Below are 1,126,775 nucleotides of genomic sequence, written 5' to 3' on the forward strand. Positions count from 1 at the left end.
ACCCCTTGTGAGGGCCATGATAGGAGGGGAAGTCAATGGTGGATGAACCAGCTCCTCCCCTTTGGGTCACTTCTGCCCCAAGGATGGGACCCAGAAGCAGAGGCAGAAGGGACAAAGGTCACCTAGGCAGGTGATGTGCCCCACCAGGAGGCGCCATGGTCTCAAAAGTGAACCAGCTGACCATGACCCCAAAGGGAAGCTGCTTTAAGTGTGGGAAGGAAGGGCATTTTAGGCCGGAGTGTCTCTTCATGTACTGTGGCTACAGGCAGGCATGGATAGCAGGTACCAGAGACTGTAAGAGGTACCTGGCCTAGATGCTGCTGCTGGTATGAGTCAATGGAGCTGAAGTGATTGGCCTGGTAGACTATGGGTGTAACCAAGCCTTTGTATGAGCAAGCTTGGTAAAATCCCCCACCATGTCAGGTGCTCTGATCTACCTCCAGTGCATCCACAGGGATGTGTGATTCTGCCCCACAACAAAAATGCAGCTGAGGGTAGGAGGCTAAATGGAGACTTGTCAAGTCAGCCTAGCAGCCATCCTGGCCTACCCAGTTATATTAGAGCAGGACTGGAAGTGATGTGTGGAGCTCCTAAAGCAGTAGAGCGGGACCCTCACAAAAACCAACCCAGATCCAAAAACAAGCGGGCTTATGGGCCAAGACACAGTGGAAGACCCTGCCAGCCAGGGACACCAATCCAGCAGGCACCCAAGGAAGTAAGCCACGATTGGCTACCAGAACATGAAGACTTCATACGGGGCAATAGGAGAGCCCGATGCTGAGCCATGCCTGGGCGCAGGTAACCTGTCTCCAATGGGGAGTTGGGTGAAACCCAATGGGTGAAGTAGTGGCCCCACTTTGCACTTCAGAATGAGAGGCTCCAGACTCAAGAAATATGGCAACAACTGCTGGCAGCCAGGAAGTTCTGCCAAAGCCTGCTACACCTAGCCCAGCTGGTGCCAGGGGCTGGGCACTTAGGGAGAGAAAAGACACTAGAAAGAGTGGCCCTTAGATTCTTCTGGATGGGCATCTGCAAAGAGATGAGCGACTTCTGTGCTTCATGTTCCAAAGGGATGCCAAAGGCCCCTCTGATTCTGCTCCCAGTGATGGGCATGCCCTTTGAATGGGTAGGAATGGATTTAGTGGTTCCACCTGAGAAGAGCACATCGGGGTACATTGTATACTAATGCTAGCAGATTATGCAGTGCAGTCCCTTGAAGCCACCCCTCTATGCAGGATGAAGGCACTCATCATAGGAAAGGTACTTATGAAGGTCATTACGAGGATCGGAATACTGAGGGAAATATTGACTGATAGGGATCCAATGTCTCATCCAAACTCAGGCAGGAACTGTGCAAACTGCTGAGGATCAAATCCCTAAAGACTTCTATTTATCATGCACTGATGGATGATGTCATAAACAGATAGTAGGAGTTAATAGAACAGAAGTACTTTATATCTCTTTTGCCTGAAAAGGGTTAACAAGATCAGTGAGCCTGGCTGTCACCTGACCAGAGGACCAATCAGGGGACAGGATACTTTCAAATCTTGAGGGAGTGAAGGCTTTGTGTGTGCTGTTAGTTTTTGGTGGTTGTTCTCTCTGGGTTCTGAGAGTGACCAGACGTGCAACCAGGTTTCTCTCCAATCTCTCTGACACAGGCTCTTATATGTCCAGAATAGTAAGTACTAGGTAGATAAAGCTGGGAGGAGTTCAAATGTGTATTTGGCTGGAAGGAGTTCAAATTTGTATTTTGCTGAAAGGATTTTAATTTGTACTTGTATACTTAGGCTGGGAGGGTATTCCCAGTGTCTATAGCTGAAAGACCCTGTAAAATATTCCATCTTAAATTTACAAAGATAATTTTTACTGTTTTTCCTTCTTTAATTAAAAGCTTTTCTTGTTTAAGAACCTGATTGTTTTTTTATTCTGGTGAGACCCCAGGGAACTGGGTCCTGATCCACCAGGGAATTGGTGGGGAGAAAGGAGGGAAGGGGGAGAGAGAGGTTAATTTTCTCTGTGTGTGTTAGGATTACTTTCTCTCTCAAGGAGAGTCTGGGAGGGGGAGAGAGAAGGAGGGGGGAAGGTGCATTTTCCTCTCTGTTTCAAGATTCAAGGAGTTTGAATCACAGTGATCTTCCAGGGTAATCCAGGGAGGGGAAGCCTGGGAGAAGCAACGGTGATGGAAAGGGTTTACTTTCCTTGTGTTAAGATCCAGAGGGTCTGGGTCTTGGGGGTCCCTGGGCAAGGTTTTGGGGGGACCAGAGTGTACCAGGCACTGGAATTCCTGGTTGGTGGCAGTGCTACATGTATTAGAGCTTAGAGGAATTCATGCTGGTACCCCATCTTTTGGACGCTAAGGTTCAGAGTGGGGAATTATACCATAACAGATGGGCTGGTGGATTGGTTCAATGGGACCCTGAAAATCATGCTGAGGAAATTTGTCAACACAGACCCTCAGCACTGGGACTGACTGCTGCCATCATTGCTATTTGCAATATGGGAGATCCTCCCAGTCCAGGGAACAGGTGTAAGGGCAGCTGCCTCTAGGTCACATATTTGAACTATTATTAGCAGAGCTCTGGATTTGAACCCACTGGAGTAGGGAGGGCCCAGGTTCCCCAATCCCCAGCCAATAGACTATGGCCTCTGAGCTACACAGCCAACGGCCCGCCACTGGGCTAAATTTCCCAGGTCACCAACACTAGGTGATACTGCTGGGTTGGGACCTCTACTCCTGAGGTCGTGTCAAAGGCACAGACACCTTCAGTGGGAGGAAAAGAGCAAATGAGGCCCCTTGCCAGCAACACTCCTCTGTAGAAGGCAGCTGAAATAGCGTGTGCTCTGGGCACAGTGAGGAAGCTGCTAAGAATGGCAGTGGAACTGAACATACAGAAAGGAATTATGTCTGTGCAGTTCTGAAGCATGGCTTTGGCCCAGTCCATCACATTACCCAGCAATTACTAGGAGGATCTGCCAGTCACAACTGTCCTAAAGGTCAGTGTGATTGTCCAGTGCACAGAGAGGCATTATTCTGAGCCCTGCTTCTTGCGGACACACTTTTTCCAGTCACTACAGCTCAGGCAGTGCACCCTCTTAACCCATACTATATGTCTCTGTCACGAGGTCTGTTAGGGTATGTCTACACTACCCGCTGGATTGGCGGACAGCGATTGATCCGGTGGGGATCGATTTATTGCGTCTAGTCTATACAAGATAAATCGACCCCTGAGCCCTCTCCTGTCAACTCCTGTACTCCAGCGCCGCGAGAGGCGCAGGCAGAGTCAATGGGAGAGCGGCAGCAGTCAACTCACTGTGGTGAAGACACCACGGTAAGTCGATCTAAGTCAGTCGACTTCAGCTATGTTATTCACGTAGTGAAGTTGCATAACTTAGATCAATCCCCTGCCCACCCCCAGTGTAGACCAGGGTTTAGTTAATTCCTAAGCTTTCAGCTGTGCCAGGCAGTGCCTGTATCACTCATTCAGCTGCGTGTGCTCTAACCTGCAAGGATGCTTGATCTGCTCCAATTGTGTGTGTGGGAGGCAAATGGTGGTGAACAGGGGTCCAATGGAGGATTATAATTAGTGTAAGGAGAGAGGTGCATAGCTGTGGCTGGGAACCCCTGGGCTTAGTATGTATCAGGGTCCTGCAGTTGAAACAGTGCTCAGCCAGTGCACGTATAACAATTCCGCAGAAATTAACTAGAGTAAATGCTACATTATCTCCTGAATATAGAATTGGGTTTCTGTATATTTTATACCTCTAAAGAGGAAGAGACTTTATCCCTCACCCACAAAACTGTTTTAATATATTATTGTTAAATAAATCTGTGTTCTACAGTTCAGGAGGAAATTTAAGTGGGGGAGGGGAGAGGAGGGAAAGGAAGATGATAAATGGAAAAACTACTTGTCACAACTATAACTCTGAGTGGTTTTGTTGTTGGTTGTTTGGGTTTTTGTTTTTTACATGTAACGCCATCTGGTTGAATGTCTCAGAGTAGTCCTAGTTGGGATTTAAAAATCTGACAGTAGAAAGAATTTTAAACACCAGATCCTTCCTATATGACTTTAAGAATGTGTCAGAGAGCAAAGCATAGCTGGCATTTACAATAAAAAATGTGCCTTCCATAATTCTATTAACATGAAAGAAGATTTTCTTTGCATTTCTCTAATCGAGTTTGAAAAACATATTATTCCAAGAGTGGAGGGGGAGAGAGAGCAGCTAGCACACAGCTTCAGCGACAACCCAAAGTTAAACAAATGAACCAGAAATAATGGGAAGTTCACATGTGAATTGAATTACTACCTGGACCTGTAAGAAAGAATTGTTCTGCAGAAATTATTTGAATTGCATTTTATATTAAATATATGTAGCGGGTCCATTATAAATATTGTTGGTTATCAAATATGAAATTTACAAGAGCAGTTATTTGGTGAAAATGTATAAAATTACATTTAACACCGATACAACATTAAGCAACAGAAGTCTAAATGCACAAAGGTGAAACATGCAGGTGAGTAGTTACATAGATGCTTCAGCGGCTAAGGGGAAGCTAAGGATGACAATAGTTTAGGGACTAAACAGAGGGAGGGTCAAGCAGCAGAATGTACAAAAGACTCTGGAGAAAGAATTTGAGAAGGTGGATCAGAAATGTGGCATTTGCAGACTCAGTTAATGGGGGGGAAGGAGAATATCAGGTTTGCTCTTATTCTTACAGGAAAAGAGAAAGAGAAGCAAAAATGAGTAGAGGGGTTGGGGCACAGGAGGAGGAGGAAAACATTCTGCTTTGAGACTGGTTACTTTCCAGGCAAAATACAGTCTATGTATAGGTCATTATATTTTACTCTGTCACACAGTGTCTTTTCAGGAGAATAAACAGTTTATTTTCAGTTGTACAACACACATTAATATTCAGTCATGGCTGTGAGTTAATATATAGAATCCTTCAAATAAATATTGATTTTTTCCCTCTAATTTATGTGAACTTAACAATTAATACATAACTACGAGAGTTTTAAAATGGCAAAAGTATATGTGAGGATTTTTTGACAGTTTTCACCCACTTCCTTGAATAACAACTGCATGTGTCCAGATGCATTGATTCAGAGTCAGTTCTTATTCTGCCCCAGAACAGAATGCATGCCCATGGTCATTTTAAGGAAGAAGCCTATTTAAGTAGTGGTCTTATTTAAATTATAAAATAACCCAAAGAGGGCTGAATAGAAGCATGAGTGTGCATGGTTGTGAAGCTTTTTCTTACATAATAGCTGTTTGCTGGAGAGTGAGAATGAATAATGGCATCCTCACATTCAATAAATTGGCTCGTTCAATGTAATCAGAGCAAGATCAGTTGACTTCAATGACAAAAAATAAGTCTCTGTTAGTTTTTATTAGCTGAGCAGCTCCAGCACAGCTAAGGGTATGTTTACACAGAAAATGAGTGTGATTGTAATGCAGGTAGGCATACCCACACTAGCTTTAATCTAGCTATCGGAGGTAACACTAGTAGTGAAGACATGGTGGAATGGACTTCAGTATGGGCTAGTAACCTGAGTAATAGCTAGAGTCCCCAGTGGGCTTGTACTGGGGCAACTAGCTTGCACTGAAGCCCATGTCATCATGTCTTCACTACTATTATTATCCACTCTAGCTAGATTAAAGCTAGATACCTATCCACACTATAATCACACCTTCTTTTGCTGTGTACAGATACCCTAAGACGTTAAATGGAAGCAGTTAGTCAACATGGCAGAAGTGAATCAATGCAACACAAAATTCAGAGCCCAGGAGGAGGTGGGAATGAAGGTGGGTTTAAGTCATCTTTGTACCCTCCAAATCATGGGCTGTTCTGGGTGGTGGAGAGGGTCCTGATGTAACATTGGAGAAAGTCCAGAGACAAGCAATGAAACTCATGAAAGGTCTAGAAAAGATGAGCTCTAAAGAAAGATAGAAAAAATTGGGTTTGTTTAGGCTGGAGGAGAGAAGACTGAGGGGGGACATGATACGTCTTCAAGTACATGAAAGGTTGTTATGAAGAGGAGGGTGATAAATTGTTCTCCTTAACAACTGAGGACAGGATGAGAAGTAATGGATTTAAATTGAAGCAAGGGTGGTTTAAGGCAGACATTAGGCAAATCTACCTGTCAAGGTAGTTAAGCACTGGAACAAATTGCCTAGGGAGGTTGTGGAATCTCCATCATTGAAGGTTTGCTGCTCCAGGCCAATGGGAGCTGCAGGTAGTGGTGTGGACCGAGGGACGTACTGGCCACTGCTTCCAGCAGCTCCCATTGGCCTGGAGCAGCAAACCGCGGCCAGTGGAAGGCGCAGTAGGCCGGACCTGTGGACACGGCAGGTAGACAAACCGGCCCGGCCCTTCTGGGGCTTTCCCTACACAAGCGGCATCCCAAGTTTGGGAAATACTTGTCTAGATAATACTTAGTCCTGCCGGGAACTGGATTAGATGACCTAGTTATATCCCTTCCAGTTTTACATTTCTATGGTTCTGTGATTCCCAGGAATCCCTGTCTAGCTTACAGCAGGCTCCCTGGGCTGCTATGTGGGCCACATCAGTGCCTGGAATCTCCCCAGTGCTGTTTGCTGTGGCCCTACCCTTAGCATGTCCCTCCAGACCCCTACACCAGACTTTGTGAGGTGGTCCTCAGAGGGCACCCTTATGTCTGTCTCTACTGTACCTGTGCTGTGGGAATCCTCCTCTGGCCAGGTATAAAAGGGCACAAAAGAGGATGTCATCCATTATGCCTTTCAGATGGATAACTCCTCCATACACCACGGCTAAGGTGATGGATTTTCTTCCCTACCCAACATATCATAGTTTCCTAGGAACCATAATTGAGTAGTTATTGTTTAAGTGACTTGCCCAAGGTCACAAAGCAAGTCAATGGCACAAGCTGGACTTGAACTCAGCTCTGACTTCTAGTGCTTTGTTCTAAATACTAGACCACATCACAGCATGATATTGAAGATTAACTTGGAAGATAACTAAATACTTTGTTTTTCCCCGTTGAAGTTTTTGTTTACTCACAAGTGTATAGGCCATTGTCAGCTGTAATGAGGCCCCATCACAGTATATTTCTGTTCAAAGCGAATCACTATACTACAGAGCCATAATATAATGTTTTTTCTGTAATTGATAACTCCTGCATAGGAATGGAAGTGTTACATCTACAGTCACCCCAGTGCACACTATATGAATCAGATCCTGCAGTCCCATTGATTTCCATGGCAAAATTCCCATGCACTTCAAAGAGAGTGGGATTTGGCCCCTATGTGTCTTTAATTTTTTTCTCCCAGAACTTTTAAATAATTAATCAGGTGTGCAGAGTTCAAATGCTAGCAAGGTGCATACTGACCACAGATAAGATACAACCTGCATTTGCAAGAGAACTTTCTTCCTGCATGATGCAAATAATAAAGGCTCAGCTTCTCAGTTCTGCTCAGCCAAGACCCATTGGCTTGACAGGGAGTTTGTAAAGACTTTTTAAAAGCTGAATGAGGAACTCAGGAGTTGGCCCAGTGATCCAAGTTTATGAATGAGCCAGCAAATCGGATTCACATAGAATCAGTTTTATTGCCAGGTAAGAAATTCATATTAATATAGTGAATACATATGTTTACAAATAAACATTCTTAAAAAACAAACAAACATTTTATAATAGGAAGTATTATTGGTATCATAAACTCTGTAGTTGTTAACAAGTATTAACACGAGTTTACTTACAGAACATACAGTTACTAAAATATTTCCACATAAAATATGCTCAAGTTACACAAAAATCTGTGTGGATAAGAGTGCAGCTGAAGTGTGTATCTAAAGCATATGGATTAACAGCAACATTCCATAAAGGTTCAAATTAAGATAGCCAGTTGTGAAGGCAATAAAGGTTAAAGGAATGAAGTGATATACTGGAGAACTTGGAGTGTGTGCAAAGTATTAGTCCATGGGCTTTGTCTACTTCTCATAGGCTTAAAATATATGATCATACAATTTAGAAGCACACTTATAGAGTGATGCCTGTATTGTCAGGATGCAAATCCATCTTGAGATGGCTGGATAAGTGTTCTGTCCTGTTAACCTCTTTTAAACTTCTCTGCTCTTGCATCCTTGCAAAAATCTAAGAAGAAATACTGCCCGAAACAGCTGACTACAGTTAAGAAATCCCACCTTTGATTCACTTTACAGCATACAGTTCTCAGACTCATGGAGCCAGTCATGTCCTGATACATTATGAAACTAAACTTAAGGAGAATGTAAATTTTATTGGGATGGTTAGTTTATGACTTGTCCAAATGACTTCTTTTTTGGGAGGACAGGGATTTTAGTGCATGATGAAAGTGAAATGCAAATTGCATTGCCTGGTGTCAGGCTGTTGCCACACAGTCTTAGTCTCACAATTATTCACTTCACCGCTTATGTACACACATTTTAGCATTCCAGGACTGCCAGGTTGCTAACTATGCCAAATTCTGGAGTGGTTTTATTGATATGAAAAATGTATCCAAGTCATCAGAACCATGGTAAGGCGAGACCATGAGTCTGATTTTAAACCCAGACCCTTGTGAGGTCTGAGGCTAGTACAGTAGTCCCCTTTATCAAATAGCCCACCAAGAGTGGGGACACCACTAACAAAAAGCAAACAAGAGAAAAGACAATATGCCATGTAACGTTTAATTGAACTTCGAAGGAGAACTACTGTGCCTACAAGCAAATACAGAATGAAAGACTATAGGGGATTTTAGGTAGGAAAATTATGGTTTACCATAGGGGGTGAGGGGCTAACTAAATATTCTTGACCTTGCAACCACTACATGGAGATGAAACATGAATTTTCATTCTTGACAACAAAAAAGGGCAGAGAGGCTGATGAGGATGGAACCCTTCTAATACTTTAATAAAACATGAGGAAATAAGCTTAAAATAACACGGGTTTCACTTTGAGAAACAAGACTGTCATTGAACAATAGCAATACAGTAAAGGCACCACCCACGCTTATTTATTTTCAGTCCGAAGCAGTTGAATATAGGCAAAACATTTAGGTGAAGAAAAAGTCTTGACAGTCCGCAAGGTGAGAGTTGTTACCTTCTGCCTGGAAAACAGGACTGAGGGGGAGTGGTTTTTTGCCCATTGCCCCTGCCTTCCCGCACCCCCCCACCCCACATTCTGTCATATGATATGTCTCTTATTTTGGAGATTAAAAAACTTTAAAACTAAACCAAAAAAAAAAACTAAAATAAAAGCTTCTTGGGTTTGTTGTTGTCCTTCTGGACTCTTTGCCAGCCAGAAAGTTCCTATATGTTTTTAATTGTAACAGTCTTCGTTGGATTCACATGAAAGAGTCTTTTGTCTATTTTATTTTATTGGGGGGGTTTTTTGCGCTTCATATAGTGATGGCATGAAAGTACAATAATGTTAGGGCTGGTACCAAGTTATTTGCACTTGGGTTTTCACAGGTCTAGTGATTATTATTATTATTAGAATTTATACAAAATTCCTGACCAAAACAATGTATTACAGTATATTGTTCTCTCTCACTGGCTCTCTGTCTCAAGGCAGGAACATAGTGTAAATGGTTTAAGCAGACATAAAGTTTCTCTAGATTGTGCTACTTCTCATCATGGATTTCAGTTTCAAGTAAAAAAAAAATTAGTCACAAGGGTTTGTTTTCCAGTGTGAAATACAAATGGTGTTTCTAATTCAACCTTCAGTGTATTGCTGAATGGTATTAGCCCACTCTTTGCCTTACAATTGGCTTCATAGCAGGAATGTCCAAGTGAAAGTTCCTTTCTTTCTTGATATCATTTTTTTTTGCCTCTTTCAGTTATTTATGTGTGTGTGTTTTGTTTTTAAGGGATCTTTTTTTCTCAAAAGCAATCTCAAACAGTCACTTCTGTCTTGCTGTTAGTTATGAAATATGGCTGTGGGGGGAGATAGTGCTGGCTCCGAGTTGTCAGTGGGTCACTTGCTGCTGGTTCTCCTGTGCCGTGCTTTCCCTTGTTTGCATATGTCTGCCGTCGGAGGGACTGGACACTGGGGTCCCAGGTTTTGAAGTTGGAGTTGTAAGCTAAGGGGTGTGTGTGCATCTTTGAGACTTTGGATTTTTGCCCATTCTGTCTGGTCGTGCCATTGTCAGGTGGGTACGTTCTGTCTTCCTCTCTGCGCACTGGGTGCAGTGGCAGGCTCCCCTTGGCAGCCAGTTCTGCAAGATGTCGGCGTTTGGAATAGAAGTCGTCATTGACCTTGTCAGCTGTTTGATTTCAAAAAGAGGAGGGGGGAAAAAAAGAAAAGGTCAGTTGAGTGCAGGAAAATATTAAACATCAATGCAGAGTTTATAGTCCATCATGTACCATTACATCTAGATCAGCTAGAAAAACAAATCTTTCTAGATGGGAATAAAAATCCCTTCTTAAAATGGTTTTAGTAGGAAGATTCAATCTTTTCCTTAGAACTTTATGGATAGCAACAGCCCAGGTATTAGTGGCCTCAGTATAATATTTCAACGGATTTAAACTGGCCATGCAAATGTCCACCTCTACCATTCATTTCTGAAAACCAAAAGACCCCAATTTTAATTCTCACAAAGGGGATCTAGCAGGAATCTATATTGATTAAAACTACAGTACATGAATTTCCACTTGAATAAGGGGTCACAAGGATGATACTGTTGATAGTAGTGGGTAAGTCCCTGGCTCAATCTCAGCCATGCCCTCAAAGTACCATGGAAGTACATCCCCTCAGAGCTAGAGAGAAGGATCTTTTATGGGATCCCAGGAGCAGAGAGATACTATGGCAGACGTGGCATTTCCATTCTGTTCTCCCCCTCCCTAACCTCCCAGATTTACCAGTTTTTCCCCTCCTCCATTTGCAGAGGATCCTCTACCTGTTGTTTTTTAAATGGTGAATTCAGTCAGGAGCAGAATGACTCTGGAGGGTTAGCTGTAGTGTTTGTTGTTTGTGCACATAGCAAAAATACAAAACCATTTGTTGCAATTCAACACAAATGGCGCACACTGCTCAAGAGAGGCTGCTGCAGGCAGAGATGAGATGAATTTGGTACAGCTGTACTAGAAAACAATGGAACCAAACACTTTGGGTTCCTCACCTTCAGGAGCACTAAATTAACTCAAATCCTGATAAATTTTTTAGCATCATTCCTAAAAACTGCCTATGGCATACCATTTCATTATAGAGGAATATCAGCAAAATACCAGTATTTAGACATGGTGCTGGTGACAAACTAAGCAAAGGGACTATAGAAAAACTGTGGTTACAATGAGTAGTATGGATGGCACAATGTAATGGATACTATCTTTTTATTTCAATATGGAGTTAGAGGCACTTGCCCCATCATCTTTGAAAAATATCTTCATTTAATGGAGGTTGTTTGGATTCTGTAGAATGCGCTTGCTGCCATGAATGGGTATTTGCTGCGCCTTACGTTCCCCTAAGAGAGCAGATTTGACTTTGCCAAACCATTCTTTGCACCAGCTCTGGGTGTGCCTTAACAAATTATATCCCCTTTCCTTGAAGCTAAAACTATTCAGCCTCTGCAAGTCCTTTAGATACCACTCTTGCTGTAGAGCCTGACATCAGTTTCCATTATGTTGCATGCTTCCTCAGCTGCCATTCCATTTTTTTGCACTTTTGCTATTGGTACAGATTCTGTTGTGCTCTAGTCCTAAACATCAGTAATCCTGAATTTAGCCTTACAATATGGAAATTTAATTCAGAAGGTGAAATTTACCCCTGTGCAGAGGGCCAGCATGAAGGCAACGCACCACATCCATCCTCAAAATAGAGCTTCATTAGGACATAAATGCATCCTGCTTGTGCAGGCCCTCTGCACAGGGATAGATTTACTCACAATGGTTGCTGCTCGTCATCTCAGGACATTATCTGTGTAATGGCCATACAACTGGGTTTTCTTTTTAGATTGTAGATTTAATCACTGAAGATGTATTTTCTCTTAGATGAAGTGGAATTGCTTAGGAAGGAGACTATGCTGTAAAATTAAGCTTTACATGGCTTACCTATCTCCATCTGTCTCTCTTTTAATTGGTAATTGACTGCTTTCTATAATGTACAGGTGCAGTAAAGAATTTGTCTTCCCATTTAATTAAAACACAGAATGTAGATAATAGCCTGTTCTAATTTCAGTACATGATGTGCCAATGCAATTACTGATAAAGCTGTAATATATTACAAAGAAGACTTGCTAGAGTTTTCTTCCTTTCACAAATCTGTGATCTAAACAGCCAGGAAATTACATCTACTTTGTTTCTGAATGACTTTTGTCAGTCTAAATATGGACAGTCCTATTTATTGCAAAATAGTGTTCATCAGTATTTGTTTGGGGGGGAGAACCCCTGCAGTTTCACACTGTTGGATACACAGCCCCTCTTATTAGCTTCTCATGAGCATTTGTGCTAGCAAGGATCTATTTGCAATTATGTATTTGTATGAGTATTCACACCAGATACTTTTATGGGGCCACACTGGTAGATTTGAGTTAGCCAGTCAGGGAGCAGGAATCACTACCATATGACTTAGTCCTTGTCCCACCAGTTTAAACAATTTTAAATTAATCTAAACAAACAGGTTCAAACTCCCAATGTAGACACACAACAGTTTGTTCCTTGTTTAAATTGATTTAATTTTCATTGGAAAATTACCAGATTAAGATAAACTGATTTAAATAGGGGTTAAAGTATGGGTTTGGATCCATTTAGCTAGATCTGTGTATTTAAACTGGGGCAACTTCTGTCATGTAGGCAATGTCTAAGGTGATCAATCACAACATACGAAATGAATTAGGAATAGTAAATGATCAAAGTAATAATCACGACATAATTTATGAGCAATCTGTTGGATGAAAATGTTTGCAAAGGCCATTCACTAAATAATATTTATCAAATTAATGAAATCTGTATCTATTTGTAAATAATGAATAAACTAGGAAAAAAAGATGTTAACATCATAGAGGACTAGATTGCAATAGACTATTCACAATGAATAGTACCTTAACTTCATTGGTACTTCCACTTACGTCCATTGTAGAACTTGTGAAGGAAAGGGCTTCTAAACTGGAGCCATGGTTATCAGAAATCTGGCCCTGAATAAATATGTTCTCTGTGAATAGTTTTCTGAGCTCTAGTTTTAGGTATAATTCTAGTGGAGTATTCCAAGGTTAATACTACCCACTTCCAGATCTTCCCTTGGCTAAGTAAGCAACACCCCAAAGAGACAACCTTAATTCCTTGATTTCTTTTTCTTCATACTGTTTTTGTTGGCTATATCTTTCATGCTGGAGCAGTGCCTGCATTCAGTCTTCTGTCAGATACAAGATGTATTACTCAGATCTCTAGATATATTAAGATAAATGTTCTCACATAACAGTAAATTGTGTTACCATTGTATCTCTAAGAATTCAATTGTTTAAAACAGGCTCCCATTGCAAAAACTAGAGGTGGGGAGAGCAAAGCCTAGAAAGTGCTGTGAATATGAGGTACCTGGTGGTTTTATTTTGCCCTCATACAAGTATTCTGTGTAAAATTTGCAGCTATTTGATTGGTTGAGCTCAAAGGCCAAATAAATAGATTCTGAAAATACAGTTCCATTTTGTTAAGTATTTCAGCTAACTAAATCCAGTGAGACTTTCTAGAATTTTACAAAACTAATGGCTGGAAATCTGAGATTCAAGGTAACAGCAAAGTTCAATTTGCAAAAGTTAGCCAGTGAGAAGTAAATGGGCGAAATTGGCAGCACTGGGGAATGACTGCATTTGATTTGCTTTAGGCTGCTGTGATAGCATGGGAATGTTGGCATTTGAACCTGTACTAATCAAATCACTCATGGCTGTCCGCTGAGAGATTCCCACATTTGCCTAACACTTTTATTTTGTAAAGAAGCCTTAGGAAGCTGCCTAGGATTCTCGCTTCTTTCTGGGTTTTCTTTCATCATGGCCCACAGTGCATGCATCTGAAGATAGCTTCTGCTATTCAGTATGAGAAATTCAAAGGCAGCTGAAAATTATTCTTGGTTCAGCTTTTGATACAATTTAGAGTTGTCATGGATGTTCTTTATGCTGGGTGGTCTGCAAAGCTGTAGGACTCTCCCAGTTTATGCTACAGCTACGATTCTATTCCTATACTATTTTGAAAGCTTAAATTCTTTGTCTCATTTCTCAGTTCATTCTGTCATTTAACCCATTTTGAAAGCTGTCTAGAATGTCTTTGAAGGAAGAGACGTGATTGCACTTTCATTCTTCCCTGCTATGTTAAATACTATGCGGTCTATATTCATTCTTCTAGTTCACCCTCTCACTATCAATATGATCAGTGTTGATAGCATCTTTTGATAGTGAAGAAATGCTGAAATGAGAGTGGCCTATGGATATGGGAAAAATGTGTATTATACCCTGTTCCTCCCACTCACACTTGAATAACTCAAAAAAACAGCTGAATAACTTTGGAAAAGTTTGAGCAAAAGCCTATTCACCTTCAGGCTGAAACCAAACACACACAATTTCACCCCAAATAATTTATCTGAGAAAGTTGTGAGCAACTAGAAAGAAGAAATTAGAATTAAAGTAGTGTAGGTTGCAAATTGTATGACAGAACAATTTACCATCAGAAAATGTTGATTCAACATAATCAAAACATTTTTTCAGGAATGGCTTAATGTTGAAATTTTCACATTTGTTGAGACTTTTGTTATAATAAAATGTAAAAGTAAAAACAATGAAGTTGCGATTAAACATTTTGATAAATAGTCCCAGATTTCAACTTTCTGCCCCATCCAGGGTGAAACCAAATTTTTAAATTATAGAATTTCCTGTGGGATGGAAACCAACTTTTGACCAGCTCTAGTTACAGAGAAAACTGGACTTCTCTTTACCTGTCAGATGTAGGTATTATTGAACCCATCTTACAGGTAGAAAAATGGAGGCATGGAGGGATTACATAACATGCCCAAGGTAAAGCAGAATCTAGAAACAAGTTAGGGAAACACATTTTCTTATTACCTCTGTGGCTAATACTGAAATATTGTGTTTCTATAATATTTGTAGAACAACATTATTTCTTAAAAGGTAATTTAACATCTATAAATTCTCAGATCTTTTTTAATTGTTGACTTTCCACCCTAATACATAAAATGTCTGTCTTTATAAATTTCAAAATATATTGCGTTCAAATCATATTGGGTTTGCATTTTTTATTAAAAATCCTTCATATTTATTTCCACTGTGTGTCAAAGTGGATCACATTTTCATTACTTAATTATCATCTGATAAACCTTTGTCACTATTAACAAACAAACTGCATGTCAGCTTCATTTTGAAAAAGCAAAAATACCAAAACTGATTTTTATTAAATTAGACCTAAGGCTTTTTTTTTGTACGGAAACTTATCAACCTATGCAGCCTCACACATACAGTAGGAGTTTATTTGAATTTTGTAGCCAATTTTAACAAAAGAGGTTGTCAGTATGTGTGTATGAATATGCCTGTTGGTGATGGATTTTAGCCCTGTCGCTAAGCATTAATTTTTGTTGGTGTTGTGTGGTCACTAAAATCCCCCTTACATTTTTATCATCTTTGCAACTACAGTTTGACTTCTTGCTCCTCCTCTAAGGCAGGGGGAAGAGAAGTTGGACGGAAATGGTACTTGATCAGAGCTGTTTCATGTCAATGGGCCAGACTGTGACTGTTCTATTGGTGTGCATGAAAGTGGAGGACAGAACTAGTCCAAAACGTAGTTTTTTTTGTGCGTGTGTGTGTGTGTGTGTGTGTGTGTACGTACGTACTATATCTAGAGGCCCCCTGCTGGAGGCCTCATGGCCCTGCATCACCCTGCCACAGAGAAGAGCAGCAAGAATTCCTCCAGGAAGCCTAGAGTGGCTGCAGAGGAGCGGCCAATCAGGGGGGCTGATAGAGCAGCCAATCCAGGGCCAGAAGGGCCCTATACAAGACAAGCAGCAGAGCGCAGAAGTTAAGTTGCTGGGTGGAGCTGGAAGAGTGAAGACTGGGTGACTGGCTGAAAATGCAGCAGTACCATGGACAGCTCACTGTGGAAAGCTCACTGCAGACAGGACTGAAGCCCAGGGAAGGCTGCTAAAGGCGGGGTGCCTGGCTGGATGGATAGAGTAGCAGCAGGACCATGAAAAGGTCAGTGTGGGCAGACTGAGCCCAGGACCTGGCCAGACCAGGCAAGGATTCCAAGATGGGCCCCACTGGTCTGGCTGAAGACTGAACCCAGGGAGGCCTGCTGAAATACCACCAGCTGCGGGTACCGAGATGGGCCCCAGCTGGGTGGTTGAAGAAGGCAGTGCCTCTGGGAAGAAGCCTAAGAGCTGTGGTCCCATACCAGGTCTTTGATAAGAACTTGCGACTATATACCCTGGAAGGTAGACAGCTTGGTCGGAGGGCTGAGTCGCTGAAGACCCACCAAGAGAACCATCAGACGGGCAGTGCTTGCGAGTGGTGGGTGCCACCCAGGGCTGGCTCCAGGCACCAGCCGAGCAAGCTTGTGCTTGGGGCAGATTCTATGGGGTGGCATTGTGCCCAATCCTAGGGCGGCATGGCTGCTTTTTTTTTTTTTTTTTTTTTTTTTTTCACCGATCTGGCTGCCCTGTAGGGGGCGGCAACATGGAGGAGGGGAGTGCCCTACTGGGAGCAGGCTGCACGCTCCATCTGCCCCAGCCGGTGCCAGGTCTGCAGCAAGCCCGACAGGGCAGCCTGCGTCCTTCCCTCCCCACCGACCAGAGCAGCGCGGAGCCCTCCTGGCAGGCTGCGCGGCAGTTGGGGCCACATGGCGAGCGCCCCACTGAAGCCCTGGCCACCCCCGTTCTTTCTCTCCCCCTGCTCCCTCCCCCACCCCCTACTAGCCAGGGCACATCTGCAGCGCAGGGAGTCCCCCTTCACCTGCACTCCAGCTGCCCCGTAGGGAGCGGCCAATCAGGGGGGCTGATAGAGCAGCCAATCCAGGGCCAGAAGGGCCCTATACAAGACAAGCAGCAGAGCGCAGAAGTTAAGTTGCTGGGTGGAGCTGGAAGAGTGAAGACTGGGTGACTGGCTGGCTGGCTGAAAATGCAGCAGTACCATGGACAGCTCACTGTGGAAAGCTCACTGCAGACAGGACTGAAGCCCAGGGAAGGCTGCTAAAGGCGGGGTGCCTGGCTGGATGGATAGAGTAGCAGCAGGACCATGAAAAGGTCAGTGTGGGCAGACTGAGCCCAGGACCTGGCCAGGTAGGGGTTTTTTTTTCCTGCTTTGCTGTTCTGGCCACACTGCGGGTGTTGCGGTGTTTTTTTTTTTCTTTTTTTGCTTGGGGTGGCAAAAAAGCCAGAGCCAGCCCTGGTGCCACCCCATGGAAAGAACTAAAAACAAAAGCAGGTTCACACCCAACCAACCAAAGGGGGGGCCGCCTGCAAGAGGTGAGTTCCACCCCGTGAAAAAGACTGATTGCAGGCATATCAGCCTGAGAGGCGGGTGCCGACCCCGTTACAGTATGCATGACAGCCAGACACAATTGTAATCCCTGCACGAGAGAAGTACAGGGGCTTCTCCTGTCCATACACCACTAGCTGCAAGGCACCCAAAGAGGACAAGGAGAGAGAGGTCCTTGGCTCCATCCCTTAACACATGTGCTGGCCTTCAGAACCTGCTGAGTGGAGATGGGAGGGTATGCTGCACTCTCTGAAGTAGTGCAGCAGTGGTCATGCTGTACCTGGGATGGTATGGTTCCTACATGGCACAATCAAGCCCCAAATTGGGTAAGAATATGAGGCCTATATGAATAATGTTCCTGTTAGGTTAAATGGTTAACTCTCTTTGGTTTACTTAAGATGCAGTTATGGTGTAAACGTGTCCCTCTTTCTCATTTATTTGTCCCAGGTGTGGATTTATGGTGCTTAGGAGTTCATGGACCTTCTGCTATGAGGTGTAAAGGGGACCAAAACAGAGTAAAAATTAATCTCCTAAACCTGTGGAAGGGGGACTGCTCCTCCTATTTCCCAGAGCCTGTCAAAACCCCATCTGGATACCTCTTTGCAGTTGTGGCTTCATAGGTCAGAGATATCACTTAGAAGTCACTCTGTGAAGCCTAGTCCCCAGGTACTTCTGCTAGTTTATCTGTGTGTGTGGAACAATGGGATGTTGATGTGCTGCTAAGGGTGGGAAAGTCAATGAACTTGCAGCTAATCTTAGATCTGTAGGTTGGAACCTCCTTTACCTTCACATACTTAGAGGTACAACCACCAAAAATTGAAGAATCTTTCTTTATCTGCATTCCCAATCCCTTCTGTCTAAAACTCCCGTAGATTATTACCCTTCTGTTCATTTACCATGGGAGGGTTTGACACTTGGTGGGGTGGGGTTGGAGGGGTAGGCATTTAAATGGTTAACACTTTTCTGTTGTGACCCTTTGAACATTAGACATCACAGCTTAGTATGGCTGAACTGTTCTTTTTCCAATTTGATTGTTGTACATCTAAATCAGCTTTAAAAATACCTAAATATAGTAGATGCATGAGTGCACCTTGGGATAAATATATTATGGATACAGAGCCATCCCTGCATCCCTCGGAATCCCATTTTCAGCTGTTAATGCTGTGTATAACTGTGATATGTCAGCAGTGTGTTTGATTGCACAGTGAAAGACACTGACATTCAAAGCTAGTCTTGTAAATCCCATTTTCCATCTGTTTAAAGTAGGCTTCTTTAAAAAACAACATCACCAAAGAAACCTGCCTCAATAAACACAGACAAAAAAAGAAAGATAAATAGTGTAAAATATCTTTTGGCAACTCTTAAAAGAGGCCAATATTCCTGCATGTTATAGCTCTCCACCTCAAAATGTGCACATCAACGGGGCAGAAACTTGAAACTGAGAGCCACTAAATATTTCCAAATACATTATAACTGCAACATGCTACCCCTAACATACCAACACCTGATGCTAATCTATTGCAGAAACATATCCACTGTTCAGAGCTTTCTAGCCCTCCCCTTTCTGATTGGAGGGGAGGGGGAAGGATGAGAGGTGATTTCCTGTCAAGCCAAAAATAAAGCATGTACACAGTAAATGGATACTTGTGAAGTCATCTTTGAAAACTGCCTGTTGAGTATACCTGGATGGGTTCTTCTTTATTTTAACCTATCACTGTAAATGTGTTGTTTACCTTTGTGCACACAGTCAGGTTCCAGGAGATCTGGGATTTTGCTCCAGATTCTGCCACTGACTTGCTACATGATCTTGGGAAATCACTTAACCTTTGCATGCCTGCGTTTCCCTTGCTCTAAAATGGGCTGTTAATCCTTAACTACCTCCTCAGAGGTGTTACTAGGATTCATTGCTATTTGTAGAGTACATTGAGCTCTCAGATGAAAGGTCCTATAAATTCATTTGTATTGAGTATCTTTTGTATGCAAGTCAGTAAAATAGGATTTAAAAATATCACTGTCATATGAGCACAGAGAGAGAGAAAAAAGAATTGGAATCTCAGAATTGCGTAATGACTATGTACAATAAGAGCTTTAATTCTGAGAGTCACCCCTTTGCTTTTCCTGTCTCCAGTATTAATGGTTAATTAGATGCATTTTGACAGTTCAACATTTTTGTAAGGTTCCTACCTTTTAACTTAGGGTAGTGTATGGTACTTCTGTTGCCCCCACCACTGTAGTATTTGAATGTATTATCGTCTATAATGTATTTATCCTCACATTGCCCCGTGTAGCAGGGAAATGCTGCTATCTCCTTTACAGAGCAGGAACTGAGCTACAGACAGGCTATGTGACTTGCCCAAGGTCACACAGGGAGACTGTGTAAGAGCAGGGAATTGAATCTCTGTCTCCTGGGTCCTCAGGTAGTGCCCTAACCACTTCACCATTCTTCCTCTCTTAGTGTATCCATAAACTTCATGATACAATTTCCCTTAAAAAGCTGGGTTTTTTGTTTTCAGAAATCTGAGTGTTTGAGAACTAGGGGTTTTAATGAGAAACATTTTACATCCTTACCTGGAGTGGCTATTCTTGGTGACCACTGTTACTTTTAAAGATAGTTTGTCTTTTTATTAAGGAAGGAGGAGGGTTTATTTGCCTGTGCCTATGAAAGGGAGTAGAACTGGGCAAGCTATTTACCAAGTGTATCCTCTTTTTGTTTGTGAATTGTCCGTGAACAAACTTCAATTTTTGCATATTTGTTCTTAATCCAAAATTATGTGATTATGTATTTTAGACAATATGTTGCTTATGAGCTAAATAGTATGAGTGAAATCCTAGATCCTTGAAGACAATGGGAGTTTTGCCAGGAGAATACCCTATTTGTTTTTTTCAGTATTTTCTATCCATGCTGTATGACATGCCACCAAAGCTACGTAGTATTGTTTCTGTTCCTTAAATAGTCTTCAAAATGGCCATTCAAATGCTTCTGGCACAAATATTCACGTGAACACATTTCCATTGATATTTGTGATATGTTTTTTTCTGCACATCTACTTCTTAGCAAACTTTTGCCTCTGCAAATGCTGCAATTGCAAATATTGCATGGTGGAAAGTAAAAAATGAGGTTATGAATAAGCAAATTTGTGGGGGGTTTCTTATCTGACTGGGCTTTAAGGCCCCATTGTATGAGGCATGGAAGAAAACAGTTCCAGCTCCCAAGAACTTGCACTTTGAATTTAAGACTAGCGATAACAGTTAGGGAAACAGCAACAAATGAGAGTGAGAACAGGAAGTGATTCAGTTTGGTATAATGAGTAGCAGATACTATGCACCTTCCTATAAGTAAGTCTTAGCCTATGAACACTGGCAAAACTGTTTTGGGACTTGCTTTCTTCTACCTGTGGTCTTTGAGCTATTGTGTAGTTACAGCCATCGAATGTTAAGATGGGAAACCTTGCATACCTCTCCAAGTAAAGAAGTTGGAAAGTCCCCATGAGATGTCTCAAGGGAAGACTTCATAGTGAGGAGCCTAAGGAGATATTAGAATCCTGCCTTGGCTTATATGTTACTGTGAGTTACTGTACCACAGTCAAATTGATTTAGTGTTAAATATTGTGACTGCCTCTGTTTATTTGTCTGAGCTGAAGCTAAAACAATGTGTTTAGAAGCTGCCAAACTACTTGAGTCCTGTTCGTTTTAGGGGCTTTTACCAGAGTTCATGTGAAAACTGATGCAGAATTAATTCTGCAAAGAATCAACCCTATAGTAACTTAATGTTTCCTATGCTGGGGCAAAAGACAAAATTACAGTTTGGTTCAGTTTCACTGAGTTCAGTGGGATGAACTTTAAAAATAACTTAAAAAATAGGGCTCAATTCATTTTTACGTCCAGGCAGATAGAACTAATACCCAGAGAACGGTGCTAGGCATGCAGGGGTTCCCCAGACAGCATAAAGCCAGTATAACAGCTCTGGTTGCCCACCTTTGTAATTGTCTGGCATAGAGAAACCTGGAAACCAGAATGCAGTCTCATCTCTGGAAGTAGACAAGCTCCTTCCGAACAATGGTTGTAGAGATAAAGGAAGATAGGATATGTCTTTACGCGCACAGTGTTGCCAAAGGGAGGAGGTATGGCTGTGGCAGCTCACGGCTCACCAGCTGTTGTCACCTGTGGTATGTCTTGTGTTGGCTTTGTTGCAGCTGAGCACAAGTTAGAGCAGTCGTGAGCTAGACTAAGAATACAGAAAGTGAAAAGTGGCTTCAAGTCACCTTTGCCTCCCTCCATTTCCATTATTGTACTGAGCACAGCTTGGCTAGAACTGAGAATTTACGAGCATTTTCTACTCCACCTTTTCTCTCCCACCAGTTTATTTGTAACAGTCTGCAAAGAAAGATAGCATATTATGACCGCAGATTATTTTCTGTGATCCATATTAGTGATAAGGATGTTTGGTAAGCAACTAAAATAAATTATATATAATGCTCAGACTTGGATGTAAATGAGTCTCACGGGGCTGGTAATCCTACTTATGTGGCTCTGTTACTCCTTTTCTAACATACTGCACCACTTTATCAGTTTACTCATTTCTCATACTGATCTGGAGAGAGACCAAGCATAAAAAGACATATCAAATCATTCTTCTCCTCCACAGATGCTGTTTGAAAGGCGCTTGTCCACCTCCAGACACAAGACTGCATTCTGTTTTCCAATAAAATAAAATGCTACTTTCATGTGATGAAAAATGATTAAACATAAATATGTAGGCCCAAGATCTTCTCCTGTTCTATTGATTACTTTTATGACAGCTTTTGAAATAGTCAGGAGGCCAGAGAATGTTTGGTTTTGAAATACAGTAGGAATATTTTAGAATATGAATGTAATTAGACTTGGTAACTAGAGCCTGCAGTCTCCGCAATGTTCTCTGCACCCACTGCAGACAGTGAAGTCTGCTGCTTGGCTGGTAATTCTGAGACAGAATTTGATTAACTCCTCAGGCACTAGACATAATGCATGAGATTTTCCATGGCACCTTGCTTGGTAGGTAGCAAATCACTGGAGCTTGAAACTATCCACATGTCCAGAAGCAGAAGTCCCCCTCTTCTGAACATGTGCCAAGAACTATAAACACAAAGGAGCTAATTATTTTTGGTATTTTTTTTCTTATTCTTTTCCAAATACTTTGTAAGATCAAGCAGGTTTCTCTCTATGGACATATAAAACAACTTCTTTTGAAAAGGTATTTTTATAATAGGCCATACAGGTTTGCATCATTTTAAATTACAGGGTTAATTTTATTTTACAAACTAATGCAGTGGTGTCATCCTTATTTACCAATCAAAGTATACGGGCTACATACATTGTATACTATTATGAGATTAATAAATTACAAATATATATCAGTTGTAACCAATATTAGGAAAGCAGTGCATTGAATATAGATTTTTCATAATAAAGAGACTCTGACTTCCTGGAAGCAAATTATGCTGCACTGTGTTAAACTAATAAAATAGTAGCTTTTGTCACAGGATTTGAAATCTGTTGATGGACAGCAATGCATTAAGCCTGAAACGAGCCTTGTACTATTCACATTTTATAAAAGGCAAAATTTAAGCACAGCGAGGTTGTTACTCACTCAATGTCAAATAGTGAGTGAAAATCTGAGAACAAAATAAAAAGATTTCCACTTCTCTGTTCTAAGCACATGGCGATGGGTTAGGTTTTCCAAGGTACATAAGGGAATTAGGCACCCAGTTCCCTTAGGCTCCTTTGAAAATTCCAGCCAATGGGTATACTGTAATTTAAAATCTGTTTCATAATGATCTCTCTCTCTCTCTCTCTCTCTCTCTCTCTCCTTTCACAATGAATATTAACACTTATCCTTGCATGGCATCTACAACTGGGAAGTAAATTACCTGCCAAATCATGGGATGGGTTTAACTAAAAAAAAGCCAATGTCTATTACAAAATATTTATTTCATAAATTAATACTTTGAACATATTTTTCCCAGTTTTCTGACAACCTTCCCTGCATATTAGGGTATAGGCAAAAAAATTACCATTTGAAATACAAATTAACAATCCAATCCTGTTGTCCTGCCTGAAATAAACTCCCACTGACATCAATGGGAACTAAACGGACTGCAGAGTAAGTTTACAACAGTTAACATAAGAGAGATTTCCAGGTTTCTGTTAAAAAGTGCTTGTTCCTTCCCTCCTTCAGCAATCTAGATCTGAAAAGTTTGTAGCAATCCTTTTATGCATGAACAAATCTTATAAATGTTAAGTTCTGTGTTTCAAATAATAATAACACAGTGTTCCAGAACGTGTTTCAATGACTAAAAATGTATTTTTGTTTCCACAAACGTGTATTTATGTTATCTAACTATGGACTGAAAAAGCTAACAACAAATTTGTTCTTCAACTCACAGGACAAGGACAATTCCTTACCATGCAATTTTGTCACATCAGTCCTAAAATTTGACTAAGTATTAAACTTCAGTTTAACTTCTGAAAACAAAAAGGCCCTTGAAATCATGATACCTGTTGTGCATTTTTGTTAAAAGTCTGAACGTCTGACTGCCATAGTTCATTGATTCCAAAACTTTTTATTAAGGTGACCCACCAGCTATCTGTTCTTCTTTTGTGACCTACCATTACATATATTCATCTGCTCTGGCACAACAACCCTATTCCCAGCCCATTGCGGAGGGGAGGCTTTGGGAAGAGAAGGGTTGGAGACCAAACTCACCTCACAGTGGTGGCTTCTGTCCCACAGGGCTGGGCCTGGCTCTTCACTGTGGGCATTGCAACCAGGTGCACAGGGTCACTGTCATTTAGTGTGGCCAGGAGAGGGAGCCAGGCCCAGCCCCATCAGACAAGAGCTGCTGCTGCAGGGTGAGTGCGGGGTGGGCTTGCTCTCCATCCCACCACACCCTACTTCCAGGGCTTCCCCTCCACCCTAGGCCAGGAGAAGTATATGTTTGTCTAGGGACCAGAGATGGGTTAATCTGGCCTGGAATGTGGCAACCCATCTAATATCTTCCCTCAACCCACTAGTGGGTTGGGACCCACCATTTGGGAAACACTGCCTAGTCAGTGACAAATGTTACTCATTGTCCTGCTGTGGGGAGCCACACAAGAAGCCTCAGTTCAGATCTCTCAGAACAGTTTATGTAACTTAGACACAATTTTTTACGCTGAAATAGGGTTGATTTTGCTCTGTTCCATCAATGGAGTCACTCCAGATTTACCCCATTGCTTCTGAGAGAAGAATTTTACCCTCAGGCCTTTAATTTGAATGGTATTGATTAAAATGAGAGCTAAACTCACAGCAGTACTATTATAGTTGTTTTTGCAATAATAGTTTTCCTTTGATCTTTTTATTAACAGCTACAATTTCAAAGAACCTTTTAGTCACCACTGCTCTGAACTGAAGTCAGCTGGCTTCTTAAATCTTAACTGTTATAAAATTAGTTCCAATAGTTGTTACTTTAAAAAAATGAGAGCGATGTTAAGCAATAACAAGGAAAATATAAATTTTAAGCCTTAGCTTCATCCCACACATTTCTTTCTTTCTGCCTGTCAGTTTTACACTAGAGCCATATGAAACTTTCATGATGAAACCTCTACCTAGGCAGAGTTCTGCAACATTTCTGAACCTTTCAGCAAAGCAGGGATGTGTTTTTAAGCAATCTTGATTGATTTACAGTTTTAGGAATAAACCATATTGAATTCTGAGGTTACTGATTTTATGTGACCTTTTCACCCCAAGTCAGGCAACACGTGAAGCTTCATCTGAATTTTCATTTTGTTTTGGGGGTTGTTCCCAATGCAAAGCAAAATTCTCCAATGCCTGGGAATTGAATCCTTTCAATAGCTTTAATATATATAGAGAGAGAAAATAGGGCAGAAACTGAAAAGGAGCCACTTTGGCTGAAGAGTTAGTTTCCTTGGCTGAAGCTCCATTTAATCACAAGAGAGGAGCTTGTTGTTAGAGCTGGGGAGAGGGGGGAATTTTTTTGTTGAAGCTGTCAAAACTGTCATTTTGTCAAAACGAAATGTGTCACTTTCAACTAAATGTTGTTTCTGGGGGAAAAAATGAAACAAAGCATTTTGATAATGTCCAAACGTCCCATTTTAACATTTTCAGAGTGAAACATTTTGATTTTTCATAGTGAAAATATTTTTTGAAACCAAATTAATTGCTTTATATAAAAATATTTGTAAAACATGAAAAAAATCAAAATCAGAACAAAATGTTCTGATTTTTTTTTATCAAAACGTTTTGACCTGAAATGATTTTTTAAATTTCATCTCATGGAAAATTTTGAAATATATTGTTTTCATTCCATTTTGGAATGGAAAACATATATTGTGGAATTTCCTGTGAAATGGTTCCCAGCTAGCTGCTCTTGTCATTTAAAAGTCTCTCCCTTCATAAGAGCTCATTCTTCCACACTCACCAGTCATACACTAGGAAAGCCCATGATATAGGATTATAGTTTTGAAATAGGCAACAGCATCGCAAACCAGTCTGTCTTCCCTGTGGTTTACAGGAGGAAACACACTTTTTTTTCCATAATAGTGGCTTACCTGGCTTTCTGGGGCACATAAACTTTCTCCTCCATAAAGGCCAGAAATCTTATCTAAAGTGTTACCATGATGATGTGATGTGACTTTCTGGTTTATGCCACAGATATTGTAGTGAGGATTTTAGTTGTTGTAGTCACATAGCTAATATTTCAGAAAAATTCAATTTTTAGGCCAAAAAAAAAAAGTGGGAAAATTCATTGGGTGCCTTGCAAATCATGTTACTGCACTTCCCCCCCCCCCCGAGCCTTTTATTATTACCACCATATAGGAGTGTAGGAGTAAAGCAGTAATGTCTGTGATTTCTTACCTGTGAGATTTCTTTCTTATACTCATTTGCTCCAGTTAGAACAGCTTTTGCAATACCAAAATGGCAGACTGTTAACAGCTGCTATTTATATAATATTTACAATAAAGGGTCCATTCCCATCATTTGCCTAATTGCTCTATCTGGCATTATTGAAAAAAAAACCACACAGCTGATGTCAATGTGCATCATTGTACAAAGGTGAAGACTGCTAACATTTATCTGCATTTGGGTTTTGATTTTGGTTAGAACAAAAGAGCAGAAGATCCTACAGTACCTTTTGACTTAAGTGTCATCACAGGAAAATCACCATCATACCCTCCTAAAAAATAATCAAGACATGCTAGTATGTTTGTTCAGTTTCATATCACAAACATCAGAAGCACAGTACACTGAATACAAATAGTTTAAAGATATATATTTAAAGATATTATACTCTGCTTAGGACCTGATTCTCATACCCTTGCTCATATTCAAAAGTATCTTAATCCACAAATAACCCCTCTGAACTCAGTGGAGCTACTTTGATAAATAAGGTGAGTACGGGAATTGGAATCTGTCCCTTAACGAGTTTGCCTCCCTAAGCCAGAACTCTCCATTTCACTTCTTGCAGTACACACCTGATTTTAAATGCTAATCCCTCTCATACACTTTCATTGTCCTTCTCTGTCTTAACCCCAGCACTGTGTAAGATTTAAATTAGCACCCTTCTTTAAAAGGTTGCTTTAATTTTCACTTTTGGGGACTTAAAAAGAAAGCATAACTTCTAGATCGACGTTAGGCACAAAATATCATACGGTTATCATGACTTTTACACAGTGTCAAAATGAAATAAAGCATATAAAAGCAGTGTACCGAGATCCCCTAGTCATGAGAAACTATTCAGCTATTGATTAAGTTCTCTTCTGCATCTTTCCCTATTTATCCAAAGTCGACTATTTCAAATTACTTCAGCACTTATGTAGAAATTTTCATCTGAAAATCTCAAAGTACTTTATAAACAGTCTGAGTCTCACAAAAGCTTTGTGAGGTCTGTTTTATACCCATTTCAAAAATGGATGGGCTGGAGAGACTAAGATTTTTCTCCATAATTTGAGGCCCTACCTGAGACAGTCTGGCCCAATTTTCAGAGGTGCTGAGCACTCACAATGGGTCACTGAGGTCAGTGGGAGCAGTGGATGCTCAGCAGCTATGCAAATCAATTCCTAAATGTCTCAGGGGTGGGTTCTTTTGGAAATGTTGCTGTAACTGACTTGACCAGACCCTGTGAAATCCCGCAGGGCTGGCAATTGGAGTGGGAGGGGGGAAGCCATGTTTTTATTTGTAAATGGAGCATATACAAAAGGCACTGAATTCTGTTCAGCTGTAACCATTTTTGTTCTGTAGCACAGACAAGGCCTAGACATCATCCCACACATTTCCTGTTATATCACTTACCGTAAAGTCCAATGTGTAATTCATAAAGTTTTCATTAAAATAGGCTTTTCTATAGGCACCCTGAATTTAGATTTACTGGCTTCTTACCGATCACTGATCACTAAATGGATGGAAATAAACCCGTTTTGATTGTTAGCCTGTTGCCACCAAATCATGCATCCACTAGCAATAGAGGGAAAAACCCTTCTAATCAGGTAATGTATTTCATTAGGCCAATTGGATAAATGCTGCTGCTGTTACAGGTCTACACATTGTACACTATGGAAGACAGGTATGTGGGAAATTAGTTTTTATTATGAACACTGTCAAATAATATGGGTTTGGAAATTCAATTCACTTTCAAAGAACCAGCCTAGCTTTTGGTGGGGGAGGGATGTCTTTAACATAAAACATAATGCAAGCTTTCCTTTAATTGATTAAAACTGAAATCCTTTTTGGAGCAGGAGGGACATAGATTTGAATCACTGCAATTAAAGAGATTCACAAATTTAAACTAGACATGTAAGAATGAAAAATAGGCTGAGAATCTGACAGATTCTGAAAACTTCATGAGGTTCACGCTCACCAATGAAAATAGACCCTGGGTCAAATTCATTCCTTAAGATAAAACACATGCAGTGTTCAGCTTAGTAAATCCTAAATCTGTTTATCAAAAATAAGTAGACATCGAGTGGTCCAGGTATTCTCTCTCTTAAGATGAGATCTGAATAATAGTTTCTAAATCTTTTCTATACTTTACTACTTTAGTGACTATTTACAAATAAGAAAATGCCTTTGTGCTGCTGATAACCATCCTTACCTCCTGCAAAATTCTTTAAAGCTGGATACACTACTTGACAAGTAAAGGTGAGATGACACAAATGAAAGAGTTTGTGTGAGTCCTACTTTGGTGTTAAAGCTGCCTCTACTAGACCTAGTGCTGTTTGCAGTCTCTCCTCCCACCTCTCCGCAGTCTAGGTGTCACTTCTACTAAAACCAGTCTTATCCCTAAAGAGCTACCTTTTCACAGCTCTGTTCAGTTGCTGAGGGATGGATGTGTCTGTAACATGAACGTTGCCTTTTGTGATGGCTGATTACTAATCCTCCTATTCCCCAGACCCCAGAAAGAGAAAATCACCAGGTAGCAAAGGAGTCTACTATAAAATGTAATTTCTTAAAGGCTGCAATAAGACACCAGCCAAACTACTTATATTGTATGGTATCTGGGATACCAAGGCATTTCACAAGCAGTGCTCATAGCAAAATTCAAATGCACCCATCTCTGAGGTAGAAAGTGACAATTAGTTCATTACATTATAGGAAAGGGGGAAATGTTGATTAAGGACATTAGGATAGGTTTTTTTTTCCCCTCTGACAACATCTAAGGGATATACAAGAACTAATCCAGCTGTCACTGAAGTCAGAAAAAGTCTGCATGATTTCACAGGGAGCAGGAATGGGCCCTGAAAGTCTGTACAAAATGGACAGCAATTTTCAAGTTCTCAGCAGAAACACCCACACACAGAGTAACCAAATAGGACAAAATTTGTCTATATGAGAAGAGAGAAGGGCTCCTTGGACAGCACTGAGCTTCAAAACTGTGGTCCCAAGGTATTTCTGATTTCATGCTTTGCCCACAAATGCCAAGATGCTTAGAACTACATCTCCTGTACCTTGGGGGAAAAGCAGGGATTACCTAACATAATACTTAGCAAATGAACACCCCAAAGGTCCAAAGCTCCAGCCCTGCTAGATTTTATATCAGGCTTTTATGTCACACTTAGTTCTGATAGATCCATGGCCCCAATGTTGAATCAGGCAAATTGCCTCATCTAGCATTATATATGACACTGCACATACCTCTAAATATATGAAATTATTAACTGAATCACCCTCTGGATATGACAAATGATGTCTTAATCTGTACTTCCCTGCCTGTTTCCTAGGCATTAAACTCAGTGAGCTATTCCTGTGTCTAAGATTCTTTTAATCCATTTTTGTGCCACGATTTAAAGAAATGGTAGCTGATAGGTCTTTGCTGTTGGAAATGAAAAAGTCCCAGTGTGGTATTTATTTTGCAATCCCTCCTTGAACCTTTGCAAAGAAATGTGGTTCTTTACTTCTCAGTCTAACAGTGTGGTAGGTGGCAGTTGGTAGTATAGTGTAATTACATTATGCCTAATAATTTTAATTTAATTTTAATTTTTCTAAAGGATCATCCCCCATAAAGCCATAAACACATCTTCTGTGTTGTGTGCAAGGAGGGGATAGTGCTTCCATAGTATTGTTTTCCTACTTATTTCTCCCCAGCTCCACCTCTTGCTTTGTGTAGATGCCCCTTAACTGGAGCTCCATGTAATCTAGTGGGTAGCATTGCGGAGGTGCCACTGTCTGCCATGCAGAAATCCCTTCCCTCTAGAACAATCTGCGTGGGAGGTAATACAATTCAGGTTTATATTACAGTACTTTTCTTTAGGTCTCATGTGTGGCAGAAGAGAAGAATGAGCGGGGATTTGATAGCTGCTTTCAACTACTTGAAAGGGAGTTCCAAAGAGGATGGATCTAGACTGTTCTCAGTGGTACCAGATGACAGAACAAGGAGCAATGGTCTCAAGTTGCATTGAGGGAGGTTTAAGTTGGATATTAGGAAAACCTTTTTCACTAGGAGGGTGGTCAAGCACTGGAATGGGTTACCTAGGGATGTGGAGGAATCTCCTTCCTTAGAGGTTTTTAAGGCCAGGCTTGACAAAGCCCTGGCTGGGATGATTTAGTTGGGAATTGGTCCTGCTTTGAGCAGAGGGTTGGATAGCTGACCTCCTGAAGTCCCTTCCAACCCTGATATTCTATGATTCACTGAGCAGCTGCAGGGGTCCCAGCTAAGAGTGGTAGCTTCTTCAGAGGCTGTGCTACTTGGGGAAGACGAAACAGTGGAGCAACAATCATTCCTGCAAGATAGTCCCTGTCTCAGCACAGAATGGGGAATCCCTTCTTTGTAAATCCCCAGGATCTGCAGGGTTAGGAGGGGGCATGGTTCCACCCTACCAAATCCTTCCCACTGGAGGGTATGGTTCAAGGAGAAATCCTTGAGGACAACCTCACAATAATCTCATTGTCCCTTAGTCTCCGCCCACATGTTCATAGATTTCCAGGGTAGCCAGAACTGGAAAGATGGCTTCACTTGCATGCTTCACCTCTGCCAATGAGATTTCTGAACTGCAGATAGCAGCCACAATGTGTCATATATAGCTAAAACGACCAAAAACCCCACCTCTTAGGCAAAAGTGAAAAAACAGGAGATATTTGGGGGGCTGGGGGTTCAGCATTATATTTGTAGTTTCTCACTTTGGCCATGAATAGGACAAGTATGCTGTTTAACTTTATCCCTTGTGGGATCAAAGAACTGCTAAACCTCAAAGGATGCTGGGAGCTGTGAACGATGAGGTGGTCATTCAGCTGCATGCAGATAGTATTGTTTGTTTATGCAAGTAGTTCCACTGAGAACAGGTGCTTTGGCCACTTGCCACTCCTTGAAAATCCTGGAAAGAAATGAACTATTTGTGTGAGTCAGGAGTGCAGAATTGGGACTTAAAAATGCTAACTGTTTGCCTATATATTAATGCATGAAGACAACTAATACCTTCCATGAATCTCTGACTGAGGGAAAATTAGCTTTCAGCTACAGTATGGCAGTCAACTCTTATAGCTCAGGAGAAGAAGTTCAGGTTGGACTAATCATGCCTTCTGAATGTCCAAAGGCTCAAAAATGGATTGCAAAGTCTTATGAGGAAGTGACTCTGTGTTTAGTAAATCCCAGCACTCCGATTTAGTGAATGTGTTCAGGTACACTACCCTCGTCCTTTTCAAGAGCTTTCTATGTCAGCAGTGCATAAATGAACAATGACCATTTAAGCATGGAGTACAAACAAGGTTGATGAATTGAAAGTAAGAATAATTTATGCAGAAAACCACTTTCTGCACTTTTCTACATAAATAATGAAATATTGTAAAAGTACCAAAGGAGACCAGGATCTTGCCATTGCAGATGATAAAAAAATTAAGATGGCTGAACACTGAGTGCTCTATGCCACCCAGCATTCAGTGCAATTTTTTGAAAGAAGTGGCTTTGGGGAAAAGCTTGTAGAACCTTTAGTATATTGTATTTGTATATTACCTAGCACAAGGAGGTCCTGGTCCACAACTAGAGCTCCTAGATACTAATGTAATACTAATAATAGTGTGTGTTTAATCTTTGGGAATGATTCCAACATTCTAACTCATTAAAAACAAGTCAAATGACATGGACTAGGTTGAGAACTATTGCTCTCAATTCCATGGGAGCAGGCAGTAGGAGAACGTATATCATCAGATGTCATCCCTGATATCCATCCTGGGCAGTGGCAGGAGTTTAATGCTGTTGGGGAAAAAAAATTCTGGCTGGATAGAGAGAGAGCATGGAAAGGGGGCAGCAGATGGCAATAAACACTCAAGTTTATTAGTGATTCATGAAGTTGGATCTGCTCCCACTATTGCAGGGAAGTGCAAATTGTAGTCTTTTGTTCCAGAAAGGCCCAATAAGACTCCAGTGGGGAAAGTGAGTGTTGTTTCTGGGGAAGAGGGGACGGGGGAGGGACAGCTATTTGGCTCAATTTGCCATTATCCTGCACCTTTAGTAGCCCTACACATGAGTGCAAAGTGGGTGTAAAATGTTATCCCATCAGAATAGTACTGTTTTACACAGACATAAATAAATACACAAGTTGATGGGCAAAGGCAAATTTGACCCTTAGTTCCTGGCCTACACTCAATAGAATCCCAGCACTGGAGGCTGCATCAAATAGCTACCCTACAAAACAGCTAAAAATGAAGAAAAAATCCCCTCTTCCATGGAACTTGTAGGAGGAATTTAGATAGGAGTAGCATGACCATCTTTTCCCAAAGGGAAAACAAGACATCCCGTGAGCCAGCCCGAGGCCCCCTTCTTCCTCCCTCATGCAGGGCTGGCCAAGCCCTCCTTGCCTCCTGTCTACACGGGGCTGGCCAGAGGTCCCCATTCCTTTGACAAGTGGAGCTGGACCAAGCCCTCCCTCCCGCAACCCACTTCCTGTGTGCAAGGCCAGTCCAAGCTCCCCTATGTATGGGGCCAGTCGGCCCAAGCCGCTCTCCCAGCCCTCCCTCCAGCGTGGTGCTGGTCTTGCCAGTTGCTCCCGCCACCCGCATGTTCCTCCGCACCTCACTAGGGGTCCCACACCATTTTTTTGACAAAACTCTGCATTTGTCCAGTTTGCTCTTGCCAACTGATCACCAGTTGGCAAGAGCAAACTGGATGAATGCTCAGTTTTGACAAAAAAGTTGGGACAGCCGGGACAGGGCCTATAAAAGGGACTGTCCTGATTAAAATGAGATGTATGGTCACCCTAGATCAGACAGACTTATTGAATTTAAATTTCCTTATGTAAAATCCTTTCCAATTTAAATAAAATATATAATGTCAATGATGGCCATTTCAACTCTGTTCCTTCCCCCTCTTTGTGCTGAATCAGGTGCCTTTAACACCACATTAATTAATAACAATGGCACTGTTCTTGTTTAGCAGTTCTTGTGCTCAGGAGTCTTGAGTTTGTCTGAAGTGCTAAACATTATGCAGGTGCAGCACTGTGTGCTCTGAATTACTATGGACCACTAGGTTTTTAAGAACAGAGCTCGTATAGTATCTTACATAAAGTTCTCTGCAGGCTGAATAGTTGTCTGCTAGAAATAAGCAGCCAAATTATTAGGACATCTATATTACAGGAGGAAGCAGCTGCCTTACCTCTGTTAACTTTAATACTGCAGCTGGTAATGCATCACTTTTTCAATTGCCTAAACATCTTATCAATTGGATTTTAATACCATGTTATGATTGGTGATATTTACATACTGTAATACCGACTGCTAATAGTTGACAATAATGTTTCTCTGCAAGTAAAGGGAATTAAGCATAGTCAACTAATTCCTAACATAAAGATCATGTAGCGTGAGTTGCCCTTAAATGGCTATGGTTCATTTCCATGTACCACAGAGAGAGGAAAACCTATTCATTATTACATTTCTGCTGTAGGCAATTGGATCAATGCTTAAATCACTTGTCATCAAATGCAAAGGGAAAACTTAAGTGATGGAACTAAAGTGATTAGAATCGGAGTGAACTTTACGATTTACATGTGGGTGTATACAGCCAGATGAAAGGGCAAAACTGGTGTAAATGTAGAACAGCATCAAAGTCTTTGTTGTTTGCCAGTGGCATCTCTGCTCAAGAGAAGACTTTGGGTAACAACTGAAATTGGCAGGTTTTGTATCACTCTACTAAAAACCCACCTGAATGTAAAACATGATTAACATGGTCTCAGACTAGCAGATCTTGTGAGTGTGCATGGACAAATAATTTGCCAACAAGCTCGGATTTCAGCTTGCAATGACTAATTGTTCTGATGTGATGATCTGAGTTTTCTCAGCTGTACAACTATTTGTCTGAGCCAAAGAGCCATTTCTGAAAACAGAAGGTCTGATGCTGTTCTAAATGTAGGGGGCAATGATGTTAACTTCCATATATAGGAACTGGGAAAGGATTGTTGGGAAGCTAAGAATGGACAGAATCCCTAATTTTTGCTTTCTTATTGACTAGAAGGGGACAGAAGTGATAAGGTAACAAACAGTTCATATCCCTAAGTGTTGTGCTAGGGGATGTTACATCTCTCAAAATGTATGAGAAAAATAATTTCCATAAACGAAGGGTACGTTGCATTCCCCCTCTGTCTCCTGCTGCCCCCATCCATATAAAGTGCCTTTTCAAGAGCTTTACAAACAAATATATATTAAATTAATGAGCCTTGCTCTGACAGCAATAAGCCACAACCGTGTATATATAGGTGGTTAAAGGCATGAGGCCTCACAACACACCTAGATTATACACCAATAGCCTGCTAATTGCTCCAAATAAAGGTCATTCTTACTGAAGGTATATAGTTGTGCTTTCTGTATGGAAACACAAACCAGGTGCCTAAATTGTATTCTCTAAATTTGCACATTCATCTATTCTTGCATATCCCTTATCTGAGTGCACAGACTGGGTAACTATTTACTTAAGAACCTGCTCAGTACACGATTGATTTGTATGTGGAAATGCAGTATTTGGTATAAACTTAAAATAGTGTTTGTGTGTCTGTCCGTGTACAAAATCCTTAGTTTTAATTTCCTTATGGGTAATTGTACAGTAACCTCAGTGTTAATTTATGGAGTACTTTCTAACTGAAACAGTATTAGAATGGCTCAAATTCTATAATTAAGTGGTCAGAACAGTAAGGATTTCTTTTTAACTTAGAGGCTGATTGTTAGCTGACACCAGATTATGCAACATATTGAATTAAATGAGGAGCCAAGCGTTATTTTTCTTACTTACCGACTGCCTTTAGGGAGGCATACTTGTTAAGCTCCTTGCCCGGGGGCTGTTGTTCATAAGGATTTGTGATCTGTCCGATGCTGGGGTATGAATGTGGATGTGCCATCTGAGGGAGGAGCGGAGAAGTTGGTACCACATTATTCATCTGTGGGCCATCTGTATTAAAAAATAAAAATGAAAAAGATAGTCTCATTTTAAAAAAATAAATCTTTAGGTTTGATCATCATTGTCCATTACAAACTAGACAGAGTGAATGTATCATGGTGTTACCAGAAAACAAATTAGTGTTAGAATACAGCCAATCTAACCTGTCCCAGTAAATATATTCATAGGCTGTGGTATGGTTAAAGCAGCATATATAAACAGAACAAAGACTTGGACTAGTAAATATTATTTTGAAGCTATTGATTATTAATACACTACAGCTGAGTTCATTGCAGCACTAACTGCATGGTTTTGGAGTGTTTATTTATTTATGTGTATATATATGAATATGAGAGAGAGAAAATGAACACATATTGTGTATATATATAGTGTATATATATTATATGGACCAAAACTTGCATTTAGTTCCATATTCCAACCTGAACCCTAAAGTTCAGGTGTATTTGACTTTAGGGTTTTGGTTCAGGTCCATCATTAACATTTGAGGTCATTCTAAAAATTGATACATCTCTAAAGGCAGGAGGTCATTTGTATTTTTCTTCCTCCCCTTCCTCTCCACCACCCTTGATAATAGGTATCATAGCTGCAGAACAAGATAACATTTACTGTAGCAGCTGCCTCAAGTCTAGAAACAGAAGCTGGTGAGTGCTTCTGGACTGTCGTTATCAGTACAAATTTTATATCCATTATCAGGCTAGTTTGTCCCTTTATATAAGTGAATACCGCATGACTACTCCCCCTCCCCCTAAAATGTACGTGCTTGAACAATGAGCTTCTCCACCACTATTTTAGCTTCTGTCTACCTAGATGAATCAGACTTGTATGCTTCTCCCAGTAAGCTAGATTTCTACATGGTCAGCATTCCCTTTTGGTGAGTCTGCTACCAAGCTGTGTGCTTTACAGTATTTTGAACTGTATGCCAATCAAATAACAATGCTGTTGTCAAGTATATAGAGTTTCAGAGCTCTTAACATTAACAGAATAGCTCATTTTTGTTACCTATTCCCGCAGTGAAACCATCATGCTGACTTTGTGACAATACGGTAACTCTCATAGCATCAGACATAGGATTATGACAAAGTAGAAGGAAAAGCTCGGTTGCAATGGAGAAAAAGCTTATGATGGAGTGAAAGGACCTTCCCCCACAGGATCTGGCAGAAGCCAGATACCCCTACAGAAGCTGCCAGGATTGCAAGGGAATGAAGCCACCTGACTGCCTACAGTGCTCTAATAAAGCTGAATGGATCAGCAGGAGCTCCACGGAGAAATGCAATCAAGTCCCTCCTCCTAGCATTTGTATAAACCAGTTGAGAGAGGACATCCATGTGAATGAAGGATGGGGTTGGGCAAATCTATGATCTAATAACCAGGGGTGGCTCCAGGCACCAGCACGCCAAGCGCATGCCTGGGGTGGCAAGCCACGGGAGGCACTCTGCCGGTTGCCGTGAGGGCGGCAGGCAGGTTGCCTTCAGCGGCATGCCTGCAGAGGGTCCGCAGGTTCCGTGGCTTTGACGGACCTCCTGCAGGCGTGCCACCGAATCCGCGGGACTGGGGACCTCCTGCAGGCAAGCTGCTAAGGACAGCCTGCCTGCCGTACTTGGGTCAGCAAAATACCTAGAGCCACCCCTGCTAATAACTGAATGTTCCTTCTTGCTATCACTGAATATAATAAGGGGTAATAGCGGGAGTGTAATCGGTGGATACTGACTAAAGTTGGGTGGAAAACAGTATTCCCATTTCGTGAGGATTTTTGAACATTTTTTCTGTCCCAAGTTGGGACAAAAAGTTAACATCTCAAAAAAATTGTGAATCAAAAAGCTGAAAAAAAATTGATTCAGTCAATTCAAATGTTTAATTCCAATAATTTCAAAAATTTTTGTTTCCATTGCAATTTTTTTTACATTTTTTCTGTAAAGTAACTTACATTTCAAAATGAAAAGTAGTTTCAAAATAAAAAATGGAACTTTTTCATTTTGAAAAGTCAAAATGTGGTATTCTGACAACTTTTAAATGTTTTTCCAAACACTTTCTAAACTGTAAATTCATTGAAACCAACCTGTTCCTGCAAACATTTTTGGTTTTGACAGATCAGCATTTTCCAGCCCCCACCCCACCCCCCAAAAGGAAGTTTGATTGGAAAATTCCCAACCAACTGTAATAATGACCCCTAGCGACTGAATTACCGTAAAAGCAGCAAAGAGTCCTGTGGCACCTTATAGACTAACAGACGTAAGTTAGTCTATAAGGTGCCACAGGACTCTTTGCTGCTTTTACAGATCCAGACTAACACGGCTACCTCTCTGATACCTGAATTACTGTAGTGACTACTATCACACAAGGAGCTAGAGCTAAAGAAAATCCATTCCCTTTCTGCTGAGTCTGGGCTCAGCTGAGGAAAGCCTTTTACTCTGATGACTTGTACTAAATGGCTTTGAAAGTAGCAGGGCTCCCTTTGCAAACCAGCTGTATCACCCAAGTATTTGGCTTGTACCTTTATGGCTGAGTCTTCACTAGACTTTTTGGGGGAAGTCACATGCCTTTGCATTAACAGCACTGTAGCTCACTGGTGGGAGCATTGCTATTAATAGGGCATCAGCATTTTTACTAACATGTCCTTTAGTCTTGTTCAGAGTGGAGTGTAGATAATGCAGTGGTAAAAATAGTGGTGGGCATGGCTACACTAGCAATTTCATTGTTGCTACCACTGATGGACACGCAATGATGGAAATCTTGTCTAGTTTAGGTAAAGTATAGGTGGCCACAGTTCTTTATCTAGCTTCCACTTCTCTGTCAGGCCTGTCATGCTTATTCAGAAACATTTTTAATAGCAACAAGGGAAATATAGAAAAACACTGACAAAGAAAATGGATTTAAGTATAAAAATGTTCTTTCTTCCAAGTGCATCCAAGTGTTGAAGTCCCGCTTTAATACCAAGCTATTATCAGAGTTAATGTTGCTGCTTTTCAGCTCTTCAACAATTTATGAAGATTTAATAATTAAATATATTAGCTATTTTTTGTATGTCTGTGGAATCTGATTTCTACTTTGCTGGCTTTGTCTGAGGCCATGAAGTATTCTAAATGGTGACTTTCAATTTGATTAATGAGAAAACCTCTTTCATTGCATTCACTTTCTGCTACAGTAGCCTTCGTTCACACAGAAGTACAGATGCAAGGCTAGATCATTGGATGGAAAAGATTATTCAAGTTCCACATTCAGTTGGCCATTAACACAAAGGCTAATTAAGCAAAAGGCCAAACCGAGACACAGTACATTGCATAAGCAAGGAAAAGATGCATGTTTATAAAAGCCTCTACATTAGACTGGATTTCCAAGACTTAAAGGGAAATCTGAGCTGTCTATGATCACACACTTTATTCTGCATTCTTGTATTTTCTTTGAGTGAATTTGATAATCAAATGCCACTGTGGAGCCAATTTATCTTTTTCCCACCAAACATAAGTAATTTAACAGAGATGGGTTACCCCAATATTTGAATGATATTCAGAAAAATCTTATTATGGAATTAAGAAGGATATAATGTGAACTATCATGCTGGTGATGTGACTGTCTAAATCTACAAAAAAAACAGGAGTACTTGTGGCACCTTAGAGACTTACTCTAAGGTGCCACAAGTATTCCTGTTTTTTTTGCAGATTTAGACAGTCACGTCACCACCATGATAGTTCACATTAAATCCTTCTTAATTCCATAATAAGATTTTTCTAATACTGTTCTTTTTGCAGATACAGACTAACACGGCTGCTACTCTGAAACCTGTCTAAATCTAGCCACTAGGGGGAGCCCAGGTTTAACTCCAACCAAGTAATGTTCTTCAACATGACCTTGTGCTGCCTACACTAAGGGCAAAGTCTTGTTTAAAATTGTGTTAGGTAAAATGTGTTAGCTACATGTTTTAAAATGAAACCTATTTTCCAAGTCTAGATGAGGCTTCAGTGGCAGGGGGTAGTCCCAGGAGACACAGAAATCTAACTCTAATCCCCTGATTAGAACTGGGCAGGAAACAATTGTTCTGTCCAATGAGACTTTGAGATTTTATTTTAAAAAAAATCCTATCTTGAAGTGGGATGACAAGTCAAAATCCCCCCAGAAAGTTGTGAATTGATAATCCATAATAATTTTCTGGTTGGGTCAACCAAAATGTTTTCATTTTGATTTGACCTTTTTAAAATTTTAAACTTTTTGGTAAAAATTAACCAAAATTTCAAAATAAGAAGCCATTTAGAATTAAAAACTAAAAAATTTCATTTAAAAAATGTCAAAGTAGGATGTTTTTGAGGAAAAAATTCCCAACTAGTTCTACCCATTAACTCTAATGGCATGTTGAATCCTGACTGTCCATCAGCCATGTATTTTCTGATTGATATTTGGAAATAGCTGGCTTACCAAACAGGACAGTTTCAAGCTCAAAGCTCCGACTGTGTTGATACATTACGTTTGGCATTCCAACACTGCTATGTTGCCCAGCATGATACTCCATGTAACTGGCTGGCACTGTGCAGCTGCCAGTATTTATTTATTTATTTATTTATTTAAAAAAGCCAAAAACAAGAGCACTATAGAGTCAAAGTATTTGCACCATGACCAAAACCTCCAGCATGCATAGTCAGACTTAGCCTAGTGGTAACTGGTGACGTTGTAAGAACTTACCCATGGGTTTCATTGGCTGCTGGAACTACAATAATTGACATCATGCTGCCAGCTGACCTGAGTTGACTCTGCAACCCCTGGACTGTCTGGTCCACAAGGGCATGTGAGAATTTAGTGTGTTTGGCTAGCCCTCTGTCTCCCTACTGCCAAAACAAGAAGGAAGAATAGGAAAGGAGTGTGCTGCAGTTCACCAAAACAGAAGCTAGACACCTGCTGGCACAGCAAATGAGGCAGACAAGAAGACAGATGGTTCTTCAGATGCAGAAGCCTGCTGTGCCTGCTACCTTCCTTCCTTAAAAGCACTAGACATGGAAGCAGCCAGCGGGAGGGAGAGCAGTGCTCTAGGCAGCCTATGTCTCTGGAGAAAATCTAGATAAGAGCTGGACAGGAAGGAAGCAGCACTTGAGCCACCTGATAGTTCGGGAGAGAGAAGAAATACAAGTAAATACTGACACTCTCTCTCAGCAGAGGAAGGGGGAGAGCAAAGAACCTTAGAAGCTAAGATGCCAGCATCTCATCACCATCCCAACAGGTGAAGGGGTTTTTTTGTGGTTTAATAAACTGGGTATAGTGATTGTGCACCACAGCTTTCTATTGGATAATATCAGACTACTCTGCTGTGTGTCTCAGACACTATACAACTAATGGAGATTTTGAAAGTGGAAGTACTTTTGGAGCTAATACATCTGTTTTCTAATAGCTGCACTTGTTGGGAATTTTCACATGGCATATGGACAACAGTGGAAATACATGGCTACAGTTTATTACAATATAAGCTGCATTCATTCAGATATGGTAGTGTCATGTCTAATTTCAGCCTTTTGCTGAGATGCAGTGATGGGCATATCAAGCAATCATTAAACACAAAATAGATACCCAATACGTGAGGGGCTGATAAATTCCCCCCACATCACTCTTATTTGAGAAATGTATTGTGCAGCTTACCCTGCTTATGTACTGGTGTTAAGCTGTCCTTATTTTAGGGTTAGGGAGAGGGAGAGATATGCCAGTACCCTGATAGCAATAATAAGTCTGTTCAACATGTGGTCTGCCTTGAATCTTCCTAAAGCTCAGGAATAAATCATTATTAAAATCTTCCTTCTCTTCAACTCTCTGAGAGTGAAAGCTATTCTATAGAGTGGCCTGAGGATTCACTTCCTTCTGTAGCAGAAAAGTCAATTATTCTGTGCTTGGAGACAAGGAAAATGAAGAAAAAAATACATAGGCATAAAATAGAATTTATTAGTAAATGAGCAGTTGAAGACATGAGAAAAAGAGCAAATGAGACAGGCAATATGATAACAAAACAAAATGGAGGGGGCGGAAGGGCAGAAAAGCAGAGCAATATTTTGCTATGAAAACCACCTGCAGGCACATACAAAAAGGAAATGAGGACAGACTGACAAAAAGAGATCAGGAAGTCAGGTGAAAAAGAGACAAAAGAGCAAATTCAGAGCAAAATTTAAGATTAGTTGGACGTTTTCAGAGACTCAGGCTGAGTGATTGAAGAGTGTTTGTAGATAACACCTCCCCCCCCATGTGCATTTATCTCCTTTTCCCTCTTTGTCCTTTTCTGTACTGTACATTTAGCTTTGCCTTATTTGCAGGACCAGTTCCGCCAGGGCTGCCAAACCTGCAAGCCACGGGGTCATGAGACTCCACCACACCAGGGATAGGTTGAACTGCTAGTGTGATATTAGATGCAGTACTGAAGAACCACTTCAAGGCTGACTGTGAACTCCCTGGTTATAACACCATAAGCTTCCTGTAAACTCTCTCTTGTTGCAGTGCAGTTTAGGATATTCTGTAAGGAACATTCTGCATACTAATTACACACACATATACACACACACACACACACACACACACTTATTATCTGTTGCCCTCAACTTATCTGTGAGACTAAACCCTCCGCGCCCAAATTGGCATTGCAAAGTGGTTTGCGGTGGGGGCGCATGCCACCTACTCAATCACAAGCCTTGCAGCCTCAGTACTTAATCTTATGGCTTTGCAAGTGGCCCCAATTTTAGCTGAACTGACCCTGTTTGGTTCCCCCCCCCCTTATTTGTGCATCCTTTCCTATGGCTAGATCTTATTTGCTTTTCCTCTCTCTTTTCTTGAAGGTATGCTTTTGCATTGTTAGTTGTTTTTTACTTAGGTGCCATCTTACATTCTCTACCACCTGTACAGTGGATGGCCTATTTGTAAAGGATATTCCAGTTCAGAAGTGGATTCTCAGACTCCTCGTGTTTCACTCTAGAGCTGCAGTATCCTCTATCAAGAACATGTGTGTGTGACTGTGACAGGAGAGGCCACAAAAGCAGGAGTCTTTGGTTATCTAGTTGCTTAACATAGGAATTTGCCATACTGGGTCAAACACATAGTCTGTTTAGTCCAGTATCTTGTTTCTGGCACTGACCAGTACCAATCAGAGGAAATTGCAAAAATCCCACAGTACACAGATGTCGGATAAACTGCCTCATATGATGGCCTCCTAACCTCTAATAGTTGGAGATTAATTTAAGACCTGAAGTGTGTGAAGTTTTTAATCCTTTTAAAAAACTTTGTTTGCAGTAACTGTTACAACTCTGAAAGTTCTTGTAATCCATGTAATCCTTCAGTATGACTTTTCATCTTACCAAGTTCTTGGCCTCAAGATCCTGTAGCAATGTGTTTCACAGTGTAACTGTTTAGTGCAAAAGTATTTCTTTTTATCAGTTTTGAATTGTCTGCCTTTCTATTTTATTGCTCTTGTGTTACGAGACAGGGAGCTTCTGCTCTTCCTATCTACCTTCTGCATACCATTATTTTATACACTTTTTTCATTTCCTCTTTTGTCTCCGTTCTAAAGTAAACAATCTCAGTCTTTTCTGTATCTCTTCATATGAAAGGTTTTCTATGCTCCTGAGCATTTTGATTACCTTTTTCTGAACCCTCTCTAAATCTGCAGCATTCTTCTTGCGGTGGGGTGACCAAAGCTGCGCACATTGCTCCAGACGAGGCTGCACGATTGCATTATAATATCGTCCATATAATTTGCCATCCAATTCCTTATGCAGTAAAATGTCTTGTATGCTCCTTTTTTTCCCCTAACCATAACTGCACACTGAGCAGAAGCTGTTTTTCTCCCAAATATGGGATAGCTGGGGGCAGGGAGCTTACTACACGCCAGTTTCACATTTCAGACGCTGTGTCCTGTCACAAACACAGTTAATGCAAAGAACTCACTGTTTAGTCATGTCCACGCTAATGGAATGACACAGGCTCCCAGATGAGTTATGGTGCCACTTTTCCTAGCAGGAGTGGGCTCCCATTTGACTGACATGGCAGACTAGGGTGTTTGGGTCTGTCACCAAGCACATTTCCTCAGATAGAAAGAAACGGAATTCCACTGGCAGAAGGGGCAAATTGCAGTCTACTCTCTAATAGCTCCCATGTGCCTGAATGGAAACACAGGATTTGACATGGTGGAACAGACCATTTGTCCAGTATGCTTTTGCCACTCAAAAGAAACATGGGCCTCCATCTCCACCTGAGCTCAATGAGGGGTGAGCAGAGAATGTTCCTGTGTTGATGTACAGTTTTCTCAGTAAGCATGCAGTTAAGGCTCTCCATTTAAATCCATGGGAAAGGATTTTTTTTAAAGTATATAGAATTCTCTTGCATGGGAGACCTAAACTGTGTGACAGGGGGGCAGTGGGATAAAAGACAAAATCTATCATCTATCTATCTATAAAATTGTATCTGTGTATGTTGATTAAGCTAGATTACTGGAGAAAACAGCTTCCCTTCCCTTTCCAGTGAACTAGGGACTGACTGATCCTGTTATGTACTGAATACCTTCAGCACTCATTAACTTAGGAATTGAGGGCCCTTGGTGGTTTTTATGATGGGCTCTTAGTATCTGATTAGGCTCCAAATGTGTAGGAGTCAAATCGAGTTCTGTGATATCAGTTGTTTGTTTTGCTACCATCCAGGGAGGTGTGGGAGTGGGACAGCATCGGTCTTGTGACTAAATTGGCTAGGAGCCTATGTCTTCTACATAGTTGCTAATTTCATACTCCCTGTGCACTGTATTATACCATTGGACTTGCCTTTTATTTTCTCTGCTCTGTTGTATGTAAATACACTTTATTTTGGACTTGGTTTTACAGATAACTTTTCATATGGACTTCTTGTCATGTGACACCATGTTCCCTTTTGTGATGGACATTTACCTGTATGAAAACAGGATCTTTGTCACTGAGGATTTTGCAGCCTCCTCTTATTTGTTCCCCACCTGAAGTAGCTGTAATCCTCTGATCAGATTTGTGACATTGTAATCTTCTCCCAAGCACCTATTGTGACTTCGCAAACAGAGGATTACAACATTTTAAGAGAGCACTAAAGTCTTCAGATAAAAAGTCTCTGCTTTCATACCAATCTCCAGTGCTTGAATTGTGATGGGAATGGTTGTGGGGGACAAGAAATGATGCTGTGCTCTTACTCTACCCACGTTTTTGTCTGTCTTCATCTTCCTTTTTCTCCAGCAGCTACACACACTTTGAGCACTGCGAACATCCTTAGCTATGCAAATTAAGAAAAGACAGATTCAGCAAATTTGACTTATAAAGCTGAATTGTTGCTAAGCAAAATGTTCTACACATTTTTCCCATGAGGTGTCAGCTGTTCTTTAAATCAAACAGTTTTGTCCATTCCTAGAAATACTAGCAGAGTGGTTGAAATGTGCCACCTAGTTCTATGCTTCATTATCCTACTGTATTTTGTCTCTTATTGCAAACGTTTTCCTGCCAGTAATACTATAACTTCTGCTTTAGAATGGCATTGTGGTGGTCTTACTATAACTTTGGCATTTTTCTGTGTTTCTTTGCCTTACTTGCATTTGAATTTGAATGTGGAAAGAGTGTGTATGGAGGGGGTGGTTTTATTTTTTTATTTTTCAATAGTGGTTATTGGCCACCAACTGATGCAGAAGCGATTTTCTTACAGTTTGAATACATTAAAATATTTTACTTGGGACACCTCAGTGGGCAGCCTGTCATCTGAATTGGGCAGCTGGCCTGATTAATTTGAGACCATTTGAGAGATTTTAAATGAAATAGCATGCTATATGGAATAAAAATTACAAGAATAAAAATGATTCTCACTGCATCTTAAAATTTCTGATCCAATTCAGCATCACTTAACTTCTTAACATGGGCCAAATGCATCCCCATTAAGCAGAATGAATGCCGATTACTACCCTGATTAAGCAGTAGTCATTACCATTCGCTAGCATCATAGCTAAATTGGCTAATTGGGAGGTGTCTTATTAAAACATCTACCCAAATTTAACCACATCCTACATAAGTGGAATATACTGTAAGAGACATATTCTGTCTTCAGTTACATTTGGGCATTGATAATGGAGCTGCCTGAACCATATACCTTCCTGGTGTAACTCAGTTCATGTCAGTGAAAATTTGTGCTTGTGTTCTAATATGATGCTTTAATGTCCAGATCTGGGCATATTCTCTCCTGTTCCACATACATACAAAAACTCAGAGAACACTCTTAAAAGCAGTAGAGAATCACTGCTCAACCTTGAAAGAAATAGCCACAATTTGTCACCCTTTAGATACAGATTCCTGATGCTTGGGTGATGCATCTTACTATTTGGATTCATGTTTTTCTATGCCTTTTTTAAAGGGACATCCTGACTTCTTGACTCTTCAGCTAAGTAAATTTTTTTTAAGAAAATAACCTTTAAAGCTGAATTATGCTAGAATCGTTTGCTTTCTGTCCTTTTCTGTGATCAACCCCAAACTTAACATAAATGTATCCCTTTTACTTAAAGCAATTGCTGAGCATTTAACTAGTTAGTTATGATCTGAATCACTCATTTGAAGAGTTGCTTTTTCAATTTGTTTCCCATATAGCTAATGTTATTTTATCTGAGCGTATGCATGGAAATTGCACAAAACAGTCAGAATTATGGGCGAAGGAGGAAGACAGGTGCATTTTAAAACAAAAATTGCCAATGGAAGAACATTTTCCTTTCCTCCTATTTTTGGTGTCTTTATTTGCTTTAGGCCTTTAAAGCAACAGTTGAGGTAGCATGAAAGCAGATATACAGGACAAAGTGTAAATATAACACAAATATGTGGCCAAATTAATTTTTTTTCCAGAGAGCCATTTATAAACATCCTGCCTAGGAAATAAGTTATTATGGTACCTCACAGACAGTCTGACTTTATATTCATAATATTTGCAGTTCCTATCAGACAGTAGAAAAGCTGTCTGGGAGTGAAAGAAAACATACTTGAAACCATTGTTTGAAAAGAGGCACATATGAACTTCCTAAGGTTCCTTGGTCCTTTCAGTTGCTGCATTGCTATTAATTTGTTTCAGTCTGAGTTTGTTTTGCTAGCTGTATATGTGGCCAGTAGCTGAAGATTAGTTACATTTCTGTCATAAGGTATGCTTATGCACCAACAGTTCTTGGAATATCTGTTGATTACATTTTCAGTCAAAGGTAAGACACCTTATTTGCCTTTTGTGTGGCCATTAAGTACAGGATCTGGAAAATTTAAAAAAAAAAAGTGGGGGGGTCTTTGTTTTTTTTTTTAATATTTCCTTTTTAAAAAAAAAAATTGAATATCCTTCCATTTTTAAAAGTGGGACAAAATTAACCAGTTCTGTAGTTGGATGAAAAAGAAGGACAAAATTTCATAGAAATGTCATCAAAGTTTTCACCACTTTAAAAATAAAAAGTCTTACTGACAGGTGCTATTTTACATTAGTATTTTAAGATGATTCTCAAGTTACACATTATTTGACCCTCTCTTCTAATCATGCATATAAAACAATAAGTAGGAAGGTACAAAATATAATTAGTGGGGATGGGGACAAAGGCCTGCCCTTAATTGGTCCATATCCACTAGAATGTTATTTTCCCTTTTGCTAAACCTCTGCTAGCATGTGTGAGGAATTTTACCATTTCAATCACGTCCTCATTTTTTTCAGCTTTCAGGTTTAAAAGGCAATGCTGGTAGTTGGTGTCTCAACTCCCATGTTATTTTAAGACTCTTTTTTTGTGGAATTTTTCTGTGATCAATAAGGTCCATACACATACATTGATGTCTAGCATAGAGATGACCTGGTTCTATTTTGGGATGCTGTAAAGGTCTTTCTTAGAGGGACAGCATACCTGGTAAAGGGACAACCATGAACATATATTTCAATAAATGAGAGAGAGAGAAAAAAAAACTACTGCTTTAGAGATTCAAGTTTCAATGGTTTTTTTAAATGTCTTCTGTCACTTGAATGGAGATTGAGATTATATATTTTCTTACAAGCTCCTTACCAAAAAAGAGAAAATTCACTAAAGATAGGCTTTACACAGAGTGACTAAGGCCTGGTCTACACTACGCGTTTAAACCGATTTTAGCAGCGTTAAACCGATTTAACCCTGCACCCATCCACACGATGAGGCCCTTAATATCGATATAAAGGGCTCTTTAAACCAGTTTCTGTACTCCTCCCTGACGAGAGGAGTAGCGCTGAAATCGGTATTGCCATGTCGGATTAGGGTTAGTGTGGCCGCAAATCAACGGTATTGGCCTCCAGGCGGTATTCCACAGTGCACCATTGTGACCGCTCTGGAAAGCAATCTGAACTCGGATGCACTGGGCAGGTACACAGGAAAAGCCCCGTGAACTTTTGAATTGCGTTTCCTGTTTGCCCAGCGTGGAGCTCTGATCAGCACGGGTGGCGATGCAGTCCCAAATCCAAAAAGAGCTCCAGCATGGACCGTATGGGAGATACTGGATCTGATTGCTGTATGGGGAGACAAATCTGTTCTATCTGAGCTCCATTACAGAAGATGAAATGCCAAAGCATTTGAAAAAATCTCCAGGCTATGATACAGAGTCCACAGCACAGTGCTGTGTGACAAGCGTAACAGAAAGCCAAAGAATCAAATGGATGCTCATAGAGGGAGGGGGGGGGACTGAGGACTCCAGCTATCCCACAGTCCCCGCAGTCTCTGAAAAGTATTTGCATTCTTGGCTGAGCTCCCAATGCCTGTAGGGTCAAACACATTGTCCGGGGTGGTTCAGGGTATATCTCGTCAATTTACACCCCCCCCCCCCCGTGAAAGAAAAGGGAAAAAAATTGTTTCTTGACTTTTTTCAGTGTCATCCTATGTCTACTGCATGCTGCTGGTAGACGCGGTGCTGCGGCGCTGAACAGCAGCAACCTCTCCCCTCCCCTCCCCAGTGGCAGACAGTACAGTACAAAAGGACTGATAGCCGTCCTTGTCATCAACCCGTGAGTGCTCCTGACTGTCCTCAGGTGAGGTCGGCCGGGGGCGCCTGGGTAAAAATAGGAATGACTCCTGGTCATTCCCAGCAGATGGTACAGAACGGCTGGTAACCGTCCTCATCATAACAACTGGGGGCTGAGTTCCATCAGTCCCCCCCTTTCATGTCTAAAGAAAAGATTTTGTACTGCCTGGACTATCATAGCAGCGGGAGGCTGGGTTCCTCTCCCCCCCACCGTTTAATGTCTGGCCTGGACTATCATAGTAGCTGGAGGCTGCCTCCCCCTCATTTTATCTCACTAAAAACTCGGTGTTTCTTATTCCTGCATTCTTTATTACTTCATCACACAAATGGGGGGACACTGCCATGGTAGCCCAGGAAGGTTGGGGGAGGAGGGAAGCAATGGGTGGGGTTGTTGCAGGGGCACCCCCCATGAATGGCATGCAGCTCATCATTTCTGCGGGATCTGACACGGAGCGGCTGTGCTTTCTGGTTCTCTGATACACTGGTTCTCTAGTACACTTCCCCCATATTCTAGGCAGGACTGACTCTATTTTTAGATAAAACATAAAGGAGGGAATGACCTGGGGAGTCATTCCCATTTTGTCTTTGCGCCCCCGGCCAACCTCAGCGAAGGCCAGCCAGGAGCACCCATGACAGCAGCAGATGGTACAGAACGACTGATAACTGTCATCTTATCGCCAATTTACAATGGCACAGCAGACAGTACAGAACAACAAGTAACCATCTCTGCTACCTTGCAAAGGCAAATGCTGCTGTGTAGCACTGCAGTACCGCCTCTGTCAGCGCCATCCAGTACACATACGGTGACAGTGACAAATGGCAAAATGGGCTTCATGGTTGCCATGCTATGGCATCTGCCAGGGCAATCCAGGGAAAAAGGGCGCAAAATGATTGTCTGCTGTTGCTTTCACGGAGGAAGGAATGAGTGACGACATTTACCCAGAGTCACCCGCGACACTATTTTTGCACCATTATGCATTGGGATCTCAACCCAGAATTCCAATGGGCGGGAGAGACTGCGGGAACTATGGGATAGCTATGGGATAGCTACCCACAGTGCAATGCTCCAGAAATTGACGCTAGCCTCGGTACATGGACACACACCGCCGAATTATTGTGCTTTGTGTGGCTGCGTGCACTCGACTTTATACAATCTGTTTTACAAAACCAGTTTATGTAAAATCAGAATAATCCTTTAGTTTAGACATACCCTAACGCTGACAAAATAACTACAGTCGGTTAATTAAAGGACACTGCGAATCCAGAGTAAAACCAAAGATTTTATTCATATGAGAGAGTAAGGCATATTGACTGGATAATAAAAAGATTGTAAACAAGTCATTTAATCTACTTACATTTAGCCAAAAATACCTTTCAATGTATGCAGGTGAAAGGACCACTGTGAAAAATAGTTCAGTCACTGTCCATCCATTCATTTTGGCCTCTCTGCAGAGAGGATGGTGCTAATTTATGTTTCCCTTTAGAAGGTGCTTTTTGTAATATGGTCATTGAAAAGTAGTTGAGATCACCAACTCCTTTCACAAAGGCCACCGAATAGTCATTAGCTGCTAATAACTTTCAATCACTGCCAAATACGAGCTGTGTTTGAATTGGTTACATGGAGGTAAAAGGCCTCTTTATCCCACTGCCAGTCTCTGAAGCTCCAGTTCCACCTTTCATTAATTTACACCACCATTCTTTACATTCAGTATACAGCACTGACCGTCTCTCCCAGATTCCTATACTGCATGCATGGTTTTCCTGAATGTTTACCAGGTTGTAATATTATCTTTTCTAAATTGGGCAGTGTACTATTGTCTGGTATCTGTGACCTAGATGCCTTAATTTCTTTAGCGAATTACAGTCCAAATAAGAGATCCCCATCGCTCAGTCCTTTGCTAGTCTGCAGGATGAGATCAGCTAGTTCACTATATCTAAAAAGCTTTCAAAATTGGATCTTTGCCCTCTTGATAAATGGATGCTCAACAGAAATGGTTGTTTCAGCGTTTTGTAACATTTTAACTAAATCAAATGCTCATTATTTTGAGGCCACAAAGACCTGGTACAAAATGATGAATGGAGAGCTACCACACTCTACTTAGCACTTGATACTGATTAACAATGATGTTGCACTGCAGTATACTGATCTGCCAGCTTCCAGTTTGTGCTTACATCTCCACAGGATGGTAGTGAATGCCCTTAGGGACCACAACAAGATTTGGGAGCCAATCCTACATCACCTCCAAAAAGTAAATTGGGTTGGCAGAAGGGGAAATGATAAAATTCCATTCATGCCCCAGACTTCGTTTACTCTCCCTAGTTATTGCTGTCCCCCTTCCCAGGTGGTTACTACTCCTTTCCTGGTTGCTCATTTAGGGTGAACTCCACCTCTGTGTAGAGGGTCAGTACAAGGCCATGATGAATATGGCATACATGACGAACAGATGAATAAGCTCTGTGCTGGGGTGACTTTCTCCCTAGATGCAGTTTTACACTATAAGTGCATGTTCTTTGTGCATTTGAACAATTGCATAAAATTGTTCAGCATCCATTGCTAACATGTGAAAACAAAATATCAGCGTTGGCACTTCATTTCTCAATTGTTTCTGGTAATCATATATTATGTCATCACTTTGAATACAATATTTTTAATGAAATGCAGAGTGTGTCTGACTTTCTCTGAATTCCTTCAGAGAACACTCCTTTTTTGGAGCCTTAACAGACACATGCACCCACATGGTTTGCACAATGTTCTTTTCTCCTCTTCCTGGTAGGGAAAGGATTTTGGCAACAGCATTCCTATACTTCCTTCCATTACACCCTGGCCCCAAATGCACTGAAGTCAATGGAAAAATTCCTTTGTGCCTTAATGCCTAATCCTCCAACATGCTGAATGCCCTCAGCTCCCATTAACTTCTATTTATTCACTTAAATGCTCAGCATCTTGAAGAGGTGACATCCCTGGGCCCATTGAAGTCAATGAGACTTTAGCCAGTGATTTCAGTGGAGTCATGATTTCACTTGAGGACTCAGTGGCTATCAGCTTCCTGGAGTGTGTTGGTCCTTAAAATAGAACTCCCTGCACAGCTGACTGAGACAATGGACTCTCTTAGTGACACATAGACTCAGTTATGAAAAACTTAACTTCCAACTCTATATGATTATTTATTTATTGCTGGTAGCATCCACAGTGTGGTAGGTATTTTCCAAACACAGAAAAAGGCACAGTCCCTTCCCCAAGGAGAATGAGCTAGAAGCTTTGCTATTTGGATGCATATAAACTAGCTTTGTAACCAAAGGCCATGTCCTTGAATTAATTCTGTCAAAACTCTGTTGTTTCTCACATGTTGTTACTCTGTATAATCTCTGTTTAGGTTTAAAGACTCTACTGTAACTTCCCATAGAAACTCCATACTCGGTAAATGTGTTTGTTTCTCTTTAATACATTTTACTTCCAACTTTAATTAATAGTATATTTAAAAAATATGACCTCATTTTATATATTTACAACCACAAATACTACAGCTAACAGTCCCTTTTCAGGATTACTAAAGATTGCAGTAGTTCAACAGGATAAGATTGCAATAGTTTAATAGTAAATATTAAAGGCGCAATCTGACATAACATTTTGGGCAATTATATTAATGCTTCTATATGTTAATTCCCTCTCTGGTTTCTTCAAATCCTGCCCTAAACCTTTGTGAACTATTTTTGTGAGCTATTAAACAGCTTCCACATAGAATAGGCTGATTTTTTTCATGAGTGAAGTGATCCCTTTGTTCAATTTTAATTTGTAAGTTAGCTGCTGCTTTTTTTCTTCCTTCTCCTACAAACACAGAGAGAGAGAGAGAGAGAGAGAGAGAGGAGAGAGAGAGAGAGAGAGAATGGATTTGTGATGAAGGCATGAAACTATGACTTGAGAGATTTGGATTCATTTCCTGGCTGTGCCGTAGACGAACCCTGTCTTGTTGGCAAGACACTTCAGAGGATGTTTTTAATGGGAACTGTGCTCCTAAATTCTTTAGATGCTTTTGAAAATTGCAACTTTAATCTCTCTCCTCATTAGTTCCCTATCTGCAAGTCAATATAATAATACTGCCTTTTTGTCTGTCTTGTATGATTTAAACTAATTTCTTTGGGGAAGAGACTGTCTTTTAATGTTTGTTTGTAAAGTGCATGGCACAAGGGGCCCTGATACCAGCTGGGGCCTCTGGTGCTACTGTGTTACAAGTTAATACTAAAAATGTTTTTGGTTCCATTAGAATGAAATGTACTATATAAACATATGCAGTTATTTTGTCAAATGAAGAAGAAAACCAAATTAAATAATACTGTAAAAGAGAGGAATGTAGCGGTAATGTCTACCAGCAACTACGATTTCTTTTGTCAGTACAGTATATGCAGTATTTATTCATATTACATACTGTACAGTCCATGCTGAATACTGCTTTACAGCCAGGAAGTCAGATGCCTATATCAGAGTATGGCCACTTACTGTGGGGAAAAAAATCAGTAAAAGAACCCCTGATTTTGTAGCAGCAGCATGCTTTTTTAGATTAAATTCAGTATGTGGCAGAGTCACTTGTATCTACAGAGAGCCTCTAATTATCTGTTATGTTCTTTTGTACATAGGTCACTGCATGCGAGAAGAAATACATTTTGCACTTATGGAGTTTGCCTTTTTTAAATATAAGTTGCTGTTGTTGTTTTGAGTGAGTCACTGCATGTAAAAGGTAAAGAAAAGTGTATACACAAAAGCAAGGGTAGAAATCAAAACAGCATTTTTCCTGAGGGCTGGTATGGTTTATGATAGGGCTACCAATTTTAATCCTAAATCTTGCAGAAAATAATAAGAAATATGTATGACCTATTTGTAGGACTGGACAAAGTTGGTGTGAATGGGCATCATGTGAGTTCCTGTAACTACAGCCATGGAAATGTGACAGTTTCCATTCCCATTGGTTTGTGGGAACCTCTTTTCCAGTTTTAATTCAGGTGGATTCACTCTCTTGTGACTTCTGCATTGTAATTAAAACTCAGAATGAAACATTTAAAAATGCTAGATTTTGTTCACTGGAAATGACAGCCAAGGTTGTCTTGAAACTCTGTTCAGGTTCTTTCCAAGTTTCACAAAGGCCAGTACATGTCTGGATAGTAGCAAAATCAGGTGAGTCTTGCCTAGTTTCAGATTATCATACAGAAAACCTCCACAGCTCCATCTGAGACATCTTTCTTTTGCATAAATACAGTCAGAATGTATTCTATTCCCTGCATACCTCCAGACCCAGAAGGCAGATAAATCTGAACCTAATTGCTAATTAGAAAACAATCTGGCCTTGGCAGTGTTCAGTGATCATAGGATTTTTCCATATCTTGCTGATTCAACTAGAGGGAACTAAAGATTTTTCTGCATATGTTTTGTATTATTTGTTCTTCACATGGGTGGATGAATGCCCTTTGCTTAACCATTTCTGTTCATAGCAAAATAGAGAACATTTTTGTAATTATTACACATGCATGTGTCCACTTGAGAGTGATTGGTGAAAGGACTTGAACTTTTATTATGAGAAAAGGAAAACACAAGAGATTTATTTTATTTATTTATTTTATTATAGCCGGATTGGCTTGGAGTCCTAAACACACATCTTTTTGAAATGTTAAACACAGCCACTTTTCGAGGTTGGAAGTAGTACTCACTCGCATTATTACAGTAAAAGGGCCTGATCTGCATTCTTTATTGAGACAAAGCTGCTACAGACTTCAACTGTGCATCCAACACACATGATCATGAGTTTTCACCTCAGTAAGGATAGCAGGATTTTCCCCTGAACCAATAGAATTCAGCAAGGGAGACTCAAATACATACCTGTTTCCTGAACTTTTTGGAAGTAATTTCATAATACTAAGCTTCATAAATCCCTCAGATATTATCAGTTGAATTTGAAATGAGGTCAGAGGAGAAGATGGTGATGCTGTGGTGCAGGAGCTGTTGTGTGCGAATGAGTTATACTGCTGGGAGCAAGATCTCCGACTCTTTTCATAGATTCCTAGGCCAGAAGGAATGATTGTATAACCTCTGGCTCTTTGAGTCTATCACTACAAGGCATATTTTCTAATCCTTTAATCATTCTTGTGGCTCTTCTATTTATATTCATCTGCTAGTGAATGTCTGGAGCTGTAATGCTTGATACTTGTTGCTATCCAAAGAATACCACACACTGGAGAAGATAAACAACTTTTTCAGAAAATCAGTATTTCTACATTTTGAGCCAAACCCTACAAGCCCTTCCACTTACACTTAGTCTGAAATCCTGGCCTTAATGAAGTCAATTGGTGTTTTGCCACTGAAGTCAGTAGGGCCGGGATTTCTCTCTTAGGGTATGTCTACTCTGCAGTTAAACACCTGTGACTGGCCTGTGTCATCTAACTTGGGCCTGTGGGTCTTGGGCAGTGGGGGCTATAAAACTGCAGTATATATGTACAGGCTTGGGCTAGAGTCCAATCTATCAGACCCCACAAATTGGGAGAACCTCACGGCCTGGGCTCCAGTCCAAGCCCAGACATCTACTCTGTAGTTTTATAGCCGCATGAGCCCAAGTCAGCTGACATGGGCCAGTCACAGGTGTTTAATTGCAGCGTAGACATACCCTTAGTTCTTCTCCATGTAGGCCCTAATCCAGGAAAGCACTTAAGCGCAAATTTATTTAACATTAAGCACCATTAGACTCAATGGGACTACTCAGGTGTTTAAGTGCTTTGCTGGATAGGGGCCATAGGAGCCTTATCCAAAGCCTATTGAGGTCAGTGGCGGCTTTCCATTATCTGCAACTGAAGCTGGTTCATAATTCCAGCAGTGCTATCAACAAGTGTAAGCATTTTCAAGATTGGCCTCTTTATACTTCAACCACATGTGCTGAAATATGCAGTGAAATATCCAAGCTTTGTGTGAGCCTTTGAAAAATGTTCACACTATACAAATTACTCACATCTTAGTCAAGGTTCTACCCAGTCCAGGAATATAAAGTAAACCCACAATTATATTTTGTTTAAAAAGTGTTGAAATGTGGCACTAGTAACTGTGTATGTGCTTGTTATTTTGGCTTATAAAATCAATATTTTGAATATAATATATTTTTATATTATGAGTGTAAAATTAACAGAGGATAGGGCCAGGGACCTGAGTTTGTTTCCTGATTCTGCCACTGAGTCACAGTGGATATGTCTACATGGTAAAAAAACCCGCAAAAATACAAAACCATGGCAGCGAGTCTTGGAGCCCACATCTATAGACTCATGCTCATGCTCTGGTGCTAAAAATAGCAGTGTAGATGTTCCCGCTTAGGCTCCGAGACCCTCCCCTTCCCCAGGTTTCAGAGCCCAAGCAGGAATGTCTACAGTGCTATTTTTAGTGTCACAGTGCAGCCTGGTGAGCCCAAATATGTCGACCCCAGTTCTAATACTTGCAGCTGCAGGGCTTTTGTTTGTTTGCAGTGTAGACTTACCCTGTGTTATCCTGAACATGTATTTCCTCTCTCTGTTGTTGTCCTCAATTGTAAAATGAGGAGAATGATACTTTCTAAAGTGCTTTGTGAGCAATGGATGGACTATGGGCTGTTATTTTAGGATAGAAACCTGTCTTAATAACCTAAGGGAAAGTCCATGGGAGGCATGTCTGAATAAAAAAATCAGGCTTTGACTCATAGTAAGCTGTAAAGTAAGTATAACCAAAGCTGGCTGGGCCTAGTAGCTTATCAAATACCCCACAATGTTATCCTGTTATGGTCAGGTATGGGAACATCCTGAAAATTCTCATTTTGGTTGAAAGGACTATAATTACCATATAATTTTCTTGTTGGAATGACTACTCTAGAAAGGAGATATAGGGATATTATTGTAGAATTATAACCTGGAAAGATTCACTGCCTGATTAAGAATTGCTTGGTAGGCTAAGCACCCTGCCAAGACCAGTCCAACTGAATCATGGTTTGAGTGACTGATTTTGAATAAACCTCGTTGGCAAATGCCCCAAAAGCTAAGATGAATGGAAAGAGAGCAATCAAAGCTAATAATGTCTAATATACCATAATAAAGAGAAATAATAGAGGAATACATTTCAAGACTAGCTAAATTCTGTACATATTTTTGTCCTTCAGAACAACTCCATAAGCAATATGCTAAACCTGGCACAGAAAACATTAACCACGAGGCTAGCTTTGATTGATTTCAAGTGAAATGTCCTGATTTCAAAACAAAGAATAATTAAAATATCCTACTGAACATCAACTAAACTTGAACCTCACATTTCTGTTCTTTTTAAAATATTGAGTCTAAATTTCATCCCATTTTTAAGTAATTTCAGCTTCATCCTAATTCAAATTTCCTTATATTACAATAATAAAGTCTTTGGGGGAAAAATTCTATGCACAATTCCCTTCCTTGCTGCTGGCACTAGTGACATGTACTAGGCTGCCTACTATTCATGGGGTTGTTTAAGATATAAACATCATAATTCATTAGGGCTTTTTTCTTTTCATTCTCTGAAAAGGACTGCATGAAAAATAAATATATCCAACTAATTTGTAAGTATCGTCTCACTTTTTGTCCTGTGTCTTTGAAAATAGAATATTTGATACAAATCATAAAGGTTACATTTGTTTTTCATTTGGCTCTTCTAAATATTAAAACTACACTGAAGTCAATGGCAGCAAGATTGGGCCCCAAGACTATCATCATTTAAGGCTTGGATTTTCAAAGCAGTCTAAGGGAGTTAGTGTCCAGCTCTCATTGAATTTCTATAGGATTTGGGCACTTAACTGGGGGAGGTCAGAAATTCTCTGATGAACATTTCTGAGTTGGAGATGCCAAATCATCAGACTTGAAATATTCTGTGGAGACTGTTGATTTCAGTACAGGTCTGCCGAAAAGCAGACAGGTTTCTGTTCGCCCACCCAGCTCCAGGGCAGTCCACCTGGGAGCCTTAGAAGCTCTGGGAGCCCCAGCTCCTAATTTTCCAGGCTCCTGGGCTCCTCCACAGATTGCCTAGTAGGCTCCCAGAGCTTCCATTCTCCCAGCAACTTTGAGGCCTACCTGGTAATCTGACAGAGTGCCTGGGAGCACTAGCTTCCAGGCTTATGGCTCTTTGGGAGTCCAGGATACCAGGGCTTCCAGAGTCCGCAGCGCTGGGGCAACCCACGAGATAGACTGCCTCAAAGTCATGGGCCCCTGTGCTTTCCCTTTCATGTAGAATTTTAAAATCAAAACAAAATTAAATTTCAAAATATAAAAAATCTTCTGTGAAATGGAATTGCCTTTCTCTGCACAGCTCAAACCTTAGGCTAAAAATCCCTGGCATAATTGCTAAAAAAAAAAAAAAAGTCTAGTGCAGCATGCAGTCACCTGGGCACAGAGATACATAGCCAGGTTGCACAGATGTTTCTGCTCCCAAAAATACCCAAGAGTTAGGAAGAAAGGGGAAATTTCCTGACAAATAAGCAAGCTGCACAAATTCATATAAGCAGAATTTCAAAGCCTTTTGCAAAAGTTAGATGGACTGGTGAAGATTCCTTGGGCAGCCAGAGCTTAAATGGTAAATAATTCAATATCCCACTGCTCTCTACAAGTTCAACCTTTATGTAAGAATGAAAAGTTCTTAGAAAAAATATCTCTAATTTATTAATCACAAGCAGACCTCAGATCTGGGTGCTGTTCTGTTTTGATGTTCAGGGTGTGGGGGAGGCTTATTTTTGTGTCAAGTATCAGAGGGGTAGCCGTGTTAGTCTGGATCTGTAAAAGCAGCAAAGAATCCTGTGGCACCTTAGAGACTAACAGACGTTTTGGAGCATGAGCGTTTGTGGGTGAATACCCACTTCGTCGGATGCATGTAGTGGAAATTTCCAGGGGCAGGTGTATATATATGCAAGCAAGCTAGAGATAACGAGGTTAGTTCAATCAGGGAGGATGAGGCCCTGTTCTAGCAGTTGAGGTGTGAAAACCAAGGGAGGAGAAACTGGTTTTGTAGTTGGCGAGCCATTCAGTCTTTGTTTAATCCTGAGCTGATGGTGTCAAATTTGCAGATGAACTGAAGCTCAGCAGTTTCTCTTTGAAGTCTGGTCCTGAAGTTTTTTTGCTGCAGGATGGCCACCTTAAGGTCTGCTATAGTATGGCCAGGGAGGTTGAAGTGTTCTCCGACAGGTTTTTGTATATTGCCATTTCTAATATCTGATTTGTGTCCATTTATCCTTTTCGGTAGAGACTGTCCAGTTTGGCCGATGTACATAGCAGATGGGCATTGCTGGCATATGATGGCATATATTACATTAGTGGACATGCAGGTGAATGAACCGGTGATGGTGTGGCTGATCTGATTAGGTCCCGCATGGCCCCACAATATGCCAATATTTTTATGGTCGACCTGGAACAATGCTTCCTCAGCTCTCGTCCACTCATGCCCCTTCTCTACCTACGCTACATTGAGGACATCTTCATCATCTGGAGCCATGGGAAGGAGACTCTGGAAAAATTCCACCACGATTTCAACAGCTTCCACCCCACCATCAACCTCAGCCTGGACCAATCTACACGGGAGGTCCACTTCCTAGACACCACGGTACAAATAAGTGATGGTCACATTAACACCACCCTATACCAAAAACCCACCGACCACTATGCCTACCTTCATGCCTCCAGCTTCCATCTCGGGCACATCACACGATCCATTGTCTACAGCCAAGCACTGAGGTACAACCGCATCTGCTCTAACCCCTCAGACAGAGACCAACACCTACAAAATCTCCACCAAGCATTCTCAAAACTACAATACCCACATGAGGAAATAAGGAAACAGATCAACAGAGCCAGACGTGTACCCAGAAGCCTCGTACTGCAAGACAAACCCAAGAAAGAAACCAACAGGGCTCCACTGGCCATCACATACTGTCCCCAGCTAAACTATCTCCAATGCATCATCAGGGATCTACAATCCATCCTGGACAATGATCCCACACTTTCACCGGCCCTGGGTGGCAGGCCAGTCCTCACCCACAGACAACCTGCCAACCTGAAACATATTCTCACCAGTAACTGCACACCGCACCATAGTAACTCTAGCTCAGGAACCAATCCATGCAACAAACCTCGATTCCAACTCTGCCCACATATCTACACCAGCAACACCATCACAGGACCTGATCAGATCAGCCACACCATCACCGGTTCATTCACCTGCATGTCCACCAATGTAATATACATCATCATATGCCAGCAATGCCCCTCTGCTATGTATATCAGCCAAACTGGACAGTGTCTACCGAAAAGGATAAATGGACACAAATCAGATATTAGAAATGGCAATATACAAAAACCTGTAGGAGAACACTTCAGCCTCCCTGGCAGATCTTAAGGTGGCCATCCTGCAGCAAAAAAACTTCAGGACCAGACTTCAAAGAGAAACTGCTGAGCTTCAGTTCATCTGCAAATTTGACACCATCAGCTCAGGATTAAACAAAGACTGTGAATGGCTCGCCAACTACAAAACCAGTTTCTCCTCCCTTGGTTTTCACACCTCAACTGCTAGAACAGGGCCTCATCCTCCCTGATTGAACTAACCTCGTTATCTCTAGCTTGCCTGCATATATATACCTGACCCTGGAAATTTCTACTACATGCATCCCACGAATTGGGTATTCACCCATGAAAGCTCATGCTCCAAAACATCTGTTAGTCTCTAAAGTGCCACAGGGGGATTCTTTGTTATTTTTGTGTGTGTTTTTTGTTCGTTTGTTTTACAAACATAAGGTTTGAGCCTACACCTGTAGAAGTCAATGGGAGTACTGCTATTGTCTTCGGTGGGTACAGGATCAATACCATATTTAAGGCTGATTTTTCAACCTGTCCAAAGCCAAGTGACCAGATTTTGAATGGGGCTTCTCTGCAACAGTCATAAAGGACAAAAACACTCTAAGTTCCCCACTAACTTCCTGCCATTTCTCTGCTATTAATGCATCCTTCACTGCTGTTACTTCAGCCATACCCTGTATTGCTCCATTAGCTGGGGCTTTGGCCATGGATCTGCATGGCTGTGGACCCACTGGTCACATCCTCTCTACCCCATCCTACCCCTGCCTCAGTGTAACCTTCCTCTACATTCATGTTTCTGCACAGCAGTTCTCCAAAGCACACACTATTGTTAAAATCCTCCTGTATTTCCTTTCACTGTGTTTAGCATCCCTGTATTGTCAGCCCCAAACATTCAAAAATCATGAGATTTCCTTAAAGATCATGAGATATTTTAAAGTGCATCCAAGTAACTGTACACACTTGATCAGTGCATCTAGGACATTTTCCACTGCATGTGTTCAGCGTACAATTTTCAAATGCATGCCTGCAGCCTCAAAAATGGGGAGTTTTTGGATGAATCACCAGGGAGAAAAGGGCCGGGGCCCCTTTAAAGGGTTCCCCCCTCCCTTTATCTCCCTTGCAGTTTTTTGAGGGGGAGCACTGGCCAAGCTGATAGGATGGCCTTAGGGGCTCAGAAGTCCATTAGTTCCACACACCCTTTCCCTACAGTAGAATGCCATTACATGCCCAGATCAACTTTGTTAAATCAAAGTAAACTCCTTCAATTGTGTTTATACACACCCGTATATGTATATTCAGTGAGAACAATAGCTTTGACCTATATGCCTATAGGACTCAAGAGACATCGATCTCTCCAGCTCTTTTTTCATTAAAGCTAACCCAGGATTCCTGCCATAAGGACTAGGGTTCTTTCTAAAGGAAGATGCCTAGATAGCTATAGAGCCCAGCTCTGCTGTGTAACTTGCACAGCCCCATCTATGGGAGTTCTTTTTGCAGTATATGGACTGTTCTCCACTCTGAAGTTCTTATACAGCCAAACTCAGCTCCTGATGCATAGTCAGACAGAAAAACAAACCAGTTTAAATAGAATAAGAGTAAAAATAAAAGAATGGTAGGAAAGAAGGCAAATGGCACAAATAAACCCTTACTGCATAGCAGCTCTGGGGCACCAAGGGCATTTCAAGCCCCTACTAGACAAACAAATAATGAACATGATCAACAAGAAAAAAGAGACAATACTGAAGACTGGAAACTTCCATTGTTTTAATCTATTTTTCTATTTTGACTTCAGTTCCCTTTCAAACAATGATAACAGAGTGAAGAAAATGTATTGTCCACGCAATGTGTAAACCATTTTGTCTCATTAAAATAAAAAAGGCATTATTGCATCTTTAAACTTCATTAGTTCTTTAGAGGCTAATGCAGCACTCTTTATTTTTGAACACCCAGTAATGGGAACAGAGGATGTTTACCGTTAACTTACTGCATGATCCTTTAGTCTATTATGAAATGTGTTATTAAGCTGGAGATAATTAATTATATGACAAAGAAAAGGCATTATTGAGCAGTTCAGGATATTTCCACTTCAAATCTAGTTCACTAAAAGGTCAGTCTCTCCCTTCTCCTTCAGTTACTTGGTATAATAGTGTGACCAAAGATTATGCACCACGGGCAAGATTCACTCTTGTGAAAGAAGGAGCACAAGGCCTGGGTAGCAGTTAAAGCCTATTTAAGCCTTATACTGAAGCCTTCAGTAGGTTGTGAATGGTACGTAGGCCTTATATTGATCCTCTGAACACTGGTTTCAGTGGTAGCCATATTAGTCTGTATCTGCAAAAAACAAACAAACCCTGAGGAGTCCTTGTGGTACCTTAGAGACTAACAAATTTATTTGGGCTAGAACCCACTTCATCAGATGTATGAAGTAAAAAATACAGGAGCAGGTATAAATACATGAAAGGATGGGGGTTGCTTTACCAAGTGTTAGGTCAGTCTAACGAGATAAATCAAGTAACAACAGGATACCCAGGGAGGAAAAAATAACTTTTGAAATGGTAAGAGTGTGGCCCATTACGATAGTTGACAAGAAGGCCACTGTGCCAGCAAGGGGCCTCTCCAATTGGAAAGTTAGTATAAGGGCTTGATGTTGGACCTGATCTCCATCCCTGGGTTAGAGGGCAGGCTGGGGTGAAGTCTGGGACAGAGGGAGTGTTGCTGCGAGTGCATTGCACTACACCTAGTCTCCACTTCCCAGGTCCAGAGGATACGCTGTTGGCCTAGCAGGCCCATGGCTGCCCCAGGGCACACGGGGTACAAAGGAAGCTTAAAGCCACTTCCTGCTTCCTGCCTCAAGCACAGGAATGGAAGAAACATGAATGAGAGCCTATGTTGCTTTAGGACACTGGTCTCAAACACTTTTGGTTATTTGCTGTTGCTTGCCAAGCTCTCAGCTGTTTGGAGGCACTTAGCGCTTTCCAGGAAGGACAGGAGAGAAGCAGGGAGCCACGTGCTGAGGGGAGGAGGAAGAGAAGAAGCAGGGCGGGGCTGGGATTTGGGGAAGGGGTTGCAATGGGACTGGACTTGGGGTAGGGACTTTGAGGAAGGGGTGGAGTGGGGACATGACCCGGAGGGGAGGGGGACTTTTGTACCTTTATATGAAAAGGTGTCAGTGATGAGGCCCTCGGGCCAATGTACTAGTCCTCAAGTGGCCTTCGTGGTGATTTGAGTTTGAGATCCCTGCTTTAGGATTCCTTAAATGAAGTTGCTGCAGAGCAATGCACCATAATGGTGACTTCAGCGTGTTGAGGCAAATCCCCCATGTGAAATGAATATCTGAGTGGGCACTGATCTGCTATCTTTCATTTCCTCTCTCCTCCTCTGCCTCTTCTCTTTCTCTTGCTATTATTTAAACTGGATGATTACTCTGTTTCTTTCACTAGTGTATGCAAGAACATGAGTGTAAGAGTTTTATTGGTATTGGGGTCGGATAATAGTAACATACTAAGGAAACCTGTTGTGCTGATGCGATTTGATATTTTTCTGATTTCTGCCCCACTCCTCCCTTGTAAAAACAAACCAAAAAAAAAAAAGGAGCAAGTGAAAGGAAAAAGGAAAAGCCCCTGCATTGAGGGACTGTGTGATGGAGCATTGCCCCAGAGAGAGTACAGGAGCTTCCTAGTAAGGAGCGGGAACATAGATGCTTCTAAGCTCTTGGCACACCATATTCTTTATCCTCCACTCCTCCACACTCAGCTGGCCTGGTTTAGAGGTTTGTGTGAGGACAGAAGTCATGGCTTCGCCTTCTCTCTAACCCAGTGGTGCCCAAACTTTTCCTGTCGTGTCCCCCCTTACTAGTAGTGGAATTTGTTGGTGAACAGTTTGCTCAGCAGCAGAGCTTGGGCTGAAGGCAGAGCTGGAGGCAGAACTGGGGATGGGGGAGGATCTGGGGCTAGAGCTTGCGGAACTGGTCTGGGGGTGGAGAGGGAATGAGCGCAGAGCTGTGCTGGGGCCGGAGCCGGAGGCGGAGTGGAGCTGTGGCTGGAGCAGGGGGCGGAGTGGAGCTGTGGCTAGGGACGGAGCAGGGGGCGGAGTGGAGCTGTGGCTGGGGCCAGAGCAGGGGGCGGAGTGGAGCTGTGGCTGGGGACGGAGCAGGGGGCGGAGTGGAGCTGTGGCTGGGGATGGAGCAGGGGGCGGAGTGGAGCTGTGGCTGGGGACGGAGCAGTGGGCGGAGTGGAGCTGTGACTGGGGCCGGAGCAGGGAGCGGAGTGGAGCTGTGGCTAGGAACAGAGCAGCAAGCGAAGTGGAGCTGTAGGTGGGGCTGGAGTAGGGGGCGGAGTGGAGCTGTGGCTGGGACCCCAGAGCAGGGGGTGGAGTGGAACTGTGGCTGCAGCTGGGCTGGGAGCAGAGCAGAGCTGAGTCTGGGTGGTACTCCCTCCCCATGTGGAGGCCGGCCTGGGCCTGCCACACACCCCCGCACGAATGTTCCTCTGCATCCCCCTAGTGGAGTGAACCCAAAATTTGGGGACCACTGCTCCAACCAGTTTGGAATAGTAGGGGGAGTAGTTAGGGAGCATCTCCCGTGCTTCCCTAAATATATTTACTACCCTCACAAGGCTGTTAGGAGGAGGAGCGATAACAGGGAGAAGACTCTATTTGTCCACACACACTGTGCACTTGCATAAGGACTAAGCAGAATCTGGCCCTAAATACTGTTTTACTCTCTTGTTGTCGGTAAATTCTTTAGCCGCAGTTCCTCACAATCAGCATTGCAAACATTTAGAATTACTTATGAAAATGACCTCCTTATGCAACAGAAGGCAAAGGGTTTATGAGCATAAACCAAAGTTTCCCTAATTAATGCCCCTGAGAAATTTTTTTTATTTAATGGTTTTTTAATGCTAAAATGTCTTAATATCATGGTAAAATATGTTAACTTCCTTGCTTCTCTGACTTGACTGATGAAAATAATGGAAAAGTAATCTGTTACCTACCGTACTCATGTCACCTTGGATGGTGGTGGTTTCTGTATTTACATAATGTGCTGATCATCTGCTTATTCACTAATTGCATCTACATTTAAAGTGTATTAATCCTGCACTAGTTTATCATCATTGGCCTTTTATCTCATGTATCCACCTTCAAATCCACAACTCCCCTAGATTTCAACTGATTGAAAATGTAAGTAATGTTATGTTGGAAGAAAGGTGGCTCCTAGTAAGTGTATCTTTGATCTATGGTCCATCACAAAGCTCACTGAAATTGATGGACATGCTAACCATCTTCCATTCAGGCTAAATAAGGGAATAATTAAATGCCCTTTGTGTAGTGATAGCTGAAACAATGGAAGTCACTACCCAAAGACTAGATTGAATGAAGGTGCTGGGGCTGGGGATTGATCTGATTGCAGCTGTGTGTCAGAAATCCTGAAGAGCAGGAAGAAAACAACAGAAAGCCCAGAAGAAGCACTTTTAGGGTGGCCCTAAAAGGAAGGCAAGAAAAAGAACTGGCTGGAAAAAGGCTTGGAAATGGTGAGCAAGGAAATGACCTCCTGTTATTTGTTCCTACTGTGTTCAGGAAAACAGGACTTATTTTGTAACAGGATTGCATGAAGTAATATCTGACTCTATCGTTCATTTCTCCTTCTATGGCCTTAAATATTGCCTAATTGCTTGGGCCAAAAAGTGTAACAGTAATAAAAACAAGCTGTTCCAAAATTTTAAAATCATTCTGGCTGCTGTTGATATTCCCAAATCCTCAGGGCATTTGTGTCTTAAACCATGTGAATTGTCATGTAAATTATTTTAAAAACAGATTTTGGACAGGGAGGAGCTGGATTTGATTCCCCAAAAGCCCTAGTTAACATTCTGCCATCCAAATGAGTAGAAGATTGGGATGATTTCCTTGCCCAAACTTTTCTGGGTACCTGATAAGTCATCTCTACCTGAGAATGAAAATATTTGTGAAACCCACCTTTTTTCACTTTTAGAGTGGGTCAGATAGCACTAAATGATAGGTATTTTCAAAACAGTCCATTTGGAAGGATGCACTTACAACTTTCGCAATCCATATGAAGCAGAACCGGGTGCTATACTCAGAAAAATAATTGAGAACCAGGTATAACTATTTCCATCAAAGGGCAGCTAAAATGTGAATTTGTGAACAGAATGGTTTCACCTCCTTCCTTGGTAATGATCACGAGACGGCATTTCAGATTACATGAGAAAACAAATGCATCAACTCCCTAGTCCCTCTCCCTCTCTACTCTGCCAGGGTACATGTACTTGCTACATTAAGTTTATCACAGTTTAAACATGGGAATTTTGTGTTAGTTCACTGTTAAAATATGGTAGTGCATCAATGTTTTGAGGTGTATATGTATGGAATACAGTTCCCTCAACAATCTTTGACAGTCCCTTAAAATACAGTAGGTTTTCTGAGATAGAAAAAAGGTATAGTCAGTTTGCCAAAAAAAGAAAAGGGCATGAACTGCTTTAGCAGTTACACAATAAGCACAGTCCTGCATTCCCTCTGCACCGGACCTCTGGTTGTTTCAGTGTGAGGTCTGGGTGCCCAAAGAATGCAGGAATTGGCCCCATCTAATAAATTATATCAGGGGTTGCCAAACTGCTGTCCAGGGACCTTTAGTTATTTGCAGAGATGTGAGTGCTTACACGGTGCTAACTCCTCCTTTTCTGGAACAAAGAATCTGGAAGCCTGTGAAAGCAACTGGAAAAAAGGAGAAGGAATCAGAATTACATAAGAGATGGAAACAAGAGTTGCCCTAGTGGGACAGCTAGAGCTGCCAGATACCAGCAATGCAGGAATCCCCAAGGCAGAAGAGACTAGGCAGCCAAGTATTATGCCCAAGGGATTAGGGGGAAAAGATGAACAGGTGACTAGCTAAGTGGCCAGCATTTCTAGGGGGTCAGTGTAGTAGGGAACCAGTTGGTAGGGAAATGTGTCCTGGAGGAAAGGGGACCCAGGGAACAACTTGGAAAGGGAGAAGAGGATGAAGCAACCAAAAAGTATTTGCAGAGGAGTGGGAAAAAGAGAAGAACAGAGAAGGTGCGGAGAGGAACAAAGAACAAAACTAGAGTCAGTGTGATTCATTTTTTTAAAAAGGGCAAAATACTTGTAAAATTTTAGGATGAAACAACTTAAGTTTTCTTATATAACTTCCCTAGATAAGCAATCGCTGTAGGCATCAGGTGGTGTTATTCACTTGCGAGTGGAAGCTGGAGGTTATCTGCATAATAATGAAAATGAGGAGGGTTTGGTCCCTCAGTGTCAAGACTTGATATCGTCCACAGTGTAAATAAAATCAGAGAATCTGCTTTCTGATTTAATGGTGATAAATATATTACAGACTAACTAAACTCCCAGGCCAAAGGTGGATGTAGTGGTTATTATTTACTGTGTTCTATTATGCTGAAATTTCTAAATATTTTTGCAAAATATTTGGGTTAAGGGTTTGTTTTTTTAAAACTTTGAAAGACAGATGAAAGTCTGGAACAGCAGAAGTTGGCAGCTGGAGGAAACAAGAAGTTGAGGGAAGCAGCGGGAGAGGCAGGGAAGCTTTAGCTGACTATTTTTGGAGTCATATCTAGTGTGATCTAGTGGCATGTTTACATGTCAGTTCTGCCAACTCACTTTCACAGGTTGCCAGACTGCTGCCAACCCGTGATGGTTGTCCCCAGTTGTTACAGGGATGTAAATGATGAGTTCTGAAGTCAACAGGAAGTCAGAGGGTCAGGAACGCATGAGAGCCAGTCAGGATGGAGGGACTGTGGTATGTTATGGATACTGGAATCTACCACAGTGGCACTGTACAGCATCACTGTGCTCAGACTGGCTGAGGGCATTCCATATTAGTGTAATAGTGTAAAAAGGCTAAGAGTGTGCCTAACAGAACATTCATAGCTTCATTTTAATGATTTAATGAGCTTCAGAAGGATCTTATGAAAGCACATGAGGATTTTTTTTGTCAGAATGATTTATTTGTAACTGTATCCATTAACATTTTAAAAATGCTCAATAGCTCCTTCGATACACCTCATAAATTAATCTAAATAAATATGCAATAGGAAGCAGTTTACCCCAGTAATTGACATTTAATACCATACAATAGCTACAATTTCTCAAATAATTCCTACAAGAAGTTTAACTCTTAAATAGCCCAATGTCAAGACGTGGAAGAGGGAATAAAACCACTGGATGTCTTTGAAAGATGCTAACTGAGGTAAATTGCATGTTGCATTATTGTTAGTGAATGATTTAATGTAAACTGTTGAGAGAATGGAGAACAGGATAGAACAAATACTTTTTGAATCTAATAAAGGCATTATTCACACTAAACATAACAAAAGATCTTTTTCCTATTGGCGCATTTTTTAAATTTATTTTCGTTTGTTTTTCTTGTGTGGAAAGTTTAGGTCAAAGAAATACATTCCAAAGGCAATGAGATTTTTGGTGGTTCTTATATCTTCTGGGAGTGAGTTCCACTATCATAGGCCAGTTGTCTAGGAAGCTCTGTCTCCTTCAGACATCAGTGTACTAATGTTCCAGTGAAAGCCATAATCTTGGACTCCGAGGCAGTCCTTCAGGTGGCTTGGGCTAATCCCAGAGAGAGCTTTAAAGTTAAAAACCAAAACCTTGACTTTGGCTCTCTATTCAATGGGGAGACATTGTAGGCAGTGGAACAATGGGTGATGTGTTCTTGGCAGCCTGTGTTACGCAGTAAACAACCAAATCTGAATCATTTTAAGCTTTTTTTAAAGTCAGAGGTTTGATTCCTACGTGTTGTGCATTGCAATAAGTGAAGCTGAAGGTCACAAATACATGGATAAGTGTGCCAAGTCTGAGTCCAATAGGACTGGGTGCAATCTCATAGTCACCAGATATGGAACAGTGTGTTTTTCACAGAAGTGGATATTTCAGCAAATCATAGATATTGTAGTAATATGGAGTGCACAGAAACCCATAGAATGAGGCCTATATTGATGACCTAACAGTAGATGCCCTCAATGGAGGGCAACACCTACTATAATGGCATTTCCCCTTTCCCCACCAGTACCACCTTTAATCTTGCCTCTGTTTAGCTTTGTCCAGGGCTGGATTAACCTTTTGTGGCCCAACACCAAACATATTTGTGGGGCCCCATGGGGGCAATGGAACATGGTGCGGGGAAGAGGGGTGTTGGTCCCCAGAGCGAGGGGCCAGCCAGGGGCATGGCATGGCATGGCTGCTCTACCCAGCCAAGTGCAAGGGCACTACAAACTGGCAGTTGCCAGATGCACAATACCCCACCTGGTCATGTGCTGTTAGCATGCCCCTTCCCCTCGGGGGTGGGCCCATGCCACACCAAACATCCCCCCCCCGCCTAACACCCCCCTCCCAATTCCCTATGGCCAGAGCCCCCATGGACCCGCTATGCCCAGACCCCATCAGATCCTGCCACAAATGCACAGTGTCCTGCACACCACTACCCCTGCCCAGCGCCCACACAGCCCCCCCAACTGCCCAGCACCCAACACAGAACTCGCACTGAAGAACCCCCCACTAAAGAACATATCTGAGTGCCCCAACACACAGAGATTTTCCCTAGCTCCTCATAGCCCAGCACCATTCCCAGGCTCTCCAGAAACCCCCCTCCCCCAGGCCCTGCCCCCATCCGCATTCACCAGCCCTCTGGGAGACGACTCTGTCTGCCAGGCTGAGCCACCAGTGCAACCAGGACTAGTTCCGGGGCAGGGGATCACTCCAGCCCCTCGGGAGTGACACAGTCAGCCAGGCCAGGGCCTGTCCTGGTCAGGCTCCCTCAGGACCCACTTGTTTGGAGGGGCCCAGCCAAGCCCCCCAACTGGCCGAGACTGACCAGGCTTCTGCACCAGTCCCAGGCGACTCAGCTCTGGGGAGACAGGTGGGGCCTCACAGGTGGTGGGAAGCATAGACTGCCGGGAGCCAGAGGTGCACTGGTGTCCGGCTGGGAGGCAGAGAGAAGCTAGCAGGTGGGGCCAGGGGGTGGAGAGGAGACCTCAGCCAGCAAGCGGGTAAGCCGAGAGGAACAAGTGGTGAGCAGGGAGGAGCCAGTGAGCTCGGGGGGGTTGGGTGTCTCAGGGCCCAGTGCAAGCGGAGCAGACCAGGGCTCCTTCTGAGCATGGGCTTGGCTCCATGGTGCCACCGGTGCCATTTTAAACCCGCGAGACTTCAGAGATGGTGCTGTTTGCTTGAGATGTAAAAGAAGCATATAACTGAATCTGATCTGCGTGCTCCTGGCATCTGAACCTCTGTGGTCTCATAAGGTGGTTCCCAGGCTGGGAATATTAAAGCTGGAGAGCAGATGCTTAAGAGAGAGAAAATTTCCTCATCTCCTTAAAATGTCCACCTCTGAAAAAATCAGTGAATGATCCTGCAGACCTTATTCAGACTGTCCTCGCCCTGGCTTCAAGGGGACCTTAATCTAAGGACTGCAGAATGGACTCCATATTCAAAAACATTGCAGTCATTTTGGATAATGCTGAATAAAGAACATGAAGGATTTGTTGTAGCCATATATGATATAATCACCCAATAATACATATCCTTAACAGCGCTGTTCCTAATGACAAAGCACACTGTCTTATTTAAGCTTATTATAGAATCAATTTGTGGCAAAGACAGTCTACTGCCAAACCTTTGCTCTTAGTTACATTTAGTGCTTACTAAAATCAGCACAACTCATAATATAATTATATCGCTGATATTAACTATTGCAACTATCACTTTGCCTTCAGTAACTAACTTTTATGGGGAAATTCTTTTAAAGACAATAGCATGTCAAGAGAGGCAGCAGTTTCAGCTAAAATGCACTGCGGCCAAATTCAGCATTCAGATGTTGTTATATTCGTCTGATGATACTATCATGCCAAAGTGTTTCAATTTATTGTATTTCTAAAACTATATTTACTATGAAAGTGTATTTAACCAATAAGCAAAGTAATCATTACTGTCAGATTGCTTAATAATATGATTTTATTTTTGTTTGATTCTCTTTCTGGTTTTCTTTTGTTATCTTTTCCAGGATCCCATTTAGCTGTTTCCTGGACTCAAATGCCTGTATATTTAGTGTGCATTTCAATGCAATGATTTTACTTCTCTTGGGTCAGTGAATTCTTTGTCACTAAATTTTTCACATCTCATTTCTCTGTTTCTTTTGTTTAATTACCCTGACCTTGTCTTCTGGTCACTACTGAACCAATGATTCAACTGCTGAATTGCCAATTCTATTTTAAAACAAAAAAGTGACAACACATCTGCTGTTACCACCTCTCAGCCCCATATTGTTTTTTTTTCTTGTGACACGAGTCTAAAAAGTTTTCAGCTCACACCAGTATAATAATTTCATACCCTAAATCAGCTGCTACTTTGTTATAACATAACTATAATTCCATATGACAGACTTTCTTTAAAGATGCACAAAAACACAGATTCTTTCCATCAACCTGTCTCAAGATTCAGGGAGATTATCTCATCCTTAGAGAACAGGATGGCACTTTTCAGATATTGTGGTGTATATTTTCAAAATGGTGCTCATGAATGACGCATCTCTGATTAGCAAATAATTGGGATTTGTGAGCCCAACTCTCTCATGCCAATTTGAAAATGTACCCCCATGTAACCGTCTAATTTGCAAAAGTTAAAAGGAGAACTCAGGCCAACCTCGTTAGAGTTCGTCTTGGTTTTTAAATGAAAGTAGGCCCATGGAACAGAAAATTCTGAACTGACTTTAATCCTGGATAAAGAATGTTTGAGTCTCTTCTTTTGTAACTTTTAATAGTTCCAAGGGACTGGCTCTGCAGATGGCACTGTTCCCTTCAATGTACAGCAAGGGTCCTGTCTTCAGGAAAAAAAGTATAACTTTGTTTTCCCCATGTCATTTCATTTGCAGCTGGAATCACCGTGGGAGGGATTCTTTCCACTTGTATACCTTTTGCCATCTTGTTTCTCTTGCTGAAACCTTAGAAAAAGAAGCTAGTAGGTTTTCTTTGCTTGCAGTTGAGTAATTCCAGTGAACATGGCTGAGAGGTGATAGAGGGAAAGAAGCATTCTGATACAGTATGAAGTTTCCAGAGAGGACTGATGCATCCCCATCTGTGGATCCTGTACTGTTGTCATTTTCTTCTGAAATCAGTTCCCCTTCTCTTCATTTCCCCTTGCCCAGGTCAGTAGGCAAGTAGGAAACCATGATGAGGTAGATGACTGATCATCTGCCAATATGGCTATTGATTATGAACATATTATACCAAATTCCTCTCTTAGTTACACCTGCATCAATCTACTTGTAACTCCACTGACTTCCACAGAGTTACTCCAAACTTACACCAGGGTGAGAGAGCAAAACTTGGCAAAATATAGTTTAAAAATAATCAGATTCTGTTCTGTTTACATGTTCAGTTTGAGAGCCATGAGCTCTCAAACTGACTCTCCTACCCAAATCTGTCTAGGGTAAATGCTGATGGGCAGTGGCCTAATTCATTTTGGGAGGCATATGGGAAGATAACTTTGTGCTTACACTCACACCTTCAACTTGGTCCAGAGTGCTCTCTTCTACTTATCACTCAATGCCCACTGCCACATAACAGCTTGCATATGTTCCTTGTAAACCCCGTATTTGTTGTGGCGCTGATTCAGGAAAGCACTTAAGCACGTCTTTAGTGTTTTTCATGAACTGTGATGCATTCCTGAACTGGGGAAGAGGGGAAGCATCTGTAATTGATGCTACAGAGCCAGTGCAAAGTGGCCAGAAAGACATGCCAAACAGGGATGTATTTTTGGCCAGATGAGCATATGAAGAAAGAGTCCAATAATTCTTTGTATTGGGAAGGCTCCCATGCTTATATAATGCTACTAGCTGAGCCACTAATTTTGTTTATAAAATCTCGTTTATTCGCAGCTAAACTGTATACATTTCTAGCATTACTCAGACTAAGATCAGAGATTGTCATGGTGTGAATCCCAATGTAGGAGTGTGTGACCAGGTGGCACTCCCACCTGCTTCCAAAAAGTCTGTACAGACTAGGGTGACCAGATGTCCCGATTTTATAGGGACAGTCCTGATTTTTGGGTCTTCTTCTTATATAGGCGCCTATTATCCCCCACCCCGTCTCCATTTTTCACACTTGCTGTCTGGTCAACCTAATACAGGCTGAGTAAGGCCATATTTACTAATAAAGCCAAATCTCAGGAAAGAGTAATTGATGTAATAACAACAGAACATAAGCCTCAGCCTAAATTTTCTCCCTAATCATGGCTGTCCCTGGGGTCTTCTTCAGGATCTCCCTGTCTGCATCCCTAGTTCTCTCTGATCACAGGGTCATATCCACCTCTTGTATCAGTAATAACCAAAGTGCGCCAATCAGTGGGCAGAACTAAGTCAGCAGCTTTATGCAGGGCTGTAAATCATCCTCACAGGGCAGCTCAACAGAAGAGCCCAGCATCCCTATGCAAGGTCACAGATCCTGCCATCCTGTTACAGAGCACATTTCTTGTTAGGAAAAGACCTTAATTTTCCACTGTTGCCTGGGGCTTTTTAGCTGATGCTGCTCCAAACAGAATAACAAAATGAAGAAGGTATTTTACATTTAGATATACATTTTTAAATGGTTAATCCATATTTCATAGTGGAGGAGAGAAATTATTTTAGCATAACCCAGTGCTGTATTTGACTAGAAATGTACCATATTGTATTAAACCTTTCCCCAGGTACACACAAAAAGCCCCACACTGTCTGGAAGCTGCAACATCATATATAGAGTTGGATGGTGCTGCAAGCTGAGAAAAGTATCATAAAAATGAAATTATTCCTCCTGTGAAGGGAAATGCAGAACTACAATTGACTTCACATCAGCATATAAATTGACACAGTGCAGAGATGCATTCCATGGAAGCTGGCGTGTATCGAAATAGCTAGGACTGCCATCTCAGAGTACAGATAAAGACAAAAGATGATATTGTAGGGAATTATGCATTTAAAAACACTGATACTTTGCCCTATAACTGCTCATCTTAAGGCAATGTTTGAAGTTATTCAGCAAAGTGAGGTGGGTCTTAAGATTCCTTAGAACCTCCAGCACTGAATATCTTAGTAGAGGCAGGCCACTGGAGTAAGAAAGCATATCTGATCATTAATAAACCTATCCATGGCTTCTTTATCCTTCGTGCAGACCTGAGAAGGAAGGAGGTGGATAGTTTTGTGGATAAAGCACAAAATTGGGAGTCATGTGTTTTGAAATCTCTTCATGGTTCTGCCACAGACTGTCTGTGACCCTGAGAAACTATCTTCACCTCTCAGCACATACATTTCCTTATCTATGAAATAGGGAAGATACTAGTTATGTACACAGATGCTGCGAGAGTAAATTCAGTTACATTTGTCAAGTGCTTTGTGAACCTTGGATGGAGGGTACTATAGATGTGAAAATATGTCATATCTCTGTGTTGTGAAAAATGTAGGCATCTGGGCAGTGTAAGCAGGCAGAAACTGATTCATATTTAAGGAGATGGAAATAAATAGTGAGTTTTGTGGTAGAAAGGTTTGCCCAAAGCACGCTTGCACATATGAGTTCCCCTGCTATCTCAATCCACACACACACAGGCTTCTTTCCAGGGGCTCCAAGGCCTTTCCTGGGAATATCTCCTTTGTATGCTCTTTGGAATAAAATGTCCACGTTTTATACAATTTGCGGCATGTGTTGTTTAAATTGGTTACTGAATTGGTATTTCTTTTCACTGCTAGCATACTTTGCTTCTTGAATGGCCTTGAGTCAGATCAGGTTGTCTTACAGAATATGACTTAATTTTACAAACACCATTATGTGGCATGACATTCCTGAAGAAAGACTTAAAAGTGTCTAAGCCACAATAACACATTTCCAGTTATAAAGTAGTTTCTTCTCTTCTTTACTGAGCTAAGGGAGAAGGCATGGCAAGCTATGGTATGTTAAACTGAGGGTTATTGGTTGTTGTTTTTGCTGAATGTCCATTATAGTCACATGTTTGAAATAGTGGTTGTAATTTGTAAAATCACCTCTTTTTGTGTTGGTTGAAGAAGAGGCGGAAGGCTGAATATTACACCTATTATTTAAAAGATGTTTCTTAGCAGCCTGTTCTTCTGTCACTATCCCTGTCATCTCCCCTTATACCAAAATTGCTAAATGACTAGAGTCCAAGGCTCATCTCAGAGCGAATGACCACATCAGCTGTTGATCAGTAGTGGGGCAACTAGTAGGTGCATAATGTAATTGCAGTGAGTAATATGCAATTACATGAAAGGTACAGTACATTTTCAAAATGAAAAATACTTTGTAAATGATTGAAAACTTTTCTTTTGGAACCACTTCCATTCAAGATTCATCCCAAATTAGACCCAGACCTGGACTGAAGACAGTGTTAAATGTCAGGTCCAGTACAATCTACAGTGGGTAGTGGGGATTCTTGTACCCAATGACATGCAGTACCCTCCTGCTGTACAGAGGATAGGTAGCAGTCTCACACTGTCTGTCTATGATATTTATAGGCTGCCCATCACTGTTGTACCCCGGATAATCAGATGTATAGACATAGGAAAAGTCTCGATTGGCACTTCACAATGTTCTGCTCCTAGGCAAATCCACAAACTAGCTGTGAAGCCTCTTTCTAAACACTCATATAACTATGGTGGAAATGTCTTTCTAAACACTCATATAACTATGGTGGAAATGTCTTCCCTCACTCCCCCCAACTTTTTGTCTCTTTCACCATCACCACCACCCAAATCCTGGATCTGGGGAACACGTGTACATATCAGTCACCTCTTTAGTTATGTTGTTGCCCTAACGGGTAGTCAATAAGACTCCCCCTGTGATTTTGATTCCTCACATATGTGTTTGCATGACCAGTCTTTAATCAAGAGTTAAAACAGTCTCTCTGACATTTATAGATTTCTTTCAAAACCCAGAGAAGAAGCTGAACAAAGGAGACCAGAAAGTGCATTTTAAAGACACAGAACTACTGGTTTTTACCTTGAAGGTTTAGTTTGGTTTGATACCACCACTCAGGAAGAGCAAAAAACTTCAATAAATCTTCTTTTCCTCATAGTTGTATTTTGTTTTATGATGCCTGAGACTTGGCAGGGGAAGAGGGACGCGTGCTGAAGTAGCAAAACTGGGACAAATCTCAGTGTCTCAAAAATCAAACATATTTTTTCTTTTTTTTAAAAAAAGATATATTCCTGAGGGTAATTCTCCTCTTATGCTCATAGTCACATGAAAGCAGAGTGGTTCATAGGCTGTGTGGAGCCTGTGAGATTAAACAGGCTGCAGTGAAAAGGTTTGATATACGTAGATGCTAGGCTAAAAAACTTGGCATTGATACAGCTGATCCACTGCCTTTTTCTCCACCAAAAAGAGCAAGTATCTAATCCTGCAAACTTTTGTCCATCAAAGTATTTCCATTGCATGGGTGTTGGTTGCAAGACCAATCACTAGAAGTAAGGGTTGGTTATAATTCAAGTGCACTGAATGACTTAAAACAATGCACTGCATGTGCCTCTGCAGTTCCAGTTCAACCAAGTCAAAGGGCCAAATTCAGTCCCCTGGGGCACAGGAGAGGAAGTGGTACCTCCCTGAACCAGCCTACCCTGCTGCACACCAGAGGGGATTCACCAAAGGCAAAACAGTTTATGGCACTGCTGCCTGTCCTCTCTGTCTTTGGGTTTTCTCTAGAGAAAGGCAGCTACAATCTCCACCACTGGCTCTATAGCAGCCATCCTCCATGAGGAACACTACCCATTTCTGTGGCTGCAGCCATGGTTGCTGACTCCCTCAAAAAGAAGGGAGGTTATGGCTGCTGCCTTGCATCTCCCTGCTGCATGGGCAGACGCTTGGATACTAGGAACCCTGTGCCAGAAGCCAGCACAAACCCTGGGTTAATCTGGTTAAACCCAGAGTCATTAGCAATGGGGAGAATAAAGCAATTAAAAACTCAAAAGCAAGACAGTGTTTAGGGAGAAGAGTAGCAGCTCAGGCTTGATCCAAGTACTGCTTGTGGAAGGAGATGGTTAGTGCTGCTGAGATGTTCTTTCTCATTTCCTGCTATAATTGTGGGTAATCAACCATAAATCTTGCTAGGCAGTATGGCAGAGTCAAATATGATGGTATGTGCCAATTATGCACCACTGGAGATATGCCTGCCATCACCATCTGCAGAGCCCTCCACCTGCCAGTTGGTTTCCTTGGAGTCCGGCAGAGCGGGCTGTGCTGGAGTGAACACATCTCCCTACTGCCTTAATCTTTTCTCTCCGCTAACTATAATTAGCCTCAGCTAAGGCTTGCAAGGCATCGGAATAGTGGCATTTTAAAGTCAGTTTGCTCATATGATGGGTTTTCCTAGGAACACCCAGTTCTTAAGGGGAGGAAAAAATAGCTAACATAGTAAACCTATAGTTACTCTATTGAGAAATAATAACCAACATTTTTTAACGTAACTCCTCTGGCACAACTCTAGTGGCTAATTATACAATTAGAAATTTAGTTACCACAATTAGATTAGGAAAATTTCGCTTAATAGAATAACAATCTCCCTGGTGACAGAGGCTGTGGTAGTTAGGCCTGTAGTGAAGTGCACTGTTCATGGCTCTTCATTTTTTGAGAGATTGCTGGTTGCCAGGAAAGAACCCAAAGGTCAATCCTGAGGTTACATCACCAGACACATCATACTGCATTATTTCTAGGGCATAAATTGCATTCACTAGCCTGGGAGTCTTGTGCAGAGTAGCACACAGGAACTCCAGGAATCTGTACAATCAATTGTTCTCTATATTTAGTTGGTTAATTATAGGAGTAAAGTCAAGCAGAGGAGCATAAGCACCACTTTCTGGAACTGAGCAAATTAACAATTTGAACTGTACATTTGTAACATTTAAAATGGACATGCACTCGTTCAACAGGCCTTGTCTTCTGCTGATGTAAACTGGCATAGAGATATTGACTTCAGTGAAGCGACCCTGATTTCCATCAGCTGTGGATCTGGCCCACTTTGGTTTTATTATTTAAAAGGTGCCTGACAGACAGACTGAGAAACCAACAGTCTCTGTCCATAGAACAATTACAGCATGGGCAGTGACTAAGCAATCTCTACAGTCTCTCTACCCATGTGCCTCAGCTATATCTGGGAGCTGATACCCATTGTGTGGGGATTAGGGTTGCCAACTTGGTAATATTTAAAAACCAAACACTCCAGCAGGAGTGCTGGAACCTCCCCTGCCCCACCTCTTCCCCACAAGACTCCATCCCTGCCCACCTCTTCCCCTTAGGTTCCGCCTCATCCACTCCTCTTCCCCCCGCACGCTCCCATCGCTTGTTGTTTTTCCCCTCCAGTCTCCCCACCTGGGTTAGGAGGGACTTGCCTGCTTTTCTGAGACTGGGAGATGCAGCCACCTGACACAGGTAGGAGGTGGCCCCAGCTGAGTAGGGGCTGGTACAGGTGATGACCCAATGCCTCCCTTTCTCCCGCCCACAGTAATGACTGTGGGTATCAGGTCAGTAGATCTGACAGGACACTATTAGGTCCTCTTTTTGACTGAACTTCTGGTAAAAAATTGGGCACTTGCCTACCCTAGAGGGGGTGGGAAGGAGGTTCAGTCTCCAGAGCTCCATGCTATCTTTAATTTCTCTGAGGCTGCCAGCAAGGGTGTTTATGCGAGGAGGAGATTTGTCCAATAAGAACAGCAGTGCATTTAAAGCTACAATATCAGAATCCATCTGCCTTACAAATGTCATAACATTGATACGGAATGTGCATACACTGCTAACCAAAGATTATTCATTCCCAAACATTGCCTAGTTATCATAAAGCATGGCAACAGATATGTCATCAAGATGAAATACCAAGTCTCATATCTATTTGCATAATCCAGAAAAGATTGGCAAATATTTTAGAGCTTAGTCTTGATTCCAAATTGAAGATAAAGTTTTCTGGTAGCTTGCATCCAGTTACATCTGGGATCCAGTCCTGTGCTGAAAGGAGAGGCTCTATCAATTTCGACATGACTATAGTTTTACTGTAAGCCATTATCAAAGTTACATTATGTAATCTATTCATCCTATCAAAGTGTCCAGTGCTGCTTTACAATTCAGAAGCTACAAAGCATGTGATAACTCTGTTTGTCTTCAGCCTTATTCAGAAAAGTTTGTTCATCTTACCTGCACAGAATTTTGTAAAGAAAATAATTCAGCTCCACATTAGCTGCAGAAAAACAAGTCTCTGCTTCTTTTTGTACCAAATTATACCTCTTCTAATTGGGATAAATTTGGTATTGAAAGTATTTTGTCTTGGAGGGAAATAAATGTGTCCTAAATGGATAAATAGCGCAATTGGATTAACTGATGTAAAAGGAATTTGCACATCTAGGTTCTTAGCACTAGTTCCTCCTGTTTGTTTATCCCGAATAGCAAAAGTTGTGTAATAAGATTAACAGCATTGCGGCAGCTACTGCAGATTACTGGTTTTCCTCTGGTTATTTTTTAAGATATTTTGGTTGGTCAGAGACAGATTATGATTTTGTGGAGCCTTGAGCCAGAGCAAGCGGGGACCATCCCCACCTCTTCCACCTGCAGTCCCCTCCCGCCCCCTGCCAGGCACTCCTTCTGGGAAGCAGGGTTGGGGAGTGGGGGAAGCCCCAGTGCCCCAACCCTGCTACCCAGCAGGAGCGCTGAGTGGGTCGGGGCACCCGTTTTGGGGGGGATCCCAAATGGCTGGGGCCCCTGGGCATAGGCCCCGTTGGCCCAGTGGCTAATGTGCCACTGGGTTGGTGCATGGCTGCAGGTTTATACCTCTTTATCTCCCCATTTTTATTATATGTTATCTTAGTAAAATATGTAGGGCAAAATTGTGCACTCAGAGCATAATAATACATTTATAAATATATGTTCTTGCAACTCCCATTGCCATCAGTGAGATTTGCATATGAGTATAAGTGGGCAGAATTTGGCCTATCATGTTTTTAGTTCATACAAAACTGTAGAATTTAGTACAATACAATTCAACAGTCACACTGGACTCAAATATTTGTATGCCATATTAAAGCTAAAGAGACATTCTCTTTTTAATGTTTCCCGGGTAATCACTCTAAACGTAAATGCATGTTCATTGCCTAAGTATTCAGAGTTTAGATGCACAATGGACTTCTTTACTTTCTTTCCACTCCAGCAGTGTTGGATGGGGTACTTGATTACACTGCAGGGCCAATTTAAAGCAAATCAGGACCATAAACACATCCCAGTTTAGGGTGAGCAGAGCAAGGTAAATATATCTCCACCTAATAGAGCTACTCTGGTTTGCTGGACAAATATGTATATTGGTGGGTTTTTTAAATGTTTAACAGTCTGTGTCTGGCTGCAACACCGTTGATTAAATACATATTGGAACATGGTTTTGTTTTCCAAAGTATCCAAAACACTGCTTCTAGATACCACTTGATTTTTTTTAGCCTGGCATGAACAATGGTTATGTTGTAATAATCTCATGAGAAATTGAGCTCAGAGTAGAAACTGAATCTCAACCCTTACTGGAGTAACACACCACTGTGAACAACAGATACAGAAAAATTAAGATTACAAATGACATGCTGATAGTGGGCTCTTCCTTAAGTACTTGGGAAAACAGAACGTGATATTCCACAGTCAGAGGAAGTCCACAGGGACAGAATAATCAACTCCAGTCTTGCCTTCTGCCTTTTGCTTCTGTCATCTTGTCACTTGCCTTAGCATTTTCCAGCACATGCAGATATTGGGCTCCATTCTGCAGATGCTCTCTGCACTGAATCAGTGGAGGTCTATATGAAAAGAGCCTGCAGGATTGGGCCTATTATGCAGTCACATTTTTATTTTGCTATGTTGATTTTCTATTCTTTTTTCAATTTTTGCCCAGAAATAACATTTTCATTCCCTTGCTGGATTTAATATTTTTCCTTTCAAAGGGATCCAACTGCTGTTTCTCTCACAATGGAAATCATGGTATGATGAACAAGATAACAGGAAAACAAAAGCTAAGCCCAGTGAACCCTATTTATCCTTGTGTGACGGTGAGCAATATCTAATTTCACTTAACCTCCTCGGTTCACAGATCTCTCTCTAGAAATCCTGTTAAGCCTTAATTCACCAGTCCACGAGTTTTGATTGTTTCTAGAGGGTTTGGAGGCTAACAGACTGGTTATTTTATTTGCATAGTTCAAGAAACACTGACATTGGTCTGAGTGATTATAATTTTGTCCTCTGCTTGCTGAATCACACTTTTCAGAGAAGTTACATTGGTACTCCCAAGAAACAGCATTCTTTCCCAGGTTTTCGTGGGCCTGCACTAAATGTAGTAAGTGCCCCCAATGGCTATGATAAACTGGTAATTGTCTGGATGAGTGCGAAGATTGTAATTCAAGGAGCTCTGCTGCAAAATATTTTTTAAGCTCACAGGGACTCGTTAATACCCCCCATTACCTCACTGGTTCCAATATAACGTGCCAAATTTACTGCACCTGAACAATCAGGAGTGATTTACTGCTCCTGCTCTTCATCAGCAAGAAGGAAGAATCAACCCATCCTATTAGGCAGGAAAATGAGGAGGCTGTTAAACTGAACAGAATAGATATTTATATTTCCCTGTTTTTCATGCAGCTAGGCTACATCTTGTGAAGGTGAACAATGAGTGTCGGTAAAATGGCATTCTGGCAGTAATGAAAAGGATCTCTCAGTTGGATGGTCAATAAGTGCATTGGAATCATGACACTAACTGAGAAAGATGCTTCCATCTATGCTAATGCCTTTTTTTCTCTTTAGAGCAATAAACCAACTTTAGTTGTTTTGTTTTGGACTGTGCAACTTTGCCTTGGGCTGTGGGCTCCTCTCTTGTGCGTAATTTGCAAAATGAGTGAGCATCTTTATTTCACTATTGGAAAGTTATCAGCCTGGTTGAAAACAGATTAATTTACAGGACAAGCTGGCCCCAGTAACTTGTTTGAATGCTGGGGAATTATATGTGCAAAAAGAAGGGAGGAATACAGCAGAAGTGGAGCTGCTCTTGGCTTCCACTCCAGCCTATTGATGGAGGTGACCCAGGCACCCTCCCCACCTACATAGAGATGAAGGAATTCAGGAGCTGTATAACAGATTCTCTAGCATTCTTTAGCCTTGACACTCTCCAGGCTAGTCCCTTTTCCTGACTCCAGATCAGCCATATGTAACAATGCTCAGGGACTTTCTGCAGAGCTATATTCTCTGCTGCAAGTTGGTGCACTGCCTCTCAGATCCTGTCGCATGTCCATTGTACGCTGATTCCACTGCAAGAGGGCCCTTTGTGTCCATAGAGGAGAGATCAGGATTTGCCCGGTAGAGGAGATGATGTTGATGGTATGGTTCATTTATATATAAAACTAAGATTTAAACACTCAAAAAAGAAAATAGCATTAAAACTGAGCAGTAATTATATGTGTAGTTTTTGGAAAACTTAAAAAAATTATTTAGCTATTGCACTAACTATAATATCAGTTATAAGTCCCTGTGTCTAGGGTAATAATCTTTCTTCCTCGTCTCACTGGATAGCATACTTGTTGTTCTAAGTTCACTACCAGATGAATAGAGAGTATGAAAATGTTCTACAAATGAGTTGCAGTTGGAAAGGTGACTTCTTATCTTCTGTAGGCTTAACTTATTGTACACACCAGGCTTCCTTGGAGTCCTCTGTTCCACCCCTGGAGCTCCCTTCCATGCCCCTATTTCAGGAACTCCCTGTGACTCGTCTCTGTCTCTCCAGATGGCAGCAGTTCTCATTCCCTCTTCTGTCCCTATGATTTCCATTCCCCACTTCTGCTCCATGATAGGGACTCTGTGTCCCCCTATAGCAGGGTCCCCAAATCTCTCCCTAGTGACAGGGTCTCTGTGTGTGCCATCTTCCCCCAGTCTTCCCTCAATATCAGGGGTTTTGTATGCTCTCCATTTTTCCCTTCCATGCCAGGGGACACCTAGCAACCCTTCCCCCCACTCCTTCTTGCCTAGGGCTCTGTCTGCCTCACATTCCCCCCTTCCCCAAAGGGCTGTGTGCTCCCTCCCCTGACACCAAAATCCTCCAACTTTCTCCCATCCTCCATATCAGGGTCCCCCATTCCTCTCCCAGGCCAGGGGCTGTGTGTATGCCCTCATTCCCTGTCATAAACAGATAGCTAAGGGTTAATGTCTCTTTCACCTGAAGCACCTGACCAGAGGACCAATCAGGAAACCGGATTTTTTCAACTCTGGGTGGAGGGAAGAGTGTGTCTGAGTCTTTTGTCTGTCTGCCTGCTTTCTCTGAGCTTTGGAGAAGTAGTTTCTGCTTTCTAATCTTCTGTTTCTAAGTGTAAGGACAAAGAGATCAGATAGTAAGTTATATGGTTTCTTTTTTTTTGGTATTTGCATGAATATAAGTGCTGGAGTGCTTTGATTTGTATTCTTTTTGAATAAGGCTGTTTATTCATATTTCTTTTAAGCAATTAACCCTGTATTTGTCACCTTAATACAGAGAGACCATTTGTATGTATTTTTCTTTCTTTTTTATATAAAGCTTTCTTTTTAAAACCTGTTGAAGTTTTTTTTTTTTTTACTGGGAAATTTCAGGGAAATTGAGTCTGTACTCACCAGGGAATTGGTGGGAGGAAGAAATCAGGGGGAGATCTGTGTGTGTTGGATTTGCTAGCCTGATTTTGCATTCCCTCTGGGTGAAGAGGAAAGTGCTTTTGTTTCCAGGACTGGGAACGGAGAGGGGGAGTCACTCTGTTTGGATTCACAGAGCTTGTGTCTGTGTATCTCTCCAGGAGCACCTGGAGGGGGGGGGAAGGGAAAAAGGATTATTTCCCTTTGTTGTGAGACTCAAGGGATTTGGGTCTTGGGGTCCCCAGGGAAGGTTTTTCAGGGGGACCAGAGTGCCCCAAAACACTCTAATTTTTTGGGTGGTGGCAGCAAGTACCAGGTCCAAGCTGGTAACTAAGCTTGGAGGTTTTCATGCTAACCCCCATATTTTGGACGCTAAGGTCCAAATCTGGGACTAGAGTTATGACATGCTGTGCAGTGGTAAGATAGAATCCAGAAGCCAGTAGGAATATTATATTTTTCTTTTCTCTGCTAGGGACTTTTTAGCAGAGAGGGTTTGGTTTTCAAAGAAACCAGAGAGAATTTTTTTTTCTGCTCTCTCTGGCAATTTGTGGCTTGCATATTAAGCAAGAAGCCATTAAGGAGCTGTTACAGGTCTTTTGTCATGCAATAGCACTCCCATTAGGAGTCAAATACCAGCACTATATACATGCAAATAAAGTGGTTTTTCTAGTTTACACTAGAGGAAGAAAAGGAAATAAGCACTGTTGCTAGGCAGACTTCAGGAGGCAACAGAGAACCTGCAGTTCTGAAGATAAACACCGGAGGGCACCCCAACACAAGAAAACAGAAACCATGTCTACCAAGACAAAAATGGAGTCCGAAGACCAATTCAAAGAAGCTGAACACAGGCGACAACTGGAAAAAAGACAAAAAGAGGTGGAGCTGAAAGAAAAGGAAGAAAGCATCAAACTGGCAGCCTACCAAAGAGAACAGGCAGCCAAAGAGGCAGCACACAAAAGAAAACTAGAAGAAGAAGAGGTGGCCCACCGAAGGAAACAAGAAGAAGACGAGGTGGCCCACAGAAGGAAACAAGAAGAAGAAGAGGCAGCCCACAAAAGACAGATAGAACTCCAGAGGGAAGCCCACCAACAGGCCATGGAATTAGAAAAGGCTAAGCAACAGACTCCAGCCAATCCTAACAACCCATCGCCAATTATGGTTCCACCTCCCAAGAAATTTCCCACCTACAAGGCAGGTGATGACACCGAGGCCTTCTTGGAAAATTTTGAAAGAGCCTGTCTTGGGTACAGCATCCCTGAAGACCAGTACATGGTAGAATTGAGGCCACAGCTCAGTGGACCTTTAGCAGAGGTGGCAGCTGAAATGCCTAAGGAGAACATGAACGACTATAAACTTTTTCAAACCAAGGCCAAATACAGAATGGAGATAACCCCAGATCATGCCTGTCGGCGTTTCAGAACCCAAAAGTGGAAACCAGATGTGTCATTTCCCAAACACGCCTACTACGCTGGGAAAAATTATGAGGCCTGGATATCAGGACACAATGTTAAAACCTTGGAAGAACTGCACCTCCTCATACAAATGGAGCAGTTCTTGGATGGTGTTCCTGAGGATATAACACAGCACATACAAGATGGAAAACCCAAAAATCTCGCTGAGGCGGGGGAGATTGGAGCCAGATGGATGGAAGTGGCAGAAAGCAAGAAAGCTACGGTCAAGGGGAACGAATACCCCAAGGGGCACATCGACCATAAACCCTACAGCCGAGGACAGCCGAAGACCCCACATACAACCCAAGTAAAGCCGCAGACGCCCTATTCTTCCACCTCACCAGTCTCCAGTAACTCACCTCGGCCCAGTGACCCATCAGATGGAAGATGCTTTAAGTGTAATGAACTGGGACATATCAAGGCCAACTGTCCGAAGAACACCATGCGAGTGCAATTCATTACACCACCATCACACCAAAGATCCCCAGGCCCGGATGCCTCTCAAATACCCTTGGAGCGAAGGGAAAATTTGAGAGTGGGCGGAAAGAAGGTTACTGCGTGGAGAGACACGGGGGCACAAGTGTCAGCTATCCACCAATCCTTCGTTGACCCCAAATTCATCAACCCAAAGGTCAAAGTTACAATTTACCCCTTCATGTCACAAGCTGTAGACTTGCCTACAGCTGAACTGCCTGTCCAGTACAAAGGCTGGTCAGGAATGTGGACTTTTGCAGTCTATGACAATTATCCTATCCCCTTGGCCCTCCTCACCCCATTATTATTTGTCTGGGAGATAAATCATGTTAAACTCTGTATTGAGAGGATGAGCAGAGATGAGATGGGGTATTGTTGTGCTGGAAGGTGCTAATAGGTGCCACCAACCAGTTGTTTGATCTATAGACAATTGCAGAGGTGCTTGAAGCTGTGGCTGTGCTGAGCTAGGGTTGCCAGGTGTCCAGTTTTCAACCAGAATACCCAGTCAAAAAGGGACCTGGTGTCTCTGTGGTCATTAAAAGTCCTGTTGGTGTGGGGCTGGCACACTCTCTACCCGGATACGTGTGGCTCCCAGGAAGTGGCCAGCACATCCCTCTAGTTCCTAGGCACAGGGGCAACCATGGGGGTTCTGAAAGCTGTCCCTGCCCCGAGTACCAGCTCCGCAGCGCCCATTGGTGGGAACTGTGGCCAGTGGGAGCTGCGGGGGTGGCGCCTGCGGGCAGAGCAGTGCACAGAGCCCCCATGACTCCCCGTACACCTAGGAGCCAAAGGGACATGCTAGTCGCTTCCCGGGAATCACCTGAGGTAAGCGCCACCTGGAGCCTGTACCCCTCACCGCCTCCCCAACCCCTGGCCCTAGTCTTGAGCCCCTTCCTGCACACAAACTCCCTCCCAGAGTTTGCTCCCGCACATCAACCCACTGCCGGAGCCCTCACCCCCCCTGCACTCCTACCCCCTGCCCAAGCCCACTCCTACATCCTAAATCCCTCATCCACAGCCCCACCCCGGAGCCTGCATCCCCAGCCAGAACCCTCACCCCCTCTTGTACCCCAACCCCCTGCCCCAGCTCAGAGTCCCCCCCACACTCTGAATCTCTCTGCCCCAACCCGGAGCCTCCTCCTGAACCCCAAACCCCTCATCCCCAGCCCTACCTCAGAGCTCGCATCGCAAGCCGGAGCCCTCACCCCTCCCACACCCCAACCCCCTGTCCCAACCTAGAGCCCCCTCCCACCCCCTGAACCCTTCATTTCTGGCCCCACCCCGGAGTCCACACTCCTAGCCAGAACCCTCATGCCCTCCCACACCGCAACCCCCTGCCCCAGTCCAGTGAGGATGGGGGAGAGCAAGCAACAGAGAGGATGGAGTGAGCAAGGCCTTGGAGAAGGGGCAGGGCCTCAGGGAAGGGGTGGGACATGGGTGTTTGGTTTTCTGCAATTAGAAAGTTGGCACGTTGGCTAAGCAGATGGCAGGAGTTCCACGTTTTGCCCCATTTCCCCCACACCTTTTTGGTTTTCTGATGTTCCCCAACATCAATAGGATTCTGGCCATTGATTCTTAGAACAGTCCCTGACATTTTGGAATTGATTGGATGCAGTGTTTAAAGTACCTGTATGTAATGCAATCAGACAGATGGACCAAAAAAAAAAAACCATCCCATTATGTTGAGTGTAAGGCCTTTGCCAGGTTGGCCAACCAGTGCAAAGTGGGTGTAAAATGTTGCCATTCTGATCTGGTAGCACCTAGAGCTTGTTACTCGATCACACATTATCGTTATATACGCACACTCAAGTTATATTTAAAGGACCTCCCCAAACTTAAATATTTTAAAATCAGTTGTCTAGAACATTACTTTTTTTCACTTATATGAACAACCAAAACTTGTAAATGGTTCTCATGTTTGACCTTATGAAGTGGTTAGAGTATATGTACTGTGATTCATTGCATCTCAAATGTCATGGATTTTTAAGATCTACACACAGGGTTTGTTTATCCAATTTTAAGTCAGTCTCTGCACTAAAGGCTAAATTCACAAAGGAATTCAGACACCTAACTGCCAATTTAGGATCCTAAGTCTGACATTTAAGCACCACTGACATTCACAAAACCCCTCTTTAGCTGCTCTCTAACCCTGGAGGTGCCTAAAGTCCCTAAGTGCCTATGTTGAATCACTGTTAAAATCCTCAAGGGCCTTACATTTCAGTAGTAGAGCATGTTCACAGCAGTCTGTCCTGACCCCATGCAGCAGCTCAGTGCCTGAGCCTCAGTGGAATTCACAAAATAGATGCTTCCCCACCTTTCTTGCTTTTGGGGCCTGATCCAATAGGTGTGCTCTGAGCAGGTGTAAACCTATACAAAATAGTCAGTGGTTAGCGCACTCACCCAGGCTTTAGGTGGTTTAAGTCCCACCTCTGCATGATGTGGAAAAGGGAGTTGAACTTCGGTTTCCCATCTCTGAGGTAAGTGCCCTAACCACTGGACTATAGAGTCATTCTCATTCTTTTTCCAATCCAGTGCATATTAAATTATCTACACACAGTGGATCAGCTTCAGCAGGAGAGACTGACAGAGCCCTGCATATTAGCCCAGAGCCTAGTGATTAGGGCACTTTCCTGAGAAGGGGAGACCTAGATTAAAATCCCTGATCCATATCAGGTAGAAAAGGGAACTGAATCCATATCTCCCATAGCATGTTTCAGTGCTCTGACCACTGGGGTAAAGATGATCAGAGTGGTGGTGGCATTTCTTGCAAATATTAGCTTAGGTGCCTAAATCCAGAAGAGGTCATGGCTGTGAATCCCAAGCAGAGATAGGCACCTCACCTGGGCCCAGAGTTAGCCACCTAACTCTCTTTGAGGGGCCTTGGGCTCCACCCCTCTCATCAGCCTTTCCTACTAGCTAGCTCAGGTGGCTCCCCACCCAGTGTGTTGGCTCTTGTGAATCTCATTCTTAGGTGTCTAACTCTCCCATGCATAGGGAGTCTGGGATGCCTGTCTCAGGGTTGTGAATTCCATGAGGCAGCAGGACCCCTAAAAGTTAGGTGTGGCACAGCTGAGTATTGCAGTGTCTAAGTCTCCACCTTACAGTTAACTCCATGAATACTACACTTAGAGCAGTATTTTCTGTTGCTATTCCAAACAGCTTCCATGAATGTCAGAAGGCCAGATAGTGCTTTCGTTTACCTAGCGCGAACCCACTGACGCTGCTGCTGTGTAAATGAGGGCACAATTTGGCCCAGATAATTATACAAATGGAATAAGCTAACCGTATGGGTGCCCCTTGTTCTGAAATGTGACTATGTGAATGGGAAGCAAACCATTTTTAAAATCTCCTTTGAGTCTACATAGTAATTACGACAATCTCTGCCTCACTCCGTCCCACAAAAATAACCTCAGTGGAAGTCACACGAGAAAACTACGTTCAAGCATTTTAACTTGTTACTGAGAGTCAGAAAAATTCCAGGTAATTCTGTGTGAAAAGCACCACAGAGAATCATCAATTAGAAAAATTAGAGCACGTACACCCTACCTTAATGCATCCCTTTGTGCCTGGGTACAGTGCAGATTCAGGTATGCCTCCTCCATTAATGTATTGGTTTTCTTTAATTATGCACAACCTTTGATATTTTTTAATAAGTAATACACTCCATACAGGATGAACACAACAAAGTACTTCTCAACTCTGACATTTTACCTCCAGATATTCAAAAATAACCCTGCCCTGTATCACTTCCATTAATTTTATGGGCATTTTTAAAGCCACCTCAAATGGTCTTATTAATACTCTCCAGATTATCATGGAATCATAGAATATTAAGGTTAGAAGAGACCTCTGGAGGCAATCTAGTCCAACCCCCTGCTCAAAGCAGGACCAACACCAGCTAAATTATGCCGGCCAGGGCTTTATCAAGCTGGGCCTTAAAAACATCTAAGGATGGAGATTCCACCACCTCCCTAGGTAACCCATTCCAGTGCTTCACCACCATCCTAGTGAAATAGTGTTTCCTAATATCCAACCTAGACCTCCCCCACTGCAACTTGAGACCATTGCTTCTTGTTCTGTCATCTGCCACCACTGAGAACAGCTGAGCTCCATCCTCTTTGGAACCCCCGTTCAGGTAGTTGAACGCTGTTATCAAATCCCCCCTCACTCTTCTCTTCTGCAGACTAAACAATCCCATTTCCCTCAGCCTCTCCTCATAAGTCATGTGCCCCAGCCCCCTGATCATTTTTGTTGCCCTCCACTGGACTCTTTCCAATTTGTCCACATCCATTCTGTAGTGGGGGACTCAAGACTGGATGCAGTTCTCCAGATGTGGCCTCACCAGTGCGGAATAGAGGGGAATAATCACTTCTCTCGATCTGCTGGCAATGCTCCTATTAATTCAGTCCAATATGCCGTTAGCCTTCTTGGCAACAAGGGCACACTGCTGACTCATATCCAGCTTCTCATCCACTGTAATCCCCAGGTTCTTTTCTGCAGAACTGCTGCTTAGCCAGGCAGTCCCCAGCCTGTGGCAGTGCACGGGATTCTTCCATCCTAAGTGCAGGATTTCTTTTGGCCCAGTCCTCTAATTTGTTTAGATCACTCGGAATCCTATCCCTACCCCCCAGTGTATCTACCTCTCCCGCCAGCTTAGTGCCATCTGAGAACTTGCTGAGGGTGCAATCCATCCCATCATCCAGAACATTAATAAAGATGTTGAACAAAACCGGCCCCAGGACCGACCCCTGCGGCACTCCAATAGATACCGGCTGCCAGCTAGACATCGAGCCATTGATCACTACCCGTTCAGCCCGACAATCTAGCCAGCCTTCTGTCCACTTTATAGTCCATTCATCTAATCCATACTTTTTTAACTTGCTTGCAAGAATACTGTGGGAGACAGTATCAAAAGCTTTGCTAAAGTCAAGATATATCACGTCCACTGCTTTCCACATATCCACAGAGCCAGTTATCTCATCATAGAAGGCAATCAGGTTAGTCAGGCATGACTTGCCCTTGATGAATCCATGTTGACTGTTCCTGATCACCTTCCTCTCCTCCAAGTGCTTCAAAATGGTTTCCTTGAGGACCTGCTCCGTGATTTTTCCAGGGACTGAGGTGAGGCTGATCGGTCTGTAGTTCCCCAGATTCTCCTCCTTTCCTTTTTTACCAATAGGCAATATATTTGCCTTTTTTCAGTCATCCAGGACCTCCCCCAATCGCCATGAGTTTTCAAAGATAATGGCCAATGGCTCTACAAACACATCAGCCAATTCCTTCAGCACCCTCAGATATATTACATCTGGATCCATGGATTTGTTCATGTCCAGCTTTTCTAAATAGTCCTTAATCTGTTCTTTCACCACTGAGGGCTGCTCACCTCCTCCCCATACTGTATTGCCCAAACATCAGCATGGGAGCTGAGCTTCTCTGCTGCTTTAAACTGCAAAATATGAACAGTTACACTGCACTCCTATAGCACCTGGCAAGCTGCAGGAATGGGGCATGTATGAACAGTACCAAGCTCCCGTGAGCAAGTATGTAACTGCCTATCCATGTAGGCTAAGTGCTTTGCTTACATAGGGCCTGATTATGCAACTCTTACTCCTGTGCGTATAGTCTCATTGTGCGACTACAGTTCACACTTAATAAGTACTATATCCCAGTAAGGGTTGCAAAACTGGAGACCGGCTTTTCATTCAGCAAGGTACTTGAAGTTTCAATGAGACTACTTCTGTTCTTACGTTAAGCATGTGCTTAAGTATGTCACTAAACAGAAGCTATGGATGACAGCTCTCCTGGTATTAAAAGATGATCTCCTCTTGGCAATAGGTAGAATCCATATATCACTGCATTCTATTCAGCCCCTCTGCTATTTTTTATATAGGAGCTGCAACAAGGAGCTGCAGACTTGCTTGCTTGAGATAACTGTAGTAGCACTACAATGGCTCAAATTACTCCTTCTTAATAAGGCCCATAAAATAGTGCTGGGCAGCTGTTCCTCTTCCCCAAAAGCCCTTTCCTGCAAAGTCCCACAGAAATCTATCCTATGCCTTATTTACAGGATGCTACATGGACAGTTGGAGAGGACCTCTCCTGCCAGCAACATACCAATGGCATTCAGGAATGTTTCACATTTTCCACACATGCAATTTATGCCATCACCAGGATGTCACAAAGTCTTCAAGAGATCAGATCCTGGATTAAGAGCATCTGGGATGGAAATGCTGGTCAGAAAGGGGAAATGCTGGTCAGAAAGGGGAACTAACTAAATTGCTGCCTTATGTTCACCAAGATGGGGTACTGCCAATCATTAGGAGGGCCAGATAATCAGTTAAAATCAGATGCCACTTTCTACCTCTGTTAGGAAGGTTTTGTGCTAGAAAATGTCCACTTCCTCCCAGAAGAGGATTTGACCACTGTTCCATATACACAAGACCTTCCTCTGGATTACTACATCTTGCACTCTAGTTGGTGCTGAAAGTGTCAGCAATGCAGAAGATTCAGCTTATTCAGAATGTGGACTCTTCCAAGAACATAGCACCATGTGCTCTGATTCCTCCACTGTCTCCCAGTCTGCTTTCTTTGCCAGTTCAAGGCTGTGATCTTCAAAGCCATCAGTGGGTCAGGATCTGGCTAAATCAGCAACTACATCTCCATGCATGACCTTGCCAAGACAGCAGTGCTCTTGTGGGGCAATGTAGTTGACAAAATGCAAGTTGAAATGTGTGAGATCTAGAGATCAGGTTTAGCTACAGAATGAGCTTCCAGAGACCCACCTGCTGAAGTGAAGAAAGAGATTGACAGAGCCAGAAGAGTACCCAGAAGTCATGTATTACAGGACAGACCCAACAAAGAAAGTAACAGAATGCCACTAGCTGTCACTTTCAGCCCCCAACTAAAACCTCTCCAGCGCATCATCAAGGATCTACAACCTATCCTGAAGGACAATCCCTCACTCTCACAGATCTTGGGAGACAGGTCAGTCCTTGCTTACAGACAGCCCCCCCCCCCAACCTGAAGCAAATACTCACCAGCAACCACAGACCACACAACAAAAACACTAACCCAGGAACCTATCCTTGCAACAAAGCCCGTTGCCAACTCTGTCCACATATCTATTCAGGGAACATCATCATAGGACCCAATCACATCAGCCACACTATCAGGAGTTCGTTCACTTGCACATCTACCAATGTGATATATGCCATCATGTGCCAGCAGTGTCCCTCTGCCATGCACATTGGCCAAACCGGACAGTCTCTATGTAAAAGAATAAATGGACACAAATCAGATGTCAAGAATTATAACATTCAAAAACCAATTGGAGAACACTTCAATCTCCCTGGTCACTCGATTACAGACATAAAAGTTGCAATATTACAACAAAAAAACTTAAAGAACAGACTCCAACGAGAGACTGCTGAATTGGAATTAATTTGCAAAATGGACACCATTAAATTAGGCTTGAATAAAGACTGGGAGTGGATGGGTCATTACACAAAGTAAAACTATTTCCCCATGTTTATTTCTGCTCTCCCCCCACACACACACTGTTACTCACAACTTCTTGTCAGCTGGTGCAAATGGACCATTCTGATTACCACTACAAAAAGTTTTTTTCTCTCCTGCTGGTAATAGCTCACCTTAACAGATCACTCTTGTTAGACTGTGTATGGTAACACCCATTGTTTCATGTTCTCTGTGTATATATGTATATCTTCCTACTGTATTTTCCACTGCATGCATCCGATGAAGTGAGCTGTAGCCCATGAAAGCTTATGCTCAAATAAATTTGTTAGTCTCTAAGGTGCCGCAAGTACTCCTGTTCTTTTTGCGGATACAGACTAATATGGCTGCTACTCTGAAACCTTCCAGAGTCTGAGCACCTTTAAAGCACACAGTAAGACCCTTCTCATTGATAAGGCTTTCTCAACATAATGGGAATTATAGTGAACTTTGCTTGGGGTATTATATATAACTAGGGAGAGGAAACAAGTCTCAGTTACTATGGTGATGGGTGCCAGTACAAAACTCTGAGATAGATGGATAGAAGAACAAAAGACTCCAGGAAGTCAGGGTCACTATGTAGATATAATTGAACTGTGGAATGCTGAAACACTACAACGATGGGTTCTGTAGAAAACAGTGAAATACAGAGATATAATTAGCAAAGTACCAGACCCAATGCTGGCATACTTGGGTGCTGTATTGTCCTTCTCTGTATTAATTCTCTTGGTAGTGTTAGAAAAGGCTGCATAGGCTCAGTGAAGCATCAGAGAAGGTTCCGGAGAACTGGAGAGTCATTGAAGAAGGATCACAAAGGTCAGGGGTTTATTGTTAAGGGCTACAGGAAAATTTCATATTCATAAAAATGTCTGTAGGAGCATCAGAGATGCTCATGAAGAACAAGATGGCATCAGAAAGGGCATGAGGGGGCAGGCAGCAGCAGAGCAGGTCAGCTACTGCCAAAAGGAGCAATGAAGAGAGCCATTAGGGTGGACCAGCCATAGGAATAATAGAGGGGTAGAGGTCCAAAGGGTATTGACCACTAGTTGGCAGGGGCGGCTCCAGGCACCAGCATGCCAAGCGCATGCCTGGGGCAGCAAGCCACGAGGGGTGCTCTGCCGGTCGCTGCGAGGGTGGCATGCAGGTTGCCTTCAGCGGCATGCCTGCGGAGGGTCTGCTGGTCCCGTGGCTTTGGTGGACCTCCCGCAGGCATGCCACCGAATCCACGGGACTGGGGACCTCCCACAGGCAAGCCGCCGAAGGCAGCCTGCCTGCCGTGCTTGAGGCAGCAAAATACCTAGAGCCATCCCTGCTAGTTGGTGACTGAATACTGATGAGGTTACAAAAGTGGGGGGGAAGGTAATGATAGGGCTGGGAGACTCTGTGTTTATTAAGAAAATTAAACCAAAGATTTCATGAATGGCTAAAAAGGGGCTAATTCTAACCATCAGGGTCTACACATCCTCATACCCTATACTTGTGATTTAGTGCATAAATTATCCTCCATATAGATGCAGTGAAGCTGCCTTACTGTCAGCTACATTTCTAACATTTTTTTCATGTAATGTTTCAAGCTACTTATTTATTTCACTTCCCCTGGCTCAAATAGCCTTGTATTTCCTGTAGCACAACTACTGTGACAGTGACCACATACTCTGGGTAGCATTATATGCTTGACTAGCTTCCTACCATTCAAGTCCCACCAAATGTATTTTCTTCAGACTACACACAGCAAGATTCATAGCTGCTATAACAAAGCAAGGGAGGATGGGCTCGAGCTCACTGAACACAGTGCTACAGCTTGACATTCTGCTATAGTTACTGGCAAACCTCCAGGAGGCAAATTGTAGCTTTATTGTGCCCACAAGCACAGGAAACATTAAATGCTGGTCCAGAGAAAACCATTCTTCTATCAAGGGGATAGTGAGTCTGTAAGAGAGCTGCTTCTGATTATACTGTATGGTCCAAATTTATCCCCTGAGGCAACTCACTTATTGTCAGTGGAGTTAGTTATACCTGGGACTTAGCCCTCTGTGTTATGTGGAAGGAGGAGATGAGAGGGCTGGCTTTTGGAATAAGGCACTGGACTTGGAGTCTGAAATTCTGTGTCCTATTCCTAATTCTGCTGTTGGTTTCCTACATAATATGGATTTGTAAAGTTGATCAGAAAGATTTTGATTGCCTGGTGCCTCTTTCCCATCTGCTCTGGAGAGTCTAGTGCTAAGGCTAACCATATTTAAACCTTGCATTCAGGGGAACACCAGGACCATATTGTAGCTGGCCCTGAACTGGGCTAAGGAGGGCGCAGAGGACAGAGAAAAGAAGACACCCCCTTCCCCCACACACAATTACACACCAGTGCAAGGGGGAAGCACAATATGAAAGGGTTAATTTAATTTAGTGCTGGTTCTAGCCTCTCCATTGAGTGGGGAGAGCTTGGCATTATTGCTTTGCCCATTCTGCTGTCTTTGGTGACTATGTTCCATCAGCACTACCCAGAGCTCCTGTAAGCATTGTGGCTGCTGCAGAAAAGCAGGTAGTACTACCCAGAGAGGCAGCATAGCCAAGTGAATCCCCTTGAGCTTGGCGATAGCTAAGGGTCTGGCCCCATGGACTCAGTTTTCTCTCTTTTCCATTTTCATGCCTGCCAGCTAACAACATCATCCACTTACTGTGATGAACTTAACATATACATTAAATACAACATACCATGCTTTTTTATTTCCATTCCACCATGTTACAAAATATGGAGAACGGCGGGAGTAGAAAATACCTTATCCCCCTGACCTACCACAGTTCAGGAGCTCTCAACTATTCACTTAAGGTATTGCCAGCCCCTTAACACTTCTGAACAATGCCAAGGTTGGGGCCAAGAGAATAATGAAGATTTAAAACCTCTTCCTAAGCAGTTTGTAATCTCTAATATAATGGAGTTCAGTACTTATTGGAAACCTCAGAGAGATGACTCCTCACATGGAAGAGTTTTTAATAAAACCATTAACTTTGCAAGTAAAGTGAGGGCCCCTCATGAGTGTCCTTACTCCCAATTAACTTCTTTGTTCAAACAGTATCTAAAGATATTTTTAAAAATATGCTGAGTCTCGATGTGTAACTGACTAGGAAAGCGAGACATAGAAATGTGTTGAAATGAACAGCCACTTGCATTTCAAAAGTGTTTAACCTTAGCCTGAAATTATACTTTATTAAATAATCCGTTCCTCATGGAGACATCAACATGTAATAGGCAGCTGCTGTGAGAATTCCTGCAGCCCTATGAAATAAGAACAAAAATCTACCACACTTCTATAATTAATTTATTACCTTTCAGTTTTAAACACCTTTAAAATTCAGCATGGATCTCTTTCCAAGGGTGATGATGTACAGTAGTTGCATAATATCCATTGAATGCTGCATTGCTAACAGTAGAAAGTTGTAGTTTAGAAGTATACGTTTACTGCCCCTTTTGCAGTGTGCTGCATCTAACAATAAGAACTTAAGAATGGTCATACTGGTCAGACCAGTGGTCCATCTAGCTCAGTATCCTGTCTTCTGACAGGAGCCAGCGCCAGTCGCTTCAGAGGGAATGAACAGAATATGGCAATTTATCCAGTGATCCATCCCGTCTTCCAGTTCCAGCTTCTGGCAGGCAGAGGTTCTGGTAGTTTTTAACTTCTCTAAAACTACATTCAGCAAATGTCTTCTCTTGAACTAAAATCTTTTTTCAAGCTGATTGAAAATGAAATTCAGAGTGATCAATTATTTTTCATGTAAAAATGAACTTCAGTTTAGGAATTGTACAAAAGAGACTGAAAAGACCTAAAACAAAATATAAGTGTCTTACTTTGGATTTGTTTATGAAAATTTTATGCACATAATACTGAAAATGCATTTAATATGATTTTTACTCATCTATATTAAAGGGCCAATTTTCTCTGTTTAATTTTCTGCACTAGTTCTATACCTGTTATTGTTTTATTCTCAGGTAATTAACTATCTCCCTGTTCGGAGTTGGCTATATATATAAATATATATATTTTTAACATAAATCTTTTGTGGAAGAGAATGCGTTGTTCAGGAGAGCGTATTCATTGTTTGCAGGGGTTTTTAAGGTTTGGGGTTTTACTCAGGACAGTGAAGCCTAGAAGCATCATAATGTCAGAGAGATACCAGTATTTTAATAACTTATAGAGATGGCTATAAAATTGAGCATAGCATAAATAATAATTACCTTGACAGTAAATTGCACTGAGTGAATAAAACTATTGGTATTCCTTCTGCCAATGAATTATTTGCATTTTCTTCGGCAAAAAGGAGAAAAATCACTTTTCAGCTTCTCTATCCCATACTATGAAAGTAAATTGTCAAGTTGCTATGTGTAGTGACATGTACAGGTCCTGATCCAAAGTAATCCAGGAAGTTTCATTCTTGGGTGTCTGCTATTCTTTATAACAGGAACATAAGAACGGCCGGTCAGACCGAAGGTCCATCTAGCCCAGTATCTGACCACCGACAGTGGCCAATGCCAGGTGCCCCAGAGGGAGTGAACCTAACAGGCAATGATCAAGTGATCTCTCTCCTGCCATCCATCTCCATCCTCTGACAGACAGAGGCTAGAGACACCATTCCTTACCCATCCTGGCTAATAGCCATTTATGGACTTCACCACCATGAATTTATCCAGTTCTCTTTTAAACGCTGTTATAGTCCTAGGAGTCGGCAACCTTTCAGAAGTAGAGTGCCGAGTCTTCATTTATTCACTCTAATTTAAGGTTTCGCATGCCAGTAACACATTTTAACATTTTTAGAAGGTCTCTTTCTATAAGTCTATAATATATAACTAAACTATTGTTGTATGTAAAGTAAATAAGGCTTTTAAAACGTTTAAGAAGCTTAATTTAAAAATAAATTAAAATGCAGAGCCCCCCAGACTGGTGGCCAGGACCTGGGCAGTGTGAGTGCCACTAAAAATCAGCTCGCGTGCTGCCTTCGGCACCTGTGCCATAGGTTGCCTACCCCTGTTTTATAAGAAGAACATCTGAAGTATGGGAAGGTCTGATGTCTAGTAGTTAGAATGGAGGAATGGGAGTTGGACTCCTGAGTTCTTGTCCTAGCCCTGATACTCACCAACTTGGGTAAATCATTTAGGATAGAATCCTGACTCAACTGAAGTCAATGGGAATTTTGCCATGATTTCACCCAAAATCTCTGTCCCTCAATATGCTAACCTGTAAAATTGATACCTGTTTCACAGGTGTGTTGGGATGATTAATATGTTAATATTTGTACAGTGGTTTGAAGATGCGTATTAACTGTTACACATTATGAAGGAATAGAGGAAGGGAAAACGTAAAACTGTAGGACTTCATATGCAACAGATCTAAGGGTCTGAAAAATTCAGACTACTGATCAGAAATTGTCTCACCTGTACTGAACTAAGCTACTGTGAAGCCTTTCAGGGAAGATATACAAAAAAAGACAGAATATAATCCTGTGCTCCTTCACTGCTGGAAAAAGTGACCTGGCACACAAATAATTATCTGCATCTGCTTGTGATACCAACAATTCATTGTCTGTAAAGGGAAAAAGAAAGAATTGGTAACATTGTAGGCTAGATATAGCTTTCCTAAGAATGTATAAATTGTAACACAAACACAATTATTACCTGTTTTATTAAGGAGGTGCCAACCATTTGGTATTGCTGCAATAACTTTTTTAATAAATACTTTCTGGGGCCCACTTTCTGATACCCCCCACCATTTACACCAGATCAGGAGCAGCTCCACTGAAGTAAATGGAGATACACTAATGTGAAACCAGTGTAAGTGAAAAGATATTTGAGGCCAGCATTTTTGTGATGTATTTCTGGAGAAATGAAGTGACTTGTGCCAAAGACAATGGACCAGGTTCTCAGATCATGTGAATTAGTGTAGAGAAACCAATGGAACTACACTGATTTGTGCCATGCAAAGATTGGCCTGCAGTTTTCAATAAAATGCTAATCGTTTAAGTGTAATATGAAAGAAGCCCAGAACTGGAATGGGGCCAAGAAGGTTTCCCCCTTACTGTCTTCTAAGAAGCAGAAATGACAAATTCTGATATTTACAGTAGCCAAGACGTTGGGAGGTTTGTTTCTCATGATATTCAGACAGCTGACAACTTGCTTCACGTCTTCACTTTGAATTAACTTAACATGTCCACATGCAACATCAAATTCATGCAGTGTGAATATGCAGAAGTCCAACAGCCTCCTAGAACAACTGCTTCAGTTGTTTATGCTGTACATATCAGGCCAGATCTTCAACTGGCATGAATCTGCATAACTCTGTTACTATGCTAATTCACAACAGCCGAGTGTCACAGTTCAAGGCTAGCTGCACATCTGACCCCTTCAGTAGGCTCTCCCTGGGTGCACCTCACCGAGGTTTTAGGCCGCAAGCCTTTACTTCCTTGGGGTGGAATCTCGCAGTTCTTCCACTTGTAGACTGGCTTCCTAGGCATGGGCGGCGGGTATAATAGGCCAAAGGAGGCTAAACCTCCCCTGGCGCAGCCACCGCCAACCTGCCGCAGGATGCCTGGGCTGTGTTGGCCCCACCTGTCCTTTGCCTCTTCCAGTCCCTGCTCTGCCCCTTCCCCATGGCCCCCGCCACTGCCTGGTGTGCCCCACCTCTCTTCCACTCTGTCCTCCCTCCGGAGATCCCTGCCACCCACCATGTCCCTTCTCTCCTCCACTACCCGCCGCTCCCTGAGTCTCACCTCCCACCCCGTCCCGTACCAGACACTCCTTCTCTCCCCCTCCACCTGCTGCAACCCTCCTCAATTCCCTCTCCTTGGAAGCTGGTGGGGGCTCAGCTTTGGCCAGTGACCTGAGTCTCAGGGCTTGGGCTGGCTGATGGCTCAGGGTGGCACTTGAGCTAGGGGTTGGGTTCAATCTGCTCCCCCCCACCTTGCATGTACTTCAGGGGCACAGGCTTCTATTAATTCCAGGGGTTGGGGTGACTTGGCCAGAGGTCCTCTGGTCATGGGGGAGAGGCCCTCAGGGCTCTGGTGGGGGGAGCAGAAGGGGCGGGGGAGTGGCAGGGCCTTGAGTGGAAGGGGCAGGGGTGGGGGTTTGCCTCCCCACAGGGTGGTTTCACCTGCCGCCCATTTTCCCAGGATACAGCATCCTGTGTACCAACTATGATTGCTCAGTAGTCCTGACTGGATCCAGCTGCTTGCAAGTCTTCCCTTAATGAGTTGTGAGCAATGTGAATACAGAAACTCAGCACAGCCTTTTCAAAACAAGTATTGTTTAATCTGAATAGCAGTTTTAACATAAACTATTGACACACATAACTGTTTTACCCAAAGTTTAGGAACCTCTGGGAATTTGGGTTCAATCTGCTCCCCCCCACCTTGCATGTACTTCAGGGGCACAGGCTTTTATTAATTCCAGCTTTCTTTCTTTCAGTCTCCCAGCTGATAGCCTTCCCTCCTGGGGTCACCAGCCAGATAGCTGACCTTGGTTTGGTGGAGGTAAAACTTAAAAGGAATTAACACCTGCATTGTCCCTAAGTACTGTTAATGGAGGACTGTCAGAATGTGTCTGTCTATGTGTAAACCATCTCATGCCTGAATTAACCCCTAATAATCATATAACAAAAAGACACCAACAATTAACAAACAGATGGGAATATAATATTCATCACATCCTTCACACTGAGTAACTGGCTCTTTGTCCTTTCTCTTCCAACATAGTCTGCCACTTTTTGAAACTAACAGTACCTCCCTATGATAATAATACTGTCAATTACAACCACAAAGTGTCAGGTGTATTTTTGTAGACACTGGAAAATAATTTCAGATTACATATTCTTTCATTACCACATTAATTGAAATGGCATTTAATGGATACAAGAGAGCAGAATGAAACTAGCAGTTTTCTAACAAAATTCAGGTGTATTGAATAAGAAGAGTCACTAGAATTTCCATTTAACATTTAGGATAATAATAGAACTTTTGTCTTGGACTGACAGTGATTAACAAGAAAAATGAAACAAGATAATATGTGTGGGAAGCCTCTGTGAAAAATTTTTCAAGAACAGTTGATCCTTACCTAAAGATAACCCTCATAATTCCAGAAAGGTCAGTGTTTCAATGGATTATCTGATGCACACAGTAAATGTTGGCCATGACTTTTCCCCACTATGACCCAAGTGGTGCAGTTATTGCATATGGGATTTGTGTTTTTGTTTTGTTTTTCTTCTGTCTTCAATACTCCTTTATTTCCCTTCTGTTTCCATTTAAAGTTATCCTGCACCCAACACATACACATGCACACATGTACTGGTGTGTGAACGCTGCTAGAGTACCTTTGTCTGTGTCAGAAATCCATGTGTATGAGATTTGCTTTTGTTAAGTTACATAGGAAGGGTCATGGTGTCTGAGTTTCTTTGAAAACTCCAAGGAGCAAACCATTTGAAAATAGGGTACTTGCTATTAGACGTGAGGCTGAGTCAAAACACCTACATTTGGTCAACTCTGAACTGTATGTGAAGCAAAAAAATAAAAAGACAAACTTGCAACTTTATAAAAACACATTGCAAAAGGTAAACAAGCAAGGCTTAGGTAAAGCATTAAGTAAGAAAGCTATGAACTGGCAGCAGCCAAACAAACAGATGAAGTAGAAAACGGTTAGGATTTTCTCTGCCCATAAGCACTGTAAATGGCTAGACTAATTTATTTATTTGAAATTTGTTGCTACTCCTTGCAAGCTGCAGAGAAAAGATGGACCTTGCAGTGTGCCCTGCGTTTAACAAACTTGGCCTGTCGTAGAGCAAGGCCCTGCTTCAAGAAAGCATCCCTGTTTAGGACAGCACTTAAGCACATACTTGAGTCCCATTGGGTTCAACTGGGCTTACATACATGCTTAAATGCTGTCCTGAATAGGGATGGCGCAAGCACATGATTTAGGATATGTCTGCACTATGAAGCTGCATCTGTAGCGCCATGGTATAGATACTTCCTGCATCAATGGATGGGGTTCTTCCCTTGATGTAGTTACTCACCTCTTCGAAAGGTAGTATCTAGGATGACAGAAGAATTCCTCCATTGAACTAATTGCATCTCCAGTGAGGATTAGGTTGACCTAACAATATTGCACAGGATGCAAAATTGTTCACAGCCCTGATCTATATAACGAGGATGATCTAATTTTTAGATGTATACCAGGCCTAAATTCTTTACTGAAACTGGGCCCAATGTGAGGCACAGTATAATCTCAATGAATACTCTGTCAAAGCAAGTTAATGTTTGTAATATTCCTTTGAGCATATATTTCAACCTTCCTCTTCTTCGTTTCATATCTTAGCTAGCCAGGGAGCTCCAGGAGCACTAAGCTTTTAATAACACAAAATTGTCCATAAGAATGTTTTGCTAGAACCCACACTGGAAATTAAGTAAGTGTAATTGTGACGTGTGTACTGGTATTGTATATCAGGTGTAATGGTGTCAGACACACTCAGAGGGACATTAGCAAATAGCAATGTGAAGCATGTACTCCTTATACACAGTTTTCTGTGTGAAACAGTAATGAAATATTCAGGATTTTGCATTTGGTGGACTTCAGTTTTATTGTGACTATTACAACATCTCCATATCTGTTTGCAATGTCTTTATGAAGTTGTAATGAGTGTTCTTGTTTCAAGGGCAATGCTGTGTTGTTTTGTGATGCAACTCAACAAAGAAATGTCTTTTTTAAATACAAACAAATCCTTAAGAACTAGTAAAAATATTTTGTAATTGGAGAACTGTCCATGATTTAATGGAGCCCTCATTATACCCTCCATGCCTCTTCCTAGTATAATACTGTAGGATAGAATCTAATAATTGTTTCATGAACTGGTCATTAGTTTTCAGTTTGCTTACTGGATGCCATAAAGGAAAATTTTCTTCTTGTCACCTCATACCACTGCTCCTGACCAGTGATCCCACTTCAGCAGTCTGTCTCTATTCTACAAAACACTTAAGCACATGCTTAACTTTAGGCAGATACTTAAGTCCTTTTGACTTCAGTGAGACTTAAGCACATGCTTAAGTGTTTGCTGAATCGGGATCTGTATGCACAATGCTGTTAGCGATTTGCTGCTCCCCGCTTCCATCGTAGGTACTGTGGATGAGGAATGGTGTGAAGTTGGCAGGTGGTCTGGAAGCCAGAAATAGCTTGACATTAATATCCATATTTTTAAGAGCAATGGAAGGACAATTTAAACAAAAAGTTTTACTACTTTTATTGGTAATGTTAAGTGAAACTGAAACCTGAAATTCTTATTAACATATAGGAATGCATTCTGGAGTCATTCTGGATTTCTATACCAGAATGCAGTCATTGGCTCGTTGTGTGACCTTGGCCATGTCATTTCACCCCAACTGATCTCTATTCAGGACACCACATAAGTCCCATTGATTTCAAAGTTTAGCATGTGTTTAAGCACCTGCTTAAATTCTTTCCTGAACTGGAGCTTGTATTTCTATGTCCTCGTTTGTAAAATGAGGATGATAATGCATGTCTTTGCATGTGAAGGTCTAAAATTGTTTTATGAAGTATTACTATTTATTTTCTTTTTTTAAGTAACACTCATTGTTAACTCAAGTTAACATTTGATTGGAAACATTTTGATTGTAGTTTTTACTAGTTTTTTGCTTTTACAGACAACCAACAGACTCCCACTACTCTTGCCTCTTAAAAACTATTTTGTTATATTTTAGCCCAGAATTCTGAAAACAATTGTGATAGTGTTAGTCACAATATTGCAATGCATTGGATGCGTTGGCCACATTAGTCATATCATGTTGTATTGTATCTGATAATGTTCCATAATGTGACTTCCTGTGTGCCTGACTGAATGTATCATCCAGGGAATCTGAACATAAAAATCTTTTTCTATAAATGAGGATTTAAAAAAATCTTATTTTGAAAAATACAAAAGAGGCTTTATATTTTTTTCATAGATTTTCAATTATTATTTGAGTGTACTGTTACCAGCAATAGTTTTTTTTCTTCTTCCAGAGAAAAGGGCTGTAGGTAGCTAAGATCCAGCAAATTCTTCTGCATCCTTCATTAACTTCATTGCCTCCACGTCTTTAAGTATTTAAGTGCTGTCATTCATTCAGATTTTGACAAATACAGTTTTGAGACATCGTCTGATTTGGATTCTTATTTTAAAATGTATTCACTTACTAAGAACAGCCAGGATTGAGTTTTCTGATCAGCTGGGGTTCTTCAGAGATATTTTGCCAATAACTCATTTGCCTTGGGTTGGACAAATACTAGAATTCCGCTCCCTGGGGAAAAAAACCATCAGTTCCGCTTTTCATCACTCCTCCAGAAAACAACAACAACATTCCTATCTCCTCCAGAAAACACTTTCCTTTTGGGTAGGACCTATTGTTCAAAATGGCTGCAAGCACTAGTTTGGAAGATATACATGACTTGTCAGTTGGCCAGCTGCATTCAGAAGTATCCAGAATGTACCCAGACTGTTTCTGCTAAACTCTAGGCGTTACTGTATCAATGTATAATCACAACCAGTTATTGTTTTCACCTGTGGTTCTTCAGTGAATTCAATAGCATAGATAAACTATATAAGTTGCAAGCAGCTGGCCATTATTAACATTCACAAAATGCAGAGCAATATTTTAAAATAGAGCTAGTGTTGGCAGCAGGCTTATTTATAAGTAATGAAATATTAAAATCCATATAAATCCTATGGTGAGTGGCTAGTAACAATCAATCCATTATATCATTGATTGGTCTTGCATTTACCACTAGTGCCTTAATGGCCATTCCCACTGTAGCCTTTGTCTCTACATTAGTTATGAATGGGCAGCCTGCTCCCTTTCTCCCATTCATGTGTGTGCATGCTCACTAGAGTGGAAGCTGAGAATTTTAGGATTAGCAGCTCCCCAACTTCTTTTATGGGTAAGAACATGCTTAACTGAATGGGAGGCAGGCAACAATGAAGCACACAGATCTGACCATTAGTTCATCAAGCTGAGGGACAGGACAAAAAGCTTATACATTCTGGTGATTTGTTAGTTGCTTGAAAATATCGAGGAGCGCTATACTATGTGAACAATATGTGCTGCTAGTTTCTTCTACCTAGTCTTCAATACATCTGTTCTCAAATATCTGCTTATACCTTGTAACATCTCTGACATACAGAGAATAATGGATTGCTGCTGGGGGGGCATTCTAGGAAATAACCGGTCCCTCGGCCCTACCCCAGGACCTTATAGATTTTTTTGTGGAAAATAGACTATGGCCAATCTATCCAACACCCGAAGAAGGGGCTGTCAGGGTATCGACGCTTCCCTCTAGCCAGTCTCCAAACAGGGAAGTGGAGGAATAACCAAATTCTTCCAAGACTTCCAAGTCCCAGACCCTATCATCCCTGTCAACTGTTTCGGGTGTAATAACCTCCACTAAAACTTCCCCTTCCCATTCGGAATCCTCCCCGGTGGAGGAAATTAAAACATATTTGAATTTCTCCCCAGAAATTCAACAGCAAGTCCTATCTAACCTGAAATGACACACAGCGGGATTATTAAAAAGACTAAAATTAGAAGGAAACTCTGAAACTAACGCTACTCGGCGACTATCCAACCGAGTGGCTATAATAAAAATGCTGTTCGTTTCCCCCAAACTGGGCGTGACCATTCGTGCTAAAGTTCACAAGGCCCAGAAAGAATTAAAGGGGGCAAGACAAAAAGAATGTGAAGCGGTCAAAAATATCCCCTTGCGTAAACTTCCCGGGATAAATCATCATGGCCATGGAACTATGGTAACTGTTCATGCTCCCTGGACCCCCGCTGACTTATTTCACTTAATTGACACATTCCCCAAAATTAGGGAAGATCCTGTCAAATTTCAAGAACAATTGGCACAAGTTTTCCGTTGTTATAATCCTCCTTGGGCAGAGTCCAAAAGTTTGTTGGTAGGTGATTTTGTAGCAAGAGGGGAGGGACTTACCGGAGGAGTGCCGTTGGTTCTTTTGGTTTAGAAAAATATGAGCGTGTTATGGAAGTTTAGTATTAATAGCAGGAGCATTGTTACGCATGTGAACCAGATGGAGGGTATGACCCATTTCCGCACCATGGCCAACTCTTTTATTTTTGCAGCTGGGTTGGTCATGGTGGTAGAGAGCCAGTGGGCACTAGGCTCTCCACTGGACTTTGGAGAGGCATTATTATGGCCTTGTGTATGCTAAATTTGCACCCATAGCCCAAAACACACAAAACATGGGTTCCCGGTATTTGGTGTTCCCCACAATAACTCCAAAACTCTTTAAAAAAGTAAAACGTCTCTGTCCACCCTTGGTACTTCTTACCGTAACTCCTCACTAAACACCAAAGGTTACCAAAGGTGTACCCCCCCACCTTTGTCTGGTATATTAACCCCCCCAAAAAAAAATTACTTTATGTGTTAAAGTCAGTCAAACATTAAAAACCACCCCAGTAAAAACTACCCAAAATTACCAGTATATATTAAATTATTTAAAAAAAAACAAAAAAACCTGTAAGTTGTTTGGTTCCCCTGCAAACAAAACCTGATGTAAAAACTTTCATTGCCATTCCTACTTAATCCAATTAAGTGGCACCACCATCCACTTATTTAATAATAAATAAATTCTTAAGCCAAATTCTTCCCTTTGCAGCAATAACACCAACCTCCTGTTAAATAACACCCCGGCTTCCACCCTATGGGCCAGTTTGGTATGCAAAAATACCTCCAATAATAAATCTGGTATTTAAAAGGGCACTTGTAAGGCACTTGCATAATAACAATGGACACACCCGATGTGTCCCTCTATAGTTATGGCCAGATTTTCCAAAAAGGTCAACTGCCAGTACTCCCCATTTAGACACCTAAATAAGATGGTGAGATTTTCAGAAGCGTTAAGCCGCCTTCAGCTTCCATTGTCCTCAGTGACAGCTGAAAATCTGGCCACTTTATTTAAGTGCCTAAATGGGAGCTGAGCTGTTTGGAATATCTGGATCTTTACTTAGCAGAGATGCATCCCAAGAAATTTCTTTTTTTTACCCAAAATAGAAGGTTAAAGGTGAGTCTTATACGGGTAAATGAGCACTTGAAGTTAATACTTCAGTGCTTGAAATTGCTGCAGCCAGCTGCAAGATATGTAACAGTTCTTTTAAATCATCACCGCTGTCAGTTAGCAAATGCCATGGTGTAAAGTTTACATGCTCTTTCTGTTAGAAAGTCAAGCACTAGAGCTACTCTACTTAAGGAACTGTCAGCGCTCTGTTCCATTATCAGACTTTTCCTGTAGCATTAGAAGGATATTAATATCCTAGCTGTTTTGAATCTTATTGCATTGAAATTGCTACACAGATTGTCAGCAGAGATGGAGTTGGTTTATGTTTTACAAAACGAAGTCCAAGCTCTTTTGATCTAGTGCTTGATTTTAAAATATAAAATTCTCAGAGTAGCAGGTGCTTTCCTGCCTTCTAGATTAAAAATAGTTAGATCAGTTATGTCAGATGACACACTGCAATCAGCTGGAAAATGAAATGTAGTCATAGATTTGGTGCTTGGAAATCATCCAGATATTCAGATTTGAAAACACTCTCAGTAGAAACCTTGTAAATGCATTGTGAACCTTGATAGATACAGTACTTCTTGTTTTTCATGGTAGCATATCCTGGATATTTCAGACTGCATCATGGAACATCTTGATGCTGCTATCATCTGAGATGATCTATTTATTCATTTGATGAACTTGGCTTTACCCGTAACATTATTATGTAATTACCAGCCCTGTATGACTATGTAAGACTGTGCTTTCTGTGTAATAAGCCTTGGCATATTTACTTTCACAATGATCAGGAATAAGTAGTAATGTTTTATTGAAATGACTGGAATGGTTGATTTCAATGGAACTTTGGATAACAGTACATAATACAGAGTGCTAGCATGCTAGTCATGCTGCTACCGAAAAAAACATCCATTGTAGGAGTACTTAGTCAAGGGCCTGGAAATAATAACAATTCTAGACTGAGATAACAGGACGATCAGCGAGTTATCTTAAGTGCCTGTACACAAATGCAAGAAGCCTGGGAAACAAGCAGGGAGAACTGGAAGTCCTGGCACAGTCAAGGAATTATGATGTGACTGGAATAACAGAGACTTGGTGGTGCTCAGAACTCCAGTATGAAACTGCAGAAAAACCTGAGAGTCTCTGGATTAAGTTTAAAAGTATGAGCAACAAGGGTGATGTCGTGGTGGGAGTCTGCTATAGACCATCAGACCAGGGGGATGAGGTGGATGAGGCTTTCTTCCGGCAACTAACAGAAGTTACTAAATCACAGGCCCTGGTTCTCCTGGGAGACTTCAATCACCCTGATATCTGCTGGGAGAGCAATACAGCGGTGCACAGACAATCCAGGAAGTTTTTGGAAAGTATAGGGGACAATTTCCTGGTGCAAGTACTGGAGGAACCAACTAGGGGCAGAGCTCTTCTTGATCTGCTGCTTACAAACCAGGAAGAATTAGTAGGGGAAGCAAAAGTGTATGGGAACCTGAGAGGCAGTGACCATGAGATGGTCGAGTTCAGGATCCTGACACAAGGAAGAAAGGAGAGCAGCAGAATATGGACCCTGGACTTCAGAAAAGCAGACTTTGACTCCCTCAGGGAACTGATGGGCAGGATCCCCCGGGAGAATAACATGAGGGCGAAAGGAGTCCAGGAGAGCTGGCTGTATTTTAGAGAATCCTTATTGAGGTTGCAGGAACAGACCATCCCAATGTGTAGAAAGAATAGTAAATATGGCAGGCAACCAGTTTGGCTTAACAGTGACATCCTTGCTGATCTTAAACACAAAAAAGAAGCTTTCAAGAAGTCGAAGATTGGACAAATGACCAGGGAGGAGTATAAAAATATTGCTCAGGCATGCAGGAGTGAAATCATGCTTTGAGTTGCAGCTATCAAGAAATGTTAAGAGTAACAAGAAGGGTTTCTTCAGGAATGTTAGCAACACGAGGAAGGTCAAGGAAAGTGTGGGCCCCTTACTGAATGAGGGAGGCAACCTAGTGACAGAGGATTTGGAAAAAGCTAATGGACTCAGTGCTTTTTTTGCCTCTGTCTTCACAAACAAGGTCAGCTCCCAGACTGCTGCACTGAGCAGCACAGCATGGGGAGGCGGTGACCAGCCCTCTGTGGAGAAAGAAGTGGTTCAGGACTGTTCAGAAAAGTTGGACGAGCACAGTCCATGGGGCTGGATGTGCTGCATCCTAGGGTGCTAAAGGAGTTGGCAGATGTGATTGCAGAGCCATTGGCCATTATCTTTGAAAACTCATGGTGATCAGGGAAGGTCCTAGATGACTGGAAAAAGGCTAATGTAGTGCCCATCTTTAAAAAAGGGAGGGAGGAGGATCCAGGGAACTACAGGCCAGTCAGCCTCACCTCAGTCCCTGGAAAAATCATGGAGCAAGTCCTCAAGGAATCAATTCTGAAGCACTTAGAGGAGAGGAAAGTGATCAAGAACAGTCAGCATGGATTCACCAAGGTCAAGTCATGCCTGACTAACCTAATTGCCGTCTATGAGGAGATAACTGGGCCTGTGGATGAGGGGAAAGCACTGGATGTGTTATTCCTTGACTTTAGCAAAGGTTTTGATATGGTCTCCCACAGTATTCTTGCTGGCAAGTTAAAGAAGTATGGGCTGGATGAATGGACTATAAGATGAATAGAAAGCTGGCTAGATCGTCGGGCTCAATGGGTAGTGATCAATGGCTCCATGTCTAGTTGGCAGCCAGTATCAAGCGGTGGTGAAACACTGGAATGGGTTACCTAGGGAGATGGTGGAATCTCCTTCCTTAGAGGTTTTTAAGGTCAGGCTTGACAAAGCCCTGGCTGGGATGATTTAATTGAGGATTGGTCCTGCTTGGTCCTGTTTTGAGCAGGAGGTTGGACTAGATGACTTCCTGAGATCCCTTACAACCCTGATATTCTATGATTCTTTGATAACAGACAACAACCCACCTGTCTCTTCCATCCTATTGCCATCTCCTGACTCACACCTGCACAGGCAGCCCCAAATCTATGTGGATGACCATTTGTGCCCATGCAGAGCTTCATGGAATTGGACAATATGGAACAGTCCTAGGACTGTATATCCTCTTGTCCGATTTGGTTTGCACAGACAAACTGTCTTCTGTATTTATGTTGCATTTGCTGATGGGAATGGAGAAAGAAATTTTTTAAGGGATCAAATTTGTGAATTTTGGTAAAGATCTCAAGCTTCATGTGCAAATCTAAATTAAAAAACCTATGGTTTTGCCATTCCAGAAATTCACCTAGTGAGAATATTATACAGTTAAAACAAAAAACTGCATAAAAGGACAGTGGACTACAAGAATAATTGAGTTGCTGGTGCATCTTATGGGATAATAATCTTCTTTCAGCAGCTTGGGCAGGTGTCTCTCTACATGTTATTTTACTCAGTCCCAGTGAAATGAATAGAGTACTGCACCATTGATTTCAATGACATTTTATGTATCAAGAAGAATATGCAATAATATTACAAAGACACTGTCTACTAAAGAAAAGGAGAGTTATTTGTGTGTTACACATGACTCAGCAAAACTCAGATTTCAAAACTCGTTCAGACAGCTGCTCATTTGGGGATTCTTCCTGCTCCCATTAAAGTCAGGTCTTTAGTAAGACAGCTTGCTATACATTTGGGGTTAGGAATGTTTACTTCCCTTCAATGGTTGATATGCAACAGAAACTGCAACTCTTCTGTGGTGAAAGGAGCCCTTTAATAATTAATTTTAAATAAGTAATTAATTTTAATTGGTGTTTAAATTAATGTAATATTACATAATTTGAAATAATTTCTGAAGTCCTAGCTCAAACACATTAATCAATTTAACCAATTCAAATTTAAAACACCATCATTCTCTTTCCATCCCATAATTATTCTTGGGACAGAGAAGCAGCAAGGTTATTGCTGGGCAGAGAAGACACACCCTCTCTGCCTCTCCTTACTACAAAATCTCTCAATTTTGCCTGTATTCCCTATTTCCTTCCCTCCCATCCCTTGGTTGAGATGAGGAGATTATTTCTCTTTTCCCACACTCCCCCAGCTCGCATGCCCTCCCTTATCTGGTAGTCTGCCCTTTTCCCACAGCAGACCAGTGGCGAGTACTCTGCTCGTCATAAGAAATCCCTTTCCAAATCATAGAAACCTTTGAATCTAGAAACTTAGGCTGATGATCTCTTGACAGCAGCCTTTCTCGTGAGCTTCCTTCCAGTTTCTGGCTGAGCCAGAAATAACATGAAAACAGCTTTACTCCTGGTATTTTGGCCTTTCCATTAAATTAACCAAGAGTTAGTTCAGGTTCTGTTCATATTTTCATGTGAATATTTATTTTACCTGACCTGATCTGCCCTTTCCTAGTTAAATCACCTTGTATGTGATAACAGTGACATTTCATGGGACAAACTTTTAAAGTTATTTGGGTACCTAAATATGCAGATAGGGAGATGCCTAACTCCCTTAGGCACTTTTGGAAATCTCACTATGTGCCCATCTGCCTCTTTAGTTCCTAAGTACCATTACAAATCAGGCTCAAATACAAAAAGGAGACTGCATTTAAAACAGCAGGATATAACTTAGAACAAGTAATAACTGACATTCTTTCCTTAACTCTTAAATATAACCATTTGTATCTTCTCCTGTTTTTGCAGGTCAAATATTAAATACTACCACTCCATCTCCCTCTTGCATACACAGCACTGCCAACTCTAGTCTTAACACAAGTCTCACTATATTTGGTGGGTTTCTTAAAGCTACAGCTCCTGATTCATGTGATTACATGAGATTCTCAGCTTTCATTTCAAAACAATCAAAATATTTCCAGTCCTCATGGTTTTGAAGAAAAGCTGGAAAATGTGATCCAAGTGCTGTCCTAAAGGCTCAGAAATCAAATAAAAAAGAACCCTAAATTTCTTTTTTAAAAACCTCATGATTTTGTAAGCCATGTCTGATTCATGATTTTTGAGCACTTGGTGTTGGTATAGGACATCTTCCGAGATTAGTGCATGGACTAAAAAGTATATGCTGCTGCTGAAATGCACAGTCACACTGGGCAAGTTCAGGGCAAAATAGCATCTTTAACTCTGAATGTCATTGTATTTGGCCTTTTACGTTTCATTCTGTCATTTGAACATAAGGAAAATGGGCCATGAGTAGGTTTGAGGATTTTTTTGGGCTGTTTGTTTAATAGTTTTAATAGTATAGAACTCAAAATAGCACAGGCCTGATTTACTTTAGAATAACATTAAGGGGCTTATTCACAGAATTACAAGCCATAAGCGTGAGAAAATTGCATAATTTAAGAACATAATAACTGTAATCATTAGAACATCAAAGGTCACTGGGTCCATCAATACTGTTTCTTCATTTCCCTCACTTCCATTCCTCTGCATGAACAGTATGACTTTATCCGTTCCATTCCCTCATTAAAGCATCTGCCCCCTCTCAAACATAAGTTAATGCATTGTTCCCTTTTCTTAATTGCATAACACAATCAGTTTACCTAAAGTTCTCCATTTTTAATACCAGTGTTGTAATGTATCAATCCTTGCTTCTGTGTTCACTTTTTTAATCTGAAAATTTTTACAAGTATGGAGTTGCGCCTTGAGTTCAAAACTGATTTTTTTTAACTTTCTCTAACAAATTATTGCTTAGTGAGCTATGAAGCCCTATCATAATAGAAAGAAGTTTAATTTTCTCTTTCTTTCTTCACAGCTCAACTATACTAAGCATGTCAAATAAATTTCTGTGTTTTATGTGCACGTGCACACACACACACCCACCTTACTCTTGTACAGCTGAGGCCAGGGAGTGTCACTTGCCCAGGTTACACTTGATTCATGTCAACACGAAACGAGGCTAGTCTGAATGTGGGCCATGGGTCTTTCATCTAATTCTTGGTGCAGGTTGCCATTTTTCTGTGAAAAATCTTTCTCCATAACATGATATTCCATTGTAATAGCAAGCCATGTTCAGTTTCCTCTGAGTCAGCAGTGCCTCTAATACACACTGGGAGGTTATGCAAGTGAGGTATTGGATGCTCTCTCACAGCATTGCACCAGCAGCTGAGAGCTTCTCCTCCTGTACTACATAGGATTCTGCAAAGTTTGCATACTTTCTAAGACCTACAAGATCAGTGAAAATCTATGAAACTAGGTACTTATGGCCTTAGGCCTTCATCACTTCAGTATTTGAGTATCATACCTGTCTTGTATGGAAGTATTATTACCCGAGTTGCTCCCAGGAAGTGTATTATACAGGAAGTTTGTGGCCAAGCCATGGATCAAACATGGATCTCCAGAGTCTCAAGTCAGCCTCATATCCACTAACCCATCCTTCTTACCTAGAACTGGTTGTTGTCTGGAACCCAGACTGTCTATTAACTTGAAACATACTACTTTGTTTTTCATTATTCTGAAAACCCATACCTTCTCAAAATAGTTTAACAGAGAATGTTATGAAAGCACCAACCAATCTTGATTAGCTGATGTAGTGATGTTGTTCAAGGACAATATCACTCTGTGAGTGGCATTTCTGCATCTGATGTCAAACCATGCACTTCTTCCAAGTTCCAAATGGAACTGAGTGGGTATAGCTGGTGTTTCGGAGGAACTCACTAGACACATTGTTTTTCTGCAGACTCTAACTCTAATAATAATTGTAATGCAATATCCATTGCTTTATACTATAAACCTTTTTCAGTTCAACTCAGCACACTATTTGTCTTTTTTACTGCATCTGCACCTGAACATTTTACCCAAGGCTTTAGGGATTTTCTGAAAACTTTCTCACATATTCTAAACAGTCAGCATCAGATCCCCGCTTTTAGTTCTTTGCTCTAAGATTCATTCTATATGCACAAACTGAATTTCTTTTTGTGAGTCCTAAGTTCTTCTGTATTTGGTTGCATTGTTCACTATGTGCAAGACATCTTAATTTAGCATCATTCTACCATTTAGAAACACAAATATACAGGTTTATCAGGGAGAAGCAGTTTGTAGCTAGGATGTATCTGTGCCTTGGAATCGCTAACTCCTTGGTGCCATAACCAGATGGGCATAAATTAGAGCAGTTCTCAAATGGTCTCATTCTCATGATCAGCACAGTCCTCGGCTGGCTCCAAGCCAGAGTATATGCATGCATGCGTGTGTGTAAATCTAGCATAAAGCTGCCTTTGCCTCACTCCCAATCTCTCCTGAGCTGCTCATACTCACCCGGATCGGGAGCTCAGTTAGTATATATTATTTGTATTCAGGAAGTGCCAAAAGGCCCCAACCAGGATCAGGGTGTTAGGTATTGGACAACCAGCTTGGAAGAACTTGCCCTGAAGAACTTATAGTACAGTCTAATTTAAGACCAAATATAAAAAACATGAGTATGATAAACAATAGGGAAGAAGGGGAGAGAGGAGAAGGCAACAGTAATAAATTCATGCAGTTGCATAGTCTAATTATGTTCATAAGGCCAAGAGGGGGATAAGCAAGGAGGCAGGGTGGGAGGATGTTTTCCATATGCATTTGATACCCAGCTGTATGTCTCTGTCTTGTCCAATGCTCATTATGCTATTCTGTGCCTCAGTCACTGTCTAGTTCAGACTAGGGCATACATGAGAATAAGCTGACTAAAATGCAACCCAGGCAAGACTGAGGTCACAATGGCAGGTTGGAGAAAGCAGCTGGAGGAGGTAATATCAGCCCATTGACTAAATGCTATGTCTGCCATTAGTTACTAGGGTTTGCAACTTAACAGTGATTTTAGATGCCCAACTGCAGTTTGACAATCACACTGTAACAGTAACCTAGTCCATTTTTTACCATTTGAATATGACTAGTAAGCTGCAATCTTTTCTTTTGGCTGTAAACCTTGCCACTGTTAGCCAGGCATTTGTTACCTCAAAACTAGGCTATGCAATGTGCTCTGCATGGGGCTAAACCTTAAAACCATTCAGAGACTGAAGCTAATGCAGAATGCAGCGGCTCACTCACTGAGAGAGGTATTTCTCTGGAAGCACATGATAACAGCGCTCTGGGATCTGCACTGGCTGACCATTGTTTTCCAGCTGGAGTTTAAAGTGTTGGTTATGACCTATGAGCAGCTAAAAGGCCTGAGACCAGCCTCCGTGAAGGATCACCTCTCTTCTCTTGGCAGACTGCCACAGCTGCATAGGCACCTTTTCAATTACTTTAAATCTAAATAAAATTTAATGAGTAACTATGCACAGAGGTGATTGGTTCCAAATCACTTACAAGTTTGTGTGTGTTGTTCAATATAAATAAATATAAGCTATCACAAGCTGCACTTCAGCCTACCTGTCATTAGTTGGCTAGGTTACAGAATAAAGTCATGAAGAAGGATTGAAAATAAGAGAGGGTAGAGGCTTTACAGTCTAGACCTGGGAATCACCAACATCACAAGGATGACACATAATCAGAAAGAAGAGATAAAGTAGAAAATGTACCTGAGGACTATTCTTGCTGTAAGCGAATTTGGGGGATTTGATGTAGATAAAGTGATGTGTGTGAGTGGTGCATGTCACAGATCAATCTTGTTAATAATTGAATCTTCAGCAGCCATTGTCTGAATATTCAGTCATTCTCCTCGTTTAAGTTATCTTCTGTTGGAAAGTGAAGTGGATTGGACACACAGATGGCAAGCAATCGGTAAACTTGGGGGTTGTGCCGTATGATTGGAGGATTGCTAATGTAGTTCCTATTTTTAAGAAAGGGAATAAAAGTGATCCGGGTAATTATAGGCCTGTTAGCTTGACGTCTGTAGTATGCAAGGTCTTGGAAAAAATTTTAAGGGAAAAAGTAGTCAAGGACATAGAGGTCAATGGTAATTGGGACGAATTGCAACACGGATTTACTAAAGGTAGATCGTGCCAAACCAATCTGATCTCCTTCTTTGAGAAGGTGACGGATTACTTAGATAAAGGAAATGCGGTAGATATAATTTACCTAGATTTCAGTAAGGCGTTCGACACGGTTCCACACGGGGAACTGTTAGTCAAATTGGAAAAGATGGGAATGAATATGAAAGTTGTAAGTTGGATAAGGAACTGGTTAAAGGGGAGACTCCAGAGGGTCGTATTGAAAGGTGAATTGTCAGGCTGGAAGGAGGTCACTAGTGGAGTCCCTCAAGGATCGGTTTTGGGACCGATCTTATTTAACCTTTTTATTACTGACCTTGGCACAAAGAGCGGGAATGTGCTAATAAAGTTTGCGGATGACACGAAGCTGGGGGGTATTGCTAACACGGAGAAGGACAGGGATACTGTTCAGGAAGATCTGAACCACCTTGTAAACTGGAGTAATAGAAACAGGATGAAATACAATAGTGAAAAGTGCAAGGTTATGCATTTAGGAACTAATAATAAGAATTTTGGATATACGTTGGGGCGCATCAGTTGGAAGCGACGGAGGAGGAGAAGGACCTTGGGGTTGCTGGTTGATAGCAGGATGACTATGAGTCGCCAATGTGATACGGCTGTTAAAAAAGCAAATGCGATTTTGGGATGCATCAGGCGGGGTATTTCCTGCAAGGATAAGGAGGTGTTAGTACCGTTATACAAGGCGTTGGTGAGACCCCATCTGGAATACTGTGTGCAGTTCTGGTGTCCCATGTCAAGAAGGATGAATTCAAACTGGAACAGGTTCAGAGACGGGCTACAAGGATGATCCGAGGAATGGAAAAACTGCCTTATGAAAGGAGACTCAAAGAGCTTGGCTTGTTTAGCCTGGCCAAAAGAAGGCTGCGGGGGGATATGCTTGCTCTATATAAATATATCAGGGGGGTTAACGTTAGGGAGGGAGAGGAATTATTTAAGTTTAGTACTAATGTAGGCACGAGGACGAATGGGTATAAACTGGATATTAGGAAGTTTAGACTTGAAATTAGACGAAGGTTTCTAACCATTAGGGGAGTGAAGTTCTGGAACAGCCTTCCGAAGGAAGTAGTCGGGGCAAAGACTTTCCTGGCTTTAAGACAAAGCTTGATAAGTATATGGAGGGGATGTTATGATAGGATTGTTAATTTGGGCAATTGATCTTGGATTACCACCAGATAGGTCTGCTCAATGATCTGCGGGGAGATGTTGGATGGCATGGGAACTGAGTTACTGCAGAGAATTCCTTCTTGGGTGCTGGCTGGTGAGTCTTGCCCACATGCTCAGGGTTTAGCTGATCGCCATATTTGGGGTCGGGAAGGAATTTTCCTCCAGGGCGGATTGGCAGGGGCCCTGGAGGTTTTTCGCCTTCCCCTGCAGCGTGGGGCACGGGTCGCTTGCTGGTGGTTTCTCTGCAGTTTGAGGTCTTCAAACCAGTTTTGAAGATTTCAATAACTCGATCCTGGGATAGGGGTTGTTATAAAATTGGATGGGTGGGGTTCTGTGGCCTGCCTTGTGCAGGAGGTCAGACTAGATGATCAGATTGGTCCCTTCTGACCTATGAGTCTATGAGTCTATGAGTCTAAGATATTTGCCTTTTAACTACAGCCATAGTGAACGTCTCACCTTGATTGTGCATTCTGTCAGACAAGAACTAGAAGGCTCTCTTTCTGCTGCAAATACACTCCATGTGATGAAAAATCTAAGACCTTAAACTGGAGTTTTTTGCACTGGAATAAATATGGTGATATAACTAAAGCAGTGCAAACCTCTAGTGAAAATAGCAAAGAGTCCTGTGGCACCTTATAGAATAACAGACATATAGGAGCATGAGCTTTCGTGGGTGAATACCCACTTCGACTCTTTGCTGCTTTTACAGATCCAGACTAACACGGCTACCCCTCGGACATTCTAGTGAAAATGTGCTGCAGCCATATAAAAAGTGACTTCCGTGAGTGGAGTCTATCTTGGTGTCAAACCCTTATCCAAGGAACTTTTTACCTCAGTGCAGTGTTTTCGTTAGGGGTTTGCAGGGGTATAGCTACATCAGTGTAGCTATGAAGGTGTCAAAATCTCCAGTGTAAAGAAGGCCTTCAAAGACCCTGCTTTCTGCCACAAAGGAAGCAGATTCCTTTTGAAAGGTATGGTGGTGTTAATTGGTTTATATCCAACTGATGCATGTATTCACTTTAAAAGGATAACCTCCTTACATAAATTTAAAGAGGTTGTTTGAAATAGGAGAACACTATTTGAAATGGCATCTTTGCAAATTAGGAGGAAATTGAAAAGGGTTAATGTATTTGATCAAATACATTGTGTCCTAGAAATATAATTGAAAAATGTTGTCTCTTTGAACTGTCAGATGAGGTGATCCTCAATAAGCAACATGCTAATAAAGACTTTTAACTCCTAGTCTGATAAAGCCATCAGACATGCTTAAACAGAAGATCTTCAGTTACACATAGAGCTGAAAGCTATGAATCAGATAGTGAACCCATTACTTGTACTGGTGAGCAATTACTCATTTAAGGAGTTCTAGTGAAGTCCCAACATTAGTAAAGGGTTCACATATCTAGCACTGTGGAGGTACACCTTTCTGAAACATTGGCTATGGCAAAGGAAGAAGCAGATACAATGCTTTTGGAGTGAGGGAGAGAAGCCAACCTTAATATACAATTGGTCCTCAAAGGGCAGTATCATAGCTAGTGATGCTTATCAGCTGGTTGAAAAATCCAATTTTATTTCTGTGAAAAAATTCAGATGAAGCAAATTCATTCAAAATGTTTTCTGGAAAATATAATTTTTATGAAAAAATTCAAAACAAAATACAAATGTGTGTTTCATATTGAAGTGACATTTTTGCTTCATTCAAGTGCTCAAAAACCCAAATGAAATAAAAATGTCAATTTGAATACAAAATATTTGTTTTTATTTTGAATTGACGTTTTGTTTCACAATTAAACAATGTTCATTTTTACAAAATTCTTCATTCAAAAATCAAAACAATTGAAATCTTTTAATGAAAATGAATTTTTCAATAAAAAATTGTTGAATTTTTTAATCAGCTTTAATGCTCATCACAATGGTTTTAGTCTACTGTAATTATTATACTCAGCTTTATTTTATTTTCTGTGATTATTCTCTTCATTTTCAATCCCATGCCAAATCTATTTATCTTTATTCAGGATAACTAGAGTTAGTAACAGAAAATATTTGTTTGGAGATGATGAATATTCTCAGATGCTCATGAGGGAAGGAACCTGAGATCTGACATTCAGGAAGATGGAAGCAGAGCAGAAGAACTCTGAGCAGACAAGCAAAGTAAATGGACTGCAAGACCCCGCCTCAAAAGTTGGTGGGCATGTAGAAAACAGGAAGACCTGCTAGTTGTGGTTACATTCCCCATTCCATCGAAGAAATCAGAATTTTTCAAATGCTTGACCTTTAGCAAGAAATCACATTCAAAACAAGCTCAATTGTAAAGATTGCATTCTGAACATAAGCCACTTAACTGCAGTTGAACAGGAAACTGTCTCCCCGTCCTATGAGAATTTTCAAGATTTCAAAACTTTTCCTGGACAAATTGGGGCAAAACTGCAAAATCTTGAAACATTTCACAAAATGATAATCCAAAAAAAAATTGGATTGGATCACTCAAAATATTTTGTTTCAATAACTTCAAAATATTTAATTTCAATGTTGGCCTTTTAAAATTCTTTTAACTTCATTTATGGTAAACTAATGAAAATTTCAAAACAAAAATAATAGTGTATAACTGGAAAACTAGTTTGTTTTGACAATTTTAAACCAAATGGGGAGATTCATCTAAATAACTCTTTCCTGCAAACAGTTTTGATTGTTGAGAAATCAACACTTTCGGTTTAAAAATGTTACATTGGAAAATTCCAGTTCAGCTCTACACTTAACCTCCCTCTGGCACAATTTACCGTTCTGTAAAGACACAAGTGTTACCAAGTTTAATTAATGTTTGTAAAGCACTTTAAGAGCCTTTGATAAAATGTTCTTATACAACAGCAAAATATATTTTTCTGTTGTGTAGTAACATGAACTTTGCAGGTTCATGAATGTATCAGAGGCACGTATTGTAGAGAGCATCTAAATTTCCCTTTATTGCATTTGTTGTTTTCAAAATGTAGCAGAGGGAAGAAGGAAATAGGGCCAAAAAGAGAGGATATCTGAAACATTAAAATAGCAATTTTATTTTGGCTTATTGAAAAGAAATATATTCTGGGGGCAATGAATGAGAGGCATTTTCAGACCCAAAACAGCAAGTATACGTTTTCATAGGAACATAGGCCCTATATGACTAGAAGGGACCTCTTGAATCTTGTCTAGTACCCTGCTATCACAGCAAAGAGTCCTGTGGCACCTTATAGACTAACAGAAGTATTGGAGCATGAGCTTTCATGGGTGAATACCCACTTCATCAGATGCATGTAGTGGAAATTTCCAGAGGCAGGTATATATATGCAAGCAAGAATCAGGCTGAAGATAATGAGGTTAGTTCAATTAGGGAGGATGAGGCCCTCTTCTAGCAGTTGGGGTGTGAACACCAAGGGAGGAGAAACTGTCTTTACTGGAATTTAGGCTTAAATTTATTCATTCATTTCATTGCTTTGCTTTGTCTTTTTCATAAAATGTCTGAAAGGTTGAGAAAGGAAGAGAGAGGGGTAAAGCCAAGGACATAGCTTGAGGAATGAATGTTCATGTCTCAAATAAATAACAGTCATATTTTGAACTTTTTCTGCTTTTTTTCAGCCCAATAATAGTATAGCATTTTAAAATGCTTAATTGATTTGTGTCCTATAGTACTAATTGAGGTTGCTGTACTGTACATTATTTAGATTTGTGACTATCAAGCAGGGAAAGTGAATTTGTTCCTTAAGTAATTCGTTCTCTGATATTCCTCCAACTCTGGTAAATCCATCATCCAAACCTATTATTTACTCCATGATGACAACAATGGCATATGGAGTCTGAGGGCCCAATCTAATTTAAATAAAACAAAACAGAGTTGACTGCAGTCACCTTTATCTCTGTGCTGACAGTGCAACCCATGAAAACTACTGGCTCTAGCCTGTCTCTCTCCATCTCGACGAAGCTGCTCCAATCAAGCTGAAGCACTGCATGCAGAAACCTACAATATATAGGCCCCATAAAGATAAATCATGAAAAGCTATACTTGAGCTATCAGAGTTACTGTCTATGTCTAATGATAGAAAACAGATTGCTTGTATTAATATTAATATTGTTAAGGTTTCCGTTTGTTTGAAAAGCGTCAGTGATTATTCATTATTTCATGTAAGGAATGTTCAACACATGGAGCCAACCTTTAAGCAGTGAGTAAACTGTTGTCTGCCTTTCTTCTATCCTATAAATTTAGATAAATTTCTTGTATGGCATGAGAAGAAGTAAGTGTACAATTTCTAGCCAACAGAAGTAGCAAAAATTATCTTTATACACTGCACTGAAAGTGTACACCTAATCTGCAATGCAGTGTGTTGGTACCTCAAACTGTTTATTAAAAAAACCAAGTCTGTGACAATCTCTTCATTCTCCTTTAATTATAATTCTACCTTCAAAAAGTGAAGCAACTTTTAGAATTAACACCTTTCTTTCATATGTCCATAGCAATTATTCTTACTCAGTTTGTGCTGATTCTGGTCACATACTCCACCATTTGATTACCTTTGATGGGTTACTTTGTAAAATATACCACACAACAGCTGACATGACACAGTAGTAAATCATAACTTTATGATAACCATTCACAACTCAAAGAGCTCTCCTAAACTGCAGAGAAAAACTTGTGAAAATGTCTGCTAGAGCCTTGTCAATGTCCGTGCCTTTTTCTCTGCTCATCATTGAGAAATCTTGTAGGATTTGGTTTGCAGCCTTTACATTTTGAACAGTCTTTAACCTTATTTATAATTGTTCAGGTACTCTACTTTCTGCTTATCTCATAATTCCCCATTTCCAGCTCTCAATCACAGATGGATTTGTTGTTGTTTTATCCTGTCTCTTATTCTCATTATTATTTTTTCATGAATTAACCATTTCATCATTTTTCTCATGAAAAAATATTTGTAAAAAGTTCAGCTGTTCTGTTATGTTTCATGTGCATGATTATTAACCTCTTTTGTTAAGCTTGTTTTACATATTATTTGATATATAAAATATGTCCTTATACTTTTCATGTTGTGCAATACATCACTATGATTTGAAAGGGCATTCTGCTTATTGACATTTGTGTCCCCAATAATCAAATTTTATAAAATATATACTTATAAATGTTTTTGTGGTGCATGTGTTATATAAACACATTGTGTATATACACACAAATATATTTTATTTGTATATATATGTGTGTATATGCACACATACACATACCCCCCTCAAAAACCCATTTCAATTATATAAGTCATATATACAGAATTTACAGACATGGTTTCACTTGTATGTAATACTGTATATAAAAGGCCAATTCTTCTGTTGATCTCAAGCCAGTCTTCAGTTTTACATGCCCACCTTTTCCTTGTGATTGCACCACTAAATGTAAATAACTCATGCAAAGCAGGCTGCTGAGCACAAATACCTGTTTCCACATGCAAAATGGATGCCTGTTCACTTTTGCAAGCTTGCTACATATGAGAACAGGACTCAATTTAGACTCTGAATTTAGCCCCCAAAGTGTACTCTGGTTTACTTTTAACTATTTCTGAGTGTATCTTTTACTAAACTTTCTTGCTCAGTTTCAAATATAGATAGAATCCCTTGTGTGTATCTCCCTCTCTCAGCTGCACAAACTGAGCAGTCAGCAGCAGTGCCACCATTAGTCAAAGTCAGAGAAGCTTGCTCATGCTAGTATTTCTGTCACAGCTGTTACTATGGGTCGCAACACACTGATATGACTAAATGCCTTTCTTGGAAATGCTTTTTAGCTGTGCAAGGCTTGCTACTTTTTTCCTTCTCAGAAACAGCCTTATAAGTCTGCTGGTGAAAAGGAAAGAACAAGAAAAATATACAATAAATATCAAACTTGTTATACTCTCCTATGCAATCCTACAGTAAAGATCTGTTAACTATGCTCTATAAATACAGTATATGTTAGTTTTATATTATAACAATGTTTATAATATTTATTGTAACCCTTAAAACTTTACAGTTTTGCTTTAGATGGTGATTACATACCAAAAAAACCCCAAAATGATAGTAAAAGAATGTTAAGGTTGCAAAATCAAACAGCCGAAAGTTAGGAAAGGCTGGAATTAATTGCAACAGGAAACATTAACTCTGTCCTCTTGGGCATATGCATTATGATACAATTTTTAATTTTTCACAAGACCGCTGCCTTATTTAGTGTGCAGGAAGAATTGTGTTTACCTAATGGGTAGCTATAAAATATTTATTTTTATCTTAATTATTCAGTATGCAACCCCAGGTCTTATTTATTGCACATGACTTGAACTCCGCTCTGAACAGAGTATTATTAATTTCCTCATAGGCTTTTCTATGAAGCTCATCACCAAAGTATCTGACTAGTTCACAAATATTACTGTATTTATCTCTACAACACCTTTGTGAAGTGAAATGGTATTATTATCCCACTGAGAGACTAAGGCCAGAATCAAGTATCAGAGGGTAGCCGTGTTAGTCTGGATCTGTAAAAGCAGCAAAGAATCCTGTGGCACCTTATAGACTAACAGACGTTTTGGAGCATGAGCTTTCGTGGGTGAATACCCACTTCCTCAGATGCATGTAATGGAAAAATCCAGGGGCAGGTATATATATGTGTGCTAGCAAGCAAGCTAGAGATAACGAGGTCAGTTCAATCAGGGAGGATGAGGCCCTGTTCTAGCAGTTGAGGTGTGAAAACCAAGAGAGGAGAAACTGGTTCTGTAATTGGCAAGCCATTCACAGTCTTTGTTCAATCCTGAGCTGATGGTGTCAAATTTGCAGATGAACTGAAGCTCAGCAGTTCTCTTTGAAGTCTGGTCCTGAAGTTTTTTGCTGCAGGATGGCCACCTTAAGGTCTGCTATAGTGTGGCCAGGGAGGTTGAAGTGCTCTCCTACAGGTTTTGTATATTGCCATTCCTAATGTCTGATTTGTGTCCATTTATCCTTTTCCATAGAGACTGTCCAGTTTGGCCGATGTACATAGCAGAGGGGCATTGCTGGCATATGATGGCGTATATTACATTGGTGGATGTGCAGGTGAATGAACCAGTGATGGTGTGGCTGATCTGGTTAGGTCCTGTGATGGTGTCGCTGGTGTAGATATGTGGGCAGAGTTGGCATCGAGGTTTGTTGCATGGATTGGTTCCTGAGCTAGAGTTATTATGGTGTGGTGTGCAGTTACTGGTGAGAATATGTTTCAGGTTGGCAGGCTGTCTGTGGGCAAGGATTGGCCTGCCACCCAAGGCCTGTGAAAGTGTGGGATCATTGTCCAGGATGGGTTGTAGATCCTTGATGATGCGTTGGAGGGGTTTTAGCTGGGGGCTGTATGTGATGGCCAGTGGAGTCCTGTTGGTTTCTCTCTTGGGTTTGTCTTGCAGTAGGAGGCTTCTGGGTACACGTCTGGCTCTGTTGATCTGTTTCCTTATTTCCTCATGCGGGTATTGTAGTTTTGAGAATGTTCAAGTGTGTGCTAATTTTCGGTGTCCAATCTGAGAATCTAATTTCAACCTGAGGTACCTAAAGCTTGATTTTTCTGAGTACTTTGTTTTTCTATAGCACTATATATACTTAAGCACAGATCCCACTGAATTCAGCTACAGTTGTGAGCATTCCGAATCTTTGCAAATCAGGTCTCAGGTACCTCAAGATGGGCACCTAGAAAATGACAGAACACACCGTGCCCGCCTGTGAAAAATGTGCTGTAAGTCACCACATACAAATTCTGTATCACATATGAAATTGAGGGCAGACGCAATGAAAGAATTCAGTTCTCCAGGGTGAGACCATCCTTTCTCATCCTACAATCCCATCTCATTCACTGCACATCTTTCAGCTTCTGCATCAAATGAGATAGGGTCCTACAAACAGCAGCCTCCTGTCCAACATACTGGTACCTACTGCCCATCTACTACCGACATACCCTGATCGTTGTCCATCCTGTACACTGAATAAAGGCAGGGGTCTTTGGGGGTAAAAAATTATGTGACTATGTAATGTAATCATGTGCAGACATGACAGGGGCAAATAAAGGTTACACAGGAAGCCTTGATTCCGGCATGCCTAACTTTTGAGTGCTTGGCTTTTCAACCTTAATATTCTTTTAATGAAGGGATTTTTTACACTATAATCTCCTACATGTTTAAAAAAGGAAACTGAAAAAACATAAATTCCATCATGTGAATCATAATGATCTCACATGGGTCATCAGCAGGGTTGGAACTTTTAGATCCACAGCACAGACGTGTACCACTTAAATTAACCAGAGAACTGGTAGCAGTGGTAGTTTATCTTATACAGTGGTATGAAACACATTTTGCCAATGTGTTTCAGATCTATTTGCTGACAGCAGAGGAATTTTGGAACTCAAGATCCCTGAGTTCTGTTCCAGGTTCTGGAGTGGAGTCTGCTCTGCTTGTTACAGATCAATCTGCCATTTCTCCTGCAGCCTGCTCCCCTTCCCTTCCTGTCCTTCCAGTTCTGCTTGAATTCCACCACCCCTGCCCCCACTCCAGCCTGCTTCCGTCCATCCTAGTATGTCTTGTCATCCTTCTCTCTTTTCATACCTCTGCATTCAGGGAAGTCAGACTGTTTCCTCCTTTTCCATGCTGTCTGGGTACCAGCAGCGGAAATCTTCAACAGAGACGGTATTCTTGCTCTCAGTTCTGTGCCTGGCACCACAGCACCCTCTCCCCCCCACCCCGCCCCAGTAGCTAGGAGGAACAACTGCAGGAGGAGTGCTGCTTAGCCCCTGAATACTGTACAGCCATGCTCAGTTACTTGGAGGGGGAAAATCTGTGGGCAGTCCAGTGGACATGTAGCAGCTGTAAGGGGGAAGAGTTTTGGCTAAGGACAGGTCAAAAGCTTACTTTCACACAAAATGCCATGGAATCTTAATGTAAATAGAGGAGATCTCAAGTTTTCAGGTTTTAGTCACTGGAAAGATGAATGGCAAGTCAACTCTTCTACCAGAGTTTGAGTGTAAACTTTTTTTTTATGAATTTTTTTGCTGTATAGCAGAATTGTTGAGAATAAATAATCATTAGTTGTATATGATACATTTTTAAACTTTTGTTTATGATAAATGGTGTTATTTTTCTTTTCTCATATCTGACACAATATAATACAATAATACTAAGCATGATTCATACATTCCAATGATTCAGCAAGCCTGGAAAGTCAAAAAGTAGATCTATGTAGTTGGAAAGTTTTAAAAAAGAAAGAGATCTCAGGGATGTTTAACTTGGTTTTGTGCAGGGTAATGCAATGTGTTTCAAACTATTAGGGACTGTGTCTACATATACAAAAGATACACATGGGTTGACCAGAAATATTATACTAATACTGTATTTATTGAAGTCAAAGTCAAAACTCTCCTGTTGTTTTCAACAGGTGCAGGATAGGACCTTACTTGTAACGTTTTGTACAAACCAAGCAGTAGAAACCGAGATACTAGAATTATTCAGAATCCAGTCGACATAACAGTGGGAGAAAATGAAAATTTGCAATAATGACAGCAAAAATGGGGATAAACAAAAGACCTCTAATCTTGCCACAAAAATTCAGATTTTGTGGAGTACATGCTAGCAGAAAATGGCTACTTTTTAGGCAGCCAGCCTATTATCTGTCACAACATAAGACATTTTCACCTTCCCCATATTAGTTCCTGTCAAACTATTTTCAAATTTCAGCTACAGGAATTTCAGTCAATTTTGGAAAGTGGATGTTCCAGGGCACAGCAGACTTCTTAAAAGAGTCATAAAATAACAAGGTATAGCCGTATTAAAGGGGATCGGACAAAAAGAGAAATATAAATATCCTTGAAGATCTAGCCTTGTAACTCTTAATTTAAACATCATACATAACTAAATTCATATCCAAAACCCTTGATCCTTTGCTTGGCTATCAGCACTTTCTGTAACAAGTATCCATACCAATATGTCATCCACAATTAAATATGTATTATTCAATGCAAATATGAAACATGAGAAGCTGTCTGGTATAACCCATATGACTGCTTCCTTTTATTAACTTCTTTAATTAACTTCTAATCTTTATTAGGCTCAGTTACTATGTATGGATCATGATAAATATTTTTGTGATAGATAATTGGTCTACGAAGCATGTGTAGGTCTATAATGTAATAGATTAATGCTTTAATGGTTTCTTTCTTTTCATTTTTAACAAGCTATGGACCAAGTTCTGCTTTTGGATGAAGATTTCTCTTTGATGACAAGGGTCTCTAGTGTCTTATTTTATGACCATTTAAAACACATAACCTTTATCTTTGTTTGGCTTCTGATTACTGACTGCTGAATCTTCAACGGTTTGGTTCAAATACACACTCAATATCTAATTTGAACTATCAGTATCTTTGTATCTGTAAAATTGTTTTGGAAACATCTTGGTGTCGTGTTTTTTGTGTGAGCTGTCAGGTGCTTCTTGCTTCTGTCTGGGCTGCAAATGCCATAAGAATAGGGTTTTTTGTTTTGTTTCAGCACTTCCACTCCCTATCCCAGCCATGATCAAAATGTGTGAAAGCACTGCATAGAGAGAAAAAAAAAAGTTGAATGTGTATTTTCGAACTTCGAGAAACGTTTGGTTTGTATTTTGGCCAAAGGTTCAAATCAGTTTTTATTTTAATTGTGTCACTGCCTGCATTTCTGTGCTAGAGCATCAACTGTGGGTCATTATTGCCCTCTGTTATATTTAAATAAATGGGCTAAAGGCATTATCATTATCCAGTCACTATACAACATTAAACAATGTTAAACAAGATCTGGAGCTTGGAAAACAGAGACCTCAGCTTGCTTTGCATCATGCCAAACACACCATTTAAAAATCCTTTAAACTTTTTATTAACAATATGGAAAAGAAGGAAAAACAGGTGAAATGTAAAGTATTAAATAAGGCTATGTCTACACTGCACTTTTGTCATTAAAACTTTTGTCAGTGTGAAAAAACACCCCACTGGACAGCGTTTTGTCAGTGAGAGACGCTCTCCTGCTGACAAAGCTACCAGGCCTAGTAGAGGGTGGTTTTATTTTGCCAGCAGGAGAGCTCTTTGCTATTTGCTTATGCCTCTTGTCTTGTACTTAGGTTGTAAGCTCTTCTAGGTAGTACCTGTCTTTTTGTTATATTATACTATATAGTATCTAACATAATGAGGTCCTGGTCCATGATAATCTAGACGTTACCACGTGCAAATATATAATAATAATTAATAAATTCTCATATACACACCACTTTTGATCACCATCAAAGGTAGTTTTGTTTTAAAAGGGTTGTAGTCCTTACTAACCCTTTTCGACTTTATGTGATAGTGAAGTTAGAATGTTGAAGCTGTGATATCACAATCCTTTCTTGACAGCAGATCAAAATGGCACAAACATATAACTTCATTGCTTGGATCAGACCGAGGTTAAGAGAAAGAACTTCCCACATATCCACTGGCTACCGAGAGTCATATAGACAGTTACTGTCAAAGTAAACTGTATTTTCATACACTCTGTTTTTCAGAATCTTGCTTTAAATCGTATAAGTTACCATGACTGTGTAGGTGCTGGTAGAGAATCAAGGTTCTCTGTGTGGTATTCTCATCTTGAATCACTTGCTGTCCTTTGCAAAACACGTGTCATTTACTAGATGTTTATTTTTTAGGGTTTGCCCTTGAACTATCCATAGAGTGTTTAATTTAAAGGCAAGTAACCATCTAGCAGTACACCGAAGAACTCAGGGCTAACTGTTACCATAACCACTTCTACAGCATCTTTGTACACAGGCACTGTAACCCCTTCCAGCTGCCTTCTTATGACCTTTGGTACCTCTTGAGTAGTTAACCCCATCTGCTTTTCCTCTCTCCTTCTAAAAGTAGAGCTTGTCATCTCTCAGACAGTCAGCACTTCTTCACTAGTGTTATCAATTTAAATCTAAATTATAGACACATTTAAACACCATCCTGTTTGTTTCAGATACAGAGAAAAGAAATGCACAAAATAAAGCAGGGAGGGGGGAAGCGAAGGGGCTATGAAAAGCCTCCATAGTACAAGTTGCTGTAGCCAAGTTGGTCCCAGAATATTAGAGAGACAAAGTGGGAGAGGTAATATTTTTTTACTGGACCAACTTCTGTTGATGAGATAGACAAGCTTTTGAGACACATAGAGCTTTTCTTCAGATCTAGCTGAGATGATTAGGAGATAGAAGGCTGGACTCTCCTCTGAAAAGCATCTGGGCACACACACTTTGGCTATGAATTGTATGTAGGGAAACATTCTGGTAAGTTTTCCCAGACCTAAAGAAGAGCTTTATGTAAGCTCAAAAGCATGTACCAACAAGTAGTTGGACCAGTAAAAGATATTACCTTACCCACTTTGTCTCTCTAATGCAGGGGTCAGCAACCTCTGGCACGTGGCTCACCAGGGTAAGCACCCTGGCGGGCCGGGCCAGTTTGTTAACCTGCTGCATCAGCAGGTTTGGCGGACCACAGCTCCCACTGGCTGCGGTTCACTGTCCCAGGCCAATGGGAGCGGCAGGAAGCCGCGCGGGTGAGGATGTGCTGGCCGCGGCTTCCTGCCACCCCCATTGGCCTGGGACAGCGAACCGTGGCCATTGGGAGCTGCAATCGACTGAATCTGCTGATGCAGCAGATAAACAAACTAGCCTGGTCTGCCAGGGTGCTTACCTTGGCGAGCCACGTGCCAGAGGTTGCCGACCCCTGCTCTAATGGGTCAGTCAGTCAGTCTTGTGTAGCCCTTATTCATACTACTTCTGAGGCTCGGTGTGGAAATGTACAAAGTCCTAATTAACATGTTACCGTAGTATTTTCCAGTTTACAAAAACATGTCATGAAAGTCTGTATCTTGTGCTATACACTCTAATTTCCTTTTTGCATATTCAGGCACTTCAAAGGTCTTTCCTAAACTTCAAAGGATACCTTTGGATCCACTAAAGTCCAGTCAAGTTTTGCCAACCTGATGGTTGCTCTAATTTGGATCAGCTGCCCACAGCCCATTAGGCCACATACAGTAGCCACGGTTCACTGGGGCAAAGGGATGCTTTGGCCATGCTTCCTTTCTGCCAGCCCTGCTCCTATGCCAACCACAGAAAGAGGAGGATAGTGTAAAAATCACTATACCAGCATTACATCGCCACAGTGTCCCCCTTATATAGAGATGATCGGATCTGGGTCTGTGTTTTCCAGTTAGTTAAACTCAGATGAATTATAACAGAGGTTCGAGAATAATTCTACAGCAGCCACTTTAGAGGACTTTAAGGTAGTCTCCCGCTGTCAGGTTCTTTTTTCCTACCTGTAGAAATTGCCCTAGTGAAACACGCTGCCACTGCCTGGCATCTTGTAAAAATTATTGGTCCCCTTAACTTGTGCAGATGTATATTTTTTTTATCACTCTGGCACATCATACTCATCCAAACACCTCTCTGTTCTTGACTTCATATTACGGAGAACTTCAGATGTCCCTTGCGTATTCACTATTCATTCATCTCTCAAAATAGACCAATTTGCTCTGCTGAGCTTCTTTCAGAAGGACCAGTATTGCCCACTCTCCTTAAAGCCTTTATGCGTTGCCGCTGGCTATCCACTGGCTGCTCTCTTTTTAAATATTAAGTGTTTTTATCATGCCTTGTTCCAAGTTGTGTTTCAGCTAGTCTGTTGGAAAAAACTGGGAAGATGTGCATTTTGGTTTTCACTTAACTTTATAAATCCATCTGAAACCTCATCTGTTTATGTGCTTGAAAGAGAATTAGCCCTAAAAGTGGTTTTCCTGAAACATCTTTAACCTCCATGCCACAAAAGAGTTTATATTGTAGGGAAAAAGGAAAGTGTGTCTTTCCAAACCCGTACCAAAGGTCAGCTGGGATCTGATTGAACTGTTAAAGTGTACTCAAAATCCAACTACTGAAGTCTCCTTTCCAGTTTTCAACAGGTCTCCTAAATACAAATTGTCTAATTTTCAAAGGTGCAACTCCCATTTAATTTGAGTGAGATTTGTGGGTGCTCAACACTTCTGAAAATTAGACCTCTTACACTCAGGTACTTAAATATAGATTTAGGAGCCTAACTTTAGCCTCCTAGGTTTGAAAATGTTGACCTAAATTTCTCCCAATTGATTATAATTTTATTTTTTCTCAGAAGTTTGATTCCTGGGGCTGATCAACTTCTGCACCCAAAAGAAATTTAATGTAATCTTCCTCAATACAATAATCACTTTCCCTCTCTGTTCAAATGTATGGTTCCATGAATATTGACAATATTAAATCTCAGCAGTAAATAATACGTCATTTTCTGGTAGATCATACTTAATTCACAAAATTCCTTTTAATTGTCATGCACACACTATTTCTTTCTACTGAGTTATTCAAAGCCCTTCCTATACAAAATGTATTATTCAAAACACAATCTGTGCTCTTGATTTGCAGGCTTCACATACATTTCAGAAGCTCTTTTGTGTAGTGTTTTACTTTTTTTTTCTTCAATGCCATTTATTCCAGCACATACTTGTCATAATTTTTATTCTTTTCTAAAACCTCTTCCTTCCCTTTAGAGCAAGCTAATCTAAGGAACACATCAGGGAGAAGAGTAGAGACAGGATGAATATATTTTAAAGATGATCAAACTCCCTCTGCTGTCCTTTCCAAGTCATTGAACTATAATGGCATTAACATGAGCGCCCCTCATCTACCTGGCTTCTTTGAGTTGTTTAGCAATTAAAAATCCCTCTTCAAGGAAACACCAGAGGCAAAGCTCCATATGCTGTGCCCTCCTTTACATAATATATAGTTAGGGTACAAAATTACAACAAAACAAGGATATAAAAACTCCACTCAAAGAGGCAAAACCATGTGGTGTCACTCCCTGAGTACTTGTGCCATCCATTAGACATCCAGCAGTGCACAGCATCTGTGACTGTCATGCGCTGGTTAGAAAAATGTGCTCTGTTGTTGTAGCTTGAAGGTGGGAAGGGTAAAGACGGCAGGCATTCATGCTATATGCTCTCCCACACAAAAGCCTGGAGATACTAATGATAAGAGAATCACAAGTTACTTCTGTTCCAATCTGTCAGCAAGCAACACAAGGTTCTATCAGTCGAGCTAGAAAATAGAGATAATAACCCTCACTGCTTAACTCACTTGACGTATCCCTTGTTCTGGTGATGTCTGCCTTACACAGCCATACTCCTCTCCTGCTGCATACTAGTCAGGGTCATCTTGCTGCGATTGGCTCTGGCTGTTTGAAAGTTCTCTGTCAGTTTGGTTCCTTGGTAATAATGTCCTTTATTCTCTCTCAACCTGCAGTTTGATCCCTTGCATGTTTCTCTTACTTTTGCTGCTGCTTCTTAATGTTTATTGTATATCACCCTTTATGTTATGCTACATGACCACACCAGTGCTCCATCAGAGTTTCCTTCTCAGTGGCTTCCTTTAGGGTATGCTATATAGCACAAGTGTCTGTGGCTTTAACCTTTACACATTTTTGTGCTTCTCTCCCCATCATTTATTTATGTGGATGGCTAGTATGTGGGCCCAGGAGCAAACGTCACAAACCAACATTCTCCTGTTGCCAAAATTATGCTCCAGCAGCATGATCAGAGTCCATGGGGAAATCTAAAATTCTTTTGAGATTTTTATTCCAAAATCCTGGTCAGGAATCTGGAGGTGGGAGAGTATGGTTTCCTATGGCATACTAGAGGACTGCTGCAGGAGAAAAGAGGGAGTATTCTTATTTCAACTAATTTGAAGCTGTGAAAAGGTTTGGTTTCGGTTTGAGGTCTAGGCTGAGATTTAGGTTAGTGTTTGTTTATTTCCAGTTGATCTGCCTGTCTCGATGTGGATTATCTTTCCCTGACTATCTGTCCATCAGAACCTTAAACCTGTCATTTATATTTTTACAGATACTTAAGATATTATGTATCAAACAGTGCTATAATTCACCCTCAGCCTCAGTTGCAGTCATTTTCTGTTCACTTAACAAGAGTCTCATAAATCATTCATAACAAAGGAACATAAATCTCTCAGCTCACACCATGCACCGCTACCATTATTAAATTTCAGTCCACCCTTCCTTAAAAAATAAAGATGAATGCATTTAGTAACAATAAATAACTAGGACTGCCAGCCTTAATAATGTACTGAAAAAACTGTTTACATGTGTAAGGAATTTGAACTAGAGCAATGCATCTGAGCACTAATTCATTAGGAAAATTAACTTTCATGTATATTATTTGCTAATTGTGGAATGGAGTTGTACTTGACACCCCCAGGGAACATCAACAATGGTCTAGCTAAAGAATAAAGAATATGATAAAGTTTCAGTGAATATACTCATGATCTATACACTCCTGACAAACCATGATATGCCCTTGAGAATCCTGCAGGAGTGAACCATTGAATTTGTTGTATTAGTTCAGCAGTTAACACTCATGCAACTTTCTCAGAACCCATGTGTATGCATTTAAGATTAGGCCATCTTAATTTGCTTTTCGACTTTTTGTCAATTTTCTTATTCAGAGAGGGATCTAATCTAGAAAGAAAGTGGTGAATACCACAGAGAGGTGTTTAGGTTTTGTTTTAGGTGCTGGGGGCATTGTGTTTTTTCTCTTCTTTGGAAGATTAACTTGTTTAGTGTAACTTGTTTCAGCAGAAGTTTGGTCTGTGAAACAAATAATTCATTGTATTATTTTGATATTTAGAATGTATTAAACATATTGAGCGGGTTTGAAAGCTAGGCTTGAACAAAAATCTAGTTAATTTGAAAAAGATAAACCTTTTATTTGAAGAATAAATGGGTCACCATTTTGGGGGGTGGGTCTCACACTATGATCTTTCATAATTTGTTCAAATAAAGCTTTCATAAATTAAAAGAAAATAGTGTGGTATAAAAGGAGATTTTAAGTGACATAGGCCAGAAAGTCCTGGCATTGGGATACACTTCATCCTTACTACAGTCCATAGCTTTGACACTTTGTGTGTAATACGGTGACAGGTAGTAACTACTGAATTTATAGAATTCGGAAGTGTATTTACAATAAAATAAAATCAATCTTTCTGTATTTAAGGTATATTTTTAGTAGACCAAAAGTGTGCTTGCAGCTGTAATTCTGTGAAGCAACGATGTTCCCATGGAAATTAAGTAAGTCTGTATATGACCCTTCTAGATATGGTAAAGAAAGGCTGACCTTGGTCAAAGTGACATTTTTTCACATTTGTATTTGAATTTTGGACCAAAAATGCACAAGCAAGTATAGTGTATGAACAGTGTATATAATATACAGTGAAACCTGCAATCAGGATACCTTCAGCAAATAGCATCCTGTCATAAGTGACTGCTTTAATGTAACCACAAGTTTTCATGTGCAATTTGGGTTGACCTTTAGTTAAGACCTACCTTTAGATGAGTAAGCCCTCAACTCTGCTAAAGCTTGCACATGAGTGAGTAATCCCACTGATCTCAAACTTCTATACACTGAACTCAGTGAAATTTATTCACGTGCATATATATGCTCCTGAGTAGAACTGTGGCTCAAGTTTGTGCTGGTTTGTTGGATGATTTCTTAAAACAGAGTTTCACTGTACTGTCTATAAAAATATATTTAACCTGTTAGATCAATTGATATTTAACAGACCCATAAATTAAAAATACATTTGTTTATACACACACAATTTCTAACAGTATCTTATCTGTTGGGTATTATTTCAAATTGGTTTCTATATTTTCTTTTTGCATTTTAACCACCCTATAAGGAGTACCTGATGCTGACCTGAGTTTGTTAGATTGGTGTAAACCTAGAGGAAAAATCCACTTAATTCAATGGCATTTTTTCCAAGATTAACACCAGTGTAACTGAAGCAGAATCAGGCTGTATGCATGTGTGATGCAGAGGGTGGTCTATGTTTTCCTCATTCCAGTCATAAAACAGAGAAAATAATCTGGGTTGGTTTTATTTCACTCTTTTTTTTCTTTTTCTCTCTCTCTCTCATTTAGAACATAACAAAGAGCTGAGGGGCTTGCTAGAACAAGATTCAATGGTACCTAACTGGTACATTACAAATAGTGATCCACACTGTGAATTAAATTCTAGCTGTCTGTAAATATTGTGGCTATACCTCTATGAAGCTGAAAATGGAAAGGCCGCCTTTGTCACAGCCTAACTGGATAGGAAAAGCTTTCCACTGAAAATGCACAGCATACAATTGCTACTTACATGTATTTTTATTTGTATGATGCAGCTGTATATGGTACATGGTGTTATCATCCACTACACAGATAACATTATGAAAAGACCTGGAAGTATGACAAGAAAAGCTTTTCTTGTACTTAGTTAAGCTTGCCAGAAATCACTATGCTGCAAGTCTTCTCTTTCTTTTGCTGATGAAAAACAAAACTCATAGTGCTACAATTGTGCTAAGTGACAAATAGCATAAAGGTAAATAAATACATAGAAGAAAAATTGTTCTGTCTTCAGAGTTTTCACAAAGTGGAAGCAGCATGGCTCCCTGGTAGTTCAGTTCAATAGCACATCAACACTTCATCATTCAATAATTTAAGAATCGGTAGTGGCAGCTGATGGAGATTTGTGCCGCTCCCTCCCCCGAAGCTTTTGCTGGTTTAATCATTTTCAGTGATTAATTAAAAGAGACCTACATATAAATAATGTCCATTACCACCTGGTGATATTAGTGAAGCAAATTTGTGTCCATTTACCACCTTAAATTCTCCATCACAGCATGCACACTCCTGACATCCATTTAAGCACTTAACAAAATGTTCATGTATTGATTTTAGTGTCTTTTGATCCACTCAAATGAATTACATATGAGTATTTAAGTATTTGTGAGTGGTCCAAATGGGCACTGATCCTAAATAATTACCTCAGCTTCCCCAAGAGATCACCTTCTTTTTCCTGTTCCCCTTGCTTGTTTGTGAAGTACCTGGCCGGCATATTGCATAAGAAGTTCAGAAGTAAAAGAAAAAGAGGGCAATTGATTCTCAACTCTCACCATTTTTTACATTAATGCAACATCACTGCATTCATTGCAGTTACTCCTGATTTAACCCAGTATAAATGGGAAGAGAACCAGCCACAGAGTTTTCATTTATTTGGAACATTTCATGAGGAAGGAAAGATACTATTCATTTTAATGGATTTTTGGATAAAGGGCCCAATACAATGCCCACAGAAGTCACTGGGAATCTTTCTATTAACTTCACTATACATTAGATCAGGCCCCTAGAGAAAGAAGTGAAAGATGCTTTCCTCATCTTTTGCAAGGGTCTCAGTCCATACAGGTACCTCCTGGGAAGTTTTACTTTTACTTGTGAGTAAAAGCTCAATTCTTTATAAAGCCTCTTGTAAATTTTCTGAGTTGTGAAATATATTCTTGTGAAAGCTATGCTGTAACATAACTACAGGAAGTATTCTCTGTACCGTCGAATTTGCACAGAGGTACATCAAGGATAATCCCTTTCTTTGTTTTCCATTTTGATTCTCAAAGGCACTGGTTTCTGGGAGGTTCTCACAAACTTTTCTGCCTCCTAGCAGATTTTTACTCATGGTTTTTTTAAATTGCTTGACATATTAGAGCAGTGGTTTTCAACCTTTTTTTCATTTGCGGGCTCCTAAAAAATTTTGAATGGAAGTGTGGACCCCTTCGGAAATCTTAGACACAGTCTGTGGATCCCCAGGGGTCTGCAGTCCACAGGCTGAAAACCACTGGGTTAGAGTACAATAAAAGCAGCTAAAAAAGTGTACTGGCTTTTTCAAACTACTGTACAGCATTAACTAGCTCTCTCAAGACTCCTGTGAGATAGGAAAGTACATAGCATTCTGCCCATTTTAGAGAATGGAAAAATGAAATGCAGAGAATGACTAGCCCCAGGGCACACAGTGATCTAGTGCAGTGGTTCTTAGCCTATTTACCACTGTGGCCTGCATAAGTGGCCCACAGTGTCTTATGTAGGCTGCATCCAATCCTACCTGTATGACTCTGAGAATGTTACGTGTGCCACAGCTCTGTGATGATTGGGCCACAGGTTGAGAAACACTGATCTAGTGGTAGAGCTGGGATTAGAAATTAAGACCCTGATTTTCAACTATAACTGACCTGCATTTGGACACTGTGAAAAGGGGTGGCTGCAGGGAGCCAATTGCAACTCCCTGATTTGAAGCCATATGGTCCTGACACAAGTTAAAGCAGAAGAGGTCCTCCTCTAAGTTATCCTGCTGGCACTGCAGTCATAAAGTTCCTTACACCAGCAGAGGATCAAATATAGCAGAGCTCATATCTGCTACATTCCCTTCTCATTAATCATTCAGAAGTAAAGTGGCTTCACTTCATCAGAGTGAAGTGAATTAAGCTAAAGTAAGCTGAGGCCACTTTGTTTCAGAATGAGACCATCCATGCCCACGCTTCTGTAACAGACTGGAATTACAGAATATCTTCTTTAACTGGCTGGTTGGTATTTCTACATGTTAGAGCTTCTACTGAGGCTTGGTCTGCATTTTGAAAGTTATATTAGTAGAGCTATGTCATCAGGGGCGTGAAAAAAACATCCCTGACGGACATAGTTATGCTGACATAACCTCCAGGGTTGACACAGCTATACCAATGGAAAAGACCTTCCAGTGCCATAGCTAACGTCATTCAGGACGTGGTGTTCCTATATCTTTAGAAAAACCCTTCTGTCAATGTAGGCTGCATCTATGTTATGAGGTTTTGCAGCTGTAGCATAGTTGTGCCAGCAGTCTCTGTACTGTAGGCATACCTAAGAGAAGACAGAAAGAGAGAGACATAGACAGTCATGTTCAATGACTACTGAACTTTGTGGGTTTAACTAACATGCTAGAAATTCATACATTCAGTTACTTAGGCTTAACTTTCCTGAGTGTCTCCAGGCAGACATGCCCTAACTGTTGGTACAAGAAAGCCCAGGAATGTTGATTTTCAAAGCATGGTGTGAAGCCCATCTGTTTACTTAGACTTTTGCCTGGCAGAATGTGTTTGTTTCTTCTTAGCATAATCTCATGTTTCTTTGTGATAGTCATGTTTCTTTGTGATACTAGCTGATAGCAGGTTTTTTTCTGTGCCTGGGTCCAAAGACAGCATTGTTACCTGCCTATATTTAGGGCACCCCATTTCACTCAAGGCTGGCTTAATATGGGGCAGGGAGTAGATCAGGTCTCAGGCAAACAGCATGATGGGAACATTTGTAGGAATAGGTTAGACCAGGGGTGAGCAAACTTTTTGGCCCAAGGGCCACATTGGGGTTGCGAAACAGTATGGAGGGCCAGGTAGAGAAGGCTATCTCCCCCTAAACAGCCTGGCCCCCGCCTCCTATCTGCCCCCTCCCACTTCCTGCCCCCTGACTGCCCCCCTCAGAACCTCCCACCCATCCAACAACCCCCCTGCTCCTTGTCCCCTGACCACTCCCTCCCAGGACCCCGTGCCCCTAACCGTCCCCCCTCAGGACCCCACTCCCTATCCAACCCCCCCCCGCTCCTTGTCCCCTGACTACCCCCTCCCGGGACCTCCCACCCCAACCACCCCCCTGAGACCCCACCCCCTATCCAGCCTCCCCTGCTTCTTGTCCCCAAACCTCCCCCTCCCAAGACCCCACCTCTATCCAACCCCCCTTGCTCACAGTCTCCTGACCGCCCCTCCCCCCACCCCGCATCTCTGAACCTCCGCCCATCCAACCACTCCCTGTCCCGACTGCCTCTCGGGACTGCCTGCTCCTTACCAACCCCCTGCTCCCTGTTCCCTTACCATGCTGCTCAGAGCAACAGGACAGGCTTATTGGAAAGCCTGAGAGGTGGGCGGGTGCCAGCTATGCTGCCCAAGCAGCAGCATGGCTGCAGGGGAGGGGAGACAGCGGGGGAGAGACCAGGAGCTCAAGGGCCAGGCAGGACGGTCCCGCAGGCTAGATGTGGCCCACGGGCCGTAGTTTGCCCACCTCTTGTCTAGGTATACTTGGTCCTGCCTCAATGCACGAGACTGGACTAGCTGACCTCTCGAAGTCCTTTCCATCCCTACATTTCTATTATTCTATTTATTAAAAATCACAAAACAAAATATTTTCTTACCCTGACTTTATTGAGCTGTATTTTTATGTCTACAGTTATATATTTCTCTGTTTGTTGTTTGTTTCTTGGTTTCTTCAGTCACATTTAGCATTTAAGAATGTGCTAAACACAATGTAAGGATGCCACATATGAGAGAGAAAGGTCATACAAATGAATATCTATCAAGGTTGCAAAAACAACTCTGGCAACACCAAGGCCTGGTCTACACTTGGTGGGGGATCGATCTAAGATATGCAACTTCAGCTACGAGAGTAGTGTAGCTGAAGTCAATGTATCTTAGATTGACTTAGAATCACTTACTTCACATCCTCGCGGTGCGGGATTGACGGCCGCCGCTCCCCCGTCAACTTTGCTTCCGCCTCCTGCTGAGCTGGAGTTCAGCAGTTGACGGAAGAGCGATCGGGGATCAATTTATCACATCTACACTACATGCAATAAATCAATCCCTGATAGATCGATCGCTACCTGCCGATCTGGCGGGTAGTGTAGACGTACCCCCATAGAACAAGATCAAACGCTACCCTGAGAACAGGAGTTTCTTTCATTGTTGTTCAAGTGCATTGCACGTTCTCTCAGCAAAAATTCCATTTAAGGGACTGGAATTCTCTCCTCTTTTCAGCTCAATTAAAGTATCAAATATTTGAACTGGTATTTTTAGTCTTGTAATGATAAGCATGGCACAAAAGCAAATACCCTCCCATTCCATAGATAGGTGCCCCAATGTCTAGAGATACTAATTTCTGTATGCAGGATTTCCAGTATTCAATAGTTTTTTATTCTGCTTCAAGATTGTAAAGTCCTATCACCACAGAAGCAACATCTGACTTCTGCAGTATAGCTAAGTAACTGGAGAGTATACAGGGAAGCAGGAGAGGGGAAAAAATGGAATTAGTGAGTGAAAATGCCTATCGGTATACTATGCTTGTTCTTTGCCTTATTTTGGTTTATAAAATACTTTGAGTACTTTGTACTTCTGTGATGTCTTTCATCTATGGGATCTCAGAGCATTTTATACACATTATTAATTAGGCCCCACAACAACGCAGGAGGTAATTAAGTATTTATTATTGTAAAGATGGATAAGCTGAAACAGAGTCTGAGCCACAGGACTTGATTCTTATTGACACTTAAAGTGGGTGTAAATTATATAGATGTTCATGTTGAGGCTCCTTCCCACAGCCAGAACAGTAGTTTTGGTGTGAATGAGAATCATGTCCATAGAGGTTATGTCAAACAGGGAGCCAATGGTAAAGCAGGGACTAGAACCCACTTTTTTCTGGTTCATAGTCCCCTACTAGACAACACTCCCTCCCCCCCACCAAAAAAAAATAGAAAAGGAAACACAAATACAAAAGAAAGGATACCCAACAAGGTAATATAATTAAAGCCCAAAGAAGTTTCATAAGCGCAATATTAAACAATAGTTTGTATAATATATGTTCAACTCACTAGCAGGCCTAGTTCACCCTGCTGTAGAAATCCAGCACAAAACAGAAAAAGAAATGAAGACTCCGAAAAGATCCCCTCAGAGATATTTTTGCACCATTCCATTGGGAGGAGGGACTATCAGTTCCCGTGGGATAGGCCATGTTTCCACACCAGGAATTCGAAGGGACCACACAGCACTCTCCATTAAGAACTAAATGTAAAACTCATCCCTTTGATTTGGTGAGCTCTCTCTCTCTCTCTCACACACACACACACCCCCCACACTCTCTCACACACAGCTCTCTCTTTCTCTCTCTCACACACACACATTTGCACAAATGGCCCTCTCACTCTCTCTCTTACACACACACGTGTCTCTTTCTCTCTCTCACACACGGCCCTCTCTCTCTCTCTCTCTCTCTCTCTCTCTCTCTCTCTCTCATACATGGCCCTCTGTCTCTCTCTCACACACACACACGCACACACAAATGGCCCTCTCACTCTCTCTCTTACACACGAGTCTCTTTCTCTCTCACACACACGGCCCTCTTTCTCTCTCTCTCTCTCTCTCACACACACACAGTTTGCTCTTGCTCTCACACACACACTTTCTCTTACAGGCTTAGAAGGAAGATATAGAGACTAGTGCTGCTCTCTCTAAATCCTTCAGATATGCCCAGATATGAAAATGATGAGTGCCATTATAAACAGATGTCAAAGGGACCCCAGGACTTTTCCTCTACTTCCTGGTGGTACAGCTTCGCTGGAGCTTATTTATCCGGGCCTCCCCTGACCATAGCTGCCCAGGGAAACCCCATTAAAGAGATTTACTTCACATAGATGAGGTGTGGACAAGGTAGTACAATAGTATTACCTTGCTTGAAAAATCTCTACAGTGCTAAAAGAGGAATGATGTGGCCCACTGGCCCTAACCATAGCTTATCCAAGCTCACTACTTCCTGCCTGTGTGGATGCAAAATCTACAAGGAGCAATCAGCAATGTCCTATGTGTATTGTCTCTTTACTTTCCTGTTTGTGTTGATATGTCAAGAAAGTTTTGTTAGCTAAGCTGGGCTCCCTCTACTGCCTCTGCAGCAGCGGAGTAAAGGAGATGGGCAGTGACTATTGGCATTTGGTTTTGAACCTGAGCAAGAAAACAGTGACTTTAAAACATATGCATCTCAAATCTGGAGGACATTTTGTACAAACTTCAAGGTTGATTTAAATTTTGGGCATAAGCTACCTGACAGTGTCCCTTTAATATTGTACTATTTCAGCTTTTATTAAGTATAACAACAGTGAAAAAAGGTACACAAACTGGTGCAAAACCTAGTAGATCTTTGCATTTACTTAATTTGTCCTGACAAAAAGCCATAGTTATTCAAGTTTAAGTCTGGAGTGCAATAACCTTCTATTTGTCCAAGGTGTGCTCATAAAAGCAACACAGCATTTAAACAAGAGGCAGTCCTCCCACCCTCGTGATTTTATACATGAATGTGAACTACTTACATTTCTAATATGTACTATGACACTTAAAGCAAGATCTTCTCTAGAGTGCTGGAAGAATGCCCATCCAGGCTGTCATCACCAGCATATGGTAATAAGGCTGACCCACATAGACCTGGAAAGTTTTTGCATCAGTTTTGAGAAGTGCTTTTGTTATCCAATTATTTTCTAACAAAACTTTGCTTTACCAAAAGGACAGCATAAGGTGAAGAAAAGTCTTTGTGGTTTAGAAAGGGTCCAGGCTTCTATGTATCAGTTCTTCCCTACCCTGCTCTGCCTCAGAGTAGAAGTCCATCTGAGGTAGCACCCTATATTCTCCCTACATACAAGAGATGTGATTCCCAGCTCACATAGACATATTCATGCTGGCTCTCATTGAGCTAGCATGCTAAAAATAGCAGTGTCGCTGGGATAGCAGGGGCAGCGGTGAATGGCAACACAGGGCTAGTTGTGCTGCGTATAGCCATGGGGCTCAGGTGGTGTGTAATTGGCACAACTAGCACATGCCACCACTGCCCATGCCACCCTGGCTACACTGCTATTTTAAGCATGTTAGCTCAATGACAGTTAGTGTGAGTTTGTCTATGTGAGCTGGGAATCACACCCCAGCTCCAAGTGCAGACGTAGCCTAACACACACAACCAGCCATCTGCATGACAAGTGCTGCATTCACTCTGCTGCTGGGAGGGAAGGAATTACCTTCTATGAATAAAATGCCAATTCATGTCCCCAACTCTATAGAGTGAAAAGGGTAATAGTGCTAGTGGGCACTCATCCACCACCTGTGACTTATATAGTGGCTGTGACTGCATCACTTCTCTGATACTCCCAGACTCAGCTAGAATGAGACACAAAAAACTTGAGGCCACTCTGGATTACAGGACTAAACGAAAACCTGTGCCTCAATGATGATTAATGGGCTAGGGGTCAGGTCTCATTACAGTTTTAAGGTCTTGAACGATGCATCTAGATAGAATATAATCCTTTTAGGAGCAAGTTGTTTCCTGCTTGTCCATTGCTGGCTAAGGACTTTCCACTGGGAAAATCTAACAATCTTCTCTAAGGAATAAAATATGCTCTGAGGTTCTAGAAGGACAACAGTGTTATAACAAACTCATTTAAATCAGGGCAAAAACACCTTATCTTGTAAATTAGTATTTTAGATCCTGGTGCACTGAAATCCTGTAACTTTTTATTTCAATTAGAAATAATAAGGTTGAAAAGAACATCTCTTTCTTAAATATACAGATGCGGAATGAGTTTCCTTTCATCTGAGCAAGATTGAAATGTCTAAATGTTGCATTTCTACTTCAAATTGTAGATTGAGAATCCCAATACACATTTTAATTTACATGTAGTACCATAGCAACTGTATACAAAACACCATTTTTGCTTATGGAAAACTCAGATTTAACAACTGTCTAGTAGTCAGAGTCTTAAGGCAGAAGTCGGGGAGCATATTACACATACACATAGACATGCACACAGAATAATTAAGGATCTGATTCTCTTCTCAGACAGTGCAATTTGATGCAGCTCTGTTGAAATCAATGAAGCTGTGCTGATTTACATTAACTGAGGATCCGGTCCTCGGTTGTTGTTCTTTTAAATGAATGAAATGTATCCCTGCCCCATTAAAATTAGTAATGTATTGTTTTCTAAGAGTTATATCATCTTCTTATGACATATTCCCCATATTAGGAAAATCCTATAGGAAGGGGATAGACAGTAAATGCAACTGCAAGAGATGAGTCTCCTGAAGTTTGCTACAAGGCAACAGAGGTTTGGGAGTACATTGGGGAAACAGAGGGCATGGATCTGCAAAACCACATAATCAGAGATCTGCAGTGAGCACCTTCTGTGGAGATGTATATAATGTGCTGTGTAACATACGCTGGTGTATATAGAAGTGCTTCTCGCTCTGCAGCCGAACATTATGTAAATGCTGTGCTGCTCATTACATTGTTCTGAGACATTTTATAGTTTTGTAGTAAATGCAGATAAGTGCATATACCATTTCTCCAAAACACATGAGCTTTTAATGTGACGTATACGATCAGATATTTATGTGCAAAGACGTTATGCTTCGTGATTCTAAAGACCATAATACTTAAAATCCTGCTAATTGAAAAAACACTTAATTTTAATAAATCTATCAACAAGTAGTGACTATATGAGATGCCTGAATCAAAAAGAACAAAGGAATAACTCATGCAGATATAAACAGATATTGTGAAAAGAGCCTAAAGAAAGATTGTTGAGTTGTCCCAGTAGCAATGTTCTGTGCTGCCATATGGGGGGATTGTCTCTTCGGTCAGAAAATCCCATGAGGAAGTGTCTCATGTTCCTTAATGGTGACACCTCTGTCCTGCTAAGACTTGCATCTGAGGAAGTGGGTATTCACCCACGAAAGCTCATGCTCCAAAACGTCTGTTAGTCTGTAAGGTGCCACAGGATTCTTTGCTGCTAATCACTCATTGACTCTAAATGGAATGCCAAACTGTCCTCCTCAGCTAGAAGGCTAGTATTTTATCAGCCATGAAGAAAGAAAATCTGTGGTTAATGCATCAGGCCAGATCTCCGAGATCTGAGTCTTGTTTCCATCTCTGCCACAGACTTCATGTGTGACCTAGTGCAAGTAACTTAACTGTCCTTTGCCAAAGTTTCCCATCTGTAAATTTGGAATAATATTTCCCTTCTTCCCTCAGGTGTTAAGAGGGTTATTTCATTGATGTATTCATGATGTTCAAACACTATGAAGATGAGTATTGTAGATAAGTCTGTATATGAAATAACTACATGAAAGTTTAAAGTGCAGTTAAGGATATCAAAGTAACCATGTGAAAATGAGACCTTTTAATTTCACAGATCTGTTCCTGTATTTTACTCCTGTGACCATATGCAGGAAAAGTTATAAGAGAATGAGCTGCATTTTATTCTGGCTTGTGCTTCAAATCATGTCTAGAATTCTTAACTAACTTATATTTGCAGAAATTTCATTGCTATTAATTTGTGTTTTTTCTGGTTCACACTTGAACTGCCAGATCCCAGATTGAGTTTGCAGCACAGACAGTTAGAAATAATTTGTAACCTGACCAGATTTGATAGAGGAATATTAGAGAAACATCCACATGGAAATCCATATTGCTATTTTCAGAATAAAATGGTGCTTCCATGTGAAGGAAAAAGAAAGATTATTTTATTTACACAAGAGATGTGGCAGATGCTTGAAGGAGAGAAAATAAGAACCTATGTTTAACAGAAATTACAAAAATTCCTTTGGAACATCTTCAGAATGTATTTGTTCATGCTGTTGCCTAGGGAGGTTGTGGAATCTCCATCTCTGGAGATATTTAAGAGCAGGTTAGATAAATGTCTATCAGGGATGGTCTAGGCAGTATTTGGTCCTGCCATGAGGGCAGGGGGCTGGACTCGATGACCTCTCGAGGTCCCTTCCAGTCCTAGAATCTATGAATCTATGTGTTAGGTCATCTTGGTCTGATTGTGCCAGTTTGGAACCTGCACTGTCACATGCTGAATGACATAAATTTAGGCCATGTCTTCAGAATGTTTATAGTGGAAGTTCAGTAATTCTCAGTGTCCCTCATGATGCATATATTGTGTATTACTAGTTTCACAGTATTTTTAGAAACGAAAAGGGAGAGGCTGCACGTGTGGTGTGTGTTTTTTACGTTATCAGATGGCAATAAAATAATCTGATCTCACTAAAACACAAGCAGTGCCCTAACACACAAATAGGTTAGTCTTCAAAAAGAGCTTCTATTAGTGTTGAAACATTGAATTGGGCAGTCATAAATATCCATTTTAACAAGCCTCGGTTGAGATCTTCTCTTCTTGACAAAATTAGCTATTTTTTTAACTATATATGCATCTTTCTTTCCAGTTTTTGTATGTCAGAGCAAGAGAGAGACAGAGGCAGGGCTACTATATATTGGTCTAAATATACTTAATCTTGTCTCAGTGTGGGAGATGGACTAGATGACCACTTGAGGTTCCTTCCAGCCCTACATTTCTATATGGAGTTGCAGCCCAGTTCCCTCCCTCTTTGTGCCATTCATCCTCCAACCCTTGTGTCACTACAGTGGTATCTACAGTGGTACCTAGCTGTATCTTATGCCCCACAAATCATCACTCTAATACATACAATTCCCTTCCTAAGCTTTGGCAAATGCCTTTCAGCTCTTACTGAGTTTCTGCAGATACTTACAGGAACCAAGAGCTATTCCATCAAATTCAACCTGCAATGCAGCAACCCCCTTCAGGACAGAAGGATTTTATCCTTTGAAAATTATTTTTATTGGATAAATACATCTTGAAAAAGCCATCTGCACAGATTGAGCAGGCATCCAGAAATACAGTCAGCATTATGTAGACTGCGCACACTAAAATTAGAGATCATGGTTATTAGTAATATCCAAAGCTTTTTAACAATCTCTTTTTATAAGGAAGTCAAACAAAGCCAGTATAATCCAAGAAGAGAAGAAAAATGTATTATTCTAAAGGTTTACAGCCTATCATTAAAATTAATCAGGACTTTTTAGTTAATCAGAACCATCATGCAAGAAACTAATTATTATGTGTCAGGATCTCTTGTATTTTGGTGAGGGCAGGGAGAGGAGAAAATACCTGAGCAATGAATAAACAGATGCTCCTGCAAAAGATAGTGTTCTAATTTCCTACTACAATAACTTACTAGCTTCTACCTGACATAATAGAAAGCACTGCTACCAAGGATGCCAGGGACTTGCTAAGTACATGCCTGATACAGTGTTGTGCTACGGAAGGAAAAAGGGGAGAGGTTAAATATCATACTTTGTGATTCCTGCTTGCAATCCTCATAAGTTTCTGCTGTGTCACAGCTTTTGTTTCAAGCAGCTGTCTTTGACAGTGTCAAGCAGTCTGGTTGCTGATGTCCCAGAATACATATCTGATTTCCCATCAATGGCGATTCCATTTTTTGCCAGATAGAAAACAGAGCTTCAGTTCCTCTGTTCAATTTTTGTTTTTCAAAATAGCACACTCTCTTCTCCTTAGCTTGTATGGCTGCATACAGAGCTGGGGAACTGAGAAATTTTAAATACCAATTTCTTTTATAGCTTGTGCGGGAGCAGCATTTTCTGTCCTCCTCTGATCAGATAGAGATGTGATAAGAGTGCTTTCCTATTGGGAGTTTTTGTAGGCTTTCTTCTTAGAGGGCAGTTAGTTTTTTCTAAATAGATAAGATCTTCTTTTACATCAAGATTCAAAACTTTTGGCATAAGATTTTCCATACAAGAAAGCAGCTCTGAATTATCCTTTCCCTGGAGGGATATCTACCACTTTTAGGTCTTGTGAATGCTAGGATTTCTTAGACCTGTCGTTCCCATTTAAGACAGTAAGAGCACCAGTGAAACTGGAGTGTAGACAAGGATCAGACCAGCTCAGGTAATTTTGCTGTCATGCCACCTACCCAGCTCTGAAGCTTGTTTACACTACTACCGGGGAGGTTGCAGGGGATGGGAGGGGGAGGTTGCTCTGGTTAGGAACTATGGATCTGAAATGTCCAAGTGTAGACACAGCCTCTAATTTCTATATAGTATTTCATTTTCTGTAATTCCGGTCAATGTTCTCTAGTCACACTGCCCATGATAAGATTTGTAATTTGCTCCTGATGTTATTGAGATGTAGGGTTTTCAGCCAAAGCTTGCACTTTTTTGTCATTATTTCCCATCATTGCTTCCATTAGTAAATTAACCAGCAATTTCTGCAACTTTTATTTTCCACAAGGGAGAGAGCAGCACAGAGATCTTGTTTAGAGTTAATCCACTGCAGTGTTCCTTGGATAGAAAACAATTCTGGCAGAGTTTCTGTGGGTACAGCTGATGACTACGTGGTGTTGGAAAGGGTCCTGGGTTTTTAAAAGTCCTTATGTTCACTTTTACTAACAAGTGTGGTATCTCCTTCAGAGTCAGTGTTTCTTGAAGGTTTTGATTGTGCTCTCTCCTGTCCTATGAAAGAAACTTTTAAAAAAAGGCTTAAACTGATTAAGCAGTAGCTTCCATTTCATGGTTCCTGCTCCCCTCCACAATCCCACCCCATCCTGGGAGGAGTTATAGCCAGGAATTCTAGCCCCAATCCAAGGCCCTTTGAAGTCAGTGGAAAGACTCCCACTGACTTCACCAGGCATTGAATTGGGCTCTTTGAATGCAGGAAATAATAGTTCTGATCCAGCTAAGCTTATGATCACATGCTTAATTTTTAACATGTGAGTCATCCCAATTAGGGTCAGGATTAGTTGTCCCAAGAGGATGATTCACGTGCTTAAAGTTAAGCATTTGATCAAGCTGGATTGCTGCTAACATGCTTTAAATTTTCTCTATAGCTGGATATTTTTCAAAAATTCATCAGCATTTATTTATTCTCAGTGATTACATGCATGCATTATTTTAACTAGATGTCATTTCTTCTTTCTCTCTCCACTTTATTTGAATGCAAATCCAGTCTCTCACTGGTGAACAATGAAAAGGTCCACAACCTTCTGTTCTACAGAACACAGTTCAGACTTCAGGAGTCAAAGGAAGAAGAACTGTGCCAATCCTTAAGAAAATTAGAAAGCTTTGGATCGTTTTGGATTTAAATTACTGCATGTACAATGTAGCACTAATAATAATATGTAGTAATTAAGGAAATAAATTTATTGTACTTTCTAAAGCATAGCGTGCGTGCGCACACACACACACCTTAATTGACACTGCTTCCAGGTTCATAAGAAAATCTATCGTACTGCACTTTGAAATAATCTCAGAAAAATCTGAAGGAAACAAATTGCATTCATTACTGTTTTTATTAAACAGTGGTTGTTGTGACATATCACAACCTATGGCAGTAGGGTTCACATCAGGTAGAACTAGGACATTAAGCAAATAAGAAATCAAGAGCAGTAACTGAAAGATTCTGTCTTCTGAATGTATGCACTGTGATCTGTAAGAGTGTATATGTGACTCTAAAATGACTAAGACTATTACTCTTGAGGTCTTCCTTCCTGTATGAAGTGAGCAAGCACAAAGTGTTAGTACCAGAAAAGAGACAGCTTGAGTTGGAAACTGTTCCTTTAATGCAGTGGTTCTCAACTTTTGTACTGGTGACCCCTTTCACATAGCAACGCTCTGAGTGCAACCCCCCCTTATAAATTAAAAACATGTTTTTATATATTTAACACCATTATAAATGTTGAAGGAAAAGAAGGGTTTCAGGTGGAGGCTGACTGCTCATGACCCCCCATGTAATAACCTCGTGACCCCCTGAGGGGTCCCAACCCCCAGTTTGAGAACCCCTGCTTTAATGAATATTGAAGTAAATAGATAAGTAAGCTTCCTGTTCTTGGACAGATCTAATTGATACTAGAGGTTTATGTTACACTGATTTTTAATGGATAGATAGAGTTTATTCATTTGAGCAGGACATGCCTATTTTCCAGATAACTGCTCCTAGTTTTTGGACTTCTATAATCTCTAGGGTTCTCTGGTAGGTTATCAATTTGTTCATCAAGAATGAAGTTGTGATTAATAGAACCCCAAAAGAATTTGTTTTTTCTTGCTTTGTTCTCCACATGTCTTGAATATACTCATTAGAAGGTCTGGATAACTGTTGATTTGAGCCTGAAACATTTTTTTTTTCTTGTTTGTATATTAATTCATATACTTGTGTCATGTACAACATTATGTAGCTACATTGCGTTACAAGGATGAAATATTATAAAGTTCAAGTTGAAAATAAGATAGTCTTTGTAGTTTATAATGAGAATATAAATAATATAAATAAACTAATGCTTGTCATGGGAGGACACATTGAAAAGAAAGGGTTAAATAGTTGCTCTGGGGCCAGGTGGCCCTGCCCCACCAGACCTTCAAAGCCTGCACAGGCTGGAGGAAGAGCTTCAAAAGAGGGGGGTGCAGAGTAGCCAATGGGAAGCAGAAAGTAGGGGTAAACTGATGTATACTCTGAGCTCCTAAGAAGGAGAACTACAGGAGCTCTGACCTGGCCATGTCTACATAGAAAGGACTTGTGACTCTCTAAAGGTCAGAGACTTTGGCCTGGTCTACTAGGAATTTACATTGGTATAACTGTGTCTTTCAGGTGTGCAGGAAATCCACACCCCTGAGAGACACAGCTATGCCAACCGAACCCCTCCTGTAGACAGAGCTGGGTCAACAGAAGAATTCTTCCATTGACCTCTCAGGGAAGGTGGATTACCTATGCCACCAAAAAATGTGGAATTTTGTAGCTTTCCTCTTGTACCATGATCATGGGTGGAACTAAAGAATGGGACACATGGAATTCTCTGCCTCCTAAGTATCTCTACAACTTGTGGCCATGTGTTTTGTTTCTTCTAGGTTACAGTGGTATTTTTGCCTTTCTGCTGAATTAGAACCACAAGACTTTAGTCTACCATGGGTTTGTGGTGCCCAGGAGGGTACCAGTGTTTGCAGATGCATCGGGCCAAAGTGTATATTGTAAAATTTTAGTATTTTGATTACTTGCCATTAGTGAATGATTATAACGGATGAACTTGCATGCTACCTGTCCTGGATACCAACAGCATAGGAATGATAAGGGTGTTTAAAACACAAATCATCTAAGCATTAAAATATGCCAAAGATATTATACTATTGTTTTCCACAATAAAGGTAACAACAAATCTTTCCAGTATAAAGAATTCATTTCTCCAAACTTAAAAATATCATATTGTAATAATGGAAAAATAGCATGTACTGCTTATTATGATTATGTTCCATTAATTTTTTCCCCTTACTTTCCAGACCATAATAAGAATATACTAATTCTATTTGTGTCTGTGCCGCAGACAGAGTAGTCGAAGTGAATTAGTTTTCACTGATTTTTGCCTAGTCATCTGTAAACAAGATCTATTAAAATAATTAAATGCAGATTTTGTAATTTGTACAGTGTTTAACCGAAAAATAGGAAATGTTGTAAGGATGAGTATATTTAGCACCAATTTGCCTCTAAGCTATGCAAGTGTTGTGGACGCCATTATTTCTTGGTGAATTAAAAGCTAATCTCTTTTCGATTATAGGGTTGATGTTGATTTTTGTAAAATACATACAAAAAACCCCATACTACTGTGAGAAAAATTATAAATAAAGTCAATAAGGTACACGCGAGCACACCGGAGTCCACCCATACAGAGCTCACTGAAGAACTGGAGCCTTAGTCTTTCCTCGGGCAAAACCTCCATTGGTTTCAATGGAGCTTTAGCTGAGCTAAGAAAACACTGCAGAATTTGTCTCTTTTTGTCCACTGTGATTTTTAATTTAACTTCCTTCTCACTGTTTTTCCCTCCCTTCAAAAAAGTTTCCTTTCTCAGTAACCAGATTACATTTATGCTAATTGTCCTAAAGGCTTAGCCCTTAGTTTTCAAATCCATTCCCTCACTTGGCTATTCCCTATGGAGCCTACCACATGCTCAAAAAGTGGTCAGAATAGATATCCAAGGATAAGCAACTGCTGCTTTGCCAGCTTTAGACTAGCCTGATTGTTGGCTGCTGTCCTATCAATCCTCCTAGGATCTGAGAGACCTGGTTTGCCTTTCATGTCTGCTCTGGTTTTAAATAGTGATACATCAGCAGTATGATGTTGTTGCATCTCAACAAAGGTGAAGTTCAAGCAGCCTCTCTGTGTCTGTCAATTTCCCATCTATTTTCAATTAACTGTCTAGATACTAATGCTCCCATCGCCCTGGTACCTGAGCATTATACTCTTGCTAGCTAATTCTAAGAAGAAAACTGTTGATTTTTTCAGATAGAGGCAATAGTTTTTCCTCTTGAAATGTGTTTCAGCTGTTTTCTGTTTTCCTTTTCCCTGGTCTTGAGAGATATCCATTTATCTTTGGCTTTCCTTTGTCAACAAACAGGAGTTTTTTTTTATTTTTTGAAGGAGAAGTGAGTTTAATTATGTTTCTTAGTTACTCCTCTTCTCCATCTCCTGTACTGCAGCTGCAGCATGAGCTAGAAAAGTTGTGGGGAGCTGTATATACTGACTGCTGAAGGAACTGGAACTAATTATATTTCCCCATCATCTTATTCTAGTTGTTATGTCAATACAAGTTCAGAATATCTAAAATATGCATGTAGATTCAATCATAGGAACATGGCTACACTGTTCAGTTGTCCAGAGTTGGAGAACTATCTAGTGGAGCAAGTCAAGTTATTTCTCCAGCCCTGAAAGAGGAAGAATGACAAAGAGGATAACAGCACCTCTGAGGGGCTCTAAAGGGACAAATAGTGTTTGAGGAGCTTTAGGATGGAAGATTGCCTACTAATGGTCCTGTGGCAGTTGGGAATTTTTGGGAAAGTGTCACATGAAATGCTGGGGCTGGGAATTCTGTGGAATTTAGGAGTTTTTAGGGAGTGGTGAGATAGAATGTTTGGGCTCAAAGATTCTATTATATTTGAGGGTAGTTGAGCTGTTGGATGGAATATGCCATGGTATCCAAACACTCTCAACACTTCCAACTGCTACAAAGCCCAAATATTCGCAGACCTCCTTGTGAGCCAGAAAAATCCTCTCAGTTTCATGAGAAGGGCACATCCACTCCATTCGTACAATCCCGATTTTCCTATAGGTGTCACATAGCAGTTGCACAGCTCGTGTTTTAGAATTTTCTGGAGGTAGAGCCCCACTACGATAGATCAGGAGAGGAGCCACAGAGCAGAATCATCAGCACTTGTAATCCAGCACACTGTTGAAGAAGATGAAAATACAAGGTGCTGCTATCACAAACTGGCCTCTGCCTGTGTTGGGGACAACTGAGGGTTACACATGCATGCTGAAAATTACTATTCATGTTTTCTTGTCTAAGTTGTGGCAGCCTCCCAGGGCTGCACTATGCGCCACAACACTGCCCAGAATCTCAAAAGTATTTCACAGCTCCACCCCTGACATGTTTACAAGGGGGTCCTTCAAAGGCAGTTTTATGGCCATGTCCAACACTACCTGCCCAGGAGGAATCCTGCCCCAGCCACAACGGGCTTTTAGGGCTCCTTTATGCCACTCCACCCCTTTTATCAGGCATAAGATGCTGGAGTGGAGGTGAGGATCTCATCCTCAATGTACATAGTACTCAATTCGTAGGTAAATATGCAGCCCCTTCTACCTAGCAGCAGAGCTCCTCAGTAGCAGTTTGCATAGGGTTACAGGGGATGGGAAGTGGGAATGTCTGGATACAGTAGTAGCTTAGCCTGTGCATTTATGCACAGCCCAGAAATAGATTAGAGTTGTGACTCGGGTCCACTACTCCACACCAGACCCTCTAATAGCTACCATCTATTGATACAGGTGTTCCATGCTCTAGTTCTATGTTGCAAAGTGGGGAGAGGACAGTCAAGGATATTCTTTGGGCTTTGCTTGCGGAAGTTGGATTTGGCCCAAAGTAATTAAAATTTTTCTGATGTTGACCTATGGCCTCATTCATCTTAAGCAAATCAACCTAATGGTCATCTAGAATAAATGTTGACAGGAGACAGTGGATCTTGTGCAAGAACTGTATTGTTTATAGTGTGATATGACTGACATAAAAGCATTGTTCCTCTAAAGTTATTTTTGTAATGAATTAAGTTGAGTGCTATTACTTGTACCCTTTAAATCATTTAACTTGAGGCTTTTTAGTTTTTTCTTTAAAAAATAATAACATTATCTTCCTTTTCTCCATACTTTGACCACTTTGCCATTTTATTTGACTGTCTCCTGGACTTCCAGTCTCTTACTGTAACAAATCCAAGCTCCTCTGTACTTATGAAGTCTGCAGTGTTTATAATGAGCTTAAATGAATTGAAAAACAACATTTAAAAAGAGAAAGAAAATCCAAAGATTTTCTGCTTTATTTTCCTTTAATGGGCTGACGTTTGAATTTATGAAATGATAGCTCAGTGTAAATATGGGTTAAATCCATCAACAAGTGCCCATTACATATGATTGTACTCATACAGTGTCCATTATAGAAGACTATAGCAATTGGCACACTTTTTAATAAAGTGCCCTACACTTTAAGGTTTCAGGATATAGAATTTTAAGGTGCTTATAGATACTATTGTTGAGAACAAAATGGGGCAGTCAGTGCCCTGTTGAAGAAAGTGTTGATTCACTTTATTAGGTAGTATTTCAACAAAGACTAAAAGATCGGAAGTGGTGAATAATGTATATTTTTAAAGAGTGTAGTTCTTTCAGATTGATTTTCATTATGCTGGCCAAGCAGGCTATTGGGAAATGGAATATTTTCATGACCGTTTCTATCTGAACAGTGGATTTGCCTTGCAGTGTGGGTTGGACAGTCTAGTGTAATGTAACTCAGCTGTTCATATTCTAGAGGCCTGGATGGAGTTCACTCTGACATGTAGCAGAAGTTTAAGATTTTTCCTCCTATCCTTAAATTTTTTGTTTGTTTTTTTTAACCACCAACCCAGGTAAAAGAAAAAGTACGTGAACATTTGATTAAAACAATTTTTTTTAAGTGTGAGGATTAGTTGAAATGGATCAAACATTTATTTAGCAATATCTCTGTGTTTACATTTGCTTTCCATATTATTTGGTATAATGGTGAAATATGTTTATATTACCTTGATAAAAACATATTAAGTGCTGAAGCCTTTACAAAAATAAGTAATTTCAGTATATTTGAGTACCATAAATATCAATGTGGGTGACATTTAAAATGAGGGCATTATACTTTTTAAATTTCCTTTCCTCATCTATCAAAGTTGAGTGTTACCAGCTGGCATATTCTATGGAATATTCTTTCAAGGACAAGTCATGACAGATAATCATGCTAGACATTTTCTGCCTTGGTTGTACTTCCTGCCTGACAACTTTTCTAGTTTTAATTACTCATTTTTATTTCAAAAGATATGCTCTGAAAATTATTTTAGCACTTCAAAATTATATGGGGTCTTATGGCTAGTTCCTGCACACACCTGAAAGCAGTAGCCCAAAGAGAGAAAGGTTGGAATTTTTCTGCCCTATTTCTGGTTTCACTTCAAGAGGCTAATAGAAAGTCTACTTAAATCAATGGAATAAATCCCATTGAATTTAATGGGTTTTGGACCAGGCCCCAAACTTGGGAACAGGCCATTTCAGGAGATGCTTAGGGCAGAAAGGCCTTGTTCCATTGTATTTCAGTAGATACATCACAAGTAGTCTGTGCACCTTATCTTGTGCAGATGATAATGCATAGTAGTTATACTAATACAGCATTCATGTTTACCCATTTTGAGTAAAACCAAACAGTGCTGAAACAGGGACCATTAGCAGGAAATGTATTTTGACACTCTGGGAAAAAAATGGATTTTTCTTCTTTTTCTGTATATATCTTTGCAATAATGCCAACCTTGACAATTTTATTTAGGTTACACAAAGATAGTTATATGCATATTTTTAATACAAAAATCCTGACACTCACTAACCAAGAAAAGGTCATATTTCACAGCATTGTAACTACGAAGCAATTATGAGGGACCAAGAGATCTATTTGTCACTGCCATATAGTTATAGCAATGTAATCTGAATTTCATACGGTGTAAATAAAACAAAACATTGCCGGAAATAAAACTAACAATAAACCCACTAACTCTTCTTAGAGATTGACTTTGAAAATACATCTTTATTTTCAAAATGTTCACTATATATCTAGTAATGACTGCACATTTAAAGGTCACATTAGACACATAACTTCTCAGTTGTGTGCCCAAATACCAACCTTAGAGTTTATTGGATGTGCAGATGAGGACAACACTGATTTTTTTTGTGAGTGACCTATCTCTGGCTTTGTTTTCACTGCTAAAAAGACTGTGTTTTTACACAGGATAACTAAAGCATGTTTGCTATCCCACTGTAAAATCCTAGGGGAGACAAGCACTGTAGTCTTACCATGAGGTAAACTAGGAAGATCAAACACAGGCTGGGGGCATAATGCTGACCTCGCCTTGCTATCTTGTGGCGAGACCTACAGGTGCCTTGTCTCCACTAGGATATTTATACCAAGATAACTATTGTGCACTATCTTACGGTAAAAAAGACCTGATGTTTTTTGCAGTGAAGACAGCCTCTAACATCTGAGTGTTCCTACTATCAAGTGCGCAAGATATACATACGTGTTCTGAAAGCAAGCTAGAATTATAGAAAGCATGCAGGAAACTTTTGTCCATTTTTTCTATTTATGTACAACTTATATGCAAAATGAGCACACTGGATGTTGGAGAGATATTTCATATAAAAATTTAATTTGAAATATGATTCCTGTGTTTGATATACTTGAAGGTTAAGAACATGGTTTAAGGTTCTGAGGACATCATAAATTAGAATCTCTTTATACTGACCATGTTATTAGAACTGGAGAATCTCCTGAGGTTAGATTTGGATAAGCATCCAAATGAGTGGATCATTATCTAAACCTTTTGGGTGTGAAAAACTGTATAGCTTAATTGATTTCCAGTGCTTGTTGCATCTGGTTGTGGCCAGCAGAGCCATCCTTAGGGGGTGGTGAATCAGGGCAACCGCTCCAGGCCCCATGCTTTGGGGGGCCCACAGGCCAGGCCAGGGTGGTGGGGCTTGGGCAGGCTCAGGCTTCAGTCCCCTCTCCTGGGGTCATGTAGTAATTTTTGTTGTTAGAAGGGGGTTGCAGTGCAATGAAGTTTCAGTACCCTTGCTCTAGCACTTAATTTATACTAACAATAATAATAATTGGATGTTGGCAGAAGATCCCAGGAGTAATAAGACCAAGGAAGGATATTGCAGTGCAATATGTCTGTCATGCAGGGTACAGGTGAACTAGAGGAGCACAGTAAACTGAGTGGCATTTACTGGGGAGAAGCTATATCATGGTGGCTAGGGGAACCAAGTTTCTTTGTAGCTCCTGGCAAGAGTTAAATTTTCTCCCCATTTCAACCCAGCACGAGCTTTTAAGTACGGTGATGGTGGTAACATTGCTTGTTTTCCACCAGTGTGGATTCTCCCCCATGTGTAATGGGATTAGTTGGTGCAGGAAGTTGAAATACGCCTCTACCCCGATATAATGCGACCCGATATAATGCAAATTCTGATATAACGCGGTAAAGCAGTGCTTGGGGGGGCGGGGTTGCACACTCTGGCGGATCAAAGCAAGTTCGATATAACACGGTTTCACCTATAACATGGTAAGATTTTTTGGCTCCCAAGGACAGCGTTATATCGGGGTAGAGGTGTATATGCTTCTCTAAACCACTACTGTTTTATCAAAATTAGCAATTGAGAAACATGCCCACTGGTCAAAACATTTTAGAACCTACCTTTTCTTTTGCAGTGGATTCTCCAGTTTCTTCTGAGCTCTGGAAACCAGAGCTTTGAGCATGCTATTGTTCTTTGTTGTTAGTATTAGTAATAGAAGTATAGAAGTAACAGAAGTGGTAGCATCCAGGGGTCACAGTCAATAATAGAGCACTAGGTTCTGTAAAACACATAGTAAGGGACAGTTCCTTCCCAAAATCTTTACGGTCTACTCTGAGAAAAGATGCAACATGTGGGAGTGAGAAACAAAAGGAGGGATGGAGAGAGGGAGTGTGAATGGAACAGAAAAAGAAAACATGTATAGGTAGCTATTGCGTAACCTGAAGGTTTTTGAAGGTACCAAATGTTTAATAAATAGCTCAAATCAGCTATCCCTGCCAAATCATCATTGGGTGGCATGTTTATTGTAGGCATCCAGGAAGAGAGAGTAACAGCCTTACAGATTAATTCAGAGATGGTGTTCCATGAATAAGGAAGAGAAGCACTCCCCAGAATCCTCCCTGCCAGTTCAGTCTATGTTAAAAGTGCCGTGTGCTCTGATGCAACCCAGCTCTTAATGTGTTCTGAAGTTCTGATGTCTTTCAATAAGCTCGTTCCTGATTGCCACAGTTCTGCCTTATCACCCATAGGGCAGGAGTATTGCACTGTAGCCCGCATCTTCAGTTAATACTATAGAAATGGGAAATGATTTTAGCACTAAAACCCAACTTTGGTACAAAATAGAATCATGACAGCACTTCCATTCAACTCACCTCTTCATACCTCCTCACTGGGATATAACTCATTTCAAAAGAAGAACCCACCTAATTTTCAATGAAGTTTTGTATATTAGAAATACTGTAAAACACTTAGATGATCAGGCATTAGGTTATTGTGTGCATCACCTGCACACATCTACCACTCAAAACTCTGCCCACAATTCTGACAATCAATCTGACAACACAGCCAATCAAATTCCATCCTACAGCTGCTTCCTAGGAAACCAACACATACTGTATCTATGGAAACTAACTGCAACACACTGGATGAAACATGAAGAAAAAATCATGCAGTTTTTTTCCCATTTTAAAAAAAAAGTACTTGAAAATTGTTTAATACAGAGGGGAAAAGATAGCAGTATTGAAAAACACAACAATATTGTGTTCAAACAGTGTACAAAATAGATTACTCTGTGTGTGTGTGTGTGTGTGTGTGTGTGTGTGTGTGTGTGTGTGTGTGTGTGTGTGTGTGTGTGTGTGTAAATATACATATACCAACACATATGTATATGTAATATATCCATACATTTGAGTTTCAGTGTTCCATAGACAGTGAATAAGAAATGACACAACAGATGTGAAAGTTACATTTCTCATTAACAGATGTTTGTTTCTCTGTATGCAGCATGTTTGCCTATTGTATCTCTGTGTGTGTGCATGCATGCACACACACACATTTAAAACTACCTTCTGTGGTTATATATTTTATATATATTATATATAGTCAGATTATTAGAGTATGCAAAGTGGGAAAAATCTGATTTTCATTTTGCAATGCAAAGATACATTTTATTTTATAATTGTAAATTTCACTACATTTCGTCTGATCCCTTTGTGAGTGGTACCCTTGTAGAACAGAGTGTGTGAGAAGAAAGGAAGAAGAAACATTAACGATCATGCCATACAAAGTAACAGGAAGGAATTTGATATGCAGCACCTTATAAAGAACCCTGAATATTATAAATAGTACCTTAAAAAGAAGGCTCCAAAGACAAATAGTGCACATCAATTATAACAAGACAGAACAGCCCCTTTCACCTTTTGTCTATCGTATACCACAGTACATTACATTGTACACAGTAAAGGTGTCCAGGGAGTGTGCAAATGTGTGTCAGAGGGAGTATTTATGAATTTGGAATGAATGAAAATGTTTTAAATTATAGACTTTTAAAAAATCTTCCAGAATAATTTAGTTTCATTACATTGTAGTTATTTCAGTTCCCAATACTCAGAACCACTAGCATAATTTGAAGGTGAAAGGCTGTTTTCCACTAAGACAGACTGTAAATCTGCATGCTGATTGCTGAGGCCCCTGATAGTTAGAACAGATGGGGCTTCTGTGTCTCTGCAATGCCCCCTGCTCAAAGCACTACTTACAATGGAATAATCTAGCCTACTAGGGTTGCCAACTTTCTGATTGCAGAAAACAGAACACCCTTGCCCCGCCCTCTGCCCCAAGGCCCTGCTCCTTCTCAGAGGCCCTGCCACCCCTCACTCACTCACTGTCTCCCACCGTCGCTGACTCACTCGTTTTCACTGAGCTGAGGCAGTGAAAAACAAAAGGAGGGATGGAGAAAGGGAGTATGAATGGAACAGAAAAAGAAAACATGTATAGGTAGCTATTGCGTAACCTGAAGGTTTTTGAAGGTACCAAATGTTTAATAAATAGTTTAATAAATAGGGTTGGGGTGTGGAAGGGAGTGAGGGCTCCACCTGGGGGTGTGGGCTCTGGGTTGGGGCCGGGCGTGAGTGGTTTGGGGCATAGGAGGGGACTCCAGCTGGGGCTGAGTGGTTCGAAAAGCGGGAGGGGGCTCAGAGCTGGGATAGTGAGTTGAGGTGTGGGAGGAGGTGACAGGTGCAGGCTCTGGGTGCTGCTTAGCTCTGTCCTGGGAAGTGGTGACCTAGGAGCACCTAGGAGCAGGAGGGACATGCCAGCCAGCCCCTTCTGGGAGCCGCATGGAGCCAGCCACTGTGGCCAACCAGACTTTTAGCGGTCCGGTCAGCTGTGCTGACAGGAGCCACCAGGGTCCCTTTTTGACCAGGTGTTCCAGTCGAAAACTGGATGCCTGGCAACCCTATATCCTACTGACACTCAGGGAGAGATGGCTATTCTATTCTGTTAACCCATTCACCAAAATTCTTGGACTGCACTCTCTGCTGTGTCTGTTCAAAGGTGATTTATTTTTAAAGTTTGAAGAAAGGCCATGTAGCCACTTTTTTTATTCCCATTTAAAACTATTTCAACTTTTTTGTGCTCTGATAAATCCAAAGTGTCTTTGTTTTAAAACTTCAAAACCGACAAAGAGGTAGCTGGGAATGAGCTGTACTCACTTTGCCTTGATTGAAAATATTTCATTAGGAAACACAAAATTTGGACTTTGAAGTTCTACTCTGCTGAGCATGGTTTCTGTTCTGATCCTGGAAGTACTGCTGTCTCTCCTTTTCTCCTATCCATCTCCCTTTTTTCATCTCTTCATTGGTTTTTGAGTGTTGAGAGGATTTTTAAAACTATATTTCTGTTGTAATCAAAGCATATAATAGTGTCTTGCATGCGTTGGCAGCTACACTTTATAACTAGATTGTTTACTATTATTGTCACACCAAATAGTCATACTACAGACACTCAACAAGATTCTGGATGAATTCATATTCACCGGGGGAGGGTGTTTGGACCTGGAAGTCTGGCAGAACAATTTCCTGTTACTCAGCAAGTTTATAAACATCTAAAGAGGTCATGGTGAGAACTGAACAAGACACTTCTCCTGCCCCATTAACCTTCCTTAACATTACAACCTGACACCTATGCAGCTGTTCATTACATTTTAACTCCAACAGTATAGCAAACTTAAAAAATAAAAATAAATTATTATCTGACAACTTTTCAGTGACTTACAGGAAATTAGCTGGTGGTTCAGTCCAGTTCTTGGAATACTAGGTGGCCATATTCCCCAAATGACTGCCATATGTGGCATCAGCTGAAACCCTTGTTGGCAGTCTCAGCAGAGGCGAACAACTGAATGGGTCTGGAACTGACCTTCTTTCTAATGATCCCTCAAAAGCAAGGCTGAAAGATTTTGAATGGACAGAATGGGAGGCTTCCATGTCACTGCCTACGTGTGATGTACATTTTGGCACAACTTCTCCAGAAGTGCATGCTTGGGAGTAGAGGTAGGGGGCCTGATTATCCATTGCTGTGCACTTTCTGTAGTCATTTACATCAGTGCCAAGTAGGTGAGACTGTAACCCACAGCTGTGTGTGCTACTGGGCTCCCACTGTGCCTATCGATAAAGGATAGGAGTTCTGATCTGGTGGCATTTTACACCCACTTTGTACTGGTGCTAATGACTAAACAAGGTGAAGGGCAATGGAACATCAGGCCTTGGATTTTTTCATTTTCTTTCTCAATCTGCTACAGCCTGAGATTACTGATGCGGTAAGGCATCTCCTTTTTGCCATGAATTTGTCTGTGGGTTGAAGCGAGGAAGATTTTTCTGTTGCAGCAAAGGGCGGGAAAGCTATTTGTGCTGTCTTTGTGACCAGTTTAATTAGATATGTTGCCTGTTTATATGCTGCTTGCTTATATATATATGTAATGCCAGATGCCCCAGCCACAGGTCCAATAAAAAGCATTAAAATAAACTGATGACTTCAATTGCTGGTGGTATAAAACTGGACCTTTTATGAATGAAAATCTAATAGGCAATTAACCATAATAGAGCTTAGAAAAATATCAGAAAAGCCCTGGGGAATTTGTTAAAAATCTATAAATATGTTTTGTTAAATCCCCAGTTAAAATTTTATCTTTGCATGTTCATTTTCCTCTGCATGTTAGATCATTAGTGTTCTCATTTTTTGACATCCTTATTTGGCTCCTAGGGAAGTTCAAACTGCTAAGTTTTCACATTGAACATCCAAAGCACTATTTAGGAAGCATGTGCAGAAGTGTGAAATAATTGGTGATATGCGTTTACTTGCCAGTACAATTATGAAAATGAACTCTGTTTCATTTTCACCAGCCAATTTAAATCAGTCTACAAAAAAAGTAAGAAGCTGCGTCTCCAAACTTGTATGTTCTGACCAAATTTCAAAATGTATGTGGGGCGGTTTAAGAGTGTACTATGACTACAGGCAGTAGATTTCAAAGAAGTTTAAAGGAATTAGGTGCTCCCATCTCATTAAAATCCAGTGGGATTTGGATGCCTGATTGATTTAGGTTACTTTGACTAGCCCACATTCAGTAGTTAAAGATTAACAACTGGATATTTGCACCGTTTGCAAGTACCTAACACTATGTTTAACATTGATGCTTATTTGTTTACATTGATTTTATAAAGAAAGTGGCAACAATGTTAACAGTCCCAAGCTCCAAAGAGTTATACCACCTTCCACATGAGTCTCACAACACCTCTGAGATAGGTAAGTATTAACCTCCCCATTTTAAAAGATGGCGGGAAATGAGGTTATGTTTTACCCAGAAAGTCAGCAAATAGCACTCAGATTTTCTGGTTTCTCGTCATGTGCGGTAACTTTGAGGCCATCCTGCTTCTTGAGCCAAAACTGCCTTCATATGGCAACATGCCTTTAGGTAAATGACAGAATGACACCATGGCTTTGAAAAATACTTTGGCAACCCACCAAGTGTGGCAAGATCCAAATTCAAGGGTCTCCTAAATACTGGTAGTTCTATAGAATTCAAATCTAGGGTCTAGCAGCACAACTGCCTCACTTACTATAGGCTCCAATCCACTTCTACAAATACCAATGGAAGATTTTCCATTGACTTTATTAGGAGCTGGATTGATTTGACAGGGCTTGATCCTGAGCCATTGAAGTAAATGGAGTTAGTCATTGACTCCAGGGGGGCAAGATCAGACCCACAGTGAATAGTTAGAGAAGTGTTCTTTCAAATAGCTAGAAGCCAGATTACATAGGATAGTTAGCATCAGCTAGAATTCATGTACTTGAGATAAAAGCAACAAACAAATATTTGGTGTTTTGCAACTATACAAGGCTGAAGCCCTGAAGTACTCATCTTTTTAAAAGGTAGTTCTGTTCTGAAAAGCAGCTATACCACTTTATTCACTCAGATCTGTCCCATTTGTATTCTCTATTTATTTTAATACATTTTTATTACTTTTTATAAATCTCAGCAGAACCAATACAGCTATGGAAGAGTTAGCTGGATTGTGTTCTTGCTCATGCTTGATCAACAGAATTATTAATTTTTGAATGCAGAATATTTGTTAGCAGCCTGGCATGGATTTCAGTTTCCAGGTCACATAAGAGGTTTAGCAGTTAGGGAAGAAAAACACACACACACACACCCATTTTTCTTAAAAACTGAGCAAATTTGATCTGAGTCCCTGAGAGAATATAAATGTGCAATACTATCATTCCAGACTAGAACCACATTTGATGATCTGGCCATAACAATTAAAGAATGTATTTACTAGTTTCTAATCTTGTCACTATATGTAAGATTTTGAAATACATTTTGCTTTATAAAATAGCGTTTATTCTTTACACACCAAAACTAGGTATGTCCCATAAAGTCATGCTAAATTGCACTGAAAGATTAAGCATTGAAAAAGTTTGTAGTCACTGATTAGAGTTTCTCTACTTTTTAATTCAGAGACATTTTAAAATTCTCAGACACCAGGGTTTAGTGACTAGACAAATATTTTATAAACAAATTAGCAATATTTTACATTAAATAGGCAACTATGCCAGCACACCCAGAAATCTAACCAAAGGGCAAGTGCTCTCCAATTCAGAGAAGAGTGTTAGTGGCATGTTGCTAGATAATGGGAGTCTGGTTATCGTCTCTTCTACCAATTTAAAGAGGCAGAGTGGTGTTTTGCTTTTATGGAAATGTAAATGTGATGGGTGACACTCATCTTGAGTGCCTCCTCGTAACTGGGTGTGGAACTGCAATCTTTGCTTTTCTTGGCACCCCTTGTAGATTGTCCGCCTTGCCTGTTAGGTCTTCAGTGGCTCAGCCTTCCAGCCAAGTCATGCAGTGAAATGAATAAACCCCTTCCAGGGTAGCAAAGCATTCAACACACTGTCTGCCCTCACTAGGGTCTTCAGCCCATCTCTGGGCCCCTTTAAATGCTGCCTTTCCCTTGGGCTTCCCAATGGAGCCTTTTCCCCTTATCGGGGCTTAGGACGCTATGCTGATGGGGGAACATGGGCCTGCCCACTTCTCTGGGTCCCAACACAGGGACTCTATAAACAGCAACCATGTACCACTGCCACAATTCCCTGGGCTTTTTCACATGTAGTCCTTAAGTTCTCAAATCCTCTTCCTCCTTGCTGAATTCAAAAACTACCAGCACCCGCCTTCTGGTTCTCTCTTGCGCTTCCATGACCACATAGGAGCACGCTTCCTTACTCCTCTGGTCTCGGCCAAGAACTGACCTGCTAAGGGCCTGCAGCTCCTTTTATATGAGCCTGCTGGGCTCTGACTAGAAGCCTTTCTAGGAAAGACTGGAGGACCCACCTGCACTGCTTCTTCCCGGGGCATGGTATAGGACTCCAGCACCTCCAGCAAGCACCCACAAAGGGCCAAGGACACCTCACCATAGCAAGTTATTTTAAAATTTGCGTAAAGTCATTCTTGAAGTCAAGACTATGTAAACCAGATACATTATTTTGCTAGAGTCAATGCATGTGGAACTGAAACATACATTACTTCCAGTACATTGTGCTAGACTGTACATTAGCTGGAGGCTCCTATACTCCAATGATGGAATATTTTTTTCTTCAGTTTTCAGGGAAGCTAGATGGCAAGTTAGCTAGATTGTGACAACTTTCATCAGGAAATCAAAGCCTTTTTTAGTTGTTTTGTTATTCCAACAATATTCTCAGGAAGGTAATCCAAAGAAATTATTGTAAATCTCTGTAAAGGTCTGTAACCTTTTACTTTTCATTTGGTTTCCCTTTCATTACCATTTCCTTTAGTCTTTAGTACTGATATAGCCCTGTAGCCTTGTATACGGTAATAATTAACTCTATGCAATGTTATATTATATATGCAAGATAATAATTACATAATCATCAGCTCAGCAAATATAGTGTTAAATATCTTTTTGCTTTCTAGGTCACTGCTGAGACTCAAACATGAAAATATGGGATGAAATCCTGACCCCATTGAAGTCAATGGGAGTATTGCCATTCACTTCAGTGGGTCTAGGATTTCATTCCTAAAGTTCATGTTTAATAAGGGAAAATTTAGAGGTGAGGTGTTTTAACTAATTTTGTAACTAAAGGTATTGTCTAATTATGAGAATTCTGAACATAGTGCAGCTTTGTTGGAAGTACAGCAACTATGTCAGACACTTATGAAACAGATATTGAAAGCTGGGCCTGTTCAACTGCATGCCTAATGTGTGTGGAAGTAGCCAACGTAAATTCACTAATCAGGCATGTGTACATGGCCAGTTAGGTACTGTAAGATGCTAGCTTGTCCCCAGCCCATGAAAGACCCACTGCCACACCCAGAGTCTCATTTCCAGGCATAGGTTTATATTCCAAACATAAGCAAACAAAAACAGTTCCTCAGCCCACCCTGGGCCATAGCTCCCAGGGGAATTTCCCCTTTGCCTCTTCAAATTCTCCCTGCTTCAGGGCCTAATAAAGCATTCTCCCATGCTCTGTTAATTGAGCACTGCCTCCCAGGATTCTTTCCTTGGAGACTATTTTCCTCCTGGTATATTCCTGCAGTCTCCTCTCCCAGGGTACTCTGGAAGCCTCTCCCAAGGAAGTTCTGCTACCCAGGTCTCCTGGCTTCTGGCCTATCTCCTTTTTGCCCAGAGATCATGTCCCATTTTCCCATGTCTGCTCTTTCCCTTTCTTGAATAAGTTTCAGGTCTTACTAACCCAGTTTCCTCCCTTTCTGGACCCAAGTGCCTTCTCTTATAGTCTGACTGGGGATCAGCTGTTCAGTCACAGGTACTCTGGCCTCTTCCCTCTTTAAGGACAGTGCCACCCAGTGACAGTATCCAGCTGGCCATGTGCAAATAACTAATTTGAAAGCACACATTCCGCATGGCTTAGGCAGACATAAATGTATGCAAACAATTGCATATACCTAACTCTGAAAACCTGGCCCTTTGTCCAGGTATGTATTCAAAACAAATTTTAGCCTGTATGCAGTTACTTTCTCATTTGACAGTATCATAATTTTAAAGAAAGCAGGGCAAAATCCTACCATTCCCAGAGCAAAAATAATTTAAAAAATTGTCCCTAGCCAATCTTGCCATCTTGTAGAACCTATGTCATCAGAGGAGCTGCTGTCCAGTCCCAGTGTACTGGCGGTACTCCCTACCTTAACTTACTATTGCTAAAATAAATAGCATCAATAGTATTAACATAGTGTTTGCATACATAATTGCTTTCCCCAATGTATTTTAGTTTTCCCTTAACTATTTCTGAAATCTAGGGCCTGATCCCCCTCCCACTGAAGTTAATTGAAAGACTTCCATTGATTTCATGGGAGTACGATCTGGCCCCTAATCTCAGTTTTCAGTTAACTGTTATGGTATTCTAGCTTTGTCTAGAGCATGAGTCAGCAACCTTTCAGAAGTGCTGTGCCGAGTCTTCATTTACTCACTCTAATTTAAGGTTTCGCGTGCCAGTAATACATTTTAACGTTTTTAGAAGGTCTCTTTCTATAAGTCTATAATATATAACTAAACTATTGTATGTAAAGTAAATAAGGTTTTTTAAATGTTTAAGAAGCTTGATTTAAAATTAAATTAAAATGCAGAGCCCTCCGGACCGGTGGCCAGGACCCGCGCAGTGTGAGTGCCACTGAAAATCAGCTTGCGTGCTGCCTTCGGCACATGTGCCATAGGTTGCCTACGCCGGACTAGAGATATAGGACTGAATAGAACCTCATCAAGTCCAGTCCTCTGCCATTGCCGGCAACCCACTCAGATAATCCCATTTGTAAAGTTAGCAAACACCCTTTTAAAACTAGGTAGGCCATTTGCCTGCACTGCTTGTATTGTTCCAGAGCCTCTTTTCTCTGAAGGCTAAAAACTTTCTGATTTCCATTCATGACCACTTTACACCCATTTGTTCCTGTGCCAGTATTGTCCTTTAGCTTAAATAGATCTTTTTCCTCCTCATGTTTACCCCCAATGTATTTACAAAGAGCAATCATGTGGCTTTTCGACCTTTGTTCTGCTAAACTCTACAAGCCAAGCTTGTTTAGTCATCTCTGGTAAGATACACTGTACATTCTCCTCTTTATCCTAGTCGCTCTTCTCTGCATCTGTGCTTTACCTTTCTATTATTTTCCTTACAATTCAGACTTGAATCACTTCGTTGCAACTCTAGACCCTCAGCTTCCCTTACTAAGCTACAGCTATTCTTTCAATCTCACACTGAACTGAATCAAACTGTCATTCCATTTCTAACTGAAGGATGACTTCACACCAAAATTCCAGGCGCTTGCTTGGACCATCCCCCCTGCCAGTCAGCTTTGCTCATGGAGTGGGGTTTTGTCTCAGGCTCCTCTGACCCTAGTTACATTTTTTTAATATCATTTTACTTACATATAGTGGGCCAGATCCTCAGATAGTATAAATTGTCACAGCTCCATTGCAGCCAATGGAGTCCCAGTGCCTGCTATAGAGTCCCCATACCCAGTACAGATTACTGTCCATGGTACTTTGAATCAGCTGTGCTGGCTGGCATACTGTGGGGGGGTCAAGCCAAGAGTTAGTCCATGTGCAAAGGAGGGGCTGTAGCAGCTTTCTAGAGGCTGCTCCACGCCAGTATACACACTCATTATTACTCATGATGCAGGTAGCCTGTGCAAGGGAGTAAGGAGGCTCACAATCTACCAATAATCTTCTGGAGGTATCCTACTTTGATTCTTGATGCCCAACTCCCCAGTGGACTTAGCAGGTTGCTCTGAAGTTTTCTTCTTGGTGGCAGGGCATCCCAGAGGATTCAGGGGGCCTGGGGTAAAGCGGGGAAGCTGCAGTGCTTGTACTCATCCCGTGGCGGTCCGGGTCTTTGGCGGCATTTCGGTGGGGGGGGCCCTTCAGTCGCTCTGCATCTTTGGCAGCTCTGAAGGGTCCCGGACCGCTGAAGACCCAGAGTCACTGAAGGGCCCCCTGCCACCGAAATGCCGCCGAAGACCCGAACCTCTGCTGGGCCAGGGCTTGCGGGGCCCCTGCGGGGCCTGGGGCAAATTGCTCCACTTGCTCCCCTTTCCCCCTCTCTAGGGCAGCCCTGCTTGGTGCTGATCAGCTCAGGGTGGATTTGAATTATATCTCCCACTTCCAGCAGCCACTGGGACTGCTGACAGTCTCACTAAATGTTCTCTTTAAACATTTGTTAGTTAACTAAAACTAACAGCAGCACTGGTGGCTGTAGTTCAGCTCCATCCCAGGCACACTGGCAGCTAGGAGAATGCTGCTGCACACTCCACAAGTCTCCCAGAGAATCAGAGCCCCAAAAGTAGCAGGGAGAATCAAGGTGCCTTGCCAGCCTCCAAATTAATCTTATGTATTTTACTCTCTTTGAGATTGAAACTATGGTGCCTGCACATAATTACCCTCTGGCCCAGTACGCCAGATCTGCAAATGTTTGTGAAAACCTCTAATTTTGCGTGGGGTAGGGGAGAAGAGAGAGAAAAGTAAAACTATGGAATTTCACATAGTTCTTCAGCCAAGGAACCTCCAAACATTAAGCTTAACTGTGGATAAATCAGTGGATTTCAGTGACTAATGTTTTTCATGGTTCTATCAGATTTATCTTTTCTGCAAAGCAGGACCTCAGATAAAGATGCCAGGCAAAATAGCCAAGGAACAGCAAGTAAGCAAATATACCTGAGCCTCAGGTTAGAAGTACATTGATTTTGGCAAACAAATTTGGCTCCATTCAGCTATTAAATGTATTAAGTTAAGAGGAAATGAAGTCAGCAGCTAGGATGTTTGGCTGATGTATCCTGTGCACCAACTGAATACTCCAAATCTTTGTAATGAAATTAATAAATTATCTACTTTTTGGCTGTGCTATTTTCTCTACATCCTTAGCACTCACATAAATGGAGATGGTACTGTGGTACATCACTGTAATAAGTGACTTTAAGTACATTATAATATCTCACCATGGCAACATCTTTCTGCTGATGTTATTTATAGTAAAAGAAAGAAAACAAAAACAAATCACCAGAACCCTGAAAAGTAGAGATGAAAGGCTAACCCGGGTCAAGGATTTTATCTTCATAACTGTCTGTAAAGTGCTTTGCACACTTTTGGCACCATATAAACAATAAATAATAATTTAAAGAAGAAACAATACTTTTCTGCTTTTAATTCTCACTTTTTCAACTTTACAAAGAAATACTAAACACAAGTGAATTTACCTAGTTAAATGGCTTTTGCTTGGGTAGCTCTGGCCAAATATAACTTGATTATAATAGAAAATGCTAGAAAAATACACTATAATTTGCTATTATACCTTGGAGTTTGGCACACGGCCCAAGTGTGTGTGGGGGGGAGGCCTGGTATAATTCCAACTTTGCGCTTTCCTGAGACTTCCTAGTGTCTGTCCACCCCCAGGCATAAATTAGAGAAGCTTCAGGATAACTAACTAATTTATGCTGACTGGTAAGGCCCCCTTAGGGGCTGTTATGTCATTTGGGGTTGCCAGAATGTAATCACTCCAACAATGCTCTGACATGCCTCCTCCACCAAAGGGTTGGGAGGAGGATCTGGCCCTATGTTTTGAATCCATTACCATGTCTCTGTTTGATTCGTGCATATACAAATCAGTGCTGTGGAGCAGGCATGTGTTAGGGAGGTCCTGGTGAAGAATGGGGGTGTGTTGGATCAGAGGGTAACAGGACTGGTGGAGAGACATGGGGGAGCTATGGTGGTTATCTGTTACACAAAGGATGAATATGGCTTTGGGATGATGGGGGAGAAACAGAGCTTGAGTTCTGGGAGGGAGCAAGCAGAATAGAGAGGAGCTCTGCCCTGCTGAGCCATCTATGTTTCATCAGAATGTGCCTGCCTTCTAATGAATCACCCCAAGGGTCTCTATCATGGAGCAAGAGGGGGTGAGAACAGGGAAGTGGTAGCCATCCATCTAGAAATGTTGTGGTTGTATGGGGGTCAGTGGTGATGTTTGGTGGGATGCTGAAATGGAAGGGATGGGGCTGTGAAGTAAGGTTGGTGGGGGGGCATCCTCAGCACTGAGGCAATGACATTTGTAGGGTTTCTCTCTGTGTTGCCTAGTGTGCCAGGGAACCAAAACAACAGTGCTGGAGGAACCCTTCAAGTAACATTGCTTCAGGACAAACTCCATCCCAGGCCCCTGGAACAGCTGTAGTTCCCCTCCACTCCTGACTTTAACATCCACTTGCCCTGTTTGTATATTATGATCAGTCATTAATGTGTAAAAGAGAAAGATTGCAGTCCCAGCTAAAGTACAAATCTGAAGGTAACTTTAATGTCTTTGGCCAAAATGTTCAAAAGTAGGTGGCTGAAATTAGGCACCTAAAGAAGTAGCTTGGTTTCCAGTCACTGAGCAGCCACAATTCCTGGTGACTTTGAATGGAGTTGTAGGTGCTCATCACTCAAAAAAGTCATGTCACTCATTTAGGTGACTATGGATGCAGATATCTAATTTAAAGCACCCACTTTGGAAAACATTGGTATTATCGCTTGTTTCACTCCCACACACTCTTCATTCATCCAACTTTTTTTAGAAGAAGAAGCCCTATGTTTATATTTGGTGTAAATAGGGAAGGAAGTGAAGGGGAAATATGAAGAGATTCTGAATTAAACGCAGACCCCCCCACCCGCAACTATTTTTAATCCTTCATGAATCTTTCATTATTACTTCCCACAAAACACCTCCTGCCTTCTCCAAATGTTCTATCAAATAAATAAATAAATGCTTCCAGGCTTGGTAGATAAACGCAGCACAAAAAATAATTGTATTTAAGCAACAAATGTTTTTTCAAGCTACAGGCATAGTGACTTCCCACCCCAACATCTTTTGCAATAGGAGTAAGATCTTTAAATGTCAGGAGAGTAAGTGCTGTTAGCTGTGCAAACAAATCTGTAATATGCATATGAGGGAGGGCAGGGAATGTTCAGAATATGGAAAACTTTCTTAGCCAGAGCATGGCTCTTTCTGCTCACTTGTACATAGGGATGCCAGGCATTCAGTTTTCGACCAGAATGCCCAGTCGAAAAGGGATCCTGGTGGCTCTCGTCAGCACGGCTGACTGGGCCATTAAAAGTCTGGCTGGCGGTGCAGCGGAGATAAGGCAGGTTCCCTGCTTGCCCTGGCTCCACACAATTCCCAGAAGCAGCTGGCATTTCCCTCTGGCTCCTAGGCAGAGGCATGGCAATGGGGCTCTGCATGCTGCACCTGCCTCAACAGCTTGCTCCGCAGCGCCCATTGGTCGGGAACCACGACCAATGAGAGTTGCAGGGGCAGCACCTGTGGATGGGGGGCAACATGCAGGTCCACCTGGCTGCGCCTCTGCCTAGAAGATGGACATGCTGGCCACTTCTGGGAGCCACCTGAGGAAAGCACCACCCGGAGATGGCACTTTGAACCACCTCCTGCACCCCAACCTTTTGCCCCAGGTTGGAAACCCCCCCCAGAGCCTTCACCCTTCACCCCCTCCATAACCCCCTGCCCCAGCCCTGAGCCCCTTCCCGCACCCAAACTCCCTCCCAGAGCCTGCACCCCTTCCCATACTCTGAACTCATCAACCCCAGTCCCACATCAGAGCCCGCGCCCCATCAGGAGCCCTCATCTCCCCCTGCACTCCAACTCCCTGCCCCAGCTCGAAGGCCCCCCCTGCAGCCTGAACCCCTCATTTCTGGCCCCACCCCAGAACCCATACCCCCTCCCACACCCTATCGCTGTGCCTTAGCCCGGAACCCCTTCGCACACTCCAAACCACTCATTTCTGGTCCCACCATGAAGCCCTCACCTCCTCCCGCATCCTAACCCTGCCCAGTCCAGTGAAAATGAGTGGAGGTGGGGGAGAGTGAGCAATGAAGGGAGGGGGATGGAGTGATGGGGGTGGGGCCTCAGAGAAGGGGTAGGGCAGGAGTGGGGACTTGGGAAGGGATGGGTCAGCAGTGGGGCAGAGGCATTTGGTTTTCTGCAATCGGAAAGTTGGCAACCCTACTTGTACAGGGGAGTAAAGGAGTGTAAGGATCCCCTTACTCCCTGCACTTGTTACCTGTGTTGCGAAGGACAGAGCAACTACTAGTGGGTCCCAACTCTCCTGCCATGGGACAGCAAAGAGTAGGTGGAGCCTTGTCTCCACTTTTCCACCTCCATGTGCCAGCTGTAGGAACCTGCATGGTACTTAGAGAGTGAAACACAGATTTCAGGAAGGGAGAATTTGGAGGAGGCACCAGGAGATCAGTGTATGTGTATACGTTTGGAATGCGTTTCTGTAAGAAAGTTCTTTTAATGAAGAGTCTGTTTAGTTTTCAAAACATGGATTCTTCTCCTGTTATTGCCCAGCACACAGTACATGAAACATGAGACAGCACAGCTGAGCTGGCACAGAAGGAGAAATAAGTTGTACCAGGCAAAGGGCTGGCGCAAATTACTTTCTTCCATGGAACGAGGGAAAGCAGAGACTGAACTGTCATTCTCTGAGCCAAAATGGGTTCAAAACTAGATTCAAAAGTGGCAGGTGAAAAACGCCCACAGATAAGCATAAAAAAGGCCATCTTAACAGAGCTAGAGATTCTATAAATATATTAGGAGCAAGAGAAAGACACTGGATAGTGTAGGTCCTCTGCTTACTGGGGAAAGAGAGCTAATAACTATTGACATCAAGATGACTGAGGTGTGTTCAATGCTTATTTTACTTCAGTCTTAACTAAAAAGGTTAATGGTGACCAGATACTCACCACAACGATTATTAACTACAAGGGGAAAGGAATGCAAGCCAAAATAGGGAAAGAACAAGTAAAAGATTATTTAGATAAGTTAGATCTATTCAGATTCATCGTAGGATACTTAAGGGACTGAAACAATCTCTGAACTGTTGGCAGATATCTTCAAGAACTCCTGGAGGACAGGTGAGGTTCCAGAGGACTGCAGAAGAGCAAACATAGTACCTATCTTTACAAAGGGGAACAAAGAGAATTTAGGGAATTATAGACCAGGATAGATACCTCAAAAGATTCTGGGACAAGTTATTAAACAATCAATTTGTATCCTAGAGGAGAATAGAGTTTTAAGGAATAGTCAGCATGGATTTGTCAAGAACAAATCATGTCAATCCAACCTAACTTTTCTTTGATAGAGTTATTGGCCTAGTGGATTGGGGGAAGCAGTAGATATGATAGATCTTGATTTTAGTAAGGCTTTTGACACAGTAACACATGACATTCTCATAAGCAAACTAGGGAAATGTGGTCTAGATGATATAAGGTGGTTGCACAACTGGTTGAAAGACTATACTCAAAGGCCACGTCCAGACTAGGTATTAAAATTGATTTTAGATACGCAACTTCAGCTACGGGAATAACGTAGCTGAAGTCAAATTTCTAAAATCGAGGTACTCACCCGTCTGGACGGCGCGGCATCGATGTCCGCGGCTCTCCGTGTCGATTCCGGAACTCTGTTCGGGTTGATGGAATTCCGGAATCGATGTAAGCGCGCTCGGGGATCGATACATCGCGTCCAGACTAGACGCGATATATCGATCCCCGAGCAATCGATTTTAACCCGCCAATGCCGCGGGTTAGTCTGGACGTGGGCAAAGAGTAGTTATCAGTGGTTCACTGTCAAACTTGGAGGGCATATCTAGTTAGGTCCCAGAGGGTCTGTCCTGGGTCTGGTGCTACTCAATATTCCCATTAACAACATGGATAATGGAATAGATAATACATTTATAAAATTTGCATATGACATTAAGCTGGTGGAGGGGGGAAGTGTGAGTTACAAGCGTTTTGGAGGACAGGATTAGAATTCTAAACAACCTGGACAAATTGGAGACAAATTCAACTAAATGAAATTCAGTAAAGATAAGTGCAAAAAGTACGTCACTTAGGAAGGAAAACTCAAATATGCAGCTACAGAATGGGAAATAGCTGGCTAGATGGTAGTACTGCTGAAAGGGATCTGAGGATTATAGTGAGTTACAAATTGAATATGAGTCAACAGTGTGATTCAGTTGCAAAAAAAAGCTAAGATCATTCAGGGATCTATTAACAGGAGTGTCGTATGTAAGACATAGGAGTAATTGTCTCCCAGTACTCAGCACTTGTAGGGCCTCATCTGGATTTTTGTGTCCAATTCTGGGAATCATACTTTAGGAAATAGGTGGACAAATTAGAGAGTCCAGAGGAGAGCAACCAAAAAACCTGGGCATGTTTAGTATTGAAAAGAATACGGAGGGGGGACCTGATAACAGTGATCAGATATGTTAAGGGCTGTTATAAAGAAGATTGTGATAAATTTTCTCCATCTCCACCGAAGACAGGACAAGAAGTAATGGGCTTAATTTGCAGTAAGGGAGGTTGAGCTTAGATATTAGGAAACACTTTTAACTGTAAAAGTAATTATGTTCTGCAGTAGGTTTCCAAGAGAGGTTCTGCAATCCCCATCATTGGGGGTTTTTAAGAACAGATTAGACAAACACCTGTCAGGAGTGGTCTAGGTTTACTTGGTCCTAGCTCCATGCAGGAGGCTGGACTTCATGACTTCTTCTTCGAGTGACTGCTCATATCCATTCCAGTTAGGTGTGCGCGCGCTGCGTGCACGTTCGTCGGAGAAACTTTTACCCTAGCAACCCTTGGCGGGTCGGCAGGGCGCCCCCTGGAGTGGCGCCACTATGGCGCCTAATATATACCCCAGCCGACCCAGCCACCCTTCAGTTCCTTCTTACCGCCTGTGTTGGTCGTTGGAACAGTGGAGCGCGGCTTAGCTGACCTCCACATTCCCTAGCAGCTCATAGTTTTTCTTATCGTTGTTATATCCATAGTTGTAGTTAGTCTTAGTTAGTGTTAATAGTATAGCTGTTAGTACTTGTTTGAGGGGATCGGGGGTCAACCCCTTCCCCGCAGCCGGAGCCGGAGCTCATGCCCGGCTCACCGGGTTTCAAACAGTGCTCGGCCTGTCACAAGCCTATGCCGGTAGGAGATCCCCATGACTCCTGTCTAAAGTGCCTCGGGGAGTCACACTTATTGGCTAAGTGCTCAATTTGTAAGTCATTCAAGCCAAGAACTAAGAAGGAGCGGGACATCAGGTTAAAGCAGCTCCTCATGGAAGCGGCCCTGACACCTCCGTCCTCGGCACCGAGCACAAGCCAGCCAGTAAGCAAAGGCACCCCCACGGCACTGAGCGCTGCCACCAAGGACTCCCGGCACCGGCCCTCACCGGCACCGAAACCTACTCCAAGCCACTCCCTCTCCCCGAGGTTGAAGACGGCGAAGACCCAAGTGAACCCGCCAACACCTGCCTCGCAGCCAGAGCCTGCACCGAAGCCGGACCACCCGGCACCGATATCTGCCGTGGCACCGCCTAAGCCGGCACCGTCGACTCCAGCCCCATGAGGGCCGTTGAGTCCGGCGCCTGGCGGCTCCCCGGTACCCACCATGGTAGAGCTTACTTCGCCGTCTACCCCGGAGACGTTTTCTGCGGCAAGAGATCTGATCGCGATCACTGCTGCGGCACCGCCCTTACACCCGGCACCGCCGGTACGGGTACTGCAATCAATGGGCAAGCCGACCCTGACCAGACCATCATCAGTCAGCGTGGCAGACCGGCACCGCTCCAAATCGCGATCCCGCAGACGCTCCAGATCGAGACGTCGTTCCCACTCTCGACGGCGATCCCAGTCTCGGCACCGTTCCCCGACTCGGCACCGTTCGGACTCCCGGCACCGGCCTTCACCTCGGTACCGGTCAGGCTCCCGGCACCGGTCAGGCTCCCAACACCAGTCAACATCTCAAGCGTCAACCCAATACTCGCGGTACCGCTCCAGCTCCCGGCACTGTACCAGGCACCACACCTCCAGGAGCAGGTCGAGGCAGAGAGACTCGAGATCTCGGTCGACCTCCCGGCACCGAGCCGGTCGCATGTCCCGGTCTCGCTCTCGGTACCGATACGAGTACCGGCACCGGTCGCCACAACCAAGGGGTGTGAAGTCCGTTGGGACTTCGGCTCCAACCTTCGCTGCTCCACCATGGCCGTCCAGAGACACGTCTGCATCCTCCCAGGCGGGCAGCTACTACGATCGGGACCAGGATCCGGAAGTACTGGTGGGTGTGTTCCAAGACTCCCGTCCGCAGGATGTGGGATCCCAACAGTGGGCCTTCTGGACACCCTGGGCATACCATCAGGCCCAGGGTGCTCCCGTGGTCCAGACCCGTTCTGCTACCTCGGAACATCAGGTACCAGAGGCCACCGTTTCCCGCCCCCCCGGCGTTGAGTCGGAAGAACAGTTACCACCAGACTCCCCGGGGCAGCTGGAGCAGGAACCGACCCAGGAGCAGGAGGCCATCCAGGACACACTCATCCCCAGAATATCCTCCTCCTCCTCGCCGGATGAAGCCGTGGCAGGGATCTCATCTTCAGGACCCCCGCCGATAGACCTCAGGGCCCATCAGGACCTCCTGCGCAGAGTGGACCTTAACATCAATCTGCCTGTGGAGGAGGTCCCAGAAGTTGAAGACCCAGTAGTGAGCATCCTCACTGCGGATGCTCCTACCCGGGTAGCACTACCATTTATCAAGACCATCCACGCCACTGCCGATACCCTTTGGCAGTCTCCAGCCTCCATTCCACCGACGGCTAAGGGAGTCGAAAGAAAGTACATGGTACCCTCTCGGGGGTACGAATACCTGTATGTCCACCCTCCTCCCTCTTCCCTAGTTGTCCAGTCGGTCAACGAAAGGGAACAACATGGCCAGCAGGCACCGGCCCCTAAATCCAAAGAGGCTAGACGGATGGATCTCCTGGGTCGCAAGGTGTACTCAGCAGGGGCCTTGCAACTCCGTGTGGCCAACCAGCAGGCCCTATTGAGTCGGTACAGTTATAACACCTGGGCGGAGGTGGTTAGGTTCTCCGAGCTACTACCCCCGGACTCACGACAGGAGTTCAATGCCTTCCTGGAGGAGGGTAAGAAAGTGGCCAGGACGTCTCTCCAGGCCTCCCTGAACGCGGCCGACTCAGCAGCCAGAACCCTGGCCTCGGGGATTACCATGAGGCGCATTTCCTGGCTTCAGGTCTCCAACCTACCCCTGGAACTGCAGCACACCATCCAGGACTTACCCTTTGATGGCAATGGTTTGTTCTCAGACAAAACGGATCCCAGGCTGCAAAGCCTGAAGGACAATCGAGTGATCATACGCTCGCTGGAGATGCATATCCCTGCGACCCAGCGTAGACCCTTCAGGCCCCAAGCACGCCGCCCATATTTCCCACCCCGCCAGAGGCAGGACCTCAGCAGAAGGCGCGGACGGGGGGGCCGCAGACGCCAGTCCAGCTCCCGGGGGGCCAAAACCAAGGGCCCTCTAAGGCACTACCGGGCCCCAAGTCCGGCTTTTGAAGGTGCACCTGGGGACGGCGTACCAGCCTCAGGACAGGATCCTTCCCCTAGCTTCTCCAACCGCCTCTCCCACTTCCTCCCGGCGTGGTCCCAATTAACATCAGACCTTTGGGTTCTGCGCACGGTGAAGCAAGGATACCATCTACAATTTGCTTCTTCACCACCCTCCCGCCCCACTTCCCGGTCCCTCTTCAGGGACCCTTCTCACGAGCAAACCCTCCTGCAGGAGGTCCGAGCTCTCCTCGCAGCAGGAGCTATAGAGGAGGTACCTCTAGACGAGAGAGAAAAGGGGTTTTACTCCCGATATTTTCTGATTCTCAAGTCAAAGGGAGGTCTCAGACCTATCCTAGACCTGCAGGGCCTCAACAAATGGATGCTCAAGTTGAAGTTCCGCATGGTCTCCCTGGGAACGATTATCCCATCCCTGGATCCTGGAGACTGGTATGCCGCCCTCGACATGAAGGACGCGTACTTCCATATTGCCATTTTTCCACCCCACAGGAAGTACCTTCGCTTTACGGTCAGACACCAGCACTTCCAATTTGCAGTCCTCCCCTTCGGCCTCTCCACGGCCCCGAGGGTGTTTACAAAGTGTATGGCCGTCGTGGCCGCCCACCTCCGTCGGCAGCAAATTCATGTGTTCCCGTACCTGGACGACTGGCTCCTCAAGGGGTCCTCCCAGTCGCAGGTACGGCAGCATGTCGAGGTGGTTACGGATCTTTTCTCCCAGTTAGGCCTTCTCCTCAACGCCGAGAAATCCACCCTGGTCCCCACGCAGAGGCTGGACTTCATAGGCGCAACCCTGGACTCTACTCAAGCCAGGGCCTACTTACTTCAGCCCCGCTTCCAGACAATCGTCTCGATCATACGGAGCTTGCAGGCCTCCACGATCACCTCAGCTCGCACCTGTCTTGCACTACTGGGACATATGGCCGCATGTACTTATGTGACAAAGTATGCCAGACTCCGCATGAGACCCTTCCAAACGTGGCTTCATTCAGTATTCCGCCCGGGCAGGGACCACCTAGACGTCCTGGTGACAGCCCCCCCCGGCCCCCTCCGCTCCCTCGACTGGTGGCTGACTCCATCCCTCGTATGCGCGGGGATGCCGTTCCATCCATAGCCATCGTCGATGACTTTGACAACGGATGCATCATCCCTGGGTTGGGGGGCCCACTTAGGGCACCTGCGTATCCAGGGTCTCTGGTCGTCCCAGGAGTTGACACTTCACACAAACGTCCGGGAGTTGAGGGCAGTCCACCTCGCCTGCCAGGCATTCGAACAACACCTACACGGCTGTTGTGTTTCGGTATTCACGGACAACACAACGGCCATGTACTACATCAACAAACAGGGGGGGGACCCGTTCGTCTCCCCTATGTCAGGAAGCCGTTCGACTCTGGGACTTCTTATTAGCCCAGTCGATAGATCTTGTGGCGTCCTTTCTTCCAGGGGTCCGGAACGCACTGGCGGACAGGCTCAGCCGGTCCTTTCTCTGCCACGAATGGTTGATCAGACCGGACGTCATACATTCCCTCTTCCAGAGGTGGGGATTTCCCCGCATAGACCTGCTCGCTTCCCGCTCGAACAGGAAGTGCCAGGAGTTTTGCTCCTTTCAGGGTCTCTCTCCCGGGTCGATCACGGACGCATTCCTCCTGTCATGGAGGCACCACCTATTGTATGCCTTCCCTCCGTTTCCCCTAGTGCACAAAGTCCTGTTGAAACTCCGCAGGGACAAAGCGCATCTAATCCTGATCGCACCTGCGTGGCCCAGACAGCACTGGTTCACCACACTGCTAGATCTGTCTGTGGACTCTCCAGTCCCCCTCCCTCTCCATCCAGACCTGATCACACAGGACCACGGCAGGCTCCGTCACCCGGACCTACGAGCCCTCCACCTCACGGCGTGGCTCCTACATGGCTGAACGCAGCGGAGTTGAGCTGCTCCGCGCCGGTTCAGCATGTTCTCCTTAGCAGCAGGAAGCCTTCCACCTGCTTAATGTACTCGGTGAAGTGGAAACGCTTCTCTTGCTGGTGTGCAACTCAGGGCATTACCCCTTTGGAGGCTCCGATCCCCACGGCCCTAGACTACCTCTGGTACCTTGAGCAGCAGGGCCTAGCGACATCCTCCCTGAAGGTACACTTAGCGGCCATATCCACTTTCCGAACAGAAGGTGGCCACTCCGTATTCTCCCGCTCATTGGTCACTCGGTTCATTAAAGGCCTAGAGCATCTCTATCCCCCTGTACGTCGCCCTGCCCCACCTGGGACCTTAACTTGGTCCTAAACAGGCTCATGCTCCCACCATTTGAGCCACTAGCGACTTGCTCACTCCTGTACCTATCATGGAAGACAGTCTTCCTGGTGGCCATTACATCGGCCAGGCGGGTCTCTGAGCTCAGAGCTCTTACAGTGGACCCCACCCTACACTGTTTTCCATAAAGACAAGGTACAGCTGCGACCCCACCTGGCGTTCCTCCCTAAGGTTGTGTCTGCCTTCCATACCAACCAGGACATCTTCCTCCCGGTCTTCTTCCCGAAGCCCCACTCTTCTCGCAGGGAGCAGCAGCTACACTCCTTAGAAGTACGCAGAGCACTCGCTTTCTACATTGAGTGAACAAAGCTGTTCCGAAAGTCTCCCCAACTGTTTGTGGCGGTCGCGGAGCGGATGAAAGGCCTGCCAATCTCCTCTCAGAGGATTTCCTCCTGGGTGACTGCATGCATTCGCGCATGCTACGATCTAGCTCATGTCCCTTCTGGCCACCTCACAGCGCATTCCACTAGAGCTCAAGCATCATCAGCCGCCTTCCTGGCGCATGTACCTATCCAGGAGATATGCCGTGCAGCGACCTGGTGGTCCACACATTCACCTCGCACTACGCACTGGTCCAGCAATCAAGAGATGATGCAGCCTTTGGCGCAGCAGTTCTAAATACCGCCACATCTCACTCCGACCCCACTGCCTAGGTAAGGCGTGGGAATCACCTAACTGGAATGGATATGAGCAATCACTCGAAGAAGAAAAGACGGTTACTCACCTTTGTAACTGTTGTTCTTTGAGATGTGTTGCTCATATCCATTCCAAACCCACCCTCCTTCCCCTCTGTCAGAGTAGCCGGCAAGAAGGAACTGAAGGGTGGCCGGGTCGGCTGGGGTATATATTAGGCGCCATAGCGGCGCCACGCCCAGCCGACCCGCCAAGGGTTGCTAGGGTAAAAGTTTCTCCGACGAACGTGCACGCGGCACGCGCACACCTAACTGGAATGGATATGAGCAACACATCTCGAAGAACAACAGTTACAAAGGTGAGTAACCATCTTTTCTCAAGGTCCCTTCCAGCCCTACATTTCTATGACTCTGTGATTCTAAAATGGATACATTTTCAATTTCTTGCAACATTTTCACAATATCTTTATATCCGTATGTCTCCTGGGTGCTGCTGCCAGGTACTGCAGTGCTACACAGCAGCATCTCCTTGCCTTGCCTTGTGGATGGCAGATGGTACAATACAATTGCTAGATGTCATCGTCATCCCGTGGGTGCTCCTGGCTGACCTCGGTTAGGTCATTCTCTTTAAGTTTTGTTTAATAAAGATTCAGTCCTGCTTGGAATATCATGCCAGCTGGAGGCTTCTGCCTCAGGCTGGTCTCCTAGCGGGCAGCACCGCGCAGTCGCACCTACCCCAGCCTACCTCTTGCTCCCAGGGCTCATGAAGCCTGGACAGTAGTAAAGAGCAGTTCAACTATAGGCTGAGCAAGTGCAGAATGGTGGTAGAATGTGCCTTTGGACGTTTAAAAGGTCACTGGTGCAGTTTACTGACTTGATTAGACCTCAGCGAAACCAATATTCCCATCGTTATTACTGCTTGCTGTGTGCGCCACAATATCTGTGAGAGTAAGGGGGAGACATTTATGGTGGGGTGGGAGGTTGAAGCAAATCACCTGGCCACCGATTACAGACAGCCAGACACCAGGGCGCTTAGAAGAGCACAGCAGGGTGCACTGTGCATCAGAGAAACTTTGAAAACCAGTTTCATGACTGGCCAGGCTATGGTGTGAAAGTTCTGTTTGTTTCTCCTTGATGAAAACCCGCCCCCTTGGTTCACTCTACTTCCTTGTAAGCCAACCGCCCTCCCCTCTCCCCTTTGATCTCTGCTTGCAGAGGCAATAAAGTCATTGCTGTTTCAAATTCATGCATTCTTTATTAATTCATCATACAAATAGGGGGATAACTGCCAAGGTAGCCCAGCAGGGTTGGGGAGGAAGGAAGCACAGGGTGGGGTAGTTGTAGGGGCACCCCCTAAAATGGCATGCAGCTCATCACAGAAGCAGCATGTTCTGGGGCTCTGACCCGGAGCGGCCGTTTGCCTCTTTGGTAGGCTTCACGCAGCACTGCTGCGGGTCCCTGTTATAACCTCTGTCCTTCATGCCCTTGGAGATTTTTTTAAATATTCTGGCATTTTGCCTTTTGGAATGGAGTTTGGATAGCATGGATTCGTCTCCCCATACAGTGATCAGATGCAGTACCTCCCATTCACTTTTGCGATTCTGGGATTCCATGGTCACATGTGCTGATCAACTTGCTACGCTGGCCAAACAAGAAATGAAATTCAAAAGTTCGCGGGGCTTTTCCTGTCTACCTGGCCAGTGCATCTGAGTTGAGAGTGCTGTCCAGAGTGGTCATAATGGAGCACTCTGGGATAGCTCCCGGAGGCCAATACTGTCAAATTGCATCCACACTACCCCAAATTCTACCCAGCAGGGTCAATTTCAGCACTAATCCCCTCGTCTGGGAGAAGTACAGAAATCGATTTAAGAGCTCTTTAAGTCGACAAAAATGGCTTCATTGTGTAGACGGTGCAGGGTTAAATCGATCTAACGCTGCTAAATTCAACCTAAAGTTGTAGTGTAGACCAGGGCTAAGATTGATGAACTTCAAATTGACAGCACACTAATCTTTCCAGGGACTGTCTTTTTGTTCTGTGTTTGTACAGCACCTAGCACAATGGAGTCCTGGTCCATGACTGCGGTTCCTAGATGCTATCTCTATACAAATAATAAATAACAGTAACAGAAAGCATGGTTCTAATTCATGATTGCCATATGTCTTGTGTAGTTATTTACACTGAGTGCAGAGTTCTTATTTATTATTTTGCATGTTGGTGACTCCTAAAGGGCTCAGTAAGGAATTGGGACCCCACTGTTTTAAGCACTGTACACACATAACAAAAAGATGATCTCTACCTCAACGCGTTTTGGATGTAAAATGCTCTCATTCTGGTTTCATAGTATTTTACGCTGACTTTACACTGATGTAAATGACTACACAAAGTGCAGGACAACAATGAATCTGTCCCCATGAAATGAATCTCAGATAACTACTGACTTAACTTGAATAAGAAACTGGAAGGTGTAAGTGGGAAGACCAGATACATAATGATCAAATTGCCTAACTCAATGATACAAGGAAAGGTGAATGGAAATGTTTTGTTTGTTTTGATCTTAATATATTCTTGAGGAAAGAGAAAGTTTTCATGTTTTGCACTTCAGCCTGCAACATCAATAGCAAACCTTAATTGTCTGTTTAAGCAACCTTCTAAACTGACAGGGTTGGCCAATGCAGTCACACAACAAAAGACTTTCAAAGAGACAGCTTTGCTCCCAGGTGTTTATTGTCAGGCATTTGAGTTAAACTGATTTTAACAACCCAAACAAGAACTCCACAGGGGAGTTTTTCACAAACAGAAAACTGAAGCTCAGGTTTGGCTATTTAAAAACCCCAATCCCTTATACCTGATGTGGCAGTCTGCCTCCTCCAAAGCCCTTACATTAGCCTGTTCCTTGCTAACATAAGTTTTTCTGCCTACCAGCGAGCATTTATTATAGGGGTCTCCGATATAACTCTTGACTGACCTCAATTAGGAATAGCGATTGCTCTATACAAACTGACAAATGTCTTTCCCTACCACCCCACAGTCATCACATGAACAAGTTACTGAACATTTTGCTGCCTGTAAAATTTTGAAACCTTAGGTGACTGCCTGCTCTACTTACATTGTAGAGCCCGTCTTGCTCAGGAGCCATACCTCATTACACCAACCCTTTCCTGTGCAGCCATAGACTATGGCACTGGAGACTTGAGGCAAGGATTCTGGCCAGAGTCTCTGCAGCCTGTCAAAAGTGGAGAGATTGGCCAAAAATAGAATCCAAAGATAAGAAGATAAATTGTATCTTGTTCTTTTCTGCCTTTGTGTGTACCCTCTGACACAATATAAATAATAAACAGTAATATGAAAAGTTTATATTACTGGAAGTCCTAGAGTACTTTCGGGTGAACTTGGGAAAGAAGACAGAGCGGGTCTGTGAGTTGGGATTTATTTTTAAGTTCAGTTCTGCGCTGAAAATGATTGTATTATTTGAAAAATTGCACCCACAAGGAGACCATAAATTACACATTAAGGAAAACAGAACAAGACCAGGAGGACAAAACAAATATATAAATAACTGTGCTAGACTATTAGAAACTGCTTATAAAATACATGAGACTCTACAACAGCCATATTCCAATCAAATTAAAATTGATTTAAATTTCTAATTTCAAAGTTTGACTTGCATTCAAAAATCTCAGAGAAATTATCATGATTTCTAAATCATTCATCGTTCAAGCTCTGGTCAAGGTTTGAGGGGGAAACTCTGAAAACAGGAAAGTTATGAGCCTCATCACTGTACCCTCTGTAACAGGGTGAAATGCACTACAAACACCACTCTGATTATTTTATTTGAAATGTTACAGTCACTTAGGTAGAATCCTGCTCGGCTTAATCGTTCAAGTAGTCCCACAGACACAAACTGGAAGTCACAGGCACTTTGTGCTGCACCTCTGTCCCCTGCAGGTAGACTCTCCTCTGCTGAGGTGTTGCATTTGGGATGATGGAGATAGAAGTTGGCATACACCTGGGAATGACTCTAACCTAGCATCTACAGTAATATTAATGGACAAATTATTTAAACAGTGTGCTGCTCTCTGCTTTGGAACCATACTCTTGCAAGAACACACTTGAATATGTCTGATATTTTACTGTTTGTTTTTAAAATCTAAATAATGATCAAGATTTTTGAAAGTGCCCAGTGATTTTGGATACCTCAATTTTTGGGTGTCCAACTTGATGTACCAGCAAAAGCTGAGTGATGACCCTCTGCAAATAAGTGTTTCAAGTTGAGAACCCAAAAATTGGTGCACTCCAAATCACTAGGTATCTTGAAAATTTTGGTCAATACTATCTCCCCCATATTATCCATGTAAAACAACTATTCCCTGAATATAAATTATAAAGGTATCTAGAAGTTTTATAGCAAATAGTTCTTTACTCGATATTAGAGGTTAGTAGTACCAGCTCTGAAAATATCAGAACTATTGTAACAAGAACCAATCCCAAAACTACCTTTAGGTGTGAAAAAAAGTTTAGATAGGTGCTTCCCTGGGCTGATATGGTGGGTAGAAAGAGGGAAGGAGGCAAAGCATTCTGGGATACTCCTAATCCAGGCATGTGATGTAATTGGAGAAGAAGTTGTAAGGTTAGGGAGCTTGTTGATGCGACAGAAGGAGTGATCTGAGGGTGAAGAAAAATTATAAGGAGCTTTCTGAACTGGGTGAAAGATACAAAAACGTATTCTTTCAGGCAACAAAACAAAATCACCATCTTGTTGTCTTTTGCTATGGCAAAAATTTTATTGCAAAAGTGCTTTCTGCTTGGAACAAATATATTAAAATTTACAATTTTGTTCTAAGGCTAGAATTTTTCATTATTGTTCTGAAAGGTGTATTTGCTGGCAGAGTTAGCAAGAACGGTAAATACCTTTTTTTTATTTTGTAAAAACTCAAAGATTTTTCTTAAGTGACTACTTGCAAAATGAAAACAATTTTTCACAGCTGTAGTAAGGAAACCTGCAGGGCTTCAATAAGCATCCATACTTCTAAGGATTCAGTCAGATCTACTAATCAGTAGAAATCATATTTATACAGACTAAGCATCCAGTTCTTCAAGGATGATATGTTAATCGAGGGCTATTAGCCAAGAGAGTTGGGACACCCCATGACCTGAGTGACCCTAAATCTCCAATTGCCAGAAGCATGTGGCACTGGCCACTGTCAGACAGACTAATGGACTAGATAGCCCATTAGTTTCATTCAGTGTGGCTGTTCTTATGTTCTCAATATTTGGGTGCAATCAAAAAATTGAAAAGTTCTGAGGATATTTTGCAGCTTCTTTGCCTCCCTCCCCCCGCACTTTAGTTTTCTTAATTCAAACAAGTTATTGTGTAATTCTAATAATGATGTAGGCATGACAATATCTCCTTACCTAACATCAGTGTGTTTCTATTATGATATTTGTAGGTTGCAGAATTCTGCTTTCAGTGTTGTGTGTGACATATATGTCTATTTCCGACAGCAGCTTGAAGCATATGTAGATCTTTCTTGAAATTTACTATAGCGGGTTACATTTATATCTTACAGGATGTGAAATTCAGCCAGATGTTTACTGTGTTTATTAGAGATTTATAATATGGCAGGGTTAAAACTTCAAGGCACAGAATCGGGATACTGCTGATAGCAACTAACTTTCTAATCTGATTTCACAAAAGCCACTTTGATATTATAGGGAAATAAAATGTTTATTCTCTTTTATTGCGTGTCCATTGTTTCAGATATATTGATTCTTTCCTAATTATGAAGAGTGAAAGCTGAATAGTTAACTTTCTGTACAAAGGTACTTTAAGATAAATGACTATAAGGAAGATATGACCCAATACATTAAAACAGAGAGTGCAATATACATACTGTGAATGAGTAACAATGTAAATCCGATATGATGATGAGTTCAGGATCAGGGTGAAAGGATGCAGTTATGCATGCAACCTCTAATACAAGATAGCTACTTCACACAAGCATCTACCCAGGATTGCTGTCAGAAGGACAGGTGGTAATTTTGTCCTGGTCCTAGTCTTAGCAGGGGTGCTAAACTACTGCTGAGCTGCTTGATGAATGTTTTAAGCATCTTGCTACACTGTAATGAAACAGCAGCAGGGGGTGCTTGACTTTTCCTTCCTCACTGTTCCTCCTCCCCCACCTCTGTCTGGGAGGAGTAAATGTGTTCGTTTCTACTCTTTGGTTCCTATTTGACTATGATTTAATAAAGCTAAATTTTAGAAATCATGTAAACAATTACTAAGGAATTGTAATAGACTTAATATTTTTCTGCTATTTTCTTACTTATTTTGCTAAAGGAATGGGCTGCACTGGATCTGAAAATATAGTCAAAGACAGTGTGAAATTTTCCTAACTTTACAGGCAGGGATCTTTGGTCATGTTCCATTAAAGTTCTGCTGTGTGATCTTGGCCCAGTTTAATGTTCTGTGTTGAAACCAAGTGGAGCTCTCTGATTTCACATGGATTTCAACCACAGCCATTGGGTTTGGATGAATTTCACGTAATTTGAATCTGAATCAGTGTGAAACAAAAGAGGAGAAAAGATTCACACTCCCTAATGAATTAAAACTAGTGAGTTTCAAACATCAGTTCTGCAGAAATCTGTGTACCTGCATAAGGAAAGGAAATTTCACTACCCATCTGATGCCAACATGTCATGCATACAGTGTGCATATCAAAACTATCCCTTAGGAAAGTTGCATGTGGAAGGGTGGTAGACTCTTTAAAGGGAATGTATGTAAGTCTGACCCAAAAACCAAATGCAGCCTCTGGCCACCATCTCCCTGTAACTCTAGGGTAAAGAGGTAACTGTGTATTGCTAGTTAGCTCAAACTACAATAAATATCCTATGCAGCTATTAAGAAACATATCAATTAAAGTAAATATTAGTGGTCATTTGCATCTGTTATTGGAAAAAGCAAAACAGACATAGCTCTCACGACCAGAGGGAAAAAAATTCAGGTGCTCCGCATGTCTCCACAGGCAGTTGTATTTTTTTCTAATTAACCCAATCCTGCTGTCACTGAGATCAGAGAGTTTTGCTGTTGACTTCAGTGGGGGTAGGAGCTGATCAAAACACAACTTTTCAATCAGAGCTTTTCAAATGACATCAATAAAGCTAGACTAATTCCTACCTGCTGAAGAGCTGGCCCAATAATAAAAAGTACAAGTTACAAGTAAGAGGGGACTGTTCTAGTGTTCCCAGATCGTTTAGCACCAGGGTTATTAGTTTCTATTTCTGTTTCACATTCTATATATTTCTCCAGCTGTTGAATCAACAGCTATTTCATCTGTCCTGTTTTCTGAAATGCCACCCTTCTTTCTTCACAGAATTTCTTTAGCCTAGATAGACATTAGCAAATGTCTATTGTAAATGCCTCCTGATATGTGTCTGTGAACAAATCCTGCATAATTATGCTTAAGCATAGTTATGCTTAAATAGCTTTAAATAACATACACTAGTTTTTAATAGTTAATAAGTAATAGTGTGTAAGAAATACAGGATCAGTGGTGCAAAGGGACCAGGAAGCTGCTTTTAGTGTGTATCTGAAGATTTCTCGTGCACAAGAGAATCTTTGGCTGACATTACTAGCTCTATAGCAACGCCTATCTGCATTCACCTCCAATCGATAGGGGATGTCATTAGTAAAAGGGCATCCAGAGATCTTGCCAGAATTAAAAGCATCTTGGGGGCCATTATGATTGAGGAAACAGCATAAGATTGTCCTCAGAGTCAGGGATAAATTGTGCCTTTACAGCCTGCCACCTCAACTGTTTCTATCACTTATTGAGTATAGCTGGGAATTCAAACCATTATATTTAAATGTACTTAACATATCCTACAAAGCTGTCTACTGAAAGGCTACTCAAGGCCATAAGTTTTCTCCATTTTGGCTAACCTGCAACACACAACAGTCTGTAGATTTTCAGGTTGTGAGAAATACTCCTACATTAATGCAACTGTGCATGGAATTTATACAATAATAATATACTACTAGCAATAGATGACTAGTAATGAATTATATCATTTAGTTTTACAATATAGAAACTGTCAAAATATGAATATGACTCCAGTGGAGTTACTGTCAAAATATGGACTCTGGATTTAAACTGGTGTACCTGAGATCAGAATCTGCTCCATATACTGTATTATTATTTTATTAATAAGCATAAATGTATGCTGTAAATGCACACAATTAAATGATTACAAACAGGTTTTCAAATCTGAATGTTCTTTTGATTATTATTTGTGTTACAGTAGCACATAGGAGCTACAGTTATGGACCAGGACCCCATTGTGCCAGATGCTGTACAAAACTAGAGCCAATGGCGGTCCCTGCCCCAAAGCATTTACAGTCTAAGTAATCTAAATATCAACAGTACATTAGTGCTTCTCAACCTTTCCAGGCTACTGTACCCCTTGTAGGAGACTGATTTCTCTTGCATATCCCCAAGTTTCACCTCACTTAAAAACTACTTGCTTACAAAATCAGGCATAAACATACAAAAGTGTCACAGCACACATAGTGAAAAATTGCTTATGTTCTCATTTTTACTATATAATTATAAAATAAATCAATTGGGATATAAATATCGTACTTACATTTCAGTGTATAGTATATAAAGCAGTATAAACAGGTCATTGTATGAAATTTTAGTTTGTACTGACTTCACTAGTGCTTTTTATGTAGCCTGTTGTAAAATTAGGCAAATATCTAGATGAGTTGATGTACCCCCTGGAGATCTCTGCGTACCCCCAGGATACATGTACCCATGGTTGAGAACCACTGATCTACATTCCAGACAGAGGACCTACACACAAAAAGGCAACAGTAAAGAGCTGATTTTGGAGGGATGTGGGGGAAGGTATAGTCAGGGGTGAAAGTGGGCCGATACAGCATACTAGTAAGAAGCTGGTACCAGCCCACACGCAGCTGATGTTAAAGTGCTGCTGTGCAAAGGACCCTCCTTAAATGTCACTGCCTCTTTTGCCCCCCGCGTCAGTGGCCAGTGACCCTACTGGCAGGGCCTCCGCACGGGGGGCAAAAGGGACAGCTGCTCCAGGACTGGCCAGAGTCCCGGGCCCTTTTAAATTGCCACTGGAGCCCCAGGCAGCATGGGCTGGGCAGCGCGGATGGGCTGACTGAGGGAGGCTGACTCCCCTAGCCTCACTCCTTCTACCTGAGGCCTCGCCCCTTCCAAGGGCCCAGAGCTGGGCCCCCATACCGGTAAGAGTTTAATACTACTTTCACCCTGGGTATAGTGTCCATTGTCAGAAACATTGTGCCAAGTTTCTGTTCTCACAGAAATAGCTAAATTATAAACCTCTAAAAATTAGTGTTTATGATAAAAACTCTGACAAAACCTGAAGTATTGCAGTTGAAATGGTGTTATTGTAATATAAGAGTGATGAATATATATTTTCCTGGTAATATAGAATATATTTTTTCTATGCATTTATCTCAGTGAATACACAGTAGGGCTCAAAGTGTAATGAACTCAATGTGAAGTGCAAAATTAGAGACTAATTTGATTATATACTTGTGTGGAGAAAAAGGTAGATAGACCATTAAATATATGCTGAATGCAGTATTGTACCTGAGATTAATGTAATGTTACTAATGAGACTAATGCTTATGCAAGCACAAGCAGCAGCACTGGCAGTTTCATTAATCTTTAAAACTTTTTTTGGTTTGAATATTTTCATGCCGTAATACAAATATCAATCATAGCACAATAGCCAAGCAATAATCAAACAAAACACTGAAATACCATGACAAGGAATGGTGCTGCTGACAATACTGGGCTATGTAAATATGAATATGAATTAAACATAAAATAGAAGAAACCTCTGCTGACCATGTGCAAACTCTGATTTTTTTTTTCCAAAGACTTATAACTTGACTGCATTTGGTTAAGTTATTTCACAGGAACAAGAAAAGGCACATCACTGATACATAGGCCAATCTCCTACCAAATTTCAATCCCCTGCTCCAAAGTGTAGGGGTGCTGTAGTACTTCAAAGACGAGGTCTCAAGAATTTTTTAATATGGGCAAAACAAATTATTTAACTAGCCCTTTTTCTTGCAAATGCTAAATTGTTTTGGCTGAAAATTTCCAAAAACATTTAGCCTGAGGCAATTACTCAGCATGGAAAAATTCAGTCCAAATGGTTAGTTTCATAAAGTTATAAACAGCTGAAAACAGAGTCTTATAACTGGAAGCATAAACCAACTTTACAAGGCAGTACTACCAGCTCAACCTATAAAATTTGGTGTGGGAGAGAGAGGAAGTTATCAAGAATCCTAAATACTCCCCGAAATGATAGCATATGTGGGTGCACCCACAGATAACAGTAATAACATAAGAGTTATATGAAATATATCCATATAATAACCAACCCATAACCAATGTCTGATAGAAATAAACATGCAAGTTTTCAGACTTAAACTCACACACACATCATTAACCTTCTCTATTTGTAGCAATCAAAATACTGAAGACCAAAACATATTAGTAAATAATGTCCAAATATTAACACTATAAGGTGACGTACCACCTGCAGAAAAGCACACAATTCTCACTGATGTCACTTAAGTTGCATTAGTGAGCTGATAGCTAAATTTGCTTCATAGATCCTTGGGGATGGATTCTGGAAATCTTTACTATGGAGTTTGTTCCTGCAAGCACTTAAGACATGTTAGTAATCTCCACTGAAGTCAATAAAGATGCTCACAAGCATAAGAGCTTGCAGGATTGAACCTTTTTTGAATCGTATATACTCATACAGGTTGTCCCATTGAAATCTAGCAGAAATATTCATGGATATAGGAATGTAAAAGTAAATTTTAGACTATTTACATCAGAAACCTCACTTTAAGAGTTATGTTCCTCCAATCAGGGAACAGAAATAGTATCATGTGATCTATCTCACTAGTCAAAACTAACCAACTCAGCTCAAATTCCACATTTTGAATAACCCACCCCTGCAATGTACTGATCATGAGTAATCTGCAGACCAAGAATTATTTACAGAAGTTATTCACTGAATTTCAAATAGCAAATAAATTCAAGAAAATCATGAACTCTGATCATTTTGTAAAGAGAAAAGGATGATAATGCCATTTTATATAAACTACTTGCTCAGCTTGAATGTAAATAAAATATATAAATAATAACTGCTGAAATAGCATCAAAATATGATTGTAGGATATTGCTTGTAGCTAAAGGCTGAGGGCACTGTGCCCATTTGAAATAATTTTTCTTTTAACACTTTTGCCTCTGTAGCCCATTACTATTTGTATTGTGAGTATTTGGACTTTGTTTTATGCACTTAACTTATATGTTTAGATTCTGCTCCCTGTAAAACTGATGTAAATCTGGAGTAATTCCTTTGAAATCATTGGTATCATTCCAGATTTATGCTGGTGTGACTGAGAGCAGAAATTGTTCCAAATACTAGAATACATGAAGCCAGCTTCACTGAGCAAGAGACATTTGGTCTGCCTATAGGGAGGAGAAGTCAGGGCAACTGGCCAGCCTTTCGCTCCAAGAGTTGATGCCGGGTTAGTCAGCAAGCTCCCTTTGGCCATCAGATGTCATAAAAGGTAGCCATTCCCTTCCCCTAGTGGGAAGTGTTAGGAGAGCCAGCTGACTTCTCTTTCAGGAGATTCAAGAGCCCCCACCCTCTCTCTCTCACTCTGTGTGTATGTGTGTGTATATATATATATATATATATATATATATATATATATATATAGTTGCTATAGCCCCTGGCTAGCTTCTTACTCCATAGCTGAGGTTACTTGCAGTGTGTGTATATGTGTATATATAAATCAGTTATACATCAATTTATATAGCCCTTACTTTATTTATATTAGGATATAATGTAATATATTACTCAGAAAAGTGGAACAAGAAAGGAAGACATCAAAAATATTCTGCGAAGTACAAATAGCTGTATAGTGCAAAATGTGAACATCAGACTATTCCCCAAATGTTCAATTACAGGCAGCTTCAAAGAGGGGAGAAACGCATTTTTAGCAAATATATCACACTAGATTTATATTGTCTTTGCTTAGAGGCAGTATGCTTTTCCACAGACATCAAATTCCTGTTGAAGGGACCATCAACCAGCAAAATGGAGCAAAAAAAAAGAAGTACAAAAGTGTAAGGTGGAATGTCTCCAGCATGCACCTCTCTCCTTCTGGGAGATTGAGGGAGTGTCTTCACAGCAACTCCTCATGGTCTAGGCCAGGGATGGGCAAACCTTTTAGCCCAAGGGCCACATCTGGGAATAGAAACTGTATGGTGGGCCACGAATGCTCAGAAAATTGGGGTTGGGATTTGGGAGGGGGTGCGGGCTCTGGCTGGGGGTGCAGGCTTTGGGGTGGGGCTGGGGATGAGGACTTTGGGGTGTAAGAGGGTGCTCTGGGCTGGGACCAATAGGTTTGGAGGGCAGGAGGGGGATCAGGAGTGGGTCAAGAGGTTGGAGCCTGGGCAGAGGCTCAGGGGTACAGGCTCCGGGCAGCGCTTACCTCAAGCAGCTTCGGGAAGCAGGGGCATGTCTCTTCTCTGGCTCCTGTGTAGAGGCACGGCCAGGTGGCTCTCCACGCTGCCCCATCCACAGGCACTGCCTCTGCAGCTCCCACTGGAGTGCCAGAAGGGGGCCATGCCACTGCTTCTGGGAGCCGCATGGAGTGGCCCCTGACCCTGCTCCCCAGCTCAAGAGCTGGAGAGGAGGCTTGCTGCGGCTTCCAGGAGCCACGTGGAGCAGCCCCCAACCCTACTCCCTGGCTGGAGTGCAAGTCGGGCAAGTCCCAGACCCTGCTCCCTAGCGGGAGCTCGAGGACCAGTTCAATATGGCTGGTGGGCCAAATCCGGCCCGTGGGCCATAGTTTGCCCACCCCTGGTCTAGGCTCTACAGTTCAGGGGATATGTGAGTCAAGCCAAGAGGTGGGTAACAGGGGTAGCTACTTTATTCACCATTCTCCCTGCTGAACTCAATGAATTTGCTAGGAAAACATCAGAAGTAATGCTTCTACTTCCATTCCATCCTGTCTATACCCTTCAGGTGCACAGTGTAGGTTTAGCTGAGGTGAAATATAGTGAGCAGTGTGAAGAGACAGTCCTACATCATATATGTTGACCAACAGCGAATTTTTCAATTCCACTACCCTGCTTAAAACACTGAGATTTTGATGCTGAGGACCTTAAACTTTTTATTCTATTTTGTAGAGAATCTCAGGTGCTTACTGACTTTTTTGTTTCAACTACTTGGCCCTTGTTCGACATTTATTGAAATAATCACCAGATAAACCAGAAACAAGCACTGATGTTAAAGGCAGTATTAGGAATGGACCTTATTGGTTGCTTATGGATGGGGGAAAATCACTTTAGAGTCCCAGGTTTCAGAGTGGTAGCCGTGTTAGTCTGTATCAGCAGAAAGAACGAGGAGTACATGTGGCATCTTAGAAACTAACAAATTTATTTGGGCATAAGCTTTCGTGGGCTAAAGCCCACTTCATCAAACAGTTGACAAGAAGGTGTGAGTAACAGTAGAGGGAAATAGTTTTTACTTTGTGTAGTTCTGCAGTACTCACCAGCAACCACACACCACACAACAAAAACACTATCCTTGCAAAGCCCATTGCCAACTCTGTCCACATATCTATTCAAGGGACACCATCATAGGACCTAATCACATCAGCCGCACCATGAGAAGCTCATTCACCTCCACATCTACCAATGTGATATATGCCATCATGTGCCAGCAATGCCCCTCTGCCATGTACATTGGCCAAACCAGACAGTCTCTATGCAAAAGAATAAACAGACACAAATCAGATGTCAAGAATTATAACAGTCGGAGAACACCTCAACCTCCCTGCTCACTCAATTACAGATCTAAAAGTTGCAATTCTTCAACAACAAAAACTTCAGAAACAGACTCCAACAAGAAACTACAGAACTGGAATTAATTTGCAAACTGGACACCATTAAATTAGGCTTGAATAAGGACTGGGAGTGCATGGGTCATTACACAAAGTAAAAACTATTTCCCCATGCTAATATTCCCCCTACTGTTACACCTTTTTGTCAACTGTTTGAAATGAGCCATCCTGCTTATCACTACAAAAGTTTTTCTTCTCCTGCTGATAATGGCCCACCTTAATTGATTAGCCTTATTAGAGTTGGTATGGCAACACCTATTTTTTCATGTTCTTTATGTATATCTTGCTACTGTATTTTCTATTGCATGCATCTGATGAAGTGGGCTCTAGCCCATGAAAGCTTATGCCCAAATAAATGTGTTAGTCTCTAAGGTGCCACAAGAACTCCTCGTTCTTTTAGAGTCCCCGAATCTTTCTCAATGAACATATCAAATTTCTTTCTTATTTGTATCAATGGAAAAAATGCCAAAACAATACTAGTAAGGACATAAAAAAAATCTCATTTGGTGGGTGGATGGAGGATCAGGAAACTAAGAGTGATTTGCCAGAAATAACATGATACATATAGGCCTGGCTATCATTTACATTAAGGTCCCTGTGCACCACACTGGCACTATAAAGAGGCCTTAAAAGGGGCCTTAAAGTAGCTGCTAATGTAATTTACACCCATTTTAAGACCACTCAGTGGTGCAATACTGGTATAAACAGGGCTTAGTGTAAATGAGATTCAGGCCCCTATCTGTCTATTTACCTCTCACGAATTGCTCCTGGCTTCCTAATTCTGATTATTTGTGTACCATATTCATTATAGCTGTACTTGTCAAGTGAAGTTTGCTTCAGAATTTCTGTGGGTTTTTATTCTGGCTATATTTTCTCTGGACTGATCCTTGCAAGAAAAGTCTTAACTAGGGAATAACTTAACTTAAAAAAATCAATATAGCTATTTTCTTGGATCTAGCAAGAAAAACTCACATCAAAGTTCAGGATTTGTATGTCATGGAGACTTCCTCAATCATTTAACTTTAAAAGATTTTAATTTAACAAATGTAGATTAACAAGAAATAAGACCTCAACATAAGCTAATACCCTTTTTCCCCTACTAAATATTGGTTTCTATTAACGAACCAATTCAGTGAAAATATTTTAGATTTTCTTCCACTCTAAATAGACAAGACCTCAGAAGCACAAAATTTGACTTCTATACCCATCAAAAATGAAATCAGGACATTCTCTTTTTGAACTGAGCCTTCAGATGATATCACAAACCTAGGGCCAATTTCTGATCAACACACAAAAGTGGTAACTGCAAACGCACACATGATATTGCAGAGCTGATGGGGAAAAAGCTGCAGAGCAGGAGTTGCTGGATGGATGGGTATATATGTAATATGAAAGAATTCAGTACCTACTAGCCAACTAGTAACCTTACCCTTATAGATGCATAGGGGTTTTTTATATTGTTATATTAATGTAATTACATATTAATATGAATTTAACAGGTGGTTAAAATCTCTGTTTCTTTTTACATTTTAAGACCTTGTTGTCACTTGAAAGGCACAACATATGGATAAAGAAATTTAACTTCATCTAGTAAAAGAAGACTCCTAAGGCAATGCAGAAACATATGGATTTCTTGGTTCAACATGCTTATCCTTAATGTGAGTTTTACATAATATTTGCTATTCAGTGGTATCTTTTATTGATTGAGGGCTGAGTTGATTATTTCCCAGCAGTTGATTAAGCTAACATATTCAGCACTGGAGCAATTACTCATCAGTTTGGAAATGTATTCTCCCTCTTTCTCTCACACACACTGTTTTAATAACTAGAGTCTCTGTGGTGACTTTCACCAAGAATTATTTCAAGGCAATTGTTCTGTTTTCAGGCTTTCATTATATTAAAGAGTAGAGGTTGAATTATGACTCAAGGCTGGATTCAGTGCCCACTGCAATGGAAAGACTCACATTGACTTCAATGGACTTTAGACCAGGCTCCAAGTGTATAGTTCTCATGTGGAAGAGGGGATGCAGAAGCATATCGCTCCAACAGGCATTCAGGAGACACTATGCCAATCAGGCACACAATGTTATGAAGCTCCTGGAGACCGAATTCACTTTTACAGGTGTGCAATATGCACCTCTGTGCCCAAATGGCATGCATATCCCCAAGTTCTCCCCTCCTGTATCATCTTTGTACAGGTGGTAGTGATGGGGAGAGTAATTCTGCAAGTAAGTGGGAAAAGAAGCTGCACAGCAGAGAGACACAAAAATTGCAAGTGTGCCTTGCCCTCGCTTAGCGAACCAAGGCAGGTAAGGAGATATTCCTTGCACCCTCCCATTTTTATGCACCCATTCAGGCAACAAGCACATTCTTGCCCCCAAATTATAAATTAGCAATTCAATAGTAAGTAACCAAGGTTCTTGGTTATAATTCATATAACTATTAAATTTGTTGCCTTCTGCGTATTTCTTGCCCTCATGGATCATATTACAGTTATTGTATCTTCCTTTAAACCAGCCTTAGTACTTAAAGCTACTAGTGGGGATGAGATGCAATAATAGCTTTGTATGCTTAAAAAGTGAAGCAATGTATGAGTGAAGAGAAAAAGAGCTTCTGTTGTTTGCTGTCAATACTGCCACTCTGAAAACAAGCATCTAAGTTAGCGTGACACCTTCTCCGCCTTTTAGAACAGATAGCTTCTAAGTCTGCTGGTCGACTAATTCTCCTTTTGTGACAGAGTGGATTTAAGATACAGTGCAAGAAACAACTGCTGTCAGACAGGGTTATTATTTCAGTTAGATTAACATGGAAAAGCATCTAATTATTCCTATCATCCAACACTCCTCACAAGGCAGTAAGTCTCATAGCTCCAATTGTAAGTTTTCTCCAGCACTAAATCTATTTCCTCACTATGCCTGTTCTACAAAAAACAAATGTAAAGCATTTAAATATGACAGGATCCTCCAAAGAGCAAACTGTAGATTCCAGAAAAGAGTGTGGATAAATTTCAGTAGTTAAAAATCTACAACTAGATTATTTTATTTTATTGTTAAGCCCAAGCTGTCTTAAAGTGGCCTTTTCCAAATATTCACGACCATCTATCGTGGGGATGCGAAATCTGGATTAATGAAGGAATGCTTCTTGAAAAAATATCCCAGCACTTCCAAAGGCCTCCTACAACAATCCAAGTGCCTAGAGGTTGCACTGCCTCTATCTCATTGGTCTACTTCCTCCAACCCACAGGAACCATATATATTTTGTAATTTTGGAAAGAATTCTTCCTCCTTTTGCTCCTTCCCTTCCTCAGACTTCCATTCACGTCCAGGATCCTCACAACTCTTTCTGAATTTTAGGGATCCTAATGTTACTTTGATATAATTAACTCTCACAGACTGCACTGAGGCCCTCTTTATCTTCTGACTCAAAGAGTACTGGATGGGACTCACTGAAGATCATTGCTCCTTCCTATATATCTGAAGGGTCACAACTGAAGAATGTAAGGGACTCCCCATCCGATGGATCCTGGGGAGCGAGACCTCTGGGAAGCAGGAATCAGACGTTGATCTCTGGTGTGCCAATGCATGTTCGTGTTTTAGTCAGATTCTCATATTTATACTTTGACTCCAGAACTTTTATTAGATCAGAGGACTGCAGCACCAAGCCACAACCCTTTTGTCAGGCAAAACCTCTATCCCCATTCAGCTATGTAGCTTCTGTTTCTAATGGCCTGCCTTTTCACTATCCCCATTGTGCCAGTTGTAGGAACTGCAGCCCCTCTCTGCAGTTATGGCGCCTAACACTATTCCAAGCCATCCTGGACCTTACACCCTTTATTCTGGCTCACTCTGCTGCTTTGTCCCATCTTCCCCTGCTGCCCAAGTAAAAACAATTTGCCATTACCCACTTCCTTCCTTTGCCACTACATTTTACTAACTCATACACTTGAATATTCTGACAATAGTCCAGGAAATAATGGATTAACTAATTTTTAGCTATTGAAAATTTGTCATAAGCATACAGAAAATCTCTTCTTGAAAGTTATGCAGTGGAAAGCTTAATGCCCAGAACTTTCTTCAGGCATTCAGTTAAATCTCTTAGAAAGGAGACATAATTTAACATCAAGTGAACATATGTTGCAAGTTAAAATTACACAAAAAAGAAAAAAGTTTAAACCAAGTAAATACTGTGAATTAGACACAGTCTGGAATACAGTATTGCAAAAAAATCTTTGATTTCTTTACAATATAGTCCCAAAATAGTCTCTGTTAACAATCAGTTATTTAAGTATTTCAAAAGTATTTGCTCTAAATGAGCATTTCAAAGCCTAGTATATTGCTCGAAGCTTCATGGAAACATATTTTAGATTTGCTGAATATACAGTTTCTGTTTGAAATTGTAGCAGCAGGAAAGTATTGTTCATATGAATGAAATGCACAGAACTATTACAAATTAGAACTGCATTTAAAAGAATTCAGACCTCAGAGGAAATTTTCCACTGTTAACCAAACATAAAGAACAAAACAATTATGAAACGACTGTTGATACACAGCTCTGGTAGTTTAACTCCATAAGACAGAAAAACTCATAAAAACGAATATATGAAGGGACAATGGAATTAGTGTCTGTTGCAGTTATGGCCATCAATAAACATGCTTAAAGCCTAGCAGTGAAAGACCTGTTCTCATTATACTGCTCAAGCCTATATGCAGCAGTTATTCTTACTTGGTTAACCCTGAGGTAGCTTCCAATGTCACTTTTAATATGCAGTGCATACTATTCAAATGTCAATCACTATCATGATTTGCAAATGCCAGTCTGAGCAAATAGCATTATTTTCTGGTGCTTGCTTCCTTTTTATTTACTTTTTCTATCATGGAAAGGGACACGCCCTCACTCTAGTAGAGAGGAGAGTATTGAGCTCTTCTGGGTCTGGTCAATGCTAACAAGGCGCACCTGTAAGGCCTGCTCAGCCTCAAGCTGGGGAGCTTAAAAAGGGAATCCTTGCCACAGGAGAGGGTGGTGAACAGGAAGAAGACTGTTATAGTTCTGTGACTGCTGAAACAGATCAGCCAAGAGGGAGAGAGCTGTAGGCCTTGCTGCCCCTGAAACTGCATGGCCCAGCTATAAGACAGGGTGCCCTAAGAAGACGGGCTAGAGGTAGATCCCAATTAAAGACACTTTAGCAACTGATAAGCCAAGCCCTAAAGGGGTGACCCCAGAAGATTGCCTAAGAGAAAGATCACCTTTGCCTTTTGTTCCTTTTACTCTGATTCCCCTCTCCCCACAAGGGGAAGAGATAGAAAAGTACCTTTTTTTTGTTTTTGTTTGGAGAACCCCGTGTATGCTACAAACAGGGGAAGGAGATTATAAACAACTGGAACTGGGGTCTGGTGGGGACTCAGGGGAGCCCAACTCAAACCCTTCCTTGCCCATCCTTCCCTGTTGCAAGGTCTCCAACTGGCAGATTGATGCAGTTCATCCTATTCCCACATCTACCTTAGGTTATACATTGGATGTCAAAGGAAACAGAAATGCTGCATATAAAAAGAATTTTCCAAACTTTAGGTTTCATAGCAAAGAGGCTCCAGTAGATAAAACCAAGGAGTTTTAAGGAATTTTCAACAGAAACAAGTTAGTCCCATATTCATTCAGTTATGTTCTTGCTAACTGCTTCAATTTGGAATCAAAACCTCTAATGACTGTATGGTCTCTTAGAAGAGCACACTTTCCCGAAGAAAGGGAATGAGTTGTCTTTTGTGTACTGCAGTCAGCTGTGGACAATATTTCTTTCACTAGTTTTGATTAATATGCCATTGCATTCAGCTAAAATTAATGGACTGTGAAGGATATTTGGATGTCTCTCCTATTTCAAAGCAAGAGTGTTAAGAATTTAAATAAACATAACTGTGATAGAGCATGGCCAGAGGGTTAGAAGGGAGTCTTATTCCCTGTAAGGGAAAGAAGAGGGTTAGAAGGGAGCCTTATTCCCTGTAAGGGGAAGAAAGTTTGCTATAGATTATTTAGAGCACCTGAAGCCAGTTAGAGCACCTGAAGCCAGTCATATGATAAAAAAACCCTGCTTCAATCAGATAGTGTGGGAGTTGGAGCAGAGAGGAATTAGTGTTGGAGCAGAGAACAGTTTGAAGGGAAGCAGAGGACAGTTTCGAGAAGTGCTGCGGTGAGCTAAGAAGTCCAAGACCCTAGGTAAAGGGGCCACCTGGCTTGTGCAGAGGGAGAGCAGGAAGCCCCCCACAAGCTGAGGGGCAGGAAAGGGAAGTAGCCCAGGGGAAGGAAGTGTCAGTTCAAGTGGTTTACCACTATCCTCAGGGCCCCTAGGCTGGGACCTGAAGTAGAGAGCGGGCCCAGGTCCCTCCCTCTTCACTCCCCCTCCTCTAGGACACTAGTGAGGCAGTTAACATTCCACTGCAGGGGCAAGAAATGGTGCCCTGAACCCGTCCCAAAGAAGAGAAAGTGCGAGACCCATCAAAATAGTGCCGGCAATTTGCCACAATAACATAGACTGTCTATTTTATCAGGGTCTAATTACCTATTTCTTCCATTTTTAAATCTGATTTTAATTTCATTCTAGTGGACTGGCTTACAGCTTTTGGACTCGAGTCATGTTAACCCACTGCAACTACATTATTTCAACAAGTAATGAAAACTTAGGCTAGTTTAGGTGATTACATTTGTATTAACTGCCAGATGACACAAGAGATAAGCATGACCACTGTAAGATGCTTTATAGATGGTGTTAAAAAAGGCACGTTTACTGTAATGATATCATTGAGGCAGTCATAAGAAACTAAAAGAAATCCACAAAAGCAAAGATCAGATATTAAAAAGCACTTGAAAAACTGAAATGAAGTAAGAAAATCTTTAGATTCTTGAAGAAAGTTATAGTTTTTGTCAGTCGTGTTAAATTAGAAGGAAACTCCTAATGGCAAATAAGAAAACATAAAGCTGAGACTATTTTAGGCTTTACTTTGTGTTTCCTGTGCGTATTTTAGCTAAAATATCTATCTTTGAAATCATCTACAATGTAATCCCCATTAATTACAGGCAAAACTACGCTGCCAGGCAGAGAGAGATAAATTCAGTCAATGAGTAGGAAGTAATTCCAGCAATTGTTTCTAACTTTCTTGAGCTACAGAAATGTTGTGCCCCTACTGATTTTAAGTGGCAAATCCTAACATACTATTAATTAGAAACAACTGGATACAATTCCTTTTGTAGCCCCAATTAACAGAAAAATGTGATATACATAATCTCCCAACACCTTTATCCCCCTGTTCAGACTTACATTAGCTCACAGAACCATTTTAGTCATAGGTGACTGGATGACTGAAGGGATTGGTAATGAGATATGAATCTTTTTGTTTCTTGCTCAGTGGTATGAAGCTGACCCATGCAGACAGTGAGCAAAAGTCATTCCCATCTGATGGTTATTCACTGGTATATATGACTTGAATAGGCAGTCTCAGATCAGTTCTTGTTAGCCAAACTTTGACATTGAAAAAAGAAAAAAAAACCACGTGGGGCATGAAATGTCATCCTTTTTGGAAGTATCAGCCGAGATTTATAGACTAAGGGCTCGTCTTCACTACCAGAGTGAGTCAACCTAAATTATGCTACTCCAGCTACATGAACAATGTAGTTGGAGTTGACGTAGCTTAGGTTGACTTACCCCCGTGTCTTCAGTGTGCTGCGTCGATAGGAGATGCTCTCCAGTCAACTTAGCTTACTCTTCTCAGGGACCTGGAGTACTGGAGTTGATCAGAGAGTTTTCTGCCATCAATTTAGTGGGTCTTCACTAGACCGCTGCACCTGGCTGAGGCAATCAGATAACCGCAGCACAAAGAAACAGTGAGGAGCTCAATGCTAACAAAGAGGAAAGCCAATTTTTTTTTCACTTGAGGCTACAAGGGTTTATTCATCAGGACTTTAGTCTCTGATAACTCATTATAGCTGAAATGACTTATTTCACCAAGGCATTGTGATTGCCACAACCAGAGGTGACAAAGCACATAATGCAGCCAGGAAAATATGTAAGCTCACCAAACAAAGTAACAATGGCAAAAGGCCTTACTTAGGCCTGAAGTAAAAAATGACGTAGAAAAAATCAGTAGGCATCAGCAATACCCAGCCTGAGCCTGATAAATGAAGACTTGAAAGTTTGTGAAAGTGCTAGAATTTATCCCAGATTATCTTGCACATTTTTAATAATGAATAATTTCCAGTTTAGGATTTTACATAGTAATATCAAGGCCTTCTAAGTGGACACTTTAACAGATCAAAGAATTCTGATAAGCAGCTCTGTCTGATAACTGGGCTTTATGATGCTTTAAATAACTCATTGGTTTACTTTCAGGGATATTCTGACAGACGCTTGATTTTTTTGCCTCTAACTTTTTTGCTAACTTCGTAAAACCACTGGTGGTAAAGTAACCACAGCTGTCAAATTAGAAATATGCAAGCTTTGCATAGCTTTAGGCAAGTTTCAGAAACAGGTTTGAGACTGAAGTTTTCCTCAGGCTGATGGAGCCCTTGAACCAGCTTCTTCTTTCTTCTACAACACACATAACAAAATAGCACATTATATCAGTTACTTATATAATGTATACAATATAGGTCACATGTTCTGCTGGTACCTCATGTCAACCAGATAAATAGTCCTTCTGCTGGCTTTGGTTTGTAGGAATCTTGCTATAACCAGAATTTTCTCTAAACCCGTATATGCAGATTCAATACCATTAGTCACAAAACTCCAGAGGTGAAATTCTGGTTCCATTAGCATCAATGACAGAATTCCCATTGACTTCCACTGAGCCAGGATTTCATTAACATGACTAAGTGTCTAACTCAATGGGACATCTTGTGAGTGATAGCTACACTGAGGAATGGAATGAAGATCCCTTGCATGAGATCCTATTTAAAAGAATTGTTTTCCCTGACACATCTATACATATTGATTTCATGCTATTTTGCTCCATTATTATCTATGAATCATCAAATATCTCTTCTGACATCTTCACCACAGATATTTATAACTTGCCTGTTAAACAGAAGGTAGTTTACAGAGTGTTATTCAGTTCCACAGCTGTTACTACAGTGTAGCCAGAATAAGTTACTTGCAAGTGTGTATATATATATATATTAAATTACAGATGGGCCTGCACTGAAATACCATGACCATCTGGTTGTTGCAGGGACTACCAAAATACTGACAGACATTCAACAAGTCTTATCCATCTTTTTCCCTTTAAGAAAACTTAGGGTGGGTGTTTACCCAGGTGTCTTGTTTTGAAATAACTGGTTTCACTTTGCAGTTTGTGGTCTAGTGAATCTGCTTTTGGAACCAGTTCAATTCAAAATAGATAGCATAGCTAAAAGATCCAAAGAAAAATAAATGAAAGATAAATTTGACCCTCCTAGATAACAAAGTCAAGGCTAGATGACCATGGCCAGTGGCTGTAACTGACACAAGTACCTGGTCCAGCAGAGTAGAGGAGGGGTAATCTGATACTTACAGAAAAAGTCCCTTTATTAACAGCTAGTGAAAATTCCATGTATTTCCTTCAAATGCTTCTGTGGTCAATGAGAATATAAATTTGCAGTATGTTGGGAAGCCAACAGTCACAGAATTAGGCATCAAAAGGACTGCCAGTGCCTTGTACCTCAATCAGTTATCTAATTCAGCATTTCACTACCTGAGTTCTATAAGCAAGGACCTATTCCCAGAGATTGTTCTCTGGACCTCTTAGACCCTGGAAGGTCTATAGGAGTAAAGCTGCTCTCCTGTGGACTTCCTGAGATGTACACGAGAAAAGTTCCACTACTGTGCTCCTCCTAAAATATTCAGCATGGGAGCTAATCTCCTGCAGACATTGTAAAGACTATTGCACCATCTTAAGTATCTGATACCAATCATATCAGACACAGGATAAAAAGAACAGGAGTACTTGTGGCACCTTAGAGACTAACAAATTTATTTGAGCATAAGCTTTCGTGGGCTACAGCCCACTTCATCGGATGATGGACTATATGGAGCACTGCTTTGATCTGGTATGGCAATTCCTATGTTGTGTTCCATGGGCTAGAATCAGTGGGAATCATGAGACTTAAATTTTTCATATTACCTCTGAAATTTTACCCCAAAGAGATCCTTCCATAAGTTCTTTGGTGTGAAAATTTGAAGAAATCACTTGGAAACTTACTTCCATAGTAGATTCGGGGAAGGGGGGAATCTGATCTTTCATAAACGTGCAATGGCAACTACATACAACAGTGATGGGTGCTCTTGATATAGTAATGATGAGAGACTGATACAGCGTATCAGCAAATATGTCAAAACACAGTGTGGCTAATCTTAATTGGTATTTAACCTTTGTGTAACAAGAGTTTTAGTGCTACTAAAAGCGTGTTCTTTATTTTATATATGTGAAGGGGAGGGACAGTTGCAGAAGAACCATGATTTGAATGAAGGTAGGCAGTGAATTCATGTCAGGAAGCCAAAGATATGATTTCTGTATTTCTCTGTAATTAGGTTAAATATTTTGCACTCTTTCAATTTCTTAAAGTAGGTCATTGGCAGGAAATCTTTGGTCCAGTTCAAAATAATAGAAAGGACTTTACTTATCTGACCAGATGTGACCTTTTAACTAAAAATTAGTCAATGATGATTGCATATGGCAAAATTCAAAAGAAATGCAAAAAACCTCAAAAATTGTAAAGCTAAGACAGTTATCTTTTCTTTCAGAAGTAATGCCAGACTTAAAAGATGCTGCTAATCAGCTGTTAATTAACCTTTGATCTTACAGAAGAGCATCTAAGTGAAAACCACTAGGTGGGCCTGGAAACACTGAGAAAACCCTTGTGGCCATATGACAATATATTTATTTGTATTAAAACAAGGATGTAAGTAGTTTGGAATTTAATACTAAATGTCTAGTTAATATTTTAAAATAAATGTTATGATTAAAACCTGCTTGTCCTAGAAAACCATTTCAGTCAGAACCTGGAGGACTGACTTGTTCTATATCAGTAATGAGCACATATTTCCAACTTGCAAGACAAAATAAATGGCTCTAGGTGCTGTCATACACCTCTCGGCATAAATCCCATTAGTGCCAATGCAAATTACATATGCATATTAAGAGAAGCATAGATTTATTAGCTTGTGTTTTGAAACTATTGTCCATGGCTAGAAGAATTGTGATGGACTTCCAATCCCTATCTAAAAGCAAAAACAACGAGGAGTCCTTCTGGCACATTAGAGATTAACAAATTTATTTGGGCATAAGCTTTCGTGGGCTAGAGCCCACTTCATCAGATTCATGAAGTGAAAACTACAGAAGCAGGTATAAATACATGAAAGGATGGGGGTTGCTTTACCAACTGTGAGGTGAGTCTAACGAGATAAATCAATTAACAGCAGGATACCAAGGGAGGAAAAATCTCTTTTGAAGTGGTAAAAGAGTGGCCCATTACAGACAATTGAGAAGAAGGTGTGAGTAGGGAGAAATTAGTACTGGGGAATTAAGTTTAGGTTTTGTAATGACCCAACCACTCCCAGTCTTTATTCAGGCCTAATCTGATGGTATCCAGTTTGCCAATTTATTCAAGTTTTGCAGCTTCATGTTGGAGTCTGTTTCTGAAGTTTTTTTTGTTGAAGAATTGCCACTTTTAGGTCTGTTACTGAGTGACCAGAGAGACTGAAGTGTTCTCCTACTGGGTTTTGAATGTTATGATTCCTGATGTCAGATTTGTGTCCATTTATTCTTTTGCGTAGAGACTGTCTGGTTTGGCCAATGTACATGGCAGAGGGGCATTGCTGGCACATGATGGCATATATCACATTGGTGGGTGTGTAGGTGAACAAGCCCCGGATGGTGTGGCTGATGTGGTTAGGTCCTATGATGGTATCCCTTGAATAGATATGTGGACAGACTTGGCCCCGGGGTTTGTAGCAGGGTTTGGTTCCTGGGTCGGTGTTTTTGTTGTGTGGTGTAGTTGCTGGTGATTATTTGTTTCAGGTTGGGGGCTGTCTGTAGGTGAGGACTGGCCTGTGTCCCAAGGTCTGAGAAAGTGAGGGATCATCCTTCAGGATAGGTTGTAGATCCTTGATGATGTGCTGGAGAGGTTTTAGTTGGGGGCAGTAGGTGATGGCTAGTGGCATTCTGTTACTTTTTTTGTTGGGCCTGTCTTCTAGTAGGTGACTTCTTGGTCATCATGAATAGGTCGGAATATGAACAAGAGGCTGCTAGACAACTCTCTGACAACACATTCTACAGGCCATTATCCTCTGACCCCACTGAGGATTACCAAAAGAAACTACATCATCTGCTCAAGCTTATCCCCAAATATATTTGTTAGTCTCTAAGGTGCTGCAAGGACTCCCCATTGTTTTTGCTGATACAGACTAACACGGCTACTACTCTGAAACCTATCTAAAAGCAGATGCTTATAAGGCTTTCTGATACTGAAATTCTGAGAATCATAATTTTTTCTCTTAAAATTGTAATTGTTTGCAATAAGGCACCATAATGAGCTCTTCAGTAAGAATCAGTATCTTTGCAGATGTTATGATCATTATTATTCAAACTGCGATAACTGGGTCTGATCCAATGTCCACTGAAGTAAATGGAAAAATTCCCACTGACTTCAGTGGGCTTTCTTTCAGATTTACAGAGAGATGATTTTTTCCATCATACACCACCTTCTGAGGGTAGAGGAAAAAGATTGCAAAGATAGATAAATCCTCATTTGATGGATTATTTGCTCAATATTGGAAATATGGTACTGGCTTTTTAAAAAGGCAGTGTTTTTCACTATAATTCTCAAGTATTGAAAACATTTCTGCACATCACTACCTTTATGCATAAAAGTAATGCCATTGAGTTAAATGAGAATACTGACATGAGTAAATGTATTCATACCAATATTTCTTTGCAGAACCAGGCCCTCAATCCCTAACCTCATTTTTGGTACCATGAGATTTGTTGTGCTCTGAAAAGTTTGATAGAAGAGAAAAGGAAACTGAAGCTTCCTGTTGACAATTGAATTTGACCTTTGAAGGAATAAGGGCTTGTCTACATGGTGGGAAAAGCCTGGAATAGTTAGTTCAAAATAGCTACTACAGAACAGCTATTTTGCTGAAGCTCACTGTGTGGATGCCCATATTCTTCGCTGAGTGCTTTTAGGCAGACTAGTTTCAAGAACTCAGCTGCCTCCTGGGTCAGTCACCTAGCAACCCGATGAGGTTGATAGGGCCAAATAAAACCTCACTAAGTGACTGTGCTCCCAGGTCACCATTTAGACTTTGTAGCAATAGCAGCACAGTGGCTGTTCAATGCATTCTACAAACACTGCTGCACCAGACCTGCTTCCAGTCTGGCTCCTGCTTCAACTCTTGCTGCTCCGGTTCAGCTCTAATCCCTGCCTACCTCTAAACTCCTGATTCCTGGCTCTGGCTACTGGCTTGTCTCATGACCACGACTCCAGCTCTGACTTTCAGTTCTGGTCTGGCTCCTAACTCTGAACATTGGCTTGCCTCCTGACCATGCCTCCAGTTTTGCCCTCTGATTCTGCTCCAACCACTAGGTCTCATACCTACATCCCAGTGTATCACAATTAGACTAAAGTGGATTAGACTAAAGAGTACAAAGGCATTCTTAGTGTGGAATAACATCCACACGAGAAGCTAATGCAGAATAGCTATTGCTCTTTAAATGCACAGCCTATCAATTTCACACTAACTTCCCTCTGAATTCCCCAGATAGACAAGCATAAGATTCATTACATCTCATCCTTGTTTTTGAGTCTCTGACACCAATCTCTATACAAGTAGAACCAGGGATTTTGTATCTCTCAGAAGAGAGAGGGCTGGGATAAAAATCTGACAACTGGTACCTATATGTGGAAAATGGCTGTTTTTCCCTTTTGATGCTGGCACAAAACCTTCAAACCTTTGTTTATAGCAACTGAACAAAGGGAGAAGATGTCTGGTGCTCTAGTCTCTTTTTATTTACAGTATCACTGGTAGAAATGAAATGCCTCTCCAGACAAGATTGGGAATGATTAAATGTCGAGTTTTCTGTTGTTCTTCATAGCTGAGGAGATCTAAAGACTGAACTTCTTGATATCCTCATCATAAGTTCCCTTTAATATTTACTAATATTAAATACAGGATTAGCATTAGTGATTGCCCTTAGCTGCAAAGGTCAGTTCCAAACTTTCCCATAGTTTGAGACTGTAAAGCTCCAGGCTTTTGATTTAATAAAGATGAGAGCTTCTTAACCAAAGAGTTGTAGTTTAGGCCTAAAACGATCAAAATACTTAAACATGTACCTAACATTAAGTGCTTGGTTGTGTTGTTGAAGTCAATGAGACTACATCTATGCTTCACATTAGGCACGTGTACCTTGAACTAGGAAAAAAATACTGCAAAGATTGTAAAGAAGAGAGGAAGAATTTAATGTAAGGATGTGACTTAGCCTCTTCAGCACTACTCATTGCTACATTACCATATGCCCTGCCATCCTCTTCAGACCTGCATGAAAGTATTACAGGCATGAGGTCAATTCACTACATTAATTTAAATGGTGTGATTCCAATGATGAATTTGGCCCTGCCCTGACCTTGTGTATTGGGCATTGAAACGAGTTAAAGGATGCTCATTATATCTCAGGCCCCGTGTTTTCCCTTAAGCAATTTCTCCCTCCTTTGAACACTGCTTGTCTATACAGGCATGATTAATCGGCACCGTTGCAATCGATGCAGCGGCGTCGATTTAGTGGGTCTGGTGAAGATGCAGTATGTCAATGACAGAGCACTCTCCTGTTGACTTCAGTACTCCACCTCCCTGAGAGCGGAAGGGGCGGAAGGCACGTCGGCAGGCAAGCGTCTCCCGCTGACATGGTGTAGAAACCGTGTCAGGTCAACGTAAGTTACTTAAGCAGCAGTGAAGACCAGGCCTGTCTCTGAGATTCTTTCTCTCTTCACTGAACTATTGCATTTTAAAAACAAAATTTGTAAAATTGCATCTGTTGTATGTGGTTGCTTGGTTGGTAATAGCAACTATATATTTTTGTGTGTCACTATACTAACACCTATCTTGGCCAAAATCTCGTAAGTAGGAAATGTATTGGCATCCTTTCTGATAGCAAACATTGGAGCCAGAATTTGGAAATGCTACAGTGGTACTTGATGTTTCCAAGTAATATGTAGATAAACTGGAACCAAAGTTCTGCTTCTTGGTGAATGGTGGGGAATGTAGAGGCAATTAACTTTTTAAGAAAGACAAGGACTTTTTGGTAATTATACAGTCAAGTTCATTGTTGTCTGATTTCAAGTACTTCTACTGCTACAACTATTATGATGTTCATGATGTTCTATGTATTTCTTTGAGAATCCTCTGCTTCTCTTATCCACGTTTTATGTATTTCTTTGAGAATCCTATGTTTCTCTCAGCCAAGCAGAATTTTAATTCAGATAAGACCTTGAACTCCTTGCAAATCAAATACATTATCTGAATATTGTTTTTGTTTTCTGTTCTTCTAATCACAGCAATCATCTCTTTGCTGGCTGGGAAGAATACTATGTCCCTCTGGTAACACGGGCAGTTCTGATCAAATTGTTTAAACAACTGAACCATAAACCCCACCCTGTTTGTTTATCCCCAGGATAAAAGAAACAAGATTAGGGAAAAAAATTATTTGTGGATTTTTTTTAATATGCTATTTTGAATAGAAATAGTTCCTGCTGTCTTTGGATCAATGTGTTTCCATACCCAAAGGGCAAAAGCATGCTTTCAGTTTATTTTAAATTAGGGGAAATAACACAAGAGACCAAAATTAAAATCTGTGCAAGGAAGACAGTGTATGTATCTGCTCTGTAACAAGCTACAGGAACTCTGACAACAAAATGGCTGCTGCCTCTGCTTAGAGTTCTTACAAATTTCAGGGAGCAGTATACAGAAAATAAGACCATTGCTAAAGTTTTCAAAAACACTTAGGTTCACAGAGTCAATGAAATTTAGGAGCCTACATTACTTAGGCACTTTTGAAAATTTTGCCCCATGAGTTACTTGAATAAATATTCCACAGAATGCTAAATGCAACTGAGACTAGTGATGTTTTATTTTCAAGGCAATACTTCGGTTGAAAAATGGATGTCTAATGGCCAAATTCTGGTGACAGCTGTGGAGCCACTATGGCCCACCACTGCAGAAGCCAGGGTGCCAGGAGTGGGCCAGAGGAGGAAGGAGGCTACAGCAGATGGTAGGAGGTATCGTCAGGCTGTACTTGCACCCCTGTGATTCCCCATTGCCACATCCTTCATAGGAATATGGCACTAAAAGGCACAAATTGAGCTGCTCTAGCCTGTGTCTTGACCCCCAACTTCAGCAGCAAAACCGGGGAAGTGTAAGAAGCCTCCTCGCTTTCCCTGCTCTGTCCCTAGAACTGGTATATGGATGAATTTGGCCCAATAAGTTTACATGACCTGAGGCTTTTCCATCTCAGAAAGCCACAAAGCTGGTGTACAGAACTGGTATCTAAATGAGGAAAATTAAATACAGATTTCTAATTTTCAATTACTGCGGCAGTACCCTTGCAAATTGGAATTGTGGAGAACAGAAGGTTAATGTATTGCAATCTTATGAATGTGACCTACCTATTAAGATAGTAAATGCATAGCCTTATTGGTTTATTTGAATGTGTAAATGAACTGGTTCAGTTTAACAGTGAACTGCTGGAAAACAAGCAGGATATTAAACAATGACTAGAGGTAAGATATTTCTGGAGAAAATACTTTCAAGGTCCTTAAGCGAACAAACGGTTATTAATAGGGAAGTGCCTACCTGCCTGACTCCAGCTAGTTATCAGGATTATTTTTTCCAGAGCTGTGGCCTAAAATCAAAAGGACACTAAGCTGTTTAAAATCCCTGTTTACAGAGAAAGGGGAGGAGGCGAGTGAGCAGCAGCAGCTATTTGGGGGGGGAGATTCTAAAAGAGAAGCTTAAACAGGACAGTCTGCCTCTCCCAGCTCAGAATCAGGTGTACCTGGGCTAAGTGGAACTTACCAGAGATTGAAAGGAAAGGATATAGTTTAGGAAAGACCTATGCATGTAGGACTTTTGTTGTTTTAATTCTTGGCTTTGGGCAAATAAACAATACATTGGTTTTGAAAAAGCTTTTTCAGCTACTTTAATAACTGCTGGGCACGTCTCTTAAAAGGAAGTCTCCTGTAGTGACCAAGCCCAATTGGACCTGCTAGGAGCCACTATTGGAAAATGGGGGCTGCAGCCTAAAGACTCAGTCTAAGACTGGTTGAATTGTGGGGTTCTCACCTAGAAAGAGATGGAGGAAGCCAAGTCTGTCGCCTGAGGGGTTCACTCAAGCGTGACTGCAAAGGGGTCTAAAACCTGCAGTTTGCCCTGTAACCATGATAGAAATCCACTCAAACATCCATTGACATTATTGACTCCATTGGTGGGAGTTCTACAGGCAGACCAATGACAAGACCAGGCCCTAAGGGAGGCATATTTGCTCCTAAACTTGGCTGTCATCATTGGCAGCTGCCCTACTGTAACCCATCTCATTTTAAATCCTGACAATGTATCTATTGTATTAGTGTGTATCACTATAGAGTCTTGGTTCTGAATGATCACTTCATGCAATATTTTTAGAAACTTGAGTTTAAACGTTTTGGACGTAACAGTTAGAAATTCTGTACTATGCTGAGATTATTCACCTTATGCTATGGGCCAGATGAGGCCCTGTTGCTCCATAAGTGTGCAGAGATGGCAGGGTACAAGAAACACTACCCCTCTTACAGGGTACAACTGCAATCCTGGAATGCAGGGATTGCGGCTTCTATGCAGACCCTGGAAGCACAAGGGGGCAGGAAAGATGCAGGTCCTGAGGTTCGAGGGGGGATATGCTGCAAACCCTAGAGAGCTACTGGGGATTGGTCCTGCTTTGAGTAGGGAGTTGGACTAGATGACCTCCTGAGGTCCCTTCCAACCCTGATATTCTATGAAGTTATTAAGTTCTGTGTGCCTCAAATAACTTCCTAAAGTCTCTTATAATCAAGAATGATTTCTGTTTACTTTTTCCTTCTCCATACAGATTTTTCATTAATTGCAACAAATTCATCTAAACTTATGAAACAGTCAGTAATGGATCTGAATCCAAAACACACCATGTGAGAACTGATAGTATAAAAGAACAGAAAATCTATAAGTAAGGGCTGTAGTTTCTTTAATTGTATCAAATAAGTGGGTTTTTTTCTCCCAGACATTTGCACAATGTAAATCCAATGTTTAAATCTGCACAAGAGTTAACTACAATTTGGCCTTTTACCAGTAGCTCCATGTGTAAAGACAAAAATAGATTATCCTTATCTTGGCTTTGAAAAGCTACAGTTTGTCACTTATCTCATCTCCCAGAAGTGAGCGATAACACATAATGCCGCACCCATTGTTGATTTAGGTAATGGATTGTAGCTCTAGCATCAGGTATATGCTAATAAGAGTACACTGTAGCACCAGTTCTCCAACTCTAGATGGTACTGCACATTTTGCACTTGGTTTGGAGTGAGTTATTATGTTTGTTTGAATTGAATACCAGTAAGTATATTAATTACCACTGTCCCCTAATATGGATGGCATAAGGAGACTGTGAAACTCACACTAAAATCTGTAGTTGACTAAACCATATTATGACTATGCTTATCACTATCACATTTTCACTGTTATATAAGAGCTGAGAATCTTGTAACCAATATTCCCATCCTTCCCACGCAAACAAGCTACAGGACAAAAAGTTATGCAGCTGTAACTACTAAAGAAGAAACATAAGGGATAAATATTCTAAGAGTTATATAATACTTTAGCCAATGAAGTCAATCGGAATCATGTAGCCAAAGTACCTTGTGAATTTTTTTAAACACTTACCTCAGAATGTTCTAATCAGATAGGACTTTGAGTAAAAACTGCAGAGAACTCACTAGAAATCATTGAATGTATTTTATCAATGGACTGATTCGATACTGGGGAATTTTAAAGTATGTCAGATATATGCATTTACATTTCCAGTTTTGTTATTAAAACTATCATTCAAATCAGTAGGGTTTTCATCTGATATGATGGATTCTGTGCTTCTAACAGACACCCAAGACCAGCCCAGAAAAACTGTGAAATAGTGGTCCAAAGCAGTCCTTTCCCTACTGACTTCCCGCTCCCTACAAAATCTCTCTACTGCAGAGTTCCTCTTACAGAAAATTTTCCCCTAGCATGCCTTTCTGGGCAAGGCCTTCTCAATTTGGTGGAGTGAAAGAGCTCATGACCTAAAGTGGCCATTTTACAAATGACAGCTTCTAGCTGCATCTTTCTATCTTCCAGCTGGTAAATGCATGTTATGTTTTCCCTTTCCTCTTGCTAAGGAGATGGCAGTTCCCACATACACAATGTGGGCTAGATTCATCATTGCAATATTCTGTTTTATGCCAATGACACTCCCTTTAAATCAATAGAGTAAAACTGGAGTAGCACAATGATGAAATAGCACTGATGCCTTTAATTAGTCTGCCATTAGACCATATTTTTCATCCTGACTCTCACTGCATGATTATACTTGTAAGAAAGAGGACAATGCAGTCTGCAGATTTAAATTTACGTGTATTTAAATTGAAATATGTACTGTACTGAATATACGTTTTTTGTACATCCTAACACCTAAGATACAGATCTTAATTTGAAAAAAAAAAATCATCCTTTCAACTATTTACACCCAGAGTATTTCAGGAAAATGTTATCAGATATTGACAGGGAAAGAGAAAAAATAAAGCTATCTAAATCATAGTATTAGATTTGGTTATGTTGCCTAACCATGCAGCTAGAGAGTCAATGGCATGCAGTTTTCTAGTGGAATACACAGGACAATTGTGTGGAAAGAAACCTAATTATGAAGACCCTCTGAAGTGCTACAAGGCAAAAATGATACATCTGTAACAACAGACACATCTGAAACTAAATGTACTTACTCTCTGCCTGTGTAAAGATTCTTGCAGTTACACCCCTTTGAGATCTCTCTCTATATTGATATCCATATATTTAATGATTTCATGAAATAACAAACTCTGATCACAAGTAAGTTACTCTTAAATTATGCACCAAATTAGGCCTTGGCTCCCACAAGTTGGCAGATGCATTCGGTCTTCTCTATAAGACCTTTTACCATCTAAAACTGGGCTGCCAGCCAAAAGTCAGTGAGTCACAGCTTTTGCAATATAGCGCTGCTGCAGATCTGCCATGCTGTTCCATTCACATTAGTGGAGAGACAATGCAAGCTACCACCCCTTTATGAGTATTGACAGGAAGCATCAGAGTTTGTTAGTGAAACCTGCATAACAAGTAAGGAGAAGACACTAATTGTTTTCTCTATTTTTAAAAAAATCAGAATTTAAGGGACTGCCTTGTTGAGAAGCTTCAGTGTCTGCCTTGGGCTTTATTATTTGTGATGGTAACGACCATCATCATTACACATTGCTAGGCTGAGAATTCCAAATGAGGCTAAACCAAAATCCCACTATGAACACTCCTGACTTCCGGGGAAATTCAGATGCAAATCCGATCCAAGTCTTGGAGGTTAGGCTCATCTCTACTGACAGTTAATTTTGGGATGGACTTAAAGTGAAACTTTTTTCATATTCAAAGTCAATTGTAATATACTGAAACACAAACGCAATTCTGACGCTGAATTTCTGGATATCCAAATATCGATACTAGTCTGGAGTGGTTGACAGAAATATTGTATTAATTACTGAGCACCAGTGGTTAGCTCAGCACAGTGCAGAGGGAAAAATTTCTGCCCCAAGTATCTTGCTATCTAAATCTGACAGACAGATTAGCTCACACACACATAATAGACTGGTTGACAAGGTAAAGGTCCAGCCTCCATGCTCAGGAGATTTTTTTTAGAAAGGTGGTGTGCATAGATCAGCAATTTGCTTGCCCTCCACTTAAGAATTACTTTCATGGCACTGAGCAAGTAGCACATTTCAATCTGAGAAATGGGTGATTAATTTTACGAAATAAAATTAGTGGACAGCAGACACATGATTAATCATGATTATCTGTCTGCTTTAAATTGAAAATGTAAATTCCTGAAATAGGCTTTGAGCAAAATTGATTTTTAATAGCAAAGCAGCATATTCCAAGTTCTCAAACAGATTTGCACAAATGTTTCTCTTCCCGTGTACTTCTTGACAGTCCCCATTGTTTACTACTCTTGTCCTTGTCTTGATGTAACTGTAGCTGGGTGAATATTTCAAAATTGTTACCATGAATATTCACTTCAATATTTTAAAAAATTGCATCATCCATGTTCACGTCCTATTGTATTTGCTTTCTGCAAACTTGTTAGTGGACAAGATTAGTCTAGAATGTTCATGGGAAAAGTGAATTTTAAGAGAATATTAAAGAACAGCAGCTATTAAGATAATGAATTTTGAATTTGTATATGCAAGCATTCATGTATTTCCCATCAAAATAACTCAAACTTCAAATTTCAGATATCAAATATGAGCAGCAAATTGTTCACAATTGAGCACAGACCAAGGATTATTCATAATTTTGTTTAAATTGATTTAATTGTTTAAAAAATACCTGTCCTCAATTCATTCAGAAACAGAATGAGGTGAAATCCATTGAATAAACAGAGGCCTTACAGCTAATGGTCAACTCCCAGCCCAAAATATTAGTTATTTTTGGCACCACCCAAAACACAACAAAGTTCTCTGACCAATGTTTGGTAATGGGACTTGAGGTGGATTGAAACTGCTTCAGGGGGTGGGAATTTCCTGAGTTATTCAATAGGAGAGATCTATGTTAGAGTTAGACTCATAGTCATTGTGTCTCTTTGCTCACACACTAGGGAAGCCCATTAGATAACAACCCACTCATGATTTATTTGGTGCCGCCCATCTCTTCTACATCTATGATTTGATTGTTCTTATTGAACTGAAAAGTGAGTTCCTTCTCTTAAAGACAATCACACTTATTACTTCCAGGTCACTCTGGTTCCTATTGTTTTTTAGATTTTTTTCAATCCTTTCCAATGGAAAATGGCCAAAGAATGTCTTCCACCTTCTAGAAAAATTACTTCTGACATGAATAGAGCTTCCTAGGTCAGATTCTTCCCTGTGCTGTTGGCATAAGAGGTATAGCTGGGGCAAGTTGGATGTTGACAGCTGCCACAAACTAGAGCATCCCAGAGACTGCTCTAACTTCCAACATAGTACACAACCAATCCAGAATGGAAGGTGTCTTAAAGCCAGATTTACTCCCTTTACAATTATATTGTGTGCTCTCTGGCCACAGGAAAGAATCTGGACTATATTCTTTAATAAATGCTTTGCCAGTGTTGCCTTGCCATGTTTTGTTTATGGAAAGAGTTCGCTTCTGATTAGAATCTATAGATTGTGACATTATATTTTAAAAGGAGTTTGCCAAGTATTAAGATTAATAGACTTATTAATAGCAAGCATAATATAATGCAAATACAATTTAGTTTGAGCCCAATTTATATTTAATGACATGACAGTTATCAAAGTTTAGTTAGAACAATTAGAATTTCACTCAATAAGACAATTAATTACTTTGCTGAGCACCTTACAGGATGAGGCCCTAAGACAGGGGTGAAAGAGAGCTGGTACAGGCCGGTACAGCGTACTGGTAAAAATCCACACCGGCCTGTACGCAGCCCACATTAAAGTGTTGCCCCCACAGTCCCACCCCTTCTGCCTGAGGCCCCAGCCCCATACCGGTAAGTGTCTGTAGTTACTTTCACCCCTGCCCTAAGACAAATGGTTGCTTAAACTGAGTATTTGCATGTCTGAGTTCCTTATTCACATATCCTCAGGGGAAGTAACTGGATACTACTGATCTGCCTTTTAATAAATTATCTCAATATTTTGTGTAGTAGTAGCATTTTTGTGGAGTAGTAGCAAATCCCTCTATTAATGTAGTTTGTAAATTTAACAAAATCATTATTATCCCATATATCTGGTGCATGTTTTTCTTTTCTTCTTCATCAAGTTGTCTCTTGCTACATAGAGTTTAAGGGTATGTCTACACTACCTGCCGGATTGGCAGGCAGCAATCGATCCAGCGAGGATAGACACGATAAATCGATCCCTGAGTGCTCTCCCATCGACTCCTGTACTTCACCACTGCGAGAGGCACAGGTGGACTCGATAGGGGAGCGGCAGCAGTCGACTCACCAAAGTGAAGTCGATCTAAGTACGTCCACTTCAGCTAGGTTATTCACGTAGCTGAAGTTGTGTAACTTAGATCGATTTCCCCTTTTGTCCCCCAGTGTAGACCAGGCCTAATATTTTCCCTCATATTCAAAGCCACTGGCCTGTGGTATGGAAATTATAAACTGTTTATATTATGATTTGCTTTGTGTGATACTTTTCCAATAAATGTAAGCCGGGCTTCAGCAATGTAATTTATTCAAATGAAAATACATGATTATATAGTTCTTATTAATTTGCATGCATGGACACTTTGAAAAGCATCACATTTTAAGAGTGGTATTAATTTAGCTAATTGTTATGCACAGATCTAGAAGAGTTTTAATGGGTACCACAATAGGATTTTATTTTATTGTAATGGCTTAGTTTTTGTGAAGTCTGAAGTATGAAATGAAAAAGGAAGGAATATTTTATTGCTTTCTGCTCCAGGCTACCAACATGCACCTGTTACAACTTCTCTAATATTTTGTTAAAACATTGATGGTTTGTTTCTTTCCCACTTCCAGAAGATGGTCCTTATCTTAAATAACTGGTGTGACAGGAATGTTTTACTAATTTATCAGAAACCTACCAGCTTGGTTAATCCACTGGCATATCTTTCAGGTTTGTTATTTTAGGATGTCATCATATATGTACAGTTCAAGGAAGGGCTCTGTTTCATTACTCTGCAATTAACTACAGTATTGAGGGCTCATTGTAGCTAATAATATCCCCCAGCCCTCTGGTGCATAGCAGAACCCTCCTACCTACAGAAAAGACCACTTTGCCTTAAAAGAACAAAAAAAGAAACCTAAATTTGTGCAGATCTTTGCCAGTTAGTGGCAGAGCTACTCAATGCATAGAGAGTTATATTTTATTCTCTCTCTCAGAGATTTGTAAAGTTGGGCTCATAACACTAAGGGAGCTTGGCTGTGCAAGTGGGGAGATACAAAATACAAGTCCAGTTTAAAAAAAATAATGAAATAACTAATGTATTTCTGAAATAATTGTTCTAAATATGCCATATGTAGAATATATGTTGCTCTGGCTTAAAAGTTTTATTGGCAATCCTTTGTAATCACTGTTAAAACTCAGGACTGGCTTCACCACTCATGAATAATTAGGCCGCCCTAAACTCATGCTGATAAAAGCTAACACACCAACATGTATTTTTTGTTCTTAGGATACATAAACTATATATATAGGGATATAGCCTCAGCTATAGCTGAGATAATTCCACAGAGTAATGGAATCAGTGCTGTTTGTACTACATCTACATATGTATGGATAGCTTATCTATATTATGAGGGAGGGAAAAGGGGGTGATCCTGAGGGCAGTCTGGTCCCATCATAATTCAAAGCAACCTTATGGCTGCACTGAGTTATACCTGACTGCCCACAGCCAGGGATTACTGAGATATAGGGATGCCCTGGCTGCATACTTGTTTTCCCAGAAATGCCATTCCCTGCACTGGCAATGTGGGAAGGAGAGGTGACATAGTAGAGCCTCTACATCATAGGAACAGAACAAAACGGCACTGCGTACACATTTCATACTAAATGGGATGCTGAAAGCCAGCCCAAGATTCTCCTGGATAAATGCAGACTGCCACAACATCATAGGGAAACCCTCAGTCAGTTAAACTGGCTTTCTGGCTTCTTTGCTTTGCTATAGCAGAATAAAGCACTTGGAGAGCTCCTGAGAATTGGGCCCATAGAATATGCAAGTTCCAGAAAAAAATAATAAAGATAACTTCGATATCAAATTAGTGGGCCATGAAGAAGGAAGCTGCCTAATGGTACTAAAAACCAAACACGGCTTGAAATCAGAAAGTTATTTATTAAAACTTTAGGTATGAAAGCAAAACCATCTAACTTCTTTTTACCTTCTGCAACACTGTTTTTGTAGCATCTTCTGTGCAAATTTTTCAAATAATTAATAGTCACAAACTGTATATGTAAATCTGGCTAATACACCTAGATTACAAAACAGTGTAATATACAGGTAATGTAGCTTTTCTCCATGAAGTAGGACAAGGATGCAGAAAAGTGAAAAAACTAATATTTTGGCAGAATTATTGAGCTCAAGAAAAATGGATTTGATTGTTTTTATTGAAGAGAAGCTTTGGAATGCAATAAGATTCTGTGCTGCATCTCTAAGAAGTGTATTTCGGGGGTGGGGAAGCTAGGAAGACTTTAAACCCTCCAGATTCTGGGCTGGAGTGATCCCCAGCATAAATTATGGCCTTCCTATGGGCAGCAGCACTGCCCAGTATCTCTCTAGCACCATATTCTGTGGCATTCCCCCTTCCTGTTCCAACCCTGCCTTCACATGTCCCATAAACCATGGTTTGTGACCATCTTCCCCGATTCCTGTGTTGGTGGAATTCTTCCCCACTGGATCTGGGGCATAAGAGCCCCTTTGCACTAGGGTTGACAACACTGTATTTCAAAAATACGAGATAGACCTCAGATATCCCCAGTCTTGATTTGAGCCTCTGATGGGCAAGTCCCTTTTCCTCCCCCATCCTTCCTAGACTCTCTCCAGCTCTGGGTGTCATGAAGACCCCAAAGCCTCAGGCACTGGGCTGGGGAGCTGCTGCATCTCCTGTTCAGGTTCCACGTGTGTGCTCAGATCTGAATCAGAGTTGCTGATCAATGCCTGCTGCAGTGTTGTGTGCCACTAGCAGTTGAGGCTGAAAGAAGGGGGTACCAGGAGGGTGCCATTTGGAACAGGCAACTTTCAGTGGGGGACCAGGGGCAGAGGGTTAGCAAGGCCAAATTTGAGTGGCATTACAACTCCATGCATCAGGTTGCAAATTTTGCCTGGCTGTTTCTCTGTTATGCCAGATGGGGGAGAGGGGCAGCTGGGCCAAATTTGAGTGATGTTGCAACCTTGTGTGCCAAGTCAAGTTGCAAACTAGCAGTGTTTTGCAATGTGAAGTGTTGGTTTGAAATACAGAATAAAAGACATCTCATACTAGTTTAGTACAGGACAGACAATTTTTTGATAAGAGATATCGCTTATAATATGGGACTGTTGGTTCAAAGTAGGGTTGTCAATTTGCAGAGTTAAGAATCTCACATATGTCAGTGCAAAAAGACTGTTCTTCAAAGTGAATTTGAAAAGTCAAGGAAACTGTTTTAGATAGTGACATTAGAGAATAATGAGGAGAGATGGTTAGAAGTGAACATAAAGAAGTATCACATTTTAGACAATATTTGTTTTTAATTTCTCCGGGTGCTGTGTCCTCCACTTACTGCACTCTATAGCTTGAAAAATTTGCCTGCAAAATCACTTTGTTTAACATAGGACAGGTATCTTCAGGAAAGTCTAGCTAATTTAGTCTAAAAAACATGTTTATATGGTTATCAAGGAGCTGCAGAAAAAATAATGTTCATATTCCATACATAAATCTGCCCCACTGCATTATTTGTTAGGAAAACCTATTGCAAACAAGATTTTCTGTCACCAGCAGTTTGAAGAGTGGCAATGGGAATGCATTGAATGATTTTGGAAATGTGGGGTCACAAATTCAAAAGAGAGAGAGAGATTTAGAGTTGTTTGGCTGCAAAAAAGAATGAAAATGTGCTTATTTTTATTTGGAAAACAGTATTATAGAAAAGCTAAACATCAGGTTATCCCACAAAGGTCATTGAAGATCATTTCATTGAGCTCCTTTGAAGACTGTCTCATTGCCTGCATTTTGTGAATGCAATAATCTAAAATACTAAATTTGCCTCTGAAAAAATTAAAGGAAGTCGGGCAGATGAGTCTTTTGTTCATGGGCTTTATAGTGAGTGGACTTTTCCTATTTGCAACATGGGTTGTGAAAGCTACCGAAAGGAAAAGGGTAGTTGCACTGGAGAATAAATTCCTGGAAATTATTTATAACTCTTGGATTAGTGCCTTGCTGTCACCTGCACTATGTCTCAGTTGGCTATAAAAGAGAAATGAGTTTGCTTCTCATTCACTCTTCAACATCTCTTTGCACTGAAGTCTGATTTTATTGACCAATGTTTTGATCATTTTAAACTGTTTTCACTTAAACAAACGTGGGTAATTTTAGCTGTGTTTGTTGTTGCCTTTCATACTCCAGCCTTACTAAACAAAATACAAAAAAATCCACAAGAAATTCTCAAGGGAATGCCACGGTATAGTAAACCATCTGCATATCTATTGGGAATATTTTATATTGAATGACTTCTGATTTGGTGTCAGTAAATTGGTGCAAGAGTGATACATGACACAAATCTCTATTTTTACTATCGTGTTGGGGACATGCTCTGATTTAAAAAATGAAATACAGACAACTGCCTATTTAGAATGCTAGTGATGGCAGCAAAAACATGTATTTCATTACTATTATGCCATCAACCAAATACATACTACAGAAGTGTGATTTGCATGAATAAAAATTAAGAGAAATATAAAGACTTACTCCCTATATTAAGTTAGCTAACAAACAATATTTCAGGGAAGACTAGAGAAAGTGGGATGAATTGATTAACACCAAACCTGTGATATAGCTCTTATAATAACACTATTAATACAATTAGGCCTGTTATTTATTTATATATCTATACTAGATATCTATATATATTTGTAATCTCAAAATACTATATATTCCTACTCTCAAACTTCCACCGTTTCTATTATGACAACCCTGAAGTAGTTACAGTAAACCCATATCAACATCACAGCCCCCAAATTGTCTGTAATTCAAAATATACCCAGGATATTTCCTCATAAAATAGATTTGATTTAGACTAGTTGAACAATTGCATTTCATGAGTGCTAAATATACCCTGAAATATTTATTTCTAAGGCAGTAATTTTGGTATGGCAATTCCACTGAATATCAAAATATATTCAGAAATATTAATTAAACCGTTCCAAGAGCATGTGCCATAATTTTAAAACAAAATATTTATGGCTCTAGTTTAGTCTGAGACTAGTGTCTAATCTATATCTCAATACACCTGTATTCTCTTGTATACAGAGGTGGAAAGCACGGGATTAAGCTGTAATAATTTTATGAATATGTGACCTAGCTACTAATATAGTACCTGCATAGCCTCTTTGGAATGTGAGAATTGATTGACTAAGTTTAATAGTGGGCTGTGGGCAAACAAGCAGGACATGATACAATGACTAAAACATCAGAAGTCTTGGGGGGAAATGCTTCAAGGGTTCTTAAGAGAACAGTGGGTTAGCTATTAATTGGGAAGTGGCTACCTGCCTGGATCCAGCCAGATTAACAAACTTATTTTTCCAGAATGGGATCTAAGATCAAGAGGATGCTAAATTGTTAAAAATTTCTGCCTAGAGAAAGGGTGGTGTGAGGCGAGTTGCCAGCAACTGCTGAAAGGGAGATGCTGAGAGAAGCAGAAAATGCAGGAGGGCAGTTGGTCTGAGACACAGGCTCTGTGGGATGCGTCTGGGGCAGCAAGACTTGCCTAGGCTTTGAGAGAAATGATAAGCTTTAGGTAAGCGCCAGGCATGCAGACCTCTTGTGGTTTTAACTCTTTTCTGTGCATGCTGTTTACCTTTAAGTGAATAGACAATAATGTTTGTTTGGAAGGAGCTGTTTTGGGTCACTTTAATCAGCCACTGGTCAGAGGCTCCCAGAGGGAAGTGTCTTGCAGCTGCTAAATACAGCTGGGGCTATCATATTATCATGGCTTGGAACAGGGGAGGGGGTCTCCTATCCTGGGGTCCAGTATGAGTGGTAGAGCTATGAGATTCCACCCAGAGAGAGGTGACAGTAGTGGCACTTGATACCTGAGGGCTGTACTCATGAGGGACTGCAGAGAAGTCTAATAAGGCACCACTCACTCTGTAACCATGACGGGGGGAGAGGGATGATAAATAGGTGTGTTGTACCCTGGTGAACAATAGTGTTCCACTTTGGGAGAAGTGCAGGTAGAGAAGCCTGTCACTTTAAAGTTGTGCACAAAGAGACTGTGGGAGAGATCACAGGTGCAGCTCTCCTCTGAACTCTCACGATACCTCCTTCTTATGTAAGAAAATAATTTGTACTGCTAAGGCTTCTATTTATCACTTCTTTAATAAAAGAACAAACAAAAATATTGGTGGTGATATTATAAATGGAACCTACTGTACCTATTCGTGTTCTTGCATGAAATCTATACAAAGAGCAAAGATCTTTATAGATTTACAAGAGGAGCTGCAATAGAGGCTTCAGTAAGTTTCCCCATATAGACAGCATAGCATTTGCCAGTTTAACAGAGTTTAATCTCAAAGTTTCTTATCTCTATTCCCTCCATAGCAGTACCCCTGCTTTTAGTTTGAATCATTTTGTACTGAACTGGTTTTGTTATGTGCCTCACTGCCCTCTACTGGATGGGATGTCAGACCTGCTCATTCACATGTATAGTTTCCCTCTGACTGAGCATGTATAGATCATTAAGAGGCCTGTAGTAATATACTGGCTTATGCATATGTTTACCATAGCCCAATATAATATAGAATCAGACATGCTCAAGTATTTCCACTTGTCTTGCCCTCTAATTGCTAACTTACACAAAGTGTATACACCCAAATGCTACTGATAGTCAATGGAGCTTTTTCTTTAGCTCAGGTGGAGAAGGATTGTGGCTTTAAAATAGAGGAAATGAATTGGAATTCTGCATGTGTGCAATTCAGTTGACTGGTGTCTTTGTAAGTAAGGTGCCATGGTTTGTTACAGACTGGTTCTCTGTAATGAATTGTGATTTACCCATACCTAGTTTGTATGTGAAAAATCCTCCCATTCCTACTCAGAGTCTAATTGTGACTTTTCACCTTTTACTCTTGTAATTCTACCAATATTTTCATGTTGAAAACACTGCCATGAAACTGCTGCAGTTGGAAACACTAAGTTTATAGTGATATTAATGTAGTCTCAGAATAAACTAGAGCCATAAATATTTTGTTTTAAAATGCATGGCACATGCTCTTGGAACTGTTTGTTTAATAGTTCTGAATACATCTTAATATTCAGTGGAATTGCCATACCAAAATTACTATATCAGAAATATTTCAGGGTATACTTAGCACTCATGAAATGAAATTGTTCAACTAATCTAAATCAAATCTATTTTATGAGGAAATATTCTGAGTATATTTTGGAATTACAGACAATTTGGGGGTCGTGATGTTGATATGGGTTTACTGTAACTACTTCACGGTTGTCATAATAGAAACAGTAGAATTTTGAGATTAGGAATATATAGAATTTTGAGAATACGAATATATATAGATATCTAGTAGAGATATATAAATAAATATATAATAGGCCTAACTGTATTAATGAGTCTGTAAGTAAAGATGTTGGCTTTCTAGCAATAAGATTTAGTATCTATGTAAAACTAGATTAGAATTTCAGAGAGAAATTTAATACTGGATCAATAGTTTGAATAAAAATCCATTGTATATTTAGATTTATAAATCCCTTCGGCAATGTAGGCAAATGCTTACTTGGCTCTTGCAGGCGGAAAATAGTAAATACACACTTCCTGAAATTCACCAGTGAAATTGAAAGCTATAAGGATCAGACACTATATGTAATCTTAAACCACACTTGCACTCTACATTTACAAACAATAAAAAGCATGATGTACAGTGGGATTATTGCCACAGCATTTAACAGACAGAGGATTAAACACTGTTCATGTTTTGAATCAGAGTAATTAGCACATTTTCTAGATGAGAACAACTCAAAGAAGGTTAACATTACTCAGGGGCACGTATGCGCGCACACACATGCACACACAACCCAAACAGCAGCTCAATGATAAAAGATAATGAAAATTACTTTACATCATTTAGGTGGTGCATCTTTCTGGATTATTGCTTAGCATAGGAACTGGCAGAAGTCCATTTAAAAAATACTTGTAGCAGCACCACAGGTTTGCAAAGTTATTTGATATTGAAGTCAGATAGCAAGAGGGGAGAAACAGAAAAACTGGAAATAAAAAAATTAATTCCAGGTACCAAAGTCATTTCAAGAATTCTACCCTCACTTTTTGTCTCTGAATTCAGTGCAAGCTTCTTTCTCTCAATGGCAACTGGACAGTCAGAAACCCATTTAACAAGTTATTTAGGAAAATATTTGTTCTATTAACTGTATTTTTAACATGGTACGTTACACTGACTATAGCCAATGTTTCTGAATAAAACAAAATATAGGAGTCTGAGGACAGGAAACATTTTTATACTATAGTTAGTGCTCAGTGTAGTGTTTATATTTTTCGGGTTCTGTTAGGGCTGTAGTAGCTTCAAAGAGGGAAGAATTGGCACTGTCTTTGCAGGAGTCCCTGCTGTATTGTGTTTGTACACAGAGTACTCCTCATGCTGCCAGTGAGCACAAGCAAGCCCTGTGTAGTTGCAGTGAAGAAGAATCTTCTCCCTGTTCCTTCTTCTTATGTTTAGAAAACTCACAAGAAGGCCATTATATAGCCATACTCTTCAGTGCATCAAAAATATTTCCATTTCAAAATAACAGAATTTCCATTTGCAAAATATATGGAATGTATTTCAGAAGAATCTCACCATGTGGCTAAGGTAAGCAATGAAAAGCATCACAGTGGCAATGTGTGGTGAAGTTTATGATTTTTGCACAAGAATTGATGTATTTCAGGGTGAAATATCTTGATATGGAATTCAGTAACACTAACTGATTTGTACTTTTCATTTGTTAAAATTCAAGTGCATGGTGCAATGTTCCTTATGCATATTTGATTTTTATTAACAAAGACCGTGTGTGGTACCAGAAAATTAGGAGAAAGAGGTCACAACTTGGGGACTGTTTATGGTATACTTGTGTGTAGTTACTGTTCTCAACAATATAAAAGTAAACTTCATCTAATGCCTTGCAGAAACAAACAGAAGTAAGCCTATGTATCCATGCATTCCTGATCTTCAACTTGTCCTTTGTAAATGACCATATTACTCCACTTCCATTAATCTTCATTTATCTTGACACAAATGCTAATGTCATGGTCAGCTATTTTGAAATGTCATACACTATATAGTTTGTTATCCATTTCCTGTACTAAGAATGACCATAAAGACTTGAATCTCTGAAAATAATTAAATTATCTGACTCCACTTCTCAGTGGAACCAAGTCTATTTCATACTTGTATACCAATATCTTAAACAAACAGTGAACTATCTTGCTATCTCCTTTACATAACTGATGAGATTTAAATTGATCATATGATAGATGAGTATTCTAAAGACACTGAACCTTTTAAAACTAAATTTTCTATGAGAAGTATAGATCATGCATTACAAGGTATTTTCAATATCAGTCAACATTCCTTGGTGCTCATCCTATTTGAAGAAACCCTGCACACAGTCTTTATCTTCAGTGTCTTCCAGTTAACTGTATAAGATTTGTAAGCAAAACAACTGTTAAATTTTAGTTTTTCTCTTTGACGAATGAAAAGAACTGCTTGCTAACAGTGAAAAAAACTGTGTAGTAATGCAATCATTCATTATAACAAGGACTGTACACCTTTGAAATGTCAAGACTTTCTCAATAAAGCATTTATTTTAAATAAATATAAATTCAAGTGGATTATAGTGCTCAGAAAAGATGCCAGACTGACACCCAGAGAGACTTGTCTATTCATAATGAGATGTGGTACAGCACACACAGCAGCTCCCTCCTCGGCTCACAGACTACATGTCCAACCCTGTGCAGAAGAAGGAACTTTTAAGAATCACAACGTTTACCTTGTAAAATAAATCAGTACCAATAAATTATGTGAAAGGATGTGGAAATGCATGGTCTTTTGTATAAGAGGGAGACTACCGCAGAAACCACAAAGGGTTAAAATTAGATAGATTCCCTCCAGGGGTTATATCTGCAGAAGCCTCCTCTACCTGCATTCTGGCCCCCTCACCTGTAGAAACCCTCTGCACATCCAGCACAGTCCCAAATGAATTGTGCTGGAAGCAGTGGGGATGGTACATAGGTTTTATTGGTACTTGTGGCTTAGGAAAGTGGGAAATAATCTATTTCATGACATTTACATTGCAGCCTTGTCCATCAGGGTTCCAACCAGTTGACACACACAGCAGTTCTTCCCCATATCAAGCCCCAAGGGAATAAAATGGTGGAAATGCAGCATGGCCTCCATCAGAAGTGATATCCCCAGGTCACAGCATCTCTCACTGGTGCAAGAATCTGCAAATTGCATGTATGACATGTATGCAGGAAATGATTTCGTAATACTTGACTATTTTGTGCTTGATCCAAAAGCCACTGAAGTCAGTAGGAACCTTTCCCTTTTCTGCAGTGACTTTTAGATCAACAAATGTACACTAGCGAACAAATATAAACTAGAAATATTCATTGTGCTGACACTGTATACAATCAGTAGTGAAAGATTCAGACTCATACAAGACTCTAGGGTAACCACATAGCAAGTGTGAAAAATCAGGCTGGAGGTGGGGGGTAATAGGCACCTATATAAGACTGTCCCTATAAAACTGGGACATCTGGTCACTCTACAAGACTCAGCAGTTTCTAAACTCATTAATATTGGTGCAAGGAACAAGATGCTATACCTGAGACATACATATTTGGAAACACTCAGGAGAATTACATTACACCTCCTGGAAATGTTGATAGCAAAGATCTTTTGGTGAAAGTATCATGACCCCAAGTGATATAGTTTAATTGAAGCTACTCTACTGATAAAGCTTCATAAGATGCAAATTACAAGCCGCTATATTTCCAAACAATTAATAAGTAATACTGGACGCTGCAGAGATTGCGCAGAATTGGGTCATGGGTTAGTGAACATGTGTAGGGAAGTGCTTTAGGGAATTGGTTGGGTTGTTAAGACATATTGCCCAAATACTAAAACATATTGGCATAAAATTAGGGACTATTTACAATAAAAACTAAACAAATTATACTAATAGATCCAAGTCCATTTACTAATGTTCTTTCAACTAATGTTCTTTCAACTGAAATGGCTGCAAAAACATTATATATTCTGGATGAGATCAGTGAGGAAAAGGGTAATGTATAGACTGAAAAGAATAAGAAAGATCAAACAAGACATAGCAAGTCCGTAAGAATTTAGATACTGGATATTGGATGGACAACAGTGAGTCACCAATAGTATTAGAGTGGGTTAGAGAGTTAGCAGATGATGTCTCATACGCAAGATCAATATATAAAATATAAAGTAATTTGTCATGTTATCAGTGTGTGAACAAACACCTTCTTGGACATTTTTATTGATATGTGAGCTTGTGTTGATCCAATACTAAACTAAATAATATAAGAAAAATGACGAACCACTGTTAGTATATTGGTTTAGCCTGACAAATCTATAATACCAAATATATATATATATATATAGGGCTCAATCCTCTGTTGTACTGAATAAGCATTGAACTGAACTGAAAAAGGAGCCATTTGTGACTCCATGATCATGAGGCTAGTTCTATGCCATTCTCAGCCCCAATGTACTTTACAGCAGCCTCAGGGCTGCATACACTGCACCAGGTATCTATGGCCCCAAGGAGCCAATACCCTAGCTGGGAATTGCTAGAGTGTAATGGTGCTCCAGCCATGCTCCTGTACTCCCCAGCCCCCTAACACCAGGGACATCCATGTTGGCTGTATGCTACCAAGTGATTTCTCTAGGCCAGGTGAATCCCTAGCTGGCCAGTAACACCAGCTTTCTGGCCTCTTTTCACCACCAAAATGGTGCAATAGGACTGAAGAGGCTCTGAGAATCTGCCCCAGAGTTTGTATGCGGAGTGTTATAAAATACTGGAAAGTTTCATATTCAAGACAAAAATCAAAATATTGTGGGCTGAAGTAAAGAGGATGGTGTGTGTGTGTGAGAGAGAGAGTTTTGGGGATGGGTGAATTATTCATGACTGTTAAAGCCAAAAGTGTCGTACCAAACATCCCAAATGAATGTCAATAAAACTTTGTACACTATCATGTATTCTGTATTTGCTACAGAAAAACTATTTTAGGAATGTTTTTAAGAGTTTTAACAATTTTATTAGAAATATAATTTGTATCTACCAACTTGTAAAACCAGGTGTTTAATTACCATAAGTCTAAATATATGGTGATCAGAGGAGCCATGGAAACTGTTGCAATAGTCTTCTACACATAAAAATCCCAATTTTAAAGTGTGATAGCTTGTGGGCTTGTTGGGCTAAAAGTAAACGCTGCCTGAAGCAGCTCTAGCATTTGGAATGTTGGAATAAATCCCAGGGAATTGGATTAGTGAGCAAAAGGCAGGTGAGGCTGTCAGTGGTGCATAAATGTATTCATGAAATGAATTTGCCACATGGATATTACTCTCATGTATGTTATATCTGTATATGTTTGCATATAAAAAAGCAGTTGAAAGGACCCCTAACTCTTCTAATTAATTCTTTGGCCTGCCTACTGAAACTTCCAAATGAGCATCTGGGCGGGGAGGGAGGAGGACAGAGAAGAATTAGTGAGGTAAACATTTGTCCAGTAGGTTCTGGATGGATTCTACCAACTTCTTACACTTAGGCCATTGAACAGCGAGCAAATGCTACTATCTCTCTCTCTCCTGCACATGTGCAGAGTCTGTTTGTTCCTCTGAAATAGTTGCTTGTCCTACTAGCTTAAGGAGAAAATTATAATTAATATGAAAACAATATCTTAAAATAAATCATCATCTCTAGTACTATTTCTTTTCTCTTTTTGCTTGATATCAATTAGAGGTTAACAGAACACCTACATAATGGAACACATAAGCACATTTACACTGCTGAATTACATTAAGACATGGTACCAAAACAAATTCCAGATAAAATAACAATTATAGATTGTCATTAATATTCCATAATTTGCACCTTAAACACAACCCTGGCTGCAGTAGAAGATGAACTGTTTGACTTCTCAGTTCATTAGTTTAATACAGGAACTACTGGGTGAAATTATGTGGCCTGTGCTGTTCAGGAGGTCATGCTAGATAATCACAGCAGCCCCTTTTTGGCCTCTCTGAAATCTAAGCACAGGGTCTGTGCTCCTTCTCTGCAAAGCTCAGGGGTTTGGGAGGGATGGGAGCTGACCAATGTGTGTATATTGCTTGTGATCCACAACCACATACACTCATTGTTTTATGCCCCACAGTGAGAGCATGGACATATGCCACAAGCTATCATAGGATTCGGTCCCTGATAATCATCCGGTTAATAAAATGATGTCACCTAAAATTAATCCAATCGGCAAACAGAATCTTCTCAATGCTAATATGCTCCAAAATATTCCCTTCATGATAATGTTGCAAGTTAGCAAAACACTTATTTTCATGCCCTAGAACCTATCCATATTCATAAATTGAAAGTTGGGACTCCAGATCTGCTGATAAACACTCCCCATTTTTGTTTTAGCAAATCTAGCTAGTTAAAAAACATCAGGGCTCTCATAATCTATATGGACAAACATCCCTGATATCATTAAAACCCTGAGATGGCCAGCTTCTCTCTGGATTATTTAATACTTTAACCAAAGAACTGGCAGCTGGTAACAGACATGTTAACACTGGTTACTAACTGGTAATTACTTTGTTATTCACTACAAACCATTGCTAGATTTAAACCAGAGACCTACATGTTAAAAGTTCTGTATGCCATTACCAATCTCCTGAGCTATCCAGTCCCTCAGGACTTCTTTTCTTAAGGAATTACAATTTCTTTGTTTCACTTTCCTCTGTCCATGTCAATAAAAGATTTTTTTTTTCATTCTTCTCCTCCTATGTTGTGTGCATGCTGAGTTTACAAAATGTCATTGCTAACCTAAGCTATTTTCTTTAGTGAATAGCATAAAATTGAATTAATTAGCCTGGATGCTCATTTTATACACTTTAATATTTTATTACTCTAGTTCGAATAATTTTGCCATTAGAAATTCCCAACTTACTTGTCTCCCTCTCCCCCAGAAATGAACTTCTAATTAGTACCAATTTCTTAACAATTTTTCAAGTGTTTATTTTAATAACTATGTTACCTTGAACTGCATGGAAATTGGAAACTACCCTCCATCCAGAGTCTATATTCCAGGCAGGCTGCCACTATTTGTAAGACTTCTAGAAATCTCTGAGGTTTTGCTCTGCATTTCCCAATCTCCAGTATTTTATATTCTCATGTTTTTTGTTCTTAAAAATCATGTTACTTAGATGTCAAAGTACCTGAGGTTTGTAATAATGTTTATATAAGTAATATAGTAGATTTTTAGAAACATCTTTGGCTAATGAAAAGGGAAGTGTTACTCATCTGTAAAACAATGATATCATTGGTGATAATATGCATAATGTGATATTATTCTGTGACATCTCAAGCATCTTTATTTAATATATAATGGGGTTGATCGAAAACCTACTAAAATCCATGGAAGTCTATCTTTTAACGTATATGCTTTGGATCAGGCCCAATATGGTGACCATAAGAACAGCCATCCTGGGTCAGACCAAAGGTCCATCTAATCCAGTATCCTGTCTTCTGACAGTGACCAATGCCAAGTGCCCCAGAGGGAATGAATAGAACAGGCAATCATCAAGTGATCCATCTCCTGTTGCCCACTCCCAGCTTCTGGCAAACAGAGACTAGGGACACCATCCCTGCCCATCCTGGCTAACAGCCATTGAGGGACCTATCCTCCATGAATTTATCTAGTTCTCTTTTGAACCCTGTTCTACTCTTGGCCTTCACAACATCCTCTGGCAAAGAGTTCCATAGGTTGACTGTGTTGTGTGAAGAAATACTTCCTTTTGATTGTTTTAAAGCTGCTGATGGTGTGAATTTTTTTCACAGCAATATTTTGCTTGTAAGTCTACTAATTCCACTGATTTAGGCATGAACTGTTTATCCATTCTAAATGGCAGGATTTTGCCCAGTACAGTTCAACAGCTATTGCAACTGAAAAAGATTTTAAATAATGAGCAGAAAAGTAACTCTGCTGGTAGAAATACATCAGTTAGTTCTCTATCTAAAGCCTATATTTCCAAAGCACGGTGTAGTGAGTTCTCTGTATGACTCCCAGTGAACCATGTGACTATAGTCATGCATAATATTTTGAAAATATTCTTCTAAGATGGCATGTTTGTTCCCATATTAATCAAAACGAATTCATTAATTAGCAGTCTCTTGCTCCCTGAAGGCCCAGAGGGGCTAGGAGAGCTGTAGAGGCAATGTATACAGCCTCCCAAGGGAAAATGACGTAAGTTGCTCTACAGTCACTCCTCTGACCCAGAGTCATTGCTGAAGGGATCAAGAGAACATTATATCCACTCCTAGAAGGGACTGAGATATGAGACCTTGGGGTGGTGAGGAAGTTAAAGAAGGTTAAAAAAATGTTTACTACAAAAATTATATCTGTTACTCTTAGCCATGTAGTATCAACATCAAGCCATTAGAAAGCCATAATGCACAGCACTGACAATGATAAGTCATGAGCATGATTTCTTCTTCAGCTCCAGCTGATGAAGAATCAGAAAGAAACATATTACCATTTCCTGTGTTACCTTTATAGACCGTTATGATCAAGTGTCTCTTTAGTAGTTGGTTATGTTTTCCATGTCTCTACATGCATTTCTACGTTTTCACTCACATCATTTTTTAAAAACTACTGAGGCATTGGGAGGTTTAAGAAAATTTGACTTCTGCTCTATGCCACAGAGCCTTAGAGAAATTTACATTTCAGTGATCACTTTCAGAAATTAATGTCAGGGCAAGTTTCATTTCATCTCTTTTGGCACAGTTTTCCTGGAATTCTTGTTCTTGTCACTGTCTATGGCATATCTTCATTAAAACTGTCACACACAGAATACCAGAATCACAAATATAAAGGAAACAAAAGGTTTTGAAAGAGAGAGACAAATGATCGTGTTCATCTGGTTGAGGCTCCTCATGATGGGAAGAGATGATCTTGCCTGTGCAATTTTGAGTCACGTCCTGGCACAGTATGATCTTTAACCATTGCTGTAACTTGGCTCTGACTTCACATGCCAATTTTTGCCTATCTTCTTTTAGATATTATTGAGTCTTTTTTTATATTATTGATTATTGATCTTTGGCTGTTTGGGGCCAAAAAGTAAAAAATGGAAGGTGGAATATGAATATTATGGGTCAGATATTGATTCATGTGAATCAATTTGGCCTGCAGAAACATGCTTGCCAAATGGTCAGTTTAAGTAATTGTATGCTTAAGTCTTATGGCAGTTTTGCAGGCAAAAAGACATCTGCATGGATCTTTTGGGATTCCCATACTGTACCCACGTTTGAAAATTTGATCCTATAGCTGAAAAAGAGTCTTTCGAGCCCTTTGATATTACATCCATCTCAGCTCCCCATGTGCTTTTTTTGACTGATCCTCATTTGTGGGCTAGATTCTGCCACCCTTACTCTATTGTGTAGTTTCTAACTATGTCTTGACTTTAGGGGGACTATTCAGGGAATGAGGTACACCTGGCGGAATCTGACCCCAGCTTTTCTCAGAAAGCTGCTTGTTTTTGGAATGCTGCATTGGCAGGTTCTGATTTTATCTTGTTCAGATAATATTTAGGATCAAATCATGCCCTCCCAGATTGTATCCGATCCAAGCAGAAAAGAAAGCTCAGGAACACTGAGAACATCACAGAGTGACTACTGCATGTTCACTTTCGTCATTGAAGATGCAGGGTGTACAGACTTCTAACCTTCGAGCCTAAGGATCTATGGGGAAAGTAAACTTCAACTCTAAATGCAGAGGCTTAGAATCTGGGAATATTCACTGAAGTCTTTCCCCTCCATGCTGCCGTTCACCCTCCCACTGGCAGCTGCGATTGGCTTTCTGTTCTGCAGCTGTACAATACTACTTTTCCAGAAGGGCTAGAAGCCATAGAGGAGGAATAATGCTGCTTTTGAACAGCCTTTAAATACTGTGCAGATTTCCACTGGGAAAGCACCCAGAATGATGTTGGCATTGTGCACACCAGAAATAATAATAATTAACAATTAATAACAAATCTGCCAATGTTCGAGGGAAGCATGCTGTACAGAGTTGTTGCTCCCCTGACATACCGTTCCCCACCATCACCACACACATATGCAATGTGCAGACTACAAGTCAAGCACTGTATTCATGGAAAAACTTTGAGGATGGGGAGCATGCTGGAAAGCCACCCCACACACACATCTCACTTTCCTGTGATGACTAGATGTCTATTGCAGATGGTTAGGACCTCTGAGTGCACTATATCAATATCCATTTATGTGCTATGCCAAATTCTGTGCTAACTATACCCTGTACTATTTTACTGCACTCGGTGGTGCTGCATGGAGAAATTTGTGTAGAATCTCTCCTTAGAGGTGAAATGTCCAAAAAATAGTCATATTTTGGTGGTTACAGTTTTTAACAGTTTCAAAACAAAGCTTGGCCCTGTTTTATCTTTCATTCTAAAAATGTGATTTTAATGTCGACTGAAGCAAGTCACTAATAGCTCTGGCTGTATCGAAGCACAGAGCAGGCAGGTGATATGCAAGCTTCCCAACACAACTCTAGAAATACACCCCTTTGATTCCAGTCCAAGGCTTTGCCTGAGTAGAGCTTGCCAGTCCAAAAATTGGCACAATTCAGCATGTTGTGGATGAATGCCCTAGGAATTAGGATGAAGTTGCCAAAATAATTTTTATTTCAACTGAGATCTGCAGGGGTGAATACCAACTGCACTAAGCTGCCAATGACAAAACAATACCAGCATATTTAAAAGGTGCCTCTCAGAGTGAGTATTGTTTTCCTATTTTATTTTAATTTGCATTGATCAATAAATCTGCCAAGAAAAAACCTAGATCTAATTCTTCCCTGCCTTTATCTTATATGATCTTTTATACCTGTTCACAGCAGGTATAAAACAATATTGGATCAGAATCGTAATGCTGAACCCCTTCTTCATACTCGGGTTACACAGGTGTCAATGACTACACAAGGTACAAGCCAGAGAAGGATCAGATCTTCTGTGGCCTTTTATCAATCCCTGCATGCATGAAATTCTTAATAATGTTAACAGTTCAGGGAAACAGATTTCCTAAAATGGATTGAGACCGTGTTTTCAAAGAAATGTTAAAGGATTTTTATCAGAAATGTCTCAAAGGTCAGAAGTTGCCGGTAATTGCCACTGGTTTTGTTATAAACATTTTTACCCATGCTTAGTCTCTGAAGAAATCCATCATTCACAATGACACCTCTGGATAATTAAGGAGTACCATGCTGGGCTCCAAGGGGACATCGTTAGCCAGGAGTTTGTTGGCTTTCATGCAAGACTCTGTAGACACAGAGGACATGACAGACACCCACTGCAAATTAAGGAAATGTTCATTTTAACTTTGGTAGTTATATATGTTGCTTAAAGAGATCATTGTTCTAAGTTACACTTCTGCAGAAAACCTCCTTATAATCTCTTATGCCATTAAATGTGTTCTGATATTCCTGCTTTTCTGTGGTCGCTAGAAAACCTTTGCTTGGGGCCAACTGATTCAGTTCCAAGAAAATCTGTTCCTTTTTGCAGAGATCTTTTGTAGAATGCTTTGGAACAGCAAGAAAGAAAACAAGAAACGTGAAAAATAAAGTGTTAAGATGATGCCAAATAAGAAATAATCAGTTGTGTATTTAAATGATTTTGCTAAAAAAATCTTTCTTAGAGCTTATTTAATTAAGCAAAGCTTTTAACGTTAATTTAGTTAGGGTGTGACGGCTGGAATCTTAAAAGCCTTCTAATTGAAATGGTGGTCAGGTCTTGTTGTTGACAATAGATAATGAATATTTCCCCGTAGTCCCACTTGCTATTCAGAAATTAATTTGAAACTTTAAAAGGAAACTGGATTATTCCTGCAGAAACTTAGTTTTCTGTCATTGTAGCTTGGAAGAACATTTCAATTCATTATATAATGCAGAAATTATCCTTAGAAATTAATCATTTGCTGAGGTGCAGCAGACTGGGGCTGTTAGAAAGAGAGTTACAGTTCCCTGATTCTCTGCCCAGCCCCAGCCTAGGGAACGCCAGCATACGGCAGCTGGGAATTGCCAGAGCACTTTGCACACTGGCCAAACCTCCTGCTCACTTGTCCCCAACATACCATCCCCTTCTAAACCTGTGACACAGACTCTGCACCAAGGACAACAGAGAGGATAGAATCCAACTCCTCAAAAAGAAAATTACCAGTAGCCTCATCTCCCTTGACACTACCTAGTGGCACTAAGGGATTGGAGTGAAGCTGAGAATATGGCCCATAATATTTAGAAATGCTTTATGAAGTTGTAGTCACAGGGGCCAATTTAAAAATAATTCATTCTTACAGTAGAGCACAACTCAATATTTATCTTGAAATTGATCTAGATGCATTTTGACATGGGTCAAATCCTGCTGGCCTTATACAAATAGTCCCACTGCAGTCATTGTGAGCAATTAAAGCAGTGAACTCAAACCTTGTGATATGTCAGAATAGGTGAAAAGGGGATTGCTTCCTTGTATCATCCTCCCTCCCTCCTCCTGCCCTTGTAAATATCCTCACACATGTGCTCCATGAAACCGGGGGGTGGGTCAGGAGGAGGAGCTGCTTTTTCTGCATTCACCTAAGAAGAAACAGCTCTACTTAGATGTCAGTGCCTGTATTAATGTTGCTTGCATTAACTTTATACTCCATTGACCAGATTCCATAGTACACCAAGTTTGTGCCATTTACAGCCTAAAGCTGGTGGAAGCCAGCGTCTCTGCCAGCTCTTCTGCTGGCTCTAGCACCTCTTGCACTGGAACCCTCCACCCCTGGTGGTAAGAGAAGGGAAGGGATATGAGAGAGGGGCATGGCAGGGCAAATTCCAGTATATCCACTTCTCCACTAGTATAACGTCCCAAAGAGACTTTATGCCAATGGCATAAGTTAAAGCTTCAGGCTGAAGCTATAACTTGAGCCAGAGAGGAGTGGCTGAGAACTGTGGAACTGTAACCAGCTTGTGACAGCTTTCCTGAGACCTTGGAAGTAGTAAAGAATCAAGCCTGATGCCTGCAAAGCTGTCAGAGGGGATCATTTTGCATGTTATCTGACTAATGGAACTACTGCTCCTACAGCAGCCATGCTGCCAAAGAGGAGGGGCCTAGAGTAGTAGCATGGAGGGGCCAACCCGTACAGGACTGGGGTTGCCTTTTCCCATGGGTGGCAAAGATCTGGACAAGATCTGGAAGTTGCACCTTTTGCCTCCTTTGTAGATTTCCAAATCTATCACCACTCATTGGACAATTAGAAGAAAACTCTGAACTTAAATGGAATTTCCTGGATTTTATAATATCCTTCTCAGGAGGGTATAATTTGCTCTTTATCTGGTAATTTGCACTCTACTTTCACTGGCTATTTTATATTATTCTTTGGAATAAACATTCTTTGTTCCTTTTTTTGCTTTGAATTAGGGATATTAACTGTTAACCAATTAACCGATAAGCATCAGTTTTATCAGTAAGGTATTCTGGTTAACATTTAAACTCTGCTGCCACCCCGCCCCTGCAATCCTGGCTGCCCCCATCCCAAGTGCTGCACCATGTTCCGGGGTCTCTACTGCCACGCTCTCTCCCCGCGCCAAGGGTCCCCCGGGGTCCTGGCTGCTGCCACACTCCCAGGATCCCAGCTGTCTGCCCCACACCCAGGACTCCATGGCGCAGGACAGCATGAGAGCCCCAAGCATGCAGGGTGGCAGCCAGGATCCCGGGCGTGGGGCAGCAGCAGTGCCCTGGCCACAAAAGGCAGCAGCCAGGATCCTGGGCTCATGGGGAGGCAGTGGATCATAATGTTTAACTGTCAAAAAATTTTAATAGTTAAATGTTTACTTTTTTAAAACATTATTTACATCCCTACTTTGAATTCCTCACATAAACTGTGATGGATAATTCAAAATTGTCCTGTTCTTTTAATTCCCTCTGAAGCATCTGACATTGGCCACTGTCGGAAGACAGGATACTGGGCTAATTGGATCATTGATCTGACCTAGTATGGCCATTCTTATGTGTGGTGTATTAAAACTAAATTACAAGCTATCACTTGCAGGCTAGAAGGCTCTCTATGGAAGCATGTGATCTGGACCTTGTGCACGCAGTTTGCAAAGAGCCTAAAGCAAGGTGGGTCGAATTGTGTCTCTCTGCCTTAGGAAGCGACCTGCTTTATCTCCCTCTGGGTCTTTGGATCTTGTACTAGGGTTCTGGATTGTAAGACATAAAGCAGCATTATTGTGCCACCTTCCAATAAGGGTACTCTATGTTTTGTTTCCAACTCTCTCTGTATATGCCATGAGGCTCTTCATGAGAAGGGGGGGGCAGAGGAGTGAATGTTCTGCATAGCTCCTTATCTTTGTCCCACTGAAGACAATAACAAAACACCCATTGGCTTCTATGAGAGATGGATCGGGCCTATATGAGTTGTATTTTAATGCATTCCTTTATAAGTCAGACTTTATGGGTGAAATCCTTCCCTCATCAAAATCAATGAGATTTTTGCAATTAACTTCCAACAAGGCCAGAATTTTACCTTTTTGGCTTAACCTAGCTACTGTTGAAGTCATTGGCAAAACTCTTCAATTGTAGCAAACGTCAAACAACATATCTACCCCTCTATGGTTATTCCTTCAAGTGTACCTGTTATCAGCTCTCTGTAATTTAAGCATTTGGGGAGGAAGGTGAGGATCAGGAAATTAATTCTGAATGCCCTGAAGTCAGTAACATGACATGATGCTGGAGCCAGCGAAAGAGCTTTCTGACATATTGCCTTGCGCGCTGTCCAGGGTGGACAATCATAGAATATTTCAGATTATCTTTTGAGATCCTGAACTTTCTAGAAAAAGACATATGTGTTTCAGAAAATACTGTTTCTAATCACTGAAAGGGACAAGGTTGTTACAGGCAGCAGAAATGACAGCATTACAGTGTTAATATGTAATGGGAAACACAAGGTTTATTATGCATTGGAAACACATTGAGAAAACAATTGAGGAATAAAAATCAAAAATCACTGATCAGATTAGGCCTGGAAGAGCAACTGCATTTAAGGAAAAAGCCTCTCATAGCTACAGTTGTAGAAACCAAAATACGAACTAATGCAGCCAGGATAAACTCTTCAGAGCAAGAACCATGTCTTCTTTTGTGTTTGGTAATCACTTAGCAGATCTTGGGCACTATCCTAAACTAAATATTATATAATTACTAATAACAATAATACAACCAAACTTCTGATCCACTAGATTTGTCATCTGTTTACTCTTTTTCAAGTGTCAAGGATTTGATGCTGAAACAAAAGGACATTATCTTGATACATGTTTTAGAAATTAAGAAGTCAGTATCAGAAGCACATATACAGGCTCCAATTTTTCCTTCTTGTTGCCAATAATAAAAGTGCAAGGCAAATACATTTCTTAGAGTTGGATGATTGCTCAGTTATGAACTATATGTGAAGTATGAATAATGTTCCCCTTTTTACAAAGTTTTAAGAATACTGTTTTAATATAGTAGCAAAAAATAAAATTTCAAGTTTTAAGGTTTAATGATATTTAACAATACATTAGAATCAATATTGTAATTATCTGTGAATGATTATTAATGTAGCTTTGCATCAGCTGTAGAGATTTGCTCTCATTATATTTTATATTATCCATATCAACAATATAGCCATTTCATAAATATTAAACATACTCAATTCCCTTCTTGGCTTTATTTTATAATAATGAAACTGGAGTCGGCACTGACATGTACATTTCAAAGCAAGTTATGATATAAAGCAGCAAATATAAATTAAATGGAACAAAGCTACTGAATACCTATTTGTGATTGAATTTGGTGGACTGAATTTTTTGAAAATATTACTTTACACTGAATAGCATTTCATAATTGCCTACTAATGCTGCAAAGTGTATTTATAAGCTTTTTAATGTATGCAGCCAACGTCCACCACTTTTATCTTGTAACCACTGATTTCTGATGCAGGCTAGTGAAGTTAGTATCTATGGATTAAAATATAAAGTAATAAAAGAGAGGTGATCTTACAGGATGTAACAATAGTTTAAACCATAAATTTAGCATCAAAGTTTCACTCAACCAGAATGGAAAAAGATATAGGTGCATCTTCAGCTTGCAACAGTTTATATATGGTCTTGTATCCTTAGCTGAAACCAGCATATGAATGTATCCATGTTCTTTACCATTGCTGTGATTTTTTGAGACAACTAACATGGGGGTGGAGATGGGAACAGACTTAGAAAGATGATTAAGCTTTAAGCTAGCAATTAAGAAATCTATTTTGGCATACAAATGCAATTTCTACATATGACATTGTTGGCAAACCAACACTAGAAACGAAAGGTACCTTTTGCCTGCCTTTTAACCAGGTGACTCATGCCACAATACCTTGGGCTTTATAAAGTTGTACATTCCATTTTAAGAAAACAAAAGAGTCCAAACTTTTTTCCAAGCAGAGTTACACCATGGGTGGACTCAGACTTTTCCATCAAAAATCAAGATGTTACAGATTTTAATATCAGTGAAACAGTGATGCCTGATGCTGCTGACAATTATTATTAATAGAAGTATGTATTACTAAATGTTGGTCAACCCCAAGCAAATTATAATGATTGTATCTGTCAAAGAGCTGTACATGATTTTAAGACCATGAAAAGGGGTAAATTGTTAGAACTTGCCACATTAAGAAGATGTAACAAATAAAAATGTAGCTTGTAAAGTGCCAAGCTAGTCCCAAGTGGTTATTATTGTGAGCATTCCTTTTTTTCTCAGAGGAACAGTGGACAGCAGTAAGCATTAACATTTAGTAGCAAGTATCTGCAGGAATGGACCCTTAGTAAACAATTCTCTTGATGATGCAAAAGAAGAAACTAAATCACCCAAGAAGTGAAGAAGTTCTTCTCAGAGTCAAATCAGATTTTAATATTAGACCTCATCTTCCCATGTATAATATGACAATATATCAGAAGTGCCGTGAACCACAGCAAAATGAGTTTTGTTTTTCACTATGTACTTTCCAATTTTGTTGTTGTGTGGACTGAAACTGCCCATATAATACAATATTATTGCAATCTTCTCTTCAATTGTGAGAACAATTTTTGTTTTATTAATGAGACATTCATTTAATTAAACTGTATTATAAACTGTAAAATTTATGCTAAATAGATTTTTAAGAACAGAATTTTAATACTATAATTTTAATTACCACAAAATTAAACAAATCTGTGATAATTAACTATGGCTGTATTTCTCTCAAATACCTTTTTACGTTGTTAAATATTTTATTAAAATATGCCAAATTAAAAGCATGCTAAAATGATTATATATCAAATGGAGAAAAGTATGTTCATATTGCACAATAAAGAAGGCAATAACCAAAAAAGGACCTTTCTTGCACATTCTGAAGTTTTTAATGGTAGTGATCACATAGGGGCATTGTGATGGGGTCTCTACCACACAAAGCCTGACTGGGTAAAAAGGACCAAATAAGCCTGTGACAGGCTGTGCCTGGAGGAGCGTCAGGACTGATAATGCTTAAGGCTCCATCTTTGTCACAGAGGTCATGGATTCCGTGACTTTCAGTGACCTCGGTGACTTTTGCAGTGGCCGGTGTGCCCAGCCCGGGGGCCACCTGAGCAGCTCAGGCAGCCCCTGGGCCAGGTGCAACGGCTGCTACTCTGACAGTCTTGGGCCCCCCTCACCCTCCAGCAGCAAGAGTTGGAGGGGGCTCAGTGCTGGGAGTTGGAGTGCAGGGTGGTGCTTACCAGGGTGGGCTCCCCAGAATGGCAGCAACTTCCCTCCCTCAGCTTCTAGCTCTGCATGCTGCCTGTCGCCCCTTCACCTCCCATTGGCCACGGTTCCCAGCCAATGGGAGCTGCAGAACCAGGGTTTGGGGTGAAGCGGAGGCAGCACATGGAGCTAGGAGCTGGGGTCACTGCTTCCCAGGAATCAGCTAGGGCGCCTGACCCAGTCCCACCAACCACCCCCCCAGCACCCGAAGCACCTCCTGGGGCTTCAGCTCCCCCCCTGCCCCTGCCTAGCACCCATGGTGCACACCCAGGGCTGCCCTCTTGAGCCTCCCCCCCCTCAAGTTTTAGTTAGGGGTATATAGTAAAAGTCATGGACAGGTCACAGGCCATGAATTTTTTTACTGCCAGTGACCTGTCCATGACTTTTACTAAAAATACCTCAGAATAAAATGTAGCCTTAATAATTCTCAATGGCTGATGAAGCCCGGCTGTGAGAGGAACTGGGACAGGCATAAAGAGAAGAAGCCATTGTAGTCACTCCCCAGAGAGGATGGGAGTTGGCAAAAGACAAGCAGGTCTAACAGGAGAGTAAGCCCTGGGATTTTGACTTAGACTATAGACTGGTCAGAACCCAAGAGTGGGTGAAGTAGATGCAGGGTGCAGGGGAAGCTCAAGTGGTAACCTGGGGTGGGTTAGAAGATAAGGTAAAGTAGGGAAGAGACTAAGAAAGCAGCCACAGGATCTGGGATTATGTAGACTGTGGTTGCTAGTCATAGGGTCTCTGGGCTGGAACCCAGACCACTGGGCAGGCCTGGGTTCCCCTACCAGCCACTGGGGACGTGGCATAGATCAGCAGAGAAACTGAAGACTGCCTGAGACAGTTTGTCCAGAGGTATTTTGATATCCCAGAAGGAGAAAGCTATAGTGACCTGGCCAGAGGGCCAAACCATGATGAGGGAGCACCCCAACTCATGAAGAATTAGTAACCTGACTCCAGAGAGGGATCACAGGGTGAGCAACCAAAGGAGGGTGAACCAGACTGGCTGAGAGCTAATTTCCAGACGAGCCAGAAGGAGGTGATCTAGCAGTGAGTAACAAACCTTGTCACAGGCAGACCCACAGCTGGTATAAATTGTCATAGCTCCATTTAAGTCAATAGAAACCCATATGGTTTCAATCCAAATTTCATTGACTTCAGTGAGATTTGAAGCCAGCCCTAAATGAATGTGATAGGCCCTGCACAAAACAGCATCCATAATATCGTTCTCACTGATTTCCCAAGGAAATCATAGCTGACAAGAATCATTTTAAAATCAAGAAGTAACTTTTGGTGCACAGTGCTGACTTCATACCAAGGACACACTCCTGTAGTCCTCACTCCACCAAAATTAGGTCCCAGTCCTACAAAGATTTACATGTGTGTTTAACTGTATGTACTGTGATTCATTCCATTAAAGTCAACAGGATTCACTGTGTATAGAGTTAATCACATGGGTAAGTCTTTGCAATATTGGTGGCCTTACCGTCGGATTGGGGGCAGATCCTCAGCTGGTATAAATTGTCATAGCTCCACTAAAATCAATGGAATGGTGATAACTTACACCAGCTGAGGCTCTTTCGCCTCCACAGCCTCGAAGGGTCACTATAGTGCACTGAGCACCAATATTTTATAAACCACCAATAGAGACGGTACTTCTGCTTTTAACATAATTTAAGTTAATGAACGTAGTCACTGCTTAATGACGAATTTATCCTACTTCCCCCACTCCTCCAATAAACTGATAAGATATTCTTTTCAGATTCTAAGTGACAATATCTTACACTATACCAGGCAAACTATTGAATTGTTATTCCTTACTGAATGAAGCATTTTAGGAATTCACTGTATTAAAAATGCAAATGTTTATGTAATATTGAGGGGACTGTATGTAATTCCATGGTGGGAAGGGGACCACAGTCCTCCAGGAACTAAGAATGGTGTGGGGTAGTTAGATAAATTCACTCAGGTTATAGAATTTCCAAGACAGGCTGGCATATACTGGTTCAAACTCAATTTTCCAGGGAAAAACAAAGGATTTTTTGATAAATAGCATGAGTTAAAACTGACTCAGGCCCTTCATTCTGATCCAGCAAAGAGGGAAGACCTTCCATCCAAGGAAAGGGCATTAATCCTTAGGGAAGAGTAGGAAGGATTGACATGTGCCAGAGCTCCTACTGGAGTTGTGGGGGGAACTCTGGTAAGCTTAATAGCATGTGTGTAGGTTCTTTTATGGTTTTTAATGCATTTTGTCTGTAATGCTTTTACCTTAAGAATAAGTGTGGTTGCTTAGAAATAGCTCTGTGGTAACTTAACAGTGGGTAATTACACTGTGGATACCCTTTGAAGAATAAGCAAAGCACAGAGGCAGTCCTGTTTGTGCAGTCTGCCTTGATGGGAAAGAATAAAGTAGGCAAGGTACTGTACAGCTTGGAAAAACCCTGGTAAGCAGGGAGAGGTCTCTGACCAAGAAAGGTGACAGCTAGGGTGCTGGAAACCTGAGAATGGTTGCCCTTGCTGTATCACAGAGGGGGTATACAAGTGCAGTTGCCCTGAACTGTGACAATAATGAACTTCCTTGAAAATACTCACTGTTTTTCAGGAAGGTTCATAACTCTTATTATAAATCAGTATAATGTATCTGTATTAAAATATGAAATGTAAACTAGTTACATCTTATATTAATGATTAACAGAAAATGGTTAACACAAATTCAGAAATAATTAAACAGTGAGTTATAATGACTGATTGAATCCATGCAGGAGATCAATGAAGTGCGCATTCACTTACTGTAATTTTAGATTGGAAATCTGTGCTTCCAACATGGGAAGCTTGGAGTTCTCATATTTATCTCTGTAACCATAATTATATTAACAAAAATCCCTTCAGCAACCTGCAAATGCTATGAACCCCACTGTATGTGCATAATTTAAACTGAAGTCAGGAGCTGGAAATGATGCTGTCTAGGTGGTTGTGACAATGCAGATTTTGGTTTTAACCTCAGTCAGAAATTACAATACATAAAAAAAATATTGTGCTTCTTTGGTGGTGGTAGTTGTAGATTTCTCTTGGAAGAAAATGAATTGTTTTGCTGGGTGAATGATATAAAATGAGCGTTGATCCACTCATTGTAGATAACAGGCAAAATGCAGTAAATAGCCGTGTCCCATATACCAGGGCTACCTTAACCATCCAAGTTTTTTTACATAGGATTCTTGATGCATCAATTAGTCTATAGTATTTGAAGTATCTGATCTTTAGAAATAGTTTTAAACTAGGTTGTATAAGGCCTAGTAAAACAATTTTTACATAATGACACTAATGACTAAGGCCTCAATTTAAATTCAGTGCCAGTATTGCAAAAATATATTCACATGCTTAACTTTAAGCACATGAGCAGTTTCACTGAAGTCAAGGAGACTACTCACGTGATTAAGAGTTAAGCACAGGCATAACTGGTTGCAGCATGGAAAGCCCTGCAGATCATTATTGTTGCAACATTTTCCCTTCCAGTTAATTGTTCCTCTTAGCTGAAGCATTTGGGATTTTTCTTTGTTTGTTTAAAATTAATTTGTTTGTTTAAAAAAAATTTGACTTTTTTGTATGGACTTAAGTTTTACAACAGTAGGGTCTTACAGCTGAGTGTCAGAAACAGCTGGTACTATCAATGGCTTTAGTACTATCAATGGCTTCTGTGCATGCTAAAGGGGGGAAAGAGAGCAGATTATAAAAAATGGACTAGAAGGATGATGACAAATGAGAAATCACCCAAATCTATGGAGACCTTTGAGGGCCAATGAAACCCTTCATCTGTATTTAGCAAATCAGCAGATTACCAGCTATATACAGCAATGCAGCATAAAATCTCCTTGGTAGAGTATTTCATTCCTTCTCTGATGAATTTTCATTTACTTCATTATTTAAATGGATAGATAAGTGTGTCCTCTCTTTATACTCTCCTGTCTTCCCTTTTAGTTCATACATTTGGCATTATCTGAAGGCTTATTTGTTTTACTATTTATCAGCAGTTAGTGAAAACTTTTAATTTGTGATGAGATATAAGCAAAATAGGGAAATAAAACGCTAATACAGCCCCAGCTCCATGTCTGTTCCATCCATTACAACAGCAGTGTCTGCCCTGTTCTTGTTCCTTCCTAAGTCATCACTTCCCCACTCCCAACCACGTTGTAGAACCTCTTCCAAGTCAGCAGTCCACAACCCATTCCCCCGAACTAACTACACAGTCCCCTATCCCATCCACAGCACTCTTGCTTCTCACAAACATGTCAGTCCTGCACCTTGAATCTATGCTAGCAGTTTCACGTGCCCTCATTCTTCTCTAACTCTGGCCCCCTCATCAACAGTTTGAGTGCACTTTCACAGGAACTGGCTAACCTCGGATACCCCTTTGGTGGCTCAACACCTCCTGTTATCCTCCATCTTCTTGCTCAGCAGATGTGGGTGGAATCTTTCCAGTAAAAGCTACGTTCTTGGACTCCACTTGCATCTTCTGTCTGGAAGAAGCTGAGCAACCAACCAAGAAGAACATATGGAGAATACACTCTAATTCCTCTGGGCAACAGCCCGTACATAATCAGGCCCAGAAGGACATTTTACTGTAACTATGTAGCCTAAATGCTGAGTAGAGGATGCAAATAATCATATACTCAGTCCTTTGTATATTTTCATATATCTGCATATTAATGACAGTGTAAGTTTAAGGCCCAGATCAAGGACAGTATTTTACCCAGAATAATAACTTTGCAAATTCTCAATAATGGCAAGTTAATTAACTGTGAAATTACATGATCAACAGATATCATGTCAGTAAACTTACTATATAGTATTGCGGCTCCAAGGACCTTCCATTTACAGGAGTAGGAACCTTTAGCCCTGCTCTAAAATGTAACCTCTTCATGATGCCTCCATACTTATTTCCTATTAGCAACAATAAGATTTATGTATAGGCAAAAATATTCTAGAAACACGTCAGAATTTAATGAATCATCTGAAGTAAACATTTTTGTTGCAAATGTATTTTTTTAAACATAAAAATAACTCATTTGCCAAAGGAGTCTTTTATTTATTGCTTAGGCATTCTAAATAAATATAGGCAACTGCGGAAATTCTTGCAAATCCTAACTTTCTTTCTGCCAGTATCAAGCAATGGATATAAGTGCCAATCCTGCTGTCACTAGTGGCCACAGTAATACTTTCTGTGGGAGCAAGATCAGGGCGATTATAAATGTTGCTTCAATATACTCTAAAATAAATTGTATTTGTATAAAATATAGTTCACTCTATTTATATGCCTGGATATTGCATAAATGTATTTTACAGTCAACTTCCTACTTCTTCTTATCAGACCCAATTCAGTATAACACAAACTTAACTTTAACTACCAGCCTTAAAACAAAACAAAGTTTCTTCATTTTTTTGTTTGCATCAAAAATGTTCAAGAAAAAAGAAAAAACATATGCCATCAGCTGGCAGAACAGTCCATTGAAAATATTTTCACACTAAATGAAACAGTAATATTATAGAACCATCTGTGGCAGAACTGGAGATAGACCCCAAATCTCCTGACACCATACAATGCTCTTTACCTACTAGGCCATGTTTCCTCTCCACTGTCAATTTCTGATACACCTTTTACTTGTTCAAAAGCAAGTTGCATTTGATATTACTTGGTTGTTTTTAAAATGTCAATGTGTCACTATTTTATATTTGTAGATGGGATTTTGTCATGTGATGACACTGAAAACTTAATTTTCAAAATGGCATAATCTCAGGATGGACAGTTGTCTACTAACTTGTCATTTGTGTGCACAAATACTGCTTTGTGTATGCAGTCACAGTAATTGCACTTCTGCATGAGCCATACAGTTTTTCACAGGACCTCAGATTTTGCTTGTTTGAAAAGAGGTCCTGAAAGTTATTGCCAACTTTGTTATATTCTGCTAGTTTACTACTAGAGCTGGGAGTTTCTGTCTTCACAAAAATCTCACTTTTCATTGAAAAAAAAAGTTCTCAGTTTCCATGTTCTTGGGGTTTTTAAAAAAAAATCACATTTTTCCACAGAAAAAGGCTTTCTGCAAAAATTTTCATTTTGTTGAAAAAAACAATTTTCATCCAAAAAATCAGTTTTTGAAAGAGACTTTTTGACCAGCCCTATATTAGGAGGCCTTAACATAATGATTATCCAGAATGTCAACATCCTTTGATTACTGCTTGACTTCTTCTTTTGTATATCCCAAGTCAATACGTACATTTTTCAGTCATCTAACTGCTGCATCATCAAGGGTAGCAAGGTATTGCAGTCCACCTTCCAATCTTGTGATTATGCACTCCTGCACCACGTTTCATCATCTGCATTGCTGCCTCACAGTCCCACTGAAGAGTGGGCTAAGCCAAATTTCTGCACTAGGCAGTCACTCTGGCTGTTCCAGTATGCAATATGGGATGGAGATCCTGGACTATGTTTAACAGGCTGCTTACGGGTAGGTGTAAGTTAGGGCTTCTGAAATTCATCTGCATGCCTATCTCTCTATGCCCGAATTGCTGCCACTCTGCAAGGCCCTAGCCCATGACCCTGATATGACATTGTTCATCCTAGGTTGGCACTAGACTGGCAGTACTGGACATGAATGTGTGAATGGCTACCATGAAAGGATGTTGCAAAGTCAATCATAGCAAGTCAGCAGGAACTGCAGGTGTGGGTGTTTTCTTCCAGGCAGATCTCCTTGTAGGAAGTGTGAATTGTTTATTTACACCTATTGGAATGATTGTTAGCCTGGAGTACAGCAGGTTGCATTCATCCATCATAGCCCTCCCTGCAGTTTTAAGGGTAATGGCATCATGTCAAAATTTTGAGGGAGCTATATGAGCCAACACATATAAATTAGATGTTAATGTGTGGCTAATGCAGCCACTAAAAATATGGGTAGCTGTGTTCAGCTCCAAATCAATGAGATGCATAAGCAAGCTTTCCCCATTCCCTCTCCCCGATCCCAGCTCCACAATATTCCACTCTAGCACATACCAGCAACAAGTCTGAAGTTTGTCAAACATTTGCCTCTACTCCCCAGCGTCTCTCCTGCTCACTTCTAGTGTGGCAGGTGATCTTTAGGGGACATTTCTTCTGCCTTCTTGTGGCCCCAGGAGTAGCATAAAGCAGAACGAACGCAGATAAGATACAGTGTACAGGTTTGCATTCTAAGCCTACTGTTTTGACAAACTAACCATACACAACAGTGTGGAACATGTTATTTTAACACACAATAGCTTCAGAAGAATCATCCTCTTTCTAAATATCCAGTGTCCCAAATGGAAACAGTGGCTAAACACACACATAATTCTTTTCAATACATTGAAACTCCTTTATAAGCACCACTCTGTGGAGTCCAAAACTTTGGCCTTTATAACATTGGCCACTTACTGCAGTATAACAAAATATATCCTTCACATAAGCGCTGCCAATTCACTTGCACTTACACATTTCTGTAGTTTTATAATAAAAAATTATAATAAAAATTATAATAAAAAAATTAAAATTGGAAAATAACCCATAACTCCCCCAACTCAATTACAATTTAGACAATTTATACAAACAATTTTCACCTTAGAAAAAAATCCATAATGTAGAAGTGGCTTCCCTTTTTAGTCACCTACAGCTGGGGGAATCTGCAGGTTCCCATCAATGCACTATGAAGGTGGCTGACTACTTTAGGATGAGTTATTACTGTGGACATAGGAACTGAGATTTTGCTGATTATAGGTCAGTGGGTAATATTAACATAACCATTTGTTTCACTATGCTGTAGGATCGACTTAAGAATAATAATGGGAAGTATATTCCAGAAATGTGGACCATAGCTTCAAAGACTTTGCATCAACGTTATGATCCTGACAAGTTAAATAAATTACCAACTCCTAACGTAGTAATCAATGGGGAAAATATGGCAAAAGAAGATTGATCCATTATGCTGTTCTCTTACAAATTATAAAAGTTTAAAAGAAATTAACAAAAACATGTAACACAAGATTTTGCAACAAGGTTTAATATTTTCCTGACTTCCAAATATCTACATTTTTAAAATATTTAGAATTGTCCACTAATGAATTTTCTTTAATATTTCCTGTTAAGCCCCTTAAATGCTATATTATTTGGTGAACATTTGCTGTTCACTGTCAATTAGGGTCACCAGATAGCAACTGTGAAAAAATGGGACGGGGGTGGGGGACAGTAGGCACCTATATAAGAAAAAGTTCCCCAAAACTGGACTGTCCCTTTAAAATTGGGACATCTGGTCATTCTACTGTCAATGCACTATTCAATGGTAATGCAAGTTGATGAAGGAAAATGTAGGAAGCTGTTTTGGCTTTAATCCAAAATAAAGCACATTACTAGAAGAGAGATATGGACAGTAACAACCAGTAATGGTCCAAGAAGACTTAAGCAGTGAGTATTTAGCCTCTCTGGATTCAGATACGCGCAGGACAAAAGTCTGTCCTTCTCCAGATCCACCAAGATTGATATTCAGAAAAGAAAGAATGGCAAACCAAGTAAGTTACAATCCACTGGGCTGCAGAGACATGGAAATATTTTGCACTTATTCTGAAGGATTTTAGCTTTTTGTTGGATTCCTAATCTTGGCAAGTAGCAAAGCTAACTGAAGGCTGCTTAGAAAATCCCTTTTCTTTAGTAAAAAGTAGTCTAGAGACTTAAGCACAGTCTTTTTCAATGTCAGAGTTCATGCAAGGTATTTCATTTTGATAGAGTTCTTTCTGAAACAGCTTCAGTATGGTTTGGCAGCATCAGCAAAGAAGCATTTCAAGAGATCAGAAAGAGCAAATGAATAATCACTCAAATTAGAACATGCTTGAATAATACTTTGCTTTTAAAAATTAATCTTTAATACATTTGACAAAATATTCAATGAAAAGTACATAGTGGCTATGTAACTACTCCCTGCTTTCTTGCATCATGGAACAATACAAGAGGGATGATTTCAAGGAACTTCTGACAGAAATTTTCAATCTCCATTTGAGGTGTTCCTGAAGGTTGTAATTTGAAAGAACTACTATTATAGTAGCCATCAGCTGATGCAGTAATTTTGTACCACTTCATCTGCTCTGCATGTGTAGTAACTTGTGATAGACCTATGAACCATACCCAAGGTTCAGATTTATTTGCTTGCAAAAACAAATTTTAAAAGGTTGCTCATTTCTTTAACATTAGCACTGGGTAATGCCATACTGTTACAGGTTAGTGATTGTGCTGCCAAATTTTCTAGTTTTTCATAACTCCACCATCAACATTTCAAATTGCTAAAATATTTGACGTAGAAAACTGACTTCTGCTAATTTCACATAAATATTTTTCATAAAGGATTTCACTCTGTACCCTACATATGCACTTGACAGAATGTAATAGCTTCTAAAGCACCAGTTAATTCTGTTGAGTGGCTTAATCCCATTTTGTCTAAGTATGTATTTTCATGACTGATTATAATGGCACAAAAGCAATGATGATTTATCAGTTATATAATAAACATGTTTAAAATTGTTTATGTAACTCTATGATAAACCTGACAGGAATACCATGCCAATGTCTGCACACATTCCAGATTTTATTTCCATTTCCTTATTAACATGAAAAGCAAAGAAAATGAAATACAAAGGGGCAGATCCTCAGCTTGTGTAAATTGTCAGATGGGCCTATGGTATCTTAAATCAGTTGACGATTTGCACTAAAAAGTCTAAGGTACCTTTACAAAACTAACTCAGACCCTGGTTCTGTCAACATACTCTCATTGAGTTAAACCTGGTACCTAAAATTGATACATCTAAGAAATACAATGAGGTTAATAAAGATCTGCTGTGTTGTGCTTATATAGTGCAGTATATAAGGTACTGTCTGTTAAATGCCCAATGTGAAGATTTCTGAAATACCCAGAAATGAGCAATGAAATAAGAAGTTGTGCATTTCCTTGCTTTAATCTGTAACCTAGATCCTTAACATTATTTTAACATATGGGGATTAATGGGGTTGCACCTAATTGCTTTACCACTATGCACCTTCCCTGCTTGAAAACCTGATCATAGGAAGGATTTGCCTCTCTTTTTATTCAGAGAAGACCAAACAGCATATACTCCTGGGGGAATTCTGTGCCACTGTGCAAAGCAGAATTTTGCAGAAATTAATGTTGTGCATGCAGAATTCCCTTTTTCCCCCACAGAAATGGGCTACAAAGATGTTGGCTGCCACTAGGGGCCGCTGGACCCACCAGAGCCCAGCTCGCAAAGAGAAGACAAGACTCAGGGAGAGAACTAAAGGCTGCAGTTCCCAGCAGCTGCAGTTCCCAGCATGCCCTGAAGGAAGGAGGCAGTGGCATGCAGGAAACTCCATGCAAGCCCAGGACCCAGCATCCCTCTGGACCCCTGGCCTCTGGAGACTAGGGGATGTGAGTGTCTGGGCTGAGGGGGCTGTGGCTGGGCTCTGGGGAGTTGGGGGTGTGAGTGTCTGGCCTCCTGGCTGGGCTCTGGGGGGGAGAAGTGTGAGTGTCTGTCCCCCAGCCTGGTCTCAAGGTGGGGAGGGGGAAGAGAAACAGGAACTGGGTTGTCACAGGGTTTTCTTTAACTCTCTACCCCTCGGGAAATTTTGTGTGACTTGCTGACAAGTATTTTTAAATAAATTACCAAAATAATTGAAACTGGTTTGATTATATAGTGGTATTTTGACAAATAACATTTGCAGAATTTTAAAATCTTGTGCACAGAATTTTTTATTTTTGGGCACAGAATTCCCTCAGACGTAAGCATAGAATTGGTATATGGGAGTACAGGGATAGATGCAGTGGCTACACCACACACTCCCATCTTTACATCAAACCTTTGAAAGTTCATATGTGCTCCATGCAGTTAAGGCTCTTTTGATTGGGACCGGAGTGTAAATTCCCTTTGGGAGCAGGTGTATTTTTGAGTGGATGTCAATGGGGGAAAGGGGGAAATTAGGTGCTTTTGTAAAGCTCTGTGCTTTGCCTTCTCAATGGGGCATCCAGATTACAATAGGAGGCCAGGCTTCACTGTACATAATAGCTTCACTATAAGTTGGAGTTTTTGCTCTCTCTTAATACCTGGTATCCACAGAAGGGGGAAATCAAATCTAGCCTTCACCACCACCCCAAAGAGTGGTATTTATGAGAAATGCCGTTATTTATCTGGGTTCTCTGACCCTCCACCCCTCGCTGGTTTTACCAGCAGATGGTATGATATAGCTTCAACACAATTGTACAATATGAGCCTAGCAAAACCTATTTTCATGGTCAAAGATGTTGAAACTGTCAGCTCTATATAGTTGTAGAAAGACATATGAAAGAAAAATTGGCTGGCGATTTAAATATACTTAAAACACATCAAGAAATAAATCCATAATAGTTTTGCAGTAGAATGCACATTGCAGATAGACAACACAGAAAGAAATTTTCCATTGTAGCCCGCTATTCTGAATTATGCTATTTTCTTTCACAAACACCTTGAATTTGAATATATAAACAGAAACCCGCCCAGCAGAAAGGGAAAGTTAATCTGTGCAGGAGAAAGAGCTTTCTTAGGGGTTTGTCCAAGACTGTGGAACAAGCTTGCACAGGATCTAAGAGCCGCCTGAAGCCTTGCCACATTCCATACCAAGTGTGAGGTGCACTTTTTTGACATTGCTTTCAATAATACAAGCACATAGCACAGCTGATATAAAATAAATGAATACATAATATATATTAAAAATAAAATAGAATAGAATAAAACAATCCTCCCCTAATTATCTCTTTGGAGACAGAAAAAGGGAGGAAGGGAGAGAAAGAGAACGTGACAAATGCCTGTCACTGTTTATTGCATTTCTGGAAGGTGTTTAGATGTTATGGTTGTATGAGTGGTATAAATACCTACACAGAACATTTTCTTTTTGGACTTTACAGCCTTATTAAACATCCTGTAAGTCTTACTGTAAACTTGGCTACTTTTGTATTCTCTATCAAGTATACTGAAAGAGTGAATAGGTCATAATCTGAGAACTGAATGAAAATGCCTTCTTAAATAAGAGACAGAGATATGAAATAAATGGCAGCCAACCACCAAAACTAATCCCAAATAAATGCAATAATTTAACTTATTTCAGTTGAAAATGCCATTCTGACAATGTAAAGTACTTGATGTAATCTAATTCAATAATAAGGCATTATAAGGAATAATTTCTGAGTTACAGAACCCATGTCCTATCTCCTTTGATCATAATCATCTCATTCACTCACATAGCAGAACAGTGATAAAATATAATGCAACTTACGCAAATTATTTGCAGGTGGCCTTGTCTCCATGTTTTCATAATGTTGCACGTGAACTACAATGTTTAGGTCTCTTTCCATGTGATCTGTTGTGCAAGGACCCTGAGGTCGCATAACATCAGCAAGAGCCCTGAAGAACAAAAATTAAACTCAATTAGAATAAATCTGTTGCAAAATCTATAATGCAGTTGCAATGTACTCTGTTCCTTTTAGTTCTCGATATTGTACATTACAACATATGTACTGCAGAGTCACAGTTTAATAGGGGCCTGCTCCTGCTCCCATTGACATCAAAGAGAGTTTTGACACTGACTTCAGTAGGAGCAGGACTGACACTACGTGTATACTATATAAGTAGCTGATCCATTACTGTGCCATAGAAAATAATTGGCCCCCTGCAAAAGCCCTGGCCTTAGGCAAAGGAATGATATGGTATGTGTTATTAATGTCTTCAGGGTTCAGTGCAAGTGTTTTCAGTTCTGTACCTCACTGACCGTTGTTTGCCTCCTTTTCCACCAGATTTGGACCGTTTAATCCATTTTTAGAGAATGGCTGTTCTTACTAGGCACTATGCCCAGTTTAGTTTAATTTTGTGTAAAATTACATACAGTATCCTAGATACTGCATCTAGTTTATAAATTAATAAATAAATACATTCACTAATGAAAGTCGAGGCAAATACAGTACAGCTCTTCCACTGAACCAGTGTGACAGCAGTTATTTTCCTAGTTGTTATGTGCTATATTGAAATATTGAACAGTAACTCCATATAAATGTGTGGGTTACAGATAGAGAAATCTTGACCTGGATCTTGCTCTCAAAATGCAGATACAAACTTGGTGCACATAAAATATACAATATGTTCCCTCATGTTTGTGGAAATGTTTATGCTATTAGAATGTGAGGTACAATTCTGATTGTGTTACACCTGATGATACTGTAAAAAGTTAGAAGGTAACCAAAATTATTTAAAGAACTGAGGCAACATTTCAATATGAAGCAATGCTTATACAGCAGGAGTAGCAGAGCTGGCTTATATAGCTGAGAAAAAGGCCATTAGCAGAGATCTCATAGGGGTATGTACAGTATGATCCTAAAAGGAAAGGATTATATCACAAACCACAGTTTGAAAACAAGTAATGAACTGAAGCCGGGAGAGCACTCCTATCTAATGAATGTATGCAGAATTTGTTTATACAAAACAAATTGTTTATGTCAGCATTATAGATTTAATTCAAGAGGCAGCTGGACACATTTTTGGAAAAGGAAGAAATGCAAATGACAGATCTCACCTTCATTCTGGGAGTTAAAATGGTGTAATCTCATAATGCAGAGATTAGTATTTCCCAAGTCTAGGAGACCAGGCTTTTAGAGATGGCTTTTTCGTTGTCTTTAATGTTACTGTAAATATTATTAATTATATACTCTAAATAACATCCCACATGCTACCAGATTAACTGTTTCCTGTGTTTGAAAATACCAATGACGTCTTCACCATTTCAAAGGGGGTTCAGGGAGTTAGGTATCCGACTCCTATTATTTTAAATTGCTTTTAAAATCCAAACCTTAGAAAACCTGGGCACATTTTGATTGTCTAATACTAATTCAAAAATATGTGCTTGTTTGCTAATTACTGAATATTCAACTAGGCATTAAGAATGCCAAAAACCAGGATAAAAGAAAGAAACCTCTTTATCTGCAGAGTGTCTTTTGTTGTTTTTTCAACTAAACATTACCTCAATTTGTATTGTAGTATACAAGTAAAGGGCTTAATCCTTCAAGGAGCTGAACATCTCATGCAAGATGCTGCACACTCTTATCTGTCATTTATATCAATGAAAAATAAGAATGCTCAGCACTTCATAGAACCCAAGAAAAAATATAGAGAGAGAGAGTGACCAGATGTCCTGATTTTATTGAGACAGTCCTGATTTTGGGGTCTTTTTCTTATATAGACTCCTATTACCTACCCCCGTCCCGATTTTTCACATTTGGTGTCTGGTCACCCTATATATATAGGAGATCAAACATAAATGATATATTATTGTCTTAATTAATATTATAATTTACGAGTCACATTCTACCCTTTTGAGGATTTGCTCATAATTTTAAAAGTTAGTGTATGTTTATGTACCACACTGACAACATAAAGTACTTGGTATAGGGTGCTTGTTTTTCTGAAACTGTATGTAGATACAACAGGTTGTTGGGTAGGGCTTCTCCCTCCATGCATTTGGCTAACCTGAGTAAATATGACCATATCTTTACTCTTTACCCATATATAGTTTTTCACTTGCTGACTTTGCTTCTGTATTGTAACTCTATTGAGGTACAATACAGAATGGCAGAATGATATTATTTTATAAATATCTGAAGAAGATGTCATTAAAGTTCTCACTGGGAAATTAAATAAGAGACTTATATTGGCACTATACATATGACTCACATTTAATGAATTTAAGAAAATACATATTACAGGATGAGATGATAATCTTCAAATCAGAGATGTTGTTTGTCCCCTACACTGATAATGATGGAAATCATACATATATGGAACAATGTCTTCGACCTATCAGATCAGCCCAAAGCTATTAAAGAGTGTCACAAATCTTCAGGATATCTCTTATTGTAAGATTTTGCTCTCTGGATCTATAATGCTGTTTTAAGAAGTTATAAAGCATATCTAGCCAGGCAATTCCCTTATGGCTACAAGCTTGAAGAGGTGCATACAGATGTGATTTCATGAACGGTTAGTTGTCGTTTTTTTGCTTCCAAAAGTGGCTCAAAGCCAATCTTGGAAATAATTTCACACAAAGGATTTCAGCATTTTGGCAGTCTAGACTATTTTTGTCCCCAAGCACACTCCTTTTGGAAAATCAGCACATTCTGGAGGGTGGGAAAATTCAGGTGGTTCATAAGATATTCAGGAGGCAGCTTTCAAACTATCAAAAACATACAAGTTATAAGAAAAACATGAGCTATAACGTTGCAGATCTGATTGCAGACTTTGGCCTTTAGGCCCTTTACTGCTCTTGATTTATGTGCACATCTCCGATGTGAAGTGGGGCAGTATATGATGCTGCGTTTTTATTTACAAAAACAATCCCTTCTGTGGAGGAGAGGTAAAGTCTACTGAAAACAATGCAAGGATCACTTTTTGGGGTTCCTTTCCTATTCACCCCTCAAGGGAAATGTTTCTCTACTTGAAGTGTCAGTAAAAGGATGCGGCTTTACAGCCTAGAAATCCTGTCGAGCCTAGTGCTCTGATGAACACCAACTGCATCCTAGGGCAACAACAGACCCCCTCTCCACTGCTACCCAGTTTCCCCATCTCACCTGGCAACAAAGCTCCCTCAGAAGGGAGGATACCCTACCATAAGTCCTCCCACCACCACGACATCTACCTCTACCTTACTACTTCTCATAGGAGATAGAAGATTCAGAGGGAGAATTAATGCTCTCTTGGACACATCCCTTTCTTGGACACTAGTTCTCTTTCTTTGCCTATGGATAAAGAAAACACTTTAATTCTCTTAACTTTGAACAAATTTACCTAAAGAAGACCAAGAGGTAGCATTAGGAATTAGGAATACATGATACTTTAGAATCCTATGGAAAGCATATCATGAGGCATCCTTCTCCCACTCTTATCTTCTTCCTCCTTCACCCAACACCACAATCTAAAGAGAATAATATATTAAAATGTAACAAGGGTCACACTTTGCCTTGTTTGTCTAAACTACAGGAAATACCCAGCATCCCTAAAAAGGTATAAATTAGTTTGGTGAATAAATTTGTTTTCCTTGTCAATGTTTTGTATGCATTTTAACTGACAAATAATTTATAAAATTTCAAAATGGCCATTTAGTGTCAAAACAAATGTCTTCACATAGCATCAAGCAGAGTGCAGTGTATGGTAAAAGAAACCATATCTGATCATTCTAATTCCCAGGTTGTGACACTCTTAAGTACATTACTTGGCTAGCAGATCTATGGACTGTCTGCATAAAAAAGTACTCCACAAGATGAGTAAGAATGACACAGTCTAGCCCTAAATTAGACAACATTCTTATTCCCTACATGCATATACAAAATTCCAGATTAAAAATAGCTTTCAGCAATGTAATATGACTAAAAATAAAGCTTTGCATGTTTTGGTCATTAGTAATAAAATAGGTGCACCAGTATATTGTGTGTTATAGTTCCGGTAAGTAATGCCTCTTTCTTTAAGTGAATCTGTTTGTAAAGTTAAAGGATTCAAGAGTTTCAGGTATCCATTAGCTAGTTAAGGAAGCTAAAGCAGTAGTGTCCCTCCTTGTTAGCTATATTCTCAGCCTGACCTGGGAGATGAGACACTGTCAAATGAGGGAATAAAAAAGCAAGTCAGCTTCTGTGTGCTTCTCACTACCAGCCAAAATGGACAGCACAGAAAACCAAGCAAACTACTGTAATGAAAAATAGCGGGGTAAAATCTTTAACCAGGATTTCTAACATCAAGCCCATCATTTCAACATGGCCTAACTAACTCACTCATGACCAGGGTTTTATAATTTACATGATTTAAAAAATGAGATTGCATGTAGGCAGAGCATAGGAAGCCATGTTCATTTCTTACAGACTTCATGGGGATTGGTGCCATATAAGAAGGTAGGGTGTCTAGATAGGATATATAATGTCTTTCTTACTGTTACTATGAAATGTTTTTTAGCAAGTACTTATGTTTACATCGTAAAACTTTGTGCAGAGCTCTGCCCCCTTTCTTTCTCCCCCAGAATTCTGAAACAAGTCAGGCTATAGTGCTTTGGTTAAACTGCTTGAGGACAGGGAGAATGCCATTCATTTTAAAGGGAACTGGGATTCTAGTTCTCTTAGGTAGCCTCTGAAAATCTCAGCTACTGAGTGAAAAATTAAATTAGGCATCCAGATTCCCTAGATGGTTTCAAAAATCCCACTGTGTATGTTTGTCATGAGAACTTTTGAAAAAGTTGTAGCAATTCCCTAACAGCTGTGGAATATCCATTGTGTGTACTGAGTGGGCGTCTGTTTACCATCCTGACTCTTGTAGGTTCCTACAACCTCTGAAATAATCCTACCTTAAGAGATCTATGAATAAAAAAATACATGAGTTTGAACAATATTAACTTATCAGGGCAACAGCTGTCCTTTCTGAGCCCCAATTCAGCAAGCTAATCTATATACATGTCTGAAGGGGCTTAGAATGATATTCCATCCCCTATAATTCTGTATCCATAGGCTTAGCGATAGAAATATCATTTCAGAACCTTTCATACCTGTATCTGATAGAGAGAAAATAGATGTATCCTTTTAGAGGTTTTTTTAAACCAAATATTTCTACTACTGGAAATATGACTGACTGATCTAACCAGAGCTGAACAGAGATGGATGCACTGTTTTCACCTTCTCTCTGTCATGTGTTTGGTTGTTTGGGTGGTTTTTTTTGCAAATGAAGTGTCTAAACTCGCCTGCTGTTTTACCTGCATGTAGACACTACAGAAATGGTATGAGGCAGATGGGAATAAAGCTATTTTACCAAAGCTTTGGCTAACAGATTCAGGCTACAGTGTACAATTTTTTTCAGGATTCATGTATTCTTTTTATCAATTTAGTGGGTCAGGATTCTCAAAATGTCTTACTATTTATACCCTGCTTAAGAAATCCAGTCTCCCCAGAATTACCACAGACTCTTAGTGTTGAGTTGACTAAAAATTCTATAGTCTGCTTTGTTCCTCAGTAGTAAAGATGAATCCATATCAGCCAGTATATAAATAGCAAATAATTGCTAGTGAACTGGTGATGCATTCGCAGCACTATTTTTGGTGGCTTCTCTGTTCATTTCAGGGGAGGCTGTTAATCACAAAGCAATACAGAAACTTGGACAAGAAATAAGGCTCCAGGTGTTGTCGATCTCTTGAACTATCTTTCCGAGGGTGACTCCTGAGCCAAGCTTTAAAGCTCTGACTGTGAATTACTCCATTTCTATTGACCACCAGTCAGGGAGATAGAAAACCTTCTGCCACACTGCATGTCCGCTAGAAGGTGTCCTTGCAATTGTATTTCATTTCCAAAGTTGACCAAGATGTTGGAATCAATTTAGACTTTTTAATGGCGCTATTTGCCTTTAAAAAAAATCTGCAAATGTCTTTCCCCATCTGTTTTACTTTCCTGTGTCTGGGATTAGCATAATGAATCAGACAGACTGAAAACTGGACATATATGTTATCCCTTGATTCTAAAGTGCTGTGACAATCTGGATGCTGGAGTATGATGTTAAAGCAATTGGGCTGTGTCCTGAGCTGCCCACCTGCCTTACCCACCAGCAGGCAGCCAGTCCCTGGAGCAGGCAAGTACACAGCATGTCTCACTCTAGGAAGGGAAGGTTCTCTTTGATGTAATCCAACCATTGCATTGTGGACACACAGAGTGTAACAGACACAGGACAAAGACTTTTATGTTCCATATTTGGTTACATTTTGCCTCTGTAGCAACTAGGGGGGAAGGCTTGATACGCAGGCAGCTTGGTTACATTAAACGTTAGAATCCTTCTACAATAGGTCCCTTTTAGTCTCTCCCTCTCTACCCCCCATCCTCATTTTCAGGACAAAGAGCTCTCACACTTTCAGGAGCTGGGGGAGGGAAAGTCCTGTCAACACCATTTTGCAGTGGGAGAGGGAGGGAGGGATGGGATTTGTTTACATCCTTCTGTTGCGAGATAAAAACCTTGTCGGGGCTTGGCAGGGGGAACCCAGCAGCCCCCCTGGAGGCTGATTCAAGCCCCGCATTTGCGGCTAGACTTGGGCTTTTTTGTTTTGAGACAATATTTCCAAAAACAGTTACTGGCTCTTGCAGGGGAGGGGGGCGAACACTGCAGGTTAAAAACGGGTTAGTAATGCTGTCTGGTGCTCCCGGCCCTGTGAGGCAGAAGCCGGGGCTGGGGTGCAGCCCTGCTCTCCAAAGTTGGTGTGTCTAGTCTCTCCCTGCAGCGGAGCCTGGCTGGCGGGAGTTGTTTGCTTAGCAGGAACACATGGGCTCCGGTACAGTCTCCGGGTGGGGGGAGGGGTCCCCGCTGCCCGGCGCGGCGCCTTACCTGGACATGTGCTCCCGCTGCGGTCTGTGCGCCTTCTCCAGCCCCAGCTTGGTGAAGATCCCCACCAGCACCATGACCGCCACCACCCCGCAGATGATGTAGACGATGAGGTTGGTTTTATCCCTGGTGGGGTCGTGCAGGGGGTCGTCGATGCGGGCAGGAGGCTTCCCCGTGTTCATCCACACCGGCGTCTCGTAGTTCGTGCAGGTGTTTTGATCCAGCCGGGTCTTCTTGAACTTGCAGCAGAACCTGAAGCCACAAGTGCCGCAGCAGAAGACGAACTCCCCCGAGCTGCAGTTGAACGGCGGGTCCCACTGGCCCATCACGTCGAAGTAGCCCCGGCAGAAGTCCGGGGTCGGAGGCGGCTCCGAGGCGTCTCCGTGCTCCCCAAAGCTGGAGTGGTTCCCCCCGGAGAGCACCACGATGCTGCCCAGGTGCTGCCCGGCTTTCTCCTGCGCCCGGCACACCAGCGTGAGCAGGTCCGCCACCAAGCACCCGAGGGCCAGCCGGAGGAAGCCCTTCATCCTGCCTCCCAGCCCGGCCGCTGCAATGCCGCCGCCGCCGCCGCTCGAGCTGCTGGCTGCTGCGCTGCGCCAGGAGCCGAACATCCAGGGGCTCGGGCGGGCGGGGGGCCACGCGCTCGCTCAGCCCGCTGGCGCCTGCAGCAGCCTGCTCCGCGCGGGCAGGGGCAGGGGAAGGAGCTGGGCGCCGAGCCGCCCCCTGCCTGGCGGGCTCCCCAGCCCCGGCAGCTCCCCGCGAGCCGAGCGAAGTGAGCGGCACTTGTGGAGCGTGCGGGAGAAGGGGCGCGAGGCGGAGGAGGGGGAGGAGTGGAGCGGGGTGGAGGGGGCAGGGGGAGCGAGGGGGCAGAGATGAGAGGAGGGCTGGGGGGAAGGAGCGGTGGGGCTGGGGAGAGCGGGCAGGGTGAGGTGCGGGCTCCGCAGAGAAGCTCCTCGCGCAGCCTTGTGAAATCTGCAGGCACCGGGGAACCCCCCTTCCCGCGCCCCGGGAGAAAGCCCGGCCCGTCCTAGGAGAAAACTCTCGCCCTCAGCAGAGGAGCCCATGGAGCCCCACCTGAGACGGGGGGCTGGTGCATCCTGACAGCGTCCGCGAGAGAGCGCGGCGGGGTGCACGGGCTCCCTGCAGCATCCGGCTGACGGGCAAGCGCTGTCACCGAGGGGAAAATCCGATTTGGTGGGCAGCGTGGCTATGAGCGAGGGAGATGCGGATTTGGAAAGCTAAATCCGTCTAGCGAGGCGCCTGCAGGAGCCCCAGCGACGCTGCCTAGGTTGACAGTGCCGAAAAGCACAGCCAGAGCAGCCCCCTTCAGCTGTAGCTGCCCCCTGCTCCCACTCCTTCGGTTACATAACACGGTCCTCGGCGAGGAGGGTGTTTCACACGCCAGCCAAGGTGCGATGGCTGTTCCTCCCCGTCCCTTCCGAAGCCCTGACCTGTACATTGCGGCCTCTTTCTCCCTGGCCCATTCCCACCCCCAGCTGCAGCCACTGGCCCCTGGTGAGAGAGGAGCTGCCTGCCACCTGGGGAGAGAGGGTCCCAGTGGGGATTAAAGGGACAATCAGACACACGGCTCAGCCCTTCTGAAAACAAGAGATCAGAGGGACTGAGAAATGCCAAAGGCAGATGTCTGGGAAGAGGCTGGAAGCCTCGCTGAGGTGATCCCCCCCCATGCCTTTCTTCAGGAGAACCCAGAGAGTCAGGTGGGAGACGAACAAGGACCTTTGCACCAGTTTGCAGTGACTTGCCATGTGGACTCTCTCCTCAGGCCCTATGCTATCAGCACTCCCAGCTATCTTCGAGACACCATTGACTTCCTGAGGAAACTACAATCCATCGGTGATCTTCCAGAAAACACCATCCTGGCCACTATGGATGTGGAAGCCCTCTACACCAACATTCCACACAAAGATGGACTACAAGCCATCAGGAATAGTATCCCCGATAATGTCATGGCTAACCTGGTGGCTGAACTTTGTGACTTTGTCCTCACCCACAACTATTTCACATTTGGGGACAATATATACCTTCAAGTCAGTGGCAATGCTATGGGTACCCGCATGGCCCCACAGTATGCCAACATCTTTATGGCTGACTTAGAACAACGCTTCCTTATCTCTCGTTCCCTAACGCCCCTAATCTACTTGCACTACATTCAGGGCCGGTGCAAGAAAGTTTAGCGCCCTAGGCGAAACTTACACCTTGCACCCCCCTAGCTAACCTCACCCCCCCCATGGCAGCTAACTCAGCCCCCCATTCAGGGAGCCCCCCCCCACAGCAGCTACCTCCCCCACCGCGACAGCTAACCGCTCTCTCCCCCGTCCTCCCATGGCAACTAACCCTGCCTGGAGAGACTTCCCCCATTCCACTGGCAGCTAACCCTGCCTGGGGAGACCTCCTGCGGAAACTAAGCCTGCCTGAGTAGCCCGCCCCAGCTCACCTCGGCTCCGCCTCCTCCACTGAGCACGTAGTCGCTGCTCTAATTCTCCTGCCCACCCAGGCTTGCAGCGCTGATTGGAGGAGACTTAGAGCTGGGCTGCGTGCTCAGCGGAGGAGGCAGAGCGGAGGTAAGCTGGGTCAGGGACCCGTTCCCCTGTGCACCCCCCCTCACCGGTTATTGCAGGCAACCCTCTCTGCGCGCCCCCCCACCCAGCTCACCTCCACCTCCTCGCCTGAGGGGGCTTTTAGGCACCACCAACCACTAGGCGCCCTAGGCGGCCGCCTAGTTTGCCCAAATGGTTGCACCAGCCCTGGCTACATTGATGACATCTTCATCACCTGTACTCATGGAAAAGAAGCCCTTGAGGATTTTAACAATTTCCATCTCACCATCAACCTCAGCCTAGACCAATCCACACCAGTGGTCCATTTCCTAGACACTACTGTGCTAATAAGCAATGGTCACATAAACACCCTATACCGGAAACCCACTGACCGCTATACTTACCTACATGCCTCCAGCTTCCATCCAGCACACACCACACAACCCATTATCTACAGCCAAGCTCTAAGATACAACCGTATTTGCTCCAATCCCTCAGACAGAGATAAACACCTACAAGATCTCTATCAAGCATTCTTAAAACTACAATACCCACCCGCTGAAGTGAAAAAACAGATTGACAGAGCCAGAAGAGTACCCAGAAGCCACCTACTACAAGACAGGCCCAACAAAGAAAATAACAGAACACCACTAGCCATCACCTACAGCCCCCAACTAAAACCTCTCCAGCGCATCATCAAAGATCTACAACCTATCCTTAGAGATGATCCCTCACTCTCACAGGTCTTGAGAGACAGGCCAGTCCTCGCTTATAGACAGCCTCCCAACCTGAAGCAAATACTCACCAGCAACCGCACACCATACAACATAAACACTAACCCAGGAACCTATCCTTGCAACAAAGCCCAATGCCAGCTCTGTCCACATATCTATTCAAGTGACACCATCATAGGACCTAATCACATCAGCCACGCCATCGGGCTCATTCACCTGCACATCTACCAATGTTATATATGTCATCATGTGCCAGAAATGCCCCTCTGCCATGTACATTGGCCAAACCGGACAGTCTCTACGCAAAAGAATAAATGGACACAAATCTGACATCAGGAATCATAACATTCAAAAACCAGTGGGAGAACACTTCAACCTCTCTAACCACTCAGTGACAGACTTGAAGGTGGCAATTTTGCAACAAAAAAACTTCAAAAACAGACTCCAAAGAAAGACTGCTGAACTCAAACTAATATGCAAATTAGATACAATTAACTCAGGCTTAAACAGAGACTGAGAATGTTTGGGTCATTACACTAATTGAATCTATTTCCCTATGTTAAGTTCTCCTCACACCTTCTTTGGGTCATCTTAATTATCACTTCAAAAGGTTTTTTTTCTCCTGCTGATGATAGCTCATCTCAATTGATTAGACTCTTCCAGTTGGTATGCGTACTTCCACCTTTTCATGTTCTCTGTATGTATAAATATCTCCTGTCTGTGTGTTCCATTCTATGCATCCGAAGAAGTGAGCTGTAGCTCGCAAAAGCTTGTGCTGAAATAAATTTGTTAGTCCCTAAGGTGCCACAAGTACTCCTGTTCTTTTTGCGTATACAGACTAACACGGCTGCTGCTCTGAAATTTGCCTTTACTGCGCACCTTTCGATTCTGACCTCACCTCCCTCAAAATGGGGGCAGGATTTGAACATATACGGGAATTATATGGTACTTGGCGGGCGGGGAGAAAGGCTGCCACTTTCCTGATACTTCTTACTCCATAATCCTCTTATCTGTCTCTTAAGATTCACTTACCTATATAAAAAATGCAATATAGGCCAGAACAATTCTAAATGTGTGTGTATGAGACTATGGCTATTACATGGCAGGGAGTGTAAACATAGTGCACTAGTTCTAGCCAATGCTATGGAATGAACCTACATTCTTGTCTTTCATACCTGAACTCCCTTGTATCATCTATTTAAGAAAGCACTTTATCAGCCAGTAAGGCTGGCTCCAGAGGACATCCTTACACCTCCGGCTATCAGATGCACAATTAAAATAACTTCACTCCCAATGCATCTTTGATCCTAGGAAAGACTTCTCAATGATTCACTCCATCCTGGTTACTCTACTTTCTCATCTCCACCACTTGGTTGGAAATCACCCACAGAAATAGAACATTTCCCTAAACACTGTGCTGCCACCAAATGCTAGGAGAAGTCCATTAAAGTATGTCTTAGCAGACTGTGGTCTGTGTTTTAAAGCAGCTTCCCATCTCCTCTTTGTATATCTCAGATTGCCTCACCAGGGCCTCTTTGCTGTTATCTCTAAGGAAGAGAGGTTTGCTGATGGGCTCTGAAGCTGCGTGTGCAGGGTGGCAGGTCACAATTCGGTGGTGGTTCTTCCCCACCTTTGCGAGAGGGCTGGATTGCCGATGCATTTCCAGCGCTTCAGGCAACTTCCTATGGGAATTAAGAGTCAGTAAATAAGCAGAAAGGTGAATCAGAGGACAAAGCAGACGTTTGGAATCGGAGAGGGCTGTAGTTAGCTAATTGCGATCCTTTGCCGTCTCTTAAAAATAGACTCTAAGTACAGTGAGTCTACTGAGCATTTTGACAGGAAGCCTGGCATCCCTGGTCAATGGGTAGGAAATAAAGCCATGAAATTCCACAGCAGAGGAAAACAATCAGTTCCATTCAAAGCCAGCTTTCTTTGGTGTTAATATTTAATTCCTAAAACCTCCATCTTCATCTCCCTCTCTTTTCAGATCTCATCAGCAATCATCTCTCTCCTTCCTTGCCTATATTTCTCTCTGCTATTATTTATTATTTAACTCCGTAAAGCACTTTGTGGTACAGTTTGTACTGAGGATGCTGCACAAAATGAAGCTGTACCATATTTATAATCACATACAGAGATATAGGTCCCAGGCCTGCCAAGCACTTGAGAAGGTGTGTCACTTTGCATACCTGAGTGGTCCCATGGATTTCACTTGTTAGGCAGGTGCTAAACTGCGCGGCAGGATTAGGGCCATAAATATATAGATATAATGAAATTATAAATTAAACACAAATCTGGGCTGTTAGCACTAATTTAATTGAACCAGAGATAACAATGGAAAGATTTCTTAAATTCTAATAAAGGCAAAACCTGATGGATTAAGGCCAGATTCTAATCTCAGTTACACCAGGAACTCCACTTACTTCACTGAAATGAGATCAGAATCGGTTCCTAAGTGATTTGCCCAGGAGAGTAGCACTGGGAAACACAAGGCATAATTCAAAGTCCATTGAAACCAACAGAAACACTCTCACTGACTTAAGCAGGGGTTTGGACCAGGCCTATAACTCTTTAATTTGAAGTCCCTACTCCAATTACACTCTTCGCCTTATTTTATTTTATTTTATTTTTGTATTGCCATAGCACTTAGGAGCCCTAGTCATGGACCAGGACCCTATGGTACTAGGCCCTCTACATTTATTTTTAAATGGCTTCAATTACAAAATATAGTTGTTAGAAAGAATTGTAAATCATCAAAATGTGAAATCATAAAGTGTAATAAATATTACAAAAGAAACAAGAAGTGGCTGTAGTTTACCCTTATTTCAGACACAGATATCTCATTGAAAGCGATTAAAGTTTGCAGAATTATGGGGTAAAATATGGGCCATTATGTGACAAAGGAAGTATTGCTCAACATTTAGGGCTTAATGCAAAACCCACTGAAGGCAGGGAATAGATTTCCATTTACTTCAATGGACTTTGGATCAGATTGTTAGACTTTTACAGTTTTAAGCTATGGTCTATCACTTTTACTTGCTTCCAAAACAGTTGAAAACTTGCAGCTTTTCATGATAATTATTTTCCCAGCTCATACCTATGGGGTCAGTCTGCTGCCCTTATTCAGGCAAATAGTCCTTAGCCATATGAGTAGTCCATTGCAGGACCAGGCTTTACATAGGGTCAGATCCTACTATGACTTAGTCTCCTCTTCCCTCCCCCCTCACCCCACCACCAAGTACTCCCATTGATTTTACTGAGATTTTCAGGTGTGAATCAATGACAGGATGTAGCCCAAAATTGTTAAAATAATAGGCTTCTTGCTGGGAAGTCCTGTAGCAGTAAAAAGCCAGTTCTCAATGAGAGTTAACTAAACAATTCAAACACCATTAGTAGCAGTAGCATTTCAGTAGCACCTAGCTCCAGAGTCCTGTTGTTCTAGACACTGTACAAACAATTAATAAATGGTGTAGATGTTAAAACCGTGATCACAATCTATAAAAATGTTATGACGTTTGTTAGTAGAGTCATGTTCTTTACAACAGCAACACATGGTTTCCACCAAGATACTATCAGACACGTAGTGGTGGACACTCCATATATTTATCTAATAAAAATATTACTATAATTGTTCCTGGCAGGCATCCTTATCAGTCCCAGGAGTCAAACTAAGGATTACATGGTCATGGAAACGGGATGACTTTCTCACCATTAAACATGGTCTGTCTGCATCAAGGCTGAGCCAAGTTGGGGAGGCATTGAGGAAGTTTGCCATACCAGTGCCCTTGCTGTGCTTGTTTTATGGCTAAACAGCATTTGGTCTCTAAGTGCACCAGGCAGCACCATTCGTTAAACATGAAAATAATTTAGTTTGTAACACTATGTGTATAATATGTTGTTTTAGTATTGTATTTAGCTATCTAAGGTATTAGAGCTAATCACTACAGCATCTCTTTATTGACAATGGGGAAGTAAGGTTAACAACCTTCACTCAAGATTGAAAATCAAGCAAGAAATAATAATTTTGAATTAAACTGAATGTTGAGAGCATTTTGATGGGCAAGTACTCTAGCGATGCTGTGTACAAACCAATTGCAATTGCTGTGTTTAATAAATCCATAGTTCATATTTTTCATTTTATAATAACAATATTGCCTTCAAGGCATTTCCCTGGGATTAATGACTGACTAGGGTGAAAGGCTCAGTAGAGGGCCATAAGCCATCAATTCCTTCTAACCAGTCATTAATGCCCTGCACCTCAATCATTATTATTAAATAGACATTCCAGAGTCATGAAAATTACAACAGTAGCCAGACAGTACTCAATCCCTAGACAGTACTGATGCGAGGGGCATTCTCTCTTCTAAGAAGAAGTGTCGTGGCAAACAAAGGAGATGATTCCTCTATACAAGTCCTTTGTCATGCTGTTTTTGGAGTAATGAGTACAGTTTTGGTCATTGATCTTTAAAAAGGACATTTAAATGTTAGGAAGTGTCCAGAGGGTAGCTTGAGACATGGGGGAAAGGGTTCAAGAACTAAATGTGTTCAGCAAGGAGGCTGCAGGAGAGCTGTGGTTTACAAATTCTCAAGGTGGGTCCTATGATTTACTATATTTTTTTGAACCTGGTTTGTTTCTTTAGAATACTTCAATGTTCTCCTTGCATGGTGATGCAGCATGCCACCCTGAGCCCTGACTGAGGTCAAGTTCCTCCATTAAGAGAAGGCTGAACAAGTGCAATGGCCCAATTACCATCATACCAGTACATCACTGTCTGAAAATCTGGCTATTGTGTTTTGATACTAAATCTACCTTTGCTGTTTCATTTTTTCTTTGGCATGTGTCTCAGTCTACTCTTGAACTCTTTTGGACCTTTCAGTTAAAAAACGCACGTAATGAGATCGAAACAGAATGAACTAGGGCTGAGAAAATGCTAATCTAGAAGTGCAATTTTTAATATTTTATTTAAATTGGCTTCGTATGACAAGCATGTAACAGTGGGCTCACCAATGATATTGCCAGGCCGGTGGCAAGCACTTCATGAGCTAAAGCTACTTAGCATGCAAGGCATGTTTTCCTGACTCTCGTGGGGAAAACAGTTCACTGCAGTTCTACAATATTGAAACTACGTTTAACACCTGATATTGTCCTTTTCAATCCTAGTATAAAACTGTAAGTTTAGTAGTTGCTTAAGTTTGGGTATTTTCTCTTTTTGAATGGAGATAAAGAACCCTTAACAGTTCTAGTTGTTTAAGGTTAGATTATTCAATTCTACAAATTCAGTTTAATTTAAAATGTAATCGGAGTACTTGTAAATATATGAGGGAATCCATTTACAATGCATAGGTTATCTGTATATACAGAAAAAGGAAACATGCCAAGAAGTCTACAAAACTTTAAGCAGAATAGTTGATAAACTAGGTGTGCCCTAATTTGTCTGTTGCATGGCTATTACTTTGTCTCTGGAGCACAGCTAATTGTCAGTTAATTTCTATCTCCTGCAGCGTTGATACAGCTTGAGAATTATAATAGTATTTGCAAGTACGTGAAAATAACTTATGTTTCTTCTCATTAAAAATCAGGACTGTCTGCAGAAGTCAGAACTATGGGTAACTTGCCCTGGGGTTTGTGGACTACTGCAATTAACAGAGTGATCACTGCAGATCATTCCAAAGTCATGACACTAGAACCTTTATAGCACACCACACTATAGTGTATTCTGGACATGCCACTTTTACTGAAAAAAATTGTTTTAGGAATGTTTTAGAAACTCATCAAAAAGAAATTAGGACTGGATTTTGTCTCCTCTACCTGTAAAGCCAGATGCCTTTGTTCTCATGAGTTCAAGTGTGAAGTGCTCAGAGGGAGCCATAAAACCCTTTTAAAGTTGACTAAAATAGCATTAATATGTCATACATTTAAAGGCAATGGGAGAAATTCTGTACCATGTGTGAGCTCAGCTCAGGCACAGTGGATGGTGCACTGCAGGGAGAAATCCATGATCCTGTGCTGCCTGGCCCTGACATGTTGGAGTAGCTGACCTACACTACTGCTTAAGGTCTATAAGTATCAGAGGGTAGCCGTGTTAGTCTGGATCTGTAAAAGCAGCAAAGAATCCTGTGGCACCTTATAGACTAACAGACGTTTTGGAGCATGAGCTTTCGTGGGTGAATACCCACTTCCTCAGATGCATGTCCATGTCCATGCATCTGAGGAAGTGGGTATTCACCCACGAAAGCTCATGCTCCAAAACGTCTGTTAGTCTATAAGGTGCCACAGGATTCTTTAAGGTCTATAAGTGACCCTGTGCTAGTGGAGGATCACATGTAGCCAAGCTTTACTTTAGCATGCCTTTTCTTCACCCCAGAATATCCTGGACACATTACTTCACTCCCCATATGCCAGAGGAGGGACAGCTGGTGCAGTATGCAGCTCTCTCACCTCTGCCAGCTTTGTGCCAGTGACTTTTCTAGAGCTAGAAGTTAGTAGTGGGTCTCGGTGAAAGCTGGGTATCTTTTCTTTCCAGTGTTATAAAGCTGCTGACCTACATTTTCAAAACTGCCCAGTGATATTGGGTGTACCAATTTTAGACACATTTCAGGAGCCTAATTTTCTGAGCGTAGGTGCTCAGCACTTCTGAAATGCTGTCTCAAGTCAGGCACCCAAAATCATGAGTCACTATTTTGAAAAATTATACCACCATTTTTAGTGGTGCATGCCCACAAGATAGTGAACTTTAAAGCCATGATATTTTCATATATAGAAAAGTTGCCACTTGCTCATCCTGGTCATGGGTTTTTTTGGTCTTGTTTTTTTTGAGGGGAGAAAATTTCACATTTGAAAAAAGAAAAGACAACATTTTGCTGTCAGGATGATATTTTTAAACATGTCGCAGTCTAAAGTTACTCAGGGGTTTAGAATGGTAAATTAAGTCACAGGAGAGATGGAATAGTAGGCATACAGCGAGTAAGCTGTCGGAGCTATGATAAACTAATTTAGTCCGTGGATCTGCACTTTTTCACATGGAAATCAGCTGCAAATATGTGGTACATTATTGTGGCCAACAATTTCAAATCTGTTTGCCAAAATGTACACACTCAAGGTCTGATTCAATGTCCACTGAAGTCAACAATTGTCTTTCCATTGACTTAAATGGTACTTGGTTTGGACCTCTCTCATTCAGAGGGCTGAGACTCACAAACACTGAACTCAATAGAAATTCTGAGTGCTCCATGCTTCTGAAAGTCATGTCACCAAGAGCCTAATAATGGATTTAAACATCTAAATTTAGACACTCAACTTTGAAAATGAGAAGGGTATGCGCACAAATGCAGATGCATGTATATCACTAGGTTTCCAGGCAGATCATAAAAACAGCGTTTTCTAAACTTTACTCAACAGTCAATCTATGGAGTAGTATTGGTATTGATCCCAGAGGGATCTTCTTTTCTGCCTTCCAAAATTATGATCCATACATAATAATAGCTTGGCCAAAAAAGTATGAAGAAATCAAGATGCAAATACAGCTTCATATATTTTCTTTCTAAAAAGGCATTGTGATACGGATAATATGAGTTATCATTTGGTATTTTTCAACATAGTACCGTCCTCTGTAGCTTGAACAAAAATAACTCCTTCCAGTCTCTCTACTCTTTGCATCATGATACTAGTACATTGAAGAATAAATGTCTTAAGTAAATAAAGTGCTCTGTGGAAAAGCATGTTTGTTATTAATACTTTGTACTCTTTTTTTCTTCTGGTTTTGCATACTGGGTTTGCTTGAGGTATTTTATTTTGAAAGGGCAGTGATTCCCACAGCTGATAAATAATAGGATAGATAAAAAAGGTTTTAACAGTAACGTAAAATGCACATCAGAGAGCAGGGAGAAGTAATGCGACAAAGTGCTGAAAGCAGATCCTGAGATGACTTTTGTTGCCACATTTTCTTAAATCAGCATATTATCTCTAACCTGCTAAATATCATCCAATTTGAATAACATGTTTAGGGTAGTAGCAGCTAGTACATGTATAGGACATTCCTGCAGCCTACGCTAAGGTTAGGCTTAATACAACATGCTGGCAAATAAGATCTACAATTTTTAGAATATTTTATATGAGCATGTGAATAGTCTCAAAATAGTGGTACTGGCTTACATGTAATGGAGATGTTCTAACTGTACCTGAGATTGAAATGGAAATCATATGTCTATCGGGGCAGCTGTAATTTAATTTTTTTTAAAGGGCAACTCCCAATCTTGTTGGGTGAATGTGGGAGTTAATCTGTCATTCACACCCACACTCCTGACAAAAAGCTGGCCACTAAAGAGGCAATTTTGTAATTTATGTACACCTTGTACAGCCTTTAAATATGATTTTCCAGGTTTAAAAATCAATGGGAGTTTTTCCATTGACTTCAATAGGGCCAAGATTTCACCTTCAGGGTCACACTGTGATACCCATTCTCACACTGAGTAGTCCTTTACTCCACATGGAGTTTCATTAGTTTCAATGGGGCTACTTTAGAAGAAAGGTGCTATTCATTGTGAGCAAGAATATCAGAATCTGGTACTAAAGATGGCTCCCTATAAACACAAAAGGATACAGGCTAGAGTCAGAAAAGGTTAAATAAAAGATCAAAACCAAAATGTGGCTGAAGTTAAATCTAAGGGCCACTTTCTGACCTGTGCTGGATGGATGCCTTTGGGGCAGGAGGTGGTGGAAGGAGCCTTTTATTACCCAGACACCTTACAGTCCAGTGCAAGATAGCTAGTGCTCAACTGCATACTAACAGAGAGGCCAGGGTACCATGCCCGTCAGCATACCCAAAGAGGCATTTTCTACCAGCCTGGTGATTTGACCTCACACACAGCTCACTAGCTCATATGCTCAGGTGTGCACCATGCATTAGCAATGAAACCAATATAAAAAAATCAGTAGTGTGTTCCACAACACTTGTTAGCACCCTGCAACCTTTCAGCCATCCTGAGCCATTTTTCTGCACCCTAAGTGGTTCTGAGAGCAGAGAGACTCTCATTCTCCAAGATCAGGGCCTACCACTACAGTTACATTACACAGGAACAATGGGACAGTCACCTTCATTTCAGTGGCAGAGAGAGTATTCTCAGCAACTGGCCCATGGCTAGGTAATTCACTCCCTTAAGATATTAGAAAAAGCATAAATCCCCCTTTGGACTGAAAGGTAAAACCCAGTACTCTAATCTGTGCTTTCCATAATAATACTATCAAAAATAATGAAGCCATCTCCCCTGGGAGTTGGACAGAAAGCTAGAGATCCTTTATTGTATTTACTCTGAGAATTTGTAAGGTGCTCTGATACCATGGTGATGAGCATTGTATAAATGCCTAGCTAGATGGACGGATCCAGCTGGCACCTCTCAATTCTTCCCACACACACCATGGTGCTCACCAAAGCAAGCATAGCAGTACTTTTTTTATTAAGTATCTGGGCACATATTTTGCAGAAATGACACCCATAGCAAACAAACAATACTTTACACACTTGATTAACATATAAAAATGAATATATAAATAAATATACAGTGTTCTTCCAATGAAAAAACCCTTCATAGCTCTATCTGTCTGTGTCATCTTAAAGAGGATATACACAAAATGGTATTACCCTGCTTGTCCAGATAGTGTTTATTATTCAAAGGTTTAGAAAGACTCATCCAAGTTGAGTCCTAACTTGCCTTGCTATTTACATAGGATTTGTAGAGAGATACCAGTTTTTCTTATCTCAAGGATAAATATTTACTATATCAGTCTTTGCATTATAGGCTGTGTCAGAAGTATCCTAGAGATAAGACAAATCTCTTAAGGAAACCAAGATTCTGAAAAGTAATGGAAACTTCTATAGTTTCACAAACTATTTCAAGGTTGGAAAGAATTTACTTTGCCTGTCAGACTTTTCCTAGTTTTGAATATTAAGCACTTTACTATTTTTGCATAATTCAAATTTTCACAACTTTAAAAAAAAAAAGATTCCCCTTTCAGTATCCTTGTTGGTAGTGTCAGCAGAGGGCAAAGACTGAATAAGTATAGAAAAGGAGCTAAACTTCATCTCTAAAAGTAGTTATTCCCAGGTCTGACTGAGGGCACTTTAATGGGGCAATGTGGGAACAACTTGCACCGTTGCTTCAGAAAGACTTCTTAGGTCCAAAGCCTTACAACTCTCCTGTACAATTATCCAGCAGTTGTAACTAATACTAAAATATTTGTTTTCTAAAGAAACACTTTTCAAATGGTGTAATTAGTTACTAAGGCATTGTATTGGGCAAATTGCTGGATGCTTCCAAAACAATTATATTCATAAGATAAGAAAAAGACAAACAGTGGGGCAAATAAAAATGGGTGCAATTTTAACTGATTTAAATTGGATTAGCATGCCCTTTCACCAGGAGTGAATTTGGTCCTGTATCTGCATGAATTGCAAAATTCTGATTAACTGGTTTTTATCCAGAGTTCAGTTAATATTAAAATATGGAAATCAAATCTTTGGTACTGATACCATAACTTTTTTTTTAAACCAAAGACTCTAATGACCAAGACCTAATAGAAGTTAGAATAATCTCTTTCTATCTCCCACCTTTCTCTTTCCATTAAAAATAATCAGTTTCTTGCTTTATATTAAATAAGGTGGTCCTTATTTCCCTATTGAGGAATGAGAAGGGAGAAAACAACTCAGTTGCCCAAATTGAAGCTGCACTTCAGTAATACTGGAACCACACAGACCTATTTTTGCCTTTGAAACACATACTGAAAGTTCTGCTACCAGTTTGTTTATTATATCATTATTTTTAGCCAACAGATGCTTCTCCAGGTCAGGGCTTCCCAACCTTTCACAGCACAAGTGTCTTGTCTTTATTTACAATTTTATGTGGATTTCAAATATCATATCACATATCAAGCCTGCTTGTCATGGGCTAGGCCCAGAGGCCCTGTGCTGGAGACCTCAGGATCCTGCCACACCAATCCCTGGAAAGAAGCAATGGTGCTAAGTCCTTCAGTGGCCTAGAGAGGCTGCAAAGGGCTAGCCAATCAGAGAGGTTACAAGGAGTAGCCAATCAGGGCCCAGGAGAGCCATATAAAAAAAAGGTGCAGAGCCAGAGCCAGATCCAGTCAGTTCCTTGCTGGAGTTAGAGGAGTATGGTGGGTGCTTCTGGAAGGAAGCTGCAGCACCATGGACAGCTCAATGCTGGCAGGGACTAGGGAAGAAAGAATGAGCTCCTGGCTGGCTGATAGGCCTGAATGAAGAAGAGCCCTAGGGTAAGGGTGCAGCATCAGTGAAAGCTGAACCTGAGGGGAAGTAGCCTAGGGAACTGAAAGCAATTTTGCTAAAGGGACACTGGCATGTGCCTGCTATTTTTAGGGTCCCTGGGTGGGGTCTTGAAGTAGTGGGTGGGCATGGGTCTCCCTTCCTGCATAGGCTCCTGGGTAAAGTGGCCTACAGTCACAGTGATAAACATTCAGAAGGGGATTTGAACTATGCAGTGGCCAAGCTAGGGCCAGAACATACCAAGAGGGTAAAACCATTGCCTCTAGGGAGGAAGCCCTGGGGGTATGGCCTGATACCAGGGCAGGGACTGTAGACCACAGACACACCTGACCAGAAGGGGTGCTCATGAGAGGTGAGTGCCACCCTGTTAGCCTGCTGTATAGGATTCAGTGGTTAATGCCTTAAAGTAGAAGGGCCCTCTCAGTACATGTTCAGCAAAAGCAGCTTGCAATATCCTGTTCTAGGATCAGATTTCACCCTGTGTAGAGAGACAGCAATATTTAAGGCCCATAAAACCCTTGAAATGATGGAGTCTCATGTTGCTGTTGACATATGATTCAACAAACACTGTAGTTGAACACATGTATGTGAAGTCAAACTAATGTGACAACTGCAAACCCAGTTATATGTGGGACAGACAAGACTGTCCATGCCCACTAAAGATTATCTGAGCTATATATTCAGTTTATATACTACATTATTAAACTATATAAACATCCAGTTTATACTACATTATTTACCACCTGTGTACTGTACTAATATTTAGACTGTTTGACTCCAGCTTATCTGAAAATATTTCTAAATGAATCTGACTTCCAGTTTAATTTGACCATCTCACTAGCAAATTAGCTTCAAAGTTTTCTGAGGGAACTAACACAATACCTGCTTCCCCATCCTTATGTTCCTGCAGAGAATATGATGATTCCCATCTTGGACATAATCTAGGTGTAATTATGCATGCTACATAGGGTGACCAGATAACAAGTGTGAAAACTTGGAACAGAAGTTTGAGGGGAAGGGGGTTATAAGCGCCTGTATAAGACAAACCCCTGAATAGTGAGACTGTTGCTATAAAATTGGGACTTCAGGTCACCCTAATGCTATATTGCCAGTGGGTCAGCAGAGGTATTCCAAAGAATGGATTCAAATGAGAATTCCTTGACATTTTTACCAGAAATAATCGAGCACTATGGTGTCATGTTAGATTAAGTTTAAAAGTGCTTGAGTACTGGTGAAGACAACAAGGTGCTGTGCAGTTTGAGATTCAGAAATGAAGTGAATACATTATAAACATGACTGTATGTATGTTACACACTGGAACAAAAAACTATATAGTAAATTTCATATATTCTGACTCCTGCTGAAAGAGAAACATTAACTGTTAAATCCAAATCAAGTACATATACTATAGCAAAACCTCTACCTATTGCATCACATTTATCCCAGAGAAAATAGCTATTTTACATGTTGACTAATATCACCTCCAGGAAGTAAAAACAATAGAGAATGATTAAGACTATAACACCTCCAGAGAGGTACTACTTCTTGGGAAGGCTCACATATTCTAGTTGACACTGGATTCTCCAGAGACCAACAGACAAAGAAAAGACTTTTGGATAAATAGGCTGATCTTCAGCTGAGTCAGGGCTTGCAATCTGGTTCAGGATATAAGATGGAAGAACTTGTAAACACAGGGAAAATCCAGTTGTGGGTTGGAAGGACTGAACATTACAAGATCCCCTAGGTTGGAGTTGGGGGTTACATCTAGCAAACTTTTTAGCATGCATGTAGGTTCTCTTATTGTTATGTTTTCTCTGTAATGCTTTTACCTAAAGAATAAATGTGCTTGCTTAGAAGGAGCTATGCAGTAAATTATAACTGTAGGCCTCAGAGAGAAAGCAAAAAAAAAGGCTAGCACCTGTGCAAACAGTCTGGCTTTCTGTGGATATCACAGAGAGGCAGGGAGTGGTGCAGCCTTAAAATTTCCTGTTAGGAGGAAATGAGATGTGGGTCTCTGCCTAAGAGAGGTGACTGCTAGGAGCCAGAAACCTGAAGTGGGTGCCCTTGCTGGACTCTGGTAGGGGAACACAAGCGTAGTTGCCTTGAAACTGACCTGCATCATACCAATTTTCTGTGCACCCCCGCTCTCCACTCAGTATCAGGTCATATTCAAGAAGATCTTCCCCTTTAAGGCCTTCAGTGGGTTACAAATCTAACTCCCTCATCGTCTGCAACTCACAAGACAGCTGCATTCTATGGAAACACTGTGACTATCTCAGCCCAGGGAGATAGTTCTTTGTCAAGGCCTAAAAAAACTCAACATTTTTAGGGTCTAAGTGTCACGATGCAGTATCAGTGGCTGAACCTCAGGCATAAGTTATCCTAAAAAAATACACTTTAACTGTAAATGCCATGAAGTGAATACAAAAAATGATCGATTGGAAATGGACCTCTACAGAACTAACCATTTTACGTACAACTTCTGTCTTTTCCACAGACTTAATTAATTGTTATGCTTCCTTGATGTTAGGGTCAGCAGATAAATGATTTGGTTTTGCTACCTTCACAAAAGCTCTGATAAGGGAGATTAATGCCCGAATGCTACCAACCTACACTCTAAGAAAAACATGGACTTTTCTGGCTCTTTTTTCCACAGCCTTAAATGCTTAGGGATATATCATGCTTCATGAACTTGTAGTTTCTAATGACATCGTGTGCACCATAATGTAAGTCATTAAGAATTTTCTCCTGCTGTAAATTTCCTTTTTCATGACTTCCTCCTATATACTTATACCAATCTAAGCATTTCTTAAGTTTGGAAACACTGATAGAACTGCAAGAGAAGCACAGTCAATTAGTTCCTTCATTTGAATAATTAAACATTTTAAATATTCCCTCCATACCTTCTGTTCCACTATAAATATATTATTAATAGTCAGCCTGTACTCTGTACTGCAATAGTGTATAGGCATATAATTCCTAGCACCTGGTGTGGAAATATTTCCTGACACTCTGAATTTACTTGCCCATTGACAAAAAGTATCTTGTTATAATTAATCCTGTTTCGCACTGTAATAGGTATACTGTATGACTGTTTTACTTCTCTCTTTATGAAATTTCAACACCAAGTTAATCAAATAAATTGTTGTGGCTGATGAATCCATCCTACTGTGTTCAGCAAAAATGTTGATCATGCTGTTCACTATTTTTAGGATATTACTTCGTTGTTCATCTCAATAGTTTAACCTGTAAATGACTGTACTGTCCAAATGCCTAGGTTTAGTTGCTACAGCTTCTATTCTGAATGATCTTAATCAGTCTGTCACAATTCTAAGGACAGCTGCACCTCTGAACCCTCTCTGATTTTTTCAAAGTGTAACCTCACAGGTGTCAGGCCTCATGTCTTAACCTCTACTGGGTTGGATTCACATACTGTTGTTCCCACTCTTAGACTGGGTTCTGGGCTACCATGCTTACCCAACATATCCAGCTATGCTGCGTACCTGCAAGTCTCCCCTTCAGGATCTTGTGTCCAGTGGTAAATACAATGATCAGATAACTTTCTCTAACCAAAATACCAGTTAATTTAACTGTAGGAACAAAGTATAACATACGAGAGAGGATTTTAAAACAACAAAAGATCTATTTACATGTCTATCTTGCCTAAAGCCCTAGTATCCTATGAAGGTGGTGTGGTAGGCCTAACTGCTTGTGTGTCAGTCTCTTCTGTTCCACAACAGTAACTGTCCCTCCCTAAAGAGACAGTCACTTTTATCCCCCCAGAAATCCTTTGTCCTAGTTTCTTGGGATTTTGGTTCTTCTGTCTCCATAAACTCAGACTCCACCCATTGAAACTAGCCCAGTGACCTCAGCAGAGTGTTGGAGGTAACACAGCAAAGTGAATAGCCCTAGCAATGTCTAGCTTTAGTGTTTGCTTGTATGGTGTACTTCAGGATCTATCACCACCCTTTCTGACAATCCTGGTACTGAATTAACTCAATATATGCCTACAGTAAACATCACAATAACCAGATCAGCACATAATACTGATAAATTATTACAGGCAACTCCAAATTTGTGTGATAATGTGTTGAGTTTATTAGTTTTTAGCTTTAGGGAGTGTATGAAAACTTCAGAGGAATATCTTCTGAGACAGATACCACTTTTATGGAAGAGCTATGCTTCCCCTCCTCCTCCTCTCTCTTATCAAGGTAACACATTATCAAGTGGCCACAATCCAGGAACCAGAAGCAGAATGCACTGCACATATTTGCAATTCATTTAACAAGGATTATTGTTAATATTTAGAGTCACATACTTCCCCCAACTCCATCCCTGCAAATTCCATTGTCATCAACAGGAGTTCTGCTGTGGCTAATGGGCGTTTTAGTCCCTGAATTATGACATGAGGCCCTGACATATTTTAGAATTGTATTTTAGTAACAGCTCCTCATCTCTAGAGCAGAACTCCCATTCTATAGGAAAAATTGTTACTATTCCATCTTCCACTCCAAATGTTAAATCCTAGAAATGTCACTCAGAAGCAGAATTGTTGTGTGTCTACATTGCAGTGAAAGAACCATGGCCAGATGACTCTGGTTTGCAAGGATCAGGCTGCGGGGCTATTAAAGTGCAGTGTAGCTGTTTTGGGCTCCTTAGCCCAAAGAGCTACACTTCAATTTTATAGCCTCGCAGCCTGAGCCAGAGTCAGCTAACCTGGGCTTTTTAATTGCATTGGAAACACACCCTGTCAGCCCCCGCCCCCGTTTGCACATCTCAGCTCTGATAGGAGACTGGGAACATAAGATTTGAGGGCGCATTGCACAGGGATTCTAATACATCATTCTCATTAATGGGAATGGTTGATGGGAATCAAAGAACCAAACCCCTTCATAGTTAAAGATCTATTCTTCAAATGCAGGCACCCCAGAAAAAGCAGGGGAGGAGACATTTCTTCCACCTAGCAGGCCACTTAAATGCTGACATTAGACAAACCCCTGACAATTAAAGAGCTCTATTACATCCAGTAGCTCTGCAGGCTGTGGGCAGGTGGGGTGGGGATGTGATCAGGGCTCTCCAAATACTGAGATGTACAAAAGGTCAGAAAACAGATGCTGGGAGAAGCAAATGTTTCACCTTTCAGCAGCAGGTGTATGGAGCTCTCAGTAGTGTCTTCTCCCCAGGGTAATCTTAGTCACTCTCTGCATTTGCCCTGTGCCAATGCCTGAGAGGCCCTCGTCATGTTTGCCAACACTCCACACATCCCACTTGCATTGCTCATAACAGAGAGGCCAGAATATACCTTTAAAATATCTCTTTGTGTATTGATGGTATTCTAAAGTAAAACAAAGAGAATGGAGTTTGATTTACAGAGACAGCATAGCCTGTCATTCTGGGCAATCCTAAATTATTTGGATGTCTTCCTCTAATACAGTCTGCTGGGGAGAAATTGAGAGATCCACAATTCATACCCCTGATTTGTCATTATTAACAGTGACCTTTTTTGGCTGCAATGAATCTTAAGTATAATACATTGTCTTGGTCCTGCAGTCCATCTAGGAGTTATTATCCCATTGTGGTAAATATGAGGTCTGCATCAGAATGGACTGTAGAATTGTTGTTTTTTGTTGTCTTTTTCTCAATAATCATATTAGACCATGAATTTCAAGAACGAATTTGGCATCTCATCCAGGTTTTTTTTAAGGGTTTGATCCAAGGTGTCCAATCCAAAAGGTTTTACTTTCCTTACAGTATGACACTTAAAATGTGGACAAGTTTTTAAGCCTACACCTGACACATCTTGCAGAGTGGTTTATAGCTTGGTTCCATCTGTTGATTTTCATTCCTACAGTGAGTCCCATCTGCAGTCTCATGATAGTGGATGCTATTTTCTGAGATGTTTTGATAGGAGATGATCTTTTGACCATTTATTCCAGCTAATGTTTCCCTTGTTAGAAGATAGATCATTTGATGATTACCTGTTTTGTTCATTCCCTTTGAAGCACCTAGCATAGGCCACTGTTGGAAGACAGGATACTGGGTTAGATGGACCATTGGTCTGACCCAGTATCGCCATTCTTATGTTGTTATGATTTTAACTTTCTTCCCAAGGAGCTTTATCACATGGCTATAGAGGTGATCCAGCCCAGGTGACTTGTGTGGTTTGAGCTTCCATATTGCAACTCGTGTACAACCGATCTTTCTAAAGCCATGGTACTCAGATATGTGTGCACGTTTAATTCTCCATCTTTCCTCCTGAATAATCCATCTGGCATATTTTGCAACAGCCCTATTCTTATCATTATATATGAGCCTACTAGTCTTGGTGTAATGTTTGACCAGCATATTCAGATGTTTTTTGTCATCTAATTCCACAACACCTCCAATTTTGGGGATTTTGGTGGTTTTTTAAATTGCAACCCTTTGTTTGTTCTCAGTTCACTTCAGTATCATCCACAAATATTTTAATCTGAGGATCCTGCTGTTTACGAATCTCTTCCTACTGCCTTCATCTATTTTCACAGTGACCTCTTTTGAGGCTTCATTTCATTTCAACTGTCCTCTTCATCTCCAGGGCCTGTTCATCTTTAAATCAAACTTGATTCCTTTCTTAAAGATTCTTTTCATGCCAGTATCATTCCAATGTGGGCCCCTTTTATTCCTCCTGGTATGCTCTTTTTACTGTTTTTCTGCACAGCAGATTAAAAAGAATGAGGTCTTTTTCAAGGTTGTTTCATAGGTGTTTGAGAAATAATATTCTCAACTTTAAAATAGGACTAGTCACTTTATGAAAGCTCTACCTCCTGTTTATGAACTGAAAGCTGACTATCTTCCTATTCCAACAAGTGAGTACAGGTCAGTGATCACTTCCAACATCCTCTAAAACATTCCATGTGCAGCTCGTGGACATGCTGCTGGTCACCAGAGTTGTATCTGATGCTGACTGTGTGCCATGTGATCTTGACATATAAGTCATAGTGCCATCATTCAAGACAACTAAATCATTGTCACCAATAATGCCAACCAGCGAAATTCCATTCAATTAATTCGTTCTGTTCTCCTTCCCCTTCCCTCTTCCCCCCGCCCCAACTTCACTTTTGGCATTGAAATCTCCACAGATGAGTTTCCCAATGCTATCACAAGATTGTTCTTATCAGTTGGGCTGACATCAGGATGGTAGACATTGACAACTCTTAACACCTTACCCCCAAACTTGAACATGCATACTGAGTTGGCTTGTATCACTGTCATCTCATACATTTCCATATCTTTCATGTTTGTCTCCCTAACAATAAACATCAGACCTCCACCAGCTCATCCCCTGCATTCCTTTCTCAAGCAGTCAAAACCCATAATAGATACACTTCGTTTATTAGAAAGCTTTGTTTCTGGTATAGCAGCAGCAAAGATATTTTCCTCATAAATAACTTTTTCAATTTCTGATACAGTTCTGGATCCCCGTTGCACTCAAATGCATGATGCTAAAGGTGGCAGTAGCATTTTTGTTGACCCCTCCCTTGGAAACCACAAGAGGTGATGTTTGGTTTCCCCATGTAGTTGCATTGTATTTCTGAACTCTCTTCTAAAACTTCATGGTGGGAATATGCTTGTCAGAGCCCCATTAGCCAGAGATTCCCTCTGGAAACACTCCACTATCACAATGAGGTGGGGATGCTCTTTACTTGCAACTGCAGTGTTGGAATAGACTTGTACCATTCTAAACAGAATATTTCATATTAGAACTAATGGAAGACTGTGACCTCTCAGCAACAACAGGATAATACTTTTAAATCCCATGGTTGTCTAACATTTATCCAGTGAAAGAGAAATTATAAAAATAAGGTCCAGTCCCATAAGGTGCTGAGCACATCCTGCTAGGTGCTAAATGTTAAGTTCAATGGGAGTTTAGGATACTTAGTACCCTACAGCAGTAGTTCTCAACCAGGGGTCTGATGGACCCCTAGGGGGCCTCAAGCAGGTTTCAGGGGGGCCTCCAAGCAGGGCCAGCATTACTCGCTGGGACGCACAGCAGAAAGCTGAAGCCCCACCTCATGGGGCTGAAGTACAGGTCCCTGAGCCTCCCACCTAGGGCTAGGGCTGAAGCCGAAGCCTGATCAATGTAGGTTCATGAGGGCCCTTGTGGCCTGGGGCCCCACGCAATTGCCCTGCTTGCTACCCCTAATGTCGGCCCTGGCTTTTCTATGCAGAAAACCAGCTATTGTGGCACAGGTGGGCCATGGAATTTTAAGGCGAATTGGGGCGGGGGGGGGAGACAAAGAAAAAGGTTGAGATGCCCTGCCCTACAGGGCATGTGTTTTAATCGGTTGGTCTCACACACACAACCTCAAATAATTTTGGCTTTTAGTGGGATCCTATCAGGTTTTACAGCTGGCATGACTGAGGAACAAGCAGATAAAGTTGGGGTTTGGGGGTGGAGGGGGTTGAGGGTTTTTTTTTTTCTCTTTTCCTCAGGGTCCCACAGTGAACTTGCAGTTCAGGCAAGTTTTACATCTAGAGTTTTTTCTCCTGCTGAGTCCTTTGCTTTAAGACAACACCACTTCTATACACTGCCTGCTACATGTACTTGCAACCAAATGACAACAGTGAAAAATACTTTTAATGCTGTTAGCCCATCTGGAGCATTGGTGAGTGAGTTTAATTTGTTGATTCTTGCCTGCTGCATAGTGAAGGTATTGCGAATGTGATCATCTCCCAGCAATGGTAGGAATGTACTAATAAGGGGACAAGTAACATCCACTGATAAAATCCCATTACCCTCATTATATTCAGCAGCAGAAGACATTCAAAGGGAGTTGAAGCCTATTTTTCCTCATGTACGTTAATGTCTGTTTCCTTCAGAACAACTACATTTAACACCTGGGTATGTTATATTTACACTATAGATTTTCAGAAATGTTGTGTGAAAGACATCATTAATCCCCAGGGTAATACAGACACCAGCAGATTTTGTGTGCTGCTATCATTTGGGGACTTGTAATAGTGTAAATGCAATGGTGAGAGACACTGAGAAATGTCAGTATAAACCAGGTGCCTAAGAATTCTTTCACAGGATTCTAGACCTTACACTGAGGTGGGAAGACATCATAGCCCATCTTTGCCTACAGCTCCTGGGATCAGGCCTGGTTGTTGGTGCTCTCCTATCTTGTCAGGCTGTCCAACTATTTTAAGTATTTCCAAAGTATGCATCCCTGTAATATCTGAACAGTTTTGTCCTGTAGAGGCCTCTCTGCCTAGCGTTCCTGTGGACATAGAGGAAACTATGGTTTGTACACAAGCAGTGTAACAGCTCAACAAATTAACAGAAAAAAAAATATTTCTAGCTAACTAATACGCAGCCAGTACCTTAATGCTGCCAGTACCTTAAAGCTGAGATAAACCCCTGTGTAAAGGTTGTATGTGTTTTAGAGGGTAGGGTAAGAGACTGGAGAATCTGGTCATTTGTTTTCCCATTTAAAGAAAAATGATTTCTCATAACTAAAACCAAGAAAGGACCACATGGCAAGCAAGCTTATATTAAGGGCGCTTTGCAGGAAATGGTTATACTTTATTCCTGAAATATGTTCCATTGACTTGTGTGCTCAGAACCATGTTCCATAGAATTGTGTGTGCTCAGAACTTCTGACAAGCAGGCCCACTGAATATATTGGCATAATAGAATATAGAACTTGTGTTGCTTGAATGGATGGGGGAGACATTACAGGGAAGCCAGCAGATTTCCAACCAGAGTGGATTTTGAAAACACTTACCATTTGGTGCAATCTGGTGCCTTCCAAAGACCAAACGAGTTTTTAATGCTCTCCAGGGTTGCATAATTTCTGGCAGAGATGACTGAGTAGTGTCCAGTGAGAGGTGACTCCATCAGAGACAGTGGATTACCTGACCTCTCCCTTAAATTGGCAGTGGCTCAATTTTCAGGCTAAGGGATGCAAGCATTTCACTGCTAGACTGAAAAAACAAATAAGATGCTGTTTAAAGAAAAAATCTATAGCATGTTTCTATTGTCAGACGCCCTTTCAAAGAACTAGTTTTAAATTCAAGTGTGGTCCAGATGAGCATTATATGCAAACTTCTGGAATAAGAGACAAGATGGGTGAAGTAATATCTTTTGTTGGACCAATGTATGTTGGTGAGGGAGACAAACTTTTGAGCTACACAGAGCTCTGCTTCATGTCTGAGAAAGGTACTTAGTGTCTCAACTAAATACAAGGTGGGACATCAGGAGGTTTAGCATGTCTAAATCAGTGGTGCAAAAATGTGCATATTTTTGCATGCTTCTATTTTTAGAATTGCCCTTGCTATCTCAGGCCAGCAAGGAGGAAGTTACCCTCTCAAGTGCTAGTTCAGTCTGACAGGGAAATGGTAAGGTTGGGAGTCTTGCCCCCTCTTTCCCCCAATCCTCCTGCTTCATTCTAATACAAGGTTGGGAGAATTGACAGTTGGACTGTTCCTGGTGTAAACCCAAGTGTGGCACACAGGAAGGAGGCATCTGGAAAATATGGGATGAGGGGAAGTTTAGCACAGATCAGGGCACCCCTCATCTCTACCCTCATTCCCTTGTATGAAGAAGGGTGGTAGAAGATAGAAATATCTGTCTGAATCTCAGATGGATTAAGGAATTAGGCCAAGGGTGCCTTACCTCTATTGAGGTTATGACATACAGCAGGGGTAGGCAACCTATGGCACGGGTGCCGAAGGCAGCACGCGAGCTGATTTTCAGTGGCACTCGCACTGCCTGGGTTCTGGCCACTGGTCCGGGGGGCTCTGCATTTTATTTAATTTTAAATGAAGATTCTTAAACATTTTAAAAACCTTATTTACTTTACATACAACAATAGTTTAGTTATATATTAGGCTTATAGAAAGAGACCTTCTAAGAATGTTAAAATATATTACCAGCACCCGAAACCTTAAATTAGAATAAATTAATGAAGACTCAGCACACCACTTCTGAAAGGTTGCCGACCCCTGGCATAGAGCCATGCCCTCCTGCGTTTAACTGTTGTTTCTGCCTGGTAGTACTGTTCACCCCTGTTATTAAAGAATTAATAAATCAGCCTGCTGTGTAAAACTCATCCTCTGTGTGTTGTCGTCTTTCGCCTGCATGTCTGCATCAATATGGGATTCCATGTATTTTAAGGATCTCCTTCTCTCCTCTCTTCTCCCTTTATTCAAGGTTTGTAACACAGTTTCAGATATTTGGATGAAGGAACCTAGAGAAGTGCAAAATACTATTTATCACTAAGATAATATTGAAAATGGAAGCTTTAGATTTGTTAAAAATGATCCTTAATGGAATAGAAAGGGTGCTTGAAATTCTCTGCAACAGAAGCTCTGAGCAAAGCTGGAAGATAGTCCACACTATAACACAGAAAGTATCAAGTAATATTTAATTCTGCAATCATATTTTTTGCAAATTAAACTAAAATGTTTATAATATCAATTATCCATTCTGAGTCCATCAGTCTCAACTCATTTTCTTCAGTCATTACTTGAGTTGTAAAGACCTCAGGTGGGTCATTTGTGTTTAATTTAATCTGTGATTTTTCCCAGAACAGTGGCTTTGTTCATTTCCAGTTTTAATTACAGAGAAGTATTTTGTTATGCAACATATCCAGCACATCCAATATATGAAAGGATAGAAAATCCATAGCAAAATATATGTATGTTTCAATAGATGGTCATCGTTTCAGGAGGTTCAGTGATTAAAATATCAGTTCTCTTCATTAGCATAGGTTATACTGATGATAAAACCGTTGGTAAAGTAAGTACATAGCATGTTAATAGCTGTTACACCTTGAGAACACTGCACACTGCCTGAGTAAATGGGTAGTGCAGAGGGGAATGCTATAAGTGTTTGGAGGGACAGAATCCTTTCCCTCCCTGGACCTGAAGTAACAGCATAGCTTCTCTTTAGCTGCTGCTGCAGCAATCTACGGGTGAGGCTACAGCCTAAAGGGAGACTAAGCAGCCTTGGCAGCTCTTATGACCAACTCCTATAAAAAGGGTATATGGCTGGTTGAACAATAGCATCCAAGTTTCCCTGCCACACTCTCAGGGCCGGCTCCAGGCACCAGCCCAGCAAGCAGTGCTTGGGGCGGCACGTCTGGCTCTTCGACGGTGGGTCCCTCACTTCCTCTCAGAGCGAATGACCAGCTGCCAAATTCTGAAGCGGCGGCGGTAGAGCTGATCGCAACTTTTTTTTTTTTTTTTTTTTGCGCTGCTTAGAGTGGTAAAAACCCTGGAGTCGGCCCTGTCACACCCTGGCTGTAATTGCACCCAGTCACTGAAAGGACTGTCCTTTAGGGGCTCAGCCTTATCTGCATGGGCTCTCCACATCCTGTCCTCTTTGTACAGTGGAAAGGAAATGAATCCTCTATCATTTCTTCTATCCTCACTAAGGCAAGAATTCCTCCTCAGTGAATGTGATTTAATGCTTCTGTTCTTTACTTAATTTGGTATAGCCAATGTGAATGATACATTTGCTTCTCAAACACAATTATTTGACTAAATAGGTGACCAGCAACGTGTTCTCCAAAGAAGACTAGAATTAACATTCATGATATTTCTAAGGTAAAACCAAGCCAATGAAAATAGAAACCCTCCTTTTGAAGACACAAGGAGAAAGAAAAGTCTCAGCCCTCTTTGCGGGTCACCTGTAATAAAACAATGTATCCTATCCAATCTGAGAGGATTTCTCTCTACATGTCTAGTTCAAAAAACAATCTGAGGGCTGTGATTGTTTGAATCTTTTTCTTTTGCCATTTCAGAAATAGCAACTGCACTTTAATAATCTTTTTCCCCAATAAAATGTCTCTTATCAACAAAAGAGAAAAAAATCTGAAAAAGCAAGATAGACCATGCATACAAAAGCCAAAACTAAATCCAGCTTCTTTTGCCAGACTAACCTAGCACATTAATGGGAAAGTTCACTGTATTTAAAAATTAGACAGGTCAAGCTGTAAACCTCAGATCTAGATATGATCTTTCCCAAAGTTAAGGATACTTGAATCTGGGGTTTTGATCCAGGGCCACCTAGTAGTAGCCCTTAGGGGCCTGATTTTTAAAAAGGTATTTAGGCACCTAAAGGTACAGATAGGTACCTAGTGAGATTTTTCAAAAGCAGCTAGGCACTTAACTGATTTTTTTTTCTGGTACTTTGCGTTATCCTTCAATTATACTTATGACATCAGGTTTGAACCATGGCTAATTAATGCTGAGTAACAATGGTTAGTATAGTCAATGTGTTCCTTGCCACATCCTACATAGGCCAGGAAAGGATTTAGGGCAGGGATGGGCAAACTTTTTGGCCTGAGGGCCGCATTGGGTTTCGTAAATTGTATGGAGGACCGGTTAGGGGAGGAGGTCGTGGCCTGACTCCTGCTGCCTCATCCAACCCCTCCTCTCATTCCTGATGGCACCCCAGGACCCCTGTCCCCTGCCCCTGAATCCCCCGCCCCTGACTGCCCCCTGCAGCCCCATCCAACCCTTTCTCCTTTCTGACTGCCCCGACCCCTGCCCCCATTCAACCCCCTGACCTTTATCCACACCCCCACCCCCTGACCACAACCCCGAACTCCCCTGCCTTCTATCCAACCCTCCCTGCCCCCTTACCACACTGCCTAGAGCACTGGTGGCTGGTGGGCCTGGAGCCTGGCCATGCCACCGCCACCACCACGCAACACAGAGGCTAGGTCAGGCTGGGCTCTGCAGCTGCGCTGCCCCAGGCGCTCACAGCCCCACCGCCCGGTGCATTGCGCCGGTGGGAGAGTGAGCGAGCTGAGGCTGCAGGAGGGGAGGGGAAACAGAAGGGGAGGGGCTGGGCGCGAGCCTCCTGAGCCAGGAGCTCAGGGGCCAGGCAGGATGGTCCCACTGGCTGGATGTGGCCTGCAGGCCATAGTTTGCCCACCTCTGATTTAGGGAGAAGCCTGTGATAATACTGTCAACAAAGGCTCTCTTTAGGAGGGAGCAAAAGAGTCAGGATATCCAGCAATTCAGCAAAGAATCTCCTTTGTATTTATTAGCAGTGAGTCCTTTCTCTTCTTTGTTATAATGGATTCTATAAATGAGCCCAATCCTGTGATGTGCTGAACACTACCTGTAACCTGGTCAGCACCCTTCTCTGGAATCAAGGTTGCAGGAAGTGCTCAGACTTGCAGGACTGGGCCCCAAGTTTACATATATAAGCAGCAGGAAGGTCAGGAACTTATGAATGTAAAAATATGATGACCAACATTTTTGGAAGTAGCCTCTAACCTGAAATGCCTCCATTTTTTGGGTGGCCAACTTCAGACACCTTGAGCTTTGTTTGCTAAACATTCAAAAAACTCCAGTTACAATATTGCAAACATGGACATATCTAGATGGAATCTGTATCCGTGTCAAGAATGGGAATTCAATGTGCAAAACAAATTGAGTTAAATAACGTATTTAACACATTACATCAACTTTTATATCTCTCATAGTTACAATGATTCAAGGAATATATTATAGGTTTCTTGAACAAATGGAGCCTGCCCACACTAAATGAGTCAGATAAAAATCAATTACATTGTAGATTCTTAACTGTGGAAACAATCAATGTCACTTTAGTCCTCTCCTTAGCAACAGCAGATCAGTTCTGGTCAACAGATTTTCAAGTTTGTGCAAAATATTTTTAATTTTCTTCATATTTTAAGAAAAAAAGTAATATTTATTTGAGTCCCTTTGAGCATTTGCTATTGAAGGACAGAAATTAGTAAAGATTTATTTCTTGCCTTTGTCGTCTTTGAACAGGATAAGCATCATTGTAATGACTCACTTGCACTTATTTAGTATGTCCAAAGTTACTTTCCCTTCCCATAATCAGATGGAAGGCCCCTGCTCAACCTATTTAACAAATGCCAAACTGCTGCCTTTGGAATTGACATTGCAGGAGGCTTTCATAATATAGAATTTTGAATACTTTGGGCTAAATTTTACAATCAGACACATGCACTCAGAGCCCACTGAAGTCAATGGGAATTTTGCATGAGTAAGGACTTGGTAGAAACTGAATGGAGACCTCAAGATTTGGCACATCCCATTTTTCTTCAGGCACATCCTGTTCTAATCATCCATGAACCTTGTGCACGCATCATTCTTCTGAATCACGCGGTTTACTTTCCTCCTAACGTTAGGGTGGTCTGCTGGCATGCATCTCTTAGGACCTGACTAGTATTTCTTGTGGTTGGATTGGTTCTTTCCTGGATAATGTAGGATTGTGATAGGAGTGGGTGGCTGCAATATGGTACCAGTTTTCAAGCATTACTAACTTTGTCCGTGTGTGTGTGTGTGAGAAAGAGAGAGAGTAAATACCACTTCTTCACAAGTGTTATAACTACAGGTGTACTTAAATACTGGAGAAATCACACATTTTTCACAGCAAAAAGCAAATTTTGCAGATGTGTTCATACAGTATATACGCAAGTATTGTACTGTACTACTGTTACGTTTGTAACTTGCCCTGGATAAGGAAATCTGCTAAATTTTTAATAAAAAGTAATAATGCTCAAAGTTGTACGTAAAGCTTAGAAATACATTTATGTTTACTTAAATAAAATAGTCTGTTTTATTTGTAAATGGAAGCATATAGCATCCACCAGCAGTTGCAATTGATATATTCTGTCTCTGTGGGATTACTACTGGGGGAATTCTGCACCACTGCATGCATGCATAATTAATGAGCCATGCATATTTTTAACTTTTTTGCGCAGAAAAAAGCTTCTGCTGAAAAGTTGCTGCAGTTCTGCATTTTTCCCACCAGAGGGCACTGTGGCGATAGACCACAGCAGCAGCTCCCAGCCAGCTAGAGAAGAGAGCTTTCTTCAGACCAGGTCAGCTATGGGGAGACAGTCAGTGTGAGTTGCTGTGGGGGGGTGGTCAGAAAAGGGCTTCTAAGGGCTAGTGGGGGAGGACAGATAGGGCAAGGAACTGAACGGGATTGGAGGCATAGGGCCATGAGGGAGGGGAGTGAAGGGCCACATGATGGTGCGGATGGGGTGTAGAGCTACATAGGGACAGAGGGTGTCTGAATGGCGGCCCGGAGATGCATGGGGAGGGGGTGTAGGGCCACATGGGTTTCTGAGTGGATGTGAAGGGACACCTGTGCCTGACTGAATGGAAGAGGCTAGGGGTCAGCCAGGGTCTGCATGGGGGAAGCTTACGAATGGTCCCTCCCCACCCCCCCAAAAAACTATTCCGTACTTTCCCACTCATACCCAACAACCCTCCAAGTTCACATCCAGGCTCCTTCCCAGCCATTATTTCCCTCTCCCTCAGCCCCTCCATTACCCCTGACTCCCCCAAACCTTTGAACTGCTTCTAGGTGGTTGGGGAAATACAGCTGTATTGTAGTTTAAATTAATTATTACTAGAGTTCTGTATTAATATCCCTAGTAAAGAATCTATTTGTCAAAAAACAATTTCTGAATTTTGTTTGTTACAGACATACTTGCTGACAGGTATTTTGAAATAAATGACCAAAAATAATTGAAACTGGTGTGATTATATTGTGTTATTTTGACAAAATATGCAGAATTTGAAATTTTTGTTGCAGAATTTTGAATATTTTGGTGCAGAATTTTCCCCAGGAGTGTGAGGTGAATACCTGGCCATATGTTGAAAATGCATGTTCTGCATCCACAGAATTGGTAGGAACTGTAAGGCAGCATTTTGCCAACTTGTAGCGATTTGGAAACCAATCACAGACAGAGTCCCAAAACTCAGTTACTTTTACTGGCATTCTTTGACAAAGGCCAAGTAAGCAGCACATTCATTGTCATGATCTTTCTCCCACCCAGAAATCACTTGAGTTAGCTCAGGGTCAAAACACAGAAAAGGCACCTGATTTAGGTAAAAAATGTGAATAGCACTCAAAAAGTAGGTATCTGGTTGTTTAAACCGAGATGGTAGTACCTGAAGTACTGGTTTAACTTCTGCTATTGACTAGAACATTTCTTGTCTGAGGCTATTTTCAGCTTGGCAGTCTGAAAGTTGTTGCGATGCCATATCTTCAGTCTATATGATCAAATCTATCAGTTTGTTGTACACTTTGAATCAAAACTGGCCGACTTTCAAACCATGTTAGAAGTTGCATGAACTGGATTTTATTCTCAACCACAACCTTCACTTGGTCTTCAATGTTGCTCTCTTTTAACAGATTAGAGATTTTAAGCACAGACTGTGTGATTTCAAGCTCCACAACCACAAATTGATGGTGGTATTTAATATTCCTTGCACGGTAAGTGTAACAAGGTGCTGGCCAGGAGGGCCTGAGCCAGGCCCCTGTTGGCCCAGCTCTAATTATGAGGAATTAATTGGCGCTGACTGGGTGTGGCTCACCTAGGAGCTTGAGGAGAAACACCTGCAGGCCTTATTAGCAAAAGGGCTATATTAAAGCTTGCAGAAAAGAAGCCAAAGGGGGTGGGTGGGAAGGAAAGAGAAGGCAGCAGCAGCTGCTGCCGCCACCGCCGCCGCCGCCAGAGCCCTGCTGGCCGAGGAAGCTAGCTGACCCCCCTGGGTCCTGGTGAACAGACTGTATATAGATGGTGGTGGGAAGTGACACTGCAAATAAAAAGGCACTGGTGCTTGCACTCTAAGTGATCTCTGGCTGATTTTTGGCACAAGCAGCCCAAGGCTCTGTTACAGTAAGCAACTGCATTAAACTATGAATTCCGCCTTGTAATCACTGGTTCAGGTGGAAGCGAAGCTGCTTGGTTACCACTTTGGTTAGCTCCATGGACTCCTTGAGTTGTAGTTTATGGCTTGGACAATGCTTGAATATTCTTTTTAAAAGAAGAAACCACTATACCCAGAACAGGAAAATGTGTATGCCAGATATCACCAGCCATTGAAAGAATGTGTGCATTACAGGTAACGTGAACTGCATTGGGCATCATTCCTTGTAGTACACCAGAGAGAGCTTTGCGCGTGTACATTACATTGTCAGAGAAATGCTGAAACCTTGTTGAAATCTAACCCTTAGTTTACACCAGCCTTTACTACAGCTTGTGATACAGCTGAAAAAATTACTGACTTGAGCTGAATAGTCTGTTAGGAAAACAGCATAGTTGTCTTTCCAGCTGCAGGTATGAATAAAATGTGGAGTATGTACTTATCCTATGCATCTGTTGCTTTGTCAGCAACAATTGAAATGGAATCATATTCTGCCAGCACAGATTTTGTAAACTGAAGGTGCTTCGCAATTACTTCTGTTAGATAATCTTGGTGACATTTGTTTGCACACTTGAAACTGCCAGCATTTGTTACATGCTTTCTGAAGTATTCCCTTAGTTTTGGATTATCCCTTTTTCCCCCCCTAAAGGTACGTTAGCAGCCTTGAAAGCCTCCACTAGCTCCATTGTATCATCATTTTTTCCCCCCAGACTACTTTCAATCATTCTTGTAAACATCATGGACACTGTCGCTTGTTTTTTGTTCTGACCTGTAGCCTCTGAACGTGCTTTTTGTTTAATATGCAATTCAGACTCAAAATGGCAACCAATTATGTTTTTTCTGAACAATTCCAGAGTCACATTGTAAGATGAACAAAACAATTTTCACCTGAACCTTACTACATATAAGGTTCTCCATGGGTACTGCTTCACACTAACCAAAGCTGAAATGTTCCTCGCTTTTTTTGATTTGTCAGCCATCTTTATATACAACAACAATCCTTTCACTCAACCTGTTTGTGCTCACTTATCGTCATAAATGTTGACACACTCTCAATCAACAATCTACTGTAATGACTGCTGTGCTAACTTTAGTCTACGTTGTGCAACTATCCACTATGATGATTGGAATGATATTGCATGATATCAACAATTGTTTTTGCATTGTGGCCATCACAAGTTTTGCAGCATATTTTATGACTAATAAATATTTTTATTTTGAAGGTTAATTTTGTTGTTGATCCCATAGATCACAATTTCACAGGAATGTGAAATAAGTAGGCTTCTAGTTATAACTGTTAGGGCTGTAATCCATTCTCTTATTGTAGGGTTGCTGCAAGTTTATGGTGTTTTGAATAGTATCGTTTTAAAATCAGATTTTATTAATTATATTCCTTATTTAGCTAATCCTTCTCAATCCATATTGTCCCTTAACAAACACAAAGATGTGGCCCTTTGTATATCAAGTTTTATTTCCCTTATTTTGTCTAACTCTTCCCTCAAGGACTTGTATATATATCAGGACACATCAGAAACAGATGTTGATAATCCTGTGTGTGTTGTTTACACCCCCAGCATTCACTGGATTCTCTGAATTCCAGATGGCACATAGTCATTCTAGTCTATGTATAAGATTAGAATGGGTTTAACTTCAAATGTGCATCTGTCTGTTTTGTAACTTTAATTCCTCAGTCTAGACCTCTCTGTTCTTTTCACCTTTAATATTCCTCCATTCTTGCAATATGATTTCTTCCTTCACTGAGAGTAGACAAGTAGCTTTTTTCAATACATTTTTGAACTACTCCTCATCAGAAGTTAGTGAATTTAAAAATTACTTGTTATATTAGTGCTTTATTTAAATTTCTCAGGAGTGCATAGAATTATACCTTGAATTGCAGCAATTGATATTGGAAAGATTAGAAACTGAATTTTCCACAACTTTCTAAGGGTTAAGAATTCATACTGTAGAGCAGGGGTTCTCAACCTGGAGGTCATGTATCCTTGGGGATATGCAGAGGTCTTCCGGGCGTGCTTCAACTTCTCTACATATTTGTCTAGTTTTACAGCTGGTTACATAAAAAGCACTAGGGAAGTGAGTAAAAACTAAAATATCATACAAATGTTGACTTGTTACACAGAAATGTAAGTACAATATTTATGTTCCAGATGATTTATAATTATATGGTAAAAATGAAAAAGTAAGCAATTTTTCAGTATTCGTGTGCTGTGACACTTTTGTATTTGTCTGATTTTATAAGCAAGTAGTTTTTAAGTGAGGTGAAACTTGGGGAGGCAGGTACGCAAGACAAATAAGACTCCAGAAAGGTTGAGAGCCACTGCTGTAGAGAGTGTAGTCTACTGTATATTGCACTGGACCAAGTCTTAGCAGACCTGGATTCTATTCCCATCTTTACTGCAGTCCTGCTGGATGACCTTGAACAAGTCACTTCCCCTTTCTGTACCTCTATTTCCCTTCCCAACTTTTGTCTGTCTTGTCTATTTAGGTTCTAAAGCTCTTCAGGGCAGGGAATGTCTTACTGGGTGTTTATACACCACCAGTTTGGACACAGCACATACAAAAAGAACTCCCTCTCCCTCTCAGTCTTTGTGTGACTACTCAATCTGCTGTTGAGTTCAAAGAAAAATGTGGGGTTGCTGGCTGGGGCTGCTCTCCACTGTGCTGTACAATTCCTAAGGCTTCCAGGAAAGCACAATGGAGCCATTACAAGCATACTTATCAGAGGACTTGGATCCTGGAATGGGGTGAGGAAGAGCAGAAGGTGAACATGGGGGTCAGAGTGAGAGAGGTTGTGCCTTTGGTTTTAAAAACAAAAAATTTAAATCCTTTGTAGAGCATCTTGAATAAAAAAAATGTTAAGAGAAAAGGAAACCAGGAACTGACCTAAAAAACAGTCTTTAAAGACAGCATGAGCCTGAGGCTATTGTTACTTTGCCCGCCAGTGCTGTTAGGGAGAAACAGATTCACGGTGTTTCACAAGTAAGGAGACAGTTGAACCACAGAAACTCCCAGATGCTTTTATATTTTAATTTAAAAGACAGACTATAGTGGGGGCAGATTCAGTTCCTGTCTCACAGGCCCACATTTTGGCTTTCACACGAGAGCCATCTAGCTGGGCCCAGGCACGGCAGCCCAGCACTCTGGCTCTCTCCCTGCAAAAGTTTGCAGCTTTGATGTCAGCTCACGGCGCATGTGTTTTCACTCTGTGCCCTGACATGGTGCTGAAAACGGCTGAGCAAAGTGCAAAATTGCCTGCCCCAGTGGTGCAGGGTGACCAGACAGCAAGTGTGAAAAATCAGGAAGGGGGGGTAATAGGAGCCTATATAAGAAAAAGACCCAAAAATCAGGACTGTCCCTATAAAGTTGGGACAGCTGGTCACCCTGGCTGCCTCGCCTGCCCTCAGGGGCTGGATTCCACCCTTTACCCTCCTGGCCAGGAGCCCTCTCCCGTCATCCCGTCCCGCGCTCCCCTCGGGCACCTCCCCTCCCAGTCGGCCCGGCCCAGCGCTGGATCCCGGGTTTCCCTAGTCTGCTGCGGAGCAGCCACCTGGGGTTTCGGGACTTGGCTGCGCTTAGGCGGACGCTATGGCCGAGGAGCGGGACGTGTTTCTGAGAGCCCGGGGCAGGACGCTGAGCGCCTTTCGCGAAGGTACGCGGCCGCCAGGCCCAGCACGGGGAAGGGAGGCGGCTGGAACTCGGCACCCGGCGGAACGTTTGTGCGGGGGGTGCAAGTTTCAGCCGGGCTCTTGTCACCGGGCGCTACCAGGCTTTGGGGGGACGGAGCAGGAGATGCGCGGGCCCGTCTGGCGGGAGGCTGGGGGAGCGAGAGGCGGGGGTGAGGGTCTAGGGGGGCGTGCAAGTGCGTTGGCTGCGGGGTCACGGCTCTAGCAGGGACTGTGGGACCGCGGGGCTCCGGTCGCGCCGTTGCTGTGGGGCATGGTGGGAAGGGTCACGGTCCTCGCAAGCCGCGGTGGAGGGGTCCCTGGCAGCCCCCGCCCGCCACAGCCAGCGCGCAGCAGGAGGGAGCGGTGGGCAGCTGTGGCTGAGGGCGCTCCACGTACACTCCCGCCCCCGCGGAGACTCCGCAGTCTGTGGTGTCCTGCAACTGTGAACTTCCAGCGATGACTCCGGTTCCCATGGCCCTGCTCCCCTTACTGCAGTGCCCAGTGATTTACTCTGTAGAACACAAACACCAGTTCCATAATAGCAAATGCCAGATATGAAACAGAGTTAGGCTGCCTCCCACGGGTAGTTCATGGCTGGTGTGTTTGAGGCCATTGAGGGCCCCGGCCCATTCATACCACCTCCTAGTAACGCTTAATTCTTTCAGAGTAGCAGCCGTGTTAGTCTGTAGCCACAAAAAGAACAGGAGTACTTGTGGCACCTTAGAGCCTAACACATTTATTTGAGCAGAAGCTTTAGGGAGGTGTGTGTATATAAATACATGTACGCAGGCACACAAAGAACATGAAACAATGGGTGTTACCGTACATGCTCTAAGAAGAGTGATCAGTTAAGGTGAGCTATTACCAGCAGGAGAGAGAGAAACTTTTTGTAGTGGTAATCAAAATGGTCCATTTGCAGCAGTTGACAGGAAGTGAGGAAGGGGCGGGGGGGGGGGGATAAAATGATGAAATAATTTCTCTTTGTGTAATGACCCATCCACTCACATTCTTTATTTAAGCCTAATTTAATGGTGTTCATTTTGCAAATTAACTCCAATTCAGCAGTCTCTCGTTGGAGTCTGTTTTTGAAGTTGTTTTTTTTTGTAATATTGTGACTTTTAGGTCTGCAATCGAGTGACCAGGGAGATTGAAGTGTTCTCCGACTGGTTTTTGAATGTTATAATTCTTGACATCTGATTTGTGTCTGTTTTATTCTTTTACGTAAAGACTGTCTGGTTTGGCCAATGTACATGGCAGAGGGGCATTGCTTGCAAATGATGGCATATATCACATGGGTAGATATGCAGGTGAACGAGCCTCTGATGGTGTGGCTGATGTGATTACGTCCTGTGATGGCGTCTGCTGAATAGATATGTGGACAGAGTTGGCAACGGGCTTTGTTGCAAGGATAGGTTCCTGGGTTAGTGTTTTTGTTGTGTGGTCTGTGGTTGCTGGTGAGAATTTGCTTCAGGTTGGGGAGGCTGTAAGCAAGGGCTGGCCTGTCTCCCAAGATCTGTGAGAGTGATTGATCATCCTTCAGGATAGGTTATAGATCCTTGATGCGCTGGAGAGGTTTTAGTTGGGGGCTGAAGGTGTCCAGCGCACCATCAAGGATCTACAACCTATCCTGAAGGACGATCCATCACTCTTACAGATCTTAGGAGACAGGCCAGTCCTTGCTTACAGACAGCTTATGCTCAAATAAATTTGTTAGTCTCTAAGGTGCCACAGTACTCCTGTTCTCTTTTGCTTAATTCTTTGTAAGTGGTCTGGGTGATGATCAGTTTATGTCTTGATGTATGAGTTTAAGATTACCATTATGTCAGCTTTCATAATTAGATCTAGTCCCAGGTTGTTAACCTAGCCATAAACTAAGATTGATTTAATATATCTTGAAAGTCAGATGTAGAAAAGGTGTAGATTTTATCTCTCTATTTGTTCTTGAATTGGTTTGCTGAGATGGCTAGAGGAATAAGGGCACAAAGCACCAGGCAACATTTGTCATATTTTCTTGCCTTCTTGGTGTTCGGTGGAAATATTTGGTCTGGCTTGCTGCCAAATTTAAAAAAATCACCAATTTTAAGCCTGTGAAATACATGTTAACTCATTCTGGTAGCTTATTAGTTACGGATGGTCTTGTTAGTTTGGAACAAAGCACTTAGGGTTCTTGGAACAGGTAATAGACCAGCCCCCTGGTTACATCAGCTGTATAGTGAAATCTCAAGGAAGGAATAGCGAGTAATAGCGAAAACAATGCTGAACAAAACTAGATCCAAAAACTTAATGAAATATGGTTGTATGAGAAGAGCAACAAGCAAAATTGTCCCAAACCACATTCTTTACAAGTGTTTTCTTTTTGCCTCATATCATCTGGGAACTTGATATTCTTCAAATACCTCCAATAAAATCATCTTTTTGCAAACCAGTGTTGGTTTGGACTTAAAACTTGTGGTCAGTGTTCATCTGCCACCTCTAGCTGTGATGTTTTCTTGTACTAGATTTAGGCTGTTCTTTTGAAAAAGGCTAAAGTTCAGTGGAAGAAATGTTTAAACAATAAATAAAGCGCTGGAAAATGCAGATCCCAGGCTCCATAGGCCCAAGATTTTTTCATTTGAAAATGAAAACTATTTGTTCACATTTTGGGCTGGGGTTCCCAAATGTCTTTGTTGTTAATCTGTTCCACAGACATCATTCTGTTCACGAATCTCTCAACTACTTTGAGATGCCTCTCACCTGTAATACTATTCTGGCACAATATTTCTTCAAAAAACACGAATACACTACCCATGGGCCTCATTTCCTTTTCTTATTGTTTCTTTTGCTAATCCACTGCTTCTGCATTCTATACTAGAATGTTTTGTATACTGAGCTTTCACACTTTTAGTTGTAAATGGATCTGTATTGAATTTAGGCTTGGGTTTTTTTACACATTTTCCTCCAAATTCCCTCTACCCCCTTGAAATTATGCCCCAAATTTCTCATTGTTTAGAACAGTTGTAGTGTTTCAGTTAAGATGCTTGGCCCTCTATAGTTTAGACAACTAATTTTGCTAAATAAATCACACATTTTTAAATACTTGGTTTGTCCAATACAGTGTATTGTAAACAATTATTTTGGAATTGTATAGTGCCATTTGAAAATGTAATTGTACTTATCTAATGCCATAGCTAGGGCCCTACCAAATTCACCATTCACTTTGGTCAATTTCATGGTCATCGGATTTTAAAAATTGTAAATGTCATGATTTCAGCTACTTAAATCTGGCGCTGCTGCCTTCTAAGCTAGAGAGCAGTGGCTCCTGGCAGGGAGCCCAGCTCTGAAGGCAGAGCTGCTGTCAGCAGCAGCACAAAAGTTGATGGCATGGTATGGTTGTCATGGGTTCCCCCCTGGGGTGCCATGTGGAGCTGGGTTACCTCTGAGCCCCCTCACCTGCCAGCCTGGGCTCCCTCTCGCACTACTGTTGTGACAAGCTGCAAAGCCTTCCAACCTGCATATTCACATGTAGGGGCATACTCAGCTGCAGTTATACATAGGCTCTCTAACCACCAGCTTCCCAGCCTGGGACCCCAAAGCAGTACTGTCCTGTCCTGCCCTCATCAAATCTGGGCAGTATATGGGTTTAATACCTAGTCTGCCCATCTCTCAGTGTGAAGAAAACAATGCACAGTTATAACCCAGGAAAGATTTTTCCCAACCACTGCAGTCAAAGCCCACTGGTTTAGATTAAAACAAAAATAAGTTTATTAACTACAAAAGATAAAGTGATAGCAAACAGATTAAGGCAGATAAATTACCTAGGAAATAAAAAAAATTGAAACTAAGATTAATGTACTTGATTGCATACAAATTAGCAGAGTCTCACCCTAAGAGAGGATACAAGCAGGCTGTAGATTCTTAAGGCACAAGCTGCATTAGCTTTACAGCTTGGGTTTCTCAGGTCTTTATACCCAGGCCAAAAATCCCTTTAGCCTGGGTCCAGCACTCCTTCCAGTTCAGTCTTTGTTCCTCAGCTGTTTCCAGGGGTTGTTTTGTGTGGAGAACGAAGAATCACAGATGATGTCACTCCCTGCCTTATATAACTTTTGCGAATGGCATGAACCCTTTGTTCCAAAGCTTGGTTCCCAGACCAGTTTGTGGAAAAATACTGACATCCCAAGATGGAGTCCAGCATCATGTGGCCTGGTCACATGTCCTTGTAGAGTCATACCAGCCATCACTCTCAGGCTGTCTATAGGGTTCTCAGGAAGGCTCACCAGGTGAAAGATAAGCTTCTCCTGAGGCCTATTGTTCTCCCTAATGACTCATTGCCCTGAATAGACCCTTCCCAACCATCTATCTAGACTGAAAGCATCTTGTCTAGTGGGCATTACCTAGCTATAACTACATTTGAAATACAGATATACAGTCAATGTTCATAACTTCAGATACAAAAATGATACATGTATACAAATAGGATAATCATATTCAACAAATTTTAAATTTTCCAATGACCCCTCACAGACTTACCTGTATAAAATGCATCATAATTATGCTACAACCATATCATCATAATATCACTATGAAGAGTGGGGTGCAGTGTCACAATGGTATATAGTCACCTTTACTTCTGCACTGCTGCCTGCAAAGCTGGGCCTTCAGTCAGCAGATGCCACTCTCCAGCTGCCCAGCTCTGAAAGCAGCAGCACAGACATAAGCAGGAGCGGCACCAGAGTTTCTGACGCCCTAGGCGGACGGCCATTTCGCCGCCCCCCCCCCCCCCCGTGGCCCCAGTGGACTTATTGCAGTGATGCCGGCGGGCGGTCCGCTGGTCTAAAGGCTCCGGTGGACCTGCCGCAGGCACCGGAGCCTTTAGACCAGCGCACCGTCCGCCAAAATGACTGCGGCAGCTCCACCCAAGCCTTTCCAGCAGCGGACCGTCTGCCGGCATCACTGCGGTAAGTCCACCGGACCCGTGTGCCGACTCCCCCAGCAAAATAGCACCTCCCAAAAATTCTGGCACCCTAGGCCATTGCCTAAATGGTAGCACCGGCCCTGGACGTAAGGGTAACATGGTATGGTATGGCCATCGTTACTTCTGTGCTGCTGCTCGTGGGGCGCTGCCTTCAGAGCTAGGTGTCTAGCCAACAGCTGCTTCTTTTCTGTGCTGCCTTCAGAGCTGGGTGGCTGAAGTAAGGGTGGCAATACCGCAGCCCTCCTAAAATAACGTTGCGACACTTCCTCCTCCCCTGCCCCCCGCAACTCCCTTTTGGATCAGGACCCCTAGTTTGAGAAACACTGGTCTCCCCCATGAAATCTGTATAATATAGGGTAAAAGCGCACAAAAGACGAGATTTCATGATCTGACGTGTTTTTCACAGCTGTGAATTTGGTAGAGCCCTAGCCTTAGCTCCGTAGAAGCGCAGCAGAACTTCTAAGGGCAAAGGATTTGGAGGAATAGGAAAGATAGTTTTCAACTGTATAGGAAGCAGGCAAAATAGAGAAAAGTGATTGTACAAGTGGCAGTACTGGCAAGCAGACACTTATTTGTGGAGTAGAAAGAAGCATGTTAAGGGAAAGGAATTTTTTGTTACTACCTTGAAACTCTTTACTGCAAGTGAGTTTTGCGGAAAGTTCTGCCAGATGCGCCTGTTTATGCTTGTGTAATAAAATCTATATATTCTAGATAATCATTTGAGAAAAGCCATATATATAAAAATAAAACCTCTCCCCGATATAATGCGACCTGATATAACAGGAATTTGGATATAACACGGTAAAGCAGTGCTCCAGGGAGGCGGGGCTGCACACTCTGGCGGATCAAAGCAAGTTCGATATAACGTGGTTTCACCAATAATGCAGTAAGATTTTTTGGCTCCCGAGGACAGCGTTATATCGAGGTAGAGGTGTATTAACTGAGGCTTTAAAAAGTCCTCAACACACTTTACATTTAGAATAAACTATTTTACAATTGCCAGTTAAATAAGAAACGCTTAATTTTAACAACATTAAGGCCACCCCAATTTATTTAAAGATTATTTAAGAACTAGCTTTTTTTTCCTACCTCTTCCCAAAGGCGATGAATATCACAGTTGTTAGAGTCCCAGCCACTATTTCCATTTTGCTAGCAAGTTTTGTGATGCTTTGGATGATGGATGCTATATAAAAATTATTTGTATGTCTCATCTAGGGAAATACACACTTCTCCGAGCCAGCTCTGATTTTCACAACAATTAGGCAAACTTATAGCCGGTTTTGACTAATGCACCATGATTTCACTTTGCCATAACATATTGCACGCCCCTCCAAGCCTTTTAAAAAACTTTTTTCTAAAAAGTCGATATTTTATATAATGGGCTTAAATGTTAAAATTTGGGGGTGAAGATGAAAAGGAATGGAAAATCCAGTGGAAAGAGGTCAGCCTTTCACAGTACTCAGTGCAAGCAAAGCTATTTTTCTTAAAATAATCAGGTTAACAGATACCACTTAGATACTTATTGTCTAAGTATCTTTTAAATCTTTGTATTTTGCTAATGCATATTGTAAACATACATATAAGAAACTTTTTTTTCAGCAGAAGGTCATGGAATAGTTTACCTTGGCCAAGAAGCAAAAGCCTCTTATGTACATTCTATGGTGGTTGCTGAGGCAAGACTTTGTTAAATAACCATCTGTCTTCTGGTGGTTTGCTTGATGGATGAAATCAGTCTTTGTACCTGCTCATAGAAGCAATAATGGCAGCATTTTTTAAAGTCACAATTAGTGAGAAGTTTGTAGAATTGAACAGGAAATTATAAATGATATACTACAGTGTTCAACCTTTTTACACCCAAGATCACTTTTTGAATTTAAGGGCAACCCAGGATCTATCCTGCCCCGCTCACTCTTCCCCCCCCCCCTCGTTTGCTCTCCTCCAACCTCACTCACTATCACCAGGCTGGAGTCGGGGTTTGGGAGGGGGAGAGGGCTCACGGCTTGGGCCGAGGGGGTTGCAGTGTGGGAGGGGGCTCTGGGCTGAGACTGGGGTGCAGGAGGAGTTACAGGGTGCTGACTGGAAGGTGGGGCAGGGGTTTGGGGTGCAGCCTCCTGCTGGACAGCACTTACCGCCAGTGGCTCCCGGTTGGTGGTGCAGCATGGCTGCCACTAAGGCAGGCTCTCTACTTACCCTGGCCCCATGCCATGCCTGGAACGGGCCAACGTGCTCCTGCCGTCCCTGGGCGGGGAGCCCAGAGGGCACATGGCTCCATGCACTGCCCCTCTCTGAAAGCACTGCCCCGGCAGCTCCCATTGGCCACAGCTTCCATGTCTCAGCCAATGGGAACTGCGGTGGTGGTGCTTGCAGGCAGGAGCAGTGCGCAGAAGGAGACTCCTGGACGTGGAGCTGCAATGGCCGCCTCTGGGCGCGGCGTGGGGCCAGGGCAGGCAGGGAGCTTGTTTTGTGTATGCTCTCATAATTTTCTTCCAAGTATCCTCACTTATGTTAAGCCTCTTGCTGTCTTGGAAGTAGTCCAACTTTGAAAAGGTGCTCTCTGTATTAATAGATCCAAGGGTACACTCAAAGTTTGCCATGCCACTTTGCTGAAGTTGGGAAGTGTGTCTTGATGATTGTTCCAAAAAGCCAGCACATCCAGTTTTGCATTATCAGGGTTAGGCAAGTTCATGAAAGTAGTAAATTCCCATTCCCCTTCCCCTTCCAGATTTGAAATTTCATTGTCCATGGCAAATGATTGAAACATTCTGGCTGCAGAATTCATCTTGAGAAAGGGGTGAAACACCTAAATGACATTCCAGAAAGAATCTTTGTCACCAAATGCTTCAGGGTTCAGATTACAGATCATAGTCATCTCCCAGGTCTTGCTAAGCATTGTGTTGAAGGTTTTGAATGCTTTTTTGGTAAACATCAGTATTTGCAAACGTGGTGGCAGTAGTTGGAGAAAATGCCAGTGTTTTCTGTGTGTTACACAGTGATTCCAAGTTTTCAGTGATGAATATTATTACTTTGGTGCACAGAATCTGGAGGTCGTTCTGGTTATTTGCTATTCTCGTCATTTCTTCTGCTTTAGAAACAGCAAACTCAGGATAATCTAGGTCAGAGCTTCATTAGCACAGTCCACACATTATTTACATGACAGTAAAGTAAAAGCTCATCAGCCAATGTGGCGCAACAGGAGTAGGTAATCAGCAGTCAGCTCTGCACTTGTCTCGCACTGTGTAAAACAAAGCCTTCAACTTGTTTGCATGCTTGAAAATGGCTGAAAACCTAATGATGCAAGATTTCGCATCTTTCATTTCTTCTGTACCAGTAGCTGCTGACAGCACAATGTTAATCAGATGAGCAGAACAGGTAATGTGTAGCAACTCTGGATTCTGATTGAGTTTAATCTCCTGTGGAAATTTAGCCATGAAAGAAGCCAAATCTGTGTTAATTGTGGCCACATTGTACCAAGTTAGTTGGTACATCTCAAACAGATCAGTTACTACTGTGCCACATCAGCACAATAAAAATAAAATAAAAATAAATAAAAAATAAGAAATAAAAAAACTAAAACAAAAGGCCAAGAATTGGATAGTCCAGAGCATCAGGAGACTCATCAAAAATCAGACTGGACGTCACATTTCCATCAGTTCATTCTGTCATTTTAAATACTAAAGTATCATTTTCTTTCAGATGTTTATGAGTGAGGTTGTCTGCATTCAGAAGGGTTTTTGTTGGTGGACAGTATTGTTGCACAAAGTCACCAATAGATTCCTCTGCAATTAACAGTGGTTGTCTGGCGAAACAAAGAGTGCACACACATTCATTGACACAATTATGCTCTGTCCTCTTTCATTAAAACCCTGGTGAAGGTCCTGATATTGAGTGCCAAAGCTCACTTCCTTCTTTAAGCTGCTTGTGTTGCTTGCTTTCAACATGCTCCTTTATTCTGTCTGCATGAGCACTCACCTCAGTGGTGCAGTAATTTGCAGCGCAATGCATCCTCTTCACTCTGGTCTTCACTTGTCTTGAAAATTTTTAAGTACTGATTTTCTTGTTGGTTTTCAGGCACAAGTTTGCATTTTTGTCCTACATTTACCTTCTCTTTATCTGTGGAGGATTGATTGATTACATTCAGCGCTGCATTAAACAGATGCCAGAAAATAGATTGGTAGTGTCTCCCTGTGAGCTAGTCATATTGCGATATTAACATTGTTTTATTTTTTTTTCCCCTGACTTCCGTCGTGTGCTCTGTGTTTTACATTGAGAAACTGTTTCAATCTCAGAGCTGCAGGAAACAGCAGTCATGTAAAGCATTAGTGTTTAACAAAAATAAATATCTGAAAAAAATTGAGTGGATTGATTTAAACTGGTGTAAATCAGTTAAAACTGAACTCCTTTAATTTAAAAAAAAAAAAAACTCCTAGTAATTTATTGGTGAAAATTGGTAAAAACTGAAAACATGGAACACTAAGAATAATCTAGCTTCTGGAAACAGAAGTGTATCCTCCTCCTCCTTATTGATTAAAACTCAGTTCAAAACTTTTTTTTTTTTTTTTTGCCTCACCTGACACGTTTGTGGAGAAGCTATTATATCTGTTTCTCATGACTACATGTCAGAATTAGGAATTAGTGATGTTGTAGTACATTGTTCAGACATTGGCCTTATTTGAGACTGTAGCATTACAGCCACCATGGAGCTGGCAAGCCAGTTTTTAATTCTCTGGACTCTGCTAAATTATATGATTTTTCAACTAAGATGGAAAGGATGCTCACTGATGTGGAACCTCTAGTCATTTGCTCGCCCTTTGAATAACCCTTGTGTTTGTGATTATATAACCTACCCAAAGGGGTATGAAGAATGTACCTGACCTCCACTAGCATTGAGGACTGAAACACCTGGCTAGAGTGATACCTGCACACTCTCAAAAAAGCCATTGCCCATTGCAGTTTTGAAGCACAAAACTGCTGTGCAGTGTCTAATTGTAATTTTGTCTATGAACATTTTATTTATGAATAACCTTTCTTCACACAGGGTTTTGCAGAGGTTTACACTAAACTGGTGCAAACTGTGTGTAAAGAGTGCTTTATCTTGGATTATCTTAAATCTGTTCCTAATCAATTTAAGATACAGTATAATAAGGCTGGTTTAAACCAATATACAGCCTTTTGCATTAGTGTAACCAAATGGGTTTAAAATTGCACCAAGTATTAATTAAGGATTAGTAAACTGGTGGAGCTCTGTGTAAATAAGCCCTATTTTTCTGAAAAAGGAACTTACTACTTGGACTGATCAAATAGCAGAAAAGTGTTGAATATATTATGTATTGATCTTCATTGTTGTTGTTTACTGTGTAGCTGAGCTAATAACACAAAAATATAGCTGACTGTTTTCCGTGGCATTGTTGAATAATTTTAATCAAACAGTATATTAACCAAATACTCTTTGCCCATCCCTGCTTAGTGCAGCTCTCAGTTCTGATGTATCTTCTTCCCCTTCCTGGCATCACTCAATTTCTTCTTTTTTCTTTCTTATGATAGGTAATGGTGTAACTTTTCCTGCATCATTTCAGTTTCTCTTTCCTCTGTTTATTCTCAATCCTTCGATTCCCGTGTCTCTTTCCCTTTCTTTATTGTAAGTTCTTCTGCCACTTCTCCTCATAGAATCTCTCTGTATACTGAACTTCTCTTTTCTAATGTATCCCCACATCACTCATACCAATGCATGTACATTTAAATAATGGGAATTTCATACACATATAAGGTAGAGGACTAAATTTACTAGCCAGTAACCAATTAGTATGAAAAAAGTAGATGTCCTTGTTGTCAGGGACAGTAATCAGGTGATGAGCCAACTGCGTAGCTCAAGTTGTTTGACGCTGTTCGGGTAGTTCATTTTTGTGTAAAACTCTGTTTAGTATGTGTTTGATAAAATTGAAGCCCTCTGCCTTCTCTAGCTTCTGGAAGAGAGAAGTACTTTCTCCTTGTTCCTCCGTGCTGCTGCATGAGTGTTTCTGATGGGGTGCCTTATACTCTACTTTTCCCAGAGACTCCACTTTTGTATTCTCCTGTAGTGCGTCTCCTGTGTTGTGTGGAGCTTTCCAGGGCAGCAGTGAAACTGATTTGGTTCTTATCAGTTTCACAGCTGGCTACAGAGTTCTCACCAGCAGCAATGAAACCTGAGAGGAATCTGGTCTGTTTTCATTGCGTAGCAGAATGGAGAAACTTTGAGCAGGAGCAAGCAGCACCAGACAGCCTGACCTTGGAAAGCTAATTACTCCTCCAAACTGAATAGCTTTTCCAAACCCTCCTTTTCCTTACTAAGTCACAGAACATGTCTGCTGAGTTAGAACCCTCAGAGATGCAGGCTTCCTTAACTCATCTTTATAGCTTTTCTCTTAGATTTTTTTAAGTTGATTTCTCTGCCTAAACAATGTCTTCGATGCAGCACATAAACTGATTTTTATGACAGTCGTATTTCTCATTTTCCATGCAAGACACATGAAATAAAAACCTAAATTATGTTGTGTCATTCAGCCAGTTCCAAAAGGATTCTATAGAAAACAGATGGATTGATGGATCATTTCACTGCTCTGAATAAAAACCTGTCTGAATGAGTTTTCTAATTTGCAAATGTTAAAAGTTGTATTTCAGATTTAAAAACTAATGGATAAAGGTTTTCAGTCTGTAAAACGTGAGATTTAGAGGTATTATTAATATACAAGAGGATGATGACTGTATGAATTGATAGATGTTAGCTGACTATAAATTGTTTTATTTAACAATTACATTTTAAATTAAGTGAAATGTAGGAACCTACATTTGGCAAAGAGATGTGGCGCTAACGGCAGCAGCTAATAACTCAGAACTGATCCTGATATCTCTTGCTTTTGCTGTTGAAGGAGGGGAAAGTGGAATGGCGTGCATTAAGGAGAGCAGTTACTTTTGCCAGTCTGTGTTTGAGTTTTAATGTTGTTAAACAATTTTTTTAAAGTGTTTCCTCTTAAAGGATCCCCAAATCAGGCCATTTATTTAGTTGGCTAACTTTGGGTTTAGGAGCCTAATTTTTTGAAAATTGTTTTTGATTTTTAAGAGCTTATCTGAAAAACCTGACTTGCTGTAGGTTGCCTAGAAATCAGTGTAGCTACCTTGGAAGGATGAAGTTCTGAGCTCACCTTGATAACATTTGAATCTGTAGTTCCAGGGGCACTGAGCATGTTTCTAAGCTAGCTTTTTATTATATTTTAATTCCAGTATTGCAGTTACCACAATTCCAACTATTATGTTGTGTAACCCTAGTCAGAGAGAATTCTGGTGGAAATGGAATTCTCCTTATTCTGAAGCACTATAGTGGTAGAATGTGGGTTTTTCATCATGAATTTAATAAAAACAAACCTATCCACTTATATAATAAACAAGCTCCAGGACTCCAGACAGCTACTAGTGAATGTTTTAATTGCAGATATTAAAGCAAGGATAAAACTAAAAGGGGTAAGACAAAGGGCTTGTCTACACCACAGGTTATGTCAGTACAACTTATGTCACTCAGGGATGTAAATAAGTTCCACTGACCTAAACACCGGGTGCGTACAGCGCTATGTCAGCAGGAGAACTTCGATGCAGCTGTGCCATGGTAGTGTTTCTAGTGTAGACTAGCCCAAAGTGAGAGTCACATACCTTAAAGGAGAGCATAAAAGGAAGAAACCCAGCTGCAGTAGTCCAAAACCAAACACTTGGAATGCAAGGAAATGCCTTTAGACAATCAGGGCAGCAACAGTATACTTTTGAAAAGTTTGTACTGTAGTTTAGAGAAAAGTTGGGACACCCACGTTCTCTCATCTCTAACAGAATATGGTCTTAGCTATTCATGGACGAGTAATGAGAAATTTTTCCTTAGCCTGCTTTGCTATCTACATTATCTAAGCTATTTTTGTGATACTCGTTACTGAGATATCTGAGGCACAAAAGTACAAAAAATTAACTGAAACTACAAAAATCCCATTCTTTCTTCTCTAAGTTTCTGGTCTTAAGCGGAATGTGGGGGAAGCCCTAAACATTTTAGTTTGCCTTCAGGCTTATATATTTTTATTCTAGGTTTCAGTCAGGAGCCATTAAGAGCATCCTAAATTAAGGCTTCCATTTGACCGTTCCAGTTGTCACTAATGACTTTGAGACCCAATGTAAATGACCGAAGCTAGCAAATAAAAAACAAGCAATGAAATAAATTCTTTATAATATTTCAAAGTATAGTAGTAAATGTTGTGTAGCATTTTGAGTCATGGTAATGTTATGGGAGTGGGGAGAGCCTTTTGTAAGTCTAAATAGTACAACTGAAATGTATGAAAGCAGACTTGAAAAATTTGCCAGAGAATTAAAATTACCAGCTCAAAGTTCAAGTCAAGGAGAAAGGTGGTGTGCCTGGACCTCACTGCCAGTTGACCTTATGGGTATATTTATACCACAGTTAGGCTCCTGCAGCTGGCCTGTGCCAGCTGACTTGGCCTTATGGGGGTTGGGCTACAGGGCTGTTTGTTTATAGTGTCACTTCCAGGCTCAGGCTAGAAGCCTGGGCTCTAGGACCCAGTGAGGAGAGAGTGTACCAGCCCGAGCCTAGGAAGGTTCCTGCCCAAGTCTCATAAGAGCAATTCAGCTGGCGTGGGCCAGCCCTGAGCTGCGGGGAATGAGGAAAGAATGCTGCAATTCCTACTGGGTTGCTGTCCTGCATCCTGTACAGGGGATGTCTCTGTAGCTAGCAAGAGCTTTGCACTAGTGAGTGAATTTTTCAAGCTTTCTCTAGTAGGGTAAGAGCAAAAAGCATTTAACATAGTAATAATTTAAGTGTGTTCCTTCTGACACCATAAAATGTAGTGTGCATTTTTAATTTAATTAAAAAGGCAATAACTGAAAATGAATCTCATATGTCCCACGCTATTGAGCTATGTTGTAGTCCTGACATTTTAAGCAGCATTTGCTTTGTTGTTGGTATTCTTTTTCTTTAGTCATCATGTAGCCACATGTCAGCATTGCATAAATACAATAAATACAAATGCTCTAATCTGTTATAGGGAAATATTATGCTTGTGCTTACTCTATTAAAGTACTGTGCCTACTGTATCAAAATGACCTTCATTTAAAGAAAGTTACTCTTCACCTTGATAATACAGGGAAAATTTCCTTTCTCTTTAAGACTTTACTATTTTATTTATTTTTTAAGATGATGAATGTCAATGGAAAGCCCCATTCTACTTCATCCAAGGAGCAGATCCTCAGTTTGGACTGATGAAAGCCTGGGCAATTGGTGACTGTGACAATGGAGGTGATGAATGGGAAGAGGAGATCAAATTAACAGAGCAAGCTGTGCAAGCCATTAACCAGTTAAACCCCAAGCCAAAATTCTTTGTACTGTGTGGTGACCTCATACATGGTATGCCAGGTAAGACTGTTAAAAATGTACACTGGTAATCATATTCCCATTTTCTTTTTAAATTTTAGATGTGATCTACAATTACCTTAGCTTTACAGTCGGGCATAGTATTAGGTACTGTATAGTATCATGTTCTCATTGATGTGTGCTTCTAAGCCCATGCTTGAAGTAGTATTCTGACCTCTCCAGTTGACTCCCTGTGCCATTCATGCATGCTAGCTCTGCCTCTCTGTTAGTAACTTCTTCCTGTGGCTTAGAGAAATTTGCTGTTAGAATGAAATAAAATTTTTAAGAGGACATGCAAAAGTATTTTCACCAAAAGTATTACTTTCATAAACAGTATAGGGACTCCAGCCAGGAGAGAACCAAAGAATAGCCATGCATTTGAGTACCTAAAGGGAGTTTAGTTTCGGGCCTAATAGAAAATCTTCAGCGAGATCTTTCTAATGCTTAATAGAACCTTCTTCTTAAAAGTAATATACTCTATCTTAAAATGCCCTAATACAATTCAGAGAGTAGAATTCTAACCCATTGTTGCAGGACCATGGGATCAGACTAGTGTTATATACTGAAGCAGGCTACAGCTGAATATATACAAATATGGATTACAAGATTTAGCTGTTCCTTACTTTTGCAACTAGACCAGTAAATTTTCTTTACCGTAACTACTGTTTTTGTTTAAAAAGATAAATAATTTTATTGGAAGGGTATAAATAGTTTCATAGACTTTATGGGGTTTTCTTATTTAAAAGCCTCAACATCTTGGCAATTTTAATTAGAAGCCCTAATTGATGTTAGGGGGTTATAGGCCACAGAACTTTTTTTTTTTTAAATCTGTACATGGCGTTGATAATAGAAAAGCATAAACAACCACTAAATTTAAACTTCCTAAGGAAATAATCTGTTAAACTAAGCAAAATAACATAAGGGTATTGGATAGTTCAATCATTTGATCATAAGATATGGTGTTTCATCTCTAGGTCACTTCACTGGTTTATTTAAATTCAGCCATCAAATTCAGCAGCTGCTGTTGTTTACAATTTGATGTCTCATCCATTTTCTTGTATTTTGCTCTCACTCAGGATCACTGGTTGTTAACATTTTATGAATTGTTGATTGTGTGTTTTATTGTCATCTTTCTGCAATGCTTTGGATTAAAGGTTCTCCATAAATAGAATATGATGTAATCATAAAATACTTAATTTCAAACAAAATTATCCTTACACAGTGGTAAAAATATACAGTATGTTTGGTACTTAGGTTGTCATATATGATTTTCCTTCAATTTGGGAGTTCAGTTTAAAAAGTGAACATTATAAAATCAATATAAAATTGTAAAACTTACTCTCCCTCAGAAGGGAGAAAAGACTAAAGGGTCATGATCCTACACCAATGGAGGCAAAACTTTCATGAATTTCAGTACTGCAGCAGTGGACCCTATCACTTGCTAATCTCTCCATTGCATAAAGGTTTGCCACATCTTTTAAAGAGTCTGACTTTCCCAGTAAAAAATTGTAGTGAGATTTTCAACAAATATCCCCAGTTTGTTTGTTTGTACTAATATTCCAATTTTGTTGCTTCCAGTATCCCCTGGGGGGGGGGGAAGGGGAGAGAGCGTACAGGAGAAACTCCAGAAACCAGCTATAATATGTCTGTTGCATCTGTTGGAGGACTTCCAGTCACCAAATTAAATAATGCAGTAACCTAAGATAAAACTGTTATGTTGGATTTCACCTTGCATGGGTATTTCCTGAAAGTCATTAACATAAAATGGCTCTTAAGCCTCTGAAAAGAGTTTTTTGTCTACTCAGGACTCATGTCCATATAACAAGCGCCATCATAAGTATTTCTCTTGTTACAAATTTCAGAGGGACTAAGGACCGAATGGGTGTAGAGCCTGATCTATCCTCTCATCTCTATATGGTGTCTGTACCAATCAGGTTCTGGCAGGACAGAATGCAGAAATTTGTATGCTGTTACCCTTCTACATTTTTTTTTTTTTTTTGGGTGAGGTGGGAGTTGGATAGTGGACTTTTCCAATCAGTGTTGTCTGTCTAGCACAGTGATACTCAGACTGACTCTTGCGAACTGCAAGTGGCTCTTTAATGTGTCTCCTGTAGCATGCGATATTAAAACACTGTGATTTTTATTATTAACCAGTCTGTTATTAACCAATTGAGATATTTTTACTATTACTTTCTTTATTTACCCAATGGCAGTTGATAAATAATAATACTTGTTCAGTCATTTTTGCTGTGAGAAGGGCTCTAGAGGTGATCCCGGCAATTACAGACCGGTAAGTCTAACGTCGGTACCGGACAAATTAGTCAAAACAATAATTAAGAATAAAATTGTCAGACACATAGAAAAACATAAACTGTTAAGCAATAGTCAACACGGTTTCTGTAAAGGGAAATTGTGTCTTACTACTCTATTAGAGTTCTTTGAAGGGCTCGACAAACATGTGGACAAGGGAGATCCAGTGGACATATTGTCCTTTGATTTCCAGAAAGCCTTTGACAAGGTCCCTCACTGAAGGCTCTTACGTAAATTAAGCTGTCATGGGATAAAAGGGAAGGTCCTTTCATGGATTGAGAACTGGTTAAAAGACAGGGAACAAAGGGTAGGAATTAATGGTAAATTCTCAGAATGGAGAAGGGTAACTAGTGCTGTTCCCCAAGGGTCAGTCCTAGGACCAATCCTATTCAATGTATTCATAAATGATCTGGAGAAAGGGGTAAACAATGAGGTAGCAAAGTTTGCAGATGATACTAAACTGTCTTGAGTAGTTTAGTAAGACCAAAGCAGATTGTGAAGAACTTCACAAAGATCTCACAAAACTAAGTGATTGGGCAACAAAATGGCAAATGAAATTTAATGTGGATAAATGTAAAGTAATGCACATTGGAAAAAATAACCCCAACTATACATACAATATGATGGGGGGCTAATTTCGCTACAATGAGTCAGGAAAAAGATCTTGGCGTCATTGTGGATAGTTCTCTGAAGATGTCCACGCAGTGCGCAGAGGCGGTCAAAAAAGCAAACAGGATGTTAGGAATCATTAAAAAGGGGATAGAGAATAAGACTTAGAATATATTATTGCCTTTATATAAATCCATGGTACGCCCACATCTTGCATACTGTGCACAGATGTGGTCTCCTCACCTCAAAAAAGATATTCTAGCACTAGAAAAGGTTCAGAAAAGGGCAACTAAAATGATTAGGGGTTTGGAGAGGGTCCAGTACGAGGAAAGATTAGAGGCTAGGCCTCTTCAGCTTGGAAAAGAGGAGACTAAGGGGGGATATGATAGAGGTATATAAAATCATGAGTGATGTGGAGAAAGTGGATAAATAAAAATTATTTACTTATTCCCATAATACAGGAAGTAGGGGTCACCAAATGAAATTAATAGGTAGCAGGTTTAAAACAAATAAAAGGAAGTTCTTCACACAGCGCACAGTCAACTTGTGGAACTCCTTGCCTGAGGAGGTTGTGAAGGCTGGGACTATAACAGTGTTTAAAAGGGAACTGGATAAATTCATGGTGGCTAAGTCCATAAATGGCTATTAGCCAGGAAAGGTAAAGAATGGTGTCCTTAGCCTCTGTTCATCAGAGGATGGAGATGGATGGCAGGAGAGAGATCACTTGACCATTGCCTGTTAACTTCACTCCCTCTAGGGCACCTGGCATTGGCCACTGTCGGTAGACAGATACTGGGCTAGATAGACCTTTGGTCTGAGCCGGTACGGCCGTTCTTATATGAGAATATATACAGATACAAAAAACTAAATATTTCCCCTGTCACATTGTTTAAATATGAATATATAATAGTAAATGAAACAATGAATTCACACTACTGTGGCTCTTTTGGGTAATGTTGATCGTTAATTTGACTCCTGAACCACTGAGGTCTAAGTATCACTGGTCTGGCATCTTTCATGAACATAGGGCCCTGATTTATCATAAAACGTAAGAAACAAATTTGTCAGAGTATGGCAAATTGTTATCAAATAGTCATCTTAGTTACAAAATATATGAATGTTAAACTGAACAGACTGTAGACCTAAGACTACTTATGTTCTGTATAGTGTATTTGCTATGCATTGTACAAATATTTGCAGCAGCCTATTGCAATTTCCAAGTAGTAGCAGGAGAGAGCAGTTTCATTTGGCGTTTCACCTTTGTCTCATCTCTTCTTTCTGGTGTAAAGATAGCTAGTAACTATAGGTAGTACAGGTATATCTTGCTTTGATCCTATGTAAATGTAAACATGTAATCTTAAATCAATGAAGCAATATTCTATACATCTGCTTTATGCTTATTAGACACTTTATGGAGACCTAAGGAAATAGTTTATTAAAGGAAAGCGTAGCTCCTGCTAGAACAGCTCATCTATTGCTTTACATTCTGTTTACATGTGTTTAAGTTTATATGAATGATTTACTGATGCCTTTTATAAATACATTTTATAGCCAGTAATTTGTCTTTCTGTCTAAACTGGAAAGAGACAAAGACGCTAAAGTAAATGATTCTTTGGCTAAGAGACTGTGTGTGCAATCTCATCATGGGCATAAACTCCGTCACTGTCCTTTGGATGTGTGCCAAAAAGGTCATTGTCACTTGAGTGCTTGTAACACACTGTTCTTTGTTTCCTTTCCGCAGTCACATGGTTGGGGTCAAGATTACAAAAAAAAAAAAAAAAAAACCTTGTCACATGTCCATTGACTCCAGTGGCTATTGTGATGCTTGGATTTAATATTTTTTTAACCACAGTTAAAAATCAGAGTGACATTCTTTTGTCATTCTGAGATACCATAATTAGACTGAAGCAAAGCTAAATCATCAACTGATTACAGTGGAAAAAATGACCTGATTATGGAAATCCTCATAGGACTACTTAAATTGGTCTATAAGTGTTTTCACTTTGTTATGCCAAGAACTTGAAGTTGCAGAAAAACCTTCTGCAGCATTAAGGAGCAAAAGGCAAACTGCTTGAGAATTTAAGTATTTTTTGTTATGAATAATTAATTGATTTTTGATGTTTAAAAAATTACCTCATTTCTGCAATGTATAACCATCAATAATCAGAGGTCTTAAACGTAACTTTTAAAATTCAGTCCAACAGACACTTCCACAGTAGCTCTAATGTAAAAAATGGGGATATATCTAAACAGGGAGTATACCCGCATAGCTATGGCACTAGTTATGCTGACATAGCTGTGTCTAGACTGTGGGGTTGACATCAACTTGAAGGGCTTTTTCCAGCAGTGAGGAACACCACCTCCACAAGCAACTGTAGTGCTGTCAGTGGAAATGTCAGGGTGTGGATTTTTCATAGCCCTAAGCAACTTAGCTACGTCGACCTAAACTTTAAGTGTAGACCAGGCCCGAGACTGCTCATGTTTGTGAAGTTACTCACATGCATCACATGTTTGGAATATTGGTGTCTAATACTATTTTTGTCAGGTTTTTTTGTTTTCCTTTTAATTCTTTCTGCTTTCACTGTTTTTATCACCATTCAACGCAAGATCATTTGGATCTACACTAATACATCTGTAGTGAAGAGGTACTGACTTCATTTCATGCTTTTCCACAGTGGAGTTCTTCTAGTGATCTTTATGTCAATTTGTTTAATCATTTTAGCTCCATAATATATTAGGAGGAAAGGCTAAAATATGTTTTCTCAATGGACATAAATCACCAAAGACATAAGAAGAAGTCTGACAGTTGTGAATTTGGCCCATTAATATTTCTAATTGATATATCAAATTTGATACGAGCCCTCTAGTTCAGTTGTGGTTTTAAACAGGGCCAACGAGATGGGGAGAAGCCGGTACAAATTACCAGGGCCCAACAGTCTGATAGGAGGCCCGGCTTCGTTGGGCCACTTTAGCTGGTCCGCCCTTGCTGTGGGGGAGGCCTGAAAAAAATTTTCACTGGGGCCCAAGCCTGCTCTCAGCGGCCACTTAAGCTGACAAAAAATAATGTTAATCGAAGAATACTGCAGTTGTTTTCCCAGTATGGTTTTTGCTTAAGAATGACAGATTAAAGTTTGAATATATTTTAGCATCCATTGACTTCATATAATTATCTATGCTCTCTTGGATTGTATTTAAATTTTTCTATGCTCAACTTCCATCTCAATCAGTTTAAAAAAAACAAACAAAAAATCCTACCCATCTTAAATACATTTTTAACTAGGAGGAACACATGAAGTAAGTAGAGCTTTGACGATGACTGAATTCTAAAGCACCACAGATTTTTGGTCGAAATGATGTCAAGACCTTTGAACAGGGACTCCAAGAAGTCTCAGGATTCCAACAGCTAGGAGTGATTGAATAGAATCCTGATCAGCTAAGCTAGGAAGCAATCAAGCAAAACACTTGTTATCCATTACACATGCCATTAAAGGAGCTAAATAATCAGTGCCAATGTCTCAGTATGTAGATGCTGATTAAAAGTGATTTATACTCAGAACATTATTTTGAAAAGTTTTTCTTGATTACGTAATCAGAAATAGTGTTACCAAGAATAGTTAACCTAGTATTGTGGCACTAAATCAAGAATTTTACAAATTACAGTTGCAGTATAGATACTACTAAAAATAACTTTTTCTGCAAGCTCCTTAGATATTTATAACTAGATGTATTGTGATCCTTGAAAACTTTCTCCCTGAAGACTTCCATGTGCATATTATGTCAGCATAATTTGGTATAGCAAAAATGTTAACCTGCAAAGCACAAAAATGCTATTGATTGGATCATTTGCTTGTTTCACTGCTTTGCTGCAACTTTCCAATTATCATATATTGAGTTCTCTAAATCTTCCTCTTTAAATTATAATTTTAATCTTTTTTAACCCTTAGTGCAGGTCTGCACTACAGCCAGGGTTGACACTCTGAGATCGATCCACTGGCAGTCAATTTAGCGGATCTGGTGAAGACGTGTCAGATCTCTCTCCAGTCAACCCCAGTACTCAACCACTGATGAGAAGAGTAATTGTAGACCACATAGTAACTCGACCTATGTTATTCAGATAGCTGGAGTTACATAGCATAGATCGACTTACAACGGTAGTGTAGACATAGTCTTAGAAAGTTGTTTCTGCCAAATAGCATTTCCATTATTTTTATGAACTAATTTTCTAATGTCCTAAAATGTGATATTTTATCTACCGCAAAAGAGATCTCAATAGATAAATTGAAGGAAGATTCACTGTTTTATAACTGACCAAAATAAAACAGATTACCATGAACTGGAAATTCAACCTGTTGCCAGCTTGCAATAAATGGTGTAATAGAGCATACAGAAAAAGGGTTTCCACAAAACAAGTGGGTTGCAGATGGGTCCTGTAGTCCAGCATTCAGGGAATGCAAAAATGTAAGTTGAGACTCTTCTTTTGGGTGAATCCCAACCCACTTCAGTTTCTCACCGCCAGAACCATCTTTAATTCTTGCCATGTACTTGTCAGGCAAGCATCAGGAGACATCAGTGGAGAATTAAGACAATATTTACTTATTTGCAGGAGTCAGAACTGGTGTGGGCAGTGAAAGCAAAGGAATTAGAAATGAGGCATGTGTGGTTTGAATTGGGGCATTTTATCAGAGGAGGAAATGTTGGGAGTGGAATAGAGCTAGAAGTGACTCAGGCCCCCTCTCTAGGGGAGGAGGAGGAGGGATCAGTAGGATGGTGTAGGTCTGGAATGCTTTTGGTGGAAGAGTGCAATTACTCAGGCAGAACACACTCCATCAATCCATGGAAGACCTCTTCCAAATCACTAGTTGCTAATCAAACATCCATTCACGTAGTTTAGTGCTTCTTGGCAAACCTCTCAGTTTCTGAACATTTAAGGCAGCATTGTTCAACCTCTTCAGCCTAAAAAACCTCACAAAGGGCTAAGGGACTACAGTCAATACTTGCACTGCTTAGTAAAGGAAGCAGAAACCAAATGCAAGTCTCCTAATGAGAATTCTCCCAATGCAGAGGAGTCTCTAGAGCAGTGGTACTCAAACTGAGTCTCCTGAGCCACAAATGGCTAGTTACTGTGTCTCGTGAGGCACTTTGCAACACATGGTATTAAAACACTGTGTGATTTAATTAACAATCAGTCAGGATGCTTTTATTATGTTATTAACCAATTGTAGTTCATAAAATAATACTTGGTCAGTCATTTTGCTATGAGAATTATATATATGTGTGTGTAAAATAATAGTAAATAGTGAATTCACACTACTGTGACTCTTTTGGGCAATGTTGATCACTAATTTGGCTCCTGTACCACTGAGGTCTGAGTCTCATTTCCCCAGAGGATGTAGAGCCAGCATAGCTGGTTCCTTCACCTTTATCTCTCCCCCCGACCCTGGTTCAGGGGCTGGAGTGCACTGTACTTTGCTAGCCTCAGATGACATATGGTCCCTAGTGGACTTTTGTGCATTAGCACAAGTTAATGTCTCCTCTGGCTGCTTTAATCTGGGCTGGGGAAGAAAGTCGGGAAGTCATAACTGGAGGTTGTTTTTCAGCTTCTCATCTCTCCTCATATGGCAGCCGTTCCATACCCCTAATCATTTTTGTTGCCCTCTTCTGAACCTTTTCCAATTCCAATATATCTTTTTTGAAATGGTGCGACCATATCTGCATGCAGTATTTGAGATGTGAGTGTACCATGGATTTATATAGAGGCAATATATTTTCTGTCTTATTATCTATCCCTAATGATTCCCAACATTCTGTTCAGTTTTTTGATTGCCGCTGCACATTGAGTGGATGTTTTCAGAGAACTATACACAATGATGCCAAGATCTTTCTTGAGTGGTAACAGATAATTTAGACCCCATCATTTTATATGTATAGTTGGGATTAAGTTTTTCAATGTGCATTACTTTGCATTTATCAACATTGAATTTCATCTGCCATTTTGTTACCCAGTCACCCTGTTTTGAGAGATCCTTTTGTAGCTCTTAGCAGTTGCTGTGGACTTAACTATCTTGAGTAGTTTTTGTATCATCTGCAAATTTTGCCACCTCACTGTTCACCCCTTTTTCCAGATCATTTATGAATATGTTGAATAGGACTGGGCCCAGAACAGAGCCCTGGGGGACACCACTATTTACCTCTCTCCATTCTGAAAGCTGACCATTTATTCCTACCCTTTGTTTCTTTTTAGCCAGTTATCAGTCCATCAGAGGACCTTCCCTCTTATCCCATGGCAACTTATTTAGTAGCCTTTGGTGAGGGACCTTGTCGAAGGCTTTCTGAAAATTTAAGTGCACTATATCCATTGGATGCCCCTTGTCCACATGCTTGTCAACCCCCTCAAAGAATGTTAGTGGATGGGTGAGGCATGATTTTCAAATCTGTGTGCCTCTGTTGGAAAATCCCACTAAACCTGCATCTTTAAGTGCCTAAGTACCTTTGACTATCTGGCCCATAGTATCCAGTGCAAAGTGAATTTTGAATTTGATGGCTTTAGGTTTAATTTCTATTATAAAAGTAATAAATGTTAATATATAATGGGCAGTCTTGTCAGGGGCTGACTTTTTTTGTCCACTAATGCACTTGCAGCATACATTGTTAGCTTCAGAATATCAATGATGTTGCCATTTTCCAGTTACGTGGACATGGTATGTCTGTCTTAGTCTGCACTCAAACCTACATCCTTCACTAAGGTGGTTTGGTTGAATCGCTAAACTGGAAAAACCCCAGTTCTGAAATATAATTTTTTTGCATGGATCAGCTAGCAAAGTTGTCTTTTCTGGAACCCTGCTGCTGGACACCTAGTACCTTCTCCTCTTCAATGTGTCTAGTTCACATTATTAAATGGCCCAAAGAGGACTAGAATTGCCATCTAAGGTGAGACGGAGGATGAACTAAGTAAATTAATAAATAAATTGGGGATGATCTGAAAATCAGGACTGCTTAAAAGCTGAAACCGCTGAAAGGACACATTTCCATTTAGCTCGCTGATCCCCTTTGCCATTCTGTGGGAGATGACTGATGGACAGGCTGTGATGATTCTATGTGCTGCATTTTGATTTAACATACGATACAGTGCTTCCCTCTTCATTTCATAATAGTAGTTTTATTTTGCCAACTGAAAATGGCTACAACAGACTAATATGTCAAATACAAGGGGCTGGATTCTTTGCTGGGGTAAATCAGCATAATTCCATTGAAGCTGAGAGATTTACACTAGCTGAGAATCTGACCTCAAATCTTTCGTGCAGCTGAGTTTCCTTGAGAAAACTTGCTTACATTCTGTAACTTCCTTGTGACACTACTGCTTGTTATTAACTTGATATGCACTTTGTAATATAAATTGAATCTTTTAAAGTCCACTATATGATAGACTATTAGGGCAGGTGTTTAATTGTGCTTCATGAATTGTATGCTGAGTGTAAGTACATGCTGTGACCTCTTACATGCTTCAGTTATCTCCAACTGTAAATTGGATATAGCTGTTAGAGAGTAAATGAAACAAGTCTTGTCTAATAATGTTTATAATCGAAAAACAAGTAGAACCTGATTAACTTGATCAGTTAGCAATGTGATAATGGACCAATGAACAAATGTTTATGCTTTCACTGTTTTAGATCAATGCATTTGTGTTCATATGTTAATTAGAAAAAATTAAAATCACTAGAACAGGAAAGTATTATGGCACTTCAGCTTCATTGTGATTACATATGCTAATTGATCTGGTTAAGTGAAGGAATAAATCCTTAATCTTTAATGTCTGCTGAAGTGCTGCTCAGGTCATAATGTGCCAAGTAATTTGACACTAGCATCTTGTTAGGCAAGCCCTAGAAGTAGGACTCTTCATTCTCTGCATATTCTCATTTTTAGTCTTGTATCTCTAAGTTGCTGAATTCAGCCTTTTCTAATGATCATGCTTCTTATTATAACATGTTTGAAAAAAAATGGCTCTGGCTGAGGTGAATTGATCGTAAGGAGTATAACTCCCTATTGGATGGCATGGATGGTCCTGTGGTTAGGGCACAGGAGTGGTGATGGGGCAGTCCTACCATATATTTCCTGTGTGGTCTGCGGTTAGAGCATGAGTCTGGGAACTGGGAGATTGGGATTCCAGTCCTGGCTCTGCTAATGATTTTAGATCAGGGGTGGGCAATCTTTTTGGCCCGAGGGCCACAATGGGGTTGTGGAACTGTATGAAGGGCTGGATAGGGAAGGCTGTGCCTCCTCAAATAGCCTGCCCCCCTGCCCCTTGACCCATCCAACCTCACCATCCCTTGTCCCCTCATTGCCCCCTCCCGAGACCCCCGCCCTCTATTCAACCCCTCTGCTCCCTGTCCCCTGACTGTCCCAAACCCTATCCACACCCCCCCATCTCTGACAGCCCCCCCCCCGGATTCCCACCCCCTATCCAACTGCCCTCTGCTCCTCATCCCTTGACCACTTCCTCCCAGGAACACCCACCCCTAACTGCCCCCCAGGATCCCACCCCCTTATTCACACACACCCCGCTCCCTGTCCCCCGACTGCCCTCCCAACCCCTATCACATCCCTGACACACCCTCTGGGACTCCCACTCCCAACCCTCCCTGTCCCCATCTCCTGACCGCTCTCCGAACCTCTGCCCCATCCAACTACCCCCTCCTCCCTGACTGCTCCCTCCAGGACCTCCCTCCTCCTTTACCTGACCCTCCCCCGCTCTCCGCCCCCTTACTAGCAGCAGGAGCTTGCAGCCACAGCACCCGACCAGAGCCACTGCGTTCTACATGCTGCCCAGCGGGAGCGGCAGGCCAGAGTGCAGCCTGCGCGGTGGTGTGGCTGCGGGGGAGAGGGGAACAGCGGGGGAGGGGACAGGGACTAGGTTCCCTTTTCGGGAGTTCAGGGGCCGTGCAGGACAGTCCCACAGGCCGGATATGGCCCGCGGGCTGTAGTTTGCCCATGTCTGCTTTAGATGATCCCTTTTAATGTTTCCTCTTAGTTTAGGAGACTAAACTAATTATTTGACACAGGCAGAAAATTTGACACAGGCAGTGAGGTGCACTGTGCCAAAGGCCCCCGTTATTGTGAGATATACCCAGATAATCCTGGCAAGTGACCTGCACCCACCTGCTGCAGAGGAAGGTGAAAAAACCCTAAGCTACTCCTAGCTATAGTTTCTTCCCAGGAGTTCACATCACTGGGGGGGAGGGGGCTAACTTCAAAGAAGTTTTCTTTGATGGAGACACAGGTTTCACTTTTTAAATCTACCTTCATAGGCTAATTCAATCCAGCCACATGTTTTCTTTTAAGTTACTATATTAGAAATAAATTGAAGTCTGTTACAGTCCCATGCCTTACTCTCTTGGCATATCTGGTGGATACATTCTGGGTGCATTATTTTTTCTGTTAATAACACAGTCAAAGATTAAACTATAGGCACCAGCATCAGAGGGCACTACTGGAATGGTTAGCCAACATCTGGATGAGTGAGTTTGATCAAGAAAACATTAATCAGAATTCTTTAGCTTGCTTTCTCAGAACTAGACAAAATTGTCAGTTGTGTGTGGGCATTAGTGGTGAGGTGTATTTAACATAAACCTCCACTGCTGTCAAAATCCACTAATTTCCCTGAGTTATAGCATAGTATCAAATTATATATTATTATTTTGACTTTATATTTAGGTTATCGTCTTATCTTTGTGTACGTGTGAAACGATAGTGACTTTATTTCCTTAGAAAGCAAGCTGTAATCGAAGCGGGAAGGTGGGTTGCTTACAGGGAATGAGTCAGTCAAGGGGGGTGTTCATCAAGGGGAAACAAACACAGCAGACCGCCCATACCCTGACCCATGATGAAACTCGTTTTCAAAGCTTCTCTGATGCGTGCCGCTTCCTGGTGTGCTCTTCTAATCGCCCTTGTGCCTGACTGCGCATAATCAGCGGCCAGGTGATTTGCCTCAGCCTCCCACCCCGCCATAAAGATCTCCCCCTTACTGTCTCAGAGATTGTGGAGCACACAGCAAGCAGCAATAACAATGGGGACATTGGCTTGGCTGAGGTCAGAGCAAGTCAGTAATGTGTGCCAGTGCGCCTTTAAATGGCCAAATGCACATTCTACCACCATTCTGCACTTGCTCAGCCTGTAGTTGAACAGCTCCTGACCACTGTCCAGGCTGCCTGTGTATGGCTTCATGAGCCATGGCATCAAGGGGTAGGCTGGGTCCCCCAGGATAACTACAGGCATTTCAACATCCCCAGCTGTTACTTTCTGGTCTGGGAAGTAATTCCCTTGCTGGAGCCGTTTAAACAGAGTAGTGCTCCTGAAGACGCGAGCGTCATGAACCTTTCCTGGCCATCCCTTGTAGATGTTGGTGAAACGTCCCGTGTGATCCACCAGTGCTTGCAGCACCACTGAAAAGTACCCCTTGCGGTTTATGTACTGGGTGCCCTGGTGCTCTGGTGCCAAGATAGGGATATGGTTTCCATCTGTTGCCCCACCACAGTTAGGGAATCCCATTGCAGCAAAGCCATCCACTATGACCTGCACATTTCCTAGAGTCACTACCTTTCGTAGCGGCAGCTTAATGATTGCTTTGGCTACTTGCATCACAGCAGCCCCCACAGTAGATTTTCCCACTCCAAATTGATTCCCGACTGACCAGTAGCTGTCTGGCGTTGCAAGCTTCCAGAGGGCTATTGCCACTCGCTTCTCAACTGTGAGGGCTGCTCTCATCTTGGTATTCTGGCGTTTCAGGGCAGGGAAAAGCAAGTCACAAAGTTCCATGAAAGTGTCCTTACACATGCGAAATTTTCGCAGCCACTGCGAATCGTCCCAAACCTGCAAAACTATGCCGTCCCACCAGTCTGTGCTTGTTTCCTGGGCCCAAAATCGGCGTTCTATGGCTAGAACCTGCCCCATTACCAGCAGGATCTCCAAAGTGCAGGGGCCCGTGGTTTGGGAGAATTCTGAGTCCATGTCCACATCACTCTCATCGCCGCGCTGCCGTAGCTGCCGCCTCCTCGCCTGGTTTTGCAGGTCCCGCTTCAGCATAGACCGCATGAGAATGCGTGAAGTGTTTACAACGTCCACGATTGCAGTCTTGAGCTGAGCAGGGTCCATGCTTGCTGTGCTGTGGTGTTTGCACAGTTCACCCAGGAAAAAAGGCACGAAACGGTTGTCTGCTGCTTTCACGGAGGAAGGGGTGAGGCTGTACCCAGAACCACCCCCGACAATGTTTTTTGCCCCATCAGGCACTGGGATCTCAATCCAGAATTCCAAGGGGCGGGGGAGACTGCGGGAACTATGGGATAGCTACCCACAGTGTAACACTGTGGAAATCGACACTAACGTCGGTACATGGACACGCACTGCCGAATTAATGTGCTTAGTGTGGCCGCGTGCACTCAACTTTATACAATCTGTTTTAAAAAACTGGTTTCTGTAAAATCGGAATAATCCCGTAGTGGAGACGTACCCCTAGATTGGTACTCTAGAGAGGCTAACATCTTCTGTTTATCCACAGAAGAGACACAGCCTAAGTAACTGCTGTTCATGCTTTACCAGGCTTTTCCCGCCAGCATGCCTCTACTGTGACCTGGAAGGCAACATCTCTAGTAGTGAGAGTAGCTCATTCTCCACAGTCAATTCAGTTCTCTTCTGAGATTGATGATAAGGTGAATCACTGTCCACTGGAAATGTGACTAACCCCAAAGATTTAATGGACATTGGGTGATTTTTGAGCTGAGAGCAATAAATTGTGGCACAGAAGGGCAATTCTTCATTTTCAAACTTTAAAAAATACTAAATGTGTAAACAGAGTCGGAGGTTGTGCTTAGAAAAATAATAGGCTTGGGTAACTTAAAATTGGAAAGGAGAGAAAAGCCTGCACAAGCTGCTTAGTAGAGAGGCAGTTAGAGGTAGTTTATGTGTGTCATTTATATATTTGTGCATGTGTTTATAGGACTGCATATACAATTTTTTAAAAAATGATACCTTAGTCACTTTGCCTTTGTTTAATTCCTTTCACAAAGCTTTGTCTATGCTTTGTTTGGTTTTTTTTAAATAAAAATGTGTTTAATGAAAGATTGTAAGCTCTTCGAGGCAGTTCCTGTGTCATGGTCTTTGTACAGCATTTAGCATGATGGGGAGGGTCTCCAGTCCTTTGGGCATAGGTGTAATACAGATAATAATAGTAATCACATGTTGATAAACTAATATCTCTAGCATCACCTCTGCCCACACTAATCTGAACTGACTTTGAACTGGCAACTATTAAGTGAAAGACTCTCTGTATGTAACTGTTACTGCATTTCTTTTTATAGCTGATAAATTATTAAAATGTTCTTACTCCTCTCAGACACATTTAATCAACTTCTGTTAAAAAAAATTAATTAACTTCTAGTTTCTTTTTTAGGTCTTTTCACTTGTATTTTATAATTGCCAGAAGAGGAAACTCTCGAGAGCTGGCTATGTTTCCCTTCTAGGATAGGGCTGCTTTGTGCTATTCCAGGCCTCTTAGGCAGGTCTGTTTACTGGAGAATTTCTCCCAGCTAGGGGATACTCAGGCACCATAGAGCTGATTCTACACCATTCTCCCTGTGACCCTAAGAGCCCTTCAGTGCTGACTGGCAAAAAGGGCTCACTGTCATGTAGCAGCGACTTCTGTCAGGCCTGAGAAACACACTACAGCTAACACATAGTTGTCATGGTATTTATCTATAAAGAATTCAGTGTATGGTATCAAATGAGAACATATCACGTTGGTCATCATCGTTGTGTGATGTATGTAGGGGTAATAATGAAAAAGTTGTACGTATGTACTAAAAATATGCTCAAGCCATATAACCAGGGAGAGTTGGTAAATAAGTTTGTACCAGAGAAAGAAATGTTGATATGCCCATCTGCCTAGGTCTCAAATGTAAATGGAGTAGGGTAAGCCAAAGTCTGTGGGAATTATATTTGCATCTGAAGTCAACAGGAAAAGCAAATCATGTAGGGGATGGGAAAAGGGGCCATGGTGCCAGCGTTCTGGGGAACAACCAACAATACTTTTCAGAGGAGAAAACCAAAAAGTCTTTTTCCCCTATCCATCACTGAGGGAACAATGAGATCAGTCTCTCTTGTATCTCTCTGAAGGGTGGATCCCCAGCCATGGGAGTTGGTGGTAGAGATGGCTTTAGGTGAGAAACTGCCTTAGACAGGACTGTAGCCGGATAAGTTGAATTTTAATTACTAGAAATAGTTATACTTTTGTTTTATTGTTACCATTTTCGGTGTCTATTATCTTTTGCTTATCACTTTTCACTTTTAATAAAATTATTCTTGGTTTTACTATAAATTCATCTTGGGCTGTAATATTATAGGAAAGTATAAATCTTCAGCTGATAGTATTCACACCAGCCTATCTCTTTAGTGGCAGCGTACTTGATACGTTCTGATGTTGTCCAGTGATGGGATGATGCTGCAGAAGAATCCTCTTCCGGAGTCTCAGGGTATTGGGGTGCAATGCAAAGTAAGGGCTGGTTTGGTTAATAAACTGGGGTGTCAGGGAGTTGTCACTCAGTTTAGCACCAGCAAATCTCTCTCACTAAGGCAGTGGCATAACAAGGTGACTTACAGCTCTGAATGCCCAGAGAAAGTGTCACACTCCCTCCTTCCCAGGTGGTGGTGGTGTGGCCAGAGTGTCCCTGTATCCTACCAACCCCTGACGTCTGAAATTGCTCTTGCAGTGGTCAGGTGTTAGCGCTAACACAGATTGGATAGGCTGCTGTTGGTAAACCTGATGCCCAAATGACCCCAGAATAGGAAGTGATAAGGTAACTTAAAGCAACCTTTGTGCCCTGCTGCCTCAGCTATAGCTGTGGATCCAGGGCCCATGTGGTTTTATGTATTGCTATCTCCTTTTGAAGTATTATTCATTAAGGGCCTGATGCTGCTCATCTTTAAAGGAAAGATTCCCTTCCTCCTACCAAAGGATATTGGGACTTTTTGTGTCATGTGCAAGATTTCAGTGTTTGAGATAGTGTAGCAGGAGAGAACCATAAGGAAAGACCACAGCTTTGCAGAGCAAAGAGCATTGCAGTAGGATTTTTAACATTTCAAAGGAAATGAAGGGTATGGGGTTAACTACACTTAAATATGTTAGGGTCACGTAATTACTGTATGATTTCCTTTATTCAAGTCTAAAAGTTAGGAAAAAATGTTTGATAATTGCTATATGTATTAAGTAAATTGACTTTCTGGTGGAATATACATTTTGCTTGCTTTCATTTGCTATTCACATGCTTTCTCTATGTGTTCTTCTGTTTCCATACCATCCAAGATATCTTTCAGATCCTTAACATGCTAAATGCAATGAGTATGATCAGCCCAGTAAAAATGACAGAAGTTGATATTTCTTCAGACATAAAAACCAGTTGTAGTTTTAGAGAACAGAGGGGCAGCTGGGGAGAATTAATCTGAAATTGTCAAGTTTAAATAAGCTGCCAAATTCTGGCCAGGATAGTAATAGAAAACATGAGGGATTGTTATCAACCATGACATCTTATTAAAACGTGTGCAGTGGGATGTTCTGCACTAATCAGATATCAAGTTAGAATTTGAGTTATGAAAGGATGTTTTTCAACAAAGCAAAGCAAAATCTACATTTTAAAATACTTTTCTGAATAGTTATCAGTGTTGTCACTTATAAAATATCACCATTCTTCTGCTTAACCTGTCAGTATCTTATTCTTAATTCATTTTTGCCCTGTTTGGTCCCAGACAACTCCGCATGGAATCTGTTCAATCCACTGATGCCATCCAAAGCCTATACCATGGAGACTTGCTCTATTTTGGGATAAGGACATAGGGTTGGTTGTGAGTGGGTTACTCTAGTTTTCAACCTTATATTCTTTCTATGCTGAGGTTCTCTTTTATCCATTTGTTTATTTAATGATGATCCAACTCAGCAAGGTTCTTAAGCAAGTGTCACTTTTTACATATGTGAATACTTCGATTGAAGTCAATGGAACTACTTACATGCTTAAAGTTAAGCCTGTGCTGAAGTCCCTTGCTGATTACAGAATCTAAGCAAGGAAAAAAAAATTCTCTGGTTGTAGTTTAAAAAAATTAACCCCTTCCCTCTGCTTATAACCAACTAGCAGAGAAGCAAATTAATAATCTTACTGGCTTTTGGATTCTTATCTTTCCCACACGCTGCCACCATGCCAAGTATAATTCCCAAATCTGGATCTTAGCGTCCAGGATATGGGTACTAGCATAAAGTCCTCTAAGCTTAATTACCAGCTTAGATTCTGTAGTGCTGCCACCAATCAGGAATTTTTAGGGCCTGATACCCTCTGGTCCCCCCAAAACCTTCCCAGGGAACCCCAAGACCCCAGATTCCTTGAGTCTCACAACAAAGGGAAACCATTCCCTCCCACCTCTTTACCTCCTCCCAGATCTTTCCTGCCTGGGTACACTAGGAGATACCGTGAATCAATTCCTTGAAACACAACACAGAGAGATCAAGTTTCTCTCTCCCCCTCACCCAGAGGCAATACAAATTAAGCTTTCCCTCCTTGCTTCCCACCAATTCCCTGGTATATACAGACTCAATTTCTTTGAGCCTTAATTAGGAGAGAAAAATCAACAGGTCTTAAAAGCAAAACTTTTAATAAAAAAAGAAAAAAAGTAAAAGGTTTATCTCTGCACTTTAGATGGTAAACAGTTACAGGGTCTTTCAACTTATAAACAATAGAAAGAAACTGTCTCCAGCAAGTACACATATGCAAATAAGAAAACAAATTAAAAGACTATAACCGCCTTTTTTCTTACTCACAATTCTGAATAGATAAGAGACTGTAGCAGGAAGATTGGCAGAAACCTATTTGCACCTCTAGTCCCGTCCAGGACCCAGAGAGAACAAAGCCAAACCCCAAACCCACAAACAAAGGCTTCCCTCCACGAGATGTGAAAGTATCTTGACTCCTGATTGGTCCTCTGGTCAGGTGTTTGCAGGTCACTGTTTGTTAACCCTTTATAGGTGAAAGAGCCATTAACCCTTAGCTATCTGTTTATGACACAGGGGAATGATCCTAGTCTGTGTCTGGAGCACCAAGATGCTAGCACAATATAAATCATTAATAATTTTGAAAATGTGTATCATAGCAATTGTAGTTTAATATTTCAACTGCACTAAATTATAAGCTGCCCACTATAATGGAATGAAAACTCTATATTAAATTGAATGTGTTGAATTGCTAGTCTTTCCTCAAACTGAAACCTTAACTGCTCAGCAGGATTGTCTGGTTATGTGGACTATCTCCTCAGGCCCTACGCTACCAGCACTCTCAGCTATCTTTGAGACACCACTGACTTCCTGAGGGAACTACAGTCCATTAGTGATCTTCCAGAAAACACCATCCTAGCCACTATGGATGTAGAAGGTCTCTACGCCAACATTCCACACAAAGATGGACTACAAGCTGTCAGGAACTGTATCCACGACAATGTCATGGCAAACCTGGGGGCTGAACTTCGTGACTCTGTCCTTATCCACAACTATTTCAGATTTGGGGACAATTGATACCTTCAAGTTAGCGGGACTGCTATGAGTACTTGCATGGCCCCACAATATGCCAACATTTTTATGGCTGACTTAGAACAACGCCTCCTCAGCTCTCGTCCCTGTCATAAACAGATAGCTAAGGGTTAATGTCTCTTTCACCTGAAACACCTGACCAGAGAACCAATCAGGAAACCGGATTTTTTCAACTTTGGGTGGAGGGAAGTGTGTGTCTGAGTCTTTTGTGTCTGTCTGCCTGCTGTCTCTAAGCTTTGGAGAAGTAGTTCTATTTTCTAATCTTCTGTTTCTAAGTGTAAGGACAAAGAGATCAGATAGTAAGTTATATGGTTTCTTTTTTTTGGTATTTGCATGAATATAAGTGCTGGAGTGCTTTAATTTGTATTCTTTTTGAATAAGGCTGTTTATTCAATATTCTTTTAAGAAATTGCCCTGTATTGTGTCATCTTAATACAGAGAGAACATTTGTATTTTTTCTTTCTTTTTTATATAAAGCTTTCTTTTAAGACCTGTTGGAGTTTTTCTTTACTTCAGGGAAATTGAGTCTGTACTCACCAGGGAATTGGTGGGAGGAAGAAATCAGGGGAGGTCTGTGTGTGTTGAATTGGCTAGCCTGATTTTGCATTCCCTCTGGGGAATAGGAAAGTCCTTTTTGTTCCAGGATTGGGAACGGAGAGGGGGAATCACTCTGCGTAGTTTCACAGAACTTGTGTCTGTGTATCTCTCCAGGAGCACCTGGAGGGGGGAAGGGAAACAGGATTATTTCCCTTTGTTGTGAGACTCAAGGGATTTGGGTCTTGGGGTCCCCAGGGAAGGTTTTTCAGGGGGACCAGAGTGCCCCAAAACACTCTAATTTTTTGGGTGGTGGCAGCAAGTACCAGGTCCAAGCTGGTAACTAAGCTTGGAGGCTTTCATGCTAACCCCCATATTTTGGACGCTAAGGTCCAAATCTGGGAATAAGGTTATAACAGTCCCCTAGCGTCCCTACTCTACTGGCACTACAAGGAGGGGGAGGGATAGCTCAGTGGTTTGAGCATTGGCCTGCTAAACCCAATCCTTGAAGGGGCCCCTTAGGGATCTGGGGCAAAATCAGTACTCGGTCCTGCTAGTGAGGCAGGTGACTGAACTCAGTGACCTTTCAGGGTCTCTTCCAGTTCTATGAGATAGGTATCTGGACCCATGGGAAGGAGGCCCTTGAGGAATTCCACCAGGATTTCAACAATTTCCGCTCCACCATTAACCTCAGCTTGGACCAGTCCACACAAGCGATCCACTTCCAGGATGCTACAGTGCAAATAAGCTATGGTCGCATATACACCACCCTATACCGGAAACCTTCTGACCCCTATACTTACCTACATGCCTCCAGCTTTCGTCCAGACCACATCACACAATCCATTGTCTACAACCAAGCTCTAAGATACAACTGCATTTGCTCCAATCCCTCAGACAGAGACAAACACTTACAGGATCTCTATCAAGCATTCTTAAAACTATAATACCCACCTGGTGAAATGAAGAGACAGATTAACAGAGCCAGAAGTCACCCACTACAGGACTTGCCTAACAAAAAAAAGTAACAGAACACCACTAATCGTCACCTATAGCCCCCAACTAAAAACTCTCCAGCGCATCATCAAGGATCTACAACCTATCCTGAAGGACTAAACCTCACTCTCACAGACCTTGGGAGGCAGGCCAATCCTCGCTTACAGACAGCCCCCAACCTGAAGCAAAAACTCACCAGCAACTACACACCACACCACAGAAACACTAATCCAGAACCAATCCCTGCAACAAACCTCGTTGCCAAATCTATTCAGTGGACACCATCATAGGACCTAACCACATCAGCCACACCATCAGGGGCTCATTCACCTGCACATCTACCAATGTGATATATGCCATTATGTCCCAGCAACCCTCTGTGCCATGTCCATTGGCGAAACTGGATAGTCTCCACGAAAAAGAATAAATGAACACAAATCTCAGACATCAAGAATTGCAATATTCAAAAACTAGTAGGAGAACACTTCAGTCTCCGTGGACACTCAATAGCAGATTTTAAAGTGGTAATTCTTTAACAAAAAAACTTCAAAAATAGACTGCAATGAGAAACTGCAGAACTGGAATTAATTTGGAAACTGGGCTGAATAAAGACTGGGAGTGGATGGGTCACTACAAAAAGTAATTTTCCCCTCTGCTAATATTCACACCTTCTTGTCAGCTGTTGGAAATGGGCCACCTTGATTTCATTGGCCTCATTAGCACCACAAAAGTAATTTTCCCTCCCTTGGCATTCACCCCTTCTCAACAGCTGACAAGAATAGGCCACTGCCACCCTAATTGAATTGGCTCATTAGCACTGACCCCCTGTCAATAACCTAGTCCCAGATTTGGATCTTAGCGTCCAAAATATGGGGGTTAGCATGAAAACCTCCAAGCTTAGTTACCAGCTTGGACCTGGTACTGCTGCCACCACCCAAAAAATTAGTGTTTTGGGGCACTCTGGTCCCCACAAAAACCTTCCCTGGGGACCCCAAGACCCAAACCCTTGAGTCTCACAACAAAGGGAAATAAATCTTTTCCCTTCCCCCCTCCAGGTACTCCTGGAGAGATACACAGAAGCAACCTCCGTGAATCTAAGCAGAGGGAGTCCACCCTCTCTAATTCCAGTCCTGGAAACAAAAGCACTTCCCTCTTCACCCAGAGGGAATGCAAAGTCAGGCTAGTAAATCTAACACACACAGACCTCCCCCTGACTTCTTCCTCCCACCAGTTCCCTGGTGAGCTGCAGACCCAATTCCCTGAAGTTCCCCACTAAAGAAAACTCCAACAGGTCTTAAAAGAAAGCTTTATATAAAAAGAAAGAGAGAAAAATACATACAAATGGTCTCTCTGTATTAAGGTGACAAATACAGGGTCAATTGCTTAAAAGAAATATGAATAAACAGCCTTATTCAAAAAGAATACAATTCAAAGCACTCGAGCAACTATAGACATGTAAATACAAAAACAACAAACCCTTTTTGTACTCACAACTTGGAAACAGAAGATTAGAAAGCAGGAAATAGAAATCACTCCTCATCCGAGAGAGCATACAGGCAGACAGCAGAACCAAGAACAAAGGACACACACACAACAAACCCTCCACCCAGATTTGAAAAAGTCTTGTTTCCTGAGTGGTCCTCTGGTCAGGTGGTTCAGATTACTTCTTTCCAGGTGAAAGAGACGTTAACCCTTAGCTATCTGTTTATGACACCCCCTTCTTGGTAAAGCAACTCCCATCTTTTCATGTGCTATAATATATATTCTGGTTACTGTTTTTTTCACTCCATACATCTGATTAAGTGGCTTTTAGCCCATGAAAGCTTATGCCCAAATAAATTTTGTTAGTCTCTAAGATGCCACAAGAACTCCTTATTGCCTTAACTGCTCAGACGATCTCTAGTTGGCTTGATTGACTGCTGTCGTTTTGCCATAATAGTTCTGATACCACATTGTTGCATCAAGCAGCTTGACTTGTTTGGAAATGGGTAAAACATCCAGCATACTGCTGTATCTCTGAAATCCATTAACTAAATGAGGCATTGGATATGGAACATATATGTGAAGACGTCCCAGCCTTATCTGTGTGATCAGGATTAATGATGATATAATGAATGGCGGCATCCATATATAGTAGCTTTCCTCTAGAAGGAATTTCTAAGTTCTTAAAAGTCTAGGTCATATTTAGGCCTGGTGTAATTAGGGACAAATTCCATTGGGGGTAAAGCCAAACTTGGCCCTCTATCTTTTATAATACTTTATTTTACCTATCGCTGAAATGCAGTCATCTCTGGGATGGAGTATCATTCTGTACCATCAATGCAAGGCAACACATTTTAAGAGGTGCAGCGAAGAAAAATGTCCTGTTGAAATTTACAGATGGAACATAATCACCAATGCTGGAATTTGGCAAGGGCATCAAGGTTAGTAAAGAGCAGAAAATATCAGTAGTTGTCCTAATGCACTGAATATGAAATAGGTCACTGAAGTTTAGATGCAATGATTCTAGTATTTTGGTATGTGATTAGGGTTCAGTAAAAAAATTTGCGTACCCCTGCCTACCACTAACCAAGTACTATACAAATATGCATTTTTTCATAGAAGGAAAAAATATAGTTAAAATATTATGGGGATCCCCTAGTATCTCTTAGTGATTTGCTTATGTCACTGGTGCTTTACTTGTATTTACCACCTCTCACCCATGGTTCCTAAACTCTTATGGAAGACACTAGTATACTTAGCAATTGGTACAGAATAGGAGACCCTAATAAATAATGTTTGACTGTCATATTCAAAGCCTTTTGATTTTATTTTTCAAGTGCTATGTTAAATAATTCATTTAATTAGTGTAATGAATAAGCTCCAGTGAGCCCTCTAAATGTGCATTGAATATGAGAGATTCTGAAATACAATGTATCATTTTGATTTATAGTACTGGGGCCAGAGAGACTGCACCTGAGCAGCACTTGATGAAGCTGAGGAGGGGGGAGTGGTTAAAGGTGGTTTCAGACCTCCTTTATTCTTCCCCTTCCTGGGACCTAGCCCTAGATCTCTCTTATTTTGTTTGAAGTGTTTGATTTTTGTCCATAGATTGTATTGAAAGATGTTAACAGCTCAGGGCATATGTGGTCCTCCATCCTTTGTGTTTAGCAGACTTCCAGTTCAATTTGCTCGCACTCTCTAGAGAAGGTACAAAGTTTATTTATTTAGGAGCAGTGTATTCAAATTAATCAGGCATTTTTGGCCTGATGGATAAGATCAAGCAGAATTAAATCTAATAAATCTTCAATCCACGATTAATGATGGTATAATGAATGACGGCATCCATATATAGCAGCTTTCCTCTAGAAGAAATTTCTAAGTTCCTCAATGATCTACTAATAGTTAATTATTTTCAATCTCTTAAGTACTACAGTCTTCAAAAACACAGGGTCCAAATTCTGTACAAGCCCGATGAACTGTGTCTGCACAAAAGATCATGGGATCTAGAAATTGCAGAACATTATCAGATTGAAATTCTGCATATAGTAAAGTTAATATATCTTCTCTCAAGAAACTTGTCAAGTAATTCATCTAGTCTCAGAAAAAATAGAGTACAAGTGAAGTTTGTGATTTTACGCAGAGTAGTGTGCAGAAAGTGTTCTTTTTTTGCACATTTGGATTTCGTTGTAGCAGTGACTGAACTTTAATCCAGGAGAGAGAAGATTTGCTGAGGTAGTACAGGAGATGGACAGTTTTAAGCTAACTGAATTTTAGTCATTTTGTCCACAAGAAGGAAAAACTGCTGATCTTGATGGGAGCAGAGAACTGTGTTATTTGACTAGTCCATGTCAAGACAAGATATCCATGCTGTAGTGTATAGGAATTTGGGTAGTATTGCTTTTAATAGTCTGGCATCCCACTAGTGGACCTCTGCTGTTTTCTATTGCAGAAGAGCTCCCAAACTATTTAAAGCAGTACTACCCAATTCCTTAACACTACACATTTGCACAGCAAATAACATTTCTGTGAAATTCCCAAATTTGGCAAAGTTTTCAGTAATTTCAGGTATGTGGATGTTCTCCATGTGAGGAAAGTAATGGTAATATTTGCCAGGATTTTCAAAAATTGGTGCCTAATATTAGGCTTCTAAGTTCATATTTAGGCACCTAGAGAAGTGGCCTGATTTCCAAATCATTGCTGCTCCCACTAGATTCACTACTTAGCAACTTTTGAAAATCAGGTCACAAGATGTATTAGACACATTGATTTTTTTTTAACTATATAATACTTGTATAAAGGTGCCTTTACAAACCATGATTAGTGCACTGTAGAGGGTGAAGTTATTTCTGTTCAGAAGAGAGATCTTTAGAATTAAAGAACATCAAAGTTGATAGTGCTATTGTCTAGTTAGAGCTAAGGTCTCATTTCAATTTATAATCACTAACATTTTAAAACCATTATTTTTCAATCCATTCTGAGAAACCTTCTAAAGGGATTATTTTGGGGGGCATTTATAGGGTTGGTCTGAGAAGCATATTTTATTCAGTGTGGAACAGACAGAAGAAAAAAATACACCACTCAAAATTCTCCCAATGAAAGGGCTATATTGTAAAATCCGATGTTTTCTCTAGCCTTTTACTTATGAGGCATTTCTGAGCCTGAAAAGGCACTGAACACTTGATTGCAGTGGGGTCAAGGTCACATAGCACATCCCAAGAGGCTTTAAGTATCATTCAGTGTTTTTCTCAACAGGGAGACTGAGATAATATTAGGCGGAAGCTCTAACTTGCTGTTGCCATTTGATCAAAAGAAGTCAGCAACACTTATATTGTGAAGATATACAAAGTGGTAAACTTTAGCATAGTTTCACAATTGATTTAGTCTAACTTGACATGCTTTCCAGACAAGAGCCTACAGTACTTGTACTTTATTACATAAGGATACTGAATTATCCTGTTCACATTTTAGCAGATGTAGTAGCTGAATAAGGTTTGAAGCCCTTTGATTCTGCTAGTGGAATTTGGCACCCGATATGTGCTATGGATGTAATGCTGACAATCTGTATTCAGGCGCAGAAGCAGAATTTATGCACTTGTGAACTGAACAATTCACAGAAAAATGACGGCTCCCATACAGAGTTTTAAGGTTGTATGCATTGAATTATCAGCAAAATCTACAAAGAAAAGAAATACTTGAAACTTTTAAATATTTTTTTTCAAAGTGCTTTCCCCATAGTATATACATCTCTACCCTGATATAACACGACCTGATATAACACAAATTCGGATATAACGCAGTAAAGCAGCGCTCCAGGGCGGCAGGGCTGCGCACTCCAGCGGATCAAAGCAAGTTCGATATAACGCAGTTTCACCTATAACACGGTAAGATTTTTTTGCTCCCGAGGACAGCGTGTTATTGGGGTAGAGGTGTAATAAGTTATTGAGCACTCATCTTTGGTCAGCAGTCACTTTTGTTATTGCTGTTATACCGTCATTAATCTTGTGATAAGTCTCCTTTGTCTTTGTAACTATAAATAAAAGCTTGCCATATAAAATTGAAGCCATACAGCTTGCCCAGAAGGACCGGGGACACCTTTTATAAGGTCTGCTTTAATAAATAGGGATTTTATTTTAATTAACAATACTGCAGTTTATTAAAAAAAAAAAAATTCCCTTCCCCATCCAAAAGTTGACAGCATAAATTCTAATGTGTTTGTTTTGTCTGCTTATATGGCCCATGTTACTGTGGTTACTGGTTTAAAAAAAATCGTACTTCCAATGATGATATTTAAAATATGGTGATGACTTTAAAAAGTGACTGTAAACATGTCACCTTATTAGAACACACATTTACTCCTTTTTGTCTTCTCGGAGCTGATCTGCTTAGTTTACTGACAGAAACAAGTTTGTTTAGTTTTGTTAACTACCATCACCATTGCACAACTGTGCAGGAGCCAGCTGTATTCTATTTCATCTCATGCATTTTCAGCAAAATCAGTAGCTAAATCCTGATTCCAGGATCTTTGTTGGGTGGTGTGGAAGAAACCCTTCCCCTTCCACAGTGGTGATTCATGATGGAGTGCGAAGTAGGAAGAGTACAGCATGATTTTTCAGATACCAGGCTGAGAATTCAGAGATGATATTTAGAAAAATGTCTGCTCTGGTGTTTAAACTGCTCAAGTTCTACATGAGTCGTGGGAGAATAACTGTGGGATATTAACATGTCTGACGTTGCCTCAAGGAACATGAACTGATTTACTGCTGATCGACTGTGCACATGTGTTCTGGATTTGATCTAGTCTCCTGCCAATAAGTTAACTTAAATGACCTAATTGAACAAATTTTTCATGTGACTGTGTGTGTGCTATTTTTAAATTTGTTGCTAATTAGGAAGAAGCCAAAACTATCACAAACTTTGATGGTTTAGATCAGGGGTAGGCAACCTATGGCACGCATGCCGATTTTCAGTGGCACTCACACTGCCCAAGTCCTGGCCACCGGTCCAGGGGGCTCTACATTTTAATTTAATTTTAAAAGATGCTTCTTAAACATTTAAAAAACCTTATTTACTTTACATACAACAATAGCTGATTATATATTGTAGACTTATATAGAGAGACCTTCTAAAAATGTTAAAATGTATGACTGGCACGCAAAACATTGAATTCGAGTGAATAAATGAATACTTGGCACACTGCTTCTGAAAGGTTCCCAACCCCTGGTTTAGATATAATGGAATCCACATCCAAAGAACACTTGACTATTTTTTCCCCAGACCCTCAGCCCATTAGTAATTTTTCATGTCCAAAGACTTTCTAGATGGAGCAAACACTGTCAAAGGGGTTTTATATTCCGTATAAAAATTCATTATATTTGTACATTACTATGAAAATATTTATTTGTGCAATTATCTGATTTCAATAAAAGCTAATGGAGCACTCACGACCTCCAGACAGCTTAGTATGAAATTGTATTTGCTATAATCATCCCATGAGCAGGGAAGTGTGAAATATACTCAATGCATGGTTTACCTCTTTGACAATATATTTTTGGCTTATGGGAACAAGGAAGCCTAGTGTAGTGGAAAATTATTGCATCTGTTGAGCAAGCATGCTTGAATTTTATTCATGTGCTGTGTCCCAATCCTGCAATGAGATCTGCTGTAGTGGATCTTGTGCCCCTGATGAATCTTGTTAACTTTAACATAATCTTACCACTCTTCCTATGCTCAGCCATTGTGATAATCTTTAACTACGTGAACATATAACACAATATAACACTATCAACTTTCTTCTAAAACCTTAGCTATATATTTATTTGCAGAGTCTGCTAATTTAACAGGGTAGTCTTACCAATAATTTATTTAATATTTTGTTTTGCTGTATTCAGAGATTAGGTGTTGAAGATGCTAGTTTGATTTCCTCCCCCCATATCCTAGCAAAAATTTCATCCATCAAAATAAAATTAATTTTTTTACCACATCTTTATTTTTTCTTCTGTGTAGGTGAAGATAGATTAGCTACAAATATTTATTGAGCCAGTGGCAATGATTCCCAGCCCAAAGAGGTTTGATTCCATATATTATTCTCTCAGGTTTTTAGGCTGCACACTCACTGTGGTATCTAAGAACCGACAAATATATTTATACATAATTGGCAGCCATGTTTTTAATGGTAACAATCCCATTTGTTTGTGGTATGAATGGTTGTAATATTTGCTAAAAAATGAGATGTGAATGTAAGGGTTGATATTTCTATGTCATTTGAGGAAAGCTCAGTTAGTAGAAGACTAATTTCTATGAGCATGTTTCAACTACAACTCTTAGAAAGTGTGTCTTGATGTTAACTTTGCAGGTATAGAAGGCCATATTATTCCAAAGTATAATGTTGAACAGTGAGTAGATAGAATTTCACTTAATGACCTTTCCTTAAAACAAAGGACAGTTTCAAGAAGACAAATGAGGAAGCAAACACTATACAACAGAGTTTCTGTACTGTATAATGTGCCAGACAAATGGTTTGTTATGCAGAATGCACACAGTATATATAAGCTAAACCTCATTACTCACCCAGAAAAGTCTATGTGCTATATCAAAGTTTTCTATGTCCTATGTCATTTAGGCAGTCAGACTAGATTATCATAATGGTTCCAGTCTCTTTTTAAATTCAGTGAATTTTGAAAAGGGCTTTTTCAGGCCTTTTTTCTGACCATCTGAACTGAAATTGTTTTCTTCTACTTCCTCCTTGGATGATGATGATCCATGTCCAACCAGCGGCAAGTTTGATTCTGAGTTAATCAAGCTGGAGTGAGATAGGGAGACCTCAATGTGCTAGTTTTCATGGAGTTAATAGGAGACAACATGATCTATCGGGTACTGAACTGAGAGTCCTGAGATTGTATTCCAGAGTCTGCTACTTACCATGGATGAGCTGCTTCACCATTCTGTCCCATCAGTCTGTTTTGCCTGTTTCAATTGTAAACTCTTTGGTGCAGGAACTGTTTGCTACATTATTCTGTTCAGAGAACTGGTTTAAGAGTTCTTTTGCAGGTATATTCCTCTAGGATGGATTGCCAGTATATTCTACCAGTATATCTATACTGGCAAACCACAGTAAATATAGACAAGACCTCAGACAGCAAAGTAGGGAAATTTCCCTTTCAGTCTTTGCACTTTCATCAAAAAACTTTTTTTAGTTTTCTGGTTGAATATAGTTGTTGGTTTGTTTTTTAAAAAAATCTTGTAATGGGACTAGATCCACAGTTTGATGAAAATATTTGTGGTAGATATTAGACATGTTGATAATGCCTTAGTAGGAGATGAAAAATATTATGAAGACCTCAGAGCTGGTGAGCTTCTTCTCAAAAAAGCAGTAACCGACTCTCAGAATATATTTAAAGTTTGCATAGCTAAACTTCATCTCCTTGCCTCTTGAATAAAAATAGCAATTGGAAGCTAGTAGTTTGTGTCTTCAGTGACACTCTGTTAACTTTTTTGTAAATTTTGTGTAATTATGCTAGTCTTGTCATGGTAACAATCGGAAACAAAGCATTGGCAGTGATGGGCTGCACTTGATATGCAAGGACTAAATTGCTAAGGTATGTGTGTGGATAAAAGAGCTGAGTATGCTTAAATGAAGCATAGTGATTATTTTCACAGCAGAAGGTGGAACAATAATCTGAAGGAATAGGTAGTTAAGTGGACACCTGTGCAGCTGAAAACTAGGAAAGAAGCCTGAATTCTCCATTTGTTTTTTATTTCACTGTCATTTCAGAAATATTATAATCCATTATGAGCTCATACTGTAGTAAAATTTTTGTATTGCTTACTTCAATATAGAATGTCCCAATATACTGTTAAATGAGTCTCTCATATCTTAGCTGTGGTAAAATGGCTATTTCAATTCCCAATGAAAAGATTCTTTTAGGTTTCTTTATAAGACAGGAAGCAATGAGTAATTTGTACCAGTGCTGTATTCATAGAATCATAGGACTGGAAGAGATCTCAAGAAGTCATCTAGTCCAGTTCCCTGCACTCAAGGCAGCACTAAGTATTTTCTAGACCATTCCTGACAGGTATTTGTCTAACCGCTCTTAAAAATCTCCAATGATGGAGATTCCACAACCTCTCTAAGCAATTTATTCCAGTGTTTAACCACCCTGATGGGAAGTTTTTCCTAATGTCCACCTAAACCTCACTTGCTGCAATTTAAGTCCATTGCTTCTTGTCTGATCCTTAGAGGTTAAGAGGAAACAATTTTTCTTCCTCCTCCTTGTAACCTTTAATGTACTATAAAGCTGTTATCTCCCCTCTCAGTCTTCTCTTTTCCAGACTAGACAAACCCAGTTTTTTCAATCTTCCCTCATAGATCATGTTTTCTAGACCTTTAATCATTTTTGTTGTTCTTCTCTGGACTTTCTCCAATTTGTCCACATCTTTCCTGAAATGTGGCACCCAGAACTGGACACAATACTCCAGTTAAGGCTAATCAGTGAAGAGGAGAGTGGAAAAATGACTTCTTGTGTCTTGCTTACAACACTCTTGCTAATACATCCCAGAAGGATGTTCGCTTTTTTTGCAACAGTGTTACACTGTTGACTCATATTTAGCTTGTGGTCCACTATGACCCCCAGATCCCTTTCCTCAGTACTCCTTCCCAGGTAGTTATTTCCTGTTTTTGTATTGTCTTATTAAATATGATTTCAGTCACTCAATGAATAGATATATATGTCTTTGCGCGGAGTAAAAATGAGAGACATTTTCAGGGTGATATTTGGACTTCAGTCTTCAGTTTTATCAATAACACATATACTATCATGTTTACTAAAAAGATGACATGAAACATTTTGCCTATCACAGCACAGACTTTAACCCAGAAGGAGTATATTTTAAGAACATGACCACATGGAGATTATAAAATGTGACGTATCCGATGTGTTCTTCTTGCATATATTAGTTGGAATCATTAACCCACATGCATTTGCAATATGTTGTATTGCTGTAGCAACTTGGGAGCCCTAATCAAAAACCAGGACCCCATTGTTCTAGGCACTGTATAAACACAACAAAAAGATGAACCCTGAGCTAAAGATCTTACAACCTAAGTATAAAACGAGGTCCAACAGATGGATGCAGACAGATGGGGGAGTATAAGGAAACAGACAGAATTGGTCAGCATGATAGACAGTGGTCTCAGCACACCAATGATTGTCAAGTTCTTTGTACATATCACAGAAAATGAGAGTTCTAAGGAGAGTTTGAAGGAGGAAAGTGAGGTAGCTTTGTGGATATTAACTGGACCTGCTCTCAAGTGTGAGAGGCATCATGGGAGAAAGCACAAAGGTGCTTGTTCAAAAATTTAACAAGTGGAAGTTGGAGGCTGGCATTGTGGACTAAAGGGAGGTGGGAGTTGACACCTCAATAGCAGATGAGTGTGTAGAGTTCCGATGTGAAGGGCCTTGAAATGAAGAAAAATAGCTTATGTTCATGATAAAGAAGGGGGACCCAGAGGAGGGATGCAAAGAGAGGGTTGACATGGTCAAAGAAACTGGTTAGGAAAATGATATTTGTAGCGCATTCTGAATGGCTGAGAGTGGGACAAGACTGCTTTTCTCAAGGCCAGAGAGAGAGATGTTGCAGTAAATGAGACATGAGTTGATAAGACCATGGATGAGAGTTTCAGCTGTGTGGATGGATAAGTAAGGATGTAGAGATGTTATGCAGAAACAATTGGTAAGATTTAGACATAGCCTAGATGTAAGGATACAGAGAGAAGTCTGAGTCAAAAATGCCACTCAGATCATGGGCCTCAGTGGCAAGCAGGATGATCACAGTAGTTGGAGGAAACAGGAAGTTTTAAGAGCTGTTTTAACCATGCTGAGCTTGAGCTGACGGCTGGATCCACAAGAAGACATCAGAGAGACAGGCCCTGATTTTAGTTTAGGGTACGTCTATACTACCTGCTGGATCGGCAGGCAATGTTCGATGTATTGGGGATCGATTTATCACATCTCGTCTGGATGTGAAAAATCGATCCCTGAATCGACACCTGTACACCACCTCAGCAGGAGGAGTAAGCAGATTCGACGGGAGAGCCGCGGCGGTCGACTCACCACCGTGAGGACAGCCAGGTCAGTTGAACTAAGATACTTCGACTTCATCTGCATGAATAGCATAGGTGAAGTTGCGTATCTTAGTTTGAAACACACACACACACGCCAATGTAGCCCAGGCCCAAATCAGAAAGAGAAAGTTGGGAGAAAAAAGTACGTCTGGGAATCATCTACATAGAGATAGTAATTGAATTTGCGTTTGCAGATGAGATTACCCACAGATAAGGTGTTGAGGGAGAAGAGAAGAGAACCAATGGCAAAATCCTCAAGAATCCACAGAAAGAGGTAGGGGGCTTGAGGAAGATTCTCCAAAGGACACACTGAATGAGTAATTAGAGAGATACGGGGGAAATCAGGAGAGGACAGAGGCACATAAGAGAAAAGAGGCCAAGATTTCAAGAAGAACATGGTAGGTGGTGGCAAGACCAGCTGATGGGCCAAGGAGGATGAGGATGGAGTACTGCTTCTGAGCTTTGGTAAGGAAGGGTTCTTTAGAGACTTTAGTGAAAGCAGTTTCAGTGGAGTGCAAGGGGTGAAAGCCAGATGGAAGAGGTTCTAGGATGGAATACTGTATATGTACCTTTGTCTTAGAGTGCTGTTTGTAGTCATCATGTGTATTTCTCTGAATGGGCCTAATTGTCTTTTTTACAGTGATGTATCTCCAATGACATAATTGTAAATGAAAGAAGAAACAGCCCATTATTCATTCCTCCATCAGTGGTGCTGTGCCATCTTTTAACTTTTTTAGACTTGGTACTATTTCTGCCTGAGAATTCCATTTTTGTATTATTCTTACATAAAATGCAGTTCTTCCCAGTCTTCAGTTTATCCCTGTTGACATAACCTTATTCCCAGATTTGGACCTTAGCGTCCAAAATATGGGGGTTAGCATGGAAGCCTCCAAGCTTAGTTACCAGCTTGGACCTGGTACTTGCTGCCACCACCCAAAAAATTAGAGTGTTTTGGGGCACTCTGGTCCCCCTGAAAAACCTTCCCTGGGGACCCCAAGACTCAAATCCCTTGAGTCTCACAACAAAGGGAAATAATCCTGTTTCCCTTCCCCCCTCCAGGTGCTCCTGGAGAGATACACAGACACAAGCTCTGTGAAACTACGCAGAGTGATTCCCCCTCTCCGTTCCCAATCCTGGAACAAAAGCACTTTCCTCTTTACCCAGAGGAAATGCCAAATCAGGCTAGCAATCCAACACACAGCTCTCCCCTGATTTCTTCCTCCCACCAATTCCCTGGTGAGTACAGACTCAATTTCCCTGAAGTAAAGAAAAACTCCAACAGGTCTTAAAAGAAAGCTTTATATAAAAAGAAAGAAAAAATACAAATGTTCTCTCTGTATTAAGATGATACAACACAGGGTCAATTGCTTAAAAGAATATTGAATAAACAGCCTTATTCAAAAAGAATACAAATTAAAGCACTCCAGCACTTACATTCATGCAAATACCAAAGAAAAGAAACCATAGAACTTACTATCTGATCTCTTTGTCCTTACACTTAGAAACAGAAGACTAGAAAATAAAAAGTACTTCTCCAAAGCTCAGAGAAGCCGGCAGACAGACAAAAGACCCAGAGACACACTTCCCTCCACCCAAAGTTGAAAAAATCCAGTTTCCTGATTGGTTCTCTGGTCAGGTGTTTCAGGTGAAAGAGACATTAACCCTTAGCTATCTGTTTATGACACGCCCCCCAAATTGCAGACAGTGGGGAAGCTCACTGGCGGCAATTTCCTTCTAGAACTTGAAAATAAACAGATTAATACAACACATGCACCTTTACATATACTACTAAGTATATAACTAACAGACTTTTACATGTTAAGAACACTTTTTAACTACTGGATTCTGGGAAACTGTCACGGGAGAGTGCATCAGCAACTTTGTTAGAAGCTCCTGTGATGTGTTGAATTTCAAAATCAAAATCTTGGAGAGCTAAACTCCAACGAAGAAGTTTCTTGTTGTTCCCCTTGGCAGTATGAAGCCACTTTAGTGCAGCATGGTCAGTTTGTAGTTGGAACCGCCGTCCCCAAACATATGGGCGTAGCTTCTCCAGGGCGTACACAATGGCATAGCATTCCTTTTCACTGACTGACCAGTGACTTTCCCTCTCAGACAGTTTTTTGCTGAGAAACACGACAGGATGGAAGTTGTGATCTGTTGCTTCCTGCATGAGCACTGCTCCTATACCACGCTCAGATGCATCTGTGGTTACTAGGAATGGCTTGTTAAAGTCCGGGGCCCTGAGCACAGGGTCAGACATGAGCATCGCCTTAAGCTGGGTAAAGGCCTCTTGACACTCATTAGTCCACTTAACGGCATTTGGCTGGGTCTTTTTGGTTAGGTCGGTTAATGGGGCAGCGATTTGGCTGTAGTGTGGTACAAATCGCCTGTAGTATCCGGCCAAGCCTAAGAAGGATTGGACCTGTTTCTTTGACCTTGGGACAGGCCACTTTTGGATAGCATCCACCTTGGCCTGTAGGGGGTTTATGGTTCCTCGACCCACCTGGTGCCCCAGGTAAGTCACTCTGTTTTGGCCTATTTGACACTTTTTGGCCTTAACAGTTAGTCCTGCCTGCCTGATGCGCTCAAAGACCTTTTCCAGGTGTAGTAGGTGTTCGGGCCAGGAGTCTGAAAAAATGGCCACATCATCGAGGTAGGCAACTGCGAATTCTCCCAGTCCAGCTAGTAGACCATCTACCAGCCTCTGGAAGGTGGCGGGTGCATTTTGAAGGCCGAAAGGAAGGACATTGAATTCATACACCCCCGCATGGGTGACGAATGCTGACCTCTCCTTGGCAGGTTCATCTAGCGGTACTTGCCAGTACCCCTTGGTTAAGTCTATTGTAGAGATGAACTGGGCATTTCAGCTGCCACCTCTGCTAAAGGTCCACTGAGGTGTGGCCTTAATTCTACCATGTACTGGTCTTCGGGGATGCTGTACCCAAGACAGGCTCTTTCAAAATTTTCCAAGAAGGCCTCGGTGTCATCACCTGCCTTGTAGGTGGGAAATTTCCTGTGCTGTGGAGCAATAATGGGCGATGGGTTGTTAGGATTGGCTGGAGTCTGTTGCTTAGCCTTTTCTAATTCCATGGCCTGTTGGTGGGCTTCCCTCTGGAGTTCTATCTGTCTTCTGTGGGCTGCCTCATCTTCTTCTAGTTTTCTTTTGTGTGCTGCCTCTTGGGCTGCCTGTTTGATGCTTTCTTCCTTTTCTTTTATCTCCATCTCTTTTTGTTTCATTTCCAGTTGTCGCCTGTGTTCAGCTTCTTTGATGTGTTCTTCGGCGTTTCTTTTTGCCTTAGAAGTCATGGTTCCTGTTTTCTTGTGTTGGGGTGCCCTCCGGTGTTTATCTTCTGAACTGCAGGTTCTCTGTTGCCTCCTGAAGTCTGCCTAGCAACAGTGCCTTTTCCCTTTTCTCTCTCTAGCTAATGTTCAATTAAGGGAAACCAGAAAAACCACTTTATCTGCATGCATATAAGTGCTGGTATTTTGCCTCCTAATGGGAGGGCTATTGCATGACAAAAGACCCTAAACAGTCTTCTCGCTTAACATGCAAACCACAAACTGCTAGAGAGAGCAGAAAAAAAAAAAATTCTCTCTGGTTCCCTTTTAAAACCAAACTGTTTCTCTCTGCTAAAAAGCCCTTAGCAGAGAAAAGAAAAATATAATATTCCTACTGGCTTCTGGATTCTGTCTAGATCCCACCGCTGCCACCATGACATAACCTTATTCCCAGATTTGGACCTTAGCGTCCAAAATATGGGGGTTAGCATGGAAGCCTCCAAGCTTAGTTACCAGCTTGGACCTGGTACTTGCTGCCACCACCCAAAAAATTAGAGTGTTTTGGGGCACTCTGGTCCCCCTGAAAAACCTTCCCTGGGGACCCCAAGACTCAAATCCCTTGAGTCTCACAACAAAGGGAAATAATCCTGTTTCCCTTCCCCCCTCCAGGTGCTCCTGGAGAGATACACAGACACAAGCTCTGTGAAACTACGCAGAGTGATTCCCCCTCTCCGTTCCCAATCCTGGAACAAAAGCACTTTCCTCTTTACCCAGAGGAAATGCCAAATCAGGCTAGCAATCCAACACACAGCTCTCCCCTGATTTCTTCCTCCCACCAATTCCCTGGTGAGTACAGACTCAATTTCCCTGAAGTAAAGAAAAACTCCAACAGGTCTTAAAAGAAAGCTTTATATAAAAAGAAAGAAAAAATACAAATGTTCTCTCTGTATTAAGATGATACAACACAGGGTCAATTGCTTAAAAGAATATTGAATAAACAGCCTTATTCAAAAAGAATACAAATTAAAGCACTCCAGCACTTACATTCATGCAAATACCAAAGAAAAGAAACCATAGAACTTACTATCTGATCTCTTTGTCCTTACACTTAGAAACAGAAGACTAGAAAATAAAAAGTACTTCTCCAAAGCTCAGAGAAGCCGGCAGACAGACAAAAGACCCAGAGACACACTTCCCTCCACCCAAAGTTGAAAAAATCCAGTTTCCTGATTGGTTCTCTGGTCAGGTGTTTCAGGTGAAAGAGACATTAACCCTTAGCTATCTGTTTATGACACCTGTAAAACCAAATTTGAATAGTACAAAGCTAATTAGAAAGCCCTTTCTGACCTGGAGAGGTCAGGTAGAGAAATCATGCAGAATAGAGAGCCTATATGTTGTGCTGTGTCAACTCTATAGCCAGTAGAGTTGTATGAGTCCACATCCATTCTTGACTAGTCTGATTATTTGGCACCCAAATTATAGGATGCAGGGACAACTGGGAACTGCAACCCCCACTGACCTGGATAATAGGACCCCTCCAATGATTAACTCTCCTGTTATATGGTGCCTTGCTAGACAGCCACCAGAACCCAAAGGGAACCACATCTTACCGCCCTTGCTGCATATCAGTAGGAGATATCCAGCTGCCACACACCTAGACTGAGCGCACAAGTTTGCAGTCGGTAGTGCTGGCTGCCCTAGAAAGGTCTACCCACCACACAGATTATGTACAAAACAGCAGGTGGTAGTATCTTGGTAGTGAGGGCTTATAAAAATAGCATCAGTTTGAAAGAAGATCTGTATTGCACAATTTCTCTGTAATAACTGCAAAGGAGGGTGAACTCTAACATAAATGAAGAGTTGTCTTTTTGATGCAAAATTCACAATAAAACATGTTTACAAAACCACAAATCTGTAGCCCCAGTTATGTGGTGTGTTAAATCATATTTGTAGCTAATGCATTTGAAAAACATCTTTTTTTTTAAAAAAAATATGTAGGTTTCTTCTGCATTGCTACCAAGGTAAATTGTAGCATGGATTATTAGCAGAAGGATTATTACCTTTGCAGAATAAACTGCAAATACTACTCCTGCTGACTGCAGCAAGTTTTGGCAAAGACATTTGCAAAATAGACTTCTTCATTTCTTGAAATCTGCTCTAAGTGAGAGAAGAAAGGTTGTCTTTACTTTTTTGAGCAATACACTATTGGAAATGTTTAGAGAAATAGAGACTTACAAATAACTTACAATAGAAAGATGTTCCGCAACAGAGATGTTGTCATTTCCCCTTTATACTTTTGCTCATGTCACTCAACTTTCAAAAAATGATAGAACAGAAACCTGAAAGGAAAATTGCAGACTACTGTACTCTAGTGACAGTTTTAGCTTCTTTATATTCCTTTAAAAGCAAAATTATCATTCATGGACTATTAATTTTTAAAGTCATTTATCTTAGAGCAAAGCTGTATGTACAGAACATAATATATAACATCAACATAGTATGGTGTGGCTAGTGACTGAAGGCATTTTGACATTACAACTCCAGGATAAACTGAACAAAAATGAACTGTTCATTACTGTAGTTATATCCACCCTGACACTTCCCAAGTCAAGTTTCCCTGTCATGCCTCCAAGCAGTCCTCCTTCTCTCTCTGCCATTTTCACACTTCAAGAAACAGCTACAATAAAATACAAGACTAATAAATATCTCTTCACTTTTATTTAACCTTCCCCACAGTGAACACTATGTTGATATGTGTATTAAACTACATACAGAATACTCCTGTTCATCCAAGTAGGATGGGGGACATGGATTTTATTGAGATAATTGGGAGTCTGGATAATTGAGAGGCCATCGAATAAGCAGTGAGGGAAACAAAAGTGCTATCACTTTCTGTATTTAGAAAAAGAGTGCACATTTATTGAAAAGTAAATAAGCACAAACAAATCAGGTTGCCAGGAAATATTAGCTCACACAAAGCACGCTGAATACAGAAGCATAAGCAGTCACAATAATCAGCTACAATACGCCGAAGAATTCTGTTATAGCAACCTGCTTTTTAGTACTCTGTAATTTTTCTATTGTCTGCATGCATAACTTTTGGAGTAGCAAGATGTGCAGGTAGTTAACGTTCTTCTGACGTCATCCAGTGTAAACATTTGTTCGATGCAGCAACTGCTGTCCAGTAGCTGATCCAAAGGTGCTGCTATCTTTGACTCTTCCTTGTTATCCTCTTCTGCTGTGTCCATGAACTATATAGTGAATAGGATACTGAACAGGGACTCGGGAGACCTGGGTTGTATTCTCTGCTATGCCAATGCCCTATTATATGACTTGGACTCTAAACAAGTTATTTCTGTTTCTCAATGTGTGCCTGGGGTCCCCTCTCACTCTTTATCCACCTTGTTTAGTTAAATTGTAAGCACTTAGCTAAGGGACTCTCTCTATTTGTTCTGGGCATCGTGCCTTGATGCTCAACCTCAGTGAAGCCTCCAGGTGCCAACTGTAATATAAATAACATCTAGGTCCTTAGCTCTCCATTTCTGTTGCATACACAGACATTGCTACCTTGATGCTTTCTTGTTCTCATTTTTTAAATATAAATATATTGTCTGGACCTTTACTAAAAATGCGAAACCAGCTATTTAATTCTCCTAAAATTATTCTTTTGACCACTTATTACAACTACCGAGGCTCTTGGGAGCAGAGATCTTGTTCTTTGTTTTGATGGCTGATTTTTATTGTTGTAAGGCACTCTGTACACCTGTGTTGCTATATAAATAAAACTGTACTAATTGAGGAAACCACTGCATTGCTATCAATAAAGTGTCAGGGTTTTTTCCTTCACGTATCCATTTGCATTTTTCAAGCTCTTTTCCACTCCTATACAGAATCCTAGTAGTAGTAGTAAAACACTAGAGTAAACTTCTATCATTTGTTAAATATTCAAAATGAAGGTGGTAAGGTGATTATTTTAAGCTTGTGTTTTTGTTAAATTTTCAATTCCTTTTCAAAAGTCACTAGTAAAATTTATTTCAGGTCAAGGCTATATCAGCATTCAGACTCTAGAAACTTTGAAGAAGCATGAAAAAGAAATTGTATAAACCTTATAGTGATAGATGCAATTAAAATAAACTTTGTAATAGATTTTATGTAAAATCTATGTAGTTGAGAATTCTAAATGTGTTTAAGTGAACATGTTTTTTCATCGTTGTTACATGTATAGTCACCACTGCAATGTGAGCCTCAATTCAGACCTTCTGGTAAATAAAGACTTTTTTTTTTTTTTAAATTCCAAACCCAGTTTTATAAAAATGGCTTCATGGATTCTAAAATCCAGCTATGTGAAATTTACCTTTGTAACATTGTTCCTTTAAGTAAAATACATACATACTTTTTTAGAAATGTAATACTTTAATTCATTTATAATAAACACATAGCAACTCTCTCTATATTTTAGAAGTGTTCTGTTCTCAAATGTAGAACAAACTTTTTTATTTTTATTTAATGTAAAATAAATAAACACTCTCCAAAAACACATTTTTCTAACTTTTCATGACATCGTGTACATTTCTCCAGTGATTAAATATACATGTCCCAAGAGTAATAGGACTTCCTGTCAGCAGAATGATAAATATTTTAGACAGGGGTATTATAAATCAGCCATGGGGGTAGGAAAACAAATTGGTAAAGTGCACAATTACGCCCCCCCTTAAAATTAATCCCGTGTTCTATTAATTGTTAAAACAATTTTGTACTATCTAAATGAGTTTCTACAGGACACTAATTATGTTTTTGCTGAAGCCGTTCTAGTAATGAACGAAAACTCCATTCTTTTATGTAGCCGTAAAATATAAACCAGATGTTTCATCGGTTGCTACCTTGTACACAAACTTGAATTAAACCTTCCAATGATTCTGCATTTTTCTCAATGGATCATCAGTCTGTATGATGTATCTAGCCTCTGTTTGCCAGAAGCTGGGAATGGGTGACAGAGGATGGATCACTTGATGATTGCCTGTTCTGTTCATTCCCTTTGGGGCATCAGGCATTGGCCACTGTCAGAAGACAGGATACTGGGCTAGATGGACCTTTGGTCTGACCCAGTATAGCTGTTCTTATGATGGGGGAAAAAAGGAGAGAGAGCTGTTTGATGCAAAATACTGACCATGCATCCTTATGGCATCTACTGTTGGACAATCTGTAAATTGTCTTCGGCAGTCTTGTGCATTGAAAGGTGTAGAGAATTGCAGAATACTAGCCATGGAAGGAAGGAAGGAGGGAAGCATGAAGGAAACAGACAGCAGAGAAGGCATCAAGCTTAGATGACTACTGGATACATTAAAAATATAATTAAAGAATAACATTGTACATTTTGTCTGCTGCATATTTGTTTTATCTGCGTAGCAATATCATTTGGTTTTACTGTCAATGCTGTCTGTATAAACAAAATGTGGTGGTGGTGGTGGAAGAGTGTAGTATAAACATAAAAGGTAGAATCCTGGTAAAATAACTCAACAATTCTTTTTATAGGAACTCCGTGGCGAAAGGACCAAGAACAAGATTTGAAAAATGTCCTGAAGAACATTGACGAAGACATTCCATTGGTATTTGTCAGCGGAAATCATGATATCGGCAATGTTCCAACACCTGAAACAATAGATGATTATTGCAAGCACTGGGGAGATGATTACTTCAGTTTTTGGGTTGGAGGAGTTTTCTTTCTTGTGCTTAACTCTCAGTTATACTTTGATTCCTCTAAGTGTTCCGAGTTAAAGCAGGCCCAAGATGAGTGGCTTAATGCACAACTGGCTGTAGCTGAGAAACAGAAGTGTAAACATGTAATAGTATTTCAGCATATTCCTCTATTTCTACAAAACCCGGATGAAGACCATGACTATTTTAACTTGGAGAAGTCTGTTCGGCACGAGCTGATGGAAAAGTTTCATAAAGCAGGTATCATTACTTTTTGCATTTGACTGATTTTTCTTTTCAGCACTGTGATGTGAACAGCTCAGATCCTGGGATACTATAAGTGGACATTGGGTGGAGTTTGGGTTAAGAGCTTTGTTTTGGGTTTGGCATAGGAAGGGAAATTTTTATTTTTAGCCTTTTTAAAAAGAAAAACAGTTAGAGGTAAATGTGTAGTAGTTGGGCAGTATGTTATGTTTTTATAAGTAGAATAGAAATTAAGTAGAAGTAACAATTAAAATTGAAAAGGAAAAGATCTGAGCAGCTAGGGATACTCTGTGTGTGTGTGTGTGTGTGTGTGTGTGTGTATAAAATGTAGTAAGATGTGTGACTAATATCACCATGTGTGCATTTTTTATCTCTCTTCCCTCTACCTTTTTACATGTTCTGTCTTTTAAACTATAAACTCTTCAGGGCAGAAGCCCCTAATGTGTTTGTATAGCATTTAAAACAATGAGGTTGACTGGGGTAATACAAATTAATTACATACAGTGGGTATACTCCACTCTCCACCCCCACCCCCCGAAACAAATAATCCTTCATGGACAGCCATTAATTTGGACTGCCTATTTGACAAGGGTGTAAGAGAGAGATGAGCCCCAAGATGCTCAATTGTGTGAATGGACAGTATCCCACAGGTTGAAGCCTCCCACTGCTCTGTGTGTGTATATAATATTTTTAAAAATTACATCCAGAGAATAGGCTGTATCCCATACAAGTGAAGCACCAGATAATACTGATTCAAGTCTCATTTAGAATCTTGTGATTGACAAATCTGTTTCATCTGACAGGTGTAAAAGTTTACCTATGGTAAAGAGTAGTTTCAGAGCTATCAACCTCAGCAGGACATCTCCCATTTTACATCTCCCCATAAAAAGAAGAGCTGCAGTCTCAATAAAATGTCACTGCTGCATATCACCATGTATTTTACCGTGATCACCTTAGCTTGGTTGTCCATTTTAAAAATGTTCTCTGCATTAACCAGTAGCAAAAAAGAACAGGTATGGTTGTTCTAAAACAATGGCCTAGAATTTCACATACATAATTTTGGGGGGTATTTAAGTCTGTGCCTGTGTGTGTCTGTTTCCTCAAAAAATAATTGTCAGTATTTTATTTCCCAAGCCCAGAAACTATCACAGTAGTCAAGCAAGCATCTTTGAATGTTAACATTTTAAAATGTTTATTGTTTTAAAAAAAGAAAAAACAAAGCTATCCCCTTGGTACTGTTAAAATTTAAACCTTTTCTGTCACAGCTTTTCTGACACTGCAGTATACCTCACAGATGCATTATTACAAAACCATATTCTGCCACATTTTATTTTCGTTATTAGATCCCCGCTGCCAATAATATGAAACTAAATGGCCCTGGGGGATGGGAAATAATATAAGAGTATAAGGAAAAGTATCTTTCAGGACTGTCCTGGAGGATCATAGTGGAGGTTCTTGTGCAAAATATAATCCTTCCATTTTGTCTTTTTAATCTTTGTGAATAAAATTGTTTAGCATTTTTTAAGAAAAATACAATAGGCATATCTGTTTATGGAGTTTTCAAAGAGCTGTTCATCTCAGTACTAGTTTAATAGGAAATATCTTGAATAGGATAAATACTTACACATTGTTTTAAAGTGTTCAAAAATGTATGTGTGAGATATTCGTACTTAGGCGTTGTCTACACTGCAGAGTTTTATTGCCAAAAGGCAGCTTTTGGCGACGAAACAGTGGAGGTGTTCACGCTGCAATGCCACTTTTGGTAACAAAACTCTTCAGTTTCAGTGAATAAAACCACCTTGATGAGAGGCACAGAGCCTGTTGCAACAAAGCATTAGTGTAGATGCTGCCATTCATTATATCACTATAACTGGCTTCCCCCAGTATCCCACAATGCCTGCCGTGACTGCTCTGCTCACTGTTTTGAATTGGGCTGCCCTGCATTCCTGCTACATGGGAATGCACCCCTCCCCTTTCAAAGCTCCGCTCAGCTCCGGCAGCAAAGAGGAAATCATTAACGGGGAACGCTGCTCTCTCCCACACTATGGAACGCAAAGACAGGCCGGCAGAGGCATAGAGTGAGTGTATGAGAGAGAGAAAGAGAGACTGCTGTGCTGTGCAGGGAGGCAGGGACTGATGTTGAGAATGTCCCCCTCCTCCGTCTCAGGGCTGGTTGCTTCTGATGGTTGGCTGAACTTAGAGACAGCATGCCAACACATTCCCTCTCCCCTGACACACACCCTGTCTCTCTCTCATTTGCACTTCCCCTCCCTCTCTCTTTTACTCCCCCAACACACACTCTGTCTCTGTCTCTCGCGCACACACACACTCTCCCCATCACATGCTGCCCCACTCCCCCACAAACTTCAGTTGAAAAGTGGCTGGCAATCTAGCACGATGCCCTTGAAACAATGGGATTGTGCAACCTACATCATGTGATGCTGTACCTGTCCCATGAGGCATTGCAAACCCTTCCCAAAGAACCCTGCAGCCAGTTACCCAGTGGAATAGCTACCCACAGTGCACTGCTCTCTATGCCAATGCGAGAGCTGCTAGTGTGGATTTACTCTGCTGATATAAGGAGCATAGTACGGACGTGCAATAGCAGTTTAAAGCGCTTTAATTAAAGTGACAAAACTCTGCAGTGTAGACAAGGCCTAAAATGAAATGGGTGTCATAAGTCTCCTGTAGGTAAATAAGCATTAATGTAGAGTCAAAACATTGTTGTCTTCCAAGTTTATTTTCATTCAGTTGACTTACTAATATTTGGTACCATTTTATAATTGTGACATTATTCCTTTGATATCAGAATTAATTCTATGTAAAATGCCTCATTGTAACTGATACATAATACTGCATTAAGGCTCTAGTGCATTATATACACCCGGGGGAATTCTGTACCAAAAAATTAAAAATTCTGCACAATATTTTCAAATTCTGCAAAATTCTGCATATTTTATTTGTCAAAAAATATATATAATCACACCAGTTTCAATTATTTTTGGTCATTTATTTCAAAATACCTGTCAGCAAGAATGTCTGTAACAATATAAACAACAAAAAAAAATGTTTTTTGACAAACAGATTCCTTATTAGGCATATTAATACAGAACTCTGAGTAATAATTAATTTAAACTACAATACAGAACTGTATTTCCCGCACCTCTCAGAAGCAGTGAAAAGGCTTTAGGGAAACAGGGTTAATGAAGGAGCTGAAGGAGAGAGAAGTAATTTCTGGGAAGGAGCCTGGATGTGAACTTGGAGGCTTGTTGGGTATGAGTGGGAAAAGTATGGATGAGGTTGGGGGGAGGGGGTGGACAGGGACTTTTAGGGAGCTTGCCACAGGTAGACCCTGGCTGACCCCTAGTCTCTCCCATTCAGTCAGGCACATCTTCCCCTGTGTCCTTGCACCTCCTGTCCACGTGTCCTTCCATCCCCATTCAGACACACACTCACCCATCCCCATGTGGCCCTACACCCCCTGTCCCATGTGACTCTGTGTCCCCACTCAGCCACTCCCCCTCCTCCTGTAGCTCTGCACCTCCCTCTTTCTCTGCCTGTGTGGCTCTGCACCTCTGCTCCCATTCAGACCCTACCCCCGTCTGTCCTCCCCCACTACCCTTTATCACCCCCATCTGACCCCAGTAGTAGCCAACGCAGTCTGTCTCCCCATAACCCTGTTTCCTGACCTGGTCCATCAGGTGCTGTGAAGAAGACAGGCTCTTTCTCTTCCCCAGCTGACTTGGAGCAGCTGCTGTGTTCTAACACCACAATGCCCTCTGATGGACAAAAGGCAGAACTACAGCAATATTCCCGCAGAAGCTTTTTTCTGTGCATATTATTAAAAATAGGCAGTGCTCATTAATTATGCACACACGCAGTGGTGCAGAATTCCCCCAGGAGTAATAGTGTTACTGAAAACTAGCATTCCACTTGCCTTTTAAAATTTACATTGTACAGTGCTTCTCCCTATCAGAATATTTCACAGAACTACATCTTACATAGTCTTGTCCTGCCATTAGACTGAAACTTGATTGACTGAAACTTTTATCAGTATATAAAGGTCAATCATTCCTATTTCCTGATTGGTCACAATCATGTTAACACTTCAAAGTGCTATCTGCTCAGATAATGTTTTACAGAGTTAATTAATTTAAAGATAACATAAAATAGTACATAGCTGTTGTATTTAACTTGGTGCACCCTGGCTGTTTCATAGTCTCTCTTCTCACGGTGATATTTCATATTCATTTGTCTAAGACATATTGGTAGCTGTAATAAAAAGTCAATACTTAAATATGTTAAAACTTTATCAGTGCACCAAGATAGCTTTAATTCATGGCGAAAAGAGACTGTAATAAAAGACCGCTCTAATGAACAGATCACCCACCCTCACATAATAAGAGATACAGTCTGTTTGGTTCACTTACAAATACTTTAATGGATAATTCTGGCTTATTCTACAGAATAAGTAAATGATTTAATAACTAATAACAATCAGTCAAACATTCGTATTAATTAAACAAATGAAATTAGGATAAAGCGCTGGAAAGCTAGCAATACAACAGCCTAACTAAATAAGCTGTGAAAAATTCTCTGAATCAAAAACTGAGAGCTCTCTGTGACTCTGAGTTTCCTTAGTAACAGATGCATTCTGCTTCCATTTTTTTTATTCTCTTGAAGAATCTTCTTTGTATGAGTATAAAAAACAGTTATCATGGTAGCACAGATGTGTAGTGACACCAGTTATTTTCTCTCTTTATGCTTTTCCCCAGAATTAATCAATTTCAGCATGTCTTTGGTTAGGAAATTGGTTTTCCCCATAATTCACCTCATATATACAAGGAAGAAAGAGATAGACAATAGATAACAAAGTCCCGGTGTACTCTGTTTGCTTATTTTCTGGGGGGAAAGGGAAAAAAAAAAAGACAGACACTCTGGCTCTTGCAGGTTAAGTAGGTTAACCTTTTGAGCCCTTAATATTTATTCTAATTTTCTGACTCTAATCTGAGAAAATTATTCTGGCTTTTTAATGAAAGGTTTTTTAACACCCCTCCACGTCCTTCGCCACCAGTGTTCTAGTACTTTTCTCTGCCTCAGTGGGAATGACTTGAAATGCTATACAAAATGGTTTGTAATAATGAAAAATTCTAGTAAAGAATTCTCTTCTGTAAACGTTAACAAGATATTTTTGTCTGAAATTAGAATATTTTTCCTGCTTTTAAAGTCTCTCTCTCTCTATCTATCTATAATACCAAAAAGCAATTTTAATGTTGGAGAAGGGCAGAGAAGAAATTGCCAGGGAAAGTGAGATAGGAAAAACATTTGCACTTAATAAAGGGCTATATAGCAATAGGTAAACTTGGTTGTACTATACATGAAGAAAAAACACATGCAGATTTTTAGGAAGTAAACGGGGTGTTTTAGCATTCAAATATTGCATAAAGTTTCTTCAGATTAATTAACTTGATTTAGAAACTTCAGTATCCTTTTCAAGTTTAGAGCTCAGATTTGGTGCGGTTACTCCAATAATCAGTTGCATGTTAACATAATGTTTTTAATTTGATTTCAATATCTCATTCATTACAAGCAAAGATAAAAGACTAACTGGCAGAAGCTACATCTGGTGCGAAATGCTGAATTACATTTCTCACGTTAGAAGTGTCCTTAACAGTTGGGCTAATTAAAGATAAAATCATGTCCTTATGATAAATATTTATAAATTGAAAATCTGGCACTTGTAAATGAGTATTATTACTTTATGAAGTTAAACCGTACAGATAAGTATATATCTAACAAATTATCCATTTTCCTGCATATAGTCAAAGAGATTTTTGGTTTGGAGTGTAATAGTAGATCAGCTCAATCCAAAGCAGTTTTTATCAGCAAACAGGAATTTGTTTCTGAAACCATAATGCTATAACTTCTGAGTTTTAGGCCTCTGTTTGAAACGGCTGGTCTCCCTTATGTGCACACACATTCTTTCTCTTGCTAAGTGAAGGTGAAGAAAACCAATGTGAAACCTATGGAGTGAAAACATATTTGACCTACCCTAACGCTTATGCATGTTAGGATTTGCACCTGCAACATCAGTTGGAGCCCGTGGATTCTAAAGGAGTTGTATGCATGCTTAGCTGTTCAAATTTTAATAGTGTGTACACAGGTGTGTGCACCTGAAAAGCGCAGGCTCAAGCTACGTGTACACAATTTTGTACGTGAAAGGCTGGGTGCAGGTTGAGCTGAAAACTTGGCTCTTAGTTCATATTACTTGAACAAATATGTATTGTTTCTTAAAACTGAACCTTTGTTTATTTCATGCAAAGCATAATTAATTGTGACTATTTTATTTAAATAAGCGTAGTTTTGTCAGTAAATTACATATATTTCTGTGACTTGAAAATGTAACTACAGTTCAATTTTAAGTATCCAATCCTGCAAACACTTAGTACGCTGAGTACACGAGTGACATCTGTGGGGCTGCTTAGATTAGTAAGTGCTTCACCCAGTAAAGTGATTGCCGATAGCCCTAGTTCACTAATGTGACGTTTGAGTTTTGTTGAATTGGGGACTAGTTTAGTGGGCAGATTTATAGACCAAAGAGATTAGGGAAGAGGAGTGTTTGGTCAGGGATGACACCAAGATTACAGAGAGTGTTATGTGAGAGATTTTGAAAAGATGATTTTTGTGTCCAGGAGAGTACTACACCTCTACCCCAATATAACGCTGTCCTCAGGAGCCAAAAAATCTTACTGCGTTATAGGTGAAACTGTGTTATATCGAACTTGCTTTGATCCATCGGAGTGTGCAGCCTCGCCCCCCCCCCGGAGCACTGCTTTACCGCGTTGTATCCGGATTCGTGTTATATCAGGTCGCATTATATCAGGGTAGAGGTGTACTTAGAAATGCGGAGTTGAAGAACACCTTTTGGTAAAACAGCAAGCAAGGAAGGTCTGCCGGTGGTGGTAATGTTTTTTGTATTAACCAGATTTTAGAATTCACTCAAATAAGTGTCTCCACAACATTTTTTTTCAGCCCTGGTAAAATATGAAACATTTTATGTATAGAAAAATAACTCTGCCTGCTAACATTTCTTTTTTTTTTAAAAGTAGTAGTAATTATTACACTTGTGTTTTTATACTCCAGAACTTTCAACAAACTTTAGTAATTAGTTATAATCCAAAAAAGTTAGAGAACGTACTGTAGGTGCTTCTCCCTCAAGATTGTATGATAGAAGAATAGAGTTAGAGGATGAAGATTTCAGAATATTTATTTGTATACAAGAAACTTTCTAAACATTTGGGGCTGGCATATTTTTGGTTAGAAAATTAAAGTATAGTAGCCCTTACATTGTTCTTCGAAATTTTACCAGACAACATATGGCGCATTTCATTAGTTATAGTAGAATACTATTTGTTGTGTAATCAAAGTTGACAAGGGAATAATGTGGTTTTTTTATGCTTGCCACTAAGCCCCTGATTTTTGGCAAAGCCCGCTAACATGTGAGTAATCCCATCTCTCTCCAGTAAAGCAGTCGAGCATGTGCTTATTTAGCATGTGTTTAAGAACTTTGCTGCATCAGAGCCCAATCTAGTATGTGTATAAGTACCCCCCCACACACACACTTTTCCATAGTGATCAGACCAAAATCTTTCTGACTTTGGTATTGTTTGTGCTAAGTGTGCATAAGTTGATGTAACTTGAAATTTTATGTATAACTTTATAAGTATAATATCTTACGGCTTATCCCTTGTTTCTGGTAATGGAATGTAAGAAACAGGTATAAGTCTTATTGCCTAATTAGAGAACATGTTGATATATTTTTTTCTTTGCATAAATTCTACAGGAGTCCTGCATCAGTGCATTTATTAAGTAATATATTTCAGTAAATTCTGATCAAAACTTTAAAGGCATTTGTTACTAATCTTTACCCATTTTATCTTTTTAACACTGCTCCAAATTACACTATACTTTTTTTTTAAAGCCTAATGTAAAACACACTAAAAGAACTAAGTACATAAAATCTATTGAGAGTTGAACTCAATATTTGTTCTCTAGCTAAATTTGCAATATTTTCTGTTTTATAAAAAACACGTCAGGTTAGTAACAAGTTCTCACTGAACTGTAGTTTTGGATGATCAGGACTTTATTTTTATAACAGAGCATAATTTAAACCATGGCACTTTTTGGTTGCTTTGCTTTCAAATAATGCCAAGCAGTTAACCTAAATCAGGGAAAACTTGCCTTCAAAATTTTATTGTGAACACTTTTAATGGATATTCTTCAATTTAAAAAAAAAACCTGAGACAAAGGCCTTGTAAGCGAAATATTTCTACTGAGTTTTTATTTTGGAGATAAGTTATAAGTTTTTAATGAGGCAAAGGCAGACCCTTACATGGTACCCCATTTAGATGCTGGTCTTGGAGCTTGATCTCTTACCCACTGAAGACAATAGAAGGACTCCATTGACTTCTGTGTGTTGGATCAGGCCTTTGATCCTTCTGTTATTTAAAGCAGTCTCCACTTGCTGAACTAAGGGAGAGTTTTCTTAAGTAAGGCCTGTAGGAACAGGCTTACTGACAACAGGGAATGGTTTCTAAATCTATTCTCTTATACTTAGAATTCAGTATTTGTACATCTAGCTCAACCTGCATTTTCATGATTAATGTTAGCATGAAGTAGTATATGGCTTACAAAAAAGAATACACAAAATGAACATATGATATTGGCACTTAGATTGGATTTTATCGATTATGAAATTGATGGTGGCATTCACACACAGACACGATTTTAATTCCTTGACAGTTTTATCAGCGTACACGTCCTTCTGTCAAACCACAGTGAACAGGAAGTGATTGCTTTTTAGAGAATAACGTGAAAATGGTCTCAGCATTGTGCAGTCTTGCTAATATTATCCCTACTACTGTATTCACATCTGTGCTTAGTGCTATAGCACATGGTTGGCAGATGGCATGAGGTGAATACTCTGGCTCTTTGAGTTGTAATGAGAGAGAAATCAATTTCATTCCACAAGAGATGGATATGATGGTGTGGAAGATTACTAAATACTGTCATTTGCTTGTAACACTGGAGTCTTGAAAATGATGTGGAGCACCTGACTAGGAAAAAATGCAGTGATGTGAAAGATCCTGAGTTGTGTCTGTGCTGTATGAGGAACACTCTGAAGTGCAAAGTCATTTTGAGATTTTCCGGTACTGGCCACAATGCGTGCTTGGAATTTTAGAAAAATTACTGCATGCCTGTAGTGAAAGGAAAATCTGTTTGGGCCTAATGCTTATGGGGAAATGCTTTGTCACAATGTCAACAATTCCAGAAGAACAGAAGAAACCGCTTTGGACTGGGGGAGGGATCCTGACTGAAAGATTCAGCCAGTATGACTGCTAAAACATTTGCTTTGAATTTACTCAACTTGTTAAGTTAGGCATTAGTTGCGATTTACTTTTTTCTTGTAACCAATTCTGACTTCCTTGCCTCATTACTTGTAATCCCTTAAAATCAATCTTTCTGTAGTTAATATACTTATTTTATTGTTTTATCTAGACCAGCGTGTTTGGACTGAAGTGTTTGGGAAGCTCCATTTGGGATAACAGGATTTGTGTCTATCATTTTCTATTAATAAAATGACAGAATTTATATGAGCTTGTGTTGTCCAGGAGAGGCTGGGCAGTACAAGACACACATTTCTGCAGGAAAGTCTGGGACTGGAAGTTTGCTGGTGTTGCTCTGCGGTGTAATTCAAAGGTGGCTGGCTGTAACACTCTTGCAGTACAACAGAGTAATTTATATGCTGGAACTTTGTGTTTGAGCAGACTAGCAGTGTAAAAGGCACTCCAGGCTGGAGAAACGAGAGGACACAGCTGTTCATTGGTCCAGATTGTACCCTGGGGAATGTCACAGGGACATTTTATGTATTTATTGACAGGAGCCTCCAGTAACTTAGTGTTCAGGACTGCTGCTGAGCAGGTTGACTGGTGTTCCAGTAGCTCTGCTGGAGTGGCCAGAGCTAATGGAGTGCTGGTCAGGATGCTCTCTGCTTTGCCAAAAGACCAGTGATAGTTGACCCCCTACTTATTCCTGATATCATGGGGAAATGGGGAGAAGAGCCTCTGGCTCACTCTCTCACAGAGAAATTCCCTTGGGTTGTGAGAGGGAATTGTTATTGCCATTTTCTCCTCTGGCCTATATGGAGAGGAGAATACCCATTCCCAGGACCTTTGCCTATCCAAAATATTTACATGTATGTGCTTGGGTAACTCATAGTGGAACAGATGAAAAACATTAATAAGATGCAAATATTTTAAATAGGTCCCATAGAAATGTAAATGCAAATTTCACAATGAAATATAGCACTGGCTGCACAAAATGTACAGTACCGGACAGTTTTCTTTTTAATTAAAAAAGGGGGAAAGTCTGACATTTATTTTGTAAAAAATAGACATTTTAAGGTGAAATAGACAAACAGTCTTTATATTAGGCTACAGTGTGTATAAAGATAAAGAGAATCAGTCTGAGGTTAAGAGTTGGATTGTCTCTTATAGACTTACCCACGTTAGGGGTGGGAGCGATTCCAGACTCTTTGTGCTCTTTGGCATGCACTCTTCCCTTCTCCCCCCCCCACCTTAAAAGGGTATAGTGAATGCTTCACTTAATGGCCAGCCAGTTCAGTTGGTCCATGTGGAGACATAGCCCTTCTTTCTTCCAGGCTGTTAAGGCTGGCTAAAGGCACTAGCATCACACAGTTGTTGCACTCATTCCATTCCTAAGGGAAAATGAGAGTAGAGCAGTACTGACTGGGGGTGAGGGGTGGGGGAGGGCTTGGAATCACAGAAGTGCAATTAAACAATAAAGCAGCACTGGGGTGTAATTATTGTGATAGAATTACCCTTCCAGGGCTTATGATGTATTACACACAACTAACTTCTTGTGTTCCGCTACAGTGCAATTATATCATAATCATGCTGACCCCTTTTCCCTGGTGCTGCAAAACTGATATTCTAATGGGTTTATTTGTAAGTAAGAATATATTTCATTAGAAAAAGATGGTGCTGCAATTTTAATGTTCTAAATAACTTCACACTCTTGCTGACAAAGGAATATACTTCTTTAGGATGTTCAGCATGTGGCTTCTACTCAAAGATGAAACCTTTCCTCGTCTGTCATATGTTTCAGGATACTGAAGATTTAATTTCTAACAATTTTAGCTACCTAGATGTTCTGTAATTTTTTCTAATCCTTTAAAATTCTGGTGTGGCCGCTCCTACATTCCTCAGTGTTGTAGTTAGTAGTTGTGAAATTAAACATGACTGCTAGGCCCTGAAGGAGGGGGACCTCAGGATCAGAAAGCCCAGGCTTGTATATAATTTCTTGTCAGAACAGTGCACTGCAGGTTGCTTCTGATTGTACTGGGATTACCCAATGCCATAAACTTTTGTTTTTTCATATCCACGAAGGATACATGATTTTCCCCATCCGAAATCCTGCAGCATACTTGGACATGTCAATTGTATTTATAATAGAACAAACAAAACCTGCAAAATAATTCGTGTATTTACTCATTTTAAAAACCGTTTCAGCAAAGTTCCACCATTGAAAAGAGGTCAAAATGTAACCTGGACTCTGGAATCTAGACCAGTGGTTTTCAACCTTTTTTTCACTTGCGAACTCCTACAAAATTTCAAATGGAGGTGTGGACCACCTTGGAAATGCTAGTCATAGTCTGCAGCACCCCAGGGATCCGCAGAGCACAGGCTGAAAACCACTGATCTAGACCATATGTAATGCTTTTGACAATGCATCAAAATTTAATTTATATTGTGATTATGGGTGTGGTATTAGAACCATTGAATAGCATAGATGGAATGAAGGCATTTGCTTCCAAATAAGTCATAGGAAGCTCAATAAACCTCTGATAAAAACTGTTAACTTTATAATTTTCCTGTTTAATTTCTGCATCCAACAGACAGGTTCTGATTGGCCTCAGCTCCCATTGATGTCAGTGAGAGTTGAGGACACTGAACATCACAGGATCAGACCTTGACTCTTCACATTTGTACATATTTCTGAATCTTGTATAGTAGGAACTCCCTGGACCCCACACTTGCAGCACGTACTGTGCATCTATCCTTTCCCAGGAAGTTATGCACATAGTTTAGCAGGGTCTACTGGACCTTCTCTTTCAGAAAGGCCCCTTTAATTTAGCCTGCTGTTTTGGGTTATAGATAGAGAGTTAAGAAAAAAAGAAGCTCTGGGGAATGCTGATAAATATTGTTCTTCTCACAAAAAGCTACTGCAGCTCAAAACCATCCAAACCAAAGAGAGCTTGTCACTCCCCATAATCACTTCTTCTTTGGTATGTTGCTCAATAACTTTTGATTTTTAGAAACTAGGCTCTCATACATTGGTATTCATGGGGGAGGCAAAAATATTTGAAAGCATTATTTTTAATTCCCCTTGAAAATATGTACCATACAAGAAACTGTTATGAATTCTAACAGAAGTTAAAAATGAATAGGGTATTCATGTGCCCTTGAATATTTCCCCAAAATGTGATACTTTTTTTTTTTTGCTTGGTCAAGCTTCCATATAAAGTGTGTTTAAAAGGTAGTATTTTGAATTACATAAACTACACGCTACTTTCTGAAGGAATTTTATTCTTCCTTTGCCTGTCCCACTGGATAATACATATAGTCTGAAAGTATGAGCCAGAACAACATAATCTAATGTTTATATTGGTTAGAATAAAAACAGGGACCTTTTAAAACATATTTCATGGTCAAGATTTCAATAAATGCAGAGTTATCAAAATTTTGCAACAACTGTTAAGTATCATTTGAAGATAAAACTACACATTGTCCATTGATCAAGTGTGTCATGAAGCAGATGCTGCTAATGGGCTGCTGTGCTCACAGAACTGATACGCAGAAACTCATTTAAAGTCCATTACTAGTACAGCATGTTTAGGGGAAAAAAAACACACTCAGTTATTTGGAACTACCATATCTTGTTGCCTTGTCAAAATGAAGTCAATGAGAACAGTTTTGTTGACTGGAACCATTAAAAATAGTCTCCATTCTCCTCTTACTGGCATGGTTTTATACTAGGATAACTATTAACTTCAGCAGAGTTACTCTCGATTTACCTACTGTTAGTGGGATCAGAATCAAACCCTGTATTTAGGCAGTGTTTTAAAGGAAGTTCAGGAATTTTTGAACTGTTTATTTGTGTTCAGGTGGTTGTTAAAGTTAGTCTTCGATCTACAAACGAGAATGTCAATGTTCTTAGGCATTCGTACACAATCTGAGTGTAGTTTCAGTTCAGATTGCTAGAGGCATGGTGATGTAGCTGATTGATTCATGTCTTGAAGACCTGATATAAAATCACATTTCAATCAAAAGTGAGTTTGGTGCTAGCAGACACTTTGTCAGCATCATAAATCTTGACAGATCTCTGCATGATCATTAGTCTCTGAGAGATTGTCATGACTTGGATCAGCAGGAGTTACAGAAAACAGGCAGCTATGATTCTCTATGATGATGAAACACTCATTGGTCATAAAATACTAGTTCAAGCAGATGACAGAACCTTTTCAACAGCCAGCTCACAGCTTTGGAGCTTCCTATAGCACCAGCTGCACTTCATGTACAGTACCTTCCTAGCTGAGGGTAATAATGAATCCAACCACCTTCAGTACAAAGCCATATGTAGCTAGATTTAACATTCAGTATGCATTTGCAAGCGTGCTCTCTGTGAGAGAGAACTGACCAAACAGTAAAACCTGCTAATTCTGTTTCTTCTCACGGTGGGGAAAGAAGAACATGGGATGACAAGTTTGTTTTTTGTTAGAACATCTACCATTTCACTCCATCATACTCTCTGGAGTGAAAGAGTATCGTGTCTTTGTAGGGTGTTTTTGTAGACCACTCACAGTTCATTTAAATTTTGCAAGACATTCTGGTATCATAATGATAGGTATAATATAAAATCTAGATACAGTCATTTTGCAGGTCAGGACTAGGGGAGCATCAGCAGAGATAAGTGTATTAAAATTTTAATACACAGTACCTATCTGCACTGTTCCTGGCTCTGTCCAGTATATTTAATTTCTTGCTTTCCTGAGCACTTCATATACTTGCTTTTTTTTTTTTTAAATGAGTAGTCTGTTATGCATGAATAGTAATTGATGTAACAGGTCCTAGTTTTTGTGAACGGTTCTGTAAAACATTCTGTTACATAATTTTGGTTTAATGTATATTTCATAAAACTTATCTAATGTATACTTGTGAAGGTGCTAATGCTTGGACATTTCTTGGCACAGTGGTTTATGATTGCTTTGTAGTTCCTGTCTTGGTACCAGAGGTTTTACTAACATCTAGTTGAGAAATCAACACCATGCCTGCAACATGAAGAATTAGCAGCCATCTGCTGCTTTAATCACAATACTTTCTCTAAAATAGTGGGCAGCACCATGCTGTTTGAACATAACAAGTTATACAGAATTGTAGTTAACTTATCCAACATATTCTGAAGCAGGACATGAAATGATGCCTGCCCGGACAAAATGCAGCATTCTTTCTAATAGAATGTATTTCTGAAATAATAATTTGACAGTACTACTTGAGCAAAACATTCTAAGTGAATAAATTTGAGTGTGTTACACATTTTATAAGACTCTTTTTATGTTCAAGATCAAAAGTAAGAGAAAAGTAAATTGCCTGCTTGTCATCTTAGTAGTATTGCATTGAGAGGTTCACCCTGGCTTCTTATGGTGATAAGTTGAGTGAATAAAAATAAAAACCCAAACTGTGCATTAGTGAAGAAAGAGGTTTCATCAAATAGACTTCTGTTAAAATACAGCAGAGACCTGTTTCTGTTTCTTTGTTCAAGATGTAACATGCATTTTTGGCCAACATTTTCAACTGAAGGTGCCTGAAGGTAGACACCAAGGGCCAGATCCACAAAAGAGCTTTAGGCACCTAAGTCCAGCATGTGATTCTGAAAATGCCCACTGAGCTGCCATGTAACCCCTAAATCCCAGGCACTTAAGTTTCCTCCAGTGGGCATGTGCAAAACTTCCTATCTCTTGCCACTGCCAAGCTGTTCAGCACCCTAGCTAATAACTAATCTCTGATGGGATTCTCAAGCAAGTTGTTCTCCTGCCAATCTTGCAGGTGGAGCCCAGTCTTTCTCTGAGCCATAGAAGACAGTGAAGGTAAGCAGGGTGGGATTTTTTGGCACTTACTGTATGCATCCAGTTGTTAGAGCATTTAGCTGGGATGTGGAAGAATCAGGTTTGAATCTCCACTCTGCCTGAATTGGAACTGGGACTGAACCGAGGTCCCACGCTCCAGGAGAGTGCCCAAGCAACCAGGCTATTAGGTTTTATAGGGTGGGGCTTTCTCAGTGTCTCCTGTTGGAGCTGTTCTACTTCGTATAATAAATAAATATTTCTCGGAGCCAGGACTTGCAGAAGGCTTGTGTACATCTGTAGCCATTGGCTATAGAGTCAGTCTGTCTTGTGAATATTTAAATGATTTATACAAAGTGACACCGCTTCAATGGGACAGTTTGAGACCCACCCCGTTTTGGAAGGTGGAATACCCTGGGTTCAAGCCCCTGCTCCAGATGAGGCAGAATAGGGATCTGATAACAAGTCTCCCACCTTCAAGGAGAGTGTCCTGGCATCTGGGCCATTGGCTATAAAGGGGGTGTGTCTAGTGGTAGTGGCATTGATGCTATTTCAATGCTGTATTAAAGGATTGCCTTGATAAATGTAGCTAAATCAGATTAGCATCAATAAACATTAAATATGCTGGGGAGGGGGAACAGACCCATTAAATTGCAAAGCTGAAAGTGCTTCATATGATACCTTTTCTTCATGTGTATCTAACCACATTTTAATTTCCCATAGGGTGTATGAACTTGTTGCAGTATGGTAACAGGCCCTCTAAACAAGTTTTGAGATTGACAAGGTGGGTGGGGTAATTTTTTTTTTTTTAATTGGACCAACTTTGGTTGGTGGAAGTAGGGTGACCAGATTGCCCGATTTTATAGGGACAGTCCTGGCATTTGGGGCTTTTTCTTGTATAGATTTCTATCCTCTCTCTCTCTCCCCCTCTCTCACATACACACCCACACACCTACCTGACCTGACCTGATTTTTCACACTTGCTATCTGGTCACCCTAGGTGGAAGAGACAAGCTTTTGAGCTTCACGGAGCTCTTACTCAGGTCTTGAGAAGGTAACCAGCATGTCCTAGGCAAATATAAGGTGGGACAGCTTGTTACACATAAGGGTTTAACACATATTGCAAGAAACCACTTAAAAGGAAGTGGGCACTGAACAACCCTGCAGTCATAGGACAAAGAAGCCTTACTAGGTTACAGAATGTTGTAATGAGCAATAAAACAACAGTGTCTGACCTTGATTTTAGTGTCTAGCAGCATTATAACGTTAAGTTACAACACTCATCTTTTGAAAGTGTGCAGGTTTCCTTGACACTGACCCCCCTGCTTGCAGGGCGATTTGGTTGGTCTGGCTGAGTGAAGGGAACAGTGCTTTATGGCTGGGAGGAGGAGAAGGAGGAGATGAAAACTGCTGCAAAAGGGGGAAAGTGGTTGCTGACTCCTCCCCTGGGAATGCAGGTTTGAAAGGGAGCCTGGACCCTTCCTTTTCACAGGGTAGAACAAATGCCACCTCCAGGTAGGCTCTGTTTGAACAGGGCATGGGTGACAGAATGCAGGCTGGTGCAAGGGGCCAGCTTCAAGCAGTGGAATGGGCTAAGGCCTCCTGTGGGACAACCCAGAAAAGCCAATAGGTCACAGTTGTGGGCTGGGTTTTTAATGGAGGTTCTTATGCCCTCTGTGCAAAATAATAATTAAAGTCGGGGTGAGGTTTGGCCATCTTGTTAAGGCAGTAATTCCACAAGAATGAATTCTGAGCCATAGTGGCAGGACCATCCAACCAATTGCCCGTAGACAACTCCTGTGGAACTACCACAGCAAGGCTGTTGTGTCAAATTTGTGGGGTGGGTTTAATGGGGGTTCTTATCCCCTTTATATACAATAATAATGAAAGGGGCGGTGAGGTTTGGCCATGCTGTTAAGACAGTAGTTCCACAAATATGAATTCAGGAGTACAGTGGCAGGGCCATCCAACCAACTGCCTGTGCACAACTCGTGTACTTTGCCTCGGCTCCCGGAAAGGCTCCAGGGAATTACATTGCTTCATAACCTCTGTGGGTTTAACAATGGTATAGCACACGCCTTGTCTCATTTTCAGGTCCACTGCTTTCTGGAGTTGGCACCAGGAGCCAGCTGGGAACCCAGACAGATGCCACTAGTGCTATGGAAGCTTGGGGCAGAATGGTTGTCAGTGTGGTGCAGAGATCAGTTACTCCACGCATGTGGCAGAGCTACGAGAGAAGTTTTAATGATTTTATGCAATTTCAGGATCAGGAAGGCCGGTCAGTAATATGGCCCATTATAGAGGAACAGGTACTGAGATACATGCTGTCGTTGGCAATCTGTCAACTGGCATCCTCCACAATCTCAAATCGCCTTTCTGCTATTACATTCGTTAGTAGGCTAAATGGTTATCCTGATCCTTGCAGTGCTTTCTTTTTTTTTTTTTTTTAAGTAGTTCAAAGGTTTTTGGCTGGGTGGTCACGTTCCGGTGGCCCCAGGGTGGATTTCCATCATCCCATCACGGTTTACATACTCAGGGATCTCGTGCAGATCCTTGGCAATGTAGGTCATTGTTAAACTTGTGACAGTCAAAGACAGGTCATATCAGCCAGGGTAAATCATCCTCTGGAAGGGTGGCGAGTCTGGGGTTCGAGCTTTAAAGGTCTATAGAGTTATACTGCTGAAGAGGAAAGGGCTCCTTTTTATGTATGGTGACAGGAATCCCCTCACAGCATAATAATTTGTTACCATGTTGAGATGGGGGCTACTGAGTTTTGGGGTTGTCAGCCCATGAATTTGGTTCCCACTCATTCAGAATCGGAGTGCCAACAGCAGCAGCACTGTCTCTGCTTCCATACCTAGCTATCGGGCTTTGGCATTCGGATGCGTACCAAACATATGCAAAACCTCAGATGTTAATTCAGTATTATACTGGACGACCAGCCATGCAGACGTTGGTGTGGATCTGCGGGCACAGTATTGTCTTTTAGGCCCACAGGTACTTGTCCAGGTTTGCCCGAGGATTCACAGCTGGGCTTCAGTCATGAAGTGATGCGATAGTTGGCATACAAGGGAGGGCATGTTCTGGGATCAACTAATACCGATGCTATATGCTGTGCGGTCCCATCAGCGGCCCCCAGATATAATTGTGGTGCATCTTGGGGAAAACGATTTGGGAATGCTTGAAGGAGTGGAACTAATGCTCAGAGCAAGGAGGGACTTGTGGCTGATCCTTGAACTTTTTCCAGGAGTTAGCATTATTTGGTCAGACATGCTGCAGCGCAGAGTCTGGCAAGGAGCCATGAGTCCCCCGCAGGGTGGACAAGACAAGGAGGTATGTGAACAGGGAGGTGGCCAAATTCCTTTGGACCACAGGAGGGACAGTAATTTCACAACCTGGCATAGTATATGGGGAGCAGAGTTGTTTCGGGAGGATGGGGTTCACCTGTCCGACTTAGCTGCTGTCATGTTTTAACTGATATAGAAGATGGCATTAGGAGATGTCTGGAAACCTGACTGGGTTTGGGGAGGAGGCAGCCAAGCTGATATGCCTCCTTGTGGCAGATGTCCCGTGCAGGAACCCCATAGGAAAGTGACTGTATAAATGGCTTATAAAAGGACCTGAAAAAAGGTGTTCATTAAAGGAATGAACTTGGGGGGGGGGGACTCCTATGATTGGTACGGCAGGGAGCCAAGCCCCCATTCTTATAAGCCACCGTAACCCTCCTACAAGTGGGGGCATGGATGGTAAGGTCCTGACAATGGATTTGCGGGAGGGTCCTGGATGGAAAAAGAGGGGGAAGCTGGTAAAAGCCCCCTGGGTAATTAGGGAATAAACTGCACACTGTTATCTGCCGTGTAGTCCCAGACATCTAATAATGAAGTTGCGGCCTGATTAAACCCATGTCAACTGTCTCCCGTCCTCCTTTCGGCATAGCCAGACAGTGAAGAGTGAGAGGTCACATGAAGGTGAACGCTTTTCACAGAGCTGTCATTCTGTTGAGTGATAGGGTGTTTTTGTCTCATCGTTTTTCTGTGCGAGTTGAGTGTAGTATCATCTGGTTTCACCCACATAGTTGTTGGGGCATTTAGTGTACTGGATGAGGTACGCCACATGTTGTGCTAGGCATATGTAGGACCCATGGCTCTCAAAAACTGTGTTGTGGGTATTTATCATTGTAGCAGTGGCAGGACATCTGAAAGTTTTGCATCTGTTGTTAGGACAGAGTCTGTTGCCGCTTTGAATTGGTGGGTCCTGGTCTGTAGGAAGCTTGCTTCTGATGTTGAGGTTGCGGGCGGGAGGAGTGAGTGTTGTATGAAGGCCAGAAGAGGGGTAGTTGTTTGATACCCCATATGGTTTCCAACTCTGCACACTCATAGTTGTCATCTACTTCCCTAGTCAGTGCGGGGGTTCTTTTTCTCTATTATCTCTCTTTCACGCACAGAAGTTGGTCCAATTACCTTACCAACGTTGTCCCTCGTAGCCCTGAGACCAACATGGCTACTACAGCATTGCAAACAAGTTTTGAGTTGTCATAGAAGGAGGTACAGCACTTAGATCAGAGCAAAACATAAGACTAAAGTTACCTATCAGACTGCATCTTGCTGTGTTATTTATTGTGCTTTTATATCCTCTGTTACTGCTTTTCCAATGATAAAGAAAATACAACAGTAAGGGGTTTGGTTGGGGGTGGGAGGGGCAGTTTGTCACTGCTGGTCGTTTTCTTTCAGACCAGTAGGATTCTGGGGAAGGCAATAGGATGTCACTTTAGGAGCACCCCAAACAACTTCCAGCTGAAGAGAGATTATTTTCCTTTCTAAGTTTAAAAAAACCTCTGTGACAATTTTTTTTAACATCTCCTTACAGCTTTATCACTGTAACTTTTTCATAAAAGACCAGGAGAGGAAACTGAGTTCTCAAATGACATTTTCTGCCTTCTGTGTAATTGTAGAGAAGAGCCAAGAAAAGTGACAGTAACAGGAGGAGAAGGGGGAGAAATAGGCTGCAGTGGAACTTAAATTCTAAGCAGTTTTTCTTCATCTGTAAAAGTGACAATATTTTCTTGAAAAAACTTAGAATTTCCCCTCACACTGACAGCACTAACTCTCTTCCCATTTCACCTAGAAAATTATTTTACACAGCCAATTGGTAGACCCATCACACAGGGGTTTCATGAAAGGTATGGGACATGAATTTATTCTTGCAGCTTTAAGCCAGAGGTAGCCATATTGTATTTGCAATATTGCAATGTTTTGATGGAGCTAAGCAGGCCTTTCATTCTACTATAGGAGAAAGTCTTACAACATAGTACTCTACAAGCAGATCCGTGTCAGGACAGAAGGGAACATGCCAGAGATAAAGGTTGGTGGGTTTATTGGGGTGGAGTAGGTTGGAAGAAGTAGGTAGGAAAGGATTTAAAGGAAAAGAGAGGGTGAGATTGGTGGATGAGAGGTGGGGAGCTGGAGCATTCTGTCTCTAGACCTGGAACAGTTATATGTCCATGCTACATGAATGACTGCTGTAAGTGATGAATCATGGTGAGGGAAAGGCCAGTCAAGTTATCTAGAAGGCAAGAAGGGTGGAGGTAATGCGAAAGGAATAAATTGTATAAAAATATGCTTGGGTTTCTGTTACCTTGTTATCCCCATCCATTAGTTTGTTTCATACAACTGTTGTGTGTTTCATAAAGAGATTGTAAGCTTTTGGGGCATTGGCTGTCGTCTTATTGCATGCTTATGCAGCACCTAGCGCAATGAGAGCTCGAGCACTGATCGTACACCTAAAGGCACTAGCAATAATAAAGGGAAATGCGAGCAGCACGTAAAAGAAAAATGAGTCTGCATTTGATTTAGTGAATATTCAGTTGTAAGTGTATGAGTGGGGAGACATGAAAGGAGAAACAGGTGCATGTTATACTTTTTACAGAAGCATATTTTATATCTCTTTTTTAGAACCATATTCCCTTTTACAAAAAAAATTCCTCCACTAGTATCATGACGACATAGCCTTCACAATGCAATGCTTTTCACTGAGGCTGGATAAAGGAACAGGAAACTCCAGAAATCATATCGTACATATAAATATTGAGACACCTTGTTTAAAGTAAAAACAATACTGCTCCTGCATATAATGTGATTAATAAATATAAAAATTCAGGGGCAAGTAGTTTTTCTGCTTCATCCTGTTTATGAAGTTCCTTAACCTCTGCGTGATGAGGAAATTCGAGTTTCTATATCTAAATTAACTGTCACCACTCAAGAAAGAGATCTTAGAATTATTGCGGATAGTGCTCTGAAAACATCCACTCAATGTGCAGCGGCAGTCAAAAAAAGCGAACAGAATGTTGGGACTTATTAAGAAAGGGATAGATGATAAGACAGAAAATATCATATTGCTGCTATTTAATCCTTGGTACACCCACATTCTTGAATACTAGGAGTTTTCAGCTTGGAAAAGAGACAATGAAAGGGGGATATGATAGAGGTCTATACAATCATGACTGGTGTGGAGAAAGTAAATAAGGAAGTGTTATTTACTCCTCATACCACAAGAAATCAGGGTCACCAAATGAAATTAATAGACAGCAGGTTTAAAACAAACAAACAAAAGGAAGTATTTTTTCACACAAAGCCCAATCAAGCTGTGTAACTCCTTGCCTGAGGATGTTGTGACGGCGAAAACTATAACAGGGTTAAAAAAAGAACTAGATAAATTCATGGAGGATAGGTCCGTCACTGGCTGTTAGCCAGGATGAGCAGGGATGGTGTCCCTAGCCTTTTTGCCAGAAGCTGGGAATGGGCAACAGAGGATGGATCACTTGATAATTACTTATTCTGTTCATTCCCTCTGGGGCACCTGGCATTGGTCACTAAAGCTGTTTTAACATTTTCACAAACAATGGTTACAGATGCTTAGAGTGACTTTAAAAGTTGGTCAAACTTGTTCTGCTTAACTATTTTAATAGATTGTACTAAATTTAGGCCTTAATTAAATTTGAAATTATTACAGAGGCTCTATTTTTTTTAATAAACTTGTATTTGATTTGAATTTTTAAAAAAAATTCTGTTTTTACCTGTCCTGGTTTTAATATTAGATGCCTTATGTTGTGAACTGCTTAGAGAGCACACAGTAGGCGCTAGTTTAACAAAAAAATTCCTGCTCTTGGACCAAGAGAATTTCCCTTGCTTCATTCAAGATTTAATTTGTACTTTCTTGTTCCACTCCTAAAGTACCAGTAAGTCATGCAGGTCCTATTGTTGCTTGTTACATGAATGCTCAACAAATCCAAAGGAAATCCTAAGAATAGGGGAAATGCTACCCTTTTGAAATGATGGTGACTCTAGCAAATTGTTCTGCTGAGCTTCCTGAGACAATAATTTGCCTTGAATTAAAGGGGGCCTCTGAACTCCCTCCATAGTGCTGAAAAGGAATCTAGTTGCTGATTCTGGAAATACTCTTAACATGAAAGTAGCTCTGTCAGTACTGTTTTGCTTAGGCTGTGGTTTAGCTGTAATGTACACACAGATGGCTATTTCAGTATTCCACTCAAACTGCAGCTTTAATGATACACTGCTGTATCTGATCAAACAACTTTGTTGGTGTTGTCACTGACACTGAAAGCAGCTAACCATATATTTTTAAATCTACATCTATATCTTTTAAAAAAAGGAACCAAACTAGGTTGCTTTGTTATTTCCAATACCTCACAGAAATGAATAAAGTTAAATACTGCATTATTCCTCATGGTGGGGGGGGGAAGTCACTTTGCCTACACATTAAAGAACTTACATTCAGCCTTACAGTGAATTTCTGTGCTAACATTTCTTAGCTTTAAGATGCTTGATTAGAGCTTGTTTTGTTTTATATTTTGGCCTTTTTTAAACACAATGTTAATTTATTAGAAAATGGCTAGTCTAGGAATTATAAGCTGTATGTCTTGCTACCAAGGTAAGTAGTATGCGAAGTTTTTAATATAGCACAACTGTATCTCAACCTGTGTAGTGAGCTATATGCACCTAAATGTTGCACTTACATCCCTAAAGAGTGCTTACATACCTTAGTAAATTTGGCTGCAAGCGATTTAATAGCACAAGTTCTATTGACTTTCAGTGGAAGGTATGCTCCTAAGTAATTTAGGTGCTTTTGAAAATCTTATTTTCCATTCACTTTTTAAATTACCATGAATAATATTCTTAACTAACATCAGATATAAAAGTCCTTCTCTAGTGATACTAACCTAAAGTATACAATTAAATCGTATGCATTGTATGTGATAAATTATAAAACAATTTTCAGATTTTTCTGCCATCTGGTCCAGTAGTGTTTTCAAGCAGAATGGAATGGAGTAGGACTAGATTAGATGCAGCCTTAGGGAGTTTGTAACCGCCTGACATGCAAAGCATTTTGCTGGTTTGGTGGTCTTGTTTGTTCGTTTTGAGGTGCTAAATCTGTTTGTCAAATTTGCTATTTATGCTTAATTCATATGTCTGAGTTGTACTGTATCTGAAGTGATTTGCATTAAGTGTGAAAGCAATGCACAGTAGTAGTAAATAGCTGTAAGAATACATTTTTGTTTAAATTACATGCTACATCTATTGGCATTCACCGGGGGGAGGGGGGGGAAGACGAAAATGCCAATTTAGGTATGTATGATGGTCAATATTTCATATTTGAGTTACCATGCTCCTTTAATTAGTCCCTGCAGATGGAATTATGTGACCATTTTTATTCTTGCAGTATTTTTTAAAAGTACCAGAAATGGCATGGAGCTCCTGCTTCAGGCAGCATGCATGGTGGACTGTCCAACAGCCCTAGGGTCCTTGGCTCTAGAACCAGGTGGATGAGCTATCAAGAAATCAGGCCAGCTTCCATCAGAACGTCATCAAAATTGGACTGTCTACATGAAGCAGTTTGATTCTGATGAAGCGGCAAAGTTTGAAAACTAGGGCTGTCGATTAATCCCAGTTAACTCAGGCGATTAATTCAAGAAAAATTAGCTGCAATTAAAAAAAATTAATAGAGTTTAATCGCACTGTTAAACAATAGAATACCAATTGAAATTTATTAAATATTTTTGGATGTTTTTCTACATTTTCAAATATTGATTTCTATTATAACACAGAATACAGAGTGTACAGTACACACATATTTTTATTGCAAATATTTGCATTGTAAAAATGATAAAGAAATAATATTTTTCAATTCACCTCATACAATTACTGTAGTGCAATCTCTATTGTGAAAGTGTAACTTACAAATGTAGCTTTTGTTGTTGTTGTTCGTTACATAACTGGACTCAAAAACAAAACTGTGTAGAACTTTAGAGTCTACAAGTCCACTCAGTCCTACTTCTTGTTAAGCCAATCACTATGATAAATATGTTTGTTTACATTTATGGGAGATACTGCAGCCTGCTTCTTATGTCACCTAAAAGTGAGAGGAGGCATTCACATGGCACTTTTGTAGCCAGCATTGCAAAGTATTTACGTGCCAGATATGCTAAACATTCGTACGCCCCTTCATGCTTCAGCCACTATTCCGGAGGGCATGCTTCCATGCTGATGATGTTCATTTAAAAAAATAGTGCATTAATTAAATTTGTAACTGAACTCCTTGGGGGAGAATTGTCTGTCTCCTGTTCTGTTTTACCCGCATTCTGCCATATATTTCATGTTATAGCAGTCTTGGATGCTGACACAGCACCTTTGATTTACAAATACTAGCTCTGCAGATATGACAAAATGCAAAGAAGGTACCAATGTGAGATTTCTAAAAATAGCTACAGCACTCGACCCAAGGTTTAAGAATCTGAAATGCCTTCCAAAATCTGAAAGGACGAGGTGTGGAGCATGCTTCCAGAAGTCTTAGAAGATCAACATTTCACAGCAGAAACTACAGAACCCAAATCACTAAAGAAAATCAACCTTCTGCTGGTGGCATCTGACTCAGATGATGAAAATGAACATGTGTCAGTCTGCTCTGCTTTGGATCATTATCGAGCAGAACCCGTAATCAGCATGGAGGCATGTCCTCTGGAATGGTGGTTGAAGCATGAAGGAACATTGAATGTTTAGCACATCTGGCATGTAAATATCTTGTGACGCTGGTTACAAGAGTGGCACACGAACACCTGTTATCACTTTCAGGTGATATTGTAAACAAGAAGCAGGCACCATGGATTACATTTGCAGGGGATAAACTGATTTGTCTGAGTGATTGGCTGAAGTAGGTCCGAATGGACTTGTAGGCTCTAAAGTTTTACATGGTTTTATTTTTTAATGAAGTTATTTTTTGTATGTAACTCTACATTTGTAAGTTCAACTTTCATGATAAAGAGATTGCACTACAGTACTTATATTAGGTGAATTGAAATATACTATTTCTTTTGTTTTTACAGTGCAAATATTTGTAATAAAAAATAAAGTGAGCACACTGCACACTGTATTGTGTTGTAATTTAAATCAATATATTTGAAAATGTAGAAAACCTCCAAAAATATTTAAATAAATGGCATTCTATTATTAAACAATTAATTTTTTTAATCCCTTATTAGAATTTTTCTGATCAGCTCTACTAATGTTAAAGCATTTTTCATCCCAAAAATCTCAAAGCACATAATTCTTATGAAGTATAAAATATTTGTTTGCTTCCTCTTCCTGCCACCATTTATGTCAGTGAGCTTTCCCCAAATCCCTGCTGTCTAGAGCTATTATTTGGGTCACACATTAAGGCAGAGATTGGCAACCTTTGGCATGCGGCCCGCCAGGGTAAGCCCCCTGGTGGGTCCAGCTGCTTTGTTTACCTGCTGTATTCACAGGTTCGGCCAATCGAGGCTCCCACTGGCCACGGTTCACCACTCCAGGCCAGTGGGGGCTGTGGGAAGCGACGTGGGCTGAGGGATATGCTGGCCCTCTCCATTGGCCTAGAACGGCGAACTGCGGCCAGTGGTAGCTGCAGTCGGCTGAACCTGCAGACACAGCAGATAAATAAACCAGCCCACCAGGGGGCTTACCCTGGCGTGCTGCATGTCAGGGGTTGCCAGTCTCTGCATTAGGGGATTACCTGAACAGAGTTCTTGAGGATAAGGCACAACTTTTCTCCCCAGCTGTCTCTAGCAAGAGACAAGTATTTCTTTTTTCAAGGCCATAGTTATGTTACCTCAATATGGTTTAAAATACAAATGGTGTAATTAAAAACAAGATTGATTAAGTATACAGAGAAAAATTAGATTAAAAACAAAATGATTGTGTAACATACTCTGCAAGAGTTAATTCACATCATTATAGTAACTCTTTCTCTTTGCAGTCTGTCAGCCTCCCCACTCCAGGTAGTTTTCATCTTCCTTCCCCTCTCATCTAACTTAGAGGCCTCTTACATGTTTCAGGTTTCTTTGATGTGCCTGCCTTATTTATATTCCAGACATCCTTCATAAAGGGGTGTATCTCGCAGTACCTCTGGACAGGAGGTCTGTCTTCGGGAGCTACCTACGCAGACCCATCACATCTGACCAGAGCAGTGTTACTGAAGGAATATTGAGACTTGGAAAAATCATCCTCAAACCATTCACCACACAAAGGGCCAGCTTCCTCCTGAAATTCCACAAAATTATCAGGTTCCCTCAGAACACCATCCTTGCCACCATGGATGTCAGCTGCCTATACACCAACATACCTCACAATGATGGCATTGCTGCCTGCCTCAGACATTTACAAGATAATGTACAACGCTCAGATATCCACCCCAAAACTTGTCCATTTCATCCTCACTCGTAACAATTTTACATTAAACATACACACCATAGGAACAGCCATGGTTACTAAGATAACTCCCCAGTATGCCAACCTCTTCATGGAGCACTTTGAGGAAGAATTTCTGGATAAATGCACCATGAAACTAGTCATATACCTGAGCTACACTGATGATATTTTTATCCTCTGGCAGCTAACCTACAGACCCTCAAAGATTTCCACCACAGTTTCAATTACCACTCCTCCATTATACTCTTGCTAGAACACACTCACACTAGTATCAACTTCCAGGACACCACGATTAGCTTCAACAATAGAACCTGACAGACAGCAAACCCATGGATCGCCACACCTACCTTCACAGAACCAGTAATCATCCTAAACGCACCAAGAAATCTTATCTACAGCCAGGCACCCAGATACCACAGAATATGCTCCGAGAACGTCTGGGATATACATCTTAACACACTTAAAACCACCTTCACCAAACAAGGGCAGTCCACAAGAGAAGTAGATCGCATCACAGAGCAGGCCACCAAAATACTGTCAGGAGAACCTGCTTCAATACAAAAATGAAACCCACACCCCTAAGTTGTCACCTACCAACTATATGGGATATCAAACCATGATAACCCATACTCAGTGCAGACCACAGCCTAAAAGAAATCTTTCCTGAATCTCCCTCCCCTTTCTGGCTTTTAAACAACCCCCCAACCTCATCATCAGCAAGGACTCAAAGCAGCACAAGACCCTGCCAGAATAACAGATGCAAAAATCTGTAGACATCTCTCCAATGCTCTGATTTGCAACACCCCACATAACACACTTCCCAATATCCATGGGTCCTATACATGCCTATCACAACATGTGGTACACCTCATTGAATGCATTAAGGGCCACAACAACAATGTGGATGAAACCCAGCAATCACTACACTCTTGAATGAATTCACACAGAAAATACCATATCACTTGTGGGTGAATACTTGTCACAAACTGATCATTCTTAGATGACCTCAGTGCTCATCCTCAAAGGAAATGTGCACAACACCTTCAAAAAGACAAGAGCTTAAAGTCATAACTTTGCTAGACATTAAAAATCATGGACTGAATAGTGACACTATTGTGATACGCCATAAATCCAATTTAGAACCCACTTAAATACCTCCCTCCCAACCCTATTACTGGAGAAGTTAGCGGGCCACTTTCACTTGAATAGTCCCTTGCAATATGTAAACTAGTATACTATACAATTCTTTCCCACCTTGTATTTAGCTGAGACATTTTCCAGATCTGAAGAACTCTGTGTAGGCTCAAAAACTTGTCTCTCACCACACAGGTTGGCCCAATAAAAGATATTACCTCCCCCATTTGTTTCCCTTCTCATCCTGTGTCTGTCCTACGTTTTAAAGTCATTCACTCTTATAATCATTATCCTTTTGAGTAAACAGGTTGGAGGATCCTGTTACCTTTTAGTTCTCCAAATGTTAATTGGAAGATAATGTGTGGATCCAACAATTGACTTTCTGCTCCTATCTACATGCACCATCCTCTGGTTAATTACTTGATTTAGAATTACAAAAGGACTTTCAACAACACCATGCTCTCACATTTTTACTGTTTCTGATCAAAAGAGTGTTGGGAAAATAGCTGGCTTGAATCTGGTTTAAAGATATAGGGCTCCAATATTTCTAAAGGGATTGGGAGGTTAGTTGGTCTGCACATCAGTATGTTGCTAATATTTATTTTCTTCTTAAATATAATATCATGTAACCGATTCCCTACTAATTTTACAATTTCTAAATCCATTAGATTACAAATGTCCATTAAGAAAATAAGGGTAAGCACGACAAGTTGTAGCTGATCTTAGTCATAAATATCTCTTCAATTATAGTGGCTGCATAAGCCTAAAAAAGGAGATCAGACTATTTTTAAGCTCATTTTCTTTGTAGGCTGTAAGTGTTAACTAAATATATATCCTGAATATAATAATATATATTATTTTTAAACAGGCATTAAAGCTGTATTTTCTGGACACTACCATAGGAATGCCGGAGGGTCCTACAAGGATCTACAGATGGTGGTTTCATCAGCAATCGGATGTCAACTGGGAGAAGATACCCATGGGCTTAGAGTGGTCATTGTCACAGCTGAGAAGATTGTTCACAGATACTGCAGTTTAAATGATCTGAGTAGCCGAGGAATAGAAAAAGAGCTGATGGATTTGATTAAGCAAAATTAATTTTCTAACTATGACAAGTCTCCAGTTTATTTTTAATTCACGTTTTATTTCACAGATAGAAACACCAGCTTAGCAAAAACAAAAAAGCCTACCACAAGCTGAAGATGATTCCTAGTTGTGTATTATGCACCAAAATAGTTGTCTTAACTCATTACCATCCTAAATAACAAAGCAGAAAGGTGTGCAGAGATATTTATACCTTTGAGGGGAAATGAAACCAATTATAATATGAAAAATAATAGAAGTAATGCTATCGCTATTGATTTTGTAATGGGAAAGAACTATTCTGAGGATTAGCTGCTCTATTCCTGGATCAGACTTTTATAGCTAAGTAAGCGTACCCATGAGTAGAAGCAGTGGCTTCTGGATGACAAACCCAACTCTAGTCCACCCTTCTGTTCTAGTGAGGCCTGCAAGATGCATCTCAAAATCATTATACTTAATGTTCTCTATTACTTTCTTGGTAATCCTCCAGAAAGTGACAAACTACATGTGGCATGTTCGTATTCAGTATGGGCTAATCCAAACTCTTTGAAGTCAACGAAGATCTTCTCTCTGACTCCAATGAGTTATGGATCTCACTCTATTTCTGCTTCCTTCCAGTTGATGTCATCTCCCATCCCTAGCCTTTACTTCTGTAATCTCTTCAGAACCACTACAGCAATCAGAGCAAGCTGGATTCTTCTCTGCCTAGCAAATCACCATTGTGGGTGCTGTAGGAGAGACAAGACTTACAATTTGGGTCTGCAGGAGTGGAGGTTAGAAAAGACTGTAAATTAAGAAAATATAACAAGAAAGCCGTAAAGAGAAACAAAATGTAGAAAATCATTTTACCGTTACCTTTTGGCATTTAACCGCAATTAAACTTGCTGTTGAGTTCCCTGTAAGAGCATATCCTCTTTAGAAAATAGCTGACTCCTAGACAAATAGAGATTTATGGATGTCCATAAAGAACACACAATATTGTAGAGACAGAATACATCATCTCTCTTGTACATATGTCATTTCTATAAGAGGATAGTAAAAAGATTTAGATATGTGAGAGACATGCCCCTCTGTACCCCAAGTTAGTTTTGCTGAAGTCTTCGAAAGCCTGTCAGGTAGTTTATTACTTAATTTTAACTGTGTCAGCTTTTCCATGGAGATGCTCCACACTACATGTTAGGGAGGCTGAGGAGATTCTGATATTGGTCAGGGCTATTCTGGCTTCTGACAACAGAAATTGAATAATTAATTAGGGTAAAATTTCAAAGTTGTGCTTAATACAGGGAAATATTTTTATAAATAGGCAGACAGGAAAACCAAGGTATAGGCGGCCTCCTACACATCCATAGATGCCTCCGCAGGAATCAGTTTACGCACACAACCCATGAAATAGCTTTCCTGGTTTAAGAAAGGTTTAGAGCAGAAATAGGCAAACTACAGCCTGTCCTGCCTGGCCCCTGAGCTCCCGGCTCCTACTGGGCGGTGGGGCTGCGAGCGCCTGCTGCTCTGAGCAGTGTGGTAAGGGGGTGGAGGGGGTTGGATAAGGGGCAGGTGGTCCCAGGGGACACTCAGGGAGCAGGGCGGGGGTTGGATAAGGGGCAGGGTCCCAGGGGGGATGGTTAGGGATGGGACTGTGAATAGGGATTGGGTTGGGTCAGTCAGAGGCTGGGAGCTGGGGGAAGTTGGATGGGGCAGAGGTTCGGGGAGAGGTCAGGAGATGGGGAACAAAGGGTTGGCATGGGAGTCCTGAGGGGCCCATCAGGGAGGGAGGTGTGGATAGGACTCAGGGCAGTCAGGGGACAGGGAGCAGGGGAGGTTGGATAGGTCAGAGGTGTAGGGGGGGCAGTCAAGGGGGTCCAGGCTGTTTGGGGAGGTACAGCTTTCCTTACCCGGTCCTCCATAGAGTTTTGCAACCCCTATGTGGCCCTCGGGCCAAAAAGCGTGTCCACTCCTGGTGTAGAGCCTCCAAGTGGCCTTACGTAGTTGGATATTGTTTTAGTAGTCTGGTTTTCAAGATGCCACCTCAGATTTAGCAGTTTATGTCCTTCACTAAGGCTAAGGACCAGATTTATAAAGATATTTAGGCTTGATTTTTAAAAGCATCTAGGTGCCTACCTTCCACTGATTTCAATAGTAGTTAGGCACCTAGTAGAATTTTCAAAAGTGCCTATCTGTAGCTTTAGCCATTTAAAAATCTGGCCCCGAATGTGTTGAGATGTCTTTGTCCTTACTGCTAGTTAATTCTTTAGAGTGGTGCTCCCCTTACAGTTTGTTGCAGAAGGAAGGGTATTCCAATGTTACTTACATCATTTAAGTATGGCAGTTCAGGTTATAGTAGCTCATCAGAAAGAACGGGGAGTATGACAGGCACTGGGTGGTTCTGTTGGTTTTGCCCCATACAGTAGAGTGAGCAGAAAAAAAAATAAGGTGGTTCATTTAATTGGGACGGTGATATTTGGGGGAACTGAGATAGATTTGAAAAGAATGGTTTTCCATAAACATGAGACATTAATAGAATGGGTATGAATGAGTGGTTCTAAAATATTTAGAATTTATGATTTTATAGATGATATATAAACAAGTGGAATTATAAAGCACGAACGTGTTTATGCAGAACCATTTTAACTATACAAACTCATAACTCAAATTTCAACATTAATTCACATTGTATAAATAGTTCCAAGTTTGCTTTTTATAAGAGATTTTTTTACCATAAATTGTTCGTCTTCTCACTAAAAAGTGTTACTACACTGTGAAATCCAATTAAAAATATATATATTCCAAATAGTGTGTACCCTGTGATTTCTAAGAATATTTTAACTGTTACAAACCCTTGTCAAAACAAAAAGATACTAGCTTTATAAAATACAGATGCTTCTGGTGTCACATTGTTGAATTCAGATATTAGATTTACTGAATCTTATACTTTATTTGAATGGAATTAATGTTCCAGAAGTTTTGGTTTCGTTTTATATATATTAGTTTTCATGATTGAGTGAAGTATAAGAAGCTTCAGGAATTATACATTAATCATACGGTCTACCATGAGAAAGAAATATACTGTATAAATCAGGGCTTTCAAGTCTTATTAATAGCGAATCTTTCAGATCCATTCATGACACTATGCTGGAATAAAATAAATACAAGGTTCACTGAGCCAGTGATGCCAGCTTTATTGTCACAGGTCCACTTCTGTCATGGGTTTGCTTTTTTCCTAGGCGACTTCCTATTCTTGGGAAGTCCTCCTGAGACTGAAACCCAGCGTACTACCCTGTCCTCCTTCAGATCCCTCCCTAAAGGCCCACACTTCTACCTATAAAAATATAAGCTGCAAGGCAGCTGTATGTTTTTAAAAAATGGAACTAACATGATGTGCTTAGTATCACCTCACACATTTAATGACGTTTAGGGATAGAACTTGGATCAGCTAAAAGTGTGGGATACTCTGATTGCAGGCTATCTACAGCAGATGGCTGTTTGTCTGTCCTGCTTACCAGCAGCTGGCTCAGCAGCAGATCTCCAGTTAGCCCTCCAGCTAAGGAGAAGTAAAAAAAAAATCCCAAAATGTCTGATGTGTGGTCAAGTTTGGCAGACATGATGGGCAACAGGAGGTTTACCCTGGCATCCCCACCCACCCTCCACTTCACATAGCACAGCATTTGAACAGTCTCTGCAGTGTGTACATGCACATGCTTCCTGCTGTCTTGCAGGGTCAGCCCCTTATTGTCTGTATAATTAGAAGACCAGTACATTTTAATTGGGAATTAGAATCTTAGCTACGGTGACAGAAACAATACCATTCAGCAGGAGCTAGTGCTAGTGACGTGTGAATTAACTGTGTGTGCCTGTTTTTCCAGAGGAAGAATGCACCACGTGTTCATACTTTATTTTAAAACAGGTGTCGCTTCCCTAATTTAGTCATGTTATACCTTTTTTTATTGCTCAACAAAGTACAGTAGTGTCCCAGCTGGCCATTGCAAGAATATAAAAGCAAATGTCTAAAACATTTCTTAACCTGCCAGTTAAGAGATTTGAAGCAAGTCTTCAAACTCATCTGAATAGTTTAAACTGATCACATGAAGTAGTACGTAGGAGAATCAACAAGAAGGTTTTACTTAGGATATTGAAATGTACTAAATATAATGTATATTTTAATAAGAAATCAAGGGGAATTTAACTCTAAAATACAATTGAATCAACACTTTTCCAAAGTAGTAAAAAGTTATTTAAAATAGGGGGAGAGGGGGAAGGGTATCTCACATATTAAAATACATCTTAAAAAAAAAAGTTTGTAACCTGGAACTTTACTGTGGCTAATCAACAGAAAAGGTAGGTTGAGCAGTCGTGCTGCAAGATAAAGAATACTTTACAATGTGCTACAAACCTGGACAGCAGATCTTTTGGGGAGTCTTACCAGTTTCTCATTCACTGATCAGATGAGTTTTTAATTCTAGATCAATTCACATTTTATTAAAGCAATGATTAATACATATGTCTGGTTTTTAAAAAATAAGGCCCAATTCTGAAGATCTTGGGGAGAACGGGGGCAGGAAAGGGTGGTGGAAATCAAATTAATGGAAGTTCTACCCAGGTAATGACTACAGGCTTGGATCTGTAGTAATTATATTTACTCTAGTCACTTTGGAAAAAAATAAGTTAAAAGCGATTTCATATGCCCAAGGCCCCAGTCTGGATTTTCTTTTACAATCACATTTTCCTTTAAGATGTTTCTCTCTCTCTCTCTCTCCCTCCTGTTATATTGGAGACCATTTCCCCCATATAGTTAATGAAACTGACTACGTACAAAATACTGTCAGATGCACTAAGCAAGCAAACAGAAAGAGAAAAAAATCTAGTCTCTTAGACTTTATAGTTGCTGCTTGTAACAATGGCAAGTAAGAGAAATGTCAGGCAAACGTGTGATTTAAAAGTTGACAGTGCCCCTTCAATATTGTTTGATTCAAACCTAATCAGCCTGAATGAACCACAGTTCTAGAACGGGGGCACTGATATACATTATCAAGTCATCTACTTTCCATTATTTTCTCCTGAATATGAAAGTAAAGCAGGAATATATACATACGCACAGATCTTGGTGAGGATCTGATGACAGAAGTGACTCATGTATAGTCTTATCTCTAATAGTAGGGGAAAAGTTAGATACACAAGCAAGGTCTAATATTTTTCAAACCAAACACGTTTATTCTAATTTTTCAGGAGTTTTAAATGAAATGCCAGAATGTTGGAGGTGATCAGGCTGATTACATAATTTGCCATCAGTTCAAACTTGGTTCTTCTTCTAGGTTCTAAAGTAGAGCAACACTAGCTACGTTGGGAAGTGCTCAGAGGAAACATTCTTAGTAAAAACAACGAGGAGTCCTTGTGGCACCTTAAAGACTAAAGTTACTCCTCATTGCTGATACAGACTAACACGGCTACCCCTCTAATTCTTGTTAGTGTGTGTCTAGGCATATCTAACATAAACCCCCTGTATAAGGTGCGAGGTTTTAAAGCTGGATTTATTGCCTTTTTGTTGAGGAGGGAGAAAACTTTAATGACCCATTTTGAACAGAAGGTAATCACTAGAACTGAGCAAATAATTGACTTCCCAAAAAATAAAATAAAAAATGGTTCGGTCAGACAAAAACTGTCCTTTTTAACCTAGCAAACAGTTTGAACTAAATGTTTTGTTTGATTCAATTTTTTCTAGGTTATCATTATGTTCCCATGTACTTAAATCCATAAGTACTTTGAAGCACTCTACTTATTACGTTGTACTTAGTACCCATATTTAAGTACATTTTAAATTTATTTTATATAGCTGCTTTTTAATTTGAATCACGTCCCTCCCAACTGTCGCAGATTCTGGGGGCCCCCAGAACCCACTATTCCAGCTTAGGCGCTTCAAGCCCTGAGCTCCAGCTTCCAGGCTATTTACCCTGCTGTTGCACCATGCCAGGAGGGTGGGGGCTTTGCCCCCTTCACATCTGATTGGTCATTCAAACAGGTGGGTGGGAGACTCACTCCCCAGCCCAGCAGCAGTGGGGAATGGGAGACTGCCAAGAAAAAACCATCTTCAAGATAGTTTGTTCAAGATTATTGAAGAGAAGTGCCCATTTCATGGAATTGATGCTGTCTGTACATATTTTATACATATACAAAAATAAAATGGAAGTAAATTTATAAAATTGTTTGAGATTTTTTTCGTGGTTATTCCATGCTTGTCTATGAATAAAATTTTATTGTTGCACTTCTCTCTTCCGCAATGTGCTTATATTATTTATATTATTTCGGTAGTTGTCCATATATTGACTAAACAATTGCAGGGAATAGGGGAGCTAAAAGTATTTGCACTTATGCTTATAAATACATAGTCCTTCTGTAACAGTGGAATTGGCACTTATATTTAGTCCATTTTATCAATACTTAACAGCAACACCGTCATTTCAAAATGAACTGTTTTGACTTAAAATTCCAATGTTTTTGCAAAAACTATTTGCCAGATTTGACAAAAATTAGTGAAAAGGTTTCAGTGCCCTGAAAAATATATCTTGCAGTGCATTTGCTATTTGCTGAACAACAAATGCATCCGGCTCTAGTCAATACCCCTAAAACAATGAGGAGCCAGCTTCTGCTTCAGGTCCATTGGCCTAAATGGACTTGTATCAGTGCAAGCGAGAGCAGAATGTGACCTCATTTTCAATCCAAGTGTTGGCAGATTCTTAACCACAGTGGAATTGCTTGGCAAATACCACCAGTGTTTTTTAAAAAATCAATTTCTACCAGCAAAAAATGTCAAGTTTGTTGGATTAATTTACTTTGTCAGGCATAATTAGCTAATTTAGTATTTATACTGATGTCTTAACTAATTAGAAATGGCAGAGGTCCTTATGGTCACAGTGTCTCATCTGTTTATGTACAGAAAAATAATTCATACTGCGGTAATTTATGAAAGAGTCCATCCATGGAGCCACTCTAATTATCATTCAAGAAAACAAGCTTTTGATGATGGGGAGATATTTCTCTCTCTCCAACAGAGCTGATAATTGTAACTCCTGTCAGTGTATGAGTGACTTTGGAGTGGGATACCATGAAAACCTCAAACTGCTGATGAAACAGAATAATTGAGTTCTCGTGCATTTCTGTGGCTCCTGGACTCGCTCTAGGTGGAAAAATGTTTAATCAAATGACCACAATACATCTTAATTTCCTGAAAGCAGCTAAAAGTCTACAGTTCACTCTGAAGAATTTAATCATGTTTAGAAATTTCAGTTTAAAAACAGCAGAACAATCTGTGAAAGAAATCTAATTCTTCATAATTCAGTTCAATCTGAAGAAGAAACCTGTGCTCAGGGTGCTCACAGGACGCTCAGAATAGCTTTGGCAAAGCAGAGTGTTCTGACCTGCCAATTTCTGTTTTTCATTTTAGTTTCAGAAGTAAACGCCTTTCTTTATCCTTGAACCCCCACCAAGCTTACCCCTTGAAATTGTGTATTTCTAGTTTGAATGCAGACACTCTTCCCTCCTCCCCTTTTACCTCTCTTGCTCCAACACTGTCTGATCTTGTGTGGTTTTTGTAACTGATGATAGGGTGTTAGTAATGCAAGATGTCACTAGTGGTTTTTTTTGTTTTTTTACAGTATATAGTGTCACTGGTATGCATGTTTATAAGTAAGGCAAAGTCCCTGTCCAGGAAACCATGGATTGAAGAGCATTATTTGAGGAGTTCTCGTTATTTAATTACGTAGTTTTGTGGTGGTTCTTAATTACTTTTAGGTGTTTCCATTTTAATATAATCAGAACATGAGGGGAAGGAGCACAGAGCTGAGAATGCCAAGAGAAAAGCTAATTGCGAGAAGTAGATTTTGAAGAAGGGCGTGATGGAAGGTGGTTGGGTACAGAAAGGCTGTAGCATTTAAAAGTGCACAAAGGCAGGTGTGGGAGGAGAAGACACATGCAGAGGAGGATTCTAAACTGAAAGTGACTACTAATGAAAAAAATGGCAAAGTAGTTTGACTTTCCAACCCTGCATGAGAGTCCAATCATAGTCCCTCATACAAGAATGGGTCCTCCTCCGCAATTTCTATGCCGAAATTGAGGAAGATGGTGCTGTACTCGCCTACTGTGCAAGGGACACTTAAAGTCATGCAAGTATGGGATGATTCCCAGTGGCTGCAAAACGTTCGGATGCATAAGGCCATTTTCGTGGAACTCTGTGAGTTGCTTTCCCCCACTCTGAAGCGCAGGAATACCAAGATGAGCACTGCACTGACTGTTGAGAAGAGAGTGGTGCTAGCCCTGTGGAGCTTGCAACGCCTGACTGCTACTGGTCAGTCAGGAATCAATTTGGAGTGAGCAAATCTACAGTGGGGACTGCTGTAATTCAAGTAGGCAGTGCAATCACTGACGTTCTGCTATCAAGGGTAGTGACTCTGGGAAATGTGCAGGTCATCGTGGATGGCTTTGATGCAATGGATTTCCCTAACTGTGGTGGGGTGATAGACGGAACACATATCCACATCTTGGCACTGGACCACCTTGCCAACCAGTACATAAACCGCAAGGGGTACTTCTCAATGGTGCTGCAAGCACTGGTGGATCACAAGGGACGTTTCACCAACATCAGTGTGGGATGGCCGGGAAAGGTGCATGACGCTCACATCTTTAGGAACTCCAGGCTATTTGAGCAGTTGCAGGAAGGGACTTACTTCTCAGACCAGAAAATTTACTGTTGGGGATGTTGAAATGCCAATCATTATCCATACACAGGCAGCATGCACAGTAGTAAGGAGCAGTTCAACTATAGGCTGAGTAAGTGCAGAATGGTGATAGAATGTGCCTTTGGAGGGTTAAAAGCTTGCTGGAGCTGTTTGCTGCCTGGGTTAGACCTCAGTGCAACCAATATTCCCATTGTTATTGCTGCTTGCTGTGTGCTCCATAATATCTGTGAGAGTAAGGGGGAGGTATTTATGGTGGGGTGGGAAGCTGAGGCAAATCGCCTGGCTGGCAATTTTGAACAGCCAGACACCAGGGCGATTATAAGAGCACAGCAAGGCACACTGCGCATCAGAGAGGCTTTGAAAACCAGTTTCATGACTGGCCAGGCTACGGTGTAACAGTTGTGTGTGTTTCTCCTTGATGCAAACCCGCCCCCTTTGTTGATTTTAACTCCCTCTAAGCCAACCAATCTCCCCACTTCAATCACAGCTGGCAAAGGAAATAAAGTCACTATTGTTTTGAAACCATGCATTCTTTCTTAATTAAAAAAAAAAGGAGATAACTGTAAGGTATCCTGGGTGGGGTAGGGGAGGAGGAGAGGAGGGAAGGACAAGGCTACTTTGCTTATTGTAGCCACACTACAAATCAAAGCTGTTTAAATGACAGCCTTCTGTTGCCTGGGCCATCCTCTGGAGTGCAGTGGCTCGGTGCCCGGAGCCTTCCCTCCCGCCCCCGCCCCGTGTTCTTGGGCATCTGAGTGAGGCGGACATGGAACTTGGGGAGGAGAGCAGGCAGTTGTGCAGTAGATGCAGCGGTGGTCTGTGCTCTTGTTGGCTTTCCTGCAGCTCCACCAGATGCCTGAGCATGTCCATTTGCTCCCCCACTAGCTCAGTATTGCATCCTGCCTCTTCTCATCATGCTCACTTAATGCTTTCCTGGACTCTGCCACTGAATGCCCCATGCATTCAGCTGTGCCCTATCAGTGCAGGAGGACTGCATGAGCCTGGAAAATGTCATCAAGAGTGCGTTTTTTTTTAACCTTCTAATCTGCGATAACCTCAGGGACAGAGATGATAGGGGGAGCATAGAAACACTTGCTGTTCCCTTACAAAAATTCCCCTATTTCAACCAGGTTACCATGAATGCTATCACTCTCCTGAGGATAACACGGAAAGATATAGACCGAATATTGCTTGAATACAATCAAAACCCAGGACTATTCGCTGCCATGCTTTGTGCTGCAATGATTCCAGACTACTTGCTACTGGCTTGGTGTGGTAAAGTGTCCTACCGTGGATGACGAAATAAGACAGCCCTCCCCAGAAACCTTCTGCAAAGGCTTTCAGAGTACCTCCAGAAGAGCTTCATGGAGATGTCCCTGGAAGATTCCCGCTCCATCCCCAGACATGTTAACAGACTTTTCCAGTAGCTTTCCTGACTGTGAATGCATCCCAAGTCTTCAGGGCAAATCAAACATTAAACACTATTGCTTTTAAACCCTGTATTGTAGTTATAAATGTGCACTCACCAGATGGGCCTTCTCTGCCTTCAGGGTCAGGGATCCTGCCTTGGAGGGTATTGGCTCCAGGGTGATGAAAAGGTCCTGGCTTCCGGGGAGAACAAATTCACTGCTTGCCTGCTGTGCATTCTCCTCATCATCATCATCCACAAATTCCTCCTCTGTGTTGCATGAGATTCCCTCCTTGCAGGTGTCCATAGACAGTGGTGGGGTAGTGTTAGGGTCCCCCTCTAGAATGCCATGCAACTGATCATAGAAGCAGCATGTCTGGGGCTCTGACGAAGAACGACCATTTGACTCCTTTGTCTTTTGGTAGGCTTGCCTGAGCTCCTTGACTTTCATGCAGCACTGCTGTGTGTCCCTGTTGTAGCCTCTGTCCATCATGCCCTGTGCGATTTTGGCATATATATTAGCATTTCTTCTTTTTGATCAGAGTTCTGCCTGCACAGATTCCTCTCCCCATACAGCAATCAGATCCAGTGTCTCCCATTCGGTCCATGCTGGAGCTCGTTTGCAATTCTGAGGGGACTGCATGGTCATCTATGCTGCTGAGCTCACCACGCTGACCAAACAGGAAATGAAATTCAAAAGTTCCCAGGGCTTTTGCTGTGTACCTGGCTGAGGCATCAGAGTCGAAAGTGCTGTCCAGAGCCATCACATTGGAGCACTCCAGGATAGCTCCCGAAGGATGATAACGTTGATTTGCATCCGCACTACCCCAAATTCAACCGAGGAAGATTGATTTTCATGCTACTCCCCTCGCCGGCGACAAATACAGAAATCGATTTTAAGAGCCCTTTAGATCGACGGAACAGGGTTGCTTGTGTAGACGCAGTCATTATAAAATCGATCTAACGTGGCTAAATTCGACCTAACCCTGTAGTGTAGACCAGGGCTTTGACTGATCAATGGTATTTCACTCAAATCCTCTCAGGTTTATTTTTAAGTCTTCAGCATTTTAATTACACGGCCTTGTTTTGGGTTCCTAGAAATCCAGTTTAAGTAGAGAACATTCAACTGGTGCTTGTATTAACTTAGTGTTGAAGATAAGTATAACCATGAAGTGTCTAGTATCAGAGGGGGTAGCCGTGTTGTTCTGGATCTGTAAAAAGCAACAATGAGTCCTGTGGCACCTTTAAGACTAAGAGATGTATTGGAGCATAAGCTTTTGAAAGTGTAGATATTGCCAAATCCAACAATCCCAGTCTAATATATAGCTCACTCAGAGCAGGATTAGGTTCCTCTGAGCTCCAAATCCTAGGCTGTTATTCAGCAACGTATTTAAGCATATCAGCAAAAATGCTTAAATTTTGGGAATGCTTAAAAGTACCTTGCTAAATTCACGGCCCGTCTCATCACCATTTAAACTTGCACTCACACATGTAGAACTCCACACCTCTGCTCTGTAGGATCAAACTCCATGTCTACTTTTTTCAAAAGAAGAAAGGACTTTTCATGTAGTTCGGGGACACACACACACACACACACACACACACACACACACACACACACACACACACACACACACACACCTACATCTCCAAGTTATTCAGAGGTCTCAGGAGTAACCTGAGTCTACTGGGAGTGTCAACAACAAAGAAAGCTAGCGTACTAGGTTTGCAGGCCTGGAGTGTACACTTCAAAGGCTCCCATAATCTTAGAGCTAGGTCAGCTATCTAGTTTTGGTGCAGACACTGCAATCTGGGATGGAGGGAACTCACAGTTTAATGAAGACAAGCTGATTAACTTTCCCAGTGCTAGTTGTACCTACTTCAGACACTGCACTTTGGGGGTTTGAGTGTAGTGAAAACCTTTTCCAACATTAAGCAGCTCTGGAATAGAGGTGGTGTTTTGAAGACCCTTAGACTCTGAAGATATGTTGGTTAGCCAGCAGAGGCTATGCCCCATAATTAGGGGATTGGGAGCACAATCAACACAGTAGCACATGGTGCCATGCTCTGGCAAGTGCCAGATTAGGGATTTATCAGAAAGACACACTAAAGCCCTGGGGTCATAATCAAATCTCAGTTAAATGAGAATATAGTCAGGATTGTGCAGTACACAGCACATATATAAATTGCCCCTTTTTTTTGTCTAAGTGGCTAGCCACTATTTGGGGCATTTCCAGGATGTTTCCACAGGGGGAAGAAATTGATGATAAGACTCAGGGATTTCCTTGTGTACCTTCTTTGTATATAAACAGAATTGCACCTAAGTCCTATTTCCCTTTTCATAGTAGAAACAGACAGGAGGCAGGCAGTTTCCATACTAAGAAATCCAAGCCTGCCCTTCCAGCAAGTACAGTGCCTCTACTCCCTCTTGTGTCACACTCACAACTGCATCGCTTGTTTTCTGCCCTGCATACACATCTGCAACCAATCAAATCAAAGTCCCTGCCTTTACAATCAACCCCAGGGAAAGCCTCAGGCCTCTATGGTTTCGCTTCTGGACAAGAGAAGACTGAGAGGGGACATAACATTTTTCAAGTACATAAAAGCTTTTTACAAGGAGGAGAGAGAAAAATTGTTCTTCTTAACCGCTGAGGATAGGACAACAAGCAATAGGTTTAAATTGCAGAAAAGGGAGGTTTAGGTTGGACATTAGGAAAAACTTCCTAACTCTCAGGACGGTTAAGCACTGGTATAAACTGCCTAGGGAGGTTGTGGAATCTCCATCACTGGAGATTTTTAAGAGCAGGTTAGACAAAACACTTGTCAGGGATGGTCTAGATAATACTTAGTTCTTCCATGAGTGCAGGGGACTGGACTAGATGATCTCTCAAGGCTCTTTCCAGTCCTATGATTCTAAATCAGCATTGCTCTGAGGCTGACGGACATTGGTAGTGGCTTTCTGCTCTCACTGCACAGATTAATTGCTCCTTCTGTTTATCCTGAATTAAAAGTGGCTAGCACATCAACACCTGCCAACATAATATTTTAAATGAAATAAATTATTCAATCACAAGAGAAAATATGTATGTGTACCCTGCTATGTGCTTCAAAAACACTATGGACTAGGTGGTGAATATTATTTTTTTATTGCCTGGTGGTGAAGTAAAATTTTGTAATAACCTTGGATTTAAAGCGACATTAATGAAAGAGTATCAGAGGGTAGCCGTGTTAGTCTGGATCTGTAAAATGCATCTGAGGAAGTGGGTATTCACCCACGAAAGCTCATGCTCCAAAACCTCTGTTAGTCTATAAGGTGCCACAGGATTCTTTGCTGCTTTTATTAATGAAAGACACTGTGCTGCATATTTAAAAGGTAGATGTTGGTAAACTTGGTGAAATTTAATTTTAATGATCAAGGTCTCATGTTCTATATGATCTATTATAATATGCAGATAAATTATGTACCCTTGAAAAAAAATATATGAACAAGTCCCAATCAGGAGAATAACATTTTTTTTTTAAATTCAGCCAATGTTATTAAGCACCTTATTTTTGAAATATAATTAACAGTTGATTCATAATGAGAATAGCTTCTTACCTTTTGAACATGCAGTCTGGTGGGCTGAGCGGAAAAAGATTGAGTTTTTCTTTTGAGACTCAGCATGGTGGTTTAAAGTGTACAAGATGAATTGTTGCAATTTACTTTGATCTGACATAACTTTGTTTCTAGGATGCCTCAGTGCACTATTTGATAGTTTTTTCTAAGGAGGATTATATCTTTTCCCTCTGCACTTCAAGATTAATGGCTGGCTGTAAAAATAAATAAATAAAATGGAAAAATTCCATCGGAAAAAGTTTCCATACTGGCAACGAGCATATGTATTTGTGGGAAGCACTATAAAACAGTTATAGATAGACAGATAGATAAAACACAGTTTATTAAATTGTGCATTCTTGTCAGTTTGCATTGACTGATCAGTCCAGTTATTTCTTTACATAAGAACAGTCTTCTCTACATGCATCTGATGAAGTGGGTATTCACTCACGAAAGCTCATGCTCCAAAATGTCTGTTAGTCTATAAGGTGCCACAGGATTCTTTGCTGCTTTTACAGATCCAGACTAACATGGCTACCCCCTCTGATACTTCTCTACATAGCAATTCTGGAGCAGTTCAGGCTTACCCATTACATTTCCAAAGGAATCTTACAAAAGGAAGGAAGGAAGGAGGGAAATAACTCTGTATCACAGCTAAGCAGATTTGTATTTCTCTATAAATACAATCTCTTGTGATGCAGCACCATTCTACAGCTAATTCTTTGCTGCACTGCAATGGAATCGTGGTGCAACATGAATGGTACTGGCCTTCAGCTCTAAGTCACTTTTTTAAATCTAGCATTAGTAGTGACAGAACATAATACAAGGGTTGATTTCTAACCTATGTAAAGTGAATGGATGGTCTCAAACCAATTTCTAATAGAGAAGTATTCCTATCACTTATCATCACCACTCCATTTGGCGCCTTCATTGTCAGTTGCAGAGAGACCAGGCACGGAAAAGGAGACTCAATTAACACAGCATAACTGACTCCATTGCAGGGTGTGTCACTCCCGATGTTGTGATATACCAGTTCCCCAAAAGTGGTAGCATGCTGGTTTTAGCACAACCTCAGAGAGACAACCATTGTAGGCACTCCAGACTGTAGGCTTTAAGCTCTTGGTGTGCTCCCAAGAACACTTGCAAGTTTCAAATAAGACAGAGGATTTCTTGATTACTGGAGGTTAACATGGAGCCCAGTAACAACCCAACAGATTCACTGCAGTATGTTCCTTAGTCCTAATTCCTCCAAGGCCAGGTTGAAAAGGAAAGATTAGAGGAAGTTTACACTGCCAAGCTGACAACTTTCATCTTTGTTTTTAAACCAGCTAAAATGTTGGTTCAGAGCTGGAGCCTGTAAAGTGCTGCACATTCTGGCCCTGAGCTAGCAAAGCACTTGGCTTAATTTTCAGCACATAAGCAGTCCCACTGAAGCCAGAATCCTTAGGAAGAAGTTGCAATGCATCAATATTGTTTAGGTGAAAATGTTACAAAATACTATTTTCGCTCATTATTGTGCCCAAAGCATAAAAGCCCCAAAAGTGCCAATGTGACTTAGGAGCCTAAGGCCCATAGAAAGCCAATGGAATGTAGGTTACAACATGATTTAGGTGCTTTTGACAGTTTTACCCACTTTCAAGTAGGTTGGGCCCTAAATTAATATTGTGTAAAATAACAAGTTTTCTAAAACCCAATGTGTTTTCACAGATTAAATGAGAGGCAGAGACACACACATAATATCCTTTAGGGGGTCCGCTTTTGATTTAAAATGTGATTGTTAAATAATAAAGGCCTGAGCCGAAGCCCAGGGAAGTCAGTGTAAAGTCTCCCACGCATTTCAATGGGCTTTGGATGAAGCTAGAAGTGTTTGAATACTAAGGACTTGTCTACATTTTAAAACGCTGCAGCAGCGCACATATACTGCTGTAGCACCTCAGTAAAGGCACTACCTATGCTAACATGAGGGCTTCTGCCATTGGCATAGTAATCCACCTCCCCAAGAGGCAGAAGCTGGGTCAACAGGAGAATTCTCCCATCAGCCTGATGCTGTCTACACTGGGGGTTGGGTCATTTAACTGCATCATTCAAGGGTGTGGATTTTTCACACTCTGAGCAACATAGTTATAGCAACCTAATTTCCTGATGAAGACCAGGCCTATGAGAACAAGTCTCTAAGTACCTTAGTCTCATAGCTATTTCCTTTCTTCACTTCACAATGTGCCGGAGGTAGAAAAAACTAAGTAACATTTTAAAAGCAACCTCATTGTGAAGTCTCAGTTAGTGAAGACATCTAATGTACAGTCTCAAATGTGTTTTTCCCCTTACTATTTCTGTAATAAAGAGCCTAAAATGGTATCAAGTGCATCTTGTGCTATCATTTGTTTCTCAGTAGGGGAAGTTAGAGGACCTCTTCTCTGACTCTGACATTGATTCCACACTCATTACTTTAATTCTCTCACTGAACTATCTTGTTCCCAGTGTTTCCACAAGAGGTACTTAAAAGCTGTCCCCAACCGTGCACACACTTCTTTATAGTGAGACAGAATGTGTTAAAAAGCTACAATGAGACTCCTGTGGGTTCTCATTTGATAAGCCAGACAGAGTTGTGTCAACTTAAATTTGACAAAATGGTTGGAAGTTTGTATTTGTGGCAAGAAGCTACTAATGGAATTGTTCATTTAGTTCTATATTTTCAGAATGTTTAAGGGGAAGGGGTAAAAGGGAAAGAGGAATTCAAAAGATGGGTGGTTTTTCTTGTTCAGTTTCACTTTCCTTGCTAACTGGCATCATAACTGCAAATAATGCATCACTGACTGTTCAAATGCATTGCACCTTTTTATCACCTCAGCCCTGAGCACGCATTGTTACAGTGATGGGCACATGTGACTAATGCATTTTAATGCACTTAGAAGTCTTGGTAAAAAAACATTTATCAGACAGAGCATTTTAATAAAAAAATCATGTTAAGAGTTTGCATATTCTTACAGTTTTTGCAAAGCAGAACTGAAATTAAGATTTTAAAAGGCTTCAGAAACATAGTTCAAAAACATTTGATATGCTGGAATTGTTTGCCACTTTATGAGAAACATCAAAGGTGAAAAAGTAAAATCTTAATAATCCTCCAAAATATCCTGATTTGATGACTTGACCCTGGTATCAAACTATTTTGGAATGGCTGCATTCAGCAATACTAATGTGTCATTAGTATTTTGTTCCTGGATATCAGAATTTACTAATCATAGTGGAAAACTACCAAAGATACCAGGACATTTTAGTACATGGTATCTAACAGCAACCCAAAAAATCAATGGACATGGTGTTGCTGCTTTGCCCTACTTATAATTTATTATTCCATATTATTATTCAGAGCTAGATCAGGTCAAACATATTTGCTGAATAATTCATTCAATTAATTTCATAATATATTTTCAATAAATTATTCAATAATTTTTGTATTATTCATGCAGTTTTAGCATGACACAATATAGTTTTCAAGCATTTATTCAGTGAATTTTGAGATAATTTTTTTGAATAACTATTAAATGTTAAGCAATTATTCACCCAGGCCTGGTCAAAAACTCAAAACTTGCTCTTTTTACAAAATAATATATTGTTACTGGCAACATGTCACCAGGTGGCACTGCACAGTCTATCTAGTTTTTTCTTGGCATGTGAGCAAATGTTCAGCTGTGGGAAGAAATCTTGTGGTGAGGGTCAGGGCCATAGCAACAAAGAACGTGGCCCCCTCCGAACATATGTCCGGGGCCCCTTACAATGCAGAAACTGGAATGCGGTATTTATTTTATATAATATACAGGGTTCATATTATGTATACATAGGCTACAGTGTACATGTATTCCGTATTTACGCAAAGCGCTTCTTTCGAGACTTGTTCTCTGCAAATTGGTTAATCAATGCGTCATAGTCCAGAGATCTGGCAATCTTGTTTTCGATTGAGATAACTGCAAGCACAGAAAGCCTGTCATCTGTCATGGTTGAGCGCAGGATATTCTTGATCAGTTTCATTCTGCTGAAGCTCCTTTCAGCACCAGCGACAGTAACTGGTGTGGTCAGAAGAATTCTGATGCAAATGCAAAGATTCAGATGTATCTCCTGAAGGCTGTTCTTGTATATGTACGTTAAAAAATTGTTTGCCGTGACAAGTCCTCTCTCTTTCTCGATGACATAAAATGATTCAATTCCATTATGAGTTCATTGGCATCAACGTCTCCCATTTTTCTTTCAAACTTTTTGCTGTGATTCTCCAGTTCATTTTCTCTGTGACACTGCGTCAGGCTGTTCACGTTGTACAGAAATCCAAACAACTTATACCATTCCACGAGTTGGTCAAATCGCGACGAAACAGAAGATATGGCCTGATCAGTGAGAACAAGAAAGAACTGCGATTTGAATTTTTCTTCGGCAGAAAGACGACTCGAATCATCAGCACATTCGTAATCAAACATTCTCTTCTTACGTCGCACCCTGGTTTCTGGAAACACCTGCTCAATACCCATATGCTCTGCTATTTCACGTGCATTTGTGACCACAGAGTTATATCCTGTATTTCGATAGTCTTCCAAAAACTTCATTGTAGCACCGACTTCTGCCTGCAGTACGTCAATTGACACATCTGGTGACTGAATTAATTTGCTGGTCTTATTGACGTGAAATAGTATATCATACCACGTGTACACAGTCAGAACAAAAGGCCACGTAGTAACATGGTTTAAAAGCGCACCAGCTTCTGTTGCTGTATTGCCATCTTTCTTTTCGAGCGCATATTCTCGCAAAGATGACAAAGCATTGCACAATTCTTCAAGGTGATAACGCAGTGGCTTCACAGCATCAATTCTCGACTCCCAACGAGTATCCGATAACCCTTTAACAGATATTGGCATATGTTCTTGAAGAATATCCCAACGTGAAGATGAAGAAGAAAAGATAACGTATATTCTGTTAATCAGACCGAAAAAGTCAACGGCATATTTTGATGACTTTGCCGCGTCTGAGATCACAAGATTCCAAGTGTGACCTCCACATGGTACATACAAGGCACGGTCATTTATTTCTAGCATGCGGGCTTGAACTCCTTTATTCTTTCCTCTCATATTTGCGCCGTTATCATAAGCTTGGCCTGTCATGTCAGCAACGTCTATTCCTAAGTTGTTTGCCTTTTCAAGAAACGCTTCCAATAAGCCCTCGCCAGTTGTATCATGAACATTAAGAAAACCAACAAATGCTTCACGAATATTGACACCATCTTCACCGTTGCATTCAACAAAGCGTAACACCACAGACAATTGTTCTTCATGTGACACGTCGGGAGTACAGTCCAAAATAACTGAATAATATTTGTAAAAGCAGCAAAGAATCCTGTGGCACCTTATAGACTAACAGACGTTTTGGAGCATGAACTTTCGTGGGTGAATACCCACTTCCTTAGATGCATGTAATGGAAATATCCAGGGGCAGGTATATATATGTGTGCTAGCAAGCAAGCTAGAGATAACGAGGTCAGTTCAATCAGGGAGGATGAGGCCCTGTTCTAGCAGTTGAGGTGTGAAAACCAAGAGAGGAGAAACTGGTTCTGTAATTGGCAAGCCATTCACAGTCTTTGTTCAATCCTGAGCTGATGGTGTCAAATTTGCAGATGAACTGAAGCTCAGCAGTTTCTCTTTGAAGTCTGGTCCTGAAGTTTTTTTGCTGCAGGATGGCCACCTTAAGGTCTGCTATAGTGTGGCCAGGGAGGTTGAAGTGCTCTCCTACAGGTTTTTGTATATTGCCATTCCTAATGTCTGATTTGTGTCCATTTATCCTTTTCCGTAGAGACTGTCCAGTTTGGCCGATGTACATAGCAGAAGGGCATTGCTGGCATATGATGGCGTATATTACATTGGTGGATGGTAGTTTTTGTTATGCAAGGTTCCCAGCAGAGGGAGCTGAGCAAGTAGCAAGAGAGTGTGCTCTCTACCTTGGTCTCTGATTGGAGTTAATTCTTGAAGTACCTGGGAACTGGGCATTTGGTGTCAGGCTGAAAGGAAGAACTGTACTGCATGCTGTTTGACCATCTCATTTCAGGACTTATGTATGTATGTAAATAAAATAAGTTCCACTTAGACACGGGTGGTGCGTAATGGAGGCTAGGGGAGGCTGAGCCTCCCCAACCCTCATGCCACTGAGTGGCGGGCTGTGGCAGATTTGGGGGCCCCTGAAATATCCCCCCACCATGGCCCCAGGGCTGGAGGAATTCTTGCTCCCTGCCGTGGCCCTGGAGCCTTTTCCGATCTCAGGAACACATCGGGGGAGGGAGCAAGTGGGGAGTGGGGCCTCGGGGGAAATGAGGTGGAGTCAGGGCAGAACAGGGGTGGGGGAAGGGGCAGAACAGGGACAGGGCCTTGTGCAGAATAGGGCGAGGCCACAGAGAAAGGGATGGAATGGGGTGGGGGGCACAGGGGAAAGAGGCAGAACATGGGAGGGGCTCTAGTCTCAGAGCTCCAGCCAGGGCAGAGAGCTCTCAGCCCACCTCCTCCCTCGCCCCAGCTGGGGCCACAGCAGAGAGAGGCCGAGCTCTCAGCCAACCCCTCACCCCACCCCAGCTGGGGCCATGGGAGAAAGGGGCTGAGAGCATCAAGCAGGGGCAGGGCCTTGCCCAGAAGAGGCAGGGCCTTGACTGGAAGACAGGGCTAGGGGGCTAGCCTCCTCAAAGGGAAAGCGTCACCCACCACTCAGGCACTTTAGAATATACCTGTACACAGTGTCACTGACTTCTTCTTCAGTGGGAAGCCAGCCTGCAAGGCCCTGGACATCTCCCACCGCATAATCTTTTAAAATCTTAAACAGCCTCCAATTCCCGCCCTCCTCCCTCTCTGCCACATATATAGAGGTATTCTGTTTGGGTATTTAAGAGATCTCTTTTCCCTAAAGTGAAATTTTTGCACATGTAAGCAGAGTCAGGATAAGCTCTACACTGACATCTGGTGGAAAGAATTTCAGAGAGTGTATTTGCATAGGCACGCCTACCCTATCCCAGACTGCTGAGCTGTGGGACTGCTTGGTGACAAATTGCTCACCCTCAGTTGGGTGGTACTGGCTAGACATGGGACCTGGGTTCCAAAACCCAGAGAATTGAGAGAGGCTGGGGACAGGTATTTGTGCCTGGTGGTGCAGTCTCCTTATGGAGCCAGAAGCACCAATTGCACCCCTTCCTCTCTCCACTGTGGAATGTCAGAGTTGATTTTTTTTATTCCCTTAAGAATTTAAATACAGGTTACTGAGCTGAAATCACTCTGGGCTAATGGTGCACTAGCACTGGGGCTCCCCTACTATGAGCTGAAATCACTAAGAGCTGAGAATCACTGAGCTGAGAGCACTGAGTACGGTGCTAACTAGTGGGGAGCCCAAAGCTATACTGTGGAACAGAGCTGCTGGCGGAGTGGAGCAGTTTGTGGGGACGGCTGGAGCGGATCACGGGACAGCTGGCGGCAGCAGAGCGGCTGACAGAGCGGAGTAGCTGTGGGACGGGTGGAGCGGCTGACAGAGTGGAGTATCTGTGGGACGGGTGGAGCGGCCCACAGAGCGAGCAGAGCCGAGCAGTTTGCAGAGAGAACTGGAGCAGCTCATGGAGCAGAGCAGTTGGTGGAGCGGAGCAGTTTCTGAGGACAGCTGGAGGAGCAGCGTGGAGCGGCTGGTAAAGCGGAGCAGTTCGTGGAGAAGGCGGAAGCAGAACCCACGGAGAGGCAGGGCAGTTGGCCCCAGACCACGTAAGGTGCCCCTTTCTATCCAGGCTGGGGGGAGGGACCTCTACAGATAAACTCTCGGGCTCTGGGGTAGCATTGACCAGAGACTTTTGGGTTGTTGGACTTTGGGGTGATTGGACTTAAAACCCTAAGGGGAAAAAGGACAGTGCCAAACGTACTTGGAGGTGGGTTTTTATAACCCTGTTTGTGGTGTTTCTCCAATGGGATACCGCATTAATTCCTTCCTTTATTAAAAAGATTTTGCTACACTCAGACTCCGTGCTTGCGAGAGGGGAAGTATTGCCTCCTAGAGGCACCCAGGGGGGTGTGGTATGTGAGTGTCCCAGGTCACTGGGTGGGGACTCGAGCCGGTTATGCATTGTGTTACTGAAACGGAACCCCTGGATACTGAACCCGGCCCTTGTTGCTGCCAACTCAGAGGGGCAGAAGGGTTACACACATATGCAAAGTCCCAAACTGAGCTCTCCAGAGGCTGAAATTTTGTCTGGAACAACACAGGCAGAGGAAGAGCAGGATTCCCTTTATCCCTCAACTGGATGAAAGAATCACCAAGGAGTGAGAAATTACTTCAACCTCTATGGCCTCTCTCTAAGGCTGCCAACAAAGGTGCAAATTGTGATAGCAACTCATTACACACAGTCATGGGGGGCAGTGGTTTCACTTTGGTAGTTAAGTAGTAGTAGTACCCTGCTCACTAGCAAGCTGTAGATTGCGTGGCGAGTTACACATGCTGAGTCAGGATAGGGAAGCTGATTCTGCTTTTACTTACAGCAGAGGAAAATAAGGAGCAATTGCACTGAAACCAATAGAATTACACCAGTGTAAATGAGAGGAGAATCAGGCCAGTGAATAATGGTGTTGAGGTAGAATCCCCACCTTGCAGTGCCAGCAACAAAGGAGATTTTGGCTGTTGTTAATGTTTGTATAAATTAATTTATTGCTCCAGAAAGGTACCACATTGACGACTCTTAACGCTAACTATCTGCTATCCAGAAGACTGGCACAGCTAAGCTGCAGCACTGTTATATTAAATCAAAAACCTCTCCTGTAAATATGAATTAATAATCAAAGATTCCAACTCCAAGTTGGAGGTACTGCCACTGGGGCCAAGATGACTGGTCTCTCTATTCAGTTCTTTGTATCTATTCTGAAAACACCACCACCTAGGTTCCAAAGGCTAAAAAGCAACAATAGCAAGAGGCCAACGTGTCTCCATCAGGAGCTCTTTAATGACCTGAACATTTTTAAAAAAGGAACCTTATAAAAAGCGGAACATGGAAAAATTGCTAAGGAGGAGTACAAAAAAGCTCAAGCATGTAGGGACAAAATCAGAAAGGCTAAGGCACAGAATGAATTACACCTAGCAGGAGACATAAAAAGAAATGAAAAGAGATTCTATAAATACATTAGGAGCAAGAGAAAGATGGGAAAAAGAGAGAACTGTTGACACTAAGAAAGCTGAGGTGTCTAATCCCTATTTTGCTTCAGTCTTCACTAAAAGATTAACAGTGACCAGATACTCAACACAATTAATATTAACAAGGGAGGAGAAATGCACATCACAATAGGGAAAGAACAGGTTAAAGAATATTTAGGTAAGTTAGATGTGGCAGGACCTGATCAAGCACCCCTAGGGTACAAACTGAAGCAATCTCAGAACTCTTAGCAATTATTTTCAAGAATTCATGGAGGACAGGTGAGATCCAAAAGAACAGGAAAGGGGCAAACACAGTAACTATCTTTAAAAAGGGGAACAAAAAAGGAGAATTATAGACCAGTCAGCCTAACTGCAATGCCTGGAAAGATTCTGGCACAAATTATTAATCCATCAATTTACAAGCACCTAAAGGATAATAGGGTCATAAGGAAGAGCCAGATGGATTTGACAAGAGAAATTAGGCTAGTTTGGCATGATTTGTTTTCTTTGACAGGGTCACTGGCCTAGTGGATGGGGGAAAGCAATAGACACGGTATATTTTAATTTTAGTACAGTAATTTTGATTTTAGTTTAGTAAAACATTTGACACCGAACCATATAACATTTTCATGAGCAAACTAGGAAAATGTGGTCTAGAGGAAATTACTATAAGGTGGGTGAAAAACTGGTTGAAAGACTGCACTCAAAAAGTAGTTATCAATGGTTCCCTGTCAAACTGGACATATCTGGGGTCCTACAAGGATTTGTCCTGGGCTTGGTACTAGTTAATAATTTCATTAATGACTTGACTAATAGAATGGACAATATATTTATAAAATTTGCACGCCACCAATCATTTGAAAGACAGGATTAGAATTCAAAATGACCTTGACAAATTGGAAGATTGATCTGAAATTAACAAGATACACTTCAAGAAGAACAAATGTAAAGTTCTACACTTCTGAAGGAAAAAGGTCAAATACACAAGTACAGAATGGGGAATAACTGGCTAGGCAGTAGTACTGCAGACAAGGATCTGGGGGGGGTTAATGGATCAGAAATTGAATACAAGCCTACAATGTGATATAGGTGCAAAAAAGGCAAATATTCTGGGGTGTATTAACAGGAGAGTCCTATGTACAGGAAGTCATTGCTCCTCTCTACATGGCACTGGGGAGGTCTCAGTGAGAATACTGTATCCAGTTTTGGGTGCCACACTGGACAAATTGGAGAGAGTCCAGAAGAGAGCAACCAAAATTATCAAAGGTTTGGAAAACCTTGTCTATGGGGAAAGGTTAAAAAACCCTGGGCATGTTTAATCTTGAGAAAAGAAAACTTAAGGCTGTTGTAAAGAGGACAGTTATCAATTGTTCTTCATGTTCACTGAAGGTAGGACAAAAAAGAAAGGACTTAAACTAGAGCAGTGGTTCCCAAACTTTAACAACCTATGAGCCCCTTTCACTAAAATGTCAAACCCCCGCCTAAAAATGAATATTTCCCAGGATTTTCTCCTATACCTGAGTATACATTAAAAAAGCAGTGATCTTGGAAATACAAAATTTGTTTTCATGACATGCTTATTACACACTCTTTATCATTACAGTATTTTTATTACATTATGAAAATGGCAACACTCTTCCAAGATCTCACTTTCGTAGTTTGTATCATTTTGAATAAGCCTGTTAGAAAACAAGGCTCCTAGGTTTCATCCAGGAGTATCAGATATGAAACAGCATGAAGGCATTTAAGAAGCCAACTCAAAGAGTTCCTCCTATGCAAGCATTCAGGGTCTTGAGCAGTCCATGCAAACAACACACATTACAACAAAGCTTAAACTTGTTCTTCACAATAATTTTAAAAACAATACTAGCTGCCTATTTAATTTTAAAAGCATCAAAAAATATCCACCTCCCTTTCTGTTTCTTATAAGGAGTCTTGAAGTTTAAATCTCCTCAGTGTGATAGATATGCTTGCCTTGATCTGCTTAGCTCTTGGAAGTCCAGGGGCTCTGGGCTGCTGGCCACGAGTTGTCCCGGTCCCTACGGACAGCTCTGTCTCCCATTAGGGATTTTTTTCCCCCGAGAGCCCCCTGTAACATTTTGCAAACCCCCAGGGGTTCACAAATCCCAGTTTGGGAACCACTGATCTGGAGCAAGGGAAATTTAGGTTAGATATAGTTGGAAAGTTTTTTCCTAATAAGGATAGTTAAGTACTGTAATTAGTAACCAAGAGAAACTGTGGAATCCCTACCATTGGCGGTTTTAAAGAACAAGTTAGAGAAACACCTGTAAGAGATGATCTAGGTATACTTGGTCCTGTTCTAAGGGGCAGGGAAGGGGGTGAGGACTAGATGACCTCGAGAGGTCCTTTCCGACCTACATTTCTATGACTGATTTACATTTGATTATGAAAGGTCTTTGTTTGCTGGACAAACATGGAGGTTTCTAATGGTCTGTCAATGATCTCGTTAGCATACATAGCACACTCAGTGAATGCATGATCAGAACTCATGCCTCCCAAATTACACTTCATATTGACAATAAAAGTTATCCAGGCAGATGCACTTCAGAAAGATTATTACACTTTCTGTATGCTTTGGCCTTAATCCACCAGAGGCATGTTTTCCATTTTTGTCACAGAACACTACAGTAGGTTTTAAAAATGCATTTTTTCCAGACTGGAAAAGATTTCGTAAATACCAAATTTAAATGAAACTCTTTCAATACATAGCTTTGTATGGGAAAAAATTCTTAGTGACCTGCCCTTCAAGAAGAGTGATCCAGATGAATCCTGCATCTGGCTAAAAGTCCCTTGATGCAGCTTAGTAGTCCAATCAGAAAATCACAAGCTAGCGTTATAGTCCTAAATAGGTAAGTCTTTTACCACTACTGCTTAAGAGAAATGACAATCTAGTCCAGGGGTCGGCAACCTTTCAGAATTGGTGTGCCGAGTCTTCATTTATTTGCTCTAACTTAAGGTTTCACATGCTGGTAATACATTTTAACATTTTTAGAAGATCTCTTTGTAAAGTCTATAATATATAATTAAACTATTGTTGTATGTAAAGTAAATAAGATTTTTAAAATGTTTAAGAAGCTTAATTTAAAATTAAATTAAAATGCAGAGCCTCCCGGACCGGTGGCCAGGACCCAGGCAGTGTGAGTGCCACTGAAAATCAGCTCGTGTGCTGCCTTCGGTGCCCTTGCCGTAGGTTGCCTACCCTGATCTATACAAGGGAAAGCTTGAGTTTTAACTGAGATTTATACGGACGAAGTAGGTAGTGGATATGTGAAAAGTTGTTTTCACACCCGTCTTCAGCACTGTGTGCTATTTTAATTTAACAACTTTTTACTTAGTAATATCAGCTCTCAAGATACCTTTGGCCAGTCCAACTTGTTCCCATGATAGATCTTACACAAAAACAACAGGCAACTACAGCTACATAAGCATAACTGGGGGTGGGAGGGGATTGTACCTTCAAAAGAAAAAATGGGTCCCAGTTTTCAGAAACAACTGTTAAATGTGCCTGCACTAAACTTACCACATTTGTCAATGATCTGGAACTTGACAATTCTTTATGAAACTCTTTTGCCATACTACTGAATTTCTGTCTGTCACAAGAAAAGCAGACATGAAAACTCATCTTTCAGCTGACAGCTATTTCAGTTACTGTCTTCTTTACTCTTCCATCTAGACATAGCAGTACAAGAGAGCCAGTCCAGATGATCTAATGATTTCCTCAGCTAAAGCATTTATTAAAAAGATTGAAACCCATAGTCAATAAAGCATAGAGTCTAAAAGCAAAAGGAAGATTCTATAGTTTTTGCTTGCAGAGCACATCCTGGCAGTACTCAGGAATTGGATGACCCTATCTCTAATTTAAAAAGCTATTTCTCATGGCAGTAGTGGATGGGGGAATTCTGCAGCACAAAGTGTCTATTTTCATGTCAACAGCCAAGACACCCTTATAGCTCTTACCTTTTCCATAAGGGTGCTAGTCCCTGAATATAGAGAACAAAGCAGCATATTTGGAGGAGACTGTGTGAACACACTGGAGCGGACAAGGAGAGCAGCACATTTTGGGCATGCTATAAATAGTGCAGCTGGGTCACAATCATTCCAGAAAATCACTACCCCAAAAAATCCCCACACAAAATACTTTGGTTTTCTAAAACCAAAAGAACAACACTTCTCAGCTTTCTGAAAAAAAAAGGTTTTCTTAAAAAAAATGAAAAGTAGTTGTTTTTCATGAAAAGTCATTTTTAAAAATCCTTAAAATCATGTGAAAAGCTCACATTTTTTAGCCAGTCTCATACATAATTGGCCAGTTTTCAAAAAGAGCTCAGTTCTCAGCAGCCCCTACTGATTTCTATGGGAGCTGGGCAATTCTTGTGAATCTGGCCACTTCATTTAGGTGCCTAAGTGGAAGCAGAGTTCTTCTGAAACCCTGAGTCAACAAGAGGTTATATGACACAGAAAACTAGCCCCATTTATATCAGCCCTCAACACACTTGAAAAAAACTTTTGCAAGCTCAACACACTTACTGTAAATCCCATCAGCACTTACTGCTGCCAAAGCAACTCCCTGTAAAATGGCCAAGGAGCCCTAGAACCAATTTGTGCTACTGTCCACGGAGGTAACAATAAGACTGATTAACTCCAGGTTATTTTATCTGCTGATTAAAGTCCATTTAAGTCCTAAATTCTAACGCCTTGAAAAATTTGGTAAAAGTTGTTCTCTACATTTGTACATGGAAAATGCTCGATCTGTTTATGACAGTGACATTTATTCAAACAAATATGGGGTCTAAGGCTTAAATGTTCAAAAAGCGTTTACTGTTTGTGTGCATGTCTCCATTTGGGACCCTTTGGCTTTGATTTTCAGAGATGCTGCACAGCTGCAGCTCCCACTGGCTTCAATTGGAGCTGCCCGTGGTGAGCACCCCTGAAAAAAAGCAACTCATAGAATATTCAAGTTGTGCATCCAAAAGCTTAGGCCCTTGTAATCAGGGTCAACTGTTAAACATATTGACACAAATCTCTCTCATTTGCATCTGTAAGTGCTGTCAGCATGTATGAAAAGTCAGGAGGCTGAACATGAAAACAAGGGTCCCAGTTCAGAGGCTGCACTAAAGCTTCCTTGAAATCATGTTGCTATATATCCATAATTTCAAAGGCCACCTCAGTTTGCTTTCAGTGTTCAATAATAATGTCCAGATATTTTAAAACAGAATTCACGGCTAATTCAGCTAGAATTTCAACTATGAAAATCAACTCTAAAAATAATATTGTGGGGTATCTTCTTGATACCGTCTTACTGATTCTATACCCAAGTTGCCCAATTTCAAAATAAAAATAATCCTCCCCACCCCAACCAGTGTCCTGCAAATTCTGCTAGAGCTATGAGAATCAAGGCAGCTTCTTCCCTTCTTGATGATTGTGACAGGGTGTACCAGCCCTGCACTGGGCTGCCAGGGGTGGACCAATCATTGTGGGCCCAGAAGGCCACACCTCCTCTTCTCTGCTGCACATGCTCCAAGTGGAGAACTCAGATAAAAGGAGGCAGCCCAGGCCAGTTGGAGGTGTGGGTGGTTGGGAGGATGCTGTTGGGTCTTGCAGGGGTACCTGTAGTGTTCCTGGTGGTAAAGCTCAGTGACCTGGACTTCCCATCAGCCTCAGAGACTGCCCTACGTCGAGCTGCTGCTAGTTGAGGAAGCTGCCTAAACTATACCCCAGTTCTAAGAGATGTGAGGTCTACAGACTGATTGTTTGCTTACCTTGCCCTGCCCTGGGGTTGCAGCCTGCTTGCTGCTTTGCCCTTGCCAGGGGGCTAATTCCCTGGAGGATTTGATTGTTTTGTTGCTCAGGATCCACTGACTCTCCCATCCTTTCTCTAACTCATTAAATAACTTCAGCAGGCTGTAGTGCCAAGAAGGTGATGATGTAAAAGGGTGTAAAGGCAAAGCTCAGGTTTTAACATAAAATCTCCATCTCAGAGTAGAGTTTTATTTGCAAGCATTAAACTCTAATGCAAATTGACAAGTCTCTGTCTATATTCCTTCCATGCAGATTATAAATAATAAACTCAATATGCAAACCTTACACGTTTCTTTCTTGTTTCCTCAAAGCTCCTTGCAGTAGCTTCTGATTGCCTCCAACACTCTTGTTTCTTTGCTCTCAGTGTACAGTGGGCTCAGCTGCATTTAATTAGCTCTCATCTGATAGTGCTTCTCTGAGCTGTCTCTGAACCCTGACTGGCAATTAACCCCTGAAACTCAAGGTTACTGGCTTGGCAGGGCTTCCTCCTAGGGACACCACCAGGCAGGCAGACATTTGTCAATGGTCTGGAACTTGACAATTCTTTATGAAACCCTTTTGCCATGCTATTGAATTTCTGTCTGTCACAAGAAAAGCAGACATGAAAACTCATCTTTCAGCAGACAGCTATTTCAGTTACTATCTCCTTTACTCTTCCATCTAGACATAGCAGCATGAGAGCCTCTTATGCTGGGGGCACCAAAATACCCATACACCCCTTTACACACAGTTACTGTGAATACACCTAAGCAAAAATGGAAGCAAAAAGAGGCTTCACTGTACCTGTGAGGCAGAGGATTCCAGAGTGACAAGCCCTCAGCGAAAAGCTCCTGATTCCAAATGTGTCAACTTTTATACTTTGAGATTAATCAGTTCCACTGCTATTGATAAAACACCATCTTGTCCATACTGCAGCTTTTGTTCAGAAGGCACATAATGTCACAGTAAAAACAACATAGGATTTTTTTAGCCTTCTGTAAGAAGCAACACTTTCCTGACCACCAACCCTCCACTTCTCTGTCCAAGACTAGAGAGCACTTCCCCCCACCACTGTCCTGCCTCCCCCTTTGCCAAATCCCCCCCTCTCTATCCCCACTCCTTCACCCTGTCTTGCCTCCCCTTGCTACAGACCCCCTCCTCCACTCCCCACCCCTGTCCTGCCTTCCCTGGCCCAGACACCCTCCCTCCTCTTCACTCCCAAGCCCCATCCTGTCTCCCCCTGCTTCAGATGCCCCCACTCTCTTTCCCTCCCACTCCTCCTTACCTCAAGATGCTCTCCCCTCACTCCTCCCTCCCACATCCTCTTGCACTCCCTTCCTCTGCATCTTCTAAATCTGCCTCTTGCTCCCCATTCACCTTTCATAGTATCTCTGCTGTCCCTGACTATCTCCATCTGATCACAGAGTGGGAGCCATTTTGCCTGTGAGCATTGCTTCAATCTCATTGAAAACATCCAGTTAGACTCACCTCCACATGCAGATGGCCTGTAGGGAAAGGGCAGCAAAGCTTGCTGAGTTCAGTCCCGCCGACTGTAGTAGTAAATGGTAATATTTTGAATAAAGGGGAAATTAGTAAATTGGCAGTTTTCCATCATGTTTTCACAAGACAGGAAAAACATACCCCAAAATTACTAGAGTTGTGATCAAATTGTGGGAGTTGGCAATACTGGCTTTTGGAACTGTGGTCAGTCCTGGATCCAGTGGTATTCAATAGTTTCATTAATGCTCTGGATATCGGAATGGAAAGTAGGCTTCTTTTTTAAAATTTGCAGATTACACCAAGATGGTGGGGGGTGTGGTGCAAGCACTTTGGAGGACAGGACTGGAGAATTGGTCTGAATTTAACAAGATGAAATTTAATAAAGACAAGTGAAGTAGTTTGCACTTAGGGAGAAAAAAGCAAATGCACAACTACAAAATGGGGAATAACTGGCTAAGTGGTGGCACTGCTGAAAAGGATTTGGGAATTATAGTGGATCACAAATTGAATATGTGTCAACAGCATGAGTCAGCTGTGAAAAAGGGTAATATCATTCTGGGGTGTATTAACAGGAGTGTTGTGTATAACACACAGGAGGTAATTATCCCACTCTACTCAGCACTGGTAAGGTCTCAGCTGGCGTACTCTATCCAGTTCTGGGTATCACACTTAAAAAAAGATATGGACAAATTGGACGGAGTCCAGAGGAGAGCAACCAAAATGATCAAAGGTTTAGAAAACATGATCTATAAGAAAAGGTAAAAAAACTGGGCATATTTAGTCTTGAGAAAGGAAGAATGAGGTGGGACCTATTAACAGTCTTCAAATATGTAAAGGACTGTTAGAAAAAGAGCGCTGATCAATTGCTCTCCATCTCCACTGAAAGTAGCACAAAAAAGTAATGGGCTTGATCTGCAGCAAGGAAATTTAGGTTAGCTATTAGGAAAAACACTTTCTAACAATAAGGGCAGTTAATCTCTAGCATAGGATTCCAAGGGAGGTTGTAGAATCCCCCTCATTAGAGGTTTTTAAAAGCAGGTTTGACAAATACCTCCCAGGGATGGTCTAGGTTTATTTGGCCCTGCCATAGCACAGAGAGCTGGACTTGATGACTTTTCAAGCTCCCTTCCAGCCCCACATTTCTATGATGCCATATAAGGCATTTGTCTTGATACTGCATGCCATTTAGATAAAGCAATTAGAATGATACAAAATCAACATGGTACACGCTAACTGGATTAAAAACTGGTTCTCAAAATGTAATTGTAAACAGGGAATTGTCATTGAACAGGTAAGTTTCAAGTGGGTCCCGCAGGGATCGGTTTTTGGCCCTACACTATTTAAGCTTGCTATTGATGACCTGGAAGAAAACACAAAATCATTACTGATAAAGTTTGCAAATGACAAAGATTGGGGGAGAGGTAAATAATAAAGAGGATACATCACTAATATAGAGCAATCTGGATCTTTTGGTAAGCTGGGCACAAGCAAACCATGTGTTCAGTACAACTAAATGTAAGTTCATACATCTAGGTAAAAAGAATTTAGGACACACTTACAAGATGGGGTATTCTATCCTGGAAAGCAGTGACTCTGCATGGACTCCCAGTGCAACGCAGTGGCAAAAAGGGCTAATGTGATCCCGGGATGTATAAACAGAGGACTATCAAATAGGAAGGTTATAGTACCTCTGTATTGGGCACTGGTGCAGTTGCTATTGGAATAGTTACTGGAATCCAGTTCTGGTCTCCACACTTCAAGAAGAAAAAGTGTTGAAAAATTGTAGGGGGTTCAGAGAAGTGCCACAAGAATGATTAAAGATTGGAAAACATGCTTTATAAACTTAGAGTGAAAGACTCAAGAAGGTCAATCTATTCAGCTTATCAAACAGAAGATTAAGGTTTGACTTTAATCATAGTCTATAACTACCTACATGGGGAACAGAAATTCAATAAAACAGGGTTCTTCAATCTAGTAAAGATATACTAAGATCCCAACGACTGGAAGTTGAAACTAGATATAGTCACACTAGAAATAAGGTGGACATGTTTATCAGTGAGGGTAACTAACCACTGGATCAACTTACCAAAGCCTGTGGTGGATTCGCTATCACTCAAAACTTTTATAACAAGATTTGATGTTTTTCTAAAAGATATGTTCTAGTTCAACCATTGCTATTGGACATGAAACAGTAATACATTTAGGTCAGACTAGGTGTTCACAGTCATTCCTTCTGGATTTAAAATCTATTAATTTGGCCAGACACTGATGTTAGTATAACATCTACAGACCTGGGTTGTCAGCAGGCAGGATTGAACCGGGGATCTCTGGAGCTTAATGCATGAGTCTGTACCGCATAAGCTAAAAATCAATTGGCAGATTTATTAATCTCTCTCTAAGTGGTCTCAATGCCACTAGATGGGACGGAACACCACACCCAGAAGGTGTGTGGGTTACATTAGCACTCCCACTGTTAGGGATTGCTAATGCCACAGAACTCAAAAGGCAGAAAGGAATCAGGACACTGGCTTTAGGTCATAACTGAAAGTCAATAATAAAAGTTAGAAATACCACACAGAAGACTCATAGCCTCTTACATGACCAGTGGTAAGGTCTCAGGTAAGCAAGTAACTATATTACCAACTAGTAAGATAAGACTTTAATCAAGCCTTTCAGCTTGATAGGGAGCGGTGCAGTGGTCTGGGCCGTCCAGTGGCCTGGGAATAGCTGATATTGAAATTAATAAATGTCAGTAGTCTTCTTTGCAGGCTAGAAAGACAGAAAGTGGAGAACGAAGCAACTGAATCGGAGCCATCATGATCAAATGCAATCCTTGGACATGATTACCAAACATTTAGAGTGGTCTTTATGTGCACTCTATTGGAGCTCTGCACACAAGAGTTGTGTAATGTTAATAAAGAATGTGTAGTGATTTTTCTGAAGGTAATTGTAACATCACCCTACTCCCCTAGTATTATATTGCTAAAGGCTGATTCTTTGCCCTTTTGTACAAGGTTGTGGAAACAAGTAGCATTATTTTCCATTTCATGCAAGTTTTAAAACTTGACGGGTCAAAAGAGCACCCATGATGAAATAGTTTTATAATCTCATTTGGTATTAAGCACAAAATATTTATGAAATAGGCACAAATATCTTGATGTCACATGTTCACAGTTCTGACGTGTCCCACAATTTTGTTATGGGATAGAAAATGCAGTGTTACTGAAGGACTCAAAAACAACTCGGATTGACTTTGTATTCAGGGTTGTTGTTTTTCTCTCTCTCTCTCTTCTGTCAGCAAATTGGAACTCAAAGTGCATGAAGTCTTGGGGTATGTTTATCAGCGGGCAGTGATCAATCCAGCGGGGGTTGATTTATTGTGTATAGTCTACTCCTGTATTCCGTCGACTCCTGTACTCAAGCGCCACGAGAAGCGCAGACAGAGTCGACGGGGGAGCAGCAGCAGTCGACTCACCGCAGTGAAGACACCGCAGTGAGTAGATCTAAGTACGTCGACTTCAGCTATGTTATTCACATAGCTGAAGTTGTGTAACTTAGATCAATTCTCCCCGCCTCCCAGTGCAGACCAGGGCTTGGTGTTTACAATGATGTGAAGTGTCTATGATACTTATAACACAATATAATCCCATTACATGATAAAGAAAACCATAACTCCTTTGTAGCAATGGGACAAGATTATTTTGCATGAATACACTGAATGGAAGTTGATTTTTTTAAAAATCCATAGTGTGAAAACTTGTCATTTTTATTTCCTGGCACAGAGTGCCAGTCTGATCACTTGATGACTGTAGCTAGCTTTTGTGTATTCATTTTTCTCTTGTTTCCTATGGAATACAAATCTAGGCATTAAAAAAAAGAGAAAAGTGTTTTTTTATTGCTTCATAGTACTTGAGCCTAATATTGCTGACACACAGAATTCCTGATGCTAAATCATTTACAGAGATGGGTCTCTTTCTCTAGACAACTTTCATGGCTCAGCAAGATTTTTGCCAAGATGGTATGTAGCATTATAGCTGAGGGTCAGATCCTGAAGAATGCTGAGTATCTCTTAGGAAATGCTGAGTTGTCCTCTGCTCCCATCAATTTTTTAAATTGTTATTTAGGGTGTGTTTTTTTAAATAAATATACTCAGGTACATATTGCATATGAAATGAGAAGAATGTGGAAGCACAGAAGTCAGCCATAGCAGAATAGCTCTCTCCTTTACCAGGAGATTGCCAACCACATCTTCTAGCAAGTTTCACAAATCTAATATATCACAAGCTCACTGCTATAAAACTAAGTATCCGTGCTCAGATTCCTCCTGTATACAGTATATACCCTATACTCCTTATGAGCTCTATACACTGTTTTGGAAGTAAAGAAGGGGACAGATGAGTGCACTTCATTGTTACTATCAGTCTGGGGAATGAAAAAATATAAAGGTAAAATGGACACCAAAATCTTTGGAAATATCTGCATTAACACTAGTGCTGCTACTTAGGAATTCTTAATATAGTTGCTTCTTTAGTTCAACTGGGAAGGGCCTGTGCTTTTGATGCAGGTTCAGTCCCCACAGATGACTGTGGTGCCAGGACTTATGCTGTCATGGTTACTTATTTCAATATTTTTACTACAGCATTATTAAATTATTCTTGCCAAAAGAGGACATATTTCCATAAGCTAACTCACAATATTTACAAGAGAAAATGGAAAAGAAGCACCAGTTTGCTGAAATAGTTGGTGTTGCTAACTCTTGTGATATTTGGTGTTTTTCTGAAAGTATCAGCTGCTGAAGACAAATAATTAGGTAAAAAACCTCAGCTTTCATTTAAAGAAAAGGTAAGTGCCTATGGTTGCTGAGAAGACTTGAAAGCAATCCAAATGCATCCTAGAGGCCCATGAAAAAGAATGGAAAAATATATGTTGAAAATCTCATTATTTTTAAGTCAATCTCATGATTTTTCTCATTTTCTGAACATTTAGGGTTGAAAACACTGAATACTCCGTTTAAAACAGGGCCCTGCCTTAGGCTTGGCTGAAGCAATGAAGATCTTTCTGAATACCTCTTTATTGCCAAACATTGCTGGTTTATTGGCTCTCAAGACATATGACGTTTAATTTGTTTGGATATTGAATACAGTAACTGCATGTCTTTACTTCTCCTGTTTGCCTTTCACTTGTCATCTCTGACATGCGATACGGGCGGTACACCGAATGCATCTAGCTTACCAAATTATAAACACAAGAAAGATGTCATCACTGTACTAATAAGTTTTCTTTGGACAGCACAACAGGTGAATATTGTAGGCCAGAGATAATGGGGATGGATGATCTCTCAAAAATATCAAATCTCAGAAGGTGAGGAGTATTGGTTCGTATCATTCAGCTTATGCTATAGTGTACAGAGGTGAAAAATTGCTCTTGGCCCTGTAAATCCTCTCTAAATCATCCAGTTTCCAATATAGTTCTGTGTTCCTTCTCAAAAACACTGTGCTTGGGAACCAGTTATTAACTAAGCTAAGGTAGAAAAAGAATGCAAAAATCCCATGAGGGCTGCTCAACAAAAATACACACAGTCAAGAAATTCAAAAGTGAAGGTTCCAGCAGCATCAACTCAGCTGCAAGGCACATCCTGTATGTTTATTGCACAAAGAGTAATACCTCCATGCAAGCAGACTCTACCCCACTGAAGTCAGATGTGATCTCATGACGTTATAATATAAAATTTTCAAAAATGATTGTGGGTTTTTTGATCAGCTCATTAACAACATATATATGTAGCCATTAAAAATGGTGAGATTATCTCTGCTAGCATCAAAGAATTCTGATCTTTTCCCATTTTTATCCATCATATTTTCTTCTCTGTTTCAATTAGAGATTACTTTAAAATTCATGTTGTCTATATTATTCAGATGTATTTCTCCTTGCTGCCAAGACTGGAAAATTAAAACTAAGACGCTTAGGCATAATCTCTATATATAGTCACCCTACTGCCCTCCCACCATCCCCCATTAAACTTTGCCTAGTAATAATAAATTACATATTGTTAGAAAGTAATATACTTCTTAGTGTTCTCTCAGCTACATTTCTTGCCCTATCCTGTGATGAAAATAAAGAGAGATGAGTTGCAATATTTTCAACATAATCAATAATAATGTTCAGCCTGCTTCATAGTGCCTACCTGCATGCTCCTACACTGTCGAACCACATTCCCAGCTGCTGTAAATCTGTGTAATTCAATTGACTTCATTTTACATCATCTCAGGATTGGGCCCATCTTCTGTACATTAAAATCTACATTTGTCTTCTTATACTTATTAGAAGTTTTAGTCACAGGTATTTTTAGTAAAAGTCGTTGACAGGTCATGGGCAGTAAACAAAAATTCACGGCCTGTGACCTGTCTATGACTTTTATTATATATCCCTGACTAAAACTTGGGGTGGGCAGTTCAGCTGGGTGGCCCTGGGGATGCTGCGAATGCTGGGGGCGGTGGCCTGGGGTGTGCATGGGCACTGGGAGGGGGCGCCGTGGGTGCTCATGGGGGGGGCAAGGAAGCGCCATAGGTGCTGGGGAGGTGGGCATGGCCTGAGAAGCACCGTGGGTGCTGGGTGGCGCGGGGGGCAGTGAATGCTGCAGATTCTACATGCCTGAAGTGCACTTTTATTCTCTCTCTCTCTCACACACACACACACACACACACACACACACACACACACACACACTACATTTCCCAAGTTTTATCTTATTAGAGGAGAAAAAATAAAATGGCTCTGAATGGTTTTAATTAGTAGAACATTACGAACTGTATGGTCTGCCTTTCTTCAGTTAAAGGCTTTTTTTATTTTCTATACTGTTGTACAGTTTGTTTCTCAATTAGTAAATGAAATATTGTTACATTACATTATTTTGTGGCACTTTTCAATATAAACAAATGTTTCGTTGCCTGGGAACTGCACACAGATACCAAGCCATGAAACCGTTTGTGCATTTGGGAACATTTTCCACTGATTTCTGGTGGGCCTAAAGCGAGTCAGAAAGCAGTATGGTGTTCCAGTAGATTTGTACACAGCAGAAAGCTGGCTTATTTGTCTCAGAGGCATTTACAGACCTCCAATATCTACCTGTGAAACTATTTAGACAATAACTTGAGTGATTCCTGTTACTGAGGTAACAGTGGTAACATGGGCTAAATAAAGTCCAAAATGGAGATGCATTAGCCTGGGATACAGCTATTACTGAAATATTTAATGAACAGTATTTCTGACAGGCAACTGATTTAAATAGATTGGAGGGTTTTTTTGGTTTGTTTCACGAGGTCTGGATGACATGACAAGTTTAAGTGAACATGTTTCTTGGGGACATGTGGACGGGAAGTTCTGAAAGCAAAGTGCTGTCATCTGCATACTGTAGTAACCGACAAACTATCTGTACAATGGTTACCACAGAGCAGTAACCACAGAGCATCCATACCCTTTGACAGCCTGAGACCAATCTATTTCCAGAATAATTTTTAGTAAGGAAAATATTAGAAATTTAGAACCCATCTATCTTTGTGACACCTGCACCCAAAATAAACGGCTCTTCCTGACATAAGCTGTTTTTTCTTGCAAATCCAAGTCTCAATTAAGATGTATTGGTTATAATGTTTTCCTATCTGTCCTTTATTTTCCCTCATCCTAAGCTATGTCTGTGAATGCCATTGCACTCGCCTGTAACGGACCAACTGCTTCTGCCAGCTATCAGTAGGGCAAAACCACAGGACAGAAAGAGACAGGATCTTTAAGGCCCTGATTCTGCAAGCTTCTTCACACAAGAAAAAGCAGTCCCTACATGGGGAGTAACATTTTATCATACATAGGACTCCGATGAACATACAGAATTGGTGATACGCCTGCTTTTGTTTTTAATTCCAGTAGTATGGTTTCTATATAAACTGTCTACCGTTCCCTTTACTTGAGATGGGAGATAACTCAGTTGTTTAAAAATGGAAGCTATGTGGGCAAATAAGGAAATCATTGTCAATACAAAATCTTCTAATAAAAGGAGTAATTAGCTGAAAAATACGAAGTGCAGCACTACTTGTAAGTTTGTAGCATGGTTTTCCTGCCATTGTTCATTAAAATATCTATTTTATGCACACTAAAGTACATATTCCCACATTTCACCAACTCACGCTGAATTTGAATAAGCTACTGTAATTATTACTCCTCTTGTACTCATGGGGAAAGGTAGCTGATCTTTGCTCACGTCTGTGCTTAGCACTCTGTGATGTTGAAAGAGCATGCGGGTCATGGGGGAAATTCTCTCACTAAGGATATTTCCCTGAAAGAAGCCATTTGAATGTCCAGTGTTTGGGTGGGTCTCAAAAAAATTTGCATATAGCAGTAACATCCCAAGTGGTGTATCAGCAAGAAAACTTCCCTTGCCAGCTTTAAAGTTAGTTTGCTTGCAGTACTGTACTTGTCCTCATTAGAACCGTTTTTAATTTGCAGATTTGTTTAAACAAACACCAGCACTTACAGTAGCTGTTATCTGCTATTGTGTTAAAACACGATGGGAAAGATAGTACAGTATTACACATTTTATAGCTGAAAGAACACCAGAAAAGACAATGACCTTTTCTGTAACTGGTGTTCTTCGAGATGTGTTGTTCATGTCTATTCCACAATAGGTGTGGCTGCTCACCATGTGCACTGGTTCCGGAAGTTTTTCCCCTAGCAGTGCCCATAGAGGAGTGCCCCCGAGACCCCTGGAGTGGCACGTGCCTGCCATGGTATAAGGGGAGCTGCGCGCTCCCCCCATTTTCAGTTCCTTCTTGCCAGACAACTCCGGCAGAGGGGCAGGAGGGAAGGATGGGGAATAGACATGAGCAACACATCTCGAAGAACACTATTTATGGAAAAGGTAACTGTCTTTTCTGCTTCAAGTGATTGCTCATGTGTATTCAGCAATAGGTGATTCCAAGAGATATCTGTTGGAGGTGGGTAGGAGTTCACAAATTCTTGGGACGGAGCACAGCTCTGCCGAACCAGGCATCATCCCTGGCCTGGGAGACAATCACATAATGCGAGGTGAACGTGTGAACTGAAGACCACTTGGTGGCCCTACAAATGTCCTGAAAGGGGACGTGGGCCAAAAAGGCAGCCAAGGCCTGCGCCTGAGTGGAGTGCACCTTGACCATTGGTGGCGGAGGGATTCCCACCAGGTCATAACAGGTACAGATGCATGAAGTGATCTAGTTGGAGAGCCGCTGAGTGGAGACTGGCCAACCTTTCATGCACTCAGTCGAGGCAATGAACAGTTTCTGAATGGCTTAGTCCGCTCCAGGTAAAAAGCCTGAGCCCATCTCACATCCAGCATGTGGAGGCAGCTCTCCTCACTGGATGCATAGGGCTTGGGGCAGAGGCCTGGCAGAAAAATGTCCTGACCCATGTGACAAGCAGAGACCACCTTCAGGAGGAACAAGGGGTGTAGGCAGAGCTGGACCTTATCCTTATGAAACACCATGTACGGGTGCTCGGAGGTCAGGGCCCTGAGTTCCGAGACCTGCCTAGCCAACGTGATCGCAACCAGGAAGGCCACCTTCCACGAGAAGTGTGACCAGGAGCACGTGGCTAGCGTCTCAAACAGGGGCCCCGTGAGATGAGCCAACACCAGGTTTAGGTCCCACTGCGGGGACCTAACATATGGGAAGAGACCATTCAAATCCTTAAGGAATCAGCCAGTCATAACATGGGAGAATACCGTGTGGCCCTGCACCAGCAGATGGAAAGCTGATATGGCAGCCAGGTGCACCTTGACTGATGATGGTGCCAGACCCTGGGCTCTAAAGTGACGGAGGTAGTCCAGAATAAGCTGGATCGCGGCGGCCTCTGGGGAAACACCCGGCTCATCCACCCATCTGGAAAACTGAGACCACTTTGTCAAGTAGCTTCGGCGCGTGGAGGGCCACCTGCTTTCTAGGAGGATGCGCTGAACCCCTTCTGAGCATGTCCTTTCCTCCCTACCTAAACACTGACCAGCCATGCCGCTAAGCTGGGGTGCAGGAAGTGGCCCTGGTCCTGGGACAGCAGGTCGGGCAGGACAGACAGCCACGGTGGGGCAACCTCCAGGCCCATGAGATTCCCGTACCAATGCTGTCTGGACCATGCCAGGGCAATCAGAAGGACCCAGACCTTGTCTGTCTTTATCTTTCCCAGGACTTTACCAACCAGCAGGAACAGGGGAAAGGCATAGAGAAACTGGCCTGACCAGGACAGGAGGAAGGCATCGGAGATAGCGCCTCGTCCCAGCCTCCCCGAGAGCAGAACTAGGGACAGCGACACTTCTGCCGAATTGCAAACAGGTCCACCTGGGGAGTTCCCCACACACTCTGGGTGGAGAGACCACTTGTGCTCAGAGGAGAAGTCCCTGCTCAAGTGATCTGCCCATGCATTCCAGGCGCCTGTTGGATGGAAGACCTGTAGGCGGATGTTGTGGGCTATACAAAAGTCCCACAGCCTGAAGGCTTCGTGGCAGAGGGCAGAGGATCGGGCCCCACCTTGCCTGTGGATGTAGAACATGGATGCCATGTTGTCCATGAGGTGCGAGCGGAGTAGGGGCTGTCTAGCCCTGCCGCTCCCTGTGGTTGACCGACTCGACCATGAGGGAGTTAGGAGCAGAGTGGATGTATACTTATTTATGCCCCTTGGCGAGTACAACATATTTGCGTTCCGCTCTGGAGATGGGGGCCAATGAGGCCGATGTTTGCCACAGGGCATTTGAAATGTTTGACACCCCTTCATGGAGAGGCAAGGCCACCCTGCCCGGTGCCGAGGAGGACAGCACATTAAACAAGGAGTTCAAGGGCTCCTCTATCTCTTCTGCTTGGGGGTGGAGGCTTGATGCCACCCTTTATAAGAGTTCTTGGTGGGCCCTAAAGTCCTTCTGCAGAACAGAGGGAGGCTGGGCCATAATCACCTCATCTGAGGAGGGCGAGGAGGCTGGCGTGGTACTTTGGATGTTCACTGGCACTGGAGGGTCCACCATCTGGTTGGTCTCCAGGCACAGTGCTGAGGATGTACGTCCCACCGACTCCTTCGTTAGAGGTCTGGAGAGGGAGGTCAATGATCCTTCTGAGGCTCCAGCCACTGAGAGAGCCCCCACCGGGGGCTGCGTCGGAGGCCACGATGCCCACTGGTACCGTTCAGCTGACCATGGGGCCCAGTGCCACTGCACCTGCTGTGGCACTGGCGGGGCCGGCTATTCAGCCTGGCCCATCGATGGACGACTGTGAAGGGAGGCCGGGCTGACATACGACCTGCCACTGTCCCAGGACCAGGAGGAGTGGTGGTGACAGAAGTGGTGTCGACCACGGGACCACGATCCCAACGTGGAGGTCTGGTACTGTCAGTAACAGCTGCTCTGCGATCGACTCCAGCAGGTGGACCCACAACGGCGAGATGCCGGTGACTGATGTCCTAGGCTGCAGAGGCAGTGCCATGATGGGGTCCTGGAGCAAGGCCGAACGGGAATGACCTCGACGTCCGTGCTGTGACCAGCTACGATAACCCCTCCAAAATGAGAACCTTTTGCAACCTCTATCTCGGTCCTGTCGGTGTTCGCTCTTCAAGGTGGAGCAGTGCCAAGAGTCTCAGTCAGATGGAACCCAACCAGACAGCCCGGTGGGCATTGAGGGTGATCCACGTGGACTTTGCTTTGAATGGATGTTAGGTGGAGAACAGCGTCAGGAAAGTTCCCTCAACCAGTACCAAGCCGGGGGCAACTGCAGAGATCCCAGTGGCAGCTTGCCTCTGGAGCACGGGCCAACATCGGCGGTGTTCCTGGTACCAGCATGGACATACCATCCTGGGCCACCTGCAGGGAAGCCAGATATCCAGGGAGGCCTGCTCCGAATGGGCCGGGCTACTCCGCTCAACTTGAGTCGGAGGCCTAGTGGCCGGTGGGGATTGAGGACTGCCCAATATGGGTCTAGCCTCTGTCCTGGGTTTACTCCAGTGCCATGGCAAAGAAGGCCTCTTTCTAGCATTCTTGGCATGCCCTATGGATGGGGAGCGGTGTCGACTAGTTGATGGTGCCGAAGGGTCGCCGTGCACCAACACCAAGGTGCCCAGTGCTGACTTGGAGTGGCGCACTGGAGCTGAGGTCAACACCAACTCCATCAGAATAGCCCGGAGCCTAATATCTCTTTCTCTCTTGGTCCGAGGCTTAAACAACTTGCAAATCTTCCAGTGATCACTGAGATGGGTTTCCCACAAACAGTGCAGCCAGTCCACATGCGGATCACTCAGTGACATAGATCACCTACAAGTGTCACACAACTTAAAACCTGGGGCCTGGGGCATGCCCCAGTTCAGGCGCTCTAGCTAAATTAAACTAAACTAACTACAGATACCATACACTGAACGAACAGTCAGTTTGGGGGACGAGCTACAGCAAAGCTGGAGCAGAGCAGTTCCAAAACACCTTCACTGGCGGCAAGAAGGAACTGAGGGTGGGGGAATGCGCAGTGCCCCTTATACCACACCATGGAGGCACCACTCCAGGGGCCTCTGGGGTGCTCCCCTACGGATACTGCTAGCAGGAAAACTGCTGGCACCAGTGCACATGGCAAGCGCACACACCTACTTTGGAATACTCATGAGCAATCATTCGAAGAATTTATATTTACCCTGGACATCTGACGTAAAAACCATAATAAAATGGTAATCTCAGTAACACCCAAGGAGCAGAAAAACATGCTTCCAAAGATGTTTCTGATTATGATGTGAAAATTATCAGGCTATTTCTCACTGCTTCCCTATCAAAATGTCAAGCCCTGTCCTCTGTTGAAAACCAGAGATAAGAGTCAGGATATTTTCAACATAATCAATAGTAATATACTGCCTACTGCCTTCCTGAATTCCCTTGATAGGTTCTGAACTTGAAGATCTATATATTTGTCTCCTGATATGTATTAGTGATGGTAGCAGACTGCAATTGTTTAGCTAGATCAGAATACTCATCAGAGGACTCCAGATATTGTATTTCCCCTGACCTGCTTAATCTGTTAATGCATTTTCCCCCTATAAATGGTGCCATATAGATATAAGAGAATTTTAAGAGAGAAATTTAAGAGCAGAAATAAATTGCTAAAACCAAAATCTCTGGCTTCTCTTCTGGAATGCACCCAGCCTTACTACCTGTTTATGTTGTATGCACGCAGGATCTATGGGAAAAGATAAAGGCTTCACCTTGTGGGGAGGAGGGAAATGAAAGAATGACTGATCAAAGCAATTGTTTCTGCCTGTTTGATTACAAAGAGGAATGACAACAACAGAGAGGCTCCTTCAATACCTTCAGCAAAAGTGACTGTCTGAATGTTAATCACGTGGGGAACTAGATGGCTCAGAAGACTTATAATGGGACATGAAACCTTTCATCTTGTCTGCAGCGATCAAAAAATGTTATCATCAGGTCACCCTCGCTGATCGTCTCTGTCCAATGCATAGTAAACAGGTGTCAGTGTGAAGCCTCAACAGACAGATAAAGAACTGGAATGCAATGACCATCCTCAGGCAGTCCCTGCTTGCTATTGAGACAGGGCATTGTGGGGAAGCATGTGCTGTCATCAGCTGGTCTGTAAATAGAGAACTTCAATACCCCAGGCCAGATTATACAAACACTAAATTTACTTTAAAAAAGAAAAAGGGTGACTAGAGAATTATTTTGGTGTAGCTAGTCAATCCTGCTACAATCAAATGCGGTTAATGTACTCACAAATATGGAGGGCTTCTAAACTAAATCTCTTTTAAAGCAAGATTTTTCAAATACATTTTACCTTAGAAATGTTATCTGCTGAACAATTCGCAAGGTCCGCTAGAGACTCTGCACAGCTTGCAAGATCCAAAGAGCACACACAGCTTGGGGCCCTGTGGGATTTATGGATCTGCTGGGGTTGCTGCAATCTCTACAGGGATTCTGTCCAAAAATCATTATTAATTTTTTTTAAAACTTAAGGAAATTTCCAAGCAAAAAAACTTGGTTACCTCAGCTTAAAAAAAGCCCATAAGAGAATGTGGATTGTCTCAAAGGTCATAAATGTTTGAAAGCCTGGACTTTCCAAGTTAACTTTAACCTGTAAAACATTTGCGTGTTCGGTTATGTACACATGAGGACACCAAACCAGATGCCTCAACGCTACCCTGTATCACTATGCTGAGAACAGAAACTGTACACAACCTTACCCATTTATCACACTTTTGTGGTCACTAATGAACCTGTGCAGTGGAAATGACTTTATTTGAAATGTTAACCGCTGCACAGGCAAATAAGCAGACTGCATGCAATGTGATATGGTGGCATTTCATGCAAGGGTGACTCCAGGCCCCAGCACGCCAAGCACGTGCTTGGGGTGGCATGCCGCGGGACCAATGGCCCCTCCGCAGGCATGCCTGTGGGAGGTCGACTGGAGCGGCAGGACTGGCGACCAGCAGAGCGCCCCTCGTGGCATGCCGCTGTGCTTGGGGCGGCGAAACGTCTAGAGCCGCCGCTGACTTCATAGATTTAAATACAGAGTAACACAGCATGAAACAACTACCCTGAATATCAGGGAAATATTTTGCTCTAAGAATGGACAGCCATGATCTGTATAATGACTCCTTTGATCTCTGCACTATCATTCTGTCTGTCCATTTCATTTTTACCTCTCTTTCTTTTCTTTGTAACTGTAATATGCAAACTACAAAATCCATGGAACTAGATACATCCTTGAACTTATACTATATCAATATGAATGTTGTTGAATATTTAGTAGTAGTTTGAATAATATTTGTTATATGTTAAACTGCAAATCTGTTTCTCTTTTCTCCTAAGTAGTTTGATCCTGATAATTACACACAGGCGTGTGTTTGTATGCGTAAATCTTGGATCTCAATTCTTACTTTTTCTACACAAATCTTTAAAATGACACTAAAAGCAAAGATTAGAGGAGGCACATAGACTAGCCCTAATTTGAATTCATTTTGTGTCATAAAAAAGCAACACAGTTGGAAAGGAGCAGGAGCAGGAGCAAAGAGAAATTTGCATTCTGTAACTGAGTAGGACAGACCAGAAGGTGAGTAAATGTCAGTGCAGGGAACCTGAATCATTCTTTTTACAACTGACCCAAAGCCAGAGCTTGCATAGCTTATTTACATACCTCCACTTCTTCTCTTATTTGCACTCACTAAAAACAAGCAGACATGGAGGATCCTAATTATCCTGAATAGTGTTGCTAACTTGGGAAAGAGTTTCTGAGCAGCAGCGCAGGGCCATAGTGCCTGCATTAAATGGCTATGGAGCACTGAGCAGTTTGCTCTCCTCCTTCTCTCCCCAGCTAGAAGACCAGGTAGCACAAGTCTCCATGCCCTATTCCTCCACCACACAACAAAGAAAAGAGAACAGCTCACTAAGCCTCTCCTTTGGGGAATCTAGCAGAACCTGTGAGGAGGAAAGCGAAGTCCCATTACCCTTCTGTCAGTGTGGAGATGGAGGACAAGGAAAGGTATCTCTCACACACCCCCACCCCACCCCTAGTGCCACTTTCCTCTGACTCTGCATGGGAATAGATAGGGAAGAGAAGAGATCTGAGGGAGGATGGGAGGAAAAGATTGCACCTTGCATGGTTTCTGTGAGCAGGGAGAAGGAAAAAGGACCTCCTCCCATTATTTAGGAGGAGGAGGAGAAGGAAACAACATACAGCCCTGTGTCACTGTAGGGGAAGGGGAAGAGATGGACCCAACACTCAGAATTCAAGCAACGAGGTGGTCAGTAACGCCCAATGCCAAATGTGCACCAAGCCCTAAGAGTTGAATCCATGCACTTCCCTACAGTTGATTCTTAATTAAGAAATGCTTGTGGCTTTACTTAAGCATGGTCGAGGTGTAAGCAGGGGTCCTAAAAAGGTAAAGACCACAATAGGTTTTTCTCTCTTTTTCCTTCTCTAGTGTCTTGGACTCCTCTCTTCTCTCCCCCGCCCCCTAATCCTATTTATTTTACTTTAAATTTCACCACTGGCTCTCTGCCTGGGAGCTTAGCAAGGTTTGCCTGTTTAGAAAAATAAAACATACCCCACTACACAAGCTTGCTGAGAGACAGCTTTTCCCAAACCCTCACAGCTCTGCATAACATTCAAGAATGCAAACACCTACACTTTTACTAGAGATGGAGCTATAATGATCCAAAATATTCACAAGCAATGTGTACAATCAATACTCACTGGGAAAACATGGCCTGTGACTGCCTCTGCTCCCTGATTCATAATGAATGAATTATACACCCACACTTCAAGCACAACAGTGAAAAATATTGTGCTAGATGTATTTTTTTTAAATAAAATATTTAGTTTGGGGGTTTTATTCCCCACGTGGATTTTCCCCATGCCCGCTGTGTTATCTTCTTAACTCTTTGCCACAAAGAATTGTCAGAATGCTCTCAACTGTGCAACTGACTCAGTAACACAGAAAAATTTAATTTATTTTTTGAACCACTGTATTAAAGTCTAGAGGATAATAGGAATCTGCATCATACTATAATGCCCTTGCTCCTTGAATTTTTATACTGCAGTTAGCCACCACTGAGCAGATAAGACATGGAAGATGTTCTAATCCATTTTACTCCACAGACATTTGTGAGTTTTTGATCATTGACATGTGTAGGCTACTAATAAGCTATTATGCCACCTTCTTGGCCTAAGCAGCGATTCCTTGTCATTTACCTCTCATTCAGAGAAATTGTGAATCTGTTCCTGTTTCAGAGATGAAAGTTGTCCAAAGTTCTGAGCTTAGATTCTTGTTAAGTAATGAGGGAGAGAAAGGATCAACACCCTGTTCCAAGGCGTTTCTACTACAGAAATGTGCAGATTAGGCTTAAAGCCACCCATAGTCAATGCATATTTTATTTATCCTGTGAAAGACTTGGGTATACAAAGGAAATGGTAAAAGGGGGTCCCTGAGGCAAAGCCATTCCCAGTGCTGTGTAAAATATGATGCAGAACTGTAATTATATATAACAAAGAAATGTAGTATCTGCAAATAGGAAGTTACATAACTGGAAACTAGGGACCTAGGTTTATTTGTAGCCTTTTCCACTTATAACTTCAAGAAGTGACATGACTCCACTGAGTCAGGGAGTGTAAGGTAAAACACATCTCATATGCCAGGCTGTGAGTAATTTAAGAAAGCTTGTATAATTCTTCGTCAACCTATTTCTTAATTTACTACAAACTATTCTGTTAGTCTCATATGAAAATGCACTGCAGCAATTTAAGAATAACGATACATAGAACTGTATACAGCTTTAATGAACCACATGGGCTCTAATGGTTAGAACAAGGGATTAGGCATTCACATTCCTGAGTTCCATTCCTTGCTGTCTCACTGACTCGCTGGGTAACTCAGTTATTTCAGAGTACCTTTTGTAGTCCTGACCCATGTCATGTGATACAAGCCAAGAAATAAAAGCCAAACTTTTATCAGCACTCCTATGTGTCACACCTTTATTGCACTGGGCAAGTTATTAGCCTCTCTACTTCCCTCTGTTTCCCCATTTATAAAATGAGGACAACTACATTTACTGACCTATGGGACGCTGAGGGGGCTAGATTAATTAACATTGGTGGCACAGTTTGGAGACAGTTGGATATATGATGCTGTAGAACTTCAACGAATTCTTACATTAGTAGTAGCACATAAAGATGTCTGATGAATGTGATGAATAATATCTACAGGAATATATGCCCAGAAAACAAACCAAAACAGTTTCTGAGACTTGGAAAGGTTGGATTTATATGGTTGACTGGTTGCATTGTTGGATCCAGATGGTATTGTCATGGGAGGTGCCAAAATACCAGGAGAGAGTCTGTCCTCACATGCTGAGCCAGAGTCTCAGCTGACCCAAAACTACTAAATACCTGGTCCAGTATTTCAGGCCTGGCTGGAAACAGGAAGGGACAAATATCTCAAGGAAACCTGTTCTCAGGAGATTCCAGCTCCATTTTGCAAAGCCAAGAAATTTGGATGGTTACTAAGCTTTCTGAGGGTTGGCCATGAATAATAATATGAATTTAGCAATGAGAGCTGATTAGGAATATAAAATACTCTAATTTGGTTAATTCAGGCAATTTGCTATGGATTTTTTTTTTTAAACAAAGTCATCCTCGATCAGTTGGTGACCATTTAGGACAGTGAGAAGGGAGTGATGACCATGATCTCTTTGAAAGTCTCTGGACTAAATTAGAAGTATAGAATCTATCGATTTATTTTGATTCAATCTTTCCCTTTTCAGCTGAGCCTCAACCTTAGCCTCCATTTTTGGAGGTAGAATTTTGTTGGTTCAGATGAGTACTTAGACATCTATCTGTCTTTGCACTCACGTGAATTACAAGCAAACAAGATAGTGAAATTATGTACAGGCACAAAGTATGTTTTTATTTCTCTCTCGCTCTCTCATATACACACAAAAACCACACAACATTGACAATAGCAGCAGGTGGAGAAACATTATCCAATTCATTGCTCCTTTTTCTGTGAGTTTTTCAAGTAATGACTAGTAAAACTTTTAAATATTTTGTGTCATTGTGGCTCATATGGAATATTTATTTTAGCCTAGAGCTTATCCTGAACCAAGCCTGGAGAACCACACACCACTGAAAGGTTATGGAATGTCAGATCAAGAACCAGGATGGTCTTTAGATTTTTCCTGTAGGTTTCACAGGAAGAGGCACCGTTGAAGTTTGGATTCTGCTGGTGAGAGAATTATAAATATTCTATAAATTAAGTAAATGTTAGCAAAAGTTGTGTTACTTTGACACTTGCTTCTCTATTAATTGGTGAGCCATTCCATCCCATTATTGATTTATAATCTTGTTTAATTTGTGAAGAAAGAACAGAATGAGCAAGGTAATCAGCAGAGAAAATATTATAAAGGTTACTGCATTTAAGAACCCCACAGTATTTCTTGCTGAATGTATTGGGCATTAAATGTCTAATGCCTAATTCTGAATCCAAACAAAAAAACAGCACTCCATTCTGTCCAGATTCATAGTAATAAGAACAGGAAATGATAAACTGTAACCAATTCAGTCATTGGATAAGTACAGTCCCAAATGCCTTTTCAGATACTACTGTATATCAAGCAGTACTGGGAGACTAATGCCCACTCTAAGACAGCACAACAGTAAGGGCTAAAACCATTTTTTAAAATCTACTTTACTTCATCTTTCCTCCAGGCTAGAGCAGGGACTTGGGAGGAGGGAGAAGGAGAATGGCAGTGCATACAGAGGCTTGTAGTTTAGCAGTCAAATACATTCCTGCAGTGTGCAGAGAAAAAGCAGATTTTGTTACCTCCTATGGGCCCAGTTCTGCAGACTAACTTCTGTGGGAGTTGAGGGCGGGTTCCAAGGGGCTGCACAGACCCTGTGGTGAAATGTGGCCTGGAGCTGGGAAAGGCCCCCAAAGGGAGGCTTCAGTGGGTATTGGTACTGCTCTTCGCTCTTCCCTCCCTCACCCTGCTCAGAGAGTGGGAGCAGAGCATCCCTCACTACCTCAGAACAAAGGCCACCAACAGATCCCTGCAACAACAGCAGGGGGATCCTGAGTCCTCTCCCCCTTCTTGGCACCGTCCTGGCTGGCTGGGAGGCACTGGGGCCCAGGCTGATGGAGCAAGAGAGTGTGGTGGGCCTGCACTGCATGCTACCGCCCTGGCGGTTGCCCACAGATCCAGGCTCATTGTCCCCTTACTCAGGTAAGAAGCATCCCTGGCTTCCATGAGCAGGAGAGGTACAGGAAAAAGATCTCTCCCTTTCTGTCCTCCCCCTCCTCCACCCCCAACCTGGCCTGAAGAAAGAGGGAAAGAAGATCCCTGCCCCTCTGTGGAGGAGACTCCTCAAAGCAAAGAGATGCTGAGGGGGAAAGAGTCTGGTGGAGAGGTGTGAGACAAGGTATAGTGTGAGGACGTATCATCGCCATAGCAATGAAGTGGAGAGACAAGATAAGACCTGACCCGCTGGAAGAGAGGGAGATGTGACCTTTGTCAAATGGCTACTTTAGGACTGGAACTGCTTGGCTGTGGCAAATGTAAAGGGCCAGCAGTGTCTATCCTTGCTATATCACATACTGCCTGTGCAGGTGCAGGGAGGGCTGTACGTGTGTGTTGGTGTTGCACAAGACAAGACTGGGGCTGAGATATGTATCTGGGACAGACTGATGCTGGGAGTGTGAGAAGTGGTTTTTAAGTTAGAGGCAGTTCCCACCATTCCCCAAGCAAGTTTCAGCAAGCAGACCTCAAAGTCTCCCAAGTCTGAGCAGAGCCAATTTCCCTCCAAAATTCAACATAATCTCAATTGTAAGGCTTATTTACACTGTTCATGCTGTAAGCAGTCACATCTAAGTTCAAAGTGACACACATTTGTGTGTGTGAGGGGGGCGGGGGAGAGATATGTGTGGCATATGTGCTTGCGCTGGCCCTGGAGCAAAGCAACTTAACGAGGCATTCAGCACCTTGCAGTATCAGGCCAACTATCTCTCCTAAACCTCCACTCTTATTTATAGACTTGGACCACTGTAAAGTCCTGAGGAATAGCTTGCCAACTAGTAATGCAATGTTGAGAATTCTAATTCAAGGTTAATCACCAGCCCTAAAGAAAACAACATTAAAATAAATATTAAAAGGAAAAATATCATTAAACTTTTGATTCCTAGCAAGGAGTGGGAAGAGGGCAGTCTCTTTGCAGGAAAAAAATATGAAATACTCATTAACAAACTGGAATGGCTAGTAATTGGAAACATCTTTCATTTGTGAAAATTCCTCAGAGCTGTCAGGTCTCATTGCAAAGGCGAATGTGGCAGATGCTTTGTCCAGAGGGAAAAACTTGTTGGAGAAAATGTAGTTACCTTGGTAGCTTTGAGATGGGCTGTAAGAGAGAAGCATATTTACAACTCTTCAAAACACCCTGATAGAGGGGTTTATGTCCTGCTGGAATCAGGGATGCCCTAATAATGAGCTGGAAGGAGACAAGATTCTTAAGATACTCCCCATTTCAAAAACAAAATCTAGTTCTAGTCAGGATCTGGACTGAAAAATTCCTAGATCTAGGTGTCAGAGCTGGTCAGAAAATTACCTTCAACATGGAATTTTGAAAACGCCTGCCAGCACCTTGTCCAGTCACCTGTGTTGCTTTCATACTCTGAGGAGGGTGACAGGTTTCTAAAAATGGACAAGATTGGAAAGGATGACAGAAAATGCGTCTCAGAAGCTGGTAGTACTGATTCACCTCTTATCAGGACCTACTCTTCAGAGAGACAAGAGTCTACTCACAAGGTTTATATAGTACATGAGTACTTTCTCTCTTGGCTGAACTCAGAAAATAAAGATTCTTTTTAGAGAATTGATACCATCCTTGATTTTGGATTTCTGTCTGGCAAGGTAAATAACATGAAGGATGTTGCAGTGAATAAGGCTTTTTCCTCAACTTTATGTGTCTTTGGTCCTTCTGCAATATGAAGAAAAGAATATATACACACTGCTTCTAAGGGCATCTAATCTGAGCAGACAAATTTGCATCATTAGTTTTAATGATGTTCTCGAGAACAATTCAATGACTCTTGACCATTAGCAACTCTGATCTTTCAATTTCTTTCATAAGGGCAACCAACTGATGGTTGAAATATGAGCCGTGGTTGTCTGGAATTCCTGTTTTATCTGGTGAGATATGAACTCAGCTTTTTCTTGTTTTTAAGAGAGAAAAAGAGAGAGAGAGAGTAAGTGTATTTTCATCCTTTTATGCTGGAGTCTTATACCATTTAGTTGGGTTGACTAGGCAAGTACATTACTATTTCTCGCTCCCAATTTTGCCTTAGAAGTTATGTGCACATGTCTTTGTTAGACCTTTCTAGATGTTTATTCAGTTTCAAATATGAGGCTGCAGAGGAGCTTCTTCATAGAAGACAGACACTAAATGAAATTCTACCTTTTACTCTTCTTTGTAAGTCCTGATCTCAGCCGTACTCCCTTATACGGTGTATATAGTTATGAAATTGTTAATATTCTTTTCTCTTTACTTTACCTTTAAATGTGAGAAGTCTTTGCTGCAGAGGAGTGCAGCAGTGTTATGAGGCAGTTCAGGATGGCTTCTATTAGAGAATGAGATACACACTGTGCGCTCTCACTTATGTTCCTTTTTGTTTTGTTTTCCTTAATCTACAATAAATTGTTCAAAATAGCAAGTACCTCTTGCAAATTTTACACAGGAAACAACAGTCTATATCAACCATCATAAAGAATGTTATTCCACCTTTCCTATGTTTGTGATCTTTCCAGAGATAATGAAGTTACTGGCACTACAAGTGTACGTAATGCCACACTGGACATGACAGGCAATGACTGGGTTTTTACTTCTCCAAAATAGAAGGGCTGATATGCTATCATCACAGGGCAGTTCATGCTCCATGTACAAGTCAAAATCATGCTTTAACTCCTCGGCCTTGCAAGGTGTTGTATCAACCAGGCAAGGTACTAATAAGCTTCAACAGGACTTCATTTTTACCGTGAAAACCTCTTTACCAAGCTGCTGCTGCACCCTCTGTACCTCTCACTCAGCCTCCTCAACTCTTCCCCCCTCCTTCCAGTTTCCTGTCCTTTCAGACTCCCTACAGCCAGTGCTCCCAGTTCTAATAATATAAGCAGCATCTAAACACCACACAAGGGAAAATACAATAGTTTCATAATCACTAAAACTGTGTGCCATCTGAGCCTTGACAAATAAATCAAACATTTTACAGTTGGCAGAAAGAGATCCTGATGCATACGGTCTGTTGGGTTCACTGTGGGATATGGTTGCCTTCAGTATGCTTTGAAATTCTGGTGCAAAAACATGCACTGCAGTTTAAAGGAATTGCCTTTCGGAGTCCATTGAGTTGAGTTCCACTTCTTTTAAGGTATTAGGTAAATCATCAGCAACTTGTAAATTGCAGTTAAGCAGTGCATCAATGCACTGTGTCGGGGTGTGTTTCCATTTGCAAATGAACCTGATGGATTTTTCCCAAAACTACAAAGATAACTTGCAATAAAGTTTTCGCTGGTTTCCAAAATACAAATTATCCAGCATAGTTTCATTGCCTGCTTTGAGTGGACTGCATCTTCTTCCTTAAAGTCGGTCACATTGTCTCCATATACATGAATGAATTTTACTGCCTCAAACCAGGAATACCAGCATGATGGAACAACATGAGGTGGCATATGCAAACTCATTGGCTCACATTTTTACAGACTTAATAAATTGTTCAGCTTTGCCTGTTGGCATATATAAAAATATCACTAGAATATGTACCACAAAGGTGTTGACATCATGGAACACATCTGTTTTGATTGCATGCCCAATGGCTACATGTAAAAGATAAGCAATATATGGAATGTGCAGTAGATGTGGATACTTTTCTGCAAAGTTCTTTACTAAACATTACTGTAGACTGCAGAGTCATTTCTTGATTGACACAAAGTTTTCCCAAGTTTGGCCAAACTCTCACAACACTCCTTGAATCCAAACTGAAGTGACCCCCTCATTGCACTGCAGAACAGAGAATTTGAATAGAATAGAATATAATTTATTGATTTATTTTTGTCACTGTAGAATACTGCAAGGATGTTAATTGCTGGCTTTTTAGAAAGCTCTATGGTAAGTGAATAAGCAGGGCTCAGGCACAGCGAGGCTGCAGTGGGCTCATTGTGCAACTGAGGGGGCCCAAAATATCGGATCCCCACAGGCACTAAATGTGAGGGAGGTTGCACTCCTGGCCTGCAAAGCAGAGACTCCTGCCCAAAGCATGACTCACTCCCCTCCCCTCCCTTCTAGATAGTGAATGGGGTCATGACAGCAAGGATGCACAGGTCTCCCTGACCAGCCAAGGGCCCAGGATACTGGATCCTTTTAGGCAGTAAGTGCAGAGGAAGCTGTACTCACTGATTACTGTCCACAGATTTTTTTAAATGTTGATTTCTGTGCATCAAGTACAATTGACACTTACTGCTAGCTAATGATTTAAATCAAATCCTTCTTCAAGCCTAATTATGGACATTCCTCAGAGAGACCATTGGATTCTATTTGTCAGAATTTTCCTGTCACATGTATGTTTTACTGTCTGTCTGCACCTTGACTACTTGTGGTTTTCATAGGCTATTTTTTTTTTGTAGGCAGCATTTCAGGGTCTCCCAGATCTCAGTCTTTGGTCTTTCACAACTGTGATTTAACTATTGCCTTTGGCTGATCTAATTTATCAGCATAATATTAACTTTCATAAGTCTGATGTTGATTAATCTTGAGTTTTCTCAATGCTGATTCTAGTATTTTATAAGGACTGAAAGTTTTAGGAATTTAAACTTTGTTCAGTTGAAGATCTCCAAATGCAGACGCTATTCTAGTGGTTTTGCTTAAGGCAATTTGCAGATTGGACAACAGACTGATTGAATCAAATCAGTCCACTGTTTTCCTCATTTCAGGAATTCTGCATACATAGGCCAAGCACTCTGCTGTGATGTTTAGCTTTATCTTGGGTTTGTCTAGAATGCCTTTTCAATCATCTACACATAACTTTTTCTAGATTAGTTGATCCAAACAGGTGGTTTGTAGAATGCCAGGGATGAGGATATTTACTCCTGTTTCAATCTAATCATAGTGGCTGCTAGTCTTGGGTAAAAATACCCAAAGGGTTTCTTTTATTCCTTTGCAGGAGTAGGCACTCCCATCTCTTTTCTCCATCAGAGCAGCAAAGTCCTTTTGGTCTACCCTGGTTCTTAAGAATGGCGGGTGAAATTTTCAGCCAAATTTACCAAGCTCTACTCAGTAAAAATGGGAATGGGAGAGAATAAATGGTTTTATATCACCATTTAACCAGCCACGCACCTGCCTCCTCCTCCTACACATATGCACTGATTATGGGGCTGGCCAAAGCAAGGGTAGCCCTAGCACATATTAGAGCAGCCTCAGTGCTGCTCTAACTCACACAGACAGGTAACAACTCTCAATGGACACTCTACCAGCCAGAGGCTTCTGGAATAGAATTGCCAACCCTCCAGGGTTGTCTTGGAGTCTCCAGGAATTAAAAATTAACCCTTAATAAAAGATTATGTCCTGTGCTGAAACCTCCAGGAATATGTCCAACCAAAACTGGCAACCCTCTTCTGGAACAAAATCACATTGGCATGCTTCTTGAAAGATTCCTTATTCAGAAAAGCACTTATGCATATGCTTAAAGATCAGCTTGTGTTTAAGCACTTTCCTCAATAGGGATAAATTTAGGGATGTGTTTAGGTTCTTTCCTGAACTGGGGCCTTAATAGGAGGTCAGGATCTAGCCCAGTATGTTAATGGTCTCCATATTTTTCCCTGTCAACACTACCTCCTCTTTGTCCTCACTCAGGTTTTTAGTTAATATTATTTTGTTTTAATAAATTGACTTAGTTCAGGCTGAGTCTTAGCAGGTTTGTATTACTTTAAAGGTAGAGCTCTCAATAATCTAATCATAGAGCTAACACTGAGAACTCTGTGTAACAACACGTGTTCTTCACAACACATTTATATTTGTATAAAACTTTGGCTAGTATATTTTTTCTTTGCACATTGCATGGCATTTTCACCATGTGGTCTTTAATTTTGCAAGATGTTTGAATTTTGTAATTTTTTATTCAGTGCAGCCACTTTTGCTACTGGAAAACAGCTTTTCATGGTGATGGAAATGGAAGTGGGTCACTTGCTAAAATGAAAAGCAAGTTTATTCCTGCAAAAACTGCCATTTCACAAAAATGAAAATGCAAGGATTTCCAGGGGAAACCACTAAATCATGTGCTTTTCATTAATCCAGTGAAAAATCAATTTGTGCTGGCATCATGAACAATAGGAATACATTTTCACATAGCTCCATTAGTAAATACTGTTGTATTAGAGGTATATGATAAACACCCTGGAATTCAGTAAGGAGAACATTTAGGAATGCAAGTATAAATGGTAGGTGAAAAGTACTTTCTACTGGCTATAATAAATATAGCTCTTCAGGGAGAAAAGCAGTAGGAATATAAAGATATGTATGCCTGATCTGAAGAAAAGTCTGCTTTGCTTCATGCAATGTAGAAAATTATTCAAGTACAGTTCACCTTCTACATACAATTATATCAAGGTTTCTTAATGCCGCTGAAATAAAAAAATTACTTGTTTGGCACACAGTGAAATTACAGTTTTAGCCACTTCAATATATGCTACAACTCTGTTTAGAGCATGAGCCCTTTTGTAAACACTAGGCTAACTACACAATAAACTTTTTTCTACTGTGCTACTCTAGTATTTTTTATAATACCATTTACTGTAGTCTCATTTTCTCACGTGGCTCCTTTCGGGGTAGCATTATACACAATCAGTCAGCTTTATGTGCTTCAAAATTGCCTCTGATGCTTTTCTTTCATACTAAAAAGCCTCTGTAGTACATTATACCACTTTACAAATAAGTCTTTTATGTACATATGTAAATTGGTTTCGTTTATTTATGCCAGTGGCCTGTATGCTCTAATTGTGTAACTGGTGAGTAAACAACTTTTTTCTGCCTGAATTATTTCTTTTACAAGTTATATTGATATGTTTCATGCCACTCACTCCAAAAAAGCCATTTATTCATTAGTTTTTAACATTGTGTGGATCCTCTGCCAAAGCAGTAACACAGTTTTGGCAGCTTTGCAGCAGGTCAGTTTCTTGTTGGAGAAGAAGTTAATAACAGAGACACAGGGTTTCCTAGTCTCATTTATTTATTTATGATATTTACACAAGTCCAGTGGTGAGCTGGAGCCAATTCCCACCGGTTCGCGGGAACCGGTTGTTAAATTTAGAAGCCATTTTAGAACTGGTTGTCCCGCCAGGGACAACAGGTTCGAAAAGGGCTTTTAAATTTAACAAAAGCCCCAGCAGCTCCCTGCCCTTCCCCCCGGCCCCAGCTCATGTCACTCCGCCTCTGCCTCCCCCGGCTTCTCCTACCCCTCCCCGGCTTCCCGCGAATCAGCTGTTTGCATGGGAAGCCTGCGAGGGCTGAGAAGGAAGTGGCTCCGGCCTGGCCCCCGACCCCGTCCCTGGGCGCCGCATGTCCGGACCGACCCCAACCTCGGCCAGGCAGGCGGCGCAGCTCCGGCCCGGTCCCAATCTCGGCCAGCCGGGAGGCACGGCTCCGGCATGGCCCCGGTCCTGGACAGGTGGGCGCCCTGACTCTGGCCCCAACCCCGGCTGAGCAGCCCAGCCCCGGCCCCGGCCCGGTCCCCACCTCCAGGCAGTGCAATAAGGGGGCAGGGAGCAGGGAGCGGGTGTTGGATAGAGGGCAGGGGAGTTGAGGAGGTAGATTAGTGTCGGGGCGGTCAGAGGGCAGGGAACACGGGGATTGAAGGGGGGCAAGAGTCCGGGGGGGGCAGTCAGGAAGGAACGGGTTGGATGGGGCAGTGGGGGGCAGGCAGGAGCAGGGGTTCCAGGGGCAGTCAGGGGACAGAGAGAAGAAGTGGTAGGTTGGGGCAGGGGTCACAGGGGGACCATTAGGAATGAGAGGAGGGGTTGGATGGGGAAGCAAGGGGCAGTCAGGGGACAGGGAAGGGGGGTGAATGGGGCAGGGGTCCCAGGGAGTGGGGGCTGTCAAGGAACATGGGGGGTTGAATGGGGCAGGAGTCCTGGGGAAGTTGAGGGGCATGATCCCCTCATGGGGTGAGGAGGAGGGAACCGGTTGTTAATATTTTGGCAGCTCATCACTGCACAAGTCCTGTTCATCTTGAACAGAGATGTCCAAAACAGCAGCATGGTTTCACAGCTCCCAGCTGCAGAAACCCCAGCCAAGAAGCTAGTGCAGAGGTCCCCAAACTGAGGGGAACATTCGGGGGGCGAGGTGGGGCCTGGGCCAGCCTCCACTGGGGTGGGGAGGCGGGGAGGGAGCACCACCCAGTTCCGCTCCACAAACAGTTCTGATCTGGCCCTGGCCCCAGCTTCACTCCCAGCCTCAGCCCTCACTGCAGCTCGGCAGTGGCTCCGCACCCGGTCCTGGCCATGCCTCCAGCCTGGGCTCTTGCCTGCAGTTCTATTCTGGGCCCTGGCCCTGCTCCCAGCCCTCTGATTCCTATCTGCCTCCATTCCCCCCCCCCACTTGGGATCCGCGGCCCTGCTCCCAGCCCTATTATCGCTGTCTGCCTCCCCGTCCCCGCTTGGGATTCGCTGCCCTGCTTCCAGCCCCAGATATAGGGGCGGGGGTTGGCAGGCGGACAGAAGTAAGCAGGTGGGTGCGACCCTGAAAAGTTTGGGGACCACTGAGCAAGTGTGTGCAGCCTGGTACTGGAAAAATGGCTCACTCTGACTTTTGTCTCCTTTCAGCACACTCTTTGTTATTGTCTCCTGCCTGCCTTCTGTAACCACAGCTGCCAAAGCCCTCAGCCTTACACCACATGGTATAACCACTTGGAGACTAGTGGTCTCTACCCTGATCATAGGCTAGTTCAGTGATACTCAGACTGAGGCTCCCAAGATGCAAGTGGCTCTTGAACATGTCTCCTGCTGCTCTTTGCAGCACATGATAGTAAAACACTGTGTGATTTAATTATTAACCAGTCAGGATGCTTTTACTTTGCTATTAACCAATTGTAGTTGATAAAATAATAGTACTTGGTCAGTCATTTTGCTGTGAGAATAACATATATATGTATAAACTAAATATTTCCCATCATACTGTTTAAATATGAATATATAGTACTATAGTAAATGAACCAATAAATTCACACTACTGTGGCACTTTGGGGTAATGCTGATCACTAATTTGGCTCCTGAACCTCTGAGGTCTGAGAATCACTGAGCTAGTTCATCTTGTCCCTGGGATTTAACCCTCCTTTTGTCCAGCTGTTTTGCAACATGAAGGAACTCTTCACATTTTCAGCTATAATCAATGCCCACTGGAGCTGAGTTCTCTGAGCTTCTCCGTTTACACAAGAGAGTACTTAACACAACTCCATTTAACAACCATCAGGGTGTGGCTGCTGCTGCCAGCCCATGTGGGGTCCTTTGAGCAAGCCTCTCTATCTTAACCTTTTCTGTGGAAAGTTTTATATCAAGCACTCATGAATAAAACATAAAACACTTACCCCGGTAGCCAATAATTTCTCTGATATGGTCAAAAAAGCAATTTGCTTCCATGAGAATGTAGCTCAGAAAAACAATGAAAGAGAAAAATAGAAAACACAACCATGATATGAGCCTAACCTCAGAAACTGCCTGGAGAAGGCTGGCTCCGCAGAGAAAAATTAATGGAAAAACAAATCCCCTGGAATGAAAAAACTGACATTGCTTATCAGCTCTCTGACACTTAAACTGTGGTCCTGACCCTGCTCCCTGTGAAGTCACTGGCAAAACTCTCAGTGGTGTCCTTAAGAGCAGGATCAAGCCCATTAATATCTGCCACATTGTATATTTTTCACATATGCCAGAGAAATCTCCTTACTATTCATGAAGGACATTTTACATTACCAGCTAGCACTTTTACCTTTATTAAAGCATCTGTTATTAGAGCCACTCAATATTTTTTTCCAAAAGAAAGTCTATAAAATGTTCACTTCTTTAAAAATAGAACAGAAATAAACAGGCTTGCCCATTTGTGAAGCCAGCTAACAACCATGACAACGAGCCAATTAGCAATAGATGCTCAGAAAAGAATGGGTGGAAAATGCTTGTGTGACCCCCTGCCAATTCCCCTGTGAGGGTTGGTGTTATGCTTGCAAGGATTTTAAACACTTCAATGAAAGCTCTTCAAAGATGTTTGTTAATTTTGTTTTTATTTCCATCCTTCTACTAAACCCCATTATTAGATCTCTGACCTGCAATAAAAGGAACATGACATGAGCCATATGCTCACCATTTCCCATTAATTATATGCTATCTGTAAGTAACAGATAATAAAGCATGGTTTGATTCAGAAAAGCATCCAGAAATATCTTATCTGGAGATTCCTGGTCTAGAATCTCAAGCTTTCCATTATTCTTCAGGTTCCATTTAGATCAGAAATACGCTACTCTCTCAGTGTATAAGAATGTCATCCTCTCCAGAATGAGAAAGGGAAAAGTAGAGAAAAATATGGCAGAAGTTGAGAGCAGTCGGCAGAGGCAGATGCAATAAACAGTTTCCAGTTCCAAGATGACCACTGTACGGCTGCAGTTTCCCATCTGCCAATTCTAGAGGGCTGGCCCACAGAAAGGAATGTTGGTAAAAAGTTCCTATAAGAGGGCAACTTTTCATCTGGGAAGATCAATATGGAGATTGTCACAAAGGTAGTTCTGGGTTAAAACAGCTTGTATGTGTTATATATTACCGCTCTGTCTGATAACACTTCCACTTCAGATCTTAGGCAAAAAGGGAGCATGGAGAAGGGTAGGAAAATGAAGGAAAATTAAACAGTAATTTTCTGAGGCGTAAAAGCTTTGGTTTAAGCTTTTTAGACAACTATTCAGGCTAGGCCATTTTTTCCCTGAAACCAAACCAACACTGTCATCACATAACTGCTGGGTTTGAAATGAATTATTATTAGTGGTAGAAGTCATAGTATTGTAGTAGTGCAAAAGCTCCTGTTAGGATCAGGTTCATTGTGCTAGGTACTGTGCAAACACATATGAAGATGCAGTCTCTGTCCCTGAAATGATTACAACAAACTAGTCCTCTTTGTAGGGAAAAAGAATTGTGTGATTCAGGTACACAGATCTTTTGGTGTTTTGATTAAAATTTTAATTCACTGTGACTTACATATTATTTTCATAAGTAGGAATATTTATTGAGTATGTTTCTGTTTAGTATAATCAGTATAATAATACTAATACCCCTCTACTTCAACATAACACTGTCCTCAGGAGCCAAAAAATCTTACCATGTTGTAGGTGAAACTGCGTTATATCGAACTTGCTTTGATCCACCAGAGTGCGCAGTCCCACTCCCCCGGAGCACTGCTTTACCATGTTATATCCAAATTCATGTTATATGGGGTGGTATCATATCACGATAGAGGTGTAATTAGTATAGTATTATAACTAAGACAAAATAACGTGGTTCATGAAAGGTAGAGCTATACTTAGCTGCTTCTCAAAGATTTCTCCTCTGAAATTGAGAGGCAGTGTGGTCCAGTGAATAGGATACCACCAGAGAGCTGGAGGACCTGGGTACTATACTTGTCTCTGCCACTGAGCTATTTATATGAAGTTGGGCAAATAGCTTAACTTTTCTGTGCCTCCATTTCCGCATCTGAAAATGGGCAAATGATATTTACCCTGTTCTTCTGCTGAAAGCGACTATAAAGTGCTGAATATTCATTATTATTGCAGATGTGCTTTGTAGATTTCAGGTCTATACATCCTTCCTCTGAACTAATCACTTTGCCAAAGCAAACCTTGTGTTCTACTAAAAAAGTAATGAGACATTATGACAAACTATAACCTAAAACTTCAGAAAGCTCATAATTAATGAACAGCCAGGCAACACTGAATATTTTGAAGATACTGTGATCCAATTTTAAACAATCATGATATGGAAAAATATGGTAATGGTATACCAGTGGAAGTATATTTTCACAGATATATTGCCAGCTGAATTGTTCATGTGGTATCATGACATTTTAAATCAATAATGAAAACTTGGTCATACCTCTCCTTTCCCCTCCTGTGTGCAGAAATCCCTCTCTCTGTTCTACATCTTGTCCTCCTTTACCTAGGCCCTCTGTTCCTCCAGTTTTATTCCACTGCAGAGTTAACTTGAGTTAACCTAGCCTGGCTAGGACCATGTTGCATCATTGCATTTTAAGACCAATAGAAAGAATGGAGGTATGCCAACACTCGCTGCTGATAAATCAAAGAAGAATACAACCTGAAGCACTAAACATAGTTTGTAGATGAATATACTGTAAAAGCAGCAATGAAGACGTAATGACGATGGCTTTGTATTTAGTTTTGATTGTTTCTGACAATATGGGAAAACCAGTCATCAGCACAAGATAAAGAGAGATTCTTATCCTCTGTGCTGAGGTCACCAGATGTATTAAAAGGGCTGTAATTTTCTCAGCAAATATTAAATACAGTGAATAAACACACAATGTAAGAACAAAATCCTATATTAGATATTCACAGTCACTGGATGAATTCATAGTATTTTTTAAAGTCCCGTTTGTTTAGAATTTCTTTCCCCTAGGTGTTTATACTGGATAGGTTTCAAGTCAAGCTTTCAAACTTTGTGGTTAATGTTTTCTTTTGTTAAGTGCTACAAAACATTCCTTGGAAAGTTGAAAATATTACAGCTATGTACTGGTATTAAATATAATTAAATATAATATACTGTGTATATATCATGAATCATGATCCAACGTCCCTGAATGTATTTGATTGATATTTAAAAAGAGGTTTTGACACTTTCTGACCAAATCCTCATCTGGTGTAAATCATTGTAGCTCCGTGGCAGTCAACAGAGCTATGCCAATTTACACCAGCTGACTCTCTGGTCTTCCGTTTAATTTTTAATTTAACTACTTTTAATGAGTAAAAAATGAGGAATACATAGATGAGGGTAGAGCACTGGTAACAAATTTTACATAACATAAAGGGTTAATAACTATACAGAGATTTTAACATATACTTTATTGACAGGTTTTGAAAAATTTGCCTGGCGCCTACTCACATAAGGACTAAGCCAAATAGACCAGGCGAAATACACCTACGCTAGCCTTCCATACACAATGCCAAACTTATTCATGTTACATTGCTAGATTGTCTCTCCTGCAAAATACACAGTTGTTTCCCCAAGTCAATCCTGCATTCCCAAATTAATGCTGCTGCCACCTCATTAACTCAGTTAAAGCTCATTCTCTCCTCCCCACCCTTGATAAATCAATAATGAAAACTTGGTAATACCTCTCCATTCCCTTCCTGTGTGGAGAAATCCCGCTCTCTGTTCTTCATCTCGTCCTTCTTTACCTAGGCTCTCTGTGCCCTCCAGTTTGAAGGTGTGTCTTCACTGCAGAGTTAACTTGAGTTAACCTAGCCTGGCTATGACCAGCCATACTGCAAAGCAGTAGCTGCACTCCTGTGTGTAAGTCACCAGGCCTTCTGAGGCTGCTCTGATTCTGTCCCAATGAACAATGGGAGAACTTGTCTGTCCTTCTGGGCACCTCGGGTGAGGGATATGGGCAGCCATTAGAGGACTATCAGCATTTGAGTAGTTCTTGAGGGTCCTTGCTGTAAAGCTGACGGGTTACCAGCCTGAGCTCTAACCCATCTCCACTCCCAAAGAGGGCCAGTTGCCAGGTTAAAGCACCACCAAACTCAGATGAGATGGTTTTGTGTGCAGACAGGCTGGGTTAAAGGCAACACCCAAGTAAGAGTGTGAGTTAACCCTGCAGTGACGACATAGACAGGCCTAGATTAAGCAATGTGCAGACTGTGCACTTGCAAAGGGCCCCCGATTTCAGAGGGGACCCTGACAACTGGAGATGGGGGGGAAATGAATGGTGTCACACCAGGCTGAAATGCCACTCGCTCAAGTTTGGCCTGGCTGTCCCTCCATGATGGTGGACAGGCAGTTGCACCAAGCCTGAGCAGTGCAGGGTTGTGTGAGTATGGAGTGAACACAGCCAGACAGCTGGGATGGGAGCAGAATGTTAAACTATAGATGGGGGGCACGCCAATGAGTGGCTAGAAAAGTCCTGGGGGTGGTGGGTGAGCGACAAGGGATGGGTGAGGTGTGAGTTGTTGGTGGAGAAGTGAGGAGTGATGGGGGACAGTGGGATGAGTTGCGGGGGAAGCTGAGAGCAGTGGGATTGGGGACTCAGATGGTGGGGTGTGCAGGAGGATGTTGGGGGCTGTGGCTGGTGGGCTGAGGGATTGGGGACTGTGGTGAGCAGCATGTATGGCATGTTGCTAGGATCTGTGGGATGGCTGTCAGGATAAGTGCGGGCTGGTGCAGAGTTGTTCTGGTATATGTGGGGCAGGAGGGGCTTTCATGGGCCTGTGTGTGAGGTGGAGTATGTATGGGTAAAGGGTGCTCTGCTGTCTCATTTATGTAAGGTGAGGAGGGACTCAATTTCCATAGTGCACAGGGCCCCAGAATTCTTTAATCCGGGCCTGAATATATCCTTAAAGTAGCAGGGGCTCTGCTTTCCCTTCCTGTGAAAACACATAGTGGCTCAAACTGCCCTGACCCTGCCTTGCCCTCTGTCTGTACTAGACCTGCTCCCCTCCCAGCCTCAGAAAGATCTAGTAATTCAGGCACCACTTTGCTCCATCTTTACCCTGTGAAAAGGAACCAGCAGTTTGGAACCCATTCTGCTGCCTTCCTCATTCCCTCCTATCCTGTTAAAGGAACACAATGGTTACTCTACTCCTTTCCTTCCCTTCAGAGAAAAGACCCAATTCAGCCCAGCCCCCAAAGGGGAAATGTCTGCTCTCCCTGAGGTGGTTCAAGCCCTCATGTCAGTTCACAGGCAATTAAATGTTAACATTTTCCAACATTAGTATCCCTCCTTGGCAAGGGATGATCCCACTCTTAACCTACTGACTTGGGAACGTTTGCACATTAATTTAAATGTAAATGAAAACATAAACTATGCATATTAAAAGACTGCCGTAGGCTTAAGCTGTTTTTTTAACCAAATTAATTATCTTTAGAGATTAAAGAGGTTTCTTATATAAAAGAGTGATTTGACTCTGGGAAGTCGCTCTGTTATAACGTTGTTTTGCAGAACCATGTTTATTGTTCCTCAGTGGCTCCAGAACGAAGATCCTCAAGCTTACAAATTAAGAAGCTCTTTCTAGCTGGAGTCCTTGTAGCCCACTAGACATAGAGGCAAAGGGGAGAAATGAACCTTCCACAAAGGCGTGCTGGAGAGAAACAACCCCTCCAAGTGCTAGCATCCCTGATTAGACTAGGAAGCCAATGAGAGTGGCAGCCAAACTAGCCACCGGGGGCTATTATTTAGGCAAAGGTGCTCTAGTTTCCTTGCAATGTGACAGCCACTGAAGTATCATAAGGAGAGGAGCTGTAAACTTCATCTACCAAGGAATCCCCTGTGTACTTCTTGTCATTTGGACATACCAGTCTAAGGCAAACTTGGAGAAAACATACTTAGCTCATAGTAATTTGAGTTCTTCAAGATGTGTTGTTCCTGGGTGTAGTGCACTTCAAGTTGCATATGCGCCCAGGACCAGGGATTTTTCCTTAGCAGCATCAGTCTGATCTGTGCATAAGCCACTGCTCTACTCATGTACTGGACTGAGGAGATAAAAAGGACTGCAAGACCACCATGACACCATCTTAGTTCCTCCTCTACTGCCAGTTCCTAGCAGGATAAACCAGCTAGCGGAAAAGGCTGGCAGGTACTGCATTACACAGAGGTACAACATCTCGCAAAGAATTCAAGGAACCCATCCTTCACTGACTGATTGTCTTTATATGTAGGGTACTTCAGGTAATTCGCAAGCAGTGTCTCTTTAAAGAAGTGTCCAGGATTCATATGACACAACAGATTGCAGAATTGCTCTGTCTAGAAAAAGCATCAGAAGCAGCTCAAGGAGAAACTTCACCTCCTGCTGAAGAATGTTCTTGTGAGGACAAGGACAGGAGTGGGGGGTGGGTGTTAGAGAGAAAGAGAGAACCGGATATTGTGCACTGAGAAGACAACGTCTAGAACCCATCTGACCATCGTGATTTCTGTCCAGGGAGATAGGTTGTGAGAAAGTCAGTCTCCAAAAGGAGGGGAAACCAGAAGGGTTGTGCAGATCCAGAGGGACAGTTGGTGCATGGCTTGCTTTCAGAGATCCTGTCAAAACATCAGTTTCAAAGGTGGTGGTGGATGGGAAGCAAAAAAACAAAAAGGTTGAGCTTGGGCACCCTTTCTATGCATCCTTTGATGCTTGTGTGGTGATTTGTAGTGCCACTGGTGGATAGTGCTGGTTGTCTGAATTGGGACTTACTGGGTTTTCTGTTGATTGCAGGTGTGTAAATACCCAGTGATCAAAGTGTGGCTTAAGAGTCTTTCAACAAGTGAAGAGACTCATCCATCTTTGCACTGAACAGAGCATCACACTCTAATGAAAATTCTGCCACCATGATTTGAATCTCCTTTGGGATTCCTGAGGAGATTCATAATAGGAGTCTCTCACCATAGCAGTCACCATGGACCTCGCCACTCGGTCTGCCATGTCTAAGGCAGTCTGAAGTGCTGATCTCATTATCAGCTTTCCTTTGTCATTCGGGGCCTGGAACTGATATCGCCTGTCCTGAGGCACCTTATCGACAAAGCTTGTCAACTTACTGTACCTAGTAAAATCATACTTGGCCATCAGAGATGGCCAGCTTGAGACTCAAAACTGAGAGAACCTGAGGAATACATCTTTTGTCCAAGGAAGTTAAAGGTCTTTGCTTCTCTGTCAGATGGTGTACATCTGGCTTGTCTCTTTCTGCTTGGTGGACACTGACACTACTAATGAGTTGGGAGATGAGTGAGAGAATAAACATTCTGACTCTTTTGCAAGTATGAAACACCTCTTCTCTGCCTGCTTGGATACTGGTGAGATCATGTTGAGTGTCCGCCAAAGAACACTGGCAAAGTCGAAGATATCCTCATCAAGAGGAAATTGCTTGAACCCAAGTGTAGTGAGGCTGAGTGGCCTCCCTCTGAGCAGGAGAGCACGGGACCATTACACTCCCCTTGGAGGGCAGAACCTATATTGCCCCAACCCCCTCGCCGGAAGTATCAGGCTGTGGCCAGAAGTATAAAAGGCCAGCCCTGCAGCACAGCTAGGGGAGAGCCTGCGGAGGGGAAGGACGCTCTGCTGGTTCGGCCACGTCCCAGAATGGAACTCGACCTGTTTCATCTGTGGCTGCCTCAGACACCTCTGTCACAAGTGCCCGATGATAAACTGCAGTTTTGGGCAGGTCTGCTATGGGGATGCCCGGGCCCGTAAGCAACCCTTGGGTAAACTGACTATCCCCATTTTGGTGAATGGAGCCACCGTCTCTGCGCTCATCGATTCGGAGTGTGGGCAGACACTTGTCCACCAGGGTCTTGCCCCTTTGCCCGAACCATCACTAGGGGATCATTCAGCTCCAGTATATATACGGGGATATGTGACATTACCCCAAGACCCTGGTGACCCTGACTGTAAAGGGGGAAACCTGGACCCTGATGGTTGGGCTAGCCCTGAAGTTGGCGTACTCAGTCATCCTGGGCTGAGACTGGAAGGGCTTCACGGGGCTCCTGCGAACAATGGCTGATAGGACCTCACCTGCAGGGACCGCCCTTGGAGGTGCTTGCGCCCGCCCACCTCCCAGGATTTCCAATAAGACCCTTGGAGGTGAACCTATAGAAGAAGCAGACCATGCCCCCAGGAGGACCCCAAAGGGAAGGATTAGTCTTCTGGCCCCCCGAACCCAGACAGCCTGGAAGGAGGGGAACCTGGTCAGAAAGAGGCCCCAACCTTGGGCGCAGATGTCAGTTGTGACCAACGGGAGGACCCCTCCCTTAGGTGTGCATACGAACAATTGGTGAGGGTTATTGGAACCCTGAACCTGCCCCACCAGTCCACCACATATCCCCATTTTGAGTTTGGGGGGGGGATCGCCTGTACAGGATCACATGCGAGACCCAAACCAATGAAACTCGGGCGTAACTCGTGGTTCCTCGATGCCACCGACGGGTGGTTCTGCACCTGACCCATGATGTCCCCACTGCTGGCCACCTGGACTATGAGAAAACTCTGGCCCAGATCCTGGCCTGATTCTATGGCTGCATCCGGAGGTCAGAGACTTTTGCGATTCTTGCCCAGAGTGTCGACAAGCCATTCCAAAGGGAGTACCGAAAGCCCCTCTCATTCTGTTGCCTGTCATAGGCACTCCTTTTGAGAGGCTAGCCATGGATTTTGTGGAGGTCCTGCCCAAGAGTGTTGCGGGGTTCCGGTATATCCTAGTGGTCCTGGACTATGCCACTCGGTTCCTGGAAGCCATCCCACTTCAAAGCATCACACCCTGGGCGATTGCCATCAAGCTCCTGAAAATCTTTGCCTAGATAGGTCTTCCCTGGGAAATTCTGACCAACCAAGGCACCAATTTTACATCCAAGTTTCTGTGCCAAGTCTGTGACCTCCTGGGGATAAAAAAATTGCAAACCTCCGTCTACCACTCCCAGACAGACAGACTAGTGGAACGCTTCAATCACACATTGAAGCATATGTTACAGAAGCTCTTCCTGAAATATATGTGCCAGTGGGACCAACTGATCCCCCGCCTGTTACTGGCCCCCTGGGAAGTGCCTCAATCTTCAACCAAGTTCTCCCCTGTTGAGTTGTTATATGGCTGACAGCCCAAGGGGCTACTCGATCTCATGTTGGAAACTGGTAGCAGGCACCATCCCCCTCACACAATCTTCTCCAGTACATCCTACAGCTCCAGGAATGACTGACTCTGGTGGGGGACTCAGCAAGGGAAAACCTACAGAGTGCCTGTAGAGGGGTGGTCGCCTGCTCCAGCCCTGGAAGGGTTAAAGCCAGCCCTGGGATAGGGCTGAGGCTATGAAGGAAAGCCTAGGTTGTTTGGGGAAGGCAGTAACAGTTGGGGCCATGTCTCAATCAGGCCCAGCTGGTCCCCATAAGAGGTGTGAGCCAGCAACCCAAACAGTCTCTCTGCTTGTAGAGAGAGAAGGGCCTGTCTGCTAGGGAGCAGACTGGGAGTGGAGCAGGGCGTGGGGAAGACTAGAGGAGCTGGGGAGCTCCAGCCTGGAAACCCCCAGGCTGCGGCCTAGCTGAGGGCCTAAGACAAGTACTGGGGTTGCAAAGCGGCAGCTCAGCAATAGGTAGAGGCAGCAGGTCCAAACCCAACCTTGCCTATGATGAGTGGCTGACCCTACAGTCTGCCCCAGGGCACGGGGGCGAGTTGGTGCCTGGCAGTAGCCTACGACTGAGGCGAGGTGGGGGTAGTGGGTGGGGGTTCCCCTGAGTGGGGAGACCTGGAGAAAAAGTGGGGGTACTGCTAGGGGGCCAGGGCTCTCCAGGGCAGAAGTGATGAATCCGTAACTTCTGGGACAGCCCACGCTGGCCCTGGGGGCCCCCCAAGCTCAGGACCCAGAGCAGTCTCGCACACCTAGGCACCTTGCAGCCCGCTCAGGTGATTTAAAAGGGTCCAGGGCTCCTGGTCATCGCTGCTACCCCATTCCCGCCTCCCCTTCCCCCCGTCAGCAGGCCTGCCGGGAGGCTTGGAGGGAAAAGTGGGAAAGAGAGATCTTAGAGCCACCGTGGGACTGAAGAAGATGGGCCACACTTTCCTTCTTCAGGCCAACATATAGAGTCAGACATTGCTCCCACCTTCACAGCTTCCTCCATGAGTAATCTGAAGGCCAAAACTTCCTAGTCTGTTTAGTTCTGCCCACAAACGATCTAAAGATAGTTCACCTGGAGGGGGACATGGGTTTTCCCCGGGCGGTATGGACGGGTGTTGTGCAAGTCCATGACTAGGAAGTGTTTGTGTCACTTTATGCAGTTTTTTGAAGCCAGGGATCCTTGGCATACTCCCCAACAATGGTTGAAAGACAGAGGGTGTGTGTGTTGGGGGGAGGAGTGTCAGAAACAGCTCCCCACCCTGGACTGGGATTCCAAAAATTGGAAACCAAACCCTGAAGATATCGCCACCTGGCTATACTATGAAACAAACAAACAATGAAAATTTAAAATCTTGTAAAACTATTTGAGAAGCTGAAGTGGTCAGCACAGACACTGAAACTCTGTCCTGGACTGCAAGTGGTTAAGAAAGAACCACGTGGTGGAAGTCCTGCAGCCCCCTTTGTCCCCCTGGTGCAGTGCACAAGGAGAGTGGGGGTGCACGCATGGAACAGGAGGACACTGCTAGGGAAAAATCTCCAGTCCTGGGAGCATAAAGCATATGTGCAAACTGAAGTGTACTACACAGAGGGACAATCACTCAAAAAAAATCTTCTCCATGCCCTTATGAAGTATGTAAATGCTAAGGTAAATCTACTCTGACAATGCTCTTAAATTAATTCACAGTGTAGCATGACAAGAAATAATCCATGTGTAGTGGGAGAATAATCACCATTCAGATACAGCCTTTGTTTATAGTTAGTGGAATACAATGATCACTCCTCAGTCCATTCAGAGGGATACCATTTATTTTAATGGAAAACAGCACCATTTGCTTCACAAAAACCAAAACAGCTCTTTAAGGATGTAAAGAAGGAATCTTTTTCACATTACCTGATGATCCTAAATATTGCAATGATTAAACTAGATAAATGTTAGATTTATTAAAAATTCACTACTCTCTCGTAGGGGCTTTGAAAATATACAGCATGATATAATGATTACTGCAAGACAAAAGGTGTTATCAAAGAGTAAGAGAGATCAATATTGTTTGTTGGATAATACTTGTCAATATAAAGTGAGACTTTTATGGCTATATTAAACAATGTTGGGAGAGACTTCTTTTTAGATTGTAAAATCATTGGGCAGAGAACTGGTTTTATTGATTTAGTACAGTATCTAGCGCAAAGTTGGTGCTTCGTAAATAATAATAATGCCAGCTAAAGAAAGAAATCTTGCTGAAGAAGCAGTGAACTGGGACAACGTCAAATCTTTATTTTTCACCATTGCAGTATAAGATTTCTTGAAGTCAGCATCCAAACAAAGATTTGTATCCAATCATACTTAACAGCACTAGAAGCTGTATAGATGAAACTCAAAGATTTTAAAACAATTTCTATTGCAATCAAACCTTTGAGATTTGTCTTTTGAGAATAAAAAAACCAGATATGAAAATGCTTTAAAAAAAAAACGAAAAAATCCCTCAAAACCAGCTATTTCTGGACTAAGTATTTATGAGAAACTTTTTGGCAACTCCACTTTTCCTAAGTGTTTCATCCGTACGTTGGCAGGGTACATGATATGTATTTGTTGTATAGATAAAATTACCAGTTTTCCTAGAACACTTAATTAAATCCTTCCTTGGGAAGCAAGAAAGGAGTGGGGGAACATGTGGAATGTGCACCTTCTCTTTCCATTTAACAGTGAATCAGCTGCAAGTTTGACAGAGAGGGGAGAATGCCCTCTGGAATTATTTTCTCCCACAGTTGCTTCTGTGCATCACCTATACTGGCAGTTTTATAGAGCTCAGGGGAAAGATCAGTCTTTCTGGCAATTGCTCATACTGATTTGTTTGATCTTGCCTTTAATCACTAGATATTCCTCCGAGAGGAGGATGAACTTGTGGTTAAGGTACTTGATTGGGAGCTAGAAAATATGAGTTCAGTGCCTGACTGTACAACACACTTCCTTTGTGACCTTGGACAACTCACTTCTCTCACTGTGGCTCATTCCCCAACTCTGAAATAATAATAATTCTTCCTCCTCTTGTTTGTCTTGTCTACAGAGACTATACGCTCACTGCGGCAAAGACCATCCCTTGCTATGTGTATGTATGGTGCTTTGCACTGAAGTCTGTTAATTTATGAGTACACATATGAAAATGTGTGCATGTGTACATTTCAATAATATTTGTATGCAACTGGATTAGTAGCATGTCTTGTGTGGCTGATTTATCTGAAAGCGGACATTGTGTAAAGGTTAGAAATGTTCATTATATATTCTCTATCTTTGCCTGTTGTCTGGTGTGGGAGATGCAAAGACTGTCATTTAAGACTACTGTAATTGATTATTAAATAATATAGCATTGAGATGTCAGAGTTAAAATTGTATTACAATTAATTTTTCAGTTCCCTGATGTGAAGAGAACTAAAAATGGGTGTTAGGAAGTGCGTTGATGTGGTGGAACGTATGACGGCTATGTGCCAGTACCTGGATATGGGTATTACATGGCATGTGGATGTTACCTTAATTTATCATTTCCTTATTTTCCAGTGTATGCTTTATTGTAAGGAAATAACTTTGACCATCCTTAACTCTTTTTGTAAGATAACACTTGCATTAATGATCCCTTCCAATTCCCATTGAATTCAATGAAAAGATTGGCACTGACTTCACAGCATCCCTAACCTTTCCCTCTTCCTTAAAATAAATAAATTAGATAAATAATAATTAATAGAGAAGTTCCAGAACCGGGGAAAGATCACAGTCATATGGATTGTTCATTCTTGATCACATCTCTACTCTGACAAGATACAATTTAACCTCAAGTTGAACCTGATTTGCATAGACCACAGGGAACAGTTATATAACAGAGAACAATTAAAATTAGCCAAAACACAAAAAAGCAGGCAAAGGTTTTATAAGCCAAAGCCTAGAAGATTTATTAATGATTTCTGTCCAAAGTCCCTTTCACACGAGCATCATTTAAACTAAATACGCAGTATCTGCTTCAGAATCAGAATTCCAAAACTGTGCTTACACGTAATTTACGATTACTTGCATTTCACATTTGTCTTATAAACCACCACCTTACAAACCACTTTCATTGCAGCTTACCCATTACCTTTCCCTTAGATAATTTGGTTTCTTTATGGGTGTTTCATTGGCAGTCTCCAGGTTCTAAATCATATATAATGAACTAATCTTAAGTATGTCTCTGTAATAAGGCTCTATAGTACTTGTGAACTGGATCAGCATGTGGTAGGCCCCTGCACAGTAAAAGTCTTGTCATGGATGACACCTCTCAGTGGGACATTTGCAATTTTATTTCTGAGTGTCAGAATTAGGGATTCTTCATACTTTCCTAATGACAGTTATAGTCAAACATACCTCACATTTTTACCTCTGAGGATGAAAGACCTCTCTGTGCTAACTGCAGGAGGCTATTCGTTAAGGATCAATCCAGGTAACAACATTAGAGTGTTCCACCTTTGACATGTTTTTTTCTTTCCTATTTTAAGATGAACGAGTGCAAACATAAAAAGGAATATTTAATTTGTGGTCAGCAATTGTATAGAGAAAAAGGTCCAAATGTGGCCCAAACCCCACCCTCAAATTTGAGTGTTGATAACGGAAAATTCTCTCTACTCCATTTACTGCAGATCTTGCTATATACTTCATTGCAGTGCTGTGAGTGGTGCTGGGTTTTTTTTCCCTTCTACAGTGAAATCCAAATTCAGTAAATAATTGTGTAATCATAGAGTAAAGAAAGCAGTTGGGGAGCATGTCTGTTGTATTTGTTGACCTTCACTATTTATGATGTCTTATAAAGTGCTTTCCTGTAGGCAGTAGGAGCCTAATTTAATAACAGTAAAGGGCATGAAGAAGTTGGATAGTCATTTATGGAAAAAGATATTTTACCCATCTAGCAGGGATAATGGAAGTTGTGAATTCTGTAGGCTTTTTTGAAAATTTTAATTCCAAGATTCGACACACTTACTCATATTTTTGCTATTTTAATAAACTAGGAGATGAATCACAGAGTGTCAGAATCCAGGCACAACACGTAGTATTACATAACGAGTCATTTGTTTCATACTGGAAATGTTGGCAAACTTACGTGTGTACAAGCTGACTGCTCTGCCTAGTGCTCACTTCAGCTTTTCACTTCCAGGCAAGCTCTTTATACACTAGTCAAGTGCACTGTGACTACAGAGTTTAATATGTTCTGTTCTGCTTCTAGTAATAAAGATGTACAGCTGCCTCAGGAAAAATCATTAAGGCTAAAATTGACATTTAAGACCCACACCAGGTGCCCGATTTATTAGGGCTTATACAAATCCAAATTAAAATCTATTAATTATTAACTGAGGAAAAACTTTCAAACTGCAATTAGAGTAAAAAGAACAATGTTTTTCTCTATCTCAGGCATAGTCAACCTAAACGTCAGTTTTTGTACGGATCTGGGGCCTGATCATATAAGGCCCTAAGGAATTGATTTCAATAGGCATTGAGAGGGCGCAGCTAGCCCCTGCAGAAGGCACTCAGCATCTCACAAAACTGATGTCCCCCTAGCTACAGAAAACTGGCTACAAAGTTGAATTGTGCATATTTTTGAAACACCACTCATGTAATAATGGCATTTTTAAGTGTGTCCAACCATGCATATTAATCAAGAATCTGCGACAGAATACAATGTACTGTATGGTGACAGACAGAGCTGCTCTTTCCACTGGAACAACATCACATTAATGTACCAGCTACCTAGCATATAGTGATACCTGTTCCAAATTACATTTTCCTTTAATTCGGCCAGTGATTCTACCATAAATACTATAACTAGCCTTTGTCAATACATGCTGTGAAACACTAATTTTTGTGGGAGCCAGCAGACAGCATTATTTTTTGGTTAAATGCTTGTTCTTATTTTTTATTTTTTGTTTCTGTCACCCATGAAATCAAATAAGCTTTGCACTGAAAAATACTTTTGAGTGCAATCAAGAAGCCCCTATAATCCAATACAAACTGGAGTAAAGACTGCAGGATTGAGTTTATGAGTAATTGCTCAACACGGGGCCAAACATTCAAAAGCATCCTTTCAGAGCCCTGTAACATTCCATTCTTAGTCTGCCCTCATTACCATAATGTCAGAGTACCTTTTAGCAGTGTATTCAGCAACATGACTAACATCGGTCATGTGTTGTTTGTTCTCTCTCATCCTCATCATTCTCATTCACAACACAGAATTGTTCATGCAGCATAGTGTTTGGTATTGGTAGGGTTTGGTTTGGTTTGGTTTGGTTTAAAAGAAAAGAAATGTACACACTTTCTGTGTTTATGTTGGAGAAGGCAGATTGAGGAAATGTTTCTTCCACTTGGAGCAGATGCTGGTGAGGTCCTGGCTCGTTCCACAGCCTTGAACCAGCCCCCGAGAACCCTCTGTCTCAGCTGCTATTGAATGCACCCGCAGCTCCCACTGAAACTAATGGCAGGGAGAGCACTCAGCACCTCAAATGATTAGGCCGTCAATTCGCACCCTCAATTTTGAGCACATGCAAATCAAGTAGCACATTTGAAGGCCTGGCCGATGTGAAGCCCAGCATTTTTATGAGCCAGGATCTTAGTTTTAGAATTGTCTTCAGACAAATCATCTGCACTTTCCCAACATGTTTTTCAGTTCTCTTTCCAGTATCCCACCTTTCATCAAAAACATCCTAAACAAACAGCCATCTGGACAGAGTTGGCTGACTTCAGGCTTTAGTGGGGATTTTAAGCATAAGCAGAGACTGCAATTCCCTTCCCTTTGAACACAGAATAGAACAGCTTCAGCCTTCTTGCAGGCTGAACATGTCACAAAGAAGTATCCATCTGTGTGTATTGCACAGGAGCAGATTAGTTTCACAGAACACTGCTGGAGAGCTGCCTCCACAGATTGATCATGCTGATTGTACACATATTAACACTTTTAACACCCTAAACATTGCTGTCTCTATACTCTCTGGTGGTGGTACCATTTCTCACACACACACTCTGAAAATAGGTCAAGGGGCACACTTCGGATTGTCATGAACCCACAGACTCAAAAGACAGAATTACTATTGCAAAGCGAAATCACTTGACAAAGTAAGGAATTGTGAATAAATCTCATCCAATACATAAATAAATGAATATAGTACCTAAGTGTCTAACGGAATTCCATGCTACAGTACTAGCTTGGGCCATGAGCAGGTGAGTTTCTAAGAGAGGATTACTATGGAAACAAAAGGGGTCACACGTAATTAAATATGAAACTACATGAGATGTCTGCATAGATTATCTAGCACATATTCTGTTTGTTAAATGAAATTGTATTGTCAGGTTAGATCATTAATGTTTTCCTCAGTTTCTATGCCTCATTTTAGTTTGGACAGAATGCATCTCTGTGGACTTAACTGGAGTTCCACGCCTTTTACGATCAAGACAGCAGATGAGGGCTGGATGTTCTCTCCTCTTGCCAATCAATGGCAGCCTTCAGTCAGCCAGTGAGATTTCTGGGCAGCCTAAGTGAGAATTACCATTATGATATAATATATATGAAAATCTGTCTAGCAAGGGCATAAATTCTTTGGGCTACACCTGGCCCAGTCTACACACCTGTGCAGAGGTTTAAGGCTCATTAAGGACCCCCAACACCACCACCACAGGGCCTCCCTGAACCTTGAAACCAGGTACATAGAGCAAAGTAGGTGCAGCGTGCCCACTATTCCCATGCCAAGCATGCTGAGAGGGTGCTGGGGTGACGGAGTAGAAGCCTACAAGTTACCACATCCCTGAAGCAAAAGGGGAATAAGGCAGCACAGCTACATGTGGCCCCTTACACAAGAATTTGTACATGTACAGTCTAGATCCTTGCATGCACTGGGTAACTGCAAACAGAATCATTTTAATGGTTCCCAATGAAATCATAAATTTGTACAGCCTTCTTAGGCTAGCCAGGGCTATTGATCAAACAATGTGCCAGGTGTTCAGCTGGTGTAAACCGGTGTAACTCCATGCCAATTTACACCAACTGATCTGGCCCTTTATTTTTAAATGAATTATCACTGCTTGTGGAAGGCAGTAGATTGGCAGTCATGGAGACTGAAATACTCTGTGTACCTACACGAGAGTCCAGCATGGGCAGAGACATCCATTCTAGTTAATGACTGTGATGCAACAATGACTTCTAAGGATCCTCCTTTTAGGATGAGAAGGGTGTTCATTGTCCAGGGCCAATTCAATCTTTGATTCCCTATTGTGGCTCCTCAGCTAATTTTCAAAGAAGTTAATAAAATTTACTTGAACCAACATTATTTACTAATTTAAGTAATTCCTACTAGACATTTTAGAGTATTAACCTTAACTAGCTAATTAGCTCATGCATTATCTGAATAATGAATCACATACTATCAGTGCAATGAATCCTAATGAGTATGGAAAACATTCATTAGAAGGAAATCTGATTAATTTAAATTGCTGTTATTATTCTAGCACGAGCTCTTTATATCAACACTCTGTGCAATAAAATAAATACTTTCATGAGAACATGGATACAAATAAGGGCCAGATCTTTGACCCTATGTAAGTCCCATTTACACTAGGCCGGCGCACAAAGGAAACTTAGTGAAGCAACTGTATTACATTAGCATGAGGGAGTCTTCAGCTGGTGCATTCTGTTGCTCCACATAGCAGGATTATTCAGGAGTGGGCCAGGGGAAAGATCAAAGCACAATGCACTCCATTACGCCTGGCCTCTTGGGGGCCATTATCCACAATTGCAAGTGAGCGTAGCCCTGAGGTTCAGTTCTACTGGAGCTGACTCTGGATCTTCCATTGCATTTTTAATACTATGAAGAGCTTAATTTGTCTTCTGTATTGGAGGTGAGGGTTTAGAGTTGTAGTACACGAGATTAGATGGCTACGGTACAGGAAAATGAGTCCACAGAGAAATTGACACGAAACTTTCAGCCAGCTTTAAGTTATCCGGTTTTGGCACACCCTGCGCAAGAATGAGCACACAGCAGTTCTTGCACAAGCTGCAGCTGAGGGAGATAGTTTTCATTATCCTACTTGTGCATACAAAATGGCTGCTTATCTACTTTTGAAGGTGCAATCATTTGTCTGTGCACATGGTGAGTGGCAAACAGAAACAGAGGCCCAGGTTGAAAGAGCGATGAAGTCAGGTCAAATTTGTTCTCTCAGATCTGCATTGTCAATCTGAAGTCAGTATTCTGCTGTTTCTGCATGTCCAGATTTCCCATTAATCACATCTCAACGGGAGTTCTGCATAATATAGTGTTGTCAAAGGGAATTCCAGTCATGCAGGGAGAGCAGAATATCATAGTCTAGCTCTGTCATGCAGAGAGGAGAACTTTATCTGCACTGATTAAGTACAGCAGACAACAGAGTATTTGTTAATTATTGACTTATCCAAAAGGATCCCGTGGCTTGACAGAATCCTTAACACATTTGTTATCTACTAGAATGCATCTCATCATGGAACATATGGTGGCACTGTGCTGCAATGCAGAAATTTTTGTTTTCTTCTCTATATACATGCATCCATTTATATATATTGTTACTATCACCTCATTTTGCTGTGTGGGAAGAAGCTCTCTCATGTTTACTCTTTCATATTGTTTGTTTAATTATCCTCCGGTTTTGTTACTTGCAATCAATGTACGTACTGGTGTATCTGTCTCCAGATCACTTATTTTTATAAGACAGTTCATCAATCCTATTCTGTTTTTAATAATGTTAATCATTTAAAAAATCAGCCAGATGGATTACAAACATGCAAATAATGTCTTAACGTACTGCAAAATGCCTCATCATATTAACTGCTTGCAGTAAAAACTGTAACTCTGGATACACAATTAATTTTGTATTCCAGTACTGTGTCAAGCAAAGCCTATTGAGGGTTTGAGTTGCTTCATGATAAATCTAAGAGTTAACAGTTAAATTGTACAAAGTATTAGTTTGTATCTCATGTTCAGATCAGAAAAGCAGATCCTTCAAACAGCCCAACAGTTTAAAGAGTTCAGTGCCGAGGTCATCATCGATTTTTCTTTAGTCTTCCACTTAAGAAATAGACTGGTTTGGTAGATCAGTGAAGTCAAACCACACATTTCTGATTCCAAATTATTTTGTGGTGTTACCTTTTATAATTTGTGTCAATTAATGCACACACAATTTGCACCAGATGAAAATAAAATAGTGTGATACCCCCTTGTACTATTGGGTGTCTGGGAAGTGCTAAAGGATCCCCCTCCAGCCTAAGGGGAGGACCCACAGGACCACAGAACTCACTGATTATGGGGGACAACTAATAAAAGAACAGGGACAGGAGTGCGGTCAGAGGGTCATAAGAAGGGAACCTGACGGGGACACTGAGCAGAGAACCCCGGACAGCGCCCACTGCTCCTCGAAGGCGTCAAGGGAGCCAGTGGACGCCGCCCAGAGGAACTCCGCCCGGATGCGTGATCGGACCATGGAGCGGAAGCAAGCCCCACAGTCACCGGAGTCTCCGTCGGCCAACCTCCCCTCCCTGGTCGCGTGGATGGCCTTTTTCGCCAGGGCGAGGAGGAGGTTGACCAGGAGGTCCCGGGACTTCGTGGGGCCACGGATAGGGAGTGCATACAGAAGGAGGTGAGGGGAAAAGTGTAACCAAAAACGCAAGAGGATGGCTGTGAGGAGCCGGTGTAGGGGCTGCAACCTGGCGCACTCTAAGTACACGTGCGCCAGGGTCTCCCTCACGCCGCAGAAGGGGCAGGTGTCCGGGACAGGGGTAAACCGCGCCAAGTACACGCCCGTGCTCACGGCCCCATGGAGGAGCCGCCAACTGATATCCCCAGTGGGCCGTGGGACCAGGGTGGAGTAGAGGCTGGCCCACCGGGGCTCCTCACCCTCCAGAGGTGGCAGGAGGTCCCGCCACTTCGTATCAGGGCGGGACACGAGGGTGAGGAGGTGAAGGGTGTGGAGCACGAGCGTGTAGAGCTGTTTCCTCGGCGCGGTTTGGAAACGTACCGGCTGCAGGTCGTGCAGCCGGCTTGCGGAGAAGGGAAGGGGGGGGCGGTCGGGCCTACGGGGCAGGGGCCCGATGAAAAGGTCCGGAGGGCTTGGGGTGGGGGGTGGGCGGGGCGTGCCCTCCCGCAGGACCCGGTCGAGATAGGCCCGAGCAGCGGGCGGCAAAGCGGCCTCCACCTCCTGGAGTACGCGCCGGGGAGTGCAAGGTCTGGAGAGCCCCATGCGGTGAGCGAGCGTCAGGGGATCCAGCCAGCCTCCCCGGTCGTAGTCCAGGAGGTCTCCGACCCTGGTGGCTCCCGCCAGGACCAGCCTCCGGCGCACCGCGGGGGACTCCGCCACCTGCACACGAAGCTGGGGATTGTGTAGCAGGGGCTCCGCGAGGAGGTCGGCCCCCACGGTGGCCGCCACGGACCTGGTCGCAGAGAACAGCTTCCAGGTCCGGAGGAGGTCCTGGTAGAAGACCGGCAGCCCGGAGAGGTCTCGCGGAAGACCTCTCGGATGGAGGTAAAAGAGCTGCCGGTCGTATCGGAGCCCTCGAAAGCGGCGGAGGAAGGCGTGCGCCAATACGCTCCACGCCGGACTACCCGCACCAAACAGGAGCCTCTGCAGGGCCTGGAGGCGGAAGACGTGGACCTGAGTGCGCAGGCACTTCAGGCCCTGCCCCCCTCCTCCAGGGGCAGGTGGAGGACCCCTGCAGGGACCCAGTGCAGTCCTGGCCAAAAGAACTCCAGAATCACAGTCCGGAGGTTGGCCAGGAAACCCGGGGCCGGGACCAGGGTGTTGAGGCGGTACCAGAGCATGGACAGGACCAGTTGGTTGAGCACCAGTGCCCTCCCTCGAAGGGAAAGGCACCGGAGGAGTCCTGTCCATTTCCGGAGCCGCTCCGTCACCCTGACCTGCAAACCTAGCCAGTTCTCCGGCGGAGACGGGTGCGTGGCGGAAAGGTAAACGCCGAGATAGAGCAGCGGACCCGCGCTCCACCGGATGGCCTGGAGCGCGGGTGGGAGGGAGCCTGCCTGCCACCCGTCCCCGACCACCAGGCCAGAGCTCTTGACCCAGTTGACCCGGGCGGAGGAGGCCGCCGAGTACACCGCCTGGCAGGCCTCCACCCGCGCCAAGTCGCCCGGGTCCTGGACCACGAGGAGCACATCGTCGGCGTACGCCGACAGGACCAGCCGCAGCTCCGGCTCCTGAAGCACCAACCCCGTCAACCTCCTGCGGAGGAGACAGAGGAAGGGCTCGATGGCCAGAGCGTACAGCTGGCCCGAGAGGGGGCACCCCTGCCGCACTCCCCGCCCGAAGCTGACCGGTTCGGTCAGGGTCCAGTTGAGCCTGACCAGACACTCTGCGGAAGCGTACAGCACCTGGAGAAAACCCACAAACTGGGACCCGAAGCCCAACGCTCGCAGAGTGCCCTGGAGGTACCCGTGGTCCACCCTGTCGAACGCCTTCTCCTGATCCAGGGACAGGAGGGCGAACGACAGACCATCCCTGCACCCAAGCTCTAAGAGATCCCGGACCAAATAGAGGTTATCGAAGATGCTACGGCCCGGGACGGTGCAGGTCTGGTCCGGGTGGATCACGTCCGCCAGCACGGACCCCAGCCGCAGCGAGATGGCCTTGGCGATGATCTTGTAGTCCGTGCTGAGGAGCGAGACGGGACGCCAATTCCGTAAATCGCGGAGGTCCCCCTTCTTCGGCAATAAGGCGAGCACAGCTCGCCTGCACGAGAGAGGGAGGACCCCGCCCTGCAAGGACTCGGCCCAGACGCTGGCCAGGTCTGGGCCGAGGACGTCCCAGAACACGCGGTAGAACTCCACGGTCAGCCCGTCCATGCCCGGAGACTTGTTGGTGGGCATGCGACGGAGGGCGTCCGAGAACTCGGCCAGAGAGAGAGGCAGCTCTAGCCGGTCCCGGGCGCCCGCGCTGAGCGTAGGGAGCTCGTCCCAAAGCACTCTGCGAGCGGCAGGATCGGTCGGATCCGGGGAGAAAAGGCGCGCGTAGAAGGTCCGGGCCCTCTGGCACATCTCCGCCGGATCCGTGAGGGGGGTGCCGTCCTCCGCCAGGAGGCAGGTGACGTGCTTCTGGGCCCCCCTCCGTTTCTCCAGGGCGTAGAAGAAGCGGGAGCCGCGATCCATCTCCCGAAGGAGGCGGATGCGGGAGCGAACAAAGGCGCCCCGAGCCCGATGGTCCTCGAGGACCCGGAGCTCCTCCCGCTTCTCCTGGCACGCTCCGCACAGGGATGGATCCTCGGGGCTGGCGGCCAGACGCCTCTCCAGCTCTAAGACCTCCCGTTCCAACTGCACTATCGCCGCATCCCTCCGTCGGCTGACGCCCCGGGTGTAGTCGCGGCAGAAGAGCCGGGCGCGCACCTTCCCCACATCCCACCAGCGCCGTGCCGAGGGAAAGGCACGCCGCTGCCCTCGCCAGGCCAGCCAGAACTCCCGGAAGGACGCCACGAAGCCCGCATCCTCCAGTAAGCTGTTGTTGAAGTGCCAGTAGGCCGGCCCCGGCCTCTCCGCACTGAGAGAGGCCGTCACGGTGACGAGGTGGTGGTCAGAAAAAGGGGCCGGCCGGACGCTGGAGGACAGGGCCCGTGAAAGGTGGAATCGTGACATGTAGATGCGGTCCAACCGGGAGTGGCACGACCGATGGGCTCCTACCCGGACATAGGTGAACGTGGTGACATCGTCCGGGTGGTGGTCGCGCCAGACGTCCACCAGGGAGTGATGGTTGACGATCTCCCGGAGGACGTCCGCGGCGGCCTGGCTCTGCTCGGTCCCCGAGCGGTCCCGCTCCTCCAGGATGATGTTGAAGTCCCCGCCCAGGACCAGGCACTCACGAGGATCCAGGGAGCCGAGGAAGGCGGACGCCTGCTGATAGAACGGCAACCGCTCCGGGGCCGATGTCGGGGCATAGACGTTCACGAGGTTCACCACGAGCCCCTCCAAGCGGACCCGGAGGTGCAGCAGGCGGCCCGGCACAGCCTCGGCAACCCCCAGCACCTCCGGCCGTAGGTCGGGGGAGAACAGGGTAGCCACTCCAGCACTACGGGTGGAAAGGTGGCTGAAGTAGACCCCGTCCCCCCACTCCAGCCGCCAGCTGGCTTCGGCGGCCGGATCCGTGTGGGTCTCCTGCAGGAAAATCACAGAGTACCCCCCCTCCCGAAGGAAGGAGAGCACCTGGCTCCTGCGGAAACCCACCCTACAGCTCCGGGTGTTCAATGAGGCAAAGATGATGGGCGCCATGAGGAGGGCTGGGGGGGATCCTCGCCGGCAGGGACGCCCACGGCCCCCAGCGGGCCGCGCAGCAAACCGTGACCCACCCCGAAGGTGAGCAAGGAGTCACGGAAGCCGCGGACCCGCTGGTAAGTCGCGGCACCCTGCTTCCCGGTCCTCTTGCCCTCCCCCATGAGGGCCCTCGCGGCCCGGAGGATCTGATGGAAATCCCCCCAGCGCTGGAGAGCAAGCGCCACCTTGTTGCGGGAGCCCCTGACGTCTTCCAGGAACTCCCGCAGCTCCTCTCGCAGCGCGTGGGGGGGTGGGGCCCCTGGCCCCTGGTGACCCACTAGTGGGGCTTCTGGGACAACCTCGTGGCCCATGGGGACGGGAAGGCAAGGGGCGGACCCCCGACGTGGCGCCCGATGGGCCGGCGCCACAAGGTCCGCCACAGAGCCCGGCTCGACGGGGGGCGGCGGAGGGAAGAGTGCAGCCCCGAGGGGGTCGGGACAGCAAAACGTAAAGCCCGCCCTCTGGGGGTCACCCTCCGGAAAAGGGAAGGGGACAGCCCCAGGGGCGGCAATAACAGCAGGGGCAGTGGAGGGGACAGGGACGGGGTCAAGGCCAAGGGCGGGGCCGAGGTCAGGGATAGGGACAGAGGTGGGATCCGGGACCGCAGGAGCTGAACCGTCAGGAGCGTGCTCCTCACGGCCAGGCGCGGAGATCAGAGGGGCAGGGAGGGGGTCCCCAGCGATGCCGGGCTCAGGCTCGGTGGTAGGCGCGCTAGCCACGGCATCGGGAGATGGAACACCGTCGGTGGGGCCCCCGCCCGGGAAGGGATGTGGGTGCTCCGCACCACCGAGGGATATCCCCGTGAGCCCGTCTCCCGGCCGTGGGGCACCGGCCGTCGCCTCAACGGGCTTGGCGGCCGTCAGCGGGGCGCCAACCACGGCCAGGCAGGGCGGGGAGTCCAGGGGTCCCCCGGAGGCGGGAGCGGATGCAGCGGCCAGGAGGAGGGAACACGGGGAGAGGGGAGCTGGGGTGAGGACGGCTAGGTCGAGGCCCGCTGGCGGAGGGTCATCCTCCCCCTGGGTAACCGGGGTCAGACCCAGGGCCTCGATATCCTCAAATATGGAGGGGTGCTCACCTCCCACCACCCCGGGGTCCTCCCCGCTGGAGCCGGAGGCAATAAGCGCCCCGACTGGTGCAGGGGGCGCAGGCGGCAATGGAGCAGGGGGGACCAAATCCGAGGCCGCCACAGAGGGGGGTTGCAGAGGAGGGACGGTGGAACCCTCTGGTGCCGCCACGGACTTCCCTGGCCGGAACTGGCGGACGGGCCGACCCCGAGGGCACGGCGGAAGGCTCGGCATCCGTGGCCCCCTTTCTGGTCTTACAGGGGGCTCCCGCATCAGGTGGTAAGAGCGGAGCTCGAGCCTTCCGCTTGCCCCGCCTACCCTGGACCAGGGTCCAGCCCTCCATGGCGTCGCTCACGGGCTGGGTGTCAGGGGTCGGGTCAGAGGGCAGGGTTGGTGGGTCGCGGACCTGGAGGGGCACTGGTGGGACAGCGGGAGGAAGGGAAGATACCCCTTGGGGAGGGCCCTCTCCCACGCCCGGCAATACCCCTGCCACACCCTCCTCCACAGGCCCCGCCAGAGTGCAGGCAGCGGAGGCAGGGCCCACCCGCTCGTCTGGGCATGCCGAGGGAGGTACCCCTGCAGCCCGAGCGGGAGCAGTGATGGATGGAGGAGGAGGAGGGGCGGCCCTGGGCACCGGGCGGTCAGGGGTGCCGGCGATGACGGGGCCGGCACCCTGCCGGGGCTCGGGGGTCCCGGGCGCTCCTCCGAGCCGAGCCAAGGGGCAGTCCCTCCGGACGTGCCCCGTCGCCCGGCAGAGGTAGCACCGGGCCTCCCCCGTGGAATAGTGCACCCGGTAATGGGCCCCCTGATAGGGGACCAGGAAGGACCCCTCGAGCGCCTCTCCGCCACGTGCCGCCGGCGGCAGTTGAAGCTGCACCTGCCGGCGGAACGAGAGGACGTGACGGAGGGCGGGGTCCTTGCAGCCCAAGGGGAGAGGGCTCACCACTGAAATGGGCTTCCCCAGGGTAGAGAGGACAGGCAATAGGGCGGCATTGGGGAGGAAGGGGGGGACAGAGGTCAGGGTGATACGGACCCCCAGGTCCTCCAGCGGCTCCAGGGGGACGAACACACCCCCCACCGCCAGGCCCTTCTCCACCGCCTCCTGGGCGGCGGCCTCCGAGGCAAGGAAGAAGACGACCTTGCCATACATCTTGGAGGCCGCCACGATGGCCGTGGGCCCCACCACCCTCGCCAACGCCCGCACGTAGGTCTCCACGTGGGGCGAGGCGGGCACCAGGAGGCAACGGACGCCGTGCTTCCTGGTCAAGGTGGGGAAGGGGCCCCGGCCGCTATAGATGGTAGCGGAGGCGGCGGCCTGGGGAGATGACGAAGCGGCAGGCGGGGGGGCCGCCGCCACCTGGGCGTATGCCCTGGGGGCCGGGGGAGGGGCACCCGCAGAGCTGGTGGAGGGAACAGCGGGGAGGGGCGCCGCGGCCGGTGGTGGGGCCGCGGCAGAGGCGACAGGCTCCGCCATGGAGGGCTTAGGTTTCCTAGCGGGGCCCTTTCCCTTCTTCTTGCCCTGGCCCTTCCCGCCAGCCGGAGGGGGTCCCCCGGAAGCAGAGGGGGCGAGGGACGTGGCGGCAGCAGAGGTCACCCCTGCACCCGCCGCTGCCGGCGCCGCAGCGAGAGTGGTGGCAGGCGGTCCGGCAGCAGTGGCAGCGGTAGAGAGTGGGGGGGTCGTTGAGGGAGCAGGGTGGGCGGGGGGGACAGGGGTCGTCCCAGGGGTCCCATCCGCTGCGTCCCCCGCCATGGCAAGTGGGGAGGGAGGGGAAACACCGGAGAAAGGGAGGGGAGGGGAAGAAGGGCAACCACTCCTCTCCGCTAGGCTGCAGGCAGGGGAGGAGGGTGCCAAAATGGGGGGGGGGCAGATAAGGGCCAAGCAAGGACTCGGGGGCGGGGATCAGTCACCGGACACGGGAGGGAAAACCGGCTCCTCTAGCCGCACTAGGGGAGGGAAGGGATACAAAAGCAATTGGGGGGTGCAGTGCCAGAGGGGAAAACTCAAATGGGGGGCACAAGCGCACGAGAAGGGTACAGGCGCACGAGGGAGGGGGGTCGAACAGGGCGAAGGGGCAGTAGGGAAGGGGCTCAACAAGGCTGGGAGTGGGGCAGAGGGACCAAGGGGCCGGTTGCGGGGCTGAGGCAGGACAAACAAGGCTACAAAGGGGGACGGGCGGGGCAGGCAAACAAACTGAAGCTGGGAGTGGATGGGCAAAAGGCTACAAGGGGCAATGGGGCAGGCAACAAGGGGAAAGGCTGGGGGGCCTGTCACAGGAGGGGGAGGGGTCAGTTTGGGGAGGGGGCTGGGGGGGTGCGTGCACCCACGAGCACTTGTGCAAGGGCTAAAGGTTTGGCTGGCTGCTGCTGGAGGCCCAAACGGTGGAAAAAGGGCGTGGCTGGCCAGGCAAGCAGCTGAGTCCCAGAGGTGGGGACCGAGGCAGATGGTAAGCAGTCCGTGGGGGTGGTGGAGGGGGCAACGGTGGTGGTGGGGGTTGGGGGGCACAGATGGACCAGGGGGCAGGCTCCACGCCACACCCCCTGTGCCCCCACAAACACAGTCTACACCCCCACCACTAGAGCACAGTCAAAGAGTCACTCAGTTTCTGAGGGCCCCCTCCACAGTGGTCTTCAGGGTCTACCTGTGCGCTCCCCCAGCAGCCGGTGGTCCTCTCAGGCCTCAGGCGCCTCCAGGCTCCAGCAGCTCCCCAGGCAAACACAGCTCCAGCAGCAGCGGCTCCTCCTCCAACAACCCAGGTGGCCAGGCAGGAAGGACCCCACGCAGGTGGTAGCAGCGGTGGTGGTGGCGGTGGTGGGGTCCTGGCTTCTCCCTCCGGAGGTGGAGGAGTGGGGGCTGGCCCACAGGGCCCCCCCACCCCTCGCTCAGCAGCAGTAGCAGCAGTCCAGGAGGGGAGCACTCCAGCCAACAGCAACAGCAGCAGCAGCCCAGGAAGGGAGAAGGAGCTCCAGCCATCTATTGGGTGTCTGGGAAGTGGGCAGGCAAGGCCCGCCCACTGCTAAAGGATCCTCCCCCAGCCTAAGGGGAGGAACCACAGGGCCACAGAACCCACTGAGTGCGGGGGACAACTAATAAAAGAACAGGGACAGGAGTGAGGTCAAAGGGTCAGAAGGAGGGAACCTAACGGGGACACCGAGCAGAGAACCCCGGACAGCGCCCACTGCTCCTCGAAGGCGTCAAGGGAGCCAGTGGACGCCGCCCAGAGGAACTCCGCCCGGATGCGTGATCGGACCATGGAGCGGAAGCAAGCCCCACAGTCACCGGAGTCTCCGTCGGCCAACCTCCCCTCCCTGGTCGCGTGGATGGCCTTTTTCGCCAGGGCGAGGAGGAGGTTGACCAGGAGGTCCCGGGACTTCGTGGGGCCACGGATAGGGAGTGCATACAGAAGGAGGTGAGGGGAAAAGTGTAACCAAAAACGCAAGAGGATGGCTGTGAGGAGCCGGTGTAGGGGCTGCAACCTGGCGCACTCTAAGTACACGTGCGCCAGGGTCTCCCTCACGCCGCAGAAGGGGCAGGTGTCCGGGACAGGGGTAAACCGCGCCAAGTACACGCCCGTGCTCACGGCCCCATGGAGGAGCCGCCAACTGATATCCCCAGTGGGCCGTGGGACCAGGGTGGAGTAGAGGCTGGCCCACCGGGGCTCCTCACCCTCCAGAGGTGGCAGGAGGTCCCGCCACTTCGTATCAGGGCGGGACACGAGGGTGAGGAGGTGAAGGGTGTGGAGCACGAGCGTGTAGAGCTGTTTCCTCGGCGCGGTTTGGAAACGTACCGGCTGCAGGTCGTGCAGCCGGCTTGCGGAGAAGGGACGGGGGGGGCGGTCGGGCCTACGGGGCAGGGGCCCGATGAAAAGGTCCGGAGGGCTTGGGGTGGGGGGTGGGCGGGGCGTGCCCTCCCGCAGGACCCGGTCGAGATAGGCCCGAGCAGCGGGCGGCAAAGCGGCCTCCACCTCCTGGAGTACGCGCCGGGGAGTGCAAGGTCTGGAGAGCCCCATGCGGTGAGCGAGCGTCAGGGGATCCAGCCAGCCTCCCCGGTCGTAGTCCAGGAGGTCTCCGACCCTGGTGGCTCCCGCCAGGACCAGCCTCCGGCGCACCGCGGGGGACTCCGCCACCTGCACACGAAGCTGGGGATTGTGTAGCAGGGGCTCCGCGAGGAGGTCGGCCCCCACGGTGGCCGCCACGGACCTGGTCGCAGAGAATAGCTTCCAGGTCCGGAGGAGGTCCTGGTAGAAGACCGGCAGCCCGGAGAGGTCTCGCGGAAGACCTCTCGGATGGAGGTAAAAGAGCTGCCGGTCGTATCGGAGCCCTCGAAAGCGGCGGAGGAAGGCGTGCGCCAATACGCTCCACGCCGGACTACCCGCACCAAACAGGAGCCTCTGCAGGGCCTGGAGGCGGAAGACGTGGACCTGAGTGCGCAGGCACTTCAGGCCCTGCCCCCCCTCCTCCAGGGGCAGGTGGAGGACCCCTGCAGGGACCCAGTGCAGTCCTGGCCAAAAGAACTCCAGAATCACAGTCCGGAGGTTGGCCAGGAAACCCGGGGCCGGGACCAGGGTGTTGAGGCGGTACCAGAGCATGGACAGGACCAGTTGGTTGAGCACCAGTGCCCTCCCTCGAAGGGAAAGGCACCGGAGGAGTCCTGTCCATTTCCGGAGCCGCTCCGTCACCCTGACCTGCAAACCTAGCCAGTTCTCCGGCGGAGACGGATGCGTGGCGGAAAGGTAAACGCCGAGATAGAGCAGCGGACCCGCGCTCCACCGGATGGCCTGGAGCGCGGGTGGGAGGGAGCCTGCCTGCCACCCGTCCCCGACCACCAGGCCAGAGCTCTTGACCCAGTTGACCCGGGCGGAGGAGGCCGCCGAGTACACCGCCTGGCAGGCCTCCACCCGCGCCAAGTCGCCCGGGTCCTGGACCACGAGGAGCACATCGTCGGCGTACGCCGACAGGACCAGCCGCAGCTCCGGCTCCTGAAGCACCAACCCCGTCAACCTCCTGCGGAGGAGACAGAGGAAGGGCTCGATGGCCAGAGCGTACAGCTGGCCCGAGAGGGGGCACCCCTGCCGCACTCCCCGCCCGAAGCTGACCGGTTCGGTCAGGGTCCAGTTGAGCCTGACCAGACACTCTGCGGAAGCGTACAGCACCTGGAGAAAACCCACAAACTGGGACCCGAAGCCCAACGCTCGCAGAGTGCCCAGGAGGTACCCGTGGTCCACCCTGTCGAACGCCTTCTCCTGATCCAGGGACAGGAGGGCGAACGACAGACCATCCCTGCACCCAAGCTCTAAGAGATCCCGGACCAAATAGAGGTTATCGAAGATGCTACGGCCCGGGACGGTGCAGGTCTGGTCCGGGTGGATCACGTCCGCCAGCACGGACCCCAGCCGCAGCGAGATGGCCTTGGCGATGATCTTGTAGTCCGTGCTGAGGAGCGAGACGGGACGCCAATTCCGTAAATCGCGGAGGTCCCCCTTCTTCGGCAATAAGGCGAGCACAGCTCGCCTGCACGAGAGAGGGAGGACCCCGCCCTGCAAGGACTCGGCCCAGACGCTGGCCAGGTCTGGGCCGAGGACGTCCCAGAACACGCGGTAGAACTCCACGGTCAGCCCGTCCATGCCCGGAGACTTGTTGGTGGGCATGCGACGGAGGGCGTCCGAGAACTCGGCCAGAGAGAGAGGCAGCTCTAGCCGGTCCCGGGCGCCCGCGCTGAGCGTAGGGAGCTCGTCCCAAAGCACTCTGCGAGCGGCGGGATCGGTCGGATCCGGGGAGAAAAGGCGCGCGTAGAAGGTCCGGGCCCTCTGGCACAGCTCCGCCGGATCCGTGAGGGGGGTGCCGTCCTCCGCCAGGAGGCAGGTGACGTGCTTCTGGGCCCCCCTCCGTTTCTCCAGGGCGTAGAAGAAGCGGGAGCCGCGATCCATCTCCCGAAGGAGGCGGATGCGGGAGCGAACAAAGGCGCCCCGAGCCCGATGGTCCTCGAGGACCCGGAGCTCCTCCCGCTTCTCCTGGCACGCTCCGCACAGGGATGGATCCTCGGGGCTGGCGGCCAGACGCCTCTCCAGCTCTAAGACCTCCCGTTCCAACTGCTCTATCGCCGCATCCCTCCGTCGGCTGACGCCCCGGGTGTAGTCGCGGCAGAAGAGCCGGGCGCGCACCTTCCCCACATCCCACCAGCGCCGTGCCGAGGGAAAGGCACGCCGCTGCCCTCGCCAGGCCAGCCAGAACTCCCGGAAGGACGCCACGAAGCCCGCATCCTCCAGTAAGCTGTTGTTGAAGTGCCAGTAGGCCGGCCCCGGCCTCTCCGCACTGAGAGAGGCCGTCACGGTGACGAGGTGGTGGTCAGAAAAAGGGGCCGGCCGGACGCTGGAGGACAGGGCCCGTGAAAGGTGGAATCGTGACATGTAGATGCGGTCCAACCGGGAGTGGCACGACCGATGGGCTCCTACCCGGACATAGGTGAACGTGGTGACATCGTCCGGGTGGTGGTCGCGCCAGACGTCCACCAGGGAGTGATGGTTGACGATCTCCCGGAGGACGTCCGCGGCGGCCTGGCTCTGCTCGGTCCCCGAGCGGTCCCGCTCCTCCAGGATGATGTTGAAGTCCCCACCCAGGACCAGGCACTCACGAGGATCCAGGGAGCCGAGGAAGGCGGACGCCTGCTGATAGAACGGCAACCGCTCCGGGGCCGATGTCGGGGCATAGACGTTCACGAGGTTCACCACGAGCCCCTCCAAGCGGACCCGGAGGTGCAGCAGGCGGCCCGGCACAGCCTCGGCAACCCCCAGCACCTCCGGCCGTAGGTCGGGGGAGAACAGGGTAGCCACTCCAGCACTACGGGTGGAAAGGTGGCTGAAGTAGACCCCGTCCCCCCACTCCAGCCGCCAGCTGGCTTCGGCGGCCGGATCCGTGTGGGTCTCCTGCAGGAAAATCACAGAGTACCCCCCCTCCCGAAGGAAGGAGAGCACCTGGCTCCTGCGGAAACCCACCCTACAGCTCCGGGTGTTCAATGAGGCAAAGATGATGGGCGCCATGAGGAGGGCTGGGGGGGATCCTCGCCGGCAGGGACGCCCACGGCCCCCAGCGGGCCGCGCAGCAAACCGTGACCCACCCCGAAGGTGAGCAAGGAGTCACGGAAGCCGCGGACCCGCTGGTAAGTCGCGGCACCCTGCTTCCCGGTCCTCTTGCCCTCCCCCATGAGGGCCCTCGCGGCCCGGAGGATCTGATGGAAATCCCCCCAGCGCTGGAGAGCAAGCGCCACCTTGTTGCGGGAGCCCCTGACGTCTTCCAGGAACTCCCGCAGCTCCTCTCGCAGCGCGTGGGGGGGTGGGGCCCCTGGCCCCTGGTGACCCACTAGCGGGGCTTCTGGGACAACCTCGTGGCCCATGGGGACGGGAAGGCAAGGGGCGGACCCCCGACGTGGCGCCCGATGGGCCGGCGCCACAAGGTCCGCCACAGAGCCCGGCTCGACGGGGGGCGGCGGAGGGAAGAGTGCAGCCCCGAGGGGGTTGGGACAGCAAAACGTAAAGCCCGCCCTCTGGGGGTCACCCTCCGGAAAAGGGAAGGGGACAGCCCCAGGGGCGGCAATAACAACAGGGGCAGTGGAGGGGACAGGGACGGGGTCAAGGCCAAGGGCGGGGCCGAGGTCAGGGATAGGGACAGAGGTGGGATCCGGGACCGCAGGAGCTGAACCGTCAGGAGCGTGCTCCTCACGGCCAGGCGCGGAGATCAGAGGGGCAGGGAGGGGGTCCCCAGCGATGCCGGGCTCAGGCTCGGTGGTAGGCGCGCTAGCCACGGCATCGGGAGATGGAACACCGTCGGTGGGGCCCCCGCCCGGGAAGGGATGTGGGTGCTCCGCACCACCGAGGGATATCCCCGTGAGCCCGTCTCCCGGCCGTGGGGCACCGGCCGTCGCCTCAACGGGCTTGGCGGCCATCAGCGGGGCGCCAACCACGGCCAGGCAGGGCGGGGAGTCCAGGGGTCCCCCGGAGGCGGGAGCGGATGCAGCGGCCAGGAGGAGGGAACACGGGGAGAGGGGAGCTGGGGTGAGGACGGCTAGGTCGAGGCCCGCTGGCGGAGGGTCATCCTCCCCCTGGGTAACCGGGGTCAGACCCAGGGCCTCGATATCCTCAAATATGGAGGGGTGCTCACCTCCCACCACCCCGGGGTCCTCCCCGCTGGAGCCGGAGGCAATAAGCGCCCCGACTGGTGCAGGGGGCGCAGGCGGCAATGGAGCAGGGGGGACCAAATCCGAGGCCGCCACAGAGGGGGGTTGCAGAGGAGGGACGGTGGAACCCTCTGGTGCCGCCACGGCTTCCCTGGCCGGAACTGGCGGACGGGCCGACCCCGAGGGCACGGCGGAAGGCTCGGCATCCGTGGCCCCCTTTCTGGTCTTACAGGGGGCTCCCGCATCAGGTGGTAAGAGCGGAGCTCGAGCCTTCCGCTTGCCCCGCCTACCCTGGACCAGGGTCCAGCCCTCCATGGCGTCGCTCACGGGCTGGGTGTCAGAGGTCGGGTCAGAGGGCAGGGTTGGTGGGTCGTGGACCTGGAGGGGCACTGGTGAGACAGCGGGAGGAAGGGAAGATACCCCTTGGGGAGGGCCCTCTCCCACGCCCGGCAATACCCCCGCCACACCCTCCTCCACAGGCCCCGCCAGAGTGCAGGCAGCGGAGGCAGGGCCCACCCGCTCGTCTGGGCATGCCGAGGGAGGTACCCCTGCAGCCCGAGCGGGAGCAGTGATGGATGGAGGAGGAGGAGGGGCGGCCCTGGGCACCGGGCGGTCAGGGGTGCCGGCGATGACGGGGCCGGCACCCTGCCGGGGCTCGGGGGTCCCGGGCGCTCCTCCGAGCCGAGCCAAGGGGCAGTCCCTCCGGACGTGCCCCGTCGCCCGGCAGAGGTAGCACCGGGCCTCCCCCGTGGAATAGTGCACCCGGTAATGGGCCCCCTGATAGGGGACCAGGAAGGACCCCTCGAGCGCCTCTCCGCCACGTGCCGCCGGCGGCAGTTGAAGCTGCACCTGCCGGCGGAACGAGAGGACGTGACGGAGGGCGGGGTCCTTGCAGCCCAAGGGGAGAGGGCTCACCACTGAAATGGGCTTCCCTAGAGGTAGAGAGGACAGGCAATAGGGCGGCATTGGGGAGGAAGGGGGGGACAGAGGTCAGGGTGAGACGGACCCCCAGGTCCTCCAGCGGCTCCAGGGGGACGAACACACCCCCCACCGCCAGGCCCTTCTCCACCGCCTCCTGGGCGGCGGCCTCCGAGGCAAGGAAGAAGACGACCTTGCCATACATCTTGGAGGCCGCCACGATGGCCGTGGGCCCCACCACCCTCGCCAACGCCCGCACGTAGGTCTCCACGTGGGGCGAGGCGGGCACCAGGAGGCAACGGACGCCGTGCTTCCTGGTCAAGGTGGGGAAGGGGCCCCGGCCGCTATAGATGGTAGCGGAGGCGGCGGCCTGGGGAGATGACGAAGCGGCAGGCGGGGGGGCCGCCGCCACCTGGGCGTATGCCCTGGGGGCCGGGGGAGGGGCACCCGCAGAGCTGGTGGAGGGAACAGCGGGGAGGGGCGCCGCGGCCGGTGGTGGGGCCGCGGCAGAGGCGACAGGCTCCGCCATGGAGGGCTTAGGTTTCCTAGCGGGGCCCTTTCCCTTCTTCTTGCCCTGGCCCTTCCCGCCAGCCGGAGGGGGTCCCCCGGAAGCAGAGGGGGCGAGGGACGTGGCGGCAGCAGAGGTCACCCCTGCACCCGCCGCTGCCGGCGCCGCAGCGAGAGTGGTGGCAGGCGGTCCGGCAGCAGTGGCAGCGGTAGAGAGTGGGGGGGTCGTTGAGGGAGCAGGGTGGGCGGGGGGGACAGGGGTCGTCCCAGGGGTCCCATCCGCTGCGTCCCCCGCCATGGCAAGTGGGGAGGGAGGGGAAACACCGGAGAAAGGGAGGGGAGGGGAAGAAGGGCAACCACTCCTCTCCGCTAGGCTGCAGGCAGGGGAGGAGGGTGCCAAAATGGGTGGGGGGCAGATAAGGGGCCAAGCAAGGACTCGGGGGCGGGGATCAGTCACCGGACACGGGAGGGAAAACCGGCTCCTCTAGCCGCACTAGGGGAGGGAAGGGATACAAAAGCAATTGGGGGGTGCAGTGCCAGAGGGGAAAACTCAAATGGGGGGGCACAAGCGCACGAGAAGGGTACAGGCGCACGAGGGGGGGGGCGAACAGGGCGAAGGGGCAGTAGGGAAGGGGCTCAACAAGGCTGGGAGTGGGGCTGAGGGACCAAGGGGCCGGTTGCGGGGCTGAGGCAGGACAAACAAGGCTACAAAGGGGGACGGGCGGGGCAGGCAAACAAACTGAAGCTGGGAGTGGATGGGCAAAAGGCTACAAGGGGCAATGGGGCAGGCAACAAGGGGAAAGGCTGGGGGGCCTGTCACGGAGGGGGAGGGGTCAGTTTGGGGAGGGGGCTGGGGGGGTGCGTGCACCCACGAGCACTTGTGCAAGGGCTAAAGGTTTGGCTGGCTGCTGCTGGAGGCCCAAACGGTGGAAAAAGGGCGTGGCTGGCCAGGCAAGCAGCTGAGTCCCAGAGGTGGGGACCGAGGCAGATGGTAAGCAGTCCGTGGGGGTGGTGGAGGGGGCAACGGTGGTGGTGGGGGTTGGGGGGGCACAGATGGACCAGGGGGCAGGCTCCACGCCACACCCCCTGTGCCCCCACAAACACAGTCTACACCCCCACCACTAGAGCACAGTCAAAAAGTCACTCAGTTTCTGAGGGCCCCCTCCACAGTGGTCTTCAGGGTCTACCTGTGCGCTCCCCCAGCAGCCGGTGGTCCTCTCAGGCCTCAGGCGCCTCCAGGCTCCAGCAGCTCCCCAGGCAAACACAGCTCCAGCAGCAGCGGCTCCTCCTCCAACAACCCAGGTGGCCAGGCAGGAAGGACCCCACGCAGGTGGTAGCAGCGGTGGTGGTGGCGGTGGTGGGGTCCTGGCTTCTCCCTCCGGAGGTGGAGGAGTGGGGGCTGGCCCACAGGGCCCCCCCACCCCTCGCTCAGCAGCAGTAGCAGCAGTCCAGGAGGGGAGCACTCCAGCTAGCAGCACCAGCAGCAGCAGCCCAGGAAGGGAGAAGGAGCTCCAGCCATCTATTGGGTGTCTGGGAAGTGGGCAGGCAAAGCCCGCCCACTGCTAAAGGATCCTCCCCCAGCCTAAGGGGAGGAACCACAGGGCCACAGAACCCACTGAGTGCGGGGGACAACTAATAAAAGAACAGGGACAGGAGTGAGGTCAAAGGGTCAGAAGGAGGGAACCTAACGGGGACACCGAGCAGAGAACCCCGGACAGCGCCCACTGCTCCTCGAAGGCGTCAAGGGAGCCAGTGGACGCCGCCCAGAGGAACTCCGCCCGGATGCGTGATCGGACCATGGAGCGGAAGCAAGCCCCACAGTCACCGGAGTCTCCGTCGGCCAACCTCCCCTCCCTGGTCGCGTGGATGGCCTTTTTCGCCAGGGCGAGGAGGAGGTTGACCAGGAGGTCCCGGGACTTCGTGGGGCCACGGATAGGGAGTGCATACAGAAGGAGGTGAGGGGAAAAGTGTAACCAAAAACGCAAGAGGATGGCTGTGAGGAGCCGGTGTAGGGGCTGCAACCTGGCGCACTCTAAGTACACGTGCGCCAGGGTCTCCCTCACGCCGCAGAAGGGGCAGGTGTCCGGGACAGGGGTAAACCGCGCCAAGTACACGCCCGTGCTCACGGCCCCATGGAGGAGCCGCCAACTGATATCCCCAGTGGGCCGTGGGACCAGGGTGGAGTAGAGGCTGGCCCACCGGGGCTCCTCACCCTCCAGAGGTGGCAGGAGGTCCCGCCACTTCGTATCAGGGCGGGACACGAGGGTGAGGAGGTGAAGGGTGTGGAGCACGAGCGTGTAGAGCTGTTTCCTCGGCGCGGTTTGGAAACGTACCGGCTGCAGGTCGTGCAGCCGGCTTGCGGAGAAGGGACGGGGGGGGCGGTCGGGCCTACGGGGCAGGGGCCCGATGAAAAGGTCCGGAGGGCTTGGGGTGGGGGGTGGGCGGGGCGTGCCCTCCCGCAGGACCCGGTCGAGATAGGCCCGAGCAGCGGGCGGCAAAGCGGCCTCCACCTCCTGGAGTACGCGCCGGGGAGTGCAAGGTCTGGAGAGCCCCATGCGGTGAGCGAGCGTCAGGGGATCCAGCCAGCCTCCCCGGTCGTAGTCCAGGAGGTCTCCGACCCTGGTGGCTCCCGCCAGGACCAGCCTCCGGCGCACCGCGGGGGACTCCGCCACCTGCACACGAAGCTGGGGATTGTGTAGCAGGGGCTCCGCGAGGAGGTCGGCCCCCACGGTGGCCGCCACGGACCTGGTCGCAGAGAACAGCTTCCAGGTCCGGAGGAGGTCCTGGTAGAAGACCGGCAGCCCGGAGAGGTCTCGCGGAAGACCTCTCGGATGGAGGTAAAAGAGCTGCCGGTCGTATCGGAGCCCTCGAAAGCGGCGGAGGAAGGCGTGCGCCAATACGCTCCACGCCGGACTACCCGCACCAAACAGGAGCCTCTGCAGGGCCTGGAGGCGGAAGACGTGGACCTGAGTGCGCAGGCACTTCAGGCCCTGCCCCCCCTCCTCCAGGGGCAGGTGGAGGACCCCTGCAGGGACCCAGTGCAGTCCTGGCCAAAAGAACTCCAGAATCACAGTCCGGAGGTTGGCCAGGAAACCCGGGGCCGGGACCAGGGTGTTGAGGCGGTACCAGAGCATGGACAGGACCAGTTGGTTGAGCACCAGTGCCCTCCCTCGAAGGGAAAGGCACCGGAGGAGTCCTGTCCATTTCCGGAGCCGCTCCGTCACCCTGTCCTGCAAACCGAGCCAGTTCTCCGGCGGAGACGGGTGCGTGGCGGAAAGGTAAACGCCGAGATAGAGCAGCGGACCCGCGCTCCACCGGATGGCCTGGAGCGCGGGTGGGAGGGAGCCTGCCTGCCACCCGTCCCCGACCACCAGGCCAGAGCTCTTGACCCAGTTGACCCGGGCGGAGGAGGCCGCCGAGTACACCGCCTGGCAGGCCTCCACCCGCGCCAAGTCGCCCGGGTCCTGGACCACGAGGAGCACATCGTCGGCGTACGCCGACAGGACCAGCCGCAGCTCCGGCTCCTGAAGCACCAACCCCGTCAACCTCCTGCGGAGGAGACAGAGGAAGGGCTCGATGGCCAGAGCGTACAGCTGGCCCGAGAGGGGGCACCCCTGCCGCACTCCCCGCCCGAAGCTGACCGGTTCGGTCAGGGTCCAGTTGAGCCTGACCAGACACTCTGCGGAAGCGTACAGCACCTGGAGAAAACCCACAAACTGGGACCCGAAGCCCAACGCTCGCAGAGTGCCCAGGAGGTACCCGTGGTCCACCCTGTCGAACGCCTTCTCCTGATCCAGGGACAGGAGGGCGAACGACAGACCATCCCTGCACCCAAGCTCTAAGAGATCCCGGACCAAATAGAGGTTATCGAAGATGCTACGGCCCGGGACGGTGCAGGTCTGGTCCGGGTGGATCACGTCCGCCAGCACGGACCCCAGCCGCAGCGAGATGGCCTTGGCGATGATCTTGTAGTCCGTGCTGAGGAGCGAGACGGGACGCCAATTCCGTAAATCGCGGAGGTCCCCCTTCTTCGGCAATAAGGCGAGCACAGCTCGCCTGCACGAGAGAGGGAGGACCCCGCCCTGCAAGGACTCGGCCCAGACGCTGGCCAGGTCTGGGCCGAGGACGTCCCAGAACACGCGGTAGAACTCCACGGTCAGCCCGTCCATGCCCGGAGACTTGTTGGTGGGCATGCGACGGAGGGCGTCCGAGAACTCGGCCAGAGAGAGAGGCAGCTCTAGCCGGTCCCGGGCGCCCGCGCTGAGCGTAGGGAGCTCGTCCCAAAGCACTCTGCGAGCGGCGGGATCGGTCGGATCCGGGGAGAAAAGGCGCGCGTAGAAGGTCCGGGCCCTCTGGCACAGCTCCGCCGGATCCGTGAGGGGGGTGCCGTCCTCCGCCAGGAGGCAGGTGACGTGCTTCCGGGCCCCCCCTCCGTTTCTCCAGGGCGTAGAAGAAGCGGGAGCCGCGATCCATCTCCCGAAGGAGGCGGATGCGGGAGCGAACAAAGGCGCCCCGAGCCCGATGGTCCTCGAGGACCCGGAGCTCCTCCCGCTTCTCCTGGCACGCTCCGCACAGGGATGGATCCTCGGGGCTGGCGGCCAGACGCCTCTCCAGCTCTAAGACCTCCCGTTCCAACTGCTCTATCGCCGCATCCCTCCGTCGGCTGACGCCCCGGGTGTAGTCGCGGCAGAAGAGCCGGGCGCGCACCTTCCCCACATCCCACCAGCGCCGTGCCGAGGGAAAGGCACGCCGCTGCCCTCGCCAGGCCAGCCAGAACTCCCGGAAGGACGCCACGAAGCCCGCATCCTCCAGTAAGCTGTTGTTGAAGTGCCAGTAGGCCGGCCCCGGCCTCTCCGCACTGAGAGAGGCCGTCACGGTGACGAGGTGGTGGTCAGAAAAAGGGGCCGGCCGGACGCTGGAGGACAGGGCCCGTGAAAGGTGGAATCGTGACATGTAGATGCGGTCCAACCGGGAGTGGCACGACCGATGGGCTCCTACCCGGACATAGGTGAACGTGGTGACATCGTCCGGGTGGTGGTCGCGCCAGACGTCCACCAGGGAGTGATGGTTGACGATCTCCCGGAGGACGTCCGCGGCGGCCTGGCTCTGCTCGGTCCCCGAGCGGTCCCGCTCCTCCAGGATGATGTTGAAGTCCCCACCCAGGACCAGGCACTCACGAGGATCCAGGGAGCCGAGGAAGGCGGACGCCTGCTGATAGAACGGCAACCGCTCCGGGGCCGATGTCGGGGCATAGACGTTCACGAGGTTCACCACGAGCCCCTCCAAGCGGACCCGGAGGTGCAGCAGGCGGCCCGGCACAGCCTCGGCAACCCCCAGCACCTCCGGCCGTAGGTCGGGGGAGAACAGGGTAGCCACTCCAGCACTACGGGTGGAAAGGTGGCTGAAGTAGACCCCGTCCCCCCACTCCAGCCGCCAGCTGGCTTCGGCGGCCGGATCCGTGTGGGTCTCCTGCAGGAAAATCACAGAGTACCCCCCCTCCCGAAGGAAGGAGAGCACCTGGCTCCTGCGGAAACCCACCCTACAGCTCCGGGTGTTCAATGAGGCAAAGATGATGGGCGCCATGAGGAGGGCTGGGGGGGATCCTCGCCGGCAGGGACGCCCACGGCCCCCAGCGGGCCGCGCAGCAAACCGTGACCCACCCCGAAGGTGAGCAAGGAGTCACGGAAGCCGCGGACCCGCTGGTAAGTCGCGGCACCCTGCTTCCCGGTCCTCTTGCCCTCCCCCATGAGGGCCCTCGCGGCCCGGAGGATCTGATGGAAATCCCCCCAGCGCTGGAGAGCAAGCGCCACCTTGTTGCGGGAGCCCCTGACGTCTTCCAGGAACTCCCGCAGCTCCTCTCGCAGCGCGTGGGGGGGTGGGGCCCCTGGCCCCTGGTGACCCACTAGTGGGGCTTCTGGGACAACCTCGTGGCCCATGGGGACGGGAAGGCAAGGGGCGGACCCCCGACGTGGCGCCCGATGGGCCGGCGCCACAAGGTCCGCCACAGAGCCCGGCTCGACGGGGGGCGGCGGAGGGAAGAGTGCAGCCCCGAGGGGGTTGGGACAGCAAAACGTAAAGCCCGCCCTCTGGGGGTCACCCTCCGGAAAAGGGAAGGGGACAGCCCCAGGGGCGGCAATAACAACAGGGGCAGTGGAGGGGACAGGGACGGGGTCAAGGCCAAGGGCGGGGCCGAGGTCAGGGATAGGGACAGAGGTGGGATCCGGGACCGCAGGAGCTGAACCGTCAGGAGCAGTGCTCCTCACGGCCAGGCGCGGAGATCAGAGGGGCAGGGAGGGGGTCCCCAGCGATGCCGGGCTCAGGCTCGGTGGTAGGCGCGCTAGCCACGGCATCGGGAGATGGAACACCGTCGGTGGGGCCCCCGCCCGGGAAGGGATGTGGGTGCTCCGCACCACCGAGGGATATCCCCGTGAGCCCGTCTCCCGGCCGTGGGGCACCGGCCGTCGCCTCAACGGGCTTGGCGGCCGTCAGCGGGGCGCCAACCACGGCCAGGCAGGGCGGGGAGTCCAGGGGTCCCCCGGAGGCGGGAGCGGATGCAGCGGCCAGGAGGAGGGAACACGGGGAGAGGGGAGCTGGGGTGAGGACGGCTAGGTCGAGGCCCGCTGGCGGAGGGTCATCCTCCCCCTGGGTAACCGGGGTCAGACCCAGGGCCTCGATATCCTCAAATATGGAGGGGTGCTCACCTCCCACCACCCCGGGGTCCTCCCCGCTGGAGCCGGAGGCAATAAGCGCCCCGACTGGTGCAGGGGGCGCAGGCGGCAATGGAGCAGGGGGGACCAAATCCGAGGCCGCCACAGAGGGGGGTTGCAGAGGAGGGACGGTGGAACCCTCTGGTGCCGCCACGACTTCCCTGGCCGGAACTGGCGGACGGGCCGACCCCGAGGGCACGGCGGAAGGCTCGGCATCCGTGGCCCCCTTTCTGGTCTTACAGGGGGCTCCCGCATCAGGTGGTAAGAGCGGAGCTCGAGCCTTCCGCTTGCCCCGCCTACCCTGGACCAGGGTCCAGCCCTCCATGGCGTCGCTCACGGGCTGGGTGTCAGGGGTCGGGTCAGAGGGCAGGGTTGGTGGGTCGTGGACCTGGAGGGGCACTGGTGGGACAGCGGGAGGAAGGGAAGATACCCCTTGGGGAGGGCCCTCTCCCACGCCCGGCAATACCCCTGCCACACCCTCCTCCACAGGCCCCGCCAGAGTGCAGGCAGCGGAGGCAGGGCCCACCCGCTCGTCTGGGCATGCCGAGGGAGGTACCCCTGCAGCCCGAGCGGGAGCAGTGATGGATGGAGGAGGAGGAGGGGCGGCCCTGGGCACCGGGCGGTCAGGGGTGCCGGCGATGACGGGGCCGGCACCCTGCCGGGGCTCGGGGGTCCCGGGCGCTCCTCCGAGCCGAGCCAAGGGGCAGTCCCTCCGGACGTGCCCCGTCGCCCGGCAGAGGTAGCACCGGGCCTCCCCCGTGGAATAGTGCACCCGGTAATGGGCCCCCTGATAGGGGACCAGGAAGGACCCCTCGAGCGCCTCTCCGCCACGTGCCGCCGGCGGCAGTTGAAGCTGCACCTGCCGGCGGAACGAGAGGACGTGACGGAGGGCGGGGTCCTTGCAGCCCAAGGGGAGAGGGCTCACCACTGAAATGGGCTTCCCCAGGGTAGAGAGGACAGGCAACAGGGCGGCATTGGGGAGGAAGGGGGGGACAGAGGTCAGGGTGAGACGGACCCCCAGGTCCTCCAGCGGCTCCAGGGGGACGAACACACCCCCCACCGCCAGGCCCTTCTCCACCGCCTCCTGGGCGGCGGCCTCCGAGGCAAGGAAGAAGACGACCTTGCCATACATCTTGGAGGCCGCCACGATGGCCGTGGGCCCCACCACCCGCGCCAACGCCCGCACGTAGGTCTCCACATGGGGCGAGGCGGGCACCAGGAGGCAACGGACGCCGTGCTTCCTGGTCAAGGTGGGGAAGGGGCCCCGGCCGCTATAGATGGTAGTGGGGGCGGCAGCCTGGGGAGATGACAAAGCGGTAGGCGGGGGGGCCGCCGCCACCTGGGCGTATGCCCTGGGGGCGGGGCACCCGCAGAGCTGGTGGAGGGAACAGCGGGGAGGGGCGCCGCGGCCGGTGGTGGGGCCGCGGCAGAGGCGACAGGCTCCGCCATGGAGGGCTTAGGTTTCCTAGCGGGGCCCTTTCCCTTCTTCTTGCCCTGGCCCTTCCCGCCAGCCGGAGGGGGTCCCTCGGAAGCAGAGGGGGCGAGGGACGTGGCGGCAGCAGAGGTCACCCCTGCACCCGCCGCTGCCGGCGCCGCAGCGAGAGTGGTGGCAGGCGGTCCGGCAGCAGTGGCAGCGGTAGAGAGTGGGGGGGTCGTTGAGGGAGCAGGGTGGGCGGGGGGGACAGGGGTCGTCCCAGGGGTCCCAGCCGCTGCGTCCCTCGCCATGGCAAGTGGGGAGGGAGGGGAAACACCGGAGAAAGGGAGGGGAGGGGAAGAAGGGCAACCACTCCTCTCCGCTAGGCTGCAGGCAGGGGAGGAGGGTGCCAAAATGGGGGGGGCAGATAAGGGGCCAATCAAGGACTCGGGGGCGGGGATCAGTCACCGGACACGGGAGGGGAAAACCGGCTCCTCTAGCCACACTAGGGGAGGGAAGGGATACAAAAGCAACTAGGGGGTGCAGTGCCAGAGGGGAAAACTCAAATGGGGGGGCACAAGCGCACGAGAGGGGTACAGGCGCACGAGGGAGGGGCCGAACAGGGCGAAGGGGCAGTAGGGAAGGGGCTCAACAAGGCTGGGAGTGGGGCGGAGGGACCAAGGGGCCGGTTGCGGGGCTGAGGCAGGACAAACAAGGCTGCAAAGGGGGACGGGCGGGGCAGGCAAACAAACTGAAGCTGGGGGTGGGTGGGCAAAAGGCTACAAGGGGCAATGGGGCAGGCAACAAGGGGAAAGGCTAGGGGGCCTGTCACGGAGGGGGAGGGGGAGGGGTCAGGTTGGGGAGGGGGCTGGGGGGTGCGTGCACCCACGAGCACTTGTGCAAGGGCTAAAGGTTTGGCTGGCTGCTGCTGGAGGCCCAAACGGTGGAAAAAGGGCGTGGCTGGCCAGGCAAGCAGCTGAGTCCCAGAGGTGGGGAGCGAGGCAGATGGTAAGCAGTCCGTGGGGGTGGTGGAGGGGGCAACGGTGGTGGTAGGGGTGGGGGGGCACAGATGGACCAGGGGGCAGGCTCCACGCCACACCCCCTGTGCCCCCACAAACAGTCTACACCCCCACCACTAGAGCACAGTCAAAAAGTCACTCAGTTTCTGAGGGCCCCCTCCACAGTGGTCTTCAGGGTCTACCTGTGCGCTCCCCCAGCAGCCGGTGGCCTCTCGGGCCTCACGTGCCTCCAGGCTCCAGCAGCTCCCCCGGCAAACACAGCTCCAGCAGCAGCGGCTCCTCCTCCAACAACCCAGGTGGCCAGGCAGGAAGGACCCCACGCAGGTGGTAGCAGCGGTGGTGGTGGCGGTGGTGGGGTCCTGGCTTCTCCCTCTGGAGGTGGAGGAGTGGGGGCTGGCCCACAGGGCCCCCCCACCCCTCGCTCAGCAGCAGTAGCAGCAGTCCAGGAGGGGAGCACGCCAGCTAGCAGCACCAGCAGCAGCAGCCCAGGAAGGGAGAAGGAGCTCCAGCCAGCAGGGCAGCCAGGAAAGGGTGGGGGGAACGCTCCAGCCAGCAGAGCACCCAAGCAGACACAGAGCGCTCCCGGTATCAGGGTGTTTACCCTGCTCCTGCCCTGAAGGGGTGAAAACAGCCCAGGAGAGGGTTGTGGCAGGGGAAAAGCTGGACTGATTGGGGGAAAATAGCCTCAGCTGAGGTCATGCCCCAAACAGACTCAGCTGGCCCTATAAAGGCAGGGAAGCCAGGGGCAGACACACAGAGAGTCTCTCTCTGCCTATAGAGGGAGAAGGGCTTGGCTGCTAGGGAGCATACCTGGATACCTAAGGTGGAGCAGGGCTGGGGGAAGGCAAGGGGAGCTCTGGCCTGGAAATCCCCCCAGGCTGCAGGCCTAGGGTAAGGCCAACTGGGTACGCGGGTTGCAAAGGGGAAGTCCATGGGTAGGCAGAGGCAGCAGGTCCAAACCCCTTTGCCTGTGATGAGTGGCTGATAAACTGCAGTCTGCCCCAGTGAATGGGAGCTAAGTGATGACTGGCAGTAGCCAAGACTGAGGCGAAGTGGGGATGGTGGTTGGGGGTTCCTCTGGGAGGGGGAGACCCAGAACTGGGGGGTTACTACCAGGGGGCAGCACCCCAGATAATGGGGCACCAGGTCTTGGGACGGACATGGGGGCCAGAGAGAGGACAGGCAGATCACTGGCCTGCAGAGGGTGTTCCGGAGCTGGACCGAGCTAATTCCCAGAAGTCACCAGCTGGAGGTGCCGCAGGGGTGAGTCCACACCTCTAGACCCCTGTGATTATAACACAGTTGTTGATGTTTGTAATAATGTATGTCATTATTTAAGACTTAGTTATTAAATTGGATTTTGCAAAGTAACCAGGAAAGACTTAGTAAGAACTTTAAGGAAGGTTTGAGTAGGGTAAAAAAATCATTTATTTTTATTTCATAAAAACCCAGAATGACCCAATACAGACATTCAGTACTGAACAGAAATGTAAAAGCAAAAGCAAAAACATTAAATGGTAGCTCACACAAAATACTCACTTTCAGATCTGATGGCTATTTCACTAATCCAAAATCATCTTGGTCTAGGATTAGAATGCGGCACGAGGCACTGTTCTATTCTATTTGGCTAGCATCTTTGTGATGTCACACCAGCATCCTATAGCATATATCTGCACCCTTCTCACCAGACCACAGCTGGGCATGGAAGTGGGGCAAAGGGAAAGAAACAAAACAATTGTTTTAAGAGGCCTCTCGTTCCCCCTTCCTCCATGAATCCAGATTCTTTTTGAAGGCATTTGAGGTCCTTTGGTCATTTAAACTTCATTCTCATATAATACATGAAATTGGGAGCTTTAATTTTTATAATTGAAAATGGGATTTGAAAGCAGACACTGGAACCTCAAACTGTTGTGAAAGGCACTTGAACTCATGGAGGAATTTTAAGAAGAAGGGTCCAAACAGATGGGAACTTGGTGGGAAATAAAGTTAAGAAATATAAATTTAATAATAAATATATTCAAAATGGTACAAAAGGTGCTTAATTTTTTCACTGCTATTATCTCTTAACCAATAACTATTTTTCACAGAAAATATATGTAGCAAGCCTCTCAATCATTTTTATCATATTTTTTCTTAATGAAACATAAAATTAAGGATCCATCCATGCCAAAGTGAGTATTAGCAGGCTGTTACTGCACTCCTCAGGCACTGGGAGGGACTCTGCTTTTGGCATTGTGCCTCCCAATACATGCAATAGCCTACACACATATCAGAGCCTTATAGTTTAAAGTATTATACATTTTCCCCAATGAACTTGACTCCTAATATATTAAAGAAAAATATATTAAATTCACATGAAAAGTCTGACACATCCACAAAAGCAGAGTTGAAGGAGTCCTCCAAATTCTAACCTTGTTCTAACCTAGAACTTAATTTATCTAATTCATTCCCAGGCTCTGTAGTTAATTTGGGGGCAGGTCTTAATCAAGCATGATTTCCACTTAAGTCAATGGGTCTGCATGACCAAGTGTAACAAAATCAGGATTTTTCTATACTATGTCCTGTATGAGTCATTGTTCCACGTTCTCTTTGACAGGGAATCATACAGTCCCAATCACACACCCAATATTAAGCACGAGTAGTACAAATTCACATTAACAGCCCCATTGATTTTGCATGTGTGAAAATTATTTGTCTGAGTATGAGTAAGAGTGGCCAGAACTGGCCACACAGTTAATTTAATGGAAGTTATCAAGGCTGGTATTTTCAAAGGAATTCGTGGGAGTTAAGTGCCCAACTTCAAGTGACTTTCAAGTCCCCTTTGAAAATCCCAGGCCAAGTTAGTTATAGGATATTCCAACAGAGACAACAGGACTCTGATCTTAAAAGATGAAGCAGCAACTACATTATTGTTAATATAATTATGTTTAATATGCTGAATATTTTTCTTACTGGAACCAGTGGTAGAAAAGTTCAAGTCATTGCTGTTGGAGTTTGCATAATAAAAATAAACAGAAGCAGCCCTGCTAGAAAATTGGTGACAAAACAATATTTTTATCACATAATACATACCAGTTTTGATTCTGCTTTTTCTACACAGCATTATGTAATGTTCCTATGTACAATATCATGCTGAATTCACAAATCCTTTTTGAAATGGATGCAAGTATTTTATTTCAGCTGGTCATTGCATGGCATAAGTACCATGCCACAATATTGCATAAAAAGATATTGCATGGTAAGAATAAAATCATTTGATGCGTCATTTAAAAAATAGTTTTTTTAAGAAACAAAAAGGCTTTAGCCTACATTAAGGATTAACTGCTCAGTTCTGTTCTTAAACAAGACAAAATAAAGCGTATGAAATCCTGAAAAACATTTTTTCCTGTTCTGTAAATTATAACCATATATATGGAATGAAACTTTTCTGTTCAAAACTTAGGGTCCAGACCGACAAGTTGTATGGGCACATTTTTTCTAAACAAGATTTAAAATTACTAAAATGTGAAAGGTTCAGCATTTGCAGTTGATTAGTAAACAGTACTGTTAATGATAGCTGTATCCTTCAGCACTGCTGTGTAAACTGCACTGTAACTGTCATGCCTAATTGATCATAAGTTTGCTTGTTTAAAAAAAAACAACACCTTATAAAGGACAAAGCACCTGAGCCTACAAACCCCCTTTTATTTGATAGTTCCACTGCTTTTAATGGATCTTACACAAGCGTAATCTCTATTTACACAAGGTGTTTCACCAGTTTTAATGGAATTACTCACCTGACTATGTTGTAAACAAGCAGACCCTTCCTGCCTGTATAATTATTTTAAATTACAACTTCTTTTGGTACCCAACACTTGACTAAGTATACACAAAAGGTCCAATTTAAGCTTTCCAGTCATATTAGGCACCCAAATTTAGCAGCTGCGTTTTTGCATAAGTACTTAGGTAACCAAGTATGCATTTTAGGTATGCAAATACCAATCTGGATGTCCAAATATATGATTTCTCTGAGATCCAAATACAAATACTTGGACGCTGAACATAAGAAAGTAACCAAATGAAATAAAATAATGACCTAACCAAGTAAGCCTAATTCCTGTTAAGAAAATGCATTTTTGGATAACGATTTTGTATATCACACTGGCTAAATGAGATTTAATACTTTTGGCATTTATTTAGTGCCTTTCATCTAAGATTCCAATGCACAGCACACAATTACAACTATGTAAGCTTCCACAAGAAATTCAAGAAAATACAGCTCATTTTTACAAAAAGCTAATTAGCTAAAAACGAAATCCAACCTGGCGGATTATAGGAAAGAGGAGTTCCAATTTCTCTGTCTCAGTAGTAAAAAGAAATTGAGGGAGAATAAAGGACGGAGGTCCCCTTATAGCCTCATTTACTAACATGTGGCACATGCATGCAAAGCCCATGAAAACTGCTGCCTTCCCAAAAGGTTCTAAGCTTTCACACACATCCCAAATCTGTAGATATGGCCAGGTAATCTGTGAAGCAGCTTTATTGTTCGTGTTTTATGGAGGAAGAAAATGGAGGCAGAGGGAGATTATAATGGGTCTAATTTTCAAAACAGCTTGATGCCACATGGCACGTCATTGGCAGACAGAAGAAAAGAACTCAGATCCTTGTGATTCAGTCCCCTGCTCTAACTCCTAGGCAACACTGAGTCTAACAAAACAATGGAGTTATATGAAAACTATGATTTCAGAACAGAATGCAGCTAGTGATCTTTAACTATTCCACTGTATTTGAAATAATTATAAGAAAATATAAAGAAGTCCAAGGTGACTTGCTCTTTGTCAAATAGGTCAGTTTGTCTTATATAAAACAAAAAGTTTGCTTTTAATGTTTGAAATATTCCCACTAATAATAATGTTTTCATTAAACTCTTCTCTCCCTAATACTTCTGTGATTCCAAGACCCCATTTAATTGTATTGGTTTTTGCTTGGAACATATTTTCAATGGCAAATGTGTCTTTCTAACAGCAATATGGAAGACAAGATGAGAATATAATTGAAAGATGTTTACTGTTTTGTTTTCTTATTTGTTTGGTTGACTGTACATCTGATATCCATGTCTCCTAGATTTCACACATCAAATAAGCTTCATCAGACACAATGAATGAGAATTTTAATCTAATTAAAACCAGATGCCTAGTACATTGTTTTGGAAATTTAGCCCAAAGTATATTTGTATTAACTTTGCACATTTAAAAGGTGAAAATAAATCACAGATCGCTGTTTTTAAACAGCCGAGTACCACAAATAGGCTGCAAACATGCTATCTTTTACCATACAAAATGCCAATTTTTTTATTTTCTTGTTAGTATAGTGGCATATTTAAACCAAATTATAACAAAATTACCACAGGATATTTCAAAAGAAATATTTAATACAACAAAGTATTTAGAAAATTATATATACATTTGTTTAAAAATTCTATTATGTAAACATTAACATAACATGGCTTACAAATAATATAAAGAGTTTATAGATGCTTATCTGAATACTATATATACATTAAAATTAAAATAATCTTGCCTATTTTCTACAGTTGTGTAACAAAAACAAAAAGGAAATCCGGTTTCCAGCAGGTTTGGTCCCAGATAAAAGGGTATTTTTAATCTATTTTGCTCAGGGCTTCTTAGAAAGTGCAGACCTTCTGAATTATGATTTCTTTTCAAAAGGTTTTATTTTCCTTTAAATTCATTATATGTAAAGCTGTAGACTCTTAACATTTCAAATTATCCATGTGAAAAAATCAACTACCGGTTTAACTTTTCTCAGCGACATGGGCACTGCTACTGAAATATTGGTAAACATATTCCCATATGAATGTATTTGATCTATTCCACCTTAAATATTTCAGTGAATTACTTGTGTGTAAATTCATGTCAATATAAACAGAAAAAACAAGAGTTCTTATTAATAGAGTGATGTATTGATAGATTTCCAGATGCGATTTCATAAATAATACAATTTATATGTAATAGGACCATAAAGAGAACTTTTTGGGGGACGTGGGGGGGCACAGAACATGTAACAACATTTACTGGGCCACACCATTGTTCGGCAGCAGAGCAGAACAAAGGGTACAAAGCAAACATTTAATATTTTCTTGAAAGTGTAATAAAACATAATGCACATCAACTTATAGTTTTAAACATAATAGCACTAGTTTAATATATTAAAATGATTTTTAAGACATTGCACATATCTAATGCTACAAAACCATGCATTCAAAATGGCTGAATGCTCAGCAGATTAATATTTCATGTTGTGGTATATGAGATAGGCCAAAAAATAATGAGGAAATGGTAAGGAGACAACTAAGTTAATTAGTCTCATGATCCAAGATGATGGAGCTTGAATGCATCTGCAGGAGTGGCTTATTCAAGCACCAGCAGGAGGGTGCTGCTCCTATTGATCTTAAGGACTCAATTCTGCTGTCAGCTGGGCTCTGATAATCTAGTTTTCCTATATGCCTGAAGCTCCCATTGTAGAACAGAACACTAGAGTCAAGTTAACTCTGTGACAACATACCCTATATGCCTTTGTGCCATTTGGTGACCCTCCTATCTCAGGAGATAGCACCTGATCTCAGAGCAGAATTTTGGCCATGACCTCACTTGCTTCCAAAATATCTGTTCCACAGGATTCCCATGGAATTTGGGTAAATCTAAGAACATTCACACATAGTATTTGGAATTATGGGATGAAGGACAACAAAGTGGGTATTTTTCTGAAACCTCTGAAACACAAAAACTGTGTAGAATCGGAGAGGTCCCAGTGGCATTTTGAAGCAACATAAAGAGAATGGCTACCACAATGCAAACAGAAAGTGAAATCCTTGAAAAGAGTAATCTCATTGGTCAATAGGTGCCTTTATAAAGCAAATAGAATTTATTTTGCTTGCTTATACACTCTACTATGAGGGAAGGGTTAAAAGCTTCAAATCAGTTTAAAAAACGTATGTGGCCATAGTTTGCAAATAGCTAATTTTATAAGATCTTTCCTCTCCCAACAGGAATGTAACACATTTGAGGTTCACTTGGCTAATAATTATTAATTGGTCTGGAAATGTCCTATGGGATAATTCACTTTCCCACAGTCTTGGCAGCCCTATGCACAATAGCTAAGTGTAGGGAAGAGGAGCAAATCTGAGACTAAGAAAAAAAGGAGGTGTGTGGGTGTGTGTGGGAGAGTCCCATGAAACATACTCCTGTAAGTATGACACTAGTTAGGAAGAGAATCTGTCCTTTCTCCAACTTAAACCTTGGATTATTAGTATATACTCCTGTTCAGCTTGTCCAGTTTACTTCCCTGCCTACTTCTTAGCTGATGTAACACCTTTTCCATTTCCTTACTCTTGTCAAGTGCTGGAAGATAGCTCCTCCCTCCAACACATTCAGGTGAGAGCCTCCTGTTGCAACATGTCTTTCACTGACACTGGTCTCCACTCCCTTCTGCCAGCTTCCATGCTAGTTCCTCCCCAACTCCTGCATGACCTTGAGTAAAATCCATTTTCCCCTACTGGCGCCCAATCTGAGTGGAAGTCACGTTGAGAAGTGAGCCACAAGAGGAGAGGCAATTTGGATTAACTATGAAATTCTGAAAGCCTGAAGCATTTATTTTACAGTTTGCCCCAACAGCAACAGAGGAAACTTTCAATCTGTAACAAAACTAGGAATTAGTCAGTTTCCCAAGTATTAAGCGTTTAATATTTTCCCTATTGAAGCTGGATTGATTCAGATGCTATATTTGGGCAGGCAAGATTTATACATCTGCTAGAGTCTGGACCAGCCTGCAAAATTCTGGGTTTCTGGATTGAGGCCCATTTCTAAAACAACAAAACTCAGCTCTTCACTTCTGACGTATTGATAAGAAAAGATCACCATATTAGGTCATTAATATGAACTGACAGACAGCATCACTAGATCACTCAATGCTCATTTCAGGTCCCATTTATTACTAGCTAGCTGTTCTGAACCATCAATCCTATACATTAATAGGTTCCTAGCAGGTTCAGTGATTTGATAGCTTGTAAAGACATTGTTCTGTACAATAAAACATTCACTTCACAACAACAAAATGCACCTTAACATCTTGGTCTTATTTACTGCCATTATGCAGTATCTGCAAATATTTATCATATTAATCCCATCACAGTGGTTTACAAGTTGCAGTAAATTTTATAAAATTATACAATTTGTTTACAACTAACCATGTGACAATGTTTTTTAAACAGGACTGGTTTAGAAATTATGAATCCTTCCACCAACGTGTGATTTAATAGACAGGTCAAGTTAAGCCTTTGCTATTGTGTCATTATCCTTTCTCCAGTTAATCTTGGGATTTTTTTTTTGTTTTGATTTAAATGGGAAATTTGATTTAAGACATGATTTAAGTCAGTGCATTAAAATCTGTGTATAGAATGCCAGAGTCTCTAAATAGACAAGATTCTGAATAACTGTAGTCAATATTTAACAAATTAATACTGACAGACAATCCCATCTGTAATAAAACTGAAACTGTATGCTGTCTACTTTGTTTCTTAGGAAGTTATTTATTTTGAATGTAATAGGAAAACAGCATTAAAAATCTTTTCTACAATTTCTTTTAAGCATTCACAAAAGATTCCAGATTAAGACCCTGGAGATTTAAACTGTATATATACATAGAGTTCTATGAAATCCTTTTTATTATTGTGTATTTTCAGATTTATTATTTTCTGATTTCTTTTTTTTTCCATTTAAAAAAATAATTAATTAAATCTTCTCCAGTGCAGGGGTCATGGTGGGGACACAAAGCTCCTCTGGCCCTGGGTCCACAGAGAGGAGACAATTTTATTTTTTGGTATTGTGCTGGATTTTTTAGTGCTGGATTCCATGTTTTTGTTTTTATTCTGCAATTCCATCCATGTTCTCGTTAATGTGGATTTCATAGTGCCCTAATATACAGCACAGGCACTGAATAGGAGGTAACACTGTAAGTTTCTCTATATTGTCCTGACACTGTGCTACAATCCTAAACTTAAAAGGCAACTCTATAAAAGACAGGACTATTTGATTGTTAACCTAACTGCTCTGATCACCACAAAATGACTGGTGTTCAGTGATGTACATGCTTATCTACCAAGAATTGGATTGAACCCACCAACTCATTTTGCATAGGCCACTGATCAGCTATCAGAAAGTCACAGCTAGATTTGCGAAAGCAGTGTTTAATAATCAGAACTGCATGCATTTAATTAAATGATATATGGGAGAAATTGAAATTATTCTTATACACTTAATAGAACCATTGTTATGATTACAGTATTTTTATGCATACATGATATAAACCTACTAGATTCTTTAAACTAGATGGTCAAGATTTTCAGTGCCAAAACATTTTAAAGGGTCTGATCATCAGAGGATGAGTTCTTAGCACTGACTAACTAGGCCCCATTTGGCTCAGGTGCCAAAAATTAGGGCATCCAAAATCAGTAGGCATTTCTGAAAATCTTGGCCAGAATCCTTAGAACACTAAATTCTATTCACCTAACTCACGTGAGTAGTCTCATGGTACTCGTGAGTAAAGCAAGCAGGATCTGGCTCATATCATATAATCTGTTATTGAATGTTTCTACTGAGATTGCAGGCTCAGATACTGTATAACCTTTTATAATGTGTTAATTCTGGAGAGGAGATCCCACTGAATTATTTTCTAAAAGAGACAACAGAAGAGTATTTAAGTGGATTAATAACTGCAGTACGTAACACAAGCTCATATCACAAAGTGAAGGTTCTCTGCAGTCACTAATCTTAGTAGCATATATATATTTTATTTACTTGTGAGGGCATTCTGTGCCAAAAAATTAAAAATTCTGTGCACCATATTTTAAAATTCTGTGTGGAGGAGCTCAGTGTGGGGGGATCCAGGTGTGGGGTGAGAGAATTCTGTGTGGGACAATCTGGAAGGAGGCAGCTCAGTGGGGGGTCTCGGCGTGGGAGATCTGAATGCCCAGAGGCCCCCCCCCCCATTGAGGGGGTTCCAGGTGCAGGGGCAATTGGACTCTGCAGGGGTTTCCAAGTGAAAGTGACTGGGACTCAGCAGAGGGACCTGGGAGTGGGGGTCTTGGTGGCGTGGGAGTCTGGGTGCAGCTAGTTGGGGGTCAGTGGTGTAGGGGTCTGGATGTGGAGGTACAGGGGGTGGGGCTTGTGGGGGTGTTGAGTGCAGGGAGGTCAGTGGGAGGTGGTCCGGGTGCAGGGGCGGGGGTCTGGAGGCAGGGGATCTGGGTGCAGGGAGGATACAGCTGCAGGGGTTGAGGTTCAGTGGGATGGGGTTCAGCTATGGAGGGCTAGGGGGGTTCTGGGTGTAAGGGGGAGGTTTGGTGGAGGTGTCTGGGTATGGGAGGTCCAGCTGCACGGTGGTTGGGCGGATGGGACAGCAGCTCCCCATACAGAGACATCTACCCCTGCAGCTGTGAAGCAATAAGGGGAGGATGCAGAGCTTCCTGCAGCTGTGGGAGTGTGTGTGAGGGTTCTGGGTGTGAATCTGACACAGCCCCAGCCACTCCTTGCAGGGGAAGAGGAAGTCCCATCTTCACCTGCCTCCAGCCCACCTGGGACTAGCAGCTGAACCCAGCTCAGGGTAGGAGTCACTAGCTGGGTGTCTCTGTGGTGATTTACCTCTCCATTGGCTGCTCCGGGTGCCTGAAACAATGTACCTGCACAGCTAGGGAGCGGTGCCTGACTGCTCTTGCAGCTTCCCTTTGCTTCCCTGTCAAAGTCATTTTTCTGCGGGGAAGCAAAAAAAATCTGCAGGGACATGAATTCTGCACAAGTGCAGTGGCGCAAAATTTCCCCATGAGTAATTTTATGCTAAAATTAGCAGAGAACAACTTGTTCACTGTAAACAAGTCCAGTATTTTTGCATATTTATTCATATACTAAAAATTAGGCAAGGCAAATTAATCAGGAGAGAGAGATAATTTAAAGAGCCAATAAGGACAGTTTTAAAAATATGGATAGTACACGTCATTCTATGTTTAGCACATGTGTGTCTACTAAATTAGTTTCCTTACCATTTGCAGCTTTTCAAAGAAGGGAGGAAAAGCTGTACATTGAACTATTTTTTGAAGACGAAAACAGATTCATGTGATAAACACATCTACATCCAATTCTCCCCAAAGGAATTTATGCAAGGTAGGCTTTCAATTCAATCTGTAATTCAATATTAGTAGGCAAAAGTTGGCACATGAATTACAGATTACACTCCTGTCAATCTTGTAAAGACTTTAGACCTTTTAAAGATATGAATTTTTAGTCTTTCAAAGTGGAACTCACATTCAATCTATGAATTTTTCAACAAAGACAAACTTCAATATACAAGTTATGCATCAAATTAATTGGTTCGGAGAGGCTTTAGCTGCAGTCTGCTTACAGATTTTCTTATTTTTTATTTTTAAACAGATTCAAACACCAATATTAACTCATTTTCTGATTCAACCAAGACATCTAGCTTTTATGATAAGCTGCTTGTTGGGATTCATTTGTAAAGGAGCTCTATTATCGATGTGCAGAAGATACTGCAGTAGCAGATAAGACTGCAAGTAACAGAACAATTTTTGATTTCTGGGACATGATTTTTCTTTTGGGGTCTCGCATGTTAATACCTAGTTGCCACTGGTTGCCTTTTCCCATCACTCAGTGCAATCTGACAGTTCTTCACACTCAGTTCTGCAACCATTATTCACTTTGAGCAAACCTTATTCATATGAGTCGTCTGACTGAAGTCAATAGGGCTACTCGTGAATAAGTGCCACAAAATGGGACATAGGCTTGAAGAATATGGGTCTCAGTTCATTAGATTTTTTTAAAATAGCTCTACATTCAAAAAAGTGCATTAATAAGAAGTCACTTCTTTTTCTGAAAAAAACCCAACCCCTTGGGTTTCTATAACTACTGTCAGGTTTTAACATAATAAACTGACAGTCAATAACAAAAATGACCCACACAGCACCTTTAAGTGGGGGGCCGTTGTCTGGCTTGCTGAGGGAAAGGAATCAGTGTTTTGAGGATGAGGGAGAGAGGTCAGAAGCTGCTGCAAAAGGGGGTGGAGTGAGTGTGGTGACTCTGACTCATCCTCTGGGACTGGAAGGGCGAGGGAGTTGAAGAGCAAGCTTAGGCATGAGGAGCTCTTTTTCCACAGAGCGGGCAAGGCAGCACCTACCTTTCCCTCCCCTTCAGGTGGCAAAATACCAGGTTTGGTCAGGACCTGCTGTGGGCATCATGCTAGCCATTACTTTTAGGGCACTTGGGAAGGACTTTCCCCTCATCAGCAGATTGGCCTAGGTGGGGTAGGTTTTTTTGTCTTCCACAGCAGGTTCTGGGATGATTTTGTTATGGTTAACAGCGAAAGGAGTTAGGCTATATGTCGCAACTCATTATGTAAGTGTGGGGCGGTTGTCCAGGTACTCCACAGGGAATGTGTACAGTGACTGGATAAATGGCTTGGTAAAGGACTTAAAAAGGAAGTGTGGGTTAAAGTAATGGAACAGGGTGGGAGAGGGGCTTCAGGGCTCCTATACATGGTATGGCAGGGAGACAACCCCCTTTTCTTACAGCCCACCTTAACCCTCCTACAAGGGTGGTGGTGGATGGCAAAGTCCCAGCAATGGGCGGCTGGGGGACCTGCATGGAAAAAGATGGGGGCTGGCAGAAGCCTTCCAGGTATTAACTGAATGATCATGCAGTTACCTGCACGATACACTTTTATCTGCTGGGAAGTCATAGACATCTAATAATAAAGTTGCAGTCTGATTAAAACCATATCAGGTGTCTCCTGGCCTTCTTTCAGTATAGCCAGACAATTCAGCAGCCTACGGGAACACAGATTATCCAAACAACTCGTGAGAAGAGAGTTGTTCTGGTGCACAGGTAATCCAGAATATATTATTTAGTAAACATGAATGAATATTGGTTAAGACTCTATACCGGAGGAAAAAAAAGATGGCTAAAGCACAGTTTACCGCCTGTGGCAGTATAGCTAACAGATGTTGAGAACTGGATTCCAGTTGATCCATTTCAGGATTTACAGCACTTGTAACAATTATTCTCCCAGTTTTCTTTAGTTGTTCTCACAACATCGTTACAAGTCACTTTCCAGTAAAAAGGTGACAGGCACTTTCAACTTAAGCAATCTTTTAGCAACAGCATTTCATGTGTCTTACAAAGTAGTTGTAAGAATGCCCAAATGTCCCCTTTCCTTATGCTGAGAGACTGTTTTTATAATAACATCAGCAAGAAATCAATAACAGAACAAAGCCAAATGCTGGAATACTCTATTCTGTAACATGTTAACTTTGTGTTTCCTTTTTTGCTAAACTCCTTGAGCTGACTTGTACTGCACCTTGTCTTTAAGCAAAAACAAAAATTTCAATAGAAAATTATTAATCTCCATTTTGGTAGAATAACTCTTCACAAGTGAGAGCTTCTGGGAATATCTGACTAGAAACACACAGGCTATTTTTGCCCTCTACTGTTTTTCCTTCTGTCATTTACTTTGTAACGTTTATAAAAGACTCTTGAGTGCACCAGAAGATCATAATGAAAAAGCAACAATCATTCCATTTCCAAAAGGCAATGGGTTAGGAAAGTTTTTTAAGTACAACTTTGTGACAAATATTGATTAGTGATAGTTACAGTTGTACTTCTAAGAAAAAAATAATATTCTCCAAACATGATGCACACAGATCTCAGGAAAAGAAATAGATGGTATGGGTGTACGAGACACTACAGCACAAACAAGGGACTCAAAGTAGTGGAGTAAGTTTAGAAGAAAAGAGAATGCTTTACAAAACAAAGTGTGTACAATTTGCTGAGTGCCCTGTGAAGAGCCCTCATATTCCATTGGGAAAATGCTTGCTGCTTTTGAAAGTGACCTGTTAAATCAGAATGATGAACCTTAGTATTGAGTCTCCTTTCAGGAATTAACTCAATACAGCTATATTCTCCCCAGGGCCTTTCATAATCAACAGTATAGGATAGGTCAGAATCACAGGGCAGTTTAAAGTACATGGTGCTGATGTTCACAATTATACAAAGGGTCAGAGATCACCACTTTGAGGCTCCAGGTTCCGTGGCTCCCTTTGATGGTGCCGAGATAACTTTGGAAAGCGGGTAGCCACTCTTGAGCGATTGCTTTTGCTTACTGGTTCTCCCACAGGTTGGATATCACTAGGAAAAAAGAAAAAGAAACACCAGAATAAGTTAATATTGTGTGTAAATTCTCCTGTAGTTATTCTAAATGCAGAAAAAGGAGATGTTATGAGACTCCAGCACATGATGGCAAAGTACCGTATATATCTTTAACTACATGGACTTGCATTATTTATACTGCTAACTGGAGTATGAATTACAAATGCACTCTAGCAAAAATGAGAACAAGTAGTACTTTATGGAAGACTGTAATTTCTAAGACAAAAACATAACTCAATGGGCTGAAGTTCAGAGATGGCATTAAAAGCATTTGAAAGTGATATATGTAAAGGCAAACTAGACAAAAGCTTGGATGATGCCCTAGTTAACATTCTTCTCATTATGGATGGATGTATCCTTATGTGATGAAATAAGTTAGTAACACACTGCTGCTGGGAATTCTTCATTCTACTCTGGCCCACAACAGACTATGATCTTACATGAATGAGTCTTCTGAAAATAACTTGGAAAGCAAATACTCTAAGAACAAAAAGCAGTAACGGAAATTTCTGGTTACACAGGTGTCATTCAGAGGTTATAGACACCTCCAGAAACCACAGCAGAAAGGAATAATGTTGTACTTTTGCCATACTTTTAGAAGACTCTACAGGGCTTCAAATTATACAGTTTACACACGTCTCAATCAACATCACTGATTAGCATTTCACAAACCAGCCAAATGATAACAAGGTTATGCAACATGCAAAGTCAAAGTTATTTTGACATGTAAAAATCAGCTATTTATACCAATATTCAATCTGAGTTGATGAATTAAGAAGAGAGATGCTCTTCTGCAGTCTTTACTATTTTGGCTGAAAGCTGATGTATTTTAAAGCAAACAATGCATTAACTCCACGTAGATCTCTTCTCCCTGCAGGATGGCATTTACCACTGTGCAGAGAGCCTGCCTAAGGCTTATTTCCTTCATAAAGCACTTGGAGAGCTACTGATGAAAAGCCCTGTATAAGAGGTGGTTATTATTATTATAGGCACACTTAGATTCCATTTAAGATGCATTTTGAGGGCTTAAATGGGATGGACCTAAGTGGAACATAGGCCTTGTAAAGGCTCTGTTCAAGTGTGCAGAATTCACCCTCAGGGAGCAGAGTATTTTAGTAAGGTAAGTCAATCAACAGTACTTCATTTTGTCAGTGGTAACCATTAGTTTTGTAAGGCTAATGAGCAGTTGCCAATATTCCCCAACATAATGGACAGTGGTTCCAGAAAATACCCTGCCAAAGTCAGTTGCTAAATTGAAAATGTTAGCAGAAAATAAAAATGCTTTTCAAATAGCAGTGTGACATTTCATTGTTGTGCATTTCCCTAGTAGAATAGTTTGAAGTAGCCTCGGTTTCGGTTTCGACACACTAAAGTTTCTAACACAATACTTTTTCTTCCGCTGTGATCAGAAAGTCCACAACATGAAAATAATTGCATAAAATTCTCATCAATCTCAAAACTTCTTAGCAACACACTTGTTGTTCTTGTGTAATAGCAAGGCTTACAAACTACCACTTTAGTGCTTTGCTTGCTTGTCAATAAAATCAAAACACTAAAATTTAGCTGGGTTCATAATCTTACTCTGTGATAGCCACAGATAATTAGATATCCATTTCAACATTTCCAACATTTTATGATTTTTCCTTTTGTGACATCACAGCCCTGAAGAATCCAAATTAACAAAAGCTATATGCAGTACCTAGAAGATCCTGCTTTCTGAATCGATTTCAATTGTGCATATTAATATTACTTCTATTCTATTTTTATTAATATAGGTGCTGAAGGAGAGAATTAATTACTACTTACGATTATACTATTCTTACCATATTAATATACCAATTATCTAAGGTAGCAAAGAGCATCATCATTAACTCAGATGTGTCTGCCAGTTGTATGATGTCATCTGCCCAAATTAAGGAGTTTAACTGTAGATCATCCAATGTCACATCCTCTAACTCATCTAACATTCTTAATGTTTAAGAACATGAAGAAAAGTGATAGCGATTCCATATCACCTTGTCTTACATAAAACTGACTTGAATAAGTTGCTTAATTCTCTACCAATTCTTACAGCACAGTAATAATTTTTATACATAGCTTTTATAATTGCAATCATCTTATCTGAAACTCCATATGATTTTGCTACTTTCCATAATGCTTTCCTATAAACCAAATCAAATGCCTTTGTGAAGTTCATGAAAACACCAAACATCTTTAACCCCATTCTCATTTTTTGTTCCATCAACTGTCAGAGCGTGAATAATTAATAAATGCAACTTGGACTTGGTCTGAAGTTGCACTGTTCCTCGCCTAATAATTTTTCTAAAACTGGCCTTAATCTGTTGATAATTACTTTCATCATAATTTTTCCCAGTACTGATGATATGCTTATTCCTCTATAATTATCTGAATTTGCAGGATCTCCTTTCTTCAAGATTGGCCCAGCTATTGCCTTTAGCCAGTCATCTGGTGACTCCTCTTGTTCCAATACCTTTTTCTATATTTTTCTAATGCATCAATAGCACTTGTCCCATTGACTTTTAAGCAACTGAGCTGTTCAGTTGTCTTTTTTTCAAACAGCTCCACTTGCTCTTTCTATTTCTTCTTCTGATGGTAGTTCAGATGTCCATTCTCTTTGAAAGCTAATCTATTCACCTAGCATGACTAGAATGCTTGCATCTGGATGAACTACAAGGTTCAGACCCATGAGTCTGATGAAGTGAGTATTCACCCATGAAAGCTTATGCTCCAATACATTTATTAGTCTATAAGGTGCCACAGGACTCTTTGTTGCTTTTTACAGGGTTCAGACTTTGTCAACACCTTCCAGCACCAGCAGACTTCCAGCACCTCTTTGGCATTTGCTGTCAGTTCACTGGTAGCCTTTTTTGCTGCTTGCATTGTTGGCCTGATTGTGTTTCCTTGTAACTTAATCGGTTTGTGTATTATTTTCATAGCTTGATTTCTGGAGGTCTACTCTAGTTGCTGAGCCTCTTCTTTCCAAAACTGTTGCTTGTCCAATCTTTGTAATTTCTTCACCACTTTGCATAATGCTTTTACTCCTTCCACTTTCCCAGCAGACTTGTTTGACTTGTTTACACTTTTATGGTGATATTCTTGTTTTGTTGCTTGTCCAGCTTTTCCTTGTTTGCTTATGCCTTCCAATAACTTCCTCCACTGTGTTTTATATTGTTTCCTTGAATATTTCTCAGCCAGACTATAGGGAGATTTCTTCATCATCACAAATTAATATCTTGAAAGGCCTTCCAAGCATCACCTTTTATGCCTCCTTCAGAGTTATCTTTTATCTTATCAAGAGAAAATTTAGTTCCAGCTGCACCCATCGTTTTTTCCTGGACTTTAACTTAATTGTTCCCATTCATGATCACTGCCACACTCAGCATTTCTGTAGACTAATATCCAACAGTGACAGTCTATGCCTTTTACTGATAATAATGTGGTCAGTCTGGTTTCTGGTTTGACCATCTGATGAATTCTATGTAACCTTGTCTGTGTCTTTGTGAAGAAACCAAATCCCACCAATATTAGATCATGCATCTCACAGTAAGTTTTTAACTTTTTCCAATTATTGTTTGCCATCATGATGTTGTGTGGTCCAACACTATTCATTTGCTTACCATGTCCACTACTAATGTTTGCATTCATATATTCCATTATCAGGATCCTACCATGATGAGGAATCTCATCTACAGTATTATCCAGCTGCTGATAAAATCCATCCCTCTCTTCTGCTGGTGTGTAACAGATCACCGTTATGCATAGTTTATCGTAAGCAGTAGTAAACTCTGCTATGACAATCCACTCAGACACCAGTTTCCAGCTGTTCACTGAAGTAACCATTTTCTTGTTCACAATCTCTATGCTTTGTGTGTCCATTTGAATGACCAGAGTAAAAGAAAGTGTAACTTCTACCTGTCAACTCTCCTATATTCAGCCAATGTGTCTCTTGTAGGGTAGCAAAGGGAACCTGTAATTTCCTTAACTCCTTTGCTACTAGCTCAGTTTGGCCTGGAGCAAATAGAGTTCTAACATTCCAGCTTGTCATCCATGTAATATGTTCAGCAGTTATCTGAAATCCATGACCATTTCCATTTGTTAGGCCTAACAGGCTGGGTTGAAATGTGCATAAATCCATTTGGTTTGCTATCCTATTTCTATAACAAGTAAGTTTTGGATACAATGACTTTTTAGGCCAATTCACCCTATTAAGCTCATGGGAATGCTATGTTATAGCCCGCTGGTCTCCTGGAACAGGGATCAGCAGTTCCACCCTAGTCACCTGACTTCCAAGGCTAAACTGGAAGCAATAAAAAAAAATACTGTGACAGACCCAGACCAGGGGGGTACAGGAGTCTGGTAGAAGGCAAATATACTGGTCACTGGATGAATAGTTTTCTGTTCCCTGAGTGACCAGAGCAGGGGCTGCATTAGAGAAATCAGGGACCTGCTAGAACTAGTTAAGACAAGCAGGCTAATTAAGACACCTGGAGCCAATTAAGGACATACTAGAATCAATTATGGCAGGCAGACTTATCAGGACACCTGGTTTGAAAAGGATCTCCCATCAGTTGGTGGAGGGCGAGCAAGGAGCGAGAAGGTGTGCTGCGGGAGGACTGACGAGTACAAGCGTGATCAGGCTTCAGGGAGAAGATCCTGTGGTGAGGATAAAGAAGGTGCTGGGAGAGCCCAGGGAGTTGTAGCTGTAGCTGTGACGCAGATGATACAGGACACATAGACAGCTGCTATCCACAGGGCCCTGGGCTGGAACTCGATGCAGAGGGCGGGCCCAGGTTACCCCTATCCTCCCAACTCCTGATTGGACACAGGAGTTGACCTGGTCTGTGAGCAACACAAGAGAAGGTTTAATTTGGAAAGAGATCTGGCCTGTCCCCGACCCACTAGATGGAACACAGAGACTGTGGGGATTGCTCTCCAGGTCCCCCATGCTGGCCAGTGATGCGATTAACTGAGTGAACAGTAGGTTTGAGCCTCCAGCAGAGGTGGACAAACTGAAGGCTTCTATGAACCTCTGAGGTGAGCAAATCTGCCAAAAAACAGAGGACTCACCAAGGCAGAGGAGGAGTTTTGTCACAAAACATATAATTTGCAGCATATATAGGCATCAGATTTACAAAAGGGAAGAAATAAACAAATTTTGCCTTGACTGGCATTTCTCATATTAAACAAGATTACTTTTAATGCTAGGATTCAATTTGCCAGAAAGATGGCCACTGCTGACAACTGGTAGGTTCATGCAGCAAAACAGACAGTTATTGACTATTCAGTAGTTCATGCTGTATGTGAAAACAGTGTTATATACATCTAGTGTAACTCAGGGCTTGTTTTATTAGAAGTATCTTTTAATACACAAGCTCCTCCTGCTGGCATGTTCATGAATTATCAGTAACAGCCCAACAGGAAGCCACTCACCTTTGCTTTTGACTGAAAGAAGAGAATCCATCAAAAGAAAGGAGATAGAGTTAAAAGGGTACAAAATGGATTTTCTCCCAATAAGGAGCTATGGATCAATAGGACAAAATCTTAGCTAAGAAGGGTGGACTGCTTGGAGTATATCTGATTGGATGGAAAAAACCCAACCGGTGTGAATTTAGGATAAAAATACCAAATTCTGTTATCAGTTCCACTGGTGTAAATCCAAAGTAACTCCATTGACTTAAATGGAGCCATTTCAGCTCTACAACAGTGTAACTGAAAACAGAATCCTAGAGCATTTGACTTAATAATGAATTTTTAAACCTATTTTTAACATCACGATCTAAATTGTATTTAAATATAGAATTATTTTGCTTAGTTTATTAAAAACATTTATGTAGAATTTAAAAATGCAATATGATAATACAGAAATTGGCTTTTTACCCATATACCATTCTTTTCTATGGAAACAGCCACCAGCAGCTGAAATTCAATTTCACCTGCTAGTGCTCAGATCCGCTTCCATGGAAACAGATGTTGCTTGGGCAAAAATAAGTTAGGAGCTTTCAAGATTTTTTTTTTTTTAATCTTCCCCTTATCTTAAGTCCATCCAACTTCCATTTCTGTAGAAACAGGATGGACAAGGCTGCCAGCATCTGAGAGTGTCTCACACTTGTCAGTTTCAGCTGCAGACTGCCTGCTGAGCACTGAAAGTGCGGGTTTACAAAAAACAGCCACAAAATGTAGAAACCATTAAAAAAATTTGGGAGGGGGGCAGGGGAGATTAAAACGTGGCAAGGAAAAGATGATTATCCTCATGCTTTGTTTCCCTTTGATGAAAGCAATAATTTTAATCCTGACATATTGCCTGGCCACAGACCTGCACAGCTAGAACATTTTCCATTGAACCAGATGTCTTATTAACCAATTAAGAGCTGAGCATAAAGTCAAGTGCAGTAGTACAATCCATTCTATGCACCTGTCAGTGATCCTGCCAGCATCTCTAGCAAATACATATAGAGGCAACAATTCAGTGCAATGTATTCTATCTCAAATTATTTTTGCCAACAGCTTTCTGGGCACATATATGTGCAGTGCTCTTGTCACTCTCCTTTCTAATTTGTCCTTTGCTATAAGAACAGATTTACCATCATTTGTATTTAAGGACAAACCTTTTGGCTACCATTAGTCTCCAGGTTTAGCATTGCCTGTATTAGGCTGGTTCATTTGAATATCCAGTTCTTTATTTATTTCATCACCTTATAAACATCAGTCTTTGCAGGGTATATTTTGTAGACTAAATCTGGTGGGAATTAGAATACCTCTCAAATGTTGGTCTATTCAGCAGAATGGCCTATTCAGCAGAAGAGCTTCCAGTTGTTTTTTACATTCTTCATTTGTTTGAGCCAGAAGATGAAGGCATCCTGCTGGGACAATCAATTCCTTTTCCCCATTAAGTCATTTTTAGCTTGTATGCATTCCTGATTACTCTGCCCAGCATTTGTTTTGGTTACCAATTCCATTTAATTGATTTTGTCATGGTGTCAAATTCTGCCTGAGGTGCATCTGTAGATAACAGCTTAGAATAATTGCTCTTTTTAATGACCTTCTGGTTCTTTGTTACTTTCCCGCAAAAAAGAGCTGTCTGTTGGTGGAGTCAACCAGAGTCACCCAGGCACCAGGTGAGAGCTGCAGAAGGAAGAGGTTCATCTGAATAGCATCCAGGAGCACGAGGACTTCATCCACAGGACGCAAGTGGAAACATCCAGGGCCGAGGATGCTAGCTGACTACAGATGACTACAGCAGCACCAGAGGAGAAGGAAGAAGAACTGGCTGCTCTATGGGGAAGAGACTGGCTGTTGGCCACTTAGGACAATAGATAGTGCTCCACCTACCCCTCCACCCCATCCATTGCAGTCAAGAACCAATATGCTGTTCTGGCAACAGGAAGTGAGGAACAGACACCAATAGCTGAGGAGGAGGCACTGCCTGCCTCCATGTCCCCAAAGCTGTCGGGCTCATATGAGGTCCTGAGAGGTGCCTGCCTGAAGCCTGCATCTGAGACATTAGAGAAACGGTGCCAAGGCTTATCCATACCTCTGACTACTCCTCCATGCTGCTCAACTACATGGGCACTAATGATACTGTCAGGTGTGACCCTGAGCAGATCAGCAGTGACTACAGGGCTTTTGGAGTGAAGATGAAGGAGTCGGGGGTGCAGGTTGTGTTCTCATCTATTCCCACAGTTGAGCTTAAGGGTACAGGCTGGGATAGGCACATCCTGAAGATGAATGCATGACTGTGCAGATGGTGTCGACAAATGGGCTTCAGCTTTCTTGAAAATGAGAGCTGTTCCAGGAAGGAGAACTGCTGGGAAGAGATGGGGTTCACCTGACCAAGAAGGGGAAGGGCATGTTTGCATGCTAACTCACTAACCTACTGAGGAGGGCTTTATACTAGGTTCAGAGGCGGCAGGTGACAAAAGCCCACAGGTAAGCATAAAAAAAGGTGACCTTCTCAGGGAACTATATGTTATGGGGGAAACGGAAAATTACAGCAGGGTCATAGGAGCAACAAGAGGGAAATTTGTGGGGGAATTTGCTCAACATCTTAGATATCTATACATAAATGCAAGGAGTATGGGGAACAAACAGGAAGGACTGGAAGTATTATTACATAAGCTACATTATTACTTAGGCGGCATCAGAGATTTGGTGGGATAAATCTCACGAATGGAATTTTGGTATAGAGGGATATAGCTTGTTCAGGAAGAACAAACAGAGAAAAAAGGAAGAAGGCACTTTATTACACATTGAAAATATATACACCTGTTCCAAGGTCCAGAAGGCGGGGAGAGGCAAAGCAGTTGAAAGTCTCTAGGTAAAGATAAAAGGGGTAAAAAATAGGGGTAACGTCAGGAAGAGGAGGTGGATGAGGCATTTCTAGAACAAATAGCAGAAATATCCAAAACACAAGATGTGCTAATAATGGGGGACTTGAACTACCCAGATACCTGTTGGAAAAGTAAAACAGCAAAATACCATTTCCAATAAGTTTGGATTAAGTTTCCAAAGGTGGTGAAAGTTATTAGGGAACAATCATTTTAGATTTGATTCTGACCATCAGGGAGGAATTGGTAGTGAATCTAAAGATGGAAAGCAATTTGGTTGAAAGTGATCATGAAATGGTAGATTTGATGATTCTAAGGAAAGCAAGGAGTGAGAGTAGCACAGTAAGGACAATGAACTTGGGGGGAAAAAAAGCAGACTTTAACAAACTCAGAAAAATGGTAGGTAAGGTTCCATGGGATAAAAATCTGAAAATCTAAGAGGAGTTCAGGAGAGCTAGGATTACCTTAAGATGACAGTGTTAAAGGCACAGCTGCAAACTATTCTGATATGAAGGAAACACAGAAAGAGTAGTAAGAGGCCAATATGGCTCCTCCAGAAGCTCTTTAATGAGCAGAAAATCAAAAAGAAATCCTACAAAGAGAGGAAACACGGACACTTTGGTAAGGAGGAGTACAAAAGAAAAGCACAATCATGTAGGGACAAAATGAGAGAGGCTGAAGCACAAAATGAGTTACACCAAGCAAAGGGGATAACAGGCAATAAGAAGAGGTTCTTTAAATATGTTAGGAACAAGAGAGAGACAAAGGTAAGTATAGGGCCTCTACTTCGTGGGGGAGGGGAGCTAATAACTGATGGCAACAACAAGGCTGAGGTGTTTAATGCCTATTTTGCTTCAGTCCACACTAATAAGGTTAATGGTGACCAGATACTCAACACAATTAATATTAGCAACAGAGAAGGAATGCAAGTCAAAATAGGGAAAGAACAGGTTAAAGAATATTTAGATAAATTAGATTATTCAAGTCAGCAGGGCCTGATTAAATTCATCCTAGGGTACATAAGGAATTAGCTGAAGCATCTTGGGCCTTGGCTATACTGGTGCTTTACAGAGCTGCAACTTTCTCGCTCAGGGGTGTGAAAAAAACACCTCCCTGAGCGCTGCAAGATACAGTGCTGTAAAGCGCCAGTGTAAACAGTGCCGCAGTGCTGGGAGCGCAGCTCTCAGCGCTGCAAGCTAATCCCCATGAGGAGGTGGAGCACATGCAGCACTGGGAGAGCTCTCTCCCAGCGCTGGCGCTGCGACCACACTCACACTTCAAAGCACTGCCGTGGCAGCACTTTGAAGTTTCGAGTGTAGCCAAGCCCTTGGAAATGTTAGCAATTATCTCTGAGAACTAAAGGACAACAGGTGAGGTCCAAAACAGATATATATTTTTTAAAAGGGGAACAAAGAGAACCAGGGACACACAGACCAGTCAGCCTAACTTCAACACCTGGTAAGATACTGGAACAAATTATCAAGCAATCAGTTTGTAAGTACCTAGATGATAATAGGGTTATAAGGAATACCCATGCTGGGTATGTCAAGAACAAATCATGCCATATCAACCTACTTTGTCAGAGTTACTGGCTCTGGCCCAGTAGCCGTAGACAGGTATATCTTGATTTCTGTAAGGCTTTTAATGTAGTCTCACATGACATTCTCGTAAGCAAACTAGGGAAATGTGGTCTGGATAAAATTATTATAAGGTGGATACACAGCTGCTTGAAAGAGTGTTCTCAAAGAGTAGTTATCAATGGTTCCTCCTCATATTGGGAGGGCATCTCTAAGTGGTGTCCCAACAGGGAACAGTTCTGTGCCTGGTACTATTCAATATTTTCATTAATAATTTGGATAATGGAGAGGTGAGTATGTTTATATAACATGCAGATAACACAAAGATAGGAGGGCTTGCAAGCACTTTGGGGAGAGAATTAGTATTCAAAAGAACAAACAAATTGGTCTGAAATTGACAAGATGAAAGTCAATAAAGTGCAAAGCATTACAAAGTATTACACTTAAGAAGGAAAAATCAAACGCACAATTACAAACTGGCTTGAAGGTAGTACTGCTGAAAAGGATCTGGGAGTTAAAGTGGAACACAAATTGAATGTGAGGCAACAATGTGATGCAGCTGCAAAAAAGACTAACATTCTGTGGTGTATTAAATGGAACGTCCTACATAAGACACAGGAGGTAATTGTCCTGCTTCACTTAGCACTGTTGAGGTCTTTTCTGGAATACTGTGTCCAACTCTGGGTACCAGACTTTATAAAAGTGTATGGATAAATTGAAGTGAATCCAGAGAAGATCAACAAAAAATGATAAAAGGTTTAAAAAACCTGACATGGAAAATTTAAAAAAACTGGGCACATTTAGTCCTGAGAAAAGGAGATTTAGGTTAGAGATCAGGAAAAACTTTCTAAGTCTAAGGATGGTTAAGTTCTGGAGAATAGGCTTTGAAGGGAGGTTGTGGAAACCTCAACACTGGAGGTTTTTAAGAACAAGCTGGATAAACATCTGTCCAGGATGGTCTAGGTTTACTTGGTCCCACCCTCAGCACAGGGGGCTGGACTTGATGGCCATCCAGTTCCCTTCCAACCCTTCATTTCTACAATGCTATGTTGGGGATTGTGTGTCAAACTGTAAACTCAGATTGTGCGTTTGCTTTCTATACGGCCATTTGAATTGCATCACTCTGTTGTCCAGTGGTGAGAATGTGCTCAGAGACTGTCTCTATAATAATGGCATTTAGACTTTGGCTTTAAAATAAAAGTGTTCAATGTATACCTGGATTTATTTATTTATTTTTGCTACTGTTATAATCTTTTCAGTACAGTGGAGAAAATCATTGCATACACACCTTAAGATACATTACTATATACTGAAAATATTGGAGTAATTAAAAATAGAGAAGAATTTTATGCATCAGGATTCACAATACATCTTACATGCAAAAATGAGAGGAGTAATGTTCATTTCTTTGACAATAGCAATTTCAACTCACTGATACAACGCTGGATTATAGTGACTAACCAGGGACTTCCTCCTTCATATTCTCAAGTCGTTTGCATTCAAAGACTGACAGATTGAGTGTAGACAGCCTTAATTACCAAATTAACTTTTAAACAGCTCATAATCAATATGTTTGGCATTAGAAGTAACAACAGACAGAACAGGATGAAATAGTAAAAAATGAAGCATGTAAACTATTTACAGAAAGCATGTTCTGAGACACTAACATATTTGCAACTAATAAAAGACAATTTTATCCCTATAGAAATCTTAAGCCATGCAAACTCCAAATTTTTACAAAAGAAAGCAAGCACAAGCCACACCACCCCCTCATCCTACAGGGGTGAGAAATGGAGATATTTGTCATCTCCTCTTACATCCCCTACTCTCTGCCTCTATCATGTCAAGAATATTTGAAAAGTGAAGTCTTCTACTGCTGAAATCACCAACTTACCTCCTGTGCTACTATGATTCAGTTTCCTCACTGAGGGTATGTTTACGCTATGGGATTACTCCGATTTTACATAAACCGGTTTTTAAAACAGATTGTATAAAGTTAAGTGCACGCGGCCACACTAAGCACATTAATTCAGTGGTGTGCGTCCATGTACCGAGGCTAGCGTCGATTTTCAGAGCGTTGCTTTGTGGGTAGCTATCCCATAGTTCCCGCAGTCTCCCCTGCCCATTGGAATTCTGGGTTGAGATCACAATGCATGATGGAACAAAAACAGTGTCGCGGATGATTCTGGGTAAGTGTCGTCACTCAATCCTTCCTCCGTGAAAGCAACGACAGACAATCATTTTGCGCCCTTTTTCTCTGGATTGCCCTGGCAGATGCCATAGCATGGTAACCATGGAGCCAGCCCTATTGCACCATCTGCTGCTTTAGAAATTGGCAATGACGGTTACCAGTCATACTGTACCGTCTGCTGCTGTCATGGGTGCTCCTGGTTGGCCTCGCTGAGGTCGGTCAGGGGCGCATGGACAAAAGTGGGAATGACTCCCCGGGTCATTCCCTTCTTTATGTTTTGTCTAAAAATAGAGTCAGTCCTGCCGAGAATATGGGGCAAATGTACTAGAGAACCAGAGAGCACAGCTGCTCCGTGTTAGAGCCCCAGAGATCCCGCAGAAATGATGAGCTGAATGCCATTCTAGGGGGTGCTCCTGCAACAACCCCACCAGTTGCTTCCCTCCTCCCCCAACCCTCCTGGGCTACCATGGCAGTGTCCCCCATTTGTGTGATGAAGTAATAAAGAATGCAAGAATAAGAAACACTGACTTTTTAGTGAGATAAAATGATAGGGAGGCAGCCTCCAGCTGCTATGATATTCCAGGCAGGACATCTCCATTACTCATTAAAGGGTGGGGGGGGAGAGGAGCACAGCCTCCTGTTGCTATGATAGTCCAGAATCTCCATTAGACATGAAAGAGCGGGAGAGGAGCTCAGCCTCCAACTGGTATGACGAGGACGGTTACAACCTTATTGCACCATCTGCCAGGACTGAATCTCCAGGACACAAAGCTTTAGGAACGGAATGACCGCAAGTCATTCCCATTTTTGCCCAGGCGCCCCCGGCCGACCTCACTGAGGCCAGCCAGGAGCACTCACAGGATGATGATGAGGACAACTATCAGTCATTTTGTACCGTACCGTCTGCCACCGGGGAGGGGAGGGGAGAGGATGCTGCTGTTTAGCACTGCAGCACCCCGTCTACCAGCAGCATCCAGTAGACATACGGTGACATTGAAAAGAGGTGAGGAACGAATTTTTCCCCTTTTCTTTGGGGGGGGGAGGGTGGGTAAATTGACGACATATTCCCTGAACCACTGGCAACAATGTTTTTGACGCTTCAGCATTGGGAGCCAAGAATGCAAATGCTTTTTGGAGACTGCAGGAACTGTGGGATAACTCAAGTCCTCAGTCTCCCCTCCCTCCCTCCGTGAGCGTCCATTTGATTCTTTGGCTTTTCGTTACGGTTGTCACACAGCACTGTGTTGAGTCCCTGCTGTGACCTCTGTCTATCATAGGCTGGAGATTTTTTCAAATGCTTTGTCATTTTGTTTTCTGGAACAGAGCTCTGATAGAACAGATTTGTCTCCCCATACAGCGATCAGATCCAGTATCTCCCGTACGGTCCATGCTGGAGCTCTTTTTGGATTTGGGACTGCATGGCCACCCGTGCTGATCAGCGCTCCACGCTGGGCAAGCAGGAAATGAAATTCAAAAGTTAGCGGGGCTTTTCCTGTCTACTTGGCCAGTGAATCCGAGTTCGGATCGCTTTCCAGAGCGGTCACAATGGTGCACTGTGGGATACTGCCCGGAGGCCAATACCGTCGAATTGCGGCCACACTAACCGTACTGTGACATGGCAATACCGATTTCAGCGCTACTCCCCTTGTCGGGGAGGAGTACAGAAACCGGTTTTAAGAGCCCTTTATATCGATATAATGGGCTTCGTTGTGTGGATGGGTGCAGGGTTAAATCAGTTTCACGCTGCTAGATTTGGTGTAAATGCGTAGTATAGACCAGGCCTGAGTGATAGGAAAGCATCACCATCTGATTGGACTACTTCAGTCAAATCTTTTAATCTTATTACTGCTTTAGATTCCTTTATCTTGGTTGAGCCCACCTTGTTCACTACCAAACCCAGCTTCCCATGGACCGTCTCTGTATCACCAGAGCTGTGGGTTTTAAAGAGATGTAGGTGCACATGGAGGAAGGATGTAGTAGGGCTGTTAGATCTCCCACTCTGTAAATCCAACATCCTCATTGGAGCAGGATTCAGGCAGCAAAGGCCAAGGAGCAGGTGCGCAGCTGCTGAGTTGCCTAGTTGGGAGGATTCCTCTCCCTCATTCTCCTTGAGATCTTCTTGCTCCAAGCCCAGCTCTTTGGATTTGGAACAATAGGATGATACATCTCTCAGCAATGGAACTCACATTTTTTTCATCTTTGTTCAGATATTCCCCTTAGTAAATAAGCTTCTAAGATGCTCTGCTCTGAGTTTTGCAAATACACTGCTTAGAAAATAATTTTAAAAAAACATGTTATGGCACAAAAGTTCAATGAGATTATTTTTAATAATGAAATCCTTTCTGTTATTATGATAAGCGTGAACAGCATGATAAAAAGAAGTTTACTCAAAAAAATCTTGTTTTGATCAACCAACAAGTCCTTCATCTTTAATTAGTCCATCAAATAAAGAAGTTTTAGCTGCTTTTCTGAAAGTAACCTCATCATTTGTCTTAGAAGGTAACATGAGTGACATTAACACATGCAACAATGTAGAACAGAATCAAATAAATCCTTTATTAAAGAAAGATTAGGATTTTTATGGGTGTTAAGCGAAGAACAGTAAATATGATAGGAGAAAAAATTAAGAAATGGGAAATCCACTTCTAAAATATAGTTCTGCAAGACTATGACTTTTCTCTGGTAGACAGGTTAACTACAGTAAATAAATAAATGAACTTTCACAGCAAAAGCTCTTCCTCTTATCTTTTATTACAGATGACAACTTAAGTGCTAACAATATGCTTGCTACTGTGGACAACAAGATGGCCTTTAGTCTAAAGAGCTTTTGAACAGAGAAAGGCCTCACCTTGGATAAAGTTTTATAGACTTTTTGGAGTTTTTAAAAGCTATCATTTTCCATTTCTTTCCTGTGGGAGCATCATTAAAATACTAGACTTTTATGAAGTATTTGAATGAGCAGATCGTTGAGGCATGACATTCTGGATTTGGAAGTACATTTCATAAATCTCATCAAGATGAGATGAAGATGTAAATGAAGGGGGCATCTGGGCTGGCGTTGAGGAAGTGCAAGAAGGAATATGATATGGGAGGATGAAGTTGTGCAGTGTATTAAAAACAGGCAAGGTGAAGCTAGTAGAGCAAATCAAAGAGGGATATGACATTGTCTGACCACTAAATAATTTTGGTTGTAGCATTTTAGCTGGATCAAACAGGAACTATGTGGACATCACGGAGAACAGCAAGGAAGTGGCCACAATAATCAGTAACAAAATCTGATTTCACATAGCAGCAAGTTAAAAGCAAAAAAACAAACAAACAATCTCAGTAACTAAAACCAGGTGGAATTTAAACAAAAAAACATACTAAAAAGGCGTCAGAATCTCTGGAAAGATTTAAATAATAATGAACCTTTGCTATAAGTATTTTTCAGAAAAACTTGAAAACCCAGTCTTCAATGAGACTACACCAGACTCCTCCCATAGCCAGCTGAGCCTTAAAACTCTGGACAGAAAACTCAAAAGACTTAACATTTAAGTTGAAGTATTTAGGTGGACCATACTTCAATCTAGTCATCTTCTCAGCTTTGCATGAGTAGTGGCCTCTCTCCATAAACACACATCTCCCAAAGGTGTCCCACACACCAACATGCTCAATACAGGGTTGCTAAAAAAAGTTTTAATCTCCAACACATCAGTGAATTATGCAATATCAACTTCTGCTTATGTTTCCTGTCATTGAATGACTCATCTTGTGTGTTGTTCTGCTGGCAGAACCACTCAGCTTTATATTTTTCACACCATAATGCACAGGACAGCATACTTGAAAAAATCAACAGATTCAGACAGGCTTCCATTGATTTATGTTTCAGATGCATTGGCAAAGAAATAAAGCAACAGAAAATGGGATTTTTTTGTGTTTTATAATTTTAAATCTGGACTATGTTTCCCAGGATAAATATAATATGCGATTATCCATTTGCCCTTCATGAATGCTCCCAATCATTCATGAATTATCAGGTGTAACCTAACTTTAAAATAATAATTAATTAGTTCATTTCATGGTATTAGCATTATATATAAAATTTAAATGGCAATAAACCTGAATGGCTGATGTATTTGCAGCACTTAGCTTATGCTGAACCACTTCAAATAAATTTCCTCATTATTCTCTGCAAACATATCCCTCAAGGGCAACTGAACTGTGATACTGACATTTCAGAAGGTCTGTAACGAACAGTAAGTACTAATGTTCAAGAACTTTGCTCGCGATATTTCTGAGCATGGATTACGTAAGTACATTATGCCAAAAGTGTTTGCAAATGCCACACAGTGCCAAAAGAAAAGTCACAAATAGACACCCAATGTAAATATTGCCCTTTCTTTAATCTACAGAGATTAATTACAGGCTCTGGGACCTGATCTGGTGACAATTCTTGGGAGGTGCCTATTGCATCCTATTTCCAATGAAAGAGTAAAATACGCATCTTGCAGATCTGATGCCATGAAATATATTTTGTCCCCAAATCTGCAGAAAGTCCAGTTCTGTGGTGATACATTCTGTGATGAAAAAGCGTGGGGTGGGGAGAGTTGCGCCTGCTCAGGAGGAGGAAGCATTGTTTTATTCTCCTGGACTAAAAGGAGATATGACCTGAGGTTTTCACTGTCTACCAGCAAGGTAGCATTCAGTGCAGACCCTGTATGCATATCTCACTCCATTTTCCTTGGAGTTCAGCTCCTCTGATCCACACAGAATCAGGCCCATAACGACAGCGGGAATGGGGGAATTCAGACTCCCCCTTCTGTTGATGCATGGAACTGTCACTGGCTATGGATTTGTGAGTGCAGGTCCACTAATCCATTCTACTTCAGAGAGAAGCGTGCAGCCTCCGTTGGGTAACTGAACACAAACATAGGGCTAGGATGACCAGATGTCCCGTTTTAAAAGGGACAGTCACGTTTTCTGGGACTTTTTCTTATGTAGGCGCCTATTACCCTCCACTCCCATCCCGTTTTTTCACAGTTGCTATCTGTTCACCCTACATAGGGCTGCTGTTCTACGGCATCTTTCAGCCAGCTCTTGTGGAGCTCTTTGTGGATTTCATTTAAGTAAAAGTTAATGCTTAGCTTAACTGGGTTTTTGGCAACCATCTTACTGAGTTTCTCATCAAAAAGAATTCAAACTGATCATTTTGAGACATAGATGATTTGCTTTGAATGCATGTTCCAGGACTTAAATCAGAGTTGGTGGCTGGCCACTGGAGTTAGCTGTCTTGCTCCTTGTTACCAGACTCATGGAGTCCACAGATCTCTGTCATGAACACAGTAAATAGAGAGATTTTTCTAAGTACAGATTTCAACTTGTCATGGTTCTCAGGATGAGGCTTGTTGGGTCCTGGCCTCTAGACACTGTAGTTCTAATGAAGCATGTATTTGCTGAAGAGTCTGACTGGGTCAGTGAAGAAACTCTGAAATCCCTGTCAATGTGTACAGCCTCTTGGGAGGAAATGTCCCTCAGCAGGAATTACCACATCAATTCCCAAGGCTGACACTGCTGCAAAATAAAACCAAAATAAAAATTTTGTAGTTTGTGATTTCCAAAATATGTATTAGTGAGGAAGTTATTTTAAAGGTTATACAGTTCAACAGAATGGTTTTACTGAGCTCAGAATTAAACTGCATTAGTAGATATCTTACACTACCTCAGACTACACTGCATTTTTATATAGTACTATAAATACCTGTGGACGCTTGAATCTTTCAATTCCATGTATGAATTTCTCTTTATCTTATGCACATACATTTAAACAGATATTTAATTATTTGATTGCATGTATTAGAGTCTTGGAAAGCCTTAGTTAATTTAAATTTTAAAGAATCACTAAAGGAATTACATAATATTTCAAAGCTTGGGTGTAGGACATTTGTCAACAGTGGAATGACATATCTCCATCCACTAGGACCCCTCATGACACACTAGTTACCTTAAAAAGCTCAATCTTTATCCAACTGTATCCGTACTGAGCCTTGGAAAGTGCCTCTTCTTTAAACTCTCGCAGGCTTTAATGGGTTCTACATCCCCAAGAATGTGAGATCAGGTTTTGAAGAATACCAGATCTTACTGTAACGCACAGTACAATACATGTGCAAAGCAAGTCTCAAGAAAAAACATTGTTTTGAAGTATGTAGTGTTGTTGTAGCTGTGTTGGTCCCAGGATATTAGAAAGACAAGGTGAGTAAGGTAATCTTTTATTGGACCAACTTCTGTTGATGAGAGACAGAAGCTTTTGAGCTACACAGAGCTCTTCTTCAGGTCTGGGAAACTAAATACAATGCATAAGAAAGTAACACATATTTCAAGGGAGCATTCAAGGTGAAGTGGTCCATTAACACCTCTCCAGTTATAGGGAGGAAAACGGGAGGGGGAGGGGGAAGAGCAGCTGGGGGGTGGAGGTTGTTAGTGGTTACAGAATTTTGTAATAAGCCATAAATTCTGTGTCTTTATTCAGCCCATGATTTTTAGTGTCTAGCAAAGTAGTTTCTAAGGTAAAAATAGATATTGAGGGTCATGGATCCCAGAGCTACGACAGGCCACTCTAACTTGTCCATGGACAATTTGCTGGACATCCATGCTCTAATCAACTGACCAAATGACTTCTTATTAAACTATTTATTTGTTTTATTAGCTTACACTGGTGGTAGTTCATGAAGATGACTCCCCAGTACATTATTTTCTGTAAGAAATGGTTACTTGCTTTAACTGTGGTTCTTGAGAGTGATGCAGACATATTCCATTTAGATGCGTGCGCACCTACTGCAAGAAGCCTTTTGCCTAGCAGTATGCATAGACTAGTGGCACTTGTGCCTTGTGGCTGTGGTCCCTTCCCAGCTATACGAGGTGATGCTGCCCCAACCTCCCTCAGCCCCTTTGCACTGAAGGCCCATGAGAGGAGACTCTGATGCAGAGGGGATAGAGGGTGGGTTATGGAATGCACGTCTGCATCACATCTTGAAGAACCACAGTAACAGTAAATAACCATTTCTTCTTCTTTGATTAGATGCAGACATGTATTCCATTTAGGTGATTCAGAAGCGGGGACCCCAATCTGGAGGTGGGGTTCAAAGTTTACTGAAATAGGGATTGCAGGACGACCCTTCCAAGGTCCACATCTGCTCTGGTCCATAAACATATGTATGGATGACCATGTGGCTGCCCTGCAAATGTCTAGTATGGAAATGTCACTCAATGCTATTGACATAGTTTGTGCCCTCATGGAGAGAGCCCATATTCGCTGAGGAGGTGCAGCCAAAGCTATCTCATATGCAGTCTTTATATGGGATGTTATCTTTCTAGAGATGGTCTGTGCAGAGACCTCTTGCCCCTTCATGTGGTCTGCATATGACATGAACAGGCAAGGTGAAGCACAAAACAGTTAGTCCTGTCTAGATTAAAGGCTAGACATTACCTGATATCCAGAGTGTGGAGGCACTGTTCTACAGAAGAGAATGTGTTAGAGGGAAAAACAGGTAAATACACACCATCTGATTCAGATGAAACTGAGAGAACAGCGTTACCCTGTCCCTGGAGAATTGAATGTTAAGGCGGCTCAGCCACCAAGGCCTGCAACTCACACACACTTCTTTCAGATGTCATGGCTATCAGGAATGCAGTTTTCTGAGACGGGGAGAGGACAACAGACAGGATGCCAGGGGCTTTACTGGAGGGCCCATTTGAACCACCAGCACTATGTTTAGGTCCGACAGGATGTAAGTGGCGAGGATGTAAATGGAGAAGCCCTTTCGGAAACTTTGTCACCATGGCATTGGGAAAAAAAACTGATTTTGCCTGAATATGGGGATGAAACGCTGACATTGCTGCTGAATGCATTCAGCGAACTGAGCGCAAGGTCCAATTTCTGAAAATGTAGCAGCTACTCCAAGAGGTCCTGGATGTCATTTGGGTCCTATGGGCCAAGGACCATACCAAGAACCTCTTCTACTTTGGTGACTAGGCCACCCTAGTAGAGGACTTCGTATTGTAGAGTAGGACCTGCTGAACAGTCGCCGAGCACTGCTCCTCTGCTTCATTCAGCCATGTAGCAGCCATGCCGTAGGGTGCAGGGAGCTGACTGCAGAATGGAGGATGTGGCCATGCTCCTAAGCGAGCAGGTCAAGATGGAGAGGAAGCAGTACAGAAGGCTCAACCAACAGAGCAAGGAGCTCTGAGAACCAGCACTGTCTTGCCATGTTGGAGCAATGAGGATGAGCTTGGCCTGATCTGCCTTGAACTTGGGGATGATCTGAAGAATGATCGGAATAGGAAGAAAGGCATACAGAAGAGTCAACTGTAAGCTGCAGAGGAAGGTGTCTGAGAGGGAGCCAAGACTGAGGCTCCTCCATGAGCAGAATAGGTACACATTGTTTCCCCTTGTCGCAAACAGGTTGATCGCGGGGATGCCCCACGTCGGAAAACACTCGCTTTCAGGGACCACTCATGGCTCAGGGAGAAAACCCTGCTGAGATTGTCCGTTAGATGAATTTGCACTCCCAGCAAGTGGACTGCTACCAGAGTGATGTCTTTTTTGATGCAGAATTGCGGCAGGTTGATCGCCTCTAGGCAGAGTAACCTGGAATGTGCTCCCTCTTGTTTGTTCACATAGTTCAATACTCCAGAATGAGAGGTGGCAGCACTTTCCAAGCCCGAGGGCAATCTGCGGCCCAAGGAGGGTCTCGGTACCAGATCAGGCCATATGGCCTGTCCAAGCAGGTGCTGCTTGAGACAAAAGTCCCATGCCACCTGAGTCCACTTCCAGAACAATCTACAGATTGAACAACACACTTTAAGGTGGGTCTTGCTGAGATAAAGCAAGCACCGCACTGGGGGTCTTCCCTCCACATGAAGGATAATGTTTAAACCTCTGTGAGGGCATCACTGGAGACACTATGGATAGCTCAGTGGTTTGAGCATTGGCCTGTTAAGCCCAGGGTTGTGAGTTCAATTCTTGAGGGGGCCGATCAGGGGCAAAAATCAGTACTTGGTCCTGCTAGTGAAGGCAGGGGGCTGGACTTGATGAACTTTCAAGGTCCCTTCTAATTCTAGGAGATTGGGTATATCTCCAATTATTATAACTAACACTATCTACTGAACACTAACTAACTATATACAATAAACTAGGCTAAGACTAAATGCAAGACTGTGAAACTACAACCACACTGAGCTCCAACTCCAGCCACAGTAGTGAGAAGGAACTGAGGGGACAGTTGGAGTGGTGCCTCCTGCCAGGGGTGGAGCTACAGCCATAAGAGCCTCCCCGCCCCCTTTTATGGGTACTGCTAGGCAAAAAAGTCTCAGGTTCCCGCACACAGGGCATGCACACACTTAAGTGGAATATATATCTGCATCTACTCAAAAAATAGAGACTTGCAGATGGTTCGTTTCTCCTGAATACAGGTTCTATGAAACACTCTCTGAAACTAGCTGCTAGCATGCAGTCCTTAGCTACATATACTGGTATCCTACTGTGCAGATCTAGAGCTGCCAATCTTCTTAAAATGCTCTTCATAAAGAGATAAATAGCAAGCAATTATAGATCAGCTAGATTAACATCAGTCATAGGAAAATATTATAAACAATTTGTGGGGATTTAGTGAGGGAACTCTTTAAAAAGCACAATTTCATTACAGAGAGTTGACTTGGATATAGGAAAGGGAGGTCTTGTGGGGTTCTCTGAAGATACTACAGCAGTGGTAAACAATGGAAGTGCTGTGAATATCACATTCTTAGTTTTAAAAATAACATCATAGTATTCCATAGCAAGTATTATTGGCTAAAAAGAGGCAAATGACATGTTTAGGGAGAAAACTGACTCAGAAACAGGAAATTTCCCCAAACAGCAATTTATCTAGATGGAATAAAAATATCTGTGAGTTATACATATGTCACAAACTTTTTGGAGCTCTCCAAATGATAAACTGAAGAATGGTGTAGTAAATTGAATTTATCATGCACTTTTACCACCTTATTTGCATTTTTCCCACTAGTCAATCACCACAGAGACTGCTTCTAATATTCCAAGTCTCTGAGCAGTTTTAAACAACTGTCATTTAAGAAAAATAAATAGCCAGGAAAAACTGACTTCTGATTTTTATAACTACATTTTTTATTTCAATTTGTCGGTTAGGTCAGCTGAATGCTCTCTGATCTTTTGGATACTGCATGCAGTGTGAGCATGTAAGTTAATTTGTAAAGGGTTTGTGATTATCCTATAGATCTGTCTCACATGGAAAAGTCAGAGATTGAAAAACACAATGATGACACAAGTGAGACTGGGTTCAGGTTATTACAAAAGGGAACAGACTTGCTAGACTAAGTGATTTTTTTCCTGACCAGCAATTCTTTGGCTTGAACAGGTATTGAAAGGTATTAAAAGGAGCCCATAATACCAGTTTTCAAAGTGTGCCAATTTCTGCTACTTCTTTTTTCCTTCTAAATTGATTAGGGCCAAGGTTATTATTTTTGATCCATGCAAAAGGTGACCTGCAAAAATAGAATAAAATTGAATTTGTCATTTTTTGTTTCTCTATGATGTATAAAGAAGGCCTAAAAACTCTATTATCCCCCCACTTCAAAAAAAGGGTTTGTTTGTTTTTCTGTTTAAGAAAAAAAGAAAAACCTAAGAAATATCAGAAATATCCCTGATTGTAGTAGAAGACTCATGTGGGTCTCAAATGTGCACTGCAAGATTTCTTCAATCCTTAATTCATGAAGGAGGGGAGTTAAATCTTTAACATAGGTATACTTTAGTCCAAAGAATTTATTATACATTGGAATTAGATAGATATTAAACAAACAAACACAAAAAGATCTTTAAATTGGCTGACTAAAATTCCCTTCCTCTCTGATATGCTCAGCGTTCAGTTTCCTATCTTTGGTGATGCTACAGGCTCACTAATTCTCTGCTCGGCCATTGAGTTCCAGTGATATGGAACTCAATATGTTTGATACTGTTGAAAAAAAGTTAAAACCAAAGATATGAAAGTTAAATATGATTTTAGCAGCATTAGCTGAACAGGGGGTCTGATCCTGAATTTAGTATAAACTGGTTTTAACAAAGACAAAGAGTATGAACTTGGCTACAAAAACACAAGGACTAATCTGACTAGAATGTTCTTAGATTAAAATAAGTCCATTTGCTTCTCTCCCTCCCTCCCCCTCCAGGAGTCTTTTTTGAAAGACTCATATTGGTTCTGAATAATGTAAAGCATTATGGGAAAGTAGAAAGAACAAAAGGTCTAGTTCAGGGAGGACTGAGGGAGATGATTTCTAAAAGAAATGGGGGGAGGGGGGAAAGATTCCTAGAATTAGGAAATACAGAGAAAAACAGAATGTGAGTGAAGGCACAGGACTGAAACTAAATAGCTGTCCATCCAGCAACTGGACTATGTAGTATGTAGCTACAAAAAAAATTTCGGAATGAAAGCCAAGGTAAGAGGTTAAAGGTTCTTCTTACACCTTATTCAAAAAAAGCTAAGGTCTGACAACTCAGTACTTTAATGAGAGGCAAAATTACTCCTCAGGACAGAGAAAGAAATTTCTGTACCTTACGGGAATTATTTAGGAAGTCAGAAGATGTCTAATAGTTCCTGAAGAGTCAAATCCAGAGGGAGAAAGCTGTATTTCTATGTTAAAGGAAAGGAAAAAACACTCCTTAAAATTTAACTATCTTCCAGGAAGTCTCCTTCATTCACATAAACTTGTTTTAACTGCGTTTTCCAGTTCTTACTAGTCACATTTATAAGATTTTACTACTAGAACACTTTTTTTTTTATAATAAACAGAAAAAAAGATAGTTGAACAGTCACAGGCAATTGCAATTTATATTAAAGACTATTTGTGTAACAAGCTAACAAGGAGATATTGGGCTTAACTATTAATCAAAAAGCATGGATTTACAAAAGTAAGGCAAACTGAACAATATTCGATTGGGTGAGCTTTTCAGTAACAAACTCCATATCAATATTTAACCTCATTTTTCAATCATAGCATTGTCTTCTAGTTAGCAGCTCCACAAAAACCAAGGCTGACTTTTAATTATGAAGCTGGATGAATTAGTTTTTAAAAAAAAATTACCAAAGAAATATTAGCAAATGGGTTTACATGCTATACATGGTGAAAGAGCTGAGACAATTAGCTTTAAACTTCAATGAAAAAAATATTTTTAATGTAAAAAGAATAACTAAAAAGTGTTCTGACAAATTGATCAGACTGTGATTACAGTCAAAAGTCCTATCTGTATTCTGACAGCTCATAGAGTTGACTTTATGGTTCTTGCAGCATGTTTTTTTCTGGGTGATCTAATAGCAATAACTGGAATTTTATAAGAATGAGTTCCTTGCTGGATGAAAAAGTTTCCTAATGGAGGTTAACTAGCAAGGAGGGAGAAGAACTATTTACAAGAAGTAGGGAGAAGCTGAGAAAAAAATGCAGCTCATATTGCATATGTATACTGACACCTGTACTCTACTATCAACAAGGTAGTTGAGGTTCAATTTCCACCAGTGCATAAAATACAGCCAGGGCTGCTGTTGTAAACTGGCATAGTGTCAGTGACTTCACACAATGTGAAATCATTAAATAGAAAAATGCAAGTATGTAATTAACACACACAGTTTGCTCCTTTTTTGTTATAAGCAGGAGCCTGTTTTTGGACTCCACTCAGTGACATTCATCGTATCTCCACTTGTGTTATCTGAAAATAATGCAGTTTGTAAACTCTTGTAGTTCATGTTCTCCCTTCCACAATTTGATCGCAGTACAAGACAAACTGAGAGCATAAATTAAAGCTGCCCCTGGGAGCCACTGACTTGCATGACAAACAGTTGCCCTGAAATTTACTCAATAAAAGTTTTATAACTGCTTTGACAGTTCATAGTTTTATGATATTTTCTTAAATGCAGCAGATGAACAGAATTTTGGTTTTAAAATAAGATATTTAAATGGTCTTTCACTAATTCTTCTTAATCAAATACACTGTACAGCAAGTCAATCTTTACTAACTGTCATTTGTAATCAGAGTCACAAAATAATCACACAATAATGTGCAGCTAATGCATTTTAATTGTTGCATCACTATGTGATGGCACTGTGTTATTTCAAGTCATCAGGTTGGTGTAAAGTCAAAATGTAACACTTTTTATACCATGAAAGGAATACAGTTAAAATACAGTGTTAGAGAGTCACCCAACATTTACCACTCTTTTAGCATTTTACAAACTTATTTTTAAGCAACATTTTTGTATGTTATTTTTGAAGTATGCTTAGCTCTCAGTTTTTTCTTGACTTTTTTCTCCTTAAGTACTTATTTCTAAGGACACTGTGACTCATGTTTTGAAAGTAAAAATAGGGTTTATTGGTAGAGTATTTAAAAACTTGTCCCTACTGAATTCTGTAAATTGGCCTTACTTCAAATTCCTCCATAGCGGTGATCTTACCAACTCTCAGAGGAAGAGCAGGAGCCGCTGGAAGAGGCTATTGAAATACACCCACAGCCACACACACATCAAATACAGGAAAAAGGGAGCAACACTTGCACACATGTACATCTTGGAAAGCTTTTCATTCCTCTGTTGAACATAGCAAGGTCTTATCAATTTGCCAATCAAACTTTATATATTAAACAAAAATTATGGACTTCCAATGACACAAACATAACAAAAACTCACCCCAAGTATGCTCAGTGATTCAAAACTACTACTAATTTTTGTAGGAATTCACCTGTTAAGTGCTGTGACAGATGTGAGATCTTAGAAGCATGAAAAGTTCAAAAGACTATTACACTGAGATGTACCAGATGCTGTGGGCACAGGGATTACTTAGGCCCAGTCTACACTGAGGGGGCGGAGGGAGGGGTAGGAGATCGATCTAAATTATGTGAATAATGTAGCTGAACTCAATGCACTTAGATCGACTTACCATGGGGTCTTCACCGCAGTGAGTCGACTGCTGCCGCTCACCTGCTGACTCCGCCTGTGCCTCTCGCGGAGGTGGTGTACTGGAGTCGATGGGAGAACGCTCAGTCTAGACGTGATAAATCGACCCCCGCAGGATCGATCGCTGCCCGTCGATCCAGTGGGTAATGTAGACATACCCTTACAAACTTTTATCTATATTTGTTATATATACACCTTTGTGAGCTAGGAATTTTATTCTAGCTTGATGGGGGCGGGTTACAAAGTTTCCCCCAGGAAACCCCAGTGGGGGTAATTACTGCAAATTCCAGAGCAGGATACAACTTCAGAGAAGTATCAGCCCCTGGAGGGAACTGTTTTTGCATATACTGGCTCGTACTGGGTCCATGAGGCCCAGCAGAAAAAGAACAGGCTTTTGTTACAAAGGCACAGGCTGAACTAAGTCAGAAATCCTAATTTTGATCCTTGAATTGACATGACACTGTAACCAAGAGGGCAAACAGTGCTGGAAGGATTGGAAGGCACCACTCAGTCTAGTTCCTCTTTGCCTTCTATCACTCTGATCTTTCCCAACATTCTTATCCTTTTTTCTCTCTTCCTCTCTTAATCATTCTCCCAAGATTACATTCTTCCCCTCTCCTAATCAAATCTATCCCTCAATCAAATCAATCCTCCAGAGTCAATTCTGCCCCTAACTCTACATCTAAATCAATTCATTTCTGCTTTGCTACTTAGTCGTCAGTCTTGCCCTCAATTAAATCGATTCACACATACTCATTTAGTTCATGAAGCTGTTTGCACTAAGCTCACATTTGGCAGGTGTTCTTCACAACCACATGGACTAAAAACTAATTATAAATTAAAGCTAAAATTCTGCAGTCTGATGGACTTCATCTGTCACTAGAAAGGCCAGTGTGCTACATTCTGCTCAGCCATGTAGCTCTAGCGATAAAACTCCCACTGAGTCTGAGAGAAAATTTTGGTTCATTGTCCCACACCTCCAAAACATCTATTAGCACCAAGAAAATGGTCAGTTTCAGGTATTTTTGGTATGCAATTTAATATAGACGACGAATCCCTGCTCACTGGTAAGGAGTTATTTTAATAATCTTTTTGCAGCCAGTGGAACTACTCATGTGAGTAACTGCCCACTAATGTAAGGAACTCACAATCTCTCTCTTTTCAAACACTTATTCTTTTACTTTTGTGCTCTGTGATTTTATTGGTTTAAATGTAAATCCAAAAATTCTAAGAACACTTTCTGATGCACCGCAAACTCCATACAGTAGTAATGTTTTCTTGGATTAAATAGAATAACTATGATTCATTTGTGTTGCCAGCTAGCGAATAGAAGCGGCTAATGGGAGTTTTGCAAGGGAGTTTAGAGGAGAAGCGTGTGTATGTGTGGGGGTAGATAAATGTAACATTCTTCAAACTAAAAGTCAAAAACATCCCCTGATAAAAATAAAATAGTAACAAAGGAACAAGATTCAACAGTAGAAAGATGATGCAGGCAGAAGTCCAGCAACAGAGTGAGGGCTATTCAGTTTATTGCACACAATGTACCATGCATGATTACCTGCCCTTTGGGCAGGTGGTGTATATGTGTATTCGGTAAAAGGACCTCCTTGCCCTCAGAGACCGTGAACGGGCTTTGGAGACCAGAGTGGATGAACTGGAGGAGGTAAGGGAGACAGAGAGGTACACAGTTGAGATTTTCTGGGACAAATTAGCAAGTTGCATGGAAACTTTTTCAAGACACCATAACAGAGGCTCAACTTACATGTATACCCCAAACTAAAAAACATAATAAGAGAACCAAACAAGTCCCACTGTGGCTAAACAAAGTAAAAGAAGCAGTGAAAGGCAAAAAGGCAGCCTTTAAAAAGTGCAAGTTAAATCCTAGTGAGGAAAATAAAAAGGAGCAAATGAAGTGTAAAAATATAATTAGGAAGGCCAAAAAAGAATTTGAACTACAGCTAGCCAAAGACTCAAAAAGGAATAGCAAAAAATTTTTTAAGTACATCAGAAGCAGGAAGCCTGCTAAACCACCAGTGGGACCACTAGACGATCAAGATGCTAAAGGAGCACTCAAGGACGATAAGGCCACTGCGGAGAAGCTAAATGAATTATTTGCATCGGTCTTCACGGCTGAGGATGCAAGGGAGATTCCCAAACCTGAACAATTCTTTTTATGTGACAAATCTGAGGAACTGTCCCAGATTGAGGTGTCATTAGAGGAGGTTTTGGAACAAATCGATAAACTAAACAGTAATAAGTCACCAGGACCAGATGGTATTCACCCAAGAGTTCTGAAGGAACTCAAATGTGAAATTGCAGAACTATTAACTGTAGTCTGTAACCTATCATTTAAATCAGCTTCTGTACCAAAATGACTGGAGGATAGCTAATATGATGCCAGTTTTTAAAAAGGGTTCCAGAGGTGATCCCAGCAATTACAGGCCAGTAAGCCTGACTTCAGTACTAGGTAAACTGGTTGAAACTATAGTAAAGAACAAAATTGTCAGACACAGATGAACATAATTTGCTGGGGAAGAGCCAACATAGTTTTTGCAAAGGGAAATCATGCCTCACCAATCTACCAGCATTCTTTGAGGGGGTCAACAAGTATGGACAAGGAGGATCCAATGGATATAGTGTACTTAGATTTTCAGAAAGCCTTGACAAGGTCTCTCACTAAAGGCTCTTAAGCAAAGTAAACTGCCATGGGATAAGAGGGAAGGTACTCTCATGGATCAGTAACTGGTTAAAAGATAGGAAACAAAGGGTAGGAATAAATGGTCAGTTTTCAGAATGGAGAGAGGTAAATAGTGGTGTCCCCCCAGAGGTCTATCCTTGGACCAGTCCTATTTAACATATTCATAAATAATCTGGAAAAAGGGGTAAAACAGTGAGGTGGCAAAATTTGCAGATGATACAAAACTATTCAAGATAGTTAAGTCCCAGGCAGACTGCAAAGAGCTACAAAAGGATCTCTCAAAACTGGGTGACTGGGCAATAAAATGACAGATGAAATTCAATGTTGATAAATGCAAAGTAATGCACACTGGAGAACATAATCCCAACTATACATATAAAATGATGAGGTCTAAATTAGCTGTTACCACTCAAGAAAGAGATCTTGGAGTCACTGTGGATAGTTCTCTGAAAACATCCACTCAATGTGCAGTGAAGGTCACAAAAGCTAACAGAATGCTAGGAATCACTAGGAAAGGGAGAGATAAGACAGAAAAAATCATATTGCCTATATATAAATCCATGGTACACTCACATCTTGAATACTGCATGCAGATGTGGTCACCCTATCTCAAAAAAAGATATATTGGAACTGGAAAAGATTCAGAGAAGAGCAACAAAAATTATTAGGAGTATGGAAGGAGAGATTAATAAAACTGGGACTTTTCAGCTTGAAAAAGAGATGACTAGGGGGATATGACTGAGGTCTATAAAATCATGACTGGTGTGGAGAAAGTAAATAAAGAAGTGTTATTTACTCCTTCTCATAACACAAGAACTAGGGGTCACCAAATGAAATTGGCAGCAGATTTAAAACAAACAAAAGGCAGTATTTCTTCATACAATGCACAATCAACCTGTGGAAGTCTTTGCCAGAGGATGTTATGAAGCCAAAGACTATAACAAGGTTAAAAAAAAAATAGATAAATTGATGGGTCCATCAATGGCAGGATGGGCAGGAATGGTGTTCCTAGCCTTTGTTTGCCAGAAACTGGGAATGAGTGTCAGGGAATGGATCACTTGATGATTACCTGTTCTTATGTTCTTAAAATGTTTAATAGGGCTACTGGAAAGTAAGGACTAAAAAATGGGCTTTGTGTTATTTCAAAATGACAATACTTTCCAGAAACAAAAAAAATTACTCCTGTACTTTTAGGTACAGGATAAGCCTTCCAATTGCTAGCCTCTGTAAAAATCACTAGTGCTTATATCCATTTTGGAAATTATGCCACTTTTACAAAGAAATGCTTCCAGCTTTCACAAAGGGTGCCAACGTTTCTGAAAAGCAAACAATGTTAAACAGATTACTTGACACCTTTTTCCAAAGTCAAATCCTTTCATGAAATCAAAAACTGGGAAGGATACTTTGAAGTGTTGCATACTTAATTGTATTAGCATTTCCAATGTTTCATGTTTTATAACTAGGATGTGAAAATCTGCTCCAGATTCAAATTTGGTAGAGATGGCCTTAAGGAATACTGGTTTTGTTATAAATTACGTACGTGTAACGACAGAATAAATGTAGGATGGCTTTTTGTCAGAAATAGCTGTTGATTTAGCTAGAACTTAATCCACAATGTACAATCACTTCTAGTATTTTGAAAAACAAACAGAAACATATAAACTCTGAAAAATAAAATCTGCAGCATGTATATAGATATACATATCTATATACACATAGATATAGACATATACTGTCTATAGATATAGATATAATCTCACACACACACCACTGCAGAAACTCTTACAAGGTTTGGTAAATACACATTAGAAAAATATAAGAGAATGTCCTTTTATTCAGTTTAGGCTACATTCCTCTGACTTAGATCATTTACATGAAAAACTCTGCCTTTTATCTGAATTTCTATTATAAAAATAAACTCATCTCCCCCATTCCATTCAGAGAAACAGAGGATTTTATGCTGTTTTTAAACTATATTCAAATTCTAAATTAACTAGCAATTTTCTATCCTAATTTCATTTTCAAATTCAATATTTCAAGTTAATTTTCAAATGTTAAGTTTTTAAGACTTGTGAGAAAGTTCCTCCTCTACCTTGGTGGGTCCTGCACTTATTGGCAGATTTGCTCACCTCAGTGATCTTCCCCACAGTCTGGGTCAACTCCTCCTGTGTCTGATTAGGAGTTGGGAGGTTTGGGGGGAAACCAGGCCCACCCTCTACTCCGGGTTCCAGCCAGGGCCCTGTGGATTGCAGCTGTCTTAGTGCCTCCTGTAACAGCTGCATGACAGCTACAACTCCCTGGGCTACTTCCCCATGGCCTTCTCCAAACACCTTCTTTATCCTCACCACAGGATCTTCCTCCTGGTGTCTGATAATGATTGTACTCCTTAGTCCTCCAGCAGCACAGCCTCTCACTCTCAGCTCCTTGTGCCTCTTACTCCCACCTCCTCACACACACACTTCCTCTCCTCTGACTCCCCCATCCCTGACTGGAGTGAGCTCCTTTTAAAACCCAGGTGCCCTGATTAGCCTGACTTGATTGGCTGCAGGTGTTCTAATCAGCCTGTCTGCCTTAATTGGTTCTAGCAGGTTCCTGATTACTCTAGTGCAGCCCCTGCTCTGGTCACTCAGGGAACAGAAAACTACTCATCCAGTGACCAGTATATTTGCCCTCTACCAGACTCCGGTACCCCACTGGCCTGGGTCTGTCACAGACTTTACTTACAGAAGCTGACAAAGAAATTCACAGTTAAAACAGAAACTCTGTACTCCACCCACCACTGAAATACGGACAGTATGGGACTGAGAGAAATTTGGATATGAGTTGTTTCGAAAATTTCCTCTCAGTGTTTGATAAAACAATAATGGTCATTATTATTATTTAAGACGTTGAGTCACAATATAACTAGGAAACTAGCAACTGTTGTTCAGAGTCTCCAAATCAGATGAGGTGTGCCCAGGACAAGGCTATGGGGTAATGAAAAAGGTGTCTCAAATTACTTTTGCAGTCTCTGATCCTGGGGCTGGAAGATGCTTTCCCTGGAACAAATATGAGCAGACTTCTTATGCTTACTACTCAAGACCCTCAGGGATCATTTTCATTGAGGAGTGTCAGAATATAGAGATGCTATGGCCATACCCCTACAATCCATGTGCCAGGAGAGGGGTAGCATAGAAGCAGCTACAGCACCTCTACGTCACCAGAAGATTCTCTTTATGCGGAGGGAATGTTCATGGGGCTATTCAGGATGGGATTACAGCTTCTGCAAGCATGGGAGACACATATCCCTTTAGGTCTTTTATGCATTTATGGTCTTAACTTACTATTAATTTTTAATTCTTTCACAGACTAATCAGAAAGTATTGTATTTGTTTTAGGAAAATATGTATATTTGGTGTTACTGTTTTTAATCTACAACTGCAGGAGAACATATATACATTTTTTAATTTTACAGAATAAAATATACAGACCTTGATTCCTATCCACATTGGTTTTATGCTGGCATAACTCCATTCACATCAATAGTTGCCCCCGATATACACCCGTGTGACTGAAATCAGAATCAAGTACATGCTATCGTATATTAAAATTTGTTCTATTTAAAGTTTTCTAAACTACAACATATCTTAAAGAAAGATTTTAATCCAAAATTGAATCAAGGTTATTCTGTATGGGTTTCCTTCTGCCTTTTTTCAGGTAGGGGGAGTGTATTTATGTTGTGCAGACTTTGAGGAGATGTAAGAAAAAATCCCAACTGTACTGTTAATCACCTTAAAGAGAACAAAGAAGTGTAAAGTACTTTCATAAGAATCATTAAGTGATCTTTGCTATCCTGAAGGCAAAACACTACCACTTCATTGGAAGTATAAATCACCAACAGACTTCCAGGCAAATGTTATTACGGCTTATGCTGAATGATTAAATTGGTCCACTGGGAGTCATTCATGACCGTGGGAGTCCTACCCTCATAACTATTATGGGTGCGTATAACTGGTCCCTGTTAGCACTTCATTATAGATTTTTTAGTAATATTACTGTGAAAATTAATTAAAAAGTTGCAAGCTTCCCTGCTATGATGAGGTTTCCATGCGTCACAATTAAATAAAAGGTACAAAGTCCAATAGGATTACATTCATTTTGGCACATTCTGATTCAGCTGAAACAGCAGAAGTCCAGAGGAGCTCCACGGAGATCAGAATCTAACCCATTCAATTCTTTGGGGGAAAAGAATCCCTAAATTATCTTCCTTCCTTCCTGTTCATGAGCAGCTCAGACAACTAGAACAGGTGAATATGTGACAGCTTTTCAAAAACATTATGTTCTAATTGTCCTGTTTGTTGGCTGAACTGCTACACACTAATCCCAAAAGAGTAACTCACAAGCATCCAGTTTTTTTCATCATTGTAACAACGACCAAAATGGGAAATCTGAGACAAGGAAAAGAAAGTGCAACCATATTAGTGAAAGAATATCAAAAGTCCTTCGTTTAGCCTAGGTTTCATTGATAAGGATCAACCCATATTCCCTCCGTCCTACAGGAACCAAAATTCATGATGCCAACCACTTATCAAACTGTTTAAGTCCCTACATTGCCTGAATGTGACTGCCTTTGACTCACAGAAATTATAGATGGAAACCAAAGAGGGAACATAAATCAAGGAGGAACTACAACTTAAGTTGTGAATAAAATGTTTGCAGTATTGCTAGATGCTGCTTTATAGAAATACAGAAAAACATGAATATAGAATCTAGATTCTAGGACTGGAAGGGACCTCGAGAAGACATCGAGTCCAGTCCCCTGCCCTCATGGCAGGACCAAATACTGTCTAGACCATCCCTGATAGACATTTATCTAACCTACTCTTAAATACCTCCAGAGATGGAGATTCCACAACCTCCCTAGGCAATTTATTCCAGTGTTTAATCACCCTGACAGTTAGGAACTTTTTCCTAATGTCCAACCTAAATCTCCCTTGCTTCAGTTTAAGACCATTGCTTCTAGTTCTATCCTTAGAGGCTAAGATGAACAAGTTTTCTCCCTCCTCCTTATGACACCCTTTTAGATACCTGAAAACTGCTATCATGTCCCCTCTCAGTCTTCTCTCTTCCAAGCTAAACAAACCCAATTCTTTCAGCCTTCCTTCATAGGTCATGTTCTCTAGACCTTTAATCATTTGTGTTGATCTTCTCTGGACCCTCTCCAATTTCTCCATATCTTTCTAGAAATGCGGTGCCCAGAACTGGACACAATATTCCAGTTGAGGCCTAACCAGCACAGAGTAGAGCAGAAGAATGACTTCTCATGTCTTGCTCACAACAACCTGTTAATGCATCCCAGAATCATGTTTGCTTTTTTTGCAACAGCATCACACTGTTGACTCATACTTAGCTTGTGGTCCACTATAACCCCTAGATCCCTTTCTGCCGTACTCCTTCCTAGACAGTCTCTTCCCATTCTGTATGTGTGAAACTGATTGTTCCTTCCTAATGGAGCACTTTGCATTTGTCTTTATTAAACTTCATCCTGTTTACCTCAGACCATTTCTCCAATTTGTCCAGATCATTCTGAGTTATGACCCTATACTCCAAAGAACTTGCAATCCTTCCCAGTTTGGTATTATCTGCATACTTAATAAGAGTACTTTCTATGCCAATATCTATGTAGCATCAAGTGATCCCTCCTGACATTATATCAATTACATCACCAAAGAGCTGTCAATTCCTCACCATCATGTCTCTGCTTAAAATGTCATTCCTGAAATGACAGATGACTTTCCTCTGGAAAAGATTTACAACTAAAGAATGCGACACTTCAGGCCAGATCAAAACTGGTGTCAAGTGGAGTAGCACCATTAAAATCAATGCAGCTATGCTGATTTACACCAGCTGAGGATCTGGTCCAATGGGTATACTCACATAGCTCACCTCCTACCTTAGGCAACTTGTTGTCTATATGTTTGTCCTACACAGTCAAATCAGCACCTGTGTTAATGATCAACCTCTGTGGATAGGAAGGAACATTATGTCCCTGTTTACCTGGGTTTTTGTTTGTTTTAAGACAGACACTGGGCAGCAGGGGAAGAAAATTCACTGCTTGGGTAGAAAACATCCTCTGGCTGTTGTTAAAGCTCTCCCTTTTTTTGAGTGGGGGAAGTGTTTGTTTGGTATTTTCTAAGGTTTTCTGAATATAGTGTCTAAAGTATTAAGGTCGGAAACTCCTCCTTTTGTAGCCTTTATGAATTCTGTGTGTTTTAACCAGAGGTGAAAGTAAGTCGGTATGGCCTGGTACGGAGTACCAGTTAAAAAAGGTGCAGTAGTGTACCGGCAAATAAATGGAGCATTAGTACCGGCTTACTTTCACCTCTTTTGGTTGCATAACAAAAAGTTCAAACTCAAAGCTAATAAAAGCTTGGAAAGGGAAAACTCTCTGTCACATTTGTTTGTTGTTTCTCTCCCTCTCCTCCTGCAGCCAGGCTGCCCGAGGCAGCTCCGTGTTTCCCCAGCACTCCCACTCAGCAGGGGCTGCAGAGGCTCCCCTCTAGCTTGTAGCAGGGAGGAGGGGGACTGGCTGAGGGAGAAGCCTCACCAAGTAGCCTGCTGCCTGCATAAGAACAGTTTAAATTTAGCTGTTCACTCCAGGGTCTGTACCGGGATTAGGGGCTGCTTCTGGCATCCTTGTGACACCAAGGCAGGGGCAGAATACAATAGGCATTTGAATGCACAGCTTAAATCCAGAGCTAATAAAAGCCAGTGGAAGGGGAAAACTAACTGTCACATCCGTTTCTCTCCTCCTTCCTCCTCCAGCCAGGCTGCAGATGTGGCTAGGCTCCGCATTTCCCCGACCCCTCACAAACAGCAGGGGCTGCAGCGGCTCCCCTGTAGCTTGTAGCAGGGGGACTGGCTGAGGGAGAAGCCTGCCCAGGTAGCCTGCTGCTTGCATAGGAACAGTTTAAACTTAGTTGTTCACTCCACGGTCTGAACCGGGATTAGGGGCTGTTTCTGGCATCCTCGTTAATTTCACTCACGGTTGTTGGGGTCAGGGCTGTGACCAAAACCGGGGCAGTTCTCTTCTATCTATGATAGATTTGAACTTGGAAATGGTTCCTGATTTTGATTGTATTTTTTGTGTATTATATTATTGAAGATCGCCTCATCCAGGGGGCAGAAAAGAACCAAGGCTAGCATCGACTCTCAGAGCATTGCGCTGTGGGTAGCTATCCCACAGTTCCCGCAGTCTCCGCAGCCCATTGAATTCTGGGTTGAGATCCCAATGCCTGATGGGGCAAAAACAGTGTTGCAGTTGGTTCTGGGTACATGTCGTCAGGCCCCCCTCTCCCTCCTTCCCTCCCTGAAAGCAACGGCAGACAATAGTTTCGTGCCTTTTTTCCTGGGTTACCTAAGCAGACGCCATACCATGGCAAGCATGGATCCCGCTCAGCTCACCATCACCATATGTCTCCTGGGTGCTGGCAGACATGGGACTGCATTGCTACACAGCAGCAGCTCATTGTATTTTAGCAGCAGATGCTGCATTACAATTGGTAGCCATCGTCATCGTACTCCTGGGTGCTCTTTTAGCCGACCTCAGTGAGGTCGGTCGGGGTGCCTGGGCAGATATGGGAGTGACTCAGTCAGGTCATTCCCATCTTCTGCCAAGCACCCAGGAGATGACGATGGCTAACAGTCGCACTGCACTGTCTTCTGGCGAGCAGCCAGGAGATGATGATGGCTAGCAATCGTAATGTGGCATCTTCCAAGTACCCATGAGATGACGATGGCTAGTGGTTGCACTGCACCGTCTGCTGCCAGCCTAAGATGTAAAAGATAAATGGAGTGGATCAAAACAAGAAATTGACCAGGCAATGTGCACATCATGCTGATGAGCTCTGCATGGTCACCTGTGCTGATCAGCTCGTCATGCTGTCCAAACAGGAAATGAAATTCAGAAGTTCGCAGGCCTTTTCCTGTCTACCTGGCCAGTGCATCTGAGTTGAGAGCGCTGTCCAGAGCGGTCACAATGGAGCACTCTGGGGTTGGTTTGGTTTTACTGGATTTTTTACACTCCTGAGTGACAGTTATATCGACCTGTTTTCCTAGTGTAGACCAGGCCTGAGAGAGGGGTGTTAGGGGAATTTTATAATGTAGTTATTGCTTTTCTGTTTTTCTTTGCTAGACAGCAAAATCCTTTTCTTCCACTCTCTCCCTTTAGGCTGCATTGCCTAATCGCTCAAAAGCTTCTTTGTAAAAGGACTGCTGCTGCCACTACATTCTAGCCCCTGCAGGGGTGGGTGCAGATCTGCTGGTTCGGGAAACCCAAAATACTGGGATTTTAAATTTTAGGAAGGAATTATCCAAACATTTCACAGATTTTAAAAATTAAAACAGACATGGAAATCTCAACCAGTTTACTAGCTGAGATACTAACGTGATACTAATGTACTCGCACTGAACTGATCAGCTCTGCAGTACTTTTCATTTGTATGACCTGTGTAGTATTTCTTTTAAAAAAGGAAAACAGGATTTATAGTTGCTCTTATACTACATAACACTCATACCCCGTCTTACTTTCCAAATCATCATCAGAATGGATTAAAAATTCTAAGAAGTTACAGAAACAAAAGGGGAAAAATGTTTCTTATTGTTTTAAACATTAACATTTAATGTTTTAAAAACAACTTAAATTTTTTTCAATTCATCCTGTTACTAAGTAACTGTAGTAAAGATAGCTTTCTGAAGTATTTTTCTTATTCATGTTTTAAAAAGTTGATACTAATTGCAACTTTTTCTACTAAAAATAACAGATGCCCTCCAGATGTATTTTAGTCTTTCTTACTTTCCAAACTAAATCTGACATGTTATCTGCAATAAGGTAAAATGAGGAACTGATGCCAATTACATCTTACATTACAGAAATACTATTCTTAGGCAATGTTAAAATTATTCTGTTATTTGGCCAATGTTTGTTCCATAAATCCTAATATAGAAAATGCTCAAAATAAATAAATAAAATGCTTTCAAAATCCAGAATACCACTTTGCTATAAAAAAGTTTTGCAAAACTTCCTTGCCCATTCACTCAGACAGGTGATTATTTTCCCCACAAGCCAGAAAAATATCATTAGTTCACTGCATTATCACCACCATTGCAAAGGTGACAAGGATATTTTAAAATTTTTATGTGTGGGCTAGTAAGACTGACTGTTTTGCAAGCCTGCAGTAATGAAAAAATAAAACCATTTTATAACAAGAGTCCTGAAATAGCAGTTCCTTTCCCTTTTGCTTAATGCTGCTCTAATTGTCATTAGACAATGATATAGGGCTTGACCCAAACTCAGCTGAGTTTCCAATTGCCTTTAATGGACTTTGTAGGAGGACCTTAATTATTTATGTTTGTTCCCATAGGAGCAAGTTTATTTTACAATTTTTGCTTTACAGCTAAAAAGTGTATCACTTGTAATTATTTGGAGAACTTACTTTGACATATAATTCATGCTTGTGCAAAAATAATGGGCATATATATATATATTGGCTTGAGCTGAATCCATGTTGTAAACTTAAAAAAAATTATTAAGTATATCTGTGTAAAATATTCTACATATTTGAACTGGACGATAATAGACAGAGAACTGGAATGACTCCTAGCATCAAAACTAGACTTAATGCAATACCCAAGTTGGTCTTGTTTAGTGCTTTTTTTTTTTGGATTTTTTAATAAACAACCATGACTTTTCAGTGAAGCCTTTTGGATTAAAGACTATCCCTCTGACAAAACTAAGCAGCTCCTTTCCATTTCTTTTCTTGCTGTTTTTAAAACAACTAGAGATTTCATAAGAGTCACAGAGTTTAAAGCCAGAATGGAACATTAGTTCATCTAGTTTGAACTTCTGCATATCTCAAGGGCTTACCTGGTTACCCATTTTACCCAGTTATCCCTGTACGGAGTCCAATAACTTGTGTTTGCCTAAAGCATAGTTCCAGAAAGGCGTCCATTCTTGATCTGGAGATATCAAGAAGCAAGAATCCACCACTTTCCTTGGTGGTTTCTTCCAATGGTTCATCACCCAGACTGTTAAAAATTTGAGCCCTATTTCCAATTTGAATTTTTCTTGCTTCGGTTTCCAGTTACTGGTTCTTGTTTTGTCTTTCTCTGCTAGATTAAAAAACCCTTTAGTTCCCAGTATTTTCTCCCCGGGAAAGTACTTCTACACTGTAATCAAGTCACCTCTCAATCTTCTTTTTGATAAACTAAATGGATTATTCTTATGATAAACTAATCCAGTGGCTCTAAACCTTTCCAGAGTACCGTACCCCTTTCAGGAGTGTGATTTGTCTTGCGGTCAAATTTCACCTCACTTAAAAACTACTTGCTTATAAAATTAGACATAAAAATACAAAAAAGTGTCACAGCCCACTATTACTGAAAAATTGCTTACCTTTCGTTTTTAACCATGTAATTATAAAAAGAAATCAATTGGAATATAAATATTGTACTTTGCATTTCAGTGTATAGTATATAGAGCAGAATAAACAAGTCATTGTCTGTATGAAATTTTAGTTTGTACTGACTTCGCTAGTGCTTTTTATATAACCAGTTGTAAAACTAGGCAAATATCTAAATAAACTGAAGATTTCAGAGTAGAAGCCGTCTTAGTCTGTATCTGCAAAAAGAACAGGAGTACTTGTGGCACCTTAGAGACTAACAAATTTATTTGAGCATAAGCTTTTGTGGGCTACAGCCCACTTGGTCTATGTGTCCAATGAAGTGGGCTGTAGATAAACTGAAGTATTTCTTGAAAGACTTCTGTGTACCCCCAAGGACATGCGTACCCCTGGTTGAGAACCACTGAACTGAACTAAACTTCTCACTGTAAAACATTTTCTCCAGCCTTTGAATCATTTGTGTGGCATTTTCGCTGCATTCTCTCCAAATTTTCAACATCCTTTAAAAAATATGAAGACCAGAACTGTACGCATTATTGTAGTATCAGTTATCAATGACATATACAGAGATAAAATCATCTCTCCACTCCTACTCACCACTCCTCTGCTAATATAGCCAAAAACTGCACTAGCCTTTTTTGCCACAGCATCACACTGGGAGCTCATCTGGGGTCATATCCTTAGCTGGAGTAAATTGTCATGGCTCTATTAACTTCAAAGGAGCTATGACAATCTTCACAAATTAAGAACATGGTCCACACAGTGTATTTTTAAAACAAAAACTTAACTCCAACTACCAGTTCAAGAGTTTTAAAACTTGTCAACATTTTCTCTCAAGATAGTAGGAAATCATAGCTCTTTGGGGCAGGAACTATCTGTTCTTTGTACTGTGATCCTTCTCCTTAACGAGGGCTCCTAGGAATTATGATAATAAGACAAATACTAAATGATAACTGTTGTTATAATGTATATTAGAGGTAGGGGTCCACTCACCGCTGGAGCGCCTCCTTCTGGTTGCTCTGGGGATTAGCTGGTTCCAGTTCTTATGCCCTCTCCTGTCAGTTCCTTGGCCTGTGGTGTCCCTCTATCTCTGGGACTCGGGGTGCTTCTTCTTTGTGACTAAGGTCTTTGGCCAGGTCACTATAGTCTTCCCCTTCCAGGGCAACAAAGTCTCTCTGGACAACCATCCTAGGCAGTCTGCACTCCACTCACTGGTCTGTGCCACTTCCCCTGTGGCGGGAACGTGGGCTTGCTCATTACTCTGGGTTCCAGCCGAGGGACCCTTCAGCACACAGGCAAGGTCTGTTCAGTCCCCAACCTTGCTGCTCATTCCCTGGGCTGCTTCCTACTGGCCTCCCACAGGCCTTCTTCTTTACCCTTCTCTCTTCAGGGTACAACCTTCCCTCAGGGCTAATATCCCACTCCTCTCTCTCTATTGCATAGAAGATGGCTGCAGACTTCCTCACTACAGCCCTTTGTGTTTATCCTAGCCCCCATCTGCTCAGGTGACCTTCATCCTCCAATCAGGGGTTGCTCTTCCAGCCTAATCCCATAATGTGGGACCTATCACACTAACTGGCCCTTTCTGAGCTTCCTTTGCTCTTTCAGGGCTGGTGTGGGGTGCACACTCCACCACAAGAGATTCCTAAATTTGTTGGTCTGTTCTTAGAAACAGGAAGTTGTTCAAGAAACACTTAAAATAATAAAGGGAAGGGTGAGGTAAGAACAGCAGAGGTGAATGTGAGAAAAACAAACACAAGGCAAAGTGGGGGCAGTGAGAGTTCGAAGGAGAGAAAACAGGGATTTGGAAAAGAACGGAGTAAGAAAGGAATGGGGAACAGTCTTGAAGTGAAGAGAAAGAAAAAGGAGACCATGAAAAGAAAGAAAATGGGTGAGAGCAGATGATGGCACAGCGAAGTCTTCAGTCCCTTCCACCGTATTTCTTGGATAGAGTGTTAATGCTCTAGGTTTTCAGAAGTGCAGAGTATTCGGTGCAAACATGTATGAGTGGAAAAAGACACTGGGTCCCACTCTCCCTTTGCTGCCGCTAGTAGTGAGGGAAGGACCGGCGCTTCCATTTAGGCGGCCTAGGCAATCACCTAGGGCGCCAGGATTATTGGTGAGCGGCATTTTGAGAGGGCGGCAGGTGGCTCTGCTGGAGCTGCCGCAGTCGTGCCTGCGGACGGTCGGCTGCTCACGCGGCTCCAGTGGACCACCCGCAGGCACGACTGCGGCAGCTCCACTGGAGCCGCAGGACCAGCGTGCGGGGTGGCGAAACTGCCGTGCGCCTAGGGTGCTAAAACCCCTAGCGCCGGTCCTGAGTGAGGGAAAGGACGGCCCCTCAAGGAACTGTCAGGAGAGGTGATCCTTCCAACGAAGAGACTCTCAGATAGTGCCCTTGCCTTTCAAATATGATGTGGGAAGTGGAACATCTTACAAGATTCAGTTATTATGCTCTGTGCCTGTTACTTCTGGCATGGTTCTCTGGGGTCAGGCTGACAATGGCCATGTGTAATATCACTAGGCTGCAGCAGTGAGGAACCAAGTGCCAAACACCTCCCCCACAGTAATATTCCTATTCATTATTCGAATCCCTCAGACCATGCTGCTTCCCCCAGCCCCTATTGGCCTGGAACGGTGAACCACGGCCAATGGGAGCCGCGATCAGCCGAACATGCGGACGTGGCAGGTAAACAAACTGGGCCGGTTTACCCTAGCGGGCTACAGGCCAAAGGTTGTCGATCCCTGTTCTAATGGATATCAAAAAGCAGTGCTCAGATACATTACTACTCTGAATAATTCAAACATGTTTATAAAGAATATTTTATATTTCAGCTATTTTGGTTTTAAAACGCATCTGAATGATTTTAGCTTGCTGATATTTCTATGAAAAATCAACTGGGGAAGCAGTTGCCAATCATTTCATGTGTGGTCCCTGGTTCTTGGCATTACAGTTCATTACTATATTACAGACATGTTAACTTAGGGGTAGGCAACCTATGGCACCATGTGTCGTGGGCGGCACATGAGCTGATTTTCAGTGGCACTCACACTGCCTGGGTCCTGGCCACCGGTCCTGGGGGGGCTCTGCATTTTAATTTAATTTTAAATGAAGCTTCTTAAACATTTAAAAAACCTTATTTACTTTACATACAACAATAGTTTAGTTATATATTATAGACTTATAGAAAAAGACCTTCTAAAAATGTTAGAATGTATTACTGGCACGTGAAACCTCAAATTAGCATGAATAAATGAAGACTCGGCACACCACTTCCGAAAGGTTACCGACCCCCGTGTTAACTCTTGCGAATTGATTGGGACAGTCGCGATTTCTGAGTAAACTTAAGCCTCACTCACGACCTTGCGCTAGAACTCTCAAATATCAGGATTTTTTTTCAACCCTGGCACAAATGTATTTCCATACAGGAGTTATCCCACCCTAAACAAGGGAATGTGTTAATTTCAAAGTACTTTGAATGAAAATGAAAATGAATTTATATATCAGATTAACAAACTACCAAACTAACAAGAAACAAAGTGGCTACACGCCAGCAGGAAAGAGAAACTTCATCTAAAATAAAAGGGTGGGGGAGGGTCAACCTTCAAATAAGCAACTGAATCAATTGAAAAAATTTCCTGACATTTGAGAATTCTAAAAGGGAGGCTTACTTTTACTTCGGGCTAGTCTACAGTGGCAACGCTAATGCGCTGCCGTGTCAGCACTTGAACTTGCCTTGTGTGGTCGCAGCGCTAGCGCAGCGCTAGGAGAGAGCTCTCCTAGAGCTCTAAAAAACCACCTCCACGAGGGGCGTGGCTCCCAGTGCTGGGGCACTGTTTACACTGACGCTTTACAGCACTGCAACTTGCTGTGCTCAGGGGGGTGTTTTTTCACACCCGAGTGAGAAAGTTGCAGTGCTGTTAATTGGCAGTGTAGACAAACCCTTAGAAATCCTATCAGCTACTCCAGGTATGGCTGGGGCCCCAGCTGTCAATCCCGAGTGGTTGCTCCCATGCCAGCTTGGGAAGAGGGAGAGGGGACCCCACTGCAGCCCCCCCAAAGGCCTGTAGAGAGTGAAGAACCCTAAGGAGCAGAGGTGAAGCTGAGTGCTTCAGGGGGCCTAAAGTGAGAAGGGTAAGGGCTGATTGGGTGGGGGGCTGTATTGATGATGGGTTCTGAGCAGATGGGGTAAGTGCTTGGAGGGTGAACTGAGGGTGGTGGGGGATCTGACTCATGACTTTTTATCTCCTGAAGTTGGCAATACTGACATTATTACATCACATCCAAAGATTCTAGAACAGGACCTAAGAATAGGATTATAGAAAAGAGTGATCCACCTGGGGGAAGGAAATGAAAATCATACTGTGGATAAATATAACAATATTTCAACAAAGATTTTTATTCCAGCTTATTCTTGAATTATCTGCAAACCAAAGAAGAGTCGCTCATTATATTTTACCCATTTAACCCAATCTCAAAAATGTATTTTTCTTTATTGGTTATGGAGCCCGTTCTTTGTTAATAGAATTTAAGAGACACCTGCTGCAACACAGGAATGACTAAACGTCTGAAGTGTTCAGTTTTAAACATAAGAGTGCATGTTAGTTCGTTGTTACCAAGGAAACAGGATCACTGCTATAATGACCCAAAACTGTAACTGGTTGCATGTTCTATTTTTGAGAAAAATTTTAACCTATTCCTAGACTGCTAGAAAATAAGCATGTTACAGTGATAATCTGTATGGGTTAGAAAACATCCTTCCTGCCAGAGGCAGGGATACTTCTGTGTTCATTTGCTGGCAATAGGGGAGTAGGATAAAAAAAGAGAAACAAGTTTTGCCAGTAATGACAACCATTCATTTCTCCTGAATGATCTGTCTTTCATTAATAATCCCCTTTATTACTGGGAGGGAAAGCTGGAAAACAAACATGTTACAATGCCTGGGGTCACAACCAACATAACACATACACAAAAAGCAATTAATTATGGTATATAACTAAACACAACCCAGCATAGGCCTGATTTTTCTTAAGTAGGAGTGTAAATGTGTCAGGTGACAGCATAGCTACATTGCACAAACTGATGGGTAAGCGTTGTTAAGCAGCAACCTACCCAAAATGTCATTAAAACAGCATTGCACATTATTAGAGCGGGAAGAGAGGAAGCAAGCTTAGGTGCATTGATGGTTGCTTATTTTCATGATAGGCAAACTGGCATTCTCACTTTCCCATAGGACACATTCCATGATTTGAAAATGTGGGAGAGGGAACAAAATCTAAAAGACACTCTGGAGGCAAAAACAGTACACTTAATACAAAGTTTTAAGCTGACACTTGAGGAGCACTGTAGGGAGTCTGTTGTAATATTGAATATCATTTCTTGTTTTCACTGTATTTCCAGTTCATCTTGGGGATTTAGATGCACATCTGTTTATAGTGAAAAAAGAGAGCTGCATACGCAGTGCATTTTGTATGTTTGACTTAAGCCCTTATCGTTAATCTTCTTGCTTTAAATTTTTGCCCCAAAGACCTCAAATTAAAGCATTCTCTAGAGCACTGCTGGTATATATTTGTAAGTACAAGTGCCACACACTTTTCTTGCTGCATGTCAATAAATGTATATACATAATGTCAGCATTGCCTGATTTGATTTGATTTTTCTCCTTATACAAGACTAAGCAAGCATTTCTACTTTACTCAAATGGCAACTGTAAAAGCTGGTAAGTTCTCAAGTATTCTCAACTCTGGCTGGATAGTATTCAAGTACTGTATGCACTAAATTATTCCCTTCATGAGCCCTGCAAAGGTAGCTCTGCATACAGAGAAGCTTGATAGAATCTACTTGATGGGAATGTATTAATAAATATCCATGATTTAGCTATCTGTGAGGATTGTTGAACAATTCATAGCAATTAACTCTGCAGAGCTAAATCTTATTGTAGTTATTTAGATGCTAATCTAGTTTAAGAGTCCGACTGCTTGAGTGAAATGGATTTTTGCTTTAAACAATATTTAATATAAATGTGAGAGTCTATAATACAAAGAAAATCTTCAGTATTACACATTTATTTCATGACATGCCAGTTTGATAGAATACCATCAAGAGTAAGCAACACTGACCCAGGCGTGTTCTTTGAGGTATCTCGGACCTGAAACTGTGACAAGGTTAGGTGTTTCATTAGGGCTAGATCAGAGGGATACATTCTGAATATGAAAAAAATCAAAAGCAGAACACAGCAAAAATGGTTTGAATATATTTATCCTGGACGCTAAAATACTTCAGCACAAAAATGCCTAAGAATATTGCATATGTTTAAAAGGAAGTATGGATTAGCTTCAAAACACTTTGGCTGTATTCTCCATTAGTGAACTGTACACTACAAAAGTTGTTACACTGTAATGTTGAGAGGGAGGAGGCGGCCTCTCTTGGAGGTGGGTTTTTAAAGCACTGGGAGAGCTCTCTTCCAGCGCTGTGCCATGACCACACAAGGCACGTTAAAGCACTGCCAGTGTAGACTAGCCCTTAAGTTTTCTCCCAGAAGTTTTAATTCCCTCTATAACCAGGAAAACATATCTGGCATGACATGTTTATATGATTACTGCACATAGTTCAGGTGCGGTATTCAATACACAGTTTTAAACAGACAACTTTTTGGAAGCTTCTGAAAACAGATAAAAAAGCTTAGAGAATTCTTTTAGAAAAGTGTGAACTCTAAACTATGGAAACTGGGGCTTCCTGTGATGTCTCAGAGCATGTCTTCACTGGCCATGTTAAAGTGCTGCCGCGGCAGCGCTTTAACGTGGCTTGCGTAGTCGTGGTGCAGCACTGGGAGAGCGATCTCCCAGCGCTGTAAAAAACCCACCTCCGTGACGGGAATAGCTCCCAGCGCTGGTACTTCACATCCCTGAGCAAGAAAGTTGCAGTGCTGTAAAGTGCCAGTGTAGACAAGCCCTGCTCTATCCCTGGCAGAACCAGAAAATAAAATAATTTGGACACAAAAATTAAAAAATACAGTTAGAGACAGTGACTAATTCTGCACTAAGATGCCCTGGTTGAGAGTTCTCATGAGAGAGTTGACAGGTAAAGTGGAGAACAATCTGCTGTACTGATAGCAATCAAGGAATCCAAAATAATATAATTAAGGCCCTGATCCAGCACTGAGAATCATGAGGTTCCACATGGGCACAAGAGCTGCCTGTGCACTTCTCCGCGAAGGATTTGGGCCTTCATCATTCCTGAAGGGTGACAAAATATATTTTTTCATCTGATTCTAAAATAAAAATGAAATCTAAAAATGAATTTTGATCTTACAGACATGATTCATCAACACTAAACCTGCTTTTGTATCAATCCACCCAAAACAGAAAAGAGTTAACTTGATATACACATTTCAAAATTCCTGTGGAAGAAGCCAAGAAAAAAATAAATTATTACAGCTCTTGAAAAAATAGATGTATAGCCTTTCCATATTCATGGTTATATCAAATTTTATGATGTATTGGAGCAAAGATAAGATCAAATGGCTACATGACTAATATCACTAAGAACTATGATTTTTTGGTCAAGCAAATCAGAAGTAGTTCACGGGGAAATGATCCATGGATTTCTAGAGTTCAAAATATGGGAACATATGAAAAAGAGACTAGTACTTCCAAGGGATATTTCAAAACTAATTATCATTTGCAAAATCTTAGAATGTTACACCTGATTTATCAAAATATATAAGAAAAAAATGTATTTAAGAAACTTATTTGACAACATTGAGCTAAAGTACAATAAAAGTTACGATAGGGATTTTGTATCTTCCTACAGTTAGTTTAAAAAAACATAAGAATTAGAGAATTGAACTAGATTTTTCTTCAGGAGAGGACTATGTAAGATAGATAATCAGATCTCTGTTAAAAAATATTAAAAAATCAGTACATTATATGCGCTATTTTCCCTTACAAAACAGCAGGGCAATATTGACAATATGAGGTTAGGTGTGGGGACTGAACCAGTAAAATCTCTTCAGAGAACTGGAATGACTATGAACACCACAGGTTCCCCTTCATGAAGAGAATATGGACAGAAAATTTTGATTAGATATTTTCGCACACCAGTTTTACCAAACGACAGAGACACAAAGTTCTCAGCAAAATGCTATACTAGATGCCTTATGGGATTGTTCCAATCTGAAAGGCTTCTGGTCTGATGAAAGGATTATTTAACAGATACACAACCTAAATTCTGCTTACTAAAGTCTAAGGGAAATACCCTGATTTGCTGAAACTAAACAAAGAGAAATACCCATTTAGATCTCTTGCTACAATAAATGTATATCATTACTCTAGTCTCAATCCTGGGAAACAAACTGAGTGTGTGGGCAGACCCCTGAACCTGCATAGAGACAGTTTAACTTCAGTGGAGCTCTACACCGATGCATGGGGACCACCCACATAGTTTTCTGTATAGGACTGGAGCCCACGACTGCAAAAACAAACATCAGCTACAGAAATGAAGTTGACTGGAATGAAAAAATTAAGAGAAATGGAAAAACTTGCTGCCCTCCCCCCCCTTTTAAATATTAACTGAACTATCTGAGGAAAAACAGAAGACCAAGTGAGATGAACTTATAAAAAATATCACCGGTAAAACTGTAAACAACAATACACATATTCACTATAAGTTGTAGTTTATCTTGTTCAAATCCTGCTGTAATCTTTTTATATTTGTTACCCTTTACTAACACACATGCAAAAATCTGTCAATAACGTTGTTCGTCTCTGATAAAATATTACTGACAATGGACATTATTTTTCCTGATTAAAAATTACCATTATGAGCTCTAGTTAGTAATACTTTGACCCCATCAACTTCTGCAACTCAGCACCTTTTGCACTGTATTCAGACTCAGCAGACATTTCCAGTATAATGGCTCTTTGGAATGTATCTTCATCAATGTCTATTGTATAAAGACTGTGAATGCCATTGATATTAATAACACTGTACGGAGTTGACAAGCCCCAAAATGCCAATTTATGGGGAAGAAATCTCTATGGCTGCAATGAGTATTTAGATACACTCACTCGGTACTGTTACTGAAGGAATACGAAATTGTTCATAGTCATACCGTAACATCATAAAGAAAAAAAAATACAGACACAAGAGACAATACCTAAAGTTCCCTGAAATGCTTATGGAGTACAGTAATCTGAGGAAAAGACACCACTCAGTTATGGATGGCTTTGATTCACACTGGAGTCAGTTATTGATACCTTTGAGTCTACAATAGATTCAGTTATTGATGGCTCTGGATTGAAATGGGAATTTCATTAACTTTCTTCAGGGTCCTGCATGCATAGTGGAATGAACAATTTTATATTCAGATTATGGAGGCAACCATCTGGGTAGCTGATCTATGCCTTATCCTGGGTCAATCCACAAAGTGTAGGCATTATTTAAACTGAAGAGCTTTAAAAAGAAAACCTCTCTAAAAGCTGCAGGATAAGGAAAACAGATATTGAAAGCATAAAGTCCTCAATCAAATAGGAGCCAATAAACACCTTGACTACAGGACAAGTTTGATATTTAATGTGGGGGGGAAAGAGGGAGGGTGAGTCAAAGATTTTGAATCCCAACAAATGAGCTCTGGCAAGGATTCATGTCTGCATCTTATGGTTAATCTATATTTGGGCTGCTGTTAATATATGCTGTACGGCAGGGTTCAAAGTTTTAATCACTTGATGAAGAATGTGCCAAGCTGTAGGGAAAGAGGGAGAACTCATTAGTTTGAGCCCAACACTTCCCTTAGGCACCTCTGTGGAGGATACATACATGCAGAGCTTCCTAATTTGCTACTCTGGAGAAACTGAGCTTGTTGCTCAACAGGTTAGCTTGTTATCTGCAAAGTCAAGAACTACAACCTTGTGCAGATTCTTCATTGTTAATAACTAAAGGCTTACTGCATAGATAGTGAAACTTCCAGTTTTAGAAAACCAAAAATAATACTAATATTTCTAATAATATTGCTAGCCAGGGTTCAAGAACCAATCTTTAGAACTATTTCTTACTGCTTTCTTCACAATATACCAAGTCGTCTTCTCCACATTAAATGCCCTCGGTCTCTTTTCCTGTTTGATCTCCCTTCTGTCATGTCCTTTTTTGTTCCTCCTCTCATGTTTTCTGTCCTCTACATTCATTCACCTGTATAATCTTCCTTTCACATTCACAAGCATGTTCACCTACTTATAACCGAGACAAACAGGTTCAATACATTTGTCATTCCCTCCATTGCCTCTGTCTCCAAGATTTAAGTTCCTTCATAATATTAAATAAAGATTATATGCCATTATAATACCATTTACCGGGTACCCATTGCCTTTCTCCCCCCAGAGCTAAAAGGTTTGAGCTCCAGCAGACCAGGACTGTCCATCAAGAACATCTTTGTTGTAATTCTTGGGTCCATAAGGAGAGCTGTGGTTTCTTACGTAGCTTGGTGCCTAATCACTCAGAGCTTCAGAAATTAAAAATAATACCTTCAATTTCAGACTAAAGCATATGGGTAACCAATATGCTACAAGGTGTACTGGCTAATTATGCTCATGTCTACCCACTTCATTAAGTACTGTATATGGGGCACTATATTCTACACTGGTTAAAACTTCAAAATGGTCTTTCTGAGAAGAACTGCTGACTTAGTACTGTCTTAACCCAGTCCCCCCAAATCCAGTTAATCTAATGTCACAGTGAGATATCACATGCTGGGGCAGCATTTCCACTAGCCCTACCTTCATAATTGACTATGCTTATGCCAACGGAATAGGCTTCCCATACGTCTGTCATCAGTAAATCATTAAAAAGCTCAACTATATTCATTTCAAAAATCAAAACATTGGCCCAACAGTAGCACATTTTTGCTACATGATTTCCTTCATTGTCTTAACTTGTTTACCAAAGTTTATATATCTAATGTATTTTTACTTCAATTATCAGAAAAACTATAGCAACACTCTACTATTACAAGGTAAATATCAGACAATATCTCTATACAGTATTATGACCAAATCATTCAGTTAACATGATAGTAAGTTAGCTTCATTAGCATAGATCAAGAATTAGAAAGTGGCTTTGCCACTTTTAGGAGACTTCTATTATATTTCTTTTTTAAAAAGCCACATATTTAAGCAAATGGTATTCCCAGTTTGTTTTTTTACATTATGTTCCTCTTTATCAAACAAGATGTTTACTTACTGTTATAGGGTGCTACATATTGAGCTAGATCTCACTTAATGCAATAGCCAACTTGACAACATGAGCTGCCACTAAGGAGGATGCATTCAGGTACAAATCTGGCCACTGGCCACTTTGCTTCAGGACGTGAAGATAAATAAATAAATATTAGATAAATATTGTCACTCCTGCATTACGAGTCATGCATCCTTTTTATAATTTTTAACATAATTCTTGATGGCAAATGTTATAGAAGTACAGATATTGTTCCTTCAGAAATTAATCTATTCAACAGTGTAATTTAAGAACAATATTTCTTATGCTGTTTTGCAGCATTTAGGTTTCTGAATTTGATTGGTAGTCAGACTTGGCCCCACAACAGAATTATTGGCACTATATATACTGCAAAATATAAATATAGACAACAATGCTATCTTATAATAGCTTTTGGCTGCAACTCCAGACCCAACGAGTGCTGTGACAGGAGGAAAAGAAAAATCCTAATGTGACAGTTAATATTACCAAGGACTGCACTGGTATTTAGAAAACAATATGAATCATGAAATAACATCAGGTGAAACATGCACAGTTACATCTTAACCAGCAGAATTTTAAACATTCATGACTCTACTGGAAGTATACTGTTTGCTCAGATACATGCTGACCGCTTGCTTGTCAGTATTTTCTGAAAAACATACATGATATAAGTGATCTAATAGTTCTCTCTCTTCTATGAACCATGCATTCTAACCAAGTAATGCCAAAGATATTGGCCCACTGACTATTAAAATGCACACTTACTTGAATAAGTAAATGCATATTATTATAATATAATTATCCACCTATCTAAATATATTCCACACTTATTGGCTGTTTCCTACACAGCAGAATTACTTCACATAATAGAAACCTCCATTGCTGTGTATACAATATGTGCATGTATATAGAACAGAATAAAGAGAAGGGGACTTCACTTGCTCAAGGGAAAACTTCTATCTTTATCATCATTTTTGCTAGTTTGTTTATGCTCCATACTTCACAGAATAACCATTTTTAGAATTTTTTAAAGTTTAATGGAACCAATGTTTTGGTGTCCTTCCTGTCAGCAAAGACATCTTTAGCAAAGGGTCATAATGCTGCCTTAGTATCATAAATGCACTAGAGGAAAAGAACAAATCTAATGTTTTAGAAACCTCTAAACAGCTGAAACTGGTTTTCTGTAAATCATAATCTTATATTTTAATCACTTCTACCTGATGATCAGCCAGGGCTAAAAACAAGTGCTGCAACCAGGTTGTTTATAAAAATGGTTTCTGGCTGAAAGTTGTATTGTACTCATGCCAAAGATAGACTGAGAAATTAAAGTTAAAAGGTTAAATTTCACAATACTCCTTCTCTTCCCCACATTTGGGTTATCAGCTCACATTCAAAGTCAAGACCAACAGTGCACAAAATATAGTAGTGTAATATATGACTGAATGCCTCTATATTTCATTAACACAGGTAGAATGAGAACTTGACAATTACCTTTGACAGTAGTGTACACTAGACCTCTCTCTGTAGGCTGGGCTATCAGAAGCCTTCCATGGGCAGAATTCCAATTTAACAGGGAGTTCTCTGTGCCAAAGGTCATCAGGATGTTGTCTTAAGGGATCCCGTCTCCACTCTCTGCACTAATGTCCCCATCTGTCAATGCCCCCACAGATCTTATTTAAACCTGTATTTCATGAACACTTCAGTAAGGAGCTGTTTTCTTTTATTCTTCGTACTTGAACAGTGTCCACATCTGCTGCATATTAAAATAAACCATGTTGAGACCTGGAGCTACTGACTGAAATGCAGGAGACAGAGTCGGAATTTTTAACTAGCTTTTTAGTCTGGGCTAACTTCAATTTCTTTGTCCCTTTATTTTAAAATGTTTTGAAAGTAACCTTGAAAATTTGTTCAAAATGTCTTTAATGAACGTAGTCGCATATAAAGTACATGAAGCTCTTCACTGTAATTTTCTCATCATATTTGCTTAGTTTATCAGTCAAAACAACACTAGCAGCACTACAGGTATTAAAGGGAATAATCTTTTTATCGGCTCCACATATAATTATATACCATTAATAATCCATCTCAGACTTTAAATGTTTCAGGTGACCACACTAGTACTGCCAGTTATCACTGAAGAAAGGATCATAAGAAACTTTTCCCCAGAAGTGTGGTTGTTTGATCTGCAAGACTTATGAAATCAGACATTTAATTTTTAGAAGTTAACTGAATTAATAGGTCAAATTAGTAGGTGAATAATCTACAACAAGATCTTTGGCTTGTGGTGGCTGGCAATGGCTTGGAGGTGAAATCCACCTGTCAACCAAGGCCAGAGGGCAGATCTCAGGGACACTCCACTACCCCTCCCTGGAGCAACTCCCTCCATGGAGCACTCTGGGAAAAGAGTGTATTGTTTGGCAATAAGATAAGTCAGGAAGATAACAAACAGTTAATTTCTGTACAATTACAATTTGATTTGGAAAACATGAGACTGAAAGATGAGTGACATTAATCACCCCAGAAATGCAACTGCCTGAAATATACTGCCAGAATTGTCATATTATGAAATGGAAATTATATGGAAAAATAAAGAAAACAGTTAAAATCATATATTTATTCAGCATTACTGTCATCATGACAGGTGATTATTTCTACAGTGTCCAACTACTTCATAATGCTATAGAAAATATCTTTTAAAATCACTTTTTAAAATATATCAATTATTAATCCATTCAAGAAAATATTTCCTTAGAATCCACTCCAGACTATTTTACCAGAAAATTTTCCAACCAAAATTATTGAGGATTCTACCTTCTGCCTGTTTTCAAACATTCTGTCAATGAGAACTAACCTTACGAACCTCAGAAAGCGCAGCTTGACTGAACATACTGTTTAAAACTGGTAAACCTCTGAGGTTAGTTTTTAATACTTTTAAAAGCATTCCATATCATAGATTTTAGTTAAACTTTTATCTAAGCTTTTTGAAATATGTCCTTTACATTGTTATAAAGTATAATTAGGGATCTATAAAAGCAAGTAAGTAAAAATGCATACTTAACAGAGCTGCTCTTTGCATATATTGACTAATATCTGCTTACTTTGCAGATGAATAAGCTTTTACTACACATTTTACTTCTATTACCATGGCAGAGTCAATACAACTGTGGAGTTTGGAACAGTATTCAATGCTGGCTTGTACATCAATAGAATATTTTAAGTTATAATTGCCAGCAGAGGAATAGTGTGCCATAATAAGTAGTAAAGTGTAGAATATGTGTCTTAGTAGCTAATAAACACAGGTAAAAAAATTATATATGTATAAAATTTGAGTGAGCAGTTGCTGGCTTAGCTAACAACTGGATGAAAAAGTTTGCATTATGGAAAAAGTTAGGGTGCACAAACCTGAATGAATATGGCTTGACTTTCAGATCTTCGGTTGAGACTTCAGGGATGCCACAGGGGGAAAAAAAAGTTTTGAACTTGTAATATGAGCATGTTTGATACAGAAATCACTGAGGTTACATCTACACTGCCAAAAAATCCAACTCAACCTAAAACAAAACCCTGCAGAAATGAGTCTCAGAACCCAGTTACTGGTATTCTGAGGTTTCGTGGTTCATCTCAGGATATGTCTGTCTAATGTTTTCCATCCTTGTGAGGAATAAATTTAGTAATGTGCACCACCAGTAGAAACAAAAAACCTATACAATATATATTTTTTAAAAGCTACCATATGGATAATTACTCCAGCCAGGACAGGTTAGGCATTTTAGAACTCACTACTCAAAGAATTAAATTTAAGTATAAGAGAGAAATAAAAATTATGAAATGCATAGACCAGTCAAAACTCTAAAATAACACACTTTGAAAGATTAAAATTACAGAGAATACATGTTGTCATAAACAGATAAGTAAGAGTTAATAGAACAGAAGTGCTTCATATCTCTTTGCCTGGAAAGGGTTAACAAGAACAGTGAGCCTGGCTGTCACCTGACCAGAGGACCAATCAGAGGACTGGATACTTTCAAATCTTGAGGGAGGGAAGTTTTTGTGCTGTGCTGTTAGTTTTGGTTGTTGTTTACTCTGGGGGCTCAGACGGATCAGACGTGCAACCAGGTTTCTCTTCAGTCTCTCCTATACAGGCTCTTATAAGTTCAGACTAGTGAGTACTAGGTAGATAAAGCGAGTTAGGCTTATGGTTGTTTTCTTTATTTGCAAATGTGTATTTGGTTGGAAGAAGTTCAAATGTGCATTTGGCTGAAAGGAGTTCAAATTGGTATTTTGCTGAAAAGATTTTAATTTGTACTTGTATCCTTAGGCTGGGAGAGTGTTCCCAGTGTCTATAGCTGAAAGACCCTGTACCTATTCCATTTTTTTAACTTTACAAAGATAATTTTTACTGTTTTTTCTTTCTTTAATTAAAAGCTTTTCTTGTTTAAGAACCTAATTGTTTTTTTATTCTGGTGAGACCCCAGGGGACGGGGTCTGGATTCACCAGGGAATTGGTGGGGAGAAAGGAGGGAAGAGGGAGAGAGAGGCTGATTTTTCTCTGTGCCAGGATTACTTTCTCTCAGGAAGAGTCTGGGAGGGGGAAAGAGAAGGAGGGAGGAAGGTGAATTGTCTTCTCTGTGTTGTGATTCAAGGAGTTTGAATCACACAGTGATCTTCCAGGGTAACCCAGGGAGGGGAAGCCTGGGAGAGGCAACGGTGAGGGAAAGGGTTTACTTTCCTTGTGTTAAGATCCAGAGGGACTGGGTCTTGGGGGTCCCTGGGCCAGGTTTTGGGGGGACCAGAGTGTACCAGGCACTGGAATTCCTGGTTGGTGGCAGCGCTACAGGTTCTAAGCTGGTAATTGAGCTTAGAGGAATTCATGCTGGTACCCCATCTTTTGGACGCTAAGGTTCAGAGTGGGGAATTGTACCATGACACATGTGCATTGCAGGAAATACCAAGAAGTAACAAAAATAATACAAGTATGTGTTTGGATGTGAGTATGAAAGACTTTGTGTGTGTGTAGACACATTATGTAGAGATACAGCCTGTGCGTGTGTGTATGTGGAGAGAGTTCCTCTGTGTGTGTGTGTAAACAGTGTATGTATGTGTAGACACAGAGACTGCGTATGTGTGTAGACACAGTATGTATGTAGACACACAGCCTGTGTGTGTGTCTGTGTCTGTGTATGAGAGAGAGAGAGATTGTGTGTTCAGGGAAGTCTCCAAGGTAAAGGTACTCACTGACCACCCAGAATCGCGTTTAGACCTCAGATCCTCGGGGCTCTCTCTTCTCCCCTGCTGGGGTACAAGGGCAGGGTAAGGGAGACACCCTGACAACAACAACAGCTCCACCCTCTGCACAGCCAGAAGGAGAGTCCCAGGAGCAGCAGGGGCTCCAAGGCAGAGGGCAGGAGCAATGTGGCTGCAAAGCAGTGGGGGAGGGGCACCTGACTACATGCTGCTATCTGGATGTGAGCGGCTCTGCTAATCAACTGTATGGCACTTCAGTCACTCCTCGGCGGCTGCCCACATGCACAGCTTAGAGGGAACACATATCTACACTGCAAAAACAAAAAAAAACCCTAAAGCAGCAAGTCTTAAAACTAGGGATGTCAAAAGATTAAAAAAAAGTTAATCGCGATAAATCACGCTGTTAAACACTAATATAACAGCATTTATTTAATATTTTTGGTTGTTTTCTACATTTTCAAATATATTGATTTCAGTTACAACACAGAATACAAAATGTACATTGCTCACTTTATATTTATTTTGATTACAAATGTTTGCACTGTAAAAAACCAAAAGAAATAGTATTTTTCAATTCCCCCATTACAACTACTGAGGTGCAATCTCTATTTGAAAGTTGAACTTACAGATGTAGAATTATGTACAAAAAACCCCTGCATTCAAAAACAAAACCATGTAAAACTTTAGAGCCTACAAGTCTACTCAGTCTTACTTCTTGCTCAGCCAATCGCTCAGACAAACAAGTCTGTTTACAATTGCAGGAGATAATGCTGTCCACTTCTTGTTTAAAATGTCACCTGAAAGAGAGAACAGGTTCACATGGCACTGCTGTAGCAGACATTGCAAGATATTTACGTGCCAGATGTGCTAAAGATTCATATGTCCCTTCATGCTTCAATCACCAGAGGACTTGTGTCTATGCTGATGACGAGTTCTGCTTGATAACAATTCAAAACAGTGCGGAACAATGCATGTTCATTTTCATCATCTGAGTCAGATGCCACCAGCAAACTGATTTTCTTTTTTGGTGGTTTGGGTTCTGCAGTTTCTGCATCAGAGTGTTGCTCTTTTAAGACATCTGAAAGCATGCTCCACACCTCGTCTCCCTCAGATTTTGGAAGGCACTTCAGATTCTTAAACCTTTGGTCGAGTGCTGTAGCTATCCTTAGAAATCTCACATTGGTACCTTCTTTGTGTTTTGTCAAATCTGCAGTGAAAGTGTTCTTAAAATGAACAACATGTGCTGGGTCATCATCTGAGATGGCTATAACATGAAATATATGGCAGAATGTGGGTAAAACAGAGCAGGAGACATACAATTCCCCCCCAAGGAGTTCAGTCACAAAGTAAATTAACACATTTTTTAAATGATCATCATCAGCATGGAAACATGTCCTCTGGAATGGTGGCTGAAGCATGAAAGGGCATACAAATGATTAGCATATCGGCACATAAAGACCTTGCAAAGCCAGCTACAAAAGTGCCATGCAAATACCTGTTCTCATTTTCTGGTGAAACTGTAAATAAGAGGAGGGCAGGATTATCTCCTATAAATGTAAACAAAGTAGCTTGTTTAGCAGTTGGCTGAACAAGTAGGAGGACTGAGTGGACTTCGAGATTCTAAAGTTTTACAGTGTTTTGTTTTTTAGTGCAGTTACGTAACAAAAAAAATCTACATTTGTAAGTTGCACTTTCATGATAAAGAGATTGCACTACAGTACTTGTATGAAATGAATTGAAAAATGCTATTTCTTTTATCATTTTTACAGTGCAAATATTTGTAATAAAATAATAATATAAAGTGAGGACTGTACACTTTGTATTCTGTGTTGTAATTGGTGGCAATATATTTGAAAATGTAGAAAATCACCCAAAAATGTTTAAAATTTTCAATTGGGATTCTATTGTTTAACAGTGCGATTAAAACTGCGATTAATCGCAATTAATTTTTTTGAATTAATCATGTGAGTTAACTGCGATTAATCGACAGCCCTACTTAGAACCTAGGTCAAGTGAAGGCCAGTATAGACGTTCCCTCTCAGGCAGGAGCCCAGTTTCTTAGATCCACCCTCCAGACTGAGTGGGAATGCCTACACTACTATTTTTAGCCCTATAGTGGGAGCCCGGCAAGCCTGAGTCACATAGCCTGGGCTCAAAGACTTGCTGCTGCAGGTTCAGGGTTTTTGGGGGGGTTTTTTGCAGTGTAGACAAACCATGATACCTCACAATACCACTTTTACAAAGTCACTTTTCAGAATAGAACCACACTTAAAATAAATGGTATGTTAAAATTACATACAATTTTTAAGATGTAGATTTTTAAATGAGCAGAACAGAGAATAATGTTCTGGTTGTTGAAAAAGTTGCCTATAATTCTGATATATGTATTTATCAAGAGTTAACATGCGGCATTTTTTGGACAGACTGAAGTTTTAATTAAAAAAATAAGTGTACTTGCTATAACAAGTGCTACTGGTATACGACATACCAATCACGAGTACAATTGTTCATTTAAAAAGAAAGAAAGGCTGTGCTCAGACATAGTAGACAGAGGTGCCTCAGGTGCTTGATTACAGCAACCAGATTCAGTGCTGCCCAGCCCCAGCATGAGTTAGATCAGGAGGGGACCTGAACTTACTAAACTGGAGAATCCGTCCCAGTGTCCAGTTCTTCCCCACATATTGAGTTGGCTGTTAAATCTATAAATAGGTAAATTTCAAGTACAAAAAAAGTGTCATCTGTATACTACGATATGAATGCTATCTATGAAGGAAACTGCTAGACCAATTTTGTGTTTGGTCTAATACAGCATTAAAATGTAACAGCCATGAACCAGGATTAAGAATATCTCATAGAAAGAGATTCACATCAAAAAGAGAAGATGAGCATATTCAGATGAGAGCTCATAGCATTAGGAATTACAGGCCATTTAAATTTCCATCAAGAACCACCAGTATTTGCTATAGCAATGAAAAGGAAATGTTAGCAAAGTGGTTCAAACAGACTGCAACCATATCTGGGCCTCAAAACAAAGTTTGTTTTCATTTTATAACAATGGCACACTATTAAATTTCATTACAAATCATTTGGGCAATCAGGTCCGTGCTTAAATTATTGTATAAAATCATTGTACTTAAAAAGAAAAACAGACATGGAAGTCCTAGTCCTAGGTAGCAGCACTATTAACTAACTTCAGGTGTTTAATATTCAGTGCGTATATGTTTAAGAGAGATTATTTTTAAAATTTCCACTGAACATTTTCACATTTTAGGACCTCAAGTGAATTAATATTCCTGGCCCTAACAATTTATAGACATAGGGCACCACATGAAGTGGATCTAACTTCTCTTGGATTATTTTTTTTTACATTGTTGGGAGTGTTTGTGTGTAATTTTTGAGTGACGAGAAAACACTCAGTGTAAGTACATGTAATTATTTTTGATTATTTTTGTTATTTTACATTTCAGTGCTTTCTAACACATAGCTTTTGTGCCCCGCGGATTTTTTAACTTGTATTATAGAATTTTATTTTCTGCTCTCCTGAGATAACTCTAATCTTTGCTTCACAGTCTGAAAGCTCGACTCACAATTGTTTGGCATCTGCAAACCCTTTTCAAGAGAAAGGTAACCCCTTCAGGAAACACAGACATTTGTTACAGAGCTTAAATGGAAACACACATTACATCTAGTTTATCACTACATTAATTTATAATTAACATTTTACAATAAATGTCCTTTATTAAAAGTAGACATTTACAGATTGGAAAAAAATATAAATAATTTCAAGTACAAAATCAAGGTTTCTGTCAAAGGATGTAATAAAGTTATCAACATAAGGTCCAATTCTTGTTGAGTGATTTCAGTTTCCATTGAAGGAGTTCAGAATTGCCAATGAGATGATAGATAGGAGGCTCTTATGGGAGAGATGGGGCAGGGAGGATTTGATGGTAGAACTGAATCACAGTCATTTTGGATAGTATTTAAAACCCATCAGTGTTAATGCCATTTCATGACGCTCAATTAAAGGAGAAAGAGTACACTCAAATGAGACACTGGGATGCTGTTGCCTTCTCTGGTTCATTGTTTTTGTCTATGTCTGAAGGGTCCTATGATATCACTGATTATTATTGTCCAGGTGAAGAGATAAACTGATCCTGATAACTCTGTAAAAAAGATCTCATCACTTATCACAACTGACAGCTGCCTGGGAAATATGCAGAGATTTATTTGTTTGCTTGTTTTTAAGCTCTTCCAGGACCTCATTAATACTCTCATTGGAAACTGTCTATTCCAGTAAAGAGAGGGCTCTGAAATTTTTCCTAATTCCATTTGAAAAAAATGCCTCAGCAAGGTTCACAGGATTTATGGGAATTTGAATCCTTCTCCCACAACCCTTGGGCTCCCAGAAAACATTTTGAAATCTTCTACAAACAAGTGCTGGAAACTGTGGGACAGGTACTCAGAGTGCAGCACAACTGTAAAAATGGATCAGAGTGCTAGTGTGTACATGCGTAGAAAAGCACCCAAACGATGGCTAACATGGATGCACCACCACAATTTGCCTTGGTGCAATCCCACCAGTTCATTAAGTGTGAAATGAAAAGTGAAGCTAAGTGAAAAGATACTTCTCATGCTTTGTGTAACACTGTGATAACACATCACGCATTTCATATTTAGGGTGACCAGATGTTCTGATTTTATAGGGACAATCCCGCTTTTGGGGTCTTTTTCTTACATAGGCTCCTATTACCCCTCACCCCCATCCCGATTTTTCACACTTGCTGTCTGGTCACCCTCGTCATATTAAAACAGGACCTTAAAAGGAAGGCACTATATAAAAATGCTGCCACCTTACTCAAAAGACTTTTGCTCTCTATGCTAACTTTCATGACTAAAATGAATTTTTACTGCTTTTTTCTCCTATTATCACTGCAGAGCCAATACAAGTACAGAAGAGTGAGCTGGTGTTTATTGTGGCTTGTGCATCACCAAAAGAATTGTTAACTGGGTCCCTGATCTTTCAAGCTCCTGAACAAGGGTGAACCTCTGGGCCAGGACCTAAATTCTATTCACAGAGGCCTGGGGCCTAAATTATATTTACAGAATCTTTACAAGAATACAGCTTGACTTTAAGATTCCAGGTTGAGTATACAGGACTGGGCAGTTTTAAAAAACACCCTCCTTTTTATCTGACAGCTTTAACTGAGGCAAATATAGAACTCACAATGCTATTTTTACAAAGTCATTTTTCAGAATGGAACCACAAAGAAAATCAGATCAAATTATCTCTAATAAGGTAATCAATAAAAACAATCAAGAACCTCCAGAAAACCCGAGCTATCATTTGTTTTATGACAGTAGTATTCATCATCTCATATTTCACAATATTAACAGCACAATCACTGTTAGTAAATCTGTACAACTAATGACCTTTTAGAAAGAATCTTTAAAATGTGACAAATTCTAATAAGTGGAATTAAACGTTCAGTGATAGAATACAGTTCCTGTTAAAATTTGTAAATAATCCATTATAGATTCAGTAGCAAACTACCACTTTTTACATAATTTAATTACTGAAAGAGCAAAATTTTATGCACAACTCCAAAGAACTATTTTATCCAGAGTAACAATTTTTTTCTTATCTAATTTTAACTAGTGTCTGTTCCAAATTATTGTATCCTTTTCTACTTATTTTGATGCCAATTTTGCTCTATTGCCACAAATTTTTTATGAGTTTCCCCAAAGACATGGTTACACTGATTGTTACAACAACTATGTCCTTCCAGGCCCAGGATGTTGCCTGACCTCTGGTGGAGTGAGCCTTAACAGTCAGTGGGATAAGCAGACTGGTCAGCTGATAACAAAGTGAGATAAAATGTGTAATACCCACTTTGACAATATTTGGGATGAAATAATCTGGGGACCTTGGAGTGGCCAGTTATGGCCACAAATAGATGTGGGAATAGTGTTAAAAGATTTGGTTTTCTCAATGTAATATAGCAGAGCTCTGGCTATGGCTAGAGTATGTAGCTTCCTCTTCCCCTGCATGAAATGAGGTTTAGGAAAGCACAAAGGTTGACTGGTTTAGGTGGAACTCAAACAACCTTTGGAAAGAATTTTGCATTAGGTCTAAGTATTCATAGGTGCCGACTCTGTGGGTGCCCTGGGGCTGGAGCACCCCTGGAAAAAAATAGTGGGTGTTCAGCACCCAGCAGCAACAGCTGTTTGGCAGCGTCACCAATAAACTAATCTGAGGCTTCACCAAACAGCTGTTTGGAAGCTCGGGGAGGAGCTTGGGGGAGAGTGGACAGCAGTGAGTGACAGGCAGGGGCCTTGGGGAGGAGATGGAGTGAGGACGGGGCCTTGAGGGAGAGTGAAGGCGGGGCATTAGGGTAGGGGCAGAGCAGGGGCGGGAAGAGGCAGAATGAACAGGGCTGCCCGGGGAGGGGCAAGTGGGGCAATTTGTCCCAGGCCCCGGGCTCCACAGTGGCCCCCACGAGAACAGCTGAGGCTCCTTCCCCGGCCCCAGCCCGACCCAACCCTGCCTCCGCCCCTCACCCGGAGCCTCAGCGCATCCAGGAGTGTCCCTGGATAGCGCTGCAGTGTGGCTCCAGCAGGGCCCCTGAGCTCTGCCCCACTCAGAGCTGCGTGGTCAGGGGGTGGGGCTGCAAGCTCCAGTGGGGCCTGAGTTCCCTCTGCTCAGCATGGAGCTCGCAGCCCCGCCCCCTGACCACGGCTCTGAGCAAGGCGGAGCTCAGGGGCCCCGCTGGAGCCATGCTGCACTGCTGTCGAGGGAAGCTCCTGGATGGGCTGAGGCTGCGGGGGAGCGGGGGAGCCAGGGGTAAGGGGCCAGGGATAGTGGGGCTGGCTAAGGGGCAGGAAGTCCCGGGGACAGTCAGGGCACAGGGAGGGGGCAGAGGTTGGGGAGGGTCAGGGGACAGGGAATGGGGGGGTTGGATTGTGGGAATTCTGGGGGTCTGTCAGGACTCAGTGGGGAGGTGGATAGGGGTTGGGGCAGTCAGGGGACAGGGAGCAGGGATGGGGTCCCAGGGTGGTGGTGGGGGTCTCTGGGGGACGGTCAGGGGACAAGGAGCAGGATGGGTTGGGGATTCTGAGGGGGGCAGTTGGGGGGCAGGAAATGGGTGGGGTCAGATGGGGCAGGGTCAGGCTGTTTGGGAGGCACAGCCTTCCCTACCCTAAAGGTCATTCAGCACTTTGAGGCTTGCAGAAGAGCCAAGCTGTTAGCTTTTCCATTAGGGCTACCATCCCTTTCACTTCTCAAATGCCAAATTATTGTCTATGTTTAATTTCAGTGCATTAGGGAGATTCATGTCAGGGGAGGGTAGCTTCATTTAAAATTAGCCACTGGCGGAGGGATCACATGAGAAGAGCAATATACTTTCCAGCCCTACCAAGGGAGACCCCCCTCCACTGCATTCCCTGAGGCTTCAAAGGGGTTAATTCAGTGGTTCACAAACTTTTACACTGGTGATCCCTTTCACACAGCAACCTCTGAGTGCGACCCCCCCTTATAAATTAAAAACACTTTTTTATATATTTAACACTATTATAAATGCTGGAGGCAAAGCGGGGTTTGAGGTGGGGGCTGACAGCTCGCGACTCTCAGTAATAACTTCATGATCCCCTGAGGGGTCCTGACTCCCAGTTTGAGAACCCCTGGGTTAATTTAATTTTAGCACCCTGTGTCCATTCACATGCATGTGCTATTTTGAGCATTTCAGTTTTCACAACATAGGCTCATCCCAGATTCTGGAACAAGCTCAAATGCTCAGTTCGTGAAGTATGTACATAAGCTATACTAAAGACAAACCCACAGTAACCGTCTCCAGTTTGTGAAGGACCCCATGGAGCCAGTCTCTAGGAAACAGATAAATGCTGAGAACCAGTGACACCTTAGAAAGAAATTTTCTCAAAACTGGGTTTGTGCCAAGATGCAGAAGGTTTATTTTTTCCAGGGCCCCCTGTGGTGGGGCAGCAAGTGGGGCAATTTGCGACGGGCCCCCCACAAGAATATAGTATTGTATAGTATTGCAATTTTTTTTATGGAAGGGGCCCCCGAAATTGCTTTGTCCCAGGCCCCCTGAATCCTCTGGGCGGCCCTGAGAATGAAGGTGGGGCTTTAGAGGAAGGAGCAGAATCTATGTAAGTGCCACGTTTTCTTTATGGAATGGAGGTATACAGGGGTTCAACCATCAGTGTCTGAAGCTTGCTCCCTCTTCTTGAAGGGTATGTCTACACTACAGCTGCTACAGTGGAACAGCTATGGCACTACATCTGTGCTGCTGTAGTGTAGACACTTCTTAGATCAATGAGTTTTTTTCTGTTGATATAGTTAATCCATCTCTCCAACAGTCATTAGTTAGGTCAATGGAATAATTCTTCTGTTAACTTAACTGCATCTGTACCAGGGGTTAGGTCAGCCTAACTACAGCACTGCTGCTGCAAAATTTTTCACAGTCTGGAGTGACATAGCTAAGTCAATCTAATTTTTAGTGTAGACCAGGCCTGAGATTAAGATGGTGGATGGAACACTCTGAGAGGGGCTGAGCACAGAGCTCCATAAGCTTCAAAAGGACAGTGATGAGGGTCCCATGCTGGAGTAGTATCTCTGACTGCTGGGTAAGCAGGCAGTAGACCCTTGTGAAATTTGGACACTGTCAGATGAAGGAAGACCAAGAACAACTGTATTGGTAGATGATATGCCGATGTTACTGCCAGATGGATGTTGACTGTGTTAAATGAAAGTCCAGTATGTTTTTACTACAGCAAATAGTCAAGAATTTTCAGTACCGGGGCCTGCATGGGGTTTAGACTGTATTAGGCCGCATCAGGGAGCAGTCAGCTGTATCAGGGTGCGTGCAGTCAGCTGTATCAGGGTGCGTGCAGTCAGCAGTTCAGCAACCTGAGGAGGCATAAGGACTTCCTTTTTCAGTGGGTAATTTGCGGTTAAGGCTTATCAGAGTTTCCAGACATGAACTGCCTCTCATCAGCCAGTTGCCCACATAGGACTAGACACTGATGCCCTTTTCCCTAACGTGTGACACCACTATAGTCAGGACCAGTGCTAGAGTTTTTCGCGCCCTAGGCGCATGGCCATTTCGCTGCCCAGCGCGCCATTCCCGCGGCTCTGGTGGAGCTGCCGCAGCCATTTCTGCGGAAGGTCCATTGGTCCGCGGCTCCGGTGGAGCTGCCGCAGCCATGTCTGCGGAAGGTCCGTTTGTCCGCGGCTCTGGTGGAGCTGCCGCAGCCGCGCCTGCGAGAGGTCCACCGGAGCTGCGCGGGACCAGCGCGGACCATCCGCAGGCATGACTGTGGCAGCTCCACTGAAGCTGCAGACCAATGGACCCTCCACAGGCACGACTGCGGCAGGTCCACCAGAGCCACGTGCTGCCCCCCCCCGGCAAAATGCCACCCCCCGAAAATCCTGGCACCCTAGGCCATTGCCTAGTTCGTCTCAATGGAAGCGCCGACCCTGACTATAGTGAGGCATTTCATAAACACTCTCAGGACTGTGGAAAATCTGAAAGGCAGTACCTTATACTGTTAATGATTCGGACCCACTCTAATTACAGGTATTTTCTGCGGGCCAGGTGGATGGCAATATGGAACTACACATCCTGTAAGCCGAGAGGTACAAACTAGTCCTGAGGTTGAAGAGATGGAATGTCAGAGGAAAGCACTACCATTCTAAATCTGAGCTGGTGTATATACTTCTTCATTCTTGTAAGGTCTCTGATGGGACTCAGACCCTCTTTCTTCTTCAGAATAAGGAATATCATGAGTAGAAGCTTCTTCCTCTGTACTCCCAAGGAACCTCTTCTATGGCTCCCAAACAAAACAACAAAACCACTTCCTTTTGTAATAGGTCCTGTGAAAAGAGTCCTTTGAAGAGGAATAAATAAAGAAGAGTGAGAAGAAAGCGTAGCATGAAAATTGATGTTATAGCCATAGCGGATGATGTCCTGCACAAAACTGTTGGCTGTAATCTCTTACCATGCCCAATGGAAGAGGTGAAGTGATTTCCAACAGTTGTCTCTCCATAGTCTTGACATTGTTCTCAACATGCACCCCATCCAACTGGCTGCCTCTGTGACAGAGGAGGAGTATGACAGGAGCCTCCTGATATAACAGGGATCTTTTCTGGGTGATTATGGGCATTAGATGGCCTTTGCCAATGTGAGGGCTGCCACTAGAAGAACTTACAATATAGTGCTGGGGTGCATATGCTTAAAGATTTCAGTGTTGCCCTTGAATCCTTTAGGGAATGGACTGCTTCATCCATCCAGTTGCTGTAGAGCTCTATTACATCAAATGGTAAGTCCTCTATAGTCACTGGAACTTCATTTGGAATCCCAGAAGTCTGTAACCAGGTTACAATTTGGTTGGTGCATTGTGACTGCTGTAGTCATGGATCTAATTGCCACATCAGACTCATCCAAAGCCACTTGTAGCACTAACTTCATTACCATCTAGCCTTCTTTGATGGCACTTCTCAGCTTCTATCTGGAGTTCTGTGGGAGCCTAGTTAGGAAGGGAGTTACCCTTTCCTACATTGAAAAATTATCTTTTACTAACAAGGCTTGGAAGTTTGCAATGTGAAATTGGAGGAAGGCTGATGAATAGGCCTTTACACTGAAAAGTCTAGTTGATTGGGGTCCTTATTTTTTGGACTGCTCTAACATGGACCTGGTCTTTTTCTGGACTGCAGTTACCACAAGGGACTCTCATGTCAGATGCATGTAAAAATGTTCCCAAGCCCTTACGTGACACTAGATAGCACTTTTCTACTTGCTTCAAAGTAGGAGAAAGCTAGGTGAGTGTACCACATTCCCTTTGCTGGGTTCAGTATGCCCTTATTAATTTGCAGGGCAATTCTTGTTGGCACTGAGGAGCTGAGAATATCAAACAACATGTGCATGTCCTCTTGGATCACCATTGTCTCAATGTCCAAGGTTTCTGTTAGCCTCAAAAGCAGGTCTTGTAAAGTTCTAAAGTCATTGACAGCTGGTATGTGTAGAGTCCAAGGCCTTGCATGGAAAAGATGAGGATTCCTTTAGCAGGTAGGGCAACTGGAGTATTTTCCAAGCCATCTCCACTCCTGGTATAAGAGGCCTGGCCATCAATGCTGATAGTGACTGAGACTTCCTCCTCTTTCCTTTCATATGTTATGAGGCCGCACTCCTAGACCTAGGGAAAGGTGGGGCCCAGTAGGAATATTCTATAGGAACTGACCAGACTGCAGTTGACCTGTGCATTGCCAGTCATGTTTAGGTGTATTGGATGCTTCAGGAACAAACCATAGGGTATCCCTCTGATCTAACAGGAGCGGGCTCTTTGCTTGATATTCAAAAGGTGGAGATCTAATTTGCCTGGGAAGCACTTTGATGCTAAAGTAATGGGCTTTATGGAAAACCCAGCTATATGCTTTCTATAGCCTTCCTTCATGTTCTCATTTGCCTTTAGGTTCTCCCACCAATACAGCTACTGCTGCTCATCGGGGATGCAGTAATTAAGTCAAATGGGAGCGCTCTCTCCCACTAGTGTAAAGCATCCGCACTAGCAACGGTGCAGTTGCACCGCTGTGAGATCTGTAGTGTATACATAGCCTAAGAATGTTTTGAACTTGAACAATATCCAATTTTTGTTTGCATCTAGGTAAATTCACACCATATCAATTCAGTTAACCTGTAACCTTAGTTATATCTAGATATTTTATTGTGCACCAAACATTCAGATTTTTATCTGCTTTTTGTTGTGTTTGCTTTTTTACCTGAATAACTATGAATTTACAATTGAAAAGACTTTGGGCCAAATTCACCACTGGCATAAGTGGATGCAACTCCATTTAAGTCAATGAAATGCATAAGCTTATATCAGTAGCAGACTCTTTGCATCCATTAATTCTATCCCTTCCTTTGGGAAATTCACAGAATAGCACTAATAGTAGCTCTTGATGGGCAACATATGTTACATCCTGATAACAAGAGGGAACATGATTCTGGTTGGCAAAATAGGGTGAGATCCACAACGATCTCAGAATGATGAGAGGATAAAATTTTTTTTGAGGACTCAAGCAGAAAAGCAAAGTAAACAAGCACTAGACAACAGTGCAATATGTTGTTTGTCAACTGATGTTCCACTTGTTGTTTCAGTTAGAATTGAATCATAATCCCAGACACGAAAGGCCAGTGATAATCAATCAAATCATCCAGCTCTAAACTGAATTTAAAGTTGCAACTTCCATATTACTAATAATGCTGATAAGCTATTAGCAATTCACATTTCACAAAAATATGTTTAACAACCTTAAAAGTAAACATTATAGGAGAAAGAGAAATAATGATTTCATATGAAAATTCAATTCCAAATGCGGGTTACAATCTACATTACTTCCCTCATTTGTTTAAGAAACAAAGTGAAACAGAGCATTTCCTAAGAACTAATTTCTTTAAAAAGAATTAAAATAATAGAAAATTCTCTAATGATCTTTTAAGTGACAAAATGTAAAACTATTTAAATCATCACAACCTGTAGCCAATTTACACAAATTGAGTTCTTTGGAGAAGGGGGTAAGTTTTTATGCCTCTACAAATGATATCTCGCCATTTATGCCAGCAACCTCAATATGTCATGTCAAATTCACTTTTACTTTGACAAAATGCAGAAAAACTGAAACAACGAGAATGCCACAAAATATATTTTGGTATTCTTCCTATTTATCTATCAGTCTTTTGTAAAGAACAGGCTACTGGAAAAGCACAGATGAAGGTACGGAGAAATCAGAAGCCAGAAATTAAAAGATGACATGACTGGGTACGTTGGTGCAATCCTTATTTTCAACATAAAATTGCTTCTGGCTTTAAAGTGAAACGAAATACCACTGAGATTTTAAGAGAGTCAGCAAATTTTGTTTTCACACACTCAATATGTCAGATGCAGTTTTAAGTATAAGGCAGGGAATGCTAGCTCATTAAAACTTGAAGATATGCATACAATTTTACTTTACAACAAAAAGAACCTGGTGGTATCTTGGACAAACATACTGAAATTATGGAAATTTCCCTGTCAGAGAATGACAAGCAGAATTAGACTACGGAAGCAAGTTTTCTAATAAATCTCATTTTTTTCCCAGTCAACTTTCTATCCATACAGATCTCTGCCCTGGCAAATACTACATTTCAACTTGCAAATCTCAAATGCAGCACAATATATTGCAATTAGTACAAGTGACAAAAGAGGTTTGTTTTTTCTGGAATATATCTTATTTAGTTGGGCCCTGTTTCTGCAAACTGATCCACTTGAGTGGATCCCAGTGGAGCCCCAGAAATGGAGTCTTAGTGTGAATTCTTTGCATTGTTCAATGAACATACAGATTGTACATGTTCAGTAACTATATATGATTAGACACTACCTGAACCAGATTCAAAGGGCAGTATGCTCCAGAGGAGTTGGGACTGGATTTGGGGACAGATAACCTGGGTTCTTCCTGACTCTGCCACTCACCTGCCATGTGTTAAGCACTTTGAGAACTATCGATAAAAAGAGCTACCGTACTTAGCTCTGAGGTCTAGAATTTCACCTCAACTACTTAATGTTGCACCTGAGTTAACAGCACCGTTTCATTATAAAATTGCAGTCATATCTGGGCCCCATTCCTGCTGCTATTGTGATCAATGACAGAACTCTCACTGGCTTCTGGAAGCAGGGTTGGGGCCTTCAAGACTTTAAGCATATCCTGGCTCTACTCCTACAGGTGCTGAGTTCCTTCTGAAAGATTCTGCTTGCTCTCATTTCCCATCATTCAGTATCTTTCTGGATAGGCCCCTGTTACATATTCAGGCCAAATGAAGTTCAGACATAACACAATGCGCTTCAAGACTGTCAGAGAGAAAGACTGACACCCATACTCCAAAAAACAAGTTTTCATTCATGTTATTTATCATTTTAATATTTTAAATGACATAGTTTAAGGGGCTATGCTTACAACAAAATGAAAAGGTAAAAGAAAAATGCTATTCTGATATGGTGATATATTAACGTTAAAATACTCTAACACATGACTGGGTTATATGGAAGTATGTCTGGCCATTTTCTTCTATCTTTACATTTACACAACTATATTATTGTACCTGGAATAGTAATATTACTCCCTTCCTGTAGTAAGTGAAACAGTACACAGATTGCAAAAGTTCTGCATTTTCCTAGAAAAATTAGTCAGATTCCTTTAATTCTTTATTTTGGCCCGTATATAAAAAATGGGGGGAGGGGGAGAACGTAGAATGGAGCACCAAAAAATAAAAACAAAACTCTCCAAAACCCAGAGAGTACAATTTTCAAAAGTACCCAATGACATCAAAAGGACTAAGGCTCCTAAATCATTTAGATGCTTTTGAAAGTTTTATCCACAGTGGCCTTTATTCAAAGAAACATTTGAAATGCTGAAAAAAATATACAGTAGATGTATAATTTCTTTAAACATATCAAAAGCTTTTATCGTGTTAGTGGTAAAATGGAGATTTCAGGGGTAATGCGTTACATTTTAAGTTAAACTGCAAAGAAAAAGGCTTAACATTTTGTTGAGTACTGCATGTCTATTAGACACATACTTACACAAAAAAGGGCATCAGCTGAATAAGTGTCTCTTTTTGGGGGCTAACTGTGAATTCTGGCACAGTTTGAATAATTTTGTTCATAACATTCCGTAAGTAATTTTGTAGCTGTTTGCGTCGTTCCTCAACAAACTTTGCATCCTGCAAAAGAAAAAAAGAGTTGAATTGTACAAAAGATGTTTTCCATTCTAAAATGCCAGACAGCAATAATGACATGAATTCTGATTGATGACTTGTTCTTATCTCAGCCACCTGTAGCAACATATTATCTAATACATTTGCAGTCAGGGTAGACAGAGACAAGTCATGTTCAACATTATATAACTTGGTTATGGATAAAACCCTGACCATGACACTCTGACATGATGCTGAACATAACTTATCCCTGTCTACCCGCAGTGTATTCTTCCCTGAGAGAAAGGCCTCTTCTATAGACTGTTTTCTTTTAAAGGACTGTTATTGAGGCCTAGATGTCAAGCCCTTTCAGGACTAGCAACTTATACAGTCCTTTAGGGAAATGGAGGTACTTTTCCTCCCTTCTAAGAAGTTTATGAATTCCTCCTCTCCCTGCCCTCATATCATGAACTTTTTAGAGGCTGGATACATACATCTCATGATAGACCCATATTTAACTATAACAGCAGACATATCTCCCTCCGTTTAGTAACACATTTTGTAAACGAATTTTATATAACAGTCTATTTTTTTAACTAGCATAATATATCATTGGTAAGATGCTTTGGAAAAGAGGTTTTATTTAAGTGTTAATGTTTTATGTCTCTGGCATCAATGAATGGAGATAACTGTACCATTCCTCATTCCACTGTGAGACTTACAGACTGAAAGCCTAACAATAGTACGTCTACTTAGATTTCATAACTTCAAAACATACATATTTTTGTCTGTGGGAAATACAATTATAGTAGAGTATAATACAATCTGTCAGCAAGCATAATACACTAGAGTGAGACTGTAATGGATTTACTGAGAAATCAGACTCTTTTTTGTATTAGCGCCAACAAGCTATATCTCAAAAATTCAGGCATTCTTCTTACCTGGTTTAAATGTCAGACTATGCTCTTCAGGCATGAAGCCTCAAACTATTATAAGACAATTATAGCTTTCAAGGGACCAGTAAAAGCAGCAAAGAATCCTGTGGCACCTTATAGACTAACAGACGTTTTGGAGCATGAGCTTTTGTGGGTGAATACCCACTTCCTCACATGCATCTGAGGAAGTGGGTATTCACCCACGAAAGCTCATGCTCCAAAACGTCTGTTAGTCTATAAGGTGCCACAGGATTCTTTGCTGCTTTTACAGATCCAGACTAACACGGCTACCCTCTGATAAAGGACGAGTAGAGTTCCTATTTTGTGTAAAATGTGTCTAATCAACCACTGTTATTAATCTATTCAAGAAAAGTGCTTAGAAATGTACAAGTTCCTGTTTCTTGCTAAAAAAAGATAATAGATGGAAATATGCTTAAAATGTTACCAAACCATTCCATTTAATCAAAAACAAAAAATTCATAGGCTGGGTTGCCACATATTGGATTTGAGTTGAAGGTTAGCTCTTCTCACTGGTAGAGTCAGCTGCTCCAGGCATAAGGCTTACCTGGCCACTTGTCTGGATTTTGAAGCAGTACTGTAAAGTTCTAAGAAGTTTTGCCATCTTTGCCTTTAGGAAAAGTTGGCATGACAGAGGTATTTTTGGAACAAGGGTCCTAAAGAAGAAAATGAGATGGGATCCCAGAGACTGGCTTTCCAAAATAATTTAAATATTAATAAAATTTAAAAAAATATATTAAACATTTGGCATTGCCTTGTCAAATATTGGAAAGAAAGGCTCCAATTTTGCAAATGCTTATGCCTGTGCTTAACTTTAACTGCCAATATGTATTCTGTTCCCAGATTGCTAAATGTATAAGCCCCATTTACAGGAAGGAATTTTACAAAATTCAGTGCAACCATCAATTGAGCTGAACTGCGTGGAGCCCTAATGTAGACAAAGCTCCTGAAACTGGATGCATTTTTACCACCGTGTCAGTTAAATTTGCATCTAAACAACATGGGATGAAACTCTAAGCCCTCTGAAGTAAATGGCAAAACTCACATTGACTTCAACAGATCCAAGAGTGTATCTATGTTGTTTAACTTGGTTAAAAGCACCAGCAAGTGCCATAGTAGGACTCCCACTAGTAAAATATGTGGGATTTTTTGTAAAATTATCTGGTAAGGACATGACTCCAGAATACACTACACACGTTCTCTTCTACCTCACAACACCTTGCCTCCCTATGTATAATGTTTTAGAACTAGCAGGAATACCCAACTTCTCCATATTATATTTGTATTAGCCATATGCTATAGTATATACTAGTAATATACTTAAAGCAGCAGTGTACTGGATTCCTATGTAAAAAAAAATAGTCTTGTGTTTCTGTTACAAGTGTTTTCTTCAATTGTTTATAGAGAATCTGTGTGCATTTATCTGATAATAAATATAATCTAATGGCATCCATACTCAAAGACGTCTAAAGGTTATGCAAAGCCTATTTTGTCCCCCCTCTGAAAATTCGAAACACATGCAGAGTAAAACAAATATGGTCATTTAAGTAGGTGAACATCCACACCTAAAAGACCACAAGAGAAACTTAGAAGGAGAGAGGCAAAAATGATCACTGTAAAATATGGTAACAGTCATAAATATTATGTCATTCTCTGCTTAATTCCTGCCAATAGCAGCAGTTACAATACTGAGAGTTTGAATAGATATTTTAAGAGTAATTCTTGGCCTGGATTATCCATAGATAGCAGGTATCTGAACTCAACTGCTCAAATCTATTCAAGGGACACTATCATAGGACCTAACCATACCAGTGACACCATCCGGGTCTCGTTCACCTGCAAATCTACCAATGTGATATATGCCATCATGTGCCAGCAATGCCCCTCTGCCATGTACATTGGCCAAACCGGACAGTCTCTACGCAAAAGAATAAATGGACACAAATCTGACATCAGGAATCATAACATTCACAAACCAGTAGGAGAACACTTCAGTCTCTCTGGTCACTCAATAACAGATCTAAAACAAAAAAACTTCAAAAACAGACTCCAACGTGAAGCTGCAGAACTGGAATTAATTTGCAGACTGGATACCATCAGATTAGGCCTGAATAAAAACTAGGAGTGATTGGGTCATTACAAAACCTAAACTTAATTTCCCCAGTACTAATTTCTCCTTACTGTTACTCACACCTTCTTATCAACTGTCTGTAATGGGCCACTCTCTTACCACTTCAAAAGTTATTTTTCCTCCTTTGGAATCCTGCTTTTAATTGATTTATCTCGTTAGACTGACCTCACACTTGGTCAAGCAACCCCCATCCTTTCACGTATTTATACTGCTCCTGTATTTTTCACTTCATGCACCCAATGAAGTGGGTTCTAGCCCACGAAAGTTTATGCCCAAATAAATGTATTAGTCTCTAAGGAGCCACAAGGACTCCTCGTTGTTTTTACTCTGATGTAGATACTATTATAAATAGGAATGGTAATTTTTGACAGAAACAGAAAGTTTATAGTTTAGCTGTTTAAAAATGTATTCAACTTTTACTAAAAATTATTCTTAAATCTATAAACTGAATACAGTACATATAAGGAGTTAAGATTAGTCTGTCTACAGAAGAAAGTATTATATAGTACATGCTTTAAATGCTAACCATTTTCCTTCAAATGAATCATTCACTGTTAATGAATCATTCACTACTTAATTTACCACCACTAAACATGGCAGTTTGAGAAAAAAATGCACTGATGTATCAACCAGGTGTTTTTTAATGATTATTGAAAAATAATTTTTGAAAAATTCTTTAAGAGGAGCCTTGTGCTACTTTGCTTGACGCAATCCACTCTCTGAGGTCTCTCTTTTAGCACATCACAGTCAGAGCACAGTGACTGCTCATACTAATCAGAGAAACAGCTTTCTCCATGTTCTACTGCAATGCAGAAGGCTAGACAAATGTTCTGCTGAAAAGAGCTCTCTATACAAGCTGCTAGAAAATACTAACAGTAGGAAATCTAATGCATGTAGATACATAAAAGTTAGAATGGAAGATAATACTACAGGAAATTATTGCTGTATTGGAATGCAACTGTATTTATTGTTTTTGTCTATTTAAACTGTTACATTATTCAAGTAAATTTTATATTTCCCACTTTCCTATTTAATACTGACATTTTCCATTCAATGCTGTTTCAACGTACTGTAAATCTAGAGACTTAGTACAGTGCCTGCTGAGCTGCTAATCTGCACAACCCAATTTCACCTGGATGTTGAATTCTAACACTAACATACAATATTAAAAAGTATTTTTAGTTAGAATGAATGTTGCACCCTTAGGACCACCTGCTTTTACCACATATGCTACAGATCAGGCATTCACAAACTTTTCATAGTGCAAACTACATCTTAACAGAGATATGGTCTCCTAGACGGCTTCCCCTCCCATTCAGAATTGTGTGAAAAACTGCTCCTTCCATTCTTAATTGTAAATTATTGCTGTGACAACTATAGCAATTGCTTATATGACAAAGTAATATTAGCAATATATTTTAGCTTTCGTGTGATAATTACTCTATCCTTTTAGAAAAAAGGTTAATTAAATGGCCTCTACTTTTGTCCTTCATTTCATCTTCTCTCCCATCTATTCTGCTCCCCTGATCTTGCTTCTATGCTGCTTGGCTCCCTTCTCATTTTCTGTATGTTCTCTCTTGTTGCTTGTTCTTCCATTACCCTGGGACATGCTACCTCGTCACTTGGCCCTTCTGTTCTGTTCTCCTAGTTATGCTATCCAGTCATTTGGTTCTCTGTTTCCTCTGTGCCCCTGGACAGAATGCCTGTACCATTCTTTTGCTTAACCATTCTTTTCTCCCCTGAATGTTCCTCTTCTGCAAATGGCTGACAGGTCCAGTTCCTTGAGGGAGCCGTTTACGTTCCTCCTATATACTAGTGGGTTTTATAGGAGCAGCTAGGCAGAGGGCAGATGTTGCACTCCATTAGTAACTTTTATTTCTGCTTAGAATCCTTTTAGTTATATGGCTAAAGATGGTTTTTACTTGTTAATTTTTTGGTAACAGAATTCATGTTTCTTCAATATGGCCAGGGTCACCCAAGTCTCTGAAAGCAAAAGTCATCATATTAACACAAAAATTAATATTCCCCATACCACCAAGTGAAAAAAGCACAAAGTACAACCAGTTTCCAGTGGCTCCATGCAAGTATGAGGCATATAAAATATATATTATTTATTAAAATCACTAAATGTACTGTTTATTAAATGTAGGCTCTATTGTTTAAATACTTCAGTTTGCATAATCTGCTACAAGGATAGTTTAAAAATCGTTAGGCAACTGAAAACAAATTTGTCTCATTTTTATATAATTTCTCTAATCACAGTTAATTCCAAGCCAACCAAATTTAACATCAGGGCTGTAAAGTTAAGGTGCATTGTCCTTCATGGATCATGTTTCTTATGAATAGCTTTTGAGTACCCTCCGTATTTCTTTGTATGAAAAGCAGTCAGCCGGCTAAGGACACCACTTAACTGTGCATGTACCAGTGCTCTAAATAGGCATATTTGAAACTCCTCTGGTTTAGCTCTTAAGATCCCCAATCAAAGAACGCATTAGAAATAACAAATCTGGATGAAAGCCCAGCTTGTAGAAACTGTCTAACAGCTCTGGCAGTCACTTAATGAGGTCTTACAGCTTGTGATTTCACTGTTTTTCTTCTACTACTTTCCTATCATAATTCAATTATGCATTAAAAAGTTAATAGAGAATATTGAGAATTAGGTCTTGCTTAAAAAAGGAACAGTCAAGGCTATTTATTAAGATTTCTTTTAGAAATTCTTAATTTTATTTTGAGACCAAAAACTGGTCATTGTAAATTAAGAAAAGATGTTTCATAACAGCCAAATATTTTGAAGGAAAACTATGTTATAATATTGTTAAAATACAATAAAACTGACAAAAAATTAAATGCAGTGGGGCATGCATTTCTTTCAGTTAATTGAAAATGAGCAAATAATAAAATGAATAATTAAAAACACAATTCAAACATGCAAATACTGACTACATCATGCAGATAATGACTCTAAATGCTGCTTTCCATTGAATGTCTGTATGAACCTTCTGTACAATAACCTTGACCAACTGTGATAGCTATTGAAAAGGTTTACTTTCTGCAGTATGTTTCAGTTGCGTATGTGGTTTTAAAATAGTACATATTATGAAAGGACGGAAGTCACTTTTACTTACCCATATCTGAAAACTACAGACAACCAACTTCCACCTTGCTTTTAATTAATCATTATGCCTTTAATATTGTTGGGTGTGAAATTCACACCCCTGTGCAAAGGGCCTACACTGCAGGTATAAACCACTGAGCTCCCACTTTGATGTTTCCAGATCTCAGCTACTGGAGACACTATGGATTTCACCACAACAATTTTTGGATCAACCTTTTTATAGGGAGAAAGCTATGGAGGAAATCTCCCATCCAGTATTTGACATTCTTGGGGCTACCTTCATGAATAGTTTGTCACTCCCTACCTTGAGCAGTCTTCTGCAGACTATTTGGTCTACTCCTGCTTCCTGTCAGCCTATTTCCAAGAAAGCAGGCAAACAATACTAGATTTCACATGAAAGGTTCTCTTACTTTCACCCACTCCTGTACCAAATTCACTGATGGTGTCTGCTGCCAGTAACAGGTTTAGGTCTGGCCAGGCTCACTCTAGTCCTGTTGATAGATTGGGGAGGAAAATTGGCACACTTGAGATGAAAATTTTCTCATATTCTTCTCTGGGAATTAGTGTGGGTAATTACCAGGCAGTGATGCCCCATTATCATTTCCACCTTTGGGATAGGATGGCATTGTTTGTCCAAGTTTTGCCACATAATAAAAGAAGGCTGGCTAATGCTGTTTTGACAGAAGGGCAGAATGTGGCAAAGCATTCCTTCAGAGTATCATGTGATGCTTCATACTCTTCTTACAGAACATTGGCATCTCAGTTACCTTGAGGATGATATTTTGGCTCAAAAGTGAGACAGTGACAGAATTAAGATTGTCTATGAAATAAATAAAAAAATAAAAATCTGAGGCAGACATGGGATAGGGAAAATTTTAGCTCAAATAACTTATCAAATTTAGAGCAGTTGAGAATGGGGTCTTATAGTGGGAAACGTTGGGCACTGTTAATAATAGACGTTGCTACCAGACCACTTACAGCTATATATTTGTGTCAATTATAATAATGACAGAATTGTCCCATTTTTTGGCATGTGTGTAAGCTAACTGATGGGAAGACAGCTCCCATGATAAATCGATCATAAGAGGTTCTATACATTGACCCTGATAGTTTGTAGGAAGATCTTAAGTATTACATTCTTCCTCTCCCACCAAAACGGATGGCGATTGGGATGTCAGTTGTGTGGTGAATCCATTGTTGGGAGCAATGAAGGGTTAGGCTAAGAGTTGCTTTCCACCCACCCTTTCCTCCTGGTCTGGCTGAAAGCCAGGTTTTTCTTTTACTGGCTATTTTTTTTTAAACTGAATATTGCCTCTTGTTTTAGGGGGCAGCTACCCCCTTGATTTTACTAAAATTTTATAAACTTGCATCAACCTAATGCTTAAAATCATTCTCTTTGTCTGTGACTCATGTACCTGGATGTCCTGATCAAGTCATTGTATAAAAAATGCAATTGGGGGGTTGTACTGTTTTTGTGGCTGTGACAGACAATATACATTTGCCAATAAATGTTTTTGTCTAATTGCCAGTTTACACATTTAACAAGGAATCTGTTAGTCTGTGAGTGTATGTGTTGTCTCACTTGTATGTTATCAGTAATAAATACTCTGCAATTAGAAATTGAGTTAATTCTTTTGATGACATATGAACCTGAATAAAATCCAGCACAATCTCCCGTAGTTTTATTGTCTGAGCATTGATTAAAAGGAAAATACTGCGGTGTGTTTTTTGTTTATTTTTCTTCAGAAATGTAATAAGATGCACCCAGGAACAAATTGGTTGTTTAAGAAGATGTTCAGTATTGCAATATTTATAAAATAGGTCGGAGAAAGTGCTAGAAAATATGCTCTAGGGAACAGTCCTACTTAACAGTGAGATGGGCTAGCATTACCTAATATGTCATATCTATATCTTATTATTATTCTATGGACCTGAAATTAAAATAGGAGAGTCGATATGTGGAGAATAATTGTGGATAGGAGCCCAAGTGTTGTGTGAGGGAGTGATTTTTGTTCACCACCTACTTTTAAAGAAGTTTAATACTTTATATATTTACATGTTTCTAATTTACATGGAGAAATGTGTTTGGAAGATGAAAAATGTAGTTTGGGTCATGTTTTCAAACAAAGTGTTGGATGGGGCAGTAGTATTTTTTTCAATCCCACACACTCCCCAGGCAAACACTACCTGCAGTGTCACAGTATGTGTTTTATACATTCTGTTTGAATCTCTTATTTTATCATGTTGACTAACTGAATGACTGAATCCATAATTTGTCAATATCTGTCTAAATGCATTATTCAAATGAAGGTTATCTTATTAGGATAAATCCCACATGTGAGTACTGATCTGGGCATCTAATTTTAGCAACCGCTGTGTATGTGGCTAAAATCAGATACTGTTGTTTTTCCTGTTTTGTTCTGTCCTTCATTTTCAGATATCTACATAAAGTATTTAGCGAAATTTTAAAAAAACAACAAAAATATCCTTCTGTAATGTACCTTTTTAATGTTGTGGAACTTCCAATATATTATATTATTTTATTATACTTTGCAAGAAACACTAAAGAAAGTCATGCTAATTAAGTCAATTCTCATATTGATTTGCTCAGCCAAACCCTGATTTTATAATTTCTGATTTTATATGGTTTATTTTTATCTGAAATGTTTTTTCTCCCTGTCCATTCCTCAAGCCCGATTACTAGGCTTTTGTGTTTCCCGATAATTTTACAACGTTTTGTGTGTTCCATGAGGCATTTGTAAAATCCATGTTTATCTGTTTTTCATTGTTTTCTATTAGAATTATGGAAAAATCTTAACAAATTTTGCCTCTAGACCTCTGAGTGCCTGCCATTCTCCACAGTTCAGTATATTGTATAAAGCAGAAATGAACAAGGACACATAGAATCATACACTATTAGGACTGCAAGAGACCTCAGGAGGTCATCTAGTCCAATACCTTGCTCAAAGCAGGACCAACACCAACTAAATCATCCCAGCCAGGACTTTGTCAAGCCTCACCTTAAAAACCTCTAAGGATGGAGATTCCAGCACCTCCCTGGGTAACCCATTCCAGTTCTTCACTTCCCTCCTAGTGAAATAGTGTTTCCTAATATCCAACCTAGACCTCCCCCACTGCATCTAGAGGCCATTGCTTCTTGTTCTGTCATCTGCCATCACTGAGAACAGCTGAGCTCCATCCTTTTTGGAACCCCCTTTCAGGTAGTTGAAAGCAGCTATCAAATCCCCCCTCACTCTTCTCTTCTGCAGACTAAATAAACGCAGTTCCCTCAGCCTCTCCTCGTAAGTCATGTGCCCCTGCCCCTTAATCATTTTTGTTGCCCTCCGCTGGACTCTCTCCAATTTGTCCACATCCCTTCTGTAGTGGGGGGACCAAAACTGGACGCAATACTCCAGGTATGGTCTCACCAGTGCCGAATAAAGGGGAATAATCACTTCCCTCGAACTGCTGGCAATGGTCCTACTAATGTAATTACACATATTAATACACATCAGATAGACAAAACTGTGGATTTTACTATTAATTTCTGATTAAGTTGGGAGTCATCATCACTTCGCACAGGTGGCCTGCCAAGGAGAACAGAGGACCCAATATTGATGTATCCTTTCACTGAAGCACCAATATGACATTAATTTATGCAGCCAGTTCTTGGTAGAAGTTATGTTGCTGGTAAAGTAACCTACCACAGGAGGTGGTTTCCTTTAATTACTAAAGGCCATACTGCCAACTTGTGTAGCTCTTAAAAAAAAACAGAAAAGTAGAGAGTTATGGTAAATCTGTTTTTCTCTTTTATGCAGACATCAGAGCTTGACGTCCAGGTTCCTTAAGCAGATGATAGCCTCTGTATCAAGTGAGGCTAGGTATGGTAAACCATCACTAGATGTTGAGTTGAGGATTGTTCCACATGTGAGTTATTGTCTGCCACACTGCTCCACAGTCATAGCCCTGGTCTACACTACGAGTTCAGGTTGAATTTGGCAGCGTTAGATTGATTTAACCCTGCACCATCCACATGACGAAGCCATTATTTTCAACTTAAAGGGCATTTAAAATCGATTTCAGTATTCCTCCTGTGATGAGGGGATTAGCACTGAAATCGACCTTGCCAGGTCGAATTTGGGGTAGTGTGGTCGCAATTTGACGGTATTGGCCACTGGGAGTTATCCCACAGTGGTCCATTGTGACCACTCTGTACAGCGCACTCAACTCCGATGCACTGGTCAAGTAGACAGGAAAAGGCCCGTGAACTTTTGAATCTCATTTCCTGTTTGGCCAGCGTGGCAATCTGCAGAGATGACCATGATGGAGTCCCAGAATCGCAAAAGAGCTCCAGCATGGACCGAATGGGAGGTACGGGATCTAATCATTGTATAGGGAGATGAATCCGTGCTATCAGAACTCCGTTCCAAAAGATGAAATACCCAAACATTTGAAAAAATCTCAAAGGGCATGAAGAACAGAGGCTATAACAGGGACTCACAGCGGTGCCATGTGAAACGTAAGGAGCTGAGGCAAACCTACCAAAACAACAGAGACAAACAGCTGCTCTGGGTCAGAGCCCCAGACATGCCGCTTCTGTGATGAGCTGCATACCATTCTAGGGGATTCCCCTAAAACTACCCCACTCCTGTGCTTTGACTCCATCAATGGAGTAGCATGCAACAGGGATGCAGGTTTTGGGGACGAGGACGATTAAGAGGAGGAGGTTGAAGATAGCTCACAGCAAGGAAGCGGAGAAACCATTTTCCCCAATAGCCAGGAACTGTTTCTCACCCTGCACCTGGAGTCAGTACCTCCAAACCCACCCAAGGCTGCCTCCCAGACCCACCAGAACTTTCACACTATAGTCTGGCCAGTCATGAAACCGGTTTTCAAAGCTTCTCTGATGCGCACCGCTCCCTCCTTTACTCTTCTAATCGCCCTGGTGTCTGGCTACACGTAATCAGCAACCAGGCGATTTGTCTCAACCTCCCATCCTGCCATAAACGTCTCCCCTCACAGAGATTGCAGAGCGCAAAGCAAGCAGTAATAACAAGGGGAATATTGGTTTCGCTGAGGTCTATCCGAGTCAGTAAACTGCACCAGCATGCTTTTAAACATCCAAATGCACATTCTACCACCATTCTGCACTAGCTCAGCCTATAGTTGAACCCTGACTCCTGTCCAGGTTGCCTGTGTATGGCTTCATGAGCCATCACATTAAGGGGTACGCTGGGTCCCCAAGGATAACTAGAGGCATTTCAACATCCCCAATGGTTATTTTATGGTCTGGGAAGAAAGTCCTTTCCTGCAGCTTTTGAAACAGACCAGAGTTCCTGAAGATGTGAGCATCATGCACCTTTCCCAGCTATCCCACGTTGATGTTGGTGAAACATCCCTTGTGATCCACCAGTGCTTGCAGCACCATTGAAAAGCACCCCTTGCAGTTTATGTACTCGTCGCCTTGGTGCTCCAGTGCCAAGATAGGGATATGGGTTCCGTCTATCACCCCACCACAGTTAGGGAATCCCATTGCAGGAAAGCCATCCACTATGACTTGCAGATTTCCCAGAGTCACTACCCTTGATAGCAGCAGCTCTTTGTTTGCATTGGCTACTTGGATCACAGCAGCCTCCACAGTAGATTTGCCCACTCCAAATTGATGCCCGACTGACCAGTAGCTGTCTGGCGTTGCAAGCTTCCACAGGGCTATCGCCACTCACTTGTGAACTGTGAGGGCTGCTCTCATCTTGGTATTCTTGCACTTCAGAACAGAGGAAAGCAAGTCACAAAGTTCCACGAAAGTGCCCTTACACATGCGAAAGTTTCGCAGCCACTGAGAATCGTCCCAGACATGCAACACTATGTGGTCCCACCAGTCTGTGCTTGTTTCTTGAGCCCAGAATCGGCGTTCCCCGACATGAACCTGCCCCATTAACACCATGATGTCCACATTGCTGGGGTCCGTACTTTGAGAGAAGTCTGTGTCATGTCCTCATCACTCTCATCACTGAGCTGCCGTCACCTCCTCGCTTGATTTTGCTTTTGCAGGTTCTGGTTCTGCATATACTGCAAGATAATGTGCGTGGTGTTTACAGTGCTTGTAATTGTGGCCATGATCTGAGTGGGTTCCATGCTTGCCCTGCTATGGCGTCTGCACTGAAAAAAGACGCAAAACGATTGTTTGCTGTTGCTCTTATACATCTTAGACTGGCAACAGATGGTGTAGTATGACTGCTAGCCATTGTCGTCTCCTGGCTGCTCGCCAGAAGACAGTGCAGTACGACTGCTGGCCATCATCGTCTCCCATTTATGTCCAGGGTGCTCCCGACCGACCTCACCGAGTCCAGCCAGGAGCACACTTATCTGCCCAGGCGCCCCCAAACGACCTCCCCGAGGTTGGCTAAAAGAGCACTCACGAGACGACGATGATGGCTACCAATTATAATGCACCATCTGCTCCCAAAAGGCAATGAGCTGCTGCTGTGTAGCAATGCAGTATCACGTCTGCCAGCACCCAGGAGACATACAGTGATGGTGAGCTGAGTGGGCTCCATGCTTGCCGTGGTATGTTGTCTGCACAGCTAACCCAGGAAAAAAAGGCGAGAAACGATTTATTGCTGTTGCTTTCACGAGGGATGGTGGGGGTGACGATAACTATCCAGAACCACCAGTGACACTGTTTTTGCCCCCATCAAGCACTGGGATCTCAACTCAGAATTCCAATGGGCGGCGGAGACTGCGAGAACTGTGGGATAGCTACCCACAGTGCAATGCTCCAGAATTTGACGCTAGCCTTGGTACTGTGGACGCACTCCGCCGAGTTAATGGTCTTAAGTGGGGACACACACAATTGATTGTATAAAATTGATTTCTAAAAAATCAACTTCTATAAATTCAACCTAATTTCGTAGTGTAGACATACCCATAGTGTGGGGAGGAAAACAGGCCAAGCCAGTGCATAGTTCCAGCAACTCTGGATGAGTGGCAGAGTAGCCTGTTGAGCTTGGTCTGGGATCTGTGATCAAGTGGACACAGAGGCAGGTGTAGCTTTGGACTCCTGAATTTATTTAGTGTATTAGGCTCTCTTTCCCACCAGTGCTTCCCCTCTGTAAGGACATAGTTTTCAGCTCCCTGGACGTGCTGATAATCCATGCATGGTAAAGTGGCAGTAGAAAGTGCATGAGCTGTCATTAACAAAGGATTTTCAAGAGATCAGACATCGTGTCGCTTCCCAGTCTGTAAGAGGTGAATCTACGTGAGCTCTTTGTATGCATCCCTAAACACTAGTCTCTTCTATCATATAGATCATGTTTTACCTTTATAGAACGTCACATCCCAAATGGATAGATTATGCATTGTACAAACATTTCTATGACGAAGATAACAATTTCTTTAATATCTAAGTTGCTCCATTTTAAATGTAAAGTATGTGTCTTTCACATGTTATCCTCAACTGCTCTTTCATGGTAAAGAACGTCAATCAACTCTGGTGCTGAAGGCTCTGGAAATAACATTGAGGACCAGACCAGGGTAGGAAGACTTCATAGAAGAATTGAAGGACAAGAAGAGAGTGAACTAAGCAAGAAAGAAGAGTGAGGCTGCTCTAAATTTGGGAATAAAATGAAAGAAGATGCAAGACTGAGAATAGAAAAAGAGAGTTTGTATTAAAAACTGAGACTAGGAGTGACATGGAAATGGAAACAGAGTGGTGGGGGGATTATGTAGTGCCTTGAAGGATAAGGGTTAGATATTTGAATATAATGCTATAAAAGATAGGAAACCAGTGATGGGGGTCAAAAGTTGTGGTGAAATGGTCAGTAGCTGGAAAATAAGGTAACTTTATCAGCAGCATTTGAGTAGATTGGATGGAGAAAGTTACTGGGGGCAGGCCAGAGAAAAGTAGGTTACATCAGTCAAGGTGAGAAATAATCAAAGAATGGCAAGAGCTTTAGCAGAAGGAATGGATTTTGGTAGTGACATAGGGAGAAAAGTTGTGGGATTTAGCAATAAATCTTGGAATAAATTTACAGAAGGGGAGAGGTTTTGAAGATGTTTAGCCCAGAGGGAGAGGTCTTGCATCCTGTATATGGCTGTCGGCACCCTCCAAAAACCCTTCTCAGAGGTTTTTAAAAGGAACTCAAAACAAACCCTGGGAACTTACTGATCAGTTAATCAGATGTCAAATATATTAAAATATCCTAAAGTGCATTCAGTTTAATTAGTATGCACTATAGAAGAATATCCATCAGTTATCTAATTTTAACTTAAAAAAAAAAAAAGAGAATTCTCCAGAGAGCATAGCTGGTTGCAACATGTCAAAGGAGAAATTAGCCTAAAGAAGGCTACATCAACCATCATCTGGCTTAGTGTAGCAAACCACCCTCAGTTCTGTGGCTCTCTGTAGCCAAACTTCAGCAGGCATCCTCATCTTGGATTACTAGACTCACACCCAAGCAAGAAATATGAGGCACGTTATCAGCAAAGAAGTTCTATTTGAAGGTTACTTTCAGTGGATAAGGGAATCAATTTATTGAATTCTGACAGAGGACACTACTGTTAGTGAACTGCTGCTTCCTGAAGACTTCAGAGAATGATTTTTGTACCTTGCTGATTGTGTGGATACTGCAGATTTTTAAGGGGACGATGTATTGAAAGTGACTTTCAAAATTACGTTTGGTGCTTTTGTGCAGTTTCTTCTCATTTTTTTTTATTGCTCTTTAGGAGGTTTTCAGACTTGCTGAGAAAAAGAAAAGGAAAAAAGAAAACTGCAGCATTTGTTGAGCACTGAGACAGAGTACAACTATTGTAGCTGATGGTTACTGTTCCAATTTAGGCTACTGGATAAAGTTGGGGTTTTTCAAACTTTTTGAACCATTCTGTTACTGTATTAGTGTTATTTATTAGATTTTTGATCTTTAAATATACTGGGCTGAAAAAGAGAGCACTAGACAAATCTCCCAAGTTGTCATAATAGGAAAAAAGATTCTTAGAAACATGAGACCGCTAAAGCCTGCAGTTCTCTACTGTAGTTTGTGTAACTGTATAAAATAATAGAGAATTGCCATGTCTACTTTCTTACCATAGGGGTGGTTATTTAATTGTATTTCATTCTTTCAATTAAAATGGCTCTATCAGGCTGTTGGGCAGCCATGAAGATGATTTATTCATGAATTTACTCATAATTTCTTAAACAAGATGTGGGTCTATGTGTTACTACAGTTTCAGAGTTATAATGTTATGGCCGCTGTCCTCAGGTGATGCTGTTACAGATAGTCTTCCAAGTTATTTTTCTTAATATGTGATTAACTTTAGACTGTTGGGAAAACATGCAGTGTTGCTGATGGTTTGCAGTTATGCAGGGTTCTGGAGAAGGAACTATATGAGCAGCAGGAGAGTTTGCTTTCTGCCTTGTTCTCTAATTAGAGACAGTTCTTGAGGCAGAGTAACTCCCTAGAAATTCTACATTGGTGTTGGGCTGAGATTCCTGAAAGAAGGGATTGTCCATGCTAATAGACCCTCTTATTTCAGGACTCATATACAAGTGCAAATCAAGGAAACTACACTTAGACAATATATATAAACTTCATGTCACTGATTTTTACCCTGCTAGAAATGACCCAGCAAGGTCATGCTCTGTGCTACCACTTGGCAGAGTGCTGACCCTGGTGTCAGAAATGCAACACTAATGACTTTGGAAGAAGGGGCAACAATATTATCCACCTCAGGATACTCAAAGAAATAAAGTCAATCGTTAAACTAGAATTACTCTGACTTGAGTTTCTGAGAACTGGTCCTGGGAGTTGGGAGCATTTTCTGTGGTAGGGGAGTTTCTCAGATAATGTCTACAAACATTTCCTGAACTATTGTATATTCACACAGTACTTAAAATTGTAGATATTTGTATTAACTCCATTATTTGTAAAGTCTAGTTACTAGGTCCCCTTTATCAGTCTGGCACTTCTTCACCCACAGTTCATGAGTATATGTAGGAAAAATGCAGTTCTCACATATTAGCAAACTAGTTCATTAAACTCTTTCCTGTCTTGGCAAGTGAACATATCTCCGTCCATGGAAAACTATAACCAGTGCTCAGTTTAAGAGGTCACTTTCTTGCCATGTATTTTATCTAGTATGCTCATTATTTCCAAACATTACATGGGAAGGGCCAAGGCAACAGAAATATAGCAGTAAAAACAAATACGGTATTTCAAGTGATCATTTCTAAGACATACATTTCTGCACTGTTAGAGTATAGAGATCTTATCTGCCTCCTTTCGCCCTACAATTCTCTCACAATCAACCAGGCAGAATAGTACATAATAGCCAGCACATCAGGCACACGACATTGTGACGGGGAGAGCCAACTGCTTGCATCTGGCTAGAATGTATGCGGTTGTTAGCAACAAGTACTACTGGGCAAGCTAATGAAGGTGTACTTGCTGATATGAGCAGCAAAGTGTGAAAAACCTGTAGTGAGGAGACCCTGTGCTGGGAGGATTGCTATTGCGCAGGACACAGTAGCTGCCAATAACCTGTTCATTTTAGCTGCCCCAGATGCTTCAAAGAATGGCCAGATTTAGTCCTAATGAAAACTATGAACCAAATAATTAATTCCCATAAGAGCAACTCACTGTTGCTTAAGATATACTGCTTAGTTGGATTAAGTTGTTCAGAAATTTACGAAGCCAGCAGACCACGCAGCATATTTTATTTTATTGTTTAAAATTTGTACGGAGGAAATAATACCTCAGAAACACAAACACATGAAAGCATTTAAAGTCTCATAAAGTTGAAATGACTGTGGTATATTGGGGTGATATTTGCATATTCATTCTTAGTGTGAGAGAAATAGTGTATGTGGATACAGACCTTATATAAATTTAAATTATTTTTTTTATTGCGAATGGGTTCTGTCCTGACACATGAGAATAGGATGGGCATTTTGAACCTAAATAATGTCCATGGTTTTGTGTGAGTGTATGTTACCACCTTCTTTGTTATATTTGTAGAAATAGACAGTTATCTAATTAATCTTTCAAAGCTGTTTGAAACTGGCTCAGCAATCTAAGGTTTAATTAGTTTCCACAAGGGCCTCTGACTGCCAACCCTACTGTTAGGCTACCACTTTGGTGCCATGAACATAAATATAATAGGCATTTTGATTAAGACTGACTGGCAAAGAAGTTGACTCTTCACAGAACTTCAAGGCAAGAATAAAAGTATCGGACTCTCTTTTCTTATTGAACTAACAGATTATTCTTTGCGTAAGAGCACTGCCAGCTATGTGTGTGAGTATGCATTGCCTGATATTCTAGAACCTGATCCCGCTCCTATTAAAGTCAATAGCAATTTTCTACTGACTTTAACTGGAGTCAGATTGGGCCCCTACTGAGTTGTTCTCTCAGCATTAACAATAAAAGAGGTTAAATGCTAAACAGTTGTCTGGGTATACCGCAAGAAGGGCAGGAGACTTGTTACAGGTTTTAATCGGACCGCAACTTTATTATATAGATGTCTGGGACTACCCGGCAGATAAAGTGTACAGTGCAGGCAAATCTATTCTTATTTAAATCAATTCTCTGGGGCTTTCGTCAGCGCCCCTCCCCTTTGTTTAATCCATGCGTATTCAACTCAGTTTTCTGAGGCTTTCACCAGCCCCACGTTGTTTCCATCCAGGTCTCACAGCCAACCCATGGCTTGGGCCTTACCATCCACCAGCTTCGGGAGAGGGTTTAGGAGGGCTATGAGAACAGTGGGGGTTGGATCCCTGCTGTACCAGTCATAGGAGTCCCCGAACCCCCTCCCCCGTTCTGTTCCTTTATCCAGGACCTCCTTTTAAGTCCTTTACCAGGTCATTTATCTAGTCACTGGCTGTTCTCCCTGTGGAATACCTGAACTGAAAATCTGCCCAGTATTACAAAATAAGTTGCAACATATGGCCTACCACCTTTTCTATTGACCAGAAAAGGTCCATCCTCACACCTGCTTAGAGAAAGGCAAAAAAAACCACACTCCACCAACGCCAGTTGTGGTGGTGGGGGAAAAATTCCTTCCCAGACCCCCTTTAAAAAGGGCAACTAGCGTAATGCCCACAGCAGATTCTAACCCAGCCTGCCATTCACCTCCACTAGGAGAGGGAGGGTGGATGTTGGCTTCCTTGCTGCCTGGACATAGAGACCCAGGTTTCGTACCTTTATGCATATTCCTGTGGGAAGGGGTGGGGGGGGGGGAGTCACTGCTGCAAAGCACCTTTTGCAGCAGTTTCTGACCTTTCTCCCTCCCCACCACCAACCACAAAGCCTTCTTTGGGTAAGCCCAGACAACTTTTGTCCCACTTTTAGTTGCGGTGCAGTCATTCTCTTGGACAACAAAATTAGTGCATTTTGTGTTGATTACAGCAGTGTCAAAGCTGTAATATAGAAGTATTTTACATATCCATAAATCATGCCCAATAATAATGACAATGTACTGCTTCAAATAGTCTGTGAAAAGTATTTGGGACATTTTAAGTGAGCTATCCCATTAATAATAGCTGAATACCAGTGTTAACCACCTGTTAGGCAATAACAATGTATATTAAAGGCCAACATTGGTCTGAAACTGCTCAAACTGCAAGCTGGAAGTACCATTCCTGTAATGAAAATTGCATAATAGGCTAATATAAAATATTATGTTATGTCAGACTCTGAATTTCAGGTTTATAGTGTCAGATTGCATGCCAATACCAGTGCAGTTGAAAATCTGTCAAGTTTTCAGTTATACATCCTTATATACTGGGTTGTAATTTGGCATTAACACTTTGATGTGGGCAGAAACGTGGCACATGATCTCCGCGAAAGAGAGTGTTCATAAATATTTAGGGTGAAATTAACTTCATTTTCAAACAATGGGGGTACAATATTTTCCTCGGATGCATTTTGATACTTGTACAATCTAAAAAAAGGGTTTTGCTGGTTTAACTGCCTGCAACATTTCAGTTTATCAGGAATGTAAATTCTTTGCCAGTGGGTTAGAAAAACTATTTTAAAACATAGAATTGTTTTATTTGGAAGTGGCTAATACACATAAACGGTAACTTTATTTTAACAAACATTTCACATGAACTTTGATAAACATAAGCTCTTTATGGTCTAAGAATTTAGGTACAGTATTATTAACTGGTGTAAATTAGTGCCAGATGTGTCCTAGGTGCTTTAAAAATACACCTGAATCCCTCCCTAAATTCTTACTATTCAGCAGAGTCCAATGATTCCATCTACTATCCCTTCCTGTCTTAGTGTGGGAAGAGGGATTTTTGATCAGAGAGGCAGGGAATGGCCACCTTCGACATTCCGGTTAGTAGCTGAGTGTTCCCTTTGAACCCGCCACCTCCTCCTTCTGCCTTTTCCCAGAATACCTGTGGGGATTGTATGTCCAGTGGCACTGCGGTGAACTGAGTGTAGTTCCATCCACCCTAGTCACCCAGTGGCCAAATCAGAAGTGAGGGATAGAGAAAGCAGATTGGCTCCAGTAACCCTCTCCTCCCTTCTCCATCCCCATCCCCATCCGATTTCCATGTGTTTAAACATTCCTGGGCATACAGCAGACATTTTTGCTGGTCAGAGCTGCCCTATAGGTGGTGCAGCTGTCAGAGCTGAGTTTCCAGACTGGCTATGTGTCTAAGTTACTCAGCCTTTTTCTGTCGGGCAGAATTGGTGGGGTGTCCAGTGTGTTTTCAATTCCCCACAGTATCCTGGAGGGCTGGCATGTGGGGATAATAAAAATATGAGGCATCATGTGTTTTTTTTTTGAATGAGTAAGGGATAATAATCTCAATAAGTAATGTCACAACTTGCAGCCAGTGTCGATAAGAGCATCGATAAACCCAGCTCCTGTGGGTTAGATCATGGAGTAAATCTAAGCACAGGACCCAGGAATGACTGGTGGACTGTGTTAGCTGTGTATTGAAAAGAGATCTTAAGTTTTTGCAGACTGAGCTCCTCTTCTCAGGGGGAGGGTGATGGCGTGCAGCATTGGGCTGAATCATGAATTGAATAGAAGGAGTTTAACTGAGGAAGCCAGCCCTCTGGCTTGGTTGTATGGTCTGGAAGTCAGCCCCTCACTGGACCCAATTAATGCCCTGGTAGTTAAAGGGGGAATACTTCCCCTCCCCAGCCCTTTAACATTAAAGTATTAAAGTTGTGACCAGCTGCTTTAAATGCATTCATGTGTTCGTCGTCATTCTTCTACATGTCCTCCTGAGGTGTTTTCATGAAGACTGTAAACATGGAATTGTACAAGCAGATCTACCTATGGTCCTGCCTCAGAGCAATACTTAAATATCTGCTTTCCAGAACTGGGGACAAGAAAAAGCCAGTATGTTCTATAGTGCAAATGTATTTTTAAAGTTTCTATATTTTATTTTAATAATTGTCAAACCCTATGCAATAATTAGTGTGCTATAGATAGTAGCAGTTTTTTAAAGTAATAGTAATAGATAACATTTGCATTCCAATATTTTTAAAATATCCTTTTGGGATGTGGCTTGAAAACAAATATAGCACTGCACCAGTTTTTCAAAACAGTCTGTAAAAAGATATTTTTAGATCTACAGAATCTGCTGGTTTCCATCCAAAACAAACCAGTCCAAAGCCTATGTTAAAAAAGTGATGTATGTGCCAGTGGCAAGTAAAATTCTCAAAAATTCTTTAATTAAAAATATCCTTCATTTTTGTTGAGGAAATATATCCTGGTGTTCATTTGGAGCGTGATTCAACAAAGCATGTATGCATATACTTAAAAATAAGCATGTACTTTAGTGATCCAGTGAATCAGGGCCATAGTTTGGCAAACATTTCTATAGGATCTCTTTTCTTTGTGGATGAAAAAGCAGTATTACCTATGATTTTCCCTATTCCCTGCTTCCATTCCACTTGAACTATCTAAATATCCTTAAGCATTGAATCAGCCTCATACTCTGTCTCCTTCACTCCATCTATCCAAGTGTCCTACTGGAGTTGATTAATGTTGCCTCTTAATCATCTGGAGAGAGGTCATTTTTGAGCAGTGCAAAATGTGCATTTTATTTCTTGAACACCATCGCAGCCTTCCACCTCTACCTGATTTTCCTTACTCTGAACTGTTTAAATCCAACTCTTAATATTATTAAAATCCCAATTTTCAATGCTGATGTCTAAATTTCACCCACAAAGATGCACTGTTCCCACTGTTTGTGCATGCATGTGTTCAAACCTGCATACGTAATCTTGAGCAAGGGTAACTTTGCTGATTTATTTGTGTGTATATGTTTATTTTTATGTGTATGTATTTATATGAGCATATGCACATACACGCATATAGTATACAATTGCTGTAATTCCTCTAAGTGAAATTTTACATTCACTGGGTCTTATGTGAAAGCTTTCAGTGGCATGATAAATTTTAAATCCTTTTAAAAAAAATCTAATAATGGACAAAGAAAACTTCTCAGAACCCAAAAAATTAGTTTTTGGGTGCAGAGTTAGTGAGATAGAGTATCAATGGGTGAAGAAAATTAGGAAATATTGAAATGCATTGCAGTACAGCTGAATTTGGATTATATGAGATTGCCTTCATAAGGTCTTAAATTCTTCTCTCCCTGGTTATCATTTACATTTATTCAGAATGCTGAGGAGGATGAAACTTTAATCAATGAATGTTACTAAGAGCTTTCTTTTGACTTTGGAAAAGGGGGAAGAAAACCCAGAGAAAGTGTAGCCTGTGTATAGAAGATGGAAGAAATTTTTGGCAGGAACAGTAATATTCCTTTCTTTCCCCCTCCCAAAAAAAAAATATTAAGAGGAGATGATGTTATGTTCAGAATAGAATAAGTCAGTTAGTGTATATAAAAGCTGTGAAAGTTTAGATGCCTTTTTATGTAGTTTTTTTCTGTGTATTGACACAGTAGGTCAAAGACTTGGTAAGTAAGAGAGTTACACTAGGGATGAATTTGGTCCCACACATAGCCGCAATAGTGTATGTTTTCATTGTGTAGTAGAGAGAATGCAGAACATTCTATCGAAATCCATAGTATTTTACGTGAGGTCTTTATAACATTTCTATCATAGTGTCAGATTTCATGAAAGCTTTTCTTTCAAGGAAAATGTTGTATAGGTAAAGATGTCTATCCTAGGTAAAGACAGTTACAATAATGTTTAGGAAAAAATAGGTGGGCCCTCATCTCTCTTTAAAATTGTCTAACAGTCTTCCATAATAATATTGCACGCATGGATTTGGTGGAAAGCTGCTGGTGGGGAGGGGGGGCGGGTTCTGATGTCTTCAGCTGGAACTTGTGCAGAGAAAATTATTCATCTTGCTCCTCAACAGGGTATGAAAAACTGCACTGCCTATCTAGACCCGAGCTGGTGTGAGGAAAGTGCAAAAAATGTTTCTCTCTCTCTCTCTTACATGCAAACACACATACTCACTTGGAATCTTATCTTAAACCTTGGAAGTTTTTATTATAGGGGTTGGTAGAAAACAAGTTGATAAAATTCTGACATTTGCAAATTCTCAGCCAAACCCCAAGTTGAGACATTGAGAGATGCAAACAGACCAGAAAATATGCAATACGAGGCCACTTCCCTTTTTCGTTTGTTCAGAAACATTCTCCTCAGTCCTTTCTAGAGGATAAGAGATGCAACCCAGCAGTAACAGAAGTTGTTTACAGAAAACCAAACTAGACTACTAGACACTTCCAAAATTGCAGATGCCAGTGACCTACAAACCCTGCTCTCAGTCTGACTATGACATCTGGATCTTTCCTCCTGCAAGCTCTCGTCTTTCAATGATCTTCCCAGACTATCCACTGTTCAGAGCAAGACTTTCCCATTTCACTCAAATAGGGAGTTTAAGGTTGGCAGGTGAGGAGGATACATTCCTAAAATCAATATCAACAAGTTCTCCCTGACAGTTCTTTGACACAACCTGTTTAAGGCCCCAAATACTTGATGGAGGTGAAGGACTTCATATAAGGTTAATCTGACTTCTCTGAACAGAAACTTTAAAGTGGACATAGGAACAAATTTCACTCTCTGTAATACTGCTGCAAATCAAGAATAACTCAACCAAAGTATATAAAATTACTCTGCTAATCAGCATAACTAAAAGCAGAATCTTGTGCATGACCTTTAGTGTGCAAAGAAGAAAAGTATAATTTAGTAATCATAATCCTAAGAAAATATTTCTGTTGCAGGTAATTAGGTCCACTGAAAAGAGTACAGTATTCACATGGGCAGTCACCTATTTATAAGCTTAGTTTCTGAAAGAACTGGCCAGGCTCTGGGACAATTACTGTCTTGACCTTTTATGTACCAACTGTATTTTGTATGTGAGAAGCTTGATCCCATTCTTATTTCACTGCTACCTGGCAGCAACTACAGTGTGGCAAAGTAATTCCTGATAGCAGACCTGGTATTGGGTGTGACACTGGTAAACCAAATGTCAACTCTGGCAAAGGCCATAGGCGTTAGCTAAGAACTTACAAACTCATAACTGGAAACTAAACCAGCTCACCTGTATGTTAATTTTATTCAGAAAAGGTATAAGTCTTATTAGAATGTATTTCGTGTTTAGACTCAGTGAAAAGCTTGTAAATTGCTGCCTGCATTAATCTGATTTATAATGTCTGTATTCCATGCTACAAGGTAAAATGTTTGTTTTATAATTGGAAAAATATCCACTCTGAACTTGTGAACTCAGGCAGAAGAGTGGCCACTCATCAAGTGGACTATCAAGACTTACTGGACCATCTAAGACAAAAAGCTTTGTTCATTGCCCCATCCACCCATGAAGAAGTTACATGCAGGAGCCCTTGTCCCATTGGCTTAAACCCTGGGGGAAAGTTGTATAAAGATGCTCACAAAAAGAAATGGTTATCTCTTTGCTGTTTGAACTCTCACAGGGCCAGAAAGACTAAACTAAAGTAAAGATCCCCAGAGTCAACCTGGGTCTGCCATGAAAGATATTTTGAATGGACAGATTACTACATCTCTGCCATCTTAAGGAATCATAGATGGTAACTCATTTGTGTGTATACATTTGCTTGCTTTAACCTGTCTTATTTTGTTACTTGTTAATAAATCTTTAGATAGGTTATTACAGGATTGGCTCCTGTCATTGTCTTTGGTGTAATGGGTACCAATTGATCCAAGATAAGTGACTGGTCTTTTGGGACTGGAACTAACCTAAATATTTTGCGATTTTTTGGTATAAGTGACTATCACTAAGTTCAGCTTGTTTGGGTAGCAAGATAGACTGCAGAAGTCAAAGGGACTGTCTGTGACTCCACCATAAGACTAGTATAGTGATCCAGGAGTTCATATATGTTACTGGATTGGTGAAATATAATTTTAGCACATACCACGAATTTGGAGTTTCTGGCCTGTTTTTGACAGTCTGCCTTGAGGTAGGCACTCACAATCATGAGCCACTCTAGGCAGCATGACTTTGGGTATTTGGGTAAACTCATTCATTTTCCTTCTTCAAAGCCCTCAAAACTCTCCTTTTCCATGATACTTACAAAAAAATTGGCAGTGTTAGGCTGCTGATGCACTGAGACTACTGCCAATCATGCTGACCAATATTGTCTCATAGTTTCCTTGTACTCCACCATCTGTCTGTCTGTCTCTTGTCTTATACTTAGAGTTCAAGCTCTGTGGTCCAGGGATCTTCTTTTTGTTCAGTGCTTGCACAGCACTAGCACAATGGGGCCCTGGTCAATGAGTAGATATCTGTGCAGGGGTAGACAACCTATGGCACACATGCCGAAGGCGGCACGCGAGCTGATTTTCAGTGGCACTCACACTGAGCGGGTCCTGACCACCAGTCCGGGGGGCTCTGCATTTTAATTTAATTTTAAATGAAGCTTCTTAAACATTTTAAAAACCTTATTTACTTTACATACAACAATAGTTTAGTTATATATTTTAGACTTATAGAAAGATACCTTCTAAAAATGTTAAAATGTACTATTGGAATGTGAAACCTTAAATTAGAGTGACTAAAAGGAGACTCGGCACGCCACTGCTGAAAGGTTGCCGACCCCTGTGCTAAGGTAATACAAATAATAATAATAATAAATATTATGACCTATGGCAAAATTTCATGATAGATCACTCAGTATTTGTATAAGAGATAAAACATATACCACCAAAGTGTTCTGAATTGTTGTCTGCTAAAAGCTGCACGTTGAAAATTTTTTGGGGAGTTTTGCTGCATTTTATTAGAACATCAGGAAAGTAGTTGCATTTTAAAGACTAAAATGAACACTTTTAAATAGAAAATCTGCCTTCCCAAAACATGTTCTGACAATATGCAGAGTTTAAGTTTAAGAATTCCTGTATATAATAATTATCTACAGTAAGTGTGTTTCCTTGTTTTGACCTAATGAATTGGCAATGCGTACATTCCACATTCTGCTTCTGTGGTTATAATTACCTACCTAGCTACGTGTTTTTGGCTGTGGAGAGTTTTTTAAATATCTGTACTATGCCTATAAATGAAACTAGGAGAAAATAACTTAATTTTTATATGAAAAACAAATGTTAATGTAATTGTAATGACTTAGTTGAAAATATTATTGCCGAGGAAAATTAAAGGTTAAAACCGGTCAGATTTGGTACTATATGAATGGTTAGTTGTATATATGAATGCCTGAAAACCTTACTGATTGAAGTGATAGGACAAAAATACATGGGATGAAATCCTCCTCCTCAAAATTAATGACTTTCCCATTTGACTTCAGTAGGGCCAGGATTTCACCCAGTATGTCATACTCACACATCACGCGTCATAATAGAATAGACTTCTAGTATAATAATCAAATAAAGGGCCAGTGTTTTATAATTACTAGTAATAATTTGATAAGATAGCTGTTAGAGCTAGTCATACTTAAATATTAGTCTTTGAAGTAACTATGTACATAAAATAATGGAAATTTTTTTTTTAGTATGGTCCATGTTGGATTACATTATATGCTTAACCTTGCATATGCTTACAAAAACAGAAGCCTGGTATCAGCTCATATATTTGTGTGTTTATTTAACTAGACTGCAGCTTCCTAGTTTTATTGTTCCATACCTGCAAGATGTGAAATGAAACTGTGAATCATTCCTTGTTTATGTGATTCATCATAATATAGATGGGTAAGATATAAAATGTTGATCTGGATTTAGAAACGTATGAAACTAGTAAACCATACTTCACAAAATAAGAGGGGTCTTTGCCTCCCACCCCCCCAAAAAACCAGGACATCTTAAGTTGCTTAGTTCATGATCAAAATTCTTAGCATTGATATTAGATGTTAAACACAAAACATCTCCTGCTAAGGAAGGAGAAGTACTGTGAACTTTCTTTCAATTGGGTTGGAGATGTTTTTCTCAGTTTTGCTGTTAACTTATTAACAAATGCTTCTTTTAAAAAAAAACTACTTGGTAATGTTTGCGAGACCATTAAATAGTTCCATAATGACTAACTATTCACTGCACACTGATGTCCCCTATGAGAATCTTTAAACTGACAATAAAAGGAAGTTCTTCCTACCAATTAGTAATTATATATTGGTCTCTAGAAATAATTACTAAATTATTGCTGCTTCAAACTCAAGAGATAAAACTTGTAATAAAAATAAATTCTCAGACATATTTTTACATTATGTTGTGACCCATATGCACACCTCAGAATAATGAAACAAGCTGCACTATAGAATAACTACATTCCGAAGTGTACCATATCTCTAGTTTTCAGGGTAAAATTCGCCCTGTGTAGATGGCTAACACAAGACTTATAAATCACTTAGTTCTCACTGTGATTTTCCTCCCCAATCTATCAACAGGACTAGAGTGAGCCTGGCCAGACCTAAACCTGTTACTGGCAGCAGACACCATCAGTGAATTTGGTACAGGAGTGGGTGAAAGTAAGAGAACCTTTCATGTGAAATCTAATATTGTTTGCCTGCTTTCTTGGAAATAGGCTGACAGGAAGCAGGAGTAGACCAAATAGTCTGCAGAAGACTGCTCAAGGTAGGGAGTGACAAACTATTCATGGAGGTAGCCCCAAGAATGTCAAATACTGGATGGGAGATTTCTTCCATAGCTTTCTCCCTATAAAAAGGTTGATCCAAAAATTGTTGTGGTGAAATCCATAAGGCCATGAAGACCAGGACTGATAGTGTCTCCAGTAGCTGAGATCTGGAAACATACCCATAGGAGGAGGAACAAAAGGATAAAGAGGCATAATCTGGGAAGAATAAGGTTTCTTGATTCTTCCTCTAGCCTCCTCTAAAGAAGGATCCAAGCTTGAATCAATTATGAATTACACTGCAGACAGCAACATAACTGTAGGATGAAGAAAATAAAAGGGTGAGAAAGATCCATCTTGAGATCCCAAAGGAGTGTTGTCAGGAAGAGGCATCATAGAAGGATCTGGAGAAAAACTAAACATTTCCTTGGTTGTTCTCCTCTTTGCAGGAGATAAAGTAGATCATAAAAAAGAGGAAGACTGTCTCTTCTTCATCGACAAGTTTATGTCTGTTTGATCCAAGGAACATTCAGCCACTGGAAGGTGGTGTACCAGGGTAGCACTCACCTCTCACAAACGCCCCCTGGTCAACTGCTTGTGCTTGCACTCTCTCGGTTTGTGATAACCCCCAATGGTGGTTTTTCAGCTAGGTTTTCAGTGACTCAAACCCTCCAGCTGAGTCACAAGCACTGTTTGTACATGAAACAGAACAAATCCCTTCCAGGGTGTACAGCCTTTAACTTGCCCCAGCCCTGGTATTGGGCCGTACCCCCAGGGCTTCCTCTCTGGAGACACTGTCTTCTTGCAGCCCTCACTGGGTTCACAGTCCTTACTCAGTCCGAGCAGCCAACCAGATCCCTGCCAGCATTGAGCTGTCCTTGGTCTTATTGCTCTTTCAGCCTGTCAGGAACATAGTCCTCTCTCCTCTAGCTACAGGCAGCAATTGACTGGCTCTGGCCCTGCATCTCCTGCTGGGCAGCCTCTCTCATTGGCTGCTTCTCTGCAAACATTCTGGCTGCTTGGAGGACTTCTCTTCTGCTCCTCCCTGGCATGGGGTATGGTAGGACACTGAGGCCTCCAGCAGGGGGCCAGTGGGCCTGTCCACACCATCACAGGTAGACATCAGTCACCACTGTTAATATCTTCTGCAGATCCCAGGGTGATCCCGGAAGAAGAGCAGAGGACGGAACAGGCACCACAAGCCTGGAATTACCAGATCTAGAGAAATAATCAGCTCCACAGCTCTGGACTTTCCAGCAGAACCTGGAATCGATTTGGGTTTCAAAGTCAGAATTGTAGAGGCGATGTCAGAATTGGACAGAACTGATATGTCTGATATATGGGATCTGGCACTGCTAACAGTAGCCATCTTCTCCCTCAACTTCTTCTTTGGAACAGATACAGTAGGAACTGAAATAGTTTTAGGTTTCTTAGCAGGCAGTCGGCCTTTGAACCCTTTACAACTTTAGCTGAAGGATCAGAAGCCAGTATTGACAAAAACCCCAACAATCTGGAACCCTTAGACAACTTAGAAGGATCTGGAGGAAGTCGCTGGAGCCAAAACAGGCCTCTTAGTCTTCAGATCCGATGATCTTATGTAATCAGACAGTTTAGCAGCAAGAGCTTCCTTAAGCAGAAGCACATGAAGTCTGTTCTGTCTGTCCTTGCTTACACCACCACACAGAAAACTCAGAAGGAGAGTGTCCTTCTCTCAGGCACTTAAGGCCCCACACATGCTCATGCAATGCTGGAAGGACAGCTGGGCACAGAACACATCCTTTGAAGTCCTCTCTGTGATTCCATCATCACACAAGAAACTGAACTTATGAAACTGTATTAAGGTATTTTGATGGGGCAAGGCCAGATGGTTATAGTAAAGTAGTGGGAGACAGATATATTAGCCCCAGGCTAAACAAATCCCTGTTACCAGGATAAGCAAATGGCAGTGGCTCCAAGTCAATTAAGATAACTGGGTCCAATTAAGATATTTTCAGAAGGCAGGGAAGACAACTAGGTTGATTGGGACACCTGAAGCCAATCAGGGGCTGGCTGAAACTAGTTAAAAGCCTCTCAGTCAGGTGTATATATGTGTGTGTCAGGATCTGTAGGAGGAAGCCGTGCTGTTGGAGACACTGAGCAGTACAAACCATATCCGGCACAAGGATGGAGTCCCTGAAGTAAGGGTGAAGCAGATATTGAGGAAGTTGGGGCTGCTGTGGGGAACTGGCCCAGGGAATTGTATGCATCCTATTTCCAAAAAGTCAGCTACCATAGCTGCTACTACTAGGGTCCCTGGGCTGGAAGAGAGGGCAAGCCTGAGCTCCCTCCTCTCCCTGATTAATCACTGAGACTGGGAGACAACAGAGACTGTGCGAGGGAGGGTAGCTTCTCCTCACCTCCCTTACTGGCTTATGATGAAAATGGCTCAGTAGGCTGTGACCCTTGCCTTTAGAGAGAGAAGGGCTACGTGGAGGGTCACAGTGAGCCTCTGAGGCTAGCGAAATCCACCAGGAAATGCGGGACCCACTGAGACAAGATCAGAGCTTTGTCACAGTATCTACATCATATTAAACTTAGAACTATCTTATTCTAAAATTATAATAAGAACAACTATAGACTAACTATGCACTATAAATGGAGAAAAACACCAGACCTGATGGACCAAAGCAGTTCACTTCCATCTGGTGCAGTTGTAAGGAACTGAGACAACAGAGGTTGCTGCAGCCCCCTATATTGGCTTGCCCTCAGAACATTCAAAAACATTGGCAGATGTTGGAACGGGCGCATGTATACTTTACTGGGCACTGCTTAGATAAGGTTCTACTGTTAGGTGCCACCAGACAGCCCAATACCCATAAATGGGAATATGCAGAGACACTTGGAGAATTATAGAAATGTAAGACTAGAAGGGATCTTGACAGGCAGGACTAAGTGTTATCTAGACCTTGACAGGTGTTTGTCTAACTTGTTCTTAAAAATCTCTTATGACAGAGATTCCATAACCACCCTAGGTAATTTGGTCCAGTGCCTAATATTCTTACAGTTAGGGAGTTTTTTTCCTAATGTCTAACCTAAATCTCCCTTGCTGAAGTTTAAGTCCATTGCTTCTTATCCTGTCCGCAGTGGATAAGGGGAACAACTTATAACCCTCTTCTTTATAACAACCTTTTAGATACTTGAAGACTGTTATATCCTCCCTCAGTCATCTATTCTTCAGACTAAACAAATCAATTTTTTCCCAATCTTTCCTCATAGGTCATGTTTTCTAGAGCTTGAACCATTTTTGTTGCTCTTCTCTGCGATTCCTTCAATTTGTCCACAACTTTCCTGAAGTGTGGTGCCAGAACTGGATACAGTACTCCAAGTGAGGCCTTATCAGTGTTGACTGGAGTGGAAGAATTACTTTTTGTATCTTGCTTACAACACTCCTGCTAATACATCCCAGGATGATGGGTTTTGTTTTTTTTTGCAACAATATGACATTGTTGACTCATACCTAATTAGTGATCCACTATAACCCCAAGATTCTTTTCTGCAGTACTCCTTCCTAGGCATTCATTTCCCATTTTCTATCTGTGCAACTGATTATTTTTTCCTAAGTGTAGTACACCTCTATCCCCATATAACACGACCTGATATAACCCAAATTCAGATATAACGTGGTAAAGCAGCACTCCGGGGGGGTGGGGCTGCGCACTCCGAAGGATCAAAGCAAGTTTGATATAATGTGGTTTCACCTATAACGCAGTAAGATTTTTTGGCTCCCGAGGACAGCGTTATATCAGGGTAGAGGTGTATTTTGCATTTGTCCTTCTTGAATTTCATCTTATTAATTTCAGATCATTTCTCCAGTTTGAACTCTAATTCTGCCCTCCAAGCTGTTTATAACCCCTCCATACACTCAACCCCCGAGCTTGGCATCATCTGCACACTTTATAAGTATAATCTCTATACCATTATCCAAATCATTTATGATGATATAGAACACAACCAAACCCAGAGCAGATCCCTGTGGGACCCCACTCAATATGCCCTTTCAGCTGACTCTGAACCATTGATAACTACTCTCTGAGAGTGTTTTTCGAACCAGTTGTGCATCCACCTTACAGTAGGATCATCTAGGCTGTGTTTTCCTAGTTCATTTATGCGAAAGTCATGTGAGACAGTATCAAAAGCCTTACTGAAGTAGATATATATATATATATACACACACACACACACAGCCTTCTGCATAATTAAACTGGAGCTCCAGATGGTGTGGGAAAGGTTAAAAACAACAACCCAAAACCTCAGGATACTAGCCAATTTTGCCCATCAATAAATCTGTTCCTGACCTCAGAAAGGCTATTCGTCCAGGCCTAGAATGTACCTGAACAATCAGCTAAGGCAACTTCAAGAATAATTCAGGTGATGGCACTGGGCCTATGAGCCTTTTAAGCTCCAGGGACCAGTCAAAGCAGAGGACTTTTCCAAATCAGACAATTCCAGACCAGAGAGGTTTACAGTGCTGGAGATCCCCTGCTGATCTAACCAAAATCTCTTTCCTTTGTTGAGACTGGAGGGGTGTATGTGGGGTTAATTTTCAGAGCATAATAATACTTTAATAGGCTGCATTATTATCACAAATTTTACTCTTGGGAAAAAATAATTGATAAAATTTATCTGCATATAGCTGGGTACAATATATTCTCATGAAACAATATGCATATAATATTTGATACTGCATTTATCAAATTTACTGCCTTATTGCTAAATTAATTAATTTAATCAGTCTTTAAGAGTTGTTTCTTGGATTATCTTGAACCGCACACAGTCTCAAAACTAACACGTGGTGAGAGGAACTGAGCAGCGGCTGGTGCACTCGGCCCTTATATTAGGTTGACCAGACAGCAAGTGTGAAAAATCAGGACGGGGTGGGGATAATAGGCGCCTATATAAGAAAAAGCCCCAAATATCAGGGCTGTCCCTATAAAATCAGGACATCTGGTCACCCTAATTTATATGCCCTCGACACAGAGCACGATGAGTCTCATGCATCCAGTATAGTTGCTGCTGGCCGAAAAATTCTGAACTTGAGTGCATGAGGCACATAATGTGGAAAAGTACTTGAAGGGAAACATTTCATTATTAACAAATGAAAACGAAACTTGGATAATGAAAATAAGCACTATTGCACACGGAAGATAAAAACATTTCATATCCACTGTGCTTCATAAACTCACTATCAAAATTAAAATGCTAATTAAAACACAGATATAAAATGCCCTATGTTTGAAGAAACTTGGGTTTTCACAAACAATAATGGGAATTCCACACAGTTTAGAAAACAAACTATTAGGCAACATTCACACTGAGCAGAGACCACAAGGTATAGATAGTAAATCTCATTGATTATCAGGAAAATAGGACATTTTATGGGCAGGAGATAACCCAAAGGCTTCATTTGAATTAGCATGTATTAATCTACCATACTTGCTTTCTACAAACACTGATCTAACTCCTGTTTTTAACAATCTTTATTATGTATTTCTTGTCTCTGGTAGACAGTTCCAAACTGCTACTCAGAATGTGTGCCAACAAATCTAATTATTGAACAGATGACCATTCTTTATCAATCCATTTAATTATAAATATTTGATGTCAAATACATTTGTAGACTCATTAAACTACAATTTAATTTCAAGCCAAGCATCATTTTTGTTGACAAAAGCTTTCTCTGTATTCACTAAAGTATTTTTTAAACCTCCAAACATCTAGTCTCAATCTTCTCTTTCACAAAGAGTACAGATCTGCCAAAGATTCTGTAACCTTGCAAATGTCTTAGATCTTCAATTCTTTGCATCTTTCAGTTTGCCCTTTGCTATATCTTCTCAATTTCCTTGTTGATACACGGTGATCAGAAAAGTGCGCACTATCCCAAATGTGATCTCAGTAAGTTCTTTAAGCAATGCTGGAATTATTTGATTCAATTTACATTTGTTTGCTATCTTTGCTAAGCATTGTGCTATAGGACTTATAAATTTTATTGTGTATGACTTCCAGATTCTTGCCCCACTCATTGTTCTATACACGATGATTCAGTAAACATCCAAACAGCTCATCCCAATTTCCTTTATCTAAAGAAAAAATATAATCATGTATATACAGTGGAAATCACTGTGTTACTATTATCCCAAAATACTTTCCTCAGGGAAATGTGACATGCAGTGCAGTACATTACTTTATAGAGGCATTGAAATATCAGCTTTGTATCAGCAATATGTAATCTGCTAAAACTAATTAGTAAAACAGATGTTTTATGTAGTAATATACATTATTGTTGCAATTTATAATAATTCAATGAATAGAAAGTTATATGCAAGAAATCAGTTAAATGTACTACAGACAATATTTTTTTCAACTCTGTACAGGTACTATATTTAATATAATTTGTCATGACTGTGTTATCTCTAAGGGCAAAATTCTGTCCTCTAATATATATTGAAGCGAATGGGTGTCACTCTCATGGACTTTATTATTAGATATGCATTAGAGGGCAGATTTGCCCCCACCACTGTACTGTATTAAATACTCCAAACAGTGAGATATCATCCTAGTACAATGGTGAATGCCTTACACTTGCAACTTGTGGCAGGATAAGCCACCTCTGTGGTTTAACCAGAGGTTCAGGATGAAATTCTAAAGATGATACACAATTCTGAAGAGAATGTGCTGCTAATTCAGAGGTCCCCAAACTGTGGGGTCCCCCCCAAGAGGCATGGAGGAATGTTCGGGGGGCACGGTGGGGCCCAGACCAGCTCCCATGGGAGATGGGGAGGGAGGGCCACCCAGCCCCGCTTTGTCCCCAGCTCTGCTTCTTGTCTTGGCCCCAACTGTGACTCTTCTCCCAGCCACAATCCCAGCTTTAGCTCTGTCTTGCTCCCAACAGTGGCTGTGCTCCTGATCGCGGACCCTGGTTCCTGGCCCTGGCCCCTGACCACAGCTGTCGCTGCTCCCGGCCCCAGCTCCCGACTGCGGCTTCAAGGAAAGTGTAAAATTGGGTGGAGAGCAAAAAAGTTTGGGGACCACTGTTCTAATCTACTCTAAACCCTGCACAGGTAAGGAAGGGGTTAAGTAGCTACTCAGGGCCCAGGTCTTCCTAACCCACTATACCTGAAAAGCAGGTTTAGCTTGGAGGCACTCAAAGTGAGACTAGACCAGCTCAGCTAGCGGGCAAACAGTGGAGGTGAACTGACCTACACTCTTGAGTTCCTGGAAAGCGCTACTGGTGATCAAGCTGCCTGATGCCTCTGGCTGTGGTGACTTTAGCGGACCCACAGAGAAAGGACTTTTGACACTAAGAAGGTCTGAGACTTTACCGTGTTTTTCAGTTGTTTAATGTCTTACTTCATCTTTTGGGAAACTGGGCACTAGTAGGAAGTGATCCAGGGAACCAGCAGTATAGCACTTCTGGAGGCAGTACCTAGCTGCCTGCCAGTGGGCCTTGGATCAGAACCTAGTGGAGAGGGCAGGCCCAAGTTCCCCTACCAACTCATGGATGGTGAAGAAGGCAGAAAGCCTACCCCCTCATCCGGGGGAATCAGCACAAGAGAAGACCCTGAAGTCAGAGGGATCAAGACTCTGAGACCTCAACCCAGGAGAGAACTAGGGCCCCTTAGCTGACCAACAGGACTACCCTTTGCTAGACTCTATGTATCCCAAAAGGAGTGGACATAAATGTGTGACTTGGCCTGAGGGCTAGACCATAGCAGGCCCAGGATGACTGTCTGCAAGGAGCACCGGGATAGGAGAGAGTTTGCTATGATCACACTTGGCCACAAAGGAGTGTCTGCAGTGAGTGACTCATTCACACATTCCCAATCAATTCAAAAAAATTTCTTTGAAACCCGTTTATAAGAGGACAGTGCTTCCAGATCTTTTGACTGCATAATTAGTAGTAATAGTGATACAGGAAGCTAAGTAACTGTTACGGATTTGTTATCCTTAATTTGCCTTATACATACTCCAAGTTACACTGGATAAAAAAATTGATCTAATCCTGAATGAGTCACAGTGGTACAAGGCACAGTACAGAGAGTCACATTAAAATATCCTGTAATCTCAGAAATCCTGCAACAGTTATAAGTAATAAAAAAAAAAAATCACCTTTTCCCTGTCACAGTGACTACTGGGGTTATTTAGTGCAGAAATCTCATTCTGCATGAAAATGTTACACTTCATAGAAAGTGATTGGGATGATCAATCAAAAGACCATTGCTGTCTTGAAAACTTGATCACCCCACTCCAAGAGTCTCAGATCACTAGGACAAAACTTGGCAAATGATTGGGAGAGCTGCATGGCTTCAGACACATGAAGGTCAAAGATGTTGAAACTCTGTACAGTTACACACTTCTGAAACAAACGAGAGGCTAGACAGAGTATTATTTTCCAGTGGGCAATATGCAGAACTCTAATATTCCAGCTTCTAGTAATAAAATCTTGTCCAGCACAAGGAGTTTAATCCTTATACTTTGAAAGGCCCTTTTGTAATACAAATTAGATAGCCGACTTCAAATTAGTTGTATATTGAGGGCTTAACCTTGTCACCTACTTCTTCATACCTAGTGTGTCTGGAATACAAAGATGCTCCAGGTTAATCAGTCTGAGTATACTCAATCAGAAATGTTTCAAAGCAGAGAGACTCCTTCAAAACCATAATTTCATTCTAGCGGCTTTGGATTTTTCTCTCATTCTCCAGAATTCTGAAATTATACTATCATCACAAAATGGCAATGATGTAAAATCATTAAAAATAATTAACAGTTATAAGTGGGCCTTCTATCTGGCTAAATATTAAGGCCCCCCCTTTGATTTTTCCCCTGTACCCCAGTAAAACCTACATGATATGACATGTCACATTGTACATTTCTCATATCATGAAATAATGTAAAAATATAAAAATATGTAAAAAAATTTAAAATACACTTTGAAAAGAGAGGTAGGTTATTTATTTTGCAGTAAACCGGAGTGCTTTGAAATGTATTTGTTCATGTGGACCCCCCTGTAAATGTGTGTGCCTCTTGTGTGCAAACCCGGAATCTTTTAGCTAGCAGTGTCCATTGGTGTTGCCTTGTACATTGTCATGACCCCTAGACAGAGGGTAGAAAGCACCCCTAACTGCCATTCAGTTCCTTTACTAATATGAAAATCCACGTAGGATGACTACATGTGCTGATTTTATAGGGACAGTCCTGATATTGGGGGCTTTTTCTTACAATAGGCACCTATTGTCCCTCACCTCATCACAATTTTTCACACTTGCTATGTGGTCACACTAAATCCATGTTAGAACTCCAAATCAGTGGGAAAGAAAGAAGGGTGGGTTGTAGGAACCATGTGGATAAAGGCATCTCAAACAAATCCAGTTACTGTAAGGTAAATAACCTCTTTTTTCTTTGAGCATTTATCTACATGGATCCCACTGGCCAGCAGTTATGCTCCAAGGAGGTGGCTGTTTGAAGTCCCTATCTTAATAATGACCGTAGAAAACCTTTGCCAAACTGAGCATCTGATCTAGAACTGTGACAATGGAGTAGTGACTGGTGAATGTATGAATTCAATTCCAGGTAGTTGTTCTATAGATTTCAGAAACAGAGATCTCTCTTAAACAAACAAATTGCAGATGTCAGCAGGGTCCTAGCTGAAACGAAAGGGAATCAGAAGTTTATTCACAGAATATTCAATCTTATTGCAATCTGTGTCCCATTTGGAAAGGCCCTGAGAGGAAACAGTCTGATCCTTTAACTTATTACCAAAAGCCACTAAAAAAGTCTAGGTGATTTACAAAAACGTTCTGTCCTAGAAACATAAGAGGACATAACCCTATGTACATCTAGTGTATACAGTTTAATCTCCCCAGGAGAATCAAGTAGTTTAGGAAAAAGCCATGGTAGATGTATAAACAGATTGATATGAAAGTCCAAGATTACTTTTAGCATAAATTTAGGGTGCTGTTACTCTGTCTTTATGTAAGACAGTACATGATGACCCTAGCAATAAAGCCTGAATTCCTACCATTCTGCAGGCAGAGGTAAGAGCAACTGCAAACAATGCCTTAACAGAGAGGTGAAACAAAGAGCATTTTGCATTTGGCTCAGGTGGAAGGTCCATGAAAGATGTGAGTATTATATTCCAGTTTGAAGTGGGAAAAGGCTCCTTAGTATGTGGAAACATGAGTCAGACTTTTTATAAATCTAGATACTGCAGGTGGGGGCGGGGGAAAGAGTAACTGTCAAAAGGCAGAGGATATGCTGAAACATGTAGACTCTGCAGAGCTAACTGAAAGCAGAGCATGTTTTAAAGACAATAAATAACCCAAGGTGATTCACAGAAAAGAGTCTTGAGGTTGCACATGATTCTGAATAGACCACAAACAGAAAAGCTTCCGCTTCCCTTGATACATCTTTCTGGTTGAGGCCTTTATGCTTTGGATCAAAATCTCCTGAATAGCTTCAAATTAAGATCTTTCCACAGAATTCAGCCAACCAGATTCCACACTGTTAAGTTTAGACAACCTGGGTTCAGTTGAAGCACGAGGTCTTGGCTCTGAAAAGCGATATCTGGTAGATTTGGAAGTGGAAGAGGTGGACTTCTGGATAGATATCTGAGGTCTGAATACCAGAACTGGTTCTCTCAGGCAGGGGCTATAATTATTACTCAAGCATTGTCTGGGTGATTTGTCCATGGGCAATGAGAAGGAACTGAGGGGTAGAGGGAGTCTTTTATCCCTCAACGAAGAGGGTGTGAAGGCGTACAGGGCACAAGCAAAGCCCCAAGGAATATGGCTGACTAAAAGATTCAGGGCTCACCCACACAAGGCACACTTACCTGCACAGGGATCCATGTAGACAAATGCTTGAAGAATAAAAATGTAGTTGTGAAATGAGGTTTCCAGTTTTTATTTCAAAATGAAATTTTCAGAATAATTTTTTTTTAATTTCTGTTTCAAGGAGCATATAACACACTAATCACAGCTGCGGGTGGAATCTGAAGCCATCATTCAGCTGCCATGCTGGGCACACCAAAGTACATGCCTGTGCTTTCTGAACAGGCAGAAAATAACATCATAGCTAACTGCAGAAGTGCCACAATATTCAGGATATGTGTTCAACACGTGTCATTGTTGGACATGCTTAATAGGATAACAGTAACACAAGTCATAGGAAGTGCTGTATGGGTTGGATCCTATAATACTAAATTTTTCTACTTTAAAAATCACAAATAGACAAAAAGGCAGACATCGAAAATTGTGAACAAATGACTTTCACAGATCATTATATCATTTTAGCCCAAAACCACATTGCTTAACATTATCATCTGATACCTGAAAAACTACCTCTTTCCCCAAATATCACAGAATCATAGAATATCAGGGCTGGAAGGGACCTCAGGAGGTGATCTAGTCATCCATCAATAATAGTTGATGTGGTTCCAATCAGCAGATATGTTTGAGCAGACAGCTCAAAGATGGCCGGGGGGGGGGGGGGGGCACAAGGGCTAGTGGCATGGAGATTTCAGTGAACGGTTCTTGACTCTGGAATTTACTCTGCATTAGGCTTTCGATCTAAAATAGTCTGTATTTCACTACTCTCAGGGCACAGTGCAGGCCTCATCTACGTGGGAGAGAACTAAGCCATGTGGTGTGGTTAGGAATTTTAACAAGGAATTTTATTTTCTCTACTTTGTAGTTCACCTACTTGATAAATGTATTAGTTGGGTCAGCAACCAAGAGGGAGAGAGAGAGGAGAGATACTGTTTAGAACAGGGCTCCTGTTGGCTTGGGGAAAGATTACAGGGATGACTGAACAGAGGAGGGGGCACAGTCAAATGACTGACAAGGATGAGCTGGGGAAGAAGAGCTAGCTTGGCCAACAGGGATTGAGAAGCCATTCTCTAGGAGCTCAGGAGTGGGGAGAAGCCATTTTGAGAGCAGCCACAAAAGACAGCCACAAATGGGCAGGTCTGGCTGTGTGGAGAGCTGGGGAGTCCCAGGCCTGGATGCAGGGTTCCACCTGAGTACTGGCCTGGGTTACCTGAAAGCAAAATCACTCAGCTGGACTTTTCTCTCTCCAAGGTGACTCCCAGTTTGTAGAGCTTTGTTGGGAAAACTTCCTCCAGCCAGGCTGAATTAGCCCTTCAGCTCTCTAGGTGAGATCAGCCCGCTCTGCTCTGGCTGCTAGTCCAGGGCTGCTGCCTGCTGTGAGTGTGTCTGAGCGCTGGGGTGCGAGACTAACTTTTCGATTTTAGTATAGTTTTGTAATCTGCACCCTGATCCCTACACTCCTTCATGATGAGGGGAAATCCTGGCACCAGAAGCATGAAGAGAAAGCCTGCCAGCAGTGATCGTCAGCCTTCTGCAATGACTGAGGAGTCCAGAGCCATCTCTGAACCTTAGGATCCATCACAGAGTTGTGAATGCATCATCTTTTAGTTAGCTAGTCAGGGAAATTTTTTGAGGGACCCCTTACTTCCTGAACTATGTCCTCAAGCCAGGGGATAAGAACATAAGAACGGCCTCACTGGGTCAAACTGAAGGTCCATCTAGCCCAGTATCCTGTCTTCTGACAGTAGCCAATGCCACGTGCTTCAAAAGGAATAAACAGAACACGACATCGTCAAGTGATCCATTCCCTGTCATCTATTTCCAGCTTCTTGCAAACAAAGGCTAGAGACACATGATAAGGGTTTGGGGATTTTATTACCTGCTGCCTATTAAATCTGTGGAGAGACTTACCACCTTATCCTACTTGTGAGTCTTTTGGGCTGTACTAAACTCAGTCAGCCACATTGCTAATTGCTGCACAGAAGATATTGTGGTCACTGGTCATCAAGGGTCTCTACAAAGTACACACGTACCAATGGGACACTAATTGTATGTTTGCTATATCAGGTCATGTGACTGGGGAAATTCACTATGGACACCGGTGACCCCGAGAATAGTGTTTTACCCTGTTATATTTATCTCCTGTTTAATAGAATCATTGTGTTCAATATATATTGCATGTGTTTGTGTTATTTCTTGGAAATCGCCAACTATCTGGCAAGTAAGTGGTGTGTGGGTGTGTGTGTGAGAGACAGATCTTGTGATTAGAATTTTCTTTCTAAGCTGTCCTTGGTGACTCTGCCAGGAAAGAGTAATGGGGGTACAGGCACCCCCAAATAAATTCATGTGGAAAGAAAAATAAGTTACACTCTGCTCCGTGGGTGGCAGGCTCCAGAAGAACCCAGACCTGTCCATCAAAACCTGTAAGGAGACTGACACTAAGGAAAGTAACCAGGTAGATAGGTGGCGCTATATAACTTTTTTCAAATATAGTCAATGTATAGTATACTATTTTTGAAAACTACATGATAGTAACTACTATATAAAAATAATAGTATATAAATTCCCATTAATACAGTATCTGATCCAGCAGTAGCTTTAAATGCTAGAATCCATTGGCACTAAAATCTAGAAAAAAATATAGAATGTAATTTTATATTTCACACTATACAAAATCAAAGCAAGTGAGTACTAATGAGTACAATCTCCAGTTAAAAGATTATTTAATATTTAACTTAATTGAGGGAATTATATTTGCAAAGCCTTCTTTATTTAGTAAATGTATGCTAATTTCTAAAAAATATTAGACAGATGTGGGTATCAGAGAGATGTAATTTTTTAGTAGCTGCCTGTGAAGCATCAAAGTATCAAGTCGGCTCCTGAGAAATCTTCTCCCACTACCCAAATGGTATAGCAAAGTCAGGTGCAAAACAGTAATGGAGGGAGAGATTTTAGCAAGAGGCAGCTGTCCCTCTTTTTAAAAAAAAAAATCACAGCTCACTACTGCATTAGACAACACTAAAGAATTAATGGGATGGAGAGCAGTTGCTACAATAAGCAATACAGCCCCTGATTCAACAAAGCATTTAAGCACATATTTTAGTACTTTGGACGTCAATGGGATTTAAGCATGTACTTCAAGTTAAGGATGTGTTTAAGTGCTGTGCTGAACCAGGGCTTAAGAGCTTCCACTTCCTGCCCTAAGCTTTTACAATGTAACATTCCTTTTGTAACAAAATTGTACTCTTTTCAGTGTTTCAAGTAAGCAGTGAGTAAGCATCATCTTTCAAGCATGCCCTTCCAACATTTATACGGCTAAACATTTACCAGTTACATAGAATTGGTATGATTCATTTCTGTAAAAGTACTTCACCCAAACATTGTAGGAGTATTTATTATTAAACAAAACTACATTTTCTATAAGAGCAATAAAATCATAAAAGTGGAAGTCCTGCATATGTAATTCACAAACACAGCTATGACAATGCATAAAATGCCCAACTAACTTGTATAAACTGTGTTCATGATTTTTCATGCCAGTCTAGCATTACACAAGAAATGTAATCAACAGGTTCACAAATACACTAGAAAGTTCTTAGAGTTTCTTTTGCACCACATTAGCAAAATGCACAGTACACTAAAAATGAAGTGCACACATAAGAATATGTATTGAATCGTGAATATATAATACAGTATATACACATTAGCAAATTTGATTGATAAATGACAGAAGTACAAGGATTTCCTGATAAACAAAAGAGCTGCTATGTTAAATCAAATGTGAATACTCAAGATTGGACAATTATACAGTATCCTGCCCTTTGGAAAGTTTCTGATAGTCCTCTTGTTCTTGTATTGTAAGAAAGGTTCCTACATTTACCCTAATTTAGCTTTCATCATTTTGAATACCTTTATCATATTCCCTCTTCTTTGGCTCCTCTCTAAACAGTCCTAATCTTTTCAATGTCTCCTCATACAAATACTTGTACGCATTTTTATTTTCTACCTCCAAATCTCCTCTATTTTGTCTTTCCTTTAAAAAAAAAATAGGATAACCAGAAATGAACAGAATGTTCCAGGGAAGTGCATAATTGAATTATATATTGCCATTATAATAATAATTTAGTACTATATTATGGTGAACATTATTTGCTTTTTTGATTGCTGATGCACATTTTTCAAATAATGTTTACAATTAGATGAATGGGGTACATAATGAATGAAGAAAGTTTATGTTGTGAAAGAGGTTATTGCCAGTTAACCCACTGTCTCATTCACTACAGAAGCTGTAAGGGAAGGGAGGCTTGCAGGGAAAGAAAGGATGGATGGTTAAGATAACTGGGTTCTACCCCTAGCACATTAACTATTTATATAATACTGACAAAGTCTCTTAAAACAAAAATTTCAGAACTGGCCATTAATCCATTTTCATTTGAAGTACTAGACTCAAGATACCTAGGGACTGATTTTCAAAGACACTGAGCACTCACAACTACAATGGAAATCTGTGGAATGCTGGGGGTGCTTGGCAACTTTGAAAATGCAGACTATATTGGTCACAAGATGGACATCCAGATATTGAAGCAACTAATATCAGTCGATACTTTAGAGAATGTTGGCTTTCCCTACCTGACAGGTTGGGTCCTGTCCTAAACAGATTAAAAATGTGACATTCAGTGCAGTGTTTGGATGATATGTAGTAAATAAAGCATGGGACCATGTACAGAATGATGAGGATAAAAAGAAATATTGAACAGATACTTCACTGAGGACCATATACGCTGTGCATTGAATGATGCAGGGCTCCTATTGAAAAAAATAGTACAGTCTGTGATCATGTAATTAGACATAGTGTCATACTGCCTATGAATAAGTGAGCCAAATTAAAGCTGCAGAGGCAACCTTACAGCATTTTAAAACTTTTAAGCATTTTACTTTGTAATCTTAACATTTTTTTAATGGAATATAAAAATGTGCCTGTGTGTGCATGTGTGTACACGCATGTGTGTTTAGTTTTTATGTGTGAATGTTTTACAGTGTATGTATGTGTAGCCTTGTTATGTTGTAAAAGACTAGTTGAACAGTATGTAGACATCATCTTACACTGCCAGGCAACTTTCTGCCTGGTGAAAAGATTTAAAAAAAACAACATATAATATAAGATGTGTAACATATACATTGTCATTCTCATGTATTTCCAATTAAAAGCTTTGCTTTCTAAATCTTACCATTCCAAAAGAAAGATATCCTGAGGAAATTTTCCACATCCTTTTGGGTATCTTAAATAACATGCAAATATACCTAACACTCATTAAAGACAGTTACATGTACAGAAACAGACAGCTACTGCAATGATTGATGGGCTGTTCTGCACTACAGAAGCAATGGCAGGATTACCACTGACTTTAAGGGGAGCAGGTTTGAGCTGTTAGTGATAAACAGTAGTGCTTTAAAATGTACACAAGAATTCAAAAAAAATCCACTGATACAATCACAGACTTGTAGACAGCTTTAGAACATATATACATGTGAAAACACACAAAATATCTAGAGACACAAAATTTATTAAGCACTAGCATTGGGGATTTCACTGATAGGTGACTACTGCAGAGGTCACAGGTAATTGTGTTTGTTGGTCTACTCTTGGAGGAAGGAGTTATGTGGGTGGGGGCATTGCTAATACTGAGGGCTAGCTACAGAAAGAGCGCATATATTTTAATTGAATGAACTAAAAATGATGAATGCTGCATTCAGCACTTTTTCCCAGGCAGAAGAGTTATGTGAGATCACTGCAGAATTCTTTCTGGGTAGTTGGACAATCAATACAAAGTGATTCTCTTCCAAACCTAAAGCACTGTGCATTCTTTTCATATTAGGTATCAAATGTTTTAAAGAAGAGCAATGGATATCGTGCAGATATGTCAGTATTCAGTGTAATGGTACCACACTCAATTTCTACACATTCAGACAATCACTGAATTCACATAATTGGTGGAAAGTGAAGAATGGTTTCTATTTTTTGATATGTCATCTACTCGGGGGATTAATTTGATTAGTTGTTAGGTCTTTTCCATCAATTACTGAGATCTGTTCTTCAGTCATTGCAGGTTTTCTACTGTGGGAGCACCAAGTGACTGCATTCATATTATCATTATGGCACCCACAGAGAATGAGAAGAATGGGCCAGGAAATATTTATGCATTATGTAACTAGTCCAAAGCCTGTTTTGAAAAATTAGCCAGTATGAGAGTGTTTAGGAGAGCAAGAACATTATATGTTTTAAATTTATAAAACATTTGGGAAAAAAGGGTAGGAAAACTGTGCTCGTCCTAAGATAAAGACAACTGAGCTGAGAGTATGATAATGTACAAAAGCATAAAGATAATATTATTGTAACTTTTATAATGTACAAGGATCAATTATTCCTGTAATTGTATATGGGCAGGTTAAGAAGTAATGGGTTTAAGCTGTAACAGAAAAAATAGAAGCTATATATTAAAGAAAACTATCAGACATAAGAACTATTAGGCAATGGGCAAGATCCCAGAAGTTGTGGAAATGCCATCAATGCAGTAATTTAAGACAAACTTGAGACGGATCAGGGAGGATTAACTATTAAATAAATCAATCCAGTTCAAGGTGCAGGTGAATGGACTAGTACCCTTCCAACTCTGTTCTACAAAAGTTGATATAAAATACCCTCAATTCTTTTCAAAATGCATATAGTCTGGCATTTGATGTGCATGCACATCATATTGCAATGGAGTGGCAGTAGTCATTCCATTGTGAAGATTGCCACTGAGTAGAAACTTATAAGCACAGTTCTGCCCTTTCCACTCTAAAATAGGTAACGAACAAACACTCATATCACTGGCCTCAAAATTGGTAGATCAGATCCGCAGGCCCAAAGAAAGGAAGTCCTGCACTTGAAAATCCTAAGAGATCTGGGGGAGGGAGAGCAGAGAGAGAGCAGAGGGCCTCTCCTCACAAGCCTTAGTAAATGAACAGTAAGCGAAGACCTGTTTTGGAGCTGAGGACCCTACCACAGCTGTGGGTGAAGCCACAAAATTACATGGGGTGTTCATGAGGGGAGAAAATCCAAAGTCTTAAATGCTCATCAGTCCCCCTCTTGATACTTAAAAGATCCATTCCCCACAAGCATTAGGGTCATAGATGTCATCCACCTCTCCCCGCCCTCAACTTTAAGCCATTTATCTGGAGCCTCCTCCAATTCCCTAAAAATATCATTTGGCTCATTTAGGATTCAGAAGCCAATTTTGGTTCATTTGGGACTGAGGAGACTTTTAAGTATCTAGAGTGATTTGCCAAGAGGCCTATTAAGACCATTGAGTAGGATGAAGCCTTGCTGAGCACTCAAAGGCTTCCCAAGGCAGGCCACAAGCCTCCTAAGGTGGGAGGTCGGAGGTAGTAGTGGAGTTCATCCCATTGTGAGACCTAGGGAGCATCAGGAGGTTGAAAGGCAAAGGGGGAAGAGTCATTCCGCATGACCCTCTCCAAGTATGGGGAGCACCATGAGGGGTAGGCCACATTCCCCAGGCCCTTCCTACAGAACACAGGAGGAGAACCCCAATCCTTTGGACATTAGGAAATTGACCGGAAGGAAGGGAGTACTCCTTGCGGAACTGAATTATGCAGAGTGCAGGCACATTTAAAAGCATAAATGGAACATATTCAAGGTTTCAGCAGACTGACTGAAAGACTATGACGTTTCATATATGAAAAAAACATTGTTAGAAGTATGAAATCACTTTGCATGTGTTTGTAGATAAAAGCAGATCTTAAGTAAATTGATAGCAAATCATGACCAATATTGGTATAAGACATGTCTTAAAAAGGTATAGAGCAGACTGTTCAAGTATTCACAACGCAGTTCAGCTCCTTTAACATTACATGAATTGACCCATAGTTCACTGCATGGAAAGTGTCAGGTGTGAGATGGATGTATATTGAATAGAATCACTAAGAAAAAACATCTCCCCTGTCAGAGTCAAAGCACAAAACAAGGAAAGAGAACAAGAAGAACTGCCTTGGTCTTTTCCCATTCTTACTCTCATCTGCAATGCAAGACAGATATTGTGAAGAAATTCTGCTTATCCTAGTAAGAATTATATCACTGAAAGTTTTCTGACATCCATTTGTTCGCAGCTCAGAAAGATCACTGATAGCAAGTATTCTATGTGACGTTCCGATGTGTAAAAAGAAACATTTGTTATATTAAAATTTTAAATATATTGCTATGATCATAATTCTCTATCAGTTTGTGGGTATAAATAATTCAATGTAGTTCTGGTTTAAATAAAAACTTTGGATGGGATGAGTAAGCTTTTCATTGTATTACATTAGTTTTAATTTAATATATTTAAAATGTGGTACCTGAGTACTGTAAAACAAGGTCACAAACTGAAATCAAGTAGACTTTCTTCTCTGCAATGTAAAAGCAATGTTACTTACCCATAAAGAATCTTCCTTTTTTTCTCTGTTCTCTTCTTTATACTAATTTGTGATGGATTACGATGTCAGGTGGAATGAGGACAAATTATATATATATCTTAGGCTCTATCATAACTGCCTATACAGTAGACTGATGTTTCCCCATTTAAAAGTGATAAGACTAAATTCTAATTGTAGATATGTGATTTTGAAGAGACCATGAACACAGGACACAATTTATTCTAGAAATAAACAAATGGAAAGAACAAGTGCACAGCAAACAATAATTGTACCAAATAATACACTGTATTCTAAATCTTACTGTTTTACAATTGTTAAATATTTTCAACTTTCACAAATAATTGCCATTGTATACAATTTTAGCTGTGTCAAAATTACAGACATCTGATTTCCTGGAATTTGTCTCTATTTTCATTCAGTTGCAACACTATTCTCAATTCCCATTTTCTTTGTGACAAAGCTTCAGGTCTCTTTGAACTTGTACCTGCGTTCTCTCATGTCTCTATTACAGTAGGTTGGGGAGTTAATAGCACTCCACATACTGTTCCACATGATTGTCTTCTTGGCAGGTTCAGTCTTCGGTGCTCCAGTCCTCTCTATAGAGATATGCTGGATAGCATTTTGTGACTTTCTGCACTAGTAGATCTAGGCCATTTCAGAGAACATTTTGGTATCATTCTTTTCGGAGAGAATCCAGTAAGTGTCCCTGGAGTTGCACTAAATTTGAGAGGTGTGACTAACAACAGGACAGAGAAAAGGCCTCGTGGCTCCAGGAGGAACAGTGAGAAAAACACTGCTGAAAGTGATCACCAAATATCTCAATTTTGGGAAGAAAGGCTCTGAATGCATTTCTCATAAGTAACATACTATAAGATAGCCAAAGGTTTTTTGCTGATTCTTGTCATCTGACAAGTTTTCAAGGAGCAAAATAACCCGGTTTAATAGTTTATGTGAATTCACACTTCATCTTTATGAAATTGAGAGCGATAACCCTCCAGAGTTGATACTGTGTGCAGATGGAAATAAGAGCCTTGCAGAAGACAAACAGGAAATCAGAAGCTAGCTGTAACTTTAACTATGGGAGGACTCTGCCCCTGCCATAATTCTGACCTAAGAGCAACAACTTTTATTGAAATAATTCTGTACCCACGAAAGGTCACATGTTCTAGTAGCAACTGAAAAGGAAGGGAACCATATGGCCCCGATTCATCACCAGCTTTTTCCTCTTGCATTACTCATTACATTACTAACTCTCTAAAACCTAGATTGGACCCCCTAATCCCAAGGCTCAGATGGACCTGCATTATTCCAAGACATAGACACAATCCCATGGAAATTACTGTCCCATGAAATCCAACTCCCTCTGGCACAGGAAGGTAGCTCAATGGCATCTCCCCATCTTTCAATCATCCATTGGGTGTAATGCTTCCTATGAGGCTACTTATACTGTTGTTCAAGAACATGCCACCAAAAGGTCTGATTTAGTTAAATGAAAATAAAAACTGAACATATGCTTATGGTTAGAGCCCTGCAAATCCGTGGATATACGCGTTATATCCATGGACCATTTTTGTGGATCGTGGCTCGGATACAGATACAAAATTTGTATCCCCACAGGGCTCTGCAGCACACACTCACCAGAGTAACAGTAGAACGGAGCAGGTGTCACCCAGCCCAGCCCTCAGGCTCCAGCTCAGGGCTCTGAATCATGCAGCAGAGGGCTGCGATTTGTGGCAATAGCCTGCTGGGAATTCTGGGAGTTGTAGTCCCCAACTTGCTCAGATGAGAAAGTTAAACTACAACTCCCAGAAGGGAGTGGGACGGTGTGCTCCTGTGCAGTAAGCCAAGCACTGCCTGCGTTAGAGCCGCCATTGCTGCATAGAGGCATCTGAGTCCTCCACTGGGAGGGCAGCACTGCACATGAGAGCCCAGGATTATAGCTTCCCTGCCCGGACAGGGAAGGAGGTACAGCAGGGGAGGGGGCATTGGGGGGGAGGGGTTGGCACAGCCCTGTATCACTGCTGAGCCTGCTAATCCACAGATATCTGCATCTACGGATGGCTGCAGACAATTTTTGCAGATCGGATGTGGATACAAATTTTGTATCCGCGCAGGGCTCTACTTATCTTTATAGAATTATTATCTACACAATATAACCCATTCTGCTGCACAAAAAGTCTAAGCCCACACAAAAAATGTGCAATAACCTTAAAGGTGACCCACACCGTATAAGTGCACAGAGAACTGAATCTAAATGGCAGGAATACTACTATTGTTATAAACAGATAGCTAAGGGTTAATGTCTCTTTCACCTGAAGCACCTGACCAGAGGACCAATCAGGAAACCGGATTTTTTTAACTCTGGGTGGAGGGAAGTGTGTGTTTGAGTCTTTGTTTTCTGTCTGCTTGCTTTCTCTGAGCTTTGGAGAAGTAGTTTCTGCTTTTTAATCTTCTGTTTTTAAGTGTAAGGACAAAGAGATCAGATAGTAAGTTATATGGTTTCTTTTCTTTGTTATTTGCATGAATATAAGTGCTGGAGTGCTTTGATTTGTATTCTTTTTGAATAAGGCTGTTTATTCAATATTTCTTCTAAGCAATTGACCCTGTATTTTGTCACCTTAATACAGAGAGACCATTTGTATGTATTTTCTTTCTTTTTATATAAAGCTTTCTTTTTGAGACCTGTTGGAGTTTTCTTTTTTGGGAAATTTCAGGGAAATTGAGGCTGTACTCACCAGGGAATTGGTGGGAGGAAGAAATCAGGGGGAGATCTGTGTGTGTTGGATTTGCTAGCCTGATTTTGCATTCCCTCTGGGTGAAGAGGAAAGTGCTTTTGTTTCCAGGACTGGAAACGGAGAGGGGGAGTCACTCTGTTTGGATTCACAGAGCTTGTGTCTGTGTATCTCTCCAGGAGCACCTGGAGGGGGGAAGGGAAAAAGGATTATTTCCCTTTGTTGTGAGACTCAAGGGATTTGGGTTTTGGGGTCCCCAGGGAAGGTTTTTCAGGGGGACCAGAGTGCCCCAAAACACTCGAATTTTTTGGGTGGTGGCAGCAAGTACCAGGTCCAAGCTGGTAACTAAGCTTGGAGGTTTTCATGCTAACCCCCATATTTTGGACGCTAAGGTCCAAATCTGGGACTAAAGTTATGATATGGTGTGCAGCGTAGTGGGATAGAGAGAATCCAGAAGCCAGTAGGAATATTATATTTTTCTTTTCTCTGCTAGGGGCTTTTAAGCAGAGAGAAACAGTTTGGTTTTAAAAGGGAACCAGAGACATTGTGTACGCCCTGGAAAAGCTACGCCCATATGTTTGGGGACGGCGGTTCCAACTACAAACTGACCATGCTGCACTAAAGTGGCTTCATACTGCCAAGGGGAACAACAAGAAACTTCTTCGTTGGAGTTTAGCTCTCCAAAATTTTGATTTTGAAATTCAACACATCACAGGAGCTTCTAACAAAGTTGCTGATGCACTCTCCCGTGAGAGTTTCCCAAAATTCAGTAGTTAAAAAGTGTTCTTAAAATGTTAAAGTCTGTTAGTTATATACTTAGTAGTATATGTAAAGGTGCATGTGTTGTAGTAATCTGTTTATTTTAAAGTTCTACAAGGAAATCGCCGCCAGTGAGCTTCCCCACTGTCTGCAATTTGGGGGGCGTGTCATAAACAGATAGCTAAGGGTTAATGTCTCTTTCACCTGAAGCACCTGACCAGAGGACCAATCAGGAAACCGGATTTTTTCAACTCTGGGTGGACGGAAGTGTGTGTCTGAGTCTTTGTTTTCTGTCTGCCTGCTTTCTCTGAGCTTTGGAGAAGTAGTTTCTGCTTTCTAGTCTTCTGTTTCTAAGTGTAAGGACAAAGAGATCAGATAGTAAGTTATATGGTTTCTTTTCTTTGGTATTTGCATGAATATAAGTGCTGGAGTGCTTTGATTTGTATTCTTTTTGAATAAGGCTGTTTATTCAATATTTCTTCTAAGCAATTGACCCTGTATTTTGTCACCTTAATACAGAGAGACCATTTGTATGTATTTTCTTTCTTTTTATATAAAGCTTTCTTTTTGAGACCTGTTGGAGTTTTCTTTTTTGGGAAATTTCAGGGAAATTGAGGCTGTACTCACCAGGGAATTGGTGGGAGGAAGAAATCAGGGGGAGATCTGTGTGTGTTGGATTTGCTAGCCTGATTTTGCATTCCCTCTGGGTGAAGAGGAAAGTGCTTTTGTTTCCAGGACTGGAAACGGAGAGGGGGAGTCACTCTGTTTGGATTCACAGAGCTTGTGTCTTTGTATCTCTCCAGGAGCACCTGAAGGGGGGAAGGGAAAAAGGATTATTTCCCTTTGTTGTGAGACTCAAGGGATTTGGGTCTTGGGGTCCCCAGGGAAGGTTTTTCAGGGGGACCAGAGTGCCCCAAAACACTCGAATTTTTTGGGTGGTGGCAGCACGTACCAGGTCCAAGCTGGTAACTAAGCTTGGAGGTTTTCATGCTAACCCCCATATTTTGGACGCTAAGGTCCAAATCTGGGACTAAGTTATGACAACTATACACTATTCTGTGGAAATAAACAAATGTGTGATGATGGGAAGTTCTGCAGAATACAGCAGAAGGTAAGATGATGCTATACAGGTGGCACAGAGACAGAGATACCACAACTGACCAAAAATACCAAACCTGCCACTGGCTGGCGGATACCGTGATATCACCTCAGCACTATAACCTGTTCTCAGGCCCTGACCCAGCATCCTAGAGGAATTGGTAGTCATTTTCTCATTGCAACTCAGTGTAAGACTTCATGGGATCTGATATGAGAGTAGGGAAAATGACAGTGGGTTTACATATCATTAAGGTAGATATGTAGACATCAGCGAAAGTGTTGGATGAATATCGAATTTGTATAAAAATTAGTAGTGAATATGTGGCTTGCTTGCTAATTTTTGGAAACTACTGATTCTATGAGCTGAAATTGTAACTTAGAAATAATGTTTTATGTAAGGTAACTGAGAATGGAAGATTCAAAAAGCACACAAGAAGCTTTCCATAATTTAATGAAAACCAGGATCAGGGCCGGCTTCAGCTTTTTTGCTGCCCCAACCCGACTGAGCTCCTGCCAAAGTGCCGCTGAAGAGGAGGAGATGGAGTGAAGGACCCACTGCCGAATTGCCACTGCAGACTAAACCAGTGCGCTGGAGCAGCTGCTGAACTGCTACCAAAGACCTAGACATGCCGCCCCAATAACAGATGGAGTGCCGCCCCTTTCTATTGGCCGACCCACTCACCTGCTTTCTTTGCTGGTGCCTGGAGCTGGCCCTGACCAGGATGATATTCCATCATACAAAGCATGTTTTTTTAAGTAAGAATATTAATATGTATCATTTCTACTACAAAACTAACCATTAGAAGTTTAACACAGATGCATTTTACCTTCTTCTAATTCATGGAAAGGACAAAATGCTGCCAGATGAATTTTCAGTGAAGGAGTCTGTACCCTGATAAGTAAGTACATTAACTCATATCTTTATCTTGGTCAGGCAAATACTGTATACACATTACAGATCTGTGCAGTGCTCCTCACCCTAAGATACTTGAAACAACTCCATATTCCTGTAACTAAGGACTTATCAAGGCGGCCTTGGCTTAAAATGCCTAGCTGTGCTCCTTCAAATTTCTGCTGGCACCAGGACAGCTTTATTCAGCCCTTGCTAGTAATTCAGTACATTACTAATTAATTTTATTTTGAGATAAACATTATTTAGAGTACAAATTTATGAAATGGCCAAATGCATTTATAATTACGCTCAGTCTCCAAGATGCAAGATTGGAATATGTTTCTGGGTGCTAAACAAGCCATCTAGGTGTAAAACCCTGTGCATGCCCTGTGAGGAAGTGGGAATGTTCCCTTGTTATGTTGTGTGTGTCCTGCTGTTTTGCCTGGCTGCTGTGTGTGACTTATGTGGAAACTGCTCCAGCTGCCTGCAGGAATGCTATGGCCGCCCCTTCGTAACCTGAGATGCAGGAGAGGAATGCGACCAGGTGACTCTGGCCCGGGAAGCGAGACAAAGGCCGGAGGAGGAGTAACAGGCAGGGCAGGGTCTTGGCTGGCTTGGGGCACAGGGGGAGGACCAGAGTCCTGGCTCTCGGCTCCCTTCCCCCCAGATGGACTTGGCTGAAAGTCACTGATTTCTGTGCTAACAAGTTCTGCCCTACGCTGTGTTCCTGTTGACTAATAACCCTTCTGTTTTACCGGCTGGCTGAGAGTCAAGTCTGACTGCGGAGTTGGGGTTCAGGGCCCTCTGGCTTTCCCAGGAGGCGCTCCCCCCCCCCCCCCGGCAGACTCACTGCGGGAAGCACACGGTGTGGAAGGGGATGCTGAATGCTCCGAGGTCAGATCCAGGAAGGCTGAAGCTGTGGAAGCTTCTTGCCCTGGAGACAGTCAGCTCAGAGAGAGGAGGAGGCTCCCTCAGAGTCCTGACTGGCTTTGTTGGGAGTAACTCCAGAGCATCACCCTGGTGACTCCGTGACATGCCCCCACCTTGTTAATCTGAATGTATCCTCTGTGAAGACAAATAAGTTAACAAGTCTATACATTTGTGCTACTGTATTTCTCACATATGATTTCCATTAGACTCTCACCCAGAAGCTAATAATGATTCCTTCTTCATGGCCCTGGAGGACCTCAGATCCAGGGGAAATGTTATCACTGCAGGGACAGTGTGATAAATGAAGGGGGTGGGGAGATAGCTCCCTTTTATGGACACCCAGCCAGCCAGTTAGCTGTAAAATCCCTCTTAGTAGCTGTTCTCTACTTGCTTTACCTGTAAAGGGTTAAAAAGTTTGACTGCATGCATAAGTAAAAGGAAGAGAGTTGGCACCCGGCCAAAAGAGACAGTGGGAACTTTTTAAAATTGAAATAAGACTCCTCTCTGTCTCTCTGTTGTTCTCCGGAGAGAGGAGATGCAGAACAGGAGCAGGGCTGAACTATGCTGTAGGAAGCTTTAAGCCAGGTAGGAATTGCTCATCTGAAACCCCAGATATGTAAGTAAATCAGGGAATGTCTAGGAAGACACAATAAGGGTTATTTCTTTCATTTCTTATTGGCTTGTGGACTCCTCTGTGCTAACCCCCAAATGTTTTTGTTTTGCTTGTAACCATTAAGCTGGTCCTCAAGAAGGGTATTCTTGATGTTTAATTTTTGTAAGTGGGTTTTTAAAATCTAGCAAAAGCCTAGATTCCAGATGTATTTTCCTTCTTTTTGTGTTTAATAAAATCTACCTTTTTTAAGAACAGGATTAGATTTTTGTGTCTTAGGAGGTTTGCGCACATGTTGTTTAATTAGCTGGTGGCAAGAGCTGATTTTCTTTCTTTTCTTTCTCAGCTCTTCCCCAGAGTGGGGCTGAAGGTGCTTGAGTGTACTCTACAGGAAGGAATTCCCAAGTGCTCCTTCCTGGGATCTCAAAGGGTTTTTTTTTTGTTTTGGTTTTTTTGCACTTGGGTGGTGGCACCATCTATCCATCCAAGGTCAGAGAAAAGCTGTAACCTTGGGAGTTTAATACCAGCCTGGAGTGTCCAGTATTAATTGTTAGAATCCTTGCGGGCCCCCACCTTCTGCACTCAAAGTGCCAGAGTGGGGAATCAGCCTTGACAGGCAGTGAAACAGGATCTGTGAAGCTAGTAGATGGATATGTAGCTTGAAATCAGAAGCCAGGGTGCACAGGGAGGAAGGAAGGGGGAAAATCCCTCCTTCCCCTCACACGGCAGGGTTTGGCAGTAAGCCAGGTAGGGGCAGGGCTAGTGAATCCAATACTAGCTCTGTGGTGCATGAACACTGAAGCAGTGGGGACTTATTGCAATACCTAAGCTGCACAATCAGCAGTAGAGAAGCACCACTGCTACTTTGCATCCAAGGGTATGTGCATGACTTCTCAGTCCCTGTTCCATAGCAAGCCCAGCTGCTCAGTCTTGGAGTGAGGTGGTGGAGCGTTTATTTGGATCCAAGTCAGAGCTGCCATTTTTGAACTTTCAGGATCCAAATCCACTGAAATCTTAGTGCCCACTAAAGATTCTGGAGAAAATATAAACCATCTTCTCTTATTTGTTTTCTTGCTGTTTTAAATTACTTAATATAATGAATGCACAACAACTGCATTCATCCTTCCAAGGTAGATATCTATCACAGCTACAACAGATTACATTATTGGCAAATATGCTGGTATTATGGTAAAACAGATGGTAAAATAGATGGTTTCAGGAGGACCATATATAAAGGAACAGGTATCCACTGGTAAATATTTTGCTTAATATTTTTGCTTTCTTTTCCCATCATTATATCTGTGCAGTAGGATAGGTTTAACATTTCCTTGAAGATAATTGATGAAGGGCTAAAGGTATAACACGTGCATGAATGCAAAAAAGATAAAAGCCCTGATAACTGTTGATACTAAAATTGATGAAGGCATTGCTCAATGGTCTACTATAGGAGATGTATCAAAATGTGATGTAAAACACAAATATTTTACAGGATTAGCTCAATGTTGCTTTCATCTTTTGACTCTAGAAAAAGAAAATAATTCTCCTCTCCAACAGTTACTATAAAAATTACGCATGTCTGTAATTACAGGAAATATATTGTATTGTTCTTATGTATTGTTCCTGAACTAATGTTGTGCCCTGTAGATTTTATGCAAAAAATGTCATGATCTTGGGATTAATCAAAATATTTTGGTAATTGCTTGATCAACACTAGACAGATAACTGCAGTTCATTCCCTCTACTCTACTGAAGCTGCAACTGAGTACAGAGACAATATTTGATGTGAACAGCCCACCCATCAGTTTGCATTTCTTTTGCCTATAGAACAAGGAAATATGCTTTTCTTATTTCCATCAATCTTTTTAAACTTCAATTTACACAGTTAAACAAATTAACAAATTTGCATCAAAACATGCACCGGTACAGTGGCTATTAGAATAACTTTGCATCCATAAGATATGCTATTATTAAAATATGCCTATCAGACTCTTGACCGTGCTGAATATCTAACCTCTCTAACACTCAATCTGTCTGTGATGATAAAGTATGTTTTAAGAATTCTCCAGATCTGCTCTGGGCAACAATCAGTGTACTTAAGAGACGCAATGATATCTTACTCTGCCAAAAAGAAATTAGATCAAAGAACAATTACCACTAGATAGGAAAATTGTAAGTTTAGAGTGACAACTATATCAAGAATAGCACTCTTCTCCTACAATTCTTAAAAATTGAGTAGTTATCAGAGACATATTTAGATTCTTTAGTCATTAAAAAATATTTATACCTAGCTGACACTACATATTGAATTGATTATATAAATGAGAGACTACAACTGGTCATTTTGTAACCAGATTAGTTTACATTATACAGGATGTCAGACTAGATCAGCGGTTCTCAAACTGTGGGTCGGGACCCCAAAGTGGGTCACGACCCTGTTTTAATGGGGTCACCAGGGATGGCATTAGACTTACCGGGGCCAAAGCTGAAGCTCGAGCCCCACTGCCTGAGACCAAAGCCAAAGCCTGAGGGCTTCAGCCCTGAGTGGCAGGGCTCGGGTGATAGGCACTCCGCCTGGGTCTGAAACCCCTGAGCTTCGGCCAGGGTGGTGGGACTCGAGCGGGCTCAAGCTTTGGTCCCTGCTCCTGGGGTCATGTAGTAATTTTTGTTGTCAGAAGGGGGTCACGGTGCAATGAAGTTTGAGAACCCCTGGACTAGATGATCGAATGATCCCTTCTCTCCTTAAAATCTATGAATTATTAAAGTCATTATACAAAGTTGCAAGTATACAGTAGCTACCGGTAGATGTGATGAAAGCAGAGCAAATAGACTCTGTTGAAATTATGAATACTATATTAAACATACATAAATAGGCCACAATGCATATGAAATGGTACTTCTGATCTGAAAGGTACTTCCATTTAAAGAAAGCAGCTTAGATGCAGAACACATTCATGGTCATGAAGAGAATAATTATATGGCTTCCAAAAGAGTCAGAATGAACAGCAAGCCTTACTCAGACGGCAACACTTGAGAGAACCATTTTAAAAAGTACAGGATGGGAGATAATTATCTGAATATATCTATCTAAAGTACATATATGGACTCCATTATTGCAGTATCTGAATGACTCACAATCTTTAATGGAAGTACTATAATTCCCATTTTACAGATGAGACATTGAGGCACAGAGAGACTAAATGACTAGTTAAAGACATAGGAAATCTGTGGAATGTATATGGAAATTGTTTACAGTTTACATTAATGGGTCAGGGATTAATATAAACAAATATAGTAGCAGTACCTATTTGTAGGGTGAAACATAAAGTAGTAAAGGTTTCCTCCTTAAATATACATTCAGCTTTCAAGAAGTGTATTTTTGCTTTTCTTTCCATTTTCGTTTGCATGGTTTTATTTTTAGTAACTTTAGGACTTATTCAATAACTGGACAGTAAATGCATTTGGAGGTGCTGAAGATAAAGGTTATACATAATTCCCTTATTTGTATGGTCTGGTTGTCATTAGAAAGTTTAATGAGGATTCCTAAATCCATAAGAATCACATTTTCCATGACTGGAGGATGATGCCACAATGTGTGCAGAAGCTGCTTGTACCTGGTCTTTTCTCCGATTCCCCATGTCAACTCAGCAATTTATTATTTGTTTCGTTACAAATGGTGGGGAGGAGAAGAAACAAGGTTAGCATCTAGGCTCTCCCTCTCTCTCTCTCACACACACAGAACTCATAACCCAGGAGGAGGCCCTACGGTAGCTTTTACATCTTCCCAATTCTGGGCTGCTCCTGGTGGCTAAAGTAGGCCCCAACATAAGTTATGCAGCCCATCAGGATTGTCTAAGCTATTGCAGGCTGTCCCCACCTGCGGCCTGCCCCCCCCGCTTGTCCCCAACCCGCAAAACTGATAGGAAGCAGTGCTGCCCAGAATCTGTACAGTGCTACTTGCTGTGACTCCATCCTGACACATTCCCCCTACCTCCAAAACCCCTCCTATGCTGGGGTCTGCAAGGGAATCCTCAAAAAATAGCCTATGACTGTTTTCCTCAGTTCCTGTACCACAGAAATTCTCACGTCAGCTGGATCCAGGATTTTAAGATCACCTTTATATCACTCTAGCTTCGTCACACTGCACAGAAAGGTGGTGAGTATCTCACCCTTAGTTGTCCTGGTGATGGGCCAGCTTTTTCAGAAACCCTGGGAGCTCGGAATAAGAAAGTGTCAGCAGTGCATACTAGTGCATGATCTCACATAGTTCTGCCAACATGCTGAGAGGGGCTAAATGGCTTGATATACTCTGGGGTGGGCTTAGGGTGACCAGATGTCCCAATATTGCAGGGACCGCCCCAATACTAGAGGCTTTGTCTTATCTAAGCAACCTATTACCCCTCCCCTGTCCCAATTTTTCACACTTACTATCTGACCACTCTAAGGGCTGCTGGGGGAGATAAGCACTCACATGATTATAGGGAGACTCTCATAACAGTATTGGAGGTCAGGAAGGAAAATTTTCTTGTAGCACAATAACCAAGCTAGTTTCCTTTTCTTTCAGCCTTCCCCATGGAGCACATTGAAATGGGCATCCCTGGGTGAGGACATGGGTGTCCATATGTAGGGAGGGCTCATTGTTTACACATGGTTTACTACAGGGAGACATTAAGAGCTGTATGCTAGAAGCTGTTATTAGAATAAAGTTCCTATTTTTAAGAAAGGAAAAAAAATGTGATCTGGGTAACTACAGGCCTTTTAGTTTGACATCTCTAGTATGCAAGGTCTTGGAAAAAAATTGAAGGAGAAAGTAGTTAAGGACATTGAGGTCAATGGTAATTGGGACAAAACACAACACGGTTTTACAAAAGGTAGATCGTGTCAAACCAGCCTGATCTCCCTCTTTGAGAAGGTAACAGATCTTTTAGACAAAGGAAATGCAGTGGATCTAATTTACCTCAATTTCAGTAAGGCATTTGATATGGCTCCACATGGGGAATTATTAGCTAAATTGGAAAAAATGGGGATCAGTATGAAAATTGAAAGCTGGATAAGGAACTGGTTAAAGGGGAGACTACAACAGGTCATACTGAAAGGTGAACTGTCAGGCTGGAGGGAGCTTACTAGTGGAGTGCCTCAGGAATCAGTTTTGGGACCAATATTATTTAATCTTTTTATTACTGACCTTGACATAAAAAGTGGGAATGTGCTAATAAAGTTTGCAGATGACACAAAGCTGGGAGGTATTGCCAATACACAGAAGGACCAGGATATCATACAGGAAGATCTGGATGACCTTGTAAACTGGAGTAATAGTAATAGGATGAAATTTAATAGTGAAAAGTGCAAGGTCATGCATTTAGCGATTAATAACAAGAAGTTTTATTATAAGCTGGGGACACATCAGTTGGAAGTAACAGAGGAGGAGAAGGACCTTGGCGTATTGGTTGATTACAAGATGACTATGAGCTGTCAATGTGATATTGCCCTGAAAAAAGCAAATGCGGTCTTGGGATGCATCAGGCAAGGTATTTCCAGTAAAGATAAGGAGGTGTTAGTACCGTTACACAAGGCACTGATGAGACCTCATGTGAAATACTGTGTGCAGATCTGGTCTCCCATGATTAAGAAGGATGAATTCAAACTGGAACAGGTACAGAGAAGGACAAACCTGATCCAAGGAATGGAAAACCTGTCTTATGAAAGCAGACTCAAAGAGCTTGGCTTGTTTAGCCTAACCGAAAGAAGGCTGAGGGGAGATATGATCGCTCTCTATAAATATATCAGAGGGATAAATACCAGGGAGGAAGAGGAATTATTTAAGCTCAGTACCAATGTGGAGACAAACTGGCCATCAGAAAGTTTAGACTTGAAATTAGATGAAGGTTTCTAACCATCAGAGGAGTGAAGTTCTGGAACAGCCTTATAAGGAGAGCAGTGGGGGAAAAAGACATATCTGGCTTAAAGACTAAGATTGATAAGTTTATAGAGGGGATGGTATAGCCTAATTTTGGCAATTAATTGATCTTTGACTATTAGCGGTAAATATGCTCAATGGCCTGTGATGGGATGTTAGATGGGGTGGGATACGAGTTACTACAGAGAATTCTTTCCTGGGTGTCTGGCTGGTGAGTCCTGCCCACATGTTCAGGGTTTAGCTGATGGCCATATTTGGGGTCGGGAAGGAATTTTCCTCCAGGGCAGATTGGCAGAGGCCTTGGGGGTTTTTCGCCTACCTCTGTAGCATGGGGCAGGGGTCACTTGCTGGAGAATTCTCTGCACCTTGCCTTTAAACCATGATTAGAGGACTTCAGTAGCTCAGACATAGATTAGGGGTTTGATATAGGAGTAGGTGGGTAAGATTCTGTGCCTGCCTTGTGCAGGAGGTCAGACTAGATGATCATAGTGGTCCCTTCTGACCTTAAGTCTATGATTCCATGATAAAGTCACTGCAAATACTGTACTTGGGTCCACATTGCCTAGGACATTTGTTATTAACTTCACTTGATAGACAGGAGTCTCTTATTCTAACAGTTGATTGTCTTGGCCTCCTTTCTTAAATCGTGGACTCAGGTCATGAAACAGCTGTGCTAAGAGCCTTAAGAGATGAGGGACTTATGTACAGGTCTTACGCATAGATCCCTTCATACAAGTACATCTTCCACCTCGACACTGGTATGGTTTGGGAGCTGCATCCTGATCTACTTCATCATACCATTGTTGAAAACATCTGATAGGTATCCTTGTGGCTACTGGTTATTAGGACTATGTGCATGACTAGCTGTTGGCCAAAACTGAAGCTTGAGACATTTCAATAAAATTGCAACCTTAATCTTTAATCCATTTACCAAAATCTTGTGTTTTATTTCTGTATCCCTCCAAAGGGCATCAGCAAACATTGAATATTTAAAAACAAAATAACTAGAGACCACATTGACTGCATAGGACAATCTGAATTTTCTATCTGCAAATAATTTACTCGGTAATTTACTTCTGAGAATACTGAGAAATTGATTAATCTAAGTCCTATTACAGATGAATAAATTAATAGGAACGACTAATTGTAAATTTACCAGTATTTGATTTAGTTCAGATTTTCTGCACAGATTTGTAAATCAAACATTGGTCAAAATATAGATTAAAGACCTCACCATCATTTTATTTATACATTGCAATATTTAATTGCACATACCTGAAAACCTCTTACATATACAATACCTTTTAGACATATGTCTCTGAAAACCTACCCTATCACCTGCATTGATCTGTAAGAAACAGAAATCACTGCTTGCTTTTACTAATCCTCTAATAGTCTTAAATCAGGAATTAGTTTAACACATTAAAAGGTTAATTATGAAGCACTGTTTGCATTAAATAACTAAAAGGAATATATAGCTCAAGTATTCAATTCCCTGCAATTTGTTCCTCGTTTCTCAACTGGGAAAATTATGGTTTGTATTGTGCATTTCAGAGATACATCATTCACAGCTACATCAAATATAATTGATATACTCACCTGCATTTGTGCTCTATTTTATTAGGATTAAATTTCTGATTATAACTTTCACTTTAATGCATTCAGTATTTAATTTCACAATATTAATAAATGTCGAGACTATGCTTTCCTTTACCTTGTTTCCAATGGCTTTTTTTGGTGGGAAGTTAAAGGTCCTTACTTGGTGGTATTTATTCTGCAGCTTGTGGTGCAAGCTTCTGAATTCTGCATATCTTCGATAAACATTCCATTCATCATCTTTTATTCTGATATATACCTGCAAGCGTAGACAAGAAAAGATCAATTTTAAAGGCAATCATTACATTCATTTTGTCTCTTTGTTAAAAGTATTGTTTGTCAACTACCTTCACCTTTATGACATAACATTCTCAGTAGTTTTAGGACTATTTACCTACAACTACATCCAACTGCAAACAGTCATCGATTGTAGCTATGTCTGTTCAACAGGCCATTAATCTAATTCTCTTTTATTGGATTCACTGGTGACATACATTAACTTGCTCATTATTACAAGACGGGGCTGCAATTTTGTAGTAAGATAGCTGCTAATGCTTCCTGTTGCCATGGTTTTCAGCAGGTTCTACTGACCAGTGCACAAAGAAAAACTTAATCTGATATACTTTACCATTGATTTCTGTACATTTAATAGTTTTCCAACTTCACACATGAATTTCTAGACATAATTCGTAAGTCACAAACTTTATTTACTCATCATCGTTATGCTGAAGCAAACCACATCCTTCATGAATGAATGGGGTTTTTTAAGAAGTCAACATGTATTATAAAATACTGGAGTATAAACTACTGAAATCTTATTATTTGGAAAAGAGGCAATTTTCTCTCTTTTTTTTTTTTCTTTTGCCCAGGACGTGTAGTATAATTTCACATACTGAATGTTTTTGCCACAGCTCAATTACTTTCATGAGGGTACTACCAATAATGTGCTAAATGTTCTCCTCCCAGAGGGAAAAACCATAGAGAAGGAAAACATACTCACAAAACTCTGAAAATTAATTAATGGCTCTGGAACTATGTTCTCTATTGGGAAAAGGGGTTTTAACCTTATTGAGGGAGCAGGAAAGGCATGGCTCTAAAACCCAGAAACTCCACAATGAACTCAGGACCCAACACCATGACTGAGGGCATTTGGGACTAGTGTCCTCTTTGGTGTGACTTCTTGCTTTCCTACCCACAGCTTCCTTGAGGAGCTATGTTTCCATTGCTTCCCTCTGCAGCACTTGTGCCCTATTCTTCCAACCCCAAACTTTCTAGTATTAATGACTTCTGCAGTTTACATAATCTGCTAGAGCAGATTAGAACTGATGAGGCAAAACTGCCATATTTCTTCCACAGCATTTTTAAAAGAGTTTCCAGATTACTGCGATGATGATCATCAGAAAAAAGTAGTGCTAATGGTCATCAGAGACACAATGATCAAAAAGAAAACAGAGGAAACAGGAACAAGCAAGAAAAAAGCCAAAGCACAAATATTCAAACTCAGAAGACTAAAATTAAATATCCAAATCCACATTCAGATACCTATATAATTAGCCTGATTTTCAACAGTGCTAAGGATCTAAGTATTTTATTTAGGTGCCTAACTTTTGATACCAACATTTAAACATTTCATGACAATTTTTAAAGTATTACAGAAAATTATCACATTTACAGTAACAGTGAAAAAGTAAAGAGATGAATATAGACTTTACAAAACTATTTAGCATAGTATTTCATACATGGTGCCATAGACTCCTAAAGGAAACACGGTTCTCAATCCCAAACCTGTCATAACTGTAAACAGATAATGGACAAAAGTCCAAGAATTCAAACAATACAATGATCACCATTAAAATGCAATATTTCTAACAGCTACCACACAAATAGTATTTGAGTTACTATGGTATTTCCCTATACATAGTACAGGCAATAATCATAGTATTGTGTGATAACTTGTTAAATGCAAGCTTGTAATGGTTACCACTGTACAACACTTCACTTGCTCTTCATAATTATGATGGTAGATTCTGCTGGAGAAAGCAAATATGATAATCTCAAAGTTGAGAATGCCAGAGCTGTTGAGTTTGGTCTACTTAGATTATATATGAACACACAAAACTACAGGCAATTGTATTTGTCAATAGGAACTCAGGTAATAGAGTGATGGGGCTCTAAAAATAGGTAGACAATATGGCCAAGTATTTAAAGAGCAATACAAATTTTAAAATAATAGGTAGCGAAATAGCTCTGCTAACTAGATTTAATAGGGAATTAAGATAATGTGACTGATTCATTAATATTTTAAAAGACTATCAGTGGAAAGAATTCAGCACACCTGTAAATGAAGAGAATTTGGAAGAAGAGAAGCTAAGTGATCACAAACAGCCATGTTAAGTAGGATGCTGGTGGCTGACAATAATGCCAGGGTACTGGATTTCATATTAAGTGATAGAAAAGCAAGGGATTTAGACCTAAATCCAACAAGATACTTAACAAGATTACATGTCCCTAAGTATGTGAGGTAGTTCCACTGACATCAGTGGCACTAAGCATGTGTTTAAAGTACCTTACTGAATTAGTGAAAACTAGATGATTCTAAGACATACTATATAATTAAGGCACAATATATTAGAAATCTTAATGTAAAAGAAATTAGATTTAAATGAAGGATATCAATGCCAGTGACAGGAAACATTTCCATATATGCAAACTTTTGATGCATTGTGGTAAGAACTGTATTTTTAAATACTTTTTATCCGCTCAGGTCTTTCCCCACCTTTCTTTAATCACTATGTTTAAAATATATTACTTTGGCATATATAACTATTATTCAGAATTTTTCAGGCTCCTTATAAAACAAAGTATACCTAAATAAAAATATTAATATAGTTATTTAATATAGAAATCCTATTTTTACTACTCAACTACAGAGAAAATTGTAATTTGGTGAATCATGCAATTCTATGTTACCTAGTAAGGTGTAACCTGTAGTTAAGTAATTAAGAAGTCTAATACACTGTAACTGAACATTTTAAAGACTGCAAAAACAGATTCATGTATTGTATACATCCCTAAAGATTTTTTTACTTGTTCTTTGAAGAACAGAGATATTTATTTCTTTGAGATTGTAAGGTATGAAGAACTGACACTAAGAGCCCTGTGTCATATTGAATTTATTGACGATCATATAACAGAGTCTGAAAGGCATATTAAAGTTCCTGCTTTAGTACAAGCATTTACAACTTTATTATCTCAACAGGGAATACTGTTCAGAAGCCAAGATATTTCAAGACCATTAATCTCAGCTCACTTGGGAAATCAAAGAAAATAAGCCCTAAATGTTAAAAAGATTGGTTAAGCTTGTTTTAGTTTAGTGCCCATAAGGCATGCAGATGGCTATTGTCAGGCAAATAAATTACAAAACGTGAGTATAGAAGGGTGGAGAACAAAATGTCTCTATAGTTGATTTACTACTATACATCACCAAATCAAGCAGCCTGGTACACGTTGGGTTGAAATCCTGACCCTACTGAAGTCAATGGGAGTTTTGCCATTGACTTCAGTGCGGGCAAGATTTCATCACCTGTCTTTAATTTCGAATTCAGCCTAATTTCTGACTACTAAATAAGCAACAACACTAAAACAGATGCTATGATAACATCAACAGCCACTCTGAGGAACTGGTGACCTCAAATTGTGCCAGCGGAGTAGGAAAGGTCTTCAATATCATGAAATAATCGATCAAAAATGAATATTCTATATAACAGAAACTAGCACAAGTTATTTGAACCAAATTTTTAAAAAATAAGCAAATGGTCAGTTCTCAATAACTTTCATACAGCAAATATAAGCCATTAATATCAATATCTTGCCAAGAATACTATTCCTTTTCTAGTGTCTACTCATGTCTCTCCCAACACATTTCCCTGATTGTTTGTTTATATTTATTATGATTGCATTAGTGTGGCATCTATGCACCAGACAAGCACCTCTTTGAAGTAGAAGAATTTTATCTACATTTAACAGGTGGGGAAACTGAGACAAAAAGAAAGAATAAGTGATTTGCCCAGGAAGCCTGTGGCAAATTTGAAACCAGATCTCCTAATTCCCAGTCCAGTGGCCCTTCCCATCTTAGCAGAAGTTTGATCAGACCAACAGGAGAATGGCAACTCCCTGTGGTACTGGTGAGAGGAAGCACTATGCTACAGGAATGATGTCATTCATAGATAACAGAGAGAATAAACAAGAAAAATCCAGATATCAATTCTAACATTAACATTAATACCAGATACCAATTCTAACATTAACACTGATTTTTTATAAGGCATTTTTTTCACTATAATCTATTGTTCTAGGGTGTAGACCAAAGTCATATATAATTTGGCCCAGCTAGTCTCTAAACATTTAGTTTTATTAAACGTGAGAAGAAAATGATTGTCCAAAGAAAGCAAGGTCCTACACTTAACTTGATGCTATTTCTCTCTGTTTGGCTGTAACATAATTTTTGAAAGCTGCATCTGATCAATTCCAAAATTTCCAGGAATGTTCTAAGCATCAATGGGCAGAACCATGTTGCTTATGGTCAAAGTCAGAAAACTATAAGGGCAAAACGATGGACACATGGAGTCCCTGCCATCTGGCTAGCAGACCCATCTGCTTCCACCAGCTCTGTAATAGTCTATAGATCAAAATAAATGCATGAGGGCATTAGCATCTTCCAGCATAACATTACTCCTCATCTCAGCTCTGACTATTGTCCCTGAAGAAGAGCTCTGTGTAGCTTGAAAGCTTGTGTCTTTCAGCAACAGAAGTTGGCCCAATAAAAGATATTATCCCACCCACCTTATCTCTTGCTTAGAATGTTGACACCCTCAAACACTTATCAGCCAGATGGAAAGAAAAGAAATAAAAAATTGGGTGAAGTATAGGGAGAGGGGGTACATAGAACACCTGGAATAGGAGACCCTGGTATAGGGGAAGAAGGGCATACAGAATAGAGAGATGGAGGGTATGTGTGCTGGGAGTCCTTGAAATAGAGAGAGATGGGAAGATGGCACACAAGGAGCTTATGATGGGGAAATTTAGGAATGCAATAAGTCCCTTGTGTGCACCATGCACTTGGCCTAAACGAACAACAAAGTATGCCATCCTCTAGTTAATTACTCAGCATTCTCTCATTGACATTGTTCAAATTCATGTCTGTTCTTGTGCCAAAAACAAACTATAATGCTACAATTTAACAATTACATGTAATATCGTCCTCTTCTGATCTAACAAATAAATAAATAAAAAGATAAAAACTTGTAAAACTGCAGATGCTATTTTAAAATCGTGTTTTAGAATGCTTAAAAACTCTAAGGCTTATTCATTGGTCAATTTAAAAATTAATTCAAAGACCCTCTGTATCCCAGCTCACACTGATTTTCTGACAGATGTTTCTTTTTCCTCTTATAATCGTTTTCCTCAACTAACGTCATTAAGTAATTTTAAATTAAAGATCCCCTTACACATTAAATCAGACTCTTTCCAAGAATGGTTATTTAATTGGAGAGCAAGGATTTTTGCTTGAACATTCTATCATCCATCTCTCAAAGAAAAAGTTAGCACTTTTGTCTGTAGTATAGAAGTATTTTCCACCAATACTGTCTCATGCAAAGGCTGATTGGCAGCCTCCCTTTATTGCCATGATATACCACATTTGAAAGACAGATTCTAATTAATACACCCTAAGAATTAATCTACAATCTTCTAATCTCAAAGAGCACTGAAGTCCTGAAGATTTGAAGAGAAGTGACTAAAATAACTATTGTTGTAATCCTGTTTTGCAGACAACCGGTTGGTGATATATCTGCAGTGTTTTTAGAGCCATATTGAAATTATTGTGATAATATTGTCATAATAAAGTCAGTTCATGGCCCTTAATTCTGCTCCTCAGGGCAGAATGATTCTGTCCCCAGAAATCTCTAGTCAAGCAGCACACTATATTAGGCGCTGTTAAAACTCCGGAAGATTCCATAATCACATTATAATATAATGCGTGGATTTATACGGATATTGTGTTCCCGTGTGCTTTCTTTTAGAGTATAAGCTTGTTGCTTTGTACCTGATATTGCAAATTCTTGTGTCGCTCGCAGCAGGAAGTACAAAGCTGATTTGCTCCAGTTGTCTGTTGAAGCTGATTGTGGTGTCCAGGAAATTTATGCTGGTGTGGCAGTGTTTGATGGAGTCCTAGAGAGAGTTTGATAGATGGGTAGAAGTGGCTAAAGTTTTGGTGGAAATCTATGAGGGGAGGTTAGGTTATCTGTCCAGATGATGAAAATATCATCGATTTAGCTCAGGTATATGATTGGTTTTGTAGTCCATTTGTCCAGAAATTATTCCTCGAACTGGCCCATGAAGAGGATGTTATATTAGGAAGTTATATGCGTTCCCATGGCTGTTCCCACAGTTTGAACAAAGTGTTTATTGTTGAATGTGAAGCTGTTATGGGTGCGGATGAAATGGATGAGTTTGGTGACATGTTTGAGCTGGATATATCTGGGAGTTGTCCATTATCTTATATATATTTGAGGCAAGCAGCAATTTCATCACTGTGGTGGATATCAGTGAATAGGGAGGTGGCATCCATGGTGGCAAGGATGGAGTTCTGAGGGAGGTTGTTAATATTGCAGAGTTTCTGAAGCAGTCAGTTGTGTCCTGGAGGAATCTGGCTCTTTGTGTGGTGAGTGATTTAAGGATGGTTTCTATGAGTCCTGATATCCTTTCAGTAAGAGCGCCATGGACAGGTATGATAGGTCTGCCTGAGTCTTGACATTCTTTCAGTAATAATGCCATGGATAGGTATGATGGGTCTGCCTGAGTTCCCTTGTTTGTGTATTTTAGGAAGCATGTAGAAGGTCCCTGGAATGGTATGTGGCAAATGAGGTTGTATAGTTTCTCTTGGAGTTGTTTGGGAAAGGATTTGATTATATCCCTAAATTCCTAGGAGAATTGTGGTGTGAGGTCTTTGAGTTCCTGGTAGTAGGTGCTGTCAGAGAGTTGTCGGTTGGCCTCATTGACATAGTCCTCTTTGTCTGCTGATTTGATCACCATTTGATGGTTGGATTTCATGGACTATATAGTTCTCCTTTTGGGGGTGGAGACTGTGGTAGATGTGATGCCTGTTAAGGAATCTACCATCGATTTTTTTTCCTGAAGCTATCAATTTAATGATCAAGAGTGTCAGTTTCGTCTACTGTGGCATGTCTGATTAGATTATTCTTTTTTCTTATGATTGTCAGTGGAGACATGATAGCTGTGAGTGGGGTCATCTTTGTTGTGAAAGAATTCTTTGAGGCAGAATCTAATTCTCCACAAAGTATGGTATCAGGTTCTGTGGTGGGGAAGAAGTACAGTTCCTGGGAGAGTACAGATAATTCAGCACTGGTTAGAGATAGTCTTGGTAAATTGATGATATTGGAGTGTTATGGATCCTAGTGTAATGGTTTCTCCTGGAGGTGATGTTCTCTGTATGTTGTGAAGCTGGTTGCACTTTTTTGTTTTTGTGCTGGGTGACTATGATATTTTTGGGGGGTTTCTTTCATGAGCTTCAGGTAGGTTTCCCGATTTTTTTTCCTTCCAGTGGGTAGGAGCATGTGATGATTTCTTGTTTCTTTTCCATAAACAGTAATTTATTTGTGAGCAGCCTGCCTATTATGCAAGCCAAAAAACTTCTAGTTTCCCTACCATAACCTGGTGTGACATTGTCTAATTAAAATATAACCATGCAAATCATTATTGCTACTACTATTATATAATTGCAATGAATCTTATACAAAACGTAACTCATAGTCAGAAAGGGTTAAACAGTTTGCAGGCTAACTAACCCAAAACTGACCTTTAAAGACATGTTACAAATGTTAATTAGGGCCATTGCATGCTAAATAGGTTAGAACTTTGAACAGCAAACCTATGTTGTTAGAAGTCAAAGGTAATAGTAATTGTGTGTATCTTAGATGCTACCCCTGTAAAGAGACAGTTCCGGTCTGTCACTATAGCTACTAATTCAGACATCAAAAGAGAGTATTAACATTTAAATGAATCTTGAATGAAGTAATGTCATTGTCTATTTGTCTCTTTGAAGTTTGTAATAGACTGCCTAGTAAATCAGTTGCCCTATGTTAAGTTGTGTAACTAATTACTGGTGGTGTTTAGAAAGCAAAAGGTTACATCAAAAGCCTGTTGTTTACCCAGAACTGTATGGTCAAGTGGATGTTAGAAAACTGTATAAAAGACCCTTGAGTCCTCATTCCATCATCTCAGATCTGCTTGATGATTCAAAGCAGGGGAAGCTTAAACCACAAGACTGGGACTGGTCCGTCCTGAATATGATATTGGACATTGGACTATAACCTATTAACTAATTTCTAAAGGAACTCTTTGCAGCTACATAGCTCACCATCTCTGCTATGTATCTGAACCTCAAGAATTGAACTCATGTCTGTATGTATATCGATCTTTAACCATACTTTCTCTCTTTTGTTTTTTAATAAATTTTGGTTTAGTTAATAAGAATTGGCTGTATTTGTGTATTTGGGTAAGATCTAGAATATTCAATAACTCGGGAGGTAATGTATCCGATCCTTTGGGATTGGTAGAACCTTTTCTTTTATATGATGAAATATGATTTTCAGAAATCATCATCATATTTGACTTGGGTACCAGGATGGAGGCCTGAGGCTGGGTTGCTTTAAGGGAACTGTGTTGTTGGATTTTGGGCAACCAGTGAGATAATAAATAAAATGTTTTATGCTGGCTTGGTAAATTTAGGTATTGAATTATCCACTAGCTTTGGGGTTTGTCTGTCCCATTCTCTGAAGTTCACCCTAATTGAATTACCTCAGCTGGCTCCCATGGGGACCCTGGTCACACCTCCTCAGTGCCAGATCAACTTTTTCTGATCTTCCTGTGCTCTGCTGTACTCCATTTCAAATCCACACTTGAGCAAGTGAAGATTAGTAGTAAACTTAATAACAGGTTTTAGCCATACCCGATTTCATAGAATCACAGAATTTCAGGACTGGAAGGGACCTCAGGAGGTCATCTAGTCCAACCCCCTGCTCAAAGCAGGACCAATCCCGAACTAAACCATCCCAGCCAGGGCTTTGTCAAGCCTGACCTTAAAAACTTCTAAGAAAGGAGATTCCATCACCTCCTGAGGTAACCCATTCCAGTGCTTCACCACCCTCCTAGTGGGAACGTTTTTCCTAATATCCCACCTAAACCTTCCCCACTGCAACTTGAGATCATTACTTCTTGTTCTGTCATCTGCTAACACTGAGAACAGTCTAGATCCATCCTCTCTGAAACCCCCTTTCAGGTAGTTGAAAGCAGCTATCAAATCCCCCCTCATTCTTCTCTTCTGCAGACTAAACAATCCCAGTTCCCTCAGCCTCTCCTCATAAGTCATGTGCTCCAGCCCCCTAATCATTTTTGTTGCCCTCTGCTGGACTCTTTCCAATTTTTCCACATCCTTCTTGTAGTGTGGGGCCCAAAATTGGACACAGTACTCCAGATGAAGCCTCACCAATGTCGAAGAGAGGGGAACAATCACATCCCTCAATCTGCTGGCAATGGCCCTACTTATACAGCCCAAAATGCCATTGGCCTTCTTGGCAACAAGGGCACACTGTCGACTCATATCCAGCATCTTGTCCACTGTAACCCCTAGGTCCTTTTTCTGCAGAACTGCTGCCTAGCCATTCAGTCCCTAGGCCGTAGCAGTGCATGGGATTTTTCCGTCCTAAGTGCAAGATTCTGCACTTGTCCTTGTTGAACCTCATCAGATTTCTTTTGGCCCAATCCTCTAATTTGTCTAGGTCTCTCTGTATCCTATCCCTACTCTCCAGCGTATCTACCACTCCTCCAAGATTAGTGTCATCTGCAAACTTGCTGTCTACGCCATCCTCCAGATCATTAATGAAAATATTGAACAAAACTGCCCCCAGGACCAACCCTTGGGGCACTTCGCATGAATCCGGCTGCCAACTAGACATGAAGCCATTGATCACTACCCATTGAGCCCGACGATCTAGCCAGCTTTCTATCCACCATATAGTCCATTCATCCAGCCCATACTTCTTTAACTGGAAACAAAAAATTTATCCTGTACATTAGGATAATCATTTTACGAAATCAGACTATTAAACTATTTCTGTTGGCAAATTAAATTTGTTTTCTCTTCCCTTTAGTTTAGCTTTAAATAATTCTTGAGAGTACTTTTAGCACACATTTTCATCTTCAGACTTTAGTTCTTAGTACATAAAGACCTCTTGTTTCAGGAATGAGGGTGGAAAATAACCATACATTCATGGAGATGCTTTAATTTCTGCCAGACATACAACTTTTGGTAAAGTTCTAAAAAAGTCACAAAAGACTTCTGCAATAACAAGTTGTTGGGTTAAGAGAGAGGAATAGTTGCTCTGAATGGATGAGAAGATTTATTCTCAAACCTCTCCAACTTAACAGAACATGTACATCTTAAAGTTTCTACAAGTGCCAGTGTGAAAGAAAAAAGAAAACACACTTGCGCTGAAATCCTGTGCACACTGAAGTCTATGGCAAAACTCTTGTTCAACCTTGGTTTTCCAAGAAAATTATTAATTTGAATAGTTGTCTTTATCTGGGAGAAGATTTATATAGTGCACTTCATTTTGATGACACTGGAAAAAAGTCTAATGAGATAGTTTTATACTTATTATTTATGTAGTAAGGATAAAATACAAATACTTTTACTGTATACAAGATGTGAATTTTGGTTACAGAAATGCAAATGCATAAAGACACTTCATTCGGCATTCCGTCTGAACTCCCGTTGACTTCTGTCAGAGTTCAACACATGGAATTATTTTAAACATATTACACCTTACCATCCCTAAGTACTGGACCTTTAATTCCTTCACTGTAAATGTCACTGTTCTATGGATTAGTATCCCATGGCCCTAAAAAAAATTTCATTTTGATGTCTGAAATGCCTTTTTTATGTTTTGTGTTTCTAGTGTTTCTTCATTAGTAAACAATTTCTCAAGAATAACTATAAATGGGGTCTGTATTTTTAAAGGGTCGTCCAAGTTCCAAATCTATTTTCGTTCTTTAAATAGCATAGGGCATGAAATCATTTGTTTGATAGTGGTCTGTACAAATATACATATTAAATAAGTATTCTCACTGCTATATCAGACGACAATTATTGTAAGTTCATGCTGATAAGATATCAATATCAACAACTGCCAGTTATGAAATTATTTAGAAGAAACTTTTTAGTTCACTGAGCTATGTAAATTGAAATAGACAAAGAAAAAATACACACTGGTATTTTTTTTTCCTGAAAAAGGTTTTTAATTTTTAAAATGTATGAATTGAAAATGTATCCTCTCTCAGCAGAGATTTTTTTTAGCAGGTCCAATGAAGGCGAGAAAAGTAAAATTGAACTAAATGCTGCATGGCTGGGAATCTGTACTCTTCCAGTCAGCTAACTGGCCCCTATCTGTCCTCCTTACAAACATAACATTTCTTTCCATCCTCCCAAAATATCCCATAGCAGCACTAGAGGCCAGCTTTGTGACTGGGATAGGAGCCAAAGACACAAGCCTCCATCCAGCCTAGGGCCTCCACCTGGACCGGAGACAGTGTCTGCCTGAGGCCTTCATTAGCCATTGTTCAAGAGAGTAACACATTGGAATAATTTTGCTATTAGTTAACAGGCGTGGAGGATTTAGACTGTTTAATTTTTTTTCCAGCATTCTCTTCATTTGTAAACATATCATGCATGTCTTGCTATGTTTTTCCTCCCAGGTGTTATGATGTAACATGCTGCTGGGGACACCCATAGCTGTGAGTCACCTTTCTGCCTCAACAAAAGTGAGCTTTGCTGGAGATTAGATGGCCTGTTTTCCTTACCAACAAACTCCAAGTCTCTCCCAGCCCAAACCTTGCCTAGCTGGTAACAATCAGTGAATTTCAGCCCCCCAGCACCTCAGAATGGTTTCTCTGCAATGTGCAGCCCCTATCACTAAAAATGTATACAAGATACTAAGTTCACTGCTCTTTCAAAGAGTCAGTGCAATATAGTTTATTAACTTAACTGGGGTAAACACACACTTCCCTTCAAACACAGCACTGAGTTGTTTCATAAGAAAAAAAAATTTATTAACAACAGAACATAGGTTAAGTGATACCATGTAGAAGGAATTAAACCTTGAAATAGTTACAAAGAAACAAAAATAAAAAACTTTGCAATGGCTAAGACCTACATTAACAAGCTACAGTCTTTGTTCAAGGCAGTTTCCTCAGTAAACTTTCTTTCCCAGCAATAGCTGGCTAACTCTTAGCCAGGATCCCCACCAAGTCCAGGTGTGGGTTTTCCTTGTCTTATCAGGTGAAGGATAATCCAAGTCTTTCTGTTTCCCTTATATCTCAGTCTGGCTTTGTTTCAAGGGCCAAACTGATCCCCTGGGGTTCAGTCTCCTGTTGCTTATGGGGCAGGGGCCACTACATCTCAATTAAGATGCCCCTTGATGTATCCTAATATGATGATTCCTGCTGCAATTTTACAATATCAATGTTCTCTTCCTGTATCCTCCGATATAAATGAATAGCCCAGTGAATTTGGCCACATCTGGTTTGAGGTGTTGGCCTCTTTCCTTTGTCTTGAGAAAACCTGTTTGTCCACTCCCCCAACATGCTAGCTGTAAACACCCTTTAGGCTATGTCTACACTGTGCACCTTATAATGGCACACCTGAGCCGCTGCAGCTGTGCCGTTGGAAGATGCACAGCGTAGCTGCTCTTTGTTGCTGGGAGAGAGCTCTCCCGGCAATTAAATAAAACCACGCTGAATAAGGGACAATAGCTTCATCGCCAGGAGAGCGTCTCCCACCAACAAAGCACTGTCCATATTGGTGCTTTTCGTCATTAAAACTTTTGTTGTTCAGGGTTTTTTTCACACCCCTGAGGAACAAAAGTTTTAACAACGAAAGTACAGCGTAGACATAGCCTTAGTCACAGACTTGAAAGCATAATGTAAGTATATAAGTGAGTATCCATAATTCCACACACTTCATTGTCACATACATTTCACAATGATATTATTGACATTCTTCATATTAATTTGACCGTTTTCAAATTAAACCTTACAAGGCATATTTTGTTCAGATATCATCCCAGCACTGTAGGGGTGAACACAAGGGTGCCTAGGCACATACGTGCATTCTGTGATTTTCATGGTTTTTTAAAAATATGACTTTGGATATTTTTATATTAGGTAGATATGATGATAAAGACCAGAGCCTATCTCGCTAAGAACTTTAAGAGCTGTAAGCCTTCCTTTCACCCACAGTTAGGCCAAGAGAAAGCAGAAGCTCAATAACAATACTGCAATGACACAAAGATAACCAGTGAGCAGAACACGATTTTAAGTCATCCAAAGAAGAGGAGGCTCTCCCTTCCCCAATGTTTGTTTATTTATTTATTTATTTTTGTGTGGTGGTGGTGGGGGGGGGGGGTTAAGTTTAAAATGATAAATTGACTTCATACCTAACTCGCTTATCTCAACTAAAGCACTGTTCCTAGTTACTCATAGTAAACTAGGGAAATATAAGTTACATAATGTAAAAAGTTTGAGGTACAAAACTATGTCTGAGACACAGTGACATTTTTACTATACACCTCTACCTTGATCTAACACTGTCCTCGGGAACCAAAAAATCTTACTGCGTTATAGGTGAAACCGCATTATATCGAACTTGCTTTGATCCACCAGAGTGCGCAGCCCTGCCCCCCTCCAAAGCACTGCTTTACCGCGTTATATCCAAATTTGTGTTGTATCAGGTCGCATTATATCGAGGTAGAGGTGTATGGTCAAGATTTTTGCCCTTTTCATATTGATCACTCTGCAATATGCCATTACATAAATGCTGTAACAACACAATTAATTCTCTGTTTGCAGTGATACACACATTACACAAAAACTGATCCAGTCTTAAAGTTAACATCTACTTGGGACAATACTCCAGATTATAAATTCCAATTATTATTTTAACCCAATAATTTGCAATTATTAGAATAAAGCCAAACATGTAATCATGCTCTTTGTGTAGTACAGAGCCTACAATGGTTTTGTAGCCTTCTGCTGAAGATGAAATGAGCACACACTAACTAATATAATAATCAGACAGGAAGGATGATAAAGGTCAACTCATTTAGAAAAGGAGAGAAGCATGCATTCATTCATTTCAATGAGATGCCCAAGTATGTACCTGAGAACAGGATTTGGCCCTAATAATTCCTTGTGCTCTTGCTGCTCTACCTTGGTAAGTGACTAAAAAAATCCATTATTCATAAACTTTAGTTCTAAGGATTTAGTTTCTTTTCTTTCATTCAGATTTATTAAATGTTTTTGTCCAGCAATATATTTAATTTCTAACACTGCTGCTTTGGGGGCCAGTTATTGAGCTCTAGAAAGTTGGTTTATGCTAAGAAAGCAGCTGACTGCACCAGCTGCAATTGGCAAAGCTAGAGCAAGCAATCCTCACTAGCCTGGGGAGAACTGCACTAAAGAAAGACTCAGGCTAGCAAAGTAATGCTGAAATTAATCCCTGCTAATCTAACTTGTGAAAGATTAATAGTATCTGAAGTTAGAATATTAAATATTGAAACTGTGGCTGCAAGAAGGCCTTTCTTCATGGTTTATTTTAAATATTATCACAACTAAAATGGCTCAGGAATGTTACTGTTTTCTGATGTCAGTCCTAACAGCAGCATAGATGTCCATTTTTCCTCACATTGAGTTCAAACTGTAGAATACCACTCTTTGACAGAATAGCAACTCCAGCCAACTCCTGGTGAGTTGGTAGGAGACCAAATCTGTTTTAAAAGCCTAAACACACAGGGAGAAAAATAAACAAAATCAACCTTCTGAACTTTATGGGTTGCGCAGCAATTTGTATGTAAAATAAGGCTGATTGAGCAATACAAAAGGGCAATATAAAATAGAGCATTGTTTTCAAGTAATAAAGTTACATTAACATGAAAATGAAAAAACGAGTTAATCTGCAAACTTGGCATTTCACTGAGCAAGGTGAATTCACCACCATTAAGATCTCCCGTGTCATCAAATACCACCACTTCCTCAAAAATGGAAAGCAGATATCAGTTTTATGGACTCCAAGCTGATGATCTTAAATTCTCTGATACTTTGGTTCAATAATCTCGAACAATTAAGTGAAGAAATACTTTGAGAAGCAGTAAACCACTAATAACACACATCAGGACTGTAGTAGTCTATAATGTATACACAGCCATGAGTATGCTTTCTGTTGTCTCTCTCAGACATTTAATCTAAAAAGGGATCCACTGCCAAACTGTTTAAGAATAAGAAAACTTTTTCTTTGCTTTAATTGTTATTCCTGAAGGCTCATTATAGATCATGTTTTCTTTCAGTACGTGTTTATACTACTTTCGTAAATTTAAAAATACTGGATTTTTCTGGTATAGGTAACGTAGGTTCAGCTGCAGCCAATAAGCCCTTTCTTATACCATATGAGAAGTCAATGAAGGTTTAATGTTAGCTATTTATACATGACAGCATAATAAAACCTTGTTATAAAAGGAATAGTTTAAAGTGTTGATGCAGAGAAAATTACTCTGTTTCTCAGTCTTTTGGCACCAATGAGCTTTTCAGAACTTGTAAAAGTTCTGAAATAAACAGCAGCTGACAAGTGCTGTGGTATAGTCAGAGGGTACTTTAATTTACAAGATTTTGGATGGAAACTGCAAAACCAGATTATCTTCATTAAATTAGAGTATAGCACTCTGTTCTCCTTCCTTTACAGCAGTGTTTCCCAAACTTGGGACACCGCTTGCGTAGGGAAAGCCCCTGGCAGTCCGGGCCGATTTACCCGCCGCGTCTGCAGGTTTGGCCGATTGCGGCTCCCACTGGCCCCGGTTCACCGCTCCAGTTCAATGGAAGCTGCTGGAAGCAGCAGCCTGTACATCCCTCAGCCCGCGCTGCTTACAGCAGCTCCCATTGGCCTGGAACAGCAAACCACAGCCACTGGGAGCCGCGATGGACCGAATCTGCGGACATGGCAGGTAAACAAACAGACCCTGCCTACCAGGGGCTTTCACGACACAAGCGGTGTCCCAAGTTTGGGAAACACTGCTTTACAGTATGCTTTTCAGAAGATGAACTACATATATTTCACAATCTATTTGGGAAGCTTTTATGAAAGTGATTTGAACACCAAGAATAAATACAAGAAACAAAGGTGTATATCGCAGACGTACATAAGAAGAAGAAAGCAGTTGCATTTTCAGACTTGCCTAAAGGACAATGAGATTCTGTTAGGAATATAAATCCAAGGTGAATTCTCTAAAGTTAGTCCCAAAGTGTCACAAATAAACACAGATGCAAATTATATTTTGACACAGCTGCAAGACTGCATTTATGGTTGCTAAGTTTCCTCTTTGAAAATCACCCATTTTAAGAATTCCTGCAGTACATGTAATCGTTTCAGATTAATGAAAAACAAACAGAACAATGGAACATTTCAGCTGGGATATGAGCAGCTTTGTGTGTTTCTTTCTAATGTACATTTAGCAGAGACATATTAGTAATTACAAGGAAGAAACTTTTATCTCAACAGTGCTATATTTTACTTGCACAGACACCACACACACATCATAATGCATTTTAATGCATATTCAATTTAAATTATATATTTTAATTTATAATCAATTTTTAATGAATAATAGAAATCATAAAAATAACCAGCACATGGCATCAAATACAGCCAGGGAGTGCATAAGCCACAAGAGTGCCATCATCATTCCATCAATTAGAGATGAACTGGTAGTAGAAATGCCAAACTTTTCATGGATATTACCCAAATACTCTGAACACTGAATACTTGAGGCCATATGGCCAAATCATTAAGATATTCAGGAAAAACTTCCATTGCAGTCATTGGGACTTCATAAAGGCTGCAGAACCAGGCCTATAATCTTCTATGGTATGATTACAAGAGGAAGGGAGCATTTGGGTTGCTCCCACACAAGTCTTTTCTCCCTTGGTTGGATCCATATAAAACAACACACTCTTGTAATCACTATACGAAATTTAAGATGTCACTTGGATGGTAACCTAGATAACATATTAGTTCTTTGAAAAATCAATTTTGGTTTTTCTATTGTTTATTATATACAGATTAACATCCCTGTATTCAAGCCTAATTATTAAGTTTAAATTGTTGTGTTTTTATTTCAGAAAAAAAATGTAAAATGAAAAAAATTGAACACACGTAAGTAAACACCACCTTCAGAAGGGCTTGTCTTATGTTCTTAAGCACAGGAAAGAGGAAAATTATAAAAACTAGCAAGGGACAATGGATTTGCACTGTTGTCTTGATTATTTTTTTAAGGTTTTTATAAGATGCTGTCTCTCTGATTGCCCTCTGTACTTCCTCTCTAGCTATTCTAAAGCTTCTCTGTTCTATCCTCATGCTGCTCTGACACATGCTCAGCTCTCACTAGGACAGCTCTGAGATGCTCACTCTGTTACTTAATGTACCCTCAGGTCACTCTCATCCTCCATCTCAGAAAGCCATAAGCCATGTCTTTCTCTCCGTTTCTCTTAAACTCTTCTGGGACACTTTTTCCTTCATTCATCCTGAACTCTTCTGGGTTAGTATCTCTGATATCACTACAAGTCTCTATGATTCTCTCTCCATCTAACTTCCCTTAGTGTCATGATACTACTAAAATAGTCTTAGAAAAGAAACAACTAAGGGGGATACAATAAAGGTCTATCAAATCATTAATGTTATGGAGAAAGTGAATAGGAAGTGTTATTTATCCCTTACACAAAGCAAGAATTAGGTGTCACCCTATGAAATTAATACGCAGCAGTTTAAAACAAAAACAAGGAAACACATAGTCAAATTGTGGAATTCATTGTCATGTGATGTTGTGAAGGCCAAAAGTATAACTGGGTTAAAAAAAGTAAATTCATTGAGGGATAGCTCCATCAATGGCTATAGCCAAGATGATCAGGGATGCACCCCATGCTCCAGGTGTCCCTAAACTTCCAACTGCCAGAAGATGGGATTGGATGACAGGGGATCATTTGAAATTCCCCTGTTCTGTTCATTCATTTGACACAACTTGCTGTCAGAAGACAGGATACTGGGCTAGATGAACCATTGGTCTGACCTACTATATCCATTCTTATGTTTACCTGACAATCTTCCTCCACTCCCTTAGCCTGAGCTGATACGAGTGGTGGAAGATTGCAGCTCCCTTCTCCTTACCACACCATTCAGCTTTAAAAGCACTTTGATTCTGAATACATCTAAAAATACATCTATAGAGGGTAGGGGTAAGAGGAGAAGAATGATGGGGAGTGTTTTAAACAAACAATGTAATGAAAAATATTGTGAGAATGGAGACAAGTCCATCTTAATCAGCAAGGCTGTTGACAGACACAGGAGTGAGGACGGTAAATTATGCTAAAATGACAAGCATGTTTCTTGATAATAATCTCTTGAGGGAGTTCCCTGTTTACAAGGCAATAATAGTATCCTGGGCAGATAAGCTCATTGGCCTTCAACCTTATATTATGTAGCTCAGAAATGGTTACTACTTTGTAAAAGAAGAAGCACCCTCAAGTAATCAGCTAAATATTGAAATATTTTAAGTGAGATTTATGGAATACTAGATTCATTAGCTTAAGTGTCACTTGTTTGGTAATTACAGCAATGAAAAGCATGACAAATATTAAATTTGCTCTAGAGTTTGTAGCAAAGTGAAATCTGGATTCAAAATGTGTGTCTGCAACAATTAATTATATACTCTAGCTGAGAAGTATAACAAGGAAAATAATTTTACTGCAACTATCTTGTTGTTACGTGACTATGAAAAGAGGCCACAAGTAACTATCACGATGTAAAGGTATAATGTGAATGAAACAAACTTAAAAAGAAATTTACATGGCTTTTTACATTTGTATGAACTATGAATACATTAATCAAGGAATGGTTTTGTTGTGGCAAAAAATCAGACAGAGGATCTCCTGGATATGGGATTTACAACACAGTTTTGCAGTGAGCTGCACAGATTACTTACAACAGATACCAGGGATAGTCTAATCAGGCTAACTAGAGAACAAAGTCCACTTAAGATGCCCATGGAGTTCTGACAGATCAGGATTACATCAAATAAAGCCCTAATTTGGAGATAAGGACCTAACATTAAAGTTCATTTGTGTTTAAAATATGAGGGCTCCCTATACTCCCTGTAGTATGGTCTTCTCCAAATGTGGCTAGCTCTTTTAATGGTGACCAGTCCAAATGGCGGCTCCAGAACCTTCCTCTAACAATCTACAGTATTTGTACACTGTGATTTTATGCACATGTCTAACACAGAATTTTGAAAACTATCACAAACTTATAAGCAGGGGCGGCAGGTTTGTATAATTTTTGGTGGTGTCCAAAACCGGTCCAAGTCCCTCCCGCATCCCCCACACCTGTCTAAGGCTCTGGGAGGGAATTTGAATGCAGGATGCAGATTGGGGTGCAGGCTCTGAGATGGAGTTTGGGTGCTGGATACAGGCTCTGGGCTGGGGCAGGGGGTTGGGGTGCAGGAGGGGGTTTGGGGTGCAAGCTCTGGGAGAGAGTTTGAGGGGTGGGTGTGGGCTCTGGGCTGGGACGGGGGTTGGGGTGCAGGAAGGAATTTGGGCTGCTGGGTGCGGGAGGAGGTTTGAGAGCTGGGTACTGGGTGTGGGCTCTGGGCTGGGACGGGGGTTGGGGTGCAGAGGAGGTGGGAGTGTGGGGTGCAGGAGGGGGTTTGGGTGCAGGCTCTGATAGAGAGTTGGGTGCAGGAGGGGTGCAGGCTTTAGGAGGGAGTTTGGGTGCTGGGTGCGGGCTCTGGCCTGGGACACAGGGTTGGGGTGTGGGAGGGGATGCAGGGCATGGGGGGGAAGCATCGGACTCCCCCTAGCCTTCTGCCTGCCAGCAGCAGTGAGCTCCTCGGGGGGGGCACTCCCCGACCAGACACTCAGCGAAGCCCCCCCAGGCTGCTGCTCAGGAGGGTCATCCAGGATAAGCGCCCCCTCTCCACAGAGTCACCTGCTGGGGTGTGTTGGGGGGTGGCTGCCATGCACTGCCTCCCTCCTCAGGCCAGCTGCCGCCTCAGCCTGACTCCGGCGTTGCTCCCTTGTAGCCAGCCACAGCAATGGCCGGCAAGGGAGTGCAGCGTGGAGCGGCAGGGAGCAGCCACCGGCTACCCAGGGCCGGTAAGGCTGCTTGGGGGAGGAGCACGTGGGGATGGGAATGGGGAAGAGACCTGGGCCTGAACATTGGTGGAGCCGGGCCCCCTTTACTGGAGCCTGGGCACCACGGGCCCATACAACTCACTGCCTCTGTTTATAAGTAACTCTAAGCCCACATATTCTTGTTCTTGCCCAAAATAAATCATGGGGAAATTAAAGATCCCTAGATATGTACAACCAGAAGGGACTATTATAGTAACCTAATCTAACCTTCTGCATAACAGAGGCCAGAGAACGTCATCCAGTAATTCCAGCATCAACCCTACCATTTCTCAGATGAATTAGAATACATCTTTTTAGAAAGCTATCCAACTTCTGATTTTAAATCTGAAGCCTTCAAGTGACTGGATATCTACTGCACCACATGGTAAATTGTTACAGTGATTAATCACCCTCTCTGTTAAAAATACGAACCTAATCGAAATTTGTCTAGTTTCAGTTTCCAACCACTGGATCTTGTTAAGCCTTTGTCTGCCAGATTAAAGAGCTCTCTACTATCAGAAATCTTCTCGCCATTTAAGGGCTTATAGAACATCTCTTAACCTTCTCTTTGAAAAGACCAGCAGACTGAGTTTCTTGAATGTTGGCAGGTTTTCCAGACTCAGAATCATTCTTGCAGCTTTTTTCTAAATGATTCAACATCCTTTTTGAAGTGTACATACCAAAACTCAACTGGCTATAGCATTCCTATAATGGTTTCACCAATATTGCATACAGAGGTAATATTAACTGCCTAATTCTACTTGTTATTCTGATTTACACATTCAAGGATCACATTAGCCCTTTATAACCACAGCATTGCACTGGTAGCTCATGTTCAGTTGGTTAACTACGATCACCTCTGTCTTCTCCAAAGTCATGGCTTTCCAGCATACAACTACCCAGCCTGTAAATGTGATATACATTATTTGTTTGTAGATATATGATCTGTCATTTGGCTATTTTATAATGCATGTTGTTCAAATGATCTGTTTAACAAGAAACCTATACCCCACTGACTTGGCCTTTATCATTATTTACCAATTTTGTGGTACCTGCAAACTTTACCAGCTATGATTTTATAAATTCTCCCTGATCATTGAAACAGATATTGAATATCATTGGGCCAAGAACAGATCCCTACAGAACCCATCAGAATATACCCACTGGGTTATGATTCCTCCCCATTATAATTACTTTTTAAGATATATCCGTTAGCCAGTTTTTAATCCATTTAATGCTTGCTGCATTTTTTAATTTTAAAATCAGATTGTTGCGCAGTACTAATTAAAATGCCTTACAGAAGTTAAGTATATTAGGTCAACAGAACCTTTATCAGCCAAAATTTTACTCTCAAAAAATATCAAGTTTGTTTGACTGAAACCCATTTTTCATAAAAACATGTTTATTGGCATTAACTATGTTATTGTTCTTTATTCTTCAGTGATTGTTTGTTTCAACCTTTACATGGGTTTTGCCCAGGGTTGATGTCAGCCCTATAGTTACCTGAGAAATTCCATTTCCCTTTTTAAATATTAGCATAAATTTAACTTGTTTCCCCAGACTTCTGGAACTTTAATAATATTCCAAAATTTATTGAAATCAACAGCAATTATTTTATTAATTCATGTGTTTCTATGTGCAATTCATTCACTAAACTTAAAGATGGAAGAAAGTTCTGAAAGATTGCTTAATGGAAGAATATACACTTCAACTTTTAACACACTACAACTTAGAGGCAACATGATTTTGATAAACTATCTGTGCTTATTACACTCAATTGAAAGAACTCATCAAGTATTCAAATGTGTGGAATTTAGATGATATTTTAGAAAACTGCCAGAATAAAAGAAAAAAATTAAAAGTTAATTTCAAAGGTATTCTAAGGACCACTTCTATTTTAACAGGGGAACAAATATCTTTTCATGAGATTTTGTCTAGTCCCTTGTGGAGATGTACCAGTGATGAAGACACAAGCACAGATATCTAATTCTACTCAAATCTATAAGCCTCAAACTTCAATGTACTATGAGAAAAAAAAGAGTGGATAAAAAACTAATTGAAACTAATACAATTTTGGTAAGAAGAGAACAAAAGGAAAGGTGACAAGGAACAAAAAATGCTCAGTTCATAAAGGAAAATAAGGAATTCTCAGTACACAATGAGAAGAGAAACTTTCAGCAGATGGGGAAGTTGCCTCAGTGATCAAAGTGATCAGCCCAAGAGTCAGAAAGAATCTCTCAGTACCAGCATTGCTCTGCAAGATGCTGCTGCTACCAAATCTCCTACTTGAGTTGGTGGGATCCGTCTTGTATATGCCAAGAGTTGATGACATGATGACATGGGTTTAACTGGATATTAAAGGTTTATCATAACTGAAGGTTTATTAACACCTTCTCCTGTTAAACATTAAAGAGTTGGACATCATATTCCCCCACCCCCCCATCAGTGTTTCTCAACCTGCAGCCTGTGGGCCACTTTCGGCCCAATCAGCACAGAGTTGCAGCCCATATGACATCCGCAGTGCCACACAGGTAGTATTGGATATGGCCCACATAACACATTGTGGGCTGCATATGGTAAACAGGTTGAGAACCACTGCTCGCTCTCTCTCTATATATATACGCACAACACACACAGAGACTGCATGTATGGGAGATTCTTCATTTTCAACAATCTGTTAGTTTCAAATCACCCTTTAAGCAAATATGTGAGTTACCATATTCCAGCTTTTTGTTGTCTTTCCACTACAGAGTTTAATCTTCAATATTCTCTGTACCTCTGTGCTCTGGGAAGTGATCGAGAAAGGACATGAAGATGCACAAAACTTGGCAGCTCTGGCTCAGGTGGGTAGGGTTCAGGGGTGTCTTGGGTGTAGCTGGGTGGGTGAATCTGAGTGGGTGGCTGCTGGAGGTAGATGGGTACTAAGACTTCTGGGGAGGCAGGGATGGGCTAGGGGGCTGTTCACATAGGTAGAGGTGGGTATTTGTTGCTGCTAGGTTGTGCTGGAGGAGCAGAGTCTGGTGCACCTGACTGAGAGATATGTGTGTGTGTGGACAAGAGAAAGGGAGCTTGGGGCTCATACTGGGCCTCTTAATTTTTGCCACTGCTGTCTCCTGATTGCTCGTACCTGGCTGTACTCAGCAGGGGGAAGAACAGAGGCAGCGCTTGGCTGTCTGCTCAGTAGCACTATAGAAAAAATCAGTGGCCAAAAAGTAGAATTGAATGCAATTGCCTGCAGCCTTCCTGTAGCTCAGCCAAAAGAGTGACATTCAGGCTGAAAACTGATTCAGTTTCTTATTTCTGCTTCATGCACTGTCCCAAAGGACATGGAAATGTCATCCTATCCACCTGTGCAATTCAATGCAAAACCGTCAACGTAATTTATAAGTACTGTTCTTATTAATGTCTGGAGCCTCCAAATTATCTACATTAGTTACAAACTGTTATGGCAATAAAAAAGAGAAGTCATGTACAATTAGGAAAAAATAATTATTATTTCTTATGAAAAGCACTAGAGCTTACAATGACTAAAGAAGAACCTGCATATTTGAAGTCAACAACTCCAATTCCCAAGTTTAACCTTTAAAGCAGAAATAATACACATTGAGCATAAACAATTTTTCTTTGAAGAGGCTGCCATGCTGTCAGATTCAGCTACATATTAGTTATAACTATGCAAACTCAAAGGGCCAAAAGTCAAGTGAGAGCAATATGCTTCCCTAAATGTATATGTACACATTTGCTCCTCCATGTGGTAACTTAATTCTTCTCACCAACTAAATGGCTGCATTGAGGTTGTATTTTTAAAATTACCAAATTCTTCTCTACTGTTTTAGTGAGGTTTTGAAAAAAGGAATTACCTCTGATTTTAAAGAACAAGTAAGTGTTCATTTGATAAGGACCGATGTTATTTTCCCCAGTATACATATATGTGCGCACGAATGGAGTCCTATGTCATGGCTTGGGCTAGAGATTCCACCACTACTTCTCTGGCTGATAAGATCAAAGGTGAAAAATCAGTGGGAATAGTAGGCTCCTCTGAGCAGTGGTTCTCAAACTTTTTTTTCTGCAGACAACTTGAAAATTGCTAAGGTCTTGGCAGACCACTTAATGATCTTTTAAAATGTTGTTTGTACCATTAGCTAACTATTGTAAAGCGCTTTGGATAAAAGCGCTATATAAAAAAAACTTAATAATTAACTTTTTTTGTTCTACAAATAAAAGCACACAACATATATTTTAATATCAGTAGTCTTCCCTTTCTAATGCGATGGATGTGCCCTTTCCCCCCCCCACGGCAGCCCCCGAGTTGGAGCTGGGAAGGAGGGGGGTCTCTTCCCAGCAGCCACAGCCTTGAGCTGGGGAAAGTTGCTTCTTTCTCTGGCTGTTGCAGCCCTGCACATCCCAAATTCCCCCCACTCCCTCTTCTCACCCCACTGCCCCCTCCCACCTACTCCCTATTCCCCTCAAGGTCACCACCTCACCTTACATGTGCATCATCTCCAAGATCCAGGCACCTAATTAGTGGAGCCACAACTGCACGGCTCCACTAATTAGGTGGGTGGCCCTTCATTTTCTTGTGTGCAGCCGCCCAGGTGCGCACCTTAGAGGGAACTATCCACAGACCACCTGAATGGAGCTAGCGGACCACTGGTGGTCCTCAGACCACAGTCTGAGAACCTCTGCTTTAGAGGCTACATTTTTTAAAAAGGGAGGTTTCCTCCATGAAGCTAACTTGCAAAATACCAAGAGAATAATTAGCATTTGTCTAGGAAAAAAGCCCTTTGTGAAGGTTGAGAGCATGAGAATATGAATTCCTTTGATACAAGTGGCTCTGTCTATGGAACAGCACTCTCATGGATTTTCAGTATAAAAATAGTATGTTATTTCCCAAGTGTTAAAGATTCCACACCTGAACAGTCAGTACAGCAGGGCATCATGATTCGCAACTATGTTAGCCATTGAGATTACTAAATTGGGGTAATTTTTACAATTTAATTGAGTGATATAAAACATGTGATTCCTATTAATCTTAAAGTGAGTATTATGGATATAAATTGATAGTCTCAAATAGATTTATGATTCCCCATCCCTCTATCCCACTATCCCTAAATTCAGCTATTTAAATTGAACATATACTTTTTGGCTCCTATGTTTGCCGCTCCTGTTTTTATATTCTTTAAAACTGATGACAAGGAAATGCTATTAGTTAACTAAAGCTGCAGGAATACAATGAAACTTCAACCTACAGACCTCATATAGACCTCAAACTAAAAATCTTCCATTTCTAAAAGGATCACTACTGCAGCACTTTCAACCTCTTGTGGGCATTGAGAATCCTCCTGTAATTTCTAATCTTTAGGAGTATCCTCTTGAGTTGCCCAACGGTATAAGAAATTGCCTAACTAGCTTCAGGACATATTTACCATTTTTATTCTGGAGCTTAGCTCCTTGCTTGCTAATGCAAACCTGTGAAGAATATCACAGCTTTTCTTGTGGCTAGCAGAGGTACACTGATTTTGAACCTACATCCTAAACATACTAAAAAGAAAAGCTCTGAAAATGTCCTTGATATTTCATTACAATAACATAATTCTATAACAAAATTCCCACTGTCCTTGCACCCTACTCTTCTCCCTCCTGATATTCCTCATGGAGTAGATGGTGCAAAGAAACAACTAAAAATGCTGTACTTAGTATCAATAACTTCTGTTGGCTTACCAAATGCAAAAAGTACAACTGGTTTTAGATAGGTACAAATATCCCCAGACCTTTGGTGCTCCAATCTCTATGCCTTCCCCTCTCCATGTTCAGGGGGCGGGGCTTCTGCAATCTTGGGGTAAAGGAAGAAGCATGCTGTTTTGATTCCCTGCAGCAAGGTCTGATGACCAGCTTGCCTAGTGGTCAACATGTGGCCTTACAGTTTCTGCCAGTCCAATAGTCCCAGTGGGGGCCCCAGCTGAGGCTTCAATTACTCCCTCATACTCAGATTGCTCCCCTGAATTCAGTCACTACAAATGAGCAGGGGGAGGACGAGTTAGGGGGGACCCAGGCCGGCCCATTCCACTGAGTCCTGACCCAGGGCCCTATAGGTATATCAAAGTGTCCAGCCCAGCTACTGAGCTACCCCAAATTTTGTTTCCACAGGTCACTTCCCACCAGTCTGGAGCACCTCAGTTTGGGATGTGGTTGCTGGCTTAGCAGACTCTCCTCAGTTTCTTAGGTCTGGTCTATATTGTGTGGTGAGGGCAACGTCAGCTATTTAAATTAGTGCTTGCTGACGTAAGTGTCTCTCCACATCCATTTAGTGACACCACCTCCCTGAGCGGGACAGAGTCACAGTTGATCTAATCAGTTCGATGCAGATTCAGGGTAGACATTGTGTTGCTTACATCAACTGCGACTGACTTTCAGGAGCAGACCCATAGTGCCCCCCACTGATAATACAATCAACATAAGTGGTCTTGGTGAGGACCTGCACAGCCGACACAAAGAGTCAAGTGTACACACACACAAGTGATTTAGTAAGTGTGGTAGCTGTATGCTGACATAAGTTAGGTCAACATAATTTTGTAGTGTATACATGGCCTTAGTATCCTGTTCAGTCAGTCTCTCTCTCATAGGCTTATCTATACTTACAGCATTGCAGTGGCACAGCTGCACCGCTGTAGTGCTTAGTGAAGATGCTACCTACGCTGACAGGACAGCTTCTCCCATTGGCGTAGGTACTCCACCTTCCTGAGAGGCACTTGCTATGTTGATGGGAAAAGCCCTCCTGTCAACATAGCACTGTCTGCACTGGGAGTTAGGTCAGTATAACTGGATTGCTCAGGGATGTGGATTTTCCACACCCTTGAGCAATGTAGTTATACCAACGTAAGTTTATAGTGCAGACCAGGTCTCAGAGCTTTCAACTCCTAAAGAAAGGTGGGTAGGGATCCAAGCCCCTGCTGGTAGAGCAGCCTTCAACATAGTTTTCAGCCTTGTTTCCTGGAAAACATAGAACTCATTCCTTCTTCTCCTGGACTACCACTGTCCTTTTAAATTGTTCCTCCACTGGGTATATGCCTTGTACCTACTGAAGGGCAGCGCCTCTCGACCCAAGTAAAGCTCTACTCCTTGCCCTGATTCAGCATGGGGCCTTTGGACCCCATCATATTCCCTCAAGTTCTTCTGCATGGTTTGAGATTCTTTGCAATTCTTTCCATCCTCATTTGCTCATTTCCAATGCCACATGCAGCTGTGCAGAACCCCGCTATATTTCAGTACCCTGGTTTCCTTATTTTTTTGTCAAGAGCTCAGCATTTTTTTTATTTTTTTGAGGGGGAAGGGGGACCAGAAAGTACAGGAGCCGTTCTAACGTACACCTGTGGAGAATCAGCCATAGCAGAGTTCTGCTCTATCACAGACTCTCTCCTCTCCATCACACACATGGAATGCCCCAATATGCTGAGAGGGAGGAAATGGCTAGCACAGGAAGCAGCAGGGCCAACTCCACCAGCTTTCTGGAAACAGAATGCAGCAGGAATCTCCGCTGACTGTTTCCTGCTGTAAGGTACTTTGCACTGCTTATGTAGTGCAAAGCAGTATTAACAGTTCAGAGACTTCAGCCCTAAATTTTCATAGCTATTTAAAAATTATACAAAAAACTTCTGACTGGTCCTGCATATAAACTGGAAATATCTCAGAGTTGCCAAGAATTTAAAGGTGAATCCAGGAAGTTAATTGTTCGTTAACTTAGAGTATTGTTTTCACTAGAAATTAGGCCATGTTAGAATATGAACTTTAACACTGTGCATGCTACCATGACTCTGAACACATCTATGGTGTCAGCATAGACTTGGACAAGTTACTTTTAACATTGTGGCAGCTACTGGGACCATGCTCTAACACAACCTAATTTTCAAAACAAGCCGTCAGGGAGTTAATATCTATTAAGTGAAGACCATCAAGTACTGTCCTCCTCTTTTGAACAGGCAACCTCTCAACCACAGTTCACCAGTGCTCAAAAGTAACTAATGTGCAGATTACTAATTCAAGAATTCTGTATCCATTCAGTGTTGTTTTGCATAATTTTCAATCTTTGCAGACTGTAGTATCCTAGATAGGCTATGATATTTTACAGCATGCCTATGAAAACAACATTCAAATTTGGAAAAAAGATAGGAAATCTAGCTTCTAGTAAGTGGACCAGAGCACTACAACACACAAAGATCAATGCGTTTATGTAATTAAAACAACAGGATCCTGATTATCTGAACCCCCGTTTCTGAACTCCCCAACTGCCAACTTGTCTATCAAACATTTATATCCATTTGTACAAATAATTATTCCTAACTGCTTTCTGCTTATAAAACACTTAAAGCAATTATCTATTTGCTTTCTTTTATTCTTGTTGAAAAGGCATGCAAGAGGAAACAGGCTGCTTTGACCTTATGACAAAAATCGTAGAGAAGAGTGGACATGGGGGAAAGCAGTACTGGGTAAATCTACAATTACAGACAACAAGGAGGTTGAAGAAAAACGTAAAGATTTTTCTATGTTGATGGAGACCTTCCAAATGTCAGAGCAGTGCTGGAATTATGCATCTGTTGCCCTGTTTCCCAATACAACATCAAATTTGCATGCTTGTGACTAAGGAAGGTTTTACTTTTTACTATAATTTCCTTTAAAAATATCATAGTTATAATATGTCCTCTCAGAAAACAACAATAAAACACCAATGAATAAAGTCATCGAGGGTATCAATCTTAAAATTGTCATTTATGGGTTTGCAAATTCTAAGCTAAAACCGTAAGATTGGGGCTGAAACAAAGATGGAAGATGCTGACCTTCTGAGAGAAAATGAAAAATCTCCTTTCCTCCAGTTACCAGTGAAGAAGTCAAGTGGGCGTTGACGACAACGACAATTAACATAAACATGAACATCTCTTTGAAGGGTCGTTTGTAAATGAGGCATGGGACAGATAGGGAGAGTTTATTAATAAAGATGAATATGCTAGTTAGAAGGAAAGGCACTCAACTTTTGAAGTAGAGCTTACATAGTGTGAAGCTGTTGAGCACTTTGAAAAATGCCTGCTATACATGAATAGCCAGAGTGACTGCTGTACCTCTTCGGTTTATGTTCCTGTATATTCTTCAACTATGCCTTCAAAGTTTGATAAAAAAAAAAATCTCAGATTTTTGCCAAAAAATAAACCACCTTTCCTAGTACAGGAATTTTTATGCATTTGATAGCATCACAGTGAGTAGCAAGGAGGCAGCTCTGTTTCTATCTTAATTGCTATCACTTACAGTGTTTTTCCTCCATTGACTCCTAATTAAACAAACTCCCTACAATTCAAACAAATATAGAGTCATCCACGCTGTTTGGAAAGTCAGGATTCTACTTATTCTTCCACTGAATTTTCTCTCTCAATTCACAGATGTTGCCATTTCTGTATAAGGATTCCCACAATTTTCCTTTTTTCTTTATACCTTTTGATTCTGTCTGCTGCTCAACTTGATAAATATCTATTTTTCCTTGAAAATCCTTTGTATTTTTAATCCTGTTAGCAGAATCCCCCAGTTGCTGCTACCAGTTAAATAATTCACACAAACTTACACATTTTTGTCCATATCTGTTCACTTATAGATTAACATCCTTAGGTTGCTCTCCTCATGTATCTTCTTACTTTGAGCTTTCACTAACATTATTATATATAGGATCTCATTTTCAGACATACCATGGACCTACCTCTCCTATGTACTTTAGGGGGAATAATAAGCTGTTAGCACTTTTGAAAATTAACTTCACCCAACATCTGCAGTTTTAATTTCTTCTCATTTTTATCATAGCCTTTATGTACATCCATATTCATTTGATATCTTTTCCTGCTCAGAATTCAACAATACGTCCAATTTCCCTTTTGTACCTCTCTGATATTATCCAGATTACCTGAGACCTGAGGTGAAGTTTCAGCTCTGCCAGAAGTAGCGATGATCTGCATCAATACTAACATTAAACAGTTTTACATTTGAAAATGGTCATTTTTCCATCTTCTCAGTGCAATGATTTCATTGATATATTGATTTCCCTTGTCGCCAACATCAATTGATATTAATGCATTTCCATGTTCAGTGATGGGATAACATAATTTTTTTTATGATCAAGATGACTCTCAGAATTGAACTCATTCGTTTTTCCTAGCTGTTTACTCCCAATCCATGTTAGTTCATTACAATCTGGTAGAATCTGGTAAACACTCACTCCCACAACTACAGCACTGAATCAATTTTCTGTAATCAGCAGCACATGTTTTGGCAGAGAGTTAATAGGACAAATGTAGAACTCTTCAGTGTTGTTGTTATACTAGGTTACTGCAGACAATACACAATCTTGAACTGAAGATTTACAACATAACACCTCTGAGGTAGTTTTAAAATCAGCCTGATGTGGACTGGATTATATCCAACAGAGGTGTAAATATATCCTTTTTCAGAATAAGTATACATTTTTTCCAATCTTCTTTCAGTATTTTGTACACACCAAATTTTCTTTAATAGGGAACAATAAAGAGACTATAATGAAATTAATGTGGCTGTTTCAACTCCACAACAGACCACACTGTTTGTCATACATGCAACTCCCATCATAAAAAGTGTGTTATCCAATTTGATCTCTCAATTAAGCATTTTTGATGCCAAATCTATAATTTTCTAGAGGCTTCAAACTGCCCTTTTATGTGCCAAGAGAGGAACTTCCTAGGTAGTTTGCTCTATTGTTTTGATGTGCCATTCTCTTCAAAAACATTGTGATTGACACAAGGAAATCATTTTTGTCTCTTTCTAAATCTTGACACATACTTCTTGCTCACTTTTTAGTGCATATGCTGAGCTATTGAGCACAAGCCCATTGCCACAGCATGTAAATGATCTGAAGCACAGCATAAGGAATAGAAACTAGCATCACTTAGCTTCAAAGTGTTTCACAGAACAGTAGCACAGAGTGAATGGAATAAAAAGTTGTTAGAGACATGCTTTAGTTAGCCGGTGGCTAAACAAAATTTGATATTTTCAGTTGCTGACCTTCTTCACACATTCTTGCAGACTGTTTACTGATATCACAATATTACTGAAGCACTCTTGAAGACTGATGATAAAAAATGCTGACTATTTCACTATTAGATGGTCAGAAGAAAGTTAAAAGTCCACTTCTTTCACACACATAATTCAACAAGTTAAAAATTGGTTGATTGACACGACTATCATAGGGAGTAAAATGTATTAATCTATTTAACTTATTTAGATTATTCATTATGTAAGACAGTCCATCATTAGCAAAACTCCATGACAAATTGTGCAATACATTTCAGATATACACTCACAATGCTGGCCAGCAAAAAATGCTATGCAGAGTAACAGGAACACTTGGTCAATTTAAAAAAAAAATCATGTGCATCTCTCATCTAGCAAATTTATATGAGTGCAGCATGTTGAAACAACTTCATTGGAAAACTACAGTTGGGGATTGGTCCTCCTTTGATTGGGGATTGATCCTGCTTTGAGCAGGAGGTTGGAATAGATGATCTCCTGAGGTCCCTTCCAACCCTGATATTCTATGAATACATTATTTGTAGAGGATTTGAAGAAGTATACACTTTTCAAGAGTTGCAGGCTACCCAACTTGGGCATGGAGTAGACACAATGAAACACCTCAAAATGGATTATCATCAGAGTGACACACAGATCAGACTTTAATCTAGTAGTACCTTTAAAGCAACTTTTAACCACTACTCCAGAAGCCGAGAAATCAGTGACTCATGGACCCAAAGGATATTTGGAGGAGTCTTTGTGAAGAAAAAAAAGTAGCCTAACTACAGAACTATTTCATTCTGCTATGTCCTATGAATAAAGTTTCTGTAAATACTACCTATAGTTAAAATAGAATTTTCCATGGTAAAAGGATATTTGTTATATAATGTGATACTGTATATATTTTATAATCTGCACTTTAGTTGAATGCCATATAAAGATTTGAAAAGAATTAGAAATCTATTTGGCTGTTTTTAACAGAAGCAGTTAAAGAAATATTAAATGAAAAAGTTCTGATTTCTAAATGTGTTAAATCAAAAATGACAAAACGGACTACAGATACTAACCCATACGTAAAACATCATTAACATGTTCTAGTTTTTAATTCATAATTTGTGCTTGTGTTTCTATTTCTGTAATTATCAATTGCTGATGAACAAATACAATGCTGCGTACCAACTCCCAGAATTCACTTGCTGGACCCCGACAGAACTCCCTCTTAAGGTATATTGAGCTAGAAAACAGAATAAATAAGTGCTGGCTTTGGGCCAGATTCTGATCTCAGTCACACCATTCTTAACAGGATCAGAATCTGGGCTTATGACTGCCATTAGTTAGCTTATCCCTCCAAATGAAAAAAGTAACAGTGGCTAAAGAGATCAAAGATTAGCAAGATTCTGAGTGAAATTTCAATGTCACTTTCCTACTACAACAAGGACTTCACAATTTATTTATTACAAAGTTAAGAGGATGAAGTTGGACAAGTACAGTTGTTCGTGTCTCTAATTCTATAGCAGCACACTCTTTAGTGGTTCCTGGAAAAGCTATTTAAATCCTACAACGGCTGCATTTGTTCTGGTGTCAAAAGGCAAGTTATTAATTCAGTGCTTAGACCACTGTTTGCTGCTGACAGGAAAAGTAAAGCAGCCTAAAATGTCCACTAGATTTAGAATCCGTGTCTATCTCTAAGTCATTAATCACTTGGTAATTAAGGCCTGCTTCTACTCCCATCAAAGTCAACAGAAAAATTATCATTGGACTTCAGCAACACAGGATCAAAACACTGGGGCTAGATACCACAATTCCTTTTCTGCAGTAAAGCTATGAGTTTAACTCGACACAAGACAGCAGACTCCAAATGTGGCAAAGACACTTTGATGCAAAAAAAATTTTTATCAGCATATTTCTGTAAAAATCAGGTGGAATACACAAATGAATAAAACCAAAGTAACACAATTTTTTTTTAATTAATCTTGGAGGAAAAAAAAATAGTGTAGTGTATTCCATAAAGTATAAGCAACACAATTTCAGGTCTTCCATGAAGCACAGTAATAAATTACATATATAAAAGAGGTTAAAGGGAGTACTGGGATAAAATTAGGCAAAGGAAAGTCAGGCTAAACATTAGAAAAACGAATTCTCTCAATAGTTAGATATGACAGACTGATGAGCAGTGTTCCCAGTGAAGTAGTGGGAGCCTGATCAGCTGGGGGCGATGACAATAGCCTGAAGAGTGCATTTGCTCGTGGAACAATCCTGCATTAACAAGAAGATGAACCTAATGCTCCAATGTGCCTTTTCAATCTCTAAATTCTAGAATATGATCATATGTAAACAAAACAGTTTCTTAAACTCCTATTTAATATTTTCTACTCGTAAGTTTTCCTTAGACATTCACTTACATTGATTTCCCAGTATTGTACACTTTAGGATTTTGCACAGTTAATGACATATCAAACCCACTTAAACTCTGTGGGCTCATTTTCCCTGCAAACTGATACTTTTGAGATCCTTCTTTCATTATACACACTTTCCTTTTATGGAGGTTGGTGGAGGAACTGAGTAACACTTAAATCATCTACTCCCACGGAATGTTTAGAATGCAGTGTGGCAGCATCGGAGATGGTGCCGCTGAGTGGTGAAAGTTTGTAAAAATGAGGGTGGAAGAAAGTAGTGAGTAACTGGTAGCAGTTTGGGGTGACAGCACAAGAATGAGAACAAGTAAGGAGAGGCTACTTTAGATCCCCTGCCCTCAATACATTTTTCCTCTAGCAGGGCTGTGGGAGCTGTGGAGGGCTGTTAGTGATACACTGGGGAAGGAAAGAGAAAGCTATAGAGGGGTGTCTAAAGAGATAAAGACAAGTCTAGGAAGGACCAAAATATATATACCAAACATAAAGTAGAAATCTTAAAGCTAAATTAGTTTATCCAGCATGCAGGTTACCTTTGTTTTTATTATTATTTTGTACTTCTCTGAAACCTCCACTATTTTGGTTACAAAATAAATCTCTTTTTAAACATGAAAAAGACATTTTGTTGTTTTCCACTTTGTTTTGAATATGATCTGGTTTTATACTCTGAATTTGTAGCTGCTCCTTGTGAGACCTACAGAATTGTGCATGTGGCGGTTTGTAGGCATAGGTGTCCAGCTTCATCTCTAAACTTTTCAAGAGAGAAGGCAATTTAATGAACTGTGGTAACACACATGCAATCATCATAGTAGTCAGCAGCAATTAAACTTGAGACCATTAGCATCAAAAATCCAGTACTTGAACCAAAGTGCCACCTCCATTAGCTGAAAGTCTTAAATAGCCAATAGAAGGAGATATGGTCACATGCTCACAATAGGTAAGTGTGTTACATACCTCCACAGTTCCAAAAGCTCACCCTCAGTGCCTAAATTCAAGTCCCATGTTGAGTGCCATGCAGCCATGGTTCATAAGTGGGGCTAGCCCGATAACTAATTTTTCAGTTTCTTGGCAGTTTTGAAAAATCAGAATAAAATTCCTTTTTGGTAGAACTCAAAATTTATGATCCATCACTGCCACAATACCCTTCTCTTACTGCGGTTTTGTCAGTCTACTCCAATATTTTTTTGTTAAAACTATTTGGCAAATACTGCCTGAATTCAACCCTAAACTGCATTTTTCAGCAAATGAACTATTTGCCTGAAAAATTTTGCCCAGCTCAATTCATAACAAGATAACATTTGAAGTAGCAGTGGTCCCCAACGCAGTGCCCGCAGGTGCCATGGTGCCTGCCAGGGCATTTATGTGCGCCCGCCTAGTGCCTAGCAGGGGAGAGAAGCCACAGCCCCGCACCTGCCGGGAACAGAGAACTCTGGCTGCGGGTGCAGTGCTCTCTGTTCCCAGCAGGTGCGAGGCCTGCCTAGTGCCCAGCGGGGGAGAGAAGCTGCGGCCCCGCACCTGCCGGGGACAGAAAATTCCGGGGCTGCAGGCTGTGGGCGCCGGTGTTCTCGGTTCTGGCAGGTGTGGGGCCACAGCTTATGCTGGAGAGAAGCCACAGCCCTGCATCTGCTGGGGACAGAGAACTCTGGGGCTGGAGGGTGCAGGCACCGGTGTTCTCGGTCCCAGGCAGGCATGGGGCCACGGCTTAAGCTGGAGAGAAGCTGCGGCCCCATGTCTGCCTGGGACAGAGAACTCCGGGGCTGCAGGCTCGTCTCCTCGGTCCCAGGCAGGCGCAGGACCTACCTAGTGCCCAGTAGGGGCGAGAAGCTGCGGCCCCGCGCCTGCTGGGGACAGAGTATTCCGGGGCTGCGGGCACCGGTGTTCTCTGTCCTTGCGGCTTCTCTCTTCTCTCTGGATTCATATATTATGTAATATTAAATATGATGGTGTTTGTATTATTTCATGTACAAATACAAGATCAGCCTTGAAAAATTGTTGGCGCCCGCCACGCACTTCTGAAAACATGAATGTGCTACTGGCCACACAAAGGTTGGGGACCACTGAGTTAGGGCAAACGAATGACTGACAAGGAACTTTCAGCCCATAAGGTACTTACTTTTATTTGCTGAATTTTGGAAAGCCTGTAAGAGATAAAAGCCTTAGAATCAGAGAGAAAATGAAAGAAAGACTCTTTATTACATGGGAGGGAAGGCCTGATCCTTTGAAACAGGGAAAAATTAGGGGAAAGAGAGAAAAGATGAGACTGCAGAAGTAAGGGTTACTTTATGAGAGGCAACTGCCAAAAACGTTGCTGTGGGATTTAATCCTGGTGAGCCACATCCCCAAGGAGAACTATGAATTTGTGATTTTTTTCTTTATAATCACATTTGGATCAACACCTTATTCCATTTCCTCAAAAAAAGATAAACAATTTTTCAAGTTCAAAAAATTGAGCCTTATTTCTTGTAATGTTTCTAAAGCAATATATTGCCAATTAAGCTTTTCCTCCCCTTAGGACTGTTAATATGCTGTATCCATACCCACAGATCAATGAAATGACTAACACAGAGGAAAATATAATATTACTTTACAAATAAATATTGAAGACTCTGACCTGGAGAAGATAGCTCCCAAACAAAATGAGTAAAAGAACTATGTGCAAGGTTAAAAATACTATTCCTTTGTAAACGGCTTTAAAATAACAATGTTGTTTTGCTAACACTCTCAATAGTAGAGGGCACTAAATGCCATTAGAACATTACAGGCTAGATATTCTAGCTCAGAGTATGTGGCTCGCTGGTGTGCTTTCCAGAGATGTGCTGGAGGCATCTTACCTTAGGACAGAAATGGGTAGAATGCCTCTAAGGCACTGGAGAAACTCATTCAGAAGCACCAACTATTACACCCTTAAAAGGGTACGGTGTGTGCACTCTCAGGGCCAGACTCTGGTTGTTGGAAGATGCCTGTAGGGAAGGAGCTATGTCCACAACTCTAGCATTCCCATGAACACTCCTCCTGAGCAGACGAACACCTCTGTGTACTAGTCCATCCCTCACAGTACTGTCATACTATTTGCTCCCTTGGCGGGTGCACAAAACAGATAAAAGGGATTCCCTACGTCCTCTTCATTCCCTCAGAGAGCCAGAATTCAGTGAATTCTGCCCAAATTTGACCTGAAATTGCATTCAAACAAAGCCAGAATTTAGTCCTGTATTTTCAACTGTTCATCTCAGTCCCCACTACAAATGTCAATACACCATTGCATTGCTGCTGAAAGGAGCATCAATAACTTCAGTATAGAAGATGGGTATCTTATTTAATTGGAACCAGACATTCCAATTAATATTGAGCCAAAGTGGATTACAATTTTTCTGGTAATATCTAAACTCTTAATGACAAGATCTGTGTCTGGCTATACTATAAACACGCAATTAACAGATACACAATAATCTCTGTACTTCATTTTAATTATATGTAAAACTGTTAATATACTTAATCATATCATGAATATTAATTGGTATTTGAAAAGTTCTTTGTGTGACACATACAGTTTATTCACAATAATTCAAAAGCATATAAAAGAATGCAAGGCTTGGCAACAATTATAAATTTCTTATTTGATAATGTCAAAGACACAGACATGAAGTTTCAGCTCCAAAGAAGGTCATGATTCTGTTAATGACACTTCCCTTTTTCTTCCTGTTATTCTCTAGAGTTTATCAGCAATATTCTCCCTGGAAAACCTAATTCTCAGATATGATGAGAGCCTGTAATTTTCATCAGGCCCTGAGCAAGATATTAAATCACTTATAAGGGAAAGGCACACTAAGAAAATGGTACTATCTCTTTGCCACTAATGATATATATTTTAAACCAACTTTTTCATGAATTTTTGTTTCACTAATAATAAAAGATAATGGAATCCTCGTATGCTTTAGTTTTGTGCAGTCCATTTTTGTTGTGGCTGCAAGTATTCCTTTGGTGCTAATATGGGGCTATTTTGATTGAATTTGAGTTTAAGGTGGAATTCTGAACCATTACCCAAGTGAATTTTTTCTTATGGACTGAGTTTAAAAGTGACCCTTTTTTCAGTGACTGGGGATGAAAAGGTAGCTTAAAAGTCCTTTCTGAAGCAAGGTACAGCATTTGATAAAAGTCACATTCTTTGCTCCAAGAAGAACAGTCCAACTATCTTTGAAAAAATGTTATTTGGGACAGTTCAAAGTGTTGCAGACAGCAGGTTTGACATGGGATACAGTTTTAATTGTTTGTACATTTTGCTTAAGAGTTATATATTTATACATGTTAAAACAACAGCATTGCCAATATGTTCTGTAGTTATTTCCTCTTATTCTGACGCAAGGAACACAGTCATGGTCAGCAAAAGCACTCAGTCTGGAGCCGGTATGGTGCTGCTGGCACAGCACACCCAGCCAGAATCCATTGACTCTGGAGCTTGCCCTGTTGGTCTGAAAGTCTGTGTGTTATATTGTGAAGATTTTCTGAATGGTAGGGCTTTGGGCAAGAGATATGACGTTTTTGACATGAACTGTGACCGTATAGATCGTTGTTGCATCCAGGGTCCTATGGTTGCACCAAGTCCTGTACAGAGGAGATCAAGTGGGGTGTCTATGGAAAGGTTGTAGTTTGCTGGTTATGATTATGCTGTCTGTATGTGTGTATCATTTTTGTATTTGAAGGTCTGAATATTGGCTATGTATTTGTATCTCAATGTGTTTGATTCTAAGTAGCCTCAGTGAAGCATTTGGTCAGCTTCTTGAGAAAGGACTATTCTCAGTAAATGCCCAGTCAAGAAACACATCACTGACAACGGACTTTGGAAGATGCCAATCCATATCTGAGCTTTCCTGGGAATGTTCAAACTAACATGTAAACAATGGCGTTGGCCTGCAAAAAGCTGAATCATTCATGGACATGTGACTTGCCCAGGTGGCTACAAACTCCATCTTGTTGCTGTGACTTTGCACAGAACAACAAAGGGCTTTCCGCCCACAAGAGAGAGAATATAAAAGGCTCTGGAAGCCTCTCCATTTTGTCTTCACATAGCTTAAGACATGGCCTCTCAACTTCAAAGAGATGCCTAAAAGAAACTGGAACAAAGGACAGTAACTATGCGGGTGTGAGTGATTGCTGGATCCAGACTAGGAAGGAGTCCAGTCTGTGAAAGAAGCTTATTGGAACATCTCTGGGAGTGAGATTTCATCTGTAATAAGTTTCTTAATGTATTATGCTTAGATTTGTGTGTTTTGTTTTATTTTGCTTGGTAATTTACTTTGTTCTGTCTGTTATTACTTGGAACCACTTAAATCCTATTTTTTATATTTAATAAAATCACTTTTGCTTATTAATTAACCCAGAGTAAGTAATTAATACCTGGGGGAGCAAACAGCTGTGCATCTCTCTCTATGGCCTGGTCTACACTAGGGGATGGGGTCGATGTAAGATACGCAACTTCAGCTACGTGAATAGTGTAGCTGAAGTCGACGTATCTTATTTCGACTTACCTCCCATCCTCACAGAGCAGGATCGACAGCCGCCGCTCCCCCTGTCGACTCTGCTACCACCGCTCGCTCTGGTGGAGTTCCAGAGTCGACGGGAGCATGTTCGGGGATTGATATATCGTGTCTAGATGAGACGCGATATATCGATCCCCGATAAACCGATCGCTACCCGTCGACATACCCTATGAGTGTTACAGGGGGCAGACAATTTATGAGTTTACCCTGTATAAGCTTTATACAGATGAAAACGGATTTATTTGTGGTTTGGATCCCATTGAGAACTGAGTGTCTGGGTGCTAGAGACTGGAGCACTTCTTAAGCTGTTTTCAGTTAAGTCTGCAGCTTTGGGGAACATAGTTCAGACCTTGGGTCTGTGTTGGAGCAGACTGGCATATCTGGCTCAACAGGGCAGGGTTCTGGAGTCCCAAACTAGCAGAGAAAACAGGCTCAGAGGTAGTCTCAGCACATCAGGTGACAGTCCCAATGGGGTTTCTGTGACCGAACCCATCACAATATGCATGTAATGAGTTCTTTGGGTTGGACAAAATATACATGTATTTTGAATTACCAGCTGGGTAATTTGGTTGAATGAGGGTTCTGTTATATTGTAGGGGGAGGAGAAGATATTTTTTGTGTGCATTGCTTTATTAAATCATTGTTAGGGCATTTAAAGCTAATCAAAACACAAAACATCAAAAAAACTGCAATCTGAGAGATTTAACAAGTATGTTCATACTTCACTCATCTGTCATTTGTTACTGAACTTTCAAAAAACCAATTTGTACCTCTCAATGACAACTGAGAAGCAGCCACCTACTGGATTGAAGTGCTGCACTCTTTTCTGCACAGCATTCCACTGTTAGACTGTATTTGGTCTGTCGTAGAAAAATGTGATTTGTAATAGCTGATGGCATAAATAATAACAAATAATAGGGCTGTCAAGCGATTAAAAAAATTAATTGCGATTAATCACGATTAAAAAAATTAAACAATAGAATACTATTTATTTAAAATATTTTTGGATGTTTACTACATTTTCAAATATATTAATATCAATTACAACACAGAATACAAAGTGTACAGAGCTCACTTTATATTTATTTTCATTACAAATACGTGCACTGTAAAAACAAATTGTATTTTTCAATTCACCTCATACAAGTACTGCAGGGCAATCTCTTAATCACGAAAGTTGAACTTACAAAGTGTAGAATTATGCACAAAAAAAGGCATTCAAAAATAAAACAATGTAAAACTTTAGAGCTTACAAGTCCACTTACAAATACTTCTTGGCCAGCCAATCAGTCAGACAAACAAGGCTGGTTACAATTTGCAGGAGATAATGCTGCCCGCTTCTTGTTTACAATGTCTCCTGAAAGTGAGAACCGGCGTTCACATGGAACTGTTGTAGCTGGCGTTGCAAGATATTTACGTGCCAGATGTGTGAAAGGTCCATATGTCACTTCATGCTTCGACCATCATTCCAGAGGACATGCTTCCATGCCGATGATGGGTTCTGCTTGATAATGATCCAAAGTAGTGAGGACTGATGCATGTTCATTTTCATCATCTGAGTCAGATGCCACCAGCAGAAGGTTGATTTTCTTTTTTGGTGGTTTGGGTTAGGTAGTTTCTGCTCTTTTAAGAATGTTGCTCTTTTAAGACTTCTTAAAGCATGCTCCATATGTCTTCCCTCTCAGATTCTTAAACCTTGGGTCGAGAGCAGTAGCTATTTTTAGAAATCTCACACCGGTACCTTATTTGAGTTTTGTCAAATCTGCTGTGAAAGTGTTCTTAAAACATGTGCTGGGTTATCATCCAAGACTGCTATAACATGAAACATATGTAGAATGCAAACAGAGCAGGAGACATACAGTTCTGCTCCCAAGGAGTACAGTCACAAATTTAATTGACACATTATTTATTTAACGAGCATCATCAGCATGGAAAAGTCCTCTGGAATGGTGGCTGAAGCATGAAGGGGCATATGAATGTTTAGCATATCTGGCATGTAAATACCTTGCAAAGCTGGCTACAAAAGCACCATGCAAATGCCTGTTCTCACTTTCAGATGACATTGTAAATAAGAAGCAGAGAGCAGTATCTTCTGTCAACGTAAACAAACTTGCTTGTCTTAGCGATTGGCAGAATAAGAAGTAGGACTGAATGGACTTGTAGACTCACTGTTTTGTTTTTGAGTGCAGTTAAGTAACCAAAAAAAATCTGCATTTGTAAGTTACACTTTCACAGTAAAGAGATTGCACTTCAGTACTTGTATAAGGTGAATTGAAAAATACTGTTTCTTTTGTTTATCATTTTTACAGGGCATATATTTGTAATCAATAATAATATAAAGTGAGCACTGTGCACTTTGTATTCTGTGCTGTTATTGAAATCAATATTGAAAATGTAGAAAAACATGCAAAAATATTTAATAAATTTCAACCGATATTCTATTCTAATAAGTGTGATTAATCTTTTTAATCGCGACTAATTTTTTTGAGTTAATTGCATGAGTTAACTGAGATTAATTGACAGCCCTAAAAATAATAAAGTTCAAATATTTTTCAATTATTACAACAGGAACTTCTTTTAATTCCTGTCAGTAAGTTGTAGTCAATGCTTTTGTAAAACAGAGAAGGTAAAAGAAGCCTTGGATTTTCACACTTATATTACACTGGATCATCATTTGAAAGTGTTCTATATTTTATAATACGTGAACTATATATGGTCAGCTCTCCTGGGGAAGAAAAAAATATTTTTCCCCCATGTGAATATTGTGAATTGTACTGATGGAATTATAAAAACTAAACAACCACACCTGTCTCCTTATGAACTCTTCACTTCTTAGATTGACTAGATCTGTTTAATATATACTACATACACCTCTACCTCGATATAACGCTGTCCTCGGGAGCCAAAAAAATCTTATCGCGTTATAGGTGAACCCACATTATATCAAACTTGCTTTGATCTGCCGGAGTGCGCAGCCGCATCCCCTCCCCCCTGGAGCACTGCTTTACGGCATTATATCCGGTCGTATAATATCGGGTCGCGTTATATTGGGGCAGAGGTGTATATGGAGCCAGATCCTCAGGTGGTGTAATCAGCAACATATTGAAATCAGAGTTAAACTGATTTACCACCTAAAGATCTGGCACATAGTATATAGGATTGTAGAAATAGTAGAAAACTCAGTAAGAAAACTAAATAAAGCATGTCAAACTTAGCACATCTTAATTTCTACATGACTAACTCCACTGGATCCTGAAGGAGAGATTACAACCATGTTCAGTCTTAGACTATTTTTTAGGCAGAACTGCAAAAAGTTTCAGACACTTGGTTTGTAAGTATGAAGCCCACTTTACATAAGACAAGATGACTATTTCAAGTCCTTTCACACTTGGCTTAAGAAACAAAGTAGTATGTTTATATTTTTTTCTCCTAGCTGTTGCCATAGGAAATATCCAGCATTGTTACTGATAATCTTCCTCTCAGCTCCCTTTGTTTTGTTTTTTTAATTTTATTCTTCATTAAATGACCCTTGAACTCACAAAAATGCACTCTCAATAAAATAAAGCAATTATCACTTAAAAATATAAATCAATATTGTATTTTTGCTGTTACCATGCATTCTATATTTAATTCAGAATACTAATAGTACAGAAGAAAACGCTAGGAGCTGTCTGAATATGAAGTCTCTGGAGCCACCACATTTAAATTAAAACTCTTATATGGCAGATATCTCGAAAAGGAAATAACATCTGTGCTTCCTAAAGTCTTTGAAAGATTTTTTTCACTGGATAATCATTCATTCCAGGCACTCATTATTATTTGGAGACAAGCCCTTACTGAAGACTTAAATCGAGATAACTCAAAATCACACATTTTACAAGCCTCCTTTATTTTACTGTCCAAAAATCTTTGGTATTGTCTGCTTTAACATTCACAGCAGTTGCCAAACTCCTTCTGAAACCAAATGTAAAAAACTAAACCCAAGCAGTACAACTACATTTCTGCTGACTCTTTCATTGCTGGAAAAATATATACAATGATATTCAGAGGTGACTTACTAAATGTACTGCTGGCCAACAGCTTTAGTTTACTGTTTCAACTCATTCTGAATCACGGAGGTTGTTGGGAAGCTCATAAGACTGTCAACGGGGAGCAAGGAGGGCTCATGCGCCTACTGGAGCCCCTTACTAACTCCTGCTTGAATGGGGAGAAGCCATACATTTGTTTACAAAGGCCTATTTCTGCCACCTTGGTGTTGCCCCCTCTGTTTCACTGAACAGACAATACCCTTGGTGGAGAAACAAAGAAGAACAGAGGGGAGGGGGCAAAAAGAGAAGGAAAACTGGCCAGGTGCAACCTATCCCTGTATACTTCTTGCACCGACACGTAAATTACAGTAAGGTTAAGCCCTACGTAATTAGGAATTCTCATATTGATACTACATTTCAACATGATGGTCTCCAAATAAGGAGATCAGATTAGCTAATGTTAGCCTCAAAAAAATGAAGAGTATCCTGCATAAAGAAGTATATGTTCAGCATATATTCTGTCCTCACCTCTCTTCAATTCTGATTGCAATTTAGTAATACAGATCAAAGTGGATACAAATTGAATACTTTTTAAAATTAAAAAGCAGATGTTTTATTTAAATTATATCCAGGTTCATTTTTTGTTTGTTTTTTTTAAATAAACCTGGATTTAAGTTCATTTTAGTGTTTTTTTTAAATAACCCTATTTAAAATTAAATTATGATAACCTATGTTAAGGCCTACACTTACTATAATTATTAAAATCGTTTTAAATTACATTTTAAGAATATTAACTAGTACATGTTTGCTGCCAAGTTTAGAAGAAAGTGAAGCCACTGGACTGGAGGAAGCCACTGATTAAGCACCTGGAACCAGTTCGTTGAAGTGCTAAAATGACTCTCACCACACAGTAAGCAGTGAGGACCTTTGTCTGGCTTGTCGAAGAAGGTGCGTTGCCTCTTTAAGAGTTATCTGCTGCCTGGAGGCAGCTCCTGCCAGGTCAGCATGGGGATGCTGATCTGATTCAACCCTCTTTCCCCAGGTGACTAGAAGAGAAGGGGACTATGTAAGCTTTGGATCAATGTCTAATGTAGCTACTCTGTAGGGAATGGATATGGTGATCTGGTAAAATGTACTGGGAATGGATTTTAAAGAGGTATTCTTTAAAGGAATGGAAATGGGGGGAGGGCTGCAGCAGCTCCATGTGTATATGTAATGATTATGGAATTACCTGCACTGTACAGTTTTATCTGCGAGCTACTCCCAGATATTTAGGAATAAAGTTTTGGCTTAATTAAACCACATCTGGTGTCTCCTGGCCTTCTTTCAAAGTTCTGGCATAGCCAAACAATAGCTTTTGACAGCAGTAGCCACTTCTGCACGTACAGAGAAAATAATTTTCTTCATTTTCAGTTTATTCACCTAGTTCAGTTTAGTGACTAGTTCTTTCAAAGGTAATGAATGAAATGGGAGTTAAAAAGCAGGAAAGTTTCTTTTCTTCTTCCAATCTCCGAACAGAACTAGGTATGAGAGGATGAGATACACTAGCTCTAAAATCTTGAAGGACCTGGTCACCAGAAACAAGCAGTACAGTTCACCTAACAGATGTTTCTTTTGTTAAATAAACCAGTTAAGATTTAAATTTAAAACATGTTCTGATAGACTTTTGGTTTTTTTAATGTATCCAGCACATTTAAGGTAGTTTTAGTTAAATAATTAAAAACCAATTTAAAATGCTGCTTTTGTGAATTTAATTGAATCACAATTTCCATCCAACTAAATCCTGACACATATCACAAGTAAAAAAGTAATTATCTAGTAAATGAGAAATGCATCATTCACCATTTTTAACATAAAAAATGTAAAATTTAAGAATCTGAATAAATGTAAATTAAGCTGTATAATCACTTAAATAAATGTGTATATTATGTATTCTCCTGGTTAGCATAAAGAAACACCAAATTTAGTGTAAATGCTATATTCAGTTGCAAATAAACATACTCTAATTGCTACCAACCAATTAGAATCACACTTTCTTTAGGAAAATAACTAAAAAGTACAAATGCAAAACAAGATTAAAATTTATTATTTAAATCAAGGTTTCTTGCTTGTCAATTTAAATCATGATTTTAATCAATCTACTCTGATGTGGAAAATTGCCTATTCACAACTACAATCAGGTAAAACATATTTTCAGTTCTAATCTAGCCAGAATATGAATCCAGATCTCCTAAAGAGAAAGGTCACTTGGGGAGGGAGAGGGCAAGGAAAAAAGTTATATTCTTCTGTCAAGGCTTTCAGGAACAATGTATTCAAAAGATATCAAAAAGTAAAAACAAAGTAATTGCTACACACAGCTAATGGAACAGAAAGTTAGTTTAGAGCAGAGGTCCCCAAACAGTGGGGCGCCCCACCCCGGCGGGGTATGGAGGACTGTTCAGGGGGGTGTAGCAGGGCCATAGGGGATGTGTAGGGAGCACCACTCAGCCCTTCTCTGTGCCCAGCTCTGTGCCAGCCCCAGCTCTCAACCTCACTCCCAGCCCCAGCCTCGCCCCCAGGCTTGGCCTCCACTGCAGCTTCCGCTCTCAGCTCCGGCTCCTGGGGGGGATGGAGCCACTGACAGGAGGCACAACTCTGAAAAGTCTGGGGACCATTGGTTTAGAGTATTTCCAATTATTAACTAAAATGAGACCTGTGCTTTCCTGTAAGCAAAGTCAAATAGCTCTGGTCAGAAGTACATAATTGGTCAGCCCACTCACAATTCACTGTATGTTTTTTTAAATTATTTTGGCAGCACAGATCTTTCTGTTTTGGAAATTTCTAAGGGGCCTGTCACTATTGTAAATATGCAAGGAATGGAGTTCACCACAAAAATTACCTAACTAGAAACAAGTTTCAATGTTGATCCTTTTTCTGACAAGAGCTACTTCCCACAGAAATTAGACATTTGTGAGATTTAAAATGAAAAGTTACTTTGCCGTATCTATGGGAAAAATTCAAAATCCAATCATTTGGAGTTTTGGAAACAAATTTGATTCACAAAGAATGTGAAAACACAGAGGAAAATAAAAAAAATCCTGTCTAAACTGTTGTGTAGTCTAATGTCCACGCATTCCCATTACTCTCCATTTAAATCAATGAAAACAAACATATCCACAAGAGGACAGACTATATAAGCAACTTGTACAGATTTTCAAACACACAATCTTTTCTTTGCAGAAGTTTGCAGGTTAAAGATTCCCCAGGCAGTTTAAATGTGCACAACCAGCATACACAGCTCATTTTAACAACGAAGTCTTTACAATGTTCATTTTCTGCAGTTTATAGACAAAATCCTTTTTGTTTCACATTTTCTCCTTTGTGAACAGATTTTATTTGCTCAAAGCAAGGGCAATTCCACTCTGGAATCAAAAGTCCTTTGTGTCCCCTTTTTAAAGTATTTCAGAATAGTAGATAGTACAGTGGAGTCCCAATTAGAACTGAGCTTTACTCGTTTAACATATCTGGGAATACCAGGTAGCAATTATTCGAACAGTGCAGATTTTAATTCTTTCCTTGATAGTTTCCATGTATCTGGGAGGACAACAACCAGTACTTCCTCTTCCCAACCTGGTTCCTGCCAGCCCATTGTTAGGATCGTCTCTTTTGTATGAGGGTTAAGGGGGACTGGAAAAGAGGTTTGGGTTGTCTCCCCTCTGTACCTAAATTCACTTTCAACTCAAATTTATTAAGGAACCATATTCCATCTCTAATGAGTACCTGCACTAGGCACCTGCCAACTACTAAGTTGCATCATTTTGACCTCACCTCCTTACCTATATCTCCAGATCTATGAGCTGCTGTGGGAAAGGCAAAAAAATCCACCCCACCCCAGACAAACTGGTGGTGAGGGAAACATTCTTTCCCAGTCCCAGTGAAAAAAGGTGACAAGACCACGTCAGATCAAAAATTCAGTTCTATTCTGAACCCATGGGGTGGAGGGTAGGAACTGCTGACCAGCGACTGAGAGAGATCTAGTTCCTTCCAGCATGCAGGAATATCAATAATCTCCCTCATGATGGAGAAGGGAATCTATTTCTTGTTATTAACCAAGATTATTTGCACACCCCTTTTCAGTAGTTCAGTATATAACTCTAGGCTATGTTATATACTGAACTACATGACCACACAGGGCAATAAGGGTCAGTTAGACTCCTTATTATACCTTTGTTTGGGCCTAGACATGGAGTTCAGCCACATAGTAGTAGGTGGCTGCAGAGTATCCACTTACTTCATCCACCCTCAACCTCTCTGCCAACATCTGGGTCATTAGCTTTGGCTCTGCCATCCCCCTCACTGAATATACTGGCCAACACAGCTGAGTCAGCACTGACGGTGTGATAATTTCCTATTGGTATAAGCCAACTGCAAACTATTCCTCCTTCCAGTAGAACAATGGGGAACAGAGCGGGACCTGTGTCTCAGACCAATGTGTTTAAGACTTAGTGCCTCCTGGGGTGATGCTGTTTGTGCAGCAGGCCTGTCAGGGCCAGTCACACAGTCTAGTCTTTATTCTTCTACAAAACATTATTTGGGAGATATAATGTCCGATCATTGAATGACTATTATTTTCTACTTTTATGCAAGGTGGTTAATTTTTAAGATCTTTAAGCTCTTCTATAAATAAATATTTGATTTTACTTTGTCATTTCTGAAGACACATTCTTTTTATGTCTTTTTTTTTATCATAACTATGCCTCTTTAATAGTAGTTTGTGAAAAAACATAGGGCCAGATTCTCATCTCATGTAAATGGAAGCAGCTTTGTGGACTTCAGTGAAGATTCCCAATTACCCCAGCTAAGGACCTGACTTTGAACATTTAGCCCTGCAAAGTTGCAATCCCACATGTACTGCATTGTTTTTATATATACCTTTCTAATGTTATACTTTAATGTAGCATATATCTCACTTCTGTTACTTCTTTTTTTAAAGTTGGTTTTACTTTTTTTAAGTAATTTCCTAATATACGGTGACTTTGGCTGATACAAACAAGACAGCATAGCATAACACGCTTCAAATCTGACCATACAATTCCTGAAACAAACTATAGGTACAGTCTGACACATATATGGGAGTGGACAGCCTTGGGGAAAAAAGAATATCACTTCAATCTATTTCTCTCGTTTGCTCCCTCTGTCCCACCTTTTATGTTCACACATATGCCCACTTGTGTTTCATGATACCTAAATTGTCCCTCTTCCACCACAACTCTTGAATGTATTTAAGACTGGCTTCTCATTGCAGAAGAATTGAATCTTTGATCATCGAGATGGCTGAGTTAAAATATTCTGGTTGGATAGGAAGTGGCATAGTCTATGTACCTCATCTTTCTTGATCATACTGTAGTCATTTATATTTACCATGATACAGTACTTTTATTAGGCACCTAAAGTGTGGGGGTCTTACCACACTCTTGGGAGTTTCTGGCTTGCTAGACCAAAATAGTGACTTGTATAGATTAATCAGGTTGCAGTGAGATGAGGCTGCCAACATGGGAGAAATATGAGGGTGTCAGGAATGGGTTTGCCACTTCCCTACAGGTTATTTTCTCAGCTTCCTGGTTGGCCAGGGAAGGGAAGTTTTCAAACCCTGCCAGTGGTTAGAGGACAGCTGGGAGAGGAATAAAGAGAGCTAGTATCACCCTTCTCCAGCAGTAGCTTATTCACCTTCTTCCTTTCAGAGGTTAACTTTGATTGTTGCAGGTGTCAGATCATCAAATATTTTCAGGTTTTGGATCTGTGTTCTCTGCTTTTGCTAACAGAGCATAGCAGTTATTTTGAATCAGGAAAGACTTTCTTCTTTCAACATACTGGCTCTGCTGTTAGGATGGAGAGGCCTTCCATTTCTCTTGAGAAGTGAATGGGAGGTCATCACTCAACATTTAGCTATTAAAGGGTAGGTTTAGCTGTTTCTGATAGGAATTATCTGATGTTCTGTTACACTTGAAAACTTTCATCCTAAAACATAATGGTGGCCTGGGAAACATAAGGCTAAGGGGAAGATGTGCGAGGGACAAACATTACAACACTTAGTTTGCTGCAAGCTGGGATCTAAATCTCCACTGTACTAACCTGCTGCCCACTAAGGCTGCACCTACACTGCACAGTTCTTTTGGTGGCGTGTAGACTATATACTTGGGTAGCCCCCCAGCACGGGTTTAAGTAGCAGTGCAGATGATGAGGCACGGCTTAGGCAAGTAGAATACAGACACTCCTGAAGGATGTGGATATCTCCAAGAATTTTGAAAAGAAAACTGAGAAAATGCCTAATATATAAATAGCAATCTTTCTTAATTTATATGTCACTAAATAGAACATACAATAGAACACTAAAATTTAGAGCTGTCAAGAGATTAAAAAACAATCACGATTAATCGTGCCATTAAACAATAATAGAATACCATTTATTTAAATATTTTGGGATGTTTTCTACATTTTCAAATATATTGATTTCAATTACAACACAGAATACAAAGTATACAATGCTCAGCTTTTATTTCTTTTTATTACAAATATTTGCACTGTAAAAACAAAAGAAATAGTACTGTAATGCAATCTCTTTATCATGAAAGTTGAACTTACAAATGTAGAATTATGTACAAAAAAGACATTAAAAATAAAGCAATGTAAAATTTTAGAGCCTACAAGTCCACTCAGTCCTACTTCTTGTTCAGCCAAACGCTCAGATGAACAAGTTTGTTTACATTTGCAGGAGATAATGCTGCCAGATTCTTGTTTACAGCGTCACCTGAAAGTTAGAACAGGTGTTCTCATAGCATTGTTGTAGTCAGCATCACAAGATATTTATGTGCCAAATGCCCTAAAGATTTATATGTCTCTTCATGCTTCAACCACCATTCCAGAGAACATGCGTCCACACTGATGATGGGTTCTGCTCGATAATGATGCAAAGCAGTGTGGACTGATGCATGCTCATTTTCATCATCTGAGTCAGATGCCACCAGCAGAAGGTTGATTTTCTTTTTTGGTGGTTTGGGTTCTGTAGTTTCCACATAACAGCGTTACTCTTTTAAGACTTCTGGAAGCATACTCAACATCTAGTCCCCCTCAGATTCTGAAAGGCACTTCAGATTCTTAAATCTTGGGTCGAGCGCTCTTGCTATTTTTAGAAATCTCACATTGGCACCTTCTTTGCGTTTTGTCAACTCTGCAGTGAAAGTGTTCTTAAAACAAACAACTTGTGCTGGGTCATCATCTGAGACTTCTATAACATGACATATATGGCAGAATGCAGGTAAAACACAGAGCAGGAGACATACAATTCTCCCCCAAGGAATTCAATCATAAATTTAATTAACACATTATTTTTTTAATGAGCATCCTCAGCATGGAAGCATGTCCTCTGGAATGGCAGCCGAAGCAAGAAGGTGCATACGAATTTAGCATATCTGGTGTGTAAATACCTTGCAATGCCAGCTACAAAAGTACCATGCGAATGCCTGTTCTGACTTTCAGGTGATGTAAACAAGAAGCGGGTAGCATTATATCTGATAAATGTCAACAAACTTGTTTGTTTTCGCGATTCCATGAACAAGAAGTAGGATTGAGTGGACTTGTAGGCTCTAAAATTTTATGTTTTGTTTTTAAGTGCAGTTTCTGACAAAAAAATCTACATTTGCACTTTCATGATAAAGAGATTGCACTACAGTATTTGTATGATATGAACTGAAAATTACTATTTCTTTTGTTTATCATTTTTGGAGTGCAAATATTTGTAATACAAAATAATATAAAGTGAGCACTCTACACTTTGTATTCTATGTTGTAATTGAAATCAATATATTTGAAAATGTAGGAAAACATCCAAAATATTTAATAAATTTCAATTGTTATTCTATTGCTTAGCAGTGTGATTGGCAATTAATTGCAATCAACTTTTTTAATCGTGATTAATTTTTTTGAGTTAATTGCATCAGTTAACTGCAATTAATCAACAGTACTACTAAAATTACAATGTTTTTTCTTTATAGGTTCTCAGAGAGGCATAGCTCCAATTTGTACATACCACGTAGTTTACCTAGCATGTGTAGATTACTGTATTAATAGCTCAAATCTTTTCCTTAGTAATAAATAATTTACATTATTTAAAAGCTGAGGACTTTAATGAATACACAGGGAGGAAAGATGCTGTAAAACATGGAACTAAATACATGGCTATATTTTAATCTAACTTTCCACTTTGCGTGAGCCTTTCAAATCCCACTGTTTTTAGATGCTTTTTTAGTCTGTGTTTAAAATAATGCTTTGGGGCAAATACGCCAGTATGGTACATGGAAAATTAATTGCTAAACTCCCAGTGGAAGCTTCTCCACTAATTCCCAATACATCTTACAGAATACGTACATCAAACAGCTGTACTAAATTGATACAAAGTCAGATTTTCAAAGTGAGATGGAAATCTTGTCATGAATACTACATCCTGTTTCACCTATTGTATAAAAATTATCCAATATTTTCTTCTGATTTATATTTCCGTGTTATGTTGATTGCTGTCTTGTATTTTGATAAATGAAGCTACTGTTATGGAAGGTAATTTAGGCTCTAAGGAGCTCAGATTCTATTGAAAGGTGTCTGACTTAAAAGAAAAAAAATCGATGACATGGTATTTTATAGTACCATTTATTTGTTTTTCTCTCCCTAGTAATAGCCTTGAACTGATGGTGGATTGGAATTCAGTGTGTCATTTTAGTAGTTTTTTTTTTTTTTTTAAACACAGGCTTGTTCACATAACTATTCAAGGCATAAGCGCCAACTTTCTCTGGCGCTGGTGGTGCCTGTGCCCCCCCGCACCTTTCCCCACTCCTAGCCCCACCGTGACTCCACCCCATCCCAGCCCCCATTCCAACCCCATCCCCAAAGTCCCCACCCTAATTCCACCCCCTCCCTACCCCAATTGGATCCCTTCCCCAAATCCCTGTCCCGGCCCCACTTCTTCCCCCAGCGCACTGCGTTCCCCCTCCTCCCCCCCTGCCCCCGCGAATCAGCTGTTTCGCGGTACAAGCCCTGGGAGGGAGGGGGGAGAAGCAAGACGCAGCAGCGCAATCGCGGAGAAGGCAGAGGCAGAGGCCAGCTGGAGCAAGGGGGTGGGGCAGGGCCACAGAGAGCTGCCAGTGGGTGCTGAACATCCACCAATTTTTTTTCGTGGGTGCTCTAGCCCCAGAGCAACCACAGAGTCAGTGTCTATGATTCAAGGTTATTATTTACTCAATAGTTTACAGTGGGTCAGAATGATTTAACTCTCAGCACTCCAAACATAACTCTTTTGGAGAAGTTGCAAACTATTGTATGTGCTTGCTCTCATAGACTCATAGACTCTAGGACTGGAAGGGACCTCGAGAGGTCATCGAGTCCCCCTGCCCTCATGGCAGAACCAAATACTGTCTAGACCATAGCAAATAGACATTTATCTAACCTACTCTTAAATATCTCCAGAGATGGAGATTCCTCAATTTCCCTAGGCAATCTTTTCCAGTGTTTAACTACCCTGACAGTTAGGAAGTTTTTCCTAATGTCCAGCCTAAATCTCCCTTGCTGCAGTTTAAGCCCATTGCTTCTTGTTCTATCATTGGAGGCTAAGGTGAACAAGTTTTCTCCCTCCTGCTGATGACACCCTTTTAGATACCTGAAAACTGCTATCATGTCCCCTCTCAGTCTTCTCTTTTCCAAACTAAACAAACCCAATTCCTTCAGCCTTCCTTCATACGTCATGTTCTCAAGACCTTTAATCATTCTTGTTGCTCTTCTCTGGACTCTCTCCAATTTCTCCACATCTTTCTTGAAATGCGGTGCCCAGAACTGGACACAATACTCCAGTTGAGGCCTAACCAGCGCAGAGTAAAGCGGAAGAATGACTTCTCGTGTCTTGTTTACAACATACCTGTTAATGTATCCCAGAATCACGTTTGCTTTTTTTGCAACAGTATCACACTGTTGACTCATATTAAGCTTGTGGTCCACTATGACCCCTAGATCTCTTTCTGCCATACTCCTTCCTAGACAGTCTCTTCCCATTCTGTATGTGTGAAACTGATTGTTCCTTCCTAAGTGGAGCACTTTTGCATTTGTCTTTATTGAACTTCATCCTGTTTACCTCAGACCATTTCTCCAATTTGTCCAGATCATTTTGAATTTTGACCCTGTCCTCCAAAGCAGTTGCAATCCCTCCCAGTTTGGTATCGTCTGCAAACTTAATAAGCATACTTTCTATGCCAACATCTAAATCGTTGACGAAGATATAGAACAGAGCCGGTCCCAAAACAGACCCCTGCGGAACCCCACTTGTTATACCTTTCCAGCAGGATTGGGAGCCATTAATAACTACTCTCTGAGTACGGTTATCCAGCCAGTTATGCACCCACCTTATAGTACATCTAAATTGTACTTTCCTAGTTTATCTATAAGAATATCATGCGAGACCGTATCAAATGCCTTACTAAAGTCGAGGTATATCACATCCACCGCTTCTCCCTTATCCACAAGGCTCATTATCCTATCAAAGAATGCTATCAGATTAGTTCGACACGATTTGTTCTTTACAAATCCATGCTGGCTATTCCCTATCACCTTACCACCTTCCAAGTGTTTGCAGATGATTTCTTTAATTACTTGTTCCATTATCTTCCCTGGCACAGAAGTTAAACTAACTGGTCTGTAGTTTCCTGGGTTGTTTTTATTTCCCTTTTTATAGATGGGCACTATATTTGCCCCCTTCCAGTCTTCTGGAATCTCCCCCGTCTCCCATGATTTCCCAAAGATAATAGCTAGAGGCTCAGATACCTCCACTACTAACTCCTTGAGTATTCTAGGATGCATTTCATCAGGCCCTGGTGACTTGCAGGCATCTAACTTTTCTAAGTGATTTTTTACTTGCTCTTTTTTTATTTTATCTTCTAAACCTACCCTCTTCCCATAAGCATTCACTATATTAGACATTCCTTCAGACTTCTCAGTGAAGACTGAAACAAAGAAGTCATTAAGCATCTCTGCCATTTCCAAGTCTCCCGTTACTGTTTCCCCCTCCTCACTGAGCAGTGGGCCTACCCTGTCCTTGGTCTTCCTCTTGCTTCTAATGTATTGATAAAAAGTCTTCTTGTTTCCCTTTATTCCCATAGCTAGTTTGAGCTCATTTTGTGCCTTTGCCTTTCTAATCTTGCCTCTGCATTCCTGTGTTATTTGCTTATATTCGTCCTTTGTAATCTGACCTAGTTTCCATTTTTTATATGACGCCTTTTTATTTTGTAGGTCACGCAAGATCTCGTGGTTAAGCCAAGGTGGTCTTTTGCCACATTTTCTATCTTTCCTAACCATCGGAATAGCTTGCTTTTGGGCCCTTAATAGCGTCCCTTTGAAAAAACTGCCAACTCTCCTCAGTTGTTTTTCCCCTCAGTCTTGATTCCCATGGGACCTTACCTATCAGCTCTCTGAGCTTACCAAAATCTGCCTTCCTGAAATCCATTGTCTCTATTTTGCTGTACTCCCTTCTACCCTTCCTTAGAATTGCAAACTCTATGATTTCATGATCACTTTCACCCAAGCTTCCTTCTACTTTCAAATTCTCAACGAGTTCCTCCCTATTTGTTAAAATCGAGTCTAGAACAGCTTTCCCCCTAGTAGCTTTTTCAACTTTCTGAAATGAAAAGTTGTCTGCAATGCAGTCCAGGAACTTATTGGATAGTCTGTGCCCCGCGGTGTTATTTTCCCAACATATATCTGGATAGTTGAAGTCCCCCATCACCACCAAATCTTGGGCTCTGGAAATGTTATTAAATGGCTCTCTGACAACAGCACTTTTGAACCACTTTGTATTTTGTTCTATACTATTGGAGCTAGTACTATGTTGATACACACATTTTGATTCACTTTCAAATAATGACTGTTACTTTTTAATACACACATAAATACTAAAGGTGTCTATTCCACATTTTAGAGTAATGCTCAACAAAATATTTACAGAAATAAACATCCAATGCATCCAAAACTGGTTAATTGTTTCAAACCTCCAGTTGTGAATATTAAAATATCAGAGGTGCTATTGTGCTAAACATTTATAGAGCGAAAGAATGAGCACAGACCTTATATGTCATGTTTCATCCTGGTGAGACCTTTAGATCTGACCTGGAACAGTTTTGTAGTAAAAATGCTGAAAAAGCACCTAATAGCATAGGCAGGCATATATAAAGAAGTGCAGTACTTCATGATTGCTACTAACATCTTACTGAGAAATACACTAACATTTCTAATTAGGATTAAAATTCAAAATATAAATCGAGAATTACATGGTGATGTTTCATATATCACTCTATTTTATGAAAGCATGAAACTACTGTGATTGTCTAGAGTAAATTTTAAAAGGAAGATAGTTTATGAAAATAGTTCTAGTAGAGATTCTGAAACTTAATGGGACAGGTAAATAATCTTTCTGCTAAATTCCATATAGACTTGTTTGTTTAAAATTAGTTCAAGTACTTAAACTCAGAGTAGTTTTTTCCCCTGATGACTGACATGTAACAGATGAGAATGTCAATTGAGTTCATTTACTTGAAAGAGATTGAAAATCCGTTGGATTTTAGTGGGACACTTTTTTGGAAAAAATATTAAGTATTAAAATGATCTTTAATTTTTTTGGTAGAATCTGTTGAAAATTAAGGTGTGTTCCTTCTTTCTTTTTTTTTTAATTTGGCAATGGTTAAAATTGAGTTATGACTTCTCTCTTGCAAATTGGACTGAGTTTTTAATATTACTTTAAGTAAATAAGCAGTCAAACCAAGGTTTTGAACAGTGAACTGCAGATAAGTTTAGTACAAAATGCAATCATTTTATTAAAGAACTAAAGAAAAACAAGTTAGTTATCTGAAGTGACTGAATTAACCTTAATCCAAACCAAAACTGACATAAATTCCACGGATTTTAATAAGTGTTGTCAGTATTTAATTGTACTTTTATATAAATTAGAATTAATGCCTGGGTGCAGATTGTTGTCAGATGCTACCGGTGTGGTGCTCTGCTCTGTTCAGTGTTGATATCAATCGGCTGTGTGCGCGTTCCCTCTGTGTGCTGTCCCAGCTCTGTGCAGATGGCTGACACATCAGATCCCGAGAGAACCCCCAATGACCACAGACTCTAGTAAGGTACGAAGGCATGTCAGCCAGGTTTATTGTCGAAGAGAAACACAGTCTCGAGCTCCCTGGCAAACAAAGTCCAAGGTGCTGCTAAGATGCAACTAGCCAGTACTTATGTGCTCCCTGGCAAAGGACTCAGCTCAGTCAGTGGCAGGACTTTCCACTGCCCCCTAGGCTGGACAAGGACACCGCCCCAAGGATGCATTCTTATACACAGGTACAAACAAGTTACACAACACTCCTGACGTATTGAGGTGCAACCCTTCTACGTAGCAAGGTGCAACCCCTTTACGTAGTAAGGTGCCACCTCTCACCTTGTACTTTTGGTTCGAAAAAAACAACACTATCCATCATATTACCCTTTTGGCCCTGTCATTGGGATGGATCGGCCTGTTTCTTGTTATCTGTGGAATGTTCCAGTATTTGAATGTTCTGATATCCAGTGTTCAGGACCTTTTAGGTACGTATCTTCTTGCAGCATCAGCCCTTTCCATGCCAGCTTCTTTGCGAAGGGCCTGCCTCTGGCTCACACCTTAACTTTGCTTTATGTTAGCAAAGTCTTGACCATTACTTCAGTTCCGGCCTCAGGTCTCATAGCAGGCCTCTGATACCAAAGTTTATATTAGGGCCTCCTCTTACTACATTCCCCCACTTTTTGTCTTTTTATGGGGAGGATGTTTACTCATCGTCTCAGAAAAGCATAATGCATTGACTAAAGATAACTCAGTGGGCTAAACATTGTTATGCGATTATCTTACTTTACCATCCATTCACTGGTGTACTCTGGCCCTTTTACTTTGGTGACACAGACAGAAACACACTCTTATTAGGGCAATTCCAGTGACCACCTCTCTCATTATTAGTAGTAGGCTGAGTGTTTTGAAAAACTGGGATAGGGATTGTGACAGTGTGTCCCACAGTGTATATGAGAAGTAAAACAGAAATTTGGAGTAGTGACACTACCACTGAGGCCTTTATATATAAATATATTGTAATTAGTTACTACATGTACTGTCCATTCATGTTATAGGTTACCCTTACTGATGGCTGTCACCCTCTGGTAAGCTTCACTGGGCAGGAAACAGAAGTGAGTAGCTTCTCTGTTCCATTGGTTGATGTAGATCCAGTTGTTTCTTATGGATGCTGTTTTCCAGATAACCTACTGAACAGACAGTAACCAATTTATCAAATATTGCTGTGTCAGGATTTAATATTGGTACCCAGACACTGAACAAGATTGTTTTGAATAACATGTGCCTTAGCTAGGATGCAGTGTCACTGACCCAAATTATGACTGGTACTAACAGGCAATTTGTTTACCCAATTTGTAGTTACTATGTAACTTAGTTTCTTTACCAATTTCTTTTTTCCTTGCCTTCATGCTGTTTGCTGCCATTTGTTTGTTTGATTTTTACCTGTGTGTTGGTTAAACAGTTTAGCAAGGTTATACACAATGTACATGTTGTACAGCAATAATACAATACAGCAATAATACAGTAGTACAGCAATAATACAGTTGTTTTTACACAGTAACCAAGTTGAAATTAAATGACAGTTTTCCTGGTCCAGCTAGTGGTTTTTAGCTGATTGTTAACTTAATTGTCTATATATGGTAAGTAGAGGTGTATTTGACCAGTCTCTTATTTATAAAGCACTTCATTTTTCTTTTCTTGATGTTTATACATAGAAGGGTTGCACTCAATACATCAGCAGTGACGTGTAACTTGTTTGTACCTGTGTATAAGAATGCAACTCTGGGCAGTGTCTTTGTCCAGCCAAGGGGGCAGTGGAAAGTCCTGCCACTGACTGAGCTGAGTCCATTGCCAGGGGGCACATACTCATAGTACGTCCTGTAGAGTAAAATCTAGAGGGAACTATCATTGTGCCTTGTTTGACAGTAAACCTGGCCGACGTGCCTTCGTACCTTACTAGACTCTGTGGTCATTGGGGGTTCTCTCGGGATCTGATGTGTCAGCTATCTTCAAAGAGCCGGGGCAGCACACAGAGGGAACACACACACGCAGCCAAGTGATCTCAACACTGAACAGAGCAGAGCACCACACTGGTAGCATTTGACAACACAGATGACCGAGGACTATGATTACACCCCTTAATTTGTTCAGAGAGCACATGAGTAGGTTGGTTTTCTGTGAGGACAGATATATGCAGCATAAGCTAAAGAGGAGGGATGATGCCTGAGATTGCCTCTTGACCACATTGTACTGTACCATGTGTAGGGTTGCCAACTTTCTGATTGCAGAAGACCAAACACCCCTGCCCCACCCCCTTCCACAAGGCCTCGCCCCTTCCCAGCCCCTTCTCCGAGGCCCCTCCCCCACTCACTCCATTTCCCCCCCGTCACTCCTTCTCCCCTACACTTGCTCAGTTTCACCAGGCTGTGGCAGGGATTGGGGTGTGGGAAGGGGTGAGGGTTCTGGCTGGGGGTGCAGGATCCAGGGTGGGGCCAGAAATGAGGGGTTCAGGGTGTAGGAGGGGGCTCTGGGCTGGGGTTGGGGTGTGGGAAGGGGTGAGGGCTCTGGCTGGGGGTGCGGGCTCTGAGGTACAGCCAGGGCCGAGGTGTTCAGAGCTTGGGTGCAGAAGGGGGCTCAGGGCTGAGGCAGAGGGTTGGGGTGTGGAAGGGGGAGTGGGGTGCAGACTATGGGAGGGAGCTCAGAGCTGGGGCAAGCAGTTGGGTTGCGAGAGGGGATGCGGGCTCCAGGAGGGAGTTGGGTGTGTGAGGGATCTCAGGGCTGGAGAAGGGGGTTTGGGGTGTGGTGCAGGCTCCAGGCGGCGCTTACCTGAGGCAGTTTCCAGAAGCAGCGACATGTCCTCTGGTTCCTAGGCGCAGTGGCGGCCAAGGAGGCTCCATACACTGCCCTCGCCCACAGGCACCGCTCCCACAGCTCTCATTGACCATGGTCCCAGACAATGGGAGCTGCAGAGCTGGCTCTCAGGCTGGGGACAGCGGGGACAGTGCCAAGGGGCCGCTGGGACATGCCAGTTGCTTCCAGGAGCCATGCAGAGTCAGAGCAGGTCGGGAGCTTGCCTTAGAGCTGCTGTGCCGCCAACTGGACTTTTAACAGCCAAGTCAGCAGTGCTGACCAGAGCAACCAGGGGTCCTTTTTTGACTGGCCGTTCCAGTCGAAAACTGGACACCTGGTAACACTATGTAGGCCTGGCTTGATGTGAGTAATTAATCATGGGGAAGTTCTCATTTTTTGGACAGCAGAATTAGGCCAGTAACTAGATCAGCAGGCTGAACATGCAATGTTTGTGCTAAGATAAGTAAACAGATCTGTGAGTTAAAAAACAGAATGTTTGAGCTAGCTAAGATAAAAAGGGGGAACAGCCAGGGAACAATTTACTAAGAAAAAAATGACAGTGCAAAAGAGAAGTTGGGAGCGCAAAGATGAGATAAAGTCGGACATGGACAGCATGTGGACAAAGCACGTTTTATGGGGCTTGGTTACTGTAAAGTAACCAAGCCAATCCTAAAACGCGTGCTTGAATGTACAACGAATAGAATATGATGTGTAAACCTGAAGTGGGTTTCTGTGTAACGTTGGATGTGTGGTATACCCTGTACCTACTTCTTCCATTTGAGCCTAATCAACTCAAATCATTCAATCAAATTAACTACTGCACGATCAGATCTCTGAGGAAAATTCTAAGAAAAAACAGAACTCTGGTGAACAAACCCATTTGTTCTTGACAGCTTTAGACAGCAAGTTCACTGCCATTCATTCAATATAGCACAATAATAGCAAGTAATTTTAAAAAACTCCTGATTTTTAGTCCTGTATCTCATAATGAGCCTAAAGTCATATACAAAAAGATGGTTACTATTGTACTAGTGAGGGATTCAAACTACTCTGTGCGGGCAATTGGGAGCTGTTGAAACATATACTACATGATCTGAACAAGGTCACTACACCCTGAGCTTAGCTTACACTAGGTTTTATTTGGTTTCTCTGAGCAGAGGCTGGAGTGTTAAAGAGAGATAAAGAGAGGGAAGAATGGATAGAGACATTAAAAAAGGCAGCTGTGAGAATGGTTTGGGGTCCCCCCCCCCCAACTCAGCACCAATAACTAAGATGAGAACAAAGAGTGAGGGTTCTTGGTGCATGTTAGCTTTTATAGTGTTTAGTAAACCATATCAGTCAGATGTAGTTTTGAAAATACCATCCACATTTTAGATGTTTTTCACGGCTGAAATGTACACTTGCTAAAGCCCATATTAGAGCCAAATGGAATTCCTAAGGCACTTAATGCATAGTTCCAAAATCCTGATTTCAGCTGAGGTGTCCCTGAAAAGCTGGGATTTGGAATTAAGCACTTCTCACTATCTCTGGTATATCATGAGATGGTAGGGCATGAGATATCAGACCTTAAAATTGCAACATAAGGGTGTATAGAAAAACTATATTAGATCAGGGATTCTGAAATGAATTAGCTGAAAATTCTCTCTCCCTGGAAGGCCTGTACAGGTAAACTCATGTCACAATATTATGGCGTCCTGCCTTTCCAGGTCAAAGGCTATGAAAAAAGAGTTCCAAGAAAAATTGTAATAATGCTTATGAAATGCTCACAAGGTGGGAAGGTCCCAGAGCCCAGACTCCCTCCAAGCCCAGGTGACAGTTTTTTTTAGCTCTACAGCCCAGCCCAAGTGAGCTGAAATGGGTCAGTCACAGGTATTTACTTGCATTGTAGACATACTAGTAGATATGCCTTTAACTCTTTGCAACTTCCAGTATCTCTCTGATGCCATTTGTGAATGTTAGCATTATGGAAGTATTACCTGCTGATTCTGTTTACCCCCTCCATGACAGTGCTCCTAGAGAGGCAGAGATAGCAAGAGCCCTCACACTATCCTGTGCTAGAAAACACCTGTTTCAGTTCATGGCAGGGCCGGTTCTAGGTACCAGCCCTCCAAGCATGGGCTTGGGGCGGTACTTTCTAAGGGGCGGCAAACTCTCCCCCTCCCCCTCCTTTTTTTTTTTTTGCTTGGAGTGGCAAAAAGCCACTTGCCCTGTCAGCACATGAGCTGGGATCCGCGCCCCCTGCCCAGCCCAGCAGCGCCCTGCACAGCCCACTCAAGCGGGGAAATGCTGTGCCGACCTGGGGACACTCAGAGCGGCAGCGGCAGTAGGACCCCTCCTCCCTCCCTGCATCCCAGGCCCTGCGTCGCTCCCTCCCCGGCTCCTCACACACTCCGGGAGCCCCTCTCGCAGCCGCAACCAGGGCTCGGCTCCCCATCCCTTACTGGATCCTCACACACTCTGGGAGCCCCTCTCGCCGCCGCCGCCACAGCCCACGCTCAGCTCCAGGTCCCGGGGTGCGGCGGCGAGAGGGGCTCCCGGAGTGTGTGAGGAGCCGGGGAGGGAGGAGAGCGAAGTCCCCTGGAGCCGAGCCCGGGCTGCGGCGGCGAGAGGGGCTCCTGGAGTGTGTGAGGAGGTGAGCGGCCGGCTGGGCTCGATGGTGCTGAGCAGGTAGCCCCACAGCCGGAGATCCTCGCCTTCCCACCCTCGCCATCAGGGCTGGGCCAGGGCACGGTGAGGCTGAAGAGCAGCAGGTCCAGGGGGCTCTCCAGGTCCTCTGTCGCCAGCATGTCGGGGTGAGGGCGGTGAGCATGAACTGATCCACCTCGGCCACCAGCAGCGCCGTGAAGCCCAGGGAGGGGGCCGTGTTCTCCATGCCAGACCGCAGCTGCACCGCCACCTGGAAGTACTCCTGCTCTGTGCCGCCCAGCAGCTCCACCCACATGGGGATGGAATCATGGCTGGGTCAGGGCTCGGCCGCTGTGTGCTGGTAGTGGATACCATGTTTGGGGGTGGGGAGCCTAGTGCTGGGGCGGCAGGGGGTGTGGGTGGGTGGAGCAGAGAGAGCCCAGTGCTGCGGTGGTGAGGGGGTGGCACTGGTATGTGGGGGAGAGCCCAGCGTACAGGGGGCAGCCAAAAATTTTTTTGCTTGGAGCGGCAACTAGAGCTGGCCCTGGTTCATGGGGACCTGTAAGTGCAAGAATGGGATTGAAACACAAGGTCCTCTGGGAGAGGTATGCCAGTTTGGAGTGCCTGGGAGGTCTTTAGGAATAGGACTGCAGGTTGCCATGATTTTTATTCTCATACATGTACACAGGCATGATTAATACACATTAATCCTGATATTCTGAACACCACCTTCTGGTAACTCTTGATGCAAATTTTCTGTGTAATAATTATCAGAGTCCATGTTAGTGAAAAACAGTATTAACAGTCCAACTTTTAAAACCAATTTCTCAAATGTTGAGGATGCTGAAGTAATGAACACTATGCTATTTGTTCACAGGCAAATTTATCCTGCAAGTAAGAAGTGTGTACATTTTAGCCCCTTTTCCCAAATCTCCATACTATGATCCACTGCTGCTATTTCCAAACTGTATATTTACCCTGTGTGAAACATAAAAAGAAAAGGTCATTGCCTTCTGTAGGACAAAGATAAGAATTTAGGCTTTGCAGTCATGTGTATTCTGCTTATCCTGCATGCATTTCAAAATGTAAACTCAATTATCAAGTTAATACTATTGCCAGAGTTTGAATGTGCAATATATACAAGATAACAATAATATATTATTTTGTAGGGTATGTCTTAACCAGGGTTCCCTCTAATTTTTTACATCCATGTGTGGAATGACTTTTGTTATGTTCATCAATATGGAGGTGATGTGTGACACACCACCTTCATATTAGTGCATATAACAAAAGTCATGTGGTGGGGGTGGGGCTGAGGGGTTCGGCGTGTGGGAGGGGGCTCAGGGCTGGAGCAGAGGATTGGGGAGTGGAGGTCTGAGAACTCTGGGGTGGGGCTAGGGAATGAGGGGCTCAAGGTATGGGAGGGGGCTCAGGGCTGGGGAAAAGTGTTGAGGTGCGGGGGGCATGGGCTCTGAGGTGGAGCTGAAGATGAGGGGTTTGGGGTGCAGGAGGGGGATCAGAGCTGGAGCAGAGGGTTGGGGTGCAGGGGGTGCAGGCTCTGGGGTGGAGCTGGGGGAGAGGTGTCTCTCCCCGGCTGTGGCAGCTCCAGTGGGGCTGGGCTGGGACAAGGGAGAGGCTCCTCTCCCCGGCAGCACAGGTGGACCTGGGCCAGGCAGGACCAAGGAAGAGGCTCCTCTCCCCTGGCATGGTAAGTCCAGGGCAGGTCCACGCTGGGGCTGGCAGGGAGGGGCACCTCTCCCTGCCACGGCACGTCTGCACTGGGGCCAGCAGGGAGAGGCATCTCTCCCCGCCGCAGCACAGAGCCCCTGCGTGGGGCTTAATAGGCAGCTGCGTGGCTGTGTAGCTTAGAGGGAATTTAGGGCCTAACAATTTAAAATATCCAGCTACCATTATAATTACCTTAAATTAATTCTCAAACTCTCAAGGAATTTTCTGCTCACCTGTCCTTCTCTATATGTTAGCAACGCTAAGGATATGTCTACACTACAAACCTAAATCGACCTATATTAGGTTGACTTACAGCCACCGGAGTAGTTACTGCACTGGTGCATGTCCACACTAATGTTCTTGGGTCGGTGGTGTACGTCCTCACCAGGAGCCTGGGCTTCAGATCCCAGCTGGGAGCAGGATCTGAAGCCCCCTAGGCTTCTCACCCCATCTCCCAGCCAGGAGCGAAAGGATAGCCCCCCAGGTTTCTCACCCCAGCTCTCAACTAGGAACATGGTCCAGCCGCCCAGCCCTCTAGGGGTGTGGTGGCTTTCTTGTCAATTTCACAACTCCTGCCATGAAATTGACAAGAAAAGGATGCAGTGTCTACATAGACAGTGCGTTGCCCTAACTACACTGACATAAGCCTTATGCATCTCATGGATGTGGAGTTATTATGTCAGTGTAGTATGGCACTTACATAGGTGGGACAAAGGCTGTAGAGTAGAAACTGACATAATTTGATCAACATAAGCTGCCTTATGTTGACCTGTGTAGTGTAGGCCAGCCCTAAAATGGCCAGCTTTTAGCCGATTTAATTTAAAGGCAAACTATAAAACTTATTAAGAACCTGTTGACAGTTATATTCCATTACTGTTATGTAGAGCTGGTTTATAGGAGCATTCCTCTACCTAACAAACACTGAAAGGATTATTTTATTATTTGCTTGGCAGCTGTAACAGGAACACTCTTGAAAAGACATCTCTAACAGTTTTTTTAAAATGTGTATATAAAGAACATTATACCTCTCACTCTTCTTTTGTTAGAACGTTAAATATATAGTTAAAGTTGAATTCCTCATCATCTAGATGCAAGGGAGTAATGCCAGGGATCCTTATTGCAGTGAAATATCCAATTCATAGAAATAAAATATTCAGAGATGTGATTGTGGTGAGATGGGATTCAGATACATTATCTTCATCCCAATGCACAACACTATTGAGAGCAGCCTATGGTTGCTGGGATGGGATTTTCTCTCCATTTTCTTCCCAGAGTTGAGAGGCAATATTTAGGTAGGAAATATTGGCAGATACCAAGGCAGACACCAAGCTAGGAGTACATGCTGCTAGGTATAGAATTTCTGATAAAGTGACCAGAGATGGAGAAATATCAGTGAGGCAAATGTTTCAGAATAAAAAGTGAGAACTAATTCAGCTGTCTGAATAGCAATGGTGTTCATGTTGCTTGGGAAATTTAACATCTTCCCATCTGTGGTGATTTGCAAAAATAAAATAAAATTATGATCAGACTCAATATTGTAGAAATACTAGAGTTTTTTGCATGAAATAGATATACAAATGTGAGGTTACTTAGTTAAACTACATTGAACCTACATATTTAAATTAAAACCACCCATTATAGATAGATGTTTGCATTCTGTACTTAAATTCCCAAATGAAATATTGCCATCATGATTAAGTTTCTTCACATTTTCAGAAGCTACAGACCTAGCAGGTATAGTACTGCTTCCTCCAAAGCAGAATTGCACATATGCCTGATTAATTACTTTTTGGAGTCTCTCACCAAAAGGCCATGTCCATAACAAATACGATTATAATAATTTCCCAACTTCACAGATTGTGGTGAGGGACAAAGAACTCTGCATCACTCAACTTAAATGATAAACTGCTTACAATGATATTTAAAGCAATACAGCATATTAAATTACATTTGCATTTATGTTTCTATACATTTATAGATTGACAAGTATTTAAAGTAGATCTAGATACAGAATAAATTGCGTCATGGAACAGGCTACCCAAATACCAGAAGAGAACCTGCTTCAGTACAGAAATAAAATCCGCACTGATTACACACCCCTAGCTGTCATCTGTCACCCCACACTAGAACACATATGGAGTATCATCAAACAATTACAACCCATACTCAATGGGGACCACAATCTGAAAGATATCTTTCCTGAACCCACCTCTTCTGGCTATTAAGCAACCCCCCAACCTTTCCACGCTCATCGTCAGAAGCAAACTCCCCACAAACCAGGACGCACCAACTAAAAGTGGCTCTAGTCCAACAACAGATGCAATACCTGTGGACATATCTCCACTGCCACAAAGATCCCTGATAACAACTATGTGGGTGAAACCAGATAATCACTATGCTCTCAAACAGGGCCGGCGCTTCCATTTAGGCGACCTAGGCGATTGCCTAGGGGGCCAGGATTTGGGAAGGTGGCATTTTGCGGCCCTCGGCGGCAATTCTGCGGCGGGTCCTTCACTCACTCCGGGACCCGCCACTGAAGTGCCCTGAAGACCGGGAGTGCGGAAGGACCCCCCCCGCCCGCCGCCGAATTGCCGCCGACTGGGACCGAGGAAGGACCCCCACCTAGGGGACCAAAAACCCTGGCGCCGCTCCTGCTCTCAAATGAACTCACACATATAAAAGACAAAAACACCACATTGCCTATAGATGAATACTTTTCACAAGCGATCACTCTATATCTGATCTATCAGCCTTCATCCTCAAAGGAAACCAGCACAATATGTTCAAAAGACAAGCCTGGGAGTTTAAATTCATAACTCTGCTAGACATTCAAAATTATGAACTGAAGAGAGACACTGGATATATATCTTATCACAATAATCTATGACTGACTAACCACCCCCACCCAAGCTATCTTTTCCCTTTCCACACTATGAATGGGGAGGTGTTAATGGGCCACTTCACCTTGAATACTCCCTTGAAATATGTATTAACTACTTATGCTAAACTATCTGTTCACCTATATTTAGCTGTGACGCTGTGAGTACATCTCTCAGACCTGAAGAAGAGCTATGTGTGAGCTCAAAAGCTTATGTCTCTCACCAACAGGAACCTGTCCAATAAAAGATATTACCTCACCCACACTGTCTCTCTGATATCCTGGGACTAATGTGGCTACATCACCACTGCATACAATTAGGTATTCAAGCAATCTTATCACTTCTTTTAGACGTGTACTTAGGCCAGGGGTCGGCAACCTTTATCACGCAGCTCGCCAGGGTAAGCACCCTAGTGGGCCAGGCCAGTTTGTTTACCTGTCACGTCTGCAGGTTTGGCTGACTGCAGCTCCCACTGGCCAACGGAGGCTGCCGGAAGCGGCGCGGGGCGAAGGATGTGCTGGCGCGACAGGTAAAGAAACCGGCCCAGTCTGCCAGGGTGCTTACCCTGGCGAGCCGCGTGCCAAAAGTTGCCAACCCCTGACTTAGGCTATGTCTACACTACAGACCTTACAGAGGCACAACTGTACCGCTGCAGCTGTGCCACTGTAAGGTCTCCCATGTAGCCATTCTATGCCGACAGGAGAGAGCTCTCCTGTCGGCATACTTAAACCATCCCCAACTAGCGGCAGTAGCTATGTCAGTGGGAGAGCACTGACAGCTTTGTCAGCATCTCCTGCTGACATAGCACTGTCCACACAGTTTTCTTCACAGCCTTGACCAACAAAAGTTTTACCAACAAAAGTGCTAGTGTACACATAGCTTATCTTATGTTAGCGTAATGCCTGTATTTACCAGGCTTCTCACTATACTTTCTGCATAGAAATATAAGACAGTGATGTTTAAAGGAGAAATGTAAATGGTTTCAAAAGTTATAGCATTCGATACTTAATAGAAGTTTTCCATCTAATTTAATTTGTTACTTCAAATGCATTGCATCTAAATCATCTTTAGAAATATATTACTGCACAGAAGCAGCAAGCCTCCTACTATTTAATGGGCTCATCTTTCTGAAGTGAATAACGTTCTGGACAACTCCTAAGCAAACACGAAAGCATTTTAAAAAAAGATTGAAAGCTAAAACTATCAAAATTCACAAAACCCCCAAGGATCTGTGCATGGCTATTTTACACCAGAAAGTTTGTTTTTTTAGCAATGGCAAGGGTGATAGAAATAATTATTTTCATCATTTATAATTTGACAATAATATAAGCTAAAGAGCCAGACAACAATTAACAAAAAAGTAGGAAAACTCTGTCTAGAATCTTGCTATACCCAGATAATTTTCTAAGAACTGCCAGGCCTTCTCTAATTATTTGGTTACTGACATAACACTTGCAAAAACTCAAGAAAATAAATAAATAAAAGGAATGGAAGGTAATTTAGTTATCAAGGAATGCACACAAAATACCCTTATGGCACACATTTCAGCTGTGGTAAAGCAACATTATTTTTGCCAGCAAGAACTACACCTGGCTTTATTCAGTTTTTAATGTGAAAAGTCCTGAGGACATCTCAGAGAATGAAGGTTGAGAGAAAGAAAAAACTCATCTGAAAATGCATGGGACATCAGCTGGGTGGAGCAAGTTTCTTCTTCTGATCTACCCTTTCCATTTCAAACCTTAATACTGCACTGCTTGTAATAAATAAAAATCTTTATTATTTGCACAATATGTTTTTCATAGAGAACACATAATTTACATTATTCCTTTTTCCTGGATTTAATCTAAGGATAATTAACATCTGAATTGTAATTTAATTTTAATAGTAATTAAATGTACGTACATAAATAACTTCTTAAGTATTTTGGTATAATACATTATCAATACTTCAAGTTTCTTTTGGCTCTTCGGTGGTAAAATAATTGTTAATTAAAATCTATTATTTTTCTGATAGTCCAAGGTAATTATGCTGTAAAATATTGATACTTCAATATGTATTAATGTAATAATTTTAAAAAACTTAGTACAGATACTAATAAGTATTAGTATATACTTGGGGATGTTGTACTTCTACATCACTAAAACATTGTTTGGAAAAGGGTGCTATGTATTTTCTATATAAACTGCAGTTCAAAAAGAAACCTGCCTAGGAGCTTAAATTCAGAAATGTGTTAGACACTGAGGCCTTGTCTACACTACAAAGTTGCAGCGCTGGTGAGGGGGTTACAGCGCTGCAACTTAGGATGTGTACACACCTGCAGGGCATTACCAGCGCTGCAACTCCCTGTTTGCAGCGCTGGCCGTACACCCAGTCGTGCCTCGGGTGTAGAGGATCCAGCGCTGGATCACCAGCGCTGGTCATCAGGTGTAGACACTCACCAGCGTTTTTGTTGACCTCCGTGGAATAAGCAGGTATCCCAGCATACCTGAGGAAGCCTCTCTGGTAATTAAGCAAACTCCACTGCCCTCCAAGCAGGTCTCCTTCCCCACGGTGTGCTCTGGCGTTCCCCGACCCCCCCTCCAAGCAGGTCTCCTTCCCCGCGGTGTGCTCTGGCGTTCCCCGACCCCCCCTCCAAGCAGGTCTCCTTCCCCGCGGTGTGCTCTAGCGTTCCCCGACCCTCCCTCCAAGCAGGTCTCCTTCCCCGCAGTGTGCAACAGCGCTGCAGCGTGGCCACATCTAACACCACTTGCAGCGCTGGTTGCTGTAAGTGTGGCCACTCTGCAGCGCTGGCCCTATACAGCTGTACTAATACAGCTGTAACAACCAGCGCTGCAAAATTGTAGATGTAGACATACCCTAAAAATCAGACTTAATAAACACACTGAATTTATGGCTGATTGCAGCAATCTGTAACTCTCCTTTGTGCTTTGAATGCAGAAGTGTTAACTGCCTACTTCACCTTAAATGGTCTCTTACAACATGTTAACTCCTTATGCTAAACAATCTGTTCCATCTTGTATTTAGCTGTGACATTGAGTACCTTTTCCAAAACTGAAGAGCTCTGTGTAGCTCGAAAGCTTGTCTCTTTCACCAAAGGAACTTAGTCCAATATGAGATATTACCCCACCCACCCTATCTTTCCAATGAGAAGTTTCAGAGTAGCAGCCGTGTTAGTCTGTATCCGCAAAAAGAACAGGAGTACTTGTGGCACCTTAGAGACTAACAAATTTATTTGAGCATAAGCTTTCGTGGGCTAGAGCTCACTTCTTCGGATGCATAGAATGGAACATATATTGAGGAGATATATATAATTGCCAATTAAGTAAGAGAAAAAAAACTTTTAACATTTGAAACAAGAAAAAAAGGTGGACTGTGACCTCCTTCTCTAGAAATTCAAGTATAAACTCCAAAAGGAAGATATGAATTATATGCCATAAATACCTTATTCAACATTTAAAGCTATAGAAAAGTGGCTTGTTAAGTTACATAAGTTTTTGCTACAATGGTTACTTTTCCATTCAAAATAAGTAACTACCATACCAACCTCAAAATATGTAATGTGTACACACACACAGAGCTGAGCACAGAAAGATATGAACACACTGCATATGGTGTAATTATCTACTGAGGCGGGAGGGAAGGGAAGGAGGAAGGTCAACACCAAGGATAAGTTTTAGTTGTAAAAGCTCATTAACAAGGCACACCAGTAGCAAACTCCAAATCTATTATTTCCCTAACAGTTGCAATATGTATTATAAGATGTCAATGCTGGGGACACCTGTCATATAGATAAGCTAAAATATACTTTTCATTCCAGATTCTAAAGAGTCCTTCTAAAACATTCAATAACTCTTTTGGATTATATCTTAACCATTACTTCTGTATCCCAGTGGTTTTCCACCTTTTTTCATTTGTGGACCCCTAAAAAATTTCAAATGGAAGTCCGCTGGCCCAGGGGTCCATTGGCCACAGGTTGAAAACCACTGCTGTATGCTAATTTAAGGACTTCCCAATGTTGTATTCCAGTTGACTAACAAAACCTAATCTCTTTCTCTTGGCAAGCCATATGAAAAAGAATTTGACTAATGTCATCAGGGCCATACCTTCTCCCTAAGACAATTTTATTTCATACTAACTGGGACTGAAAAGGGAGCACGGTGTAATCCTTTGCCCTTAATTTGATTTTCAAATATGTTTTTTGGGATCATGAAGTGACACCTCCTTCTCTCACTCTCTCTTTAATACCAATATCTATATCACTAGTCACTTCCACTTTTGCTTACGTGTTTCTCGTCTTTCCATTTTGTGAAATATCATGTCTCTCAGACAGATGTTTGAATGACAACACCACAGCCAATGACATCTCATAAACTGGGATAATAATAAGAGAATATGGTAAAATTATGAACTAAGTATATAAAATAAAATAATTTTTTTAATGAAATGGTCAATATAGCATTTTCCTGTATCATTTTAAAATAGTTTTTGAACAGAATTAGAAGACTTTTTTTTTCAAAATGTTTCATAAAATGTATTTCTACACTAAAGAAAATGGCACTGGCAGAATTGGCATTTATAAAATAAAATTCCTGTAACAAGGCCCACAATTTATATGACATCGCCACAAAGCATTTGACCCTGACCTGAAAACGCCCTATATTGAGATAAAAATTGCATACAACAATATTCAGCCAATAAAGTAGCTCTCTAAAGTATCACAATTTTTTTATCATAAATCTTATTACAAATCACAATCTTGCTACTTATTAAAATGATCAGAAAGAAGTTATAAAAGCACTGTAAAAGAGAGGTTATTGCAATTTGAAAGCTCACTATGTTTAATGTGAACCTCAAGGCTACTAGTATATTTAATCCCATATAAAAAACCAAAGGAATAAATCTGCAATCACATGTCAAACTCTTTTATAAAAAACAGATTTAACATATAAATAAAAATTGTCTGTTTCAGTGAGTTCAATATTAAACTTGTATTGTTAACTGCTCAGTTTTTCTTACTATTTCAAAAAGTGCTGCCACATTTTGATCAAAATATAGGTAACCTCTGAATACACTTAAAGAAAAAACAGGGGTATTACTGTCTTGTGTATATTTAAATCTTCCTGTTGTGTTCAAATGTACATTAAAATGAATTACTAAAAATGGTTTTATGCAATTCATGTGACTTTAGTTTCTCAGCATAAATATTATTAATTACAGATTAACATCTGACCATTGAGACACATGGGGATTACTATAGTTATTCACTAGATTATTCACTATAAATTGTAACTATCATAAATCAGATTAGATTATAATCACTTTTTAATGGCTCAAGTGCAATTACAAAGTAATCTGCCTAAAACATGTAAATAGTGATACCCTCCTTTAGAAGATATGCCCCTTTCCTATGTTTGGATCTGCATGTATACCCGTTTGCTTGCACAGAGCCCCACTGACTTCGGTGGATCTCTGCATAGATATAAGATTCTGTCCCTGCAGATCTGATTGCAGTCAAGATCTGGGCCTATAATATATTATAATAAGTAATATATTATTGCTACAAATTAACAAGATCTGGGCCTATAATATATTATAATAAGTAATATATTATTGCTACAAATTAACAATGTCACTTAGGTTACAGGCACAGCCACTAGCCCATACTTACAAGGCATTTATAAATAGGCTGACAGAATTCCATTTTTATTTTTTAATAATTTTGTCAGATAATATTGATGTTCATTTTTAAGGATTTTCCAATTTTTATTTATTTTAAATTTTCACAGTTGTGTGATATTATGTGGCAGTAAACATCAGATGTAAAAAATATTAGGGCTGTTAATCGATTAAAAATTAATCTTGATTAATAGCAAGATAAAAAAATCACAATTAATCAAAGATTTAATTCCACTATTAAACTATAATAGAATTGGCATTCTATTAATGTTGAATAGTGCGATTAAAACTGCAATTGTGATTAATTTTTTAATTGAATTAATTTGTTTCGAGTTAATCAATTGAGCTAACTGCGATTGACAGCCCTAAAATACTCATATTCAATCACACAGCATCACAAATTGCACAGGTGAAAAGGAGCAGGAGCTGACATGCAAAATCTTTACTACTGCCTGAATCCAGGAGTGGAGGAGAGGAGAGAGAGAGAGAGAGAAAGACAAAGAAACCAACACAATTCAGTACTGGCTTGTTGGCTGTAACTCGAAAGCCAAATGAATGAGCCAAACAGCTAAGTAATTCCACAGCTGCCATTAGCTACTTTACAAGTGAACAGCAGCACCAGGGCATGATGTCTCCTTCGGGACCAGAGGTGAACAGGATCACTATTAAGTCAACATTGTCCAAGCCACAGTAGAGCTTTACTAAATGTAGCACTGCGCACCCAATAAATAGCTCCCCAGTGTTGAGGAAAAAAACTGTATCTGTTAATTATTAAAAACATATTCTAGGAAATCTCTCTTTCCATCTAACCAGGGAGATTGCAATGATTCAGACTCCAAAGTAGTAGTGAAGAATCTTATCCTTTCCAGTGCACAACACAGGCAATTTAAAAAAGCAGCTTATACATTTAGTAAAAAAACTATTTTTTAAATTGTTTTTCTCAAATACTCAATCTCCCCCAGATTCCTCTAAAATAGGGGTGGGCAAACTTTTTGGGCCGAGGGCCACATCTGGGTGGGAAAATTGTATTCAGGGCCAGGGCAGGGGTTTGGGGTGCGGGAGGGAGTGCGGTGTGCAGGAAGAGGCTCAGGGCAAGGGATTGGGTAAGAGGAGGGGTGCGGAGTGCAGGAGGGGGCTCAGGGCAGGGGTACAGGAGGGGTGTGGACTGTGGGAGGGGGCTCAGGGTAGGGGTTTGGTGTGCAGGAGGGGTGCAGGGTGCGGCATGGGGCTCAGGGCAGGGGGTTGGGGTGCACAGGGGTGCAGGATGCAGCAGGGAGCTCAGGGCACAGGGCTGGGGTGCAGGAGGGGTGTGGGATGTACGAGGGGGCTCAGGGCAGGGAGTTGGCATGCGAGGTGCAGGCAGGGGGCTCAAGGCAGGGAGTTGGGGGGTGGGCTACAAGAGGGATTCGGGCTCCGGCCTGGTGCCTCTTACTCCGAGGTGGCAGTGGTGCGCACCGGGGCCAGGGCAGGTTCCCTGCATGCCTGCCCTGTCCTTGGCCCCTGCCTTGTGCCTGGCTCCCGGAAGTGCTGCGGCCCCTGGGGGAGGGGGAGTGGAGGGCTCTGCGTGCACTGCCCTTGCCGCGCCTCCAGGTACCTCCCCTGAAGCTCCCATTGGCCTCAGTTCCCTGTTCCCAGCCAATGGAAGTTGCAGGGGGAGGTGCCTGGAGGCAAGGGCAACGCATGGAGCCATCTGCACCCCCACCTGGGGATCGCAGGGATGTGGTGCAGGCGGCGCCATGGGCTGGATCCAAAGCCCTGATGGGCCGGATCCAGCCCGCAGGCCGTAGTTTGCCCACCCCCGCTCTAAAAAATACCCCTGTGCTATTTATTTCTTATCACAGATGTTCTGTCTATTCAGTTCTGGCAACTCTGAACACCAGAACTGACAGCATTTTTTGTAATTATAATTTTCCTACTATGTTGTAATGGCATTGCTATTGGACTTGGGAGCTTTGGATGGTACACAAAAATATGTTTCCTCTCATTCCTTTACCCATCACAGCATCTTATCCTTCCAAAGGCAGGGGCTGCTGCTTACAGCTACAATTTCCTCCCTTCCCCAAGCAGTGTGCAACCAGAACAATAACTGATTTTGCTGGGTTTTTATAACAGAAAACAAAGAAATAAAGTAAAAATAGCAAAGAAACCCACAGTTTAGGCTAATCTGCTTTTTGTTCACAAGTTCCAACTGCCTCATTTTAAATAAATACCTCAACAAATAGCTACCTACCTCTGTAATGACTTGTACCATGCCATAGCCATACTTTTATGTTTAAAGTAATTAAAGGGTAGTGCATAACAAGAAAGAAAAATGAGAATGAACTTTTCATCCACTGGGTAACTGTGACAGAATGCATTCCTGTATTCACATCCAACACACTATTGTAAATCTTTGTACAAAGTTTGCCTTGTGAAGTATCATTTGAAAACTCAGAACTTGCTCATCAGTAATATCATGGTAAAATGTGTGCACCAGTATTGTGGGTAAAGTTACAAACTTCTCCCTGTATAATGTATAACTAACTGTAAGAACAGTAGGACAGTGGAACAGACTGCTGAGGGAGGTTGCGGAAGTTCCTTTCGTGGAGATTTTCAAAAGGAGGCTGGATTGCCATCTCTCTTGTATGGTTTAGTCACAACAAACCCTGTGTCTTGGCAAGGAGTTAGACTAGGTGCCCACTGTGGTCCCTTCTAACCCTCTGATTCTAATTACCCCTGTAATTCTATAATTCTAAGGTAAAAAATACATGTTCAGACTCATGTCAAACAGATCTGTTTTGAACAAAGGAGTGTATGCTTGTCTTAATTTTCCATAAACAGAGTTATCAAGCAGGAAGGGAGGGGAAAAAAAAGGAAGCTCGCACAGATGAAAAATCCAGCAGGGAACATCCTTCCAGACAAACGCTTTATCTACTGGTTCTCAGATGGAAATGTTTTTCAAGATAGGGACTGAAACTATAAAAAAAAGAGGTGCAAACATTCCCAAGGGACCTCTCTCTTTCTCTCCCTGTCCATCTCACTCTTTGCACCTGGGAAGACAAAAGAAACATCCACTGGACTCTGAAAGAAGGGTCCTGACCTGAGAGTTTGGTCAGCAATATTGGGAGCATGTGAGTAAGGGCTTTACCTTGAATTAAATTTAGCCTGTCAAGTTTAGCATTAGAAAGTGGTTTATCTTTATTTTCTTTTAACGATTTCTGACTGTATTGCCTATGCTTATTCTCATTTAAAATCTCTCTCACTGTAGTAAATAAACTTGTTTGATTGTTTTATCCAATCCTGTGTGTTTAAATTGAGTGTCTGGGTAACTGCATTTAAGGTGACAAGTTGCTGTATATTATTCCCTTGACGGAATAATGGACTTAATATATTTGAACTGTCCAGGAAAGGGCTGGACAATACAAGACATACATTTCTGGGGGAAGTCTGGGATTAGGAGTGTGTTGGGGTCACCCTGCAGTATAACCAAGGCTGGTGAGAGCCAGGGTGTGGCTGGTGAGAGCCAGGGTGACACATACACACACACCTGGGAGTAACCTGCATGCTGGAAAGTTGCTTGTGAGCAGTCCAGGTTGAGCACTATAAGAGTAAGGCATTGCTAGGACCCCCAGGTTACCAGGCAGGGGGGGTCACAGACTGCCACTGGTCTGGATTGCACCCTGCTATGTCACAGTAACTTTCTTGCTTATTAAGCCAGATGAGGAGAAGGAGGCTAGTAAGATCCAGGCTATGGACCTGCCATTCAGAAAGACAAGAGAAAAGAATGTCTTAACAGTTACTGTAGTTATTATTAATTATAATATTTCTACTGAATCACACTATAGAAAATATGTATATATTCAGCTGCAGTAATCTGCTCAGAATGATTTACTTGAGTCTGCTGTTTTCTCTTCTCCAAGATCTTAACTACTGAATGGCAAGATTTCTGGCAATGGATAAAAGATCTTCTCTGCTGTGTGGAAACCTATTCACTAAAGGCAACAAACCTGATGCTGTCAGAAGCAGGCCTCAGATATAAAGAGGGAAGATACAAAGATCTCTGGGGCTTTACTGAATAACTATAAAATAAGAAAAACTGTAGCTAGTTCAAATGCTGAAATTAATTATACACAGTGGGACAGAGAAGAGAATAAAGTTTAAAGTAATGTATTCATGAAGAGATTATAAACACTATTAGAGAGATGCAAAAATAATGCTATACAGAAATGCTAATTGTTATATGACATTTCTTGACATCAGTAATCATAATGCCAAAGCTAAAAGAGTGGGAAATGCGCTTAACTCTTTAAAAGCTATTTCGTACTAAGTGGGTACCTGCTTATCACCAATCTGGACTGCAATGTTAGTTCTCTTGCTCAATGATGCTCCGCTCAAAAAAATCAGACCACTGGGGAGGACATTAAAAGGTTTTTAGATGGTCAGGAATACTGCAGAACTCATCTCACAGATAATCACCTATTTTCTGAGTCTGTCTCATTTAGTCTTTACTTCCAGAGACAGAAAATTGCTAAGTGGCTTCAGAAAAGAAAAACATGCCAAAAATCTGTTAAGGTAGATCACATTCTGCCTTTTGATAGATGAACTGTCTAGATTTTTTTTTTAAAGAGATTCTATGGAAGAGCTTAAAACTCTTGTTCTCTACTACAGAATAGTACTTGTCAGGCACTAAAGCTGTACATGTAAAAAAATCTGCTCTTTGATTGCTGACTGTTCAGCTTAAATCACTCTATGCAGAAAATATGTACATATTCACATTCTCAAATATTTAACTGCTCCTCCTAGAGGAACATGAAATATAATATATTTCACTGGGTCTTCTCTGCCAAAAAAAAAGTCTCTCCTAACAATATTACTATGAGAAACATCTGCTGTTGTACAGTTCTTCCCACTGTTCTATATGTGCCTCTCCTAAAAAACTTCCTGAAGGTTCAGTTACTAAAGACCCATTTCATTAAATAGCTGTAACAAGTCAGCGTGCACGCTCCTTGAAACCAAGCAGTAAAAAGGTGAAGTGTAACACTGTGGGTTTTAGAGATATTGGATAGAAAGAGGTATATAAAACCTGCAGATATTATTGGATAACTACGTTCAACTGTTCACAGAAAATAAATGTTTGCATACAATACTGGAAAGATCACAAACCAAGAGCCCAGGATAAAGTTTTCATACATGCTTAAATGACTTAGGGGCCTATGCCTTACCTTCAGAAATGATTCATGCACTTAGATGCTAAAATCCCATTGACTTTCAATGAGACAGACTCCTAAGTACCTATGTTACTTTTGACAATGGACTTGAGCTCATCTGGAACTCTTTTCCTAAGAGTATATACATAAATTCCTCATGGAGGAAAGCATCTTAAGACACATGAACCTAGAAAAGAGTGGGGAAGGAGTAATATGAGACAAGAATTCCACTTTTACAAATAGGTTTAAACAAAGCAAAACACCACCCCAATAATAATAGCTGTGCTGTTCCACTAAAATTAGAAGAATCCACAACAAGACACAGCAACTGTGAACACTACTTGAACTAAATTTACATAGATGGCAAACATATCTCATTTTAATTCAGAAATTTCCATGTGGTATGGTATCTTTTTGTTTTAGTTCAGGTGAACTTATTCTTTCTCTCTACTCTTCAGAGAAAGCTGGGACCCTTTTAATTTAAAACTTGTATATTGAGATTTTCAACTACAGGGAAAAAAAAGACCAGAGTGGGTAGAACCTAACTGCGAATTTAAACAAATTTTTGAACATATGCAAATATGGCTTAGTTGCTAATACTTTTCTGCCTGAGGCTAGTACCTTGACTCTATTGTTAACATATTTTCATGCCTGAGTTAGACAGAAGTAGACAGACATCTCACATGAGGGTTTGATTTCAGAACCAATATAGACACTTAAGTAGAAAGGCTTCTGCAATAAGCCACTATATAGAAGTCATTTCTATTCCCCACTGGTGTCTGTAAAGGTAAAAGTAAAGACCCTCTGGTACAATTTGTAAAGGAAGGAAATAGGCCAGGTTTTCTGGCTACTAATCCTTCCAATAGTTAAATTTGCATATTTGTGTACACATGTGAGAAAGAGCTGCGGTTGAACACTGAATGGTTGTCTCGTTTGCCTACAGTCACTGTACCGCCATTTTACTAAGTTACTAGGGTCCTACCCTGAAAATACACACACGAGTAACTCTGCTCACCTAAATAGTTCCAGTGAGCGTCTCACACTAGTAAAGGTATTGTCCCTGTGCATAAGTGTTCAAAGACTGGTCCCTTCATTTGTGATTCACCTTCAGATACTGAGAATATTTTAGAAGTTTGTCTATTATTTCACTTATGGAAACCTCTTGCAAATATGATTTCTTAAAGTCACATTACTTACCTGGTAAACATGGAATGCATTAGCAGCTTTTCCTCGTAGAAAGACTGAGGGAATCCAAACATTAATAAGGGCACGATTTGATCTGAGCAAAAGAAGAGACAAGTTTAAAATAGGGAATCATCTTTACATATAAAATAAAGCTACAAAGAAGTGTCTACCTCCAATGCTTGCAAAATGTCCACAGTGAGCAACTGAACCAAAACTTTCTGAACACTTGAAACATCACCATTTTGCTTAAATATTGTGTATTTATTATACCTAAAAGTAACAGTAAGTTAGGAACCAGTAGGATAGATAATAAGACAATATCTGAAGGTCACTACATAAATCCATGGTATGCCCCCATGTTGAATACTGTGTACAGTTCTGGTCATCCCATCTCAAAAAATATATATTAGAATTAGAAAAGGTACACAGAAGGGCAACAAAAATGATTGGGGTATGGAACAGCTTCCATATGATGAAAGATTAAAAAGACTGGGACCATTCAGCTACAAAAAGACAACTGAAAGGGATATGACAGGGATTTAGTTGGTCACGACTGCTGCTGAACCATTAGCGGACTAAAAGATCCAACTGAAAACCAAAACAAGCTCCCAAAGGATGGTTCAGATGCAGCATAAAACTGAATTCCTTCTGTCCCAAGATTTATTTAAAAAAAAACTAAATAGGACAAAGATTCTGAAAGTTAGCTGTATTATTTCCAATAAGAGAATACCCTATCTGGTGATTCACTTATTAGAAATTAAGTAGAGAAAGCAATGTATTAGATTTGATCATTTGTTCCCCACTCCCACACAGATAGTATAAAGATACAACACTTACATTTCAAAATCTGACAAACTCTGGTCTTCAGATGTCTGACTCAAATCCCCAGGGACCTGACATCATCAAAAAAAATCATGATTATTAACTTTACCAAAATCAACACTAATTCCAAGTCATATAAAAGCATGCATTTCTGAGAAAAATAATTAATTAGAATTTAATAGATAAATGGTGCCCTTCACCCCCTATATTCTGGTGCAGAGGCCATTACCCAGTGGAACTGGTGTGGTTCTGCTGCAGAAGGAAGGAAGCAGGATGCTGAGACCTCAACACAGTGTACGGTGACCAGATAGCAAGCGTAAAAAATTGGGACAGGGGTTGAGGGGTAATAGGCACCTATATAAGACAAAGCCCTGAATATCCAGACTGTCCCTATAAAACTGGGATATCTGGTCACCCTAACACAGTGTGTCTGTACCTGCTATATGCCAGACCAGACCAGCTACACAGGGACTCACACGTCTCCAATATGCAGACAGGAAAAGTTGTGTGCCTGAGTGGAGCTGGTTTGGTGAATCTGACATTATGTGGCATCCTATCTTAGCAGCCATCATGTGGCTATTCCTTCCCAATGCACCAGAGCCAAAGAAGCTCTGCTTCTACTCCATAGCTTTGGGGGAGGATTCTCTTTTGCAGCTTGTGAGAAACTTAACAGCACAGAAACCTCTTACTCAGGTTGTTTCCTGAGTCCTGGATTTATCCTTCAAAAAAAGTGTAATGGACTCTGCACAAATTCCCTCTCTGGAGTTTTTCTTTTAGATCTCTAGAAAAGGCTAGTACTACACATAACGAAACAAAGTAGGCATGCAATATTATTGTAACCTTCCCACTTCACTCTTTGCCAGGCTTCCAATCAGTCTTCAGCTTTTACCATGATAACAGCTGCCATTTGGCCTGCCTTTAATGATTATTTTCTTCTATTAATAAATATCGAAGAAAAATTATTTGGCAAATTTAAAAACAAAAAAAAGTGACTGTTAAAAGCAGCTCTGTACACACAAAATTGAATCCAGGTAATATTAGGAGAAGACTAGTGTTAGCAAATGTATATATTTGTTAGGGGTATGGCATATAATATTAATCTTGTACGCATATCAGATATAAATGCTGAGTAGTTATGCTAAGTTGCACAACTATGAATTGTATTATGTTTTTCACTGAATGCTGTTTACTCCTATTCACCCAAGCTAATGTATATGCCCCCCTAACATTCTGCAACAGTTGATTTAACTCTTGGCACAATCAGATACATGTCAGAAATCAGATATATGAATAGTATGTCCGGGTACTCCCAGGAAGTGCTTCCATGGCCCACTGACACCTGGAATGTGGTATGCACAGCAAAGATAAGGAAGGTACTGGATGATACAGAAAAACAAGATAAGAAACAGGTGCAGACTCGTGGGTTGAATCTTGGGTGACATATAGAGTGCTTTTAGCTTGGAAACAACCACAGTATAAATACTTCAGTGCTTATTGCGGGAGCGGGTCTGTGAATTTCCTGCCGCTTTGGGTATTTGATATGGCAGATTCAGTATCCTTCTTGGACACTGGGGTTTAAAGACAATGCCTGCAGCATAGTTAAAACTCCAACACCATACTCTACTTTTCAACACCAAAACAACATTACCTCACATCTTAATCTGGCTAAGCATGGAAAAATTCCTTCCTGTCCCGAACTGTGGTGACTAGCAACTCCCTGATCCCAGTGAGAACTGTGATTCCCTGACTTAAATCAGCCTTTATGGCTGATAGATGTTCTCTCTAAATTGGATCAAACTATCCAGGGGCAGGAAGATGAGAGAAGCTCCCTCAAGGCAAGCAGCCATTAGTTCCTCTGAGCAGACACACTGGCAGGATTTGAAACACCCTCCAATTCCTGGGCAGTCCCAGAGACAGTCCCTTCCTACACAAGACAATGCAGAGGCAAGTGTGATGGGAGAATATCTCTGCCTCTTCCTGAACCAGAAAGTTGCACGGTTACATGAAGGATAGGGGAATGAGGTCTTGATTGCCAGAGGCCACCTCACTTTTTGCCAAACCTAAGCAACTGGGGATGATATGTGCAGAGATGGGAATCTCCATTCTAAGGATGAGCTCATAGGTGCTGGAACTAGTGGTGCTGCTGTACCTCTTGGCTTGAAGTGGTTTCCATCATATCCAGGATTTACAGTTTGGTTCAATGGCACTCAGCACCCCCACTATACTAATTGTTCCGGCACCCTTGGATCAGCTATGCAAAAGGACAATGAGAAGATACAAATTACTTCATGGCATCATGGTTTCACTCCATATTATTTATGAAAATATGCTTATGATATGAATATGGCATAACTGAGATGTACTTTATGCATGATGGGTCTTGTAAGATATCATTGGAGAGGTTATCATTTACTGAACGTCATTATCTAATTTGTATCATTTCTGTATTTGAAGTTAGGAATATTGACTATGTATCTGTATTTCAACTATGCTACTTTGGATGATACCTACAATGGAACAATGGAAAAGCCAGAAAGGGCTGATGGCCCATCAGCGAGGACAATTAACTGTGAAAAGGCTTGGCCTTCCTGCGGACACTCCACACTGCCATTGACTCATGGACGCTGTGATACTACAGAGTCAGGTGGTCTTGTCACCTGATACTAAACATTACCTGGGACTTCTTGTAACTTTCCACTGCAAGTGGGGGGGGGAAGGGTAGGGCAAGTTTGAGAAACAGGATTCCCGCTTTATGTGAATCCTATTTAAGGGGGGGGGGGGAAGGCAAAAGGAACTCCTCCTCCCTATGGCCTGTCTGCCCAAGAAGAAAGACTGCTAAAGCTACCTGAAGGGAAGCTGGGGGAGGCGGAGCGGTCCAGTCTGAAAAGGAATATAACTGCAACTCTGAACCACAGAAACTTTGCAACCTGCCTAAAATAACATTTAGGGTGAGAATTTACATTTTGTAACCTGTTTCTTAAGTATATTGAGTTTAGCTTGCGTGTTTTGCTTTACTTGGTCAGTAATCTGCTTTGTTCTGTTATCTCTTATATTCACTTAAAATTCACCTTACATAGTTAATAAACGTATTTCTTGTTTATAATATAACCCAGTTTATGTAATTTCTAACTGGGGGAAGTGGGGAGGGTGGGAGAAGTTGTGCTTTTCTCCCTCAATGTCCACATTGAGGGAGAGGGCGAATTTCATAAAACCCTCGGGTTTATACTCCATAAAAGGAGTGGGCACCTTAAGGCTGAATTTTTCCAGAGCGGATCTCTGTTTCTCTGTGCAGCTGGGTGTGGCCCTGCCTGTGTGCTTGGCTGGAAGGGGACCCAGGCTGGCAGAATGGGCTGACTCAGTGGCATCCCAGCACAGCAGGTGACACCCAAAAGGGCCCAACCGATCACAATCACTTCATGTCTTCTCTCCATGTGTATGTTTTATAAATTGTTCTGTGTTTGTCTATGTTAGACTAAAGAGGATTATCCATGAACATTTAGAACCTTAGGGTATCCGCAGTCTCTCATATGACAAATCAGATATTTCACACAAAGGTAAGCTTTACAACAAACAGCACAGTTATTACATGTCTATGCTCAGAACTTTCATGTAATGTCAACAGCTGGGGAAAAACAAAACAAAGACAGCCAAAAAATATATTGGAAGCAGCTCCTGGTGCAAGTTATTTCCATCATACGTCCATCGAATAACAGTGTGTTCATAGTTATTTTTTAAATGCAAATTTTCAAAATTTAAAAATCTCCAAATATAATTATTTGAATCAATAATGCAAAGTGGTATATACCAATAGATGTCAGCAAATGAAACAGAACCCCAGGCTTGATGGCAGATTCTATGCAGACAGTTTCCAGTGAGCACAGGGGGGAAACGAGAGTGGGGGGGAATTTAAGGCAATAGAGAAAAGAGATGAGGAAGAAAAGCTGCAGGAAAGGAAACAGGTAGAGTAAAAAAAGGATTCTAGACAACTGCAGGTGAAGAAGCAGAAAAAGATACAAATGGTAAGAAAGCTGTTTGGCTCATATACAACATTATATAAAAATTTAAATACACCAAATCATACAGCAAAAATTGACATTTAATCTCCATGATCTGGTGACACTGAGCAACTAGCAGTTATGAAACAGTGGAGTCCCACAATAGGTTATGAAAGCCAATCTATCACCTGAGCCCATGCTTTCATCCCCATGTAATCATGCTGCTAATTCTACTATTCATAATTCATAATACTACTATTCATAATTAAACCTAAGAAATGCTCTGTTGATTGAATAACCTGATAAATGAATATCCTTTGCTATATTTCAGCTGTAATACTGTTAGTGGTTGTAAGATCAGGCATCCTTGTTAGCCTACATAGCATTTCCACTTCCCCTCTCCTTGTATTTAAATTAAAATTTCCACGGTTAAATCTAAGCTTTAGCTTCAGAACTCACCCCTCTATTCCTTTGGTTCACCAAAGCCTGGATTTGTTATATTTATGGGGCACAGTGCAAAGCACACCTTTTCCTTAGGGTATTTTGATAGTGAGACTGTTCATTGGTGTTATTATAAGCAGAAAGTTTTTATGTTGTTTTTCCAAGCAGTTTAATAACATCACTGAGTTCAAGTAACATGTAATAAGGTTATACTGTTCATATGAAACTGTGATAAAGCACCAGAATGTAAGATGAATGATGAAAAACAATGAAAATTCTCAATTTAAAAAACATTCTGTAATAAGTGTAATGAAAAATTATTTCTAGCAGATCTTTTATTTTTCTCAATGAAAAATAATCTTTTACTCAACTGAATTTTAAAATAAAAATAGCATCTCTCATATGACATTAACTGTAAGAATTTGCAAGAGACAAAGAAGCCAACCATTCAATACTATTAAATAAAAACACAGGATTTGTCCCAAAGCTAAGATGACCTTATGGTTAAGCAGCACGTCCAGCTGCTAATTATCACAAATATAAGCTGCTTCAAGAGTAGGATAGGGATTCAGTCCCAGCATTATTTTATTTATATATAAAAATGCAAACCAACTTTCCCTCAGCAGATGATTCTGCTCCTGCTCCTTTTCTGTATAGAAAAGAATGATACCCATGGCAGGAGCAGGATCAGCTGCTAGCGAGAAAGCTGGTTTGCATCTACTACAAACACTGTGCATCAGCAACCAGAGTATATGCCTCCGTCAGGAATTATTTTTCTTTACTGAACTAATGTTATAATATTGACCAAAACCATAAAGTCCTAGCCCATCAGATTTCTAAAATGAACACAAACTGCGTCTATCTTCAGACTTCATAAACAGCCATTGATTAAGAAGATGGGGACAAAAAAATTTTGGAAATAGGCAAAATTATCAAAAACCAAAATGGAGTCTTCTCTTTGACCTGCAAAATGTTTAAAATAGGTGTGTCTGCTTGAGAGAAATCTCAAAGCATGAACAACTTCTGAAACATCTTTCTTTAGATGTAAAATAGGATAAAATAATCAACACTGTCAGCCTGGAGGTATGGTCATTTATCGCTAACTGAGCATGCACACTATATTTTTAGGATTACATCTAGCTGAGGTGTTTAATTGCCCATTTTGCTTCAGCCATCACTAAAAAGGTTAATGGTGGCCAGATACTCAACACAATATTAACAACAAGGAGGAAAGAACACAAGCTGAAATAGGGAAAGAACAGGTTAAAGAGTATTTAGATAAGTTAGATGTATTCAAGCCAGCAGGGCCTGATGAAATTCATGCTAAGGTATTTAGCAACTGAAGCAATCTCAGAACCATTAGCAATTACCTTTGAGAACTCAAGGAAGGCAGGTGAAGTTCCAGAGGACTGGGAGAAGGGCAAACATAGTACTGTACCTATCTTTAAAAAAGGGAACAAAGGGGATCCAGAGAATTACAGATCCATCAGCCTAACTTTGATACCGGAAAAGCTACTGGAACAAATTATTAAACAATTTGTAAGCACCTAGAGAATAACAGTGTTATAAGGAACAGCCATCATGGATTAGTTAAAAAAGAAAATCATGCCAAAGTAACCTAATTTCCTACTTTGACAGGGTTACTGTCCCAGTGGATGGGGGGAAGCTGTACATGTGATGTATCTTGATTTTAGTAACGCTTTCGATAAGACTCCTACATGACAATTTCATAATACAATCTAGATGAAGTTACTATCAGGTGGGCGCCCAACTGGCGGAAAGATCATACACCAAGAGTAGTTATCAACAGTTCACTCTCAAACTGAGAGGGTATATCTAGTGGGACCCTGCAAGGGTCAGTCCCGGGCTCGGTACTATTCAATATTTTCATTAATGACTTGGATAATGGAGAGAAGAGTATGCTTATAAAATCTGCAAATGACACCAAGCTGGGAGGGGTTGCAATCATTTTGGAGGGCAGGATTAGAATGCAAAACAATCTTGACAAATTAGAGAACTGATCTGAAATCAACAAGATGAAATTCAATAAAGTTAAAAGTACTACAATTAGGAAGGAAAAATCAAATGAACATCTTCAAAATGGGGGAAGTGGCTAGATGGTAGTACTATAAAAAATGAATCTGAGGGCTATACTGGATCACAAATTGAACATGAGTCAACAATGTAAGACAGTTCCAAAAAATGCTGCTATCATTTTGGGGCATAGTACCGGGAATGTCCTATGTAAGACACAGGTAGTAATGGTCCCACTCTGCTTACAACTGGTGAGGTCTCAGCTGGAGTACTTGTCCAGTTTTGGGTGTCATACTAATATGCGGACAAATTGGAGAGAGTCCAGAGCTGAGCAACCAAAATGACAAAAGGTTTAGAAAACATTGACCTATGAGGAAAGGTTAAAAAAACAACAACTGAATCTTTAGTCTTGAGAAACTAAGACTGAGGGGGATTTAGTCTCAAGAAACGAAGACTGAGGGGGAACCTAATAACAGTCTTCAAATATGTTAAAGGCTGTTATAAAGAAGGCAGGGATCGACTGTTCTTCATTTCCACTGAAGTAGGGCAAGAAGTAATGGGCTTAATCTGCAGCAAGGGAGATTTAGGTTAGATATTAGGAAAAACTTTCTAACTATAAGGGTAGTTTAGCTCTGGAATAAGATTCCAAATGAGGTTGTGGAATCCCCATCACTGGAGGTTCTTAAGAACATGTTGGACAAACACCTGTCAGGGATGGTAGGGTTACTTGGTCCTGCTTCAGAGCAGGGTACTGAACTTGATGACCTCTTGAGGTCCCTTTCAGCCCTCCTTTTCTATGATTCTACCTACTACAGTTGATGAGGTTCAGTTTTCACTGTTAAACCGCAACAAGGAGTAAAATACTTATCAGAGCGTATTCTTTCACAGAGTTCTTCACCATGACTTGGTTTTATCACTTACCCACAAAATGAATATATAAATAAATGATGCACCTTATTGTGACTTATTCATTTACATTTTGGGTATACTGCAAATGATGTCAATTTGAGGGGGAAGTGTCATGAGTTGTCAGTGTGATAGCATATATAATAGTCTTCTAAATGTCATCTTCATTAACTGAAAAAAGTGTCATATCTACTCTCAAACAGATTTGCTTTATCTTACAGTTTACTGGAGTGCAGACTGACTTAGTATATTCATAATATTGACATCCCGCCCAGAACATTTCTTTCTCCTCTCTGAATGAAAAGCTGATTCTAATCTTCCTCGGTTGCATTCTGATGATCGTTCTGCTACAAACATAAGACTCCACTCATGACTCCTTACTTGGTCCACCACTAGCATTTACAATTGTGCTAATTAACTTGACACAACTGACCATTCAATTATCTTGAATTACTACAAAACCACAAACTCTAGTCTAGACAAATCCATTGTGCAGTTATTTACAATGCACAATGTGACTGTAAATTCCACCAAATCAGAACAGTAGAGTTTTGAACGTTATACTAGTGAAAGTAACTTTGCAAGGAGCAGGGCAGCAGACAATCAGGTCCCCCTTCATGAATAAAGTGCAGGATACCTGGAATTTAATGAATGAATACTTTGCCCAATTTAACTTTTATAATAAATAGGCTGCTGGACACAGTGTGTACAGAAAATGATTTCTCTAAATTAAAGTTTCATGCAAAACAAACACTGCTCACTGAGGGCCAGAATCTATTACTCATACTCACACTCAGAATTACCCTGTTCTGGGAATGGCACAATGTTCTATATGATTAAGAGTGGCAGAATTTGGTGCTAAATTAATATAGAGCATATGCTGGGAGATTTTTCCCACACCCGAACAACACGGTAGATCATCATCACTAGATTTGTACTAGCACTGGATCAATTAATCTTGATTTCATTTTCAAAGAGGTTTATTTGCCTTGATATAATCACTTAAATCATTCAGTTTTGTGAAAAGTGACTGACTTTAAAATATTGTGTACTTTGAAACTTACAGTTGTGTCATGCAATGTCACGTGATAACCCAGTGACCTATATACTACATACAAAGTCAGTAACAACATTTGCTACAAGTTTACACAAAATCACCTGGAAAAAAATTGAGTAACATTAGCTGGAAGCTGTTGCATGGTGTCCTAGCAGAATGGAAGCAGCCTTCCGTTCCTGGGGTGGCTACACTTCATTGGCTGTATATCAGCTCTGATGCCAAATAGTTTATGAGTACTGTTTATATAGCCATTTCATTCTACACTTTCAAAGGCAACATTCAGTATATATTTAGGACATATTTTAAAAAAAATAAAAATTAAGAACAGCATAAATTGCCCAACAGAGTCTGAATATTAAATGTAGTATGTTGATGACAGAAAAAAAAAATCAGAAAATATTAAAAATAAAACACTTTCAAAACTTCAATGCAAACAAGCTTTTTGTGTTTCTTCTAAAAAGGGGGAGGGGGCAATTTTCCTCACAGCTGGAAATCTTATGATTTGCTTTGGATCTACAGGAAGAAAAACAGTCTATCCCAATTTTAAAAATAGGTAATATTTTCAATATTTACATGTGTGGCTGGAGAAAAAGCTTTTTAATATCTAGTTGTTCCAAACAGCATTTAAGGTAAACAGGATATTTTCAATATGTCACATTTAAAATATTTTTTGGTAAAACCATGAATATTTTAGACACCACACTGATGTGTAACTTAAAAAAAAATATTATTCAGATTCCCACCAAAGCTAGATTTTTTTTTTAAAACACCTGATGTCAGAATAACTGGGTGACTGGAAAAATACATTTTTAAATTAATTCTTTAAGCTAGAGACGGTATGTATCATTGACATTTTAAAGATGCTTCACAGTTGAAATCATTTGTATTAATTTCATAAAATGCCACAGTGGAAATCTAGGAGAACACTTACACACTATGCTAATATTTATAACCTGCCAGAAAGACAAAGTAGGTGTTTCTTATTCAACATTATATTGCAGTAGCATCTAGAGGCCAACCAAAATAGGACCTCATTATGGCAGGTGCTATACAAACATACAGTAAATGACACTCCCTTCTCCTATTTGGGGCTTTGTAAAATGCAAAACATTTTTCCTGTCTTTCTAGTTTGGATTTTTAAATGTATTATCTTCTTTTATCATTTTAGTGACAGGAAGGTGCTGGACTGACAGCCTTGGAGGCAAAATTCTCTGGACAGATACACACTAGAAACATCTACACAAACCTTCTCACCATAGTGCTTTCTGTCTGTACAAACCTTCCATCAATCCAGACCCGAAGTAATCATCTCTAGTGGCAAGGGATCTCCTCTGCCTATTCATTCAATATCTCCTTTGCTGAGATCTCTATCAATCATGGCAGTTAGGGACAAACCTGAGAGTGAATTTTATGTAAATACCTACCCATTTACAACATTATCAATTTAATAACTTTGTGTCAGTTCCAAACTGGGTAGTAGTCAAGCTGAAGAGCTAGAGATGAAAGGCTCCATATACCATCTCTTGAGACACATACATTTGCTATCAGACTTACAAGGGGACAGACAGGCCAACCAACACCCCCAACACCTCCCCCCTCCGATTGCTAAGTCAGAGGTTTACAGTTTGTAAGTCCAAAAGGATGTAGATATCCTGGACTGTGGTAATAAGGTGGAGGAGGGAAAAATAAATTAAAGCATGGGTGCAGACCACACTTTGGTGACTGCATGAATGTGATCAGGAATTTGTGGCAACTCTGCCATTTGGGTGGAAATCAGTTGATTGCACATGTCAATCACCTAAAATTTCCCAGGCTTGTCCTGATCACAGATGCATAACTAGGATTACAATCTAACTGGAGAAATCCCTTCACAGGCAGATGGAAAAGCTCTGTTAAACAACAGCCGGTATATATAGAGAATGAAAGGAGAAGATTTACCTTCAAAACCCTGAAAGTAATTGCAAGGCCCAGACAGTTGGCATATAAAGAGTGGAAAGGGGAGCATGACCATTTTCGCAGGTGAGAATATCTTGGGGGATGGTCCAGTTCTTGGGCGTGAATGAGCAGCAGGTCAGGGAAGAGAGAATTAAGACTGGAGTCCTCCCTATGGATGTAGGCCACAAGCCCAGAAAGGGATTGCTTCAGAGACCCAATAAGCAAGATAACAATTAGGTTTTCTAAGGATAACCTGTTCTATATGCTTTCACATATTTAACAAATAGCCTGTTGCCTTTTTTGCACAGTATATTATCAGTGTGTCCTTCCCAATGTGCCAGAAGCAATACTTCCAACAAGTACATATGGTTCCTTTCATCATTTGAGAACAGCACCCCTGACTGTGCATGGTAAACTAGCTGAGTCACTGAGATCCAGTAAGAGCTCTTTATCAGAAGAAACTTGGCAAATGAGTTTGCCTTAATTAAACTACCAAAATTGCTGAAGAAGTTTTGGTCATTAAGAAGCCATATACACACAAATGAATAACAATCTCATTTCATTAGTACTGAGAATGCAATGTGAGTTGCTTTCCTCATGAGTAAAACTATTTTTAAATGTGCTAGCTTGTCTTCCATGCTACATTATTCCAACTGATCTGAATATCTCTCAGGGCTTGTCTACATCAGAAAGTTGCAGCGCTGGTGAGGGAGTTACAGCGCTGCAACTTAGGAGGTGTACACATCTGCAGGGCACCACCAGCGCTGCAACTCCCTGTTTGCAGCGCTGGCCGTACTCCCGTTTTGTCTCGGGTGTAGAGGATCCAGCGCTGGTGATCCAGCGCTGGTGATCAAGTATAGACACTTACCAGCGCTTTTCTTGACCTCCGTGGAATAAGCAGGTATCCCAGCATACCTGAGGAAGCCTCTGGTAATCAAGCTGGTCTCCTTCCCCGGCTTGCTCTCGCGTTCCCCGAACCCCGAGCAAGCAGGTCTCTTTCCCTGAGGTTTGCTGGGTGGTTCCGGGAACGCGAGAGCAAACCGCGGCGAAGCTGGTCTCCTTTCCCGGTTTGCTCTCTCGTTCCCCGAACCCCCGAGCAAGCAGGTCTCCTTCCCTGCGGTTTGCAGGGTGGTTCGGGGAACGCGAGAGCAAACCGCGGCGAAGCTGGTCTCCTTTCCCGGTTTGCTCTCTCGTTCCCCGAACCCCCGAGCAAGCAGGTCTCCTTCCCTGCGGTTTGCAGGGTGGTTCGGGGAACGCGAGAGCAAACCGCAGCGAAGCTGGTCTCCTTTCCCGGTTTGCTCTCGCATTCCCCGAACAAGCAGGTCTCCTTCCCTGAGGTTTGCTGGGTGGTTCTGGGAACGCGAGAGCAAACCGCGGCGAAGCTGGTCTCCTTTCCCGGTTTGCTCTCTCGTTCCCCGAACCCCCATTGAAGCCGCCCAACAGCGCTGCCGTGTGGCCACATCTAACACCACTTGCAGCGCTGGTTGCTGTAAGTGTGGCCACTCTGCAGCGCTGGCCCTATACAGCTGTACTAATACAGCTGTAACAACCAGCGCTGCAAAATTTTAGATGTAGACATGGCCTGAGTCTCTTAAAATTTGCCTGTCAATTTTTATTATTATTCAAAACAGATGTTTGTCTAACGGAACAGTTTTAGTAAACTAATCAACTTAAACTCTGTTAAGAGATGGAATTCACTTCAGCAATTTAAATTAATGGATGCAGGCCATAATCCACAATAAAATCCTCTGAGCAGACACTGAGTGACCTTTCATTCGGTCCACCACCACAACGAATATCTGCGTTGACTTTGCAAAACGGCTTAGTCCTGTCAGTGTAAGGCAAGTGCCCTCTCGATGTCCAGGGCGTGCAATCTGTGCTCCTTTTCTGATTTATAAGGTTTTGGAAAGGAGACTGGTAAGTATACATCTTTGCTGTTATGAAGCTGTGAAACTACCTTGGGCAAGAACACTGGGTGCAGCTGCAGTTGGCCTTTGTACTTGTAGAATGCCATATAGGATGGTTCTGAAGTAAGCGCCCTGATCTCAGAGACCCTATGGGCAGACATTATTGAGACCAGGAAAGAAACTTTCCAGGAGAGGAGGAGAAGGGAGCAGTAAGCCAGAGGCTGGAAGGGAGGACCCATGAGCGCCGACAGCACAAGTTTCAGGTCCCAAGGAGGGACAGCATCCTTCATGTGCGGGTAGAGGTGCTCCAGACCTTTCAAAAACCGGACCATCATGTCATGAGTGAAGACTGATCTGACTTAGAGTGGAGGTTGGAAGGCCAAAATAATGGCAAAGTGGATTTTGATTGATGACAAGGCCAAACACTGGAGCTTGAGGTGCAAAAGATAGTCCAGGATCACTTGCAGCGAGGCCTGCTAAGCTTGAATACCCCTGGTCCGAGGTCCAGCACATGAACTTCTTCCACTTGGCCAGGTAGGTCACTCTGGTGGAGTGCTTCCTGCTACCCAACAAGACCTGTTGGACATGGGCCAAGCATTTCCATTCTTCTGCATTTAGCCAGGCAGAAGCCATGCTATGAAGTGCAGCACTGACAGATTCGGATGCAGAAGACTGCCACGTTTCTGGGACAGCAGGTCCAGCCAAGGAGACAGCTGAAGTGGGGCAGATACTGAAAGGTCAATCAGTACTGCTGAGGCCACGCAGGGGCTATCAGCATCACCTTTGCCTTGTCCTGTTCGATCTTCATAAGGACCTTGTGGATTAGTGGCAGCGGTGGGAAAGCATACATCAGAGCCCCTGACCACAGAAGCAGAAAAGTGTTTAACAGGGAGCCCCTGTCCAATCCCCAGAACAAGCAGAACACCTGGCATTTCATGTTCTGATGAGACACGAACAAGTCCATGTGCGGAGTCCCCCACCTCTGGGGGATCACACTGACCACCACCAGATGGAATGACCACTCGTGGCAAGACGAGAAGGTCCTGCTGAGGTGATCTGCCAAAGCATTCCTGGTCCTGGGCAGATGTGTGGCTACCAGATGGGAAGTTGTGCTGCACACAGATGTCCCAAAGGTGGAGTGCTTCTTGGCAAAGGGCCAGTAACCTGGAATCACCCTGCCTTTTGACGTAACACATTGCAGTGTACTGAGTGACAGAACCTGCACCAGTTTGCCCATGAGGTGGGGCAGAAAACCTGTCAGGCCAGGCAAACCACTTTGAGCTCCCTAATGTTTACATGGAGGGACAGATCATCCCATGATCAGCGGCCTTGCGTGCTGAGCTCACTTAGATGGTCTCCCCTGTCCAGGTCTGAGGCATCGAAAACTAGGATCAGCGACAGGAATCAGGCCATGAAGGGAACTTCCTCCAACTCCAATTCGGGGCTCAACCATGAATCCAGGGACAATCGGATGTGAACCAGCACCGTGATTACCCAGTCTAGATAGTGTCTGTTGGAGATGTAGACCAACGCCAACCATGCTTGCAGTGGCCAGAGATGGAACCGGGCATGCCAGACCACATAGCCTAACAACCGCAGGCAGGTGTGGGCAGTGGTGAGCAGGTGTGTTTTTCACATGGGAACTCAGGTCCTGGAAACACGCCTCTGGAAGGAAGGCTCTGCCTCATGTGGAGTCAAGAACCGAACCATGAACTCTATCTATTGTACTTAAAGTCGATTTCTTTTCGTTTATCAACAGGCAGGTTGTGGCAGGTGGAATGAATCAGATCGAGGCTCCCCTGCACCTGTTCCCAAGATCTGTCCTTGGTGAGCCAATCATCGAGATACGGGCAGACCATTGGGGCAGACGAGAGACCAAAGGGCAGTGCCGTGAACTGGAAATGGCGCCTGCCCACCATAAAAACGGAGGAATTGTCTGTGATCTTGGAAGATGGAGATATGGAAATAAGCATCCTTCAGATCAAGGGAAGCGTACTGGTCTCCCGGATCCAGGAAGGGAATGATGGAAGCCAAGGATACTATGAAGAACGTCAACTTTTTGAGAGACTTATTGAGGCACTGCAGCTCCAGAATGGGTCTTCGGCTGCCTTTTGCTTTCAGGATTAGGAAATAACGAGAGTAAAACCCTTTTCCTCTCATATCCTGCGGGACCTCCTCCACAGTCTCCAGTTTTATGAGATTCTTGACCTCCTGAACGAGGAGTTGCTCCTGAGAAGGGTCTATGAAGAGAGACAGGGAAGGGGGTGGAGGGAACAATCAAGAATTACAGGGTGTATCCCAGAGTTAAAACTCTAACATCCACCAGTTCGAGGTGACCCGTGACTAGGCCAAATGGTGGGGATGAAGATAGTTGAGGAAAGAACGAGACGGATCCCAGAAGTTGGGTGGAGCCTTGCTCTTGAGCACACCCTCAAAATGAGCACTTCTGGCCCCAGTGGTGCAGGAGAGCAGGAAGACGAAGGGCGGCAACGACTAAAACTTGTGTCTCTATCCCTTCTCCTTGTGGGCCCCTGTTGAAACTGCCAAGGCCCTGGCAGCAGCCAGAACTACTTGCTCGTCAACTGAGATGTATCCTGAGCTAGTGAGCGAAGGGTAGCCTGAGTGTCCTTCAGTCCGTGCAGACTTGCATCAGTCTGCTCAGTAAAGAGACCGTTCTCATCAAAGGGAAGGTCCTGGACCGAGGCCTACTTTACCTGGGATAGGCCAGGAACTGCGCCTCATGACCATCGTCAACACAACCACCGTAGTTGCCAAAATCAGCCGCGTTCCCCTGAGTGGCAGCCTTCCCACCAAAGACTGCTTGCTAGCTCTCCCTTGCCTAAAGATTAGAGCTCATAGACTATTCATTAGTTCAGCCCTGCCTAAGGGCTAGAGCAGACAGGCTACTCATTAGCCCAGCCCTGCCTGAGGGCTTAGGTCCTATTGACTGTTTGGAGTTCCACCCTGTTACAAAGGTGGGACGAGAACGCCTACTCTGCTAATTCCCTTTACACGAGGCCGTGATCCCGGTGATATAGTGAGGCGGTTTGGCCTCCCTCTGCCCCAGAGGGGGAGGCACAACTGAAACACCACTATAGGACTCAATAGGAAGAATCAAATGTTAGCTCAACAGACGACATAACCCCACCAATAAATCCCAACAATATTTAAAAAACACCCTTTCTCACTACCCTCTTCAGCCAGCACAAACCCCAGATCAGCCTTCTCTTCCAAACATGAAAGTCCAAAAGAAAGCAATAGCTGAGGGAAAATATAAAAGCAGCAGGAACTGCCACCCACCCATGGCTCTCAGAAGCAACATAGGCAAGCATCTCAAAACAGTGTAGGCAGCAGCTCAAAAACAGAAAACAACAATGTACAGCATCCTCAAAGCTCTTGCAGACATCCCACCTCAGCAGCACTTATGCTGACAAAATGATCCTCCCAAATAACTTTCTCTAAAATTGTTTTGAAGGAAACAAATCCCACTCAGTTGTTTATTCACCAATACAACGTGCAGATCTGAAAGGTAGGAGCTACACAATTCATGATACTTAGAGTCTAACTGAGATGTTTAGAATGCTCAGATGCCTAGAAAGTCTAAAGGTCTGCCTGTCTGTCCTCCAGTGTGTAAGCAATCTAGCATACACAGGTTTCACAGGCTGTTTTCTGCAACATTAATGTAAATTTGTTCTCTCCACAGAGAGATTATCTTGTGTTAGAATGGGTTGCCTAGACTTCAGTTCAAAATATTTTCTATATCATTTAATTACAAAAACAAAAAAAAAGGAAATTACTTATCTGTAACTGAAGGTTCTTTGAGATGTCTGATCCCTATCTATATTCCACTGAAGGTTATACATTGGTATCAAGCTCCCAGAGTGGGAGAATTTGAAAACAGCGTCCGCCAAATACAGACAGGAATCACACAGCTCAAAGAACCTCCAATTACAGGTAAGTAACCTCCTCTTCTTCTTTGAGTGATGGTCCCTATTATATTCCACTGAGGATGATTAACAAGCAGTACCTAAGTCGCAAGAGGGTGCGAGGATGAAGACAGAATGGTTGTGTGGAAAACTGCAGTGCCAAGGGAGTTGTCGGTTGCCAAGTCCTGCACTAAAGCACCATGCATTGCAAAGGTGTTCACAGAACTTCACATGGCCGCCTTACATATGTCCTGGGGTGGCACATCCTGGAGGGAGGCCATGGCAGAAGCTGTTGTGGAGCAAGCTCACACCCTGGTATGGGGAGGCAGACCTGATAATTGGTAGCACAGTTTGATGCAACCCAAAATCCATTTGAGATTCTTTGGGTGGAGATGGCCTGTCCCCTGAGTCTTTCTGCTACTGCAACAAACAGTCTGGGGGACTTCCTGATAGGTTTCATTCTCCATAGGTATAGGGCTAAAGCTCTTTGGCAGTCTAAGGAATAGAGTCAGCATTCCTTTGTACATGTGTGGCTTTGGGAAGAAAACAGATAAGTGAATGGGTTGACTGATATGAAACTGAGAAATTATCTTTGATAAGAACTTGGGATGCAGGTGCAGGGAGACTAGCTTCGTGGAAAATTGTGAAAGGTGGGTCTGTCAGAATAGCTCTAAGTTCGCCAATCCTTCTTGCGGAAGCAATAGCAATTCAGAAGGTGACTTTCATGGAAGGGAGGGAAATAGAGCATGATGGCAACAGTTCAAAGGATGGTTTCATTAGTATGGCTAGAACTAGGTTCAGGTTCCATTGAGGTCTGAGGGGTTGGACAGGTGGGACGGTTCTGAGGAGACCCAAAACCTAGCAGTTCGCAAATATGTAAAGAAAGAGTGATCTTCCACAGGAGGGTGGAATGCGCTAACTGTCACCAAGAGGACTTGCAAAGAGTTGAAGGTGAGACATTCAGAGACAGAATGCAGTCCGAGAGGAAGAGGATTCCAGCTGATTCTGGTGGAATTCTCTTTTGTTGGGCACAGGAGAGTAGGCGCACGTTGCCCTAAGACTGGTGGCTGAGACCTTCCCTGGAGCAGTAGGGGATGCATTTGCTGTTTATATGTGAGGTGAAGAGATCTCTTGTTGGAATCCCCCATCAGGTGAAAATGTCATGTACTATCGAATTGTGAAGTTCCCACTTGTGGTCAATCACAAAATGTCTGCTGAATGAAGCTCTGAGCACATTCTGTGTCCCGGGAATACAGGCTACGGACAAGAGTATCTGGTCTCATAAAGCTGGGTGACTGGGCAACAAAATGGCAGATGAAATTCAGTGTTGATAAACAGGGCCGGCTCTACCCATTTCACCGCCCGAAGCACTGCGGCACGCCACAGGGGGCGCTCTGCCGCTTGCCGCTCCTGCGGCTCCAGTGGACCTCCTGCAGGTGTGCCTGCGGATACTCCACCGGAGCCGCGGGACCAGTGGACCCTCCGCAGGCACGCCTGTGGGAGGTCCACTGGAGCCACCTGCCGGCCTCCCGGCAACCAGCGGAGCGCCCCCCGCGACATGCCGTCCCAAGCACGCGCTTGGCGCACTGTGGCCTGGAGCCAGCCCTGTTGATAAAGTATCAGGAGGTAGCCGTGTCAGTCTGTATCCGCAAAAACAACAAGGAGCCCGGTGGCACCTTAAAGACTAACAGGTTTATCTGGGCATAAGCTGAGTGAGGTTTTTTACCCACGAAAGCTAATGCTGATAAGCACAAAGCAATGCACATTGTAATGCACATTGGAAAACATAATCTCAATTATACATATAAAAGTATGGTGTCTAAATTAGCTGTTTGCACTCAAGAAAGAGATCTTGGTGTCATTGTGGATAATTCTCTGAAAACATCCACTCAATGTGCAGTAATAGTCAAAATGTTGGGAATCATTAAGAAAGGGATAGATAAGATAAAAAATATGATATTGCCTCTATATAAATCCATGGTATGCCCATATCTTGAATACTGTGTGCAGATGTGGTCACCCCATCTCAAAATATATGTACTGGAATTGGAAAAGGTTCAGAAAAGAACAACAAAACTAGACTAGATAACCTTTGGTCTAACCCAGTATGGCTGTTCTTATGTTCTTACGGTAAGTGTTGCACCAATTCAGAGAGCAGCAAAGAGTCCTGTGGCACCTAATAGACTAACAGACGTATTGGAGCATGAGCTTTCGTGGGTGAATACCCACTTCATCGGATGCATGTCATCCGACGAAGTGGGTATTCACCCATGAGAGCTCATGCGCCAATACGTCTGTTAGTCTATAAGGTGCCACAGGACTCTTTGCTGCTTTTACAGATCCAGACTAACATGGCTACCCCTCTGATACTTCACAATTCCAGAGATTGACTGCTTCTGCACATAAAGCAGTAGATCTCATGCTCCTGTTTGTTGATGTAGAAAATAACGGTGGTGTTTTCTGTCATGATGAGAACAAGATGGGAATGGATGAATGGAAGAAAAGATCAGCATACTTTCCTTACAGTTCAGAGTTCCAGGATATTGATGTGCATCCTGGGTTCTCGAGACCACATTCCCTGTGTCACGTGATCGTCCATGTGTGCTTCCTAGCCTACGAGGGATGCATAGGTGATGATCATCTTGTCTGGAAAGGAGGGAACCCCTATGCAAACATGACATGGATCTGCCCACCACTCAAGGGATGACAATACCGTGGCAGGGACTGTCCATAAGGTCTATGGGGTGATATTTTGGTGAGTAAACTGTCTAGAGTCACATCTGGAGGCAGTGAAGGTGGAGTTGAGCAAAAGCAGTTACGTATGTACATGAAGGCAATGGCCAAGAAGGCAAGTCCTGGTTGGTACATAAGGATTGTTGACAATGAGAGTTATGATTACTCTCATTGCCTGGAACCTGTTCCTTGGTAAGCAGGTCCATGCTGTGACTCAACTGATGGTGGCCGCTATCAAATCCAGGGATTGTGTGGGGTCTACGATCGATTTCTCAACATCGAATAACATGGAGGTTGAAACTTGGGCTTCAAGCCTGGACTGTGCACCTAGGAGCCAGATGTCGAGATATGGAAACCCCGGGACTCCAAGACATCTGATATAAGCTACTACAATAGAGAAGTCTTTGGTGAAGACTCTGGAAGAGGTAGCTATTCCAAAAGGGAGTACCCTGTATTGGAAATGGTGGGTGCTGACTATGAATCGCAGGAAGCATATGTGAGCCAGATGGATACTGATGTGAAAATAGGTGTCCTACATATCGAGAGCAATAAATCATATATTTTTGTATGGATGGGATAATAGCTGCCAACTTGAGTGTGTGGATGAGGCGACTGAGATGATAGCGGTCAAAGACTGGTCTCCACCCGCCTTTCTTCTTAGGTATGACGAAGTAAGTCAAATAGAACCCCGTTCCTTGATATTCTGGGGGAACATGGTCTACCACTGTAGCAAGGAATTCAGTTCTGGGGTGAGAATGCTGTCATGAGAGTGGTCCCTGAGAAGGGATATGGAGGGGGATTTTAGAGGAGGTAGCATAATAAATTAGATCATATAGCATGGTGGATGATGTTCAGAACTCATTTCTCCATTGTTATTGCACTCCTAGCTTGGGAAAAGAGTGTTAAATGATCCAAAAAGGGGGCAGGGTGCTTGTGAGGTGGTTAGCAATATGATTGGCTGCCCTTGAGGCTCTTAGTCAGAGATTGAAGCTGTGAGGTGGAACCTGTGAAGGGCGTCCTGGAAGGCAGGATCTTTAGGTTTTCTGTCACTTCCTTGGTGGCTCCTAAGTAAGGCTACATTTTAGTCACATATATTTTTAGAAAAAGTCATGGACAAGCTCCCTGGAAGTGGCTGGCATGTCCCTGCAGTTCCTCAGGGGAGAGAAGGCCAGGGGGGCTTTATGCGCTGTCCCGCCATGACTGCCAGCTCTGCAGGTCCCACTGGCAGGGAACCACAGCCAATGAAAGCCGTGGGTGCCATGCCTGTAGGCAGGGGCAGCAGCACACAGAGCCCGCTGGCCCCTTCACCTAGGAGCTGCAGGGACATGCTGGCTACTTCCAGGGAGCTCTTCTCCCCTCCCCAGGTAAGCGTGGCCCCACACCCCAATCCTCTGGCACCAACCCTGAGCCACCTCCCACAGCCAAACTGCTGCTGCCGCAGCCACCACTGCAGAAGTCATAGAGGTCAGGGAAAGTCATGGAATCCGTGACTTCCACGACCTCCACGACAGACACGCAGCCTTACTCATAAGGTCTCTGAGGGCAGAATTGGGGGAATCTATGGTGTTGGGTGGGTGGTGGGCGGTAGAATTTACACTTTGGGGTAGCAGTGTAGATGCAAGTGAAGGGTGGCTCTGGAGTCCTTGATGGTATGTAGCAATTCATCAGTCTTTTGATTAAATAGATGGGATTCATCGAAGGAGAGCTCTTTGATAGTGTTCTGCACCTCACTAGGGAAGCCAGAGGAGTGGGCCAAGATTCCCTAAGCATAATTATGGCTGTAGCCATGGTCCTGGAGGATCTGCATCCACTGCCAGTTGGAGCGCTGTTCTTGCTACCAGCTTCTCTTCCTCAGTGAGCGCTGGAAAATGAATCTGATCCTGTCGTAGAAGGCTATCAGCAAATTTCTCAAATTTGCTGTAATTCAGGAAGTCATATTTGTTTACTAACACCTCATTGTTCATAACCCTAAATTGGAGGCTGGCTGAGGAAAAGACCTTACACCTCAAAAGATCCAAATTCATGTCTTCCTTGTCAGATGGTGTAGAGCGAGGGTGCTGTTATCTGGCTCATTCCTTGCTTAAACAACCAGGAAGTTTGGAGAGAGGAACTGAGATGAGAAACTCAGACCCCTTAGCCAGAACGTAATAGTGTCTTTCTGCCCCTTTGGGGTAGGTGTGCATGCCATACTGTCTTGGCAGGCTCGAGGATGGCATCATTAATAGGCAATACAACCTTAGTTGGTGCCAAGGAATGGAGGATATCCAGGAGCTTCTGCTTGGTGTCTTGGATTTCCTCTAGGGGAAAGTGGCATTCCCCCATGACTCTGTGCAGCAGTTCTTGGAAATACCTGAAGTCATCCGGAGCTGAAGGGGACACTAGTCACTGTCTCTTCTGGAGAAGAAGAGGGAAATCTCACTGGTTCTAGAAGCACTCTTGGAGCCAGGCTAAGGGTTCCTCCTCCACCCAACTGATCCAAGCACCTACTAGAAGGGGCCATCAATGGGGAGGCAGGTGTAGGTTGCCAGTACATTAGCCTTAGGGGTAAACGTCCTTACCTCCCAACTAGACCCCGGCATGGGGTCCATAGGTGTGGTTCCCCTGGAGCCAGATTCAGACTCAGTAGCAAGAGGAATGCTCCTCATTATTTCAGGCTGATGTATTGGGCATGAGATCCCTCAGCTGGGGGGCATAGTCCCGTACTCACATGTGGGTATGGGGAAGGAGAGGATAGAGAAACAAACCCTCAATCTATCCACACTAATTACTAAAAACTATGATAAAACTATAATAAAACCGGTAAAACTACTATAAAAGTCAAATTCTAAAAGCTATGAACAACTGTGTATTTAAAGGTGTGTCAGAAACAAGGGCACTGAAAGTTCTGACCCGGACCATGTGGCGGTGAGGAGGAACAGGAGGCATGGTCAGTCCAACCCACCCTTTATCGTCTCAGATGAAAGCACGACACAAGCCAGGGCACATAGGGGGACCAGTGGACACTATTTTCAAATTCTCAGACTCCAGGGACATGATGCACATGTGTAACCCTTAATGGAATACAATAGCAACCATCACTCAAAAGAAGAACCCTCCAGATTTTAACAACACAGCAATACATAAGAGTAGAATTTGGTCCAGCTATTATTACCTTCATGTGGTTTGCATAATATATGGTACATGAAGAACACTACACATAGAGCTTAATGTTTACCACACCAAGATCTGAGCAAGCAACCAGCCTGAAAGAATGAAATTCTGTAAAGGAGAAGAAAGGCACAGTTTTCTCTTCCTCCATGGAAAACAGCCTCCCATGCAGATGATGCGAGAAGACCCTGAAAGCCCTATTTCAAAGGGACATATCTGCTACTGGGAAGAGACCTTGAAAAGTAGTGTAATGTGCTGAATGGGATAGAAGCAGAGAGAGTTGAGTCAATTTGGGAGTGGGAGAAAGAAAGGAGGGTTAGATAGTCAGGAGGAAGAAACCAGTAACAGAGCATTCTGGAGTCTGGGAGTGGAAATACAGCCTTATAATGCAGAGTGGAGATAGACTATGTAGAAAGAGGATTCAGAGAATTGGGAGCTGAGGAACCATAGCTGGTGAGGGAGGTAGAATTCAGAGACTGTGTAGGGGGACGTGGCGAGTACAGCCCAGTAGTTGCTGCTAATGACTGCATCACAACTAAGATGGGGTAGAGTTTGTTTGGGGTTTACCCAGGAAGGACAGCTCTGCTTTATGGGGGAGGGAGGAAGGAGGTCAAAAACTGCTGTAAAAAAGGTGCTTGTTGGTCAGCTTTGCAGCAATGACTCACCCTCCCCGCCCTGCCCCTCCACCCCCGAATCTAAAGTCCAAAGGGCATAAAGGTACGAAACCTGGGTGGGGCAAGTCTCTTTGTTCCATGCAGCGAGGAAGCTAGCACCCACCCTCCCCTAGTGGAGCCGAATGGCAGGCTAGGTTAGGACTTGCTGTGGGCATTACGCTAGTCACTCCTTTTAAAGGGGGGCTGGGAAGGAATTTTTCCCACACCATTTGAATTGGCTTTGGTGGCGTGAGGTTTTTTCGCCTTCCACACAGCAAGTGTGAGGGAGGACCTTTTCTGGTGAGAAGAAAAAGGTGGTAGGCCATATGTCACAATTTATTTTGTAAGGTTGGACGGATGTCCACTGCAGGTACTCCATAGGGAAGGCAGCCTGTTAAAGATAAATGGCCTGGTAAAGGACTGAAAAGGAGGTACTGGATAAAGGAACAGAATGGGGGAGGGGGTTGGGGACTCCTCTGATTCCCCATCCCCCCATTCTCATAGCCCACCTTAACCCTCTTACGATGGTGGTGGATGGTAAGGTCCAAGCCATGGGTCGGCTGGGGGAACTGGATGGAAACAAAGGGAGGCTGGTGAAAGCCCCAGAGAACTGATTTGAATAAACATGAATATGCCTGCAGTGTAGTCCCAGACATCTATATAATAAAGTTGCGGCCTGATTAAAATTCATAACAAGTGTCTCCTGCCCCTCTTCCAGTATACCTAGACAATGTGAAGGTGAAGCTATGGAACTTCCCATAAATTGTGTTTGCCTCATTTATGTTTTCCTTTTTATCCTGCCCTTTTTTGTTTGAGAAACTCAACACATTGTCTCTAATGCCTTAGCATCTTTTATTTCAATTGCCTAGTATGATGATGATGGATGATCACCTGTTACAGAGTATGATGATCGTTCATGGGAGTTATGGGTCCTCAGATGGCTAATAAGGCCAATTCTTGAACCACAAGTTCTATTACAATGAGGGCAGATGTTTTCAGGCTCAGTAGGAGGCTGTTGACATGACTGGAAGTCAGTGTCTCCTTCCTCCTGCGCCTCTTGGTCTCTTCAGCTTGTAAGTGAGCAAGTTCAAAACGCAGGGGATCATCACATAGGACTTCACTCCATTTTAAGCGATCCTGGGCAAGTGCCTCCCAAGTGTCAATGTCAATATTACATTTTCTTAGGCTGTCCTTCAGCATGTCCTTATAATGCTTCCATTGTCCACTCACGTTACCCTTCTTTCAGCTGAGAGAACAGGACCTGTTTTGGGAGGCAATGATCTGGCATCCGGACATGACCAGTCCAACGGAATTGCTGACAGATGATTATTGCCTCGATACTGCTGGTCTTTGCCTCTTCCAGAACACTAATATTGATGCGCCTGTCATCCCATTTGATCTTCGAAATCTTACGAAGGCAGCGTTGATGGTGCCTCTCAAGGACTTTCAAGTGGTGTCTATATGTTGTCCAAGTTTTGGACCATACAACAGTGTTGGGAGAATAACAGCTTGATAAACAAGAATCTTGTTGTCTGTTCGAATGTCATGATCTTCAAAAACCCTGTGCCATAAATGAGAAAAAGCTACACCGGCACAGCTCAGGCAATGTTGAATTTCTGCATCAATATGTGCCTTGGATGAAAGATGACTTCCAAGGTAGAGGAAATGATCGACATTCTCCAGTGCGCTCCATTGATTTTGTTGATAGATGGGCATGTAATACCTCATTTGGAGAGGGCTGATAGAGTAATTAGTTTCTTAATATTAAGAAGTGAAACAAGACATACGTAAGCATCGGCAATCACATTCAAGATAGTTTGAAGATCTTTCTCAGAGTGCGGAAAAGATTGCATTGTTATCAGCATACTGAAGTTCCACAATAGATGTTGTAGAAATCTTATTCTTAGCTTTCAGCCTGCTAAGCGTGAACAGCTTTCCATCCATTCTGTAAATGATTTCAATGCCGGCTGTAAACTTCCCAGCAATTAGGTAAAGAATGACGGCAATAAAAACCACAAACATGGTTGGAGCAAAGATACAGCTCTGTTTGACTCCTGTTTGTACTTTGAAAGGTTCACTCTAGGAGCCAGTGCTGTTCAGAACAGTTGCTTTCATGTAATCATGAAGCAATTTTAGGACACTGATGTATTTATCAGGACATCCATGCCTAGTATATAACATAATTATTTACATTTATCACTCCATGCCTGAAATACTTTGCCTTTATATTCTTTCCAAAAGTCCTTAGCTTATCTTTGAGAAACTGAATTGCCCTAGGAACATTGCAAAGTATTTTCAGAATACATTGACTATAGACATCTGAACATTTACAGGTAATACATGTAACCCACTACTTGAAAAACTACCACTTATATTTACTCTAAATATATTGTGCCAACTTTTTAATATAAAAAATTCAGATTAGTAATAAAGATAAAGGACAATTTATGAGTTCTTGGTTCAAATATCAATTTAATTTTACTATTCTTTTTCAACTTCTGGTAACGAATACTGCTAAAAACGAGATAAACAACAAAGAAAGAGACTAGAGGTCATGAGTTACTAACAGATGCATTATTAACCAGATTATTCTTTATAAAACAATAGGAATTTTATTTTAAGTGACCTTTACAATGGGAAACACTTCTAAAACTATTACGCTGTGGTATATTTTGAAAATTAGAGAATAAGCAAGCTGTGAAATACACACACTTACTGGCCCTCTCAAATCAATGAGTTCCTGCCTCATTTGGGATACAAGAGCTTCTTTAGCCATCAAAGCACGGTGCAGTCGCTCATTGAATTCTATAAGCTCCCCATGCATTTCTGCCACCTGAAAGACATACAACCAAAATGTTAGATAGAAGAGAACAAATCTCCCCAGATGAAGACATTTCTCTCTGTATTGAAAAGATTAACAATATAGTTTCATATCCATGTATACAGTTCCTGTAAAATCAAAAATATGCATTTCCTAATTAATGCATAATATTGTTGATGCAGTAGTTTGGACAGTAACATTAATGACAGACAGACAAATGCTGTTACAACACATAAAAATCTCAGCCTGACTCATATCAACCAGGTTACTTTGCAATTGTAATGCAGATACTGGCATCTACTTTGATCACACATTTCAATTCAAACTTTATATCCTGTATTTGAGAAAGGTGGGTGATAAGGGACCAATAGTGTAGTAATTCAAACAATACTGTTGTCGGTTTAATTGTTTGGATGAATGAAAAGTGCTCATAAAAGTAATGGATTAATAGAAGTAATTTAAATTAGAAACAGTGCACACAAGCAATTCATATACAGCTCTGCTCCAGAGCTGTGTCCTGCAACGCTCCTACTATCCCACTCAAGCAGAAACTACTAAACTGTCTCAAGTTGTATGATATTTTGTGATAACAAATCGGACTGAAAGGAAAGGGTATTTGCACAGTCTCAGAAACCAAGTGACAAAATAACCCAACCTTTTGTTGCTGTATAAAACACAAAAGATGAAAATATAGTAAAACTCAGACTTATGGTGAACGAGAATATTGACCTCCAAAATTTTACTTACAGAAAGATATATTTACATAAAATTATCATTTGTTTAAATATTGATTTTAAAACAAAACTTTCTAAGAGTCTAAATAAAACATGACTACATTCTATTTTGTAGTAATGTGTAGAACAGTTCTGGATTTTGTTAGCAGCCATTTACATGGCTTACTTTTTTCAGAATAGATCTGTATTCTCCTCTTCAAAGGAGCAGGGAACCAGGCCCAGTGGAAGTTAGGATGCCTGAATAGCTGCTCTAACTTACATAATTGGCAAAATGTCCTTTAAGTCTGTACCACACCATCTATCCATCTTATGGGAGAGTGGAGAACGTGCAGCAGATGCTGGCACAGGAGCCACTTCCACCAGCCTTATGCCATCGAAGATTTCTCTTGCACAAGGCAATTCTCAGCTGGTCATCTCCAACCAGAATCCAGAATTAGGACAGAGAAGACTGGAGAATTCAGCCCACGGTCTTAACATAACCCAGAAGAAATGAATTTAGATGCACTGCTATAAAACAGTACATAATGTTTTAAAGACTTTCTGAGCCCATTTTGCTTTCTGAATTGTAATTTTTTGTGAATTTATCTAAAATACTGTGAATTAACTGAAAGTATTTCAGAACACTTTATAGAGATTTTGTTGATTTCTTTGTTTCTTGTGTTATAAGAGAAATACCTAAAAATGAAAAACATTTTACTGAGATTAAACTTTTACCTCCCGCCCTTCTAATTTTCTTCCAAATTGAATTTTTAATCTACAGGCCACTAATTCTAGTACAGGGGTAGGCAAACTATGGCACTCGTGCCGAAGGCGGCACACAAGCTGATCATTAATGGCACTCACAATGCATGAGTTCTGGCCACCAGTCCGGGAGAGGGGGTCTCTGCATTTTAATTTAATTTTAAATGAAGCTTCTTAAACATTTTATAAGCCTCATTTACTTTTCATACAACAATAGTTTAGTTATATATTATAGACTTATAGAAAGAAACCTTCTAAAAAGGTTAAAATGTATTACTGGCATGCAAAACCTTAACTTAGAGTGAATAAATGAAGACTTGGCACACCACTTCTGAAAGGTTGCCGACCTCTGTTCTAGTACATCCTCTGTTTGGTATCCTATGTAAAGTATGCCCACTGCAACCTTTATGCACATGGATCTTTGTCTAGCTAGCTGGAAGGAAAGAGGTGTTGCCTTTTTAGGGGCTCCCTTACAGCACATGGGAACATAGGGAACAGTTTATAGGGATGGACAGGAAGAGCAGGAAGCAGTTGAGGCCAAGTTAGGACAAGTCACTTCACTGCCCTTCCTGTTGATCAGAAGAATGTGTGTGTTGGGGGGGGGGGAATTTATGCCTCATCCAGCTCTGTAGAGGCCCTCTTTACCAGGACTGGAGCTGGCAGAACCACTCATGAACTTGGCACAACAACTGGGCTCCCTTTTGATCTGCTGTGGGCATTACGCTAGTTGCCCTTTCGCTTGGGAGACTGGAAAGGAATTTTTCCATCGCTGCCAATTGGCCAAAGCAAACTGGGGTTTTTTCACTTCCCCATAGGAGGTGGGAAGCAGGCTGTGTCACAACTTAATATATAAAACTTGTGGCAGATGTCCAGTGCAGGTACGTTATAGAAGGGATACAGTTATTGGATTGGAAAAGGATTTGAGAGAAAGCATCTCTTAAGGCAACTGAGTAAGATGGTTTGGGGCTCCTAGGTAGGGAGACAATGCACTCCTTCCCTCACTGTACAATTGTTGCTGGGTACTCCCAAATATTATTGTAGCCTAATTAAACTACATCCATGGCCTCCTGTCTTTCTTCTAATGCGGACAAAGAATTGGGCTAAGGCCAGTTCTTTATTTACTGTATCACCAATGTGCAAACAATTGTGGGAACCTCAGCAAATTGTGAATTATTAAATGGTCACAAAGATTAAACTAACTACTCGCTCTCTTCGTTGTGGTGCTATGGGAAGAACTTTAAAATTACCACAAAATTCAAACGTGAAGGTTCTCATAGTAATGTTAACTCAGCAGAACATACATAGAAACGGCTATCATTGTTTGTGTGGTTAAATAAGAAGTTTAATACTCGCATTGTTAATTTTAAATTATATGTAACAAAATGTGCAAAACTTGTAATATGGTTGAATTGACACTTCAGTTTTGAACTTTCTGACTTTTTAAACTAGGAAACCTTAACACTGCATTAATATATTTTGTGCACTTAATTATATATTAGCTGTTCGCTTGTGTGCAATTTTAATTCACTGCCTTTGTTTCTGTGCTTGTCATGCTTTTCTGTTCTACTTAATCCCATTAGAGGGGCTCACTCCTCAACCTCATTTGATTTAATAAATAGAGATTCCTCATTAATTAATCTATTCTGGCTTCTTTTGATAAGATCAAAACATTAAGACTTCCAACACCAACAACTATGGTATTATGTATTCATATCCCAACTGTTCACTGAACATAAATCTTGAAGGCTGTTTAACTTCAAACACTTGCTAGTAAATTAGTAAGCTTATTTTAGTCAAAATAAAAGATACCTAAAAACACAATTTTTGCATTTTAACTAAACCAAGATCTATACTACAGACCTATATCAGTATAACTACATCACTCAGGGGTGTGAAAAATCCACACCGCTGAGTGACATTGTTATACCGACCTAACACTCTATGTAGACAGTGCTATGTCAACAGGAGAGCCAATGCAGCATTTTAAATGTAGACCTACCCTCATACATACTAGTCTCTGATTAGGCACAAGTGGTGTTTAAAATGTCTACTTCTTCACAGGTGATACTATATACATCACTAACAAAACTGCCAATATCTACCACTTTAAATAATGAATTAATGCTATTAATTCTGTGCATGCCATAGCTCTACCAGCAGCCATACCTCTACCACTAACTCCATGTCAGGCTGTTTGCTTTGAAATCCACCTCTGTCACAGGTGACTATGGGTCTATTTCATTTTGGGATCTTTCCTGGTGTTTCTGTTTACAGTTAGAACTTCAGAACAGTCAGTGCTTTGTCTCAAATAAGCAATCTACTTTTTTCTCTTAAAAATTTCTCTGGCTCCTAAGAGGACTGAAACCTTCTTTGGAATAGCAATAAATGATCCAGGATAATCCAGTAACTTAGAAAAATACTCATTGTTTCTCCAGAAGGAATATGAAAGAAAAAGGAGAAAGAAAATCTGACTGACGCATTTATGTACAGGCTTTCAAAATCTGGTTTTCAAAAGCCGCTTTAACTCTATGCATTCTGAGGAAACAATACAACATGGAATGGTTCTCTCATTACTTGCCCACTAACTATGGAAATATGGATTAAATGTGAATGTCTGCTATGTAACAGTGTAACTTCAGGATGAAATAGACTTAAGCCTGGTTAAAATTCAATTTCTTTTCTAAACAAATGATCAACATCCCACCTTCATAATGATTCAGCCTTTGAATAACTAAATGAAACATGTAGCTAGAAAGGTACACGTCTTGAGGATAAAAATTCATTACAACCCTTTCTTTATTGTATTGAGCCTTCACTGAAGTGAGATGATTCATATTATTCATTTGGGAGTGGCTGTCTTAAAAACCCAAGTTTAGGATGGGGACTGTTTCAGAAAACAATTTTTGAAAATATGTATGTTAAAAATTTTAAGGGTTTACACTAACTTTTAAAACTTTATCTTGAGCCAGTCTGAACTTTTTTTTTTTTTTAACAAAATCTGGATGCTTTGATTACAAATAAAGTTGTTACCTTTTTAGATGCAGACAGCCATGGAAAAATTCAGTGATTAGATTGGTTCCACAATGCAAATGAGAGATAGAAAATTAGGAAAGAAGGTCAGTATTTCAGAAACGAAGCCATGCTTTTGGGGTTTGGGTGGGGCAACAGGACTTACTGAAGAGGTGATGTTCTAAGAAAAATGCATAAAATACTTACAAATTTCTTTGGGCATAAGCTTTCGTGGGCTAAAACCCACTTCATCAGATGCATGGAGTGGAAAATACAGTAGGCAGGTATAAATACGCAGTACATGAAAACATGGGACTTGCCTTAGCAAGTGGGGGGGCGGTCAGTGCTAACGAGCCAATTCAATTAAGGTGGAAGTGGCCTACTTTCAACAGTTGTCAAAGAAGTTGTCAACTGTGGCAACTCCCATCTTTTCATATGCTGTGTATTTATACCTGCCAATAGTATTTTCCACTCCATGGGAGTTGCCACAGTTGACAACTTCTTGTTAACTGTCGAAAATAGGCCACTTCCACCTCTTCAGTAAGTCTTGTTGCCCCGCCCAAACTTGCCCAAAGAAATTTGTTAGTCTCTAAGGTGCCACAAGGACTCCTCGTTGTTTTTGCTGATACAGACTAACACAGTTATCACTCTGAAACCTGTAAAATACTTGGTTCTTTCATTCCCCTATTGCTGTTAGTAGATCAGCAAATTAGTCTTAGAGGACATTGCCTTTGCTGACAATCATTATTTGTTTATATCTGGTGTAGCTATCATAGGAAAGGGTTTGGGGTTATGCATGAAAAAAGGCAGCAGAGAGAAAGTAAAGTAAACAAAAGCCAGACCTGCCCACTCACATTAATCCCCATTACTAAATCTCTGCTTAAAGAGGAGCTAACCCTCTGTCAAATTTTGTGCCTGGATTACATGAGGCAAGGGAGCCATTCTGCAAAATATTGTGCTTGAAGTTTAGGAGAAATGATGTGAAGGAGGGTCTACAGTCCTTTTGGCCTAAAGAGTAAAAAATGAAATTGTAGACATAAGCCTGGTCTACGGGGTGGGGGGGTGTCAATGTAAGATACGCAACTTCAGCTACGGGAATAGCATTGCTGAAGTTGACGCATCTTATTTCAACTTACTTCCCGTCCTCACGGGAGCAGGATAAAACGGCCACAACTCCCCCGTTGACTCCGCTACCGCCGCTCGCCCTGGTGCAGTTCCAGAGTCGATGGGAGCGCATTCGGGGATTTATATATCGCATCTAGATGAGACACGATATATCAATCCCCAATAGATCAATTGCTACCCACCGATCCGGCAGGTAGTCTGGACTTACCCACAGCCCCAGTACTGACTATAAAAAAGCAACATCATACTCAACGTGTGTGCTCCTGGGTCACAAGTCATAGTAAATTATTTTACTGAAAAAATATAGCTCTTACTGCTGTTAGGATTTCAGAGCCAAGACAGCTATGGGAGAGCAATCTAGATGCTATTAATGTGCCCTATGCTTCTCATCCAAGTTTTGAGTGCAAAATCAGTATTACAAATAAGAGGCACAAAGAACAGAGCTTGATTTTCAAGGCTGAGTTTGCAGTGCTGGCAGTTAGAAAGTGGCTTGTAAACAGAAATGTTGTTCTCCAGGCCACACAGAGGATAAAATGGACTACCACAAGGTCATATTCAGTCACTTTCCTGACTTTATATGCTCCTAAGAACAGCAGCCAACTTACATATCACGATTTTAGATTTATCCACAAGACAATACTCGCCAAGAAACTGTTTTTAAACTGTGGCCTCAAGAGATAGTCATTAGTTGCTCTACAGTGCAAAATAGTCTTCAAAATTTCACCACAACAACCATGTAAGATTTAAATAAACAAACAAAAAGAAAAGATAACCCAATTCTAAATGTAAATATTCAACAAATATTGCTTCCAAGTAAAAAGTAACTATATTTTCTTTCAAGGTCAAAAGAGAACCTCTTTGTGGTAGTACCTATAACCGGGATTCCACTCAGAATATCTCAAAATGGAATAGTGACCACCAATCTCTCTCACACACAAAGTTGCGGGTCATATACTTTAAAAAGTAATCTCCTTTTTTGTTTTACTTACCTTCGAATCAAGGCTAATATGATTATTATGAAATTTAGCCTTCCCCTAATCACATCTGTTGCTTCCCAAATTGGCATTCCTGGAGGAATACTTATTCCTTATAATTGACAAGAGGCATATGCGTTGTCTGAGATATAAATTGTGTTTGTCACTCCTTCTAGTTTCTATTACCATCATAGTATTTCAAATGCTCTCACTTTGCCCCTTTCCCTCTCAGGCCAATTCTCTGCCATTTTCCCTCCCTCCTCTGTCAATCAAATACCCTTCTAACCCTGTACTCTTGATCACTCTCCTCCCAAAGCATTTCTGGCGTCAAAGTATTAAAAATAGCAATTCTAGCATCTCATGTTAGAAGTGATGCCAATGTTTGACATCTCACACAGGTAGTGCTTTAATGGTGGTTATTGTGTCTAACAGGAGTAGTAATAAGTGTTCCCCACTGGGATGGCATGTCATGCTGTCTCACAAGGGGAAAAAAGTTAAAATCAGATTGGGTCTGAATGCTCTGTATGCAAACCCATAATCTGAAATATATATTTAGGAAATCATAATTTTGAACCCAACCTTATTATTAAGTTAGTTTAAAGAAGCAAGCTAAAGTCTGTCCTAAATTAAATTTGGGAAACACTTTACAGATGCCACGAAAGTATTTCAAAATAGTTGATAATTCAGTGACAGGGAAGGGATGAATTTGAATAGAATCTGTGTGTTTAAAGATACAATTCTCTGGTTTGGGATCGGTAAGACATCTTATAAAGGTATTATTATTACTTCTGTGTGTAAGTGCTGTTAGCATGCTCGGTGCTATACAAGTATAAGATTTCCCCTGTCCAAATCTTATTTGTTTTGCTTTCATCTGTTGGGAGAAGAAACCAATCCTTATAATGTATTTTAAAATTGATAGGGTGGAGCGCTAACACACTCAGGAGTAGAGTTGGGAGAATGTTTTTTTTTTTTAATATTTTCTTTCATGAAAAAAATAGTTTTGATCTACCAGAAACTATTCATGAATTTCACACTGTGACGCATTGCCAGAAAGGGTTAAACATCCTGCAGAGTAAGATTCAACCCATTCAAGATAATGTTTGTGTTTTTGTGTATTTACATATATACGGAAATTTCCTTAAAATTGTGGCGCTGATGGCTGAGTTTGATGCTATATTCCAGGAGCATCTAAGAAGAGTCACCACCCAAGAAATGTACACACATCACTACCTTGGAAAAACAAATCGAAATGAGATCATACAGTTACCGGCAACACAAAAATAGAAGATTGTGACAGATCTGAAGTCAGCAAGATATTACTCTGTTTTTCTGGACTGCACACCTGACATCAGCCATATGGAACAAATGACTTTGATGGTGTGTTTTGTAACAATAACAGAAGCTAGTGAAAAGGTCCCCGCAATGGTGACTGTCAGACAGCATTTTCTAGAATTTATTGACATTGATGATACTACAGGAGATGGTATGACAAATGTGCTTCTTAAAAAGCTGGACAATATGGGAATTGCGATACCTGACATAAGAGGTCAGGGCTATTATAATAATGCCAACATGAGAGGAAAGAACAAAGGAGTGCAGACACGGATCCGAGAGTTAAACCCTCGAGCTTTTTTTGTCCCATGCAGTTCTCATTCATTGAACTTGGTGGTCAGTGATGCAGCATCAGCTTCTAGTGAGGTTGCTGAATTTTTTAATGTAAATCAAAGCATCTATGTTTTTTTCTCTGCACCAACTCATCCATGGCAAATTTTGAAGCAACATCTGGGAACATCCTCTCTGACACTTAATCCGTTGAGTGCTATACAATGGGAAAGTCGAGTGGAGGCAATAAAACCTATCAAATACCAAATTGAGAAGATAGATGATGCCATAGTTACCATTATGGAGGATAATGCTATGACAGGAACTGTTCATGGGAGAACAGTGGCAGACGGAAATGGAATCACCAGAAACATACATAACTTCAAATTTCTGTGTGGCTTAGTGTTGAGGCATGACATACTCTTTTAAATAAATGTTGTAAGCAAAAGACTCCAAGGTGTTGACTTTGAGATATCTGGAGCAATGGAACAACTGTACAAAGCAAAGTCATACCTACAGTCTTACCAGTCAGATGAGGGATTTCAAAACATTCTGAAGAGTGCACAGAAGTTGACAGAGGAACTTCACGCTTTAGTTATTTTCCCACCCATTCAAGAATAGAAGAGTCACTGAAGAAGATGACATTTTGATTACGAGGCACGGGTGTGATGAGTTGGATCACAGAAACCCCTTTGGGAGCTGCCACCTGATGTGCCAAGACTACTTCTATCCCTGCTCTCCTGACAGCTCAGGACTCCAGCACCCTGTCTTGCTGAACCAGACACTCCCATCTGCTCCAACACAGACTCAGGGTCTGAATTACTTGCCCCAAAGCTGCAGGTTTACCTGGAAGCAGCTAACAGAAATGTGCTTGTCTTTAATACTCAGATGCCCAACTTCCAATGGGGTCTAAACCTGAACAAATCTGTTTTACCTTGTACAAAGCTTATGCAGGGTAAACTCATAAATTGTTCGCCCTCTATAACACTGACAGATATGCACAATTGGTTGCTCCCCCAGGTATTAATACATATTTTGAGTTAATTAATAAGTAAAAAGTGATTTTATTAAATACAGAAAGTAGGATTTAAGTGGTTCCAAGTAGTAACAAACAGAACAAAGTAAGTCACCAAGCAAAATAAAATAAAATGTTCAAATCTATGTCTAATTAAACTGAATACAGATAATCTCACCCTCAGAGATGCTTTCAGTAAGTTTTTTCCTCAGACTGGACACCTCCCAGGCCTGGGCACAATTCTTTCCCCTAGTACAGCTCTTGTTCCAGCTCAGGTGGTAGCCAGGGGATTCTTCATGATGACTCATCTCCCTCTTTGTTCTGTTCCACCCCTTTATATATCTTTTGCAGAAGGCAGGAATCCTTTGTCCCTCTGGGTTTCCACCCTCCCTCACTGGAAAAGCAACAGGTTAAAGATGGATTCCAGTTCATGTGACATGATCACATGTCACTGAAAGACCCGAAGCCTTCATTCCTCCCAACCTGACTCACAGGAAGGCTTGCCCACAAACAGAGCCATCCAGTCAATTGTCCTGATTGATGGGAGCCATTAAGATTCCAAACCACCATTAATAGCCCCCACTTTGCATAATTACAATAGGCCCTCAGAGTTATATTTCATATTTCTGGTTTCAGATACAAGAGTGATATCTTTATACACATAGGATGACCACATTCAGTAGACAATAAGCTTTGTAATGATACCTTACAAGAGACCTTTTGCATGAAGCATATTCCAGTTACATTATATTCATTATCAAATTTTTATAAAATCACATAGACTGCAACATCACAACGGGATAATCCCATAAGAGACTACAAACAACAATTCAAAGTTGAATTCTTTAACTGGGTGCTAAATAGTGCAATACAGTCAGTTGAAGAACATTTCATGCAGCTCAAGGAACACAGCAATATATTTGGGATGTTGTATGATATTCCAAAACTCCTCACTATACCTGAAGAATCACTAGCAAAGCAGGGCACTAGAGACAGTGTTGACGTATGATGACATGTGCGATATTGGTGAAAGTGATTTAGGTGAAGAACTGAAAGTCCTTTCAAGATACATTTCAGCAGGATCAACTCCAAAGGCTGTTCTGGAATATATGTGCACAAATAAGATGACCACCCTCTTTCCAAATGCTTTTGTTGCTCTGTGAAAACTTCTAACAGTTCTTGTAACAGTTGCCAGTGGAGAATGCAGCCTCTCCAGTCTGAAGCTAATTAAAACATATCTACGCTCCAGAATGACACAGGAGAGGCTGGTCGGCCTTGCAACCATATCAGTTAAGCATGAGCTGGCCCAGACTGTGGACCTTCAGGAAGCAGTTCAAATCTTTGCAACCAAGCAGGCACAGAAAGCACCACTTTGATTATTCAAACAGATAAAAATGTCAGCGTTTACTATGTAGACAAGAAAAGTTACATTTGATGTTTAGGGGGTTGAAAGTTAAATATTACTTAAAATTTCTGAATAAGGCATTTTAACTTGTTAGTTCTCCTTATTGGATAGGTAGCAGAGCAGTACCATGAGAGGAGTAGAACAGGAAGCAGGCAGAATTGAGACTTTTCAAAGTTTTGGCCAAGCAACGGGTATCGGGTGTCATTTGAGCTCTCCGTTTCAGGTGCCAAAATGTTGTGGGTCGGCTCTGTTCATAGGCCAAAATTAGTCTGACTGAATCAGGAGCTCTTATTACAATTAAGCTATCAGATGGCTTTGTCTTCTGAACTGCTTAAGGCTATTGAAGCATTAAAGCCTGAAATTGGACTCCCTCTATCATCTGATGAGGAATGGTGTTTCTGAAGTCATCAGTGATGAACCCTGTTAGCTCAGTATTGGGAACTCAGGCCCTTCAACATCATCCATGGATCAGTGAGGAGACATTCACTACAGTTGGAGCTAGAAAAAAAGTGGGACCACGGTTTGAGTCTTCAAACACGTCTGTCAAAAGCAAAGGTTGATTGAGTTTGACTTTAGATCATCTTCAAGTCATGTAAGAAAGATAAGTAATCCTGGCATCAACGCTGGCAGCCAGTTTAGAAGAAGCGGTTGCCAGGCTCTCTTTCCACATCCTCTGTTCAGCTTTGTGATGGTTGTAGGAGAAGGTGACATCAGCTTGTCAGGTAAAGAATTGGAATGACAGCATCAGGCCAGAGTCTGCACGATCAGTTACGTTAATGGGAAGATCAATTTAAGATCCTCCTCGATTGTTTGTCTTCAGTGGTCCCTCTACCATTTGAAGAGGGGCAGGAAGTTATGGTAGAGCCACCCTTCCTTCAGCCAAGACCATCTGGTGAACTAATATCACATCTGATGGCCGAAAGAAGGGTATTGTTCTGCTTCTGTTTAAAAGAGTGATAAGGCCAAATGTAGCAACTATAGAGCTATTATGTTGCTGGTCCCAGGGGAAGCCTTTGCTTCCTTGCTAGTGTCTTGAATCAACAATCCACTTCATGACAAAGGCTGGGATGATACTGAGTGCGGCTTTGGTCCTGGTCATTTCCTGTCAACAAGATGTTTACCATGACAGTTGACTGCCAACAATTTGGGCTGTACCAGGACTGCTTGTAAATTTTGGGTGACAGAAAGGGAAGTCAGTGATTACCAAGTCATTGACAGCCACAAATTCTAGCAGTTGCTGGCTGTTCCTTTTCTTCTGCCTGATACCTAGCCTCCTGAACGTGCTTGCCCAGGTGACATTATCCTTTCCCACCTGCACATTAAAATCGCCCAGATCATAACAACATCTCTTCTTGGAGTTTCCTTAAGGATTAACTTTAGCTTCTGGCCTTGGTGCTAATGGGATTACACACAGTGATTATGGTAAAATGGGCATAGCCTGTATGAAATCGGACACTGATAAGTTGTGCACATTAATCACCTGGCAACCCTGGAATATCCCTTTAACATTAGGTGAAACCACAACGGCCACCCTGTGCTGAAGTAACCTATCAGGGCAGCCTAAGGACAAAAATGTATAGCCTTCAACTTTTGTTTCACCACTTCCTGACCAGATAAACTGCAGATACAATGTTCGGGCCTTATAACTACTTAATGAAGAGGACGGCATGTGAACCATTTTGGATGATGTTCGAACATTCTAGGAACCAATTTTACATTTGCCACCAACATGAAAGATATTTGAATGGCCCTTTCACAATACTTCATTGGTCATCTTTCTCACAACAACAGCCATTTCAGCTACAAAGACAATTGAGCAGATAGTTGCAAGTGGCTGGCTTCTGCAGAAACACTTTCATTATGTGAACATACCGATTGTAGAGAGCAGATGTGCTTCCTGACCTTGGTTAAATAATTCAGTTTAATGAGTTTCAGTTTTCCCAATCCATAAAATGGGGAACAGTACCTATCTCACAGAGTTTTTCTTGAGTTTAATCAATTAATGTGTAACGTGCTTTAAGAATCTCTCCTGGAGTCATCTAGTATTCAAAAAAACAAACTTTTTGCCGTAAACAAATGTAAAGCTTTGACATTAATTTTAAAATGTTTGCTACTCATATACATGTATGTGCAGGGAAGGGAAATAAAATGCATGCACTTGGTATACTTTGTCAAGAGAAATATTTAGACATAACAACAGATCATGAACAGAAATATCATCCCTGTAGCAACATGCATGCCTTTATACTAATTGCACTCTGTTCTTTCACACTACATGTTCAAACTAATTTGAAGAGGGAAAAATGGTTTAATTGACATATAATTTAGCATAATTACCTTTCTAATGGGAATTTTCCATTTAAAGCTAGGATAAAAATAAAAATGCTTGATTTGCGATTTATATGGCTTATGGATAAAGAGACATTTCTTATGAAACCAACAACTAATATCAGGGCTCAAATTACAACAGGCCAATCTCACTCCTCATATATTCCACCAATAGTTATAATCTAATCCTTCCCTTGCCATCAGATGTTGCACAAATAAGACCCCCATCTCACCCCACCCCTTAATCTCTGTTTACCCTGGGCCACTCTATATTGTTAGGCCTCTAAAGTTTTCTCTCTCTGGGCAGCGTCTGATTTCTTTGGTCAGCTCCTTTTGCACATTCCTCCAGCTACCCAATGGCACACCTGCCATGGCAGTCGCTTTGGCTTCATTCTTAACACATCCCAAATAGTTTCATCTTCTTTTCTGTATAACTCTAGAGAGAGGATTGTTGAAATCCATTTAATACCTACTATTTTTCTTTCCTATGAAATTTACTTTAGAAGACTTTTAGACACCATCAGTACTTTTGGCGGATTGACTGATTTCACATCAATACATTCAGATGGAAATAACATCTGAGTTGAAAATTTGTAGTTTAATCTTTACCTTGTAGGTTTTTCTATGACCAAATTTCATTTATGCTGGTAAATACAGCTGCCACCTTGCCAAATCATGACATTATTTCCTTCTAATATCCCCACTGACTTGCACATTACTACCCAAGTATGTAAATTAACTCATTTCTAGTATTACTTTGCCTTCTAAAGTAATGCCTGAGTCGAGAGTTGCTGGGGTTCTCATTAGATTTGTTTTTTTTTTAAATAACTTATTATTAGACCCATCTTTTTTGCATTACCTTTGGTTTTTACTTACATATTGGTTAAGATGTTCCTTAGAAGAGCTACGCTGCCAGCAAAATCTAGATCTTCTAGAATGCTGCTGCTGAGCTACGCAATGACTGTATTACACTTTTTCTCATAATGAAGGACAATAGCAATGCCAAATAGTAGAAATGAGAATCCATCCTTGTTTGACACTAGTGTTTACGCTGAACCATTTGCTTATGCTTTTGTTTACTTTATCTGTGCTTGCTACTCCTTGATATAAAGCCTTGATAATCCTTATTATTTTTGTTTGCATACCATAACACTTTAAAATGTTCCAGAGTAAATAATGATGGAGGCTACCAAATGCTTTCTTGAAATCTATGATGTTTATGATGATGAGCACTGTCATTTGATGCTTATTCTTAAGGTGAAAATCTGGTCAACACATGATTTTCTGTGTCTAATTCCAGCCTGCACTTCCTTTAGCACCTCCTTCATTCTGTTTAAGATGATACTTCAGAAAACTTTACGTATCGCAGAAGGAGTAACACCTCATCCGTCGTTGCTATCACTCTTCTTTAGTATTTTAACTACAATGGTATTTTTCTGGAGACTCTTCCTGGTGTCACACTTTGATGATGAGATTAATAATTTTAATCTACGGTCTCATCGCAAGCTTTCAGCATTTCCCCAGTGATCTGGTTCTCACCAGTCACTTTTCAAATTTTTAACTTTTTTATTGAGTCTTCAACTTCTTTCTTTGTGATGTGAGATATATCTAATACTGTGTGTTTAATTTGTTTTGTCAAACTCTAGTTTGTCAGACAATCGTTTCTTGCAGTGTTGATCTGCTGAGCCCCTCTACACCAAATATACTGAAGTAATTCACATTCTAAGCTGTATTTAAGTAAAATGCTGAATTTCAAATTTTTTAATCTTTTTTTTTTAACTCCAGTTTACCAAATTACTTTTCAGTTTTATCTACATATCATCAGGCATAAATTACTCAAGAGAAGTAAGTGTGCGTGTAAGTGTAAAATTTACAATTAATTTTATGTTCTGGTTAACTAAATATAATTACCATGCTGGTGACAAAATCCTAAAATATCTCTCAGAAAGCAAAATACTATAATCTGGTAAAACAGATTTTCTGGAAAAATACTTTGAAGTTACAACAGCTTCACAGAATTACTTTTTCTTTCTAATCAATGTGTCTTAAAATATTTTTGCAATGAGCTATTGGTTGCTTTGTTCCGACAAGATCCTAAAACCTCAATATAACACTGTCCTCAGGAGCCAAAATATCTTACCATGTTACAGGTGAAACCGCATCATATTGAACTTGCTTTGATCACCGGAGTGCGCAGCCCTGCCCCCTCCAGAGCACGGCTTTACTGCATTATATCCAAATTCGCGTTATATCAGGGTAGAGGTGTAGGTAATTTTTATTTGGAAAAAAAATAACAACAATGGCTATATCTGGTATACTTGCAGTCTTTGGGAGTATGAGCAGATGTTACTTCATATGTACTTTATTTCAGCACTCCAGTTTAATAAAAATATTCATAAAACATTCATAAAACACATTTTTCAATAAGCTCCCCCATATATTAAAAATCTTCCCTGAAAATAACAATATATTGACAAACACTGTTGTTGAAATTAGTGTGACTGTTTTTTTGAACTCCATCTAGTTTAATAAAAATATATTTTTCCTGCATTCCCAGAAAGAAATTGGATTCCCACTAATTTAATAAAAGTTTAAGTGTAGCAAATATGATAAAAATATAACCCCTGTATCTCTCATTACCTCAAATATATAACCAAATCACATGGGCCTCCTGGTCCACTTCCATAGCCTGACCAATGGTGTCCATGTTCATAAATCAGCAAACTGAAGTACTTAAAATTGTACCAAAGTCATCAGCACAAGTTTTGTGTAAATAAAGAAATACAATGTATATTAATAAAAAGGAACCATTAAGAAAATTAAATTTTATGAAATTATTTTAAAATTTCAGCTATACATAATCAGGCACAAATCCCTTAGAAAGGATACACTTGCAATACCTAGGGGGAAAAGAACCTTGAGTCTAAGCTGATATGTTTTCTTATTCTTAATTTTGTATTTGTTGCCATCCTGTGGATACAGCATGTCTTTCATTGATCAATATTTACGGTTTCCCTGCTTTGAAATGCAAATGATAAGTACTTCGAAAAAAAAGTTGAAAGGCTGTCTGATTTTTCAGACCTTGCAACATTTGGTGAATTGCTGTTGTGCAACTATGAATAGAAAAACATAGTAAAACACAACTGATATCTCCATGTCAAGGATATAATTAATTAGTCTTCTTACATTCCTCAGATACAGGATATCAGTGTTGCAAAGATATGCCCTGGCCCTGCACCGCTCCTGGAAGTGGCCAGCATGGGGGTGGGGTGGGGCTGGCGCCTCCACTGCGCGCTGCCCTCACTGCATTTTACTTAAATACAGCTTAGAATGTGAATTACTTCCGCATATTTGGTGTAGAGCGGCTCAGCAGATCAACACTGTAATAAACAAGCTCCCATTGGTTCCCCGTTCCTGGCCAATGGGAGCTGCAGGGGGTGATGCCTGCAGGTGAGGGCAGTGCACGGAGCCCTCTGCCTCCTTCTCTCCCCCCTACACCATCACCAGGGGCCACAGGGACGTGATGCTGGCCACTTCTGGGAGCGGTGTAGGGCCAGTGCAGGCAGGGAGCCTGCCTTAGCCCCGCTGCACCACAGGTCTGGCAAACTCGCAGGCCTGATTGAAAGCCCTGACAGGCCAGATCTGGCCACGTGGCGTAGTTTGCCCTCCCCTGGCCTAAGAGTACAATTCAACACCCTAATGACTTGATTTCCTGACCCTTTTTATAAGATTACATCATGGCCTTTATATTTATTTCTGTTTAATTACTGAAACAGTGGCAGGCTCATCATATTTGCAAAGACATAGGAAACATATATAACTCAACTATCTGTTCATGTATTAAGAAAAAAAAAGCCAGTAATAACTAATTTCCTAGCAGTCCTGCAATGAGTAATTCCTATCAGCCATTCACTAGACTAGTATGAAAGGCATGTGGGTGGGTGGGTAATGGATAAGAGAACATGACATTTCTTGCTACAAAAGCAGGCAGGCAGAAAACTTACTTGATCTAGAAATCTGAGGAATCTGCCACATCCTCAAGCGTCTTATCTAAACAAGCTGGCAAGTCCATTGTTGACTTCAGCATCAAGTGTGCAGTAAAGTGCAGACTGTAGTGCGTTGCACTGGCCTGTTGTGTAGAATCCAGCACTCAGCCCTGGCATGAATCCTTCAGTAAAGGTCACAAAGTCTGTTCTTACCCACTGTTTGCTTTTCCACATCAGGGCTGAATTTGGCTCACAGGTGTCTTTATTTATAGAGCCCTACATAAAAATGTTAATTAGATTCATACAATAAAAAGGACTAAAATTCAAGTCTTGGCAGAGATCAAAGAATTAACATATATCTGTTTCCAAAAGTATATATATAAAGGCCCCTGCACCATATGTTGAGTAACTTATCCATATAGGGAGCAATCATTCTCAATTAACAGGTGAGTGAAAATAAAATGGCATTTGGGGGCAACGCTGTACACAGCGTTGGCTAATCTGGTAGCAGAACAAAGTTGGCCAACAACAACGAGAGCAGCCAAGGATGAGATGTTCACATGCAGAAGCCACCTGTAGAGAAACCCATTCCAGAGAGGGCATGCCGGTTCTGTAGCACATACCAAAATCACACCAGCAGTTGGCTTCAATTTAGAAATGAATAAAGACAAAGCACATTTTATGTCAGCACTAGAAAAATGCAGAGTGTAGAGTGAGAACTTCAATTCACATGCCAAGCGTGCTTTAAAAACCGTTATTTTTAAAGTGGAAGTCATGTCAAAATAAGATTTCTCGGAAAAACACAAATATGATATTAATATGAATTAGCAGAAGGAAAAAATGCAACATTCTGTAAAAAAAAAAAAAAAAAAAAAAAAGGCATTTCTTGGCTCTAGAGAATCTCAGACCAGTGTAGCAAGTTGCAAAAGAATTGTATTTAAGTCTAAATCCATCTTGCCTTTGTCAAACATCAATCAAGCACAAAAGGTAATAGTGGGGAGGGGAACTGAGAAATGAACTGAAGATATGTACACTGAATCTGATTCCAGTCCTCATTGTATGAGTGGCCATTACAATAATTCTGTTAATTTCTATAGAAGATTATGATATTTTATTTAAATTAGTTATTTGAAATGAGAAATAACACATATGCACTCTTTGAGGCATACCATGGGGAACTAGCACTGCAGCTCAGACTCCATTAGGCTTCTGTGATAGGCATACCCATTGTGATTCAGGTGACTACAATAAAACCCATCTGAGTACCAAGCTGGGCTACTGTCCAGCTGTTATTCCCCCACTATGGGCTGATCAGGTCTTATTCTCACCCATTTCCTCACTGTCACTTTCCTACCTGCAGATTAAATTCTCCAGCTTCCTGTTGGGGTTGATGAAGTTTCCCATTCTTAGCAAGGGAAACCGCCTGATCAAGAGTTTGACTATCTATGTGGGTCAAAGGAAAAAACCAATGGCATATGCCACAATAAGTGGCCAACTGTACGTTTCTTATAGGTCAACTGTACATCTCTAAGAATAAGCAATGTAATCTGTTATGTACACACATCAATTATCATTAGTAAACTTTCTCCATGTGAACACTAACATAGATTAAATCTTTCATGTTCTCAGTACTCAAAAGACATAGGCATGTAGGTGGGATGTGTGAACAGTGGAAGTAGGAATGCAAGGAGGTCTCCAACCAACCTGTAGACCTTTTACAGAGCTAGCTCTTCTTATCTTTCAACTGGGCAGAGAGAGTCTAATTCAAATTTATACCACTCTGCAGTTTGGAGGGCCAATTAGCAGATCCAATCAGGTGTCTAATCATAGCCTAGACTTAATGAATGCCAAGCTATGACTGATTCCCCCATGTGGCTTCCCAAAGGGTCCTTCTGCCTAACGGGCAGGAACCTCCCCACATATTTACACTGAGGGAAACTGTAGCCCCAACATTTGAAGATAAATTCTTCTGAAATAGGAGTAGATTAAAATGCAGTAAGGAAGTTTTAGTGTGCAGCAACAGGGTTCACAGATACACTTATTATGTGGCAGGCTAGTGCGAGGTAGATTTACACCCCAGTTTTCCATGAACTAAGTGTTCATGTAGACAAGTCCTATAATGCATCATTGCACACAAACATGCAGATTTCTACTCTGTAATTTCTACATAAATTATATATGTAGAACACAGATCATTCATTCACTAGCTTTTCCTAAACATTACAAGAAAACCAGATTTCATAGCCATCATTTCTCATCTGACACTATTCCAATGAAAGTTACATACGCACACCATTATAAGAGCACAAAGAATTAAGTAAAATGTAAATTATGAAAGCCACATCAAATCCATATTAATCATGAATATACACTAATATATAACTAATAAGGCGGGAGATCAGGGATGCATTTTGCTCAGGATGAAAGGCAGTCATGACTTAGAAGAGGAACTGATCACAATGTAGATGGAATGATGAATGACATAACTGCGTATTTCCTTGCTTTTCATGGTTTGCATTGCTGGAATACGCAATCCATGAACCTTAAATTTAAATTATTCTATGGAAATTATATTAAATTCCATTACCTAACAACGGACTTGATCTGTAGCTTCTGCAACTCCCACTGAGTAATAATAGGTATTATGAGTGCCCAGCACCTCTGAGGATTATCTATTTGCAATAAACAGAGTAGTATATTTTACTTTAAGGCCTTGTAGTGGGGCAGACTGCCCCACTTCCTGGGAGGATGGGCTGTGGCAGGCCAGGGACCCTGTGCAGCCAATCAGAAAAGGGCTTATGGGGAGCCAATCAGGGCCCAGATTGGAGGGAACCAATGAGGGCCAGGCTCACCCATATATAAAGGTTGCCCAGAGCAGGAGTGGTCAGTCTGTCCCAGGCCTTTAACAGGGGAAGGTCAGTCTCCAAGGGGGAGCCTAGCACTGCGAACAGCGCAGTGCTGGGCAGGCTCAAGGAGGCTAGAAGGCTCTAGCCCATAGCTGCCAGGCTGCAGGCCCTGAAGGGAAGGGCCTAGTGGGTGCAAGGGGCTGTAGGGGAAGCGGCCCAGGGGAACAGACAGAGGAGGGGAAAGAAAGGACAGTGAGGCTGACGCCAGAGGGTCCCTGGGCCTGGACCCACAGTAGAGGGCGGGCCTGGGTCCCCCCCCTTCCTCTTTGCAGTACATCCAGCCATTGGCCGTAGGGAGCGGCCATTATAGACTATGCCCGATCCCTTATAAGAGGGATAAGCATTGGGGTGTGTGGTTGCACACAGAGGCTGGAGTGGAGGACTGCTGATCACCAATCCCCAGAAGGGGGTCCAGATGGACTAAGGGACACTGCTGGAGGGCAGTGGCCTCGAAGAGGACGCCGCCGAGCAGGGAGTAACGTGGGTCCGGCGACAGCAATGGAGAGCAGAGGGCAGAACAATGGATGGGACACCACCAGGAGGGGGCGCTCCACTGGAATCGAGCTAATTCCCGAAATAGCCAGCAGGAGGTGCTGCGGGTGGTGAGTCCCAACCCATTTACAGGCCTTGACCTAGCAGTGTACACACGATTGTGCTTAACTTTAAATACATGCTTAAGTCTCTGCTGGACTGCAGCCAAATATCTGCTACTGATAGGAGAATACAATAGATCTAATATGCCTTTCCCATGTCTAACTTCCATGACTTACAGTTTAACTATCAAAACCGATATTGGTTAATTATATTCTGTATATTTTAATAAAATTATGGATTTTCATAAAACCCCTATAAATTTGATATAACAGGCATTAATATTTTGGAAACAATGACTGAGGAAAAGCACATAGGCAATGTGTAAATGACAAATCTAGCATATTAAACACCTGTTATAAAAAGGCAAAGAATAATAAATTTTACTAGGAATGATGAACTGGGTCACTACAGAAATTCCAATTCTTCTTGCATCAGTGGTTGATTCTCTGCTGTAAGTGGGAAAAATTCAGCCTGCGTCCTCACGTAGAGCAGCGCAACTGCACCGCTTTAGTGAACATGCTACTACGCCAACGGGAGAGCTTCTCCCATTGGCACAGTTAATCCACCTCCCTGAGAGGCAATAGGTATGTTGATGGGGGAAGCTCTCCCATCAACATAGTGCTGTCTACACAAGGGGTTAGGTCGGTATAACTACGTTGTTCAAGGTTATGGATACTGCATTAGTTTAAAACAGCCAATTGCATAAGAAAATAATTTATAATCTGCCATAAAACGATTTATCATACTGTAAAATAATGCTGCATTCTCTAAATCCACGTTTTGAATAGGAGCATCCCCCTCAACTTCATAAAATAGAGCTGAAGGATTTTTCTATGCAGGAAAAAAATTACAGCTTATTAAAAGTTGCAAAGCACCTTATAGACTAACACACGTTTTGGAGCATGAGCTTTCGTGGATGAATACCCACTTTGTTGGATGCATGTAGTGGAAATTTCCAGGGGCAGGTATATATATGCAAGCAAGAAGCAAGCTAGAGATAACAAGGTTAGTTCAATAAGGGAGGATGAGGCCCTGTTCAAGCAGTTGAGGTGTGAAAACCAAGGGAGGAGAAACTGGTTTAGTAGTTGGCAAGCCATTCACAGTCTGTTTAATCCTGAGCTGATGGTGTCAAATTTGCAGATGATCTGAAGCTCAGCAGTTTTTCTTTGAAGTCTGGTCCTGAAGTTTTTTTGCTGCAGGATGGCCACCTTAAGATCTGCTATAGTGTGGCCAGGGAGGTTGAAGTGTTCTCCTACAGGTTTTTGTATATTGCCATTCCTAATATCTAATTTGTGTCCATTTATCCTTTTCTGTAGAGACTGTCCAGTTTGGCTGATGTACATAGCAGAGGGGCATTGCTGGCATATGATAGCATATATTACATTGGTGGACGTGCAGGTGAATGAACCGGTGATGGTGTGGCTGATCTGGTTAGGTCCTGTGATGGTGTCGCTGGTATAGATATGTGAGCAGAGTTGGAATCGAGGTTTGTTGCATGGATTGGTTCCTGAGCTAGAGTTACTAAGGTGTGGTGTGCAGTTACTGGTGAGAATATGCTTCAGGTTGGCAGGCTGTCTGTGGGCGAGGACTGGCCTGCCACCCAAGGCCTGTGAAAGTGCGGGATCATTGTCCAGGATGGGTTGTAGATCCCTGATGATGCATTGGAGGGGTTTTAGCTGAGGCCTGTATGTGATGGCCAGCGGAGTCCTGTTTGTTTTTTTTCTTGGGTTTGTCTTGCAGTAGGAGGCTCTGGGTACACATCTGGCTCTGTTGATCTGTTTCCTTATTTCCTCGTGTGGGTATTGTAGTTTTGAGAATGCTTGGTGGAGATTTTGTAGGTGTTGGGTCTCTGTCTGAGGGGTTAGAGCAGATGCCGTTGTATCTCAGTGCTTGGCTGTAGACAATGGATCGTGAGGTGTGCCTGGGATGGAAGCTGGAGGCATGAAGGTAGGCATAGTGGTCACTAGGTTTTCGGTATAGGGTGGTGGTAATGTGACCATCACTTATTTGCACCGTGGTGTCTAGGAAGTGCACCTCCCGTGTAGATGGTGGGGTGGAAGCTGTTGAAATCGTGGTGGAATTTTTCCAGAGTCTCCTTCCCATGGGTCCAGATGATGTCATCAATGTAGCATAGGTAGAGAAGGGGCGTGAGTGGACGAGAGCTGAGGAAGCGTTGTCCCAGGTCAGCCATAAAAATATTGGCATATTGTGGGGCCATGCGGGTGCCCATAGCGGTGCCACTGATCTGGAGATATATATTGTCGTCAAATTTGAAACAGTTGTGTGTGAGGATAAAGGCACAGAGCTCAGCAACCAGTTGTGCTGTGGCATCATCAGGGATACTGTTCCTGACCGCTTGTATTCCATCTGTGTGTGGGATGTTTGTGTTGAGAGCCTCTACATCCATGGTGGCTAGGATGGTGTTTTCTGGAAGGTCACCAATGCATTGTAGTTTCCTCAGGAAATCAATGGTCTCACAGAGCTAGCTGGGAGTGCTGGTGGCATAGGGTCTGAGTAGAGAGTCCACATATCCAGACAGTCCTTTAGTGAGAGTGCCAATGCTCGAGATGATGGGGCGTCCAGGATTTCCGGGTTGGTGGATCTTGAGTAGTAGATAAAATAACCCTGGTCAGGGCTCTAAGGGTATGTTGATTTGTTCCGGTGTTAGTGTAGGGAGTGTCCTCAGTAGATGGTGCAGTTTCTTAGTGTATTCCTCAGTGGGATCTGAGGGAAGTGGCCTGTAGAATTTGGTATTGGAGAGTTGTCCGGCGGCCTCCTTTTGGTAGTCAGAGCTGTTCATGATGACAACAGCACCTCCTTTATCAGCCTCTTTGATTATAATGTCAGGGTGGCTTCTGAGGCTGTGGATGGCATTGTGTTCTGCACGACTTAGGTTATGAGGCAAGCGATGTTGTTTTTCCACAATTTCTGCCTGTGCATGTCAGCGGAAGCATTCAACGTATAGGTCCAGACTGCCATTTTGACCCTCAGGAGGAGTCCATGTGGCGTTCTTCTTCTTGTGCTGTTGGTGGGAGGGTAACTGTATCAGTGGGCTGCTCAGTATTGTACTGAAAGTATTCTTTGAGTTGGAAATGGCGAAAGTAGGCTTCCAGATCACCGCAGAACTGTATCGTGTTGGTGGGGGTGGCAGGGCAGAAAGAGTCCCCGAGATAGGACAGACTTTTCTTCTGGGCTGTGTGTGTGGTTGGATGGATTGACGATATTGCTGGGTGGGTTAGGGGTACCACAGTTTTGGACCCATGTGGCAGGTAGGAGTTTAGACAGCTTACAGTCCTTTTTCCTTTGTAGAGAGGTCAAGTGAGTAATGTAGATCTCCTGTCTTATTTTAGTGAAGTCTGTTTGTATCGAAGTGTGATTATTAATGAGCCTCCAGGGTTGGAGAGCTCTTTTTTGGATGTTTTCCTGTTTGCTGTATAGGATGCTGATCAGGTGGTTCCTCAGTTTCTTTGATAGTGTATGGCATAATCTCTCACTGTGGTCTCTGTAGTATGTAGATAGCAGTGGATTTTTAACTTTAGTCCACTTGGTATGATGTCCATCTGTTTGCATTTGGAAAGGAAGATATCTGTCTGTATTTGTGCAAGTTTCTTCATGATGATGGATTTCCACTCCATACAGCTAAGTTGTTTCATTTGGGGTAAATATTAGCAAATTTGTGTACTGCTTAAAAATAAATATAAATTACTTGTCTGAAACTCAATAAAATCATTTTCAATATCTATCTTGCAAATAGGAGTCTTACGAACTGAAATTAGTTGGAGCTGGGATTGTTCAGCACCTTTGGAAAACCAAGTTACTTCTAATTAGGTGCCTAGTTTAGAAATCTAGATTTGAAAATTTTAGGCATAGTTTCAGAAGTAACTCTTCTGAGTTTTTGCCTGGGCATGGTGTTTTAAAACTCCTGTGTATTGAATAAAATGTAAATACCACCCAGGGAAAACCATTGTTTATGTACCAGCACCTATGACAATGGTTAACAAAGTCAAAGCTGCTATTTTTAAAATGTGGTATTGGGATGGCAGAGTTACAAAATGAACAACCTATATATTTAGAATCTTGTAGCATTTCCTATTAGATTATTACCAAAATCAGGAAAGCCAAACATGGTGGTCAAAAAACAATGTCACTTTAAATTCTCAGTAGCTAAATTGTTAAATATTAAAGGAATCAAAGTAAAATGTTACAATTCTGAAATGTATCTAGTCAAAGACTCTTTCTAATCCCGAATGTTGGTAATATTGAAATTTCCTTTTCCAAGATAACTATTTGAGTAGTTTAATTCCAACAAACAACACGTATCAATTTGCCCTTGTGATGGTATGTGACAGGTAATTCAGTTCTTTAATTTGCTGGATCTCTCTTAATTATGACTTCATTTTGCTAAGGTTTTTTATCTACAGCTTTCTTTCTTTTAATGTTTAGAGAGCTTTAGTATTTACCTTTTTAATCCAGTCTAATTGGAAAATATAAAAGATGTTCCAAGGTCATAAAAAGAAAGGAAAGGAATGTCTTATATCAGATATTTGGGGGGGGGAGGTATTTGACATTTTGTTCTTGTAATAAAGACTGAAATTAAACATGATATAAAATATTCAGGTATAGAATAACCTATGATACTTTTGTATCATACTTTACAAATCCTTTACAAAACATTTGCTTGAAGCATTTTAAACCCCTCCCATCACTGTAACTTTTCTTACTGTTAGAGCTACTTAACAATGTATGAAGAGTTAAAGTATGGGACACTTTTTGCATTGCACTATTTGCTATGTGAAGACTCCATGGTCTTACTGATATGTAAATGAGCATACTAGACACAACAAACTGAGAATATTAGCAAATAAAGACCATTTGGCTCTCTGAGGGCACCATCCTCTGTTCTTACTATACCTCTTTATATTCCCTTCTCTGGAAATATGACAGGGTGTGTCTAATCTATTTCTACTAAATTGCTTTTTGTTACTTTGAGAAGAAAAAAGTTTATTGGAATAAACTTTGTTCCTTTGCCTATGTATTACTAAATGGTAGATACTTTATGTACCTTTGTAATATATTATGCAGATCACTGTCCCTTTTTCATGCACTGTATATTTAGTAGTAGTAATGGTGACTTACTGCAATGCTGTAATTAGGGGCTATAAAGGTTCATCTGAGTGACACTGAAATTTAGGCTATGATTCTCCACCAGCAGTATAGAATTCCACAAGGAATAACTTTGTAGAAGTATTTTTAACTGAGGAAATCACTAGTTTCCAATGAAGACAGGTTGGTACTACATGAAAGTTCAAATTCCCAGGGAGACTAAAGGACTGTTTCTTTTTATATGCATCTCTGAACCTCCTTCACTGATGAGTAGGTTTTTGGGAACTCAAAATGTTCTTGCAGACACTCCTCTCAAAGATTAAAAGTTCTCCATTGGGGGTTTCTCCTAGCATGATTCTATTTTAAAGGGAAATTTGGGGTTGTGAACATGTTCATGGAGAGCTAATATTTGAGGAACAACCACTTTAATCTTAAAGAAGGTGTTCTTTCTAAAAGGGATAGTCCTTCACAATGTAAACCATCTGAAGGGAATACCAGCAATGTGGTATATTTGAAAAAGCTCCCTTCAAAAAATAAAACTGAAAGCATAAGACTAATTGTGAACCAGGGTGAGTATAACTTTCACATTAGCAGTGGTACAAAAATGAATCACTGAGGGAGTCTTTTGCCAGTGGGTACATTAATCTTCACTGAAGATTCTATGTTCTAGCATTAGTTATTATGTTAGCTACTGAGTTAATAAAATATAAGACTGTTATTAAGATACTGACCACTTGCTTTTGTTATGAATTTATATATCTTTATATTCTGCATATTAGCTTTTTGCTTTATTCCTTTATTGGCATTAAACAAATGCTCACATAAAGAGTGTTAAGTACAAATAATATCTTGTGTAATTTTTTTTCCTCATTGACAAAGCAATATATTTTAGGTTTTTATCCCATATCCTCACTCTTCCATTAAATTCGGTCTTAAATTTTGATATCTAGTAAGAAGATATCTAAAAGATTCAACATTCTTTGATTCACTCTTATCCATATTAACATTGAATAGAACTGAATTAGCAGAAATCTTTTGTACCCTTTTTTATTACTGCATTTTAAAAGAAGACCTTTGAAATGCAGTCCTTTGTTATAAGAGCTATTCACTACCTAGGTGTAATGCCTTTATACATTGTTACAGGTTTGGCCAAGCTCTGAAAAAGTGCCTACTGATTTTTGGATGCTTCCATTTTAGGACATCCAAATTGAGATGCCATTAAGAAACCTTATTTTCAGAAAGTGCTAAGAACCAGTCCTCTGAAAACCAGGTCCCTTTAAAGTCTCAGGGTACTTCCAGACTACCCGCCGTATTGGTGGGTAGTGATCGATTTATCGGGGATTGATATATCGCGTCTCATCTAGAAGCGATATATCAATCCCCGAACGTGCTCCCCGTTGACTCCAGAACTCCACCGGAGCGAGCGGCAGTAGCGGAGTCGGCAGGGGAGCCGCGGACGTCAATCCTACGCGGTGAGGACGGGAGGTAAGTCAGAATAAGATACTTCGACTTCAGCTACAGTATTCCCATAGCTGAAGTTGCATATCTTACATCGACACCACCCCCCACCCCCCCAGTGTAGACTAGGCCTCAGGTTGGGCTCCCAGAACAGAGCCCTCCAAATTGCCAGCCACTAATCGAAAATCTTGGCCAGTGTTTATATGTTTACTCCTAAAATGTGCATGTGTGTTTTTGTGCACTCCAGTGAATGCAAATAAGTTCTCTTGTGGTTAGAAATACAGCATTTTCCCCCTCAATACTTCAGTGCTTGCTCTTTGAGTAGAGAATGAATTTTTTAATTTTGAGTTAAACATTTTTAAATGAGTCTTTAGCACCATGTATCAGGCAACTTTTAGTTCTGAATGATCTTAATGGAATAAACAGACTGTTCATATTTTCCTTGCAGTTAAAATTCATTAAAATCTTTTAGGACATATTTGAAGAAATTAGTCCAGGATTAAAAGCTTTTTTGCTATTATTCATAACTGAAACATTATTATTTACCTTGTGACATATCAGGGTCCAATCCAGATGGCGGGGGGAAGGGGGAGGCTGAATCACCCCTGCTCTGCAACATCTTAGGCCACGGCTACACTGGCACTTTACAGCGCTGCAACTTTCGCGCTCAGGGGTGTGAAAAAACACCCCCCTGAGCGCTGCAAGATACAGCGCTGTAAAGCCTCAGTGTAATCAGTGCTGCAGCGCTGGAAGCACAGCTCCCAGCGCTACAAGCTACACCCGTAAGGGATGTGGTTTATGTGCAGCGCTGGGAGAGCTCTCTCCCAGCGCTGGCGCTCCGACTACACTCACACTTCGCAGCGCTGCCACAGCAGCGCTTTGAAATTTCAAGTGTAGCCATACCCTTACTGTTGTAGCTCCCCACCTGTCCCGTTCACAAACAGCTTGCCAGCAATCAGGTCACTCCCATATGGGTCTGTGTTTACTTGCAGCCTGCCCATCACACGGTGCCTCTCACCAGCCTTGGGTTGTACTGCAGGGTAACCCTAACACACACACAACTCCAGATTTTCCTCCAAAACCTGTCTTGTACTGCCCAGCCCTCTCTAGGACAATACAAATATATTAAGTCCATTATTCCCTTAAACAGACTTACCCCGACACTTTTACTTAAACATTGGTTAGATAAAACATTAAAACAAGTTTATTAGCAACAAAGATATTGAGAATAAGTAACAAGGCATAAAAGTCAGATGTATTTACAAGAAAAATAAAGAGAAAACATTAAATTAGGCACTAGAAAGCAAACTATATTAGACTCAAAGCAAAGTTCCTCACCACATGCTTCTAGCAGCATTAATGACCAAACTCTTCAGATCAGGCCCCTGTCCCAGAGTTCAACAGGTTTCCATTGTCTTCTCAGACAGGGACAATGAGATATGCAGGAAGAGAGGGGGTGGGAGTGTTGGGGTGCTTTTATAGTTTTTTTGGGGTTTTTTTAGCCCGTTTGAAAAGCATTTCCAGCTGAGAACCAGGAGACAAGGTTCTCTGCTGGAAGAAGTAGACTCCATGCTGTAACTTTGCTAAGATGCAGATCTTTGTTCCAGCCCCCTTCCTTATCAAAGAATGGCCACTTAGTAGATAATGGCCCATTATCTTTGTTGACACCTGACTGGACTGTCAGATTGCCCTTTGTCTTTGAGAAACTTCGAGAATTTTAACCACTTCCCAGACTTACCTGGGAAGCATAATTCAGTCATGATTTCACCTCATGTTCATAACTTTACATATAACATTGCTATATGCACTTTACCATTACCAGTGATCAGCAAGTTATGAGTTTTCAGATACCTCACACAGCATACTTTATACAAAGATTATTACAATAGCATGTAGAGTATGAACACAGTATTCTGTTTCATACGCCCTGCTGAAGAAAATATTTCTTCAGGTAATTCCACAAAGAACTGCCCACTTTCTGGATGCTATCTCATTGTTCTCAATGTGAGTAAGGTTAGAGGTTTCTTGCAGGAAGATGCCCCTTTTCAAAAATGGCCACTGTTCCAGATGGGAATGAAGCCAAACTGCTATCAGGAAAGAGAGGCCACCATTAACCATAACTTAATATTTTATATAAAAAACCACATGATTTCCTTTCTACAAGTGCAAAACGGTCAGAAATTTATAACAGCTGGTACCAGCTCTCTCTCTCTCTTCCCATTTTATGAAAATACTTCTAACTCTCCTGCAATATTATTTGAATACAGAATGATGTCAATTTGTCCTTCACTGTCTGATTAAGAACAAATTACTTACGAATCTTTTAAGTGTCAGATAAATGAAATCAGACACATTGCAATAACCCCTAAGAGCATAATACTTAAGTAGTAGTTATAATTTTATCATTCTGCCAACATCAAATAATAATAATTAAACTAAAAGTTATCTTCAGTTTCAGCCTTAGGATAATTTGGTCATAAAGATTGTGCAATCTACAGTCAAAGAATTATTTTATTGCTGCAATAAATGATACTCCAACCCAGGACAAAAAACTTAGACTGTTTTCAAAATTCCAATTTTCTACATATTTATCTACTAGTCAAACAACTATAATCACTTCCCATAAATATCCTTAAAGTGACTATTAATTAATTCCTTTTTGTTATTCCTTCTTTCTAAATACAAGAAACTGATTTTATTAACTACGAACCAGTACAATCCAGTCCTTTTCAATTCAAAACATTTTGGGCAATGCATATTCACACCAGAATGCACAATAAACCTTCCTGTGTCAGATATATACAATATAATCTATATTGATCAAAAATGATTTTTCATACACAAAGCAGGGCACAAACATTTCAGATCAGCACCAAGGAGGCCAGTCAGTATGTCTATAGGTTCTTCTCTGTGCTACTGAAATACATTTACATGCAGATAAAATGGCCTTTGAACTATTTCTTTAATGTATTCGGCATCAACATGCTTCCTGCTCAACAAGAACCAATTAATACATTTGGATACCATCTATGTGTTTAATATATTTTCTGTACAAAATTAAAGGAAATTCTCACTAATCATTTGTATTTTATTTTTTCATTTGTCTCTTACAATTTGTACAGTCCAGACTACAGAATGGTGTTGCACAGTTTTAATATTTGAAACCCTACTGTGACAGGTCACAGGATGCCCCAAATCAACTCTTTGGGGTTTCAGATATATTTCAGGAGTTCTGGTTTAATCAGAGTATCAAAAGGTTGGGAAAAACCTCTGGCTGCTGCATCCTTCCATTTATCCTCATATCCAGAGAAGTCTAACATTAAAATATACCAACTAGCAAACAGAGCTGTGCTTATGTTTCCTCAAACCTCCCAAACCTGGCTTCTGATCAGCAAATCCTCTCTCCCCCCACCCCCCTCCCCTTTGGGAATGACACAGCCCTATAAGGTGCTGAGGCTAGCTATTATCAGCCTCAACTCATTAAGTCCCAGCTGGGACTGCCTCCCTAAGGTGACTAAATGAATCTTTTTGGGGAATTAAAACCACAGACTTCCATCTGGCTCAATGGATCCTCTTTATACAGCCACTACTGAGGCAGGTGCAGCAAGATTAGGAGGTCCTGTATGGGGATACCAAAAGATGTGACACCATCATACTTCCTCTAAGGGCACACATAGTAATCACAGGCCATATTTAATGAACAGATGCACATGTAGGGTGAAATCCTAGTCCTAATGAGGACAATGAGAGTTTTGTCTTTGACTTCAATGGGTCCTGGATCTCATCTCCAGTACCTAAAATTGATGTTCCTCATTTTAGATAAGGTCTGTCTCCAGGTGTGTATAGTAACTGGAGATGTTAGCTTCAGTTCTAAATTCTAAAGTTCATGCTTCATAAGCATCAGCATGAGGTACTTCTCTAGTAGTTTGCAAGGAAACCACACTGTTCCTGCCTCCAACAACCTGCAAAAAGTGAGTGCATGAGCAGATTTGTCCATACATAGTCTTATACACTGGTCCAAACAGGAGACCTCCTGCATGTTCATTCAAAATCAACACTCAAGTACACAGCTATCTGAAGCTTTCCTCTTGGCTGTCTACACTGGGAAAATGTATTGTGTTATAAAACATGGCTATTAGTTTAGGAGATTAACCACAACATATGTTTTTAAATATGACTGTCTAAAGTTGTGTTTAAAATCATATTAGTCAAAACATTTTCTAACACAGTGCATTTTCTAAGGGTAGACAGAGCCTATAAGTAATGGCAAGATTTTTTTGGATATTTTCCATAAAACTACACAAAAACATTTCACAAAAATGAGACTGTAGTATAAATGAAATATCTGCAACAAAGCCTCATGAATTCAGCCACTGCCGAGATTAGAATCAATTTCATAGGGATCTTACATGAACACAATTAAACATCTCTAAAGTTTGTATCTTAATTGCTAACAAAAGCAAACAATTTAAAAATCTCCCTACTCATAGGAGAAGGATTCTTTATTTATTTAAAAAAGAAAATGGCATAAGGTGGGTAAAATCTCCAGATAAACTTCCAAAACAATAAAATTATCAAAAACTGAAAAACTACAAGGGAGTTGGCCACAGGGAAAAGAAAGCAGGATTTATTGTGGGATGGGAAAGACTTCTAGAGAGAAAAACAAGTATAACTGTTCTCAGTGGCATTTAGTCAAGCACACTCATCCTCACTGCTGTAAGAGACTGTCAGAATAGTACTGTTGTCAAGAATGGTTCTAGCTTTGAAAGCACTTCTTGACAATGGCTGGCAGTTCTCTATGGAGCACATATGAGTTGTTATACAGATGCCCGCTAATGCTCATTATTTGTATTGTGGATTCTTGGTTCCTCGGACAGCTGGTGTTTGCCTTGAACTTGACTTTTTAAAGAACACTTTATACTATTGATTGCATGCTGTTTTCCATGGGTTGCTGTATCTATTCTTTCATTTTCCTGATATATATAATTACAGAGCATTTGCCATCACATACTTTAGATGCTATATGCAACATTCCAGATTGTAGAAACGTAATACATCATTTATTGGTGTTTCAGATATCATTATGATTAAAATAATATTATGATTAAACATAAGACATCCATGATACATCCATTTATCCATTGTTCTGTGTGTCTTTGGTAATCTGCCTCAATCACAGCAGCTGTGGATAAAGTTTTTTGGGGGAGTGTTTATTTACTTTATATTGAAAAGTACTCTTGAACATTACATAAACTAATGACTGATAAACTCCAGCAGTTTGTACCACCATGAAGAAAATTTAGCCCACCTATGAAATTAGCCCCTCAACCGATAATTCAATTCACTTTATTTTATCACTATTCAATAAAAGACCCAAATTATGCTTCAAAATTTATAACTAAAATAACTGTGAACCTAAAAACCTCTCAATGTCAAGTGGTAAAGGACTCATTGTTCTGTAACAGTAACTCCTGGCAGGCCTGACAAACTCACTACATTCAACATATTGTTTTTGCAATGTTTATCTAAAGAAAGTGAAGTGACGTATCTAAAAAAGGTTATGTGATACCGATTCTAATAATCATTGTGAGATGTACATACAGATTATATTTAAGGAGTTTTGTTAGCGTACTGTTTTGCATATCGAGTCAACCAGGGCCGCAAAGGCAACTTGGATCCAGCACAAACAGAAAGGAATCACAGGTCATCCTATAACTCTTCACTGAAGAAAGCCTTTGAATAGCAGGGGATGTTCATGAATGCTTGGATCCTTGTAGACTGAAAACCAGCTAGCTCTAGAAAAGACTAAATCCTTGGGGGGCAAATCTACTGTATTACTGTAGACCCAGGTTTCATTTTACATTTTTGTTTTAAAAGTAACCATTTCTGTTTCCATTACCCTTATTCACTCTCTCTTAAATCTTAGCCTTTGATAATAAATGTACGATTGCTTTCACTATAATTGTATCTCAGTGTTGTGATATTATAAAGGACCTGAACCTGAGTTCTACCAGTCAAGCTGTCTGTATACTGGTCCCTTGGGGACAGTAAACCTGGTAATTTCTCTGAGCATCAAGTGACAGGGGCCGGATACTACAGGTGGACTCTGCGGTAACCTCTAAGGGTACATCTACACTACAGGATTATTCCGATTTTACATAAACCGGTTTTGTAAAACAGACTGTATAAAGTCGAGTGCACACGGCCACACAAAGCACAATAATTCGGTGGTGTGCGTCCATGTACCGAGGCTAGTGTCAATTTCTGGAGCGTTGCATTGTGGGTAGCTATCCCGTAGCTATCCCATAGTTCCCACAGTCTCCTCCGCCCATTGGAATTCTGGGTTGAGATCCCAATGCATGATAGTGCAAAAACAGTTTCGCGGGTGATTCTGGGTAAATGTCATCACTCCTTCCTTCCTCCATGAAAGCAACGGCAGACAATCATTTCGCACCTTTTTTCTCTGGATTGCCTTGGCAGACGCCATAGCATGGCAACCATGGAGCCCGTTTTGCCTTTTGTCACTGTCACCGTATGTGTACTGGATGCCACTGACTGAGGCGGTACTGCAGCACTACACAGCAGCATTTATTTCCCATTGCAAGGTAGCAGAGACGGTTACCAGTCGTTCTGTACTGTCTGCTGTGTCATTGTAAATTGGCGATGAGATGACTGTTATCAGTCATTCTGTACCGTCTGCTGCTGTCATGGGTGCTCCTGGCTGACCTTCACTGAAGTCAGCCGGGGGCGCAAAGACAAAAATGGGAACGACTCCCTGGGTCATTCCCTCCTTTATGTTGTATCTAAAAATAGTCAGTCCTGCCTAGAATACGAGGAAAGTGTATTAGAGAACCAGTGTACCAGAGAGCACAGCCGCTCCATGTCAGATCCCGCAGAAATGATGAGCTGAATGCCATTCTAGGGGGTGCCCCTGCAACAACCCCACCCGTTGCTTCCCTCCTCCCCCAACCCTCCTGGGCTACCGTTGTAGGGTCCCCCCATTTGTGTGATAAAGTAATAAAGAATGCAGGAATAAGAAACACTGACTTTTTAGTGAGATAAAATGAGGGGGAGGCAGCCTCCAGCTGCTATGATAGTCCAGGCAGGACATTAAACAGGGGAGGGGGGGGTAGAGAGGAGCCCAGCATCCCACTGCTATGTTAGTCCAGGCAGTACAGAATCTTTTCTTTAGACATGAAAGGTGGGGGCTGATGGAGCTCAGCCCCCAGTTGCTATGATGAGGACAGTTACCAGCCGTTCTGTACCATCTGCCAGGAATAACCGGGAGTCATTCCTATTTTTACCCAGGCGTCCCCAGCCAACCTCACCTGAGGCCAGCCAGGAGCACTTACGGGATGATGACAAGGATGGCTACGAGTCCTTCTGCACTGTACCGTCTGCCACCGAGGAAAGGAGGGGAGAGGATGCTGCTGTTCAGTGCCGCAGCACCGCATCTACCAGCAGCATGCAGTAGACATAGGGTGACACTGAAAAAAGTCAAGAAACGATTTTTTTTCCTTTTCTTTCATGGGGGGGGGGAGGGAGGGGCAAATTGACAAGATATATCCTGAACCACCCCGGACAATATGTTTGACCCTACAGGCATTGGGAGCTCAGCCAAGAATGCAAATGCTTTTCGGAGACTGCGGGGACTGTGGGATAGCTGGAGTCCTCAGTCCCCCCTCCCTTCCTCCATGAGCGTCCATTTGATTCTTTGGTTTTCCGTTACGCTTGTCACACAGCACTGTGCTGTGGACTCTGTATCATAGCCTGGAGATTTTTTTCAAATGCTTTGGCATTTCATCTTCTGTAACGGAGCTCTGATAGAACAGATTTGTCTCCCTGTACAGTGATCAGATCCAGTATCTCCCGTATGGTCCATGCTGGAGCTCTTTTTGGATTTGGGACTGCATTGTCACCCGTGCTGATCAGAGCTCCACGCTGGGCAAACAGGAAATGCAATTCAAAAGTTCACGGGGCTTTTCCTGTCTACCTGGCCAGTGCATCAGAGTTCAGATTGCTTTCCAGAGTGGTCACAGTGGTGCACTGTGGGATACCGCCCGGAGGCCAATACCGTCGATTTGCGGCCACACTAACCTAATCTGACATGGCAATACTGATTTCAGAGCTACTCCTCTCGTCGGGGAGGAGTACAGAAACCGGTTTTAAAAGCCCTTTATATCGATATAAAGGGCCTTGTTGTGTGGATGGGTACAGGATTAAATCGGTTTAATGCTACTAAAATTAGTTTAAACGCGTAGTGTAGACCAGGCCTGAGGCAAATGAATGGCTGGCAGATTTCCTGAGGAAATTGTCTGAGTGGCTAACAGACTTGACTTGATGGATGTTCCCTGACACCACCGCCATAAGCAAATATTCCTCTTGCTGGATGCGGGGGATAACGAGGTGACTCACAGTTGTGGGCAGCCCCAGAAAGCATCACAATGACCAATAAGTTCATTTACTGATACCAGTATCTTCTCTATCCTTTAGCAAGAAACAAGGAAGAAAATGTATCCACTCATACCACAAATTTAGGAGGTAAAAAGCAGCATAGCGATTTACTTCAAGAGGGAATAGCAATATATTAGCATCACAAACTAGCTTTCTCTTCAAAACAAATTATATGCATATATTACATAGTCAAAGTCACACTACCATAAAGCAGCTTATTTAGGAAAGAATATTCAAAATAGCAATTGACATGCATTTGACTAAAGTTTTAAAGTAATAAACCAACTATTAGTGTGAACTGAATTAACTTTAAGTAAGGTTATTTCTTCCTGGTTGTCTGCTGATAGGTTTATGTGCTTTTTTATTGTCTTGAACCAAGAACTAAACTGGAAACTGGGCTTCAGACTGGAGCATAATCAGTGGCTGCCAAAACCAGAAGAGCTGGGATATGATAATCAGTAAAACTCATGTAAGTGATGATCTTATTTCATAAATGAAAATTTAACAAAATAGTAGTTAAAACTGTTTTCAAGGCTATTTTTGATCTACAGCCCATTGAGGTTCATGGAAAGACTCACTGACTTCAAATCGACTTTAAATTAGGCTTTTTTTTCAGCATGATAACACACATGCCACCCATTTCTCCACTCTATGTTACAAATTAGAGATGGGCCAAATCTGGAACCCCAAATCGGAATCCCTAAGAAGCTCAGAAGATAAGCAGTGCAGATTTGAATCACCAGATCTGAACTCACCCCTACAACTTCAGTTCCAGGTGTGATATTACACTAATCTGGATGTAAATATTGCTCTCTTGGCCCATCCATAAATCACAAAACAGCACTACATAATACCATGGCAACACTTTACAGATAATGAATATAGGCCTTTCTAAATATAGTAGTAATAGATTTTAGTAGTGAAAAGGTGGTGCAGCATTAGGAATGTGTGAAATTACTTCAAGACGTGCCTGAGCAATTTATCCTATGCCTCTAAAATTTATCAGACATATCACCTACACACACGTACACATACCATTATTTCATATATAAAACATATCAGAAACCATCCTACACATTGTATTTTAAAGTTTAAGAAATAGCCGAAGTGTTCACAGCAACATTATTATTCATACAGACCAATATTTTGTCAGGAACTTTCAGAATATAGTTTTAAATGGTAAACACTTATCACAGCCTACTTTTCTGCTGTGTCCCAGCATCAGTGATTTTCGGTTTAAATAACTGGACAAAGAAAAAAATCTGACCAGATATGAGTGAATTAGCAAACAGATGACTAATTATGTGTATTGAATGATGGGACTGGAAGGGACCTCAAGAATCCAGTCCCCTGCACTCATGGCAGGACTAAGTTTTATCTATACCATCTCTGACAGCTGTTTGTCTAACCTGCTCTTTAAAAGTCTCCAATGATGGAGATTCTATAATCTCCCTAAGCAATTTATTCCAGAGCTTAACCACCTTGACAGTTAGGAAATTTTTCCTAATGTCCAGCCTAAACCTCCCTTGCTGCAATCTAAGCCCATTGCTTCTTGCCCTATCCTCAGCGGTTAAGAACAACAATTTTTCTCCCTCCTCCCTGTAACAACCTTTTATGTACTTGTAAACTGTTATCATGCCCCCTCTCAGTCTTCTCTTCTCTAGACTAAACAAACCCAATTTTTTCAATTTTCACTCATAGGTCATGTTTTCTAGACCTTTACTAATTTTTGTTGCTCTTTTCTAGACTTTCTCCAAACCTCTCGAGGTCCCTTCCAGTCCTAGAGTCTATGAGTCTATGATTGGAATATTGGTATAGAAGGATACAGCTTGCTCAGGAAGGACAGGCAGGGAAAAAAGGGAGGAAGTGTTGCCTTATATATTAAAAATGTATACACTTGGACTGAGGTTGAGATTGAAATAGGAGACAGACTCGTTGAACGTCTCCAGGTAAAGATAAAAGGGGTAAAAAACAAGGGTGATTTCATGGTAAAGGTCTACTATAGACCATCTAATCACCTAACTAAGAAGAGGTAGATGGGGCTTTTTAAAAACAACTAACAAAATCATCCAACGCACAAGACTTGGTGGTGATGGGGGATTTTAACTACTCAGACATCTGTTGGGAAAATAACACAGCAGGGCACAGATTCTCCAAGAATATAAAAACTTAAGAACGACCATACTGGGTCAGACCAAAGATTCATTTAGCCCAGTATCCTGTCTTCTGACAGCAGCCAATGCCAGGTGCCCCAGAGTGTATGAACAAAACAGGTAATCATCAAGTGATCAGACTAGCTAGAGACATAAAAAGTAAAAAGAAAACATTCTACAAATACATTAGAAGAAAGAGGAAGAGCAGGGTAGGCCCGTTAATGAGGGGGGGGGAAACAATGAAGCTTAATGGCTTCTTTGTTTCGGTTGGTGGTGATTGGACATCTAACATAGTGAATGCCAGTGAAAATAAGGTAGGATCAGAGGCTAAAATAGGGAAATAAAGTTAAAAATTACTTAGATGAGTTAGATGTCTTCAAGTAACCAGGGTGTGATGAAATGCATCCTAGAATACTCAAAAGAGCTGACTGTGGAGATATCTGAGCCATTAGCAATTATCTTTGAAAAGTCATGGAAGATGGGAGAGATTCCAGAAAACTGGAAAAGGGCAAATATAGTGCCCATCTATAAAAAGGGAAATAAGGACAACCTGGGGAAGTACAGACTCATCAGCTTAACTTCTGTACCCAGAAAGATAATGGAGCAAATAATTAATAAACAGTCAATTTGCAAAGCAGGGGTTCTCAAACTGGTGGTTAGGATCCCTCAGGGGATTGCGAAGTTATTACATGGAGGGTCGCGAGCTGTCAGCCTCTACCCCAAACCCCGCTTTTCCTCCAGCATTTATAATGGTGTTAAATATATAAAAATGTGTTTTTAATTTATAAGAGGGGTTGCAGTGCAGTTCACATTTCTTCCAAAGGACAGGTGCCAAAATACAAGTTCACCCAGGTGCCATTTTCATTAGGGCCAGTCCTGGTCCTGGGGACGAGGAATTTGCCCGTACGCCATATTTTGCATTGGACCATAATTTGTTAGTGGGAAAATGAACTAAATTTTGATTGAGTATTACATTCAGAGTTTGCAGTCACTTTAATTGTGTGGTGCTGTAAGACAGCCAACTTTTTCAGAGAACTGCAAAGGTAAAAAATTATCTAATCTCTCATTCTATGTGTCTGGAAATCAACTCTTTAGGCATGACAAACAAGTACAATGCAATTTTAGTACTTTTATATAACTTTAAATGTTTGAGGGAAAGACATGGTAAAGTATTACAAAGCCGTCTGAGAAACTCAAAAAAGAGAATCAAAGCTTTGGGAAAAACTGAGCTCTAAATCCTGAGCAATGTATTTCAACAGACATTTTTAGGTATAAAAGATAATAACTGGCTCCCGAATATGCCTTTGCACATGCTACAAAAGCCCATTCTGGCTCTCCTCCATAAAGAAGTCATTCCACAAACCTCCCCTGACTACAGTAACAGAGGGCATTCCAGGGATCAGGGACCTGTGGTCCACAGTTTCAGGGCACAGAGCCTCTGTCCCAGCAATGGGTCCATCCCCTTTATTTCCCATTTCCTTACAGGAATAATCTGCATCAGGAAATAGAAGTCCCAATTTTAATTATTGAGTCTTTAGCAGCATCTTCGAAAGACACATTAGGGGCATCTTGAGTAAATTTTTCGGCATAAGTTATAATTTAAATCTGATGAATTGCAAGTTTAAACCATGAATAAAATCAATCATGAATAAGGCCCTAAATTGTACAAGCCTGAAACTGCAAGGAAAGCTGAATTCTGTTCTCTGTAATTAGACATACTTAAGAAAAGTCACCGAAAAATTAGAGTGTCAGATATATTTTTTTTTCCAATTTTCCATTATGAGTGCTCATCTCTTCATTTCAGGAAATGTTCATTACTAGTCTATAGCCACAAAAAGACACTGTAAACAATAGTATCCCTTATGGATATCAACCCAGCCACAGATCTTGTTTTTGTTCGCACATCCTGAACATCAGTCACAGCTGTTTTTTGTTTTGTTAACTAATCCTTAGCAATGCCAGCTCTGCTGGGACAGCAAATGTTCAGTGACTATTTATTTTGAGGGTAATTGTGATGCAGGCTATAAGGAATTTACATTTCCCAGTAGGAAATGTAAGCTGGAAAAACTTCTGGAGCAGGTGAAATTATTTAAACAAATCCTTCAAAACCAATACAAATCAAAACACTCATGTTTATTCCTTATGTAAAACAAAATGACATTAACAGCACAAAGCAAAACATGTCTTATTGTGCATTTAAACTTGTTTAATTGTTCATGGAATTGCATTATAAATATCTCTAGAGTCCATTCTCCTTTTCATAAAGAACAAGGTAAAATTTGAATCTGGTCTCATATTGTATGAGATTGACTAACAGAGAGCCAAATGTCAGGGGACAAACATTGCTCAATGTTACCCAAACACTCTGTCAACCACTCAAAATATTAGGGGCTCTGTGACTGAGGTCAAACTTTTGCATTAGAAGAAATCATGGTACCACGAATGATGTTCTTTATATGGCTCTTTCTAAAGAGAGCCATAGAATTTTTTTAGCGTAGAATTTATGCAAAAGTAAAACGTGTCTCAAATATTCATAATGTTTAAAGCACTAAAAGTGTTTCTAATATGTTTAATATGGAAGTTTATTAAATCAACTTTCTACTGCTTTTTTGTATCTTCATTATATGTTTATACATTTCATTTGTTAAATCAATTCATTCATAAAACAGCAATAAAAAATAATAAAATGTGTTCGAATAAAACTCCATTACAAATGATAAGAAGAAATTCCAATAATTTTAATATAATAAATGCTAATAATATGCACTCACGAGATATCACTAACAAAACTCTCCATAATGGAAAACCATGAAGAATAACTTCAGATATTACATTCTATTACATGAACATTTCAGCTCAGTTTCTGTTATACCCATTTTTTAATATTTCATCAGCAATCAAGGCTTATCTCATATTTCTTTAGAGACTGCAGGATCCTGATCATCTGGTGACAAATTCATGAGGGGGTCTCTGACCTGATGTGAAATGTTTTACTAGCCAAATGGGTCCTGCAAGCAGCGTGCCTATAGCTCTGGATTACCCTAATCTGATCATGCCAACAGACTCTTTCCTTCCCCACAGCTCCTGCTCCATAGCACTGCCACAAGAGCTTTCGGCAGTGCTCCCCTTCCCACTCTTCAACATGACAGCTAGAATGGGCCCATGTAAAAAGTGACAGCAGAGTTGGTACCCTGCACTTGTTGAGAGAAAAAGCAAGGGGCAGTGTCAGTAACAGCCCCTGGATTATTATAGAGTCATGTTCCCACTTTTGGCATGTGAATCTATGAACACAACATCCTACACTGGACAGAAAGTCAGGCTGCCTGCATTAGATATGGTTTGCAGATAGGCTCTACAATGGAGCAGGTGTGTCCACAATTCTACAGAATCAAAGGAATTCTGAGAGACCAGCTTTTGGCAGCACTGTATGGAAACTTTGTAGTATCACTGGCAAATCCTGAACCTCTGGGAGAACAATATAGCAGATGAAACCAGGTTGGTTTTTTAATGTTTATCAAGACATTTTACCTGGATTTTTTACTAAGACATGCACCTCAGACAGATTTGGCATCAGAAAAAGGCCATATAAACCCATAAAAAGGGCATACCATTTGAGAAAGTGGTGACCAAACATAAAAGGATTACTTGTACTTGTCCAAACATGTTTTCAAAGGATAGTATCCAGCTGTTCAAACAATGGACTATTTTTGTCAATATTCTCCCTATAGCTAGATGAGTTTGACTATCCAAGACGTTTGAGCAGATGGGGATACACGAAGACTCCCTCAGGAAAATGAAGCATGGTCAAAGATGCAGATTTAAGATGACTTTGGAATGTTTGGGTACAAGTAGGCGTATACTACAATGGTTAATTAATATTTTAAGGGATGTATGTTTTTGACCTTAACATTTAACTTTTTTTTTGTCTGATCATTTCATTTTTATTGAACCTTATAACAAACATTAAGTCTCTAATCCTCCCTTTTTTAAAAAAAAATAATAAGCTTAATAGCCTTCAAAGGTGGAGCTCATGAGTAAAGCTAAGATTTTGTCATGGATATTTTTGGTAAAAGTCAGAGACAGGTCATGGGCAATAATGAAAAATTCAAGGAAGCCTGTGACTTGTCCCTGACTTTTACTAAAAATATCCATGGCAAAATGAGGAGCCTGGGCATCTGCGTGGGGGCTCGGAGCCCAGGGTCCGTCTCCACTGGTGGTTCTGAGCTGGGGGATTCCCCTCTGCTGCCAGCAGCCACCAGGCACTCTGGAGTCCCCACTGCCACCACTTGAGGCAGCTGGAAGCGGGATGGTCCCCATTGCCACCTGTGGTGGAGGGGAGCTCCCGTCATCTAAGACTGCAAGGGTACCCCGCAGCTCCCTGCCTCCACAGGTGGCAGGGAACCTGCAGCTCCCAGCCAGAGCTGGCTGAAGTCACGGAGGTCTTCGGAAGTCACGGGTTCCATGACATCCATGATCAAATTGCAGCTTTATTCATGTGTATCACAAGCTTTGTCAATATAGTTACATCAGGAGAGCTTGTAACTTCTATCAGTCATTTCAGTATTAACATCACATCCATGAAACTCAACAATTTACATCAGTGCAGCATTAACAGACTATGCCACAGTTCTGGAACATCAATTAGCAGGTGTTAAGAGTCCTCTGGGAACTTACAAGTTTCACTAGCCATTAGAACTTTTAAGTTCCATAAAGTCTCAAGAAAGGTAAAAGGGCAGTTAGCACAGGCAACAACGCTTGTAATTTTATGAGGTCTTGAAGTGGAGGTCTCCGAGTGTAACTTACATGAGGCCTGAAACATGTGGCTCAGAGCAGTTACAAACTCAGGAAGTAACACTGGCAGCAACTGTAACAATTGTGAACATTGTTTTACTGAAGATGATGCTCAAATAAGTTATCGATGTCTCAAGGGATTCCAAGTATTACAAGCTGATTCCAAAATTAATAGTGTAATTAAGTATCTTTTTAACATGGAAAGTAAACAAAACCAGTATTGTACCCAATTTTTTTAAACTCAGAACAAGTATATCTGATACATTTGAAACTGGTAAAGTGTAAGTCAATTTTGATACTAAATATGGATGTAAAAAATACTTTCTCCAAGAGGGAAAAAAAAAAGTTACTTCTCAAAATTTCCATGTCTAAAAATTATAGCTTCTTCAATCAATTTACAACTTTTGGAATAAACAGTTGAAAGTATTAGAAATATCAGATTGTTTATTTAAAGAATTAAAGGGAGACACCAAAATTCAAGCTAAGAATGGAAATTGTCTTTCACCTTGAACAGTTAAGTCGCTGCTATTATCTACATAATAAAATTCCAGGATTGTGAATCTGTGTGTCACTCTAAAGCCTAGAATGTCTGTTGAGTCACTGTGAAGAGATGGAAACAGCTATGTGGTTGGGAACTCGTTTTGTTCAGATTATCACAAGGTTGAATCATTACTGGGATTTGCAGTTTGTTACCATCCAAATGTTTAAATTCTCAGTCATTTTGACTTTGTGAATTACAGCTGTGCAACAGCAAGGCCTCTTTATCTATGCCATGCCAAGAGTCCCAGACCATTGTGATATCAGAGATAACTCAACCAGTCACCACTCTGAGTATACAGCTAATTTGAACACAATCACTTAATTATTTGTATGAGATGGTGGATTACTTGGCCCAACTTCCACAGCTGTCTGACAGCATGGGCTTTCAGCTACTAGCTCCTTAATAAAACTTCTAAAGTGTAACAGATTCTTACCTCAATCAGTTTTCTTTCATAGGAGTTTGCTAGTTCCTCGTTGTTTTCTACTTGCTTTTGCTCAGGTATGGTAAATTCTCCATCAATATTCCAAAGGTTTGGCAGAACTAAAATACAAGACAAAACAAAAATACAAGAGTAGTCTACAAAGGAAATAAATGTAGAAGCACTTAAATCTCTTAAACAATCTTTCGAAAAAGGAACAGGTTTTTTAAAATGTTGATAATAAGTATCCTAATATGGTGCAAATTGTAAGTGAGTAATATCACTAAATAAACTAAATACTGAAAAAAGTAATTTTGATGCCAAGAGTGCTTTCTTATAATGTTTAAGTAACTTCACATAATATAACAGCAAACATAAAAAAAGAAACTGATTAGTTATTTGTGTGCATGTTTCCCTAATTCATGCATGCAGTCAATATAATTTTACACTTTAGCTTTCCAAAAATTTAAATCTTAACATCTCTGCCTATATCTTTTCTATAACACATTTAATTATTTTTATATATTATCTGTATGATTTACAAACTTACAATTCCCATTTGTTCTGTGATTCACCTACTACGAATTGATTATTTATTCTTCACTAATGGGAAAGCTGACCTTCAATATCTTTACACAACATATTGATGGGGATAGACCTCAAGAATATTTAAGAAAGAATCAAATAAGTAATAACCATTATTAAGACGTTAATAATTTTGTGTGCACATTCATAATAACTGTGTTCTAAAATTAGGTATACAATTTTATTATGAAATTATTTTAAAGCCTGACCCAAAAATATATAACTACTCCTTAACTTGAAGTTTGCATAGTTTCAAAAATAGCTGATTACATTTCCTTAATCAAGATATAAATACTGTAATTTTGAAAAACCAATAAACTGTTGTTCAGTGAGAAAAAGTACTCCAAAACTCCATAACGTTGACTAAATTATGTTCAACAAATCTCAGAATACAATTCCATTTCCCTACAAGTCAATCAAAATTTTCTGAATAAACTATGATGGAGCCATGAAAAGAGAGTCCAATGTTGCCCGATCTTTAGATTATATTGATTACTTAAGAATTCCCAGTTATCACTTTGAGGGTTGAAAGGTTCTTGCCCCAAGATCAGACCCAGTATTATTCAAATTATTATATAACAGGGAACCCCGATGCACACAGTTTCAACACTCACTATAGGAACTCTTTTATATTTACAAATATAGTTTATTAATGCATTTATAATAATGCGCAGTCACAAACACCCAGGGCCGGCCTTAGGATTTATGGTGCCCTAGGCGAGATTATTAAACTGGTGCCCCTGTGCCTGATCTGCTCTTAGCAACACAAACATAAGCTTACAACATTGGAAAACTTGCCACATTCACGTTATTAAAACCAGTTTAACTTAATTAAGCACACTGTAATGCTGATGGACTAGCACTAAAGAACCAGCACTATAGAAAAAATTCTGATGACAGAATGATGCAAATTTTTTTTTAATTTATCAAAATTTTATTGGAAATTTATATGAAGAGGTATTGAAACAAAGATTTGTTTTTAATTAAAAGCAATCTTTCTGGCTTTTTTGGCTGCAAAATCAGTAATAATGTCATCGTATGACAAAGACAAAGTCGTGTCTTGTTCGATTGCAAGAATAGCAAGACCAGTTAAGCGTTCCTGACTCATTGTAGAGCGGAGATAGTTTTTAATGAGCTTTAGTTTTGAGAAACTCCGTTCTCCTGACACTACTGTTAAAGGAATTGTCAGTAGAATACGAGTGGCAATGTACACATTAGGGTATATGTCAACAAGTTTGCGGGTATGAATAAACTGTACAATGTCCATCACCGATTTTGCATGTGGCAACATTGATGACAGTGTACTCAATTCTTCGTACAGTTCAAGTCCATTTAAATCAAAACTATCACCGTGCTTCAGAAGGCTCTCTAGGTTCTTGCACTTTGTCATTAGTTGCTCTTGTTTTCCTATTTCGTTGAATTTAGTTATGTCATACAAAAATCCAAACTGTTTATGGGTGTACTTGCAAGGTATTAAACCTTTCATCAACAGCAGATACTGCTTATCCATCACAACATTAAAAAATTCAACCTCAAATTTCTTTCTGGATCGTCTATGGGCATGATCTGCTGTACAGATTCTTCACAAAGAAGTGTCCCTGGCCTTTTTTAAACTCATATTAACTATGTATTTACTTTATGAAAGTTGGAGAAAACATTATGAAAACGTAAAATATTGGCTGCCCAACTTCTGGGCTGGCAAAAGTTACACTGACTCACAGGGAAAAAAAAAAGCAGGAGAATCTTAGTACAACATATGGTCACTCTATACCAGGGGTCGGGTCGGCAACCTTTCAGAAGTGGTGTGCCAAGTTCACTGTAATTTAAGGTTTCTCGTGCCAGTAATACATTTTAATGTATGTAGAAGGTTTCTCTCTATGTCTATATTATATAAATAAACTATTGTTATTATCTGAGGTCTTGGCCACCGGTCCTGCTCAGGCCACTGCCAGCTGAGTAAATGAAACCCCAAACCGGCAGCGGGCTGGTGGCTGGAACCCTAGACAAGGATCCCAGGCCTGCTCAGCCCGCTGCTGGTCTGGGGTTCTGACCACCAACTCCGGCCGCCAATCCCCCCCTCAGCCCGCTACCAGCCTGGATTCTGCTCACCCAGGCTGGCAAGAGGCAGAGTGGGGCTGGCGGCTGAGCTCCTGACTGGCAAGGGGCCGGCAGCCGGAACCCAGGAGTAGCAGTAGGCTGAGTGCTGCTGGCACCCTAGACTGGCAGCAGACTGAGCCACTCAACCCCCCATCGGCCCTGCTCAGCCCGCCACCAGCCCACTCAACCCGCTGCCGGCTGAGTGAATGGAACCCCAGGCTGACAGCAGGTTGAGTGGTTCAGCTGGCCTGCTCAGCCCACTGCCAGCCTGGGGTTCCTTGGGGGTCCCCAGGCCAGCAGCAGGTGCTGAGTGGGGCCGATGGCTGGTATCCTAGCTGGCAATAGGGCAGCAGCCGGAACCCCAGAGCAGTGATGGGCTGAGCCGCTCAGCCTGCTGCTGCATACCATCAAAAATCAGCTCACCTGCCACCTTTGACACGTGTGCCGTAGGTTGCCGACCCCTGCTTTATACACTAGTAAGGAGATGTGCATATTACAGTTGTTGGGCTCTTATCAGGAGTAACAGGCTATAGGAAAGTCAGTCAACATTTTTTGTTTCTCTGATGAAAACTGGCCCACTCCCTGCCTCAAACCAAACCTGTCACTAATAATTGTCAACAACTTAATTTCTGTTTTTGGCTAAGATATTGATTTTTTTTTTAAATAATATTGAAATTGGATTCAGGATTGTTAGCAAGAATTTTTGGCAAACAAAGTTGTTAAATGACAATCTAAATGGCAACACCGTACTGCTTTCATGCTTGGCTCACCCCCCAGCCCGCTGGTCCAACAGCTGCAGTAGAGGAGGAGATAGGTGGAAAACTGCAGGACCCCAAAATCCACCTCTTGGGGTGCAGAGTGGCAACAGCAGCAGCAAACCCTCAGGTCCAATCACACACCAATGGGCACCACCACCAGCCTTATGGACGGACCATGGTGAAGTTAGCACAGCATCTGATCTCAGGGACAGGGTACCCATGGAGCCACAGCAGCTCATCCTGCCTTATGCAGCTCCCCCCGGATGAGATGGATAGCTGGCAGCTGCCAGCCCGGGGGAGAGGCGCTCCCCAGCTAGGGTGGCCAGATCCAGATGTCCTGATTTTATAGGGCCAGTCCCGATATTTGGGGCTTTGTCTTATATAGGCACCAACTACTCCCACCTAGTGACCAGACAGAAAGTGTGTAAAATCAGGACAGGGATGGGGGGGGGGTGGGGTAAAAGGAGCCTATATAAGAAAAAGACCCCAAAATTGGGACTGTCCCTATAAAAGAGGGATATCTGCTCACTGTACCCCAATCCTCTATCCTGATTTTTCACACATCTGGCTAACCCCATCCAAACCCTGTGTGACATTCCAATTCTGGCTGCCTGCCCAGGAAGTGAGTTACTTTCACTTTCATTCCTCAGCAAGCAGCCAGCCTCGCCTCCCCCCCAGCACTTCACCCAACCTAGCCCTGACGGAGGGGAGGGAGGAGAGAGAGAAGGGTGCTCATGGGGAGGAGGGAGAAAGGAGGGGGTGCTCCGTGGGGCGGGGGGAGAAGAATGGATGTTATGGGAGACAACAAAGGATACTGGTTCCAGAGCCACAGAGCCTGCTTCACCTGACCTCAGCCGGGGGGAAAGAGTCACACTCACAGGTGAGCTCCTTTCCCAACCCCCACCCCCTCCCCTTCCCAGAGACCCCAGCAGCCAATCCCGTCCCTCAGACTGTGCTGCATTCGGCTCTCTCTAGGACCCAGCAGCCCTGCTTCTACACTGTCTGGGCTGCCCTGCTTGAGTGGTGCCCCCAGGCAGTGTGGGGCCCTACGCCGTTGCCTATTCTGCCTATGCCTAAGGACGGCCCTGCAAACACCCCAACTCAGTAAGATAGATAGAGATACTATAGAACGCACATCTGCACATCCATATACTCTCACCATCTGCTGTAGAACAACCTGAAATGTTAGCCACCATCTTCCTCCCCACCCTTACCTTCCCATCATCACCAGTGCCATCATTCTGGCATCTCCCAAGGACTATATCTCTCTCTCCTACTGCCCCTAGACTGGGATACCACTTTTATAATACATTACACTGACACCACTATGTTGGTGCATATTCAGTAGGGGATTTTCCCCCTTTTCCTTAATTGTATTTCCTCCCCTTACTAATGTTGGAGTGTTTTTTTTCCTGTAGGTTAGTATATCAGTGATCTCAACTTATTATCATATACATCCATTCATTACTACGGCCCTTTCGCGGTTAGGTATCCCATTTGTTATTTCTGTCCCAGCTGGTTATTTCAGTTCTCTCCAAGTTCCAAGTTGTGGTGTACCTATTAAGTTTAAAAGGGTATGAACTTAGGAAAGCCTCTATGCCAACCTGCATTAACGTATGCTATACGTTAAAGCTCGCAGCCATATATGGACCTTATGCTTTAGCTCACCACTATCCATCTAGGTGAGGTCACAAACATATGTATGCTAACTTTGCCTTCGCTCAACATACAGAATGTGACCTGCAGGTCCCTTGTGTTACAGCCAAAATATACTCTAATATAAATCTATAAATCTATTATAATAAAACAAATAATGAAACCCAGAAGAAAATAAAAAACTTATAAGATACATAGCAAGAAAGCAGGCTAGCCTTAGATGCGTCTCATGTACCTGTTATGTACGTCAGTTCGTTGCCAGGACACTTTTGTGGTTGACTCATGTATCTGTGGTCAGGACTGCCCCTTAAACTCTATTTTCAGCTCCCCAAATACTTGGGGTTTTCTCTTGGGCTGTTTATTTGTGCCAAGTTTATCTGTTCAAAGTGCATAGGTCTCGAGCCTTGTGCATAGGTCTCAAGCCTTATGCTAACTTGCTAAAGTTAATGTCTTACAGCATGTAGGTTTCTTGCATTACTGCTGAATATAATGCAAAAAAGTAAAAAAAATAAAGGCAAGCTAGCCCACTGGGCTACATAAACGGTACAGAACAACATTTGAGAGTGATCAGACAGGAGAGGCAAAAAAGGCAATGACAGCTTTTTCAGTGCATTAGTTCTGAAACAAGTGACCAAAAATTTAATAAAAAAGCATGTGTCAATGAAACTATCATTGAATTCAGAAAAGCACTGTTTCAGAACATTTGGAAATAACTTGACAGTAAAAGTTAAGATTTATTAACTACTTGGGGTCTATATTATGAATCACTTGGTAGAATGTGTGATTAAAATACTATTATTTAAGTGTTAAAAGAATAGGTAATGTTCAGAATTTTTCTTACACAAGTTGCTGCAGCATTTAGGGGACAACCTGAACTGAAATTATTTTTCTACTTTTCAGAACTACTAGCGAATGAAAAAATCAGTTATTACAGAGAGCTAGATTCTGAGATTGTCATTAGTGGTGGTGACGAAAAAGGAAGAAAGATCAGAACTTGATATTCAGAACTCGGATTAATTTGCATGGTTGGCAGAAGATAATTATCATATATGTAATAAAATACAGTTCTTAAATGGTAATTTGTCAAACTGTATGCTGCTAATATACCTGTGGTACTTGAAAATGTGATCAGCAGCCAATAATCTGCTGTGAAATGATGCATAATTCTACCAGTAACACCACCAAAGCTGATAACATTATGATTTATATAGACATCTATTCTCAGTCAGAGGCAATTTTTGTCCTACATTTATAACTGCACAACAGGAAGATATTGTTCAAATACAAAAAAAGGATAAAGGAAAAAAATTGGCAGAACACAATCCTGATCTTAAATCAAAAGTCAAATTTTCAAACATATTATGCTAAAACTGGAAATTATTATTTTTAAGGTACAGAAAGACTACTTTTAAAAAGTGTATTTTTAAACAATTTTTTTAAATTAGGTAATTATTGTTTAGAATGTTTTTGAGGTTTGCTTTTATGGCCCTATTGTCTTCAGACCCATCTAATTTACCATTATTTTTCTAAATTTGCCTAAATTAGTTTGAAAGGCATGCAAGAGCGGTTATTATTCATATGTGCAGTACACCAGAAATATAAGTTTTATGGATTAACTATTTAGACGAAACCTAACACTCTTGAGCAGTGCTTCTTGATGTCAGGCTGCCGCTTGTTCAGGGAAATCCCCTGGCGGTCCAGGCTGGTTTGTTTACCTTTCTCGTCTGCAGGTTCAGCTGATCATGGCTCCCACTGGCTGTGGTTCACCATGGGAAGCGACACGGACCAATGGACATGGTGGATGCCCTTCCCACCGAACTCCATTGGCCTGGGACAGCAAACCGCGACCAGTGGGAGCCGCGATCGGCTGAACCTGTGGACGCAGCAGGTAAATAAACCGGCCCGGACTGCCAGAGGCTTTCCCTGAACAAGTGGCAGCCCAACTTTGAGAAGCACTGCTCTAGACAACTGAATAGTATCTGCTTAGGCTCGGAAGGATCAGATATTTATTGATAACTGCTGGTATCAACAATTTCATCTTATATATACAAACCAATGAAAAATATTTTCATTGATAACTGAAATTTACAGAAAGGTAAAGAAAGAATAATGCTGCTTGGGAATTTAAAGTTTGATTTAGGATATTCATTTTGTATATTTTGACATGTAACACTGGTAATGTGTATTTTATTGGTTATAAAGCTTTAACATTTTGAATGTCAATGTCTACTGTCATTAAATAATAAAAGTCAAATGGAGTCTATAAGGAGTCACAAACGCACACCTTGTGAAAGACCCAAAGCAGAAGATCTCTAGCTTCAATCTGCCACAAAGTTTATGGGCAACCCTAAACCACATTCACACAAATCACGGCAGATGCGGATACTTGATGCACAAATGGAATATTCAAAGCTCTCTAGTGTGCAACTGTGATCAACCAAAACAGACCATAGAAACTATAACAACTCAATGCCCGATTCACAAATATGAAGGAGGCATCACAGCAATAAACTCTGCTACTCCTGATGCAATTATCTGCCTTAACCACCTAAATGTAAAATTATAGTAGTTGTTCTACATGTACATCAGTCATACGAAGAAGATTAAATAATTATTGCCTGAAATCCCTATTGTCTGATCCCTATTGTCTGATTCCCACAATGTAAAACATGTCAATATAAATTCCCCAACCCCAAAATACTTAAAATCCACAATTTTGCAAAGTGTGGAGATGTACATAAATAGACACAGAAAAAATGCTTTAAAATAAACATCAATGTTGTCTGTCAAAATTTTAAAAAATAAAAATTGAATTCTATCAAGCCTACATACGACTAAGTTAATTTTGTTTAAGATGAGGCTTAATTCCTATTTGACAATGATAGAGTAGATATGGCAAGATGCTGTAATTTTACATTCTGAATTGCTTTTATTAAGCTTGTATTACTTTCTTTTCCTACAGTCAATTCTTTGAAGTGTTTCAGTGTATGTCTTTATGATCTGAGACATCAAACTCAGGGAAACAAAAAGACTGAACATAAATGACAGCAGAATATGCTTTGTCGGGGTACTGTACAGCTCAAGGGATTGCCAGTGCATTACAGAGCCTTTCATTTGTAGGGCTCTTATTTAATTCCAAGTCAAACTGGCAGTGATCAAAAGCAGTCTAGTGGCCCATGTGAAATGAATGAGTATGGAGAGCGAACTTCCCTTTGCCCCTTGTAGGTCAAAATTGATGAATAGGGCCCTATCAAATTCAGGAAAAATGCATCACGAACCATATCTGGTCTCCTCCTGGGAAATCTGGTCTTTTGTGTGTTTTTACCCTATACGATACAGATTTCACGGGACAGACCAGTGTTTCTCAAATTGCAGGTCCTAACCCAAAAAGAAATTGCGGGGGGGGGGGGCGGGTGTCACAAGATTATTTTAGGGGGGTTGCAGTATTGCCACCCTTACTTCTGGTGCCTTCACAGCTGGGGGTGGCCGGCTATCGGCAGCTATTGGCCAGGCGCTCAGCTCTGATGGCAGCATCTCGCCAGCAGCAGCACAGAAGTAAAGGTGGCAATACCATACCAGGCCACCATTATTTCTGCACTGCTGCCTGCAGAGCTGGGCGGCCAGAGAGTGGCAACAGCTGATTGAGGGCCCACCTCTGCAGGCAGCAGCGCAGAAGTAAGGGTGGCAATACCATATCACGTGATCCCTGCCGTTCTCCAGCTGCCCAGATCTGAAGGCAGCGCTGCTGTCAGCAGCAGTACAGAAGTAAGGGTAGCAATACCATAACTCCCCACAACAACTTTTTGGGTCAGGACCCCATCAATTACAACACCGTGAAATTTAAGATTTAAATAGCTGAAATCATGAAATTTATAATTTTTAAAATCTCATGGCCATGAAATTGACCATAATGGACCGTGAATTTGGTAGGTCCCTAATGATGAATATTGGCAGGATTCTATGGGGACGCTTGTACTGCCACCACCAGGACTTCTGTGGCAGGAGGTGTGAATTACATACAAATAGTAAACTCAGAATACAATATTTTATCCCCAGTTACAGGACAGCTAATGTGCTTTGCCAGGGCCGGTGAAGGATGTTTTGAGCCCTAGACGAAACTTCCACCTTGCGCCCCCATCCCGCAGCAGCTCCCCACACCATCCTGAGGCCCCCCCCTTGCGGCAGCTCCCCACCTTCTGCCCTGAGACACCCCCTGGCCCAGCTCACCCCTGCTCCGTCTCCTCCCCGAGCACGCTGTGGCTGCTTCACTTCTCCCGCTTTCCAGGCTTGTGGTGCCAATTAGCCTAGGCACCACAAGCCTGGGAGGTGGGAGAAGTGAAGCGGCCACAGTGTGCTCAGGGAGAGGCAGGGCAGGGGTGAGCTGGGGCAGGGAGTTCCCCTGAGTGTCCCCCCTCCTTACTTGCTGCAGGCAGCCCTCCCCACGCTTGCCTGCCCCAGCTCCCTCCACCTAAATGCTGGCGGCAACCAGGGCGGCTGAAGATCCATCCGCCACGGTTGCTGCTGAAGAAAATGGCACCCCCGAAATGCCAGCGCCCTAGGGGACTGCCTAGGTCGCCTAAATGGTTGCACCGGCACTGTGCTTTGCTGTTGCTGGCATGCAGGATGAAATGCTGATTTTTCCCCACTTTGTCATTTTCATCGCAGAACTGGACATTTTTATCCAATTCTAGGTACTTGGTTTCAATTCATTCAATTCGCAATTTTTTTGAAATTCTGCCAGAAGTATTAAGTGCAATCTAAATTTGACGTTCACCTTTTAGCTGGCTCACTTCAGTTCAGAAAAGTTCTAATATTTCACCATACTGGTGGATGATCCTGTTTTTGCCATGTATTGTTTAAAGAGGCAACAGGATATCCATGAAGAAGGATGACAGAAAGAGAAAGAGATGGAGAGAGATGCAAGCTGGACAGAGAGAGTGAGCGCTAGGAATGGAGAATTAGCTCTGAGAGTTGTTTGGATAACCTTTCAAAAGGGTGCAGATTTATTTACTGGACAATGATCACAACTTTGAATACACTTCTCTGGTTGGACCAGTTCCTTCTACTTTATTAAGTTTTTCTGTTAAGTTTCCTCTCTTAAATGGCTTGAAATTATCTAGATATAGAAGAGATTCATAAATACATCTTAGAATGAATGCATTATTATAAAATCCGAACTGTCATCATACCCGTCACAATCACATTTTCACTTGCTCACTTGGCTTGCACCTACAACTTCTTAGAAACAGAAGTTTTGCTAAATGAAGAGCAGCTTGACAGTGAAAATTACTTCTGGCTTATAACAAAATTCAGATAACTGTCAATTTTTGGTCGTACTGCAAAACCAATTAAAAAGATCTATTGTGGAGGGAGCGGGGGGGGCATATTTGTGTGTCAATAATTCTTTATCAAATTTTCTTAGTTTGCAAGTAATGAGCTGGAAGGGTTTTTTTTATTCCTGCAAACTTAATTTGGTATCTGAAAATCAAGCTATGTTTCTTCATTTTCACGCATCATCTTCAGCAGCAAAAATTCTACAAAATAAATTAGGTCCTTAGTCTTTATAATACACATTTGTAACATCATGGCTATTTTCCCCCAAAACTTTGCTCAAAAGACAGTTTCTCACCTAGCTTCTGAAACGTGAAAGTGAATAGTGACATTTTTTAGTTACATGGGCACCAAGAAGCTATGTCCCAAATTTTACATAAGGAACACTTTTCAGAGTAGAGCCACATTACTGAGATGGTCAATAATGTCTGATATTCAAACACAACCACAGTGCATAAGAGTCCAGCCTGACAATACGTAACAGTTGAATGATCCTCTGAATGTTAACTATGCTGCCAGTAAGTGCTTTAATAAAGTTTTATACCATAGTAAATTGGATCAAAATGGAAAAGTTATGGTAGTAACTTACTTCAAAAGAGAATATTCAATGGAATAAAATTGTCACATTATAGTGTAACTTTAATACTTCAGAAATAAAGTAAGTTTGATCCAGGACACTCTTAAAATTAGTCTGAGCCAAATTAGCTTCCTTGACTTAAGAGAGTTTATGAGGTAAGGCTTTTACCTAGGCAAAAAAGAAACATAATTTTCGCAGTAGGGTTGGAGATAAAGGAGCAGATTTTAGAAATGGCAGAGAAGCAACTACAAGATTTGGCAAGGGTAAGTATGTGGCGAGTTGGGCATAACCCCCAAGTTGTGACACTGAGTGATTGGAAGGATGGTGGATTTGTTAACTATGATGCAGACAGGCAGATGGGGAAAGAAGAGAAGTAGTGTAAGAAAGTGTCAGGAGATTCAAGGGGAGATAACTGGGAAAGGAGTTAGAGCCTAGAAAGACATCATGAATGTTTTAGAGTCATCCCCAGAGAGGCGATAGTATATAAATTCAGTTTCTGAAAATAAAATTTAAAAATTATAGGAGTCTACAAAAACTCAAAGAAATAGGAGGCTAAATACTGTACAAATCAAAATAATGAATAATGAATACAAAGATGTATAGCATAGAAAAATACAGAAGACTAGGAAAGAACAACTAAACTTGGTAATAAATTAAACACAGGAAGTAATCAGTAAAAAAGAAGCATTTCTGAGATACATGAACACAAACAAGTCCATGCTACCAGAAGTTGCTGAACCTTGATTAAAGGGTGGGTTTTCTTATAATGCAGCCAACCAACCAGCCAGTGGCACAGGAGCCGAACAGAGCTGAAAACAGGGGAATGTGAGTGGGAGTTTGGAGGACGGTGTGTGTGGTGTTTTTAGAGGGTTTTCTTTTCTGCAGGAGTTTAAGAGGGAAGGCTATGACAGCTAAAGAGGCAGCAGTGGCAGTGACTCAAGGAATGGAAGAGACAATGAAGATGATTGGATGTGCAAGCTGTAGAATGTACATTATTCTGGAGAAAAGTACTTGGTTTGTAGGAAGTGCTGCCTGACAGATCTGATGGAAGAGAACGTCCAAGGTTTGGAGTTGCAGCTAGAAACTATGGTTGAATTTTGAAGGGGATTGGAGGAAAGGAAAGAGAAGACTGAAAGGAAACCTCGTGGCCTGCAGATGTGAGGGTAGCCAGCTGAATGAAAAAAGTGGCAGTAGAAGCACAGGACTATGAGAACAAGGCAGAGGAGAACAGCAGCTAATGAAGGAGAAATAGAGCTCAGGAATAGGTGTGCTGAGTTGGAAAACAAAGGGGAAATGCAGACAGTAGAAGGAAGAAGAGAAGAAGAACAAGTAGTTCTACAAGAAGAGAGGAAGAGACAATAAAGACAGACAGAGTTTGAAGCCCCACAAGGACAGAGGATGACTCACAGAAGATTGCAAATGAGAACAGAAAACAAGAAGCCTTGCAGCCTGAAAGTGCAATTCTCCAGCCTTCCCCCTTCTGTTCTAACACTAAGAGGCATGAGGTACTCAACTGGGGACTCCCTACTAAGAACAGACAAGCGTGTCACCAGAGCTGATCTAGGAGAACTGAAGAGTGTGCTGTCTACGTGGAGCTAAAATACAGGATGTGGATCTGAGACTGAAGAGGATCCTAATGGGAGCAGGAAAGAATCCACTGATTGTCCTTCACCTGGGAACAAATGATACTACTAGAGCCTTGCTGAGATGCATCAAGGAAGACTACACCAGCCTGGGGAAGATGCTTAAACAAATGGAGGCTCAGGTGATCTTCAGCGGGATTTTACTTGTCCTTAGATGAGGAGAGCAAAGGCAAGACAAGATTATGATGATCAACAGATGGCTTGGGCAATGGTGCTATAAGGAGCACTTTCAGATGTTTGACCAGTGGGAAGCATTTATGGACAGAATACTTCTCTCAAGGAATGGACTCCACCAGAGTACAGAAGGAAACAGACTTCTGGGATGGAGGCTGGCACAACCGAATAAAAGAATTTTAAACTAGGAATTTGGAAGAGATGGTTAGAGATGCTCATGTAATCTCCATGCCTGATTCAAATATTGAGTGGGAAGAAAATCAAGTAAAAAAGGATAAAGAACTGGGTCAAGGAACAACAGAAGGCAGGAGAATGGACAATAAGCAGAAAGATAGTGCCAATATCACTGACAGTAACTGTCAGGTAGGCAATACTGACAGTCTCTGTACAGACATTTTTACAACTTGTAGAACCAGCCAGTCAGCACTGTGCTGAAGGTGCTGCATGGCTGTGTTCCCACAGCACTCAGCTACGTGTTGCATTTTATATTACTTTTCCAGATTTTAGCTAAGAAAAATAAGCAATAATAGTCACTTTGGAATTATCTACAGTATGACACTTAAGTTTTTGTTAGAAATATATTAATTCAAATTGGCATAGAGACTGTCTTCATTTTATGACTTTATCATAATGTGTACATTGTTAGAACTTAGCAAATAACAAATATCCATGTTAAAACACTGTCAGCAAACAGTTAAGTTTGCTAAATACAACTCCAAAGAAGGTGTACCATTACATACATCATTTAAAACAACCCAAATATTATAAACTATGAAATACACACAGTAACATTTTGTAATCTAACTGGACATAACTTCGATACCAATTCATATATGCACACTAACAAACAAAACAATTAAACACCAAGCCCGAACAACTTTTTAACTTTTTCCCATAACAAGATAATTACCAAGCATATAATGATTTTATCTATCCAACCATCAACTTACACTCAGAATCGAGCATCAAAGTCTTATTCATAAAAAAGCTTGTATAAAGGAGAAGGCAGAAGATTGAACTAATTTATAGCCCCAAAACTTCAGACTGTTTCATCCAATTAGAAGTTAGAAAAAAAATTAATGATGACAGTCTAGACACGGCCTTAACTATGGAATTCCAAGTGATGTCTCCATAATAATAAACATAGCTCCTTATAGTGTAAATACCTTACTTGTTAAAGTATCTAAATGTAAAAATACAGTAACCTTTACATAGCATACTCTCATCTATTAATACTTTCTGTGTGAACACAAGACAGTGAACATAAAGGCAGTACATGTACCTGTACGCAGGATGAATGTCCTATGGCACAGATAAGTCTAAAGCAAAATTTACAAAAGTACTGAGTTAAAGCTAAAAAACACACACTATATCAGATAAGCAAAACATATCAGGGATAAAGCTGGCAAAGAACATTTCCCGCATAGGAAAACAAAAGACAGTTGTGGACATCTGCACCAACAAGCATCTGATCAGTAGCGCTGACACAACAGCTGGAGGGAGTCCTGAGAGCAAGGATCAAAACTACCAAGGAAATCTAGAATTAAGCTGATAATGTAATCGGCAACAAATATTACAAGGAAAATTAACATGATAATCACTTTATCTTAATGCTATGGCATCACTTGCCAATCAAAACTACATTTTGGACAAAAACTTAGTAATTCAAAATATAACCATTATGTTCTAAAAACTACCACTATTTTCCCTTTTACCTCAAATCATAATTTAAAAAATACTGAAATAAATCATGTGGATGAGCTATTTCTCCACCCCAAAAAGAAAGCAAAATAGAATGCTATAATTAACAGGTGCAAAGCGTTCACTCAAACTGTCTGTTTCAAACCACATTTGCAAAATACATAAACACTTCATAATCATAATACTACCTTGTATTACATTATTCCTAGTTAATTTTTCCCATCAATTACTTTTCAAATATTCCAATATCAAATTTAAACAAGATTTTTGCCTTGATTTAGGTTTTATACAAAAGATTACTTATGTTACATATTTTAGTGCCCTTCCACAAGTTATTTAAAAAAAAATACAATACAGAAATAATCCTTCAAATATGAGGGACTAGCAAGGAAGATACTGAACCGTAAAAGATGTCATTCTTCAGATGAGATATTGGTCAAATTTTAATTGGTCTAAGACACTTTTCAAAAAGATTTAGGACAAATTACTTTCATGATCAATATTTATTCTCATTAAAACTGACTTTAATATCCAAGATGGAAACACTACAGTCTTTTAATAAGTGCATAATTGCAATTGCCATTCCAAAAATACCACTGCATTACCAGTATCAATATCATTGCTTTGTAATACACCTTGGAATATCTTAGGTACCAATTTCAGTCAAGTGAATAAGAATTAACAACAAACTGCAGAGTTTTGCAAATGCCAACAGAACAGATAATATAGCGTCTGAATATTATTGCCAACATACATCCAATATATTTATAATTTGTAAACTACCATAAGTCTAAAAGTGATCTTGAATTTTTTACTTATCTAATATATTTTAAATCCTCACTAAACAAATGTACTAAACAGAACAAGCAATCAAAATAAAACACTGACTAATAAGGTCAAAATATTAAACCCATTCAGGTGGCTGAAAATACATTCTTAACATATGGTATACCTATGCAATTCATATTTGACCTCAGGTACAGATGCCTTCCCTCAAACTGTATGTGATAGAGTGCATCATATTGTATGCAAATCTGAGATTATGATTAAGACAGGACCTACTTTCAGAACCCATACAGAAAGCACAATTATTTTCTAATTTTTAATGTTTGCGCCATGCCTTGCCTGGAGAAAACTCATAGGGAAGGACTGCCCTCACTTTTGGAGGAGAGTGTTATTCCCTCCTTTCAACAAAGTAGTATGTTAGCTGCCTTTCCAGGAAGCAATTCCATGGCCTCTGCTCCAAAATTCGCTCAATGTGGACAAATCAAGCCAACTATCAAACCTGTTTAAAATCTTCCTCTTTGAGTAACATTGAGGACGGTGTGTAGAGACTTCTCCCACAGTATCTGAAGGACCCAGATTTCCTTGACGCTTTGGTTAAACTGGGTTCAAACTTGGGTATGGTATGCACACTGCTTGCATTGCTCAATTAACTCTTTCTGGCAAATAATGAAGATACAGTATCCTCACTAAAACTGTTCAATATATTTGCTACCTTCAATATTGTTAATCATGTTCTGAACTACCTGAAGATGTTAATATAAGTGGATGCTAGGGGTCAGGTGACAGATTCCACTTTCTTTCTGGGAGAACCCAAAGGGCAGTATTCAGCAATTGTTGTTCTGCCCAGAGGGATCTTACGTAGAGCTCTGCTTTGGTCATCCATCCTGCTGAATGCATGTAAAATGACATAAGGGGGTTAATGGAGAGACATGTTAATGGTGCCTTTAATAGCACTAAGCTCCACTCCAACATCTCATCTATTCTATATGGTGTAGCTGGGTACATTAACCAGTGTTTGGTTAGATCGGGACATGGGAAAAATTGGCCCTTCGTTCTCTCATGTGCGGCTGCCCAGGAGCACACCTTGGAGGGAACTATCCGGGGACCACCTGAATGGTGCTCACAGACCACTGGTGATCCACGGACCACAGTCTGAGAACCTCTAAACTAGTGCATTGAGTTCTAAGTTACGGAGTTATACTTTAAGAATATTACCAAGTATGCTGCTCTTCTGAAAATGGGGAAACATTTCATCCCGACACCAGCAGGTGATCAGTTTCTGCCTAGAAGCTTGAGTATTGATAGCCCTTGTAATTTTATTCTAATATGTGTAACTCTAGATACTATTCTTCTTTGGTAACTTTTTCTGCTTAGCTTCCCCGGTGACAAGCAGATTGGTAGAACTGGGCAATATGCTGCCAAAATTTCCCTATTTCCAGCTAAGCCACAGAGATCAGATAAGGCTTTCATGATTTGCTAAAAATACATACTAAACTCATTACTGAATAGATAGCTGCCATCTCTTATTCAAGGCATTCTGCATAAAGCCCAGAAGAAAGGTAGATCTCAGAGCCCAGGCTCCAGACTGAGCAGGAAACTCTACATTGCTATTTTAGCCCCATACCACAAGCCCAACTTAGTTGACTCAGGCTCTGAGACTTGCTGCCACAGGATTTTTTTTTTTCAGTGTAGACATTCTACCTGAACACTGATTTTTTTTTTCAAATACATACATGACTGCTGCAAAGTAGAAGAAAGGCACCTTAACTCATCTGACCAAACACTCTCTAGGCAAGAAACTGATTGTTGCTCCAAGGAAGAATATATATATTTGGGGGTTAATTATTATTTGAAGCAAATTTTGAAAACTATTTTAAGAACTGATGAATCTCTTAAATCTTTCTTCCAGTAAAACTCTTTAAGCAAGACACTTCTGAAATCAGTCATTTTCATAAATATGACATGGTTATATCCAGCACTTCTGGAGAAGAGAGTACATCTGTTACATAAAAACATCCTGCATAAAACTTTTTAAAATAAAATGAAGACATTCTGCATTCATCATACACATGCATAAATTAAGTCACACACTGGGAGACTGAAAGGGTTCCCTGGGGTGAAGATTCTAACACTTGGGAACCATAAAAACACTGAATAATATATAAGTGCGAATATTTACAGAAAGAAAAGAAAGGATGAGTTCTGGACACTAGAGGATTCCAGCTGAGGCCATGCAGTGGTCTGCCCTGCCCTTCCTTTATGCCCGCAGGGTAGAGCACAAGGAGAGCTGCGGTGCAGGCATGGATCAATTGAAACTACTTACAAGAACAACAAGGAGTCTGGTAGCACCTTCAAGACTAACAGATTTATTTGGGCATAAGCTTTTGTGGGTAAAAAATGTCACTTGCATCTGAAGAAGTGAGGTTTTTTTGTTTTTGTGGATAAAGACTAACACAGCTACCCCCTGATATTTGACACTACTTACAAGAATTCTCTGGTCTCAGGTTCATGAAGTGCATGTGCACTCATAGTGGAATATACACAGAGACCAGCACTTGAAGAAAAACAGTTTTGTCTGTTAATACATGTATCAGTGCAGCTATAGCTGCAGAAAATATTATCATAGAGAAAAATACCTGTATAAATAATTCATGTGAGAGATGCATAAATGAAAGTTACACATTTTTAGAAATCACTAGTATATTAAAAAGAAAATGGCACCCAAGCAAACCAGGAGACCAGACAGTCCTCACCATTTCAACCACGCTAGAGATCCTAAACCTATTCCCAAACAGCCAAGACAACTGCTAAAGCTGCCAAGTAGCCAGATGCTCTTGCTGTAGCAAAAATTATGTGTTGCAGTTCATCATCCAAGTCCTGTGACAGCTATGTAACCAGAAGGAGAAGGAGAATTGGCACAGGGCTACAATAAATTCACATTGTTCCTAGGTCAAGCATTTAACACATATAGTTAAATGAAGTTTATTAGATAATTTCTCCAGCTTGTTTTGAAAAAGAAACCTGCCAATTTAAAAAAAAATTAATAAGTTTTCTTTAATTAACAGTGAGGCAAACTAGAAGAATACAGGTAATGTGAATCCTGGCATACTGAACATCTGTCTTTGAACATTTATTATTAGGATGAATTAATATGAAGAGTCTTACCAATCTGTAAACAACTGTTACTATCTATTTTTCAAATTATGGGAATTGGCTTTTTTAATAGAAATCATGTTTGTAAATGAAAGTTTTATCATCACTGCAAGCTAAATGTCTATTACAAATATTCCACTTCTCCATAATGTCACATACATAGAGATTTTAGATCCCAAATCAGGGGGGCATTTATGCATATCCTTAGTATAAGCACATGCTTAAACACCCTGGATGAACAGAGATGTTTCCTGACTTGGGACCTTAGCAGTTTGTTCTGTTCTCAAAAGCACACTAAGACTTTTCATTAACAGTGATTGGTGCTGCACGCAAATGAGGACGGAAGAATTTGCTAGACAGGTACATAGTGTTTGCAATTGGTTACTAACATAGTAAAAGCATCCTGACCGGTTAATAACTTCGACTGGTTATTAAACCACACAGTATTTTAATGTCATGTGCTACAAAGAGTCACAGGAAACATACTAAAGAGCCACTTGTGGGCTTATCTCGAGCCTCAGTCTGAGTATTACTGGTATAATCTGTTAAAACATTTCAAAATCTTCGCTCAGTCTGAGAACATGCAGTAGAAGCAGAATTTCTGTAGCAGATACAGGAGCAATTTTACAATATATATTATTTTTTATAATTGCCTTTCACTTACACATTTCTGCCATTTATACTGTACAACTACTTTTAACTGAGGTCCTGTAGGAAAAAAACAAACTACCACCAGTTGAAACATTTTGACAGATGGAAGGAACAAACCAGATGGCACTAGGTAACTCAAGATTAATTGTGTTCATTTGTTAGATTGTACTTTCTAAAGCTCAGTCTCTTTTTACTTGCTTGTCTTCTTGCAATAATAAAGGCATACAGCAGTTTGCAAGTTAACACCCAATTCAGTCAACGGAAGTCAAGGACACTCAGGTCTTGTCTACGCTGCAGAGTTTTGTCGGCAAAAGTTATGTCACTTTAATTAAATGCTGCTGCAGGTCACACTATGCTTCCTGTGTCGGCAGACTGTATCTACACTAGCATCTCTTGCATTAACGCAGAGAGCACTGCACTGTGGGTAGCTTTCCCACTGTGCAATTGGCAGCAGGATGTAGGGTTGCCAACACTCCAGGATTGGCCTGGAATCTCCAGGAATTAAAGATTAATCTTTATTTAAAGATTATGTCATGTCATGAAATCTCCAGGAATACATCCAACCAAAACTGGCAACCATAGCAGGGTGCTTTCAAAACAGTTTGCAATGCCTCGTGGGGCAAGTACAGCATCATATCATGCAGGTTTCTCAATCCCATCATTCCACTGGCATCCTACTGAATTGCCAGCCACTTTTCAACTGCAGTGGGGGGAATGTGTGTGAATATGGGGGCGGAGATGGAGACTGTGTGTGTGTTGGGGGAGCGTGTCGGCATGCTGTCTCTAAGTTCAGACAGCCGCCAGAAGTAACCTGTCCTGAGGCAGAGGGAGGGGTACACCTCCGACATCAGCCCCTGCCTCCCTCTCTGCCTCTGTACAGTACAGCACTCTCTCTCTCACATACGCACAACACACACACCTGCCTGCTTGCCTCTGTGTTAGAAGTGTGGGTGTGTTAGAAGTGTGGGAGAGAGCAGCATCCCATGTTAATGATCTGCTCTTTGCTGCCAGAGCTGAACAGCACGCTTAGCTGTCAGAACTTCATGGAAGTTTGAAAGGGGAGGGCGCATAACCGTGTAGGAGAAATGCAGGGCAGACAAGTTCAAAACAGTGAGTAAAGTGGTCGTGGCAGGCATTGTGGGTTACTGACGGAGGCCAGTTATGGTGATATAATGAAAGGCAGCATCTACACTGACGCTTGTTGCTTTAAGTTTGCTGCAAAAATCTCTATGTCTCTCATCAAGGTGGTTTTATTTTGTCACCGAAACTGAAGCTTTGTTGCCAAAAGTGACATTGCGGCGTGTTCACTTCCACTGTTTTGTTGCCAAAAGCTGCCTTTTGGTGACAAAATTCTGCAGTTGAGGCCTTGTCTACATGGCTTCAGGGATGAGGTCCTTAACGTTGTTTTCTCAACTGTAATTCCTTTACTCGATATTTTGAAGAGGTTTAAGTCTCAATTCTGTTTTATTAAGTGATATGTTAATACATTTCTGTTTTGTTCACCTTGATTAAAAACAAAAGCTTCAGAGACAGAGTTGGGAGAAAATGTTTTCATTCTCTCAGCAGTAACTGATCTGTATTAGCAATATTTAACAAAATTCATTTTACCCATCTCCTTCCCCACAGTTTTATTTCCTTTTGTGTGAAAGGCAAGAAATCTTAAATTAACTTTCACTTTCCAAGGTTGTATTCAAGCACTTAAAAAAAATATGCCAATCCTATTTCAGTGTACAATTTTCCTACAGAATCATTTATTCGGAAAGGTGAAACTGAAATATTCTCAGCTCTAGAAGCACTAACATGTTGTTCAGAGTTTGAAACAGCATGCACTTCCAAATGAAACAGTCAGTGAATCAGTCCTCCAAACAGAAATGTATTCAAATTAAGGACCTATATTATCGTTTTCTTAGACTTTTGAAAATGTTTTTCCATTCAAACATGGATACTACTCCTTTTAAAGAAACAAAGAAACTGAAAGCATATTAATAAAGAACAAGCTTTTTATTTTATCAAATAAGTATTCCTATAACTGCATCACATCATGCCATGTGTATCTCAAATAATAAAGGTAAACACATGATCAGGGATAACTGGGAATTTGTTTTCAGGGTACAGTTAGCTACATCAGTCCTTACATCAATCATTTCTTTACATCCATACTGTGAATGAACCCCTTCTCCACACACACACATCTGATAAGTGGTCAGGTAATTCATTAGTACACTATATGACAACCAATCCCCCTCCCCACACACAAGCAGGTTGTTCATAAAGGCACTCTTTCTCCCTCTTCCATAGGTCCACACAATTCCATAGGTCCACGCAATTCCATAATGTGGGAGTACAAAGCATCCCTGATTTCTGTTGTCTGGGTGCATCCAGCTCCAGCTGTGGCTGGTGCACTTTCTGACTGAGTGTACCAGCAGCCCCTTGCTGTCACAGGTCCATGGGGGAAAATGTCTTACCTCTGGCTTCACAAGACTAACAAACACAGGAAGCTATCTCCAACAGGATCTCAATTTGTCAAAACCACATTCAACAACCATTCTACCCCTGCTGAGAGGGTAATTAAACCTTCATTTGCCAGGGCCTATAACAACAGGGTAAGGTTTCATAAGCCAATGCAAAACGGGGTACATGCAGGGTTCCCCAGAATAATGCTGGAGATAATAACTCCCTTTATGATGATGTCATTTGGTGGAAATAGAGTCCCAGCCAGCCCATGAACCTAGACTCCCAAACACCAAAAAACACTTGCATCGTGAATTTTTCCAGTGCAGCCCATGTTGACGTTCATAAATCAATGAGGGCCTGCATTACAACGGAGTATTACTCTTTGTGGCTTGTGTACTCAGGTGCTCCTTGAAGAGGGAAACTATTGGTAGAAATATTTTTTATGCCCACCACCTTGGGAAAAACCACACACCTGATTGCCTCAGAAACCTCCGACACCACTTTAGTCACAGTTGATTTTCCAATACCAAACTGATTGGCAACAGATCTGTGGCAGTCTGGGTGGCCAGCTTCCACATGGTTATAGCAACCTGCTTCTGGACAGGCAAGGCTACTCTAATAAGGATGTTTCTTTGCTGGGCAGGGAAGAGTGTGAGGCCAAGTTGCTCACAAAGCTCCAAAAATGTAGCTTTCTTCATACAAAAAATTTTGGACCCCCTGCTGGTCATCCAGGTCTGCATGGTGATGTGGTCCCGACAGTCTGTGCTTGTGGCCCTGCACCAGAAGTGCCAGTCTACACAGGAGGCATCAGTGGCTATATTGAGTGTCATGAGCAGCATCAGTCAAGTTCAAGTCTGCCATGTCCTCCTCCGTCATTAGCTCTGTCATATGCCTTTGACAGGTGACAAAACACTGTCAAACTGCCCATCAGCATCTCATGGAAGCTCTGTCCTGAAACAGGAGCAAGAGCAAAGCAAAAGAAGTTATTGAAACAACTCCTCTCCGCTGCTGGCTCCAGATGCTGGAACTGCTCAGCAGGATGCATTGGCAGGCTGTTCAAACTTCTTGTAATGAGCAGGGTGGACAGTGACATTTTCCCACCTTACATCATAGTCAAAAAGCTAAAGCAGGCACATTCCAGGAGGGTGCTGGGGAGTCAAGGATATGGTTGGTTTGACTTAGGTCTATGTGCTGCAGTGTGGACACCAGAGCTCTGGGTTCAAGTTCAGGCTAAAAAATTCTTAACCTAGGGTCCACTGCTTCGAGTCTCAGTAACCTTGGGCTTACACTGCAGACATATTCTGACAGTCTTGGATAATGTCTTTTATAATCACTTCTATAGGACTTACCACTATGTTTTTTTTAAATTCACCTCAGTATAATACAGTCTTAGACTTTCAATTTCAATCATAATTTTAAGAAACCATTTTAAAGTCACAGACTTGACAGTTTGACAATACTTGATTTGAATAATTTTCCAGTGTAGAGGGCTGGTCACCCCCTCCTGCCCCAAAGGGCTTGAAATCAGCCCTGGGAGAGGGCCGAGACTGTGCGAGGGCTGCTGCTAGGAAAGCAGCAAGCCTTGACTGATTGGGGAAACAGCCACAGCTGCAGCCATGCCCCAATCTGGCCACAGCTGGCCTGTGTAAAAAGGCTGGAAGCCAGGAACTCAGAAAGGCTCTCTCCAGTCTTGGAGGGAGCAGGGCCTGGCTGTCTGCAGAAAGGATACTGGGAGTGAAGCAGGGCTGGAACAGAGTGCTCCAGGCCAGCAACTCCCTAGGCTGCAGGGCCTGGTCCTAGGCCCACAGAGGTACTGGATGGTAGAGGAAGGCAGCTGGTCCAAACCCCTCTTGCCTATGATGAGTGGCTTTTACACTGCAGTCCGCCCCAGGGAGCGGGGGCTTGATGATGACTGCAGTAGCCCAGACTGAGGCAAGGTGGGGATAACAATGTTGAAGGGAGACCCAGAGGCAGAGTGTGGAGGTATTGCCAGGTGAGCAGCACCCCAAATAAAAGGACACCAGGATCTGGGAGGGACACAGGGCCAGCGGACAGCAAGACATCAGCCTGCAGAGGGCGCTCTGCACTGGAAAGAGCTAATTCCCGGATGACCAGCACGAGGCGCCGCAGGGGTGAATCATCATGCTGCTACATCCAGCAATAGTGTTCCACATGCATTCTTTTCTAGTTACAAAATAAAATCCCAGACTGCAGCAATTCAATTTATTCTCAAGCTTCCCCTGTGACTTCACAGTAACTCTAAATACACAATGTTCCAAGGTCTACAGTATGTTTACCAAGTCTTTTCTTTGGATACTCTTAGAACATAAAGAAGATTAATCACCACTAAGAGATTAATCATTACGATGGAGTGGGGCAGCAAATGAAATAATTTGTATGCAACAGTTTTTCTGTCCCTGGTGAATGCAGCCTTCACCAGAATGTCAGAAAAATGATAGCTGGAATATTTCCAATTTTAAAACACAGAACTCTATTGCTCCAGCTGTATGTATTTAGGCTAGTTAAAAGACAAGATAGTAGCCTCATTAACCTTAATGTATGAGTGAATAATTTAAACATAAAATGATTGTTAAAGAAAATATTAGATCTCTGATTTAAGGTAACAAAAGCAGGGAAGTTAGTAGTTCATTCTTTTTTTCATCCCATTTTCCCTACACATTTGTAAAGGTCTCAGTACATTATGAAATCTTGCAAAAACATGCTGCCATCCTTTGGTGCATGTCAGTTAGGTAAGAGCAAAATCACCTTAAATCTTTGTTTCGGTCATTTTAAGTTATAACAACTGTATTTTATGTTATAACAACTGTATTTTACAGGACTGAAGAAAAGATCTTCTTGGCTTCTCCAAAAGTTTTCCTACAGTTAAAGTGGGCTAGCTAGAACACACTTGTTAGCCTTATGCTACACTTACAAAGTCATATGCTTGATAATCTTTATGCATTCTTAATGTTGGAAAGCAAGGATCACATTCAAGGATCATTCTTCCTAAAAGTGGAATGAAAAATCAATAGCAATTTTCTAAAGAACGAAGGAAATTGTTGCTGATGGAAGTCAAGGTGAAAAGGAGTAGAGGTTAGGTCGTTTTCTTACAACATTGTTTCCATTCACCAAAAAAAAAAATTGTGACGGTACACAAACACTTGAAAAATTCTATTACTCTTCTTAAATATTTCTTATAGTATAGGGATAATCTTTTCAAATTAGCAGTCGTGGCTTTTTACATGCCAGAGTTTTCCATGTTCCTCTCTATATTTGAAAAGAGAAGCTACTTACCTATACAGTAACTGGAGTTCTTCAAGATGTGTTTTCCACATATGTATTCCACCGATGGTGCACACACACCCAAGATCAAAGCCTTTTGGTTAGCAGTTTCTGTAGTAGCAGCGCATGTGCCCTAAGTGTATTCATACCAGACATAAAAGGATGGAACAGACCAATTGCCACTCAGTTTACTCTGCACAAGAGAATCCAGGTGACATAGGAGACTGAGGTAGAGGGATGAGAACAGGCAGTGGAAAATGTATATGAACAGTTACTGTACATGTAATTAACTTCTTCCTCCTTCATGTGATTGTCCATATACATATTCCACTTCCATTGCTTGGGGGAGTCACTGTATGAAATGTAATAGAGTTGAGAGATTGAAGTCTTTGGAGAACAGAGACTGACGTACAGACTTTCCAAACATACCATCTGCTTAGAAATTTCAATGACAGAGTGTTTCATCAAGGTGTGAATAGATCCCCAGGTGCTTGCTTTGCATATGTCCATAATACACTTTTTTAAAGATGCTGCAATGGCTGCCTGAGTTATGGTGGAGTGAGCTCTGAGACAAGTAGTGGGGAAATCTCCTTTAGTCACTTCATCACAGCTCTCACACAGTCAGATATCTACCTAGACCATCTGAGATGAGAGAGATTTCCTTTTCATCCTTTCTGCTACTGAGACAAAAAGTCTTGGCATAGATCTAAAAAGTTTTGCTCTCTGCAAATAAAATGCCAAAGCACGTCTGACAACCAGCAGCTGAAGCTTAGCCTCTTCCTTACAAATGTGTAGCTTAGGAAAAAAGTATAAACAGATGAATTTGCTAGTTTAGATGAAGGTCCATGACAATGTTTGGGAGAAACTTAGAATCTGTTCTAAGTAGGGCTGTCAAGCAATGAAAAAAGTTAATCGCGAATAATCGCATTGTTAAACAAAAATAGGATACCATTTACGTAAATAATTTTGGATCTTTTCTATATTTTCAAATATATTGATTTCACTTACACCACAGAATACAAAGTGTACAATGCTCACTTTATATTTATTTTGATTACAAGTATTAGCACTGTAAAAAACAAAAGAAATAGTATATTTCAATTTATCTAATACAAGTACTACAGTGCAATCTCTTTATTATGAAAGTTGAACTTACAAATGTAGAATTATGTACAAAAAATAACTACATTCAAAAACAAAACAAATGTAAAACTTTAGTACCTACAAGTCCACTCAGTTCCACTTCTTGTTCAGCTAATTGCTTAGAGTCTGGTTTTTAACCTTTACTGCAGCCTGCACCTCTTTGGTTCTCAAGATATGTTCTTGCACCCCTTATCAAAAATTATTCAAGTAGGTAAGTTCTTTAAACCTAGATATATTTTTTGTTTGTATATTACAGTAACAGTTAAAAATATATATAATGTTAATAAATACATAGGTTTGATTAAACAAAGTAGTTGTACTTACGTGCCTATGCTTAATTTGTGTTTTCAATGATTTACCTTCCAAAAAAATCTGGCATGTCTCACACCCCCAGGGGGTGCATGCACCCCAGGTTAAGAATCACTGGCTTAGACAAATAAGTTTGTTTACATTTGCAAGAGATAATGCTGCCCACTTCTTATTTATAAAATCACCTAAAAGTGAGAACAAGCATTCACATGGCACTGTTGTAGCTGGCGTCGCAAGATATTTCTGTGCCAGATGTGCTAAACATGCTGCTAACGGGTTCTGCTTAATAACCATCCAAAGCAGTGCGGACTGATGCATGTTCATTTTCATCATCTGAGTCAGTCAGATGCCATGGTTGATTTTCTTTTTGGGTGGCTTGGGTTCTGTAGTTTCCGCATCTGAGTGTTGCTCTTTTAAGACTTCTGAAAGCATGCGCTAGACCTCATTCTTCTCAGATTTTGGAAGGCACTTCAGATTCTTAAACCTTGGGTCGGGTGCTGTAGCTATCTTTAGAAATCTCACATTAGTACCTTCTTTGCGTTTTGCAAAATCTGCAGTGAAAGTGTACTTAAAATGAACATGTGCTGGGTCATCATCCGACGCTGCTATAACATTAAATATATGGCTCGAGTCAGGGAAGTTCGAGATGGCAAATCAGTAGACAGGATGACATGTTCAGTAGGTTGGGAAACCAGAACTTTCAGGGCCAGAAAGTCATCTAGCTGTGATGTAGAAGGAGGAACCACAGCCTCATCTGGAGATAATATGGATAAAACTGGGGCCCAACAAGTCAGCACAATGGGATGGGAGCTCCTTTGCTAAATCATCAGGTTGAGGAGAAGTCTGAATAATGTTTTGCTCAAGAGCTGCCTGAGTTGCTGATACAGTACAATGAGATGTTTTATGAGTCTGAGGTGTCTCACGAAAAATCTCCTGTTCACATGAAACCCACAGACCCCAGTAATGCTACACAACCAGATAAGAACTTCATGGCCATATGATAAATAACCATGGCCCAACCCTAGAACAATCAAGTCCATAGTATCTGTTAGGAATAAGTCTCTGGTTTCCTTGAATGAGGCAGGAGAAGCAGGAAGGTATATACTTATAAAGTACATGTTGGATTACTCTACACTGTCATCAGATGCTGTTGAGGACAGTGGTGAGAAGAAGCACTATTGGTGAAGTCTATTGGTGAAGCTGAAGAAACAAGTCTTGAAGGCTGAGAAATGGTGTGCATTAAAGTAGAAGTGCTAGGTACCACAGGTAGAGGTGGACCCAATACTGCAGGCATTAAACCAGTAGAAAGTAATAGGGATTAAGGCTCTGCAAGATCTCTAGATCCCCCAGGACTGTATACTATCAGTATTGTACAGTGCAGCATGGCCAGCAGCGGAACCAGGGTAGAGACCAGTGGAGTCAATAGTGCCAAAGTATTCAGAATCAGACAAGACATTGACAGTGCCAAGGAAGCATCCTGAAAAGCTGATGGTACCAAGCTCTGAGATGAGATGGGAGATTGAGACAGTACCTGACGTGTCAGCTCTTTAATGTGCCATTTTGGTGCTGAAGCCTAGGCACCAAAATGGGTCAGAGCTTCCCGACACTGGACCCGAAGACACAGCTGACTGGGCTTGAGATCTTGTAGACTCCACGTTGACAGGATCACTCAGATACAGTCAGGTTGTTGGGGGGGAGGGGGCGGAGGGTGGAGGGGAAGAGAAGGGATATGACACAGGGTCCAAAGCCAGTCTCACTGTTTGGGTCCAAAAGCAAGCCAGAAAGCGTCTGTGTTAATACAAATTACCTGCCTGACAAGGGAAGAAAAGTACTGCCCATAAATAGCAGCACAAAGAAGCTGCAGATAAAGAACATACCTGGTCAGCAAACAAATTGTCTAAATAAAAGGCATGGTATAACAAGATACCTTTAATAGATTTAATGTTAATAAGTACCCCTGTAACAATGTATAGTGTGCATGATTTTTGGAAAAATCCTTTAAGGTCATATGGTAATGATGCTTCTCAGCTATTTCCTGTGAATAAACTTAAAGCTTAGCACAGAAGGAAAAAAAAAAAAACATTACAAACCTGGTCTGTTGTATGAAAAGGGAAACTAAGGTACACCACCTCATGAATTTAATGACTGAACAGTGGGATAATTTCCCATAACCTTTAAAAGGTAGAAGCCATTGAAACCTGGCCTGCCTATAGGAAAATATAATTCCTCTGTTTTGCCTGCAATCAGCAAGAGTATTTGTAAAAGAAAGAAATATTTGAAGCAATAATCTGCCACCCCAAAACTGGTAGAAATTTGTTTTCTGTCTTTCAGAAAATCAGAAAAAGCTGATACCAGCTGAATAGCAACCCAAAATACCATGAATTTACTGTCACAACATAAATTGTGTTCTGTATTTTGTCTTGTGTTGTATGTCTTGTTGCTAGCACTGTTTTGTATTAAATATTGCAGGGAAACATCCTCAGGTAGCAGACACCATATTAGGAGAAATTGGTTTTGAAGCAGGGATTATAAATACTGTAGACCTGGAGGTAATTAAAAATAAATGAAGCTCTCTGCCCCAGCTACAGGACCGCCTAATACAGAAACAAATGGAAGTAAAAAAACCATACTGCTATAGCTATTGGATGTACTGAAATGCAGATACTTGCGCTGTCCACCTTGGAACACAAAAATGTTTTGGGAAATACCAGGAAACACTAAGGTTTTTATACACTTGCTAACACAAAGAAAAATATCACTGTTTGACACTTATCAGTACGAATGGATGCAGTATGTTTCTAGCATAGTAAGGCCAGATCTTTTAACTGGGAAAATTCTTGTTAAAATCACACATCAACAGGCTCTGGAAGCAAAGATATGAAAAGTTATCCCACTCCCCACATTGCACATGGGATCCTTCTGGTTACCCTGGGCTTCGAGCCAGTGGGCTGGGGAGGGAGGGAAGCTATTGGACACCAGAAGTTGTACTGAGTGGACTCCTCAAAAGTGGGTGTGTTTGTCCTTGCCTGTTGCTCCAGAGCCCTGTAACAAAGACATTTCACTAGGATCCTGTATGTGGGATGAAATGCATAATGAGACCAAAGTACTGTATAATGGGCTATGTGTACGAGTTAGTTCTTGGGAAGACGTGTTTTGGGAGGATAAAAGCGTTAGCAACCCACCAGTAAACAAATGTAAATGTAATGTAAGTACTGTGTTTACCAATAATCATTTACTATTTGCCACAACCAAAAAAGTCTCAGCACTGTAAGCACTGATTTAGCTGAGTTCTCTATAAATCTTGGGATTGAATAGCAGAAAGTTAACAATCAGCTGTTAAAAGGTAAAAAGGTAACACAGTTCCTAGAACAAACGAAAAGGCAATGTGAGAACCCGAATCATTCATATTGTACATGCAAAGAGGGACATGTTAAAAATTGCTACTGCAGCTTACCACTAGTATGACATATTTTCTGGATGGTCTCCCACAACTACTGGCATACTATCTGTAATGTTATAACCCCTAACTGTTTTGGTTTTAAATTGTCTTTGTTTAATTGGGATGTTTGGAATGTGTTGTTGGATAAAACAAATTTATGCAAAGCTAGAGCCATGGGCCCAAATCACTTCCCAGTATTTTCTATTACGCAGACTAAATAAGAAGTGACACTGCCGATTAATAATCTTAGTGTCAAACGGGGGATATGTAGGAGCAGGATTTTATAATTGTACTATGAGAACTAATGTAAGATTTGATTTCATCCTCCCAGCCACCCTTTTTGAATAGCAGAAAGGAATGACTACTATGGTTTCCTATATGTATTACAAATTAGGCACTTTAGTTAAATATACATTTCTTTGTTTGAAGGTTTAGTAAGCAAGAGACAGGATCTTGTATTGTCTATGTTAAGGGGATTAGAGGAACGTTGAAGGCCTGGGCCTCAATGTAAATTGTTTTGATTATAAGATTTAGGGAGGCTTAATTTTCAAAGGCTTTTGCTCTCAAAGGTCTCTATAAAAGACCATTTGTGTGAGTGAGGAATGTATGCATCTGTAGCGGGGTGACCACCCACTCCAGCCTGGAAGGCGTTGGAAAAGCCCTGCAGAGGGCAAGGTAAAACCCTGGCTGATTGGGGGAAGTGGCTGCAGCTGGGGCCATGCCTCAAACTGAGCAACAGGGCCTTATAAGAAGGCCAGGGAAGCCAGGAGCAAGGAGTCTCTCTCTAGCTATAGAGGGAGATGGGCCTGGCTGCAGGGAGCTAGACACAAGGTACTTGAGTGAAGCAGAGCTGGGGAAAGGCTGAGGAGCTGGGGAGCTTCAGCCTGGAAGCCTCAGGCTATGGCTTAGCATTGGGCTAAAAGGTACTGAGGGTTGCAGAGGGCAGCCTAGGAGTAGGCCAAGGCAGCAGGTCCAAACCCTCCTTGCCAGTGATGAGTAGGCTGATACTACAGCCTGCCCCAGGGTGCAGAAACTAGACAATAACTGGTAGTAGCCATATACTGAGGCAAGGTGGGGAGAGATGGTGGAGGCAGGGACGGTTCCAGGCACCAGTATTCCAAGTTGGTGCTTGGGGCGGCATTCTGCAAGGGGCGGCAGTCCCTGTTGTTTTGCCCCCAAGCAGCATGCCAAATTGCCGCTGCGAACAACGGAGAAAGTCTGTGCACCATTAGGGCAGCAGGCGCGTTTCCGTGGTGGCGGCAATTCGGCAGCAGCATGTATGTTTAGCTGTCCGCGGCGGCTTCAGTTAAACATAGAAGCCGCCGGTGAATTGCCGCCGCCGCCGAAATGCATCTGCCGCCCTAAGGGCACACGGACTGCCCCCGCTGCGACAATTCGGCACGCTGCTTGGGGTGGCGAAAACTGTAGAGCCAGTCCTGGATGGGGGGTTCCCTAGGGAGGAGAGACCCTAAGATTGAGGGGTTACTGCCAGGTGGCAGCACCCCAGGTAAAAGGGCACCAGGGCCTGGGAGGGACACGGGGCCAGAGGACAGGCAGATCACAGGCCTGCAGAGGGCGCTCCAGAGCTGGAATGAGCTAATTCCCAGGGGTCACCAGCAGGAGGCGCTGCAGGGGTGAGACCACTCATCTACAATCAGGAAAAGATAAGGTGTGAAGGCCATTGTTATAGCCAGATGGTCAAGGAAGGAGTGAAGAGATTTGACACCAGAGAATCATCAATGCGCATCCATAATTAAGGAAGGGCAGATTGACGACCCTGAGGTGAAGGCTACACCCCTAAGGTCAGGATGACCCTCTTGGAGATGTATTGGAATGTTTACATCAAAAGATACCACCAATTAAGGAGTAGCAGGTCATAAACTGACACAGCAAAATCCGTAGACTTCAAAAGAGAAAAAAGACTATAAGAACAGGGTACTTTGCCCTGGGACTCTGGGTTCATCTTGCCACTACTCCAGGAACATAGGATCATGATGGACAGAGCCCGGCTCCCCTGTGTGACCAATCTGGCTGGCTACTAGATTAATCCAGACTCTGGACTGGTAACTATAAACATCAACTGGCAGAACACTACGTGTGTGTTTTTGAAAAGCATATGCCAATGGCTTTATTCGCAATAAATGTGGCGGTTTTGCCTTCTCCCCTACAAAGATCCTGTGTGCTTTGTACAGAATAACATTCAGTCACAAATTGAATTAACACATTGTTTTTTTAGCAAGCATCATCAGCATGGAAGCATGTCCTCTGGAATGGTGGCTGAAGCATGAAGGGGCATACGAATGTTTAGCATATCTGTCACGTAAATATCTTGCAATGCCAGCTACAAAAGTGCCATGCTAACGCTTTTCTCACTTTCCAGTGACATTGTAAATAATAAGAAGGAAGCATTATCTCCCGAAAATGTAAACAAACTTGTTTGTCTTAGCAATTGGCTGAACAATAAGTAAGACTGAGTGAACTTGTAGGCTCTAATTTTACATTGTTTTGAGTGCAGTTATGTAACAAAAAAAATCTGTATTTCTAAATTGCACTTTCACGATGAAGAGATTGCAACACAGTACTTGTATGAGGCAACTGAAAAATATTATTTATTTTGTTTATCGTTACAGTGCGAATATTTGCAATCCAAAATAATAGTGTAAAGACAGCACTTTGTATACTGTTATAACAGTAATCAATATATTTGAAAATGTAGAAAAACATCCCAAAATATTTCATAAATTTCAACTGGTACAGTAACTCCTCACTTAACATTGTCCCAGTTAATGTTGTTTCATTGTTACCTTGCTGATCTATTAGGGAACAAGCATGTTTAAAGTTGCGCAATGCTCCCTTATAACGTCATTTGGCAGCTGCCTGCTTTGTCCACTGTTTGCAGGATTCTCTGGAACAGCAGCCTCAGCTTGTGAGGATTAGAACCGGGGGGGGGGCCAGCAGCTCCCCCAAATTCCCTGTAAGGTATGTGGCTCGGCAGCTGCTCAGTAGCAGTTCAACTGTCCCTTCCCCCACTGCCGTGCTGCTCCTGCCCTCGAGCTACTCCCCGGAGCTTCCTGCTGGGAGTGGGAGGGGTAGAAGAGGAGCGCTGATATCAGGATGGCCCTCTGCTCCTGCCCCACCCCTGCTCCGTACCCCCTCTCCACAAAGTGGAGGAGGGGGACAGGGCTCAGGGACAGAAAAGAGGGAGCTTGTTGGAAGCTGTTGCTTCCTGTTTGATCTGCTTAAAAGGGCAATGTCTTTGAAGTGGGGTTGGCTATTTAAAGGGGCAATGCACGTGTCTGTCTCTTTCTCTCTCTCTCTCTCTCTCTCTCTCTCTCTCTCTCACTCATGCACGCATCCCCCAGCACCTTGGAAATTTATCACTTGTGCAGCTGTGCATGTGCCATCAGGAGGAAGGAGTGGTGCACTCCTGCTGAATAGTGTGGGCTCATCAGCATGTTCAATTTTTGCAGGGAAGTGTTTGCAGCTACTGCCCTGTATCTATTGTTTCCTCCCTTCTGCCTCAGTCCATGCTACATTGTAGAGTGTGAGGCTACATTAACAACAGTGTGGTAACCCTTGAGGGCTCAGCCGAGTGCTAGTTCATCATTTAGCAGCAAGGCATTCCCTGGGAAATTTTTCACCCTCTTACTCCACCACCGCAACCAAGAATGAAAGACTGAGATAGTTCTCCCACTCACTGCAAATAAGAGTATTCGTTACAGGAGCAATCTTTGGAACTGTTCAACATAAGGCTATGATTGGTTAATAGGCACAAGGAGTCCCTGACATTCATTCAAGGAAATCTTCAGCAAACCCAATCCATATGACCACTGTCTCACGAGTCTGTGTGGAGCCAGAGAGGCTAAAGGCAGTATAGTAGTATACATTCTCATAGATGCAAAAACTCTAAAAATTTATTAAAGCTTAGCTTGCCTGACCCAGACTGCAGATTCTATTTTTATTCAAATTAAACAAATCAATTATATACTCGTGCTGTGAGAATAACTACTACTTAACCTAGAGAGAGACATGAATTAACCAAGTCCGTTTGCTACTCAACTTTTTTCTCTATGGCTCTGGAATAATAAATAGCAACTTGACAGCGCAACTTCCCAAGTCTCATCCAGAAAAACGTTATAGCCTCATAATTCTAGACACAGAAATTGAACTATAAACTCTTTAATTTAACTATATCCAATTACTAGAATGCTTACTAAGCAATACAAACAGGTTTTAACAATCCACATTATATTTATATTTTTCTGAAAAAGCATGTTTATTCTTTGCTATATCGTAGCCTGTAGGAAACTGAATACAAAAAAATACTTGAGATATACTTTTACCTTCCCAGATACCTGTAGAATCCATTTCTACATCTCTGTTTTATTTTAAGTGAATTTTAGTCCTTTTAAAATAAGCTGACTTGACAACATTGGAGAATTACCTCTAATTTATACACAGAACAGATATATAAGAATTAGCAATGAAGATTTTGCCACAATATTGTGACTCCACAAGACTGTCAAAAAAAAAAGGGATATTCTTACTAAATTCCACTTACAATTCTGAAGACCACCTACAATCCTAGAATACCTCGATGTTTCTGCTAAAATGAGCAGTCAGGGAATACTTAGTTTTGACATTTAAATCATTAGGCTTCAGAGTTACGTCTTCACTGAGCTCTTGCTCCTTGGAGCTATTGTTTCTGTCTTTCTGCAGACTCAGTGGCCTATTTACATTGGACAAGTTTATATTTGTAGGTTAGGTCATATCACCAGTCTTTGCACCAACGCAGTATATACACACTACAACTCCACTGCTGGAAAAAAATCTCAATATAGCCACACCAAGCACATTTCACAGCCATTCTTGTATTTCTGAATTCTGGGACTCCTGACCTCCATCACATAATTGGCACCATAGACTTTGGAAGATCTGTAAAACATGGCTGCCACAACCCAATGCTGAAGTGATGGAGCTGAAAATTATACTAGGAGTTTTGTTTATCCTAGAGTTCATCAGTTTCCACCTGTTTCCAACATGACTCTCCTTCCTCAACCCCCTGGAATAAGCTCATTACATGGAAACCCATTTCTAAAAAGAATAGATGGTGTGAAGTCTTCCGGCCATGAAGGAAAAGACCACAGGTGAAATTCACATGTAGACTGAAGATTATGGTCTATATCATATTCGTACCTTCAAGCACTTTAGTAGTCCCACTGACTTCCAGGACTATTTACATGTATAAAGTTACGCACCTACTTAAAGTACCTTCCTGAATCAGATCTGTATTACTACAAAGATTCTTACCTAAATAATCAATGACAGATAACAAAAAACACTTACTTTGTAAGAATAGTATATGTACAGCTCACAAGGGGAGAATCACTGTGAACAATGCATGTAGCTAAAATTTATTTTGAGTATTAGTGATGACAATTATGGGAAACAGCATAGATTGAGGAAATACACTTACAATGTTCAGCACAAAATTATTTATTTTTAGAAATGTTGCTACTGTTCCCCACCCCCATTTTCTCCTATAAAATCTGACCATCCTACGCAGTTTCTATTCTTATCACTCACTAATTTGCGTAATTTTAACACAGGCTAACTATATTCTGCAATTTTTTTTCATAATTACACTCATCACAGAAACTGTCAGTATCTAATGAAGGATAATTTCTGCTATTATAAGATGCTTAAAAGATCGTTTTCATGAATAATTCTTAATATGAATCATTACATTCAAACAATGTCAGAAATAAAAATTGTATGTAATTGCAAACAACATTCCCTTTTTATGGAAGAATATGGTTTTTGAACTACATACAGGTATAGTAATTAACCTTTCAGAGCAGCACTAAGAAGGCTGAATCACTTCTGCAAGGGAAATGTAAATCTTAGTTTTCATACAAAGTCTATTAGGTTAAATATTTATTTTAGAAATAGCAGTCGTACAGTGTACACCAGAGATGCTGAATTACTTACACACACACACACACACACACACACAAAATAATGATATGGTCCAATCTCACGTTAACTGGCAGATTTCAGAAATGAAATTTTCATCCTACAGTTCAACACAGGACAGTAATGATCAAAAGTGGCTGCTATCTAATGACAGCTGTGTGTACTGGCACATAAAATCATCTCAGTGGTAGGTCTCTATCTAGACCCTTGTGGACAACTGTCCACACTGCAAAACTAACTGGTACTCTTTGTTAGAGTCAGAAGAGCCACCAGGGATAATGGGCACACTAAACTATCTTCTTATCCTTAGACTGGTTCTTTCAGAAAGGGGGAAACAAGAACTGCTGCTGCTGTTGCTCATATTGTTCTTGTTCTCTGAACTTCATTCTCCAAAATCACAAAAGGGGCCTGGGATAGATAATCTCTAAAACAAAAGAATATAAATTCATTTTAAAAACACAGAAAGGAAAGTTACTTATCTTTAACCCGGAATTCTTCAAGATATGTTGTTTACATTTGTTCCACTTCTGAGGTGCGTGCCCCGGAGAGAATAATGCTTTAGCCAGCAGTGTCAATTGGTCACACTTGCTCTCGATGGCCTCGATCTCCTCCCCTCCTTGAAGGTATAAAGGGGGCTAAGCAGGAGCCTGACCAACCCTTAGATCCTGCACCACTATCAAGTCCAGGTTATTAGACTCAACAGTGAGGAAAGAAGGATGGACACATTTAAACAATATATCTTGAAGAATTCCATTTACTAATGGCATGTAGAAAGAAAAATACCTTCAACTTCAGTCATTTTGGTGTTAGAATTTACTGTTTCACACTATACTCTCACTCCGTCAAAGATCAATTCTGTGCTACACCTTTACAATGGTGTCAGCCCCAAAATCAGAGGCAAATTTAAGAAACAAGCTGAAATATCAAAATAACTCCTTGAAAATATATATAATTTTGTGTAATAGCTTCATGATTCAACCCACCATCAACCTCAGCCTGGACCAATCTAAACGGGAGGTCCACTTCCTAGACACCGCGGTGCAAATAAGTGATGGTCACATTAACACCACCCTATACCGAAAACCTATCGACTGCTATGCCTACCTTCATGCCTCCAGCTTCCATCCCGGGCACATCACACGATCCATTGTCTACAGCCAAGCACTGAGGTACAACCGTATCTGCTCTAATCCCTCAGACAGAGACCAACACCTACAAAATCTCCACCAAGCATTCTCAAAACTACAATATCCGCATGAGGAAATAAGGAAACAGATCATCAGAGCCAGATGTGTACCAGAAGCCTCCTACTGCAAGACAAATCCAAGAAAGAAACCAACAGGACTCCACTGGCCATCACATACAGTCCCCAGCTAAAACCTCTCCAACGCATCATCAGGGACCTACAACCCATCCTGGACAATGATCCCACACTTTCAAAGGCCTTGGGTGGCAGGCCAGTCCTCGCCCACAAACAACCTGCCAACCTGAAACATATTCTCACCAGTAACTGCATGCCGCACCATAGTAACTCTAGCTCAGGAACCAATCCATGCAACAAACCTCGATGCCAACTCTGCCCACATATCTACACCAGCGACACCATCACAGGACCTAACCAGATCAGCCACACCATCACCGGTTCATTCACCTGCACGTCCACCAATGTAATATATGCCATCATATGCAAGCAATGCCCCTCTGCTATGTACATTGGCCAAACTGGACAGTCGCTACAGAAAAGGATAAATGGACACAAATCAGACATTAGGAATGGCAATATACAAAAACCTGTAGGAGAGCACTTCAACCTCCCTGGCCACACTATAGCAGACCTTAAGGTGGCCATCCTGCAGCAAAAAAACTTCAGGACCAGACTTCAAAGAGAAACTGCTGAGCTTCAGTTCATCTGCAAATTTGACACCATCAGCTCAGGATTAAACAAAGACTGTGAATGACTTGCCAATTACAGAACCAGTTTCTCCTCCCTTGGTTTTCACACCTCAACTGCTAGAACAGGGCCTCATCCTCCCTGATTGAACTACCTCATTATCTCTAGCTTGCCTGCATATATATACCTGCCCCTGGAAATTTCCACTACATGCATCTGACGAAGTGGGTATTCACCTATGAAAGCTCATGCTTCAAAACGTCTGTTAGTCTATAAGGTGCCACAGGACTCTCTGCTGCTTTTACAGATCCAGACTAACACGGCTACCCCTCTGATACATGATTCAACAGTAATTTTAAATGGACAGTGGTCTCACTCCAGCTTTTTATAGAAGAAAGATAATCAGAAGTTTACACAGACATCGAGTAATGTGGTCAGAGAATTTTAGCACAACATGTTCCCTCCTCTGCTCCCTACTTTGCCTGGTACAAGGAGTGCTGCCTGGGATCTCATTCAAGTCAGAATACAGCTGTTTTGGCAGAAATGCAATTGTCCAAGCCTGTTTATATCCAGGAATCAAGAGGGCCACCCAGAGGGGGAACAAGAGGGGCAATTTGCCCCAGGCCCCGGGCCCTGCAGGGCCCCCAAAAAACTCTCATGGGGGCCCCTGGAGCAGGATCCTTCACTTGCTCCAGGGTCCCCGGAAAACTTTTGCGGGGCCGGGGCCCCCTGGAGCTTCTTCTGCTCCGGGTTTTCGGTGGCAGGGGGTTCTTCCGCTCCGGGGCGGAAGGACTCCCTGCCGCCGAATTACCACCGAAGTGGGACTCGCCGCCAAAATGCCGGGTCTTCGGCGGTAATTCAGCGGCGGGGGGCTCCCCCCACAGGTCTTCGGGGCACTTCGGTGGCAGGTCCTGGAGTGGAAGAACCTCCCGCTGCCAAATTACCACCAAAGCAGGGCCCCCCCACTGCCACCGACTCCCTGAATCCTCTGGGAGGCCCTGAGAATCAAATAGATCTTGAATTTGACTCTGAAGTGTAAATCTCACCACAGTTCCTTTAAGAAACTGGAATTTATTGCAAAGACGTACTATATTATTTACAGTTCAAAAGATTAAATGAACTATTAATAAGCTCCACGCTGCAATAGGTGATGTGTAAATATTACAGCTAAGCTTTCTAGTTGACCATTCTGTATAAGGAACAATAGATTGACTGTCATGAAATAGATAAGCAATAATGTTGACAGGATTTAAGATAATGTTTTATACGCACACTTCTGTGAAGCACGAATTGGAAGGTCAAGCTCTTCCACTGCCCGGGAATGTGCATGTGACACTACTATAATCCCACAACCAGGAGTTAGAAGACCTTTAAGTAAATTATTATAAAACTCTGGTAAATGAGATTTAGCTAGTTAAAGCGAGATGTAAAACTACATAGGTTTACTCATCTATACCATGCCCATCAACAAAGCATAGGAATATTACAATACCCATCACCTAACAAGGTTTCTCCCCATCAGGTTAAAGTACTTTTCATAAAGGGAAAATAATTCCATATGGAAAAGGGGCCTTTCTCTTCAAATTATAAGTGATTGTTGCACTTCTTGATAATGCATACATATTATACAAACCAATCACTTTCCAAATAGGTTGTTTACACTCACCTTAGAATTTGGTGGGGCAGCTAGTACAGCCACTCCCCAACACCAACATGGTAACAGATTGGGACTAAGGAGAGAGGTGGGGAAAAAGCCTCGTCCATTAATGGGACCAAAAATGGTATTACTCATTCCATTGCTTCCGCTCAACTGATTATTAACCTCACTCTGGTTTAAGATGCTCAATATTACACCATGGTATTACAGAGTCCTAGTAAGCATTAGTATCTGTACCAAATATTACTATTTTAGTCCCAAAATGAGATAAGTTCAACCACAAAACATATAGTTGAATGAAATGCAGAGTCCAGACCAAAATTCTTTCAAAACGGTGAAGATGGCCAAGAGGGTCAACAAACCTCAGTGGACCTCAGAAAATGTGTTTCATTACAAGATATTCAGACCAGAGAATACATCAAGTAAAACATTCCCCACCTTCACAACTGGGGAGGCTTTCTTTCGAGTTAGGAGATATTGCCGAAGATATTCACAGAGATATTGCTGTAGAAAATATGTCTTTTATTATTATCCTAGGTGTCTGTTGTATGCATTGTCTCTCCTGAAACAACTTTAGATGTTGGTTCTCGAAAACAGTTTTAGGTATCAAAACGTTGCTGGTAACAAAATGTTGCTGGATTGGACAAAACATTTTTGACCCACAGATTAGCTACTGGTTTTCATTCTTCATTCATCGACAGCAATGAAGCTGTGTCAATTAACACTAACAGAGAACACGGACCAACTTTTTAGATATGGTTTAAGCCCATATTTAGAAGTGCTTTAAAACAAGTGAAAGAGTTGAAAACAGTGTAAGTACCTTTTTGCCAAAGTTTTAACATGTCATTGGTGGAATACTGGTTTCAGAAAATGCCTTTAAAAAAAAAAAACTACCAAATGTGGGATCAAAGGATAGATGCGATAAGGCAGTGCCAGAATGCTGCTTTTAGCCTCTACAAAGCCAAACATTTCTTCTGCATGGTGTACAGCTGCAAGAGATTGAATTACAGCAACAACTCTTGATGCTAGCAAACAGAACTGTGGTCAAGTCACTTGAGAAACAAATCATAGGTACATTGGCAAGCTTTAGAGTTTAAGGCAAAAAGGGACCATCAGATCATCTACTCTGACCTCTCATATATTACACCACCATGACCGAGCACCCACACACTAAACCCAATAACCAAAATTAGACCAGGTATACAGCCCTCTGGAGACTAAACTATTATGTGCCAGAGGCAGAGGAAAGGAGGAACTGAGCTGTACCAAGGCCCCTACAATGGCAGGGAACTGATTAAGTGAGATATACCCAGACAATCCTGGCAAGTGACCAGTATGCCACGCTGCGGAATAAGACAAAAAACCACCACCAAAAACCAAGGTCTCTGCCAATCTGACCTTGGGAAAAATTCCTTCTCAACCCCACATATGGTGATCAGTTAGCCCCTGAGCAAGTGAATAAGAATCAGTCAGCTAAGCACAGGAGAGAGAGAAATCTCAGTGCCACCTCAGAGCACTGGTCCAGCCTGTCCAGTGTCCCATTTCTATTCGTGGCCCTCTCTGATGCTTAAGATGAAGGAGACCAAAAAACTCCAGAATACGTTGGAGGTGAGAGAGGAGAGGAAATATCTGCACTGTAAAAAAAAGTGCAATCTACACGTTGAAGCATGAAAGGCAAATATTTGTAATAAAAATAATATAAAGAAAGCACTGTACACTTCGTATTTTGTGTTGCAATTGAAATCAATATATTTGAAAATGTAGAAAAACATCCACAAATATTCATAAGAAATTGAAATTGGTATTCTATCACTGTTTAACAGTGCGATTAAAACTGATTTAAAAAACTGTCATTAACTGAGTTAATTTGTTTTGAGTTAACTGTGATTAATTGACAGTCCTAATAGTTGTACATTTAGCTGTTTTCCAGTAAGGGCAGTCTTTGATAATTGCAAAACACTACACCACAATATTAATTTAAAGAATTTCACTACAAGAGTAATCAAATTCTTTCATTCACAAAGGATGCCAGGAAAAAAGACTCAGAATGTAAGGATTCAAGTTGTGTATGTCAACGGAAAATACTTCCATATTTAAAGTACTTAAAAGAGCACTGAAAAAGCTTTTACTGCGTGTCAAGAATTTTTTCCCTGCTACTTTAGTTCTCCAATAAAAAGTTTCAGTTACAAAAAACAGACATTTTTTTCCAATCTCATATTACACTGCAAAGGAATCCAATTTTCAGTTCCACATAGGACACTCAAAAAAGTCAAACAAATCTCAGCTTCTCCAAATGTCCCTTTATAGAATAATATGATATACATGTGACAAATGGGAGAAGCTTCACAATCAATCTCTATGAGTCATTTAAAGGTGCAAATACAGCTGATCTAGTGGAGGATGAAACAACTTTACCCTTTGTCCTACTCCAACAAAAGTGTAGTCTTCTAGACTTGTGTCCATTTTACCTTACTATTAAACCTTTCATCAAAGCCACACACACGAATGCACTTCTGAGCTTAAATCCTCTTAACACAAGCTATATCTAGTACTGGCACTCTCACATGTTTTCAAGGATATTATAAAGAGATAAATGCTGACTCCCACAATGATCTCTCCCACATTCTATTCAGGACCAAATAGACTGAGGAACTTTGTGTGCCACCAGAAGGAGGATCACTGGAAACAAAAACAACACAACGTTTTAAAACACCCTCATCTCCTCATTAGCCAAAATTTGCTTAATTCGAAATAAAATGGGTTCTTACTGAACACTTGTAACATCAGAGGTACTAAGCTTACAAACATGTTAGCTTGCTGGAGATGAAACCTGCCCCATTCTAACTACAGCAGAGTCCTTTTTATAGGCACCAATTGGGGACTGAGAAGTGCATAAACCAGAAAAAATCTGTAATATTGAATATCTCAAAATTATAGAAGGCATGATGCATACCTGACAGTCTGATGCACTGCATCACTGTCTTGTTCTTCAAGGTGACATCAAGTGCATTGAAGGCATCAGAATGTGAAAGGATGTCAATGTATTCTTCACTGGCATAAATTTTACTGTATGATATTTTTCCCCATCAGGAAAAAATGATTTCTATAACTGGGTTAGTGTATGAAACATCAATGTTCTACTGTATCACACATTTTTTGGTCTACCAAAAAATATTCCCTAGTTTGGCAATTATTTAGGTATTTAAATAGTCTCAGCATAGTGGTATGAGCACTTCCCATATATCTGAAATAGAAAACACTTACTCTCTACTCCCAAGTTGAATCATCATTATCAACAATCTATTCAATCATCTCTCATTACAACCATTCCTCCTTCAACATAATGGGCACAAGTTCATAAAAACATACCTCAAACGTGTGCCATCCCCTTATATATAAATATCATTTTAAAACTCTGCAGACACCTTGACGCTCCTCTACTTGAAAAGTGAAAGACAACTTTTTTATCTATATTCCTAATGGAGAAAAATTGTCTTGTCAAAGAGAGGTAACCTAGACCTATTCTTGCAGTGAGGATGCCTTGCAGCATCTCCCAGATTGGGAGATGTCACTTAAGGATTTCTTCCTCATTATTATTAGAGTTTAGGAGCTCTCATCATGAACCTGGACTCTATTTTACTATGCACTGTATCAAAATAACAAAGACAGTCTCTGACAAAATAAAAATTAAGTGCTTCAGCACTGTCCTTTTGCTCTGGACTTGCAGCTGAAGCACGCTCCAAGGTCCTCTTTTAAACTTTTTTAGATGTACAAGTTAGTTTTTCATTTTCTACAGCACAAAGTCACAATACCCTATGCTCATACAGTCATATGCGTTTCTGAGCTGATATGATTTAGCTGGGGATTGAGCCTGCTTTGAGCAGGGGGTTGCACTAGATGACCTCTTGAGGTCCCTTCCAACCCTGATATTTTATGAAATAAGCATTCCAAAAAAAAAAAAAAGGCATTTTCAGATAGTACTTAACTCAGCTGTAGAAATGATGACCACTTTAGACAGAGATGTAGTTAACTGTCAGCTCTTAATAGGACTATGTCTTCCTTATAAGTCTAAACATCGCCTAGCACGCTTTGGGCAGTACTGTAGTATAAACAATAATGGAACAAAAAAAGACACCTGACCTTGGACTCTGTGGAGTGTGTACCTCACCAACTTTGCAAAGCATAAAAACTTTAGTTATCTAAAATATTCAAACCATTGTAACAGCTTGCCTCTTTCTACATTATTATTAGCCAAACATTTCACACTAATGCATGGCTTTTATTTCCCTTCAAAAATATTTTCTACAATGTCTCATAATCAATAAATTCTTTACTAATGTACAGCAATTTTTGTCAATAATGATCGAATGATATATGCTATGTGTCTTCCCTGTATAGATTTTTCTCCTCATTTTCTCCTTACCTTCTGCTGTTTGACCTTCTCTTTTCAGCATCTGGACAGCTCCCACATACTTCTTGAGTTGTACTTTCAGCACTTCATTCTCCCTACAGGTACAGCAGTACGAAAAAAACATGATTACCAAATATAAAAGAAGATATCATTTGTTTCAGATGTGAAATGGGTTAAAAATCAACATTCATAAATATTACTATTTTCTATCTTCAAAATGAAAAGCAGTAACCTGTAAAGAGAATTACCACAAAGCTAGTATCTAATGTATATGTCAGTAACATTGCAATAGGGAAACTAGTTTTCCAGTATGAGGGAAATATGTGGCCGAGGGAAATATAGGCCAATCAATACAATATAGTAGATAATTTATACCCACAGCTTCTACATTACTTTCTGTCTATATTAGGCATCTCTAACCACATATCCACCATCATAATAGATCTAAGTGACTGTGGCTTGCATGCCAAAAGTACAGCTGGTTAATAATTGAGGGTGGACCATAAACAAAGAAATGCAGTGGTTCACGTTACATACTAGTTATTTTATTCTGTTTTTCCTATGGTCTAAATATTTACTGCTGAACTAATAATTTATTCAGAACTTGAAACTGACTATACTAGAGAAAGAGACTGACAGTCCTCTTTGTAAAAAAAATATTCGGAATGTAATTTCAATGTATAGCTGCTAATTGAGAAAAATTTAGTAAAGTGTAAGTTACACATTTTTATTCTGCTATTTTTCAAAGTTTATCTTCTACTTCCTTATTATTTTCAATTGGAGAAGCAAGTATTTAAATGTCCCACTATTTGGCTACCACTAGTGACACTAAAAGCTTTAGTTAAGGTCTGAAATAGAAAAGGACTGTAACAGCTTAGATTTCAAACAAAGATATAAATCAGCCACCCCTTTGATTCATTCAATCTCATTAATTCAATAGAAGCATTTACACAGAAGAATCAGAATTTAACTTTGTCAAGTGAGTGAATACAGAAAACCCTTATGTAATAACGCTTCCAGATAATCTCATTCAACGTGGCATGAAAAGCACTTCACACTGCAAATATTTTGGAAGTAGACTCCCCCTGTAACAAGAAGAAACTTGGCTTCCCAATAGTTCCCTCAAAACAAGAGGCTTTTTTCAGTATAGTAGACATCTGTCATTCTCAAACTACAGATTTATAATGTGAGGCCATGCAGAACAGTCTGCCACAGAAAATTAGAAACAAAGATGCAGATTCGACTGTTCAGAAAGATTGCTTTTCTGAAATAGACTTACAAGGTGGAAAAGCCTTGGAGGCACATTCTCCCTTAGGCCAGGTCCAGACTAGAGCTTTAAATCGATTTTAAGAGCTTTAAATCGATTTTAAGCTGTAACCGTCCACACTACAGAGTGCATAAAATCGATTTTAAGGGTCCCTAAAATCGATTTTGGAACTCCATCAAAACGAGAGGAGTAACCCCAAAATCGATTTTATAAAATCGATTTTATGCTAGTGTGGACGGAAACAGAAGTTAATGGCCTCCGGGAGGTATCCCATAGTGCACCAGTGGCCGCTCTGCACAGGGAAAGGAACTCTACTGCTGGCCAGGTAAACAGGAAAAGCCCCGGGAACTTTGAAACTTCAGTTCCTGTTTGCCCAGCGTGGAGCTCTCAGCAGCAGAGATAACAATGCAATCTCCTGAGAATAGGAAAAGAGCTCCAGCATGGAACACACAGGAGTTACAGGATCTGATAGCAGTATGGGGAGAAGAGTCAGTGCTTTCAGAACTGAGGTCCAGCAGAAGAAATGAGAAAACCTTTGAAAAGATTTCTAATGCCAGGAGACAGAGAGGACACAGCAGAGACTCGTTGCAGTGCAGGGTGAAAGTGAAGGAGCTCAGACAGGCGTATCAGAAGACCAAAGCAGCAAAGGGCAGGTCAGGATCTGGCCCCAAAACATGCCGCTTCTACAAGGAGCTGAACGCAATATTGGGGAACTGTGCAACGACAACCCCCCCCTTGTCTGTGGATTCAGAGGTGGGGGTAGTGATCTCTGCCACTGCCGAAGATTTAGAGGACAGCGAAGATCACGATGAGGACCAAGAGGAGGACGAAACAGCAGAGAGCACAGAGCATTCAATTCCCCCTAACAGCCAGGATCTTTTCCTAACCCTTACAGAAGTACCCTGCCAGCCCTCTCAAGCCAGTAGCACAGAAAATGATGCTGTGGAATTGTCCTCTGGTGAGTGCACTTTTTTTATTAAAAGCGTAGGCTGAATGAATGCAAGCCTTTTTTACTGGGTGATTTGCCATGAGTGCCTGCATGCAGTAGCTGGAATTAGAGTTACTGGAACAGTCTGTTAACATGTCTGGGAACAGAGATGACCATTCATTCCTTTCTTCTGTGCTGAGCCAGTAAATGAAAAACCTTTCCTAAAACAATGACCCAGGTGGTGGTTGTTAGAAAGCTGTTCATTCCTACGGGGTGGTGTCTCCTAGCACTTGGCCAGCATGAATCATCCCTATTAACTGCCATGGCAGAGGGGGGATGGGGTTAGGTAGATGGCATTAAAGCTAACTCCAAAGTGCAGCACAGATGATTGTGGGAGGGAACTTGTATTTCCCTGTGCTGCACCTTTTCCATGGCTTAAGAAAAGAAACCAGTGTTTTTCCTCAAAGCGCTTTGCCTCACTACTGTTCATGCTACCTGATAAAAGCAGGGGGTGCAGGGTACTACAAGCCACTGCACGGTTCACTACCAAATAACTTACCATTGTCTCCGGACACGGTCTGTGTGCTCCCCTGACCTGCGGCTGAGCTGAAATCTCAGTCCTCAGCCACAAGCAATAAGTATTAAAAGAATCCTAAGGCGACCTTGTGGTAAAGTTACATGCTCAAGGTACGGTGAATAGCGCAGTTCACTGAGAAAGACTGTATCCATTGTTCTATGAAATGTCTCTTATGATTCTTCTATCACTCTTTCCACCCCCACCCCCCCGCACAGCTGCACATTTCTCCAGCCTCCCTCTCCCTTCTCCTGTCCGACGGGGAGGTCACATAAGAAGGCTAAGAAAAAAGAGGACGCGTGAGGCGATGTTCACAGAAATTATGGCAGTAACCCGTACTGAGAGAGCTCAGCAGGGGGACTGGAAACAATTGGTCGCAAAGTACAGGGAGGCTGCCAGTCAACGCGAAGACAGGAGGGATGCTAAAAATGATTTCAGGTGGCAGGAAGATCAGCGCTGGCGGGCAGCAACGCTGGATCTTCTTCGTGATCAGACCGACATACTCCGCGATATGCTGGAAGAGCTGCGTGGTCTCAGGTTGCCTCTGCAACCCATGTATAACCTCCCTCAGTACTCACCCTGTCCCACACCTTCCAGAACCAGGCGTGTAAGAACGCGTGGGGGAAGGCTATCTGCACCAGCCAACTACACCCCTGTGGAGAGTCCAACCAGAAGGCTGTCATTACATTGAAAACCCCTTAATGTTATGTTTCTTTCCCTCCTGTACTCCTCCCAAACCTCTCCCTTGGCACCATTTACTTACTTTACTCTCAGGACATGCTATGCAAAGGCAGTGTGAGGGTGGGTTGTTAAAGAAATAAAGCATGCAGCTTTGCAAAGCTTCAGGGAAGCTAGTTTGCAGCATCAGGAGTAAACACATGGGAAGATGGGTAATACAGGGAAAATAAACAAAGCAGTCATACCGTACCATGGTCCATGATAAATCTTGTTATGTCTTCTCTGATGCGCCTTCTTCTTACCAACCTCCCTCCCCCTTCCTCCAAACCTCCCTCACTCCCTTCCCCGGAGAACCCCGAGTTATGAAATGTCATGCACAGGATTGTAACAGCAAGCATGATGATTGATTTGTGAAAGGGTCTGATTTTTAATAAAGAACTCAATTTCTTTAACAAATACCAGTAACTTTATTTTCAATAAGCAAGCAGTTAAGGAAGGGTGCAGGGAAGCTCGTTTGCAGCAGCCAGAGTCAAGACATGGGGAGGTAGGTAATAACAGAGAAAAAAACATACCAATCACACCGTTCCCTGGTCCATGAAGCCACTTCTGGGCTTCCTTAACTGACTGTGTCTTTCCTTCCTACATCCCTCCCTAACCCTAGCCATTTACTATTCTTCTCCCAAAAAAACCCTATTACTGTAATTCTATTCGCAGGGTTCTAAATGCAAGAGGGAGGGTGCGCTGCTTACAGTGACTGTCTTTTAATAAAGAATTCAATGTTTTCCACAGACACAGACGGCTATTTTAATTACCGTAAGCAAGCAGTTGTGGAAGGGTGCAGGGAATGCAGCTTGCAGCAGCAGGACTGAATACATGGGGAGGGTGGTAATCAATGGAAAAGAAACTCAGCATTCAAACTGTACCCTGGCCCATGAGGAAGCTACTTTTCAGGGCTTCTCTGATGCGCACAGCATCCTGGTGTGATTTTCTAATTGCCCTGGTGTCTGGCTGCGCATAATCAGCGGCCAGGTGGTTTGCCTCAGCCTCCCACCCCGCTATAAAGGTCTCCCCCTTACTCTCACAGAGATTGTGGAGCACACAACAAGCAGCAATGACAAAGGGGATATTGGTTTGGCTAAGATCTGAGCGAGTAAGAAGCGTTCGCCATCTTCCCTTCAATCTGCCAAATGCACATTCTACCACCATTCTGCACTTGCTCAGCCTGTAATTAAACAACTCCTGAGCACTGTCAAGGCTGCCTGTGTATGGCTTCATTAGCCAGGGCATCAAGGGGTAGGCTGGGTCCCCAAGGATAACTATAGGCATTTCAACATCTCCAACTGTTATTCTCTGGTCAGGGAAGTAGGTCCCTTGCTGCAGCCGTTTAAACAGTGTAGTGCTTCTGAAGACACGTGCGTCATGAACCCTTCCTGGCCATCCCACGTGGATGTTGGTGAAACGTCCCTTGTGATCCACCAGGGCTTGCAGCACCATTGAAAAGTACCCCTTGCGGTTTATGTACTGGGCGCCCTGGTGCTCCGGTGCCAAGATAGGGATATGGGTTCCATCTATGGCCCCCCCACAGTTAGGGAATCCCATTGCAGCAAAGCCATCCACAATGGCCTGCACGTTTCCCAGAGTCACAATCTTTCGAAGCAGCAGCTTAATGATTGCTTTGGATACTTCCAGCACAGCAGCCCCCACAGTAGATTTTCCCACTCCAAATTGATTACCGACTGACCGGTAGCTGTCTGGCGTTGCAAGCTTCCAGATGGCTATTGCCACTCGCTTTTCCACTGTGAGGGCTGGTCTCATCCTGGTATTATGCCGTTTCAGGACAGGAGAAAGCGAGTCACAAAGTTCAAAGAAAGTGCTCTTACGCATGCGAAAGTTCCGCAGCCACTGCGAATCGTCCCACACCTGCAGGACTATGCGGTCCCACCAGTCAGTGCTTGTTTCCCATGCCCAAAAGCGGCGCGGAACGGGTAGAACCTCCCCCAAAACCGTCAGGAGCTCCAAAGTGCAGGGGCCCGGGGTGTCGGAAATCTCGTTCTCCAAGTCCTCATCACTGTCGTCCCCGCAGTCAAGCATTCTCTCTTGCATTTCTGACTCATGGTTCAGCACGGATAGCATGAGAATGCGTGAACTATTTACAGCATTCGCGATCAAGGATAAGAGCACTCCTGGATCCATGCTTGCTGCAAAATGGCGTTTTCTCACTGCAGCCAGTAAAAACCGCGCGAAGTGACTGTGTTCCGCTGACAGGAAGGGAGGGGGTGAGGCTGTACCCAGAACCACCCACGACGGGGATTTTGGCCCCATCATGCACTGGTGTAGTAACCCATAATTCCAAAGGCCAGGGACCCATGCAGGAACTGTGGGATAGGTACCCGGAGTGCAACGCTCAGGGAAAAGATGGACGCCAGGGAACATGGACGCTCAACATCGATGTAAGTAGCCCTAGTGTGGACGCGCAAAATCGATTTTATAAAGCCTGCTTTATAAAATCGATTTTAATAACATCGATTTTACCCTGTAGTGTGGACGTGGGCTTAGAGGAAGCATGCTAAATTGTACATTTGGCAGTTAGACTGGTTACGGGGGGAAATATGCAATGCCTCGGGCAGTCCAAATAACAGTCCAAAAAAGGCAGTCCAAAAACCTTTAAAGAGTTACAACTATCCCAATAGATAGTCCTCTCAGGTCCCTACAGAAGGGTATCTTCTGTAGGAGTGCTGCCCCTCAAGATCCTCTTCCACCCTACTCAAAACAAAGGGCCGCAAATTGCATTCCAGCTAATAGCACTATGCCACCGAAAGATATCGTCAACAGAGTCAATACTAAATTACATTGAACTCTTTTAATTATTTGTTATGCAGGATGAGGAAAGGGGACATTAATGGGAGAATGCAATACTAAATTAACCTTTTTAATCTCATTGCAATGCCAATGGAAATAGGATGAATTTGAAACTTTAACACTCTTTTAGAGTTGATATGGGGCTATGAAACCTGGACAGGAACACACTACTTGAATTATTTTAAATATTGTCGATAGCATGAAATTAGGTGCCAGCAATTGCAATTAATCCTGTACCACACAGCAAGCAGACTTAAATCTCCACAGCAAAAGTAAGAGCGCTCTTACTTTCTCACCATTAATCTGGACTCAACTGAAATTCATTTCTGGTTCCACTTTCGTGGAGGAAAAGGTTTTCAACTTCCAATCATTCTGCAATCCCACAATTGCTGCATCAAATACTGCCTTTGAGTTTGAAAGTAAATCCAACTATTCTGCTAGATTCCCAAGTAAGTTCAGCCTAGAATAGTTACAATAGAATTTTTAACTGAAGCCTTGAGTTTGTGTGACACAATCAAATAAAAATATTGAGAAAGTCATACTTATTTTGTCACAATTGTGCTGCCATCAAGCAATCCACACTTCAGCTGCAGTAATTTAAACACTCACTGTTAAAATAAAGGGAGGGCTTTCCCTTGGGACTATCTTAAGAAATGATTACTATATAAAAATGACAATATAGAACATTAGAGAGATCAGAATTCTTAGAAATTTACTGGAAAATTAGGCTGCTGCTATATTCTTTATTTAAAGGCCACACAGTTGTCAAGTCAGATTTCTGGTCAATGCAATCTCAGTTTAATGCAGCCCCTTAATAGAAGTTTGCTAAATCCTGTGTGGAAGGAACTAATCATTACTTAACTATGAAATTTTAATACAGTCCTTGAATGTTTTATGCATTTCAGGATATTTTTAATTTCCTAAATACGTAAATTACAGAAACAAGTCTTTTTTTCTTCAGATAGAAAGGAGAGAGGTGAGATTTAGAACAAGAAAACACAGAAATATTGTTTAATGATGATAGGATTAAGTAACTCATTCTTGGGAAATATTATATTTTATACCAAAATCAGGGAGGAAACATTTGTCATTAACAGTGCAGACATATCTATATTTATAACTATATTCAGTTTTGAATTAACATCAAAGGAATCACAAGGCATGATCAACAGAATCTTAAAGGGCCATTTTTAAGTTTGGGAAGATGGATAGGGAATTTGTCTATACTGAGAAACTAATACCATTTAAAAATATTAAAATTATATTATTGTATCAAAGAACTCAACCCCCCCCCCAATAAAGTACACATTCACTTCACAGAGGTGGTCAAATCACATAAGATTTCTTATTTAAGACCATTTCAAAGCAAGCTATCATAGTTCAGTTCACATTTCATTTTCAAAAGTGTCTCTTTATAAATCAATTGGCCTAATTTTACTTATTAGTCCTGAACATTTATTTTATAACACCAGCAGCAACAATCTAAATTCTAACACAGCACCCATCCCTGTGGTGTGTGAATTTCTATAGCTCTTTTTATCTAAGGATCTCAAAACACAAAATACCTGATTTAACACCCACAGAAATTGTCTTTCCATTGACTTCACTGGAGTTAGATCAGGCTTGAGGGAACTTTAATTGGAACTGGGAGGGAAGAGACAGGGAGCAGAAAAGTAGCTAGGGAGTGTGGGGAAGGGACAGATTGGCTGGACAAAGTCAAGTGGGACAAGGAGTTGGGTGTGGGGTGGGCAAAGGGCAAGAGACGGGATTGGAATAAGGATAGTGTGGAGAAGACAGGAACACGTGTCAGGCAGGTGGAGCAAATGGGCAGAAAAGTCTGTTCCCACTAAAGCACGCTCTCCTCCAGAATCTGAACAGAACCCAAGATTCTCAAGTATTCCTCTGCAGTCAATAAATAGCTGTGAAACCCACTAGCAAAGCATGCCTCTCATCTCCCTTTAATGGCTGGCCTATAGAGGACAAAAGACGGTTACTCACCTTTGTAACTGTTGTTCTTCGAGATGTGTTGCTCATATCCATTCCAGTTAGGTGTACGCGCCGCGTGTGCACATTCGTCGGAAAACTTTTACCCTAGCAACTCAGTGGGCCGGCAGGTCGCCCCCTAGAGTGGCGCCACCATGGCGCTTGATATATACTCCTGCCGGCCCACCCGCTCCTCAGTTCCTTCTTGCCGGCTACTCCGACAGTGGGGAAGGAGGGCGGGTGTGGAATGGATATGAGCAACACATCTCGAAGAACAACAGTTACAAAGGTGAGTAACCGTCTTTTCTTCTTCGAGTGATTGCTCATATCCATTCCAGTTAGGTGAATCCCAAGCCTTACAAAGGCGGTGGGGTCAGAGTGAAATGTGGCAGAATGAAAACTGCTGAGCCAGAGGCTACAGCCTCTCTTGACTGCTGAACCAGGGCATACTGCGAAGCAAAGGTAGGGACCGAGGACCAATGGAGCTTCGCGACAGATCTCGTGGGTAGAAACACGAGCCAGCAAGGCGGCAGATGAAGCCTGAGCCCTGGTAGAATGCACGGTGATGTGGCTTGGGGAAATGTGAGCCAAATCATAACAAGTGGGGATGTCCGCCATCACCCCAGATGAGATCCTCTGAGAGGAAAACAAACAAGCCCTCCCTTTGGCCCGCTACCGGGACAGAGCTGGGGCACCTTAGGAAATGGTTCTGTCAGCACAATATAATGCGAGCACTCCACAGATGTCCAAGGAGTGCAACGGTTGTGCCCATTGCGTTGAGCTGTGGGTAACATGAAAGGCCAAATCCACCTTAGGGAGGAAAGCTGGGTGCGGTCATAACTGCACCTTGTCTTTGTGAAACCTAGTGTACGGCGGAACCCCCGTAAGAGCTCTGATCTCAGAGACCCGTCTGGCCAAGACTAGGTTGAGGTCCCAGGTCGGGGCTGGGCGGCGCACCCGAGGGTGCAAGCGCTCTAAGCCCCTGAGGGACCTAGAACCCATAGAGCGTGAGAACACTGAACGTCCATCTCAGCCTGCTGGAAGGTAGAGATGGCTGCTGAGTGTATCCTCAGCGATGATACCGCCAGGTCCTGCCGCTGAAGGCCAGAGGCAGGCCAAATAGAGGGGATCGAGACCTCAGCAGGAGCAAGATCGAGCGTATTGCAGCTGTAAAAGAAACGCTTCCACCTGGCCTGGTACGTTGACCAGGTGGAAGGCTGCCTGTCACCCCGACTCAGGTACGCAGCAGCCACCGTGAGGCGAAGAGGCTGCAGGTCCGAGTGACGAAGCCTGTCGTTGCCCTGAGTGATGAGGTCTGGGCTGACAGGCCGAGCAACGTGGTATGTCAGTGCTGCCTGGACCACTCTGGAGTGATCATGATGATGCGCGCTCTGCCCCTGCGGAGTTTGAGCAGGACCTAATGAACCAGTGGGAACAGTGGGAAGGCATAATGCAGTCGGCCTTTCCACGGCATCAGGAATGCGTCCAAGATCGATTCCGAGGAGAGACCTTGGAAGGAGCAGAACACCTGGCATTTCCTGCTCTCGCGGTGAGCGAACAGGTCTGTGTGAGGAAACATCTCCACTTCCGGAAAGCGGGACGCCTCACATGGGGCAGAGTGATCACTCGTAAGACAGGAAAGACCTGCTGAGTCAAAGAATTAAGACGTTCCGAACGCCTGGGAGAAAGGACGTCGCCAGCTCCATCGAGTGGGCCATGCAAAAGACCCGGAAATGGATGGCCTCCTGACAAAAAAGGGGGGGAGGACTATGTCCCCCCTGAATACTTATGAAGCACCTGGCCGTTGTGTTGGCTGTAAACACCGAGATAAAACGGCCTCGCAGCTGCCGCTGGAACCCCTGGCATGCCAGGCGGACTACTCTCATTTTTGGGGCATTGATGAGGAATGCCAGCTCCCTAGAAGACCAAAGGCCTTAAGCTCGGAGGTGACCATGAGCACTCGAGCAGAGAGATGATGCGTCCGCCGTCAGGGGCAGTGAGGGCTGGGGCGGATGAAACCGCATCCCTGTCCACACCAAGGAGGGAGTTAGCCACCACTCTAGGGAGCCTAAGGCGTTCGAGGGAACGGTGACTACCATGACCATCGGCTCCCTGTCCAAGCGGTACGCCGAGGTGGGCCGGACTTGGAGAGGACGGAGGCGGAGCTTGGCGTGTTTGGTTACAAACTTGCGGGCAACCATGGACCCAGGAGACTGAGACAAGAACGAGCTGAGGTCGTTGGGAAAGCCTTCAGACCTCAGATGATTGTTGTCATCGCCTAAAACCGCAGTTGTGATAAGCAGGCTCCGGCTAGGTAGGAGACCAGGATAGCCCCTAGGAAGCCCAACCTCTGTGTGGGAACCAGAGTGGATTGCTCTATAGTAAACAGCAGGCCTTGACCTGTGAATAAGACCGTGACGATGCCCACGCGCTGAGTGGTTTGTGTCTCAGAGTCTCCTCGGATAAGCGAATCGTCCAGATACAGAAAAACGCATATCCGACATCAGCGACGGTAGGCGGCGACTATGGCCGTAAATCGGGAGTATTGACCGTTGGCTATAAAGCGGAGGCATCTCCCGTGCGGAGGGAAGATGGCGTTGCGAAAGTACGCGTCCTTCATATCCAGGGCGGCATAGTAGCCCCCAGGAGGCAAGGATGGAATAATGGTTCCCAGGGATACCATGCAGAACTTCAACCTTATCCTAAACCGGTTGAGTCCGTGCAGGATCAGGAAGGTCTGAGACCTGTGTTCGAGTGGGGGACTAGGGCATAACGGGAGTAAAACTCCTTGCCCCTTTTGTCCGCTAAAGGGGGACAGGGCTGGAGCAAATTAAAGGTGGTACCTATGCTCCATCGTGCGCAGGACCCAGCGATCTGAAAGTAACTGGGGCCATGCCAGGAGAAAGCGGGATCGGGATCCCGTCCTGCGACTGGTACACCGCCCTCAGGCGAACCTTGGAAGGTCCGTCTTTGGCCCCAGTGGTAATTGCGAGGGACCTTGACTTTGGCTCTTTAGGGGTCCTGACGTTCGTCTGCGACCACCTTGGCCTTGCCGTTTGCCAGAGTTCTGCCTCTGGCTAGGCACAGAGTATGGCGGCTGGGGCCAGAAAGGCCTGCGTTTGGTCGCTGGCGTATACATGCTGAGACGCATTAGGACCCTATTGTCCATCAGGCTTCGCAGTCTGGGGCTGTCTCTGCCGCGAAGATGCCTTTACCAACAAAGGGTAAATCCTGAATGGCATACTGCAGCTCCGGCCGGAGGTTTAAAACCTGAAGCCATGAAATGCACCTCATGGCGACACCCAAGGCCAGAGTGCTGGCCGCAGAGTCTGCTGCGTCCAACGAGGCCTGGAGGGACGCTCTGGGAACCTTCTTTCCCCCGTCCTCCAAGACGGCAGCGAACTCCTGGTGGGAGTTTTGAGGGAGAAACTCCTTCACCCAGGTGCTATAATTATCGCAGCTAAGCAAGGCTTGTTGCTTTGTTACCCAGAGCTGCAGGGCCCCTGCAGAGTACACCTGGCGGCCAAGCAGGTTCATTCGCCAAGCCTCTTTCTGCTTCGGGGCTGGCGCCCGCTGGCCATCATATCAGGATCGTGGTCCTGAGCATAAAATCTGCGCATATGGGATGACACGGATGCGTGTCCGGACGGCCATGGAGGTACTAAAAGAAGGCACAGGCAGAGTCTCTGACTCATTCGGACCTTGCCCAACTCGGCACCGGGAGGCGTATCGGTACCTGGAACGAGATCCAGACCCGCAACCAGAACGGTGTCGGGAGGTCGACCGAGATCTCGAGGCTCGGTGAAAGGCTACAGGAGTCAAGGTACCTGCCACGGTGCCAGGAGTCGGAACGGTGCCGATAGCGGGTCGGCGAACGGGATACCGACCGGTGCAGCGAGTGCGACCAGTACCGAGGAAAACAGCACCGGGACTGCCAGTGGTGTCCGGCGTGCCGACAGGACTTGGAGTGTCTGCGGGACCGTGATCATGAACGGTGCCGCTCTGCTGTGCTGACAGAGGACAGTCACCTGAAGAGACTGTATTACCCGCACCGGCGGTGCCGGGGTCAGGCAGCATTGACTCTGTCATGGCACTGAGAGCCCTCGCCGTTGGTAACGTCTCCGGCGTGAAGGGAACAGCAGGCTCAACCACAGTGCATACTGGGGAGCTGTCAGGCACCGAATTCGACGGCCCTCGTGGGACCAGGATCAACGGTACCGAGGTCATCAGAGCTTCGGTAGGTATCGGTGCCGGGCGATCCGAGTTAGATAAGCTGTCTGGCTGCGGTGCCGTCAGCACGGAAGCAGCGGGAGCAATACGCTCAACCACGGCGCGTGCGGGGGAGCCGTCGGGCACCGGATTCGATAGCCCTTGTGGGACTGGAATCGACGGTGCCGACGTTGTCGGTGCCTCAGAGGCGTCGGTGCCGGGCAATCCGACTTAGACTAGCCCTCTGGCTGCGGTGCCGTTGGCACGGAAGCAGCCGGAGCAGTAGCTCAACCACGGCGCGTGCCAGGGAGCCATCAGGCACCGGATTCTACGGCCCTTGTGGGACCGGGATCGACGGTGCCGACGTCGTCGGTGCCGGGCGATCCGACTTAGACGAGCTCTCTGGCTGCGGTGCTGTTGGCACGGAAGCAGCAGGAGCAGTAGCTCAACCACGGCGCGTGCCGGGGAGCCGTCAGGCACCGGATTCTACGGCCCTTGTGGGACCGGGATCGACGGTGCCGACGTCATCGGTGCCGCAGCAGGTGTCGGTGCCGGGCGATCCGACTTAGACGAGCCCTCTGGCTGCGGTGCCGCTGGCACGGAAGCAGCAGGAGCAGTAGCTCAACCACGGCGCGTGCCGGGGAGCCGTCAGGCACCGGATTCTACGGCCCTCGTGGGACCGGGATCGACGGTGTCGACATCATCTGTGCCGTAGCAGGTGTCGGCGCCGGGCGATCCGACTTAGACGAGCTCTCTGGCTGCGGTGCCGCTGGCACGGAAGCAGCAGGAGCAGTAGCTCAACCACGGCGCATGCCGGGGAGCCGTCAGGCACCGGATTCTACGGCCCTCGTGGGACCGGGATCGACGGTGCCGACGTCGTCGGTGCCGGGCGATCCGACTTAGACAAGCTCTCTGGCTGCGGTGCTGTTGGCACGGAAGCAGCAGGAGCAGTAGCTCAACCACGGCGCGTGCCGGGGAGCCGTCAGGCACCGGATTCTACGGCCCTTGTGGGACCGGGATCGACGGTGCCGACGTCATCGGTGCCGCAGCAGGTGTCGGTGCCGGGCGATCCGACTTAGACGAGCCCTCTGGCTGCGGTGCCGCTGGCACGGAAGCAGCAGGAGCAGTAGCTCAACCACGGCGCGTGACGGGGAGCTGCCAGGCACCGGATTCAGTGGCCCTGGGGGACTGGAATCGACGGTGCCGATGTCATCGGTGCCTCTGCAGGTGTCGGTGCTGGGTAATGCAACTTAGGCGAGCTCTCTGGCTGCGATGCAGGTGGCACGGAAGAAGCGGGAGCAGGGGGCTCAACCACGGCGCGTGCCGGGGAGCCGCCAGGCACCAGCAGGAATCGTAGGCTTTCTCGACCTCAGAAGAAGGGAGTGATGCCGAGTCGACATCGGTGCCGGCGACGGCCGGTGCCAAAAGGCCTTGGTAGTACCGGCGGGGTCCGGTGCCGAGGAGGCGCTTCTGCCCGCCGCTTGAACATCGCTCGGCGCCCAAGGTGGAGGGGTAAGTGAAAGTCCCGCACCTTTTTGTTCTCGGCTTAAAAGCCTTGCAAATGGGGCACTTAGCTGTCAAGTGTGATTCCCTGAGGCACTTCAAACAGGAGTCATGTAGATCTCCCTTCGGCCGCGCTTCTGGCAGGCCGGGCCCATTTTAAAACCCGGTGAGCCATGCATGGGCTCCGGCACTGGGCTCATGGAAGGGGCTACTTCCTGAACCCCGCTAACTAAACTAACCATGTTAGCAAAGAAAACACGTATAACTATACAAATATATATATATAAAAGGGTTATAACTGCATAACTATATACGAGAAATACGAGTAGCTAGGGAAGTGGAGGTCAGCTAAGCCGCGCTCCACTGTTCCAACGACTGACACGGGCGGTAAGAAGGAACTGAGGAGCGGGTGGGCCGGCAGGAGTATATATCAAGCGCCATGGTGGCGCCACTCTAGGGGGCGACCTGCCGGCCCACTGAGTTGCTAGGGTAAAAGTTTTCCGACGAATGTGCACGCGCGGCGCGTACACCTAACTGAAATGGATATGAGCAATCACTCGAAGAAGAACAACCTACTATTGGTATCAGTCTGTTAGCTCAACTGCCAGAGGTCTATGCTGTGGATCAAAAGGTTACAAACCTGTTGATGACCCATCTAGATGTCAACATGATGCCAAAAGATAGAAATTCTGTTTTTTCAGTTTGCTTTTTTAAAACCCCAAGAAATAACACACAAAACTTATGTTTAAAAAATGTTAAAATTGATAAGGCAATCATGCAAAAAAGTTAGTAAATGACAGATCTAAGATTGTTCATGCAACCTTAATTCAGCCCCCTCCTCCTCTTCCCTGTATACAGTCTTTTATTTGAGTATGCGACATATAAACAAACTAACCAGAAGACTAATTTCTTTTTGGAGGGGAGAGAGAGGTATCAAAATTACACACACTTTCCCATTTTTGTGCAGACAATATTACAAAGTTTGCTTTTGACAAAACAGATGTGTTTTCCAAACTCTCTTCTTTGGTAGGATGATTAGACAAATACAGCATAAACCTACATTTCAATATAAAAAGTGACAGCTTTTATACATCTCTAAAGGCAAGGAGGATTTGTGTCAAACCAATATTCAGTCTGAAATTGATTCAAGTAGTAGGAGGTGGTTGTCAATACTTTTGCAACTGTATTCCACAACAAACAATATAAAATGTATTTCAAAGTTTTAACAAATGTGAACATTTTGTATTTCAAAAATTCATTGCTTATTAACCTTTTATCAAAACATGTTTTTCAAAGCTAATTTCACTGGCATAGATAATATTGTAGCTTCTCGAGATTTTATAATTAAATGATATAGTTAGCTTTTTCCTGTGTAAATTTTCCCCAAGGCAAATCAAATAATTACAGACTTTCTTGACTAGGGACTTTCAGCCTTTGATTACAGTATTGCTTTGAAAATAAAGTAAAAATATGTCACTAACAGTCACGAAGCACTACTGGACTATAATGCATTACAGGCAAAAGAACAGAACACATTTAACAGGAAAGTAAATATTAAAATTCCAACAGCAATCCAAGAAAAACCAGGAACTTGCTAAAAGGAAGAAGACAACAGGCTGCACTCAAAGGTGAACTTTTGGACTTGGAGATTTCTAGTGGAGTTCCTCCAGGATTGGTTTTGGGACCAATCTTATTTAATATTTTTATTAATGACACAGACACAAAAAGTAGGAGTGTGCTAAAGAAATTTGCTGATACAAAGTTGGGAGGATTCAGGAATACAGAGGAGGACTGGAATATTATAGAGGAAGAACTGGATGGCCTTGAAGACAGGAATAACAGAAATGGGATGGAATGTAATAGGTCAAAATGCAAGGTCATGCAGTTAAGGTTTAATAACAAGAATTTCTGCTATAATCTGGGGTTTGTCAGTTGGAAGCAACAAAGGAGCAGGGAGACCTAAGTGTGTAGGCTGATCAGAGCATGACTATGAGCCACAAATGTGATGCTCCTGCAAAAAAGGCAAAGGCAATCATAGGATGTATCATGTGAGGCACTTCCAGTAGAGACAGAAAAGTTATTAATGTCATTGTACAAGGCACAGGCAGGGCCTGCTCCAGGCACCAGCTAAGGAAGCAGGTGCTTGGGGTAGCCAATACCAAGGGGCGGCCCTCCAGCTGCTATTGGGGCAGCACGTCCGGGTCTTCGGCGGCGGGTCCCTCAGTCCCTCTCGGAGCAAAGGACCCACTGCTGAATTGCCGCCCAAGAGTGGAGCGACGCAATTGTGCTGCTCTTTTTATTTATTTATTTTTTTGTGCGCCACTTGGGGCTGCAGAAAACCTGGAGCCGGCCCTGGGCACGGGTAAAATCTCATTTGGAATACTGCGTGCAATTCTCCTCAATCGTGTTCAACAAAGAGTAATTTAAATTGGAACAGGTGTAGAGAACAGCTACTAAGATGATCATGGGAATAGAGGGCCTATCTTATGAGATATGACTAAAGAATGTGGCTTGTTTAGATTAGCAAAAGGAAGGCTGACAAACATCGGGGGTAAACACCAGGGGGGGGGAAGAGTTATTTAAGTTAAAAGATAGTGTTGCCACAAGAACAAATGGATATAAATTGGCCATGAACAAATTCAATCTAGAAATCAGAAGGAGGTTCTGAAACAGCATACCAGTAAGACAGTGGTTCTCAAACTGGGGTCATGACCCCTAAGGGGGTGGCGAGATTATTATGTGGGGGTCACAAGCTGTCAGCCTCCACCCCCAAACCTCAATTTGCTTCCAAAGTTTATAATACTGTTAAACATTAAAGAAGTGTTTTTAATTTATAAGGAAGGGGTCGCACTCAGAGGCTGTGTGAAAGTGATCACCAATACAAAACATTTGAGAACCATTGCAGTAAGAGTTCTTGGGGTGTGTGGTTGACTGATCAGTTCATAACTCAGGTGTTCGTAACTCTGAGATTCTACTGTATCTCACTTAATTTCCTGCCATTACAAGGGTCTTGGGCACTGGTGCACCTTGGTCCCTTCTATTCTCTGCCTGTGGCACATAATTAAGGCTGCGAGTTTGTCACAGAGGTCACGTTTGTCACGGAGCTGCGGGGGCAGTGCCTGCAGTAGCACTAGATTCCCATTACCGATGTGAGAATCATGGCTTCCAAGGCTATAAAATGAAACACAGCTAATAATGCTTAAATAGGGCATTAACTTTCAACAGCAGTGTCAAGCTTCTTTACTGTTTTAAAGGAATGGTTATGGTAAGAAATTCATTCTTACACATATATAAAATATTGTTTTGCTGAAGACAGGTATTCTATTTTCACAATAACTATTAATGACACACAGACCCATACTTCCTTAGCAACAGTTAATACTGTTCATACTGCCTTTCTTTAAAACTACATGGGAAGAAGAATCATCAAGTAAGCAGTGATTGCAAGTCTTCCAATAGTTAAAAACCTCTATTTCCGCAGTAATTCTGAAGTTGAAGTAATTATCTCTATCCTCATTTTATCTTAGACAACCTACTAAAAAAAAAACCCAACAGAACTACTCCATCTCTATGTATTTTGGCAATATAAAAGTGTCAACATTTTGCAAACTGAAATGATTCTTAATATGACTGCACTTAGTTTAATGTACCTGTCTTTTAATTCACTATATACATATAACACTCTATATAAAACAGAAAATTCTACAAATCAAATGCAATTCCTCGCCTACATTACATCAACTCTGAATAGCTTAAGTTCCAAAATTATAATATACTGAAGCAACCAAATTTAGATAAGCTAAGCCAATAATAATAGCTATACACGTTATGCAAAATTAATCAAGGTGGCAGCTGGAGGAGCAGGAGGCAGTTTCTTTTCAAGGACTGGCTCAGTAGCCTTGGCAGTTGGCAGACGCCGAACTCACTCAGCACCAGTTCAATAAGCCTCTCCAGTAGCGAATGCTCCCATTCCCTTTGGCCTCCTGCTCCATGAACCAGTTCATTAGCAGCGACTCCTGCTGAAGAGCCTGCTCCTGCTGTGCTCTGAGGATTTCAAACTGCTCCTGATTTCCCCTATCCATCTTTATGAACAGCTTTTCCAGGGTCCTTCTCCATCTGCCTCTGATGTCTCTGGAGTACTGCTCCAGCCCTCCTTGCCAAAGGGTTTCCCTCTCAGGAACCAAAGGTCCTGCCAATTCAAAGACAAAAGTCGCATAATATTTTTTTTCCTTGGAAAAGCTGAGAAATCCTCTCACATAACACAACTTTTCTGTAGAAGGCCACAATTCTGACACTTTTCAGCATTCCAGGAATGCGACTATCCTTGATTTTCAGACAACTTTTTCAGCCCATGAGGAAGAAGCAGAAGCTTTTAGTGTAAAATACAAATACTAATGTTTTAAAAAATGTAAAATGTTCATAGTGTCTCAAGGGGATGGGGGAGGAGCAGTTCCTTCTAGGGACTATATTACCAGTTTGCAATTTCTTCTCCAGATGTTGGCAAGTCTTTAAAGAACATGGCAGTTTTCAAGGTACAAAAATGGAAGAAAGAAGTCTTCCAGTTTTGTGAAAGAGATCCAGCAATCTATGCCTGAGAGATGTTTCTGCTAATGTTCCCCTTCACACGTTGCTGAATGGAGGAATTTGGTCAGCTATGAAGGTGGACCAAGCATATTTGCACTGCCGTTGAATCTCAAGACTCAGCTAGAGTTTCTGCTACACCAGAAATTTGCTTAAATATGCTTAAAGGACTGGCAGGCAATTCAACTGGAAATTGACTATATACTCAGCTAACATACAGCATTTCTGTGCAAAGGGAGATGCAAACCACGAACACTGCTCATCCAACCCACTCCAGCATCACCAGAAAATCCTGTCCTGTGCTTGCATAACAACAGTGAAATGGACAGGGAAAGAGAGAGAAGCCACAACTTTATTTAGTTTCCTGAAGTTTCACATCAGCACAATAAACCACTCGCCTCTCTGATGGAAAGGGACACTGCACCGTGTTTATTCAACTGCCAGGCTGGATCCTTCTCCCATTCCCATTTCCCCCAGCCTCTGCAGCATGATTCAGTGTCAGGAGAAACCAGGTATCAGGGACAGGGATGGTAAAAATTTTGTCATCTTCCAAGGGGCAAAGGACTGATGCGACTAACTTTTCCTCAGAAAAATGATACTGCTAGCTTCTCACTGGAACATATCAAAGGAGACTATGTGAGGCTGGGAAAGACGCTTAAGGAAATCGAGGCTCAGGTGATCTTCAGTGGGATGCTGCCTGTTCCTAGAGAAGGGCAACAAAGGTGTTACAAGATTATGACGATCAACAAATGGCTCAGGCAATGGTGCTAGAAGGAAGGGCTTTGCGATGTATGGCCACTGGGAGGCATTCATGAATAGAGGACTGTTCTCTCAGGATGGACTTCACCTGAGTAAGAGAAGAAATAGACTTGTAGGATGGAGGCTGGCACAACTTTATAAGGGAGCTTTAAACTAGAAATTTGGGGGAGATAGTTGGGAGATGTCAAAGTAATCTCCACACTGGATTTTAACATTGAGAGGGAAGAAAACTAAGTAAGAAAGGATACAGCCATGGGTAGGAGAATGGACATAAGGAGGAAAGGTAGTGTAGATACCAGTCTAATAGGTGATACTGGTGGTAGAATGTCTGTGCCTAATCAGGTAAAGAATGTGAGCGAAGCCAAACAGCAAAAATTAAGATGTTTGTACACCAATGCGAGGAGCCTAGGTAACAAAATGGAGGAACTAGAGCTACTGGTGCAGGAAGTGAACCCAGATATTATAGGGATAACAGAAACATGGTGGAATAGTAGTCATGACTGGAGTACAGGTATTGAAGGATATGCGCTGTTTAGGAAAGACAGAAATAAAGGCAAAGGTGGTGGAGTAGCATTGTATATCAATGATGAGGTAGAGTGTAAAGAAATAAGAAGTGATGGAATGGATAAGACAAAGTCTGTCTGGGCAGAAATCACATTGGGGAAGAAAGCTACTAGAGCCTCCCCTGGGATAGTGCTTGGGATGTGCTATAGTCCACCGGGATCTGATTTAGATATGGATAGAGACCTCTTTAATGTTTTTAATGAAGTAAATACTAATAGGAATTGTGTGATCATGGGAGACTAACTTCCCAGATATAGACTGGAGGACAAGTGCTAGTAAGAATAATAGGGCTCAGATTTTCCTGTATGCAATAGCTAATGGATTCCTTCACCAAGTAGTTGCTGAACCAACAAGAGGGGATGCATTTTAGATTTGGTTTTGGTGAGTAGTGAAGACTTCATAAAAGAAATGGTTGTAGGGGACAACCTTGGTTGGAGTGATCATCAGCTAATTCAGTTCAAACTAAATGGAAGGATAAACAAAAATAGATCTGTGATTAGGATTTTTTATTTCAAAAGGGCTTACTTTAAAAAATTAAGGAAATTAGTTAGGGAAGTGGATTGCACTGAAGAACTTGTGGCTGTAAAGACGGAGGTGGCCTGGAATTACTTCAAGTCAAAGTTTCAGAAACTATCAGAAGCCTGCATCCCAAGAAAAGGGAAAAAATTCATAGGCAGGAGATGTAGACCAAGCTGGATGAGCAAGCATCTCAGAAAGGTGATTAAGAAAAAGCAGAAGGCTTACAAGGAGTGGAAGATCTGAGGGATCAGCAAGGAAAGCTAGATTATTGAAGTCAGAACATGTAGGGATAATGTGAGAAAGACCAAAAGCCATGTAAAGTTGGACCTTGTAAAGGGAATTAAAAACAAAAGTAAAAGGTTCTATAGCCATATAAATAATAAAAAAAAAAGAAAGAAAGAAGAAGTGGGACAGCTAAACACTGAGGATGGAGTGGAGGTTAAGGATAATCTAAGCATGCCCAATATCTAAACAGGTACTTTGCCTCAGTCTTTAATGAGGCTAATGAGGAGCTTAGGGATAATGGTAGAATGACAAATGGGAATGAGGATATGGAGGTAGATATTACCACATCCAAAGCAAAAGTCAAATTCAAGTAGTTTAATGGGACTAAATCGGGGGCCCAGATAATCTTCATCCAAGAATATTAAAGGAACTGGCACATGAAATTGCAAGTCCATTAGCAAGTATTTTTAATGAATCTGTAAACTCAGGGGTTGTACCGTATGACTAGAGAACTGCCAACATAGTTCCTATTTTTAAGAAAGGAAAAAAAAGTCATCCAGGTAACTACAGGCCTGTTAGTTTGAAATCTGTAGTATGCAAAGTCTTGGAAAAAAATTTGAACGAGAAAGTAGTTAAGGACATTGAGGTCAATTGTAATTGGGACAAAATACAACACAGTTTTACAAAAGGCAGATCGTGCCAAACCAACCTGATCTCCTTCTTTGAAAAGGTAACAGATTTTTTTAGACAAAGGAAATGCAGTGGATCTAATTTACCTCGATTTCAGTAAGGCATTTGATATAGTTCCACATGAGGAATTAGTAGCTAAATTGGAAAAGATGGGGATCAATATGAAAATTGAAATGTGGCTAAGAAACTGGTTAAAGGGGAGACTACAGTGGATCATATCGAAAGGTGAACTGTCAGGCTGGAGTGAGCTTACTAGTGGAGTTCCTCAGGGATCAGTTTTGGGACCAATATTATTTAATCTTTTTATTATTGACCTTGGCACAAAAAGTGGGAATGTGCTAATAAAGTTTGCAGATGACACAAAGCTGGGAGGTATTGCCAATACAGAGAAGGACTGGGATATCATACAGGAAGATCTGGATGACCTTGTAAACTTGAGTAATAGTAATAGGATGAAATTTAATAGTTAAAAGTGCATTTAGAAATTAACAACAAGATTTTTTGTTATAAGCTGGGGATGCATCAGTTGGAAGTAACAGAGGAGGTGTTAGTACCATTATACAAGGCACTGGTGAGACCTCATCTGGAATACTGTGTGCAGTTCTGGTCTCCCATGTTCAAGAAGGATGAATTTAAACTGGAACAGGTACAGAGAAGGACTACTAGGATGATCTGAGGAATGGAAAACCTGTCTTATGAAAGGAGACTCAAAGAACTTGACTTGCTAGCCTAACCAAAAGAAGGCTGAGGGGAGATATGACTGCTCTCTATAAATATATCAGAGGGATAAATACCAGGGAGGGAGAGTGTCATAACATTTCTTCCCAGATCTGGACCTTAGCGTCCAAAATATGGGTGTTAGCATGAAAACCTCCAAGCTTAGATACCAGCTTGGACCTGGTACCGCTGCTACCAGCTAAGAATTATACAGTGCCTAGCTCACTGTGGTCTCCCCAAAACCTTCCCTGGGGGACCCCCAGACTCAGATGCCTTGAGTCTTACAACAAAGGGAAATAGCCCCCTCCCCTTGTTTCCTTGTTACTTCCTCCCAGGCTCCCCTCCCTGGACGACCCTAGGAGATTCCCTGCTTCCAGTCCTGGAAACACAAGTACCGAGAGATCTAATCTCTCCCCTTCACCCAGAGGGTATGCAAAGTCAGGCTTAGTAAATCTAACACAAAGAGATTTTCTCCATGACTTCTTCCTCCCACCAATTCCCTGGTGAGCTGCAGACTCAATTCCCTGGAGTCCCCACTAAAGAAAAACTCCAACAGGTCTTAAAAAGAAAGCTTTATATAAAAAGAAAGAAAAAAAAAAGACATTAAAAATAGTCTCTGTAATAAAATGACAATATACAGGGTCAGTTGCTTAAAGGAAAAAAATGAATAAACAGCCTTATCCAAAAAGAATACAATTTAACACATTCCAGCAACTACACACATGTAAATACAAAAGAAAACAATATAAACCTATTGTCTTACTATCCTTGTACTTACAACTTGGAAACAGAAGATTAGAAAGGCAGGAGATAGAAAAATCACTCTCAGAGCCGAGAGGGCACAGACACAAGACAAAGAACAAAGAACTCACACCCAAAACTTCCCTCCACCCAGATTTGAAAAAGTCTTGTTTTCTGATTGGTCCTCTGGTCAGGTGTTTTTTGTTACCCCTTTCCAGGTGAAAGAGACTTTAACCCTTAGCTATCTGTTTATGACAGAGAGGAAGTATTTAAGCTCAGTACCAATGTGGACACAAAAACAAATGGATATAAACTGGCCTTCAGGAAATTTAGACTTGAAATTAGATGAAGGTTTTTAAACCATCAGAGGAGTGAAGTTCTGGAACACCCTTCAAGGGGAACAGTGGGGGTAAAAGATATATCTGGTTTCAAGACTCAGCTTGATAAGTTTATGGAGGGGATGGTATAGCCTAATTTTGGCAATTAATTGATCTTTGACTATTAGGGGTAAATATGCTTAATGGCCTGTGATGGAATGTTAGATGGGTGGATCTGAGTTACTACAGAGAATTCTTTCCTGGGTGTCTGGCTGGTGAGTCTTGCCCACATGCTCATGGTTTAGCTGATCAGCATATTTGGGGTCAGGAGGGAATTTTCCTCCAGGGCAGATTGATAAAGACCCTGAGAGGGGTTTCGGGAGGTCACTTGCTGGAGGATTCTCTATACCTTGACGTCTTTAAACCACGATTTGAGGACTTCAATAGCTTAGACATAGGTTAGGGGTTTGATACAGGAGTGGGTGGGTGAGATTCTGTGGCCTGCGTTGTGCAGAGGTCAGATGAGACAATCATAATGGTCCCTTCTGACCTTAAAAGTCTATGATTCTATGATTTAACCAAAGTGTTCTACAGCTGTTATACAGCTGTTCTACAGCTGTGTTCTGTTTCCTTCCTGGGCCTAACCCCACCCCACCCACTCCATAAGTCTGCATGGCTCCTGTTTGTACAAAGCACTGAACTGTGTAATCTTCCAAGGGGCAAAAGACAGCTTTTACTAACTTTAGAACTGCAACTGTAACTCTTCTACAACTGTCCTATCCCTAACTGGGACCCTTCTAACCCACCCCTTCCCCCAGTTCACACCTGACTGTGCCTGTCCAAGGAATGCACAGACACAGGAGCACAATGATTTTTTCCTTAATAGTCTGTTCTTAAGAAATATCTTTAGCCAAATGCATAATAGTTGTTAATCAGACATCAATACAATCATTGATCTATAACTGTGTCCTGCTTGGGGACCATTTTGGGATAGGTGGATGGGGCTGGATGGAAGGGAAAGTTGAGGGAGTTTGGTTAGAACATGACAATGGCATGATTTGAGCACTGCAGTTCAAACAGAGACATAACAAAAGATGGTATGTGGTCTAGGGAGAAAAAGTCTGTGCACAGTACTTCAAAAGCCCTCAATCTTAAAATCAGGAATTAAGCACCAGAGCAAGAGGGGACATTTGCAGTGAGAGTGCAGGTCCAGTGTTCTGGTTCCTGCCATGACTCAGGGTCCTCCCCTCAGGTTTGTTGGGGAGGCTTGCTCAACCAGCTTCTATGAATAAAGGTACAGAATCATATGCTCCTCATCCTCCAGGTCTTCTGGGGCATCCTCCATGGCACCTGTTGCTTCTCTGATCTTGCCATTATCAGTATTCATCCGGCAATGAGGCCAGCAAGGCTGAGATGGAAATCATGAGCCACCTCTGGCTCTGTACTGGGAGCCTGTGACAGCTCCTCACAGAAGGGGCATGCACAACAAGCCCTCCCAGCATGACTGTTCGAGTCTTTGGCCTTCCTGTACATGAGACTCAAGTGCTTGATGAGTTCCCAGCACTGGGCAAGAGTCAGCTGAATGCCCACCTGCTCCAGCCTTTGTAAAATTCCCAGAACAGGTGAATGTTTCTGACACTTCAAGAGAAGTGGTGGAGGACAGTGTACTCCAACCACACACTGATCAGCACCCAAGTGTGGTAGAGGAGCCAACCAGCTGCTCTTGGAGCAGGATCCATTTTCACCTGTACTGATCTGTAAAGAGTGCAGCGGAAAGCTGTTCTGATATGGTCAGTGCAACTTGCTACTATCACTGAAAATGGGGAGACAGGGACCTTTATGCACTGGGAAAGGGCCAGGAAGAAAAGGTTCAGTGTGTTGTGGGAATGGGGTAGAGCACTATTGAAATTTGAGACCTGGCACATGTCCCTTACGCTTATTCATGTGCAAACTTACACAGACACGGGACCATGCCACAGATGAGGCATGTACTTACCCACACCTCTCAGGCATGCTAGCTCACTCGCCCCTCTACTTGCCTTCAAATATGTGCTTCTGGGGTTTAGGAGCAGGCAATAGGGGGAGTATGGCACAACCATGCACACTGATGCATATAATCACTAGCGTAGACATACCATAAGGCAGCTGCTCTCCAACCCCTTATACTCCAGGATTGTCTTTGTATCACAGTTCCCTTCATCACATACATCTCATTCTTTTCCCATGAATCCATTCTCAACATCACAGCTCTGCTGGGAGCAAAGAAGTGGGTGGAAGTGGCTGCATGCAAGGAGGGTATAGAAATAAGTGGGAATATGAGAGAACAGTGAGGTAGGGGAGGAGGATGGGGTCAGAGAGAAGCAGCAGTGTGCATACAGTTAAGGTCAGAAGGCCTGTGCTATGAGAAGAGTGCGGTATTAGGGAGACCAACATCTCTCTCCATTCTCCTGCCTCAGCTCTCACGGCAGCACCGACTTGGTGCACAAGACAGTAGTGCAGTAAGGAATCTTTCAAGCACTCATATCCAAGCTCGGATAATGTCAGGGAACCTTAAAGAGCTGTGACAGTCGGGTTCAAGGAATGTACTAATGAGAACTCTTGACATGTGTCCAGTCTCCCTCATATCGCTGATTATAACAACCACTAAGAACTGTGACATACAAATAGCTATGAGGAAGGGTGACAGTTGATTGAGATACCTCTGATGATACAATGGTCATACTAGAGGAACCCAAGCTGTTAACCTGGGCTTTTCCATATTGTCATAACATTTAGCTACAAAAATAGTTAATAACTTGGTTTAATTATAACCTTGTTTCAAATGTACTCTATGCACAAGATTTCAATGGGTTTTACTTATGTGAAAAGTTTGAAGACTTCGTTATTCCATTATTAAGATCACTTAGAAAGACAAAAACAAAGGTCTGAGACCATTAATTTAAAGGTCTCAATTTTAATTTTAGCTCCAACCAATTAACTTGTAAATTCTCATAAAAATCCTTCTGTATTAAAAGAATAAATGCTGTAATTTGGGGGCATATACACTGCATTCTTCATACAGAACAAAAAGGTTGAAGCTCAGCCATAAGTATAACAATCTCATCCCACAGTGGATCCTCATCTGTGGAACTGTTGCTAGTGTCTTCATAATTTGTTATCAGATAGCTCCTGAAGTCCTACTTAAAATCACGGGCCTTCCCCAGGAAATATCATGGAGTAGTTAATATCTATATCACATGTCAGATAGTCATGCTTAAAATATTGTCTGTGGTGGCTGCTGAGTCTTTGGCTTGCTCATATGTGAAAGTGTTTAGGTCAGGTGTAATGCCTCTAAAGATATCCAACTACACCATGCAAATCATGTCTCACTTTGAGTAACCAGTTCAATTAATGTGAAACAAATCAATTAAGAGATGAATCATTAACAATTCAAATATAATTAGTAATGTACATGAACATCAAGACTTTTTGGTTTGATGCACTTTATCCTTTTACATGCTATACCTTATGAATACTCACATGCACAACTAATTAAGCATTTGGTGTTTTACTCTGAAGTAACGTCAACCATCTCATATCTTGGGCATACATTTCTCAGTTTTTTTCATTGCTTTACTTTCGATTTTGCAATAGTCTGATACAAATAAATATTTGCTACCTTTTGGCCTTTTTATTGAGGACAGATGATTTATTTCAAAACCAATTTTTACCTATCCATAAATAGTTTCTTGGAAGTTATGTTAAGAGACAAGATTTTTTACTTCTTCGGGAACTTTTGTGCACAGTAGTTGCTTACAGAGATAAAATAAAACCAGCTCATGCTTTAGCTCTAGAGTCTCTCTTGGATTTTTGGTTTATGAAGAATAATCAAAGACATTGGCTTTATATAATGCCTTTCCTCAGCTCTCTTGCCTGTATGCATCTGAATCTATACTCTAAAATACTTAAGTTGGGAAATGCTGCAGTTTGTGAAAAACTACGGAAATTCTTGCAGATCTCTGCTACATCTTAAGATTATTATTTAAAGAACTACTTAAAGTAATTTTTTGAATTCCTCATACTATTGCTGGATATATGTCTAAAGGCTTGAATAATATCTTAGTAACACTAAATGACATCTGAGCGACTAATAATCTGGATAAACTGAGTCCACTTTTTGGTCTATGTTTTAAAACCAATTCTCCCACAACACTCCCAAAACCATATATTTGTTGCTTTATGGGAGATCTGGCCCCTTAGTTGTGGTATATGCTCTCTCAGTAATACCACTGTATATTGTTATTTCTAACTTTTTCCAAGCGAACCAAGTGAATTAAAAATTCTGGTTACCATAAAGTTTCCACAACTTTTCAGCTCACTGTAGTTCTACTCTAACACACATTGGCATTGTCTGTTTTTTGTCTTTACTAGAATTACCTCTCTCTCTTCTATTGTTTAAATAAATTTCCAAAGTGCTCATTGAAAATAAATGAGGTATGGAAATTGTTAAAGAGAATATTTTGGCAAATTTGGCAGAGCGGTTAGAGAAGTATTTTTCTTTCTGCTTTGATATGTTTTTCAACCATTATCTACTGCGCATATATATATATATATATATTTGCTACTATGATTAATGCTGTAATTTTCTGAGAGTTTTTGCTTTAGTCAGTGCAAATGCAAGTTAATCTAAAACAATTTAGATCATCAAAATTACATGGTAAAGACATGCGAGTTAGACTGATGATCTACTACACACAATATTTTCTCATACACTATTCAAAAAAAAATTATCTTCAGGTCAGAAAGCTACTTTTGTAAGTTAAGAACAGAATAGAGTAACACAGTGTAATCTTTTATATATCTAAATTATTCTGGACTGAAGAGTATTTTAATTAAATGTATAAATTTCTAACAGTAATACTGGATGTTAACAGGTGCTTTGTCAGGAACTGAAAACACTCATCTCACTTCTAATCCAAAATTTACACAGAAATCCAAACATGTATTTTGTTCTGCTGACAACTGTCACGGAGTCACCGGGCGATGCTCTCTAACTGCTCCCCACCAAACCAGTCAGAACTTTGGGGAGCCTCCTCTCCCTTGGAGCAGACTTGTTCAGGGCAAGAAGCTCACACGTCTTCACCTCCTGGGTCTCTCCTTGGAGCATTCAGCATCCTCTGCCCCTCCGTGCGCTTCCCACAGCGAGACCGCCTCAGTGGGGTCCTGGGGAAGCCACAGGGTCCTGCACTCTCACTTTGCAGTCAGACATGACTCAGCCAGCCAGTAAAACAGAGGTTTATTCGATGACAGGAACAGGGTCTAAAACAGAGCTTGTAGATACAGCGAACCGGACCCCTCAGCCGGGTCCATTCTGGGGGACCAGTGAGCCAGACCCCCCACATCTGCCCTCCACTCCTCGACTCCAGCCAGCTCCAGACTAACAACCCCCCCCGGTCCCTCCTCTCTGCTCAGCTCCTTTCCCGGGCTAGGAGGTCATCTGATCCCTTTGTCTCCAACACCTTCAGCTGGCATCTTTGCAGAGCAGGGGCCCAGGCCATCAGTTGCTAGGAGACAGAGTGCCAGGCATTTAGGTGCACTGTCCCTTTGCTCTTCAGCAATCACATGCCCTTATCCCACCACCTAGATATTTAAGAACTGCATAGGGGACACTGAGGCACCAACACAGTATTCAGAGGAAACATCAAGAACATTCCCAGGTCGTCACATCTCTCTCCCTTTCGAGACCGAACTGAGCCAGGTCACTTCAGCCAGTGACCTGGGGAAGTTCGAACCCACCAAGGTTCCCATGGATGCACCAGCATCTCTCCCATTCCTTGGTGTGAGTTACACCAGGACAGTCCAGTCTCACGCCCTCCCTTAGGTCAGGTGTGCTTCATGGCACTTGCAGGCCGCATGTGGGAAGGTTTATGCAGCCACACCCTTTGCCACCCCAGCACCCCTGGGGTTCAAGCTGAGATTGGGTCTTTTCCCAGCCCTCTGGTCTGTGATTCGAGCTCCCTTGGTTAAGAGCCCCCATCTTGGCCTTGGCCAGCTCTGGGCTTGGGCAGCCGCTTCCCACTTTGTGGCCCAGACACAACATCTCTGCCGTCCCCCCTTGCACTTTCCAGCTTTTAACGTCAGTCCCACCTCCTTGAGGCAGCCCAGCCCCCTCTTCACCTGGGACACCTGTTCCTCCCAGGTCTGGCTAAAGATGCACATGTTATCAGTGCCTGCCAGGGCCAAGTTCTCCACCGCCCTCTGCTTGTCTAGAATCTCCCCAGGCCTAGGCATGGGGTCGGCATCGGACACTGTGATGGCTTTAAGCTTCTGATAGCCCCCACAAGACCAGATCATCCTGTCTCCCTTGGGGATCAGCCCCACGGGTGAGGCCCATGGGCTGTAAAACGGCTGGATCCCATCTAAAGCCAGCATGTCCCTGACCTCTCTCTCCAGGATCTGGGCTGCTTTCCCAGTGACTCTGAATGGGGAACACCTGATGGGGAGATTGGCTCCCACCTCAGGAAAGAGATTCCCCAGGGGGTCTTCCTCCTTCTCCTCCTAATCCTTCCTTTTCAGGTCCAGGGGTCCCCTCACTCTTCTCCCATCCAGCAGCTCGAACGGGAAGAACCCTGTGGATTCCTGGGGCACCACCAGCTGTCTCCCAATTCCCCCCAGTTCTGCTTCCCCTTGGGGAGCCCATTCCCGGTACAGGAATCCCTTCTCCGGCAGGACTCTGTCCCTGCAGCCTTCCCCAAGGGGGTTTGCAGCGCTGTGGCCAGCAAGTTCCCTCAGCTTCTCCAAGGAGGGATCCCTCTGCAGCTCCGTCTGGGATTCAGCTGCTGGGGCAGGGAGTGGGACCTGCTCCCTCTCACTGGCAGGGCCTGGGGTCACAGCCCCCCTGAGCCTTGTCCCTGGTAGCTCCCTCCCTGCTGTGCAATCACTTCCCAGCAGCATGTCTGGACCAGACAAACCTGTTTGGCAGCTGACCTGCCCTGCCTGGGTGTCCCCCCACTCAGCTGGGGTCTCAGCTCCCCCCGTGCTCAGCACTGCCCTTGCTGTCCCAGTGGGGGCAGGCAGTGAGCTCTCTGCTCTGGTTACAGCGTCAGAGCCAGCGTGAGCCCCCTCTCCGGTGTGCAGGGGGGCGGGGAGCATCTCTCCCTCCCGCTCAGCCGCAGGGGGCTGGTTACAGATAGGCAGGTATCCTGAGCCCAGCAGCCCCTCCCCCCTGCCAGCCAGGTCATTTGCATTTTCACTGACCATTTCCATCCTAGCCAATTGGTTCCCTGGATTTGAATTCAAACTCTCGGCTGTTACAGGAGCGGGGTCTGGATCCTGTCCCATGGGGAGACAGTCACCCCCCAACAAGGCCTCCGAGCCGATATGCTGGAGAACCCCAACTACCAGCCAACCCAACCCCTCCTGGGTCTGCACAGGGATCTGGGCCATAGGCAGGGCGAGGGGCTTCACCCCAGGGAACTTCACCCAGGTCCCACAGTCCCTCAGCATCTGGGGCTGCACCACCACAGTTCTCTCTGTCCCAGGGTCTCGCCCCCGCAGGCGTGTTTCCCCACTGACCCCTAGGCAGCCCCCTATGTCTCTCTGCTCCACCATCACCAGTCCACGCTGCTGCTGCTTCTCCTGCAGCTTTTCCTCGGGCTTTTGCTTTCTCTCACGGTCCTCTCGCTCTCTTGGACTCTGCTCCCATCCCATTCGTCTCCAATCTCCTGATGGGGAACCCGATCATGAAGACTCTCGTCTGGTTGGGGACCAGACTCTCGAGAATGCCTGGCTGCTGCTCCAGCTGCTCCCAGATCCTCTTGTAGCCCCATCTGGGTCAGGAATCTGCTCCTCAGAGTGGTCCTCCTCCTCCAACTGCACGATTAACTGTGCCTTGGTGAATTTCCCCATGCGTAATCCTCTCTTTGTGCACAGGATCACAATGTCCTTCTTAAGGAGATGGTGATAGGCTATCACTTCACCGTTCCCAAGTGGCTCTGGACTCACAGGCCTATGTGCTCTTGGCTCCCCCATGGTTTCCAGGAAGAACCCCTGGTGTGCCAGCCCTTCTCGTGATCACCACCTCTTTGCCAGGGTCGAGCTGCAGACTCCTCCGCCCCTGGGACTGCTCCTGCAATCCCTAGGGGAACCCTGTTACTGCAAAGATCCTTCTCTCTCCCAGGGTCGAGCGGCAAGCTCCTCTGCCCCTGAGACTGCTCGCTGCAGTCCTCAGGGGGACCCCGTTACTCCAACAGTCCTTCTCACTGGTCACACACTCCCAGAGGTTAACTGCCCCCTGAAACCGTCCATCTCTGATCCTTCAGCACGCCTGGTCCTCATTATCCCTCCTTTGTTTTACTGCTCCCCAGTCACTTACTGCAAGCAGCGCCATTCACGGGGTGCAGTACGTCCCACCGCTACCACCAGTTGTCACGGAGTCACCGGGCGATGCTCTCTAACTGCTCCCCACCAAGCCAGTCAGAACTTTGGGGAGCCTCCTCTCCCTTGGAGCAGACTTGTTCAGGACAAGAAGCTCACACGTCTTCACCTCCTGGGTCTCTCCTTGGAGCATTCAGCATCCTCTGCCCCTCCGTGCGCTTCCCACAGCGAGACCGCCTCAGTGGGGTCCTGGGGAAGCCACAGGGTCCTGCACCCTCACCTTGCAGTCAGACGTGAGCCAGTAAAACAGAGGTTTATTCGATGACAGGAACAGGGTCTAAAACAGAGCTTGTAGATACAGCTAACCGGACCCCTCAGCCGGGTCCATTCTGGGGGACCAGTGAGCCAGACCCCCCACATCTGCCCTCCACTCCTCGACCCCAGCCAGCTCCAGACTAACAACCCCCCCGGCCCCTCCTCTCTGCTCAGCTCCTTTCCCGGGCTAGGAGGTCACCTGATCCCTTTGTCTCCAACACCTTCAGCTGGCATCTCTGCAGAGCAGGGGCCCAGGCCATCAGTTGCTAGGAGACAGAGTGCCAGGCATTTAGGTGCACTGTCCCTTTGCTCTTCAGCAATCACATGCCCTTATCCCACCACCTAGATACTTAAGAACTGCATAGGGGACACTGAGGCACCAACACAGTATTCAGAGGAAACATCAAGAACATTCCCAGGTCGCGACAACAACATACAATTTTTAAGAAGCTTCAAAATATAACATAGTTTTACACAAATCTAGTAAGTTAACTGGAATGAAAAAAAAAAGTTGCACGAATGTTTCAATTGTGCATATATCCAAAACATATTAGTCAGGATATGGTTTGATCACAGAGGTCACGTATTCTGAGACTTGAACAGATCTCCACGACTTCTTCAGCTTCAGCCCCACCATGGCGGGGTTCAGGCTTCGACTACAGCCCCGCAGTGACCTTACCCTGATTTTGTACCTTTTTACCATGACTGCTCCGTGAATTTTGCCTAATTTTACCATGGAAAAATCGTATTTGTTCATATGAGGTATAAATACAACATTAACTGGAATCATAAAACTCCTGGGATTGCATGTAGAGCAGGGGTGGGCAAACTACGGCGTGGGGGCCACATCCAGCCTTCCAGCCAGCTTAAACTGGCCCTCGAGCTCCTGCTAGGGAGTAGGGTCCGGGGCTTGCCCTCCTCCCACGCTGCAGCAAGGGAGCGGGGACTGAGGCTGCTCTGCACACGCACGCTGAGGCTCCCGGAAGCAGCAACATCTCCCCCCTCCGGCTCCTACGCTTAAGGGCAGCCAGAGGGCTGCACACACTGCCCCCACCTGAACCGCCACCCTCACAGCTCCCAGTGGTTGGGAATTGCGGCTAATGGGAGCTGCAGGGGCGGTGCCCGTGGATAGCGCAGCACTCAGAGGCACTTGGCCGCACCGCCACATAGGAACAGGGACATGCCACTGCCTCGAGGAGCTGCTTGAGGTAAGCACCACCTGAAGCCTGCACCCCCTCCCATGCCCCAACCGCCTGCCCCAGTCCTGATCCCCCTCCCACCCTCTGAACCCGTTGGTCCCAACCTGGAGCACCCTCTTACACCCCAAATCCCTCATCCCCAGCCTCACTCCAGAGCCCACACCTCCAGCCGGAGCCCTCCCCCCTCCCCAGAACACCAACCCAATGCTCCAGCCCAGATCCCCCTCCCGCACCCTGAACTCCTCATTTCTGGCCCCACCCCAGAGCCCGCACCCCCAGCCAGAGCCCTCACCCTCTCCTGCATCCCAGGCCCCGTTTCATGAGCATTCATGACCCACCATACAATTTTCATACCAAGACATGGCCCTCGGGCCAAAAAGTTTGCCCACTCCTGATGCAGAGCCTGTCATCACACCACTAAACATGACTGCTAATGCAACCAAGTCTTTAAAAAAATTGCAAGGAGGCATACTTTAACAGAAAAGTTTGTCACAAAGGAAAATATTACATGCTTGGAAAGCTGTAAAATTGTTTTCTTTTGACTAAAATGGCATAAATCATGGCCCAATGTAAAATGTATTTGTGCTTCTGGTTCGAAGTTTTCACAGTAATCTTCCCATTCAAAAAAGTTTATACTAAGTATGAATGCCAGACAAGGTGATTTGTCTTCTCCTGCAATCTCCTCTGGAGTATGGACTTTGTCTATTGAACAGCCTCTTTGTTAATTTGTCTGACTGAGCTTTAATGTTAAAGCAATTCTATCTTCTCACTGCCTTTTCTTGGCATAGATGTCACATCTGTGAGAACAGGAAGCATTCACATATATCTTTTCAAGATCAGGCAATTTCCTCATCTTCCTTCTGAAATTACATTTCACTGGATTTTCTATGTTTAAGAATACAAAAACTGTTTCCTCTTTGTGGATTCATTTTTAAACTCATCCTTTGGTGGTTTATGGAATGGCACAAGCCAGCTTTCCATCATATAACAAGTAACTTAACAAGCTGACAGAAGCCTTTCAATAAAGGACAGTTCAGATTATTTTCAGAACCCAGGACAATAAGGTGATAGTAGAGGAATAAAGTATCTCTCTACACACATTTGTTTTAAGGTAAATCACGTACACCATTTCACTTTAACAGAGCATATATTGTGACAAAGTTCCTCCTCTACCTTGGTGGGTCCTGCGCTTATTGGCAGATTTGCTCACCTCAGTGATCTCCCCCACAGTCTGGATCAACTCCTCCTGTGTCTGATCAGGAGTTGGGAGGTTTGGGGGGAACCCGGGCCCGCCCTCTACTCCGGGTTCCAGTCCAGGGCCCTATGGATTTGCAGCTGTCTATAGTGCCTCTTGTAACAGCTGTGTGACAGTTACACCTCCCTGGGCTACTTCCCCAAGGCCTCCTCCAAACACCTTCTTTATCCTCACCACAGGACCTTCCTCCTGGTGTCTGATAACGCTTGTACTCCGTAGTCCTCCAGCAGCACACCCTCTCACTCTCAGCTCCTTGCGCCTCTTGCTCCCAGCTCCTTACACACACTTCCTCTCCTCTGGCTCCTCCGCATCTGACTGGAGAGAGCTCCTTTTAAAACCCAGGTGCCCTGATTAGCCTGCCTTGATTGGCTGCATGTGTTCTAATCAGCCTGTCTGCCTTACTTGGTTCTGGCAAGTTCCTGACTACTCTGGTGCAGACCCTGTTCTGGTCACCCAGGGAACAGAAAACTACTCACCCAGTGACCAGTATATTTGCCCTCTCCCAGACTCCTGCACCCCACCTGCCTGGGTCTGTCACAATACATTATGACTGGCTGTCAAAAATGGTATTGTTTAGATAATCACTAAGTCATTCTGACTGACTTCATTGTATTGTCAAATGACAAATTATGGTCAACAACAACTGTGTAAAAACTTGTGAATGCCACTTTTTAAAATAGTTCCTTGCATTTTTATGGGCATGTTTACATCCTGAAGAACACCAAAGCATTTATAAGCAACAATATATGGGAATCATTTCATCCAACACTGAAGTACAGCTGTTTCTGAATGAGCATAACACTAGATAACAGCTGAATACAAGATGCCAAATTCAGAAAGGATGTACATGGAAGAACCATTCCTGTGAGTAATTTACATGCTGGGTAGAGGAGATGAACAGATTGGTTTGTAGCAGAAGCAACAACAGGAGGATGTATCAAGGTGTGAAAAGGTTTAAGATAAAGCACAGCCTGTTCCCCATTTCCCCACACACACTTTATCTTACATCCTACTCCTTTTCAATGCTTTTCTTGCTACAACCCTGCACTTCTGTCCCCTCAGTTAGTAAGATGCACTGATGTCAACTTCTTGAAGTGTAAACACCACCATCTTTGAATTTGAGCCAACGTGAATAAGATTATCCAGTTTCACTGTAAACTTCAATAGTCTTAGCTTGACACCTCATATAAAACTGTACAGAAAGAATGCAAAAACCTCAGTTAATACATTGTTAACATTCTCAAAGAGCCCATTGGCTCAGTGTGCATGTAATTTCAGAAACATTCTTTGAACAGACAAAGATCAGCTTACAAAATGACACCAAAAAGTTCAGTACCACATCAGAAGGCTAGTAATTCACCATTGCCAAGTTTTAATGTTTTAAGTGGTCATTTAAACCCAGTATGATGGTTAATAGCTAGAACTAATTAAAATATTTCATGAGAAGGACTGCGTTCACTGCCATTTCTAACTTAAATGACCCAAGAATTCTTCTGTGTTTTACAAAGAAATCCACGGCAGAGACTTCCCTGGGCAAATGAGTCTCTTCTCTAGATTTAATAGACTGTGGAGAAAGGCAAATTTTGGTAGCTTTCTAGATTACAAACGGCATCAAAGTCATAAAGAAATAATCATTCCAACAACTGACTGATGACATTCTAAGAATTTGGGAACACTCAAAACACAATTTTTGGTACTGAAAGATGAAGAACTTCATTCCTCCAGAAGAAAGAGAGCAATACAGTTGAGAGAATTTCCAGGCTAATGCAGATCATTTTCCCAATTAATAACATAATGGATTTGCAGTGTAACTTCTCAGAAAAATCTGTCCCATTATATAGCCAATTTCTAGATAAAAAAATTAAAAATGCATTGCCAGCAGAAGTTAGTTGGCTAGTGTTAACAGCTACTTCAGGGACACAGCCAATCTGAAATTTAATCATTTTTAAAAAACTAAGTTCAAAATAGTTTCAACTCCTTCCACGTATGCTGATATTCCATTTTGTAGTTCTGCAACCACATTGGCCTATGTGGTTTTCTGTCCCTATTGCTGTGTGAAGCACAGTTATTTGTAACAGTATCAGATCAAAAACATTTCATGCCAAAGTCTAATATTTTAGTTAAGGATGTCCCTGCAGATTGAAGTCCAAAGAACCTGTTCTTCTGTTAAAGGGCTCAGGTAGGAAACAACATACTGCACAGTATTACAACATTCACGCATAGAAACTATATTTACTTATCATATCAAATATATGGTTTAATTTCTAACTACTCCATCAGAGTTTCATTTGGAGAATTCTGCTCAAGTGTACTCCAACTTTCAAAACACAGAATTTCAACAACACTAGAATCTCAGAGTTATGAACACCTAGGGAACGGAGGTTGTTCGTAACTCTGACATTTTTGCAAATCTGAACAAAACGTTATGGTCATTCTTTCAAAAGTTTACAACTGAACATTGACTTAATATAGGTTTGAAATTGTACTATGCAGAAGAAAAATGCTGCTTTTCACCATTTTAATTCAAATGAAACAAGCACAGTTTCCTTACCTTGTAAAATCTTTTTTTTAAACTTTCCCTTTATTTTTTTTAGTAGTTTATATTTAACACAGAACTGTAGTGTATTTGCTTTTTTTCCCCTCCATCTCTGCTGCTGCCACCTGATTGCATACTTCCAGTTCAAATAAGGTTTGTGATTTACCAGTCGGTTCATAACTATGAAGTTCTACTATATCTTCTTTATCGCTTCACTCTGGACTCATCTCGTTCTGTCCAAACTTAAATCTCAGCCTGTCTTTTAATATATTTTGTTTATATCCAAACATCAGTTAAGCCTGAAAATCACCAAAACTGAACTCTTGCTCTTCCTCCTGCCTAATCCTTTCACTTTACTCTCACTCACCATGGACAATGCCACAATCCTCCCTCTCACTCAGGCCTATAATCTGGGTATCATCTTTGAGAGATCTCAGTATACATCCACGCCACATTCAGGTCTTGATGTTTCTTCCTGTATAACATCTTTATAATTGAGACTTTCCTCTCCATCCATGAAGGTAAGATGCTCATCCAGGCCCTTGTCATCTTGTCTTGACTACATCAAGCTCCTCCTTTCTGCCACCCTGCCCTTCTTAAATCTATTTAAACCTTTCCAGCAGAGTTTATCTTCCTACCTCATTTTCCTGATTCCCCTACCCTCGTTCTGTATCCCTTTACCGGCTCTGTCTATTACACTACACCAAAACCTACTCATGCTCATCTTTAAGGCCATGCTTCGTTTAGTCCTGCCATGCTGCCATACTTATCTTATATGTGCTATTAAGCCATCAACACCTGCCTGGGCTCCACCAATGATGACAGGACCTATTATTCATTACTGAATTTTTCCTAAAAGTACTGTTGCACTTTCTCTCGGTACCCTTTATGCAAAGGGCATGCAAAGTGCCCTTTATGCCCTTTAAAATCTCTAAAGCCACTACATCATCCCCCTTCAAATCTCCCCTTTGTAGCAATGCCTTTAAAAATCATTTTAAATCCTTCCGTTTCAATCCAGTGAAAAAAATTAGTTTTCATTTCATGCATTTTGATAAAAGCAAAGGAGAACTAGATTCACAAACCATGGGGAGGGTAGGAAAGAGGCTATTCCTCATCATCATTCATGATGGCAATGGAGAGTCAGTCGACCAGGCAAGAAGAGGGATAACAATGCTGTAGCCTGCCAGTTAAAGTATTTAGCTAGGATGTATAAGACCAAGTGCAAGTCCCAAGTTTCAGTACATGTTTGTACAATGCCTAACACAATGAAGTTTTGATCCCTCACTGGACTTTCTAGGGCTAACACAATTCAAATAATAATAAAACCAAATATAATGAGGAAAGCCCTACTGACTTTTTTTTTTCTTTCCATCTAGTTATTCTCGCCATCAATGGAAGCCACTTCCATTAAAATACATCCAGATAAATATCAAAATAAAATTTCCTAAACATTTCCAAATAGACTAGCTCCTAATATAAACCAGCAGTAAAGGCAAAAAAAAATTCACTTGCCCTCTGATGGGACAATTTGAATTAATCTCCACAAGGAATTCCTCAAGAAAATATCCAAGTAAAATCTCTCCTCCCATAGTTTTTAAAAGTGTAAGGGGACAATCTGGCCCACAAATATTAACTATGTAAGCTGAAATACTTTGTGCCAAAAAATTACACCAATAAAGTCATTATTAAGTGTGTGTGCTTATTCTAAGAAGTCTCAGAATATTGCTACTTAGTGAATTATTGATCAAGCATTAACACTGAAAGTTGTAATAACATGCCAGCTGTCCCAGAATTTCACATTACATAATATCTGGAATTTAGCTTAATCCTACCCACTGTAACAGTCTTTACCCAATTCTGCAGAATGTACTGCACTGCAACTAGATCTTAAAAAAATCCATAATAGCACACTACCTATTAACAGCACTATTATTCCATCTCTTCTTCCATGACAAAATCATTCAGTTTGCTCCAAATCTAGATGTGGAACTATCTAAATATACTCTTTCAATATTTCAGCAGCATCAATTACAAATTACAAAGTAAACAGACAATTGTAGCCAGAAAAAAATAAAATAAAATCACTATATAGTGCAATGTTTCTGTTATACTAGAAAAGAATTTCTAAGATACACATTTAAAGTCCAAAACTATTAGAGCTACAGTGACCACTTGTTTCACCGGAAGGTACACTGCCACTACATTTTTACCACGCCCAAGTATGCCAACTCCAAGAGAACCAGCAACATGACGTATGTTCCCAATATGTCAGCAGAACTCAACAATTTCTATCATTAAACTTATTTCAAAAAATCTCTTTTGTATTTTAATCCAAGTGAGCATCTCTTTAGGCCTTGTTACCCTATCTGTTCTTCAAAACAGTATGTGCATGACAAATATGTGATTCACTCATATGATGTCAATGCAAATTTAAAAACTGTGGGAGAAATGAGTCGAAAAGGTATGAATATATAAATCCCATAGCCTAAAATGTGAATATTAAGTATGAGAATTCACCTTATCTCTACTGCTGTACGTCTTTTGAATGTAAAGCCCATTTACACACATTTCTGCCTTACCCTGACTCCCCAAAGTGAGTAGTTAAAAATTTTCAAGTGTAATCAGAAATCAAGTTAATGGCACCTCAAATGCCAAGCAAGTACATCTCTTAAATTTGTCAATTTCAGCTACAGGCTCTGTGCTTGCAACACAGAATTCCTAAGAATCTCATACGGTAACTGTCAAGCATTATTAACATGTGCACTTGCACACATGCCTCTGCATCTGTAGATAAACTTATTGACCATACCAGACAGCTATCACCTGGGGTGTTACTTTTTTGTTTCAGATTGAAACATTGAATCAAGTCTGGTATTCCACACATACAGTAAATGTTCCAAGATTTTAGACACCAACAGGTTTCCTAGGGAGTGTCTATAGTTTAATTAAGAGGGCAAAACGAAGAAAATTGTGTCATTATCACTGCATTTAACTTCGGGATTTTTTTCCTACATAAATGTAGACTAGGAAGGGTTTTAAGATTCTTTTCTGACACAGTATCAACTATCGAGTATTACACATTAGCCCCTGAACAATGGGCAGCACCACTACCAGGAACTGAAGCTCAAATAGAAAAAGCAACTTTGAGAATTATATTACCTGAAAGGAATCATAACCCCCCACCCTTTATATGTAACTTTAGTGCCGGCCAACTCGGGCCATCTTCGGCCACTGCCTCTAAAAGTTTACTGTTGCTGGTGGGGACCCCGCCCTAGGGTTCTGGTCGGAAAATAATGCATGAAAAGTACTCTTGTGACGGGTTACCAACAGTAATACAGACCTCTGTGGTCCTGATATATAATTGAATATTTGTAGCTTTCTGCCCTTGTTTAAGCCACTGCCTTTAAAATCTTGCTGTCACTGGTGTGGATCCTGCCCTAGGGTTCTGATTGAAGACCATGTACAATCAAGTACCCTAGTGGTAGGTCCCCAACAGTAATATGAGCATTTACGGTTCAAATATAATTAAATACTTGTAAACTTTTGTCTTCATAAAATCTTGTTTAACCAGTGCCTAAGAATTTGCTGTCACTGCCATGGATACTGCAGCGGGACCCTGGTTGAAATAATAAGGCAAATCAGTCCTGGCTGTAGATCCCCAACATTGATATAAGCTTCTGTGATTTTAATATACAATATTGTAATAATTATAAATACTTTTAGCTTTATTGGTTTATAGGCCCATATATCCAGGCCTAACTTGGTTATCAGTAATGTCTAGCCCACTGGGTGAAGAGGAAACCAAGTATTAAAAAATATGGGTATGAAACACTGACAAAAAAGGAATTAAGCAGGGAGGGACCAGGGGTCTTTTCCTGCCAGTCTGGCTTTAAGCAAAATATAGCATAATAAAACTGCTTGCTTATAGAAAATTGCCAGATGGCATTGTCAAGTGACCAGCTTAATACTGCCAAAATGTGTGACCTATGCAATATGCTAATAGCTTGTGCAATATGTATTCGCAATCAAAAGTCATAAGACAATGTAATTGCAAAAGCCCCTAACTGGAAATACCCCAAGCTGAATTTACAGTAAATAACCTGCTGATCTGCAATATTAACTACCAAAAAAAAGCAAATAACTTGTGTAATCAATATGATGTTTGCGGTTTTAGCCTTTATAAGCTTGGTAAATATTGTAAGGGACAGAGCAGATTTTTCCTTGCATGGAATTTCTGTCTCTCCCTGTATGCATACTTGCACTCTTGCTTTATTAATAAAGGTGCCTCGGCCTGTCTGACCAAAATCGATTAGGTGGTGGTCTTTTCCACAACATACCTAACCCAGGCTGAGCAACCAGGCTAAAAACAATGCAAGAAAAAGCAGCCAAAAAGTCCTCTAGATGAAACGTTAATAAAAACACAATATAAATATCAAGGACACACAGGGCTCAATATAACTTTTCTATGAGCCCAGAGATTGCCACAGTATGTTGTTATACTGTCCCAGCAGCCCAGGAAGTAGATGATGACTCCAAGAGTAGCAATCTCCCTTCCAGTTTCTCCACTGCTCTAGCAAAGGCATAAATTGCATCAGAGGTATAACTGGTGCAATATATGTTCCCTAGCATATTAGAGAAACTATGCTGGATGGCACATAGAGCTGGAGAGGGTGAGAAGATGGCACAGTCAAGGCTTCACCTATTTCCCCCTCCCCCCCACATGTATGGAGAAAAATGTAGTGGCTCTGCGGAGCCTACTTCCTCTCCTATATTACTTAAGCCATGGTATGAGTAAACCCATGCAAGGGAATAAAGGGGTACCTTACGCTCATTTTCCCATACAAGTTCACTGTCTGCTCCTGGGCTATAGTTTAGTTTAAAATTTTGTTCCCTTTTTCTTTGAAGATGACCAATAGAATTCTTCTTCCCAATGATTGTCTACAGCACTCTCCAATTAGCTACCCTGTATTCCTTTACAAAGGGCAGTATTTATTCTGCTTTTGGTAGCTCATTCAAGGAATTACAGCACCTCTTATAGAGATCATTAGCCAGACCAAACAGATTTCAACAACTCACTTGGGTCAAAAGATTCCCTTCATGCACAGACCCTAGATAAAACCCACTTCATTTCAAAGCTAGTTAAGATTGCAAAATAATAAGCCTTTCCCTATAATATAATTTGCAAAACTCAAGCACTTAAAACTAATGAAACAAATAACGACATAATTCATACATTGATCACATGCTGTAATACTTATTTCACGAGCTGCATGGATATACATTGTGGAATAATCCTCTGGAATCCCAACTAAAGTTGTTAATATCACCATGTACAGAGATACAAAGTGCTCAGTAAGGGTGAACAACCAGACTGGCTCAGTGTGGAGACAGGACTGCATTTTATCTCCACAGTTTGGCACTGCCACAGACTGGATACTGAAGTGTGTAATCAACACAAATATTTGTACAGCATGGGTAAATGGCATATGCCTAGGAGACCTAAACTTTGCTGATATTGCACTACCGAGCAACACTCCTGAAAAGTTACAAACAAAGACAGACAGACAACCTGGCACAAAAAGCAGACAAGCAAGGCTCAAAATTAGTTATGCTAAAACAAATATCCTTAAAACTCAGGTGCCAAGCAGTATCATCACATTAAAAGGCAAAAATATCAAGAAAACAGTTCATCTACCTGAACTGCACTATATCGGCCAACAGAGACCTCAAGAAGGAAGTGACATCAAGGATAGGAAAGGCATACTAAACAACATATGGAAATCAAAGATACATAACATCAGAAGAAAACTTAAGAATTTTCAATTCAAATGTAGTCTCAGTACTAATCTATGGCTGTGAAAGCTGGAAATCTACCAAAACGTTAGATAAAAAACTAAATGCCTTCAAAATAAGTGCCTACAAAAGACTCTTCGCATCATTATTACAAACAAAGAGATCCAAGATGCCACCAACCATTGGTTCTTTCTACCAGAATCAGAAGGATGCGCTAGACATATTTGGGTCATGTGCTTGGATGCCCGTGCACAGACTCCCACATGAAGCTGTCAAGTAAAAACCAGCTGGTGTGGGAAAATGAAGGCATCCAAGAGAAACTAAGAACTCTTGGCACAAAGGACAGAACAGTCAATCTTAAGCAGCAAATCACAGAGAGGAATGGAAGGGACTAGTTTCTGCCCAAGTGTGGGAAGGACACCATGTAATAATAACTGTGGAATAGCAGCATACTTCTCGTGGAATTGTGGGAGTTTGGGGTCAAGTTCCCATAATTCTCTCTTCCATCCTATAACCTCCTCTCCGCTCCATTTTTAAAAATTTCCAAAGTTTTTCATGTCGGGTCTCAATCTCTCTGCCATCATGCTGGCAGAAGTACGGATGTTGAATACATCAGCAGAGCTCGTGTCTGTTTGAGGGAACATCTATATGGCAAATTAACATACAGCAAGCCAGTGTGCGAATCTGCAGCATTTTAAGCTGACACACACTAATTTGCAATGTGGACCCTGCCACAGTCCACTAAACATTTCATAGTGCACTGCGACACACTCCCATTTGAAACAGCAGAATGTTAACACATACTACAGAACTTTTAGTGTGCTGTAGCAGGTAAATGTGGCAAGTTAATCCAATTGCAGATTCACACCCTGGCTTGCCACAAACAAACTTGCTGTGCAGACAAGCCCTTAGAGAGAGAGTGCCTGCAGAACTTCAACAAGTACCACAGTTCCTGGCCATGCCACAGTGAAAATGAGAAAACTTCAGAGCGAATGATGCAGTGAATTAAAGTTGCCAAGTGCTTGAGGCGTTCACTGACTAAACGCACAAAATGGAGAGGCACTTCTGGGTAAGTGAAACAAGCACACAGTGTGCCAAATTTACATCACAATCTGATCCCTCCATCACAGACACACCAAAATGAGAGCTGTTTTGACAGTGGAGAAATAGGTGGCAATCACACTCTGGAAGCTTGCAACTCCAGACTGCTGTTGGTCAGCTGACAGTCAATTTTGTATTGGAAAGTCTATGGTGGGGGAAGCAGTCATCCCAGTGTGCCATTAAGCACGCCCTGCTGCACAAAACTAGGACTCTGGGCAACGTGAAAGAAATAGACAACGCTTCCAAAGACATGGCAGGGTGATATAAAAACGACATATATCCTGTTTCTGCCCCACCCTACACCTGAGAACAAACGGCACTTTTTCCAAGGTTATGCAAGTGTTGGTAGATAACGGGATACTTCACTGACATTAATATAGGATGGTCAGGGAAGGTGCATGATGTTTGAATCTTTTGGAATACACAACTTTTTAAAGCTACAAACAGGACATTATTCCCAGACCAACACATTCACATTGATTGGGCTGCAGTGATACTCAGGGACCAGCTAAAACTTTGTTTCAGTGGCTCATGGAGCCACACATCAGGATAACAGCAAGGAAATTTTTTAACTATTGTCTCAGCAGGTGAAGGATGAGTGTTGAATGTGCGTCTGGCAAACTGAAAGGACATGGGAAAAGCCTTATGACTAGGCTGCACCTCAGTGAGCCAAATATTCCTACGGTTATTGCTGCACGTTTTTTTTACATAATATTTGTGAAGCAAAGGGAGAAACATTACCAGCAGCACGGTGGATGGGGAAAATGGAAAGACTGCTGATTCCAAACAGCCACACACAGGGCAATTACAAGAACAAACTGAGGCACTTCATGGCTGAGGGAGTCCTTAAAAGCACACTTTGGCTCTGTGCCATAACCACACAGTGTGCTGGTTTGTGTGAATTGTGTACTTAGCTTGTATATTAATTTTAAATGAACTGTTAACATATTTTTGATTTTGGTGGGAGTATTTATTTTTTTTTGCTGGGGTGTACGTCTTCATTTTTCAAACTAAAATTTTATTGAGCAGTAATAAACAATAAAAATACTTCTAAAAAAGGTTTTAACTATTTAAAGAAGTGCAAGGCATTGACTGTTCCTGAATGAACAACACAGTTGTCAATGTAGACAAAGCCACAGCAATTCACCATATCTTACAATAGAGTTAAGTGGAAGGGATACTGTGACATGCTATGCTGGCACTACAGTCCAGGCTCCAGACAGATTAATTTATCTATGAAGTGCAATGGTGGCTGAATGTAAGTGTTCCGGGCATTCTGCTCCATAATCCTTTGTAGAATTTGTGCTTTCTGCCTCAGGAACCACATAATGTCTTGGTGGACTTCCCTATGCTACTCCCAGTTCTTTTGTCTTTCCTCTCATGCATTCCCTCCACTCATTTGTTTTGTGGCCCCTGGACTTGGAGCTTTTGAGGATATCTGAGAACATGTTTTCCCTTGTCCATTTCTTCTTCATCTTGATCAATGTCAGTCTTTCAGCTGGCATGGAAGGTGTTGGGGGTGGAGGGGAGGAGCAGGGCCGTCCTTAGACTTACGCAGGCACCTGAAAATTTGGGGCACCCCTGGGTTTTAATGTCCACCCTCCCATCTCTTTCTATCCTTGTTCTGACCCTGCCTGCAGGCTCCCATAGCTAGCTGCTGCAGCCTGGTGACTCTTTACTCCACAGGGGATCTAGTAACTTAAAAGTGAAAAAGGCTACCAGCGTGCCAGACCTATTAGCACAACACTGAAACTGTTAAATGCCTTTGTTACCTCTTGAATGGCTCTTTAACAGACATTTACTGACAAAAACAATTGTGCATTACTGCAATATTTATTCAGAACATGTTAGTCTACAGGACCTTAGTTTAAAATTTGCTTTAGAAATATTTCATTGGTGTGTTGCTGAAGACAATAAAATCACATCTCTAAATCATCCTTGCATAGATTTTAAGATGCACAATCTGAGTATTCATCTTTAGCCTTAAATGCTTGGATCTTCATAGTTTTTTTAAATAAATCCTTCAAAGGACCACTCTTATCTAAAACATACATTTTAATTTTAATTACTATAGTACAAAAAACTTGCTTCCAAAGTCTTCCTGTCCTTTCTGTCCATCCCTTTCTCCCTTCACGTCCACCCACATTGAAGAGAGTCCTTAAAGGGACAACACCCCTTTCCTGCCAGATAGCTGAACAAATGAGTTTCCTTTTCTTTACTTCTGACTATTTGATGAAATACTTTTAAGTGAAGCCTCTACCAAAATCAGTATCTTAGTAAGATATAAAATCCCATGTTATGCCTAAAATCTTTGGAAAAAATATTTTGTAAAGTTGGTGAGATTTCATAAACATGTCTGCTGTTACGGAGCTCACACAAAGTTAATTAGTGTTCCCTTATTCTAAAAGCAATGAACATTGTTATGAACAAACTAAATCCATGTGACTGAGTAGTTTAAAATAATATTTTTGTTTCAGTGAGTTAAATATGTAGTAATCTGGAATGATTACTTTATGAAGGCTTAAGAGTACATTTAAAATATAAAATCATCTTAGAAATATTGATTAAGAAAATGTAAAACAGAGAAGAGCTGCATCATGTATTCCATAATATTTAATGTTGTATTCAGCAGGTCAGCTGACTTGCCCTTCTTACAGTTTTTGCAAATAAATCTCTGACAAACCTCAGGTATATCAAAAAACCCATGACTGACATTTTTTATTCCCAAGTTTAGTGCTTTTAATTAGGTGCCTTCTGCACGTCCAGACTTCACCTTCTGGCATGCAGTGGAAAACATGCTCCATTTTCTTTAGAAAAAAATTGCAGAAGAGAGTTTTTTTCAAATGTCATTTGCTTCATTTGGGTTCAGAGATTTGGCTGGAAAGGGGTGATCAGGAAGGGAGAGGGAAGAGAGGAGGGAGATAGTGGGGAGAGGGCAGTGCCTGAGCAGAGTGGGGGCGGGGCCTGGAGCAGAGCAGCGATGGAACATGGGCGGGGCCACAGGTGGGCTGGGGAGCTAGCTTCCCCAAGCAGCAGCTTCACCCACCGCCCATGACAGCAGATAAGAGCAGGTCAGCTCCCGCACACCCAGTGAGCACTGCAGTCGCCTTATGCAGGGGTAGTATTCACAGAGCCGAATGCGCCAGCACTGCACATTCTGCATGAGGGAAAGGGTATGGGGGTCTCTGCAGGGAACTGTGACTCTCTGCCACCGTGAGGCGGGCCGGGCAGCTCAGTATCCTTTGCTGCCTCATCCCTCCCCCCCAGGGCTGTGAGCCCGGACTGCCATCGGGCAAAGGGCCACCAGTTGAATAATACAGTGTAGGGCCCCATAAATCCTAACGATGGCCCTGAAGAGGAGGGTCAGCTATACAACCTTGCCTTCCTAAGTGATAGTACTCCCCGTGGGTTTCCACCAGCTATCTGTCTGGCCTGAGGCAACTGACTCTGGAGCATTAGTAAGTAGTAAACAACTCTTTATTAAGGAAACAAGGTTACAGAACATCAGAGCTCTGCTGTTCAGACAGAGTTGTGGTGGGGTAAACATGTCCAGCAGATAATTCCAACAAGCTACTAAAAGCATACAACTTATATTTACTAATTATTTGGCAATCAATAAAAACCAAGTGTCTATCATACGAGCCATTATTACGATCCTTGCTGAACAGGTGCCTTTCATATGATTTATGACCATAAGTGGTTCTCCAACACTCATGTAACCACAGCTTTTCTATGCCATCCTCCATTATTACTAAATTCACAAACTGCAGGTAGTGACTCAATTTACGTTGGTAGCATTCCAAGTGGTTTTGGCCTTGTCAAACCTTAGTCCCAGATTTGGACCTTAGCGTCCAAAATATGGGGGTTAGCATGAAAACCTCCAAGCTTAGTTACCAGCTTGGACCTGGTACTTGCTGCCACCACCCAAAAAATTAGAGTGTTTTGGGGCACTCTGGTCCCCCCGAAACCCTTCCCTGGGGACCCCAAGACCCAAACCCTTGAGTCTCACAACAAAGGGAAATAAATCTTTTCCCTTCCCCTCCTCCAGGTGCTCCTGGAGAGATACACAGACACAAGCTCTGTGAATCTAAACAGAGGGAGTCCACCCTCTGTAATTCCAATCCTGGAAACAAAAGCACTTTCCTCTTCACCCAGAGGGAATGCAAAATCAGACTTTCCCCTGACTTCTTCCTCCCACCAATTCCCTGGTGAGCTGCAGACCCAATTCCCTGAAGTTCCCCACTAAAGAAAACTCCAACAGGTCTTAAAAGAAAGCTTTATATAAGAAAGAAAGAAAAATACATACAAATAGTCTCTCTGCATTAAGGTGACAAATACAGGGTCAATTGCTTAAAAGAATATTGAATAAACAGCCTTATTCAAAAAGAATACAAATCAAAGCACTCCAGCACTATATTCATGTAAATACAAAAGAAACAAACTCTTTGGTACTCACAACTTGGAAACAGAAGATTAGAAAGCAGAAATACTTCTCCAAAGCTCAGAGAAAGCAGGCAGACAGAAAACAAAGACTCAGACACAAACTTCCCTCCACCCAGAGTTGAAAAAATCCGGTTTCCTGATTGGTCCTCTGGTCAGGTGCTTCAGGTGAAAGAGACATTAACCCTTAGCTATCTGTCTATGACAGGCCTACCCCTTAGATAAGGGGTTCCCTCTGTGCATGTCTGGACCAGTTTAACTTTTGTCAATGCAACCTACAGAAAGGATACTTTTCAAGGATACCCTAGCCAAGGTCACTGAAAAACAAGACAGAGAGACACTGTTAGATTTAAAGTGTTAGCAAACAAGAAAAAAAGTGAGAAAATTCCCTAAAATTTTCACATCAAGATATTCTTAAAAGTATGAAGTGGGTCACATTTGCTTCAGGACCGCTTTCTTCAAGACAGTTCAGTGACCCCCAGCATGGAGAGTTTATGTGGTAATTTTCAAAACCTGTAGCCATGAGGGTGTGAGGTGGACAGTGGTGTGTCCCAGGTAACAAATGCGGGGACAGTGCAGGAAGTATTGCTAAATTTACTACAGGTATTGGTGATTCTGGCCAATATATCGCTCATGAGGACGCCAAAGGCACAGAGAAGGCAATTGTTCAAGGCAACTCCAGGCTGCCCAGGCCTGTCTGATGCCAGTCCCCTGCAGTGCTACTAGATCACAGTAGGGTGGCTTATGAAAGTGTCCTACCATACTGGAAAAAAAACAAAACACCCCTTCCTATAAATGTTCAGTCTAAGCTTAAAAGAATACCTGCTTGAAACCTTTATTGAGATTATGACAGACAAAAAGAGATATTCATACCAAGATCAAGCTAAAACTCTAAAACAGAAGGGTTGTCGCTGTTGTTGAGCTCGGGCAAGTCAATTCAAAGCCAAGCCCCCTGAGCCAGCAACAAACCATCTCTAACTCTTTCTATCCATGATTCTAACCCGCGGATGGGCAAACTTTTTGGCCTGAGGGCTACATCTGGGTGGGGAAATTGCATGCAGAGCCATGAATGTAGGGCTGGGGCAGGGGGTTGGGGTGCGGGAGGGAGTGTGGGTGTGGGTGCGATGTGCAGGAAAGGACTTGGTGCAAGGGGTCCAGGGTGCAGGAGGGGGCTCAGGGCAGGGGTATGGGGTGCAGTAAGGGTGTGGGGTGTGGCAGGGGCTCAGGGCAGGGGGTTGGGGTGCAGGAGAGGTGCAGCAGGGGGCTCAAGGCAGGGAGTTAGGGGGCTCAGGGTAGGGACTGGGGTGCAGGGTGCAGAAGGGGTTCAGAGTGTGTGCTCTGCCCTGGCGCCGCTTAACTCAAGCGGCTCTGGGGTGGCAGCGGCGTGCAGGTGGACTACGGCAGGCTCCCTGCCTACCCTTGCCCCGCACCACTCCCAGAAGTGGCCAGCATGTTCGGCCATTGCTCCTGGGGGTGAGGTGGGGCAGGCAGCTCCGCCACGTAAGGCCCTCACCTGCAGGTACCACCCCCAAAGCTCCCATTGGCCGTGGTTCCCCATTCTCAGCTAATGGGACCTATGGGGGGTGGTGCCTGCAGGCAAGGGCAGCCCACAGAGCCCTCTGTCCTCCCCTCCTCCAAGGGCCGCAGGGACGTGGTACTAGCCACTTCCAGGAGCGGTGCAGGACCAGGGCAGGCAGGGAGCCTGCCTTAGCACTGCTGAGCCATGGGGCTGGCAATCCCGTGGGCCGGACTGAAAGCCCTGACAGGCCAGATCTAGCCTGCAGGCCGCAGTTTGCCCTCCCCTGATCTAAGCACAACATGCAAGTAATTTGTTGTGGACTTGGACTAAAGAACCAAAGTACTGAGTTTTATTTACATATTTACCATCCAATTAGTAATAAAAAATCATGTAGTCTGAATGACCAGTTAATGGACTGCTTGCAAAGTCTGTTTTAAATTTTCTGTGTATTTTAATTGAATGCTCAGGTATCCATTTCAGTATATGTTCTTTTTCTGTGTGCATTATCAATTTATATTACTAGAAATACTATCTGTCTGCTCTGGCTGAAGCATGCATTTGGGAATGTTTGTATGTCGCTTATAGTTAGGAACCTGTGTAAATCACTATTGCATGCTGGTCACAAAAATCATGAAAATACTCCCAAACCATGTCTTTTAAAAATACTACCTTAGTTACCATGATCTTTTTAATAGTACCTTAGCTTTCAGTGCTGTCCCCATGCAGAGAAACAGAGTGCTGTGTGCCTGTCTGTGAGGAAGAATGGAGTACTGTGCACAAATGTACTAAATTTCAAGGATGGAATCAATTTCACCAGCAAACTTTGTCAATGTCAAGACTAAGTTTGCTGGTTACATTTGTTCCATGAAAGCTCCATGAAATTCAATACTCTGCTTTACTTACACTATTTTTGTCTTATTTTTTGTGTCTGATTGCCAGTGAATGTTGTTCAAACAAAGGCTACTTCAGAAAAGAATTCCTTTGCTGTTTCCTGCCTACAACTGGTTGCCATTTTGAAGGGCCCATGAAATGAGTAAAAGAAACATGTATTAATGCACCTACACCTGACCTCCCTTCCCCTTCCTCAGAGGATTCCACCTCTGGGATTGTCTGGGTGAGGTTTGGCTGGCTCTCAATGAGCTCCAGGCTCTCTGCAGAGTCTGCATCCTCCATGTCCCTCTCCTAAACAAGCTTTTCATCACTGGGCATTGCTGGGGCTCCTTCTTCCACATTGTCTGAGATGCCAAGTGTCACCTGCCGGCTAGTTGTGGTGTCCTCACCTAGCATGGGATCCAGATCTGCATAGAACTGGCCAATTAGTACTACCAGTAGAGCTCCCAGATTCGGACGAGATCCTCTGCCTTTTGGCAGGACTGTTGTAGTTCTTCCCCTTTACTCAGCATTGCTGCTGATCCCCATACAACTTTTGCATCCCCTCTGCAATGTCAGAAAAAACATGTTTATTCCCGGAGCAATTCCACAGCTGGGCTTGCACTGACTCTTCTCTACGCAGGCTGTGGAAGTCCAGGATGTCTTTCTTAGACTTAACTGCAGCATAAGGCTTGCCTGACATTTTCTTAGCTGCAGCTTTACCTGCTGCCCGTATCTATGTGCTAAGGTAACAAAGATGTGATTGATAAGGTGGACTACTAGAATAAGAGGAACTTCCAAAACATGTTGGGAGTTTCAGAGCAGGGAAGGGGGAAATAGACTTCCAGTCACTGTGGCCCTTTGGCAACAGAATTCAAAATTAGGACCAGACTGATCACTCACAGGGACAGGAGCTTTGTGGGATAGTTCCTGGAGGACTATTTCCATTGGTACAGGTAACACATTCTAATAGTGGTGCAGTTTATGTAGAGGGCTTATGTCAGTCAAGGAGGTAGTTTAACTTGATTGACATAAAGTCAGTGTTTTACCAACAGGACTCAAAATTGAGTGTGGACACATGCAAGAATGTGTTGAGGTAAGGCAAATTTTACTGGTAAAACTTGGTAATGTAGATCAGACCCTAGTCAGTCACGGACATTTCACCTTAAAAGAGGTACCAAGTTTAAATCCTGATTTACTGCTAATCTCTAACAACTCAACATCCGCAGGTGGTATGTCGGTGTAAGACAAAGGTCTAGGGCTAAAAAGTCAACTGATCTTAAAGCGGGTAAAGTTCCTGCTGGAACTGCACACAATGCTGCCAGGACCCATGTCACTGACCCCAACAGCTAGCCAATACTTCGTATTTTTAAGGGGAGACAGGTTTCTCAGATCAGGAGATCACTCTTCTCGTGGGAAGCTCCAGTTTCCAACATTTTCAAAAAAGTTGCAGTGTTGCTGTATGGTTAGGATCCTACCAAATTCATGGTCCATTCTGGTCAATTTCACAGCCATAGGATTAGAAAATTAGTCCATTTCAAGTTTACATCTGAAATTTCACGGTGTTGTAATCGTGAGGGTTCTGACCCAAAAGGAGGTTGGGGGAGAGGGGTCACAAAACTGCTGTGGGGGACTCCAAAGGCAGCAGCCTAGGAGCCTCCTGGAGGTGGAGATGGGTCTGGTCACTCCAGCTGGGCGCTCCTAGCTGCTAGTCCCAGCCGGGCTGGGGAGGCACAGGACTTGCCCTTCCTGATCACACCATTCTCAAGGGAAGATTGGACCTACCTTTGGGTACCTCCCCCAGCTGCAGGGTGCTCCCAACAGCACAAGGGAGCTCAGACCCACCTCCACCTCTGGAGGCTGCTGCCCAGCAGGCGAGGTACCAGAAGGTGGGTCTGATTTCCCCCCAAGAGTGGCTGTGCAGTGGAAGAGTAATTCCTATCCCTCCTGAGCCCAGAGGGGACTAGCAGCTGGAGCCGGGGGCATAGTAGGAGCCCCCAGCTAGAGACCTCCCAGCCCTGCCCTTCCCATAGCTAGGTTTTATGTAGAAATGTCACGATTTGTGACACATTTTTCATGGTTGTTAATCTGGTAGGGCCCTATATATGATGCTGTAGATTCAGAACTCAATTCACCTTCATCTGTTCAGAAAGTCAACAAAGGCTGATATGTCTTAGGCTACATCTATGCTATGAGGGTACATACTAAGCTGTGTCTCCACTATTGCTACCCACTCTACTACGGCTACAGTGCGATTTATACTCAGCCTAGCTGTACAAGAGCAGGGGAATAACACCGCTACCTCACAAAGCTAGCACAAGTATGTGTAATCACATCCCTATCTCTTAGTGTAGGCATAGCCATAGTGAAGGGTACACGCCTGGTGGATTGGCAAAAGGTGTTTGCACTGACGCTCCCACAAGGTAGGGATGTAAAACGTTAACCAGCTAACCAGTAAGCAGTAGTCTTACTGGTTAACCCGCTTTAACCATTAACCTGCTAATCCTGTTAGCCCCAGCCCCAGCTGCACCGGACAGATCGGCCCCAGCTGGTTAACCATTTAAACTAAATATTTTAAATCATTTAAACAGTACCCTTTTATACGGTATTTACACCCCTACCAGAAGAGGATGTTTGTCAAGGGAAGGCAGCTGTACACTGTGGTAGAGATTCTATAACATCCCTCCCACATCCCTCCTTATCCAACTCTGTCCTGTCTCAACCAAACCCTCCACAATGGCCTTAACAAAAAGTTAAAACAGAGGCTTTTCAGTATGCTTGGAAGTAAACAAACATGGGCTCTAGAGGACCAAGTGGGAGACTGAGTCCAAAAAATAGAGGACCTCTCACAAAGAATGCTCTGCCAGCAGTTCCCCTCATTTTTATTGAGGAAGGTCCTGCTCAACACACCTTGAATTCTACCCAGAAGTTTATTGGAAGTCAATTCAGATCACAAAACACTGATCTACTGTGATTCCAATATACAACCCCATTTAATGAACTGGTTGCAGCATGCTGCTTCACCTTCCAAATGGCCCCAAGGTATAATCTCAGGTAGACAGATGTAAGGTGGTGGGTACTTTTACTAATCAGGGAAAGGAAATAAAGCTCCTAGCATTAGTCCTTTTAAGGCCCATTCCTCAGGGCTTGCTTAATTATACACAAAACAGTCACAGAACCAAAGTCAACTGAAAAAACACTTGGCAATAATCCCCAGAGGCTTTCCTGATTCAGCCAGCATGAAGGGGAGAAAACACACCTTTCCCCTTAGTTCCTCTTTGAGTAGTCATGTGACCAGCCAGTTCCTGTAAACCATTTACAGGTTCCTGCTCTGTGACAACTGGGGATATATTGTAATTATTAATAGAGTATATCCAGTTCTATAGCTATTAGATGCTACATAGTAAATGCATATGCAACACACTATATGCACTGCAACTTATGTCTTTTAACTAACCCTACTAATGGCCTCATATACACTATTATCAAGAGAGGTGGCATACTGCCCACTGCAACAGAGGAACAGTTGCCCATAGCTACTCTGAGTTCTGTCACAGAGATAAGAATGGAGTCACTCAAGAGCACCTCTGCTAGCGTTCACAAGACAGCTAACAAAATCTTTTACAGTCAACTGTAATAAAGGTTGCTGACATATCTAAAACAATCAGCATGGGCCCTTTATCTTCATCCATTGCTAGGTGATCATTAACTAAAGCAACCACTGCTGTTTCTACCTCATACCCAAGTCTATAATCAGATTAAACATGATTAAAAAAACTGAGGAATCAAAGAACTGCCAGAATTGCCTTGCCACAACCTTCTCGTTACCTTTCCTAAAATCTGAGCTATGACACAGATCAATAGTGAGTGAAAAAAATTAATATTAAGAGTTAGTTTCCTGAGCACAGGCCTTACACAGCAGCTTCTTTAAGAGCTGCTGGTACCCAGCTCCATATATGGAAATATTGACAATCTTGATCAACAGTAGCCTCTGTACTCTTCCCCTGGCCTTCACCAGCAAGGACAAGGTTCTAATTTGTACGTTGTGGCATGAAGCTGCCCCAACATCTCTAACTTCAACGGGCAATTGTGGCTGAAACTCAAGCAAACACAGTGTTTGTCCCCTCACAACACTGTTCAGCCTCCATGGCAGAGGATAGCTCAGGCTGAATCTAAGCATTTTCAGTTGCAAAAAACAGGAAATTTTTTCAAAATAAGAACACCACACACGACAGTAATTGAATAGAGACAGCAAGGATTCCCCAAGCCACTCAGAACAATTCAGCTGTGCAAGACTTTGCAAATGCTATGATGGATGTGAAGTATATTTTTCGCTTCCCGCATGCAATCTTAACAACTCAGCATGAAGCAATCAGTCCAATTGGGCTCAAGACTTTCAGCATCAACACTAGCTAAGTCCCATCTTCCGTTATCTGTCGCAAGTCATCTGTAAACCATAGTGACATGTAAGCACGAAGTCAGAACAGTCTGTAATTAAGAGTCACTATAACAGTGGAGAATGAAAGATTGTCAATGGTTTGATAAGACTTTATAATAAAGTGGTCTGTCAGAAGAACAGATTTATCCCTTAAGACCTCCTGGAAAACTCACTGGGGGTCCAGGCAAAACCATCAAAACAGGTAAGATAGATGCATCCAAATCTCAAATTGAAGGAGATAAGGGTTGGTCCATCACAGGTGTAATTATCCATCATTCTAGTCTTACTTCTACCCCAGACCTAAACCACAAGAGCTGGAGTATGCCCTCCCTTTTGAGTTTGCAAACTATAGAAACAAGAAGACACCTATAGCCTAGGATAATACAACACAGCTTAGTACTTGAGAAAAGATTGCTCAAAGTGTTTTGCTGAAAGATCATTAATTGTATTGACTTTGATTTAAAATAGAATCAACAGAGAAGACAAACTCATTTATACTTTGTGCCAACACATACTTGGCAGAGTAAACTTTGCTCAAAAGAAGATCCAGGCTGGAGAAAATTTAATCCTTAGCTTGAACCTCCTATTGTTATTTGGGGATTTTTCTAGCAAATATTTAGATATATTTCCGGCTATACAGCAGCTGACAGTTGACCTATTTGCTTAAACACTGAGTGATGTAGTTTCTTCTGAAAATGCTGAAAAATGCTTATACATCATACTATGCTGTTGGAAAAATAAAGCAAGTTTTTTACACAGGTGAAGTTATGAGCACAGATATAAATCATCACAGTGACAGTTTTCCATACCTATTTCAAAACTGAGCATTAGGCATAAAACAGTAAATGGCGGCAAATAAAAAAGATGAATGACTTGAAAGGAAATTTGATTAATTTAAACAGCTTGTTTGCAGGAAACATTCCCTCCCCCTCCCCCCCACGCACTCGTTTACTGATTACTTAGTACAATATTTTAAATATCTGAGAAATAATGAGTAAGAAGAAAATCAGATGTGCCCACACGAAGTATTTACTGTTATTAAATTTAAAAAGAAAGTATCTTAAATGAAGCTGAAATTCACACTTTTAAAAAGGTGCAGTATTACTGCTTTTCTTGTATCACACTCTTTAGAGGCAATACAGTGCTAACATCTCATGCTTTATGTTCACTGATAACATCAGCATGGAGACTATATTATTTTAATAAATTATTGAAATATTTTTTTCCTAAGAGGCTCATGTGGCACTTCATAAATCATCCTCCACTAGGGGATTGAGGACATATAGTCTCATGTGAAAGGGTATGGCTTAGGACAAAATACAGGCAAAGGGAAACTTAAAAAAAATTAAGCCTATCCCTTTTTATGGTCTCTAGACCCAATGCCTAACTGTTGCTATTTTTATTGCCTCTAGATTTTAATCCTGGACTATTGCTTTGTTATTTTTTAAATTTAACTTAACTCCACACAACTACCAGTTACTAATATCCCTTCATCCCTCAGCTGCTGTTTGTGGGGTTTAGATCTTTTTTCATTAAGGTTGTTAATCCTTACCTATTTTCTCCTGAGTAGTTACTTTTTAACCGTTAGTAACTACTGACAATTAATTTAAATCGCATCTATTGTAGATTTTAATTTTTCCCCCCTTTAGAACCCTCAGAATCTAATTATATTCCAGTGTGAGACTGTAGAAGATGCTAAAACTGAATAGCCCTACTGATTATGTCTACAGTCTAGATACATTACAATAGCATGTGAGGAAAACAATTTGGTAAAGACAAAATCTTTTCATCGACTACAAGATAACAAGAGATTCACATTTTCATTTCATTTCAGATCGGTTAGTTGAGTTCAGCATATTTGCTTGGAAATTAAACTTTGAAGGTTGCTCACATACAGATCACAAAGGCAGGTGAGCACAGAATAATAGACTATGAGTAGATATTAAATTATTTCAATAAAATTGTATCAACATCTTAAATTACGCTATTTTCAATACATAATATAGCCTTTTTCTGTTCAGTAAGTACAGAAGTAGGCAAAGCCATTTAGTTACAGTTAGTAAATTGAATGTTCGTGGGACAAGAAGAGTGAAAGGAACTACCTTACTTTGAAGATAGTAAACTTTTCTTCTATTCCCTTAAAAAGCAGATACATTCCTATTGACTCTTACCCAGAAGAGTCTTCCTTGCATTCTCTCAGATCCTTGACTACAGAACATTATTACTAGTGAAAGTTATTGGTTTTGACCAAGTCTACAGCTCTGAGAGGAACAAACTTGGAGCGGGACATCTGTCTAGCCAGCCATATCAACCAAATCAATCTTGGAAATCAGTGGGGTGACAACTGTCAGCATTTTACTGTGCTCACACCCAAGGGTTTTTTTTTCCTCCAGTAAATACAAAAAAAAACTTCCCAATGAAAATACACACAAAGATATGTTTACACAGAACAACAAAATACAAAGAATGAAGTTTATTAATGAAAATTACATTTCTTTGAAACTTACCACACAATTTACACACAGAATGGTTTAAAATGATGTATTTATGCACTTCATAGAACAGATTATGCAGTACATAGATCACCTACTCCTGCACATTTGTGCATCCCTTACTCTCCTTACCACCAAATGAAGTCTTTCCATATGCAATTCATCTATGTAGGTCTTTTCTAAAGAAAGCTAAGTATATTTATTCCAAACTTTACCTAATTAGCTATTGGCTTTCAGTGATTGTTTCACCTCCCTACCTTGCCAACGCCTGGATCTTTGCTGCATGTCGCTCCTCATGCTCTGCTACTTTCCGTCTCAAATTTTCAATTTCTTGCCGGAGCAGTGCAGAATGTTCCATCTCTCCATCAAGCAGGTTTCGCAGAGATCTGGAAGAAGGGAGCTCCATCTGTTATAACTAGGCAAATTCCCTGCGATTTACAGTGCTGTATATATAAAGGTGGGTGGGGCTCAACCTACAATCACTGGGAGGGGAGGGGCAGGAAATGGATGGGGTTCATCAGCAGTCCCTACATTTTTAAACCACAATAAGAATAAGTTACAAATAATTAAGTCACACTTTAAACAATAAAAAGCAGGACATTAAAAAAAGCCACTTAAAAGTGTAAACTGCAATCTGTATGACTATAGTATGTGTCTCAAACAACCCACCTGGAGAAAAGACCACACTTTCTTTATATTATTTCTGTGCTTTTACTTATGGTGTTCCAAATAGACTGAGTAAGTACATTGCTGGAATAAGGAAGGTTTTTGCCTATTTCATTTTGTTATTAAAAATATTTGTAAACATTTAATTTTAAATAAGATAGCATTTTTCATCCAAAAGAAATAGAAAAAGATATACAAACTATACATTGACACAACATTAGCATAATATATTTATATCCGGTGTGGTTTATACTTCTGGTGTGGCAGCTAACCGACATACAAGATGCTGCTAACTGAGAAAACAGGAGACATTCTGGCCCGAGGTAATAGGGCAAACCTGTTCTCTTATGTAAAGTATCCTGAGATCTTAAAATATTATTTTGACCACAGATTTAGTCTTTGTAAAAATATAGTTCAACAAAAATTCTCAGCTCAGTCAGTTCAATGCAATTTTAATTCTAACAAAAGTTTGTTTGCTTGTAAATCATAGAAATCATAGATTGTAGGACTGGAAGGGACCTTGATAAAGTCATTTAGTCCAGTCTCCTGAAGTGAGACAGGACTAAGAATTATCTAGATTAGACTATCCCCTACAGGTGTTTGTCAAACCTGTTCTTAAAATCCTCCAATGACGGAGATTCCACAACTTTCCTAAGTAATTTGGTCCAGTGCAGAATGACCCTAACAGTTACAAAGGTTTTTCCAATGCCTAACCTAAAACTCCCTTGCTGCAATTTAAGCTCATTCCTTCTTGTCCTATCCTCAGTGGGTCGAAGAACAGTTTGTCACCCTTCTCTTTATAAGAACCTTTTATGTACTTGAAGACTTATGTCTGCCATCAGTCTTGTCTTCTGCAGACTACACAACCCCATTTTTTTCAACCTTTCCTTGCAGGTCATGTTTTCTAGACCTTTAATCATTTTGTTGCTCTCCTCTGGACTTCCTCCAATTTGCCCACATCTTTCCCCAAGAGTGGTGTCCATAACTGGACACAGTACTCTAGTTAAGGCCTTATCAGCACTGAGTAGAAAGGAAGAATTAGTTCTCGTGTCTTGCTTACAAAACTCCTGCTAATACATACCAGAATGATGTTCATTTTTTGCAACAGTATTACATGGACGATTCATATTTACTTTGTGATCCACTATAACCTCCAGATCTTTTTCTGCAGTTCTTTTTCTGAGGCAATCATTTCCCATTTTGTATTTGTGCATTATATTATTCCTTCCTAAGTACAGTACTTCGCATTTGTTCTCACTGAATTTTATACTATTAATTTCACACCACTTTTCTAGTTTCTCAGGATCATTTTGAATTCTAATCCTGTCCTCCAAAGCGTTTGCAACCCAGCTTGGTATCAACCACAAACTTTATAGGTGTATGCATCATGCCATTTTCCAAATCATTTATGAAGTTATTGAATAAAACCAGACCCAGGACATATCACTGCAGGACCCCATTCAATATGCTCTTCCAGCTTCACAGTGAACCATTAATTACTACTCTGACTAGATAACAGTTACACATCCACCTTACATGAGGTTATAGAAACACTGCAGCATTTTGCTTGTTAAGTTGCACAAAAGGAATGCAAGCACCAAGCAGAAGATAACTGCTTTAATAGCAATTTTTCCTATATGTAAAGGAGCTAAGTGACAAAAACATAAATATTATGAAATTATACATGGCATCCAGTGTACAAATAGAAAGTTACCTGTTCTGTTCTTCTAGCTCATCCTTTCTGTTCATCATGGCCACAATAGCTTGCCGAAGTTCATCTGAGAAGGGAAGAAAATATAAATGAACTATGCATTCTTTTATCATTTCAGATCAAAAGATCATAAGTACTATGGCCTCAATGCTTACATTTCATCAACTTAAGTGATCTTTTAAGAAGTGGTATAACTTGACATCTGCAGTATGCAATAGAATACCTTGTTTAGTATTGTAAATCAGTCTGCATGACGCTGTAATTCTAATTTTAACAATGCAGTCTACTTCACTGCAGTGCTGTCTTCTGACACTGCCACGTACGACACCTTAAAATAAGTTAATATTTTCAATATATGTAGATGAACAAAGCAAATCGTCATAGCTTACTATCTTTACTTCACTCAACCTCTGAGCAGAACATTCTGACAAAGGAGATCTGCCTTGACAAGATAACTCGTCTTTCCCTAGTTTCTGAGGGAGACTTACGGGCACATCAAGTTACCAGAAATAAACTAATCAAGAGTCTCTCGCTTTCTTGTTGACCAAAACTAAAAGTTTAATTAGTACAGAGTAAGTCCCTTTTAAAACCAGCTTTACTTGTTCCATAACTCAATCCCTGCCTTCTGGAGTGTCTGTATTTTTTAACTAACTGAGAATTCTCTTGGGGGAACAAAGGCAAGGACAAATATGAGTCAGAAAATCCAATGACATCACATCAAGTTTTTAGGGTGGAATTTTACACTGCTGTGCGGAATTACTAAACTACATGCAATAAATTCCTTCTGCATCCTAATAAAATTGAGAAATGCTAGATCTGAAGACCAGTCACATCATTATTCCAGATATTCCATACTGCACAAGAAAAACTTATTAAATGGACACATAAAATGGCAATTACACTAATGACATTTGGATTTTTACTTATGAAACCATCAGATTCAGAGTGAGAAAATTCAGCCATCAGTAACTAACTTGGCAGAAGGTGGTGGCAGATTCGGGGACCCACATAAGTTCACCTCAGGCAAAAATTTTCAGAAGTACCTAAGGGTATGTCTACACTGCAATGTAACACCAGGGTTAGTGGAACTCAAGTTAGCGGCCCCTGGATTTGAGAACTCAGAGCGTGAGCATCTACACTGATTGCCAATGATAGGTTAAAAATTTTTCAACCAGTGCCCAAACCCAGGGTTCCAGCATCCACACTACAGTACACAGACACAGGTCCAACCAGCTGTATCCTAGACTTCCTAGTGGCCTCTTGAAATGTGGCTGCTCTATCCCTTTCTTTGCGGTGCAATGTGGGAAAACTTTACAATCCACGCCGCACATTACAAGAAGTTTAAACGCTCTGCCAACACATTCTGCCGAGTAGTCATTTTGGTCTGCACAGTTCCAGCAACTGGAGCCAGTAACATGGAGGACATTTCAACAACTTTTATTGCTTGGGCTCTCGCTACTGTTTCAGGACACAGGCAGCTGAATTTCCATGAAATGCTGGTGGGCAGTTCAGCAGCATTTTCTGATCCACCAAAGGCACGTGACAGAGCTAATGATGGAGCAGGATGACGATAACACAGACATGAGACTCAAACTGGCTGATGCTGCTCATGACTCTCAGGGTATGTCTACACTATGGGATTATTCTGATTTTACAGAAACCAGTTTTTTAAAACAGATTGTACAAAGTCGAGTGCACGTGGCCACACTAAGCATATCAATTCGGTGGTGTGCGTCCATGTACCGAGGCTAGCGTCGATTTCTGGAGTGTTGTACTGTGAGTAGTTATCCTGTAGCTATCCCATTGTTCCCGCAGTCTCCCTCACTCATTGGATTTCTGGGTTGAGATCCCAATGCATGATGGTGCAAAAACAGTGTCGTGAGTGATTCTGGGTAAATGTCATCACTCAACCCTTCCTCAGTGAAAGCAACGGCAGACAATCATTTCACGCCCTTTTTCCCCTGGATTGCCCTGGCAGACTCCATAGCATGGCAACCGTGGAGCCTGTTTTGCCTTTTGTCACTGTCACCGTATGTGTACCGGATGCTGCTGACAGAGGCGGTACTGCAGCGCTACACAGCAGCAGTCATTTGCCTTTGCAAGGTAGCAGAGACGGTTACCATCCCTACTGCACCGTCTGCCATTGTAAATTGGGAATGAGATGATGGTTATCAGTCATTTTGCACTGTTTGCATTTGGAAATTGGCGATGACAGTTATCAATCCTTTTGTACTGTCTGCTGCTGTCATGGGTGCTCCTGGCTGGCCTTGCTGAGGTCAGCTGGGGGCGCATGGACAAAAATAGGAATGACTCCCCGGGTTATTCCCTTCTTTATGTTTTGTCTAAAAATAGAGTCAGTCCTGCCGAGAATATGGGGCAAGTGTACTAGAGAACCAGAGAGCACAGCCGCTCCGTGTCAGAGCCCCAGAGATCCCACAGAAATGATGAGCTGCATGCCATTCTAGGGGGTGCCCCTGCAACAACCCCACCTGTTGCTTCCCTCCTCCCCTAACCCTCCTGGGTTACTGTGGCAATGTCCCCCTATTTGTGTGATGAAGTAATAAAGAATGCAGGAATAAGAAACATTGACTTTTTAGTGAGATAAAATGAGAGGGAGGCAGCCTCCCACTGCTATGATAGTTCAGGGAGTACAGAATTTTTTCTTTAGACATGAAGTGGGGGGGGGCTGATGAAGCTCAGCCTCCAGCTGCTATGATGAGGACGGTTACCAAGCCTTTTGTACCATCTGCCGGGAATGACCAGGAGTCATTCCCATTTTTACCCAGGCGCCCCCGGCCGACCTCATCAAGGCCAGCCAGGAGCACTCACGGGATGATGAGGACCTTTTTCCACCATTTTGTACCGTCTGCCATCAGGAAAGGAAGGGGAGGGGATGCTGCTGTTCAGTGCCGCAGCACCGCATCTACCAGCAGCATGAAGTAGACATATGGTGACTGAAAAAAAGGTGAGAAATGATTTTTTCCCCTTTTCTTTCACGGGGAGAAGGGGGGATAAATTGACGAGATATACCTTGAACCACCCTGGACAATGTGTTTGACCCTACAGGCATTAGGAGCTCGGCCAAGAATGCAAATGCTTTTCGGAGACTGTGGGGACTGTGGGATAGCTGGAGTCCTCAGTCCCCCCTCCCTCTCTCCATGAGCGTCCATTTGATTCTTTGGCTTTCCGTTACGCTTGTCACGCAGCACTGTGCTGAGTCCCTGCTGTGGCCTCTGTCTATCATAGCCTGGAGATTTTTTCAAATGCTTTGGCATTTCATCTTCTGGAACAGAGCTCTGATAGAATAGATTTGTTCCCTGTACAGCGATCAGATCCAGTATTTCCCGTACGGTCCATGCTGGAGCTCTTTTTGGATTTGGTACTGTATTGTCACCCGTGCTGATCAGAGCTCCACGCGGGGCAAACAGGAAATGAAATTCAAAAGTTCACAGGGCTTTTCCTGTCAACCTAGCCAGTGCATCCGAGTTGAGATTGCTTTCCAGAGTGGTCACAATGGTGCACTGTGGGATACCACCCAGAGGCCAATACTGTCGAAACGCGGCCACACTAACCCTAATCTGACATGGCAATACTGATTTCAGCGCTACTCCCCTCATCGGGGAGGAGTACAGAAATCAGTTTAAAGAGCCCTTTATATCGATATAAAGGGCTTCATTGTGTGGACGGGTGCAGAGTTAATTCGGTTTAACGCTGCTAAATTTAGTTTAAACGCGTAGTGCAGACCAGGCCTCAGTACAGCCATTGTTGACTCCTATATTGTCTGGTGCTTCTGGGGCAGCGCTACTAGCACAGAATGTTGGGACCACATCACTATCCAAACCTAGATTACCAGCAGGAGTTCCAGCAGGAGTTCCAGCACAGAGAGAGTCATATTTCTGGAGCTTTGTGAGCAGCCTACCCTGACTGTCCAGTGTAAAGAAATACATGAAGGCAGCCTTGCCGGTCCAGAAGTGAGCTGCTATAATAATCTGGAAGCCATCTACCCAGACTGCTACAGGTCTGTTGCCAACAGTTTACTGCTGAAAAGTTGACTGTGGGTAAAGTGGCGGTGGAGATTTCTGAGGCAATCAGGTGTGTGGTTTATCTCAAAGTGGCAGGCATAAAAGATATTCCTTGGCTTTCAGAGAATGGGGTTTCCTAACTGCATCAAGCCCACTGATGGAACCTATGTGCCCACATTTTGCTCTCCTCAAGGAGCACGAGTACATAAACCACAAAGAAAACTACACCACAGTTATGTAGGTCCCCATTGACTATCGAAGCCTATTTATGAATGTCAATGTGGGCTGCACTGGAAAAGTTCACAATGCCAGGGTTTTCCAATGACCTGGAGTCTTCATTCATTGACACGCTGGGACTCTATTCCCACCACATGGCATTGTAATAAACAGAGTTAACGTCTCACTGTTACTCCAGGTGACCCCACATATTCCATTTTGCCTTGGCTTATGAAACTTTTGATTTCAGAGTCCCTGGCAAAAGAAGGTTTAATTACTTACTCCACGAGTGTACAATGACAGTTGAATGTGTGTTTGGCAGATTGAAATCCTGCTGGTGATGTTTACAGACCCATTTAGATTCCAGTGTCATCAATGGTGTCTGGATTACTGTGGCTTACTGTGCTCTTCACAATCTTTGTGAAACTAGAAGAGAGCCATTTCCCCCTGAATAGACTGTAACAATGTGGGAGTGCTGAATCAGTACACTCAGCCAGAAAGTATATCTACCACAGCTGGAGCTGGATGCACCTGGGCAACAGAAGTCAGGGATGCTTTTTTATACCTGAATTACGACATGGACTTTTGCATACAACCCCCCAAGTTATCCCTGATGATGTGTTCATCTTTATAATTTGAAATACACATTATATGATGTGTTGCAGTGATGACAATAAAATTTCTTTTTCAAATAAAATCTTTATTTTTTTACACATGTACTGGAAAAGTACAATATTAAACCACTGCCTGGCAGGCCAGCTGCTACTAGCATACCAAAACACCAACACCACCAGAAGCTTTAAAAGTAACCAAGAACAAGGTGCATAAAGAAGTTCAACTATGTACAAGACAACCCTGCCCCAACTATTGCCTCTGACCCCTGACCCGTCGTTCTTCTTTCCCTTCCTTCCACATTTATCTTGCACTTGGCACCAGGCCAGGGGAGTGGAGGCATCCACTAGAGAGGGGTTCAGCAATGAGGACTCCATGGGGCACATTTGCCCTATCCAGTAATTCAGATGGGCCACCCAGCCATGGAGTTGTCCAAGCTGTGTCTGGAATGCCGGTCAGGGTAACCCAGAGGGGATGCAGCCTGTGGTTCTGGCACAGCAGGAGCCTGCACTCTTGCAGCCATTAGAGACAGCAGTCATTCAAACAGTTCTCTTTGTTGTGCTCTATCTTCCTACCTTTACCATCTTTCCTATTCCAGGAACTGTAAAGAAAGTACCGGCTCCCTGCCACTACCGTATCCTCAAGTTGCAAAGCTAGACTGAGTCCTTCTGCTTGCCTCTCAGCATGTCTTTCCTCTTGAAGCAAGTCCCCTTTCCTTTGATACTCAACTTGCTTCTTGGCCCTGTCCAGAAGTTCAACCGTAAGTTCACCATGAAAACGTCTCCTCTTGGAGTGATCACAAAGTTATGGTGAGCCAGACTTCTGCAACATGGATGAGCTACAGAGGTATTGCAGCCTTTAAAGGTCAAGGGGTCTGGAATAGGACATGACACAGATTATTGTCTCAAATAGCTCAGTGTAGGAAAACAGAAAAAAAATTTTTTGGAATTTCAATGACAGAAAATGTTACTTTTTGAAATTGAACTTCAATATATTGTGAGAGGGCTGCTTCGCACCACAGAAGCTCCCTGTACACAGCTGGGTTAACTGCAGTAAAAATGCGAAGAAACTGGCAAGTTAAAAATCACAACTTTTTTCCCGCACCCCCAGCCCCAAAAATTGGAGTTTGGTGGGAGGTCAATGGCTATGCTGTACTACTTAAGCCTTCTTTATCATTTTAGGCATCACACATTTTGGAGGATGTAACAGTTCTTGGGGTGCCCAACTGGCAAAGAACAGTGTTACTTCAAGCTGCTGGTGTGAAACTGGCACGTATGCAACCAACATATTTAACTGTATGGTGATTGAACAGCATATCTACGAGTGCATTGGCAGGTGAGCCATCAAGGTAGCCCTGAAAAAACACCCTTCCCTGAAATCTGAATACCTATCTGGAGTTCCTACTATGGGAAAAGTTTGCAGCTATCAGCACCTGAGATTGGTTCACAATTAATGACAGATTCAACATAATGCTGCATTAGCTTTCATATGGCTTAGTATCTCCTCATCTCTTCCAATAAGCCTTTTAAGGACTGCATGGAAACACACACAACCCACCAGCATCCCTCTTCTCCTCCTGACAAATTTCTGGGCTGAATTCAAATCTCCAGTAGTAGCTGGGGCTAATGATTTAGGCACCCATGGAATGTTTGAACTACATTAACAGAAATGTACTACATTCACAAATGGACTGCATTTGAACTTCTTCCCCAACTCCACCCCATACCATTCAGTCTTTTCAGGTGGATCAGATACCCTGTTGGGTTGATCCCAAGCTGCATACATAAAGGGAAGGTCATAAGGTTCTTATTTTAACAAACCAGAATGTGCTAGCAAAAACATGTACCTCCTTTTTCTTTAACCTTTTTTTTGTTTTTTTGTTTTTTGGCTTTTTGTTGTTTTTTTTTTTTTGTTTTTTGTTTTTTTTACTGTTTAGGTTCCCCAGTCTCCATTTTTGATTCCACTTGGCAGGGGTGGGGGAAAAGGGACACAAAGGTGTTGGCATGCAATCTGCCATTAGTAGATACACGCTACTATCTGGGCCTTGTATCATTTAAGATGGTTACTCACCTTTGTAACTGTTGTTCTTCGAGATGTGTTGCTCACATCCATTCCAGTTAGGTGCGCGCACGCCGTGTGCACATTCGTCGGAAGATTTTTACCCCAGCAACAGTCAGTGGGTCGGCTGGGTGCCCCCTGGAGTGGTGCCACCATGGTGCCCGATATATACCCCTGCCGACCCAACAGCCCCTCAGTTCCTTCTTGCCGGCTACTCTGACAGTGGGGAAGGAGGGCGGGTTTGGAATGGATATGAGCAACACATCTCGAAGAACAACAGTTACAAAGGTGAGTAACCGTCTTTTCTTCTTCGAGTGCTTGCTCATATCCATTCCAGTTAGGTGATTCCCAAGCCTTACCCAGGTGGTGGGGTTGGAGTGAGATGTGGCGAATGCAAAACTGCTGAGCCAAAGGCTGCATCATCTCTTGACTGTTGAACCAGAGCATAAAGTGAAGCAAAGGTGTGGACCGAGGACCAGGTAGCTGCACGACATATCTCCTGTATAGGTACACGAGCCAGGGAGGTGGCAGACAAAGCCTGAGCTCTGGTAGAATGCGCGGTGATGTGGCTTGGGGAAATACGAGCCAAATCATAACAAGTGCGGATGCACGCCGTCACCCAAGATGAGATCCTCTGAAAGGAAACACGTAGGCCTTTCATTCAGTCTGCTACCATGACAAAGAGTTGGGGCGTTTTACGAAATGGTTTTGTCCGCTCAATATAAAATGCGAGCGCTCTACGGACGTCCAGGGAGTGCAATTGTTGCTCCTGTCGCGTTGAGTGTGGCCTCGGGAAGAAGACTGGGAGAAAGATGTCCTGGTTAACATGAAAGGCCGAAACCACCTTAGGGAGGAAAGCCAGGTGTGGTCGCAACTGCACTTTGTCCTTGTGGAACACAGTGTACGGCGGATCCACCGTAAGAGCCCTAAGCTCGGAGACTCGTCTGGCCGACGTAATGGCTACAAGGAAAGCTGTCTTCCAAACCAGGTGTAGTAGCAAGCAAATTGCTAAAGGCTCGAATGGGGGAGACATAAGTCTGGTTAAAACCAGGTTGAGGTCCCAGGTCAGGGCTGGGCGGCGTATTGAGGGTATAAGCGCTGCAAGCCCTTGAGGAACCTCGAAACCATAGGGTGTCATAACATGGAACGACCATCTTTGCCTGGGTGGAAGGTAGATATGGCTGCCAAGTCTACCCTCAGTGATGATACTGCTAGGTCCTGCTGTTTGAGAGACCAGAGGTAGTCCAAAATAGAGGGGCTCGAGACCTCAGTGGGAGTAAGATTAAGCGTTTCGCACCAGCAGGAGAAACGCTTCCACTTTGCCAGGTACGCTGACCAGGTGGAAGGCTTCCTGCTACCCAGGAGAACTTGATTCAGAGCAACGTAACTCTGACTGGTTTAGCCACGCAGCAGCCACACCGTGAGGTGAAGAGTCTGCACGTCCGGGTGGCGAAGCCTGCTGTGGTCCTGAGTTATGAGGTCTGGGTGGAGTGGCAGGGTAACTGGGTTGGCTATCGACAGGTAGAGCAATGTGGTGTACCAGTGCTGCCTGGGCCACGCTGGAGTGATCATGATGATGCGCGCTCTGTCCCTGCAGAGTTTCAGCAGGACCTTGTGAATCAGCGGGAACAGTGGGAAAGCATAAAGAAGTTGGCTCTTCCATGGCATCAGGAAAGCGTCCGAGATCGATCCCGGGGAGAGACTTTGGAAGGAGCAGAACATCTGGCATTTCCTGTTCTCACGGGAAGCGAACAGGTCTATGTGGTGAAATCCCCACTTCTAGAAAACAGAATGCATAATGTCCGGGCGGATCGACCACTCATGAGACAGGAAAGACCTGCTGAGTCAATCCACCAGGGTGTTCCGAACACCTGGGAGAAAGGACACTACCAGATCTAACGAGTGGGCTATGCAAAAGTCCCAGAGTTGGATGGCCTCCTGTCAAAAGGGGGGAGGACCGTGTCCCTCCCTGTTTGTTTATGTAGTTCATGGCCGTTGTGTTGTCTGTAAACACTGAGACACAATGGCCTTGCAACTGTTGCTGGAACGCCTGGCATGCCAGGCGGACTGCTCTCAGTTCTCGGACATTTATGTGTAATGCCAGCTCCTGAGAAGACCAAAGGCCTTGAGTACGAAGGTGACCAAGGTGAGCACCCCAGCCAAGAGATGATGCGTCCGTCATCAGGGACATTGAGGGTTGGGGCGGATGGAACAGCATCCCTGCACACACCAGGGAGGGAGTTAGCCACCATTCTAGGGAGCCTAGGGTGCTCAGGGGAATGGTGACTATCATGTCTATTGGGTCCCTGCCCGGGCGGTATACCGAGTTGAGCCAAACTTGGAGAGGACTGGCGTGTTTGGTTACAAACTTGCAGGCAGCCATGTGACCCAGGAGACTAAGACAAGTGCGAGCCAAGGTCGTCAGGAAATTCTGTAGACCTCGGATGATTGTTGCCATCGCCTGGAACCGCGGCTGTGGTAAGCAGGCTCTGACTAGACTGGAATCCAGGATAGCTCCCATGAAGTCTAACCTCTGCGTGGGAACCAGAGTAGATTTTTCTATATTGATCATCAGGTCTAGAAATGTGAATAGGTCCTTGACGATGCCCACATGCTGAGTGACTTGTGTCTCGGAGGCCCCTCAGATGAGCCAATCATCCAGATCCGGAAAAACGTGTATCCGACATCGGCGGAGGTAGGCAGCGACTACGGCCATACACTTTGTAAATACCCTTGGGGCTGCAGAAAGGCCAAACGGCAGGACCGTAAACCGGAAGTGCTGATGGTTGGCTGCAAAGCGGAGGTATCTCCTGTGTGGAGGAAAGATGGTGATGTGAAAGTACGTGTCCTTCATATCGAGGGCGGCATACCAGTCTCCAGGATCCAAGGACAGGATAATGGTTCCCAGGGATACCATGTGGAACTTCAACTTTATCATAAACTGGTTGAGTCCTTGCAGGTCTAGGATAGGTCTGAGACCTCCCTTCGACTTGGGGATTAGGAAATAACGGGAGTAAAACCCCTTGCCCCTTTCGTCCATCGGTAACTCCTCTATAGCTCCTATGGCGAGGAGCGTCTGCACCTCTTGTAAGAGGAATTGCTCGTGAGAGGGGTCCCTGAAGAGGGATAGGGTTGGAGGGTGGGAGGGCGGGGTTGAAATAAATTGGAGGTGGTACCCATACTCCACCGTGCGTAGGACCCAGCGATCTGAAGTTAACTGGGACCACGCTGGGAGGAAGTAGGAGAGATGGTTGGAGAAAGGAGGAGAGGGATTCTGGCCTGTAACTGGTACGCCGCCCTCGGGCACACCTTCAAAAGTTCATTTTTGGTCCCGGTAGTGGTTTTGAGGGACCTTGATTTTGGCCCCCTTGGGGTCCTGACGGTCATCTGCGACTACCTTGGCCACGCCGCCTGCCAAAGTCCTGTCTCTGTCTAGGCACAGAGTATGGGCGGTGAGGCTGGGGATGGAAAGGCTTGCGTTGCGTCAGCGGCGAATGCATGCCGAGAGAGCACATTATGACCCTGTTGTCCTTCAGGATTTGCAGCCTGGGGTCAGTCTTTTCCGAGAAGAGGCCTTTACCATCAAATGGCAAGTCCTAAATGGTATACTGCAGCTCCGGTGGGAGGTTGGAAACCTGAAGCCATGAGATGCGCCTCATGGCAACACCCGAGGCCAGAGTCCTGGCTGCTGAGTCTGCTGCATTCAACGAGGCCTGGAGGGAAGTTCTGGCTACCTTTTTCCCTTCCTCCAAGAGGGCAGTGAACTCTTGGCGGGAGTCTTGAGGGAGAAGCTCCGTAAACTTACCCACCGCCACCCAGGTGTTATAATTATAGCAGATAAACAAGGCTGGTTGATTTGCCACCCGGAGCTGTAGGGCCGCTGCTGAGTACATCTTGAGGCCGAGTAGGCCCATTCGCCTAGCAGCCTTCGATTTTGGGGGCTGGCACCTGCTGGCCATAGCATTCCCTCTCATTAACGGACTGGACGACTAGTGAGCAGGGAAGAGGATGGACATACAAGTACTCGTACCCTTTAGAGGGCACCATATATTTACGCTCGACTCCCCTGGCCGTAGGAGGGATAGAGGCTGGGGACTGCCATAAAGTATCGGCATTCACCTGGATAGTCCGAATAAATGGTAGGGCCCCTCTAGTGGGGGCATCCGCCGATAGAATGTCCACTACCGGGTCCTCTACCTCCGGGACCTCCTCCACCTGGAGGTTCATATTGAGTGCTACCCTCCTTAGGAGGTCCTGATGGGCTCTCAGGTCAATTGGAGGAGGGCCCGAGGAGGATGTTCCTGCCACCGCCTCATCTGGAGAAGAGGAAGAGGAGATGGCGACAACGAGCGGGTCCTGGGTGGCCTGTTGCTCTTGGGCGATCTCCTGCTCCAGAGGAACCTGGGAGTCCGGTGGGTGAACTGGGGCTTCCTCCGCAGGGGAACGGCTAACCGTCGCCTCTGGCACTCGGTGCTCTGATGAGACAGAGCGGGACGGAACTACTGGTACACCTTGGGCCTGGTGGTATGCCCAAGGTGTCCAGAAAGACCACTGATGGGGTCCTTGGTCCTGGGTCTGGGTCCCTTGGAAGACTCTGGTGGGCACATCAGAATCGCAGTCCTGAGCATAAGATCTGTCTGCGTGGGATGACACTGATGCATGTCTGGATGGCCATGGAGGTGCTGAAAAGCCCTGGGTAGAGTCTCTGTCTCTAGCGGACCTTGCCCTACTCGGCACTGGGGACCGGTACCGGGAGGCATACCAGTACTGGGAAAGAGATTGGGACCTGCAACCGGAGCTGTCCCGGGAGGTCGACCGAGATCTCGAGGCTCGACATCGGGAGCGGCTACGGGAGTCACGGTGCCTGGAGCGGTGCCGGGAGCTGGAATGGTGCAGAGAGTAGCGGGTTGGCGAACGGGATACTGACCGGTGCCGTGAGTGCAACCGGTACCAATGAGGAGGACGGTACCGGGACTGCGAGCGGCGTCGGGAGCGCCGACGGGACTTGGAACGTCTGCGGGACCGTGATCATGAACGGTGCCGCTCTGCTGTGCCGACAGAGGATGGTCTTATCAAGGCAGGCTTCCCAATAGACTGTATTACCCGCACCGGCGGTGCCCGGGGTTGAGGCAGCGTCTCCGGCGTGGATGGAATAGTAAGATCAACCACGGCTTGCACCGGGGCGCTGACAGGCACCAGACTCGACGGCCTTCGTGGGATGTCGGTGCCGTGGCAGGTGTCGGTGCCGGTCAATCTGACTTAGACGACCTCTCTGGCTGCAGTGCAGGTGGCACGGAAGCACAGGAGTCTAGGCTTTCTCGACCTCGGGGAGAGGGAGCGGTGCCGAGCGGCGACGGCTGGTGTTGAGAGGCCTTGGCAGTACCAGCGCGGTCCAGTGCCGAGGAGGTGTTTCTGTCCACCAATTGACCAGTGCTTGGTGCCGAAGGTGGAGGGGTAAGAGCTGCCTCCATGAGGAGCTGCTTTAGTCGAAAGTCCCTCTCCTTTTTTGTTCTCGGCTTAAAAGCCTTGCAAATGCGACACTTATCTGTCAGGTGAGATTCCCCGAGGCACTTAAGGGAGGAGTCGTGTGGATCTCCTGTCGGCATCAGCTTATGACAGGCCAAGCACGGTTTGAAACCCAGTGAACCGGGCAAGGGCCCCGGCACTGGGTGCAGGGAAGGGGCTAATCCCCGAACCCCTCTTAACTATACACTATGAACAATAAAAATTAACTATAACTATATAACTTTGAACTATATACACAACAAAATAGCTAGAGAACTACGAGTAGCTAGGGAGGCGGAGGTCAGTAAAACTGCACTCCACTGTTCCAACGACCGACACGGGCAGTAAGAAGGAACTGAGGGGTGGTTGGGTCGGCAGAAGTATATATCCGGCGCCATGGCGGCGCCACTCCAAGGACTGCCCAACTGACCCATTGAGTGTTTCCAGGTAAAAATCTTCCGAGGAATGTGCACGCGGCGCGCGCACACCTAACTGGAATGGATATGAGCAAGCACTCGAAGAACAACAATATTTTTTTTTACATTTGCAGAACTTCAAGTCAGAATGTCAATTAGATATACTAATATGAACAGGGCTGGGGGAGAGTAAGAAGATTTACTACTTATTTCTGAATACTCAAAAATAATATTTATTCTCATATCTGCATTCTTGTTTACACTAGTTTTTCAGCAGCTTTAAGATCCAACTGTGAAGCACTAATCTTGTCCATATTATGCACAATGTAGTAACAGGAAAGGCAGAAACATTTACGTATTTATAAATAAGTTGAAAGCAGGTCTAATAAATTATCTCCATAATAAATGAACCTAAAAGAGTTTGATTTAAAAGATCTTTGTCTAAATCAGTACATTTAGTGAGGCAGCTTCGTCTGTCTTCACCTGTAATCTTATTGAAAAGCCTATAGCTCTGCAGGCTTCAGCTCTGCCTATGGCAGTTTGTTCACATACTCTGAGCTTTGAAATAGTAATACAACATTTTAAGTGATCCAACCAATTACCACATTTTAGTAATAAAACCTTTCTGGTACACTACTTAAATATTTATAGAAAAAAGGAGTAAGTCTTCAGATTTCTGTACTATTCACTTTTCTAATTCAGTTTATAAAATGACAATTCTCCCTAATGATATAGTTCTGTTTCCATGTAGCTAAGCACAAAGAGCTTCTAAATCCTGCACACATTAGGTGTCGGTTAATCAGCTGGTTTCTAATCACTTAAAAGGAGTAGAACTACCATGCTAACTACAAATGTAACACTGTTTTACAGTTTCATTGTAAATGTAAATTGGGATTTTTCTGGGAAATGCTTTGTTTCTTCATGGCAAATATTAATGCAAATTTTCATATCATCAGCTTCTCTGAATGACTCACCCTTCATTCCCAAAAAGCTGATCTAAATGAACAAGTAGTAATTACAAGACTATAGGTGGATAGAAACATTTTCTTCTTGTTGTTGTTTGTATGAGTGATGCCTAGAGACCCCCGATCAGGGATCAAGGCCTCATTGCCACAGGCACTGTACAGATGTGATGTAAAAAGACAAATCAGACTTCAAAGGAGTTTACAATCTTGGTTTATGATAAAATGCAAAAATCACACAAAACAAACAGAAGGCAGGAGGAGAAACATGAGGGGAGGAGCAGGTAAGGGAAATGAGCAAGTTTTGCACAGTAAGCAATTGTCACAACTCACCAGCTACCTCAATCTGTTTAGAACATGTGCATGAACATGTTTTTCAAGCAACATTTCTTGGACTTAGCATTTGGGATAGTAAATGGGAAGCCTACTAACTCTGCCGTCCACTAATGGTAAAGTACAACAGACTTAAATTAGGTTTGTTTGTTTTTTATAACTCCATTCTCTAATCTAAACACTGAACACTGCAAGTGAATGTTGATAACTAAAACGGCAAACATCAGAATCATGTTTCACCCCTTGGAGAGCAGACACAGCAAACGAAGCTCAATTACAGTGATAATGTTCTTTTTAATGGAGATAGGGATAAGCACAGCCCCCACAATAAACAATCCCGTTACATAAAATAAATGTTTTAAATAGTTATATCAGGAAAACACCTGAAAAATGATCATACTGAGGTTGTATTACTGAAGATTTCTACTGATCTTCCATAAAATACAATCTGCAACTGTTCTTACTGGACCTCAAAATGGCCAATGAAATCCAGTATCAGATAAATAATTGCAAAAACTAGATATGCCATTACCAAAATTTGACTACTTTTGATCCCATATAAAATAATGCAATAATCTTAGCAAAACATTTATTTCCCTTCAGCCCATAACACAGATGTATTGTTTCACTATCTTGAACGTCTCAATATCCTTACCAATATGTATGTTGTTTGTGCCACTTGCAATAGCAAGAAAAATAATATCCAGATATTAAGAGTCAAAAGACAGCCATCATATCAAGGATCATTGTCAGTAAGGTATACATTTGTCTAAGGGACTAGCAACTCTTATTGAGGGGGAAATCACTTGTACTGGAGAGGAAAAAATGGAACGAATCTACTGAAATATGGTATCCATATAAAACCCTTTTCTCTAAGGATTCCAATACCTTTACTTTTTACAAACTCATGTCCCTCTTACTTGGTTTTAGTTTCTCTCACACAGCTAAACTGGTCATTTGGGATTTTATTTTCTTATATCAAGTACTAAAATTTGCCAAATGAAGCTAAATAAATTATCTTACATATTTCAATTATTTTAGTCTATCCCTGCATTTTAAATTTAAAAAATAACACTTATCAAATACAATACTTTTTCAAAAGCTGCCCTTTTTAAAAATAAAAATGTCTCCCTATTTAAAGTAAATGGAAAAATGGGTAAGAAACGCAGTTTAATTCATTTTCCAAAAATTACAAAACATGATTCATTATATCACACCTTTTTGCTTTCTGTTCATTCCATTTACATACTGAACAGCCATGCAGTTTCAAACGACCCGTCAGTCAAAATGGTGCAGTGCAGATTTAATCTTCAATCTATCTATGTGAAGAGACCCCTTCACCTTTATTGGAAGTTATAGAGACTTATATTCGGAACATCAAAATTATAAATGAATCCTAATTTAGAATATTGCATTCTAGTTTGTGAGAATAAGGGGGGGGAAGAGCTGGATGCAGCCAGCAAAGCTGCAGCACACTTTTATTCTGTGTGCGCTATGAAGAAATAATAATTTGTACACTGATCTTTGTTTAGAGTTCAAAATAGCATTCCAAAAGTGCAGCCAACCACAATTACGCATCTAGGGAATTTCTTTTTAAATATACAATTATATAAGTTATAAGTGGCTGAAAGTTTTCCTAAATGGATTTTAAACATGGTTAGGCTTGCAAATGAGCAGTTAAGCCCATTAGAAGAAAAAGAAAAAACACAATTATGGGAGCATGAGTAACTTGTGCGAGATATCCAGAAAAATATAATATAAAGAAATGACTGTGTATTGCACTTATCAATCAATAGGTCTCTTGGTAATCATTAACTTCCAGGTTCACTATTTCATTGCTAATATAAAGTACAGCAAAAAATTTGGGATCTTTTGAAAAATCTTTTCCTCTAAAAATTATTACAATTTTGTAGAAAAAAACAAAAGTCTTATTCATCAGATTCATTTCAGAAAACTAAATAGGTATTAGCTGTCTAAGGACAAAACACTAAGAGAAATTGGTTTAATCATCCATAACTTTAACGTATTAAATAATGTCGGAAGGCAGGTCCTAAGTTTAATTTTAGGAGAGTGCTTGTCTTAATTCATCCCTCTCAATCAACAAATGAACCCACAGTACCAACACCCAGTACACCACTCTGGGTAATCCTATAGGCCACACATACAGTCACTCAAATGTCATTGTACAAGCAGGCCAACTGTTGTCCTGAAAGCTTGAACCTTCCTAAACCTAAGCACCCTTTAGCTCTTAATGGCTGGCTTTTCTCAGGCTGTTGCATAAGGGTAGCTGTAATGCTCTCTCCCTCTCCCAGTCCAAGGGAGGCCACTCAGGCTAGTCCTATGGGGTCCAGACCAGAGTCTGTGAGATAGGCAAATAGTCAATAACCGGGCTTTAACCTAGTCTAGGGTAGCTCAGGTAGTCAGCCCTTAACTACAGTCTATCACGGCTGTCTTTGGCCTGGGCAGAACTCAGTCAACTAGCAAACCAACTGTCTCAAAGCAGCTGGCTGTAGCTGGAGTGGAGCTCAGGCAGCCAGCAACAAACAGTCTTCCAGGGCTGGCTTTAGCCTGAGCAGAGCTCAGGCAGCCAGCAAACCAACAATCTCTAAGGGGCTGGCTTTGGCCTGGACAAAGCTCAGGCAGCCAGCAACAAACAGTCTCAAAGGGACTGGCTGTAGCCTGAATGGAGCTCAGGTGGCCAGCAAACAGTCTCAAAGGTGAGTGGTGAAGGAGCTCCTATTCTGGGCTAGAGCCTCCTTGCACCGTATATGGGGTCAGCCACCCGGGGTGCGGGTGGCAGGGGGACGTGGGCCCACCCTACTCCACCGCGTCCCAGCCCAGGGCCCTGGCAGGGCCAGGATTGGCTGCCCTTGTATCGGCAGGGATCCAGAAACAACACGCAGACTGAGCCACGCCTGCCCCTGGGCTACTTCCTGCCTCCCCGGGATTTGGTACCTGCAGCCTCCAAGCCTCTTCCGGCTCTTCGGAGTAAACGGCAGTGGGTACTCTGGGCCAATCCTCGTCCATACCTGGGGATCGAGAACAGCCAGGCGTAGGTTCCTCTCGGGGCTTCTGGAGAACAGGCTGAGCATCCTCCTCCATTGCAGGCTCTTCCCCAAATTGAACTGCAGGGCTGCCCTTTTATATTCCAGCCCCGCCCTAGCCCTTCTGGCAAGGGGGGTGGGGTGATCTAGGCTCCGCCCCCCCTCAGAGGCCTGGAATGCTCCCTCCCTCCCTCTCCCGGTCGGAGGGAGGCCACTCAGGCTCACTACAGTAGCCAATCTGCTGAACAAACTGTACCAGGGCTGGAGGCCACAGAACCCCTCACAAGGGTTACATATTTAAATTAAAAAGAAGAAAAAAAAAAGGTCTAAAAGCTGTGAGGCATGAGTATACAGAAAAAGGAAACCTAAAGACAGCATATGTTACAGAAAATTAGTGATATCCCGTAGTCAACAGGTTCATCTGTGGCTCAGTATCCTTACAGAAAGGATAAGAGCAATGATTACAGTATTCAACCAAGGACTAGAATAAGAGTGGGGGAAAGAAATCAGAACACTGCCTTAATGGCCACCAAGATGACCAATACATGTAGAACTGATAAATGAAATTGTTTTTAATTGTTCCCTTTATTAATGTAACTTCTGTTCACCATTCACTACACTTGCCTACACTGTAACTTCTGTTCCATATTGTAATTCAAACCCCATTTTAAAACACTCACTCCATTTTGTAAAAGCTTCCTCCAACCTTCATTTTTGCAAACCCTGCTGTAATCTTATTAGTTTAGTTTAGATGTGTGAATGAGGTATGTATGGATGATGGAATCAACCTCCAGCCCCAGCCTGTCCTGATGAGATAAAGTTCAAATACCAACGGCTGAAGACCTAGACAACAGCCCTAAACAAACTAAGAAGCATCCACCCTAAAAAGAAAAGGACAACAGCACAACAGAAGGAAGATCAAAGCCAGGTTCAAGGCTGAAAGTCACGCCTGCAGTTGATGGGTGATCAATCTAAACCCAGAGGCAGCATGACACAGCAAGACCTATAGGCTTTGAATCCAAACTAAAAGCCTATAAAAAAGAAGGGTGAGATGAGAGACTCTGGGTAACATTCTGCTGCCAACATGGAAGGAGATCAGTGCCTGGCCAACAGAGATCCAGCTTGTCCTTGTGTCTGGCTTTCCTGGCCAGTTAGCAGCCACTGGCTTTCCTGGCCAGTTAGCAGCCACAAGCTACAAACCCAAGTTACAAAATCAAGCTATGAACTTAAGCTATCTTCAGGACTGGTAACTATGCAGCAGCTGCAGAACATCTGGTGTGTGTGTGTGTGTGTGTGTGTGTGTGTGTGTGTGTGTGTGTGTGTGTGTGTGTGTGTGTGTGTGTGTGTGTGTGTGTGTGTGTAGGTATTAGGTATAATGTGTGTGTATAAGAATTAAGATATTAGTTGTTAGTCATGAATCAAATTATCATCATAATAAATGTGGCATATTTGTCTTGTCCCCTTTAATAAGATCCTGCTGGTTTTTACTGGTCTAATATAATTGGCATAACATACACAGGTACTGTATATACCCAATCACCAGGCACCCAGTCAAAGTGGCCAGAAAGTCACCACTGCATATTTGCCCGCATTTTTCTGACTCCCCCAACAGCCATAGAGGAAGTCAGCATTTTAGTCTAACACAGAAGAAGGTCTATGTATTAAGCCATGTACAATCAAGGAAACTGCACCTCCTTCTCTGTCCTTCCCTTCTCAATGCTAAGCAAACCGAGCTCAGCTGCAAAACATAACCAAATTACAAAATTGTAACTACACACGAAATTAAGGTTCCCATATTCTTTGACTCCATTTTAACCAACCTTGAGGTTTGTGTTCACTGTCAAGCCCACTTGAAATACAGCTAGAGCAGATTCCCACATTTTATAGTACTGCAGCTTCCTTATAGGTATTTTAAAACTTGGTGGTTCCCCACAAGCAAATATCTTTCTTTTTAACCAATTCAGGACACTAGATTCAAGAGGGACATCAGAGTTTGGACATTTTTGCAACTTTATACAATTACATACACAGTTTAATTACATAATATGATCTAGGCTTTTTAAGTTATATTGTGAAAACATGGATTATTCTAATGTTCAGACACTAAAATTTTAGTGAGAAGAACGGACCCGCTTTAAATTGCATAGGTTGGTTGAATCTCTCATAGCACCAGAGGTAAATCATTTTCTAGGTCTGAAAGAACCACTTCCATAGCTTCATCACTGAATTCTTCATATTCTCCTTTAACAGAAACCCAGAATTCCTGGTTCATCAGATTTGAACACTTTGTCTTCCGCATATGATCATTTGACAATTCTAAGAGATTTTCTTGAACAAAATATTTAAGGCTGGAATGGAGTAAACTCTTACTGAGAATGCATTCTGAATCTAATTGGTATCTGGAGATTTATGTTCAGCTCCAGGAAAATATTCATCAGAATGGAAATAACATACAAACAAGTTAATATGTGGACTTTAATAACATTTTGATCACTTTCACTCTCGTTTAAAAGTCTGATAACATGCTGAAAAGGGAGTTAACTCCAAAGACAAAGCTTCTTCATCAATCTCCCAATTTTCTGTTTTATATCTGTATGTATTCCTACCTTGAAATGTTAGGTTCAGCCCATGCAATTTGTCGAATACATCCACCAAGTAAGCTAACGTAGTCAAGTATTTCACATTAAACATGTAATCTGCAAGTAATCTGCAAGGTCTGTTTTCCCAAGCAGGAAAATTCTGATTTAATCATCCAATTTGAAGTCACTTTCTCATGTGACAACCACCTGTCTTCACCGTGAAACTAAAGTTGAATGTGGTCAAAGCCCATCTGACAGAAACCAAGGCATGAAGGGTCAAACTTTTGGTCAGTGCAGTGGCAGTCACACCTAGTGGATCCCAAGGAGGGAGTTGCCATTGCAGCCCGAAGCAGGCAGGAGAGCACCAATGGTTCACTCCTGTGGCACAGGCGCCCCTTTCCCTCATTCCTCATGCTGAAGTCTCCTGCCAGGCTGGACAAGAACAGCCTGGCTTTCCCCCATCCCAAAACCGTTACCCTTCCTCCTGGCTTGAGGCTTCCTGACGATTCTTGGAGCTGTTGTGGGTTCTGGTAAAAAGGCACAGCAGGCAGAATGGGACCCGAGTAGCAGTGGGACTCCCTCCCAGCAAGAGGACCATTCCACCCTCTGCATTCTTTACCTCTCCTTGGCAACTTAAGACTTCCTGCCATTCTCTGAGACCACAAGGAACTACACAGATTCTGGCAGGAGGAGCAGCTCGCAGGTTCTGGCCAGGCTCCCTCTCAGCAGCCTCCCAACCCCTCAATCCTAACCCCTCCCTGCAGTCTTGAGGCTTCCCATCAGGGAGCTCCCATGGCTTCTGGCACGCAGAATAGGACCCAGGTGCTGGCCCCGTTCCCAGTCACATGAGATGCATGCACAGTAGTGCACATCCAGGCCTGGTTGCTGTGGATGCAACTGAAGCACAGCTACAGCTGCCCTGGTTTCTCTTTCTCAGAAGAAACAAAGATGGTCACATCAATTAATTTGTTCCCCAAACACTTGGGGCTTCCCCATGAATCCTTCATGGCTCTCTGAGGAAGCCACGCTTCACAGTTTAGGAAGCACTGAGCTAGAGGTCAGATGCTTTAAGGGACAGGAGAAGGGGAAACAGCTAAGTAAGTTTATGAAGTTACAACCCTTTGCTTAGTGAAATACTTTGTTTACTTGTGATACCATACACACAATTGTACTTAATACAGAGTTGTGTTGGCCTCACCAGATGTAAAAATGTGGCACTCAGAGGTGAAAACATGTAAATATTGTGAATAAGTTAGAATATAAAACCGAACAACATGCGTATACCCCAAGAACATAGAGAGCTATCAACAAGGAACGGGTATCCTTGTGCCCACGATAATTTCCACCCACAGCCAAGCTTATAGGGAATACTGCCAACAAACTGGCATGTCGATATAAAAATTACATGCCTGGATCGCACACAGAATACTTCTTTACCAAATAAAGCATGAAAAAAATAAGTTAGATCTACTGCCCCAATCTTAACTCACATATATTCATTATCGTACATATAAGCCTATTTTAAATCTCAAACCAATGTTTAAAAGTCATTTCTTTTACAGGTTTGCAAATACCACTTATATAGGTCAATACTAATCACTAGGGGCTAAACCATGCAGCCCTTAATCACACTACCGAGCATATACTCCTACAAGAAGTCACAATGGAATTATTCATGGAAGTAAATGCTGTTTACCATGGGTTTAAGAAATGATGCAATGCCAGTTAGTAGTGCTGTAATCTGACCTGGGTTTCTCTCCACTTTGACGTCTATTTTGTGCTGCAGCATTAATATTTCTGAAATGATCAACAGCAACTCTCAGGTTTACTATATGCAATTAATTGTTGAAAAACTGAGGAAGCTAAGCAATACATATAGAACTTCAGGGAATACATTCCACACTGCACCTTATTACTGCTGATCTTTTTATTACTAATTTTGCATAAATGATTAAACAAATCAGAGTGGGATTTTTTTAAATAAGAGGATTTTTGCAAAGATGCTGAACTTAATATCCCCCCAGAAAACCAGCAAGAGAAATACTCATGGGTTTATCAATACAATAAATTTGCCAACTGTTATTAAAAGTAACGACAGCAGATGATGTCAGCAAGTCTTCTGCACTTTCAATTAAGCTGAACTAATTGGTTTATGATTTGTACTGTGCATTTTATTCTAGGATGAGAAAGCTATCAGCAACTTTTCTCCCTCTCTACTTTGAACTTGTTCAGTTTTCACTTTATTTACATATTTTTTCTTAGCACTCTTCATACTTACATTGTTGTTGGGTTTTTTTTAATCAGATCTACGTCTTAGTTTTCCATGGTACCTATGCAAAATAACACGTAAAGAGCCACATCCTTCCGTAATGGACAAAGATGAAATGTTTATACTGATACAAATGAGATACATCAATCTATTATAATTCTGACCACAAAATAGGACTCACCTATGGAAACCAGCTGACAAATGAAGTAACACTTGGATTTGTCTCTCTGAGGAACAAACAAGTAGTTCTCGTTGACTGCTAAACTGCCCAGAGAGTTCTCTCATGTAGGGTGTATTACAGGGTTCTATTGTCACTCCTCTTGTTCGGTGTGTATGTTAAGTAGCTAGGAGATAGTTTGTTTGGGTTGCAGTACCATCAAGATGCTGACTCACCATGTTTTTCCTTTAGTCCTGGACTAATTCAATAATTTTCCCATTGTCTACTCAACACTTGGGCTAGATGAGAGCTAATTGACTGCAATTCAACCAAGAAAGAGTGTTGGCAGGCTGTGAGAAATGGTCAGATGAAATGATGGAGGTAATACTTGCTTCACTGACTGTGGGTTGCCCACATTATTAATCAAATTCACAACCAGGGCAAAAGCATTTTGCAGTCCATTAGTTCCACAGAGGAATAATGGTTACTTTCCCTACAGCAACTGTGGATCTTTGAGATGTGTTGATCACACAGATTCCAACAGGCAATGCAGGCCAAAAGAATCTTACCCTGTACAGCACCATAAGTGGAATTTGTGTGGACAACATAACTCAAAAAAGAACTTTTTCTTTTGTACTACTAAAACTACTGTTAGAAGAGCAGTGTAGTGCATGAGTGAGCACCAAATCTTCAATAGACAGACCAAATATTCTCTAGATGTTTCTGCCTCTTGGTATCTGATATTAACAACTCAGACTCATTAGCAAGAAAGTGAAAACAAAATAAAAGCACAAGTACACCACATTACAAAAAGGTGCTTTGTTCATTTATTCCAATTACCATAGGTTGGATTTAATAGGCTACTTTATGATGTACTAGTAGAAATAAGCTACAGCACTTTGTGAAAATAATCAAGTGTTAGTATCATGAGGCCCTACTACAGCATTCAACCACTAGATTTTTAAAACTCTGCAATTATGACACTCAGCACTCAACCCATGGGGTGAGTGCCTATCTGAAGGCAGCTTAGAGAAATTCTACTGTATTAATAGTTGCCTTTTTCCAACAGTGAAAAATTGGTGTTTAGTAGATAGCAGATACTAATACTAATTAACTGGCATTGCTAACTATGGACCAGATCTTGCCAAACTACTTGTGAAACAAAGTCTATTCAATGGGAGAAGAGGTGGCAGAATCTAGCCCTGCATTAATATGGTTTAAAAAGTGTATAACAAAACAGGTGTCTGAATTAACACAATCACATCCTGAAGTAAAAGCAACATCTGTATTATCTGATGAATTCAGCATCACTCTGTAATGCATCATCCAAGTCGCATTATAACTATTTTAAGAGAGGTTTCAGAGTGGTAGACGTGTTAGTCTGTATCACCAAAGCAACAAGGAGTCCTTGTGGCACCTTAGAGACTAGCAAACTTATTTGGGCATAAGCTTTCGTGGGCTAGAACACTTCATCAGATGCATGGAGTGGAAAATACAGCAGCAGATGTGTGTATGTGTGTATATATATATGTATATATATATATATATACACACATACACATACACACACACAGAGTACACGAAAAGTTGGGAGTGGTAAGGCAAATCCCATCTTTTCATGTACTATGTGTATATATATACCTGCTACTTTATTTTCCACTCCATGCATCTGATGAAGTGGGTTCTAGACCAGGAAAGATTATGCCCAAATAAATTTGTTAGTCTCTAAGGTGCCACAAGATTTCCTCGTTATTTTAAGAGAGTTCTTAACATATCAAGAGACTAAAATCTGAACAAACTGCCATTACTGCACCAACTATGGCCGAATAAACTCTAATTTGATAAGGAAGTATATCAAATGAAGCACTTTGAGAAATTATTCCTGGGGGAATTCTGTGGCAAAAATAATAATAATTCAGCAATAAAAAAATAAAATAAAAATTATGTACGTAATATTTTCAAATGCTGAAAAATTCTGCATATTTTATCTGTGAAAATAACACCATATAATCACATCAGTTTCAATTATTTTTGGTCATATGTTTCAAAATATCTGTTAGCAAATATGTCTGTAACAATACAGACAACGAAAAGGTTTCTGAAAATGTTTTTTGACAAACAGATTCCTTACTTGGCATATTAATACAGAACTCTGAGTAATAATTCATTTAAACTACAATACAGAACTGTATTCCCCACACCCCTCAGAAGCAGTGCAAATGCTTGGGGGAATCAGGAGTAATGGAGGAGCTGAGGGGAAGGAGTCTGGGTGTGAACTTGTAGGGTTGTTGGGTATGAGTGGGAAAAGTATGGAACAGGTTGGGGGGGCGGGAAGAACTGTTAGGGAGCTTCTCCCATGCAGACCCTGGCTGACCCTTAGCCACTCCCATTCAATCAGGCACATATGCCCCATCCCCATGTGTCCTTGCAACCCCCGTCCACGTGTCCCTCCACCCCCACTTCCCTGTTCCTATGTGGCCTTGCACCTCTTCCCCCATCCCCATGTGTCTCCGTGCCCCAACTCAGCCACCCCCTTACCCCCTGTAGCTCTGCTCCCTCTATGCCTGTGTGGCCCTGCACCCCTCTCCCCCTGTCGCCCTGTGCCTTCACTCCCATTCAGCCCGTCCCAGTTTGTCCTCCCCCACTAGCCCTTATAAGCCCCTCTCTGATTCCCCCATCAGCCCCACGCTGTCTGTCTCTCCATAGCCCGTCTCCTGACCTGGCCCGACAGGCACTGTGAAGAAGGTAGGCTCTTTCTCTTCCCTCGCAGGCTGGGAGCTGCTGTGTTCTAGCACCACAAAGCCCTCTGGTGAGCATAAGGCAGAACTGCAGAAGTTATTTTCTGCTGGGAGCTGCTGCTCTGTTCTAGTACCATTAATTATGTGCACATGCAGTGACACAGAATTCCCGCAGCAGTAAGAAATGTAATTTCACACTATTTTCCCCTTGCAGATGAACATTACTGGTAAGCAACTAATTCAGATAATGAAGAGGGATTTAGAGGTTATTGCCATCTTCAGAAATGGAACACTATAAATGCACTGAAATTAAAGTTTAAAAAAAAAAAAAGCCTTGTATGGAAAGTGAAATAAACTTTCAGTGGACTGCTTCCTTGATGCTTAAAAAGCTTTAAAGACATAGGGCTGAACTTTGAAAGTATACAAAGCCAGTTTATATTTTTTAAGACACATCTGGAACCAAATTCTGCCTCAACTTGCATCCCCTTCCACCTAGCTCATTTATTCAGCAAAGATAAATTTGATATTCATAGCAAAAGCCTGAAAATGTAACACAGTTTGATTAAAGGATACACGTATGATGGAAGACCACAATTTATGGGAATAGGATTAACTGAAATAGTATTTGAACCTCACAGATTATGAAGGCTAAATACACTGCTACAAGAAAACAAATTCATAAAAAAGCAGGGCTCAAGTTATTTATGAACAGGTAATATTTTATTTTATCAAATCTAGCCCCTGAGTCTAGCCCCGGAGTCTAAAGCTGCCTGCAGAGAGTTTCTGGCAATGAGCTGACCCTCTGAACAAATTGATTTAAAGTCCTCTATTATGACAGGGAGTGGCTTATTAGAAAAAGCTGCTTCTTTGTCCCACTGAATACAAATGTATTTGGTGTGCATGTCTAAGTAGTTTGAAATTCTAACTAGAACAGAAGCTGAAAAATACACTTTATGACCAAAGAGATCTTATTTTTTGGGATTGTTCTCTTGAGGTAAAGATTTTTGCTTGGACTGATCATTTGCTGCAGTTACAAGAGATGACAGTGACAGTGGGGAAATGAAATAATCAAATCCCTTAAGAAGGATGTGATACTTTTGCTCAGCTGTTTTTGAAATTGTTGAAACAGATGCTGGAGTAGCCCACAATCCCTTAGTGCAAAATTCTCAACTGGGGGCCTTAAGCAGGTTTCAGGAGGTCTGCCAAGTAGGGCCAACATTAGACCCACCGGAGCCCAAGGCAGAAAGTGGAAGCCTGTGCCCCAAAGCCAGGAAGCGAAGCCTGAATGGTCAGCTGTCTGCTGATTCAAGAGCTTCAAGCTCCCTTCCTCATAGTTTGCTTTGTTCAAGCTTCCACTGGGTCCTAGGGACTGTCATTTCTCAAGGTATTCTCTCGGTCTTAGCATCATGATAAGAGAAGGAAAAGTCAGAGATGGTCTGGGATACACAGGCAAAGAAGATTGCGCAGATTTGGGTGGGTAGATGGCTTGGAAATGCTTTTATAACTTAGCTTTGAGGAGGGCAGGCCATTGTCCTGCTTGCTACCCCCTAATGCAGGCCTTGGCTTTTATATGCAGAAAACCAGTTGTGGTGCAGCTTGGCCATGGAGTTTTTATAGCATCCTGGTAGGATCTCAGAAAGAAAAAGGTTGAGAACCTCTGCCTTACTGAGTTCCAGGATTCCTTCTTTAATTGGAAGGTCTATTCTAGTCTGCATGGACAGCTATAAGATATCAAATAACTTGTATGTATTCTGGTGCCAAATCCTCTACCTGTACTGTGGGATGCTAGTGGTCTCACTGCAGTACTGAGGAAACCCACAGTGAAGAGTCCATCTGGGATCTCTTCAAAGGCAGAGATGCTACAGGGAGACAATCTCACACTGCTCTGTCCAGTCCCAGTGCCTACCTCTCCAATGCTGCTTTAAGCAATTCTCTTAAAACCCACAGGTCTGATTTCCTCTTCCATGGTACTGGGAAAGGGGACTTCTTCCCAGCTGAAGAGGAATGATCTGTACTCTGTGGTCAGCAGGAGTGCCTGACTGCTTTAATTGTCTAGTCCAGGGATCGGCAACCTTTGGCCGGGCCGGTTTGTTTACCTGCCAAATTCGCAGGTTCAGCTGATCGCGGCTCCCACTGGCTGAGGTTCACCACTCCAGGCCAATGGAGGCTGTGGGAAGCAACGCAGCTCGAGGGATGTGCTGGCTGCCGCTTCCCGCCACCCCCACTGGTGAGTGGGAGCCACGATCAGCAGAACCTGCGGACGTAGCAGATAGATAAACCAGCCCGGCCTGCCAGGGTGCTTACCCTGGCGAGCCGCATGCCAAAGGTTGCCGATCCCTGGTCTAGTCTTAGTAGTCTTGTGCTTCTTAGGACGTAATAAGCTCAGGCTTACCTTTCACACTGCTGAAAGATTCACTCATTTAGGTCCCCAGCATTAAAAAGAGCCTCAGCCTATGTGTTTTGGACCTCTGAGTGCATCTCTTAAAAGCTCTGCAGATAGGGCACTTCGAGGGGATGTGAGATTCCCCTAAACAAGACAAAAGTCTCATCCATCTGCGAGGGGAATGAGTCTCCTGTACAAATAGCAGTAGTTGAAACCCATTTTGACAAAGTCTGAAACTGACAAGGCAACTAACTAGCCTCAGTGAGACACTAAAACAACAAACTATCTTGTCTTAAAAAAAAACAAAACTAAAACTAATTAGCTAATGACTAACTAACAACCAAGTTAAAAGACTAATAACTTGTAACAGTAACAAACAACACAAACTAAATAAGGACTCAGTGCTCTGACTTGCTGCCAGAGGGCAATTAGAAGAAATTGAAGGTGAATGGGTGGCATTGCCTCTTTATGCTCAGGAGTGGGTGCATGGCCAAGAAGGATGCATGTGGAATCCTTACTGGACACTGATATCTGAAATTCCAATCTTCTGCACTGCACTGTAAGTGGAAGCCACTGTGACAGTACCTCCCATAAGGTTCTATGGAAATACGCATAGAATGTGTTTTATCCTACATATGCCATGTAACATATCTCAAAGGTTATGATCTACTGAATCTATTAATCCTATTTGTATGCAAGTATTATTTTTGTATTCAAAGTTATGAATATTGGCTGTGTACTGGCCTGATTTCGAAATAACCTTAGTAGAGCATTTGGTCAGTTCCTGGAGGAAGGAATGTTGAAGTAAAGTACCTAATCAAGAGACACTTAAAGGACAATGAATTTTGGAATGTTCCAATCCACGTAAGAAGTCTACTTGAGGATGTTCAAGGTAGCATGTGACCCATGACTGCTACCTGGTAAGAAACTGTGAGTCATGCATGGACATGTGACTTGCCCAGGTGACTCCTAAACTCCATCTTGGAGCTGGACTTTGCATAGAAGTGAGGTGGAGGTCTCCATCCACAAGAGAAAGTCTATTTAAACCCCTGGGAGACCTCTCAATTTTGTCTTCAGCTGGCTAAAGAAAGAGCCTCTCCACTAGGGTGACCACACAGCAAGTGTGAAAATTCGGGATGGGGGTGGGGGGGTAATAGGGGCCCAAATAAAAAAAAGCCCCAAATATCGGGGCTGTCCCTATAAAATCGGGACATCTGGTCACCCTACTCTCCACCCCCCAGGATATGTGAAAGAAACTGAAACAAAAGACAGTGTGCAAGGGGTGTGAGTGATTGCTGGACCCAAGCTAAAAGGAGATTAGCCTGTAAAAGGGAGCATTCTGGAACTGGTGAGGATCTTATCTGTATTTAGTTTGATTAGACATAGATTTCCAAATTTTTTTTGCTTGGTGACTTATTTTGTTCTGTCTGTTACTAATTGAAACCACTTAAATCCTATCTTCTGTATGTAATAAAATCACTTTTTACTTATTAATTGACCCAGAGCATGTATTAATTCCTGGGGGAGCAAAAAGCCATGCATCTCTCTCCATCAGTGTTATAGAGGGCGAACAATTTATGAGTTTACCCTGCATAAGCTTTATGCAGGGTAAAACAGATTTATTTGGGTTTAGACCCCACTGGAGTTGGGCACCTGGGTGTTAAAGACAAGAACACTTCTGTTAGCTGCTTTCAGGTAAACCTGCAGCTTTGGGGCAAGTAATTCAGACCCTGAGTCTGTGTTGGAGCAAACGGGTGTGTCTGGCTCAGCAAGACAGGGTGCTGGGGTCCTGAGCTGGCAGGGAAAGCAGGAGCAGAGGTAGTCTTGGCACATCGGGTGGCAGCTCCCAAGGGAAGGGTTCTGTGACCCAACCCATCACACACATGCAGCAAAACTCGACAAATAATTGTTCACATCCATTTAGTTTAAAGAAACATAAGCCTCTGTTAAAGATTCAAAACCTACATGCTTTCAGTTACAACTACATTACAGTTCAGTAACACAGGATGTTTCTTCTGCATTTGTTCAGCTCATAAATCCCAATTTTGACCAGGACCTTTGGACATTACCATTAAATATTAACTAATAAGAATAAAGCTCACAATGTTATAAGAATAAACGACTTTTAATAAATCTTCCAGAAATATAAAGGAACAGACTAGACATTCCTAGTATTTCCAGCATAAAAAGAAAAGCAATTTTTCAAAATAAAAACTTCTCAGACATTGTTTTAAATTGTACGAAACAAAAAGTATTTTAACAGTTTATCTTGGGTAATAGCAAGAATGTAAAGAGTTGTGCTCTAATATTGGTCAAATTAAAACATCTTGCTGAGGATCAGATAATGTCCTCATGTTAAATTTCTGCCATCCTCAAAAAAACCTGTAGTAAAAATATTTGTCCTTTCATAAGGAAAGTCAACAATTAATTCTCAATGTTGAAATTATACTTAGTGTAAATTGCTGGATAACTGATTAGTATTGATATCTACTTTTTAAAATATTCCAATAATTTCACATACAAGATTCATAGTTGAGAAATGTGTCACTTCTAAACAGCTATCTCACCAACAATGTGGGCTACAAATTGCCAACTGCGATGTCACATCATATTCGGTATGTGAAGTATGTCTTCGTAGCTATCTCCAAGACCAGTTGATGATCTTAAAAACTCTTTCACTGTCTAGTCAAGAGATCAAATAAGTAAAATTTGCAATTGGTTCCTGAGGAAAATGAGCTGTAAATGAAATCATCTGCCAATGTACACCTAAAGATCCTCAGGTCAAGGAGCTAGTCTCAGCAATTCTTCTGATGTAGTGTCAATCTTGGGAATGACTTTTCATTCTCTTTTCTTAATGTAAATTTACACAGGAGTTTCCTCTATCTCAAAAAAAAATATCTAACAGATTAGTAACATCTGATATCAGAAGACTGAGCTCAAAGGATGCGTTCACAACAGAATCTACATGAACATCTGCCATGAAGGGTTTGTGCACTAATATTCTGTACACATTATCCAGACTTGTCACTACTAGCTATGATAGATTTCAGTGCAAAGCACCTGGTACAATACTGTCAGCCTTTGCTAGTGGATAGCAAAATGCCTTAGTAAAAGGGGAATAAAAAAAATTGAAAGGTTCTGAAAAACAATATGTCTGTTGAAAAAGCAGAAGGTGGTTTTAGTAACTCAGCAAGTGTTCATGAATGAAAGTTGGTAACAGGCTTGTCTGAGAATGTACGAGAAAATTTTAGAAACATTAAACCAGGGGTAGCCAACCTGTGATTCTGAAACCGCACGCAGCTCTTCAGAAGACAATATGCAGCTCCTACTGGGTGCTGACCCTATCAGTTCCCCCCTCCATCCCTCATGCCTTCTACCCACTGTGATCATCTGTTTCGTGGCATTCAGGAGGCTCGGGGGGGCGGAAAGTGGCATGCTGCCCCCCTCCCTCCCATAGCACCACCTGCCCACCGCGACCAGCTCTTTCCCGGCTCTGGGGGGTGGGGGGAGCAAGGATTCAGCTCATTTGGGGGACAGGGTGGGAAGAGGCGGGGTGGAGATGCGGGTGGGGACTTGGGGAAACAAGTTGAGTGGGGGTCGGGGCCTGGGATAGAGCCAGGTGTCCAGCACCTCCTGACCAGCACCACTGTCTCCTTGAATAAAGAACACAGTGACTAGCTGGTGTTGAAATTTTTAATCAAAATGTTTCTTACACCATCTAACAACGGAAGGCAACTGCAAACATTAAAGAAAATACACAGATGAAAACTGAGGCTTCCAACAGGAGTGGGAGAATAAGTACTTTTTCACTGAACGTAAATGGTAAGGTCATGTGTCTTCTTTGCCAGATGTGTATCTCTCAGTTCAAATCTTCAAACTTGCAGTGTCATTTTGCTTCTAGCCATCCACATATGGATCGAGAATTCCCACAAGTTTCTGATCAACCACTTCTTCACCTGATTTGCCAACCAATTGCAGACTGTAACGTCAGCCTTCTATTATGTGGCCTGGCACACAGACCATGTGAAAAAGCCCTACTCTGAAGGAGAGCATATAAAAACATGCCTCACTGATGTGATTTCAATCCTGTCACCAGAGAACGAGAATCTACAGAAGAAAATTTCTGGCCTACAGTTTTCACGTCACACAATAGAATACAGAATCTCCAACCTGAACAGTGACATTGAATCGCAACTGCACTCACAACTTCAGCAGTGTGAATATCAGAGCATCACTTTGGATGAGTCGTGCCATGCACAGGATAAACCTTATTATCGGTATTTGTCCACACTGTATCTGACGACTGCTTTGTAACTTCTTGATATCATGTCACTAAAGGACAGAACTCATGGATGAGATCTAAAGGTGCTGATGTTGGTAGTTGTGAAAAGCCACTTGCCTTTACAGACAGACACTGCCATTGCAACGGATGGGCTTCATCCATGTGGGTATCTGCGAATGGATTAGTAGGGCATTGTAAGTCTTGACAACAGCTTTCCCGAATTTTGGACATTTCACTGTATTATTCCTCAGGAGCAACTGGTATCTAAAAATCTCAAATTTGATCACATCATGAAACCTGTCTTGCATATTGTGAAATTCATTCTCTCAAATGCATTCAATCACAGACATTCCAAAATCTAACTGAAGAACTGGATGAAGACCACTCCCGTGATGATCTGCCATTTCACTGAGCAGTTCAATGGCACAGTTCTGTGGTGAAGTCATTTCCCATTTTTTTGAGCTCCAGGACCAGTAAAAAATTTTATGGAGGAGAAGCACAAAATACACCCCGAGTTTACAGATCCTGGATGGGTTCTAGACTTGGCATTTCTTGCAGACATGCTGCATTTGGATAAACTAAAGGTGGACTTACAAGGAAAATTCCAGCTGCTGTCTGATTTAGTGCAAGGCATATTTGCGTTCATGAACAAACTGCAATTGTTTCACAGACAAATGCTTGAGGGCAAGCAGACACTTTTCCTCAATATCACAGCTTCAAGCCAGATCAAAGAAGATGCAGCAGAACCCCCAAAACAGCACAATTAGATATGTGGTGTGATTAAAGATCTTAAGGACAGTTTTGAGGAAAGATTCCAAGATTTGCAGCAGAAAATACCTCAGATCAGATTTCTGATTGACCCTCTTAGTGCTGAAGCCAATTGTCTGAAGCCCCCTTTAGTCACTGATGAAGCAACATCCCAGATGAAAATACTAGAACTTTTGGAAGATGACAGATTGAAATCTGTTCAGAAGACAGAGGGGACCCTTACTTTCTGGAAATCTGTACCAAAGGATAAATACCCCAACATCACAGGGGCAGCCCTAAAATTAATCTCTATGTTTGCCTCGACCTTAGCCTCTTTGTGAGGCTGTTTTATCATCAACACTGAAATGTGAAATCCAAGCACCGATCTGTTTTCACAGTCACTTAAGACAACTGCTGCATGTGAGCACAACTGAACACAAACCAATCTTCAAGGGAATTGCTGAAAGCAAAGGTAGCCAGAATACCTACTAAGTAAAATATTAAGTTGTTATTATTGTTAACTATACATTATAAATGTATAATAAATATACAATATAACTTATATAATGATTATGTGTGCATGGGTATTTTTATGTATATAAATTTATATAAAAATACACGTGCACACAGGTTGGCCACCCCTGTATTAAAGGATGCACTCTACTTCAAGTTTCCTTGTCTTTTGTGTTTAAGGCCAACTTTAGAAACTAGTGAAAAGTATGCTGGAACACTCAAGTGCCAGAATGATTACAAAAAACAGTCTAGCAATACAATCAGAAGGAAACTGTATGTTAACATTTGCTACAAGAGAACAGGGCTCCCTTTGAGAATCCTTTCAAAAAGGAAGGCTTTGGAATGAGTTTCAGTTTCACAGAACCCAAAAATGAACATGGTGAGTCTTGTGTTAGCATGATTCTTCTCCTCTGCAGGAAAAGGCAGAAGACATGGTCGGGGAAGGAATATTCACCTTAATTCTGTCAGTCAGAACTACGGATACAAACATATTTCTGTCTGTGATATAAAGTATGCAGGGCAGCTGTAGCCATCTCAGTCCCAGGATATTAGCAAGACAGGGTACGTGAGCATTAGCCTGCTAAACCCAGGGTTGTGGGTTTAATCCTTGACAGCGTCACTTCGGGATCTGGGGCAAAATCAGTACTTGGTCCTGATAGTGAAGGCAGGGGGCTGGATTAGATGACCTTTCGGGATCCCTTCCAGTTCTATGAGATAGGTATATCTCCATATATTAGGTAATATCTTTTATTGCACCAACTTCTGTTGGTGAGAAAGAGAAGCTTTCAAGCCACACCTGAAAAAGAGCTCTCTGTGGCTCAAAAAGCTTGGTCCTTCTCAACAACAGAAGATGGCCCAATAAAAGATATCAGCTCACCCACCTTGACTCTAAAGTGACAGACAAGTACAATTTAAAAAAATGGGGGGGGACAATAATAATAAACTAGGAACAGAGATCTTTATCATCAGGAATTACCTACATCCGAATCCGAAGAAGAGTTGCATGGAAAAAATTTGAACATAGTACACTAACAGGAAAAGGCTTGAATCAGATCCACTTTGATCACTGTGGAAGCACCTCTGCCTAGCACACATTTTTATTATACTAGTATCTACAAAAGTGCTCTTTAAGACTTGCCATATTCTCACTTTCCATAGAGATACCTATACGAATGACAGGAAGGAAAACAATGAAGAGTATTTTTCTCATTTAAAAAGCTTGACTGGACATTAAATTTATATATTTTTTAAGATTAGACCCTTTTGCGGAAAGTAAATACAGAACCACCTTGGACCTTGATCCTGAAAAGAGCAGAGCCTTGTGCTTTCACAGAGCTACACTACTTCAGTGAGGTTCCATCTGCATTGTTCTCTTTACAGAATATAAGCTTTATTCTAAATAGTGTCTTTCACATGAATTGTTCCCAAATGTTTTATAGAATTAAACAGTAGTTCAAATTTTTTAAAAATGAAAGCAGAAGGAGGACACAGAGTTGGAGGTAAAGGGAAAAAAAGTTTACAAATGTGATCTGAAAATATATGGGGTGAAATCTTTGTCCTACTGAAGTCAAAGGAAGTTTTGCCACTAAGTTCAATGGAGCAAGGATTTCACCCATGGTGTTTATTTTAAAATTATTTATTTATTTATAGGGTTTGGGGACTTTTTATATGGCACTTATGATGCAGATGCTCTTAAGATACACATTGCTTTACAAACGCAACATCGCAAACACAGTTCTCATACCATCACTGACCAGACTGCATGTCAGGGGAACAGAGATAAGGCTGGTTCTATAAGATCAAAGGAAAAGGAAGTGGAACAGAGACAGTATATAGCATATGCAACAAAACTGAGTTCAACTCATGTTTCATTTTATAATTGTTATCTTTAAAAATATAACTGTAGAAAGCTACTTGTCATTGGAGGCCTTATGGCTTTTATTACTGCACTATTCTATTTCATTTCGTATGTCTGCTATGTGTTTAGAACTGTGTTGCTATGCAACAAGCTAGAATCCTCACGGTTTAGAAACCATTCTGCAGATTATAACGAGCAAAAGCTAGCCACTAAAAATCTTTTCTGTAATATTGAACTCTCCCTACACCCCCCCGTACAGATGCCAATAAAACTTAAAGACCTATAATAACAAATCCTAAAAAAGAAAACATCTGAGTTGAACATTAACAAAAAACGTAGACTGCCATCAATATTTATACAATTATTCATGACTAATCAGTCGCATCTTAAGAAAAATGTTGATGATAAAAAATATTTACTGAACAGACACACAAAATTGTTTACTATGATCTATCTCTTCTCTCAAACAAAAAATACAGTAATGGGAAATTCATTTTAATGTTAAATGTTAGCTTTCATCATAGCCAGAAAAGGCTAAATAATCACTGAAATGCAGATCATAGTCAATTTTAACTTTTTTCATTGTATAGTAGATTAATTGGACATAGGCTGGAAATCAATTTCAAAGACCTACTGCTCCCCTTAGTGGTGACCAATTGTTCTATATTGCTATAAATATTACAGCTCCTAATTCACAATTCACAAAATAATGCAGGAAGGCAGTTTCCAGCTTGACTTTCTATATTTCACCCAAAGTAATAAAATAATTACGTTTAAATTTACTTTAGAAACAACATGAACATATATTCTCTGGCATAAAACTAGTGTACAAACCCATGATACACAACTAATACTTAGAGACACAAGGTGGGTGAGGTAATATCTTTTATTGGACCAACTTCTGTGGCTGAGAGAGACAAGCTTTCAGGGCACACAGAGCTCTTCTTCAGGTCAGGGAAAGGTATGCCCAGCATCACAGCAAAATACAAGGTGGAACATAAGTAATTAGCACATACTGTAAGGGACCATCCATGGTAAAGTGGTCCATTAACATCTCTGCAGTCACAGGACAAAAAGAGGGGGTTAGTGGGTTACAGATTGCTGTAATACGCCATAAAGCCTGCGTCTCTGTTCAGTCCATGACTTTTAGTGTCTAGCAGAGCAATGAATTTAAGCTCCCAGACTTGTATTTTGAAAGTGTTGCACAAGTTTCCTTTGAGGATGAGGACTGATAGGTCAGACACAGAGTGATTGCTTTGGGAAAAGTGTTCACCCACAAGTGATAGGGTGTTTCCGTCTTATATCATTTTCCCATGTGGCAGGGTCTGGTACTACTTTAAATTGGTGTGGCCTGGTTTGTGGGAAGCTTGCTTCTGATGATAATTTTTGAGAGGTTTGGGGGGTTGTTCAGATAGGGCTTGGGAAGCCACCTCCCTCCAGTGGCGTAGCCAGGTTCTAAGTGCAGGGGGAGCAAACATAAAAAAGGCGCCCCCCCCTTAGCTCCTCCTCAGGCCACTCCGCACCAGCACCACCACCCCCTGCCGGCTCCTTCAGCCTTGCTGCACCCCCCCTCGGAGGGGCTCAGTCCGGGGCGGGGAGGGTTGTGGGCTTCCATTAATTTCTGTTTATTTCCTTCCACCTGCCCGTGACTTTTACTAAAACTATCTGTGATAAAATCTTAGCCTTACTGACAAGCTGTATGCCATTGCTGATATCCAAATTCTACTAACATTAATGCTAATAGCACAAGATTGGTTCCCCACAATATGCTGCCATTAACTGGATGCTGCTAATATCAGCACTGCTATTAAGAAGAACCTACTGTACATTTTTGCAGATGAAATTTGATTGTTATTTCTCTCCTCCTGAATGTGATCATGAAATACTGTTATAAAGACGAAGTTTGAGGAAGTAGGCCCTGTCCACTAGCCCATCTGGAAAGCCGCCTGCAGAGCCCTTCGTAAGTAACTGGGGAATAATAAAGCCTGGAGAACAAGCCTCAGAATTGTTAACCCTTCTAACTCCACTGCAGCGTGTGGGAATATGGGAGAGGTATGGAGAGGAGTCAGAGTCATATTTGTGACCATGGCAGGATTGAAGTATTTTCCATATCAAATGAATAGAATGAGTGGCAATGGGAGGAGTAGAGGGGTTTTCTGCTCTGGCTAGATGTCAGGCAAAATGAACAGTATCTCAACAAAAAATATTGCTTAAGATCAGCTCTCCACCGGCCCTTCTGTGGTATTTTATCAAATTAAACAATTATTCTGGTAATTGTTAAAGACATCTCTAATATGACAGTATTTTGAGTAGTTTTTGGAGAAAAAAGGCTGGTGTCACATTGGCAACACAGTAACACTAGCTGAGAACTGCAGATTCAGAACCATCTCAGAACTCTCATGCCCACTGATAGCCAGCAGGTCAAAAGAGAAGTAATGTGTGTTCATCAGAGCAAAGGCTTTGCCTCACAGGAAACGTCTCAGAAAGAGAAAGAAAGCGAGGCCGCACACTATCAGTAGAGCTTGAAAAGCTAATTCTGAAAAGCACATACTGTCAGTCTAAATGGTTTAAGCAAGTACTTACTAATTGTCATTGATTCTGGCACAGTGGCTGAAGGCAACATATTGCTTAAAGCATTCGCTTGAACAGGAGGACTGACATCCACTCTAGTAAGACAGAAGATCATTAATATTAACCGGAGGAACACAAAATGCTCAATTCAAAGACTAATAAGCAAAATTTGTAGAAGTAGAAATGATCAAATGACAACATTCTATTCACCAGGTGTACATGTAACTGTAACATGCTGAAGCCATAAAGAGCAAAATACTTTTATTTTAATCCAAACTTATTTGAAATTTTAAAAAAATTAAAATTTCTGCATTAATCTTAATTTATAAATACTGAAAATATTTTTCTATTCAAATAGACAAACTATAAGACTAGTATATGGTGCAAAAATGACTTCCAGATGAAGTCCAGATACCATTTGATATGACTCCTTTAGCATCATTAGAGATCATATAAAATATTAAGAAGATTATGAAAATATGGAAGTATGGATTTAGGCCTTTGTCTTTCCAGATGTTTATAGCATTAATCTGATTAGTGGTGTGTTTCGAGTACTGAGTAATTATGGCTTAGGTGTCAACTTTACTTTGCATGTGCCTGTTTACCATTAAGTACTTCTGTTTTATAATTAGAAAATCTAACTCTGATTTACCTATAAGGAAGTTCAGATCCTCTCTGAGCCAGTTCTACTGCAAGAACAGCACTTTCCTGCCCATCTCCATTCTCCAGGTTACCTAAAGTAGCATGCACAAGACATAAATTAGTTAATGAAAAAAAATCAAACAACATACAAAATAAGCAAAATGTAACAGTTTTCCATTACACTTGCAACTAATAAAGGTAGTAAGGTAAGTAAAATTTTCAAAAGCACCTAAATCAAAATTTTACAAAGGAAATAGGCTTGTAAGTGTATAAGCCCCACTGACTGTCAATGAGACTTAGGTGCTTCTGAGAATTTTAGATTTAGTCATATTACATTTAGTGTCTGACATTTTACAGTCACAATTTCATGTTTCAAAGTTCTAAGGAAATGTCTTCCCTGAAATATCACAAATCCTGATGAGTTTGATACTCATCACAAACAGAGCTGTGGGAAGTGAACTGGTGGTTTAAATCCAGTCATAAATTGACATTTTGTAAATTTAAAACCCACTATTACAATTGACATATTTGTTGGCAGTCTTCATACAGAACATGAGGATTAAATAAGCATAGAAACCATTCACTTCCAGAGGTCATTCCATCGTGTCAGGGTTTAGACATTAATGGGTCAGTGTGGAAAAGCTTATACCTCATACTGTATCTGTTCTGTATATTAAGAAGTTAATTTTTCTAAGTCATCTAACACTGACTATTTTATGTCCCTAATAATTAATTCATATTCATACCATCATCCTACATACAAAAGGCTGTCTCTATTTAACAGCCCCATGGGCCATTCAGTCCCTTATAAAACGTTCAAGTGAAACAAAAATTTAGTCATATTTAACTGACATTTTCTGCATATATCCTAAATATATTTTATCATAATGAAGTTACCGGAAAATAAACCTAGAGGAAGATGTTAAAACAGTACTGGATTTAAAAAAAAAATGGAGAAAGAAGGTTGACAATGTTTTGACAGTGACGTTGGATTGAATAAGGACAGGCATGTCTGTTTGTTTTTTAAAATGGTAGAGTCATTACTGAACTTTCCACTTTGTTTCCAAGCAACTGAATTTCAACCCAAGTTGTGCTACCTCACAATACATGTAGACTTGATATGTCTTGACACATCCTTGAAGCATTACAATAAAAAGTGAAGTCAAGGCACCCTCACAAATTAATGAAAAAGTATATTGTAACAATTTCAAAGTTATATCAGCCTTGATACTAATCACTGTAATAAGCCTATAAATCAAGATGAAATATTAGGATGTTAGTATATACTTAGTATGCTTTAATAACAATCTTTTCATAATACTGCCCTATTTTCCAATCAATTAAAACACTAAATATTTCCTCCCACCATTGCAGAATAATTAGCAACTGTTTGTCACAGACCAAACTCCAGTGTTGTCAGCTAAACAAAGGCAAAACCAAATAAAGAAATCAAATAAATTAAATTATATTAGCAAACAAAATAGTTTCTCTCTGTGGGTGTTTTGGTCTGAAACCTGGTACAAAATTTAAAGACAAATTTAAAAACTCAGAAAGATTGCTGATAGGGGTTTGAGGCTCACAATTCTTATTAAATGTACAAAAAGGGACTTGCTCGGTTCTTCTCTATTTAACTACTGGGACAAGGTAGTATCTTTTATTGAACAACTTCTTTTGGTGCCAGAGACGAGGTTTTGAGCTTAGATAGAGCTCTCTTTCAGGCCTGAGTCAAATCTGAAGAACAGCTCTGTGCAAACTCAAAAGCTTGTCTCTCTTACCAACAGAATTGGTCCAATACAAGATACTACTACCTCACCCACTTTGTCTTTCTAGTTCCCTGGACCAACACAGCTACAACACTGCATACAACTATTCAACTACTGATATTTTATTAGTTGCAAGTATATGAAACAACAATAGAGGGCAGTACAACATTACTTAACTCTTTGCAAGTTATATTCTTTGATTTTTACCACCATAATGATACAGAAAATTTTCTAAGAAACACTGCCCATTTATCTCCCTCATCAATTAATGGTTCTCAAAAACTATGGGAATATACACAGCAGATTCAAAACAGAAGAAAGGTTTTACTTCTGAACTGCATATATTTGGAATGCAGTTGAATTGTTAAGTAGTCATTAAAAAGAGAACACATTCAAACAAACATGTTGTTTTATGAAACAATTAGCCAAGTAACTAAACAAACTATATATTCTGGTGACACATTATGGCAAAATAAAGAATCTTTAATGTACACAGTTTTACAGACTCACTCCCTGCCCTGGAGTTGGTGCTCCATATCATCTCAGGATCATAATCATTCAGAAAAGTGATGCTGTAAGGGATTAATGCTGTTGGTAAAAGGATTCTGGAAAGAAATGGGTTTTGGGGTGGAGTGTGCGTGGGTGCAAGGAAAGAGTGTTCCATCTGCAGAAGGCAACAGGATAGGAGTGAAAAAAAAGTGTAAGAAAGATGAAGGGGGCAGTAACATAAAAACTAGGAATGGTGCAGAAGGAAATGAAAGCACAGCTGTAGGAACACAGACATTAACAGACAATGGTAATCTTAAAGTAACGACCTTGTTAGTTATGTACATCTGATTTGGTAGTTTTAAGGGCCCATAATAAAAGCTAGCCTTACCAAGGTCTTTCAATTTAAATCTCAGAGTACCATAACTCCTCATTTAAAGTCATCCCGGTTAACTTTGTTTTGTTGCTGATCAATTAGTGAACATGCTCGTTTATAGTTGTGCAATGCTCCCTTATAACGTTGTTTGGCAGCCACCTGCTTTGTCCACTGCTTGCAGAAAGAGCAGCCCAGTGGAGCTAACTGGTGGGGGCTTGGAGCCAGAGTGGACTGGCAGCCCTCCTATCAGTTCCCTCCTCCCCTAAGTTCCCTGTGCAGAAGCTGCCCAGCAGGCTATCAATTGCTGGCAGTCCAGCTGTCCCTCCCCCCACTGCCATGTGCAGCTCCCACCCTCTGCCTTGCAGCTGCGCCCAGGAGCCTCCTGCTTGCTGTGCAAGTGGGGGAGAGAGGGGAGCTAATATCATTGGGTTCCCCGCCCTCCGCTCCTGCACCCAACTTACCCCATCTCCATAGAGGGAGTGAAGGGGCACGACAGGGCTAAGGATAGAGGGAGCTTCCTGGCAGCAGCAGCTGCTGTCTCAACTTGCTGATCTACTTAACAAGGCAGCGTACTTAGAGTGAGGTAAGCCTACCTAAAGGGCCAATGCGCATCCCTCTCCCTCTCACACACACTGTGTCTCTGTCGGCCCACGCTGTCTTCCCTCCCTCCATTCATGCTGCCCTGTAGAGTGTGAGGTTACAATAACAACAATGGGTTAACCCTTGAGGGCTCAGCCAAAAGCTAGTTCATCATTTAGCAGTAAGGCATTCCCTGGGAAATCTCTCACCCTCTTCCACCCTCTGACTTCACCACCTCAACCAAGCTTCACAATCATGATCGCTGTGTACAATATTAAATTGTTTGTTTAAAACTTGGGGGAGGGGGTGTTGGTTGGCAAAAAAATTTCCCTGGAACCTAACCCCCCCTTTACATTAATTCTTATAGGGAAATTGGATTCGCTTAACATCATTTCACTTAAAGTCACATTTTTCAGGAATATAACTACAACGTTAAGCAAGGAGTTACTGTATATCCAAATTAATCCACTTTCAGTCCCTACGGAAATCCTGTATTTTCTCCCTGGCTCCTCTAACATCTAAATAACACTACTGTAGATATTGGAGGATGAAAAATACGTAAATTGCTATGAGAATTCAGTTCTCCATAGACCTTTATGGCCGGGGAGTGGGGAGAGAGAATGGGCTATCATATGCACCCAGCAGATGAGATTGAGACATAGCATTCAGTCAAACAGCCATATTTTGTATATTCCTGTATTAAACCAACTACATGTTACTTTGGTTATAGGTTATTTTTCTCTAGTTAGTATCTGCCTAAAATTTCTCTTCTTTAACTGAAGCTTTACATTCCTTGGCCTCAACCCAACAGTGAATTCTATTTTTGAGAAGATTCATTATAGTTTTATGCACACAAATTTAACCATCGCCTATTGCACAGATTAATCTTGTAATTTTACTGTTGTAACATAATACTAAAGTATGCATATAATTATTTTGAATCAGCTATATTCAAGTCCTTCAAAGATTAGGCTTTTCAGGATTTGGAAGTGTCTGTGGTAGGCATCTATCAGAAACCAAAGCTTTGTTCCACAACAATACATTAAAATTTGCATTAGGCAATTTTACATCTGTGGCATCCTGCTACTCCTTGACCTTTCAATCTCCACTTTTAGACAAGTGGTATTGTTTTTTAATTTTGAATAGTTTAGGTAGACGTTGTGTCACAAAATCATTGTGGTGGTCTAAATTTCATGTCAGGCACAAACAATACGAACTGACATACAAAAATCAACATCCATATTATGAATGTGTTTAGGACATTTAATACTTTTAAACTTCATAGTAATGGTACCAAACTATTTATTAAAGTAATGTATTTTTTTTAAAAGAATAAAATCTATTCTATCAAACAACAGAAATGTTGACTTGAGATTACTCGAAGTTCACGTTCGCCTGGCCAGGCATACAGCATAAACTACTAAGGATTTCAGAACCACAGCTGTTTGCTCCCCTCTCTAACGTTATTTTTTTGGCAGTCTATATAAAAATATGAGTATGAGTGTAATTCTTACTTCTCGTCTATGCTAGCAAACTAGATAGCTAGTTGAAAAATTACAGATAGCTTTGTTTTACAGTATATTCACATCTCCCATATTCTGAGGTGCTGAGCAGCGCCTGCATTAATTGCAACGGAAAAGAGGATATTCAGCACATGACAGGATTGGGAATCAAGTCCTCTTAATTTATATACTGTGTACGATTTAGTTATTCATATAGTGCCAGATTCTGCAAGGTACAGAGAGTCCTCAACTCCTGTTAATGTAAATGAAAGCTGAAGACTGTTCAATACATCTCAAGAAAGTGCTCAGCACCTTTCAGAGTTGGGCTCACGGAAGTCAAAAGAAAGCTGCCAACAACTGATGAAGTGCCTCCTCCTGAACAATCAAGCATTATTAACTGTGAATTTGAGATGCACCTCTCTCTCTCCCCCTCCAACCCCTGCTTCCACCCCTGACCCCCCACCCCAGGAAGAGCATTGTCATAGCATCCTTAACCAAGCTTATGACTCAGGAGAATTACATAAATTCGTTGCTCTCAAAATGACGGTTCTCTGCCTGTGCTCTGTATCCCTTTCACACCTCAACACAAACAAGTGTGCTGTTGTTTACTGTTATCTACACACACTTAAGACTGCATACTTTTTTTTTTTTTGCTACTTTTAAAATATTTTTATTACTTTCCTCCTCAGGCACACCTCTACTAACCGATAAATATTCCAAAATTCCAGTTCTAAATAATCTTATTTTAGTGAACAGTTCAACATTTCAAAAGAAATTTTTTATATTTTTTTAGTGAAGACAACTATAAATTTCTGCTATGAGATCTTTTACTGTAAACATTTTCACTGAAACCATTAAGGTATTTCATTTTGAGTCCACAATAATCTTCAGGATGGCAAGTATACTTAGCCCACTGATTATTGAAAACCTCTCAGCTGGAACACTTTCCACACTGGAAGATATGCCAGAGAAACTTGCTCTTCCACATCACCCCGGTATGTCTGATGTGTCATATTATAATATATAATATAATAAAAACATACACATTTTCTGGCATCAGCAAGATAATTAATGTGCAAGACAACCCATGTGCTGCATGGATCTATGTCCATCCTCCATTAGCTCAGTTTTTAAGTTAATTATCTAAATAAATTGTACCAACTATCAGGTTTTCTTCCTGAAAACACCATCCTGGCCACCATGGATATAGAAACTCTTTATATCAATATTCCACACAAAGATGGACTACAAGCTTTCAGGAATAGTATCCCTGATGAGGCCACAGCACACCTGGTGGCTGAGCTTTGTGACTTTGTCCTCACCCACAACTATTTCAGATTTGGGGACACCTTATACCTTCAAGTCAGCAGCACTGCTGTGGGTACCCGCATGGCCTCACAGTATGCCAACATTTTTATGGCTGACTTAGAACAACGCTTCCTCAGCTCTAATCCCCTAAAGCCTCTCCTCTACTTACACTGCATTGATGACATGATCATACGGATCCACAGGAAGAAGGCCCTTGAAGAATTGGAATTGGAATTGGATTTCAACAATTTCCACCCCACCATCAACCTCAGCCTGGACCAGTTCACACAAGAGATCCACTTCCTGGACACTACAGTGCAAATAAGTGATGGTCACATAAACACCACTCTATACCGGAAACCTACTGACCACTATACTTACCTATATGCCTCAAACTTCCAGGCAGGATACATCACACGATCCACTGTCTACACCCAAGCTCTACGATACAACTGCATTTGCTCTAATCCCTCAGAGAGAGACAAACACCTACAAGATCTCTATCAAGCATTTTTAAAACTACAATACTCCCCCACCCCCACCCCGGGAAAATGAGGAAACAGACTGACAAAGCGAGACAGGTACTCAGAAGTCACCTCCTACAGGACAGACCCAACAAGGAAAATAACAGAACATCACTGGCCATCATGTACAGCCCCCAGCTAAAACCTCTCCAGAGCATCATCAACGATCTAAAACGATTTCTATCCTGGAAAATGACCCACCCACTCTCACAGGCCTTGGGAAGCAGGCCAATCCTTGCTTACAGACAGCCCCCAACCTGAAGCAAATACTCACCAACAACTATACACCACACCACAGGAACCAATCCCTGTAACAAACCTTGTTGCCTTCTCTGTCCCCATATCTACTCTAGTGACACCATTGTAGGACACAACCACACCAGCCACACCCCTCTGCCATGTACATTGGCCAAACTGGATAGTTCTATGTGAAAGAATAAATGGACACAAATCAGACATCAGGAATGGTAACATACAAAAGCCAGTAGGAGAATACTTCAATCTCCCTGGACATTCAATAACAGATTTTAAAAAGTAACCATTTTTCAACAAAAAAACCTTCAAAAACAGACTTCAAAGAGAAACTGCAGAGCTACAATTCATCTGCAAACTTAACACCATCAATCTAGGCTTAAATAGGGACTGTGAACGGCTGGCTCACTACAAAAGCAATTTTCCCTCTCTTTGTATTGACACTTCCTCATCAATTATTGGGAGAGGACCACAACCACCGAATTTGCCTTCAACATTGGTTCTCCACTTGTAAGGTAACTCCCTTCTTTTCATGTACCAATATATATTTATGCCTGCATCACTCCACGCATCTGAAGAAGTGGGTTTTTTACCCACGAAAGCTTATGCCAAAATAAATCTGTTAGTCTTTAAGGTGCCACCAGACTCCTCGTTGTTTAAATAAATTGTGTAATGCACAAAGTTAGTATTCAGAGGATATGAACAGTACATTCATCGAGTCAGAATGCATGCTGAAAATGCGGTGGACAATAAAAAGGGAATTGACTTCTTGAAGTTTACACAATATATGCCAAAACATATGCAATTATATTTTATAGCTAAAAAGAAGAGTTTCTTTCCATTCACTTGAAATCCAAATTCCAGTATATGGCTGGTTAAAGCCCATTTGAGAGATTCAGGAGTTCATATAAATACATAGCTACTGTATTACAATCACTAATAAAGAGAAGCATGTAGAATTGATAGCATGTCAAATCAAATACATACAGGTAGAATATGAACTTGTGTTTATCAAGAATGATAGCACTCAAATTGTATAAAAATTATAGTATTCCAGAACATGGTTTCAACACAGTAGAGAACTGGACCAATTTATTGAAATTAGATAATAGTAAATACCTACCAATCTGGGAGTAAGAACCAACAGCACTGACAGGAAACAGAATATCTGAATTATCATTCAGGATCTGCAGGGGAGTCCAAGTGCATATCTGTGAATTGCATGTGCTCCCTTCATATGGCCTAAATAAAAACACATAAAACACAGCTCACTACCCACCATATATTTCTTTGAAATATAATATATATTCATTTTGTACAGTATTTTCAAGACAAAAGTTGCTATGAGTATGTTAAGAAATAATTGTATCTCAGTTCCCCCTCCCAAACCCCCAATCCTTGTGATTAGATGTATGAAGAAATGTTCAAACATAACACAGATTCACAGAAGAGTGGCTGGTCCAAGTAGGCATGCAGGCTGGGCAGTGCCCTGTTCTCCGCCGTCAGTGCCCAGTAGTCGTGACAAACATGATCAGGAAAAGAATGGTAGGATGCAATTTCAAAAAATAAATATCAAAACTGTGTCATTTAACTATGTATTTTGTTTCCCCCCAACCTCCCATTTAAAAACAAACATCATTTTACTTTACAACCAAAATCCAGGTGATCACATACGAAGGATGGGAAAATCTCCAATGGGTAAGAGTGGTTTGAATTTATCATCCAAAGTTGGATACTATTTGAAACTTGGAGTCTGAAAAGCTCAGCTGGAAATCTTATAAGGAAACTCCTGGAAATCTCACAAGTTTTTCTTCTGGTTCTTGCCAGAAATCACAAGTGAAGAATACCAGATTTGACATTTTGACCATGTGAATTATTTGGGTAAGTTATAGTTTGATTCTAAAAATAGGTAAAGTTTAGGGATCTTATAGGTTAGGCAAATTAATTTTCCTGTTCCTATTAAGCACTTGAAGCAACGTAGAAATGCACAGACAGTTTAGTTTTGGGTCTATGTACTCACTTTTCTGAAACTTTTGTTTCATCTTCTACGCCTTTGTTTCCCAGGATCTTTCCATATATCTCATCCTCATTTTCATCCACATCTTCATCATCAATACTCTTCACATCAAGCTTCTGGTAACTACACTCTCCATTCAAAAACATAGAATCACTTTTCCACAAATGGGTATTCTGATTTCCATTTAAATTTTGTACAAGAGAGCCTTCAGAGGAAGGTAACACAAAAGCTGACGACTTGTCTGAGTTCTCTTCTGAGCTTTCTCCTACAACTGCTGTCTTTAAAGTATCTCCTAAATTTTGTTCATCTTCCTCCTCATCAAATGAGATGATGTGTGTCACCCTTTTCTTCTTCTTCCGATCTTTCTACATTTTATATCTGGTGGCAACAAAAGATTGATTTACATATTTTAGAGAAAAGCAGCTAACAACAAATGGAGATACTTAATTCATGTTTTAGGACTTTACTGCCTTTCCTTAAAGAGGTGAACATACATGATGATGGGACAGGGGAAACAAAACACACACAAAAAGATTTTTCCAGGATTAAGGCTGCCAAAGCAAGTTTGCACACTGCTAAAATGACATATGTGAAACAAAAAGATAGCAATGTATTTAATATCTTCCCCACCCCAATCAATCAAGTCGCTAACATTTTTGATAGTTGCTCAGGGAACCCTGATGGGAAGCGTTTCACAGAAAGAAATTCCAGATACTTAAAAAGAGTATTCTGTGGCAATTATTTAAGAGTACTACTACAAATAGAAAAGGGTTAAAATAACAAAGAATGACAGATAAAATTAGTGTTTGTAGTATTGTTGCAGCAATGTTGGTCCCAGGAGACAATCGGATCGGCAGGCAGCGATCCATCTATCAGGGATCGACCTATCGCGTGTAGTTTAGATGCGATAAATCGATCCCCAATTGCCCTCCCGTCAACTGCTGAACTCCAGCTCGGCAAGAGGCGGAAGCAAAGTTGACGGGGGAGTGGCAGCCATCGACCCCGGGCCGCGAGGATGCAAAGTAAGTGATTCTAAGTTGATCTCAGATACATCAACTTCAGCTACGCTATTCTCATAGCTGAAGTTGTGTATCTTAGATCAATTCCGCCCTCCCCCAGTGTAGACCAGGGCTAAAGGTAGTATCTTTTATTGGACCAACTTCTGTTGGTGAAAGAGAGAACCTTTTGAACTACAGAGCTGAATAAAGCTTGTCTCTTTCACCAACAGAAGTTGGTCCAATAAAAGATTTTTCCTCATCCACCCTGAGTCTCAGACAAGATTAGTGACAGGCCATAGGATACTTATAAAACCTGATGGGTTTATATTCTTTACCTTTAAATGTACTTTTGAACCTGTTAAGCAGTTTATTTAAAGGACCGCTAACTAAATGGCTCAGACTTTGAAGAGTTGTTTTTGAGGAGATGGGTGGATGGACGTGATATTTGTTTTTGGCAGCATACTGGAACTCTCTCTGAGAACGAAAAGTTCAAAATATATTTTGAAATTTCTAAATTTTGTCCCTTGCCCTCATGACAGCTACCCCCCCCCACAGACTCACACCATTCAGCTAAACTAATATTACAGTTTTATGCCTTCCCCTTTTGATCTAGAGGGCAGAGTGGATTTGATTTAAATCACTAGGCAGGAAGACTCGGAGTAATCATGGATTTCTACATAAAAGTGCATTCTTGTTTGTTGTTATAACCTGAATACATATTCTTCACAACTCACAGATAACTGTAGGTTTCATTTTTAGAAGGTACACACTATACATTTTTAAGTGATTTATTTTGAAAACTTTTCAGATAAGTTTTACAGCTATATCAGAAAATGAATGATTGTTTGGTTATTTCATTTACCAAAGGTAATTGAAGCAGATATTTATGAAGTCATTGGGAGGTGACTATCTCCAGTTCAACAGGTTAACCATTAATATTTGGAGGATTTTCTTATTAGGAAGAGAACATCACCAGACAGAGATTTAAATTGTTTTATTTAACTAAAACAACATTATGTATTCTGGATTTTTTTCTTCAACAGCAAACATATAATATTTTAACAAAACAAGTATATTAATTTTTTTATTTAGTTAAATATTCAAGTTTTTTAAAATCAGGTTTGTTATTGTTAAAATTGTTTTTAACTAAAATTGTTAAATGAAATATCTTAAAAAAAAATTAACTGTCAGCCAAGTCAACATGAGAAACTTAAAATATTGGCTTCTGCAGCTAACTTAGTTGTCTTCATTTTCCTGTTTGTTCATAATCTGGAAAAGAAAAACAAGCTTTCCTGCTTTTTCAGGTCCCAAACGATTTATCAATTTGGAATTAATTAGTCCAAAAGAAGAAAATATTCTCTCTACACCGTCAGAAGAAGCTACTGCTGTTAAAAGTGAGATTATCACTTCAACAGTCTTTGAATCCAAGTGCTTAAGTGCCTTCCACCAGTTCACTGGTGTGATTTTCTTTAAATCATCATCAGCAAACATACATTCCTTGAATGGTTCAACCTTAGCTCTGAAGTTTATTATAGTTGGCATTATGGAGGAATTATTGCTGGATGTCCACATCATAGTCAAGTCCTCTTCTTCAGCAGTTAAGGTTTGACCCTGGTACCAAATATTGAGAATATTTACAAGAAAATAAGCTGGAGATAGTGCTTGACCCATTCGCTTTTTTAATGCTTGCAATTTAACTCTGTCATTGCATATTTCTCTTTTTAAGATCTCACTCAGTTCCTTTCAAATTTCAACAGCGTCAGCATTAAAACAACTATTTCCCTGCATTTTGTTCAAGGCTACAGAAATAGGGTTCAGGGTACTCAGCATGTGTTCAACATTTCTCTTAAGCCCAATGTTTGAGACGTTGGCTGTGACAGTGCCATCTATTTTTTCACAATTTTGTTCACGAACTGTCATCAGATTAGGCCAGTTCTTGATACAGTTCTAAAAACAGTCCACTACTGAGTTCCATTGCACATCTTGTGGGAGAGTTAGCTTGGTTCCTCCCAATTTTTTTCAGAGTAGCTGCTGCAAAGTGGTTGTTACGGAAGCATTTTGCAATTTCAACATTAGCCTTTATTTCTGGAACACTAAAATCTTTGGCTAGAAGGTGCATCAAATGAGCACTGCAACTGTGTTATTAGCCTGGGACTCTCTTCACTCTCTTCTAAATAATTTCTTCTCATCTTGGATACATTTGCAGCATTGTCTGTGACGAAGCTGCATACTAGATTTTCGAATTTTTTTTTCACAGTCTGTTATAGTTTTTACTGCTACTTCTTGAAAGTATTCTGCTGTGTGTGCATTTCCTGATGTATCAATCAAAGGAAGACATTCCCTTCTTCTATTGTCACACAAGCACATACAACAGGATCATTGTGGATATAGCTCCAACCATCAAGACTCAGGTTAAAACAATTTTACCCTCTAACCTTTTGCACACTGCTCTTCAGTCTTGGTCTTAATGACTGAACCATGTTAATGAAGTGTAGGTTCTCAATCATATGGAAAGGAGAGTTTGTTGCATAAACAAACCAGGCAATTTTTTCATCCATTACCTCTTTTTGTAATCTGCTGGTTCTTATCACAAATTTATCTACGGTTGTTTCTGGATGATGGAGATTTTTTTTTTTCTTTTTGCTACAAGTGATATACTGTGGCTATGTGACATACACGATGTGACTGAAACACTATCATTGGCAGAAAACTCAAACTATGAAAATTATGGTGATCTTGAAGGTGGGTAGTCTTCATAATCCTGTATGTTGAGGATGGATTCTCCTAAACAAAATAAGGCAATGTAGTTATTAAATTACTATTACCATACTGCTCATTTAGAACTATTCATTGCATTCACTGACACTCAGTACTACTTTAAAGGTGAAATTGTAAAAGGAAGATCTGCCTATTTCAGCTATTTATTTTTTATCACACTGCATCTAAAATGATAGTACCATAAAGTAACAACTGTATTTTTTGCTCAAACATGAGAATTCAAGAATAGTCCAGAAGGAAGACAGGCAGTCCTTAAGAAAGAAGTATGAAATAAAAATGTTTACCAACCTGAAGATCCTGCATGTTCAGACATGTTCCTTTCATCATCTTCAATACAGCTTCCTCCTGAGAAGGAACACTTCTCCTCATGATGTTGTTTCATTGAGGCAACCAGGTCTTCCATTTCTTTGTTGCACTGTTTGTATTTTGCATGCATGCCTGTCTTACCCCAAGGTAGAGAAATTTCATTAAAATATTCCCAAACTGGGTCACTTTTATGGCCTGCTGCCATTATTGGTTTTCCCTTCTAGTGAGAAAATGGTAAGGGAGATCTCAAAATCAATGAACGCTACCACTCAGAAAGACCTCAAGACTTCTGGAATATGCTGCTCAAATACCTTCACTTTTGTTTCTACTGCCTGTCCCTCCCTTCTCACATGTATCTCCAGAATTCTTCTCTTGTCCAGATCTATTCCGCCCACAATAATTTTCTATTCATTGAACTTTTTGAAATTTTGCACTTTTACAGAGAGGTAAGGGATTGACTCTTTGTACACAAATTTGCAGAGGGACAATAGGGTTGAGGTCTGTTATTTCTCACCTCTGTATGTTATTTATTTATTTTAAAACATTTTTGCTGTTAATAAGCATGTTATTTCTGGAGACACAAATCCACAGTTTGAGAACTGCAAAACTAAGCATCACTGATGGTATCTTCTGGACTGAGCACTAGTTCCATTAGGTAGATAGATTAACCTAAATAATCTATACAGAAGCCCCTGGAACCCCATAAAATTGAGTCCCTAATCCATGAACTACTGGAACTTATTTACAAAACTTTTCTTAAACATTACATGAATATATTGTCTCATACTATAGAATTAGAATTTATAATCCCTATTACATGATGAGATATCTTTGAGCTATAATGTATCTTAAGTAAAACTATCTTTAGATAAAATGCTTTTTGAGGACAAAACCTATCAAAAAAATCCTATTTAAATTAAAAAATCCAACTTTTTATTTAAAAAAATAATTGATTTTTATCCACCCTGCTAGAGGGAAGTACAACTGTTATTTGCCATGGGTGTACATCCCATTTCCCACCAAGTTTACTAAGTACATTGTTTTCTATATTTTATTATTTACTCAAATGTCAGTTACTAACCTAAATTATTACTCTATCACTAAAAAATGATGTTCTGCATTTTAAAACAAATATACTTCTTGCAAGGCAGTGGCATATACAAGAAACCATCATGTGTTAGTAGATCCAAGGGCAACACTCTTCTGCTCTATCCCTTACATCTGTGACATTAGACTCATTTTATCTGACAATACATCAGGTCCTGTCTATACAACAACGACATGAAGAGTTACTAAAAACAAATACAAAAACAGTTTGGTCTCATTCTGGAAAGGAGTTAGTTGATTTTCAAAAGCCATTTTAACCTGTTCCCACAACTAGGCAGTGATGTAGTCTTGGGATTGGTTTTCAAGAGATCTTTTAACCAATTTATGCCTAATCTGCTCTGGCAAAAAATAAAAATAAGTTTCCTGCTCCTGCCTTTTTTGTAATGTAGATGGGATGTAAGTCACTTCAAATAGCTACATGTTATTTTAGTACAATCCAAGAATACCAGAAATACATGGGCCTGGAAAACTGGTACGGTGGACTGATTCTTTTCTGCCTCTCCCCAACCCAACTCTGACCAGCATATATCCACAGAAAACTTCTCCCTAATGATAAAATGAGGATGGAATGTTTTCTGAACACAAATAAAAAAAGCAACAGAATACAAGCAACAAGCGTGATTTCAATGGAATCACCTGACAAATTTATTCTAAAAATTCAATTTACTGCTGTATTTGAATGCATCTAATGTTTCTGTTCTATCGAAGTTGCACACTAATGTACAGCACATGGTCAAGTATTCTGTTGTTTGAACTGTAGAATGCTTTTTGAAATAATAAAAGTTATCCCAAGTATGGAAGCATCGCAACCTTCTTAATTCAATTTAGCTGAAAATCTGCACAAAAACCTTGGTGTCAAGATATTTTAAAAAAGCATATTTAAAATAAACAGCATATTTTAAATGCCAGAAAAGTAAATAATTTTTGCTCTCCTCCCCCACTCACACTACAACACATTTACACATTTTCGTAGTTCTAATGGAAATTCATAAGGCATCAAAAACCTACAATGAATGAGTCCTCTTCTTCTATCATCTAAAGCAATACTTAAGCATCTCCAAGTTAGACTTTTTATTTGATGAGTACAAGACTGCCAAAATGGTGCTTTATGTTTGCAACTTTCAGTTTCCGGAGATGAAAACTTACCCCTTCGATACTTGCATAGCAGACTACATATAAGTGAAAGCTGCATCTTACTGCACTATTTTAAACCTACAGCAGACTCAAGTCTTCACAGACGCTGTGAGTGGCTGTCCAAAATGATCATCTACCATGATTGTGCTAGCTGCAGCAGGGCAATAGCACATTCAAATGTTCTAACCTTGTGTGGCTAAACTATGATCTATAAAGCATAATTATTTATTATTTGTTAAGGGACTTTATAGACTATATACACTGTCTGCCCAAACAGTTAACAATCAAGCTGGAGTTTGTAATCTAGATACACAAGCATAGGCATCTCCTACTGTATTTATCACTGATAGGTAAGGATATGTGCCACAAGTAAACACATTATTATTAAAGGGACAATGAGTCATGAAATTAGCATCTGCCAGGTCTGATATACACCTCTACCTCGATATAACGCTGTCCGCGGGAGCCAAAAAATCTTAACGCGTTATAGGTGAAACCGCGCTATATCGAACTTGATTTGACCAGAGCGCGCAGCTCCGGCCCCCTCAAGCGCTGCTTTACTGCATTGTATCTGAATTCGTGTTATATCAGGTGGTGTTACGTTGGGGTAGAAGCGTAATGATTTAGAAGTGTGCCATAACAAATTTCAAGTGAAAATCCCAAACTGTCAAGAGATTATAATTTTCTATTCTCAGAGATACAAATAGCACGATGCATATATCCATTATACAGAAGAGCTTTTCATTTTCTGTCACACCAATATTTCCACACTACTTTTCTTAAAAACTAACCTACCAGTTTTAAGTTTAAATTGTAACAAACAGGGTATTTAAATTATGTGTAACAAATATGTTTAATGATGTAAAGAATTTATTCTTGATATTCTTTTAGAGTCTTCTTTAATCTAAAAAAAATTAAATATTTGAGCACTTTATATATGTTTTAATTATGTTAGTATCCCCAAAATGCTTACCAGCACTAACATTCTTTGATAGAACTGGAAGTGGGTCAGTGTCTTGATCAGGTTTGATTAAAATGGAAACAGCAGAGGATGCTGTTATCTCTCTTAGAAGGCTGCTAACACCTTGGGTGGATTCCTTCAACAATGAGGTTACATTTTGCGTGGATTCTTTTAAGAGATCAGAGACGGTAGGAGTGCATTTGCTCTGCCCATTTAAGTCCTTGTTGTCGATGTTGATTGCAAAAAGAATGGAGTTCAGACCTTTAGATTAAAAAAAAAAGAAAAACCATACAGCAACATAGCTGAATACATATATGCAATGATATTTCATACACAAATGAAGTTAATAGAACATTAAGGTTGCAATGAAGAAGTCTGAAAATAGATCCACAACGAAGAGTAGATTTTAACACTGCCTCCTTCTATAATTCACTAATCACATACTATCTCAAATATCACATAGCGGAAGATCTGTGCTGATGACTCACAGATCTACCTCTCTCCTCTGGACCTGTCTCCTTCTGTCCAATTAAAATATCATCCTGTCTCTCTGACATTGCCTTGTGAATGTCGAGCCATCACCCAAAGCTTAATGTGGCTAAAACAGAGTTCTTAATCATATCCCTCTTCCAATCAGCCCCACTAATTCCTTCATTGATCACTGTGGACAACACCTCTGCCCTGCCTGGCACTTAGGCTCCTAATGTGGGCATAACTTCAACTCAGAACTCTCTCTAGGTCCTCACATTTAGGCTATGTCTAAATCTTGCCAATTCTTTATGTATTAGATCTCTAAGATATGACCTTTCTTATCCATCCATGCAGCTAAAAATTCTCATCCAAGCTCTCATCAACTAGCACTTCAATCACTCCAACATCATTCTCTCTGCCTTTCACAAATACAATCTTGCCCCATTTATATCCATTCAGAATGCTGCTATAAATATCATTTTCCTAGCTTGTTGCTTTGACCATGTCATCCCTCTCTTTACATCCTTCCATCAGCACTATTACATCAAACATAAGCTGCTTGTCAGCACTTCCAAGACCCTTCAAAGTGTATCCAGATGTTACCTATGATCTTGCATTTGCTATTAAGATGTTGATGCTCGCCTATGATTCCAGCCTCCTTCACCCATTTGTTAAATTTTCTCACAAGCATCTCTGTGCTCTCTCACATGCTGCCCCTCATGTTTACGAGGCGCTCCCAACAAATATCCACAAAACTAACTCATTATCCTCCTTGAGAAGCCTCCTCAAAAATTATCCTTTGGTGTAATCCCTACCAAAAAAAAAAAAAAAAAAACCACTCGACAACAGGTAGGCTGCTGGTTTTCTGAGACCACTGCCTATCATGTTGAGCAATATTGTCTTTGTTTCCCTGTATGACTGTATCCACCTGTTGGCTCTTGTCCTGTACTGAGATTGTAAACTCTTTGGGGGCACAGACTGTCTTTTTTGTACCGTGGCTAGTAAAATAGAGTCCTAGGCCATGACTATGGCTTTTAGGCATTAATGTAATAAAAATAAATAAGAAGGAACATTACACAGAGGAAGGATGGTCCAGTGGCTAGAACATTAACTTGGACTTGCCAGAGCAAAGTTCAATTCCCTATCATCTTGGATGCAATTCAAGAAATAGTATGCAGTCAAGTAAGACTACTGCATTGCTGACACTGTCAAGATGCTGCTTTAAGTTGTTTTGCTGTTAAAAAAAAAAGTCAGTGTTCTTATGAATGTTTCCCAATTATTTTCTTTGCTAGTGTACTGATACAGCAATATAAACTACAATTTTGAAAGATCAAGGTTTGTAAGCAAAAAGTTAAAGCTCCCACACAAAGTATGCCCACCAAGTAGAGACCTACAAAATCTCAATGCTCCCTCTGGATATTGGCACCAGCTTAAAATGTACATAAAATGAACCAGCACTCGCCTCACCAACAGCACCCAACTCATTATTTTATAAAGTGCTTTGCAATTACTACAGAAATAAGCACATTCCAAAAATGAAGTCTCTCTCACAACAGTATCATTCAAGAGTTTGCCTTAAAGTGTCCAGGCTTACCAGCTGCCATCGTAGGGATCATACTAGAACGTTCTTCATCCATCATAAAAGACCAGTCTTCATAGAAGACACTATAGATTAAAAGGTAAAAATAAAGCCACATTGCTGAATACTCTTTATTTAGTATACACTGTTTTTGAAAAAAGAAAACATGACACATATCAGCTGCACAGAGGCTTGGATACATCAGCTGATCCAAATACAAACTGCAGTGGCCCTTTAAAGAGCCTGATATGCATGAGATGGGAGAAAGAGTAATATAAACTCTAGGCAATTCTTAACTAAAAGTAGAGACACCTATTCAAATGTGAGTTGTATAACAGTGAATACTGGGAGTTAAAAGAAATAGTCTGCTTTTGATCTTCGCATTTTCTAATAAGATGCAAATCATTCAGATCAGGAATCTCTCAGCTGTAAGACTAAGTTTACAGTAATACTAGCAATTATTTCTGGATAAACAGCTATATTAACAGCCATATCACTTACCAATGCATATGCATGTAGTTGCCATATTTGAGAAATCCAACATTTCACCCATAGCTACCAAACCATTTTGGAGCAAGTTAGAAAGGATAGATATAAAACAAATAATCAGAACAGAGCAAGATCCAGTGTTAAAAACTGAGCTGTTGAGCAATGAATTATCAGGCTCAACCAAATTATTTAGGCTCTTGCTCAACCAGGATGTAAAGGCACTAAAGAATCAAAGGGAGGTTGATGTGATTCCTGTAAGTAATAGGCAAGAGACTGGTAACTAAACATGTCGGGCTGAACCCTTTCCTTAGCAAGCACCATACTCTATCATTACACGTTAAATGGATGGTTAAAGAATGGGATAACAAAAAATTTATTGTGACAAAAAATTGAGACTGAGCTCTTATAAAAGAAAATAAAGGGAAGAAAATGGATGTCATCTACCAGGTTCTGTACTTTGTAACATTTTGCGTGAACACTGTCTACTAATTGTCTGTGTTGTTTATTTAGATGTTGACTCTTCAGATCAGGGACTGTCATATAATGTGTATGAAGAATGGTGTCCAATCCTGACTAGGGCATTTAAGCTCGTTCGGGTTCTCGCTCGCTCTCTCCTCCTCTCCGCTCACTCTCTCCCTTATCCCCATCTCATGCAGAACACAAGGCCTTAACCACTGCCTTCCATCTTTTCCCATCTCCTGCTACAATCTTAATTTCTTCTAGTGTCATTTTGACAACTTTCAATTCTGCTTCTATCATGTATTTCCATGTTTGTTATCCTGAGTCCACTTTATCATCTCGTGCCTTGAAGATGTCAGTCCAATGCCTGTCTCATCATGTTATTTGGGTCTTTCCTCCATGTATGTCCTAGACACCTCCATTTTCATTCCATAATTTCCTGCCCTATTAGTTTCTGTTTTGTCCTCCTGCAGAGTTCTTTGTGTGTGATTTTTTTCTGGTCATCTGACATGGAGGATTTGTCTAAGACAGCTGTTTATGAAAACTTGGAGTTTAGACAGTAAGGTCTTAACAAGACTTCAAGTTTCAGCGCCGTATAGTAAGACTCATTTTATAATCACGTTAAACATCTGAAGTTTAGTTCAGAGGGCAAGATTTCTGTTTCTCCAGATCAGCTTTGGCATTACAAAGGCATTTCTGGATTTCACTATTCTGACTTTAATGTCTTACTAAGCTGCTAAGATATGTGAACATCTGTGACATCTGTGACAGAATCGTATCCTTAGTCATAATAGAATGTCTGAATGTTCACAAATTTTTGAAGGATAACAATGGCATAGCAACTTCCATAGAAGTGTTCTATCTTCTGTTCCAAAGGCATTTTGGAAATCTCTATAATTCATATAAAGCGGCAACTATCACTCTATCAACAGTTCTTTCAAGACACATTGCTATTTGATCTATACATGATTTCTCCTGTTTGAACCCAGCCTGTTCTTGTCTGTGATGCTTCCCGGGGGATACCCATTGTGAAGCATCTCGCCACCACCTGCCCTTGGTGTGAGGTCTGTGCCTGCTGTGGGTAGGCTACCTGATTTCAACAGCCTCTGGCAACACAAACACTGTCTTCCAGGCCTCCACAGAGGCCGGTTAGCAATAGGCTCACATAAATCCCTTAGTCCTCTGAATGTCCGTCTGGAGAGCCCAGACATTAGTCCACCAAACACTCACATAACTCTCAGATTCTCCACTCCCAAAGGAATAGTTTACATGAAGATATTTTTAATTCCTCTCATGATCACCACTCTGCTTAACTCCCAGCACTCTGATACATTAATAAACTTATTCTTGATTTCACTATAATCAAAGAACAGAGATTAAAACAATAGTAAATAAGTATATTGGAAACAAATAGTTACACATATAGAGCATCTCTCTGCACCTCAGATATACCAGATCAGACTTTTGATTTTCATCAGCAAAGAAGGTTCCCATCCCACCCCTTGCTATTTACCTCTTCCTGTTCATTTCCTAATGAAGTCTCCACAAGCTCTTCATTAGCATTTGATTCAGTATGCTGCAAGACACACAATACACAGTGGTCCACCAGGGGAAGATGTTTCTCCCCACCTCCTGTGTGGAGAAGTTTGTCTCAAAGCATGCTACCTTTGAATTATCTGCCTTTAATTACAAGGCTAGAGAACATAATTTTCAGCATATACACATAACTCCTTGCATATTTTTCATATATACATCTCACAATGATTATGACCACTGTGACATAGTCTTTCACTAAAGACTTTGCATGTCATTCTTTCGGTGAATCCAAGGTATCCCTGTACCCCAGGCCCTCTCCTAGTTGGCATCAAGAGGTCCTTGGGCTACAGGATCATAACCCTGAATCTACATCTTTCTTTATTATGTATAGGCACTACCACTGCACAAATATGAGTACTTCCCTTAGACATTTGACAAGATACCAAATAAAGAACCTGAAGGTTAAGTAAAAAACTGGAGGCATTTGTGAAAGATTGGAGGTCTAGAATGTTAACTAGTTAGCAGGAAGGCTAGAGGAAGTCAGAGTAAATGTAAGGAAATCTTTTTCTATGGAGTAGAAAAGTGGGTTCCCAATAGCTTACTGCTAGGAATGATCTTGCTTGATACACCATAAGTGATTTAGAAAGGGGAGCAAACTGCTTGATAGTAAAAGGAAATCTTTCTACTGAATTCAATAGGAGTCAGATAAGGCCCAATATCTATGGATGACAGATACTGGAAGGATAACAGACATTCTTGAGAATCTTCAGCAACAGGAGGATCTAAGCAGACTGGAGAAAAGGACAAAAATATGTCATATAGAACTGAATGTGATTAAATGTAAAATCAATAACATTACCCACTTTCATAGTGCCTTTCATCTGACGATTACAAAGTGCATGTTAAATTTTTCCTTAACATTTCTATAGCACACTAGACCCTTTATACAAATAAGTTGAGACACAATGATTAAGTGACTTCCTAGAAGTCTGACAGAGCCCTGAATCCTGAGTCCAAAATCATGAAGACATAACAACAGCCGTACTGGGTTAGACCAAGGATCCATCTAGCCCAGTATCCTGTCTTCTGACAGTGGCCAATGCCAGGCGCTTCAGAGGGAATGAACAGAACAGGTAATCATCAAATGATCCATTCCCTGTGGCCCATTCCCAGCTTCTGGCAAACAGAGGCTAAGGACACCATCCCTGCCTATCCTGGCAAATAATCATTGATGGACCTATTCTCCATGAACTTATCTAGCTCTTTTTTGAACACTTATCATCTTGGCCTTCCCAACATCCTCTGACAAAGTGTTCCACAGGTTGTGTTGTGTGAAGAAATACTTCCTTTTGTTTTTAACCTGCTGCCTATTAATTTTATTTGGTAACCGCTAGTTCCTATGTTATGAGAAAGAATAAATAACACTTCCTTATTACTTTCTCCACACCAGTCATGATGTTATAGACCTCTATCCTACTCCCCCTTAGTCATCTCTTTTCCAAGCTGAAAAGTCACAATCTTATTAATCTCTCCTCATATGGAAGCTGTTCCATACCCCTAATCATTTTTATTTCCCTTTTCTGAACCTTTTCCAAATCCAAAATATCTTTTTTGAGATGGGGTAACCAGATGTGCATGCAATATTCAAGATGCGGGTGTACTATGCATCTATATAGAGGCCATATATCATATCATCTATCCCTTTCCTAATGATTCTGTTAGCTTTTTTCACTGCTGCTTCACATTGAGTGGATGTTTTCAGAGAACTAGCCACAATGACTGCAAGATCTCTTTCTTGAGTAGTAACAACTAATTTAGACACCAGCATTTTATATGTATAGTTGGGATTATGTTTTCCATTGTGCATTATTTCCTATTGTCTGCGCTAGCCACTGAAATTTTTAGAACGCTTTGGATCACAGACTATAAAATAAATTGTAAATAGCTGTCTACAAAAAATTTAAAACAGCAGTTAAAAGAGTGATACTAAGTAGTTTAACTAAAATAAATGGACTACTTCATCGACTACTAGTTTCAGACATTTTTAAATGCCAGTTCTTAGTCTGCAATTGCATGCATTCCTCCATTTTTATGTCATTAAATACAGTTACCTAAGTCGATTTTTATCTGCAAGCAGCATATGGACATATCTTTCCAGAGAATGTTCATTTAATGCACAGCGTAGCCAGGCACGGCCTCTGCCAATATCTGTAGTAATAGTCCTCAGAGAGTAGAAGCGCTGTAGTTCATGTTTATTCAGAACTTCTCTTACGTAGTACCAAAAAGCTGGCTCTGCAAGATATATTAAGATACAAAAATACACTTAACTCATATGTCTGGTCTATTTTTCTATCTTTCTGTCACAAAGTCATTAAAGAGAATCCCATTTATATCATTTCTATTCATACCTCCAAATTTTTATGCCAGTTTTTTCAAATATCATTCTAAACCAATATAATTACTATTTCATGCTTAAGAACACACAATAAACTGTCTTCTCTCTATAGGACATGCTATTTTACTAAAACAATACAATTACCTGCTTATGATCTTGAACATAGATGAATCATTTCCCAGCTTGTTGTAACCCTTCAGTTTAGTAGCTTGCTTACTTCTACAGAATTTCTCTGAAGCTATTGACTGTAGATATTTGTGATAAGAATTATCCCTGTAGGATTCCACCTTCACTCCTAAATCTAATACATATTTTAAAAGTCATCCAATTTACCATTTCATTTATAACAGCAGGGCCAAAATTTCATCTGGGGATGCATATTACTATAGTTTTTAAAAACACACCTACACTCCAGGATTGATAAATTTGTAACTAGTGTAAGATAACTTAAGTTTGCTGGCAACAAATTCTACTTACTATTAAAAACCTCCCATCAAATTACCGTACTACAGTTAACTACCATTCTACTCTATATAAGTTCTTATACTATGCGCGACACTCTGACATCTGACCATTTTCCAGCAATGCATTAAGCAATATAATTAACACTTGTCCTCTGTTTGTTCTCTCATCCTGTCCCAAGGAGAGGAGTGGAGTGGTTTTGGGTTTGATTTTTGTTTTGTTTTGAGGGGGGGTGGGGTATAAGAGGGGGAAAGAATTTGGTTTGTTTTTTTAAATATGCACGTTTCTATGTGTTTATGCTAGAGAAGGCAAGGTCAAATAAATAGGCCTTGTACTTGATGTGGAAGGTGGTGCAGATTCTGATGGTCATTATTTCCTGGGGGAGTTAATCCCACAATCTTGAACCGGCCCCCAAGAAAGTTCTGAATTAGAGGCAATGACAATACACATGTCAAGAACAGAATGTGTGTGTACAACAAAATACTTTTACTACACCACATATTTTCAATTAAACTCAAGATGTTCTCAAGATACTTTTATGCCAGGTCACATCTTCCCACCTCATCTATTAGCTTATTCCTTGCCATTAAAATATTATTTTTAACAAGTTATATGCAGTTTGACAATTACTATTGACCATCAGTATTGCATGAAATATATATATTGCTCAAAAACAAACTATACAGTAATATTAGCATTAGAGTTTTGTGATGACACCAAATGGGCACAATTAGAGAAGACTGAGAAACTTCTAAAGGATCTAATAAAGCTAGACAATTGGCAACATGAAAAAAGATTAAATTCAAGGTACATCAGTACAAGGAAATGCATATGGGAGAGAACAATTTAAAGTACTCCTACACTTTGCTGTTAATTTAGAAGCCATCAACCACTCCGGAGAGAGACAAAGGCACCCTTGTTGACAGCTCAATGAAAATCTCTGCTCAGTGTAAAATGGTAGTTAAGAACCAAATAAGATTTAGGTTTTTATTAAGAAAAGGACAGCGAAACCTCATACTGCCATTAAATAAATTTATAGTAAACCCTCATCTTGAATACTGTGCTCAGTTCTGGCCATCCCATCTCTCAAAGGATATGACAGAAATAGAAAAGGTTCAAAGAATGGCAATACAAAAAAAAAGCACAAAAGGCATACCATCTCTTCTCACACTGGGAGTTTTTGAACACCTCAATCCTGTCACATCTTATTTGTCTCCTCTAAATTAAATAAGCTCAGTTGTTTAATGCGATTAATATTATAGGAAAGGTCAATCAGGCGGTCCTACCTAGTTTCTCTCTGCTAATATAAAAACATTGCAGATGTTCATGCTTTTGAATAGGGATTGCATGCTGAGAGGTAGAGTTATTGTGGGGGTTGTTTGTGGGGTTAGCTGCTTTTTTACGTTTATTTGCCTCTAATCTGTTAAAAGAAACCTAAAGTGTTAAACAGGCACCTTTTTAATATATTTTAGAAATCTAAATACAAAAATGAATAAAAATAGAACCGTATAATCTTGTGGTACTGAGTTGCACAAGGTATTATTCTAAAAAATTAGGGAAAAAAAATTCAAGTGTGAACAAGAAAATAAGCAGTTCCGCTAAATGAGATGAAAACATGTAAGAGATATCAACCATAAAAGCTGAGCAGCTGGAGCGCAGCCGCTGCTGGTTGGGAGCCCAGCTCTGAAGGCAGCGGTGCGGCCACTTAATTCTGTGCTGCTGCTGGTGGAGAGCTCAGGGCTGGCACTACCATTTAGGCAGCCTAGGCAAATGCCTAGGGCGCCAGAATAATTGGTGGGCGCCGTTTTGCCGGAGGGGGCAGCAGGCGGCTCCGGTGGAGCTGCCACAGTGGTGCCTGCGGAGGGTCCGCTGGTTCGCGGCTCCGGTGGAGCTGCCGCAGTTGTGTCTGCGGACGGTTGGCTGCTCGCGCGGTCCGGTGGACCTCCCGCAGACATGACTGTGGCAGCTCCACCGGAGCCATGGAGCACCGGACCCTCCGCAGGCACCACTACGGCAGCTCCACCGGAGCCGCGGGACCAGCGCGCGGGGCGGCGAAATTGCCGTGCACCTAGGGCGCTCAAACCCCTAGCACCGGTCCTGGGAGAGCTGCTTTCAGAGCTGGGCACCCAGCCAACAGCCACCGCCCTGCAGCTGCCCAGTTCTGAAGTCAGCGCAGAAGGGTGGCAACACCATGCCCCTCCTCCCCCGCCAAAAATAACCTTGTGACCCTCCTGTAACTCCCTTTTGGGTCAGGAACCCCCATTTTGAGAAATGCTGGTCTCCCCAGAAAAGACCAGATTTCACCGCGGGGGAGAGGCACGATCAGATTTCATGATCCGTGACACATTTTTCACGGCCATGAACTCAGTAGGGTCCTAATAGTGAGGAATATAGGAATGCATTTAAATGTCAAAGTATTGTGATCACCAGGAGCAGTAATAGGTAATTGGAGAATACAAGATCTTGGATTAGGAGAGGGCAGAACAGCTGCTGAACAAAAGGGTGAGATTGTTGATTGGAGGCTGAAGAGGCTATCCACTGAAGAAACTACCAATGGGAGGAGGGAGGAAGAAGCAAAGCACTCTGCCATCCCAATCCACACTAAAAAAAAAGGCAGCAACAGATATAGAAGAAGCTAGGATTCCACAAAGATTTGAATAAGCAGCTGAACTTTTATTTGTTTATCCAGTCTGAACCTCCAAACTGTTTTGAGTTTTGCCCATCACTACCGAGGAAAGAAATATACAAAGCTATCTATACAAACCACACTGAAAGGATAATTCAGAGAATATACACAACAGTTTCCAAAGAAAGCTAAGTATTTAGGCTTCAAATAAAACATTAATATAAGAGTCCAGAACACCAGCACAACTTATCTTAGCCCATGACCAAGAAGAACAAAATCTGCATTAACTAAATTATGAGAAAAAAATAAGATTAAACTACAAGTTCCTATTGCACTTAACTGTATTTGTAATATGCCACATAACAATATTATGGAAACTGTAGGTGGAGGTCACAGTAAGTATCATAAATTCCACCAGATATTTTGGCATTTAATCCTTCTATTACTTCAACACTTGTTACAGTTGAGTGATTTTCAGAAGCTTGAAGATTATGGTCCCTTATAATTAAGGCTACATTTTAGTCACAGATAATTTTAGTAAGAGTCATGGACATTCACGTGCAGTAAACAAAAATTCCCGGCCCATGACCTGTCCATGACGTCTACTATATACCCCTGACTAAAACTCGGGAGCTTTGGGGCAGGGGGCAGCCCAGGGGCACCGTGTGGGTGTTCTGGGGCAGGGACATGTGGCCCGGGACCCCCACTGCTGCTGGGGGAGGGGGAAGGCTGGCGGGATCCCTACCAGGCTCCGCACGTCTCCCAGAAGCAGTCAGCATGTCCCTGCAGCCCTTAGGCGGAGGCGTGGCCAGGGGGGCTCCGCATGCTGCCCCCACCCGAGCGCCCGCTCCGCAGCTCCCATTGGCCAGGAACCGCGGCCAATGGGAGCTGCGGGGGCAGTGCCTGTGGGTGGAGGCAGCACGTAGAGCTGTCTGGCCATGCCTCCACCAAGGAGCTTGTTGCAGCTTCCGGGGAGCCCCCACAAGGCAAGCATCAACTCTCTGCCTTAGCCCTGAGCCCCCTCCCACACCCAAATTCCTACTGCTGGCAGGGAGGGGGGACAAGGGGGTGCGGTGGCCCGAGACTGCCCCAGAACTACCCCAGCACCTGAACTGCTCAGGCAGCCCCCAGGCTAGTTGCACCAGCCACTGCAGAAGCACGGAGGTCCCGGAAAGTCATGGAATCTGTGACTTCCATGACATACTCACAGCCTTACTTATAATACCTGGATGAGGAAGGGAAGACAAACAGATCACTGGAGGCCATGCAAAGGAGACATCATGAAGCTGAACTGTTTAAACACAAAGTGTGAATAAATAAATATTGGGGAATGAAGGGAAGAGAAGAGGAGCAGAAAGAAAACAGAGCCCAACACAAAAGCCAAGTGTTCACTAAAAAAAGAAAGTATTTTGACCACAAAAATAAAAAATGGCAAATAAAACTCCACCCAATACAAGCAGCATAAGCTCTGTTTTTAAAATTCCTATTGAGGCTTACTATCTCATGCTCACTGCCATAAATTTTGAAAATTAAAACCAGAATAAAATAGGGTTAATAATGGAACAATACCATTACAAAAGCAACATTACAATTATATAATGTTTAGCAATATCAACTGTTACCAAATAAGAAGTGCCTTGGAAAGTTCTTACTATAGAATTGTCTGGATTGATAACTCCTGAAAGTCGTGAAAGAGATTTTGGGCTAAAACTGCTATAAAAATGAAACTAAACTCAAAAATTTCAGAAACTTTATACTGCTATTTACAATCACTTTAAGAAAATAAATTCCAGCATGTACTAAGCTAGTATTAACAGCATCTTGGATTTTGAAACCAATTTTCAGATATTCAAATATTAAACACTCTTCAACATGAATATGTACAACATGCTACATAAAAGAGTGAATTAACAAGCATTTTTATTTCATAATGAGACTTCAGTTAAATACATTAAAATTAGCTTAGAGTCTGGTTTGTTTTCTTAAACCCAAAAATGAGAGGTTATATCAATTGCTTACACATAACAAGGATAATATTTTGACATTTTTCAATAGGTCAGCTGGAACAGTGTATTACCTGTTTCTGTTTTGCTGGAGAAACCTGCTGCCTGTTTGATTGCTGCTGCTGTTAATGCTAAACCTCGGCTCCTCTTCAAACCGTGCTGTAGTACAGCTTCAAACTGAGCACACAGGCAAGTCACTCTGCAATAGCATACGTGATTAATTAAAGACAATGTAAAAAGAATAAAACACAATTATGTTTAGATTCAGTGGATTTAGACATTTGGAATAAATGCAGAATGTGCAGGTACATGCAGTTCCCTACATGGAAAGTCCTTTACTTATGCCCCAAACTCATAGTGGGTAACAACCCTGTTTTAATGGGGTCACCAGAGCTAATGTTAGATTTGCTGGGGCCCAGTGCTGAAGCCAACGCCTGAGCCCCACTGACCAGAGAGGAAGCAGACGCCAGAAGGCTTCAGCCCTGGACAGCAGGGCTTAGGTTACAGGCCCTTTTACCCAAGGCAGTGAAGCTCCGGCAGGCTCAGGCTTTGATCCCCCCTCCTGGGGTCGTGCAGTAATTTTTGTTGTCAGAAGGGGGTTGCGGTGCAATGAAGTTTGAGAACTGCTGATTTGTGGTAATCTTTTTAATATGCGATAGCTCTATAAACCTATTCATATCCACTAGGTTACAGTAACTATACAGAGCCACAGGAAACTGCTTGTTAAAAAAAGTTAACAGCCAATTTAGAAATCGATCTTTACATGCTGGAATGTTTTTTATATCCCATTCATTTCAGCTCCTCTGTACATAATACAATTACATTTTAAACAGATAAACTTCAAAATTTACAACTACTTCATGATTTTTTTGAATATGCTGACAATGTGCGAGTACATGTTCTGGGCAATTTTACCTGTTTCTTAGTGATATTTTTGCTGGTTTTCAGATGAATTGTAATACATCAAATGCAAAGCTTATTTCTATCTGTGCAACTGGAACAGCGTCAAACTCACGACATGTGAAAAAGCTCAATTTTTATGAGAAAAAGCAAGCTACACAAAACTTGTCAGAGTAACATGCATACACCTTCACTTATGTCTACATCTTGATAGCAGCTGAAATTTTTTATTTCAAGTTTTCTGTAATTATCTTTAAAACTTAAATTGTTCAACACAATCTGCACTGCAAACCTGACTAAGAAAATAACATAAAAATGTATATTGATGCTCCTCAACTATTATAGACATTATAAAATGAAGCAAAATCTGCCTAGAAAGTAATTTAGACTTTTTTTTAAAAATCTATGTCAAACTTACTACCTGATATTTTAGCAAATTTAACTTATTTTTTAAAATTAAGCCAAAGTCCACTATACTCCATTTCTGAATACGTCATAACAAATACAGCAAAAGCTTTGTTATCTGGCATGTTGGGAGAGTGGAAGGTGCCGGTAAGTCAAAAATTCCAGTTAACTAAGAGGGAGAGAGTTTGGGTACGTGAGGGAGCTTAGGACTTGGGGTTGGGGTGCAGGCAGAGGTGCGGGCTCTGGGAGGGAGTTTGGGTATGGGAAGGGGCTCAGGGCAGAGTGGTGGAGTGCGTGAGGGGTTTTGGCATGCCAGATCCGGGTGGCGCTCACCTCGGGTATCTCCCTGCAAGCTCCCTGCAAGCGGCACCATGGAGAGGCACGGCCAGGTGGCTCTGCGTGCTGCCTCCGTCCACAGGCGCCATCCCCACAGCTTCCTTTGGCTGCAATCCCCAGCCAATGGGAGCTGCAGAGTCTGTGTTGGGAGGGGTGGAGGCAGTGCATGGAGCCCCCATGGCCATTCTTCCGCCTAGCAGCACTGACCACGGCCAATGGAAGCTTGGGGGTGGGGGGGATGCCTCTCCGGACATGTTGCCACTTGCGGGGAGCCATCCAAAATGCTGGTTTATAGAGCTTTCCGGTCTGTAAAATGCCAGATAACAAAACTTTTCCTGTACAGTGCTCTAACACTTTGTTTCGCCAAACTATGCATACTGAAGAATGCACTGCAGACAGCTAGGCAAGGAAAAATAATCTCGCCGCAAACATTTGAGAGCTGTTAAGGGACAATATCAGGACTATTAGCTTTGATGATTTTGCTTCTTTCCATCTAATCTATAAACTGGGTTGGACCAAGACAGGAAAGAGCCCACAAATACAGGAGATTAAGAGAACTCTGGCAAGTTTTAAAAGGAACACTCCCTCAAAAAGGGGGCGGTAATTATTTAGAGGAACCAGAGAAACACAGGAGACCGCAGATAGGGATTTCTGACGAAGTTAAACCTGCCTAGTTATCATCAGAAGACAGTAAGTTTTTACATGAGATAGACATGCATGTAGACAGCGGGGCAGAGTGTTTTCTTCTGTGTTTTCTTCTCAAGCTTTGTTCCTACTGCTACATAAATAATACTTTGGTTTTAAGGAGGCAGTCTGATCACCATATCTCATTGGTGACAGTAGGTTAGTTTACGTCTGGGTTTTCCCAGATGTTGCCCTGAGGGTGCTGTGGGGCAGCCCCTGGGGGTGCTGTGGGGCAGCGGGGAGGGCCCTGGGGGGTGGCAGGGGGGCCCTGAGGGTGCTGTGGGGCGGCGGGGAGGGCCCCAGGGGGTGGCAGGGGGGCCCTGAGGGTGCTGTGGGGCAGCCGGGAGGGCCCCGGGGGGTGGCAGGGGGGCCCTGAGGGTGCTGTGGGGCAGCCGGGAGGGCCCCGGGGGGTGGCAGGGGGGCCCTGAGGGTGCTGTGGGGCAGCGGGGCGGCCCCTGGGGGTGCTGTGGGGCAGCGGGGAGGGCCCCGGGAGGTGGCAGGGGGGCCCTGAGGGTGCTGTGGGGCGGCGGGGAGGGCCCCAGGGGGTGGCAGGGAGGCTCTGAGGGTGCTGTGGGGCGGCGGGGCAGCCCCTGGGTGTGCTGTAGGGCAGCGGGGAGGGCCCCGAGGGGTGGCAGGGGGACCCTGAGGGTGCTGTGGGGCGGCGGGGAGGGCCCCAGGGGGTGGCAGGGGGGCCCTGAGGGTGCTGTGGGGCGGCGGGGAGGGCCCCAGGGGGTGGCAGGGGGGCCCTGAGGATGCTGTGGGGCGGCGGGGCAGCCCCTGGGGGTGCTGTATATATAGAATAGCTTTGGTGGGAAATACTAAGGAAACTTCTTTTGCAATACTAAAAAAGTAACACATTATGGATAAGATAAACAAGATGGAATTTTATGAACAAATGTGAATAATTGAGTGTTTTGTTAAAGATAACTGCAATTAATAGGAATTTCAAAGTTTTGAACAAAAGAATCCACTTGATTCTTGCAGTTCTAAAAAGCAACAGCTAACACAGAGATTCTAGTTCCTCTGATAAGGAAGATATGTCAGTCAAATGATTAGAAGCAGATGCATGAAGCAAGAAAACTGAATAATACTGAATATTACTATGAGAAACTGAATTATGTCTCCCAAAATGAAATGGAAACATTTTTCATACTGTAGTAATAAATTCTATACAGTAATCTATAGAAAAAGCAAAACTATATGAAAAATAATAGCCACTGGAAACTAAAAATGTTTCAATCACGTGTATTGTGTGTGTAGGTAACATATACTATCACAACGATGTGTGCAATAGAAGAGTCTATAAAGAACAAACCAAGAACAAAATGGCCCTTTGTTTACTGGACACTGGAGAACTGTGAACAATTAAAAAAATCCAGCTATAAAAAAGGCTGAAAGAACATCACTGAAATTAGTAAATCTCGTAAAATTTGCAACCCACATAAGGCCTGGGCTACGCTATAGAGTTAGGCTGACATAAGGCAGCTTATGTCGACCTTACTCTGTTAGTGTCTACATTACAATGGTGCTCCCACCGATGTAAGTCACCCACTTCATCAACTTAATAACTCACCACCCAAAAGACGTAGAGCTTAGTTTGATCTAGCTAGACTCATGCAGTGTCCGTGTAGACCCTGCATTACTTACATTGCCTGTTGGTTGTCAGCCAGGTACCAAGCTAACAATTGGAGACTGCCCACCCCCCAATCCCAGGGCTGATGGCCAGAGCCAGAGATAAACTTTGAAATAATAGCAGCCATGAAACTGACAAGAATGTGTGTTTCACTGCTGGTAGGCTCCCTACTATGAAACTGAGCCCTGCACTGGACTCACATCTCAGGCTTTCAGCCCTGTGGCATGGGGGCTCCAGCTGTGAGCCCCACATTCCAACTGTCAATGCTCCACTTCAGTTGGTGCAAGCGCACCTGATGAGAATGTGCACCAGTGGCAGAAGGAGGGCAGTGCAGACACCAGCAGCAAATGTAATTGCTCCAGTGGCTGTAGGTTCAACCTAATTTCAGTCGACCTAATTTTGTACAGTAGATAAGCCTTAAATGTGACTTATTCTCTCCTCCAAAAATATTCTCAACCACTGAGCATAGCTCCAAATCACACTGGAAAAATATGTGGTCAGAAATCTCTACATGTAAAATTTTCACTTCCTGTTTAATTAAGATTAAACTGCCTAACTACAGCCCAAATAACACGACTGAGCAAGATGAGCATTATGGCTGATTCAAGAGTCTGTTTGTGAGTAAACCATGTCATTTTTTGGCTTAGCATTAGGCTTTTTAAATTCCAAATGTCCATGCCTGTCAACATGTCAATCCTAAAGGGGATACCCAAATCTCTAATGTTTGACAAAGTGTTTCAGAAATAGAGTAATGTTCCAAAAAGTAGTAGGTTGGGTTGGAAGCTTTTGCTTTGAACCTGGAGATCCCTACTTCTATTTTAACATTACAGTTCACACTCAGGAAGACAGTCCCTGCCTCCAGGAGCTTATAAAGTAAGACAAGCAACATATAAAGAGTGAGGGAGAGGTATAATATACACAATAAAAATAGGAATTAACAATTCACAATTGCCATTTTAATTCACTTTCTATGGGGAAAAAAATCTAGGTATTCAGTGTAGTTTGCAAGAAACTGATCAATGGATGACACACTACACTTGAAAAGGCAGCTGAGCGCATAAGGAAGAAGTAGCTGCCATTTCCATCCCGTCAGGTACTTTTTTCCAAAGATACTGAACTAAGTTCAAGGTTAGTTTACAGAACTGAAATGGGAGCTGGTTTAAGAATTTAGGATAGGCAGCAGTGGAGTTTAGTGTATGTTCTGGTAGACTATTAGAATCTTTCAACTGGTCTCTGCTGGCTTCACTAAAAAGACCAGCAGCCCTAGTAATTAGTTACACTATCAACCTGTTATTCAATGCCATAACCTAATTGACCAACTGGAACCTAAATGACAACAGAAACTAAATAATTTTCAATTGGCATTTCTATCATTGAGAAGAGTCAGTTTGTAGCGGGGGAGAGGAATAGGGAGAAAATATTTTTGCAGCTAAAGAACATTAGGAGTAAGAAGAAAAACCTTGGGTTTTCATATGTTCATTTTTAATTGGTTAAAATATGAAACCCATAACAGAACAGGTCTAGATTTGAGACATCTAATTAAATACAAGATATATAGTCATTTTAAAAACAGAAGTATTGGGGTAAAAAATGAAGTTCTTCTTTAGTTATATCCAGACTTCAGAATTCACCATGCTGCCTTAATCCTGCAAACACCTGTGTAGCCCTTTTGTCTGGAATATGATTCATGTGCACCAATACGAGGAAGGCAACCAAGAGTTTCTCAAGCATGTTTTTAAGTGGGTCAAATACTCTACTGGACCAAATATCTTTTTACTATATCAGCTAAGTAGTAATGATATATAAATTGCAACATGCTCCCTAAAGCTTTTTACCTGCTATCAGAATCTGAAGCAATTTCTTTTCTTCCTCCAAACCGGATTTGACACTGTAATGAATAAGTTTAAATAACACAAGTATTAAGAAACTGAAAATTCTTTAATGCTCTAATTTTAATTTTAAAAAACAAACAAAAAAAGATGTTCACTGACTCAGCATGTAAGTTATATTTCAAGCAACATAAAAACCTAGAAGCAAGGCAGGGCTGTAGAGCAGGGCAGTTACAAACCCGTCCTGCTGTCAGAAAGAATACTTAATCACATTTTAGCATTATGCTCCCTGACAAAACCTCCACAGAGTAAACAGATTCAAACAGCACAGCAGCAGAGTCTAGATGCACTACTAAATTACTGCTGCTTCTGAAGTATTATAACAGACCAGCCAATATCTATCATACATATCATTGATTTATATTGCCACATATAGTTGTCCTTGTACAGCTTCCTTTTAGTTATAAGGACACCAATTAAAAGTTGGGGAAATTAAATATAAAGTTCTGTTTTTCAGCAAAGAAACATTCTGAAAATAAAGACTTTAAAAGTTATTTTTTAAATACTTTTAATAAGTCAAGTAACTTCTCTGTTAACTTGTCTGGAGGGTCAAGAATCCAAAACTGCTTTCATCAAGACGGTGATGTTCTCCATTTCTAAATCCAATTACTAATTCAGGCTTAAATCTGCACACACTTATTGCTTCTAGGAGCAGTATATACTTCAATAAGTAGTCACAGAAGCAAACACTATACCCTGTACTGTATCCAGGATTGCACCAAACCTCACAAATAATAATAATTTTGCACTTGGGACGGGAAAGAAAAGAAGTGCATCATACCTGCATTGTCTCTATTTAACCTTATGGGATAAGAGAGGCAAGCAACATTTGAAAATAGCAAAAAAAAAATAAACATGTATCTGAATTCAAAGTAAATAAGTTACTAATGTAAACTGTTACCACTATCTCCACTACCAGCACACAGTGCATTATCAAACCTTTCTGTCTTTTAGCTGCTAACTGAAAATCTGTTATATTTGGCAACCCAGATATCAAAAGCATTGCATTTTCCTAGATCATTTTATTAATGTAACAAACTTAGAACTTTTTTATTCCAAACTTCCGAAAACTTCCACACATTTTTTAAAGTTGTCAGAGATTGCTCAAAAAATTTCTGAGTTAAGCTATTAATTATTTATCTTATTTGTGTGCGCATTTCCTTGTAACATGGTCTCAAGAGTTTTGACATTCAGTTACAGAATTAGGGCAGAATTCTCCACTGGACTACTATGCACAGACATAGATCACAGAAGCAGAACCCCATACAGAACACCAAACTTCCCTTCACATTCTACCCACGACCCTCCTATATAAGTTGATCCTAATGGTCCTTTCTAGCCTTAAAAATCTATCAAGTTCTGGGTTTATAACTTTCGAGTGAACAAAATGCCATGTGTATATGAGGCCAGGAGAGTGCATTTTTTAACTCTGTAGATAAAATGACATTAAAATCCTAGTGTAGACAAGGTAAATTGTAGTTTTAACAGCACCTTAAATGGTCACGGTGAACCCCAGGCTCTCTGCTAGGGTTTACCTCAACTAGTAAACATGTATTACAACTATAACTTGCCTTGTCTGTTCTGGGATTTTAATACATTAGGTAACACGCCTTTTTCCCTAGTGAAGTCAAGGCCTGAGAGAACTTCTTAAGAAGAGCAAGCTTCCCCCTCCATCTACTGAAGAGGGGAGGGAAGAATAATAGCAGCTCTTGACAGGAACGTCAACTCAGCATTTATACACTGCAGAAAGATTTTTAGAATTGGGGCAAACTTGCATGTATTGTTTTGATTTCTTACCTGTTTCACTGCATCCAGTAGCCGCTCTAGAAGAAACTGTCTTTTGGTGTCATTGTTCTGTGATCCTAAAATTCAACACAGCTCTATTATTTTAACAAAACTATATTAGTCCCAATTCTGGAAAACTTTCCTCACATGTACTAGTCATCCCACGGAGATTAAGGAAGTACTTCTACGAGTAAGAGGATGCAGGATCAGACCTTTGTTTTGTTTTTTAGATACCCTTTATTTAATATGCAGAAACAATGCATCTGATTTTAATAAATTATTCTTTTTGTGGAATCAACAAAAATTACCCTAGAGTTCTTAAAATATTCAGAACAGTATTAACATAGTCTCTGTGTTAAATGCCAATCAGATAAAGTTAATTACCGGCAGTAAGCAAGCCACTACACATACACATTAATGCACAGGCCACAACATTTAACTTTTTAATCTAAATCATTTCAATATGCAGTGTCAGCTTTCACACCTTGCTTGGATGAACACCTTTTATAAACATGTCTGGCTGCACATAAAGCTTGCTGTTGAATTAGGCTAAGTCACTGAGTTATATGCATTGTTGTTGTAGCTGTACTTGGTTCCAGAATATTAGAGAGACAAGGTGAGCGAAGTAATATCTTTTATTGGACTAACTTCTGTTGAGGAGAGAAAGCAGCTTTTAAGCTTACACAGACCTGAAAAAGGGTTCTATGTAAGCTCAAAAGCTCATCTCTCTGACCAACAGAAGTTGGTCCAAAAGATATTACCTCACCACCTTATCACTCTAGGCCTTAAGTTAGACCATTTTGTGCCCACTTTTCTTCTTCTTGTTTTTCTTCCTCCTCCGCCTCCTCCCATAGAACATTCAGCTTCATATAAAACTCTGACATTTCCCTCATCCCTCATCACCTAGCAAAACCTACCACCCAAACAACATTGAAGAACTGGAGAAGGTATAAGGGTGGGAAACATTTCTCTCTTCTTCTTGCAATCCGTCACCCTGGAGCACCCATCTCATATGTGTACTATTCCTGCACAAAGCATCTCCAATTTACCCAAGCAGGAGAAAAGATTAGAACTGACCACAATTCATTCTCTGGAAGCTGCTCCTCTCCTGCAAAGGAATTTCTAAAACCCAGACAAGAGTTGGACTCAAGAAAACACAGGATGCCTGTACGAGATGTGAATCCACAGTTAAAGAAAACAAGTATATTTTATTACCTAAATTACTATTATCTAATTACATAAGAACTTAGTGGTGCTTCATATGGAAACAACTGCTATTTTCTATTATTAATTTACAGAGGGTTAACTTTAGATTTTGAACTCTGAATCAAGTTGTGCAATCATTACGAGATTTTTTTTTTTGTTTAAGAACTCTGTGCACATGAATGGGACACTAGTAGCTCTATCTAGAGTCAAATTTAGTACAGCTAACTTAGAACACTGTGCAAGCTTCATCAGACAGTTATGCCAATGCACATCAGCCGTGACCTGCATAATCATTATTATTCCAGTCCCGAGAATTTTTACCAGAGGTTCCAACTTTGCTGAATTAAGTCATATTGCACTATGGTTTTATTTATATTTTTAGGGAGTAAGTAATCTGTAGGTCTAAGTGTACCACAACTAATCAAAATCACTTATAAAACTGTACAAGTAAAACATGCTAGTGAGAGTACACTCTTAGGGCTTGGCTACACTGGAGAGTTGCAGCGCTGGTGAGGGGGTTACAGTGCTGAAACTCAGGATGTGGCCACACTTGCAAAGCACAGCCAGTGCTGCAACTCCCTGGTTGCAGCGCTGGCTGTACACCTGGTCTGCCTCGGGTGTAGCGATTCCAGCGCTGGTGATGCAGTGCTGGTCAGCAAGTGTGGACACCACCAGCGCTTTTATTGGCCTCCAGGGTATAAGGAGGTATCCCAGAATTCCTGTCCACAACAAACCAGAAGAATGGCTGAACTCCCATCTCCCCATAGCTACTTGCTAAAAAAACAAACACAGCTGCTCTTTGCTCCAGCGAGCAAGCCAGCGAAGGCAGGAGAATTGCTTTGGAATGTTCAAAGCTGTTTGCTTGAGGAGAGAGGGGGGAGGGGTAATGTTGAGCAACTGTTTATGTGGTCTGACGGCTATTTAGGAGTGCATAATTAGCATTTAGTGAATAAGAGACAGGTGGGGGAAAGGTCAAAACTTTTAAAATGATTGAAGGTAGGTGTTGTGTATCTTCCAGTCCTTAGAGCTTGCAAGGCAGGGAGCTGAGAACAGTGTCAGCTCCAAAAATCCACTCTCTCTGTCTCCCCCACGCTCCCTATCACACTCCACCCCATCCCCCTCTTTTGAAAAGCACGTTGCAGCCACTTGAATGCTGGGATAGCTGCCCACAATGCACCACTCCCAACAGCGCTGCAAGTGCTGCAAATGTGGCCACACTGCAGCGCTGGTAGCTGTCAGTGTGGCCACACTGCAGCGCTGGCCCTACACAGCTGTACGAACACAGCTGTAACTACCAGCACTGCAGAACTGTAAGTGTAGCCATGGCCTTAGTAAAATCCAGCCATAAACAAAACCACCACTTAAACACATGCATGCCCCATGTTGCCTCAGACTGACTCCTTCAACACTCCCATTTCTTTCCAGGTAAGTGGGAAAATACAACGAGATGCTTATCTTAAAGTCAGCAGTCTCAGGCTATTTCAGAATGAGAGTTTGTAGGAATTTCACAAGGTGAGCAGCTTTCATTCAAATGGAAACAAGTTTTATAACATTAGTTATGTGGAGGAAGGTTGTCTTCAGGGTACAATGCATGTGTTAATTTTCAAATCCATACCACTCTGCCATCATTATAGCTATTAACGTAAAAACTTTGATCATCTACATACCAAATTGATGGGCAAAACATAAATTCATAAATATGTAGAACATACCAGATTAAGCTTCTCTCTGTAGTGCAGACGCTACTAAAAAACTGAATGGTGTGATACCAGCAAATCAGCATACAACCCTCTATGGATGTGAAATTAAAGCTCAGTCCACACTACACTTGAACCTGTACTAATCAACCATGGCTGCACATGGCTGTTCCTAATAATTTTCTTGAGTAGTTTAGATGAGGAGTTTGGATGATTTCGGCAAGAGCAATGTTATAAAACTATGGATCGTTTTCAGCAGTTTGATAAGTACAACTTAAAAAAAATTCCCATTTCACATTTGTCAGAAAAACTATGATACTGTTGTGTTTGACATGTATATTTTGTATGAAAAAGGGGTTTACAAAAAGCTACATTAAAAAAAATCCCCCAATAATTTTTAAAATGTAAGTCTTTAGTAACATCAGCAACACACAGTACAAAAGATTCACAAAGTAAGACTAGTCAGTCTAGTTTCATTATCCAAGCAGACTAAAGTGCAAAAAAAATAAACATTTTTCATCTTTTATAAGATTAGTAGCTAGTAATATTTTTAGAACTATATATTTTACCCTGATTCTCTTTAAAACAACATATTAAATGTAATATATTAGGGATCGGCAACCTTTGGCACATGGCTCACCAGGGTAAGCACCCTGGCAGGCCGGGCAGGTTTGTTTACCTGCCACGTCCGCAGGTTCAGCCGATCACGGCTCCCACTGGCCGCGGTTCACAGCTCCAGTCCAATGGAGGCGGCAGGAAGCAGCGTGGACTGAGGGATGTGCTGGCTACAGCTTCCCACAGCCCCCGTTGGCTTGGGACAGCAAATCGTGGCCAGTGGGAGCCACGATGGGCCGAACCTGCAGACACGGCAGGTAAACAAACTAGCCTGGCCTGGCGGGCTGCGTGCCAAAGGTTGCCGATCCCCGATATACATAAACACAAAATAGTATTACAAGCCTCGGTTAACTGTTATGATCCTTTAAAGCAGAGGTCTCAAACTCAAATTTACCTTAGGACCAGTGCCAGTCCTCAAATCCACCCAGCGGGCCAATGTCACTCATGCCACACAGAACCCTCCCCCAAAAAACTCCACCTCCCACCTGCCTAAGGCTCTGGGAGGGAGTTTGGGTGGGGGAGGTGGTCTGGGGTGCAGGCTTTGGGAAGGAGTTTGAGTGCAGAAGGGGTGAGAGGTTGGGCTCTGGGAGGGAGTTTGGGTGGGGGAGGAGGTCTGGCGTGCAGGGTCTGGGATGGAGTTTGGGAGCTGGAGGGGTGGGGAGGGGTGCAGGCTCTGGGAGAGAATTTGGGGGTGAGAGGGGGTGTGTGGGAAGGTGGAGATGTGCAGGCTCTGGGAGGGAGTTTGGGGGCTCAGAGGATGTAGGGAGGGGGTACAGACTCTGGGAGGGAGTTTGGGGGCAGAAGAGGGTGTGTGGGAAGCGGGACGGGATGCAAGCTCTGGGAGGGAGTTTGGGGGCTGGAGAGGTGTGGGGACAGGGTGCAGGCTTAGGGAGTAAGTTTGGGGGCAGGAGGAGGTGTGTGAGAAGGGGAAGAGGTGCAGGCTATGGGAGGGGGTCAGGGAGTGCAGCGCTTACCTGGGGCTCCAAGGCAGGGCGGGCCAGGGGGCCTCTGCGCACTGCTGTCCCCAGGCACCATCCCTGCAGCTTTCCAGTGGCCACAGGGGCACTCGGGGTGAAGGCACAGCCCTGTCCCGCCCCACCTCAGGGACACAGGGAGGGGCCAGCAGCCACTGGAGCGAGCAGGCAGCTGCACTGCACTGCCGGGGCCCCTGTGGGGGGAGCGCCCAAGGGCAGCTGGTGGGGCCAAGGGAGAGATCCAGCCCCAAAACTGCTGGAGCCCCACGGGCCACATTGGGGAGGCTCACGGGCTGCAGATGGCCCGCAGGCCAGGAGTTTAAGATCCCTGCTTTAAAGTGCTAAAGATACCCCTTGGTAAATCTTAAAAAAACACTACTGAAAGCCAATTTTACCTATATTAAATTTTATTTCATTTTAAAAAAGGATACTAGGGATATTTGCATAACAGTATCTTTGTTGTTTTTAGTATATCAGTCCCTGATTATCTCACTTGAAGTCCTAATTCTCCATTCACAGCATCACGGTTGGCTGCTGTGGAGAACAGTGTGATGAGAGGTGGATTAAGACTTCAAGTGAGGAGTCAACAACAGGAATGAATATCTGACCTTGAAAACAACATGCATACAAGATACGCATGCATAATTACTACTCCCTTCTAATGGAGTTTCACCTGCATCTGAGGACATAAACAGGTCCAGAATATTTTTCAAAGATTCCTAGGAGGCATCAGTTAGTTCTGAGGTATTATTGTGTAGCACCCTAATTATCTATACTATTATGAATGGCCTTGATAGTTAGAAAGGCTAATTGCCTTATATCAGTGGTCCCCAAAGTGGTGCCCGTGGGCGCCATGGCGCCCACTGGGGCATTTATGTGTGCCTGCCTAGAGCCCAGCAGGGGAGAGAAGCTGCAGGCCCAACCCTGCCGGGGACAGAGAACTCCAGGGCTGCAGGCTGTGGGCACCGGTGTTCTCTGTCCCTGGCAGGTGCAGGGCTGCGGCTTCTCTCTGGCTCTCCGGGGCTGCAGACTGCAGGGGCCAATGTTCTTGGTTCCTGGTAGACAAGGGGCCGGCCTAGTGCCCAGCAGGGGAGAGAAGCCGGGGCCCCGTGCCTGCTGGGAACAGAGTACTCCAAGGCTGCAGGCTGCAGGCGCCAGTGTTCTCTGTCCTCCCAGCTTCTCTCTGCACTGCTCAGAACTGGCACCAAAAACACGCCAAAAAACAAAAACAAAAACCAAAACGCTCTGACTCTGCAGAATGGACGGAATGCCGCCCTGCAGCATGTGCTGCCCCAGGCATGTGCTTGCTCCACTGGAGCCTGGAGCCGGCCCTATATGTGAGTAATTGTTGGTGCCCGCCACACTCTTCTGAAAACACAAATGTGCTAATGGCACAAAAAGGTTGGGGATCACTGCCTATATGAATGAATGCAGCCAGTTTTCCTGTGTGTATATAGGAAATAGAAGATCAGCTTCAAAGCAACAATATACACTGCCTATTCTTCATTCAGGAAAGGTCTTGCTGTGGCAATTGTTATCAAGAGGCTTATCAACTTGCCAGAAGACTCTAAAGAAAAAGCCCCGGACCTGATCCTTTTTAGCTCAGGTCTGCTTAAATTCTGACAAGCAAGATTTAAGTCACAAGACTGAGGTCTCCAGGTTTACTCTGGATTTACCCTGGAATTCTAATGGAAGAATCTGAACAGATGCTACACCTGGACTAACTATTGGACTATAACTTTTTAAAATTGATTCCATAAAGACTTTCTACAAATCACCAGCCTCACAGTCTCTGCTACAAAACTGACCTCAGGACTTTTCACATATCTGTATGTATACTGATCTCTTAAACACTACAACAACTCTCTTCCTTCTTTTTCCTTTTGTCATTAAAACCTTTAGTTTTAGTTACTAAAGGTTTGGCATCTGCATGATTATTGAGTAAGATCTAAAACTCATGTTGACCTTGGGATCAATGTCCGGTCCCTTGGGACTGGTGGACCTAAAATATGGTAAATCTGGTTTTCAGTAACCATTATATTACACTTGGCTATCTAGATAGAGGTCAAGAGCTGGAATACTTAAAGGGGACTGTATTTGGCTTCTTGGTAACCAGTGTGGTATTACAGAAGTTGTTTTGTTATGGTGAATCTAATCAAGAATAAACCACCAGTCTGGGGGATTGTCTGCCCTATTCTTTGCAGTTTGCATCCTCAGTGTGGCCCATTCAGGTACCCAGTCACAAGGGGGTACCAATTAAGAGGGATCTACTGCATTCCATTTCACAATTTACACACAGCTAAAGTTATTGTGATGCCCAGTCCTAATGCTGGGTGGCTGAACTACTCCCATGCAAATTCAAATAGCAGTAAATTTGCAGCACCATATATATTACTGGGGGCGGGAAGGGGGTACATTAAATATGTCACGCTGACAGGATGAAAAGTTATATTTAGATTACTATGTAAAAAAAAGGAAGTCCATGCAGAAGTCTAAAAATGACAATGAAAATATGAGTTTGAAGAAGCAAAAGCTAAGAAACGCATGAAGAGACTCCTTCCATTTAAAAGTAATCAGTTTCAAAAAATGAGCTAAAATTAGTTTCAGGTACTGCACCTGCCTCTGAGTCACCTCACATTTTTGGTGGTTTTACCGACACACTTTTCTATTTTTAAAATGTTTTTCCTCTCTGTATTGTATGAGAAAGATCCAAACACACACAAGTAGAAACTGACTGATTAGGCAAGTGGGGAAAAAAAGTTTTAATCTAATCCTTCTAAGTTACAGTGATCTTAAGAACTATTTGTAGCAACTATAGTTAAAATAACACAGACAGAAGCACAATTTTTAAACTGTGTCCCTTTAATTGATCCTAATACACCCAACCACTACATATGCAGCAACTAAGATTAAATTCAAATACGAACAAAGATCAGCTTTTAAAAATTGTATTTGAATTTAGTGCTCAATAGCGCTGCCTTGAATTAGCCATACTACAGAAAGCTTTAGTACCTAACTCTGTCACACACCTAATTCTTGTCAGACCATACTGATAGTATTTTAGTCCTCATCCTCTCTTACGCAAAGACAATCACAGTGAAGGCTGTGGTGCACAAATAGAGCTTAATGTGACTCTTCAGATTCCCGTTTTCTTGTAACCCAAGCCAGGATTTGAGTCAGTTTCAAAAAGTTAAAGGCAGATACATTTCTTCACTGCACTACCCAAGAAGATAAAATCATCTTGAATAAGTGACAAGTTAAAGACTGTGTTGGCATTAAAGCTAAGTTTACATTAGAAGCATAGTAAATCTGTTGTATCATTTCACCTAAAGTGTCTTGTAATGGTAAAAAAAATTAGGTTTGCCAAGTCAGACAACTGACTAGCTATTATTTGACAAGGGTTAAATACTGTCAGATATTCCACCAAGAATGCCCTGATGTAGATGACAATCAAAAAGGTAGGCTACATCATGGTGCCATCTGTTAGCAAGCATACTTAAATGTACTGATCACTCACTTTAACATATGCTAAGACCAACTGTTTGGAAAAAAGTGACCTATCTGAAAGATGAGCATCTTGATTGATTGGAATCTCTAGAACAAACAATATATTTGAATATATCTGTATCTTTATTTGTATACCTGTGTACATGGTAGTTTACAAAACACATTAAACAAGTTAAAAGACATGATCCCTGCCTCAAAGAGCTTAAATCTAAACTGACTAGACAAATGTACAGAAATTAACTCAGAAAAGAGTGGGGGAGAAAGAGGAGCATTCAGCCATTACGTCTCCTCCCCCAACAAAGGGAAAATATGCACAAGCCATTAAGATGATGGAAGAATTGGCCTATCAAGCATAAGTACCTTTAAAAAGTTGCTATGTGTTTTATTTCTGTTTAGTTTTATTTTACTTTTTCATTGTAACTGTTCAGTCTTGAATAACGTTCACATTTAAAAGCTAACCCATTGCTAAAAACGGTAATAAGAGTAATTATTTCTTTCATTTTTTTAAAGATTCACTTCATTGTATTTCATATTCTTCTGAATTGAAACTTGTTTTTTGTAATTAGGCATAAATATCTAAGGCTAAGCCTAGGACAGACCATAACATCTTATACTTTAGTGTTACTATTCTAATAAATTAGTGCTTTAAAATATTTTACCTGTTATTTTTGGACCGCTCAAATGCCAACCCTATTATATAGTATATGCGCGAGCGCGCACACACACACACACACGCACACACACACAGATACAGCAGACCCTTGCCAGAATGTGCATCTTTATAGTGCAAATTCAGTTATAGTGCGGGACCACACATGGATCCCAAATTTAATTACCTTCACTGGAATCCATGGTAACGCGGGACCGCGCATGGATCCAAAATCCTGCGTTCTAGCGGGGGTCCGGTGTATATAATTTATTTTTAGAGTTGGCATTTGAGCAGTCCAAATATATAAACACACACACACACACACACACACCAGAATCTTGTTTAGCCAAAGCCCCCTTTGTTAAACCACCTCCACATCTAAAATTAGGCTATGTCTCCTGATATGAATCATTCACATTGAAGAGCATCCAATTACCTGAATAAATCTCTCATTCTGTTAATAAAACTGGGTTCTGTCACACAATAACCTAAGAAATTCCACAGTGTGCAGAGTCCAATATGCAAAGTTTGGTAATTACAGTTAGCAAATATAGTGAGTTAGTTATTTGTGTGATGGTCTCTGACAGTTTTAGCTATTCAATGCTGTACATGGCAAGTCTAAAATGCTATAATGGCCCCACAACTGAATACAGTTCGTGTCTATATTAATTGGGATTGTCATCTCACCCACAAAAAAATAGTCTAGCATGTAAGAGTAGATCATCACTATTAATAAAGTAGATATAAATGTACAGGAAATATCTATCAAGCAGTATTTCATACATGAGTACAGTTCCATATTCTGTTAAAAAGACATCAAAAAAGTCACACCATAAAATACTCAGTCTATGTTACTAAGGCAATAGATTAAGAAAACTAATAAACTTACCAGTCTAATTAAATTTTTAACTTTTGTACCATATTTCCATTTCAATTTGAAAAAAGTGCTCAGAGGCAATTCCTAGTTCTCGCACACTAACATTTATACTTTTAGAGTTTGTAATATCGTAGAAAAATGATTAAGGACAAAAGTTTTAACTGGCTTGTTTAATGCACGCAAATTGTCCTATTCATCTTTAGTTTTAAGACTAAGATTTTAGACTAAATATAAAGAACAGTGCAAAATCTTAGTCTTAAAACAAAAAAGATGGAGAGAAAAATTCACATGCATTAAACAAGTCAGTTAAAACTTTGTCCTTAATCATTTTTCTATTATATTATAAACTCTAAAAATATAATGCTAGTGTCTGACAATAAATGATAGTGTCCCAGCCTCAAAAAGAGACATAGCTGAAATAGATTACATTTAAGTTTGCCTAATTCTCTACCTAAAGACAAGTGTGAATATGATGCATACTTTCTCTTTCCTGCTGCTCTGTTCCGTGACACTCAAATTTATGTTCCCATAAACCCTACTTTTTTCAGAAGAAAGAGTTATATCTATGTTTCACTTTATTGTTTGGTTAAACTCATAGATCTTGGCAAGATTTACAAGTTTATAAAGGTAGATCAAACGTTTGGCCTACTATCCTTAATAACATTGCTTTCTGCATGATCCTGTCCTGGATAACTGAAAAACATTTCAATTTAGAGAGAATTCAACCTGCCTTCATACATGTCTCTCTATTGGTAAAAAAAACACAGATGAAGGCTTTAAAAACAAAGATTTGGTAATTCATAAAAATAGTGACAAGAAATATAGTATATAAACAAACTATGGACAAAACTGCTGCTAATAAAAGAGCTTTCAAAGTTTTTCGTAGAGATATCAACTGTTCTTTTTAACTGTAAAAGGAAATTCCATTGCTCAAGTGTGCAAAGACTTACCACTCAACAACAACATAAGCCCTACATCCAGGCTGAGCTTACTACAGGACTGGAGTCACACCTAAAAAGCAGATGCAGGCCCCTATAGTGTTAAGAGGGTAGTTTTGAAGTATATATGTATATAGTGGCAAAACTTGAAATGAAGCTGAACATCTGAGAAAAGATTTGTGTTTTGAAAGTTTGACTGTCACCTGCATTTCACAAAATACTAATAACTTTCCCTGCAGGTCTATGATCATCTTTTCCATCTCCTTTCAAGTCAAAATTATTTTGATAAATATCCTTTCTAAATACAAATGCCAGATAAACGGAGAGAAAATGTTACTAATTTGCTTTCACTTTCATCCGTTGTATAGTTTCTCTTTCATAGCCAATGTAATTAATGAATCTACATGGGGTTTAGCTGCCTCAGTTAATACTTTAAATGTTAAAATTGCACCTTTCATCAATATGAGTTAAACATTTTGGCAGCAGAGTTAGAACAGAACCCAGGACCTAATTCCCAATTCACTGCTGCAGAAAAAAGGACAGTCTCAGGATTGGGGATGATTTCCCTCAGCATGCTATTTGTGTTTTATGAGCAACTCTGACAGGCCTTATTTCAAGTCAATTTTTATAACTAAGTTCTCTCTCTATTTGAATGAAGAATGTGTCAATCTGCATTTTGAAATAATATTTAAAATATCATTCATGTAAGAATCCCATTTGATGATAAGTATTGTTAACAGTTACCACCAGTCCTGGTACTTCAACTTCTGTGACCAATACTCACTCTTCCCTCCACCTCAGAGATTAGCCTCTATGCTGATTCGCTCCCCACCCCTGCAAGGATAGTATTGCCCTCTCAATACTTCTGAGATAAAAGTCCAGTTCAAGAAAAACTGAGGCCTGTGCAAAACTGTACAATTCTTCCTCTCTCATTACAATCTTAAGATTCAGTGAACATCATCTTGCCTCACTTGACCTTAAATATTCTGCAGTTAATTTAGGGTAGAAGGAAAAACACGTGTCCAGAACTGGTGTGTGTATTTCAAGGGTTGCAGATGGAGGTTTCATACTGTCACTTAAAAAAATAAACACATCAGCAAACACGTTTCTTTGCTCAGGTTACTAACCACACCTCAGTGTATTAAGTCAAGTAAGAATACTACATTATTTATGCTCTGTTTACTTTCTGCACTTTGCAAAGCAGTCGGCTTTACAGGTGTTTACAGTCCGTGTGTCTCTCTCTCAGGGGCTCAGCGCTGCAGGGTCTGGGATTTCACACGTTACTAGAGGACTGGAGCGGAGATGCGCCTCATTCAGGGCTCCGGAGTAGGAAGGGCCACCGCCCTAGTGCCCAGGGGCTAGGATACCCCTCCAGCACGTCAGCCTGCTCCCACCGGGAGCCGACAGCCTAAACCGGCCCTTAGCACCGGCTAGCACGGGGCGCGCCACGACCCCCGGCAGGCAGCACCGCGGCCCCACAAAGACTCAGGGAGGCCGGGACTCAGCCGGGAGGCTGTGACACAGGCTGAGCCCCCATCCCCGCGGGCTCGGGCGGGCACTCACCGCTCATGATGCCCTGAGTCCGGTCCCTCCCCGGTACTGCAGCTAGCCCCCCTGCTCCCCTGAGACCGCTCCACAGAGGGAAGCCCGGCCGGAGACACACAGAGCGCGCCCCGGAACTGAAGCCCCGCCGCCCCGGAAGGTAAATTCTGGAGCCTGGGGGGGGGGCGCGCCAGGGAGAGCTCTGACATTCCCTCCCCGCCGCGTGCGCCGCCCCAACCGCCTAGCAGGAGCGCTGAGAACAGCCTGGCCTGCGGAAGGGCGCTCTCGCGGCGGGGTCCCGTGATGCCCCCGCTTCCCCGGTGGGCGGGTCTCTGGGTAGCTCGAGGGCAGGCTCTTCTCTGCCCCGCTCATGGGGGGAAGGGCCCCATTGAGCCTCTGGCCGCTCCCGGGCCGCACGCGCAGAGGAGTTTGGGGAGGTGGAGGGCCTGGGGCTGCTTGGAAGCAAAGTAAGAACCACTTAGTGGGAGATTCAGGGCCATTTTTCTCTGCTAACTAATTACCTGAGTTAAAGAATCAGAGGCAGGCAAGGAAAAGGAAAGCTGGTGATGTCAGAAAGCAAAAGGCAAGGTCCAGATCCTGGCATTAGCAACTCCAACCTGGGGGAAACGGGGGGATCCAGGCAATTTATGCAAACTTTGCATCATGGGGTTTGTTTGTTGTCTGTAAGGTGAACCAAAAACAAAGCAGATTATCAAGTGTGAGCTTTTTTTCCACTCCTGTACATGGAAGTGCTGCAGATCCTGATCTGAACTTCATTATTTGGGACCAGCCTCTTCTGATGGAATTAAAGTAGAAACCTACATCCACACCTCACAGTTCAGGCCTATCTAGCAGCAGCAAGAAGCAGCACTTGAACTCCAAGCCATTCTACTCTTAGAAACATAATCATCCAAATGTAGATGTAGTCCTGTGGTAATTTGGAAGCTTCTGAAGTATTTCTTCTCTAACGTGCTTCATAAAGCAACTTCCCCTTCACTGATTCTTTGCATGTACAGATAATTGTTTCAGAGCAAAGAGCTGTATCTTCACAATAATAATTTGAAATGATAAATACCATATATAAATAAAAGATGGATTAAACTAGTGAAAAATAAAATTCTAAACTTTTAAATACAGGTGTCAGGTATCATTTAACCAAAAAATAATTCCAAATTGTTGATGTTTCAAAATACACAGCACCAAGAATAACTACAAAAGTAATTGGAAAAATTAGGTAGCAAAGCAAATAAGAATAAAATCTACTTTCTTCGATTAAGGGCTATATCCACACATAGATCCAAGGACTTGTATCCCAAGCACAAATGAAGATTAATGCAATTATTATAACAGAAACAGTTACAATCCATCTTATTTAGATTCTTATGATGTATGGCTAGGCCAAAATTTTCAGACTTGTGTGGCCATAGTTACGCATCTAAATCCATAATTGGACGCCTAAATATGTGACCTGTGTGTCAGAGGTGCAGAGTATGATGTTCAGCAAGTTTCTTAATCTTTTTCCTTTCAGTTCCTCAATTTCCCCATCTTTAAGATGTGGGTTATTATTGTGTTATGAGTCTTAAATTCACTCATGATTGTTCGTTCTCTCTGAGATCCTTATGTAAGCGGGGGAATGGTCCCGCTATTGTGGGGAACTTTCCTGGCTTCTACACTACCCCGGTTAAGTGGGCTAGCGAAAGAATCTGAGTCCTCGTTCCCACTTCCTTTACCCAGAAGCCTCCCTGCCCTTGAGGCCTCCCCTTCCACTCTCCTGTCTGGCAGAGTCCTCATAACTCCAGCAAGGCTGGGCCCAGGATTCCTGAGGGGCTCAACCCCCAACCCTGCTGTGGTCACCCAAGACAGGGGCTAGGGTGTCCCCACTCCAGGGTACTCTCTTTGCACTACGCACTTCCCTGACCCACTGATCACATCATACAATTTAAAGCAAATACAAGTTATTTAATTAACAATTTAAAAAAAAGAATAAGGAAAAATGGGAAAGGTTAAAGGAAAACACATCACCCCGCTCTGTGGCAAGGACCATCACAAACAGTGTCTCTGGACATCAGGGCACTTCACAGTCTGTTCCTTGTAGGTCCCAGGCCTCCTCCTCAGGCCCTGGCTGTGCTGCAGGGACGCTGCGGGTTGGACACTTGCTCTGGCGGTGGCCACACATTCTCTCAGGCTCTGGGTGGCAGGACCCTTCTCCCCAGTGTCACTCCCACTCTGTCAGGGTTATGATCCCCCTCCAAGTTTGGCCTGCAGGGCCTCTTGGCTGAGGCCCACTGCCCAGGGTCACCCTCGCTTTCCCCAGCTGCTCACCGCACCCAGCTCCGGACTGCTCCAGCCCCAGCTCCACACTGCCTCAGCACGGCTGCTGCTGCTGCTCTGCCTTCAGCTCCCTGGGCTGCTTCTCTGGCCTCCCTGGCTCCAGTTGTACAGCTCTGCTCCCAGGGCAGGTCTGCTCTGCAGGCTGCTTCTGTGAATCTCTCTCAGCTCTCACTTGCTTCCTAGGCTGCTTGTCTGGCTCCTCTAGCTCTGGTTGCTGCAGCTCTGCTCCCAGGGCAGGTCTGCTCTCTCTGGGCTGTGCTCTGGCTTTTTAGGCTGCAGCTCTGCTCCTAGCAGCTTAGCTTGGCCCCCTACTCTCACCTTAGCTCGGCCCCCCTCTGTCTGACCCAGGCAATTTCAGCTCACAGGGAGGACAGGACCCACCCTGGCCTTCTGTCTCTTTCATTAGCCTGCCCGCCCTGTCAATCAGGCTGACCTGGAGCATTGGCCTCTCGCCATTGTTCCTGGGGACTGTCAGTCTCAGGGCCCTGATTTGCCATCGATCCCTCCCTTTTTAGTGCTGGGAGCTAGCAACCAAACACCCCCACTAAACGTTAGTAAGGGGATAACTGTCCCCTTACACTTGGATAGACAGTGCTCTAGTAATACAAAGCTGATTATTGCTGAGCACAAACAGCCTTCATTGACTTAAATGGGAACTGCAAGTGCTCAGCAGCTTTGAAAACCATAACACTTATTTGGATACCTAGGCATACCTAATTTTAGATTGAATTTTTAGCATGTAGCTAGTTGATACTCCTAGTAAATCCCTGCTAAGTACAAAAGATCATTATGGAGCCCATGTTAAAATACGGAGATTTTACATTTTTTGAAAATGTTTGATCCATAAAAGAAAGCCCTCCTCTACTATCAGGAACCAGATTGGCAGTTAAAGGTTCTGCAATACCATCTCCTCTTCCAGTATAGCTCACAGCTGATATCTTAACTGGATATAATTTCATATTCCATAAATGTATACAGTATTAGAGCACTTCCTTTGCAAGCATTTCCATTTTCACTGGGCCCCAAAGTCTCAGAATCTGGATCTCTGAAGTGGTACAAAAGTGATGCTACATACCTTTTTCTTTTTCCACCTCTTAGTACTACAAAAACATTTTGTTACAAGATTTATTTGTGTGACATAGTCATTAAATATATATTTGAGCTTGCTTATTGATGGCATTTATGCACATCCAAACTTTTGACTAGTAAATATAGTCTTTACTGATAGTGCAGAAAAGTTTTCCCCACACAGGGGTTCTTATAGCTTATAAGTTCCAGTAAATAGCTCCCAAGGGAGACTAAAATTAGAAATAATATAATACCAATGAAAGTTAAATGTAAGAGCTATTGTACTATCTTTCTCTACTGACAGCAAATAATAAAATTTATGAGTATACCTATACTGGATGAGCTAATTGATTATTATATAGTAAAAAATGCTTCCATTTCCCTATCACAGAGTCATCATTGCACCTGGAATATAGCTGCAATATTCAGAAGTCTTTGTGGTGACCAGAACAGTAGCTCCTTCCTCTGTGGCTGGTAATGGGAATGAAGTATCAAAGCCAGTTTGGAGTTTCACCAAGCCACAGTCCCCGCAAGTGCATTCCTCCTCTGAATACATCAGTGATGCTTCACTTTGGAGGGAATCTCCAATTATATCTGTATTCACACTGGTCTCAGTATCAGCCTTGAGTATAATATTCAGCTCCACTGCAGACTCTATGAAGATATGAAAAGATATTTTAGTTCACGTGTCATGCTAGCTCTGTAGTAAAGTCAAGTCATAGAATCTACTAAACGTGTCCTCTGCTCCCAAATTTAGGATGAGTATGTATGGAATCTATTGTATATTTACTATCATATACATAAATAAAATTAACAGAAGCATCTTTGCTGTAAATATCTATGGATATGAAAAGGTCAAAAATTAATTTAATTCTTTCTGCCTCAGGGAAAATATACTTTATATATGGCTTTGAGAGGCTACAGGGTTGAATCAAGTCAATTTACACTTTATAAGCTGTGAGACTAATCTTCCATTTTTATTCTCCCGCCGGGTAAAATTCCTTTTGACTTCAATGGCAGGAAGGACTGGGCCTTGATAAAGAAATTCTGTTAAGAGATTATAGCAATTTTCCAATGCAAAATAGGATATGCAAGTTAAAAATATATATTGAAATAAAAAAAACAAATATGACTCTGTAGCAAAGACCAGCGGGCTCCTAACTACTGGCTATAATATGATATCCTTACCCGTGTTGGGAAGTACTTTTTTCCACAGTTACCCCCATTGACTTTAGTTCGTCTATTTATGGAATAATGTATTCTCCAACATGAGTAAAACTATCAGAATCTGGTGATGTAGGCTATATTAAAAATTATAAATTAAAACAACATAGCGGAAATTCACAACAATCTGAAAATATTTTACAAAGAATTGTATTTATTGACAAGCATATTTTGTACCTGTGTTTTTCAGTTCTTCCTTTGATTGTTTTGGGTGCCTCATTTTAAACAAGACCATTAATATGAACACTGTGAATGTTAAAATCACTCCTATTCCCAAACCAATCCAAAGAATTCCATCTGATACTTTTACTTGACCTGTAGTACCTTTTAAATAAAGGAGACATATTATGCACATTAAAAACAACAAGCAATTAATAATAAATACATGGCATAATCTATAAGCCTCTCACATATCTAAGGAATAATTTGTTTTTCTGGTGAGTGACAGCTAGGTAGCTTGAAACATTTACTTTTCCTAACATAGTTCAGTTGATATATAGAAGACTGTGTTTAGGTCTTCAATCTTGTACAGATTTTATACTTGGTCTTGTAAACTTTAGTGTCATTTTTCATGGTTTATATTTAGAATCAATGCAAAGTATAAATGTGAAAATGCACAGCACAAACAAATAATGTTACAGAATTGGTACTTACTCTCATTACAATAGCTCTGACATGAAAAAGGTGGCTTACTGGAACATCGAAGTTGACAGGGTATACAAGATTGCAGCAAGCTGTCAAAATACTCATTTCTGAAGCAATGTTGAGCCATCAGGGTCAGTAATTAGTGAACTAGGAAGCCACTGAAATGGTTAACACGTAAGGACAAGCTAAGGAGGAAGAATGTTTCCACTTCTCACTTTGTACAAACAGTAGTAAGTGTGGCCAGCAACAGCAGCTAAATATCAAGGTTCTTCTTAAAAAGAGTATATTAAATAATAGGGATTTCACCCTGAGGCCTCTCAAGGGACTCTGGCTGCTCATTTGAATAGCAACTGCAGATTCAAGTTTCTAGACGGACCATCCAGCTGGATGGAAGTAATTTTCAATGTAAATTCTGTCTGAAACAGAAACTGATTATTTATAGAGGACATTTCTCAAGCAGGTGCTAAACATTATACACTGTAGAAAAAGTCTGAGGATGCCTAAACGAGCATTTTCATCAACAGATAGTCCCTGTATTCAGGAGTTTGTTGTATTCTCTCTCTCAAACTGATGGATCTGTACCAATTATATCTCATTCTAGACTGCAAACTTCTCCATGAAGCATTGGTTCAATTTTTATTCTTTTCTGTTCCATTGCCACCATCAAACAACATACTGTATTGTTGATGAATAGAGGGGAAAAAAGAGGCATGCTGTACCTCTCCTCCTCTTGGATCCTCCACTTCCCATTGGCTGGGCTGGGAGGATGGGCGAGCTGATTGCTTCTCAAGTTCCCTTCCCCGCCACCTTTTTAAACAACTCCTCAGCTTTTCAATAATGACTATGAGATTTCAAAGAGAGAAGGTGGGTGAAGTAATATATTTTATTGGCCAACTTCTGTTGCTGAGACAGACAAGATTTTGAGCTTACACAGAGCTCTTCAGGTCTGGGAAACTAACTCAGTTTCCCAGACTCGAAAAAGAGCTCTGTGTAAGTTCAAAAGATTGTCTCTCTCACCAGTAGAAGCTGGCCTAACAAAAGGTATTGCCTCATCCACTTTGTCTCTCTAATATCCCAGTACCAACACAGCTACAACAACACTGCATATATGAGATTTCAGGTCAGTCCAGAAAATCCAGTGTCCACATGGACATGAAGTCACTCAAGGTAATAGGCCTGGATGTATTTATGTAAAATACTTGTACCCTCCTGAGCTATTCCAAATATGCAGACATACCTTCAAAAGTGGCCACTGATTCTGAGTGCTTCTGTTCGTGGAGTTATCTACCCAACAATTAAAGCTCCCAAAATCAGCTTTTAAAATATTAGCCTGAAACTATCTTGACGTTTACACTAGATAAACAACCTAGAACAAAACTATAATTGAAATAAGGAATGTCCTGCATCTGAAATTGGTTACAAATGGATAACTTTCTCACCCTGAGCCACCCTGGTCTTCTTTTGCACTATGTATCCATCTAGAACAGTGGTTTTCAACCAGGGACACGCGTACCCCTAGGGGTATGCAAAGATCTTCCAAGGGGAACGTCAACTCATCTATTTGCCTAGTTTTAGGCTACAAAAAAAGCACCAGCTAAGTCAGTACAAACTACAATTTCATACAGACAATGACTTGTTTATACTGGTCTATATACTATATTATATGGCAACATCATGTGCGTACACGCACTGTATTAGACATGCGTTTTATGTCATTTACTGATGTATGCAAACACATTAATGAGGCTGAAGTTGTCATAGAGATTCAGAATATTAGTGCCATGGCCTTGCATGGATAAATTTAGATCATTCAGATTGCTAAATGTATCTGTGAAGTAGGCAAGTTGAGCTAACCACACAGAGGCAAGAGGGAATGAGCTATATTTTCAATTCTACAACACACGATGTCATTTGATAAGGGTACTTTCTTGAGAGAATCAGCTGCTTTTTTATCAAGCATGTTTTCTGCAAGCACCATAGTGGCAGGCAGAATAAGATCTTCTGAAATTGTGTACAGCTAATTTGATTTTGCTACAAGAAGGGAGACAGCATATGAAGCTTCAAGTGCTTTTGTAGAAATACTGGAAGCTTTTTTCATTTTAAGCTGCTAAATCTGGAACTCAGAAAGCTTTCTTTAAAAAAATTCTTCTGTCTTACCTGCATGCCTGGGGTGTATTGTCTTCAAATGTCATTGCAAATGCGCTGGTTTCATACTGTTAATTGATAAGAGTTTCTCCGCAAAGGAACACAAAGGTTGAGGTGGATCACTATTTGTAGAGATGTGAATCCAAAAGCAATATATTGTTTGCAGAACTGATTATATCTTTTTTCAGTCATCAGTAATTTCTTGCCATTTTCAGGTTTCAGAGTAGCAGCCGTGTTAGTCTGTATCCACAAAAAGAACAGGAATACTTGTGGCACCTTAGAGACTAACAAATTTATTTCAGCATAAGTTTTCGTGAGCTACAGCCCACTTCATCAGATGCATAGACTGGAACATATAATAAGGAGATATATATACACATACAGAGAACATGAAAAGGTGGGAGTTGCCCTACCAACTCTAAGAGGCTAATTAATTAAGATGAGCTATTATCAGCAGGAGAAAAAAAAACTTTTGTAGTGATAACCAGGATGGCCCATTTCAGACAGTTTGACAAGAAGGTGTGAGGACACTTAACATGGGGGAATAGATTCAATGTGTTTAATGGCTTGGCCATTCCCAGTCTCTATTCAAGCCTAAATTGATGGTATCTAGTTTGCATATTAATTCAAGTTCAGCCTGTTGGAATCTGTTTTTGAAGCTTTTCTGTTGCAAAATTTCCACCTTTAAGTCTGTTACTGAGTGACCAGAGAGGTTGAACCAGAAAGTCTCTATGCAAAAGAATAAATAAACACAAATCTGACATCAGGAATCATAATATTCAAAAACCAGTAGGCGAACACTTCAGCCTTTCTGAGCATGCTCATCTTCCTGAACAATGAAATAATTTCTCTCCTTTTTAGGGAAGTGCTTGCAATTAGCTTCCCAAGAAGGTAATCTGGACAAGACATCAGCCTTAGTGTGCTTGTGCCCAGACTTCTATGTAACTGTGAAATCACAACTTACAATTCTTCCAACTACCTGGCATGTTGCCCTGAATCTAAAGAGCAACGGAAGGGATGCATGGTACATCCTAACCACAATCTTCTTCAAATGCAAATAATGGTGAAAATTTTCTATAGAGTTAACTACTGACAGAAGTTCCTTTCAGGTAATGCAATAATTTTTCTCCAGAGAATTTAGACTCTAATTGTAATAAGTCCCCACCCTCTCGAGTCTTTTGCTTTCTAATACTTACGTCAATACTGCCCCCAAACAGTAAGCACTAGCATCTGTATGATATGAAAGGAGTTTAGGCTAAGACAGGAGCCACCATAAGAACTTTTATCAATTCTGAAAATGCTAAAATGACATGCTGTTGACCACTGAAGTAGTTTCCCTTTCTCACCCATCCTATGCAATGGTTTTGTAATACTGGCTAAACCACAAATAAACCTTCTATAATAGGAGCAGAGCCCTACAAAACTCCGCACATATGTGAGTGTCTAAGACATTGGCTAGTACTGCACAGCCTCAATTTTCTTTTTGTCAGTGAAAACTCCCTCCTCACTGTGTGCCCAAGGTAAATTCCTTGTTTTTAAACTACTCACATTTGATTTAGGTTCAGTATGAGATTAGTAGCCTTAAGCTTATCACAGACCATTTATAAATGTATCAGTTCTTGCTCAAAGGTTAGCATGCACCACCATATCACTAAGTAAACAAACGGAACTAGAGAAGCACATCCTGCAATACCCTCTTCAAAAAAGTCTCAAACATGGCCTGGCAATACATGAGCTAAGCATCACTTTAAATTGCCACAAGCCTTATCCTGCTGTGAAAAGCAGTCTTTTTCCTGTCCTTTGGATCCACTCCCACTCATCAATACACATCTTTACGATCCAGTGAGGAAAGCCAGACTGAAGATGCAACAGCATCCAGGGTATCATATATTTGTGGTAATAGATAAAAATTCATTTTATTTTCTATACAGAAACCCTCCGACTTACGCAATCATTCCGTTCCAGAAAGCCTTGCGTAACTCGAATTTTGTATAAACGTATATCCGTACGTTATACAAAAATTTCCACAACTTGAAAATCCTATTTCTGGCTTATGGGACTTTTTTCGTAAGTGCGAATTTGCGTAAGTTGGGTCTTGCGTAACCCAGGGAGCGTCTGTAGTCCACTCTGTAATAGTATGCTACATTGCATTAAACTGTTCTGCCAGTAGGTGGTGTTATGTGCTCCATAATTTAACTCAGCATATAATATACCCAGGGCCGGCACTAGCAATTTCGCCACCCCAAGCACAGCGGCACGCCGCGGGGGGCGCTCTGCCACTCGCCGGTCCCGCGGCTCTGGTGGACCTCCTGCAGGCGTGCCTGTGGATGCTCCACCAGAGCCTCGGGACCAGCGGACCCTCTGCAGGCACGCCTGCGGGAGGTCCACCGGAGCCACCTGCCGCCCTCCCGGCAACCAGCAGAGCGCCCCCTGCGGCATGCCACCCCAAGCACGTGCTTGGCGCGCTGTGGCCTGGGGCCGGCCCTGAATATACCTGACAGCACATTAAAGATGTATCTCTCTGGGGTGGAAGTTCTGTAACCAATCCATATCTGGTACATCACACAAACAATCTGGTGCTGCCATCTTTTTCTTAACCAGAACTATGGGTTAGGCCCAAGGACAGGTTGAAGGGTTAATTATCCCTTCTCAATACATTTCTTCAATGGCTTGTGAGCCTGTTTCCTCTTTGCTTCTAGTAAATGATGAGATAGCTGTGTTAATGGGCCTGTTTTCTCCAGGATCTGTCTTGTGCTGGACCAGTGCTGTACAACCTATATTGTGCTGGACACAGTGCTGTACAATTACTTCTGATTCTAAACCACAAAGTCTTGTAGGCCATTCTGCTTCTCATTTATGTACAGCTAGGCTAGAACAAGTCCTATAGAAACTCTGAACGCTCACCTTTTCCTCCTTCTGCTTCTTATTTTTTTTCTGTACCAATATTTACTAGATCCACTCATTCACAGCTTTCCCTTTTTTTTTTTTTTTTTTTACTATTTGCAGAAACATTCATCAAATGGACAGGAGTCTGTTCCTGCTTCAAATCCACAAGAACTTTGGCAGCAAAGGTTCCCTCAAGGACCCAGGTCTTAAAGTAGGTCTTGATAAACCCCCTATCTTTCCTGTGCTGTAATAAAGCTACCACATCATGTAGCTGTTATGATTAGGGCCCTGAGAAAAACTCTAGAATTTTTTTTAGAAAATTAACGACAGTGGCACTGGTAAAGTCGCGATTTTCACAGGCTATGCACAGAATGCAGTCAGCGAAAGGACACTGCTGCATTCCTTTGCATAAAATTGACATCTCTCCCTGCAAACTATTACAATTACTCTGGTGACTGCCGATTTTTTCCTCCCTCTTTTCCTTTCTCCTGCCTAGTGCCCCCCTGTCCGCCAAGCTGTCAGCAGCTGGTTTTAAGGGAGGCTGCTTGGAACATGAACAGCTGCAGCCTCATCATGTATGTGGAAGCATACCTGGCCTTCAAGTCCACTTGTAACTGCCATGCCCACATGGTGTTATTGTCCAAACTCAAACAAAAACAACAAAAACAGTTCCTCCAACCACCCTGGGCGACAGTTCCTGTGGAATTTCCCTCTTTTCCTTTCTAGTGTCCACTGCCTCCCTTCCCAGGCCACTCTGGCTGTCCTGCTGATAGTGCTTCAGAGATTTCTTTTCAGGTTCCCACTGCCTCCTCTCCTAGGAGACTCAGGGCTTGTCTACATCAGAAAGTTGCAGCGCTGGTGAGGGAGTTACAGCGCTGCAACTTTGAAGGTGTACACATCTGCAGGGCACCACCAGCGCTGCAACTCCCTGTTTGCAGCGCTGGCCGTACTCCCGTTTTGTCTCGGGTGTAGAGGATCCAGCGCTGGTGATCCAGCGCTGGTAATCCAATGTAGACAGTTACCAGCGCTTTTCTTGACCTCCGTGGAAGGAGGAAGCCTCTGGTAATCAAGCTGGTTTCCTTTCCCGGTTTGCTCTCTCGGTCCCGGAGCCAGCCAGCAAACCGCGGGGAAGGAGACCTGCTTGCTCGGGGTTCCGGGACCGAGCAAGCAGGTCTCCTTCCCCGCGGTTTGCTGGCTGGCTCCGGGACCGAGAGAGCAAACCGCGGCGTTCCCGGTTTGCTCTCTCGGTCCCGGAACCCCGAGCAAGCAGGTCTCCTTCCCCGCGGTTTGCTGGCTGGCTCCGGGACCGAGAGAGCAAACCGCGGCGTTCCCGGTTTGCTCTCTCGGTCCCGGAACCCCGAGCAAGCAGGTCTCCTTCCCCGCGGTTTGCTGGCTGGCTCCGGGACCGAGAGAGCAAACCGCGGCGTTCCCGGTTTGCTCTCTCGGTCCCGGAACCCCGAGCAAGCAGGTCTCCTTCCCCGCGGTTTGCTGGCTGGCTCCGGGACCGAGAGAGCAAACCGCGGCGAAGCTGGTTTCCTTTCCCGGTTTGCTCTCTCGGTCCCGGAACCCCCCTTGAAGCCGCCCAACAGCGCTGCAGTGTGGCCACATCTAACACCACTTGGAGCGCTGGTTGCTGTAAGTGTGGCCACTCTGCAGCGCTGGCCCTATACAGCTGTACTAATACAGCTGTAACAACCAGCGCTGCAAAATTTTAGATGTAGACATGGCCTCTGGCAGTTCTAGCTCTCCAGAGCTCCCTATTCCAAGGAGCAGACAGTGAGAGCCTCATGTCTACTCTCTCTACCCCTTATATGCCCAGCTCTCAGCCATGCTTTCCCTTACCAGGTCTCTTCTTCTCTAGGCCTAGATGCCCTCTTTTAAAGCTTGTTTGGGTCAGCTGATGAGGCACAGGTGCACTGGCCCTGCTCCCTTTTGAAGGGCCAGTGTCACCCTGTGACACTAGCCCTCCTCCCCCACCAAATTGCTGCAATTTTTTCTAACAGTGAGGAGGCAGAAGTAGGTATCTACATGCAGGGGCGGCTCCAGGTACCAGCACGCCAAGTGCGTGCTTGGGGCGGCAAGCCGCGGGGGGCGATCTGCTGGTCGCCGTTAGGGCAGCAGGCAGGCTGCCTTCGGCGGCATGTCTGTGGAGGGTCCGCTGGTCCCGCGGCTTCAGCGGACCTCCCGCAGGCGTGCCGTTGAATCCGTGGGACCAGGGACCTCCCGCAGGCAAGCCACCGAGGGCAGCCTGCCTGCTGTGCTTGGGGCGGCAAAATATCTAGAGCTGCCCCTGTCTACATGTGCCATTCATGCTCAGTATGGCTCAGTGTGCACAGAGGTATCATGTAGGAGCAGCAGTTTCAGGAAGACTTGGCAGTTACTGTGCACTTCCAGATCCCTGCTGAGGCCACAGCTGTTTGTATTCCAAGCAGCAGCACCTCTGCCTCACATAATACCAGCCGCCAAGTCTACAGCAAGTAAGCCAGCTTTGCATTCTGGCAGGCAGGCACCAAGTGGGAGAAGCCATAAAGGATGAAGTCTGCAGCCTCTGGAGTAAATCACAGCAGTTTGGGGCAATCACTTGGAACTCCTGCTCTAGCTTGATGCTGCCACATGCCATGAGCTCCATTAAGCACAAGACCAGCATGCAGGGATACCTGCTTCTGCCTCCTCCATTGGAACAATCATTATATTGGGCAAATTTTTACAATTTCCGTTCAGGCTGTGACACTGATTTTCTCAGGGCCCTTAGAGGGAGGACAAACTTGTTCATTGCAAACCAACTGCCTATAAATAATTTGCTTCACCTGGGCCACATCTTTAAAGGTAGTTCCCACACTGAATTTGTAGGACACCTTTCCTAGCATTTATTACACAGTTATTAGGCATAATTAAATCCATAATGAAATTAGCTCATCTACTATCTCAGCTTCCAGACTTTTTCAAATTCTAGAGATTTAATTTTTAAGCCCAATTTTCTCAATTTTGAATGAGTGCAGTCACTATCTCCATTTGAGATCAATTAGAGAGCTCAGTTTTGGATCTTTTGTTCCCAAGCATGGTTAGCAAGTCTGGTGTAATAGCTGTCAAGTTTGAGTCAGAGTCCACTATTCCGGTGCATTTCACATATTCTGTTATACTTTTAATAGCTAAATTCTCATTATTGTTTTTTAACTGCCTGAAGGGTTAAAATCCATGTGCATTTTATATAACAACCTGGTATATGGATTGTGCCAGCTCTTTCTCAGACCCAAAGTCCAGAGTTTGGTCAAAAGACCAGAGGCCTAGCAAACAGTGATTAGGCAAGAGAAAGCTGGGGTAAACAGACAGTCTTGTTTTTGCTAAAATAGGCCTGGTCAGCAAATTGCCAGTGTTAGAGCTAAGAACTAAATAATTGTGTCTTATTCAAAATTGCAAATTATCAAAGGATCCCTGTTCCTATTGTGTCAGTCTCTTGTGTTGGGAACGTTCTTCCCACAGATCCAACCTTGAGTTTATGAAAAGTTGGCACATGTCAGTATAAGATATGGCATCCTTCTACCTCCCTTCCCAGGGACCAATGCCTGCCTTAAGACATAAAGGGACAATCTTTATTGCTATATACTTTCACTGTTTTTTTTTTGCTTTAACCCCTAGGAATGTACCTCTTGGACAATCAAAGGAGTTGCTCCATTCCTATGGACCCCAAATCAGAATTCAACATATATATTTTATACTAATAACATTTTATCAAAGTATTAATTAAATGTTAACTTGCTAACTTGAGACCATGGGCGTAGACATTATGTAACCTTTTAACCACTGGCTAATGTGCTATCTTGTCTTGCTGCAAAACCTATCCCGGGGTGTGAAACTACCTACCCCGTCACTTTCCCTGCCCATGGAAAATCTATATATTCTGTTGTAATCAATTGATTGGCAGTGTCTCTGAGCCTAATAAGCAAGGTGACATTCCGCCAGCACTGTGTGTAATAAACTCCTATGCTTGGTCTCTACACGGTGTGGATTTATGTCCTTCACTGCCCAAACCCAAACAAAAACTGTCAGCGCAATCATTATACCTCCAAGCTTGGGCCCTTCATCTTGATGGCCCCCTTTCCCAACTTCAGTGAGATTTCATCCAATCTCTAGCATTATATTATTAATATTTTTGTAAATGAATACAGTTATCTACAAGAGCGGACACTAGTGTTTTATCCCTTAGCCTAGTGTTTCCCAAATTTGGGATGCTACTTGTTTAGGAAAAGCCTCTGGCGAGCCAGGCTGGTTTGTTTACCTGCTGTGTCCGCAGGTTTGGCCAATCGCAGCTCCCACTGGCCGCGGTTCATTGCTCCCACTGGCCACGGTTCGCTGCTCCAGGTCAATGGGAGCTGCTGGAAGTGGCGGCCAGTACGTCCCTCGGTCCGCACCACTTCCAGCAGCTCCCATTGGCCTGGAGCGGCAAACCACAGCCAGTGGGAACCACAATCGGCTGGACCTGCAGACGCGGCAGATAAACAAACCAGCCCAGCCCACCAGGGGCTTTCCCTTAACAAGCAGCGTCCCAAGTTTGGGAAACGCTGCCTGAGCCTGTTTTATCTTGAAAAACTTGTAGGTCTGAACAATTTAAAAAAAATTAAAATGACAAGATTACAAGGGTACCGCCCCCACATTACTGTGAGTTGATCCAAATAGCTCCATTACCTCTTTTTGGGCTCATCTACACTAAAAACTATTAAGTCAGAGAACACAATTACAACACAGTTGTCCTTGAATCTGGTACAACACAGATAAAATGTAAAAAGTTGGATAGTGCCTAACCATAGCCCAGAACTAAGTTAAAAGTCCAAGAATTTACCCTGGTTACAGGAACGCATATAGGTCCAATCTACACTACAGCTTTTAACAGTGTTGTACCTGTATCTCCTGACTTGTTAATAATTGTACTGCAGATGGTGTCTTATCTGAAGTTCATACCCTGAGGTCCTAACTCAGTTTTCACTCAGGCAAAGTCTCATTGTCTGAATAGAAGATCTGGATGAGTAAGGAGTACAGGAACAGACCTAGGGTCTAGAGCCATTTCTTTTCTATGTTCAGTGATTGCCAGCTTTATCTGAAGGATCAAAAATAGACACCGTGTAGAATCAAGCACGTGAGTTTATTACACACAGCACTGGTGGAGTGTCACTTTGCTTATTAGGCTCAGAGACACTGCAGAACAATAAATTACAATAGATTATATAGGGTGCTCATTGGACAGAGAGAAGCGATGGGGATGGGTTTTCCCAAGCCCCTGATTAGGTTCTAGCAGCAAGACAAGATAAGTACAATAAGCCAATGGGTCTAAAAGATTACATAATGGCTCCACCCATGGCCCAAATTAACATATTGCTGACACACAGATAATTACCCCCAAACTATGTCTATTACAGTGTATAGGTTAAATCTCAACTTGGGGGTCCAGGGGAATAAGGTATCCGCTCTCCCGGTTGACCAATAGGTACATTCCTGAAGATTTAAAGAAAAAAGCAGTAATTAGTGTTTAACAATAACAATTGTTTATAATTTACCTTTGCATTTCTGTGGGCTAGGAATAGCATACATCTGTGAGGGGAGTGTGTCATAACTTAAGTCAATTATATTAGGCCTCTCCCTGAACTCTCTCTGGGATCTGAGGGGTATTGTACCACTATCTCCTCCCTGCATTAAGAGTAACTGTGAGGCCTTTCTCAGTGCTTCATGGGTCTATAACTCACACTAAGTATGCCCAATTACATTCAGAGTTACGCTGACTCCACTCACTGACTTGAAACACATAAGGTTATCTGTTTACCCCAGCTTTCTCTTACCTAAGTATTGTTCTCTGTTAGCTGGCCCCCATGGCCCAGCCGAGCTGTGGACTTCAGGCTTATATGAAAAGTTGTTAGCAAAAACTGCAGTTAAGATCTTACATCAACAGCAAATGGATTTTGGCCCTTCATTATTCAATTCCTGCTGTTCTGTGTAAGCTGTAGATAAACAGAAAATTCATTTTACTTATAGGGTTCTTTTAAATCTCTGTAAATAGATTCTCTTTTTCAATCCTACAATGATTTCTACCACAATATCTTCAAAACCCCATGTTCTATTAGAAAATTATGAATATATTAATAATCTACACATATTACTTTTTTCAAATTGCATTGGAATATGGTAATGCAGTTTTAACATTTGATTTTCTGATTAAAAGGCTTCTAGAGATTGATAACAGCAAATCCTGCTGTCAATAAAATGAATCCCTTCTTACAAAATTTGTAAGAGCATATTCATAATGCAGATATTTCCATTTCAATATAAAGTTAAATTTACTAATTTGTAGTTTCTTGATCTATTTTTTAAATAAAGCTTATAACTCAAACAGTCTTTTCTTGCCAGAGTAATTTTCCATTTTTAAGCTTTAATTAATCAAAAAAGGACATTCAGACAGTGTATATTCTAGTATTTGAAATTACTACCACTATTTTTCACCTCCAACTTAACAATAGTTAAGAGAAATGATACTGTATGGTGCAGGGGCAGCTTTTAAGCTTAATATGTATAAGAAAAGAATTACCGGGCATGATTAAGGTTCTTTGGTTCCTTTCATGGCTAAACCATGACCTCCTGTGAGAAGGGCTGTGGAAAGGCAAAATTTAGATGAAAAACTCAGTAACCTTGAGGTTATGGAGTTTCTGCAGCATTGTCCTACCAGGGTCAGGATACAGATAGAGCAAGAAAGTAGTCATCAGTAGTTCACAGTCAAGCTGAAAGGGCATATCAAGTGGGGTCCCACAGGAATCAGTTCTGGGTCTGGTTCTTTTCAATATCTTCATCAATGATTTAGACAATGGCATAGAGAGTACACATATAAAGTTTGCAGATGATACCAAGCTGGGAGGGGTTTCAAGTGCTTTGGAGGATAGGATTAACATTCAAAATGATCTGGACAAACTGAAGAAATGGTCTGAAGTAAATAGGATGAAATTCAATAAGGACAAATGCAAAGTATTCCACTTAGGAAGGAACAATCAGTTGTACACATACAAAATGGGAAATGATGGTTTAGAAAGGAGCACTGCAGCAAGGGATCTGGGGTCATAGCTGATCACAAGCTAAATATGAGTAAACAGTGTAACGCTGTTGCAAAAAAATCAAACATCATTCTGGAATGTGTTAGCAGGAGCAGGAGTGTTGTAAGCAAGACACGAGAAGTAATTTTTCTGCTCTCTCTGCTCTGATTAGGCCTCAACTGGAGTATTGTGTCCAGTTCTGGGTGCCACGTTTCTGGAAAGATGTGGGCAAATTGGAGATAGTCCGGAGGAGAGCAACTAAAATGATTAAAGGTCTAGAAAACATGACCTATGTTGGAAAACTGAAAAAAAAATGGGTTTATTTAGTCTGCAGAAGAGAAGACTGAGAGGGGACATAACAGTTTTCAAGTGCATAAAAAGTTGTTATAAAGAGGAGGGAGAAAAAATGTTCTCTTTAACCTCTGAGAATAAGACAAGAAGCAATGGGCTTAAATTGCAGCAAGGGTGGTTTTGGCTGGACACTAGGAAAAACTTCCTGTCAGGGTAATTAAGCATTAGAATAAATTGTCTAGGAAGGCTGTGGAATCTCCGTCACTGGAGATTTTTAAAAGCATATTAGATAAACACCTGTCAGCGATGGTCTAGATAATACTTAGTCCTGGCATGAGTATGGGAACTAGACTAGATGACCGCTTGAGTCCCATTAAGTCCTACAATTCTATGATTCTACAGTGTCTGTTGAGGAAATGGGAGATCAAAGGCCATTGTGACATCGGAGAAACATAGACTGTTTCCAGAAATCCCATGGAATCCTGAGGAAGCAAATCTGTGCACCTGCAGTTTGGAGATGACAAAGGATCTGCCAGGATACCCACAGAGGTGAAAGTTAAGATGTCCTGCTGACCTTCTCAGTACAGGACATCATGCCACTTGAGCTGTCAAAGTTCTGGATCAATGGACCACAGGGCAATGGTGGTGGGCTGAAGGCTTCACACTAGATAATGCTGTCAAAATCCCTTTGACATTAGTGGAAGTTCAGCACATCATCATTACTGACTCTTTCAGGACTGGTCTTTCTTGAGTAAGTGAGCTCAACTATGAAAACCCTTAATACTCTAAGACAAAGAGAAGAAAACAAAAAAAGAGGGGCAAAGCTCTTTGAACAGAAGTGGTATGTTAGCCACAGTGTGGATCTCTATTACATATTTTGCACTCATTCATACATGAAATTCCTGTTGATTTCACTGAACGTTCCATACAAATAAAGGTACTGTTGGCAGGTGTACATATTATATACATATAAGACAGATACAGAAAGAGAAATCCAAGAAAATAGCATTCAGTGTTTCCTTGTAATAGTACTTCTTTTTTTTTTGTTAGTTCTTTTTTACCCAGCATCTCTTCTTCCAGTTCTAAACTGGAGTACTATTATATATTCATCATCTTGACTTTCATCCACATTTAAATGTTTAAAATTAAATACAAAAATTCTCAATAAACTAGCAATATAAGGCAAGCAGGGCCGGCGCTTCCATTTAGGCGACCTAGGCAGTCACCTAGGGCACCAGGATTTGGGAGGGCGGCAATTCGGTGGCGGGGGGTCCTTCCACCCTCCGGGTCTTCGGCTTCAATTCAGCGGCGGGGGTAATCCTTCTGCTCTCCCTGTCTTCGGGGCACTTCAGCGGAGGGTCCCGGAGATAGTGAAGGACCCGCCACAGAATTGCCGCCGAAGACCCGGAATGCGGAAGGAGAGTGAGGGACAAATGAATGTTATTTTTCTGTGAAATTCTCAGCACATGGCAATTCGCAAACAAGTTACCTTCGGCAGAATATTCTAAATAAAATTAGTCTCTGTATCCAAGGTCTTTAATATACTGTACTGTGCAGTGTTAGTTCTGCATTTGCCATAATAGATCAGGTGCACAGACTTAAGTCTTTTCATTAGGGCTATTTATCTATTAACAATTCATTAAATATACATGAAAGGATAAGGCCTACAGAAGAGGGAAACTGGATGGCTCAAGAGATTGGTAAAAAGTTATAGAAACTTTCAATCAGAGGCTACTGGTATCTAATTCAAATCTGTCTTCAGTTTGCTAACGTTGTAAAACCGTTGAGCCAAACTCATCCCTGCTTTAATTCCTGATGTATGTCAGCTTATATCAAGGAAGAATTTGGGCGATCATTGTTAACTATTGTCCAGGAGTCAGTCTGAATGAAACATTAGTGGCTCTGTTTGCAAACTTTATCCACGATCTCAAAATACACCTCTACCCTGATATAACGCAGTCCTTGGGAGACAAAAAAATCTCACCGCATTATAGGTGAGACTGCATTATATCAAATTTGCTTTGCCCCCACCCTCTCCAGAGACCCCCATTGTTATACCAATTATATTAGACCAGTAAAAACCAGCAGGATCTTATTAAAGGGGACAAGACAAAGATGCCACATTTATTATGATAACAATTTGATTTATGACTATCTTAATTCTTATATACACACACACATATTATACCTAATACCTATACACACACACCCATATTCATCAGGTGTTCTGCAGCTGCTGCATAGTTACCAGTCCTGAAGATAGCTTAAGTTCATGGCTTGATTTTGCAGCTTGGGTTCGTAGCTTGTGGCGGCTAACTGGCCAGGAAAGCCAGGCACAAGGCCGAGGTGGATCTCTGTTGGGCAGGCATCGATGTTCTTCCATGTTGGCAGCAGAATGTTACCCAGAGTCTCTCATCTCACCCTTCTTTTTTTATAGGCTTTTAGTTTGGATTCAAAGTCTATAGGTCTTGCTGTGTCAAGCTGCCTCTGGGTTTAGATTGATCACCCACCAATTGCAGGAGTGACTTTCAGCCTTGAACCTGGCTTTGATCTTCCTTCTGTTGTTCTGTTGTCCTTTTCTTTTTAGGGTGGATGCTTCTTACTTTGTTTAGCGCTGTTGTCCAGGTCTTCAGCCGTTGGTATTTGAACTTTATCTCATCAGGACAGGCTGGGGCTGGAGGTTGATTCCGTCATTCACACATACCTCATTCACACATCTAAACTAAACTAATAAGATTACAGCAGGGCTTGCAAAATGAAGGTTGGAGGAAGCTTTTACAAAATGGAGTGAGTGGTTTTAAAATGGGGTTTGAATTACAATATGGAACAGAAGTTACAGTGTAGGCAAGTGTAGTGACTGGTGAACAGAAGTTACATTAATAAAGTGAATAATTAAAAACAATTTCATTTATCAGTTCTACACCATCCCTAATCACCCCCAGGATCCCACCCCCTACCTAACCCTCCTGTCCCCTGACTGCTCCAAACCCATCCACCCCTCCTCACCCCCTGAAGGCACTCACCAGCGGCAGCGGAAAGCGGAGCAGCCCAGCCCCAGTCCACTCTACCCTGCCAGCTCCCAGCCACGGCGCTCCGCTTTATGCCATCAGTGAGTGCGGGAAGGCTGGGGAAAGGATGTTCCCCCCCACACTCACCTGCACCGGGAAGCAGAGCAATGCGGCCCCAGCGTGCTCCGCTTTCCTTGCCCCGGCCCCAGCCGTGTCGCTGGGAGGCAGCTGGGGAAAGGTCCTGCACTCACCTGCGGTGGGAAACAGAGCACCATGGCTGGGAGCTGGTGGAGTGGAGCTGGCTGGGGCTGCGCTGCTCCGCTTCCCGCCGTCGGTGAGTGCGGAGAGGTTGGGGAAAGGATGCCCTCCCACACTCATCTGCGGCTGGAGGCGGAGCAACATGGCCCCAGCCTGCTCCGTTTTCCTTGCTCTGGCCCCAGCCATGTCACTGGGGGGTGGCTGGGGAAAGGTCCTGCACTCACCTGCTCAGTGGGAAGTGGAGCGCCATGGCTGGGAGCTGGTGGAGTGGAGCTGACTGGGGCTAGGCTTCTCCGCTTCCCGCCGCTGGTGAGTAGGGGAAAGGACGCCCTCTGCACTCACTGGTGGCAGGAAGCGGAGCGACATGGCCCCAGCCCGCTCCACTCTACCACCTCTCAGCTGTGGCGCTCCGCTTCCCACCGCAGATGACTGTGGGGTGGTTGGGGAAAAGACGTCCCCCCCACCCCATACTCATCTGCAGCGGGAAGCGCAGTGCTGCAGCTGGGAGCTGGTGGAGTGGAGCGGGCTGGGGCTGGGCTGCTCTGCTTCCGCCGCTGCTGGTGAGTGTGTGGGGGATCCCTTCCTCCAAGTCCCCTCCCCTGAGCAACGCAGCTCAGCCGGGGCGAGGGAAGCAGAGCAGGCTGTTCCCGTCCCCTGCTAATTCCTCGGGCCACTCTGGGACTGGGAGGCCCCCAAAGTGCCCTTCCATAGCTCATGCTCCGCAGACCCTGGGGAGGAAGCCCCTGACCACCCAGAGACCCTCTGCCTCTTATCAAACCCCTCGGCCCCAGCCTGGTCTGGCACCCTTAACATGCTGCTCAGAGCAGCATGTCAGAGCTTTACTGCTTTGTATGCAAACCCGTGTTCTATCGGGTCGCGTTATATCAGGGTAGAGGTGTAGCTGTGTTTCTGCCATATTGATTAGAAATAGTTACATATAAAACAAACTCCTAACATGCTTCCTAGAGACTAAGCTTAACAGACTAACCTCCTGCCTAAAGAAGTTTATTTCACCCCAAACGTCTTCTGCAAACCTGCTTGAGATCCCATTTCATTCACCTTAATACAGTTGGGGCCAGCTCCAGCTTTTCTCCCGCCCCAAGTAGCAAAAAAACAAAATAAAACAAAACCAAACAAACAAAGAGTGGTGGCACTTCAGCGGCAGCCCAATCACGCTGCTTCTCCTGTGGCAGTTCGGTGGTGGGTCCTCCCTCTCTTCCTCTTTGGCAGTAATTCAGCAGCAGCTCCAAGAGGAAGAGAGGGAATGAGGGACCCACCGCCAAATTCCTACCGAGGACTCGGACGTGCCGCCCTTTTGAATTGGCTGCCCCAAGCACCTGCTTTCTATGCTGGTGCCTGGAGCCGGCCCTGAATACACTGCTCATTTACTTCCTAGACACAGGATGACAGAGTGTCTTCTCTGTTCCCCAAATACAGTCCACCAGACCTTATGAATGTATTTCAAGAAAAGGGTCTCTTCCCTTGCTCTGCACACTTCCTTATTGATTTCATATCATTCTATTGACTTCCCATGTAAGTGTGCCACCACTTATAATCCTGATTTTACATGCTGACAGAGAGACAGGCAAATAAACATCTTTTGGATGACAGGAAACCTATTTCTCCACCTCTGCTGTGATACAGAATCTAAGAACATATTTTCAGTGTACATACATAGCTCCTTACATAGTATTAATACATACATTTCACAGGACACTGAAGATCAGTATGACCCTGGATTTCATTTAAGATCCCATAAGATACTATTTGGTGAACCAACATGTACGTACCAGAATCAGGATATTTTGTAAACCCCCTTGCCAGCTGGCACCCAGAGGTTCAGAAAACCATGGCACCACCAAAGAAACTGCTGGCACAGTGTTCCCTGGAGCAGCAGATGGCTCTGTGGATGCTCTTCAATGACCTGTGTGAAATAAGTTGGTGAATCTCAGTCCAGTTCCAAGGGTGTGGATATGTTTATCACAAACATCCCTACCATAGTATATTAGTTGGCACCCTGATTAGTAATGTCAGTGAAAAGGTCAGTGGCTGAATGGGCATGGAGACTGAACTACTCTCTCACCAGTAAAGATGATCCGTTCAGAACAAAGTTGCAGAGCATTGACAAGGCAGTGTGGGAAACCTGCAGTTGCAAGAGTCCTATGATGTACTTGTTTTGTAAATAAGTAGGAACCCTGGTTCAAGAAAGGATAATAGGACTAAAGTGTCTGCTTAAATGTAAGCATGTTCTAAATGGTTGTCTTGAATATGACTGGACTTAAGCATGTTTTTAGTGCTTTCCTGAATTCAATTATCAGAGGGGTAGCCGTGTTAGTCTGGATCTGTAAAAGCAGCAAAGAATCCTGGGCACCTTATAGACTAACAGATGTTTTGGAGCATGAGCTTTCGTGGGTGAATACCCACTGCATCCGACTAAGTGGGTATTCACCCACAAAAGCTCATGCTCCAAAACGTCTGTTAGTCTATAAAGTGCCACAGGATTCTTTGCTGCTTTTACTAAATTCAATTGTGAGATGTGTGGGACAGTGACTTTAACAGCGAGCACTATATAAATCAACTGTAATAGAACTAGACAATAGAGATAAACAATATTTGTCTATTGTCTTATCCTGTGTTGCAGCTTTCTTTTGTAGCTTTCTTTTTACAATTGTTTTTGGGCTTTACTTACATCAGCACATCTGTTACCACTAATATTAGTCATTAGTTCCTTTCCACAGTAGCTCTTTGCAGCATGTTCTAACATAGCATCACACACATAAGTGAATAGGGTTTTAACAGGACCACATCCTGCAGTCTTTACTCTGGCAAAATTCCTGTGAAATCATTAGCCCTCAAATGGCAAACTCTTAAATTGTATTCACACCTGCCATGTGCTTTTTTACATATTTTAGCAAATGTGGTCCAAGGAAACCACATAAAATTTAGCATAATAGATGAATGAGCACAGTTCCGTAACCACAGTTTCACACTTTGTTCATACTTGGAGGGGGTTAGGGAAATAGCAATTGTGAAAGTATTTTTCTTTGTTTTAGCTGCTTTCTTGTAGTTTTCACACACATCCTAACAGTTAGGTACAACGTCAATGGCTTTTCCTTTCAAGACTGAAGAGAGTGTATACAATTACTCTGACTGAGCATTAAGCTTTTTACAGTCTTCAAAAAGATTTCACTAAATACACGGATGATATCGGCCTGATATTCAGTCATTATACATCCTAACTGTAGAAAAGTAAGAGTTAGGTTCAGATTGTCAACACTAGTGAGGTTTTTGGTGAAAGAATGTACCCAATGGTATCACATGATAATTGGAAATCAAAAATAGGCAATGTAGAAAATAGTGTTATGTTTGAATTTATATACAATATTTAATACATTCTGCAAAATATTAAGTGCTTATTATGAAGAAAGAAATAGGCTCAAAACACACCATCTGCTGATGAAAAATATTAAACAAAACACCAAGCATGTCATTTAAAACAAAAATCTTCAGAAGACTCTGATGGAAGCAGAGGTGCACATACAACTGATGCATATACACTCATTCAAATTCTAACCTTAGGTCTGAATTCCAGCCATCAAGTGTACATGCTCCAGAAGTCATTAGTTATAATTAATTTTAGAAGGGCCTCTTGGAAACAGCAATAAAACAAAATGCACATGAGGTGGTATACAACATGAGGCTCTGATTCAGCAGAGATCTTCAGTGGAAGTAGCTTTATTTTGAAAATACTGGCCTTACCTTGTCTGTGCCATTGTGAACACTGAGGATATAATGTATGTGTGGTGAGGAACGATGGACAGTATTTGTTCATGTCCTAGCTACTATGTGAGAAAAGTGGAAGTAGCCTTCCAATAAGGAGATGTGGTTACTGTGTGCTCCCCTCCAGAAGTAGGGTAAAAAAGATTCTAGAGTGAACAAATGAAACTGGCCAACACAGCAAAAACATTCTTGCTTTTACCCTCTGCACATCAGATTGCTGCAGTCACTATTAGTAGTACTGCTGTGGGATTACTATTCCTTTGGGGATCATATTTATTTGCCAGATAAATCGGTTTACTACTAACAACTACATCTATTTTACATTATTAGCGTTATCAGTCAGTAAGTGTTGGGACTCTGATTCTTCTCCTATGGGTAAATTCAGGCCTGTGCAGACCACCATCACAAGGCTTATGCACTACTGAAGAGCTACTTAAGCTTGTTCTGAAAGTTTAAATGGTGCATAGGCCATGTACTGGCTTCTGCAAAGGGGTGAATTTCACTCCTCACAAACAATATCTCTAACACATCCGATTTTGTTTCTGAGTTATGGTATGAGATGATAGGGAAGTCAATAGAGTTACACAAAAGACTGAAGAATTAATTTGGGCCAATATATTAAAAAAAAATCCTTCCCTGCAAATCAAAGTGTAGGTGTTTGAAATTGAAGTCAGTGAAGTTTCACTGAAGCAACACTGGTATAACCAACTTTGAAATCTCCTAATTCAGCTTCTCTGAACAATACAATTCTGGGCAGTCATGTTATATGGTGTGATCTTTCAGTGAAGCCAAGTGGAGGAAATATTTAATATTAATATTCAGCTTTCCTATGGAGGAAATATTTAATATTATTAGTCAGAAAAGTATCATAGATAAATACACCAAAAAAGGAAGAAGCAAAGCAATCACCTTTTTTGTAAAGAATCAAATTTACACTAAAAATATTTCGGAAACTCTTGTAGGCTGACTCAAGAGTGACACCCAGTGACAATTAATTATACTTTATGAAATTGTTTCTTTCATCTTGTTAGGAAGTTGTTACATTTTACCTCTGAACAATTTACCCTTCCTAGAATTGGCAAACGATATGTCACTGGCTTAAAAAAATCAAGCATAGTGGAAATATTACCATGCTGTCAAGTGTAATGGCAATTTAATTAACAGCATTTCAAGAAACAACTAATTCTTCATTTTTTGAGATGCAAGAAGAAAAGTGTATTTGGGGGAATTAGATTAAAATTTTATTTATTCCCCTATTGTCAGAAGAACATGGGATTTTCCACCTTATTTATTATTTATTTACTGGAGAAGCAAAATACAGTGTTAACCCTTGACATCCTAGTACTGCTAGGATTCCAATCTATCTAACATGAATCAAACTAAAAGAGAGGGTTGTACATAAACATTCTGGTAGCACTCTGAATGCAATCTATTTCATGTCAGAATAGGGTAAATGGACAGCATTGCCATCCCACTTGAAATGCAAGACACACAATATGGATGTTGTTCTTACTTAGCCAATTGGAATGTACAAATGTAATTCAAAGCTGAATTTGGGCCATTAACTTATTGTTTAGAGCCTCTTCAGATCATTAGGCCATCCAAAAAAATCTTGCCTTACTCCATCACTGCAGATGATTAAAAAGAAAGGGATTGCAAAATCTGCATTGCAATAGGCATAATTAGGCCTATATTGTTGCATCATTGGAAAGCACACCTACGGATACTGGAGAGTGTCTGTTACAGCTATCCCCCTATTCCATTTTGTTTCTTACAGCTGTCCCCATACTCCATTTTGTTTTTGTTCTCCTCCTGTGGCTGCCCATCCCTGGCTGTTAAATTGTTTACCAGGGCCACTGCCCTTCTCAAAGGGAGGGCCCCTTAAGTTGTTTAACAAGAGCCATTGCCCTTCTCAAAGGGATGGCCACTTGTGCTGCGTGCTAAATGGGACCACTGCCCTGTTCAAAGGGTTAGTCCTGTTGTCACCTCGTTGAACCTGGGCTCGGTGTAGGGCAGGCAATGTCCAGAGCTGCAAGACCTATTGTGTTTTTAAGACCCTGGGCATGAGTCATAGGCCTCACGTGCTTTTGAGTCACCTATTGCACAGGACTCTGCCCAGACATGTTTCTGTGCTTAACCTGCAGTTTTTTCCTGTGCCTCCTCCCCTGTGACAGAGGGAGCCTATCAGGATTACTGGCAGGAAAGTGCCTGAGTTTGCCTTTAAAAACAGACATTTTTGAAACAAACATCAGAAAGGTTCCTGCATTGCTGCCTGGTCTGATCAGCCAGGGGTTCTGGGGGTCCCTTTCTCCGCTCTCGTTTTATTTTTTGAGGCGTTACCCCCGTTTTTTGAAAACCCCCCCACACGAAAAACGAATTGCTACCTGAGAGATCTCCTGATTATTGAGACTGACCGAACCCTCCTTGCCTCTTCTGATGTTGCTGCTGCTTCTGCCTTTGCTGCTGCCTTGGGGATGGTACGAATCCCTCTGTAAACTTTCTATACTTTTATTTTATTATTTAGCTGCTGGCTCTGTTTCCCCAAGCACACAGACTCAAGCTAAACCTTGGTCTGTGTCTTAAAACCCTTCTTAAACTACAGGGTCTTTGCCACTGGCTAAGCTCTGCTCCTGTGGGCTTTGCCTGGGGGCTCCCTGCTTTCAGCTGTATTCATTGCTGCAGCCACCATCCCTTGGCTTCCTTGGGAGCTGTATCCTGGGCACATACCACTCTGCCCTTTGTGACTTCCCCATAGCATAAGGTGCACCATAGGTTTTGTTTTTTCAGTTTAATAAGTCATAGTTTGTTAAGATTGTAGAGCTTGTAAGTTCACCTGCCTTGGTATAGTTTACTGTTTTGTTGCTCCGTACAGTTGCTTGTTATAGTTTTGCTTAGAATTGTGATATTTATTGTTTTGCCTAGTCGTTGGTTAAGATAGATAAGGTTTTTAATGCTTAAATTCGTCTTCCCGCTGTCCCAATCTCTCCCTGAACTTTCCCATGTCTGTTTTTCCCCGGCTCCAATCTCCCCCGTGTAGTTCTCTGTGTCTATAGATAAGGTTTTTGCTGCTTAAATTCGTCTCCCCCCGTCCCGATCTCTCCCTGAACTTTCCCGTGTCTGTTTTTCCCCCCTCCAATCCCCCCCTGTGTACTTCTCCGTGTCTATAGATAAGGTTTTTGCTGCTTAAATTCGACTTCCCGCTGTCCTGATCTCTCCCTGAACTTTCCTGTGTCTGTTTTTCCCCCGCTCCAATCTCCCCCTCTGTGTGCTCCTCCCTGTCTCCGTTATAACCCTTTGCTGCTTTTTCCCCCGCATCTGCACTCCCTCCGAACTTCCCAACTCCTTGCTGCTTCCCCCCCCGCGTCTGCATCACCCTCCGAACTTCCCAACCCCCTTGCTGCTTCTCCCCGTGAAACTTCCCAAACCCTGTGCTGCTTTTTCCCCCGCATCTGCACTCTCTCCGAACTTCCCAACTCCTTAATGCTTCCCCCCCTGCGTCTGCATCACCCTCCGAACTTCCCAACCCCCTTGCTGCTTCTCCCCGTGAAACTTCCCAAACCCTTTGCTGCTTTTCCCCCGCATCTGCACTCTCTCCGAACTTCCCAACTCCTTAATGCTTCCCCCCCTGCGTCTGCATCACCCTCCGAACTTCCCAAACCCCTTGCTGCTTCTCCCCCTGTGAAACTTCCCAAACCCTTTGCTGCTTTTTTTCCCCTTTGTTTTTGGTGTCCGCTGGTTGCTTAAACCTCTCTCCAGCCCTTCTTTACACTTCTCCGCTGCCCCTCCCCTACCGAAGATCACCATCACGCTGCTCCATTGTCCTTACCCTGCAGGGCTTCAGAGTCCCTCGCTGCTTCCAGCCGCACTCCCTCTCATCAGTTGCCACTAATCATTCACTCCCCCGCTCCTGTTCCTTGCAGATTATCTGCCATCCTAGCCTCACAAATTAAGTCATTACTTTTCTTTTATACCATTACATTGCATAATTTCACTATCACCCATATTGGTATTGCACTGTGATTCACATTTTACTTGTAAATAACACCCCATTGGTTGCTTCCACTTTTCTGATATACTTTGTATTTGCATTGATACCATTGTGTTACACTGTGTATAAGGCCACTAACCACCTAATACATTCTATCTAAGATTGTTGACCATTTATATAGAAGCTACCGTTTATTTTGCATTTCTTTTGATACGCTTATTGACTGTACTGTATCCTATTGTGCTGAACCCCACTTACTGTACCCCACTGTTAGAACTCCCTACACTGTTCAGTAAGAACCCCCCCCCATCATTGTCTATTGTAAACACCCTATACACCCCATCCCATCGTACTTCATTGTTAAATTCCCACCACTTCCTTTTTCCTTTAATAAAGAAATTATTTGGCAACCCACCTGTGTGGTAATTGCTCCCCAAGATCCCATATACCTGCAGGCAGGGACAGAGAGGATTCTGTTTTTTAAATAAAACATGGAATGAAGAAGAAATAACTATTGAGATTTAATAAAAAAACTCTTTTACACTGACATCTTTATGAAACCATTAGAAGAAAATCAAACATACTGATGTGTTCTGGAACAGTTTACAAGAAAGGTGATACTGATATTTATAAATCAGAAATATTACAGTTGTTGAAAAAGGGACAAAGCTAAAGGCGGGGGGTCGAGGGGGTGTTAAAGGAAAGCAGCCACTGTGTTACAGAAAACAGTAAACCCCTTTCAACTTGGGTGTGTGGTGGGGAAAGATATATAATAATTAGCACTACAAAAAGTAATTTTCCCTCTGTTGATATTCACCCCTTCTTGTCAACTGTTAGGGTGGATGTGGCCCATTCCCAACTGAATTGGCCTTGTTAGCACTGACCCCACTTGGTAAGGCAACTCCCATCTTTTCATGTGCTATATTTATACTTGCTTACTGTATTCTCCACTCTGATGAAGTGGGTTATATCCCAGGAAAGCTTATGCCCAAATAAATTTGTTAGTCTCTATGGTGCCACAAGGACTCCTCATTGTTTTTACAGATACAGACTAACACGGCTACCCCTCTGAAACCTGTCACCATGCAAGGCACTGAATTTAGCCGTATGAAGTGGAAATCCATCAACTTCATGAAAAAACTTGTGCAGATACAGACAGACATCATCTTTCTTTCCAAATGCAAACAGATGGACATCATACCAAAAGGACTAAAAGTAAAAAATCCATTACAATCAACATACCACACAGACTATGGTGAGAGATTGTGTTACAAACTGTCAAAGAAACTCTGGAACCACCTGATCAACATCCTGTACAGCAAACAGTAAAAGACCAAGAATGAGCTCTCAAAACTGGAGACTCTCATAAAAAAACAACTTCCACACAAACTTCCTTGTGGCTGGACTTTACAAAAACTAGACAAGCCATTTACAACACACTAAACTATCTAAACTCCAGGGTGGATTTGATTTAAACAATAATTTAAATCACTAGTCAGGAAGACTCAATTTAATCATGGATTTCTACATAAAAGTGCATTCCTGTTGGTCATTATAATCTTATACTTATTCTTCATAACTCAGAGATAGATGTAGATTTCATTTTTAGAAGGTACACCCTATACATTTTTAAATGATTTATTTTGAAAACTTTTCAGACTAGTTTACAGTTAGATCAGAAATGAATGATTGTTTATTTCATTTACCAAAAGTAATTGAAGCAGATAGTTATGGAGGTCATTGGGAGGTGATCTCCAATTCAACAGGTTAATCATTAATCTTTGGAGGATTTTCTTGCCATGCAGTATTAGGCTACGTCCAGACTACCCACCGTATCGGCGGGTTAAAATCGATTGCTCGAGGATCGATATATCGTGTCTCATCTAGACGCAATATATCGATCCCCGGGCGCGCTTATATCGATTCCGGAACTCCATCAACCCCAACGGAGTTCCGGAATCGACAGGGAGAGCCGCGAACATTGATCCCGCGCGGTGTGGATGGGTGAGTAATCCGATCTTAGATATTCGACTTCAGCTACGTTATTCACGTAGCTGAAGTTGCGTATCTAAGATCGATTTCCCCCCCGTAGTGTGGACCAGCCCTTAGGGGGAGAATATCACCAGGCCTTGCATTTCTTTGTTACATTGTTTGCATTTGCATGCATGCCTGTCTTACCCACAGTGAGAGGAACTTCATTAAAATATTCCCAAACTGGGTCTCTTTTATGGCCTGCTGCCGTTACAGGCTCTCTTCTAGTGAGAGAATGGTATGGTTGATCTCAAATCAATGAAGGCTACACTCAGAAATACCTCAAGACTTCTGGAATATGCTGCTCAAACAGTTTCACTTTTATTTCTACTGCCTGTCCCTCCCTTTTCACATTTATCTCCAGATTTCTTCTCCTTGTCCAGATCTATTCCATCCTCAACAATCTTCTATTCATTGAACTTTTTGAAACTTTGCACTTTTACAGAGAGGTAAGGGATTGACTCTGAGTACACAAATTTGCAGAGTGACAATATTATTGAGGTTTGTATTTCTCACCTCTACATTTCTTTATTTAAAAACATTTTTGCTGTTAACAAGCATGTTATCTCTGGAGACAACAAATCCACAATCTGAGAACTGCAAAACTAAGCATCGCTGATGGTATCTTCTGGACTGAGCACTAAGTCCCACTGGGTAGATAGAAAGATTAACCTAAATAATCTATACAGAAGCCCCTGGAACCCCATAACATTGGATCCCTAATCCATGAACTATTGGAACTCATTTACAAACCTTTTCTTAAACATTACATGAATATATTGTCTCATACTATAGAATTAGAATTTATAATCTCTATTCCATGATGAACTATCTTTGAGCTATAATGTTTCTTAATTAAAACTACCTTAAAATAGATTTTTTCCTCAATATACTCCATTGTAGAGCTTTTAAAAAGGCTTTTCCTGTTGTCAGTGACTTTGTAAATATACTGAGTTACAACAATGCAAACGAACTATTGTGTATTAGCATGCTACCATTTTGAGAATATATTCTCTACAGTTAGACATGAAAAAAGCCTTTACAGATTTATAGTTCTCAAGTGTATAAAATGCATTCAAATGTTCTGTCATTTTTTCTGTAATGAACTATGAGGATGGCCATCTTCATACTTCATTCTAAAGTATGGCCAGAGGTCCTGGAGTGGCACATTTCATTGGCAGAACATAAGTAGCAACATGACTGTACTGCATATGACATTTCTTCTTAGTGCGCACATTTGCAAGCTTTGATCTAATTTTATGATCATTGGTTTGTTTTGACATCTGGAAAGGCTTAGCACTGGCAAAAATCCCAGTGTTAGTGCCCATTTTAATTCACTGGATAGGATGAAACTGGAATTTTTTTCTGTATTTATCAACCAATTCCACCTCAGTCCAGACTCTTGTTTCCAATTCCAGTTCATGTTGTTGTGGCTGCAGTTCCACTGATGCTGAAAGAACTTAGTCATATGACAAGGGTGAGGAGAATTTAGTCTTTAAGTGTGAAAAGAAGCTATTGAGAGTTTCAGCCTTGAGATAATAGGAATATATTTCTGCCATATAAACTGTGAATGGACAATCCAAAAGAATAACAGCATATTATATCAGCAGTTAAACATGCAGGCTGAAATTCACCCCTGCACAGAGAAACAACTTGAGGCCTATGCAACACGTAGGCCCTCAAAATAGGGCCCTGTGTGAGCCCTCTATATGAAGGTGAACTTCACCCATACTATACCAGCATTAGATTCTGTAAATCTAACTGTAGAGGGTACCCAGGAATACAGCCCCATGTAATTCCCATCATTATAGCAGTCCTAAAAGCTAGGTAAGTTTGGCATACAAACAGTAAAAGCTTCAGTGTTTCTCCTTCTCCCTAATGATTACCACATTTCTGTGGCCTTTTTAGCAAAGCTTTGTGGAAGACGGGAGATGCTACATACAGTAATATCATGAAAAGCCTTAAAACTGTCTGATTAAATAACAGAGGGGTAGCTGCGTTAGTCTGGATCTGTAAAAGCAGCAAAGAGTTATGTGGCACCTCATAGACTAACAAACATATTGGAGCATGAGCTTTCATGGGTGAATACCCACTTCGTCTGATGCGTGTTTTTTTGATTAAATAAGTGTTTTTAGAAATCTCACTTCCTTTATCAAGAACCATGTGTTTCTTAATTCTGTGTTTGGAGTAGAGGGGTGAATTGTATCTTGTGGAGAGAGGGGGCACACTTTGGTTATAACAAGGAAAGAAGACTGTAAAGGATTTTGCATGTTAATTAACTTTTACATACAAGAAAGAACAATGCCCTTCCTTAAGCACAGCACTGTATAATATATGTCATGCAGGCATTCAGTGAGATCAGAGGAACAGGATTTCACCTGTTTGGCTCAGCACATTTTAATTAGGGCCTGTCTACACTTGAACATTACACTGGCACAGCTGCAATGCCTCAGCTGCTCGCTGTAGTTCTTCGGTGTAGACACTACGTATGCTGACGGGAGGGGTTCTCCCACTGGCGTAAATAATCCACCTCCCCGAGAGGCAGTACTTAGGTTGAAGGAAGAATTCTTCCCTCAACCTAGCGCTGTCTATGGGGCTAGATCAGCTTAACTATGTTGCTTGGTCTGTGAATTTTTCATACCTCTGAATGAAGTAGCTGGGTCGACCTAACTTTTTAGTGTAGACCAGGCCTTAGAGCACTGCTCCCAAGAGAATGATGTTGTTGTTTACAATGTTGCTACATCTGGTACTTCAAAAAAGATTAAAGACCAAAACAACTAGACACAGAAATGTTCTTTAAACATAGTAATTAAAATACCAATGGTGCAAACACTTGTTAGCTAAACATCAGAAAACTTCCTGCAATCATTACACTGAAAGCTTATTTAACTAGGAATTAAATTACAGAAAACAATAGTGTATGGTATGGAAAAAACAGTGTTCATATATTGTAAACTCTGTGGGTCACAGACCATCTTTTCATGTTTCTATAAAGAGCCATGTACACCAAGAGTATTATACTTTATCAGAACAATGAATAATACAGTAGTTGTGCCAAATAAATTTGGATTGAGTTGTACTTGGTAGAATCCTATTAAACCATATTTTTCTGATAGTTACAATAGTGTCTTCAGAATATACACTTTAATTTGAAAAAAAAAAGTTATTGGGCCTGTGGTTTCAAAGATAATCTTCCATGCATTGCTTCCAGATGATGATAAAAGAGACACCTGGATAGATATTATGAGTGGCATCATCATCATGAACACTAGCATGAAAAGACTGAGATGACCCACTTCAGTTAATCCAGGAAGTTTATGTGCTTTTACAGTCATTTTTGTAGAAGAGTATTATCTTGCATTGTGAATTAATATTCGAGTTGCTCCATTATATACTAAAAAAATTAATCCTATGCCTTCTACATGCTAAACATCTTTTTGAGATGCTAAAATTTAGCTTCACTTTCATTTAATTTGATTTCTAACAGACTTCACTTAATCTGTCATGGGATTTTCCTTAAAACTATTGGGGCTCAGCCCTGATAGACCTGGGGCATCACTCCAATACTGACTTTCAGCCAGACCCCTGTCCACAGACTTGAACACAGCTGCATACTTCCTTCCTGAAGAGAAATACAGCTACATTTTTAAATAAGAAGCACCAGTACAGTTGTTAGCATAAACATTCTTGTGCTGGTTTGTTTTAACTAGTTCCTTTTTAACATTCTATTCTACTAATCCAATTACTTTCACTCTGAGACATGTATGTGCTTCTGCTTAAAGGAAGAGAAAACTAATAAACTCAGGACAGATTTTTGGTGCGTTAAATATTGAAAACTGTCCCTTTGAGTAGACAGGATTTTCTGTTCAAAGGTTCAAATAGAAATATAAGAACATAAGAATGGCCGTACCAGGTCAGACTAAAGGTCCATCTAGCCCAGTATCTGTCTACCGACAGTGGCCAATGCCAGATGCCCCAGAGGGAGTGAACCTAACAGGCAATGATCAAGTGATCTCTCTCCTGCCATTCATCTCCATCCTTTGATGAACAGAGGCTAGGGACACCATTCCTTACCCATCCTGGCTAATAGCCAGTTATGGACTTAACCACCATGAATTTATCCAGTTCTCTTTTAAACGCTGTTATAGTCCTAGCCTTCACAACCTCCTCAGGTAAGGAGTTCCACAAGTTGACTGTGTGCTGTGTGAAGAAGAACTTCCTTGTATTTCTTTTAAACCTGCTGCCTATTAATTTCATTTGGTGACCCCTAGTTCTTGTATTATGGAAATAAGTAAATAACTTTTCCTTATCCACTTTCTCCACATCACTCATGATTTTATATACCTCTATCATATCCCCCCTTAGTCTCCTCTTTTCCAAGCTGCAGAGTCCTAGCCTCTTTAATTTTTCCTCATATGGGACCATCTCCAAACCCCTAATCATTTTAGTTGCCCTTTCCTTAACCTTTTCTAGTGTCAGTATATCTTTTTTGAGGTGAGGAGACCACAAGCAAATAGCCAAGCAACAAATTCTTTCTGCTCTTAGGGCTCCATAATTGAACCTTCACAAGCATTTTGTGCATCTGCTATTCTTTCAAAGGTAAAAAAAACAGTTTCTCTGGCTTATCAGAGATGTTTTACAATTAATTTCACTTAGTTCTCTCAAGTCTCTCCAATTTTTTAACTGTCATCCTTTCAAGTGGAGGCTCTGGCATTAGTTCAATCTCTGTCACTTGCTTAAGTGTGTTGTCTGATCATGTCTTACAACTTTTCCATAGCAATTAGTGATGACAGTTGCAGAACAAAGCTTAATGTATATTAAAGCAACTATGTTTTAGTGTCATTACATAGACAGATATTGCAATTTAACTCTCTTTAAATTGATGTAGCCCATCTTTGCTTCACTTGAGTGTGTTTTCTTTCTGTATGTGGACTATCTATTTGTATAAGTATGGGTCCTCATCGCTATAGTATCCCAAAACAAACTGGTAAATTCTACCTTGAACACTTGGTAAGCGAGGTTTTTCTGAGAACCAAATAAATGTTTACTCCTTTCAAACTTATTTCCTCATACAGAAGTCTGCATATTATGCTGTGAAAAACTGCCACTCTGTATTTTTAATTCCCTGTAATTGAGAATACATCCTCTCCCAAACACTGCCACCACTAAAAAATAAAAATTGTAGGATTCTATCTTTCAGATAAGACACAAAACCAAGGTCCTGATTGTTTATAGCACTTATCAGAAAAGTCTCCTGGCCAAATCTAATTTGGGACATTCTGGCTCCTTGACAGTTGAATATCGAATTCTTCTCCTGTTCCTTTCCTCAAGTGTTATGTAGTATTGCTCAGTAGTGTTAATCAGTTGCTGCATTTCACCCAAAAAGTTGCATTTGAAGGGTGGATAAAACGTTCCTAAAATAATATAATTTGTGTATCAGTTTGTAAGGCATTTGGGGATGTAAGGCACTACTTAAATGTAAGCTATTACTAACATTTTATGATAATTCTTATTATGATCTCATTTGTGAACTAGCAGGACTACTTTCCTGATGAGTTCTATAAGGGAGTTTGATTAATCCTCTTAATCAATTTAATCCTTCTGTAAAGAGACTGTCTTTCTTCAGAAACACTGTCTTGTGGTTAAGGCACCAAATTGGGACAATGGAGACCTGCATTCAATTTCCAGCTCTGCCACAGACTCCCTGGAGCATAGCCCTTGGGAAGATTTTCAAAGGTACGAAGAGTAATTATGCACCAATCTCTCTATTTACAAAAGAAAATATTTGTAAGTCAATAGGGGTAGCATATATTAAAGACCTAACAGATCTCCATACCTAATGGGCAAAATGCTCACTCCTACTGAAAATTCTGGGAGGGGAGAAAGAGAGAGAAATATGTCTGCGTGGAATTAGTGTTGCATGCCCTTCTCAGGGGGAAGAGTTTGCAATCTATAAGGTGCCTACTATCTTGGCTGCCGACCACTCATGTACAGGCAGGAGGTACACCTAGAAGCCCTGTGGAGCTTAAGGACATACAGGGAAACGTAGAGAGGCCTCCATCCCATACTACTCCCCAGAAATTCATTTATACCTTGCAGCACAGGTCATTCAGGAGTCATGCAGCCATTAGCTCCCCACCATCCATGCCATGCCATGCCAGACAAGAAAGACAGGTACTTTTAAAAAATGAGTTAGCTAACGTGATTTGAAACACCTCATAACACCTTGCACTGTATATACAGATTAAAACCTCTGAAATTGTGCTGGCTCATGTTGTGACGTTATTGATATAAACTGGGACCATATAGAACATGGTTTGCAACCAAGGTCCTGTAGTGGTACCAAATCTTATGTAAAGGGGGTCATATAAGGTGTCTAGGACCAGGTTATGGGTACTGGTTATGATTATGCTGTCTGTATTTCTGTATCATTTTGTACTTGAAGTTATAAGTATTGGCTGTATACTGTCTGTATTTCAAATTGCTGCTGTAGTTCTGGGTGACACCCCAGACAAGTTGGTGTTAGCTCTGCTTAGCCTGCTTGATGGCCCATTAAGGACCATCAGCTACACAACTGACCCATTGAGAGGAGGCAGATACGCCTTGTAACTCAGCAGGGTGTGCAGGAACTGGCCCATATGACTGCAAACTCCATTTTGCTGTAAGTTTCCACAGTAAGAACAAAGAAGTGTTCTTACACCTGGAAGAGCCTATATAAGGCTGATGCCTCATCTCCATCTTGTCTTCAATCCTGCTTCTTACCTCTGGAGGGACTTTGCTACAAACTGAAGCTCCAAACAAAGGACTGATGACTGGGATGTTCTCCAGAGACTTGATTTGAACCTGCAGTTTACTCCATCACTGCTACAAGCCTGAACTAAGAACTTTGCCATTACTGTATGTAATTGATTCCATTTAACCAATTCTAGCTCTCATCTCTACCTTTTTCCCTTTATGAATAAACCTTTAGATTTTAGATTCTAAAGGATTGGCAACAGCGTGATTTGTGGGTAAGATCTGATGTGTATATTGACCTGGGTCTGGGGCTTGGTCCTTTGGGATCGAGAGAACCTTTTTATTTTAGAAGGATGTTGGTTTTCATAACCATTCATCCCCAGGACGAGTGGCACTGGTGGTGATACTGGAGACTGGAGTGTCTAAAGAAATTGCTTGTGTGAGTGTGGTTGGAGCGCCAGCGCTGGGAGAGAGCTCTCCCAGCGCTGCACATAAACCACATCTCTTACGGGTGTAGCTTGCAGCGCTGGGAGCTGTGCTCCCAGCGCTGCGGCACTGACTACACTGAGGCTTTACAGCGCTGTATCTTGCAGCGCTCAGGGGGGTGTTTTTTTCACACCCAAGCGCGAAAGTTGCAGCGCTGTAAAGTGCCAGTGTAGCCAAGCCCTCAGTTGGGTCCCGCCAGAACCACATTGTCACACTTGTCTACATTACAGTTTTTTACCTCAACAATTAACATGAGTTAGTTAGCAAGGCTGTTCTGGACATTTCACATATGTCTCTTCCAGGACATGTTATTTTACCCTAAGCCAGTGGTTCCCAAACTGGGGTTCATGGACCCCTGGGGGTTCGCGAAATGTTACAGGGGGTTCTCGGGAAAAAATTCCCTAATGATGGATAGAGCTGTCCCTAGGGACCCCAGACAATACTGGGCCAGCATCCCGGAGCCCCTGGACTTCCAAGAGCTAACCAGATCGAAGCAAGCATATCTATCACACTGAGGAGATTTAAACTTCAAGACTCCTTATAAGAAATGGAAAGGGAGGTGGATATTTTCCACTGTTTTTAAAATTAAATAGACAGCTAGTATTGTTTTTAAAATTATTACCAAGAAAAAATTTAAGCTTTGCTGTAACATGCGGTGTTTGCCTGGACTGCTCAAGACCTGAACGCTTGTGTAAGAGGAACTCTGAGTTGGCTTCTTAAATACCTTCATGCTGTTTCACATCTGATACTTCTTGATGAAACATAGGAGCCTTGTCTTATAACAGGCTTATTCAAAGTGATACAAGCTACAAATGTGAGATCTTGGAAGAGTGTTCCCATTTTCATAATGTAATACAAACACTGTAATGATAAATAATAAATAATAATAATAAATAGTGTGTAATAAGCATGTCATAAAAACAAATTTTATATTTCCAAGATCACTACTTTTATTATTTATACTCTGGTGAAGGAGGAAATCCCTGGAAATATTCATTTTTACGAGGGGATTCACGAGACTTGACATTTTAGTGAAAGAGGTTCATAGGTTGTTAAAGTTTGGAAACCACTGCCCTAGACTGAGCTCTGTACTGTCACCATTATAATAACAAGAGGTCTTACTTTCTTTTATAATCTATACTGCTCCTCTTACTATAATCTCAAACACTGCAATTTTTGCCCCTGAGATTTTGCCTGCAGAATGAAAGCACCTCCAGTCTCACAATATGCTTTATACCCCGAGGCCAAATACTATCTGAAGGCATATTTTCATCAGTAGTGATAATGTGCTGTGCTGTAAATATTGCTGTAGTATAACAGGAGTCAACTTTGTACCATCTGTTTGTATTTGAACTGAACACTGGAAATAAAATAATAGCTCAGTGGTTTGAGCATTGGCCTGCTAAACCTAGGGTTGAGAGTTCAATCCTTGAGGGGGCCATTTGGGGACTGGTTCTGCTTTGAGTAGGGGGTTGGACTAGATGATCTTGTGAGGTCCCTTCCAACTCTATGATTCTATGAAACCCAAAGCTTCACTGATAGAGCCAAAATTCCTAGCATAACAGAAACCAAAATGGATTGAATTAAATTGAAAGGCAGCACCATTCTGGCTGCTGTCGCCCAAACAGACTCTGCAGAAAGTCTGAAAGCTGATGGGAGGGGAGACTTCTGAAGAGAGCTCACAGGAGAGATTCATACAGCCACATTGGCTTCAGGCCTCACCATCCATTTCCTTAACAGATCTGGTCTAGGATGCTCATCTTATCAAAAAGAGGACAGCTGACATTAGTCATAAGTTCATATTAGATACTATGGTCCTTTTTTAAGGGAAGGGACATTTATCAGCTTCCTTTACAAACATCAGCTACTTCATCTGGATGTAGGATTTTCTGATAGAGCATCTATTTGTTCAATAAAAGCAAATGTCAACAACAAATGGTGCACTTCACGCTTGTACATTACTTAGTGGAAAAGAGCTGAAGGTACAAATACTCAGTTAAAATTGAACTGTTCTAGATCAAGATACAGTATTTCAGCTTCAAACATACCAGGTCTTGTACAGATGTCAAAGTCTCCTGTTGATATACCTACATTTCCAACAACTCCTATTAGAGTTCCAGGGTAGGATCAACTCTTAGGCCTGGTCTACACTACGAGTTTAGGTCGAATTGAGAAGCGCTAAATCGAATTAACCCTGCACTCAGCCACACAACTAAGCCATTTACTTCAACATAAAAGGCTCTTAAAATCGATTTCTGTACTCCTCCCCGATGAGGGGAGTAGCACTGAAATCGACATTGCAAGTTCAAATTAGGGTTAGTGTGGATGCAATTCGACGGTATTGGCCTCCAGGAGCTATCCCACAGTGCACCATTGTGACGCTCTGGACAGCAATCTGAAATCAGATGCACTGGCCAGGTAGACAGGAAAAGCCCCAGGAACTTTTAAATTTAATTTCCTGTTTGCCCAGCCTGGAGAGCTGATCAGCACAGGTGACCATGCAGAGTTCGTCAGCACAGGTAACCATGCAGTTCGAGAACTGAAAAAGAGCTCCAGCATGGACCGTATGGGAGGTACTGGATCTGATCACTGTATGGGGAGAGGATTCCATGCTAGCAGAACTATATTCCAAAAGACGGAATACCAAAACATTTGAAAAAGTCTCCAAGGGCATGATGGAGAGAGGACACAATAGGGACTCACTACAGTGCCGCATGAAAGTTAAGTAGCTCGGACAAGTGTACCAGAAAACCAAAGAAGCAAACGGACGGTCTGGTGCAGAGCTGCAGACGTGCTGCTTCTATGCTGAGCTGCATGAAATTCTAGGGGGGGTGCCACCACTACCCCACCTCTGACCGTGGATTCCAAGGAGGGGGTACTTTCAGCCAAGCCTGAGGATTTTGCGGATGGGAAAGATGCTGAGGAGGAGGAGGACGAGCTTGCGGAGAGCACACAGCACACCATTCTCCCCAACAGCCAGGATTTTTTTCTCAGCCTGACTGAAGTAGCCCACCAACCCTCCCAAGGCGGTATCCCATACCATGAAGCCATAGAAGGGACTCTGGTGAGTATACCTTTGTAAATATAAAACATGGTTTGAAAGCAACCATTTTTTAATGATTAATTTGCCCTGCGGACTTGTGATGCATTCGCGGCCAGTACAGCTACTGGAAAAGTCTGTTAATGTGTCTGGGGATGGAGCAGAAATCCTCCAGGCACATCTCCATTAAGCTCTCCTGGAGGTACTCCAAAAGCCTTTGTAGAAGATTTCTGGGCAAGGCAGCCTTATTCTGTCCTCCGTGGCAGGACACTTGACCATGCCATGCTAGTAGCAAGTAATCTGGTATCATTGCATGACAAAGCATGGCAGCATATGGTCCTGGTGTTTGCTGGCATTCAAGCAACATCTGTTCTTTATCTCGCTGTGTTATCCTCAGGAGAGTGGTATCGTTCATGGTAACCTGGTTGAAATACAGGAATTTAATTAAGGGTACAGAGGTGGCCGTTCCTATGGGGCTGTTTGCCTGTGGCTGTAAAGAAATCCTTCTCCGCAGTTAGCCAAGCGGTGGGGGGGGGCCTTTGGTGCTGAGCTGTTCGTGTTTGGCTAGCAGGGATCTTCCTTGATATCAGCCATATGGTGTGGGAAGGGGTAAAGTGATCATCCCAGAGAACTGGATGGGGCAGGGGGTTAGTTTGGTTTCTGCTGCTGAACGTTAACATGGAAACTGCAGCACTCAACGAATTTTGCTTGTTACAGGAAAGGAGGGTGCTGCTTTTACGAAGGTTGCAAAAGCTGAAAGACAATGGCTTATCATGGCCGCATGCAAGCCGAATTCTGTTGCCTGGCGTCTGTGATCTCCAACATCAAAACCACAGGCACTCAATATTACGATGCAAAATGTGACCTTGTACCGAAATCAAATGTGCTACGTAATGTGAATAGTGTTGTTCACCGTGAAAGAGTACCATGCACCCTGCCACTCCACCCCAGTGGAGCCCAAGCAAAAGGCTGTCATTCAATAAGTTTTGAAATGGCCTTTTCTTTCCTTCCCTCTTCCTTTCTTCCCATACCCCACCCGGGCTACCTTGTCAGTTCTCTCCCTATTTTTATAATCAATTAATAAAGAATACATGTTTTTTAAACGATAGTGACTTTATTTCCTTTGAAAGCAAGCTGTGATCGAAGGGGGAGGGTGGGTGGCTTACAGGGAATGAGTCAATCAAGTGGGCAGGTTTTCATCCATGAGAAACAAACAGAACTATCACACCATAGCCTGGCCAGTCATGAAACTGATTTTCAAAGCTTCTCGGATGCGCAGCGCTTCCTGGTGTGCTCTTCTAATCACTCTGGTGTCTGGCTGCACGTAATCAGCGGCCAGGCAATTTGACTCAACAATGTCTCCCCCTTACTCTTACAGAGATTGTGGAGCACACAGCAAGCAGCAATAACAATGGGAATATTGGTTGCGCTGAGGTCTGAGCGAGTCAGTAAAGTGCACCAGCGTCCCTTTAAACGTCCAAATGCACATTCTACCACCATTCTGCACTTGCTCAGCCGATAGCTGAACAGCTCCTGGCTACTGTCCAGGCTGCCTGTGTATGGCTTCATGAGCCATGGCATCAAGGGGTAGGCTGGGTCCCCAAGGATAACTATAGGCATTTCAACATCCCCAACGGTTATTTTCTGGTCTAGGAAGTAAATTCCTTGCTGCAGCCGTTTCAACATATTAGAGTTCCTGAAGACATGAGCGTCATGAACCCTTCCCGGCCATCCCACGTTGATGTTGGTAAAATGTCCCTTGTGATCCATCAGTGCTTGCAGCACCATTTAAAAGTACCCCTTGCGGTTTATGTACTGGCTGCTCTGGTGCTCCGATGCCAAGATAGGGATATGGGTTCCATCTATCACCGCACCACACTTAGGAAAACCCATTGCAGCAAAGCCATCCAATATGACCTGCACATGTCCCAGATTCACTACCTTTGGTAGCAGCAGCTCAGTGATTGCTTTGGCTGCTTGCATCACAGCAGTCCCCACAGTAGATTTGCCCACTCCAAATTGATTCCTGACTGACCGGTAGCTGTCTGGCGTTGCAAGCTTCCAGAAGGTTATTGCCACTCGCTTCTCAACTGTGAGGGCTGCTCTTATCTTGGTATTCTGGCGCTTCACGGCAGGGGAAAGCAATTCACAAAGTTCCATGAAAGTGGCCTTACGCATACGAAAGTTTCGCAGCCACTGAGAATCGTCCCACACCTGCAACACTATGCGGTCCCACCAGTCTGTGCTTGTTTCCCGGGCCCAGAATCGGCGTTCCACAGCATGAACCTGCCCCATTAACACCATGATCTCCAAAGCGCTGGGGCCCGCGGTTTGAGAGAATTCTGTGTCCATGTCCTCATCACTCTCGTCGCTGCGCTACCGCCTCCTCCTCGCCTGGTTTTGCAGGTTCTGATTCAGCATAAACTGCACGATAATGTGCGAGGTGTTTACAATGTTCATGACTGCTGCGTTGAGCTGAGTGGGCGCTATGCTTGCCATGGTCTGGCGTCTGCACAGGTAACGCAGGAAAAAAGGCGCGAAACGGTTGTCTGCCCTTGCTTTCACGGAGGGAGGCAGGGAGGAAGAGGAGGGACTGACGACATGTACCCAGAACCACCCGCAACAATGTTTTTGGCCCCATCAGGCATTGGGATCTAAACCCAGAATTCCAATGGGCAGGGGAGACTGCGGGAGCTATGGGATAGCTACTCACAGTGCAACACTCTGGAAGTCAACGCTAGCCTCAGTACTATGGATGCACACCGCCGTATTAATATGCTTAGTGTGGCCGCATGCACTCTTAACCAAATTAAGTTAAATCAATGTTAGCCACTCTATTCTGGTTACAGACTCATTATGTAACTTTAGGAAAATCACCTAGAACAAAACTTTTGAACATGTTTGCTTAAAGGCACACATCCAAATCTACATTTAGGCACTATAAGATAGAAGGGCTACAACAAACAGCAACTCCCACCTGACAATTTCCTACTACATACTACTTCTCCCTGGCTCTTTTTATGGTAAACTTATTTTCCCAGCATGCCTTTCTGGGTCTTGCCTTTTACATTTGGTTGAGACACACAACTGCAATTCTAAAGTACTGTAGTCATATTGCATCTCACTGCTACATTTTTCTCTTCCTACTGGTAAGTCTTAACTCTTTCATTTTGCTGAGTAAATGGCATGTTTTCTTAGTCTTGTTTTCAGATTCACTACTCTCTTTGACTTGAAAGCACCTCTAAAAATCAGGCTACATTTTTAAATACCTACGTGTGGATTTAGGTACCTAACTGTAGCACCAAGGTTGAATGCTTTTGCCTTATCCTGTTTCAGTTTACATAACTGTAACAGAGGTACTTCATAAGTGTGTCTATGTGAGGCTTAATAGTTTAAAGTACTTGTAGAACCTTGAATGAAAGATACCATAGAAGTGCCAAGTATTATTACTAATATGACAAGGATAGTGTCCTCTAGTTGATTGCTGCAGAATGAATTTCTGATCTCCAAGAGCTGGGAACCCACAAAACCAGGGGTCAATTCTCTGCCCCACTATAATTTCTGTAGCTAGCTCACGTAACAATACCGGTGAAACCCTAGCAACAAGAGTGTGGCAGCTCAAGTACATATCAAGGGTACTGTGCTACAAAGATTTCATTACTATTATTACTGGAGCTAGCTTTGATCTACACATGTTATGACCACACCTCCCAAAATTCAGTGTAGATTAGTCTCTCTGTACCTCAGTTCCCCACTTGTAAACTGGAGATGTGCTTCTCTACCTCCTAGGTTATTGCAAAGATAAGTACACTAAAAGATTGTGAGGTGCTCAGATATTATGGCAATGAAGGCCATATAAGTACCTGTGATAGACATGTACGAACTAATTATTACTGAAAGACCTTTTAAACTTTTTCATTTCCCTTGCATTATTGGTCCTTTTACATTCATGAAGAAAACCTAATGAGGCAATCATGTTGCAATGATGACAGAATCTGTATGTAAATCAATAATCTAATTCAATTTAAGGAATGGCATCAGTCCATTACAAGAATTTTGGCAGCAAACATGAGTGGTTCTAGAATAAAAAATTCTTCAACAAAAAAAATACGTACGAGCTTTTACTTACAATTTTAGTTTAAATGGCTGGATGATATAATGAGACTATTTGAAAAAGTAAAAAGCTCAATAAAACATCACTATCTATATTCCAATAGATATGACCCAGTTAAGTAATCATGATTCTACTTGTTTGCTTAGCTCTTGTTTTTAAGTACTGCTTAATATTCCAGGTTGAAAACACTGAAAGTTATCAGATTAAAGCGAAACCCTAAGGTTTTAATTGCTCACCTCTTAAGCATGGAGAAACCTGCAGAACAGGTTTGCACACCCTTAGGAACACCTGGGAGAACCACAACAGCTTCTGAAACTATGTCTGACAATCACAGTATCTAGGGAATAAGTGTCAGGCTTGACAGACACTGCAAGTAACCTTTCTTCCACACAGAAAGTCTCTGAGGCTTCTGGCAACTTGTACTCTGGAAACTATCAAACCTGTTTGCATTTATATTCCAACCCCTCCCCACCATCCCCTGTGCCTTCTCCTTCCCCTCACCCTCTAGACATACACACATAAACAAACCCAGGAATAATGGAGAAGAGGCAAGAACAGAGTTCAGGGATGCTTAGGGATGCCAAATCCAAGTTGTATTTCAAATGCTTTGAAGTCCAACCTTCTAAGGGATGCCAAAACATATGTAATAAGACAGTATGCCCACAAGCTCTGTGTGCAGTAATAGTCTCAAGGCAAACGCTGACAGAACTAACAATCCTTTCCCCACAAATGAGGTAGCCGCAGAAGTGACACATCTCCAGCTGTTAACAAAAGAGAGGACTGTGGAAGCCCTTCTAAATGGGGCAAAAGAATTGAGAAAAATCCCTTTCGTGTATGGCATTTGGTGAAGGTAGAGCTCACTGACTTCTCAGTAGAGTCAGAACTCACATAATAATAGGCTTACCAATTGTTATGTGATAGTTATAAAAATGAGCAAATAAGGGCTTATCCACAACTAAAGGGGAAACCATAAAATAAAAATTTACCAGATACCAAATAGCCAGAAAATGTCACTTATTAACCAGAAGCTAATACAAAGATTCATGGAAAGCTGGGGCACCAGAGAAGTCCTGGTAAGAAGCCAAGCCTTCCTTCCCACCAGCTGGAGGGTGTTGGGACTTCTTTCAGGGTGCTCCTACCTATAACTCCTTGCTCAGGGAGATCTATTTTTTCATATATCAGGGGTAGCCGTGTAGTCTATATCCACAAAAACCAAACAAGGAGTCTGGTAGCACCTTAAAGACTAACAGATTTTTTTGGGCATAAGCTTTCGTCCAAATAAATCTGTTAGACTTTAAGGTGCAACCTGACTCCTTGTTATTTTTCATCTGTTTTTCCTGGCTATTAAATATCTTGCTTTTGCTCCCAGGCTCCTTTGGATGCTGAAAGAAGAAGGATCACTCTTTTCCCACTCCAAACCCAGAGACCCCATGACTGTCAGGAGTGATACTAATTTTGGCAGATTCAAAAAGCGGGAAAGTGACCTCCACTACTCTGCTCTTCCTCAGAATTTTGGCTGTTGTCAGGTGGGAGGGGGGTCCTTTTTTTCAAGTCCATGTTTCATATGGTTAGCACCTAGATATCCTGCTGCTCATAACCCTCCCATATGGCAGCTGAATAAAAATGAGATGACTCATCCATTTTACAAAGTTCTGAATAGTCCAGTAGTGAAACAGATTTAAGTCTCCTTAATTTCACTCTTGAAGAAATCTCTAAGCAGCAACAGAAGCCCTGGAAATGCTACTGCATAATCCAGAAAATAGCACTGCATCAGGTCACAATTGGAGTTTTTTTCATAACCATAATACTTTTTTAATGGGAGTCTAGATTCTTCAGAAATTGATGGAGTTGGCCCTTTGCATGATAGGGAGAGCTTTCCACTTGGCAGAGGAATTATTTAAGTCTACATACTTTAGAAATGTATTGTTTTAGTACTACCTCTTTTACTTAGTTTTAAACAACTCATGACCTAGTTACTTACATTTCAATCTTTTGCCTCCTATGTTATGTGGGATCAAATGGAGAAGGAAAAATAACAAATGGTGGTACTTCATGCTCTGCCTACAAATGAAGCTCCACCCCTTGAAATGTACTCACAGCATATAGCTGGGGAGATGCTCAAAATATGATCATGGGCTTGCCTCCCACGGGGTGTGGCTCAGATGTCCTATTGAACACCCCCCCAGTGGTGCCATCCATGGTTAAGATATATATCCCAGACTTTCTCCTCAGAGCATATTCTGTGGTATCTGAGTATCTGGTCATTATAATGCCTGCATCTGTAACTTTCACTACATGCATCTGAAGAAGTGAGGTTTTTTACCCATGAAAGCTTATGTCCAAATAAATCTGTTAGTCTTTAAGGCGCGATCAGACTTTGGTTGTTTTTGTGGCTATAGATAAATTTCTTGGTGTGTTTGAGGTGGTAACTGGATCTGTGAAGGTGGGTGTGCTGATCCATGGGTTTCTTGTATATAGCTGTCTGTGGCGTTCCATTATTGGAGCTGATTGTGTTGTCCAGGAAGTTGATCCTAGTGTGGGAGTGTTCTAGACATTGTTTAATGGATGGGTGGTGGTTGTTGAAGTTGTGGTGGAAACTTATGAGGGCATGTATGTCCTCTGTCCAGAGAATGAAAATATTATTGATGTATCTCAGGCATATGATTGGTTTAGTGGTGCATTTGTTTAGAAATTTTTCCTCAAGGTGGCTCATGGAGATATTGGCAATTTGGGGAGTCATCCTAATAATTACAGCTGTTTGCACAGTTTGGACAAAGTGCTTGTTGTTGAATGTAAAATTGTTATGGCTGAGGATGAAACGGATGAGTTTGGTCATGTCTGGGGTGGATATCTGAAGTATTGTCCATTGTCCTATAGATATTTGAGATAGGCAGCAATGCCATCATTGTGACAGATATTGGTGTACAGGGAGGTGATATCCAGGGTGGTAAGGATGGTGTTCTGAGGGAGATTGTTAATTTTATGGCATTTCTGGGGGAAGCTGGTTGTGTCCTGAAGGAAGCTGGCCCTTTGTGTGGTGAGTGGTTACATAGAGTAATACAGGGGTAGGCAACCTATGGCACGTGTGCCGAAAGCGGCACACGAGCTGATTTTCAGTGGCACTCAGGCCGCCCGGGTCCCAGCCACCAGTCTGGGGAGGGCTCTGCATTTTAATTTAATTTTAAATGAAGCTTCTTAAACATTTTAAAAGCCTTATTTTCTTTACATACAACAATAGTTTAGTTATATATTATAGACTTCTAGAAAGAGACCTAAAAACGTTAAAATGTATTACTGGCACGCGAAACCTTAAATTAGAGTGAATAAATGAAGACTTGGCACACCACTTCTGAAAGGTTGCCGACCCCTGGAGTAATATACACTATATATCTAGAAAGAGAGAGAGGTTATATAGAATAACTTAAATACGTGCAAATTCCATTTCATGTATTCACAAAATGTCAATGAATATTTAATAATTTGATCAAGGGAATTAACCACTGAGGATATGCCAATGTCAAGGTTGGTTGGTTGGTTTTTTAACACTTTGGGTTGAGAATAATTAAAGTCTCAAGTTAAGTAACCATACTGGAAGCACCTGAAATCAATAGCTCTTTCTGTAAAATGGGTATAATACTGCTTATCAACCTCACTGTGTTAACTTGTGGCTTAAGCACTTTGAGATCCTTGGGCTCTGTAGAAATATGAAGTTTTAATACGCTCTATACTTTAGCAGTTTAAGAAAACAGAAAAACGTTAGAACCACAGAAAAAAATATGCTACACAACGCTGTATTACACAGACCACAGCTTTGATCTCACAGACCCCTCATATTCTTCATAACTTGCTAAGTGAAAAATTCCTCAAAAATTTATCCCTCAAAATTTAAACCTTAACCAGAAAAAAAAACTCTTCCTTTTTAAACTGTCATCTTGATATCACCAGATTCCATATGCTCTCCTGCCATCATATTCTCCCTGCTGTTATGAACTTGTACCCACCCCAAGGGTATGTCTGTGCAGCAAGTAGATACCCACTGCTGGCCCATGCCAGCCAGCGAGGCTGTTTCATTGCTGTGTAGACTTCTGGGCTCTGGCTAGAGCCTGCAAGGTGAGAGGGTCCCAGAGCTCAAGCTCCTGCCCAAGTCTGGAAGTCTACACAGCGATGAAACAGCCCTGTAAGCCTGAGTTGGCTGGCATAGGCCAGCAGCGGGTTTGTCTTTGCCCTGCAGGCATATCCTCAGTGGTTAATTCCCTTGACCAAATTATTAAATATTCATTGACATTTTGTGAATACATGGAATGGAATTTGCACGTATTTAAGTTACTCTATATAACCTCTCTGTCTTTCTAGATATATAGTGTATATTACTCCAGGGGTCGGCAACCTTTCAGAAGTGGTGTGCCAAGTCTTCATTTATTCACTCTAATTTAAGGTTTCGCGTGCCAGTAATACATTTAACGTTTTTAGAAGGTCTCTTCTAGAAGTCTATAATATATAACTAAACTATTGTTATATGTAAAGAAAATAAGGTTTTAAAATGTTTAAGAAGCTTCATTTTAAAATTAAATTAAAATGCAGAGCCCTCCCCAGACTGGTGGCTGGGACCCGGGCGGCCTGAGTGCCACTGAAAATCAGCTCGTGTGCCGTCTTCGGCACACGTGCCATAGGTTGCCTACCCCTGTATTACTCTATGTAACCACTCACCACACAAAGGGCCAGCTTCCTTCAGGATACAACCAGCTTCCCCCAGAAATGCCATAAAATTAACAATCTCCCTCAGAACACCATCCTTACCACCCTGGATATCACCTCCCTGTACACCAATATCTGTCACAATGATGGCATTGCTGCCTATCTCAAATATCTATAGGACAGTGGACAATACTTCAGATATCCACCCCAGACATGACCAAACTCATCCGTTTCATCCTCAGCCATAACAATTTTACATTCAACAACAAGCACTTTGTCTAAACCGTGCGAACAGCTGTAGTTTAAAAACCTTTAAAAATATTTTGAGTTATTTTTATTTGCCTTCCAGGTTCTAAGCCTTTGATATACTTGGATCACCTTTTTTTTTCAGGCTTTTCTCTGCAGCCAAGAGCTAAGTTATGCTATCCTTTAAAAAAAAAAATAAAAAGAGTCTCATGTAATCACTTGACTCCGGAGCTGGAGCTTTAAGAAAAAAACACCAAATATCATGAGACTAGCCATAAAAATCATCAGACTTGGCTTCACTGCCTTTGTCCTAACCTTTTTTCAGGAGTTCTGGGCCTCCTCTAGTCCAGCTTAAGTCAAAAGGAGACAGAAAGGCTCCACACTTCCAATTAATTGGAGCGTGCAGATGTGAACTGGAAAAGGCTTGTGTTTAGGAGATGGAGGACCCACATCCCCAGGAACATCTATAGAATATTGCATATGAGGTTACTACATGTGACACACTCACCTGAACTTGGAAGGGGGATAATTGAGCGCATCCAACTTGGTAGCTCTCTGAGACTATGACCACTGAAGACCACCAGCTGTCACCCACCTTTCCTACTTCTAGGTTAGTTATGGGAAGGGCTGTTGTTCTCCCTAGTCAAGGGGGGAGAACTACATTTCCCATCCCTCTATGCAGTGGCAAAAAAAGGTTGAACAAAGCAAATGAACACGCAGTGCCTGCTGGGATTCGGTGTTCTCCCTCTGCATGGCTTCCGCGAACTACATTTCCCGTCTCTCTGTGGCGGGAGGGAGGGGAAAGAGGCGCAAAGCCGAGAGAATAGTGCGTAAAGCCCGCCGGGAGAAGTGACCCAGTAGGCCAAGAGAACTACATTTCCCGTCTCTCCCAGAGGGAAAGGCAAATATGTGAGCGCAAAGCCTACTGGGAATCGTAGTACCTACACCTCAGTACACTCATGTTATGGAACGGGAACCAGGGAAGAAATAACTACCAAGATGGCGACGAAAGATTCTGTCGGGAGGAGGCACGGGAACTCCGGCAGGTCACACTGCGCAGGGCGGTGGGGCACACGCGGAGTCGCTGGAGTGAGGGAGTGCTGAGTCGGTGCTGCTGCCGCCGCCGCCGCCTTCTCCCGTACGGCTTCGGAGCCGCAGAGGTTTGTGGGGCAGCCACAAAATGGAGGCGAACGGGAACGGCAGCGGGAGTAGCAGCGATTCGGCTCCCGACTGCTGGGACCAGGCGGACATCGAGCCGGGCAGCGGCGCCGACCCTGGGTCCGCGCCGCCGGCCGCAGAGGCCCAGGCCGAGCAGCAGGAGCTCCTCCTTGATGCGGCTTTCAGCCGCCAGCTCAACGTGAACGCCAAGCCCTTCGTGCCCAATGTCCACGCTGCCGAGTTCGTGCCGTCCTTCCTGAGAGGGGGGGCGGCGCCTGGCCTGCCGCCGCCCTCCCCCCCACCTGGCCTGCCGCCGCCCCCGCCCCACGGTAACCGCCGCCGGGGCCACGTTGCGGGGAAAGGGGGGGGAGGGGCGTGCACCGGATGGGGGAATGCAGACGTAGCCCCGGGGGCGAAGAGGAAATAAGGGAACACGGGGGGAGGGCCTGGTGGTGAGTAGGGCCCTGGCACATTCAGGTATGAGGGGCTGCGGCCCGGGGAATAGGGCTGGGGAAGGGGATATTGGGGATAGCGTTGGAGGAGGTGGAAGCCGAAGCCTTGAGGAAAAGATTGATGGCGAGGCGTGGGAGTAACATTGACAGGAGGGAAGGGGAACGCTGGGAGGCATCACTGGAAGTGGGATGTGAGGGTATTGCTAAGGGCCATACTGGGTATGAGGACAACATGTGGGCAGATGTAGGGAGAGACTGGGGGCTAATATTCGTGGGGCCTGTGGGAGGGAAATGGACTGTGAGGCTGCTGAGGGGAAATGTAGGAGCAAGGGATTGGAGTCTGCAAGGAGAATTTGGGTTTGAAATCGGGAGGGGAGCTGTGAAAATGAACTTTGTAGAGGGAGAAGAGGACATCAAGGAGGCTGGTGGTACGTGGGGAACTTGAGCATAACCTTGGTGTGTGTGGAGAGGAAGAGGGGCTGAGGATCACATTGCAAAATCTAGCTAGAAGAGCCTTAGGACAGCATAGAAATACTTATTGTGACTCAGGATACAGCCACAGAGATGGGGGGTGGAGTTATAGTGGAGCAGGGCAGAAGGGCACTTTGTGGCACAGTTTAGCTACTGGAGCAATGTGCTGAGCAGGTTTAGGAAGGCGACAAAGGGTACAATTTAGGAATCTGAACAAGGGTGCGCAGTAAAGATATCCTTATTGTCAAGAAGCAGAGATGGAGAATGGGGTAATTCAGTTTTAATTAGTACCATGTTTCACATACTATCTATATCCCAAACCCTCTCTACATAACTTTTTTTTTCTGCTTTTCATCCTTAAGGGTCAGAAAGTGCCTTAGATCAATATACTTTTGAGAGATGGGAGTGGGGGGTGGGGGGGAAACTGAGTGTAGAAAAGGGAGATAAGACACAGATCTGGGTGGTAGTAGACATGACATGGCTGGGAGATTGGCCCTGTAGCTTCCACCAACAATTTCAGAGAGATCATTTATGCCTTTATGAAGAGGATCACTTTAAGCATTTAATAATCTTTCCAGTGTGACACTTTTTATAAGGTTGTTGGGGCGGAGGGCTGTCTAGCTGGCAGGGCTCTAGATTAATATCTTAAATTTCTATATTGCCTTTCATTTCAAAGGATTTCAGCGTATTTTGCAAACAGCATATACATGGTGTTCACTTTTTACATAGGTGAAATTAAACAGCTACTTTATTAATACCTGTTTCAAATTGAAGGAGTCTCCTTCCAAATGTCAAAAACTTGGTTTCATTTTCTGGCAGTTTGTCATTCATAAATTCTTATTCATAGATTACAAGGTTACTCTTGTGATTTAGGATTTTGGAACTTGTTTGAATATGTCATTTAAAACCTCACTATTGATTTTTTTAAAAATCTTCCTTTATTCATATTAACACGATGTGAGAGAACCCTCTATTTCAAATATCAGAGTTGCAGTAATTCAGTCACCAATTTGTTATACAGTGTTTAATAAGCCATATCCAGCAAGAGATCATAAGTTATTAATTATTGCATACTGACTTAGTGTCTAAAGGAATATCATAGTCCCCTTAATATTTAATTTCCATATGATGATGATTGAAATCAGTAACCAAACTTTCACTTATTGGCTTGTAGAAAAGTGTTTAAAATATTCAATATTAAAAACTAATATTCTTCTCTTAAACAATTAAGTGTAAAGCTCTCTGGTCATTAAGTCTGACTTTGCATATTACATATCCTGATATTGTAAAATTCAGGATATGTATTATGTGGGCAGCTGACAATAGGCATGACCTTGTGCAATACCATTTAAAATATTATTTGGATAAGCTTTGGACAGACTGCTCCATTCCTGTTGAAAGAATTCATGCACTTTAATGTTCATGGGTAAATGTAAATTGTGAAGGTGCTGCCAATAGTTGAAGTGGTATCAGAATTTGTATTAAGAACCCTTGAAAAATATTTGAAGTTCACTCCAATATGAAACTTGGAATTAAAATTTTAAAATAATTTAAAAAATACTTTTACATCTTGTACATAATCCATCAGAATCTTTTAAATTTAAACATAATGAAAAAGTTTACTTTTAGATCCCCTCTGCTTCTGTAACTCGCATCATCTTCTCCTCAAGGGAGAACTATCAGACTTTTGTTCTGTACTGTGAACAAGGACTCCTGGTGGTGTTTGAAATATTGTTACCAATATTTGAATAATGGCATCTGCAGTAATTTATTTTTCCCCAGTTCTTTTATGAGGCTGGCAGTTCCTTGGTAGGAGTAGGCTAGATAATACTTTCCCTCATTTCCTTTACTGTATGTTGCCCCTTTTCTGCCTTCTCACCACTGTTGAGGCCTGGGGACTCAGCTTCCATATTTCCAGATAGACTAGCGGAGACTTAACTGAGAGCCAATCAATATGGCTTCCTTGGTGTGATCAACACTTAAAATTTAGATTGACCTAGCTATGTTGCTCAGGGGTGTGAAAAATTTACACCACTCAGGCCTGGGCTACAGTCATGGGCGGGTTCAAACTAAGACACACAACTTCCGCTACGCTATTCATGTAGCTGAAGTCGAAGTATCTTAGTTCGATTTACCTGACCGTCCTCATGGCAGCAAGTCAACTGTCGCCATTCGCCCTTGACTCCCCTTACTCCTCCTCCCGAGGTGGAATACGGGTGTCGATTCGTGGATCGATTTATCGCATCCAGACGAGACGCAATAAATCGATCCCCGATACATTGAATGCTACCCGCCGATCCGGCGGGTAGTGTAGACGTACCCTCAGTGCTGTAGTTAAGTTGACCTACCCACCCGTGTGGATATGGCTAGGTTGGGGAAGTGGATTGCCTACATTGATGGAAAAACTAATTCTGTCTACGTAGGAATTATTTGTACTATGGCGCTAAAGCGACAAAACTGCAACTGTGCAGCCATAGAGGCATAGTATAGACATGGCCTTAGTCTTTCGAAGTGGACAGTCTTCACTCCTTTCTTTCCAGCTGCTGAACACACTGCCTATGTAGCAATACCATCTTTGGCTGATTTGGAATTTCTTGCTCGTATAATAGTCATACCTTCTAGATGTTTCAAACGTTTAGACTGGTACATTACTAAATATTTACCTGGGTTTTCATAATATTAAGCCGTTGTCTATTAAAAGCACTTTTGTCTATCTTGGAGCAACCTTCTTCCACCATGAGGCTTCTGCAATTCCAAACAATATCTTCATTGCTATGACCCTTTGAGAGTGGTAGTACCTAGTCACGTTAAGTAGTTGATGACCAAGATATTGGTGGAACCAAGATGGTTCTTTTGTGTGGTTCTGTTTTCCCCATTAAGTTGCTGCTTCCTACTTACATGAACATCTGTGACTCTTCTGGCCAGGAAGTGGAGTTTGCCCTGGAAATCAGTCAGTATAGCTCATGATTAGCAAATAGTGCTAAATAGGTTGTTTGAGCAACACTGTCTGACTTTTCCCATTTCCTCAGGCACTTACGTGTTCTGCAGCAGTCAGCCCCTGCCAGCTCGTGGAACAACTTGATTCACATTTGTTATATGTATTATTATTTATTATTTGCATTTCAGTAAAATGTTAAAACCCTAGTGGTGGGCCAGGATCCCATTGTGCTGGGCACAGTGCAAACACAGAATAAAAAGATGAACCCTGCTGCACAGAGCTTACAATCTAAGTGTAGTGATCTGGAGGAGTATTAATGATTATTGTGCCAGGCTTCTTTTAAAGAGAAAGTGTTAGATGTCAATTAAAAAGAGTTAAGTGGCCTAAAATTCTAGGTTCTTATAACACTCCTTCATAAAACCACAACATATTCAATCTCTTCAGGAGGGGAGTCTGACTCAAAAGGATGGTGCAGGTCAGGAACAAGGTACATTAGTAGAACTGAAATGAGAAAATTGCACTAGTATTGGTTTCTTTCATAAATACTAAATTTACTTCTTATTTTTAAAATGTATTTAATAGACTAGAATGGTAGTTTTTGATTAAATAGCCATTTGAGTGTTTAATCATCTTTTACCGAAGATATGTAGGAAAGCCAATTCTAAAAAGTTTCTTTTGTTTTTTTAAATCCAGGAAAAACTCTGGTTTTAGTTTCAGAGTGGTATCCGTGTTAGTCTGTATCAGCAAGAACAATGAGGGGTACTTGTGGCACCTCTGGTTTTAGTGCCATACTTGCACTGTTATGCTGTTATTTTATACATGGTTTTCTGCTGTTTGCACCTGAGTCCACTGAGGAGAGTGTCTCCCTATAATTTTTATTTCCTCGCTTTCCTTTGTTACTTTTAATGTGACTAGAATTTTTGTTCAGCTTAATTTGGCTGTCATAAATACAATTACATGCCTGACTTTGGAAGCAAAATCACCTTCAGATTATACATAAAATGGCATTTTACTTGGTTTCTTTGGCCAAACTGTCATTTTTCTCCTTTAAGAATTTTTCCAAATGCAGTATCTAGCTTTAAGAAGTCTTGGTTTTGTCAAGTTCAACTAATAGTTTCACTAAGGTACAAGAAGGTTGACTTACCTAAAGTCATACTTCATGAGGCTTCACCTGGAATTTTAACTGAGAACCTTTCTCCGTTTTCATCTATAATTGAATGCCATCCTACACTATCTTCCACTAAGTGTTTAAGTATATTATAGACAAGATATGCTTTTGAGATAACTCATTTTATGCAGCCATCTCTAAAGTATTAAGCCAAACTAAATTAATTTGAGCTGAAAGTACATCTTAAAACTACAGTTGATCATGTGTGGGCCTCAGAACAGTTCTGTCCACAGTAATCACTATTTCTACAGCATGTATTTAATTCTCATCATGCTTTATTGCTTTTCCTAAATACGTATAAAAGAGATGTTCTGGGCTCATGCGTTGTTCCTTACTTTTGTATCTATTTGAGATGTTTATGCTTTAAGGAGTGAGGAAGCAGTTAAAGAAAATGCTTTTTCTAGGGCAGTGGTTTTCAACCTGGGTCCGCAAACTATGTCTAAGATATCCAAAGGGGTACATTTGAAATTTTTTAGGGGTCCGCGAACTAAAAAAGGTTGAAAACCACTGATCTAGGATGAGTTCCTTAAGGTTACAACTCTTGTTTGGCAATCTTATCAGACAAATGGGTATGGAAACAAAAGATGTGTATTTTGAAACTAAAGAACAGAAGTGAGTTAAGACTCTTGTTTTCAGTAATTTTTATTATAGTACTCTATAAAACTTAGTCAGTGTAGTCATGTTTTTTATTGTGCGTATTGTATTTTATGACTCACTTTAAAATGGCTTTTAAAGATTGCTGTGGTTGTGGTATGTAGAATTTAGAAGAATTTTACATACAAAGGTGATGAGAACAAAAACTGGAGGGTGAAAGTTGTAGAGCAAGTCAAAATGTTGAGTTACTTTTAATGGCACTAACATTTCTTTCAATGTCTTTTGTTTGCTTCTAGCAAATTTCTTAATGTGTTTAGCAAGGACTCAACAAATAGGTTAAACAGAACTGTTTTGCAGACAACAGCTGAAAACTTTCAAAGGTCTAACACCCTTTAGGTGGCTTTGTTCTCTACATACCCAATGGCAATGTGGGAAAATGACCAAGAACAGGTCAGATTTTCTCCCATCAGTTATATGCTTTGTGCAAAGGCTGCACAGAGACCATAAAAGGAGGGTGTGGGGGGATAAGAAATGAGTATGACTCGGGCAAATAGAGAGGAGACAGACAAAAGTGTGGTAGTTGTACCAGTTGTCTAGTGACAACAACTTTAGGACCAAAATCCATGTCTTGCTCCCTGGGGCAGAAGGAAATAGGAGTACTGTGGAATTGGTCTCATTTATTGGATGAAGTGAAAAATTCATTGATCCCTTCCCCCATCTATTGAAGAGGAAGTTTGGGGCTATTTATTGAACCACATCAAGCCCTTCTGAGCTAAAGGAAGGGTTACTATCATGCAGGGCATTTAAAGTGGCAAATGGAAATAAAATGAAGGGAAAGAATAGGAATTCCAGAACCACCTCATAAAAGAAAGGAGAAGTTCAAAAGAGGTGGAATATAGTCAAGAACAAAATTGACTTTGTAACTAAAATAATTAGAAGATTAACAGTCACTGAGCAGTTTTCAGCTAGATTTATTTCTTGTATCCCAGTTCAGCTGACTCTGCTAGCAGTTGTATTCCTACATTTTAGCCACTCTTTCTCTTCTTTTTCATTTTTCTTCCCAGTCTCCACAAGCTGTCTCTTCTGGACAAAGATATTTAACTTCCTTTTAATTTAAATATCAATCCAAAGCAGCTTTCTGCTGTTTCTATAGAGCAGTAAACTGTACAGTGAAACTTACCTTGCTAGTACTTTAAACTGCTAATGCTGTCAACTTGCTGACTTACGCTTATCGTTCTAACAAAAACAAAATAAGTTGGTACTTCAGAAAGTGGAGCGCAACTTGTTTTTAGAGCCCTACCTGTCTTCTCCATTCAGTATTCCAAGGTCTTGGGGCTATTGTACAACAGAAATATATAGAAGCACAAAATACAATATAAATAATAAGCAACAGATCTGTGTCAGCTATGGTAGAATAATGTGGATTATATAGGCCATAAAGTGCATTCTCAAAGGTATTTGGGACACTAAAATAGCACTTCAAAAGGATGCATGATCCATTAGGATGCATGATCCATTTTGTTGTAATGCAGTTTTATACAGGCTCAATCTTTGCCAGAGTCAGAGCTCACTCTAGAAACTGAGCTCTTACCTAATGCAAACAGTATACTGCAATACGCTATATCTTTTCTGATTTGCACCCTTAACGATCCTGTGTCTGTTGTTGGAATGATCAAGTGGTGATAAAGCTGAACAATGTTCCAGATCTCTAACATCTAGGAAGACTGTACGGTTTGTTTAGCTATTGCTGCCACGTTCCACAGTCACTGTATTACCAATATGTTTAATGCCTGCTGTAATGTGCTTTGAGAATGGGTGGAATGTGAAAGATGATACATAATACCAAATTCTGTTATGTTAAACTATGTGTAACTGCAGAATTCTGCAGTGTTTTATGTGATCTTCTGTAACACTTGGTGTGAATTAAGATTGACTTTCTGATAAAATTGGATTTCCTGGTAAGCTGATGACACCTTGATTGTAAAGACTTTTACCAGAACCACTTCCACAAATAATGAAGAGCTAGATTTTCAAGCAGAATTTAAAAGTGTGGATAAAAATTTCATGTTGTTTACTTAAGTATGCTGTGTATGATGGTAGATGCTACACATGATCTACTAAAGACTGCTTTAGTAAACTGTTGTAAAAAGTGTAAACCCTTAATATGTTGTCTAGACACTTCATGTGGCTTGTGGAAAACTTAAGGAAGTCTGAGAAACTTTAGGTATTTGCTAGAGTATTGTCAGGGAAAACAGAAGAGCACAAGATACAGGAAATATCATTTAGAACGTTCCCCATTACCTTTGCTTCACTTAACCTTCAGAAGTGCTGTGTTGTTGTGACCTTCTCTCCAGCTGATGAAGTCTGAACTTGGTTACCTCAGCTGAATTAATCTGCCATGAACATATCTCCAAGTGGGTCAGTAGAGGCTTTCAACTTTTTTCCAACCCTAATCCCACATTGAGCCATCCAGACAGTCTGTCTCAGCTGGGCCTAGGAATTGTTTAGAGCTCATCAGAGGAGATGCCATTTTCCAGGGTGTTTTTGTAAAGCGTAACATTGACTTAGAAATGAGATGCCCTCTATTCCATTATGAATTCCTTGAGTTACTTAGTTACCTTTTTAGGTGTCTGTCTTAAAGGATTTTTTATCTTCAGTAGACCTCTTCATTTTTACACAGAGCACATAGTGAAAGTCTGTCAAAAAGTCGGTCAAATTTGTCTCCTCAATCAGATATTGCTTTCCTATATGTTTGGCACCAACCTCCTAGTACCATAATCTTCCAGGGTAGCTAGAATGTTCATGTCTTTAAAAAAAAGAGTTGTTTTCAGAAAGGTGTTTACATCACAAAGTCAATATGCACAACCCCAATACTTTTTCCTTTCTAGGGTAGGTCATTTTTAGCTTCCTTTATTTCTAATTATATCTTCTACCATATTAAATTTTTCTGGTGTTCACTTTTTTTTATGCATTTGCAAATGTTTGTGTTAACCCTTTCCTGCTCTAGTGGAGCTATATACGTTAAAATCGTTGAGTTTTTTATTTCAAGACAGTTCCTCCAGTTTGTCTTCATCTCCTTAGTACTGAGGTGCCCAGAACCATTTGTCTAGCTCAGGGGTTGGCAACCTTTCAGAAGTGGTGTGCCAAAGTGGTGTACTTTATTCACTCTAGTTTAGGGTTTCACTTGCCAGGAATACATTTTAACGTTTTTAGAAGGTCTCTTTCTATGTCTATAATATATAACTAAACTATTGTTGTATGTAAAGTAAATAAGGCTTTTAAAATGTTTAAGAAGCTTAATTTAAAATTAAATTAAAAGGCAGATCCCCCCAGACTAGTGGCCAGGACCCAGGCAGTGTGAGTGCCACTGAAAATCAGCTTGCATGCTGCCTTCAGCATGCATGCCATAGGTTGCCTACCCCGGTCTAGCTGCAGTCATACTAGAATGTATATATCCACCGCCTAGCTCTGTGAAATACTTCTGTGGATGCAACTCAAGGTGACACTAGCTCTTTTGCTGTTGCCATAGTATATGGTACTTTCATATCTAATTTGACTGATACTTCTGTGGCAAGGCATGCCCTTCGCTGCCTCAGGGCTTGTCTACATCAGAAAGTTGCAGCGCTGGTGAGGGAGTTACAGCGCTGCAACTTTGAAGGTGTACACATCTGCAGGGCACCACCAGCGCTGCAACTCCCTGTTTGCAGCGCTGGCCGTACTCCCGTTTTGTCTCGGGTGTAGAGGATCCAGCGCTGGTGATCCAGCGCTGGTAATCCAATGTAGACACTTACCAGCGCTTTTCTTGACCTCCGTGGAAGGAGGAAGCCTCTGGTAATCAAGCTGGTCTCCTTTCCCGGTTTGCTCTCTCGTTCCCGGAACCCCGAGCAAGCAGGTCTCCTTCCCTGCGGTTTGCTGGGTGGCTCCGGGAATGCGAGAGCAAACCGCAGCGAAGCTGGTCTCCTTTCCCGGTTTGCTCTCTCGTTCCCGGAACCCCGAGCAAGCAGGTCTCCTTCCCTGCGGTTTGCTGGGTGGCTCCGGGAACGCGAGAGCAAACCGCGGCGAAGCTGGTCTCCTTTCCCGGTTTGCTCTCGCGTTCCCGGAACCTCCCTTGAAGCCGCCCAACAGCGCTGCAGTGTGGCCACATCTAACACCACTTGCAGCGCTGGTTGCTGTAAGTGTGACCACTCTGCAGCGCTGGCCCTATACAGCTGTACTAATACAGCTGTAACAACCAGTGCTGCAAAATTTTAGATGTAGACATGGCCTCAGCCTTTCTCCCTCAGACAGTGGGGGCCTGGAGTGAATCAGTCTTACTCCAGAGCTTTTTAATTCTTCGCTCTGATTTATTTTTTCAATATTTACAAGGTGAGCCTCAGGGTAGACACAGGTAGCTCTCTTAAGCAAAACAAAAAAACAAACTCACAACACACAAAAGGAGATACTTTACCCTACCCACTTTCCGGGGTTTTGCCTTATTATGCTGATTTCTGGTTGCCAGCCCTTCCCCAAACAGCAGTTAACTAGGCTATTTCTCCTACAGGGAGTAGAGCAGCCTTCCTCCCAAGAGAAGCCTTTTCTCCCTTGTGCCACTAACCCTGCTGTAGTTTTTCTCATCCCTCCTCACTCTATCTCAAGGGAAGAGGGGCCTTTAAAGGTCACCGTTAGCCTTTAATTGATTCAGGTTTCTGAGAGGAAAGAGCTTTAGTCATTTTAAGGCTGATATTACTTGCCTTCTACCTACTCTCTTACAGCTGTCAGATCTGACTTTGTCATACTACCTTAACAGAAGTTCATAATAGCAGCAGTGCTGCTCCTACTAGTCAATCTGTTACACTAATAAAATAATACCAACAGGATCTTATAAGAGGGATGAGGCAAAATGCCAGGTTTATTGCAAATATATAGAGAGAGCAAGAAATCAGGATATGCAATTCAATATAATTTCACTACCATTCCTTATTCATTCACACACTCATTCATACAAGTTCTGCTGTTGTTATAGTTACCAGCCTAGAGGTTGCTCATGGCAGAGTACTGACCAGGTAGCTTGCACACAAGGGTGGAGCCGAGTCTTTGTCAGAAGTGCATCTGATGCTCCTGGAAGGTGGTTGCAGAGCCAGATTCAAAGTTTTCAGTCTTTAGAGTCTGTTCTTAAAGGATTTTGTCCTTATACAAGTCTATGGGAATTGCTTCATCCTGCTAATGTTTGTTTGAGGTGATTATCAATCAGCAGGTGGCACATCCCTGATGATTGAGTGTTATCTTGTTCTTTGGAATCAGGGGGGGGTGGTGGGGGGGGGAGGCGGCACTTGGGTGGATTCCAGCCTGGTCTGTGCATTCTTTGGCCAATTGAGAGTGAAATTGTAATTCTTAGGCTGGCACTTCCCTGATTCATTCTTTATCTAAATCAGTTTATCCTCTATCTAAATCAAGCATCCATTCACATACATCCTCTGTTTTAACATGCATTTATCATTTATTACTTTACTATTTCTTAACTTTTAGCAACCCTGAGGATGTTTCAAATCTACTTAAACTTTAACATACATAGCAAAGAAGTTAAAAGCTACTAAACTGTGTTCTGTTTGGAAGAACAATTACAGTTGTTTTTGAGAACAGACTTTCTGTCTTAGGATGTGCTAACGTAATTAGCAGTTTGGCCTTGCATGTTTCTCACAGAGAGGGAGAGACACAGAAATGGAAAAATCAAGAGGCCTAAGCTGTGGGGAATTCAACTGAATTCAGTTTTACACCTTGTCTCTCTTCACCTCAGACTTGTTATACACATACACTTTATGGTTTTAATACAGAAATTCCCTGATATGGTCCAACAAACCCGCATTCCCTACTTCTTTGTGTGATACTTCCCATTTCCAGTATCTCAATTCTCTGTGGAGGAGTTGCTTTCTTGTTGTCCTCAAACCCATCGTGCCTATGGATTTAGAAACGGTAGTGCAGAGCTTCAGCAAGCTTGCTTTTGATCCAGTACTATGATGAGAGAAGCGGAACGGCAAATAGCTTTTCCTATCCTGCAAAAAGTTTTGAGATTTCAAACATGTTCCTGTTCTGCATAATGATGAAAGGAGATACTTTTTTTGAATTTTTTGCAGGAAAAAATTAGACACCCACCCCAGAATAACACACAGCCTGGTGGCTAGGGTGCTCGTTTGTGATGTGACCAAGAAGAGACTTTGAATCTGGGTCTTCCACATCCCAAGTTAGTGCCCTGACCATTGGGATATTGGCTATTCCGGGGTATCGCTCTAACAGTTTTAATTTAGATGAATTGGTGTTTTTCTATGAAAAATGTTCTGTCAGATTCCCAACCTGCTCAAACGATATGTGCTGCTGTGCATATGGTTTATAGGAGAGGAAAAACAAACAAACCTCTTTGATCTACTTATCATAGTGTTTCTGTTTCAAGGCAAATGAAAGTACAATAAACATTGGATAGATTTTTTTCATTTGCAGGCAAGAGACCATGTGGAAAACTTCAGTTCTAAAGGTGAATGTCTTGAAAAATCACAAGTATGTGTAAATGAGTTTGTAATGGAAATGATTTTTCAGCTTTGACTGCAGAGAATGCATTAAGTTGCTAGCTGAAATTTCGGAAGTGATGTAATCTAGAAAAAGGAGTTTGGAGTTAGACTTAGATTCTAGTTCCAGCTATTCTACTTGGTGTTCAGTGTTAGGTGAATAAGGCAGTTTTTGTTTCTTGGATTCCCATCTGTAAAATAAGGGTCTTAACCACTTTTATAAAGAATATTAAGGTCCTCAATTTGGATGAATTGTACTATAAGTAAGGCTGTGAGTTTCATGGATTCTGTGACTTTCCAGGACTTCTGCAGTGCCTGGTGCGACTGGCATGGGGGCCGCCTGAGCAGCATGGGCAGCCCCTGGGCCAGCTGCAATTGCGGGCCACCGTACCTCTCCCACCCCAGCACCAGCAGGAGTTTAGGTGTGGGAGGAGGCTCAGGCTAAGACAGGGAGTTGGGATGTGGGAGGGGGTGAGGCTCTGGTTGGTGCTTACTTTGGGGTGGGGAGGGCTCCCTGAAAGTGGCAACATGTTCCTAGGTGGAGGTGCAGCCAGGTGGCTCTGCATGCTGCATCCGCGTTCAGGCACCACACCCGCAGCTTCCATTGGCTGTGGTTCCTGGCCAATGGGAGCTGCAGAGCAAGCTCTTGGGCTGGGGTCAATATGCGGAACCCCCCTGGCCATATGTCCACCTAGGGGCCACAGGGACATGCCGGCCGCTTCTGGGAGCCGTGCGGAGCCAGGTAGGGAGCCTGCCAGCCCCATTAGGCCACCTCAGCACCAGCATGACCCAAGTCCCCTCCTGCACCCTTCCTGCAAGCCTTGTAGACTAGTATTCTGCCATTTTCTCCAACATTGCTCTAGTCTATGACAGCCTGCAATGAACACGTGCCACAGACCTAAAGCAAAGTAGCTGAGGGTCCAGTTTCTCTTCATTGCTCTCTGTGATGCTTTGAGACATTTTTTCAATGTTCAGGTCTTTTGTGAATATAGTTCAAATAGCTTAAGTAGTATAGGAGTCTGGGCTGTATGCTAAGTGTGGAGGAAGCAGAGCTAACAACACAGCCAAGTAAAGGATATGGGATTGGTAAGGAACTAGTCAAAGGTAAAGCAACAATGTGGATGGAGATGCTGTTTTTGACATACTATAGTTGCTCATGTCATTTCAGAGACCCTTGAGGTCTGGTTTACCCTAGAAAAATTAAGCTGATTAAATACCCCAGAACACTTTGTACTCATATGTAGAAATGTTCCAAAGAGTCAAATGGTCTAATAGCTAGTTGGAATGGATTATCTGAGCAGGTTTAATTAGTTACAACTCAGCGTGACCCAATTTAATGGTAGCATTACTGCAGACCAATTTGAATAGTACAAGGAATGTTAGGTTGAATTTGACTCCAGGTCACTAATGGCCCTGTGAAATCTTCTAGAATGTATTTCTTCTTGGAACTGTACTGAGGTTTATAGGATAGTGTATTGTAACTAAAATGGCTTAAGATGCCAAAGTGAATATTAAGGAAAATATCTTAAATCAGTTCAACATGTGTGGATGCAATAAATCATTATGCTTAATCTGGTCCAGTTATAAATGGTTCAGTCCTTCAATTTGGAAAAAAACATTAGAGAGAAACTTTGATATTAGGGAGGATCTTAAAATTTATTAGCCTTTAAAAATGAAGTTACCAGTCACTTGTTTTTATTTCTTACCATGTTTGGTACTTATGGCAGATCTTTGCTTAAACAAGGGCTCATTTGTTTCCTACTCTGTTTTAATTTCCTATTTGATTGTGCAGTGAAGCTATTAGACATCCAGATACTGTGCTGATGGTCACTATAGAAATTCTACAAGATGAATAACTTTTCTATACAATAGAAAGATCTCACAAACAAAAGAGTACTTCATTCCAGATAGTGAAGTTATATTTCAGTGTATTAAACTCTTAACAAAACCCAAATACCTCAAATAGCTAGAATATGCAAAAAGAATTGTGAAGTAAAATGCACATGTACAACAATTGCTTCCCCTAAATTTGCTTTGGAGTCTCTTAAATACAGGGGGGACAGGAGGACTTCCCCCTCCAACTATTATAAGTAACAGTTGTTAAAATACAATATATCAGCTTTAGTAGAATTCTTTCATACTAGAAGGTTGTATTTAGTGTCCTCTTGTAGGGAGGAGGGAGTACTTTTATTAGATATGGTTTTATTTGTTGCTGTGATAAATTTGATAGAACTCTGGTCCTTATGGGATTATCTTGAAATTAATAACATCTGATTCTTGTTTTAAAAGTAACATTTTTTTGTTTAAGGAGCATCTGCAGAGTCTTCTCAAGAGACGCAAACAGCATCTTGTGAAGGTACTGGGTTTTCATGTTTGAAAATCTTTTGTAGTGCCAATAAATGGGATTAAGAAAAATAGATATTTTTAGAAATTGCAGAAAACATCTTTAATAAAGTGTTCATGGTGGTATTCCAAAGTTGTTTGTTTAATATTGCTGGCTTCACATTAAGCAAATGTACATAATGCCTCAATTTTTTGTTTAGGTTCAAATGTTGCTGTTAGTATGGAAGTCTCAGAACCTGTTGGTAAGACATGGCCATTAACAGTTTCTAATATCATTTGGGTTGATTTAATGTTAGCTAAAATGAAGGCTGCCTTAATTGGGCCTTTGCAGTTTAATTGGTACAAAACTCTCAGTATCACTGCTGTGTGCCTGAATCAGAAAAGAGACTTAATGGAATACTTAAGTACCACTACAGTAAATTTTGTGATGGCAGATGTAATGGGATTATTTGAACACTGAAGAAGAATATTCTGTATATTCTACACTTCCTTTCTTCAATTCATTTGTGTTTCAAATTATAAAATAGTCTCAATATTTCATGCCATGGCATACTACCTATTGAATAAGCGAAACAAGTCATGACATGTTGAATGTAAAGATGCCATATTTTTCCTGATTTTGTATGCAACTTTCCCTTTTCCTGCTAAAATTGTGGTAGTCTTCAGTGCAGTTTTCAGTACAAATATTAGTCTGTAGACGACCATTATGTCTGTGTTTGGGTTTTCTTTTTCCCCATAAAAATGCTGCTTTGTTAAAATAGAAGTGTCTTAAATCCCTGGGGCATGGTCTACACTACGCGTTTATACCGAATTTAGCAGCATTAAACCAGTTTTAACCCTGCACCCGTCCATACAACGAAGCCCTTTATATCGATATAAAGGGCTCTTAAAACCAATTTATGTACTCCTCCCCAACGAGGGGAGTAGTGCAGAAAACGGTATTGCCATGTCGGATTAGGGTTAGTGTGGCCGCAATTCGACGGTATTGGCCTCTGGGCGGTATCCCACAGTGCCCCATTGTGACCGCTCTGGAAAGCAATCTGAACTCGGATGCACTGGCCAGGTAGACAGGAAAAGCCCTGCGAACTTTTGAATTTCATTTCTTGCTTGCCCAGCATGGAGCGCTGATCAGCACGGGTGGCCATGCAGTCCCAAATCCAAAAAGAGCTTCAGCATGGACCGTACTGGAGATACTGGATCTGATCACTGTATGGGGAGACAAATCTGTTCTATCGGAGCTCCATTCCAGCAGACGAAATGCCAAAGCATTTCAAAAAATCTTCAGGCTATGATAGACAGAGACCACAGCAGGGACTCAACACAGCGCTGTGTGACAACCATAACAGAAAGCCAAAGAGTCAAATGGACGCGGAGGGAGGGGGAGACAGAGGACTCCAGCTGTCCCCGCAGTCTCCGAAAAGCATTTGCATTCTTGGCTGAGCTCCCAATGCCTGAAGGGTCAAAAACATTGTCACCAGTGGTTCAGGGAATATGTCGTCAATTTACCCCCTCTCCCCCACCCCTCAAAGAAAAGGGAAAAAATTGTTTCTCATCTCTTTTCAGTGTCACCGTATGTCTACTGGATGCTGCTGGTAGACGGGGTGCTGCAGCGCTAAACAGCAGCATCCTCTCCCCTTCCCCTCCCTCGTGGCAGACGGTACAGTACAAAATGATAGCCACCCTCGTTGTCATCCTGTGAGTGCTCCTGGCTGGCCTCGGTGAGGTCGGCCGGGGGCGCCTGGGCAAAAAAGGGAATGACTCCCAGTCATTCCCTTTTTTAAGCTTTTTGTCCTGGAGATTCAGTCCTGGCAGATGGTGCAATAGGGCTGTAACCGTCCTCATCATAGCAGCTGGAGACTGAGCTCCTTCTCCCCCCCCCCCCTCATGTCTAATGGAGATTCTGGACTATCATAGCAGCTGGAGGCTGCCTCCCCCTCATTTTATCTCACTAAAAAGTCAGTGTTTCTTATTCCTGCATTCTTTATTACTTCATCACACAAATGGGGGACACTGCCACGGTAGCCCAGGAGGGTTGGGGGAGGAGGGAAGCAACGGGTGGGGTTGTTGCAGGGACACCCCCTAGAATGGCATGCAGCTCATCATTTCTGCGTGATATCTGGGGCTCTGACCTGGAGCGGCTGTGCTCTCTGGTTCTCTAGTAGACTTGCCCCATATTCTAGGCAGGACTGACTCTATTTGTAGACAGAACATAAAGAAGGAAATGACCTGGGAAGTCATTCCCATTTTTGTCCATGCGCCCCCGGCTGACCTCAGCGAGGTCAGCCAGGAGCACCCATGACAACAGCAGACAGTACAATATGACTGGTAACCATCATTGCCAATTTCCAAAGCAGCAGACGGTGCAATCTGTCTCTGCTACCATGCAAAGACAAATGAATGCTGCTGTGTAGCATTGCAGTACTGCATCTGTCAGCAGCATCCAATACACATACGGTGACAGTGAAAAAAGGCAAAACGGGCTCCATGGTTACCATGCTATGGCTTCTGCTGGGGCAATCCAGAGAAAAAGGGCGCGAAATGATTGTCTGCCATTGCTTTCACGGAGGAAGGATTGAGTGACGACATTTACCCAGAATCACTGGTGACACTGTTTTTGCTCCATCATGCATTGTGATCTCAACCCAGAATTCCAATGGGTGGGGGAGACTGCGGGAATTTTGGGATAGCTATGGGATAGCTACCCACAATGCAACGCTCTGGAAATCGATGCTAGCCTCGATACATGGATGCACACCACCAAATTAATGTGCTTAGTGTGACCACGTGCACTCGACTTTATACAATCTGTTTTTAAAAAACCGGTTTCTGTAAAAATCGGAATAATCCCGTAGTGTAGACATACCCTGAGAATCATAATTTTCTGATGTCAGCAGCCAAGCTTGCTTGAAAGTTTAGTGGTAATATCCTTTTCAAACAAAGCACAGAGTACATGCTTTGCATACCAGGACATCCACAAACTGAATATCTGAAAAGCAGAGAAGTTGCATCTTGATTTAAAAATAAAAATAAAAAATCAGTTCATTATTGCTGGAGTAAAAATATTGACTAGCCTTTCTGAGTTACATTTTTAATTTATATGAATGTACTTCGTTTCACTCTAGTAGAAAATGGAGAGACAGAAATGTCCCCTGAAGAATCATGGGATCACAAAGAAGAAACATGTGAAGCAGAGCTAGGAGGTGGCCCATCAGGAGATGCAGGGCATACTGAGGAGAGTGCCCAGGAAATGATGGAGGAAGAGGAGGAAATACCAAAACCTAAATCTGTAGTAGCACCACCAGGTGCTCCTAAAAAAGAACATGTGAATGTAGTATTCATTGGGCATGTAGGTAAGTTACAGATAAACAACTGTAGAGCAAGGGATAGAGATATTTGATAATGTGAATAGTAAGTTCTTGTATAACTCTATCCTTTAATGAATCCAAATTGTGACTTTCACTTTTCCTTTCTAGGTTAACAGGTTACTAGAATTGGCAGAATAATTTTTAGATTGACAGATATTAGTAATATTTCTTTGGAATCTAATAAACTAGGTTATGTACAATTTTGGCTGAAGATTTGAATCCTTGGGGCAGAGAGGCTTTACTTGTCTAGAATAATTAGGTTGCATGAATAACCCCATCATAGATGAACGATCATTGATAGCTCTTCCAGTATCATATTCTGATACTTCTTAATATAAAAGTTAATATCTGTGAAATACCATTTTCTTTCTTTTACAAAAATGCTGTTGCTGTTCAATTTTATGACATTCTTTAGAATGATCAGGGCTGGCCTCTCGCCCACTGCATAGCTGGTGCTGTGCTGTAGGTTAGGTGAAGGCTATCCAAAAATCTCTCCTGCAAAAAACCAAACAATCCTTTTCAGAAAATGTTTTCTTTTAATCCATTTCTGGTAAAACCATACCTGAAATATTGGTGCTACACAACCAAAATGTTAACAAATTCAAGAATTCGGAGAGAAGCAACAAAAATGGAGGAGTTGACTAGAAATTGAGAAACACTTATATGCCACTGTCCCACTTTAAGTGTTTTTAGATAATCAAAAAAAGTGAAGGATGGAAAATAATAATTATTAAGAGTGATAGGGGAAAATACAGACTGAATATATTTTACTGACAATTAAATCTTAAATTGGGGAATAATCTGCCAAGAGAAGTGGTAGAAGCTCCATTGGGACATTTTAAAACTAAACAGGACAAACTACTAAAAATGTGTCCTACAAAACAATGCTATATTGTCATGAAATGGGTTCAAAAGACCTAACTTTCTCTCTCTCTTTTTTTTTAATACTTAAAACTAAATGACTTTGTAAAGTATCTTTCTTTTGTATGTTTGTTAGATGCTGGTAAATCAACCATTGGAGGACAAATAATGTACGTAATTTTTAAAAAATAAGATTTCTTTGAATTGTTAGAATCTTTTAATATTGTGATTTATAACATGTGGGAAGTAAGTAGTGTAATAGATGGTTTTAGTAAGCATAGACTGTTTGTTTTTTTTTAATGAAATACCACTCCAGGTCTATTAATTTAGTAAGTCATTGTCTTTTGATTTGTTAGCTTCAGTGTTAGTCTTATTGCTCAGGAGTGTCATTTGCTTAACGAAAGTATAACTGTACAAAGGCATATTTTACTAAATAACAAATAAGTTTATTTAGAATATTAGATTCCATTTTTTCTGAGAGTTGTTCTTTAGAACTGATAATCAGATTGATTCAGCTCTTGTTAAATTTTGTCCCATGTGAGATTTTAAAAACTTTTAATTTGAATATGATCAGCCTCTGACATTAGCATTATCATTCATATATTGAAATCCAGATATTGATTTTAAATCATACCAGATTATAAATTGTCAATTTTCTTTATATACCTTAAACATGTACCGAACAAATCTGGAATAACTTTCTCATAGAAGAAGTTTCTTCATAAGGCCAGCCTTTTAGAAGTCGGCTTTTACTATGCAGCATGGTTTCACTCTCTTAAGCCATACGAGTATATTTTAATATCTGTCACTGGAAGCACTCATTATCCACTTAGGTGTTAATTTTTAAAAATTCTGTGAAGATGCTTTGTATCAATTAGTTCCATAAGTTAGTTCTGCAGTTCTTTTTATTTTTTATGCCTTTTTAAATTTTGTTGAATATCCCTTTTTTATTAGAAAAAGTAAATGTCTGTTGTACCTTCTCTCAGCCATTAATTATTCTGAATTCTGCTACAATTTCCCCACTTCCTAGTTTCCTTTCTAAATTAAACAGACCCACTCCTACCATTACAAGATCAGATTGACGCTTTAAGGAAAAGCAACATACCTGATATGTTAGTATTATACAAAGAGTATCTAATATATATCTCTAGGCTTTTAATATGCAAAAGATCTGTGGAAAAATGGCAATTTTCCTTTCCTTGCCAATTTAAGAAGGCACTGGTCAAAAGTATCCATCTTCAGACTTCACCCAACTGTTAGCATTTTTCTTTTATATAAACTTATATGCCAAGGTTTCTGATTTGTATTACCATTTTGTAGTTCTGTGGGCAGTGACTCAGTCGCTTATGATCTGGTTTGGTTTAGAATATAATGCTTTTAGTTGCTGATACCTCTTTTCTTTTCCTTTTCTCCGTTTATATTTTGTGTCTTCTACATGGTTTTATTGTTGTCTCTAATATTTATTTGTTTTAAGATTAACAAATAAATTGGAAGTTTTGACTAATCCAATCTTCTGTAACTGTTCTGTTCTAACTATGGATGTCTCTATGTATGCATATATTTTCCTTTAAACACTTGTTTTAAAATAATCCAGAAAAGTAGTACTTGCTTGATTAAAACACATTCTGAATGAAGACAGTTCCTTGGGAGGTCATGTCTGTGAAACGAGTATATTAGATTTTGTACCCTTTTAAAATTTATTAAATTGAAGCATTTTAAAATGCAATATATGACCTTCAATTTTTTTGTTTTTAAGTATGTCATTTGTATACAGTAAAGCTCATATAGTAGGTAGGCTTATGCCTTGTTTGCTCTGTACTTTCTTTACAGATAGCCATGCCTTACTTTTTGAATTATGAAATTGCTCTTCTGAGAGCAGATATTCCATTGTTACCCTTTTCAGACAGTACCTCAGATCTACAGAGTAATCAGATCATGTATTCCAGGGGTTCTCAAACTTCATTGCACCACAACCCTCTTCTGACAACAAAAATTACTACATGACTCCAGGAAGGGGAGTCCAAAGTGTGAGTCCACCCGAGCCCCAACACCCCAGGTTGGCGGGACAAGGGCTTCAGCCCCCGGCGGGAGGACCTGTAACCTGTGCCCCACCACCTAGGGCTGAAGCCCTCAGTCTTCAGCTTCATCTTCAGGCAGTGGAGCTTGGGCTTTGGCTTCAGACCCAGATCCCAGCAAGTCTAATGCTAGCTCTGGCAACCCCATTAAAAGGAGGTTGTGACCCACTTTAGGGTCCCAACCCACAGTTTGAGAGCTGCTGATATACTCCATTAGAATAGAAACTTAGCTGCCATGTAGTTAATGTAAAATGTCTTCTTTTTTTTTCTTCCCCACGCCCCAGGTACTTGACAGGAATGGTTGACAAAAGAACACTTGAGAAATATGAAAGAGAAGCTAAAGAGAAAAACAGAGAAACCTGGTATGACTCTTACCTAAGAATATACCATGGCATCCTTTTTTAGCTCCTGAGAGGAGACTGTTTTGAAGTTTTCCTTTTAGTATTTGGTTCCTTTTGATTTTTCCAGCCAGGGCTTTGATGTGTGCCACATTATGCAGTGTATTCCATGCTGGAGCAGATTTTGCTTCCATATCGTACAGAATATTGCCTTAATTTGTGGTGCTGCACAATAGCAACTGACTGGTAGGGGTGATGGAAGAAGAAAACCATCCTCAGACAGCCAGGGGACCCTTATGTCTTCCTGCCCTTCCCCTATAAGTACTGTATGAAAGAAGTGTCAGAGAAAGAGGCTTACAGTTCTGGGGGATAGGGAGGGAGGTAGCAGACTGGATCACAAAACTTTTCACCTAATGAGATGAGTGAATGAAATAGGGCCCTGAACTGTTAGCCTCCGAGGCTGTGAAGAGCCACCCTGCTGCCTCCTTCCTCCGCCAACAGTTCCTGGGCAGCCGTGTACCCTCTCAGAAGCATCTCCTGCTTCTTGGAGGGGATGGAGACGGCGTGCAGTAGAAGAGGACCTCATTAGAGGCAATAGCTATGAAGCAATGCAGAGAGGTAGATTTGTAGCTGAATTAATTGTATTTGGACAAGGTAGAGGGATAGAAGATGGCATGAATTAATTGTATTGAGGTAAGCCTGTGTGGGGACCACCTTTTCCATTAAAATCTTATGACAAAACCACATAGCGTCCCTCCACAAAATCCTGAGTATTCTGAGCAGAGACCTTCTCCCCATCCATATCCTGTTTCAGAAATGCTTTGAGTCACACAGTGAGGGAACATCTTTTTAAAAACAAGTTTCAAACTTAAAATATAGCATGATGTGCAACTGAAATGTGAAACACAGATTTTGTCAGTGGTCACACATTTCGGTGGCACATTAACAGGCTTGAAAGTTGAGAGGTATGTCTTCAGATTTACTATATATCAGGCCTTAGCCCCGTTCCTTTTGAGGGACCCCTCTCATGTGTTAACTGCTTCTTCAGCAGGTCCAGACTCTGTGCTGTGGAAGTTATAGAGGAGGTTCCTCCTTTTCATCAGAAAAAGGGATTCTACTCTCAGTACTTCCTGATCTCCAAGTCCAAGGGAGGGGTGAGACCTATCCTCAGTCTCTGCGATCTCAACAATTCATGTTTGAGATTCTGTGTGGTTATCCTGGCTACTTTTTTCCCCACATTGAATCACAATGATGGGTTTGTTCTCGGTCTTGAGAACACCTATTTCCATGTAGCAATTTTCCCAGGACACAGGAAATTTATGAGATTTCTTGGTGCCAGTCAACTTTATCAGTACACAGTTCTCACCTTTGGCCCATCGTCACCATTGTGCATCTTTACCAAATGCATGACAATGGTAACAGCAGTCTATCTCAGAAGAAGGGGAATTCATATCTTCCTGTACCTAGATGATTGGCTAGTGAAAGGCATTTCTGAGGAACAAGTCCTCAGTTCACACTGGACCTCTTCGATTGATTGGAGTTGACTTTGACTCCAACTCAGAAATCGAGTTCTGTGGGGCCTACTAGACTATGAATCTGAGGGCTTTTCTCCCACATGTGCGATTGCAAATAGTTCAGTTCATTGTCTGGATCTCCAATCTCATCTGACCACGGTCCGTGTATACCTGAAGTTAGTTACGTGGTTCAACATTTGAAGTTGTCTTCAGTCCTGGTTCAAGTTGATCTGTCGTGAGCTGCCTGTCATAGGAAAAGCCCGTCTAAGGGCCTCCAGAGATACTGGACACTCTACAGTGGTGGGAAGAACAGAACAATGTGTACCAGGGTATTATTCATTTTGTCCATCCTCTGCCAACTAGAACTGTAGTCACTGATGCTCCCCCACATACTGTGGACACATATCTAGGAATGTTAAATGTTCAGAATTTGCGGTCAGGGCAGAAAGCATCATGTCATATCAAAGTAGTGGAGTTTCAAGTCATTTACAGTGCTTTCAGGGATCAGATGAGGAAAGCAATGGTTCACATACTCACCACCAATACCATTGCAGTGTGTTATGTGAACAAGCAGGGAGGAGCCTACTCCAACCAACTTTGTTAGGAAGCAATACATTTTTGGCATTTCTGCGTCAAGGAAGACATCGTACCCACAGGAGCACGCTTACCGGGCTCTCAAAACCAATTGGCTGACCATCTCAGCAGGACTTTCTCCAACAGTCATGAGAGGTCTCTAAAGAGCAGCATGGTGAGGCTATTTTCAGGGAATGAGGCATCCCATTGATCACCCTAGGTGCAACAAAGGACAACAAGAAGAGCCATCAGTTTGGTTCCCAAGGGGGCTTGGTGCAAGATCTCTAACCAATGCCTTCCTTCGGTACTGAGGAATGCACCTGATGGATGCCTTTCTCCATACCCCTTTCATGTTATTCTCAAACTGAAGTTGGACCAATTGATACTTTCTTGGCCAAGCCAGCACACTATGTTGATTCTCCGACTTCCTCAGTTTCTGTTCGACCACCCAAATCTCTTCCTCTCCTTCAGACCTATTTCAGTACCATGGCCAGGTTGTTCATTCGGCACTGAGTAATCTACACCTCAAGAGATGGCTGGTACAGGGCTAGAGTAGAAAGAAGGGTAATTCTCAGAGGAAATTCAGAGGATCCTGCATAATATTAGAAAACCATCTATTAGATCTACTTCTTTGGCTAAGTGGATGCATTTTTCGGTTTGGTTGATATCTAAGGGAATTCAGCCCACGTTGGCTCATGTTCAGAACATTTTAGACTATCCTTTACATTTAAGGTCCTTTAGGTCTGGCTCTTAGCTCATTGAGGGTTCACTTGGCAGTAATATTGGAGTGCCATCCTCTGTTCCAAGGAAAATTGGTTTTCTTAAACTTCATGGCAGTGAGATTTCTGAAAGGTATAGTCTCCCTGTTTCCTCCTGTGAAGGAAATGAACCCTTTGTGGGACTCTAATACTGTGCTGGCCACCCTCATGGTTCCTCCATTTGAGCTGATGACAACCTACTCTTAGGCTATCTTTTGGGAGACACTCTTGTGGCTATAACATCTGCAAGAAATCAGCAAATTGCAAACATCTCTGTAGTCAGTTTTTCAAAGACAGTGTCCTTAAAACCACATCTAAAATTTTGTCTAAGGTGATTTCATAGTTTCACCTTAATCAGGTTATTTATTTGACTATTTACTTTTTTAAGCCACACTCAAATGCAGATGAGCAGTATCTCTATACGTTAAAATGCCAAGCACCACTGCACATCTATCTGGAAAGCACTAAACCATTCAATTCACCACCTCAAATATTTTTTGTCTCCTGTGCGGATTGGATGAAAAGTCAGCTGATCTCCATGCAGATGATTTCCAGACCATGGCTTTTGCAGTAGCTCAGGCTATGCCCCACAGACATTACAGGCTCATTCGTTGAGAGCCTGGGTGACATCGATCTCATTTCCCAGTCATGCTTCAATATTGGACATTTGTAGGGATGCTCAATGGTCTTGAGTGCATACTTTTACCAAACATTATGCTGTTACCACATCATCTAGGTCAGATGCAAACTTTGGGACAGAAGTTCTGCAGTCATTGTTCACTGCCTAGTGAAACTGCTTGTGAGTCACCTGAGTGGAATATACATATGCCACCATTTGAAGAAGCAAAACATTTACTTGTATTGTAATTGCAGTTTTTCAAGATGTGGTGCAGATATGTGTGTTCTACTCAAATTGGGCATGCCTGGCACACCAAAGCTGGAGTAGAATACATGTCTGCACACCAGTTACTTGGGGTGAACAGATCATCTCAGGGTTAGGTCTCTCAAACCCCGCCCTCCACCCCCCTTTTTTTTTGGGTGGGGGGTTAGTTTATGTTCTTCCTAGAAGGCATCAGATCTGCCTTATATCCAAGACAAGGTTTCACCCACATATGATACAGGTAGTAAATAGGGACTATTAAAACATTATTATTGAAGAAACAACTGTCTCTCCAGCTTGAATCTTTGACACACGATGTTTTCATCGTTTACCTTTGTTAAATAGACCTTTATTTGAAACTATCAGATTCCCTGTTGAAACAAGGACTTTATAATTGCATGACCAAGTTTGGGTCAACACACTCTTCCATCCTTTACCTATAAATAAAGTGAAAATTATGATGGAAAATATAAGAAAATAGAGAATTACAGTTGTCATAGCAATTTTAACTCTGTCCCTGTTTGTCACGTGGAATATTGTATACCACCCTGGTGTTAGCATTAAAGGATTAAGATATTATTTGAGGCATGGAAAGAATAACTGAACTTCTAGTCATGTGAAATCTGTTTTGATATTGTGACAACAGTTTTGGAGACTTGGAAATAGAGTAGGTGGTGAGTGTGAAAGAAAGTTGAAGCAAAGGTAAATTTATTTGATTCTGCACTGACAATCATATTTGAATGCCTAGAAGAGCATGTATATGAAAGAGTGTACAAAATTGCACATCTATTTGAAATTGTGCCTAAGAGCAGTGAGCACTCGAGGGGGCAAAAATTGAAAACCTAGGCACTAGAAACATCAAACTTCTTGTAATTGTTTTGATGCCATAAGGTCATATTTATTTCTTAACTAACTTTTTTTAAACTTAACAAAGCACACATCCTCTAGGAAGGATGGTATGTGCCAGCTCTAAACCAGTTTTGTTACCTGTGCATAAAAGACAGAAAGCCTTGAAACTTTTTTTCCATTATCAAGTTGACCATTAATCTGTTGGAGTTTCTTCAGATAGCAGTTTATCTCTAAGCAGAGGAGAAGCATGAAGTGTATGTGTGTGCTTAAAACGTAACTTTGGGAAATTAAGTCATGAAAGTAAGGGTTTGGAACAACAGTATCGTCTTAGCCATTGCCAGAGGTAGAATTAGCTTAGTACTATATGTTGTTGTGGTAATGATTTAGCACTACAGGGGTGTCCACCTGTCTGTATAAAATCTTACATCTATCTGCCACAATCTTAGAAATGCTTATAAAGTTGTCAGTGTTGTTGAGGCAGTTTAAAACATTGTATATGAAAAACAGTCTTTACGAAAACCAAAATATTAGTGTAGTAAATATTAATACAGAACTAGAATAATGTATTTTTGCAGGTACCTGTCTTGGGCCTTAGACACAAATCAAGAAGAACGAGACAAAGGTAAAACAGTAGAAGTGGGCCGTGCCTATTTTGAAACAGAGAAGAAACACTTCACAATCCTAGATGCCCCAGGGCATAAGAGCTTTGTTCCAAATATGATTGGCGGGGCTTCTCAAGCTGATCTGGCTGTGTTGGTAAGAAAAACAAATTGGACATCTACACATAATGGTATTGCTACAAATAGCTAGATCAGAATTACATATATAAAAATATCTCATCAGTTGTGGTCTCTGAAATTTTCAAATCTTAATGTAGCAATCTTGTATATTTGTATGTAATTCAGTTCTGATAGGTACACTGTAACCCAGCTTCTAATGTCAGCACTGTTAAATGGTTTTCAGAGTTAGATTGTGATATGTTATTTGTGTGTTCAGGGTTTATTGCACTATTGAATGTAAGGCTGTAAATCATGCATTGTCCTTTGATTTAATTGCAGAATAACTAAGAATAATTCTAATTCTTCAGTTGTGTTTTTTTTAAATACTTAACACTTTTTTTAAATTTAGGTTATTTCTGCAAGAAAAGGAGAGTTTGAAACTGGATTTGAAAAAGGGGGACAAACAAGAGAACATGCCATGTTAGCAAAAACAGCAGGTGTAAAACATTTAATAGTTCTTATTAATAAAATGGATGATCCAACTGTAAACTGGAGTAATGAAAGGTGAGTGTTTCTATTAAGTAAAAAATATTTTTTTAATATTTTCATGTAACTAATCATAGCTGAACTACAAGCTACAGTAGTGTCCAGTGCTGTTTTTTGCCAAAGCCTCATTTGATCCTTGACTGGAAGGATGATGGGCCTAAGAATACAGGCATAATCTATAGAGCATCTACTGGCAAAGCAGATAATTATGTATTTTAACAGTTTGTTGTGCATGTATGTCTAACGAAGCCACAAGCTCTAATATCAATTGAGAGTCAGGAAAACTTTTCAAGGCATTTAGAGCAAGTCTCTCTCACACACACTCTCCACTCTCTAGTTAGTTTAGCTAAATTCAGTTTTCCAGACTTTCATCTACTTCAGCAATAATTTGAATAACTACAGTAACTAAGCTAAGAGGGCATTCCGCAAATTTATGTTAAACTTCCTTTCTTATCCCTCAGCTTGTTTGGGGGAGCATTAAGCACACATTGCTAAAGTAGCTGCGTGTGGCAAATTGATTGGCAAGTCACTTCCAGTAAACTTGATCAAATCCGGAATTTTGATCTAATCAGCAAGTTTTCTTTTTAATTTTTATTGTAATATTAGATTTCAAATAGAAAAATATAACTTTACTGGAATTTCTTAGTTTAGCGTGATTGAGCTGCATGTCAATTTTTAATAGATATGAAGAATGTAAAGAGAAGTTGGTGCCATTTTTGAAGAAAGTTGGCTTCAATCCAAAAAAAGATATTCATTTTATGCCCTGCTCGGGACTGACTGGAGCAAACCTTAAAGAACAATCAGATTTCTGTCCTTGGTATATGTAAGTAACTTAGTATTGTTAACATGTTGGGGAAATAGTAATAGTTCATTAATAGGCAGTACTACAGTACAGGTAGGTGGAAATATAAGTTTGTATCCTGTGGTCAGATCCAATATGATTGACTAATGTATACATGAGGGAAGACTGCCTTTGCAATGATAATCAAAACCAATATGACCAAGAAGTAAAGCAGAAGCATTTGAGCACTGTTGAAGAAATTCGCTACAAAAGTACTATTTCTGTTATATGTTGAATTAGCTTACCACAGACATAACAGTATTTTCCTTGCCTTGTGAGGTCTTGAAAGTGCTGTACTGCCACTTGAATTTTCCAATGATTTCACGTTGGGTGTGTGGCTAGGGTGAAAAAACAGTTTGATGTGAATAGTCTGTGTAGAACCCTAATAAGACTGTGGGCATGGCTCATAGCCATTTAATGCTATGTTTGCTGATATGGCTCAAGGCAATTAAACCATGTTAATGAAAACCACTCTGAAAACTTGCCTATTATGTTCACACTCCTGGAACAGATTTAGCATATCCAGCAAGAGTCTCAATGGACTAGTGAACTGTTCTAAAAATGCTTGTAATGTGATTTTAAAATTAAATGGTGTGAATGTAAGCAGTATAACCACTTTGCATCACCACTTTTGATCTATGTTAACATACACAAGTTAGTGATGTTAAGGATTTCATTGTTTAGAGGTTAAAGTTCTTTCCCTCTGTTGTGTTTGGCTGAAATCCTTTTCTTGATTTGTAATGAATAAGCCATACAGTTTGGCTAAACTGTAAGTGAAATGTTTATTTAAATAAATATTTTTATTCCTTTTAGTGGTTTACCATTTATTCCATATCTGGATAATTTGCCAAACTTCAACCGTTCAGTTGATGGACCAATCAGGCTGCCAATTGTGGATAAATATAAGGTACAAAATGAAACTAGGATTTGAAATTAGTTATGTTACCTTCAAATAGATGGCCCATGTATTCCTCTCTAACTTTATTTTCAAAGGGTTCCTGCAGTTCTGTCTTAAATGTGGTGAGCATCGTGTCATTTACCTTTTGATACACAGGATTGACTGAAAAGGATCACATTTGCTTTTAAATATGTTCTGATGCTCACCATTTCATGCTTTCGATGCTTTTCTCATTGGAAAATACTAACTTAGAAGCAATAATGTAACATCACTTGATTATATCAATATATGTGTTGTCTACGTTTATGATTAAACAGTAAAACACAGCAGTATTTTAAGAAAAATAAGCTTTGAACTAGTGTTTCTGTTTTTTACAAAGGATATGGGCACTGTGGTCCTGGGAAAGCTGGAATCAGGCTCTATTTGCAAAGGACAGCAACTTGTAATGATGCCAAACAAGGTATGGCAAGTTTTCATCTTCCATATTTAAGAAGTTTCTACGGCTATAATCAGCTTGGTTTACAGTAAGTAATTTGATCAGAACTAAGAGCTTCTGTATATGACACTCTGTCAGACAGGATTCAGCTTTATATAACCACCTCTGAAAATATTCCATGTTTTAAAATCATAGGACTGGAAGGGACCTCAAGAGGTCATCTAGTCCAATCCCCTGCACTCCTGGCAGGACTAAGTATTATCTAGACCATCCCTGGCAAGTGTTTGGGGAAATGTATGGGAGAAAACATCAGTGTTTAATATCTGAGTTTAGCAGTTAACTTTTTTTCTGGATGTTGAGTATGTCTTTGATTTCCTCAGCATTCAGAAGTAGAATTGCACTTCATCACTAAACTCCAGTAACCCTTGGGTCATCAAATCTGTCTGGCTTATTTGAGCTTTAGTTTGCTTTGCAACAGGTATGTTTGCCTAGCTGAATCCTTTTTCTGCTGGGAGTTAGTCACCACCTTCCTCACACACTGTATCCATTTTCAAGTGAGAATGGAACAGATTCCAAGGACATAAGCTGAGGTATATGTCGTATGAGAGAACTACTGTTATTTTTATTGGCTTAAGTTGAGAATTCCTTTACCTCTTCTGTTCCAACAGTCAATGAAAATTAAGGGTGTCTCAGCATTCGTGCCAGAACATAAGATCAATCTCTTATACACGGGAAACAGAAATTTCTTTATGCAAAATGCATTGATGCTTAGACTGATTTCCATGTCACCTCTTCTGGAAAATTAGCAGCGGCAAGTTAATAGTATGGGGCATGTTTTTGCATTAAAGATTTAAAAATCGACAGTATAAAGGAGCTAGCTTTGTGTTGCTGCCATCTGATGAATAGTATCCGGTAGTGTGATTAAAAGTAAATTCTGTAATCTAATGTCAGAGGTCTTGAACGATGCATCATACTTGTTTTTGACAGTCTGTCTATACCTGAATTAAGATTCCAAGATAAAAAAAATTTTTCAGACACTGTCTCTAAAAGTTAACTTGGGTTATCCACACCCTACTGCCTCTACTCTATTTGATGTCCAGTCCACCTTAATTTAGGGTGTGGAGAGCCAGTTAAATCAATATTAGTGCTCAAAGTACCAACATTTGTTCTACTGGTGTAGTGACTAAAGAAATGAATCATCACAGCACTGAACAAATTTGAAAATTGAGTAAAAGACAAGTTTATCAACATGTTGGGGAAAAGTTCCATAATGGTCAAATGCATTAGTAACAGAATATTTTTCTTGTTAAAACTTAATTTGCCTATTGTGGTGAAAATTGAGTGCTTCTCTGGATTTTTATACCTGGCATTTATTATTTGCAAGTGGTTTAGAAAATATTGTTTTAAAATATACCTTCCATGGAACTTGAGGAATTATTCCCTTGGGGAAAAAGGAAGAAGACCCAACAATTTAAAGAACTAATTTGAGATGTAATTCTCAGATGAGCTTGTACTTTTGACTTAAGGTACTTTAAGTAGCTATTTCTTTTTTATCACAAAACTGTTTGACACTGCTACTAATGACAGACAACCATGTAACTCTGTAGGAGAATTAGTAGGGAGCAGTTGAGAAGTTGCAAATGCTTTTAGCAGATTACCATAAACATAAAATTTGTATATTTCAATAAGTCCTTTTACACTTCAGATGACATGCACTTCTGTTAGTAGTAATGAGCTAAAACCTTACAAAAGTGAACCGTAGTAACCCTTTTACTCTTTTGAGGGTAGGATGAATCTTTTCTTTCCCCCCCCCCCCCCCCCCCGGCTTACTCTTTCAAATTAATCTAATTCTTCCCCACTGGTCCTTACTGGTGAGTGAAGGCATGAGACCAAAGGACAGACTATGGTGTAAAGGGATGACAATAAATTAGATTATATGATGTTTTGATTGAGAGTATTCATAAACCTGCATCCTGATTTATATTCATCTGCTTAGGAAGCTCTACAGAATCTTCTCATGTGATCTGCAAACAAAATCACTTCACTCCTTTATTCTGACATATTATTCCTTTTATCAGAGTGCTGAAAGGGTACATTTTAAAAATGTAACCATTGCACATACTAGCTTTTCATCTTTAGTATATAAAGCTCTCGAAATTTTAAAACTTCAATGTTGTGGACACCTGGACTAGTTCTGGTTCTAATATTTAAAAAAATACATATTTATTTATAACACCATAGTATACACTCCCCAAAGTGGATGAGACTTATTTCCTGCATATAATCTCCATAAATATAAGTGCCTTTCTCTACGATGGAAGCCTTTTGAAACTTGCTCTAGACTAAGATTAAAAATACAATGTATCACAATGTTGTCTAAATTGGAATATTGGACAGAACCAAAGTGCTAGATTATATTTTAATAACTGAGTGATACCAGCAAATTTTCTTCTGTGTTCAAGTTTTTCATAAAATTGTGAATTAAAATGCTTTATTATAATCATTAGGGCTGTCAAGCAATTAAGCGTTTAAGTGTGCGATTAATCGCATTGTTAAACAATAAAAGAATACCATTTATTTAAATAGTTTCCACATTTTCAAATATATTGATTTCAATTATAACAGAATATGAATTGTACAGAGCTCACTATATATTTATTTCATTACAAATATTTGCACTGTAAAAAAAACAAAACAAAAGAAATTGTATTTTTCAATTCACCTCATACAAGTACTGTGGTGCAATCTATTTATTATGAAAGTTGAACTTAAAAATGTAGAATTATGTCCAAAAAATAACTACAATCAAAAATATATATTTTTTAAACTTTTTAGAGCCTACGAGTCCTCTGTCCTATTTCATGTTCAGCCAATAGCTCAAATAAGTTTGTTTACATTTGCAGGAGATAATGCTGCCTGCTTCTTGTTCAAAATGTCACCTGAAAGTGAGAACGGGTTCACATGGCACTGTTGTAGCTCGTGTCGCAAGATATTTACATGCCAGATTCATATGTACCTTAGTGCTTCAATCTCCATCCATGCTGACGACAGGTTCTGCTCGATAGCAGTCCAAGGCAGTGTGGACAGACACATGTTCATTTTCATCATCTGAGTCAAATGCCACCAGTAAAAGGTTGATTTTCTTTTTTGGTTCAGGTTCTGTAGTTTTCACATCGGAGTGTTGCTCTTTTAAGACTTCTGGAAGCATGCTCCACACCCCGTCCCGATCAGATTTTGGAAGGCACTTCAGATTCTTAAATATTGGGTCGAATGCCGTAGCTATCTTACAAATCTCACATTGTACCTTCTTCATGTTTTATCAAATCTGCAGCGAAAATGTTCTTAAAATGAACAACATGTGCTGAGTCATCATCCAAGATACTATAATGTGAAATATATGGCAGAATGTAGGTAAAGTAGAGATAGAGAAATACAGTTCTCCCCCAAGGAGTTCAGTCACAAATTTAATTAATACATTATTTTTTTACAAGCATGGAAGCATGTCCTCTGGAATGGTGGCCGAAGCATGAAGCGGCATATGAATGTTTAGCATATCTGGCACATAGATACCTTGCAATGCTGGCTACAAAAGTGCCATGCGAATCCTGTTCTCGCTTTCTGGTGACATTGTAAATAAGAAGTTGGCAGCATTATCTCCCCTAAATGTCAACTAACTTGTTTGTATTGGTGATTGGCTGAATGCGAAATAGGACTGAGTGGACTTGTAGGCTCTGAAGTTTTGCATTTTTTTTTTTTTTTAGTGCAGTCATGTAACAAAAATAATCTACGTTTGTAAATTGCACTTTCACGATAGAGATTGCACTACAGTACTTGTATGAGGTGAATTGAAAAATACTGTCATTTTTACAATGCAAATATTTGGAACACATATAAAGTGAGCACTGTGCACTTCGTATTCAGTGTTGTAATTGAAAGCAATATATTTGAAAATGTAGAAAAAATCCACAAATATTTAATAAATTTCAATTGGTATTCTATTGTTTAACAGTGCATTTAAAATTGCAATTAATCATGATTAATTTTTTGAGTTAACCGCATGAGTTAACTGCGATTAATCTACAGCCCTAATAATAATACACCTAATGCAACATATTTAAAGTAATGCAGAGATGTAGCTGACAAACTGTATAGGTCTAATATACTCTTTTGTATTAGTGATTTTTTTTTTGGTGACATGCGTTAAGTAAAACATTTAATATATCAGGAAACCTGAATCTCGCTTTCTTTAAGCACAACGTGGAAGTTCTTGGAATCCTTTCTGATGATGTAGAAACTGATGCTGTAGCCCCAGGTGAAAACTTGAAGATTAGACTGAAAGGAATTGAAGAGGAGGAAATCCTTCCAGGATTTATACTCTGTGACCCTAATAACCTTTGTCATTCTGGACGCACATTTGATGCCCAGGTACGCTAGCTGAAATACAGGTCTGTAATTCCTTGGTTCTTGTATCTAATGATAGTGAATGACACTAAACAAGACAATTTAGTTAGAAATTTCACAGCTGCTGTAAGACCACTGTGTGATTTCATAAATCTTAATCCAAGATTTAAAATCATTGCTTAAAAAAGTCACAAGTGAATTACATATTTGTTCTTTGAACAAATGTTCTCTGAATGTGAATATTCTAATTGAAGTTTCAGAAATCCCTAATCTTAAAGCAAAATTCTATTTTCCTTCTTATAGATGAGTTATTTTTCAGTAAGTATATTTCTGTATTCTAAGACATTCAGTCATCAGGGGGAGGGATAGCTCAGTGGTTTGAGCATTGACCTGATAAACCCAGGGTTGTGAGTTCAATCCTTGAGGGGGCCATTTAGGGATCTGGGGTAAAAATCTGTCTGGGGATTAGTCCTGCGTTCAGCAGGGGGTTGGACTAGATGACCTCTTGAGGTCCCTTCCAACCCTGATATTCTATGATTTTGCTGGTTCCCTAACAAGAGTGTGGGGTTGGCCTTTTGCTTCTGAAAAGTTTTATTCAGTGACGTGACGTGGCACTTATATGAAGTTCTAGATAAAAATGTGTGATAGCTAACCCTTAATTGGTTAGACTCTGCCTCTTCAGAATATAATATGTGAGGAATGCAGTTATATTAAACTTCTTATATTACTTTACAGATAGTGATAATTGAGCACAAATCCATCATCTGCCCTGGTTATAATGCGGTGCTGCACATTCATACCTGTATTGAAGAAGTCGAGATAACAGTGAGTTTATATTAATGCTTTAACTTAAAGACAGCATGCTCTTCAGAGGAGGAACTTGTTTTCAATTGTTTTTACAGAAAATAATACAACAGATCTCCAGTTCAGTTGTGCACTAACACAACATAGCAAATAATAAGCATCATATACACATGTTATGAACACTTTGGGAGCCCTGAATGCTACTGTATGTTCAAACTTAATATCATAAAAGGACATGGTCCACTATCACACTTTGGTCTGAATATCTTCTTAAAAGTATCCAAAAAAGAGGGGTGAGGGAGATATCCTTCTCCCTTTTTTCAATTTGTTTACTTGTGGATTTGACAGCATTTTGTATGTCAGTTTCACTATATTCCAAGTATAGTCCATTTGTGTAGTTTTTCCTGCAGTAACAAGGGAGAAGGGTATTTGCAGGAAAAAAAAAAAATTATAAAATCATAGACGTTGTTTGGGGTGAGTGTCTCACGAGCAAGTGTTAGGTAAACCACTGTTACCTTTTCAAAATTGACTAAATTTCAAGTAGACAGTAATTTTAAAGAGGCTTGGTGAATACTGATGCTTTATTTCTGAGGGAAAAATATAATTGTCAATAAACTGTGTTTTGCTAACACTTTAAACTTCTCATTCTTGTGCAGGCCTTAATCTGCTTGGTAGACAAAAAATCAGGAGAAAAAAGTAAGACACGACCACGTTTTGTGAAACAAGATCAAGTATGCATTGCCCGTTTAAGGACAGCAGGAACCATCTGCCTTGAGACATTCAAAGAGTTCCCTCAGATGGGTCGTTTTACCTTAAGAGATGAGGGTAAGACTACTTGTGCAACTATTAAAGTTTTGTTTCTGTATATATACACCATCTTATTACACTTAGAATAAGAAATCTCAAACATTGAAATGAGAAACTAGAAATGGAAATATTATCTGTCCCTTTTCTACTTGCAGTACTTAGTAGAAAATTATCTGTAGAAGAATGTTTCTTCTTCTTCCTGCTGAAAAATAGATATGCCATTGTACAGTATAGAGAGAGGAGACAACAGGGCTGCTGCTAATAATAGAAATGCATTCACAGGTCTTGCATACTAAAGATACAGTAACTCTTCACTTAACGTTATCCCGGTTATGTTTCGTTTTTACGTTGCTGATCAATTAGAGAACATGCTCGTTTAAAGTTGCACAGTGCTCCCTTATAACATTGTTTGGCAGCTGCCTGCTTTGTCCACTGCTTGCAAAGAGCAGCCTGTTGGAGCTAGGTGGTGGGGACTTGGAACCAGGGTGGACTGGCAACCCCCTTATGAGCTCACCTAAGTTCCTTCTGCGGCAGCTGCCCAGCAGGCTATCAATTTCTGGGCAGTTCAGCTGTGTCCTCCCCCTCCGGCCCCCGCCATGTGCTGCTTCTGCCCTCTGCCTTAGAGCTGCTCCCGGGAGCCTCCTGCTTGCTGTGCAGAAAAGTTAAAGAATACAGGACATTTCTCAAGATCTGAGGCCCAACTTGGGAGACTAATAATATTGTGACAGGTTTCAGAGTGGTAGCCATCTGTATCAGCAAAAAGAACAAAGAGTACTTGTGGCACCTGAGAGACTACACAAAGTAAAACCTATTTCTCCATGCTAATCCCTCCCCCACACACACACTTTTACTCATACCTTCTTGTCAACTGTTGGAAATGGGCCATCCTGATTATCACTTCAAAAGTTTTTTATCTCCTGCTGATAATAGCCCACCTTAACTGATTACTCTCATTATAGTTAATATGGCAACACCCATTTTTTCATGTCTTCTGTGTGTATCTATCTTCCTACTGTATTTTCCACTGCATGCATCCGATGAAGTGGGTTTTAGCCCACAAAAGCTTATGTTCAAATACATTTGTTAGTCTCTAATGTGCCACGAATGGTGGGAGGGGAGACAGCATGACAGAGAGACAGTCATACACCCTGTGTGTGACACACACACACACACACACACACACACACACACACACACACTTTCTCTCTCTCTCGCTCTCTCTCTTTGTGTGAGAGACGTGCATTGCCCCTTTAAGTATGCTGACCCCACTCTAAGTACACTGCCTTTTTAAGTAGACCAGTAAGTTGAGACAGCAGCTGCTGCCAGCAGGCACACTCCATCCTGAGCCCTGTCATGTCCCCTACCCTGCTCTGTGGAGATGGTGTAAAGGAGCGGGGCACAGGAATGTGGGGAGGAGGGCACCCTGACATTAGCAGGGGAGTCTATGAACTGGTCTGTCTCCCAGAAGTGGATCAGTACACCCAGAAAGGTAACTTATAACAACAATCTACAGTTACTATCAGGACTTTGGCGCTGTGCTCTGGCTCCACTCCAGGCAAAAACCTGCAGTTCCACTGCTCTGGAGCTGCTCTGCGCTCCAGCTGCGGGCTTTGCTCCAAAGCCCTGGTTACTAGGTATGTCCACTTTTTCTTTACTGATATAGAGATTAAGTGGAAAGAACTGAGGGGCAGCTGTTTCCCCTTTCAAGTCCTTAAGTCTGAATTTTCCAAGCTGAGAAAAGGATGTGTGCAGCACGAAGGGTCCATCCATTTTCTATGTGTCTCAGACAGATGGTGTTTATGGACATACGAAGAGTTGGCTATTAGTACAGATCCCCATTCTTTCTATTTACTTGCCATATCCTCATCAGACTGGCTGAATATGCTGTTGCTCAGCTTTTGATAAAATGAGCCACTCATAAAATGTAATGACAGGCAGGAAAATGTGGTCTCTTAAAATGTAGCATTTCTGGATGTTTTAGCTTTTTTCTGGAATAATGCCCTTGTCAGGAGTTGACTGCAGCTTAGTTGAAAAGTAAATGGTTTCCCAAGAGTTTCTGCCATCTTCCACATCTTTTTCTCAGTTGAAAAGAAAAACAGGCTGTTATGAAATTATAACACTTTCTAGCTGATAGCAGTGCGTGGAGTCACTTCAAAAAATGGGACTTGAAAGCATGATATCCATTCTATTTAATCACTGTTGAGCAAAAAAGGCAGGTTCATACTAGAGTTCTGAGCTTCCACCATCTTCCCAAACTGTTGAAAAATAGTCATATACTGTCCATAGCTTCAGCTTTAGTTTATACCAAATCCCTACTGTTCACTAACCTGGTCAGCATGATTCTGTTTGGCTCTTAGTCTCTACTCCTTTTTTTTTTTTTTTTTCCTTCTACAGTAATTAAGACATAAGAGAGATCTCTTGTAATCCATTGTTGTTTCATGATGAACTACCCAAGTTAACAACTTTAGACTCTAATAGTCAAGAGACTCAAACTGAGGAACATGAATCTTGGGTCTTGTAAGTGAGGCATAATATTTAGGGCTGTTGATTAATCACAGTTAACTCACATGATAAACTCAGAATTAATCATGATTAAAAAATTAATTGTGATTAAGTGCAGTTTTAATCACACTGTTAAACAATAGAATACCAACTGAAATTTATTAAATATTTTGGATGTTTTTCTACATTTTCAAATATATTGATTTCAATTACAACACGGAATACAAAATGTCCAGTACTCACTTTACTACTTTTGTTACAAATATTTGCACTGTAAAAATGATAAAAGAAATAGTATTTTTCAGTTCCTCATACAAGTATTGTAATGCAATCTCTTTATTGTGAAAGCGCAACTTAAAAATTTAGATTACTTTTGTTACATAACTGCACTCAAAAACAATGTAGAACTTTAGAGCCTACAAGTTCACTCAGTTCTATTTCTTATTCAGCCAATTGCTAAGACAGACAAGTTTGTTTATATGTGCAGGACATAATGTTGCCCACATCTTATTTACAATGTCATCTGAAAGTGAGAACAGGCATGCACAATGCACTGTTGTAGCTGGCGTCGCAAGATATTTACGTGCCAGATATGCTAAACGTTCGTATGCCCCTTCATGCTTTGGCCACATTCCAAAGGATATGCTTTCATACTGGTGATGCTCGTTTAAAAAAATGTGTTAATTAAATTTGTGATTGAACTTATTGGGGAGAATTGTATATCTCCTGCTCTGTGTTTTACCTACATTCTGCCATGTATTTCATGTTATAGCAATCTTGGATGATGACCCAGCACATGTTGTTCATTTTAAGAATACTTTCACTGCAGATCTGACAAAATGCAAAGAAGGTACCAATGTAAGATTTCTAAAGATAGCTACGGCACTCAACCAAAGATTTAAGAATCTGAAGTGCCTTCCAAAATCTGATCAGGACAGGGTGTGGAGCATGCTTCCAGAAGTCTTGCAGGAGCAACACTCCAATGCGGAAACTACAGAACCTGAACCACCAAAAAAGAGAATCAAACTTCTGCTTGTGGCATTTGACTCAGATGATGAAAGTGAACATGAGTTGGTCCTGACTGCTTTGGATTGTTATCGAGCAGAATCCACCAGCATGGATGCATGTCCTCTGGAATGGTGGCTGAAGCATGAAGGAACATATGAATCTTTAGCGCATCTGGCATGTTAATATCTTGCAACACCGGCTACAACAGTGCCATACAAACATTTGTTCTCACTTTCAGGTGATATTTTATAAACAAGAATCAGCCAGCATTATCTCCTGCACATATAAACAAACTTGTCTGAGCAATTGGCTGAATAAGAAGTAGGACTGAATAGACTTGTAGGCTCTTAAGTTTTTTACACTGTTTTATTTTTGAATGCATTTATTTTCTGTACATAAGTCTACATTTGTAAGTTCAACTTTTAAGATAATACAAGTACTGTAGTGAAATCTAAGTGAATTGAAAAATACTACTTTTTTTATTTTTACAGTGCAAATACTTGTAATTAAAAAAATTAAGTGAGTACTGTACACTTGGTATTCTGTGTTATAATTGAAATCAGTATATTTGAAAATATAAAACTATCCAAAAATATTTATATAAAAAGTCTTCTATTGTTTAACAACACGATTAATCACAATTATTTTTTATGTGATTAATCATGATTAATTTTGTTAAGTGTGATTAATTTTTTAAGTGCTTGACAGCCCTAATAATATTCTGCAAATTTTGCGGGAATCGGACACTGAAAAGTAGTTCCCTTTTCCCCCACCCTAGTTTTTCTGTGCCAACAACTGGGTATCGAACACCTGCACAAAACATTTCTTATGACATCTCCATCAAGTAAAAATGACTTACGATCATATTATTTAAATCCATTTAGCTTGAAGCAGGTGTTTCTGGTAAAGCAGAGTGCAGGTGCTCACTGATAGTCCAGCTGCTAGCTGAACTTCAAACAAGAAGGAAAAAGTGGTATTCCCAAATGACTTTTCACTAACCTGACAAAACATGCCTTATGGTCACAAAATATTATGACTTGAGGCAATCGTTATTTTGCCATTCATTCTAGACTTCTGGCTATATGCATCCATAACAAAACTTATGAAATTACTCCCTGAAATAACATGTGTTTGCGCTGTAAGAGCTGTCCCTTATTGGTTACTTAAATTCTTCCATGTATTCCCTTGTCCTACAATATAACTTGCAGGAATGGCGTTTTCAACCTGTACAAGTTGGAATAGCATAACTTAAAGCACTTATGAAGAAGCCTCTCTTAGCAAGCAAAAATTCAGATGAATACAGAAAAATCTCACTCTTTGTATCTATATTGATTTCTCCTTTGCGAGAATGGCACTTTTGCTCCCATTAACACACTATTATACTCTTGTCATGAAAAATAACTTTCTCTAATATATAATTAGACACCATGAGGAATCTCTGTTTTAGAAGCTTTCACATTTCTAGATGTAATGCAGTGTTTACCAATAAAAGACCTAACACAAGCATCTTTCTCCTTGGTTTAGGTAAGACCATTGCAATTGGAAAAGTTCTGAAACTGGTTCCAGAGAAGGACTAAGCATTTTTCTTGATGACCCTGCACAATACTGTGAGGAAAATTGACTCTGCAAAAGCCTACTTCACACCGCCTTCTTATTTCTGCCCATTGATAAACTTCTCCCCATATTTTGCAAAGACAAATTTCACAGCCAAGGTCCACATTATGTCAGCTTTCTCATATTGAGAGCTCTGCTATGCCATTGTTGAATTTCCCAAAAAGAGGGGGTTTTCTCCCAAATTCTGCTTCCTTGCAAAGATTCGGCAATAGCTTTGTAAGTGATGTGGACATAATTGCCTATAATTATGAAAATCTAAAGGATTTTTAATGTTTAATTTCCCCTGGCATATTAAGACATCTTTTTTCCAGGCAGATCACTCAGTGTGAGTGTGTGTACACATGTTACAAAGACAACTACCATGTTAATAAACTATTCAATTTGAAATCCTTTTTGGTATTGGAATTGCTTTTGAATAACGTTTTTTATCTGGATGTAACACTGTTGCATTAGCTTTTTAACTTTCCAAGGAGTCTAAATGTTCGATTACTTGGAGTTTTCTAAACTCCTCCGCAGCGCTCTTCCTTCTCACCCCTCCGTGTTTTAAATGAGGTACTTAGGTAGCTGACCAAGTTTGTATAAAAGGAATTTGTTTTGCCCCAGCCTAATGGTGGTGTTTAATGCATTCTTTAAATTAAATACCTTTCTGTAAATGTGGCACTACTTTATTAGCTTTATGTTGATTTATATCTACAGCAAACCTAAGTTGACTTAACATAATTTCTTAGACACAGTAAGTTGGTTTTGAATGCTAGAATTACATACTGTGTCTTTTTTTTATAAAGTACAGCATAATCAAATTCTTAACTTCAGAAAATGCTAACAACCAGTAAATCAATGGAAGTTGCAAAAACATGGTAACGGTGGCAGTAATGCCTGCATTGGTATTTAACTGGGCCAGTTAAAGTGCCAGTTCTACAAGTCACTTAGTTCATTCTCTGTTAGAAGGTTGGATATTCCTTGCTGTTTTAAAGATCTGTCTGAATTGAGGAGACTATTTAAGACTCTAAGTGTTTGCACATATTGAAATGTAGGAGGTGCAGAATCAAGTGCAATCTGAACATTTTTGCATATCAAGCCAATTTAAGCTTGTGTAGACTGGTGAAGAGCTTTCTTGAGAAAGTAAAGCCATAAGCAGTTGAAAATTAAGCTTCCTCAATACAGCTTGAAGGAGCTAAATATTAAAACCCTACGTAGTTGTAGGTAAAAGTGGACTATCTCCTGTTGCCATCCTGGTTCGAACGATGTGAAAGAGGGTGAATGGGAAATGAGAGAAATACAAAGTATTAATGGAAATCTCCATTATTAATTTAAAGGGTTAACTTCAGAGCTTCTTCAGAATACTTTTCCTTAAACTAAATATTTTGCAATTGTAAAATTAAATAGTGGTGAGCCCTTGCCTTCCCCAGAAGCTGACAGTCACATGACTGTTTCAGTTTACAGAACTCTAAAATTTTAAAGAGTTTTATCCTTCTTGTTTCTTTGTAACTGTGGAATTCCCATTCATTTCACTTAAGGCTACATTGTATGGACAGCGCAAGTTATTGTCCTTCAGTTTCATATGATTACACTTGTAGCTACCATAATGCATGAAATTTAAATAAATTTTATTAAGTCTGCAAATCTCTGGGCTTTTATTTTTCTGGGAAATCTGAGAGCTTTAGACAAAATATAAACCAGCACCTTCCCTCTCCTTTCCCCCTTCCCAACTAAGTGAACAACAGCAAACCACAGATACTTGGATCTTAAATTGGTATAAAAATTAGTCAAGGAAATTCTTGCAAAGCTCTTTTTGTTTTTCTGGTTTGACTGAAAATTCTCAGGTACATAAATTGGCTCCCAAAATATTTATGCTTTTGAAATTTTCTCCTTATTAAAACTGTCTTTGGGGAGTGACAGTTCAGGGAGGACCTTAATGTAAAGTTATTTTTTTATTTAAAGTATTGAAATGCAACTGAAGCACTAAATATCTGAATTATCACTTTTGAGCAAACTTATAATGAGGACTTATTGATTAGTTTGATCATGGATTGAAAACTGATTCATCACTGAAACCTGAAAATCAACTGATGGATGGAAATGTATCAGGTACATGGAACTGTCAAGGATTTCTATAATATATTCCATTGTAAATCTAGTGTATTTGAATCTGATTTACATAAATTGAAGTGCATTAACAATATGTTGAAAGGTAGGTTGTAGATCTTGTTAAAGCAATACAAAATTTGTATAAGGTTGTAAGATATTCTGTTTGAATATTTTACAACCTTTAAACATACTAATAGCAAAAGGCAAAGCAAAAGTATAGGGCATTTGGCTTCATTATTAGGTATAAGAGCTAAATATGTCTATATACCTTTATCTTATTTTGACCATAGACTTTTTTTGAATCTTCCTCAAATTGCATAAGTTTAATGTACTCCATTAAATCTTCGTACCACATTGTTAGTGCAGTTTTTACTACAGTTGGTGGGCTTAATTTAGATAATTAAGGAAAAAGAAATAGTGCAGCTGCTTTGTTTTGAAATAAGTACTACTTGCTAATAAGTTCCTCAATGTAATAAACTTTTTTAAACAGTTGTCATTTTGAATCCTTATTTCCTTCTGTCAAAACACATGGCAAACTACTATGAAGATGAAAGAAATAAAGGATTTATCCAGCCATAAGAGGAAAAAATAATGTGAACTAAGACATGAAGAGTTGAACTGAGTGTAAGGAAATGGCTTAACTTATCAGCAGATAAATATATTATACTGATTTATATAATTAAGATCTTTTGTTACTGAACTGAAAACCTTGATAATATATGTAATGGTTAAATGCAAAAAATCTTTATGTGGAGTAGCAGAATCCTGATTATTCTGTAACATGAAAAATGACAGTGCATTCTTTCCTGCTAGTTATAAGAGGAAACAAACACCACATAAAATAGGGCCCTGGGCATGCTAATCATTTACCTAACTAGAAATATGCCATTCTTTGGTCATATCTGCAGATAAGCGGAAACTGCTTTACATTTGCTGGCTCCAGTTTCCTGATGCATACTTATGCTAATTGTTAACTATAGTGGCACTAGCCATCCACTGGGGATAGTTCTTTGGAAAACCAGATGCTTTATGAAGTTTATTCCACAAGGATCTTTGCTGGTGGTATGGCTTGAGGCTACAGATTTTTCAGTGGTACAAGATGCCCAGTGAAAATTGCTTAATGAATAATCTCTGCCACCAACTCATTAAATATTATCATCATTATGAGAAATATAGCCTTCAGGAGAGGCCTATATATGTCCTGAGATATTGGGGGCATTTTTAGATGGTGAACCATTCCAGAAGTCTGAATAAATGTTATGTCTTGCTTTTTTTATGTTGGTAGTGCAGAATGTTCAGATTATCTGCTGAGCAGATGGAGTTTTCTTCATACAAAACTTCATGGCTTTTTCTCACCCAGCACTCCAAGAAACTTGCTCAGTGAGCAGCTCAATAGACTTAAGCTGCTTCTTTACAATCTCCATGTGGGATCCTTAAAGAAAAGTATACCAACAAAGTTAGTTCTTAGGTAGCTATTGTTGTTCTTAAGGAAAGTGATAAGATTCTCAATTTACGTCAGTGGGCTATGGACCTTGGTTATCAAGTCAGTTAATACCCTTCCCCCCGCCATGAAGAAGAGTTACCACTGGTTCTAATCTTAATATCCAACCAAGATTACTTCTGACTGGGTTGATAGATATGTTGGATTACCTTTAGCTCTGGGCATAATGGGCATTGTGTTCTCTTGTTAAATTTCATATTTAACTCTCGACTCCTGTCCCACCATTAGTTGGATTTCTGTTGACAAAAAATCTGCTTAGCAGAGTGGAAGAAAGCATGACTTCTTCAATTCTTTGAGGGTGGCTCAAGATACTGCATATAAAAACTTTTCCAAGAAGTATTAGGATTTGATTAAACCACCCTCTGGTGGTCAAGTTATTTAACCTGTCCCTGTAGGGCAATCTAAAGAAAAACATGGAGAATTAAGTAGATGGAAAATTACTTCTGTTCACCTCAAAACACTATATGATCACTGCCTGCCTAGAGAGTGCTTGTAGTTCTGTTCCCTGAATACCATAACTCCGTGGAATAGGGGACAGGACAGAAAACCTTCCACGTCCTGATCACTACACCTCTTCTAGATATTTGTTCTTCTAAATGTTCTAGTTGGTTGAGTCACATTGAAAAACTTGCACATGTTGAATGCTGTAGAAGGATCCAAATCTGTTCTTCAAAAGTGTTATGTAAATGGAGGGACTAAAGGAGGGGAGAGAATCTGGCTTCTCCATAGTGTATAAAGGCCGGAAAGAATTTTTCTAAAGTACTTTCTTTTTTAATATTAGAAATTCAGACTTTGCTTGTACTGTTTGTCTAGAGAAACTATGGACCACTGCAGAACTAATAGGTTTATTATTGGCAGTTACTTATGGTAGTGCTGAGGCCGCAATCACGAGGGCGTCCCATGGTATTGAGTTCTCTACAATTAGAGGTAGGGATGGTCCCTTCTCTTGGAGAATGAGTAGCTAGGACATGAAACCTATTCAAGGGAAATAACTATTATTCATACTCTGGTAGTGTCTAGATGGCACAATCATGCTTGGGCCTCCAGTGTCATAGGCACTGTATAAATACGTTGTAAGAGTCAGTTGCTGTCTAACAAGCTTACACACTGATTTCAAGATGGGAAGTAACAAGTGACTGTAGAGGAGAGGAAAAAGTGGAAGGAAATGAAAGCTTAAACAAGAATAGGACTTTGAAAATGCTGTGGAGGAAGTAGTAGTAACCAGAAGGATTTGGCCAGGTCATGGGTGTGTAAGGTAAGAAGAATGGAGTGTTATATGATACCCATGTTGTGTGACAAGGAAGATGAAGGCATTAACAACAAAAGAAGTGGGGGAGGGCTTGGAAGGAAAGGTGAGAAGTTTTTTTCCAGATGAAGTTTGACGAAGATACCTAAGGAGTGTCAGAGACAGGTCAAGATGCTGAATTGTATAGGAGGAAATAAGTCAGCAGTATGTAATGTGAACAGAGACCACTGTAAAAACAAAACAAAAAATTAAACCACCTGAAGTGGAAGAAAAGGTGTCTTAGTTAAAAATTAATCACATATGCCCCTTTAATTAAGGGATGAATGCACAATTCACTTCTCTAGGTTCTTCACCATGACTTCCAGCAAAAATAGAGAACGGGCTTTAATTCTACAATTTCCAAGATAAACTAAAGCAGTATTGTTTTCATAGAATCATAGATCATTTAGTCAAGTCCCCTGCATGCAAGGCAGGACTAAGTATTACCTAGTTCTAGAGCAGAGGTCAGTAACCTTTCAGAAGTCGTGTGCGAGTCTTCATTTATTCACTCTAGGTTTCGCGTGCCAGTAATACATTTTAACGTTTTTAGGGCTCCTTCAAGTCTGTAATATATAACTAAACTATTGTTGTATGTAAAGTAAATAAGGTTTTAAAAATGTTTAAGAAGCCTCATTTAAAATTAAATTAAAATGCAGAGCCCCCCCAGACTGGTGGCCAGGACCTGGGCAGTGTGAGTGCCACTGAAAATCAGCTTGCGTGCAGTCTTTGGCACACGTGCCATAGGTTGCCTACCCCTGTTCTAGACTATCCCTGACAGGTGTTTGTCCAACCTGCTCTTAAAAATCTCCATAATAGAGATTCCACCTCATCTCTAGGCAATTTATTCCAGTGCTTAACCACTCCGACAGAAAGTTTTTCCTAATGTCAAACCTAAACTACCCTTGCTGCAATTTAAGTTTTGAAAACCTTTTCAGGTCTTTATATGTCAAGAAGAAAGGCACTAACTGGAACCAGTTTTTCCATTGCAGTCACTTCTAATAATGGCTTTGGTAACAATAAAATGAGCAATCAGATTTCCCCCTCCCCCTTTATATGTAGAAATACTGGCTTGAGGCTCCAAATACCAATTTAAAAAAAAATTCTGCTTTTGGTTTCCTGCCATCAACTCTAGTCCACAGGAAGGTTAATCACAGCCTGCATCAATGATAATATGCACACTACACCTCTACCCCGATAGAACGCTGTCCTCGGGAACCAAAAAATCTTATCGCGTTATATGTGAAACCGCGTTATATCAAATTTGTTTTGCCCGCCAGCATTTCCATTATTAGTAGTCAGCAAATCATTTCTTTAGAACTAACACACTGTATGCAGTAAATAAATCTGTTCTACAATAGTTAAATCGTATCTCCTTTCTTTAATTACAACAATTTATTCTATAAGCTTACTTAAAAGATAGTGTATTAACACAGGTACTAAACACTGCTAAATGCGCTCATGAGGGCTAGGTTTCATCATACATCAATCGTTTGGTCTGTGTGTAATGCTTAGGAAAATGAAGAATTCACATAAAATATCAGAAAAATGTTTTTAATTACACATCCTTACAAATTGTTGTAAAAAAGGATTTTGGTATTTTAGCAAATAGGAGCATGGGCCACTTTGTCACTTAGCCAACTATGTTATATGTAGATTGTTATGTAATATGAACTGTTAACTATTAAATATATTGTAGTTTGAAAACTTTTTGGGGAGCACAAGATGCTTGCTTATAAGATGCACCCTTTAACATTTTTTTAATTTTTATAAAAACTTGTTATACTTTGTTGCTTCATGCTACTGCGAGCCGCCTTCTTTGCCAGATCAGTTATGGATTTTAACTGCAGTATTTGCAGTCTATCCACATCCTGGCTTTCTAGCCACTTAAGACCAATCTCTAACCCTACAACCGCATCAGCAGCTTTGGGCGGTGGCTCCGAGGGTTCTTTATCACTATCCTCAGGGTTAGACACATTTTCTGAGGCACCAGGTGGTTGACAGGCATCATTATGAATTATATCTACGTCTGTAAATCATTCATATGTTGGACACACAGCATCCACTTCCATCCACTCTTGAACGTCAGCTATTCCACTTTGAGCCATAAGTTCCCTGTAGACTTGTTCTACCTCCATGGCCTCTTCTTCCATAAAACCTTCAAAGTTGTTCTCATCTTAGTCTTCTTCCTCATCTTGGTTGTTATCGCTTTCAGTGACAAAAGCACTTTTGAGACCACGATGCCAACATTTCTCTATCATTGACGGAGTGATTCCTAGCCAGGCTGTCTCACCTAAGTTAAATACATCCAGCAAATTCAATTTCTTTATTACATCCGTTATGCTACTGTTGTCCTCAACAATTTTATTTACTAAGGCTTTACGATAGTTTCATTTTAAATGTGACTATAATGCCTTGATCAAGGGGCTGTATTTTGGACATCATGTTCTTAGGAAGGTAGCTCACCTTTATCTTCCCATCTTTGCTGGTTAAGGTCTCAACTGGGGGGGGGGGGTGAGCAGGACAGTTGTCAAGTACGAGCAATGCCTTTGGCTCCAGGTTTTGTCTGCATAGATGGTTCTGGACAGCTGGTAAAAAATACTTCTTAAACCATTCCTCGAAAATATCCAATGTCATCCAGGCATTTTTTGAAAGGCGATAAATGAATGAAAGCGAATCCATGTTCTTATGGTGGAAAGCAATAGGTGACTTGGATTTGCCTATGCACAGAGGTTTAAGTTTATGTGAACCGGTTTTATTCACACAGAAAAAGTACTGTCACTCTTTTATCACCTTACCACCTTCAGTCTTTGGTTCTTTGGTCCTAGAAGCAAGTGTTCTATCCGGCAGCATATGGTAACATAAGCTGGTTTCATCAGCATTATAGATTTGCTCCGGAGCATAGCCACCCTCAGTGATGATCTCTTGTAACTTTAGTGGGTAATCATTGCAAGCTTTTATATCTGCAGAGCGCGTCTCTCCTGAAATTGCAACTTGCAAAATGCCATGACATTTTTTAAAATGATTAAGCCATCCACTGCTAGCATTAAATTCGTTACCTTGATGTGCAGAAGCGTCCTAGCCAGAGCATGTAAAATCGAGATCCTTCTTCAATTTCTCCACTTGTTTCCTTATCCATGGGTGGGCAAATTTTTTGGCCCGAGGGCCACATCAGAGTTCAAAGTTGTATGGAGGGCCAGGAAGGGAAGGCTGTCCCTCCCCAAACAGCCTGGCCCCACCTCCTAGCTGACGCCTTCCTACTTCCTGCCCCCTGACTGACCCCTCAGAATCCCTGACCCATCCAACACCCCCTGCTCCTTGTCCCCTGACCACCCTCTCCAGAGATCCAACCACCCCTACTAACACCCCACCCCCTAGCCAAGCCCCCCTGCTCCTTGTCCCCTGACTTCCTCAACCCTATCCACACCCCCACCCTGACAGGCCCCCCTGGGACTCCCATGCCCTATCTAACACCCCTGTCCCCTGACTGCCCTGCCCCCAAGAACCTCCAAACCATCCAACACATCCATCCCTTGACCGCCCCGAGACCCTCCACCCCTTATCCAACCCCTCAGCTCCAGCCAGCACCCTTAACATGCCACTCAAAGCAGCATGTTAGAGCCAGTCACGCTGACGCGCTGATCCTCCAGAGCGCACAGCCCCTTCCCCCGCCCCCCAAGTGTTGCTTTACCGCAATGTATGCGAACCCATGTTATATCAGGTCGTGTTATAGCGGGGTAGAGGTGTACTTATAAATGACGACACAAATTATTTGTGGATCATCATAAATAGGACCTTACCGAATTCATGGTCCATTTTGGTCAATTTCACGATCATGGGATTTTAAAAACTAAATTTCACAGTTTCAGATATTTAAATAATAAATTTCATGGTGTTGTAACCCTGCGGGTACGGACCCAGAAGTGAGTCACAAGGTTAGTGTACGGGGGTTGTGGTATTGCCACCCTTACTTCTGTACTGCTGCCTTCAGAGCTGGGCAGCCAGAAGACAGCTCCTGGCTGGGCGCCGGCTCAGAAGGCAGCACTGCCTCCAGCAGCAGCAGCACAGAAATAAGGGTGTTGCATTACCATACCCTGCCACTGATCTGGGTGCCCAGCCAGCAGCTTTCTCTCTACAGCCCTTCAGCTCTCAAATCTGGTCGCCCCTACGACAGCCAGATTTCATGCAGAAGATCAGATTTCATGGTCTGTGATGCATTTTTCACAGCCGTGAATTTGGTAGGGTCCTAATACTAAAGTTTGACATCTTCCCTTGTGTTTAAAGCATTTTTTTTTAATTTTTACACTAGGAGTGTAAACATCCATAATCTTTTTATCTCTAACTCAATTATTCTTATTTGCATTTATCAGATCACTATTCTTAAGAACATAAGAATGGCCGTACCGGGTCAGACCAAAGGTCCATCTAGCCCAGTATCTGTCTACTGGCAGTGGCCAATGCCAAGTGCCCCAGAGGGAGTGAATCTAACAGGCAATGATCAAGTGATCTCTCTCCTGCCCTCCATCTCCATCCTCTGATGAACAGAGGCTAGGGACACCATTCTTTACCATTCCTGGCTAATAGCCATTTATGGACTTAGCCACCATGAATTTATCCAGTTCCCTTTTAAACATTGTTATAGTCCCAGCTGTCACCCTCCTCAGGTAAGGAGTTCCACAAGTTGACTGTGCGCTGTGTGAAGAAGAACTTCCTTTTATTTGTTTTAAACCTGCTACCTAGTAATTTCATTTGGTGACCCCTAGTTCTTGTATTATGGGAATAAGTAAATAACTTTTCCTTATCCACTTTCTCCACATCACTCATGATTTTATATACCTCTATCATATCCCCCCCTTAGTCTCCTCTTTTCCAAGCTGAAGAGTCCTAGCCTCTAATCTTTCCTCATATGGGACCCTCTCCAAACCCCTAATCATTTTAGTTGCCCTTTTCTGAGGTGAGGAGACCACATCTGTACACAATATTCGAGATGTGGGCGTACCATGGATTTATATAAGGGCAATAATATATTCTCAGTCTTATTCTCTATCCCCTTTTTAATAATTCCTTACATCTTGTTTGCTTTTTTGACTGCCTCTGCACACTGCGTGGTCATCTTCAGAGAACTATCCACAATGACACCAAGATCTTTTTCCTGACTCGTTGTAGCTAAATTAGCCCCCATCATATTGTATGTATAGTTGGGGTTATTTTCTCACTTTACATTTATCCACATTACATTTTACATATTTATCACTTTACATTTATCCACATTAAATTTCATTTGCCATTTTGTTGCCCAATCACTTCTTGGGGAGAGAAGGAGTGTAGTCTAAGATTATACAGAAAATATATAACTAATGAATGAACTCTTAGAAAAATAGCAAAATTTTCCAATGTCTCCAATAACAGGTTCCTTGCAAATTCTTCCTCAAAATGTTTTTCTTACAAATTTCTGCATATTTTCCTTCTACAATTTAAGGCAAGTAGTACACATGGTCCTGATAGAATATGGATTTCAGAAATTTGCCTCCAATGAAAAAGTAACCTAGTCTGGGAAATAAAAATACTTCTTAAAAAAAATTGGAATCCTTAGGGAGTTTCCAACAGCTGGTTTACTGACTTAGAACTACAGAAAAACTAAGCTTTTAGTTTTGGTATGTACTACCCACACATTGACTAAGAGCAGTTTTCATTTGACAACCACAATCATAGACAATCGTTCCACTGAGGAGACTGACTCAGACTAGGGCCTTGGCTACACTGGCACTCTACAGCGCTGCAACTTTCACGCTCAGGGGTGTGAAAAAACACACCCCTGAGTGCTGCAAGATACAGCGCTGTAAAGCCTCAGTGTAATCCGTGCCACAGCGCTGGGAACACAGCTCCCAGCGCTGCAAGCTACACCTGTAGAGGATGTGGTTTACATGCAGCGCTGGGAGAGCCCTCTCCCAGCGCTGGCGCTCCGACCACACTCACACTTTAAAGCAATGTCTATGCTACAGATACTTCAGCTGTGCTACTGTTGCACAGACACCACCTATATCGATGGAAGGGGGTTTTCTGTTGTAGTTATTCCACGTCCCTGAGAAGCAGTAGCTAGGTTGAGGAAATTTTTTACAGCCCTGAGTGACTTACCTAGATTGATTTAATTTGTAAGTTAGATCAGGCCTCAATTGTCTAACTTCCATGATTATCCTTCCTCTAGCCTCCTGTCTTCGTGTATGTCCAGTATCTCAAACAGGAACCTTAAGAAGGGGCATAGTTTGGGGCGGACATGATAGGTGTAGCCCCCTCAAACTGGAAAGGCTTGGGAAGGCATGTAATTTACCCCCACGTGCAGCCCTGTTGGCCTGGCTGGAGCTTCCCCTCTACGCCTCCAATACACAAATAAAACTATAAAACTTGAGGTCTCTGTATCTTCCTTCTCTCTGAAGATCCCTAAAACACACACGTTCTTTGATGTCACTTGTTTTGCTATCATTTTCATTGTGCAGAGCCTCTACTGATATGAGCACAAGACTTTGTATTTTGTGACCATCAATTCACTCTCCACATCCTAATACATCACAGCAATGTGCTTTTGGGACCACCACTCTGTGCTGTGACGCTGCTCTCTATCTGCAAGCTCTAAAAAGCTTTCTCTGATTTCAGCATAAGCTTCCTTGTCCCACACCTGCTTTGTCAGAGATGCTCCAACAGGTAGAAGAAACATAGAATCATAGAATAACAGGGTTGGAAGGGACCTCAGGAGGTCATCTAGTCCAACCCCCTGCTCACAGCAGGACCAATCCCCAACTAAATCATCCCAACCAGGGCTTTGTCAAGCCTGACCTTAAAAACCTCTAAAGAAGGAAATTGCATCACCTCCCTAGGTAACCCATTCCAGTGCTTCACCACCCTCCTAGTGAAAAAGTTTTTCCTAATATCCAACCTAAACCTCCCCACTGCAACTTGAGACCATTGCTCTTTGTTCTGTCACCTGGTACTACTGAGAACAGTCTAGATCGATCCTCTTTAGAACCCCCGTTCAGGTAGTTGAAAGCAGCTATCAAATCCCCCCTCATCCTTCTCTTCTGCAAACTAAATAATCCCAGTTCCCTCAGCATCTCCTCATAAATCATGTGCTCCCGCCCCCTAATCATTTTTGTTGCCCTCTGCTGGACTCTCTCCAATTTTACCATGTTCTAGCTATGTTGTTTAGGCCACATCATCTACAAGCTGTCCTATCACACTGTTAGCAACATATATATACATGTAGTAACATATATAGATCTCAGCAACTTTGAAACAGCTGCCTTGCTAGTCTACTCCAATCTCTTATCTAGGGCAGAGAAAAGTTTGAAATCACTAACTACTCCACTTTGTTACCAGTAGATGGGGGTGGGAAACTTTTTGGCCTGAGGGCCACATCAGGGAATAGAAACTGTATGGCAGGCCATGAATGCTCACAAAATTGGGGTTGGGGTGTGGGAGGGGGTGAGGCCTCTGGTTGGGGATGTGGGCTCTGGGGTGGGGCTGGGGTTGAGGAGTTTGGAGTGTAGGAGGGTGCTCTGGGCTGGGACCGAGGGATTTGGAGTATGGGAGGGGGATCAGGGCAGGAGTGCGGGAAGGGGTGCAGGTTCTGGCTGGAGATGCAGACTCGGGGGTGGGGCTGAGAGGTTTTGGGTGCAGGAGGGTGCTCTGGGCTGGGATCGAGGGGTTTGTAGAGCAGGACAGGGATCAGGGCTGGGGCAGGGGGTTGGGGTATGGGAAGAGGCTCAGGGGTGCAGGCTCTGAGTGCCGCTTACCTCAAGTGGCTCCTGGAAGCAGTGGCATGTCCCTTCTCTGGCTCCTATGCAGAGGCACGGCCAGGCAGCTCTGCACACTGTCCCATCGGCAGGCATCATCCCTGCAGCTCCCACTGGAGCACTTAGGAGCCAGAGCGGGGCCATGCCACAGCCTCCGGGAACTGAGTGGAGTGGCCCCTGACTCTGTGCCTGACTGGAGTGCCAGAGCAGGGCTGAGCCATGTGGTGCGGCCTGCGACCCAGCTGGAGTGCCAAAGTGAGGCTGAGTCATGTGGTATGGCCCCCAACCCAGCGCCCCAGCCAGAGCAGGGCCAAGCTCTGTGGTGGGGCCCCCAACCCAGCAACCCGGTCGGAGCAGGGCCGAGCTCCATGGTGCGGCGCTGGAGTGGGGCTGTGCTGTAGCCCCTCGACCCAGCACCCCGTCAGGAGCACAGGAGCGGGGCCGAGCCTCGTGGCGTGGCCCCCGACCCAGAGCCTCAGTCAGAGCACCAGAGTAGGGCCACACCACCCCCCTGGCTGGAGCACCACAGCAGGGCAAGCCCCAGACCTCGCTCCCCACCGGGAGCTTGCAAGCTGGCTTAAAAGGGCTTGCGGGCTGAATCCGGCCCACAAGCCGTAGTTTGCCTACTTCTGCAGTAGACGCTAGAAAGCCAGCTATCTGAAATGGCGGCATGGAGTGTGTCAGAGACCAGAGTATTTTAATCCTTGTATTCTGTTGGTACTGGCACATCAACAGAACAACAAACTAGGGGAGGACATCTCACAGAAGGGAGTGAGAGCAGGACTGAAAGGCCGAGATAATAAAATAAAGGGGGGAAATGAGCAGAACTGCCAACTCCATATATTCAATCATGGCCTCCCTGCTGCCTTTGTTTCTGTACCTGCTACAAGCCCTGCAGCTGAAGAGCGAGAGGGTTAGAGCAGAAATGCATTTTGAGCCTTGCCTGAACTTACAGACCATGTTGTTCAGAAACCCCCTATGTGACATCCCCTCTCACCTCCCACACACCCCAATTAATTGGTATGTAATACTGGACAGCATTAACCCTTTAAAAAAAAACAAAACCCACCCATGCCAACCTTTACCAGTGTTACCTAGGTCTGGGCGAACCTCTATCCCCCAACATACAGATTTGTTACATTTGTTTCTCTCCATCAGGTCTCATCCTGGTTTCCAAAGGTCAAATCCATATAGCTCTAGCCCTGTCACCCTATTACTGTATTCTTAGGCCTGGTATTCTGTTTCTCCTGGATACATTCCCCTGATTTTCCCTGTATTTCTTCACGTTACCCATTTTCTGTTACTGTATTCATAGGTATTTCAACCAACGTGCCTCTAGAATAGACTAGAACAGTCCTCCTTGTATCCCTTTGCACACAGGGAGAAGTATACAATAAGAGTAGTGCTGTCAAATGATTAACAAAATTAATGAATTGTGATTAATCGCACTATTAAACAATAGAATACAATTTATTTAAATATTTTTGGACGTTCTCCAAATTTTCAAGTATATTGTATTTTGTGTTATAATTGAAATCAAAGTGTACAGTGCTCACTTTATATTTATTTTTTATTACAAATATTTGCACTGTAATAAATGAAAAAAATAGTATTTTTCAATAAACCTAATACAAGTACTATAATGCAATTTCTTTATCATGAAAGTTGAAGTTACAAATGTAGAATTATGTACAAAAAATAACTGCATTCAAAAATATAACGTAAAACTTTAAAGCCTACAAGTCCACTCAGTCCTACTTCTTGTTCAGTGACTCGCTCAGATGAACAAGTTTGTTTACATTTGCAGGAAATAAAGCTGCCTGCTTCTTGGTCATAATGTCACCAGAAAGCGAGAAGAGATGTTCCCATGGCCCTTTTACAGCCACCATCACAAGATATTTATGTGACAGATGCGCTAAAGATTCATATGTCCCTTCATGCTTCTACCACCATTCCAGAGGATGTGCATCCATGCTGATGGCAGATTCTGCTCAATAATAATCCAAAGTAATGAGGATCAATTCATGTTCATTTTCATCATCTGAGTCAAATGCCACAAGCAGAAGTTTGAGTCTCTCTTTTGGTGGCTCAGGTTCTATAGTTTCCACATCTGAGTGTTGCTCTTTTAAGACTTCTGAAAGCATGCTCCACTCCTTGAAGGCACTTCAGATTCTTAAACCTTGGGTTGAGTGCTGTAGCTATCTTTAGAAATCTCACATTGGTACCTTCTTTGCATTTTGTCAGATCTGCAGTGAGTGTTCTTAAAATGAACATGTGCTGAGTCATCATCCAAGACTACTAGAACATGAAATACAGGACCGTCCTTAGGCATAGGCAGAATAGGCAAGGGCGTAGGGCCCCACACTGCCTGGGGGCACCACTCACCAGGCAGCCCAGACAGTGTAGAAGCAGGGCTGCTGGGTCCTAGAGAGAGCCGAATGCAGCACAGTCTGAGGGACGGGATTGGCTGCTGGGGTCTCTGGGAAGGGGAGGGGGTGGGGGTTGGGAAAGGAGCTCACCTGTGAGTTGACTCTTTCCCCCCCGGCTGAGGTCAGGTGAGGCAGGCTCTGTGGCTCTGGAACCAGTATCCTTTGTTGTCTCCCATAACATCCATTCTTCTCCCCCCGCCCCACGGAGCACCCCCTCCTTTCTCCCTCCTCCCCAGGAGCACCCCTCTCTCTCTCCTCCCATCCCTCCATCAGGGCTAGGTTGGGTGAAGTGCTGGGGGGGAGGCGAGGCTGGCTGCTTGCTGAGGAATGAAAGTGAAAGTAACTTACTTCCTGGGCAGGCAGCCAGAATTGGAATGTCACACAGGGTTTGGATGGGGTTAGCCAGATGTGTGAAAAATCAGGATAGGGGATAGGTACAGTGAGCAGATATCCCTATTTTATAGGGACAGTCCCAATTTTGGGGTCTTTTTCTTATATAGGCTCCTTTTACCCCCCCCCCATCCCTGTCCTGATTTTACACACTTTCTGTCTGGTCACTTTAGGTGGGGGTAGTTGGTGCCTATATAAGACAAAGCCCCAAATATCGGGACTGGCCCGATAAAATCAGGACATCTGGATCTGGCCACCCTAGCTGGGGAGCGCCTCTCGCCCGGGCTGGCAGCTGCCAGCTATCCATCTCATCCGGGGGGAGCTGCATAAGGCAGGATGAGCTGCTGTGGCTCCATGGGTGCCCTGTCCCTGAGATCAGATGCTGTGCTAACTTCACCGTGGTCCATAAGGCTGGTGGTGGTGCCCATTGGTGTGTGATTGGACCTGAGGGTTTGCTGCTGCTGTTGCCACTCTGCACCCCAAGAGGTGGATTTTGAGGTCCTGCAGTTTTCCACCTATCTCCTCCTCTACTGCAGCTGTTGGACCAGCGGGCTGGGTGGTGAGCCAAGCATGAAAGCAGTACGGTGTTGCCATTTAGATTGTCATTTAACAACTTTGTTTGCCAAAAATTCTTGCTAACAATCCTGAATCCAATTTCAATATTATTTAAAAAAAATCAATATCTTAGCCAAAAACAGAAAATTAAGTTGTTGACAATTATTAGTGACAGGTTTGGTTTGAGGCAGGGAGTGGGCCAGTTTTCATCAGAGAAACAAAAAATGTTGACTGACTTTCCTATAGCCTGTTACTCCTGATAAGAGCCCAACAACTGTAATATGCTCATCTCTTTACTAGTGTATAAAGCAGGGGTCAGCAACCTACGGCACACGTGTCAAAGGTGGCAGGTGAGCTGATTTTTGATGGTATGCAGCAGCAGGCTGCGCGGCTCAGCCCATCACTGCTCTGGGGTTCCGGCTGCTGCCCTATTGCCAGCTGGGATACCAGCCATCGGCCCCACTCAGCACCTGCTGCTGGCCTGGGGACCCCCAAGGAACCCCAGGCTGGCAGTGGGCTGAGCAGGCCAGCTGAACCACTCAACCTGCTGTCAGCCTGGGGTTCCATTCACTCAGCCGGCAGCGGGCTGAGTGGGCTGGTGGCGGGCTGAGCAGGGCCGATGGGGGGTTGAGTGGCTCAGTCTGCTGCCAGTCTGGGGTGCCAGCAGCACTCAGCCTACTGCTACTCCAGGGTTCCGGCTGCCGGCCCCTTGCCAGTCAGGAGCTCAGCCGCCAGCCCCACTCTGCCTCCTGCCAGCCTGGGTGAGCAGAATCCCAGGCTGGTAGCAGGCTGAGGGGGGATTGGCGGCCGGGATCCTGGCTGGCAGGAGTTGGTGATCAGAACCTCAGACCAGCAGCGGGCTGAGCAGGGCCTGGGATCCTTGTCTAGGGTTCCAGCCACCAGCCCGCTGCCCGTTTGGGGTTTCATTTACTCAGCTGGCAGTGGCCTGAGCAGGACCGGTGGCCAAGACCTCAGATAATAACAATAGTTTATTTATATAATATAGACATAGAGAGAAACCTTCTACAAACATTAAAATGTATTACTGGCACGAGAAACCTTAAATTACAGTGAACTTGGCACACCACTTCTGAAAGGTTGCCGACCCGACCCCTGGTATAGAGTGACTATATGTTGTACTAAGATTCTCCTGCTTTTTTTTTTCCCTGTGAGTCAGTGTAACTTTTGCCAGCCCAGAAGTTGGGCAGCCAATGTTTTACGTTTTCACAATGTTTTCTCCAACTTTCATAAAGTAAATATATAGTTAATATGAGTTAAAAAGGCCAGGGACACTTCTTTGTGAAGAATCTGTACAGCAGATCATGCCCATAGACGATCCAGAAAAGAAATTTGAGGTTGAATTTTTTAATGTTGTGATGGATAAAGCAGTATCTGCTGTTGATGAAAGGTTTAATACATTGCAAGTACACCATAAACAGTTTGGATTTTTGTATGACATAACTAAATTCAACGAAATAGGAAAACAAGAGCAACTAATGACAAAGTGCAAGAACCTAGAGAGCCTCCTGAAGCACGGTGATAGTTTTGATTTAAATGGACTTGAACTGTACGAAGAATTGAGTACACTGTCATCAATGTTGCCACATGCAAAATCGGTGATGGACATTGTACAGTTTATTCATACCCGCAAACTTGTTGACATATACCCTAATGTGTACATTGCCACTCGTATTCTACTGACAATTCCTCTAACAGTAGCGTCAGGAGAACGGAGTTTCTCAAAACTAAAGCTCATTAAAAACTATCTCCGCTCTACAATGAGTCAGGAACGCTTAACTGGTCTTGCTATTCTTGCAATTGAACAAGACACGACTTTGTCTTTGTCATACGATGACATTATTACTGATTTTGCAGCCAAAAAAGCCAAAAAGATTGCTTTTAATTAAAAACAAATCTTTGTTTCAATACCTCTTCATATAAATTTCCAATAAAATTTTGATAAATTAAAAAAAAATTTGCATCATTCTGTCATCAGAATTTTTTCTATAGTGCTGCTTCTTTAGTGCTAGTCCATCAGCATGACAGTGTGCTTAATTAAGTTAAACTGGTTTTAATAACGTGAATGTGGCAAGTTTTCCAATACTGTAAGCTTATGTTTGTGTTGCTAAGAGCAGATCAGGCACAGGGGCACCAGTTTAATAATCTCGCCTAGGGCACCATAAATCCTAAGGCCGGCCCTGATGAAATATATGGCAAAATGCCGGTAAAATAGAGCTGGAGACATACAATTCTCCCCCAAGGAGTTCAGTCACAGATTTAATTAATGCATTTTTTTTAACAAGCGTCATTAGCATGGAAGCATGTTCTCTGGAACAGCAACCAAAGCATGAAGGGGCATATGAATGTTTAGCATATCTGGTGCATAGATACCTTGCAGAGGAGTGAAGTTCTGGAACAGCCTTCCAAGGGGAGTAGTGGGGGCAAAAGACATATCTGGCTTTAAGATTAAGCTTGATAAGTTTATGGAAGGGATAGTATGATGGGAGAGCTTAATTTTGGCAATTGATCTTTGATTATCGCCAGATAAGTATGCCCAGTGGTTGGTGATTGGATGTTGGATGGGATGGGATCTGAGTTACTGCAGAGAATTCTTTCCTGAGTGCTGGCTGGTGAGTCTTGCCCACATTCTCAGGGTTTAGCTGATCGCCATATTTGGGGTCGGGAAGGAATTTTGCTCCAGGGCAGATTGGCAGAGGCCCTGGAGGTTTTTCACCTTCCTCTGCAGCATGGGGCATGGGTCACTTGTTGGTGGATTCTCTGCAGCTTGAGGTCTTCAGACCACAATCTGAAGACTTCAATAACTCAGGCATAGGTTAGGCGTTTGTTATAGAAGTGGATGGGTAGGGTTCTGTGGCCTGCTTTGTGCAGGGGGTCGGACTAGATGATCACATTGGTCCCTTCTGACCCTAGAATCTATGAATCTATGAGTGCTTGGTACAAAAGAGCCATGCAAATGCCTCTTCTCACTTTCAGGTGACACTGTAAATAAGAAGTGAAGTTATAAAACAAAAAAAATCTACATTTGTAAGTTGCACTTTCATGATAAAGAGATTGCACTACAGTACTTGTATGAGGTGAATTGAAAAATACTGTATTATCATTTTTACAGTGCAAATATTTGTAATAAAAATAATATAAAGTGAGCACTGTACACATTGTATTCTATGTTGTAATTGAAATCAATATATTTGAAAATGTAGAAAAACATCCAAAAATATTTCATGAATTTCAATTGGTATTCTATTGTTTAACAGTCAGATTAAAACTGAGATTAATTGCAGTTCATTTTTTTTAGTTAATTGCGTCAGTTAACTGCGATTAATCAAGAGCCCTAAACAATAGAGGAACTAATTAAGAAAAAAATGCCCCCCATGATAGGATGCCTGAATACACACACATCAAAGTTTAAATCTAGTGCTCGAGTAGGAAACTAGGTGTCAGGCCTGCAACATTTTATTCCTAAGTATTTGTTTTGGGCTTATTGACACTTTGGTGAGTCTGGCTTTGTCTACATATGAAAAGAGGGCTCTGGTATGTCATACAAACCTGCAAGTAAAAACACCTGAACCCTGCAGCATACTAGATTTTCATTTAGAAATCTCCCATCATTAGACAGCTACTGGTAGAGCTGCCTTGGTGGTATTATGGTAGGAAGGCAAGGTTATGACAGATAACCCCACTAGACTCCCATTCCCCTTGTTTCCACAGCTGGCTTCCCTTCCTTGCAGTCCCAGGCTCCCTGTGCCCACAGCCCACCCCTTCCTGGATCCCTACTGTCCCTGTGCCCAGAACTCCCTCCCCATTAGAACACCCACCCACCCCCACTTCCTATGCCAGCAGCTCCACCCCTGCAGACCATCCTCCCTCTACCCACAGCTCCCTTCCCATTTGGACCCCCCACTCTCCCTATGTCTTCAGCTCTTTCTCCGCACCTTCACACCTCCCTGTGTGACCACAGCTCCCGTCAGCTCTTCCTCCGCACCTTCACACCTCCCTGTGTGACCACAGCTCCCACCCCCCTCAGCAGTCTCCCCCACCCCCTCAGAGAGCTACCTTAGAACCCTCCTCTCAGAATAATCTCCCCCTCCCACGTGGCCGCAGCTCCCTACCCACCTAAAAGCAATTCCCTCCCCAGCTCCCTCCTTCCCCTCAGTTCTCCCTCCCCCCATAGCTGCCTCCCCCCTTAGAGAGATCTAGGGGGAGCAATAGCTCAGGGGTTTGAGCATTGGCCTGCTAAACCCAGCGTTGTGAGTGCAATCCTTGAAGGGGGCCATTTAGGGCTTGGTCCTGCTTTGAGCAGGGGGTTAGACTGCACGATCTCTTGAGGTCCCACCCACGCCTAATAATCTAGGATTCTATGATAGTCTCTTGCCTGCAACCCCCTCCCACCCTCAGAGCGATCTCCTCTCCCTCCCCTCAGAACAATTTGCCCCTCCTCCCCGCTCAGAGCGATCTCCCCTCCCCTTCTCCGAAGCGCGCCAGGCGGAAGCGCAGCAAGAAAACTCAGTCAAGCAACAGACCGGCCAGAGCTTGCGCTCGCTGTTTACGTCATCAGGACGCGACATCTGCGCGTGCGCAGGGACCGTGGCCCACGCACACGTGTCGGTCTGCTGTGAGGAGTCGGGAGCATGGCGGCGCTGGATCGCCCACAGGTACCGGCGGCTGCTCGGCCAAGCAGCGCTTGAGTCGCGTGTCGTGGAGGCTCGAATCGCTGCGGAGATCCGTCACTGCCGGCGAGCGGACTCGGGGTCTTGTGCCGAGGAGATCCTGAGCCTTGTACGGCTGCTGCGGGGCAGTTCGTCTGCCTCAGGCCTGAGCCCTCCCTGGCACTGGGGACAAGCGGGAGGGGGGTTCCGCGCTCGCCCGGCTTCGGCTGTGTTAGGGGTCGAAGTATGGGATGGGGGAGGCCACAGAGCTTGGAACTGCGGCCCTGGGGTAGAAGGAATTCCGCAGTGATTTGTGCTGTGTCTAGGGGGAACATCAGTGCTGGCAAACCGAATACATTTTAACTGTAAAGCAGAATCTCCCTTCTGGTGATGGGAGAGCGCACACTGGTCTGCCAGGCAGTACTAACCATAGAGTGCGTGTCTGCCAATAACTCACTTTGATTCACACTAATAGGAGAACTCAGGCCTGGCCTTAACATTAATTTATCTTGCTGTTTCTCTACCCTTTCAGGTTAAAAAGGCAGTGCAGGCCTTGCTCGCATACACAAAGACCAAAGATAAAACAGATGAACTGCTTTTGAATGAGGACGAGAATGTATACCTAATGGTGACAGTATGGAAAATCCCACCACAAGAACAAGTTATCAAAATGTAAGCATTCTTACACTTCTGGTTTTCTTCAAAGGCTCTGGTTTTCTGTAATCTATAATACTTTTCATCTGCTGTGGCATGCAGCGGACTGAACTTACATTCATTGCTTGTATCCCCATAAAACCACCATGTTTAAATATATTATATGTTTCAAGAATTGTTAGTAGCGCCAAAAGTTTGGAGCACTGACTGAGCATGTGTGGGAGTTTCCATGATATATGAGTCAGATATATAAAGGATCAGATTCTTCATACCTTACTCACTTGAAGTCATTTACATTAGTTACGTAAATAAAACACGATTTAGGCCTATAATCTCTGTATGGATCTATCTACTAGGCTCCAATCCAGCAAAGACTTCAACATATGCTTATCTTTACACTTTCTTTTAAGTAGTCCTAATGAGGTATGTGGGATTACTCCGTACTTAAGCATGGGAGGGTCTGTCTACACTTAAAATGCTGCAGCTGCAGTGCTTCAGTGTAGATACCATCTACACCTATGAGAGGAATAACACACCTCCTTGAGAGGCAATAGCTAGGTCAGTGTAAGAATTCTTACATCAACCTAGTGTGGGGTGTATGCCAGGGGTTGGGCTGGTATAGCTACATCTCTCAGGCAGATGTAAAATTGTAGTATAGAACACACCTAAGTCACTGAAAGATTGGGACCTAAGGTCTTTCTCAAGTACTCGTAACTGTAGTGATTTTGAACTTCTCTGTAGGCCTGATTTTGGAAAGGGAGATTCATAATCCATCTCTGAATGTTTCCACCCTTCTCACTCTCTTTTTATAGCCCACTTCCTCATGGTATTCGACCAGAAACATCTGAAGTTTGCCTCTTCACAAAAGATGAACCTGAATTATCTGCAGAACAGACTGAAAACTTGTACAAGAAACTGTTGATCCAGAATGGGATCACAAGTATCAGCCAGGTAAGGAAGACATTGGAATATGATATGGACAGTAATGTCTTGTTTTTCTTCTTAAAACTTCAAAAGAAGAAAAACAGGTGTGTGATTTCTATTGCAAAATATTAACTTAATTTAGATGGTTCAAAACTTAGGATTTCTGATGAAATTTCTCTAGCTTGTCAAAGTTTCAAAACTTCAAAATGTACCCAAAGGGGTAAAATTCTCATTGCTTTCAATATTATGCAAGCAAAATATGTCAGAGCACGCTTATTAATTAATAGCTTCTTTTGCTTCATTTTTAACATGCCAATAGTTTACAATAATTTTAAAATAGTTTTTAAAGCATTTTTAGAAAGCTTTTTTTCAGTGTTTGCCAGTGTGGTTTCAACATTAACTGTGATATGACTTAAGTAAGATAATCTTTCATAAATGGAAAATTGAATATTCTCTAACATGTTTATTTACAGGACAAAATTATATAGTGTTTGACCTGTGAATTGTTAAACAGAGTTTGTTTACACCAGTGGTTCTGAAACTGGGGGTCGGAACCCCTCAGAGGGTCGTGAGGTAATTACATGGGGGGTCCCAAGCTGTCAACCTCCACCCCAAACCCCGTTTTGCCTCCAGCATTTGGAGTGGTGTTAAATATGTAAAAAAGTGTTCTTAATTTATGGGAGAGGGAGAGTCACACTGAGGCTTGCTATGTGAAGGGGTCACCAGTAAAAAAGTTTGAGAGCCACTGGTTTACACAAGCTGAAACAATTCACAGTTCTCCCATTTTCAGCGGTGTTAGCTCCTATGTCCTAATAGGAATAAAAAGCAGTCAAAATTTGTTTTTGAAATGTGTGGTTTTGGATTGATTATGTGTGACCATATGTACTTCAGCTACCATTTGATGGTTATATATATTTTTTTTTGATTGGTATCTAACATCTTGTATTGTTTTGATTTTTTTTTTAAAAGGCTATTACCTGTTTTTTAAACATCAGTTGGTCTTTTTTTTTAAATAAAGTAGAGAAGACAACAGAATACGTTTTAATGTGGAAGTCTTATTGGATTGGCAGTTGTATATAATCATAGAAGTATTCCATTCATTCTTGCAAGGGAGTTTAATCCTATAATTACTTTCACATTACAGATCATCTCTTATAAAACTCTCAAAAAAGAATACAAACCATTTGAAGCAAAACGTCGTCTCCTGAACAGATTTGACCTCTTCCTGGCTGATGACCGAATTAGAAGGCTTTTGCCCTCACATATAGGGAAACACTTTTATCAAAGCAAAAAGTAAGTCTGTAGCTAATACATGTTTTTAACGTATTGTCCTGGGAAGCTGAACTGTTCTTAGTGAATTTTGTTTTTCTTTTCCTTTTCTGTTTTTAGGGCACCTTTATCTGTAAACCTGAAAGCCAAGAATCTAGCTAAGGAACTAAACAAACATATTCAGGGAACTATACTTCCAGTTACCAACAAGGGGTGTTGTTAGTAAGTATTGATTTTTGGCTTGTGCTTCACTTGAAGGACAGTATTGTGCTCAATAGTAGGGTCAGAATGCAATACTAAATTAATTTATTTACTTTCCCTCCAGTAGGGCTTTGAATAAAGTGAGGTAAAGGTTCACTAAAATGCCCAGTACTTGCCGTGGACTTTGGTTTGTCCAGAGAGACTGGGGTTTGTTTGTTTTTTAACAGAAACTTTGACAAGGAGTTTTCTTTTTGACCTCTTGACTGTAACTTTAAGAAAAAAAAATGAGAAGACGTCATAGCCCTAATCATCATAATGCATTAAACATTAGTGTTAATCTCCCATCCTGCTACATTTTTGTGTGACCTAATAGATTGCATAGAGTTACTTACTACCATTAATAACAAATCAGTTTACCAGGACACTCCATTGTATGAGAAGGTCTTGTTTCTGTAAATCAGAGATAACTGCATATTAATACACAATTCTCTTTTTTCTGTATTTTAAATCTTTATTTTATGATGGGCATAACACTTATTAGCTATTCTATTGATGTACATAGGTAGTTTGAAGATTTATGGATAAAATTTTCAAAAGCTCCTAATGGACTTTCGAACATAGGTCCCATTGAAAGTCAACAGGCCTTAAGAAACTAAGTCACTTAGTTCTGAAAACGTTACCCTTTGAGAGACAACTTCTTGTTTTACCAATTGAAGTATCTTTTTCTTAAGATTTCCCCCCCTTTGTTTATTTTTATTAAAAGACTTCTATAACTTCTTTACGCATGATTAGCTCCTGCTACAAATATAAGTATTCTTTAAAGATTTAATAGCATCTTGCAAACCAAAAACAAGTACTGAAAAGGCTAATGTAAAATAGTTACAATAGAGCTTATTTCCCTGTGAAGTCCAGCATTCTTTTTTTAAAATTAGGATCATTGTGAATAGACGGTACTCATAGTCAATTTCTTGATATGCCTAAAAGTAAGTGGTTCAGTCAGGAGGTCTGTTTTCATGTCAGATAAACAGCACACCTCTCTTTTCTTTCAGTACAGCACGTGTAGGTCACACTGGCATGAAAGCTGATGAGTTATTAGAAAATGTTACTGTTGCTGCTGAGGTGATTTCCAAGAAGTTGCCAAAGGTACTATGACATGATTAAATTAGAATGTCAAGTGGACTTGATTTAAGCGTTTCTTTGTTTATATTTACTCTTCTTAATTATTGCAGAATTGGAAAAATATTAAAGTTCTTCACCTGAAAACACTCAAATCTGTTGCTCTCCCAATCTTCAATTCATATATCTCCAATTTAGATGAGCTTGACAAGCAGCCATCTCTCCATCAAAAGGGAGTACAGGTAAAAACTTCCTACTAACTTTGCTGAATAACTTTCCACAAGATGGTGCTATAACTGGTTATTTGTTACCTTTATGGAATAAAGTGTTTGTCATGTAAGTTTAACATATTGGCATTGGGGATATTTGCCAGACATCTAGGTACAGTACACAGACAGCAGTACACATAAGTGGTGATGAACTGTTCTCACTCAGCACTTGTTAGCATGACTGCATGCTTTTCCAACAGTGCATGGTAATAGGAAACCACTGTTTCTACTTGAAGTAGTGGCAAATGGAAAACACAATCACATAGTGTTGCTAGTCTCCTCCCTTAAACTGGTAGAGGATGAGAGTCCCTCACTTTTCTATACCCTTGTTTCTACCTTGATCTGGTCGTCTTCATGGACCAGCCAGGTTATACGGCTTCAGTTCTTTTCATAAGGAAAATACAAAAAATGAAAACAAATACTTAATCGTATTAATTAAATTAATGCACAGCTCAGGAGGATGCATCAATTGCTATCAGCTGAACTATGACTTCAATATTGTTTGGGTAATAAACTCTAAAAAGTTTGGGTTATTATAATTTTTTTTGTCTTATTTGGATGTTGTTTCATTAATTTAATCCACTTGAAGACTGTCAGTTATTTCTTTGCATTGAATTTTGCAATTGATTTCCCTGTACTTAAAATAGTTGATTTTTGCTTAATTGCTCACAGCTCTACACTTTAAGTTGTCATTTTGATGTCAGCATTACTTCTATACAGGGAAGAGGAAGAATTTTTTTAAATGTAGATATATAAGAATCCACTAAACCCTGTAATTTATCGATATTAATACAGTATATATTAGTCCATGTATGTCATTCATACAGGATTACTATACCTTTAGTAAGTTCTGTAAAAGTAAAACTCAGCATTGTTTCCTCCTTGTCTGTTGCCAAATCTGAACTGCTGCATAGCAAGATGCATGGTAACATTGCTTATAAAATTGCTGTTACCGAAGAATTGTAATTAGTGTTGGTTTAGAAGTTAACACTCTTTCAAAATCTCAGTTTCAGAAGTTCTGCAAGAGTGGACTATTCATTCTTGCCTTTGTAGTAAAATAGATCAGTATATTTGTAATAATGTGTCCAACTGGGGTGGAAGGATGATTTGCAATTGAAGATGTTTTGATTCTTCCTATAAGAAAAAGAAATGGACAAAAAGGAAACAGAAGGCAGTCACAAAACAGACTTCAACTAAAGCCAAAGTGACAGCTGAAAAGAAGATGAAGAATAATGCTACTACCAAAGATCTTGAGATGGAACAGAAGAGAAAGGCAGAAACCTTGGCAGTCACAGAACCAGATGAGGATGATGGAGAAATTCCGCAACTTGTTCCTATTCAAACAGAAGCCAATATAACTGGGCAGGAGGTAATTCTATTTAACAAGAAGTTTGTGAAATCTAGAGTTTAGCTTTAACTGAATGAAGAGTTTGAATGTGGATGAAATATACCTTTAGAAAGGAAAAGGCTTGAGACAGGCTAATGGAAACAGCGAGCAAGTTAAATCATTGGTATGTCTAACCTAATGCTTGCAGGGCAGCGTGTTTTAATACACTTGGAGTGCAACATGTATTCCTTGGGACATCACAAGAGCAAGGGATTCTTTTCTCTTGGGATTTTTTACAGGCCTCTTATGGACAGAGGAAGCAATTTTTTAAAAACAATATTACTTCTGACTAGGACAAATAATAGGTTCTCTTTTAAATAAAACAATGGCTTCTGGAGTGAAATTTTATCTACTTTCTGCATTCCAGATGTCCAAAATCTTAATTAGTCAACGCATTTTCCACATGTCTGCTATTTGGAAAGATGAAAACTATGCACTCTGTAAATGGATATTCTGCCCGTATATGTGTCTTGTGTACCATTTCATCAAACTGTTTGACATCAGTATGTTGGTAATGGACTGGTTGCCATAGATAATCATAGCTGTGTGGTAGCAATTCATTCCCTTACTCTGACTTTTGAAATAAAACAGCTTTGAAGCAAGTTCTGAATCAAATAAATCTCTTTAAATGTGCCTCCTTTTGCCTGAGTGGAGGTCACTACTTAGGGGAGAAGTAACATCAAATCTTTTGTGGACTAATACATATAATTTATACTTCTGATAGCAACAAAATAGGAGACCTAAAGGCTATTAAAAATTGAAAGCCTTGATGCACTGTTTATACTGATCAAGTCATTACTAGGAATGGAAACACTCAGGATCATATACCATATATAGTTGTTCATAAGCCGAATATTTTTGGTAAAAAAGGTGACGAATCAAAGAGCGAGGGTCGGCTTATAAACAGGTCTGCACCAAAATTTGATGATTTTAAACTCTATGGAATCATTGAATTGAATATCTAATACAGGGATTGGCAACCTTTTGGCATGCAGCCCACCAGGGTAAGCTCCCTGCGGGCCAGGCCAGTTTGTTTACCTGCTGCGTCTGCAGGTTTGGTGGAGTGCGGCTCCCACTGGCCACGGTTTGCCACTCCAGGCCAATGGGAGTGGCAGGAAGCAGTGGCCAGCACATCCCTCTGCCCACGCTGCTTCCTGCAATCAGCCGAACCTGTGGACATGGCAGGTAAATAAACCAGCCCAGCTCCCCAGGGAGCTTACCCTGGCGGGCTGCGTGCCAAAGGTTGCCAATCCCTGATCTAATGCATTGTAGTTTTGTTTACTTGGAACTTCTGCAGGCATGGAGCCCCTCAGCTCCCCATGGCTGCAGTTTGCCATTCCCAACCAATGGGAGCTATGGAAACTTCCTGCAGCTCCCCTTGGCTGGGAATGGGGAACCACGGCCACAGGGAGCTGAGGGGCTCCATGCCTGCAGACACTCCAAGTAAACAAAACATCCTGACCTGCCAGCGGCTTACTGTGACGGGCCAGGAGCCAAAGTTTTCCAACCCCTGAAGTAGAGGGTCAGCTTATGAAAGGGTAATACAGTTTTTGGTATTCTTACCTATCCATTTTGGGGGGTCAGCTTATAAACAAACAGGCTAATGAACAAGTATATGCAGTAATTAAAATTTCTTCAAAACTATCAAGTTAACTTTGGAGGATATTGGTATTCACATCTCTAACCATGCTCAGTTTGCAGACGTTTCCAACAATGTGTTAAATATCCAATGGAGAGAAAATGAATGAACGTATTTTACAAAGTTGTTCTAAAATGAAAAATAGTCATCTTGGATTTTTTATTTTAAGCACAACCTTTCAACTACTAGTATGTTCTCCTTAAGTCTGTTCCTTTTCTGTACAGTATCAGTCAATATATTTTTTTCTTGGACCTTTTCATGGTTGAGTTGGCTTATATTAACCCTTGCACAGTCTACCTGAAATATGACCAACTGAGTTAGGGCAGAGAATATTCTATTCATTGGATGGCACTGATCTTTAGTGCTAATGTTTTTATCAATCTTGTCTTGCAAAACAATTATGATGTGTCCTTTGTTTAAGATAAGATTTTTCCCCATGTCTTAAATACAGAAAACTGAACCAAATCAGACTCCAGGAAAAGGTGTAAACATGAGCAGAAAACCTGAGACACCACTTGGTAAGAGAAAGATGGCATCGTTGGCTCCGGAGACTCCAAAAACAAAACTGAAATTGACTGAAAATGAGGAAGATTTGCCAACACCAGCTCAACAGAAACAGCCCAAGAAGCCCAGGATCCCAAAGGAAGTAGTAAAGGAGAAGGAGCTGAAAAAGACTCCCAAAAAAAACAGCAGCAAAATCCTTTCACACACCTCATGGGGGCAGGCTTGTAAAGTCAGCCAAGAAAGCTCCCAAAACACCAAAACAGATGTCCAAGAAAATGAAAGTCCCACAATCAGTCTGAACTCTGTCAGTTATATTATTGCTTTATCCTATAAAGTGAACTGATTAAACGTATTTGCTTTGCTTAAAAAAATAAAAAATCACTATAAACTAGAGAAAACAGCTTGATTAAAAGAGAGCCTGAGCGTAGGGAGCTGTCTTCACCAAGGTTTGTAATGGTCTGTCAATGTTTCCCTCCAGTAGCAGTGGTGCTATGAGATATGTAAATAAACCTTTTTCTAATTTGGTCATTTCTACATTTCTTTGTGTCATCCCCCAGGCTTTATTATTTCCTTTGCCTGTACTAAAAATACACTTCAATGCTTTATTTAGCTACAAGCTACGTGGATGCTCCAAGAGGTGACTCCTTTTAACAACAGAAAAGGGAGAGAAGAAAGAGGATAGTAAAGATGAGGGAAATACAGTTTTTGTTGATGTTCTAAGGATAGACGGAGGCTGCGCAATGATAAATATGCTTTGGGTTTGCAACAAAGCTGTTGCTTTGGATACTGGCTCACCTCTGGGACAACGTCTGCTTGATTGGGTCAGGTCCCTCTCCTTTACTGATCCTTCTCAAGCTGAGCAGAGATGGATGGGCAGTCTCAGCTTGCTGTGCTGGTGCCATGCAGTACAGTTGATTTCAGGATCAGGTGAAAAGCAGAGAAAGAACAGGAGGAAGATTGCAGGGGATGGAAAGGAACACGGGGTTGGGATAAGAGGAGAAGACAGAGGAGGATCTCGCATGTCAAGCTGTGGTTCTCTCTCTGGCATAGCGGTGATGGTCAAACATCCCCATTGCGATATCAGGGACTAGTGTCACAGCAAGAACTGTTACTGAGGTGATGGTAAAAAGCTTTTTTCTCCCACAAAGTGTTTTCTAAGGGCTCTAAAAAAGCAGTGAATGGAATAACTCATCCTCTTGTTATTTTGCCCACCAAAAAGCATAATTTCCAAAACATGTATTTTGGTCCATTGATTTTTCTGTCCTTATTTACCAGTCATAATTTTTAACACAGTCCTTGAGTGGTATCAGTAAATCCTTTGTTTAAATTAATTCAGTCTTTGTCTCCTCACATTTTTCTTAATCAGTTTTATATAACATCATTCTGACAATTCATGAACAGTTACGCATAGTTGAATTCACTATTAAGGTAAATCTCGAGGCCCCATTATTACAACAATCTTCATCTTTGACCTATCAGTGCTTTCTAAGTTATCATCCATGTTCTTGAAATCATGTTCTCCCTTGGCTTCCATGTCACTGTTGTTTCTTGGTTTTCCTATCTGTACTGCTATTTCAGCATGTCCTTTGGAGAATCTTCCAGTGTTTTGTGGTAGTTCAAGGGGGCTCTGTCTTTGGTTCCCTTCCCTTGTCCCTCTACACCTTATCTCTGGGTAACCTTATTCGCAAACATAAATTCAACTGCTATCTCTTTGTGGATGACTTACAGATCCCCCTCTCTACTGTGCAAACTAAAATTTTACTTGGTCTCTGACATTTCCTTGCGGATGTCTAGCCATCAGCTCAAGCTTAACATGGATAAAACAGAGCTTTTAATCTTCCCCTCCAACCCATTTCCTCACCCGCTGCCGCCATTCTCGATCCTTGTGGATAACAGCACCATACTGCCTGCCAGGACAGGAACCTGGGTGTCATCTTTAACTCAGAACCATTTTAAGGTTCTTACATCCAAGCCCGGTCTAACTCTTGTTGATTATTTCTGCATAACATCTCTAAGATACAGAGAGCATGAAAAGGTGGGAGTTGTCTTACCACTTTGAGAGGCCAGTTAAGTAAGAAAAAGAGCTCTCTATGTGTATATATAGCTCCTCAATATATGTTCCATTCTATGCATCCGAAGAAGTGAGCTGTAGCCCATGAAAGCTTATGCTGAAATAAATTTGTTAGTCTCTAAGGTGCCACAAGTACTTCTGTTCTTTTTGCGGATACAAACTAACGTGGCTCCTACTCTGAAACCTAATGTTAAATGTTTCTGTGTCCAACTAAAGATGCCACAGTGTTCTCACTGGCACAGTTTAAGTAAAAAAATCTTATCTATATATGTTATCTCTCTAGATACTATGTGACTGTTGAAGAGGGGGAGTTGCCTTGTGGTTGGGGTTGTTGTAGGCTTGCTGTGGGGGGGGTGAAGTGGGGAAGGTTGCTGGGTTTTTTGCATTTCAAAGTTGGTAACCCTAGTCTACATCTGCAGAGAACCTTAATCAATAGCTCTGAGAGGTACAACTTGCCCCATTCATCTCATGCAAGGATCTGTGTACTCCCCAGTTCACATAATTTGATATTTTCCCAATATAAATATGATGATATGATGGATTTTAGAATTCCTGTCATGAAATTAACCTAACCATTTTGCTGCAGTCAGGCACATGAAATTTATTCTCCCCCTGCCCTGCACAAATTGCATGAAGCTGTGGTTTATTCTGCAGCTTTCCACCCAGGGAAGAATTAACTAAATTACAGTGTGTGATCTCTGCTCTGTTCCATGGAGCTAAGCAACAGGAAGTTGAGGAGCAAGAACTGGACTCCAGCTTGTAGACACGGAGCAGGGGAGACAAGAGTGTAGGCAGCCTGGAGAACGGTGCAGTGGAGGCCTAGGGAGCCAGGGAGATGAACTGTTCAAGCCAACTAAAACTTCAAACAACATGATGGGAGCTAATGCCTGGGAAATAGACCCAGGTTTCATGGAGAGCATAAGAAAAAGCCATCCCCCAAAATAATCAACAAATTTCACATCAGTTAATATTTTTAATGATGAACCCACAGTTCTGTATGAATGTGTATTGACTTGACTATCGGTGGGGGTGGGGAGATAGGAAAAAGAACATTTAATGGTAAAAGAATAAGCCAATGCTGCCATGGAATTTAGGAACTGCTGCAGCAGAATTTGGTCTCTTTATACTGCAAAGCACATGAGGTCCTGGCTATTAGTCAAACTATGCTGATTTGAATTTTGCATTGTTATGGTAGGTCTGGGAGCTCCTTTGATTAGTCTTGTAACTCAGGATTGTTTAGAATAGAAAACCTGTGGGGAGTTAATTACATTTAATTACCATAAATCTTCATTTAGAAGCCATTCACAATTAATAATCACCTTGTTTAGTAACAGCAACTGAACAGTAAAAGTTGCAAGGAGCAAGTGATTTATATTGAATATCAGTCACAGCTTCTAAACTAGTATATATATGTCCCCAAGGACAGTGTTGGATGATTAAGGGAGTTTAATTCCTTTTTGTTTATTCAGAGGTTTCTCAGAAGACAATTCTTATTAGCAATGTTTTCTGGCCTCCTCAGGAAGTCTTGGCAAACCTGTCACTCTGCTAATCACCAAAGAAGGAATAGGAAAAAACGAATTTTCCTTAAATATAACTTAAAGGCTTAACTCTGCCTATTGATGAAACATTAAGCAATTAAAAGAGACCTGTATATTCTCTCAAGTGTGAAACACTCGGTAACTCATTACCAATTCCAGGAGAGCAACTCTAATGATCAAGCCATGTCTTCACCTGCTGTATGTAACTGCTGATGAAACAGAAGAGGTGTATGCTCTCTATTAATGGTCGGTTAGATAGAAAACGCTTCCCCAAGGGCAGACTTGTCGCTCTGAAAGGCACACCAGTGGGCATTAACGTCTGTCTTAAATCAACAGCTTCTGCGCAATGACCATGTCAGAGCTGATTAAGGAAATTTCTGTGAATGAATATCTCTAGCGAGACTAAAATAAATCAGGTATGTGCAGTTTGAAAATATGTATACATATTTAGAAAACAAAAATTTTCTTTCCCTTAATGCTTGTTTTATTTTAAGGGGTGTTTTTGAAAAAAAGCCTGTTAAACTGTATTTTTTATATTCTTTTTGCTAACTGAGTTTCTGCAGTCTCTTACTCTTCTGTCTTCCTTCGGGGGGGAAAATGTGTCTCTCTTTGTCCTAGTTCTCAGATACAAGTAAACTAGTATTAATATTAGAAGACTATATTACTACTGAATTTATCAAGATTTGACTAGATTTCAAATTACTTATGCCACTGTTTTGAAGTTACATTTTTTGGCACAAAACAACACTTACTTTAGGAAAGTGGGTTTTTTCCTTAAGTCCTTGTTTTTCTTTTTGGCAATAAAAGTGTAGGTTTTACATCTATTGAATAATTGTTTGTAGACTGGAAATACCTCTTAAACTTAACGTTAAAATGTCCTAAAGCCTTCTAAGAGTATCATTGCTGCTAAACTTAAATATTGCAGGGTCTCTTTTGGAAATGTATCTATTTATTTGGGTAAAATACTTCAGAGAGACTTTGAAGTGCCCCCCGATGTTCCTATGTTGCTAATTTAATAAAATAAAACACACAACTTGTTTGCCGTTAAATAGCAGATGATTTAAGACTTAATTTTCTTAACACTTAAACACTTAATCCAAATCAACCCATTGTAGTGAGATTTATCACTTATTTAAAAGCTTTATTGTAAACTGATGCTATCAAAATGTAATTTTTTGCTCTCTGCTAGGATACATTGCAGTCTTTTATTTGGAACTGATTTTACATTGAGGATAATGTCTACTATACTTGTACAAGTCTTTTAACCTCTCTGCCTCAGTTTTTCCATATCTATTTAAACTGAATTTTATAGTTATCTACCTCTCAGGAGTACAACACTGCAAAAAAAAAGAAATGTGTCAAAAGACTACTACAAAATTATTATAGATTTGCATCAACAGTGGAACAAATCCAGGGCCAATTTCTGCACTAGTTTACAACCCTTGTTGCAACTCTGACATCTAAGGTCCTCTCTCTTTAAATAAAACTCTTAAAACAAACAAATCCACTCCAGCGGTACAGTCAATTTTAAAAAGAACTTCAGATCCTTATAACTCAGATTCATAAGGCTGTGTTACCTTCATTAAGCTAGCTAGTGGAAATCACCTGGAACACTTTGATACTGTTTTAAAGTATTGTATAATAAAATGCTTTTAAAAGAATAGTACCTAAAATTGTTGTGACCATGAGCAACTTGCTTAATCTCACTGCATCTTAATTTCACTGTGAATAAAATTAAGTGTGCGCTTAAACAAACCACACTTTGGCTTTTGGATTTGTGGTTCTGCAAACAATGCTGAAATAATTGAAAATATAGCAGATCAACATTCTGAACATAGCTTGCACAAGTAAGAGATGGGCTGAAATTCTGGCGTCACTGAAGTCAATGGGAACTTTGACATGGAATTCAGTGGAGATAGAATTTCATCTCTGATCTGTAGTGATGTCAGAGATACTTGACAGAAGCAGAATCTGAGTTCATCGGTCTTTCTCCTATTACATGGGGTAATTTCACAAAGATCTCTGAAGAACTTCAAGTGCTTGTGAAGTGAACAACTCTGGCAAGAGAAACAGAATCATGAAACTGGATCCTAACAGATATAATCTTTTTTTTAAAAATTATTATAGTAGCACTTAGAAGATCAAATAGTGTCAATACCTATTGGACTAGAGTCTTAAATTTTGAGGATGTCATTTTAATGCTTTGCAGATACTTTGTGTTTTAAGATCGTAAATTGATTTGCATCTATTACAATGCATTTTAGTTTAGCAAAGGTTCTGAATCATAAAAAAAAATTAGTACTACTTCAGGAGTGCAACATTATGAAGAATACTCATCTTTTACCATAAAGGGGCATCAGCTTTCCTATAGTTTTTCATAATGGTTAATGAACTGTTAATGGTGTAAAACTTATGAGATCATAGCTTTTTGTATTGTTTCCAACTGTGTATTTACCCATCTGTCAATAAAGTATACAGAACCATATTCTTCCATAGTAACCTACAGAGACCATTGTATTTCTGTGTCCACCTGAAAGGACTAGAACACAAACATACTGATTAGTTCCTGGAGGGCTTTTGTATTACCTAGGGAAGATAAAGCAAAGATTTGAGTCCTATCAGATAAGAAAAATAATCTCTGACATAAATACAACTTGTCAACATTTAAACTGTTTTCACAGCTAGTTATTAGATCTTATGACTCTGAGGGTGTGTTTTGGTGTCAGAAATGCCATGGAGACAAATTTGTCATTTTAGTCAATTTTTCCAGCAAAGCCAAATTGATGTCTTTCACGTCAGTTCCTGTAGCACCTGTTGTACCATGGACGGAGAGACGGACGCCATCCCCACCTGCCGCAGCATGAAACAAGGATGCCTCCTCAGCCCCATCATTTTCAACTTGGCCATGGAACCGCTCATCCGAGCTATCTCCAGCGGCCCAACCGGTTCCAACCTGCACAGCAAGAAACTCAGCATTCTGGCCTACGCGGATGATCTGGCCCTTGTCGCCAACAGCTCGGAAAGCCTCCAGCAAATGCTCGACATCACCAGCCAAGCTGCCGAGTGGATGGCCTTGCGTTTCAACCCCAAAAAGTGCACCTCCTTTCATATCGACAGTGGCACCGGGGCGCTGGTCCGTCCATCGCGGTTCCTTATCCAGGGTGAGTCCACTCGAAGAGGGAGAGATATACCAACACTCGGCACACCCACAGGAGTCTGCATCCATCAGACCCCCGAAGACACCGTCACGGAGATCCTGCGAGATGCGGCCCAAATTGACTCCTCCCTGCTCACCTCCTGGCAAAAGATCAACGCCCTCAACACCTTCCTGATACCCCACATCTCCTTTGCCCTCAGGGGATCGGCTGTGGCCAAGGTGCCCCTGAACAAGGCCGACAGCACCATCAGACAGCTGGTGAAGAAGTGGTTCCATCTTCCCCAGAGGGCAAGCACGGACATCATCTACATTTCCCACAGGCAGGGCGGCGCCAGCGTGCCTCAGATGGGTGACCTGTTCAACATGGCGGTGATGACCCACGCCTTCCGCCTCCTGATGTGCCTGGACCCGATGGTGAGGAGCATCGCGCAGGAGGCTGTACAGGTCGCGGTCAGGAAACGCATCGCCAGGGCCCCCTCCGAGCGGGGCATCACCACTTACCTCAGTGGCTCCATGGAGGCTGAGTTCAGGAGAGACAGGGGAGACCTGTACTACCTCTGGTCTCATGCCCACAATGCCTCGAGACGCCTGGGTAAGAGGATCGGCTGCTGCTGGAAGTGGTGCGAGGAGCGCCGGGAGCTGCGAATACTGGTGCCACGCGTAAAGAACCTGGACCACGCCATTGTCACCCCGACCGCCAGAACCATGCTAGAAAGGTCCCTGAAAGACACCATCCGCTGCCACTACGCCGAGAAACTAAAGCAGAAGCTGGATCAGGGCAAGGTGTTCGAGGTGTTCAGCAAGTGGGACACCAGCAACCACTTCCTCCCCAGGGGCAGCTTCACCAGGTTTGCTGACTGGCGGTTCGTCCACTGGGCCTGACTCAACTGCGTTCCCCTCAACGGAGCCATCTGCCACAGCAACCAGGACAAGTGCTGCAGGAAGTGTGGCTATGCAAACGAGACCCTGCCGCACGTACTGTGTGGATGCAAGCAGCACTCCGGAGCCTGGCAGCACCACCACAACGCCATCCGGAACTGGCTGGTGAAAGCCATCCCTGGGGAAGATCACGCTGGACTCCGCCATCCTTGGGACAGACAGCCAATTGTGACCCAACATTGTCGTGACGGACGCAGAAAGAAAAAGGTTCTCCTGGTAGATGTCATGGTGCCTTTCAAAAACTGGTCACCGACCTTCCACGAGGCCTGAGCACGGAAGGAGTCAAAGTATGCCCCGCTGGCCGAGACCCTGAGAGCCCAGGGCTACGAAGTCCAGGTACACGCCCTGATCATGGGAGCCTTGGGCTCGTTGGACCCCCGCAATGAGCCAGTTCTGAGAGTGTGCAGGTTTGGTCGACGCTATGCCTGGCTCATGAGACAGCTCATGGTGTCTGACACCATCAGGTGGTCCAGAGACAATTATACCGAAAACATCACTGGACACGGCCAATATTACACCAACTAACTGAGACAGCCGACCAGGGAAATAACCCACTTCCTTCCCTGACGGACCAAGGGATGCACCCCACCCAGGTTCTTATCCGCTCCACCGATACTGACTTGGACTCCTTATTCATTCCATGGTGGCGTGCCCAAGCCCACTTATCCACTGACACTTTAAAAACCCTTGCACCCCAATCTGGGTCTATGTCGGTTATTCTTCAAACGATATCTGTAACCCCCCATAACCCAAGCCTGACTCCAGATGTACAGTACCTTCTCTCTCAACTTGTGTATATTCCATTTCAAACATCTGGTCTCACCCAATTTGGCTTTTCAGCCTGTAAATGCTCATATTTCTCACCTGAGCAAAATTGGTGCAGCTTTTCTGGAAGGACTGTATGCTGTCCTAAGAACTCCTACTAATGTCAGTATATGGTCCTAAACTTTGTTTGTTCAACAACCATTTTTTTATCCAAATGGAATGGAGAACATGGAATTTATTCAGATAATGTGGTGTCACTCATGTAGTGATGTTCATTAAGGCACATGTGCTACATTCAAGAATTTGGATAATATTTGACTGTTTCCTCTGTGTGTATTTAGTTACACTCACCTCCTCCAGCCCCCTTCATAAAAGGTATGTCATTCATCCCATAAGGTACAGGATATTTTTAGAGAGGAAAATGACTGTACAATCACATCAGTAGTTGCACCTGGAGCTACTTTAAAGTTCAAAAATGCAAGGAAATCTGTGGGGTGGGTGGATCCACATACACTGGCTTTCAGTCTTGTGACTTAGCCACAAATATTTTACTGTAGATTCTTAACTGGAACTTGCTGTTGCTTTTGAAACAGAACCATCACATTTACAACTTTTTTTTTTTTTTTTTTTTTTTAGGTGATTCAGTTTGCCCCCGACACACACCACCAGAAAAACATCCTGTGGCATAACGTCTGTAATAAAACAACTTCCCAATGAAGAAGTGGTTTTACCTGCTGCTGATTCTCCAGCTTCAGCGAGAGTAATGACAAGTGAACCCAGTTTTTTGGTCAGAGATAGAAGTCCATGGACTTATTATAACAAGCCCATTACACTCATTGGCATTGGAGGACTGGTCTTTTTTGGTGGTATCATCCTCATTGCATTGTACTTTAGATACGTAAGTGTCCCATATGCCCTGAGGCCTGTTTGTCTTTCCATTGGACTGATGTTTCTCATCGCAGGAATTGTGTGGATGCCAATCAATAAACAGACAATCAGATATGATGGGCTTCTGAGAAGAAAATATCCAAGAAAATCCAGAGCTGCACGCAGTTCCAGTGTATGAAGGAAACTGGCTTTCTTTTTTTAAATGCTGTTAAGTTCATGTAACTTTTTTTATCTTTTGTGCCAACCACTACAATGCCAAAGGTGAACTGAACAAAATGTAAAGATCACCTCCATTTTCCTTGCTTCTAATGTCTTAATCTTTTGCCTTTGTATTAAAAAAATAAAGTTTCTGCTCTGAGACAGCTAATGTGATAAATAGGCAAATACAGTACTGAAGTTAAAAAAACTACTAAGTTAATCCTTTTTGGAAATGTCAAAATATAGCTTGCTTTAATAGAAACAAACAGTTGGAAGACTTAAATGTTCTCCATGGGGCTGGGGGAGAGAGAAGGGTCTTCAGATTCCACCACTAAAGCATGTAGGCACTGTAACAGTTCAGGGCAACTGCAGCTGTATTCCCCTTCTAGGCTCCCAGCTGTCACTGCTCTGGGCTGGAGCTCCTCTCCTCTGGGGTCTCTGTAGCGCACACAGCTCCCTGTCTGTACTGTGACCTCCTCAGCAAAGTCAGGATGCTGATGCTAGCCTCCTTTACTTTTCTCCTCAGAGACCATACACAGTGTAACTGCCTTTAGTTGAGCTACCCTACATCTCTTTCTAAGCAAGTGCGTTTTTTCTTAAGGTAAAAGCATTAGAGGAAACATTAAAATTCTTGAGTCTGTTCTTCATGGCAATGTAAAGTGTGTTTAAGTACAAGCCAGACCGGGATTGTGGGTACGTTGACATCTTGCTAGTCCATAGTGAAGCTCATACTGCCACATTTATGGTATTACTACTCTGTGTTCTAGCTAGATTGAAGTATGCTTACCTCTGCTCCAAGCACACCTTCATGCTGTAGTAAAGACTCACCTGGGGAAGCAGAATAAATGTAGCTTAAAGTTGCATTCTTTGGAATCCAGTAAACCCACTGGCCTAAATTTTTGCTGCCAGCACCTTTGCTAATTCACAACAGCCTGGGCAGGTTTATGGGGTGAGCACTCCAGACTCTTCATAGCTGATGTGCCACAATGATGCCCTTTATCCTGGAGTTTTTGAAAACACAGTGTTGGGCCATTACCTCTAGCACCTGGGGAATCATCCCTTCTTCTAGCCTTTGAGGCACAATTGCACTCCTTGTAGGTTATTTGGTGGCCAGTATGCACACTAGGGTTGCCAACTTTCTGACTGCAGAAAACTGAACACCCTCTGCTCAATCCATTCCCACCTGTCACTTGCTCTCCCCCACTCTTGCTCATTTTCACTGGGCTGGGGCAAGGGCTGGGGTGTGGGAGGGAGTGAGGGCACCGGCTCAGGGTGCAGGCTCTGGGATGGGAACAGGGATGAGGAGTTTGCGGTGCAGTAGGGGGCTCTGCCTGGGGCAGGAGGTTGGAGTATGGGAGGGGGTATGGGCTGTAGGTGGGCTTGGCAGTGGGCCAGAAATGAGGGGTTCAGAGTGCAGGAGCAGGCTCTGGGCTGGGGTGTGGGGATCAGGCCAAGGGGTTTGGAGGGCAGGAGGGGGCTCAAGTTGGGGTGTGGGATCCAGGCAGTGCTTACCTCAGGCTGCTTCCAGAAGTGGCCAGCATGTCCCTCTGGCTGCTAGGCAGAAGGGCAGTAAGGAGGCTCCTTGCGCTGTCTCCACCTGCAAGCACCACCCACGCAGCTCCTATTGGCCGTAGTTCCTGGCACTCAGGGTGGCACGCTGAGGCCCCTTTGGACACCCCTATGCCAAGGAACTGGAGAGACATGCTGGGCACTTCCAGGAGCTGTGCAGAGCTAGCCTCTGCGGTCAACCAGACTTTTAGTGGATGCCTGGCAACCCAAGGTGCACCATCCCCACTATCTGTGTAAGCGCTTGTTCAAAGCCTAAGAGCTGTGCTTAGTCACAGCTGGCTTTCCTTGGGCCTGGCCTAGGTATCTGTGTATAGATTTAAAATAGCTCAGCTCTATCTGAGCCAAAACCCTGAAGGATGGGGGGTGGGTGTCTGCTTCAAAGAGCAAATCTGGGTCTGTATCCCGCCTCTATGCCTGTAGGGCAGGAGCTGGTGTAGTGACTTCAGTGGGGTTGGGGTGATGAATGGGCTCCTCTGGCACCGGTCCCCTGCTGGAAGGACTGAGGGTGGGTGCTGGGGCTGCCTGACAAGGTGGGGGCAATGGGCAAGCCTCCACTGCCAGGCAAAGCCCTGCAGGAAGTGGGTGGGGAGAAAGAAGACAGGCAGGTGCACCCAGTGTTTCCCCCAGGAATTGAAATTAGGGGTGTAAGTTCAAATTTACAAGGGGGAGGCAGGGCCGATGAAGGCTAAGGTGGGCTGTATGGCACCATAGTAAAAACTGAAAAAATGTTTCATGACCATTTTATTAGATTTAACTCATGTTTTAAAATCATCACACAAATTAAAGTTGACTACTCAAGCCTTCTATGAAGCACTACATCTACATCTGTCTTGGTTTCTGGTTATAATTTTGCACAACTCTGTTAATGAACTTCTTGAATGCAATGCATTCAGCTTTGGAGGCTTTTCTTGTGTCCCTTACTTCCATTCCTTCAATTGCTATGCTAATTAGTTCATTCACATGATCAGGCAGAAGGCAACTTCTTTCAGAACACAAAATTCTATTCAATGATGAAAAAGAACTCTCAACTGTAGCTGTTGTGACTGGGAGTAGCAAGAGATGAATTCCTACTTCTTTCGTCCCAGGAAATATAGCATAAAGATTGGGTCAAGCCACTAGTGATGATGATAAAGAAGTTGAAGTCAAATCTTCATTTTTTGTATGATATTCCACTTGGTGTTCAAATTCTCTGTTCTGTCCTGAGCATATGGCAGCCCCATTGCTAGTAGTGCCTCACCTCCAATCAAGTGTCAGTGTTTTATAGGACAGGGATCTGTAACAGCTACGTAGAGGTTGAGTAGAATCTAGAAGTCTCTGTTGTAGATTTTTAAGAATCAAGTCTGCGTACTTTTTTGGTTGTCTTAACAAACACTTCTTGTCTTCTTCACTTAAGGATTCGATATAAATGCCTTCATTAGTCAACTTCTGGACTGAAGTCTTTGCTTCTTCCACTATTTTTTCAAATGGACACCTCTCTGATTGATCTAAATGTAGCTTCTATTGCTGGAAAAAGATTGACTACTGTTGTAGCAGATGCCTGGATGGCATTGTTTAATGACCCAAGTGGTTTCAACAATAGACTTAAGAGAAAGAGAATGGCTATAGTCTTCTCTGAACATAATAGTAAAAGTAATCCACCAGCTTGACTACTTAGATCCATCCCATCTTGATAGATACTTTCCAAAGTCAGTAATAACAGCTGGAGTAATTTTAAGACAACAGCCAAGGATTGCTCATGAGAAAGCCAGAGGGTTTTCCCAGGTTGGACTAATTTGAACTTCAGTCCCTGTGTATCTTCTATATTTTCCAAGAAATTCAGTCTTTTTGGATTCTTGCTGAAATGGAATAATTAAGACATTAAATTTATAGCTTTTTTAATGTCTTTTGAAGAGTCTGCAGCACACACTAGTGCTAGTTGGCATAGATGGCCTCTGCAGTGTGTATAGGAGAGATTAGGGCTATACTTTTGTCTGAGCAAAGCTTGTACTCCACCATGTCTTCCAGAGAAGTTTGCAGCTCCATCAAATGCACAAGCAGCCATCTGTTTGGGGTCTAACTGGCAAGCATTTAACTCTAAGATGTGGGTTGTCACAGATGCAGCCAATGTCTTGTCTATAACTTGAACATCTAGAAATGCATCTACTGGCCTACCACTGACCTCAGGATAACGTACACAATGACTTAATACTTGATGCCCATTTGCATCGGTGCATTCATCGGCCATGTATGCAAATTTTTCAGATGTGGTGAAAGTGTTCTTCACTTTTTCAACTGTTGAGTCTTTCATTGTTGCACCACATGCTTCTAGCCAGTCAGTTGAGTTTCTTACAGAAAGACAGTGAGCATTTGCAGGTCTTATTTGGAACCAGTGTTCAATTTCAGGATGAACAAGTGACAATGCACTTGACATTGGCCTCCAGTTTGTAGTGTGTGGTATCTCTTGCCTAAATAGAAAGTATGATGTCACAGCCATTGTCAAACATAAAGGGAAGGGTAACAACCTTCCTGTATACAATACTATAAAATTCCTCCTGGCCAGAGGCACAAAATCCTTTTACCTGTAGAGGGTTAAGAAGCTTAGGTAACATGGCTGGCACCTGACCAAAAGGACCAATAAGGGGACAAGATACTTTCAAATCTGGGGGTGCGGAAGAGGGGAGGCTTGGTCTGTCTGTTCTGTGTGCTTGCCAGAGACAGATCAAGAAGGCAAGCAATCCAACTCAATTAGAATTAGTAATAATAAGGGAATGTGTTAGCTTACTTTTATTTTGGCTTGCGATTTTCCTCATCTAGAGGGAGGTTTATCCCTGGATTTGGAACTTTAAGGTTTTGCCTAGAGGGGAGATCCTCTATGTTCTTGAGGATTTTGTTATTCTGTAAAGTACTTACGATCCCGATTTTACAGAGGTAATTCTTTTACCTTTTCTTTAATTAAAATTCTTCTTTTAAGAACCTGATAGATCTTAAAACGATGAGAAAAAAAATCAAAGGGTTTGAGTCTGTGTTCACCTGTACCAATTTGTGAGGATATTATTCTCAAACCTCCCCAGGAAAGGAGGGGTAGGGGCTTGGGGGATTATTCTCAAGCCTGCCCAGGAAAAGGGGTGTAGAGGCTTGGGGGGATATTTGGGGAATGTAGGGCTCCAAGTGGCCCTCCCTAAATGTTTGTTTAAATCACTTGGTGGTGGCAGCATTACTTAATTTAAGGAATAGGGGAGTTTTTAACCTAAAATGGTAGAAATAAGATTAGGGAGTCTTCATGCGGGTCCCCACATCTGTACCCTAAAGTTCAGAGTGGGGAGGGAACCCTGACATGGTGGCAGAGCCATGAACCAGAGATAATTTTGAACCAAAAGCCCAGTAGGATTTTTAAAGGACAATTTTTTTTTCCTTTTTAGCTGCTTAGAAAGCAGGAGCTCAGAGCAGATAGAGATCTTATCTCTCTTTGCCTGGAGGCAAAAGGTATCAGGTCCTTGTAACAAAGGGATGTTTTTAAGCTGTGAGCAACTGGAGATTTGTCTTGTAACTGAGGGCAGGGTAGTTAACTTTCTACAAGAGAATTCATAAGCAGTTTTTTCCCCTTTCTTTCTTACTCTCGGGATTAGCTAGGATGACAGAAAGTGACGTCCAGAAAAAAAAAAAGGAATTAGCCAGATTTGAGGCTCAAGAGAAACAAAAAGAACATGATAGACGGATGGCCAGAGAAAAAGTTGCCCATAAGAGGGCTAGGGAGGCCCAGAAGGATGAACTGGAGTTAGAGAGGATATAAGCAGAATATACCAGACAACCCTAGCAATCCTCCTCCAGGTACCGTTTTCCATCCCAGAAAGTTCCCCACCTACAAGGGAGGCAATGATACAGAGGCCTTCTTAGAAAATTTCAAAAGGGCCCGCCTTGGGTACAACAGCTCTACAGACCAGTATATGGTGGAGCTGAGATCGCAGCTCAGTGGACCCTTAGCAGAGGTGGCAGCTGAAATGCCTAAGGAACATATGAACAGCTATGAACTTTTTAAAAACAAGGCCAGAATTAGCCCCATTCTAACACCTGAGCATGCCCATTGGCGGTTCAGAGCCCTAAGGTGAAAACCCGAGATTTCATTTACCCAACACGCCTATCACATTGTTAAAAATTGGGATGCCTGGATATCAGGAGCAAGTGTTAAATCTCTGGAAGAGTTGCCCTTCCTAATGCAAACAGAGCAGTTCTTAGAGGGTGTTCCTGAGGAAACAGAAAGGTACATCCTAAATGAGAAGACCAAAGCTGTAATTGAGACAGGGGCGATTGGAGCCAAATGGGTGGAGGTGGCAATAAAGAAAAAAAACTAGTAGCTGTTGGAGCGACTATCAGAAGGGGCAACCTGAAACAAATCCCTAACACTGGAGGCAACCCAAGGCCCCACCTACATCCCAAGGAAAACCCCAAATGCCTTATCGTCCCACCACACCAGTCTCCAGCAACCCATTGCCCCAGTGACCAGTCCACTGGGCGATGTTTTAAATATAATGAGCTGGGGCATATAAAGGCCAACTGCCCCAAGAACCCCAACAGACTGCAGTTCATTACACCAAATCACACCAAAGGTCCCCAGGCCCAGATGCCTGCCAGATACCCTCAGAGCAAAGGGAAACTGTGAGTGTGGGTGGGAAGAAGGTTATCACATGGAGGGACACTGGAACACAAATGTCAGCTATCCACCAATCTTTAGTGGACCCCAAATTCATCAACCCAGAGGCCCCAGTGATGATTCAACCCTTCATGTCAAACTCTTTAAACTTGCCTACAGCCAAGTTTCCTGATCAGTACAAGGGCTGGTCAGGAATGTGGACTTTTGCAGTCTATGATGATTATCCCATTCCCATGCTGCTGGGGGAAATCTTGGCTAACATTGTGAAGCTAGCCAAGAGGGTGGGAATGGTCACCCGCAGCCAGGCTAAGCAAGCCTTCACACCTAGCTCCATGCCTGAGCCTTCTACAAGGGCCCAGTCCGTGTTACCCGAGACCCAGACTGAGGTGATGAAAACGGACCCCATGCCCATGTCTGCGGCAGCAATAGTGGATCCAGTCACAGAGACCCAGACAGAGCTAGTCTCAGAACATGAACTGGCGGAGCAACCAGCACCAGAACCATTGCCAGCACTGAATCCAGTGCTTGCAACCCCATCTACAACTTCAACGCCAGAGGGCACTAGTGAGCCTGCATTGGCAGCAGCAGATAACCCTATGCAAGAGGCTCAGCAGGAGCCTGAAATACAACATTGCGCACCAGCACAGAGCGGTTCACAGTTCACGAAAACAGCCCCATCACCTACATCACTTCCAGAGGGACCAAGCCCAAGTCCACAATCCAAGAAGGAATTGTTGTTTCCAGCATGAAGGGAAACAGTTCCACGCCGAGCAGGAAGCTGATGATGGTCTCTTGGATGGCAGCATGGAGCAACCCACTGCCTCTCAGCTCTTCTAATTGATCCAGGTTTGTTGCAGAAAGAGGACTTTTATACATGAACTGTGTTGTGTCTCCAGCATTCTTAACAGCCTCATTAACACTCACTGGTGTTGTCTGTGGTCAATGGCGACTCAGAGTTCAGAGGTGCTTTCACATGAGTTCACCTCCCAGGTGGGGGGCAAGAAGGCAACTTGCTCTTTCCTCCAGCTGCTCACTGTTTGCTCTGGCCACGGCTGTTCGTTGTGCCACTGTTCACTCCATTGCTCTGTTGCCAATGGCCCTGCACTGTCACCTTCTGCTGCCACTGTGACTTCTGCAAGTTAGTCTTGAGGTTCCACCCAGCTGTCAGTGATCTGAGCTAAGCTCTCAGTGAGGGAACCTCACTGCTAGTGCAGACTGGGCCATTTCTTCCACAGAAATACTGTCCCACAGCAGGTCTAAGTACTTAGACCTGATTATCAAGACTATCTATGGAGTCAAATCAGCTGTCTTTAAACAGTGGAGAGGGGCAGGTCAAATAGTACCTGTGACTCAGGCAGACCATCAAGTAAAACACCGGTCCCCACCCTCTCTCTTGATGCCTTCAGTCAGCACAGGCTAAGTACAGTTCTACTGCCCTTGACTCATTCAATAAGAAAAACAACATTTCATTACCCCCGCATTCAAGTGATTTGTTGTAACCCAACCCCAGCCAAAATCTATCACTTGGGCAACACAGCTGTGTTTGCTGGATATCTAGGTAGATTAGGTGTGAATGTAAGTACAATGTGGTCCTGAAGCCTTTCCCCCCAGCCCCCAGCTCATCACTTGGTGCCAGGAAGAGCTCATTTAGACTTTGCTTACAAATCATAATCATTATTAGGTTGGCCAACATCACCGAAATGAATGCACTGACATGGTCACAAAAAGCATCAGCTGTATAAGAAAGCTAGTCTATGTTTATACTTTTCAAATCTATTATACTCTTTCTGACACATGTATTGTATCATCCACTTTATATGCTTTTCAAGTGTGTATTAATGTTTCAATTTCAATGTCCAAACAATCACTAAATTGGCAACACTGCATGTAACTAGTTCACAAAACTGGGGGGGAGGGGACTGTTGGGGAAATACAGGGGGGTGTACAAGATCTCCGAGTGCACTCACTCTGCACAGCCCCCTCGCACCGGGAGCAGCTGCAAGGCGAAGGGGCTCCAGTGAAGTGAAAGGGGCGTGTCCTCCGGCGCGGGGGGAAATAGAAAGGGGCGGGTCCCTTTACCTGGGGGATTTTTGACCTCAGGTGTAGGGGGCGTGTCCTCACTCAGCTGGGGGCGTGGCCGCGCCCGCCCTGGGGCTCGGCCGGCCCGGGCTGGTCCTAGTCCCAGTCCCCTCGCCATGGCAGCTCCCGGCGGGCTGGGCCGCTGCGTGGTCGCCTTCTGGCTGGCGCTGGCTTTCGACGCGCTGGGCCTGGTGGTGCTGCTGACCGGGGTCTTCGCCAACCTCTTCTTCTCGGACCTGCTCATTTACGCGGGCGGCATCGGCATCTTCCTCAGCCTCATCTGGTGGGTGTTCTGGTACGCGGGCAACCTGGAGGTGCCGCCCGCCGAGCTGCGCGACGACGTGGGGCTGGGCCCGCCCCCGCCCAAGGGCCGCGGGGACAGCCTGCTGCGGGGGCTGGTGAGGGGGCTGAGCACCCGCATCTCCGCCGTCTTCTCCTCGGCTCCTCGCTCCAGTCCCCCGGCGCCCGCGCCCGCCACCGTGGAGCTCCAGCCCGCTGCCAGCCCTGCCCGCACCCAGCCCGCCTGAGACTGAGCTCCGCGCCGCCAGGTGGGACCAAACACGGCTTCACAGTCAACGCAACGGAGAAGCGGCGATGACATGGGGCGAAGGGGACAGCGCCCCGGGCCGGAGGCGGGTGGGAGCGGGTGCCAGGGCCCCCGCCCGAGGGACGCCCCGCTTCCTGCGCCGGGCCGTGCTGGCAGCAGGCGGTGCTGTAGCTGGGGGGCGGTTCTGCCTCGATTTCCCAGCGGGGAGAGGGGCTCCAGCCTAGCTGGCGGGCGCTGCGATGAACCCGCATGGCGCTAGCGGGTCAGGCGAGCTGTGCGGGCCGGGGGGGCTTTGACATGCAGTGTCTGGGAAATACAAGCTGGGGCGGGACGAGGCTGCTTTTCCTAGGACAAACAGAAGAGACCTTTCAATGATCTTTCCATGGTCCTGGCAGGGGACCGCAATGAGGGTGCCACAAAGGGGTGTAGTTTAGAATAAGGAGGACTGATTAGAGAGGCAGAGCAAAAACTCCTTTAGGATATAACCTAAGCAGATTTTTTTCCTACCTGGGTTTCTTTTATCTGATTGAACTTTATATATATCTCTATGCTTTGGTCCTCAATGGAACCACTAAAACACTATATAGTTAAATGTTTCAATTCGTTTGAAATGTTGCTGAGCTTTAGTAATATGATAGAATTGAGAAAAGAAAAAATTGGGCCGAGTACCAGGAAAAGTCCTAAAGCTGGGTTATATTAGACTGTGGGGACATAATTCCTTGGGAACTGCTGCTTGATGTATTTAAAGACAAGGCTGGACAAAGCACTGGTAAAAGTGATAGTGAGTTGGCAATTGGGTGGTTTAATGAATGGATGGTGTCTTCCATCTTAAAATTATGAATCTCTATACATTGTACATGTAACGAAGGTTATCTTTGTCCCAAAGATTTACAATCTAAGAACATACTACTATGCATCTCACCAGGCTCTTCAAACTTGGAATATCAACTAGAAAGAGGCCAGTGCCTTGAAACAGCTGAACAAACATTAACCTTTAGTCCTGTTGGCTTCATTGAAGAAGACTATCACTTCTAATTACTTGGTATACCTATCCAAGAGAGAATAAAATACAGTGAAATCAAGAAGGACATTGCATGCACCATTCTTGCTTTCTTATATCCTTAGAAGTAGAATTGCAGCCAACAGCTTAAAATTCTACATACAGTGAAATAGTTCCTTTCCCTGATCTCTCTAACCTCCTAAAGTGGACTTGCCATTACATACTAGGTAAAATTTTCATAGTCACTCAAGTGACTTAGCAGCCTAAAACCCACTTTCAAAGGTCACTTGATTGCCAGTCCTATTGAAAACTTTGCCCAATGTGACAGTTAACCCAATATGTATATTTTAGGAGAAAAGAATGTTTAATAAGTAATGATTTAACTATAAAAAACCTGTCAGTTGCCATATGAAAGGCTGCTATACTATGATATAAGCAAACTTGCTGAACACCAGTGTCAGTCCTGTTTGTGCAAAATTAACTTTTTTTAACAAGCAGCAGATAAAAAGCTGAATTAATTGAAAGGGCTACCCACCTTCCCTCTCACCCCCCCCCCCAAATTTTTGTTTGCTAAAAATGCTGCATAGATGAAAGGAAATTTTTTTTCCTCTGTACTGGCCCTTCTGAATTCTAAGAGGAAACCTTATGAATGGGGAGATAACTTAAAGCAGCATGCCTGTTCCACTTTCCTGTATGTGAAACCTAAAGGAGGAGGTAAGGGGACAGCACAGCATTGCTCCAGCAGGTGACTTGGTGGCCTTTAGTTTATCATTAACTATAACTGCAATTAGGAAAGGCTTTCATTACCATATGACTTGCTTTCGTTTGTTTCTGGGTGTGGCTGTCAGTAAACTTCTGAAGTTTAATATCTTGACTCATTGCAATGGACACATTTTGAGCTGAAGGAGAAATAACCAATTCACAAATAACTAATTGTTACTAATTAATACTAATAGTTACTAATTGGTAATTAATATTAGTTACTAATACTAGTATTAGTTACTAATATCAAATAACTAAGGTTTACAAATTATTAGATTTATACTTGCACTACAGAAAAGGAATGCTTTGAAAGAAAATTTATAAAGTAGACTTGAACGATTCAGGTTAGGATTTTCAAAGTGGCTAAAGTTTTGTGTAAAATGGATTAGAACTACCCATATAAGTAAAACAAGTAGATGGCACCTGCAAATTTAGCCTACTTTAATGAACATGAGTTCATTCAAATGTTACTTCAAATGATAAGGTAAAAAAAGTTCTCTGAATTTTAACTAATTTCATATTCACCAAGTCCTATTCTTTGAAATGGGATTCATTTGTGGCTTCTATTTTTTTTTAGTTACCTGTCTGAAGCCAAGTTTATTAGTTACATTTATAAAGTAAGGTATAGGTGGCACTGTGTAATAAACAAGCTCTGCCAAGTAAGTAGCAGGTCTCTGCTTCAATTAGCTTTTTGTCTAATTGCATCAGTGAGTACAACACAGAACACAAACTGAATTACATAAGATTCAAGGTAGTAAGCTTCACCTTATACATAGCATTCCCCCCCTTGGGTAGGGGTAGTAGTGTTTTCATCTGAACTAAACTGAGTCTCCATTTCATAAGGCTTATGAATATTGTCTTCTAGAAGTATTTGGTATTTTGTCCCATAAATGAAGATTGATTGCTGCTGGGACAAACCTGGGAGAAATACCTGAACTTGATTTACTGGACTGAATGTTTGGGGCAGAGATGCTGGAAAGACTAGTCTGTCAGCAGATAATGTTTTGCACTGAAGTTGAAGACATTTCATTATTTATTAACTTTGTATTACTAGAAGTCTAAAAAGGTTCACGCTTTAAGCAACTGTCTATATTTGTAATCAAAGTAAATCTGTTCTAAAATAAACTCAAATTCATTTAATAAAAATATTAAAGGTAAAGAACACTTTGGATAACTTATTTACCAGAAGAAATATAGGTAAAAATCAATTATTATTTTTCCTTCCCTTTAGCATCTACTGAAGACATGACTACTGATATTACTGCCACTTAGGAAAAAAAACTCTTGTTGTGGCATGTTGGGAAAACTGGAAAGAAGATTTCCCTGTTGAAGAGGATTCTTTATTTATGGAATAATCTCTACCACTTTACCAGAATCTATACCAAATAGACTTACAGAGCCATCTCTCTGCCAAATGTACATATTTCAGGGTTGGACTAGAGAATTTTAATTGTATTTATTGACAGCATTTCAAGCCATATGAAAGATTCCTCTGTTTTTAAAATTGTTATATTAAATTTCTCATGTGAAAACTAATTGGTTTACACTTTTTAAATAAAATCTTAACAGTGTTTCATAAGTAATTTCAGCATCATGTATAATTACTTGTTTAAATGCCTGAAAAAGTAGGATGAAAAGCTCTAATTTTAAGCAAGGTATAGAAGTTAAATTACTGTGAACTTGTTTTTACTGTGGCAGTGCAATGCCTTATTTGTAAGGGTGCTTTTGGTATCCCTTTGAAGCAGTTTTGGAAACCGCTGATGTAAGATTAAACATCATAAAGTTTTTTTACTGTAAATACACAACTTTGACCCAATGTTTAATGATTAATGTCCAAATGTACTCCTTTTCCAGATTTTTTAAAACTGTTAAGTATCTTAGCTGGACAGATAAAATTAGTGAGTGTTTTGACAAGACGACCATTTCTCTTCTGGGAGAACAGGAAGAACTGCTGTAATGTGAAGAAGCAGGATAGAACTATGAGAAGAAGCCTTATCCCCAAATACTGTCTTAACATTGCAGCATTCTAGAAACGACACTTCTTTTTTTTTAACCTTGAGTAGAAGACAATTGTTTTTGGCAGTGCTTAACCTACATAGTATTACTAGTTTAATTCCCTACCCCCACCCCCTAGAAATACTGTTTAAAAATAGCAGATGTAAGAATAAGGAGGAAGAGGGTTTATATTAAAGCTAAAGGTAACTGGAGACCTGGGTTACACAGGTTCCTGCATGAGTTACTACTTATCTCTCTTGCTGAATAAAGTGAGCATGGGATTCAGTCCTACCATGGGCAAATAAAGGTGGGTCTTACACTTGCATTGGATTTCTGTGTGAATCATTCTTGTCTGCCACTTGCAAGTTGTTAATGAATTAATGCAAAAGAGTCTGGATCTGTCACAACCGTAGCAGTCACACACACAATCCTCTCCAGTAAATGGTGTTAAGGTCTCCTTTTCTGCTGGCTACTTCGTCTTCATTTTATAGGGATTTTTATCTCCGATTCTGTTCAAGGAAATGGAACAATCTCTTCTGTAAAACTACCCCGTGGCCAGCGTGATCTTTCCCTCTCAGTTAATGACTGCCTGAGATCATCTGCTTTGTTCAAGGCACAAAATATATCCTCACTTCTGCTTGCAATACCACAAGGGTAACATTCATAGAGGGTTTGTTAAAAAAAAAAATTACAACTAGAGTAGGTTCAGAGGCAGGGTTGTTGTTTTTTTTTTTTTAAAGTTCCTCTATTTACAGACATGAATTTTAATAATGCAGTTGCTAGGATTATTGAAAATTTGGTTTGGGGTTCACTAGCATGCTCTGAGCCATAGGATTTGGCTAGGAAGTTCCATAACTTCTGTCTGTAAACTGGACCGCTTTGAATTAGACACACAAGGCAGAGAGATATAGTAATGTGAAACTACTTTAGGGCTTTTCCATACCTGCAACTTAAGCTTCCCAGTAGACAGTCACATCTATTTACGTTAGTTACTGTTGTAGTGCTAACCAATTTATGGGAAGAGTGAGATGGAACAGAATGTAGTTAATTCTAACTGATTTATAAATCTCATTTTGTACCTTTATAGGATTGGTTATTTGTGAGGTAGACAGAACAGAGCTTGATTTTTGAAGTTCCTTACTGAGTTGCAAGAATTAGTGACTGCTGCATTTGTGAACAGTTTACTATGCAAGCTTTTAAAGCAAAATTTAATCAGTGCTATTCTCCCATAAAGAAAAAAAATGTATTTCAGAGAAGAGTAGCAATCTGCAATCTATTTTAAAAGTACTTTTATCTTTCCTTATTTTAGACTCACTTCCTGATGATAGCATAGCAGGGATTTTATAAATAGTGTATTGAGCAGTGTTAGCTATTTCAAGTTCATATTTTACAAACAGAAAAGGCAGCCTGCTTTAAGGACAGTTTGATGGATTCAGTTTTCCAAATGTTGACTTTTTAAAATGTTACCATCAGCCGTATTTCCCAAATCTTGTTGTCAAGTTGTCATTTTTGGATGATGTATTTTCTTCCTGTGAATTTGCAACAGAACATCTAACTGTAAATAAGTGGAATATTAGTTCTCTACATTTAAAATGTTGTTGTTTAGTAGAAGACCCACAATAGTACCAATAGGCCCACTGTTAAACTCCACTTAGTAATGTCTTTAGATATTTCTAACACTTTTCCCTTTTAAGATATGACTGTCATAATGACATGAAATCCTCTTCTTTAATTTCACAATTAAACAAATGGATAAGGAGCAAGGGGGACTGACTTAAATCACTGATTTTAATCACAGTGTGCTTTACTCTTACAGATTTCTTCAGTCATCATGTATGGATTTACACATTTAACTATTAGCATTAACAGAAGTTAGGAAAATAAATCTTTCTCCACAGCAAATTTTGTCTTATGACTCAGCAGTGAATTTTCACAATATGATTTTTAGTACAAATCTGTCCTTTGTTACAGCTGAAACAAATCATTTGAAAGCCTATTTCCAATTAAATTAAAAATCCTGTTATTTACCTAAACAGGACTTCTAATGGCTTAATTTTTATGATTATCTTAGACATTTTCACAAAAGTAAATATTAAACTACTGTTAGGCCTGAATAAAGATATTGCAGACAAAGCCAGTTATGCCAACCTGAATAAAGTCAGGCTAACAGAGGCTTCTGGGTAATTCATAAGTGGAAAATGCCTGGGAGTTGCCTGTCTCTCACAGAGTTAGGCATCCATAAGATAAAAGGAACGGCATTCCTGGGATGATACCAGATGTACTGTGTTAGGAACAATGGCAAAACTCCCTGTTTCTGTTCTGTTTCTTTCTGACTCATATAAATTATATCATTCTTGTTTGTAGTAATTGTTTAGGCAGTATTATCTTAATCAATTAGTTTTAAACATAATAAAGGTTGGGTTTTAGTAATTAGTAAAAGGGGATTGGACTGCTAAATGAATAATTTGTGACGCGACGGAACTGTCTATAAGAATTATATGCTAGTTGGTAAGAAGCAAGCTGTTTCCTTTTGGAAAACGAGCTTGCTCTTTGTTGTCGTGTGCACTCTTCAATAAAGAGCTTTTGTTCAGACTTTGCTGGTGTTGCCTGTCACTCTCGCGGTCAGATAACGGACCTTGCCATTATTGGGGCACCGGGGTCCCCAACACTACTGTGATGTGAAAAAATTATAAACTATCTCAAACCTGTATGAGATTTCATTGATGCAAACAGTTTAATGCTTGTCTCTCTCAATTTTCTTTTAAGCACAAAAAACACTGGGCTAAATTTATCCATGGTATAGCTTTATTGAAGTAAGTGGAATTATACTAGGGATTAATTTATCCCAGTGTATTTGTCTGAGGTCAATGTAAACGTTAAGAAAAAACTAGGGCTCATGCAATTACAAAAAATCACATGATTTAAAAAAATACTATTTAAATACTTGTGGATGTTTTCAACATTTTCAAATATTGATTTCAATTACAACAGAACACAGTGTACAGTGCTCACTTTATTTTTGATGACAAATATGTGCATTGTAAAAACACAAATAGTATTTTTCAGTTTACCTAATACAAGTACTGTAGTGCAATCTCTTTACCATGAAAGTTGAACTTGCAAATACAGAATTATTTACAAAAAAACCTGCACTCAAAAATAAAAATGTAAAAGTTAAGTTTACAAGTCCAATCAGTCCTACTTCTTGTTCAGCCAATCATTCAGCCAAACAAGTTTGTCTACATTTGCAGAAGATAATGCTGTCTGCTTCTTGTGAGAACAGGCATTTGCATGGCATTGTTGTAGCTAAGGCTGCAAGATGCACTAAAGATTCACATGTCCCTTCATGCTTCAGCTAGCATTCCAGGGGATGTGTGTCCATGCTGATGATGGGTTCTGCTTGATAATCATTCAAAGCAGTGTAGACCAACACATGTTCATTTTCATCATCATGAGTCTGATGCCACCAGCAGAAGGTTGATTTTCTTTTTTGGTGGCGGGTTTCTCTAGTTTCCACATCAGAGTGTTGCTCTTTTAAGATTTCTGAAAGCATGCTCCACACCTCATCTGTCTCAAATTTCAGAAGGCACTTCAGATTCTTAAATCTTGGGTTGAGTGCTGTAGCTATCTTTAGAAATTTCACATTAGTATCTTCTTTGCATTTTGTCAAATTTTCAGTTAGTGTTCTTAAAACAAACAACATGTGCTGGGTCATCATCCGAGACTGCTATAACATAAAATATATGGCAGAATGCGGGTAAAACAGAGCAGGAGATAAAATTCCCCCCAAGGCATTGAGTCACAAATTTAATTTAATTTAAACAAGTATCATTAGCATGGAAGCATTTCTGCTGTACCAGTGGTCAAAGCATGAAGAGGCATATGAATCTTTAGTGCATCTGGCACATAAATGTCTTGCAACACGAGCTACAAGAGTGCCATGGGAATGCCTGTTCTCACTTTCAGGTGACATTGTAATTAAGAAGTGGGCAGCATTATCTCCCATAAATGTAAACAAACTTATTTCTCTTTGTGATTGGCTGAACAAGAAATAGGACTGAGTGGACTTGTAGGCTCTAAAGTTTTACATTGTTTTGTTTTTGAGTGCAGTTATATAACAAAAAGCCCTACATTTGTAAGTTCCACTTTCTTTTGTGATAAAGAGATTGCACTACAGAACTTGTATGAGGTGAATTGAAAAATACTATTTATCATTTTTATAGTGCATATATTTGTAATAAAAAATGTAAAGTGAGCACTGTTTACTTCGTATTCTATTGTAATTGAAATACATATATTTGAAAATGTAGAAAAACATCCAAAATAGTTAATACATTTCAGTTGGTATTCTATTGTTTAACAGTATGATTAATCCCAATTAATTTTTGAGTTAATCATGTGAGTTAACTGCAATTAATAGACAGCCCTAGAAAAAACAAAGTCACATGACTGTGCTGCCAGATCTCACTTGTAGTTCTAGATATGGAGTTTCACAGCCAGCTGCTGGGAGTTTTAATTTTGTCACTTCCCATTATGTGCCATAGGGCCTTCTGTCACAGATTATTTCTTATTTTAATTACTCCTTGGGGAATTCTGCACCAAAAAGTTAAAAGTTCTGCACACAATATATTACAAAACTGTATATTTTACTTGTCAAAAATAACACTATATAATCATGTCCGTTTCTATTAGTTTGGTAATTTATTTCAAAATACCTATCAGCAACTATGTCCGTAACAATACAGACCCCAGAAAAATTCCTCCAGGAGCACAGAGTTAAGGAAACATTTATGACAACCCAGTTCCTATTTCTCTGCCCCCTCCTCCTGGGGCCTAGGTGGACGGGTGTCCCCCAGTCCAGCCACTTGCATGCACTTCCTACTCCCAGAGCCTACATGCAGGGCACCCCCTAACCCAGACTCCCGCACCACAGGGTGATCCGAAGACCAGACACTTGCACACAGACCCTGCTCCCCAGAGCCCAGCCATGCCCCTCCCCACCAGCCCAGACATTCACACACCCTCCCCACTCAAGCACAGCTGTGCACACCCCCCTCTCACCGCCCAGCCCAGACACTTGCACATGCACCCCGGAGCCCAGGGATCCACAGGGAGAAACAGCGTGATGTTGGTCATGGGTTTGTACAGTTTCCTGCATGCCGCCTCCTTCCTTCAGGGCATGCTGAAAACTGCCGCTGCCAGGAACACTCCAGCTCCCTCCTCTTCCTCCAACCCTGTTTTCTACTTGCGAGCTGGGCTCTGTTGGGTCCAGTGGCCCTAGTTGCAGCCAGCAGCTCTACTGCCCACTTCTGTGGGGGTGAAAGGAAATTCTGTGCAAAAAAACATTAATCTCTGTGCAAATACTGCATGTGCAGTGGTGCAGAATTTTCCCAGGAGTACTTACTTCTCCCTTATAATATTTCATATAATCATCTTTTTATGTGAAGTTGCTGAGTAGCAAAAATGTATTTTTCTCTCAACCTATTTTACTGGCATCTCATGACTTATTTCTATTTACTGAATTAAAAACAGTTTAGAAATATTATTCTATTCATTTCTGACTTGGTACAGTTTTAAAACTTTAGATTGTTGTTTTGGAAGCTTTGTTACTCAGAAAACCTGTCCCTGCAGGGCACTTCATACTTAAATATCTGTACTGTAGAGTTACTGTTTCACTTTTCCTTGTTACAGGTTTGTAGCATGTTTGTCAGTGTACTAAGAAACAGCAAATATACATTAAGACTGACCTGAGAATCTCAATTTGGAGAGCTAAACAGGTAAAAGAAAGGGAGAAGGGTAATGCCTATGTTTAAAACTGTGTTTCTGTTGGATAGTCTAAAGGCAAAAACAAAATGAATTGTTGTTGGTATTTAGGACATTTGATTTAGGAAACTGAATCTCATCAGAACTATTTTTAATACTAGAAAGGTTATTGAAAGAGCAGAGCAATGGAAGATAAATCAGTTAAATCTACAGACTATCAGTTTCCATACAAATAATCTTGATGTACTGTGTTCAGCAAAATAACTTAAAAGCTTATTACATTTTTCTGAAATGTTAATTTAATTAAGCTCTTGCATTCTCTATCTTGGTATAATTGAACTGTCAAGACCTCTTAAATTTAAGGCACAAGTTGAGAATTAATATATAAGTATTTTATGCACTTTGTAGTGGGAATAATACATTGATTTGGAATGACTGATGCTGTAATGACAGCTATTTTTCATTTCCTGCAAACTGCCAGCCTGCCCGTCACAAACTAACAATAGTTAAGAATAATCCCTACCTGCACTGAAAACAGGTTTAGTGGGACTCTTGGAGAGCTGTATGGCAACTCTCATAGCAGTTAAAAACAAACACCCCCCACCCCGCACCCCAAAAGCAAGCCCCATCCTCAACCCACTTTCAGCAGTGAATACTGCTGGTGAACAGTTCCAGTGGGACAGGCTGGAGACTAGCAATTCCGTTCCTGGGACCTTACTCCCTCATAGGAGGGGTTAAGGTGGACTATAATGATGAGGGGGTTGGCTCCCTGCTGTACCAATCAGAGGAGTCCCTAACTGCCTCCAGCTCGCTCAGTTACCAAGCACCTCTCCTTAATTCCTTTTCCAAGCCATTTTTCCATTCTTTTGTGCCTTAATTTACAGAGTACCTGCACTGAACATCGGCCACAAGGAGGCACCACCCATTAGCTTGGCTGCCTCCTCCCCACACCCAGCTGGGTTCCCAGACATCTCCCAATGCCCTCTTTTATATCAGCCAAAAATATGGAGTCTGACAGGTGCACCCCATCCTCCTGAAATAACTCCAGTGCCCCATAGAATATGCCAGGATGTGAAATCACTGTCCCCCCCAAGGGCAACAAATAACAGTGGAAATGCAAGCTTTTCCCACACTGTCATCAGTGTCCCATGTCTAGTAGAACTGATTTTAATACATTGTTCCCTAACTTGCTTATAACATTGCATTACATAGTTAAGAGGAAACCTTAACTGTGATTCCTGTGGTTTTAGTACATTTAAGGAACAGTTTGGTCCTGTCTATAAAATGGAGCTCTGTGATAAAACAGTTGGCTTACAACACATCTGTTACAACACGTCACCCATCTCCTTGCAATATAATTATATTTGTAATCTGCGATGCACCTGTTGTTCCTTCAGTCTTTAGCCTTGAGAGTGAAAAGTGCAAGGTAAGGCAGTGTTTTTTGTTACTTGGATATCTAGCCATTAGGAACAGAACTGAGGGCACTTGACATACCAGTTCAAAATACTGTGTATTTTGTACTCTCTCTTTCTTCTAAAACAGTCTGTCATGCACCTGATACCAAGTGCAATAACCAAACACACAACTGATTGAAAGGACAAAGGCCAAGAATAATCTCACATATTGCTAGAGCTATTTCAGGTGAATTACTTGGATAATGGAAAGTTATTTATTCAGCTAGGCTATTCTGAAATCCTTTCAAGTTGCAGGCAGTTTGCCATTCATGGCAAATGTACCCGAGGATAATATTTCAATGTACATTTCACTGTAAACAGGGCTACATTATTTAAGAATTAATGGTGGAAAAAACTCTCATGGTTTTTAAATCATAGTTTGTCCTGGTTATTCAGAAAGCTTTTGGTATGTCTATGTGATTCCTATTACTAAAACAAAGCTGTGGCATTGTAAATTCCCTACAGACAATAGTGTGTACACAGTTTTCTTAAAGCAAACTTCAGGGATAATCTGAAAATTTAGATCTGTGGTGTAACGAGGCTGCGCTGAACAGGTACACTTTAGTGTTGGCAAAATGCATTAGCATTAGCATGTAGCCACAGAAGTAATGAAGAGGATTGAACTAGGCATGAAAACTTCATAACAGACTGTGGATTAATAGCATAACATACAGCTATACAGGTGAATAACATTTGATTTTTTAAAATGTATATTTATAACAAGAGGGGAAAAAATCATTTCTAGGCTTCTTTAACATAGTTTGAAGACAACAACATAAACCTCCCAGTATTCCTATGCCAAAACCAGAAAGTATCCAGAGATAACCAGACACTACTGTGACAATACCATCACACCCACAAATACCAGCCAGAGTGTTTAGTGCTCCCTATGCACTCTGCTCCATGCTAACACCCTTCCATACTATTGTACTTTATTTATACACACCCATCTCCCACTTAAACCACACACCAGAACTAACAAACTAGAGGTGTAGCCAAGATAGAATGGAAACCCTTCTTGCTCAAAAAGGACAGAATAGGAAAAATTGATAGGAAGAATGAGGTAAGATGCCCTAGTCTTCTCCAAAACCAAAATAGGATTGTTACTCCTTTTACCCTTATAGAGTCCCTTCCTCCACCCTTAGCAGAGCTGAGATATGTCTGCAGGTAAGCTTGCCCTGAAGATAGAGAGCAGACTTCATTCATCAGGGGTATCGCGCTATGTGACCTGAGCAAATCACATATTCTCTGTATCTCAGTTCCCCATCTGTAAAATAGCAATACATCTGATGCCTTCAGCAGCACTAAATCCACGCAATTTTTTTAGAGCAGTTTATGGTGGTCTGCAAATATTCAGATTAACTCATTACACGTAAACCCAAGCATACATGGAGCTCCACAAAGCTTGGTACATATGTTCATTGGACTTGAGAGGTTGGGAGGGGTTCCTGATTTCACTCTTGTAATGCTAACTCAATGCAATCCATCTCATTTTACTTTGCTACTCAGCTCTTGAAGGCGTAAGAAAAGTGTCCTCTGTGGTGAAGCATTGCTAGCTGGCAGGACTGGGTGTCTTTCACTGCCTATTTTCCTCTCATGCCCATACTTCATATTATGTTGCATCATAACCTCATAAATGGTTTCTTGATTCTTCTCCATATTCAAAGTCTGCACTTGCCATTTTGCCTGATTTGATGCTTTGCATATTTGTATGGCTTTTTAAAAGAAGTTAACTTTATAGTCTCTGAGCAAATACATACCTTCTGTTCTGCAGCTCACCACCAACCTGTCTCTACTCAGAAAATGCTTTAAGGAGGAGGTGTGAGGGTGTCACAATTTCAAGGCTGTCTCTTTAGCTTCCATTCTGTAACATTCCTCAATACTTTCTGGTGCCTTTTACACTCATGTGGAAGAGGAATCTTTCATAGATTTCATTCTTTTTAGGTCCCATTAAAATCAGTCTGCTCCATGGGTGAGAGCTGGAAGTTATTAAAAGTATCTATGACTCCTGCACCAAGTACCGTTAGTAAGACCACTTTATCAACAGCACCACTCATTGTCTCTTCATCCGCATACAACCACCTCTCTTTGAAGCACTTTCACAATTCATGCATCCTTCCCTGAATTCTAGTGGTGATCTGGCTATCCATCCTTACCAGTAGTGTATGTACAATTCAGGGGTCTGGAATTACTGTGAAAATTCTTCCTGATTGTTCTCAAATCGGTCCGCTACTGGTATCATGCATTGTTGCTCTCAGTAATCCAAGGGCTTATACTTAATAATTGTGTTATTTTTATTTAAACATGGTAGAACACATGGTAGACAGCAACTGCTGTCTGCAATTCCCTTATCAGTGTCTGCAGTCCAGAGCCCACACCTCACAATCCAAGATGGATGACCTTTGCTCTCTATGGCCAGCCACACCTCATGTTCTTACACAATCACCGCCTCATATAGTCTTGAGGAACTTCCTGGGATCTGTCAGAGTGGAGCTCCCTGTCTGGAAACACAGGAGCTGATTCCTGGAGTAAGTCTGTCAGTTCTGTTATTCTCTAGGAGTCTAGGGTTTAGAGACAGTCAGAGAAGGAGGGAGGAAGACATATATAAAGTGTTCCAGAGACTTGGAGCTAATACCACTGCTCTCTGATGATCTGGAGGTATCACAAAACGTTTTAGGCAAAAAAGGTCAGTGTCTCATGAAAGTGTGTAGAAATAGGGAAGTGTTGTCATGGGTGGATATCCAGTCTTTAAAGACTATTGCAGCCAGAATAGTTCTGATCCTAATATGAATGGGCTACATTTGCCAAGGGTGTTAGGCTTCTGAACTCTATAGGGTTCTAAACTTACTTGGTGCTTAAGTTTTTGCATTCAGACTTCCTCTATAGTAAATGGAACTTAGACACTTAACTGCGACTTTAGGCACCTAAATCCTAGGATCAAGCAGCAATGATATTCACAAACCCCCAGTTTAGCTGCCACTTTGTGAATCTAGCCTGGTCTGACTTAAGTGAGGCAAAAGACACAGGCCTCAAAAATGGGCGTAAACTACATAAGGTTGTCCTCATTATACTAACAAATATAAAAAATTCCTTTTTTAAAAAACTCCCACACATCAGATCATACTCCATTTATATTGGGTGCCCTCAATTTCTCCATTGACTTCAGTGGGAATTGAAGTAACAGTTCTATCACAAACCATATTTATACAGAATTCAAATGGTTTCCATAACTATGCTATACTTTTAGCAAACAGTATAGTCACAAAGCAGTTCTTTTTTTCCTCTGCATAGCTTGCAGAGATCGCCAGTCACACTATAGATAAAATAAGAGATCTTTGTAATAGCTATCAAGATTATATAAAAATCCTGATGTATTTATGGAGCTCCAATAATCTGTGGAATCCACCTGCTGCTATTACAATTACAGTGTTGATTACATGAGTTTACAGTGCAATTGATCACAAGACCATCCTAAGTTCCATCCATTTTTTGGGGGTGCAGACGTGGTCTCATCTTCCATAAAAGACTATGCACAGTTTTGAAACAGTGAGTGTTATTAGCTAATTTCAGATCAACATCATAAAAATTAATGAATATATTTGAAAATGAAGTTTTTAATAAAATCTGGCATTCCATTTTCCAAATCAGAAGTTCAAACAGTGTTAACATTGAAGTTGTCTCAAAAATATTGTCCAGCAACATTTTTTCAACTATAATCTATTAAATGTTTATGTTCCCACTTTTATAAATGCTAAATCCTATCATTATCCTCATTTTACAGGTAGGAAAACGGAGGCCCAGAGAGATCAGTGGCAGAACCAAGCAGTAAATCTAACCTCCATCCACACCCAATCTGTGTGCCCTTCAGTCTCTTCCCTATTTGCTCCCTCTACCTCAGGTGCCTACCCCTCTGACCCAGTTCGCCTCCTCCTCTTGCTCCCTCCACCCCTCCATCTAAAAGTGTGCCGCTGCCGCTCGATTTATTTTTATGTAAGTTATTTCATTATCTAGTTTACACATTTTAACACTTTACATACAACTATAACTTTAGTTTAAAACAAGAACATCTTTCCTTGTGATTGTCCTCCATAAAAAGAATATTGACTAATAATCTGCTGTGTCAAGTAGTTGGCCCCCTCTCATCTCTTGAGGAGCCCTCTCCCTCCCTAGCACAAGGTAAAACAGTGCTAAATCAATTTTACTTTTATGGAAGACAGGCAAAGGGGATATGTTCTTGATCATGAACAGACAGTAGCTTTTCTAGAAAGAATTCCAAGCCAGAGACATCTGTGTCTATCCCCAGGCAAAACCATTCCTCTTTCATACTGTATCTGAATTTAATTACTGCAACCCACCCCTTCTCTTATCCATTTTGCTCCCTTTCCATGTCTTAGTGAACAGCGTGAAATTTCTGCAAAAGGGGCCCCACTGTGTTTTCTGACAGTATATACATGGTAGAAGCACTACCTGTAGGGTGACCATATTTCCCTATGGTGAATACGGGACATCTGGCAAAATTAAACATTCAAGCGAGTTCAACGGCAATCAATCAGAACTATACAGTACAAACATTCAAATTAACATCAAGTTGGCTGAGCCCCTGTTAAAAAGAAATACTGCTAGTTGGATTCTTTTTATTTACCTTCTTATTTTTAAGGCTTTAGGGTTCACATGGGGAGAGGTGACACACAGACAGACTCCTGTACATGTCTCTCACACAGAGGGGGTGACCAACTGACCAACCCTCTCTGCCCAGCGCTCACTGCCCCCCATGCCTGGTTGGGCCCCCTGGACAGACACATCTCTCCTGTCCTGTACCTGGTGCTGCATCTTCCCACATCAACATGTGATGGGGTACACAGGATCAAATCCCCCCCCCCATTTCTGCCACGGTTCACACCAGAATGTGTCTAGCAGCAGCCTTTCAGCGCTGTGTGGGAGGGAAGGGATGGGAGCTGCTTCCAGCCTCAGGGGGGAGGGAGGGATGACCTGACCCGCATCTTAGCAGAGCTCAACTCTTCCCCAGCCCCCACTGCCTTCCCCCCCCCACAAGCAGCTTGTCCCTTCCTGTCCTCACAGTCTTGAAAGACAGCTAACACCTCCAGGCTGCTGCTGGCCACAGACATAACCCAGCCACCTCCTATCCCCTAGGCTACAGCAAGGGCAGGAAGGGCTTAAGCCCTGCACCAGGGCCCAGGGAACCTGACTGCAGGGGCTTCAGCAAACCTGGCCAGAGAGGTGTCTCAGCAGATGAGAGTGCCTGAGGGATGGAGCAGCCCGGCACTACCTGGGGGCAGGACCCAGGGCTGGGGAGGGGTGTGTGAAGAGGGTGCTAAGCTCCTGCCTGGTCAGGGCGTGAACAGGATTGAAATCACTCCCCATGCCCCCCCACCCCACGCGACTCCAGAGCTTAGCTGAGAGGTGGAGAGGCTTCCCTGTGCCAGCACTGTGTGGCGCTTTGGCACATGCAGGGCTTGGCTCCTCCTGACCTGCACCCCAGGCTGGAGGGTTTGGGGCTTTCCTGGGGCACCGGCTCAGCCAGAGGCAGTTGGGGAAGGAAGGAGCCTGCCGGCCAGGCTGTTGGTGAGCTGAGAGCTCTGACCAGGGGCTGGTTCTCCACACAGTGCTGGGAGTGGGACGTGCTCTGCTGGGGATAGGGGAGATATGAAGGAACAATGGGGCCAGGGGTGGGGTGAAGGGGCAAAGCAAGAACAGGACTGGGAGAGGAGGAGCACATAGAGGGCTGATGGGTGGGTAGCAGGACCAACATGTAACTGGTCACTTTCTGGCACCTGCCCACACTCACCAGCCACCACAGCTCATCCTGCACAGGCACAGCCAGTGGTGGCTGGAAAGGGGACAAGAGTGGGGCCCTGCTGACTGAGAGCTGGCATGCAGCAGGGGCGCCGCTGATAGACCAGCAGGGGGAGCAGCCGGCCCCACATGCTGCAGCTTTGCTCTGCCACCAGCCTTGCACATCTAGCCCCATTGCTGGCCTCTGCACCCCCCGCCCCCACTCACTGCTGGTGGGCAGATGAGCAGCGATTTGGCCAGCAGCAGGACCCACCAGTACTGATGGGGCGGGGGAGACCGAAAATACAGGATGATTTGCCTGTTTTTAGGAAAACATTGGGCCGCCTGCAAGAGGGCTGAAATATGGGACTGTCCCTTTAAAAATGGGACATCTAATCACCCTAACTACTTGTCCCTGTTCGAGAGGGACATACAGTTCCTATTTATTTATTACTGTCCAGAACTTAAACACCTCTGGCCCCCATGACCTACCACACATAACCCGTCTACTCCTCGCCAGTTAGTGCCCCATTTGGAGCACGGACCACGGGCGCCTCTGCAGCAAGCTCTATGAATTGGGATTCGGGACCAGTGCTGGGATTTCCACTGCCCCCACAGCTGTGGGGGGCCAAGTGCTGACCAGCGGGAGAGGGGCAGCTTGGGTCAGAGGGGAAAAGGCAGGCACAGGTGTAATGTCACAAAAAGTTCCTGCTCCCAATTCTGGACTTTGGGTGTACTGAGCATGCTAACCCTTACCTCCCTTTTCATGTATTCACAGGCTTGATCTACACTACGCTGTTAAACTGATTTTAACAGCGTTAAATCGATTTAACGCTGCACCCGTCCACACTACACTGCTCTTTATATCGATTTAAAGGGCTCTTTAAATCAATTTCTGTACTCCTACAAAACGAGAGGAGTAACGCTAAAATCGATATTACTATATCTGATTAGGGTTAGTGTGGATGCAAATCGACGTTATTGGCCTCATTATTTTACAGTAGCTACCCACAGTGCACCGCTCCAGAAATCGACGCTAGCCTCGGACCATGGATGCACACCACCGAATTAATGTGCCTAGTGTGGATGCGCACAATCGACTTTATAATATCTGTTTTATAAAATCGGTTTAAGCTAATTCGAATTTATCCTGTAGTGTAGACGTTGCCACACACAAAGTGAAACAGCTCGCCTCAATCATCCAATAGACCAGGGGAAGGCAACCTATGGCATGCATGCCGAAGGCGGCATGCAAGCTGATTTTCAGGGGCATTCACACTGCCCGGGTCCTGGCCACCAGTCCAGGGGGCTCTGCATTTTAATTTAGTTTTAAATTAAGCTTCTTAAACATTTAAAAAGCCTTATTTACTTTACATACAACAACAGTTTAGTTTTATATCACAGACTTTTGGAAAGAGACCGTCTAAAACATTAAAATGTATTACTGGCATGCGAAACCTTAAATTAGAGTGAATAAACGAAGACTCGACACACCACTTCTGAAAGGTTGCCGATCCCTGCCACAGACCAATTATATCACATTAGCCAGGAAGAAAAAAATCATGAGTGTTTTTGACCAAAAATCCCATTCCTCCTGATTCGCAATCCCATGGACCAGGCGGTAGCAAGTCCCGAGCAGTAACTCAGACGGTCACGTCGCGTGGCGGAAAATGCAAAACGGGAGGGTTGCTATACGTGTCATCACACCGGCTCCATCGCCTCCTACGCTG

The 1,126,775-nt window shown here is 41.8% G+C and overlaps 6 protein-coding genes across 14 annotated transcripts; 3 read left to right on the forward strand and 3 right to left on the reverse strand.

The window, feature by feature from the left end:
• Positions 1 to 7,594: 7,594 nt before the first annotated feature.
• SHISA9 (shisa family member 9) lies at positions 7,595 to 262,817 on the reverse strand. 2 transcript variants are annotated; one of them, XM_030579078.1, is made up of 5 exons: positions 262,237 to 262,817; positions 255,134 to 255,261; positions 35,205 to 35,360; positions 26,631 to 26,675; positions 7,595 to 10,263 (listed from the first exon to the last, which is right to left on the reverse strand). In XM_030579078.1, exons 1-5 carry the CDS (start codon positions 262,758 to 262,760, stop codon positions 9,893 to 9,895), a joined length of 1,224 nt encoding a protein of 407 aa, XP_030434938.1. In that variant the 5' UTR covers positions 262,761 to 262,817; the 3' UTR covers positions 7,595 to 9,892. The 2 variants fall into 2 exon arrangements, with proteins under 2 accessions (XP_030434938.1, XP_030434939.1); XM_030579079.1 differs by lacking the exon at positions 26,631 to 26,675 and having other exon boundaries at positions 262,237 to 262,816.
• Positions 262,818 to 298,029: 35,212 nt separating this feature from the next.
• On the forward strand, positions 298,030 to 393,666 carry CPPED1 (calcineurin like phosphoesterase domain containing 1). 3 transcript variants are annotated; one of them, XM_030578506.1, is made up of 4 exons: positions 298,030 to 298,198; positions 312,380 to 312,598; positions 354,067 to 354,489; positions 393,518 to 393,666. In XM_030578506.1, exons 1-4 carry the CDS (start codon positions 298,135 to 298,137, stop codon positions 393,580 to 393,582), a joined length of 771 nt encoding a protein of 256 aa, XP_030434366.1. In that variant the 5' UTR covers positions 298,030 to 298,134; the 3' UTR covers positions 393,583 to 393,666. The 3 variants fall into 3 exon arrangements, with proteins under 3 accessions (XP_030434366.1, XP_030434364.1, XP_030434365.1); XM_030578504.1 differs by lacking the exon at positions 393,518 to 393,666 and adding an exon at positions 383,453 to 385,169; XM_030578505.1 differs by lacking the exon at positions 393,518 to 393,666 and adding an exon at positions 383,487 to 385,169.
• Positions 393,667 to 496,969: 103,303 nt separating this feature from the next.
• On the reverse strand, positions 496,970 to 969,886 carry SNX29 (sorting nexin 29). Its single transcript, XM_030578064.1, has 22 exons — positions 969,773 to 969,886; positions 957,759 to 957,823; positions 955,908 to 955,960; positions 950,189 to 950,313; positions 944,740 to 944,920; positions 940,160 to 940,230; positions 938,107 to 938,355; positions 935,204 to 935,217; positions 930,814 to 931,175; positions 929,917 to 930,035; positions 922,014 to 922,095; positions 921,374 to 921,456; positions 884,100 to 884,163; positions 881,977 to 882,105; positions 824,305 to 824,387; positions 780,634 to 780,740; positions 737,177 to 737,293; positions 711,742 to 711,797; positions 710,917 to 710,998; positions 632,355 to 632,495; positions 571,021 to 571,160; positions 496,970 to 500,638 (listed from the first exon to the last, which is right to left on the reverse strand). The coding sequence occupies exons 1-22, from the start codon at positions 969,777 to 969,779 to the stop codon at positions 500,509 to 500,511; spliced, it is 2,460 nt and encodes an 819-aa protein (XP_030433924.1). The 5' UTR covers positions 969,780 to 969,886; the 3' UTR covers positions 496,970 to 500,508.
• A 2,690-nt stretch (positions 969,887 to 972,576) lies between these two features.
• TNFRSF17 (TNF receptor superfamily member 17) lies at positions 972,577 to 1,020,740 on the reverse strand. 4 transcript variants are annotated; one of them, XM_030578059.1, is made up of 11 exons: positions 1,020,298 to 1,020,740; positions 992,465 to 992,598; positions 985,879 to 986,037; positions 985,460 to 985,537; positions 977,177 to 977,404; positions 976,459 to 976,584; positions 975,728 to 975,860; positions 975,214 to 975,219; positions 975,029 to 975,165; positions 974,552 to 974,698; positions 972,577 to 973,804 (listed from the first exon to the last, which is right to left on the reverse strand). In XM_030578059.1, exons 9-11 carry the CDS (start codon positions 975,144 to 975,146, stop codon positions 973,536 to 973,538), a joined length of 534 nt encoding a protein of 177 aa, XP_030433919.1. In that variant the 5' UTR covers positions 975,147 to 975,165; positions 975,214 to 975,219; positions 975,728 to 975,860; positions 976,459 to 976,584; positions 977,177 to 977,404; positions 985,460 to 985,537; positions 985,879 to 986,037; positions 992,465 to 992,598; positions 1,020,298 to 1,020,740; the 3' UTR covers positions 972,577 to 973,535. The 4 variants fall into 4 exon arrangements, with proteins under 4 accessions (XP_030433919.1, XP_030433921.1, XP_030433922.1 ...); XM_030578061.1 differs by lacking the exons at positions 975,214 to 975,219; positions 975,728 to 975,860; positions 976,459 to 976,584; positions 985,460 to 985,537 and having other exon boundaries at positions 975,029 to 975,166; XM_030578062.1 differs by lacking the exons at positions 975,214 to 975,219; positions 975,728 to 975,860; positions 976,459 to 976,584; positions 985,460 to 985,537; positions 985,879 to 986,037 and having other exon boundaries at positions 975,029 to 975,166.
• A 119-nt stretch (positions 1,020,741 to 1,020,859) lies between these two features.
• GSPT1 (G1 to S phase transition 1) lies at positions 1,020,860 to 1,063,816 on the forward strand. Of its 3 annotated transcripts, none has more exons than XM_030578056.1 (15): positions 1,020,861 to 1,021,276; positions 1,035,415 to 1,035,462; positions 1,035,650 to 1,035,691; positions 1,038,572 to 1,038,799; positions 1,039,812 to 1,039,845; positions 1,042,035 to 1,042,112; positions 1,047,238 to 1,047,418; positions 1,047,791 to 1,047,945; positions 1,048,610 to 1,048,750; positions 1,049,582 to 1,049,675; positions 1,050,046 to 1,050,126; positions 1,054,354 to 1,054,527; positions 1,055,239 to 1,055,328; positions 1,055,964 to 1,056,132; positions 1,061,149 to 1,063,816. In XM_030578056.1, exons 1-15 carry the CDS (start codon positions 1,020,970 to 1,020,972, stop codon positions 1,061,199 to 1,061,201), a joined length of 1,875 nt encoding a protein of 624 aa, XP_030433916.1. In that variant the 5' UTR covers positions 1,020,861 to 1,020,969; the 3' UTR covers positions 1,061,202 to 1,063,816. The 3 variants fall into 3 exon arrangements, with proteins under 3 accessions (XP_030433918.1, XP_030433916.1, XP_030433917.1); XM_030578057.1 differs by having other exon boundaries at positions 1,038,575 to 1,038,799; XM_030578058.1 differs by lacking the exon at positions 1,035,650 to 1,035,691 and having other exon boundaries at positions 1,020,860 to 1,021,276.
• An 18,024-nt stretch (positions 1,063,817 to 1,081,840) lies between these two features.
• RSL1D1 (ribosomal L1 domain containing 1) lies at positions 1,081,841 to 1,090,436 on the forward strand. Its single transcript, XM_030578646.1, is given in 10 exon segments — positions 1,081,841 to 1,081,943; positions 1,082,470 to 1,082,609; positions 1,083,404 to 1,083,542; positions 1,084,660 to 1,084,808; positions 1,084,905 to 1,085,006; positions 1,086,035 to 1,086,128; positions 1,086,215 to 1,086,343; positions 1,087,512 to 1,087,739; positions 1,089,848 to 1,090,072; positions 1,090,074 to 1,090,436. Coding segments are annotated over 10 exon segments (1,356 nt in total). The 5' UTR covers positions 1,081,841 to 1,081,919; the 3' UTR covers positions 1,090,200 to 1,090,436.
• Positions 1,090,437 to 1,126,775: the final 36,339 nt, after the last annotated feature.

Source organism: Gopherus evgoodei, chromosome 10 (genome assembly GCF_007399415.2).
Source record: "Gopherus evgoodei ecotype Sinaloan lineage chromosome 10, rGopEvg1_v1.p, whole genome shotgun sequence".
Classification (NCBI taxonomy): Eukaryota; Metazoa; Chordata; order Testudines; family Testudinidae; genus Gopherus; species Gopherus evgoodei.

What these genes read in the sequence shown, in the direction of transcription:
- SHISA9 (XM_030579078.1), bottom strand. Translation starts at nt 262,760, where the DNA reads ATGAAGGGCTTCCTCCGGCTGGCCCTCGGGTGCTTGGTGGCGGACCTG. An exon ending in CAGCGGGAGCACATGTCCAG is followed by an intron (nt 255,262 to 262,236) that starts GTAAGGCGCCGC and finishes TTTGTTCTTCAG; the next exon opens with GGCTCTTGCTGATGTTATGC. An exon ending in GCCACCTGCAAATAATTTGC is followed by an intron (nt 35,361 to 255,133) that starts GTAAGTTGCATT and finishes TTTTTAATACAG; the next exon opens with ATGGCCCACAGATGAATAAT.
- CPPED1 (XM_030578504.1), top strand. Translation starts at nt 298,135, where the DNA reads ATGGCCGAGGAGCGGGACGTGTTTCTGAGAGCCCGGGGCAGGACGCTG. An exon ending in GCTGAGCGCCTTTCGCGAAG is followed by an intron (nt 298,199 to 312,379) that starts GTACGCGGCCGC and finishes TTATTTTTTAAG; the next exon opens with ATGATGAATGTCAATGGAAA. An exon ending in GGAAAAGTTTCATAAAGCAG is followed by an intron (nt 354,490 to 383,452) that starts GTATCATTACTT and finishes ATTTTTAAACAG; the next exon opens with GCATTAAAGCTGTATTTTCT.
- SNX29 (XM_030578064.1), bottom strand. An exon ending in AAGATCCAGGCGTTGGCAAG is followed by an intron (nt 824,388 to 881,976) that starts GTAGGGAGGTGA and finishes CTGTACCTGTAG; the next exon opens with GGAGAATGAAGTGCTGAAAG. An exon ending in ATGCATTCCATGTTTACCAG is followed by an intron (nt 632,496 to 710,916) that starts GTAAGTAATGTG and finishes CTACGCTTGCAG; the next exon opens with GTATATATCAGAATAAAAGA.
- TNFRSF17 (XM_030578062.1), bottom strand. Translation starts at nt 975,146, where the DNA reads ATGGCTCAACATTGCTTCAGAAATGAGTATTTTGACAGCTTGCTGCAA. An exon ending in TCAGAGCTATTGTAATGAGA is followed by an intron (nt 974,699 to 975,028) that starts GTAAGTACCAAT and finishes TTTATTTAAAAG; the next exon opens with GTACTACAGGTCAAGTAAAA. An exon ending in GGAAGAACTGAAAAACACAG is followed by an intron (nt 973,805 to 974,551) that starts GTACAAAATATG and finishes ATATCTTCATAG; the next exon opens with AGTCTGCAGTGGAGCTGAAT.
- GSPT1 (XM_030578056.1), top strand. Translation starts at nt 1,020,970, where the DNA reads ATGGAGGCGAACGGGAACGGCAGCGGGAGTAGCAGCGATTCGGCTCCC. An exon ending in AGTATTCATTGGGCATGTAG is followed by an intron (nt 1,038,800 to 1,039,811) that starts GTAAGTTACAGA and finishes TATGTTTGTTAG; the next exon opens with ATGCTGGTAAATCAACCATT. An exon ending in GACGCACATTTGATGCCCAG is followed by an intron (nt 1,054,528 to 1,055,238) that starts GTACGCTAGCTG and finishes ATTACTTTACAG; the next exon opens with ATAGTGATAATTGAGCACAA.